General features: G+C 40.6%; 8 protein-coding genes across 18 annotated transcripts; 5 read left to right on the forward strand and 3 right to left on the reverse strand.

The window, feature by feature from the left end:
- The first annotated feature begins 32,595 nt into the window (after positions 1–32,595).
- On the forward strand, positions 32,596–693,317 carry DLG2 (discs large MAGUK scaffold protein 2). 7 transcript variants are annotated; one of them, XM_059823460.1, is made up of 23 exons: positions 32,596–32,697; positions 129,835–129,996; positions 273,256–273,309; positions 295,052–295,102; positions 342,282–342,406; positions 365,835–366,004; positions 392,966–393,102; positions 405,140–405,284; positions 408,271–408,412; positions 424,911–425,066; positions 453,521–453,589; positions 463,760–463,916; positions 481,054–481,156; positions 598,277–598,391; positions 638,332–638,508; positions 650,650–650,725; positions 670,875–670,920; positions 682,870–682,920; positions 683,681–683,782; positions 684,733–684,905; positions 685,622–685,731; positions 692,098–692,189; positions 693,211–693,317. In XM_059823460.1, the coding sequence occupies exons 1-23, from the start codon at positions 32,596–32,598 to the stop codon at positions 693,315–693,317; spliced, it is 2,622 nt and encodes an 873-aa protein (XP_059679443.1). The 7 variants fall into 7 exon arrangements, with proteins under 7 accessions (XP_059679443.1, XP_059679464.1, XP_059679420.1 ...); XM_059823437.1 differs by lacking the exons at positions 32,596–32,697; positions 129,835–129,996; positions 670,875–670,920 and adding exons at positions 242,052–242,369; positions 669,877–669,976; positions 673,863–673,904; XM_059823481.1 differs by lacking the exons at positions 32,596–32,697; positions 129,835–129,996 and adding an exon at positions 173,742–173,819.
- Positions 693,318–783,296: 89,979 nt separating this feature from the next.
- On the forward strand, positions 783,297–794,464 carry CCDC90B (coiled-coil domain containing 90B). Its single transcript, XM_009807383.2, is given in 11 exon segments — positions 783,297–783,310; positions 783,312–783,366; positions 783,368–783,404; positions 784,513–784,632; positions 787,325–787,428; positions 789,765–789,866; positions 790,505–790,546; positions 790,626–790,697; positions 790,781–790,834; positions 791,626–791,740; positions 792,908–794,464. Coding segments are annotated over 11 exon segments (771 nt in total). The 3' UTR covers positions 792,964–794,464.
- A 1,631-nt stretch (positions 794,465–796,095) lies between these two features.
- On the reverse strand, positions 796,096–815,697 carry ANKRD42 (ankyrin repeat domain 42). The gene is made up of 12 exons (XM_059817951.1): positions 815,658–815,697; positions 812,610–812,773; positions 810,927–811,034; positions 810,486–810,605; positions 809,738–809,873; positions 806,079–806,282; positions 804,942–805,067; positions 803,283–803,388; positions 802,477–802,652; positions 801,945–802,071; positions 799,033–799,177; positions 796,096–796,237 (listed from the first exon to the last, which is right to left on the reverse strand). The coding sequence occupies exons 1-12, from the start codon at positions 815,695–815,697 to the stop codon at positions 796,142–796,144; spliced, it is 1,548 nt and encodes a 515-aa protein (XP_059673934.1). The 3' UTR covers positions 796,096–796,141.
- Positions 815,698–817,706: 2,009 nt separating this feature from the next.
- Positions 817,707–838,100, reverse strand: PCF11 (PCF11 cleavage and polyadenylation factor subunit). 5 transcript variants are annotated; one of them, XM_059818236.1, is made up of 16 exons: positions 837,872–838,100; positions 832,912–833,037; positions 830,453–830,641; positions 829,851–830,042; positions 827,906–829,014; positions 827,453–827,642; positions 827,256–827,358; positions 825,147–826,630; positions 823,710–823,797; positions 822,879–822,998; positions 822,235–822,340; positions 821,457–821,640; positions 820,822–820,977; positions 819,659–819,751; positions 819,094–819,129; positions 817,707–818,459 (listed from the first exon to the last, which is right to left on the reverse strand). In XM_059818236.1, exons 1-16 carry the CDS (start codon positions 838,058–838,060, stop codon positions 818,250–818,252), a joined length of 4,575 nt encoding a protein of 1,524 aa, XP_059674219.1. In that variant the 5' UTR covers positions 838,061–838,100; the 3' UTR covers positions 817,707–818,249. The 5 variants fall into 5 exon arrangements, with proteins under 5 accessions (XP_059674219.1, XP_059674213.1, XP_059674206.1 ...); XM_059818230.1 differs by having other exon boundaries at positions 822,235–822,343; XM_059818223.1 differs by having other exon boundaries at positions 825,147–826,621; positions 826,878–827,358.
- A 29,128-nt stretch (positions 838,101–867,228) lies between these two features.
- Positions 867,229–913,625, forward strand: RAB30 (RAB30, member RAS oncogene family). Its single transcript, XM_059818432.1, has 5 exons — positions 867,229–867,340; positions 904,511–904,611; positions 906,190–906,273; positions 910,782–910,965; positions 913,108–913,625. Exons 2-5 carry the CDS (start codon positions 904,519–904,521, stop codon positions 913,356–913,358), a joined length of 612 nt encoding a protein of 203 aa, XP_059674415.1. The 5' UTR covers positions 867,229–867,340; positions 904,511–904,518; the 3' UTR covers positions 913,359–913,625.
- A 12,509-nt stretch (positions 913,626–926,134) lies between these two features.
- Positions 926,135–932,817, reverse strand: DDIAS (DNA damage induced apoptosis suppressor). Its single transcript, XM_009819981.2, has 4 exons — positions 932,694–932,817; positions 931,542–931,703; positions 930,735–930,852; positions 926,135–928,920 (listed from the first exon to the last, which is right to left on the reverse strand). The coding sequence occupies exons 1-4, from the start codon at positions 932,804–932,806 to the stop codon at positions 926,386–926,388; spliced, it is 2,928 nt and encodes a 975-aa protein (XP_009818283.2). The 5' UTR covers positions 932,807–932,817; the 3' UTR covers positions 926,135–926,385.
- A 3,104-nt stretch (positions 932,818–935,921) lies between these two features.
- On the forward strand, positions 935,922–975,697 carry PRCP (prolylcarboxypeptidase). Its single transcript, XM_059818085.1, has 9 exons — positions 935,922–935,971; positions 959,143–959,283; positions 960,420–960,521; positions 960,846–961,027; positions 962,537–962,694; positions 963,708–963,880; positions 966,172–966,336; positions 968,767–968,954; positions 973,365–975,697. Exons 3-9 carry the CDS (start codon positions 960,426–960,428, stop codon positions 973,567–973,569), a joined length of 1,167 nt encoding a protein of 388 aa, XP_059674068.1. The 5' UTR covers positions 935,922–935,971; positions 959,143–959,283; positions 960,420–960,425; the 3' UTR covers positions 973,570–975,697.
- Positions 975,698–1,002,236: 26,539 nt separating this feature from the next.
- Positions 1,002,237–1,003,322, forward strand: FAM181B (family with sequence similarity 181 member B). Its single transcript, XM_059826498.1, has one exon. It carries the CDS (start codon positions 1,002,252–1,002,254, stop codon positions 1,003,320–1,003,322), a length of 1,071 nt encoding a protein of 356 aa, XP_059682481.1. The 5' UTR covers positions 1,002,237–1,002,251.
- The last annotated feature ends 17,417 nt before the right edge of the window (positions 1,003,323–1,020,739 follow it).

Below are 1,020,739 nucleotides of genomic sequence, written 5' to 3' on the forward strand. Positions count from 1 at the left end.
ATTAAACATCTCCAAGTTTGAAAGAGCCTTCTTCTCGTGGCTGTCTTGTGTTTGAGTGTCTAGCTCTCAGCCTACACTGGCCAAGGTGTAGCCTGAGACTGAGGCTTCACTTTTCTATCTGTAGTTCCATTTAGACTTTAAGTCCCTATCCTGTGATTTCACACACTGCATGGCACAAGGGAGCCTCAACTTCATCTGGAGTCAGGAGGTGATGTGGAAGAAATAAGAAATAATAGTTATATGAGAGAGAGATATATATTTATAGGTATAATATGAACAACAATAACATCAAGACTGTTTCTCTTCCGAGCCTGCCCCAATTGCTTCCATTAGACCACAGATCTCCAGAGAAGAGTGCCCAGACAGCATTCCCTGGGTGCTTTGCTATCAATGTGTTTTAAGCTGGTATTTGTCTTCATGTCAGCTGTCTAAATGATGTCTAAATCTCTCTGTAGTCAGTGGAGATACAGAGAGAGAAGAAGGGGCATCTCCGAGCGTACTTATGCTTCAAACAGGTACCCAAGTTAGGTGGAGAAATTGCCCTCTGGAAGTGCCTCTCTCTCTTCATTGATTTTAGAGGAGCTGAGGGTAGACATAAGTAAAGCAGCAGCCCGAGGTTGTTCTTTGGCCCAGAGCCCTACAGGTGTGGAAGAGCTTACAGCCACACCGTTAAGCTCTACTGTTCTCCAAAGTGGTGAAGATGCATCTAAACTGCCTATTGAGAATGGGGCTCGGCCTGTGCTATCTACTGAACTATGCCCGGGGATTGTCCGGGCCAATGTTCATTGACATGAGTCAAAATCTTGCTAGAATTTTTCATAATGTAACAAACAGTAAAGTCAACTGACTTCTAGCGCCCAGCAAAATTTGGTAGTGCTGTTAAATTTGCTCGTGTAGGTGTATCCAACATGACTTAGAGTAAACACCAACATTTTAAAGAACTCAATTTAAATAATGTTAATTTTACTGTTAGCAATGGTCATATACAATATTTTCAGTCTGTAAGTAGGAATGCGGCTCTGTGAATATAAATGTAAAACTATTCAGCATATATCTTTGGAGTCAAACTGGGCTCTTTTTCTCAAATAAACAGCAGTTGCAGAAGCTGCCCAGTGTAAAGATTTCTTTCAAGGACATACCTGTTTGTCATTGCTCCCAGCAAGGTTTTACAAAAGAATTTGTTGGGATTTTGCTGATGCTGTGCAAGGAGGACTACGATATAGTAAGGATGATAGAGATCATCCAGTAATCCCACGAAATAATAAATAATGCACTATCTCTGGTAGAAATAAACCTATCTCCAGTTGGCTCTCAGTATTTCTGGAAATGGGTTCATTTCACTCTTTTTCTAGAGGTGAATGTTACCTCATTACCATGCAAGGAAGGAATCACTAACATTCATTTTTTGACTTTGTATAACTGAAAAGTCCAGACAAATGTTCCCATGTCATGCCTAGCAGCACGGAGTAGCTTGGAAGATGGAATTGCCCAGTACTTCAGTATCCCCAGTCCTGTGTCTCACCTCTATCGGCCTTAAAACCCCTTGATTCCTGTTCAGAGATAATATCTTCTAAAACTGAGTCGTACAATTTGCTCTCAGCTCGATTCTCCCTCATTAAAAGCGTGATAGTGCAAGTAATGCCTTCGACAGTCAGGACGAAATGCGGATATGATTTTCTAGGACTTGGATGTCCTTGGGGGCCTGAGAAGTGCATTGCCAGAAACATTGTGGATGGACCAGCAAGGAAGGAAATAAAATACCTGAGACTCACAAAGATCTCAGAGTTATACCTCCTCTTGAAATAACTCTTTTAGCCAAACTCCTATTTTACTAAAGAAAGTTCAGTTAAAAAGGTTCATTTCATTTAGAAAGAGTAGACCAAGTCTGTGTTTATATATTTACCAATGGGTGGGTTGGTTTGTTATTATTACGAAATACAGTGACACATAAATGGAATCTGTTCTTTTTCCATGTTGTTCAGGTTACCAGCATCTAGGGGTGGTTCCTGGCTCTGGAGCATATGGACTTTAGGTTTCCTCATTATGAGAAAAAGTAAGTTAGGAATGTTGACAGATATTCTCCATTTGGCCTAACAGGAAATAGTCAAGTTGATAAATAACCAGATTATAGCTTAGACACTGAAAATTTGGTAATGTTACCCTGTGCTGGTTTTACCATTCACACTTTCAAGTTGATGGATACGTTTTCTCATTTTCATTCTTTCAGGGAACACATTTTTATTACTGAAAAAAACAGATTTCAGTGAAGGAAACTGAAATGAGATAAGCTTTTGGTTTTTTACTGCAGCTTCGGAGTTTAGGACTATAAAAGGGCAGCAAAAACCAGCAACTGCTATTTACTTCAGACAAATCGTGAGGTTAATCTGTGGTTAGTCTTGAACAAAACCAAGCACACTTACACATATCTCTGCATTTATGTTTCTCCCAATGGGCCAATTATCTTCTGCTTCTGCCAAGCACTGATCACTTCCTATGAAAAGCAAAGGATCCTCGCCTCTTTCTGACTGTAATGGAAGTTGAGGACACTAAAACCAACTACCAGTATCTGGCCCTTAGAGATTAATGGCACTATGCGAAGAGTATTACTAAACAATATACAGGACAGAAGGCATTTTGGAACACTGCAAAAATAGAGACCCATTTTAAGACTTTCATTACTGTCATATAAAACAGATGGGAAAGATATGAAAGTTTAAGATTATAGTAAAAAAAAAAACCCTGTGCCAAATGCAACTTCTGAGAAAGTTTGTAATACATTGACAGGAACTAGATTTAAAAAAAGAAGAAAAAAATTTGGCAAGCATTGCAAAAGAGAAGACTGTATCAAAAGAGATAGCCAGAATAATGATGTAAGAAACAGCACACTCTGGAAATGTCAGAAAAATGGAAAAATATGTTTTACTGCTGCTTTCATAGAAAATCGAAGGGAAGGTTTATAACTTAAATGCAAACTAAGGATCAGAAACAGGAAGGCAAACATTTGCTGTTCGTAAACTCTGTCCACTGCAAAACAGGTGTCACTGAGGTCTTAAATGAAAAATTCCTGTCATCACATATATTGATTTTTTTACAGTATTGGTGTGGGTCCAGGAAGTGGAAAGGTACAGAAGAGGTAGTCCTTACGTAAATTGTGTCATATGGAAGTTCAGTTGTATGACATTAAGCTTTCTGTCTCCATTCACTGTCTGCGTGAGTGCACAGGGACAATGATAAGAAAGGGACTAATTTTCAAATGTCTATGCATAAGATTATGTGACCAAGTCTTTTAACATGAATACATTTAGTAGACATCTTTTGTCACTCACCTCAGCAGATAAACTAATGTTAATTACCTATGTTCAGATAGCCAGGTTTAAAATGTGGGCTTTTATTTGCCATTTCAATTAATGGACTCAAGTTCTGTATTGCAAGAGTTTTCCTTTCTTGACAGATCTTGTAAAAGTGACGAGTCCATTTCTGTGTTTGTAATTAAAGCTTCAGAGAACTTTTACCTCTGTGTCATTGAAACTGATGATGCAGAAAAATTCACTCTAAACCGTGTGAAAGGCTGAGTCCAGTTTTGCAACTTGAATGACCCAGGAAACAAAAGCCTTTGAACATTTCAAAGCCGTTATAACAAACTCAGCTGCTAAAGACGATGGAAGATGCCAACATGCTTCCCCAGAACAGCTGCCCCTCAGGAGCTACACTTACTCTTTTCTTTGACCTTTAATGTTGACAGCAATGGAGGCAAATGACAGCAGATGATACCAGTCAGCAGCAGTCAAGTCAGTTTGTCAAACATTCTTCTTTTTATAGCTTTTAATGCAGATTTAACGGGTTTACCAGAGCAGATGGAAAGAGGAGTGGAAGAGGAATAGATGGGAGAGCAGGGTAAGGGGTCACCACTCTCCGAGAAGAAAGGTTTGCGAGGGAGGAATGTAATGATTATAAGCAGTAGATTACACAAGGAAGGAAAAAGCATAACTCAAAAACCTTTGTCCTCTTAGTAATATTCTCGATGATGCTTTTTTTTTTTTTTTTGCCTACTCTCACTTATTACACATTGTGAATGTCTGGAAGAGCTCCAAAACTGACCCTTTCCTATACGGAATTTAGCGAGCAAAAATGTGTCTAAAAAGGTAAAAAGTACTAAGACATATGAATGGAAGGGATAATGTACATTTTGGACAAAACTGATTAGACATGTTGGAGAATCTTGAGAAGGAAATTAAAGCTGCACAAGCAAATGGCTTTCTCTCAAGTCAGGCTTGAAATAGATACAGATAGTTTTTGTTTGGGAAAAAACATCTTGCAAGGACCAGGGTGAGTGTTGGGTTTTCAATGTGTGTGCTCAGATGCAGGGAAATTCAGAGAGAGTACTTTGTGAATTTACAGGTTATAAGCTATACAAGGTTTTTATTTTAGAGCTTGGCAGGAGGTATCCAAATTGTTTTATAATTCAGTCCAAGTTATTGATGTTTTTGGCATTATAATTATAGCAATCAGTAAGTGCTTTATAAGCTCTAAATTAGGCATGTTAAGAATTTTTGATTTTCACTTAGCTCATAGGCTATATTGAGACATTGCTGTATCTCAAGAAGGCCTTAGCAATCCCAAAAATCAGGTTTAGTGGTTTGCCATTCCAGCGGTGAAATCTGTGCTCTCTTTTGACAGACATCTCATGCATTTCAGCAGTCATTTAGTTGAAGTACCATTTAACATGATAACCCAGATAAGTGTGAGTGATTTGCTACTGTCGTCGTATTAAATCAAATTAGTGAGTTCCCTTTGTCACTTACTTAGAAGTCAATTTGCCCTATCCATTTCCCTTCTGGGGTCAAATCCAGCTAAGTCTATAGCTCAGTCGGCACATTGCAAGGATTCAGTTTGTAACTACACAAAACGCAGGTCCCTCTTTATGCAGCTATGTAATGTCAGAGCATAGGGTACAGTGAAATATATAGCAGTGATCATGTTTGCAGCCCTACAAAGGTATATGTTCTGTGAAAACTGGTGAAAAGTGAACACATGGAGGGGCTGGGTGTCCTTTGGTTGGAAATACCTACTGAGCTGAGGGGCATTTTCAGCTGTGCCACAGTCTCAGCACAGCAAGTGCTACGGGAATAGTGAAGGAGTGCAAACTCCGGTATTTAGAATCATTTTGATACTGAAGAATTGACGTCTGAATTTGACTTCAAAACCTCGTGTTCTCCATTTTTGTTCAGAAATCCTTGTTCGAAGCAAGTTGCCTTTTGCCCCTTTCATCAAGTATTGTCAAAATTTCAGTGAAGGAGCTGACCCGTGGGAGTATTGCCACTGACTTCCCTGGAAGCACGACTTGCAGCTGGGAGGAAGATTTATAGGCTTCAAATTATCCATCTTTGCTGCTGCTATGTCAAACTAAAAGGAAGTAGAACAAACATCCACTTCCGAGCCACAAACCTCTGCCTTTGTGACTTTGGTGTCAAAGGTGTCCTTGCCTCCTTTTGCTTGTTTAGATTTTATTTATTGAGGGGTTTCTAGTAACTTCTACCTGCAAGACCGCTTTTGTAACTTCTTTTGTCCCATTTCTCTATTTTAATTTAAATGTTAACCTTTCTCATTCTGAGGTATCTTCATTTTCCTGACAGCAATATGTTTCTTTTCTTTTCTTTTCTTGGGGTATGTTGGCTTTTCCCATTATCTACTGCCTGTCCTTAAACCAATGAATAGGCTGTAAAAATGGTGTCAGTGACATCTCCTCCTGCAGAAGTGAGCAGACAAAGGGACCCTCTGTGCTTCTGACACCTTGATTATGAAGGGACAATGGCAACTCTCTGCCGGCACCGCACGCCGGGCATTGCTCCTCTACGGCTCCGGCACAGCAAGTCCAAAAACGTTAACAGAATAGGTACTGATGGGATTGCTTTTGCACAATCACAAACATTGTGTGGGAAAATATATTATATTCTCTGCCATAGCTAATGGTTTTAGTATTTTTAGATATATTTTTTTTCTTCTTGATTTTCCTATGTTTCGCAACGACATTGCAATCAGCTAGTACTTCCCCAGAAATTAGAATAAACTGCAGAATTTGGCATTAGTGTTTTGTGGAAATTAGGAGACATTGTAACATGGCATTTTAGTCCAACCCAATGCCTGGATGCCTGTGTATAAATTCTAGCTGCATCATTTCTGGCTATAATGCAGAAAGTGATGGCCCCCACAGCTTCCAAATATGTTGTTAGCTTCCTAGTAACTCAACAAGGGATGTTTTTGTGACAGACAAATGGTTAATTGCTGAATCAAAAATTAGTAGTTGCCTTGGTAGCAATAATCATGGTCTGGCTATATTTATACAAAGAGAATGTAACATCAACCAATAATTATTTTTAATGCATTATTTTTCAAAGATTAAAATAACTCCTGGCATGTCTGTAAAAAGGTAATATCCTTCAAACGGGAAGTTTTAGCAAACTTGGAAGTGTTGAGTGCTCGCAAAGTCATGTCTCAGGAAACATGGTGAAAACAACCAACCAAACAGACAAAACAGACTAAAGGGGAATGCAAAGCAGCAGTAAAACAGAATTGATACAGAAACTGTGGAATAAAAGAAATGTGTAGAAGATACAAAACTATTGTTGTTAAAGGAAGCTAAAGACAGCAATACAATGTCTATGACTGCTGAAATTAGGAGCAATGAGAGGCAAAATGTGTAGAGATGGATGTCCATTTCACATGCTGGGAACCGCAACAAGGAAAAACCCTAGTTTGGGTATTGAGATATGCGTCTCAGAGAAGAACTCAAATAACGCTGCAAGCAATTTTTCCAAAATGCTGTTCTGAGTGCAGTACTGTGACTAGAAAATGTGGTGTGACCCTTGGATGAATAAAAAAATTAGCAAGAAAGAGAAATGTGGTCTAACATTTTATGTAGCACTAATAAGATACTTGCTAGAATTTTGACTAAGTCCCTATTTGAAGACAGATGTGAAAGCAGTAGAGAGCATGAAAAAGAAGATGAAAAAATAATCTTTCCCAAAACAGGCTAAAGGACCTCAATCTGTTCCACTTGCTGAAAGGGTGGAGGTGATTTGATTACTGGGCTTGGATTCCTGCATCAAGAGAAAATATGAAAGGGTTTTCCAGCTCACGGGGAAAGATTTTAAATTACCCAGTGAGCTGAAAGGAGAAATCAGATAAGACAGCACCCCTTAGCAGTGAGGGTAAACATTAGAGCACCTTACCAGTTCTTAAAATGAGATTAGAAAACCTTCTTTAAAGATCTGCCTTAAATCTGGCTTCTGGGAGACATCCTGCACCCTGCACTTGCAGGAGTTTGACTGCCTCGTTCCTTCTGACCTTGCTGTCAATGAAAATACATGTCCCATTTACCCATTTTATGGGTTGTAGCCAGAACACAGTAAGATCAGCATTGCTTTCAACACACTCCTAATGCCTCTGGGTTAATGTTAAGATAACGATTGTCATCATTGTCTTAATGACTTATAGTCAATAGCTAAAATTAAGTCTTCATATGTAAATACCTATATATATATGGATATATATAAGGGTCAATAGTCTAGAAAAGATGGAAAAGGATCAGGTCTTTGGTTTTTTTCACATTACAAAATTTAGTGTGTACCTTATGAAAACATTAAGTATCAGATTTAAAACTAAGAATCTATGCTTTCTGACAGAGTGCATAATTATACTGCATAAATGTATAATTAGAAATATTATGCATTCATGGAAGATATATCTATCAATGGGTATTAAACACAATGGTGTGAATACTGTATCTAATTCAAGAAAATATTAATTGTTGAGAACTGGGACAGTTTAACAAAAAGAATGATCATATATATATTGTTTGCAAAATCCTTGCCAAATATTCATTAATAGCTATTGCCAGAACCAGAAGAGTAGATTAGGTAGTTCTGTGATCCAGGACAGTACCCGTTCTGTCCTTAAACCTCATATTCTAAGAATATCCTGTTGATTACAAGGTTCAGGAAGGATTATTTTCCTCCACGATCCAAGCTGAAGATGTATGCTCAGAAATGAATATTTTTTCCCTTCCCTTAAAACATCAACGTTGGATGCAACTGGAGAAGACATGCCAGACTGAGTAGGCCAGTGCTTTGAGGGGGTATTGAGAATCCTCTGCTTTAAATGCTTGGCTGGTACATCTTAGCCAGCTGGTGAGGATTAAATTTATCATGAGACTTGGGGACAGGTATGAATTTTCCACAAGTCAGATTAGAAGGAACCTTGGGATTTTTTTCAGTTTTTGTTATAGCTTGGAGCATGGATCATTTCTCACCTAATCAATTCTCTGTTATTGTTGAAGCCCAAGGTAACACCTTGTTCTTTTCTATTCCCTGCCTATGGCACTTAATAATTTAGTTTTTCATGAGCTGAAAAGATGTAGTTTAGCTCAAATTATTGGGCTCAGTACAAGGTAAATGGAGGAAAATTAATGTCTTGTGTTACAGAGCTCAGTCTGAGTCGTCTAATCATTCCTTCTGGTATTAAACATAAGACTTTGCCTTGGCAAATTAATTTGGCCTGAAAAGTTAAAAGTGGAAGGAATTTCAGAAAGGTTGTGGGGAGTTTTCCTGCAAACTTTGATAACAGAGTGTCATTTTTTTTTTGTTTCTATTGTGTGACTAACTCAGTTTGAAATCAAAACTTATGCCTAATATTTCCTGCATATCTTTCTTTCAAATTTTCCATGTAGTTAAGTGTACTTGAAGCTGTAGGTTCAGCATATATAATGCAATAACAACAACAATGTAGTTAGAATTTGGAGTTTATTTTAGGGATAATTTAGGGCCAGCCCTGCTAACAATGATTGAAGGAGAATTACCTATATACTCCTGGGACAGTTAGTGCCAATTTGACCAGGATAAGTTTCCCCGTTGCTGTCTTTCTCTGCCATGACAGTATATAGTTATCATTATTTTGGTAGGGAGTTCCTTGGATAGCATGATATTAACTGTGCTGACTATGCCTACGCCATAAAGAAAACCTTCCCAGACGGGATCCTTGCTTCCCAGGCTTGGTAATGCATAATGCCTGACTCCTCAAGAGCAGCTATGTCATTCCCACACTGCACACCCAGATATCTTCTGGACCTGATGCATCTTTCCTGGGGACCTAGAACAACTTCACCTTTTTTAATAGGTTTTCGGTGCAAAATGACAGAGCATACAATGTTGCAGTCCAGCAGTTTGGTACTTCAGCAGAAAGGTGAGATCGTGTGTGGTGTGCTCCGGCGCATGGGATGAGGTTGAGGAAACATCCGGCTGGCATAATGTTGGGTAGCCGGTCTAAGCTGTCATAGAATCACAGAATCACTAAGGTTGGAAAAGACCTGTAAGATCATCAAGTCCAACCATCAACCAACCGACACCACCATACCCATTAAACCATGTCCCACAATGCCACATCCACACGTTCCTTGAACACCTCCAGTGATGGTGACTCCACCACTTCCCTGGGCAGCCTGTTCCAGTGTCTCACCACTCTCTCAGTAAAGAAATTCTTCCTAATATCCAGTCTAAACCTCCCCTGGTGCAACGTGAGGCCATTTCCTCTTGTCCTGTCACTAGTCACTTGGGAGAAGAGACCAACACCCACCTCTCTGCAACCCCCTTTCAGGTAGTTGTAGAGAGCGATGAGGTCTCCCCTCAGCCTCCTCTTCTCCAGACTGAACAACCCCAGCTCCCTCAGCCGCTCCTCATCAGACTTGTGCTCCAGCACAGGACTTGTGTCCTGTCTACTTGTGTCCCCAGTTACAACTCAAATTTCAGCTGAAGAAGGACAAATTGTTTAAAAGAAAAAATTCCGTGTGAGAACATACTTAGAAACCTATAAAATCATGGCCTGGGACCAGCAAATGAGCAGAGTTATTAAGTTATTTGATAGTAAAGAAGTATTTTGATAGTAAAGAAGCAGCCAGCATTGATTTTTTCCCCAGTCAGATGCAAGGTACAAGTAGATGGGGAAGGAGCAGCATTCAGAGGTTTCTCAGGTAATATGCTGGCTTTTATTTTTCTTACCCAGATGAGAAGCTAAATGGCTACATGTCATACGAGCAACTCAGTGATGGGCAGGAGATCTTGGCCCTCGCAAAGAGCAGTGGCCGTCTTTCAGTTTGTGAATATTATCTTGATCCTGTGTCAAGGTCGACTACAGTCAAAACACCTTCACCCATCTTTGCTTCCATTCTCCATCATGAAGGCATGCCCAGTTTGGGAAGTCAGCCCATTCTCTGACCATCGCTTGGTTGTGAATTTCAATGAAATAACTAGCTCTAGAATAAAAGATAACATGTTTTGGAAGAGGAAGGCTGGAGTTCAAGCGCTGGTGTATTGTTTTATTAGAAAATTACAATGGTTTTGCATAACATTTAGCAAAACCAGTTCCATTTTAGGATTGACTGAAGCAAGTTGTACAGCACAATTGTAGTAAGATAAATAGGAATCACACAAACAGCATTTGTTCTTGACAGACATAATTTAAGCTAAAGGAGAATAAGATACGTGTTTTCAGTATTACCAAGATTTTAAGTTTCATCACCAGAGCATACACGTAAGAGATATTCAAAAGGTATAGTGAAAGTTAATGAAATTTAAGCTTCTTATGACAGCTTGATCAGTCCCAATAAAGACACATGGGCTGAAATGTAGCTGAAGAGGGAACTTATATCTTCTTCAAGGGATTGAGAAAGCAATGTGGGAGGTACAGGAGTGCATGCATTCCTATGGCAGTTGTATAAAGAAAAAAGTTATATAGAGTAAAAGTTTGGGGAAAGAACTATTTGTTCTATGTCACTTTGGAAATATTTCTTTAAATTAATAAATTACCTCTTGAGGAAATGGCTTAAAAGACATTTGGGCAAGGTGAAACCCGCAGTAGATTTTAAGCAACTGAGTGTAAAACTGAATTGTTAAAACTACCTCCATGGCTCCCTGACCCTGGACACACTGAAGAGCTGCAGAGACCGCTAGTTTTGCCCATAATATGGGCGGTTTTGGTGACAGGACCTTGGTGTTGCTTTGCCATCTCTTCCACCCCAGTGTTGTCTTCTCTCCTGGAATAGTTGTTTGGGCTGGCTGGGTTTTTTTGAGTGAGAAGAATTAGATGGTAGAAAGTCACAGTTAGACAGCAGAAAGTGACACCAGGCTGTCTTCTGCTGTTTGAGATGGGCAATAGAAAATTCTGAAGAGAGAAACGTAGCTCAAGTTTCCCATTCCTGCAAAGCACAGGTTCTCCTCTCTGGTAGTGAGCCACAGCCTCGGCTGCTCTGCTGGAGCTGGGCTTCACCCCGGCACTCCTGGACCCCAGGAGCAGACAACGGAGTCTGCAGCTCCTCTTTATTTCATATCCATGCTACTAGAGCACGCTCCAGAAGCCAGAAGATGTGCACTCCCTCTATCAAGAGGGAAAAAACCTGGAGAAAGGACATTAAGCCTCATTCAGTATGACAAAGTGAATATTTCTGAGTATATAGGCGTATACAGGAGTTTAACTCATAATCACTTACTTGTGTATTACTTTGGCAAGTGACAGCAAAGGTTTTTCACCGTCACCCAGTCCCAGACCAAAGATGAAACCAGGCTGGAGTACTGAATGGAGGCACCTTGTCTCCACAGGCTCCTGCACCCCACGTCTTGCCAAGGTAGCTCGGAGACCTGGAGGAGTTCCTCAGAGCAGTACGGGTCTCTGGCTAAGGCTGGTGGCAATGTGAAATAAGTCGGTGGGTTTAGTGCAGCATCTAGTGGACAAATGTCCACATCGCAAAAAACCTCTTGTTTCTGGCTGACTGTTGTGGGAAGAATCAGCAAAGGACCAAGGGACGGCGGCGAAGAGCAAAATCCACTTCAGCTGTAAGGCATCACTCTTCCAAACGAGGCACACTGGCAAATGGAAGAAGCTCATCCTAATATTACCCATTTTATAAATGTGAAATAGATAAATAGGGAACCTGAGGCAACATAGATTGATTTAAATCAAAGTGAATTAAATCACTGGTTATAATAATGAATTAAATCAGAGGCAGGAAATCTGCAGTTAAACTGTGATTTTTTTATTTCGTTTGCATTTTATGTCCTAAGAAATCTTTCTCATGGACTGGTCCAATGACTTAAACGTGGTGATCTGCAGACAGATGCAGTTTTCACACAAAACTTGATTCTCCTTATTTCCTAGTGAGAAGGATGCATTGAGAAGGGTGCATAATACCTACACACTCATTGAATAAATTATATTGTTTATAATATATTTTCTGTCCTTTTTTTTTTATATTTTTACATTGCATTTGAATTTATCCAGTTGCTAAGTTAATTAGAGAGATGGTGGATTGAAAATCTGGTGTGTCTGTGTCTAACAGGGCAAACAGATAATCAGTGGGACTTTCAAAACCAATAAGCAGCCAAGCACTCTCAATAACTTAAATGTATTTGAACTAAATCAGAATTAGGTGCCTAGTCTTGGTAGATACTTTTCAAAGTCTCACATTTTTAGGTACTTCAAAAAACTGGCCATGTGTTCTTTAAGTTTTAGTTATTGTAGATCTCATATTGTCATTATCTGGCTTTAATTTATGAATTGGAAGAGGGGAATAGCATGTCTGCTAATTCATTTCTGAATCATTTTCTCAGATTTCAATGGATTAATTCACAGGAGGAAAATATTCCCGCTGCATCTGATAATAAATAGAACCTAAAAGAAATGAAGGCAAATGCTTATTTACACAACAAAAGCAGAAAGTACTGGCTTTTGGAAAACATGTAAATACTTGCATTCAGTCTTTTGTAAAAACTACAATACATGGTAATGTGACATATTTATGAAGTTTGAGCTGTCATAAAAAGCAATAATTTCTCTGTTTCAGCTATGTCATTATGGAAAAGGTAGCACTCCTTAACTCCTTAAAATCTGGAGATGAATCACTGGCACAATACACTTTATTATTTCTTTCATTGATTGAAGTAATTTTAGTAAGTCTAGACTTAGCATAAGTTGTCATGAGTCTGAATTTTAATGCTTTTATTTTTTAAAAGCAAAATATATTCAATTTAAAATCTTAACAAATCTGATTTTTAAATGTTGTGAGTTTTAGTTTTTTAGTTTTAAAAAGTTTAATAGCCCTACTGAGCACTGGGCCATTACGGACCAATGCTTTCTTTGCCCCATATCTTGTCTCTGGATGTGAAGTCCCTCCTCATCAGGGCCCCAAGCACGCATCGGACACCCACACCAACTTCCCCCAGCCTTGGGCATACACATTGGCTGGAAGAGAGAACCTGACAGTGGAGACTCTGTGGAGGGTGAGGCCTGTTTTCTTTCCCTCATCCTCCCACCCGTGGGCAGAGCACCAGGGAGTGATGTCCACTGGCTCATTGGGTACCTCCAGGGAGCAGAGTGCTGTTGCAGGTGCTCTGCTCAGGTTGCCCCTCTGGTTCCATACCAACATATTTTTTATTCTATGGTGCTTGTACCATGTTTCTTTTCTCATTTTTGCCTTCACCATGCCCAGTCTGTTGGTTTTCTCATTTTCGTCTTCTCCTTTCATCCTTTCTCTCCCTGGGAGGGCTTTATGGTGCAGTAACGGTAGTAGAGATTGTTTAAGGAGATCACATGACTGTGGCTGCTTTCTATGATCTTTCTGATCTCTACATGCTGGATTCCATTCTCTTAATCCAGCTTCTTCTAGGTCATTAAAACTATTGTTAAAATGCAGTGGTGTCTATAGGATTGTTTTTATTACATCAGACATGGCCATGATTGCCATAAAACTATGATAAAATGAATAGACATGTGAATGAGGGATACCCATGGACATCATTTAGTTGAACTCTAGCAATACTTTTGACATGCCTTCTCTTGTATCTGGGTTGGGATGTTATTGTTTGGATGGCTGGGCAACTAGACAAGTAACAAACTGGTTGAATGATCAGACTTAGAGGGTAGTGGTTAGTGCGTCACTCTCTGTCTCGAGACTGGTGATGAGTGGAGTACCACAAGAGTCTGTCCTGGGACCTGTCCTCTTTATCAATTGACCTTTAGCAATGACGTGGAGATGAGGAGCATATGCTTGTCAAGTCAGCAGACACCACAGTGGGGGGACAAGTTGACATACTCGAGGACAGGGCTGCCATCCACAGGCACCTGGACGGTCTGGAGGATGAGGCCAACAGAAACCTCATGAAATTCAACACATATGAACGGGATTAGAGTCAGGATAACCATGGAAGTGATTATGTCCCTCTTCTCAAAGCGTGTTAGACCCCATGCACCTTCCAGTACAAGGAAGATGTTGATAAATTCAAGCAAGTTTAGCAGACATCCACCAAGATGGTCAGAGCTGGAACACTTTCCCTTTGAGGAGAGACTGAAAGATCCAGACTTGCTCAGCCTTTGAAGGAATGGCTTCAAGGGGGACCTAACCACAGACCCCCATGGTTACAAGTTGGTCCTCAAGGAGATGAAGCCACGCTTTTCACAGTGGCACATGGTGGAAAGATGAGAGGTAATTGGCATATATTGAAATGGAGAGGTTCAGAATGGGTATAAGGAGCAACTTTCACCACTGGAAGAGCCAAGCAGTGGGCCAGGTTGCCCAGGAAGGCTGTGCAGTCTCCATCCTTGGGAGCTTTCAAGACTTAGCTGGATAAACCCCTCAGTAACCTTATCTGAATTTGTAGGTTGATCCTGCTTTGAGCAGGAGTTTGGACAAAAGACTGCCTGAGGTCCCTTCCAGCCTGAATTATCCTGTCATTCTGAGATCTAAATTTCTTCACATTAAATAATGCATGGCATAGAACATTCCTTGCTTCTAGTAAAAACACCCCGGTCTTCCATCTTCCTTCCTGTAAAAAAAAGAAACTTTTTTTAGAACTGCCAGATTTTCTCATGATATGAGAAATGTGTCTGCACTGAAATCTGGCAATATATTCCATTGTGCAAGATAGCTGTAAGAAACCTCCACAAAAACATCTAATATCAGGAACGGTCAGTTCGTAAGAACTATGTTTCTTTGACTTGAGATATTTTTCAGTTTATCTTTCTTTAGAACAGAGCAGTGGAAGTTAAAATTAACCCTCCTTTGGTTGTAGGATGCTTCTAACCCACATAATTGCAGAGAAATACTTTAAAATATGACCTGTATGCACCCTGATGTCTCAAATAAGAGGAACGGATTATGGGTAGAATTTCCATTTCTGCTTAAACTCCTCCGTAGGGTCAAGTTTCAGCTGGTTGATATCCCTGCATCAAAGTCCGCCCAAGAGCAGTTGGTAGGAGACTCCAGATGGGCGTTTCTGGCTGTGATATTCATAATGGATCAGCAACCACAGTAGTAGATATAATTCTCCTACAGCTACTGAATCCTGTTCAGCTTCTCCTTTGTGGTCTGGTGCCAAGATATGACACAAGCTTCATGATATTCTGGCAGAGATGGGATGTGCCAGCAGGGAGGGAAGAGCAGACTGCCTGGGACGTGGAGGGAAGGGTACAGGTGGCAGGAGAGAACAGTTGATGGAGCCTCAGGATGTCAGCCTACATTCACGTGGCTGCAACGTCACCTGCAGTTACAGCAGCCCTGCAAATAGTTCTCTTCATTTAAAGGCAGCTCAGGTTTACAGGCACAAAGACCTCCCAGACTGTTACCCAAATATGGGCTATGAAGTGGTGGGGAATCTTAGGGGTAATCAGTTCGTCCCAGGAAAGTCCCTTTTACCAGTAGCCAGAAATGCCGTGTGGATGTTAGAGGGAGGCTCATCTGTGGCTTTGCGATTCTGCCCCTGGTTGCAAGGCAGTTTCCCACCTTCTGACCCTTGTCTGCCTTCCAGCACGTGCCTGGCTCAGCCTGACTTCTCCAATTTACAGAATAGCACCCTTGAAAGCTAGACAGTACTTAATTTCAATGTGGCATTGATACGTGGAGTATTAACACAAGTAATTCCCCTTAAAGCCAAGGATGATAGCTATGTTTGTCCTCGGTACATTGATGGAGGATTTGACCGCATGAGCATCGTTAAACTCTGAGGGGCTGCATACATATTTTTGTTGACATTTATTCTCTTGTGCTAAATTGTTTAAATCTGTTGTTATGCATAAAGATGCAGTGAGCAGAGGAAAACTGAAGCCATATATTGGTTTTATCACTAGCAATATTCTTCAAAGAATATAAAAACATCTTCTTGTGAGGTACATATGCAAGCATATAAATTGTGTACTAATAGTTCAACAGTTTCTTTATTAATTCTCTGCCACAACTATAAAATAACTTCTATGTTACATTGACACCAGAAACAAGCATAATTTCCAGGTAAACAGCTATCAAAGTACTTCTTCAGGAAATTTATGTAACTTCAGCTCCTTCCTATGGCTGAAAATGCAATAGTCTAAAACAGACACCACCATTATATATCCTTAGTAAAAGAGGTGTCATTATTGGTTGTGGCTGGCTGTTTATCTTATTCAGAAAAGTGGTTTCATATTAAAAGAACAGAATTCCAGCATTTCTGTTAACCACCCAGAGTAAAACAAGCTGGTATATATATATACACAGCTGAATGTGTCTGTTTCTTTAAACACTGTAATTTTCAATAATACCTGCAGAGGAGTTATTTAATTTTTAAGTTGCAGATAGATATAGATATAGATATAGGTATAGGTATAGGTATAGGTATAGGTATAGGTATAGGTATAGGTATAGGTATAGAAATAGATAGATATAGATATAAATATTTTTCACCTCTCCAGAACACTTTTCATAACAATTTTCATTGGTCTAACTCTGATTACTAGGCCATTGGGGAGGCATTGTCATCTCTTATACTGTATAGTACAAAACATATTCGTAGCAATCACTAAATAACAGATAGAAATAAGGTGATTAAGAGTAGAAGCATAGGCTGGACATACACTGACATTCACCTTTGAGCAATTTAGGAAAATTCATATGTTAGGGAGTCGCAGAAATAACCTAAAAGAGATATTTATCAGAGGACAAAGATCTTTAAGATGATAATGTTGAAACAGAAGTAGAGGTAATAATAACAAAAGCTAAAGACCACAGTCCTGCACATTCATCTACTTATATGTAAGGATTTGAACTCATGGTCAAGTTACCCTAGATTAACATGACGTCACACGTCTACTGAGCATGTGATTGACTGTGCCTGTGCTCTTTCCCTGCGGTAAATATGAGGTAACATAAAATATGAGGAGTTTGCCATAGATCAAGAGTAAACGTATGGACTGTTACCACAATTCATTTGAGGAAAATCAGTTGTTAAATTAAGGCAATTTGGTAATTGATCTGAACATTGAGTGTTTGCGGACTTAAAATGTTAAAGTAGTCACAACGGAGTACTCTTTGGCAAACTACAGGTGAGTGGTCAGCAACAGTGTCAAAGATGGTGTTTGGTGTTTGAATGGCCCAGAGCAAGACTAGACCCTGTCCTTTGGAGCAAAGGATTAGTGAGAAGCACCATTCTCCAAACCTGGACAACCTGGGTGCCACGTCTTAGCTGGCTCTCTAGGACCTGAATACGATTCCTCTTTAGTAGGAGGACCCATTTTGATAAAAATCCACTGTGAGTCTCACTGTGCACGTCTTTATCTTTCCAGCTCATTCCAGGGTTCTGGTTCTCTGGCTGTACTTATTGCATAAATGTTAATTCACTCTTTGACCGGCTTTTGCAGCCAATCGAGCATGCTGAGGAAGGTCCCTGATGGTACCCCACCCTAGAAGTGCTAGAGACGAAAGTGCACAGTGTGGAAACTACACAGTCCTCCAGCACAATCCGAGAATCTTTTCTATTCTCAGACACAGATGCCACATGAACGCAAGACAGATCTTCAGTGTCACGAAAAACCCAAGATCAAGTGCTGTGTAGTGTGGATGTGGCCTGTCTGAGTTGTAGGGGAAGAGCCCTGAACAGTTTCAGTACGAGATATGCTCCGTTTCTTAGCCTGAGGTGGATGCAGTTGGACATATATTTTTTCAGAAGGGTCTAGAGTATGTCTAGGAATCATAAACTTAACCACAATCTTTTTCCATTGTCCAGACACGAAGTCTCACCTTGATTTAATTATTTAAAATTTAATCTGTATTCTTTAATTTCTTCCTAGAACCAGTGTCTAGGTCAATACCTGGTAGCAGCAATGTGGCGACCATCACGCCTACAATTCACAAATATCTTAAGAACCTTTTGGGTGACCACAAGTCCATCAGTTCTTTTGTTGAATCCTTTCTGAATCGTAGAGTGTTTCATTTACAATCATTCATTAAATGAATTTCGTATTCACTTATTCCATAACAATACATTAGAAAGAAGAAAAGAGAACATAAAATTCTCTCAATATTCCCATAAAGGAATAATTTACTTAACTGAAAATAAAATGTAGTTGAGACTTTATGTAATGCTGTTCCTTAGAATCGACCCTAATCTCCACCATGAAGTGATAAATGGGTGCTAAAGGCTAAGTAGATTATCCTAGGAAAGTCTCCTTGAAAGTCATTTAACAGCTAATCATATGTCAAGGTCAAACATTACCAGTTTCTCATGGGAGAGAAGTAGACATCCCGTCTGATTTTCCTACTGTGAAACAATTTTAGGAATACGTCCAGATTCAAGGATTCTGCAAATGTCCCCTGAGAAACAGCCCTTCTCTGACACTTATCCTGATTTTGAATTTATCTCAATTTGGTTTGGCCAATATCTAACCCAAGGGCAACAGACGCCTCACATATTTGGGAGAAATAGGGTACATCGTTTTCTTTTTGTTTCACTCACAGATAAGCCTGGCTATGGCACCTGCACTGCCCCCAAACAATTTTGCAATACAGTTAAGGGGGAAAGGGTACGGAGCTCTGGGACACCAGGACACACAAGCGGACTCTGTTCAGTCTCTAGTTCAGTCCATCTTCCTGTCTTCAGTCTCCTTAAGCTCTATACTAAAGATCATCGGACAATACTTAATCTATTGCAGTCAAGCATGGAGACAGTCTAGGACAACTGTCCTGCAAATTTTAAAGCAGCTCTGTGAGTAAAGTCCACAGGTAGGTGAAATGATTTGGGCATTCATGGAGGCAGAGCTGGCACAACCTGTTTTCCATCTTAACTTGCTTTTCCATGCTCTAAGCTATAGTCATGCCTCAAAGGAATCAAATTTCATAACAAAGAGCTGAACACTATAGAAGGATGTGATTGTATCATGATACTGCTGGAAACCTATTTTTTCTTCTCGTGAATGAAAGCGCTTTCCTTCCAGAGTGGAAAGGAACATATGAATGTAGGCAAGATGATGACTCACAGCTGTAAAATTGCTCCCATGCATAACATTCATGAGCATGAAGGTCTGACTGCAGTCAGTGTGTGGCTGCAGTTCTTGTAGATGTGTACAAGCCAGGCAGCCAGGGCACCGGTAGTGCTTTTGCTGAGGCAGCGCGGAGATGAGCACAGGCTGCAAAACCCACTCAAGCAGCAGTGCAAGGATTTGGGTGCCCAGCCCCCTCTAAGTGATGGTTCCCATGTCTACGTTGCTTTCTGTACTTGGGCTTAGTTAGCTTATCTCCCCAGTTGGCACGGTTTTGTTTGCACTGTAGTCCTGACTCTGACCGGTACAGCTCTATTTTCTAAGGTTTTGTTAAAGGACACATTTGAGGAGTATTTTGGTCCAGACAACATGCAAGTAAGAAGCAAATGAGAGATCATGGCTTTGCAGAGCTGTGAAGTGGGGTAGATGGGCAAGGGGGGAAAGGGAAGGAATAGAAGAAGAAGAAGGTACAACTTCATCCCTTTAACAGAAAATGACAAAATTCTTCACCTGTTTTCCAGATGAAGGAAGGAAATAGGGAGCTTTCACTTTATAGGAAGCTTTTAAAATGACATATTTAATAAACAAAGTGACCTTAGAAATCTGGAAAGGAAGAGTGGCATTCTCTGTCTTTGCTGAGGTAGAGGAAGGAGGTGGAAGAGCCTGCCAGGGTTAATGAAGATCAAACAAGCCATTCCAGCCAGCAAGATTGCTGTCTAGAAACCACATTAAACCACAGAGACTTTTCTGTCACACAGTGAGCTGGTCGAGGTGACGATGCTTGCTTATTTATTTGTTTATTTATTCAATTTACAAGAGGCTCTGGTCAGCACACTCCCTTAGGGCACGTAGAATAAAAACAGTACATCAATTAAACAGCGATGTTTACAGCATTGACAGAGTGCCTAACGAAGGACTTTGAATTACTTCAGGCCTGTCCCTTTGGAGAATACTCAGCTTGTAGATCTCACACATCTGGAAGGTTTGGAGGAGAAAAAGGCTGCATGAATACGTGGATGTACCTTGAAGCACAGTTTGAAGGACAACAGGAGCTTCAGCTGTTGTTTTATAGCTGTAAGGAAAGTGAATTCTCCAGTTTGGAGCCCTACATGGGATAAACCTGAGATTTTTAAAGCTATTTCTGTACCTACAATCACAAGTAGGCACTAGTGGGTGTTCTTACTTGCCCTGTTTTTTAATTTTAATTCCAATCTTGTTCAGCCTACAAGTGAAAATCCCATGAGGTAGCAAACTGCATCTATCTAACTTTAAAAATCTGGGCCTTGGTAGACTACTGCTACAGCACTAGCAAGTCGGGAGAGAGGCAGCCTCTGAGGTCTCTTTTAGAGCTATTTGGTAAAGCACACTCAGAAGTAAAAGTGTTATGTTTATTAAGGGTCTGCCACATAACAAAAATATGCCCTGAGGGTAATAAAGAAGTAACTAAACAAACCTCACGTACCACTCTGTTAACGTCAGCTCCCAGCCACCCATCATGTCCCACGTGTGTCCTGTGTCCCTGTTTCCTACCTGTGTTGCCTATATTTTCTCCACTTCATAAGGCCAATGCAGAGTTAGAGTGGCCAGTGGCCATGAAAGGATAAATGCCACTCTCAGGACAACTCTCCTATTTCCCGATGGCAGTTTTTGTAGTGTGGTGGTGGATCCAGCCAGGGTGTCCCATCTTGTAGTCCTTCAGTTCATGCAGAGTAAGTGGTCCCTGGACAAGAAAAGCTTCATTTTCCTTCTCAAATTCAACTCCCTGCCAACAGGTCCACTGGGATCCAAGGGGAGGCCACAGGGAAGGGGCCTGTCTAGGTGCATAAAGAGGAAGCAGAGAGACAAAATCCAATTAAACCGGACTCTAGACTTTTCTCTTTGGATATCCTTAGACACAAAAGCCAGCATTATCCTAAAGGCTTAATGATTTGGGGTGCCTCCTTTTTGGGATTTCCAACTTGAAATACCCCTGGAGTTGGCTTTTAAAAGCAGCCGTGCACTCTTCATTACAAGCAGAGTTACAGATGCTCTGCGCTGTCAAAGTCAGTCGGACCTACAGATGTTCTGCACCTACAAAATCAGACCAAAAGCCTTTTGGTTCAGGCACCCTAAAATCGTGGGCTACTTCTGCACAAGGTTACATTAGCCCAGCTTGGCTTCTGCACCTGTAAAACTGGACGGATGATGTTTAATTGCCCAGCTCAAAGGGGTTTTGCAAAGATCAATTAGCTAATGCCTATAAAGTGCTCTGCACGTATCCGGCACAACCGCTGTCGTGGCGTAGCACTACCCTTCCTCGCCATGCTCAGTAGGAGCACTGTTGCTTTAAAAAGGGAGCTTGTCCAAGCTCTCCTCCTCCACTGGATCTAAGATGGATGCTCCTGCTGCAGCACAGCCTGTAAGCAGACTTTGCCCAGCCTGCTTTTTCTGTTTTTCCTGGAAGCTTGCTCCAGACAAGTCAGCTGCACTGCAGACTGAGCAGAAGCAGGAGGGCAGCTCTCCCCAGGTAAGCTACCACCACCTCAAAGCTGCCCATTCCCACACCTGGACGGGGCAGCACCAAGGATGCTGCCATCCTGAGAATTATGGTCCCCTCTCTCCGTGTCTCTAGCTGACTCACAACAGCTCTCAGCCAGGCAAGAGCCAAACAGCCCTGGGCCTCTGCTCTCTTACACTTCTTTCCTGGCTGACTGGTGTTAATTTAGTTACCAGGAGGAAAGGGAGACTCCTGTTCCCACACCCAAAGCTGATCTCGTGCACGTTCCTTTTCGTTAGCATCACCTCTGTGGACCACTCCTCAATGACATGAGAGCTGCCTGCGGCATGACGGTCCCGAGGCCATGCCGGGGCTCGGCAGCAGGCTTTTCACCCTGCGGTGAGGAGGTGGGTTTTGGTCACCGGAGAGAGCCGAGGGGTTAGCTCAGAAGGGTTCTGCAGGCTCTCGTAGGCCTGCCGCCACCGGGAGCTGCGTTGGCTCCTTTCCTTCAGAAATGCATTGATTTTCCACTAAGCTCCTCTTCTTTGAGGCATTAAAAATGTCATCTTTAGAGGACTGCAAACTGGGTACTGAAACAACTCTCCAAAGTTCAGCTTTATTTCATCTTATTATTCCCATGGACGCTTTGGAGGAGACGTTCCCTCTGTATAACATTCATTTTACAAAGGTCTTTCCTTTCCGCCCCGGGTGGTGAAGTGTTGGAGGTAGGAGATGTTCCTGACCGACACAGAGCTGGAGGCAACATGCTTTTCCTTAATGACTTCGATTTACAGGACTGTTTCACCTTGGCCAACAGTAACAGACCCTGCTAGTATGCCCACAACCCCGGGGACAGAGAGCGCTTGTGCAGTGCCCCGACTTCTAGAGGCTTTTTAGAAAGAGTAAGGTGCAGTAAAGGGCCAGTGGTCAGTGCTCACCTGGAAGGAGCAGGGTAGGACGGTTGTAATCAGCCCCGTGTTTCTCCCTGAACACGCTGCAGCGGAGGGTCGAGCGAGGACTGCGAGCATCGAGGGAGTGCCCGTGCCATGCGAGTGCCCAGTCCAGAAGCTCCCATGAATGGGAGGATTGATAGGATTCCCAGGCAACCCAGCATTAAACTCTCTTCTCCTCCATCTGTTTTTTGTGACCTGCGAGGCTTTGCAGTCTCACTTTTTAAGCTATGACGATGGGCATCAGCCCATGGAGGCAGAGAGGAGCTGTTCTCTGTGCTGCAATATTAAGAACACAAAAGCAACACCCTCCCAGCTGTCACTGGGTAACCTTTTCTTCTTCTATGTGAAAAACTGATCCGGCTACAGAGCAAGACACAAAGAAACAGTTGAGAGGAGAGGAGAGGAGAAAAAGTCTTTCAGAGGCATTTTTCTTCAATGGCCCCTTGCCGTTGTTAGCGGCTCAGCTGGTTGGCATCTCTCTGTGGTTTGGAGTCAAGGGCAGCCCCCTCTCCAAAAAGAAAGAGACAGATGTTGATGGTTTTCCCTTGTCGACAATGGTTGTTTCCCAGATGTGGGATGGATGCATTTAACAGAGAGATTTGCAATCTCTGTTCCCCAAATTACACCATCAAGGTCACGTGAGGGGATCCTGTGTCCAGGGCGAACGTCCATGGCCCCTCCTGGGCACACTGGGGTTAGAAAAGCCAGCAAAAGGAGAGCCTAAGCAGATATTGTCATACGGCTGTTTCTGCTAGGGTTTTGTTGGAGTTTTGTTGGAAAACTTGCTGTAGAATTCAGCTGTGACCACAATCGCATCCCTTATTTGCTTTCCGTTGACATTGGAGTGAATGAAGTTTAGGATTTGGGTTTTTCTTGGTTTGTTTTTGTTTTTTTATGGAATGAGATTTTCATAGCTGAAAAGCCATTAAATGCTCTGAGAATAGTGGCATTTGCCAGAAATGAACACAGAATTTCCTGTTAAGAAAATCTGAGGAAAATCAGTGACAATCTTCCTGACTGCTGAGAACTGCTGGAAAACACTCACTTTTAATGGGAACTGGGAAAAGTGGATACATTTCTATATAGAAAAATTGTAAAAAAAAAAAAAAAAAATCAAACATCTGGTTAATCAAGACTTCCTTCTCCATATATCAGGGAGAATTTCTGAGCAAAAGAAAATCCTTACAGAGGAAACCGAAGGTGTTCTGCTTCAAGCACATGTGGCGACAGCCTGGGTTCATCTCTGACATGAAATGTGTGTCTGATTAGCACCCAGCCAGGGTGACTGCACCCTTACCCATACTAAGTCTTAACCATAATAATATGGAGAAAATAGTGTAAGACTTTACAAAATAGAATTTAGTTTTAGGCTCGGTCCATTTACTTACTTATTTATTTTTGTCTGCCTGAAATTACAGCTTTGTTTAATGACTTTTTGCAATCAAGATATCAGACTATCTTGCAAAAAGCTAGGAATGTTGTGAAAAATTCATTTCTCCGAAGTGCCAAAAAGCCCGATCTTCTCGTGAATTGTGATGTATCATCAGTTTTATTTTTACTTCTGCTTTCATCAAGTACTTTTCCTTTAGGCTTATCATTCCTCTCTAAATAGTAGTGCCATATGACACAAGAAATGAAGGCTGGTTTCCGGTGGTTCCTCTCTGGAGCTGCCAGCAGCAGTCTGAACTTCTCAGTACTAGAGATTGTAGTATACACACTGGCTTTCCAATAAAAGCAAATTATGGGAACTGCACTTGAAAAATAAATGCCAGGCCCTTATGAAACACTTTCAGGAAACAGTCAAGGTAATAATAACGATTTTTTACTTGCTTTTTTATTTGGTTTTGATTTTGTGATTTCTTTTGTCCCCTAACTTTTATTTAGATCATAACAGCATTTCACACATGACTCTTAAAAGAGATAGACTCCTTATTTTCCTTCAGCCAGGTATAGTCCTTATGGACTTCCCACCTATATGGGCCATTAATTATCACCAAAATTTGAATTCCGTATGGTCCAAAGGCAATGAGGTCTAAGCAGTATATGTATCGTCTCAGTAACCAGAGACACATTTCTTGAAGGTGGACTTCCCCTTTGAAACTCTTTTTGGGGATGTAACACTCTGTGCTCCAGCTAGTCTAATTCCCAGGCAGAATTGCTTCCAGGTACTTTTTATTGAAGTCCATATCCTGAGCACCCTGGATCTTATCAGAGGAATGGCACATGTAAAGTTCAACATAAATAAATGGCCTGAAAGCAATAGCATGAAATACAAATGTGAAGTGTTGCATGTAGGAAGGGATATCCAATTGCACGAATACCAAATGTGTATTGATTAGACAGGCAGCAGAGAAGGATGGGGTTGGGTAGAAATGAATCCCAGAGTGAGTCTCAGTGAAAAATGTGAGGTTATTGCAAAGCTAATGTAAAAAGCTTGGGCTATATTTAGAGAATTACTGTAAGCGAGAGATGGAAGGAACTATTCTGCTAGGCAATGTCATGGTTTGGATGCACGCTTTGAGAGGGATGGAGAGATTTTAGAGGAAAAGTCTAAGGACATTAGTGTATGAGCTATGGTGAAGTTTGAAAGAATTGAGTAGAACAAGTTGAGATAAACAATGACCGTCTTCAAATATATAAAAGCTGTTGGTGTAACAATGACTGAGATCTATTGGGCTACAACTTTTCCGTAATGAAAAGAGAGCAGTTAGAGAGGATACAGCACCTGTTTATAAAATCCTGAGTGTCATGGAGAGGATGAATAGAAGTTGACTGTTCCTTGTTTCTTCCATTGCAACATTTTGAGACAGCTGGTAAAGGTATCAGGAGCAAGATTCAAAATAAACAAAAAAAGAGAGATGGTCATAGGAGAAGTGGAAGGCCTGAGGAACTTCTTACCAAAGGATGTTATGGGAGTAGAAGTTTACATGGATTCAAGGAGAGACTGGAAAATTACTGGAAAATTACTCCCAATTATTGCACTTCCTACTGGGGGAGTCCTGCTTGCACTCAGCAGGAAGGATGTGCGTGCAGAGCTGGTGACCAGCTGTAGGACTGTGGCCAGGCTCACACCTCTATTTAATGCGTATAGTAAATATGTGCATGGTGCAATAACTTCCGTGCATATTGACATAACTGAGCTAGCTAGTTTAGTGCTAGCAACAGTGTAGTAACACAAAATTCAGTGTAGGCTGACCCCTTTTCTGCCCCAGCAATCTGGGTAAATACCAAAGCTCTTCGTCCTTGTCGGGCTCTAGCATGTGGTGGATAAACTGATCATTTCAAGCTCATTTAGGTGCATGTGTATTACACTATAATCACTTGAAGAAATCAGTAGGTCTACATAATGGCGTTAAAGTGGGGCATATATATATTCTGAATGTGCCTGTGCGTGTTTTCACTCTGTGTCGGCAGGACCAGGCCTTTATTTCTGTTTAATTTGTCACAGAAAATCTTAAAAATTCTAACACAAGATACAAACAGGAATCTTCAGAAAAGCAGACCTGTTTTGTAGCTATTGAGGACTGGAAGTAATATGCTTGATTTTTCATTCAAGCTGATACTTATTTCTAGTAATTTTTCTCCCCTCTATAATTTTTCTTTTAAATTTATACCTGGCTAAAGAAGTTACTCCAAAAAATTATATGCCATTAGTACTTTGTAAATGATTTAACAGATCAAAATTATTTTCAGAAATAATTCAGACAGTTTTTCACTAGTTAAAAAAGTAAAACTATGCTGGTAATGTGGCACTTTAAAATGTGTAAACGCTTATGAACACGGGTACTTTTTGTAAGAGTATTCCCATCAACTTAAAAATTGCTGTTTATACGGCTGTTTACTTAGAGATATGGGCATTTAATTGGAAGGCATTATCTCCATCTTCAGGTGGAGAGACTGAGTCATATAATGCTTTCCAAGCTGCCTACCGCATCTGAATTCTTGATGCATAGGTGTTTTTCAGAGCGTCTGAGCTGTCTTCTGCCTATCTATCTGCCTCCATGCTGTCATCTCAAGATGGTCATAGAGAACTTTCTATCTCCATGAGTTGTCCATGCCCTTGTCAGCTCTACGTGAAGCATAGCAGCTCTCCACCGGCAGGGTCTGCTATTGGCCCGAGCCAGCTGGCAACTCATCCCTGTCTATGTGCAGAGATTTGGGAATGCCAAGCCAGCTGCCACAAGCCACCATGTGAGATGCAGCAGCTGCTGCTCATGACAATGGAAGAGGTGGGTCCCAGCAGTCACAATGGCATCTCGCAGAAGTGGCAAACCTGTCTCTACATGGATGTCTCCAGCGGTCTCCACCCCAATGGCCCTATTCATCTCCTTCTTATGGCAGGACTGGCCCAGATCTAGTCTAGTCCTTGAGCCTTTGGACGCAAAAAAAGTCACCATTATCCCCATTTCTAAGAGAGGATGTGAAAATTCAATGTCATATTATCCCTTACTGCAGGTTCAAACATAGCTTTGCATGAGGTGTGGACAGATCACAAAATAGCAGCTACTCCATCAATTTTAGCTGCTCTTGAGCTGATATCCAGTGACTGTAGGGTCTTTCCTGGGTGGGCTTCAACAAAGTGCGCTCGCAGCCTAGAAGGCCAAGTGTGTCCTGGGCTGCATCAAAAGAAGCATGGCCAGCAGGTTGAGGGAGGTGGTTCTGCCCCTCTTCTCCGTGCTGGTGAGACCCCACCTGCAGTACTGCATCCAGCTCTGGGGTCCTCAGCACAGGAAAGACATGGACGTGTTGGAGTGGGTCCAGAGGAGGGCCACAAAAATGATCACAGGTCTGGAACACCTCTCCTACGGGGAAAGGCTGAGAGAGTTGGGGTTGTTCAGCCTGGAGAAGAGAAGGCTCCGGGGAGACCTTATTGTGGCCTTTTGGTACTTAAATGGATCTTGTAAGAAAGATGGGGACAAACTTTTTAATAGGTCCTGTAGGGATAGGACAAGGGGTAATGGTTTTAAACGAAAAGAGGGTATATTTAGATTAGATATAAGGAAGAAATTTTTTATGATGAGGGTGGTGAAACACTGGCACAGGTTGCCCAGAGAGGTGGTAGATGCCCCATCCCTGGAAAAAATCAAGGTCAGGTTGGACGGGGCTCTGAGCAACCTGATCTAGTTCAGGGTGTCCCTGCTCATTGCAGGGGAGGTTGGACTCTATGACCTTTAAAGGTCCCTCCAACCCAAACTATTCTATGATTCTATGATAATTGGTCCAAAGGCAGGTGGATTTTCAGGCAAACTAAGCCCAGCTTTCTGATACTCACCAACAGACAAATATCAGCAAAATAAAGGCTTGTCATCTCCATTCTATTCCCCAAAATGACCAGTGCACACAAAATGTAGACATAGATACTAAGGTACTTGAAATGCCCTAAGTAGAGTCCCTCCAAATGTCAGGACAGCTGTGAAAACTTTGGTTTAGACTAGAGGTTTGAGACTGTTTTGTTCTTAAGGACCATGTGACACAGATGTGTGCAGTCATTTCTATTTTGATGGGGGATCTTTCGAGTTTCTTTTGTATTTATATTCTCTGGTTCCTTTTGTATGTGCTGCCTGTGGTGTAACAAGCCTTTCCCCTTTTTCTTTCATCTAATACGATTCTTTAAGATGACAACTTTCCTTTAATCACCGTCAGAGATAGGTTTAGTTTTTAGGAGGCTCAATTAGCATACAGGGAATTCAGAGGAGAGCAACAGAGAAGGTGATTTTGAATTCTAACAAAAGATTAGAAGAAAGTTAACAATGTATATAGCTTGGGCAAGGGTCTATAGATCATCTTGTTCTTCTGGTATCTAAGGGATGTGGTAAGGGTTTAGGGGAATTTTTAATGGTATAGGTCTAGAACAAAAAGTTGAGTAGTGAAAATAGGGAAGGGGAAATACAAAAATCTATACTATAGTACCAAAACTTAAGCAATGCAGGAGGAGGTGTATACACATTAGGTGAGGAAGTACCATGCAAACATGACCATAATACTTCCAGAAATGCAACTCAGTTGTTCCAAGTTAATTCATCTATTTCCACATAACGGTGCACTGTGAAAGGCAGACATCGTCAGAGAACCTGGAAAGGTTGGGTGAAGGCAACTGCCAGAGAGACTGGTAGAGCAGGAGAAATTTTACCAGCTGAACAGACTAAATAGAAATGATAAGTGGAGCAACAGTTCTTGTTCCTCCCAAATCCAGAAGGTGACGGAGAGAGTAACTTTTGCAAAGTCTAAGCTCAGACAGTAGCAGGTGACTTCTATTCGCTGGCGGGGTCATTTTACTCAAAGCTTCTGACAAGAGCTACACTGCAATTTTCTGGGAGTCTCCCTTTTCGTTAACAGTGAAAGAGGTGAGCTTCATCGTGGCAGCACCGTGGTTGCGAGCAAATAGGCTGGATCAGTGTGCTCAAGTCCAAAGAAAGGTGGAGAGCTCAAAAAACACAACAGATCTGTGGACTCTCTTTTTCATACAATAACACCCACAATGCATATTCTTCTGTGTATGCCATCAGACAGAGCGAAAATGTGGACATGGATTTTCCAAGAACCCTTGTTCCTGCAGTATGACTGTGATTTAAATGCCTTTCCTGGCAATTAGGAATTTACTTCTGTGTCTGTGATGAGTGCTATTGGAACAAAAAAAGATAGAAGAGGATCTCTGAGCAAATGTTTTCTTATGGCCTTTTTCTATACGTGGTTGTCGCTTAACTGAAATAAATGTCTTGGCCAATTGCTATATGAGTTACTATTCCAGTCTGTCATTGGAATGAATCTTCCTTTTTGTGATCTTTTCCCAAACGACTGTGCGTCAGGTAACTGTTTTTCACTTAAAAGCAACAATTAATTTAAGTGTGAAGGGATGTATTTTGTGCCTTGCACAATACTCAGGTGATCGGTGTTTAATGCATCTTAACACTGAAATGAAATCACAGGTGAAACCTGTTCTGGTTGCAAATCTGCAATAGTGTCAGGCACTGGGGAAGGAATGGGAATTTTAATGAACAGAGGTGTCCTCCCTTTTGAGAGCACAAGTCAGCTGAATGCAGTCAGATCCAAAAGATCCAAGAGGCTAACTGGCTGATTTTCTTGCCCTTCTTTGAAATTTGAATTTGGAATTAAATGCAGGTGATTTTAATTAGGCCCTGTGAATATGAATCAGAAATCATATTTGTGCGATTACGAGTCCAGTTTTAAATCAGGACATCGTGTTGAAAACATTGAACAGTGCAGGTGCGATGTATTCTTATATTAGAAATGCTAATGATTAGAACAGATTGAGAGTGTTACTGATCACTTAAATGTCTAAGATGGGTGGATATTAGAACTGCTCAAACAGTTAAATAGCACAGTTTTCTGGCATTTTGTAGTAGTGTCTCCTAAAAATATTGTCATGCCACCCCCATCCCAAATTAACGCTTCTAAGGCCGGTGATGTAGTGTGCTCACAACTTAAGGTAGCACTGTGATTCATGTTTTAATGATAGTGGCTGCTGGCTGTAACTATGGAATGTATTGTCATGGAAACTACACTTTTCTATATTTACACCAGTGCTGGTTATGCGAGAGACAGTACTTGAAAGAAAATCTGTATAATATATAGCTTAATAACGAGACAGGCAAGCTAGGAATAAACAGATCAAAGATTCAGCAACGTTACGGCTGCTGTTTGTCACCATAGTACGCTTCTAAACAGGCTCAGTCACTGTTTCAGACGGTAACTAGCACAGCAAGTCAGAAAGAAAGGCTGCTGCGATGTCACTTTGGACTAACAGGTCAGACGAGCTTAGATTATTGACAGCTGATTGATTGGCATCTGCGTAGTGAACTCCCATGGCATCTAATGCTCCTGTCCAGGGAAAAAAGTGTGAGCTGAGTGAATTGAGGACACTGGGTTGTAAGGGCCTGTTATTTGCAAGAAATAAATCTTCAGAAATGGAACTGGGTTGCGACTCTAACCGCGGAGCAGTTCTGTCTGTCATTTCAATCCAGAAACGACTGTCACTTTACTGAGCTTGGGTTCTTCCACCTCTAAGTTCAAAAATATAAAGTGAGAAACAATAATCAGAAAATATTATACCAAGTTGAAATTCAGCTACTCACAAAAATTGGATAAAAATAAGGTTATTGTATGGTCCAAAGGAAAGAGTAGGATGGAAGCTGTTTAAGAAAATGGTTCTTTTATGCTTTCGAACTTTGCAAAGCGAGGGTAAGTTGTACTGAAGAAATTCTACTTAAAATTTAGTTATATACATACATGCAGTACACACATGTATATATATTTATATAAATATAAAATCTTACTAGAAGAGGTCTCCTACATGAGGGTCTGCAGTCTCAGGCAGATCTTTTTAAAAATTCTGTGCCATTTACCCTCTCTTCGGCTTGACCAGGCTGCATACAGAGACCTCCATTTGCCATTTTCTCCATTCTGTTGTATAACAAATTTCTAGCTTGGGTTTATTACAGAAAATTGTTTCAGTTGTGCCTTAAGAACTCACTTGCGATTGCCAGGGAGACAAGCTGCTCTCATTTCTTTAGAAAGAGTTTCTAATTTGATGGGCAGAGCTTAGCGAGTAGCAAAAAAGCAGGGTCAAGTCACTGTGAAACAACTGCTGGGTTTACCTTGCTGTCAGCTGTGAAATCGTTGAAGACATCGCTTTACTTTCTGTATCGTAGCCTTTTCCTTTTACATTCCTGTGTCTGCCATGACCGAACCTAAAACTGGAGATATATTCATGCAACTTTTGATATAAATAATCCTCTTAAAAAGCACAGCTAGCGGTTTGCTCATCCAAATGCTTTATTATGCATTTTCAGCTGGTGTTGCTTTAACTGAAGGAACAGCGACAGCTGTAACTGAATCCAAACCAGCGTTATGCTCCCAAACTTCTTTAATTATTGCATTTCTGGAATACAGCAAGCCGTTTGCAGGTTATAGGATAACAGTACTAGCTGGAGTCAGGAGTTACACTGCCTCAAAGCAGAGTTTAAAGAGGATTGCGTTTGAAGCTTCATGCTGGTGCATTTTCCGTGTAACTTCATATCTTTATTCAGTGTCTCCTGCAATGCTTCAACCTGTCTATTTGTAAATTTGTGCCTGGAGAAAGCTCCCATGTGGCAAGCCAGGATTGGATAAATGTTACTTGTATTTCTCTGATTGCAAACTCCCAGCATCTGGGATTTTCAGCTTTGAGTACAGTTCGTTTCATGCTGAGATTCATCTTTTTGGGGAAAGCAAAGGTCATCGCTTCGCCGGAGTTGCGACTGATTTGATTCTTTTTCTCGGGGAGGCGCTGGGAAGGGAATCCTTACTGGAATGCATATTGATAAAGGCTGAGGATTCTGGCTTCTTAGATAAGTAATTTTTTTTCCTCTTCTCTCCCCACAATGACTATGTATTGCAGCAACTCACTGGCTTTTTACCAAATCAGGAGCTGCAGTATTTTTCTTCCGATGGAATAATTTCAGCCCACTTCAGCTAGCATGACAATCTTATGTGATTGTTATGAGTAGGCGTTTACATCCTTTTACATGCTAATACTGCCACACCTGCTAGTCCCCCTCATTTCCATTTCTCTCTTTTTTTTTTTCTTTTTTTTTTTTCCCCCCAATGTAAAAACTAATTTCCCAGAGGAAGGGAAATCCTGAGATTCGTGCTCAATGCTGCATCGTTGATTCATCAACAAAGAAGGGGATGGCTGAACGGGACACAGGTAGAGATTCAAGCAGGCTGCTTCTGACCAGCAAGAGAAAAGCTAGCTGTTGAGCAGCATATGTTGCCACTCCATGTGCCGTATTAGCTACTTGTTTTTAGCCTTCAGTAGGCTGCCACTACTGCAGCACTAAAGGAATGTGCCCTATTGTTAAAAATCCTGACTGCTTTACACCAATGATTTGCCACTGCAAAGTTGCATGCACCAACAACACTTTATCGTTGATGTTTGGATGCAAGGTAGGATGTGGTTAATGTATTTAAATGCATGCCGTAACTCCTTTGAATATCTGTGCTATTTCATTTCATGTCTGACTAGAGATTTCAGTACAAATTGTGATACGTTGGCTATAAATTAGGGCTTACAGCCGATACATTTTAAATGTTAGGAAAAAAATTGGAAGTAAAGCTTTCTTATTTCCCGGGGTTGTACAAGTATAGATTTGCATAGGAGAATCTAACGGATTATGAAGCATTTGTTTTAGAGTTGATTGTATACTTAGCTAACAGTGCTAAGATTACTAAACCACTTACTCTCTCATTTGCCCGGCTTTATTGATTTTGATGTGTATGCTGTTATTACAAAAACACAAACCAGCAAGAATGAATATCTTTTTTCCATTTATATTGCTGACATGGCTTTTAACCATAAGAGCAATACTAAAGTGTACAGCCCTGCACTTCTCTGTAAGAAATAAATAAAGTGAGCTCCTGAACCCATTTTTAAGACTACAGGAATATCTTTAAATAAGTGTTTTCTTCTAGGGACTGGACAATCATTTAATTTCTCTTTTATATTGAAATCAAAAGGTGGCGCAGTTAGCCGGAGAAGTTTCTTTTCTGGCTGTGTAATGCAATCCCACCCCAATTTTTTTAACAAAGGTGTTGGATTGGACTATATTTTTCCCCATATACATCCTGACTTGACATTACAGTATAACCAATGTTGCTTGTTATTTTACTGAAATAATTCAAAAGTGATGGCATGTTTTTAAAACTTACTGTCTTTGGGTAAACAAGTTTGGTTCTTGGATCACTGGATTAATCACGATGATTTTACAGGGGGGTTACAGATTTTGTCCCATTCCTTTTCCTTGCTATCCTTAAATACTGGATGATATAGAAACTGTTCCTCTGTGTTTAAATATAGTAGGAAATGAGCAGTTATACAAAAAATGGTAGTGATAGTAATTATTTTTAAATCATCTGTATAACTTTTTTAATCCTCAAAAACGACTAAGCTACAAAAATCAAATTTTACTTGTACAGTCCACAAACGAGGGAACACAGTATAATTTTTTGAGTTCCTGTGTGGTAGACTAGCCTAAATAAAATGAAGTAACTTTATGAAATAAGTTATAGATGACCTAATGCTCCCTAAACATAATTCAGCTAGAGGTTAATGACAGATCATCTACTGCTTCGTATAATACACTTAAATTCAAATTAGGTTCCAGTCAAACATTTACAGTTTAGTTGTTGACCTTCTCCTTTTCCTGAAACTACAGCCTGCCTACATCTCTGATTACTTAAGACTTTCCTGAAGTAAAGTTTCTTGTTTCTTCACTTCGATTTTAAATAGGTAAAAATATGTTCTATTAGCGAAAGGGTTATAATTTAATTGCTGTGTCATGATGCCACTAGTGATATAAATAGCATCAAGAGTTTAACAGTTTAAAAGCCATTTTAATTTGCATCTTTTTCATAGGAAGAACTCATACTACTTTTTTATTTTACCTTTAAAAACTTAAACCTTCTTGTTTTCAAGTGTTCCAGTCTAATTAATAAAGGTGAATTGTTAGCCAGGGGAAATTAAAGGCAAGCCACCCTTCTACAAAGATAGGCCAGTGGCGTAGGGACTAGTATCCAATTTGTATTCTTGCCTGTAAGCATGATTTTCAAAGGATATTCTTTGATGCACTTAAGTTCTTTCATGATTTTCAGATCCTGTTAGGAAGAAGCAGGAGAATAAAAATCATAAATTTCAAACTTTTTTCCTCCTCTTTCTTTAGCACTTCAGGCTCATTAAGTTAGTCACAGTCAATGTTTTATCTTCTTGTGGTGGTGTATGAACTACTTCTCAAATGAACAGTGGATGTGTGGGATAGTGATCATTTTCAGAAAAATGAGAAGGAGTACGAGCGAAATGAGTTGTCTTGAGTTGCTTCAACATGTGTCAGATTAGTACCCTTTGATACCACCATCAGGGAAACATGAGATATTCTCTATACATACCAGTGTATCACCTCACTTCAAATATCTTTTTCTCATTCCCTTTTGTTCTACAACCCATATCTAAATACATAACTTTTTGCTTTGGACTCGTGGGGTTATATTTCTAGATTTATCGGTAGAGATCCATTGTTAACAAGCAAAGAAGTTTGACCAAGAAGTAAGGATGTTTCTTTTTAGGAAATCTTTTAGTTAGGTGGCATGAAATCATGGATCTAAGCGTGCTCAAAATATTATGACTTCTACAGTCACGTGGTTCTTAAACTCGGGAAGGAGAGTAACATACTGGAATGACCCTGTATATGGGTGGCAGAGGACAAAATAAGTCCTCAGAATAGAAGGAGAGTTTTAAAATATATGTAGTGGAATAGACAACGGCGGAATTCAAAGTTCATGCAAATATCTCCAAGTGATAAAATAATGAGGTCAGGTTATTAAGTAGCTCCTTTCGAAAGGACAGTGCAAGTTACAGGAATTAAATATTGCTCACACTCTTGGTTTACAGTTTTTAGTTTTAATTTTGTGCCAAATACAGTCTTCTTTTCCTATGGGCACAGAAGTGAGTGAGAGAAATGCACCACATCAGAACCATCACACCCATTTTTATCTGTTCCCAATGCAATAATTTTACCGTCTGCTCACTCCTAACAGGTGGTGCCAGGGAGTTAATTTGGCAGGGCAGGAAGAGGGTGTGCATGTCTTACTACACCATATGCTGCAAAGAAGGCAGTGGAGGAGTCTTAACGGCGCCTGCGGGAAGCTTTCCTTTTCAGCTTGTTTTCCCAGACTTTGAGAGTTGACCTTGTCCTGGACCTTTACTTTCAATGATGCCCAGTTTTATGATCCTTGACCTTGAAATTGCAAAGAATTCAGAGCAGTTTAATTTGAGAGGCAGGGTAGTCTCTACCTGAAGGGTCACTATTGCAATCTACTTTAACATATTTAACCACTTCTCCCATTTCTGGTAGGGAAGTACCAGCGTTTCAATCACAGCGGTACAGAGCCAAAGCAGAGAGGGGATAAGAAGGTTTTAAAATACGGCTCTCAGGTGCCAGGAGGTGTTTTGCAGAACTTTCTTGTTTATAATCTTGCAGGGCTGGGACATGAATATATATCCCCTGGGTCCTAGAGTTGCTCTACAGCTACTGGACAGATTTGTATCTGTGGATTAAAGGACAGCTTGTGTGTAAGACAGACGTGCATTCACAGATCTCCATCGAGAGGGGTGCCAAGGCATATATCAGATTCTCCCCGAAGATGATGAGACTTAAATGCATGCCTAAATGTCAGTATGTGCTTACTCACTTTGCTGAATTGGGCGCTGTAATAGTTCATTCAGTATTGCAGAAGAGTTATCTTCCGACTCTTAATATCCTGTTCATTTTGCTCTTATTAAGAGTGCCAGGAAGGGATTTCAGACTGACTGAGATATTTCTTAAATTATGTTTCAGCCACAATTCTGACACTCACATGGAAGTGTTTTTCTGTCTTACCTCCTTTACCTCTATATATTGAAAATAGATATTGAGGAGATTCCATTGAAAAATGAGTGACTTCCCTGTTTGTTGACCTTTACCAGGTATTTTGATAAATCCTACTTTCCTTTTGATTCAGGTTTATTTTTATATCTGTCCTAGCATAATTTAAAAGTTCTTTTTTTTAAAAGGGATAACATATACCTCCTTCTCTTCCCTGTCTCCTTTCTTTCCTCCTAGCACATTTATTACAACCAGTCCTCCAGCACAACAGCTGATTTTGGTACTTTTTTCCCTACTATTTCTCTGTTTCAGCTGAAATAGCCAAATAGTGACCTACTCCACTATCCAAGGTGAGCATGAAAGTAAAACTGCTTGTTTCTTCACCTGCCAAAACATCTTTGTTTTACAAAACTGTTGCAATACAGAAGGTTTTATTATTAAAACAAATAGTAGGGGGTATTACTGAATGGCTTGACATACATATTTATTATTTTTATCATGATCAAGCTACTAGTTTTCTGTCCCAGCGTTATTAGTCTCTTGAACAAACTCTGGTGTGTCACTTAGTTCTTAATTGAGAATAGTCTCTATATTGTCATAGTCTAGACCTGGTTATTGTAAGAAACAATAATCTGAGATAACAGGAAAATACTTCTCCAATTAGGTATGATACACAATAGACCATGCTCAAAGCCTTGCATGCTTTAGCTTCTTGAGGCATCTCCATGAACTCAAATGGGATTTTACATTTCATGGGACACTCTGAGGTGGTTTCTGGATGCAACTAGATTAACATTTTCATTCAAATTATAAATGAGCTTTTGAAATTAATCTCCCAGCCCTACCCATGTGTCCTGCTTTGTTTTGCCTCACAGAGTAGGCTTGGAATGTGCAAATGGGATGTCTTTTTGATGAAACTAAGGAGACAGATGCACTCCAGGAACACACCAACTACTCTGCAAAATCTTACAGGTATTCAGTTTATAAAAACAGAGTAGCTCTATTTCAAATTAAAACAAAAACCATATGTGTAATATTGTCGAGTCCTTCCTACCAGCTCTTCATTCTGTGGAGCCATTCCTGCTGCTTACTGACGTGGACATAACTTCTGACTCCACTGACATCTTTCAGATCTGATTTTTTGGGGGCCAGAACTGAAAAGATGTAAAAATACAATATATTCATGGTCATTCTTACTTCTGTGATCTATCTATAGAGACTGATATATTGTATAGGGTTCCAGAACTCTCTGAAAGAGTTTACTGCCTATTCATAGACAATCAGCAGAGTAAGTCAGCTGGAACATTACTGCCACTTGCTATGCATAACATTTGATAGTGGCATTGAGAAACAGACTTCCACATATTATTCTTGTTAGGCCACTGTGCTGTTAAAATGAAAATGCTCAGCAATATAAGGAGCTGCAGAAGACATGCAGGATTGCCACTGGCAAGAAGCTCTGAGTATGATCGGTTGTGTCACAGAGGATTTGTGGATTAGTGTACAGTGCTCAAGGCAGGGAGAGTTTTCTTCTCTGGCATAGCATCTATGCAAGCTAGACATGGGGTGTAAGCCCAAGCAACTTCAGCTGGCCATATCTTTCTTTTCTGTTAGGCATTGCCTAACACCCTACACTTTAACACTCTTGGCTTAAGAACAAGTTCAAGCCCTCCCCAGCAGTTCCCACCCATCATCAATGTGTGTGGGAAAAGACGAACTGTAGATTGTACTCAAAGGCCACCAGAATGACCTTTTCTGAGGCCAAAGTAGCAAGTTATAAGGCTGTGGGACCCTGCCGGGAACTCCTCCCAGTATTGAAAAGTTTATAAAGTGGATCCTACTCTTCAGAACTTCTTGTTCCCAACCCTTGAGGAGCATTGCACTGGTGAAGTGCTCCGGTATCAGAGGCGAGTAGACTGCGACTTCGTAAGTGATCCTGAGTTTGTTATCCTAATCTCAGTGTGGGTGCTGCAGAAATCAGTATTACAGGAGGCACAAGGATGGCAGAAGCCTAAGGAGAGGTAGAGGCAGCAGCAGGAAGATCCAGCTGGGGCAAGCGAGGGAAAGGCACAAGGAAGGACGATGTAGAGAGAGCAGCAGGGGGGTAGGATCAGAAGGCAGTGGCCTGGGCAAGGGTCCTGAGGAGGTAAGCAGAAGCGAAATCAACACCAGTGAGGTCTGGCTAGATTGAAAATGGAAAAATAATTGTTCAGTCATTAATCCTCTGAAATAATGGGCCTATCCCCTTAATCACGTAGGAGTTAAGTCACTGGTTAGGGAATGCAAACAAGCCTTACCATTTCAGTCTTATTTGGAGTGAGCTCACTCGCTAGCTGTCACTCACTGGCACTGGCCAACATCTGGGCGGGTGATGCCGAGGCATTTTTCTACAAGCATCAAGATCAGAAGTTAAAAATATTTCTGCTTGTGTGAGAATACCACATCTCATTTTTTGCCACTGTCCTGCCCACAAGCTCCCTGGTACGCTGTGAAGGAGATGAGTGGCTGGTAGGAGATTCCCTGAGAAACCACTCCATAACAAATGTGCAGGTAGTTCAAATTAAGAAAACAGTGCTAAAAATGGCTTTTTTAATAAAGTTTTGTTTTTTGCAAAATGTGTACACTGAAAGAAACCTCTGTTGTAGGTGGGATATTCAATCCCTACATCATTTTGAATCACTGGCCTTTTTTCCACGTTTTGCCAGAATATCTGCTTCTAGCTGCCATCAGGGGCTGGACACTGGACTGGATGGCCCGTGGTGCTTGTTGTGCATGCTTCTGTCATCACAACAAGAATATTTACTGGTAGTACAGCAATGGAGTCTGATTTTCATCACTCTAGATTACTTAAAATTCACTTGAAGCTAAAGGACACTCTGAATACCCTCCCTATTGTACCTTTAAACATATAGCCATGGTGGGAAATGGGTTTCTTTTCCAGCTAGTAATAAAGCAGAGTTGATTGTCATGGTTCACAAGCACTGTGTTAGAAATTAGAACTGTGTCCAGTTCTGGGGTCCCCAGTTCAAGAAGGACAGGGAGCTCCTGGAGAGGGTACAGCAAAGGGCTACAAAGATGATTAGGGGCCTGGAACATCTTTCTCATGAGGAAACACTGAGGGACTTGGGTCTTTTGAGTCTGGAGAAGAGAAGACTGACGGGGGAATCTTATTAATGCTTATAAATACTTCAGGGGTGGGTGCCAGGAGGATGGGGCCGGTCTTTTTTCAGTGGTGCCCAGTGACAGGATGAGAGGTAACGGGCACAAACTTGGTCATAGGAAGTTCCATCTAAACATGAGGAGGAACTTCTTTCCTTTGAGGGTGGCAGAGCACTGGAACAGGCTGCCCAGAGAGGTTGTGGAGTCTCCTTCTCTGGAGATATTCCAAACTGGCCTGGACGCATTCCTGTGCAACCTGCTCTAGGTGACCCTGCTCTGGTGGGGGGGTTGGACTGGATGATCTCCAGAGGTCCCTTCCAACCCCTGTCATTCTGTGATTCTGTGATACTATGAAATATGACAATAAAGTGTACCTATGGAAAAAGTAGGGCAGGAGGCACATAGCTAAGGGTTACTGAATATTTTGAAGGGGAAGTTCAGAGTTTGCTCAAACACTCAATTTTTAAAATACATTTTTGCTTTAAATTATACGTAATCATTACATAAAATGAGCTACTTTCAAATAGAAATATATAAATACTGGAATGACTTGATGCACAGTTACATGAGCTGCTTGATTTTACAAACTAATTATTGACTAAGAGAAGGCTATATATAGACATTCATCTTAACTGTAAAAGATGTCATAGAAAAGAATGGTGATAAAGAAGTGTTATATAAATATATTTAAGTGATAATAGCAATAAAACTGAAAACTGTCACTGAACAGTTCTCCTGATCTTTGAAAAGCAGCTTTTATGTTTCCAGTGTAGCTGTCAGAAATATTCTCCTTATTAAAATATAGGTATTTATTACTTTCACTTTTCTGATTATACTTCCTTCAGCTTTAAGCATTTGATTTAATATTAATAATCATTAGGGACAGGATTTTTCAAGAGAGCCTACTTGGGTCTTGTGCTGAATGCAATGGAAACCTGAATGGGAAGAAAGATTACTGATGGGGATTCCTGGGACTCCCTGTAGAAATTAATGATCTATAATCCCAGGAGAGATGGCACAGAATGATCTGATGAAGTATTTAGGCGGTTCGGGCTATTCTTTTGAGTCACTTGGCTATTGAGTGTATTGAGAGTATCGTTATGAAGCTGCAAGGTAAAAATGGCCCTCTTCACCCAACTTCAATGAAGAATTGCACCCGTTAGCCCAAACGATCCCACCAAGCTGTATGTGGCCAGAAAGCAGTCTTTCTGGGAAAATGTCTGATTCAGTGAAACTGAACATTCTTGTTTTTCAGTTTTGCCTCAAACTGACATTTCGGAAACCTTGATTCTGAGAATCCTGACACATCATTTTGGGGAGATTTCCTGTAGGAGATGCTCACAGCTGTTCCGTGTAATTAAGATGGAATATGCCAAATACGAATTTTCAGAAAGATGTAAGCTGGTATCAGCACTGAAGTCCACATGATGAATCACCTGGAGGCTCTGTAGCTGTGGCAAGTGTGGTACAGACCCTATGTCAACACGTAGCTGCCTGCAGAGGACCATGTAGACATACACAAGGTCACTTTCTTAGCAAGATGTGAGCTCATCCCCTATGGAAACAGGCCTGTAACTGCAGACCTTTGGCCAGCTGCAAAATTTTTAGGATATACCTATATTGCTAAGTAAAAGAGGTCTAATGAGTATACTCAGGTACTTGACTCCTAACATTGCAAAATCATTAGTTTTGTTCCTTGGCTCTGTTTAGGGGTACTCCCAAGCTTTTTCAAGGCAATTCATAGGCATGGCTTGAAGGATTGTTGACTCCACGGAATGTTTCCAAGAGGGAGCATGGATGAGACTGCAGCGGGGAAGATTACTTGCAGCCTGCAGCCTATCCTCTGGGTTATATCTTCAAACACCTCCCACCCCTGCCCCTTGCCTTTACGTGATATTTGAAAGCCTGCAACACATCTCCTCAGTTCAATTTAATAAAAATGCCACTTTAGTAGCGACATGGGCAAGAGCCTTTCTCAACCCCTTGGCCTGGGAACAAAGGATCATGCTAAGAAATAGATGTGTTTAGCATAGCAGATGTAGTATAAGGGTCTTGGGCATGATTCCACAACCGGGAGCTTGGAAAATCTAACAAATGGGGCAGAGATCATAATAGCTCTGTCAAGCTTGGTTCTTCTGGGCCTACCACCACACACCTGTGACAGTCCACCTGGAATATACCCAGGTATATTGTGTTAGAGCTCCAAGCCCAAATCTGTAAGAAACCTGCCTTGGACTCAGCAAAAGGCAAGAGACCCTGTGGCCAGCACATAAGGGTACTCCACCCTCAAATACTTCCCACCAGCTTAGCTATATCCACTTACACTTTATTAACTACAGATCCTGCAAGTAAAAGAGAAGTTTAATTCAGTGAATTAAACGGTTGCATACCTATACCATTTAAATTAGTAATGCACGGTTGCCTACCACCTTGTGTATACAGCTTGTAACGACGACCTGTTAAAGTATGTTGTTAAAGGACGTTAGTCCCGGCACTTACACTGTTTCTGGGAGGTATTGTCAGCTGGCAGTGAGATGCCTTGAAATTCTTCTATATCCCAGGGATATCTCAGTCTGTATTAAACATAGTTCCGTAACAGGATAATCACCTCCATAAAACATTTAGAAAACAGGCGCTGCCAGAGAGGGGCCTGTGGCCTCGATTTAGGACAGGGAACAGGAACTCCTCATTTATTTTTCTGGTTTTTACATAGGGTTCCTGTTGTGGCCTGGGGCAAATTGTGCCTTGTGTATCTTTCTAGAAAATCAAGTTGGTAATATCTACTTCAGAGGAGCATTGAGAATTAATAATTATTGCATGTACGCAGCACTGAAATGAAATGAACAGTGTGAGTACAATGCGCCATTGGTTTTAAGGACCAACATAAAGCCATGGCAAGGCTAATATAGGGGACGTTATAAGTGAAAATTGAATGACATTAGTGAAAATCAAAGCATTTCCTCCTTTTCTGCTGTCCAGCCCTCTCCCCACAGTATTTATTTCAGGTATACCTTGAAATACTATTGTTCATCTTTTTTTTAAAGTTCTTCCTCCAGGTCTGAGCTTTCACATCTCAATTTTTGCCCATAGCAAATTGTTATGGTTGAATTGCAAGTCCCTGGAAAAGGGGGTTTGAAATGAAAGTGCTGACAGGCTCTTATCTCCACCCGTCCAAGTAGTGCTCCTATCACCTAATTTATTATATAAAGTTGCTGTAGGGGAGAAGCACTTGCCAGAGCTCTGGGTATTTGAGTTTTTGTTTTGCAAAGATTGTTTAAAAATAGTGATAGGATGATACATGAGGCAGGAAGCAGACAAGCAGATTAACATAAACCTGTTGCAAGGAGGCAAATCAGTAACTGCATCACACAAATTTTGTGACTGTTCAGGAATTCTGGTTAGGCTGATCACTAGGAGGGACACTGAGCCCAGTTCAGAGGGCCACATGGCTCCCTTAAACTACGCGTTAAATCCCAGATTCTGCAGTCTACAATAAATTAAGCAAAGTACTATGGAGTCCCATCAAATTCAGGACACAACAATCTGCAGAGCTGTGACTGAAGGTCTTTTCAGTACTGTTAGTAACAGTGTTTTGCACTGTACCTATAAAATAAATGAAATTTATACCTTTCCTACTCATTACATTCCCTTGCCTGTGTTAGTGTTTGCACTTGGATTTCTGGTCCTTGGCTTAAGTAAGACAATAAATTGGCTGGGTAGGAACTAAACACTTGGCAGCATAAGAAAGCATAGTACATTCTTGCACTGGTAAAGTTAACTGAGGACTAATATTCCATACACAGTAGTTTGGGATATAAAATAACCAGGACAATATGTTTTCATAAGACAAAGTTTGCTGATACATTTTGAAACATCTATTCCTTCCCAGAACAATTAAGAAAACTCAGGGGAGGAGAGGGAGAGCAGAGGAGGGAGAAGAAGATGACCTAGAAAGTGCGCTGGAGGATCTAATTTTGTGTGTATGTACGTATTACAGACGAGCCTGTTGCACCTCCTCCCATAAAGCCCTGGTGTTTTGCACTCTTTACTATATGCATCAACCCCCACCTGAGTTCAGGCATGCACCTCTAATTTTACAGCATTAAGGGCATGTCTTTCCAGTGTCTTGAGGTTCACAGCCTTTAAAGATGTTGGAAGCTAGCAGAGACAGAGGGAAGCGTGACTTTGTGAGGCAAATCTTCAGAGGATTGCAAGACCTGGTTATGAAGAGGAAGCTTTTATATTAAAAGTATTATTGTTGTAGGGTCCCTGAGCTTCACACTTGCTTCCTCAGGCCAGCTACAGCTGGAGGGACAGAGGAGCATCGTGTCCCTCACAGAGCTGGGAGTTGAACCTCAGGCTGTTGCATCTTGTGCTGGAGCTGGCTTCTTAAAACAAAGGTTTAATTTGCTGTCTACGATTGCTTAATCTGTAAAGATCTGATGTATAAATCTCTTACTGGTGCTGGATAGTGGCACCTTTTCACAGAGCATTAGCAGCTATTACTTCCTAGCGTAATTGGAATAAAAATGTTTAGTGTGCTGAGCCAGAGAAACAGAGCTGCTCTCAAACTAATCCACGTTCTGCGTGCAAACACCAGCTATTTCTTGACTATTTGTATTCAGCAGGAGGGACAGCGTAGGGCTCCACGAGTTCATAAAGCTTCTGTTACTAAATAAGAATTAGTTGTTCTGTAATCTGATGATTTTTCTTCTACTGTCTTCAGTTTATTCATAAAAGAAAGGAGCCTAGATAGGAAAGGGGCAGCTCCCATTATCAGAATGTGTACAAAGCAATCACAGAATCGTAGAAATCTAGATTGGAAAGGACCTCTCTAAATCACCTTCTCCAAATTTCACTGAAAGCAGGAGAAATGAGAGGTGATTTAGCATGCAGCCATACACCTCACTGTGCAGAAGAAACTGGTTTTTAAGCAGTGCCAGGTGAAACAGCTTTTCAGCTAAAAGTGAAGATTAGGGAAGCATAATCCAATGTTTAAAACAAGGGAAAGGAGGTTAAATGTTCTGAGCGTTACTCCCTGTTCTTCTATTGATTCCATAGAAGATGTGGAGAGAGTCAATTTAACCCCCTTTTGATGAAATTAGGAGTGTCGCCAGGGGCTCGGGTTGTAGAGGCTGCTAGGATTTCCCCTTTTGTGCTTCAGTTTCTCTATTAGTAAAAAAGTTCAGGTAGAGTTTGTGAGATTCTCCGTTCAAGATCCTTGAGATACTTAGGTACCAGCCCCCTTGGCTTTTCATGGCAATTAAGAACCTTCTGAGGGTCTGACCACGCGGTACGTCTCTTCCTCCAGCGCTTCCTTGATTCAGCACTGTGTCTTATCTCCTACTTTGCTTTGCTTTACTTCTCAAATATGCACATGTGCTTTCGTTGCTGTTGCTGGCTCTTACTTAACATTTACTGTTACACCCCAGGTCAGTGGATGTAGTTGAGAATAGAGAAGCTTGTCCATACCCTCTTGCGTATGTGTACACACGCACAAACAGGTCACTGAACTCTGCTCTCACCTGGTACGTTAGCAATACTCCCACTCTTAAATTCCGCAAATTTGGTGACCGTAGGCCTTGGATGAGATGGTGGGTGGGTGGGAGAAGTGGAATGTCTGTTTAAGGCTGTAAAGCTGCATTTGAAAGTGTCAAAATGTTTGTGATATAGAGGTCTATTTGCCTTATATAGAAAATACACATTGACTCGTCCCTGAAATTTCTTATGCAAGAGTGAGAAGTCAAACAGGACTTTGAATGGTGCAGTAAATAATAACATGATTTGTTATCAAAAACTAATAAGTTAAATCCTGCCAATGTATTTAAAGCATTTCTTTCTTAAGAAGGTTTTAACTCCTTGAATTAAGAGCAACTAAAATTAAAATAAGCCAAGAAAGGGAAAGGGAGCAGATTCCACTTTGAATTTCCTACATAATTTATTCCGCTAGTTAGATGTTGAGAAGCTGATGCAGAGACCAAAGTAAGACTGATACAGCGTATCGTAGTGAAATACCTCTGTATTAGTAATTCCAGATTTGGCTAAACCACGTAAACGACTGATGTAAAGACCAAGGCATGGCACTTAATGAAACAGCTATGCTTTGGTGTAGTTTAGCTTCAGAAATTAGGGTTAGGGCTTTTTATTGAGATGCTTAGGTGCAAAATTTCCTCAGACCTCAGTCAGAGTTGGTACCTAAGGAAATTTGGTTATTTGGTCTGAAAATATTGCTGCCATTTTAAAGGGTGCAAGGTCCCAGAAGATTGTCTTCTCTTGCTTTTCTATTATGCTTAGATTAGCTTGACAAAAGCTCCACAGAGCATCAAATGAGTATAAAGTACAACACTACATATGGCCCATTGGTATCTGTTGGAATTTAGTTGGACTTAGGGCCAACAAGTTTTGGCACAAACTTTCCCAAAGAGGACTAATGTAGTCATGCATTAGATGGCTTTTTTGAGTACAAGACAAGACATGCATAAGTGATAAATTAGAGTAAACACAGCATTTCTTTGGTGTTCCTTAGCTGTTATATTGGTATTTTCTGCACGTGAATAAGAGTTCTGATAATCTTCATTCACCAACTGCAAGCCAAAATTCAATTTACTGGTGTGACTAATATGGAATGGTTTCTTTTCATCCAAAAAGACTAGCGTGTACTGCAAAGAATAAGAAAATAATGAAGATGTTGCAGGACAAAAGAGAAGGTGCTGAAAACCAGAAAGAGCTGAATAGTTTTTGTACTTGTTACTCTGCAAATTACATTTTCTGTGTGTGAAGCTTTGAAAATGAAGTTAATTTCTCCCCTTTATAACAATGTCCTTGAGTCTACAGTGTGCAAATAAACAATTCTATGTCCGACGGACTCTGATACAATGGTGTTTAAAGTTACAGTGCCATTCCCAAAAGAGAAAGACCTTGTAGGCATCTATCATATGTACCGGTTAGCTGGTAAGATCCCAAGAGAAGAGCAAAGCACTTTATTTGCATTTTTTTCAATGTGTTATCACTAAACATTTGATGTCGTAAATATGAGCAGAGACACCTGAGGATTTGGCAGCTTTGTGGTTGGAAGTGACCAGTCTTCAGGTGATGGTGGCCTTCTGGCTGTGTTTGCTACCAACTACAGCTGTTTTCATCACTTCTTTGGCCATAGATAACCTATTGGCCTTGCCTGCAGAGTTGATATACAAGCAACCATTTAGCAGCTTGCCGCTGAGCTCCCGCTTGACCTCTAAGAAGAGTGCAGACTGCTCAGAGACACGTTGAATTGCTGCTATTCCCTGTTTCCAGATGCGCTGTTGTGCTTGGCTGCTGCTTGCAAAGATCAGTTTCAGGTGCAATCCCACAACAGAAAACACATTTTAGAACAAATGCACCTTGAAAAACTGACAAGTGAAAAAGGCTCTGAATTTCTTAAGGAACTCTGTAATTGTTGCTGTATTTTTTGGGTCTGCATATCTGCCTTTTAAAAAAAACATTATTAAGTAAGTGTATTGCGAACTTCCAGTCACTAGCCTTAGGGCAAAATTCAATTAAGCTGCTTGATATTTGTGCTGGGAATGCCTCTGGAAAAGGGCTGTCCACCTCTTAGTCACATACATGGCGTAGGTCAAACTAAGGGAAGACACAAAACCTTGTCCTATGGGTCTTGGTGACCTCGTTGCTTCTCACCTCTCATGTCAGTGCAGGTGAGCATTGAGGAGGGAGTTCTGTTTAGGCCACCCGGCTTTTTCAGTCCACAAATCCTGATCTTTTGAGAGTTTAAGAACAAAGCCAAAAAGCAGGTTTTTTTCCCTTCACTTACCAAGAGAGGCTTTGACTTACCTAGAAGCAAGATATCTGTACTGTTCTCAAACTCCTCAAAAAGCCTCGTATGAGTAGAGTAGAGATAGGGAGGTCTTCAGTGGGCATTGCATGGAGGGAGAAATATGAAATTAGGGAAATATTTATAGTTTGGATTAACCTTCTCTTGATTTCAGTTGAGATTTTTGTTGGATTATGAAGTTTGGTACAAACTTCTCAATGAGGGGCTTAAGGTCTGTGTTTTCCTCCTGGAATTTCTTCTATGGGATGTTTTTCTTGTATTTGAAAAGACAAGCATGGATAACAGTAATGAAATTAGAAAATACCTGGTGTAGATCTTGTATATGGTGTTTTGTTTGGCTTTGTTTTGTCTTCCTGGCTCGAGGCACTGTACATCTCTTCTTTTATGTTAAAAAAAGAAAAATTTTAAAAAATTGACAACAGCTTTAATTTGTGCTCTGCTATTCCACTTTCTAGGAATGCAGTGTACCATTTTCAAAATAAACCGTCCTCTTCTCTAGAAAGCTTTGCAATGTATTTGAAAATCCAAGAAGTCAGTGACATTCTCCTACCTTTATCCTATGATGGAGTAGTAACCTATCCTCCTGTACATCCACTTGATTTTTGAAGGGCTTCAATTGGATACTCAAAAGCTGTAGAGCCATTGATTGACATTTAACATATTGTGAGTAAAATCATATTTGTTTTTATTGTATCCTGCAAACTGACTGAGCTAAGTATAAAATGTTAACCCTTGCCTCAAGGAGAGGTTAAAGCTCTGATTTCTTCTATTCCTGGCCCTGCCACAGACGTTTTTTGTGGCTTCAGAGTATGACCTGTTACTATATATACATGCCAAGTATTGTATTCTTTCATGCTACTATCTAGTCCTATTTTCAGCACCATGATTGATGCTTGCAGGCGATTCAGTTTTATGCTGATTTTACCAAAAGCAGTAGCAGTGTTGCCATTGTGCGGGCACCCAGCTGGGGTTGCATTAAGCAGGCAATCTACTGCAAAAATATTCTTACAGTCCAGTCAGTGACTGAGGTAGGAATGAAGCAAACACCGAGCTAAATGAGGAGGTCCAAACAGCATCTTTTTTTCCCCAAGTTCCTAGGCTTAAGCATCCCCACTAGTAAAAATATTGTTGATTATCCCTTTAAGGGAAAAATGTTAATATACAAGATCTAATTACCTCTGTCTAAGCTGATACGCCTACAGCACCTTTTACATAACCCAAACATTTGAGTTCCAATTATACAATTATATTTTAACATGTATTAAGTGCTATTCCTTTAGGGAGGAGACTTACTTAGACTGAATATTTTAACTAAACTCCTTCCTCCATACAGATCTATATGGTAGGGTCTCAGTTCATTACAGTGCCGAAGACTAGTTTATTCACGGTTCCTTTCCCCTTAAATACAGCAGCTGGCTCTTCAGAAAGCACATTTTCCATGTCTGTGGCACTGACAGTAGTATCTGTACATGTGTATCAGCTGCAGGCTATGAAGCTAATGTTCTTGGGGTCAGTAGCAGCACTGTTACTGCAATTAGATCAATAACCCTTGCACAGTGCGAGTATCCTCTGTTGTGTGTACATCCTACGGCAAGGTCCAAGCCTCTAGAAGAAGCAACATGTTTCAACATGGAGGACAGGGTGCTGCTTTTTTACATAATATGCCTTGCTCCAGAGATTGATAGCACAAAAGATTGAGTTTCCCTTTACTGAAAAGACAGATGACTTCAATGGCCATTCTTCTTTTCTGGTATCTTCATGCAACTTCTGTAAGACACAAAAGCTCTCATCTGAAGGGAAGACTTGTTGATGAAGGCTATTTGCTGCATACTTTCAATCGTTAACATCAATGAGGTTTGTAGGTCACCTCTTCTGAAAACCCAGAGCCTAAGTTAAGAGTGAGGAGCCTGAGCGTATTCCTACGCTCAGCTAACTCAAGTTTTCTGAACATCCAGGCAAAGCTGGGACTTGGCTTGAAAGAACATAGGCAAAGAAAAGGGATGAACCAAGAAAGAGTGAGTGGAGGGCAAGCCTGGCGAGCAAGGCTGGGGACTGCTGGTGCTCCTTATGGTGGATTAAATGCATGTGGGACAAGGGCTGCTGGTGGAAGGGAGGTTCCAGGCCCCAGAAATGTTCTGCTTCTTCCCATCCCTCAGCGTCAGCCTGTGCCAAAAGCTGGCACAGCCTACAGTGCAACTGCACAGCTTGTGCTAAGTGCATTGGTGCCGTGGAGGTTACGTTAGCAGCAGCTGAACCACCTGGTTTAACACTGACGCAGCTATTTCCATACTATACCATAGTCATTCCTGCACAGTGACTTCATTTTAAAATCTCCCCTGCTTAGAAAACCAAGTTTTGGAAATGTTGAATAAAGTTATTGCGTTGGGCTGTACCTATCAGATAAACTGAGTTCCTGCCTAAAGAAAATGTGAATGCAATTAATTGCAAATTATTGAAACATTAGACTTGTGTTATTTTAATTATACAAAACCAAAAAAATCTGAAGGTAAAGTTCCTATGGCAACCTTAGCTCCGTCTCCTGTGTGCAGTGGATGTGTGTGTATGTTTGTGTAAAATAGGATCATTCACTATCACGGTCAGAGTGATTTAGGACTTGCTGATCAGGAAGATGTTAATCAGACCAGAAAGCTCATCTTTAAAAGTGATTTATTTTTGCTATTTCTCTAGCCAAGTGTTGCAATGTAGAGGAGATTTTGAGTTTCTGTCCAGTCTGATAAGTATTCATGCTAAAACATAATGCCTGAACAATCCATATCTTGTCAGAAATCTGTTCTATCATTTTTCAAATTTAGCTAGGATTGTGACAGACACCCTGCAGTCATGAATCTCGAGAGCTAGTAAGATGAAATTGGCACCTGATTTTCTCCAGTTAGCTCACTAGTATCATACGTTTAATTACACATTGCACTTTGCTGCTTGCACTTAATACTGCAGAGCTAATTTCACCCGCAAAGTTTTTTTAAAAGGGTTAGGCATCATTTGCCTATCCATCAAGGAGGATGTAGCAGTCTGGTGACATAGCAGAATTGTCTCCAGCCCTCCTGTATCACCTGAAGGAACAGTGTTTCCAGCAGGCATTCCCATGAGATGTTCCCTTAATCTCTTCATCTCCATCCCCCACCTTGCCCATGTTCAGTTTTTCCAAAATGTACACATCAGCCACGAGAAAGTGGCTCTCATAAATGCAGGTCGTAGCAGAGCAAGGGGACTGATGATCAGGCTGAGGGAGGCATTCAGTGCTGATACGGGGAGAGACTGGCAGCTGTAAGAAATTTGAGCTATTTTGTGCAGGCAGAGTGAATAAGGGAAAGTTTTGTGAAAAAAACCACATTATTATACTCTTGAGAAATGTGTCTAGATGGTGAAGGCAGTAAAGGGTACTATTCATTTTTATTACTGTCATGAGAGTCAGTGAATGGCATGTTCGTGGTAGTGAGCTTTACAAGTATTACGTAAAGTACTTTTCCAAACTACAGCCTCTTTTTTTTCTGTGTCTGCCCTGTAACTCTATTTTCAGTGGCATAATTCTTCAGGGTAGTGGCTCAGAAGGAGAATTAATAATTTAGAGGAAGAACTGAGGGTGTATAATTTCTCCTATACAGATAAATACACATCCCTGCATCTACTAAATATGACCTTTTTCTTCTGAGCTGCTGTATAAAGTCAAAAGAGATAACATTATATACAAATAACATAAGCATAATGTATGTCTAAATATATTCTGAGCAGACTCACAGAATAATATTTAAATTTTCAGGCTTCTAAAATCCCAAAGATATAAACCTAAAGACAGAAGAAGTAAGAGTTCACTGTACTTAAGAGCTGTGAGCAGATATAAGTATTAACTCACTAAGAATTCATCTAAAGAGAATTGAGAAACATTAAGAAAGAAACTTCATAAAAATTCTATTCTGTTGTCATTGGAGGGATTAAATGTTAGAGCAATTAAATGTTAGAACAATTAAATTTGGGAATGTCTTTAAACAGTGACTCTCGTTTAAATATAGAAAAGCTGGACCTACTGAGGTAGAGCAATTATTTCTGTTCTTTAAATGTACATTTTTTTCCTGTGAGTCATGAGGTCAATGTCTAACACTTAGCATCCTGCTAAAATTAAACAGCATAAGGATTTCCTGCCAACATGTTTCTGCATCGGTATATATTTCTTTGGATATAGCACAAATGCTAAAATGTATATTTATGCCCCTGAAGGCACTCAAAATACAGCATAGTTATACTCCCCAAGTGTCTTTCGTAATAATTGCTTTTCTTTTGTTTATAGTAACATTTGCTGTATTTTGTTAGAAAGACAGGTTTGAAATTAAACTTTAAAATCAGGTAGGATATATTTGAAACAAGTCTCATGACAGACCTCTTTTAGATTAGTCCTCTCTGAGATAACCAGTGAATGCCTCTGTGTTCATGTCAGTAAGACACAGTCTCTGGGTCACGGGAGGTGACAGCAGATTTCTTTGGTTATTCCCAGCTAGCTGAAACCAGACATAATCTAAAGGAGACCTCTTGCAAGCGCTCTCGGAACGAAGGGATCGCTGAGCACCATTGGTAGAAGGAATTAAAAGGAACAGAGAAAATACACAGAGGAGGAGAGTGAAACACTTCAAAGTCAACCTCACCAGGGCTGAAATTCTCCAGGAAGGTGGAGGAAAATGAAAGCAACACCGCCCTAGACTTGCAAGCAGTGAATGCCAGCAAAGGGCAGCTTCTTTTCTTACAGTCGCTGGTTTGAAATCCTTGATATGTTTGATAGTTTTTGTTGCCTCAGGCAAAAAGCCTATAAAACTGAAGTAAAGAAGGTTGAGGAATGCTCTATACCCCATAAGCATGAAATATCAATAGTGGTTTTAATCAGAGATACAAAAGGTTGAGAAAACTCTGTGAGTAAAAAGCCATTCGGCATTGCTGGGGGGTTGAGTCTCTGACGGGAGAACATGTTGGTTACATGTGCATTGAGACGTAAGCGTAGTCTCCTGTGCACCCCACACTGCTGATCCTCGGTGTGCACCGTGAACACGTGCTGACTCTATGTTCTATATTACACCCCGTGTTTGCTTTGTCCCAGGCTTACAGCTGGAGCTGTTCCAAGAGCACGTCAAGCCTGCTTAGCTGTCCTGAAGCAGAAAACAGTGGAGGAGGGATTGAGCATGCCCAAGTCACATCCCAATACAGCTCTTGTGATTGGGAGGGTAAACAAGACTCAGGAATGTCACTAAGAGTCCTAAAAGGAAAGATGTAAGGATTTGAGAAAGAAAAGGAGGGACCAAGTCCAGAGTCAGGGTAACTGGCGGGCAGTTAGATCCTGACTGAGAACCTCAACACTGTCAGAGAAGAGCTAAGTGTACGGCATCGCAACTCCCACTGCAGCCAAAAGCATGTGGAGTTCCAGAAGCAGAGTTAGTTAACAGAAGCCAACACACTGGGTGTCACAAAAGGAAAGATGTGAGAAGGAAGATGGATTACAGTGCTTTGCAAAAGTTGGCAAGAGCCAACAGTGTGTTTTGCTCAGATGAATCCTCATAGGAGCGATGAGCAGCAGTTCATTAGGAGATAAATACACTGTTGAACTAGAAGTAAATGGGACATTTATGAAGTTGGACATGGCATACTCACCATTATGTTGCCAGAAACAGTTGTTTTCATTGTTGGAAAAGTGCAGGCTTGGATACTGGATAGTAAATTCACTATCGATAGTAAAAGAGTTAAGCGCTGCACCTATTGCCATTAAAGAAGCATAGACACCTCAGTGTGCAAAAGCTAAACAGGGAGAGGTCTCTGAAAACAGAGTTTACATTGGAGACCCCACATTAAAGAAGTATTGAACTAACCGGATGGATGATCAGCACATTGGGAGACACTCCTCTTGTAATGGTACTAAGGAAAACATACTTCTTTTACTAGCGGAAAATATGAGAGCTCCTTTTCCTCATCAGGAAGATGCATTCCTAAAAATGACGGAAGCAGAGTAGAGATTGGAAAAATATGCTCCAGGAGTAATAAACCTGCCAAAACACAGGCATTTAGGAGCATATTAAATGTCATTGGGCATCTGAGACATCCCCCAATGTGTCTGTGGTAGATATGGCACCACAGTCATAGGAGAGCTATGCCTTTCTCCAACAGCAGCTGAAGGCCAGACAGGTCTTTCTGGTACTAAAATGGCATGAAGGCCCTCATCTCAGCGGATGAGCATGATTATAGTCTCCAGAGGCATCAGAAGAGATGACGAAGAGCAGCCAATCTCCAATTCATGCATCTGAGTAAACGTCCAGTACCCTAAGGACAGGCAGAGCAAGCACAGTTATTAGCTTTGGTAAGAAAAAAAAGAAGGGAATGATGATTTGGAGAAAATTTGTGTCAGGTGTTATGAGCCTGTCAGCAGATACCTTAGAAAAACAGTACATTTATGCTTTTTCCATCCCTGGAAGATACTCTTTCCTTATATTGCCATTTGAGTTGTGCTGGACAACCAAAATGTTTCAGCGGGAAGCCCATCTGGGATAGCCTCGCAAGCAGTAGGACCTAGAAAGGTTAGAAAGCCATGACCAGAAGCTCTCTGGAAAAAAGTGGGCTGTTGAGTCAAAGCTGAACTAAGTCCTGTTATATGTTATGTTATTTGCTTTTTGGGGGTACTGGTAGATCATAACATCGATCCATGTGGACACCTGTATCCTCAACACACACCATTTCTTTGAGGGGAGAGCAGCACAGGGAAATTAATGTTTTATTGTTACTATAGAGTGTGGGAAGCTGAAGGAATTAGAGGATCTTATTTCATTTATGATCTTCATAATTGAAATACTAAGTTTCTTTCAATGTTCTTATTCCACTCTTTGAAGCCTGGAAATAGATTTGGCATTACAGGTGATAACAAGTGGACAGTTTGCTGTAATACAGAAGACTTTAGATTGTGGGTGCAAATATTTCATACCCCGATTCGTGGGAAACCAATCTAAGTTAATAATGACCACAATCCAATTGCCAAAAGAGCTTGGAAAATCCCCACTTTTCCACAGATAAAGAAGTTTTTTTGTTAAAATGTGTGATTCATGTACTGAATATGAAGTTGTAAGAGAGCTGCTGGTTGTAGACAAAGTCTTTCATGCGTTTGACAAAGGTTTAGTAGAAAAAATTGTCCTGAGCCTGAATTTGTTTCCTAATAATCAGATTTTAATAACCAGTCTGGTCTCAGAGGAGATGTGCACAGAGGCTGCCAGAGCAGATTCAAGGTAAAACACTGGAAAATGACTACATTTGGCAGTAGCATGTATTTAACCGACTTTGGGAAGAACTCCTGGAGCAGATAGGAGTTGGGCATTAGAAAGATGATCTCCAAAATGTTACAGAAAAAAAATATATTAAAATGAAGGTCATTTAGATTGAAGAACCCACAAGAGAAGGCGCAAAATATTTTGAATTGGCTTCAGCTGAAGGGCAGTATCGCTGGTCTGAAGCCTTGCAGGACACGCAAGTCTACATTGTGAAAAAGAGGCTCATGTTAGTTGTTAGAAAAAAATAGCTCCCTGGAAAAAAAGGCCGTTATTTGTTTACATTTTCAGGGGGAAAAAAATCCCATAAACCTATGTATTTGTGCTTGACAATTAGCCTTTATCAGAAGGTGCTCCTGTGAAAGAGGAGCTCATGCATATCAAATCCGTTTTTGCAGTAGATAGTACAACTGGCTGAGTAATATCTGAGAACAGACCACAGTTTACTGAGCATGTGTTTAAGTACTTTTCAATAACGGTTAGGTTTAATCATGTAATCTCTCATCCCCATAATTCCCTGTCTAAATGGCTGGTGAAAATAATGTTTAAAAAAACCCCAAAAAACTGCTATTGCAAAATCAGTCAGACTGTGATCCATATTCAGCACTTTCGAATTCCAGGATGGCTCCAGTGAAGTGAAGTTGTCATCACTGATAACTCTGATTAACAGAAACCTGGAAAAAAGTATATTTGCATTGCTAGAAACCACCCCTAAAGTCACTGGAGACTTGCAAATGGGAAAAGTAAAAGATATGGCAAAAGAATTGATACAATTTGAAGTCTTGGGTACTTGTACTTCAGCTAATGGTATTGTGCACCTCCAGTAGTAGAAAGTAGCTGTGTCTACACTGACTTGGCACAGCCTGGCTCATGTCCACACTACTTAAATCTGGCCCCTCCTAGAGCAGTTTTGGCCTGGAAGGAGCCAGCTGGAGTGACCCAAAGCAGAGCCAGGGCTCCATCTAACAGCTAACAGTGAGGATAGTGAAGGTCCAGGCTTGAGCCTGTTACTCAGCCCCCTTTTTTTTTGGTGATACTGCCATTTCCAGGAGCAGTGGTGTTACGCTATTGCAGCAGGTTGAACTGACCAGCACAGGCAATAGCTTGAACAGGGAGCAACCAAAACTAGTGGGTTTGCATCCATTTGACAGCAGTAGTAAACTGAGATATGTCGGACAGAAGCAACAGCTCTGTAAATCTCGAAACTAATGATACTCCTCTGGTAAGGTTACTTATTAGATGGACCAAAAGTATGTGAGCCTATACAGCTGGTGCTTTTTAACCATTAGTCTTGGGATGGGAATGAAAGGCATGTTTTGCAGACTGTTGCTGTAATTGCTGAGTTTCCCAGACAGTAGAGTAACCCCTTGCTTCTGAGCCTCGCAGTAAGTGCCAGACAAGGGATGAGAAAGATCTCTTAGAAGACCCCTGGGCACCAAGTGTTCAGTGAATGTCACAGAAACCTCAGTAGGCTGAATTAATTTTACCCATTTCATGAATGGAGTGTAAGACTAGGATTAGAGAGGTGGTTTTGCAATAGTTATACCAATATTTGTTTTTATGGAGGTAATTAATTGGAAAAAGAGGTGTTTTATGGGACGACAGTTTAGAAAACATGGTCTTCTAGAGTAGTAATGAAAAGTAATAGGTTAGCAACAGAGCAAACATATACTTGGTAACCCACATGAAGGTCTGACGTCTCTGGTCTCATCTGATATGGTTCTTTCACTTAGTTCCTCATCTTTCTTTTCTTTCACTTGTTCCCTTACTACTCCCATTCCCTCCAGCTCATCCAAGATAGTATTAAGCAGATACTGATACTATATACCGACTAACCAGACTCAGCCTTGATGCATCTATGCAGGCAGCTGCATATATTAAAGCATAGGTCTGCACTGAACTCCAGAGACTTCTTTGGACGCGGCAATGCTCTTTTCCACAGTTCCTCACAACCCCTTTGTTTTTACAGAAGCAAATGGCTTAACAGGAGAGAAAAGCAATTTTTTTTTTGGTCTTCAATCCCAATGTAGATTTCTTTTCCCTGTCAGTTGTGCTCATTCTTTTGAACCCTTCTTTGTCTGTATGATTTTGTAAGTTCCAGTTTTATTCCATGTCACAAACATTTGTGTCAGTCAAATATGATGATACATGGTAACAAGTGCAGAAGCTTTAACTGAGTCATAGCTGCTGCTTGACAAAGCCATTTTTTGATGGATTAGGAGATGAAGCCAGAACAGACAAAAAAGTTGCTGCCTGTTTTCCTGGGCCTTCGGGACTTTACTTTTGCTTCAAATCGATAGGGCGTGAAACATGGAGGCAGTCAGATCCCCTCTGCAGAAATCCTAGACGCAGCACGCCATCCCAATTCCCCCATCCAGATCAAGAATTCAAAGGGGAGGCGATTCCTAACATGGTTATTATGTAAAACGTATGCACAAACCAAGGCATTGTGTACACTAGCATAATTATCCGCTGCTGACAGTGAATATGCTGGTGCTGAATGTGATTAACCCGCGAGCACAGCCAAGAACTATTCTTGTTTCAGAAAGCCCATGTTAAACCTGCCTGCTTGTGAACCTGTGTTCAGCGCTGCTTTAATTGCACCCATTGCTGACACACATTGTCAATAACAAGCATTTTTGCTGCTGTAGACAAAGGTAAAATGTAAGGATGTTGTGGTGAGCCAAAGCCTGAAAGCTCTCACTTAGTTTGTATGCTCAGGATTTAAACTACTGGGGAAACTTTATGTCTCTGGCTATTTATTATTACATACAACATGTTCTTGGAAACCACCCCACATTTAACAGCAGTTAAACCCATCTGCTGCTCCTGAATTTTCATTTCATTCACAAGCCTTTTTTAAAAGTATTTTTGGACTTATCGCCAATGTGCTATCAACTGTTTATTATTCTGTTGTAAGCTGGTAAGAAGATTGACTCAAATTTTAAAAGGGAATTGTAGCCTCCTGTATATTTTTGAGCTTTTCATTGAAACGTGCCTTCCCCTCATTGTCTGACATAATTGAAATTTTTAGTGTAAAAGCAATTATTTGCCACAAAAGTTCATCACCTCATGCTGAATGCCAGTTTTAGTGACTTGTAATTGCATGTGTGTACATTCTACAGAATTCATCTAGTAATTGCATCACTGGCATAAGGAACAGGCTTGAATTTAGCCGTGTGATCACAGACACTGTTCAGTATATTGAAGTTCCTGCAAATGCAACACTTTTTGATTGCTTTATTTAAAAACTCTATCACAATTTTCTTCACGTCTCTTCTCCCTATGTTCATGTTTTATTACTGTTACTTGGCACAGCAGTACTTCAGTGCCCTCTACATAAGATTAACAGGAACTTTGTAGTTCCCTGAGATTTTCATGAGATCTTTTTCACCTTATGAAGACTTTTTTTAAACAGAAAACTTTATTTTCCTCAGTTATCTTCGTGTGGCTGCCTAGTTGTATGATATCATGTTCTTGTACGAAGGTAATCTTTGTTGGACAAAGGGACTTCCTAATATTTACTATGTGCCTTTTTTTTTCTGTGGTACTAAATTGAGCCTTCCTTAACCCACAGATTAACAAGACTTTCCAGACAGTGTTCCTGCTATAGGTATATATAAACCCTTCTAAAAGTGGAATGCTTGAACACTGAAACCAGTTTGTCTCTAGATCTTGTTTAAAACTTAGACTAGATTTTTAAAAATGAGTTCTCCCAAGGGATAAAAACTGTCATGGTAGTTCAAAACATTTAAAGTAGCTTGAAACTTGATCTCTTTTTTTTTAATTAAAGAGCAGGAGATTTAGGTTTTCTATGCAATAAAACCCAAATCTTTATATTTAAAATATATATTTATACTCAATAATAACTAGTATCAATGTCAATGTCTATTAGCAAATAGAAGACGTCCTTAAACAAAAAAAAAGTCTTTTTGGGGTGAGATTCAATTGTCTAAGATAGGCATGTAGTGCTATTTTAGATGTCCTGCAAGATCTGAAATCTGCATGTGGCTATCAGAAATGGCAGAGGGAAACCCATACCCATCCTAAGCAGCAGCTGGAGAAAAAATGATACCTTAGTGCCTCTAACGACACAACTCTATCTGGGAAACTCAATCTCACCTTCAGGGTTGTCGCATTTGTAACATACATTATGATGCCTATGAAGAATTTGTTTGTAAATACTGCCTCACTTGCATTTGAGTAGAGTTTATTCAAGAGCCTATTTTTACAAAGAGGATTATGTTTCTACATTGTATATCCACTTAGTGCCATTCGTACCATCTTAATTTGAAAGCAAGCATATATATTTATTTTTTAAAAAAAATTAGCAGAGAGGAATGTGGCTTTTGCTGTTGGCTGGCTATTAATCATCTGGTTCCCAGCTAAAATTGCTGAAATTAATAGGGAATAAACTTTCCCATGGATGAAAGCTATGGAGTCATAGCATGCAGGACTGGAAAGGATTTGTTTCGCTCTTTCAGCACTTTAGCAGTTAGAGGCCTTTTTCACAGCAGAAAATTTAGGATGATTTCTCTGGATTCTGTCTTCAGTGGAGACATCTGATCACTAACCCCATGTAATATCCTGTTTTCAGTCTTCCCTAGGTTGTGATTTCTGAATCCCGCATCACTCTTTTTCCTCTCCTGTAGATTTCCTTTGTTCTCAGCACCTATCTTAAAATGCAGTGTCCCCAAAATGATACAGTTCTGCTGATGTCTCATCATCAATGATCATAGCACAATAGTTATAACCCACATCCTCATACACAATAATCATTCATATTTTGAAGGAAGACCATTTTGCAACAGAACCTCACTCTTGGCTCCTCTTTAGTTAATGATCTCCACATAGATGTTCCTTACTCTGTATTTTTGCATTTGATCTTTCCTCCGTCGGAGCAGTGCTTACTGCTCTGTGAGCACTTCTTCTATCTGTCTTTATGAAACCGCATATTTCTTTTCAAAAGTCTCCAGAACCAAATCCACAAACTAGACTACATATACGCAGAACCTTGCTGTGGTCAAAATGCAACAGCCGGAATAGACTTGTCCATTAAATACCTCCCAGTCGCTCCTGGTAGGCTTGGTCCTGATGCGTGGGATTCCACGGCCACTGATTGCCCTGTAAGAGAAGTTACTCCAGATTTTGTCATGTTAAAAAAATCTTGTCTGTACGAGCTCAACTGCGTATTCAGACCTCAATACAGCCCACTTCACTGAGGTGGGAAAGCATCCTCCTAAGAGTGACTCAGTGCGTTTAAGCCCTCAGCCATTCTCAGGAGTTTCCCGTGTCTCAAAGGACTCTGCTCCTAGCTGACAGATCTAAATGCCTGAATTTTGACAGCATCACTATAAGCCTCAGTTCATAAGAACACTGTTGCTTGACAGCAGTAATCCTTTTAAGTGCAGCTAGAAGTCCCTTTTCCTTAGATTCTACTTAACATTAAAAAATATTATTCTCTGTGGTTTTTGACAATTAGTAGCCATTCTTTACACTAACAGTGTCTCAAGACTTCCCTGAATGACTTGTTAGCCTAGTGGTTTTATGCTTGCTGGTAAAAAAGACTTAACCTTGCAGGTGAGAGTGAAAAAGTAGGGGTTTTTGTTCTTTTTGGTTTAAAAAAGTTGTATTCTTTAGTAATATAGAAACAAAAAGTTTCTAAAGTAATACACTACAAGGTGAGGATCAGCATTACATAAGCATCATAACTAACACGGACTTTGTAAAAATGCTTAGGTATTAAACATTCTATAAAAAAGCTATTGGATGCATAGCACAGACATGGTAGTTTTGCTATTAACAAAACCTGTGATCCTTGCAACAGAAGTCTCCCTTTTACTGACAGGGCTTTCCCGTGTTGTTGTTTGTTAAGAACTCGTGTGTTTTCTACAACGGCATTGACTCATGCCTAGGCGGGAGCCTGAATTCATTGCAGATTTTCCGTTTCACAAAAAATGAAGCCTGATGTACATTAAAAGCAAATAGATAGTCTTCTACTGTTAAAAATTCACGAATTAGTGATGAGTAGGATTTAAAATTTAGAAGCAACAGGGTTATTTCTAATTTTAGCTAGAAAGAGGTGGACTGTCAAGAGAACGTTTATTTACTCCTTATAGCCTTTTTGCTTGACTTGCTAATAATTACTTGAGATTGGTAGGTGTTGCATACTAAAAATAAACTGAAATGTAGTAGTACAGTGTTAATTCTTGTAAAATATATATTCCTTGCTTGTTCTTCCTTGAAGGAGAAATATTTATTCTATAGATATTTATAACCAATAATATGCACTCATATTTTGAATACTGTATAATATAATGCCATTTGATTTTTGTTAAAAAGCCCCTGGGCAATTCAGCATGTATTAACACTGTTTTACAGCTTGAAGGGAATAGATGGCATGCCAGATTATTTGCCAAAGTAGTTATAGCAAAAAAGAGCCCCCAGCCCCCAAAAAACAACCTGGGAAGAAAAAACACACAACCATATGCAAACACGGTGAAAAATCTGAGTTTGGAACGTGTCCTGAGTAGATGTCTCTATGTACTTCCAGAAAGGCCAAGAGGAAGAAAATCCCACAGGTAGAGGCCTTCAGCTGGGACCTTTTCCTGAAATGGAATGGACTAATACACAGGTGAGAGTAGTGAATTTAGCTGTGAGAAATAAGTGAGGGAAGGAAATAGTTTCTGGATTGCTGCTTCATAGTTCTGCTGATTTTTCGCACCAATGCTCCCCTAGACTCAAAAGCACCTGTTTTGAGTTAAAAAAAAAAAATGTGTGAATGCTTCAACAATTGCCAAGATGCTGTGGCATGTAAGAAGCCTCAGCTACATACTGATCAGACGGAAAACAATTTGAGCTATTAGGAAAACAATTTGGCCTCACCTGACTTTTGACGTCTGAACAAGTCAACAATATTGCCATGGTAGTCAATGGAGAGACTCTCCCTGAACGCAGTTCTTTTAACCTGTTTTGGATGTCTCCTCTAGATGAAGGTGGATTGTGCCCTGAAAATGATTGTCTCTCTCCATTGTCTAGACACTCTTTATGATCAAGTAACTTAGATGTAAATGTCTAGACTTTAGATATCTCATGTGGTCAGGAAAATTTCACCTTTACCTTTCTGAAATGCCTTTTTATTGTCTGTTGTCCTTGCAGAGATACAATCAATCTCTGAGGTGTAACAGGCAGGACCAGGCTGGGGTATAGGACAGAAAGACTAAGTATATTTATGTTGAATAGTGCTGCTATCATGGACCTGAAGAGCCTGACAGACAAGAGAATTGCTGAAGTTGGTTGGTTGTTTTTTTTAATCAAAGATATTTTTCGATAGAGGAGTTGTCATTGAAACTAGTAGTACAAAAAAACTCCAAATCAAATAAAAATGCCAGTGACTCTATTGCAACAGGATGCTAACCTTCATAAATTTCTGTTATCAAAATATTCCGTTTAGTTTATGTTGCATTTATGTTCTCAGTTTTCAGTGTATGGCCTCCTGCCATTATGATAATAGATGTGTGAGAAACTTGATATTTTGATTGTTCGCCAGCTGGGTCCTTTGCAATCTCAGGAGGAAAAGAAGGCAGTTTAAGATATCAGGGTAATGCACGCTAATGGGGTATTTCTGGTAAAAGTAGTCTAAAGTGATATATTGTTGATGTCCAAATTGCTATCCTTTGATTTCAGAGTTAACAAGACACTGGGATAAATAGGGCAGATGACAATTGTGAGTGACCCTTGCACATCTCTCTGCCAGCTGGATATCAATTTATAATGGCTTAGGATGTCTAGGTAATTTTCCTAAATATAAGGGCCAAAAATATGTGGTGCTTAAGGTGGCAACCTAGGATGAATTCAGTGGCAAGTATAATGGGTAAGAACTCTTGCAGTAGATATCTGGACACTCAATTTCTGCTTCCAAAGACTTTGAGAAAGGTTTAATGAAGCTTATTTCTTGGTTTATTTTGGATGCATATAACTAATTTTTCCTGCTTTTTTGTAACACCAAAAAGAAGAATAAATGAAGCTAGTCAATCACTGTTTAACTAATCATGTCATTTATTCATGCAAAGATGAACAAAAACTCTGATACCTCTTCAATACTGAGTGGCACACAGTAGGAGGGAAGTGCTGTTTGCTCTTTAACAAGCCCATATGGTGGTAGGAGATCCAGTGTCCCTACTACGCAAACAGCACTGAATTTTTAAAAGCATGTTAAACAACATCTGCCAGGGATAAAATAAGTAAATCAGAAGGCTCATTACTTGATAATTTTCACCTAAGATCCTTAAAAAGGAAGCTGAAGAGATCTGTTGTAATATTTTTTTAATTCTAGAGAGATGGAGTGTGAGTATCAGGCTATTTTTATTATCTTTGTTTTCAAATAATGCTGCAGAGCAGGTTAGCTCTATGTCAGCCCTGGAAAAAAATATTAGAAAGATTAATGAGGATTTAGCTAAGAAAACAAGCGTAGAATAAATTAATGGTAGGAATAAATTAATGATAGTCAGCATAGTTTTAAAGCAAAACTATCATATTAGATAAACTTCATTTCAGAATGTGAATTTGCTTGGTGAATGGTCCTAGGTGTTGTTTAGGCTTTTGTAAGGCATTTGATTTAATTTTACATTGTATCTGCTATAAATAAATAACAGCATGCTTTATCGAAATAAGATTCCTTAAGGAGTGATTGGCTGACATCTCAAAGTACTAATCAATGAGAAATTACTCTTACGTGGAAATTTTAAGGAATAATCTTCCACGATTTAGAATTGGATGTGGACTGCACATCTCAATATTTTCATAAATCATTTGGAAGGCAGCATGAATTCTTGGATGGTAAAATTTGCAGGTGATGCAAAGATTGAAAAAGTAGGAAAAAAAACAGAGGATACAACAGTTAGAGCAATTCAGTTACAGTCTAGCCTGGGAAACAGAGGCCACTCAAACAAAATTATTATTCCCTAGAAGAGAAGTATTACACAGCTGGAAGGAAGCAATGCCAGCCGTACATACACGGGGGGACCCCTACAGTGGAAATAAGTGACACTAAGAAAGTTCCAGAGGAAAGAACAGACAACTCAGCAGGGCTTGTACTATGAACTTTGAATGTGAAAAAAAAGACTGAGAGTTACAATAAGGAGATGGTTTTATTTGTATATGCAACAACAGTGAGGTTATGGAAATATTGTGCCAAGTCGTGGAGTCTGTACTTCTAAAAGATATTAAATATATATATATAAAGAGAGCGAACAGAGACTAGAGTGGAGAAAAATTCTTCCAGAGAGAGACATGACTTAATGACCGTGTATTGCTGTGGGGAGACTGAGAATAAGAGGATTCTCAGAGTAGCAGAGAAAAGCAGAATAGCTGCCAGGGTGAACACAAACAAATGCTGGGCAGGCGTTTCTAGCAATGAGAGTATAGGACAAACTGTCAGGAGAAGTGGTAGGTCTCAATCTCTTTATGTTTTCCAGATTAGATGCTTTTCTGAAATAGATACTCATGCTTTAGTTTAAGATAAGTTATTGCTGTCAGTGTTATGCACTGCAGTACATTAGGCTAACTTCAATGATCTAATGATACTTTCTGCCTTAAACCCTGAATCTTTTAGGTGCCTGTTCTTTGCTCCAGCACAGTCAGCAAAAACTTCTTCAACCCAGGAATGTGGGATTAGATGATATAGTTGAGGGAGATTCAACTCATAGAACTAATGCAGTTTATCACCCTCTTCCCCAGCCACTAGTTCAGACGAAGAAATGTGGAGCTGTGTTACTTGGTCTAATGAGAGCATTTACTTCCTTTTTATTTCCTTCCCATGGATGAATAGAGGCTAGCACTGCTTTTCTCATTTTACATTTTGCTTGGCTTGAGATTTGCAGCTTGCATTTTAATGCAAGCATGAATCAATCAGACTGTTTGTAGAAGCTAGAAGGCTTGCTACATACAGCTACCTTTTGAAATTTCAGTAGAAATAACTGCTGTTGGCCGCTTACCTGAAGAGATTTCTCACAAAAAATAAGTGACACCTGTATTCTTTGTCATCCATACTTCCGTTATTATTGTCCCAGAGAAAAAAAGTCACAATATGTTATGAGGTCCTTAGGTTCACTTTATTGTGCTTTTGTTGGCGATATGTCTCTTTTTCATGGTTTTTTTTAACTCCAAAATACACCACATCATATAAAGAGGTCAGTACAGCAATCTCCTGGCCTACACGTGTGGAGGATGAAGTTTCAATCCTCCCAGGATCACTGATTTCTGAATTAATTTTCCTTCATTGATTTGTAACCTGGAGTAGCTAAATTTTGTTTAACACAGCAAGGGTTTTTTGAGAGGGTTTGATATTGTTCCAGTGCAGTGTGACCATCTGCTGTCTACATCTCAGAGATGTTTTGTATAACTGGTTGAAGATCAGGTGGTCTTTAAAATGAGATTCTAGACTTCAGATATGTTGTTTCAATTCCTGGCTTTGCAACTAGTCTCTTGAGTCATCTTGGGCAGCTTGCTTCATTCTCTTTGCCTTTGTTTTCTTATTTGTAAAAGAGAGATAACATTTTCCTTTCTTTTGAAAAGTGCTTTGAGAAGCGTTATACTGCCTGAAGAGTCTTTAGACTTTTTCCATCTGTTTTACATATAACTAATTCATTATTGTACAACCATTACACATATTGTCAGAGCTGTGAGTGACATGTTCTCACACAATAACATTCTAGAACATTTAGAGGTAAGAAGAAACTGAGGCCCCCTAGTCTGTAAGTCTACAGGTGCACTGATCGACCCCTGGAGAAAGTGCAACTAAAATTAGCTTTGTTTTGAACGCCCACTACACCCCATGATAGCATTTCCTTTCTAGCTCCCTGCTTTGACTTGCACCTAAAATGAACTACCTTTGCTCATTCATATCCTACTTACCCTTTATCATTCACTGGGAAAAAGTGACTGTCATCTCCAGTTAGGCAAGGATGAAGGGTCCATTGCTGAATTGTGAAGATTTCTAAAAAGCCCATCTTCATGCTTTTTGTTCCATTCACCAGCAAAATCTGTCTTAATGTCTAAGCAAAATTCAATGGCTAGGTAATGAGGGGTCTAAGACTTCAGTCAAATCTGGCGGTAAACTGTTGAGCAATGGTTTATGTCTGTTGTCTCTTGTTTTACACTGAGATTGTAAACTCTCTGAAGCTTGGCCACTCCATTTTTAACTTCTGGGTTTGCTGAAAGCCTTCACCAGTGGAATTCCAGACCTTAACACTGACACTGAGATGTTACAGCAATAGAAATAGGGCTAATCAGAAGTTAACATTCTTTGCATAATCTTAACTTTTCAACTGGGAAAAGAGGAACTGACCTGTACTCCTTATTGTAATGTGAAAAATGCAGTAGAGAACATAGGCAGAGTTTGAGTCTCAAAACCTGATTGTATTAAAGTGGAATTTCTCTGATGTACACATCCACTTCCTTTATGTACTCAGGGACATATTTGTTAACTAACATAACTGTTAAGCTTTTTCTTTTCTTTTTCTTGCCTATATACCCCTATAGAATTACCAACTCACTCATTACTCTGTGAAGAATTTTTGTGCTGAAAATATTGCATAGGTATCAGGAGGTCTAACTTTGCCTTTTCATTATTTATGATTACTCATGAGTAGTAGAAGAGTTGGAGGTGCACTTCATAAATGTATTTTCCCTTTCCTTATGGTGTCAGTTAATGTTCCCTTGTGGTCTTTCTCATGGACTTTGTCAGATGCTGCTCAGGCAGTCCAGCTTACCACTGCTATGTAGTTGACCTTCCAACCTCACAAGCTGTGCAGAATCATTTGGTTCCTCTCCCATTGAAGCAAAGGATAAAACTTCAAATGACTTAAATGAATCCAAGGTATTGCCCACTATTGCCAACGGCATCCTGGCCTGTATCAGAAACAGTGTGGCCAGCAGGAGCAGGGAGGGGATCGTGCCCCTGTACTCGGCTCTGGTGAGGCCGCACCTCGAATCCTGTGTTCAGTTTTGGGCCCCTCCCTACAAGAAGGACATTGAGGTGCTGGAGCGTGTCCAGAGAAGGGCGACGAAGCTGGTGAGGGGTCTGGAGCACAAGTCTGATGAGGAGCGGCTGAGGGAACTGGGGTTGTTCAGTCTGGAGAAGAGGAGGCTGAGGGGAGACCTCATCGCTCTCTACAACTACCTGAAAGGGGGTTGTAGAGAGATGGGTGTTGGTCTCTTCTCCCAAGTAACAAGTGACAGGACAAGAGGAAATGGCCTCAAGTTGCCCCAGGGGAGGTTCAGGCTAGATATTAAGAAAAATTTCTCTATGGAGAGAGTGGTGAAGCATTGGAACAGGCTGCCCAGGGAAGTGGTGGAGTCACCATCCCTGGAGGTGTTCAAGGAACGTGTGGACGTGGCATTGTGGGACATGTTTTAGTGGGCATGGTGGTGTTGGTTGATGCTTGGACTTGATGATCTTACAGGTCTTTTCCAACCTTAGTGATTTTGTGATTCTGATTCTGTGATTCTATTTCTAGATGAAGAAGCACTTACAAAGGTAGACAATGTTTGAGAGGCTTTATTACCAAAGACCTTTCTTCTGGCTTGAATGCTACTGAAAATTGCCTTTGTTGTTAAGAAACAGGAAGTTACTGATATTTAAAAGGGACACTATTTGTGGGCAAGTCTTTCGAAGTGAAAGTCTTAAAATTGTTGGGTGGCTTCTATTAACAGTGATCATTGGTATTTCTTATAATATTAAAAAACTAATTAGGAAAACTGTCTGTAGTGGTCCCTGCAGACACATTTTACCTGAAAGATGTATTCATATATTCCACTTTCCTGCACAGAACAGTGTTTACCAGAGCTTCCAGTTACCAAAACTGAACCTTAGAATCCTAAACAATCTTACTTCTCCTTTGCAATCAACAGCAAAGGTAACTGTCGTTTTTAATCCTCAATTAAGTAATTCTCACATAGTTTCCTGCAGAGGTCTAATATAAATATCCGGATAATGCAAAAGAAAATTGGATATATAGATAGTAGTGTTGCTCAATAAAGCTGAGCAAAATAGTAGTCACATCAGTTTTCTGTATTGCTTGCCCATGTTATACAGGGTAAAGTGAGTGCTGGAGCTTGAAATGAGTTTTTAAACTAGGTATTCTTGATTTTTTCACTCCTGTGATGTAATGCAGCATGGGTTGTTTAATTTACAGCAACAAAATTATTTGGGGTTAAATGTTACAGAGGCAATGAAGAGGTTGTTCCACTTTTAATTGATGCTGTGACCTACATTGTTCCCCAAGGCACCACAGACATTTTTCAGAAAAGTCTCCTGTTAATTATAATTGTACTCTGTGGTGCTGGGTCAGTTGTCATTTCCTTTACATAAACTTTAAAAACTAGGGGGTTTTGGTTCAGTTATTTTCAATCACATTAGGTAAAGATTTGCCATTGAGGCTGGAAGCTCGGATATAACTGTTTTCGTAGATGATGGTGGCTTCAGTCTCACAGTCCCTTCTGTACAAAACCCTGTAAATTTTGAGGGCTCCAAGAGGTACCCGGGTAGCTGTGCAGTTGCTGAAGGCAATTCCTGCATTCTTGAGAAACAAAGTCAAAAGCGCTGAATATTTGTGTCAGCTTAAATTCCCATAGCCTCCTGTAGAGCAAATGTGTGGTCCTGACCATCCCCTAACCCTGGTTTCTGGAGTAAACCCTAACCTCGCTGCACTGCTGAATGTACTCCATAGTTCCTCCCAGAGGAGACTGCGTCCATTCACGTGCCCTGTGGTCCCTATACCATCTGCCTCATGGAAACAGTGAGATGTGTATTGATAACTTGGATGAAAGATGGTTTACATTAATGTAAAGGAGTCAGCCCTTTTTAAGGAAGAGGAAACTTATTTTGCATCCCTAGTCAGTAAAACTTAAGAGTTGCTAGACTTTGATTATAGACCCTCTGCATTCCCTTTCTTTCATTGAGAGTCTTGTGTGGTCAACTTGTAATATCAAACTGTTTTTAAATTCCTTGAGAGGTTGGTTTTTTCCCCCTCATGACAGACATAATATTTATTTATTTTTATTTATTTTTTTAATATTAATTTGCTCTGAATGGAGCTAAAGCACACTTATCTCCATTACAACTTGCTTATGTGAAACACCTGGGATTTCTTGATTATTTGTTATAAAGTCACCTTAGGTTGGATAAGCAGCCAGCTATCAGGATAGCTACAAGTGCTTCCCAACTCTGTAAGACTGACCCAGAGCTTCTGAGGGTAAAGAATCAAAAAAGCAGCAATCTTTGTACTCTGGCAAGTTATTAGACAATCGTTAAATTATTGTGTGAAATCATCATTACACAGCAGTCAGGAGCTGAGAAACTCAGCTTCTGAAAACTTCAGGAGCGTGAAGTCATAATTTGAATTCGCTACCTTTTCAGATCTTTTCAAAATTTTGAAGCAAAGGGTAATTTTACTTAAGAAACATAAGTAAGTGCTTTTATTGCTTCTGGAGACAACATCCTGATTAAGTACTTTCAAATGCTTTTATTTATTAAAGTTAGAAAGTTGGGATATCTTTGACCATTGGGAATGATTGATGAAATTCTTTTAGCTCTGAGCATAAATTCAGATATTAGTCATAATTCAACTTGTAGCTTAAGGTAAAATAGTTATTGCAATGGAAAAATCTTTCTGACAAAGAAGTATGTTATAACTTAAAAAGTACTCCTATGTGCCTTTACATTGATGCCTGCTGCCTCAGTAAACTGTCCTACTTAATTTTTTAATTTAGTCAATCTCCAGCTGAGGGATTACAATTATTTTTCTCTTTGCTTCATACTTGCACATCTTCACCAATTCAGAAAAGCACAAATAAATTGTGAAATATGAGCTATATAAACAATGTCTTTAATTTTATTAGTAATACATGCTCTTTCTGTAGATAGCTCAAAGCCTTTTGATTGTTTATATAAACTGTTTATAGGAGGTTTACAGCTACAAGTGGAATTCTTTTTGTATGTTATTTGAAAAAGTATTTCCCAGGGTAAAAGTGATCATGATAAAATTATATCTTTACAGTACAGAGTTATGTTTCACGGAAATCCATATCAAATTGTACTTTTTTCTTTCTTGGTGCAACAGAGAAATGTAGAGCTTTCCATTGATGTAACATCAAGTGACTATGTCTCTGAAAATAAGATGTTTAGTTTCAATTTTTACTTGATGTTGGACTCTAGTTAAAACCATATTTTTATTCAGACCCTTTCCTCAGTGAAGTACTGAAAGGAGATATAGGAATTAGGAGACAAGTTGGAGGATTTTAGAGAGCAAAAGGAAATGGGTTAAAATAAAGAGCAAACTGAATAACTCAGCTGGCCTCAGCTTTTACCATGGGAGTCTTTTTTTCTGCAACGCTTTTTGCACCCAACCCTCAATAATAAAAAAGCAGCACTTTTATTTTGTTGGGGAAAAAACGGTTGTTCCTGCTTACAAAAAACATTGTTACCGATTGTGTTACAAATGAGGAATGACTGAGTTTAGTTTTATCTGCAGCTAAAGCCTGTAGAATTTTTAGAAATCAAGAAGCAACTGAATCCCATACAGACAATTAAGATACCTTTTCATGTTCAGCATCCTGAATGTGAGCCAAACACACTCTTTATTCCAACTCTATTTAATAAAAATAAAAAAGTTGTTCAATTGTCTAATTCAAAGGAAACCCAGAGGATGAAATGATATTTTTGCTATCGTTTGGTTATCTACGAGGCAGAGTATATTGCTGAGAGATAGAATATGTAGAGCTTCTTTACTATGTAAGCCTTCAATACTGCAACAGGTTTTAATTATCATTGAATGAGTTCACTTAGACCTTCCCACGTACACATTAAATTGTAATGTATTCCTCTTACCTAAGAACAGTTCTGGCTCACTTTGGCCATAGGTATTTGAAAATTGTAGCTTTTGTTTTGACAGATAAAACTTCTCATAGTTACATATTCATAACCTTACAGATGCAAGCAAAATACAGCTCATTCTTCATTTCCGTCCCATAGTCGAAGATCTTCTGCCCTTTCTAGTGACCTCTGAAGGCCTCTATACCTTTAGAAAAATGCAATTCAGCTCATTGAACTTCTGTCTGTCCAATGACCAGATTCTTCTATTTTGCCTAGAAGTTCTGTCAAAAGAATTGTCCTTTTCTTAGCTTAGATTGTCCCTCAGCTTGCACTCCACAGAACTGCTGGATCCCAAATTTTCAAAGCCCAAAGGTTTCTAAAATAATAAGGGCCTGAAATAATTTCTAAACCAATATAAGCCCTGAGCCACCTGCTTTAACTTTGAGGTTAGTCCTGCTTTGAGAAGGAGTTGGACTCCATGACAGGTCACTTCGAGCCAAAATTATAATTCTATAATTCTGAGATTCTGTGACTTTCACTGAAATTAATCAGGGATTGTTTTTGAAGAGTGAAATTAAGAACTAAACATTGTTAGGCATCCACATTTAATAGTCCCAACCCCCGTTTCCTAGCCACACCTCTGTCACTCTTAATGTTTAGTTCAGCTTTTCCTTTCCTCTGTTTCATTTGCACTCCTGCAGTGCTAAGCTGCTTTCTCCTGGTAACTTTGAAATACTTGGCCATTGCGCTTTGGTTTTGCCTTCTCTTCCCCTGATCCTGCCAAGTGCCTATTGGCAAAACCACAGTACAACCTGCTTATATCATAGTGATGTCACTGATGGTGCAACTTTCAAATATTATTTATGGAGTGAAATACATTGCAGGATTAGAGTAAACTACAGAGCTGAAGTATCTTTTCTGCTATAATCTGCATCTACAATTCAGGTAAATGAATCCTTTCATGAAATCTTAAAATCTAAGCCTGAACTTGTAAAAAAAGGTAAAAATTTATTTTTCGAGTAGTTAAGGAGCTTTTCATTAATCAGTGCTAACAAAGTGTGCAAAATCAGGTCCTTCCTTCAGAGGTTTTTTCCCCCACTATTTTATAGCTGTTGTGAAAACTGGGGACGGGAGTGTAAGGCGATAGTGCCATAGGAGCACAGAATGAAAAGACAGACCCTCTCCCAAATAATTTTTGAATTGAGTAGGGGAAAAAAAAATAGGTGAAGTAGGGTAGAAGAAGTGCAAAAAAAAATTAAGACAGCACCAACTACTGATAGTTTTTAATTAATTCTTACTCCAAAGAAAGATGATAAAGGAGTAGCTTTAGGGGATGTTTCACTGTCAGATTTCAAGTGCCATTCCTGGGAACCTGGTGGGTAATTGAACTTGCACAGGATCCAATGTTACTCTCCTTTTTGGGAAATCTCTGAGCCGTTGTAACATGTGCAAAAAGAGTAGGTGTTCACTTAGACAAGGGGTCCAAAATTACACGCTGGAGGTGGCCACAAGGACATTTTCACATGATCTTAGAGTACCAGATGCTTTGGGACAAAAGGGATAAAACTTCTTCCCTGTCCATTCTGAAGAATTTGTTAACGCCTTTTTTACCTCTGCAACACAACCTTATGGGGAAAAAAAGGTTCTTTCTGCTGTGGTGGACGTAGGTTGTAGGCCAAGAGGTGGTGCACAGCCTGCAAGTGTGCTAACCACAGATGGTCTAGGTTCTCATACGTCTGGCAATAACTATCTTTCACTTCTTCTGCAGATGAATCAACAGGGCTTTCACAAGGCCATTTCAAGCAGTGATGGGGAAAAAAGCTAGATCTATAATAAATGGCTAAATCTTACTCACTCTTCCCCAGTGTAACAGGAAGAAAAGAGAACTGTAATTTGGAGATGGTTGGAGTCTGCTATCAGCAGGTAGAAATTTTACCTATGTTTAGAGAGTATAAAATCCTTCCTGTGACTTTTGAAACAACCAGATGACTTCCTGAGTTCTGAGTCAAGATTTTTTTAAAATCTTTTGAGGGTTTACTATTTGCTGCCCTTCTTCCTAGTAATTCAGCAGTTTAAATTAGATAATTGCTGAGCAAATTCCAAAGTTGTTCTATGAATGTCAGCACTTGCCTTCTTTAGCTGCTGGGAGAGAGGTACCTTTTGAATGAGTAGTTGATCTTAGAGTGAAACCTTTCCTTTTAGTTGAGATTTCTAATAGCACTGCTAACTTTTTTTCCCTGATCTGTATGTCTGTTGGTAAAGAGGATGACATGGGATGAGAGAGAGAGTCACAGCGGGTAAATTGGGGCAGAAGACAGTAAGGAGAGATTGATGAAAAATTACAAACACATAAGTTAAAAGGCCCTATAGAAAGGCACTGTATGGGGAAGAGTGAATCTGAACAATGTGAAAAAGAAAGATATGGGAAGGGAGGGAAAAGAAGAAGAAAAAAATGTTAATAAATTGCATGTAGAATGAGTGCCTGTTGTTTGCTGAGTAGAGGATATATAATGTTAACTGGTTAAAGTTCCTTTCCTCTTGCTTTCTTAGTTTTGTGTTGACTGTATTTCATAGAAATGCCACAATAATCTGCAGCAAGGCTAAGATAGAACCACATCTAAATCCATAGACTAGCTTTTATTCTTTAACATGGGACAACCTCTAGAGAAGGAGGTGGACTGAGTTTTGTTACTGTCTTAGAGCAGGTGACACCAGCAAAATCACATAAGATGCAGGTTTGAAAAGTCAAGTATTATATTACCTAGTCAAGTGATAATCTATATTATTGTATTATCTATCAGGTTATCTGAAGAAACAGGACTTTACATGGCAACTGTGTATAAAACCTTACAGTATCTGTGCAGTTGTGGTGGTATTTGAGAACCGTGACTTCAGAATTAGTTAATATTAAAAAGACTATGAAAATAAAACTTAAGTTACATCGAGCTATTGTATATAAACTCACTGCTGTTTGAGCCCTAGAAATTAGTTGAGTGATATGGCAAAAACTGGCCCCATAAACTGGAGCAAAATGTATATTTTTTATCCTGGCTTAATGTTTAGAGGAATAGGCAGGCAGAAATTCTCTATGCCCTAGAGCTGTGTGTGTTGTGTAACTTGTCCTTCATATAGGTCTGTCTTCATATGATGTAACTCATTTTGTTGGTCTTTGTCAATATTCTTTGTTTTATGTTCTTTCAAAGAATGAATTACTCAAAATAAAAAATAGGCTTTATAAGTGGAGGCTCAACAGGTTTATGCAAAGGGACTGTTTCTGAAAAATCAATATACGGGACATTTTTACTCTTTATGCTGTTCTATGAATTTTCAGGTGTCATAAAACAGATTGCCTTCTAACTATAAACATGACCAGGCATCTTATATTCTGGTTAAATAACCCAAAGAATTCATTATTCAAGCAACTGTCTGTGGTTCTTCAGTAACAGTGGACTGAAGAACTCAAAACTGATCTAATTCCTATTTTTAAGAGTACATGAGAACTCACAGCCTTGACGTCAACGTTTTTCATTTCAGCAGGACTGGTTTTAGTGCACAGGCTATGCAATGTAAGGGAACAGGCTATTGCAATATATTCTTAGATTGCTACAAATAAATATGCTTTTACTTTTTAAAGCTAATTTTAGGACAGAATAGCATGAAGACCTATCATTTAGTATTTGGTTTGCGGTGCAAATATTTAAAATAAAATAAAACACAGCTTTGGAATAGTGCTCCACGTTACACTGTCCTGCAGGCATTTGTAGGAAGATAAGAGGTGTCACATAAATAACACCAGAATTTCTTGCATTTGATATGATTGAATGGGCTGGAATATTACTTATTAAAAACAATGGGTTTATAGCTGTATAATATATTCACAAACCAGCTAAATTATTTGCTCAGAACAATCTGATTAGCTGCTTTTTTCTTTCTTTCTTTTTTTTTTTTTTAATTTTAAATACAGCTGCATGTGACTTTCCAAGTGCAAGTCAGGCCAGAGTCCTTAGGAGTGAAAAGAAATATGTATCCTCACAGGCTTGCAGAGCACAGTTCAGAGACACTCCTAAATTAGGCTGTCTCTTTCTGTTGAGTACGTAGAGATTGGCTGTTTCCATAAGACAAATCAGTATATAACTGTATGCTGGTAAAGGCGTTGCTTAGTTCAGCGTATTTACTCTGCTGGGAGAGGGCAAATTTGGGGTTCAGTCCTCTGCTGTGTTTACTTGAGACGGTCATCTGATGAAAGGAAAAATAGTGCAGAATAATCCAGAGCCTTTTACTGATAAAGTTTCTGTTAAAAAAAAAAAAAAGCCAGTGTCTGTTTTGCAAACCATGACCCTGTGACCTGAGCTTTATCCAATAACCAGTCTGTGCATTTGAAACTGGCAAACTAAATGATTAAAGGCTTGATCTTATTAGAACCTAACTAATGTAAATCATCTAATCTGATGCCTGAAACATTTGTCTTGAGCTTGTCATACATCCTTATTACGAGCTTATATTACAGAAATTTTCTACCACTGTCAGCACTTCATTTACAAATCTGAGAATTTGAAATCAGATGAAGAGTTAAATGGAAATGGAGACGATGGGTAAAGATGTGACAGTCTAGATTACTTGAGCTGCCAGTCTTAGGCTAAACAAAGCTCACATTCCACTTCCAGGTGGAAGAGAAAATGATCGTTCGCTTTCTTGAGAGATGCTTAGCTAAATGTAGCTGTTGACCAACAGTCCTAATCACAGTGAAATCTCTTCTGCTTTCCAGGTTTTTTGTGAATTGCCGAGCACAAAATGACATTGTGTGTACAAAAACAAGTTCTTTGTTGTGAGTCAGTACCATAAATATGCATGGTGCTATACATACTTAACGTGCCTAGGCTGTCTGTAGATCTAATGGCATAACACAGTACGTAGTTCAGAGGAGGGAGATTAAGAATTAACGTGGCAAAAAATGGGTCGGCTTCATAAAGAACACATGTATTTTCTATTTGCTCATCTTTGTGTTTTTGTATTTCTTAGGTGTTTGGGGTTTTTTTTGAGGGAGGGAATGTGGATGCTTTTCTCACCATAGTGAGAAATGCGAAGAGACAAAGTTAAGAGGGAGTTTCCTATTGCACTATAATTTAAGCGTTTAAGTGCCTACAGCCTCTGTGGATGCTGGGGTACCAGGAATGTCAAATCAGCTGTCTCCAGGGAGTAAAGGGTGACAATGACTGATTAAATATGAAAACCTGTTTGTAGGAGACACAGTGCAAAGTCTGTGTCTCAATTCTCTTACAGTTCATCTTGATGAAAAGTAGAGAGTCTAAGGCTTTGGGCAAGTGGTGTCTCATTCTCTTAAAAGGGAATTTAGTTTTAATCCAATTTAATTTTATGACCCTTTGGCTTTAAATCTAGACTTACCAGGTGACAAATGTAAAAGGGTCCCACAGAGTAAAAGCAATATTTTTATGGGTCCTTGGGTATTTAATGTGAAGGAAGTATAAATAGCTTTGTGGGGTAAGCACAAATTTTACAAGGTGCACTAAACTAGGTTCAGTGGAGTGTTGGAGTGTTGCTGAATACAGCAGCTTTGCTAGTTTAGCCGTAAACTGTTCCCTTAAAATTAGTCATTGCTGTCACAAAGCTTAAGATTTTCATACTGTAGTATGTAGAGAGAGATTAAGGCCTTCCAGCTGATAGCTAATTCTAGAATGGTCATTTGTTTTCATCTTGTGTTAATATGCTGACATTGGCTGTTCAAAAAAGTCAGCAGAGAATTGCACTGACTTCAGTATTTACTTAGGGAATGCTGCACCTCTATTTCTATACACATTGCCTCATTAGACTTTAGAAAGCATATTTTATTTGTCTTTAAAAAGAATTCATGTTCAAAAAACGTGTAGACATGGCACCGCGGGACATGGCTTAGTGGGCATGGTGGGGTTGGGTTGATGGTTGGACTTGATGATTTTACAGGTCCTTTCCAACCTTAATGATTCTGTGATTCTGTAATATTCACAAAATAGTACAGTGTTAAATATCCCATTCCCAGCACTCCCCTGGAACCGTGACTGTACCACAGCCAAAGAGGAGGGCAATGCCACATACAGCACAGCTTTGTCGTGGGTTTGCACTGTCACTGAGCTAAGGGAGCCAGTTCCCCTCTCCCACCACTAATTGGGACAAATTGACTCTCCACAGCTTTTCTTTGCCCGCTTATGTATCTCATTCTATTAGCTGGAGCACAACAGGATTCTTGAGTTATTTTAGCATTGCCAATGTTCAGGTCAGTAAACAAAATATATATTTCACTCTGGTGAGGTGATCAAACAAACCTGAGTGAAAGCACATTCTGAAAGGGAAGAGGTTAAAAAAAAGTCAATGCTAATTCTGACATCAAATTATATACTGACGCAGAAAATGAATCAGAGTAAACCATTTCTAGCACTGAAAAGCATGCTGCTATAGGGACTGCTAATGAAAATTGGTCTAATAATTTAAAATGCATGCATATCAAATACAGATACCCCATGCACTAAAATGTTTTGAGTAAATGGAACTTCTATTGGAAATTCTAATCAATGTCTTGTTAAACATGCTACATTTTTGGTGAGATGCACACTATTTAATCTGTTCCACGGCTCCACTGGTGGATGACATTTGAGGTTTTCATCTTCCTCATAAATTACACTTTCGACTTTGATGAAAGTATCTTCCCAAATTAAGTATTTCGGTTGCCCATCTCGTTGTTTGTCTTGAGAGCAAACTGTTTCTCATTTAATTGCATTTGGGTATTGCTGCATTTGCTTGGTTTCAAATACCATAATTAAAATTATAACGGACATTGATTATGACAGACTTATGACTAAAAGTTGTGACAAAATCTTACAATTCCCTTTTCTACTTACTCAGGCAATTGGTATCATTCTGCCTAAATCCTGATATTTACAAGTTTGTTGTCAGCTAAATAACACTTAATTTTTTACATTGGTTATAGCTATACAGATGCCCAGCAGATTGAGTGTTCTTTTACCAGTTTCTTCTCATATTCATATATTCTTTGACACCTCTGCATATACTATAAAATATGGGGAGGGGTGATGGTGTCCAAATTTGTCACAGAAGACACGTGTTAATATCCATTAAAATGTTCAAAGAGCAATATTCATCTCAGCCTCTACATTGAGAAGATATCAAAGCAACTCAGCGGTGTGTTATGTGCAGCTAATTGGAAATTTCTGCTTGCTGTTAGTGTCATTCTGTCCTTTGAGTGAGATTTTGATCAACTACAAAATCTCGCCCAGGCTTACTATTTCTTTTTAATCCTGGGAAGGAGCTCAGAATGCATCACTTTATTTTGTGAATGCTGTCTGCTTATAGTGAGGAAGTTCATAAAAACCAGCCGCTGGCAATTCCCCAAAGGATAAGTCAATTAAAATATATGTAATTTACTGCTGTTGCACATAGTGAGTGAACTGATGAAGAGAAATGATTTTAGTGAGGATTCAAGATTAAATTAATGATACAGCTTCTCAGTCTAGTGGCGAGACCAATTTATATAATATATCCAAAACTCCATATGGTTCCCTATTCCAAGACATGGGAATAAAGTGTTGACACTTTTCAGCTCATTTTCATAAACATGGAATTTTTCTAACAGCATCCTCCATCCAGCCTTCAGCCTGTCTAGGCCATTGGTCCCCTCAGGATGCAGTACTGGATCCTCCTTTCCGTGCCGCTGCCAGAAAAACTGGGACTGCTATTTTAACATGGGTATCTCAGGCACATAGTACTGAGAAACAACTGTGGTAATTTATAAAACCAAACTCTCTGATATTTTAGCATCATTTATATATAATTATTCCTGGGCCAAAAGCAATCAAAATATTGAGTCTGATACCCTGACAATATTTGTGGAATTGGACAAAATTTCTTCTCATTTGGTATGACCTCTTTATTCCAGTCATATTCCTGAAATGATCTTTCATTTGTGTGAAACACTTTCAGGAGATATTAGTGAGAGGAACTTTCTTAATGTACTAGGCAGAGAGAAAGGACATGATGCTGCCGAAAGAAATAAAAGGTTGCAAGTAACTGAAAAAATGGGGAATAGCTTGGAAATTAGAAACCAACCTTAACTACAGAAGTCTTCATTACACTAGCTATGATATATTATGCATAATTATAATTGGGAACATGTATTCCTTCAGATTCTTGTTTGCTTTTGCTGATGTCAAACTTTATCCAGATGGTATAGTGCATTTTCTGTAATCACCTCCTTTTTATCTCATGCTTTTCCTGATCTGTATTCCTCACAGTGCTTTTTTTTCTTTCTTTTTTTTTTTTCCTAGAAAAGATACTATAATGTCCTCCATTCTTAGCCCTATTGCCATATTTCTCTCCATTGGAACCATTTCTTAGTTCGTAAACTTAATTTGTCCTTTTTTCTTAAACATGCTTTTTATCTCTGTTTACTGATTTCAGATTTAGAAGCAAATATTTGCTTTAGAAGCAAATATTACTTGTAAAGAATATTGCCTGTTATTGGTATCACTTTCAGATCCTGCAACAGTAAGAACTGTATGCATAAGCTATATATATTTCACACATATGAATTCTGAGGTTTGATGCTATGACCCAGCACATTTTTTATACCAGCCTAAGAAGCACAAAATTATCTGCATGCAGTTCGAAGGAGTGATTTTTTGAGAATCAGTGGAAAGAAAAACTCTTCTTTGAGTTTTGAATGAGACCTGATAAGCTACAAAGGAAGAAACTGGTTCTTCTCCTCTTAGTGAGTGCCGTAGGCAGTCGGTGCAGAGGAATAGGTGACTCGGGTAACGGGGTGGGTAGTGGCATCACCAGGGACAGGGGTGTTGAGTTTTTCTGCTGCAGTGACTTAGCTTTGGAAGCACAGACCGGAGAGCCATGAACTCAGTGTTTATTCTCCATCTCCTGTCTTTGCAGAGTTTCCTTTTCAGGATCCACAAAATAAAGAAACGCTTTGTATGAAAGTTTCAGGATTCCCATTAGCCAATCTCTGTAATGAATGCACAATAGAAAAGAATTAACATAGAAAGACACGCAAGCACATGATTAATCTTATGCATTAACTTTTGTTGTCATTTCCGTTAAAATGAACAATTTTAATAGCCATGTGGAATTTAAATCACACCTTTTTTTGCCTGGCTATCTCCTAGCACACAACAATATAGTCTAAATCTCTTTCTGTCTCTGTGAGTTAATGCATACTAATGGATGATGTCATCAGCATAAGAATTTAGAGAGACTTAAGTAGATATAGAAAACATTTCCAGGCACTGAAATGCATCTGAGAGCTATCTGAGAAAGAATCAACCCACTATTTGAACAGTGCACGTACCTCATAACAAGTCAAAATAAGTGAAACTGCCAGGAAAATCAAGTGATGAAATTTAAATTTTAAATCAGTATTACACAGGACACTGGGATTAAAACTCCTAACCTTTCAGAAAATGCTCTTCATTTTTTTTCAGCAATGCTCGTGTCCAGAATTAGGATGCTGTCCTTAACATCATATCAAGTAAAAATGTAGTATTAGTGGGGGGAAGACTTCTACATACTGAATTGTGATCACCACCTTCTGTATCTCCATGGCAGTTCTTGCAAATCTTCCTGGTCTGACAATCTAACAGGTCTTCTCAGATGCAAACTCAGGGGCTTCCCCACTTGTCACTCTTCCAGGTGCTCCTTTGCATTTGTGTAGATGATCACATAACCTAACACTTCTTGCATACCCATCTATATTCTTTACTGCAGGTTTTTGCTGTGCTTTGGTTCACTTCACGCTTTGGCACATGCTGCTAAAGCACCAGTTAATCAGAGAGCCTGTTTAAATGATTTTGGAAAGAGATGTGTTCACATATAAGTTCAGGGATTTGCTGTCAGCAGATCTTGTGGCAGAAGTGAAACGCAGGCAATACACATGTACTTGCCTGATCTTTATTCTCCACTCATGAATCCACAGGAAGCAAGACTTGGGGAACTTAAGGCCAGGAGGGGCTATAAGAGCGGGGTGCTTGAAGAGCCATTAGATTTAGTTACCTTTCCTTAAACCAGCAACTTGCACTGGACTAAAGAACATTTGTATTTCAAAGATGTATATCTCCCTGCAAGGCCTTCAGTCTTGAAAGGTATCACGTAATAGAGAAGCCATTACTTCCTTGGGCAGTTTGTTCTGATGGCTGCTTTCCCACACTATTAGTGTGTGCCAGTGTAAAGCTGTCTGGCAACAGTTTACAGTCAGTGGTTCTTGTTATGGCTTTTTCTACTGTATTAAACACTGCACTCAAATTACCTCTCAGTCATCAGATAGAAAGCTAAACAGCTTGAGCTTTTTAGTCTTTTACTGAAAGAAAAAATTTCCCCATCCCTGGAATCATTTCTTTCTTCTCTTTCTTTAGGTATTGTTTCACAACGTCCATATAAAAATATAGACACTTTAATTTTATGCAGTATACCTGCATCAGAGTTATGATGTAAAATTGTTTCTGTACTGCCCTTTGCTACTAGTTGGATCTATTGCTCTTCAAATGTACATCTGGGGATTAAGTTCAATTTTTCCAAAATAAGCATATAATCATAGAATCATAGAATGGGTTGGGTTGGAAGAGACATTTAAAGAGCATCTAGTCCAACCCCCCTCCCATGGGCGGGGACATTCTTTCATTAGATCAGGCTGCTCGAAGTCCCATCCAACCTGACCTTGAACACTTCCAATGATGGTGCATCCACAGCTTCTCTGGGCAACCTGTTCCAGTGTTTCACCACCCTCATCATAAAAACATTCTTCCTGATGTCCAATCTAAACCCACTTTCTTTACGTTAAAACCATTGCCCCTTGTCCTGTCACTACAGGCCCTGGTAAAAAGTCTGTTCCCATCTCTCTTATAAGCCCCATTTAAGTAGTGAAAGGCCGCAATAACGTCACAGAATCACAGAAATACAGAATCACTAAAGTTTGAAAAGACCTATAGGATCATCAAGTCCAACCATCAACCCAACACCACCATGCCCACTAAACCATGTCTCGCAGTGCCACGTCCACACGTTCCTTGAACACCTCCAGGGATGGTGACTCCACCACTTCCCTGGGCAGCCTGTTCCAGTGTCTCGCCACCCTTGTGGTGAAGAATTTCTTTCTTATATCTAATTTAAATCTACCCTCTTGCAGTTTAAAGCCATTACCCCTTGTTCTATCACTACAGGCTCTTGCAAGAAGTCCCTCTCCAGCTTTCTTGTAGGCCCCCTTTGGGTACTGGAAGGCTGCTACAAGGTCTCCCTGGAGCCTTCTCTTCTCCAGGCTGAACAACCCCAACTCTCTCAGCCTTTCCTCATAGCAGAGGTGTTCCAGCCCTCTGATCATTTTTGTGGCCCTCCTCTGGACCCGCTCCAACAGGTCTTTCTTGTACTGGGGAACACAGAGCTGGACACAGTACTCAAGGTGGGGTCTCACAAGAGTGGAGTAGAGGAGCAGAGTCAGCTCCTTCGACCTGCTAGCCGTGCTTCTTTTTATGCAGCCCAGGATACGACTGGCTTTCTGGGCTGCAAGCGCACGTGGCTGGCTCATGTTCAATTTTTCATGGTTTTTATGTTTCATAAACCGGGTAGGAGTTTCTTTGCATGTCCACCACAAGCCCTCAATTCTCTCCAGAGTCCCTGTTTTCCAATATTCAACCCCTCCTTCTGTAGACTTTACCTATTTTCTTTATTCTTAAATATATAACTTATTTGTACTAAAAAAAAAATATTGAATAGGAGTAATTTAAACTAATTTCAAATACTTACAATGTCATGAGTCAGCCTATATTTTCTTTAGCATCAGTGGATAGAAATGGCACTTTTAGGGTGTTGCTAATCTGAACTATCATAAGCATCTAAAAGTGCCTATTTCTTTCCTTTGACTGTAACAAGTAGGTGGCTCTTACAGTGAAGTGACTAGCTCAGATATCCACAAAGAAGGCAGTTTTATTTGGTCAGGTGAATCCCATCCCTTCTGGGCGAATGGACTTCTACAGCTCTGCCTTTAGTGTTCTCAACCACACCTAACTTTATGTCATCCAAAATTTTCATCAGAAGCACTTTTATGTATCTCAAACCATTTAATGAAATGGTTCAGTAGTGCAGGACTTGCTGCTATAACTACAAATCTACGTTAGAGACATTTTCTTTCAAATCATGCCACTCCACTGTTGACTACTTTTTATACTTACCGTCTGGCCAGTTCTTTGTTAAATCTATGCTTCAATGCTATTAGTGCTAACTAGTGCTAACTTTCTATGTGGTTCTCATGTAAAGGCCTTTCAGAAGTCTGAATATTTTACATTTGACAGAGATCTTTGTCAGTCAAAGTGGTACGCTCAACAGAGGATGAGATCAGGTTTAGCAAGTCCTGTTTTCCATAAAATCTAGGGCAAGCACTTAGCAACATTTTTCTTTAATTTCTGTTGAACTGAAAATCTCCGGTTTCTGTCGATGTGCCTTTTCTAAATTTCCGAAGAAAGACCATATATAACAATGTACTTCTTATGATCCTTCACATGGTTGCTCTGTAGTTTTTTATATTCCACTATGAAATGCCTAATAGATTATCCTGAACATCAGCTGCAGCCTTAATACCATAGAATTTAAAATCAATATGAGAATATTTTATTAGTTGCTTAGTATAAGAATAGATAAGAAACTTTCAGTTTAGCTGGAAAGTGTGTGTATATGGATTTTTTAATGGCTATAACTATCCATATAAGTTTAACAGTATTAATGTAGGTTTAGAGGTCAATCTGCTTTTTTTTTTTTTTCCATTTGAAAGGCTGACACATAATAATCATCATACTTCTCTATTAAAATCATGGACCAGTTCAGCTGTTCAGATCATCTTTTTAACCAGAAGGTGTACAAAGTTTCTTTTGCTTACTTGAAAAAGTGATATTTGGAAAGAAAATACATATCTTAGTCATGACTATCAGGTCTTCCAGTAGAATGGATCGCAGTGCTCAAAACATTGTGTGTGAACTACATTAAGATGTACAACTGCTGGTGTAACTAATTGTGTTCTTACTCTCAAAGTTCTCTATAAAAGGTTTTGAGTGCCTGGTATATGAAAATATATTTTGTCCTTTTTCTCAGAGCTGCCAGGGACAACGAGGCACCTTCACTTTTTCTGTTCTAATAGCCCAGGTGACATTGTAGTCAAAGCAGTGACTGGTAATAACTGAATGAAGCCTTCCAGAGTAGTCATCTCTCCACTTGATTCATCCAAACTTCCATCTTACTCCATTATGTTTTGTGTTCTGAAGACACCAAACTGTAGTGATTCATTGGTTTCCATGGCTTGTGAGGAATACCCTTTATTTTTCGTGACATCAGTCTTTGTACTACTGACATCCTCATATGATAATTTCATGCTTATGACAAAACTGGTGTTCCTTATTTGCCAGCACAGGTACATCCTGTTGCCCGAAATAGCTGAGCCATGTGGCAGAGAGAGATTACTTAATATGTGAAAGATGTTTAAATATTCTTCCAAAGTTGCAGAAACAAGACTTTATGGATAATTTAATTTTTAATTTATGAATAGGCTTTGAGTTGGAAAGCTATCTAACTCTAAATTCAGCTTTACTTTGTTTCTTTTTAAAAAGTGCATATTTAATCACTTACTATTCATTAGCTTCATGTTTCCTCTCGCTCTGTAACATTTTAGTGGCTATTATGGATTTTTTAAAGTCAATAAAAATGATACAGTGATATTATGAATATATGGGAATTAATTTGCCTAAGACCCCACTCCTCGATCAGCCTCTCAGATATAGGCCTTTGGTTTTTATTCCTTCTTTCAGGCACAGAGCTTATTTACCATTTCTGAGAAGTACTTTAGAGATTCTGACTATAAATACTGCTAATGCTTCCATTTTTTAAGACAGGCATATAGTATACCTCTACTTTCTTTCAAATTTCAGAGTGTTTTTTATTTTTCACCATCACCGTATGTGTGATGGAGCTACTGCATTGGAAGGAACCCTGTGAGGTCTCTGTCCCAACCTGCTCTTCAAAGCAGGGTCAACACTGAAATCAGAGCAGGTTCACAGAATCACTAATGTTGGAAAGGACCTGTAAGATCATCGAGTCCAACCATCAGGGTTGCTCAGGGTTATCCAGTTATATCCTGAAAACCTCCAAGGACTGAGATTCCACAACCTCCCTGGACCCCTGTTCCAGTTCTTCATTATCTTCCTAGTAATTTTTTTTCATTATGTCCAGATGGAACCTACCCCAATTCCATTTATGACTGTTGTCTATTCTCTCACCAAGCATCTGAGTAAAGAACTTGGCTCTGCCTTCTTGGATACCTCCCTGCAGGTATTGAAAAGCTGCCCCTAAAAGTCTCCCCACTCCTTTTCTTGCTGTTCCGAAGCAGACATACATCAATTCCTCTACTTTGTGGAACATTTTCCTGAAGCTTCTCTCATGCTAATTTGAATGACTTTCACACACTTTTTTCCCCAGTTATGCTACAGAATGCAGTCATTTCTATTACTTCTGATTTTATTAAGTCAAATTATTTTTTCTTGAAACCGACAGTATTCTAAATGAGCCAAGTTTTTCAGATCCTAAATTGCGTTACTCATCCTTTAGTACAGCATCTAGTTATCATGCTCTGTTATTCAAATCTTCATTTTGCCTAGATAGCTTAACAACTTTTGGCAGTAAGATGTTAATTATGCTTGCAATAATTGACCTTCGCACCTATAAAGTGCAAGTAGGTGCATATATGTAAATTAAGACTTATAAATGTGACAGAATGCCAGCAGCATTTGACACCAACTATATACCTTCTGCCTCTTTTGTGTGTGCTTTGAGCTAATAAAGCGGCTGTTTGACTTGGGCTCACTTGAGTTACAACATTCAAAATACAAGTCCCTTTTTTGTTTAATTACAATGAATATATTAAAACACAAAACCCACAGAGGTCCCTTTTGCCACATTCCTTAATATACTGCTTTGAATCTGGACCCTTCCCCTCTTATCCCATAGCAACTTTTGTACCTTTTGTGCAGATCCTGAATTATTTTCTGGGTTTTTTTTCTGATTGCCCCAGCTAATGGAAATCTATGATGATTTAAGTATCTTTGTTTTCCTTTTAAAGGAGAATTTCTACTCATCATGACTGCAAGAACAGACAATAAAAGCATGAAACAAACCATTAGTAAATGCTGTTTCCTTTTCATCACTATTTTTTGACATTTCTGACTTGTTACCTTGTTTTTAAATGAGGGTTTTTTTCTAATGTTAACGTATTTTAAATAAAAATACTTACTTCATGCATTTTTTTCATTTTTTTTGACTGCAACATTTAACCCTTAACCTAGGTAAAATGGCTTATATTGGGTAATTAAAATGGCTGTAGTTGTAAAAAAGGGATTCTGGGTATTAAGCTTCTTTCATTTTTACGTGTTTTGAAATAATGAATGGAACAGCTACGGCTAATGTTCTTCCCTGTGGCATGGGAAACGCTGGCTTCTGGAGATATGAAAACGATTTTCACAGTGTAATGGGCTCCTCCTTCCCACGTGGCAGAGCTCCAGGCTTTGCTCTGGCAGCAGGCTGAGTGCCTGCAAACTCAAGCTAAGAGCTTTGTGGCAGATGGAGCTAAATGTCATCACCTCAGGCATGGATTTGCCCAGTGTTGGGCAAGCACGGAGGGAGCCCTGGGATGTCAGGACCACCATTGCCCTCTTCCTCCCCCAGCAGCCTGAGCTTTTGCAGAGGTCATTCCTGCATCACATGGTGCAGTTTTCTGCCCGGCTCTTCTAGAGGTGCTCCACAAAAACTGTCCATTAATGTCATGCCAAGCTCCGTGTCCAGGGGTTCAGACAGCTTTTGGTTTTTCTCCACCATCAGGCAGACTGGGATAGTGAAGAGACAAATCTAAAAATTCATTAAACCATCTCTGCCACAACCTCCTGCGTAGGTCTGGTAGTGATTGGCAATTAAATGCTGTCTGCAGCGAGGAGAGCAGCCTTTGTAATCTGGAAAAGAGAGGATTTGGCCGTAGTGCAGGAAATGTTGATTATTTGTACCATTGGTCACTAATGAAATTTCTGTAGCTTAGCTAGACTCGCTAGCTCCAGGACAAAAGAGAACACAGGGCCGACTTACATTAGATTGCAACTCTGTGGCTATACATTAAGGCTTTTCTATTTTTCATTCCTGTTAGTGCTTTTATTTTCACTGTTGAGGATTTCTATTTGCAGCTTAGTTTTTCCCATAAGTTAGTGAGTGTTGACTGTCACACTGGGCTCTGTACTGTTCATCAGAATTGGTGCAGCACGAGCCCTCGTCTGTGTAGGAAAAACTCTACCATCTATAGGCTTCATTGAACAGCCTTGAACATCGAAAGGAACATATAATGTGCACTGGCCAGTAGGTGAAATAAGCTTCTGTAAGTCATGGTAACACTCTTCCTTCTACTCCAGTTGATGTATGGAAATCTGGATTCCAGCCAACTGGGAATGAAGGGAAGTGCTGCATCTGCTTTACAGATTCCTGACTTGCTACTGTTTCTCCGAGGAGATTTTGGCTTGCTTGAAAAGCAGTGGTTGAAAACCTGCGCGCTCATTGAATTGCTCTTGTGTTTAGAAATGGAATTCACTCACTGCTAGACCAAGCTGCAAAACTTTATTCATAAAAACAAGTCCTTCTGCAGGAGCCTGTTTCTTGGGTTTACATTTTATGTTATACCTAGCAGGATATAATTTACGCAAATAATCTTTTGTTGTTTCCCCATTTTGGCAGGACTGTTGGAAAATTTGAATGCCACTATTTCCAGTGACTCAGAATAATGCCTGAAGGGATGGGTTTTCAATTTTTTCCCTCTGTAATTTTCTTTTATCATAAAATTTTGCAGTCTTTATGAATATGTTGCTATGCTATGAAGATATCACTACCAGTGATACTACTGTAGAAATTTATCTTTAAAAGACATAGGCTCAATGAATGAAAGTTTGAAAAGATTTTTTTCCTAGGCTCATGAGGTGGTTTTATAACATTTCCCTGTGAAAAAGAAATTAGCAAGTCTAAACTTTCATGCTAAGAAGACAAGTTAAAATTCTTCTTTTCTGAAAATCATAACATCATGTAATAATTTAGGTTAAAAGGGATCTCTGGAGGTCGTCTGGTCCAATGCCCAGTCAAAGTAGAAACAACTTTGAATTTTGAAGTTGCATCCAGCTTCAAAGTTAGATCAGGTTGTCCAGAGCCTTGTCCAGTCAAGTGTTGAATATCTCCAAGGATGGAGACTTCACAACCTCTCTGGGTGACCTGTTCCAGTGTTTGACCAACCCTGTTATACTTTTTGTCTGTTGAATTCTGTATTTTTGCTTTGCATTTCTGAGAGAAGTCTTACTCTTTCTTCTCCGTCACCTCCCATCAGGTAGCTGAAGGCTAAGTTTCTTGCCTTACTCTTCTTTTCTCCAGGCTATACAAGCTCCTCTCTCAGCCTCTCTGTATCATGTGATCCAAGCCCCTAATCATTTTTTTGGCCTTCCACTGAACTTGTTCTAATATCTTTCTTGTTGTGGGGCACACAAAACTGGGACACAGTAGCCAGATGAGTCTCATAGATACAAGGTGGTGGAAGTGGTCAAAAGATTGGTATAAAATCTGCAGAAATGAACGTGAATACCTCTAGGTACTGCTTCAGTTGAGAGATGCTTAATTACATTATTATTAAAAATACAATAACCTTTGTATATTGTAATTCTCCATTAGTTAAATAGATATAGGAAATTCTACAGGTGTGGGAAACTTTTGGTTATTTATCTGATAATAATAGATAATGTTGATGTCAGTTGTTATATCTTGCATAGTTACTTTACTTATCATATGGGACTATATAGGTACTTCACTGTTGTTTAGAGACAAAAAAAAATAATTATTTTGCATACAGGATTTCCTTATCTCAAAGAGTTTACAAAGAGTGGGTACAAATTAGTTTATAGGTTTTTCCAGAAACAAAGTTTCCCAAAAAATCAGTGCTATTCTAGCTGTGGTGTTTAGTCTAGTTTGTCTTGCAAAGCTCTAGGAAAAAATCATAAATGTCCTTGAACAACTATTTTTGTAACATCCCTACTACTATTAGATACCATATTATCATCAGTTAATTAGTGCAATTAACTGAAAACAAATGAGATCTACAAATTCTGCTCTGAATTTACCCTTAGACTTATCACACAAAGTACAGATTTGAGGAAGTATTTATAACATGTTGACTGCTGGGCACTAGTTTACAGAAACTGTAGCTGAGTGTTAATTTGCATTCTACGAGGTCTAGACAAAGAACTAAATTATTCCAAGTAGACATCTTATAGTTTTTGCTTTCTACCCCTTGTAACTGTTTTAATATAAATTATCCCAAATAAGCTCTGACTACATGTACTCATACTATAGAATTAGAGGAGCTGAATCAGCATTGCAACAAACAAGCACTTCTAGAAAAGGAGGATCGATGTTGCAGTTTGTACGTTAGACTGAAATTACAGAGATTATAGATGTCAGCTCTGCATGAAAGCAATGAGCATTATTTCTAACTACTGAGCTAACCAGACTGGCTTTGTGTAAATGGTGATTGTAATGAGAGTTTTCATTCTTTCACACTTTGCAAAGAGCTGCCTCACACAAAGATATGATCATACCTTCCTAGTTAAATATTCTTTTCCTTTAGAAACATTTTAGTGAATTTGTCATCTCATTAATACTGGATGTAGAGTTCCTACGCATAGTAAAGGAGGCTCGAAAAGACTTCAACCTGAGAAGCGAGGCTTTGGGACAAAGCTCAGAAGTAATCATACCATGGAGCATTCCTGTAATCACCACACAGCCTAAAATTAAAAAAAGTAACACCCCCTGCACTTACTAAAAGTTGAAGTGTCAGAAGTTGCACCCTGGTATTTGCACTCCAGATACACTCTCCTGAAGTGCAGCTGATGATTCATTTTATCTCTGTTAAAAGTTGCTAAATGTAAATAAAAACTAATTCCTTTATTTCTTCGCCACTTCTGCAAGCTGTAGGTGAAAGGCCCAAGGACCGGGTATTTTACTTTTACCTGCACTATTATCAGAACTTTCTGTAAGAGACCAGGAGATTTGTTGTGGATGAGGTGAAGAGGGCCAAGGAAAATGCAGCCCATTTTGCTACACAGCTGCCACCTTCTTAAATCAAGAGTCATGCTCTGTAGCCTTCAGGGATGTTTTTCAGCATGTTTTCTTGCTGCTGAAGACTATCAAACTCTTCCCAGGTATAGCCTAAGGTGACCTATACAAGATGGTTTTGCCACCTTAACAAGTGTATGAGTACCAGCTATATTTACGTGCAGGCTCCCCGAAGTCTCTATCACACCATGTTTTTCTAAGCCTTTGGGTGAATTCTCTGATAAGTTGAGTGTAGCTGACTTGCCCTTAAATATCCTAAAAGCACAGTGACAGCTTTGGCTCAAGCATAGGACTGGACACTATGAAAGGCAAAACATAAGTCAGGAACCCAGTGAACTGTGACTTTTGACTTGGCTGCTGAGTCACCTCTCTTTCAATGAGACTGCTAGAGGTCCTGGAGCAATATATCTGCAAGGTCATGGTCACGGACCCATTAAACTATGAGAGCTGGAGCAATCAGCAGTCAATCTGTAAGTAACTCAATTGCTATAAGACTTCCTAAATTAGCTAATATGTTAAAGCAGCAATAGTAATGGAATTTTCTTGACTATAATTTCCAGGAGTGACAATGTCTATTGGAAAGCATTGAAGAAAACTTGCATTAAGAAAAACTTGAATACTACATTATTCATTAAGAAGATAAGCTCAGATGTCATTTTTCCCATAAGCAAAAAATTCAGCTGCCCCAGCTGCATCACCCTTTCTCAGTTACACAGCTCTGGCCATCTTCCTTCCTACATAACACAGGAATACTTTAATTTCTGAACATTTTATTGTTAGAAGCCCTCTGTTTTTCTTTATTGTGTCTTGAAGATAATGATTAATATTTACAGAAAGAACGCATCAGCTTTCCCACACTAAGAAATCAAGGCAATATTTTCACCCACTGGAAAAGCACCTGACATTACTACAACTTGTTGATACAGTTTATTTGCTGCATGTAGAGAAGTTGGAGCTGAACTGTTTCATAACTTCAACCTAATTTTTCTGCTGTCTAGCTTAGTTGCCAGCAATGAGCAATGTCCTTACTAAACTAAAAAAAACACCACCTAACTGATTATAACATTCAAACATACACCATTAATTACTAATAAAATTAATAATAAAAAGGATTTGGGTTAACTTACTTTGTTAAGATGTTGTAAAAGTTATCAGCAAAGTGACTAGTAACGATCACCATGGTATTTTATATCTAAACTTACAATGAGGTTTGAGCTTCTGATTTTATGGTACATATTACATTGAAACCCAATAAGAATAGCTAATGAAACCAAAACATTTTAATTTTTTTCTGTTTTTCTCACTTAGACACTGGCAGTCATTGAAGTTTGGGTTTATTTCTAGATTCCTATTGTTTTAAATACTTGGGTCCCAACTATTTCCATCAGAACAATTGTAAGGAAAGTGTTTGTCTACAAACTTTCATACAAATTTCAGAAACAAAAGTCTGGTTTTTTCCTGAAAGTTAGAAATATTGTATTCAACCTATTCCAACCTAAACTGGAGATCAAAATCAAGAGGGATAATTATGAAAAATAACATTCTGAACCAGACAGACCTGTGATCTAAGCAGACTTTTTTGGGATTTTTATTAAGAAATTAAAATAGTTAAATATTTTAGTTACCTCGGTAGCCCAGCCCATTTGTGGGCTATGTGCCTTGGCACACCAATTATCATGTGCAGATTTCTTTTTCATATGACGTAGTTTGCCTTCCCTCACTGCGACTGAGAAAAGAGGACAGTGAGCGGGCTGTGAGCTGTGTGAGTTTTTCCAATAGCCGTGATTTGTCCGTGGGTCACAGGTAGGCCATCCTTGAGTTGGTTGGTCATTCTTGTCTGACTGTACTCTTTGTGTAATTCTCAAGTTGTGCTTGACTTGTGCTTAACAGGCATGTAGGATGTGTGAAGGTTTTCATAGATGAACTAAGATGATATAAGTGACTACCTCATGGGGAAAAAACCACCTAAGCACCTTTCTGAGTGAAGATTTTTGCCTAGATAACGGAAGGCATAGCTCAGGGGTATAAGGTGAAGCTCATTTCAATTTTAGTGTTATTTAACTGTAGGCATGGTGAAGATGAAACCCACAAGTACTATTTCTTCTAAAATACCAGTACACTCACTGTGAAGATGCTTTTGAAGGACACTGACTTCTGCAGCCTGAGGCCACTGCTTTTCCATCTCTCTGCTACAAGAGTTTGATTCCAAGGCAGATAATTTAAGTAAAACATGAAGGAAAGCAAAGAACTCCTGGTCACCTGCAAACTGGTGATTGCACAGAGGAATCGGGCTCCACATCGAGGCTTTTAAAAGAACAAGGCATAATGTTACATTTTGTCTCAGGTATATAAATTTAGTTCTGTAGGACAAATTATTCTTCTTCGTTCTTCTTTTCTCTCCTTTCACACAATCCTCCCATAAAAAGGCTTTAATTTGCTTGGGCCCTATGGGTGGTAGCTCATAGATGAGAAAGAACAGATTGTGGCTGTTCACCCATATTTGTGGAAGAGGTTTTTCAAAACGCTTCAGAATAAAAACGTATTCAGACTAGCTTATTTTGGACCATGTTTAGTATTTTAAAATTATTTTACAATGCCCACCAGTAATGAAACCTGATAGCGACCTAATAGAAAAACTAGTAAGAAAAGAAAAAAAGAAGCTAGAGGACAAGTGGCAGGTTACACATTATCTCAACAAAATCTTTCGGGAAGTAGAAGTGCATACGTGGGTGCCAAAGGGACCTGACTCTGGGACAGTGTCTGCTTTCCTATTTTTCATTCAGGTTTAAAGCTCTTACCTACAGATACCAAAATAACCGAAGAATAGCAAGAGTCAATAAATTTTAACATCTGAAAGGCAAACCAAGATTCCTGAATCTTACCACCCTTTTTGACTTATTAAATGTGTCTAAGCCCATGCCACAGTAGTACTGAGTCACGTAAAGAATAACAAGCTGCTAAATCTATCAGCTCTTCTATTAATTCAAGAAGAAAAGGCCTAAAATTTTTCAGTGCTCCAAAAAAAAGAGACTTTAAAATGTGCTTTTTTAAATAAAGTGATAGCTCATTTTTCTTTTCTATATTTTTATATTGACAAATATAATCACAGAAAGACTTGCTAAGAAAAATCGTAGACTCATAGAATCGTTTAGGTTGGAAAAGACCCTTAAGATCATCGAGTCCAACCATAAGCCTAACCCTGCTAAGTCAGTGTTATAAAATCCTCACTTTTATAATTCTAGAAAGATTTTTTTTATACCTTGTACCTCTTTTTATTATGTTCAGTTAAAAAATGAAGATTCTTTAGCGTACTCCATTTTCCTGTCTGTCTCACGCTTTTTCCTGGAAAAACCCACCTGTATTTCTTCCACGAGGCTAATAAGATGTATTCAAAGACATTTCATAGAGTGCTCCAATGAGTTTGGAGAAACTGAAGGAGCATCATGGAATGAGAGTTAGTACTGTCTATTACTGACATCTCTCTATGGAATTAGAGAGAGAATACACACGAGAGAGATAATGTCTTGCTTGCCTTTACATTTGTTTTGCTTCCTCTCTCCCTCTTTGGACCTTGTGGTTAAAAGTGCACATAAACTCCACTGAGTTATCATTCCATACACTTGCTCTTTCTTGTACATTTTGGGTTTTAGAACTACCAAAGCTCAAAATCCTTAAAGAGATAGAGGGAGGAAAAAACCCTCGGTGTACAGTTAACAGCTCCAAGCAGTTACACGCTGTGTGTCAAGTATGAGGAAAGAAAAGGTAATCAAATTTACAGATGTTTAAGCACAGTTGGTCAGACGTGGAGAGTCACTGACATTTCCTAGGATTTTAGCGAAGACAAGCAAATTTCAGAGTTTTTGTTCAAGCTATAATGTATCCTCTCCAGCAGAACCAGCACCTCCTTGGGCACCCAGCTATGATGTCAAGTAATTTGGCAGGGATATCAGGAATAGGAGCAATATGGACTTGCCTGGATGTTTCTCAGACAACCTGAGATGCAAGACAAGAGAAGCAACTGCAGCAGTGAGGCTCCGGAAAAAGTGGCTGTGAGCAGTGGGAGGCAGAGGGGAAGCAAATTTCAGCCTGCAGAGAGGGAAGAGAAATGGTGACTGTTGCAATGGAGCTATCACAGCACAATATTGGTTAGCATTAGCAAAAATGAACATGCGATAATAAGGATTGGGTATTACTGGCTAATTCTGTGCTTATGTGTGGACATAGCCTTGGTCATTGCCTGGCTGACCCATTGCCTATTAATTTTGTATGCTATAGCTGAAACTCTGTCCTCGTTGCATTCAATAAGGGAGCTCCTGTAGACCCTAAATCAGCCCCAGTGAGGGGCCCAGCATTAGTCTGAATGAAATAGGAAAAAATTTCTTTACTGAGAGAGTGGTGAAGCATTGGAACAGGCTGCCCAGGGAGGTGGTGGAGTCACCATCACTGGAGGTGAACGTGTGGACGTGGCATTGTGGGACATGGTTTAGTGGGCATGGTGGTGTTGGGTTGATGGTTGGACTTGACGATCTTACAGATCTTTTCCAACTTTAGTGATTCTGTGATTGTGTGATTCTGTGAAATAGCCAGAGTTCCTCTGGATTTCCACAATGAAGCTGACAGAATAATTGGTCTTCTTTTTTAAAGGATCTTTAAAATATGAGATACAGAGGAGTTTTGTCTGTAACAGCCTCCTTAAAATGTCATATACTTGTTCAGACATTTAATAACTTATTGGCAAAGCATGATATTTTGATTTAATAGTTGATTTAATATAGAACATTTTAAGAAGGTAGATGATCCAGCCTGGACAGGCTGGATCGATGGGCTGAGGCCAACCGGATGAAGTTCAATAAGGCCAAGTGCCGGGTTCTACACTTTGGCCACAACAACCCCAGGCAACGCTACAGGCTTGGGGACGAGTGGCTGGAAAGCTGCCCCGCAGAAAAGGACCTGGGGGTGTTGATCGACACCCGGCTGAAGATGAGCCAGCAGTGTGCCCAGGTGGCCAAGAAGGCCAACAGCATCCTGGCCTGTATCAGAAATGGTGTGGCCAGCAGGAGCAGGGAGGGGATCGTGCCCCTGTACCCGGCTCTGGTGAGGCCGCACCTCGAATCCTGTGTTCAGTTTTGGGCCCCTCACTACAAGAAAGACATCGAGGTGCTGGAGCGTGTCCAGAGAAGGGCAACGAAGCTGGTGAGGGGTCTGGAGCACAAGTCTGATGAGGAGCGGCTGAGGGAGCTGGGGTTGTTCAGTCTGGAGAAGAGGAGGCTGAGGGGAGACCTCATCGCTCTCTACAACTACCTGAAAGGGGGTTGCAGAGAGGTGGGTGTTGGTCTCTTCTCCCAAGTGACTAGTGACAGGACAAGAGGAAATGGCCTCAAGTTGCCCCAGGGGAGGTTCAGGCTGGATATTAGGAAAAAGTTCTTTACTGAGAGAGTGGTGAAACATTGGAACAGGCTGCCCAGGGAGGTGGTAGAGTCACCATCCCTGGAGGTGTTCAAGGAGCGTGTGGATGTGGCATTGTGGGATGTAGCTTGATGGGCATGGAGCTGCGTGGTGTTGGGTGGGTTGGTTTTTGGTGTGTTGTGGTTTGTTGTTGTTGTGTGGTGTGGTTTGTTTGTTTTTTGTTTTGTTTTGTTTTGTTTTGTTTTGTTTGTTTTTTTAATTGGTTGGACTTGATGATCTTACAGGTCTTTTCCAACCTTAGTGATTCTGTGATTCTGTGATTCTGTGACATTACAACCTTATTGGAGGTATTTATATTCTCCTACTGCATTGTGAAAAGATAGTTAGACTACATACACTTTAAATATATTTTTAAAAAAGAAAATCTCCTGTATAAGACATTTAAGGGACAGACTGTATTCGACCAAATGCGAATAGAAAGAATTTGGGAATGTAATTTCAAATAGGATGTTTAAACAAGCACAAGTCAATGTACCATTCTCTGGAACAGTAATGAACCTGCAATATCTATAGAGTTCTGATTTGTGTAACAGTCAACAGAGTTAAGTTTTCACCAGGACCTTTTCCCACCACTGGTATTTTGGAAGCGATCGTATTTGTGACCAGTCTGCATGACCATGCACTGCATGTCAAAATATTATATGGTTGAGAGTCATATGACATCTACCCTGTCCACGGGCAGCCAGTGGGCACAAGAGCTCTGGGAGAGGTTACAAGGCAGGAGGTGCCAACTGTAGGCTAAGTCTGGGTTGGGTGGACAGAGGATGCCAGGAAAAAAAACTGGTGTCACCTCCTACTGCAAAAAAGGCTTAAGGCTGGCAATCAGTCCTGTATCAGCACAGTTTCTTGCTGATTGTGGCACAGCCTCAACATATTTGCAAAGCAGGTGACCCAAAAACCAACAGCCTGTCCTCAGGTTTAAACTATGCCCACAGCAGTCCATAACTGTAGAAGAGTCCTAATGTCCCATGCCCACAATAATTTAATTTCACAAAAATTTCTTTTCACCCTGTAATGACCAGGGGATAGACCTGCAACACTAGTCTTTCCATATGCATCTCCATGCTTGTGTGTAGGTACATATACACACATATACATGTCAGAACTTTCACATTCCTCAGAAAATTAATGATCTCCTCCAATTTTTCTCACCTGCAACTTTTAGTAATGCTGTAGCTTCTTCAAGTCTTTCTTCATCCCACGTAATGCTATTTTCATAGGATGCTGTGATGACTAGACAGACAAAAAAGCATTCTAGACAAGCCATCTTTATCTTTTCAGACTTTGTACGAACCTATTAAAACAATTCATGGCAGTCCATTCTTTCTAGGAAGTCTGATCAGGACACAGCTAATTCCAGTGTTAGCAATCATAATAGTTAGCAGTCTTATAGCATCTTAAAGCAAGTTTTAGATGGAAATTAGTTGCTTCTTTTAATGTATGGCTTAGGATAAAAAGCTGATCTTTTCACTGAAATTTTCTTATTTTTCTTCTTGACTTACTGTTACTTTCTTTTTCCCTGTGTGACCTTTCTTAGTTCTTTACAACAGTGCAATCAAATACTAGTTTTCATTCTATTCAATAAAGTCTAAATAATCTACCATAGTTTTCCCTGTTAAAAAAGAAAAATGGCAAAATCTGTGTAACAATTGAATTAAAAATTCCAACAACTCCTTGCCATATGCTGTGGAATAATTTCAGTAAAATATCACACGTCTCTATAGATTGAACATCAATGTGATGGAAGGAGCAGTTATTCTTTCCTACCTCAGAATGTTTACAATGGAGGTTTTTTTATAGTTAAATCACTATGTTCTATAAAAATTCTTTTTTCAAGGCCAAGCTGTACATGGTAAATGATGGTCTTTGCCTCACGGTATTGGATAAACGCCTCTGACTATATTTTTCTTTTTTTTTTCCCCAATCTCTTTTATCTTTTGGACACTCAACATTTTCATTTTTTAAAATCTAAAATTATGCCACTCATGTACAACTTTCATAAAAGCACTTTAGCTTATGACTTTTCAATACTCAGTGGATAAGATATAGAGGCAGAATCATGTATTTCATGACAATCAGACCTCTCTGTTCACTCTTTTAGACTGACAGTAGTGAAAGAACTGAACAAACCAATGGTATTGTCACTTCACGTCCAGTTCAGAGCATACATTGCGATAAGTCTTTGCAGTACTTAACTACAGTTGCTGGAAAGCTGAGATGTTGTAACAGGAAATCAACAACAGTGTTTGCCCTCGTTAAATTAATACTCATGACTCTTAAGAGTGACGACCCTCAACAGAACTGACTCATACAGGATAAAGTTAGGACAACTGAAATCAGAATTTGATTCAGAGAGTCCAGGAATCCCATGGTGCCAGTACCTTTAGGAACTGACAGCCTGTCACCACCCCTGTTAACAGTTTTGCACTGCTAAGATAAGACACTACTATGCTCCTATAAAATTCATAACTGGTACAAATAGAGTGCAAAGGAATACCCTGAATTTTAAAAAGTAACTTGCAGCAAAGGATTTTCAAAGATCCATTCACGTAAGGTTTATACCTCAAAGAGCACAGATAAAGGGAAATACGGTGTACTTGATTTAAATATTTCTGAGTCAACAAAGTTCCATATTTTTGCCCTAAATGTATATTCCATTAACAATGGAAAAAGCTTGAGCTTATTTTATCTGTCCAGTAACTGCATTTTTTAACACATACATTATCTGGCAAAGCTTCGTCTTAATTTGTTTTCTGATGTTCTTTGGGAGATAAGATAGAAATGTTTTTACCAGGGGGTGCCTGGTTTTGCTTGATTCATAAAGCGATTTGAATTTTTCTAATCCAACTCTGTTGTGATTTTAGAAGTAATCTGATGCTAACATATTAGGTTTTGGACTTTTTTTCTGGGATCTGCAAAACCTGCCTCTTGCCCTTAAGTCTGTCTGTGTATATGTTCCTTTTAGAATTAATTTAAACACCATTCTGGGAAGTGATACCTGTTTCCAAAAACAAAACTTAAATATGGTCACCTTTTCATTGTCCTCCAACTTTGACTAACTTTGCAGTTTATTTTTTTCCTTAGCTTGTTACTCTAATTGAAGAAGGGATAACAGATATACAATTTCCACTTACATAGTGGTGACCTATCCTCCCAAAAGGAAGAGTACACAAAGGCTGTTAAACAGCTAAATCCTGACTGTACTTAAGTAATCTATAAGTAGCACATAAGTTACTGTGGAGCTTCTCCATTAAATAAAATTATCCTTATGCCAGCAAACTGGTAGCCTAAATTTTTCTGTAAGGATTAAATTGCTCACAATGCTACAAGTGAGTCTTTTACTGTGTTATGCAACTACATTCAACTTTAAAGTTCAAATCAATATTCAAAACCAGATATAAGCAGTAAGAGAAACCAAAGAACCACTGATGAAATCATGTACTGTAACAATTTTGGGGCAATATTTGAACCTAGTAGCTAGTTTGGACTTCCAATGTCATTTTTTTTATTATGCTGAGTCTATGAATCCATACATCAGAATGCAGTTTAGAGTTCAGTCCCAGTGATTCCTATTCTCATTATGTTTTATGCATTAGTTTTATCAGTGGCTGTTTATTCACTTGATTTAAAATTTAATCTACTATGACATAACCATTCAGCCTTCTCGCTGAGCTTTATAGATTGGCAAGTAAAGAGTGATTAGAAACAAATTTTATGTTTTGCATTCTATCCCTTAAAATTCCTATTGTATAAGCATTATGCTGACATCAAATTTCCATAGTAGCTGACTTGCCTCATATAACCTTGACAGAAACAGAATACTGGTTGTCTATTTTAGTATATTTTAATACGGTCTTCTCTGGATCAGGCTTTATAGAAAAACAACACTTAACAACATTTTATTTGCTTAGATACATAAAACTTTTGCTCTGTGATGATCTTGTATCCTGTATGGCTAAAATGTTTTAGAATAGTTTATTCACTTTGCAGACTACGCATCCTGCTTTCTTAACAGAGAGGAGTGTAGATACCTTCCACTGTAATTTCTGTATTTTAGTGTCTGTAATTTGTGATGTGCTTGATTTGTTTTGTTGGGTTTTAACATCAATCACTATGTTTTCTGCTTTAGGCCTTTAATTGGGATGGTTTTAAAAATAGCGTTCAGTGCATGCATTGTTGCCTGTTTTAAAGGCAGAATTTCTTATTGGTTTCCTGCCATGGTGGAGACAGAGGATTCAAGGATCCCAGGGCAGGATGCTGCCTGTGGGACATGCATACACTATCTCAGACCCGTTTCTCTGTGAAGCACCCAGGACACACCTGAGCTGATGAGGAAATGGAAAAGCATTTTGAAAGTTGGTTCCTAAAGGCATGGCCTCTTTCATAGCTCAGATTCAAATATAGCATCATGATGTGATGAGAATAGGCTTTTCATGCCGTGCCACTTTCTCTTCTAGTTTGCACTCTTTGTCTTTCACTTCTCTTGCACAACGTGCCCATTGTGCTCATGATGTCAGGTGAATGTGCTCTAACCATCAGTTATAATCTCAGGAAAACAATTTTTTTTATTCTAAGATTTATCATTGACAGTCATTGTATTCTACCTCATAACACATTTATTATTTCTCTTACAAGTCTGTACATACACTTACAGCTTCAATTACCATTACTTTGATTTGAGAAGAATTAGATGGTGATCAGCAGAGCTCAAAAGAACATGTGCGTCTGTTGAGAAGCAACTGTAGACAAATGAAAATTGTTTATCAGCTCTCTGCTGAGAGGAGTTTTATTAACAAGAAATAAGAGCCCAAGCTAAGGCAGATGGACACTTAATTTCATTTTACTGCCAAGGAATTGTGGCTCATAGGTACATAATTTCACACAGATCTGAACAGAACCCAAACACAACAGTCTGAATCAAGCTTAAAGAAATAGTTTAACCTTGGGTAACTTTGGATCTTCTAACTTTTTTGCTATGTCTTTAGCTTTCAGGGAAAGAGTTGGTAGCTAGTTTATTCTTAAACAACGTTACTGAGGTCTTTTTGTCATTATCGCTGCTTATACCACATGAGGATCTGTCCTTATTGGTTTCACTTCACTAGAAGAGTGAACCCGAGTAGTCTTCCAGAGAGAGAGATGAGTAAGGCTTTAACTATTCAGCCAGTGAGTATAGTCATGTCACATTTCTAGGAAAAGTGAGATAGATGAGAGCAGGCAGCCCCAAATAACCTTGAAAATTCACATTTAGTAGATGAATAGCCTAGTTGAGCTAATCAACTTACTAATCATTTGAGCAATCACAAATTGTTTTGCTACAAACCTGTGCATTTTCAAATTCTAGTTGGCAATTTATCCTCATCAAATGCCATTTATTATTTGTACTTGCCATAGTGCCTCTTCACCCTGAATTATGCCAGACTCCAAGCTACATGCAAACCTAGAGATCTGCATTCAGTCCATGATGCTACTGTTGTCTAGGGAGCAAACCTGTCCCAGCCAGCACATCTCTTGTGTTACAGCTTTTCCACCTGAATATCTGATGTACTCTACCCACTCTAATATTAACTGTGCTCTATGGATAGCACATATGCTATTGCTCCTTGTCCAGAGCATCCCACACTTTAGAGCACATGGATTGTCCTTGAATGCATCTTAAAAAGCTTCACAGCACTCTGAGTACTTGTGTAACACCTCCCCTTTAAAGAGGGACAGCATGTCTGAGTCTACAGGGCCAGGGGACCATGATATGGAGCTCCTCCACTTTGCTTCTGGGAAACGGGCTAGAGAACAGGAGGGCATTTAAGTGGGGACACCCCCAAGGTATCAGTGGGTCATCCAGAGGGCCTGAAGTTTTCTCCTGTCATTTCAAGCAGGCCATAAATCACACACTTTATTGCACCAAAAAGTCAAGAGGACTGCTTAGAGTCTGGCTGTGGGAATGCATCCACAGTGCTCTTCCATGGAGGTGGAGACATCTGATAGATTTAGGTGTGTAAATCTTATATATTATGCTGTCTTGCTTTCCTCTATTAAAGAAAATCCAGCATTGCAAATGTCTAGCAAAATTTTATGCTGATAATTCTTTTCTAGCCCATGTTATGGCCCTGACGTGCTATTACCACAATGTGGTAATAACCCTGTGGTAATGCAGTTATTACTCAGATGTGTAAAAGCACATTGTTGCAGTAACACATTGAGTTGTGCCCCTGCAGTTGCTGTGAAGATAGAAAGAGCCATGTTTTGCACTACCATGATGACTCTAGCGCTAAACGTGCAAGAATTTGTGACAATAATTGTTATGAAACCCATGTGACTAATTCCCTCAAGTTCCTTTGAACAGTCTAGCCTCAGTTCCGCACAAGTTGAAGACCTCATTAGATAGAATCATAGAGGAATTAATAGAATCATAGAATAGTTTGGGTTGGAAGGGACCTTTAAAGGTCATCTAATCCAACCCCCCTGAAATGAGCACGGACATCTTCAACTAGATGAGGTTGCTCAAAGCCCCGTCCAACCTGGCCTTGAATGTTTCCAGGGATGGGGCATCTGCCACCTCTCTGGGCAACCTGTGCCAGTGTTTCACCACCCTCATTGTAAAAAATTTCTTCCTTATACCGAGTCTGAATCTACCCTTGTTTTGTTTCAAACCATTACCCCTTGTCCTACAGCTATGGGCCCTGGTAAAATGTTTGTCCTCATCTCTCTTATAAGCCCCCTTTAAATAATGAAAGGCTGCAATAAGGTCTCCCCAGAGCCTTCTCTTCTCCAGGCTGAACAACCCCAATGTTCTCAGCCTTTCCTCACAGGAGAAGTGTTCCATCCCTCTGAACATTTTTGTGGCCCTCCTCTGGACCCGCTCCAACAGGTCCATGTCTTCCCTGTGCTGAGGACCCCAGAGCTGGATGCAGGACAGCATGTGGGTTCTCACCAGAGTGGAGTAGAGGGGCAGAATCACCCCCCTCAACGTGCTGGCCACACTTCTTTTGATGCAGCCCAGGTTACGGCTGGCAATCACCATACAGTCTGTCATGATAAAACTATGTAAATAAAAACATCATTTTGAATTATTCTTCAGAGATATCTATATATAAAGTATGTATGATTCAGCATTGAAAACATCTTTAAATAAAGAATTCTAGTATTAAAAATTTATATGTATATGTGTATAAAAAATAATTGACAAACAGAATATTCCAAGTACAGAATCAATTGGTATTTTGAATATTGTCACTTATACATCTTAAATAATAGCATTTTATGTGAGTTCTCAAAACATGGAAGTGTAGCATCATTGCTACAGAGTAAAAGCAGTAGAAATGTAAAAGCAATAAAATTCATTTTTAAAACATCAGTTTTTCCTTTTTTTTTATATGTTAGGTTACACAGAAAGAATCCATTGTTTAGCATGTACTCTTTTGAAAAATCCTAGTATCTAATATGCAAAAAGTATTGTAGCAAACAGTTGTGATTAAGTCTAAAAAACCAAATGGAACTGAGTCTGGAATACACTACTAAAATAAAAAAGTTGGTTCATGTTATTTACCATTGTAAAACTTCAATGCACATTGATAACATTGAATCATTATATATTTCATTAACTTGCAAATGTCAGAACACTGGAAAAATGTTATAGTCACACTTGGCCATTTTCAAATTTGCATTAAAATGGATACTGTCATTACTTAATAAAAGCTATCTCATGTTTGATCTGACGGTCTTTTGTTAGGAAAGACATACATGAAGAACAATGAAAGTAAAAATGCACTCACTTGATCACCATGGCATATGATATGAAGGGAGGTGAAAGCATTGAGTAAAACAGTTTACTTGTAGACTTTTTCTTCCAAAGACATCTTTTTGCTGAAATGAAAAAAAAAAATCAAATTATTGTCTGACTTTTTTATTACTACCTTTTTTTTTTTACATACTCTTCTAGTCTTGATACAATGGTAATGATGTAGGAAGGCTTCCAGTCCTAGTCCAGTTATGTCACCGATGAATTATTGTTCTTTATAACCTCTCTAGTCTTCCTAAGTCCATAGTAAATGGTTTTTATATGCTCGTCACACTTGAATTGCATGAGTCAGTGCTTCGACATATCAAGTGTGTGTGGTGAACCAGAACAAATGCAGTGGCTTGAAGTTATGACTTTCAAGGTCACAAATATATAACATGGAAAACATTCTTGAATTTTCAGTCACTGAATCAGTAAGAAATCTCTACTCATCATCTTTATTACCCTTCCATTTCCTTCTGAAGTGATAAATATTAATTTAAGATTCCCAAACCCTTGAAAATAAATGAAATAAAACAAAACACAGTTACTATTAGAACAGGGTCAATTTCTGCACCTAATCCTGTGCCTCAAAGCTAGTGGAAAGTTTTTAATGAAAGCAACAGTGTGTAGATAAATCTGTAATCAGCAGAAAATGCTTACACAGTGTTCGGTCATGAAAAAAATTTGAAGTAACTTACATTGAAAGCACTTAATACATAAAATACAAGTTTTCTTCTTTTTTTGTGGACTCATCTTTGTGATTGTATAATGCAAAATAAACTGTGACCCAATCCTGGTTGGAGTCTCTGTCCATTAAAGTCATAACTGTTTTAGAAATGGTTAATAAATGTCTACAAATAGCACTTTGCTATTGCTACAATGAAGATTAAAGATAAAATGCCAATGCTGAAAGCCTTCCATTATATGAAAATGTTTATGGCCTTGGATCACAGAATACGTCAATATTAATAAAAACATATTTCATGTTAACTTTAAAAAACTTAAGAATTTTATCAATATATGCAAAAACTATATACATATTAACATGTTTTACAAAAACTCTTACTCTTTAATAATAACATAAAAGCATGGTTTTGCTAAACAAGAAATGTTTAGAAGATTTAGGTAGGCTTCTACATTTCAATTACCTGTAAAATTTAGCAGAACTTAAAAATAATCCATATATTTTATAAACACTTATGGCTAAAGTTAGCCTTGAACATGAACAATGACTCATTTTTCATAAGTTCCACATTCATGTACAGCTTTCAACTGTTACAATCCACATGACAGATACAACTGTTGCAATTTATTTACGGCAAAAAAAAAATATTACCTGTCACTGTTAGGTATTTTTATTTCATGAGCAATACTTCTACTTTTAGCAATAATTTTAGAAGGAAAAATTAGAAATATTGTATTTTTCTATTGTATTAAATTATCTTAATATGATGTTGCTTTCAGGACTCTGAGTACATAAAGTTAGTCTGTAGCATAAGTTATGAAAAGGGGAACAAGAAAAAAATCAACACAGTTTAAAGAATAGCATATATCCATATTTACTTTTTTTGAAGCATGTCAGCATTATTTCGAACTAGGAGAATCTTATTTAATAAAGCAACTGGGGCCTGGAGACCTGGCCATGGAGATGTCCGGAGGAGGAGGAGGGTGGAAGATGGCTTTTACCCTACTTAAAATAGGGAGCACGACAGAATTGTGACTAACACAGAAGTATTATCCTGTTTCTGCGCACAGTAAGGCTGACACTGCCTTCCTCAGTGCTTCCAAGCTCACTGGAGCCTATAGCTATTCATTAACCTGTGATGACAGATGGGTGTAGGGGTGGTAAACAGCAGAGAACCCAATTTCAGCACCAAGAAATAAATGGAAGTCTTGGGAGAGACAGTGTAAGCAATTCTCCACAATACTGTTTATACTGTCTGCTACGTACTGGGAAAACTAAGACTACTTCAGTATGTGGCGATAGCTTCAGGAGGTTGGGATAGCCATGGGAGCTATTAAAATAGGTTATAGTAGGTTTTGAGGTTATTGCCTATTCTGGGGACTCCACTGTGCTAGTGTAAACATTCACAGTGAAAAGCGATCAAATTCTGAAAGCTATATTCACAGGACTTGAAGCTCATAGCTGTCCAGAGAGTTAAAAAAAGGTATCTAAAACATGAGAAGGTCCCCCTGCAAGGTGTGACAATTGTCTCACCCTGTGCTAGCCTGAACCACCTGCAATCTGCTGTATACTCCCATTTGGCTGATGGTCATTTTTCATCTTAAAATATGAGTGCAGTTGTGTTTTGCAGGGGAAGTTCCTAAAACTCATGCAGATATGAGATCCCTACATATTTTGTAAACTGCTGCCTAGGGATTTGAATTTTTCAGCTCTACAAAACCTTCCAATAGACTTCCAAGACAAGCTCAGTCCCCAAAGATGCTGTATTTCTAGGAGATCCTGCTCACCATAAGTGGAAACAGATGAAAAGTAATAGAAAAAAATGCATTTAATATAATATCATGTTCTTAAGCACTGTGCACTGTATTATTTACACATTTAATAGATTCTAAGTTGTTGCCTGGTAAACCGAAAGTATTTAATGTATGCATATTAATATACCTGGATGTCAGGAAAATAATAATCTTGGATACATTTAAGTATTAGATGTATTAAAACCAGCTTGCACTGGTAAGAGGATAGAATACAAGACCTGCAAGGTCTTCCTCTTGGTAATTTTGTGTTAATATTCGATACAACTTTAAAACAATGCAATATATCACAATAGATTAGGGGTGAAATTCATCCTTTAATTGCTGACTGTTGTTAACTGGTGTCAAACTCACATACCATGTTTAATTTCCTATTAATTGCTTATCTGTGAAAACAGTCACTACCTAACAGAAACAAGCTGGCATTGCAAAAAAACTGAGTGAAGAAACGCTGTATAAATTAGGGCTGATGCAGTACCTGTTACCGTGATGTCAGCATGTATTGCAACATTTCTGATGGATTTCTTTCTTCTGAACTTTTCAAATGAAGGGAAAACTTGAAGCTAGTAGAATTTCTTCCATCCTCAGGCAGATAAATATTTGTTATAAATCTTTTGTCTCTAGGAAGGGGGAAAATATCAAATCATCTACATACCTGCAAGTCCAATTCTGGCTGCATAGAATATGAAAATTTGTGTTACTGAGGTTAAAATTAATGAACAAAAATTTGCCCTGTACTTCTACTGGTTCATGACAACTGTGCACACATACATACACTGATAAAGGGACTTTCATGTGAATCACTCATTAAAGTAACAACACAGTGTCTCCAAAACATGTTTGCAGTGTTGTTTAAGCCCCCAAATTAAGGAAACATTTGCCTAAATACAATAGACTTCTGTAACCTGACTTGGCCACTAGAAAAGAAAGAATTGTCACTAATCTGGGATCTCTTTTGTGTAACTAATGTATTTGTAGAAAAATACAGAGCCCTGGGAAATTCTTGACAATTTCCTCCCCATCCATATGAAATGCAGGGTATTACAAAAACACACTGCTGAGGCTCCCAGCATCACACGACAACAGAAAACATCGTCATAATTATCTTTGCAACATAATGCATTCTGATTACCTATGTACAGCAATTATATAAAATAACAGAGCTGCTAACATGCTGTCACTGAGTCACAGAACTCACATGAATAATTTATGTAGAATGAAGTAGAAAAGGACCTTCTTTTAATTGAAGGTAAACTCTAGAACATTCTCAGAGAGTAACTCCAAAGATTGAAAAACACATTGGTGATTCCTTCTTTCACCTAACTTTGGAATATATACATAACTATGGCTTTTCCCTTTTTCTTAGGGGCTTCTGAACATGTGGTTCTTGCCTTTCTCTCGTTAGAGAAAATCATGCATGTGGCTTTTTATACAATGTAAAAACATTTGTTTCGGTTTGCTGGATTATGTGTTTTTATTAGAGAAGTATGCATAGGCTAGTTTGAAATAGATCCTAGCTTTTACAGGAATTAGTTGAATGTCTTACCAGCCTCCTTCATTCAAGAAAGCCATTGGACAAATCGATTTTCCTCTTGTGAGGGCCAAATCTATTGTACTAGAAGTGCATTGCTTTTTTGTCCATCACCTCTGTCTTAGGAGTTTAAGCTGTTTTCTTATTGTAGGATCCAGATGAATAAAGGCTTTGAAAAGAAGGGCAGAATTGTTGAGACACTTGTCTGTAGGGAGTAGTGTTGAATAATTGTGACATGTTCCCAAGGCTTTCATTATCTGGATCCAGGTGTATCCAGGTACAGATTTTACCAGACATTTCTGAAGACTAATGTTTTTAAACCCTTCAACCGCATTTCTCAAGTGTCATTACTGAAAAGGCAAAAAAGGTACTTTATGTTCCCCTGCCCCCCATTTTAGTACTTCAGTACAGCCCCTCCAGTAGTGCTATTTGTTCTTTGCTTACAATTCAAGGGCCCAGTCTTTCAAACTAGACGTGAAGTCTGGATGAAAGCCCAAAGAAATGAAAGTCCTTCCACTGACTTGAATAGGTAATTTCAGAAGTGCTTGATATTCTTTGGATTTGAAAGAGGAATAGTACGTTCAGCAGTACATCATTATAAAAATTAGGTCCCAGGTTTACTAATGATCATAGGCTAAGTTAAAATGGTCAGATTTACCAGAGTTTCGAAAACTAGCTTATTAAGTACAAGTAGCTTTTTTCTCGCAAATGACAATGCAAATTTAAGTATGTGTTTCTAAATATTGTATCAACGCTGAACAGCAAAAGCTTTGTTATTCAAATACAGTCTGTCTTAGATGGCTGACTATTCCCTTTTCTTTTTAAATGTTATTTCATTGAGACTAGAGCATTTCGTAGAACATACCCATTTTAATTACCATTTCCGTCAGGACATGATCACATTCTTTTTTTTTTACTTAATTTCTTATTGTGATTTACTTAGTTCTACTAAAATTTTCAGTCTATTAATGTATTTTCTATTTAACAGTTTGTATTCTAATATTTCAAGACTATAAAACATGCTTCTGGATAAGATTTTTCAAACTTTATTCAGTGAAAAACTTTTAATTTACTTCTTTCTTTCCATTCTGAAATGCAGAGGAATGTGTAGAGAATTTCTAACGCTAAGTGTTGAGAAGTGTTTGTTAAATCCGAAGAAAAATAAAATAACTTTAAAAAAAATTAGGTTTAGGGAAAAAATAGTAACTTTATCATCTGAGCATTTCAAATTCACATTTTGAAGCTGACCTCACAATAATCATAGAATCATTTAGGTTGGAAAAGACCTTCAAGATCATCAAGTCCAACCGTAAACCTAACCCTGCTAAGTCCACCACTAAACCATGTCCCTAAGCACCTCATCCACACATCATTTAAATACCTCCAGGGACGGTGACTCCACCACCTCCCTGGGCAGCCTGTTCCAGTGCCTGGCAACCCTTTCGGTGAAGAAATTTTTCCTAATATCCAATATAAACTTCCCCTGGCACAACTTGAGGCCATTTCCTCTTGTCCTGTCACTTGTCACTTGGGAGAAGAGACCAACACCCACCTCACCACAACCCCCTTTCAGGTAGTTGTAGAGAGCGATGAGGTCTCCCCTCAGCCTCCTCTTCTCCAGACTGAACAACCCCAGCTCTCTCAACCACTCCTCATAAGGCTATATAATCATCCCATAATAAATGGGATTTTTTTTTTTTATTAGTGAAGACTGATATTTATGAATTGGCACTGTAGGCACGTGAGTAAAGCTTTGATTGCCACTTTGAGAAATCAGTCCTTTTTTTTTAACTTGCTTCTGCCTTGTAGGTGAACATGGGCCATTTAGTTTACCATGTTTATTTTCCCTCACAAAGTAGGCTTATACAACTGACCTCTAAAATGAAGTCCTTTTAGCTAGATTAGTGAAAAGAATACATGAGGCATTTAAAAATATTTGAATCTCTATTTTATTATTTAATTCATTAATTCAGATTTTATTACTAATAACCTGAATCCCTTAGCTATCTTTTCAGCAGCAACACCAAAGTTCATAGGAGCTGACAGAACTGGGTTCACCCTGCAGTAACTGCTAGTCTGAGGCTGCATCATTAAAGCTACAACAGTTCATAGGAATTTCATCAAAATCACAACCAAAGACTATTGTCCACTATTGGCTCAGCATTGCATTTCTAAACATTGCGGGTGCTCCGGTGGTAAAACCCACATTATTACTGACAATTTGGGAAAGAAAATATCAGGTTTTGTTGAGGTTCTTCAAACAGCAGTGAGAAGAGACTGCTATTGTACAGATTATAAAATTCAGTTATTTGCAGATGTTTTCCAAAATGCCTTTTACTTCCAGTAAAATATAAGAAAGTTTGTTAGCAGTGTAATGCTCCCTGTACCTTGCAGAATTGTCTGTAAGAAACAAAAAAATATTGGAGCATGCTCTTTACTTTGCAGGAAATGTGTTAGGAACCCTTCACAGGCAACAAAGCTTCCATCCTTATTTATTTTATACTTGACGTCATCCTTATTTGCATTAAGACTGTTAAACCCACCTTTGCCACCATAAAGAGTTGTTAAATTGGGTGTAAACTATGCATTTGCCCCCAGGTAAAAATGTCCTTACACAGCTAGCGTGGTGTATATCAGCCTTTCTGTAAATGGGAATCAGGTTCAAGTTAAAGAAAATTTTGCTATCACTGTCTTTCTTTTTTCCTCCTCTTTTAACATACCTTTAATAAGTTAAGACCATTAGGTTTCACCTGCTGAGAATTTATTTCAAGCCAATAACGTCCAGAAAATAAATTAGCTTTTTGAAAATTCACGAGTGAAACCTAATTCAAACAATCCTTCCTTCCACATAATACATTTATATACAGTTGAAACACATTGTTTCCACAGAGTTGATAATAGCTTTTGAAATTATAAGCTGATTGCAATCCTACAGGAGACAGCAAATAGTTGGTTATTTGTATACTGTTTTTAAAGAGCAATCTTGGGAATGTCCAGCAACACAATTTTCTATCATTAGCCCTGTGGCTGCTTTGTGGAAAACCTCTGCTTCCCACCTACACATATCTAAGGTTTCTACTAGCATCCCAGTGGCATGCTCGAGTGCCAAATTCATACTGTTAGGCTTTCAGATCTTGAAACAACTGGTAGGTGTTTTCTAGTCACTTTGTGCTTACAGGGGAGTACAGCAAGATGGCAAAACCTGTGGTCTGTAGGAGCAAAAACATCACACCAAGAACGAAAGCAGTTGCTTGTAATGCTCAGTGAGGCGCCCGCCTGTGTGCACCACCTCCAAGGAAAACTTCCTCCTCGCCGTAGTTAGCATGTCTTAGCAATCCCATCTGACTGTGCAAAATGCTCCTTCCCCCTCTCCATTTATTTGTTTTTACCAATTCCATAGGTCTTTGTGGTCCTAAAATGTTACAGCCCATGACTATAAGTCATTTTTTATGGCCCCTCTGCACACAGATTTCCTTTGAAATAAGGGAAGTGATGTGCAAAAAGCTGTGCTGCTTATTTTGTAAGTCCTCTTTTACCTGGTGATTTTTAATAATGAAGCTATGTTTTCTGTTGCCTATAGCAAAATATTAGGTATTACCATGAAAAATATTTCATTGTGGAGTTGAATTATTTCTTTAGGCTTTAAATAGAATTTCTTAGAGACCTTTTTTTACAATTTTATTTTAAGTAAACTGCAACCCACCCGTGTTCCCTTTACTAATAATGTCCTTGTTCTCATTCTAAACTGCAGCATAGTGCCGGTGATTATATCCACAGTAAGAGTCCTGTCAAACTCAAGTGTAAATAGACCTTGAAGAAAAGGAAATGCATTGACCAGAACTTAAAATGTCAGCTTCACTTTGTGTGCAGATGGTGATGGATTTTTTTTTTTAAATATCATCTTGCCAGTTCCCTGTTGGATAAACTACAAAGTTGTGTAGTGGATGGACTCTATTTTGCATGCAAAGATGCTATTCTGTTGTATCTACTGGTGTACACAGGCCTGCCATTAAAAAAAGTAAAATTTCAAGAACTTTTCATCATAGTACCTTCAATTTATTTTGCTGCTTTCTTTTACCTCCTTAAAAAAGAGAGTGACTACATTTGTATTTTCAAAAACTTGGGTCTGAATTACATGCACAGCATTAGGGTTTTGACTACTAGAGGCCTTATTTCTGTTCTCCTATAAGCCTGAGTGGAGAATTTGCTGTCATTGAGCATGAGTATATGATTTGGAGACTTGGTTTCAAATCCTAGCATTGCCATAGATTTTTTTGGATAATAACGATTGCAGTAACATGAGGTGTTAAAGCTAGGCTGGTGCTGCCTGGCATATGGCTGTCGGCACTTAGCAGAACTTTCTAAGGGCTGCAGCTTTGGACCTTTCCTTTTAATTTGCTGAGCACAAACAAGATTCTTCTACCTTCAGAATATGCTGGAAAACAGCTTGTTATCGAGAGATAACGAGGAGAACTGAAGGATGTTAGAGAACAGCAGAGTCTCACAGGAATCTTGTTCTGGGACTTGTTGCCTCCAAAAGCTTTACTTTTGGATTGAATGGTTCTGTTTCTCTTTCATATTTTGGAATATGTTTAGCTTGGGAGATAAAGTTAATATATATAAAACAAAATAATAAGTGAAACTTAGTTATGAAAGCAAGTGCCCATACAGGTCCCATGCTTGTTCCCAGGCTTGCAATCGTCAGTGGTCTTGTATGAGCATGTGAGAAAGAAAATGTGTAAATACTGTTGATTAATCCAGACCCCTAAATAATATCTGTTCTTTCCATACTGGAAAACATGAACAGATGAGCTAAGATTATGAACAGAAGTAAAATGCTGGTTTACAGAAATAATTTCTGTTAAAAAAAGCATTTAATTTGGTGAAGCTGGTTTTCCTGCCAAAAAATTTACTTAGAGTAAGAAGGGTGCTTATCCTACTGCTGCTTCTGATACCTACAAACCTGTCAGACCCATTTGTATATCAGTGTCCCAGAGAAAATTTTGAATGAATACCGCTGACAATAACAAAAATGTGCAATGGGAAATGCAGGTGTGGATTTAGGCCTGACACAGCTATAAAGTAAAATAAAGGTAAATTATGTTTATAGTATCTTATTTCATGTAAAGAACTCTGTTTACAAAATCACTGGAGTTTATACTGTTAGTAATTCTCAACCTCATCACCAAAGTGATAAGGGACCTTTTCATCATGAAGTGAAATACAGTTCTAGATGAATAAAGTTAGTGCATTTGGTCATTATGAACCCATTCAGCTAGTAGGAATCTTTTGAATAAAGCAGATACCCTGTGCTTTCAGTTTTGCCATAACAGCATTCTTCTTCCCTATAAAGAACACTTTAAATGTCTTGTTGAAACTATTTTTGCTATGACAGTATAGTCTTCTCTCTGCCTAAGAAATTATAAAGCACCAAGAAAGACAGAAAAATTGCAGCTGACATTCCCAATGACTTTTCACTTCAAATTCAGTAGGATAAGTTTACTAACACCCCTTTAAAGCCTTTTTTAAGGCTGTTTATTACTGATGTCTATACAGGTGTTCCAGTGCAAGCTGAGACTGACAACTTTGCTCCCATTATATCATATTGTGCATATATATCTGTGTGCATCTGCTCTCTGATAACTTTGTATCGCAGTTCTGTAAGTCAGAGCCGCAACATTTCCTTCAAAAGAGAGACTCTCACTCTTGCTATTTTGGCGACATTATGTACACTGATCACAGGCCTCTCTGACCTTGTCTGTTTCCATTAATCATTTTTTATATCTATCTTTCCACTTCTTACAGTTGACAAAGGCATTTTCAGTATAGCTAGTTTCATTTCCTTCTGTTCCTACGTCTGCATACAATGTTGATATATTTCAATTCTTCAAGCCCTTGCTTTCCTTCTGCAGCTCCCCCGCCTCCTCAGAGTTTGTTACTGCAATTATATATATTACAGCATTCCCAAGAGTTGCAAATTCCTTCATCTAGCCACCAAATCATGATTTGTTTATGAACGATTGTATTCAATAAAAGGGACTTGAATATTATCTGGTTTTTCATTTCTGAACTCTCTTTGGCCATTCATGTGTTTGTGAAATTTCTGGCTTTTTTTGCTAGCTGACTGATGATCTTCTTCCCTAACTCTTCAGGTAGTCTGTGCTGCTGATGCAGAACTCAAAAAGGTTCAACGCTCCCTCTCTCCTTTATTTGGTGGGGGGAAGTCTTCCATCCCCCCTCCCTTTCTAGGTCTGGTTCCACCCAGTGATTTTTGCACCTCTTGGAGGCATCTCAGAGAGTGCTGCAGGGCTGGAGCGGGGCAGAGAGCAGCATAACTCATCCGTGAATGTCGGAGGGTTGAGAGCACAGGAAACCTCCCTCCATTAGCAGTAATCATTCATTCCAATGATGTTGATCACGAATGGGTATACTTGTTGGCCACAGCACCGTCTGGGGATTTTCTAATGAACCTCAGGAAATTAAGAACATATTTTCCACAGAAGAAAAAATGTTCTACATTCAGTGGTTTCTGCGTATCCAGAGGAAAAGATCCGCCATCAATATTCAGCTCGCCACTTATGTTATTAGTCCTCAGCTAAAATGGCCATTTATACAGGGAGAGGGAATAGGGTTCACTGAATATTTCATGTTATTTAAATTAATTGTCACTATGATGGCTTTTGCAAAGCATCTCACACAAAGGGATGAATGCAAGTCTTCATTGTTAAGCCTGTGCATCTCACCTTAGACTTGTTAAACTTTGTGAAGCAAAATTCACTGAGAGTGATAAGGCTAAAGAAATAGAGTGATTCTTAAGACCAGATGTGTGTGCTGAATTTCTCCTCTTAATGAGATGTAGGTGGCTTAACTAACTCAGAAATAATTTAGCCCCTCTGTAAAATTCTTTTGAAACTTAGAAATATAAGGGATTGCATAACAGATCAGAGAGAGGTTCAAGAAACTCTGGAATAGGCAATTGCACTTTTAGGATATCTATGAATTCCCTCACCCTTGAGGGAAATGAAAGTTTTATCATCATGCCTGAACTCCTTTTTTCTGTTTTGTTTTGTTTTGTTTATAATTGTCTCTTTGGGACTTAATCGGCAGACAGATTGTTTGGGGGCAGGGAATAGACAGAAAATGAAATTTGTGTGAATATATATATATGTTTGCTGCTTATGTGATTTGATGTAACTCTAAGTTAGTTGAAACTGTTGTGATAAAACATTTTTCCTTTCGGAAATGTTTCATGAGAATGTGTCCATCTTCATTAATTGTCTTAAAAAGAATTAAAATCACATTTGCAAACAAACAAAATACTGTATTTCAAATCTTCCTTTTAGTTTTGTTTTGCATTATGTGTTAGCTTGTAGTATTATTTTAAAAATTGGCACTCCAATTGAAGTAAAGCAGTTGACTGATATGCTGATTTTCTTCAGCCTGTTTTTTCAAGGAAATTCCTCATTTGATTCACTATGAAAGCAGCTTAAGCAGTTTTTGAAATAGTAGAATTTAATGTGAAACCCCTGTGGGTAGTGGTATAAATAAATACAGATATTAGTATTAATTCCACTTGGGATATCTTTTGTGTTTTATCCTTTTCGTGCTCTTTTGGTACTTTTCTGACTACATTTTCTTACTGATAACAAGTAATATAAATTCCACATCCTACTAATGAGGACCAAATACTGATTTCTGATATATCCTAGAAAAACAGCAAACATATAAAACTAAACAAGTACATGACAGGATAGAAATGTCAGGTATAAACTCACGTAAAGTATTCATGTTTTGAAGGAAATGGCTACCCTTTTTTCTTTGGTTTATTTTAAAATAAATTTAAAGAAGAAACCTGGCAATGGCACCTTTTGCAACTTCGGATTTATAGGATACGAAAAAGGGGCTCCAAGTTTTTTGTATAGAACTGCAAATATGTGCCATGTATAGTCTGTTCCAAGTCAGTGTTTTTTACATAAAAGTACTTCTGAGAAATATGAAGCATTCTGAAGCCGGAACAAGGAACAGAATGGGTCCAGAATGCCTGATTAGCCACTTCTGCATATGGCGCTAGCTAGCAGAGCTTGGAAATATATATCTAAAGTGCAGGTGTTCAAATTATTTTGCAGGCAGGTGAACTCTGATAGCATGCAGAGAGTTGTCAGAAGGTATACAAGGGTGTTGGAAAATGCAGACATCTGACCTATATACAGGTGAGAGCTGAACACTTGCAAATGAGCAGCACTGATGTGCAAAAGTTAGTGAGGTGGGAGGAACTCAAGAGCTGCAAATTTTCACACAATAAGCGTAATAACTAAAATGCTTCAGAAATTTTGGTACAATTGCATACATTTCATTTGGTAAACACTGGCTCCAACAAAGTACTTCAGAAACTTTGAGAATAGACTTTGTCCTGTTAATGTTATGTATTTTGGGGGTCTGATTCATCAAGCTTTTTAAGGGATAAATTTGTGCTGAATTTTGTTGTAAATGCAGTGAAATAAGAAATGAAGGAAACATTTTTACAGTGGTTCCATGACACTTTTATTTGTTGGAAAGTTCAAGAAGAGAAAGTGTTAAGATCCTATGTTTCTAGCTATTTCACTATTGTAGTGATATTTAAAAAAAAAAATTGAGGACAGTCAGTACAAAAGTGGGGTATCATCCTACATTTGTTCAGACAACTGGAGCGCATCTCATAACACTAGTTAATCATCTGTAAAAGAAACTCTTCAAAACATTTCCTGCTGCACCATTTAATCATCATTTTGGTGGTTAAAATAGTTAATAAGGCCACACTTTTAATAAGCTAATAAAGCTGAAAAGTATCTATGAGAACATGAACGTATAGGGCCAAAATATTACTGGCTTCCGGGATTTGACTACTGCTATGTTCAACGTTGAGTCTAATAGTTTGCATGGTAGCAAGGGAAATTAGATGGTGCAGCCCTTCCCAAGGGAGCTGCAGAAGAACCAGGCTAATTTAACACCACCTGGAGATTATCAGCTTTCAAAAATACAGATGTATGTTCACAACAGGTTGTGGCAATTCCCACACAGGCAGTTTTCGCTTTGGTTTAGTCACGTAGCAATTAGGACAGAACGCCAAGTCACTATGCTGAAAAATAAACACACCTCCCAGAGGGAGCACAGGTCCACTGTTTATCTCAAGGTCTGAGAGCCAGAGGAGCTTCCGGGTGAGGTTCACCAGTGCCAATATCTCAACTTTTGGGCAGTTAGTATCAAGCACGTGGCACCGTTAAAGGGCAGTCCACCCCTTCCTGAGCAGCAGAGATGAGATGAATCACTCAAAAAGGTGCATTTTCCTTGGTGTGGATAGTCATTCACACAGTTGTGATTAATGTTTGCAGAACTTTGCTCATGCAGAGAAGTTTTATAAATAGTAAAATGTGTTTTCCCCACTCTATACATGATAGTTGAATGTGAATAATGTTATATATATAGCCACTGACTTTTACATCAGTGATCCAACTGCAACAAAGGTCAACAAGAAGTTAAAGTCATGCTCGTGTTTTCATTGTCAAGATAAAAATGAGCTGTAGCTCCCACTTTGGTTCCCAGGGAGCATTTCTTTTCATCAGCAGAAAATCACAGCTCCAGACTCAATAAATTGTTTTCCTTGTTGGTTTTATCAGCTGAGTAGGAGAGGATTGACAGAAAATAGAGTGACTCGCCTGCTCTTGTAAAGGTGGTTTATGCAGAGAAAAAGATGTGGTATTTACAAAAGAACTTTTTTGGGGGGGAGTTTACATTGCTACTTCATAAGAAAACATGCAGAGAGAGATACAGAGCTTTGGTTATCCATCTAGCACTTAGTCAAGTACTAAAAGGATGGAAAATGAATAATCAAATAGCTCTAAATAGGCTGTATTCCCAGATGGATGTTGCAGATCTGAGGATTTGGCCCACTGCACGTATAAAGCTCTGGAAAATATTTATTTATACAATCAATCAATCCATTTGTTGGGTCAGGACTTAAAAAACCCTCTCTGCCTAATAATAAAACTGCTGTGTCTAGACCAAGCTATTTGCTTGGGATTGTCTATGAGTTTTGTTTTGGGTATCATTTTATAATAATGTCTTTCATTTCAAAGTTAACAGTGCCTCATGATTGCCTTATGATCTGGGCTGAATCTAATTTTAACCAGGATGGGTTTTGCTTTGTCCTCATTTTCTAATAATTAAGAACAACAGAAAATGTACCATGACATTGTTATTCAGCTGACAGTCATTTATGCAGCCTTCCTGAAAGGTAGTCATTAAAACCGAAGGAACTTAGAATTTATTTTCTTCATGATATTTTATACAAGACATTTACTTCCTTTAGCTGAAAACATAAAGAAATGGAACAAAAATTGTTACAATATCTAGACTTTTTCAAATAGGGATTCTTAGTGAATGCAGTAGGGATTTAACCTTTTAATTAAGCTAGTGTTAATGTGAAGAAGGATGGCCTTGAACATTGGTAAGGTCAGTCTGCAAGAAAGAAATTTGCTATTGCTTCAGAGATAACTTTACTAACTTCTAAAGCATTCAACCATCCCCTTTGCCTTCCCCTGCTTTCTGCAACTATAAAAACTACCAAAAAAACTCATCAAGAAGAAAGGAGCAAAATACCGTAGAATTCGGCACAAACATAGGCAGACACAACAGTAAGACACAACAGTTGTATCTAACAGAAGAATCAGGTAATAACTTTCAAAAGTTTGAGGTATCCAGGTTAAGACATGTAGAATCTTGATTTTCAAGAAACTCCAATGGACTGGTAGTAAATTTCCATCTAAATAATTGTCTGGTGGTCAGAGAGTCTTCTATGCCATATAATATAATTTTGAATGTTTATAGCATTTTTCAGCTCTAAAGAACTTTTCAGACATTGCTAACCCTGTCAGACACACACTATAACATGATACAAAACAAGTCCCTGATCATTTAGGCATGGACTGTAGCGTATGTTTGCAGAGGCTGAGATCCCGGTTGACTTATTTAAAACGCGAGTGCTTAGATCACTTAAAAATAAAAAATATGCCTATTCTTCCAACACGACTATGGAAGGCGATCCCAAAATAACAATAGCCCCAACTGAGAATCATTGTCCCTGCCCAGCAGAGTAATTACTGGCTGATTTTCACATTGAATTTCAAATGTGAAAAATGCTTACCTGTCCAAATAAGACAAAGGCAAATTTTAGGTGTCTAGGTCTAAAAGCAGTTCTACAGATAGTAGAAATCTGTGCATATATCCCTTTGTTTCCTGCAATTTTGCTGGCTACCTGCAGTTCTATTCACCATGACCCACTCATTGTCTTGGTTCGGACTAAGTCCTATGGGACTTGAAAAACTAAGGAAGGCTGTGCTGGCAGGCTTGCTTGGCCCTTCAGAAAACGCAGGTGTAATACCATTGTTAGCTTATTTTTAAATGGAATAAATAGAGGTGATGATAAGCTGTAGCCTCTTCATTTCAGGTAAGGTATGGCCCAAGGAGTGGTGGATTCATTCCCTCTGTGGGCTCAAAGGATGTAAGCCCAAGATATTTTCCCGATACATTAAGCTTTGTGCAGTTTAACGGATACTCTCTTCCTGCCCAGCTCCTGACCTGGAAGTAGTTTTACCTTGATGTGTTGCCATCAGATCAGTGAGCTGAAGGAGCTTCCCCCGGAACCATAAACTCCTTAGATCAGGAACTAGGCTGATTGTGGTGAGGTGAAAAGGTGGAAATACTGATTTTGGTGATAGCCTTCGTAAAGCAAATATTCCCTTGTTCATACAATAGCTTCATGTTTCTCTGTATTCTGTTTGTAATGACAGCTACTTTGACCACTTGCGTCGTAACCAGGGCTTTATTAAAGTATCTGAAAGCGCAGATTATTTTGCCACAATTATGCTGTACTGAAAGGCTGGAGAAGGATTAAGACCCAAAGGTCCAAAGCTACTTTTTCAGTAAGTCCCCTGCTTTAGAAATGTTAATCTCGACTCTTACCAGTGTCAAGCACATGCAAATTCACCTGACACGAATGTGTTTTGCTGGCCTATTGAACACCTAGTTAAAATGTACTAAATCCACCTTTTTGTTAGTAAAAATTCATAGCTTTTAAAAGAGGGGACTGATAAAAATAGTAGATACTTGAGACTTGTAATAATTTTTCCAGCACCAACAAAAATTTGTTGGGTACAAAAAGAACGTTATCTTCAGAGCTAATGGTCTGGGTTCATCAGAGTGACAACAGTGAGATTATTTTTCACGTTTATGCACACAGAACATCTGTGTTTTTATTTAAGAAGAGCCAGTTTTTCACAAACACTGAAAAATTCGGGACTTATCTCTATACCTTCTTCACAGTAGAAGAAGCAGGAATGCTATTAAAGTTTATGAGGTTTATTTATGTGTGTATACATTGTGTTCAAAGAATAGTTAAGGGATGGCAGGGTTATAAAGTTAACCACTCAGATTTAGGAAATGCAAGAATTAAGACAGTTGAAGCAATTTTATTTTAGGCCCTCTGTGGCCATATGTTGTAATGTAGTATTATAATATAACTCAAAGACGTTTTTAATTACAGTTATTTTTGTTTTCACAGGCCCTCTGCTTCCTTCAGTCATGTGGAGTGGTACTTTGTGTGGCATTTTGCATTCAACATATGTCTCCATGCATTATTTAATGCATGCAGTTCAAACTGTGCTCCATTTCCAGAATTATTCATTTTCTCATTGATTTTCCTGTTATACCGAGGCTGACCACCGTATCCAAGTATCTTATAAACATTAATGAATTTATTTTCACAATATCCCTGTGTGTTTAGAACTTTTACTCATTTAACAAAAAAAGTAAGATCAAAAGAGTCCACTAATTTCTGTGTCCAACTTGCAATATCAAGAATGAAATTCATCTCATCCAAAATGCCTAAATCCTAAGCTGTTTTCAGTTCAAGTTAGAAAAAAAGGAGAGAAAAAGTGCCTTCAGTGAGCAGTTCTTTCATAAATATCCATATAATACTGTGATGTTCCAGTTATTAGCAAGGGAACTGGGTTGACCTGCTTATACCAGAAATTTAAGTTTTAGGTGGCCAATGTCAGCCAATACCAATTCCACCTTAGATTGACTTCTTGGAGTGCACATTGCATTTTCTCTTTACAAAGCCCAACTCCCCCTGATTTCAGCTGAAGCTGTTGGTGCTCAGCACTTCTGCAAAAACTGGTCATCTGTGTCTGCCAAGACCTTTCAAAGTGAGGAATATCTCAGTTCTACACCTGTGAAGAATTTGGTTTCGTGAAACGCCTAGTGTTGCATGAGATTTCTGTGGCAAAAGCAAGAATAGAAACAGTTATGTCCAATAGCATTCGCCTGTCTTAGCCTGAGAGCATCCTTTTGCCTCATATAGCTTTTGTCCAAAATTTTCCAGTTTCTGTAAGAAAAGATACTTGAATCCCACAGACACTCAGTTCCTGTGTCCTTCAATACACAATTCCCAAAGGACTCTCCTGCCTGCACAGTGAATGTGATGGGGAAATGATACTTCCTTGACTGTTGAGCGCTCTAGTCTGTGGATTTATCTTTCTTTTAACCTAGGAATTGAGTCTTAATTTAAGAAAAGCAGAGTCTAGTTTTCCTCTGAGATTTCATTTAGACCTGGGACTGCAGAAAAAGCAAGGGTATCAATAGGAACACTTATGTTCAAGAAGTCTGGGAAATAGGAATGTGTGAGCAATGAAAGGGTCAAATTTTAAAATGACTATCCACAGCCCGAGGTGGAAAGTCCACACACCCTAGCATGGGGCAAGGCCGCTGTCTTCAGAGCCGCGGGCCTCTGCCACCTGAGTAATTGCTGGGAGCAGCTATTGCTATGCAAACTAGCCCCGGAGGGAGATAAGACGAATGTTTTCCCTGGGGGTTTTGCAAGTATTTTTCAGCACCAGAGCAGCGCAGATGCTGGAGTTCTCTGACTTTTCTCTTTTTACCACCTGAGCTTTGGTCCTTATCTCCATTTGCTCCAGCCCTGTTTTGATGATTTTTCTATTCCTTCCCTTTCCTAGAGAAATCTCAAGTCAGCCGTCCTTGGATTTGCCATTACACATTATAAATTCCTTGGCTTGTTTTAGCGTTGACGGGTAAAGCTCCCCATATTGGATTATGTATGTATCCAAGGGAGGAGGGGACTCAGGGTAATATCTTCATGTATCTTTTTCTTATTGGTAATGCTGTCTCAAGGAATTACTGTGCTCCTCCTTGACTTTTCATTCCTGCTCCAGTGTTGCCTCCTCCACTAGAGCTGATGCACCTATTTGTGAGGCTGGGAGCTCCGTAAGTACGTAATTAGGTTCTGACAAACCTGTGAAAAAAACTAATCTTGATCAGTGACTGACCAGCACAAGTAAAGGAGCAGGATGGAGGACTAGGGCTGCACAGGGGAGACAGATGCAGGAGATGGAGAACCAGCCATGTCTAGCACTGCTATCAGGAAAAACTATACTCAGAGGCTGCATGAGATACTTGGGCATAAGATGAACTCATGGGCATGGTGGGAAAAGCTACAACACTAGAGACTACGCACAGAGGCCATCCCTTCCTAGAGACCGCCTTCAGTGGGATCTTCCTGGGAAGCATAATTAACACTGGAATTAGCACAGCCTCACTGCATCCCTTCAGTCTGCCGGCTCTCCACAGTGACCATCAATCCACAGGTGCTAACATAGCCAGGCAGTGTCCCAAATTAGAACTATGAACCTGGGCGGGCTTGAGGGGCCAAAAAGCCCACCACAACTACATCTATTCAGGAGCCATGAGGGCTAAGAAACAGTTAGGGGGCAATCTTGGTTATCCTCTGGAGTAACTCAGTAGGTGCTATCCTATTGACTGATGCTCAGAAGGGCGTTGGGAAATAATATTATGAAAATACATAGTTAAAGCTTTAAATTAGCACATAGATACATGTAAAACTAAGCAATACAAATCACTTTCCTTTTTTATTTTCTATCGTTAGATAACTGTGAAGAAGTCACTAGCAGTGTGCCCTAGGAAGAGATGTCCTATCTTTTGTATAAATTCAACTAAGTAGGGCACCCAGGTGTGAAGACTGGGGAGAGGGTGTCAGCTGCAAAACACAAATGGCCTGCTGTGTCATGTGCTGAGCAAAGCTGGACTAAATTAAAATCTGTGTTTTTGCAACAGAAAACATATGAGGGGCAAGCCATTTGTTCTGTGATTTTTGTTTGTATCTCTGTGTCATTTGTTTCAGGCAATAATAATATATTATTTATTTCTTACATTACATGATTACTTCGTAATCTTCTGATATAAACCCAGGGTGTTTGTTTTGCTGTGCTGCGTTCCCACCGCAGGCTTATTGGCAGGGAAACTGAGACACGGCGACTGGCGGCATTTGCCAGCTCTGTCTCTCCAAATGCTTAGTAGTAACCTCAGCACAGCCGCCCCATGCCAGAAGCTGTTCTTCCTATCAGGCAAGGGGTGGAAAAGGAGAATTTGTGAGGCTCAGTGCTTCCATGCTGGGGGATTGCAGCAGCACAATTGGAGGGATCAGGGAATGGGAGTGGGGACATGGTGCTTCTGGGGATGTGCAGGGAGCTGCAGGGGGAAAGGAGGAACGAAGGAGGGAGCTAATAAGGCATGAAGACTTCTATAGTGGCTGTGGGAAAATGGATGTATCCGAAAAAAAATCTTTTGAGGGGAAGAGCTGAAAACTATAAAAAGGAGTGTGCAAGTGAAGTTATTGCAGGACAAAGGGATGGAGAGGTGGCTACAGCCTGGTGCTGATAAAATGTATGATTTCACCCACGTCTTTCCTTTGCTCCACTTAGATAAACAATCAGTATTAGCTGAACTTTTTTTTTTTTTTGAAGTTACTGATTTTTATAGTCTGCAGCCACATTCAGCATTGAATACTAGCAAAGCCGCCCTCTTAGAGTGTCTTTTTTTGCACTGGTACTTCGAGTTAAAAATCTATTTTAAATTATTGGATAGCAAGTAGCAACCTCCAGAGGGCTAAACTGATGCTGTTAACAGGTCCAAAACGCGATGCAGCATATGGAGCTGAATACCTCATGGTACAGATTTGCATGCAGGCGGTTTTAATTAGGATTTAGAATTCCTTGAGGAATGCAGCATTCTGGGCTAGTCTCAATCTTGTCAATACATAGTGTTTTTGTTCATGCTAAAGCCTGCAAAAACCAATAGGTTCCTACTTGCTTGTAACTTCTGGTGCTTACATGAACGGTTAGACTTTTCTCCAGCTGACAGCTTTGTGTATGATCATAACCTGTTTATATGTACTTACTATAAAAGCTTGCTGTCTCTTTTTAATAATGTTGTACCAGGTCAGTTCGAAGTAAAAAATCGTTTGAAGTTTTATGACATCGCATAGCTGCTTATTTTTTCCTGCAACACTTCATAGTTCAAAGTGAGGATATGCTTCAACTCGATGGTTATTTTGCCATCTTGTGAGCGAAAGGTGCAACTACATCCAGCTAAAACAGGGAAAAGGTACTTCGGCTAATGTCCATTTCACTTCTTCTTCATTATGAAAACTAAAATTATTTAGGGTTTAAAAAAACAGATGAGGCGAATACTGTACAACATATTTGTTCCACTGTATTGCACTTGCATTTTTTTAAAAAACTGAACATATATTCCCTTCTATGGGCAAAACGCTGCTGATTTCAGTAAACTGAGAGAAGAAATCATGTATCTGCTTTTTTTTTTTTCCCCTTCTGAAAAAAAAGGAACTTCTTGTTATACTGAATGGAAAAGCTATGCAAATTCTCAGTATTCAGGGCTGATGGTGTCCCTTCTGTGAAATAATTTGGTTGTTACAGGAAACCTCTTGTCTTCTAAAAATCACAATGTGTTTCTCAGAGATAGTACAATATAAATTACTCAAAGCACTGCTAGCTATTACATTGACGCAGAGAAAAACCTAATTCCTGACCTTATAAAGTCTTCTGTCTCCTGGGACATTTGTGAGGGAAAAAACCCAAAAAACCCTAAAAATGAATTACAATGGCAGCAGCTAGCCTACAACCTTACTTTTAAATAATAATTATTAATATTACTATTAAAGTCAGTGTAGTTACACTAGGTCTTGGGTTTAGAAGAGCAGACTGGAAAAATCTCCCAACTTCTACCACTGCATAATTAACTGATTCTCTTTGTGACCTTGAGCAAATTGTTGTATTCCTGTGCCTAATTTTACCCACCTTTAGACAATGCACATGCTTTTTTTCAACAGGATGTTATCAGACTTGACTACCACTTGTAAAGCTCTTTGGGTTTCTTGGATGAAAGGTATTGCTGTGATATAGCGACAAGCTTGTTAGAAATCTACTTGATAAGCAAAAGAGCAAGTCATTCACAATAAGTATAATTATTCAATGATTTAAGCTTCTTAATCTACTTCCACAGTCTTGGCAAGCAGATTGTGTTTTCTTCCATTTTATATAATGAGAAGAGTATTTTTTTCTCTTTTTACTCTATAGATTGATTGCAAATATTCAGAATTCAAGCTGTGTTGCTCATTTGCAATCAGTTGGATGAGTAACATTATTTCTACTCATGATTGGATGAATGCCCAAGGACTTGTGTGTGCAAATTGTAAAGTTTGTTTTCTCAAGATACTGATCTGTATGACTTTGAAATTTGCTGCCTTTGGAGAGCGGCGCCAGTAAAATTCAACACACTAAAGACCACTGAAAAAGTTGAGCACAAAAGTGAGACAAGGTGCCACTAACATTTTTTTAATAGGACTTTGCAGATTAAATTTTTATCTAAATGGACCAAGACTATTATGGGTTTAGTTTTTGCCTGTAGCTAAAACTATGAACAAATCCAGTGTATTGAATTCTACACCTAATATCATGCAGAAGGGGGATGACGCTTGAGTTGTACAAAGGTAGCTCCCATGTGAAGGTTGCAGCAGATGACTAGCAGTGGGGCTAATCTGCATGGGAGTTGCAAAGCAGCTCGAATTCTGGGTTGAGGGAAAAGGCAAGTGAGTGAGGATAAGGAGCAGGCAGCATTAGGACCGGAGTGCATACCTTGTCTATCCCCAGATTGCAATGGAACAACTGGATCTGTAAGAGGTCATTGCCTCATGTGGGAAATTTTCTGCAGAAATTCCTTCTCCCGTGGTCTCTAAGTTATGTGGGTTACATGAAGACCTGCAGCTTCTAAGGTGCAGAAGTCTGGCCCCTCCTGAGGAGGTACATAAAACAGAAATAGCATTCAAAACTTGAAATGCTGATGCATAAGAGCTAAAACAACTAGTTTTGCTATTGTTTCCTTTGACAAAACATATTATGCCAGCCAGAGTATTTTTAACAGAATCTCTTTGAAGAGAGATTGGGAGCAGGATCCACTCGTGAATGGATTACCATCTCAGAGTATGCAGTGGTACCTTTTTTCCACCATTAACATCTGTCAGCTGTATCTACTATAAAGCTTCAGCTGAGTGAAAAGCAACATCACTTTTTTCCCCTCTGTGTCTCTTGCATATGTCAAGGTGTCTTCTTGTAGGTCGAGATCCTCTTTAGACCAGGATTCACTGGCTGCTCTTTTTCCACAGGTTGTTGTAGAGCCTCGTGGCTCCTGTAACACACTTTGCTCCCTCCTATTGCAAGCAGAAATAATGTGTGATGTATTGGAGTGTGGACTAGCCAAAGAGCCACGTAGAGAAGAACAGGGACGTGCTTTTGAATGGCAGCTCCAGTAGGACCACATGCAGCAGCTTAGGACACAGGTCAAGTTGAGTTGCGCCCACAGTATTCTCCTGGAGAAGCTGGCAGCTCATGGCTTAGGTGCACTGTTTGCTGGGTAAAAAACTGGCTGGATGGCCGAGCCTGGAGAATCATGGTGAATGGAGTCAAATCCAGTTGGTGGCCGATCACAAGCAGAGTCCCCCAGGGCTCAGTTTTGGGGCTGGTCTTGTTTAATATATTTATCGATGATCTGGATGAGGCGATCGAGTGCTCCCTCAGCAAGTTTGCAGACGACACCAAGTTGGGCGGGAGTGTTGAGCTGCTGGAGGGTAGGAAGGCTCTGCAGAGGGATCTGGACAGGCTGGATCGATGGGCTGAGGCCAACCGGATGAAGTTCAATAAGGCCAAGTGCCGGGTTCTACACTTTGGCCACAACAACCCCAGGCAACGCTACAGGCTTGGGGACGAGTGGCTGGAAAGCTGCCCTGCAGAAAAGGACCTGGGGGTGCTGGTCGACAGCCGGCTGAAGATGAGCCAGCAGTGTGCCCAGGTGGCCAAGAAGGCCAACAGCATCCTGGCCTGTATCAGAAACAGTGTGGCCAGTCAGGAGTGTAGGGAAGTGATTTTGCCCCTGTACTCGGCTCTGGTGAGGCCGCACCTCGAATCCTGTGTTCAGTTTTGGGCCCTTCCCTACAAGAAGGACACTGAGGTGCTGGAGTGTGTCCAGAGAAGGGCGACGAAGCTGGTGAAGGGTCTGAAGCACAAGTCTTATGAGGAGCGGCTGAGGGAGCTGGGGTTGTTCAGTCTGGAGAAGAGGAGGCTGAGGGGAGACCTCATCGCTCTCTACAACTACCTGAAAGGGGGTTGCAGAGAGGTGGGTGTTGGTCTCTTCTCCCAAGTGACTAGCGACCGGACAAGAGGAAATGGCCTCAAGTTGTGCCGAGGGAGGTTCAGGCTGGATATTAGGAAAAATGCCTTTACTGAGAGAGTGGTGAAGCACTGGAACAGGCTGCCCAGGGAGGTGGTGGAGTCACCATCCCTGGAGGTGTTCAAGGAACGTGTGGACGAGGCATTGTGGGACATGGTTTAATGGGCATGGTTCTGTTGGGTTGATGGTTGGATTTGATGATCTTACAGGTCTTCTCCAACCTTAGTGATTCTGTGATCCGAAATTAAATGTTCTGTTATCGTTTTCTGCAAAGCAAACTGCAAAAAAATACTGAGGACTTTTGTAAAAACCAGTTCTCTTTGGCCCAAAATCAAATGACAACTTCCCACCTATCTTAATTCACTGAAAATCTGACAAAGATTGGTTGTAAGAACATCCATATTTCCATGTCAGTGCAGTAGTCTGGCTATTGTAACGTGTATTGGAACTTCCCACTTTTTTTTAACTTTTTTTTTTCTTGAGAGCTGGTTTTGTTGAAATTTAAGGCTTTTGACCATTACCTTCTGCTGGATTCATATATTCAGTCCTGTTTAGCTGACAACTCTTTGGCAAACACAGCCTGATAAATGATCCTTTAGACAGTTCGATGCAAGGAGTAGTGCTGCTGTAATAATCTCACATTGTAAAGAGAATGATCTCTTATAAAAACGCACGTTCATATTAAAAATTCACAGCAGCGCACTCCACTCCCCCATTATAGGTAATTACAGAGGATTTTAAATATCTGATGCTAGTTGGCAGCGTACAATACCCTGTCAGCAGCAGGCACTGATTTGTAATTTAATTATCATAAGACATCCACCTGTTCTTTTGTCGAATGAAGAGTAGCATTTCCGTGCAATCATGCTTTTCCCTCCAGAAATTTGAAATAACCATTAGAGATAACTCAGGTTTCTAGGGAATAGGGTAATCTCAAGGGCATTTACAGGACTCCATTAGGACAGAGCGATTGAGAGGAATGAGGCATTTCTGCAGGACAGTCTCAATTCTGGTTTGGTATTTTCAGCCTTACAACTGGCTTTTTGCTGTGTCAAGCTGTTTTGGTTTGCTGAAACATTTCAGTGAAGAGATGCTGTGGGAGGAAAGATGTATGAAAATCGATGAGTTTGGTGCTCAGAACATGAGGCAAACACATAACAGGATTGACCCAGAAATGGTCTAGGCTCATACTTTGTGAAGAACGAGAAGGCTGGGCTTGGGGTGGGAGGCTGATAAAGGCAAATGGAAAAGTGGAAATCTGTTGTGTAAACTTTCCAGTTTATGGCACATGAACATGGATATTACTGAATTTCTTAGGGGAATGTGCAGTTATCGGATAAAACGATCAATTTTAATTATAAAGCGTAGGTTTTAATGGGAAAGTCTGCCAGTGGAGATCCATGAAACTGTTCCACTTTTCAGGAGCACAGAGCTCGGATGAACCAACTTCCTCTGGGCCTTGGCTCTCATTTACGCAACAGCTACATTGCAGTGCGGTGATGGGCAAAGGGCTGATTGATGGTCAGAGAGATGTTCTCTCTTTAATGCCACCTTACACTGCTGCTTGTGCTGTAAAGCTGCATGAATGATCTGGCCAAAGCTCCTTATGGCTTCTGCCACTGCTGTCTTGTCTCTTTGGAAAGCTGTCACTGGACATTTTCATTTTTGTCATTTCCCAGGGAGATGGGATGACTCCGGTATTCTGCAGTTATTTCTCCTAATCATGTTTTAGCAAATGACTCACTTTCAAGAGGGTGTCTCTGAGTAGTTGTCTTTTTTGAAAGAGTACTCACCGGATTCAAAAAATAATTGATTGCTTGGGGCTTAAATGATCTCTGTGCCAAGCCTTTAACGTGACATTGGTTGGAGTACCATCTATTAGACTGATGGCTTCTTGCCCAAATAATACTTGTCTGGTGCCAGTCATTTTATAGATTCATTAATTATGTTATCTGAAAAGTGAATATGTGAAGGGTTGCAGGCATATCCCAGAAAAGAAGAAGAGAATAAACCATGTCACATGTGTATTCTGAAAATAACTGGCAACTGCTGAACCGTTTCCAAACATGAGAGTGGAGGCAGGAATGAACCGGGATGATTTCCTTTGGAGGGATGGGTAAATGCAGCAACACCCCAGAGCTGAGCGGTCAAAGTGAAAGGCAGGAGCAGCCGGGAGCTCTGCTTCGCAACGCCCTTCTGAGCGTACCTGAACTGAAGACTTTATGTTTCTTACATGGCCTTCCAAATAAGTCTTAGTCTTTGATTTTGTCTTTTCTTTAGTCTTTGATTTTGATCATTCCAGTATTGTAGCACATACCTGCCAGCTGAAAATGGCATTCACCACAGCACTATCTGCCCCTCCCTTATTGCCAAAGACCTATGAACTCCCCTTCTGGTTTACGCTCTGCTCTCCCCCTCCTGCTCCCTGCTGTCACCTCTCAACATCCCCCACCACTGCCTTACCCCACGGGACCTCCTATGGCCCACGGGACCCGTTCGGCAGGCTTCTCCCTCGGAACAGCGGGGGGGGGGGGGGAAAGGCCAGGCTTTGGCAGTGGGGGGCTGCAGGCGCCTCTGCGAAGAGAGGTCGGAGCTGCCCCCTACCAAACACAACCGGTTCCAGCCGGTTCCAGCCGGCCCCAGCCGGCTCCAGCTGGCTCCAACGGCCCCACCACAAGAGACGGCTGGGCCCCTCAGCCAAGTGGATGGCACCTTTTTAAAAAGGATTCTAGCTAAAGGACAGATCTGGTCGCTTAATTTCATTTTTAGGGTTATATTCCTTGTTACAAGGCTCGTTTTGGATCTTGGACAAGCTGCTTACCTCCTGTTTCTGATGTAGCCTCTCCGTGGAGCAGGGAGTTACAACACCTCACACCCTAATTAGTGTTCAGGGTAAGGAGAAACCTTACCAGAGAGTAATTTTCTGCCTGACTGTGGCTCTGTGGAAGTGCATGTGTGCTCTCCAGCATCGGAGTACATGGTGCTAAGTGGAAAATGACTCAAATATTTTGTGGAGAAAGGCTATAGAGGTGCAGCTATTGCCATGGGGATGTGAAATGTGAAAGGACGCTACAGCTCAGCTAACTGACATGTCTTTATCAACCCCTGCCGGTATATCGTCTCAGATGTATATCTGATGGCGAAAGATTTGTGTATCAATGTGATATACCACATTTTCTCTCTTTGATGCAATGTTAAAAAAAGAATGAGGGATTTTCTCCAGAACACATTAGGAAATTCAAGGGTTATATTGTCTAATGTCCGCTACTTTATCTGTTATCCCATATTTACATTAATACATGTGCATTGCCTCCTCAAAGCTTATTTGTTCTTCCTCGCTATCTTTTTTTTCTAGAAATACCGTTATCAAGATGAAGACGCTCCACATGATCATACTTTGCCTCGATTAACCCACGAAGTGAGAGGCCCAGAGCTTGTTCATGTGTCAGAGAAGAACTTGTCTCAGATAGAGAACGTCCATGGATATGTCTTACAGTCACACATTTCTCCTTTGAAGGTAGGATCGATATTCATTGTGGCTTTGGTCCTCAAACTGGAAAAAACATGTAGTGTGAAGCGCTTGGGAAACTTCTTTTGTCGTACAAACAGACAAGCTGCTTTTTGAAAGGTATCATTGCAGATTGATTGTCCTGTGTTGAGTTCTTAAGGCTCGCCGTAGTGTAACAGGTGATGGTTTAGCTGGCAAAGATTTGTGTTGACATGTAAGCTTTTTGCTTTGAGTGAGATTTTTGCTTAAGCAAAAATCATTCCTGGCAAATGAGCTTTTTTTTTCTGTACACTGAGAAAGGAATAATGCAGATTCTCGGCCTCAATATCACTGTGATTTTGGAATGGCAGACTTCCCTTCCTGATTGTCCTTGTTCAGAAATTGAAAAAAATACTGTAAACGTAACCATCTGATGGAGTCCTGCGGTTTACATCTTTCAAAAAGCTTCAGCAAAGTCATAAGTTCTGCCTGAAAAGTGAGCTCATTTGCCAGTATTCAGATCCTTACTACTCAAGCACTTGCTGTTTTCTGTGAGTTTTGTTGCAATTCAGGGTGATGTAGAGAAATCTCTCTGTTATCTAAGGCAACTATTTATGAAATATAGAAGGTTATTCTGTATGTATGTCTGGTGTCCTCTGATATATCTGAATGGTCAAAAAGTGTTTATCTTCATGGTGAACCTCTATATTAATCAAAAAGAAATCCACTTCTGAAAATTACATTTGCTCTTTAATAAGACTATAATGTTCCTACAAGATGTTCCTACAAGATGTTCCTAAAACTTCTCTAATGAAAGGAGCATGGATAGAGTGATGAGCATGATGGTTTTCCTATTTTTATTTTCTACTAGGCCTGGGAAGGGGAAAAAAAGAAGAATATTTTTTACTAGAGGTAGTGATGTTCTGGGTAATGGTTTTATTCAGGCAATTAACTAAGCAGCAAACAAGGCAGATGGGCTTTGCTCCTTCTGGTGCTCAAAGCCTGTGAAAATGGGCATCGCTTGCCTAGCAGAGTGATTACAGTGCGGTTACAAGTGAAAGGAAACGTTTATTATTAAAGATTGATGTGAATGCTGCTGGTGTTCATTGAGCCTTCAAGGAATAGCCACAGGAATTAATCTTTGTCCTCTGCTCTTCTTGTTCCAGTGTGTAGTTTGTATGTCATTTGTCTTTTCATGTTTTAGCAGCTTTCCAGGTTGCTTACCTAACTTCTACTGCAGAAGCCAACAGTGTCAAGCAGTGATATATCTTCTTATGCTGAACTAGATCAACTTAGTTATTTGAAAGGGATTACCTCCATGTGGCCTCTGTGTAACCTCAGGGGACAGTCACAGATAAAGCAATTTCTCGCCTGAAAGGGAAACTTCCCTGCTCCTCTAAGGCTCCTTGAATATTAAGATTATAGTGGTGCTTCTTATTCATGAAAGTCAAAAATAGATATTTTGCTTCACAGGTGGAGACTTTCAAGTAAGGCTGCATGATCCAAGCTGATAATGTAGAAATGATGATAAAAAGCTTATTGTGAAGTGAGGTGAAGGGTATCCCAGATACCTACAGTTGCCTTAAAACAGCTCCCAGTCTTATTTGTTCTTGTGACAGGAGAAAGTTGTTTCTGAAGTCATAGGAGGAGAGGAGCTATATAGTATTTCCTCTTCGAAATCAGTGTCTTCTGCAAGTTCTATCCTCAGCCTGAGTGAGGATTTCTGGTTTTGACCTTGTTCCTTTCCGTTCTTTCCTTCAGATGCACAGTGTCTCATGCCTGCCACTTAGCTTAAATTTAGTAATTTGTCTCTTCAGATGGATTTGAAGTTCCTGCTTTCTTTCTCCTGTAGTCTATGTCCTGTCTTTTAACAGTCAGTAGAGAATTAACTCAGGAAACTGGAGTAAAACTTCTGCTAGAACTCATGGCACTGTAGTACCCTTCCTACCCAAAATACCTGCTTTGGATTCGCTTTTGTTTCTGGGAATTGGCTGAAATCCCTGTTCAGAAGCTTTTTGTCATGGTGATTTCTACATAGTTGAGAAATAGCATTCCAGGCTCTCCAATATCCAATCAGAGTTGGTCGTTGTCTTGAATTAATAGACTTTCCATCCTATAGTCTGGTATCATTAAGTACTCCACGCTCTTCTCAGTAGTATTGTGTAAACATGACTGCACTGAATAATGGCTAAATCTGAGGCATACTGCCTCTCAACCCATAGCGTGCCTTCCTAGGGCAATGTAAAATGCTGGTTTTTAAAGATTTGCTGGGTAAGTGTTCCTGCGATTTAAATATTTCGTTGCCTTGTGTGAGTGGTGGAACTGCTGGAATCCTGCTCTGAGGGTATGTAACAAATGCTGGGGTCCAACTACGGCCTGTCAACTCTAGTCTTAGGACTGAGAAGACACTGGCAATTGCAGTGGGATGAAGCTGTCAGGAAACTCCGAGGGCTGTTTGCTCTGCAAAAGGTAGACTCTTTCTGCCCCAGTTTTCTGAACACAGGTCAGAGCATTTGGTGCAAAGGAAAAAGTGTGTAAATGAAAGTCACAAGATTGCTTGTACGAAAAGAGGGATCACATCACCTCCTGTGTCACTAGGACCATCTGTCTGACCAGCCACCCAGCCGGCAAGCACGTTGCATGAGCAGAGGGTGGCTGTCTGGCTGAGGGGGGTTAAGTCGCTGCCTGACTGCATTTTGCTGCCTGAATTTCACTGTGGGGTCTACAGCACCAGGGTGCACCTCTCAAAGAATTTTTGAGGCAGTGTTTTGTGTTTAGTGGCTGCAAAATGCCCTGATGACAGGATGATTTGCCCAATATTTTTATCTTTGAAATAGTATCATAAAAGAAAAATGTTTGAGCATAAAAATAATCTAGTTAAGATACTTTGGAACCAAAGTGTTGTCCCAAGGCCAAGCCACACATCCATCTTAATCACATCACTTCTCCTAACTGACTTGAGTTTGGCAGAGGAAAGAATTGCTTGTTTCCATACTTTTGTGTTCATTTGGAAAGAAATCTGAAAAGACCATGCAATCAGAAAACTACCCTTGAGGGTGGCTGGTTCCAGCCCCCACAACTGACCAGCACCCACAGCCATCTCTGGAAGCCACAGGTGTTATACCTTGTCAGTACAGGTAGACTGCTTGCTACCATCACCCTGCTTGTGCTCCCAAGTTTCCAGTGAACATCTCAGTGTGCATCCATAAGCCAGCTTGACAGCTTGAGCACAGACTTACATCATTACAGTTACAAATTTTGTGGATGGTTGAAGTTCAGGCAGAGAAACCATGGGCCTGCCTATGCCCCTGTGCACATCTCTAAGTAAAACATTCCAGGGATTCTTGAAAGACTTTATAACCCTCAGGATGGAAGGATTCAGCCCACTTTTTTAACACGTGTGATTCAAAATGCCTGACATGGTCCCTGTTGCATAGAACAGATGCATCTTAAATTTGTTATCAAGTTGCTGTGTACAAATTGTTAAAGAACTTGGCTGTAATTTCATATTCCAGATTACGTGGTTTTTTGTAGTCCAGAAATATCCTAGTGGAGCTCATCATTATTGGTTATTTCAGAAAGTTTTTTTAGATACCAAAATATAAAAAGAATGTTCTTTAATGACCTTACACTAGTTTTGTGTGCTGAACAATCAGAAATCTGGTCCTCAGACATTCTGAAAATTGCTTTGAGACACTCAGATATTGATTATGATAAATACCATTTAGGAATGTGAATAAGTTTTCTGATATTGATGTTAGACATGTCTTGTTATCTTTCAAGTGCCTAAAATTTAGTGTTCACTAGCCAGATTACTTCCTTTCAGAAGATAATAACGAGCAAGAACAGTCATGCTGAAAACTAGACCCTCTTTTCACCGTGATTTTTACTTTTGTAACTTCAGATTTCTTGCATGAACTTTGCTTTTCTACTTTTCTATTACTTTTCTTCCTGTAGCATTTCCCCTACACTCAACACAAGTTCTGGAAGATGCTGAATTTTAGAAAGCTGCAAACTTCTGTTAAAGGTTGATCTGCTTATTAGTGTGGAGAAGATAAAATTTACAACAGCTTCGGCAACTTTGAATGTCAAATGCTGATGTTTTAGAGGAAGTTTTCCGTTACGTGGCTGTATTAACATTTGGGAAAATGCTAACATTTGAGAAATTTTGTGGAAGAGAGAGTTGCAATATTAAAATGATAAATGTTCTTAGCAACTTAGGGAGGTGATGACATTGTGTTTTATTAATCTGTTAATGGAGAATGTATGTAATGTAATGAAAAGATAGTTTAAAATAATTTTCTTGAACTTTCCCTCGCTTGACACTAGATGGTGCAGTAAGCTCAGAATACTTTGATCTGCAGCTGTAAAGCTTCAGTGACATGCTATGGAGGTTTTTCTTACACAGTTTAGAAAGTGGTAATTCAGTAAAACTGCCTTGTTAGAAATTAGGTGCCTTCTGATTCCCTGGTGTGTTAGGAAACCTGAATACAACACAACCATACCTGAAATTCAGACATGCAAGTTCTGTCTCTAAATTAAATGCACCTCTCTTTCCCTTCCTCCTAGGAATCGAGCTCATCAGTGTTCATTAAATGAACGATAACTCTGGCTTCTAAATGAACTTTATTAGTATTATTGCAATGTTAGATTTCTTTTTGTTTTAAGCATATTCCACTTTCTTCAGATAAGCTTAGAAGTAAGAATCCATGTAAGGATCTTGCATCTCCTTGGTTGCCTGAACATTTTAAATGTCAGGCTATTCCAACTACTATCTCCATTTCCTAACGTAATGCAAGGTTTCAGTGTAAGCATCAACAGCAGTTGTGCAAAAACAAGTAGGCAGGTAAATTACTGTTATTAACTTCATCTAAGGTATTTTTAAACAAGGAAGTTCAGAAACCTTTTCATTTGCCTTCTCTTTGATGGCCTCACTTTCTAGAATGGAAGGAACTGCTCTGGATGTTCCTCCTTTTCTTTCTGTCCCAGGGTGCTGTCCTGCAGCTCAGCAGGGTTGCTGGCAGTTTACAGAAAGTCAGGATTGATAGAATAACTTTCCAGTGGAGAGAGGGAAAAACCATCTCCACATGGAGCAAATGGGCAATTCATTTGCTTAGCAGTCTCCAAAGTTAAGGTTATACATAAAATGACATTTGTGCAAATTGCTTTTCAGAAGGAGCTTTGCTTCTCCCATCACCACAGCACATCAATTCCATTTGTTCTTTTTCCTTGATGACAGCAAAAGCTCCTATCTTACCCACTACTTGAGATTCTCTGTATCTAGTTAGGAAAAGATGGTTCGTTTCTGCTCCAAGCCAGATCTCTCTCTTTTCCAACTCTTATCTTCTGGTGAGTGTGTAGAGGGGTCCTTTGCATTCCTACCATTCTTCTTTTTATCCACCTGGTTGCAGGAAGGTCATTCCTGGGAAGGCTCCTGGAATCTGGCACACTCTCTCTTCTGTCTTTAATGAAACAGTGTTTTCATCATCGCCGAAGACTTCCTTGTCCAAGCATGAGTCAGACCTAACTACAGTGGTTGCTGTGCTTCTCTGACAAATTAACAAAGATGGAGAAAGAGGCTCTGAGGATGAGCCTGGATGATTAATTAATCTGTGGAAAAATGTCTTAGCCTGAGCTTCCTGGAAACTGTCATAAAGAGTAATTTTTTGTGACTAAAAATGTAGATTAGATAAGAGCTATTTATTTCATGAATTAACATTGACTTCAATAAAATTTGAGTTCTAAAGACAATTTGGAGAAATAAGGTCAAAACTTTCTGTACCGATTTTTTTTTTCAGATGCAGCAGTTCCATTTCTCAATTCAAAAAGTTTTGGGGCTATTTTTTTTACTATTGAATTCTGTATAAAATACAAAGTCATGCACTGGTCACAGGTACTTTGAAAATAGCAAACTCCAAGACTCTCTGCTGCACAGAGCTGCAAAACAGCATTAGAAAATATGCTCAACAGGCCTGTGTAGCTGTTTTAAGGGAGCAATTGCAGGGAAGTCCTCTGCTCATGTAATTGCAAATCCCTCTTGCTAGCAGGGAACCAGATTTACACAGGAAAAGCTGGTTGCTGCAGCTTTCAGCATTACCGTGCCTGATACTCCTGTGCAGATATAGTTCCTAGTGCTTTTGCAGGGATCATCTAGCTGGGATAAGAAACCCCATTTATGTTTCCAGAGCTGCTGAACATCCTTAATTCCTATTACTGGGGAAGAACCCTATGTTAGAGGTGAAGTTCAGATAGGGAAGAGAACAAGATAAGGCTGAATTTGTTTTCATTTCTGTTGTGCAGGTGTGACAAGCAGTTGATGCTGTGCCATAGCACAGGCTGTTCTTCCAGAGCAAAGATGTCGCATTTCAGAGGCTCTTAAGAGCCGTGGAGGACTGTGAGATGCTGATGCTTTGTTATACGTGAGGAACAGAAGTCTGAAGTTTTCTCTTGCAGTTAGAAAATTAATTGGGGTTATATAAAGGACATATTAATGTATGCATGGACATATTAGCAAGCCATCTAAAATCTAATCTTGCATCCTTTTCCTTGCTTACACCGACTACATTTCATAAGTACAGCTAATCTGCAGGAAGCATTTTTTAGCCCCAGGGTGGCTCAGCCCAGTGGCAATTATAATAATACTTTTGATCTCTGCCCTGGTAGCTTCCTAGCTTTTGTGTTTTGGGGTTGGGGGGTTTTTCGTCTTTTTTTTTGTCTTTTTTTTTCCCATCTCCTTTTTAATATGCAATTATTGGCAAAGCCCCATACTGCAGTCTGTATCCGTTAGTGAATTCCACTGAATATTCAGTAGGCTGCTTCATTAAGATACAACACTTGTTACATGTTTAAACATGTACTGCTTTTTCCTTATCTCGTACTGTAACAGCAGATAAGCATATATCATAGATCTGTATCTATAATCTATGTTTTTAAATATGAAAATGCAATCGGATTAAAAAGAAACAAAGGAAACGCACAAACGTGCCTATGCTCATTCTTGCTCTTACAGAAGTGACAAAAATATCTCTGAATTTGTATTTTATTTCATTATGTTTCAAGGCAAAATAAGCAGCTTATAAATTAGTATTCTGAAGAATATTTTGTATCTCAGTTTGATGTGGGCAGAAATGTCTTTCATTTTTGCAATCCTTGTCTTACTCTGAAGAAAGTCCTAAAATGGTGCAAAATTTGAACGTTACAGTGAAGAATAGTTTTTGGTTTTTGTCATCATAGCTAAGTCTGTTGTTTTGTGTGCTTGATTTTTTTGCCTTGGATTTCTGATTGATGGCTTTCCACACGATTTATGTTGTTGCAGACAGTATCTTGTTATCTTTCTAACTTCTGACAGAATTAAAAAGAAACCAAACAAAATTGCTTCTGTCAGTGGGTGATTTAATTGGAGAAATCTCAGCAACTTAAGGTAAACCTCAGGCATTGCAATCCTTTATTTTTTGGCAAAATAAGTGATGGCCTCTGATGGACACAAGCAAAGCAAATTCCGACAGTATCTAGAAGCCCATTATATGTTGTTAGATTTGCCTGAAGAATAAAGAAAGGAATTTTCAAAGGAATTTGAAAATATTTTCAGGCTATGGTCACTGTTTACTTTATATGGGCCTCCTAGGTATGGAAGGTCTTTTCAAATGTTAATCTGAATTGCAGTTTCAGGAGATTTCCTCTGTTCTTGATCTACTGGGTGCTTTATCCATTAGTATTAATGAACTGGTTTATCTTTTATTCTTTTCACATAGTAGATTTCTCCTTAAGGATAGTATTGTTCCTCAGTCTTATTTTTTGAAAAATGTCTGCTATATTGCAAATATTTCTGGCCGTGTCTCTCACTTATAATCAAGAAAATGAGAGATTCCAGGAATCCTTTTGTCTCCTTGCCTTTCTGTAATGTTTTGCATAGGTCTAGTTACTCCTTGCTTCCCTGTAATTCATTGAGCTTGTTTTTTTGTACTGGCCTTGATGTACTGGCCATATGAAATACTCACAGAATATAAAATACAGAGAGAGAGATGTACTATTATGAAGGTGGGTTTTTTTCCAGGTGAAATAAATTAAATATATTCAGTAAACCCATGGAATCACTACTAGTGATACATAAGATTTGTATGTTCTCTCAGTTCCGTTCTTCAAGTTTTGGAGTACAAGAATATCAGTATATTTGTAAAGTATCTGTAATGACGTTTGCCACCTTTCCAAAGTGTTTTGTGACCTACTGATGAAAAGTGCAATAAAGCATCTTGGCATTATCAGTCAGACTGCAACAGGGGGGATTTTTCTCAGAGATGTCAGACAGGTTTAACACCAGTTGTTTCCCTAAGCTAAGTAGCTGAAATGCCCTTCTGTCAGACTTTAGCAACTACTGACACTTGGGAACGTACTCTACATTTTAAAGGAAGCATTAAACTGCCATAATACCTTTTCACAGAGGAATATCCTGATAATTCACTCACTCAGTAGAAGATATATGCGTTTATACATCCAATGTGAGACACATCAAAAACCTTCTGGCTTTTGTCAGTATTAGGCATAAAATGAAGCACAAAGCAGAAGCTGCAGCTCCGGAAGCTCTGGATGGGTGCAGCCTCCAGCGTGAAGAGGACAGAATCTGTTAAGTCAGACTTTATGGAGGAATATCTTGGCAGCCTGACTAAGAAGTGCTTAAGCTAATACACATTCTGTTTTCAAGTGCTTACTTTTTAAACTCCTGTTTCTCATGGTTCTTACTTCATCTTGTCGTAATGTAGTTTTGTGGACGGTGGAGCTGTGAAAAAAACAAAGTTTTGGCATTTAAAAGAAAAAAAGATGTTTCTGAACTGACCATTATTTTCCAACTCTTTTCAAGAATCTAGTCTAAATAAGAGTTTCAGAGTTTATTATTGTGTAACAACTTGGTATCAATAGCTAATTGAGACTTCTCAGATTTTTACATGGAAAACGCTTTTTGCCATTTGGTTCCCTTCAACATATCTATTTCAGCAGGTCGTGTTACTTGTTTTCTAATAATCTTTTAAAGGCAATATTGTTACTGAAGCTGATTGTGGTGGGTTAACCTTGGCTGGATGCCAGGTGCCCACCAAAGCTGCTCTATCACTCCCCTTCCTCAGTTGGACAGGGGAGAGAAAACACAACAAAAGGCTCATGGGTCGAAATAAGGACAGGGGGATCCCTAACTGATTACCGTCACGGGCAAAACAGACTCAACTTGGGGAAATTAGTTTAATTTATTACCAATCAAAATCAGAGTAGGGTATTGAGAAATAAAACCAAATCTTAAAAACACCTTACCCCCACCCCTCCCTTCTTCCCAGGCTCCACTTCACTCCCAATTTTCTCTACCTCTTCCCCCCGAGCGGCACAGGGGGACGGGGAATGGGGGTTGCGGTCAGTTCATCACACACTGTCTCTGCTGCTTCTTCCTCCTCACACTCTTCCCCTGCTCCAGCGTGGGGTCCCTACCACAGGAGACAGTCCTCCACGAACTTCTTCAACGTGGGTCCTTCCCACGGGCTGCAGCTCTTCACAAACTGCTCCAGCATGGGTCCCTTCCATGGGGTGCAGTTCTTCAGGAACAGACTGCTCCAGCGTGGGTCCTCCATGGGTTCACAGGTTCTGCCAGGAGCCTGCTCCAGTGCGGACTCTCCACGGGGTCACAGCCTCCTTCAGGCATCCACCTGCTCCAGTGTGGGGTCCTCCATGGGCTGCAGGTGGATATCTGCTCCACCGTGGACCTCCATGGGTGCAGGGGCACAGCCTGCCTCACCATGGTCTTCACCAGGGGCTGCAGGGGAATCTCTGCTCCGGCGCCTGGAGCACCTCCTCCCCTCCTTCTTCACTGACCTTGGGGTCTGCAGAGTTGTTCCTCTCACATATTCTCACTCCTCTCTTCTCTGGCTGCCGTTGTGCAGTTGCTTTTCCCCTTCTTAAATATGTTATCCCAGAGATGCTACCACTGTCATTGATGGGCTCAGCCTTGGCAAGCAGTGGGTCCGTCTTGGAGCTGGCTGGCATTGACTTTGTTGGATATAGGGGAAGCTTCTACCAGTTTCTCACAAAAGCCACCCCTGTAGCGCCGCCCCCCCCCCCCCCCCCCCAAAACCTTGTCACACAAACCCAATACACTGATGCAATTGGGGGAAATGTAAAAAAAAAGTCAGCAGGCTTGAGGACTCAGGTGACTATTTTAAGATCTGCACTGTTTATTAACTTGATTTCCCACAGTACTTTTTGCTGTCTTCTCCCTTCCCGTGCTGTCATTTTTCTTTTCCATAGTTAATCAGTGTACCTTTTTCTTGTTACTTTTTCTGAATTGCCTGCAGGATCCATTCCTGTATTCCTCCTTTAGGTATTTTTTCCTTACTTTTCTGTTATATCCATTCCTACACCTACACATGGATCTTTTTAATACTGCGAGCCACCCACGAAGTACAAGTTGGTACCAGGTAGCTGTTAACAGGTAACGATTGATGCCCTTCTTGTTCAAGACAGTTGCACTCTTATTGATCATTTTGCTTTTTGTCTGCTTTGAGAGAGTAGAAGACATGGTTCTCCCTGTCTCCCCTTTGTTGTACACACTATTCATGAATAGTTTGTGTTGATTTCTCTTACTGCTGGAAGGTGGTTTTTTTTCCCCCCCAAGCAAAAGAAATACACTTGAACGTTGCCAAGTCCAGTGGATCACAGTTGCCCGCTGCTTTTATTCTACTAAGACTTAGAGAAACTCTGAGTCACAGTAGATGCAATTGATTTTTTCCACCAAAAGACTCAAGCACACCGAATTGCATGTTTTCTTCCAAATGTGAACAGAACATATTTTTTACATATGTAAGAGCTAGAAGTTAGCTTTTTAGGTTAAAGTGTGTTATGCAGAAAATGACCGCATTCTCAAAGAAAATGTACATTGTTGATTTTTTCAAAGCCTCCCTTCCACTACAGTTATAATAAAAAACTGCCTGGATTGCTGCATTGGATTTAATCAGCCCTTAGTCATTGAAGTTTGTGCTTCCAAACAAAAAACTCATTAAACCTGATAATCGACTTAATAAAGTTATTATAATTGATAACATGACATTGGAAAGGCTGAAAGGAGTAATGGTGTTTTCAGCAAATAAATGAATTTCTACTTTGAAGTTAATGTCACAAATAGTGTCTTTGATCAAGTAGATGAGCAAATGCCAAGCAGGGAAATAGAATTTTCAGTGATAGTACATAGCATGTGAGTATAAAGGCTTATATTAATTACTGGGAATTGGCCAAAATAGCTCAAAGTTAACAACTTAACACTCTAGGAGTGTTAATGTCATCAACCAACTTCTGAAGACCACACTTGCATCCGATTTCACATTCAAATTACTGCTGTTTCCTCTTTAGCAGTTGTTAGGCAGTTGCTTTCCTTTACTATTTTACAACAAATCTGTAAACTGAGTAGATCTGAACTGAATTAGAGGTTTCAGTTGAAACTGGGTTATTTTCCTAATTATTAGGTTCATAATTTTACTTCTGTTTTGAAAAGGCATTTTTTTTTTCAGTATCTTGGAGATTTGATATTTACTTAAGGCAAATAGGAATGAGTACAATAAAGTGCGGACAAGGGTGTTTCTGCATTGCTTATACTTTTCTAATAGCTGTAACGTCAGAGAATGTCTGAAAAACTGGCTCAAGCAATCTCAGTTAAAATACCCAAGACAGGTTTCCATTTTTGAAAGTACTATTTACCTACACTCTCCTAAAGATACCGGGATTAGTGAATTTTAACCCTGTCTCTATTTTGGAGTGTAAACTAGGCCACAAGGACTACTAAACACTTGTACCTCAAAGACTAATAAAGAAATAGAGACGCATATATAGAGAAAGGCAACAATCAACCAGGCAGAGCATCACATCAGTATTTGTTTCTATACAGCAGACAAAAACTGTTGAGCAAAGCGGTAGTGCATCGGTATGTCAGCTTATTATTGCTATTAAAAAAGTGAAGTGTTGGGATTCCTTTGGAAAACTTAATTTGCTTCCCATATTCTCCTTCAGCACTTCACGTACTGGGAATTTCCACATTTATGCCTGTGGAGGACTGTGCATGTCTGTGCTTAGGGGACCTATCTTCCTCATTTGGAGAGCTGCACAATTAAACTCTTTTTACAGTGTAGCTGCAGAGAAGCAGGATAGATACATTTCCCAGTAGAGATTTATCTTTCAGACCCGAATGACTGAGAAACTCTACATACTCAACTGGACTACAGAGCCATCGGAAACGTTCATCTATGGCTTTTCATAACTTCTTGTGTACCGACTTTATCACCACACCTTTTCTTCTCATACTTTCTTGCTGAAGTGGAATGACTCAGCAGCTGAGTTCCTATGCCAGCTCATTATCTCAAACCAGGGGGGATCTGAGCCAGTTTGGAGCTACATGAAATGCAGCAGGGTAGAGAAACAGCCTGAGGAAAATGCAATCCGGGCTTTGTCCCATTGCTTTTTTCCTGTCTCACTCTCGCTGTCTCTGAAATTTTTTTCATATCTTCCTTTTGGTACAAGGTTTTGTAGGAAAATGTATTTTACAAATAGTTGTCTGTGAGGAACCATGAGAACGCAGGTTGGCAGTCAGTGGCTGAAGTGCATGTAGGTATAGGCAGCCGGGGGGAAAGACGCACAAACTTGTTAAAACGATAAGGGGGATATTCGAAAATATTTTAGAGCCTACATTTTGCTACCTGACAGCCTGATTTGACTTTGTAATTCTTTAACTGCTCACACCCAGACGATTGATTTGTCTGCAATGTTATTTAAACATATTTCTTTTGACAGTATGGTAATATTAGGGGTGAATAAACTAGAGTACCTGCCATAAACCTGGTATCACAGCATGCATAGAGATCATCTCACCTTTTCTGTTTTTTAACTCAGTTATAGCTATCTTAATACAGATAATTCTGGCAATTGGAACCCAGGTTTTACTCAAGTTATTCAATTAAGCTGAAATTGCTTGTAATGTAGTGCCATAATTGTAGCAGAAGCACCACTGGAAGATGGTAAGTAGGTGAGATACTAATTAAATTCTTCTGAACTTCAGTAATTTAATATTCAAAGGAAGCTGAGCCCATATAGTAGATGCTCATTGCATTGCCACTAGGGATTACAGAGGAAGAAACCTTAACAAAAATAGCAGCCTCCAAATGATTTTTGCTGGACTTGTCTGACTGAAATTTGGGGTTTGTTAGTATTGCTCCACCATTCTAGATACGAACACGGTCGGTCACATTCATCTGTGGGTGAACCCTCTGCAGACTTCAGTAAGATCATGTGTGGGTGGATAAGTACAAAATTTTCCCAAACACAGCTAAACCCGGGGATGACGGTTGTGTTTATATATAATCTTGAAAAGCCAGATTCTTTTATATTCAGGCTTTGGGGAAAAGTAGGTTTCAGCCTAATTTAAGCAGGAATACAGGTCCCTTTGATTTTTAAAGAACTGTAAACCACAAACTCTTTTAAATTCTTTTTGAGAATCTCATTTGATAATAAAATGAGAGGTGTGGGAGAAGATGAAATTCATCTGTTCTTGGAGTCACCCTCCTGAAGCACAGCTCAGATCATCTTATCTTTGCTACATCAAGATTATTGACCAGGTTGTTAGTGCAGTCCTTCCAGGCCCCTGAATACATCAAAGCAAATATTCCACTGCCCTTCTCATTATAGCTATCAGTAACGATCTAAGCAAGACTGGTCCTGAGATTCCTCCCTGGATGCATATTTTTTCCAAGCCTCTTAATTCAATCTGAATGATGATGATGATGATGATGATGATGATGATGATAATTTAGGTTATAGTATTACCCAGGGGCTATGGTTGTAGAGCAGGGTTCTATTGTCCTAGGCACTATACAGACAAGGAAAAGCCTAAATTTTGTGATACTATGGAGTTGCCCTGGCTAAAACCAATACAAGTGAGCAGAAATTCATAGGAATCCCTGTGTATATTCAAATTCTATCTACTAATCTAGCTACTATAATCAAATTATATCTGCTTTTTAACTATTGTATAATTCCTTTGTAATTTCTTCAGCTAGCGATGTTCATATCTCAAAGCTGAATTACAGAGCAGTGCCATCTTATTACATTTATGGGCTTTTTTCCCATTAGCCCTGCACTGATGCTTTGCATCTCACTGAGTGAGAAACACATGTACAAATATACACATTTTGAAAAAAATCCTTTTGGTGTTAATTGAAAATGGTTCTGAGAATAGTCTCTTTTTAACTAAAGAGACCTAAACAGTAAGAATCTGCCATGATTGCCTAATATAGAAATTAACCCCCTAACTAACATACCACCACTTTCTTAATGTGTTAATTAATTAATGTCCTTGATTTAATTATTCACGTGTTGAACTGAGTTGATGAGTGTTACTATACTTTCAATTAGATGGGGTTTTCAACATAATTTTCATTATAATTGTTAGTATAAATGAGTTTTCTTGATTATGCTAGGGTGAAGGCTTTGTTAAGAAGCTTCAGATATAGAATAACAGTGTTTGGCACATCCTTGTGGGGACACTTTTTTTGCAAGGACACCCATCTCCACCTCTCCTCACAAACCCTTTCTGCTGATGTTTGTTGGCTTACTAGGTATACTGAAGACCTATGATAAGTAGATGGTCTAATCTAAATTCTCCATGATATTATTTATTAGAGCATTATAGCTATTACTTAGTAACGGGCTTAGTGTTTTGACACCGCCTTCTGGGAGCGCTGGTGGAGGATACTATGGTGTATTTTAATTCTGTTCTCTAGCAATGCCTTGGGGGCTGCAGTGGCATTTGAACCTGTGATAAGATCTTATTAAGAAGAAATAAGTTAAGAGTTTGCCATATAAAATGAAAAATCATTAGGACAACACTTCTTGTCCAAATGCAGAATTTGCAAAAAGTCCTTATACTCTGGAAATGCTTTCTCTTCTCCCAGAATTGCCTGTTTGCTTGAGCAGGCAGTGTCTTTCCCGGCTTCCCTTTCCCTGTAAGATGTGTGATCTACTGAATGACTGCTTTGACATCTGTTTGACTGCGGGGAAGGAGGGAAGATTCACTTGCTAAGGGACATGGTGGTAGAGCTACCCAGGCAGCTGCGTCTTGTGGCTGAATCTGGGGCAAGAATAAGCTTTTGAGGAAAAATTAAAAGGATGGAGAAGAAAGGAAATAATATTCTTCATGTTTTTAATCCCACCCCCATCCCCAACTTAACCTTTCTATGCCCTGTGCTACCCTGCAGCTCACACTTTGCACTCTTTTTGCAAACATTACACCACAAATAAAGATGGGGAAAGTGCTGGGGGCATTGGACAACAGTGTTTTGCAGTGCTAACATTGCTAAAGGATTAATTAGTGTGGGTGCAGTGCCAGACCATGTTGACCCTGTGTATTGATGCTGTATTTCAACCAGTCTTGTCTATTTTTCTGAAGCATTACGGTCATAGAGCAGGAAGCTATAGAGCAGGAAGCTACCACCCACTTGTCCCCATTGTCTTTTCTTAGCCCTGGACTATCAGTGTCAGCAGCTCTTTTGCAGCTTTGGGAGGGTTGCAGGGGTCTAAACCACTCTCCTCAGAGCTCCCAGGACTGTGGATGTGCATCAGGGACAAAACCCGGTCTTAGAAACAAAGAACTGTGTCTGCTTGGAAGAGATATCAGTCTGCTTTCTAGAGATATCAGTAAATTTGCAGTTGGGGTTGGACTCTCCTTCTCTGGAGATATTCAAAACTGGTCTGGACACATTCCTGTGCAACCTGCTCTAGGTGACCCTGCTCTGGTGGGGGAGTTGGACTAGGTGATCTCCAGAGGTACCTTCCAACCCCTGTCATTCTGTGATTCTGTGATTCTGTGTAATTTAACTCTAGATTTTTAAGAATTGGTGGCATTGTACATTTGCAAAAGAAAAAAAGTAGACAAAAATCTTTCTCTCTTACAGGTAGTATTAATTACATAGAATAAGATGGCTGGTGGGTAGTTAATAAAAATGTGCAGTATCACAGCTGTTCCATTCAGAGAACTGGATGACAGCAAATGTTTATCTGTCTTTTAAGAAACACTAGGGATGATCTTGGGAATTACACATCAGAAAATCTGTGCCAGATACTTTTAATGAGATAAATGTAATGGGATTGGAACAAACAGGAATAGCTTCTGTAAAGGAAAACCAGGTTTCTTTTAACTTAATAGAATCTCTGACAGTGTCAGTAAATTAGTAATAAGTGGAAAAGAGGCTGAAGTCATTTATTTGTGCTTACTAAATAACTTTTACAAAGTCCCATCACTCTAAGCCGCTAAGGAAAGAAAATATTTGTGAAAGTAAAATACTAGGGAAGATTAAAATCTAAGTAATCAAAACAATTGAGACAAATGAATAGACTATTTGCAGTATGCAAAAGGGAAGCTAAGGTTATTCTAAGACAACCTGGACCAAGGAAAGTCCATACACATTTTGAAATCTGTCTGAAAATGGTCTATAGAAATACAAATATTGTAATTATTTATGAGGGAAATAGCTAGACAGGCACAGGGAAATTTGCAGATGGCACACAATTATTCTGAATAGTGAAAACAAGACAAAGCTGTAAGGCATTTGAGATGAATTAAACAGATCTGGAAGAATAGGCAGATGATAAAGTGTAATTTTGAAAAATATGCCTATCTAAAATGGAAAGGGAAATATAAATTACTCATACATACTTAATTACCTGAATGTTTTAGAGATGGCTTATAGCTTTATGGACAAATCTTTAAGCACAGTAGTGACTGAATTCACTAAGCAAAATGTTTACAAGTGAATGGCAAAAATCAAGAACTGAAATATTGAAAACATTCTCATGCCATAAGACATTCTATAACATAAGGCTTTTAGAAATGGAAAAAGTAGAAAAGGAAGTACACAGATTGCAACAGAAAAAGAAAAAAGGTATTTTTTGATGTTTTCTGGACAAAATACTGTATTAGGCCATGATGCTGATTTTCCCCCCCTTTTTTTTTCTTCTCCTTTGGTCATTTTGAATCAAATCTGAAAGAGGTCAGTGGTTTAAAAGAAATTTGACTTCCAGGTAACCAAATAGAGGAAAGATATATCATGGACTCATCTGGTATTAGATACTAGTGAATCAGTCCAGGTAAGTATGAGAGGTGGCAGAGTGAGAGCAAGAGAAAATGTGAAATTTCCACCACAGCAGAAGTTTCTATTGGAGCTAACACCTTATTAGACATCAGAATTTAACAACACAACTCAAAGCCATAGGAAGGGAGGCCTTGTTTATTCTGCTGCTCATGGGTCTATTTGTTTGAAATCTGGAAACATTTCATGAAAGAACATGAAAGAACAGGACCTTTCAGGTAGGAGATAAAAAGGTCAGAACATATGAATGATATGCAACTGTGCAGATGGATAGGAAATTATATTTTAGTAAGGTTTTCAGTTAAGCAGTAGAGTACTATGCATGTTGCTGTCCCATAGCTCTGATAAAACAGGTCTCTGTTTAATAGGATGTAATAATGTGTCATATATAACCTTTTCAAGGTTGTGCAGATTGGAGACTCCAGAAATCTGCTAGCTCGGTCGTAATTTCTGGAATCTGCAGAAGGAAAAAAAAAAGCTGCAGTGTTTGAAATTCCTTCTTAAGAGGTGAATTAGGCACACTAAACTGTGAGATGGGCTTAAAAGTAGCACGTTGTTTAAAAATAATAAAGATTTTCTTTTAATTTATTTTTATTAATTTTATTAATTTTATTTTTCATTCCTGGACTCAAAAGTCTTACGGTAACTGAAACTATGAGAATATGTTACTCTGTAAAAAGACAGATTTACATCCCTCCAGTTTACTAGACTCTCAAAAAAATGATTATTGGCATCAGTGACAGTATGATTTTAAATGCTTCATAGCAGGGAAACATGATGTATTGTTTTCTGTTCTTTATAATTCACTCATACATAAGAACCTCCACTGCTATTTTACAGTATGTTTTTATACTAGAGATATATGCTAATTGTACGCATAATCAAAATAAAGTGTTATGCATGTGTATCACTTGAAACTTTACTTGTGAATATTATGATGTATTTTTATCACGCTCTTAACAAAACTTTAACATTTTTCTAACAAATAGATAATTGAGAAGGAATTGCATGTGGAACATTCCTGTTACCTTTCCGCATCACTGACTGATGAGATCATAGAGGGATTGAGAGGAAAAAACCATATTTTAGTGAAAATAGTCTGGTTGTCTACTACTTCCATTTAGTAAAAGCTGGTGATGATAATCATCTTGTTAAGTTCAGTGTGCACTTCAAAGCGCTAAATTTGTTAGGAAGGAGTAATTTTCTGATGTCACCTTAGGGGTCGCACAAGTTAATGCACAACTTCACTCGCTCCGGAGTTACTGCTGTAGAGCAAATAAAATTATAAAGTTTTTCCTGTTAGTTTACTAGTCTCAAGAAAGCCAATCAAACAAAAGAAGCTGATCCTACCTTCTTGTGTGTTTTGCTGTACCATTTGACACTTTATCTTGTTCTAGAAGCAGTGTGCTGAAATTAATAAACATTTTGTGATCCTTCTGAAGTATTTAAGGAGTTGTATCGTGTTTAAATATGGGGAAAAACTGATTCCGTTTTCTTGGTTTTAATTGACATGGCTGCAACAAAGCTATACTTTTCAGTACAAAAAATTCCACACGTGCATATTTATTGTCAAAATCACAGCTTAAAGCTAACAATCTAACTACATGGAGTGTTTACCATCAGTACAGATGGTGACATTTTTAAAGAGTAATTTGCCACAAAAAGCTATTTCAGTCTTACCTTAAAACTCTCTGCCATTTCAAGTCCAAGTCAACAAATAATTTGATCTGAATAAAGGAGAAGAAAAAAATCAGAAATAACAGTGTATTGTACTGAGATTTTTAAAGTAAGGTTTGTTTTGGAAAAGTCAAAACAGTTTATTGCAAAGCTGCAAAATAATTTTGGACTTGTCTTTTTAAACTGGCATTCCAAAATGGTACAAAATATTCAAAAGTAAGCAAATGAAATAATGTTCCCCCTTCCGGATAAAAACTTTTGTATTGGACTGAATGAAATATTTCAAGTCTACCTGACCTGATTTCTATCTTTGTTTGGTTATTGAATGAATAATCCATTATTTGTACAGGTTTACGGGGAATACGTGACAAAATGTGTATGGACTTTCTGAGAACACATGCAGCGAACCTTTTAGTTTTGAATCTTTATTTTGATTTATGAAGATACAGAATAAAAGTTACCTTCACACCTTAACTACAGACAATTTCCACACTGAGTACCGTGAATTCTAGAATAGTAAACTCTTTCAGTATATGCAATGAACCATCTACGCTGACTTTGGCAAAATAAGCAGTTTTGCCACATAAATACTGCATTCCCATTCTGCTCTTGGCAGGATATGTTGGGTTATTTGCCAAATGTTCATGAGACACGCCCCCCCCCAAAAAAAAAAACCAAAAGAGACTCACTTATCATCTTGTCACTGAGGTTTAAGCCTGGTTTTGGAAACGTTCAGCTGCTTAATGTTGCACATCTATAAGGCTTTTTAAAGATAAGCCATCATGTGTCCTTTCAGCACCGTGGTTCAAAGGATAAGGAGAATATGACTAGGAAGCAAGAGATGAGAGGTGCCATTTCTGGCTTTCTTTAAGTCCCTGGTGACTTGCCTTCGATATCCACATGCATAATAGGGCAAGATAATTAACTACTGCATTGGGAACGCACTTGAATATATAGTTTTAAATTGTTATGGCTCAATTTATCAGTCTTTTTAAGTTTTCCAGCTGAGGTATCTGGTGTGCTGACAGCCAGCTCTGAGGTCAGGGTGATATGCGTCCCGGCAGTGCGAACGCTGTGTTAAAAAGTCCCTAATGGCTATCGCATATGGTGTACTCCACTGTAGCTTGAATCCGTATCTTGGAATTACCAATTTATAGTTCTGTGCTCCTCTGCTATGCCACAATCTTTGGTTACAGTCCTTCCCTCTCTTCGCCCCCATCCCCCACCCCCCACCCCCAGCAAATGAAAAAAGACAGGATTTAAATTTGCTCAAAAAGGCTTTCTAAGATCCAGTCTTCTGTGAATACTATTTGGTTGTACGTACAGTACTATATAAATTAAAACTTCTTTTATTTGGACTTAAAGAAAAAGACAACCTTTTTCTTTTTAGATTTATAACATACCTTGTAATTAATTACAGAGGATGTAGAGATCATACTCCAGCAAGCGCTTTGTAAAATGTCATTCATAAACTATTTGCCTAAGTCATCTTTTATAGACTTTACCTTTCTAAACAATGTGTTGTTTAAAAAAAAAAAAAAAATCCCGTGTATATGATAATAATTATACATGCCTGATCTGTCATGATATTTTGAATTAACCACAGTAAGGAAAAAAATGAGAGTCAGCCAGGCAAAATAGAACTCTTGTCAAGTGTGAGCAAGTCTTTTTGGAATGGGGAAAAAAGATGGTCAAATAATAAGTGATGAGAGCATCAAATGCAACATGTTTAGTATTATACTTTGTTGTAACTGTGTGCATGCATAACTGTTACTGGGCACATCTATATTTTGGCAGAAGTCCTGATTAAAGTCAATGGGGAGTTCAGCCTGAATGCCATGTTATTGTCAGAATTGCATAAACAATGTGTCTTTTTAATTAGGCACCTAATGTAAAATAGAGTTTCAAAGGACATTTTACTGACGTGTTTTAGATGAAAAAAAACATTTATGGCACAAGAAACTGAACTGTATGTGTAGTATGTTTTGTTTAGCTACCTTTCATTTTGTATAGATAAGAGGGAAAAAGGTTTAAAACTGAGCTGTCCTGTTGGAAAAGCTTTGGAGGATTCCAGTTAAGGGCCTTTTTTGATTTATTTGGTATGAATGATTTGGAAAAGGAATGAAGCACCTTCTACTGTTTCAGCTGTGATTTCTTACACATTTTGCTCAAGTAGCATCCTGTGTTATGTATATGACATTGCATATAACTTATTAAGAATTTCTAATGTATCATATTTTTCAACTGAATGCACAATTTGATTTCCATCTTTCAGACAGAGATCCCTTCATTTGTTCAAAGCTTTCTATCTTATTTAACTTCCTTAGGAAGACTGAAAAGCAGTTGACAGTCATATTTATATATGTGTGAATGTATATGTATATGTATTATAGAATGTTTGCAAAGAAGCCTAAAAATCTTATTTTTTAAAAAAATGAAGGGCTATATATGTTTCTTAACTTCAGACTTTTAAAATAATCCATAGTTTTCTCCTTATTACAGTGCAGTGTGTTCTTCCTTTAGCTAAAACAGCTAGGCAAGTTTCTTCAGAGAGATATCTAGAAAATATATTTTAACACAGTATACTACTGTAAGGTAGAAAGGAAGGTAATGGGTAACACTACAAGGTGCAGAGGAGTGTAGAAGTCTTTTAAAAAACTGAACAAACAGTAGATAAAATGAAAAGAGACCAGGACTGGAACAAATGAGAAATTTGTAATAAACACTGGGGGGAGGATGAATAAATTATTGTGAAGATAAAGTAAGATATGAGGAAGACAAATGAGAAAAACATAAGGAATGAAAAAGTTGTGTTGGAACAATTCAGTGCTACCAGGTTTAGTTCCATCCTTCTTTAGTCTTTCCTTCAAAAACCTTTTTCTAATAGTTTTGATTTCAATCCATCCTTCTTTAGTCTTTCCTTCAAAAACCTTTTTCTAATAGTTTTGATTTCAAGACCTAAATGGGAAAAAGTGTATCTTTTGGATCAACCTCTTAAATAGTGTGAAGCAAAAAGGAAGTCAGTTGTACAGTTCCAGCTGAAACACATCTTCATAATTCTCTTTTCCTTTCTTTTGGGGCACTACCTCATTTAATATTTCTTACAGTATAACCATGAGGGTTACTCACAGTTCATCAGTGAGTTACACTCACGTATGCCTTTGCAGTAATAGGGCTTCTGGTTTCAGGTGGTACAGGAGAGGATCACATCCTCATTTCCACAAACAATATTAATTGATTATTAATTATCAAAACGGTTAATGATCCATCATATCTCTGAATGTTGTGATAGCTTAGTTTACCATCAAAAAGTTTCATAAATTCCAGGATGTGGTGGAAGACCATATAATTTGTTTTCTGTATCAGCTGCAAAAGAAAATTCTTCTTCAGTTGTATACCTGCAACCTTCTTGTTCAGCTAGTGGAGTCCAAATGGTCTTGCACAGGCACTTATTTGAAACTTATGATGGTCCTTTAACTCCTTCACCTAGGACATTATTTTGTGGTAACTTTTTCATAGGTATTAGTCTCTTGGGTGTTCTAGGTTAAATTTGTTGAGGAAAGAGAAGTGGATGAGAGATGCTCTAGATTACAACAGCAAAAGAATGGGGGGAACGGTCACCAAATGAGGAATAAAAGTTCAAGAGATAATAAATAAATATATTGAATAACTACATTGATTCGTTTTGCAAAATACTGCCCTAGTGTACTATAGCTAAGGTTTTTCCAAAAAATACATCAGGAATAAGACACTAGCTTGGGATGTTCAGAAGAGTTTAGCTGCTTTCTTTAAAAGTGAGTTAGATTAAATCAGCGTGAAAGCACTCTCATAACTGCTAAGTTAGCTAAATCTGGATGCGTAAATTTATGGACACTTAATGAAACCATAAAATAGAAAATACACTTTCTGGCCAACTACTGGTGGCCATTAAAATGAACATACTATATATCAGCTAATCATAACATTTGATGCTAAGAATATTTTAAAAATAAAAAAGTTAGTTGATCTCACAACATCCCGGTGTAGCAATCAAGCCTAATTACGCCCTTCTACTGGTGAAATGGGAAACTGGAACAGGCACAGAAATCTTAAGCGATTGCTTAATGCTCATGGTGAAAACAGGATAAAGAACAAGAGTTGCGTAACTTCTTGACCATGGCTGGCGATTGCATTTCATATAGTGGGCCATGCAAATAGCACACAGATTTGAAAATAGCACCATACAAAGATTATCCTCTAACACAATCATATTAGAATAATGAGTGCAACCTTCGGTTAGGGTAAATCCATTCTCCCCCTTTCAGAGCAGAGGGAGAGTCAAGCACATTAAAAAGCTCATTGATTACATGTCTCTGAGACACACACTGCTGGGGGATATACAAACCTCAGTGAAGGATTTCTCTCTGTTGGAACAATTGGTTTTTAAAGATGGTATTTCTAATATAGATGTTTATTACGAAATGCATATTTGCAATTCTAGTGTCATTATAAGTTGTAATTTAAGGATTAAATCCAAAATTTTTTCTTAGCGTTGTCTGTTTCCCCTGTGAAAGAACTACTGATGCAGCGTATCCAGATTAAGATCGATTAACAATTCTGTGAATTTTGCCTGGCAGCTATAATCATTGGTTGCCTTAGCAACTTGGTAGATTAAATCATAAGCTAAAATCCAGAGGGTTCAATTAAAAATTGTTGTTGAAATTCAAATTCTTTTCAGAGGGGAATGACCACTGATTCAATATGCACTTGAGAATTGTCAGAGTTGGCTCCTTTTTCTTCAGTGTCATTTATTACAAATGAAACATAAATCTGATGTAATATTCAGGAAATATTTACCTATTGCAATTTATCATCGCTCCTGATGCATTAGGAATAATGAAGCTTTGTGGTTTTGCTGCGTAGCAAGGCACAGGCTAAACTTTATCTTGCTGAAAGAAGAATCTGATTTATCATATTCACTAGGCTATTTTTCCTGTATTTGATACTGACCTGAATTTATGCTAGCATTGATCCTACTCATAATTTAAGAAGCAGTATTTGTTAATGCACTTTTGATTTATTATGCTAGGGCTTTAATTCCAAAATGTGCTTCTAAAGGACGTTGGTTTGTCGAATGTTGAAACTATCCACTGTCCAGTTTGTGGCTGCAGAGCAGAACCAAGTTTGTCTGTTCTATTCCTCCAGCTCCTGTTTGGATGTTTACAGTAATTCCTGGCTAAATACTGAGGCGTATTCACCTCCTTTTGACCATACTGATCTTTTTGCTTCTGATTTTCCTGCAACTGTATTGTCTTTCAGCTCTTCTAGCTCTTGTTCTAGTGCCCTGATGACAATTTCTTTGGGTAGATGCTCTTTTCCCACAATGCTGTTGAGGGAAGTCTTGTTTATTGTCCATCAGCCTTTCTCAGAAATGTCTTTGCCTCACAAAATGACCTCCAGGTTTTCCCATATGGTGCCAAAAAGTATCAACACCAAACCATTAACATGTTGATGCTAACCTTGCACAACTCTTGCCTTTTGTTCTCCCTCTTGCACAAAAGAAGAGAAAGATTAGTAGATTAATGCTTTCTATCTTCGCTTGCCCTAATGAAGAGTTTTCTTCTCTACTTATCTTCCATTGCTGTGTCCCAGGTCTCACCAAAGACAGACTATCTGTTCAAACACTAAACATATTCGACCCCACACGAGGCAATTCAGAACCCATTTTAAGCAACATTTTGTGTTTTCTTGCTTTAATCCTTAAAGAGTTAGTAACTCCTTTTCCTCATTATATAGTGCTGACCTTCTTTATAGACAAAGATGAAACAATGAAGATGAGAGAAAAGGAGGTACTTGTTTTGAAAGAAGAAAATAAAGTTAAATAAACAGAAATAAATAGAGTGAAAGATAAATGTTTCTGTAATGTTCCAGACACCGAGAGAAAAAGAGTGTCTACCACTTACAGTGGTAACAGAGGAAGCCACCCCTTTCGTTCTCTGTTTAATTTCCTCCATTACATTTTGGGTTTTGGTGCATATCCTACATGTTAGCAAATCCACAGAAAAGATACTAAACAGCTATTCTGAAATTATATCTCAATTGTGCTGAATACTGGTGGATTTCATAGATAAAAATTATAGTAATCAGAGAAAGGAAAGTTGATATGAAATTTAATATATTGTATAGATAAACCACCATCACTTGGCAGATGAATTTAAAGACAAATCTGAACTCCTTTGGGCCCTCTGTCAGCAAGAAATCTTTGTAGCTGTATTTTATTCTAAAAATTATCCCTTGAAACCTTGTTAATACTTCCAGCAGTTATAATAAATTATGCTAAATTACAGAGCAGGCCTAAAGCACGATCCTAGAAGCCTCAAAATGCTGAATCTAGTTTAGGACATAAAAGTGTAGCTCAGGGAGAAAAAAGTGTAGAATAAAGAGTAGGAATTAAAGCATAGTAAGATAAAAAAGAAGCCTGTGACTAGAAGATAGTTCTTTCACATGCCCTAAGTAGTCCTCTTTTTTTTTTTTTTTTTTTTTTTTTTTAGCATGCTAAAACCTTTGTATATGTTTTGGCTGGGTGAGAGGAGCTTTCTGATCATTAAAAGCTGATTAATGAAGTTTAGTGAAAATGAATGTTCTGCTACCCCTTTTTCTGGAAAGTACTTCATGGATTTTCAGTGTCAGTCTTACAATCAACATGTACTTGCAATTTAAGAAACTTGTTATTTTTGTTTTATTTACTGTTTATGATGGGTTTTGCGATTCCAACACAGAAATCTGCAGAAGTGTCCCCAATAACTGCACTGAAACGTAGCTTTGCTAAACTTTGCTGCTGGTGTTGGTGAGAAATTTGTTCTGTTGCTGTGTTATTTACAGAGCTGTTCTGCAGTTCTACATTCTCAAATGACTTTTTCTTTCATTTTAAACTCTTCATTCTGGAATCACAGTGCAAAACTCATACTAGCTTCATCTGTGCTCTACATTCCTCTCTTAATTTCAGTTACTAATTTAAAATGAATCAACTGGGAGTAGGCTGCAGGAAAACTTATGTGAAGAATGAATGGCTCTCTTTCTTGGTTTCCTTATCCTAAAATAAAAAAGACTAAAGGGAAAAGGTGGAGAAGGTTTACAAATAACTTTGTATATATTCTTGGAAATTTAAACAAATTACGATGCATTTATGCATTATGTCTTTTAGATGTAATGAATAGTATAGAATCTTACCTTTCTTTAATTACATTGACCCATAAAGTAGTTTTAATCTTCATGCTTTGAAAGGCTCTACAGAGATCAGTATTACCATTGTCTTCTAATTTGGTGAAACAAAGGCATGGAGTAGGGAAGGGAACGGCCCAGAGTTGCACAACAATTTCATGGCTGAGCCAGCAGCTCAGCCCAGTTTCCTGAGTCCCTTTCAGAGCCCTAGCAATTCTGTCCCATCACTAATATTCAGTGTTGCGCATAACAAAAGGATCTTTTTGTTCCAAAGTAAATTGTTTGCAACAAGTCAGAGATGCTTTAATAGGACAGCAGGACTTCAGAGATGATGGATGAGTGCTGAAGGAGTCGTGTTACCAGATGTTGATGGAAACTCGTCTATCCTAGCAACAGGGATTACATATTGTCAGAGTGCCTAGTTTAGAAGTTTGTGTAATTTGCAAGGCAGACATTTTTGAAATCATGTCTACAAAGTGCATGTATTCTTCTAATGCAACTTTAAATGTAGGTCTCAAAAAGAAAATCAAAAGACTCCTTGTGTACTGACACGAGCAAGGGAGATATGTGATGGATTGTAATATTAAACACTTTCCGCTGTGCATGAGGATTTAAATGAGGGTTATGTTAGCAGACTGATGAATTGCCCAGCTCTTCAGCTTGCCTAGAGAAGTAGCTGGGTAATGGTCATCCAAATTATAACAGAATATATAGCTAGCTGAGGTAGAACCAGGCAGTTTTTCATCTGTGTGCTATGCTGCAAACCCATAAGAAAACCTTCTAAGCCAAGAAAGCATGATTTAAAAACTTGTGTGTAGACTGTAAGATCTAATGGCCAGGCCCTAGTAAGGATATGTGCCGACAGAGAGAGATTGCTCTTTAAGACAGCTCTCAATGAGAAAGGTGTTAGGAGGAGAGGTGAATGAGTTTGCGTCACGCTGTGGACTTTAACAGATTGCTTTCCAACGGCCTAGCACAAGCAGAGCAATTGCTGTCATGTAGCATGTAGTGAAGATGCATATGTACCACACTGCCTGGCAAGCGTACAAGAAAATTATTGTGTCAGCAAGCCAGAAACACAATACTGATGTCTAAAGCGAGGAGGTAAATGAGGAAATAATTTTAGTTTTTATCTAGGCTGACCTAAAAGACTAGTTCAGTAAATTTTCTCCATTTCTATACCCTGTCTAGCTGCAGGTTTTTTAGACATAAATTAAAGACTCAGAAACTCTTTTACTGAAATTACTGTATCAGAGAAAAATGTTTGGTTTTGGATGCTTGCTTTCAATTCTGTTCACAGAATTGGGATCAGACTGACACTTTTTTTTTTCCTGTCAAATCTTTCTCTGATTTCTAGAATTAATACATAACTTCTAGCATTAATGCATAATAGATTCTTGCCTTTTGCATCTTTCAGATCAAGTTTGCATTTTAATACTAAAATCAGAGTGTGAGTTAATAAAGTGCAGTGGCGTCCAACTTGCCTTCTGTACATAATTCTATTGAGAAATGTCAGGCATTAAAATAACATAAATCAATGCTAATAACATTCACTAAGATATCCTTACTATACCCTTTAAGGTAATGTATAACATCATCAAGTCTAACATGGCAAAAAAATGTAGTCTGAAGTCTTGGTGCTGCACTAACTACTTATGCAGAGCGCATGTGTGAAATGAATGTTAATATTGGAAATATGTTTGGTATTGGCAGGTTTTACAATTCCTTCCTTGCAGCATACAAGAAAAAGCTCTATGGGCATTATTCAGCTTAGTGGAGAAAAAAGAGTCTTATGAAATTTTAAAGTGTTACGTTTGGGGATGGTAGAGTAGTTAAGTCTGGCAGCACATTCATCTTTACAAGGGTTATCTGTCCCTGGTGGAAAATGCATGATAAGGTGCCATCCTTTTAAATCTCCTGGAAACGTGTGGACAGGAAGGATGGTGAATGTTTGAACTCCCAAGTTTTAGTAGAACTTTAACTCCTAAATATTTTGACCAAGGACTAACTTTAAATGTGTCTATTCCTAGGTATTGTCAAGTAGTATCTTCAAAGACATGATTACACTTGCAGGCAGGGACTCTGGCTAAGAAATCAAATACACTATCTGAAACAAACTGTAGGCATGACTTGCTTTAGCAGTAAGGAAGGGTTATATTGCTGGTCCTGTATAAGAAAAGCTCTTTTTTCTTAAATAGTTACTGGAAAGTCCAGCAGAATTCCAAATAAAGTTGTTGGAAGAGGACATGCATGTGCGGTGCATGGCCCCATAGTATGAATGTATACTTTGACTTTTAAAAATATATTTACATATATTTAAAGTACACTGGGGTGATCTGATGCCCCCCTTCACTTAACTGAGCACCTGTGTCTGTGGAAGACAAACCCAAATATTTTCATTTCATCCTTTTAGAAAGCCAGTGGAAATAAGAGTCAAAAAAGCATACTAAGACTAAGATGTCTTTGAATGCTACCAACCTTATTAAATCAAATATTCTTCTGAGTGTTACTCATAACAATCATAATTAATTATGCAGAAGGGATATAATTACATATTCCTGTCTGTCAACTCATGAAAAAACACAAGTGAACTATTTCTGTTCAGTAGTATAGGATGTTTACGAATGCTATGTCAAGGTGTGATTTACCTGCTTTTTAAAACATCTAAAAGTTAGGTATTTCAGTCCAAGCGTAACATCACAGGTCCCATGATAGTCAGTGGCAAAACATAGGCATGTTGTGTTGCCAGTTTTCTGTGATGGTCAGTCTGAGATTATGTGAGAAGAGATTAATCACTCTCAGAAATCCCAGGAGCTCTGCACTGGCTGGAGACAGGGCTTGGAGTGAAGCTTGCAGGTGCTGATGGATTTTTAGGGGCGATGCAGCCCACATCAGGTCCCAAACTGGCAATTAGGAAGGGTGAACTGCATTTGGAAGGAATTGACTACTTTGAAGCAAAAGAGGGTTTGACTATTCAGGGAGCAACAGCATCTGAAAGAATCTTGATCTAGGTGTAAATTGTGCAATATATTATAGCTAATGGCTTTGCAAACATTTCTGAAAATTATTTTGCAGCTACAGCTTAAGATCTTCATCTATGCTATGTAATACTGGGATCATTTGAATAACTGTAAAGATATCCAGGCACAGTCTAATTTGAGCCAAATAAGAGCTATTCTGGCTTCTCCTTTTGAAAACAAAACAGAGAACAACAGAAAACAAGTAGCAGCTCTCTGGTCATGGCAATTTTCCCAGCATCATCTGTGAGTGGCAGCTCTACCATAGTGCTTGAACAGCACTGCAGAGCGGGAGGTACTGACCTTCCCAAATAATTATGAGTTTTTACGGACGGGAGAGATCAGGAAATATGCCTATAGCAAGGCCAGTATAACATACAAAGCTGACGTTGCTTTGTTTGGAAGTGGTGCCAAACTGCCATACTGTTGGTAAAACTAGTTTCTTTTTCTATACAGTGCTGTCTCTATGTCTGTGTGTGTGTGATTCAGCAGTTGACCAGGCATATTACTGGAGGAATCTCTATAATCAAAACATTTTGAAATGTTAATATTTATTTAGCAGGTATAAACTTATTTAAGTTTTTAACTTATTTCTGGCTGGTTTGGGGTGATGTTTTTTTGGTTTGGTTTGGGTTTTTTTCTGTCAGCTTTTTTGCTTTAGCCCAGGTAAAATATGTTGTGTTTGAGTTTCTATATTTTCACATATTCTGCTTTATTCATAGCATTTCCTTTTGAGAGGAGAAGTAGGAAAATACACTCTATTCAGTCAGTAATAAAAATGTACTATCAACACAAAGGAATGTCCCCTCACCTGTTCTTCTTGGATTAATACTTCATGTCATGGTGAAGAAATTTTTAAGCAAGAATCTCTCTGGTTCCTGTGTCATAGGCATAAAAGGTTCTCTCATAAACCAAAAACCTCTGAGGTAGAATGAGATGCTTAAAAAATGCTTGAAGAGTGATAGATTTTTAATGAATTATGGATGTGGTATTGATCTTTTTTTTCTTAAACAACTTGGTAGATGTTTTGCTGCATTTCAGAAACTTGCCTGATTTCTACTTCACAAAATAAATTATTGCTTAAGTCTTACAGGGTGGAAGTACAGGCAAAGGAGTTTGGGGAAAAAAATGTCAGATAACCTTCTTCCAGCTGTTGTGAGGGATCTATGCTTGGGTGAGTAGGAGAATAAAGGTAATGAGAGCAGGCTGAAAGGAATGACACTATGTCCAGTTTGTACCAGGCAGAAAGACTTTATAAATGAAAAATAAATAAAAAAGAAAGAAAGAGAAAGTGAGGAGCGACACTGACAATTTCAGATAGGTAACTGAAGGCAAGAGAGCCCCGTCTGTACATTCATAGTAAGTTTGTTTTGCATGGATGGGTTTGACAGAGAATTAATATACCTCAACCTATCTGCGTAGAAAGCTCCATATTGTGTTTCAAACAACTGATATGCTACCTGAGACCCTAATGACAGAGGACTAAAGAAGAGAGAAACACCAAATGAGCGTGGATGCCCTCCTAGAGATGCTCTGAATTAATAGAGTTCAATGACTGGGGACAATTGTTCATATTATAGCAGTGCCAGGAGCTGTCAGCTAGGACTGGTTAGCAGAGTAATGTTCTGGCATGAAACATAGAAAATAGTAACAATCTATATTATTAATTGAAAGGTTAAGAAAATAACAGTGAGATGGAGAGGGAAATAAAGTCACAGTAGCTTGTGACCATGTCTACAGTCTGATTTTTTGCACTGTGCAGGTATGCAGAAAATGGATTGGTTTTCAGTATTAAGCAGTTTCTGAGTGACTGCCAGCTATAGATTTCCTTTTAAAAAATTAATTAAAAAATCCAGCTTATGCATAATCTTTTAAGACTAAAAAGCAGTACCATTGTGTCCAGAGTACAGAACCAGTGGCCTCCAGAAAGGAGTGCCTCCTGGAAAACTTCAAATATTTTTGAGCTTTTATAAAACGATTCAAGTTATTGTCCAGACTGACACCTTGTACTGCTAACACTTTATTCAGCAATGCTGTGTGAAAGGTCATGACATCTATCTTGTGCAGTAACTTAGAAAATAAAGTGACTCACAACTGCATATCTGACACACCCCAGTCTTTGGCCTTCTCTCTTTCCACTCCTATTGCCCTAGTTATCTTGCCAGACTGTCTGTAAATGTGTCTTGGAGACAGATTGCTGTTACATGTTGGCTCAGCTATTTTATCCTCATTTTCTTCAAATCTTTTTGTCTGAGGATGGGTGTATTCACTCCTGAATGTTGCCAAATATAAGCATTTGAGAAGCTGATAAAAGATCTGGGCTAGTTATGCATGAGGCTATTTATTTAATATGACATTTTTAGTCACTAAATCGCATGCACGTAAATAAGCATAAATCCATAAACTGCATAGGCATCTTGGACAGGCAAGCCACTTACATTTCTGGTTCCCAAAGCAAAACTGATATTTATTAATCAACCTGTCTGCCTCTATAATAAACTCCTGTAGCTCTCAGTGTGTGGCCTCACAAAATGTTTTGTAAAAATATGCTCCTCCCTAAGAGATTTAGACCAGCTGTTAGGGAAGCCAGCTGAACAGTTCTGCTCAGTTGCAGTCTAATTAGAGTTATGCACATTACTGAATTTTTGCTTTTCAAATCTTGTAGATATATGCTTCAGTTCACAATAAAAATGTGATATAGAATCTGTGTTGTCTCTCCAGAATCGTTCTATCATATGTTTGGATTAAAATTTGGATTTTTAAAAATAATACAAATGTAGATCATAACACAGATGTGGAAAATTATTTAATCACAAAAAATATGTGAGTGCTCATAGGAAAAATGGTGTCATTAAGATTATTTAATACCATAGGCTATGCTCACAGCTGAGCAAAAGATAAATTCCTAGTTCTTGCATAGCTTCTCCTCTTCATATAGGATAAATTACATCAGAGTTAAGTGCCAGAATCAGTATTTATTTATAAATTAATTCAGGGCTTTTATGGTTGTCGATTTTTACTTTCATTGACCTGAGGTACACTTCTAAAGTACTTTCACATCTACTGAGAAGCCTAATTAAGTGAAAGATATTACTTTTTGTAGCTTTCCGAAATATTTTCGGCTTTCTGCTTTTTAAAGAAATGCGGTTGGATCAATCAAATGTGTGTGACTTTTGCAAGCTATAGTTTGACCTTTCTTCCAAACTGAAGAATTATTGGTAGATTATTTGGCTGGTGATGGCAGTAGCTAGATATGCTTTAAACGCCTAAACCATTTAGGCAACCTTTAGTTTTTTACCACTGTACCCAATATTGTCTGGAACATGCAAAGAGTCAGGCTCCCTGTTCCAAGTGAATATGCAATCTTTTATAAATTCTTGTATAGTGCCTAAAACTCTGAAACACAGAAGAACAGAGGCTCTGCCAGAGTCAACTAGGAGAGAGAAGATGTCATTCATTGGGCAAAACTCCCATTTACATCAGTGGAAGAAGAGAATTTAACTCTTAGGACTTATAAACGGGTTTGTTTGTTTGTTTGGTGTTCAGTTGGCTGGTTGGTTGAAGTGAAACATCCTACAGGCCATCCTAGGTATAACTATATCCATCCTGTTTATAAGTCTGTCTATTTCTTGAAATTATTACTGAGAAAATTGTGGTGTATAATATCAATCAACTACAACTTTTACAGCAGCAAAAGCCATATTAAGAACATACTGAATTTAAAACAATGTTATATATTATGATGGTGTTTTAGAGTCATATTTTACTTACAATCCTGATTTTAAAACCTGCCCAAGAAGGTCACATAAGTAAAACAGTTATTAAAAATTATATTCAATGACATTTTCAGACTCTAATTGTTGCTCTGACTAGAGCTTATCAATGCACATAAAGCAAACGGCCCAGATGTTTAAATGCAACTCAGATTACAGTATATCAGCTTTAACAGCCTCCCTCACAGTATGTATGGAAAAGTATTGTGGGAAATTCCTTCACTTTCTGAAGGCTCAAACTTTGCAAGTAGTTTGTAGTTCATTTTGTTATCTTGGGCTTTCAAAGGGTATACACCTTCTTGTAACCTTGGAGCAGTTTCAGCCTAAGTGACTGTTTACATACATTTCAAGCACTGCTTGAAATGGCTTTCTTTTTTTTTATCAGTCTCTGGAATTTGCATTTGTAATACAGTTTGCCTTGCCACTACACCATGTTCGGTGCTTGTGTAACTAAAGATGCAGGTCTTTCTCAGCAAGGCACATTGCAGATCCCTAAACGTAGAGCTGTGGAGGCTGAAACCTAGGCTATGTGCCCTGGCCTAGAAACAGCTGAAATCGTGACTTATAAAGTACTGTCTGGTATTCTGTATCTCTTTGCATGGGCAAAGAAATGTGAGATTTAACATGATATATTGCTCGCGATGTGCCTTGAGCATGCAATCAAAGCCAAAGGATTAGTACGCTCTTTCGTACACTTGTTCGGATGGAAATCCCGTAGGCAGGAATAGCCACGTTTTGCTGCTGAGTTGTTGCCTTGAAGTATGCTGAGGTAATGCATTCATATAATACATTTGTGTTGTCCTGTTATGTCCTGAGCTTTAATGGTGATTTATTGTTCATAGGAGATGAGATAATCAAAAGGTATATTGCTTTAGTCCTCTTCAGACTGAGACCATCTGAGACTGGAAGATTATGCTGTCTGCTTATCTCATCTTTAAATCACAACAAATTACCAATGTATTTGTGTAATGCAGCTTCAATGTACCATCTTTTTGTTGTCTTCCTACAGCGTTACTGTAGGCAGCTAAGTGAGTATTACTTAATGCGTTATTTTTAAGGAACTACAAAAGCATAAACACCTATTATTTACTTTAAGGGGGAGACTTGAAAGCAAGAAATAGACATGTCAGAGGGCATTTTAACAAAACAGTTTTGGCAGTGGGGTGTGCTTAACTGATTAAAATAATGACTGTGGGAGTGTTAGGCAGGTTAGTGCGAGGTAAGCAGGCAACTGGAAGCGCTCCCCTTATTATCCATTGCGTGTGGCGCTTGGTGTAATAAGGATCTGATCTGCATCAGAGCTGGGGCTCACCATAACCCGGACCAACTGCTATCATCAATTACAAGACTGGTAGGTTGTGACAACCAGCAGCATCTGGGAGCCCGAGCCTGCTAGGATAAGGCACACCTTAGAAGTCTGAGCCCTTTGGTCTCTTCACTGAACCTTTCAAGACTTTGAATGGCGAAGAGGAGGAAAGTGGAGAGAACAGATTGTTTCTCTTAAGATCAGAGTTCCCTTCCAATGCTGGGAATGGGATTTTGGCACATTGCTCATTATTTAATTCTCTTGGCTGTAAGCAGGAAGCATTTTAGAGCTTTTGGTTCAGTTCGCTATCTAGCTGGCTCCCCTAGAGCCATATAACAAATAACTAGAGTCCTTGGAGATGCTAGTTCTGGTGCATCACTACGTGGAGGGCAAAAATGAGTTGTGAAAATCTGGGTATATTAAATCTTTTATGTGTTTTAGCTGTGGGGAGTGGTGGAGAAACAGTCCTTCGTTCAACTTTCATTCTGCTTCTGGGAGGTCTAGGCATGAAATATGGTGCTTACCAGTGTACATGAAAAATGAGAAGCAGTTAATTGCTTGCTTTTGTGGTACTTTTTCTCCTTATGATGCTTTTCTAAAAGTTCACATAAGTTCATTCTAGCATCTTCATGGCGTCTGGGTGACATGTGAGAAGACAACCGATGTGCCTGGCTTGGCAAAAATCAATTTGCAGAAAGGTGTGGGAGAATCTTTTAGGCTGCTGGATGTATGAATCAAAAGAAAGTATTTCCAGTGAGATGTGCAGAACAGAAATTTTAAAAATATCTGTTGACTGGGATCCCAAGGGAAAAGTTAAATGTAAATGTAATTTAGACAGCAGTATTGACAGCCCTGGAGAAGGCTGAAATGTTCTGATTTTTGATGAAAAAGAAAGGTAAGTATTTTGACAATTTCAAGGAACACTTTCTCAATTTTCTACTGGTTAGAGAGCTCAGAAAGTTTCTGTTTTCTTGAAACACTCAGATTAAATTTAAAAACTTCAGAGTGTTTGAAAAGATGCTATTTTTTATTGTTGTCCCAAAAAGCTATAACAATTTTTCTGGATTTTTTTTGATCAGATCTAGTCCGTCTGTTATCAAAGTATATCCCACTAGCCATATGCTGCCTCAATTCTTCCTCTGGTTTTCAAAGTGCCAAAATCCTCTGCAATGAAAAATTTCCCTTCACGACTGTGTTTCTCATGTTTGTCCTAAGGAATGGGAATAAAATGGACTGGGTTTGCACTCGAATGGTATTGATTAAGAAAACATGGTGTGTCAAACTTTCTCTTATCCTTTGTTAGCATATAATTAATTAATGAACTGAAATATGGTTTAGACAGGTAAACCTACATTTTATATTTTAATATTTGTTATATTTTTTCTACTTCTGAAGATCTTCTCATAGGATAAGAACAACAACTTCTTGTCCTTGACCTCATATTCCTTTACAGTTCTTTTCTCTTTTCGGTCAAAATGGGTATAACACCACCCTTTATTTGTGTTATTGCTAAAATGGACCTTTTCATGTGTCACATTACAATGAAGCATTTGTATAATCAGTTTTGTTACAGACTCGCACAGACCTTTCAGCAGAATTCTGTAAGCTTCTGTATCAACCAGTGTGGGGGTAGATGCGCTCTTTTTCTATAATGCTTTCTATCACATTACTTCACATTTGTTAATACTTTTATCTTTAGACTCTCCCAGTGCGGTAGAGCATTATTCTTTTCATTTTAAGAGTGAGCAGCTGGCTTGCAAAGAATAATTAAGCTCATGCAGAAGAATTGCAGCAGAATTACAGGATAAAACCTGGTGCCTGGTCTGCTGTGGTTTGGGCTGTCCTCTCTCTGCTTTACTTGAGCAACGGAAATGTGGTTAGTCAGTTCCAGAAGCATGGAGACCTCTTCCTTGTCTCTGCCTGTAGAAAGCAAGAATTGCAGCCAGTTGTGGATAAAGACTTGTTGTTGTTTACCCATCATGCTAAGTAGTAGACCATCTTATATTTAGAGGGACTATGTAGAACCTTTTCCTCCATATTTCTTCTCTTGCATTTTAGCAAGAAAGCATTGCTTTTTTAAACCTGTGTTCAGTGCCTGAAGTGTTCAGCAAAGTTGTTCTTAATGATTTGCCTCTGAAATGACTTAAACTTCCCAACTGATACTGAACTGTAGGGCCTCTCCCCATGAGCTGTGAGGATCACTGCCTAGGAGAGCTGAGGACAGAGGTAAAGCGCAAGAGCTGAAATGAAAAGCAGCAGAAGTCATTATCTGTGGTATTTGTTTGTTCTCCACATGTGGGTTATGTTCTTTAACAAGCATTAAAAAGCCAGGTGGGAGTCCCTGGAGGGGAGGGGAGGGGGTGACAGAGGCTATTTAGGTGGGGGGTGGCCCAGCTAATAGCAGAACATGGCTGGAGAGTCACAGCTGGGAGTGGGGAACTGCTGCTTTGGCAGAGGCTTGGGAGAGTGACGGAAGGCAGCCCAGCCTCTGAGATGACAGAGAGCAGTGTGCATGGATTGCATGGACTGCACTGCTGCTCAGAAGTGTGCTGCGTGGGCTCAACCCATGCACATATACTTGTGCCTTGCTGGCAAGGAGGAGGTGGCATGAGGTTAGTTTATAGCTATCCTGTTTGATCTCATCACTTGTAATTCTTTAATGTTTCATAGTTCAGTGAAACCTGTTGTCTTCTGCAGGAGGGGTTTCTGGAGAGCTTGGGTAAGGACAAGGGCTAGGCACATTCACCTCAAACCTTTAAATGATGCTGGGTCAAAGGAGTCCATGTGTTTCACTGATATAGTGGCTATAACTTGTGGTGATTCTGCTTAAGCTGACTTTTTAATTTTGCTCTTGGGGCTGATAAAGTGAAAGTGAGATTTAAGGAGGGCTTTGAAAGAGAAGGCAGCTGGTAATCAGCCAGGAATAAAATAATGTTTATGATAGGATGATACATATTCCCATGCTTGTGCCTGCAACTGTTTTTGGGGTTCTTTTGTGATTAGCAATGAGATGAACAGCTCATTAAAGGCTGCCTCACTTGCTGTTGCTAAAAAAAGATCATATGGAAAGGATATATCTCAGTGGTCTTTGTGGGAAGGTAAATGGACGTTGCCAGCCCTCTTGTTCCTCACCTGCTTTGGACAGACAGAAAACTGTGACTGGCACAGGACTGAGTTATGGAGAGTTCATGCCACCTCTGCTTGGCTTGGGCCAAGGCAAACCCTGTGGGCATGCACTGGGAAAGAGAGGAGATTTTGAGCTCCCAGGCAGCATGCAGATTCTCCGATTTGCTGTATGGTCATTACCAAGTTATTTCTTTGTGCCTTACATCATCCCTTTCTGAAACAGAGATAATATTCCACCATCACACAGAGTTATTTGTAAGTACAAAGAAAACAAAGGTACTTTAATATTACAGGATGGGAGGCGTATACACAGTGATGTAATGTAAGTGTTTCCACACTGGATTCAGTTTTGTTCAGTATTATATTTGGCAAGTCCCTTGCAAAATGCACTGGTGACACACATAAACACCGCTTGCAATGTGTGGTTTCTTCTTTCTTTTTCCCTCCCCAAGGATAAATTTTGTAGTTTATATTATTTCCTGTGGGAGTACTTGCCATGCAAATACATAACTGTGCTACACACACAGTGCTTTGATTTGACACAAGAACCTGAGCAGCATAACGGCACATCCGAGGATTTTATACACCATTTTGGTTGTGATTTCTTAAGATAGCAGGAAGAAACTTAAAAATTTCTGTCAGAAAGGTGAAGCAGGAAGCAATTTGTGCTGAACTAGGGACAAAGACAAGAATAAACTGGCATTTTTCAAGTTTTTATTTATTTTTAAGGCTGCTAATGGTTGTTATATTACTTGTGTGACTCACTAGAGTTTCCTATGCACCAGCAGAAACTAGAGTGGAAAATCAATTTCTAAAATCAAAATTAAGTACCATAATTAGGTTTGTCTCCATTCCAAGGCTTAACAAATAAAAGAGGAAAAAGAACTGCCTACATTTAAAACATTCTCTTATGCCATTATATTGTAAAGTGCTAGAATACATCCCTGTGTGCAGGGATGTGCCGAGTCTCAATGTTTAGCATAGGACTTACTTCATTTCCATTTCTTGTCCTTCCACAGTTAAAGCTCTGTTTCGTGCAGTTATGTAGCACAACAGCTCATCCTCTCTTCTCTTGACCTGTTGTGCCACACGTAGCAGGTTGAGTGCCATCTACCACATCAAATAATAGAAGAGTAGAAAATAGAAGTGATAATTGCATGGCAGAGGGCTGGTACACAATTTTTGGGGCCTCACACTTAAAGGAGATCCACAGGAGGAAATGCTTGCGTTTTATTTCTTTACTGCTCTGAAGTTCTGTGACATTGTGTATGAAATTTTTCCTGCCCTCTGCTAGAAGATAGTTCTGCCATACATCAGAAAAGGTGACAGAGGAGATGTCTGCATGAACTGTCTTGTGTTTTAAGGGGAAATTAGACCTGAGACAAACTTGCAATGTCAGAGCTGGGTTTCTGAAAGCATAATTTCTAAAGAGAAAATATTTGGCACAAGAAATATTAAGGGAGTAAAAAAATTTAAATTGGAAGAGAAGAATATGAACCTCTGCCATCCTTAATATACAGCATTTTGTTTTCACGTGTTTTTTTACATTTTACCCCATCTTCCTTCATCTTCTGCTTCTTTTATTTTATTTTTTTTCCCCACTTGCCTTCTCTGCAACATTTCTTTGTCAGTCTACATGACTGTTCTCAGAATTGCTATGCTCTATTCCAGCCATTGACTTAAAAGCTAAATGCTTCCTTGGATCATCTAAGCTACCCAGGTTTCCCCATCTTTAAAATTCAGGCCTAAGTGACAGAATTCTAAAATTTTTATTATGAAAAAAAAAATCTGTTATGAAACATCACAACTGGTAGAAAATATCTTAAGTAGAAACTTATGTACTTGGCACTGGTGAGGCTGCACCTCGAATCCTGTGTTCAGTTTTGGGCCCCTCACTACAAGAAGGACATTGAGGTGCTGGAGCGTGTCCAGAGAAGGGCGACGAAGCTGGTGAGGGGTCTGGAGCACAAGTCTGATGAGGAGCGGCTGAGGGAGCTGGGGTTGTTCAGTCTGGAGAAGAGGAGGCTGAGGGGAGACCTCATCGCTCTCTACAACTACCTGAAAGGGGGTTGCAGAGAGGTGGGTGTCGGTCTCTTCTCCCAAGTGACGAGTGATAGGACAAGAGGAAATGGCCTCAAGTTGTGCCAGGGGAGGTTTAGATTGGATATTAGGAAATTTTTCTTCACTGAAAGGGTTGTCAAGCATCGGAACAGGCTGCCCAGGGAGGTGGTTGAGTCACCATCCCTGGAGGTATTTAAAAGACATGTAGATGTGGCACTTAGGGACATGGTTTAGTGGTGGACTTGGCAGTGTTGGGTTTGTGGTTGGACTTGATTGTCTTAAAGGTCTTTTCCAACCTAAATGATTCTATGATTCTATGCTATGATAATCTTTTTTCTGTATTGTAACTGCAACAGAGTGGGTTCTGCCCTGGCCAAAAGAGAAGTCAGAATGGGTTTTGGTGGTGCTGACTGGGGTAACTACCCTTTTTGTAAGAGTAGCTGTGGGTTTCCTATAGGAATACTGCCTGTTGCAATAGGAGGAGGAACATCTGTCCATTTGCCTCTGTTTATAGCAAAGAATGAAAAATCAGATCCTTACAAAACCTTGGGACTTCCATCTACTTTAACTACTGAATGCCTAAATTTCATATCTACTGGATAGAATAGCAGAAATTAAGGTTGCTGTCTTTCCTAGTATTCTGGTCATTAAAAAACATGTCTTGGCATCATGTAACTGTGTAAGATAATTAGTTGTGTTGGGGATGGGAAATGATTGCTTGTACAGTCCACCAAATCAATATCTATTGTTGCCTAGTACTAAAAAAAAAAGCTAGCTACCTTAGTTTCACATCATCAGCTCTGTTCCTGTATCCACAGCTGTGCTGAGTGTTAACATATAAACCTTGAAGCAAAGTGATTGTTTTAAATATTTGGTATTTCATTTTTAACTTTTTCCATCTCCTGTCCATTTCACTGGAAGCAGAATTCTGCAAACCCTGAATGACTAATCTTTTCATCTGTCTTCCTATTCTTACAAGAAAGGCATTATTTATGACCGAATTGTATTTGTATTTTAAATGGCCCTGTCATCACATTTTATGACTACTGTGTGTATATATTCAGATAGAGGTAGGAGAGAAACAGAATCTACAGCTAACATCTATCTTCACCACAGGTGTGTGAGGGGGAGGTTGACACCCCACGTGTGTGTGCTGTGAGACGTTATCCCTTAACAAGAGAAGATTAATGCCCTGTCTAAAGCTAAGCTGCACTTCTTCCCGTGTGCTGCATAAGTAAAAAAGCAATGTTAAAACTGAAAGAGGAGGCTGACCATCAGAAATACTGGTGATACTCAGTGCATACAAACAGTTGGCAAGGTGTTTGAAACGACCATCTGTTTTGGTACTGAGCATCACCATAGTTGCTTTATGCTTATACCCATGTGTCCACTTGTGGTAAGACCAATTCTTCTCCTAGAGGCACAAGAATTCAATTTAATGCATAGTATAGATGTGGGTTGGTTTACCGAAAGCCACCCACTCATTCGCAGCAAGAAGCCCCTTGTAAAATTTGCTCTTAACTGATTATCTCCTGTCTGCGATAATATTGCTGCTCAATTGCATGCATCTCTCTGTCCTTGTAATGTAGCACTTCAGTGAGCAAGCTAAAGTACGTATTACTCCTGTGAGCAGACAGCAGCTGGGAGCTCCAATTCTTCTTCTAAAGCAGCTCGGCTTGTAGCACTTCTGTAAAAAGCAGGCTTCGTTATGGTTACAGTAAAATATTAATAATCATAAAATCCCTGGGTACCAGTACAGACCTAATAAACCTGCTATTGACAATATATGGCAGACTATTGCATGATGGAGCTGTAAGAAAATGGCTTGTGGTCTGGCCATTGCTATATTATAGTGTTTGGATAGATCTGCAAATGCATGCAAATAGTTAAAATGCATTTCTGATTAGAATCAGAATTAGGTATTTGGTGAGATTTATTCGTCCTGATCTAACATTTTCAGTGGGTGGAGAAAATTACCTTCCTATTGCTTTGTCATTATTCCTTAAATGAACAATGTATTCTATTTTTTTTTTCTTTAAGTGGGATGAATTGTGGCTTTTTATTGCTCCCTATTTTTCCCTGAATAAATAGTTCAGTAAACCTGCTAATGTTGATGATAGAAGTCATAAAAAGGAGGTTTTATTGTTTAATGTGTGTTTCCTTCGATTTTCTCAGCAGCTGAATATACATAAGACTATATAAATAGTTGCTTGAGAGAATGTACACTTTTTTGGTTGTAGTGCAATGATTTCAAATTATACTTATTCTCTTCATAAAAGCATGGGAGCAGAGTGGGAGAGGTGTTCTACTGTTTATGCATATAATATGTAAGATTATTTTTTTCCTGTTCTTTTTACATTAACATTTATAGTGTTGGTTAAGCTGTGTAATGATGTTGCTTCTCCTTTTCTGCATTTTTGTTTTCCCATCCATGTTTCCTTACAGTCAAATCCCATCTAGAAACAAGATCTCTTATTTCTTCCTAAATTTTTCAGGCCATCCTTCTTCCTTCTCCACCTTTCCCTCCGTTATAGGACAGTCTGTCATCCCACAAACGTGGAGAGTGGTGTGAGTCTGCTACGTGACGTAATAAAGGTTTTTGCGCCTTGGAGAATCCGTCTTACCATTAGCCCAGAGTTCAGAGAATTGGAGTGATCTTATGGACACTCTTCTACATCAATCATACTCCAGAGGAGACATGCTTTTACTCTGTCTTGTGGTCTTATAACTCTCTGATTGCCAGGATTAACTAAATGTCTGGGTTGGAAGTAATTTAGGGTAATTAGTAATAGGGAAGAAATTATTCCCTTCCCAGCAACATTACCAGTCACCAAGTATTTTGTCAGAAGGTTTTAGATGTCAAGCAAAAAGCAAGCATACACCTTGGAGTTTCCTTGACAAAAAAATCACTATCTTAAGAATTTCAATTTAGTTAACCGACTTACCATTTTAAAATGTGTTGAACTTTTTATAATCTTGACAGAATTGAGAAGTATATGCCTTCAGGCTCAAAGCTTGGGCAATGCCATCCAGCTCCAGTAACTTGGATGTTCTGTGCAAGTTTTAAGTGGGAGTGGAATATTTTCCCTCTTGAATTCATGCACCCTGGAGAAAATGGTTTCAGCCATTCTCCGAAAGTCCTGGGGCAGAAAAAGTGTTTCCTTGGCCCCAAGAGCCCTATACTAGATTGCTATGACTGTGTTTCCTTTGCTGTGTATCTATTAATTTTGATTTGCTCTTTACCACAGAATAGCAGAGCAGAAATTCTTGCATGTGTGCATCTCAAATGTGATCCTGCATGCAGGGCAGCAGTGGTTCTCCCACATGTTGGTATCTCCACAATTGTAGGTGGGAAGGCAAGGGGCAGGATTTGTCCTATAATGCAACGTACTATCAAATACAACACATAGCTATAAACCCTGGAAGTTAACAGCTTTGATACTGCCTCTGGCTGGGAGGAACATCTGGTTAGTCATATGCCTGGAGCCAAAAGGGTATGTTTCTGCTTATTGTTTAGAGATTATAACTGAAGAGAGGTGCAGGGGTTAAAGCTGAAGTATGTGACAAAAGGAAAATAGTACATTGCTGTTTCACTGCAAAAATAGGCATTCACAAGCACTTCTCAACTCCTAATGTAAAATAACTTGCAATTAAAGGAAGAGGAAAAAGCAAGCTTAGGTAGGGCAAAAGTTAAAATTAATTTTAAAAAAAGTCAGTTTTCTATTTCATGAAGCCATTATCAAAGAAGTCCTTGAGTGAGTCTTAAATCCTTTAGCAAAGCATGTATGACATCAGCAAGTGAACTAAACAGCTATGATTTTTTCTGTTGTGAACTGAAACTAGGTAACAAAAATATCTCTGAATAGATCCCAAACCACTAGAACAAAGTAAAATCCATTTTCCTTTCATATCTTAATCGCACTGAAATGCAAAAAGCACCTGTTCCTTCACCTTAACAGTTAATATACAGTTCTATTTTTGGCACTTCCGTACCCCTTTCCTTTCCTGCAGTGCTGTGTATCTCGTATCTGAACTGCTGCTGCTTCTGTTGCATGCTGGCAAATCGAAGAGAACCAAGGAGTTAAATTTCAGAACAGGAGAAGAGGAGGTGAGCTGTCTGCTACAGTAGTTTACTGCAGCTTCCTTTCATACTGACACATATGTAGTTTGTGGTGACAGTGCTAAAGAACTGCAGACAGGCACTTAGCAGACTGGATGTGAGCTGGATGCAAAGATGCCTCACCCTGGACTTCCTGCTGGCAGTATGTAAATACACCTGCAGACTGGCCACACTGGGTCGGGTTTTTTTTTTTCAGAAGGCAGCATGAGACGACCTGACAAAGCAACAGCATAGTTGAGACCTGAACCAGCGTTAGATTTGTATCTCAGTTGTGGGGGAAGTTTTTTGGTATTTTTTTGTGTGCTGCATATTCAGACTGAAATCTTCATCACTACAATGTTTGCCTCTATCTGGTATGCCAAGAAGCTGGGACGCAGGTTTGTGCATAACGCCAGGAAAGCAAAAACAGAGAAGGTATGTTCCTAGTGGGAATATATGCCTTATATCTCATGCAAGCTGCCTGCTGGCATCCTGTTGTGTGTCTGGTTAGCTTTTTTTAATACCCTGAAAAACGACCTATTGCTATTCATGATTTCACACAAGAATCCTTGAATACTTTGCATATTAGTTATTAAATACCGGGGAGAAGATCCTTTCGAAAGACTTTATGCCCTCTTTTATTTTTTTTTTTGCAAGATAAACAGCTGTACATCTGGTATGTTGTGTGTTAAGGGAGCACTCCAGTGAACTTGTTGCTGTGCTGCATTATTTTTACTAGTACAATATCAGGCTCTTAAGCAACCGTTGATTGTTTGCTGCTTGTGTATTTTTTATAGTGTGAGAACAATGAGACTGTAATAACATGTTAAGCATTTATAATGTTTGGGAATTTTGTTTCATGATACTTGTTGAAACTGTGCTGCAGCATGGATCCCTTTTATTTAGAAAGATACAGGTATGTAAAAATGGTCAGTACTATCTTTCAATATTTTCCTTCTCATAAAATCTAACTATGTTTAAGCAGCTGTTTTCTGGAAGTCCTTGTAGGTAAGATTCTTCTGCCTTCTTTCTCCATAGGCAAAACTTAAATTGGTTTAGGATTTGCAGTAATGATAATTGGGGGATATCAAGGCAATTGCCTTTTGCTCTAGAGATAGAAACCATTTAGTTAGTAGACCTGCATTCCAGTTTTGTTTAAATTACCATACAAACCATTTTCAAAATGGGACTAATTCCTCTTTTATAAACTCAGCATTAGATTGGGGGAAAAAACTTCAATGTAATGTTACAAAGTTACCTCATTAGTCCGGTAATGATGACTTCCTCTTTTCCTTGCTGTCTTTGATGTAGTCAAAGAATTTATAAATGGGTTGCTTTATTATTTCTTTGATATGTCTTATGCTATGTAGTACAGCCACCGATCCACTAAGTAATTATCCATTGCCTGAATTCCTCTGTAACTGGAAAACCTCTTCACTGAGAGAAAATGATTAGCAAAAATACATTATATTTGTGGTTGGGGAGGGGAGAATGGGCAGAGATTTGCTTTTCCTGCGAAATATTTCCAGTGGTTAAAAAGGTGCTGTGTGGTAATTTTGAAATTTAAACATGCAAGTCATTGGGAAGTTATCCAAACAGTGGTGATTTATATATTCCAGACCGTATGTATGAGGGAAAATAGAAATGCAGATAGCTATACATGGGACTGTCAAACTTTCTTTGTCGTTAATCATGTTTCAACAAAGAGGGCATCATATAAACCCTCCTGCTGTTTGCATGTTGCTATGGGAGGAAAAAAAGTTGCAAACTGGATCTTCGTTAGTCCTGAGGGGCTCCCTCCAGAGGAACATTTGCTTTCAGGCTTCCTCCAAGATGACAGAGGCAGGATGAGTGGACGCATTCCACTCCTGACACAGTGGGGCTAACTCAGCAGCTTTAAAAACAGATTTAGTATGGGTTCTTTAAAGCATGTATGTGTATAGATTATTCCAATAACCTTGAAAAAATTCATAAAACAGTGCCAGAGTATTCGCTAAGAAAATATATTCTTCTCTATAAAGTCTTGTAACATAGACTAAAAGAATGCTTTAAAAATTTTGGCTCTTCTCTTTGTCTTAAGGTATTTGAAATATTTCTGTATAAATCTATTATAATACTACTTATTCAGCTCTATAGGACTTTCAAAATAATCAAGACAACTGAGGTCCATGCTATTCAAGCTTTGAAGCCATACCTCGTAATTTTCAGAGAAGAGCTTTTTTTGAACGTTTCTTCACCATGCTATTAGCATATTTGCAAGGGAATTTTATTTTTGCCAGAAGACAATAACGATGCAAGAAAACATCTTGCAAAATCCTTACTTATTGTCTTATATAAAAAAATAAAATTTCTTTCTTGGAGCTTTATTCCACAGTCAGGGCTCACTTTTAATTATTTTTTTTTCTCCATAAATCAGTGGTGTACTCCAGCAAAGGCATAACATCCCAATTCTTAGCAGGTTGCTACTTCAATAAGTGTATTGATGATTGGAAGCTGATCAACACTGACATCTTCAGTACAATACCTTGGTAACAGGAGAACACAGATATGAAAATAGGTCTATCAAAGAGTAAATTAAAAATAACATTTAACTGCATGGCTTGTTTTGTTTTTGTCTTTTTTTTTGTATAATGGTTGAATAATCAAATTATTATGCGGTTTTAACTTACATATTTTTTCTGGAAGAATAATTAGCTTTTTCTCTGTGTGCATGATTTGAATTAAATGTTTTCTTAATGTGCTTTTGGAGGTAATAACATACAGCAATAATTTCTAATAGCCTATGTGTGCAAAAAGAGTTTCTTGCAGTTAAAATCTGGATAGCGGGGATAACAAGAGTATGGTTCCATAACAGACTTTTCTATTAAGCTTAGCTTCTTTGGACAAGTACAAGTCAAGAATTTTTTTAAGCAGTATTTCCAAGAGACAGAAATTTTGTATGAGCCTATTTGTTTTCTTAGGACCAGGAAGAAGACTCGGGGGGACATGACAGAAGAGGGCTGTAGCATGGACTCATGTGTGCACACACACATGGGCACAACCCGACAGTGCAGTTCCTTAAAATGTCAGAACTTTGGGCCTAAATTATGCAGAGAGAGGACCTGAACTTTGATCTCCCAGGTGACTATTTAGGGAAGCAGAGTTTCCAAGGTGCAAAACGGAAAATGCAGTGCCAGTGGGTGCACACAAAGGCAAGATAAAGGAGGTGATTGGGGCAGTCCTTTGCGGAAAGAGCTAAGAAAGCATTAATGCGACAGTGTGGAGCTCCTGTGTGTGTGCTCTGTACCTGCATGAGGGTGCCTGGTTGTGGCGGTGTGGGTGGGCCCCAAAGTGCTTAGCCCCCAGCATCTCCAGAGCTCCCCATCTTTTCCTAAGCTGAAGTTCCCATCTCCCCCCACCTCCCATCTCCCCCCACCTCCCATACCTGAACATGGCTGTCCCTGCTTTGGGAGAGCTGGCACAGAGATCACCCCAAAATGAGTGGGACATGCTGCTGCTTGATATTTGTGAGCCCTGCAGAATTGCAGCCCAAGGACTAGGGGCTCTCTGGAACCAGAACTTGCCTTGTGCTGGAGAATCTATTTTAGGGCTTGATGAAGGCAAAGGGAAAGGATAAAGGGTGCTAATAGGTGGCAAAGAGTTGGGAGACCAAAGGGAGGAGGTGGACCTGTTCTCACTAGGACCTGTGGTAGCTCCTGGGCTGGTTTTCTTATCTCCAGTACCAATACCTGCTGTTGAATGCCAGCACTGCTGCTCCTGACCTGCATTTCCAGTCCTTGCTTCCCCTCCAGCCTGGCATTTTCTTGGAGGTTGTGGTCAGATGAGTCAGACGCTGTGCTAGGGCACTGTCTTATGGACTCCCACACACAACTTAAGGACTTCCTGGTAGATATTGGGCTTCTAAAACCCAGACATGAACTCTTACTCTTAAAATTTCATCTGGAGTGTAGAGAAGACATCTGGGAAGAACTGGAGGAATGGTAGCCTTAGGTGTCCTAACCATGATGATAACAGTTATTTCAAGTTAAGTAGTGTGCACCAGTATTTTTGTTTGAGTCATATTTTAATGATATATTAAAAAAACCCTTCTTTTAATTCAGAAATGGAATTAAATAGTTTGAAAAACCTTAAAACTTTGGAAAATTGAACTCTCTTTTTCCAACCAGTCCCAGCTAAAACGTCTTATCTCTGTAAGTAAAATGGCATAATACCTATTAATTGTTCTTAATGTTCTTATTTTGCCATGGAAAACTCCAGCTTGCCAAAGTTCCTTACAATTTATTTTTTTATTAGGCTGGATCATAAACTCTTTCTGGCGTATACTGCAGTTGTTAACTACAAATTCTATCTCTATATGGTTGTCTTGGCTTGATTGCTAGTGTTACTCTTGCCCTCAAGTAGCGAGATACTTAGTGTACAGGGAATGCCGCCACTAATATTGCCTGAAAACAACTGAACTCCTTTCAAGGCAGCTCTGCTCTTACCTTTTCTATTAAAGTTATTAAAATGCATTGAGTTTGTCACATGAAAGGATTATTGTTATGAGAGTAAACGTGATCATTTGAACATCGGAACTAGAATAACTTAAGGCAAAGATTGATGTCTTGAATTTTTCTCATTAAACCACAATCAAGCAGAAATCAAGGAATGTTAACTGCATGTGGTTATGCTTTAAAAATAAGTACTCTAAATGATTGGAAGAGGTACAGAAAAGTAACTGAGCAATTAATCATGTTGATCTGAGACGCTGAGCTAAAGCAGTATGAAAAAGCTTCTGATAGTGCCTCACTATATTGAGAGAATTTGGGTTTCAAGGTTCAGTATCAAAAGTGGGGAAAGACTTGCCAAAGTCACCCTATCGTTTAATTTCAATGGGGAAGCTGAACACTGTTTTTTCTGCTTGTTCAGAGGTGGAACTTGTTTCAACCATAAGACACAAATTATAAACACTGTTAGAATTAGTCATGTTGTTGAGGTTTTTACATCTGAAGACAACAATAGCTCTAAAAGGAGGTTTCTCCTTGTGTATTATTTTTGGGAGTGGAACAACGGGGCCCATGTAAAGTGCTTAAATGTGTTGACTTTCACCATCTTTTTACAGAATAACATTGCTAGAATTCTCTTTCTAGCTTTTAGATACCTTAGCTCTTATGGTGTTATCAGTCCTCCTAAGAACGGATGTCCTGTATTTGAAAATACATGTTTTACCCCAGAAGGTTTATCATTCCAGTTTAACTCATTTATTAATTTTAGAATTCAAGTCAGAAGCAATTTAACTTTTAAAAATAGGTTCATAGATAATGATACAAATAGCATGCAGTTTCTGGACTCTCAATTGTAAATAAAAATAAAGATTACCAATAAGCAGCATTCACAAACTGAACAGCATCATTTTAAGTGAGTAGTTTTAAATGTAATGTAGTGCAGAGTACATAAGTAGAACACAGTCCAGCAGATGTTTTTTCATTCGGTGTGCCTGGGTTTAGGGTCGTTTTGGGTAAATTGAGTATCCTTGGTAGACTGTCAGCCTACAATGAAATATTTGCAAAAAGACAGGAAAATTTGCCTTAAGAGGTTAACAAAATTGGGATGTGTAACAAAAAAATTGTCTGTAAATGCAGGCATATTTAATCATTTTTCTGACAGTGTCCTGGCAAGAGCAACGATTAACTCTTCATGTCAAGATAACAGTTGATATCTAGATCATTCTCATATCTGTATTTTAATGTAGCTAATTGCAGAGTAGGCTGTTCTAGGCTATGTATTCTTGTTTCATTTTTACTTTGTTTACAAGTAGCTGCCTAGCAATCTAATTTGAAAGAGATAAGAAGTTCACTTGAAACAGTAATTACTCACAACATAGAATAGAAACTATGTGATTAAGAAATCATAAAACATAAAACCAGATAAACACATTTTTCCTTACATTATTTTTAGATATATATATTTAATTCCAAAAAAGATCAACTTTCTCTTTCCTTCAATATTTGCATGTATACCTTAGATTTCTTAGCAAGTGCTCTTTTTCAAACCAGAGCTTACCAAATTATTTACAGTCCACTGGGGTTGTGATGAAGTGATAAAACTTGCGGGTCTAGTTATTGCCTTGGCTAAAGGTGAAATGACTGCTCTGCAAAGGGACATCTCCTGAAGCTGCCAGATGCTGTAAGGGCGGGTGGATAGTTTTGCTTGTATTTGGGCAAAGGAGGGCCCACATTGACCAGATTCAATGGGATGACAAAAGTGCATCACTTATTTGTAGAACTACCTGCTTGAATACATACCAGAGCTATCTCAGACCCCTGGAGGAGTCCTTTCAAATGGACTTTGTAAGTGCTCTATTTTACAGTTTTATGGAGAGATCTTATCTTTTCACACATAACTATGTAGAGAAAAATATGCCAGTGTTCCCGTTTCCAGAGCTTGTTGTGCCTTTTGCTTTAGCACAGTTGGAATTCTAAGACATTTTCTTATATTGTGATTTAATCCAGAAACATACAGCTACTCAAGTCTTTTTTTTCCCCCTTTTTTATTTGCAATTGGTTATAATCCCATATGCGCCATGATTAATATATAACAGTAGGGATAAGCTGCTTAAGTAGAGATTTATTATACTTATAAATCACTTCCCCTTCACAGTCACCATAACAATAATAATAATAAATAAATCCAACTCATCTTGAAAAAACGCAAGAGTGATGTTTTAAAATAAGATACTGATCAACAGTAAACTATTGAAGTTAATCCTTTGCAATCTTTTATTTCAAAGTAATCTTTTTCTTTTTTTCATCTGTGAGGGATTTTGCTCTTGTTTTGCTCACCCATTCCATCTGCACAGGCCCAGCACCTTCCTGTAGCAATTAACAAGCAATAAGGAGACTCCTGTTTTAAATTAGCTTTTGTTCAATGAAGAAATATCTGTCAATCAGCTATAGGTGAAGTCTTTGTAAAGAACAGAGTATCTTCTCTCTTTCACTCCATTTTAATCCAAGAGGACGCTAAATTAATCTTAGCTGGCTGCCATACATTGATGATGCCTCTTCTCTTTGCCCCATGCGTTGTCATTTTGGCGAACATGCTGCTGTATGTCTTTGCCTGTCAGGTACAACAAGGTCTTTAATTCATAACCCATAGGTGTCTACAGCATGTCACTTAAAACAGTTTTTGCCTTGCTGATTTAGCCAGTGTTGTGAGCACCTTAGAAAGTGGTTAAGTAACTTTTCCAGTTAAATTTCATCTTGTTTGCTTAAAAACAAAACCAAGATGGATAGGAAGACATTCAGAAAACAACTGCCACACCGATGGTTGCATTAATTGCTACTCTGAGTGCTCATGCTGTGACTGAAATGGAATCCGTTTGGACCTGCTTCTGATGAATAAGTAGGTTTATTATCATAGGTTACAAGCTACTCCATTTTTTCAAAGAAAAATGTTTCTCAGTTCCTCTTTCCTGTTTTCATTCAATAAACAACTTATCATTTCCCCCTTATTTTGTTTTCTATTTTTTTCAGAGAAAAAGTAGTATATCTACTGTATTTGAAACTTTGTGTTTTCCACACTTGGTCTACATGGTATATTATGTTCTGTTAAATCCCAGTGTGTAGCATTGTGAATATAATATTTAATTCATAAGATGCTCGTTATTTTATTGGAATTGTTTTATTTCTTTGCATTTTTATGCATTGTTCAAGTATATTATGAAAATGGCTTGTGTGATGTGCAAGTATGATTGTTATTTTTTTGGCATTACTTGCCTCTCTGTCCTGCATATGCAATTCAAAACAGCGCATAATAAAATAGTTGTTTGATTTGCGTTCTGAACTGCATTTGGCATCACTCGCTATGTTTGCAAATAGAGATCAGTTTGAAACACTGACAAGAAACAATCTGTCTTTTGGCATTAGAGTCCCCGGAGAAAACTGAGAGGAGAATTCTCTCACTAGTTCCTAAGGTAGATTATCAAATTATACTTTATATGTTTTTAATATACTATATGGGCCATTACAACTGGTATGTATGTAACTTGCTCCCACTGGCAGGCACCCTGCCAAAGACATGTGTGTGCAAACAGCTTTAGTAACATTTAGAATTATTGTCATGTAATGCGATTCTCAAAACAGTTTACTTTAAAGGAGACACTTTTTTTTATGGTGCAAAAAGATTTCTCTGCTATATACTACTTAAAACGTTGATGCATGTCAGGGAAAGCTTGGTTATAGCTTTAATATATGTTAACAGCTTCAGCTGAGCAATTTGAAAGAATTAAGGGATTAGCTAGTACGTGCAGGATGAGAGTTTTTACCACCAGGAAGGAGGCCCAAATGTCACGTGAAGCATTCACAAACTGTTTGGAAGACTGAAGCTCTCTTTTTCACAAGAGCTTACATATGCCTCAGAAAACAGCAAAACAAGGTTCCCCGCATTTCCCACCCACCCCCCATTGCAAGTCTGTTCAGAAATGACAGCATTTAGACACAGAGAAAGTATGTGAAGCTCCAGAGCTTGCACATCTCTTAGCTCTTCTGACATGACCGGTGAGGATACCAGCACTATGCTGAGTGACTCACTACGTTCAGCTATCCTATTAGTTAACCAATTAATTAATTTAAGCCAGTATTAACTAGTCTGAGGCTATCACATGCCTTTCGTGACGCACAGCAGTGCAATAAACTTTGTCATTATTGAACTGGAATTGGATTTGAAGAGTAAACTTTGCATGAAAACTCTGTATTTCAGTCCTAGACTAAGATTTTTTCAATTTATTTCAGTCTGTCTTCCATTAAGTTCTTCCATATTCTATGCAGCAATGTTTTCTTAGGCGTCTTACTTTTGAAAAGCTTACCTTAAAAGTTACCTTGAGAAGTAAGGTCATATCATTAGGATGCTGAAATGTAATGAGTGTATACTACCAAGTGTATACGTCTTTATGCTGTTTAGAGACTTGAATAGCTATAGCATAACTATAAGAGACTTAAGGAAAATATAGAAAAATGTGGTTCACTCATTTTCTAAATATGATACTGTTTTCCAGTTAGCTGCTGAATTAAATATACATAGTTGTGGTTTTCTTAGCTGACAACTTTTCTAAAGATTTTAGGTGAATTATTTTTGACAAGACTGTCATATACTTTTATAAGGTAGCAAAAGGTCAAGGTATTCTATATTATTAATAAAAACACCTTGATAGTTAAGAAGTATCAATTTGCTCTTTCAAATTAGATGTTCAAGATTAAGTGGAAGTGGTCCTGTTGCAACTCTGTTTTCAGGACTACGCTTATAGCATGATCATTGTTTTGTTTGCTGTAATATTGTATTGAATGAGCCTTCCTCTTGAAATGGGATACATTGTTATTGTTCTTAACTTCCTCCAGCCTATCTTGCTTTGGTCTCTCCATTCTTCACATTCATCTTTGTTCATAAGGGTAAAAAGCATCCCTGCCTTCCTCTTCTGAGAGTCATGTTATTTGAGCCAGTGAGACAATAGGAAGGAATAGTTTAAAAAAAAAAAAAACAAAACTCCTCATTCCTCATCTTGCTTTACATTTAACAACTTCTGAAACATGCAGCTACATTTATTGACCTAAGAATATCTGTTTTGAAAGCTCACCTTAAATAGGTATGCGGCATATCATCATTTGCTGTTCAGGTTCAACGTTGGGACAGCTTTACAAAAGGTCTCTGTGCAATTTCCTAGACTGTCTATGAGCCTAAATTTTTAATATAAATCTGGATATGTAAACACAAATGCATTTAAAAAAATTGTACCTGGGAGGTTTTAAAAGCTGAATCTGAAAAAAAAGAATTGCGTAGATATGCACAAGAAGGTTAAAATACCATTACTCTAATTAGAGATGGTACTGTTAGCAAGGAATGCATTGAATCAGGACTATTACATTGCAAATGCAAAAAATAACCTGCTGTAAAGAATATAATGCTTTTTTCCTCCACATTCTATTTATTTTAACTGGCATATGAAGTGCATTGTGTTTTCAATTAATTTAAAATGCCATTTTAAAATTATTTCTGTTGAAAGTACTGCAGGGAACAGACCTATCAGTAAATAGCAAACTAGATAGCCAGCTACATGATTCTTCACTTAACTGGCAAGGGCAAACCGCACAGAAGGGAGCATGTTTCCTACCACTTGTTTTAGAAGTTTACCATTGCTGCCCACAATACAGTTAAGACTTTTATCGTTTGAAAGATTGTTTAATTTCAACAGAGCACCTTCAGCTTTGCTACCATTTCTAATTAAATATTTAGCTGTGTAGTAAATTAAGCATGTCGTGATCTCTGCAAAGTGGTTCTCCGTTTACTGCTGCATAAATGTTTTACAGGCTGCTGTATTGTTTCTAGTAAATTAATAATGAAGATTTAGATTTTAACTGATTAATAATCTAATTTAGTATTTAGGAAGAATCTAATTTAGGACTGGAAACAAAATTGAGGTAAACATCTTTGGCAGTGATCCCAATTCTCTGACAAAGTCACCAAATGATAAGGAAAAAACAAATCAGGGTAAAAGAAATTAAGAGGTTGGAACTTGTAGGAGAAAAAGCATTTCCCTGTGAAAACTGAAAATACTTTCTAAACTGCAGGGTACTTGCACTTGACTTCTCCTGTCATGTTACGAATCACCAGTACAAATTTTATACGGCAAATTGCCAGGGACTTGTAAGAGAAAGAAATATGAATTTGGCATAAGCAAAGAACTACCTAAACTACCTGGCTTAAAGCAAGTTTATGGTGACGTTGTAGAAATATTGTAATACTCCATAGAATATTACTTCTATTTCTGGTGCCCATAGAACAACAAATATATTAGGAAATGTTCAAAAATAGAATGGTCTAAATAAGTTGTTGTGAGATGGAAAGGAAAAAGCTCAACACAGCAAAATTAGGGTTGTGAACGGCTGTTCTGTCACTGTTGGATATTGTGAAAATATGGGAATGGCAAGGCTAGGCAAAACTGCGCATTGTAAAGTGTGGTGAAGTGGCTGGGGCGGATCAAGTTTAATGTAAGGTACAGTGTGCAGAGGAAGGAAAATTAACTATCAGAAATAGCTGATAAGGAGAGATGCCTCACATCTTGCTCTTCCTTCTACAACCTGAGGGCCTGAAGGTTGGGCTTGTGCAGTTATAGGATCTGTAAGCCTCTTCTTTGATGCCTTCTCTAACGCTGTTTGGGGTGAACAGCTCTCGTTTTGCTGTATGCGGCAGTATCTTCAACACTTAAAGCTCTGACTTGAGGTAGTAACTGTAATTAAAGTCAACACTTCATAGCTTCATCTGGTTGCCTCCGGATGTTGAAATGAAAATCTTCACCAAAAACAATTGGCAGTAACTGTGCAGATCTTACTCTTCTATCTACCTGTTTTAATTTCATACTTTTCCAGCACGTTTTCTGTCAGTAGTCCTTTTCTGCTTTTGGGAAGTATAAGTTTAATCCAAGAACTAAAATACTTAGGTTTAATTTTGGGTGTCTATGTGAAATGTTGTGGTTTGTGTTTGAGAGGATTCCCCTGGGTTCATCCAATAGTCCTTTTTGGCCGTTCTTCTATTACGATCTAATTTAAAGTAAAAATTTGGCTCTATCACAAATTTTCTGGTAAGAATTACTTCAGTAGAAATACCATGGTTTATCAAGAATCAGAACCTGTTCTGCTGTGTTTCTCTATACAAATAGGTCATATTTGTTGGGTGGAGAGAAGATTATTTTAATTGACATAATTAACTTTTCTTGTGATTATCTTAGGCTTGAAAATGCATTTTGCTCTTTCCCAATTACAGCTTTTTCTCTGATAGAGCTAAACATGCTGTGTGTAATAATGAAGGTGGTTTTAGAAGGACTTAATGTATATAATTGGAAACTAAGATGAGGTAGTCTTCTGTCAGCAGGAGGGTAGGAGAGCTGGGCTGTATAATTGAAGTACAGTGTAATGGGATTACCTACAATTCTTAAACATTGCTTTCATTAAGAAAAATAATAAGCGTATTTATTAAATATAGTCTCTGCTTGGGACAATATTTGTTATTATGAAAAAGCTTTTGTAATTAAGCTTGGATATAAAAATGTATTGAACATACTACATCGGTTTCTGGAAAATGCTTTTGTGCATAAAATTTTACTAAAATAGAAAGAGCTTTCACAGCAGAGGCAGTTAGCCAGATATTAGTATAGCTCACATATAGCATTCACTGTAACTTTTTCTATGTTCTTTCAATTTAGTCAAGGTCAAATCAAAAGAAAAGTCATCGTCAAATACACTTAAACATTTATCTTTATGAAAGCTTTTAATGATTCTACTGTTTTTCATGGTTATACTTAGTGGAAACAAAGGCTAGATTTTTTTTCTAAAGAGTATTTTCTTGCTGAAGCTACAGAAGAATGATGTTTTAGGAATTATGGGATGGGTGTCTATGACCCAAATTTTGCAGGCGACCACATAAAGTTCTCCTAGGAGTCCTTCTTGTCCTTAAATATGCATCTGTGAAAATCTCCATAATAGCAGAAAGTATTTTCAAGCTGCTTAAAGCATTTTAAATGCGATTGCTATGTTGATGCTTGGGCTATAATACGGTGGTCCCTCTGGATGTTCTTTTATTTCTTTTCATTATCACTTTCGAGGATTTCTTTTCAGAAAAGCACTAAATTAAAGTGTGTAGCTACTTTCCTTAATCAAGGCTTGTACTGAAAAGAACTTCTTTCAGCAAGTGTTACAAACCCTCCTAGATTACTTCCAGGAGTTCTGCTATGGTGGTGCCTAGGACTTTTTATTCATTGGGTCATAAGGTATATATGGATATTTGAATGGGGATTTGCCTATACTGTGAGTATACATCTTAGGTTAAAAGTTTCTTCTATCATACTGTACATATACAAAAATGCTGTTTCTGTTAATTTAAAGAGAAAGCTGACAAGGGTACGTTAGTGTACATTAAGGCTAAATGGATAATGAAATGCTAAAACTGAGAGAGAAAGAGAAAAAGTTTAGTTCAGAAAGTCCTGAGGTACTGCTGTGGTAATTTCATTCTTTTTACTTTGAACAAGGTAAATGTATCCAGAAAAGGGCAAAAAAAGAAATCGCAGAATAAAGGCATGGATCAGGTTGGAAGGGCCCCCTGGAGATCATCTAGTCCAACCCTGTGCTCAAAGCAGGTTGCTGAGGATTGTGTCCAGTCAGGTTTTTAATATCTCCAAGGATGGAAAGACTCCACAGCCTCTCTGGGCAACCTGTTCCAGTGTTTGACCACTCTCACAGTAAAAAAGCTTTCTTATTCTTAAGGGGAATTTCCTGTATTTCAGTTTGTGCCCATTGCCTCTTGTCCTGTCAGTGAGAACTACTGAGAAGACTCTGGCTCTCCTCCTCCACTGAGGGTGTCTTCCTCACTCCAGACCTTCCCATTGTTCTCAGGGATCTGGGATTCCTGAAGGCCAGTCTTACCAGTTAAGAGTGAGGTGAAGAAGGCATTGACTACCTCAGCGATTATCATGTCCTGTATCACCAGGTCCCCTGCCCCATTCAGCAGTGGGCCCACATTTTCCCTGGTCTACCTTTTGCTCCTGAAGTACCCGTAGAAACCTTTCTTGTTGCCTTTCATGTCCCTTGACAGATTTAGCGCCAAATGGTCTTTGGCTTTCCTAACCCCATCCCTGCATACTCAGCAGATGTCTCTGTATTCCTCCCAGGTCCCCTGTCCCTGCTTTCACCTCTTATTTGCTGCTTTTTTAGATCTGAGTTTTGTTGGGAGCTCCTTTTTCACCCGTACAGGCCTCCTGCTACTCTTGCTTAACCTCTCAGTGGGACAGATCATTCTTGAGCTTGGGGGAGATGATCTTTGAAAAATAGCCAGCTCTCCTGGACCCTTGTTCTATCCAGGACTGTATCCCATGGGATTCTTCCAAGCAGATCCCAAGAAAAAATAGTCATAGGTTTGGCTTATGTGTGGTGCTCATTCTCAAGCATTTTATTGCTAGAGAAAATTCAGGTCCAGTCTCCAGAATCATTTGCCACACCGAGAACTGACAGAATTATGCCAACTCATATAAATCTGTACAAGTTGTTCTTGAGGGAATGTATAAAAATGGAAAATCTAATTTTGCATACTAGGTAAAAATGTCAACCTTTAATCACAGCTCTACCTGCCGCCTTCTCAGACGCAGATTTTTTTTTCTTTCCTCATTACTGCTAAGGATGAGTATATATCATGAAGGGAAAATCTTCTGGAAGCAGGAGGTGAAGAATTCCAAGAAAAAAAGCTCATGTCATTTGTATGTATATAAGAAGTTGTAGGACTTCAGGAAAGAGGGAAATACATGATCTGGAATACATGGCTAAATAGTAACTCAGTTTTAATGGTCCTAGCTGCTTTTACCTCAGAATTGTCTCTTTGCCAAGACCTCTCACAAAGAGCCTTGCCTTTATGTCAGTATGTTTGTGACTTAAGAGCAATGCAAAAACTGGCAACATCATATTCCCCTCCCTTTTCCCAGGTGGAGGGTTGTTTAGTATTTTCCATCCCAGCTTTCAGCAAGTTCTCCATTATCTTGTGCTTGCTAGTGACATTCCCATGCAGCTCTTAAAAGTTTCTTTGGCTCCCCTGACACCTTCCTTCCTTTTGTTATCCTCACATAAATTTGGCCAGCTAGACCACAGAGTAAAAGTTTGCTTTTTTTCTTTTAACTATGGCATGCTGAGGTAACTTCAGGCTCTGATCCTGACAACAGAGTGAAGGAGCTTTTTCCTCTGTTGACGAGTGTGGGAATGTTCAAGCCCATAATTTAATGAAATATGCTATCTTGATTATGGCAAAATTAATGAATTGTCAACTTTTTTTTGAGACAGGCTAAAAGCAAGAAAATACAATGTTGTTGAAAAGAAAATATAGTGTTGATTCTGGGTTGCAACAGAGTTAATGAGGGCAATAGTTCCATAGTTATTTATCTTTTCTGCTCTAGTCATGATGTTGGAGGGCCAAGAATTTTTCATTAGATTAAGTGTCTCAGAAGACAGACCATGAAGATGCCTTGCAGATGCCTGGCTGTGCTTTGTTCACCCAGTTCATCCCTCCTTCCTTCCATTCCTGCTAATGAAACTCTTCATTCTGACTGTTCATTGGCCCTGATTAAAACACCTACTCCCCCTCAAAAATACAGAATTGATAATATTTTTTAATCGATTAATTAATTAGTCCAATTTTGGGGCTCAGATTCTGACTTAGCAGGAACTTTAGAGACCACTTATTACAGTTGTTTTACTTGTCTCCAACCTCAAGATGTTATTTCATGTAACAGGCTGAATTGGATGACTTTTGGCTTTCTAGTGTAGGCACCAGTTTCCAGCAGGCTGCTGAGTCTGAAGAGTTTGAATGGGTGATGTGAAGGAAGATGAGATGTTATCAGTAATTAGGGTGAGAAAATTCAGTTACTGACAAAACTGGTTTTTTTCTAAAAATCTTGTGTATTAAAGATAGTAAAGAGCTGGAATTGAATGAGAAGCTGACGAGAGGGAAAAAGAGAACGCAGAATCAAACTCACTTGACTGCTTATTTGGATGTGGAGTTTGGTTTTTAAATTTTCCTTCTTCAGTATGAGAGGGCATTATGCTCAGGGATGTAAAGTATGACTGCTAATTGGCCAGATAGTCTCCCTTGTTTTGGAAGAATTGTGTTTAGACAGTATAAAGTTGGTTACATGGTGAAATTCTTTGTTTACAAATAATATTTCTGGCTCCTTTGAGAACTGAATTAAAATGAATAAAGTAAAAGACAGGAGTTAGGAACAGGAATACTGAGTTCAGGTTTGGAATCATGCCAGCTAAATGCAATTAAATAGATTAGGACCCAAGAAGAAGACACAAAAAGTTTGCTATAGATGCCAACTGAAAGAACAGGAAAGGGCAGAAAAAGAAAAGACAGAAAAGAGGGAGAAAAGAGCAAGAACATTGGAGCATGAACAACCACAGAAGTGGCAAAAGCAGGCAGCCGCTAAGGGAAACTGGAAATCTGTAAGGTAGGATAGAAATGCATGAAAACATTTCTGAGAATAAAGATACTGTGTAAATTCCCTAATATTTATAATGTAGGAGGTTGTTAGTAACCTGAGCAAAAGTAAGATCAGCAAAATGAAGGGGTCAGAACTCCCAGCCTACGAAGAGGCACATCGCATGTGTCAGAGAGGAAAATGAGATGCCGAGAATGCACAGCAGGATGCTGTTTGTTGGACCCACCATATGCAATTTCAAATAAAGAACCTGTCAATTCCTGTCTTCAGATGTTTTCTTAATTTTTTCAGATTATGAACTAGTTAAATCTTTTTCATTACTCATTAATATTTATTTTCCCAAATATTTAAAATATGTCTAAAGAAAAACTTGTAGTCCTAAGGAAAAAAATATGTTCTCTAGTTAAATGACAAGTAATAATAAGCAATTTTCGTGAGTTATGGATAACAAATCACATGATTAAACAGTACTTCATCATATATGACAGAATCAGAATCCCCAGTGAGTGAAAGATAAATTTCAATAGTTATATGACTTTCTTCATTGTTCCCCTTTCCCTTTTATTTTCTGAGTAGATTTAAGTGTTTTGGACCAGTTTTGCTCATCATTTAATGGAACAAGTGTGATAGAGAGGCTAAGTGATCTTGTTATGAATCCAGAACATGAGCCCTGAGCTAAGCCTGTGCCAAAAGTTGCACCCAGTTTCCTGAAATGCTGATGGGTAACTATTCATTTAGGCTGGGCTATTAAAGGACAAAACAGCCCATTGCAAAGGTATACCCATGAGTACTTCTGGTAATAGATGCTGGCCTTCCAAGTTGCTAGCTTGGGGGAAGAACTTTGGTGATTAGTTATTTTAACAGCTTATTTGTCCCTAGAGACTGTGATTTAAAAAGCAGCTATACTTTCAACATGACCATTTACCAGATTAGCAGATTGCTTGGTAAGCAAGGTTATAATGACTGTAAATTGCCATGTGTTTCAAAGAGTTCCATATTCTGATTTGCAAGTATCTTCAGCAAACCACTTTTCCATTAGAAAATATCTCCTGGTAATAGTTTTGATTTTTTTATGGATTTTTTCTTTAATATTTCAAAAATAATTTATTCAGACCACTGCTCTGTTGTTGGAAGCATCATCGAGTGACATGATGCTGTAGCTGCTGTGAGAATCTCTCTGCACTTCACAAAACCTGTGTTTCATTTTGTCTTGGAACAAAAACACATTTTTGAAAAAATGTATTTTGACAGATCGGATAGCTGTGGAGCCAGCTGTATTGAGTAGCAGGATGCCATGCAAGTAAGTAGCTGGACAGTGCACACTTATGCAGGTCGGCGAGTGGAGTCAGTTGATGAGGACATATCAGTTCGACCAAATCTAGTATGCTGCTAGCTTGAGACTCCCAGGCTCCAGCAGTACCTATTTGCTGACCAGACTTCCTCTTCTGTGTGCAACATAAGAAGTAAGAAGTTGTTTCTAAAGGAAAACTTCGACAGCTAGATAATATTTAGGCCTGTCCATATCCTAAAAAATTAAGTCTGGGGAATTTCATTACACTTTAGTTGTGTGCCACCACTGATAAACCATGTTTCTGAAATGTTATCCAGAACATATAGGATGTTGACTGCCTATTGATATTTTCTTATAGAATAATTTAGCACCATTTAATAATAGAATAGAATGGAATAGAATATTTTAGGTGGAAGGGACCTACAATGATCATCTAGTCCAACTGCCTGACTAATTCAGGGATGACCAGAAGTTAAAGCATGTTGTTAAGGGAATTGTCCAAATGCCTCTGAAACACTGACAGGCTTGGGGCACCAAACACCTCTCTAGGAAGCCTGTTCCAGTGTTTGACCACCCTCTCGGTAAAGAAATGCTTCCTAATGTCCAGTCTGAACCTCCCCTGGCGCAGCTTTGAGCAGTTCCCATGCGTCTTGTCATTGGATACCAGGGAGAAGAGATTGGCAATAACAGTTTGATCATCCCACTCAGTCACCCAATTCTGATTTTATGGGACTGCGGCAATAACATTGTAAAATTCTTTTAATAACCTTAGCTGGTAGCTTCAAAACTGAGTAAAGATCTTGAATGTCTGCTTTTTAGGGTATTATCATGAAACACTGAAGTATTGACTGTTCAGAAAGACAGATCCTTTGATGTCTTTTACAAGATATTTTGCACTACAAAAGATAAAAGTCAAAAGATTTAATCCCTATTGGAGCAGGTCAGGCTAAATCAGATTTATAAGATGTACTCTGATGTGAAAAGGAAGTGGAATGAGTAGTTGCAACTTTTTTTGTTTGAGTTCTTGTATGATGACAATCTGCGTTGTAAACCCTGTTTGGAGAATCCTTTTCTAGTAGTGCTTTATGAACCTATGAACATTTATGCATCTTTCTCTCTTTCTGATATTTGTTATGTGTCTTCCACCATGGTGCATAGTAATTTTTCACTGAATTACCATAGAGATTTACTGAGGCTGTCCCAAACTTCCCGTGCTTTTTGTCTTGCCAGTCTGCCTATATTCTTTTTTTTATTCTTAAAAACACTTCGCATTACACATAGCAGGGATTTTGGTTTTGCAGATAACAGAAGGATCTTCATGCAGTCTTGAAACACACTAAAAATATGGTAAGATGAATACTGCTGTCTTATTGTGATTAATCAAGATTCAATAAGGAAGACTTGGCATCAAGCTGTTTTGAATAATTGCTAATAAGAGCAGCATTATCACCAGTACCAAATCACAAGTATATGGATTAGTATATCTTACACAGTTAAGTTGTGAGCAAAACCTAAGTTTGTTTAATTGATACTACAATACTTCAAATATGTTAAAGATAGTTACCATTGGATGGCTCTTTAATATGCAGGCATATTTTTCATAAATTATCATACAGACGTAAAAATAAATCCATGACAGGGATCATTCATCACTCATCATTTTATTCGTACTGTCACCATTTAAACTTTCTCTTTGCAGAGGAGATAATAGGCAATCAGTCAGTAATTTAGGATGGCTTCTCTCCTGAATGATCAAAATTTCACATAAATGTTTAAGACTTTTTTCTTTAAAAAAAAAAAGAAACCTTGTGAAATATAAGTTTTCCTATCTCTCAGATAACAAGGACTGTAACACATGGGACTCAGAATAAATCTTAATAAAAAAATCCAAATCTAAGTCGTTTGATAGGCAAATATTATAATAGGCAAATATTATAATGTGGATTGCTAACAAGAAAACTCACGCTTAAAAAGAATATATATAGAAAAATATTCCAATCTCATTCAGATTCTTTTTTCATTCAAGTTTCTTGTTAAATTCAATTTCCCTGTGAAGATCTCATAACAAAAAAAATACACTTAGTATAAGCCTTAGCATACTTACTGAGCTTAATAAACAGACTTCAGTGAATTTAATCTGGTAAATAGTTGTCAACATGCCATGCATATGTGCTCATAGATATGAAATGACAACTCCCAACGGGGGCTAAAAGACTTAACCTGTTGTTTGCACAGAGTGAGAGAAAGGCACTAAGGATATTTGACAATATTAGTTGCACTAAATTTTTCTACACATAGGCATCCCTATATAAACTGTATCAAAAAATTTGCAAGATACACATTTCTCTGTGTGTGTCATTTGGCACAGAACACAAGAAGCTCAGCATTTGTTTTTGTAAACTTGATGTACACTGGAGAGGCAATTGGTGAAAGAGGACATCTTGGTTTTGTTCCAGCCTCCTCTCCAGGTTCTCCTCTTCCATTTCCTCTTTCACTTCTGAGTTGCCATCTAGGCTGCCAGCTCTTCACAGCTGGAACTTGTCTTTTTGTGCACACTTTTTGTACTGTGGGTCCTCAGGATCTGTTGGATGACTCTACACCTGCAGCTCTGAGTGATTACAGATGGAATATGTATTAGGGTAAAAAGACCTTCACATCGTAAATAGCCATACTTTATTTAACTAGTTAGGTTTAATTATTCTATGGTCACAGGAGAAAAATGCTGCATGCATGCACACTGGTTTGGTAAGATATGCGCAGTTTAATCTTTAGCCATGGACAGCAGCATATTCTGAGGTTGGGTTCACCTCACTCAGCCTTAAGGTAGGAGCACAGTCACATTGCCCCAGTCAGTGGAGAAGGTTGCATTTAGGTGTGATTCATATTTACATATACTGAATTGCTCCCTGGAAATGCTTCATTCACCATATGGGGAGACAAAGTTGACTAGGCTTCTAACATAGGCAATTAAAATCAGCTGAAATCTGTCCAGGTCCTAGTCCTACTGTACACATCTACTCCTATTTCACCTCTTACTCTTCCTCCTTCACAAAGATGAGACTGCTGTAGGGAACACTGTGCTCTTCTGTAGCATTTGGCATAATGCCTGCTGAGCAAACTTCCACCTTTCATGAAGGTTTCCTTTCTGAAGCCTTCTATAAAATCACACAGTACTTTTAAGTGCCTGTATGACTAGTCCTAGCATACATTAGTAGTAGATCTTTGTGGTGAATAATGGGAACAATCTTGCAAACTCTGGATTTCCTGGGGCCAAACCTTATGTTAGGAGTTCTCTCACTGCTTTTTCCTAAAATTAGTCAAGGAAGACCCAGCAACTGGTTGGCAGAAACTCAAAATGAAAATAGAAAATGTGTTAGCACTAGTAAAAAGTGCATATGGACATCCTGAACATGATGCTGTGTTTCCTATAGTATCCACAGTAGATGAATTCAGAAAAAAATATGTTTTGAATTTCAGATTGAGTAAGGTCATAAACCTCAGCCACTGCATTCAGTACTTCTTCAGCAGTTCAGAAATAGGAATCATAATTAGTAGTGAGCTAGGTGTCTGTGTTTAATGCAAAATTTATTCCGCAACTTAGACGGCTATATATGACTGAACTATTGATTTTAATTGTATCTGTCAGAATTTAGCTGCTCATTCACATGTGTGATATACCTTAATCATTTGCAGGCAGGCACATGCCTCTGCAAGACTTGCTTCCTGTGTAGATAATATACTGCAGTTCCCTGGAGACCTTATATGCATATCACAAAAGCCAGCACAAACAGCAGACTTGCTAATACCAAAACAAGTGATTAATATTAATCCCTATACTCCACTTTTGTCAAAGGTTTTGGAATCAGCATTTTTTTTTTGTCCTGGGAGAACATCAAATAGGAATACAAATTCTAGGATGCCTATATAGCAGTCTACTTTTATGTCAGAGGTTGCTATTTTTTAACTTACTTGCATAATAAAAATAGTACATCAACAGGGTTTCCTTCCCCCTCTTGTTTTACTCTAAACAGTTTTTCCCCATGTCTTTTGTTTAATTTCAGAAGAAAAAACAAAAGTATATGGCATTACACAGTCACTACAGATAAGTTATAGCAGCTATTACAGTATTTTTTAAACAATATAAATTACAGGTGATCAACAAAAATATATTCCTGACCATACTTTTACATAGAAACTAAACATATGCCAAGACCCTCTCATTCCCCATCTCCTTTATTGTATCTTGTTTCCTTTTTCCCAATTTGGAAATGTCATCAGCATGTGACTAAGATGAAGAAAGATAATGTACACTTGGTACTTGATAATAAAGGGTTTGTACTTCTGTAGAAGCTTTTGAAGAGCTAATTAGAACAGAGAAGCAGATCTTTACTAAAAATAAAATCTTTAAATGTTCCAGTGAAAAGTTAGGTTATACTTATGAAATTACCACCTGAAAAACTTCCTAGCATGCACAAATGCAGTATTAAAATGAGGATTTATTGTCGTTATGATTTTTAAAATAAATAAGTTATGCTCTCCTGTCTCAAAAAGTGTAATACATAGTTTTCAGCTTGTCAATGGCTTATCTTGTAAGCTCGGTATAAATGGCCGAATCAACAACAGTGGAAACACTAGAATTTGTTCCAGTGAGAATCTGTTTTTTTCTAAATATTTATGACTCTTACTATCTAGTGATTTTTATTTAAGTAAATTTAGTGATTTGGAATTCACTTTTCTTTTTATAAACTCCTGAAATGTCTACTAAAACAGTTTTATATCCATTTATGATCATGTTTAGCTTTTGAGGTCTGGAAACAGCAATGCTATACCCTTCAGACTTATCCTAGTTCTGTATTTAACTGTGGTTTTCCAGGAGATTTTCACTAATGGACTTTTTCGGATACATTTCTGTTTCTATAAAATTGTATCTTTTAGCAATTGAAGGAAAAAAAATTAAGCATGTGAGGAATTGCATTTATCTCATGTGAACAAAGCCACCTCTGACTTTTGAGTTGAAAAATTTGGTCTTCAGTCCACATCATTCTACCAAGCAGCTCATTGGTGAGCTGAAGCCTACTTCTTTTTAGGTGCTCTTCTAGCAGTGACCGACTTGCCTGATATATCTACTGATAGTGCTTTTCTCATTAATCTTTGTTAAAAGGGTGTTCCATGATCACAGAGTACTTTTCATATAGATGACTTCCATAAGGTATCTGATACAAAGTACTTCAAAAAACAATGTAAATTTGAATTAATTCATTTAAAACATGTCTAAATCTTAACAAACATCATGTGATCATTAATTAAAAGTAATGCTTTAATGCATACAGAGTTTAAGTCAGTATTGGAGCCTGACTTCTTAAATGCTCAGTTGTACAGACAGCTGTACTGTTGTAAGGGAAAATCCTTAATTCTGCTCTGTCTCAGTTGTGAATTACTCCCACTGCAAGCCAGTTTCTTATTTCAAGATCTCTGTATTGGTAATAGCTGACAAGATAGCTCAAAGTACACACTGTTGAATTTAAGATCACAAAGGTTTTCCTGAGAATTTTGTGGGCATAGAGAATGGAGATTAAACTTTTAGCAAAAGGCTGGACTTGATAACCATTAAAGCAAAATTCTTATGCATGGTAATGGAATAAATATGGAAATTGAAAAGGAAGGATGAATGCTGAATAGGAAGAAACATAGTTTTTACCTTTTTTCCCCTAACGTATAAACATACTAAATTATTCAGACTATAATAAGGGGAGGTAGCATATGAAATTGTATTTCTAAATCCATCCATGCTATAGTTGTGTGGAAGATATAAAAGCTGAAAGCAAAACCCATTAAGACAGTATAGTGAATACATTGGAATATTTGTTAATCTATGGATTGGTTTAGTTTACATTCTTTTGTTCTTTTTCTTCCCACTGTTAGAAAAAAGGATTGCAAAGGTTTTTATAAAGTATTTGCGTTACGGCATCTGGACAAACAGCTTAATTTTGCATGGTTCAAAATAGATTCAGTCAACCGACAACCTGTATTTTCCAGATTATTCTTATATTTAGGGTAATGAATATGTGGTAAACTGTTCAGGTAATGAAATGTCAACTTGTTGTCTGGGATAGTCTGTTGTCTCTGCTGGCCTGTTGCCAGACTTTTTTGTCCCAACCATGGAGCCTGAAGAGAAACTGTGACTACTACTGGAAATTTTGTGTCCTAATGACATAGTGCAGGACTATACAGTATATAAGTCTCCTTCCTGGCCTGGCAGAGGAAGGTCACTGCCACGTTTGCAAACCCATGTCTTATAAAATCTGTTTCATTGTAATATAGCTGCATTTTAGCCTTTCCTTATTTTCACATTCCTTTCAGAATGTCATTCAGAAGAAAGGTTGTGGTTCTGAAATTTGTCGGTATAGCCCTCGGTTTCTAACTTGTCTTTTAAGTGCAATCCTGCTTACAGATGGTAAAATGGTGGTCAGAGAATTTAATGATGGAATTGATGTCCTACAACCAAGCAACACAACTGCAAATCGTTGGTGAGGTTTTTTAATTTTGTTTTTGCTATCAGAACAGAACTTAAAGAAGAAAAAATATGCCTGACAGTTTATTACAATTATTAAAGGAATATGACTGTCTGATAGTTGGTGTACCACCCAAATGAGTAGAACTTTGCCTTAGGTCTGCTTAGTATATTTTCCTGTTGATTCTTGGTGGTACCTGATCTCATAAGAACTCCACAAATCATTACAATATCATTCTCTGAGCATGGCTACATATGTTGGGATTGGAAATAAATTTACCATGGTGTCCAGCCCGTGCTGCAAAACAAGGGAGAGTGATTCTTAAGTTCGTACAACATAATGTTTTGGTGGTGCTGAAAGTTACCTTCCTGACCAAACTTATCACTTATTTGTCACAGTCCTGTGATGTCTCCCTCTTTCTCCTCTGAGAGACACAGGATATTTGTAAATGTTTTTTTTATTTTGGCTGTCTACTTCTGTTATTCTCATGGTTGAGATTTCTGAAAGTATTGTTTTTCAGAACTTCTTGTCAATATCTAAAATTTCACTGAATTTCTAAGCCAGGGTACTAGATCATGACTTTTGTCCAAATCACTTGGTGAAATATCAGAAAGAGGGGTCAGAAATCTAATCTTAAATTACAAAATAATTTTTTTTAAGTTCTTTTTTCCATAAACGGATAACACAAGCTGTCGAGGCTCCTTGTTTTACCTGAGGAATGCTGTGCTTTTACAAATGTATTGAATGGTGAGCGTAGGAGACAGTGGAAAAGTATTCGACTTTAAAATAATCTCAGATTAAGTTTAAAATATAAATGAATCACAGGAGTGTTTTTCAGATGTTCTCATTCACCTTGAATTCATTCAGAAGTTTTTATATGCTAAGGTTTAATAAAAAAGGCATACTTAAAGTAGCTTAGCATTCCTTTTTAACAAATGGGTTACTCTTCTGTAGTATGTGATAGAACATTATCTAATCTAGAACAAATTATCTAATCTAGAACAGATCAACTTGGTTTTGGTGTTTGTAAGAGCTCAGATACTTTTTGCTATTGAGAACAAGTGAGGAGGTAAACAATTTATGGGACTGGACCAGATGCCTCAAATAAAGCAGATGATATATAGTTTGAACTCAGGGAGATGCATGAACTGAACATATTTCCACCAGGAATATGTCTGCCTAAGAGGATTTTTCCTTCTTACTCATGTCCTAATCTCTCCCTAACATCCTGTAATACACAGCTGGAAAGGAAAAGGTGGACAGACTTTGTTATGGTTTAGTGCTTGTGAGTGTTAGAGTTGAAATGTGGCAAAGACTGGTAAGCAGAAAACACTAACTTTTTTCCCTCCCACTCTATTGAATCCCCCTAAACCCTTTAGGCTCAGAAATGTTACTTTCTATAATGCCTTACACACTTGCCTTTACATCAAATCACCTGTGTCCAAAGAGAGAAATGTCATAATTTGAGATTTACATTGTAATTCTAACGGTATTCACTGCCTCTAGATACCTGGGAGGAGGCATGGGAAGTTTCCTAATAACCTTGCCAAGAAAGCTCACCTCCATCTGAAGGCTGCCTTGCTACAGTTTTCTTTTTGAGCTAAGAGCCTATTTCCCCACCTTGCCTTTTTACTCTATTCTTGTTTGTATCTAAGGACTTGTATTAAGTGCTACTAAAATAAATTTATTAAAGAGATATTCTGCTACACTAATGGTGAAAGTTAACTTTCACTGGTCCCTGAAGGGGAAAGCATATCAGTAATTGAGGCATTACCCTTGCTGTTCTGTGATCCTTGCCGTGATGTATGAAAGATGTCTTGAATTATTCAGTGTTCCTTGTTAGTTATGTTTCTCCTTGGTTTCTCTGTGTAGCTGATGTCATTTGTGGACGTGAGTTTTTTATTATGTGGATAGAGCCCAGATTTGTGAAAAATATCTCCCTTTTTATTTTGGTTATGTCTAAGAGGTAGCATTTAGTTGCTGACATTTTCTATTTGTTCACTTTTGGGATACAAAATGTTTGGAAACCTTTAGAAAATGAATATTACTCTGTTTCTTAAACTTCCTACACTGACAGAAAAAAACTTACAGAACATTGCAATAATGCTGACGCTTGCAGTCCTTAGGGTAATTTAGTGCTGAGATCACAGAGAATGCTTAACAGGATAAGCATTCCCATTCTGTTTTATTTAAAATGACCTCTACGTATAGGTACACCTATTTTTGAAATTCTGCTCGATTACATTTCACACTTGAATGCACATCCATAAAGATAACCTTTCATAAAAGCAAAATGCACCTACATACAAACCTAGAGTTTTTATTTAAGACTCTTTTCTAGAGTTACCAGGTTTCTCTTAGTTTGGTTGATCGTAAATCACTACCAAAAAACCCCCAAAAAGAAAGGAAAAAAAAAGTTATTTTATTAATTACTTAGTTCCTCAGCTATCTACTAGCAGGAGCACCAATTGCACCAGCACAGATGTGCTGTCTGTAAGTGCTATAGGCCAAGCTGTAAAAACAGCCCATTCTGGCATAAGGGCATTTCATTATATAAATGTCGCAAAAAAGCCTGTCATTTCTGTGAATCTGATCTAGTTTGGTTTTTATTACTCCTTCAGCTTTGAATTCCCCATCCCACAGGCTAATGAAGTCTCTTTTAAACTTTAAACATCTATGTAGTGTTCATATCAGAGATTACATTTAAATGTTGTTATTTTCTAATATTGTCAGTCAGTACCAATCCCACAAAGGTGAACAGCAATACGGCCTCAAATTGACACTGAGCAACAGGGAACATATAATTACTCTTGAAATTATTTGTCACCTTGCTTGTTGCTGCTCTCATCACAGGTGGAGTGAGTGTATTTTCCTGCTTTTTCAAGGAAGGAATATGTGACCATATGGTTACAGACCTGAAAGTAAAGAACCATGAAGGAACACTTTGTTCATCTTTCAAACACGCAGAAAACATCCCTCTGTATACAGAGACATTTTTCACTTCTGTGTAGTTTTCTGAGCACCGGGAGGACAAGGGAAGCTGGATTAGGCTGGCTGATCCACTGGGATACGTGGCAGAGAAGGCCAACTTTTTTTACCCTTAGAGCTGCCCTGGTGTCTCCCTAGAAAACATGAAATCATGCTCATCTGAAAGCTGAATGTTTCCCAGATGAGGAATAAACACACTTTTGCCTCTTGGTAGTCAAAAATATTTCTTGTGGTATAATTGAGCATATTCATCAGTTCATACAAGACTTTTTTAATTGAAAGTCTTAATTCTAGCTTTGCAAGGTCACCTTGGTCCCTAACGGAGAATTGCAATGAAAGCCAAGAGACTGAAACACTATTCCCAGATTCTGCCACTGACCTGCTTTTGCAAATTATCTCACATTTATCTTTATTCCTTTTTTTCCTATGTGTGTGGAATTTTTACTGTACACTCTCTCGAAGGTAGAAATTGTTTGCTTTAATGCACTGTCTCCAGGCTTGGTTTGGACTCCCATCCTCTCTGAAGCATTAAGTGAGAATAAAAGGGAGAAAATTCAGATGTGTGAAGAGCTGTTTGCATTTTATATTAACGGTTAATCGAAAAACTTTTGTGAAACAGCAAAATGCATAAAATCCGTCAATTTGGGTGAAAATCTCAGCTGTGGTTCAAAGAGAAATTCTCCTCAAGTAAATGGGGTAAAGTAACTCATCTGACTTCAGTATTAACATTTTGCAATAGCTGACATTGGCAGTCTGATTTTATTATTCTTTTTAACCTTAAATAGCACATTTTTTTAACACAGTACCTCTTGCCATTACAGGCTTTATTTCTTTCCTAGTGAACTTTCTGCACAGTTCATGGCTCCATCTAGAGTGATGATTTAGCCTTATTGACATGGTTATAATATGAAGTTGATGTGGAGAGCTGTAGATGTGCCATGCCTGCTGATACTAGTCTAACTGCTTAACTAATGCCCTGCATGCAAGGTTGAGTGTGTCCCTCCAGACTTTGGGAGCTTACCAGAACAAATTCTGAATCCATTCTTGCATGGTAAAACAATTCATGATGCAAGAGACGTGCAGAAATTCAAAGCTTGAAGAAATTCTTTGATATTTTTGTATAATCAAGCAGAAAAGGAACAGAGCTGTTGGGGCAAAAGCTAATAGAAAACCACACACACATGCACATGTTTTTCATCCTAAGAAAATAAAAGTTAAACTACCCTTTATCCAGAGAGATGTAAATGAAGTTTGGAATAAAAATGCAGCTGTTCCATTGTATAAATGTCTACAACTCTGGCTATCATACTAATAAGATTTTAATCTGCAATCCTCATAAAAAAAGTAAAGGACAAACTGTTATTAAGGCTCATTCCGTGTGAGATGGCTGTGCATGGACCTCATTCAGAAAATCACAACCTCTCTCATACATGCTGCTTTTTATTTACCAGGGAACTATCATGACTACTTTCCCCTTTGGCAGTAGGGATACATCTTCTAGCACCTGCCTGACGCTGACATTTTAAATGTTTATCCTAGAGGAAAGACGTATCCCAAAATGTTCCAGTATCGCAATTGCAACTAAATTCTGCTGGGCAGCCTTACAGGAGCCAGGTGCTACTGCAAAAAAAGGACTCTGTGAATTAGAGGCTATTTTTATGAAAGTAGAAAGTAATTTTCAAATATTTCTGTGTCTCAAAGTCCTGAGGCTGCAGAGAGCATGCATGCCACAATAAAATATTTCCATTCTATAATGGAAATACAGGAAAATAAATTTTAAAAGAAATTATTACTTCCTCCCCTAGACTTTCCCATTTATTCTTTTCTGAGAGACCCTGTTTCAAGCTAAAATTTTGAATGAAATATCATTATGTAATCTACTAACACAGGTTTACAGGCTTTTTAGAGCAAGCACTTTTGATTACGGATTTTTTTTTTTTTCACTCATACTGCATGCCTAAGAATAACTTGAAATCAGAAGGCAGTTTGTGATTATTATTTGTAGTCTTTTATGAAACACTTTGGATTGAAGATAACCATTGTGATAAGTAGCATCATCTCAGTTTTCTAAAGCAACTGTATTACCTACAGACCTCCTGCACTTTCCATTTTACTCTTACTCTTGCAGCTGTGGGAAACAGAGGAACTCTGGCATTTGCCTCCAAATCTTATTTTTCTGATCTAGATTTATACAAGTGAACATACTCAAAAACATAAGTATATGACTATCTGCACATAGGTAGCTCAATACAGAAAATGTTACCATTTTAACCTCAATCTCTTGTAAACAGTTGAAGGCAGTACGGCAGAAGACATGGGATTTGAATACCTAGAGTTGGCATTTCAGTTCAAATTAAAATTTCTGTGGAAGATTGCTTTGTTAAGAGACTGATGTACTTCGTAAATCAAAGGAACTTTTGAAGCGTGATTTGACACAAAGAGCAACATGTTAATATTCTGTTTTCAGAAAGCACAAAAATGTCAGTAATCAAAATGGTTTTGATTATATTTCCCAGCTGCTTATGCTGATTCCAATGAAAAGAGTTGTGGGAAATTATTCCAAAGGATAAAACTGGCTGCTCTAGTACCTTTTTAAACACTTTAAACCATTACAAACAAAAGAGTTGTCAAGAATAAAAACACTTAGATTGTGAATAATTTGTGAATTGAATATAGATGGATTATTTAAGTTATATTGTAATACAGGTGCTTAATTATGGCGGTGATAAGCACTATAAAAATTTTTAAAACTAATACAATGCACTTGAAATAATAATCTAATTAAAATCTTGTGGGGATGAGGCCATCAGCCATGTTCTAGAGATAAAATTTATGCATTTGAAACCCTACATTCTCTACTGAAGTCTTCATTTAGATTGTAGTGAAGTATTCAGGGGGTCATGAAACCATCATTTGGCTACTGATAATATGAGAATAATTTCTGTCTGCTTTCCAGAGAATTATAAGGATGACTCAACGTTTGACTAGCCTTCACAGTGCCATATCTACTAAGCATTTTCATTTCATTACCATGGTGATACATAAATTCTGACGTGAAAACAAATTGGTAAATGTATCAGCCAGCCAGCAGTTTACAGTGCATATACTTTTGGGAAGGAGGAAAGAAAAACAGCAAAAATGTTTTCTGTCACTAAAGTATGAAAAATGTAGCTATTATAAAAAGCACGGTCTTAATTTTAGGTTGCTCAGATAGTGTTCCTTGAAATAATATTGAGAAAGACCACTCATTTTATGTAGTTCCTTATACTCTTTGAATACTTAATATTGGGTTGTTTAAAAAGTATCTATGGGATAAACTCTGGTTTATAGCATCCGTGGCACAATTTGTAACTTAGTAGATCCAATTCTTCAATGAAATTATTAACAGAAATAAAGAATTATTCATCCTGTACTCCTTAAATGGTGGAGGAACCTGCTAATCTGTAGCAGCATGTTTGCTTCTGCTAGGTATAAGTGGCAGAAGCAAACATGTAATGTGGTCCAAAATTAAAAAGTCATTTAATCAGCAGATTAATTGATCTGTTGGCTCTTTTTTTTTTTCTTCCATTAGCCAGAAATCTCTACTAACAGAGAATAATGGAAACTCTGTAATTATTAATTGAAACTGGTAACAGCTCCAGTCATATATTCAGGTAATGATCTTGCCTAGAGGTTATCAATAATTTATGAGTTAAGGGGAAGGTAGTTAGTAGATATGAATATATTTTAGGAATAATTAAGATATTATCATATCTTCTCTTAAAGGTATAGATAAAGTCTGAAAAAAGGATGTTCATGCTAGCAGGGTCAGGAAGGAAACATCACATTCAAATTGTAACAACATTAAATGAAGATTGGTTTCAAGCTGGGGGGAAAGGAATTGAAAAAACTATTTTCCTCTTGGCTGTGATCACTGGCAAGATGAAATGGTGGGCAACATTGTGATGAAAGTCTACATGTGGGATACACAGAAGCTCCAAAACAACTCTGAAAAATAAGGTAAATGTTCTAAAAATCTTATTGACTTCAGAAAATGTTCTCTTTAATCCTCTGGAAGCAAAAGAGTAGAATCTAAAAAATGAAGACAGAAATTCCTGTCTGTGCTCTGAGGAAGGGAGAGCAGATGGACAAATTCAAGGAGCAGTCATGTCCGCCCTGCTACATGAGGCTCTTCTGCCTTATTTTTTTTTGTCTGTTTTTTCTTGGAAAAGTAGGGAAAGAAGATATTGGTTACACCCAGAATTTATTATTCATATTTGAATTAATTAGAAGAATAGCTATATTGGGTCTGCCCAAGGGGTCCATCCTGTTCAGTGTCCCACCAAGTGAGAGTTGTACCAGAACTGAGAACACATATGTGATAATATTGTCCCAGTCTCCAGCTTTTCAGCTAAGAGTATTAGTCTGGTTAAAAACAATTATTTTATTCATTGTTTCTTTAATTTTATTTCATTTTTGCCTCTTTTTTTAATGGTTTATGTACAGCCATCTCTGTATGAAGAATTCCCAGAATGGTGCAGAGAAGATCCCTTTTTATTCAGCTTTCCAAAGGAATTTTTCACTTTATGCCTCTCTGTTTTTTTCCTCCCCCTGCTTCCTTTTTATTGATTACTTTTCTTCTAAATTAGGCAGACATTAGCATACGCACCCTAGCTGGATTTTATTTACATTTCTTTGATCTTCAGGCTTTCTTGAAAAACTGGTAGGAACTGGTTTCCAGTTAGTGTTGCAAGGTGAATTTATTACTTTGCTCATTAAACTCAAGAGGAGTTTCTCTTTTATCTATCCCTTTTTTTTCCCTGTCTCTTTTCTTTTCTTTTCCTTGCTTATTTTCATTTCACTAGGCATTTGAAATTTCTGGTGACACTAACCTGCATAAAAGTGTTTTCTGTTACTAATATTTTAGCTCATTCTGCTGTAACAGGGACTCGGAAGCTCACTAAGGAATATGTCAGCTCATTGCAAAGGCTTCTGGGCAAATGAATGAGTTTAACACAATTATGTGGCTGTAATAAACAAGCAGACATAAACTGCTTAAGGGGTCTCAGAACGTAATTGGCATGACTTAGGTGTCTAGGCATCAGTCTCTCATGCATTTTAGGTACCTTAGAGGATCTGAGACATCTGCATGAAGTGGCAGAGATGACACAGGACCTTTAGAAATCTGACCTTTTCTGGAGTGGCAGCTCTAGGCTTGGCAGGATAACCTGGGGCATCTAAAATGTTACTAGACTCATATACATAGCCAGCTGAATTCCACCGCAGATCTTTTATTTCATGTTCTTACCATGCTGTAACACTTTGATGTAGAGTCTTACTTATCTGCAATGTTTGCAGCATTGTGCACCAAAACCTAGATTTTGGGAAATACTCTCTTGTGTTTTGCCAGTGTCTCCCAACTCACTTAAGAGCTGGGGTTATGTTGAAAGGTCCTGTTTGCTTTAAGTATGATTTTTGCGGCCTCTGTGGTATCTATACATTGTCTCAACCATTGCCAGGGAAGAGACATGATACTGCAAGCTTTCTAAAAAAAAAAAAAAAATTAAAAAAAAAAATTATCAATTTGACTGTTTTCAAATTCCTGTTGCGTATACAGAGTTAGGCATATTCATAGACTCATAGAATCGTTTAGGTTGGAAAAGACCTTTAAGGTCATCGAGACCAACCACCACAAACCTAACACTGTCAAGTCCACCACTAAACCGTGTCCCTAAGTGCCACATCTACATGTCTTTTAAATACCTCCAGCAATGGGGACTCCACCTGGGCAGCCTGTTCCAATGCTCGACAACACTTTCGGTGAAGAAAAATTTCCTAATATCTAAGCTAAACCTCCCCTGGCACAACTTGAGGCCATTTCCTCTTGTCCTGTCACTAGTCACTTGGGAGAAGAGACCAACACCCACCTTGTTACAACCTCCTTTCAGGTGGTTGTAGAGAGTGATAAAGTCTCCCTTCAGGCTCCTCTTCTCCACACTGAACAACCCCAGCTCCCTCAGCCGCTCCTCATCAGACTTGTGCTCCAGACCCCTCACCAGCTTCGTCGCCCTTCTCTGGACACGCTCCAGCACCTCAATGTCCTTCTTGTAGTGAGGGGCCCAAAACTGAACACAGTATTCGAGGTGCAGCCTCACCAGTGCCAAGTGAACTGTGTCCAGTTCTGGGCTCCCCGGTTCAAGAAGGACAGGGAGCTGCTGGAGGGGGTACAGCAAAGAGCTACAAAGATGATTAGGGGCCTGGAACATCTTTCTTATGAGGAAAGGCTGAGGGACTTGGGTCTTTTTAGTCTGGAGAAGAGAAGACTGAGGGGGATCTTATTAATGCTCATAAATACTTTAGGGGTGGGTGCCAGGAGGATGGGGCCAGTCTTTTTTCAGTGGTGCCCAGTGACAGGACGAGAGGTAACGGGCACAAACTTGGTCATAGGAAGTTCCATCTAAACATGAGGAGGAACTGCTTTCCTTTGAGGGTGGCAGAGCACTGGAACAGGCTGCCCAGAGAGGTTGTGGAGTCTGTCTCCTTCTCTGGAGATATTCAAAACTCGCCTGGATGCATTCTTATGCGATCTGCTCTAGGTGACCCTGCTCTGGTGGGGACTAGATAATCTCCAGAGGTCCCTTCCAACCCCTATCATTCTGTGATTCTCTGAGTACAAGGGTACAAGGACTTCCGTACTCCTGCTGGCCACACTGTTTCTGATACAGGCCAGGATGCCGTTGGCCTTCTTGGCCACCTGGGCACACTGCTGGCTCATCTTCAGCTGTCTGTCAACCAGCACCCCCAGGTCCTTTTCTGCGGGGCAGCTTTCCAGCCACTCGTCCCCAAGCCTGTAGCGTTGCATGGGGTTGTTGTGACCCAAGTGCAGGACCCGGCACTTGGCCTTGTTGAATGTCATACAGTTGGCCTGGGCCCATCGATCCAGCCTGTCCAGATCCCTCTGCAAAGCCCTCCCACCCTCGAGCAGATCAACACTCCCTCTCAACTTGGTGTCATCTGCCAACTTGCTGAGGGAGCACTCAATCCCCTCATCCAGATCATCAATAAATATATTAAACATGACCGGCCCCAAAACTGAGCCCTGGGGAACACTACTTGCAAGTGGCCACACAACTCTGTGGGCCTGGCCATGCAGCCAGTTTTTTCCCAGTGAAAAGTGTGCCTGTCCAAGCCAGGAGCAGCCAGTTTCCCCAGGAGAATGCTGTGGGAAACCGTGTCAAAGGCTTTACTAAAGTCCAGGTAGACAACTTCCACAGCCTTTCCCTCATCCACTAAGCAGGTCACCTTGTCATAGAAGGAGATCAGGTTGGTCAAGCAGGACCTGCCTTTCATAAACCCATCCTGGCTGTGCCTGATCGCCTGGTTGTCCTGTACGTGCCACGTGATGGCGCTCAAGACGATCTGCTCCATAACATTCCCCAGCACCGAGGTCAGGCTGACAGGCCTGTAGTTCCCCAGATCCTCCTTTCAGGCCTTCTTGAAGATGGGCATCACATCTGCTAACCTTCAGTCCGCTGGGACCTCCCCGGTTAGCCAGGACTGCTGGTAGATGATGGAAAGTGGCTTGGTGAGCACTTCCACCAGCTCCCTCAGTACCCTTGGGTGGATCCCATCCGGCCCCATGGACATGTGCGTATGGTGTGTGTATTGAACATCAGTGTCTTTCTGGCTTTCCAACTAATTAGGAATTTAAATAGGGACACCTATTTTGGAAAATGAGTGGCATTTTAGTATCTATGTTGCTTTTATAAACTGTCTTAAGTCTGTGTTGTTATATCTGTCATTGGAGGAGTGGGGAGACAAACTTTTAGTTGTTTCTTTTTAAGAAAATAGATATTTGAATTTATTTTTTAAAGAAGAAATTTTCTGATCTTGGGGGGGGTAGGCAGTGTATTTTCTTATTTGTATTACATTTTTAGGCATCAGTGAATTTATAAGCAAAATTTGAAAGATTCATTCTAAATAACTAATAGCTTAATTTTATTTTCTTTTCATTTCCATATTAAGGGAATTTCTTCAAACCTTCTCTGAGCTGTTCAGCATTAAAACTAGAGGCTAAAAATCCCTGAATTCCTATATTCTAGGAAGAAAATAAGTCACTGCTAAATAGAAATTAAAGGAAATAAGATAGGAATAATAAAAAAGGTCACTTTAGCCATCACCCTTGTTCAATACAAGATCAGCTATTCCTGATAGATGTCTTTCTAATACTCTCTGAGAATTCAACATTTTTCTACGGTCATCTCAGGCAATCTACTCCAGCACACCTTGTATTTATGAAAGTTGCCTTTCCAAATGTTTATTGAAATTTAAGCACTTTGCCTTCTTGTATTACTAAATATATAGCTCCCTCTTATTGCAGCAATCATTCTCTTTAAAGACTAGTATGCCTTTTTATGACTCCTTCCCTCACTAGACTAAATAAATCCATTTTCCCCCCATATATTATATTTTAAAGACCTCTGGTCTTCCTCTTGTCTCTCTTCTGGACTCTAAGTAGTCACTCCACAGTTTTCTTGCAGTTTTCAACTGAAAACTTGGTTTGTAGCTGAAGTATTTCCAGCTGAGATTTCCTGCTGGCAAGCACCTCCTCCCCCTTTTTTTTTTTTTCTTATGTTGTCACCAACAACGATCCCTACAAAAGCATCACACTGAATGTTGTGTAAATGCCTAGAGAAAGTTTATAAGACTTTTTTCATTGCATTTGCTTATATTTTCGGGAAAGGAAAAAAGAAATGGAATGCAACCCCTTCAAGTCTGACTCTGACTGAAATGATCCTCTGATGATGTCAACCCTGACCTTCTTAGCATGAAAATATGATTTCTTATCCTAAAGCTGGAGAAATCATAGAAATTTCTCAATTACATGATATTTTACAGCTAGCTTGTGAATTTACTGCTGAAACTCAGCAGAAAATTATTTTAGAGATTTTAACAAAAAAATAAATTATACAAGTGTTGAAAATAATGAAGAAAATAAATCACTTCAATCAAGCCCGGTGAGGTGCAAGTCAGGACAAAAATTAGCTGAGCAACAAAAGTAGTTTTCCCTTGGACTGTTTTACTTCCCTTCTGATGATAATGATAAAGTCAGTTTGTGCTACTTGACAGTCATGATTTCTTTTTATCTATCTAGATGCAACAGAGGTCTTCCAGCTGGAAATTATTCTTTGCTTTGAGGGATAAGTAGAATCTTTCTGGTTTGCTGGCAGTTTAATTTCTAATAGTTTGGTGGGAGGAGGTTACTGGTGTTGCTCTAGAGCAAATGGTACTCAGATGTGACAGTCCCATATGTACTGTGTATCCTCCCCACCCCTCCACCCTACCCAAAAAAAAACCCCAACCCAACCCATCCCAAAACCCAAAGCCATCTTGCATTACAAAATCCAGAAACATCTTTCTTTTGGTACTTCATTTATGTACCTTAAATATTTCCTAGTGGTACTGCTGAATTTGTTTCATTTGTTGTCCTCTACTTCTAATAATAGAAAATAAGTACAAGGAATGGCAGAGTTTAATTTCTGGTAGACTTCTATCTCCTCATTTGATTCTTAAATGTATTGAGTGCATGCTGTCATTGTAGTTTTACCCCCAGTTTTCTTACTTCCGAGTGGATTTTGGTGCAGCCTTTCTTCACTGGAAACAATAAAATGTTCTCTTTCTTTGAAGCTTCCTACTGTTCCCATGAAAATTGCCAGGAACTTTGAGACTTGTCCATATTTGCTCAGAAATGTCCCAGTAATTATTGAATTAATTGCTCAATAATACCAGCAGATAGATGTTTGGACACTGAGTCTTTTAAGTTATGCCTCCAAAAACCAAAAGGTAGGGGCAGCGAAAATATTTTTCTGTACATCAATTTTCTATTTAATGTTAATACTCATAGAAAACTTGTTTCTCAAATGTTACCTGAAATGAAGACAACTGTGTGATAGTAGCAAGAACATCTTCTTATTAATGACAAATATGTCAGCTTGGGTTCTAGAAAATTAAGTCAGAGGCTCCAAAATTTCCAGACAATTCTATTTCCAGTATTTTTGAGGAGGGTGCAGAGGGGGAGGGAAAGGTCAGACAGCTTTTTCATAATTACAACTTTGCTAGCTATAGCTTCTGCTTTAGGAATTATTTTCCTATTATTGTTTTGGTGTGGAGAGATATGTGTGTCCTTGCAAGGGCTCAGGCTTGAATGATTGATTAAAAAAAAAAAAAGAAGAACCAGTTCAGCTCATCCGGCAGAAATCATAGCCCTCTGGCATTTAATTATGTGCCTCTGCAAACTATACTCAGGAAGCTTTTTATTTTTTCTCTTTTTTCACAGGCATTTTGTAAGGCTACTACATCTTTATTGGCTACATTGAATATGTGTCAATGGAGTTGTTTTTCATGCTGCGTGAGTGTGCTGATGCTTTGATCCGGTTTGGCAACTATAAAATAGAAACAGTAACATTAGTACAATAGAAGAGGAACAGCACAGGACACACCAGTGAGAGAGAACAGCTACCGCATAGCCTGTCTCATATAAGAGTTGTTAACAATGGATCCTCTCTGAGGCTCTAAGATAGATCAGATAAAAATGATAACCAATTTTGTGGCATGTGCATGACATAAAGTCAGTTTGGGATTGCGCAATTAATAGCATCAAATACCATAAGTTACAGCAAAATTTATGGGTTTGTAGTTTAGGATACAGAATATTGTTATATACAGAAAACAAAACCTGTTTCATAAGGCTTTGAAAACAGATGTGTAAGGGAAACTTTTTTTTTAATATTATAGGGTTTTTTTAAAAAGTGAGAAAACAGTTATCAGAAGACTAGGTTTAAAATGAACTATCTAGTGGTAAATAACTCAACCTTGATAAATCACAGAGGAAGTGTACCTAGTGTAAAAGCAACATCTCCTGAGGTTTTGTGCCCACATTACCAAAAAAGGTGTTCTTTGGATGGGCAGAAAGGAAAAACCCAAGAGTCAAGCCAGCTGAAGTGGCCATCTCTTCTTACTATTTTTAAATGGAGACAAAGTTTGGAAGAGCGCCTACTGAAGAAGCACAAAACTAGATTGAATTGTTTTCAGGTAATGTGTTAGTCACAGAATATCTTGGCTGTTGTAAGTGATGTGATTAAACATAATCGGCAACTGCATGTGGCTGTGTCTAAGAGATTAACGTTAGATATGCGTGTCATATATCATTCTTAATTTACACTAATGGTTTGGAAACTTGTTATGAATATGTTTTCAGAATTTTTATTAGTGCACAGCCAAGTATATGATGTTTTAAAAGGCTAAATCAGTTCTTACTGATGCTTTCTGAAGTGTCAGCAAATATAATTTAGTAGGTTTTGCTGAAAATTATGGAGTCTTCTTTGCAGTATCTCAGAAGAGAGTTCTGAAGTAAGGGATAATTCATTTTGAATATAAATATGGCTATATTAATTTTGCAGTGCATATAATGAGTGTTATGTAGTATTATATTTCAGATATTACAAATGAAGTCTTATTCACTCTGCATTATATTATTTCTTGTCCATATTTGATTAAAAGCAAATTGAAAATAAAAATGTTTATTGTAAACATAGCAATTACAAAAGAAGAATGTTGACAGTCAATGTAATGTTTGCAAGAGTGTGCAAGTTCTCACCATGTTTCAACTTCACAGTTTGGAGTCCCACATTAAACTGCATGAAATAAATATATATTTGGAAAAGGTAAAAATACAATAAAAATGGTATCTCAGTATGACTCAGTATGAGTTGGCTAAGTTTGAAGTCTTCTGCTGACTTCAATGCAAGCAGAATTTTAATAATAATCTCTAACGACAACAGTGGTATGTTTATTACTAGCAGTGTAGATGAATATAATAGACTGTATATGCTATGTATATCTGTTTTCCGGATATTTGTGCAGTGAACTTAGCTTCTCCTATTATGCTACTACTCTGATTTAACAAATTTATTCTTATTAATGCTGTTACTTGTAGATGGACAGTTATAATTCATGGATATAATAATATCTTGTTCTAAGTTAACCTTCAAGCAGAAATCCTTTTAAACTTCAGAAGACAAAACTGAACTGTGCGAAAGAGTATAAAGCATTTTTTTAATGAGGAATGGATTATATTATAGTTCTGGTAGCAGTGCTTGAGTGATAATAGTGCGTCATAACAATCATTCACATTTCCATTCTTTTCAGAAGCTTCCCTTTTTAAAATGAAATGCAGTGCAGGGTCTAATAGAGGATTATTTTAAAGAATTCTTATACTGTTCATATTCAGAATAGTCATTTACAGAATGAACTGCTTTGTACTCATTTGACAGTGTTAAGCAGCAAAATCAAAAAACCCTCTGGAAAATGCTTTTTTTCCCACACCTTTTCTTGCACCTCCCTTTCTCTATCAAGAAAAACACAAATCAACAAATTCTAGGTATGATATATTTTTAAATTTACGTTGTCACCTTCTCATGAAATTAAATAGAATGCTGTTTAAATGTTCCATAACACATAAAACCTTTATTAAAACAAATATGTAAGTTCCCATCATTGGTGTGTGCTAGCGGAGGCAAAAATTGTTGGAGGCAACTTTGCAGAAATCTAAAATAGAGGGAACTAAAATATCATCATACTTAACATAGAAAAATCTATATATACTGGAATATAGGTAGATTTGCCATTTAATATAAACAAGACAAATTTTATGATGCTATGTGAATTTTCATATTATAATATGTATGAAATGATTTGCAAAACCTCTGTAGCAGCTTGGTATTGACTTTTAGTGCAGGTGGTTGAGTCTTGTGAAAATGGGCAAAATAGGTTGGGTTCACATATTGCCTAATTTGAGTTTGGGATGAATAGTCAAGAATTATATTTATTAGGTGATGATAAATTGCACGTTTAAGTAGCAAAGACAGTCTGGATGATGAATTGCAAAAGGATCTTAGAAGACTGTGGGATAAAATGGCTGATGAAATGTAGTATGAATGATTGTAAAGCAGTGCACATGGTGGTGGAGACTGGGTGAACACTTTTAATAAGGTGGGCTCTGGGTGCCTAGGACAGAGTCATGATCGTTCCCAGATAAGATCACCTCAGTAGTGCTAAAAAAACACAAAAGCCCCCAAATCCCAAACCCCTTCTCTTATACTAGAAATTATTAGGAATATAGCACAGAAAAAGGCCAACATGACCAGAAATGAAGAGAACAGAAATGGAGCAACAGGCAGGAGTTACCCTTTCAGTGGGGTAACCTTAAGGCAATAGGAAATAGGATTGTGGGGGATTTTTACTTCTTGAAGCAAATGATGGGGAAATGCAGTACAGGGGCTATTTTGAGGATGGTGCACACAGCATGGGGGCCACGTATCCCAGCAAGCCATAGTCCAGAAGGTCTCTGAGCTTGGTAAAATCAGCCAAGTACATCCTCAGGTGCAACAGCCAGGGCAGAGAGTGTCCTGCCCAGTCTACAACTACTCAGACACTCCATCCTCCAGCTCATCTGAGTTAGCCTCTGGAGAGGGAGAGATGACAGGGGTGCACACCTAGATAGAGCAGCTATGTCATGTAGATAAGCTTAGGGTGCCGGGTGATAGCATTGGGGGGTTACACAGAACCAAAGTGGAGAGGGAGTTACTGAGCTCTTCTCCCTGGTATCCAGTGACAAGACGCATGGGAACTATTCAAAGCTGTGCCAGGGGAGGTTTAGACTGGACATTAGGAAGCATTTCTTTACCGAGAGGGAGGTCAAACACTGCAACAGGCTTCCTAGAGAGGTGGTCGACACCCCAAGCCTGTCAGTGTTTCAGAGGCATTTGGACAATTCCCTTAACAACATGCTTTAACTTCTGGTCATCCCTGAATTGGTCAGGCAGTTGGACTAGATGATCGTTGTAGGTCCCTTCTAGCTGAAATAGTCCATTCTATTCCATCCTATCACATTCCATTCCATTCCAGGTATTCCCATGTTACTTGGGGTGGAGGAAGCCTCCATTTCCAAAGTTTGGTGTCTGAGGTGGTACAGATTTTGGTTAAAGGACTGTGGTAGTGACCTTCCTCCACTCTCCTTTCTGCTCATACAGGAGAGTGGGAGATGAACTCCTAGAGCAGGAGTCAGCACACCCAGCTATAGAAACTGGCTGGGGATTGTCCTTTCCTCTTCTGGCTACTGTGGGACACAGGATATTGGGGAGATGGCCACTTGATCCAACCAGTATTGCTGTTCTTATGTTCTTACATTTGGTTGAGAGGTAGTATGTTTACAGATTGTTGGGTTTTTTTGTTTTGTACTGGTTTTAGCTGAGATAGTTAATTTTCTTCATAGTAGCTTGTATGCGGTTATGTTTTGGATTTGTGCTGAAAATAGTATTGATAATACAGGGATTGTTTTAGCTATTGCTGAGCAGTGCTTACACAGAGTCAAGGCCTTTTCTGCTCCTCAGGCTGCCCTGCCAGAGGGTGGGCTGGGGGTGCACAGGCAGTTGGGAGGGGACACATCTGGGACAGCTGATCCTGACTGACCAAAGGGATATTCCATACAGTATGATGTCATGCTCAGCAATAAAACTGGGGGAAGAAGGAGGAAAGGGGGACATCTGGAGTTACGGCATTTGTCTTCCTAAGTAACCATCATGCATGATGGAGCCCTGCTTTCCTGGAGATGGCTGAACACCCGCCTGCCCATGGGAAGTAGTGAATGAATTCCTTGTTTTGCTTTGCTTGGACAAGCAGCTTTTGCTTTACCTATTAAACTGTCTTTATCTCAACCCACAAGTTTTCTCACTTTTACCCTTCTGATTCTCTCCCCCATCCCACTGTGGGAGGAGTGAGCAGCTGTGTGGTGCTTAGCTGCCTACTGGGGTTAAACCTCAAGAGTTTTTTAGCAGACCTTGGATTTTATCATGCCTTATAATACCTGAGAATGGAAAACTAAGCTTATTCCAGCTTAAGTAAATTTTTATTAAAAGCCATAATATTATTCAGTTTGCAGTATGCTTTGAAGAGCCTGTGAGACGCAAAAAGAAGGAGAAAAAGATGGTGAAAATGTCAGGTGAAAAATGAAACTGGCAGACATAAGCAGGCTCATCATGCCTTAGAGGATGTATACATATAGTGGTAGGTGATTGGATTTATTGCTTAGGGAACCTTGGTTAAAGAGTGCTGAATCAAATTGTCTTCTCACAGTGAAGTTCAGTCTGCTTTACTAAGGTTGGTACGGCTACTTTCTGCTGCTTGTCATGCTTTGTGGACTTGGATTATTAGCACCAGGGACTCACGAAACAGCACAAGTTGTTTTTGTAATCTCTCACTAACTTCAGTAGCTATGTGTTTCACCTGCAATGCCATGTGCTTTAATGGACAGAAGATCAGCCTGGAAATATCCTTTTAGGTAGCCTCTTCCTATGATTTTTATTTTTTCCTCTGATGAAGAAAAATTAAAAGCAGTCTCATTTGACTGCTTGTTTGTCAATAAGACAGTAATTGTGCTTCATAATGAGTTTGAGGCCCTTCTCACATTATCTCCATAGGCCTTTATCACTGCACATGTTCAAAATCTGATGTTTAAAGTACCTTGAAGTCTGAGAACTCAGGGATGTCCTTCATTGACTAAATAAGGTCTCTCCTGAACCCTTTTACTGGTGAACCCAGGGTTTTCTTTCACAGATACTATCATGATAGAAGCAATTTTGACTTAAAGAAGACATATGCTGTGTACATGTCATATCTTATGTTCACTTTTCCAGTCTTCAGCTCCCCTGAGGGGTTAGTGTTCACCATGGAGAGTGCCATGTATTTAGCCTCAAGTTATGCTGCGTGCCTGCCATAAAAATGCGTAGTTTTAACAGGGGGAAAAAAATTCAAGCATTTTCCTTTTCATGTAACTTGCAATTTGTTACATGCAGTATGCTGTGCCATCAGTTGTGTGCAAAAAATCTGTGTTGTTTTGAGGTTACTCGAGATGCGTTAGGTTTGAAAGCAAGCCTGATGTAGTAGGTCTTCCCTTCTAGCTATTGTAATTCATTGAACACTAGTGTCCCTTATTATAGAATTGAATGGAATTAAAAATTTATTCAATTTCTTAATGTAATTTTACTCTAATTAGATAGGGAAAGTAAACTACTATCTATAATTGTTTTACTGCATAAATCTTTCATGGCCACAACAAACCATTGTGGGAAGAAATACAGTCTTCCTTCTCCCTCTCCCTGAGTCTTCCCCTGCTGTCATCTTCTTCATCTTGCCTTCTGGTTTTGTTTTTTGAAGTGCCAAAGTAGGGATTTTCAAAAGCAAAGAACCAGAGACAATAAAAACATGTTTCTTTTGTTTCACACGTACAAAGCAGTTGTCTTCTGGAGGCAGAAACTGCAACTCCCTTAATAACTGGTCTTAATCTACTATATTGAGGTGACTAGTCATATAGATATTTCTGGACTACTTCAACACTAAATGCACATAGGTCAATAGTACAAAAGACCTGGGTTAGCACCATTAAGAATGATATGAAACATTTCATAATGGTAAATAGTGTGCACCAAATGATTTTCTAAATACTTACGTTCCTGTACCACTTCATCACATACAAGTTGCTGGTGAACTTTAAGAATTGGTTCTAGAAAACAATATAGTAAAGGTAAGAACTTGTAGCTGTGTCCTGTCCTTTTAGGGTGCAAGAGTTCCTCTGACGAGATCAGAAGGGGTAGGGCTGGAGAATAGCATTTCATCTCATGAAGCTCTTCTCTGGCATTTGACTGCAGTCTGAATTGTATAAGAAAAATTTAGCTTTTTAGATTACTAGGTTTAATAAAATCCAAAACAGAGAAATATTCCCAGACTAGAAAGAAAACATGGTATAATTTTACACAAACTTAGGAACATCAATAAGCAGTAGATGGGACTGCTGTGGGTTGAATTGGAAACTGTCTTTTAGAATCCTGTCACTGTGGTAGATAAGCACCACATAAAATGTAGCTTTAATATTTGAAACCTAGAAATATTGCAGCTCAAAGAGTTTTTATTAAGGAAGCTGGAGTATTGCTTTGCTAGCTCACTTGGAAGGGGTTTATAGAAACATTTCATAATTATATTCTTTGTGTTAAAAGTAAAATTAGCCTGCAAAACACTCAGAAGAGACATTTGGAGTTTTATAGTCAATGGTTACTTGTCTAAAAGAGTGTCTCCCGGACATCCCAGTTTAGTGTGCACTATGGCAGAATCAAAGCTGATATTTACTTTCAAGTTTCTGGTTTTTATCTTCAGGACACAGTTTTCACTGTGAGAAACTGGGACAAGTGTGATACCAAACCACTGAGTGATGCTGGAAAGTGTCTCTAGAAAAGCTGAAAGAGGAGTTCATACTAAGGATGTCAAAAAGGGTCACAGATATGTACTAAAGTAGAAAATGGTCACTGTCCTGTTTCCTCCACTTCCCCCCTCCCCCAGGTTCAGAGGTGTCCATTTCACTCCAATACAGAAGAAAACTCTAGATCAAACCCTGAAAACTTTCATGAAATACAATTATTTATGGTCATCTCGAATTCTGAGTAGGATTTGGGAAGGAGGTCATGGGAATGAACATGACTGTCTTTCCTCACATAGGGTTTCCATGGGGTTGTTCGTACCACTTGTCATATTTCACGTAATTTCCATGGAGAAGAAAATGTGTTCACAAAACAGTGAGGATATCAACAGTGCTGTAGTAATGATACAGGTGCAGAGGATTCCTAAATATTGCCTGAGTGGTGAATGCATTAGATAAAATAATTTGAGGAATTAGCAGCAAGTTATATACTATATTCACTGGGATTTGCATGTTGTACTAGTGTTTTGATCATTCAGAGAGTTTTACATATCTGTTTTGTTTACTGTAGTCGGATTATACTAACCAAAATACACCTGTGAACCCACTGCAGCAGGCTTTTAGGTAAATGCCGTAATATTTCACTACCATGGGGTGTATACTTTCTGGAGGTGGGAATGATGCCCTTGGATACAAACATGGTAATTCTGAAATTTTTTTTTCCTGAAACATCTTAGACGTTGAACACAGAGGAAAGTTTGTTGTTGAGACGATAATGGGGCTAATAAAGCTGCAGTAAGTAGTTCATCAGTCTGATTCCTAACACAGTCTTTTGTTTATACTGCGAGGAACAGGGAACAAACAATGTGCCATCTTGTGGCTTCTGTAGCCACTGCAGTTAGTTTAATAGAGAATGGTCAAGTGTTAGCTGAAATATTTGTCATGATGTCCTTTCTTTTTAACTGATGAGTTGCATACAAGCTCTAGTTGAGAGAAGTGGGAGATGGGACTCTTTTTGGAGAAGGACGTTGTAGGCCACTGGGTATGTATTGAGGTGAAGCATAGGAATTAGGGTATTTTGACTTTTTTTTTTCTCTCCCCTATTTTTTCCACCAGATAATGTCATCCTTGAAGCAATTTGCTATAATTGTTCTTCACTCATCTAAATGTAATGCTCTTTCCAATGGTAAATTTGGCTTCTGTTTGTGTATTTTACTTGTACTCCATAATTAAAACAATTAACGTTCTGGCTGCTGTGTCTTTTTTTTGGAAGCTTTCAGCAGTGTGTAAACAGAAGGTCACAGCTTAACTGGCTGCATTGTTTTACTTGACTAGCTTCAATATAGACAATCAAATATGTTATTTTTCTATTGCAAACAATGTAGCAACGATCAGGTTTTATGTGGTTTATGGAGAAAGGCAGTGTAGTAAAACCCAAAAGAAAACCCCAAATATTTTGTAGCCCTAGGTCATATTTTTAAGAAAAGCTTTGTCCTCCTTGTGATTCATTTTGTGGCTTATACTGACAGTTTACCTATGCAAAACTGTGAAACAGAATTTTTCAAGAAGAATTAAAATGTCTTTAAACAGAACCATCGAGTTACAGCCAGTAAGGCTCTACTGCAGCGTCAGGAAGGATACCTCTGAGCCACAGCAGCAGAAAATGTGGCAAATAATGGGGCATTTGTGTGTCCAGGAGTCAACTGACAAATCAATTCATGTATTAAAAACCATGCCAGACCACTTTCATACAAGCTCTCTGCAGGGTGGCCTGCTGTTTCCAGGAGAAGGAATGAGAGGAGAGGGCTCCTTTGCTGTGATACCATCTGCAGTGGGAGTGAGTATTGCAGAGAGAAGTAACAGTTTCACAAAGCAGAAGGGGTGGTAGATCTATGGAAGGAAACAAAGCATGTGCCTTTCCAGGGTTTTGTTTCATACGGCTGCCTCAGAAGCTCCAATGACAGAGACCGTGACCAGAAATCCAGCTATGACCAGAATCACAGTGATGATACTGCAGTTCTGGGAGATCATAATCTCCTCTAATTTGAAGCATTTCCCTTACTTTTAGAAGAAACGGTGTATCTGAAATTGGTGTTTTTTCCTTTCTGAAATGAGTAAAACTAGAGATGAGTAAAACTAGAGATGAGTAAAACTAGAGATGAGTAAAACTAATATGCATCAGGTGTCTGAGGGATAATAGTCCCAAAGTCACAGACCACACTGATAACAGGAAGGACTTAGTAATAGTTTACATCTTTTATACAGCACCTGCAAATTTCCTGTCTATATAATCTTGTCTAATAATTCCTGTCTAAATAATCTTACTTTAAATTTCACCTGTGCAGATTAGCTTGATTCACAGACGAGCAATGTAGAACAGATTTGACGAGGTCATTCAGTACCTGCATCCCTTTGTCAGTGTGAAAATTAACAAATAACATAGGGGGAAGTAAAATAACTGCATTATGAACAGACACTGAGACTTCAGAATTCCAGCATAAACTATAGAACTGTTAACCCTTGAAATGTCTGCAACTGGCAATGATTTATTTTCATATCAAGGTTTACATGCATCTTGCTTTCTTCATCTACAGGACACCTTAATGGCAATTTTTTCTTTGTATTAAAATATAAAATAAACAAACACTGCTTGTCCAGATTTAACTGTATGATAAAACCTCGTGAAAAAGGGGTAGGTTTTCATCTCTTTAAATTTTATCCAGATTAAGTCATTAACCTTCCTGTTTACTAAAGCTACATCCTCTCTTGTTTGAGTGTTTGGGAAAGTTTGAAATTCATAGTTTAAACACCCTTCTTGAGGAAACCCTATTGGAACACAGACTTTCACTATCTTGCTAAATATTTACCTACTTCTGAATTTCTTTTTATGGAGAGGTTTTCTGACAGGTTTATGGTGGAACAACTGTGGCAGGATATGGAAAATTCATACTTCCTTGACTCTCTGCAGCAAATTTAGAGTCTCACTGCTTGAAAAATATGTGAAATGCTGAACTGAAGATTGAAATATATTCATACTTCTGAGAATGATCCTGTTATGTCAGATCAGAAGTATGAAAAAGCAGGATAAAGAAATGCTTTCTCTCTATCTGCACAAATACTTTTCAGAATTCAGAACTCTGTCTTGCATTCAAAGAGAAAGCGTGTTGCACATTTACAGTCTTTCAAACTATTGTGCAAGCACTGATCAAGTCAGAGCACAGTTGGATCTATCTTGGTTTCAGCCAGAATTTGGCACCGAGATTACTTGACTCTGTCTGACAATTTGACACCTTTGTGTGACTCATTCCTTCAGCTAGATTATTTTTGCACATGTTTCTAATCAGATATCACTTCATTATTGCTGAACAAGAAGGTTGTGAGCTTTTAGATATTAATCTTGGAAAACCAGCAGCATGATTTGGCCTTTATGAGCAAATGCAATTTCTCTTTAATCTCTGTATTGAAATGAAACACAGAGATTATTTGCAACACATGCTTCAGTGTGAAACTCAATACTTGGAAAAATGTTCTGTCCCAGTGGTCATAATTTCACCTTTGAAATTTAAAAGGGAGTCGTACAACTACTGGGCAACAGAAAGGCAAACTTTCTAATACAAAAAGCCCAAAAGTACAAAACGCAAAAAATTGTATGGAATGAATTTGTGAAGAATTAGAAAGCATTTGAGATCCAGTTCAGGAATTTGTAGTCCAGATCAGCCTCGTAAAATGGAAAGAAAGTAGAAGGACAAATATCTATGCGAGTACGAAATATTGTGGAAAAAAAGGGTAAGGGGAAAGAAAAAAGGAAAAAAAAGAAAAGCAGCAAGCTGGGTGGAGAGTATTTTAATAGAAATATACTATGTATGGATGTATACTACAGGAAAACATCTCTGATAGCTTAAATGTTATTCTCTATATAGATAAATGTGTAAAGGTTTCAAACTCATATATCGGTATTTAAGATTCATAGCATATATATCCTCTTGTTTAGATTTTAGAGCCCTCCTTAGGAGGACTCCAGTCCACGCTCCTGCTCAAAGCTGGGTCAATAATGATTTCAGAGACTGTTGCTGAGGGCTTTGTCCAACCTGGTCTTGGGGACGGTCAAAGACTGCAGACTGCACAGCCTGTTCCAACACTTAAATTCTTCTAGTGGTTGTCAGGATGTCAGCCGTGTGCTTTTCCTTCTGGTTTCTTTGTTTACAAATTTAAGTCTCCAGTTTGGTTCAGTTGGCCCTAATTGAGCCCAGAAAAGGAGAAAAGTGTTGTGAGATTGATATTAAAAAAAAATCTCAAAAAAGTCATCATTGCTATGCCATTTAACATATGTCATTTATTTTATTTAGTTTATCTAGCAATTTTTAGGCCACTTATTGTCATTATTATATTTCCTAATTTACTTGGCATTAAGGTTTTTCTCTGTTGGTAATAAACGGGAACCAATTTAATCCTTCCTTGCCCCAATCCATGGTGCTTTGCTTAATGTATATTAGGTTACTCTGTGGCAGGATTTTTCCTTTTTTCTGAAGATACTACGTAACTGCAAGTTATATTTAGCTCTTTTGCACACTTTCCTTGTTTTGAACCACATGCCTGATCTCAACAGTGAACTTCCAAAAAATTCCATTCTTGGTTTATCTTGCAGTCTGTGGAGCAATAGGAAGCGAATATCCTTAAGTATAGAAAATACAGAAGCAAGTGAGGAAATGTAGGAAACCAATCAACAATTGCCCAGTTTATTTTGGAGGAAATGTTTAGGAATGTCGTATGGGCTTCTAAATTCCGTAAATGTTTTTGAAAATTTTTCTCTTACTATATAGCAAGTGTAGCAGTTTTACAGGCAAACATATTCCTAGGCCAAGTGTACAATACTGAAAACAACAAGTTGCTTTTGCTTAATTTTTAATCCTTTTTTTGTGATTCTTGTAGTGCTTTGTAGTCTGTACTGTGACCTTTTCAAGTATGCAATCACTTGAAAATACATTTTAATAATATATCTCTTCTGGTCTGGGTTGAGTGTCTGTACGATCAGTGAACATTAACTAAGGGGACACAAGCTAGCATATACAGGTAGCTATGTGCAAAATTCAATAGGTAAAATTATTGTATTTTCAGTGTTATTTCTGAAAGAGTATTCTGTGTATTCATTAAAACTGTTTCAGGAGACTGGTAGACTGGTATGAACCTTAAATATTCATGGATTGTGTTGGCACTTGGGAGCAACACTTTAAGGGAACTAACTCTTCAGAAGAAGGGGGGAAAAAAGATCACTCATTAAAGGCACTTTTAAAATAAATTTATAGCAAAGATAATATTAATTACTAAGACCATCTTGGAAAGTGTCAGGTTTTATATTTTTAATCATCTGAAACTGCTCTTAATGAAACATTATGTTTAATTAGCACTTTTGCAAAATTTATTCAGATTTGTTGTATCCATTATTTTGAAAACTACTTCAAGGCTGCCTTTTTTAAATGCATTTGGTCAGAAAGGAAATTATAAGGAATTTTAAAATTGGTATATTAGCATAAAAAATAATCAAAGTTGCATTTAAATAAGGTTAATTTAAATGTAAATGCAATTTGTGTAAATAGAACTGTTCTTAATAATCTGCCATAACTCATTGACTGGGATTAAAAGAATTTAAAAAAGGCTCTCACATCAGGTGTTAACTATTAGTAAGGAAAAAAAATTAATTCAAGAAGTCTGGACTTCAAAGTATTCCTAAATTTCTTTTGTGCAAAAAGCTTGCTTGATATCATGGGGAAACTAAATTTATGTACTACAAATGCAGCAGATGATATTTTCCATTTGGATTTTATAGTCCCTGACTCTGGGTTGACAAGTAACCCCCAGAACTTTAAAAAAACCATGGAACTGATACAAAATGTAGAACTGATAACACCTGCTACTATTAGAATTGTTTGATTCTACCTATACACAACTCCCCATCACTTGTGGGGGGAACAGGATTTCACCGAGCTAGGAAGTCTGCGAGATCCTAGTTTTGGGGATGCTTGCAAATGCTGGCGTAAGGAACCTTGCTGAAAGCAGGGCTGCTGGAGAGAACGGGGTGTGAAAGTATGTTATCACACACGCACAGCATAGCTGTGGGCTTCAGGTATTACATGCAGTGTCACTGCCCGTAGGCAGGCAGGGATATTACTGCAAGTTGCACGGATTTTTCCTGTAGCAAGGGCTCTGGCATGAGACTAAATTTGACTGAAGCTACGCCTCAGGCTGAGAGTTACGGATTGTATCTCAGAGAGTTGGGACTCCTGCGGACTGCTTGGCTCCTTATATGAACAATGTCGTGCCACCTTCCCAGTGCCTTTCTGCAGTTTCACCTCGGCAGTGGGGTTTAACCTGGATGCACAAAGGCACTTAGGGCAGAATAACACAGGGAGCTAGTGCCAGTGCTTCAGATTTGAGCGTTAGCTATTTGAGCGTTAGCTCCTGTTAATGATGTCTGTGCTATGTAGACAGTCTCTCAGAGGCACAGCACAGACTTTCATCTCTTGTTTTGTTCTGTATTTGCTGACGTTCAGCTCTTAACACGTACTACTGCAGAGACTTTGCCAGTACAGACTTACTAAGTGAAACAGCTTTTTGTTTGGAAACAAGAGAAATCTGATGTTGTCATTAAGAATATTCAGTAGGGGGAAAAATTATCATCAGTCAAGTTACCTGTTACAACAACATAGACGTGTCTGTGTACCTTAGAATGAATTATTTTGTCACCATTCCGGTCAAAACCAAACATCACAGCGTGATAGATAATGTGTATTTAATGGTAACCACCCTTTGCCCATATTAGAAGGTATCCTTGAAAAAAAGTTATAAAATATTTTAAGGGCTCTAAAAAAATTAGTGTGTTTTACATCTAACCCATGTTTATTTATTTGCTGGTTTTATTATTATGCACTTTATCTCATTACTTTAATATCAACATGAGTATAATAAATGAAATTCTGTGCTAATTGGTTGCATACTATCATTAAGATACTTAGAGTATGGACTGCCTGGACTGCCACAGGACAAGGATGGGAAGTAAAATCCAAGGCCTATTAAATTGCAAATCCTAGTTTCTTTAATGAAGTACAAAAATTAATTAACATGAAATTGCTAGATCCAGTCGTAGATATACTGGTGACTGCTGGCTGGTTTCCCCTTTACAGCACCATTCAAACTGTGTTTAAAAGTGTCTTGGCTAGCTTATCTTCCTTTTAATATGTTTATCAACCCTCAGTTGGATGCTGAAGCATCTTGTAACAGAAGTGCTAACTTAGTTTTCATTAGAGAATCTCTTGGTGAAGGTATGATAACATATTTCTCAGTATCTGTAATATTATCTAAATGTGAGCAAGAAAGGAGGTTTGGGAAATACCTTCCTCTTATGACAGAAATAGTTACAATAGCAGAAACATGGTAAGATGTGAGTGTCAAGATGTCTGACCCAGGGGAATGGGAGTGTAATCAGAAACTTGAGGAATGGAGGCTGAAATGAGCTGATGTGGAGAGTGAAGGAGGGAAAGGTGGAGGTGGAGGAGAACAGAAGCAGTAGGAGCAGCTGCAAGGAGGACAAAGGAACCTGCACGCCATGCAGCACGCTCTCTGGGAATCCGAGTCGAGTGGATTTAGAAAAAAGTCAACATCTCTTTTTATATTACTGATGCTATAACAAACAAACGATGTATTTTAGATAGGAAACATTTATGATAAGTGTATGTCAAGGAAAAAGCGTGATTAGGGTAAATTAGAGATTTAGTACAAAACAAAGTTACTTAACTGGAGAAAGTCATTATAATTATTCTGTCATAGCTATCACAACTGAGTGTGATATGCAGAACTGATAACACCTACTACTGTTAGAATTGCTTGATTCTACCTATATGATCACTTTTCAGTCTGTAACTTTGACAAAGTTTACATGTTAAGCTAAAATTTTCCGTGCTGTCTTTCTGTCTCTCAGGCTAATTCATCTGATAATTTGTTTCTGTGTTTTCACAGTTTTAGCCAGAATGATTTAGTCATTTATGGACTGGTACTATGGAGTGAAAAGACATTATCTATTTTCAAAAATAACTAACTAAACCTGGAATTCTTTTTGGTATTTCTGATATTCCAGCACTTCTAGAAGAGCCAGATGACTTCCGTTAAGGGTAGTCTTGAAAATGCAAATTTGGCTGAGTTACAATCCAGAGTCCACACAGGCTCTCTATATATTTGCTAGAGATAATAATTAAGTCTTCAAATGCTAATTTTTCTTGCATGTACTGAAGGTTCTTACTGCTCCTTCTGCTAACCAAAGTACACGGGTACTGTTTTCCCAAGGATTAAGCATGATTAGCTCCAAGATGAAGTCAGCCTTTCACTATAACAAGTGCTCCGTCCTCGGATGTGTTTGTGCACTGGAACTGAAAGCACAGAGCCTTTCTTTTTTATGCCCTGGAATAATAAGCCAAATTGAGAGACTGTATTAGCTTGGGAACAGCACTGTGTTAACACAGCTACATTTTGAGTCCGAGTAGCTTAGAAACTGGGCATCAGTGGTTCTATGAATCCATCTGTCTAGACGGATTCTGGTAAAGAAAAGGTAAGGGGAGTGCAGCTTGGAACCAGTGGGGGAGAGGGGAAACATGGTCAGTCAGATGATAACAAACTCTAGGGCAACCTAGAGCACAGAGAAATAACAACAAACAAACATACCAACCAACAAAACAGGAAAAAAAAAACCAAAACCAAACCCTAAACCCACCTTCACACTAATCTTGGATGCTTGATTTACCCACGCTTGATAATTTGGGATTTGCTCAGCCTTACAAAGCACATGAAGTATATAAGAAAATTCATGTTGACATCAGTTGCATTTTTTGGTTTTTTGATCTTGCTGCAAATTAGACCCAATGCTTTCAAATTGAATAGCGAGAAAATTAGGCATATGAAATGACCACATGTGATAATGTTGTTTTAAATGGCTTCCCCAGCGGAACATAGAAACACTTTGGCAGAAGAGGGGGTCAAAGCCAGCAGTCAAGGGAATGATTTAGTTATTTTAACTGTAAGATCTTCTTGATTATCTGCACACACTGTGTTCTGATGCAGATGAGATAGAGGTCTTGAAAACAGTTTCATTCAGATAAGCTTAATTTATTTCCAGAGGAGAATGGAGACAATAAAGTTCAGATTCCTAATCTTTCCTTAGCTATCACAAATCGTATATTTTCTTCAGACCAAAAATGTGCTTTGCCCAGTTAAACAGTAGGTACAGATGATGTTCCATATGGGTAAGTGACTTTAATGATCATTCTGAAAAGCTTAATCAGATGGCAAATATAACATCTGTTTACATATATCCATTAGAGATAACTAACATTCTTTTCAAAGTCACCCTCAGGGTCTGGGGAGACGGTATCATGGGGTAACTCAGTGGTTCATTACTGGAGAAATTGAGGATTATTCTTTTTGCAGTTAACATCAATAACTACAGAATTGCAAAAGGTCTTGTAAAATATGGAAATTACCATAAACAGAATCATTTAGAATCTGATGCGATCTGGCTCCAGAAGCAGAAATGTGACTGTAATGAAGGTGGAAATACTAAGGACCAGATTCTGAACTGCTTTTGACTGTTTAAATAAATGGTGTTTATTTGCACATGGGGAGGGAGACAGACCTTTAATTCCCTGTAGCTTCTCATTAGTTTCACCCAGTGCAGTGCATATGTCCTAAGGTATAGTTCAGTGCATTGTTCAGCGCCCAGCCCAGCTTTGTTCTGGTTACGGTGTCATTCAGCCATTTCTGAGATAGAGTTAGAGTTACAAGCCCACGCAAATAGGGGCCTTTCCTCATCGAATGAGTTTTGATTATTATAAATGGGCTAAGTGGGCTTTAATATCTCACCAAGCTTGCAGATTTAAAAATGAGATTAAATTAATTGCTTTTCAGGATTGAAACTAAATTGTGTCTGAGATGTTGCCTTATGAATGCTATGGTATGTTCACATTTTACAGGCAAGTTGACAACTTTTATGAGAAAAAATGTAAATGAAAATAATCGCCACATTGGCACTGTTGGCTACATTGTGGTGAGCACTTTTCTTACAGGGTAGTTTCATTAAAATATCACAATCCCAGACAAAAATCCATGTGCTATTTACTCACCTGTTTGCTGTGTTTGAGCTCACTGGTTTACGTTGAGCCCTCTAGGCCACTTGTGAGGTAAGGTTCTCTTCCTAACCTCTTTTTCTGACAACCGAAACCTGCTGTTAAGGTCCTACTATCAAAATTCTTCCATGTGTCCTGATATACACCATTCTGCAGTGCTCCAGACTTGTGGGTTCATTGTTTCACAGTTTTCCAGATGTGTGGTAGTCAAAGCAAAGAGATTTGAACATTGCAAATGGGATTTATAAGGTAATACTTGTTTTAAGCTACAGTGGTACCCAGTTCCTGCGCTCAACAGATGAGTGCCCTAATCCCTCAGCAGAGTCCTATACTGCCATTTCTTGTTTTCATTCTGGAGCCACACTGACAGCAGAGGTCTGCCATGAAGTTATTCAAGTAATTACATGGGAGGTGAATGCCTTTCATGAATTGACTGGAAAGCAGCTTTGCAGAGAAGAACTGGTGGTCCTGGTGAGCACCAATTTGACCATGAACCAGCCCTTGCAGCAAAGGAGGCCAACAGCCTCCTGGGCTGCATTAGGCAGAGCATTGCCAGCGCGTGGAGGGAGGTGATCCTTCCCCTCTGCTTAGCACTGGTTCCTTCCCACCTCAACTATTGAGTGATTCTGTGAACTGGGTCTACATAAAAGTGTATGCACTGTCCTTGGGTTGTGGACATGAGTAAAACAGAAAAGCACAGCAGCTCAACTAGAGCTGAGCATGTTTTATTTGTTTGGTAACTAGTGAGGCTACCACAAAACATATTTTTGACTGCCCTTGAACTATTTACTAATTTCAGTAGATTTTGCTGAATGGTTTTTAATCTGTAAAACATTCTGGAGGTGGCTCAGTTCCTCGTACAGGGGGACGTTCAAGAAAACAAGTAGCACACCTTATAAATTGATTGCCAGTCACCTGTCCACATACACACCTGGAAAACAAAGATATGTGCCCAACCATTTCTCCTACTAGAGTAAGAAAGAGTCAGGTTGGTCAATTCAGTCTGGTGGTGAAGCAAAAAGTAAATGTCACAGGATTTATTGAATTAACGTTATATGTGGTACCTAAAGTAGTATAGTAGATTCCGGATGTTCTGTGGTGGCACTGAAAAAAAAGAAAATTCTATAATGATGAATCGACATAATGATTACTGGGGATTTGTTTTGTTCTTTTGCTTCTGTCAAAACTGAAATATATCCTGCAGTATTTATTTGTCTGTGTTTTGATGCTTAGAGACAGGAGGAACAAGAAACAACTTTCAGTCTACCTTTTAGCAAAGTGATTAGTGTAGGAGTTAGATTCTGGAAGGTGTGTGTTTGAGAATGGGGGCAATCAATGTGAAGTGTGTTCAAGTTTAGTTGAGAAGTGACTACGACCGTTAAGTCTTGGTTTGAGGATTTTTTTTTTTTTTTTTTTTTTTTTTTTGAGGATTAACTTCTATAGTCTGAGAGCTGTGGTGTCATTCTTTATCTTCTGTCTTCCATGCCACATTTTATTTTAGAGTCATAGACAATTCAATCCATACTGAATAACCAGTTGTTATCAGCCAAAATGAAGCTAAATCAAGTTCAGGCAGTAAGTACCTGATTGCTAGGCAATCGCTATCACTGCTAAACAAGCTAAAGTCAGCTTAGGCTGAGATGAGCTCAGGCAAGACACCCTGCACTGTCAGGCTTTTCCTACTAAAGGTGAGTTCATATTTTTTTGGCTGTGCTCTATCCACTACTCTTTGGGAATAGGCAACCTAGCACAGAGGCTCTCATCGCTATTGGCTGGGATCATTTGTTTTTGCTGGACAACTTGAGCAGGATCCTGAACTGAAATGCTCTGAAGAGTGCAAAGACTTGGGTTTAGGTCAAGATAAATCTGTTGAGTCGTGTCTAGAGTAAGTTCAAGACTCTCTCTTAGACTCCATGGCAACCTTGTCCTGGGTGAGTGTCTCAATACACGAGCTGTTGTGGAAAATTAGGTCATACTTCCAGTAGTTTTGTAAATACAGCTTTTATTTTGCTTTCCCTTTCTGAACAGGTAATTCAAATACAATCTGAGTCATGGTGTGTTTTGTGTTAGTTGAAGCAGAAGGCTGCTTATTTCAGTAAGAGCAAAATATTAACTTCTAATATTGATTTAATATGAACCTCTGCTTTAATTGGGTGGGTAGATTGCTTTTGGATGGCAAGTACAGATATATTGGCAAAACACTGTTTACAGATCTTTACAAGAGCCTTCTGTCCAGGGAAAAGTGAGTATCAAATGTCTTAGAAGAGAAAAATAATGATGATGAGTGAAGGTCATAGAAGACATTCAATAGCAAAGTTATTTGCATGGCTTTATGTAGATAATGGGTTTTTGAAATTTGCTGCAAAAATTCCAGCTATATATAAATGATTTTATGCCTATAAAAGTTTTGTAAATTATTTGGCTGTGAGGAGATAAAAATCTCTGAATATTTTCTAAATCTGCATTGGCTACTTTCAACTTGTAACACAAACAAAATTTGTAACACAAAAGTATGCATGTATGTCCTCAAATACCAGGGAACACACGGGAGCAGGTTCTCCTGGGACTGCATTTTTGCATTTGATTCCCTGATTCCTTAAATTTGTGGGTCATGAACATGGACACACACAAAAAAAAATCTGTATCAATACAACTGCTTGCCAGGTCATTGTGTGGACCAGCGGCTCGCTGGAGGACGGGAGCTGCAGGGGCTAACCTGCAGTTGGAGAACTCCCTCCAACTTGTGAACTGTGAATTTTTTTTTATTTGCCCTATAACCTTCCCATGGGCTGACATTAGGAAGACCAGCCTGCAGTTCCCCAGATCCTACTCTTGCCCTTCTTGAAGATGGATGTTATGTTTATCTTTTTCAGTTATCAGGATTTCTCCTGACACCACAGACTTTCAAAGATGACAGAGGTCTCACTACAATGTTGGCAAGCTTCCTAAGCACTTTTGGATGCATCCCATCCAGTTCCATGGACTTGTCTGCATCCAATTTATTTAAGTGGTCTCTAGCTTCATATTCCTGTATAGTAGGTAGCACTTCCGCCCCTGGACTCTACTAGTCATTGTAGGGACTAGGGAGGCCGGAGAGCAGACCTTGCCTAGAAACATTGAGAAAGCAAAGTCACTTCACAACAAAGGCTTTTCCATGTCTTTGTCACTATATTTCCACATTTTCCTTCGTCTTCCTTGCGTTGCTGGTGTACCTATAGAAACCTTTCTTGTTACCCTTCATGTCCATCTCCAATTTTAACTTCAGCTGAACTCAAGTAGTTCTCTTTCTAGAGAATTTAAATAACAAAGGAAACAGAGCTGGGGAAGTATCTTTGCAAATAGCACTATCTGCTCAGATTCCCTCAGACTCCAAAATATTTTCTGAGAAGCACTAAATATTAGAGATTTCAAGTAATTATTTCCTTTTTCTCCCCAATGACAAATTTTCATTGAACTCTTCCTCTAAAACTTTCTGTATTGCCTTCACAAGTCAATATATACATGGGCTGAAAGAAATCTGGAACACTGTTGTTTATATATGCTCCCTTTTTCCTGTTTTAATTTTTTGCAATCATTATATCTACTTAAGAACGTATTTAGAAACAGTTATTTTGGCATAAAAGCAATTCACTAATCAGTCATTAGTCATGAGGGAACAAAATTATGTTTGATTGAAATGGTAGATGAATGTGTCATCATGTTTTGCTCTGAACTAGTTAAAAATACCCTTTCACATTTGTGTGAAGTTTTCTTTGTATAATTTCAGATTTGCTGTTTAATAAAGACTAATACTCGGTGCTTGGTGGTAGAGAGACAGAAATTCAGGAGAAGTTTAGTCCACTCTTCCAGAGTTAACTGCCAATAGTACTGTTTATTTTTCTTGGGACTATCCTGTTAATATTTGTTTATTTATTTATTTTCATGTCCTGGACTGTAATTATATATACATTATAAAAGAACTATAACCATAGCTTCTACCAAGATTGCAAATTATCTACAGACAATAAGTTCCATGAGTTGACAATGCATTTTAGAGGAACATTTCTTTTCAGCTATATTTAATTGTTTACCATAATTATTTCCATATCTTTCTTTGAGACAAGTAATTTATTCTGTTTATGGAATTCAAGTAACATGTACATATAAATGATTTATATGGATAAACTGGAATCCTTCATGTAAATGAAGATATTAGTGCATCATACTTCTAAGAAACTTAGTAGAAATAGGAAAATCCATGGGCTATTGCTGTAATCTGTGTAGGAATGACATAATATAATGTTAGTGAAAGCAAACTGAACACAAAGTAGTTTACCTGTATCAAAATGGAGTAAGAAATTCTATAGCATAGTATGTTATTAAAGCCATACTGTTAATTGAATGACAAAGAAGTTGTGTTTTCAGGTGCAACGAGTGATATAAAATAATCAGAAAATTGCACGAAGTCTCTCTTGAATTAGTCCTAACCAATGAATAGAACCTAGATGTGATGTAGAGATCATACTGTGTTAAATTTCATATCCTTGTAAGAGTAGGGGAAAAAAAATCACAGAAATATTAAAGTTCAAAAAATAAAATTCGTACAAATCAATAAGCTAGTTTCATAGGAATTTTATAAAAAAATCACTAAAAAAGCAAAATATTTTATTGCAATAAGATAGTATTGTTTCTAAGCAAGCAATATGTAGATGTCCATAAACTGTGACAATTTAAATATGTAACTATGGTAATGCCTGCTAAAGGTTTTAATGGAGAAAAAATTAGTATTTTTTTAAGCACATCAGAAGCAGATAGCTTCTCAAAGAGTGACTGGAAGGAGTTAATAGATGTGCAAAATACAAAAAAAGGGCCACTGAAAAAGATAAAATTATTTTTAAAATCTAATTAGCTGTTTGCTTGACTTTCCACTGTACAGAAATGTTGGAAGTTGTGTTTTTTCTCTACGGGGAAGAAGTCAGGGAAACTGCCTAAAATCAAAGTGTCATAAAAGAGGATTTTGATTAAATTAATAGTTGCATACTGCTGGGACCATGTGGTTTTAGCCCAGGAAGGAACTGAAAATTAAAATTATCAAAATGCTAGAACAATGGGTATCCTATCACTTAGGATGCCTTTGGGAATACAAGAATGGAAGATGAAAAATGCAACTTTCTTAAAATAGATTTTAAAGATGGTTCAGAGAATTATAGACCAGGAAGTCTGCCTTTACGCTGCCTAAAACGGTTGAAAATATAATGCATTCTCACAAAGGGAGAATCAACATAGCTATTCTAAAGGGAAGGCTTTGTCAAAAGACTGTTCTAATTCCTTGGAAGAGTAACTGACCGTGTGCAGAAAGAAAATATATCCATACAATGTAATTGTATTTTTAAAAACTTTTGACAAAGTTCAGAAAAATGTGTCTGAAGAAAATTACAGTAAACTGTAGAAGAGTAACAGAGGGTCTGTTCTGGATTTATGATTGCTTAACAGGTAAAAAACCTGGAAAGGGAACCAAATTGGATGAGGGTGTAAAATTAGATAAATTAACCCAGACTACAGCTAACTGTGACGTTGCAGAAGAAGCTACCGACTCAGCTGGCCAGCCCATAGGTGTGAAGTGATTGACTCTTAGTCTTCATAAAAAATGAAAAATATAATTTAAATTTAAGTATTTGCATATATTAAGTTCAGTAATACATAAATTGTTTTACTGGCATGTTAGAAGTATGGGGTAAATGCTTCCTCTATCTACCTATCTATCTACCAAACTATCTATCCAGAAACAGCTTTTTGAAGGATCCTTGAAAGAGTCCAAAGAGTCACCACTGAGCATATGAGGAATTCATCAATCTTACATTGTCCTCTGATGTAGTTTCTGATGATTTGGACTATTTTTTCAATAATTTAGGCCCTTTGGAAAATGAGCTTTGACTTTTAGGTTACTTAGGTTCTTCAAGAAATTATTGGGTTTTATATACTGCAGTCAATTATTGTACTACTTGATATTTCATTTACCTGAAGGTGACATTCGATGGACAGATAAAAGTGGTTTATAGACATTAAGGAACTAATCATGGATGCCAGCAACATAAATATCATCCTGTGAGTTTGTCACGTAAACTTCCTTGTAGTCAATGGAGAGGCAAATGCAGAATTATGAAATGATTCTTAATGTAGTCTTGTAACATAAATGAGTAGAACCTTGTTCAGAAAGTGTCCTTCCTCATCTATGCTCTAGATATTTGAGTGACATGGACACTAGCTTGAGTTTTTAATCACTTCAAAATTTGTTTGAAAAATTTTAAAGTTCCATTTAATAAATGGCAGTTAGAGCCAAAAAGGTATTTTGGAGTCCTCAAAGAGGAATTAAAAATACTCAATTTTGAAACATTAGGGACCAGATTTCTGAAGGAAACAAAAATTGTTCATCAAGTTTTTGGGTTTTGGGGTTCTTTTTGTTTTCTGTGAACACTTTTATGTAAGTTCCTTCAGAATAGAAAGTATCTGGTTTTGGAGAAGAGTGTCTTAGTTTACATGTTGGCTTAATAAATCAACTCAGTTTGTTTTGAAATAATACACCTTATAGTAATAGTATTGAATGTATTGGTTTGAGACTGTTTTTTCTATGCATTATTCTTTCAATATCTGTATTTGTACACATACTCCAGGATTATTAAGGTAATGAATACAGTTGGCCAAGAACTGTCTTGCCAAGGACTCCCCAAGTATGCAGACTGGTTTTATAAACTTGTTTTATCAATATTCAAGGGGCTGTTCATTTTGAGCTTTTTTTTCATAAGGTTCTGGTCACTAACCTGTCAGTAACAGCTAGCTATGACATAGGGCTGCAAAAGCGTAATCCTCTTTAGACTGGATAGAGTTTAAAGAAAACAGTAAAATGCTTATAGGATGGAGCTGACTTATGAGGGACTAGTTAATAAACTGGATAAACAGACTAACAAACCACAGTGATCTTTTCATTTGAAAGTAATGATTACTGAGAGGGATAAAGAATGATTTAAAGTAAAATTAGAGAATAGAAATAAATTGATGAAAACAAGGAGAAGGAAGTTGAAAGTAACTCAGGAAAATGTTTCTGAGAGTGAGAGTTATTTGACTGAAGAGCAGCTTTTCTAGCTAAATGTTGGAATTTGTTTCAAAACAAAAACCTTGCAATACACATCATTACCTACTTTTCAGTATATGACTCCTCAACTGTTCTTTGATTTGCTCTGACATTTCCTTTAGGAATTGTAGACTGTAGTTCTATGAAATCAAAAGGTTGTTGTGGCTTCAGTTTCAGGCTGCTCATTTCTTCTGGCCTTTATTCTTCCCATCCTGTTTACCATCACACATTAGAAAAGTAAAATGTCAGAGATTTCTATTAAAAGGAAAAACAGGCCAGGCGTGTTTGAATTACATAAATGTAATTTGCTACTTGACAATATACAACATCTCTATTTCCTTCACAAGCTAATGTGCTTTCATGTGATCCTGTTATATAGACCAGATTGTTTTCCTAAGATAGCAAGCGGTTCCAAGAGAAGTTATGTGTTTTGTAACTGAGCGTTTACTTTCCTGGGCATTTTTATAAAAATAGAAGTCATCCTCACAATTTAAAGGAAAAAAAGTACTCTCCTGTATCACCATGTTTCCTCTTGCTTTAACCAACACAACTGTAGATGGCTCAGGCACATGGCTGGTCCCTCACCTGCTGTATCCTGGAGATCTTTCTCCAGAGTGTCATTCTGGGAAGCATATTTAATTTTGCCTTCTCTTTCTAAAGCCAAGTGGAAACCTAAAGTAGCTATGAAGAGCAGGCTGCCTTTACATCCACTAATACAGAGAAACTACTTATTATCTTAGCCATTAGTTTGGCTTCATTCATATGTACAGTGCAAGCAAGACTACTGTGATTATCTGGTTTGACCTACCATATAACACAGACTCTAGAGTCAGTCCTGCATTGAGCTCAATAACTTCTAGCTGTATCAAAGCAAAGAGCAATCGGTCCAGGCTCTTGAGGTCACTTGGTGCAGATATGGTGTAATGTTATAAAGGCTCCAAATAATGCCAATAGATTGTTTTTACTCTTCAGATTAATGGAGACAGATATTAAGAAAAAATACCCCAAATATATACAAACCTCTTATGTCTAGAGCAACTGTGTTTATGGGTAAAGTTCTTTTCAGCATAAAGCCATCAAGGGTTCATCTTGCTTCTGTATCTCCCGTTCTTGATTCATGTATCATCCTTGTCATATAAATACACAGCACATGGATCTGTATGTACTTCGTTTACAAAAACATGCTAGGATATTTCTGTTTGGGAAATCTTTTTAGACATTGTTTTCAACTGAAATGAAATCTGAGGGGTGGCCAGGTGCGGATTGTAGAGAAACAAGACAGATTTTCATTGTCCTTTTAATATTGAATCAGCTATGTTCCAGTCAAATGGCTTCGCTTTTGTTGTGAAAGTTACGTTAGTCACTTAAACAAGTCATTATTTTCCAAAGGCTGAAGAAGGTTCTTAGTAACTTGAATTCTCAGTAATGTATGCTATAAACCTTGTCTTTTTTGGCTATGCTATGTGATCACATCTCTCTGCTTTCCATTCATCTGCAGTGAAAGCTTACAACTGGTCCATAATAAGACAGTGCCAGAACAGTGCCAAACTCTTTAAAGATGTTGTGTATTATGAACATAACACAAATAGCTTCATAGGGAAGAAACAATTTCTCATTGTCTGCTAATAAATTTGATGAAGTTCTTTCAAAATAACTTTAATGGGAAGCAATCAGTTGGAAAGAGGATGCTGTAAAAGGCACTACATCTAAAAAAGACTGCCTGAGTTGGCTAATTAGCATTCTTTATTTGCTACGTGGATTGCCAGCATTGGAATAAAAATATACTCCTGCAAAAATTCTAGGTTGGTTATATTTTCCTCTTTATTTATGCAATGCATGTAGTGCATATATCTTTATGCAATGTGACTCTGTAATAAAAATCCTGATTAATTTATTCCATGGATATCTCCTGTGTATTTATGGTATACTTTTACTGCTTAGGTTACTACCTGAATGGAGACCAAACATAGCTGAATTTCTCTTTCAAAATCAAAGATCACCCATAGTAAATAACATGCTGTTTTATTCCTAATTTAACAGAGACAAATACAAATAGTTTAAGGTACTGAATATCTTCATGCAACTGAATTTGGAGATACAAATTTTAAGTAACTATTAGCCATGAACATTTCTTTATATCCTTTTTTATTATGTGAAAAACAGTGTTGGAGTTTTAGGCTGATGCTGACGTTCTGAAATGCAATTCCTAAAAAACTGGAAATGAAGGGTCAGGTCTTAAAAAGGCTGTCTTAAATTTGCCAAAATGCTAGTAGCAGACTGTAAAATGAAGGGTTATTAAAGGGGTTAACGTTCTTGGACTCAACAGTGCTTGTCACAAACTACCTGGTCAAAGGTACAAGCAAAGGACTTTTGTTTCTCCTGAGAGTGGGTGGAGGTTCAAGATTATATTTAAGTATTTTGGGATCGTCTTGAACCTGGACCTTTCTGTTCTCAACAGCATGGGGAAAAGAGGCGTCAGTATTTCCCACATATTTTCCCAAATGACAGTTGCAACAACCCTTGCTGTCCTTTCTACCCTATACATTTAATCTATCTTTTCTAAACACATATTTGCAGTTCCATCTAAGTTATTTAGCTTATTGGGTTTATATGAATCTAGTTTAAGGTGAACTAAAGCACTAAAATAAAGTGCACAGAATTCTCCAGAGGAGAGAACTTCTCAAACTATTACACACCTCTACCAGAAAATTGCAGGTCCTGTAAAGGATGTTTCTGTATCGGCATGGAAATGCTCTTGTATTTCAGTCTTTCCACTGCAATTTTACGATTTTTTGATTGACTTGGATATGAAATTGGTAAACCTGCTGCTCTGTTCTCCACCAGCTTTGACATGATTGACTTTGACTTCATATTCCCAGCTGAGGGTTGTTTTCTTCTGTTGATATAGTTCCCTTCCAAACCCTTGTCATTTTTCTTTTTCATTGTATCTCGATTTCTAAGTTATTGTCCTTTGTTAACCCTAGGACATCAGCTAACTCTGAGATGGATATGTTTGTGTTTGTAACTCCTTAAGCTTTTCTACCCCCTTATAAAAATTTAAAAGAACACGTCCCTGATCATACAGGCAGATACACTGTGCCGGGAGCAGTGCTGTGCTGATATTTTTGTATAAAACTTCAAAGCCTGAGATTTATCCTTTTGTTTAAAGGATGTGGGGATTGTACAACTTTTTAAAGTAAACAAAATATTACTCTTAAAGACCATTGACAGATTTCCAGTGAAATTTCCTTAATGGTGAAATTTTTAAATAATCATCTTTCATTATGTTTTTCCTCTTTTACGGTTTTATTTTTGGTGTCGTAGTCCTGCATGCCTCTCTTCTCTTGCACACCTCGAGGAAGGGAGGAGTAGGCAGGCCTGAAATAGAAGCTGAGCTGTTTTATTTCAGATGTGTCCTTCCCCACCCCCTTGTGTTCTGGTTTCATTAAATGAAGCGGTTTTTTCAGTTTATATATCAGATAGTCATGGACATCAAGCGATTTGCCCAAGATTTCCTAGGTACCCTGTGACAGCGTTGCATTGTGCCAGATGACTTTGCTCCTAGCCTAATCTTGGACTAATCACAACCATTTCTTCTAGTCTATGTCACCACTAAGACTATTATTTCTATACAAACATATTTGCTTTTCACCAAACAACAACAAAAAATTGTTGCAAAGAAATTGCATTTGACTTACTTCAGTAGCCTTGCTATCATATTAATAATTGTTCTCATTATTTTTCTTTCTAGAAGAATATTTGTAGAGATAAGCTGGTCTTCTCCATGTTTATTACTCTTCTTTCCTCTGTATTTTTTATGGTTGCATAACATTGCATTCTTGGTTGGAGGGAAAAATCTGTTACTACATCTAAACCATCTTCGCCCATGCTTCTAGTTTCCCTTTCAGAAATCTATTAATAATTTTTGTTTCCCATATGCACTTTTTGTTTCCCATATGCACATTTTTGCCCGAAGCAAACTCTTCTCAGCATTATTTTGGTCTATGTCCAACATTACTGTAATCCAGTTACAGTTATTTGTGCTGGTAGAATATCAGCTAAACCTATTTGCTCCATTTTGTCATGCCTACTTAATATTTTAAAAAGAAAATTAGTGAGATTTTTCCACAACACTATCAGGTCAAACACAGTTCACACCGTGTACTGTACAATATTCAGTTTTGCTTTGTGCACCAGTTATTATCGAATTAGGGTGATAGTTGAGCATGTGGATTTCAGCCATGTGTTAATCCAAGTTCACCCAGAAGTGCGTGCCATCCTGGCTAATACAATGGTTCAATTACAGCTGATGAAATTGCATTATCATTTGAAATCATCTTACCGTGTTGTCTAGCAATTAGTTGCACATACACATCCCATATTCAAGTGTTTCTGTCTCACATAGGCAGTGACAAACTTTAAAAAAAAAATGTGGACAGTTAAATCATTTATTAATAGAAATATTTTTATTTACAGATTTTGTAAGTATGAAGTAACCTAGAAGTGTCAGGTAGGTTCAGGATAAGTTCAGTGGTGTCAAATTCTTTTGAAAAAGGCCTTTTTCCACATTCTGATAAGAGGCCATTTCAAATATAGTGGTTTAACAGAGTATGAATAAACGTTGCAGTCAAGAGGATGCCTCTGCAGTTCTGCATTGTTCTGGTTGGGGTGTAGTAAGGTTGCTAAAAGGTCACCTACTGCTTTAAAATATAGGACTCTGGGGGTTTGTGATAGTTATTTTAGTGGTCTGGTACAGGTGGCTTTACCCAGTATTATTCATGTAGGTGTGTGTCTGGTCACAGAATGCACAGATTCTTTCCACTCCCCAACCATGTCGTAGCTGTTGCTTGCCCTGATTTTTTTTTTTTTAATATCTTTTTTGAGTGGCCTTTTTAAAATGTATATATATGAACTTTTTTTGACTTCTGCAATTAGCCAGATTTCTCCAAATGTCTTTGAAAGACATATTTAAACTGGGGTTTTTTTTTAGATTCTGACTGGCATTTGAGAAGGCTGCAATAGCATCAGTATATTCTGGAGTGAACATGGTAGCTTGCTATGTGACAAAAAGGCTGATGGTCTTAAGCTGATGGACACCACTAATACAGATCTATGATGATGAAAATGAAATCTGAATTTGGCCTTGTTAGCGTTTTGTCTTTACATATATATATAGCATATCAATAAATACATTATTATTTTATATATGATTTATAGCACCAATTAATGGTAATAGATCTATTTCTTACATAGAGGTAGTCCTGCTGGAAATGATACGGTAGTGATTTGGATTATCTTGTGGTAGACAAGTTTGTAGGTGCTCAGGGTTGAGTTACCCTTGAGCACTAAGGGAAAGCAGCTTTCTGGGCAGCTCGCACAACTTCAATCCTTATGCTTGAGTAAAATTGCAAAAAGATGGATTCAGTCTTGTGTATCTTTATATTTACTTTACATGTAGCAACGATTACCTTGTAGACTCAGATTTTTAAGCGCTGGCTTCCGTATCTACACCTGCAATTCAAAAGTGCATTAATATTTGTTTTTCAAACATGAAGTGACCTTAACTGCATGCAAAGCCATGAGAGTACTTGCAGTTGGGCACTTGCTATGTGAGAGGACACAGCCAGGTGTATGATTCTGGCTTTTCAGCAAAGTTCTGAATAAACCTTGGATTTTAACATGAATGTAGTACAGTCTGTGACAAGCACCTTGAATGAAAAAACAGTTAAAACTGCTGTTAGTTTCACATGCGACAATTTCGATTACAATGTGGTCAAAAAATTTTCTCCACTGTTAGAGCTTTGCCTTAATTTTTCATTAAGAATTACTGCCAGGCTGTATCATTATGTATTTTAGCAATGTCTAAGCTTTGAGGAATCTTAGGTTAGTAGGAGGAATTAAATAATTGAATCAAGTCTTATTGCACCAAAGCATTTGTAAAAATTCATTTATCTCATTTGAAAGTATATTTGCAGATAGTCATAGCTGTCTCTTTGTTTTGAAATCTTTAAAAGTAAATTTGCTTTAGTCTTTGGAATGGTAAAACTATGCATATCACTTATGAATTCCGTTTAATTTTTGTGTACTTAAATCCTAGTTGAACACCAACAGCCATAAAAGGATTCCATCACACAGTCCTGTATTTATTTTTAAAAATCAGTTGGTTTTTTTCTGTGTTTAAAAGTACCTGAGACATGCTTAGGTTAAAAGAAAATCTCAAAAAAATGTAGATATATAGGGTCCAAGATCCACTGAGTCTTAAGGGGCTAAAGACTTATTCACCTGAGACTGGAGTATATCCCTGAACCTCTCCAGATGCTTGAAATAATCAGCCCAGATTTTATACACTTTACACCCCTGTCACTTCTATAAGAAGAAAGAAAATACTTGCAAATAAAGATTGCAGGAAAACTTAAGGAAAAGAGATTGTATTAGTAAGAAAAACTCAAGAGGGGATTTACAGAAAACTCTGTACAGAAGGTTATTGGCAAGCACCAAAGAATTTGTAAAGGGTGAAAAAAAGAGGAGAAAATGATACATCAATTATAATCTTGAAGACCTTATGCACAAATAAATATATTCATGTTTGTATATATAAGCTGCTGGAGATTTGTTAATTTGCTGCATAGATCTTTTCTAGGTGGCTTTATTTTTAAATTCAGCTGCTTGCTCTCCTTCCATTATGTTTATGTACATTAGTACATACCAAAGTTTATGCTACGGTTTAGCATTTAGGGCAGATAACATTCTTCCCGAACTTGTCATTTGCATCTTCTGTTGCAATTTTGTTGACAAGGTCTTTTCAGGCATGCAGGGAAAAAAACACTCCCGCGTCTGTTTTGATCATTGGCAAAGCAGTATCTTTTTCGGTAGTTTGTCTAGATGCTATTTCCACAAGAAAGCACTTTGCCTGTAAAGCTTGTACATAGAAATCTGCTTCAGCAGGCTGCCTGCAAGTTGTGTCGGGGTCAGCTAGCAAAAGACTAAATCTTCCTGAAAACTGCAAGTGATTTTTGGTTTGGTTTGTTTTTTTTCTCCCGTGGTTTGTCATCCAGAAAGGGATGCAGGCGCGCGTCCCAGCCACGCAGAGCATTGATTGCTTCTGCCTGCAGCGGGGATGCTGTCAAGTCGCTGCGCGAGTGGAGTCCGGTATTGACACAGAGCTGCTGGCCAGCAGCTCATGCTGCGCCCCGCTCCCGCCATGCCCTGCCGCTAGCTGCTGCCAAGGGGGCTGGAGAGGCCCCGGCAAAGGACCTCACGTCTGGGAGGAGAAGCACTTTCATGCAAACTGGCCAAAGGAAGCCCTGGGTGCGCCATGCACGCACACCTTTCCAAGCAGCACAGCTGCGGCAGGGGGTCCGAGGGGTCGGATGCCGGCAGGAGCGTGCCTCCCGTAGCGAGGGATGGCCACTGCGCCTGTCGTTGGCACCAGCATCCTCCGGGGCTCCAGTATAGCTCTCAGGCTCTTCCCTCTTGGGGACCTGGGGGTGCCAGCCAGAGCAGGAGCAAGTTTATCCCTCTGTGGGACACTGTGCGGAAGAGCCCCCATAAATCCCCAGCCAAGCCACAGGGCAGCCCGGGGGAGCGGTGGTCAGAGTGCGCCTGTGCCCACGGCTGGTCCCCCCCGGTGCAGGTGAGCCAACTCTTCACTCTCCAGGCGGCTTAGAGGATGCTCCAGGGAAAGAAAGTGAGGTTTGGTGGTGTCGGCAACTTTTCGTGCTGTGTCTTGATTTGTGTTTAGTGGTGCCTTCTGGAAAAATATATGCAAGGGCGAGCTGTCGGTTGGTAATGTCTGTTGTTTGAATATTGATTCTCTGTGGCCTGTAGAAATTGTGGGGTCTGCTTGGAAGGGTTTTCTTGTTAGAATATTTTGGTTTCTGCCTCCAGGTTCTACAGACTTTGTATTATATCGTGTTGTGTAAAGAAAGGATGTGTTTATCCCCCCTGTGTGATGGATTTTGCCTGCTTCTGTAAACAGCTTGTTTTCAAATATTGCATGAACTTAATAAGGATATTTTAAATGGAGAACATGGAGGGGGAGTGTTTTAGATTTACTAATAAGAGAAAGTGTGACCTGTTTCTCCTCTTTTGAACTCCAAATGTAAGTGAAATCTTTAATAAATATGAAATAGCTCTTTAGCTTTCACAAATCTATAGATTTTTATTTAATGGCAAGGCAGTGTATTTTAAAATATAAACCAACCAGGATCTAGGATGTGTACAGATACCTGTAAGCCATCGGGCTGAGAATAATTACACACCAGATAAGCCAGCATTGTGAAATAGAAATCACAGTGACACTCATATGAAGGTTAATATTAAAAAGCATTAACATTTCCTCCACTGATGCATGTTTTCATTTCTCCCTTAAAAAATTTAAGCTTATTCAAAAGCTTTGTATTATGTCAACACGAAATCCTTTTGTCATAATTTCACACTAAAAAAGCAGAATTTAATGTTGAAATAGATTTTTGAGATGTGTGTTTACTTACTGAAATAGTATACACTAGAGTTTAACTAGCCTTAGCCCACATTGAACATGTGCACCCTCTCTAGAGACTAAATCAATTCTTTGATGGAAATGGTTTTAATATATTTTCACTGAACAGAAAAGCAATAAGGCAAAGGATTGTCAGATAGGGTAGCTGTACTTTATCTTGTCTTATGGTCTAAAAAAGTGATGCTCTGTTGACTGAAAGTGATTGATATATATAAATAGCTTCATTTTTTGCCTCAAATCTATTATCAAGTGGAAAAACTAAGCTTTCTGATATATTTTGGAGTGACCAAAATGCTGCATGTGACTACAGCATGTGTTATTCATTTTCTGTTATATACAAAGCACATATGTCTATATATGCCAGAATAAGGACAATGTTAAAATAATATATAAAACATAGAACTAGACTGTGTTCTAATTTTAATTATAAAAAGCTTTAAATGTTTTCTTAGGCTCTGAAATTTTTGTTTTGGTAAAACTTGAAGGAAAAAAATACTGTAAAGGAAAGAGTTTCTTGTTTTTCAGAGGTATAGAAATCATAAAGAGAAAATGAAGGAGTGATTTAAAAAAAAAAATTTAAAAAATTAAAGACCACTTCAAAGACTATTTCATTATCTAAGTTATAGATGCATTGCAAATTGTTTCAGTATTTTCAATGCCTGTGTGATCACATCCACTTGTGTTTACTTAATGTGAAATTGTTCAGGTGTATGTACTTACTTATATTTAATTTTGAACTCTGCACTGTAAACTTCCTTTTCTGTATGTTCTTAATGCCAACTACCTTATTCTGTTTAGGAAAGTCCCTTTCTTGGGTTCTGCCTATAATGAATCAATCTACTGTCAATCAAACTGATCTTCTGTGCCTAGGGATGGACTGGTGTACTTACTTTGGCAAATACTTGATGGTTTTTATGTCATATAGTTGTGAGATAGTTTGTTTCAAATAATAATCTATCTTTTTTTCTCTGTATAAAGTAAGCATTGTGCATTCTATGGGAAGAAAGGAAAGAGTGTGTGTGTATCTATGTGTCTGTGTATGTTGTTGTATGTACATACACTTAGACCATCATTTGAACAATTATATTGCACAGATGCAATATGGGAAAACGTAATAGAACTGCCCTTAATAATTGCCCTTACTTTGGGGATACAAGTTGAAGTCAGTGATGGTTTTTGAGGGCTATGTTGACTGTGAAAACTGTTGTCTTTCTTGCCAAAATAAGGAGCAGTAGTGAAACGGTTATATTTGCTGGCCTAAAAAAAGGAAAAATTATTTGAAATTTCCATCTTATGTGTAACTGTGATAATAAATAAGCTAGTGACAGCTTCAAAGGTGGAGAGTTTTTTCTGTAAAGTTCTGAGCACATTTTTCTTCTGCTTGACATTTTTAGGAGAGACTACCGTCTTCAAACACAGGAAAGACACATAACACCTTGGAAAAACTGCTTCTTGATTAGTACGGTAGCACCAAATTTAATGCACAGGTCCTTAATTCCTAGGCTGTGTACTAGGCAGCTGTTACTAATGTACACTTTGTCACCCTGATCCTGATAAAAATGTTGAATTTTATTGCTGAGGACATGGCTCCATTTTCTTTACCAGTTCCTTCTTCTTCAGTATGTCAGAACAAAGAATGGCACTCTGGTATTATTAATATTTTAACTGTCTTAGAAATTCTGCTTTGCTAGCTTGTGTGTTTGTGTTTGCTTGTAGTTTCATGTTGAGTTGTGGGTAGAAATACACTATATATCCAAAGAGAATTTCACTTGGAATTACAAAAAAAACCCACTCTTAATTTTGAAAGTGAGTTGAAAACAAGTTTAGATGGAAATTTGATTCCAAGACCTAATTTATTTTTGCTTCCAGTCCTTTTTGACAAACCCATTTATAGTTCAGTTTCCTTTATTTAAATGAAAAAGAAAAGAAAAAAAAGAAGAAAAGTAAGTTAATAGGCAAGTTTTATACGTCCCTGTTGCCTGGAAATATTTCTTGCTTCTCTGCATCTCACTGGCTGTCTTTGTCACTGTTAGCATCATGGAGTCATAAAATTGGTGCGATTTATTCAGAGATTTCACATCTAAGGCCTCAGTGTTACGCTAACTGTGAAAGCTCTGAGCGAAATTGGGGCGGTGGGGGTGGTGTGAAATGGAGTCAAGGAGGTGACCTGCAGTTTTCCATGGGTCATTCTAACATTAGACGTGTAGTCTATAACATTGGATGTACTTTCCCTCTTGGCACATATAGACTGCTGTCACACATAATCTACTGATTAGTCAGATTAGAAATGTATGATAACACGTGTAGCTGAAGGAGTGCAATGAACAGCTGCTATTCTTTGTGCAGAAGGGATGGAAGGAGAGCAGGCTGTATTACCCTGATTATAGGTTGCCGAGGAAATTGCAGAGATAGAGCCACTCTGCTTGGTCTAAGCAGTCCAAGGTATAAATTTTCTTTCATGGAGTCTATATGAAAGAGGGCCTCCTCTAAACACCTCTCCAATATGTGTGTAACTGCCTGTTTTCAGATTCCTAGAACTCAATATTGTTCTGTTAAAGGGGGAAGTAAGAAGGTAGAAGTGGATTCCCATCTTGGCTGTTTAGAACATCTCTTTTGTTCAGAAGACAGTTTTGGGCTCCGCTTTAATTCAGCTAACTCTATTTGCTATTAAATTTTTGGCCCTTCTGTTTTGAAATGTTCTCAAGGTGAAACAACTCATATTAGGTAGTATCCTGGATGTGTCATCTGCAAAAATGCATATATGTGTTTGTTTTGAAAACTTACATAGAAGTGTAAATTTTCACATGTTTTTAAATAGTTTACTGTCAATGTCAGCTTTGATGACTTTTTGGTTGGTTGTTTTTTCCCAGCAATATCAGAAAAAAGGTTTTTAAGCAGTCATTGTCTTTTAAAAGAAATAGCATCACTGAGCTGTTTTGTTACCTGGTAGAGAGGCTTGTGAGCTAAACCCTAGTTTATAGATGTGGCATGACTTAAAAAAGTCAGTGAGCAGCCAAATTCTGAAGTATGAGCTGAGAATGGTCTTTTGTCTTTGAAGGCCGTTGGCGCTGGTTCGGAAATTTCAGTATATCATTTGAGAGCTCTTTGCGTGGTGAGATGAGGTGAGAGCTAGCTCTGAGGCATTCTGCTATATTATTGAAGCAGAAGGTCTATTCCAAGAGATACTGGCTCTCCTAACAGTATAAAGAAATGATTTGTCATCAGTTGTGTTTTAGAAAGCTCAGATTACTCCTTTCAGGTTCACAGATTCCCGCATGCAACTGGCCATTCTTCTGTCACGTCACCCCCAGCAATGGAGGTACGTTGAGCTATTTTAGTTAGCTAAGGGAGATCCTTTCACTCTAATTTAGTATATTGAAGTGCCAGGAAAATAGCAGTTAAAGGAGAGCCAAATAATGCTTTTTGATTTGGCTTTTAAACTTCTTTTTCTTTTAATCTTCAAGGCTATTGAGAGCTGGATGTCATAAGTCAAGAGTTAAAGATTTGATGTAATTCTGACACTGTTAAGAAGGATAAAACAGAGGGGAGTAGCTGGGCAATTTTTAATGGAGAAAGAAGTTCATATCTCATTCTCAGGCTGGTATGCTCTTATCAGTGGATTTAGGTGACAGCTCCTGAGTTTTAGGAAGACGTGTTTTAATTCAGCATCTTGCTTTGGATGGATCATTGTGCTGCATTTGTAGAAGTAAACTCATTGGAACATCTTTTAAGTGACAGCTGCACAGATTGCTGACAATGTTTCAAAGCCGAAATACAAAAGCAGTTAGCATGTTCTTTTGCAAGATGAGTAATATTGTTCTAACTATTCCTGTATCCAGTCCCACTGACTGAGAGAGGACTTTGAGAAGTCTACAGCATTCTGGGTGACATTCATATCTGACACTCTCCCAGGACAGCTGCTTTAGAAAACATTAAGCTTTTACATTCTTGTTCAACCTATTTCTTCTACCAAAACCAGGAAAGCATTATTAATACTGAATTCGTAGCATTTAGGTTATGTTTGGCATAAAAAGGACGTCAAAGATTAGCCTTTGAGTACCCTGCGTTGAGATCACCAATCTCATTAGTGATGTAGGGAACGTTCCTGGTCAGAACTAACATGAAATGTTGCATAATATTTGTTCGGAAATACAATTTCCTTAGTGTAATGGCTGTTCATGTAATTCCGATTTGAAAGATGGACATGGTATGTCATCAAAAGACCAGAAACTAAACATGCTGAGACACATTTGGAGTTTCTCTATAGAGTACAGGTTAAAAAAAAAAAAAAAAAAAAAAGAAAAAGAAAAAGAAACCCCAGCACTAGTCATGAGGCTTTGTGCTCTGCAGACTCAGGAACCTGGGGATGTGTCATTCATTCCAGATTTTCCACTGTGTCTCAAGGAGTCATTCAGCTGCCTTTGCCTGGATTGATAATGTAGCATTGCTTTGCAAATGTTATTGGGAGTAAAAGAAAAGTAGATATTCTTTTCTTTTGTTGTATAATACTCTGTCTCCTTCTATTAACATGTCAGGTCTTTCATCAGTGTTAATATTTTTGATAATACATAATTTTACGTGGCAGCAAAGGCCGTTAAGACATAGGCATGGTTACACAGATCATGAAAGTATTTGCATGCAAGATGTTCTATATATTTTGTTTAAATACTGAAAAAGATAAATATATGCTATGTACTGCACTAGCCAATGATTGTAATGATTTATAGTTTATCTACACACGTTTTGGCTCCTGCTGATTGTTCAGTCATAAATATGTTAATGCTTAATTTGCATGATTTGTTGCACCATATTTAGATTTGCATTTAATTAATCCCATGTTTCAAAGTTTCTCCTCCTAGATGCCTCAAAAAGCCAAGAACATTTTCTCCCCTTGACATATAATTTGGCTTTTGGGATTTTCAGGGGGGATGAAAGGGGGCATGGTAAGGGAATTGTAGAATTTGGAAGGGGATGGTTTGTAGCATTGATAATTGGCCAAAACTGCACAAGTGCTCTGATAGTCCTCCTGCTATTGATAAATTTCTCTAATACTTGACATGTGTATTCACCCATGGATAAACTGTTCATCATATTTGAGAACAGAAGGGCATTTCCCTAGGACCAGACTGGCAGAGCCCAAAGGATTTAAAAAAAATTTTTTTTTTTCCACATTTTCTATAGTCCACATAGTAACCTGCTCCTAGGAATATCCAGGCATTTTCACCTAACAAGCTCCTTACCGTCACAGGAACTTACAGAATCACAGAATCACTAAGGTTGGAAAAGACCTGTAAGATCATCAAATCCAACCATCAACCCAACAGAACCATGCCCATTAAACCATGTCCCACAGTGCCTCGTCCACACGTTCCTTGAACACCTCCAGGGATGGTGACTCCACCACCTCCCTGGGCAGCCTGTTCCAATGCTTCACCACTCTCTCAGTAAAGGCATTTTTCCTAATATCCAGCCTGAACCTCCCTTGGCACAACTTGAGGCCATTTCCTCTTGTCCTGTCACTCATCACTTGGGAGAAGAGACCAACACCCACCTCTCTGCAACCCCCTTTCAGGTAATTGTAGAGAGCGATGAGGTCTCCCCTCAGCCTCCTCTTCTCCAGACTGAACAACCCCAGTTCCCTCAGCCGCTCCTCATCAGACTTGTGCTCCAGACCCCTCACCAGCTTCGTCGCCCTTCTCTGGACACGCTCCAGCACCTCAATGTCCTTCTTGAAGTGAGGGGCCCAAAACTGAACACAGGATTTGAGGTGCGGCCTCACCAGCGCCGAGTACAGGGGCACGATCACTTCCCTACTCCTGCTGGCCACAACACAGGGAAGTCTTTGGTCTGTCCTGTATTACTCTGATGGCACACGACACGCAATAGTATTTTAGTCTTCCTGTCTCTTACGCTGACTTGTGAGGTTATAGGTTGCTGGAACTGTTTTGTGGCATGTCAACAGGATTGATAGATGGGATGCTCTCCAGACTAAAGGGAAAAAAAAAGGATTGCCTTAAGGCTTGCTTAAGATGATAGGAATAAGATTTGATACCTCTGGTTTTGCTTTCTGTCTAATGTTCCACTACATTTAAATTAGGCATTCAAAGATGCAAAACCTTTACAGCAACTCAACAAGATGGTTTTGGTCTAATCAAAACGAAATAAGTGAAGGATGATGCATGACAGTTTACAGCTGGATGCTGAGCAATGGCTAAGATTGAGATTGAATTTGTCCCAGCTATTTTGGCATGACTTGAAGACACAACCTGAAAATTGATTTCTGTTTTGGAAATGGCTATTTCTACTGTTCTGGGGTATTTGAATCAACTGTGAAAATGTCAGAGTTCCCTACAAAAAAACCTAAAGGGAGTTTCTGGTTGTAGCATTGACAGGATTTACAGAGTTTGCCAATTTAGCTCTCTGTTTCCTCATGTCTGCACATGGCTTTTGGATGAAGGATAATAAAAATAAAACCAAAAAAGAATTATGGATTAAATTTTACTTTGATTTTAAGAATGGTGTTTGCTTTGAAATAAGCCATAAATTGTTACAATAGGGTTTATAAATTAAATAACATATACTCATTCACCTTTTTGTATTTTTTAGAAATTACCGCAGTTAATCAGCTGAATTGGCTCAGTGGTCACCTAATTTCAAAAACTCCCATTGTTTTGAGAGTTAGAAATACAGGGATCAAAACAGACTTCTTTATGTATTCAAAATACAGGTTCTGTAATATCTAAAATGAACATCAGAAAAACAAACAAAATAATCCTTTTTGTAAATTCCAGTTCTGGTATAAGCTTTCTTTTAAGTCACAGGAGCCAGCTACGTACAAAATCCAATTTAGCAAAATAGCATCTGGTTTTGGTTTAAATATATTGTACTTTTAATATGGACTTTTACCTTTCTGATTAAGTACTCGTACAAGGAGAAGCAGGTTACTTCAGAGGCTGAAAGGGCTCATATAATGGGTCAAACAGAACATCAGACAAATCATTTGCATTATGTATTTCAAATGAGAGCAGAAAGGAGTAGTGCCATAGGCTTCCAGTTACTGACATTGTAGAGCAGCTTTGTTGCACTCAGATGTGAAAACAGTTTAACAGAGGCTTTTAAGACTCCTTGTTTAGATTTGTTTTTCTTTTAAATTCTGATAAACACTTCCTCCGTACTGAACTGGTATTTGGTGCATTCATGATCACAGAAACTTTTGCTATTTATCCGTGTGCTGGTTTATCCAAGTTTTTATGTTGCAGTCATCACTCACCTGATAGCTGAGCACATTAAATATTTATTGAAAATGGGAATAAGGTCTAAGCTCTGTTTTTACTTTTCTTCATTCTGTATGCTCTATTTTGTGACATACATGATTTTGACAGCTTCGTGAAGGAGAAATGCAGCTGTGCTCCACTTACGAGTGGCTGCCAGAGGAGTGGGGTCCTGGCCCGACACTTTGCTTCCTTCATTGTGCTGCTTTGTATGATCGCATAGTGAGCTCAGAGAACTGATATGCCAGCAAGTTAAACCAGAAAAAAAGAAAGGTGTTTGCGAGATCTATTTCATGGCCCAGCTTGATGTCCACTAGCACCACTTCCAGCGCCAGCACAAGGTTGAGAGCAGAAGCATGTGACAAGGGATGTGTCCCAGAAGACAGCGCGCAGCTGCCTCTTTCAAGGGTAGTCACACTTAATGTGCGATCCGATGTGTGCATTTTGGTTTTGACAACACACTAGCGCTTGGGGCCCTCCCTGTGCTAAGTGCAGAAACTTGTATCAAGCTCTTTGCTACCTCCAAGAACTCACTTGGAAATGGAGAGTTTTGGGGACACCTTGTTCCCTTTCCCTTTCTATTCTCACTTTCTGTTCAGCAGACACATCTGGGTTCTCTCAAAATCTGTCCATCTTGCAGTCATGAGTATAGAAGTCACTTGCCACAGGTCAGTTGTTGCAAGTGAATTTAGCTCTGTGAGACTGTGGTCAGGCAGACAGACTCAAACAGGCAAATGACATTTTGCAAGAAGAACCAAAAATTCTTATCTAGGTGGTCAATAAGAAGGCAGTAAAAATATCAGAGCCCTGGCCTCACATTCCCTCTGGGGCTGATGCTGTCACATTTGCTTCTGTGTTCTGAATGGTCTTTGGCCTTTGTACACCACCGGCTTGCTCAAGCATAAATTTAGAGGCAAGTGCTTTAAGCCTGTAGAAAAGACACACTTCTATTGTCTTATCTTCCAACAGTTTACTTCTCAAACACAACTTTTTTTTGCAATGTTAGTAAGTCGTAGTTTAAAAAACAAAACAAAGAAAGCCCAACCAACCAACCAACCACAGTTATTAAAACTTACACTATGTAGTACTGAAATATACATCTTCCATGAATACGGCTGTGGCTCTGTGCAACAGTTTTCTTAGCTAGCTCGTATTTCTGCTCTATCAGTAAAATGTCTCACTCCTATGACATGAATTCTTTTTCATTTTTTAATTGTGTGTGTAAAAATGGAAAAAGGGTGACACTGAGTATGCACATTTGTAGTGTACAAGACCTTTATACATTCATGTTTTAATACATGTAAGTTTTTAATACATCTATAGGTAAATGATAATGTTTTGTGCACGTACACACAAACCAAAGCAGGACAGATATTCAGGTCATGTTTTCTAATGATGGGCAAAGCAAGGATTTTTTTTTTTTAATTCCTAGGATATGGAGTTATTTAAAAATAAAAGATCTAAGCAGTTTGATCATCATCTGTCTTCCTCATTAGACATGTACATCTCTGACTTATCAGAACTTAGCATACAGCTCCTTGTTTCAGACTTGAAGAGATTATGATACATTCCTCTGAGCTTCTTCCTAACACATGGAAAAAAGACATATGTGGAAGTAAAACCAAACTGTTTAACATGAGAATCCATAAAACGTGTGAATGAAATCCAGGTTCCACTGCAGCTTATTAATATTTTTCTGGCTATTCATCCTGCTAATGTGTATGCATTTCTATATGAAATACATGAAAGCTTTTGCAGTAATGATATTCATTCAGTTATTGACAACTGTATATCCGCAGTGCCCATTGATTTAATTTTTCAGGAACTGCTTTTTAGCATTGCATGTTCAGAGAGGAATAACAGTATCAGGGGGTTGATTATGGGTAGAAGTTGTCTGCAGGTGAATAACCAGTAACAACTGGCTAGAGCTGTAGTCATACAAAATTTGGGGAGGAGGTTAGAAAGTGATGGGAGAAGAGGGTGCCACATCTTCATACTTCCAAGGAGTCTAATTTTTGGAAACCCTCACTTAGCTAGGCATCTACTGAACACATTAATCTTTGGGCATTTCTGAAAAACCTGGCCTGTAGGATTTTCAACAACTTTGAAAACATTTATAGGTTGCTATGATTATTATTATAACTTTTAATCATTTTTATTTAAATCTTTAATTATTTTAAAGAAGTGAAACCATACAGAAATATGAGGAGGGGCAATACCAGTTTGTTGCAGTTTGATTTGACTATAACATACCTTTGCTGTAATGTACCACAATGTACTATATGTAATAAGCAGAGTCATGATATACTTCAGTTGTTTCTGGGGCAGTTATTAGCTTGCTCAGCCACAGCAACTATAAAAGTTGTAGCAATTTGATCACTTCTGCAGGCATAAATCTGCAAAAATACTGCCTTTTGTAGTTCTTTTTTTCTTTGAGTTGTCATGGCAGTATTCTCAGTGGATCTTCTGTTTTTACTGAGATGCATTTAAGTCTATGTAGTCAGCACAAATTTGGAACTCATACATTACTCTTTAAATAATTTGTGCTGAAAATTGAGGTTACCATTCCTAGTTGTTTTGGTTTTAAGCATTGGTTGCTGTCTATCAGCTAAACTAGTCCATGTACCAAGAAATAAAACATTACGTTAATCATAAGCAGAATACAGAAGAGAATGAATCAGCTCTTTGTAGCAGACGAAAACGCAGAATTGCAGAAATATTTTGCTGAATGGCCAAAAACTAAAAAGCTCTTCAGATTCATAATTCTTGGGTCCTCATATCTTTTGATGACAGCCCTTGTCACATCTAACCAAAAGGTTGCCTTTTGCTCATTTTATGTAATGCCTTTTCAAAACACCTTTTGGTACTGAGGAAATTTAGTACCTGTTTTCCTTCTCACCTTTGCCCTTTTCTGTCTTCTTTTTGAAGAGCCCCATTACTTCTACATAACTTTTTTTTTATACCTTATCTGTATTTTCACATTTTTGAATGGCTGCCAAAACAGTAGTGGAATTACTGGGTTTACCTGTATGCTCTTTGTCTTATTTCCAGATGGAAGTCTTTTTTCTTGTGGTTCACTTGCCAGGATTTATCCTCAGGTGATAATAACTTGAATGTACTTCCTGCCAGTTTCTATTTCGTCATGTTGCTTCTTGCACTTGAGGGTTCAGCAAACCTGACAAAACAGCAAAATGCAGAAGGGAACAGAACTGCCACATCAGAAACATTTGGTGGCAGGCAGATGAAGGGTAAAGGAGCTTGGTTTTGGTTTTATTAATAATATTAGCAATAATAAAACTGCAAAGACAAAGGAAATTCTTTTTGCAATCTGAAGTATTAGTTGGTGTTCAACAAATAACCAGGGGCAGGAAAGGTGATCAAAGCAAAATTGATCCTGTTTGTGTTTTCTCCAGGTGTCATTACTGCCTGATGTCTTGACATTTCTTAAAGCTGTATGATTCTTTTGTTCTCTGATACATTTGTGAGATAGGTCAATGTTCGTTCAATTTCAGATGGGGAAGGCTGAGGCAGGGAGGTTAACAAACGTATTGTGGATTGTACATAAAACAGAGGGGGAGCTTTGCATTTTCAACCTCTTTATCATAGCTTAGTCCTGTAGGCAACAGCTAGACTGGACCAACCTGCACCATTTGTTGAAGCACCCTAATTTTCAGCTGTTTTATATTGTGTTTTGGCTAACCCATCTATGTGGAAGGGTATCTGGAATCTGTTCTCCATTGGACCTTCAACAGCCTTTGCTGCTTGTGGCCATCATGGAGGTGTGGCATCAAGCCCAGTCCTCTTGCTGGGAATCTCAGTGACTTCCTGGATCCATGAGCCTGTGTATGTTGATAGGATTTCCATCTTTTTGAGGTTAGTGGTTCTTCATGTACTGAAGAAAACTTTGCAGTGGGTAGTGAGGTCTTTGCTGAAGTGGGTCAGTTTGCATCCCCTCATTCAATCTCTGAGAAACTTCAGCTAAAGGAAGGGCTGTATTCTTGGGGTAATGGACATACTGGCTTGGAGGTACAAAGCAGTTACTCAACCAGCACTACTTCTGCAAGCCTTTCCATCAATACAGGATGGTTGCTTCAGCAACTTAAGCTGACCTTGTTGCTGGGATGTTGTGTAGAGCTGGACAACACAGTTTAACCAGTTCTCGTACTACTAAACTACAAAACAATGACAAAAAGTCATTAAAGACAGCTGAAACATCTTTAACAATATTTTTCTTCAGGGACATCTGAAAAACAGAAGTTCAGTAAGAAGCCATGCCAGTGGAGAGGAAAGCGACAACTTTGTGGACCACAGTTCAGCACAGTGCTTAACACTGTTCCCTAGACACACAGAAACTGTCTATGTTAGTGGGACGTGGCATTACTGGCAATACTTTGAATGCTGAAGTCAACCCAAAAGTTAAGTACCCTGCTGAACTGCGGCCAAAGTAGTAGTCTAACCTGCAATTAGATTGACTGATTAGATGGTGGTTTTAGTTCATGCTATTGTGTTTTCCATTTCTATGTAAAAGTAAAGAAAAAGAAGAAAAATCCTTAAAAAATCCATCTGATATTTAAGTTGCCAGGATTTAAAAAAAAATTTAAGATGTTTTGTTGAATATATCAAATATATCAATATATTCAAATAATATATTTGAATATATCAAACACACAAAAAATTCTACTCCTGTGTTAATTTATGATTTTTATCTTGAAACTACAGTAAAAAAATTGGCAGATGAGAGGAGGAAAGAAAATTATATTTTTGTAGACATCTTACGCTCAGATTCAATCCACCAAAGGAGTTTGAAGGCCACAGAAATCAATTTTAATTGCTGTAATGACTGATCTTTAACTGCTGCAGCACTAGTGGGAAAAGTTAATGAAGTAGGATTTCAGTTGATCTGAAAGTATTATAAAGCAGTATTACTGCCTCTGATTATTGGATGCAAAAGCTCAGCCATTGTGATGCAAGAGTTTTGGGCTGGAACTTAGCAATCGCTATACTATTCTTACTTCCCTTAGATTGAAAATTCAGTAGGAACAACCACAAAAGCCTTCAGACTTAAAAAGCACACGCATTTCTACAACTGAATATAAATACACCTGTATGTAAAATTGCATGGCTATGTTGTTCTTATTCTTCTAATGTAAAATACTTATAAAATGAACCACTCAGTTATCTCAGTCATTCGTTCTTAATGTATTAGAGGTTCATAAACAACCCATTGGCAAAACTCCAATGAAGCTTTATAGAAGCTATTCTCTACTAAAATTTGTTTTAAAAATTAAACATTTTAATGTTTCCTAGGAAGGCAGTAATCCAGTCAGAGAGATGTAAAAGGGTGAGGTACAGTTAAGTAATTTCTAAAATTCTCTGCTGGAGACATGGTGGGGTATTCCCAGCTGATCTGTTATATCAAATTATAAAAAGTAATCTTACTGGTTGAATTATTTAACATTTACTTGATTGATAGCAGTACTTGTTTTTATAGAAATAAATATGTATTATAAATGGCATTACACATATAAGGCATGAAGGAACCTGGAATGCTGTTTTTCTTATAAATCATGAGGGGGTACCTGGGATGGTTATGCCTTTCTCTGTAAACTGTATGAGCTTTTATTTGATGTAGTTGCATCAGCTTTTGTAATACTTTGATCTTTATTCATTATGAGTTCCTTATTCATGTTTTGTCATTACTGTCTTGACCTGTGGTATTACATGTCTGTAGTGGTTTTTCAGAGATACTGGAAAAGCTTTAGGTATTCTATAAGATCCTTTTTTAAATATGATAGAAAGTCTCCTGAAATGTGCTTTAATTGGAGGTATGGTAGATTAAGTTGTGGTGAGTTGGCCCCAGCTGGCAGGCAAGTATCTACATAACTTCTCGCTCACTGCCCCGGCAGCAGGGAGAGGGAGAAAATAGGAAGAACAGGAGCAAGAAAGCTCATGAACTGAAATAACAATGGAGAAGTTGCTCACCAATTACTGGTGAGCAACAGACTCAGGCAAAACAGACTCAACTTGGGGAATTTAACTTAATTTATTGCCAAGTAATGTAAACATTTAATTACCGAGTTGGGTATTGAGAAACAAAAAAGAGTTAAGGAAAAAACCTCTCCTCCTGCTTTGCCAGGCTCAGCTTCACTCCAGGTACCTCTCTTCCCTCCTTGTTACTGCTGCAGGTTGCACTCCGTCCCTTTGGTGAGGTGACAGGTCGTGCAGGGGGTTGGGGTCAGGTCATAGTGGTTTCTCTCTGCTGCTCCTTCCGTCTCAACACTTTTGTTCCACTGCTCCTTCCTTCTTACTCGTTTCCACCTCAGCAGTGTGGGTCCCCCACAGCCACAGTCCCTCTGGGGAGTACCTGCTTCAGCGTGGGCTTATCCACTGGCTACAGTCTCTTTGGGGGTGTGCCTTCTCTGCCGTGCAGTACCTCCTCGGCATTTTCTGTCCTTTATTAAATATGTTTTCACAGCGGTGCCACCAGCTTGGCTGATGGGCTCACCTGTGTCCGTCACAGTCCATTTGGATCTCCCAAATTTACGGGACAAGGTACTCTGTAAATTAAACTTTATTTTATGAGCTCATCAAGAAACGCAACAAACAAACTAGCTGTAACCATTTTCACAGTAAGTGACCCATTTTATGTCCTAAAAGATAACGGTTTAATCATTAGCTATTCGAATTGATGAAGAATTGGCTAATTATTTATTCTCCCACTTTTAAGTCTGTTCTGAGAAGCAAATGGTACTGATCACGTTGTGAGGTGATACAAACAACTGTACTGTGTGAAACCAAAGGTCTATTCAAGCCATTGTACTAGATAACGTACTGAATGCTTATGGAAGGAGTTTTAAAAGAAAGGAAAAGTTTCCTGCTCCTTGGCATATACAGTCCACATATTTCAGAATTTCCACGAAACAAACATGTTCATTTGGTCAAAAAAGATATTTCCTGAAATATGCTTTGCAGGGATATTGCATTTTAGTAAATACTGAAGTATATTTGCAACATTTAGATTCGTGTAGAATTTTCTCATTAACCAAAGTAATAGTAGGTGCAGGGGTGGAGGGGAAAAGCAGCTCTCAATCTCCCTTTCCTCATCTCCACTCTGCAAAACTACACGGGTTTTGTTGCAAAGTCTTCTTTGGGTCTTTTCAGAAATTGGTTTGCTCAGAAAAAAAAAATACAGTTTTTACCTTAGGCTGTTTACCTTTTTTTGCTTTGAAAAATTTCTATCAATTTTTTTAAGAAACTACTCATCAAAAATGTACTTATGCTACATTTTGAAAGGTTTTCATGTTTTTTGAAATAAAATATTTTGTTCTAAACCAGGCAAAACTTTAGGATTTTTTAATGTTTCTTCTGTATTTTCTTTTTTTTTAATCAGCATTAGTTGCTAAACTTGACTTGTTTTTTCAAGTTTTTTTGGTCCTTCTGACATTATTTTAAGTTAACTTTGTCCATGAGTATTTGGAGTCCTAAAATGAATTGTTACTAGTAGACAAAAAGAAAAAGTTTAATACACAGGGAAGGACATACTGTTTAAGGGCACTTGTTTCCTTGTCCCTAGTACTATCTAGTTTTCAATCTCTCTCCTCTCACCCCTTCTCCCTCTCCACGAATAATGACTTCCTACTTCCTTTTGCAAATCCATTTTTATGAAAAGGTGAGGAATTGGGGAATATAAAAGTTATTATTTCCATTATTTAATCCTTCGTACCTGATATTTCCATTTCATCATGACTGCCTAGCAACTCTGACATTCGGATTTGCTTTAGAGCTTCTTGGACAAAGGGTGATATCTAGTTCCAGAAAATCTGTGTAATGTCAGTCTTTGTGTGAATTGTCTGAGCCCGCACGTACGCTATACCCTCCTCCCAAAAAGGCGTTGTCACTAAAATCCTGTCTTTATTGAAATCTTCAGGATTTCTGTGGGCTTTGGATTTTACCATGGATAAAACAAATACGTCTGTCCACTGATGGGTGGAAGTCCTGTCATTTCTGCAGTATGACAATGCCACCTATAAGTGCAGGGAAAATAAACCTGAACAGGTAAAGAGAGATCTCAGTTGTACAACATCCCTTTGGCAATGGAGGCTGGAATAACATCCTTTGGGAGAGAGAAGAAATCATCCATCACTATCCTGTGGTTGTTAGGGTAGTTTTCTTGGCTTCAGTCATATTAAACAAATCTTTGTAGGTTGATTCTTACGGCTTGTCACCAAAAGTCCTTGCAACACTTTTTCTCATGCCAATTCTGTATTCAGTACCTTTCAATTTTTCCCTCTTTTCATGAATATATTTTGGCTGTGATTTTAAGGGGGTCTGAGAGTTAGGTGCCTGCTGCATTGGCATATAAATATAGGGAGATCTCCTGACTTCCACTGAGGAAAACCAGCTGTGAACAATTTAGTCCTAAGTAACGCAAAGGGAACATTTTAATTTTCACACATGTATTTTCACTTCTGAATAGTGGAACACCATCTAGTTAGACAGTTGCACGATTATCCCAAAGTGAAACAGCTGTCTCGGCTTTAATCTTGCCCTCCTATCCTTCCAATGAGGCTTTTTGATTAACTTTTTATTCTTAGGATAGCAATTTGTATCGAGGATCTAATTAAGAACTTTATGTAACGCAGCCAAAGTCCTCCTTTTGCAAGTCTGTCTCACCTCAGTCCTACTAATCTTGCAGCTTTCAGTATGAAGCATTCTGAAATGTCTGATATTTCAAGCTATCTCTTCTGGTTGAAAACAATTTCAGCTATTGAGAATCAGGAACAAGATTCATTTGATTCTTTTGTCCCGGTAAGGAAAACTCTAACATATCTCTAAAATAAGGCATGTTTTTATAATTTAAATTCTTTGGGTTAGGCTCTTAGGCTTCTTTTTTTTGGGGGTGGGGGGCAGGGGGAAATGGCTTAAATTGAACTTCTCTGTTGAGCTGAATGAACTCAGACCCCTGACCATAGGTCTTATGCGTTTCTTACTGATGAATGGGTGAGTGGGAAAGAACAGCTTTTAATAAAAGCTGGTGATTTCTGGGGAGAAAATGCATAGTTCTATATATCTGGAGTTAAAAGCTAGTGCCAATATTTCCATTTTATCATTGCTTTAATGATAAAGAAAAGAGAGAGCTACATACGTATGATTCTTATTTCCAGAAAATTATATAATTGAGATAAGCTTTTAAATGATGGAGTATTTATCAACTGTATTTAATAAATATAAATTGAGCATATAGGTATTACTGCTTATCACCAAATGACATACAGTAATACGATATTGTATATTGTGTATAAAATAAAACAATTAAGTTGACTGATCTCTTCTATGTTTACATCAATATATGTTACTACTTTTAATCATATTTTATTTTCAAATATTTTGAAAAATATTTTACTTATATTAGTGTCATGTGCACTGGAAATATTTATTTCCCCATATGCAGTAGCAGATGCATGATGATGGTTTTGGTAACCAGGTTAGGTATGCCAGACAGAGCGTGCTGGAGAGGAAAGAAAAGAGTATCTTGCTTTCTTCCATGTATCTTTATTTCATGTGAAATATAAATTTGATGGGGTATCTTTAAATGAAAATAAACTAATATTGTGCAGAAGAGACATCTATCTCAACTGTTAAGTATATTATCAACAATCCGAAGAATTATTTAGGTACTAACTATATCAGCTCAGTATTGAGCTAATAAGTGAGTATAACTAAGTGCCTTCAATACCAGATGGGCTGATAACAAAAGATGCTTGGATCCCTGTTTGTATATGAGTAGAGAGCTTATACTATAATCAAAGAAGACATTTCAAAATGTGTCACAAAGCACATAGTAGCATGTGAAGGATGGGCTGACTTTAACTTTGGAGTCTCTTGATTTCTCCTTGTTACGGCTGCCCTAAAAAACCTGGTGCCTCCTGCAGATTCTGTGTTCTTCTTGCTGTAATATTTTCTATGTCATTTTTCTCCCGTTCCTCTGAAGCACACGATGTTCCCATTTCTTGTCCTCCCAACCAAACATTTATTTAGTATCAGGGTCAGGTCTGCAGTGGGGTTTTTATATGTTAGCACTCAGAATTGGTGCACCTGCCTGTGAAGTTGGTTAGCTTTTGGAAAGGACCATCAGATTAGGTGTTAATTTTCCCCAGACGTCCTATGGCGAAAGTCAGGATTTACAACAGGCTGAGAATGGTAAAGATGATATTTCTGCCAGGCATCATGATTTACTGGATGAGTGGGATATGTTGAAAGTTTTCCGTTTCATTTGGAGGGTGGAATTGGTGCCTAAAAAGACAGGGTAGGAGGAGACTGGATCTGTCCAAAGGGTTCTTTGGTAAAAGCTGCCTCGTGTCTGAATGTCAGTTGCATGAGATAGATGTTGAGTTGTTTTTTGAGGTTGAAGCACTGCTGTACATGCGCAAAGGATATCTGAGTTCCTAAAGCTGAATGTTTTCAAGACTGCACTCTGATTCCGATGCCTATATTCTACCTACATCCTGCCTTAAGCAGCCAACTCCGTTTGTGTTCTTAAATGCTATGCTTAGTCCTTTTCCAGGTGTTCTGTCCTAGCACCTGATGTATAGCACCTAACTTCCACTGCTTTCTTTGTCAGGAAATGTTTTCTTTTCCCTTCTAACAGTAATCAAAGCTTATTTCTGAAAGTTCTTTCCTGAAGCTTTTCCATTAGAAACAGAAACAAAACACCATTGTATCAGAGACAGACATCCAGGAGCTGATTATTATTATTATTGTTGTTGTTGTTGTTATTACAGGAAGAAACTGCCTTGATATTATGAACCATTTAATGTTGCAGTGTTTTGGGGGATCATGTAAATGTATGAAAGGTTGTTGTGGCATTTGAAGTTCCCCTAACTGATTTGCAAACCCATCTTCTCAACCTTGGTAGATCAGTTCTGACAGTTTTTAGGTTTTATGTCTCTGTGATTGTTACATTCGTTGTTCCATACAGTGACAGTGAGAGGTCAATGTTGTCTCTATGTACAAAGAAGGTTGTTTCCTATTGTGGGATAAGTGGCTTTTAGTTATACATATTCACACAGTAAATCCAGAGAGCGCAGAACTCTCTTAGTCCTGTCCAGGTCACTGTTATTAACGTATATGAATAGCAGCATCCTAGATTTTTGTGTCTCGCACAGCAGAAAATATGTCTTGAAATCAGTAACTAAAAGATACCCTGTAATCTAAGAATTATCATATTTCAAAGCGGTGCCTTGTGTTACTTTTTGTGACTGCCTCATCAGTAAAAGTGCCATGTTACTTGCTGCTAGATAAGTCACTGTTAAAATTGCCCCCATCTATTTTAATTCAGTTTAAGATAGTAATTTTGTACTCAGTGTTTCTGCATCCAATTCTAGCCAAAACAACACTGTTTAGAAATGACAGAATGCTAAAATGTAAAGATGGGGAAAGACCTCATAGGTCTTGTTGTCCATCTGCCAGAAAGGGAGTACTGCCGACAGCATGCATTTTAGTGCTTAGTCTAAGTTTATACAAAGAGGTTCAGGAAATAAGGCTTCCACCGCTCCTCTGGGGAGATTATACTATAGTTTGTTGAATTTGCCACACAGTTGTATCAGTGTATAAAATCTGCTTGCCTGCCCTTGGCATGAAATTGAAAAATATTCCCATGTTAAAAATAGCAAAATATTTGTTGAAAAGCAGGCAAGTATAATTTTCCTGATATGAAGTCTTTGTCAGCATCATTCATAACATCAAAGATTTTTTTGACATTTCTTCCTTTTGTTTTTAGTCCAACTTCTTAAGTCTGTCTTTTTAGTATTGATACACCCATTCGCACCCCTAATCTAATTTTGTTAGGTTCACAAGCATGCTCTTCTCTTGATTATTTCATGACAGGAATTGCCTTCATTTTTTCCGAGCTTATAATTTTGGTTTGAGTAAGGTGTATTTTTAAGGTCCTGTACAAGTTCTTTGAAAGACTGTCAGTCTTGCTGTGCCCTCCAGTCATGTCGTTTGTGCATCTCAGACTTATAATGGCCCCAGGCACTTTCTTTACTTAAGCAATGACATATCGTAGAGCTGCTTTTATGGAACTGTTACTACTCATCTCAAGTTCAGTCCCTTTACATGGTTTCATTATTCTATAAACCTGTGGTGCAACACTGCATTGATTTTGTGTTTTGAAATGTTTTGGTAAATGTTATTTCTAAGAATTAAGAGGATGACAGCAATAGTATCTTAATAGACTATATGCTGGGAGAAGAAGGTGTAGCTTTCCTTCTCTGTGGAAAGCTCCTCTGTGAACAATAATCAGTTGCTACTTTATGTGTTTCTATTTTTACAGGATAAATTAACTTTGCTTCTGGCGACAGTACTGCTTCCACTTCTTTTTGTTGCCTCTGCTACTCAAGTCAACATTTTCTTTTATAACCGAAGACCTTGTTCTTTTACTTTCTTCTGCTGTTCCAGTCTCACCTCCGATACATGATTTGTAGATTTTTCAGAAAATAGGGTGACTAAATAAAATATACTAAACAAATATCTGTTCTACTTTGAAACTTCAGAAGAATAGATGTATTGCAGGCAAAGCAAACTCGACTGAGGGAATTTAACTTCATTGCCAGTTAACATAAACATTTAATTATTGAGTTGAGTATCGAGAAACAAAGATGACAAAAAGAGTTAAACTAATGCTTAGGGAAAACCTCTCTGCCAGGCTCAGCTTCACTCCAGACACCTCTCCTGCCCCTAGTTACCACCGCAGGTCACACTCAGTCCCTCCGGTGAGGCGAGGGTGGCACAGGGGGTCGGAGTCGGGGTCAGGGTGTGGCAGTTTCTCTCTGCCGCTCAGTGTTTCTCTCTCTTTTCTTCCACTGCTCCTTCCTTCTTACTTGTTTCTTCCGCTGCAGCACGGGCCTCCACGGGCCGCATCCCTTCAGGGTGTTACCCGCTCCGCCATGCAGTGCCAGAGGCGCAACTAACTTCCTGTGATTGGTGGTTGAGAGGTGCTACCAGCTCCGCTGATTGGCTCAGCTGTGCCCTGCGGCGGGTCTGCTGTGGAGCCGGCTGGAACCGGCCGTGTCCGGCGTGGGGCAGCCCCCACCTCTCCTCACAGAGGCTGCCCCTGCAGCGCCCCCACTACCAAAACCTCGCTGTTCGTGCTCAGAACAAGGTGGAAGGCAGGTATAATACGGGCTTCATGTTTCAGCAGGGTGTGTTCCTTAAACGGGGCACTCGAATGTAGCAGATTAAGGTATAACAAGATACAAAGACTAGACATAGGACTTTTTTTTTTTTCCTCTGTGCAAATTTTTAAACTATGAGGGAAATTGGTCCTAAAAACCAAAAGAAAATGGCATGAGTGTATTGCCACCATCTATCAATCGAAACAAAATTGCATAATCCTAAAGGGAATATTCTCTTTTTTCAGTCAAACACGGATTCATGAGGAGAGTCCTTGCTAAGCTCAGCAGCCTGTGGCGTTCCCGCTGGGTGCTACAATCTGTAAAATTATGGAAAAGTGGCAATTTTAGCATGCACTGTCCTGCAAGTCATCCACAGGGCACCCAGTCTCTCAGGCAGAAGGACCTCAGTGAGAAACCTGAGATTAAAAATGGTTGACAAGCCCTATAGTAAAATAGCAAATAGTTGTAATTTATGTAACAGTGCATCTCCATTGAGAAATGCATTTCATGCCACATGAGGCAAAACCTTGTAGGGCGCCTGACTTGCCCCGAACCCTAGATAGCTTCACTGTTTACACCAACGTTTCCTACCTTTTGACATAAAGTACTGTGAGTGCAATGGTCCTTCAGTGATTTAGGGTTTGAAACAAGCTGTTGGCAAGTGATATATTTGGAATTATTTTGTTAATTTTATTCATCACGTAGTGATTCTGGGACATGAAGGGACACTCTGGGACATCAATTAAAACTTTTCCAGAGGACGTTAGAAGTTTACTTCTACTGACATAAAAATCAAAAAACCGTTTGCTCCAGCACAGCCCAATTTGACTTTGAGTTTGTTGCAGATATTCAAAATCAAGTTTAATTCTTTAAGATCTTCCTAAACACTGTTAAATATACATTCATGATGTGAAAGCATTTGGCAAAATAGCTTTGCTCCTATACCTACTTAGCCAGAATCAGTGAGTTATGTTGATGCATTTTACGGACCACAGTAACGCCCAGCTCTTCTCCCGGCAACTTCAGTTCTGAAACAGGATCAATGGTGATTTTGCTACTTCTATTATACCTGACAACCTTTCTAAAACTCTAAAGATGCTTTCTTCTGTATTTCTTATTCTTTCCTCTCTATGGAGAATTTTAGCTGTAACACCAGTAAGTCTTGGTCTCTTCTGCTCTTGCCAAGCAGAGATGAGTGCTCTTTGGCACTGATTCCGTTCTCTCTGGGTTGCTATATACAGTGCTCGATGTAATTGATTAGTTCCTGAAAGCAGGTGTTTCATTCTCTAGAATTTATGTTCTGATAAACCTCTTGACTAAATACTAAATTCTGTTAATTTCCCTATTTCACGTTTAGTTTTACATTTACTTTTTTTTTGTCATCTTCATCTGCATTGTAATGTTCAGTCCATTTGTTTCTGTGGTTTTGAGGCTGGTTATAAAAGTCTCCACGCAGGAATAAACGTTACACTCAACCTGCAGGTACTTCAGGCTGTAAAAAGGTAACAGAATAAGATATTGGATAACTGCTTTGTGAGCTTGGTGTACCATGATTTTCAAAGTAAAAAGCTGTGCTGTGGGCGATGCAGCCTTCGCTTTTGAAGAGAAAGGAAGGATAGAATGGCTGTGGGTTTGCTTTGGTTTTGTTTCCCTCTCTCTGCAAGGAGTTCTATCTTTGTTCCTATCAATGCTGAATCATGCACTGTAGCATGCAGCTGGGTCAAATAGGATGCCTAAAAACTGGGTGCATGTTTTTTTCTTACGCTATGTTTGAGTGTATGTGTATACATGTGTATGTGCATGTTTGTATGCATATAGGTGTCTGTCTGTATATACAGACGTACACACATACTTGTCAGCCTTGATAGTTTCTGTAGAAGCTTAAAATCCAGCTGAAGAGAAAAAATGTTTTTATATAGATGTATGAAGGAGTCTACACTCCTGAGTAGTGCGATAAATTAATATACTAATAGGTTTTCAGTAGCATCACTACATAACTCTATTTTTGAAGTGTATCATCTTTCCACTAATATTGATTGAAGTGTCAAGGAAAATTTTTGAAACGTTTCATCTTTTTATAAAATTGTTTTGAATTATATAAAATCTGAAAGAAATGTATACATATCAGAAATCAGAGTTTTGATGATAACACACTTATAAAAAGACCATATGGAATGTATTTCTACTTTTATTCTCAATTCTAAAGTTTCCATATCCAGACTTCAGAACATACCAGAAACTGGCATTGCCTGGATTGGTTAAATCTGTTATTTTCTCAAGAGATGTGATTTAACACAGACTTTGGGGAAAATTCTGAAGTACAGTGGAGATCAGATCAGAGATCTAGGTAATAAATTAATGTTTATGGCCCATTCACTTTCAAAAGGCCATGAACACGTGCTGAAGCGGTATTTCTAAATACAGGTTTTAGGCCTAAATTTCTGTTCAAAGCTAGAGCACTGGTGTAAGACACTTTGCATCAATTTCTTTTGTGACTCAGCAGAGATGTGATAATGGGACCTTTGTGTGAGTCTTAGTACGGCATTTGGCATCCTAGAATGAGACAGATGGATCCACCCTGTCTTGTGATAGGAAGGTTATCACCTCAAAATTTAATGGATAATAGCATTCCATTGAATAATATCTTCACTGGAAATTCAGATGTACCATAATTATCCCTCATTCTCTATAGAGCTTTTCCCATTGACATTTCTGTGTCCTTTACTGGATCTGATACTGGGCAAAAAGTTACCATGTTAATCATTGCTAATTCAAACTGCTAACAAGCAATATCAGTACAGGTGAAACTTCAACAACTGTAAAGTAGGTGCTTTCTTGCCATTCCCTCTGGCAACCTGTGGATCCATACAGAAATGTTAGGTTTTCCTTAGGTCTAAATTCTTTTATGTTTAAATGATGTCACAGCCAATACAATATTAAATAGGAAATTATTCCTACGGATTAAGTAAAAACCAATGCAAAACCCCAAGCCCCAAAATAAGGCCACCTTATTTGAAAGCGACTATTTACCTTTAAATTAAATAGCTTTATATGAGGTTGCATTATATATGTAGGGAAAGGCCTCAAGGATTTCTTGAGGCATTTTTCTTCTATTCTTGACAGCTGCTTTTGACTTTTGTTTTATGTCTCTAAGTAAAGGTAGAATTGTTTGCTGAAAAGTCATCCTTTAGATGTTCAGAGAGGGTCCCTATCTTTTATATTTTCTGTTTAATAAAAAGCAAATCACTTCTTCTCCTTCTTAGCATTACAGTTTCTAATTCAGTGGTAAATACAATGAAGGTTCTGTGTGTTCTGTGATCTTGAGGCCTCATAGCATGCCACAGAATTGCTGTTTTGACATCTAAATTATCATTTAATCTTTCCTGCCATTGTGTGTCAGTGTAAATCTATTTCTCACAGTTCTGAAAGGAAACTTTTGAAAATAAGAAATGAATTTAAACTAATTCAGCGTTACCTTCCTAAGGCCTCAAACAGTCTGACATGTTATATCCAAGAGACGCAGCATGCCCTCTTCATGTACAAAGATAGGGGCTGCTCCACTCTGTATTAGTAAGACACAAAATGTTAACATTTTGAAGTAAAATAAAACTGCAACTGAATATTCCAAAGAGTGCTTTAGAATTTAGGGTGGACTACCTGGAAAGATGAGCCCTTAGCTCTGACACACAGTCCACACAGTCAGGTGTCTGCAAAAGATGGTAATAAGCCACTGACAACTCAACTTACTTTTTAAATGGTAATACATACACCGTTCTATTACTCTAAATTTCACCACCTCTTCATTTTGAGTTTACTTACATGTAATAATGTAGATAATGATGATGATTCCTTAACAGGAAAACAAGCAATTGAGTAGTTCTGAGTCAAATTAAAATCACAGCTATCAGTTTGTATAGGTGGATAGTTTCAAAATGATCACATACTTGTTCTAGTGTTTTCTGGTTAAGAAGTAATGTGCTGTGCTCGTTATTTATAAAATAATTACCATATACATATGTAAGTAGTTTCATGGTCTGGTGTTGAATACAGCACTGCATAGTAAGAACAGTTAAAACAAGGAGTTATGAATGCTCCAAAAAGAATGAAAGTCAATATAATACGGGTAGTATATAAAACTGTGAATGATGTAAGTGAAACCAGTCAACCAGGATAATGCTAGCACCAGTGGTAGAGGGAAAGCTCATCTTGTCTGAGAGGTATGAGTCACGTCATATACTTGTAGAGAATTTGGTAGCAGAGTAAATGTTCATGAACTAGACCGTGTCCCTTTTTGTTTTCTTTCTACTGGCTTCAAGTGCTTTCACTGTATCTTGATTTTAAGTTGTGCTTTTGGTGGAAAAGCAACTAGACTGTCTGGCTTGCTGCAAGCAGAACAATCTCATATATATTTGTGGAAGTGAAGTCTGTTGTGCTCAAGTCCTTTAAAAAGAAGGAAAAAAAAAACCCTCTTCCTCCTTTTTTTTCCCCAAAGCTATTCAAGTTTTGTCCCAGCTATGCCAATCTGTCACTGCAGCTGTCAGTGCGATGCCTTTTCTTCAAAGCACAGCTGAAAGCACTGCTTCTAGTCAAGGGCAGGAAAAAGGTCTGTGCAGGGAGCAGTAGTTATAAGGCTGACAGCTCGCATGGTACATTGTCAGTGTAATATAATACTTAACATATACGTAAGGATTAGGGCAGAAAGGAAAGTGCGTGAGGAATGGGGAAAACAGTATCAGTCATTTCACTACACTCAGTAAAATTCACTCTTTTGGTGATTGGTTTGGATTTATTTTGCAGCTGCAGAATTGTCAATAGGTTCACTCAGGCCTCTTCTTATCTTTAAAATCTGATTGCAAAGTCTGGGAGCCCTCTGTATGCTACCTGACTTAAAAGAGTACTGCCTCTTTCATGAATCAATTACTACTGATTTGAATTCATCCTGCAAGTTCGGCAATTAGACTAGTAAAATTTTAAAACTCCTTGCATATAGATAGATTATTTAGTTCTGGCCAACCATCATGTCTCTTAAAATTTTGGCCAAATTAAGCCAGTTTTGTTAGAGTTGTTTTATTGCTGGGAAAAGCTAGGTAAAGAGTAATTAAATCTCTTGTTTAAGACTGCAGAGCAGGTCAAAGGGCAGAGCTAGGAATAAAGTCATTATCTTTGTCTTCCAGAAAGACATTTCTTCTTCTCACCCAGTTTCAAACTTAGATAGTTTATATACATGTGGGTATATAGAATGTGACAAATAACAGGCAGTGCTGTCTCAAAGACATGGTAGGCAGAGATTCTTGAGAGAATCTAGAAATTTTTTTGTGTGTATTTGTTAATTCATGCACAATTGGAAGTATTCTTGATGAGCTGATGAACTGCTATGATAGATTTGTTAGTGTTCTCTATAAGAAGCACATAGATATCTGGCTATCTTTTTTGAGAATTTGGTAAATCAGTGCATGTGACATGTTTTTAAGTCAGAACAGATATAGACACATCATCCTGGAAGGTAAAACCCTTCTGACTCCCTGTTGCTACTGATCTTTTCTTGATCTATCCCTTGAATAACTTTGCTGTCACTACAGGAGTATTTTGATGCTATTGTGTACTCCATGGCTAGCACTATATTTAGGGCGCTCTCCAGTGGTTGCAAACTGTCTTCTCAACTCTGCATGATTAAAGCCTTCTTCTTTTCTTTAAAGTATGAGCTACAAACAGGACACAACTAATAAAATCAGCTCCATTTTCTGCACTTAAATGCAATGTTGTAGCTCAGGATGTCAGTGTGCTTCAAATTACCATATGTTGGAGAAACTGAAGCACAAGGTTTGTATTAAATGTTTTCCCAGTAAACCCCACCACCCCCACCACCCCAAAAAAAAAAAACAAAAACAAACCAAAAAACCCAAATCATCACACAGGCTTGCTGTCCCATACATGCATGTACACATACACATGCACAGATAGGAACAGGAGGAATGGAAAAGGAAAACGCACTGATGATTTATATTAGTTGTGAGTGAATGGTAATAGTCACTATATCCATCTGAAACTATTGCTCTGTGAATTTTCTCATGCCCATCTGTCTGATCAGGATGAATACCTCAGTAGCAGAAAGTCATCAGTTTTATAGTTGAAGTTCAAGTCTTCCAATGAGTAAAGAATACAGTAAGCACTCTGTTAAAATTAATCCTGAAAGATGAACCTTGAAAGCCAATTCTTTACAGTCTCTGTAGGAAGGCTAGGCAGGGAAGGATCACACTGTTCAAGGAGCAGCTTAAATGCTCAGACTTTTGCTGTGGCCAAGCGAGAACCTGGGGGTCAGGATTAGGTAGGAAGCTAACAAATGGAAACATCCTGGTGGGTGCCTCCGGGAAGCCTTGTCAAGGCTCATGAAGGAGAGAGGAAGGTGATTACAAAAAGTCAGATCAATTTACGAAGGGTAAATTGTGCCTTGCCAACCTCACAGCTTTCTGTGATGAGAGGACTAGCTCTGTGGATGAGGGGAAATCAGTAGGTCTCATGTGCCTTGATTTTAGCAAGCCTTTCAGCACCAGTTCTCAGTCTTGTAGCCAAATGAGAGAGACAGTGAACAGATGGATGTACTAGGAGATGAGTGGGACACTGGCTAGACCACCAGACCCAAAGGGTAGCGGTCAGCAATTCAAAGCCAGTCACTGATGGAAAGTTACTTGTGCTGTTTCTACAGAGTTGATACTGGTGCTAACGCCAGGCAGAGCAGATGATACATTAGACAGTTGCCGTCCTGAGGGATCTCAACAGGCATAAGAAATGGGCTGAGAGGAAGTTTAATGACAACAGGCAGGAGTTCCTGCACCTGGACAGAGTAACATGCAGCAGACCCAGCCAGGCACAGTCCGGCTAAGCAGCACCTTTGCAGAGTGGAGAGTTGCACATGAGTCAGCCATGTGCCCTTGCAATGGTGAAGGCAAATAGCAAACTGGGCTGCGCTAATAACAGCCTAGGCAGCCGTTGAGGGACATCTACTCATCACCTGTGAGACTGCATTTGGTGTACTGTGACCAGTTCTGGGTTCCCCAATATGCCAAAGTGTGTTGGGTGAAGGATAACCAAGATGGTGGCCCACACAACAGTGACTGGTCCAGTGCACAGAGCATACAAGAAAAAGCTGGGAGAGCTCAGTTTGTTCAGCCTGGAGAAGAGGCAGATGTGGGAAGAATCTAATTGCTGTCTCCAACCATCTAAGGGGTGGCTAGAGAGGAGACAAAGCCGAACTCCTCTCAGAGATGCACAGGAGAAGTACGAGGCAGTAGACACAAGTTGCATTAAGGGAAATTCTGATTAGATATAAGAGAAAACTTTTCTCAGTGAGGATGGTATAGCACTGAAACAGGGATCCAGCAAGGCTGTGGAAGTCCTTCTGAAAGCAACTGATGGTATGAAGGATGTGCAGGTTCTGCTTGTGCTTGTAAGAGGAAGTAAAGGAGTAACTGAGTTTTCAAAAGAAATTCCAAGTCGCCTAAATAATATTTTTCATAGTATTCCCACAATTACTAGTTTCTGATTAAGAAATCTCTTTAGCTTTACTTCAGGAAAATCTGCTATGGATATAAGGCTTTGTTCCTCAACGGGTTAGAAGGGATTGCTGATACTATGAGAATGCTTTGGAAAATGACTTCTGAAAGATGTTTGTTATTTTAACAGATACTGGTTTTTTATGCAGTGAAAAGATGCTTTCAGTCTGAAGATTGCAAACTTCATTCATATTTGGTACTAGACCTTCTCACAGTATGTAAAAATAAAAAGAAGATAAAATCAATGAAAGGCAAAATTTGGTAGAGACAACAGAATACTTTAAAAAAGAATCTTTTACTTCCTGTAGCAAAGGTAGCAGTCTTTAAGTGTATGGAGCTAAATATCAATGTAAGTAAAAACTATGATTCTAAAAAGGAAATCCTTTGTTTAACCTTCAGTGATAATACAGTTATAAATAATTCCATATGCCTAAAGCTAAAAAAATTATAATCAAATGGCCTTCAGCTTTTATCTATCACTCCAAAGTGTTCAGTATTATAGGGCACAATGGGAATAAATGGGTATGGGTGTGTAATACCTTTTCAGATGCTAAGCATTTTAATATTAAAATGTACCTTACTATGATAACTGATACATGCCATGAAATGTATACATACTAAATTGTATGCATTTCATTTTTGGTTTTTTACTCACAGGTTACACAGTTGTATAGAAATAATGGTATTAATCATCAGTAGCTGTTGTGCAGTAACATAGAATTTCTCTGAACACAGAATTATCTTACAATAACTACACCAACATTGGAAAGAAACTGTGATAGTCTCAAAGCATTTGAATTGCTGCACTAATGTTCCATTCTTAATTCGGGTTATGTTTCTTAGGTTGTGAAATCCTGCAGTGAATATTTGACAATAGAAATATGATCACTGTTTTCAGTAGTGCTGTAATCATGCCTGCCATGCACAAAGAGACTCTGCAGTCTATACAACTTTAAAGTACAGACAGTCGTTCATTGGCTAATCCACAATGTAGATAAATAGAACAAATGTGTTACTATGCTAAGCATTAGTATGTTCATCAGCCCAATACAATGCCTGAGGAGTCTTTGCTGACCGAGCAGGCATCAGTCAGGCAGACAACGGGTGCCCTCCATCACTTTTTGTACTACACTGACTGCATGTTGATCCTTCTCCTCCCAAGTCCTTGAGCTATTAACAATACCATCTCAGCAGTCCTGCCCCTGTCTGACTTTTTACTTACGGTACGTGGCTCTACTCTACACTTTCTCACAGCTCTGTAGTTTTTTCCAGAGTCTGAGCCAAGATTATGCAGCTGGGTCAAATCAGAGCTCAGCCTTGGGTCACCACTGCTGACCCTCAGCATGAGAAGAGGAAGAGGTTAGGGTATTTCAGGTGGCTGGAAACTATCCTAGATATGGGTTTCATCAAGAAGTTAAAGATCAGGTTGGGCAGCTTTACAGATTCACAAATCTTTTTAAACTGGGTCTGTATTTCAAACTGAACATCAGCTGAGTTCATATGAAGCATGCAGAATATATATCTTTGACATAAATATTCTGGTATACATGCGTATATATATAGTACATACTGATAAGTAGTGTAAACATAAAATGTTGAGGTTTATCTGCTGTAAAGATCAGTTGATCATCTTGGTTTTGCTCAAACACCAAAAAGTGGACTTGTAAGGTAAGGGAAGCTGAAACCCTCACCCCCAAGGTCCCCTAACTGTAAGTTGAGTACATCATGTTTCTTATAGTTCTACTAAAAAATGAATGGCTAGTTATTATATATTCAGGATGTGATCCAAAGCCTAAAGAAATTGGAAAGAAAGACCACAGTGAGCTCTGATTTGGAGGCTGAGAATCTCTTTCCTTTATCCTTAATTGATTGAACAGTACCCAAAGTTATGCACTGTTGTACAATGTGAATTCAATGGGAAGATAGGCTTTTAGGCTTTTAATTTAAAGTATCATTATGGGCATTTCAATGTTGATGAATTTCATATTTTTAAATACCTTTTCTCTTTTTTTTCCCCTTTCAGGCAAGCCCTGCCCCTATAATTGTCAACACAGACACCTTGGACACAATCCCTTATGTAAGTATTAATTTTTTTAATAATATATAAAATTTGTTTATTTTCCCACAGAAATTCTATTCAGTATTGCACAGAATTTATAAAAAGTTCTTACAGTTAATCATGTCTTTTACAGTTACACGGTTAATTCTTTTCTAGACAAAGAAATCAGGAATGATAATTGCACTCAGGTGAATTATAGCATATTACGTACACATAATTTGTAGTTTAGACTTCAACATATAAACTGTAACTTACTAAAACTAGCCTTTCTTTGAAAAAAACCTGTGATTTCATTATGTCTTTCCTCCTTACCAGTAACATAAAGTATGAATATTTCCTTTTAGAACAGCATGCGCCCTCCTAGTTTATTGCAAAGATATCTAGATGCACACTGTAATATTAAAATCGTGCAAGCACCTCTTCATTTGTCTGTCTATATTCCTTTTGTAGATGAAAGCTGTTCATGATAAATAACTGCATAAATCAGATGACTTCATGTTTTCTTATTAATGTATCTTCATTTTTATGACTTCTAGAAAAAACAATTTTACCCTAAAATAAATGCATGTTGTTATCAGAGTTTAAAAGATCTGCCTTTCTACAAGCATTTGATATCATTGTCATTTTAGACTGTAAAAGCAACTATAGTTGAAGATGAAGGACACAAAGAAAGACAAAGTGAATACATAATAAAGAGAGTAACAGGCTTAAATAATTGGAGGCAAGAAAAGCAAGTAGTACAAAGCTAGCCAGCCAGTATCTTTCTCCTTGCATACTCTTAATTATCTTTTTAAAGCTCCTAATTCAGGTCTCTCATCTGTCGTGTTTTGTCCACATCTGTTTCTTATGATACCAATGCATAAGCCTAATTACTTATCCACCTACACCAATCATATTGCTGAGTTCTGTCTCCTTGAAGGCTATTGAAGAGGTAGTTTAACAGGGGTTGTCCTGGCCAGCTTGTTTGTTTCTGACAATTCATAAAACTTAGAAATTATTGTGCAGAACACATATAAAGATTATAGCCAAGAGCAATTTAGAGGAATGACATTGCTGTAAAGCAGAAGAGAATTAAATCCCTTGTTGGGAATTTCAACCATTGGGAAGGGTGAAAAAGTTAAATAAAATTTCTCTGTTCATTTGCATTCAGCTTTCTTAAAAAGCTTCCTACCATTTCTAAGTCTCAGTTTTCCTTCCTAATGTCAGAACCATCTGCTCTGTTCTTACTTTCAATAGGTCTGGCTTTTCTTCTGTGTTAATGAGACATTTAACACTTAGTGTTCTCTAGGTCTACCAAGAGGGACGTTGTGAGCCCCAGTTCTCATTTCCAGCTCTGGACCTGTGCCCAGGGTACTCTGCAGCTACGGTGTTAGAATTCCTAAATACAGATGCAATTACACTAGTGACAAGATGTTCAATCAATATGATTTATTCCCATAACACAGTCTATCAATACTTATACACTTTTATACCACTTCTATACTAGTGTTCATTTCTCTTAAAAAAAAAAAAAAAAAGGACAAATGACCAAACACACTCAAGAGACATATTGACAGTAGACTGAAAAGTGCCTGTGGGCTGTTTCAGTCTCCAACACATAATGTGAACTAGATAAATAAACAGAAGGTGCTTGTTGTAAAAATAGACAGTTCTGAATTACTCACCTTGCTCTTACCCGGTGCATGGGAAGAGTTATGTCCCTTAGATATGGGACACAGCAGAGCTACCAAAGAGGGACTTATTTAGACCAGCCAATAGGAAATGTCAAGGTGAAGCATATCTGCTGAGCCCAGGCCAACATAATGCCCCATAGGACATGGTGTCTTTGCTTTACAAATAGGCATTTCTTTCTGATCAGGATTTGTATGCTTGAACATTCTCCAAAATGAGAGACAGACAAACATATGGACAAATAACGTCTTCCTCCAACCTAATATTTGGGAAAGTGGGCTGGGATACCTGTGTTTTCCTTCCTGCTCCCAGGACTAGTTCAGTTTAGTTTGGACTGGTTCCATTTTATGGTATTTCCTCCTCTAGAAAGGTGCTGTAGTCACTGGGCCAGATATATGTTTGCTTGTGTGTGCATCCCCTCCTGGCTCAGTGAACCTTTCAAAAGCAGGTTTATGGACAGCATGTGGTGGGTTGACTTTGGCCAATAGCCAAACACTCTTCTCACACCCCTTTTCTGTGGGGCAAGGAGAAAATAGAAGAAAGGAAAGAAGAGGTAATTACAGTTTAATACGGAAAGCAAAAGCTGCACGTGCAGGCAAAGCAGAATAAGGAATACATTTACTACTTCCCATCAGCAGGCAGATGTTTAGCCATTTCCTGGAAAGCAAGGCTTCATCATGTGTAGCAGTTACATGGGAAGACAAACACCATAACCATGAATGTACCCCCTTCCTCCTCCTTTCCCTGAGCTTTTATTGCTGAGCACAATGTTATATGGTATGGAAAATCCCTTTGGCCGGTTGGGGTCAGTTGTCCTGGCTGCATCTCCTCCCAACCCTTTACCCAGCCCCAGAAAACTTGAAGCTGGGGGGGGGGGAGGAAGGGCAAAATGGGAAAGAGAGAAAGCCTTGCTGCTGTGCAAGCTCTGTTCAGCAACGGCCAAAACACCGGTGTGTTATCGACATTGTTTCAGTCAAAGCATAGCATCATACAAGCTACTATGAAGAAAATTAACTCCACCCCAGCCAGACTAATACAATCTATATATAATCCCATGTGGGGTCTATAACACAGCCTCTAACACCGTGCGGTGTTAGTGGGGCTTTGTCTCTCAAATATTTGGAAAAGTAAAGGAAAATCTTCCAAAACTGGATGAGCTAAATATATTATAATGCAGCCACCGTCGTATCATTTATCTTACAGGAAATATAATTTAGCAGATACACCCTATTTTTTTTTTTTTTTCACACAGGTCAGTTCAGAGAGTTAACAGAAAGCTAGATTTACTATTTTGAAACTTGAACATGAGTCAAGCACCTGCGTTTTCAGTACTGTCAGGACTTCCAGACATGCCTGGAGGAAGACTGTAAATGCTTAGGGACATTTCTGGTGAATGTTTAAGCATCCTTAGAGTTAGCTAGATGGTTGTTAAAGCTTCTGAAAGGTATCATTCTTTTTTAGTTACCACAAAAAACCATCTAACACTATAGGGACAAAATATTTTATGGATCAGAGAAGTAAAGTTCAATTATATTTTCTGTCCAAAGCTGGAAGCAGCCATGATGTAGGTGGGCATAGAGTAGTCAATCCTCTCTTGTAACTGTAGTGTGTCTAAAACACCCAGAAGTGCTGATCTTTGGGGATAGATCCATCTTAGATCCCTGCTATTCAACTCCTGTTATCAAGCCTCAAAGCGTATTTAGAGTCCAGGGAGCCTCCTATGGGAGGAACAGGCAGAATTTTTTAGATCTTGCCAATTGGACCATGTTTCCTATGATCACATTCTTTTTCTCTAGTCTTAGATGCTTTTCCTTTAATTCTTTCATTTGAATGTGCATGCCACAAATCTGAGTACCATTTCTGAATTAACTTAAATAAAATTAAAAGACAAGTGGATATATATGCAAGTGATACATCTCACGAAAGTTTTTGACGTATTAATTTTTTATTTCTGACTGTTGGGTTTTTTAAGATGCTTTTCATGACAACTGGTTAATGTTGTCCACTCATGTTTTTGCAAAAAAATGCTGCTTTAAAAACATAAAACAATATATAATTTTTTATTTTATTAAAATCTATTTTTTTCTTAAATAACTATAATTTTCATTATATTTACCGTAAAATAGTTAAGTAATCCATTTTATGCCATGTAGAAATTATTTTCAAATTTTGAACACTGGAATATGCATAAACTTGCATATTGACATCACTAGCCACAACTGATAGCCTGATAGTTCCCTAAAAAAGGTCAGGCTATTTTTAGTGCTGTTACATACCAGATGGAGACTTCTCATGATTTCATTTAGCTGTTGGCTCAGCAGCGCAAGAAACCTGTCTCATTGTTTTGTTTTACGCAATGTACCTTCAGTGCATTTCCATTTCAATAACAGCTCTGCTCATCCTTTCTGCCATCTTCCTCCAAAAATTCCTGAGTCTTTTCAGAGGGAGGGGGCCTGACAGCAATGATTAGCATTCACAAAGCATTTTCAAGTGTAATGTTTCCAATGGTCCACCAGAAAGATATTTCCTTTTTACACTTGGTATACAACTGGTAAACTGCGTGATTTGTCTCATTAACATTCTAATGATTTCAGTTCGTGTAATTAAACCTTTTGGCTCTGTTGACATTCTTCAAACCTTTCAACTCAATAGTTTGGGAAAAAGAAATCATCCTGTGAGGGACTGTTTTTCATCAGTGTGCTTTTCTTAAATGAGATAAAAGAAAAGGCCTTATTCTTTTATACTGTATGTTATTCCTTATAATTTGGGCCTGCAGCGAATAACAAAAGAAACAGTTAATTAGCTTTGTTTCTAGGTTCAGTGGCTTGAAAACTTTGGCTTGCCAAGCTTTGGACGTGGGAATAAATTTGATAGGAAGCTTCGATGGTACAAAACGAATTATTCTGTGGCATTTTAAGCACAATTAAACATTTGTGGGAGTTTGTTTGTTCTCCATTCTTTGGCTGTAAATTTTAGATCTTTTTGTATAATGAGAAGCATGAATTTAATAATATATGAATCATCTCAGTTTCTCTGTTGCACAGAATAAGCCTTATTTATTTCTTTTTTAGTTTCCAAAACGCTCTATAGTTAAGTTAAAAGTAGCTATAAGGCTGGTTTCGCTGCATCACTTTCCGAAACTGATGGCAACCTTCCCATTTATTTTATGATAGATTTTAATTTTCCTTTCAGATAACTAAACGTTAATATAACTTCACACACTGTGGTTGTTCCCTTTCTCCCCCTGCCTTGTCAGAGTGATACGATCTAAGGAGTATGTACTTTATTCTGCTTTTGGTCCCAATGAATTCCTCGTATTTTTTCAGTCTCCCATTGTTCTTCCAAATTATTATTATTATTGTCATTATTATTACTATTATTATTATTATGATTTATTGTTATTTCATTACTAGTTTGCTTTGCTAATTGTGCAGCCTATGCTGAGTTCTGTGCAGATACACTCAAGTTGTTTCCTACAGAAGTGATTTTCAGACTACTTAGGTTATGTTTTCGTGAGCTGTAATCAAATCTCTGGCTTGCTTTAGACATGCCTGAGCGCGGCCATGCAGATGGCTGTGCCACTGTTTTGGTGCATCCCTGCTTAGGCACACCAGGAGCTCAGACCCTTTCTGGAGCGTGGCAGTTGCTCTGTGACACCTCCTGTGCCAGGAAGCGTGGGGGCCGTGATGATGCCAAAATGGGGAGGTTAGGAAAATGTTCGGATTTCTTCTCTGTCATCCCAGTCAGCCCGTGCAACCTGGATTTAGCACATTTGAAGGAAGTACATAAAGGCTTAAACAAAGGCTGCAAAGAAAAAGAAATTCGTTCTATTCTGACTGTTAAAAGAATGGGGGGAATTTGCAGATTTCTGAGAGACAGTCGGTACTCTAAAGGCTTTTATTGGATAATATGAATGTAGGCGCAGCCTAGACCTAAAGTAAATTGGAGGAGGGAGGTGGCCTTATATAGTTCTGCAATAAAATATAAGTCATGTGGCATTACATAATGAATATTAAATGTCATCTGTAACTATGACTGATGAGCAAATTTTTGAAGACAATGGTAATAGAGGAGTAAAAAGACATTCTTGTCTAAAAGGGTAGAATCTGAATTTTCACAAAAGTAGGGAGCTTTTTGATTTGGGATTTTTTTATTAATGAGCGTATTTAAAACTATAAAAATATTGACATATAAGTATATATATTTTCCCATTGACTTCTCTTCAGGATAAATTTGTTGTTTCTTTCTTAATTAGTTTGATCACAGTCTTGAAAGTCAGACTGCACATCTTATTATCTCAAATGACTCTTATGTTTTCCAGATTGTTAAACACCAGTTTTGTTTGTTTGTTGTTTATACCCATCTTTCAGTCTGTCAGTTAATGTGGATTACAATGGACAAGCTAAATCTGGTAGAGCTCTGTGCTAGTTTTTAAAAGCTGCATTGGCTTGGCTTCTCTGTTTTTTGGCCCTCGAATTGTATCACAGCAATGTTGTTTGCCCTGGCAAATGCTGCTGTGTTCTGCATATCACCATTTCTGCAGCGGGATAAGAGATTTGTCTTTTATAATAGCAGTATTCACAAGATTGATTTAAATTCTGTTTATAAAATATTTTGAGATCATTAGTGAAAAAGGTGCTACATAACACAAGACTAATGAACTAGCATAAAACAATTGCCCTTAAATATGCAAAAATAGAAAAATCTTCATCCTGCCATCTGATGACTTAAATGGATTTTAGTATGATGGATAGCAGAAAAATATGTTGTTACTGTCCAAAACCCAAAGCAAAAGTACAGAATGGATCTTATAAATCTGATTTATTTTGCCTCTATTTCATATCCATTCTTTTTCTACCTGAAAATCAATATATTTCAAAACTTTTATTTTAAAATATACTGTTTTAGAAAGAAACAACTTTATAAAAGGGGCCAAAGTGATTTTAAAGTAAAAATGTAATTGTTTTTACTGGGTTTCTCTTTGAAATTCTGGATGCTATTTTGAATATTTAAGCCTCATCAAAGACATAATTTTTAACTAGGGGAAAAAGCAACTCTTTAAAGTCAAATAACGTCAAGATTTGGGGGGGTTTCTTTTATTTTCCTCAGAAATGAGCACTACTTTGCATATTTGAGTGCTATATATCATACTACATAAAAAATCAGAAGAAAACCTTCATTGTGTCTGAATGTGGGTAGAAATATCAACATCCCGTCAATCCATCAAGTAAAAGCATCCCTTGGTCACATATCCAATTACTCCTTCACACCTCTATTCTGCAAAATTATAATACTTTCCATTTTCAATTGTCTGTGAATAACCCTGGCCTTTAGATTCAATCAAGAAGTTCTTTCTATAGACGTTTGATTGAAACATTGCCATTAGCAGACTGGGGGAGAGGAGCTTATTGAACTGTAAAGAGAGCACATCATACACTTGTCTGTGTCCCTCTGCTTCAGGTGGACGCAGCATAGAAAATGTGTAATGCCTTGTAATTTTTGGATTTGGACTATTAAGAGTGCATGTGCTTTAGCATTTTAGTCTGGATCATGGGTGTGCTTGAGAAGCAAATCCCCTGAATTTACCAGTCTTTAGTTCACACACTGGAGCTTACAAAGCAGGCTTTCTGACAAAAAACTAAACTCGACAACAGGCTTCTGGATACCCTCTACTCACTATCAGGTAGTTGGTCCTTTGGGTGACACTGAAATAAACCCCCTGAAAGAGGTACCATGCTTTGCTTTTGCCACTCTTCTGCCCTGTGAGTCTGTTCCTGTGGGGCTGCTCTTATCCTTGTAGCCTCTCCTGTGGGGAAGCCAGCAAAGCACTGCTCTATCAGTTATTTTTATCACTCTGAGAAAAAACATATATACTTCTGTGGGTGTCTGGGTGTGTGTACATACCCCTCCTCTACGCCCAGCTATACTTCATTTTTAATTTGTCCAAGATAATTTGTCCATGAGGTTGGACGTGCTGCAGAAAGCAGAGTATGTCTGTTAGAGTTGTTTGAAGCACTTAGAGATTTGAGTAAGCCTAGAATTGCATGGCCCAAACTGATCTGAATTAAATGTAGTTTGACTTTCTTTTTGTCTTGCTCTCCCTGGCCTTGGATTAGCTGTTGCTTTTGTGTCATTTTTGATATATTACACTACAGGCCCACATTTAACATTGCTGGATTTTGTAGCAGTAAGCTAAAAATAGGCAGGATCTGTGGGTTTGCAAGGATCCAGTGGCCAACATAACCTCTTGAAAATATACTTTTATAGTACAATCCATGGTCTTAGGCCATCAAACCCATTGTCTTCCATAAATGTTTCTATTCATTTGAGTTTTTATTCTTTTGCATGAAAGGCTTAATTGGGATATATATTTAAGAAGTTGATAAAGCTCTTCAAGTACACAAGACTATTTTTCCATGGTGATAGCTTTATTCTGAATTACTTTGTCATGAAGTCACAGTTCTGAACTGAATTGGGAAACATAGCACAAAGAGTACAAGTGAATAATTACTTATCTATAGACTTAATTTCTTTGTGATTTGAGACAATGGCACTTGTATGTGGATTTCACTGTATTAGAATCCTGTAGAAGTTAACTGAAAGCTGTTTTCAAAAGTGAAAGAAGAGTTAGCACAGATGTCATTATCTTAATAGTTTTAATTATACAAAAGGAAGAAAGAGCTTTCCTGTTCCATAAGACTTAATTTTGGAGGACTTCAGACATCAGTTAGGCAAAATTTAGACTGCTGTTGTCAGAGACAGACGTATTCCTTTGACCCTGGATAACCTAAGAAGTGAATAGAAAGTAACTGCTCAGTATTGAAGAGAAAACTAGTTTTGATGAAAAGTGGAAAAGAAAAATATTGGTTTCCTGTCTTATTGGAAATGGAAGGGCTTAATTTCTATGATGCTTCATTCCTTTAAAATGAGATGAATTTTATTTTACGAGAACCCTTCTTTGTAATTTTAAGGATATTTATTTTTTATGTCTAGAATTGATTGATGTTTTGCTTTGCAAACTACCTCTTAAAGTTCAGCCAAGGCAAGGTTGTTAACCTGGCAGTACATAACGAAACGTTAGTAACAACATTGGATAAAAAAAGATTTCCTTCCCTCATAATCTTTTATGTATTGCTCTTAACATTATCCACTGCAGGTTTTATAAAAGGGGTTTTTCACATTATTTATATTAACTTTTTAAAAATTTTAGAATAGCTGCAGTGTGTTCTTACTCTTTTCTTACAGCAGTATAAATAAATCTGAATGAACACCATTTCACTTTAATAAAAATGCAAAATTAACCATTCAAATTCTCTCTCATTTCCCCCCATTGTTAGCCAGGGATTAGCTGATCCATGCTGTAAAACTAACACACCTTTAGCACGCTTTCAGGAAATGTTCTGAAGCAAAGTCCCTACTGTTGCAAGTGTGAGTGTTGACTGTTATGGACTGTGACTCATTTCTAATCCACATTTCACGTAATAAAAACCCATGCCACTTTTAATGCAGTGATCTGGTGAATCAGCCTCAATGGTAAATTATATTTTTAATCGGTGTTTAGATGACCTAGCTTTCTGCATATACTAGCAAACCCAAATATACCACAGATAATACCTGTTTTCCTGATCTTAAAAATCCCAGCTCTCATAATTTTCTAAAGAAGATTGACTCAGTCTGATGGTAATAGAAAGTAAAGATGCCTACAAGAGATAAATTTCCACTTTTTGGAGATTATTAATAAAAAGAAATGACAACTGAAATGAATTTTTTTTAGTTTAAAACTTTGGTTTCTTTTTAATCATAAATTACTTGTGCTGCATATGTGATGTTTTATGTTAGCTAGGCAGAAAACTTCATTTTATTGGATTTTGGCAAGTATGATTGTTTCATTCTTTATACAGCTTAACTGGGTAGTAGTGTGGTCATAACAAAATTAATCTTGTATAATGTCCAAATTCAGGACTTAGACAAATTAATCTTGTATAATGTCCAAATTCAAGACTTAGACTTTGTAAAGGTGTAGGAAAGGTGAGCATAGCACCCTGGGTTTATCTTGAAACTATTGAACTATAATAATTTTTCAAATCATGTGCAGCGTACAATTAATCACTCTGATTTCACCATCATCTTTCTCTTTAGTAGAAGCAGATTGGTGTTATCTTGATTGTGCTCTTTCTTACTCTATAAATTTTAAGAGTCTCCAACTGTCCATGCAACCTCTTGTTATTCCTCCAGAGGAGGACAAATGTAATTTGCAGCTGGTGCTTTCAATACTGCTTCATTCTTTTTAGAGGAATTGTGTATTATTTTGAAGTTTGTTTGTCAAATAAGTCAGAGAAGTGCTCCTCTTTTGATCTCCAGGCATTTGATTTTCATGTAGAAGGACACAAATATATTTTAGTTTATGGAACATTTTTTCATATATCTTGACATTGTTGAAAGACATCCATCTTTCTTTCAAAATAGGGACTAATTTTCAGGAGCCATTCTCGTGACTTAAGGAGACTGATCTCATCAATAAGACAGGTTGGTCTTTAGTCAGGACTGAGCACCCCCATTTCAATTACGTGTCTCAATGAACCTTAGCTCTATATGCAGACCTACTGGAGGAAAATAACTGATAACTGACTTTCTACCCAATTCTTGAATTCCGCATCTTTTTGATATTTGGCTGTATCTAAAACCTAGTTAATTATATTTTGTAGGCATTCCCCTGCTTTACTAAAGTTAAAGCTTTAACATTGTATATAGCTTGCCATCACATACACTTTGAGTGCAGTTTCTTATTTCCAGGTCTCTTTCTAGCCGTTGTTCTTTCCCTGCCAATTCTTAGTGAAGAATGACTCAAAAAGATTATGAGAATAGCTTTCCCTGTCACATTTTAAATCCTTTCTGCTTTAGTGAAAATAGAAGGTACATATTAATGAACACGACCCTGTAAAGTTAAGCCAGTTTTTTTCGAAGTTTAGCCTTGCATTTTGTTGTAGTCTGTGACAGCAAATATCACTATATTTGCAATATGTGTGCATGAATTATTAGATGATGTTAGCGGGCTGCTGAATTTGGTAGGCTGATAAGAGGCGAGGCTGCTGCAACTCCATGCTGCAATGTCCAACCAGTACCAAGGCTAGGCGTGTATCCCCAGTACGCACACACACACGAACAGGACACAGATGTACATATACACATGACTGAACAGAACAACACAGACACAATCAGCACTCACACAAACGAAAGCACGCGTGCGCACACCCAGCCCCCCACCCCCCACACACACACACTGTCACACACACTGTGGATCCCTGCAGTAACTGAGCTCAGACACACAGTCTGTCTAGTAGCTGGCCCCCCTGCACAGTAGCACACACACACACAAATGGGTGTCTCAGTCAATCCCTGGATCCTAAAGTCTCTTGGGCAGTTGCCATGGACCCCTTGTCCCTCCAGTAGCCAACTCCTCCAGTTGTCTCACTCCCAGTTGCACACGCCCTCCTGGCTTCTGACTGCTTCACCTACTCATCAGCTAGCCCAGCTTGACATTTGCTGGCAATCACCCACTGCCATACGCACCCTCACACGCTCCACAGACTTCCATACCCATACACACACACACAGAGAATAGAGCACCGCTCACCCAAGAAATTAGGTAGAAATGGAGTTTAATAGAAGACATGATAGATAATGCTCAGCAGGCACAGGGCGTGGACAGGGAAGTGCACTGACCTTGTTTACATGTGACTGGCCCCTTTTATCCCCTTATCCCTCTGTTTTCCCATGCTTGTTCATCTCCAAACCACCTTTATCCCTCCTTTTCCACACCTTTGGTTCTTCCTCTAGAAATCTCATAAGTCTTGTTACAATGCCAAGATGCTTGTTCCCTGCATCCCACAACATGTCCCACCCCATAAGCAGTGATATTATCCCCAGTCTGTAAGGTGCTCTCCAGCTGACCCACGGTGCTGGGTGTCACCCTTAGCTCATGGGGCTGAGGCTTCCCTGGGAGGAGACAGGTCTCTGACAGGATTATAGCGGTTCCTCCACCTGCCCTTCTGCCTCTGTGCTCGTGTGTGTGTGCGCATCTTTGATGGGCTGATGACTCCTGTGATGAACCTGGGAGCGGCCAGGCAGGGTGTTATTTGGGCTCCCTCACCTGGCACCAACTCTCTGTTCCCTTCTGGGGGTGCAGATGAGCTTTTATCACATATCCTAACACAACATATTCCAAGAATAGGATGAGGCAGAAAAAAATGCAATCCTGAAAAATAACACGTCTGTGGAGCAGACATGTTAGATCATGTGTAGTGTAGGAAAGCCCAGGAACGCCTGTTTAGTGGCCTTGTGGGTATTAGAGCATTTGATGTGCAGCAGATGTATTATACACAAACCTACCTATGATGATCACTGACCATTAACTTCATTACATATTGGTGAGGTAAAAACCAGAATATTTTCCAAATCTCTGCTGCCATATAGTTTACAGTTTAGATGCAGGAATCATACGTTTCATTATGTCAGGAAACCTGTGGAGAAGGTATATGAAGTAAAGATACTTCATATAATTGGTAAATTAGTCTCTACTTCTGAAAAGGGATGATGCAATACTTGATATTTTAAAGTGGTATCACATAACATTAAACATTTTCAAAGTATTTCTGTGTTGCAGTTGTTTGTTTTAGTGTATTAAAAATCTTAGAATATTTTTTCCGCCATAGGTTTTCTTCCAACACTGCTTTCTTAATCTGAGGGAGTTTATTGTGCAGTGCAAGATTTTTGTGCTTGTTTTAAAGAGCATTATGTGTCAGCATTTTTCTCAACCTTTCTTTTGACTTTTTCCTTAGTGCTTCAGTAAAGCATCTTTGCTGTTGTATAAGGTAGTTAATAGATAACCTTAAAAGCATAATCTTATTTTTTAGAATACTGAGGCAATGCATAGAAATTATTTCAAAAGTAACATCCAGGTTCACCTTTCAAGATTTCATCTTTGTATCAGAAATAAAACTGAAGTTGGATGAAAGTGATTTTTCCCTCTCTCCTTAAATCTAAGTTGAAGACATTTTTATGAAAAACTGAAATTTCTCTCAAACTGATGCAAAACAGTTTCTCATACCAAGAAAGCTGAGAAGCATTTGGAACAATTTGCTGAATTTTGGCTAGGCTTAGATTGTGACCGGTGATTATCAGTCGTGCTGTATTAGCTGCTTCTCAGGGTGTGCACTGTTAATCCCTGTTAACAACAGTTACATCAGTTTTCTTTCCCTGAGCTTGTGAGGAGGAGCAGAAAACCACTTTGACTTTGTCTCAGCCATTTAAATTGTCTTTTTTTTTTCTGCAGAAAAATTAATTGGGCATGAGGGATCTGTTCTGCTATGCTTTTAGTTGTAGAGTGCAGAGGACTGTGGCTCCCTGCCCATACATACACTAAAGAGTCTTCCAAGATTTTCAGAGAAATAGTGAACCTTTCTGCTGCTATAAAAATACTTGTAAAGCAAGTGATTCATGCGTAAAAAGCTTGTCCTGTGAAAAAATATGAAAGTTTCTTTAGAAATGTACATATACTTCATTTATGAGAATATTCCTTATTCCTCATTTTCATTATTTGTGCAAGTATTTTCTTTACCTTTTCAGGTCTGCACCCTCCTGCAGGTGTAGGCACATCCACAGATGAATAAATGTAACTTCAGTAACACTAGTACAAGCCTAGTGACACCAATGGGGTTGCACCAGAGTTACTGAGTGTAGTTTAGCCTTCAGTACTCGTGTTAGAGTTAACACACAAGAAGAAAAGAAACCAAGAGAATACATTGATTGTGTTTTGTTCATAGGCAATGGGGTGAGAGAGCAGGGAAAGGAGTATTAACTTTCAAAGGTAAACAAAGGTACTGGGAGACAATTTTAGGCACAAAAATATGAGTCAGAGTACATTGTCATTTAACAAATCGCAAGAGATTAGGTTCTGTTTGTTGTATATTTATTTTTTGAGGAAATGGGGCATGCCCATTATGTATATTATATATATTTCATTATATGATTGCTACATAAACATGTCACGGATATCAAAGAATGCAGTAAATTATTGCTGCTCTTTCCTTGCCTAAAGTTTTGCCAGTTAGTATGCTATTGGTTTCTACCTAAAAACGAGAGAAAATTTTATCTTAAGTGTTTAAATAAATCAAACTTAACCCACAGTTTATGTATTAATTTCTACCTTTTCAACACTCTAACTACAGTTACCAACCTTTTAAATAAAATTATGCAAATTACAGTATTAAACATTATTGAAATAACTTTGTAAGTCCCAATTTACAAGTACTTCATAATCTTTGTTGATGAAATAAGGTCAATCAAGCAACAGCAATTTTCCATTTTTATGTATCTTGTGCCTAGAATGAAATATTACACAGGAAAATCATGTCTAGAAATGTATGAACTGTTCAGACTGTTGAAAAGTTTGATGGATTTTCTTCTAAAACTGAAATGGACCAGAGAGATAGGAACCTGACAAACTGAGAGTTTATGATAACTCATATGTTAGGGTGTCAGCAATGGCAGAAGCACAGAAAATGAAAGGCAGAGTGACTGCGACCTTCTGAAGCCATATAATAAATTACCTGAATTGCACAAGAAAGGATGTAATTTTGTGGAAAGAAAAGACTGTATCCAGTTCTCTGGAATGCACTGTTTAAAATTCCTGCACTGAAGTTTATTATAAATTTAAGATACAGAAATATAAGTAATTTTTGCAAAATTATTTTTTTAGGATGCAAATCCTAATAGTCTAAAGTGTCTCTATACAGTCAGAGGGCAGACACAGATTCCTCAAATGGCAATTCCATCCGAAGACTAAGGCAGATGGCATAAATCACCCCCTCTTATTTCCTCTCTCCAGAGAGGCCTGTAAAAAAAAGCCTGGACGACTGCTTAAATTAGATTTCTACCTGTTAGATAGTTAATACGATGGTATATGAATTTCTCTTGGTGTGAGAGAGAAGATTCTAAGTACAAAAGCTGAAATTTGCATTCTTCTGCTTTTGTTGATACTCATTTTGTACAACTTAGAAGTGCTAGCCTAAACAGAATTTGCGCATGGATGTAATTTCATTTCCATTTACTGTGAACCCCATTTGAAATCATGATCTCTGCTTTGATCTGCTCCATGGATTATGCTTATGAAACTGGGAGTTCTGTGATGGGTCTGCACTATCGAGTGCTTGCACTTACAAGCATATAGGCACTTTTCTTCTGTGGTGTATATGGCCAACCTCAGAATATGGATAAAACAACGAGAAGGTGAAGGAAAATTTGATGGCTCGTATTGTAATCAGTGTTATCGTATACCATGTAAGCTAAATAAAATAACAAGAATATCTAGAAGGAGGGTATCAAGACATATGTTTTGAGGACTGTAGAAAGTGTCAGATCTATGGAGACAAAACAGCTAAAAAAAATCTAGATTGTTGCTGAATAGGGAAAAGGATTGTGAGGAGTGAGAGCAGCAAGTAAGGGAAACCAGAAGAGAATCCCTTATTTGGATGAGATTTTGAAACTACAGTTAAGCAGGTGAAGCATATTAATGAAAGGAATCAAGGTACATGGAGTGTATAAGTGACTTAATAGGAGTTGTGGGAGAAGATTATGTTAAAAGTTTAGTCGGAAAATATGAGAAGGTGGAAAGCTAATCATGAATAATCCTTTGGATGAAGTGGGATTAGATGAAGTATGTTTAATTTGCTACGTATGTGTGTGCATCTGTATGTGAGAGAAAAAGAAAAGAACAGATGTGGAGGTAGTATGAAGGAAGAAACAAGTAAAAAACATGAAAAGAATGAAAATCAGAGGAAGCAGCAGAGGTTGAGGCAGAGACATGAGAAGCTGTGATTAGTGCTAGGGGATGGTGATACACAAGAGATACAGAAAACATGATTTTGTTCTGAACAAGATTTGAGAAATGAGGTAGGGTAAGATAAAATTAGAGATTTGGGAATCAACCAGAGAAGAGTGATAATGGTTACTTGCTAAATGGGTATTTTCTTCAAGAGAATGAAAACAAGAAAACCAAGGGTAACAGTGAGGGAGGAAGAAGGAGAGGAAAAGATGAGTATGGTACACAAACAGTGAAGAAGAAGGCTGACTAAAAATTAAGACATGAAGAAGGTTATAGGAGACATCTAAGAAGAAAAGAATGAGCAAAAAAAGCACCCTTTGAGCAGGTGCAAACTGATCATCATTGTGCTGCAGACGTTTACAGGTGTTGACCAAGAGCTGATTTGGCTTCTTGGAGCTCTGCTAATTGCGTGTTGAGGGTGATATCTTCCCTAAAGGATGTACAATGACTGGTGGCCGAGTGCTCTGTGGGCAGCTGTGGAAGGATCCACAAATCAGTTGCACATACACTGTAAGACCTATTCCTGATAAAGTATAAATTTCTTTCAAAACCGTATGATCTTTCACTCTTCATTCTTCATACCATAACAGTCATATTATGACAAGAAAGTTTTAGGTTATGGTAAATTTTCATTGAAAGATCTTAACATATTTTCCTTGTTTCCTAAAGGAAATATGGGTGAAAAGAAGGAAGTGGGCTTAGTTATGCACTGTGATTAAAAATACATGTGGGATTTCTTGCATAAAAAGCCCATAAAATGCACTCACTCACTTAGATAAAGAATAGTAGCACGAAAAACTTTCTGGCAGCATCTTTAGGACAATTTGAAAACACAAAATCACCATATTTGAAATCTGAGAACACAGGAGACTCTTTTCTGGATGTTTATATGCAGTGAGAAAGGAAATTTTTAATGCTCTTAGAAAACAATATCAAAAGGACATCAACAGTTTTCTTGAAAACAAGGAAGCTTTGACAATTAATGAAGAAATAACCTAAATCTGGAGATGGCAAAGGGCTAAATCAACATTGCTCTTTGGTCTTGCTGATAAAACAGAAATCATGAAAGGCTATTTCAAGCCTATACTTTTTAAATTACCCAAATGGCCTTGACGTTTCTGAAATTTAAAACGGACTGTCTTAACTATGCAGGAAATTGGTATTTTTAAAGGACAAATACATCGTAGGGTTACTTGTACAAGAAGAATTTGGCAATCCTGTATTCCAGTGAGGTTTGGGAGGTTAGGCAACTGGTGAAACCATACAGCCAAACGAATCAAATTTGCATATTGAGTGAAAATCAGTGGCAGGGTGGTTATCTTCATATGCATATGATAGAAGTAGAAGCAGCAGTCTTCTTTCTTGAAGACAGCTGAAAAACAATATCCAATTAAATATAATTAAAAGCGGGTTTGTTTGTAATAAAAGTCTACAGATGTTGTAATCTTTAGGCAAAACAATCTTCTTGAAAATAAGACTAAACATAACAAACAGCTCTAATGACATCAATTTTATTAGAAATAATAGGTGCAGTGGTCTCATAATATTACAGATGTACAAATTGTCAGTGTTTTGATGCTGTTGCCACTACCGTCATACAGTTCTTATCATTAAATTCATATGATGACATCTTATTGAGTGGGTGGATGCAGTGGTAGATGTATAGAAGTACAGCAAGAAAGAATTAGGCAATGCTTATTTGTTTGAGTGTAAACAGGTCCATCGTATCAAATAATTGCAGAAGTATAAAAAGAGTATCAAATTATTATTACAAGAAAAAACTTATCTATAAAAGTCTTAACAAAGTGATGGAGTATGTGAAAATTAAAAATCCAACAGAATGTTATTCTCAAAGATTTTGGGAATCTATCATAGTCTGTAGAACTGATTTTCATTAAGGGACTACTTCAGCTGCTTATGTCATCCTCAAACTGCACTAAACAAGAGGAACTTCCTAGAAAGTCAGAGTAAAATTCCTCATATAAAGGAACAAACACATTTGAATTTGTCAGGTCCTTATTTTGGTGTTCTGTGTGCTGACTTTATTTCAGGTTTTTCACAAAATAGTATAGAAAAAGTTCTTTTTACCTGTTCCTTATTTCTCATTCTCCTGAAATAAAGTGTCATCTGAAGATGACTAGTGCTTTCTTCTTAGAAAGATAAGTGAACTGTAGTAGTGATTGCAGCTTCACCAGGAAATGTCTCTTGAATGCTGGAATCTATATAGCTATACATTAAATCTCTTCCTTAAAGACATTTTCTTGTCAAAAGTTTGGCAGTGTCCTCCAGTGTAACAGGTGCAGCAACTGTTACCTTGCTTTTGCAAGCAGTTGCTTTAAATGTTGGGAATTGAGTTACAGCAACTTATTCTGCAGGGGCTGTAAGTTCATCACACTCTGGATCATGAACCTACGTAAGGTCAGGAGACTGAGAAGCCTTCTTGCATCAGAAGTGTATGTTGGTGGTGCTGTTCCTGAACAACAGGGCATCAAAGGCCCTTAAAGTTATCTAAAGGTTTCATGCAGACCTGTTCCTCATATAGCACTTAAGTATTCTGTCCTGGTCAACAGCATCTTTTTCGTTCTGCTGGAAATAAAGCATGTTCCTGAACGAGACACATTTTGATTCCAGATTCTGTGCCTTGAAGAAGGGACGTGGTTGATTGCATCCTCCCATGGACCTTATCTTGTGCACTTCTTACCCACTTCTGCCAGAGTCCTCACGGCCTGTTACTGTCACAGGTGTTGTTGAGCACTCTTTCTCCAAAGAGGGGACATCGGTGTCCCAAATTAGAGAGGGAAGTCAACAGCAATGTATCTTGGATTTAAGCTTTTGGAGAAGCAGAGAGACTGAACTGTTTCTGGTGGACATCCTAACCGGTTGGGCCTGTGGGAGCAGGTGCTGGATATCATGCTGTGCATGTGCTGCCAGTTACAGGTGCAGACAAGCCCAGAAAAGCAATCTGAAAAGCTGCTAAACCAGAGATCCAGCCTTTCACTGGTGTATAATTATGAAAGACATATGGCATCCCTCAAGCAGAACTTTGTTACCTATCTAGAGTTAGGAGTAATGCGGAGAAAACAGATTTAAGGCAAGTGCTCACCAAACTTTACACATCTTTTTTAGACTCTGTACTCAGTGAAAGGAAACCTCAGGGCCACAATTCATCTAACCTATCTGAGATTTCTAGTGTAGGATGAAATTAATTAAGACCTAGAAGTGCCTGTTCCTTTTCACTGAGTATAAAGACAGCTAGATGACTACCTCACATTTCAGCCTTATAAATATAAAAATTTAGTTGAGATTAAAGATACCTGTTGTCAACCTTGCACACCTGCGTGATGTGAAAGAATATTCCCAAATCAACTCAGAAATGCTGATGATTTCTTTGGCTGTGGAGGAGAAGAGAAAACCATATGAAAAGGTTTGGACTTTTTCATATCTATTTAAAATCATACAGGCCATAGTAAATTTTGTTGCGTGTTCTTACTGCAATGTGATAAAAAGCAGAATTCAGAAGGGTCATGTAAAGAGAGAAATAGGAACAGGTTCCCACTACTTGCAAGAAATGGAAGTTGCAGGTTCAGACAGCTTGTTTAGGTGCTTTGTCAGACCAGTGACTGTCAAGTTAAAATGGACAAAAACAGAGGGTATGTCCGTATGCTGCTAAATGAGAGGACCAACAAGTGCTGGAGCCATGATTCTCCTCCTGCTTAACTGTTGGCTCGCTCCTTGGCTATTTGTTTCCAACGGGCTCCAGACAGAAACAGCCTTAAGCACTGAGACTTGGCTGAAAATTGACTCTAATTTAGCAGTGTAGGTGCAGCCAGAGAGTCTAAATATGAAATAAAATGGTGCTAGCAATGAATGGTACAGCATACATCATCATTCCACCTGCCTCAGGTAGGTGCAATATCTTATTAGATCCTTTACGAAATAACTGCATTGGTCTTCTGAGCAACCAACAAGAAAAACAGGGCAGTGAACTGCATATGTAGATGTATATGCTTAAATAACAAAAGGAGTTGGATCAAGATCAGCTTTTTAGTTCATAACATCCCTGCTGCTATGGAACCTTATAATGGATCTCTGCTGCAATCAATGGCGATTTGAACTGAAGACCTTTTTGGAATAGTGACTGTGGATGATAAAAGGAACCCCTCAGATTATCATAATCAAGATATTGTTTGTGTGCAAATACAAATTGAGTTTTCAGCTTGTGTTTTCTCCTTTCATCTTTATACAGAGGTTGCTCACTTCTCATGTCCCTCTTTTTCCAATTTTGCTGCACTAACGACTTTTTAATGTAAAGGAAAAGTGATTATAAGCAGTGAAGCAAAGAGAGCTTTATAGAGCAAGACTGAGGAATTGAAGACATAGATCAGAGCTATCCACCAACCTAAGATAAAAGAGAAGTTCATGAAAACAGAGACATATAGATAGCTTTGATTTCATTATCGTTAGACAAGAAAGGACAAAAAATGGAGTAGCTATAAAGCTGTTCATACCTAGTAAGTTGCCTATATTAATAAGAGTCTTTGCAGAAAGCATTAAAGTGATAACATAGAACAGGAAAATATCCTATAGTAAGATTTTTGTTCATATCTGGTTTTAGTGTAGTGTAATGTGATTACCAGATTGTAATAATGTAAAAAATACAAATATTATGTATGTGGTAAATATTTCATTCATTGCTGTGTTTTCATTTCAGTGTTAAGAATGGGTTATTTGTTCAGACTTTTCTCCCTCTCCCTCTTTCCTTTTGAAGACAGATTCTGGGGATTGTTATTTCTATTACTGATTTCATGGTTTATCGGATCTTGAATTGCAGACAAATTAAATAGTTGGTGGCTTTTATAGGAAGCTTTTGTTTGGTAGATACATGTACCTAATTATAATATTCACAAGAGAAATACCTAATTGCATTTGAAAGGTGCTTGACTAGATAAAGAATGATTTGTGTACAGTGTTTTCTGATTGCAGTTAGAAAGCTAATATAGAAAATTAGCAGCTGGGAGTGGGGAGGAGTAATTAATATTCTTGTTCTGAGAAATAACAAATTTGTTCCTCCAAGATTAGGTCAATCCTAATGCTTCACTTCAGTTTTGCTCTTACAAAATATTTTTTTTTCATTAAGTATAAATTAAGTAAAACACTAAAGCAAAACTATTTTCCAGGAAATATCCTATCATCACAGAAATGAAACCAGCGTGATTCATGGGCAATATCTATTATTTTTGATTAATCAGTATTTTCTGGCCAAATCAAAAAATTGCTGACTAGCTGTAGCTAAGGGACACTTCGAAATTCTTCTGAGATTTGAATAATAGAAATGTTTTCATTACTCTGCAGTTTACTTGCAATATAGTAATCTTTTGTAGCTTTCTCAGATGTGGTACTCTACCCATTTAAGAAATGAGGAAACTAAGAAAGGGATGTTAAGTGAGTTGCCTAGAGGGACAGAAAAAAATCCATGTCAGACTGGAACAAGGTTTCAGAATACTGCTTAAATCAGTGTCATGTCTTCAGCTGATAGATTTCTTGTCCAGTGCAATCCATTCTGGTGCTCTACATTTTGTAGCTTAATTTATTTTGACACTGAAACTCAGCATAAGAATTGCATTAATGTTCTGTGCCTTTTTGCCATTCAGCTGTCTATTGCAAAGGTCCTCTGTCATGTTCTTGCCCTAGGTTAATATAGTAAACAAGATGTATTTCAGTGTATGTATCAGTGAGTGATTTTTAGATAAGTACTATGAATTTCCTGTCTGTTTTTGTATTGCAAAGTAAATTGGAGCTTGTAAGGCAATGAATAATTAATCTTTCTTCCATTTGTGAGAACAATTTTTAGAAACAGGTCTTCTATTTTTGACATGAAACTATTACCTTGGAAACTATTTAAACATTTGCACGAAGTCCACGAACACGCTATATCAAATATCAGTCATATTTTGTACGTGACTTAGTTATCTATTATTTCAGTGTTTCACGTGCTGAACTTCTACTGTTTTCAAGTTTGTAGGCTTGATTACATGCCATTCAAGACAAAGGGAAGCTAAGTAGGGTATAATTGAAAAATAGTTGAAATAGTTGAATAGTTGAAAAATGTGTTTCAGTAAACTGATCATAATGAAATATCTGTACAGTATCTCTACCTAATTACCGTCCATGTGCATTTAAGGAATTTTCTGATTTTATTTTCTTTAGGTCAATGGAACAGAAATTGAATATGAATTTGAAGAAATTACTCTGGAGAGGGTATGTATAATTTATTCTTCTCTTATAGGAAAAAAATATAATCCATAATAAAAATAATGCAATTACTTACGAAATTAAAAGTGGCTAAGAATAAAATTATTTATATTTTGAATAAAGATGTCCACTCTTTATTCTAAATTATGAAAATGTGAGTGGTACAATAGGATAAGCCTTTCGTGTTTTTAAGAAGTTTCAGGTGTAGCTACTTGCAGACTAGTATCTAGAATGCTTTTCTTCCCCATAACTATGTCAGTGCTCAACTAGGCATTTGATTATTGGGAAGAGCCCATGTGACTTGGTAACTCCTTTTAGCTTGTGAACTGGAATTGTGGAATCTTTTCTCTTTTAACTTCCTTGATTTCTTTCCATGTATGCATGATAATAGAAGATGTAGTCTTATATTATAAAACAAAAATATGCAAATGAGTTTTTAATGTTCAAGTGACTATATAAAAGCTGTAGACCATATGTATGTGTAAAGGATATGTTTATGCAAATCCGAATTACATGAGCTATAATCAGGGCTGGCAGTGAAGGCTTTGTTGGTAGTGTGGTTTAAAAGTAGCACCAAAAAAAGAGAGCAATTTAAAATTCATGCTGCATCGTATCTTCCTGGATGTGGTGTTTTTTCCTTGCCTTTTGGTGACATAACTGTTTTCTTTGGACTGTGGACTTTCTTTGTCACAAGATCAAGACCAGACGGGCCACATATTGTGTGAGAAAGAAAGTCTAAGCTTTGTCATGTGTCATAGTCCTTACAAAGATTGCTAATGGATGCAAGGTTGTCATTGCTGAATTCCTTCAATATTCTACCAACATCCTGGTAATATGAAGTTTTATCATCTTGGAGCAAACACAGTTAGACATCTTTCTACGTAAAATGTTTGAACACAAGGCTGGATTTACTAAGATGTGACTGATGCTGTATGAACAAATGCCTGTAAGGTAGCAAACTACCATTAAATTAGATGCTTAGATTATACAATTCATTGCACTTTTTCTGCATGTTGTATTTTTAATTGTCCAGGATAATGAATTTCATAACCATTCGACTTAAAGGGATACAAGTTTATGTTCTCATTGATTTGCTCTCTCAGGCAAATTATGAAAGAGCAATGTATCTTTTTACCATAGTCTTCCTCATAACAGATAGCATATAAGGTTATAGGCACTTTTTATCTACTGTCTTTCAACTTATTTGCGCATCACTAGTTATTCATTGGACTAGAGTTTCCAAAGGTCACTGAACAGAACACATGCCTTCTGGGTGATATTTTGAAAACCACTTTATTTTTAGTAGATGTGTAAGTTATCAGTGTACATACTGCAGAGCGAATATGATTTGCATCTCCTGTATCTGTCTGAGGAAGATAATTAGTTATTCATAATATAATACCACATAATATCAGTTAAATACTGATCAACAACAGCAAAAAAAGCTACAGATTTTAATGAAGGATATTCCAGTTGTTTTCTGGATGCTGCTGAATCCGTGGCTTCTGATTATTACTGCTTGAAATGTTCTGTCACATATATCAGTGTTTTGTCTCAAAGGCAGGGTACTGTGTCTGCTGTTTTTTGTGTGAGATATAAAACACAAGTGATTGCCTTTAAATAGCTGTCATTTATGTTACACTAAAAGCATTTTCAGAAGAAAGACATTCTCCATGTTGATTACCCATTTTCTTCCACAAAACTGCTTTTAGAAATTAGATGGAAAATCATCTCTCTGTATTTAATGGCAAAGCTGCAAAATGTATTAAGGTTGCTGCTGTTGAGAGATAAAAATGTAGTTTGCCCATATCAAACAGTTGGTAATAAACCTTCCATTTTAATCCAGTTATTCAAGTTACAGAATTCTGCATCCCCAAAACAATCAGATATTTTCTTCATTACATTTATTCACATAGTTGATTTAAAGGATTTTACTATGTAAAAGATAAATTAGTTGAAAGTGTATTAGGGCTTTTGCACTCTTTTCTGTTTTTTTTTTTTATAGCAGAATGAAAGGGAAGGTGGTAAAGGATTCAATACTTCAGGGCATCTCCCAGTCTCTATAGATTTAGCAAGGACACCATTAATTTAATTTTAGGAGGTCACTTTCATCCATAGGCGACGTGAATTTGTGGGATGTATTCCTGAAGAGAGTGACTGGCTTAGGTATGATCCCTTGCCCCAGGATGAAGACATAGCTCCATCCCTTGGGGTAACATAGGACCACTGTGTACATGTTGGCAGAATGCATCCCATGTGAAGCTGGGGAGCAGATCAGCAGGGTCTCAAAAATGCCAAAAGGAAGCCCTGCCTAGGGACTGGGGGATGGACAGTGCAGAGCTTGCTGAGCATCACTGAGCTGCTTGAGACTCAGCTGGCATACCAAGAAATGACTGCAAGGATACAGTGGGCTTCTGTAGAAAGCTTTTTTATTTTTGGTCTTTGACATAATGTTGTTCAGTTGTTTCTATTTAAAATGTTGGGTCCTAGCTTACAGTTTAACAAGACTTAGGGTTTAGAGCTTAAAAGGCTTCAGTGAGAGCTCACAAAGATAATGAATTTGAGGCAGATCCATCTTAAAGCTGTAATCAGCGCTGTTCCAGGAGTTAAGAAAGTTGTAAGTACACCTCTGCCAGCTCCCTCCTTAGTGGGATGCTCTTATCCTTTTACTCTTCTTTAGTTGTGCCAGCCGCTTATCAGGTACTATCACCAATTGCTGAGCCCAAGAGGATCACCGTTAAATAAGTGATCGTCATTTAGAGCTCTCAGAAGAGCCTACTTGAGTAACACAACTGCACAGTTAAGAGAAATCAAACAAATTCTCTTCTCTTTTTTTTTTTTTTTTAAAAAAAAAGACAATTTTAATTCCTTCAACTACTTCAGAACATGTGTGAGTTTCTCTGCTAACACACAGGCATAAAATACAGATCCAGGTGTAGACTAAGACTTGGCAATTTGTAATAAACTACAATGCCCAAATGCACACTTAGACAAAATTCCTTAAAATAAGCCATTACCTTGCTCTAGCTTGACTATTAAAGACACCATAAAATGGAAAGTCTACATAAAATGACTCATATTAGTGCGATGATGTTAGTCTTCCATTACTGCAGGACTTGAAAAATGTATCCGGTGCCATCAAGAGACCGATTTGCACTTGTAGATCAGTGGTCAGTGTAAAAGATAACTGAATAGACGTTGTGACAAAGCCTAGCCTAAATTCTCTAAGCTGGAGGAAAGTTTTAATTGATTGACTCCTCAGTACAGTGCTGAGCTTGGAGGCATATGCTGAACAGAGGGTTTTAATAGAAGTTGATGGAATATCAGCCAATATCAATAGTTGCCTTGAAAAAGAGTAAAGACGGTGAGACACGTAACGATTCATGTTGGATTCATGCCGAGTTCAATGTCTGAGTTCAGATCTCGGTACTTTTTTGCCCATCTAACCTTACCTGTTCTTTAGATGTTAGAGAAAAAGAGGGCAGTTATGGTTAGTAAAGCTGTTTTCACAGAAACTTTTGATACTTCAGCACGTATTTTCATTCTGTATCGGTATAAAAGTAAAATTATATTACTTTTTCTGGAATAGGCTGTTTAGAAAAATTAAATTCCATCAACACTGGAGCTAAAGAACTTCTAGTTCCCAGCACATTTGCATCATGAGAATGACTGACCTTGGTTTCTGAACAGGTCAAGCTCTGACTGAGAATTTTCCCAAGGCTGAAACATGCATGAAGGGTCTCTATTTCTTCTTCTTTTTTACTCCTGTGGGTTCTCTGGCTTGTGGTAATAACTCACGTTACACTGCAGAATGTCCCTGTTTTTAATGAAACACATCTTTCTACAAAGTTTTTAGGAACTTACTGTTTTGTTTCCTCCTCACTTTTTCAGATTTGGTTGCAATTGGCTATTGGGCTTACTACCGTTGAGGGAGAGACAGGCATGGATGCTCACATAGCATAATTATTTCCTTAGAAAATCAGGCTAAAGATATTCCAAAAGAGTAAATTCTCAATAATGATTTATCATCTGGGCGTGTCCTGTGATAATTCCGATAAATTTCATTCTGTATCCACCACATGCTCTGTTCAGTGGAGAGACTGAAAACCTGCTCTCTCTCTTCTTTTCTTTGACTTGATATTTCAGTGACATCAAGTGCCATGAGAAGATTTCATTTTTCTGATTCGAGATTACTGTTCTCTAAAAGGTTGGATTTCCACATTTCCACCAAATTCAAGAGACTATTCAAATCTCACCTAGAAAGGCTGAAATTGTAATTATAAGTAAACTTAAAGGATAAAATTTAAAAATCCTGAGGAAACAGTGGAAAAAGAAATCCTCATACATTTTGGTAGAGTAAGGAATTTATTTCAGGCCTGGACTTTTATTTACTTTGGTACCTTGTAAACCTAAAAGATAATTACTACTGTACTATTAATTATGCTGTTTTCATCACTACTTTCCTTTGTGAAATGCAGAAGTTTGCAAAAATATAAAGAACTGCATTCCACTGAACGCTGACGAGCGGTGGGAATTGGGTTGTATTCAATGACACAAGGATTTTAATTTGACTCAATGTCTTTTTTTTGTATCTATCTATCGATCAATCGATCGATCTTATTTTGGCAGAGATCATAGAGTCATAGAATCATAGAACAGTTTGGGTTGGAAGGGACCTTTAAAGGCCATCTACTCCAACCCACCTGCAATGAGTAGGGACACCCTGAACTAGATCAGGTTGCTCAGAGCCCCGTCCAACCTGACCTTGAATGGTTCCAGGGACGGGGCATCTACCACCTCTCTGGGCAACCTGTGCCAGTGTTTCACCACCCTCATCGTAAAAAATGTCTTCCTTATATCTAGTCTGAATCTACCCTCTTTTAGTTTAAAACCATTACACCTTGACCTATCACAACAAGCCTTACTAAAAAGTCTGTCCCCATCTTTCTTATAAGCCCCCTTTAAGTACTGAAAGGCTGCAATAAGGTCTCCCCAGAGCCTTCTCTTCTCCAGGCTGAACAACCCCAACTCTCTCAGCCTTTCCTCATAGCAGAGCTGTTCCAGCCCTCTGATAATTTTCGTGGCCCTCCTCTGGACCCGCTCCAACAGGTCCATGTCTTTCCTGTGCTGAGGACCCCAGAGCTGGATGCAGTACTGCAGGGGGGTCTCACCAGTGAGGACTAGAGGGGCAGAATCCCCTCCCTCGACCTGCTGGCCACACTTCTTTTGATGCAGCCCAGGATACGGTTGGCTTTCTGGGCTGTGAGCGCACATTGCTGGCTCATGTCCAGCTTGTCATCCGCCAAGATCACTGTTTGCTTGTATGTCTGGAAAGTCAGGTTTTCACGATTAGTCAGTAGTGTACCTGCTTTCTGCCTTTTTTAGGGTGTTAGACACCAGCTGTTCATGCATCAGCATGCTTTGACCTCTCAGGAATGAAACTGTAGGACAATGCAGTGCCAGGAAAGTCCTCCTTTATGTGGTTCAGAAATAACAGAGTGGAAGGGAGTGGTCAAGAAATGGCCACTAGGAAAGGTATTTTAAAAGTTTAAAAGCTTATGCCATAGACGCATGCCTTTTGAGAACACAGAGTGCAAAAATCAATATCCAACCATCAGCGGCCCCGGTGGAGTCATCTGACATCTTCCAACAGGAGAAAGTAAATCTTTTAAAGTGAGTGTCCCTCAGGTACCTGCCGAGCTCTTCCAAATGCAGTGTTACTCTCTGAGTGTTTATTTCTGCAGAACTGTAGATGTTTTCTTCACTGTTGAGAGCTTTCGGACTGAGTGCTCTTATTACATTTCTTCTTTGCTAGCCTCTGCCTGCTTCCTAAGTGAGAGTAAGTGGTCATTATTCTTGCAGCCTCAGACTGAAATAAATTATAATTCAAAGGCAGAATCCTCCTTATTGACTAGTTTATATCAGGTTTATAGGACCTATGGGTGTTTACTGCAATAAAGCTCACCCACAGGAATTTTTTCCTGGAAGGAGCCAGAACAGTCTGCCTACAAGAAGAGGCAGAAGTATCTATGTATGGAGCTGAGTTATCAGCAACTAGAAAATGTGAATCCCATCTTTTTTATTGTTGTGCAGACAATTTGAAAAACTGATCTCTTGGGTATTCATATAGAGTCTTTGCAGTGTATTTCTCTGTGTGTGTGTAACACAAAGTTCTGTAAAATGAAAAAAAAATTCAGAAAGCTCCTTGAAAATACAGGTGTAGTGCATGCAATCACTGTGCAGGAAATTCTCTTATGCTTTCTAGTTCCAAACACGTCTTAGTTTAGAGTTAACAAAAGATTATGCTACTGATAGGCTGTTGTGTCAGTGGCTGTTGTTTACCTTCAGAGAGGTTTGTAAGTATTGGAAAGGGCAGACTCTCTGGCCTCTGGATGCAATGGCTTAAGCAAGGTCTGCATTCTCCTTTGGTCTCTTGTGCCTTACCAGATTTTGCTTTGACCTTAGGTTGTGCAAGAGTGAGCTGATGAAAGGAGCTGAAGGAGCCTGGTGTGCAGTCCTGCTAATGTGACACTGAAATACCAGGTCAACATTTTCCAAAGCAACTGCAGTATTTGGTTGCTTTCATTCAATGACCTAAATTAGGATTCCTTGGAACAGCCTGATTTTTTTTGTAACATTACTCACCCAAAGCATGTGACTTTCTGTCACCTCAGAGCAGCCCTAATTTGGCACCCAAAATATAACTAATCACTGGAAAACTTTGTTCTTTGTTCTTATTCTGTCAGAGGGTCATTATGCTGAAACTATTCCTGGTTGTAGAGCTGTGCATGTCTTGTGGGGGCCTGTACCACCTGTTCTTGGTAGAGGTACAAAACGTGCCAGTCTGGAGTATGTGTGGAAAGGAAGAAGAGCCGGGAGACGGAGGGCTGTACCTTTTGACGGGCAGAACCTCCTGCCCGGTGTTGTTAGCTGTCATTCTGCACATTCAGTGTCTGGGACTGGAAACTCAATAAACCCATATAACTGCCTTACTGAAGACTATTGGCTAGAGAAGTGAAGGAACAGCTGTTAACATTATATTCCTCTTGGAGATGTGAACAAAATATTTTTATTTATTGTTATTGCTGTTAACAATTGCATTGTACAGGTTAGGAGCATGGTGAGGTAGAACTGTTGAGTTGCCCACAGTTTTCCTGAAAACAGTGACAGGACTAGGAGAACTAGTCTATTTAAAGTTGTCCTCTCCAGACAGGGATGATCTGGACTGCTTCAGAATATGCGCTGCCAGAAGAATTTGAGTTATCCAGGGCAAATGCTAAAAAAGCACGTGGCTTTCCATTGAGCCTCTGTTTCTAAGGAACACTTGTTCTGTATTTCATCATTGCTACAGCTGTGCAGAGGGTACATCCTTTCCCAGCTGTGGAGTGGCAGCACTTCTCATCCCAATAGTTACAACAGAAAAGCCACAAAGCCACGAAAGGGGAGACGAAGGAGGGGAAAAGGCTATAAGTGACTAGGGAAAATGTTGTAACTTCTACAGTTTATAGCTACAGTGTGATTAGGAAAAGAAGCTGAAATAATACTATACATTTAGCTCCCTCCGGGTGCCTATCAAAGAAATTTAATATTTTCATATTGTTATCTCAGAATCTTGCTTTTAAATCGAAGTGTCTGAAAAACATCGCATGGATGCTAGCTCAGTTAAATCAGAATAGTGTATTTCCTTGGATTTATCACTATGATGCCATTTAAACTCCTCTGAGGGCATTATCCCAGTGAAGGATGTCCCCTCCCACGCATGTGTGCTAGCTTTATATTTTAGATAGAAAAAAACACATAGTTTGGATTTACACTTGATGATTCAAGCTTTCCAAAGCGAAGAATATTTTTATTACTATGAATTAAGCTTTTATTCATTTGTATATTTATTTTTGAAGGTCTATGTATTCACTGGTTTTAGTAATTCATGTAGTGGTTTCTGGGTATTGCTTTAGATGAGGGGTTCACAATTTGTTTCAATGGGTCCTCAGGTCCAAGGAAGATTATGAGAGTTTTCCTGTTGTGTGAGAAATTTTAAATAACTGAATATTCTGTTATGAAAGCTCACTGTGGTATTTTAGCATTTTCAAAATAATATGAAGCTTTGAAGAATGCTCAAGCAGACGAAGAAAATTGGAGATCGTTTGATATATTTTTTAAAATTTAATAAGAGTCACTCGACACACTGAGCCATTTTGTTCCCAAAGGAGTAAAAGAAATTTCATTCTCCAATATATTGAATTGCAAGCCTGAAGTTACTTAAACTCTCTGCATTGAAAACTCACAGGGAATTTGTTCAGGGAGAGCATGTCAGTAGAAAATACAGATACTAGAAAGAAGGCATTAAAACCATACTAGAAAGTATTCTGAAAGTAATAGAAACAAATTAAAAATCAACTGCAGAAAAAAATTGCCCAACAGTGGTAATGATGTATCTTCCATATAAAAAATGAAGAGAAGTTGAAAAGTTAAGCAGCATTTATTTAAGAGTTCAAAACCTACCTATGTGAGTACAGGAGAAAGAATTATTCATGTTCATCTCTACTTGAAAGTTATCCCTTTAACTTTGCCAAGATCACTCAGACCTTGAGTTGTCTATTATGTGAAAAGTTATTTCATGCAAGTCATAGCTGCCTAGAGGCAGCGTTCTGCTGCTGTTTCTTTTAAATTATTATTATATTGACATTGTATTTTTCAGGTACTATCACTCATTTATTGCCTTTCTCTCATTTCCTAACTCACTTGCTCTCACCAGATAGTTGCAGTGAGTAATTCTGCTGCTTTCTTGTATTATTTACAGCTTTATATGAAAATTGCTTTACTTTAGATGTAGCTCTTTAGGATGTGGCCTTTCAGCTTATTTACTCTATTACCTTTAGCTGACGAACTCCAAGCTTTATCTCACTCCTGTTTGGTGTTTGGAAAGTGAGCATCTAATGCAGGCTGGTAGCAAAGCTGCCTTGGGAGGGAAAGGAGAGCAGAAAGCATCCCAGGGGTGGCTGGTGCCATCCCAGGGGAACAGTGTAATACAGGTGGAGTGAAACTCCCTCTGCAGGTGCAAATCGCAGTGGCTAGCGGAGACTTTTACAGAGTTAAACGTGCAGAATATTGCAGCTTCTGAAAGGAATACTTCAGTGTGCAGTAGAGAATGTTGGTCTAATGAATAAAAGCTTTGCACAGGGAAACAGGGCAGCCTTTTGGAGCGCTATCCTACTCCTCTATGCTGATGCAGGAAAGCAGACCTTTTTTTCCCTCCAGCTTAGCATTTCTGCTGTTACTGGACAATAATTTTGCCTGGAAATAATTTTGCAGGAATAAATCTTTTATTGATCTGAGAGTTTAGCACAGATTTAGGGGTGTTCTGAGTGCTCGGACAGCGTCCCAATTTTCAGGAAGTGCAAAGAAATGGGTATTCTGCTCCATGCCGTTCAGCTTTTCCAGACTGACATAAAAAACCTACTAGTAGAAATCAATGTAAATGTACCACCCAAGCAAACCTGAAGTGTCCTACCCTGCGATACTTCAAATCAATCAGCACTAGTCACTAATGAGCAGGGCTGGAAGTGTGACTTCCAAATAAACATGCCAGGTCTGAATAAAAGCTTCTGGAGCACTAATAAGAGGGTACGTATACACTAAAAAGGAGTAATATGTGTGTCTGGAATGCTGACTTTTCCAAGACAGTATGTAGGAATCTTCTTGCAGAAAGATTGAGAAAGCAATGCAGAAAAAAATATGACAAACTAAAGAGCTACAAAGCAGTGGTTCGACTCAGTTTTCACTTAGTTTTGCAATTGGCATTGGCAAATAATATGTAGGTTTAAAATTATATGTACATTTAAATAAATGAGAACTATGAACCTCAATTTACTGGTAGAAAATGAATCATTCTGGAGATGATAGTAATCATCTTGCAGCAAAGATGGTCATTTTCGAGGCAGGACTTTTTAAAAGGCAGCTTTGATGTACTGGATTTGTCTCTTCAAAAAAAGCAATGTTTTGCACTGCAGAAAATTGCCTTTCATTTTTGTTACTAATTTAGAATCAATTGTAATACATAAATTAGGGCCGCTCAACCTTGAGGAATCAGTATACCACTTTGGTAGGGAATGGCATTGCAAAGACAGAGAGAAATAAGGGGGGAAAAAAAGGAGGAAATAATCTGCTGGCTTACCCAGACTGAATTCCACAACTGTCATTGCTATGCATCGTAGCATAGTAATATGGTATCACAATAAAAATTTCTAATGTGCTTTTTGGATGCAGCATTGCAGTTATTTTCTGTTCTTATGCAGTTATATTTGAAAGCAGCCAGAAGATCATTTGTCTTCCACTTATAGCTACCATCCAACTTTTCTCTGACTCTTTTTCTTGTCAAAAGCAGGTTGAGAATTGATCTGGTATACTTTTTTGCAAAGTAGTTTTGCAGGAACAATGGCCCACTAGCAGTAGCATGTAGAAGTTCTTCGGAATTATATGATACAGACCATTTCCTCTCAAATTTTGTCCCTATATTTAAAACTGCAACTAAATGTCAAATGGGTAAGGTAACTTCAGGTATGCTGAAGCTGTAAGTAGTTGAAAAGCAATTGTACGCTGCTCATGCATGTTTTATATTGCAAGATACTGCTTTACCCTAAGAATTTGACCTAGCTGGTGAGTTTTAACAATGGCTTGAAAGTCACCTTATGCAGCTTAATGTGATATATGAATTCTGACTGAATTCTATGAATAATTTATTTTTTTGAGTGGTTTTTAATTTTGCAGAGTTTAACTGGTTGCACTTGGAGCACAATACACATTTCTTATACCTCACCTGCAAAGAGGAAGAGAGGTACTGTTACCGTATTTTCACTGTGAGAGTTTAATACATAGATTGCCATTAACAAGAATTAAACTATATAGGAAAAAAAAACCCTATAATAAATTATGAGCTTCTAACTTTAATCTTTACTAATGTTAAATAATGCTTTAAAGTGCAAATATTTCTTTCAACTGTGATCATGATGATAATGTACCTAGTGTTTTTATCATATTTCATGATGGGGAAACTTGAAGCACAGAAAAGCAGGCCGGCTGTAAAAGTAGCATGAAAATACACATATCCTCATCTGTAGTCTAGTAGCCTACTTTTTTCAGTCCACTTTGAAGAGTACACAGGGAAAAGTACCTACTCCATTCATATCAAGCGTCTTAATAGTAGTGCAAAATTTACAGAAGTTTAGGAAAAATGGGAAAGAAGATAGCAATTTTATATTCTTAAAATGTGCCTTGAATTTTTAAAAATGCTAAAATGTGTGCACTAACTACTTGTCCATGCAATATTAGGAATGAGAAATGTCATACGAGCCGTTAGTTTATACAAAACATTGGCAAAGGTAGTTATAAAATAAATACTTGACAAATAGATATTTTTATTGTATTTCCAAAGCAGAAATAGGGCTGCACTATGTAGTGAGGTACTCTCACATGTTTTTATCAACAAATGTATAAGATAATTAAAACACTGAATATTGAAATCATAATTGGATTTTTAAGTAAGGAGAAATGCTATACCTATGCAATTTACATTATAATGAATATGCTTAGAGATTTCATATGAAGCTTCGTCATGGGAAATCTAGAGATCTATTGTTATAATTCAAATGGGGGGGAATGCCTTTCTGAGAGAATGCTTAGAAAAGGAATGTGACATTTCTAGGTGTATTCATTATGAGGCTGAGGGAGAAATTAGTGAGTCAAGTGTGTGTGTAGACCTACAGTAAAAAGAAATTGTAACTGCTTAGAGCTATAAATTTTGAGCTAAAGCAACAAAAGCCATTAAAAAACAATGTCCATCCTGATTTTCCACCTCCAAAAAATGCTATTACTCATCTCTCCCAGGAGCAGAGGAATATCTATCGAAACAGGCTGAGGAAAACCATTATCTTCCTGAAACTTCAGAGCTAGTTTAACTGGGTAGAAAGAAAACAGATAAATCAAAATATAGGGAGGACTTAAAAGTCTAATGCAAGTCTATATGAATAAAGCCCAAAACTACCTTTAATTATGAGAATGGGCTAGGGCCTTGATTTCCAATCTGATTTCTAAAGGAGTTAATTGAACAGCGTCTGCATCTGTCATGCTGAATTTTCAAAAGGTCTTTGAGTACTGAAGGCATTTCAGTGTACTGAAAGAGAGCTAATGCTGTGGAGGTGCTTAAAAAGGGTAAATGGGATGGTGTGAGTCATCATGGTATCTGTGTAGGTCAGAGTAAAAGGAGTGCCAGACTGTGCTGAGTAAAACACAGTTAGGTATTATAAACTGGCCAAATCTGAAGTCATACATCAAAAAAGAGAAAGCAGCCTGTGTGTGAAATCAAGGACTCCTGCCTGGAAAGCAATGAATCTGCAAAAAGTCCTGAGCCTCCTTGGCTGGTCATCAGCTGAACACAAATTTTCAGTCCGGTGTTGTAGCCAAAGGTCTAGTGAAGACTTTAGGTCCATAATTGAGGACTGCAGAGTAGAACAGGTTTTGGGATATGGAATACAACAGGATTTGGGACCTGATGTGTAAAACTTTTGGAATATTTTGCTTAATTCTACTTGAAAAACTGAAGCGTCTTTAGGGGAGGCTTGAGGGTTATTGTGACTTTGGAAACACACCCTCTTAGTGAGAGACATAGGAAGCTTCATAAATTTAGCTTCTTCAGGGGGAAATTAAGGAGTGTCTTGGTCAGAGAAAACATGCACTTACATGAGAAATAACCTTTAAGAGAGTGTTCTTCATCCTACCTGGAAGGAGATAACAGGAACTGATGGTCTGATGTTGAATTTAGACAAGGTGAGACTGGACATAAATATGTTAATAGGTTAGCAATGGCAAACGAGAAGGACTGGATGAAAATTTTAGGAAAGGCAAAAGGGTGTTACGCAGCAAGAAAGACAGTAGCTGATAAAAAAAAGGAGCATAATATAAGTGCTAAGAAGGAGAGAATATTAATGAATGCAAAAAAGGTTGTCAAACACTAACCAATCTGATAAAGGGCAAAAATGGACATTTTGGGAAGGACAAGGGACACAGCAGGTTGGTGGTGGTTAGGATGAGGTTCAGCCGTGTTAGTGCATACATGTGACACATATCTGTGTATGTAGCATATTTTTGAGAGATCAGCGAGGCAGACTAAATGCTCGGAAACAACACAGCATCCTTTACTGCCATCCTTCCTTTACTTTATGAAAAGTAGAAGACATTAAGTTAAGAAGGCATTAAAGCTACAGTTTTGGTTTGAAAAAAGGTGTTCTCAGGGAATGCAAGGAGACAGATGTGTGCTCAATTTCTATAAGAAGGGGTAAAACTGCAAGACCTATCCTGGCTTTTGTCTCCTTTTTGCAGTCATTGCTCTGCATAAAGAAGAGACATTGTGGAATTAAGTGACATTTTTCTCCAGAGATGATTTAAGTAGGTCCTACAGCCTATATTAGGCAGGAGTTCAAGGTAAATGATCCAGTTGTGTCCTCCGTGTTAGATTAACTTTGAGGCATTGATTACCTACTTGGACATAATTAAAAAGGTGACGTTTTTCCAGAACTGTATTTGTAAATTAAATATTTTTATCTCCTTGTTCTGAGGAACAGGGTATTTCAGGTGCTATAGCACAATGACTATTGTTAAATGCTATCATTTTAATGGTGACCACAGTCAGTAGAGATCAGCCCCACAAGTTCTTACTGTTTACCAGATGATATATCAGAGTGTCTTCACTGGAAACCAGTCTTCCATAAATGGAGACTGAACTCTGTATGGCCAAAGTGATTTTTTATAGGAGTTTTGAAACCTTCAGGACAAGTAGTCTTCAGCTTGTTCAGATCTGCTTATAATACAGTGGAGGAGGGATAGAGAAAAACCTCAATAAGAGTAAAGAAAACTTAATGTATTTGTGAAAAATACATGCTCATTGAAAACAATTGCCAAGAAAAAGTAGTTGAAATAACACACACTTGAAATAAACAAAATTTTAAAATAGCAATAAATGTTAGACAAAAGCTACCTACCTGAATTGGAAATAAAAACAATAACAGCTGTTATGGGACACAAATGTATGCTTTGGAAATAGTCAGATTTTCATTCCTGTTATATTACTCTGCTATGCTTACCAGGCATTTTGCTTGTATTGTATTTTCTCAGGTAAATCTACTCTCTAGATACCATGGCTAACTAGCAAAAGTGATTTATAAATACAAAAGCTCTTGGTTCACTGGAAAACAGAGTGTATCTATGAAAAATGCACAAGTCAAAGTGAATAATGAAGCACAGTGCAGCAACCAAGCTGGATCCTGGAGGCCAGCTGCACTAAAGGGAGCACAACCACATTAACTATTTCTCAACAGGAACATGTGCAATGATACACTGACAGGACTGTGATGCTAAATAGAGTCAATACACTCCACTGTACACTGCAGAGTCAATGTCAGTTTGAGGTTCTTCGCATAGCAATACATTCAAAGTATAACTATGTCCAAAAAACCCACAAGAAACCCTAGTGGTCAGGTGTACAGTGAAAAACTAAGTCATGAAGAGGTTGATAGGAGTGTGAAAATGGTGGAGCAAAAAAGCTCCAAACCAGGTGGGTTTAGTTGCAGATGAATTTTAGACTGCATAGAGATCTTCAGCCTACAAGAGAGAAAGGTTTTGTTGAGAAACTGAATGCCAAACCAACATTTTTAAAGCTTAAGTTGAAAATGGAACTAGAACTGTAAACATTATTATAAATTTTATCAAAATCTCAATGGCCCCACATCATGTCTCCTTCTTGAAAATTTAGAATAACAAAAATGTAGGGACAATGTGCAAACAGGGATACCCTAGAAAATGTCATCAAAAAGAAAATGCAGTGTTTTCCTGTATTTTTTCCATTTCCAATGAGTACATTTATTTAGTTTTGGTTTTGTCTTTATCTTATTGATGCCCTAGCTTTCAGAGATCTTTTAAATCTGGTGATAATTGCTTTCTTGCCTTCTTACTTTCAGAAAAAAAGAAAATTTTTGAAGATGTTACAGTTTAGGAATTGACTATATAAATAATTTCAAGAATAAGTAAAGAGCAAAGTTATGCATCCATGAAGATACCTGGTAAATTGGTTCTCAGGATTACTTTGTGTTGTTTTCTCAATTAGGTTTTCCAAAAACAATGAAGGACTCTAGAGCATCTGTTTATCCTGCGCAAGCTTGCCTTGTAAATAACTATCAGAGCTGCATTAGCAGAAAAGCTGTTACATCTTTGAACAAAAAGTAGTGGTAAAAGTCATAGCTGGATATAAAGCATCTCAAAGTTTTGCCTTAAAGGATGTTATTTATGTGGATAGGATATTTAACAAGTCCTCGAATAAAGGCAGTGATTCAGCTGGATAATATAATAATGTATTTGTCTCCTCCACATTTGGGAGAAAGGGAGCTGCCACCTTTTTCAAAGGCAGCATTTCTGGTTCAGATTCATAAAGGGACTTAGATGGCCAAACCAGCCACATAGATGAAATACAGGCTTCCAACTCTAAAAAAGTGCATAGCAATTTAGGTACCACAGGGTCCATCCACATTTCAGAATGTGCTGCCATGGATGCTGGTGATGTTAATTCCACTCTTGTGCTTTCCTGGATGTGCTGCTCCTCATAGATCACCACTTGTCTTTTAGCTGGCACCATAGGAGATTCATGAACATTATGTCTCTGGTTTGAGTCACTTACAAGGTTTGATTTCCCAGAGGCACTCTGAACCTGCTCTTTTAAGAGCAAGGCAAGACATGTGGTAGCTGCCTATCTGTTCCTACCCTGCCATTCGGGTAGAGACATGGCTGATTAAGATCTCCTTAACCTGGGAAGCTATGAATAAAGATTCCATTTCCTAAGAAAGCACTTTAGTCCCCAGGCAATTTGCATCCCTATGATACGGAGATGTTTGAGTCTTCCTTTGAAAGGAGCAAGAGGAAAGAAAAGCCACTGTGGAATCAAGAATTCATGGTTATCAGGGCCAGGAAGACAATAGATTAGGGGGAACTTTTTTCTGTAACCCAAGGATGTTGATATTTCCCAGGGAGACTGGCAATTGTTTTAAGGGACTACTAGGACATTTTGCATTTTAAAAAGTTCCAATCTAAAATCCAGAGACAACATCAGATGTGAGCTCAGTGAGTGGGGAGAAAACTGGATCTCAGGTCTCATTCTATTTCCAGCTGCAATGGATTACCTGTTCTTGAAGTGCTGGGTGTTTCAGTACTCCAAAGATTTGCTAAGATTGTTATTCAGGATGCTATTTATGATTCTTGATTTACTGACTCCTGGTCAGGAATACGACTTTGTTTTCATTTCTAAACAAGAGGATCCTCATCTGCATCATTGCTAGGATACAGTAGTACCAGCTGGACAAATCTTGCTAGAAATTTTAACAGATGGATTTAAGTCTTTCCTTTTGACATTTCTAACCTGAACACATCTGGGACACTCTGTTCAGATTAATTTTCAGAGTTTCTGGCAGAATGCAAAGCACTTTTGGGAAATTATATTTGTTGCATAGATCAGAGCTGATCCAAACCTCTCCTACAACAACAAGGCCTTTTAAAAGTGCACTGCAAAGCGTTTCAGGGATTTGAAGGTCAGAGTGTTTGCATCATGGACAATTTTGTATGCTTCAAAACAAAAGTGCTGCAAGGAAAGCATATATAAGAGTTCTCTTTGGATGTAAGAAAGGGCAGCATATCCCCATCACACAACATTTGGGATCTCTAACATTTATGCTGTGGAAAACCCAGTCATTAGATAGTTGTCATTTAATTGATTGGTGGCAAGAATGTTGTCAACATCAATTTGAAGAGACTACTGAAGAAAATGGGAGCTGATATTATAAGCATTTTCTTGTGGTTTTTGAGTGAACATCTGCGTGCTGCAAGGTGGAGTCTGAATTCCTTGTACCGCTGTTGAGAAGCAAGTTTGAAGGCATTAGACACAGGCAAGACTGAGTGAAAAAGTAAGTCACTCCTAAATCATTTTGTTGTTGTAGCACTAAATTGTTTGAGGAAACAGTTCATTATTCTGGACATATTGAGAAAGTAGACATTAACCCAGTGAATAATTTAAAGCAGTATGCAAACTTAAATCTATGGAGAAACCATTATTTCTAATTATTTTGTTCTAGTGTCATAAGGCATAGACAAGCGCCTGTAACTTTCCTTCCCTTCCTTCTTTTTTCATTTATTTCCTCTCTTGTTCCTTTTATCTTTATAATGTATCAGTTAAATACTAAAGCACTTAACAATAAAGTTTCCTTGAAAAAAGCCTACTGAGGCAGCAGTATTGTTTAGAATTGAATTAAATAGTACTTCTCTTAAACCTGCAAACTGACCAAATTCAGCCAATTATTTTTCATTGCTGTTTTTATGCTAACCAAAGCCACTGTCCTCTTATATTTGTAGGAAAGAAGAGTGTATTGCTGTTTGCTTGATCTCATATAGAAGCATGTGGCCATTTAACAAAAAGAAAGCAAGCTATAACCTGAAAATAATATGAAAATAAGCTAGAGAAAGGGCAATATCCTGTACTTTTTTAACTTACAGAAGTAGTGAAGAAAGGAACGCTATTGTAGCTGGTGAAAAAAAAATGCAAAAACTGAAAAAAAAGAAAAGGCACCCACCAGAAATTCTAAAGGAATGGGCAGAGAATAGAAATCAGACTATCAGAGAAAACAACAGATGGCATGTTCATCTTGCTTTAGGCACGCACTCATAAACTGATCCAAAGCCTCATGAAGTCAATAGGAGGCTCTTCACAGTCACTAATGGATTTTGGATCTGGCCCTAATGAAGAGGGTGATACAGGCTAATTGCCTTACTTAGTCTGTTGATAGAGCTGATAGATGTAGTTTCATAAATGCAAACAAGTAAAAAAGATTTTTAAAATTCTTCAGCCTACTATCTACAGGGTGAGGAGCTCCCAAAAAACCACAGCAGGCAGAGGCTTTGTTCCGTGTTGATTTTGTGTTCCAAACAACAATATCATTATTTGAGTGTTTTTCATGTTTCTATGCCAATATTTTATAAATATTAAATTTAATAATTTTGTACACATGCAATGGGGAAAATGGCCCATGGGGTTATTCAGCTTTTATGCACTCATCTTAGCCTGTTTCTAGTGTGTTATTGATCTTTAAAAATACACAGACTAATGCTAGTGTAGTAATTATTTTCTCATCTGTATCACCATGACTTTGCTTATTGATCTCCCCATATTCTAGCTGAATTTGGTGATGGTTGTTTCAATTTTAGTATTTCGGGTTACTGAGAGGAGTAATGCCAGGAATTGTACAATTACAAGAGACATAACTTCTCTATCTGGAGGACACGAGGTACTAATAACAGATACTAGGTATCTCTGGATTTCATAGCCAATATATTTCTTTACCATATAGTGACTGAAACAGAAAGAAATGGTAATATTTTAGACCTCACTAATAAAGATGTCATAGAAGATCTGAATTTATCAAAGCACTTACTTAGGACCATGTCCTATCAAATTGATTGTTTAAATTAAAAGAAAATGTTTTATTTTAGTTTCTCAGTGTATAAAGGAAGAACTCCAGGAAACCAAAGGAACCAGTTATTGAGCTCAGTTGCAGAGGTAAACACTGGAAATGGAGAAGACTTCCAAAGACTTTGAATGAGTTTTGCAACTTAGTGGGGAAAAAAGCTGTAAGAAAGGATCCTGGGCCTTAAGTGGAGGAAAAGATACTTCTGAGAGAATATTAAGAGTAGAAAAAAGGATTGGTCTGTGTCAAAAAGTACATCTGAGAGGTCAGTTTTTTTAGAAAGAAGTGAGAATTGGCAAAAGCCAAGCTGAAATAGACCTTGATAAAAAAATAAAAGGAAATCGTTACAAGTTTCTTTTCTAAATAGAAAAAGAAAAGGGAGTAAGTTTTGGAGCACTATCTAGTGAGATAAAATAGTGATTGGTTTTGTGCCATATTCAAACTTGTACTTTGACTCCATATTTCTTAAGAACCATCATTTTGAATATGGATAAAAGGCAAAATAGCAAATTGTTTAGAAATAGAACGTATGAGCAAGGAAAACTGCAAGAGCCCAAAATGCATTTAAGTTGTGGGAGGGCAGGTGATTTCTAGAATTTTAAATAAACTAAATAAAGTTTATAATACATCCATCAAATCAGCGGTCACACATTTGAAGTGGAATATAGCAAGTTCATGTAATGGCGAAGGAGAAAATATGTTGTAACACATACTTTCATACTAGCGTGCTAAACTTAGAACAGCTTTGAATGTTCCTTCATATTTAGGTCATGGAAATAAATGGAAAATTTGATAAAATTCAACACAGTTTAGCAAAGCTAGATTGTACCAGACTAATCTGATAGCATTTTTGTAACTGACTTCCTAGGAAAAGAAAAACTATGTTCCCTTTCTTCACTTAAACATAGTAAGCATTATGCTGGAGAATGTGGGTGTTAGTAAAAGAGCTGTGAAATGGGTAGTACCTGTTTTTATGGGACATGGCAGGGATTGTTCTGAAGAGGTAACTGGCAGGTTGGAAGGTTATTAGATGAGTCCTCTAGGATGGTTCTTGAGGTGCATTCTCTTTAGTAATGATCTTAGCGCAAAATGTTTCTACCTGACATACTCAGTACATCAGTGAAATTACCTGATGCCACAGCATTGGGAAGAGTTTTCAGTATGGGGAGGATGTAAGTCTCCTAAAGAGATCAGTGGGTAATCTCAAGAACTGATGTAAAAGAAAGGTAACTAAATTTAATCATACCAAGTGATATGTTAAGTACCTGCAACTAGGAACCAGAACTTATGCTATATAGCTAAAGCTCATTAACTGACAGAGGTGAAAAAGATTTTCACAAAGTAGTTTTGTATAAGTAAATTAGTGTTAAGCAGTTGTAAAAAAAGACAAAGTGAAAAAGATGATCAGGCCTAGCAATATCAAAGGAGGTATTTCCTGTAGATATGAAGAGATATTAAAGCTATGTGCCAAAGTATCATTAGGTATATTGGAATATTGCATTTGTGTCTGGTTTCCTGTGTTAAACAAAATGAATTTAAATGAAGATAGGTTCAGGAAATGGCTACTAGAATAGTGCAGGTAATAGGCTGGCTTCTGAGAAGAGTGCAAAAACTTGTCCCATTAAGTCTAGAAAAGCAAAGACTGAGAGGAGAGATGATTGCCATCTGTAAATACATTTGAGGGTAAAAAACAGAAAGGGAAGATAATTAGGTAGATCAAAGGAAATTGTTGATAGAATAACAAATGAGTGAATTTGCCATGTATAAATTTAGGCTGAAAATTGAATAAAGTTACTAACCTTCAAAGCCATTTTGTCCCTCCTAACACTGACTTTGTGGTATAGCCTTCCAGTAAGAATAATTTTTGAAGTAGACCTTGACCAGTTTATGAAAAGGATTACTTTATACAGTTGTCTGCAGCAGCCACAGGGCTCAACTCGGACCTCTTTTCCTGTGATTCTGAGGAATGTGCTTATAGACAACACTGCAAGATTCATGATTTTAAAACCTATCTAGACAGATAAACAGGACAGATCAAATCCTCATTTGCATGCAGAATGTGTCATATGGTAAATTGGTGCTCCAGGGCTAGACTGTGATTTTGAATCTACACCTGCTCCAGATGCATTAAAGCATCCCCTACATTCCTCCTCAGGCTATGTGGAACCACAGTCGTGCTCTCTGTCACCTGAGCAGGTGGTTGGATTATGCATTTATAACTTCAGCTGCCCTTGCCCATACAGCACAACTGAACGATGAGGCAATATATTTTGCCACTAGTGTTGAAGTAAGGAGAGGAGTGAGCTTGTGGTGCATGAGGGCTATTTCTGAGTGTTGTGGTTAACACACCCCCACCAGCTCAGGACTGTGCTGAAAGGCTGTGTAGGTGTATCAAACTGTAGCCATACATGTTTCCCAAAGTTACATTATGCTACTCTCAGCGCCTTGAAAGTGTCATCTTGTTCTTTTTTTATAAGTGCTTGGATAATCAAGTTCAGCTTCATGACTAGCGTTCCTGGAGTTAGCACAATATAACTGATGAATAGAATAGAATAGAATAGAATAGAATAGAATAGAATAGAATAGAATAGAATAGAATAGAATAGAATAGAATAATTTCAGCTGGAAGGGACCTACAAGGATCATCTAGTCCAACTGCCTGACCAATGCAGGGCTGGCCAAGTTAAAGCATGTTGTTAAGGGCATTGTCCAAATGCCTCTGAAACACTGACAGGCTTGGGGCATCTGAAATAAAGAGGTCCAGGAACCCTCTTAACACCGGATTCATTTAAATATAGTTGACTAGATTTCATGGAACTACACGTGACTGTAATTTTGCAGTATTTGACTATTGTTTCACTATTATTCTGATTCTGCTATTGTTTCTTAAGTTGGAAAAGACATCGCAGCTCTGATTTAACTAGTTTTCTTCATGGCTTGCAGGTACTAGGTCTGGGCTTTTCAGTTCGTGTTATTTTTCTAAATAGTTATTAATGCACTCGAGAAGAGGGAAATTTATCCCTGAAGTAGCTTTATCAAATAATGAAAACAAATGTCCCTTGCCAAGTATAGAGAAGGAGATCATCAAAAGGGCATGCTTCTTCATTCAAATGCTTTCATGGTATGGACAGAAACATGATTTATTTTTCTTTCTACTTTTCATTTGTGTAAGTTTAGCTAAAATCGAAAAATCCACTTACTTTCTCTCCAGTCCTCACCTGGAATGACAGCAAGGGATCTAATCCATCTTTCCCATTGATCATTCTTCTCTCCTGAAAAGGCAAATAGGAAACTAATAGTTTGAATTGTGCTTCTGCAATTACACATAACTTATTTTTGAGGTATATATCTCACTGTGCACTGTGTCAATGATTTGTCCTTGACCTGGCTTATTTTTGCCAGAGATGAAGTTTTTATTCCATTGCTGTTTTCTTTCTTGTCTGTAAGTGTAAAACAAAATTCTTCTTCCATTCATTGTATCGCTCTTCACCACCATCCCCCATGCTAAAAATAATAGAAATCTTCTCTATGCCCAGAATTTTATTAAAGCATTTGGAAATGCACCAAATTTCAGTGGGAGTAAGGTAGTTTTCCTCAGGTCTCATTCTCTTCAGTTCATTTAAAAATTCTACTTCATGTGAGTAGAATTTAATTTAATTCCATTTATAATTCACTGTTTAGCACACACAGCTTTTTGGTCAATCATCTCATTTGATTTTTTTCTCTGTTTTTTTTGTTTCCTGATTCCAAGCAGATAAACCAACACGTCAGAATTCGGATATTGCAAAATGTCAAATTTGGAGCTCCCTAGCTTGAAAAGATCCTTATAGCTCTGGTAACAATGTGAAGTTACACAGTTTTAGCACACAGCTTGGTGCAGCACACTGCTGTGGGGCCACAGTAGTGTCGGAGCCCAGGGTGTTCCTTGTGCACCAGGCGAGGCTGGAAGAGATAGTGGTGAGGACAGGGAGTGGAGTTAAAGCCCACATTTGCTGATTTATGCAGGGTGAGTATTTCATTCTGGATGTTTTCATGCAAGATGTGACATCCATGAGGAGAGGAGCTTTGTGAAGAAATTACCTAAAACATGGTGTGAAGTATTAATAAGAACAAGTTGATTATCCTGGAAATTACTGACAGCTCTTCTCACCACTTCTACCAAAACAGAGCTGTGTCATTGTGCTCTTCCAGCTTCTTGTTTGGCATCTGTCGTGGTTTAACCCCAGCCCGCAACTAAGCCCCACACAGCCGCTCACTCACTCCCCCCGAGCTGGGATGGGGGAGAGAATTGGAAGAGTAAAAATGAGAAAACTTGCAGGTTGAGATAAAGACAGTTTAACAGGTAAAGCAAAAGCCATGCATGAGAGCATAGCAAAACAAGGAATTAATTCTCTACTTCCCATAGGCAGGCAGGTGTTCAGCCATCTCCAGGAGGGCAGGGCTCCATCACACGTAACTGTTGCTTGGGAAGACAAATGCCATCACTCCAAACGTCCCCCCCCTTTCTTCCTCGTCCCCCAGCATTATATGCTGAGCAAGACATCATATGGTATGGAATATCCCTTTGGTCAGTTGGGGTCAGCTGTCCCGGCTGTGTCCCCTCCCATCTTCTTGTGCACCCCCAGCCTACTCGCTAGTGGGTGGTGTGAGGAGCAGAAAAGGCCTTGACGCTGTGTGAGCACTGCTCAGCAGTAACTAAAACATCCCTGCTTTATCAACACTGTTTTCAGCATAAATCCAAAACACAGCCCCACACTAGCTACTGTGAAGAAAATTAACTCTACCCCAGCCAAAACCAGCACAGGATCACTTGCTGAATAGCACATCTCACTGGTTCCTTGTGTTTCACCAACTTTTGTTTGTACCACCAGTAGTCTTTGCATACTCTTACACTTAGATTGTAAACTTTTAGCTTGTTTAGGATCTGTGTTTGCACAGCAGTTAACAGAATAAGCTACATATAAATTAGGGTAGGCGAGAAGGCACCCAAGTATGTCTGGTTGCATCCCAGCTCCATAAACTTTTCTTTTCCTTCCTCAAAGAACCCTTTCACACAGTGATGTTACAAAATAAAGGAAAGCAGGACATACAGATGGACATCATGGAAGGCTGCAAGAACCTGAATTTAGGCAGTAAGGGTGCGGGGACCCTCTGCCTTTCCATGCTTAGGGGGCAGTTTGAGCATATCCATCTTGTTCACTATTCATGACTTCTGGTACTTGTTGCAGTGTATGATGAAAACTGTAATTAAACCAGTAAGCAATGTATGTGCAGCAACAAAATTGGGACCACTATAAACACAAAAGTCAGTAACAAAATTACCCATACAGAACAGTTTTACCTGAGGGCTATGGCACACTTCATGGAGGTACAATGCTAAGCCCTCCCTTAATTAGAATCAGTTCAGAAGAATGTGTATTGGGTTTGCGTGGCAGTGCTTTGGTAGCAGGGGGGGCTACAGGGGTGGCTTCTGTGAGAAGCTGCTAGAAGCTTCTCCTATGTCTGATAGAGCCAATGCCAGCCAGCTCCAAGATGGACCTGCCACTGGCTAAGGCTGAGCTAATCAGCAACAGTGGTTGCGCCTCTGTGATAACATATTTAAGAAGGGGGGAAAAACCGGGAAGCGGCAGCCAGAGAAGAGAGGAGTGAGAATATGTGAGAGAAACAACTCTGCAGACACCAAGGTCAGTGAAGAAGGAGGGGGAGGAGGTGCTCCAGGCGCTGGAGCAGAGATTCCCCTGCAGCCCCTGGTGAAGACCATGGTGAGGCAGGCTGTGCCCCTGCACCCATGGAGGTCCACGGTGGAGCAGATACCCACCTGCAGCCCATGGAGGACCCCACGCTGGAGCAGGTGGGTGCCCAAAGGAGGCTGTGACCCTGTGGGAAGCCCACGCTGGAGCAGGCTCCTGGCAGGACCTGTGGACCCGTGGAGAGAGGAGCCCACGCTGGAGCAGGTTTGCTGGCAGGACTTGCGATCCCGAGGGGGACCCACGCTGGAGCAGTCTGTTCCTGAAGGACTGCACCCCGTGGGAAGGACCCACGCTGGAGCAGTTCGTGAAGAACTGCAGCCCGTGGGAAGAACCCATGTTGGAGAAGTTTGTGGAGAACTGTCTCCTGTGGGAGGGACCCCACGCTGGAGCAGGGGAAGAGTGTGAGGAGGAAGGAGCGGCAGAAACAATGTGTGATGAACTGACTGCAACCCCCATTCCCCGTTCCCCTGTGCCGCTCAGGGCGGGGAAGAGGTTCAGGAGTGAAGTTGAGCCCGGGAAGAAGGGAGGGGTGGGGGGAAGTTGTTGTTTTTTTAAGATTTGATTTTACTTCTCATTATCCTACTCTGATTTTGATTGGTAATAAATTAAACTAATTTCCCCAAGTCAAGTCTATTTTGCCCATGATGGTAGTTGGTGAGTGATCTCCCTATGTCCTTATCTCGACCTACGAGCCTTTTCCTCATATTTTCTCTCTCCTGTCCAGCTGAGGAAGGGGAGTGAGTGAGCAGCTGTGTGGTGATTAGTCTGGCTGGGCTTAAACCACGACAGAATGTCATCAATAAGTGACAAAAGAAAAGCCGTTCACTTGCCAATCAGCAACTTCAGATCATGCATGTTTTATGAAATTCTGAAAACATTGGTAAACATGCAGCAGCAAGTGTATTAAATTATATGAAATTAATGACAGTTTCAGGGACAGATGAGTTTGGCTGGCATTTAATTATACGTTTATTTTGTTACATAAATATATTGAAAGTAATTTTTATACAGACAAGTTTTTATAGGTTTGATTGTGTGCATTCTCTCATTTGCCAACTGTGTTCCTAAGTTTCACCCCTGTTTCTGTTCAGTAACAGTTCAAACGAAAACGAGTTCGTGATTAGATTAGATATTAGGAAGAAATTCTTCACCATAAGGGTGGTGAGACACTGGAACAGGCTGCCCAGAGAAGTTGTGGACACCCCAGCCCTGGAAGTGTTCAAGGCCAGGTTGGATGGGACTTTGAGCAGCCTGGTCTAGTGGAAGGTGTCCCTGCCTGTGGGAGGGGGTTTGGAACTAGATGGTCTTAAAGGTCCTTCCAACCCAAACCGTTCTATGATTCTATGTAACAAGTTGAGAAAGACAAGAACATATCTTTCTGCGCACTTATACGAGAGATCTTCGAGATGCTTTTCTAAAAAAGAATTTTCCAAGGGGAATTTTTTCGTAAAAATTTATCTATGATACCTTCCACAAAAATATTTTAAATTAATTATATTTGTCATTTTGTTAGATCAGAAACATTCTTTCTACTGATTTGACCTGAGACCAATTTGCTTAGATAGTAGCATTTCCTCTTGACCATAAATGTCAAATTTTATGAATTCTAATTTTTGCTGAATCTTGTCAGGAGGTTTTTCTAATACTAATTGTAGCCTAATGCCATCCTCGTAAAGTTAAAAAATATATATATTCTTTTATATTCATCTCTGTTTATTATCTCATTATCATCAACTATTCTGTATATATCATAGCGCAAAAGATGGTTTTGACTCCAAACAGCAGTAAGAATACCACGCAGTTCTTTCTTCACATTTCAACTGTTTCCTAAGAATTGCTGATCTCCTGTAGACAGAATTTTTCTGTCTCTTCCTATCTCGTACCTAGGCATCAAACAGAAAGTAAATACTGTTTTTTTTCTCTCTCTTTTATACTGTCCGTTTCTTCATAATTTGTTTTATTTCATGTGATTTAAATGCTGATGATGATGATGTCAAGTTACTATGTTCCTCCTTTGGTGAAAGACACAGAAGCAAAGGCAATATCAGCACAGGTTTTCAGGATTGCTTCAGTTTTTCTTTGTCCGTATGTCCCTGCTGTTTAAGGATCAGTTTGGATAAGTGAAGGTAGTGTGGTTTCCAGAGGAGGATATTTTTTGGCTTGTCTGTTGTTACACCAAGTGTCATGGTTTAGTTCCAGCCGGACTAATCACCACACAGCCGCTCACTCACTCCCCTTCCTCAGCTGGACAGGAGAGAGAAAATATGACGAAAGGCTCGTAGGTTGAGAGAAGGACATAGGGAGATCACTCACCATTTGCCATCATGGGCAAAACAGACTCAGCTTGGGGAAATTAGTTTAATTTATTACCAATCAAAATCAGAGTAGGATAATGAGAAATAAAACCAAATCTTAAAAACACCTTACCCCCACCCCTACCTTCTTCCCAGGCTCAACTTCACTCCCGATTTTCTCTACCTCTTCCCCGCCCCGAGCGTCACAGGGGAACGGGGAATGGGGGTTGCAGTCAGTTCATCACACGTTGTTTCTGCCGCTCCTTCCTCCTCACACTCTTCCCCTGCTCCAGCGTGGGGTCCCTCCCACAGGAGACAGTTCTCCACAAACTTCTCCAACATGGGTCCTTCCCACGGGCTGCAGTTCTTCACGAACTGCTCCAGCGTGGGTCCTTCCCACGGGGTGCAGTCCTTCAGGAACAGACTGCTCCAGCGTGGGTCCCCCTCGGGATCGCAAGTCCTGCCAGCAAACCTGCTCCAGCGTGGGCTCCTCTCTCCACGGGTCCACAGGTCCTGCCAGGAGCCTGCTCCAGCGTGGGCTTCCCACAGGATCACAGCCTCTTTAAGGCATCCACCTGCTCCTGCATGAGGTCCTCCATGGGCTGCAGGTGGATATCTGCTCCACCGTGGACCTCCATGGGTGCAGGGGCACAGCCTGCCTCACCATGGTCTTCACCAGGGGCTGCAGGGGAATCTCTGCTCCAGCGCCTGGAGCACCTCCTCCCCCTCCTTCACTGACCTTGGGGTCTGCAGAGTTGTTCCTCTCACATATTCTCCCTCCTCTCTTCTCCGGCTGCCATTTCCCAGTTTTCCCCCCGCTTCTTAAATATGTTATCACAGAGGCGCTACCACTGTTCTGATTAGCTCAGCCTTAGCCAATGGCAGATCCGTCTTAGAGCTGGCTGGCATTGGCTCTGTTGGACATAGGGGAAGTTTCTAGCAGCTTCTCACAGAAGCCACCCCTGTAGCCCCTCCTGCTACCAAAACGTTGCCACACAAACCCAATACACCAAGTTACCACTTATTAATGACTATCATGTTATAAATATTCATGCTCACAGCATCACCCAGAAGCCTCGAACAGAAATGGGGTTTTGTGGTCTGGCTACTCTGCTTTTTCTTCCAAAGAAAAAAACACTATGAACCCTTCTAGCACTGAGAATTATACTCTTCATCCTTTTCTCTCAGCTTCCTGCCCTCTCTTCAAGAGACACGATCTCCTCCCTGCCTCCTGTCCACTCTCACCTTCTTATTTGCTTTATTCAGCTTCCCAAAGACTTTCTCAGGCTACTTACAAGTTCACTTCCCCTCTCCTAGTGTGCCTGTGTGTTCATTAATGTCCTCTTTGTCCCTCTTTACCTCGTCTAATCAGTTCAGCCTTGTGCAGCATCTAATACTCAGCATGTGACCTACTTTGGGGAAAAAAATTCCCTTTGCAGGAAAGAATAAGAATTCTTTTGGGGAATTTTATGGATATGATTTTAACTGTATGTTTGTATAAGGCAATGTAACCAGTAGATGTCCAAAGTAAAAAGACATACAGACATTTTCATTGAATATTTATTAAAGCTAAGACTCTAAACCTTAGCTTTTTTCTTAGATTCTAGTTTATTTAGCAGCACTTCAAGTGCTGATTAACTAGACCTGGTGTTAGGTTCCCTTAGATTTCTGTTAGATTTAATTATGCAGGGAATGAAGTTTCTTGCGTTATTTTGACACTACAAGAAAGCTTGAATACATTAAAGTCAATATCAGACAAAATAAGAAACCCAAAAAAGAGTAACCACAGGACTTACTAGAGGGTTAGAGAAAAGGAAAATATAGTAATGAAATGCTAAAAAATACTCAAGAAAGCAGAAAAATATGTTTGTTTTGGTTTTTTAAAGGAAATATGAAGAAAGAAAGAATCATAAGGTCATAAAATTGAAATAGTGATACTACAGAGGTTAAGCAAAGAGCAAGACTAAACAGGGAGTAGAGAAGTGTTGGAGGGTGATAGGGAACAAATTAATTTACTTTGCAGAAATGGTTAATATGTAGGTTTGCTTCAGCAATGGGCAAGATTGCACTAGGACTGAGTGGTTGCACTGCTGCTGGTGGCACACCAAGGGGATATGAACAACATTTGGACCTTGTTAAGAGCTATTAATGTTCCTATTTTCATTTTAATACTGTGATGTGTGCTTACGGCACCGTTCCCACACCAGTGTCCTTTTAGTCAAGGCAATCATCTTGAACCTCAGCTACCTCCTGCTGTTTCTCATTGCTGCTCCAGCACTCCTGTTGGCTTCTCCATCCTCTGCTGGAAAAACCCATAAATGATAGCAATAGGTCTACAACCTGCTTTTGAGGTGTGAAAGCAGAATGTGACCCAGTATTTTGGATAAGGAAAACATCCTGTAATGGGAAAAGTAGCAGTTCTGGGAGAAGAGAGCCAGAGAATGTGGAGATATATCCTATCTCATCAGCTATCCTCCATCAGGGATAGTCCATTGGATAGCCTCTAAAAGCGCTCTTCCTTCTCTTGAAAAGAAGCTGAGCAAAGGAGAAAGTTTCCTAAAAAGGTAAGCTCACGTGGAACAGTCATAGGTGCCTATGATGCATTCTGGTGTCAGTTGTACCATCTGGAGGAAAGAGTGCCTTATACTTTTATTATAGTCACTATGAGTTTTCTAAACCGTAAGAGGAAAATCATCATTCTGTTTTCTTGGGTTACTTGGTCAGAAGACTGATTCATTCTTTCACAAGAATATGTGTTTTAACTGTAGGGTAACTGCACCAATGCTAACGCAAAAAAAACCCCATGAAAACAGTATGTCTTTCTAGATATTACTTGAAAGACAAAGTACAACGCTAAAATCTGAAGTGCTAAATTGCTTCTATAAGTCATCAGATACGATTTCTGTAAGACTTCAGATATTGAAAAACAGCTAAGGAAGTCAAAGCAAAATGGAATTTTAGCTTCTAAATAAAATGAAAAAAAATATATCCTCTATAGGAAAAAAGACTAAAAATTAATCTGTGAAAGTGTTCTGAGAATGGATGTAATAGGAGCAAGCTCAGATGAACTAATCTTCTGATTTTTTAGTGTTAGAACTATTATGCAGGAGTCAATTACTATAAAGAAAAAATTAAAATAGTTGCAGCCATGATGAGGAAGACTGTACTGATTAAGTCAACACAGTAGCCTTTCTGATCACTGGGGAGAGGGTAAAAATTTTGTGAAGACCTTATTAAGGAAAGGGAAACAGAGCTGAAGACTAACTGTGCACTGATCAATACTAACTAGTCTTGAATTTGTCCTACTGGGAGAGTAGAATAGGATACCGTGTGTGTGAAAGATGATATTCAGTGTAAAAGCCTGATCCAGAATCTTTTTACCTGTGGAAAATCAATATCATTATTCTTGACAGAAGAAGTACATGTGGAGTAAATAAGTACAGGATTCATTCCTGAAGTTAGAATACCTTTAAGCAGTTTCACTGAAGATTCGGCCACAGCTGTGGAAGGTGATCTATCATCTCTGAAAGTACTGGTCTGTTGCTTTTTACAGTAAAATATTCCCTGGCCACACTTCCGCTAGGAAATGCTGTTTGTTAATGATTTAAGCGTTCTCATGAGCTTATAGATTTCAGACTGGCTCCTTCAAAAATCTGGCTTACTAGATATTCAGAGGGTGGGCAAGGGAGAGGCTTTCTGGAAATACAACATTGATGCTGAACCAGTACAACTCACTAGTTTTAATTAATGTCTTATTTTTCAATAGGGAGTCTATTTTGTGACAACTTCAAATAGAGCTGAATTAAATTTTTTATACTGGGCAAAGCTGAGAAAAAGGGCCATTCTTTTTACCTATCTGTTGTGACTGAGCTTGACGTGAAATCTGGAGGAAATCTTATATGTTCACTGGGATATTGTTCTTTGAGATAATTAGGGGTCTAATCATGTTTCCATGTGCTCATATTCTTTGCTTTCAGTTTTATTTGCCCAGCAAAAAATAATCCCCCTTTCAATTCAATGCCCGGTTTGGAGAAGTTTGCTGTCAAATTAAATGAAAACAGGTGTCCCCTTTTATATTATTTCATAAGTTGACATAGTAAGTTTAAATTTTAAAAGTTTTATGAAATATAGTTATGGGAATCTTGAACAACAGATGGTGGGTAAGCACTGTACACTTTGAAATTTGGTATTTGTAGCACTTGTTCTGTCTGTTCTGTGGGTTCACTCTCTGTGAATGACTCACGCACAAATATACATTCACAGATAATGCAGAACAAACTTAAGTTTAGATTTGAAATTTTCTTGATTTCCTGGCTGTGTTGTCTAAATGCTTCTAATGAAGCAGTGACTTGCTCCTCTGTCGTAATGATTTTCATCTTTGTACTGCAGTTTAAAAAAAAATTCCTAATAATTAGGAATCATTGTGGGTAGCCAGGATGAGAGTGGGAAAAGATTAATTACTTCTTGTAAGTTTTACAAAGGCATTTTTTAGTGAAGTGAATAAGTGGGTTAGTTACATGTTTTTACTCAGTTTTACCGAAGTGCTCTTTGTTCATTACTGTTAAATTTGACTGGAAAATAACTTTTTAAAAATAATTTAAAATGTCTACTGCAGAAACATTTGGTTCTAAATGAAACAAAGCGCTGTAAGCATCTCATCTCAAAATTAATATTGAGCACTTTGGGAGAACAGAGGGCAGGCAGTGGTGCCAAATGCGTCCCAATCTGTCTTTGGTGTAGGCACATGTGATGGTGGTACAGGTTCAAAGATGGGCCATTTGTAAAATCAGGCTTGTTAGAAAGGGTAAAGCCAAATATTTTTTACCTGGGTGCTCAAGCATTCAATTTGTCTACTGTAATGTTGATTTACATGAAAAATTATATCTCTAAAATCTCAGCATCATTTTGCAGCTTTTGCCACAGATCTAACAGTTGCTTGAGGCTCAAGTTGAAATCTTGTCTAGTAGAGTCGCATGCAAAACTTTTAATTCACTTTCATAAGTTTCAGAAGTTTCTCTTATATTATTCCAAATCCTCTTATTGTTTATACATTTGTTGTTTTAATAGCATATTTTGAATTCTACAGAGAACTTCCTTACAGCCGCTTGTTAAATTAATTGTAATGCACATTGAGAAATATTAGTATTTTTGTAAATGAATTCAACATTGAGTAGCTACAATGCTTCTGTGTCACCGAACTGTATTCTTAATCAGAATTAAAATTTAGTGTCTCTGTATAAGTACATAATTATCAAATCACTTCTTTTTCTAGTGTCATATTTCTGTGGCTTAAAAGAGTTAAATCATTAAATGCATTGACATCTATTATCCCCTTTGTACTGATGCATATAGTTGTAATAATTCAGAACAGGCAAAGCCCATGACATGTTTCTAAATCTGTAATAGGTAGAGGGGACAGGCTAATACTTGCCCAGCATTGTGTGCTGTTGTCCTCTTGGGCTATCTCCATGTTGTAGAGAGGATGCTTTTAAACCTTCTAAATCCTTACTCATGGAAGTGACTGCAGGAAGGAAAGATCTGGGGGAGATTCATATGCCTCAGGATTCTGTAACTTGTTACTAGCTGTATTGTCAAACATCCCACCTACATTTATGTTTTAAAAGAATCAAGAAAAAAGGGTCAGGATATCTTCCACTTCCCTGCCTCCCCCCCGCCCCGTATTTCCAAATTTCTCATCATAGGAAAAATCTTTGCCAGAAGTGAAGGACTTTATTTTACTTTATTGAAATCTTGTGTATACCTGATGTATACCAAAACTATGTACCATTTCAGATGTTGTTAAAGCAGTGACATTGCTTTATAGAGAAAGCTGAGGCAGGCATTGAAATGGATTGATACACATAGAACAGCCATCCCCTCTTTCCCTCTTCGTGTATCCCACCACATCTGATTACTGAGAAAACAAATATCTTTAAGTTCTTTTCCCTTAAGACCAGCCTTTAATACCTGTTTCATTTGTCTGTTAAAAAGCTGTTTATTAACTCACCGATTGTTGTTTTTATTCAGAATCGAAATCTTTCCCAGGGTGTCTGCTTTGGCATAAAACAAGAGTATTCACGGCCTGGATATTTTGGCCAGTTCTTATATTACAATCTAATCTAGGGTAGTACATCCCACAGGCTTCCCGCGTCTAAAGTGCTGTTCAGTGGAGAGATTCTTTTGATTATATTTATATGTATCCCTCCAGTTTCTCAATAACAAATGTCTGTCTTTAACCTCTGCATGGATCTTTTTTTTTTTTTCCTGGATAACTTTGGAGACGATGACAAACCCTAATAGATGTTAAAATTTAATTCCATATGATACTTACAATTTTTCTTTGATGGATTTTTACCTTTCACATACATTTGCTAACGAGTGGATTACGTTGCAATGACAACGTGTAATTTATTTTTAGCTATAGAATTTTAATGAGAAATCTTATTTCAACTGGAAAATGCAGTCACCCCCTTGCTTTTTTAAGGATATTACCATTATTAGAAGTAGATTTATACAAGTATACTTAGTCATGCAAAATAAAATTCTGATGCAGAATGGATTCTGTGGATTTTACACAGTATAAGTACAATGTGCTCTAGAAGAGGTATATGCATCAACATATGTTTGACTTTAGATTGACTTGATGCATATAATGGGAATGGGGAGATGTTTAATGCTTAAAATGACCATGCTTGTGCTTTGAATAGGATTTTTAAACAAACCTGAAAAGAGAAAATGAAATATTTAATATGCATTAATACAAATAATACCGGTTCCTTGTGTTAAATATTTTGGGGTAATTCCTACTATCTCTGTAGTGAATTTCCAGGAGTCTTGAGAAAAGCCAGCCAAGGTACCAGCCATGGTTTCTCCTAATAGTTTCTACCTTTAGCTGTATATCACTGATGGCAGGGTGAGAGTTGGAAGTGAAATGTTATGTTACAAACTTTTTTGAGGTATCTTTTTTTTTTTTACCTCCACAGCACGCTGGCAGAAATTTGATCTCTTTCACAAGTTTTCTTGGGGGAAATACGTAAAGTGAAAGGAATAGGATTCACATCATCATAAAAATACTTATCCAGGGTGTGGGAAAATGAGATTGACATGCCTCCTCTTCCTGATGTGTAACTGGGATTTGTCCATGATGAATGCCTGACTTTGCTGAGGTGTGTCTTTCTTTCTCCTGTTGGACCTGTTCCACATTGAATATACAATTATATATTCATTAGATGAGAGATAGTGTGCCTGGTGATTAAGGCACTCCTTTGAAATGTAAACCCCAGTGGTGCCTGTTCCAGAATAGTAGTTTGGTTCAGGTTTTGCAGCACAGATGAGTTCCTCATCAACGACCTGCTGGTTACTCTGGTCTCATTCTCTCTTTCTTGCTTTTTAACACCCTTTCTTACCTCAATTTTCTCTCTCATTTTAGAGCATAAATTGCATGCCAGGACTAAGAAACTATTAAATGAAGGTAGATTGTAACTGATAAATGTATGCAAAACATTTTGACTTGCACCAATTTGCATTTTGATGAATTGCAACACAGAAGTGTCTCTTTCTATACAGTGTATATATAGAGGGTATGTGGCATGCCTAGTCTAATTGAAGATGTTCTACTGAACATGTTTTAAAAGCCAGGTAAAGTGCATGCCATCTATTTTGTACAAAAATATACAATCATCAAAAATACAAAAATATACAATCATCATTCTTACAGCTCAATATATTCTGATGATGTTATGCATCAGGATTTTAGGGGTGTTATTCATGAGGATTTTTGGATGTCAGCAGATTAAGGTTCAGTGCCCTGGTTCACAACGCACTACAATTCCTTAGCTCTGAAGGCGGTGTGAGAATTCTCTCTCCTTTAGGAGGAGGGTATGAGAATTAAAAACTCTTGAAATGACAATAGTTAATATACATGTTCATGTCAAAAACAGAGAGGGAAAGTTTCACTGCTAGGAGTATTTACAAACGTTGAGTTAGTAATAATTTTCCTTTCTACTGAAATTGCTTCATTCTCTGAATTTATCCAATATTGTTGAAAAGCAAAGTTAGTGTAGGAGGCCATAGTATTAGGAGCATACTGCATATTTTTCTGTGAGTATTTTGTGAGTAAAGTTTCAAATCCATTTTCATTGCTGATGTATAGACAGAGTCCTTTTCCCTTTCCAAAGGACTATTTTTTCCAGGTTTTATTTTGCATTGTTAGTTTACTGTCTGGGGGGGTGAATGTGGAACACATTTCAGGAACACAGTAGAAGTAGAGTCATGTTTCTTCATGCTACCAATGACAGGAATTTCAGCTTTATTTCTGAAAGTGGCTACTCCTAAAATGAATCAACAAAAAAAGGTCTATAGTAATAGAAAAGCAACTACTAATACTAAGAAAACTAGATCTCAAATGTTAGGAATTCAGATAATAGATTGGATTTTCAAAAGCATTTACTTGTAGCCTGGCTGTTTCTTTCGAAATAGGTGGTAATTCTTTCAGACATCAATAGGAATAGTTTAATTCTTCTAAAAATTCCACTTATCAAATTTATTACTATACTTAAATAGGCTTATCAGTGTGAGCAGCATCTGTGTGTGACCCAGAGGCATCTCAGGCTGTGATCTTTATATAGAGAATCTGAGATCAAATGAAAATGTCTTCATTGGCTTTTGCTTTTCTTCTTAAAAAGTGTACTGTACATTGGTCAACTTCTAGTCTAACTTCCATTTGTCTGGTAGGAATCTTGGCTTAGGCTCTGTCTGTTCCCCAGCCCATCTTTCTACCACCTCCAAAAAAGCAAAAGTGGCATCTGTACAGCTGGAGAGGAGAGGAATTTCTTCTTCCATGAATCACAAGACCATTATTCTCTGCCAATGAATCACTGAGAGCCACCTTTAAAATAATGTTACTAAACTTGAAAGTTGCTATTAACTTATCCTAGAAGTTTTTAATATGATTCATTACCATGACACGTATCAGAAGTAGGACATGGGAATTTAGAATTCCTTTGAATATTCAACAAAAAATAATACCTGATATTATATGTTATTATATGAATTTTGTTGGGAATGGTAGTCTAGTTCTGTTGCACAGTGTTCTGTATATTTATTTACGTATGTGCATACTGTATTCAGTACACTACAAAACATTTTACAAGTGTTGATGTAAGTAAAGGAACAGTGACTCTTACCTCAACTGATTTCTAGAAGGACAGGACAATATTGCCTAGGGAAGGTTTTTAGCCAAGTTTGGCAAAGAGATACCTGGTTAAAGATTCCTCTTCCCTTCTTGTTCACAGGAGGACACCTGTAAAATTGGTTTTTCTAATGTAAAGGAACTGTGCATTTCTCATGTGACAAAAATAATTTTAGTTTCAAAGAACTGTGTGAAAATTATTCAAGGTACAGTTTTAGCCATGAGTTTCATCTGACTTTCATAGAGACCATGTCAAGAAAGCCTCTGCACTTCAGAATGTACAGGTACAAATCTTGGAAAAGGAATTTTTGTAGGGCCATATCCATGCAAAACATTTAAATACCATGTAACAGTCAAGATAAAATTAGAAGGGAAGTTTTTAATGACTGAACTATTCCTAAGCTGGCAGCAGATTTTGAAAACTTGTTTTCTATTTGTGACACTGGTATTTCATAGAAGCAGAGAATAATTCAGTTTGGAAGGAATATGTGGAGGTCATCTAGTCCAAGCTCCTGCTCAGAGACAGACAGCTTTGAAGCTATGTCAGATTGCTCAGGGTCATAGCCAGTCAGGTTTACTAAGAATAAGAAACAAAATGGATACTGAAATGAAATGTTACAATAAAATAGGGTCAGCGCAAAGTTGGAAAAAGTTGGATGAGATTTAGATCTGTGTCTATGAAAAACAAAGGAGAGTGAATGTTATTTATCCTTCTTTGTATTTCTTCTCATTGAAATCTGTAGTTGAGCATCATGGGGCCTGAAAGAAAAGTCTTAAGTGTTATTCAAAATGAGAAAGTGTTTCAAAAGCTTGCTTTAATGTGTATTAAAAGAGAAGGTAATGCTAAGCTCTGTGTGCTTAGCCACTAGAGTAATGCAATGATGGCAGTGATGCAATAGCAAGAATACTCAGTCATTTGCCTTTAGGATTTGTGCTTGAACTTGAAAGCCTTACGGGCCTTTTATTTCATTAATAGTTTAGCTTTTTCTTCCAGATTACATGCCCCGAAGATCATGATTTTGAATAAGGAGGCAAATTAAGAGTTCTACTCATGCATTTCCTTTGATGCGGGATTTAATAAGAGTTGGAAAGAAAAGATTATCAAAATCTTATAATGGATGTAAACATTCCAGAATTTTAAGCTAAATGATTAACCATATAGGTTTTTCAGTAAAGAAATATAACCCAAGAAATTGTTGGGCTATAATACGTTAAAAATATGCTAAAAAAATAAATCACAAGATGAGAACAACTAAATATACTCATTTCATATCTGTGAATATGACAGTTAAATGGAGAAGACTGATAGCTTAGACAATAGCTTAGAGCTCGGGCTTATTCCAGCACCTTTAACACTTAAGGAGACTCAAATTCCCCTAAGTGCTTTACAAAGCACTGCTATAGTGATCGTGCGATCTGTCCAAATAAACCCATTTAGGCACGCAGCAGTTTTTCAACACAAAGACTTAGAGCTACAAACTGGTTTAACCAAGGAGCTTCCACATACTCTCAAGACACCCACTGGGGTTTTCATAGCACTGAATTATCAGCAGAAGGGGATGAGAGGTGTCATCCTTTAGAGAGGAACTGAAGTCATCAGTAGGAGTTTTCTTCTTTCCTTTTAATTGCTAGCACTCTGTGGTGAAACCCTGTTGGTTTCCATAGCTTCAGTAAAATCAGGTTTCTGTTCCCTAAATCGTTGTACAGAACGTGACTGTCTACTTCTGTAACAGAGTTACATTTAAACATGTCGTAGTTTCCTCAGTTTTTGCAGATAATTGCATTGTGAAAGCTTCAGTGATGATCATGTCAAAGTTTTAAAAGTAGCCTGTCTCTTGAATAAGCTTTGCTCTTCTTTCAATTCCTGTTAGTGTTCTACTCTTACTCCTATTCTTCCCGACTCCCCTTATGTCTAGTTACTATTATCACTTAGTGGGTGCTTTCCTTTCCTTGATCTGATTTTTTCACTTTTGATTGCGTAGTCCTGGGAGTTCAGAAATCTCCCAGGGTCTGGTTGATGAGAAGTCTAGTGCTAGCCTGGAGTGACACAATATGACAAAGAAAGATTTTTTTCAAATGAAGTGAAACTTTTTACTCCCCAGAAGCAGCATTTCCCTCCTCCAGAGAACATGCATCTGTGTTTTGATGAAACATTTTGGATATTTCGTTTTCTCCCATACTACTTTTCAGCTACTCATCAAACACAGCTACTGTGTTTTTTGTGACATTTATTTGTTTTCATTGTATGTAGCTAACTAAAAGAGGACATATGTTGCCTAACTTTTCTGTGGGAGACAGAATAGGCAAGGTCATGATACTGCCATGATGCTGGGAAAGACTATCCCTACAGGTAATACTGAAGTAGGATGCGAAACATATTGAAGAAAAAAGTAGGCATACATGTTTGTCACAGCTCAGATGCTGTTAATGTAAGCTTAATAGAGATACAATAGTGAAAACCAAACCTGAAGAGAGTTCGCATCTATCCTTTTGCACCAATCTGTACACAGGCAGAGGACGCACCAGCATTTTTTCAAGAGATTCCTTCACTTTTGTAGTGGTTTCATTCCTTGTCTAGATTTGCTGTTTTACAGTGTTGTAGGTTTCACATGTATTATGAAAAACCAAGCCCATTGGATCTCTTTTGAAATTCTCCTTGAATGCTGTACTTCATCTGGGTAGAGCTGAAAGAACAATATCCCTCTACAGATAACAAGTGAGAGTAAGCATACAAAGCAGTTGTAGTGGAAGCAGTTGTAGTCATGTGTATTGTGGTTTTGTAATGAATGTGCTGAACCTGATAAGGGGCTTGAAAACAACAAATGGCACCGTGAGAGATGAAAATCTGTACCATATGGAGCATAATATAACTACGGAGTCTCAAAACTCTGACTCTGGGGAGTGTGCCAGCATACGTGGGAGAAGTGAGAATTTCATGAATTATGTTACTCTTGAGTAGGTTTGAAAGTACAAAAGAGTTCAACAGCACTCTGATAAATATGTAAATGTCTCTGTTCTCTGAATGAGACAGAAATGTAGCTTTGATGTTTAGGCTTTGGAAACTTGAGCTTTGGATAAAACACAGTAGAAGAAAAGTACAGTATAGTATAGCATGTGCCAATACCTGAAAACTGCTGGAATGATTTAAGTTTAAAGGATTATAAGGATTAGATGTGGCAGGATTAGAAAGGTCTAGTATTAGAGTGGGAGATGGCCAAAGTACCACATACTCTATGGCAGGAAACAGTTTGGTTACTTAGCAAGTATCATTCTTTCTTCAGAATATAAAAAAAAAAATGCTAGTATAAATGCCAGATTGTGAAAGAATTGCAAAGCAGAATCCTGTCTTGTCTTCAAGATCTTAGAGCCTTGAGTAGGTGGGTTTAACAAACATTTTCTATCAAAATCCTGATTAGATGGAAGTGTTTTGCATATTATAAAATCACCTGTTCATTTCAGTGGGATGAAGCATTAACTTGTTAAGCTGTTGTTTGCAATGTGGCTGTGCGCTGTTGAACTTGGCATTGTTGAGTGATGGGTAAAACACCCCCACTATATATGTGCTGTTAAACTAAGCATGGCTGAGTGAAAGGCAGAAAAAGTTCTGTATCGCTTCACTGTCAAGTGAATAAAGGAGAGCTGTATTTTCTAGGTGAGAAGTACTTTGTGGAGAAAAATGTTATTGAAGAAAGTTTGCAGAAGTACTTAGCACCCACTGATCTTTCCAGCAATCTCAGATGATCATCCTCTTCTTGGGCTTGGTATATCTAGAGGTATTCCCTCCATATAACCATCTTAGGTGCCAAACTAAGTAATCTTATCTGCTTTAGCACAGAGAAAAAGAGAAAGCCTATGAAGGACTACTTCAGAGCAGTAGCAAATCCTGGTCTGTATCTAATCCTCCCATGACTGTCAATTAGGGTCAGAGTTTTCAATAATTTGTCTCATTTGTAGACTATGTTACTTGATTCACTCTGCTTGCCCCACAGCTCCTAGTGGGTTTTTTCCCCTGTCTCTTGCCAAAAAACTTAATTCCCCACAGTTTTCAAAGCTTGACTCATTCTCAGCTTTCACTTTCTCATGCTATTGAGTAGTTCTTGGAGAAGCCTATTATCTATCGTAGAACAAGGGTGAATGTAGTTTATGGAAGGAGGTGGGGTTTTTTTGTCTCATGGGAGAAGGTGTTTCTTTTTTTCATCTGAAATGGAAGTATCCTGAGGGAAGAACCCTAAGGGGATCCAAAGCTGGTAGCAGCCTTAGTCAGGACTCAGGGATTGCTGTTTTGCAAAACTGTTTTTGTTATTAAAAGGTACCCTGTGAGAGATTAATTTTGGACATAATAAAAATTTGCTGAGTATCCCCACCAAACTGTTTTGAGTATCTGTAGAAAACATGTATTAGTTTCATATTTTTATAAGGTTTCAGAAATATGACTTCAAATTATGTGTCTCGGAGTATGTTTCATAGTTCCAGTAAGGAACATATTTTTCCACTGAAATAAACTCAACAGTGGTTTATGGATTACATTTCCTCGCAGCAACATTTTACTTACAGAAAGGTGCTGCATTAGACTTGAAAAGCAAAACCAAGTAAATCAACTTTTTAACAAAAATAGCATAATTCCTAAGCCAACATCACCATCAGAAAAGTGTGCATTACATACCCAGAGTGAGAAGGTGCCCTGCCTGTAGCAGCCAAAGCTGAAAAGCTTTAGGATTTTGATGCATGTATGTTAAATTCTGAAATTCTGTCAAATGCACACCAGGTCTACACTGATTTCAGAGGATATAACTTACCTTTGTATTAAAGTTTTTTGAAATTTTGCACAAAGAGAAAACCAACATTGCTTAGATTAAAGAAAGATGAGGATTTAATGAACCTACAGATCATTAGTGCTCTTAAAAAGCTAAAGGGTAATTCCCATTGTAAAATTCAGCAGACCACTTTATAAGGAGTATCAAGTAACAAAGTTGATAGGGTCTTTTACATTTGTAATAAAGGAGGACAGAAAAAAATATAGCATGTATTTAGGAATAAGTCAGCTATCATTTTGTGAGCTTTCTCTTGACTAAACTTGCTCTGGCAAAAACTGCAAATTTAGACAGTAATTCAAACTTTAAAGCCACCTGTACAAGATGTGAGAGAGAAAAGCATTCCACAAATTTGTCTGTGAACACCAGAGTAGAGTAGGAAGCCTTACAGCAAAAAAGCAAAACAAACATCTTGAGATAAAATTATAAGTATTTTAGGTACACAATTAAGAATAGTTAACATAGGCAGTGTTTTCTGTTTGGGTTTTCTTTAATACACAGAATTCTGCTTCTTATGAACATGTGGTTTGGCAAGAGAAGATTTTCTTTGAAGTCTCAAAATTTTATAGTAGAACAGAAGAAGAACTATTACAAGATCACAAATCACAGATTATTTATTACCTAATGAACCATTTTTCCTTATCATTTTTGTTCAGAAGTTTGCAGCACTTTGCAGATGTGTATTATTAGTGCCCTTTCCCTTTCTCCTCTCTTCCCCAAGCAATAAAACTTTCCACAAACAGCAACAAGTTTGAGCTCACAAAGGCAGCGAGGGTCAAGAATTTTGATTCTCTTTTACATGATCTCATGAATGGACTTGAATGCTTCATCCACAAACACATACACTGTGACCACTCTTAACTTCCCCTGTATTTACTGATAAGCAGCATTTCTTAGGGCCTAATGGAAGAGTCATCACATATTTTTGTGGTACTGTGTTTGGATTTAGGTCATCTGTGAAGCAGGAAAACAATCTTATATGATGGAAACTTGATGTCCTTACTTGGGCAAAACCCTTGAAAACAGTGGAAAGCACTGTAGGTTTGACTTGTGTCAATTCTGTTATTTACATATTAGTATTTATTTACTATTTGCATAGTTCAGCACATTACGGCTTTTTTAGCTTATATTCCTTAAGAGCTGAGCAAAATTACTCCCTTAAACCTGTAAGTAAAAAAAAAAAAAAAAAAAAAAGATAAATACAAAGATCATTTCAGCAATAGAGGCTGTGGGAGTACATATTGTCACCTGAAACATCTTTCAGCCCCTGGAAACTATTCTGCTATACAGTTCTTCATTCTCTCTTGGACTTTTTGCTGACTGATGGACTCTGTGAAACAGGCTTCCTGGTACAGGGTGAGGTTGCAGCAACAGTTAAGTGAATTCTGTGCAATTCACATCTATTATTTTTCTAACTTAAATGCCAGAGAGCTTCAAAATCATGTCACTTTAGAAGATTATCAGAAATTCTTTTAGGAGCACTGAAGTAATTAAGTAATTCAAAAAAAGTCTGTGTGAAGCTGGTGTCAAACACTGAGTTCTGCTGTCACCTTACTGATTAGAATAAAAAAAAGAAAAGAAATTAAAACAGAAAACAATCGCTATGTGATTGTGGTGTGCTTACTTGGTGTGATAAAATACAAATCACTTGGCCCTTATATAGGGAAAAACTCAGTCGGCCCTTGATGTGCATTTCTGATCTCATTTCTGCTTCTTAGTCTTATAATCTCTGATTTTGTTAAAGACTCAATGTCTTTACCTCATTCGTAATCAAACTCTGCTCTAAAGCAAAATGCAGCTCTTGAGCAGAAAAAAAGAATAATTGAGACACAATAAGGAGGAAATCATTTGTAGAAGTGTATGGAAGGCTATCATCCATGGAGAGCTGTAATGTCATGGGAAAATAACTTCAGAAGTTCTCAGTGTTGACTTAACTCTGTTTCCATGGAAGTCAGCGTGGAGGACTTCTGAGGATTACTCTCTGACAAGATAAAAATGCTGCAACCTGTGAAGATGCAGCCTGTTATATGGCTGCTCATAGTGGTGTGTAAATGGAGAAGAATGCAAGATGGAGGGCTAAGTAAGAAGAAGGATGGGTCTCATGGCCTTCTGGCTACCCAAAACCATTACCTGCTGGGGATTCTTACTTTATTTTTGTGATCTTTATGTTGGCAGTATAACAAGTCTTGAGGCAAGAGGTTCAAACTGGCCAAAACTTGCAAGTTTTATTTTCTTTTCCTGGCATGTGAATCATCCATCATCTTATTCCAACCCTAAGTGTTGTGTTTCAATGTTGGCAGAAGGTGTAACATCAGTCATCTGAAGTGATACTATGTCTCTGTTGGAGGTTGCCTGCCTCCCCAGAGCCAGAAGAATTACACCCAGACCTCTTCCCTGCTCGGGCTGAGCTATGAAGAACTCAGCCGATCCTTGTGGAGGTGCAAAGCCTCGTCTGAGAAAGGCATAAAGGAGGCAGGCTTGTGTAGTAAACTTTAAGAAGAAGTACTGACCTTCCCTTCAGAGGAGAAGAGGAAGGAGGCCTCTGGGGCTGGGCTGGGAGAGATTATTTTGATTTGGTAGTTTGACCTAAGTTTCTCTGTTTGAAAAGTAAAGCTGAGCCAAGAGAGAAATTTGAGCTTCATGGTAAATCCCTGAGAAGCATGAAATATCCAGCATGAATAGGAGGAAGCTGAGGCAACGTTTTTTTAAGCCAAACCGGGCATGTTGTAGTATGCTAAGCCTTTTGTCAGGCTGTGTGCATGACTGAGGCCTTGCAACAAAAGGCAGGGAAGCTAGTAAGAAACTAAACTAACAATTAAAAAATACATTCATGCATCTATTGCTGAGTGATTCCATGAAAATCTTCCCTGTATAGTCAGTAACTAATTACATGAGGGGTTTATATTAGTAGCAATTGAGAACTTGGACAAAGAGATGGCAATATTTAGGTCAAGAGATAATTTAGCTAATATGAATTCATCATAAAACAATTTGTATCTGGACCCTTATATATTTGGACATGAGAATAATGATGTTTGAACAATGCCATTAAAGTTAGTAGGTTTGCGACTTGTTCAGAGTTTGTTGTCCCCTACATATGTTTTGGGATTTTTGGCTAAATCTCTTCTACCAAAGAATCCTGAAACAAAGCAGCCCAGCATATTTAGGCCTAAATATGAATCTCAGTTAAAAAGTATCAATGGAGTATCCCAAAGGAAGAAGACTTCTGTTGCTTTATACCTCTTCTCTTCTGTATCAGCTACTATTTGTTCTTATTAAACATTTAACTGCATTGTCACCAGGCCTTTGAGCTCATTGTTAACTTGCTTTGTAAGCATCCAAGAGAAGTAAGGCTTGGAACAGAAAGAGGGCAGTGAATTAACTTGACAGATATTCATGGGGAACCACTCCCAAACATGCGAGTCAGCATGAGAGAAAGCGTGAGTGTTCCACCTTGGAAAATGCAGTGGCTAAGGGATGGTTCAGCTGTTGTTTTGGGCTGAGGGACAGCAGACATTTTCATTGGTTAATGTGAAATGACAGGGAGACAGAGATATGCCAAGAAAAGCTGTGAAGATGATTAACGCACCCCTTTTTCCTGGGATGGGGACAAAGGAGATGCAAAAAGTAAAGGGTGGGGAGCTAACCCTTGTAGAAAGGTCCAGGAAGTGTTGTGCTAGTAGACAGTACTTAATTGGAACTTGGAGTTACAGCTCGTCAACTACGATGAGTTTTTAATACAACATCCATATGCACACTAGTAAGACAGGACAAAGCATGAGGGCGAGGAGGGATCTGTACATCAGTATCGCTGCTCAGAACTGAAGTACAGTAGCTTTTAACCAGAATGTTCCTATTAGTTTATTTTTCAACCCAAGGTTCTTAAAAGGCCCATTGCCCATGAGTGATGGTAGCCATGCTTTTAGCCTTGTTGGCCATGAGCTGAAGTACAAAGACAGAAGATTTTTCCATGTAGGCAATGAAGACCCTTGAAGAACCACAGTGAAAAAAAATGTGTAATTGCACTTAGCTTTTGCAGGGCAGTTTCTGGTGCAGTAAAGCCTTGCAGGGTTATACCTAGCTGCTGAGGCAGCTAGTGTCTGACAGCTTGTAGATCCTGTTGATCAAGTCAAGGACTGCAGCCAGAATAATTTTCTGGATACAAAAGTGCCAGTGAGGAGTGCTGCCCTGTTCCTTTAAAAGGTTATTCCTAAGGGGCAGAATTGGAATAGTCTTGCAGTATAACAGATGCACATTTATGGATAAATGTCAAGGGCTAGCACTGATTCCTCTGAGAAGTCTGTACCAGTTTTACCACATGACTGCTTACAGTTAGCACTGCTATATTTTTTAGCTCTAAAAAGTTAATGGAAAAAAGTATGGTAGGAAGAAAAGAGTACAAGCAAAGTGTGAAACCTTTTCAGAAATTATTTCCTGCTAAGAAATCTAATGAACTTTATGCAAAGAACTGTAACAGCTAAGCACACCCCACATAACAAGCAAGCTTTGATGGTTTTTAAAGCTCTTCAGGCATTTTTTTTTTATTATGATATAGCTGTTTGTGTTCCTGAACCAACTAAAAATTATGTCCAGATTTCTCCTTGCTACCCTACTCTTCCTCTTTCCCTACTAAGAATAGGTTTGGGGGATTTGGAAATCCACCTCTATTCATAAACACAGGTTATTGCATATTTTTTAAATCTCTTTGGAGTTAAGAATAAACCCAACATTTTTATTTTAATTTTTTTAAATTAGTAGTTTTTAAAATAGTGGGGTTTTTTTCCTTAAAAATCAAGTATTGCTTACTCAAACTTTCTAGAAATTTGTCCTTGGTTTTAGTAGTGCATTAAGGCTTTTGTTACAGGTTTCCTGAAGTGTGTATAAGTATACATTTTTTCATTCTTATGTGTTGGAAGATTAGCTTCATTAATAATATGACATATAGAAGAACTTACAGGAAAATATTCTTAAAGTATTTTTAGAGTGCATGGTGGTGTAAAGTGCACTATATAACTAGGCATGTGTTAAAATATTGGGAAAATAACCTGAATCTGAGATGATCCTAATGATGAAAGGGAGATTAAATCAAAGATTTATAATGCTGGCCTGGAGATGTTTATTAACTCTACAGAAAATATATGCAGAGTGTTTCAGCATTACAATGTTTTTCATATTATAGCTAGCTGAGAAGCGTTAAGATGTGTGTAGTCTTAAATCCTTCTCCTTGGATTATAAATTAGTTCAGTACTGAAAATTTATTCACAATTATGTGCTGATAGCAGAGCTGCAGATTGCAAATACATCTCTTGAGTAATGAGAACTGCATCGCTTGTGAATGTAGAATACTGATAAAAGAATTAAGAATTTGACATGCTGCAGGCAGGCAACATGCAGGCTTTCGCACACAAAATGCATGGCATGCCTGATCTACAATTGAAGTGCAGTTCAAAAACGCAGAAATGAGATTTGATTTAAATTATAAAAAAAAAAGTACAGAGGTGCCATTTTTATTAGTAACTCTTCTCACTAGGACTGAACCGGATAGCTGTCCACAAGCAGCAGTGAAAGAAACAAACTCCCAATAATCTGAGACATTGATGAAATAAGAGAAAAGTATTTTTAGTGCCCTGAACATATTTCATTCACAGCATGTACATATTCTGCAATACCAACAGCATTGTATCACTGTGATAAGCCTAAATACCTAATTATAAAAATAATTTGGTATGAGAAACACTTAAAGGATCGAGTATTGCATTGAATTTTAACCCCGCCCCATGCATAGGAAGGTCTTAAACCTGCATCTACCTTTCTACAAATATCCCTTGCAAAAATTAATGTTAGTTTATACAGAAAAGCATAATAAGTAATATATACTTCCAAAAAAGGGTTAGAATTGTGGGTTTGAATTGTACATGAAAAACAGTGACTTAATTTGCAAGAGTTTGTATATGTGTACATGCCTATTTATCTTTCATGATATCTTCAGAAGCAGTAAAAGCAGTAAGTAGAATTATTGAGTAGACCCTGATAATGTGTCTTTCAAATAGTTCATTCTAGCAAATCAGTAAGACAAAAGAAATAGGCGGTTTTTTGTGGATTTGGGGTTTTTTAAAGCATGTGAATCTGAGCAATGATCACTTTTCAACAGAAAGTGGTGTACTAAAATACTTCAGAGCTAAATGTTACTCACTGTTCCTGTTTATAAATGATGGTGGTTTTTAAAGTCGTTTTTCAAAGCTCTGAAGTGCTTTTAGCCTCTAGCTGTCATTGACTTGGATAAATTCATATTGGAGTTCAGATGCTAATTTATGTGACTGCTTTTGAAAACAATTAAATTTAGGTCAAATCCTGTTTCTGTAGGAGCATCCATTAACTCTGCCATTAACTCTGGGAAATCTTTGTGTTCGCAGCCTCTGTTCTTTAACTGACAATTAATTTTTTCTGACTGAGTCACCCACCTTCAAGTATGATGTTGCCAAATAAAGTGCTTTCCTTAAGAAGCAAGGATACTTTGCTGATGCTCTGCAAATAAATTCTGTAGAAATCTAGCATCTGGTGATGCATTTACTTTTTTTTATTTTTTCAGGGGAATTCTGGCCTGGGGTTCAGTATTGCTGGAGGAACAGATAACCCACACATTGGGGATGATCCTGGGATATTCATTACTAAGATTATACCAGGAGGAGCTGCAGCAGAGGATGGAAGACTCAGGTAAAAACTAACTTATTATTTATGTTTGGAAACAAAATGCATCATTATTATAAATTATTCTTGAGGAGTCAAATGCAAACTGGGTCTTTCATGGGGTCAGGGAAAGCAAATGGCATGACTGGAGTCTCCTTTCTGCTAAGGTAGGAGGACTGAGTTAAGTAGCTTAAACCAATTAATAAGGTTAATTAAGTCCTGTATAAAAGGCATTTGCTGGTGCCACCTACATCTTTGTACCAGTCATTTCATTTAGTGCAAAAGGCAAGATGGGGACAGGAGGAGGAAACAGGCATATCAGCATGAAAGCCTTCTCTGCTTGGTCTTTGTATGTTCATGGCTGAAGAACTATGCATTGGCGTTATACATTATGGCTGTCAAGACTTCCCAAACTACAGAGCCATTGCTAAATAGTCATAGCTATTTGTAGACACTCCCTGTTACTTGACTGCAGTAGTGAGGTGTTCTTACCTCTGTTTCCAAACATTTTTTTGCTCTGTGAGGATGTGATGCCTATGCTCTACGTTCTGAGTCACCTCCAGAGTAGTCTATTGCTGTAGCTCCTGAGACAGACACACAAGTCACTTGTGGTTCTCAAATATGTGGTAGCACATCTCTCAAACAAGAGCAACCACAGAAGTGCTTGTGCTTCTCTTTCCTTATGGACTGAATGCAGAAAGGCTTCTGTCTGTCAGTCGTGAAGCCTGCTGATGCTCCAAAAAGGCAATTTAGCTGGAAAGACTTGGGATAAAATTCTACAGCTTTCATGGTCTCAGCACTGGAATCTAAGAACTGGGAGCCTTTGCCAAAAACAGATGGTCTAAAATTCGTGAAATGTGACCAGATGGTAACAATAACTTTTTACCAAAGCCTTTTCCTTTAATTCAAAGTTAAAAGTAGGGGGAGTAAGCCATTTTTTAGAGCAAGTTTCAGATATTTCTTATACTAGGTAATTTGATTTCGGAAACTATTCTTATTTTTACTGTGATGGTGATGAGGAGTCATGGCGGTTGGCAGTGCCTGAAGAATTTACAGTCTAATTAAGACTGTAGACAAAAGGAGTAGGAATAATCTCACATAACTTTATGACTAAAATGCAGCTATCTACCCCTAAGCTCGTCATCTTAGAGTCTCCTAATAGTCAGTGAAGAAAAACCCAAGCATTTCTAGGTTGTGATTCATTTCATCCTAAAGTCAATGTCTAAAATAGGACTGAAGAATCACATCTTAAAAAGGCCTATATTTTCACTGGTGACTCAAATGAAAAGGAGTTTCTTCAACTAGTTCAGCTGTATTGATCTATATTGTAAATGTCTCCATTGGGCCAGATGAGCTTCATGCAAAACAGAGCATGAGGAAACAACAGTATTTGGAAATCATGCGATCAAATTTGACACGGTGAACAGCATAAGGGGATCTTAAACCTGCATCTGCCTTTCTACAAATAAGAAAGAATCCCTTGCAAAAAATAATAATATTTTTTTGTAGAGTTTTTAATTACTTTTGAAAGCTTTTCTAGTTTAAGCCCTTAAGAAGACAGAAGTCGTGCTATCTTTGTATGAAATCAAGTATTTCGTAACTCATTGCTATACTAATTAACTACTGTAAATTTAACTCATGATTATTTAGTAATTACTGTGTTTTAAAGGTCTTAGAAAGACCTTCTAAACCCACAAAAGATAGCATACTAATGCAATTCATTAATCAATATTAAGATTAGACCTGGCAAACTTTGTGTTTTGTAATAAAAGTTTAGTAGTACAAGTATAGTTATCATATTGCTAAGACTTAGATAATATTCTTAGAGTACAGTATTTATTAGTACATTTTGAAGTAAAATGTTATAGTTGTTAAGCATATATTTGGCATGGTTGTTTTTCCTATTCTCATTTGTAAACATAGTTTACACCAAATTCCTCTCTTGTTAATACTGACTATCTGAATGCAATTAGTTCAAATTGGATCTGCAGAACTTTTTTACTTCAAAGAAAACTGCAAGCACCTTGAAATATGTCTCTGAAACTGCTACTAGGGAAATGGGTTGACTTAATCCTATGGGTTTTACACTAAATAATAGGAAAATGTCAATTTTTTTAGCTGAATATCACATGGTATCAATTATTGTACAGAGTATCTGAAGTGCTGTATGCTTCTCAATAGTCAAACGGGTGTTTTTTCTGCCTCAGTTTCCCACAAGTTCTTCTAAAACTTTGTAGCACATGAGAATTTGCACTGACCCATCTCTCCCACTCTTACAGTCAAACACGGGCTGCATAATTACATGATGCTTTAATGTTATAGAACATATCTTTTTCAGTATTTTATAGTCAAATGGCAGAAATAATTCAAAAGATCTCACCATGATTTCCAAGAAAAAATTCTGTCTGGAATTCCATATAAACAGTTTTGTAGGTTTTGATGGTGAGACTTTATTTTATTTCACGTTTTTCCTAGGGGAAGATTCCTCCTTTCCTTGTTTTATCTGGCAAGTGGGTTTCACTTTGCTGCAATGTTAGCAAGGACAATCCTGTCCTGTTTCAGGAACACCTGAAAATGTATGTATCAGTGATTGTTACTGATATGCCACTGAATAGAAGAGCTATCCTGGGGCAGTCTCCACTGAATTACATGATAATTAATTTTACATACAGAGAGTTTATCAGCTAAGGCCACTCTATAGGAACAAAAGCTCAACAACATGCAGTAACATCTGCCAAGAATAGCAATAGCCTGAGAATGGGAGATTGGTGTTTATGAACAGAAAACCTGTATACTTTCTGGTGGCCATTTATGCCTCAGACTCTGTCTGCAGATACTTTATATTACATAGCAGTGTGGACTGTTTGAACTGGCTTCTAAATCTACTGTCTGTTTTTAAATCATAAAAGCCTCTAAAATGACTTTTCCTGCATTTTACATGAAGTCCCTTTGATCTAACTTAGCTGATTGAAGTTCTTCAAGTAGTGAGATTGTGAAAGCAACCTGCAAGAAATGGACTTAATGCTACAGACCCCTGCAAATCTTTTACGTGTGTATATGGGTTGACAAGTGGAGGAGTAGGTCAACTGGAGCTTCACGTAAGTCAAACAAAAGCAAATACAACCTCCTGCACCTGGGAAGGAGTAACTCTCTATTGTACCAGGGGAGGGGGGGGGTTGGCAGGCTAGAAAACAGCTTTGTAGGGAAGGACCTAGGAGTTCTGCTGGGTAATTTACAGTTATAAGTACATAAATATCAAGTATAAATACCTGATGGGATGGAATGAAGGCAAAGGAGCCAGACTTTTATCAGTAGTGCCCAGTGACAGGGCAAGAAGCAATGGACACAAATTAAAACACATGAAATGCCATCTGAGCATCAGGAAACCCTTTTTTACTGTGAGGGTGACTGACTCTGGGCACAGGTTGCCCAGAGAAGTTGTAGAGTCTCCATCCTTGGAGATGTTAAAAACCTGACCAGACATGTTCCTGGACAACCTGCTCTAACTAACCTTGCTTCTGCAGGGAGGGTTTGATGAAGTGATCTCAAGAGGTGCTTTCCAACTGAAACGATACTGTGATTCTGTAATTTGCACCTGAGTCAGCAGTGTGCCCTGGCAGCAATGAAAGCCAGTGTGGAAGTCAGCAGAGATGCACAGAGGAAGGACTAGAGGCAACAGTCACATGTTGCAGTAAGGGAAATTTCAACTGGGTCTGAGGAAAAAAATAATCTTTTTAATGAGGGTAGTAAGGCACTGTAACTGGTGGTCCAGTGAGGTTATGGGACCTCTGTCTTCAGAGGGTTTCAAAGTTCATCTGGACAAAGTCCTGAGTCATGTGATTGAACTTTCAAGTTGGCCCTGCTTTGAGCAGGAGCTTGGACCAGATGACCTCTAGAGGTCCCTTCCAAACTGATTCTGTAGATTATACTTATATATAAAACCTGTGTGTGACACTGGAACAAAGGTGATTAAGTTCCTGGGTTTTTTTCCTTTAGTGGAGAACAGTACTTTTATTGAAAGTAGGTACAATGCATAGTGCAGTTTTGTACCATGTCGCATATCTCTACAGCAATACTTAAAAATAGTAAAAGTTATCAACCAGTTTAGACCACATTCATTTTAATAAAACATTCCTGGTTTTGAAAGTCTTCTTGAACTTTCAAATATTAATCTTAGAATCATAGAATATCTCAGGTTGGAAGGGACCCATAAGGATCATCGAGTCCAACTCCCTGCTCCTTGAACTCTGACAGGCTTGGTGCCGTGACCACTTACTTCCCTGGGGACCCTGTTCCAGTGACACACCACCCTCTCAATGAAGAACCTTTTCCTAATGTCCAATCTGAACTTCCACTGATGCAGCTTCATCCCATTTCCTCGTGTCCTACCGCTGATCACCAGAGAGGAGATCAGCACCTCCCTCTCCACTGCCCCCCTTGAGGAAGTAATAACTACTATGTTTACATACTACCCTCCCTGAAATGCACTGACTTCTAGAACTAGTATAAGAACCAATACACTGCACAATTCATGTTTTAGAAGACATTTTAGGTAAGTACATTGGCACAAGTTCTTCACCTTGCCCAGTACAGGAAGCTGTGGAATCCTTTATGATGTCCATATAAAAGATAAAAAATAATTTCATATATAGTAAATAACATATAGTAAATCATTTCATGGAATACAAAAGAATTAATTTTGGATTTGACTACTTTAGCTAAACGTGACTATAATAAACTTGGGACTAGCTGAAAATTAGTTTCTTTCTGAGTGCTGCATGCCATGTTTCTTTGAAGCTTTGAGTTTCAAGTCAGTGACAGAGAGAGAATATAAAGCCTCCAGAAGTAGTAACCATTCCTACTGAGTTGAAGGAGAATTTCTCTCCACAGTTTGATCTTTTAAGACTTTTGATGCATAAAAACTTCTGCTTCTGTCTCACAAATGTCAGTTGTCCATGGGCAAACATCTACTTTTTAATAAAGAACCTCTGAATTTAGACTTCTTTTGCTCTCTGGAAGAAAGAGAATTCCAGTAATTTATGGCTCAGTGCCTTTTTTTGTTTTATTTGAGTTTGTGTCAGAAAAAAATGACAGTGGTTGGCTCAATCGCCTAGATAAAACAAAGAACTTCAATATACTATCTCAGCAGTTCCTTTTATTGACACTTATTGATCATAAGTGAAAATCTAGCTTCTAAAAGGCAACACACATCTAAAAAATTCATCATACTCTGTGAAAACAAGAGTGATCAGCTTATGGAACTAGAAGCACAGTGTAGTGGTATAACTTGAATGAAAAAAAAAATTAGTAAAAGAATAATTAAAAGCTTTCAATTATGACCAAGTTTAAAAGAGCAGAGACTTCTCAAATATGAATTTATTTTCTGCAATTGTAAACCAAAACTGTTTTGAGTCAAAAATCATTCTTTCTGTTTATAGTTTCTCACAGTCCAATTCCAATCTTATGGTGGAGGTATTTTTCTCAAAACTGTGTCTACAGGAATGAGTGGCTCGTATGAGTTCTTCATCTATTGCTTTCAGAAAATATGCTTTTCCTTTTTGTGAAGGCAAGTTTGAAAATGTGGATTTTAAAAGGTCTTGGAATCTAAAAAACAAATAAAAGAGTCTTGGATAGAACAAGGACTAAAATCTTATGTTTTATACCAATCTCATGGTCATAGGAATCTTTCTTCCTGAACCTCTGCTTCAAAAATCAGTTACTGCATATGGGACTGAATATGAATAAGTTTAGTTGCAGTACTGTGAGATAAATTTGCACGACCTTGAGCTTGAATTTCAAGGGTTAATGTTGTACCAAAGGTTATCTTGGTATCTGAGGCTGAGCTGTGCTCAAAAGGAAAGAAGGTTTATATGAGGGGTGAGTCAAAAGGGAAGAAAGTGGTTGTGCCTGGAGGCAGGCTGTCCTGGTAAACTGCCCGGACCTGTAGCTTTTTCATTCATTCTTTCTTCTAGGAAACTGGTTTCCAGTCTGTTTTCATTTTTGAACCTTTTTTTTTTTCTTTTCCTTAGGAGTGTGGATATTTGTAAGGAGAACTTAAACACCTTGAGAAAAGCAGATCGATTGCAAGTTACCTTTGTCGGGCTAATCAGAAAGAGCACACGTACCCCCAGCTATCTGAATATCATAGGTTAAAAACTACTAAGGCTGTGCAGTGTTTATCTTTCCTTTGTAAATGTGTCTTTCCTGATACTACTCTAATTACTGATTGTCAAGAGGTTTCGGATTGTGAAACTGCAGCATTTTTAAGGCATGCTGTGTTGTTCTACCATCACCATAATAGTTAGCCCCATTGGATTTTTTTCCCCCCAGCTCTCAGAGTGATTTGGTGTGGGGAAAGGAACATAATACACATGCTAATGGGAGGACACAAGAACCGAAATAACTTGCCCTCAGTCATCTAGTAAATCAGGGAGAAAGCTTGGAATAGAATAGTGATTCCTTCTCTCCTATTTCTGTGCCTTACAGGCTTCAGTTAAATGCCTACCAGCAAAGGTTTTAAACAAATTAGATTTGTGTTCCTTTCAGTTATCAGCTAACCCACTGATGTGTCAAAGGATTATAAATTTTGCTAGGTATTTGTAGCAAGAGAGGAACTCTGAAGATAAGACTCTTCTCATGCATATTTTGTTAATAAAAAATAAAACTAAGAAAATGAATTTAAAGATAAAGATTGCATTCTGATCAGATTTAAAAAAAAAAAAAAAATTTCTGTGTTTCACTAAAGATGAACCAGAGAGGAAATATCACAATTTCATGCTATTCATTCAAAGCTTGAAAACTGGAATTAAGAAACACACTGTTAAAACTATTGCGTGCAGTTTACCTGAGAGACTCAGAGGACAGAAGAAATGGAGGAGAGGAAACAGAAGCGAGTCCCCACTTGGGAGTCAGCTAGATAAAGGACCCCCTTCAGCCTCTGCCCCAGGGGCTGCGCTGGCAGTGCTTTGCCTCTGATAGAAAGTCTGAAACCTAAATCCCTCCACCAGCAGCAGGCACAGGGTTGTTGCCTGGTGCTATCTGTTTGGAGCTCTGGATTGCTCACTAAGAAGTAGTGAATTGAGAGTGATAACAGGAAAAAAAACTAGGGGCTTTTTCAGATTAATGTGAAAAGCTATTCCCAGGAGAGATCATGTTCTTTACAAGTGTGTCATGTGTCTCTAAACCAGCTTGGGCAACTGGCTTTATTTCACCATCATTAAATATCAAAACAGAAGTGTGTCTGCTTTGTGATTCACTGCCTAAGTCCCTGTTTGTTAACTTTTGATCTTGTATTAAGCCTATCAGTACCAGGTCTATGTGCACTGCAATGGCATAAAGCTTGTTCAGGATGTTATTATAATTACAGTGCTGCCACAAAACACTGATTCATATCTGCACTGTTTACAGGCCTCTGACAATGCTATTAGTTCAGTACATAATTTAGCAGTAAGTTAATAAAGAGACATTCACCCCATTAGGCAAAACATGCTTGCTTTGCAGATAGTCACAAATTAGATCATGAATTATTGACTGCTCACTCTGTCCTGGTTTGTGTTAGGAAGTTTGATCTTATTAACTCTGTTTGTCTGTGTATCTCTGTGTATCATTTTTTGAACTACTGTGGAATAAAGAAGATAGAATTACCACAGGGCATCTACACGAAAAAAGGCAGGTCACAAAATCAAAATCTGATTTTCATACATTATTTTTAAGGTTGAACATGTCTTACCATGGCTTAAGTTTTAAATTATCAATTTATATGTCTTTTCATCAATGGAATATGTTACCATGTAATTATCTTTTCTGTTGCCCTCACCGCTTCACTTTTCTTTAGCTGAATCCTTCTTTTTCTCTTTTTCTTAAGTGAAGTTTGCATTCCTTATTGCAGCCCCAGCGTGTCTCTGAATTTGATTATATTTCTGCTTTTCCTATTTTGAAAATAATTCAGTAGGCTGTAAAAATTCTCTTCTGCGGTGCAAGAAAGGAAAGAGAAATTATGTTTTAACAGCTGAATTCTCAGGTAAAGAGACTAGAATTTAATGGGAAGAAAAAGGTACCTCTCTGGCTTGTGGTCTTTGAAACTGGTGAATTTTAGGGGCCTCCTTATAGACAGCAGTGATGGACATTGTTGTAGACGTTTTCTTTTGTAACACAAAAGATCAGTTTCTTCCCCCTGTAAGTTTCTGAGCTGCTTTCCGCTAATTGAAACCACTGCTTGCGAATAACACTTAAGCAAAGTAGCATGTTATTAGGACTTCAGATACGCTGCAGTTATATAATGCCCTTTGCACTAGGTATTTCATGCAATGGTACTGAACTGGTTAACAGGGCTCTCTCCCACGAGTTCCTTTAGTACCAATCCTGCCTGAAATTACAATTGCCTCAGAAAGCTGCAGCAGCACCATGCAGCCAAATCCAACTGATTATTTCATCAACATGTTTGCACTGCTACTGCAGTTACGAATTTAAATAGCTCAGTGATAATTTATCCGGAGTAAGAAGCCTTCTGTGGTTACATACCTTAGAAATCATCAGCTCTCTATGGAGTCTAGTGTTAGTCAAGGAAAAAATATTCCACATCTGTTTCTGTACTCGATAGGTGTAACCTTCTGCGGTATTGCTGAATTCTTCATTTCTTTCAATTCCCACCAAACCTGAAAATAAGATTTTGAATGAAAAAGAAACTGACTTAAGCTATCAGAAAAAAAATTAAGTTCCTTAAAACCAGCACAGATCTGATTCTAAAACTTCTAAGAAAAGGCTTGGTCAACTTTTTGCTTCTGACATCCAAAACCACTAATACACGGTGAGGCAGTCTGTTCATACGCTGTCAAAACTCTCAGCTGTGGTTTGAATAAACACTTTGGACTTTCAGACTTTAGCCAAACCATGTTTCCTGACAGTACCTCATCACTGTTGTCACATTCCTTACTCCACTTTTACTGCAGATGTTAGACCAGGGGTTTTAAATATATTGCCCCATGGCACGTGAGTTTTAATATCAAACTTGCAAGATGTGCGAGTACTTTGTTTGGATGTGTTGCTTACATCATGCCATTCTGCATGTTACTCTGAATCATACCATTACAAAAAGCAAGCTTTTTTTTTTCTGTTTACCTATTTGCATTCTACTCAAAGTTGCAGCTAACTCTAAGCGTGTAGCCTAATGGTACTGATGCTCTGAAGCTGCTGAAGTTTCTTACTGAACTTGAACTACGTGTTTTCTCCTCTTTTTTTTTTAATGCTACACCTTTGTTTGGAATAGCTATTCTCAATCAAACCTGAGCGGAAGGGAGGGTTTTCTACTTGTCAGTGCAAGCGCCTGGGAGGCAGGACTGCTTAGTTTTGCTCTCAACTTGCTACGCCTGATCTGTGGCAACACTTTTCTTCTTTTGTGCTAAAGATTCCCCATTTGTAAAATGGGTATAGTGATCATTATCTTTGCCTCACGGGGGTTGTTGTGAAGCTTAAACGAGTTCATATTTGCAAAGCACTTTGAGAGCCCCAGATGAAAAGTGCTTGTAAAAATACTCAACCTGGAATTGCCTTCTGGGTTATCTGTTGTAACTGGTTTTCCTGCACAAACCTGAATACTCTTCAGACAGTGCTGGTGTCAGTTGGGAGGATTTTAAGCACAGGTGAGGAACAACCGAGTAGTTTGGTGTACTTAGCAGGCAAAGCATATCTCAGTCCCAAGGAAGCGGCTCGTCCTTCCCCAGGCTGGACTCGCCGAGGCCGGGCCGAGGCAGCTGCTCTTCCTCCGGGCTCTGGGCCTCAAGCCCCCGCACGGTGCTGGAGCCAGCTAAACCGGAGGGCTCGGAGGGTAAGTCAGGGCTGAGAAGCCATCCCTGCCCTCTACCACACCTACAGAGCCTGGCCTGGGGCATCTTCCACTACCTGCAGAGCAGCCCTGCAGCTGGGAGGAGCTTTGCAGCTTCCTGGTGCCTTCATTCATCTCAGACTTTACAGGGTTTTGTTTTTCTTTCCCCTTTCTTTATCCAAACACCTTCCTCTCACAACACCCCACAGCTACCTACACCTTGTTTTTCTCATTCTTCGCCTCTCCACTGTCCCACTTTGGCCTCTGGCTTTGAAGGGCAGACATGAATACTTGTTCTGTGAGCAGAAGTTTTCCTTCTGGCCACCATTAGAGGCTGCTGCCAGAGCCTCCCAGATCAAGCCGAGCTGCCGACAGAGGCTGGATGCGCTGGGAGTTTCATTGCTCGGTTGCTAGTGGGTGTAGTTTCAGAAGGAAAGCATCGTACATGGCAGTGGCGGGAGACGAGACGCAGAGAGACTGAGGATAACTGGGGAGTTAGAGAACGGACGAAGGAATGGAAAAATGTGGTAAGAGCAAAGGATACCAAAGCTGAGGATTGAGCTGGATGAGAAATGCACAGGGAGAAGAAATGCAGGGTGGGAGACGCAACTTGATTTTGGGAGGGGGGGTATAGGAAAAGGAAATAGTAGTTCCTATAGATCCCGTGGAAGAGGTTAATCAAGAAAATTTGACACAAGTTTGAGAGCCCTTTTCAAGGAAGCCTTCTGGAGCGCCTACGAGCCCCAGCGCCTTGCCCACCCTGCTGCCCACCCCCTGCCTTCCCCCTCCCCTTCCTGCCCTCTCCTGTCTGCACTTAACTGTCTGCTTCCTCTGCTGTCGCCTTGCTGTCCCGAGCTCCCAATCAAACACAAGCATTTAAACAAAACCGTGGGCTTGTCGGGCCTACCGGCTGATCGATTGCTAACCGGGCGTTTGGCCAGTGACTGCTGACTTTATCTGGCAGAGCTACTGGCCTGAGTCACCCCACACTTGTGTCTGTTCTGCGCTATTTCAAATCTATTGCTTTTAGTAAAGTCGTGCTTGATTTCCAGTAAGTTAAGGTAGGAATCTCAGGTCTGATAAGTACAAAATGGTCTTTTATGGGTGGAGAAGTGTCTTAAATTGTGTTTTATACTGGTGTGACTGGCAAAGGGAAGGGCTCATCCCCAACCTAGCAGCTTTACCTTGACATACATTTGTGTATCACAGTCCCTAACTCTGTTTGAAGACGATGTGACTTAAGATGAAGGGTCTATCTTATGCAGGGGGCATTTTAAAAGGAATAATATGTGAAGTGAAAGATCATAAACTTTCTACAAAATTACTATAGGTGTGGCTTACCTAGCAAAAGAGAGTTAATTTGCCTTGAGTTATGCTAGCCAAGCAATAACCGAAGGCTTGATGTTGCAGAAAATAATTTCATTATAAATGATTTAGAACAGCTGTACCTCCAAAAGCATTATACAGCAACATGATATCATTCTGCTTTCAGAGAAAAGAAGGAAAAAAGAAAAAAAAAAAGGAGAGGTCCTCCTGTTACAGGTGTACTTAGACTTGACTTTTCTAAAAGTTTATGCTTGAGTCTGTCTGTGTGCAAATTGAATGGGTGTTAGCTACTCCTCCCTCAACTCCATATAGCTACACCCTGTGAGATGAGCTACCATCAGCTAATAACTACTTCCCATTTTCAAAGTGTGTGTAAGGAGGTGAGGCTTTTCTGGGAGGCATTAAACCAAATGGGGTTTTGCTTCTCTCCTCGCTCTGCATTGGGTTTGTCTGTGAAGCATCCTTAACCTCTCTGAATTTTATCAGACACGAAAAGAATGGCACTTTTTTGTAGTGGTGGTGTTGGCTCAACCTTCGAGTAGATATGTGAGAAATTTTAACTGTATGGGGTTTTTTTCCTAAGGTGAGGATGTAGAGAATGATAAGAATATTTTAAGGAATATCAAGTCAATACCATGCAGTGAGCATTCATATGTTTTATGATACTTCAGCTTTTATATAGATGATGATGATGATGATGATGATAATATTATAATAATATTAATAATAATAATAATGATAATAATAATAATATCAAGTTATTGATTTTGAAATTAGTATTAGTTTTGAAATTTTAGTAACAAATTCACTCCTACAGCTAAGAATTGCCTCAGATTCGGAAATCAATAATTTAAAATATAAATGCTTAGTGCATTTGGCAGTAGTAAATTTTTGAAAGTTTTCAATATATGTAGCAATTTCTTTAAATTATATAGTTCCTTTATTTGAATTGTAATTGTTTAAATAAGGTATTTTTTAAGTCTCCCTTGCCCTGTGAGCATTTCTCAATGGAGTGCTGGCTGCATCACTGCATAAAAATTTGCTATCTCCACATTCCAGGTCTAAAAAGACTTCAGAATACTATGCTAAAGCTGAGCAAATATTTTTTGATACAAAATGAGGTCCAAATTGCTTTTCAGTGGCAAAGGGAAAAGAGTAAATTAGGGCCTCCTTCATTCATGAAAGTAGTGGCAAAATCACCTTCCAGCTCACCTCTGAAGGGGAACCTGCATTCACCATCCTTCTCTCTCTGGGTAACATGAGCCCACATCTTCCAGAGGAGTAATTAGACCATTAAACTGGAGGCGCTATGAAGTCAATGTATTTTATTCTTTCCCTCCAAAGTTGTTTCACTTGCTCAAAGACAAGTAAATGTTAATTCGGTCAGAGCAACCTTGCAGTGAGCGTGCTGTTTTGAGAGTCAGGTAGAGGTTGTGGACCAGGGTGTCCTCTCTATGGATGTCCTGAGCACTGCTCAGCAGCTATCTTGCATGCACCTGCACTAGTTTCTATTGTTACTACAATTTCTGTAATATATTTAAAGATTTCATCAAGTCAAAGCAGGAGGCAGAATTTCTTTCTAGTCTTGTGATTGAGGATGCTTTTCTGAATAATGGGAGATTTTGACTGCAATTTAAGAAGAGCATTACGTTTTACAAAGTGCAACAGCTTCAGTGATGGAAGCAGAGGTAGTTAAAGTGTTTTTCTAGGAGATGATATTGGATAATAAGACAGCAAATTGTTGTTTTGATTTTTCTTTCCCTGACTGTCTAATATTTTATTTTATTTTATTCAATTTTATTTTAATTCAAAGCATATGAGAATGACATTTATTTCTGTCTTGACTAGAAAATTTATTCAGCATAACGCTGTCATTTTTGTCAAGAAAAACCATAATAAAAACAACTTCAACCTGAGCTGCAATTTTTTCAGAGTTCAGTTGTAAATCTGTAGGTGTTACAGCCAAGAGGCATTCAGATAAATAGAAAGATGGGTGGTGGTGTTTCCATCTCTGAAATTAAATTCCTGTTACTGGTAGTTCAGCTCTATGCCGTTGGCTTGAAGAGTTTGTCTAGCAAGGCCTTTCTTCTTATGATGAAAAATCAGTTACAAGAGGTGAGAGATTATGTCCTGTTTCCTAACTACAGGAGAGAAGCACAATGACCAGGGAGCAATGTTTGCTATCTCTTCTAGTGAAAGGATCTGGGGACGTCGAATGAAACTAATAAGCAGCAGGTTGAAATATCCATAAGGGGATACTTATTGAACTGGTAGCAAAGCTGTGGAATTCATTTACAGAGGACACTGCAGATGTTAAAAGTTTACGTGGGTTTTGACAAATTTGTGGAAGAAGAATCTATCCAGGGTTATTAAATAAAAAAAAATAAAATCTCTGACTCAGGAAAGTCCAGAGTAATCAGCAGCTGAAAATGTGTTCTGGGTAAATATTTTATTAACACTTTTCCTTTACCATCTGCCAAAGGCCACTGTTGGAAAGAAACAGCAGGCTAGATGGACCCCTGGTCTGGATTATGGCTTCATATAGTTTTTATGTTTTTCGCGAGTGAACATCCTACTCCACACATTTTAGCTCCGATCTCCCGTACAGCATGATCTTTCAGGCCGTAGGGGCAGCAGTGTTTCCTTTAGGCAAAGGGCGTGATTTCTGGGTGAGCTGCCCAGCCCTGGTAGGGATGTGGTCAGTGAGCTTCAGCTGGGTGGCTCCCCTGCGAGCCTGGTTGATGGCCGTCTTGCCTTGCTGCCTAGTTGTGTGTCTCTGCAGCAATCTTGCTGCCAGGGACCAAGGTCTCTGCTTTTAATCTATGGGAGAGGTTTTTGCACTGCAGGGTTGTGACTGTTCTTTTGCCTATTTTTATTCCTGTTGGTAGCCATTAATGGGCCCCCTCTTGAAATCAATCACTGTATGGTGGGTTGTGCAGGGACTCAAGCTAGTGCTAAATGAGCTCAACATTGCAGAGCTGCATTAATATGGCCTTTTACCTGTGGTCATTGGCTGCAGACATATGGAAAACATCAATGTGGGTGAATTTCCATGCTAGATCTACTCAGTCAGTGTCTGAGCTGGCTTGGATATCTCTGCATGGGATTTCACTATGCCAATTTGTTGTTATATGAGCTGTCTTTGGACTTAGACTCTCTTGGATTCTAGATATTAGCTTGGTGGGTATTTTCAACCAAAAGGTGTATATAAACACTGCCAAACAAACAGACACCCTGTGATAAAGGCATGCTGCCAAAAAGGGTAGAAGGATCTGTTCAGTGTGGGAGAAAGGGTTAACTGAAGGAGAGACCCAGCCTTGCCCCAGGAAGTTCTCAGAACTAGGCTAGAATGCAGAAATGATCCAAAGTATTTTAAACAACAGATAAACTGCTTTTTAGCCAAGTTTGTGCCTGGAATGAAGTCTTAGAGCTGAGTTTAAGACCTTTTCTTTTTAAAAAAAAAGCAAATGCTGATGTGTCCTCTGTTGAAACTGTGAATAGGAACATATTCAAGTTTCTAAATATATTTTCTTCTAACAGTTTAAAGGCTGCAGGGACTTTTACATTCCTAATTATATAGTGCAGTATGCTGTCTGTTTCTGACTTGCAACTTCAAAAATAGAAATCAGGGTCATAAATGAAACACAGGGAGAGGGGTCATAAATGAAACACAGGGAGAGGGGTAAAGAGACACTGTGTATGATGAGGAGCTGCTCCGCTAATATTTTACTGATATTGTTACCAGTCACTTGTGTTTCAAATTCAATTACTATTTGCAGACCCTTTAATACATTGACATTTCATTAAGATGGCTGTTGTTTTTAAAAAAAATCCGTGAGTAACTAAAGCAGTAGAAAGGACAATAAATATAAACGTCTTACAACTGTTCGGTAGCTATGCTGGTTGCGTCTCGGGACTCAGCAAGGTCGTGTCATTAGCAGGATATGGAAACACACAGTCGTTTCAGGCAATAACACATTCTGAAATGCAGAAGTATTTTCTGAAATCTGAATTATTCCCTTACAATGTGGGCTCGAGCCTCTGTTCTGGAAGTGAAATAAAGCTCAAAGTCCTCTGGTAGCACACCTGTAAGTCACGTTGGTGTGACCTTAAGTCCTCCTGGATGTGATCTGAAATTTCTGACTGCATTACAGTAGGCATTTCTACTTCTTAAATCATCTCTGGACTCCTGGTATACAAAGAATGAATTTCCTTTGTCCTCTTTGCTTTCTCATGCAACCTGCTGGAGGACAAGGACTAGGACTTTGTGCCAGTGGGTCCTGGATGTGGGACTTGGAAGAGTGACCGAGACACTGCACGGATCTGGGGGGAATGAGCTGGATCCACTGTGCACAGGTTTTTTCTGTTGCTCCTCTGCTTCTTTTGCATTCTGCCATTTAGGAGGGAACATGCTAAAGATGGACTTGCTTCTTGGAAAGATAGGTGGCTCTTTTGTATGCCAAGACCACTGCAAAGATCCAAAGTAAACACTGAACTGTGCGGGCAGCTGACACAATTTCAGGTCACCTTCCAAAACCTCATGCCGGCTGCAGTGGGCTGAAGGCTGGTGGTATACTGAAGGCCAGACTGGGTTTCCATTATGTTTTGGTAAAATCTACACATAGACTTAAATCAAAAACCTTTGTAGGATTTTTTTATCTTAGTCTCTGGGTTGAAAATCAAGCCAATTGCCTGTATGAGTTGAGAGGCTGTGAGAAGCAGGGCACCAAGCTTAATCAAGCACACCCTGCTTTTCGGCAAGACTTGTTAGCTCAGCCGTACTCCAGCCTTCAGGCTCCCAACACACCGAAACTGGTTTGCCAGTGCAGGTGGAGAAAGCATCTCTCTGGGTGTATTTACTTACAGGAATGCTGTGCAAGAGTTTAGTTCCCGTCTTTGCACGCACACAAACACACACACAGCACAACCTTTGTGCGTGGTGAAAGTGTTTGAACTTCATCTCTCGCTTCTGAAGTCTGGTTACAAGGGTGAAGGCAGCCAGGAAACGGCAGGGAGCTGCTTTTGGGGGTTATCTATTATTTATGCTGAGTATGCCTAGAGGCTGCACTGAGGGTTCGTCCCTGTTTGAGATGAGCCAAGAAGGTGTAGGCTTTCCTCTGAAAAGTTTATTTAGACTGTAAACAGGAAACAAAGGAAGTGGGATGCAGGTGGGGTTTTAATCCTCTATTTGAAGATTATGAAAAAAAAGAAGTTAAGTGACCTGCTCAAGGTTGCACAGGAAGAGTTGGGGTGGCACCAGGCCAGCACAGGAAGAGTTGAGCTGGCACCAGGCCAGCATTTTGGGGGAAAAGATTATATTTTTTTTCAATTTATTTCACTGTAATAGATTAGTGCCACTTACTAAAGAATTCAGAGGATAGAAGGATTATTTTCTTCTCTCATAAATGCAACGTTGTGTTTGTAGTCCTTATTTACTTTCCTTAGAACCAACGACAATTCTGCTCTTGCTAGAAGCATAGATTAGATTCCATACTTCAAATATTGCCTTCACGTTAAATATAACTGGGTTACCATTTTATTGTACCAATATTTGCACATATATTTAAATCAAAATTACTCCTAGGATTTCACATTTTTATTAAGTTCAGCTCAATTCCTGTTGTATTATTCATAAATTATCCCGCCCCGCACCGCACAACTTTTATCAAGTATTATTTTCAGCCAGTAACCATTCTATGAGGTATTTGGGATTTCATTGTAAAGCATATAAGTGTTGAATTTTGAGTTAGGATTGGCTGGTACCTTCATCAGACATTTTCATAAGCACTAGATCCTTTCTAGATTCCAGAAATAGCCAGAAATGTTAAGTTTTATCCCTTTATTTTTAAATTGGACATAGCAGTAGTTTTATACTATTTTACAATGTCAGAAAGGGGCCTGACGGTATATGTGAATTTGCTACAGAAATTGGATCATGTGTCTAAGGAACATTATACCTAAGGAAACAGTGTGCCCTGTGGTACATACATATCATAGGCATTTAGCTGTAGCTCTATATTCTGTAATTGGAAAGACAGATCTGAAGACTGCTGTAGTAGATTTGAGATCCTTTATTCTGAATTCTTAGTTGAAATTTTAAAAAATAGTAATTTATTCCTCTTGGAAAGAAATTATATGGGCCAGTACCAATAATTACATTTTTTATCCCTATATGCTGCAAATTTTATTTACTATCAGATAGGAAGTGTGTGTATAGAGTTAAAAAAAAAAGTAGGGGCAAGAGAGTCAGTCTTCCCTAACTAATTGACTAAACTGATTCTCCTAGGGCCAGATAATGTATTTATATTATTATTCACTGATCTCTTGAAGAAATGAATATAATCAGTCCTTTCAGCTTGTCACCTATAATCTTCTGTTCCTGCTTAAAGTGCTGTGTTCTTGTAACTTCTGCAAGAAAGAAAGCATCAATCCTTTTATAGGGAAACTTTGGCTAAAAAGGTTAGACAATGCAGGAGCAAAGAAACAAAGTGAAAGTTTAGTGCTTCTCTCTCTTACTTCTGTTGTCTACCCGCTACCCTCAGTACTGATATATGGAGGTATGTATCTACCTGATATATTCCATAGCTTTGCACTGATTCTCCCTTAGTAACAGTATTTTTACCTTGATTTCTAAGCTTCAACTAAAGAGTAAATAAAGTCCATATCAATTTCACAGAATCACAGAATCACAGAATCACTAAGGTTGGAAAAGACCTGTAAGATCATCAAGTCCAACCACTACAAAAAAAAAACCAAAAACAAAAAAAACCACCCAAACCACCCACACACAAAAAACACCACACAAAAAACCACCCACAACACACAGCACCATGCCCATCAAGCCACATCCCACAATGCCACGTCCACACGCTCCTTGAATACCTCTAGAGAGGGTGACTCTACCACCTCCCTGGGCAGTCTATTCCATTGTGATACCACTCTCTCAGTAAAGAAATTTTTCCTAATATCCAGCCTGAACCTCCCCTGGCGCAGCTTGAGGCCATTTCCTCTTGTCGTATCACTTGTCACTTGGGAGAAGAGACCAACACCCACCTCTCTGCAACCCCCTTTCAGGTAGTTGTAGAGAGCGATGAGGTCTCCCCTCAGCCTCCTCTTCTCCAGACTGAACAACCCCAGTTCCCTCAGCCGCTCCTCATCAGACTTGTGCTCCAGACCCCTCACCAGCTTCATTGCCCTTCTCTGGACAATCTTTCTCTGGACAAGCTTTAAGCTTTTTTGAGAAGGCAGCTAAAAAGAAATAATTTTCTTAGAAATTATCTATTATTGTTGGCCATTCTGCAATAGAAAACATGGTAACTGTATTTGTGAGAGCAGGCCTGTCCCATTAATACACTGCCAATTAGTCTGGAGGTATCTGCATGAAAACTAAGACCCATGGATTACTGCAACTTTTAGTGTCATGGCGTTGTCCCATGGAGCACAGATCATTCCCTGGTTCTTGAGTCCATAGTTGGTTCCAACTAGCTCCTTTATGGAGCTGCAAGTGGGCTAATGTGTCTTGGCAGGACAATTTGGTCTTCTGGGGCTCTTTGCTTCCATACTAGGCTGCTTTGGGTTTCTCTTCAGGGCACCGTATTGCACAGAACAAGTGAACAGAATGATCATTACCAGTTGCTGCCTCCTGTATTTCTAAGCGCCTAAGGATTGTACTTGTCTTGTTTACTTACAACTTGACTGAAGCAATTATCATCTTTTCAAGGATGTCTGCACATCTTCTTGAAAACAGTAAACATGAAACTCAGATGAAGGTAGTCAGGTTTGGAACAAACTTGGAATAAGCCCTTAAAGAATAGTATTTTTCCTTAATTAATCCAACCCCTTATTTGCTTTGAACATGGCAACAACTACTGGTAAACATCTGTGTCCCTGACCTTCCCCCTTAACAGCAAAACCTCTCTCATATTTCTTATATCAGTTGTCACTGTCTTGGCATGATTACAGCATGTGTTCTGTATTTTGCAATCCAGGATACTTCATATCTGAATTATTCTGTAAAAGTCTTGTAGAATATATCAATTTTGTTGAAGTATTTAGATGAGCCAGAGAACCATGGGAAGAGCTGCCTAACTCATTTTACCTCGGCTGTTACCTGCGTGGATGATTCTACGGTCTTGAATAAATTTGAATACAGGCATAATGCTAAGTCCCCATTTAGGTATTTTGGCTAAAATAGAAATAGGATTACTTATACCTCAAAAATTAATCAGAGACTTACTTACATGCTGTGCTGAACTGAGATACGAAGTCCCTCTTTTTCCAAGGAAACAATAGCATGAACATTGCTTTTAGGCTTATGTTCTTTTAAAATATGGTTAGAACATATTTTCATTCTTTTTTTTTTTTTTCATCACCGCACATGCATTTTCCAAAATACTTCTAATCACATGTTGCTTTTCATTGAAACATGAGTAAATTTAGTCAAGAACTGTGAGAACCAGTATCATCAGCAGATGCTGAGATTATATTGTTAAATCTTAGCAATTAAAGTTCTACATCTTAAGAATAATTTTTAAGAGTTCTTTTTTGTATAGAATTAAAGTAGAATTTCTTCTAGTTTCTTAATTTTTGCATAAGTCATTAGCCATAGCTTAGAATACAACTTCCTTTTCTGCTTTCTCTCTCATTAGAACTTTTTACAATTCATTAAAAATTTTTACAATTTTTTGCAATGTTAAAAAAAACCTGTATGAATAGACCCTACTCAAAGAAGTAGATGGCGTTAAGGTTTACAAGTAGAATGGTAATAATTTGCAAGTGCTGAGACTGTTAGATAAATGCTTCAATATTAAAAAAATACATTTATGGTATCTTGTGGAAACAAAGAAAGTTTTCTTGGAACAATTTTCCTCCTGCCTGCATTTTTTTGTGTTGAATTATTGTAGGTATTGGTGAAACTATAGGGATCTCTGTTGTTGGATTTGTTGTGGATTACTATCTTGGATTATGAGGCAGATCTTCTCCTTGGCACAGGTCTGAAACTGTGCCTGAAACTAACTTCTGCGTATAGCGTGTACCCACCTACAGGCCTTAGGAATATTTTGAGGTGAATGGCGAAAGGAGTCTATGTACCAACTGGAAGACACTTTTGCCATATAGTTGTCACACGAATATCTCAGTGAAGCCAGGAAAATACATTGGAGAGCTGTTTGTAAGGGCAAAATAGTTTTGCCCCTAAGTGGTGAGACCATACACTTGATCATCTGAAAGAATTTTCTTAAACTGGATTTACTGACTTTTTTTGCTATTATTATTTTAGGTTTATATTGTTGTGGCATTTATAGGTCACTAAAAGAGCAGAGTTCTTACAGAGTAGGAACTGTACTGTAAAATTTTAAATAGAATGAAAAAGTATCCCAAGCCTGCTGTCACAGACATCTGTCTTTAGATAATAACAACTATGCCAAGTATTGGCCCTGAAAACCTTCTGCATAGGTTTAAGGGGAAAAATATGACAACACAGTCTGTGTGTTGAGATGTTGCTTCAGCTTTCTTGTTTTATTCTCTTCTCTGAAATTCTCTTATTTTTTAATGAATAATGGTTTGATTTTATCTTCCAAGTGCCCTATATTTATAAATTAAAAAAATATTCTGGACTTTCTAGATTAATAATAATAAAAGAATCATTTAGCCATTATGGTTAAGGTTAGAGTCATCTCACCAGCTTCTGTCGTTTATTTCATTGCACCATGGACCTGCTGTGTTAGAGGTCTGAATATTCTCAAAGAATGTTTGTAGACCTCTGAGATCATTGTGCTCTGTTGGTCAGCATGGGTCAGCATGTCGTCCAAAAAATTGTGCTAAAGCCCGAAGAACTCTATAGGCACATATATACGTGCACGCTTTTATGCATGTGCACGTATGTTCTTGAATATTGTATTTCTTTTATTTATGAAAACTAAAAAACTCATCTCTCTGTGAGGGAGGAAAAAAACCCTACAGGTTTGGGAGGGTATGGCTGGATACCTATCACTGGATGTGTTCGTCATAGCAGACTGGATAGGATAATTGTTGTCCTGCTACATCTGCACTGACAAAGTTTGTATTTGTATGCAAACAAAATACTTCGTAAGAAAGTATTTCTATCACTGGATCAGCTTTGTATTCTCTCACTTTTATATTCTTCCTATGCTGGCAGTATTAATCTGTGTATGTTTTATTAAAGATAGTCTTACTGTTTTAAAGTAGGTAACTCTACAAGGCCAAATTTTAGACACTAAGGTGAGATTTCTGTCAGAGTGTAAATGACCTTTTCTAAAGGGTCTTGCTTTTTCAGTAAATGGAGGTGTGTGGCTTACTGATTTTGGCAAGTTAATTCCATGTTGTTTATTGACTTTCTCCAGAAGACATGCTTTTTCCCTTAACAGAAGGCATGACTAGACCCTTTATGAGCAGTTTTAGGTAGATAGGGTTATCTAGTAATACCAATATTTATCAATGCAGGACACAGAGTGTATGAAAACAAAATAAATTTAATCCTCCTTTTTAGTGTTTTTATAATCTTTTCCCAACCTTTCATCTTCAATACCTTCCAATGGTTAGGATCCTATAGTTTGTTCATTAAGCATGGTATAGCCAATTGTATTTCAGATATGACAACAATAAAAGTCATAAATTTGACAAGAATTGGATATATAGGGATATTAATAGAAAGACTACCAGCTTAGACATAATTACCATCTTTCTGAGTGGGAAGAAGTAGCAGGATGTATTCATGATTTATTTAAAAGAATAAAGCAGTTTAGATTAGAGCACTTATTAATTTGACAGCCAAACCACACAACTAAACATTTGGAAAATTAATACTTCTGGCATTGAAGGAAAGCAGTAAACCCAACCATTGAATGAAAACTGGGAACTTTGAAATACAGGACTTTTTATCAGAAGGGAAGCATCAATTTTGTGACCTTTCCGAGTTTGACCGGTTGTCAGATAAAGGTTGCTATTAACATTTTCCCCTGTAAATGTTCTTCCAAAAGGCTGGCAACACAGAAAGTCTTTGGTTTCAAATAGTTGTGGTCTTTTTGTTGTTTTGGTTTTTAAACAAAAACAGCAGCACAAGAATATAGCAAAAATCCATCCTAAATCCTCAGAGTTCAGACAAACTTTTGGTAAAGCTTCATTCTCTCTTCCTGCACTAAGACTCCTGAGCAATATCCAGCTCAAGTGTTCTTTCGCTATAAAGAGTAACATTTGATGGTTGATCTTTATGTATAGAAACATAGCGGAAATGGGACTATTTTTAGCAACTCATATTTTCTTCGCTGATTGTCCTTTCAGACATGCAGAAGAACACATTCATTTACATATGCCTTTTTCTTCTGTACCCAAAATACTTAGAGGAATCTCATAATAAATGTACTTCACATAAGAACAATAGAGTCTCAATTAATCTAGTTCTTTGGAATCTGCTCTTCTCACTTACCTTCATTCACAAAGAAAGGATGGTCCAGTAGTTAAGTCATTAGCTTGCTGCTTTGGAGATGGGTTTTAGTGTTCTCAAGGGGTAGATTTGCTTTCCAGCTTGGACAAATCTGTCAGATAAGGAGAATCTAACCTCCATCTAACCAGGACATTTTAAGAGTGAATGTATTAGCTCATCCTCAGATAATGTAGTAAATGCTCAAAGTAAGAATATGAGGGAATTTTATTAATATTCTGTGAAAAATAGATGCTATTACCACACAGCAGATCTTGGAGCCTACAGTCAGTGGTGAAAACAAAAACAATGAAATTTACTCAAATTATTTAGCATGAAACATTCTCTTTTAAATTGTCTGCTTTTTGTAGGACAGCATTTTTACTTTGACAACTTAGAATTCTTTGGCTCTGATGAAGAAATATGAGAGATTTAAGGAGGTATTTGAACGATTATTGGTCTCTCTGTATTAAATTGAATCAACTGATGTCCTTAAGAGCAACTGTAGTAGTAATAGCAGGCAGCATGAATGTTGTAACTCAATTATATTGTTTAGTAAAAAGGGTTTTAATGAAGTCTGTAAAGACAAGTTGTTTATTCTATCGCTCTAGTGGATCCAACCCCAATTTATGAAGGAGGATGGTAGGTGTAGGTGATTAGGTAGACTTTAGTTTGAATCAGGTATGTCTTGTGGAGGGACTAAGTGTTCTGTTTCTGTCTCATTGCTGATGAAGCATATAGCATTCAGTCTGTCATCTGGCAGACTTCCCAATGAAGTGTTCTTCATTTTACAGCACTACTGACAAAACTCTGTTCGGTCCAAAATAACAGCTGAAGCATTTAGTATCTATGGTTCTTTGTTTTTCTTGTAGGGTCAACGATTGCATCTTGCGAGTGAATGAGGTTGATGTGTCAGAAGTCTCACACAGCAAAGCCGTGGAGGCCCTAAAAGAGGCTGGTTCCATAGTACGATTGTACGTTCGTCGAAGGAGACCTATTCTGGAGACCGTGGTAGAAATCAAGTTGTTCAAAGGACCTAAAGGTAAATACAAAAGTGAAAATACATCCATTTTAAACTTGATGCTTAACCTCTTTTGTAGCTCAAATGGCATCTGACTTTGTTGTTTTGTTAACTAGTTGACCTGTCAAATACTGAAATGCAGTTAATTTAGGCTGGTAGAACTTGAATTCATGGTTGCATGTCTCTTCCTGAAACTTAAAGGAATTCAAGGAGTTATGGTTTGTTTCATTTGCTGTTTACTGTAGAGATGGCTCATTACTTCCCAAAGAAACACCAGATGTGGGGACATTATGCTTTACATTGGCAGCACATATACTGGTGCTGTTGAATACCGAGTTTCTGAATTCTCCCTTTTTTCAGAAGGCTTTATGACTATCCAGCTTATCCTTTCTACTTCCATGTTGATGGTTTCTTCTACAGTTATCTTTGGAACAAGAAGACAAGAATACTAACTTACCCAGATACATAGAAGAATTTAATTTTATCTTTCAATAAAATTACATGGAAGTCTAGCATGAAACCTACACTAGTCTAAATCAGCTTTATCACTTCCAGCAGAAACTTCTGGTTACAGAAAAAAAACCCAAGTTCCTTTCTAGAAGCATTAGTACGAATTATGGATATTATATTTTCACCTTTCTTTTTGCAAAACATTTTTATTTGCAGAAGTGCTATCTTTAACAAATTTCATTTTATTGTTTTTCCTGCCTGAAATTTCCCTCTGGCAACTGTATTTTTCTTCATAGTTAATTTCTGGCCGAAGAAAATGGACATTTTCACAGCACATGAGACTAGAATGAACAGCAGTAGATTTTGGATCCATAATAATTACTTCATGAGCAAGTCTTTAATTAATGGTATATACATGAAATGAAGAAATTTGCATGTCTTTTAATATATGCCATGCACATGAGATTATTCTACCTGTTTCATCTACAGCGAATAACCTGTAGCTTTTCAGTGCTTTCCCTTGTATCTCATTTCATGTGAATATTACAGTATGTTTTCACATAGTTTTTTTATACCAATAATGGAGTATATTTGTTTCTAATACACTTTGAATTGTTGAGATTGTCCACTCATAGTAAGTTTCAATATTGCACTATACTTCTCCTGTGTATATCATGGTTCTTTGACACAGCAGTATATTCATCATCCTCTACTCTTGACAAACAGTAAGATACATTTAAACATGCATCTGAGGGTAAAGCCCCAAAAGTCTGGATTCTTGTGGTCAATTACAATGCTAAATTGACTTTCTAATAGAAGAGCATCTCTAATGAGATTTTGTAAGTGTGTGAACTCAGAATAGCAGTGCAGACAGCAGTGTTTTTAAAGCCTTGGAATTAAACTAAGTGTGTGATATGATAGTCATTTTGAGTAACCTAAGGCTGAAGAAACTAAAATTAACATATTCTTTCAGGTTGTGATGAAACAGTAAAAATTATTCGCCATGACCAATTTCTTGTCGCAATGTGGAAATGGACAAGAGAGGGAATTATTATCTAATAATATTTTCGCTTCGCTTTTGTTTTGATTGTATGCCTGAAACTATTTATTTTACATTTATTTTCATAAAAGATAGTGGATACCAAAAAGGTAGCTTTTATGACAAGCTAAAGAACCTTTGTTGCTTGGTGCTTCAGACATCAATTTCGTAGCTATATTCTTATATGAAGTTTACCACAGATATGTGCTATAAATATGAATTTTATTGTTAAGCTGAGTATCTTTTTTAATTTTTCACTTCAATATTATAGAAATAAGTTATCTGGAAACTTGGATGAAAAAAAAAGTAGATGGGCTAGTTCTTTGCAAAAGCCAGGTTTTTTACCTTTATAATTTAGGCAGAAAGGAAGCATACCCTTGTATGCTTTCTATATTCCACAGGTCAAAAAAGCAGAATGAAGGAAGTAGGTTATAGATTGGTTGGAAATCTTATCAATACTAATTAGAATATCTGTAGCAGTTTTCTTTTGAATTTTTCAAAATCTTCCATGAAAAACTATCTGTTGAGAGGCATCAAACTCATGGCAGAAGTTGAGAATAAAACCTGTGAATCTTGGCTGTAGCTTTCAGTGCTAGTCACTCGTGTGATGCCTCATATTTCAGGTGATTTATCTGTGAACTGCTCTTTCACACCATTACTATCAAGTGCAACAACTTAGTATTTATATACACAGTGCTTCTTACTTCTCAGAGTGAAATTGGGGTGTTTTGGTGTCCAGAGCAGGACCTGAAAATCAGCATGGTAGTTCCCACACCATTCCTTCTTTCCTACTCACAAAGTGAATAAAAGAAGGGAATCTGTTTTTTAGACAAGAAGGCTGTTCCATGCTAAACTTGGAGTAGCAAATATCTTTTCAAATGCTTCTTTTCCTGTCTGTCTCTGTCAGTATATAACTCAGTATATACTGAGTTAATTCCTCACTGTGTTGAGCATTTACCACATGAAAGCAAATCTTGGCTTCCATAATACCACAGAAACTCAGAGATCACTATCTTGCCTGTGTATTTGTAGTACATCATGTCTTTCAGCACTTGAAGGTGATAAAGAAGGACATTTGCAAAGTTCATTATATAAATATTCTTTTAGTTTTGTCTGAGGTATTCAGGATGAGGGCTTTTACAAGCTATGAGTCTGTAAAGGTTAGATTTTTTTTTAAATGGATGTTCATTTTTCTAGCTAGTAACCACCATATAAAAGACGTAGGTTAATTTTGCAAATCTATTTTGGGCGCAAGAAGTAAGATATGCATCGTGTAGCAATGGCTTTGGGCATATGGCAGGGGAAGGGTCATGGTAGTGTGCTGCCAAGTGGTCCCTTTTGGCTGCAGATCTCCATGCAATTGCTCCTGCTGCTTTACAAAAAAACTATCCTAGCTTCATATCTGCTAAAAGGCCAGGTAACCCTTCAACTTGACTTTTTGGGAAAAGAGGTGAACAGAGACACAAATGAATTGCATAATAGAAAATCAAGGTTTCAAACAGAACTGCGGCTGTGTAGGTATTTGAAGCTGTGCATTAACCAGTTTGCCACACCTGATTGATAGTATTGGCTGATGTCTAGCGCCTGTGTCTCGAAGGTCATTGCTAACTGGGATCATTGCAGGATCTTCCTCTCTTTCACGTGCTCGGGAGATTGTCTTTTGTATGCCTCTCGTATGGCTTTTCATTCAGACATACAGTATCAGTGAGTCCCTGTTCAGCTTTGCGTAGCATTTAGTAGTAAACAGTAGGTGGTTTATTTCAGTCATTCCCAGGACACCACAGGTTTTAGCAGCCAGCATCTTTGCAGTAGCTGAGGGCTGTAACAGAGGAAGGATATACCATGGAGCTTTCTTATTGAAAACCAATAGGATTTAGACACTCCGGAAAATCCTGTCCTTAAGTAATATGCTTTTCTTGCTCTGTATTGAAACATAACAAGACTAACAGTAATGAGAATGGATTGCGTACACTGCAGTATTTGTTCCTGGAGGACAAACATGCAGACATTCAAAACAAAGCAATTTAATTTGGCTTTCTAATATAACTTGTGTATTAGTTTCCTATAAGACCCCGCAAAGAACTGTGTATGAGCAGTGAATTACGAACTTTAGTCACTATCCAGAGATTACGGCGCTCAAACCCATTCGATTGCATTTGACTGGAGGATTTTAAACCAAAGGAATTTCACTGGCCTCTGGGATTTTCATGCTGTCCTATCACACTGCAAATCTACTTTGTACTGCAACTAGAAGTATTGAGTAGTATGTTTGATGTGAGACTAGTTATAGAAATCAAACTTGATTATTTAAATTTCATTTTTTAAAGAATCAGCCAGAAAAACTGATTTCTACCATTGTAGAAAATCTCTGGCAGTCAGAAACTTAGTTAAATGCAGAGGTTGTGTGATATTTTACCTACCAATACTTGACTGATAACTTAAGCTCTGATATTATATACCAGAAGAAAAAAAAAAAGGCAGAAAATAATGATTCCAGTAACTACAGCACTGTTGGATCACATAATAAACTTCTGACCTCAAGTCTATAGGAAATGTGACATCTTAAAAGACAACACAGCTGCAGAAATGAAGCTTAGGGAGTTTAGGGTGTGTGAAGCAGCACAGCTGAGTACCAGGAAACTTGAGAGGAAAAATGGCAGACTTAAAAACACCCAAAAAAGGAACAATATAAAGGATAGCTGATTCTGCCATCTGGATATTCTGGTGGCTTGAGTATAAAATCAGAGAGAAACAGCATTAATTTCCCCCACCCTTTATGAGAATTCAATAGTAACTACCTTACAGTCTTTGAACTGCATCGGAATCTTGCACTGATGGCTAGAGCTGCCCTTTTGTTCACTGTATTTTAGATGGAAAGGCTCTTCTGTGGTCTGTAAGCATGCTTTTTTCTCATTCCTGGTGAGTTCATCCAGTGATACACTCTGATCAGGTTCAGCCCAGCCAGATAAAAAAGATATCTGGGGGCACTTATTCCTCTGCTCTTTCCTGCTCTCAGAATTAGAGCCATATCAGGACTTTTCATTTAATCCATTTTGAGTGTTATTATGTTTTGGGGCTCTAAATCAGAAATTAATGCATCTGTTAAGCACTGTTCAGCCCAATTCTGTATCTCTCCCTGGATGGCTATCCTCCTTATCTTAATTTTCTTCTTAGTCAGCAGACTAAGCTCCTAAACTAGGCAACTCAATAGAATACTCAAAAATAAGATGGGATGAATACAAAGGGCCTAATACCCATCTATTTTTTTGAATTATGTATATCCATTTAAATGTTAGATGAAGTCATTGGGCATAACCAATTCCAGAGTTTCCATTTCATTGTTTTCTGTGCTGGCCTGAAGCGACTATGCAGCACGTGATAGATTTCCTTTTCACATAACTATTTGTTTTATTCTTGAGGACACTGAACAAAGTCACTGGGTAGTAACGAAGCTTTCTTACTATACTAAGAAAAGAATCAGTAAGTTTTAAGTAGTATATTTTTTAACCCATTGATTAGTTATGGAAGTTTCTTGAGAAGATGCAGAGATTTTCACAATCAATATAAGGTATGATTTCACTGTAGATTTACCTTGAATTGTTACTGAAATGCTCTCTACTCCATTCCTCTCTATAGTTTCATAGAAATCCATACTTCTGTTTCATAGAAGTTAACATATTTTAGTTTGGATTGATGGCATTATTTGAAAAAACTTGTGTTCTGTTTCATAGACAGCATCCCAGCTTGCAGTGACAACTGAAATAGTCAAAAAAGTACAGTAGAATTATGTGTATTTTAAAATGTCTGCTAAAAAAAAGTGTTCACTTCAGAACAGCAGAATAGAGGGGTTTTTTTAATTTTTACAAGTGCTGCTCCCAGTAAGGAAAGGAGAAAACTTATTTTTATCTACTAAAGCAAAGCCAAAGGTTAGCTTTTTATCTCAGGTAATAACTACAGCACTTAAAAAGAAAGAAGGAGCTTTTGCAAACAAAGAATCCCAATTATTTCTTTCCCAATTTCAGAGAACACTGAGAGCTTTCAGATCTTGCTGTTTGATAACTGATTGAAAGTTCTTACTTCAGACTGATGACAATACATATTTTTTTATTAGTATAGCTATCATTTACTACTATACTGGCCTATTTTCTCTAATTTAAGGGACATTAAATACTGCATAGCAAACTTCAGCATTTGGGGAGAGGAGGGTTAATGACAAGTTAGGCAGATTTTTTTTTAATATATGGTCACTTGAAACATTCAAAACATTTTTTATTTCATGCTAAGAAATGTTTTCATAGTTCCAAAGTGTTTGCAACAAAATTGTTTTTTCACAGTTTGAACAGAACCTTAAACCTTTTCTTATGGTCTTTTAAGAATTTCAGTCTTATGATCTCATCAGCTGTGAATTTACTTCTGTTTTTCACTGTTCTCCTCCTTCTGTACTGTGAGCTTTTTTGTGAATCCTGATCTAAAACAGAGCAAAATGGGGCAACTTAAAAAAGAGCTGTAGAAAAATGAGGAAGTAGGCAAACTTTCCCAAACCTAGATTTAACAAACTAGTTAGGTTTTCAACTCTTAATTTAAGAAGTGCTTCACTTCATATTACTGTAACACACTATCACTTACTACAGGTATAAATAGAAAACCACCACAACTGAAACTAAAAAACCATTTTTTGTGAAATGTCCTTGCTTGAAGGGACTCCCATTTCACACAATTAGCAGAAAGTGCTCTGTCAAGCACTAATACACAATTTCCCAATTTTAAGATAGTGATTCAAAACCATCATTTATATGTTAACATCACTAAGGCATGACTTCCCTGCAGGTTAGTATTGTCTAATGTAAGAATATGTGAGTATATGCATAGTTTATCGCATGAAAAACATATTCTCTTGAAACTCATTAAATTAGAAAGCTCTGTGATAATGCTATAAAAGCCTTTCCTGTTTTTCAAAAATATTTTGACATATTGGTGTTGCCAATGCCTAATGGAGAAAAAGTGGTAGGCTATATCTGCAGCTTCATATTTCACAGACTGAGGGTCCGGTTCTTTAATTTAAGTGACGATATCTGCATACAACTGCTATTATCATATTCTGCTTTATGGCACGAATAAAATATTAAATATATTATCTACCTTTGGTCACTACAGACTTGCAATCTCATTTGTATAAATTACCACATAGGAAATATTTCTTAAAAACCATTCATTCTGTAGAGTGGTTCCTTCCGTTCCTGAAGAATAGTAGTGCTTATTTATTGTAATCTCACATAATAATAGTTATTGTTATTAGAGTGGCACTTCAGTTCTAGTATTTCAGGCTTTGGCTACCATCTTTTTGTCTTTAATGGAGAAAGAAAGTAAATCTGTCATGTTTTTTGTTACAAATGCAGTTAAATAGCAGGAGATGGTGATATCAAATTGTTGTCACATCAGACCAAATTCAACCATCTTTGGAGCTGAGTAGTCAATCAATAAAGTAATGATTTTTCAGATCAACAAGGATAATTTCAAACGGAATTCAAAAGCCATCTATCTGGTTAGTTGTCTCACCTAAAACTAGAGCTATCCTGTGAACTGCAGGATATCACTTGCTTGAAGTCTTATATTTTCGTGATAATTCTGACTTCCTTCTTTTGTGTTTCACTGTCATTTTCCATTAGCAATAAAGGAATAAACAAAATTACTTGGAAGACTGTGCAGCAATTTCATACACATGTATTTTGTTTGTTTGGTTTTGTTAATCCCTCGAAACCATTCAGTTCTTAAGAACTCTCCAAGCAGTTCTAAGAATCCTGGGTTAATATGCAAAATGAGCATCTAATCTCATAGTAGATTTTAAGTATCGGTTTCCAGAAATCATTCACAAAGCATGAGGTTTCTACTGAAATGAACAGTACTTTCTGCAACTCCATCATGCTATTTCTGAAGTGGTGCAGTAGCAATTTCAAAGTGTCGTGCTGTATTTTAATAGCCAATTGAGATGGCTATAAAAATCCAGCACTGCGCATTAAGATCATTACTAAATTGCTTCAGCAATACTTACTGATGAGGCAGCATCAGCAGAACACGATTCATCTTAATGAACTGTGGCTGCAATAGAGCAAAAGCAGCAGCACAGGGAAAGAAAGACATGCAGGTAGGCTTGGATGCCAAAAGATTTTGTTTCAAGGAAAATAAGCTTTGGCTAGCTTCCTTTTGTCTTCAGTGGAGAAAGAAAGTAGATCTGTCATCTTGTTAGAATTGCATTTAAATGGCAGAAGATGGTGGTATGAAATTGTTGTCACGTCAGACCATATTTATCCATCTTGGAGCTAAGTAGACCGTTGACATTTCAATTGACAAAATCTTCTGTGCTTGTCCTTCCTGAATTAGTTAGGAATTTGGTATTATTATCCAGTGCCTAGATAGTTTCATCAGCTCTGACTAGAGACAGCAAGTGGTGTGGTGCACCAGCGTGAGTGACCTTGTTTTTCATCATTCTCTGTCATAAGATGTCAATCCTTTTGCTGTGGTCAAAGCTACTTCTGTGGCTTTTGCTGAGAATCAAGAGCAGTTAGCATGACTTACTAGATTCCCCCTGATAACTGTTCTTGTCACCTTGGTAGGTTTAAGTCTGTAACCTCTCACTGGAAATTTGAGGGGAGGATGATGTTGCATTTTCATTTCTTTTTCCACTTCTTCTACCCATACAGAGAGAAAGGGCTTTTAATATCTGTGCTCAGCTGTTGGATAAGTAATGGATGCATCTCCAGGTTTGGCTCATATGGCTTGCTTCAGGGGGAGAATAAAGCAGACCATTTTAAAAATTCTGTGTTTGATTTATCCTGTCCTTGTGGAAATGCTTCAAAGAAAGTTGTGTACTAAATGGATTTCCCAGCTACATAATGATCTCCGGCTCACTGCTGAAAAGTTTCTTGGAACATCTTTTGTCTCGGGCTTGTATGGAAAACTGTGAGGTCTGTGCTTTGGGATGCTATTTGACACTACTGCCTTTTTCTCTGTGTCATTTTTAAAAAACACAGAATCAGAGAGTCACTATGGTTGGAAAAGACCTGTAAGATCATGAAGTCCAACCATCAACCCAACACCACCATGCCCACTAAACCATGTCCCACAATGCCACGTCCACACGTTCCTTGAACACCTCCAGGGATGGTGACTCCACCACCTCCCTGGGCAGCCTGTTCCAGTGTTTCACCACTCTCTCAGTAAAGAAGTTTTTCCTAATATCCAGCCTGAACCTCCCCTGGGGCAACTTGAGGCCGTTTCCTCTTGTCCTATCACTTGTCACTTGGGAGAAGAGACCAACACCCACCTCTCTGCAACCCCCTTTCAGGTAGTTGTAGAGAGCGATGAGGTCTCCCCTCAGCCTCCTCTTCTCCAGACTGAACAGCCCCAGTTCCCTCAGCCGCTCCTCATCAGACTTGTGCTCCAGACCCCTCACCAGCTTCGTCGCCCTTCTCTGGACACGCTCCAGCACCTCAATGTCCTTCTTGTAGCGAAGGGCCCAAAACTGAACGCAGCATTCGAGGTGTAAGACTTGTCTCCGCCACTAATTTTTTGGTCTGTGACAAGTTTTACACAAATTCCCAATGAATCTTGGGCAACTTATTTTCCACTTCTTAATTTTTCTGCTGACCAAAAGTAATGCAATTACAGTAAGTCTCATAATTTTGTCATTATAACATGCCTTTGTAGTCCTTTTTTCCTTTGGATTATAAATTTCTGGGTCAGGGAATAGTTTCATCATTTCCCTCCCCATTCTAGAGTGCTGTGTAAAAGCTAAAAGGGGCGTTACAGAAGATCCCTTTCATTATGTTTGCCATTGCCGTTTTCATCAGGCCAACATAAGAGAGGGAGGAGATGCAGCAGACAGTGTAGCAGAGCGTTAATTGTCTCATGAGTATTTCCAGATACACAGTAAATCAAAAGATGAGGAAGGACAACGCCATCATTTGCTAAACTACTAGGCTGAGTGTGGAAAGAACTCCTTCTGTAGACAGGAGACCAATATTCTGTTTCTGTTTTCTTAGTGGAGGAGTGAGAATTTTCTAGGGAGTGGCAGTTTTCTTGGCCTTTTTTCACTGCCTGTATGTTCCTTGTTTTAAATTCCTCAGGTAAGTTTTAGAGAATGATTATGCTTGATCTTTCACCACTTTAATAAATAAACAATTATATGACAGCAATTGCTGTGAGCCTGATGTGACATCCTGATGCAACAGAAGACAGATTAAGGCTATAGCGTCCTATGTGGAATACGTTTGTTGACATGACATCTGTCACTTGCAACTGAGTAGTCTGAAAATCCTTGCATTTGCTTCTTTGCAGAGCTTCATCCTTATTTGAATATAAAGCCAAATGTGCAAATTAACCAGGTGAAATTACAGAGCGCCTTTATTGTCCGGTAAATTATCTACATAGCAAATTCTGTCTTCTTGATAGTTTTTTAGATGTCCAGATCTTTCTCAAGAAATCTGCTGTCTGGAAGACAACACGCATCAGCAAAATACTGCAGTACCGTGAAAGGACCTTTAAAAGAATAAATTGTATTTAATTAGGTTTTTATAGCTCGGGGAGCTGTACCTATTCATTTTTGGTGTGTTCTTGTCTCATTTTTTCTCTATAATCCTAAGCACAGGCAGACAGTCAGTATTTTAAGTCTTCTGAGAAAGGCATTAGCGATTCTGATCGTGGTGGAGTGACAAAGCTGGGTGAAGCTTTAACGATTCAAGTGATACGGTAAATAAAATATCAGTCTGCAACCTATTTAAAAAAATATTCTAGATTGTCAATATTATTCTTTTGTTTCCACTAGCTGAAAGAAAGGAAGGAGTTACATTAAAGCATCTCTGAACATCTGAAGGGAATAGCTGCCTTAGTCAGAAGCCAGACAACAAAGTGATTAATTGCAAATGGTCATTCATTTATAGCCTAGTCCTTTCTGCAGGTCTGTCATCCTCATTTTGCTTTCAGTATTCCAAATTTTAGCTAAAATTGTAGTTATCCTTAATGAAAACAAAAGAAAGAATACAACTTCAGTTCTTTTTAGATGACAGCTAAAAGTAGTAAGCAGATCTTAACACTTGGCAAAAAGAAATTTCCCTATTGTATTTTAGCTTTAACTTACCATTTGTTATTTTAGATCCTTTGTCCAACAGCTTTGAAAAAATGCTTTTCCTTCATCAGTGAGGGTTTTTTTGGTTTGTTTCTTTAAATATTATATTAGTATTCCTAGAAATGGCGGTCTTTCTTTTGGAGTTTAGGTAGAAGAAGGTCCTTTGCCATTTGCCATGAAACAAATGGTCTGTGCATATGACCATACTTTCCAATTGTGCCATCTTAAGATATGAGACCAAGAAGTCCAGGCTCTGGGGCTCCACTGCACAAACATTCTGGTACCATATGTGTCACATCTGTGACATGTACAAAGGGCGGCTGATTTGGACATGTCGCTGAGGTTCCTACATTGCGGATGCAGTGAGATCAAGCTTCTTGCAGAAACAAAGTATAGTATTGCTGTGCCAAACACTTGTGCTCCCTCACACATAGTCAGCTGCTCTTCAACTCTTCTTTTGAGCAAGCAGGAAAGCCATGTGATTGTGAGAGTATCACTTCTTTTACTTTGCTTGCACTCATTTCAGTTTTTTTTGTTCAGAAATTCTGCCACTTGGGACAATGGCAAGGTGATATGTTTTTCTCAACATGAAGCATTTGGTGTACTTGGTAAATGAAAAAAATTCCTGTGATCTCTTCCGGGGTACATTTTGGCTGACTTTAGATGAGAAAGGCAAGGAGACAGCTTAATGCTTACGTATGTGTTTAGTGCCTCATTTCTGAGGTAAATGCTACTCTGAAAGCTTAAAAAAGCCAATTATATCCGTAGAGGGAACGTCCTGTAAAACCAGTAACACTAGCTAGTATATCCAAAGTATTCCAAGAGCACAAAGCTCTGTGTTCATTACCTGGGATGCTGGCTTCTGAATTTTGAGTAGGGATTTATATGAACAAATAAGAAGCCTGCTCTTGGATTCTTTAGAAAGAATTTGGTCCAATCATTATCTTTGATAGGAAGAAACAGTTGCAAAGCAAGATCTTAGAGCTGAATGAAATGTAAAAAAGGATACAATGAGACAAAAAGTCTTTAGGTTATGATAAAAGATATGTTGCATAAGCTAAAAGAACAATATCCTCAAGGCATGCTTGATGTATTTATTTTGGAAAGTGATATTTGCAGATAAGGACATAATAGACTTTTTTTCCCTAAACTGTGTTCTGGTTTTTTGTTTGTTTCGTTTCTTATGCAAAACAATGTGTAGGATGTCTTATGAAATTAATAGAAAGACATACTAGCCAACAAAGAGAGAGACTTGAAATGAGGAAACATAAAATTACAGCAAATAATTTAGTAACATTGTATAGTGTAGGCACATTTACATTTTATATACTGTAATTGAAAAATGAACTCAGTGTAAATGGTTGGCCAGGGGTAAATCTTATCCATAGTCTGTAGGTCTGATGTGTATCATTTCTAAATTCTAATGATTTTCAAAGGTCATAGCCAAAATTTCTGAAAGTTATTTTTAAATAATACTTTTAAATTCTATTGCAGCAAATCACATTCCCTCTGTAATGCAGTGAAAATAATTGTAGTTTAGAGATGTACTTTGTAGTTACAGAGGGATGTTGAGATGATAGGTGGTTTTGAGGCAAGATGTAAAAAATGCCTACCTTTTTGCTGGCATCAGTTTTCACAGAAAGGTCATCTGTGATAAGGTTGCTGTCATGATTAAAACCAGCAACAGAGGGACAAGACCTCAGCCTCAAATGAAGAAGGAACAGGCCTGGCAGCACTTAAAGAAGTTAGATATTTTTACACTTGCATGTCCTGATGGTCTTGATCCCAGATCACCGAAACTTAGCTGATGAAATCTGAGTGCTGACAATGGTTGAACACCTGTGTGGAGAAGGGAAAGTGAAAAACTGGAAAGGGCAAGCAGAAAACTCATTTCCACTGAAGTGAACAAGAGAAGCCAAGGGACTATAAAGCCATCAGTTTGCTTTCAGAACCCCGGAAGAATACTGGAACAAGTAGGAAATCTCTCTATGAGCACCTAGAAAAAGTTTGAAGAACAATGATTACCAGAGGATGCCATACTCCTCCTTTGCAACTCTTTTTCACATTTTTCTCAGATGACACCATGTGCTGGGAGAGTTTAACACTGAAAGTGGTCTGAAAAAACCAAAGGTGTAATTCAGCAGGGACAACTGCAAGGTGCTTTCAGCAGAAATAATCAAATAATCTACTAAATAGTACTTAACAGAAAACTGTCGGGAAAAGAATCCCGTAGAAGAGTATGTAGAACTGTTTTAGCTGTAGCATCTTGTATTTTACACATCATGCTGTGATGAAACATTCAAATACTATATTGGGATTTATAAATTGAGGTATGGTTTATAAGACATATGAGCAATCCTTTCATCCTTCACAGGTAAAGCTTTGAGCTTTCCACTTCAAGAAGGGTGTAGGCCGGTTGGGGGGACTCCAGGGGAAAGCAGTAAAAATGATCAGAGATTTAGAAAGAACTGAAGTCATTTATCTGAAATACCAAAGACTTAGAGGGGGGTTATGGGCCCCTGATAACAATCTTCTTGCCCTGCAGCACAACTTTGAAGAGTGAGTTTGCTCTGTGTGCCCCCCCAGGGAGGATGTGGAACAACATTTAATAGACAAATTATGATAAACAAGATTTGGACTGGATTTAGGACAAGTGAGGATTGTGATGTGATAGATTACCAGGTCTGTGGCATGGGAAATATCCGGGTGCGCCAGACAGCCATTTGTTAGCTGTGATGCAACTATAGTTGGTTCTGCCTCAGGTTGAGAAGATAGAGTAAATGATCCATTGAGTTTGATCCATTGAGTTTCTTCCAGCCCCAAGATTCAGTGATCATAACAAAATTTTCTCATTTCACTGCAGTATGAAGACAAACAGTAGGTGTAGGGCTATTTAAATCCTGCGCCTGCAGGAATAAAGAGTCTTCCAGACAAAAAACACAAACATTTCCTTTGCTTGTCCTCAGCAGTAATTTAGTATTTTTGGTTTCCTTCTTTTTTGCTTTAGTTGTGGCTAGGACGAATAAAACATTTTTAGAAAAGAAACTTCTCCACATGTGAAAATATTAATGAATACTAGAAGAGATCAACTGCAGTCTCAGTCTGCATTTGTTTATTCACACCCAGCTAGGATTTCTCTGGCTTTTCAACTTTTCTGTTGCTCAAGCTAGGAGTGTGCTGCTTTGGAACAATTTGGTCAGATGGGTGGCTGGTTCTTCACCAAAGGCTGTTGTCACAGCAGGTTTCAGTACTAGGCGGCTGGTCAAGACTCCTTTGCTTTGGACTGCACTAAGGCTTTTAATGCTAAGTCTTGACTTCACATAAAACACTTTTGTTCAGCTCTAGGCAGAGCTGGGTTTCTTTACACCTAAAATCAGTCTTGCAGGCTCTGGGTTCTACATTTGTGGGTCTCACTAGGATGAATCTTTTCATCCCAATAGTTGCCTGAAATTTCCAAGGGGTGGCCCAGAAGTGGTCTGGGAATAAATCAATATGTTAGTACATTCTTTCCCCAAGGGCTTCACTTTTCATTAGGAATGCTGTGTACCTCATTCCCAGAGACTGAGACCTACACCCTACCTCTGGTGTTGCAGGGAAGTTCAGGGATTGTTATTAATTGAAATAACTGATGGAAAGGCCATGTTAATACCCCTCCTAGATAGAACCCCTCAAGGGACTGATAGCAGGGTCTTGCGTTACACTATATCTCATGAAAAGCACTGATGGAAAATATCAGGGAAACTCTTACTCAGAGAAAATCTGTGGTGTAACTCAGGCTGAAACAATCACATTTAAGTGTTATATGCTGAGTCTCAACACTGGTAAGCACAAGTTCTTATAAAATCTTTCATGATCTGGGACCAGTCTGAAAAAATCTGTATTTCTGAAGGTGAATTTCAAATGTGGGTTCATATTATCTTTCTAGTTATGTATACTAGAGTACAATACCCTTAGCAAATATTTAGCATAATTTCTGAGAAGTCATAGAATCATAGAATAATTTGGGTTAGAAGGACCTTCAAAGGTCATCTAATCCAACCCCCCTGCAATGAGCAGGGACACCCTGAACTAGATCAGGTTGCTCAGAGCCCCGTCCAACCTGAGCTTGAATGTTTCCAGGGATGGGGCATCTACCACCTCTCTGGGCAACCTGTGCCAGTGTTTCACCACCCTCATCGTAAAAAAAATGTCTTCCTTATATCTAGTTGAAATCTACACTCTTTTAGTTAAAACCCATTACCCCTTGTCTCGTTGCTACAGGCCCTACTAAAACGTCTGTCTGATTTTACTCATTTTACTCTGTCAGAGTATAGGGTGCTTCTCACTGGCAAATAAAACATTTCTGTTTCACTTTCTTTCTTAGAGGATTGCAAAAAAGCATCATCAGTAAACTGAACTAAGGGACCAAAGTACAGTTTCAGGGAGACAAAACGAGTCAAAGCAAAGTGCAATGACTCATGAATCCATTTTCAGAGTGTCTTCACCTTATTACCACAGTTCAGTAAGCACCATCTCTTTTCTTTCTCTGTATCATTTATATACTTGTAAACTTTTAACATCAGGGCTCTGTAAATTGCCTTACATAAAAAAACAAGATTACTTGTAAATTTGGGTCTTGATTTCTCTCTGCATTTTTTAAAAAGGAAGTAACTGAATGGACGACAGATTATTTATGGGTTGATTGCAAATAGATAAGAGGCTACAAGATGAACTTTGATTTCATTTTGTATTTTCAAGCTTCAACATAATTGGCAGAGAGCTTTTCAAGAAAGTATTTCTGTTCAGCTTTGCAACAGGGATAAGAAGATAAATGCTAAATTCCCCTCATCAGAGGGAGGACGAACAAAAGAGACTGATGAGTCTCTCCCTGATATTTATGGTTGTTAAACAGATCCTAAACTGACAGACTGCTCCTTCTGTCTCCATTTTATTGGTGACAAATTATTAAATATTTGTCTAGAAGAGCCGTCCAACTTAGAAAGCAGTGGCCAAGCTGTACTCACTTAAAGATATATCACCTAATGTTATACAAAGCAAATAGCATTTGTTCATGAATTAGAATAGTTATCTCCTGTGTCAAGTCTGTAGGTTTCAAGAATGAATCTTGATTGGAAAAAATGGCAGGAAAAGCACAGCTTTACGTAGTACCATGACTTAAAAAATTTAACATCTCATCAAAAAGTAATAATTACTTTAAAACAGAACTTGGTGTGCACATCTACAGGAACAAATGCTTTTCATTTACGTTATTAGGAGGTGAAATAACTTGTGCTGCTGTCAGTAATTACAGTAATTTGTGCAGAAAACTACATGGGTACTTTTTGTTAATGACAGACAAACTATGATCGACTGTCAGCATAAATTTGGTTCCTACGCCTGAAACAACTGGTGTACTTTGTGCGTGGAAAGTAAACCATATTTCAGCATTTGAACATATATGTAAAAACAATAACAGATTCTTTGGATCTTCTCAGCGCAGTCATTCCAAGTTTCTGTAACTGCCTGCTTGTCTCTCGGCACTACAGAGGAACCATGACATGTTATTTATTTTTAATCTGTCCAGAAGTTACGTATCTGAATCTATGTGGCATCAGGAATTAAATAGGGTCAAGTGAAATTTAAGAGCATGAGAAGCGGGTGGAAGGAAAAAAAAAAAAAAACGGTCAAGATTTTGGCTGAATTATCTGGTGAAGAGAGGAGACTGTCAGGGAAAGGGGACTTCTCTTGGTTTTACACCAGTAAGATCAAGCTCTGCCATGTTGATCCCATTTCCAGATACTTCTCCTCAAAATGAAAACCTTAGCTGATTGATTATCGGTTACGTATTAAGGGAAAATGGCATTTTTAACAAGAGACGGAGTGAAAATAAATACAGCTTTAAGAGCATATTTATGGTAATGAGGCTAATTGCCTTAAAAACTTGTGTTAGGAAAAAAAAAGGGACAGTAGAGATAATTTGGTTTCCCATTGCTTTCAACCCATATGCACAATGTCTCTGAATTAAACATTCTCACAAGGCAGCCAAAGGTGATTATATCCAATGTTCTCAAGCCCAGTGCTTCTCTTGAAAGGGTGAGTTGAAGGTTTGATATTTGATTTTCTAACCAGGAAAGGTTCATAGTACCAGTGTATCTGCCAGAGCAAAAATTGGAGAAATACTCAATAAGCATTATTATTACACTGTTTTCTTCTGCTATGGCAATATCAGATTTGTCTTAGCTCTCAGGAGCATTACAAACCTATGATTGCTAACCTGTCTTTCTCTTTCTTAAGCTTAGGAGAGCAGTTTTATTGTTCCCTTTCCTCCCAGTAGGACTCATGTTCTAAAGGCATATTTTTACTGATTTTTTTTTCAGGTGCATTGCTAGCCTAAATAGCCATTTCTGTCTACTCACTTCAGCTACTTGCTCCTGTCCCTGCATCATTCCTTCTTGCCACATCCCCCAAGTTGAGTTTGCTGAGCAGCAGCGATAACGTTGCATTGCTCTCCATAGGAGTCACAACTCTATAATAAAGTGCCTTCTGCAAAATGGTACTGCCAGCAAAGGGGACATGTGAACCCGACACCATCCTCAGCTGCCGGCTCTTACTGCTGCCATCTCTGGAGATGCTGGTGAAGAGGCACCTGGTTTGTGATTCAGACTAATTTGTTTTGGTTTTCATGCCATTTTCAGCTTGCCAATCCATTTGGCTGGAAAAACTTTGTGGCTAATAAAAGGCAGGCAGGGGGAAAGTGTGGCCAAAGGCAGGGAGGAGAGCAGAGTTACATGTTTTGGCAGTAGTGAGGCTTTGATCAGCATATGACAATCTTAAAAACGCACTCTGCAACCCCCACCTGGCTTTCTGCTGCTAATTAGGACAACTGGCTGCTTAGAACCATGAAATCACAGAATGGTTTGGGTTGGAAGGGACCTTTAAAGATCATCTAGTCCAGCTGCCCTGCCACAGGCAGGGACAGCTTTCACTAGATCAGGTTGCTCAAAGCCCCGTCCAACCTGACCTTGATCACTTCCAGGGGTGTCTTCTTCATCTGTAGTCGTGCATGGTCCAGTTGATTTTTGCCCAAGTGAATGAAAGGGCAGGGGTGAGGATGGGATTAAAAAAATCACGCAAAAACCTCTTGCTGAGAAGAATGCTGCTAATGAAGAAAACAATAGAATGAGAAAAAAAGGGTTTCTTTAACAGTCCGTTCATATCACATTCAGCCATACAGTCACTTATGCTGTGTTTAACATTATTCCCTGCAAGATGTAAATGATCCTACCACACAGGCAGCCAGCCAGATGTTGTCTGCCCTAATCAAAAATTCTGAATTTTAGTGACTCTGGATCCGAGGACTGTTTGTCCTTGTGGGTGCACCACAAAAACATCATTCGACTGTTTTTAACATGGAATGTTTAGACTTGGTGTATCATGCGGCTTTTCCTGAAAGAGCTGAACTGCTTGCTATAATTCTTGGAGTGTCAGTATTTGTCAAAAATGAAATAATTTTCTCTTTCTTGCACTTATGCTAGTAAAATTGTGACAGTGTGATTTAATATGGTTTTTGGTGAACCTGAATCCTCATTAATGCTTTAAAAATGACCTTATTTTGAATAATTAGGAATACTGCCTTCTCTTTTCAAGACAAATTTTAAAGTATTCTTGAGAATTCCTGTCGTGCAATTAGGCCACTGCTCATTGTCTGTGCTTTCTGGGAAATTTATTCCTAATTAATTTGAATAAATGTAAAAATATAGAATAAACACAACTTCTAATGAGGCTCTGAGTGTATTTTCCTAGCTTGCTGTTTCCTTTCTTTTCAACTACATCTGAAGGGAATGTATCTTTAGGGATAAATATATGCAGGCAAAAAATTCATAATGGGAAAAACATTTAACTGCAAAACTGAACAGAAAAGAAGGGATTGTTTTCATTTGCACGTTAGAGAATTTTTTTACAAATTTCTACAAATAGCACTGTAATTTAACAAGATGTGTTTTCAAGGCTTTATTAAAGATTAGAGAAAGATTAGCTTTACTGTTATGGTAATGTAAAACCAATGCTTTACCTACTGTACCTACAGCATGATTGTTTTTAAACATGCACTCACTGCCTTGCAGGTGTGTTAACGTTTGCGTCATAATCTCACTTTCCCATTGTCTCCTCTCTGGCTGGAAATGTAAACAGTTTTTTTAAGCCAAAGAGTGTAACCCTGTGTCCTGGGAACAGATTCCTTTCTCTCTTGTTGTAACCCAACAGATTTGACTGCAATGTTTGATTTCGATGCCCAAAAGAATGAAAAAGCAGTTAGAAAAGAGTTGTAATTGTTTAAATTTGCCTCTGAGGCCAGAGCAGAGTAACTCAGCAAAAAAATCCCTGAAATATCCAGAAGACTTTTTTCTATACTGTGGACTTTTCTGCGTTTCTGACTTTTGTGGGTCTCAGATGATGTTGTTGAACCCCTTGCACCCAAAAAAGCTTTCTGGGACATCCCAGCACATAGCTGTTTTGGAACAGGTATAACAAGCTATAGGTAGCAGCATGGTAGCCAAATTTTAAAATTACATGTTTCCTAATGGTATGGATAGCAGTTTGTAAAATTTGAAACGGAGACTGCAAACCTGCAAAGGTATGGAAATCAGCCTGCCATCACTGCCTACTGGATCACCAGCCAGCACCTGCTACCATGGTCTCTCCTCCGTTGAGTTTTAGCTGGCTGCCATTCTTCCAAGCCTTTAGTCCCTAAGAGCTGTTTGGGGTAGCATGAATGCATATATGCACCAGTGTATTGAAGACATTCTAATCTCTGGGAGATCATTATCTCTGTTCTCTCTATCTCATCAAGCAAGCAGTGAGAACAGACTTCTGTAGATTCCAGCACTGGGCTGCGCAGCAAGATTGTGTTACTATAGTGTTTTAAATTCAATTATATTTTTCTTTTTATTAAATTAAGAATAGTTAAAATTAGAACTAACTACTTTATTGAAATTTATTTTAAAAACTTGAATTTGCAGTGTTTAAAATTTATGCAGGTAAAAGCAGATGAAAGATGAAAAATTTTACTGTTTACTTTCTACTAAAAACTCTGACCAAAATCTGCCTCTATATGGAAAAGTTCTAAATCCTCTCTTGCTGAAGTTATGGAAGGGTTCAGTCCCTCAGAGAGACGCGTCAGTGTTCCTGTGCAATCAGTGCTTATTTGCAAGGAAAGGATTTTCTTTGCCTGCTGTATAATCACAACGGCCAGACAGTATCCAGTCATAGCACATCTCATGAGCACATGGGCCATACTCTGTGGAAGTGTTGTTTGCACTCTCCAATTTGATCCTCAGTAGAGGCTATATTGAAATCTGGCATCTCTGTTGGTTCACTACTATGGAAAGGTGATGCACTGGCAACCAGAATGTAGGGATTAATGAAAATAATAGCTATAAAATGGCTGTGGGCAAGACCAAAGGAACCATGTAACAACTGCTGGATAAATAGCTGAAGGCATGAGTATATAATGACACACAGCATAAAGGGGACAATAATTTTCTTCTTGTGTAAAGTGGTTTCAGAGAATATTCTTACCTGGCGGCACTGTACATAATTTTTATTCTATCTGACATCAACTGGGAAATAACCAAAACCACTAGATATTTCTGCAAAAAAAAGTCAAAACAATAAGGAAGATGCTTGAAGTTTTTAACCCAAGGCCATTAGAAAGAAACACTAGATAATGATAGGCTCAGTTAGATTTGTAGGGGCTTGGGCCTTTTTCCCGGTCGAGGCTATTATCAAATAGTTGGTTACAAAAAGAGCCCTCTGAAGTGATCTAGAAGCAGGGTCTGAAACAGGAATTAATGATGGCAATGAAAGTAGGCAGCTTTTAAGTATGTTATGAATATTAGTTAAAGTTTTATGAATCATACTGTACTTTAGACTGACTTTTTCATCTGCAGAACAAAATGTAGTCAAATTTTATTCATGGAAGTCCTTCTGGTATAAGCTGTCACATGAGTCAGGAATAGGAATTGTTATAAGAACTCACTCAAATAAATTGATATTTGAATCTACCCCTACAACACGAAGGAGACGAGATACATAAAGTGACATTTCCTATGTTTGGGATTAACAGTTTCTCAGGAATTGATTCATGGGGTGAAAAATAAAGACAGAAGGAGAGAGCTCTGCAGAGGAAGATCAAGATCCGTCCCTCCTTGTAACATTGTATAATTATTGTGAAACATATTTTAATCTTTGTTTTGTAATGTATTTCATTTTTGTGCGTACCAAATAATAAAGGAATCTGCTGTCAATAATGAAGACTAATCGTAAGTCACAGCTATAACAAGCATATTAAACTTCCACAATTGTGGGGTGCTGCTTTTAAATATGTGCTATATATCTCCTCCAGGAAAACTAGAATTGGCAGCTAGAGGCTTGAGAAAAGGGGCAGGGAGAGATATTCCCTGCTGCTTCTCTGTTTATAATTAACTTTGTTTCAGTTTGTTTCTTCATATAGCACTAGATATAAGTGTGCTACCTGTCAAAACAAGTCAATCAAATGATAATCAGTCAAAGCATTTATATTACCCATGTTCCTTTCCTCCCTCCAAGTGGAATTTGATTAATTAGAAACCTGGTTGGACTTCATTGCTCCAGGTTTGACGATTTCATTGGTAGGTTCACCAGTATGATACTATTCTCCCTTTCAGGGGAAAACAAAGACTATATAGATAGTGGCTCTGCAAGCTTAAGTAATTTCAACAATAAAACAACACTGAGATACATTTTTTGTAATTGGGTGTTGTGGAAGTGGCTGGTCTGTGGAGAGGCAGGAGCTACCTCAGTTTGGGTTCCTCATTGCCTTGTCCAGTTGCTCGCAGGAGCATGCATGGTCAATGTGTCACGTCCCACAGCACAGCCAAGCTCGCAGTGCCGGGGAAGGTCCTCAGAGGGGCAAGTTGTTGCATGGGTATTTTCTGGTTGTACTATATTGTTTTGCTGCCTGAAAGTTTCATAAAATCTGAGTTCATACAGTGTTCTGGAGCAAATCAGCTTGTTTCACACCTGTAGAAAATAATTGTGGCAAAAAACGATGAGAGATCATACAGGAAGGGAGAGTGATATTTATTAATGAAATCTCCAAATAAATTACCTAGTTATGCTCATTCTCTCACACATTTCATTCACTCTCCATTTCACCCACATCCTCACAAGCCCCAGGATGCATGTGTCGAGATGATCTGGCTCACTTGTGTGTGACACAAAGCACATGGGCCATTGAGCCCTTACCACATCTCTTTGCATTTTCTTGATTGGCAACCATGGACTAATTTTTGGACAGATGATTTATACCCTCTATAAGTCACCTGTTGTTATGGGGTGGTCCTTTACATTGAATATTTCTTTCTTCAGTCTCTAAGTCTTAGACAAGGTGGCTGCTCATTGCCTGTTTTTCTTCATTTAGTAAACACGACTTTATTGCTATGATCTGCTTTCCTGTTGGGCTTACTGTCAAGAGAATATCATGTCATATGCTGTAATCTTGCTGCCAACATCCCACTGTTATGGTACAGGGTCTTCTGCTGACAAGACACCTGTGCTGTGGTCTTTACAGAGTCCAGACATTCTGTCCACACTTGACAGAGACAACTCATTCTTAGTCTTATTGCTAGGAACGTTCTGTATTGTCAATACACATAATTTCTCTAACCTTTGTTCTTTCTTCTAGTACTTACACACACATTTCCATTCATATTCATTTGTTTCTAGCCTAATTTTTCTATTACAAGTCCTACACATTTTGTGGCTTCACCAAGCTACTCTGTGTTCAACTGGTCACTTTGTCGGCTGTAAGGTATACTGTGGTAAAGCCAGGAATCCAGCATTAGGAATTATGCATTTTATGTCTCTAGAGCACACTGTTTTGATTAACTACCTGCAAATCACACGCTTCTTAATTACATTTTAAGGTTATGACTTAAATGCTACTTTCTTTAGCTTCCCCATTATTTGGAGGTTCCCAGCTAGGACTGTGAAACTTGTGTTGGATTTACCCACTAAAATCCTCGTTCTGTTTGCTGGCTTAAAATAAACTCGGTTCTCTGTGTAGTGTAGTAGCAAAATGCAACATCCCATTTGGGTTATGAGTGAGAACTTCATTTAACTTCATTTCTTATTACAAAGCTAACGTTATCTAGCTGCAATTGATCTTCTAGGCTCCCTCTCTGGTTAGTGGAAAGTGATACGCTCACAGCGTGATTCATTCACTGTGTCTTAAACAGTGATTTTATTATTATCACAGAAGCACTTGTTGCTGGACTAATCATAGGGGGATCCTCCATGCCTACTGTTTACTCAAAAAGTAGTTAGAAAATGTGTTTTTACTAATATAGTGATGCATTTAAAACGTGTATCTGGTGCAGCAAATAATGCAAAATAGATGCAAATAGTCACTGGTTACTTTTTTCTGAAATAGATATGATTGAGACTTGGGAGGCTTTTGAATTGTTTTGGCTGCAACTTTTTTTTCTTTATGGCTGCATTACCCTTCCCCCAGCCCCCTTCCTCTTTCTGATAACAGTAAGGTCTCCAGTCTCATTCCACTATTACACATTATTACCCACAGGACCAGCTCCTGCATTTGTGGAACACAAAGGCAGATGAATTTTACAAATACCTATCCAGTGGAAATGGAAGGAAATAGAGTAACTAAGCTTCCCTAGTTTACACATTGACCTAATCTTACATGTGCCTATTCTCTTCAGTGGTTTTGAATGAAGCTGAGTGTGACTTGGATGTACACCAGTATTAAACCCAGTTCTCTTTCCTTTTTCCTCTTGCAGTAGTTGTCCCTTCTTCATAGAACCATAGAATCATTGAATGGTTTGGGTTGGAAGGGACCTTTAAAGATCATCCAGTCCAACCCCCTCCCATGGACAGGGACACCTTCCACTGGATCGGGTTGCTCAAAGCCTGGTCTGACGTGACCTTGAACACTTCCAGTGATGGGGCATACACAACTTCACTGTTCCAGTGTCTCATCACCCTCATCGTAAAAAAATTATTCCTTATATCCATTCCAAATCTACCCTCCATGTAATTCCCGTTGTGAGGAAATTGGGCTCTCTGTCCAAGCTGAGGTGTTGCTGTGAAGCAGATTGCACATGAGCAAAATAGGAAGTGAGACGGCAAGCATTCCTCAAAGCAACTCCTGATCTTCTGTGTTCTGATGGCAAAGCCTTCCTAACCACAGGAACCAATAAGAAAGAGGTTGTGCAATTAAATATGCTATTTTATTTTGCTTTTTTTTAACTCCATGGATCAATTAAAAGGACCAAGTATAAAAAACATATCTTGCTCCCTGTGTTCCTAAATGTTTGAATGATTCTCTGTTTTTAAAATAGAGTAAGAACCTGATATGAGACTAACCTGATGTAGCTAGTGACAAGAGGGATCCACACCAGGGATGCACAAACCTTTCTGAGTTCTTAAAACAAAACAGAAACCTTCAGTCTGAATGGAGGTGAGACTCTAACTCAGGTTGTGAACTTTTATAGCACTGATCTTCCCACCCACATCTTCCCACATCCAGCCCCCAGCCTTTCAGAAACCAGGACTATGATTCATTTCATCTCTTTCAGATGCCTCTTTGAGATGAGATGAATCATGCTTTAAAAGCCCCTAATGAATGTGCATTGATTATAAAGGTAGCATAAAAGATTAGCATAGTTGTCTGATGTCATTTGGCCATATGAATCCTACCCAAAAGTTTTATTGCAGTATACTTTCCTAGTGCCCTAGCAATTAGCATAAGTTATTTAAGAAAAATTAAATGGGCCATTGTTCTGTTCCCCATTCTTCCCAAGAAGAAATCTTTTAAAGAAGGCAAGTATGATGAGGCAATGGAACTAAATCATTATCGATAGGAAAGCCACAGAAAATCTTTCTCTTTCTCAGTTGTCTCTCCTACCCACTCTCCCTTTTCTCCCCACAGTATTGCCCCGTCTTGTTCTACTCTTTTAAACCTTTTCATACCCAGTGCTGTTATTTTGGATCCCAAAGGCAGACCCTGCTTACAAACACAGTGTAGCCCCATGCATTGTAATGCAGCTACATTTTATGTAGACTAGAGAAGCAGAAAAAGTTACTCATTTCATCATTGTAAACTTCACTTTTGTAATGGGAGTAGCATGTTTTACTGCTCTTTTTTTTTGCGGTTTCATACGTCAGTTGTGATACGACCATGCAAACACCAAACACCAGAATCCCACTCAGCATTGCAGAAAATGGAAGGGATTATCTTTGCTGCTATTTGCTTATCTTGCAGCATGACCAGGCTGAATTAGGAACCCCTTTGCACAAAATACAGACCAGCTATGTGGCCAGAAATGACCTTGCCCTTTACAAGCGTATGGTGTTAATAAAGGGGAGAGGATTGAAGCATACCATAACCTAATCTTCCCAGGGTCATGCCCTAGGTGAGCAGTGGAGCTGAAGAAAGCTCTCTGGCTGCAGTCTAGCCCCCTCATTTTCTCTCACCATCATTCTGGAATGCTCTCAGATCTTCACTTTACTGGTAGAAATGTATACAGATTTTTTTTGATCAAAAGGATTATAATTATGTCACCAAGGAACATTATTCAATCATTGTTCTTTGTCCACAACTAATGTTTTAAAGAAAATTTCCATTCTTGATGTTTTCTTAGAATACCTTTTTTGCTTCTTTGTTAGGAGTCCCAGGGTAATGAACAAATTCTTCCATGCTGAAGAACTCATAATCTTTTTATCCTTGTAGTTGTCCTGGCAGTAGCGCATAAATAGTAACAGTGATCACCAGCTTTAGCTGGAAATTAAATAAAGCTTTATTTTAATTATCCCATACTTCTGAATTAATTTCATGTGTATTGTTAATAGTTGTCTTAATTAATTAAGTAGTATTTCAATTTGACATATAACTTCAGAGGTTTCTTTTTGTAATTTACTCTTTTGGCACTATCCATTAAGTAGTCCATTAAGTTATCTGACCTCATATCATTGTTTTTAAGGTAAAATAATGATCAAATGAAATAATGTGAGAAAAAAAATCAAAAATATTTAATTCACTCACAAAATCTTATCTCTGTACTCCTACAGCTGCTAAAAAAGCCTGTGGATATTAAATATACCCTCTCTTAAGTTTTATTGCCCAAGCAGTCAGGCTGGTGTGTTTGCAATAAAATGCCAAATCCAGGCAACTTGTTTTTCACTTGTGCATTTTACTGCTCAGGCTGCAGCTATTACTAACATGTTTGTTTTAAGAATGACTGAACAGCATAGATTTCATAGATAAAACTAGTGTTTATTCTCTAAATAGATATAACTATTCTGTATAGCTAAAAGAGTAATGCCTGGTTGAAGCAATAATCTAAGCAGGTTATTGTCAGTAACAGCTTATTTATTCAGCTGGAAGTTCCCATTAGCTATATGATCTATGAAAAATTAGCTGTAATAAGTAGATTTTTATGGAAATAAAGCACAATAGTTTCTGTCTTTTCTCCGATTGAGAGATAAAAATGTTGTTATAAATGCAAACAATGATTTGTCTGTTTATGCAATGTGTCAGAGGATAGAAAAAGTAGGAAAAGGTTAAAACTGACTTTTTTCTTTCCCCCCAATATCTATTTATTTTGCATTCCTTTTCCTGAATCATAATCGGCATTTGTTATTGACATTGTTCCAAAGTTTGGCTCTTTGGGTGTTTATCTAGAAGTTTCACAGATCGCTGAACAGAAGCTATATAAGTACAAAGGACTATTGCTTTCTTACTTTTGTATCCATAGCCAAAGATATTTGTGTCCTAGAAAAATATGCAAAGCAGATTTAAACCCAAATATCTACTTGGATATCTTTCACTTTCACAGAGCCTTCACTGTCGTACTACAGAAACTTGCAAAATCTGCAGTACACCTCTCCAAGTATTTCTTAAATTGTGTGGACAATCAGAATACCTTTAATTTTGTTCTGATAGACAGTGATGTATTTTATACCAATATTTAACAAAATAAACTACAAGCTTCAGAGTTTTATTGCTAGTCATGGCAAGTTGTGCCATAACTTCTTGACATAGGCTGCACTGGCCCCTGGCAAGGACAAGCCATGGGTATAGAGTCATTGCTGGTTTGATTCTTTTTGTCTCTACCTTTCTATAATTGTACATGACAAAGAATTTCCTTAATTTTTTCTATCCCTGACCTTCCAGGGAAAGTGAAAAAGTATTGACCCGACAAATATCTCTTATGTTGCTTCTATTTCTGTTAAAAATACTGTAATTGTACAGTAGATTGAATATATGCTACTCTTGCACTCATCTTTAATGTTATATATTGTATTGCTAATGGTTTGTTTTCCATATCTTCTCCAGGTCTGGGATTCAGTATTGCAGGAGGTGTTGGAAACCAACACATCCCTGGGGACAACAGCATTTATGTCACCAAGATTATTGATGGAGGAGCTGCACAAAAAGATGGGAGGTTGCAGGTTGGAGATAGACTTCTTATGGTAAGTATGACAAATTTAAATCACATTTTATTTGGCTGAAAATTGTTTCATGTAAGGAGTTTCATTCGCCATACATCTTACTGGAGGTAACCATTACAACTTCTATAATAATTATGAGTTTTATTTCCAGCATCTTCATTTTTTCCCATTCTTTATGCGTATTTCTGAGACTGCAGTTAAAAAAGAGTTACTCTGGAAAGCCAACATTTTAAGAAGAGAAGGCAATGGGTTATATTGCTTTGACAAACCTTTAACTGAGAAGAAAATAAATGTGTTACGCACATCAGCGACAAGTCAAAATGCACCAGAAAACTTTAAAAGAAGATTTTAGACAAACTGTTCATTACAGCAGTACTGATTCTACTGGTCGTTTTAAGAAAATTGAAAGATGTGAAAACTTTCACTTGTAGCCGCTGTCAGTGGACTGTTACATATATTTCAGTATATGTAGGAATGTTTTATGTATATGTTCCATATAGACATTAAAAAAAAATACGTTTTCCATCTTTTCCTTGAGGAAGTGTACTTATTCTTCTGATGGATCTCACTTCAGGAAATTCTTCCTGATATTTGCAGTGCTAGTGCATTGTTCCTTGCAGATAATTCTTTCCCACTCACAGAGTTTGTTTAATTCTTTGTTGAGGGGGAAATCCTGACCCTGGTGAATCAGCAGAAGTTAATCTATGTCAAGTTGTATTCATGTCAATGCATTTGCATAGATTTCAGCAGGTAGAGAAATAGTTTTTGAATGATTGCCATGAAAAAAATGTACTGCAGTAGCTCTGTTTTGCGACATGATATCTAAGCAGTAAAAAATTGCCATGACATTTTTTTGCTGCCTGCAAAACTGTGCCTAATTGAGGTTTTCTCTATTTGGCTAGGGACACAGTGTTCCAGACATGTGTGAAGATGACCATTCATTTTATATAGGGTATTAAACAGGACTGGAAAGTCACTTGGTTGCTGGGTTGGTGACTCTTTGCCTTTTTTTAATTAACCCAAGTGGATAGATAAAACAGCTTAAGGATCAAATGGTGTTATCAAAAGCAAAGCAAAATGAAACTAGAACTTGCAATTTCTTTGGCATTTCTTCTTTGCAGGTTCTCAGCACAGTAAAATTCAAGCCACTGTTGTATAATGAAATTTTGGCTCATTTTTCTATAAAAATGTGTATTTGTATTTGCCAAATTTGCACCTTATTTGGTTACTTTGCACATTGTAGTAAATCTGCTTATGTTCAGCTATTGGTTTTTTTCATTATGAGAATTCCTCGCAGTTTTTGTGTCATCTGTAAATTTTTGTTACCTTACTCTTAATTTCTTCCAACTCACTTGAGGTAATAAATAATATATCCAAAAAAACCCAGATGCAAAAATCCTACATTCACCATCTCCAGTATAATTTAATCAGGATGAATTTGAGTAGAAAGATAATTATTTTATACACCACTATGTTTAAATTAATTCTTTCCAGATTTTTATAGGATTTGTCTATTAGGCATCTCATCTCAGTCTTGAACCTGTGATTCATTGCAGTCAGATATAGATGTTTCTTCATTGCGATGAGTTTACACTCCTCAATCTGACTTCTGAAAATGAGCAGAGGTCATTCTCAGTGTGTTTGATGTCTTTATACTGCTTTCCCTTCAGTCTGGACCAGTTCGTTACTTACCGTTATCTCCTTTTATCATTGCATGTAAAATGAGCAAAAAAAATCAATCTCCACTAGTTATGTACTTCCAGATCAAGCTTTTCACAGCTGCATAAGAAAATCCCAGTCAACTCACTCTTTGTATAGCTTAACCATTACATTTTTGGAGATAAATTTACAAGATCAAAATCTATTTCTAAAATTCGTACTGATTACAGCCATGTTTTCCGGTTCTCTCCAACAAGACACCCTGGTTTCTTTATAACTTGTGTACCTTCAATATTTTTTCTCTTCTACTTTGTGAAGTATCTGTCAGTTCATGGCAATATCTTCATGTTCCTTTGTGAAAAGTGAGTGAAAGAATTCATTACTTTCATTTGGCAGTGTATCAACACAATATTACCCTTGTCATCTATACAGTCCTACTTCTGCTTCACTGATTCCTTATTGATTATATATTTGAACACTTCCTTCTTTTTTTTTTTCTTCTCAGAAGTGCATCCTGTCTTGATCTTTGTTTTTTCCATCATTTCTCTATAAAATTTACCAGAATTTGTCATCCTTGTGAAATTCTCAGCAGCTGCTACAGGGCTTGTTTCATTTTTCTATCTGTGTTCTGGTAAGTTTGTGCGAAATGCTTTCAGATCCCAAAGAACGTGCAAATCAAATGCATTAAAACTTAAGATGTAATAAAAAAGATGTTGCAAAATCAAAACTAATATTGAAATGTAAAACAATTAGGTGCCATCTGAACATTTTGCAGCTTGACGACCCTACTGTTATTAAATGCAGATTGCTAATAGTGTGTTAAGCATTCAGAAGATGTATTATGTAAATACTGAGCATTGTGAGTATTGTGAAATCTGTACAAGGGCATGTTATGCAGTTACATTTCTGTAGCACTGAGCCTGCACTTAAGGCTTATTATCCTAAGCACTTGCACAGGAAAATGCTCCATTGTAGGATAATCCTGAGGTGCCCATTAGGAAAATTACTGGAGGAAGCATAAGAGTGCTTAAGCTGAAAACTGAACTCAGTGGTTTTTCTAGGTATATGTGAAAGGAATAGACCAGAGCTCTGCTGTGAAGACTTACAGCTAGGAGAAAAAGATTCCCTTACTATATTCTGGTGGTAACGACTATGGTAATGTCTACTGCTGCTGGTGGTAATGCCTGCGGTGAGAATATGACTGCACTGGGTGTTTCAGCTAGGTTGCTTCTCTTTGCACAGGAAGGGAGCAAAGGGAAATCACATACAGAGCACCATAGGCTAACACGATAATTCAGGGGCAGCTATAGGGCCAGATCAGGTTGCTCAGGAATTTATCCAGCTGGATCTTGAAAATCTCCAAGGATGGAGCTAGCACAGCCTCTCTGGGAAACCTGTTCTACTGCTCAACTGTCCTCATAGGAAAATACTTTTCCTTATAGCCTGTTTGACCCTCTCTTGTTTCAACACATGCCTGTGTCTCTCATCCTGTTACCACATGCCACTCTGAAAAGCTTAGCTCTGTCTTGAAGACCTTCCTGTAAGCACCGGGGATCTCCTGCTAGTTGTCCCCAGAGGAGCCCCTTTTCCAGTCTGAAAAAGCCCAGCTCCCCCAGCTTCACCTCACCAGGCCAGTGCTCCAACCCCAGCCATCCCAGTAGCACTCCCCTCAACTTGCTGCATTTTGTTATCTTTCCTATAGTGCGAGGACCAAAACTGAACGCAGTATCTAGCTAGAGTCTAGTGAGTGGCAACTGCTGAGGCATAATCCTTCCCTGGATCTCCTGGCTCTGCTCCTGCTCATACAGCCCAGGATGCTGTTGACCTCTTTGCGGCCAAGACACACAACTGGCTCATGCCCAGCTTGCTGTCCACCGGGAGCCCCAAGCACCTTTCCATCGAGCTGCTGCCAGGCTGTCAGTGCCCAGCCTGTGCTATTGAAGGGGGTTAGCCTGTGCCAGGGGCAGGACTTACTATTTCTCCCTGTTGAACATCATAAAGTTCTTGTCAGCCCCTTCCTCCAGCCTGTCCAGGACGGCAGCCCTGTCCTCGAGTACATGAACTCACACTCACAATGAAGTGTCATCTGCAAACATGATGAGAGTGCGCTCCTCACGTCTTCCAGGTCATTGTTAATGATGATCAAGAAGAGCTGAAACATGGTTTAAGTTATTACCTCTCAGTTAATATTTACTTTCTTTTATCTGATACCATCATTTCACTTTGGAAGAGTTTATCTGCAGAATGGATAAATGAGAAATCAGTATAAAACTGTGTGTTTTTACTAGTACAAACCAACACTAATAGCTAGAAGCAAGGTATTCTTCAGGGAAACCTCTAAAAACATTAGGCTTTAAAAGAAAATTTAAGTTAATATTTATCTCTTATAAGTATTAGCTTTTCAAAAATTTGTCTCGTACACCAAAATACCCTTGCCTGTTTGGGCCATATCCTGTTGCTTCTTGGCCCATGTAGTCAGAAGTGATCAGACTTTTGTGGGGTTATTTACGCTTATAGAAAAAGCGATGTTACTCACATACCAAGACATTTAGTTTGATTCTGTTTTCTTGCTGAAAACAGAAGGAAGAAACAGGAGTCACTTTCCTTTTCAGAAATTTAGGCTTGCTTTCTACCCAATTCCGTGCTGAAAAAAGCATATTATTGTTTGGTGGTTTCATAGGGCTGCAGTGGGGTTGTGTTTGCATAACTGTTGATATGTTCCTTACAGGATTCCTCACCAGTATCTGTTTATTTCAGATTGTATACGGATGCAGGATCATGTTTGTGTTAAAGTAATCAGAGGGTATCATTTAAGATGCATCTAGATTAGCATTTGGTTCTGATCAGTAGTGCTCTTTTAAAGTGATTTTGGCAGTCTTGTGGGATGGTCTTCTAGAAAGCAAATTGGATTTTTTTTAATGAAACTGCAACAGAAAATGTGATGCAGGAGCATTCCTAATTAGCATTGCACTGCGGCTGCGAACAGGCATTTTAGTCAGCAGACTAGATGTAATGCGAACTAACCCCCCTCAAAGATGTTTAGCATGGATGTCATATCACCCAGACCCCCTTTGCTGTGGATCGCTCCTAGTGCACACATTCTTCGCTCAAGTAGGTGCACCCACAGATCCAGAGCTGCGCTGCTACGCCAGTTGATGGAGTACAGGCATTAGCCAGTTAGACTAAAAGGAAGAAAACGGTGTGAATAGGTAGTGCCTGATCTGTAGGTTGTACTGGCTGACTAGCACAAAGGAAACACACTAGAAAAAATATACTCCGAGGGGGAGAGTGAACTAGTACTGAACTAACTCAGGGGGCTGGGTGGCTGAATCCCTTCTGATGCAGCGCTGGGCTCTGAGCCAGATTTACACTGTCATTGGCTCTGGCCTTGCAATGCCTTACCTAGCATTCAAATGTAGATTTGCTAGGATCGGTCTTTGGAAGGTACCCTAGCAATGAGCTTCCCAATTTATTCCTTCTAATGATAGTCTCATCTGGTTGTTCCTTCACAGTTGTATCATCCTCATGCCACTTCACTAGCCTTGAAAACATTTGTTTTTACAAAAGTCAGCATAAACTGGGATTGAAAAATGATGGTCCAATATAGTACAGTGCCACTTGCACTTTGTATGCATTACACTGCTTGAAGCCTGAAGCCCACTGCTCAGTCTCGTATTTGTCTGTGAAGAACAACCTCTTGCATTTCTCTGCAAAGAGCAGATCTAGTTCAGGACACTTAGCCCAAAACTATTAATAATCTAAGCAAACTAATTTCAGAGGGATTAACGGACTGTGTCATCTGAAGATAGCCAGTTTCTTTCTATTCAGAGTCCAGCACTTGTACAACCACTCAGGAGTCCATGGGGTTATAAGCAGTTAGTTAATACAAACAGATTTACATCCTTAGGATGAACGATTGGTCTTCAGCACTGAAAAATCTTTCACTTTTTGCAGCCTTTTAAATCATGGTGAGTTTTTAAAAAGGCCACCAGCATTCCAGATTTACAGCTGGCACGTTGCAGGTGTTTACCAGCCAATGTTCACTCAGGATTCACTCAGGAAAATCCACTTTCTGAATGAAAAGTAGAATATTACACAAAAGCAAACATTACCACTGGCGAAGTAAAGATCACCTCTTTGTCTCAGTCACTGAGTGTATCAAATCTCTCTTACCCTGAATCAATAGAGGAAAGGAGTGAATTCCCTTTAAAAAAGAAAATTAAATAAGACAGACTTATTCCTCCAGAGCTTTTTTTCTGTTACCAGCTTATGCTGTTGTGAATGAAGTTATTCTTTAGAGCGCTTGTACAGTCATTTTGGGGTTTCTAAGCTTTTCACTCTAGCTACTTCTCAGTGCCTTTGTTTTCCAATATGAATCTAGGAAAACTTCCAAATAAGATAATTCTTGCTTAGGTTTACACTTCATTGCCTTGATTATGCTATTTAGGAAAAAACCCACCTCAGTCTTTTTATATCTCTTTGGCAACGTTTCTTACTGATTTCCCCCATCACTCAAATAGCTTCTTTGATTGGACTTATATCTTTAATTTCCTTCTCTATTGCTCTATTATTTCTTCCTCTTATTCTTTTCCTGTAATATCAGTATGTCTTTGTATCACATACTTTCTATTTAAAGAAACAGCTTTCCTAATTTCTTTTTTACTTCAGGTGATGTTTGCATTTCTGAATTTTCTGTATGTGGAATGTTTCCCATTAGAAAAGCCTCACTTGCTCCAGGCCTGTTTTCCTTTGGACTCCTCTCCTTTGGCTCCTGCCACAGCATTTTGTGGCTCAAGCATCCGACTCTTGTAACTAAACTGACCACTCAGATAAATTTCTTCTTTAGCATTTGCCTTAGGATTTTTCCCCCCTTATTTCATTCCTACTTAAGTTGGCTTCTTAGAGCCAGAAAGTTGGCATGCAGTACCTGTTCTACCCACTCAGCTCTGATGTCAGCCCTTCTGCATGAAAGATTTAGCATCTCGGAGGGTTGTATGCCATATACACTTTGATTTCTTATTTTGTGCTTATCTCCCACGCTTCATCTTCTTTACCTCTAACTCAACTCTTTTTTTTCAAACTATATGCTCCCCTAAGATCACCCCAACAGCAGGAAGTGAAGCTTTGGTATGATGCATTGACTGTGCCACAACCACTGAAAAAGCCAGATTTAGTGCTTGAAATTCTGTTAAAATAGGCGTATTTTGTGGAAATAAGAAAAAGCTCAAGAAACAGTCTCTCTTGGAGATTCTAAGAGATTCTCTTCTCTCTATAAATCTTACCATAAAAACCAACTACAACATTATATTTCCTAATAATCACCATCTCTGGCATGATGTTTTGAAGAATGATATCCAGAGTTTTCCTTATGAAAAAGATTGCATAATACAGTCATCTTGCAACAATATCTAGGGAGCTGAAAAATATAATTCTTCATTGTATTCAGGTTTTCTTTTTTATATATCAGAATACATACAGATGCCTTTAGTTGTAATCATTGTTTTACAATCAAAAAGGAGAAAAGATATTGATACTAGGTCCAAAGCAAGGACTATTTTCTGAAGGAAACTGGGAAATGCACAGTATATTTTGTATACTGTAATTCTAAATTGATGTTGGCAATAATGAAGGAAAGTGGTTTTATCTCCTTCTCAAAGAGCTCCCATTTCAAAGAGACCTTATGGCACCAATAAGAATCTTTGTCTTAATGAATGAATCAACATGTTTGTTTATTCATTTATTTATTCATTTCCTCTTGAAGTACATTAAGTCTGTCCGTCTTTCTTTGTTTACTGAGAACTGAGCAGTCCAGGTCAAAATTAATTAGTAGCAAACTTCCTCGCCTCTAGAGGCGAGAAACCTCTAATTTTCTATATATTTGGGATGAGTTTGAATAGCAATTTTGGTACATGTTGCTGGAATACTTTTTATAGCAGAACTCTGTTTACTTTGAAGGGTCCTTTCTTCTCAAATTTTCTTCCAGCGTCTTTTCTCTGAACTTCTCCTTTGTACCTTGGTTTAACTCATGTGTTACCTTCTTTCAAGTTCTACCAAGTTCCAGCTGTACATATTTCAGTTTTCCACAATATTGTGCACACTTAAGCTTATACATACTAGAAATGAGAAAAAAAAAATCATTGTACATAAACTTTGCAATGACCTATAGGATCTAAAGAGTATAAAGATAAACATAATGCATAACTGCTTAGACATTAATTCTTAGTTTAGAATCACTTGGTTTGTACAGCTTGTGCCCAGTGTTGGTAAAATACCTGTCCTGTAAAGTTATTGTCAGAGAGATAAGAAGTAGGACCTGTCATAGCAAATATAAGTTTTAAATGTATCGTACTGTATTTTCTGTTTCTAAAATGGCTCTTTATCCTCCAACTGCACAACTGTGACATCCAAGTGTGTTGTGATGGATGTCCAACAGTCCTAACCATGATTTGTATTAGCAAAATTTCCAGAAAAAAGAAGTTTGGAAAAAAATTGCAACAAGTCAATTTGTGTCTTAATTGTTTTTATACACTCCTAAAAGACCAAAAGTCAAAAACCAGACAGTGCTATGATATTTCATTTTGTGTCTTTTTTTGACTAAGAACATTCATTTACAGCAGCAGTATAGTGGGAGGTTATTATGTAAGATTTTCTTCGCTTCAATAAGCTTGCAGTTAGGGTGAAACACAAGATAGGTACGACGTACAGACAGCGTGAGAAGGAGAAAAGGTACAGGATAACTCTGCAGGCATATTTCCAAAGGTGTGAATCTTCAGTATTTGGCAGTTTTGAAATACATAAACAAGAAAGAAAATAATTTCAGTCACTTCTTGCTATCAGCCTACTAGTTTAAAAGACATTTATTTATTAAAAGTGCATATGTATGTTACTGCTGTTCATAACAAAGAAAACCAGAGAAATTTACAGAAGATATGTATCAGATTTTTATTTAAACAGAAGACCTATGTCAAAATACAGCATACAGTGTCATCAACTCTCTTCTGAGTGTTAGATTGCATCATTGCACTTCATGTCAAATTGTCATAACATGCCTGTCATTGCCTCTTGCAATTAACCTTAAAACCAAGTCTGAGGAAGGAATGAAGTTTAAACAGAATCCTTACATTTAGCAATACTGTCCAATAGCAATCATTCTCTCTTGGTGTTGAAATCGTCTGGGTATGAAGAGTCATAGAATCACAGAACCATAGAATCATTTAGCTGGAAAAGACCTGTAAGATCATCAAGTCCAACCGTAAACCTAACCCTGCTAAGTCCACCACTAGACCATGTCCCTAAGTGCCTCATCCACACGTCTTTTAAATACCTCCGGGGATGGTGACTCCACCACCTCCCTGGGCAGCCTGTTCCAACGCTTGACAACCCTTTTGGTGAAGAAGTTTTTCTGAATATCCAGTCCAAACCTCCCCTGGTACAATTGAGGCCATTTCCTCTTGTCCTGTCGCTAGTCACTTGGGAGAAGAGACCATCATCCACCTCCCTACAACCCCCTTTCAGGTAATTGTAGAGAGCAATAAGGTCACCCTCAGCCTCCTCTTCTCCAGACTGAACAACCCCAGCTCCCTCAGTCACTCCTCATAAGGCTTGTGCTCCAGACCCCTCACCAGCTTCACTGCCCTTCTCTGGACACACTCCAGCACCTCAATGTCTTTCTTGTAGGGAGGGGCCCAAAACTGAACACAGCATTCGAGGTGCGGCCTCACCAGCGCCAAGTACAGGGGCACGATCACCTCCCTGCTCCTGCTGGCCACACTGTTTCTGATACAGGCCAGGATGCCGTTGGCCTTCTTGGCCACCTGGGCACACTGCTGGCTCATCTTCAGCCGGCTGTCGACCAGCACCCCCAGGTCCTTTTCTGCGGGGCAGCTTTCCAGCCACTCGTCCCCAAGCCTGTAGCGTTGCATGGGGTTGTTGTGACCCAAGTGCAGGACCCGGCACTTGGCCTTGTTGAACCTCATCCAATTGGCCTGGGCCCATCGATCCAGCCTGTCCAGATCCCTCTGCAGAGCCTTCAGACCCTCGAGCAGATCAACACTCCCGCCCGACTTGGTGTCATCTGCAAACTTGCTGAGGGTGCACTCGATCCCCTCGTCCAGATCATTGATAAAGGTATTAAACAGAACTGGCCCCAAAACTGAGCCCTGGGGAACACCACTTATGACCGGCCGCCAACTGGATTTAACTCCATTCACCACAACCCTTTGGGTCCGGCCATCCAGCCAGTTTTTTACCCAGCAGAGAGTGCACCCATCCAAGCCATGAGCAGTCAGTTTCTCCAGGAGAATGCTGTGGGAAACAGTGTCAAAGGCTTTACTAAAGTCTCAGTAGACTATATCCACAGCCTTTCCCTCGTCCACTAAGCAGGTCACCTTGTCATAGAAGGAGATCCTGTTAGTCAAGCAGGACCTGCCTTTCATAAACCCATGCTGACTGGGCCTGATCGTCTGGTTGTCCTGTACGTGCCATGTGATGACACTCAAGATGATCTGCTCCATAACATTCCCCAGCACCGAGGTCAGGCTGACAGGCCTGTAGTTCCCTGAATCCTCCTTCTGGCTCTTCGTGAAGATGGACATCACGTTTGCTAACCTCCAGTCCACTGGGACCTCCCCGGTTAGCCAGGACTGCTGGTAGATGATGGAAAGTGGTTTGGTGAGCACTTCCACCAGCTCCCTCAGTACCCTTGGGTGGATCCCATCTGGTCCCATAGACTTGTGGGTGTCTAAGTGGTGCAGCAGGTCACTAACCATTTCCCCTTGCGTTGTGGGGGCCTCATTCTGCTCCCCATCCCCCCCGTCAGCAGGCTGGGTACCCAGAGAACAACTGGTCTTACTATTAAAGACTGAGGCAAAGGCGGCGTTAAGTACCTCAGCCTTTTCCTCATCCTTTGGTGCTATGTTTCCCCCCAAGTCTTCCAGTGATTCATAAAATCTGGATTTCTTTTCAGTTACCAAACCCTTTGGCAGTAGCTTATTGTCACAGTCAGGTCTCTGATAATTTACTGATACTAAATTCCCTAGAAAGTATGTAATTTTTTTCTGTGATTTACTGCTGTACTAAGTTATACTATAGTTGAGGAGCTACTTTTTCTTCCATCTTGCATAATCTTTACAAGGAATCCTTGCAGTAACTGTAGAAGTTGGGGGATGGCACTTTAAATCACAATGAAATGTTTCATATACAACATTCACTGTGAAATGTAGGTCACTGGAACAGGCTGCCCAGCACCACGGCACCAAGCCTGTCAGAGTTCAAGGAGCGTCTGGACAACACTCTTAATCATATGGTTTAGTTTTAGATAGTCCTGCCAGGATCAGGGAGTTGGACGCAATCCTTATGGGTCCCTTCCAACTCAAGATATTCTATGATTCCATGATTTCTATTGGTTTATACCACATGTCTGAAACCTGTATCTACACCCTTCTTTACTTCTTTCCTCTATCCTATAATTTCTCCATTCAGGGTGTATGTTTTTTGGGGCAAGCACCATTCACTATTTTGTCTACAGGAGGACAACCGATTGTTGACATTCTGTGGATATAGTGGATTTATATGTGAATAAATTTTATATGCCTCTACAATAAACAACTTCTGATACTTTTCTTTTGATTTTCTTTCGCTGGGAGTAAAGCATAAACAGGCAAGGTTTGTTGTCACCATTCCCTTCCCTATTTAATTTGTTGTCCTGTACTCTCATCCTTGCTCTTGTTAAGAATTTGTCTTTTCCGATAAAGCACAGAACTAGTACTACATTCTCTTACTTTCTCAAAGTCTCTTTACTGTGCTTCCAGAAAACTGACAAACTTTCACACTGAAAATCCCTTTTTTGTCATCCAGAACTGCCCTTTTTCATTTCCTGCACCTCCTAGGCAGCCCCTTATTCTGTATACCCCTTTGTACATCTTATTATTTCAACGGTCAATGTCATATCGGGGATGGAAAGATTTGGGGGTGTTAAGTATTTCTGAGGTCCCAGCCATGCATGCTAAGAGGTGAATTTGGACGGTTCATCTTGATAGGTCAAATAACGTAGGCAGTTTCTGTAAATGATGTGGTGTTAAGTTATTAAATTATTATTAAATATAGTTTTATGTTAATGGGGACACTGGTAGTAGAATACCACAACGGACTTTTCTACTGACAAGACCAAGTCCCATCTTGACCCATTATGATTCTGTGATATTATCAATACTGCTACATCAGTCTTTGAATGTGCATGTGCTAAGTAAACTATTTTCTACCTTGCTGCAATATTGCTTCTGTAATCTTCAGTGCTCTTTGTCTTACAGCATTTTTCCCAACATTGTGATAAGTGCAAGGCTGTGTCATTTTTTGTGTCTATTTCTGCATTCCAACTCACCTGTCTGATTTCTCCTTTAAGGTAAATAATTACAGTTTAGAAGAAGTTACCCATGAAGAGGCAGTAGCGATACTGAAGAACACATCAGATGTAGTGTATCTGAAAGTTGGAAAGCCCACCACTATTTACATGACTGATCCATATGGCCCACCAGATATTACTCACTGTAAGTGACTTCTGCAACTCATTTTGTAGGAGATATCAATTTGTCAGATGATTGTTTTTTTCATAGCTTGTCCGAAGTACACCATTAAAGTTTATGAAACATCTTGGAAGACTACAAAAATAAAATGTTTATTGCCACTGAAGTATGCCACACTCATGAAATACTACAAATAATATAACTCTGCTAAAATATTTTTGCAGCAAAAGTAACAACGTAGCTGATGTACTGCTGTGCTGATTCCAGTTAGGCATTGTCCAGGTGATCAGACTGAATTGTAACTCTTGTGACAATTACAGTAATAAGTATATGCAAATATATTTTGAAATAGGATTAGATTTATAGACTGGAGTCTTTTGTCCACTGAAAAATCGGAAAAAGCATCAAACTGTCTTGTACAAACTTAGTGAAAAGCCTGAGGCAAATATATCTCATATTTGAAGAAAATATTTACTTGGAATGTAAAAATCACTGCTCTACTTACAAAAATTTACCTATTTTCTGTATATACCCAATTCCTAAATTATTGTTCCATTTTGCATTATTCTCAGTCTGTCCATTAACTTCAGATATGTTCATCTGCTGATTTTTCACTGAGGACCAAGACCTTATTTGTCCTTGCAGTCCGTGTACACTCTGTTGTAGGAAAAGTTGTTGCAACAATATAGTAAAGCATCTCATAGGAAGGGAAGATGATTTTATTTTAAAACAAACTGATTTCAATCAGGCTGTCATATCCACATACTCAAAATCATCTAGGCTCACGTCCAGCATTCAGGTAGAAAGACTTGTATCCAGGTGCATCACCAGGAGTCCCTGAGATGACCAGGTACAAGGATGGGTGGCTGTGGTGTCCTTATCGTACATATACACATTCTTATGTTGGCAACCTCCTTGCTGATGTGCTTTTCGTACCCTTACGGAGATGACAGCAATTAGAATCTTCTGTCTCTCCCATCTGTCCCACCTATCCATGTTTTCAGGATTTACTCACATCTCTTTTGTCCGTTTATCTGAGTGTCCTAGGCTCCAATCTAGTCTTTATCTCCTGCCATCATCTCTTAATGGCTTGAGTCTGTTTTAGTTTGGGTGTAGGCTGTCCTGGGCAAGTTACATGTAGTTGCGTATTAATGACCTATTGATGAATCTAGGTGCTATCAATACCTGCCATTCTTATAGCCCTCCTGCCAGTCCCCCAGGTGTCCATACCCAGGCATTCCCATTCCCTTTTCATTCACGGCAATCTTAACATTTCAGCTGCAGCTCTCTATATCACTAGTTCTTGTTAATCTAAACAGTTCATTACTGAAACTCCCTTTCTTCATTTAGTTGTTCATTAAAAACTGTCTGCCTTGGGTTCAACTACCAACAGGGACCAGCTGCACCATCTAACAACTGGTTGGCAGTTTAATTTTTGACAAGAGCTTCAGCAACTGATCCAGACCCATCTTGATCTCCTGCCAATAATCCTACGAGCACTTAAGGCCAACCAAGGGCTGGGAAAGCCAGATTTTCCCAGTAAATGCTAGAGATTTACATTTTTCTGCACTTTTGCATAGTGTTGCTATTGTGGACTGACAAAGCTCAGGGAAAAGCTACATATCCATAATCCTCTTTATTCAGACTGCTCCATAAAAATAGAAGGAAAGGTTTTGTAACATGCACGTCAGGTGGTATACTCAACTGTGGTGAGGGTACCTATTTAGTTAGCAAATGTTACAACAGATGGCAATCATATTATTCAGTAGCAGTCTGGTCTGGATCTTAGCAAAGCCCGAGAAGTAAAAATGCTGCATGTCCCTATCCAATCACCTGCTTTATAATACCTTCCAAAATAATAATTGGGGAGTTCTAAACCAGTGTGTTTTATTATGTCAGATTATAGATCAGCAGCATATGAGAAGACAGAAGTAATTCCAGAGGGAGAGTAAAGGTTGAAAAGATTTGCAGTAGCCCATCCCAGGCTGTTGGTGCATACAGATTCATTTGTCCTCAGGGAACCTTTCATTACACGTACACGTCCAGAGTATTTCAGAATGGGTAATGGCTTTTCCCTGTAGAGATATTTTGCTTTGAAACATTCTGTATCTCAGCATCTGAAAGAAAGACTGAAACTAATACTAGAAAGTTTAGCTGTCTTCTTCTCATGAGAAAATTAATCATAGCTCATTGCAGAAGCACGTATCATTGTTTTTCCTTCTCTAACTACATTAACTAGACATTGAATACAACTATTATTACATCTCTCCAGTCATAAATCATAAATATCCCCAGTAACTTCAGAATAGCAAAAAGCAAGCAAACAACAAAACCCGCAGTCTCAATATAGAATCAGACAGTATAGTCCTGTAATTTTCATTATTAATCATTAATATGTAAGAGATTTGTGTGCACTTTCTATTTTAAATATACAGATTTACTGTGATCTAAATACCATCTATGTTGGTACTGAAATTTCAGTTATACTGGGAATTTTGGCACCTTTAGTAGATCACAGCTTTAAATCTTCACCATACATAATTCTTGCTATACATAACATTCCTGCTTTTATCATGCATTGAGCTCTTACTGTATTACTTCCACTGCTGTATACTGGAGCCAAAAAGGAGTATGTTTTTAATCTCATTCTCTCCTATTTACTTTTCTTTCTTCAGGTCAGTCCTAATAGAAGAAAATGTTTCCTGTTGCCCAAACTATCCTTTCTTATTCAGATCCCCTCTAAAGAGTCAATCCCTGCAAATAAGCCAGCATTATTATTATTATTATTATTATTATTATTATTATTATTATTATTATTAACCTTTCAGGAAAAGTCCAGCTGTTCATTCTTTCTTCTTACATTTTAAGCTCTCTGAGGCTAGGATTGTCTGTTTTGATGTTATTTACAGCAATGAACAGATTCTTGGTACTTAACTAAAAAAATGGTGCTCTTGTGCAATCTAATCAAACATGAAAGTGGCTAACTAGAAATGCTTATTCTTACCCCCAGCTTATTCTCCACCAATGGAAAATCATATACTCTCTTCTGGAAACAATGGCACTTTAGAGTACAAGGCATCCCTGGCCCCTATCTCACCGGGAAGATACTCACCCATTCCAAAGCACATGCTTGTGGAGGACGACTACACCAGGTCAGATGCTTCTCTTTATTTGTTACCCTTCATGACAATTGCAAAGGCCATAGGTAAAGCATTCAGTGCACCTCAGATAGAATACAGCATCTAGTTCTTTTCACCCCTGTTCAAGGGAAGATGGATTGAAACTGTTACAGGTATGAAGACAACTAAGAGAAAGATCACATGAATGAATGCTGACCTGAGGTCCGTGCTCTCTGGGTGCAATCCTGCACTAGTGCCTGAACAACATGGCTGCACTAGAACAATGCTGGCACTAAGCAAAAATTTTCTGCTTCTTAAGACAACTAGGAGACCTCAGGATCACTGACTTATCTGGCTCACTGCATGTATGGGTGGAGAGACTATATGCGCATTTCTACCTTTCCATGACAGCAGGCTCTGAAAGGTCCAGCTTGTTTAGTTTAGTGAAAGCAAGGCTGAAATAGCCTGTAATTGCTCTGTGTACACACACTGAAAGATAAATGTTATGGAGAGAAAGCACTATGGGAAAAGGAAAAAAATGTGTAAACTGGCTGCGAATAAATAGAGGGGGGAAGCTGGAAAACTTTCTTAACCATTAGAGCAACTGTAATATGAAACAGTTTTCTGTGAGAGCGTAGAGGTTAAAGGGAAACTGTTTGTGTCGTGGCACATGATACCTTTATAAAATGGGTTCTTTGATGTGATTATCAGCAAAATGACCCTGGGAATTGCTTCTAATCCTTTTTTTTTTTTTATAATACCAAAAGAATTCTGACTACTATATGGAAGTATGGTAGCAGGATTGTATCTATATAGTTTATTTCCAGGTAGAAAAGACACATAGGAAAATGCTGGAAGGATTCTTTTATGCCTTGTGTTAGATCAAGGACAAGAGGAAATGGCCTCAAGCTGCACCAGGGGAGGTTCAGGCTGGATATTAGGAAAAATGCCTTTACTGAGAGAGTGGTGAAGCACTGGAACAGGCTGCCCAGGGAAGTGGTGGAGTCATCATCCCTGGAGGTGTTCAAGGAACATGTGGACATGGCATTGTGGGACATGGTTTAATGGGCATGGTGGGCTTGGTTGATGGTTGGACTTGATGATCTTAAAGGTCTTTTCCAACCTTAGTGATTCTGTGATTCTGTGATTCTGTGATCAACACTGAATGTCACTGATGAGACAGTGTGTTTTTATCTTTTTGTTTGAAGAGCACTACCATTTACTTAGAAGACAATAGCTGTTAAATTTGTAAAATGAGCCCTCATTATAATGCCTAGTACCACAGAAAATGAGAAATTATTTTTTTTCTGTGCTTCAGTATTTATAAATTCATTGTGTTAGAGCTAGGAGGAGGCTGTTCTGGTCATCTAACCTCACCTACTGTGTATCTCAAGCCAAAGAATCTCATCCACTTATGTATTCATCAGCTTCATAACTTGCTAATTTGCATTTCATTTTTTTGTTGCATATGATTATGATCTCAAGCTGCTTAACTTGTTGGATCAGACAGATTCAGAGTAACTAAATCATGATACAGTGTTTAATCAGGACATAAATGTATGGAAACCACACCTTGCTTCCCTGTCTTGGCTAAAAGAATTTCTCCTTTGATTTGATTGAGGATGCAAAGCTGACATTGTTTTCCTTCAATTTATGAGACATTCAATTAGGATGAATTTTCTCCAAAGGGTTCCAAGAAGTTACATTTTTTAATTAATAGTTAAAACATCGATTTCATTAAATTGTGCATCAAGGCTTTACCTGGGCTAGTACTGACCTCATAATTTCTAAAATGCCTATGTATAGGAAGAATACCAATATAGTATCTGGGTTACAATGAAGGCTTTGTCAATAAGCTTGTACTGCTGAATTCTCTCCTTCTGTAATGAGATGTTGTTTAAAAACAGCAAAAAAATGCAACCTTAAAAGTACATAATAGCTAAGGAGACCAAGAAGTCACAGAAAGTGAAGGAAGAAATCCTGAAAAAGGAGAAAAGCTGCCCTGAGAATTAAAAGACCATTTAAACAGTTAGAAGACCTGTAAGGTAATGAAGAAATGTCTTTACACAGTCCTGTATTTCTTTGTGTTCCATGTAGCTAATTTTAACTTCCTATTTACTTCTTCCAAAAAAAAAAAAAAAAGAAAAAAAAAGAAAAACTAGTCATAGAAGAGAAGAGAATGACAGTCCTAGCCCATTAGTTCAGTAGATATCCAGTATAAAGCATACTTGCTCAAAGAACCATGCAGGATATATATTGAAATTAATTAGTATCTCTTTTTGATCTTTTTAGGAAGAAAGTTGTATTCCTACCCTGATATTTTTAGTTTGTTTTTAAACAAGTTAATTTTGCTGGTTTAGCTCCTGACAGTAAAACCAAATACTGACAGAGTCTAGTTCTTGACTGAGGTATTCACACCACTGTCCATTTTGTGTTATTTGGGGAAAAAAATGAATGCCCAGAGAAACCGTGTATATTCTGCAAAATACTCCTCTCCGGTGTTCTTCCTATCTGGATTTCCAGATTAGTGTGTTGTCTAATGAAGGGCTCATATCCAAAGCCTTCTGTGGCACTGGCACTATTGACAGGTAAGGCTGACTCTACAAGTGTGACCTTCTGTGGAAGGCATGTGGAGCTGGCAGAAATAAAGGTGTCGATTAATAGGAGCAGACTCTGAATGCAACAGAGCCAATCAGATGAAAATCTTGTAGTTCTAAACAAGTATTTACTTCAACCTATTGAAAAGGAGGAGGCTATTATGGACTTAATTATATTAGTGATAACAGCTTATATGCTACACTGATACCCGGGATACAAAAGCACAAAGTTAAAATGAATGTGGTCATAAGAAAAATGGCACTTCTTGCCATTGCATTTCCTCACTGGACTTACATCGTACAGCACTATCTGAGAGACGCCTAAACAAGAGCCAGAGGCCAGGTTTCTCCTCTGACTACAATGACTAGGAAGCTCTGACCTTCAAAACCGAACCATTTAACCCTTGAATGATGCTGAGCCTTTTTTTTGTAATGTCCATGTAGCTAATTACTGCCTATTGATTCAAGTGGGACTATTGAAAATGCCGCAGTTAATTCTCACAGTGATTTTCACAGCTATAAACTCAGAATAGTGAATACAGTCGTTCTGTGCAATGCCATAGGATTTCCTAATGAGTCTGCCTTTAAAATAAGAAGTTATTTGGAAAATCTTTGTTGCTGACCAGTTTAGAAAGACTTAAAATCTTTTGGGAAGTTAATTAACATATTTATAATTTTAGTGAAACCTATAGATCCCTTGATTGCAGCATTTATAATTAGGTTTCCTCACATAATTTTTTATAATTAAGATGATTGCCAACTACTGCAGTGCTACCCATTAAAACTACCTGGTTCTTGCTATAATAGGTTTTCAGGGCTAATTTACATGGTGATCACATAAGGAAATTTATTACCCGTGCAGTCATAATATGGCAACACTTTTGGCAGATTTTCATTTGTGCCTGCTAAAAATAATTGGAACAGTAACTTCTCCACTACAAGAGGCTTTTTCAATTGTGTAATTCTTTGTACACGTGATTTGAGTGAGGCTGGTGACAAGCTTTCTTTTCACTTACTTCCTATAATGGATCTATCGGTAAAGCTTAAATGGTTGAACATTCAACTCAGTTCGTCCACCTTCTCTTGCTTTTCTTTTTTGTTTCTCTTTTTTTGTCCCAGTTCTACGGGTTTTTTTACCTAAATACTTGTATTTTGCCTAGCAAAAATAAGTGTTTCTGTGGATAAAAACTTGTATTTTTTGGTCTGATATTGAATCTGCAGCTGAAAAAAAGTCAGTACAACTTTTACTTAATAAAACTATGGGGAAGAAATAACTTAATCTGAGCACAAGGGATAGAAAAGAACAAGAAGAAATGGCCTCAAGCTGCCCCAGGGGAGGTCCAGGCTGGATATTAGGAAAAATGCCTTTACTGAGAGAGTGGTCAAACATTGGAACAGGCTGCCCAGGGAAGTGGTGGAGTCACCATCCCTGGAGGTGTTCAAGGAACGTGTGGACGTGGCATTGTGGGACATGGTTTAGTGGGCATGGGGGTGTTGGTTGATGGTTGGACTTGATGATCCTACAGGTCTTTTCCAACCTTAGTGATTCTGTGATTCTGTGAAAAGAATAATTTTCAGCCACAAGTTTTAATGAAGCTGGATGTTGTCTTTTAATTACTGAGCTTTTGTAAGTTGTGTATATTATTGGTCAAAAATGCTGTCAGTGATGAGCATAATTTACTGTTTGATTTGTTGGATTCATTTTAAATTCACTCAGTATGGAAGCTTTGCCTTCCTGTATTTTTTATAAAGATTGTCACCTTTTAAAATGTAAATAAAATAACACAACTTCAGGTTAGTAGAATGTGGGATCAAGAGTGGATAAAAGCTATATGCCAAGTAACTCTATGAATACAATCATCATCATTCTGCAATTAAGTCCTTATTTGTTTTAGTTTCTAGTAAGATTAAAGTATTGTACAGAAAATGCAGGAGATTCCTTGATTGCATTGCTGACAATTTCCTAATGCTGCTAGAGGGGAGAAACTGGAATAATTCTCTGCTTGACCTGCTGCTTACGAAAAGGGAAGAACTAGCGGCAAAGATGGTGATAAGTAACAGCTGGGAACAGAGTGACCAGGAGTTGGTTCAGTTCATGATTCAAAGGAAGTCTGGAAGGACAGTCAGCAAGTTATGACTGTAGACTTCAGAAGAGCAGACTTCAGCCTTTTTGGAGAATCGCTAAGCAAAATCTCTTGGGATGCTGCCACAGAGACGTAGGGTCCATGAAAGATGGATGATTTCTAAATAAAACTTATTGAGAACTCGGAAATGAACCATCCTGTTAAGCAGGAAGATGGGGGATTCAGCAGAGGGCTTTCTTGGTTGAGCAAAGAGCTTTCTGATGACCTAAAATGCAAGATGCAGACAAGCATTGCTTGACTGCTTAATGACAAAATCAGAAAACTGATTGATTTGAGCTAAGACTTACAAGGGTCATAAAGGAAAACAAAAAGTGATTCTACAGGTGTGCTACTTTCAAAAAAGAAGGTAAAATTTGATGAAGGGAAAAATTGGTGAATGGGGGGAAGACAATGTAATGACAGACAATATAGAAAAAGCTGAAGTACCTTTGCCAGGCATTTAAGGGACCAGAAGGTAATTGGAATACTCAGCATAGATTTACCAAAAGCAAATCCTGTGCTTGTCCAGCCTGGTTGCCTTTCCTGATGAAATGACTAGCTGCGTGGATAAGGGGAGAGCAGTGGCTGCCCTATACCAACCAGTGCCACAGCACTGAGCAGCACTGAGCAGGAATGCCTCTTTGCTGGGTGAAAACACAGATGACTCCAAAGGCATACCTGACCCATGCAGTAACTCCCGCAGCTGTGCATCTGGGACCTGGTGCGGGGCACATGGTGGTTCCTCTTCTCCACTAGTTGCCCTGGGGAGTGGCTGCAAAGGTATTTCTCACACCTCTTCTGTGGGCAGGAGAAGCTGTAACATGGGGAGCAGCCTTTAAAACTTCTCTAGCAGCCTCTCAACCAAACATGAGGAAGTGTTGGATAAAAACATACAACTAATCCATAGCTGGAAAGAAGATATGATTTGTAAAGGTTTGGAAACCTTCTGAATAGCCTTTTGGGTATCTCCTGGATTACATGCTGTCACCTTGCTCATTAGCCTTCTCCCGGAATGGCTATGCTCATTTGCATGCAACGGCAACCTTTAGTAAGGCTTTTGACAGTCTCCCACAGCACTCTCTTTTGAAAGCTGAGAAAGAGTGGACTAAAAGAAGAAACTGGGTTGGGAACTGACTGAACCAGTAGGCTCAAAGGGTAATGATCATCACTTGACATCTGTCAGGTGGTCAGTGATGAGCAGAGTAGCTCAGCACACCTTGGGCGTCAGTGAATATCTTCATCAATGACCTAGATCATGACACAGAGTGCACCCTCAGCAAATTTGCAGAGGATAATAAATTAAGGGGGAGTGGTTAATATGACAAATGGCAGAGCTATATTCCAGAGTGATCTTGATATACTCGAGGACTTGGCCAGGAGAAACCTCATAAAGTTCAGTAAGAAGAAGTCTGCACCTCAGGTGGAACAGCTGCACACACTTGTACGGGCCATGAAACAAACATCTGAATTGCAGCTTCATTGAAAATGATCTGGAGGTTACAGCAGATGCCAGGCTGGACACGGACCCAGGAGTGCACTCCCATTGCCAGTCAGGTAATCAGCATACTAGGCTATATTAGGAGAAGCATGGTCAGCAGAAAAAGATAAGTTATTTTCTAGAAGACTGTGACCAATCTCTGTTCTTCGACTTCAGGAGGGTTATGGAAAAACAGGAGAGGATCTAGCAGATTCTCAGAGTCCTAAATCACGTGGAGGTTAGAGGGTTGTTGAGGGAACTAGGACTTGTTTCATATTGTGAAGAAGAGATTAAGAGGCGATCTAAGAGCACCTTGTAAGTACTCAGTAGCAAAGATGATGAAACCAAACTCTTCTCAGTAGAGAAGGACCAATGGCCACAAACATTGGCTTTGGATGTTTTGATTTCCATTTGAGAAGAAAAAAAAAGACAGCAGGTAGGTGGAGTAGTGCTGGAGCAGGTTGCTTAGAAGGGTTGTGAAATATCCACCCTTCGAGATTTTTAAGATTTGGCTAGATAAAATCATGGCTGCTCTGATCTAGTGTTGGCAGTAATCCTGCTTCACGCATGAGATTGGATGAGATGACCTACAGAGATGCATTCCAACAAAATTTTCTATGATAGTAGGAAGAAAAAAAGTGATTTTTTGTTTTAGTCTTATTGTGGAACATTCTTTACTAATACAGCTGAGAGAGAAGTTACAATTTACTCTTTAGCAGATGTCTGCCTTCCTATTTCCATAAATACTGAAATTATAGCCTAAAAATCCTGTAGCTTTTAGATGTTCATTCCTTCTGTCTTTAATGAACAACATCGGCAACAGAACCATAAAAAAAAAAGAACTACCATCTTGAGGTTTTACTTTCTTTTTAACTTCAGAAAATGGTAACATCAACCTTCTGTGCTTCAGCTGATAAAAAAATCACTTTAACATTTAACTCTGGATAGATATTAAAGATTCATGGATGAAAAAGCTGTCTGAGTTATCTGTTTTGCTGTGAAATGCATGTTTGATTTTTTTTACATGCATCTTTGCAGAATAACATTTTCTGGGTGAGGAGGAGGTGCTGGGGATTGGAAGGGAGAAAAAGGAGAACCATTAAGTTGAAGTCTCAGGGGAATTTTTTCCAGTATTGAAAGCAGCATTCCTCAACTGTTTCTTGTTTACTTATATAAACTTGCTAGTTGAATTGAGGATATTTTATGGAAACATCTTTAAATTTGTATTGATACACAGATTTAACTTTCCAGTATTAAACCATTACAACTAATGTTATGGTTTGTGTGTTATATAGCTATCAATAACAGTTTTCTGACAATGGTTTTATGAAGCACAACGATAGCAAAAAAGAACTGCAGTTTTTAGTAATGAGTCCTGAAAACTGTTCCTTTGGGATCTCTAATGAGTTAACTTAGATCATCCATTAACAAAATATTCTGCATATTTTGAAAGTGTGTATTTGCTGAAAGGAGTTAGCTGCATTTCCTGTTAGTTTTTTGTGTGGGAACTCATGTTTCACAGAATCACAGAATCACAGAATCACAGAATCACAGATGAAGAAGGTCTTCAAGGACTGTAGGTAGAACTTTCAAATGGTGAATTTTATACCATGTTTTTGACCCAATTTTACTATATGAGTGATGAGTAAAAGATATGTAGAAGGTAGAAGTACACTGATGCAGTTATATGAATATGACAGGTAATTGTGAGCTTTCAACAATCGTATCACCATGCCTAACCCAAACTCAGCGTATCACCTATACCCTAAAGAGAATAAACTATGTGTAGTAATGTAGGGAGTCTGATAATGCCTTTTATTTATTCTTCCTATTAAATAACTTGTAACTTGGGCAGATTAATTGTTCAATTTAATATTTTCATGCTCAGTTTTTGCCTGGGGCTGGATTTGTTTATCTAGGGATAGCAAAGGTTGCATGTTTGTCTTGCTTTAAAATTTGGTGTAAATTATATCTATTATTTTTGAAGTAATTTTAATTAACCACTATTATCATCAAATTAAATTGCATTTAGTTTTAACCAGAGCAGCTTGGTCACTTAAAGGATGGAGGGAGAATTATATTGCTTAATTCATGTTCTATTCTATTGTATTCTGTGTTAAAAATTTGTGGTGATATTGTATTTTAAATTCTGTCATATTCCACACATAGCTTCAGGGTGTTGAACTATGGGAGCTGATGAAACTGAATCCACATAGTGTTTCTACTGCATTTGTGAAAATCTACCTAAACGTCAACAAATAGAAGTCTTTGGAAAAACTGCAGTTTATTCATGCTCCAAAATTTATTTAATATTTTTTTTTCAGTAGAACTCTAAGATTCTGTATCACACTGCGGTATATCAGTACTTCTCACAGTTTTGTAATACTGACTAGATTATTTTTAAAAGCCAGCATGACTGAGCATGGCATTATATGGCCAAAACTAGTTTTTCTCTCTACTTATTCTTCCAACCCTTTCTGACACAAAAACATAATCAGGAGTGATTCTGTTTTGTGCTCTGAATGCCCAATCCTGTCAGATTTTAGCATTGAAGAGACTGGAGGAATAGGGGGAGTGTTTTTTGGCAAGGCATTATGGTGAGACTGGGTGTGAAAATGAGGGAGAACTTGTCACTGGTTGAGTGAGAACGGAAATCACAAGAAGGGACGACTGGTATTTATTGGGTAAGAAAACTTGGATTTGGAAGGGAAATTTAGGATAAGGAAGAACATAAGTGAGAAATGGGTGAAGAGACACGAAGAAGCAGTGGAGAAAAATAGCCTGGAGAAGAGCAGCAGTGAATTTCAGGGCTGCTGAACCAGCAACTCCCTCAGATAGTGAGACATGAGGTTTGGGATAATTGATACTTGTGCAAGAAGACTGGGGCAAAGAACAGAGACAGAGGGCAGGTAGGAAAAGTTGCTGATAAGATGCTGGCAGGATCAGGCTAAGGCCCTCTCTCTGTGGAAAAATAGAGAGGAACCCAGGTTTCTGGGTTTTGCATGATGTGTGCTTGATCCCACCAGGCAGTCTGTCATGATAGTTCATCTGCATTGCCTGTTCGTCTGGAGGAACGAACCAGCCTGCTGCTGCTCCTGGTTACTCCCCGTGTCTCATGAGGTAGAGTTCTCATGCTCTAGCTCTTAATTTGGCGACCCTGCTGATGATTATTTTGAATTCAATATGGTGTCCCATAATAGTATTTCTTTCTTGGTCTAGTCTTTGATCAATCTCAGGAATTATTTAAAAAAAAAAGTATTAAAAGAACACTATTCAGGTTACACATTAAAAGTTGGGTTAGGAAAAGAAAAAACTAAGTTTGTCTGTATAACCTTAAATTGGACCCTTGGTGAAATACAATGGCACTGTATTGAGTTATGCTATCATCTAAAAACATCTACTTGTAGAACACCTGTCAACAGCTTTTCAGAAAAAAAGTCACAGTTGTATTTCTTAGCTCTATGTTATTATTCATTCCCTTCAATGAAGCATGAAAATGCTAAATTACAAAGCAACTATTTTATATTTCATGTATTTGATACACAAATTTTATCAAACTAATCATTACACATTACAAATGTATAATAATTGTCTGCGTATCATAAGATTTCATTTTTCTACCCCAAATTTATTTTCAATAATAAGTCTTAACTTGGGAGAATAATTTATGTTGAAGTAAGAATTTAGTTATTGTCAAGCCACCAGACAATCTGTTATGTCCTGAGTAATCCACACATATTTCTGTCAGGCCTGTCAGAGATCCCCAAGTAATAGGATTTGACGATTTCTAATACAGTCAGTGGAAGCTACTTATTACTTAACACTTTAAAAAAAAAAATCAAATTTTGGAATCTGCTTTAGTGTTTGTATGGAGATTTTTGAAATTAGATAGTAGGATTGGCAGTGATAATACACACAGAAATGGTAAGTAACATTTAATAGTGCACAGAGAAAAAAGATAAGCCTGAGTACATACTACATGTATCACGGACACGGACTCTTAAAGCAGCTATTACCACTTAAGAAGGACACCTTGGGGTGACTGTGGTTAGTTCTTTGACATTGTCAGCTCAGTACTCAAAAGCAGTCAAAAAGGTAATTAAGAATGGAAACAGGATCTGCTAGGAAAGGAAAAGAGTGCAAAACATAATGTTTTCCTCTATGAATCTATGATGCATCCAAGTCTTGAATACTACATGGAGGCAACTGGAAAAAGCCCCAGAACAGAGTGACAGAGATGAGCAGGGGTGTAGCATGGTTTCCAGGCGGAGCTAAATAACCAATAATTACAGTATAGAAAAAAGATATCAGAGGGAGATCCAACAGAGATCTGCAAAAGTACCTGTGACATAAAGAAGGCAACAGGCAATGACTATTAGTACTTTCTTACCACTCAGATACAGGGAGTTTACAATACATTGCCAAGTAAGTTTAAAATAGAGAAAAATAGAAGTTTTTGAAATGTCACCATATGTTATCAATGTGCAACGAAGTAACAGTTTACGATACAAAAAGGCAGAGGTTTTTGGGTATATCACATGATTAGTTTGTGGGACTCATTGCCACAGGGTGTTGTGAAGCCTAAGAATATAAAAATGTTCAAATACAGATGAGGATAAGTGCTCAGATTCATGGTGGCTAGGCCCACCAACAACAATTTACTTGGATTTAGTTTCTGGTCTACATGGTCCCTAACCTGCTGATTTTCAGCAGCTGATGAGGGAAGGGCCTTTATTTACTGGCCCTGGTTCCTAGAAAGTCACTGCGAGGGACTAGAGCCTTTTGTCTGATAGTCTCACCATTCCTACGTAAAATAGCCGCCTTTTCCGTTACTGCAACAGCAAATCATTACTGATTTTTTTCAAATTAAGCAGTCATTTAATTTCCTAATTCCAAACGGCTAAGAATAATGAGTGTAGAATCAGGTGTAGAATATTAAAAGTTCTAAATTATACTTATGCCTTCTTGTAGGCCATTTAATTTGAAAAACCGATTAAAATATTTAAATAGTATTGTCAAAAGGAACAAGGCAATCCTTACTCTTCATTACTGTGCTAAAAAAATTGCTGTGATCTTAAGCACTTGGTTTGCAGTTATGGAAAACTTAAAGGCTCATGAAAATAGCAGTGAATAATGGGAAAGCTGAGAAATCATTGATTATAGAAGGATTTCCAGAAAGAATTAAGTTAATGTAGTTTTGGTGTTTTCTTCCAGCTCTTCACACCCCTTCTCTGTCTTTCATGTAGTTGAAATAAAGATGTCATACGAGTGATTGGGTCTTATTTGAATTGCCAGAACACAACCTATGAAATAAAATCAACTTTCAACTCTAAAGAAACCTATGTGGTACTCCTAGAAGGCTATATGAACAAGAAACTAAAAGAAGTGAAAAGATATATATATATAAAAATCACTGTTTTTTAGAAGAGGAAGAGTTCATTTGTATTAAATTGCCATTGATTTTTGTTTTAATAGTGTTATACTTTTAAAGACAGTTCTTTGCACACTTCCCAGCGACGTTATATTAGCATTGTATTAGTTGTCTTTACTGAACTTGGGTACAATTAAAAATTACTACACAAAAAAAAAATAATGTTGGAAACTTGTAGCACTGAGATTTATTTTCTCTCAGATTGAATTTAGTGTGTCCTGGCTATAGCCTTGCATACTCAATATGCTGTGAGAGCTTAGCTGGTTTCTTTCCATATCATAAAAGGTTTTAAAATCCAAAAAATGAAACTGTTAACATTTAATGTGCTATGTGCTGGCAACTGAACCCTACCAAACAGGATTCTGCAATAAAAAAAGTTAAAATTAAATTGAGGACCCTGCATGATGCTGAGGAGAGAATGGTTTTAATAATGCCATTTTCTTATAACTTCTCTTGTGCAATGAAGCCAGCCTGAAACAATAACACAATGACAATCCAAACAAGGAATAATAAGGACTACAAACAACTAGGAAGATTTGCTTTCTTTACACGATCTGTTATGAAATAAATAAATAAAACCCGTGTCAGATCAATCTTCTACCTCCCACTGTTACTGTTAGCTTTTCCACCAATTAGTTATACCTTTCTGTGGAAATTGTGCCTCATTACAGTTAGGTCTATACTGATTAACAATTCCAGCTTTCAGGGATTTTTTTGGCTAGAAAAGTAGTTTATGACTATCTGCTGTTCGTACTACCATTTAAAAGCTTACCTTGTGGCATTGAGTGACTTGATTCTCTCTCTCGTGATTGAATTATCTACTGAGGCATGCTCAAGCCAAGCTACGCTACTATTTTACATTTTCTGTAGCCTTTCCTCTACTATTATATGCCTGATTCTCATGCTAATCTAATTATTGCTGTCCATCTAGCCCTAGCAGTTGCTGCTCTCATTTATCACAGAGCTTGGGTTTTAGCTCACTGATAAAGACAACGAACTGTAATGTATGTTTTTCACTAAATAAACAGTTTAAAGACAGAAACGGAGCAGATCTGCTAAATAAGAAGTTACAGCAGCAGTTGGTTATTTTTCAGAGTAGACCCATATTAGATAATTACTCATTAAAATAGATATTACAATTATCCAAGAACTATAGAGTAATATTCACACATTTGGCATTTTAAGGGCATTTTTTGCATAACTATTAAAAAAAAATGAAGATAATGGAGCAAATAAATTCCGTAACTTAGTTCTTTGTTCTTTCTCGTTAAAATGGCTTAGCATTTATTTTAAATAAGTCAGCTGTACCTGCTATCTCTGAAAGTGATGCAATTGCAAATAAACTACAGTGAATCAATCCTTAAATAATAGATATCTAACTTTTACACTTTTGTTACAGCATACTAAATGACCCGCTACATGTTTTTAAATTCATTTGAAGAATTAATGCATCATAAAATAAGGCCTCAATGTTTATGTTCAGTCTGGCTCTTAATTATTTTGCAAGAAAAGTTGAAGTGACCTTGATTGTACTTTTTCAGAATGGTACAAATGTTTAGAAATAGTATTTCTAAACAGCAGACTTTTACATTCTCCTTATCCCATGCTTTGAGACAAGACAACCTGTCTCTATCATAGCACTGGAGAAAAAGATATGCGCGACGGGATTTACCAGGTGGGCTGATCCCTGTCATAGAAGTTCTTTCTTCTTCTTCCAGTGAGGAGAAATAGAAATCACAAGAAAAAATGCTGCATTAAAAGAATCATTTAATAAAGCTGGGTGATCTTATTAATTCTCTCTTTTTTTTTATAATTTGGGATTGTTGTCATCCAAACTAGATAGGCAGTATTGTAGCTAAGTACTAGTTTGCCATAGAGAAGGTGAGGAATCAGGAGGATATCTGAAGATAATCTGTTGCAGCAAGTATCTTGTATTACTTTTAAGGATTACTGGCCTACATGAAGCACAGTTAGGATGACCAGGACAGTCATCTGCCCAGTACCTTTTAATCATTCTCCTGTTTTCCATTTTGCATCCCAACTTTCAATTATTTTTTCACTATTTAATTTATATTTACTAAATCTAATTGAGAGATAAAATAAGCTCTGAGCTGGATCCTTGATGTTACATGATGCTTATTTTTCAAGTGCTTGCTTTTCTGTGCCAATAAAATACGCAGCCAGGGCCCAGCTATGCAATTGGCAGTATTAGCATATGCATCTGAGTGGTATGAAGGTATCTAAAAAACCAGTTCAGCCCATGATCTTAATGACCTCAAAGAATGGCATCTGATGGTAAATAGGTGGTTATGATAACCTCAGACGAGTTCATAGGCCTTACAAGAAGTGCACTAGCAACTGGAATTAGCTGATACCCTGAATCCTCTTCTGAGCAGAGTCCAAGCATTAAAAAGATAAGAAGTTTGAATTCCTTTTCTTAACCTTAAGACCTCTCTCTTCAGCTCAGTTACAGAGGGTATGTTGTTAGCTAGGTCACAGTATCACTTATAGAATACCAATGAGTAGAGGACTTTATACACCAGTGCAGTGACTTGAGAAAGGCTTGTTCCAATTTTCGGATATCTTACCACCCAGCAAGACTGAAAGGAGTGAAAAATACTAAATGTTTTAAAATTTGGTGGGCTTTGCAAGACATTTTGTTAGGGCTCTGTGTTTGTATTTGAAGGACTAATTTGGTCTCAGTATCTAGGTAAATGCTGAATGTTTACCTTCATTTTGCTTTTGGAAGCAGTCTGTAACTGTCAATTAACATAGCAATCCCTCGTATCTATCCATCTCTGCGGCATGATTTGTCTCTCAGCGCAAGGTTGGATGGTCACTCACTGATGACTCAGTGTAGTTTGAGCATTCACAATATATGCAAGGGGTAGTGATACTCTCATGTCATCTACCACTCACAGAAGACCATTAACTTGACTATAGGAAGTCAGCAATTTGTTTATGGACTGGTTAGTGTTTTAAGCCATGGAGAAATCTACAGTTTTTATTCATCTTCCTGCACTGGGGCAATATTTCTTCAATTTTCATAGTAGGTATCAATTATTTTTGATATTTGTACTTGTTCTTTAATATTCTGCCTAAAAGTGAAAGTGATTTCTGAGGGAATACAAGGCAGTATTGGTCTAAAATAAAATAATAGAAGTGTTTTTTTCTCTGGATTTTTTGTACTGAAAGCAGCAATTTATTTAGTAAATAAATTATTAAATCCAACCCTCTGAAACAAGTGTGAAATATGCTAATAAAAAAGAACTGCTACCTTAAACATTTTTAAAGGGATTGTACTAAATGTTTGACGGAATGCTTTATAACCAAATGAGTGACAGCTTTGCTATTTTGATATTTGGTAATCTTTAATTGCCATTTTTTTAACTGTAAAGTTTTCCCTTGGGAAAGTCAGGCATGGAGAGTTCTCAAATCATGTCAGATTGCTATGAATAATGTTATTAGCATTGAGTGAGACCAATTTTTAAGTAAAGTAGCTACTCCTTTTCCCCCAAAGGACAAAACCAGAAGCTAACAACAAAGGAAAATATGTTCTCTGTATCTGCCAGCGCATCCATGACCGTAATAAATTCTGGTACTTGTGAAAGTCACAGCAAAAACCACACCTATGTGAGGCACAGTGCAGCCAGAAGAACAAAAAGAGTTCATTAACTGCTTGGCCTCTTGGTATTTTCAGGTTTTGAAATAAGATTTTCATCTAGCTAATACTATATTGCCGTGATTAAAGACAGTGGCATACCCTGGATCTTCTGGCAGAAGCAAGGATATGACAGCAGTTGCGTCTTGGCACTCTTTAGAACAGAAACTTCAGGAAATTATGAGTCAAGTTTCACTCTGCCAGCAGGCCCAGAGGTATCTGCTGGGGCCAATGCAGTAGCTGAAGAAGTTGCATGACAGGAAATGTACTACGTGGTCCATCTTTTTGAAAACTCTTTGCTGGTTGTCTCCTGTGGATCCCTGGCTGGTTGGTACTAAAAGCTGCATCCCCTTCTCCCCCCTCCCCAAGCGGCTGCCTGGGAGGTTTGCGGTAAGTATTGTCTCTCCCAAGAGGCTGGCCTCTAGGCAGCAGGAGGGAAATGCTAGGCGACCTGTCAGTGTCCGTTTCAGGATCTTATTCTTCGTATCTAGCTTCACAGACTGCTGCCTGTAATTAGGAGCAGCAGTGCAAGTGAGATTGCAGTAGCCTTGTCAACGAGGTTAACTGTTTGAGATGTGGTCTGCATAATCAGATTGTGGAAGTTGAGTCTGAAAGGAGAGCAAAGAACTCTTGAAATGAAATGAATTGCCTGCCAATGAGATGAATTGCTTACACAGTTTGTTACCATCAGTGTTATTATAGAATATGGCTCACTTTGACCACAGCTCTACTTGTAAAGCCCCAGCTTATTGGGGCAGGAGTATGTTGTATTAACAAGGAATATGTACTTCATCTTCCTCTTAAATTAATGGGTAAAAAAAACCTCTTCTCAGGTAATAAACACCACATTTTCTTCTATGCAATGCTCAAAATGAAGATCACAGAAAGCTGTGCAGAAATAATGTTGTTAGATTAAAAAAAAAAGAAAGCAGAGTATGTGGGAAAATTAATCACTGAGCTTCAGAGATAAGGTATTCCCTTACAGTGCCACACTTCCCATAAGCCAGTTTTATGGCGCACTTCTTTGTGTATATCTTCACATGCAGTTGCTTGTACACCGCAATACTGTGTTATCAAACTCTAATATTTCCTTTAACAGCACACTTTGCTTGTCAGAAAAGCCCTACTGAAAAGGTCTTGACAGATTTGCTATGCATGCTTTTAAAATGATTGCTGTGTTTTCTCTGTATTCTCAGCCACTAATACGCACCTGATCTTTTACTCTTGTCTCTGTATCACCAGGCCTCCTGAACCTGTTTACAGCACTGTGAACAAACTGTGTGATAAACCACCTTCTCCTAGGCACTATTCCCCTGTCGAGTGTGACAAAAGCTTCCTTCTTACAGCTCCCTATCCCCACTACCACGTAGGCCTGCTCCCTGACTCTGAGATCACCAGGTACTGCATGCGCTTCTTCCTCACCTCCTTCATTAGAGTGCATGAACATCACTGGATTTATCTCATAGTTTGCATCTTCACCATAGATCTTCTTTTTCTACAGCTTGTGCTTGTTTTTAACCATGCTTTCACATCTGCGCCACTGGAAGATATATGCTACCTCGGTATATAATTTGGTCATCCAAAATCCAGTGATGAACACAAGCCATGTTTTGATCCATTGGAATGGGGCTCTAAAATAGGTTACATAATATGTATCACATTTTACAACTGAATTAAGTATTTGTTTCTCCGTGAGTAAGGAAAGTGACTAAGATTTCACTGAAAGCCATAGTAATTTGGTTTGACTCAGTCATTTTATTTCTGTGTTGTGCATACTTTGTTCACTGAGCATCTCTGGGTTTATAGGATGGCTGTCTAAGCCATTCAGAAGAAACTGAGCAAAAAATCACCTCTCTTACCAAGTCATGGTTGAGAATACACCTGAAGTCTAACATTCCCTAGGCTAGCTCTGCTCTGAGAGGACAGTTAGTAAAACCTAAAGTGATGAACATTTCCATAACTGAAGTAATGGAAGATATTTCTATAAAATATTGTCAGTGATTGCCTCCTGAGAAATATTTAATAAAAAACCCATACTATGCAAAACTGTATGCTAGTATAACCCAGCTATTCTTCTGTAGTCAACTAGGATAGTAGTAAACTATTTGCAAACAAGACTTGGGAGATAAAGGAGTTAGGCACAAGTTTTCAAGAAGATGTTGAGTGCTTCCTTTGTCAGGAAAAAAACCTATCGTATTTTATATTCTAGAGTAGAAGAAAAATAATTGCATTTGGAGCTTTGATCATAGACATTCTCTACAGAAAACAATTTTCAAAGAAAAGAGTGATGTGGGAAGAGAAGAGCAGAAGTGTTTAAGTGGAAAGTAAAATGGTAAATTAATGTAAGACACAATAACAGGAAAGAAACCCCAGGGATTAGAAAAACAGCTGTGAAAGGCATTGCAGTGCTATAAATTGAAAGCTAAATTAAAAAAGCAGTAAGACAAATACTAGTGAAGAATGCAACAGATGTGGTAAGACCATGCAGTAGCTGTCAGTTTACTAGAATGAAAACTGTGTAGCTTCTAGAATTTGTAAAAAGATGCTTCATCGCTGGACAAAGTGATTGGTCAGGCTGTTCAGGCCAGTGCAAGTTTGGGTGAAAAACATTGATAAGGGCAATGTTTTATAAAGGTATGAATAACACCAGAAGGGTGCCAGGCACTAACAGATCTACCCACAATATTTTAATTTCTCTGCAAATTTTATCTTAAAGGAAATAACTAGCCAAAGAGTAGTAAAATTACTTCAGATCTTTAGGTACAGCGTACACGAGTCATTTATCTGTAAGCATCACAGTGCTTCTGTGTGTTTAGAGCCAGACAACAGAAGAGATCATTATAAAAAGTTTCTTACTTTTAAAATGGTCCTTTAGAAAGGAAAGGACCAACTTGAACTAGAAAGTTGAACAAGCGGGTTCTAGGGGATTTTGGGGCCATGGAGTTGTGCGTTGGGAGCACTCAGGATTAGATTGTGGCTTGCTAAACACAGAGAGATGCAATTCTTTGCTAAATGGTCGATCTCTATAGACATGACTGTCAGGACTGTGGAGATAGGTTGGGGGGGAAAGGGTGAATCTGTTAAGGCTGCTTCCTGCAGACCAGATACTCAGATGCCAATAATCAGTGGAGCCCTGGAAAGCTCATAGACCTAGGCCATTTTGCCACCTGAAGGTCTAATTCTCTACATCCTTTTGCTTTATTGTGTGATTGATTGAATGCTTGGTTATCAGATATTTGATGACCTGACATCAGGACTTAAAAAGCTGGGTTTCGTTCTACTGACTGTCAGTTAACAATTCTCTTTAAGAACACAGTTACATTTATCTTCATTCTACTTTGATGTAAAATTAAGCTCTAGTCCCGGTCCATTTAATCAGTTTGTTTGTTTCAACAGTCCAACAAAAACTGCAAAAAGAACACAAAAGATGGGAAATGACACCACTCATGGTTAAATGCTCTGCACTATGCTCTGCTACATGCTGTGGTAGAGGCAACTGATTGCTATAATTTATACTTCCATCCCACTGTGAAGTAACATTCAGATGGAAAATATGACAGTTTTCGGTATTTTGATATTTCAAATACTGTCATCTTTTCCACAGGACTCTTTGAATAGTTGACCATGGAGGAAGACATTTGAAATAATATTTCACCAAATGCCTTTGGTGAGGAAAGTGACAGCTTTACAACATATACCATGATCCGATTTCCAAATGGACTCAGTATTCACAGTTGGAGAACAGATTTTAGAAAAGTATTAATCCCATTTTAACCCTGATCCAAGTGGCTATTTTTGCAGAAGTGTTCATTGTATGCAACACTAAATTTCACAAAGGTGATGTGTTTCAGGGCTGTATTGTGTTGAATAGTTGGAAGAATTAATCCATAAAAAGACCTTGTTTTAAATCCACAGCTGTGATACCATCATCTGTATTGGAAGTTGTACTAAAAAAAAAATCTTCCAAATATTGACCAGGTGTTTTGAAAGATCTCCCTTTACTCACCTGAACTCCTCAAATACCTATTCCTTCACATTATAAAGTTCCATGGTCTCCAGTCAAATATAAAAAGATGACTGCCTGTCTTCCTGCAGGCTTCCTAGAAAGAGTTTTTCATCAGAATTTGTCAACATCAGGTTTGGTGAGGAAGGGACAGGGATTATTTGCTTGTCTTTGTAACTGCAGTCATTGTCATATCTCAGTGCTCCAATATTGAGAATCTGCTGCTAAACAGCAAGAAATTTGGTTTGACAAATAACTCTTCCAGAGGAAGAGGAACACGATGCCGTGTTCTCCCAACTGAAATGCTTGTAAGCCAGCCAACGCTTTTCAAATTGCTGCTCCAGATAATTTGTCAGCTACTCCTCAGATGATTGTTTTGTCAAGGCTCATTAGTTTAATAGGCAAAGAGAATTCATAGGCCAAAGCCTTATTTGTCTATAATAAATTCAAGTTTATAACCCTTGCTTTTATGATGGCCTGTCTTAGGTCCTGGGAGATTTGGAGGTCTAGAACTATATACCCCCATTTTAGGATAAAAGTAATTTGTTTTTTGATTGAATTATCAGTTCACGTGAATTGATATTAACAGGGTTATGTCAATGTGCAACCGCTGAAAATCTGTCCCATTGAAGGCAGGAGCAGAGAGAGAATTTTGGAGTAGTAAGTTTTCCTTTGAGAGCGCCACATGGGAACGGATGCAGAGTATTCATGTTCTGGCTTCTGTCATTATTGACAATTATGTGTACAATTAGAAGACTATTGGCAGCAAAAGGGATTCACAGCTCATAGATGTAACACTTTCTACAAACACGAGACTTTGTTTCTGCATTATGTAACACAAAAGGTTGTATTCTCAGTCTTTGCATTGAGAACTTCATTACCTTCACCACTACATAGGCACACTTAAAAAATGTTCTGTTCTGCCCAGAACTAACTGCTCTGTCTTCACTGAAATCTTTTTGGCACTCGAGTTGCCACCATAGTTTTTGCTAAAGGGCAGCCCTGATATTGTTGGGTTGTGTGATTTTTTTTTCCATAGTATTTGCTTTTCTCTTAAGCTTTTGATCATGTGATTGCGTCAATATTTTTGAATACATGTAGGGGAAGGAACTAAGGGTAGGGTTTCAGACCTTGTAGTCATGGGAGAAAAGCTTGGGAACACGGCTCCTCCCAAGAAAATACAAATAAGTGAAAATTTTCTTCATGTTTAGTCTAGCTTTTGTAAACTTGCAGATTCTCCTTATGGTGCTTGGGTGCCTGGATTGAAAGTATATGGCTTGCTTTTTAAATCAAGATTAGTTTCTTGAAGCCAGCCCCAGTTCTGGCTGACACTGTGATCTGCAGTCTTAGGCAAGGTAGTTAATGATTTTCTCCTTTGTTTCCCAGTCTCTAAAAGAGGTTTAACAATGATCTCATAGAGCTGCTTTGAAAACTAATTCTGCCTGAGACAATAGCATCCTATTACTAATGGCAATTTGTGTCATTATTTAATAACATAAAAATTATTTTAAGGTATTTGATGAGTTAGATTAATGACATCAGTTCTTGGGACCGCCACTACATTCTCACCAATGGGGATTAGGGAGGGAAGATAATATTGGCACAGGGCTCTAGAGCAGAGTCTTTTGCAGAAAACGACATGCCGCTTGCATAGGTATTCAAGGGTAACTGAGCATTGTGTAACTCGAAAGAGCTACACAAATGAAAGTGTGCTGAACTGTAAGGTAAGGAGACTGTAATGTCCAGAATCTTAATGATTGACACGTGATGCTACTTCCAGTGTGTGGCTGAATTCCCACAGCCTCCGTGTAAGCCCACGAGGGTCACTGCACTCCAGTAGTCTCTGCAATCATACTAGTGTATGTCTGCGGCGCTAAGCGCTACCGCTTGCGGTCACCTCACTTAAGTTTAGGGACCCCTGGGATCCCTCCGCAGGCCATGAAGGGACAGCTGAGAAGGTGCTGATTGCTTTTCACTCATCCTAGCAGGAAGTTAAGGTAACTGCACTTGAAAAAGGGGTGAATGGTGGCCTCTCTGCTACTTATTGCCATAGTGTCCTTTCTCATTTGTTAATATCTGTGCAGCCTTTTTCTTCACAATAACCTGCTGGGAGCAAGCTTATTGTCAAAATGATGCATATAACTGTACTCGTGTGTGGCTGCCTTCCAGGGAGGCTCTTGTCATCTTTATTGAAATTCACATTGTACAGAAGTACTCATCGTCCCCTTTTCAATCCCATGTGTTTAATATGGGAATTATATCTCCCAAAACACATCTAGCCATATTTTGAGTTTTTTGAATTGCCTGGCAACCTGAAAATAGGTCCTAGCAAACAAGCAGTAAAAAGCAATGATATTATGAAGTTGAGTCTTCAACTTGCCCCACATAAACACAACCATCTTTCTTGAATTTAAAATGAACTTTTGCTGTTTAGTTGTGTTCATTTACTTATTTTCGGTGAAAATTTCAAATAATAATTACAAAATTGGAAATGAGACTCTTTTGGGCAAATGGGTTTAAATACTTAAATATTTAAAATCAGAATTGGAGCAGATTTGTAGTTTTTCCTATTTTAACACCTTGGAATCAACTTCTGGCCTGATCTGCATTTTACGCAGTCCAACCACAGACAGCAAGCTTATATATGGTGAACTAGCACTACTAACAGCACTGCTTAAAGACAGTGGAAGGGAATAAGTACACAATTTTTTCTGTGGATTTTTGAACAGCAAAATAGACAGTACTGAGGTTCAGTGTATTCAGTGTCAACAGAAACAGATTAATCTTGTAGTCACAAAGACAAAACATCTTTGGAAAATAAAAGATTCCTGGTTAAAATAACTCTTGATAAAGCGGCTTGCTAAAACCATAAGGTGGCATTTTAAAAATTGAACACTGTGACTGTGACTTTTTGTTTTGAGAAGTGGCTTTAAGACGTATCTATACACAAATTTAGGCATTCAGTGGCATAGAGCATATAGCAACCCCTAAGCAGTTTAAGAGATTAAACTGTTCGTCACAGAGGCTGGCTTGGGTACTGATGTTCATACTGATGGGAATTGAAGCATCTTGTTATTGCTGATTTCAGTGAGAATTAGGTATGTAAGTGCTATGGCCTTCACTCTCTAAGCAACATCTTCAGCAATGCAAGTACTTCAACTCTGGCATCTAGACCTTTCTAAAAATAAGCTTGGAGACCTTGACTCACACACAGGAACACAGATTGTAGTGGCTGACAAGATGCAGTCCAGATGCATACAACTACGTACCCATTATGCTTGACTGGGTTGTGCTGCTTCTGAAAGCAGCTCCAGAACTGCGGTATTTTATAGTTATATATTATAAGGCAAATAAAATCAGCATAAACTCTCTACAACTCAGATGCAATGTCTGAATGTAGATTGTCCCTGCTTGTGAATCAGACTCGTGAGGCCTTTAAATTATTTAGGATCTTTTGGAACTGATACAAATTAATTGTGGATTTTCCTTATCACTTTCAATTAACAAATTAAAAAGTCTTAACTGGAACAGTTTCCTATAATTTCTTTTTAATCCTGACTCAAGTGTTCTCTTCAAGTAAATGATCCAGTCGTATAACTGTTATAGTTAATGACAGAAAAATGATGCTGCCTTTCAGCCTCAGCTTTCATGTTATTTTGCATGGATGAGTCTCTGACCCTAATAAGCACAAACATTCCTATAGACTCTCTTATCCTCTTTTCTTTTTTTAATGAGGAGTCTTCTGTTTTGGACACTATTAATTAAAATTATTAGGAAGATGCACCTTTTAAAAACTCAGAGGGATGATTGCAGGAGAATCTTAACCTATAAAGGCATAAAATCTCTACAGTTCAAGTGTTTAATTATGTAAACTTACAGAAGCCTTTCAGGTTAAGATGGGATGCTTCAGGATAGAGCTGCTGGGCTTTATTTCCAGTTGTGCTGCTGACTAATTCTCTTTAGCTGAGCAAATCACGTAATTCTATTTGCTTTGCTTTATCTATCAATAAAATAATCTTCTTACTCAGTTATATTGGGAAGGATAACTAATATCATTAAACAGAATAGAATAAATTTTTTAAAAGGGAAAAATTAAGGTGTTTGTTCTGTTCCATCATTTGGGAAATGTTTCCTGGTTTTAGAATAAATGGTTTGATTTTCAGAGATACAGTGCCTTCTTCTGCTACAGATCCTCTTTTGTTCGTATTCTGCATCCATGGAAATTAAACTGTATATTCTTAGCTCATAAAATAGACAGAAATATTAACTCAGTTTAGTTAAATAGCAGTATTTTCTTTACTGTGTCTTTAGAGAAGAAAAAAGTATCAGTTCTCAGTAAGGAAACATCTGTAAATCACTAGTATTAAAATTTTCCTGCTGTTATGATTGCAAACAGATCTACAGAGAATCATTTGGGAACAAAGGAAAGATGCCTCCTTCCTTGCTATGCCTATAAGCAACTCTGAAATTCAGTCTCTAAGTCAGTCACAGGAAACGCTCCTGAAGTATTGAATGCCAGTTCCTCTGTCTTTTTTGGACTAGAAAGGTATCAGGCCACTTTTAACTGGTTCCTGCCTGAGGATTTTGGCCAGGGCCATCAGTCATCCAGTATGGGGAGGGCGAGCTGGACCATGACCCTCAAAATTGAAGTTTTGCCTGATGTCTGCTTCAGAGGATACCATTCACCACCTAACGTTGACTACAGCAGTTACTGGCTAGATACAAGGCAGGAGTGGTGTTGCAGATTATCTCATGAAAATCCAGCCAGTTCATAACTAACTCCACACAGTAACTTTGTTGTTTGAAACAGTCATTTCTGTGAGACGCGTTATTGTTTATTTTTCAGTATACATTAAGCACCCTCTCAAACATCTTGTTCTGGTCTCTGAAAATCCCCTTGAAATAGTTCTTCAAAAATGATAGAGCACTAAAACTCCAGACACAATGTTCAAATGCTTCTGAGTGTTGGAAGAAATTTAAACCCACTTTTTTAATATCGGTTCCATATCTGGTTCAAGTGTATTCAGAATAAATTACAAAAAATTTGACAGCAAGTGTCACACTGCATAGGAGTGCTGCAGAAACAAGCTAATGGAGCCATTCACTGATTCAAATCTTGTCCACAGTGATGCAAGTTGATGACAATTATTACCTGACAACTGTCTAAAGGCCGATGAGAAATGGGTTTGGAGATATCAGTTTCATTCCTGTGGACAAGTTTCCACATCATAAAAATCATCACTCCATCTGTCACAGTAATTGCTAGACTCTCAGCTCATCAGAAAAAACAAGAATAAATTTAACCTGGAGACCAAATTACTCTTTTTACTCCAAGAGAGAGTTCTTTGAGCTTAGAAATGAAATATTACTGTGGAGACAGGGTAAATAAAGCTACCCTGTGGTTACCTATGATGTACCTGTTGGGAGAAGAATAATTTCCAGGGTTGTAGCTGCACACAAAAGAGCAAGAAAGCTTACTGGTTAGAGCAAAGAGCTGGGAACTGAGAAATTTGCCTATACCACTGACAGGTTATATGACCTTGGCAAATTAAGACTTTCCTTCAATTTTGTCCAATTGTGAAATACATGACATGCATCCACAGACACCACCAGCAGCCCTTGGAGTTAAAAGATATTTCCAACAGGTGCAGATATGCATGATTTTCTGCACCGCATAAAAAAGAGTGATCATTAGTACCAAGTGGAGTGATAGGAGGCATCATGGAAAGCAGGTGGGACCTCTAATTACAGCAGTGTAATTTGTCATGGAAATGCGAGAGAATTATAATAGCAGTAATAACGAACCTTCCCTCATTCCTGTCCTAGTCTTGTTTTGCACTACAGTTATCCCACTGGAGTACTGTAGTGCTGACTCAGGCCCCCAGATTATTTTGTATTTAATTATCACCATTTATTATTGTTGACATAAGCCCTATATGTAGATACTTGCAATATGTCCATTTCTGTTAGTTTTGCCAAGACAAGTAAGGTCTGACTTTGAACAGGATATGTCTAAAAATATGCTTGTGATACAGAAATCAGGAGGTAGCACTCTGCTGAGTCTGGGCTAGGCCAATGATACTGCAAGCCTATTTGAGGATGCTGTTGTGGAAGGTGTTGCAAAACTGAATGAGCTGTTTAAACTAGATCCTCATCTCCTGCAGTCGCCAGGTTCACAGCACTTTGCTTCTGCCCAAAAAGTATAAAATACGAATTAATGGAATAGTCAGAAACACAAGAATACTAAGATTAAAAAAAACTCCTGACGTGATGGGATCCACCTCGTGGGTCTACTCTAAAATGTCTACATATTTTTGTTTTCCTTTTCAGACTTTTTTCCCACTATCAGAATGTACTTGTACCTTTATGAGTCTATGAGGATAATAATTATTTCCCATGGTAAAGGGGAAATTGATTTCAGTAGCCAAAGGCTCAAACAGTGGGATGAGATTCTTCTGCCTTTTTTTTGTTTTTAAAAGGACGTAAAACCATCATTAGGAAAAATGTAACCAAATGGTTATATATATTTCTCACGTTACTGCAGGAATATTTATTGATCAGTACTCATTACATTTCCTATTTCAAAAAAGTATTTGTTGCTCTTTAAGAATATTGACTGTATAATTGGAACCATCTGTTTGCAGAGACTTCAGTGTGATACACGTAGTGATAACCATAACCCTCAAAACTTTAAGATGCTTATCTAAATTTGAGTTGGACTGAAAGTCTAAACATAACTTTGGGGGGGGTGTTGTACATTGTTCCCTGATTCAATCTGGCAACACAAATACTACAAAGGTGTTTATGAAAATGGGGAAAACAGCAGAGAGGAAAACGAAAAAATCGTGGGAAGCTAAACTCCCCTTCACCTACATAGCACGTTTATGTACTTTTGTTACAGTTAGTGAGACGTTTTTAAATACTATCTGAGCTTTGAATAAATACTGTCCTTATTTTAGGTTAAGCTTTCATTTTGGTATGGAGAGGACTGCTGAACTTGTTTTCTTATTGATTTAATTAATTTTCTAGTAAATATAGCTATAAATGATTGTAATATTTAAGAGACACAGAAGATACTGAATAACATTTTTAAAAATTACTAAGTGATTCACTAGCCAAGTGAGAAAATTGGCTGTTGTGAGATGAAAGATGAGCTTTCAGATAATCTCATGAGTCAAAGTCCAACTGATTTCTAATAAAATACACATTTGGAAGTACCTAAATTATATTTGAAAGTGAAATGTGAGCTACTAAAGAAATACAGGCCAGAGATATATAGGCAAGAATCTCTGCTTAAATTCCATAGTTTGGCATGTGGTTGCTTTGCAAACCATGACACTTTTGCTTTGTATCCCAGTTTGGATATTGAATTTTCTATCTCTTCACCTTTCAAACAGAAAGCAGTCTCAGTATACCCTTGCTGGAGCTCTTTACCAGCCCCCTTTTGATTCCTAATTAAAGCAATTTCACTCCAGTTGTCTCGTCTCTGTATTTTCTCACTTCCCTATTTGGTGTGAGAAATAGCAGCTCAGTCCTTCATGAAGAATATTTTAAAGCTATTGCTGCATATCTTGGGTGGTTGGAGGTGCTGTGTTTTTGGCCACCAAAATTATCTGGTGATTACTTAAAAATTGTTTGTTTGGTTGCTTTTTTTTCCCTTTTATACCTAACTTCTAATGATGTAACCTGCAGTGAGATCTAAATACGACCTTCAAATCTTTAAAATTTCTCTTATAGATTCCACTTCAGTTCAGAATATACATTAGGAGTTGGAAGGATAATTGATGTTATCCTGGTGGACTAGCATTGTGCCTATTTGCAGTCAGTTTCTCTTCCAATTCCGTAGTTTCTTTGGTGAATTTGCATAAGCACCATAATCTTTTCATATGATAGTTCAATGTTTTAAAAGTGTGTGTGTGTGTAGGAAATGTCAAAACCTTACTATACAGGAAGGCAGAAATGTTTAAGAACATCAGTTCATTACTGGGAGCTGTTCAGGCATGTTCTAGTGTGCAGCTCTAAGGTTTAGAGCTCAACTGTCACTATACTGTCTCAATACTTGCATCCAAAATTTTCTCAAAATGTGATTTAAAAAAACCAACACAACAAATGAAAGCTATACTGGATTTACTGATTATCAATATCCCCAAAAGAGAGGGTGCCTTTCCTACTATTACCTATGGAGGATCTTGGGACCTGAACCAAAATCTTTGGGAGTTTGAAAATACTGAAACTTTGTTTTGTAACTGAAAAAGTGAAGGGGAAAGATTTAGAGTTAAAATTTTGACAATGTAAGTTATACAGTTACTGTACTTCACCATAGTTTCTTAAGCATCAGAACATTTATACTGTATTAATTTGAGAAGTAGTACCTGGGTTGGGGGACAGGGGTGGGGACACAGGAGAGGGAGGGCGGAAAGAGGGGTGCTTATTTATTACTCATAACTATAGGGGAAATGCAAAATCCTGAACTTGAGTTTTTTATAGGAAACATTGAAAAGGACAAGAAAAAACTGCCATTGATAAAACATATGTATCTATGCAGAAATATTCAGTGCCGATTTGCAATAGCAGGACAAATTGACATAGCGTTCATCGTAAGCCATAGTCATTATAAGGTGCTGTATCAATATGAAGTCACTGGGAAAAGGTGGGGGTTTTTTTCCTAAGAAAGAAAAGAAAAAAACACACATTTGTTGTGCAGAAAGGGTTACAAGCTCTAAAGATGCTTGAATTTTGTGAAAGTCCAGTTATGCAACTGACCTTTTTGGGTTGAACCTAAATTTAGCTAAGTTGTCGCTGTAAATTTGCATGTAGAATTTGTTAATGTTTTGGGTTCTTAAACAATTTATTCTTTAAAAGGTTTTTATTTCATTTTTAAAGAATAACACTAGAAGCAGCTAACTTATCTGATTTTTTAAAAATAATGCTTATAGTGCATAAAACTACTACAGTTACTGCATAAAAAGCAAGTTCAATGGAAGTGACAAGATACTGCAATACATTCTTTTAGCTGACAAAGGGAAGGAGAGGAAGATTTAGTTTGACTTTCAAAATTAAAATTTCAATATTGTTAAGGAAATACTGGAACAGAAACATTACAATCCCCAGGGAGATGCATAGACAATTTCTTTTTCCAGAGTATTTCCATATTCCATGCAGAAAATGAATCATTCCACAGATAATTGGAGTTGCTTGCTGTATCTTTTGAGGATCATTATAGTTCTTGCTTTTATGCTGTGGAAATCACTACACTGACGAAGTGGGCAGCAGGGAAAAGAATATAACTCTACAATGTGATAGTAGACTTGTGTGTATGGTCTTGCACATCACAAATTGCTTTTATTTTGATTACAGTGATTTCTAACATCCTAATTCTGAATAGCAATGACTGTATCCTTAAGACAAGCTTTCCTAAAAAGCAGCCTGAAACCATCATAATGTATTACACTGTATAAAGAGAAAATGTATCAGCATGCACACCTGAAATGCACAGAAGCCCACATGGGGGGAGTACAGAGTACGGAAACCTAATGTCACTTGCTACTACTCACTGGTAGTAGGGTGCGTCTGCACAGCCCAATGCGAGACCATTCAGATACTCCTGAGCTGGTTCTGGACAAGTTCGGTTAGCTGATGCAGCGTTCTAACCTGCTTCCAATAAATGCCCACGTTGATTAATAGCTGACTTGGGTGTAATCAGCCGTATGCGTAGACAGTTCAGTTGCTGATCTGATGAAGATTGCATAAGCTGTAATCAGAAGTCTTAGCCTATTCAGGGTACAGCGATTAAGAGCTATGGGTAGGAGGACTTATGTAGTATCTGTGGCAAGAGTGTGGCTATACAGGCTTGGTTGGGAGCAGAAGTCATACAGGTTTGGTCAGGGTACAAACTCACGTAATACTGTCATTGCACCATGCAGAAGAGAATTTGCTTTTGACATTTCAGATGCAGCAGTATGAGTGAAGGTTGATAATATTTCATATCAAGCCTTTACAACCATTTCATATATTATACTACTTCAGTGAAAGGGTATAAAAAGTCTTGTTTTGCAAAGACATCTAAAGTAGGCAATGAATTCATGAGTGTCATTGAAATCACAGGTGCTGTCTAGAATCTTGAGGCTCAAATGATTGAAACTTCTCCTGGTTGTTATTTGCACAGCACTTAGAAAGGGAAGTATGCAAAGAGGGAAATTTACTCCTGATGGAAATTTTAGTATATTTTTCCTAATGGATTTTGCGTGGTTTTCCAGATACCTCTTGTAGTCATCACTCAGAATTAGCATTTGTGTTGGTATGCCTTGGATTACAGAACTGGATCTTTCCGTTAGGGTACCGGCAGGTTGCGCTTCGGAACCAAAAATTCAAGATCCAAACCATACCGGCAATGATCAGAACACTGGAATCATGTTCAGCCTATTTCTTTTCCTTGTCTTTCCTATTTTTTTCTGATACAATCTTGTACAATACCACAGTGCTTTGAATTAATGACAAGAAGGGTAGAGTTTGTTTTGACAAAAGTGGGATTAGGCAGCAGGCGTCCACAAAGAAAGATCAGTATAATACCAAAACTAAATCATATCTCAGTGAAGTCAGAAGGAGAATTACATTGACTTTGTTGGAGCTTGGGTAATCCAAGAATGAACGTGGCAACATAATACTACAAGCAGGTTCATACTTTCCTGTCAAGGCTGACTTCCAAATCACATGACATCATGCTTTGTAGCATCTCAAAGATTATTTCTCAAAAAGCCACAATCTATTTGAAAGTACTACTGGGTATCCTTCAGAAAGAATAGCATCAATGGAAAATAAATTCTTAAATGATTGGAATGGTAAATCTATTCGCTGTTGACTTAAATAAATCAAGCAGCATGGACCATTGCTGAGGAGTAAACCTTAAAACATGGTGCTGCTGTGTAAAATTGTAAAATTGCTGTGTAAAATTATCACCACTATGATAAGAGAGAGGATTTTTATAAAAGTTAATGTAAATTAGCTCTTTGGTAGGATAGAATAGGCTGTATTTTTTTCACATCAGTTTTATATAATTTTGTCCATGTCAACCTTTCAAGTTTTCACATTTAAATTTCCCAATTCTGCTATTGTTGCATTACCACATTACAATGAAAAAAATCAGCCTAATTACTGTCAACTAAAAGAAATGCAACAGTGATGCAACTTAGGAAATGACAGGTTTTCTTCAGCTTGCCCACAGAAATGGTGAATAGCACAAATTAATTTTAGTCTTGTCTACCTAAATGTATTAATATTGCTCCCATCACTGTAAGAGTCTGGATATCTCATTTATCTTTGGTTTTTTAGAGACAGGGAGCTGGAGAATGGAGAGAGTAAATGGCTTTGCTAAGGTCCTAAAGGAAATCCACAGTGAGGCTGGGAAGTTTCAGACTTACTTGCCAAAAGGAGCGAGAAAAAAGCACAAAAATCAAGAAGATGTTGTGCAAATTCAAATTTTAGTAGTGTACATATGAATTTACATCAGTGCAATTATCTTTTTGAAGATTTGAGATAGCTTCAACTGACTTGTAAAATAAATTGCTGGAAAAAAGTGGAAGCTGCCATTTGATTTGGGAATGCTGATTCACAGGTTGATTAACCAATATGCGGGAATTTGGTAGTACCGTAAAGGGACTTTATATTTCTGACCAGAAAAAGCAAAGTGAATTAAAATAGGCCCTAATAACATTTTTAAAGGGTATTAGCATTTCATCTCTGAAGGCTTAAACCAGTCTTTCAGTAAAGAGCAAGATGTGAGAAGAAATTACGTTATATTTTCTCCTGTAAAATGCTAACCGTTTTACCTCTGTTCTCAATCAGAGGTGTGCATAGTGTAACATTTACTGTAAGAATATTTAATGGGTCTGGATTTCCATCTGTGAAACATATAAATTGAAATCATTAATCTTTTCCAACACTAATTTATACATCCTACATTCGCATTGAAAGGGAAGAGTTGGTGTTTGGGACTGATGTGTAGCAACATCTGATTGGTATATAAAAGGATTCTGCAGCTAAAGTAGCTATCATAGGTTTAATAATAAGATGCAAATTTAAATTAATATAGATGCTTCAAAGGTGTAGAATGTCTCTGGGCCTATCTTTGGGCCAGGAGAAAAAAGAGCAGTCAAACTGTTCCACTTAACTTGTACAAAAATGAGCATTTTATATCCAGGAGTAACTGATGAGTGAAAGAACCTTCTCTGGGTTTCTTGATATATGTTTACCCAACCGTATTTGGAGAATTCCACTTGTTAAAAATACGATTATTTAAACAGATATTTTCTATAATAGTAGACAACCCTGGTAAGTTGGAAGAGAGGCATAATTTGGAATAAAATAGTATATCAAAGAAATTCTAAACACAAGAGCCTATTGCCATGGAATTTCCTGCCAATCTTGCAAATGCAAGATTTGAAAATGTGGATGACCATCCAATGCATGGGCTTATCCTCCATCAGTTTTTTTATATCATCTGAGTAATCCATATTTCATATGTGAAGTGTTTCATTTATTGCAGGGTATTCATAGGTTTTCAGAAGAACTGCTTTGTTCTCAAAAATAACGCATGGAGAACTGAAGCAAAAAGCTGCAATGCTAGCTCAGTTCACATGCACAGGATAAATATGGACACAAGATACCCATCTCCAAAAATAGCTCCTTTGCATGGCTATTTCTTTTTACAGTGCTAAATGACAGTGGAATTCGGGTTTTAGTCCTATTTAAGATTGGATGAGCTGATGGTATAAATCCAGCTGTGACCATTTTTACTGATTGATTCATGCTTCCTTGTGCTTCCCTGTCTGTCTGTTGTTCATATGTTTTCTCTTAAACAGCAGTGTTTTTTCTCTCACCGTACCCCGTGCATTTGGTTCTGGCCAAAATATTTGGGAACCAAAGTACAAAGGTACTTGCAGAGAGAAATGATTAGTTGGAAGCAGCAAAGAGAGATTTAGTTCTAGATAAAGTTCTTTATCTCTTAAATGGAAGCTGAAAGTAGAAGAAACATGGCAACATCTTTACCTTTCACACTGAAGTAACCTTGAAATGACCCAGGAACCTTGATTTTGCTGGTTGACTGATGAGAAGATTGTAATTATAAGAAATGATCCCTAACCTACCAGAAATATTTGAAAAGTGTAGTGAAGGAAACTCAGGCTGTTGTCCAGGACTTATACTATTAAGTATCTCAATGACATGAAATCTCTTCCCAGAAGGATCACAAATTGACTGTTTATCAACTCAGTCATGGATGCATGCTTGCTAATTTTGCAAATCTTTTAAAACCAGTTTCCAATGTTTTACTCAAATGATTTATCTATTAAGTTTGTAACTAAACAATTCACCTTAATGACTGTCACAGGCTTAGAGTAAAATTCTTCATAAATTCCTTTCACAGTTCTTTCCTAAATAGCTAAATTTCTCTGCAAAGATTTACTTTAACAACCATCTTTAAATAAATGGTGTTTTATATGTCGGTTTAGGGCCATAAGGATTGACATAACGGAACATACAAATAATCTATCTACCCCATCATTCATCTAATCCAATCCACGGCCTATAATCAAAGACAGGCAAAATTAGTTACTGAAGTGCTTGGACAATGATACAGCGATGTACTATGGGAGATGCTTATGCTTGACTTTCCCACTGTGAGTAACCCTAGAATAAGAAAAATTAGTAGATTTTAATTTTTTTTTAAATCTAGTTCTAGTGTATACCTCTTTCTTAGACCTCACAGTGTAAAATGCTGAATGTTTCCCATGAAATGCTGAGTAACTCCAACTTCTACCAGATTTAAAAGATCCAAGAATCATGGTTCATATAGATTAGATTAGAAACAGAAGAGCTTAAGCTGCTGAATTTCTTCACTATTCATCTTTCATTTTGATAATGCATTCTTTATAATTCTGCATTTTCAAATCACCATTCACTGCTGTTTGTATGTGTTCTGTTGGGATGTTATTTGTTTATGTGCATTACGTTATTTCTACTTTTGCTTTTCTCTGTGTTTATTTCTCCAGGATTTTTGGCTTTGTGTTTAGTATAACTGCACATGCACACATGCATGCTGGGCTGATTTGAATGACAAAGGGAGACCAAATAGCAGCTTATGATGTAGGATTACGTTCTCACCTGTGGTCTGTTAAAAAAGGTAGCTATCCAACCCATATTCCCAGCTTGCTTAGAGATAATGTATATCCAAATAGAAAGGATAGCATTATCAGAAGGTATCACACAGGTGCAGTAAACATTGTATCAGGAGTAACTGCAATATCAAGTGTGCTGTTCTGCTAGATTTTAGATCGTAATCGTAATTTAATGTTCTTTCTGTTCTGATCATTCTTTTTGTTTTAATGAACCACTTCTATGGAAGCTGAATATACTCCTTTTCTGGCTGTTTCACCTTGACAGTGTAATTCATTGCAATGCACACAACAGAGTTAATAAGTGCAGAAGAAATTAACTCAGTCTTATGCAGAAATAATATTAAAACTTAAATTTTTGAAGGAAAGTTTTTATTGTGCAAATATAATGATACAGAATCTCATGGGATATAGAAATGTTTGTTAATGGCATGGTATGGTTTAGCATCAGTTTTTCATTGCTGTTCTAGATCACTTTAATTAATTGTTATTATCCATATGCTTTATCTTGAATGACTAAAAATCAGTGCAATGACTCTACCATGAAAAGAATTTTATGTGCTTGTTTTTCTTTCGATGGAGATGGATAGAAACTTTGCAAATTAGTTTAATGGGCTGCAGTTATTTGAGCTCTGTCATTAGGCTTATTTATCTCTGCTTTCCCTACTCTTTAAAAAAGAAGCAGATGCAGTATAAAAGTCCTATGAATTATTTTTCAAGTGTCATGTTCAGTGCAAAGAAAGTCAACCCTCCCTTGAGCAGAGAAAGCAAAGCTAAGCTGTTCTAGGCACTAAATGCAGTATTGTAAGACCAGTGTAACCATTAAGACATAATCTCTGTCCATTTTATTAATGACAAGATTGCTCTGACGGAGTTCAGTGTGAAAATCACGTTATACTTCCCTTTTTTGGATCCTGAACTGGAATTAGCTATCTGATTCCTGAAAGGAACTCTCAACAGTCTTATAAGTGGTATTCATAACTTTAAATGAACTTCTATGGACTGTGGTGGAAAAGTACATGAAAATGTGAGGTCTTTCCAGATTTCTCTGGTGTCTGTTTAACCATTTGTTTTCTTATCCTCCTGTTGAGAACATATCTCCTATGAGACTGAATTTCCACACAAAAATAATCCAGTTCATCCAGTTCTATTGACAAAAATAAACCAGTTCATCTAAAAATTCTGGTCTTAACACTTTCTGAAATTCAAGGTCTTTCTGGCTGTTAGCATTGTTATGAACAATTTCCTAGTTTACAGTATTTCAGAATTTATGCTGTATTCACAGACCATAAATTAGAGGAGCTTTTTCTTTAGACAATAGGAGCAATTTCCTTACTAGAAAACTTCCCCACTCATTGTGTGGATGAGGCGCCTGGGGACGTGGTTTAGTGGTGGACTTGGCAGGGTTAGGTTTACGGTTGGACTTGATGATCTTAAAGGTCTTTTCCAACCTAAATGATTCTATGATTTCTTTTTTTTCCTTCTTCCCCTAACAATGCAACTGGTAAATGTGCAATTTGGTATTTTTGGACTGCAGATCTTATATGATTCTTCCTATTGTACCTAAATGAGTTTTCCTAAAACTTCTGAGATATTCCTTGATTTCCATCTAAGTTTTGCCATTCAAAGGTTCTTAAAATGGACACATTTTTCAAGTCCTTGCTAACGTCTTTTGACATTTGCTTAAACTGGAAAGGGATTTTGGTGCAGATACTTGTGCTGTTACTTGCACAGAACCTGAATAAGCTTTGTGTGCAATAAATGTTTCATTACAGAAGCAATGCACAGGTCTAGAAATACATCAACACTGGTGTTACGGGGCAGCGGTGAGTGCTGTGTACTGCAGTTGCCACAGAACAGCTACTGATGGAAATTGCGCTACGTACTCCCTGCGCACCCATCTCAACGAGAGCCCTGCAGCAGAGGCTCAGCTGTGGCGGCCCTAGGCCACCATCCGCATCTCTTCATGCTGGGGGTAAATGCAGTTACACCAGCTGTGTGCAATGGGAAGGGGAGTGGGCCAGCAGAGTGGCTGAAAACTGGGGAATCCAAGCTTCTACTTGAAAATTTATGTTTCCTACTCTTATCACTTGCATCAATACCCAAAGAAAGACTGTACATATAGGGATGCACATATTATTGCTTTCCATTTTTAATAGGAAAAATACTGGCATTTGAAATCAAGCATGGCAAATAATGGTATGTGTAAAATGAGTGAAAAGCTGAATGACACTTTCCAGCCATATAATACGACAAACCTTGGCACTCTGCCTATGAATTGTTTCAACATGTTCTCATTATTTAGTGTCTCCAGACATCCTTAATAGAAGTTTTTTTCTAAAGCATGTCTTTCTTTCTATTACATTATGGAAGACGACTGATTAAGACATTTTTCTGTACTAGAGCATGTGTTTTCCTTAGGTGAAGCTGATTTCTTTGTACCCAGCAAGAATGCTTGTTGTTCTGTCACATAGAAATCAAACCGTCTCCAATTCTCTTACACCCTGTGCAATTTGTTGGAATGGTAATGCTTGGAAAGCACTAATGCCAGAAGAAAATTAGGAGTGATAGCAAACAGTAAATGAAGTACGCCGTTTGAGTGTAGCAGCATGGCAAAAAAACCTTAGTGATGTTGAATTACATAAGCATCATGTCAAAGAGTAGGGAGGAGGTGATAGCTGCTTTCTCCACGAGAAATTGAAAACTCAGCACTGTATTAGGCACTGGTACCAGGGTACCAAGAGACATAGGTAATTGGGAGGCCATGCAGGGTGCGTCAGGAAGTTTTTTGTCATTCCTAAACAAACGTTCCCTATTTAAATTCATGAACGTAGCACTGCATCCTCTTCCACAACTGTAATTAGAGCCAAACTCAGTTGTTATGTTCATGGACCATTTCCATCTACTATTGCTTAAGCAACTGAGAAGGTGACATTTTCTCTTCTCTACCATTCCCCCTTTTTTTTCATACATACCTACGTATGGTTTTCACTTGTTGCAAATATTTTGACATGTAAACCACAGTCCTCAGCTGGTCAAACTAACTTCATCAGGGAGTATTTCAGCTCCTAGGTGGAGCTTTATCAGTCTTCATATTCATTACAATAACATAAACAACAACAATAATAATAATAATAATAAACCTGAGAAGCTAGTAGGAAGACTTGAGATTTATTTTTTTAGCAGTAGCAGAATGTCTTGGAATGCAATGGAGATTTAGGTGTCCCACTTCCAAAAACCCTAGTCTATCCAAAGTATGAGGAGAAGCTATGAACAAGAAACATAATGAATTAGAAGCAGGATGGGGTGAAAGGGAGGAATTTAAGCAAAATTTTAAAATGTGTGTTATAACAGAAATCAATATCTAACAGTGACGTCTAGAACAAAATAACCTCCCAAAAGAGCAGGGTGCCATGTCTGAGTTATTAAAACAGGTCTCACGTTTCCTAAACATTTGTTCCACTTAATTCTGCATCGATTTGACACAGTATTTTTTTCTCATCGTTTTCACTCAGTATGCCTCATTTGCTCAGTCCTGTGTTCTTCACAGGACTGTGTAAGTCTGTATTTACCCTACATGGGAACAACAGACTACGTGTGAAACTCCATCAACAGTATAACCTCTCCACTCTACTCCTTTAGACAGCATTCCTAATTATTTTCAGTTCCCCCACATCGTTCCAAACTTCTTCAATTGTTTTAAATATTATATTTCAAACTAAAACAACAATTCCTTCTCAGATAAGCATACTTTTTATATTTTAAAGCTTATCATTATCTCCTGCAATTACCTCAGCCATACAGAAGCAGATTTGAGGTCAGTGGATGTTTCACCACTTTGAAGATAGGTGCTGATTAGGCGCACTGCTAACAAAGGTGGATAATTAGCTTTATTCCGGGAGCTGAAGCATTCCTCTGAGTCACAGTTTCACCTTGCATTCTGCCTTATTGCTATCTATACGATGCCAATTTAGGGCTGCAGTAACTCAAATGCTTTAACTTGCGGGATGTGGCTAACCACTTCTCCTTGTCTAGTGTTTGGGGAAGGAAGGAAGGAAGGAAGGAAGGAAGGAAGGAAGGAAGGAAGGAAGGAAGGAAGGAAGGAAGGAAGGAAGGAAGGAAGGAAGGAAGGAAGGAAGGAAGGAAGGAAAGGAAGGGAGGGAAGGAGGCAGGGAAGGGAGGGAGGAAGGAAGGAGGGAAAGGGAGGCAGGAAGGCAGGAAGGCAGGAAGGAAGGAAGGAAAGTAAGGCAGGAAGGAAGGAAGGAAGGGAAGGAGGGAAGGAAGGAGGGAAGGGAGGGAGGAAGGAAGGAAGGGAGGGAGGAAGGGAGGGAGGGAGGGTGTCGTGGTTTAACCCCAGCCAGCAACTAAGCACCACCCAGCCACTCGCTCACTCCCCCCGAGCTGGGATGGGGGAGAGAATCAGAAGAGTAAAAGTGAGAAAGCTTGTCGGTTTAGATAAAGACAGTTTAATAGGTAAAGCAAAGGCCACACACACAAGCAAAGCAAGACGAGGAATTCATTCACCACTTCCCATCTGCAGGCAGGTGTTCAGCCATCCCCAGGAAATCAACACCCCATCACGTGTAACGGTTACTTGGGCAGACAGACACCATCACTCCAAATGTCCCCCCCTTCCTTCTTCTTCCCCCAGCATTATATGCTGAGCATGACATCATATGGTATGGAATATCCCTTTGGTCAGTTGGGGTCAGCTGTCCCGGCTGTGTCCCCTCCCAACTCCTTGTGCACCCCCAGCCCACTCGCTGGTGGGGTGGTGTGAGGAGCAGAAAAGGCCTTGACTCTGTGTGAGCACTGCTCAGCAGTAACTAAAACATCCCTGTGTATCAACACTGTTTCCAGCACAAACCCAAAACACAGCCCCATACTAGCTACTGTGAAGAACATTAACTCTACCCCAGCCAAAACCAGCACAGAGGGAGGGAGGGAGGGAGGGAGGGAGGGAGGGAGGGAGGGAAGGAAGGAAGGAAGGAAGGAAGGAAGGGAGGGAGGGAGGGAGGGAGGAAGGGAGGGAGAGAGGGAGAGAGGGAGGAGAGGAGGGAGAGGTCAGCAACCTCGTTGGCTTTACTTGTGGAAGTGAAATTACTCCAGAGAACCTGAGCAGAGATGTAGTGTGGCCTTATTCTACATATTTGTACACAGAGTGACAGCCTAATCCTTCATTTTGTTTCTTTTCTGTTTTCCACTGGGTAGGCATTTAGCCTAGCAATACTGTTTGTAGAATATATGTACAGATGCCATTTAAAAAAAAGATTATGGTTGCTAAGTCAGTCCAAAAATCCTCACTGCATGTGCCTGTGCATGAAAACAGTGTTACATCTTGTGTGTGGCTTTGTTGCCTGAGGGTGATCTGAAAGTAGCAGGGTGGAATGTCCTATTCTCTGAAGTTTCCTATTTGCCTCTGATGGGTGACTGTCTGGTTAGTTTGACGCTTCTAATACGGGTCAGTAGCTGTCAGTACTGGATATTATCAAGGTGTTTGTAGCTGAGATAAGATTAATACTAAAAAAAAGGACTCTCTGGTCTTCTAATTAATCCCACAGGAGAGCAAAAACTCATTTAAGTTAGAAGTTTAGCTGTCAGCAGCATCAGGAAAAGCTGGTTTCACTTCACTGAGCTGAATTAAAATTCCACATTAATGGAATTAAAGCATGTTGCCTTCTTAAACTCTTACATCCATCAAAGCAAAGGCTTAGAAGCTTTATAAACAACTGCACTGCTACCTCCAGTCCTTGACATAAGAAACAACATGCTGGGAATACATCATAAAACCAAACACTGTTCTCCAGTAGAACTTTTTCAATATTGTGTTTATCAATTTTTTTTCTTTTAGTATTGTGAATAGCAAAGAATAACTTGGAGCTCTAGTTTTGTCTTTTTGTTAGGGTGGGCGTGTTCTGCACAGAATGTACTGATAGACAAATGTAGTTTGTGTACTTCCCTTCTGTGTGGCAGTTTCAGAATTGGGACCTCAAGAATGCTGCTCCAAAGCTGGTGTTCAGAGAGGTCTCTAGTCAACCTATGCCACTAGCTGCACCACTACTTCTTTATGAGAAGATGCAGGTCAATTGATTTAGGAAGCAAATAATGACTTTTATGTTGTCAGTTTTGACTTTCAAAACAAAGACATATGAAAACAAAATGTTTCCTAAATCAGAGCTATAGCAAATAGAGGACAACTGTTCTTTGTTGGTGGGAGGTGGGTTGGGAGAGGAAAGCTGGTGACTTTTCTAGTATTCGGTGTGTAAAGACAATGTGTATTGGTTTTGTATGAGCAAAAGAGACCAGGAAAAATTTTAGATTGTAACAACCTTCTTTCTTGCACCATCAATGCAATGAGCAGGCTTTGGGATGAACTCTGATTTGAATTTCATGCAGTCTGATCCCTTAATGCTGGTTTGTCCTTATTTCTAGCTGCCAAATTGCATTATAGAAGTTTAAAACACAATAAATGTTTCCCTAACGTGACTGTTTCATCCCGGGTAGGGGTTTCACTGGGATAGTGTGCGCTGGTGAAAGTGTCATTTGTGAAGGGAAGGCGGTAGTTCATGTGGTCCCTACAGAGAAAGAAGGGTTTATGATGCTGTCTCCAGTTTCAGCATCACCCACACAGCAGAAGTGCCTTCAAAGCATCCTTGGGCTAGAACAAAATTAAAACTAATGAGACTGGCTACTCACCTTCTTGTCACTATACTTATTGCTATTATTATTTTCATAATAAACATTGAAAAAATATGTTGACACTAGGCTGCTGTATTTTCAGTATTTAACAAAGTCACAAAATGCCAGGTCTTGCCTAGGAAGTAGGTTTAAAACAAAAACCAAACCCATTAAAAAAGAGAGGTTGGATTCTTTGCTCCCTGTTTTGCCCTTTATTATTCATTTAGAATCTTATTCTTTGTTCCTTCACTCATATGAATTGTCTTACAAGAATAGTATATTCCTCTTGTCTCAATGACTAAAATTAAATGGAATTAAGTTAAAACTGGTATTTTACAGGATGTGAGATTCATTTCTTCAGGGAAAATCTATCTTGTGTAACTGTAGTACTGAGTAGTATATTGAAATATTATTACTTTATATTATTAAAACTATTGAGACATTTCATTCTGTATCATTTCAGAGAAAGGGTAGCATTTTTATAAGCCTAAATGTTGAACTTTGAATACTTAGACCTGTGAGTGTACAAATACGTTACTTACCTACATATCTCAATAGGGACGTAAGTGTCTATGGTTAGGCATGCATCATAGAAAATGTTGGTGGCAGTAACTCAGACGTTTTATTTTCTTTTGTGCCACAAAAGACGTGACACATGCACAAGTGTATTAAGCATATGATGGAAACAGCTTGCTTTCTGCTGGTTCCTCCACTTTGAGAGAAGCCACCGGGAGCTTTATCTTTTAAATAAGTCAGGAATGGTATCAGACTGTTATTTCTGTCTCCAACTGGATAGCCACTTGTGTCAAGCAATGATTAAACTGCATTTTTGATTTTTAGGTGTCATTGTAATTCATGACATTACCTTAGAAGGCATAAGCTTGTATTGAGCATCAAACTTGTTTTTTATAATTATGTACAAAAAGGAGGTTTCTTATCACCAGTTATGAATTATTTTCATGAAAAAGCTGAGGAATCATTTGAACTCTATGTCACAAATACCTAGGATTGGAAAAGGGTTTCTAATGGGTGGAACATTGTGAATAGCTGAGCCCCTTGCTTGGAAGGAGTGAGATACAAGGTTCCTTGCACAGCTCTGCGTTACAACATAGTCGTTCCAGGGAGGAATACTGGTTTGGTAATTTCAGGAGAATACTGAATTGAAATCATTGCTTTAATTCATACTTGTTATGGGATTACATTACTTAATAGAGCATCTGATAGAATTGAAAATAATATGGCCATCCTAGTCTCTTTTTTTTCACTCCATCATTGAAATGTGTTTTGTTTTCCCAAGAATCTGCACTTCCCTCTGAACACTCTTCTTTTGCCAGCCTGTCTGGATAATCCTTCGGTTGATTTGCTGCTTCTTGCTCCAGCCATAACAATGCTGTGTGAGGGTAACTACCAAGCAGATGTGGTCGCACGGCACAATTTCTCAAGTGGCTGAGGAGAGTGATTAGTGAGTCCTGGGTACCTTGCCCTTCTGCTGAGATGTTGCACATCTGATTTTCTGAAAAGGATGAGTATCCTCTTTTGGTAAAGCAGGGGTTTGGAAGCGTTTTAGGCTGGACACCCAAAATCAAGGAACCTGGTACTCCTAATCACTTGTGGAAATGCTCTTTGCTCTCATTTCAATTTTGTGTTTCAACAATGATTTTCCTTAGAAAGCTCATAAATAGCATTTTCACCAACCTTTCTAAATAGAAATCATATGTTTTAAACAATAATTTTGATCTTAAAGGTCTTTTCCAACCTAAATGATTCTATGATTCTATGACAATAATTTGCATTTATAAAAAGATGTCCAATTTTTTAAACATACCTAAATAGTGAAATCCAGTAATAAATTTATGAGAGTGCAGCCAATACCAGCTTTAGATCTAGGTAGGTCTATGTTCAGAATGGTAATTTGTTCCATGTTAAAGAAAAGTGTGTGATGTCAGAGATCTTTTATAAAGACTAAGAGTTTTTTCTGATTCTGTAAAGGCCATTATGAATAGTATGGTGACAAAATTCGTGGTCTTTATTCATCCACTATATAAAATATTTAGAAACAGAGAGGTTATAACCTTCAGGTTTTGCAGAAAGTAGCCTGGGTTAAGTATCAATCCTCAAAGGTAGTTGAATTCATCAGTAAAATGCAGAATCACAGAATCACACAGAATGACAGGGGTTGGAAGGGACCTCTGGAGATCATCCAGTCCAACCCCCCGCCAGAGCAGGGTCACCTAGAGCAGGTCGCACAGGAATGCATCCGGGCGAGTTTGGAATATCTCCAGAGAAGGAGACTCCACAGCCTCTCTGGGCAGCACAGAATGACTGTGGGGACTGAGAGTCTATTACAGTGATCAGGCTGGTCCCTTTCCTCTTTTTGAACCTTCCAGTGCAGGAGCAATAATTCACCATTCTGTAAATTACTTTTGGTGAATGTAGCCCTTTTTTTTATTTGAAACATCCAAACATAGTCACATCCCAAGTGATTACTATTCAATATGTTTTTGTGACCACCTTCAGTTACTAATTCTGTAGATAAATGTGAAATTATTTGGTTTTAGCACTTAGCAACTGAAAATCCTACCGTTAATGCTATTGTAATTTTGCTCATTTTGAAGCTGGTCAGAGTTATATAAATAAGTTTGCTGTAGTAAAAATAGGGCAATGCTGAAATCTTTTTTGGGAAAAGAAACGAAGCTCTCAGAATTCGAGCCGGTTTGGCTACTTGTGGTTGGATGTAGATATTGCGGCTCTGGTTGTAAGGAGGAGATCTTCAAACAGGGAGAGGTGGATGAAAAGTTTTAAGGCAAAGTGCCCTATCAGCTGTCATTCCTCAGCTTCCCTTTCCTTGACAACATTCCTTCGAAAAAGAGAACGCTACACAACATTGGTGAAATAAACCCAATTCCTGCATGAAACCTTCAGTTGCTAACTTGCCATGCCTTGTTAATAGATTTTTTCCCCATAAAATATGTAGCATCTGTTGCAAGAATATGAGCTGCTTTTCAAGTCTCCATTGCAGGTTTGGCATCAGCAGTATAGCTCAGGCACAGCTTTGCCATCCTTCTCTTAGAAACAGACCTTGACATACAGTGTGACTTAGAGGGCTGTGACATGCATCATCATCCCTCCTCTCTGTTGGGTTCTTGTTCCTTGTACCAGCCGTATTTTTGCATCTCTTGATGCAACTTAAGGGAAAAAAGTTTCTGAGAGTCAAGCTGCACAGGGAAAGATGGAGGAGTTATGGCTCTGCTGTGCCGTTTCATGTCTACAGGGGGAAAATTCAGGGGAGAGGCTATTTCCTTCCTTATTAATTTTGCATGGGAAGCCAGTACAGGAACCTAAGGATGTATGTTCCCTTCCAGCTCTGTAGAGGGAGAGAAACAGAAGAAAAGCCACAACCTAAACTTTAAATTTTTAAAAATGCCTAAACACTAAAAAAGGGTAGTTTAAAAATACACATCCTAAGTCATTTGCAGGTTGCAAACTTATTGTGAAATTTTAACCAATATTCATAAAATATTATTTGGCAATGTTTGTCTAACTCAACTATTCTGGTCACACCATGATGCCAGAGACTCATGATACTCCTGTACATCCTATGTTCTATGTTTTGCTATAGAACAGCTAAAAAGCTCTCTAGTTCTTCTTACAAGGGGAATATACTTTCCTACAAACTTTCTGAAATACTCAGAACAAGGATGAGTACAGCAGTTTACTGACATGACACAAGAGCAGAATGGTTGCAACAGGGAATACCGGCAGGTAGCAGGTCTTTTGTTTGTCTTGTGGCATGATACCATGTGTCACAACTGTATGTGCTACACTGAAAAATCATATCTCTTCTGTCAGACAAACAGCATTGGGTATGCTACAAGGGAAAATGCATGTAAAATAGATGTGTTGCTTGCTAACATTGAATGTCTCAGTTTTAATGAAAATAAGGTGTGCTGCTTCTGAACAAACAGCTCAAGTTGGTATATAACTAAAACGTGAAAGCAAGACAAATTCTGCATTTAGTAGAATCAGTGACATAAAACTGACTTAAAGATTTATTTTTAATGTGTACTTTACATTATTAATACTGGGTATATGCTCTGTAGCCATTTAAACTGATCAGAGGGTACACCCAGAAGGTTCTGCTTTTTATCTTTAAACACATTGTCTTGGATAAGGAATGCAATTTATTACCACAAAACTGCCTTTTACTGATGCTGTGTTGTTATCCATTTATATTTACATGAATAGTAATGGTACAATACTATTATACAATAATACAATACCGAAGTTAACAAATACTTTGTAATTTATTGGGTTTATGTAATATAGTAACTAGGTTCCTCAACCATGACAACACATACGAAAGAAGCCATTAGACCTCAGGATTTTCAATCAAAAAGATTTTTCTTTCACAGAGTCTGTGTTTTGCTTAGAAAATATCATGTTTTTTTCTAAATGTTGTGTCTTAGACTGATATAATTTCATGTGGAACGAACTCAAGCTACTTAAAATCTGCTAGAAATAGTGAATGTCGGTTGAAATTTGTAAAATTCAAAGTTACATTATGGTGCAATTGTAAGCAGTGCATGTCTTCTTCTACTGAGCATTCTGCCTGAGGCACTGGGAATTAGATTGATAACATTATAATTTACTGTTTTACCTTCTGCTCTGAAATTAACTTTGTGTTTTATAGTTCGTATATTTAGCAGAACAATTTAGCATCTAAGTTATTTTAAGTCACTGAACTGTGTGTGTACATATATATATTATTCTCTTCATTGTCTGCTCTTAATGAGGAACGACACCTGATTTTAAACAAGAGAGATTGTAGGGTTGAGCCCTTTTCTGAAGGGATGAGCATCACTGAAGTCAAAATGCTTTAGACACGTGTAAAACAATCTGTTATTTCTATTTTTGCCTTAGCTAAACTGCTAGAGACAATACGAATAAGGGAAACTTGTATTTCTTTAACAAATATTTTTCTTTATTCTTCCTTGGTCATACAGTCATTCCCAGCACAGCACTGCAACGCGTCCACCCACGGTGAGCTTGCAGCGGACCATTTCTGTGGAAGGGTAAGATGATTCTCTGTTGAAGCTGCCTGTAGAGCTCTCAGATACCACTAAGCCCAACACTGAACTACCCACACACACATAGCTGTTAACTAGATGTGGTTTTGCATACCATAGTGTTTAAGTCTGTGAGATGCAGAAATAAATACTTTCAAATTAGTACTGATCCTTTTTAGATACTTAAACTGAAAGGTTTGGTTTTCATGGAGATGAGAATATCTGTCATGGAGTTATATTAACTACAATTTCTTCAATTCATCTCACTTGACTAGTATTAATTTTTACATGTGTTAGCTGTAAAATGGTTCCCACTAATCATAGAAATACCGAGTGAAGTCTTATTCTATTTTCTTAATGTATGCATGAGTTCATTTTGACAAAGCAGTGTCCTAAACTAAGGATGAAGAAATACTGATAGAGAATAATGATCCTGTGCTGGTGTGTATCTGTGTATATTAATGTGTTAATTGCAGAGGTGTAGCTCTGAGTACTTAATGGACTCCATTTTAACAGAAATAATTGGGTAAAATATGAATAATTCACAACCACATTTAATATTTTTGCATCTTTATGACAATAGAAAAGCTGATATTTAACAAACACAGATTTTGGTTGCACTGAGTGGCATAGGTTACAAAAAATGTTAGATTTGCTTCTCTTCTCCCACAGAAATATGGAACTGTTTGAAATATTTTGTAGGCATGGGTAATAACTTGCCATTGGCTGCTCTCAGGTCCTATTTCAAAGCTTTTCTTTCTTGTGATAAAAGTGAGAATCTAAAATGAGAATTCCACAGAGGAAGGATGTTATCTTGTTGTATTTTGGTTTATGTTACAACCTTACTGTGGTGCAGTCAGGAAATAAAATGGTAGACATGTGAAATAATCCACTCTTAAGTGAAGCCTGAAATGTTATTCTCACAAGTCTCAATTTTTTCTTTCTTATCTAGATCTAAGATCTAAGATTTTAAGTTTTTATTTAAAATGTGTAGGACAGCTATAGTAATTATTCATTGAAAACAAGACTGAATAATGAAATTGCTACAGGAAAGGTGCATATGGCTTAAGGGCTGTCATCTAGAAGGTAATTCAATAAATGAAGCCCTGATCATCTAATCTTCTTGCTCAAAACAGGGCTAATTTCAGGTTAGATTAGGTTGCTCCAGGTGTTGTCCAGTGAAGCTGTGACTATCACCAAATTGGAGACTGCACAAGTTCTGGGCAGCCTGTCTCAGTGCTTAAACACCCTCAATTTGGGTTTATTTTACTTTCGCTCTCTCTTCCTCTGTAACAAACAGAAAGAGTCATAACAAATTCCCCTGTCTTTTCCTCAAATCCACTCATGAATAAATTGACGTTTGAAATAAAACTGAGCTTCAAGAACAAATTTATCAATTAAAATGGTGATTGGAGAAAAAAAAAAGGAAAAAATAACAAAAAAAAAGGAAAAAATAACAAAAAAAAAAGAATTTGCTAAACTGAGATTTAAGGAAAGAAATTCTGTTACGATATCTCTGACTTTGTCTAATAGGAGGTATCCTACAGTTTTAAACTCCTATTGAAATTTAGAAATCAATCTGTCTACAGGAATTTTTAGAGAAATGGCAGAACCTGTATTGGCCATGCAGACAACTTGCATATATTGTGTATGAATCATTAGAGCACGGGAAATCTGCAGTTGATATTACAGGTCTCCTGCTGTTCAGGAGGTAGAAGAATATCTGGCTTGTAATTATTACTAATCAACTTACACCGAGTCACATTTCATTTCACATAGGAAAGTGGGACTGTTAGCCTGTTACACCGCTGAGCAAAAATAAGTAATCAGCTCAGCCCTAAATATTTCATTATGTTAAATCTCGATTTATTCTAAAGTTTTTGTGAAGTCCATGCTGCTAAGTATGTTTATAGCTAATACAATTTGAGGTCAAAACAAATTTGCTTTTCTCTTTTAGGAACCAGGTTTCCAACAGTAGAGCCCTGTATTTAGGTGACTCATTATATTGCTTTTGAGATGCACTTTGTAAATAGCTGCTTTACCTGCCAGGCGTCCCTGGCACCATCTAGGTACGTGGCCTGCATGCTGGGTCTGTGTGACTGACTCTGTAGTCACTGAAGTAATATAATTACTGGGTCCTGTGAAGGAGAAATGAAATATGGGAAAGTTAAAGAAATACAGGGAGAATTGCATTCACTGGCATTTATTCCTTTCCACCCTGCTGAAGATGTGATAATTGAGCTGGCTACAGATTTTTTAAAAAACTTTAGTAGTTTTTTCATCTAGATAATGGATTCATATGTAAAAATTTTTTTTTTTTTAGGGAGGGCTTTTGTGGACTTCATGTAGAGCAAAAAGATGAGTGGCAAGGTGAAAAAAATGAAGATGTCTTTAAAGATTAAATTTTCTTTATATTCAAGCCATATATTCTTCACAGTGTAATAACTGTACGTGAGGTGAACAGATTTATTATGTGTATAAAAGCATGAACTTCACAGGTGTTTGATGTCATTGTTAGTGCGATCTAATTAGTAACTTCCCTAATGGTTTATTTGCATGGCTTAAAAACAAGAAAACTATAATGTTTGGATTTGAAAATATTGTTAGTCTGAGTTTTTTTAAATGGTTTTAATGAACAATTTTAACTGTGAGTATTCAAAATAGGAAAAATATTGGATGAAAAGTAAAACCTGTTATTTGGAAATCCTGCTGTACTATTGCACGAAGCTGTAATGTTAGTGGTGCGTGATAGCTATTCTCTCTGCAGCTGACATTCAGACTAAATTGTATTTTATATGCTACCACTCATCTCGTCTGCTGAGCTGCTTAGAAACTGGGTTTCAACTTATTTGATCAAGAGTGTTTTGATGGAAATTTTAAACAATTTTATCAACGTGACTGAGTATCTCAAATATATATAAATATTTATACATAAATAAACAGCATTTGAACCATGACTAAGGGTAAGAATTTTTATTCTGAACAGGACAGATATTACAGACTGCTTTGTGTTTCTAAAGTGTCTTATATAAAGTAACTCTGGATGCTTGCTACTAGCAGACTATGTATTGATATTTCGAAACATGGCTTCGAGGCACTGCTATTTTTAGGTATTCTCTTAGCCTTTGAATACTTCCTGTCTCCTGACAGTGCAATGCGGTTGCCTATCACCATTTCCATCTCATCTAGCTTTGTTTACAAACTGAAAAGCTGGAGCATTCATGGTAAATAGAGCCATCAAATGCTGTAAGTAATAGTTTATAGAAAAGTGGTTTCAATATAGAACCAATAGTTTTTAAAAGCAGGATGCAAAGCAACCTTTCTGGTATGGAGTTGCCTGTGCTGGCTATAGCAGGTGGAACAGGGATGCAGTTTTCAGGATTTATTCTGATTATTAGCATGTAAATAATGCACCTGCTGGACCAGAGAAGAGAGACAAGTGCTTATGTGAGACAAAGTATAAATGAATAAGTGTACTGGAATAATCTTCTCCCTTTCAAAGTTGAAGAGCATATTAGCTGTCTTACATTGTCGCCCTAGAAATCAATGAGATTTCTCAAATCTAGGAGACATACTCCTTCCTGTGCATTTAAAGTAAATGTCAGGTGTCATGGCAAAAATATAGACCAGTTTTTCAAATAAGAGATTATTCCTGTATGCCAAATCCATCTTGCTAGCTGTAAGCAGAAAGCATTGCCTGGTGTCCGGAGGGGTTCCCACAAAACAAATGAAGTTGCACATGTATAAGCCAGTGCACTCATGCATGCTTCAGTCAGGTTGAAGCCTGGCTCCCAGTAGGTTCCCTGGCCCCATGGCCAATATTAAATATACTTCAAAGTTTGTGACAAGTTAGGCATGATGTTTGCAGAATAAATGCATTAAAATTCAGTCAGTATTAAAGTTAGGATAAAGTATTGCTTCTACAGTTAATGCCAACATTCAAACAAGAAGAAATGCCAAGGAAACCATAGTCAAATAAACAGATAAAGTACTTGTTTCAAGCAGAAAGGGTAAGTGTAGTAAGCAAAATATAATTTTGCTATGTGATATGATAAAAGAACATCTCATTAAAGGCTGAATGCTTAGTCGTTAGTATATCAACGTTTAGTAAAATGAAATAATAAGTCACTAATCAACTACACGTAATGAAAATGAATGCTCTGCGCATGACCAAAACAGTGTCTCAGTTTAAGAAGGCGAAGTTACCCCTCTGGACTGTGATGCCTAATGTGACAGCAATAGGTAAGAGGAAGGTTGCCTCATTTTTGTTATTTTCAATTGTAATTGAAATCTTGGTACTGATAATTAAAGTCACAAATCAGGGATCAGCTCTCACTGGGTCAGGTGCAACACTGGTGGGTAACACCTGTGTGTTCAGCCTCTCCTAGGCTCTGAGATGGTAAAGGACTGGCGACTGGGGAAGGAAGGTCTGCCAGGTCGTGGTGTTTTGGAAAGCTCACAAGAAAGGTCGATCAGAGGGAGGGCTGGGGAGGAAGGCAAGGGGTAGTGCTGCTTGACATCGTGGTGGAAAATTTTGCCAAGCCTAAAAGGGGAATAACAAGGGGAAAAGTAAAATCCAAGATGCCACAGAAGTGATATCGCAATAAAACAATAGATGAGAGCACTACAGATAGATTTTTCTCTAAATTGTTGTGATGCAGAGTTGTAGAAGGTATTAAAAAAAATTTAAATAAGCCAAGTAAGTTTGGTTTTGCCTGAACTTCAGAGCCCTTTAAAAACGTGGCTGTGCACATTCCAGGCTTTCAGCCACTTAAGATCTCAAATTCTCTCTTGTGTGATTAATCAGATATTAAAACACTGTACACACTGGCACGTTCTCTGCCCATCCTAGCTTTCTGTCTTACATGCTGTGAAGAAGAATGCTCAATCTATTTGAATTACCTTTTTTAGGTCCTTCCAGTACGAATGCCCTTTGCCTGTCTGAAATAAACATGCAATTAGTTGTCAGAATTTTTTGAAGCATGAGAGGAAAACGAGAAGTATTCTACTGAAAAAGAAATGGCTTGATTAGCCAACTGACTCTAAGCAGGCACAGCTCGCTGCTCACACAGTGAGTTGTCAGAAGCCAAACACCATACTGCTCAAGAGAAGGGTGCTTTGAGCTCTCAGATTTGGGGTTTTTTTTCCCCTGATGTACAACTGATGTGTGACTTCAACCAACTAATACAATTTCTCTCTACTTCAATTTCCCCTCCTGCTATTTGCTACGTTAAGTAGCTTGAATGGTTTTTGTTGCATTATATGGGTGTAGGGCTTTGCGCAGAGGTTGTAGGGCCTTAGCTGGAGACTGGGTGCTACCCTAATGCAAGCAGTAAGATAAATAAATACTCTTCTGGGCTTTCTATGATGTGTGTTACTGTAACACCAGATCAGCATGTGCAGGGATGGATGTATGATTTCAATATCCTTTGTGAAGCAAACAGCATTTTGGAAAAAAAAACAACACCAAAACAACAAAAAACCTGCAGCCAAAGCAAGATCAAAGCCATATTTCTTAGTCCCTGCAGATTTGGGCTACCTCATTGATTGTCTATAACTGAAGAACTCTCTAGGGTCTGATATCTGAAAGCACCCAGTGAGCTTAATATTTCTGTAGATGTTCCAAAAAGCACAACATCTTTTCAAGGCCCCAATTTTATAGCTGGTGCAAAAGAAACAGAAAGACAGAGCCGTGTAAGTGTGAGACGAATACTAAACTTGGCTGTATTCTTTAATGTAGCCAGCAGCACAAAATAAGCAAATTAAAAATGGATTTTCTTTCAGTTAGTTACTATAAAAATTACTTGTTTTCAGAAAGCTCTTCCCCTTCATTTTTCAGTCCAGTTTTTAATCTTTTAAATTAAATCTCTAATTACTACGGATTCACAATCTATAGAAGGATGATAGGCATACTCAGGTTTTTTTGTCTTATCGCTTTCTTATTGTAAAAGAGTAAACTGATCAAAACAAATATTCCGTACAAAGGTAGCAAATATAAAGCACTTCACTATTTTCAAGGTAACAAAAAAATAAAGCAAACATGAACACAAAAAAAAGTTCAGCAGGAAAAATGCCTCACGTCCTTGATTTATTTTTGTTAATCGCATTTTTGACAGAAAAAATGGTTTTAAGTGTTGAAGCTTTACCCACTCTGATTTGCTGCTACTTACTGGTTTCAAATATTAATTTAATAATACTTTGCTCTTACATCAGGCCTGCAATTTATAATGTGCTTTACAGAATCTGATCTGATGCATTCCCTGAAGCAAGTAACCAAGTCCATCCAAATTGATTCTCCCATTGATTTCTGAGCCTGTAAATTTGTGTGGATTGCAGCACTTTATTTGCTCCTTTGCTCCTGGCTCTATTATAGTGAATCTTCCTTTCGTCTTTCTCTACCTTTTTAATTCCTTCCCTGTTCTCCTTTCCAGATGCACTGTCTCCCTTTATCCTGTTCTCTCTTTTCTTTGCTCTTTTTTTATTTATTTTTTTTCCCTTCTGCTGCCTTCTGTCAGTCCAGGAATGTTTTCATCTCACACTCCTTTCTAATTTCTGCTTGATTTCCCCTGCTGCTCTTCTCTGTTTGTATTTGGTACAAAGCTGCAGGAGGGCATCAAACATGCACACACAGAATTAAAGTGCTAGTACACTTTGTTAGCACCTAGAAACTTACCTTCAGCCGTATTTATCGCAGAAGAAATTGTAAATGGGATAAGTAGTTAAAGCTGGAGGCAGAAACATGCATTTCAGAAACAGTGGCTGTTAGACTGTGCCTTGTTACCGGGTAGCTGCAGAGTGCCACCTATTGTCTCCAAACAAAGCAGTGAGCGTTGAAAATAACTTACCCTGAAATTACCTTTGCCTCAGCTGCTGTTTTCTGTAGAGAACTACACATCTTGACTGAGTGCATTTGCTGCAAGAAAACATCATTCACATCTGAGTCGCTTCGCTTTCACTTCTTACTCTCCCATCACCATGTCATCTTTAATTCCATTACCTCCTTTACAGCATTTATCTGCATTCTGTCTAAAGTCCTTTCATGTGTATGACAATTACATTCCTCAAGAATTTTAATAGAGGCAAAGGAGTTTTTCCTGATGTTGCTTCCCAGGTATTCAAGAAAAAGGGGAGCACCTGTTCTTGGATGTCCTTAGCCATCATATTAAAAGAGATGACTATAAATTTTTATACTGGGTGAATAAATATGTAGCATCCTCATCTTTAGCTGTATCAAAACTAGCCTTTTCTTTGAGTGTGGCTAAAGCACTGACTCATTTCTGCATTACTCTTAAGAGAGGACCTCGTCAGTGGCTGGTATTGTGGTTTGTTTGCCTGAGAAACTTTTTTCCTACTTTAACTGCATAGCATGCGACAAAGCTTTATTACCATCATAAGGGGTTTTTTTTCATTTTAAGACTAAGTACACTATGCAAGTGTGAACCATGATATATTTAAAAAGTCTTAGTCATTTACTGTACTATGGTGAATTGGCATATACCTTCTGCTTCCTGCTGGTTTTGCATTATAGTCATGGCTAACGGTTATTTCTATGATGACGACAACACCACTTGAGTGTTCTTGAATCCCCCTTTCAGATTCTGCAGGATACTCAGATACAAAAGAAATATGAAGACATGTTACGGTTGGTCAGCCTCTATACAGCCAAATTTGGTCATGACCAAAATGACCTGATTAGGCTAAAGAGCAGGAGCCAAAACCCATTGTGTTCTAATCACGGCTTCTGATATTTCCCCATTATTGTTTGAGCTTCCTCTGAACATAATCATCCAAGAGCAGAATGTGAATTTTACTGTCAAAAGGCCAAAATTACAAAACAGCACTGACAGCGGTTTAGGCATAAATCTGCTGACTTGATCAGAGACAGGGATTAATAACGGGGCCAACTTTTTGTTGAGCTGCGCAGCTTACTATTCAGTGGATGCCCAGTTGTACTGACCTAGTTTTGCCCGTAGCACTGGCTTTCAACTTTATAATCCAAGCTGCCTGTCATATGTGGAAATACTCAGTTTCATTTTGAACAAGAGCTCTTCTGATTTCTCACCAGCAGAGCATGCAAATGTATTTGTTTGACTTTACTGCCTCTTTTTCCTCAATACCCAGGTAAAAATAATGGCAGCAGCTCAACTCTCGCAAAGTATTTTTGATGTGTAGGACTCAAAGACGACAAGCGTCACCATATCAGTTTGTGGATGAGGAAATTGAAGCTGGAAGAACAAATTACTTGCCAAGATCACTTAGCGGTGCATGGGCTAAGCAGGGGAAGGAATCCGCGCTTCCAGCTCCCTGTCCTAGTTTTGCTCCGACCCCCAGGCCACCCTTCCTAATTAAAAACCTGGTTAGACTTCTTAGATCTGGATTACATTATGTCTAACCTGCACATATTTAAGAAGGTGCTAAAAGTGTGGCTACAAGGCAAATCAACAGCAATCATCAAAAGAAAAGAGAACCTCCTTTATTTTCTGATTGGTTAAAAACACTTCAGGACTATACAAACTCAAGACAATATTTCTTTTTCTAACAGCCGTGTTTTTAAAAGATTGTTTTCTGACTACATAAGGTTAAGAAAAAGTTGTAAGATGGAGGACCATATGGAATAGGACTAATACTTTAACGAAAGGTTACAATCAACTTTAAAAATAAATTAAAAAAAATTGCTTTAGTTTTTTCTTTCAAAAATATTAAACTTCGGTTGCAGAAGGTTGAGGCGTTATTTAAAGATCGTGATCAAGCTGGGGATGCTGTTTGAACATTAGAACCGGGCAAAGAGGAACAAATGCCTACTGATTTTGGAATTATCATGTAAAGATTAAGTCCCCATGCATACAACCATAAGACTTAATTCACATCAAATAAGACATCCCTCGATGTACCACTTCTCTCTCCCCCTTTTTTTTCCTTTTTCTTTAAAAATAAAATGGAAATGAAAAAACCCTTCGTATGATGTAGAACTCCTATATAGTACCCAGGAAATATTGGATCTTTTTTACAGGAAGCATTCTGGAGCATGTTTCTGTAGAAGTTGTGTGTGTTTAGCACTGTCACTTTGCCGGTAACTTTTATTTGTAAAAATTGAGAATGAGAAGAACTTTTTATTTCTCTGTGAGGAGTCACAGACACGTAAATATATGTGTTTGTGAGTATTTGCAGGGCTGGCCTTAAGATTTATGCATACTAATATAACAGCACTTACACTTTTTCTGAAAAGTAAGTTGTTAGAAGGATTTGAAATGGGGTAAGTACCAATAAATATGGTGCGTGTGTATGTATATATGCCTATGTGTGCTTGCGTGTCCAAGGGAGATACAGATCTGAGGCCTGGCATGTAGAGATGAGACTGGGACTCGAAATACCTGGAACACTTTCTCAAGGATGCTACCTTGATTGCTTAGGAGAGTCATCTCTCTCTGGACATGTTTTCCGCTCAGTAAAATGCATGCTATTATGTTTACATCCTTTGGTGGCATATTTTCCATTTACAGATGGAAAGTACTGTAGGAGACATAGATGTTATTATTTATTGATTTCCATCATAATGAACAACTTTAAACCAGTACGACAAAATCAGATATCCCTTGGTCTGGTTCAGTGATAAAGCTGCTGTGTGACTTTACAATTGCAAGCTCCTGATAATGCCAAACCAGTTTTTCATGAGATTCTGCCCTATTAGCTTGATCATACAACTGTTATTTGCTCCAAATCTGTCAGCATCAGAGTTGCCATTGCTTTGTGTAGACTTTTGATTTTTTCTTTGTTTATTTGTTTAAAAAGCAAGACTAGAACTTAAAATAAAAAAGGTACCATGTAAAGTTTGATTCTACTTGTATATATATTACTGCTATGAATTAGATTATAAAATATCTTCAGTGTTTTGATTTTTCTTTTAATAAATCCATCACTTAGTGAAGATGTCTCCAGTGGGCTGAAATTAATAGAGATGTTTGGATTCAACCATGAGGGAAAAAAAATAGATGCTAGTTAATTCCTACCTTACCTGTTCTCCAATTAACAGATTGATCTCATTTGTTAAATGGTTTCTTTAGGCAATAATAGGCCATTGTGTCTTAAGCAAAATATAGTACGCTTAAGAAGCCTTGAAAAATACCTACACACTAGGAGTTTTGAATGGATAAACATTATCATTTTGTTTCTACACAGAGAGCCTCGAAAAATCATCCTGCACAAGGGCTCCACAGGACTTGGTTTTAACATTGTGGGAGGAGAAGATGGGGAAGGCATTTTCGTGTCTTTCATCCTAGCAGGCGGGCCTGCCGATCTCAGCGGAGAACTGCAGCGAGGAGATCAAATTTTGTCTGTAAGTATTTGTGTTGGGCTTTGCTGGCCAACTGCTTAATCTTGGTCTTTGTCTACACCGCAAGGGACACACAGAGAAGTCTTTTTGGTTTCCATGTTGTGAAATCCAAGCTGGAAACAGTTTATCACTGAATATTTTGTTTATTTGCTCTTGTTTTCTGTTGTGTTTGTTAATGGTGTTACCTGCACTTAACTCAGAGGGAGACTTCTCTGCTTAATGCTATCTACAATATGGCACCACTGCAGAGAGGACCTAAACAGTGTGCAGACCTCAGCATCTCCCAGTTTAGCCCATCATCCAATTCCATTTTACCCAAAATGCACTACTGAGTCTAAAGATATTTCTCAATTTCAGCTTTTCTTTGAGAAAAAGCAGTAGGCTGAAATCATCTAGACTGGGGCTGCCATCTAGTGTGCACTGAGCTGCTTAGCAAATGGCTCAATACAAGAAGGAGATTATTTAGGTTATGTTAATTAACTCTGTGCCTCTAATCAATTTGATGAACACTCTGAAATTAATTCCCAAATTTTAGAGGATAAAAGGCTTTGTAGCCTGAGGTTTTATTTTGCATACTTAGTCTCAAAAACATCTTTTTAATTTTTCTTTCATGTATATATTGATAGCAGGCATTTAAAAAACAGAGCATTTATGTTTTAGGCTCTGTCAAGTAATTGAACATCTGATTCAAACAATCTGAACGTAAAGGATTTTGAATGACAATGAAAGCCTTGAAAATGTAGATAAATATCCCTTCACATTATGCCGCCTTAGAGAGAAAAGAAACTATCCCAAATTGATACAGTTGTGGCTGTTTCATGCGAAGTGCATAAATAGCCTTAAGGCAGAGAGCAGAAACACAGGAATTATTCATCCCAGATGAGTGATGGACCCACTAGGCTGCAGTGTCACTCTCGCTCCTGCTGTCGTGCTTTCTGTCCCTGTGAATCTTCCATCCTTGGCTGCACTTTGGATAGCGTCGGGGCGGAAGACGGCTTTAGCCTGGACACTTTGTGGCACAGTTATGCGGCACTTTCCTGGTCAGTCTTTAAATCCCTTCATGAGGAAGCTGGAACTGGTTTCCCTGCATTGCTTAGGAGTTTCTTGGCCGCTGGCCTATTTTTTAAAAAGTGAATTTACCTTCTTTGGTGTGAAAAGGTGGCTGGGGCTGCTTTGCGATATATGGAAAATCTGGCTTGTTAACACCAAAGGGATGCAGTAACCTGAACTTGTGAGGACCGTGAAAGTATATTTTAGCTAGCCTAGCCATGTTTCTTGAAAATGCTTTAAGAAAAATTGAGAAAGGGCAAGTAAAAGATGTTTAGGTGCCTTAAAGAGATCCCCAGGTAGAATGTTTATAGGCAACTGTAAGAAAACCAAAATAGACTCTTATAAGGTTATCAACATGAAGAGATAAGGAAAGTAAATGCCTGTGCCAAGAAGAACACAGACAAGAAACCTGAAGAATAGAAATGGAAATTTCTTCAGGACAATTATGCAATTTATTTTTCTTTGGCTAGATGTAACAAAATAAGACTGACTGAAAGAGCACTATAAGATCAAAGCCTTTCACAGTACATAGTATTCAGAAATCCAGCAGCTCACATACAAATTTAAAAGTCCATTTTCCTTTATTTTTAAGCAGGGGTATATTTACCACTGTAGGATACTGCCACAGTTGACTTTTGAACTCTGATTTTTGTCTCTTTCATAGCAATATTTTCCATAAGTTCTAATTAAAGTTACCAGTGTTGCTGCAGCATTTAGTTGTCATGCAAGAGTAGTTTATTTGTTCATTGAGCAGAGAGGGATGGAAATTATTGCTAAATTAGACTGCATGCATATCCCCAGGCGATGACCAAGTCAGGCGCTGCTGACTTATTTAGTCACAAATTACTATTAAGAATCTATTTTCCCATATTGAAATGAAACAAATTTCATGCACAGGCTACTTTTAGAGCTGCTTAATCTTAGACCATTGTCTGGTGAAGGGTCCCAGACACCTTAATTTTACAAGGGCTGCACAAAGTACATCTGTTTCTCTCTGTTTATTCTTTCTTGTCTCATCCCTCAGAAACACTTATGTCCCTACTGAAATAGTTTTCCCATTTGTTTCTCAAAACATGACAAATCCAATTTACCAAGAACAAATAGGACCCTCAAAGCTAGTATTTCTAATTAACTCAGGCTTCGTTAAATTTCTTTCAGACAGGAAGCATAGTAAGTGATTTAAACTTTGGACATCCGGATTTAATTCTCTGATTTTGCTGTTGTCCTACATAAGCTTAGGCAAAGTGCTTTATTTTTTTAAACCTCAATATTCTGCATGTAAGAGGAGGATCACGGTAATTTCCTAATTCATTCCTGTGCTATGAATATGGCAAAGTGTTGACTGGTTGACAAATGCGTATACTCACCTTTGGGAAGGTACCTATAAAAATATTGTAAATAGACTGCAAATTCATGAGTTAGACCAAACAAAGCTAGGAAGGTTCATTGCCTTTGGGTGACACACTGGATGTATATATAGTCCCAGAGTCAGCCCACAAGATTTGGAGAAAGCCCATAACCTTGCTGCCTCTCATTCTGCCTGCTCACTGTTATGGGATAAGGAGGGGTCCAAGCCTAAAGTCCTGAAGGGGGTCTATGAAAGATTAAGCCGCAGCCTTGGCCCCATGGACGAGTGAAATTTGAGTTTATTTTTCCCAAATGCCACCAGATGGCATCACAGGATCGGTAATGATCGCCATCTGCCTTTGGAAACGGTAAAACCTTAGGAGAAGCAGTGATAGCCATATTTTTCTGTTTTCAGTTGATTGAATGGAAATGTTTAAAACTTATCTCAGAAAGCAGGCTGATATTCCCAATGCTTCTGTGCAGAGAGGCAAAATTAATCATATCTGAACCTTGAAGGCAAATTGAAGAACAATGGAAAATGTTCTCTTTCAAATGGTAAAAGATTTCAAATAGCAAAAAGATGAATTATAGTGTTACATTCATGATAAGCTGTTTATTCCCCCTAAAAGGTAGGATTTTTTTAATGCGTGTTTCTTCTTGCTATAATTCATTATGCTCTTGTGAATTACCACCAAACTAAACATTTTCCTTCTCCCTTCTGAATGTCTTTAAAATGTAGTAATGCGTATATCACCTGTGTACATTCATCACTGTAACAGAATATATCCCTCCCAGTAGTATTACCCTCTTATTGAGTATAATGTAAATATTACCAAGCAGCATTTTGAATACTAATTGACATCAAGACTTGATTTGCTAGGCACTGTGTACACACAGATTAACTTTTGTCTCAGATGTGTAGAACCCAAACGAAACAGCTCAGAATATCAATGGAAGTATTATTTCAACTGTAGAGCAGTGGAGATGAGGTGCCATTATGTTAATTGATTTGTTTAAAATCATGTGAAAAGTCTGGGCCAAGTCTAGACTTAGAGGCTGCTTGAACTCTGATCTAACCCCAAGTTCTCCACTTGTTAGGAAAATGCAGACTCTAGTACAAATAAAATGTGATGGTCCTTGATGCCATCCTTGCAGTTTAAAATTCCACTTTGGTGCTAAACAATATATTGCCTATTAAAATAGCAACGGAACCCAGTGTTGTTTAGTGAAAATCACCTGCATGAGAACAAATGATTTCCAAGAGCCATATGCATAAAATGGCCACACAGTGCATACAATCTTGCTGATAGAAAGCAGTACAAATCTTACCGCTTCAGGAAAGAGATACCAAGTGAATACATTGGAATTTTTAGGGAAAATTCCTGGGCAGGCGGGAGGAGGAATATGGTCCTATTCAAACAAAAATTGCCACATAATTTTTTGGTTTTCAATTTCAAATAAAAATTATGATAAAACATACCTACTTATTTTAGGTGTCTTAATCTGTATGCTTCAAAGCATTTTCAGTGCCAAGTAGGCAACTTTATAGGTACTATACCTAAAGCCCAGAGAGTTAGTTTACACATGCATGTTCAGCAGCAAAGTTCAGTTTTACAGTTTACACACAAATAATTAGTGCATATTGCTCCTTGAATTTGTATGATGACATTGTTTTTGAAACAGTTTTATAACTTCCCATAAGACTGCATCAAGTTAAAAATGTATGCAAAAGAGAGACTTAAGGTGAATTAATAGCCATAAGGAGGTAACAGCAAGTATTAGCACTTGAATCTTAACTTTTGAAATTACTGAATTTTGTGTCTTTGGACAGGACTAAACCTCAGATTAAGATACTTAAATTTAGACATTTACATGCTTGCTGGGGGTCTGGTTGCCATTCAAGTCAATGGAGGCTAGAGAACAATTCAGCTGGCTGACTATGTGTTGTGTAGAGGAAGCCAAACTGCTCTGCAAGCTTTATTGCCTGTATTGATTGGGGTATCCATTGACTTTAAGCTTAAACACTTACCACATGCATGCATGTCTATATTTAAGTGTCTTAAACTGAATCTCACATCATGTGTGTTTGCCCTTGTATGTTTGCTTTTTCAGCTAACATTGTTCTTGCTTCGTCACGAAGAAAAGTAAAATAAAATTGTGGACCATAAAAGCAGTATCGGGTTTATTTCAGTCTCCTGTAGAAATGCTTTAGTACCCTGTGGTTCCCAGCAGCAGGATGAAGCGTGGCTAGTAGCCTGAAAGTAGAATCAAGAGAAAAAGATGACTCCTTGCTCTGGAGCAGGATTGCTGCTCCCAAGCAATGCATCCCACAGCTTACCTTAAGGAAAAAAAACAAGTTTCCTGAATGGTAGTTGCTCAACAGCAACAGGAAAAGTAGTAGAAAAAGAACAGACTGCACTATGAAGGTGCAGGTGGTACTCTTGTAGTGCTTCCATCTTCCCTACTGTCTAATGAATGAAGTTAACCAAATTCTGTATGATTTTCCTCTTGAGCTAGCATAGTACCGGGATGTATACGAGGAAAGACAGTATTTTTTTTCCCCTGCTACTTTCTGAGAATCAAATAACTATGCATTGGGAGAGGGCTACCAGAGATATTCTGGGAGGTTTTCTGTCACTGGTTCATGACATTATATACGGTTAGTTTGCAATGCTGCTATTTCAGCATCTCACTTCATTACTGTCTCTGGTCTTTTACACAAGGTTCTCCCTTGTAGAGGGAAGGTGATCTTTTATATTGATCAGATTTTGTCTTGTGTCGGTGCATTGTCCTGCTGTCATTTTTTATGAGATGTTTGCTTTCCCTTATGAACAGTTTAAACATTTCTTTCTGCTTAGTTCTTCCCACACAACTCCTACCCACCTTCTCACTCACATCTGTAGCAAAAATAAAGTATGCATCTGAAAAAAATACAATGTTCTCCAATTTCTACTCCAAACGTGTGCATATAGAGCAGGATAGAGCGTAAGGACTCTGTGCTTATTTATATCAAATATTTATGCTTTATATTTGCTACAGTTAGAATTGACCTTCAGATTGACTTCCCTTACTTTGGTGCAGAGAAACTTTCAGCTTTCTAATTTAAAATGGCTTTTTGCTCATGGTAAAAGCAGTAAAACTACTTAGGGCAAAGAGTGCATTTTGTTACCTAGTTACAAAACTAAGAAAAATGGCAAATACCATTTGGTTTTTCTTCTCAGATTTTTTTTTTTTTTTTTTTTCCAAATTGCAACTGGCTTGGAAAATGTTTGAATGAACTCTATAGGGCATGGAGTCTTTTCTCCATGGAGCATCAGTTTGTCAGTCTTGTGTAATAGCGTCAGAATTATAGCAGGGACTCCCTTTGCCTTACAAGACTTTTCTGCAGAGGCACTTGACCATATCCTTAGGATGCTTACTTCCCTGTGGCGGTGTGGATGATATATAACTCTGTACTCTGGCATAGGAGAGTCTATCAAATTCTGTGGCCTTTAGCTGCATTTGTCCATAAAGACTCCCTTTATGTTTTCAACATTAATCCTTCTTAGCTAATAGGAAAAATGCAACTATGCAAACTTGCTTTGTGCAGTCATGTATAGAGCATTGTGTGTTCTATATTGGGACTGTTAGTGCAGTGACTTAAATGGGTAGATCAATTCATGTGATTAGACTGTTTTGAAGAAGTAGGACTTGTTTGAAAATCAAGGGAGAATGTGTTGCTAAACGTATCCAAAGGATCAATATTGCATAGTAGGTGATATATGTGATAGATCCGTACAAAGAAAATCTCTAGAGAGAAAGGGAGCTGAGAGCACAGGTGCTGTCGTATGTTAATAGGATCACGCCAACTAGGAGGGTAAGTAGATTAAGCTCCTTAGGAGCAAACAGTGGATTAATCTAAATTCAGGCTTTGTTCATGTGGGGAAGCACAGGGCATATAACCTTTTAGGCTCCCTCCATAGCTAACAGAAAGATGTAGCCACTTCTGGATTATAATTTACTTTGCCCTAAAGTAGACATTTTACACAGGTCAGATGACCATTGTGCTATAAAAGTGTATATTTCTTTTCACTGATTATAGAGAATTTGGCATGATGTCTTTTTATTGAAATAGATACCATCCAAATTGACCAAACATTCATGAAACTTTTTGGTGGGGAATATGTAAAAAGCAAGTATAAGTCAGATAATTCCAGATCTTATTCTGACCAGTAAGGAAGAATGGCCTGAAAATGGGAGAACGGATCACAACTTGCCCTTGAGGGATTATATAGCCTAGTGGCAAAGTTTATGATTTTGTGCTGGAGGGGAATGGGGAAGTTCAGAAGAATAAGTAACATGAACTTCAAAACCAATCTGCTGTGCATTCACAGCTCATGTGGAAATTCCCACAAGGAGCAAGTTTTAAAGTAACAGTTAATTCAGAAGTGGTAGCTGTTATTTTAAGAAAAATACTAAGAGCACAGTGAAAAAAGGAATGGTAGTGAGTGTAATAAGAAATAACCCTCGGTACTTGAGAGTCTTTTGATGATACGAAACTCAAGTAATCAACATTCAAAAAGTGGAAGCTGAGTCAAGTTACTGTGGTTCTATAAGCCAAAGTCCTAAGAATTTATAAATGTTAGGTAAAATTTTGGGACAAAGTCAGAAGGGCAAGATGTAAAATGGACTGTAACTAGCAAGGGTTAGGAAAGGCAGCAAGAAAATATTTGAAAAGAATAGAAAACCAAGCAATAAATTTGTTTCCTAAACAGCTGGAAGAAAGACTACTTAGAAGTGAGACCGAGAGTGTTCGAATGTTTAGTGCATTTTTTGCTTTTGTCTTTAAAAAGGATCAGTGATCATCCAGTTAGGGTAGTTATGAAGAAACAAAGATATGTCTTTAAACTGGACAAAGGCAAAAACCAAGTTAGAACTTAGACAAGTAAGATGCTTAGAAACCAGCTGAAATTCATCCTCGAATACTTAAGGAACTATTCAAAACAAACAATTCAGAATATTCTTCAAGAACTCAAGGAATATTTGGGAATATAGAGAAGCTTGCCTGATTTTCAGCAAAAACTTCTGGAAGAAATTATCAGTCTATTTGCAGATACTTAGAATACAACAGAAGGAGGAGTAATAGCCCCTACAAATTTTTCGGTAATAAATTATCAAGCGTAATTTCTTTCCTGAAAGGACAACAGCCACGGGGCTGGAGAAGAAGCAATAGATGTCATTTTACCATGAACTTGCTGCCCCTGTAAGCTGCCTGTCCTCATCTTCATACAAGATCATCATCAACATCATCACAAGACCCAAAAACCAGAGAAAAGCAAAGATGCTGTCAGGGCAGGATCTAATGGGAAGATCTGGGGCAAACAGTAGGTTAATGCAAGCTCAGATGTGTTGACAACATTTGGACATTCTGGGATTTGAGGTTGAGTTAGAAATGGCAGTAGGTCTCTAAGAGTCCTCAACCTATTTAAGTTTGTATGGGATCATGTGGGTGCACGGTGCTCCACCTTTCCAGATAAACTTAGTTTCACCTTTTACAATGCATGCAGACATATGTTCAGTACTTGCTGTCATCATGATGAACCAAAAACATTTTACAAAACTGAATCACCCAGGCAGCTTCCCTGTACAACAAGAGATTTTTAGAGACAGAGAAGGCAACTGGATACCTGATGAACAGAACCTGGGTGCAAAACACAAACTTACACTTTTGAAAATCCTCTCTTTAAAGAAATGGTTTAGTAAAAAAAAAAAAAAATCTGTTTTTTCCCCCATGAAGCCTTGGAGTTTAGAACCTATGTCAGGAAAGCCCTAGCATCCTCCTTGACCATAAAAATTCACTTTAATGAAGTATGAATGGTGTCAATGTAAACACTACCATCTGGAAATACCCTTGGAGAAGAGAGCTGGTAGCAAACTGTTTTTCAGTGTTGTTGATAAATATACATGATCTGATGGCTGGAAGTTGAACTTAGACATATTCAGCCTCAAAACATGATGCACTTGTTTTGTAGTCAGGGTAACTGGGTTATATTGCCATAGAAGCTCGTAGACTTGTCAGTTTGGGACTTCAAAATAAAACAGATGACTTTCTGAAATACAAGCTTAATGGAGCTTCTAGGGAAAAATTTACCACCTGCGTATGCTGGAATACTATGTACGTTGGTGACTATAGAGCTCCTTTTTGTCTTTTATTAATCTAGGAATCTTCCAGCTGGATTTCTCTCTCTTTCTGCCCCCTGCCACCTTTCTGCAATCTATAACATATATTGCAATTGCCTAGATGCAGTAACTGTTTCCTAAATTAACTCTGACATTTCCAAGCACATGATCAGAACCTAATGAATTACACTAACAATTCTCATGATTAAGGTATGTCTCTTTTTGCCAAGCAGTGTTAGCTATCAGACCTGTCAGTTATGTGTCATGCATAGCTAGTAAATTGGCCTAGACTAGAGGTTGTGTATTTTTGCTGTGGTGAAATCATCAGTTGCCTCTAAAACATTCATTTTACAATTGCCTCAATGAGTAGAAATGATCTGCTGTCAGATTGCTTGCTTTTCAGCTCCTAATAGTTTAAGGAGGAGTTCGCATTCAGTTCAAACATTCTGACTTAGCGAATTTTGTTTTAAGACTGTCAAACAGAATTATGTCATATCTGTTACATTGAAAATTTGGCGTGAGCTTTACACCCCTCAGAGTAGCCTTACTGTCAACCTCACAGTGCAGGAAAACTAAAACCACAAATTTGAAACCCAAACTGCTACCACTGGACAAAATGGCTACATCCCTGAGCTTTATTCATTCAGAGATTCGCCCCAGGCTAGACTTTTGCCTTGTACTTAAACAGACTAGACTCCAGGCATCATTCTGCTCTATTGCCCAGTAAATTTTGGGTTCCCAAGTGATTAAAAAAATTATCATATGACACAAGCTGCAAAATAATAGAAATTGTCCATCCATTAAATACGGTATTTGAGGGCTATCTGCAATAATTTGTTGGAGGAGATTTTGGAGATCCTTTTGAAAAAACCAAGAAAGAGATGCCCTTTATCTGAACAAGCAAGCCACCAGGACAACAACAAAAGCAAAATCACTTACAGAACACAAGAGCTATTTCTTTTCCATTTGTTTCTAAAAACATGCTTTATTTGAGAGTATGGAGCATCACGTATTCAAAGTGTCTGTGTCACATAATCCTAATCTGTACAGCCACAAATAAACCATGAATGTTGTGATTCAGGTAGTTTTAATATAAAATGTGAGCACTGAACACTTACTTCATCTAGAGCTGAACATTCCAGTTAGACAAGCTACCATTCAACAGTTGATGCATTGCCTCGTGGTCCCTGGATTGAATTCAGTACAGATTTCCGTGTCACAAGCCAATGGCCATCTCACCTCTCGCAGGCTGCATTGCCATATTCTGTGGACATGGAAATATGGCAAAATCTATTAAGTAGAGATGAGGGCAAGGATTTCAATTTTTGAATTTACCAGTATCTCAGTGCTTGGGGTCAGACAAGTCACCAATGCCCTTCTGTCTCTAAGAAGCCTCTAAAATTGCTTTACCTTTTTATTTCATTTCCTGAGTACCTATTGCTTATTGACTTCAGCTGGAATTAAGTTCTTATCATCTTTGAGTTATAAGGCACTTGTTAAAATGGAAACCTTTTCTTCATTTCAGAAACAGGAGAACTGCAATAATTATTTCTGCTTATAACATCCTTTGAAATTCAAATGTGAAACAAGAATCCTGCAGCATTGCAAGCAAAACTGATCGATGGTAGTTTAGCTATATCTATATGCTGGAAGGAAAATTACCTTTTAGTGCTGTGTGGAAAAGGTATATGGAATAACTGCTACTAATAGGGGAATGCCTAAATGACCCAGGATGAGAGCAGGAGACAGGGAAATCCAAATACTGAAAATAGAATTAGGGAGAAAGAGGATTAATTCAGAAAGGCAGGAAATTGAATGGAAGTAACAGTCATGTGTAAAGTAAAAGCTGGAGGAGGGAGGAGGGACAGTTTGATATTTTATCAATTTGGAGTAGAAAGATAGCAGAAACTGCAAAGGAGAGGGAGTGTGTGAAGGCTTGAAAAGCTGACACTGTAGTGAGATCCATGAGATCCATGAGATTAGGCAGTGGCAGAAATATAAGCGTGTTTGAGTGACCACGCAGGAGGAGGGAAGGTGAAAAAGCAGCAATTAGTTTGAATTTAAAAGCTAATGATGAGCTCTCCATTTTAACATAAATGAATATTCTTCCTTACTAAGTATTGTGCTTGATGGATGAGTGTTTCGTGTATACGATTAATGAAAAACAATATTTATATTTATTTAAAAATTAGTTAATAAATATTGGCCTGTGTTATTAGCTAGCACGGTACTCATAGATGATATTTTTCATTGGTAATACCCGTTGTCTTAATATGAAAAGACTACATGTGTGCCTCTGTCTAGACTTCACCATTCAGTAATGAGACAAAATGCCATTGATCACCTCATAGTTGCTGGATCACATCCAGTCCAGGTGGGTAATAGAACGAGCTGGTGGCTATTTAGTGACCTGAATGAAATAAGTTTCATGTCCATTCAGGCTCCATTGAGTCTCTGCATCCTTTCCAAAAGCTATCATTTATTTCAAACCCAGTTTAAACAAGTTTTGAGGAATTCTGGTGGAACGGAGGGAAGTGGATCTTAAGCTGTCACTGCAGTGAAATCTTCAGTGAAATTATTTCAGTCTCAAAGTTTGCCAATCTGGCATCATTCACAATAGCTACAGTCACATGGGAAGCAGATCTTCTATCAGAAGAATTTCTGTACAGTTTGGATTAAAAAAATTATCTTTGACTATGGTTGTAGTCTTAACAGCTACCATTGGGAATGATTCATCTGGTCTGGTGAGTCATAAAGCTTGTTGGTTCCTACTGTAAAAGGCAGTGTGTGCAAGACACCTCTTCAATAACGTAATATTAATTTTCTTCCTGCTTCAAAGATGTAACGCTTTGATACCTCTTTCAGCTGGTTTAGCTGCCTCCTTAAAATTCCTGGCAGAGAAAGGCATACTAAATGATACAGCTCGTGCCCCTACAGTGGTTCTTGCTTTCCAGAGAGAGAAGAGATTGCCTCTAGAAGAGCCAGCTCATCAGAGCATAAAGACCAGCTTACTAGAGGCAAAAGTCATAACTCTGAGGTAGCAAGACAAGGAAAATTGAAAAGGTCATTGAAATTGCTGGCCCATAAAAAGAGAGAAGGAGGGTGCTGGTCACGGAGAACAGCAGGCATGACACGATATTATGTTTACAGTGAAGTTCAGGATGAGACAACCACTGTGCTTAAATGTGCTGAACTAAGCTGTTTTAACTGATCAGAAGAAAGTGTAGGCACAGAAAAGATTAGAAGTGAGAAAAGAGAGAAGAGCAATAAAGTGAGGCTGAAAATTTAAAAGAAGCTAAGCTGGAGAGTGAAGACTCTTTTCCCCCTGTGCATTTCTCCTTTCTCTCGTTTTCAAAACGTTTTCTTCACCAGGCAGGCAAAAACTCGGCGTTTTCCCCGCCGGAGCGCGGGTTCCCGGGCCGGGCTGCCCGGAGCTGTCCGCGGTGCTGAGCGCGCTCCGCGCCCCGCCGGCTCCCTCCTGCCGCGCTCTGCAGAGCTTCAGCCTCAAGCTGGATGTCTGGGCTTCGCGTTGCAAAAAGGTGGCCTGTCTAAGCTGAAGCAGATTGCTGCTCAAGGGCTGAGCTTTGGCGACATGCATGGGTTTCTTAGAATTCTTGTACTTTTCGCTGGACTCTATCAAGTTGTCAGAGTTGTGTGGGGCAATGTATAGAACGATTATGCCTCCTGCTTGTGGGGAAAGTTTTCTCCAGATATGTTCAGGGCAGGTCATCCCTAATGTGTGTTTTTCCAGTGTTCCCTGTCTTGCTGGAACATGGTACTTCCATCACCTAAGGGTTGATGCTATATATTTAATTTCTAATAACTAAGGAGGACTGCTGGAGAACATGGCTCAGCTTTCCTCTCATCTCTTGTTAATGTGCTTGAGAATACTTAAGTTGACATGCAAATTTAAGGCAGATAAATAGGGTTCTTTTTGTCTTCTCTTAATGCAAACAGTGGCAATTCTGGCTGTAAAGAGTTGTCTTTATTCAGACTTCTCTTTGCTTTTTCAGACACCAAAAGTTCTTATTTTATGAGGTCAACAAATAAAAGAATTCTGCCACAACTTGAAAAATCTGCTGTATTGTTTGTTCCATGGTAAGAAGGTGCCATTTCTTCACCATTTAATTTACTGTATAAAAGCAGTGTAATATGTCAGTGACAGTTCAAAGAACAAATAAAAAGAAAACCTCTATGTGTCCTCCCCAGAGAAGGGATGTATTTTTCCTTTCCTTTCCAATTCAGCAAGACATTTCAAGTGTTTATTTAATCATTGTACAAACACAAAATAAGTTTGCTTAAATAAATAAATGGCTAAATAAAACAGATTATTCTGCTAGCCTTTATTTGAATGACCTACATATGAATCATGCTCAAGCACTCTAACAGAAGACAACCAGACTGTAGTAAGTCTTTAAGTGGCACTGTTCAGAATTGAACCAATTTGTGCTAATATGGGCTATTCAAATATTTTTAAAGAAATATAACTCTTCCAATTTTAGAAGAGTTGGATCTATCCAAAATATAAATCTTATCTTTCATTTAGATTATGATTCAGTATTTAATGAAGTAGATCATGCTTTACTTTGAGTCAATGAATAGAAAGGCAATTACTATAATTACTGTGAACTATAGTTGCATCTTTTTGTCCATCTCAGTTTAGTTTTCTGTAGTTTTGAACTATAATCTTCCATTGCCGCACTTCTCTTTGTAGCTTTCTAACTGTTTTTTTGCCACAGCATGCAGAAGAGACATCTGTATAAGCTGGAGGCTCTTCTTACTTCCATTATGTCAAATTCATTTCAGAGTTAGGCATCAGAAATTGTGCAGTCAAATTCATTCTGGGCCAGGACATCAGGATTGTGCAGTCAAGCTCAGAACAGCAGTGCTACTTTGCTTATTGCATAATGCTTCTTAAAGGAAGCCAGCCCATTTAATAGGAAAAAAAAACCCACCAAAACACCATTGATATGTATGAAACTTTCTTGCACATGCTTGCAACTTTTTCTGGGTTTTTTTGTTTCATTTACTGATTATTTTTAACATAAATGACATTAAATTAATTTAAAGCAGCAATTGAAATCAGATTTAACAATTTGCAATGAAATCATGTCAGGGAAAAATATCACCGCACACAATTTTTATAACTAAGACATTGTTTTGGAGGAAGAGGCAAGACAGAGTATTATCTGTTTTACCCTTTCAGAGACTCTTGTTAGTTTTGGCCTGAGGGTAAGAATTTGATTAAAACGTGTGAATTAATGGTGTCTTTCGTCAAGATTTAATGTTGCTGCTGTTTTTCAACTAGAAGGTTTGGGACTTGATTATGTTTGCTTTTAAATTTTGGGAAATAATACCCAGAAATCAAGTTAGCATCTACTCTTCTTGTTCTTTAGAAAGTCAGAATAGGTTATAAGTCCTTTCTAAATTTAACGCCTATTATTCTGCAGTGAGATTCTGTCAGGTATTGGTGATCAAAATAGCATGCTAACAGACTTCTACTTACCTATTTGGCAATGATTGTTTGATTTTTATTCTGCAGCTGTGCATCTTCAAGAGGGAGATCACTGTTTTGGCAACCTAGTGTAGTCAGGTCGTTTACCTGTTCAACATTACTTAATCTGTTTTGTCTAGCTTCTTTATCATCTCGATAAAAATTGCAGAAGATAAATTGATGTGTTATTTTCTCTCTGACATTTCTTTTTCTTCCTCTTTTGATTTCAGCCACAAAGAGCTGTAAGTCCTCCTCAAGTATCCACCCCAGCATATAACCTAGCAGAAAAGTGAACTTAATTTCAGAGGAATTCACTCACTATAATGTGTTGTGTTTGCACCTTAGGCAATCATTGCTTCCAGAATGAGCATGCAAAGGGCAGAAAGTAGTCAATTGCCATTTCAGTGGCTTCTTGTTGTGCTGTGGAAAAGTGAAAAAATGTTTGTGTAGCTGAACTTCGGTGGAATTCCTGTCTTATATTTATATTCTTGATGCGTTATTAGGATCTTAGTTATTGGATCACATATAGATATAACTATTGTTTTTCAGAGGAGAAGGAGAAGCAGCATGTGGTTTCTTTATGCTTTCATACATCCTCTCCTTCTATCTACAGAGAGATTTTCATGATTTATTAATGATTTTTAAAACTTCATGTTCTGTTAACACAACAGACCACCACAGTGTTTTCCTGTATTGCTTAAAAGAGGCTTGTGTTCTCCTGAAGTCTTCAGTCTTCAAGATTAAGCCTGAACAAAATTACTATTTTTTTTTTTTTCTGGACCTTCTAATACTGACCAGGTGACATCATCCATACCCATCTCCCCAGCTCAGGAATGCAGGAATGTTCCTTTAAGCTTTTCTTCAGTTCATCCTATTGCTTCTTTCTCAGGACTCTCTCAAGGACTCGTTATGAAAAAGAAAAACACACTGTGTCATTATTTTTGTATAACATGGAAAGATTGCAACAAATCATGCTTCTCCAAAATTCTAGATCTTCTACAGTTTTGAATGATATTAAAATAATATAGACAGTTGAAATTCAGACTATTTTTTTTTTATACATGAGGAGAGCTGATTTTTGTGAATAAGATGGGAAGAAATATTAAACGGATCATCAAATTGAGTAGCTTAAAAAGTTTTTGAGGGAAGAAAGGATGAGTTCTTTAGGAAAAAATACTTTTGTCCCTTCTCTGTTATAAAGAAAAAAAAACTAATTGAGGAAAGATGGATTTTTAGACCTGTTGAACTGGGAAAACATTGATTCTTAGGGAATCATATTTTCAGAAATCTGAAACTCAGCTAGACAATTATTTTTCTGTGTACAGTCAACAGTTCTACAGCATGATGCAGTCTTCTGGATCAGAAACTGTGGGATCTCCTGCGGTTTTTATTATTGCTATCGCAAATTAGTTTTTCTAAGAATAATACTCTAAATGCTGTTCACATACCAGTAAAGACTAGATTTTTTCACGCAAATAAGGAAGAAATTTTTTATGATGAGGGTGGTGAAACACTGGCACAGGTTGCCCAGGGAGGTGGTAGATGCCCCATCCCTGGAACCGTTCAAGGTCAGGTTGGACGGGGCTCTGAGCAACCTGATCTAGTTCAGGGTGTCCCTGCTCATTGCAGGGGGGTTGGACTCTATGACCTTTAAAGGTCCCTTCCAACCCAAACCATTCTAGGATTCTATGATAAATAATAATTAAATGTGTTTCCAAAGCATCACATTCTCTAAAATTTGGTGAAAGACAGCAAGTTAAGATGGGCCAGTTTCTAAATGTAACTGCTCAAAATAAATGTATTCATAACAGATACAATAGCTGTTGTTTGTAAAGTTCTGTGGAATGAAATTTATTTTAGTAAGCATTAAAAAGTTGTTAAAATTTAAATAAAAGAAAATCCATATTTTCAATATGTGCTTAGCTATCTTCTGTTAGTACTTGATAAAAATAAACACAAAAAAGTTGCTGTGGCTGAGAATCTGGGGCTCGTGTTTTGGCCCGTTTGCCTGTCAAATCTATGGCACTGTTCTCTCTCCTCTCCCTGCCCTTCATTTCCTTTCTTTTTTCTTTTCTTTTCTTGAGCAATCAGAAATGGATTTCTGTCCTGCTGAGGTTGTTTACATGTCAAAAGTTTCCTGTTCTTCACCAAAATATTATGAAGTGGAAACCTGTAGAAGTGAGGAGGAAAGTCAAATAAATAAATAAAATAAATCTCCCATATTTCAGTATAGCCAGACAGTAACACTCCTGCTGGAAAGCAAGATTGAAATTACTGGAGCAGTTAGTAATTCTGTGTATGAATTCTGTCTCTTCCTTGGGATGTTGCTGACAAAACTTTTAACATCACAACTACAAATCAAAAGAGATCTGAAACTGCCCACAAATTTTAGGGGTGGGTTCCCTACTTTGTTCCACTGCTTACACAGCAAAAACTGATCATTAAGTCAGCGGAACCCCATGGAAAGATCTACCAGTGTCGGACAGCCAGAGGTGGCAAAGCTGTACCTGGTAGCGACTCCATTGCTGCCATGTGCAAGATACAGGGAAATTTCTAGGCAATAGAAGGAGGCATTGCATGAAAAGAAAATGTGTTAGATGGAGTTTCTGCCCTGGAAGTTCTGCAACCAGCAGTTTTTGTTAGAGATGCTCTGTATATCTTCAGGTTCCCCTGATGCTACAGACTGTGCTTGCGGAGTCTGGCTGAAGGCGCAGTTTCCTTGCCTGCAGTGCTCTCCAGTGACCTTCAAGCACCACAGAAAATTTATCTTTTAAACCTTATATATTAAACAAAATGGATTGACGAAGAGATTACCAAAAATGTAAACTCAGTAGAGCAGGAAACCCCAAAAAGCAGTGGTCAGACAATACGCATGGATAAGCATAGGCAACCTCTGGTGTGCAGGATTAGTGGAGGTCCTCATGACCAGTCATAGGTAACATCCTCTCAGCCTTTTTGATTTTGTACTTTCACTTTGCATCTGGGCAACCTGACCTTTACATCCACCAGATACTTTTAAACAATCCACTTCCGTCTTTCTGTCTAATGTTAAACTACTCAGATCTGTTGTTGTTTGCTTTCCTTCTGTAGGTGAACGGTATTGATCTTCGAGGTGCTACCCACGAGCAGGCTGCAGCTGCGCTAAAAGGAGCAGGGCAGACGGTAACAATCATAGCACAATATCAGCCAGAGGGTAAGCAAAATAATAAACTTAAAGACATATGGTAAAAGATAAGTGCTTTAAAGCCAGCCATTTAACAGGATGTGGCTGCTGTAGATAGTGCTTTTCCCAGCTATCATCAGAAGTCATCTGGAATGAAAACTCAACTGGCAATTCTAGCCCAAGCAAGTGGCTGTATTTTTGTCACAGACTTTGCTTTTAGAAGTATTTTATGCACCTATAAGAACCATCTTTAAATATGCATCTAATAAGACAGTAATCAACGCTTAGTTAATAATTTTACTTTCATTATTGCTTGTTTTATGTTCTTTTCTATTCTCCTTCTGGCGACAGATAGTGCAAAATATAAGCTAAGAAGGAACAGAACTGCCAGGAAGATCTGAAGTTGCTTCAGACAATCAGATCAGAATTGAACAAAGATTGGCTTCCTGCCAAATGCATAGAGCCTCCCATTACTTTTGGATGAAGGTGTCCTTGTGTTTCCAGGGCAATTAGCCCCAGATAACAAGTACTGACTAGAGAAAATGACAGCTTTCTAAATAACAGCATCAACAGGAAATTCAGAAAAATATAAGACATTTACAGTGGGATGTCTCATCCATCTTACGGTGTCTAACATTTAGCTTTCTAAAGCTTAAGCTAGTTTCAGTGGGAAGAAGTAGGCATTGTTTGATTCTATGAGTCCAGAGTTAAGTGACAGAACTTCTCATTGTCCATGAGCTATGTTTTTTCCTGATATGACTATCTGAGGCTTTCTAGGAATTCACGAAAGGAATATTACTTTCTGATAGGAACTAAAGATGGTTTTCCTCTGCAGTAGTTGTTACTTCAAAACTTTTTCCAGGTGAATTCAGCAACTACAGGTGTCTGTGAAGACTTGCTGGCACTGTTTTATCCGTTTTCAGTAAAAAGTTCTAGCTCAATTCGCAAGTCCTGCTATGACCTGCCAATGCAAGTTGTTGATTCTGCCTGATTGTGGCCAGAGTAGGACACGTGTAGGTCTCAGGTGAAACAGAACAGCTCTAATAGTAGGTTCAGATACTCAGTTTTTTCAGAGACACTGGGGAGATGTATTAGTACTGCCAGAGTTTATCCAGCATGATACCTTCTTTTGTTTCTCTGGCTCCTGAAGATAGCACACAAAGAGAAAAACAGCTGTATTTTAGTCAAACTTACAATTGTGCTTCAGATCTGGTAGCATGCATCCATGTATTGGTTTATCTGCACTTGAGTCACCAAGCAGAATAAATGAGGATGTACTAAGAAATGGGCAGATGAGAGCAAATGAAATTGTGTCTATCTTTAGTTAAATAAAAGGAACATATTAATATGAAAATGCATAAGCCATAATGAGTTATTTCAAAAAAAAGGTATTGAAAAGCAATTCCATTACAGATAGCTATCCACACTGGATTCTGAATAAAACCAGGTTCCCATTAGTTCCGGCAGTCTTATCTGCTGTCCAGAGATTTTACACTGCAAATACCACCATAGTGTCTAAGCATTTGTAGCAATCACTGGCATTTCAAAGTCGTTCTATGCCATTGTTAATACACAGAAAAATACATCACTTGACAGATTTTTCCTATTATATTTGAACTTTTGGTTGACATACTTTCCCCCTATATTTTACTAGCTCTGTAATATGTCAAATTCAGTTTTGGTGAACATGCAATTCAAACGATGCTGATAAAATCCATCAAGTATTATATTGCATATTTATCCTATTTTTCTGATAACAGTGCTCCGTTCACCAAAAACCCTGGTGAGGGCAGACTAGGCCCGACTGCGTGACTTGTCAGTGAAGCACAGCCAGTTTTCCGTTTCACCCAAATCATTCAAAATGCACTGAAGAGAATGGAGCTGGTGAAGAACACAGCCTGAAAGTTAGCCTTTTTATAGGAAATTATTGACTTTTTTAAGGTAGTGCGAGCATTCAGTAGTTGTCCAGCATGTGTTACCTGACGGCTGAAGTATTTCGTTTTAATCTGAGATGCTGCTTAGTGCCGACTGTATAAACATAGATATGAAATTAAGCATTTATTTCTTTAAAATTTCCCTAACAGCAAGGAAAGATGAAACAAGTTTAAAACAGTTATTTAACTAACCTTCCAAGAGAATGACAGAAAGACAAACACACTCTATATCAGCATAAATATCTATTTTATTCCAACGATTCGGCACACCTCGTTTTGTCCTTTCTCTGTGATTTATATCTGATCTCTTATTTACCATATCTTACCTTGAAGCATATATTGGAACACAGTCATAAAACACAGTCCTATAACTGTACAGCTGTGCTTTCTTCAGGGGCTCCTCACTTTAAAATGCTTCCAAAACTAGTAAAGTACTTAAGCAAAGTAGGCTTGTAGCTTGATTTTTCCATTTTCATACTGGAAGCTCTGAGTTGTTGTTACTACACCTTAAGGTTTTTTGGGGAGATCCAAGAATAGCCACTGCAATTTTTAACCAATACCTTTCTTTTTATCTTTTCCAGCTTATTAAGCCTTTACATGTTGTTGCAAACAAAAACATTCAATGAAACCGTTAGCTATTGATATTTCAGATATTAAGTGATGATGATATAATTACTAGTCAATACTACAGGCCAGCTGATGATTAGCAATTAAAATTGTTAGTAGAAAAAGCTTATGTTCCAATAATTTAATTTTTATGCAGTGAAGAAAAGCTTACAGCACACTTATCTTGGCAATATCTCCCAAAAAATGAATAATATACTTTGGTGTGGGAAGAAAATGAGGTGACTACTATAGAAACAGCTTTCAAAGTTTAAATTTCCCTTTCCTTCTTTCAAACAGTCAAAAGTTCATCTAAGCCTCGTATGAACTCCCCTCACATTTATGTGCATAGACTGGGCAGCAAATCTCATGAGAATGGCAACTCCTGCAAAAAAATCTAGTACTTGCCATCAATTGAATAGCTTTTCCTCTTGGTATTATGGCACTTGTTTTTCTCATCCTGTCTGGAATAAACAAATGCAGAGACTAGCTCAGATAAAATAGAATAGCATCACAACACTTTTTTGAATGCTGTCAGACTTGGAGTTGGTGATGGTGCTTATCTGAACCACGTTGCCTGTCCCTCACATGAAAGTGGTCTTGGAAATAGGAGAAAAGCACAGAAGCAGTGATTTCATGAGAAGGAGCTGAATGGAAATACAAGGAATAGTATGAAGAATGGAGAACAACTCCTCAGCTCTTCTGCTCTTCTATCCCTGTTTTCCTCATGTACACTCACCATTATTTCCCTCATCTCTCTGAGAAATAGAAGAGAAAAAAAGAAGTATGAAAGTCCAAATTCACAGAAATGCAAATTCTGTGATCAAAAGTATGGAAATATTTTTAGGAGCAAGAGGAAAACGAATCATAGAGATTAAAAAAATCAGAGCTCAACAGTGAGAGTACATGTTTATAGCTTTAGGAACAGTGGCCATAACTCTGGGCTTTTTGAGTTATTTCTTACTTTTATTTTAAAAACTGAAAATAACCTGTGTGCTGTATCTTATGTATACATGTATTGTGTAAATGGAGGTCAAGTAATGTTAGGCTCCATGATCTCTAACCATCACTGTGGGTGTAGTTCATACAGGGGTTTATGCACGTATTCAAAGTCCACCAGCTGCACCAAGCTGCAGAAAGGTGCTTTTTTATATTCATGTGCTGCTCGCATCTTCTGCACATGGTGGAAATGAAATTAAAGAGAATTTAAGGACGAAAACCTACTTAGAACAAAATTAGAAGAGGAACCGATCACTTATATTTAGCTTTGCTTTCCAATTTTTAATATTCTTGGAAGCATTTTAACTCTCCTCCCAGCTTAGCAACTCTCAGATGTCTTTTAAAACATTGTACAAACATGGAGCTAGCGAGTAGGCCCTTCTCTTCTGCAAAATAAAAACCTGAGCCTAGAAAATAATCTTAAGGTGGAACAGCATGTCCTTATTAAACAATGAATTAGAAATTAAAACAGGGGATATATACCATATAGGGAAACACTTTTTACACTTCCAGGTTTTTATGCAGGACATATTTTGATTTCAATGGCAACAGTTATAAATTGCAGCCCAGTATGGAAGGAGTTAAGAAAAAAACCTTTTGTCAGTAAAACTGAAATACGTTTCAAAGGAAGGTGAACTTCGGTTGAAATAGTGACAACTTGTCCTGAAAGACACAGCTTGGGGGGGGGGGGGGGGGGTAGACAGAATGTTGGACTCCTAATGAAGCTGCTAAAAAGCTTTATTGCACATTTTAGTCTGAAATGCTCATGAACCTTCCCCCTGCAGCAGTGTGAAAGGGTAGACCTTAGCCTGAAGATTTTTACAAAACATTCAGTGTGAGTGGTCTGCGAGCTGCGTTGTGCTGCATTGCAGTGTCTCTGCAGCTATTCCCTCAAAACAGTCCCTGGAAAACTGTTAAACCACTCGGAAATTTCATGTGCTTTAAATCTTTCAAGCGAGCCAATTAACTTGCTTTCTTAACAGCTTGCATATAGGGAAAACATCCATTGATTACAGTTTGATTAGACCAGCTGACAGTGAAGAGGTCAAAAAGTTGTTAGAGCAAGAAGATTTCTGCTTTATCGCCTTTTGAATTAGCTGTTAGCTGCTTGCTCGGTGACTCTACGCTGCGCCTGCTGAGCGGTGAGTAGCTGAGTTTTAGTTAGAGAAAGAGATACTGTGATAGGCAGTGTCTTTCTTTGCAGACATTAGCTAAGGAAATTATTGGAGAGCTGCACCTACAGTTAGAAGCATCTCATGGCAGCTATGGTGCTAAATTCACTTTATAGTTCTTTCATTCCTGAATCTGGGAGGCTCACACAGCGTGTTGGAACAGACCTAACTTTCATAAGCAGCGTTTACGAAAGCGTACTCCTTGTCTTACACATTCATCTGACCTACTAATGCATGAGATCTGTTCATTTTAAAATATCGGAGGAAAAATCCACGGATCACTTTTACAGGTCTCTCCCTGAACAGTCATGGACATGTTTTAGCTCTTTCCCCCGTTTCAGTCTCTGGTCCTGCCTCAGATTACAAACACTTGTCTCCTCTTTCAGTACAACAGTCACATATATTCCTGATTCAGATGCTTAACCTTTCCAGATGCTGTGGGAATAAGGTAGATACAAAATATAAGGGAAGAAAAAATAATTGTATTTATTCATCTTTGTCTAGGTTACTCCTATACTTTGAAATGTGAATACTCATGTTAAAGGTCCCTTTTCCCAGCTGTTGAAAATCAATGTAGCTTAATTACTTGGATAAAGTTGCATTACAGCAGTTGGCTTTCACCTGGAAGCCACTGATCCAATTGCCAAAGAATGCGAGGTATTAAGGTTGTATTTCATGCATGCGTATTAAAGAATATAACATAACCTTGGGATGGCCAAGCTGGATCTGACCAAAGGCCCATTTGCTGAGGATCTTGTTTCCAACAGTGGCCAACAGAGAGAAGAAAGAATGGGACAAGCATGTAGTGACACTTGCACTGAATACTGTCCTACAGACCAGAGGGGGTTGAAAAATCCTCTCCTTGTCCTCAGCTGGAAAATGTCACTGCTGTAAAGATTAATAAAAACAAAAAAAGTTTAGAGGTATGTTTCATAGACTGTCCTGCTGAATATCGGTGAGTGAATTTCATTGAGAAGTTAGGTACATTTTTTTAAGTTAGGAAAATAGAGAAGGAAGGACTAATATAAATGCAAAAGCTCAATGTTATGGTAGTATATTTTTTTTCCTTGTATTAGAGGCTTTTTTTTTAACATAACACCACCAGAGAAGATGTGTTGTTCCAAAACCAGAAAAGTTTTTATTTCAGATCCTAATTTATTGATAATAGTTGATAATGCACCAAAGTTCTCCTATGTAGGAGACAGGGACTGCAGTCTCATTCAGATAACAATATCAAAGACTGCTTTTTTTTCTTTTGTCTTTTTTTTACCCCTCTTTTTACAGTGGCATCTCCAACTCTACTGTTTCCTTATTTACTGATAAAGTTTTTTTACTAAGTTATAGAATAGTAAATAGTTTTCTCTAACTGATTAAATGCCAGGCCTATGCCTCCCTTGCTTGTCCATGAAGTGCCCACTGAAGAGAGTTTAGCCAGATTGCAGATGATGCTGTCAAAACTAATAATTCTTCTAATAATAATTTTAACACATTTTGCTTCAATGGGAGTGCAGAAGTTCACTAAGCAACAAATTGCTCCTTTATTGCAGAGATTTCTGTATAACTTAAGATGATTACCAGTACTATGTGGCTGCAATACACAACTTCATGTAACGTACCAAATCATACCAAATTATATTTGTGCGCTCAAAACTGAAAAGCTGGCACTTAAACTAATCCTTGAGTGCTCCAGGTTATGTCAGCAGTTAATGTCCATGATTAGATGTTGAGATTGGTATTTGCTGGTTTTTCTTTCTTTTGATCTAGTAAACATGACTTTGGTACCCTTAGGACAAATGCAGCAGTTGCCAAGATAGTACCCCACTTGTCTGGCCACGTATGATCCTCACCTTAGGTATAGCTTTTGTGCCTCTAGTTGACGCATACTATTTAGCATATACTGCTTTTATTTTTACATTGTTGGAGCAAAGTTTTCAACTTTATAATTTCATTGCAAGCTTCACACTATCTTGACCTCAAGTAAAAAAAAAACCCAAGCCATGTTTAAAATGGAAAGGACAATTTAAAAACCTCCTGATCCACTTCCAAATTATTTTCTCTTATCACAGCATTTCCTTTCTGCTTTCTGTTTGCCTAAGCTGTCCTCGCCACAGCTTCCACTGTCCTGCAGATTAACTCTAGTCCCTAAGTGACTCTGCCCGTGTACATGGGCATTGCCCCAGCAGGGACAGATATTTCTGAGGTTCTTCAGATGCCACAGCTGAAGAAGCACCAGGGATTACAAATGTTCTTTTAAAGTCAAGCCTTTATAGGATTCTCCTAAGACACAAAAGGCTATATTTTAATTCCTCTGTTAAAGATCACATTCCCTGTAGAGTTACACAGCGTAACTCATCCAACACTGAATATTTTATAAAAAGCAGATTTCTAATTTTTTTTTCTTTCTCTGAGATAGCCAGCACTCACTGTGCATGAAACAAGTTATGTCTTTGAGATGTTTTCTTAATGTTTTTGTGCAGATTCATTTGTGTTTAATGTAGTCACCCCAGTCTGCAGGACTGTATTTGCTGTTTCCTTACAGACTCCTGAGCTTTCTCAATTCCCATTTTCATAGATGTTTCAGTTTAAGAACTTATTTTGTAATTCAGTCATATTTAGCTCTTGTTTCTATCAACAGGCTTCAAATTTCCTTAAATAGGATATACTTCCATACAGTTGTCAGTGTCAACTATAGGAAAGTGTGCAGGGAAAACATGATTTCCTTTCAAAACCTGTCTTTTCTTGTTTTCATTTTAAATGTGATAGCATGAAGTTATGTGGGTTTTTTTTCTGTAATTCTTTCTTTGAGCTTCAGTTACAGTGCAGGTCCTGTTTGGTGTTTTGTTGTTCGTATACAGCCTTCTCTGCTCAATTACATCTATATATACACAGAAAAAAGTGTATCTGTTAAATCCTCATGCTGGAGATGATTATTAATTGCTTTTCTTTGCCAATTTATTAATTAAAGTTTAGTAATTTCCTCTTTTTACTGTTTTGTTAAGGTAATCATTAATAAGTCTCATTGGGAATACAAATGAAGAGTTGATTTTCTTTTTGCAACAGCTGTTATGTTTGCAGCTGCTAATTTAACTGTCAAGTATGGGCTACAAATTCTTTCCACTTTTTTTCCCTGTTTAAGATTTCATTAAACTGAAATCCATTTCACCTGTGGTTTTGCCCTTACATGCCAGCTTTTTCAGAAAACAAGACCTTCGAGCAATGGAAAAGATATGTATGGATTACCTTAAAGGGGGTTGTGATGAGGTGGATGTTGGTCTCTTCTCCCAAGTGACTAGTGACAGGACGAGAAGAAATGGCCTCCAGCTGTGCCAGGGGAGGTTCAGGCTGGATATTAGGAAAAATTTCTTTATTGAGAGAGTGGTGAAACATTGGAATAAGCTGCCCTGGGAGGTGGTGGAGTCACCATCACTGGAGGTGTTCAAGGAACATGTGGACGAGGCATTGTGGGACATGGTTTAGTGGGCATGGTGGTGTTGGGTTGATGGTTGGACCTGATGATCCTACAGGTCTTTTCCAACCTTAATGATTATGTGGTTCGTGTACTGGCCTTCTAGTAGTTTCTCAGCAGTAACAGGAATAACAGTTTCGTTACTGCAGTGATACTACTACAGGAATAGTTTCTCTTCTTAATTGATACCCTGGGTTTATATCTCTGGCAATAGAGGAACATTCATAACCATGTGTTTGAGTCTCACCATAGTGGAAGGAACAGGGAGCTGCAGTTGGGAGTATGCTGCTGAGTTAGCAGAGGGGAGCCCAGGGATAATTTGCTTTAGAACCAGACTGAGGGAAAAGTCTTGAAATTCTTTCTGAACCCATTTCAGTGTTTCTTTCTTCTCTCACTCTTTTTCTTTTTTCAATTCCTAATTGTGCTTTTAATCTGAAAAAAAATTATTCCATGCTAAAGATGGTTTCTGTTTGCTTTCTTTTTTACTTTTTAAGCAATAAATTTTACCAACACTTTTGCTATTTTAATTCTTTCATAGTGACATCATTTCATACATCATATGATTTCAGACGCTCATATTTACTTCGAGCTATTCACTTTAAAGGGTGTTCTCTTTTCTTACTGACATTTGCACTTTGCAAAGACGCAGTTTGTTTCTTTATTGTGTTGCTGTTTAGTTACCTAAAAGCATCGCTTTTTTTTCCTTCTTTACATACAGTTAGTGTAAGTTTGTCCTATTTCATTGCTAATGCTTTTCCTAGTCTTCATGATAAATTCTACGACTTAAAGTTTAGAGGTTATTATGGTAACTTCTTGAAACAGCTCCTGGTTGATTGGGCTATTTAAGATACTGAAGACTTCACAAAAATATTTTTTATCCAAACAGTTTAACGTGTTTTAGTTTAATAGAGTTCAGAAGCTCACTAGAAACCTGGGTTTCTCTGCCTTCAGGTGAATTACTTCATGTAGAGACATGACTGAAGATACAAAACAGTCCATAAAACGGATGAAATTTCACAATAGAGTCAATATTACTGATGCTCATGTGCTTAAACTAATACTCAAATACAGGTTCTGTACAATCCCTGTGTGTTCAGCTTATGTCCCCAGAGAATATGAATACCAAAACTTTAAACTTTCTCTGCAGTAATTTATCTTAAAATGCTGAGCAAGCAAAATGTTTTGGTTTGCAATTAAAAGTATGTTCTCCTGGGGTTTCCTAGAGAACTCTTGAATCTATTAAAAAGCAAAAAAAGAAGGAAGTGTGGCTTTCAAATCTATCCTGTAAGCTCAGGGTGCGTTTCCTTCAGTGTTTAGTTAGAAAGAGACAAATTGTAGAGAGAATTTCTGGTGTCATTTTCTCCGCTTGCAAAACATCAGCAAGGGCAAAAGAGCAACTATAGGAGAGAATGAAGATCCATCATATGAAAGGATGAAGGTTTCCCAAAGGATGTGGGGACTACAGCCTGCTTCTGGAGCTCTCTCATGCTGAGGAAAGAGGGCAAGCCTGACGCACAGTGACAGCTGTTAGGTAGCATTGCTAAATATCACAGGACACAACGGCATACCGGGGATTTTCTTGGCCCAGTGCTGCGGCTGTTGTCAGCACAAAATTCACAGTGAGGTCAATGCAAGTGTTAGGGACAGTCTTTCATAATTCTTATTTCTAAAGCTTACAGATCTTGACATATACAGGGATTTTCTTTTAATTATGTTACAGAGCTAGGCAAATACAAGCTAAATTTTTTTTTTTTTTTTTTTTTTTTAAATGGGGCCATTGGCTAAGCTGGTTGCCCAAGGTCTCTCAGTGGAGAGAAGTAAGCCTCTGTGAGCTCGTTCAGCCTTTTTGGATGAGATGAATCTCTTCTTACTAGCTATAGAGGGAACTTCCATGACTAACTTAGGCTGGATGGACAAAGCTAAGGCTAGATGAATTAACCTCTTCTGGTGTCCCTGGGAAGCAGCTACTAGTAAAGTGCTACGCAGACAGATGAAGTTGCTTTCCCCACCTCACCAGGTGAACTGATAATGAAGCCAGAAATAAATTCTTTGAGCCCTATGCCTTTGGTTTAGTCACTAGACAACACATTCTCTCAGGAATAATTCTTGACGCAAGTTAGTACAATCCTTTCACTTACAACAGTGAATAGTTATCCTGCTCTGTGGGACTTCCTAACTCCGATCTCTGCTTGCTGAGAGTGGCTACATAAGGGATATTTAGTGAAAGTATAAATACTGATTTGGAGTGCACTTAATGGATAGGTGGTCATGTCATTATTATGAAGAACAGAAATGCTATTGAGTAGACTTTTATGCATGCTCACACACACACATCCACACATGCAGCCATTGGAAACTGGAATTTGGGATCCACATGGCCAGATTTAAGAGCTGCATGGAATGCCTGCAATAGATTTTTTTCACAGCTGTCACATGCCACACATTCTTAGATTGTAAGTGCGTGTGAAGGCTAAGTAAGAAGTTATACAGTATCAGCTGGCACGCTGAGCTCTGCCTGAGATAAAACTATTTTTCAGCAAGTCAGTTCAATGCCTCTGAAAATCTTTACTACTGAGCTACTTCTACAATAAATTCCCCCTTTTCCATGATCTTGATCGACATCATTCTTTCTTACATTATTTTCTTCTTCATGGCTGTTAACCTGGCAGTTGTTAAGAGAAACAAGAATCAGAGTTAGACTTCATTGTCAGTCTCAGTACTTAACTACAGACTCATTGAAAATACTTAATTAACTGCAGAATCATTGAAAGAATGTCATATGTCATGTCAGCTTCAAAATCCCCCTCTGCTTAATATTAATTTTGAGTAAGAAAGCCTTTTACATCATAGATGAATGCGCTGAAGACACATAGTATCTTGATTTTAGCCTCTCTCACCTGTATGGGTTACTGTATAATGGCTACGTTAGAGACTTAAATGAAAGCTGAAGTAAATGGAATATTTTTTTTAAATTTAATATTAACCATAGTTCAGTGGGAAGAAGCCTCTAAAGATATAACATCATTTATTTATAAAGTAAAATTTTCTATATATTTTAACCTGAGAACCCATCTTCTTTTAAAAGCTCTAGTATCTTTTGAACATAAGTAATTTTTTCCCCTGGTTTCAGGGTTGAAGATGGTTTCAGAGATATTACAGTTAATATTTCCTGAGCCAGGTGCTCAAAGTTAAACTCTGAAATAGAAATATCCTGATCTGCTGCACTGCTGAATTATGTGAATGATCACTTCTCTTAAAATTTGGTTTAATCCTATTTTGTAGCTTAAACATGGACTTAAAAGTCTGGCATTAGTCACCTGTTCTGGAAAGTTTGTTATCAGACATCTTGAAGTACTTTCTAGTGACTTTCTAATTCCCTTTGCAGTTTGCAAGGGAAACATGTGAGACTAACTCAAGTAATAATTACTATTTTTAACACTTAACATATTGCATATTTGCTTTTAAATAGTTTACACAGAATAGCTCAGAATTATGCAGAAAATTCAGATTTTACAAACTTTGAACGCCATTTGTAAATGTCGGGTTTAATTGTTGCTTCAGTGCTGTTTGGTGCCTAAATCCACAAAGGAATGTGTAACGAGCACGTTAAGAGTCAGTCAGGTTACTTTAGCTTCAGTTCAATGCCTCCTAGATGAGAATTTTTCTTTTTCTTGGAGAGACTCAGAGTAGGGGGTTTTGTTGCTGGGTTTTGTTTGAGTTTTTTCCCCCCCAGTAACTCTGGATCCTTATCTTTGTCTACATCGGGCCCCCAAAACTGATGTCAAACTCATCAGCTGCTTTTGCAAATCTTGCTACTCAGCATTACAGGATATCTTTATGTGGTGATAAACTACACAGTATAGATGAGGGCAGGTGGATAGTGGGGTTCATCCCCACCAGAACCTTATAAGCCTTGCTAAAATCGTTCTTTGTTGTTCTGTGTTAATAACGACATGTAACAAGTTTCTGTGTAGATGCATATAGCACTTCAGCACATCAGAGAGTCCTCGTGCATTTGCAGTGCCATGCCTGAGTCTTCCTTCCCTCTTGTGCCAAGCATGGGCAGCACATGTGGGAGCATGCAGAGGGGATGACTGAGACTGATTGCCAAGAACTGATTTTCTTAGTTTGCTTTTGCACCAGTTTGGGCACCAACACAAACAAAAATTATATGAAAATGGGTCTGCAAAGTCGCCCTCAGTGGGGATTTTGCTGGCTATCGCCTGACTTGCATGTGGCAATGGGGACTGAACGTGAAAGGGGGACAGAGGAGAGAACTGCAAGAACCTGGTACTCTGACTTTTCTGTGATTTCATTTGTGAAGTGAGTGCTGAAAGTTTGTTGTACAGCTGGGCGCTTCAGTTATACCCTTTTGTTTTGTGTGTCTGTACTTTTCAATATTGTTCTTTTAAACCTCCATTGTGTTACAGGTGTGTATGTGTGCGTTTGTGCAAAATTTTGTGTGGAGATCCCCACCACCTAAACCATTCGAGCAGCCTCTGATAGAAATTATCAAAGCTAGGTCTGAATAAGGGTGATCTGCCTACATGGCTTGGAGGGTAACACACAGATAGTCTAGCTTGTTTGATGTAGCTGCATTACTTTTTCCTGCGATGATATGCCCTGCACCTCTGCTAGATTCTCTGAAATTTGCATCTGTCTTAGAAATTCAGCTCCTTTTAAAGGAAGACAACTCAGTGTAAGGTAAGTGTCTTCTTTACACTGGGTTGCTAGTAATCCTTCCCAGCTGTTTGTAAGCCTATCTCAGTATTTACTACCAGAAGAGAGTTCACATTCTTAAGATTCATGGGTTGGATTCAGCAAAAACGTAAAATTATGCAGTCTGTGGTTACAAAAATGCAAAAGCAAAGTGTAACAAACAGGTGATGGTGTTGGGAAAGGGAACACTGGATTCTGACAGTCAGTGGGTACTGACTCTCTACTTTGCATAACTCTCTTCTGATTATTTTGTTAACCAGCACAGCCACCCTTAAGGATCAGAAAGGTGTGTTATGGATTACCCGATAATTGTGTTTTAAAAGTATAGGGAGCAATGCAAGTGCTAATTATTGTACAGAAACTGTAAGTTTCAATGTTAGGAGTCAACCTGCATTGGAATAAAAAATTCATAAATTAATGTCATTACTCACAAACTCTATACATTTAGCTTTGTCATATAATAACCCAAACAGAGGAGAAGTATCTGCAGCATGATGGAAATAACTGCTGCAAAGGAAAAAGCTGGATATCTTGAGCACAGCAACTGCCTTATTCTGTCTTGTTTGTGCATTCCCCATAAATATTTTATTTCAATTAAAAGAGATAAAATTGCATCCATTATGTCTTATAAATGACTATGTGAAATGAGTTTAAAGGACTGGGAATGAAGCAAAGTGACTGCATCATTGGATCTGGGATAAAGGAACTGCAGCCCAGCATGTGGATAGGGGCAGGCCTGGCTGGAGCCTGGGCTTCACCTCCAAGTTGTTTTCAAAGCAATTAGAAGTGCAGTCATCTCTTTTCTGCTTAAATCCTTTCATAATGGAAATTTATGGAGTTTTACCAAGTGGACTTTTTCACAAATCCAGCTGGTTTCCATGGAAATTTTCATCTGCCAGATGAAACATCTCACTTCAAAATAGCAGGAATTCAGAAAAAGTCCAAATTATTTCCCTTTGAAAGTGCTTTTGTGGTATCTTGTGATTTATACAGTTTTTTGGGTACCTCATCTCCACACTTTCTGCTCCTCAGACTGTGGTCACTTCTCCCAGGATATCCCCTAGACAGGAGCTCATAAGATGCCTCATTTCTTGGCCTTGAGAGTAGAGTAGAAGTGTAGGAGCACAACGGAACTGTTTTCCAAATGGAGTGTTTTCGGTTGAGGGCCAAAACTGTAACTGTTTTAGGAGGAGTAAGGGAGAGAAACCAGTTCTGGTAAACTTGCTTTTCTGAAAAAGGGGTACAGATTACTGCCATCATGAAACAAGTCAAGTTTATGCCGTTTAAGTTGCATTTCATTTCCTGACATGCTCCTGTTGGAGACCTTTCTGTCGTGTTTCAAAGTAAGTCCGTAGGTGTCTAGAGAAAATCTGAGGGTGCTGAGAAGTTAAACAATATTACAAGTGTTAGGCTTGACTATAAGGTAAAAAAAAAGTGTCATTTATAGAGAAAATAAAAAATATTTATATATTTATTTATATGTATATATACTCCCTTCCATGTAAACAAGAGGAAATAAAGGTAGTGGCTTTGTTGGTGTTACTAAGTCCTTCTCGGAGTGAAAACTGCTGGTAGCGCCTTTCTGCCCTGAAAGTCGTATAACATTCACTGCACTGCGATGTTATGCTAGAAGCCCAGATTCAGATGGCTTAAAGCTGATGTGCCTGCCAATATGCCAAATATTGTTATTATTATGTTTAATATTATCTCTCTGAAGGTGCCAAGACACCCAATAGGACAGGCTAGGCACAGGGAGGATTTAGGCTGTCCAAATCTGGGTCCAAAAGCAGTAACCGAATGGTTGATGTTTCTCTTCTGTGTGAATAAAGGTCCAGATGTGATACTATGTTGTCTGTTAAGATGGGTGTTATGGTAAGAGACTCACAAAAAACGTCTACTAGAAAAGTCAACATTTACCACTACTGTAATTGCTCTGGGTCTTATAATAGAGTTTTAACTTTGGTGAAGAAATTAAAGAGCATTGCATTGTCACTTTGGGAGATTTCCTGTCACAGTCTACCAGAAATGCCTGGTCTTCTACTTAGGAGAGCTTTTGCCTTTGAAATCTTTCAATATATTTCTGGCTTAGCCAAGAATGACTGAAAAATAGCACAATATGTTTCTCAGCTCCTTTTACCACATCCAAGGGAGGGCGCATTGCCTCCTTTAGCGTTTCTAGATCTGGAAAACAATGAGGCGAGATGAGCAGTTGATACTGAGACCTTAACAGCAGCCATTGAGTTACAAGTGGTTCATAAAGTTGTCCTGGTACTTCTTTTTTTTTAAACATTAATTCTAATGCAAGTGAAAACAATGACTGTTGATTGCTGTTTACACTTATACTGCATTCTCTCCTAAGTCTCTCTACGTTGTTTCTAAGTTTGAAAACTCAATCATATTTAAATTGCTTGCATCAGTATAGTAAATAAAACGGCAATTACTGAGCAATCTGCTTTCTAACACATTAAGTGATTTATGGCTGCAGTAGGCAATGTATTAAAATTCTGTCTGTGAAATTAAAAATATAATGGCTGGAAAACCAAATATGAGCTCAAAGGAAGCTATAAAACTTGCAAATAATTAACGGCTAGCACCGAGAAAGTGATGGACAGTGTTAAAAAATAAAAATGTAGGTAAATTTATTCAGAAAGAAAATAGATTTAGATTGTTTAATAGTCTAGATTTCAAACTCTGCATAGGAAATAATGCAATGATCAGTTTTCTGTTCTTATTTCCAGGGAAGCTAATAACATAACCACTTGTAAAGTTAGCCCTAGTGAAACACTAACACGAATGACAAATTTTACGCTGGGCCATGTAAACAAGGCAGGGTTAAAGCATAGGAAGAGCAGGCGTTGGGTTAGGGCTGCAGAAGGAAAGGGTTGCAAAACCCCTCTGTCTGTTTTGCCTGTGCCAGAGCCTTGGAAAGCCATGCAGGCAGCTGCCTCCAGCTTTGCAGGAGGGATCAGTGTCCCTCGTCTCGTTGGTAGGAGGGACAAGCCTGGCTCTCTGAGGCTCTCCCTTTCCTCTCCATCCCAGCTCTGCCCCTTCTCTCTGTCCTCCTCCTTTTCATTGCAGAAGTGGCCTGGCCTTTCATCCCTGGGGTAGAAAAGATCACTTTTTCCTGTACTTCAAAGGAGTCTCAAACTGGCTTTGTGTATAAGACACTGGTCCCCAGTCTTGCAATGTGATTATCAGAAAGAAGAGTTCTGTGAGGGTTTTTTTTCCAAGCCCGAAGAGGTGCTTTCTCATATTTTCCTTGTTTCCCCACAGATTTTCACTCTCAGTTCATGGTCTGTTGTGGCAATGCCAGCAGAAGAGGGCTTCTTGACCTCGTGGTTAAAGCATAAGATTGACAACCAGGCATCGTGGGTTCTTCTTAACTCTACCACTTACATTTGCATTGCTTATCAAGGTTTTTCTTTATTTTTGCCTTTTTCCTCTAGGTTCTTCTACTGTTATGGTATTGCAGACCACTTTGGTCCTTTATATGGTGGTGTTTGTAAAATGAGGTGTGACGTAGCAAGGGGTAATGGAGCATGATAATAAGAACGTTGTGAAATTTCACGAGAGCCCTGTTCAGCACTTCCCATTCACCAAAGCATCCCTGCTGAGTTCACTGGGTCTTGAAGCCAGGGGGAGTTTTAGTGAGTAATGTGCAAAAACAGGCTCTTTGGCTATGGCTTAATCCTGACATACATTCTGTGACTTCAGTGGAAGCTGTGCATGTCCAACAATTGTCATATCAGTCCATTGTCATTTGTAAAGTACTTTGAGATCTGCTGGAGAACGAGGCTATTATTCAAGCTTTAGTATGCATTGCCATGAGTGAGCTGATTTTTGTGTTTGGGCATAAGTAATGGTTGTGAGCACCATGGTTAGCAATGTATTTTTGGGACAGGAATCCTGCATTAAGTATAAGAATAATTCATTATTTTAAGGGGTTTAATTATGTTCATGAATTCAGTTATTCTTGTGCTATTTTCAAAAATCCCTCGATGAAGTCAGGAAGATATAGGACCCCTAAGTCTTTTTATTTGATGTGACTTGGAGTCCTAAGTCCCTTAGCTTACACGATAGTACAGTCTGTGTGTTTTCCAGGCAAAAATGAACAAAGTCTGGAAGCACAACTAACGGTTCTATAGTGAGTTGAGTTTTAATGCCAAAAGCTGGGATTTCACTTCATTTGTATATCAAGACTGCAATGTATTATTCAAAGTGACATAACTTGCTTTATAAACTTTTTTTGAGAATTCATAAGTAAACGTACTTATAAAACAGATTTATTAATAGGTCTCTTAAATTATTCAATACTTGAAGTCAGATTTTTTGAGTGCCTTCTTCAATAGAGGTTGCCATATAACATTTTCCTTCAAAGAATTCTGTGAAGAATTTTCCTCTTTAGAAAATTGAAGCAATGTTTTCAATAGGTCTGATGCCAAAGGCACGCTGCCTCCTTTTTCACAGTGGCCATCATATTTCACTCTTCTGAGGCAGCTGTTTTCACATTTCCAATTCTTAAACACCCTTGGTTTTCTTTTCACTCTAACCAGATCTGTAAACTTCCTAGGTTTGTAAATCTTGCTTGGGGCTAAATATATATCCCTGTAATGTATTTTACCTTAAATTATTGATATGTATGTTCAATTGTAACTCTATCTTAATGCAGTTTTTGTCTGGGAATTATTATATAATGCTATTCAAGAAGTCCTCAATTGCCTTTTGTGTAAGAAATTTAGATATTAAATAGTGAGATAAATTTCTAGAGCATTCTTTGTATTCTTACTGACTGGGGGAGATTTGCTTCTTCATGTCTGTGATAAAGGTTGCTGGGCTTGCGTAGCTCTCATTTATGGGGCAGTATTTTATTGAATTTAGCATGTAGTGTTTGCGCTGCTATAGTCCCTAGAAGGCCCACTTAAAGACAGCAGCAAAGCGTTGTAAAAACACAGAGTATAAACAGGCTGTGTGTCTCTGGCAGCTGACAAAAAGCACTAAATAGGTAAAGCCAGCCAAGTATCCAAAAGGAAGCAGTGAGGTAAAATTGGCCAAGGTGGCAGGGTGGGAGCCCAACTACGTCAGGTTTTCCTGCAAGTAGCGTGAGTTAAAGGATAAAGATTTGAAGAACAGTGAAAATAGTGTACACATATTCCCAAACTGTTCTTTCTAAGCGTTAGGGGATGCCTGAAAGAAAGTATGAGGGACCTGTCCGAACATGTGACAGGTTGATATCAGACTCCCCACATCATGGGCCAGGCAGAGGTCGGGGGGTCCTCCAGATACTGCGTGAAGTACCCAGAGGACTGTCTAGAGCCCAAATTGTAGTTGGGATAGAGGTCTGGTGCACCGGGGAGAGGGATGCAGAGGGGAGCCTGGGCTGACCACCCACACGTTGGTGCTATCCTCGTGCAACGGTCCAGAGGGACGCGATTGCTTTAGTCGAGGCCATAGAGCGGCAGAGGATTTCAAGGCCGCAGCAATGTCATACGGTGACAAATGTGACAAAATGTAACATGGTGAAAGTGTGTGTGAAAAATATCGCCAAGTAAACTTCTCCAAGTCAATGACAGTCTTTCACAGTGCCCACAGGGCACGCGAGAAGGGTTACATGATTAAACGTGAGACACGCGGGCACGCACGCACGTAGCTCTTTCCCAGTTCTGATCCCCTGTCTCTCTGTCTGCTTTTTACTGGCTTTTCCCTATAAACTCTTTGATGCAATTTCTTTTTACGCTGTAAAAACATTGGATCTTTCAAATCAAAATTGTAAAGGTTTTCATTGCAGCATATAAACATTTTACAGCCATGGCTCATATTTGAATTTCATAATAACAGTGAAGAGAACAAATTTAAAATGAGTCAACAAATGTGAACATGAGTTCCATTAACCTGATATAACCCCGTTCCGGTGTCACTGCTGGCATTAACTCCAACCTTACATCTCATCATTGTAGAGAGCTGACATCCAGATCACTCCTGCAAGCTGCAGTTCGGAGATATACCGTGAGACTGCAAGGATCTCTTGACGGTGCTGTTGTGGTTGATTGCTTGTCATGCTTGTGGTCACAGGAAGGTTCTTTAAAATATGAATATAAAATTGCAATAAATAAACAAACAATATTAATACATAATATGCAATTATTGTTTAGGCTTTTAATAAGTGAAATTAAATCTAGCTTTTTCTATTAAATAATCTAAAATTATTTATAGTATGTTAAATGCCTTCACACATTTCTCTCCTGACTGTGGATTTTTAATGCACAATAATCAGTACAGAGTAATGTTCAAAACTGGTATTTTTACTTATCGTATTATATAATTGCAAAGCCTACAACATCAGCAATCAACAGGAGCCAGATAAGAAAATACAAAACTATTACTTCCCGTATCTCAAAGTATTTATATAAAAGCTGTGTAGAAAATTGCTTTATCTATTATTTGTACTATATTTCAATTTAATTTGTCCAAATAATTAAAATGCAACTTCTAACAATAGGATGGTAATGAAAGGCAAATGAAAAAATATGTGTTCATGGATACAAGAACAAGAAAAAGAAAAACACGGAGATAAAAATTATTTCATTTAGGTTTTCTTTGAAAATAATGAAGTACATTATTCTATTCTGAATCCTTCAGTTTCTCCAGCAGGCTCATTTTCCTTGAGGATCTTCTTGGTTTTACTATTCTAAAGCACAAAGATTTTCAGCTTGAGTGTGTTTCAGATTATACCCTTTTGTATTTTTCCCTTCAAATTTTAGTCTGACTAGCTGAGACATTTAACTGAGATGAAACTCAGAAGAGATGGACAGAAATTGATTTAGAAGCTTAGCAAAAGGAAAACCTTTTCTACAGGTTGTTTTGACAACTGAAAAATGCTGCTGAAAAGATATAATTCAATCTGACACGCCGGGATATTGTGTAACTTCAGCCATAACGATGGGCACATGTGTCAACCAAAGTATGGATTTTCTTAATACTAGTCAGATTTCTGAATAAGTTTCTCCAAACCAGCCAGATTTGGTTATTGTGATTTAATTACTTTATTGCGTTGGTTAGTGCAAAAAGGCTACCCCGCTGTACGTCCCCTCTCCAGCACGCATCTCACTTTATGCTGCAGGAATAAGCGAAGTAGGAAGAATAAACTATCTCTGAAAAATGGGTACAGATCTGCATTGTAAGCACTGAAGCCTCTGGGCCTTATGAGAAATCTTTTGTTAAAGAACACTGTCCATTACTTTGTCGTTAGATCGTTCAATTTCACAACACTGTGGTAGAACCCTTTGGCCAGAAGGAGTTGGTGTCGTTTTATTTTTTACACAAGTACGACCAAGTATACCATAGTCCATATAGGAGGATCGTGACAATGGTCAGCCTTTGCAAAGCCATCCATACCTTGTGCCTCTGAATGGCCTCGTGAATCTGACAAACATCACATTAAGCTTCAGAGAGGAACTTCGAGGAATTTGTTAGCTAACTTTAAAAATATATTTTTTCTCTCTTTGTTGCAAGGAATTTCTAAGACAGTGAATGGAATGTGCAGTCGTGGTTTTCCAGTAACTCTGTGTGTGTGTACACATAACTACATAATACGTGTGTGCTTCTGTGAGTTTTCAAACCAACATATATGATCAAAGAAAAAGCAAGTTGTTTTGAAATCAGCATTAACTACAACAAAGTAGAGACAAAGCAAGACAACATGCATGTCATTTCGTCAATTAATATAATTAGTATTAAATGAAGATCTTTTTTACCTGTTTTTAACACTCCAGAAAAGAGTCTTTTTTGAGTCTGATTAATCTGTCTCCTAGAGAAGACAGTATAAATGGAGTGGCTTTTGTTAGCTGCAGATCTGTGCTTAATTATGTCACCGGCTGCTTCTAGACCCCTAGCCAGGGGTCAAGCAAAGCTTTGACCCATTGACGGCCAGAGGGACTTTCTAGGGAGAATCAGCCATGAGTTTAAGTGCTGAATTAAAGTGCTTGGGCCACGAGGCGATATGCCAACAGGCTCTCAGCTCCTTGCCAGTTTGAGCTCTACATGACCATGGGCAGGAGCGCCAATGCTTGGGTGCCGTAACACCTTGATTGCTTCAATGCAGTTGTGGCAAGCAAAGCGCTTTTGTTGCAGTAAGACACAATTGTAAATTTGAGAGTGAGGCCTCCAACAAAAAGTCAGCTCCCTATATGCCTTAAGCAATAAAAACGCATTTTCTCTGTAGCATTTTTGAGAAAATCCAAGTAAATTTTAAACATTTTTTGGCATTAACACTGTATAGATGTAATTCTGTATGACTATAGTCCTAACTACCTCTATACTAATAAAGTACATAGGGCTGTATCAAGTCTTAAACTGATATCATGGTTGCTGGTACAGTTTTTGGCTTGGACAAAGAGATACCTTTGCAAACAAGTGCTGGCCATGGTTTAGGCATTAGCTCAAACCACATGGCATTGCCATTCAGCATTTTAAACCCAGCCAAACTATTTTAGCCTTACAGACACGCATCAGCTGGCCTAAAAGCCAGACAATAGTCCCTGGCCCAGTATCTAGAGTATATACAGCCACAGAGCCCTCTCCTATAGACATGGACTCGCACGAGTCATCTTAGTGGCGGCAGTTGGACTCTTTAGTTGAGTTTGTATGACCTGTTCTGGCTATAATCTTTTCCTAATAACAGAATAATAGCATTGTTTATCACTCCAGTTCTGAACTTGAGATCTAAATCAATATTTACGTCATGGGAAAAAAAAACCAAAAACCAAAAAAAAAAAAACCAGGCTTGGACAAAAAGCTGCCTCCTATGGTTATTTTTATCTCACATCCATTTCTTTTGGTCTCTGTTTTCTTTATGTCCCCCTCTGGCACTAATTTGGTTTTGCTATTTTTGAGTTTCTGTTCCATCACTGACCTATCGTTCTTTTAAAACAATTGCTTCTCACGGTGCTTCACATTTAAGAAGCAATCACAAAATCATGACCTAAAAAATAACTTTATTCTAAAGAACACTTTGATCTTTTTCAAACCATGGTGCTTTACAAAATCCAATTAATTTTCCCAGTGTGATTCCTTTTAGCCAAAGTAAACGATGAGTACAGAATAATCATTTTACTTATTGACCAGAAGCTGACTAATTCCCTGTCTGTTTCTCATGCTTTTACCAACATTTGCTAATGTTTGGGTTGTGGATGCTACAGCGGATGTTTACTTGCTTGTAAGTGAATATTTCTAGCAGCTTTGGTTTCATAATTTTATAAAACAATTTAAATGTCAGAGCATACTTGAATTGACATTTTATATATAAACTCATATTTTTTTTTCTATCAGTGTTAGCTTGCAGATTACTTTGAAAAGGAATTTATTACTGCTTATCAAGATGAGATCAATATCACGTGTTATAAGAACTTTGCTTCTAGATGCCATGTGGCTGGTCTTGCCTTTATATTTTTCCTCTTCCCTCTCCAGTTTTCATTTCCTTCTCTTTTATATTGTATCCTGATTTTATACTGATTCGTAAAAGGAGGGATTTATAGTATGTCTTTAGCATAGTGCTTATTGTATTGGGTTAAGCCTATCTTTTGTTATTTAAATCTGGAGGATTTTGCCGTCAGGAATAAATCATTTGAGTTCTTTAATGGACCTTTTATAAATATTACAGCTCTTCTCTGCTCGTCCTTGAGATAAAGCTGCTGTTAATTCAGTATTTTCAAATTAGCCTTGATTCTCCTCTGTTTAATTGAGAGTGGAATCCAAAGAAAATGGCAGAAATGCCAAGAATTTGACAGCACTGATCTGAAACATCTTTCGTCCAGTTCTGAGCACAGCCCAGATAAGAGACACATCAGAGAACTGCCGTGGCATAATTGCACCCTGGGTATTCAAAGCTTTGGTTCAACATTAAATTCACTTGCTTGTTCTGTGGCCTGTACTGCTCCACCTTGTTTATTTTAATTTTGTTCAGGTTCCATTTTACACTTCCTATCATTACTTCTAAAATGTTCCGGTTTATGCTCCTTGTGTTGGGACTCACTTTAGTCGTTTAAACCCATTGGTGACTACCTGACAAAAACTTTTAGGGAAGGTGCTTTATCCATGCGTAATTTTAATTCTTGATTTCAAATCACGACCTCTGTTCTATACTATAGTCTAAGCAAGAACTGGTTTCTCTCCAGTGACCCTTCACAATTTTCTGTGTAAATAAGCAATCGTGTTATGCTTTCAAATATCTTCCTTGATGTATTGCTTCTGTTTATTGTCTCTATCCTTATGTCTAACTAGTTCAAATCCTCCATTACTCTTAATTTATTTGTTTTCCCCACAGTCCTGTAAGAGGGTTCTGTTTTGCCTTTTTATTATTACTTCTAATGCGAAAGTAGAAACTGGTTGATAACTTTTCAGTGGAGTATTTTTTATTAGAAAATGTCAATTGCACAGAATTGGCTTTTTGAAAACTCTGTGAGGATAACTGGAAATTAGAAATATTGCTTTTACATGTGGGAGTCAGAGTTTACAGCTCCCAATTCCCTTATTCTTCTACTCTCTCTCTCTACTCAGGGTAATCTGTTCCTGCAGACCATCCAGCCCAAGTGGCTTCAGCAGTTTCAGGATCAACCCTGACATTGGAAGAAGCAGCGGGTTTCTTTTTTCTTTTTTTTTTTTTTTTTTTTTTTATAGTTTAGTTTCCATTCCAATTTGAGAGAATTTCACCTCCAAAATTCAGATTTTTTCTTAGGATGGAGAGTATGTTTCTGGCCTAGCAAGTCTCTCCATCCTGGCACTGTATACAACTGTAATATGGATGGGGCAGAGCTCAGCAGTTCCTGCTCTTTCCAGTCCACTGAGAAAGAGCGTGCGTTGCGGTGGGTGCTCGGTGTATATGTTTGGTGTATGTAATCTGTGCCTCAGTTCCCGCTCAGCCACAGACTTACCTCACCTCTCTTCTGCTCTGTTCTTTCTGCCTCCTATTCAAAAATCTCTGCTTCAACTCTTTTTCATTTTTCCTGCTTTGGCACAGTCCTTTACCATATGTTTGTGATTCACCAGCTGTCTTATAGTTTAACTTCTTTCCCCTGCTCTGTCTATTGATTCTTCTGTTAAGATGTATCCCAACAGACCGCATCTGTTTCCAGAGGGCTTCCTAACACCGTGCAAACCTGAGTGTCTTTTGAACACACCAAATTGGGAGCCAGTCATTCAAAACAGTGCTGTGCTGGCAGAAGGACAGACTGGCTGAACTACCCATTCCGGCTCTCATCTCTTTGTGCCCAAGGTCTGTGGCCCCAGCGTGTGACTGGCTTTTCTCCCTGACATAAAGAATGGCACTAGTTTCATTTCTGAACATACCACCTCAAAGGTCTACTGAAAACTCATTTAATTCAAGCTGAATTTGAACTTAACAGACGCTGCAGATGATTCAACACCTCCTCCATGTGGAGCTTGCTCCTTTTTTAATATAATACCTCTCCAATGCTGACCAAATTTCCCAGGTGCTTTGCCTACATACCACTACAGCTGTTTACTAGCATGGATTTAACGCTGTATTGCTTGTTGAACCAAAATTTGGCTCAGCCCTGTATAAACAAATGATGTAGAGCCATTCGCAGCCCCTGCGATCTCACAGCCTCACACCTAGGTACCCTGCCAGCGATGAAGGGAGGATGAGCAAAGCCAGGGCAACAGGCAGCAGCACGGGCTGCCTTTAATGAGTCACAGGTTGTTGCACCCACCATGCATTGAAAAATTAATAGCTCTTAAAAGAAATATTATTTTATGGTAAAGATGACTTCAGTTGAAATGGCATAGAAACTGAGCATATGCCCTGTGTTCAAATTGTATGATCCACGTGGCACGTGCTTGGGGACAGATTTACTCCTATGAGCTTAGCAGGTGCAAACAGCCCAAACTGATCTCTGCGAAAAGATGTTACTGTCTTCAGCCCTCCTCCAGAATTTTTCTGGTCTTGAATTTGTAGCTGAGGCTCATCTGGAGTGCTACTGATTGGCATCTGTCAGGCATCTGTCCCACGTGTTGACACAACATGTCTCACAAGTGTTATTAGTCATTGTTTTTTCGGCATGGACTTTCTTCTGCTGTGGGCCACAAGTCTGGCTTCAACACACAAACTCTGTGCTGCTTATCTTTTGCCTTTTACAGCATGGAGAACATAAGAAATAATAAAGACTATAAGGAGAAGAACGTAGCAAATTAATAAGGATTCAAATCTGGTTTCATAGCAGTTTTTAATGACTGCGCTCTCTGCTTCTTCTGGATCCTGTTCAGTTCACTCTCTTTTCTGTGGCTGTTGCTCCGTAGTGCAGCAAAGCTGCTTCTCATCTGGCAGCCCCGGCTGATGCTTACTTCATTCTTCTGAGGCTCTCATAAATGCAGGAATTATTTTGGAGAGGGGTTATGTGGTTTGATTCTCTTTCTGAGAGGAGCCAGAATTTTCTCATCAACAATCAAGACTTCAGTTCTGCTCAGCCACCTAAATCCTCTGAATTTTCTTGTGCTTTTTCAGAACTCACAGACTTTTCCTCTCCATGGATTAACATTGGGTGGGTTGCATTCCCCTGGCAAGGCACAATGTCATGATCAAATCAATTGTCGGAGCATAACTGCACGATGAAATCATGTATCTTTTCAGCTGTGTGTGGCCGTGGGACAGAGGGAGCAGAGGTGCCTGCCCTCCTGGCACCCCCCGGCCTTCAACGTCACCGGGAGCATGGTACCACTCCTTCCCTCTGCAACAGGGTCAAGTCACCCCTTTACTCACCTGAGATCAGGTTTTCAAGTGTTGTCCAGCTCCCAGAAGCCGGCACAGCAGTTACATCCAGAAATGTGGTAAATCACATCATCCATGAGCTGACTCTTTGGGGAAATAAGCCATTCTCGGGGGGTTGCGCTGGCTGCCTGCATAGATGTTTTCTTAGGCTGTTATCTTGGGATGTGTTTGTTTATCAGGAAGGAGCAGGGAAATTGGTATGAGCAGGGAGGGGGTTTTATTCTGCAATGGGGAGTTTTTATCAACTGCAAATTTTTTTTTAACCAATTCTGAACATCAACATCATGTTTCTGCTTTTAAAAATCTGCATGTGATTTATGCAATGAATCTGCAGTTCATGTAACCGAACTGTATGAGTGCTCAGCTAATGTCAGCAGAGGGGGGTTACCGCACCCCGGAGGGAGCAGCTGACTAGTCCAAGTCCAAAGGACAGCTCATCTGCTGCAAACAGCGGGTGCATCACAGCAGCAAGGTGTAATAACGGGGCGGAGGTACCTGCTATTTTGGCAGCCAGAGCGATTCTCAAGGCAAAGGAGCCCTAAGATGGGGATGTTTCACTGACTCACCTGTCTCCGTGACGCTGCAGAAACAGAGGCAAGTGATGATGGTGGGCTGGAGGTGGGCCGGTTAACTCTACCGTCGCGATAATAATAAAACTTTAACTAAGTCAGCAGAAGCAATTTAGAAGCAAAAGGTGTTAGAGCTCATTACTAATTCCCCAAAGAGTCCAGCTCCCAATCCAGCTGTCTCCTCTGAAAACTTTCAGAGCCTTATGAACAGCAGTGATAACTAGAAAACAGTGCAAGATGCTGTCAGGAAGTTTTATTGTTTTCCCATGGACACACAAAAGATTTTCATTGCTGCCTTGCATTTGGGCTGGCAGGAGCTATTCATACTCAGCTGGCATTCTGATGTCCTGCATAGATGGGTTGAGAGATTTACAGGAAAACTTTCTAACTAGTCTAAACTTCATGTTGGTTGATAACATAGCATGGTAGCTCTTTTAGATGTAGGAATTAAGGAATTACCGGGGAGACAGTGCTATGGCTTGAATATATAGATGCCTTTTGGTCACAGTCTGTATGGGACATTTCAAACCGAGGCAAAATCACCCTGCGCTAAGTTCCTGTCCATACAGAGTAAAAAAGCGCAGCAACAGTGTACTGAAGAACACTTAGTTGCAAGACAGGCATTTAATATTGTTTATATGCGAGGAAAATACATAACTACCTACAAAATGTTTGAACGATACCGTATTATGGATAATGAATATAGTTTATAATATAGAAGTCTTCTACCAAGGAAGGTGACATGAAAAATAATATGAACAGGAAAAAAAAGCATAAAAGAAAAATCTTACAAAGGTTGCACAAGGTCATGGCTGGCAGATGTTATGTCGTATGTTTTCTGTGCATGTGTGCATATTTTTTGTTTAGTTGAATGGAATAAAAACTCTTCTTGACAGAAAAGGACCTCAGGGTGCTGATCCCATGTATCTGTCACGACAAGGAGCCAAAAATCGGAGACAAGTGTGGAAGAGGTTTTTGGGGAAGAGTTGTGTAATTTTCTTTGCTGTTTTTAAAATACAGGAAGCACTTGTCAATGCAGAGAGCATGAAAAAAAATGTCCTTAATACGAATAGTGTTCGGCTTATGTGTGGGTTTTATTTCAGGAGTGGAACATGGATCCATCTCTCTCCACTTCTGCCACAGCTGTGTACGGGATCGGTAGGTTTGTAGTCCTTGTCTTCAGTGTGGGGCAGACATATAGAAGAGAGCAGCACAGGGACCTGTAATATGTGTAAGATCAGGCCATATCTGCATGCTTGTTTGGTGGCGTTTTGTTTAGGTTTCGGTTAGTATGCAGAGGCCATTGGGTCTGTTAGTAGTTTTTCTGCTAGAAAGCTCTTTCCAATTCTCTCCTGACACATTTATTCTTCCCAGAATTTGCGTGTCCCCCTTGCAAGGTAACACCCTCTGTTGGGTGTGTGTGTAAGGTAAGATTAAGGTGTGCGATACAAAGGAAGTAAGGCTGTAAAATTTTGAAGACGTTGTAGAGGATTGCATACGAATTACGTTTAGTCAGAGTCCAGAAGATAGGAAGGTTGAAAGAGAACTGTAAGACTGGACAATTGTGGTCAATTTTTTCATAGTTAATCCATTTCAGTAAAGAAGAAAGAATAATGATCCAGCAACTATTTTCTGTACACAAGCAATGTTTCCATTTATTTTAGAAACTAAATAGCTGGATAAAGTTTCTGCTAAGCTTCATGGAGGTATCTTAAGTCTTTTAATACAGGTTTCCATTAGACTTAATAATTTATTGTTTTGCTAATTGTACAAAATGCTCGCAAGACATATCTCTTCAAGACCTAATCTTAGCAACAATATATTATTTTTACCTCCGTTCCTAGATTACGAAAGTTTTTTTCATGCTACTTTTCCAGTCCATGTGAATTCAGAACATTATCTGGGCAATGAAGGCGTTAGGTGACACTGATCGGAGTCTCAAAAATTGCCTTGACTTTCTTCTGTATGACTGTGCATTTCTTTGCCTTTCTTGATGTGCCCAATGAACTGAAGAAATTAAAATTATGAAATACATGAAATCAAAAGTGGACTTGCATAATTCCATCAATAATTTAAAGTAAATATCTTGACATAAAATAAGTAGACTCAGAAATTATTTTCTTACCATATTGCAATTTACAATAGGAAATGTTTTTTCATACTGGCTTTCAAACTTCTTAATATAACCAGACTTTCAACAGTGCACGAACTGTTCTCTGTCTATAAAATGTTACTTTCTTTGCTGTATTTTCTTAATTTATTTTTATTTTGTTTGGGGGGGCACTGTGACATGATTAACTTGTGCTTGACATCTTTGTCTTTAGTTGGTTTTGCTCATTGTTTCTCTGCTCTCTATTGAACCTGACTGGAAATGATGCTGTACAATATGAGGGAAGTGTGTGGCCAAAATACTTATTTAGATGAGCAAGCAGATTTTTTTGTCATAGTCATGTTGTTTATATTTGGACTCTTATCTGTTCTAAATGCTAGTATCGGTTGTGTACACTCTTGACATTTTGGATGGCAACTCAAAAGAGGAGTTTTAAGAGGCAATTTCTTATTCTAAGCAGTATTTGGGAGTATAAGTAAGTGATCCTCAGCAGACATTTTAAGAAGAAAAATAACCCTCCTAAATCTATTGAAGTAATTCTTATTGCACTTTTAATATCATATGTATCAGGGTGAAAAGAAGTGGCATCATAAATTAGTAAATAACAGCTGCGTTACTAGAAAAAGAACTTACCTCCAATGTGCACTGAAGCACCTAAGAGAAGTTCTCAAGTTTGTGGTTGTATGAAGTGGGCACATTTCCAAAGAGAGAGATAAGAGCAGAGGAGATGTTATCCCCATATTTGGCCTTTGTGTTTCAGTATGTGCTCTGAGTCATAACACAACTCCCCCTCAACATCCCTACTACTAGTAGAAGAGGAACATATCAAGAAAAAACACTTATGTTAGAAGAGGAAAGGGAGATTCATCATAACTAGAGAAAAGGCAGCTGAAAGTTCATAACAAATAAATATTTCAAAATCCAATATTTTTTCAGGAATGTAGTGCACAGTTATGACTGAAGATCGTGACCCCTCAGAGACCAATTGATGAGCATGTCTGTTCCATTTCAGAGCATAGTTACTATAGTCCAGCATGGCAAGTTTGGGAAAAAGGTGCTATTTTGATGAATGTTTGAAGGGGGGGGGGGGTGGGGTGGGGGGGGAATAGAATAAATAGTTGTTTCTTGATTAAGCAAGTACTCCAGAATTATGCAACTCATCTGCAGCAGCAATACAGCATGTTGCCTTTGTAGAAAGAGTAAAGAGCTAAATGAAAATAAAATAATTTGAAGAAAAGTAGATGGAGATTGATCCTGGAAGTGTGACAGAATAAATTTAACAACATGGAAGAGAAAAATAAATGTGAAAAATGACAGTAAAGTTGGTTAAAAACCAAAATTGTGTGTTATAAAAAAGGGTCAACAACCTAGAAATGCTTCTAGAGATGGTAATGACAATTTATTTAAAAATAGGGAGGAACACTGCATTGAACTGTTTTTCTCTATAACACTTAATAAAAAGACTGAACAGTAGAACCCAATGTTCATTTTCCATGTGTGAAAAGACAGAAGGAAATTAGCATCCAAGCAGAATCAATAAGAAACAAGAGAATGGTAAAAGGTTATTGAACTCCAAAACTAAGCAAAGTTTATCCTTACAAATCTAAGAAAAAAGACCAGTTAGTTATATTTTTTAAAATCAGAAAGAAACCTCTTGGAAAGATGGAGAGATTTGTCAGTGCCCCAGCTAAAATATGGGATACCAAATTTTGGGAAACGTGCAAAATCTTCAGCTTGCAATCACCTGAATAAAAAGTGAGAAAGGGAAAGAGAAAAACTCCATGATACAAAGGGCAAAGTAACTTCATAAGTAAAATGCTAATTAGAGACTACATTTTGTCTAATTGAAAAGAATTATTCACAAAATGGAGATAATGCTGAATGGAAGAATTTTGTGTAAGTAGTAGCAGGATGACTGGATGGTGACATTGGGAATATGATAATCTCTGGGTCATGTACAAAATCAACACTTGATAAATAGGTATAGGGGAAAGGATTAAGTGCCTGGACATAAGAGATAGAAGAAAGTCAACAGTGAGGGAATTTTAGGTTATACAATATTCATCCCAACAAGCAAAACATTTGGTGCATTAGTGAAAAGATTAAAACCAAATATAGGGCAGCATTCAAATACGATACAGGAGCAGAAAACAACTGAGGAATACTTCAAAACAGGAAAGACAACATTTGCAAGAAGGGTCATATGGAATGAGTGGCAGTCATTCAACAAACGCTTTGAAAGAAAAAGTGGCTTAATCATTTTTCTATATATTTATTTGATTTATTTTCAAATGTGGCAGAATGAAGGGGCGGGAGGGTCTAATTCAGAGTCTCAGCTACACACAAAACAGCAACAGAAATTGTCATCTCAGATGGGACCTGTATTCCCGTTTCCCGTCTAGTAAGTACCAGCATGGTAGGCAGAATATATCTGTTGGCAATAGTTCCTTTCAACTGGATAATAGTTCACTAAGTTAATTATTTGTGATAACCAGCTATGAACCTAAGAATTGTTTTTGCCAGCAGCTCATTTAGAAAATGCGGACATTTATCTTCTTTTTCCACTCATGTTGCAGCCTGGTCAAAGGTCTTTATAAAGGAATGATGCTTGACACTGAATGTGGAAAGACCTTGGAGCTTTCTTAGGGAATACTGTGATGATAGCAAAGGCATAAGAGCAGCAAAGACAATTAATACTTTTCTTTCCAGGCTAATTTAAAGGTAGTAGATAAGAAACATTATAAAAGATGCTGTAGTTAATCTTCAGTATGAGAAAGGAATGTTTTAGTGTCCTTAATTTATGCATTTCTGAGAATGTACAAGCAAGAGAATGACTATAACAGGGAAGACCAAAGACCTCTCTAAGACTAATATCCTGCTTTGGTAGTGATCAACTACATGTTCAAGAGTGAAAAGGCAGAGCAATTTCTGCAGTTTTAAACAAAATTTTATAGAGCAGGTCTGATTGACCTAATTCAGTTAGATGTGGTTGTGTTCTGCTGATTCTGCTGTACCCATTATTGGGATATTTTATTAATCCTCTGTCAGTCTCACATTGAAAAAAACCCTTTTTTTGTAAAAAGAACAAACCAGAAGATTAAATGTACAAGGAGCGCAAAGACTGCAGCCTGTCCAGCTGGCTAAAGGTCCTGTTTCCTTCCGTTCCCCACAACCACCTGTATCCAGCCTTTTTTTTATTCTCCTCCTGTAAGCTCAGGATTGTCTTTTTTCCAGTGATCATGCAACACATCACCCTGTCCAGTCATCTTTCATAACATAACATCATGTCTGTCATAATACAAATACAGGGTTTAGGTAATGCAAATCCTTCATTAAGTGGTCTGTCCCTGACTGATTCAGTTTATAGCATTGTACTATATCTGTTAGTTATCCCACCTTACTCACTGCTGTCGCTCTCTAGAGTAGATATTCTGTAAAAAGCAGAATCATTCGTGGGATTCACTTGCAGCGTAGCAGCTGTGCCTCCACCTTCTCACCACGCCAAATTTTGATGGAATAGGAGCTGTATGTTCTGAAACTGAAACTAATGGACTGACTGTATTTAAAACTCTTTTGTTTTAATGATTTTCTCTGTTACTGAAGTAGCTGGAGCAAGCTCACTAAAGCAGGCAGGAATATCTCTGCAGTGCTGAACAGCTCAGGGGCTGTCTCTGTCCCACCCAGTGTTTCATCTGGCAGGTGCCTGCAGCTTCTCCTTGTGCCATCTGCGTGCTCACTGCTCAAACCCAAAACGAATATATTCTGCTCATCTGTTTTACTCAGAGGAGGATGCACTTCAAAGAGAAAACACCCATTTCACGATGGCAACATGATGGTAAAGCAGGTTGGAGTTTCCCATTCTTTACTGTTCTCAGCCACTACTATCCCTTCCTCCTCCCACGTACACTATAGTTTATTCCCCCTTCTGATTAGATTCATCAGACCAGTGAAAAGATCACAGTTAAAAAAAAAAAAAAAGAAAAAAAAAAGGGGGAGTGGGTGGGGGAGGGTTTATGTAACCCAAAAGATTTCATAAAATTAGTTTAGCACAAAAACAGTTGAGTCAGCATCACTGAAGGAGCAATAACAGGTGAGAGGATGGAGAAGGGAAAGGCAGAAAGCTCCTGTGCTGCTGTAAGGAAGCTCAAAGGTGGAACTGAACCCTGCAGTTGTACCATGAGCTCTGGTTCTCCAACGCCTTGAAACACTCTCCTGAGACGCTGTGATGCATTTTCAGGAGCTGGAAAAGCTCATGGGTTTGAAAAACAGAAAGGGCATCCCATGTAGGTCATCCTCCTAACACTGAAATTTGGTCTTTAATGTTTTATTTGCTGTGCATTTCTACTCTGAGGATAGCAGTGTCAAAGACATAGGGTTTCCGTCTAGCTCCCTTTAGAAATTTTGTAATTTGAAAGATCCCACAAAACAATTTACTCTGTTTTCTTCATGTTATTTAGTCAAGTTTTATCCTCTCTTGTTGTCCATTTTCAAATCAGGCTGCAATGACAGTTATTATGACCATGCTTGGATGTCACATATGCAAAAAGACAATGAACCCTTCTAATTCACTCCTGTTGCTCGCGTTGCCCATCTCCAATGTCATAAGATCTTTGTGTCCCAGATTGCGTTATATTTCTCATCTGTTCTGCCAGAGCAGAGCTGGAAATTCAATATTGCTGCTGAATACACTGTTCACCAAGATTGGTGGTGAGGTTAAACCCCTGAAAGCCAACTTGTACTGAGCAAGTTCAATGCGCCTTGTATGTGATTCTTTATGTTTCTATTCCTGTGCTCATAACAGTAGCAGGGCTGCAGAAAAGATCCTGTCCCCCTGCGGTGCATCCTGAGGTAGGGAGCGGGAATTCTGAGCTGTTCAGCAGTGATGTCTCAGCTGGTTATGCGTTGGTGCCTTGATCCAGGATGGAGGGGCGGTGGTAAATCACAGCTTGCCCTGGTTAGCTTTAATAAGAGCTATCTTTCCTGAGGAATTAGGAAGGTGCTTGCAAGGGTTGTAAGATATCCATTATAGGAACTCTTTCAAAATGTTATGGTATCTGGAATACTTAGCGTTATTTAAGTTGATTTTTTTTTTTTTAATTAAAAAAAAAAAAGTTGAAACATTTCCATCCCACTTCCACAGCCCTTTTGTTACAACAAGTCCTTTGATCTAAAGCATGGCATAACCCAAAACATATTGACATCAGCACAGTGAATTCCACTGGTTTCAGTAAGCATCTTGGACCGTAGCTGCCCAGTCCTTCAGAAGCCGTGCGTAGGGGTGTAGTAATGGGCCGGCCGCATGGCTGGCTTGTAATGGAGATATTGTGGTTTGTGGGACTGAATGAGCAGGTGCGCGGTGTCACCAAGACATCTTCAGAATAATCTGGAATCACCAAATTCAGCCTTAAGAAAGTGAATTAGAGAGCTCTCTTAGCCATACAGTAAAGCAAAAAAAACAGAGAAGAATAAAGCTACTGCTAGTATGAAGTCTCTTCTCTAACAGGCTGCTTCAGTATTACCTTTCAAAGTGCCATAAACTGGCAGACAATAGAGTTCTTGGAGAAAAAGCCGTGCAGTAAGTCTGAAAAAAGGCCACTTGGAAAACTAAACTTGCAAGACCCGGACATCTGTCTTCATCTGCACCTACCGGGCACAGAGACAGGCAAACAATGTCTGACGAAGTGACACAGAGTTGTCAGATTTGGGCTTTTATAAACGAAAACAAGAAATGCATTTCCTGACGGGGGAGCCTTTTCTGAAAATGCCTGGCCTCCAGCCTTCACAAATCAATACTGAGGAGACTTAAATGTCATCATAAATTATATCTTGCATCAACAATTTTCCCTGTATCCTATATCCCATATGTAGATGTTGTTTCCCTCCATATGGGCAGGAAAAACCTGCCTCAGCTGCAGTGAACAGAGCACTTAACTAAAACATCAGCTGAAGCAGGAGACTCCAGCTTGTTGAAACTTGATTTCTATGCTCCAGCAACTCATGGGACAGCAGAAATTCGTGCATAACCATGGAAGCAAACAGGAATTAAAGAAAACAAATGCACTGGCTTGTATTCGCTGTGAGCCATACAAAAATCTAAATCTGGGAGCCAGATTTGGGATGGGAGGAGATGGGGGGATTAATTGGCCAACAGTTGAGTCAGATGGCCGAAAGCACCAAACTTGCTCTTCTAAGAATGTATTTCTCAAAGTCAAAAAAATTTCTTCTTCCACCTGGAACCTTCACTTCAGAATGTCCTTCTAGCTAAAATTTATCTTTTCAAAGCAGCTATCCATGTGTATTTGCTATGAGGTCACTGCTACCAAGAGAAACCTTCCCTTCTTCAGAGCAGACAATATCTGTGTGCTTGGAAGAGGTGGAGGAGAGAGTGGAAAAGTGTGTGCAAAGCTTAGAGAGGTTCCGTCAGTATTTTCTGGGGTGTTTGGAAACTATCTCTGTTCATGTGAAAAAAATAGCATACTAGATTTCTCTAATTTCCTCTGATTTGTAGAGATGCTACTGCACTAACATACCTACCATTCTTAACAGTAAGCTTTATTGGAAATTAAGCAGAATTGGACTAATTACAGTACTGTAAAATACATTGCTTGAAGGACTAGTTATCATTTTTAGATGTAGCAGTAAAATAGATATATTTATGCATTCCATAGTATTTTAAAAAATAGATCATATTATAACCTACCAATTAATGGGCTTTAACTGGCAGTCTTACTGTACCATATAACAACTGTGAAAATGTGCTCAGCAATGAGTAACCCAGTATATTTCTGCATAAAAAATATTTTATAAGCATAATTACATTTATTTTTCAAAGAAGAATAGCTTTTCTTCAGCTATGGCAATAAGAAAGATTGCAGCCTGTGCAAATGGAACTGAATGGAAACCAGATTATAGATTACTGTGATCTAAATCATTTAATCATTCCCCTTTTTTCTCCTCCTTTCCTCTGTCATATTGTGCTTCTCTTGCCTGAGTAAAGGTTATTCATTGGATAAACACTAGTTTTTCATTCTGAAAAGCTTTTCACTGCGTTTATTTGCTACTGCATTTTTTTTCCTTGTGAGTTAATGTTTAATATAAGGAAAAGAATATTTGGAAAGGAGGATATTCAAACTGCAGTCATTTGTGTGTGCTATTAAATTGCCATCTTGGTTTGGTCCTGATTATAGTTTTAAATGAAGAAGGCTTAGCACTTCTATTCATTTTTATTAATTTTGCTGTCAAAATTAGCCAGCTCTACCTATCAGGATGTGCTGGGACTGTATAATGGGTGCTCAGATGCCAGAAGTTTAAGATAAGAGCTATATAATAAGCTGTCTAAAATAAAATATTACAGTGTTAAAGGCAAGTGCTTTTAGTTTAAAGAAATAAAGGTTTTGATGTTACAAAACCACAGTATTTCCAGCAATGACAGTTCTATAGAAACACTAGGCATTGTTATTAGCATCAATAGTTTGTATATAATGAATTCTTGTAAGGTAGTGCTGAAGTTGCCTTGTTGGATTTAAAAATTTATTTTGTCAACACCATATGCAGATTTATTTAGGAAATTGAACTTTAAATAAAACATTGGGAAAATTCTCATAGGAGAAGTGTGAATTATTGCCCTCATACTCCTTGGGTTAAGGTTATACCCGTTAGCTTCAGTATAAAAACTGATAAACAGAATATTACAGCAAGTCTTCAAGAACCTATGTCGTATATGAAGTATTCCATTTATAAAGGCATATTTCTAACAACATTTATAAAATGTTTAAAAATCAATTTTTGCAAGGTAAGAGTAGAGGATCTTATTATTTACTGAATGCTGCTTCAGACCTTAAGTCTGGTCCTGTTTTCTTCAGTCAGCTAAATGTGTCCCCAGCAGTAGTGGAAAAAATACAGTTTCATTTGTTCCAAAATTATTTCCAACACTGCAACCATCGTCTTTCGTTGTGTATTATAGACCTCAGATTTCTGTTGGTAAATCTAAGCCGGCTGGAGTTCCTGCTCTGGTATATTTTCTTGTATGGGTAAGGTGGTGAGTCACAGCGTGGGAATTCAGGCAGCTCCCAGAGCACCTATAGGCAGTTTAGGGCCAGCCTGGTTTGGCGTTTTAGTGTTTTTAACCACCACCCGTGCTTGGGGAGGCACCCTCCGCCTTACAGAGGGCACCCGGGCTCAGCCTCAGGAGACGTCAACCAGACTGGCCTGATCGGAAGAGCTGAACTGCAAAATTCAGACTTAAGCTGGCTGTTTGGAAGACAATGCAGTCAAATAAATGGATTCAGTCCATTATCTGTCTTTTCCATAAATATATACTAACCACTTTTGGGAAGTATTAGTATTCTGCTGCTGTGAGAGGTGGGACACCCACAAGCCCTGTGTGGAGTGATGTATTTGCACACTGTTGCTCGTTAGGCATCTATAAAAAAGGGCAAAATGAGAATGCAATTAAAAGTGGACTTTTTTCTTTTATTTATTTCATTTTAACTGGTTCATTTAATAATCCTAGTTGGAGAGGCTAGGAGGCAGACAGCCAGATATGCTGCTGGAGGGACCGTGGTATGGGCACAAGGCCAGCTAAAGCAGCGAAAGTACCTTTTGAGCTTTCTCGACCTGTATCATAATGAAAGCTATGACCATTTTCAGTGGATCCCCTCAAAATCTTTTTAAAATCTTATGGAGTAATATAATCATTTTATTGTTTCATTTAATATAAGACAGTAAGTATTGTGAAAACTTGGATTACAGGTACATCACAGCCTACCGCCTCCAGTGTTTCATTAGCCCTAGACATCCTGCTTGTTATTCTCTTGCATAGGTGACTAGTGGAAAACAGAAAAAAGGCAAATGATTTAAAAAATAAGAGTTTTGTGGTTCTCAGCTTGGGAAAGTTTCTTGTAAATCATTCATTACTGCTGTAGGCCTGAGAAGAGGGAGAGCGGCTTAGACTTTTTGTCTTTTCCTTTGAAATGTAATGAATAAACCACAGTCCAAAACATTATTCTAATCTCAGCTTCAGCAACTGGAAGAAACTTTTGCTGATATTTATCACATTTCAATGTTTCTAGAAAGCTTAAAATTCATAAATATTAAAATAGTATCGTATTACTTAAATGCGTTCATTTCTCAACAAATATAGCTGCTGGTTATCGCTCAAATAATTCATTAAGATTCAAAAACAGCTGCATTGCAAAGAGGGATGGCATTTATTCGGTATGACATGAAATATAAAAAAAATCTACTTATCTACCTCTTGGAAGATTGCGGTCCCTTAATTCTTGCAGAGAATCTTCAGTGCATTTTTCCTTTGAAAACCTGTGCTTTGGGAGAGCTTTGTACTCATTGGCACTTCACAAAATTTGCTTTAGAAAAGAGCCGCACTAGCTAGAAAACATGGCTCGCTCCCATTTTAGTTAAAAACAACAGCTGGGCTGGGTTCTGTGCTTGTTTTGCACAGTGCTTTTCACCTTGAGCCATCCCACCCATACCTGCAAGTCCTCCCCGTGCAACGCTATTCCCCGCTGTTGCCTCAAGAGCCTGTTTAATCACAGAACCACTAAGGTTGGAAAAGACCTGTAAGAACATCAAGTCCAAAAGGAACTTGTTTAGGAATCAGCACAAGGATGCAGCAGTGCAACACCAGCCCGATGCTCTGGGGGCCTGCTTTTAAGTCTTCATTTTGTCAACAAATTCCTGTGTTGCCCTGATATTGCAATGCAACTGTTAAAGGAGAATGGTGAGCTTTACTGAGAAAGTGCTTTCGGATGAAATTTATCTCTCAGCTCACTGCGCCCCTAGTTATCTTCCCTCCCACCTTCCTCGCTAATGTACCCATCCATCCCCTCCCTCGCTGTAAACAGTTACGCATTCCACCGGGACTCCCAAAAGCTCTGGGGTAGTCCCAGCCGCGTGAGTCAACACACAGCATGCCTTCCCCAACAAACGCCTGTCAGGCCGCCGAGGACAGTCTTTATGTAACACTTGTCATTAGAGGAGCGATCTAAAATTTGCTTTCTCAAGAAAAGCCTCGCCTTGTACTTTGTGTCTGCAGTGTTAAGTGGATTCCTTAATCTATGTGTTCCCTTCTCGCAGGAGGGCATCACTTTGTATTCTGCGGTCCTGTACCCATATATATGTATATATATCTCAGCAGTAGTTTCTGTGCATTTCTGAACAATTTATAAACACTATGAGCAGGAGTGGTTTGAAACATTCCTGGTGGGATTCTTAAAGATTTCAGCATTTCTTACCCTTGCTCTCACTCATGCTAGTGGGACTAAATTAACTGTGAGTGGTTTTGAAAGTTCATTTAGAGGCACTACACTGGTTTGTACTTACAGGAAGAAAAGTCCTGTAGGAATGCCAGCAGTTCTTTGTTGTTTCAAATCATGTATTTTTTTCTTCAATATTCTTTTATCACATTCTGCAGAATGATTATAAGCAAGCCTTTGTATCCTCTGCAATAACGTATTTGCAGTTCGCATCTCATTGTATAAAATATTGCCAATGCCATATGGGTGAAGGTTTGCTGTGCTGATACTTAACTGCTCTCAGTTAGATAGTACAATCAGTAGGCAAGTCTTAAAACCAGGAGCTCTAAGTTCCCCCTGGCTCTACCAGATTTACCGTATGACCTTCAGTTAGGTCCTGCTCCTGCTCCTGTAGGTAAAAATGTCAGCTTTCATGCTCGTGTGCTGGAAAACGCAAGGGCATTAAAGCTTGTGTCTCACAGACATGTCAGATGGGACAATAATATTCATTCACCTTGGAGCTGCTACTATCAGATATTACATTCTCAGGTTATCTGGTTTGGACAGCATTGAGTACCTACAAGCTCAAGTCCGTTTTTAACCAATGGTTAAGATCCACCAAGAGTGGAACTTACTTTCAGCAGATGGCAAATATTGGAATATTTGGTCACGCTATGACCCCTAGCAAGGAAATAAATTTGTAGGTAACAAAACTATGAATTATGCTTCGTTATCTCACAGTTAAATAATCTTTGCCAGTGCAGTTTAGCTATGAAATAGCTCATTGTTCAAAAGATCCTTAATGTAAATATGTAATGTAAATATTAAATATAATGTAAATATTTAAGCCGTGATCTACATAAAAGGAAAACCATATGGGGATAAATTCTCGAAAGCACTAGGTGAAATTACTTACCTCTCTACCTGCAGTAGAGGTGGCAACAGTCAGCAGTTACCCATCGGTTGTGTAATGTATTAATAATTGAGATGATCTTCAAGTTACATGATGAGGATTTCTGTCTATTGGCAAGAGTTTTCTTTGAGCCGGACTTCCTTCTAGTATGCTTTATATCAGATTACCTATTTGTTAATTTTTATGTGTAGATAAATATACTTGGAGAGTAAATGAGAAGGAGGAAACCAGAATATGTGGTTTATGTTCTGAAGAAAAAAAAAAAATGGCTATATTCAGGGCTACTATAACTTATTCTAGCACCTTTACAGTAATAAATAATGCAATGTAACTTCCTCTGTTTCATTAACTTGTAATAGACCTGCCAGAAAAGGCGAATTACAGATGGGAAGGTGAGCTATTATTATTTGGTGCGAAAGGCAGTTGTTTTAAAAAGGGAAAAAATGGAAGGATTTCTTTTGTTCTCTCTTTTTTGCTCTCTCCCCTTTCTTTGCACAGTGAGGAAATATCAAGTGAAGGCAGAAATGAGGCTGACTTATCAGCTATTGGGACCTTTGTTTCCTGGTTTTTTGTTCAAGTGATGTTTACCCAGAGGTGGTTTTTATACTATAAATGTTAGGCTGCAGATTAAATCTGTGCACAGTTCCTATGGAGCAACAGGCAAGTTTGGAAGGCCATGAAGAGCATAGAGGAGAAGGTGAGTGAGTCAGGAAGGAGCCTCACTACTGAATTTCGAACAAGGGGCAATAAGTCTTCCTGTGAATTAGTGACTTGATGTGTTAGTATCAAAAAATTTTTGGGAAATGAGCGGAGTGAGCAATAATGGTTTTTTTCCTGTTTCATGCTGACCATAGCAACTCATTTCTTTCAGTTTTCACAAGCATTGAATTCCAATGAAATACATTGCTGGTTTCTAATTCTGCTTGTAGCAAACAGGAAAGTGTTGATCAATATTACAAATGGTGGATTTTATTCAATTGTTTTCACTGTTTTCATCATAATAATCTTGAATGGATCTGTGCCTAATGTTAAAAAAGCAGATAGGAGTTAAGCCACTAAATGAAAAGCCACTAAAAACACTCAACAACACAGACAGCAAAATGTAAAAAAGCCAAGATTTAAGTACTAGGCACTTACTTTTCAGGTTGCAACCCTCTTGATTATTGCCACGGAGAAATGTGGGCTTTATTGTGCCATCAAACACTAAAAATAAAAAAGGCAAGAAAACAAAATGCAAATATACTGAAATGAGAATTATTTCTACTATGGATTTTACTGTTAAATATTTTTCCTTACTGAGCTGTGTTGTTATACTTTATAACTTATAGAATACTGAGAAATGAGACTGAAATCTATCCATATAAGGAATCTAGTTTCATACATAAATATCAGGAGGTGACATGTGAGGAGGTGACTGCTGTTAGTACCTCTCAGAAGTGCTGGGTTTTAGCCACACTAGCATAGCTTTGAAAGATCGTAGAATCATAGTCATTTAGGTTGGAAAACACCTTCAACATCATCAAGTCTGACCATTAACCTAACAGTGCTGAGTCCAAGAGTGAATCTGACTTCTTTGCACTCTGTTAAGCTTCATCTTTACAGACAAAGTCTTGAACTACATGGAGGATGAGACGAGCTGAACTTTGAAGAAGGTGGTATGCTTCTTTGGAAAACGCAAAATGTCAGCATATTCCTAAAATGGGATTGATAGGATAATATTTTTGACATTATTTTACCCATCTTTAGAAACTCTGGGTGGATATATAGGGACTCTGTGGAGCAGAAAGCAGCATTCTGCTGTCCCACAAAAGCTCTGTTGAACTCCTGTGGTGTATGGCTGCAAAGCCTGCTTCTGTTCCCTGCGTTGGGGAGTGATGGGGCAATGTCTGCTCGGGCATTAAGTGATCTTTTGCATGCACTTATTCCCCAGGGGGTAGAATATGACTTTCTCCATCTTGATGTCAGTTAGTTTCCAGGAATGCCAACAACCCTTCAGCCAGGGAAAAACTTTAAAGGGGACGCCTGGTCTTAAAACTTCTATTTATTCATCCTGCTTGTTGTTTCTCTATTCTATTGCTTAAATAAGATAAAGGAGAAAGGTCTTATTGGACTACAGAAGTGATTCTCCATGATAGTTAAGTCCAAGAATTCCAGGGGTATTTCTTAGTGGTGTTGGGAAGAGTTCTCCACAGTCACTTTTTTTTTTCTTTTTTTTTTTCTTCCCCCCCATTTCGGAACCCATAGTGGAGATACAATTCTGGTTTGGGAGATTTTCTCTTGATGCCCATAACCCAAAACACGCATGCTTTCAGATGCGTAAGAGTCTGCAAATGGCAGCTGTTCCTCCATAGTAGAAGGACTGTGTGCTTTCTTTCCAGTTCCATTTCCTCTCCTGCGCCAAGAGAAACAATATTAAATTCAGTGGAATTCAACTGCTGTAAAACAAACATGCCTAAGGTCCTCAGCAAATGCTGTTAAGAGTAATGTGTCCAGAAAGTTATTTTTTCAGGACCTACCTACATCCCAAGGTGGTAACATGAGCTACATTTAGAAAAAAATGTTTAGTTTTAGATGTTCTGGGTTTAGTAGGCTCCTCTTTAGCAGTGCAAAGTAACTGTAATGCAGGGTGTTTTGAGAATGCTTCAGACATCTGAAGGTGAGGTTATGTCAGAGGATAGAGACTCGGAATCAAGGACAAATGGTGATGAGTTTGGAAAACCCGTGTCCTTATACTGTGGATCTACTTTCCACAATGCTTGCATGACTTCCAAATTATTAGCAATTTCAGATCAGATTTTTCCAGTGCTGTGAGTTTGTCTTCAGAGATTGACACATGATTGTCAGTTAACGCCAATTAATCCATATAGAAGGGAATTTAAGTTGATGAGTTTGAATTTTAAATTGCCTGTATCATCCACTGTATTGGAAGGTGTATACTGTGCTTCCTTTAGATTCTCCATGACATTAACGATAATGGTACAGCAAGTGTACAACCCTATCGTGGGAAAATTTAAGCCACACCTTTCAATATCATTTCATGCTCTGTCTGCACCCCTTTTAACTTATTTATTAGCCAAGACCCCAAAATTCATAATATTGTTTGTTTCATGCTCTGTTTGCACCCCTTTTAACTTATTTATTAGCCAAGACCCCAAAATTCATAATATTGTTCAAAAAACCAAGAACTTTTAAACTTCTGTTGTAGGGTGGTGTTGGTGCCTGTCCATGCTCTGTGTGTGTGTGTCTGAAGGAGGACTGGGGGCTGTTGAAGGGCTTAGTGGGTATCTGAAAGTGGAGGAGGAACTGGGAGGTTCTGTGGTGAGAGACCCTCATGTATCTGCAGAGAAAGTGGGGATCTGTACGCTGAGGATACAGCATATTCCGGTAATGATACCAGGATCATCAGGTAGCAACAGTGAAAGATGGTATATGGAGAGATAGAAATGCAGCTCCCACTTATGAACAAGCCAGGAAGCTCATTCTGATGCGGGCTAAAAATGTACAATGATTTTATTAGAATTGACATTTTCATGTAATCAGAGAATACACTGCTGAAGCTTAAAGAACAGTTCAAATACTGTGAAACTCAGGAGAGATTTGGGAGAGACAGCAACTGCGTTCCCTTTGGGATGTCTCTCTCGCTACGTTAAAGCAGTTACGTGAAGGACTACCTCTCTGATTCAGCACGGCGGTTCCTGTGTTCATTTTACTTAATACTAAACTAAGCTGCTGCTTTGATGTAGTTGTTTGTGAATCACTGATAATATAAAAGTTTTATATTCAGAAATGCTGAGTGTCTAAGAGTGTCTGACATCTGGGTTAGATGATTTCAGAATTTTTGGCAAATACAGGACTTTTTATTTTTGATGCATAGGCAGGTTCTATTAGTGACTTTAATATCTAGGCTAAACAATAGGAAATCATCTAAATGGAGACTTAGTCATCATTAAATAACGCAGAAAGGTTTCTATGGTATCTTACACTTTTTCACACCAGCTTTTTTTCAGTAATGTTTATTATTACTAACTGGTTTGCTCTAATAACTTTGGAACTATATTAAGAACTTGACAGAATAGACAAGGTGAAATATTCAGATAATAATTACAACTGGGAAGTACTACTATTCTAGGGTGGAATCCAGATAAGGCATGTACCTTTGGGTATGTAAATCAGGAATCTTCTTCTGTGCCTTATATACCCTACGGTGTGCGTAGGGAACAGAGTCCTTCCTGGTCCGCTCCAGTTAGGTACGCATTTGTCAACTGAAAACACAAGGAGTCAACAGGACACGTGAACCACTTTCTCCGTTCAGGGTCCTGTTCGATTGGCATGCCAAAGCAGGCGCAGATGACCACAGGGGACCTTCTGGCCAACTGGGAAGTGTTTAATGAGTTTAGGTGTTTATATGGCTGGGCAGTCCCAGAAAGTAAAATGGCATCATCACTGACTTACGATTTATGTCGGTTTAGGATTTATGTGAATTTTCATGTCTAAATCTTAATTTAGATGGATCCTTCCCATGGGTAGCATTTATCTGGTATTACTCTTTCACAGTGTATTTTAACAGACGATGGTGGAAAGGGTCTTTGCAGCATTTTAAATTTAAATCCCGATCTCTGATCTGTTACTCAGTTTATCATTGAAATTTAATGTGATATTTGCCTACAGAATGGAAGACAATTGAATAATGCACAAAAAACCGCCTGCCTTCATATTACTGATACATAGAAAATAGGCACAACTCATAATGTGTTCAATTATTTCTGAACCATCTTCTCAAATATATGAACAAAATTTATACTTATGCTCACAAGAGAGCAACTTCAAGCCTCTCTGAACTGCCAAATCTGTATAAGCAATGTTAGTGGAAGTGAAATTTGGGACTTGTTATTTCAGTTGTGTTTCTTTAGACCACAGCTTTCGGGTAAATGAAGGGCTTGAGGAAAATGGCTTGATAACTGGCAGCTCCCAGAGGATGCGTTATCTCTTTCCCACATACTGCTGTCTGATATAACTTGACAGCATCAACACTGCTGATGGGTGTAAAAAGAGGATTCCTAGATGCAGCCCAGGAACGGGAGTTCTCACTGATTCAGGCTTGTAAAAGGAAACCTGCAAGAACTGTCCTTTCCCCACAGACATCTGTTGGGGACGATGCTGGGTCTCCCCTTACCTTTTTCACTGACTTACGGAGAAAATAAGAACATTTCCCCGGTAAAAAGATGATTTTAGTATCACTATAGGCTGATTCTGGTGACACAGTTGTGGTTTAACATGCTGAGAACATATTTTCCCTCTGTAAAAACTTGCATATGGAGAGGAGAGTAATTTGTTCGTTATCCACACAGTAGGTCTGGGAATACTCCCATGAATATTTTTTTTCCTTTTACCCTTGATGAATTTAAATAAGCTTAAGTTGTTTCTTCATACTTCTCAAAGGTATTTGACTAGATTGTCTAAAATCGTTAGTTGCAAAATTAAAAGCACACAGAATTACCAACAGTACAGATGACTTCTGGTGCTGTTTGTTGTGTCATTATGCCCTGGAAATCTTTATTTTAATGTATTAGCATCTGTTTTGGTATTCTCCAAAGATCAGTCTTGGGTATTTCCTTTTACTTACAATGACAGTGGCAATAAAATTTCCAATCCTCTTAAGCTGTACAATGCATAGAGAAAGTTAGAGAAATAGAGTCTGAATTACAGTGGCTCTCAAGAGAAAAAAAAAAAAAAGGTTGGTTTTATGTGATAAATGAATGGGCATTTTGATAACAAATTTTTCCTGAAATCCCTTTTAAATTATTCAGGCTGGCTCTTCTATTGAAATATCATCAAATATTTGATAACTAATAGACTGCTTTTGAAATGTATGGCGCATAGCCTTTAGAAAGTATGCCCCAAATCATTAAAGAATGATTTTCCCTTATTACACTGCCAAATGTTTTTTCTCTTTAACAGTCATTACATAGCTATAAATCACAGAATCACAGAAAAGGTTACGCTGGAAGGGACATCATCTGGTCCAACTCTGTGGCTGAAGCAGGGCCTTAGATTAGGTTATCCGAGGAACTGTCAGGTCAAGTCTTGAATATTTCCAGCAAGGGCAATTCTACCACTTCTCAAGGTGATCTCTTCCAATGTTTAATTGTTCTCATGGGGATGAATTTTTTTCTTATATTCAGATGGCATTTCCCCCAAAGGAAGTCATGTTCCTTACTTCTTGTCCTGTCACAGTGCACCTCTTGAAGAAAGCACCTCTATCTTCTCTGTAACAAACTTTCAGGTATTGGAAGACAGTAATTAGATGCCCCCAAGCCTTCTTTTCTCTAGGCTGAACAAAGTCAATTCCTTCAATCTTTCTTCATCAGGTTCTCCAGCCTCTAATCATTTTCATGGCCCTCCTCTCCAATTTCTTAATGTCTCTTTTGGCCTGGAGGGGTGTTGAACCTGGACACAGTATTCCAGGTATGGCCTAAAAAGTGCGGAGTAGAGGTGGTATAATCGCATCCCGACGGAAACCAATTCAACAGAAGCAGGTCTTTCAGAAAACTAATGCTAGAAGCTGGTTTCTTGCTAAAATTTATTGGATTCAATGTTCTTCCTTTGATTTTTAAGTAGATATATGACTAGAACTAATATATTTATGTATGTGGCTGGGTTTCATTAGTTTCGTTTTCAGTGTAATTGATAGAGCCACTCAGATCCACTCATTCTGTCGTTTATCACTTGCTTCCACCAGTGTTCCTTGACCAACAGTTTTATCCTTTTACTTACATTTCAGATGCTGATGTAGGGCTTTTTAAGAAAGGATTTATTGGTTGATACAAGCCTTTCGGGCTTGTCTGCATTTGTCCACTGATTACATTGCAATGTTTCAGAGAAAGGTAAAAATTATTTGCATTTCTGCACAACAGCCAGGGGACTTAAGGCATTTTACAAAAACCCCAACAAGCAATTTCTCATCCATGCATGTGAGATAGGCAACAACTTGTGTCACAAGTGAGAAAGCTGAAGTAGTGGGAGAATATGATTTGGAATGAAAAGAGGAATAGTTCTAGCATTTCATCTGATTTATCTGATCTCTTCCTAAGATACACAGTGCACTGAGGGACAACACAAAGCTGTGCTGTCTTCGTCACAGCCTTCTCTATTCTTCCCTCATGTAGCCCATCCTCATGTTATTCTGGGTCCACCCTGCAGTTCAGGACTCTGCTACCACCCCGGAGTGAAGCCCTCATGGGCAGATGAATCAGACTGGGAGTAGTGCAGTCAAGGAGGGAACACCAACTTCTGCTAGCTCTTCCGAACCTTCCAACCTCTTCTACATCCTCCTGCTTTCTCTCCCACCTCCTTCAGTTGCTTCCAAATTTCCTGCTACCAGGCTGTCTCTGCCCCATGAGACAGCCCTGAGCTGGGCGAGGTGGAGCTTGCACACCATCCCATGACATGGTGAGAACAAACAGATTAGCGGCTGCAAGGTGCTAAAAGGAACCATATTCAGACAGAAACGATATAGGGCCATGAAGTCCTAAACACTCTCTTTATAGCCCAGATGTTTACACTGAATGCAAGGTGTTGCATACCCCTAAGGATCTATAAATACAGTAAAACAAAATCATGGCTATTTTAAGCCATTTCTTGGCTTCTTCCCAGGTAGGTTACAGAACATTTCCAAGGTTTGTATATTACACATTAGGTCTTGTTTTTTTTTCAGTTAACACATTAAAACAATAAAAGTCACGTTTTAAATACTAAAGTGTGGATTAGCCATTGTCATGAGAAAGTCTTTATTTTTTGAAGGCACACAACATTCATAGCCTATATCAGGACCAGATTTCAAATGTCAGGATATGTAGTGATATATTTAGCAATATGTTGCCTTAATAGACCAAGGTCTTCAAAAATATTTTCTTCTAAATCTGGGCGCTGACATCTTGTGAAATTTGAGGCATGCATACCCCTTCAAGAAAATGCTCAATATAGGCATGACAGCTAGCTAGTTAAATGATCCAAAATGAAAAACTACTTTTCTCCTCTTCAGAATATATAAAACTACCTGAAAGTTCTTGAAAGTATCGTCATACTTAAAAATGATTGCTTTGCTGCACGGTCTCCATTTCATGTGGATTGTCATCATGTTACTTTAATTTGTGGACTCCAAGAAGGGAGAAAACTTAGGTGCTGTTAATTAAATATTATATAGAGAAAACCAACCACCATGAAAATAGATATTCAGTGCTATTCACAGCAAAATTTTCTTTCACAAAAACTGTGCTCTGGCCAGATATGGAGTAGTTTCACCCTTTATGCTTGTAACCATAGACATATACACAACACTTCAAGCTTTGTACCTTCACTGATCTTTGCATTGAGACTGATACTCTGGATAATCCTTTAAATTATTTATCTCATTTGATTAATATGATAACCTTGGATGAACTCAGGTAATTTTCTTCACATAAAAGACGATATTGTATATTACTTCTATAGCTACATTATCACAAATTTCTACTGGCAAACAATTTACTGGGAAAAAAATATGGTTTGCTTCTCTTCTCTTCATTAAATGTTTGCAGTCAGATGACAGTGTTTATGAATTTGTTCATACTTGGTATGGTTCGGTGAACAGATTTTGCGATCTCTGTGTAGCTCATTATTGTTTGCCAACTACTAACAGGAGGTGTTCAGGGAAATATGAAATTCACTGATTTTTATGGCAGGTCAGCTGCGTATCTTGTTACTGTTGCTTTTTCTTCACTAAGCTCATTAAGTAGCTAGCTCACCTTTGTTTAGCTTGCATCCATCTCCAGAGGCAGCTAAGGGCTTCTCAGAAGGATAGCAGGATTCAGTTCTGCTGCCCCACAGAGAAGGGGATGGGACTGAGGAACATCCAAGCTGCTCCAGCCATGGGATGAGAAAAGACTGGAGATAAGAATGGGACCAGGATAAAAAGCCAGTGAGAAAAACCTTGCAAAATTGTATGCGCTGTTCTGGCTGCTGGTAAGGGAGGTAAATAGTGTCCGTGTGAGGGAAAAGAAGGATGACAAGTATTACTCCTTACAGCTGTAAGTCCTGTGCTTCAGATCTTGATCCTTCTCTTTCTCAGCACCAAGTAGGGTGAGATCTACAGCTACAGAGATTGGCCTGTGGCAAGGGATGAGGCAGATGAAGAGGCAAAAACCTGGCACCGTAGCAAAAGTGAACCTCAAGAGCAAGGGCAATGAGAACTCATGTCTCCATGAAAATCAGGAAACACTTGGTAGTAGGGACAAGAGATGTGCTTGTTGGTACAGACTCCTTTCTCTGGGATCTACTAACCTTTTACCAAAGCTTTCAGTGAGAGCTGCAGAAATGAAGGCAGGCAGAAATGGCATGTGGAAGCATGTTTGTCTTGGCAGCAGATGGGAAACAGGCTCAGCATGACTTATTGTGCATAAATACATTGTTAGTTTCCTACTGTTGTTACAAGCAAATGAATGACGTAACACTTCTGCCTTTCAGCTAAGTCGTCCTTGTTTTCTGCACAGACATAGTATTTGTGAAAGTCCTATTTCCTAAAGAGTACTCAAGGATAGTATTAATTTGTAGGGGAATTTGGAAAGGTTCAGGGTCTACCCTGAGCAAAGAGGGTGCTGTGCTTGTGGCACTGCGTAGCCTCACAGGTTGCGGCCTGATGTTACAGGGAACCTGTTTGTAGGGCTCTGAGTACTGGACCAAACCCACTGCTGCAGATGCTGTAAAATGCTGATGCCCTGTAAGCCTAGGCTGCTGATCCAGCCGTGTGCAGAAAATGTGACTGGTTTTGTGTTGTTTGACAGACACCCTCTGTGCCTGAGTCCTAACTTTATGCTGGATCAAGTATCATCTGTCCTCCCACAGCAGGCGTAAAGCCGGCAACAATGCGTAACAGCAGCAGAAAGTCTGTAGCACAAGCACTAGCTGGTTGGTTGGAAAGGTGGTTACCCTCTCAAGCCATAATCAAATTCACTTGCTGGTGATAGTGCAGACATCACGGGATTGTGACTTTTCCAGCTTTTATTTTTCCTCTTGCATATAGTTTTCATCACACATACATACAAAGTATGCTTGATGCCCCTATCATGTGTATCAGATCATTGAAGTAAATTTATAGGGGGGCTACACATGCACTCACATTCAATATTTCCCAAAATACCAGCGATACAAAACATCCCGTGAGCTCATTGTATCAGGTGCATTGACATACATTTAGTAGCATGTAGTCGTATCACTATCAGTTAATAGAAGTCAGAGATTTAGATAGCAAATAACTGTGCTTGGGCATATTTGATCACATCTTTCTTTCTTTCCTTGCTTCTCAAGTTTTATTGGGATGCCTGAGTCACAGCAGGTCCAAACAATGGGGGTTAACTGAAGGAAGTATTGCCTACATATCGGATCATAATCTTTTGGTAGCAGCTCCCCAGCTGAAGAGTTAAGCTGGCAAAGCTGCAGCCGTAAGAAATCTGCAAGCAGTAAATACTAAAAGAGAGCAAAGATGCCAAGAAGAACAGTCCGGTTTCTAATGAAGGCATGCTGTTTGTGAACAGGATTTTCTGCTCTTTGACCAGCTCTGCTTCTCACCCTATTTTTATCTGCACGTTTCTTTTTTAGTCTGTCTTTGACTTACATAACAGGAGCAGAATTGTGCCTAAAGGACACATTTGTTTTTCTAATTCCCAATATGAAACCAGGTTTGCACTTGACTTTCCACTGTGCTTTTATGCATTTAATTGCACTATGAAATTCAATACTTTGGGTTTGTTTGAAATCATAAAATAATTCTCATCAATGAGTCTTTTTGCTTTGCTTCAGTCACAGCATGTGTATGATTTAAAAGTTGCACCACCCACGTTGTCCAAAATTTTGCTATGCACAGATGCTCAGTAAATTGCATACCTCCATCTGTGGCAATATAATTAGCTGGAAGAAGGTTTGAATTTGGATTTAAAGTATTGTATTCTGATTCAGTTTGAAACTGTTTTCATTCCTCTGAATTATGGGGGGGAGGGGGATCCGCCATTGAATATAGTCTGCTCTTAAATTTAAAATATTTCTCAGTTTTAACCGAGAAAGAAATTGATCCCATTTTAAGTAGATCCCATTTAACTGCAGTGCCCAGACCTCTTAAACATCCAGTAATTTTTCAAAGACTTGATACATTCATATGCATGTATAAAGGCTGTGTTCTTTTTTTACATGGAATAAGCATTTGAAAATGATACATGTACAGTAAATATCTGATAAACATATTTCTAGAAAGTAAATGGGTGGGTGTTTGCCATAATAACCATATTTCTTAGATTTTCAGTAACAATTTTTATCTGAACATTTCAAAGTCTCCTAACAACCACTGAGCAATGAAATTGTGTAAGAAGCCTGCAGAATTGTTATTTTAGCAAGACAGGGGACAAAAGGACTGTGATTTGCCCAAACTCAGCAAAGCCAATAGAAAGAAAATTCAGACGTCCTGTTCCACAACATTATTTTAGCCACTCAAATAACACTCACAGGAGAAAACACAGTAAATGCCATTTTCAAGAAAAATCTTCACAAGAAACCCTTATTGTAGTTGCTTATTAGGTTAGGTGCAGTGTGCCATAATAAAGTAGTTTTTCTAAACATAGTAATCTTGACAAAAAATGTCATTTTTTGTCACAAAATGTCACTTATCATTTTTCTTGTTCTTATTCCCTAAACAAATATATGTATACTTAAAACAATCCTGTAAATTTGTGCCCCTGCTGGAACCATACTGAAGGCATAATCAAAACTGGTAATTGATTGTTGCAAAAATACATTTTTCTCTTCAAGCAACCTGTAAATTCTAGTATCTACCTGATCCCCATCAGAGCGGCATCCACTGCATTTATCATACAGGAAAGCATTCAAGTCAGACTGTGTTCTTTATAAGGTTGCTCACACTTGGCACTGTCTTTGCCCAGTCATAAGCGCCCAGTCAATCTATCTTCAACAGAAGGGAGGGGTAAAAAATCAGTTCAGTTAACAAAAGGTGAAACTTATTGTGGGGAAGAGTGCAATATGCAGCCGACCACCGTATGAGTTTGCAAAATTTCTGCCAAGACAAGAATAACGGCTCATGTTATCTGTTGGAGTTCTTCAAAATTGAGGTTACTGGGCATAGAAAAACCTAAAAATCTGTGCATCTGATCATAAAACTAAGCCCGTAGGATGAAATATTCTCCAAGTTGAGGACAGTTTTCAGAATGCTGTTCTGAAACAAGGCAATAACCCTGCCAACAGCTCAAACTGTAGTATCATCTGCTTCAAGTTCCTCCGAACCCCAGTGAATCCGTTAGAGATGTCATTGGGGTGCTCCAGCTTCTCCTGTGTGATGTTCCCACCCGTCTCTCTGCTGTGCTTCTCAACTTTCCTGCAGTGAAGCATCCTGAGTAAGCCTCAGGAGGACACTTCTCTTTGTGCTCAAAGACAGGGCCCACAACCTGACCTTAGGAGACTCCAGCCTGACAATTTTCTTTGCAGCTCAATCCACTGTCATCTTCCTTCTAACCAATTCCTTATCCTTCTTTCAGTTCCTGCATTAATCCTCACTTTCCCTAAGTTCCAGAGGAACAAAAGGATAAATTTCTTGTTAAAAAAAAAAAAGTTGCTACCTTTTTGGGTGAAATATTTCCTCCAGTGCCTATAACTAGGGAAGATAATTTCACATTTTCTGCTTCTTTCATCTTTGCCTCTCCTCACTTTTTACTGTCTGCGCTCAGATGTACATAGAACAAGAGCTTAGTTCTTATGGGTAAAGGCATTTTCAAAATCTAAACTTAAAGTCTAGAAATGGAATTCTCAGTGACTGGTTTAGTGCAGTACAGGTACTGCATGTACCAAATGTGCAGTACCTCAGAGGGACTCCAGTGCTGTACTGGACCCTTAACTAATTTTTTGTGTGTGTTTGACAATATCACCATTGTTACCTGTCTTTCAGTATGTGAGGTACATCTGTCACGTTCCATAGCTAGTCATGTTCTAATGGGTGATTCAGTTATTTTCAAACTTTAAAAATAATTCTGTTCAGAGACGTTTTGTTAATAGTCGATAAATTCACTTCAGTTGAAACATTGCTTGTGTAGCATCAGAATAATTTACACTGGAAGAAGCCTCTGAAAATCATCTAGTCATCTTCCTGCTAAAGCCTTTATCTTGAAAATTAGATGAGGTTCCTCAGGGTGGTTTCTGCACCACTCCAAGGGTGGAGATGTAGCCTTGGATGTAGATGTAGCCTTGTATTCCAGATGTAGCCTCATGAAACTGCATAGCAGGGATTAATCCCTTTCCATAACCCACTTGCTATGCTCTTAATAGTACAGCCCAGTATGTAGTTAGCATTCATCACTGGAAGGGCTCAAATTTGAGCCCTAACAGCACCATTTAATTGTCTTTTGTGCTTTCCATTACCAGAAGCTAAGAAATGATGGTAGTCAGTTTTAATAGATTGATGAAATACGGATGATGGCAATGAGATTGGTGGGTTTTCTAGTGGATAATGCAGATTGTTGTTTTTCAGATGTTTCAAGTATGATTTTGCATTAAGGCTACTGATCAGCTTGTAACACAGAGTGGAAATTTCCTATTTCAGACATTTAGATGCTTGGCAAGGTATCCAGAGCTTTTCTCTTGATATATAGCATTACTGAGTTGCAAGCAGCATTTTGATGCTTATTTGCTAGGAACTGGGCAAGTACACTTTTTGATACGAATGTCCCACCTGCTATTTTGAAAGCTATACCATTAAACCTAAATCAGTATTCTAACTTGACACCACAAATTCTGTCTTCTTAATTATTCATCTGTATTATAATGTATCAACTCATTATTCTACCGTGTTAACACATTGAATGTTCTGGTGGCTGTTGGATTCTAGCATCTGTTTTAACTTATATAACTTTTCCTATCAAAATCCTTCTGGACCAAAATACACCATATTTGTGTTAAATACATAAGATCATGTTTTTCAGAAAGATTGGCAAAAAGTTAGATCCAGCAATTTCTCATCACTTTTTCAAGTTTGAAAAAGTACATCTTTCTTTCATACATCCAAACATTACATTTCATTAAATTCCCAAACAAATGATGTTATAATCTTCAGTCATGGCTGGGTGACTTAATCTGACAACATCCAAACTTGAGTTTTGAAGAAGACTTGCTCAACATTTGGAGCTACTTGTGGTTAGTCGTATTAAAACAAAATAGGCTTACACATTACCTCATTTCAGATGCTCCTGTAGGTTTAGAAACATCCATAATCTAGAAGAGAGTTCAACATCACCATCATGTGAAACAAATAAGTAGAACATAATTACATACCAGTTGAGTTGCATTTACATTTACGTTTAGATAATGGCGTTACTATCGTACCAAGTGTTGGGTGGACACATCTCCCCTGCTCCTTAGTTCCCAGTGATAGAACATGGAAGGGTAGAAGCAACAATAACCACTCAGGTAACACCTGATCCAAAGGTACTCCAAAGCCTGCATGCATACATTCAATCTACAAGTTCTGCTACCGACTGCGCACCTGAGTTTCACATGTGTTCCTATGATTTTTCAGCTCTGTTTGCAGAGCCTGCACTAAAGCATGTGCTACCTCTGTTAGTGGTACATGATCAGGTTGCACGAGGCTGTGTGGGTGACACTCACATCTCTGATTGCCCTGTAGACAGATCCTGGAGGACTGTTGGTGTAGATGTGGAGTTCAGGGCATCCTTTTACGAAACTTATCTCCCTGGAAGAAGTAATAGTTGGACTGGACAGGTTTGGACTGAGGGCTTCATTTCATTTCATTTCATTCATTATTTTCTTCCCTTTTCCTATCACAAGTAGGAATTCAGAGAAGATAAATTATGACAGGTCAATCCAGGTTTAGAGTGCTCTGACTGTGAAGTGCTACAAATGAGAAAGTAGTATGCAGTCAGAGCAAAATACTCCTCCACCTTCTCCGCTGCTCTTCCCATGTCAGAGTGATGGGCAGAAGGAAGGATGACATCCTTCATGCTACAGGAACAAATGGCAGAAGTGCAAAAGCATCTAGGAGCCTTCCTTTTTAAAAGACATTAAATTAATTAATTACCATCTCTAAGTGATGTCTTAATGCCATGTGGATTGGGGCATCTGGGGCTGCTGTAACATAGATAATGAAATTGCCTATGTGTATAAATGACTACTTCTTGTATCTCACCCTGGGTGAACTTGAGACAGACTCTTTCTGAATACGAAGTAGTGCAGGATGACTTACGCTGTAAGGGGCTGAGCTGCTCTGTTGAGGTGCTGAGAACATTCCCTTTCTGAGCGCAAGAAGGATGTCAAAATTGCTCAGCCTTTTGCAGGATTTTGCCTTAAAACTCTGTACCTCTAACAGATTGACAAGCAAAATAGTAGAAAAAGTGAGTGGGGAGTTGCCATGGTGATCACAACATTTGATAAGTGCAAATAACATTGCTCCATAAAGCAACCATGAACCAGAATATAAAGATGGCATTTATTGTGACCAAAAGTCCAAATTCCTAGAAGCCTTGCCTCATTGACTGTCGATATATTGATAGTTGATTCGATTTGATGTCTATCTTTGATAGGACTTCACAATCAAAACAGGTTTTTTGTTTTGTTGTCCCCTAATGAATTGGCAGGGATTATAAAGAGAGAGAAAACTGAAATCTGAAAACTGTGTGGAGATGGTAACCAAGCAGGTATCTGTCAGCATGTGGCGGCTTCTCTGCTGCCTGGCTATAGGTACTGGATACCTATTCTACAGCTTTGGAATGACAAAGTATGCAGAAATGGGTTCTATGGCTAAGCCAGCGTGCCACAGAAAGTCACGGACAAGCAAGGTGAGAAGTCATCCATTTGCTTCCTCCTTTTACCCCGTCCTCTAGATTGGTCTGGCTAGATCCAGAAGCAGAGAACTAAGAAAAGGCAAAGTCCCCACTCTTCAGCAGAGCAGATTTAAGCTTTTTTGTCTGTTACTACAGAGAGGCTGTTCAGTCACCTTTAAAACAATTTTCTCCTAAATATGTAGCTAGTGCAACTCCTAAATCTGTAGCTAAAATTTTGCCAGACATCAGGCTTCGACTAACTCTGAAAACAAGATTTAATTTGTTTGATCTCAAATTGGCTGCCATTCTGTTTATAATGACTAATTTAAAGTTTCCTGTTGATTCTGCTCACAAATCTTAAAGAGACTCTAGCTACGGTCTGAGAGAATGGAGTGACTAATCGGAGCATCAGTTAAAGACAACATAATGTTGCATAGGAAACTTGAGGAAACGGAAGATTTTGCAAACGCATAGAATCCTGTTTTGGATAATGCCTATAATTTATTATTATAGCATTAAATTGATGTCTATATGATTATCAACAGAGAGATTCTCGTAGCTTAACTTCACTTGGGGTTTGGTCATATTTTTTTAGCAGAGACATCAGTAACTATCTTCTAAAACACAGGGACATGTTGTCAAGTCTACTTGTGGGAGAAAGTGTTGTATTTTCCATCACCTAACATGGCCATCGAGCCCAACCAAACAGGGCTGACACGGAACTGGATTGACAGTCTGGATTATTGCCAGTCTTTTTATTTTTTTGCCCCCATTCATTCCAAGCACAGGAATTGTAATTGCAGACTGACTCTTTGAAAGGCACTGAATCATCCTTACCTATTCCATTTCTAAATCTTATTTTTGTATCACTAGCAAGTCCTTTTGAAGTATCCCTGCTACTGGTTCTGTGCTCTCAGTCTCAGTCAGTTTGGGTTTTGTTTGTTTACTTCAATTAGGCGATGATTATGAGTTATGAATAAAGTCTAGGGAAAAATAGGATAGAAATATTTATTTTTGGTAAATCAGAAAGTACATGTTGTTCTTTATGTTAGCGTATGATTCAGTAAAGAATGTAGAAGTTTCTGATTCAAAATCTGAATCAGACCATAGGTTTCCATGCATGTATTACATTTCTGTATCAGCTTAAACTAGTTTACAGATGACAGGAAAGTCTAGCTGGGAAGGTTTGGCAAACCAAAATTGTTTGTCAACTCAATTGCATAAAAAAGACATTGCCTCTAACCTTAAGAAAATGAGGAAATAGTAAAAACTTTAATGGGGATATAATTAATCGAATTACTTCTTTCTTTGAACACTTTCTTTTGTTTAAAATTCAGTTAGCCCTTGGTTTGAGTGAGATATAGGCTAAGCAGACATACTTGTGCATGCTATGAGGAAAAGGGTCGTTTTAGGGGGTGATTAAAGGCATTTGGGTGTCATGTGAAACCAGGGAGTTTGTCTCAGCTGGGCGTTATGGGAGAGGTCATCGTGGCAAAGCTCTGTGTGCTTCTTTGTAGGAAAGGGAAATGAAGCAATACTAAGTCCTAAAGAAAGAATACGAGCAGGACAAATTGTAGAAAGAAGGGAATAATCTGAACATTAAGTCATGATGTGGCAAAGCAGATAGAGAGGAGCGAAAGGGAGAGGAGAAAAGGCATATGGGAGATGTAGCTCTTCTCCAAGCAAATGTCAGAGAGACAGATCCTGAACCTTTCTGTGTATCTCTACCCGACACACAAATCCCACATGGGTCCTGGCCCTTCCCACCCCTTCAAGTAACCTGAACTCTTCGCTTAAAAACTCCTTCCTAGGAGCTGATAGGAAGCAAAGAGGAGGAGGAGACAGAGGCCAGCTGAAGGCTGGTCCTGCATCGCAGATGGAGGTTGTAATCTGCTGTTATAATCGCTGTAATCCATTTCTGACCTCCAGTTTGTGTTCATCATGTAATTTTCCGCTTTCCTTTCTCTCCACTAAGCTTACCTAGAGCCTGGTACTTTCCAACAAAACCCTGAAATGAATTGGAGTTATAGGATGTTCAATCTTAATGGGGAAATACAAAGACAAAAGAGAAACTGCAGACAATGGCAGTCCTCCCCCCCGCTTTACGCTGTGCCAATATATGGCACTGCAAGGCATCCCTTATTGTTCACCTACATTCATATTTTGTCATTTCGTGAAATTAATCCTGTCATGATTGCTAATTGCTGTGTTTCTGATTAATTTCCTTTCCTGGAGGAAAACCAGCCCTCAGAAACACAATGACTGTTTTCAAATTTGCAAAATTATTATTCATTGCCAAAACAGGATTGCCTTTTCCTTAGAAACTCTCCTGATTATATCAACCATGCTAGTTACTAGAACCTTCCGGGATATAGGTTTTCTTCTGCATACTGTTGAGATTAAAAAACTAGGGAGCAAAGCTAATGAGAAGCCACTAATAATTATAACTGAAGATGAAAATAGTGAAAAATCATAATAAAGAAGATCATTCCCAAGTAAAACAGATGAGGATTTTTAAGGCTTTTTAAGATGAGATTATCCTAATTAACTGAAACTGAGTCTTTTTGGGAAAAGGGACTTCTTTCAACATGAATACTTCCAGAAGTTTCCCTGTTACATGAAGGAATACCAAAAGCAGCAGGAAGAAAGGAACTCAGACGATAATATTAATCTCACCTATTTTTACCTGTGTGAAATACAGGTAACTTAGTTATCTCATTTTCTTTTGTGGACGACAGAGAGATAAGCACCTACATAATGCATTTCTACTGATTCTAAAACATATCGAGGGTCGAGTCGATGAATTGCCCCAGCGATGCCAGAACGACTGGTCTAGGGCTGAGCGATGCCGTTGTGGAACCAGCCCAGAGAGCGAATCCAACTGAAAACTTATTTAGGAAAAGAAAAGGAAAAAAAAAAAAAAAAAAGGAGAAAGAATTGTTTGGTTGTTTTCATTAGATGGTCTCTTCGAGCTGGCCTCGTACAGTGAAGGAGCGGTGCTAGTGTACCTTGGGGTGTGGGAACATGCCGGGACAGCGGCCAAGGTCACACTGGCTGCACTGGCCACCCCAAAGCTTCTGGATAGCAGCAAGCTCCGGTGCAAAAGCTGTGCAGGAGCACTAGCAGAGCACCGTGGACAGGCAAATAATGCTGCTTCTTACAAGTTCTAACAGACACCTAGGTGCAGTAGGACTACTAGTAGCTGTTACTTCAGAGCTGGTTCACATCTGGGTGGCTCACAGCGCTTCAGAGCAAGTAGAAGTCTGTCTGCAAAAGGGAAAATAGCTCAGAGGTCTAGCTCAGGCTGGTGAGATATGCCTGAAATGGTTCGTCCCTCTCTGCTTCCAAAGGTCTTGATTTGTGCACGTATGCTCTAGGAAGATCTTAGGATTCACAAAGATTTATATGGTAGTTTTGCATCTAACTTCTTTTCTCCCTGCTTTCTCCTTGGCTTTAATAAATAGACCCAACTACTGTCTTCATCCTTCCTCTTCAGAGTGACTTTGCAAGCAGTACTCAGAGTAGAAAGCTCTGTGTTTGCAATGCTCTCTACATCTGGAAAGCCCCTGCTATGATTTTTCTAAGGAAATTCAGCTTTGATTGTGGCTCTTAGCAGTTTCCAAGTTAGCAGCTAATGAAATCAGGCTATGGCGGTGGAAGATACTAATAGCATAGTTGTTTTTGCGTGCTTAAGTCATGCCATGAGCATTCATGATGCTTTACAAGACCCATGAAACACAGGTACTGGCTGAACCCACAATTAACAAATACATGGGGAAGAAGGGCAGTGACTAAAAGGGTTGGGAGAGGGAAGCACAGCAATAGTTAGCTTGTGCTTTTCTTTTTTTTTTTTAATGCACTAAAATAAGTTGAATAAAAACATCTGTCTAGAAAAGCCCTGTCCCAAGGAGCAGAAATCCTATCTAGACAGTTGAAGAGGACAGGAAAGGTGAGCGTAGTTTGTTATCTGTCCAGTCGTGGGTTGTAATGCAACTTCTGCATGTGAAAGGTCATTTAAAGGCAGGAATTTTATATGAGTTTCCCAATGGGATGAACTCATTCTGACTGAAGCCAGAGGAGCGCAAGAGATGATATTTCTGTGATTTCCCCTTGACCAGGAATGTTTCAATGTGATGGGCTGCTGTGCTAAACCTCCATTAGAGAAACTTTTGGCTATTTTAGTGGTGGTGCTGGTACAGCAAGGGTGTTCATGGGTCTGCTCTGCTGGAGAGATGCCAGTTCCTGCTTGTGGGGGATAAGGAAGGAAATCTGTCCTGTGGCCATTTTCTTATATTGGTACAGATGTTGAGTTGCAGTAGGAAGTCACGTTCCAGTTATACCACCCTGTAGTGTAGTGTCAGTTAACTACTGTAATCTCACTTAATACTTGAGTTTTATTGCAGAATCCTCCTGCTGTTGACTTTCGCTCTGAGGGGCTTTCTTCTTCCTAAGATCCCTGGGGTCTTGTCTGTAATATGTATTTTCCAGTGGGGAATGGATTTTGATGAGGGACCCATGGAGTAGAGTGATGTGCCCTGTATTAACTGCAGTGTTAAAAATTCTGCTTGAGGGCAACGCTTTATAAGAAGTGCCAAAGCATTATTCCTTCCCATGGGATTTATGATAATAACATTAATCATGATGAAGTATTTGGGTATCTGTGTGGCAGTCATTTTTCTACAGCTGTTTTTTCTGCCCTTCAGGGCCTGTTTCTTTTACATGCAGGTCAGTGAGCTTTTACTGCAATCACAGCAAACATGCAAATGTAAATTCTTCATATAAAAATACAGGGAGAAAAAGATAACCCCTAGTTAGGATGGATGGATAGTCACTAATAGATAAAGATGCAGTTTAGAGGCAACCTAAGGCAGTTTATTCTGACCAGTTTGTTTCAGATACATGTCTGGGAGAAACTTTCACAATGGAGTATCTTTCTGAAATGAACGGCTGCTAACATACTCCTTTCTAGTTTCAGCTCTTTTTGGAAACATCATCTGATAATGCCAATTCAAGAAGGCTATGGGAATTATTGTTTACCAAGACTGAGTTATTTCATTACTATTTTAAATGTTATCCCAGGTTTTAGAAAGGACATACTAACAATGCTTGGAAATGTACAGCTAAAAAGACAAATAAATCAGGTGGGAAAACATCTCCAATGTGAGACGCAGATGTACTGACAAAGTTTTGCTGCTGAGATCCAGTTCCAGACCTTTAAAAGCACAGAAATTAATGAGAAAGTGCACATACTCCATGGGAGTAAAGCTTCTCAGGTCACTGTAGGAAACCAAAAGGGTTCTCTGAAATGTGAAAAACTAACATTGTACTTTGCTGTGACCTTTCCTTACTGATGTTCCTAACTGTGGCTCCCTCATTTTGTTTCATGTTGTTTCATATGGGGTTTGGGTGTCTTTTCAATGCAGTTGATTTCTGGAAACTGAAGAGCAGATGGTTAGTGTTTGTAAATTGCCAAAGCCTCGTGACTTCAAATGGTTAGTTGCCTTGAAAATTTGAGCAGCTAACAGCTATTTAAGGGCTGTGTAATCCTTTTCTTTCCTCCTCCCTTACTCCCCTGTGTAAAATGAAAATGGAATCACCTCTATGCACTTCTTAAACTGCAGAGATTTTTTTTATTTGCATCTCACATAGTTTAATGAGAATATACAGTTTAAGAAATTATTCAGATTCTTAACTGTATACATATATTTAAACACGTATGCATTTGTATAGATTTTCAAATCTATAAACATTTGATATTATTTGAATCTATACATTCAAGTTCTGTGATTCAGACAACATATATTCTACAATGAACATAAACTTATAATCAAAATAGACAGTATAACTTAAGGTTTCATTTAACACTTATTTAGCAAATTGTGATTTAAAATAAAGGTTTTGCCTGAGAATTAAATACATAATTCAAGATTTAGTCTGTAGATTACCGTTTAAGAACAGGGCTCATTTTTAAAATTAATTCATAAAATCTGATTTAATCTTGAGAGTTGTATTGGTATAACTATTGCCACCAAAGAAAAAAAACAAACTAAAATTTATATCATTGCAGTGCATTTTATAGGTGTTGTTCTAGCATTTCCTTTACGATATAAGGAATAAATCAAAACCATGTAACCCACCCTTACAGTATTACAAATAAATCAACCAATATTCCATCTCTGGGTGTTTTCTTTGCTGCAAGCAAAGAATAAAGGATTATTTCTGCACACTTATTAATCTTGTATCATATTAGGGCAGAGCCCTGTATGTTTTAATTTCCCAGAATCACAGAATCACTGAGGTTGGAAAAGACCTGTAAGATCATCAAGTCCAACCATCAACCCAACAGAACCATGCCCATTAAACCATGTCCCACAATGCCACGTCCACACGTTCCTTGAACACCTCCAGTGATGATGACTCCACCACCTCCCTGGGCAGCCTGTTCCAATGCTTCACCACTCTCTCAGTAAAGAAATTTTTCCTGATATCCAATCTAAACCTCCCCTGGCGCAACTTGAGGCCTTTTCCTCTTGTCCTGTCACTAGTCAATTGGGAGAAGAGACCAACACCCACTTCTTCGGAAGCCCTCATAGAGATTTTGCATAATGCAGCCTTCTGTTTCCTCTACTCGTTTTTCATGCATTGTAAATTCCTCCTTGGGCTTCAGGTACATTTGCTCTTAGGGCTTGTCCTGACCCGACTGCTGCAGCAGAGCTGGGCAGGACAGCTGAGGCTCATCTGCTCTCTGGCCTGAATCCCATCTCCCCATGCTGCCAGCAGGCAAGACCTACCTTGCATGTCTTCTCTCCCGCTCCGGAGGAGACAGCAGCAGCCCAGGGGAGTGAGCTGGGGACTCCATCTCACCAGCATCCCCAGAACCATGCAGACTTCTCAGTCCTCTGCAGGTCTTGCGGTTCTGAGGGTGTCTTCTCACCTCCTACCCTCTCCCCCCAACCTGGTCTTTGTGCTTCATCTTTGTGCTTCATCTTTGCTCCAGGATTGTTTGCCTTCCTCTTTAATCCTCACCTCATCCCTTGTTATCCCTTGAAAGGCCCCATGTACCTACACTTCTCTGCCCATTAATTAAATTTCTGCAGAAGAGGTACCAAGATAATTGATATTTGTTTCTGCATGTTATGCTGTCTCCACAGCCTGTGCCTTTTTCATCTATTTATCTCTAAGGGGGAGGCAGCTATTCTCTAGGTATATAATTCATAGCACAGCAGGTCTCTACTTTTAGTCAGCCTAGAGCTATTAACTGTTAGTAACGTTGTTATTATTGATAACAGTGTTTTAGAGGTGATTTTTACTTATTACCGCAACTCAAGTAGAGGGCGACACTTCATCTTTTGGAGTCTAAAGACATATATACCACGGGAATATATCCCTGGCTCCACATTCTCCAGCAACTCTTTATTATCCATCTGTACTACCCACTGTGTGGACTAAGTGACTGAATTCTAGAAACCACCTTATTTATAAATGGTTTCTGAATTGTTTTTTTAAATTGTTTCTGCAAGAAAATAAAAACTAAGAGTAATTCTTTTTTTCTTTCTTTTTTTTTTTTTTTTTTTTTTTTGCTTGTGTTATAAAGTTTATATGTCATCTTGGTTTGGAACCAATTTCATACAATTGATGTTCTACTTTTTTGTTGGTGCTTGGGTAGCTGTATGTGCTGAAAGCTGACTATACTTCTGTTTTGTTTTGTTCTGTTACAAATAGCTCTTTTCCTCCCAATTAGTCACTGGATTATGTTTACCTTTTCTGCTGTGCTTTTTGAATTTAATCACCTTATTAACATCTGGCTAATATCTTACAAATTCAGCGGCTCCTCATCTGCAGTAGTATGCAGTACTTTCCCCCTTTCATGAAACGCTTCTCTCCCCCCTGCACTTCACTTCTCCTACTCGTTTCAGCAAAGTGGTTCCTATGGCAACACACTTTCCATATACAATTTAGGTTGTGCTTCAGCATAAAAAACATTATATCAGGCTCTCTTCTATTTAATGAAGGCTTAGGCACCCCCAACCCCCCCCATCTGCTGCTGTCTGACTCACTTTGGGGTGTGGATCAAACCTATTTCTTTTGGGGGAATGGGGATTTTTTAACATGTAGCATATCAACGTGGTTTGCAATTTTGCAAAAAAACCCCTCTGGTTTTGTCTGCATCTGAAATACTTAATAGGCATGATCTTTCTGCTGTCTTCTTCAGCAGCTGAGGTGGGCTGGTGGGGTTTATCATTAATCTTCAAAACCAGTGCTCCTGTTATGAAAGGATGCTGCAGAAAATAGGATTTTCCAGAGGCCACCGGGCACTTCCAGGCCAGCGCTGGTCTGCAGCATGCAAGGGGCTGCAGGATCCTGGTTCAGCCTCTCTGGGCTCCAGTCAAGTAAGGTGGTCATGGCTACTCCACGTACAGGTACAAATTGTGCTCACAAAATAACAATCATCTCCTTCAGTCAGCCCTCAAAACCCATCAACAAGTCTATCACAAACAAAATCAACAAGATGTTCCCATTCGCAGCTTTTGGATTGTAATGACACAGTCTGTTACAAACCCATCAGATGTTTCAGTGCTGGGTTGCTTTGCGAGTGTTGGAACACGTTGCTCTCCAATGTGATGTTTTTCTTAGGATGAAACAGTCTTTAAATATTTGCACAATAATATTTGACAACGTCCACTCAGCTGAACGTGAGAAGAGGGAACTGGGGTTGTTCAGTCTGGAGAAGAGGAGGCTGAGGGGAGACCTCATCGCTCTCTACAATTACCTGAAAGGGGGTTGTGGTGAGGTCGGTGTTGATCTCTTCTCCCAAGTGACAAAGGATAGGATGAGTGGAAACAGCCTCATGTTGTGCCAGGGGAGGTTTAGCTTGGATATCACGAAAAATGTCTTTACTGAGAGAGTGGTGAAGCATTGGAACAGGCTGCCCAGGGTAGTGGTGGAGTCACCGTCACTGGATGTGTTCAAGGAACGTGTGGACATGGCATTGTGGGACATGGTTTAGTGGGCATGGGGGTGTTGGGTTGATGGTTGGACTTGATGATCTTACAGGTCTTTTCCAACCTCAGTGATTCTGTGATTCTGGGAAATATATGCCATTACTCATATAGGTGTACGTGCGCGCACACAGATGAATCTATATCAAATCAGTTTTTCAAAAACAACTCACTCTCTTTCCAAAGACCAGAGGCTGTTAGGTGTTGTTATTTGTATTGTCCCAGTGACCCTTAATTACACGTTCCTTTTCTGCTACATGTTTTTTTAGAAATACAGAACCTACACGTCGCCCCTTCCCAAACCAGCTATATTTTATGTACATATGTACATTATGTACATACACATTTTATGTACATAGGTACATATATTTTACGTACAAGATGTGATTACAGATGTTTGCAGACAGGCAGAAGACAGAGTGCAAGGAAAACAGTAAGACAATAATGGTCAGTAAGATGGACTGCAGCCTAATAATACTGCCAAATTAAACACCGTTACAGTTTGGTATGTCTCACGGAAAAGCTGATCAAAGCAAAGATCCAGGAAAATTAATTTTGGATAGATTTCAGTGAAACAAGATTTCATTTGCCAGTGACAGAGAAAAAGAAATTGCAGTAATTGAAACGTGATATGAAAGCTTGAACAGAAGATTTAGTTGCAGGAATAGAATTTACTCTGCTAAGCATTAGTAATCCTACCTAGGTCAGGAAAAATAATTCTAATTATATGTAGTTAGAAGACTTTAGCTAAAATTTTCAAAAGCACCCATGAGACCATAGCATCCATAGGAGAATGCTTTCCATTTCTAAAAATGTCTGAAGCTTTTAGCAGTGAATATGTCTTTGGCTTTGAGTAAAAATAGTCAAGGCTTCTAAAGACCAGATTACAAATATTTCTTCTTAGGTACTTAAAAAGATGTCCAAAAATCCACCAAATAGATGTGTCGAGTAACAACTGTTGATTTCAGGTTAGACATCCACCTAAACGCTTTTACAAATCTGACCGGGTACCTTGACTCTGACTATTTTTTGAACTCTTGGAGTGGAGACCATTTAAGCTTTTTTTGAATTTTTACCCAACTTTTTGTGCTCAACTTGTCCCAGGTTGTGGCTGGGCCATAGAGCTGCTTAACTATTTTACAAAGCCGGATTGATAATTTGTTTTCTGTTCTTATTTTATCAAGCAGCTGCTGTCTTCTCCCTGAAGTTCCCATCAAATGCTCATTTCTCCATTTAGTGGTGGTTAATTGACTTGCTGGAGAATTAAAAAAAAAAAAAAAAACCACAAAATGATCATAATTTTAAGTGTGTCTACATGGTGTGTTTAGGCAGATGAGAAGTTGCTCTGCCTGTGATGTGAATTGACTCATGACTTTCATCTGTTTGATCTATTCTATCAAAAATGCTATTGTGGCAGCAGCAATCCTGAAAATATTTTTTCCTAAGCTTTAGCAGAAGTGGTGCTATTCAGACTATGCAGTAAAATCACTATGTCCAGAAGTCAGATGTTTATAGGACACCAGTTGTAGGAAGAGTTGTCTCTTAGCATCCTATTTAGGAAATAAATTACTCATTCTTACGTGTGCTGGTTGAGGCTGAATATGACTACTCAGTTGTATAAAACTTCCAGAAAATCATGAGATCTTGTCCATGGTTAACACCAGTCTACTTTACCGGAGACATGGATTGTATAATATCATGTATCCAAAGGGCAGGCAAAGCAGAAAGCATTTGAAAAAGGCCTATTGATTTCACATAGCTATAAACTGGTGATTTTTGTGTCATCACTACAGTTTCAAAACACCTTCTAGGTCTGCATTAGTTAGCGTAACTAACATATGCCAGCAACGGTTCTTCTCATCTCACCTTTTGAAGGAAAACAGTGTGGGCAGAGAAGTGTTTCGGTTAGGTTTTTGAAGTTATCTGTACGTGCGTATTACTACATACTCATATTATTTAAAGCAAGATGAAAACAATATTTAAAAGCAAATCTGGTGAGGTCTGTGACTACCTCGCTTGTGTTGGGAATTCATTCCTTAGCCACCGGTTGACCTGTCAAATTGCAGTTCGGCTCTTGGGTGCTCAGCGTGAGTCATGTCGGTGTAATTCCAGCCCAATTAACTTTCATATTCTCAACTGATGTTTGGTGGTTGTGAGTATGTGCAGGTCCAGTAACTGCAAATGTTCATACTTACGCAAATCAGACCCAAAGTGGGTAATTTGAGCTCTTACATCACTGGACATGCTTAAAAGTGCTGGTCATAATCTTTCCAGACTACTACACTTTAGAGGCATAATGAGCTTTTTTGGAGAGGCATTTGACTAGTGATTATTTAAAGACTTAAGCAAGCAATGTTTAGCATCCTGTGATTTCCCAGAAATTAGTGGTGGTGGCTGTGATGAGAAAATGAGAAGTAGAGGTCGGTATCATTTGTGAAACTCTTCAGAACTGATTGTACACACTTAGCAGCTTGTATCTTCATTTTCAAAATGTGGAGGTGTAAAGTGAGGAAAAATTTCATCTCTTTTCTTCAGGATTAGGAGCTTCAGAAAATGTGCAAATCTGGAGATATTCCCACTTGTAACTATAACTATAAGCTAATTTTTACATGAGGTGCATATTTATTTTTTAAACCTTCCATATTTTGTCTTAAGTCAGTTTAATAAAATGCTTCCCGCAAAAAGTTAAGCATTTGGATTCTACTTCTGTCTTATTTTTCTGAAAGTTTCTGGAAGGTTTAGTATAGGATTTGATTACAGCAATGAAAATATGTTAATATACTCAATGCTCTGCATTTTCTTTTCTTTCTTTTTTTTTTTTTTACAAAAAGGAATGAAATCTCCCAGGTTGCATAGCTCAAACTATACAAGAATAGGCATTTTTTTGATTCTCAAAATTATGGAGAAGAGGAGAGGAAAATTCTTTGGGCAATTTCACTCACCTGGAAATGCCTCATTCACATGGAAGATGGGGTTCAGCTCACAACTGATGTCAGGTGTGGGCATCAATTAAAGATTTAGGTTCCTAAATCTGAGTTCCTCCATGTGGATACCTGTAGTCATCCCGCTCCCACTGCAGCAGGGGAGTGACCCCCTGTGTGGGTGAGGGACAGCAGTGTCCGAGGGACCAGCACAGAGCGGGCAGATATGGTGCAGGAGCTCACAGCAGCTGAGGCCCAGTGAGACAGTTGGGACATCGCATGTGGTACCAGCCTCCCATGGTTAGACAACCCAATCTTACCCCTAGACTTCCTTTATGGTCAAGAACCAGCAGTTGTAGACCAAGATCCATGGGATCTGTTTTAAGCATCTACTAATTTATATCCATTGGCTATTAGGGCAGTGTAAATGACTGAGCCAGATATACGTGTCTTCATTGTAGACATTGTAGAAGTCATTGCATCATCAAATCTCAGCCTATGTATGAACTTATGTTAAGTAGTGCAAGCCAGTGTAATGGGCTCACTGATACTGGAGAGTTTCTCGCTCTTCTCTGCTCCCTTGCAGCACTCTGGTGTTCTTCTGCCTCTGCACTGGCTAATTCAGCTAAATGACCAGAAAATGAAGCAAACTAAAAAACAAAATAAAAACCAAGTTCTGGTGTGTTAGTGACTTGTCAGATTAACATCAGACCTGCCAGAAGGGAAGGGAAAGAGAAAACAGGGCAAGGAGTGTCCTTCCTTAAAAGCAGCAAATGTGACAGTGGCTCTTCAGAGCTGTGTGACACCTTCCCAGGCGATCAGAATCTGAGTGAAGTTGTGGTTGAAGAGCAAAAGAAAAAAACAATCTGTTAAAAACATGAAGATTTTACATCTGTTGTAGGAAGGGAAGCAGATCTCTGTGAAATGAAGGGATGTCAGTGAGAGGTAGGGCCTCTTTTGAAATGCTCAATGCCAACCTCTTTACTTGATATCACAATCAAATTAAATGTCTCTAGCTGAAAATCATTACTTAAAGAGAAGGAAAAGTACATATAAATACTTTTTTGAAGCACAAAGGAAGAAAAATAGTGTGAAGTTGCTTCCTTTAAGGCCATATATTACTAATGCTAGGGGATGGAGTTTTCCGAAAACGTTCAATAGTCTGTTGTTAACAGGAGCAGAGTTAAACAAATAGGGAATGCTCTGAAAACTGTCCAGGAATTACATGGAATCACAGAATAATTCATGTAGGAAAGGGCCTCTGGAGATCATCTATTCCAACCCCCTGCTCGAAGCGGGACCAATTCAACCAGGCTTCTCAGGGCCTTCCTTGGTCAAGTTTTGAGCATCTCCAAGGATGGAGATCCACAGTCTTTCTGGGTAACTTGTTCCAGTGTTTCACCACCTTCATGGTGATTTTTTTCCTCCCCTAGGTTTAGTCAGAATTTGCCCTTGCTGCGGCTTGTGGTTTTTGCCTCTCATCCTTTCACTGTGCACCTCTGAGAATGCTCTCTCTCCATCTTCTCTAGACCTTCCCATCAGGTAGCTGCAGACAGCAACAAGATCCCCTCTTTGCCTTTTCCTCTTAAGGCTGAGCAAACCCAAGTGACTCAGCCTCTCCTTCTGCATGAATGCTTACAATGGGGTTATTCGAAGTAAACTACACATGAGAAGGCAGATCTCCTGCTGTACTGAGTATCTAACTCACTTTTCAAGGAGAGGGGCAACTCTGCCAGCCTACTTTTATCCTGAAGCACTGTGGAGCTCTGACATGAATTATTGCTGATCGTAGATGACAGAAGAGATGTGCATTGCTTGGTTACAAGAGAACATCTTTGTTCCGTGTGACTGCTCCTTTTATTGCAAACCTTACTGTAGCAAAGAAGAAACCACGTTGCTGCTGCCTGCTTTTCTCTTCCTTAAAGTACCGTTAATTAGTTCATAATAGTAGCTACACATCTCAAATGCATTTCAGTTCATGATCTCAAAGTGCTTTGGAGGATTAAGGACTGTTATACTTGCTAAGGTACAGAGGTGCAAAGGGGACTAGGAATGACACAGGAAGCAGAGCAGAGCTTGAGCTTGGCAAACATGAAGAGCTCATCCAGAGCACCATTATGGTGGTGCCAGTGACTTCAAGGAGGCGAAGCTGGGAGGAAGGACTCTGGCTGCTTTGTTGTACTTCATGTATTCCAGAGGTTCGCGTATACGTTGGGGTTTTTTGCCTTTTTGCCTAAAATTGCCTACAATTTAGATTAGTTTCATTTAATGCAAGAGATTTTAAGCAATTTTTGAGGGAGTCTCTTTTTTTTAATCAAAATGTTGGGTTTGAAACACTAAAACTGTTAAAATGTGAAAAAAATCCACAAACATTTAAATAAAACCCATATTCAGTGAACTCCTGTAATGTCAGAAGAGGGCTGCACCAATTATATTTCCACAGATGTAAAAATCTGGAGTAGGAATAGGTCACAAAGCTTTTTGAATCATAAAAATTGTGTTAAGAATATATTTGTATTTTACTCATTTATATTAATAAACTTGCCATTGTGGGTATTCTTTGAATCATAAATTGGAGATAATTTCCTAATCTCTTTTTTCCCACTATATGTTTGTTGGCTTTTTTTTTTTGCCATTTAGGAATAGGTTTAACACATGATAGATGAATTTGCAATATTATTTAACTTTCCATTTCTTCCCAGTTCCTCTCTTTTTCACAGAGGAAATTTTGTTCCACAGTTTTGAGAGCTATAATGCAAAGTGCCAGGGCCTGGGATCCCCAAGATCAGGTATTTAGACACATGAATGTAATTACTTGCACCCACAGGATAGCAGACACATGCAAAAGGATGAAGAGGAGCTGCAAAAATATCCTAGCTTCTTAAAGTGAGAGAAATAAAAAGGAGAATCTATGAAAATATTGAAAACACAGTATAAGATGTTGCTCTACTGTAAAATTCTACTGCTATAGAACTAAAGCTTCTTTTAAACTATTTAAGGAGAAAGCAGGCAAAACTCATCCTTCAGTGCTTTTTAAAGGAATGCAGTGTAATTTTCCTAGGATTCAGTTAATAGTGTTCAAGGCCATGATATGGGCTTGGATCACCTACTCCGTTCTACCTGTCACACTGGTACCACTCTGCTGAGGACGAAAATTGGATAGAACAAAACTGTATTTTCCATGAGAGTAAAGTCAAAGATGAAACCTATCTTTCAAAATTTTATTCATCCTGTCTTGATTTGATGACACAGAGAAATGTAGAATTCAGCAATTCATATGCTAATTTCTTCCAAAGGTTATTAATAGATACTAAAATATGTGCATTAATTCCCATGTGGATTTTTCTGTCTTCCAAGCCCTAATCTCTTCTTTTCATGCCTTTCTAAATAAAAATGGTTAAGTATCTAATATTTTGTCCCATGAAAGTGGCTCTACGTTACAGCTTCTCTATTTTCTCTTTGCCAAGCTAAAAACCTTTATAACAATTTCTTCAGCTCTTCAGCTGTCTGCCTCTGTGGCTGTTTTGCCTTCTGCCCCAGTGTTCTGCTGTCATTCTGGGGCAACAGAATTTCTTTCAGGGTTTTAGTACCAGTGTCGTCAGTACCCAAACACACATTTCTAGTGTGCATTTTACTCCTTTTTCTGCTCAGTCTAATCACACCTAAGCCACGTGTGTTGCCCAGCTATTCTTACTGTAAATCCCTTTTGGAGTCACTCTTTCCAAGCGTCATAGCAATGGTTTTCATGCTTTGTTTCTTTATAGATATCATATTAGCTGGTTATATTCAGAGAGATTTCACTCAACTGGGACTAGCTTAACAAATGAACCAGATCATAACTATGGCGGATGTTCTCTAATCGTTAACTTTTCTACCAGTCTTTCTTCTAGCCTCAAATTTAGTCAAAAGAGGCTTAGCTTTCAAAAGCATTGAGGAAAATGCTGAAAAATGTGTGCTCTTGAATTTATCCTGCTGAAACTCCACTGAAAATTTCTTCATTCAGGAATCATTTTGTGCTTTTAAATAACATTTTGAGACATAAACCATTGCCTTGTAACTTAATATGGGCTTTACCGATACAATATGGCACACAGCCTGTAGTGTTAATTCAAGCACTTCACAGAACACTATTATATTTAAAGAGTTTTTTAAATTGGTCATCTTTTTAAAGTCAGGAATGAAGCTTTTTTTATTTTCAATAAAATCATGTGAATGGCATTATTTCCCCATCTTTAATTTTTTTTGTCATTACTTTAATTGCATTGATATTAGGCTGACCACTCTGTGCCTACGCAGGCATCTTTCCTGTCCATCTGGATCACGATCCTTTCAGCCTGCGGGAGTTTCCTCAGCAGCCCAAGGTGCACTAAGGAAGAAAATCTGTAAACCAGATGTGTCCTCATTTGTTGCTTCAAGAACTCTTAGACATTAATTAATCATGTCTATTTATATATAATCTTCTATTCCCAGTTAATAATGTTTAGGTTTTTACTTTGTTTTTAATAAGCACTCTACTAATTACAGACAGGTATTTCATCCCTTTCATGTAAAAAAAGTGCATCATCCTCTTTCTTTCCAAAACCTGAATAGAAGTATTTAGTGACTAGTTCCCTGTGTTCTGTATTACTGTTAAGGATTTTATTGTCTTCACCTAATGATGGATCTACACCATTGCTCAGAGCTTTTTTTAATCCAAATAGACTGAAACAGTCCTTTTTATTGTTCTTAGTCCTGCAAGCTACATTCCTTTGATATTTTTAGAACCTATTATAATTTTCTATACTTGATACCTTTTGATTTACATCAGGTAATATATTTTTTCTTTTTATGTCTGATGCCTTTGTTTCACCATGGAACCAGGAAAAACTTTTGAGCCTATCCTGCCCTTTCTAGAGCTGTATCTGTCGCTGCTCAAGACTGGTCTTTAGGATCTGCCATGGCAGAGCAGTGAGTTGGAGGATCCATTTGCATAGCCTGGTACGATGCTACCTGAAGGCTTGACCGGCTTTTCAGCCACATGCATATAAATTGCAGATGCAGATGATGGGCTCAAACTCTGTGCCTGTGGCCAGAGTTATCTGGGAGTCCCTGATGACAGTTAATTGCGTCCATAGCACCAGAAGCACTTTTTTTGGTAGCATTTTTTTATACTGTGAAGGTGCCTGGCAGTTTTCTGTTTTCTTCCTTTGGAGGCAAGTTCTACTGTAGTTTTTGCTTGAATGGGTATATGAAAAAAACCCCAACAAACCATATGTAAGGACTGAGGCAAAATTATCTCCTCAGCTGAACCCAGCAAATCTCGACAACAAACTCCTATTCCTCTGTCCTGGGATGTCTGGGTGCTAAATTCTGCCCAGAGGCTTGCGAGTACGAATGTGCGGCCAACAGAAATTGTGGGTTTTTTAGTTGAAAGCAGAATTTTCACCAGAGCTTTTAGGGAATACAATAATAATAGTTTCTTGTCTTTTAAGTACTCTCTCAGCATTCACCTAGGGGCTTGACATGCTGATCAATGATATGGAATAATGAATAAATTCAGCCTGACAACCTGAGGAGTTCAGTGTGGAGATTGTGCCCTACACTAAGGGCATGCAACCCAAGAAAAAATGTAGGTGTGTAAACAAAAGCAGAGTTGGATCAGGAGTTACTAAGAAGGGAGAAATTAAATAGCCAATTTCGTGGGTCCTGTTTCAGGGTAGCAGTCCTAGGGCCAGCCCTTAGCTACCTGCTTGACATGTGCCTGATTCCTTAATCCGTGGGTGTAGAGTGTGTTGCAGTTATTGTCCTTGAAGGGAATATGTTTGTGGAAGTGCTAAAATGTTTTTTATATTTGCAAGAGTGCTAAGAGGTCGATGACTGTCCTATTTTGGGTACAGGGAGAGGACAATTTTGAAGAAACAAATGTCACCTTGATACACATCCAAAATTAGAGCTTTCTGAAAAAAAAGATCATAGAGAATCAGTTTATTCTGGTTTAATTCTGATATTAAAAAAAGGCCTAAAATTAGTCCTGGGTGTGACAGACAATATTTGGGTTTTTACTTGGTTGTTCACTATTATCTTCAGTTCCTTTAGGACTGGGCCAGATGGAGCCCCTAAGGCGAGACGGAGGGAGCTCCTACATGATGGAGAACTGCAGGTGCTAAAAGCTAGGAGAAACTTCAGGGTCTGACAGGTGAAAGGATCACAGAAAGAAGATGGGAGCCTGCAGCTCGTGCACAGGCTGCACGTTTCAGAGAGGAGCCGGGAGGAGGGAACAGGAGTGCTGGTGTGGGGTCTGCTGCTTCTCGCAGCGTCCCTGAGTTAGAAGCAGCAGTAGCTTAAAGTGTGGAGCCTCTCCTCCCCTGGGGCCATGATGGGCCAGAAGAAAACTGCGTATAATCCCTGCATCATCTCTCTTTGATTCAAAATAATCGCTTCGGTAGCATATATGCTAGTAAACAATGTTTGACAATATTCCCAAACCAGACTGTGATTGCCCTTGCTGTTGAATTGTTAGCAGGGTCCCTGGCACATTTTGGCCCAGGCCAGTGCTACCCGATCTGGGAGCCAGCCCGGGTGCAGGACCAGCCCCAGGGGCCAGGTTAAACTTTGGGACAGGTGGAGAGTTTGGTGGCACAGACGTGAGCGGCTCTAAGCCAACTGCCTCAGGGCCTGGCCATCATCTAGCAAATATCTGAGTTACTAATTATAAACATAGCCCTTGAGGTCTTTCTAATTAAAAATTTCAGGATTCTAATAAAAACTTCATCTTCTGAGTCCAAAAGTCCTGCAGATCTACCTCCCAGCTCTAGCCAGCCCAGGGTCCTGTGGCACTGGGGTTAAGCCATCCCTGGCAGTATCTGCAGCTTCCGAACAGCACGTGTGAGCGTGAAAGCAGAGCTGACTGGAAGCCAAAGGCTATTGTTATATCATTAGAGCTTCAAGAAATACAGAACGTGAACATGTGGTATAAAGATTTCTTTTATTTTTTTCTAAAGTACATTTTTGCCCTGCAGTCAGAATGTCGGAGCACCAGGAACAAATGCTCAGTTTGAGATCGGCTAGATGCTGCTGTGCGCTATGCAACCTGTCGGCATCCTACCGCCTTTGCAGCTCTTGAACTGGCAGCCTGCCAGGAACTTGAGGGTCACCCGTAATTTGCCTATTTATTAGGGATTGAACACTGCACAATGTGTCAATTTGCATAAAACTACATAGCTTTTTAATTTTTAATTCATCTCTTTTTTTACAATTTTTAATTCATCTCTTTTTTTACAATTTTTAATATATGCTATCAATCACTTTCATGAACTATGGGGAGATAAAACCAGGTGAACAAAGCCAAAGGAGCGAATAGCACCTTTTGACCTAAGATCCACCTTTCTTCTCATTGTTGATGTGCTTCTGAAAGCAGTTCTTAGGAAATGAACCACATTTTCTAACTGATCCCTGCTGCTACTTAGCACAGACCTTCCATGAATACCTCTGTGGCTGCTCACGCAGACAGATACAAGTCCATTTAACTGCTCTGAATTACTCTTCACTTACAGAGCACTTTGATCAGCAGCACTGTTTGTGGTGCCTCTCCTGACCTGCAGTATCCCTTTCCTGGGATAGAGAAGATTAGGATGGGAAAAAAGATGAAAGAGAAGGATAAAATTGATGGAGAGAGTGATGCTTACTAACTGACCATCAAATATTTTACCCCTCCACAATGTTTCATAGCCATAAAATATTTCAAAAAAACCACCATTTCTTCTTTTAAATGTCTCTAAGCTTGGTTTTCAAATAAATAAATAATTCTTGAAGCTTTGTGCTCCAAGGAAGGAGGGATCTTGTTGCTGTCTTCAGCTGCCAGAAAGGAGGGTATAGAGAAGAGCCAGAGTCTTCTCAGGGATGCACAGCAATGGAGTGGGAGGCAATGGGCACAAATTACAACAAAGGCAATTCCAAGTCGTTACTGAGAACAAAATCTTCACTGTGACAGTGGTCAGATATTGGAAGAAGTTGCTCAGAGAGGCCGTGCAATGCCAGTCCCTGGGCGTTTTCAGAACTCAACTGGACAAGGCCCTGAGCAAGCCGCTGGACCTGTTTGAAGTGTGAGGCTGGAGGGGTGAACTCTGGAAGGTCCCTTCCAACCTGAATTATTTTTTGATTCTATGAGAATCAAGTAGCTCTATGACAATCAGAATACATGTCTTACAAGATACACTTCCACTTCAATCAAATAAATATAATTGATGATTTAACAGTGCGTATCACAATCCAGTTCACAGTGAAAGTCTGTAGCTGTGTAAATAACACTTGGATACTGTGCTGAAATTACTTTGAGAGACTTCAGTTGCTTGTCTTTTGAGTCACATTTCATGTGGGTAATTCATAGGAGGGTGACACAAGATTTTTTTTCTCATAGGTAATCATTACTTAATGAAGGCACTAGGAAATGATCCTTCAAAGCCCAGCTTATTTTGCATGAGGTGTATTAAAATGTTTACTGTGTTGCAGAGCTCAGGCTTCAGCCATTCAGTGAAAACTGAATGTTAAGTGTTGCATGTGTATAAGTTAGTGTGTCTTCATTTAAGTGTACAGGAAGTATGTGTGAAGTATGTGTAAAGGTTCCTCTGCATGGAACTTGCTTTTCAGGATAGCTAGGTAAGTATTTAGAAACCTTCTTATGGGAGAAGACTGCTCTAGCAAAACTGTTGAGTTACTGGTTCATATTTTTTATCATATAGAGCCTGGTAATAAAGTTCTCCAGAAAAGGTTTAAATCAAAGTTTTCCTAGAAAAAAATGATGAGACTTTCATCTAAAAATAAGTTTTTAAAGACACATACCACAATATTTGTTGCTCTGAACTGAGGATCCCTGAAAATCTGGTTATTATTCGGGGCAGAAGATGGTTGTAGGTGGTCTCGGTTAGGGAGTTGCTTTGAGCAGCAGAACAACCAGGTAACCACCATGTTTTCTGTAAGAAAAGTTCATTTTTGGTGTTGCTGGCAAAGACGACCATGAAGTGAGAGGGGATGTTAGAAAACTTGCATAAAATATGTTGAGAGAGATTGCCTGTTAATTCTCTTTCTTGCTGATATATGTGGTAACTGAGGTTGGTTTGTGTTTGCCAAGATGGTTAGGATTTGTATGGGTATCTGGACTAAAATAGCTGAGGAACCATGCTGAGTCTTCCTCTTCCCATTCTAAAGCCCCAAATGCTACTCTCAGCTGAGAAGTTATCCATAAGGTATTTATTTTGGTTTTCTCTCTTACAGTAGCATTTTTATGTTAAAACAGTAAAATCACGACTGAATGAGCAAAATAGAAATGATGAAAGATCAGCTACGAGACTTTATTTGTCACAGGTACTCCATTAACAAAATACTTATTGTTCTTGGAGAGGATACATGTCATGTAATAGGAGAAACTGTTCACTGAGAATGCTGCATCTGGATATTATCAACAGGCACTGTTTGCATGTTGCAGAGGGAAAAAAATTAACAAAGTGAACACCTTATTACATAAAACACTGATTTAGAAACCATCAACAACATAATATCCTCGTCCCAGATACCTTAGTGTATCTGGACATTTAACTTCTGGAGCAGTCATTGAGGGTGTAGCTTCCGTTGCAGAGAAAATCCTAATTTTTCTCATAATCATTATTTAGTTGATGAAACTACTGTGTATTGGTAGACACCTAACAGAGCACCTCCTGTATTCCTGGTAAACTGCCTGCTCTACTTATTTGTCCTTCATCCTAGGACTAAAGGGAAAAAATGTTTTGGTAGGATACATTTTGGTAGGATACTATGATTTTGCTGAAGTGCCAGCATAGTCCAGGTGGGTTTCTGGTTTGTAGCAGCTCCGTTCTCCTGGTGAGCTCCCTCCCAGGCTGCGGAGCAGCCTCATCCCCCACACTGAGCAGTTCTCAGGGACTGCCCCAGGCTGGACGTGCAGACCGCATACCACCTGGTCTTTTCAAATCTACATGTTTGATTTTTTTTAAACAAATTGCCAAAAAATCAAAATTGTGGGAAATCGGCTTTTCTGTCTAGTTCCATTTCCCAGCTCTGCATAGAAAATCTGCCTGAAAAATTACCAAAAAAAGTGCTGGAATGCAAAATACCCATGAATATGTTATGGTTAAAATCAAAGATCTCTGGAAATAGAGAACTGGAGAAACTGTAAGCATAATAGTTGTGTCATTTTTCTCCTCTCGTATGTTAGCATGAAGCTGCAGAGCTGAAGTACCTTTTGGCAAGATTAGATCCATGAGGCTTTCAGCAAGTTTCACCTGGACTTACCAAGCAGACTGTAAAATTATCCTAGTCCTAATAAAGTTCAATACATACAGGACATGATTTGCCTGTAATTAAAGAGTCCTCAAATATAGAAAATAATGTGAACCATTCTGTAGATTTCAGCAGTCATAATATTTATCAAACAAATCATTAGTTTAAATTAATATGGGACACTCACCTATAGTAACATTGCTTCAGAGAAAAAGATTAGCTTTTCAAAATGGTATTTTCTCAGCTGTCAGTGCTGTCATCGGTGATTATATACTGTATGATGGCATTTTTCTTCCTCAGTACAATATTAAGGACTAATCTCAGTTTTTCAATGGCTTGTCCCTCTGACATTTTTCTTTATAATGTATACACCTAGATTTTAATGAACTGAGCGTAGGGTCTGTCTCTTTTATTACTACTACATAGGAAGAAATAAGAGGATTTTGTTTTGTTTGGAAAGGTCAAAATAATTTCTGGCTACAGCATCCAATCTAATGCCAGTTGAGGTTTCTCTCCCACAGGAAGTCGTTAACTTTGTTGACCAGGTGTAAAAGGGAAGTTAAAGAAAATCGATTATTTGCAGGGAGCACCGTGTTAACTTAATGCATATTAAGATCCAAAATGGATTTAATCCTTCCAGAAAAAAAGAGGCCTTAGTTTCTGGTAGTTCCATTCAAAGAAAGACCCTGAAGTGACTCCATGAATATTAACATGCTTTAAATTTCACATACATTGATTTCATGCATTCAATTGATTTTCCCTAACTTTCTCCAAGTCTTCTTAAGTCAACAAGTTTGTAGTTTAAAACCAAATGCTTATTTGAAAATCAAGTAACTGCAAACCAAGCAGGGTATAAAAGTACGTTCTTCATTCTAATTAGTATTGATATAGGAATTATGTTACAGGAAGAAAAATGTTAATTATGATTTGACTTTCAAAATTATGTTTCTTAGGTTTCTGAAAGAAGCCAAACACGTACCTCAAAAACTTTACAAGAAACATGCATATATAATTGAACGAGTCATCTGTTTTTGTGATCATTTGCATTTAATTTCCATTCAATGTCTGGATGAACTTATTGTTAGTAATATTTTTTATAATTAACATACTTCATACGAATATTTGCCCAAGAAATGTAGTGCTAATATTTACACCTCACCAGGCAGAAAATGAAGAAATAGTATATGATTATGCAAAACTCAAGTTGTAAATACTAACAACATAATGTTCATAAATCATCTATATAGGCAGAGGGCATCTACTAACTTACATGTGATCATTAATTTGTGAAAACAACAAAAAACCTCATTAAAACACAGGGGAAAAAAAAAGAAACTGAGAAGAAACTGTACATTTGCTGCAAATTATTTGCTCAGCTCTGCTGGTCAGTCATACTCAGAAAAGCTTTATTTACTAGTCTCTTCTTTTTATTAGGATATAAGTAATGTAGTGTAAACACACACACAGGATTTGCATTTTTTTTATCCTCCTAAAGTCTTTGTTATTTCAGTGGGTAAGAACTGAAGTACAGTAGTCCAATGGGATGCTCCCTGGAAAACAAAGTAATTAAGTTTACCGGTAAGAAGCACAAGGGTTGTTTCCCCTCATAACTTTCTGGTACAAGCTAATTTTTGCATGCCCAGAACTTTGATGATACTTTCAGGGTTGTAGCTTTTTGTTACTTTCTACAGAATACCATGATACCCATAGGGTCACCCATTGCCAGAACACAACCCATCTATTAAGATATGAAACTGGCTACGATCTCCACAAGAAGTCATCTTCTTAACTTCCCCATCCTCTCATGGTGGACTGTAGACAGCATTTTCTATGTAAGGGTCATACTGTTTCCTTCAAAAGTAGCCCATTTTCATCGTCTTACTGCATTTTTATACCTTGTTATTAAAGTCCTTGTTTGGTACCAACACAAAGTAGTATGGATTGTCCACTTTCCCCATGTTCACCTCAGGGTCACTTTGGTTTTTTGTTCTCATTCAAGTATGTCCCTTCTGATTATTCCACCCCCAAATTATATTTTAAAGGCCAAGAAGCGTGTTCTCTGAGAACTGGAGCTGAAAAAGTTCCTTTAATTTGTATCCATGCTCAGCGACAGTGCTTTTTTATTGTTCCTTTTCTATCTCTCAGTCTGACATACATTACTGTCTGCTATACAATATTGACATTGGGAGGGCCAAAGGATTTTTTTTTCCTAATTGTGGTTAAAAGCAGGAAAAAAGACTGGAGAAAATCACTGCTTGGACTCTCCAACTATTTCCTTTGAAGGAAACTAAACTATTTCCTTTGAAGGTGTTAGATGGCCTGAAGCTTTAACATTTAAATACATCATTATTTTTAGTTTATCTTCGCAGTACTTGCATGAAGCAGGGCTGAGCTGAGAAACTGAGTCGCAGAAGCAGTGATCATCCCAGGACACACAGGAACAAAACTCCTGCAGCAAATGTCCCAGGTTTTCAGCTACTGCCATTTGCTCCTTCTTTCCTTTTCCAAGGCGCTCCGCTAAAAAAAGCTCTGGAGTTGTAAGCACAAGGGAGAGAAGGCAATCAGCTTCCTCCTGCCCACTGCTGCCCTTAACTTGTCTTTTATCTTTGGCCTGTATTTTCCATATGATTTGGTTCAAGTTCAGGCATCTAGCAGAAAGCTGGTCAGAGCAAAGGAGTAGACAGCTACAAATCTAAGTGCTGAGAACTGCACATCCTCAGCTTTAACATGTACAGTCTCTCTGCTCAGTTCTTCATTATTTCCCAATAATTCCCATTTTATAATTTAAAAAATATTAACCAAATGTTCTTCTTGTATCTACATAGTGTGAGTTATTTCAGTAGGGTTTCACTTGAAGATTCTGATGCTGTAATGAGAATAAGTATTCATATTTCACCTCCTTTAATTCTCCAGTTCTTCAGTTAAAGGTCTTAGAGCACTTTCCCACTCCTAATTAATCCTTGAGCTATAAGTAGTTCAAGAACAGAGCATCTAATCAGTGTCCTGGTTCCCGGGTCCCATCAGACACAATCCTTACAAAATGGTGGCTTGTCCTTACGTGCCCAACTCAGCTCAGACTCTGTGGAAGTTAGTCGCCAGGTACAAATATGAAGGGATGACAGACGTTTCCCTGTTCATGGTTGCTGCTGACCTGCAGATGGAGTACCAGTGCCATTCGTGCCTTCAGAGTGCCCAGAAAGTACAGGAATGACCGGGCATGAAAGTCCCCTCAAAGCAGGTTCACCAGGGTGCCATCACCCTTAGCTAACCAAAAGGGTTTCTGGTGAGAGCTGGATTAATTGGTCTGACATTAGAGCCAAGGCAGTAAATCTGCAGTCTCAGCAGTCTTGCAAACCGTGCAAGGCTACAGGTGATTCCTGCTGAGCCGAAGGAGGGTTTGCCATATCCCAGCAGAGCAGTTATTTCTTTTCAGAGCAATACTTCACTCTGCTGCTCCTGCAACTGTTTATATTCTTCCTTGCTGGGAGGTACTTTCTTGGTGCGTTTGGGCAAAAAACCTCCAGAACTAAATTTCGCAGGAATGGCTGGCACAGACCTAGCTTGAGTATCACCTGCTGTCCTTCCTTGGCTTGTCGGCACCACAAACTGCTTTACGTATTCAGGCTTCAGGAACAGCACAACCGTGGAGTTCAATGTGAGTAGGTTAAAGTCACTCATGGTGTCATCTAAACTAGCTAGCATGGGTAGCTCTACATTGCTCCACCATCTGCATTGTAGTTAGTCATCCGGGCTTCAAATTTTCTTTCCTGAAAGAAAACTGTAGGAGGGGAAAACTTAATCTGAAAGAGTGCGCGTACTGATTTGCGTGCTAGCTCATTGTCACAATCGGTGCAGAAGGCATCCTCGGGCTATGCCGCTTATTTTTTTGCGATCTGCCACAAATGCTGGCCTGAATTTCAGTTTTCTCATGAAGACCGTTCTGTGTGCTTGTCCTGTGTCCCTTTCCATGGGTAGCTCCTTGCAGCACTGCCATGGGCTTCTTCAGTGAAGCAGATCTGCTCTCTCCACCACACATACCATGCCTCTTACTGTGATGTCTGTAGAGCTGTTACTTTCTCCATGCGTCAGTAATTGCTGTAGGTAATGTGAAGGACTATGCCAAGCTGACAGATTTTCATCACCATCCTCAGAGGAGTCAAGTGTATCATTCCTGTGCTGTACTTCTTCCCCAAATCAGCCACCTACTCCTCCCACCACAGAGTGCACACACAGTTAGACTGCGAATCGCAGGAGGATCTTCATGTTGCTCCGCCATCCTTTGCCATACAAAGCTGTTAACTCATTTGCTCCCTGCACCAGGCTTATAAGGAGTTGACTGTGGGACCTTCTGTTTGGGTAGAAGATGCTTGTCTGATTTGCTGATGAATCTAATCTTTTACCTACTAAAAAGTGGATCTCTAGCTAGTTAGTAAGTTAGGAGTTAGTAAGTCCTTTATGATTTGTTTTGCATTTGAATATCAAGCTTCAGACAACTTTGACTCATTTAAAAGGGAACAGCAGAAAGAAAACAATGTGAAACACAGGGTTAAAGGGAAAATGAAAGTCCAGACAACAAAAAAACCCCAATTCTGGATGTTGAACTATATCATCCAAGTTTCTCAGTTCTTTTAACCAGCTGACCCAATCTAAGCCATACAGAAAATCAGCATTTGTATGAAGTCTCAGACTGCTCCTGGCTTTTAAATGGGCTGCTGTAGTATTCCAGGTTCACGGGGTGCTATAAAAGGCTTTTCAAATCAAATCCAAGCAACCTCTCCAGAGGTTCTAGGGAAGGTGCCATCTGGCCTTCCTTCCTTTTAGCAGTTCTTCTTTATTACTGATAAGATCATTCATATTCTTGAGACTATGAAACCACCATTAAGAGAGCTCAGCCTTCCTAACTAGCAAAGCAAGTTCTTGTCATTGCCCTTGATCAACTGGAATTGCTCTCTCGGGTGTCTCTTCATTCAGACCTAGCTGAATATCCTCTTTAATTCTCTTTTTTCTGTATTATTTCAAACACAGTCCTCATTCAGAAAGAGGACTTGAGCTTGCACTCTGCACTGGCAGCAAAAAGGATGTCACTTGAGGAAGAAAAGTATCGCAATTCAGAAAAAATATTATTATAGTAATAGCACTTGTACAGTCCTTTACATCTTCAAAGCCCTGTGCCAGCTAATTTATTAATTAATCTAAATATACTGTTTTATTCATTTGCACTTATGAGGATTAATCTTAGAAACTGAAACTCTATTTAAACACTGTTCTTAAATGGAATAGCAAGTGTGCTACATTGAGAGGAAATTAATTTCTCCATTGCCTTGCTGTGGCAATTAAAGTCATTAAAACATTTCACAAGCTGGGCTGTTGTGAAATGTTGCAAATTGAGGCAGAGCAATGGGTTCAGTCTGAGATCAAAGGAGAAATATACATAAGAAACAAAGATTTTTAGATCCCCTGATCATTGGAAAGCTTAGGTTTCTTGTTATTACTGCACTTCTGCATGCTGTTGTCTGATAAATGCCCAGGCCTTTTTAAAATGCTGCTGGGCTCTTTGCTTTAGTGATACTCTCTGACAGTGCCATCAACAGGCCATCAGATGAAAGAGCATTTCCTTTAGCCAGTGTAAATCTGACAAAATTCCCTAAAGGAATTGAAGAGCATGATTGCTAAATGCAAGGTACTGAATAAACACCTCTTTGGTTTGCACGATGGCTTCGCAGGTCACGTGGCAAGAATTACTGACCACTGTACTGATCATCGGTACCATCTGGTGCAGCCTGGAAATTATCTCTGTTGGTGCACATTTCACAGAATCACAGAATCACTAAGGTTGGAAAAGACCTGTAAGATCATCAAGTCCAACCATCACCCAACACCACCATGCCCATTAAACCATGTCCCACAATGTCTCGTCCACACGTTCCTTGAACGCCTCCGGTGATGGTGACTCCACCACCTCCCTGGGCAGCCTGTTCCAGTGTCTCACCACTCTCTCAGTAAAGAAATTTTTCCTAATATCCAGCCTGAACCTCCCCTGGCACAACTTGTGGCCATTTCCTCTTGTCCTGAGAATGCCACCTGGAATGCTGGGTCCACGCTGTGGAGATCCTGGAGATCTAGTTTTGCTTCACTGGGATGCGAGTTAATTGTACTAGCTAATTTGCAATCTTGATAGTATCAAATCTGCCTGTAGTTACTCTTCATTTGAAGTTTCCTTAGCTGCTTCTTGAGCAGAAAAGGTAACTACTCTTGTTATTCCAGCTGAATGCCCTGATTTTTCCCCAGTGATCTGTGTGCTCACTTTAGATAGCAAATAGGGTGTCTGTGTTGTGTAGTCAATATAGTCCACGTGACTATGGAAGAAAGAAGTCATGTTTTGGCAGCAAATGGGAACACTTCTGACTCTTTTTTCATTTTGAGATCATTTCTGGTTTGCAGCTGAAACAAAGAACCTCAAAGTCAATACCAAATGTGTTTGTTACAAATGCCTTAAAAATATGTACTATATATTTATGTAGGTATACAGAGATCTGGCAGCCATATGGGATTTTCACACACCTGTCAGTGAAGTGAGAAAGTTCGAATGTGAAATCTCACATTCTGCACCAGAACGTATGAACCCCAGAGCCCCGAGGCCATGGGTTGTGTGATGGGTGTATCCATTCACCGAGAAGGTAGCAGTTTTACAGAGCACCACACTGCTGAATATTAGGGCAGTATCAACTATGAAATATTTCCCATAGAAAGGTAACAGAGAAGCCGGGCTAGCTAAATAAAAATTGCAAGTAAGTGTGAAGTGGGGTAGCAATTTTTCTTGGAATCGTGGCTCTTGTGTAATACCACAGACTGTGGTTTATGGATGCCACCCACACACAGCTATGAAATATTGCAGTGTCTTACATTATTGTGGTATTGGTCAGTTTTACAAACCTGTACTTCAGTAAATGTGAGCTGAATTTTAGGGTGAATGTTATATTGGTCAAGGAGATTCATCAAGCATTGCTTATGTCTTAATCACACTGCACCAAATTATTACAAGTTGGTGTCATGTTTACATAGATTCTTGGGAAGCCTCTTCAAACATGAATGGTTAAGGCAAAACAAAAAGGAAAACAGAATGCCATTTAGGGCATTCTGACACATATGGTTTGAAACCTGTCTTTTATGAAAAATAGGTCAGAAAACCCTAATTAGTGCACATGACAACAAACTTGTGCTTGGGCCATTTTAGAGAACCTCCATAATTTGCAAGTGAAATGTGTAAACCCCTGAGAACAGAATTTGGCTCTATAAGGCAAATCGAGTGGCACAGACCTTTTTGCTGCTTCTCAATGAGCCAGGGTCTGTCATTTGGAATGTTTTCTGCCCATATTGGATTATTCCCAATCAGCATCACTGGAGAATCCAATTATTGGATCTCAGCTGCCCTTTCCCCTGAGAAAGAGAGAGACATCAAAACCATTACTGTGATTAAGTCCTGATATGTCTCCCCTACATTCTGCCACCCAACTATATACAGCTTTTCTTTCATAAAGGCCACTACAGTAAGAGCCAGTAGCACATGCAGAAACACTGCTCGTGCCTCTGGCCTTTAGTGAATTTTTTCTCGGGTAGTGAAGGTGCTGAACACAAAGAGAGAAATGAGGAATGGGGGGGAACAAGCAGCTGAGGACGGGAGAAAAGGGATATATATAGGACTTGCTTTTGCTATGCATGAAATGCAACACCCTGTTCCCACATCGTGACGCACATCAGTCGGTCCAGATGGTGAGAAGGGTTGAGTTTCTGCCTGGGGCTGCTGGCACAGGCTTCATTTGCATTCCTCAGCCCAGTTGTTCATGGAAAAGCATCCCGGCAATGCACAACCGCTCACACAACTGTGCTCACCTTCCCAAGCACAACCTTCCGTCGTGGTACCAAAGGTCAGGAGAGTTTTACAGGCATGGGGAATGAAAGGAGCTGGATCAAGTTCAGGCTCCAAATGGAGCCCTCTGAGAGTCGTCACCAGTGATGTAGAAAGAGAAAATCAGCCCAAATAAAGCGTTCATTCACACTCTGCGCCTGTACAAATAGCCTTGAGTTTGTGTAAAACAGATACAAAATTCCTGGAGCTCAAGTCTAAAGGAGCAACTTCTGCTCCATCATAAAAGACTTGCCATACAAAACCCTTTCCAGTGACTGATCCCGGGCTGTGTATTCCCAATGCCATAACCAGTTTTGCTTGTTAGGGGCTAATTGTGAATGTTAATTTGTGGCATGTGCAACAACTGTGATTGCTATTGCTGTAATTAATCCCATTTGAAAATGCTTAGTTTAATTGATTGTATTAATGGGTCTAAGTTTTAGCTGTTTGGTTCCTTTATATTCTATCTATACATTTACTTTAAAAACAATGCAAGCGTATGGAAAAAAGAAAACATTAGAGAAGTGAAGAGCATTACAAATACATATCTATAACTTAGAGGACATTCTTAAAACCTATCAGCATTTTTTAAGAGGCTTTTAAAATGTACACATAATTTCACCTGACAAGTATATTGCTTTTAACAGTTGTTGTGCCTGGAGTAATGCTTTTAGGTTATTCTTGCTAATGTCCATGGAATTTGCCTGAATCATTTCCATTCATGATAGTGGAAGTTATGAACTGTGTTAGTCACTAAACAAGAACTGTGTCTTTAAGAAGGGAAGATTTTATGAAGATTTTAAAAAAAAAAAAATGAGAACTGTATCTAGAAGAGGTTGAAGCTACATTTAGTACTGTGTTAAGAAATGTTTAAGTGAAGAATTCATATCGGGTAGATGGTTCCTTCTCCGAGTTTTGCTTCTCCCCCGAAGTGCAGTTGATCATTCCACCTTAACAAGGTGCAGTGATTGACAGGTAGAGATGTTGCACGGAGCAGAAGGTGGGAGTGTGCTCTATTGGTTTGTGCTTGTACATCCTGAGCACCAATTACTGTCATTGCTGCCAGCACTGATGTGTTTATCAGGATGAGTTATAGCAGAATATATGTACACAGGCAGTGTGTATGCTGGATGACCACCCCCTGTGATGTAAAATATGAGAGTCTGGGAGCTACCGTTTTATAATTCATCAGGTTCAGCAACTGAATGTTGTTGGTTGGCTTAGTTATAAAGGCAAGTGTGAACTGAACAGCAGACAGGAGCATCTCGCATTAAGAGTCCTGGGAAGCTGCATTTGGTGACTGGGCTCTGCTTTTGTTCAAGTGAATTCAGTCCTCGGTGAGTGATGGGGGTTCTGTTGAGCTAAAGCTGTTATTAAATAAGCTGGGGAAACCTGCCTGCTAGTTCTATATGTATTTTGCTGCTGGAAGTCCTTGTCTGTGCTTGGTTTTAGATTTTGCAATATCTTCAGTTGTGTACGTTACTGGCACAAAATGAGATGAAAAGAAAAATGCAATGATGAATTATTCACCATAGTGCTGCGAGGATCTCTTTTCCAGCTAAAGTTACTTTCCTTTAGTGAGTGTGTTGGGGGTTCAAAGAAGCTACAAACCAGCAAATCTACCTGTCGTTAAATTGCTTTTATTAGCGGTTAAAGAGAGTGATAGCTGTGGCTTTTGTTACAAGAGGAAGAAAAAGAAAAAGCTAAAATCAGAAGCATTTACAAATTCTTTGCTTTTATGTACATGTGGGTTTTCAGATGCAGCATTAAATCTTTTGTGTGCAGCGAGGGGCTGCAAAGAATTTATATTGTAGAGCTTTTTAATTAGATAATCAGTAAAATGGTAGCCTCTCTCTGTTTTTGTGGTAGTATGCTTAGTATCACATTAAAATGAATGATTCCCCATCTTGCATAACAACAGTGCTGAAATACGTGTGAGATGAAAGGCAAAGGGAGACTTTGAAACAAACTGTGGGAAATATGATATAGCACAGCTAAGCAGGGAAAGGTATATTTCCTGTAACGTATGCAATACTTTTTGAATTTCACCAGCTTTAGATCCTTTCCTCTAATTATCACCTGCTTCATTACGACCTCTCTATCTTTTCAAGCAAGCTCCTTTAATATCTGTCCACATTATCTTGCCAGTAACCTTTAAAGATCAGTAAGCCAGCAATTTTTTTGTTGTTGTTTTAACCAGAAAGGAATTGAAAAGCAGAGTTTATGAAACTGAAATAGTAGCATTGCCGTACAATACCTGTATCCTTCCTCAGGAGAGGCAGGTGGTCATGAGCGACAATTTTACTTTTCCTTTTGTCAGTAGCAGTATTATCAAAGGGCCAGTCGTTGCTCCTGTCTCTCTGCGCCCGTTCTTTTCTTTTTCTCTGTGCGTTGGAGAGGCAAGTTTGTTTTATCAAAATATCAAGAGGGCTCACAGAGCAGCACCTGTTGTCTTATTGCTGTGTTATTAGTAATCGGAGAGAGACACTCTCTTCCAGAGACCTCTCATCTGGTATCAGTCCAAACTCTTTACTCTGTAGTGATTTAAACTTGTCTTGTGACTTCTCGCTTAGAAATCATCTATTCAGTGAGTTATATGTGAAGCATCAAAGCTGCAGGATAGATACTGGTTTAATTAATAAGGTGTCTCATTTTAGCATCATTTTTTATTTAAAGAGGAAGGCTATTGGCAAAGTGGCCTTTGCCACAGACTTCCTTTGCAGAACAGATTTGCACTTACTCTTTATAAATCATAAATTTGAAAAAATCAGAATTTCTTGAGAAGATCGTTTCCTGGCAGCCTAACAGACTAGAGCCTATTTCTAGGAAAGACTATATACCTTTGTCAGCAGTGCTTTATTTAAGAGTATTTTGCTGCTTTTTAAGCATCCAGATCTATTTTCAGTGACCCCTGTGCTAGCAAATGAGATTTCTTGAAGTGTGAGCTTCTGGCTTTGCAAGTTCTCCTCCTTTCAGAAATCTGTGATATTGCATCCATCTGTCTAGGCATTTTTATTGCACGCACCACGATGGTGTAATCTTAGCAATCTGAACATTAACCATGTAAATGTATGTACTGTAACTGAGGAAGTATAAATTAGGACAGGAAAAGCAACCCTAAAAGGAGAAAATTATGATATGGACATATGGCTCTTGTGTGCACCAGAGCTCCAGGCTCACTATTTGTTATACCACAATAAATTAAGCTACCAACTAGTTCAGTTTCCAGGCAATGGTATGGAGGTTTGGGCACAGATAAGACCAGCTTCTTGAAGTTCGGTCCAGTAAGACCGAGGCCAACCAAATGGAAAATAGCCGGAGGATGTGGCAAAAATCACTTTTAATCCTGGGTGCGTGCCTACTGCTCCTTTGTGGTCGTAGTCCGGGAGTATTGCTGAAAGAAAAACAGTAGTGACTAAGAATTGTATTTTAAGTCCTCTCTGGTCTGGAGAGCACAGTTGTTTTATCTGGATATGAGTTTGTTACTGTGATCCGTGCCTCCCACCTCGCAGTAAGCGACAGCAGAGCTCTCCGTGGAGCACTGTGCTGTAAATCCCCTTAGTTACCAGGGCTGGTCCAGGTAACGGCCGTCTGTGCGGTTAGTGGTACATCCCGCTGGAAACGCACTACACCACAGCTCTGAGAAGTATGTTGGCTTCCTATTCATTTCTGACTAGAGATAGTATTTTAGGGTTGATACAAAGCACTGCTGAGTAGCAGAAATGTGCTCTCCAAGAGGAATCTTCTCAGCTTTTGCCTTTTGGTTACAGCTGAAACCAGCCAAGGCACCTATGTTCAGATCATCTTTCATATAAAATATAGATGCCTGGGGGAAAACGTCTTGGATAAAAGTCCTTAGCTTTGGAATTGATCTTTTTTTCTTTTCTCTTTGGTCTGAAATACCTCGGGTCTACTGACCTTCAGGTTTGCTGTGAAGTCCCATAGCAGCTGATGGTCGACATTTTTGGTGAAATAGGGTATTGGATAACCCAGCATTACTCTTTCGAGAGTTATTTTACAGTTTGCAGTAAATATAGCTAATGTGTGACTATGTAGTTGTGCGACCGTGCCTTTTGTCTGCATCAAAAGTGACTGGAGGTTGCAGCAGCGGTGTGCAAATTCACGTTTGTGTGCCGGTACCTCTATTTTCCTCTTCCAAGCACACACATACACAAACAAACTATACTTTTAAATAAAGGAATAAATTTATAATGCTGAGTCTCAAGTACAGAAAGCTCTAGTGCATAGAATTGAAAATTATTAACTGTATATTAAATCCCTTCTTGCTTTTTATTAAAGAGACTTGATAAAGTGACATTGCGTGCTATTTTGCAGCGTTCTCAGATTTGAATTCAGTAGTCATGACAGCTGTGAAACAAAGCCGTACAGACACCGGCAATCACAGCGAGGTATTTTCAGGGAGAAGTCCTTCAGTGGAAAAATGGGTTGGAATGACAGGTTAGACATGTAGTATCCTCAATGTTGGGAATAGCCAACGTAACTTTATGGCAGGGAAGAGACAGAATATAGTAAAAGATGGTAATGTGTCAATGAAAAACTTTAGGGTTTTTTGTATGTCCAGATAGATAGGCAGAGAAACACCATTTTAAAGGATTATCAAACTCTCAGCATGTGAAAGGAGCAAATTTGGCAACTGGAGCAGAGAGAGAGCATGTTCATAAATGCAACATGCTCTTTGATGTTGGTCTGTTCTTTGTGTTGGGAGTGAAATACACGTAAAGGCCTAATCCTGCAGAAGAGATTGGTTTAGATCTTGTATGATTGTACAGGCAGGAGAGGATATTCAAATTATAAAAACAATGAAAGATCCACTTGTAAGCAAAATACATCCCATAAATGCTAAGTTTAATTTGTTTGTGGATGCAATTGCTTGGTTTGTTTTAGTGGCTGTCAGTGTATTGGCATCTGGATGCATTACGCTAATGTTAAGAAAAAGAAAAGGAGCTTTTAATGTAAGTAGCCTTTGCTGTGGATAAAAATAAAAGTAAAAGCAAGGTGCATAACCCCTGCACCTTCCTTTCTGCCAGATGGTTAAAATGACAAGCAGATCTGTCCGTCCTTGAAACCTCCCAGGTGAGGAGGCTGTGCTCCGGGGTAATAGAGCTGGAGAATTCAGCACCAGAAATCAGTAGGAGCCAGATGTCGATGAAATCCAGTGAGACAAATACTCTGCTTTCTGTGTGGCATTTGATGTAGTCCAGATGATCAACAACATGAACAGTATCGATCAAGGGTGCTTTTCAAGAGACAAGCTGCTCATGTCAGCTTTCGATGGAGTTTCTCCATGTTTTCAGGGGACACGCGTGGTCAGAAGGGTGCTGGTTGCTATTGCTGTGTCTCCATCACAGGATAGTTACAACCTATGGAGAAGCTGCCCATAAATAGAAGTGTAGGATTCAATTCACATCCAGGATCAGCCCTAGCAAAGGCCCTACAACTCTGAATCCTGCAGGCAAGTATTAGATACATGTCCCAAGAATGAGCTGCACTGGAAGTCACTGGGCGTTGCTCTAGATGAACACTTTTCATCTTTTCCGTATCGTGACCATGTGTAGAAGAAAAAAATTCTGTGGAGACCCTCTTATATAACACTACATGAAAGTGGCTGTATTCCCATCAGATTGCAGGCTGAAAGCACTCCTAAATATCTGCTGCTCCTCTGGTCTTCAGTTTTGTGTCTTGCCTGGAATCATCAAAGATGGAGAACATTTGTCATTCTGCTTGCCAGTATGCAAACAGGAGCGATGCTCATCTGCAGCAGATTCATTCTTTTTTTAAACAACAGTGGCATATTGTCTTCTGTCCTGTGGAAACTTCAAGTTCCTAGTTGGTGCCCTAAAGCTTAGTATTAATGTGCAGTTTTTATTTTCTACTACAGGGAAAAACTTATGGCATCACCGTATTTCTACTCGGGAATTACCAATGCACTCACTCAAAACTCAGCCTCATAAAACTGCAGATCGAGTCTGCATTCCTAGAATACTTTCTTAGTGTTAGCAGAATTCTCCTATTATTTTAGCCAGGCAGGAGTGTAATCTGCATTGACAACAGTTTCAAAACCCTGAGAGTTAATGTCATCTTTACATCACACTGGTCAGTGTGTTGTGTTTGAAGAACCTGCAAAGTGATAGAGTAGGACATGGTGTGTCCCTTCTAATTCATTACGGTACTCCCGATGAGATGTTTCTTGTTTGGGAGACAACAGAAAACCACCACTCTGTAAACATGATTTACAATACTATTTGTGCTACGTTTTAAAGAAAGAGATTAGTGCACTGGCATTTGAGCGAAGCAAATGCTAATTTAAGAACCTGCTATTATCCCTTTCTTGTGTTGTGCTAATAACCTTTAACATTATGAAATAATAAAGACCTGATTGAACTACGTTGTGTGCAGCCACATACTGCAACTGAACAAGTGGACTATCCAGGCAGACTGTAAACAGTTCCCTTTGTTGGTTTTTTTCTTTTATAGCTATTTATTTCTATATTTTAAGTAAATTGTACTCTCAGAAGCATTTTTGCTGCGTTCAGTAATGTGTACAACAAGTAGAAAAAGAACATTCAGAGCAGCTAGTAATACTAAGGAGCAAATGTTTCTACCTAATGGTGTCTAAGAAAAGTAATGAAAGTATTACTCACTAAAGAAAATCTCTACTTTCTTTCAAAAAACCTACTTGTAGCTGTTTTAAGAAAGTATAAATGTAAATACCATCCCCCTCAGTATACAATACCTTTTCATGTAAGTGGTATTTTATTCTCTCTGTATTTATTTATAGTACTGTTAATCTCAGTTTGTCTATAGTAGTAGATCTGTGTCTTCCACTACCAAAATATTCCTTGAGAAAGGAACCTGTTATCCCAGATGGAAAACTGGGAACGGGCAAAACTATTATCCGCTTAATGTCCCGTGGACTGTCCTTGCCCTTCTCGGGTGGCTGTTTCTGATACACGTTGCGTAGAGAAATGACAGTGTACACCAGCTGCTGCTGGCTTTGGGTTGGGCTGGAGTTCAGAAATGCAAAGTAAAATTAGTAGTAGGTGGTATTAGGTGAAACTCAAGCTGTTACCAGCAGTTGTTTGTATTTCTCCTCTTTGAGGTACAACCACAAGGGTTAAATACTTCAGTGACATACACCCATCCAACACAGAACCAAGTTTCAGAGGAGCGAGAAAATAGCACTCCTACATATAAAACAGGTTTTCCAGGCATGGAATTACTTTCATTTCACAATATTTTTCAATTTGTCAGTTAAAAACCCTAGAATTTTCTAGAGATGTTCTAAAATGTTCTTGTTTGAATTAAAGAAATTGTTCAGGAATACTAAACGTAATTCAAGTGTTTCCTGTTCGTGTTTGTATTCTTCTATTCCAGTTCAAATTTTAACAACTTTGAGTTATAATGGTTTACAAGATTCCTGAAACAACTTTGTGGAGTGACTCGGATATTTTTATGGTAGCAATTACATATTGGCCTTTGTAAGTTTATGTGGTGCAAAATTTTTATGTGGTGCAAATATTTTGCACTCAAATATCTTCCTTTGTTTTTAGTCTTTCCTTTCTTGCTACTCACCTGACTGCTGAAATGACAACACTCATAGTCAGCTTTCTGCTGTCTTTTCAGAGATGTGAATAAATTCTGCTTTGTTTTTATTAAATTCATTTCAGTGCACAGGTATTGACTGGCAGTGATATGAAACAGCAAAAGTAGAAGGGCTGGAGGGCAGAAAGTAGGTAGGACTGCATATTTTTATGCATTTTCTACTGGAATTACTGTGAAGTGTGTGTGTAAATTTTAGTTGAGGTTTATCTACCATTCATAAATTAGTTTGCCTTTTGCCCTACACTGTTCTTAAGCCTTAAAACCCAACATTTTACCTCAATGTTTGAGATATTTAATATAAAGTGTGAGTCAGTGGCTGGCCAAAGAAGCACTAGACTTATCAAGGTTGAAACACTGAAATTTTTTGTTTCAGTTCACTTTTGGTACGCTTGGTTGATAGAGGAAGAAACGAGCTTAGGCTGGAGATGTTGTCTGCAGGCCTGTCAACTAGATCTAACAAAAAAGTTTGATCCAGAATTAATGATTTCTATTTATCATGGGAGGTATTTTTAAGACTTGAAACATGGGAAGAAAAATGACTAAGACCTGTTTTACTTAAAATTAATCAGCTACCTGGCATGCTTTCTTTTGAATCTAACACTTCTATCTTCTGTCTTTCTTTTACCCTTATTCCTTTCCCCAGGGTGAGGTTACCTTGCCTGAGATCCTAGACTATGCTGAACTCTGGTACAGTTAGGAGTTATTTTAAAAGTATGCAATGAAGGCAAAATATACCTGATATTTTATGTCAATGTGAGGTTCGAAATACCAGAAATATGTCCAGTTTGTTCAGGCCTATATGTCTAAACTCTTTTTTCCTTATTCCTATTGTCATTTTTAGAATATAAACAGAAATATTTGTAGAAGGGAGAGATCACTATGAAAAAGAAATAAAGATCATAAAATAAAACTGTAAGTAGATATGGCTGAAAAAATATATTCTTCTACATTGCTGCAAAGCTTTCAGATTTATGGTAGCAGCTTAAAAGTGAAAATTTCAATAACACCTGGAAACATTTGATAAAAACCTTTTAATTGTTGGTTGCCAAATTATTTACAACGTTGCTCCTCCCTTTCCTCCCCCTCAATTTTCAATTGCCCGAAACTGTCATTTGAAGTATGGAGAAAAGGGGGGCAGGAGGGGATAATGTTTGAATATCTGTGCTGAAAAATGGTATCCCTACTGGAAAATTGTATTTAGATTAAAAAGTTTATTTTTTTCAGTGAAGAAACATATTTAATTTACTGATTTTCCCAGCAAAAATTAGACAATCGAGTTTAACATGCAAGTAAATAACTCGAATTCAAATATTAAAGTCACTCACTCAATTAAGTGATGGAAATTGGAAGGGCCTAAGCACTGATCTGGAAACGTACAGAGCCTGATTCTGAGCTTGCTTACACCGTTTACATATACCTAAAACCACGCAAATCGCAGACCAGCCTAAGAACACAAACGTGGTCAACATCTGCCTTAACCTCTGGTTAACATCTGCGAGGGCTGACTCAGCCTTTCATCTTCTGGTGGATACACCTCTTGCTGAGTGTGACTCTGAAACAATCTGTAAGTCTCTCAGATAAAGTTGTAGTTAAATTAATCTACTCAATCTGCAGATCAAGCACCATTTTAATTTAGCCACTGCTCTGTTCCTTGATTTACTTGCAGCACTTCTGTAATTGTGACTGACATCCTTGAGGTGGATGCCAATGATATATGGTGTGTATACTGCATTAAGTTTGTGAAGCACATCAGGATTCTTTTGGTTAAAAACCAATATAATTGTAAATTATGTTTGCATGTGGTTTGGAATATCAGCCCTCTTTCAGATAAATTGCATAAACTGCCATATGGATACATAGCATAAACTGCCATATAAAAATAAGTTTATTGTATAATCTTGGGACATCCTTTTTTTTAGTGAAGCTCCCTCTCTGGCAGAGAAACACCTGAGACATTATGATACTAATTCCCTCAATTTTTGTTTCAGCTTAATTTTTTGTATGGTTGGTTAATGCAGAAAGGAAGGACCATTTGAAATGCTGTCAAACTGTATTTGAGCATATGAGACATATGACATCTGCCATCGAAAATGATGCCCCAGGGAATTACCTAAACATTATTTCTGAAAATGTGAAATGCAGCCACCTCTGCTGCTTGAAAGGGCAGGAAGCTGAATGCCAAACATGGCAATACTCTGCATTCAGGGAAAAGCAAGTCAAAACAATACTCATTTTGCAAGATCACTGAATACGTTTGTAGTGCATGTGCAGAATAAATATGTTTTTAAGTGCTCACCTAAAAGTTCTACAACCAGTAAGCTGCACACAATTCAGCGTATTTAATTCACAAAAACGTAGAGCTTAGTTGATCTTCCCCAGGATTTGTACTTGAACTCCACCAACTCCAGGTATTTCAAATATAGATTCTTAGTCATCATCGCTGCTGCTAAATGCCAGCAATTATAAGTACTGGTTGACTCATTTCTATACTCCATGAGTTTTTATAGCTGTTATAAAGCTTTGAAAATGCTGACAGACCTGTAGCCATCGTGGGCACTGCCAATATCAGGACATTTGATATTAAATATAGCTGGATATTAAACCTTTATGTTGCTGTACACAGTTGTTCAACAGCACTGTCACCGGGGAGGATAATGTGAGCCAGGGGACACTAGTACAGCTAAGTGTAATATTTTATTTATTCTAATGATCTTTGCATTCTAAAGGACTGAAGTTGTTAACCATACATGATCATGCCAGTGGGGTTTACCAGCTCTGTATATCTAAGTAGAAGAGGAGAAAGAGCTTTGGTTGTATGTCACATCTGTATATAACCACAGAGAATTAGACCTGTTGTTTCACAAAACCATGGAATAGTCAAGGCTCTAAGGCAGCTGGATCATCTAGTCCAACACCCCCAGCTCTGGCAGGGTCAGCAAGAGCAGATTGCTCGGGGTCATGTACAGTCAGGTTTTGAATATCTCTACAGATGGAGACTCCACAACTCTCTGGGCAACCTGTTCCTGCATCCGATCATCATTAGAATGAAAGTTTTTTCTAGTGTTTAAATGGAATTTTCTGTATTTCAATTTGTGCCCATTGCTTCTTGTCCTTTCACTGTGAACCACTGAGAATGTCGTCTTCACTCCCCTCCATCAGGGATTTACAATGTAAGCTGACTAAAATCTTTAATGCGTAGCACTAATGTCCACTGTTGACCAAACCATTCCCTAGTGTTTGGGACATCCAATATGCCTTAAACATGGTAAAGAGGAGCCAGACTTCTCAAAAGATGTGTGAATCTTTCTCAGTAGTCTAAGAATACTTCTCAGGCTCTTCCCAGATGTTAGGTCCCACTCATTGCTAAAAATCATTCTTGTTGTTCAAGATTTGAATTAAACCACACTACTTTCGTCCACTGCCTTTTCTCCTTTATTCAGATCTGCCAAATGCCTGCTTAGAATTTCAGTTCATTTTGAAATTCTGGTGGGTAATGAGAATTACAGATTTGTCTGCTATTCATCCTTCTATAGATGGTAATTATTTCTGAAATCTGCCTGCCAGAAATTAAACAGAATCTCATTCAAACAAAAGAAACCTTTCCTTAATTGAGAGACTTGCCTACATGGCACAGAGTGTGAAAACAAAAGTGCACTTTCATAATCTTGAAGCCGGCTTCGGCATTGGGTTGGCTGATTAAAAAAAAATCCTCTATGAATAGAGTATGGCCTACATAAAAGAAGTTAAAACCTCAAATTTACTTGCATTTGTTAACGTCCTCTTTAGCAGCCTTTCTACTCCAGAGATTTCCCTTCTTTCCTTTCAGTGTAAGTTGTTCTCATTAAGCTCTGTGATTACAAACAAGGCTTAGCGGTATTAAATGACTAGATATTTTTATGGCCAAATGGGATTACTTTGATAATTGGCTCTGATCTGTTGCAGAGCTTGTTCTCCCATACTTGCTGCATCGAGCCTTGTAACGTGATAGAAGTACCATCCCACTGACATTTCCCAGGTCCTTTGATCCTGGATCTCTTCAGGAGTTTAGTTTCTTTTCAGCTGTAGGCAGCATGTCACAGCCCTTCCAGAATTTTTTATTTCTTCTGTCATTGTCCATGTTGATGCCTTCAAAACTTCGTAGTGAAATTGTGATGAAGAATGACAAGGCTTAAAATAGGGACATCATCACAGTGTTTCATGCATCCATTTCTTTCCCAGGTCCTCAGCTCAGCCATCATGTAGCCAGGTCAGATTCTGCTCTTCGGTCAGCACTCTGAGTTAAGAATCTGGGGCAGATCAAGGATAAGAGAGACTGACAGAAACTTCCAGCACTGAAATTACAGACTGACGGCATGGTGTCATCCACCAGAAATTATGGCATTTCAGATCCATATATCTTTGTGCTTGCAATGACAGATCCCTATGATAAAGGGTGTCTGACCTCTGGTAAACAGACCAGTCAAACACTCAAAGCAGTCAAAACCAAATAAAAATGGAATAGTTTCTTTCTCTTATCATGGACACATACTATCTTATGGAACAGAAAGGACTGGTGCCAATATAGTCAGTTTGCATCTACAGGTTTGAGGAGAGGCAGAATTTGGAAGAATTATCCTCCATCTTGGTTCTCCTCAAACCTGAAGCCAACACAAGAATTTCTTGTGCCTTAAAGTGAAGAAATGTTGCTATGTCCACACAGACGGGTAATGCAGTAATCTTCTCTACCCACTGTGTTGATAAGGCGACCCCACTGCTATCTAAACACCTGAAATTAACTCTTGAAATGTAAAAGTTCAGATGTTGCCCTGGTGACGTTCCCATTTATTTCTTTGGAAAGACTGGCAAACACTGACTCAGGCTTGATGCTATTTATTTAATGTGGGATTCTATGATGATGCATTAAAGTGGATACTTGAGAGAAAGGGAAAATCAGGTTCCCTATAATGCTGTGGAATATATGAATAAAACTCTGAGATGGTCCCAGAAAGCAGATATGTGACAGAAACTCAGGTCTTACTGTCCCTGCAATCTGTCCCAGGAAAAAAATCCTCCTTTCTTCCAAACATGGCACTTCATATAACTCTAAACAGTATGGCCCACCTTGGCTTAATTTTTACAACGGCTGTTCATAGTCACAGGGTGCAAAGATTTTCTTTCATATATTGAAATTAATCAGAAATGCAGAAGTTATGGAGTTAGAAATCGTTTATGATATCCATATCCCCAGAGGTGTTCTCTGTAACTTTGAGAAGAGAATGCTTCTGTGTGAAGGCGGTGAATTCATTAGAAAGTCAGGATTAGCCAGTGACAATAAAAACACCACTCTGTATGACAGGGATATTTCAGAGGCTTTGAAGGCTTTACTTGATCAAAATATATTCACATGAGTCTTTTCCATAATGACCAAAAGGTGCAACAGAGGTAATTCTCATAAAACCTTGAATAATCTGTGTATGTTTTCAACTAGCATTATTTTGGGTGTAAGAAAGACCGCGTATTTTTGTAGCAGCTTGACAGGCTGGGGGCTAATGCATGCATTGTGCTTCTGTGCCTGTGCTGTGATTTATTTGGACCAGGGCATGTTTATGGCAGTGCTCTTCTTAACTAGCCAGGGGGTATAATCCTGCCAAGTTCTGTTGTCAGTCTGTTGGTAAAAAAAATGTCAATAGTAATCAGTCACTGCCCACTTTCATCCCTTCTGCCTTCCCTGCTCTCAGGAGTAGCCATTGCCAGGTGATGCACGCTGCTCCTGTCTTACGGAAAAGGGATTTTCCCTTAGCCCTCTCCTTTAGCAGGGTGTGACCACTGCCCACACCGCTCTTTAATCTCCTACAGGAAATAATAAAAACCACCCCCGAACATTAAGAAAAGGCTACCTTACGAGCAGCCAACTGTTTGGATAAATGTCATGCTCAGCCTGACATTTCTTGCTGCTAGTCCTCTGGATAGCTCAGCGAGCCGAGCCGGGCTGCAGCCCCAGAGGGTAATGGGGGAAGACATGTAAAGGTCGTTGTGATTATAGCGAAGAAGATACTTTAAAGCAGAATCTGAAAAGAAAGTCTTGTAGAAGCTGGCATGCAAATTAAAATGTAAATAAGGTTGACAAGCTTTCCAGCAAGACATCAAACTGCCAAAGGGCAATTCTGCCTGCTCCAGGCCTTTTCTGCCCTTCATAAGCACGCTACAGCTGTTTCCTCAGCCAGCAACCACAGTAACCTCTCGGGGAAGGAGGAATGTGAAAGTCATAGTGATTCTTAGCAGCTGTCACATTTGCAATGGTTTCTCTTCAGAGTATTTCATAATCCTTTTTTTCGGTGTACTTGCCTTAGAAATTTAGGTTACACAATCACTATAAATGAATAAACAAAAAGATTTGTATATACACGCACAAGCACTGATGACAGTCTAAAACCTATGAAATTCTTACAAGCTTCATGAAAACAGGGCTGTTGTGAGAGACTATTCCAGACTCTTGGCATAATTAGATAGCAAAGAAATCGAGAAAGATGAGGGGAGAAAAGAGAAAGAGAGTCACTGACATAGGTCATTCGCTGAATTGTATTTAAACTGTAGCACAATCTAGAAAGGGTTGACAAGGGTGAGAGAGGCTTTTGAAAATGAAGGAGCTGAGGTAGAAGTCACAAGATAAGAAGTCTTATAATTCTCAGAATAGATTCACCTTCAGCATCCTGGTGTCAGAGAGATATGTGAGTAATGATTATTATTATTGCTTTGAGAAGTCTGCTTTGATTTGGTCTTTTCTTTTTTTATACTACAGATTTAATTCTTTTTGTTTTAATGTCTGGCAGAAATTCATTGGCGTATATTTAAAAACATATGCACATTTACCCAGCAATCCCCTTGGCATCCCTTCCCACCCTTTGAAGGGTGCTGCCCTCCTTTACCGGTGCCCTTCAGAGCAGCCGCTTGGCATGCTCCGCACAGCGACGGCAGCTGTGTGGCAGACCTCTACAAAGCTGATTTTTGTTTCCCTTTGTCAGTGCATAATACTGGCTGCCTGTTGGGATGCTTTTAGAGGCCTCCTGAGCCAGCCATCTCAAAACAGGAATGGTTTGCTGCAGTAATAGTGTCTGCTAATGTCTCATTACAATCAATTTAAATGCTTCAGTTCCACTGAGAGGTAATAACACATGAAAGTCAAACTAGGCTCGTAATTTCAAAGACACATATTTTTTTGTAATGAACTGAACTATTATGCCCTGTTGAAAGCTTGACTATAAAAGATTTTAAAGCTGTGTTTGTAGTGTCATTAGGACCTCCTCTTATGTGTCTTCTAAGCTTGGAATAGTAAGATATTCTCAGCTTTCTGTTTACCTTTAATAAAATAACAAAGCTTTATCTATTGTCCTTCACAATTTTACATATTTACAATACATATTTAATCGTATTAAAAAATTAAGGCATTTAAACCAATGTGACCTGCCTAGCTTCCAGAGAGCTTCACATCACATTTTATAGAAAAGAGAGTTTGTTTCACTGCCCTTTATTCACTTTATTGTTTCCACTCCCAACTCAGCCTCTCTCAACTTGATTGTCTTTCAACTAAATGGCCTTGTGAAAAGGAAACTTAAAGTAATGACAGCAAATTGCATCTGAAATCATCATGGGCCACTCTTCAGATGGATATCCAATGTAAGAATGGAGACAAATTGGACCCAACAAGCTCAATACCTGGCAAAAGTTAGGGAAACAGGAAAAAACCCCAGATGCATACATAGAAAGGAAAATCAAATTTACCTGGTCTTCAAAAAACTTATGACCCTGCCAGATCTGGAATGGGTAGGACACTGAAGGCTTTAGGAAAAAGACAAAAGAGCAGTTAGGCTGAAGAAAAGGAAGAGAAAGCAGGCTTATGTATTCTTTAAAAATTATTTTACAGGTAATTTAAGAAGGATAGTGGAGAGGTGAGGCAGACAACTGAAAGGAGGAAAGAAATACAGGGAGTAACAACTCTGAATGGGCAAAGAACAAGGCACAGGGCACATTGACATACACTGGGCAGTCTGAAAGTGAAGAAATAGAGTTGTTGCTCCCCAGCCCAAGGTGCACTGAGGGCTGTGGGAGGTGCAGGCAGGATGCCTGGCTCTCGCTTAGCCTCCGGTGGGGTTATGGAGGGGCCCAGGGAGCAGCAAAGGGGATGGAGGAGCTGGGAAGCCTGAAGCTTTGTGTCTTCCCATGCTCTGCAGGGGCTCGTAAAGTTGCTAAGAAGATGTCTCCTCTACCCACTTGTATCCAGATCCTTGCCACAGCTCACTGACCCCGCTGTTATGCTCGTTAAAAATAGGGCTAATCTTTAACTCTAGCCTTTAACTCTAGCCTCTAACTCTAATCTTTAATTCTAGTCCCATCAACAGCGTACCCCCAGATGAGAACTCATGGGGCTGTGGCGGCAGAGACACATAGGCTGGTTTTGCCCTAAGATGAGGTGGTTTGTGAAGTTACATTCTCAGGTTGTAACAGAAAGGGTCAAGAGAGGGGGAAATCTGGGCTTTGATTTGTTATGTTGAGAACGGGGCAGAAAGGGCTCAGCACAGACAAAATACCTGCAGTTATTGGCAAGGGCAAGGAACGTTGGTCCACCAGCCTCCTCCTGTACTCGGTGGAGAGATAAGGTCCGCTAGAGCATGGTGGCCCTGAATTGAGCTGTGAGTGAGCCTCTCTTTAGTGTCCCTAAAAGATTAACCCCATTAGGCTGAAATCAGCCTTTATGAACACGCTGTCATCCGCCCACCTCAAGGTACAGGGTGGGAGGGCAGTGAACAAGAAGGGATCCAGGAGGGAACTACATTCTGAGGATCCAGCTCTGTTGCCTTCGCATTATTGTGGTAGCACGTCTCTGCAGGAGGCTGACCAAAGACTGCAGCTTTAAACTTAAGGAGTGATGGTTCTAGATATTCATTAAAACATTCACATGGGACTGTAGTCCTTTGAAGGAAGGCAAGCGAGGTAAGCTGGAAAAGTTTAGTTTAACACAGACTGCAGAAGAGAGAGCAAAATAACCTTAATTAGCCATTCCTAGCATAGCTAGTCACTGTCCAGACAGTGCAAGAATAGTCACAGCTACAAGACAGCTTAGTTCAAGCTGTGAAGCTTAATTTGCCCTATAGCACTGGCAGGTGATGACAGTGTTTCTTCAGCCTTATGTTAACAGGGAACAGAAATTGTCTGTCCACTGCAAGACATTATTTTTTAGTGGAAGAATAAAAAGCAGCAGGCACAGAAATAGACCTGAGGGTGCTGGTCGACAGCCGGCTGAATACGAGCCAGCAGTGTGCCCAGGTGGCCAAGAAGGCCAACGGCATCCTGGCCTGTATCAGAAATGGTGTGGGCAGCAGGAGCAGGGAGGGGATCGTGCCCCTGTACTCGGCACTGGTGAGGCCGCACCTCGAATACTGTGTTCAGTTTTGGGCCCCTCACTACAAGAAGGACACTGAGGTGCTGGAGCGTGTCCAGAGAAGGGCGACAGAGCTGGTGAGGGGTCTGGAGCACAAGTCTTATGAGGAGCGGCTGAGGGAGCTGGGGTTGTTCAGTCTGGAGAAGAGGAGGCTGAGGGGAGACCTCATCACTCTCTACAACTACCTGAAAGGAGGTTGTGGTGAGGTGGGTGTTGGTCTCTTCTCCCATGTAACTAGTGATAGAATGAGAAGAAATGGCCTCAAGTTGCCCCAGGGGAGGTTCAGGATATTAGGAAAAATTTCTTTACTGAGAGAGTGGTGAGACACTGGAACAGGCTGCCCAGGGAGGTGATGGAGTCACCCTCACTGGAGGTGTTCAAGGAACGTGTGGACGAGGCATTGTGGGACATGGTTTATTGGGCATGGTGGTGTTGAGTTGATGGTTGGACTTGATGGTCTTACAGGTCTTTTCCAACCTTAATGATTCTGTGATTCTGTGATTAACACTGAGCCACCCCCTGGTTTGGCTTGACTTCCACCGTGTTCTCTCTCAGTCCTCCAGGTAGTTCGTTTTTATTATTTTCTCATCTTGCCTATGTCTAAGAAGGGGAGAATGCAAGTCCCTCTGAATTTTCTTACAGTTTCCTGCACTTAAGGTTTTGTGGATGAAAGTATTTTATCTTCTTCTTTCTTGTGTGTATGTGGCACCATTCTTTGCCCTAGCAGTCAAACATAACCCTCTCAAGATGAAAAGGTAACTCATCCTGGAGAACAGTCTGTGCTGAGACCAACCAGTCCCTTGAATAGGCTAAAGAAGTTTCCCAAATCTTTTATCCCACTAGTTTCTATGTCTAGAGCTAGTCTGGACAAAGACTATGTCTATTGCTTATTCATTTAGGAGTGAGTTTCACAATAAATTTATCCAAAGAAGATAGAGAACTATCACAAGAGTTTTATCACAGCTGAAAGCTAAGATGGGTTTATGTGACATTCTTGAAGCTTCAGTGCCTTGTGTAAGTCAACAGGAAAATACTGTTATTCTACAAAATGCCACTGCAGCCTGATTGGTTTGGGTATCACTGATCTTGTGTGAATTAGCACAAATTAATTTTCACATTAACCTTCTTACAGCCATGAGCACTGCACGAGGTACTAGGGGATTCAGTTAATTACAATAATAATACTTTTGTGCTAATTACAGGGATACACCAAAAAGGTTTCTGTAGCAATACTAACCCATTTTATAGCATGTAGGCCACTGGCAGTAATGAGCTTCGTCTGTCCCAACTGGTATACAGTAATTTTCTTTAAGGTCTCATTTCTGACACTTGCAGACTTCTTCTAAAGGTTTTCACTTGCAAAACCATCCCTGCTTGCCTGTTTAGCTGTGTTCCCCTTTTTCATTTTTTTTTTTTTTAAATTTTACTATAGTGTTAGTTTTGAAATATTTCAATTTGCCATGTTGCTTTCTTGTATTCATTGTGAACTAGGAGGAATGGTCTTAAAAAACAGCAATAAAGCTTCAGTTGAGACACTAGGAAAAAATGCAGCTGCAGAAAGGAGAGTGAAGCACCAGAATAGACTGTTCGGGGTGGTTGGAGTGTCTCCATCTCTGGGGAACTTTAAGAACAAATTAGACAGATATCTGTAAAAAGATATAATTGTGACTTACAGCCCATGAGACCTTTCTGTTCCCTCTCTGGCAACCTCTCTGTCTCTTCTTCACTCAGAGAGCTCAGGCTCATGCTCCAGTTGCACGTTTCTGATGCCTGGCACCCATGCAAGCGTGTGCTGTTTGTCCTTGGAAAATGCGAGGCAGCACAATTTGATACCATCCTTTATCACTGTGTTCTAAGCTAAATCATCTCCATTTGCTTTGGAAAGTGCAGTCAGTTGCCCCAGTGCAGACAACATTTAAGAACTTGATCACAAATCCCAAACCATGATGCACTCCCAGACAATCTCGTTGGAGTCTCTCATTTGATCCGAGCATATCTCTTTCTTAGAAGAGTGTGTATAAGAAACTTAAGTCATTCTTTTTTCTCCAAGAAATTTCTTAAGTGTTTATGGGTTTTGACCATTCCTGTCCAAACTGTCTCTGAAAGCTGTATGGCTGTGACATTTATCAGTGTTAAATGCTGTTTAATCATATAAGTGAAGAGATCATCTTGATCCACTGCTTTTTCCTACCTGGATCATCCTGGACAGTCACAAGTAGTAAAGCAGAATATCAGTGAGCCTTGGAGAAACCAGCCTACCAAGGCTGAGCCAAATTACAGTGTCAACAAAATATTACAAACTATCACCGTTTTTGTCAACGACCTCTTCAGGAAAGGAAAAGCCAGTCTGCAGATGTCAAATAAATCTTAGGGTAAAGCCATAGACTGCAGTCACGAAAAACTGTCACTGCATTAAAAATTATGATTTCCCACCAAAAATGCATCTAAAAGAATTTGCCTTTCAAGGACGCATATGGCACTGCAATCCAACTGCTGTCACTAGCTGTAGGTGGGCAACGGTGAGAAAGTCTGCACCAGTAAATAGCTAACATTTGACACAGCCCCTTTTTCTCTTTCTTTCTATCCCTCTCTCTCTATATATATATGCATTATATATATACACACGCATATGTATACACACCCATTCTATATATATGTGCATTCAATGCAATATAGATATATATATGCATTGAATTGACTTTCTGTAAGGTAGTGTAAAATGCTGATAAACCAATAATACCCACCATGTTAGGATAACAAAGCATTCACTTACTCCAAAGAACAGACAGCTGGTCCTTGGCAAAAGCTGTTGAGGTTGTCATTCTTCTAGGATGCTTGTCAGAATGATGAAAGAATATAAGAAGCCTGGATATCAGGGAGGAAGTTTTCAGCACTTCCATTTTCTACCAGTCTGTAAGCCTTGTCCATGACGTGGCTCACCAGCACAGCAGGGAGACAGCAGAGGTCTTCTGCTTCCTGTAGGACTGACCCTGATCTTTTCTTTTCTACCTAACTCTATGTGTCTGGCACACCTGACTTGAACAAAATCACTGAAGATATTGATTTGATGGATACACTGTAGACAGAAACCTCGAAGGGCTTGGTGGTTAGTGATATTCACCGAGATACATGTCTTCAAATTAACTTTGCACTTTCAGTTTTCACTCGATGGAAAGACTGTAATACAATAAACACAGGACCAGTGATGGGATGGATAATTACTGGAAGATGTTGCTGTGCTGAGGTTATGCAGGCCTGGTTACTCCATCACAGAATACTGGAGAATTGGCACAGGGAGCAGGAAGGGCCTCTCAAATACCTATTCGACTCCACATAGTGCTTTATCTGGAAAATTACGCCTACAGTGTCCATCAGGAAAGGAGAAAAATGAATGATGTGCATTCAACAGGTCTGAAGATGCCTAAGTGTCTCCTCAGTAGTATGTAGAAGCGTACTTTAAAACATAGCTTTAGAAACAAAACAGGGAAGTAAATTCAAAATGGGATAAAAAAGTAATATAGTATAGACAGGCAATTTTGTTTTTATATCAGTCTTTGATAATACATTTAATTTTTAGAAAGAGGAATATGATTGATGCAATAGGTCTGATTTTTCAGGAAGTCATCTGATATCGCATGATACAGGACACTGCTATTTAAACCAGTGAAGACATAAATTAAACATTGTAACAGGGATAAAAAAGCCAACTAAAGGAGAGGCAAGCATACTGGAAAAGACTGAAACAAAGATTGGATTGTTTATTTAGCAAAATGGAGACTGGCAGATGAAGTTGTGTTCTCTCTGTAAATCTGTCATAAGAATCAATTTACAACGGAAAAGAACAATTTACACAGAGGAACTGTGTCGGTGCAAAAGCCAATAAGTAGACTTCAGCTGCATTAGTTAGAAGAATGAGTCTAAACATTTGAGGACTGGATTCTGTGTGTGGTCTTCCAACAGTTATGAAATGCCAAAATTGAACTAGTTGTAAGAAAGTATTTGAGCAGATTATGCACAGTATTTCAGGTTTTGATTTTCTGTAAAAGCAGGAATTGGACTTGCTTGAGAAGACCTTTTCCAGCTAAGTCTTTTGTGCTGTAAAAGTGGGTTTCTGTGGTTCTGTGAATGATGAGCTTAAGAGTATCAGCAGTAATTGCAAGGCATTTGTTGGTACTACATTGATTTTTTTCAGATATTATTCCAATTTTTCATGATCTGTTGCTCAAGTTAATCAACATTTCAGAGCATCCAGACCATCAAATATAGCCTCTGTGTCTAACTAGTGGGCAACTGCACAACATGCATGTTTGCAACGTAGATATCTCATTGCACAGTACTCAAAATATTCCTTATAATAAGCATTAGGCATGCAGGGAGCATGACTTATCCTGAGGTATTATATGTATTTGTCTTGTTTAAGTTCATTCAGGCTTGTAATGTGCTCAACCATTCCCTATTACCTGTTTGTATTAGAAATAGTAATCCCCCTTAATCAGGAAGCTCTAGCAAACTAATATAATTCTGCAGCTGCTCTCAATATTGCCTCTTTGAAAAGATCAATACACATGTCGGAGTGGTTTTATCCTTTTTATTCCTTTCTGCAGAATTTCCTTTTTTGTTCAGGACATTTGGGATTTTTTTTAAAGTTTTTTTAATGGTAAAAATGGATAGTTTTTTTTCCAGTCTTTGCTCAGTTCTTTTTAATTCAATAGAGTGTCCCAGACAACCTTAGGAGATAGCTAAAGATATCCTTGTCTGGAGAGCGGCACAGCTGAGTATAGGAAAGTGAAGATTACAGGGGGAGGCAGCTTTTACCTAGCAGATTTTGAAGTCAGGGAGTGAATCATTTATTAATGGCATTATTCAATGTTAGCAAATGGTATTAATCATAATAGCAAAACAGTTTAACCCAATGAGGTATATCTCTGTTTATTTTCATAACACTTCTGCCAAGATTCTGGTTGCACCATCCTTCTGATCTCTGTGCTTTTGCTAGTCTGTAAATCTATTCTGTTATATGAATAATTACATCAGGTAGTATTGGTATTCTTGCTGCTACTTAATTTTCTGCTTTAGCTTATAATTTTTAAATTTTTGGGGGGTTGTGGTTTTGAGGGTTTTTTACTGTAGGCTAAAGCTTTCATGCTGGTTTATGGAATTAATAAAATCACATTAGCTTCCCCACCACTCTATTTTCAGAAAGAAATTTCTTTTTCCCAAGTCTCTTTTAGGAACCCCTTTTTTATCTCTTTCCACTCTGAGTATATCAGAATTTCATGGAGTGTAAGTACAAAACTGGCATATGATGTCTTAGCTGTGAAAGTTTTTGTGAAAATTTTCATAAAAGTTCACTTGGGAGTTTTGAGCCCTGATTTAACAGTGTCTTTTTTTTTTCATTTTTGTCTGAAAATCAGGCAGGTCAGACTGGTCTACATTTCCAGTTTTATTTCAAAATTATTCTTGCACAATTCCTAGGCAGGTCTTGTGTCTCCTTAGTCACATTAAGTTGTATTGATTCTGGAGATGGCGAAGCAGGGTTGTACCCTTTCTTGTTTCCCAGCACAGTTTAGTACAAGGTGGCATCCTCTGCACACAGCAGCGCTGGGGAAGATACCATCTGCCCCAACCTGCCCCCAGCTCCATATCACTGCATCCTCCCCTTTTCACACTTGCAGGAAGTTTTGCGCCTGAGTGCTTCCTAGTCTGCATCAACCAGACTTACCCAGGTTAGCGTGCATAGACTAAGCAGGCTAACCCAGTTCATTCTTACTGAACCGCGTTTGGGAGACCTCACGTGAGCCGTGTAGCTGGTAGGTGGGGCACTCAGGAGACTTTTGGAAGGAGGAAAGGTATGAACAGCTGGAGGCAGGTAGGAATCATTTACCATCAGAGTCTGAAAAAGAGGAGTATCTAACCAACGTAGGTAAAGGGTTGGTCAAAACCACCAGAATGGCTCCCCTGTGTTGCCATACCTAAGATACTCTAGAAGCGGTCAGCTCTGTATTTTGTTTCCTCATGTCAATTAATGTCTTTGAGAGCTGGAAGCAGGCTAAGCCAGCATCATCGCTAAGAAGATATGGCTAATCAGTATAATATGCTGAACTCCCAATAAATAGAACTACTCTTGGTAAAAAGCAGAAGCAAGAAAAGGCAACGAAGCAAAAATAATAGGTAAAAATTGCCCCAGGACAATGATTTTTTGGATGGGGAATTGTGGAAATTGAATAAATGTCTGAAAATAAGATCCTCTACCACTAGCCTGAAGCAACAAAATAGCTAAATTAATTAGCTTAGCTATTAATAGAAGGTAGGTTTTGTTTCTTTGCAATGTCCCACATAAATATTTGTTGAAGAAAGAGGATTCCGATGCAGGGAAGCTTTTTTTTTCACCTTGACAGTCATTTTGTGCCTAAAACACCAGATATCTTGAAACGTTTCTGCACTATACAAAACAGTAACTCCTACAAAGCTATCAAGGTTAATGAGACATATGCTGCTCTGCTGGGGAAGCATGGCTGTGCAAATTGGATGCCTGGGGTGAAGTGATGTGCCCAAACTTTTCCAAGATTTCACACTGTGCTGCCAAGGCAGACCATGTGTTGTGATACGGTTGTTTCAGATCTGACTCTCTGCTCTTTATTAGCTTTGCTCCTCCTTGGACATGCGTACACATAACACTGTCCGAGATGTTAGCTGAGTGTGAGCCTCAGGGAATTTGAAAAAGTGCTACAAACAGCCTCGTTTAGTTCAGGGGTGCACCAGGTCAAATAATGGGGAGGATGAATTTTTGAGATGCAGGAAAAAGGTCCCCAAAATCTTGGGAGGGAAGGAAGTGTTGTTTTTAAAACCTATTGAGTCGCTTCCAGCTTTCTTCGGTGGTTGGAAGAAGATGCAAGAAATTCCCAGCTGAGAAAGTCCAGGTTGACACTTAGTAAACCAAGGATAGGCTTTGAGGGAACAGGTAGAATAACACCTCAGAGGGATACAAAGTCCTAATCACTCACTAATAGCTTGATTTATTTTAGTACATCTCTTTCATTATGAGGCATGAGATCTCTGAAGCTAAAGCTTAAAGACTGATTTGGATTGGAATTATATTCCCTGTGACCAAGAACAGAGCATGATATTACTCTCCTGAACATATCGTGGGAGGAAGGTATCTTTTCAGGTGTATTTATATTCACAACTAACACAATATGAGGGCTGTATCTAATGGTGTAACAGATGGAAGAAGCATTATCTTCAGTAATAAAGCAAATGAAAATAAAGCTAATAGTGACGTTTAGGCAATGAGGCCAGCTACAGAACAAATATACAGGGTGCAGTTTTAATTAGAAGACAGGCTCAAGTATAAATACCTGTGTATTTGTAAAGGAAGACAACCAACAAATATCAAAGAACAAAGACAATAATGGCCCTACTGTACTGAAATTTTAAAGCCAAAGCAATGAGTAAAATCAGTAAATATGCCTGTGTCATTATTTTTGAAAAGTTCCTGAAAAGGTGTGTTGAAAATATTCCAATAAACCCCAGCAGATATACTCAAACTAATAAAAACTAATAAAATGTAAATGTATCTTCCCTTCCTCAGTATTGAAATCCGTGGTTTTCATTTCCTTTGAGTGAGCTCAGGGGAGTTATATGACTGATAAGAAGTAGCAGCATAACTTGTTCTGTTGCTCAGTGCATCATGAATGGAGCGATGCCTTTCGAGCAACACTTTCTCCAATAAATAATGCACACTATTGCATTGCCTGTTGATGGCATCAGAATTGTGTGCATTTTTTCCTGTCAAGTGATGAAGTTAGCTGATGTTAAATCTAACTGATCTTTTGGACTTATTAAAAGTATAGCATTTGCTATACAATATGAGATCCAAAGCCAACCTTGCCCAGAACTTTGTCCCTGGCAATGGCCAACATCAGACATGGCAGAGGAAGATAGAAGAAGCAAAGGTACAGTGAACTGTTCCTAACCATAGTATGTTTGTTTCTTCGGAAATTACCCCAGACCACAAAGATGTTTCACCATCATTAACCTGCTGTGTAATTGCTGGCGACCTCAGACAGCTATAGAATTGACCTCCTAATCATCTAAAAACAGCAGTCAGGGTACTTTTAGCAAAAATTGAAACAAAAAGAAAATCATAAACAGAAGACATAAAATACTAACCAAAAGTATTCAGTTCACATCTTTTTGCACACTCTTTCACTTGTTATTGTGTGTTACAGTAGTTTTAAAGGCTAGGCATCTGGCAGGCATAGCCAAAGACACAATGTTAATCTAGCATCCAGATCTCTGCCTTAGGTGCCAGGACTTACTCTTTGTGACTCACCCAGGTTGACACTGTAAATCTGTGGAAAAACAAGAATCAGACCCAGTCCTCTGAAGTCTTGATGCTGGTCTGCTCACCTTCCTCTCACCTCCATGTGTAAAACAGTGGCGGCTGGACAGCACTGTGGGTAAAGGGCAGAAATGGGAAATACTCACTGTAGGAAGAAATGCGTTCTTCTGTTATTTTAAATCTTAAACGATTCACCCGAGACATCTGCTAAGAGGAGAAAGAAAAAAAAACAGATTTACATAAATAGCATAAATAATGTTATCATAATAATAGTATCATGAACATTGCTATCTCAGATGTCCAAGGGAATAAGTTCATGACTTGCCATAGAGGCATGCAATTTGTGTTGCCATAAACAGAACAGAAGGAAATCTCAGAAGGTTTAAGCTGGCCTGGATCCACTGAAATTATGCCAAATTGATGCTGATGGAGAAGCTGGTCTGGCAGCTATTCCTTTATTATAGTGTCTAAAGTTATTCGACATACCCTTTTTGAGGTGATAAAATTCTGTCTCTAACTAATGCCTTCTTACTTTTTGGGGTTTTGTTTTGTGGTTTGTTTTTTTAAAGCAGTGTAGTCTGTTAAAATTGGACAGTTTGAGTTTTACTTTTCTTCCACTCCGCCGACAGAGTCCAAAAGTTATATGCTGCCTTTTCCAACCACCCACTTGCATTATAGCCATCACTGCTTCACCATTTGCTGAAGTGGGTTAGAGATGCATTATTTGAGAAGCACAAAAGCAGCAATTAGGAAATCTCTTATCATCTAGAAGCAAACAGTGATGATCCTTAATTACACAGGAAAGTAAATTTTGATATCTGCTGGCAGAAAGAATTGCTATCTCTCTAAAGGTGCCAGCACTAAAAGAGTTCAAACTAATAAAGACTTGGACTGTGATGCTGAACTATTATTTTCACTGCTGTATAATACATCAGCATTTCAGTTGCTTAACTACACTTTACTTGTAGGATCAGGGCTTTTTTGTTTTCATGTTCTCAAAATTCAATCAAAGCTATAATCTTTATTATAAACTTAAAAGTGAAAAATAACAGTAAGGTGGCTTTATAAAATTCTGCAACCGTTTCTCATAGAAGAGCTGTAGCATATTTATTCATTTATCATAACTAGTCTTTATTTATATGACCAAAAAGTAGCATCAAACCATCAGATATAAAATCTCTGTCTTTGCTCTTTTTAGATTTAAAAATTATTTGATTTTCACCACTATTTTCTAAAAATTTCTTGAGGTTTGGTTTCTTGTTTCTTGCATTCATTTTTGGTCTCTCAAATGTGTCTACGACTTCCAAGAGCTTTCTTGTATGCTCAAGCATCATAGCCTTTTAGGCCATTTCTGAAGTGACTTGGAGAATTTGTACCTAAACTTTCAATACACTGCTTATTTTAACTGAAAAAGCCCTCGCCCCATAAGTATGGAAGGACTTAAGCTACAGCAACACTCATCCCAACTATCCCTGATGTCTAGACATCCACCATGGATCTCACAAACTCATGGCATTTTCCTGCACAACATGTGGAGAATCTTAAGTGTTGAGTAATCGGACTCACAACAGCTCGCGCACTGAGTCAGATCGTGGGCCATCAAGGCTAGTCAATACGAAACTCAAAAGGGCGATATATATGTGTGTGTGTGTGTGTTAAATCAACTCCTCCCCACCGTATAGGTACCCACCTGCACAGTTGTAGAAGGGGTGGCAGGATTTGAGGTGTCTGAATCCCTTCAGCAGTAAAAATGTTGGTGTCTGCACACCCTCAGATGCCAAAGTGGACTAGGCAGGATTTTGTAGATCCTAGTTTTGATCTTGGCCAGCTAAACTTTAAGTTTCGATTTAAATGCATTACTGTTAGAGTTTGGGGGTTTGGATGTTTTTTTAATGGGGCTGGCCATTTACCTTGCTTTGATTTCCCAGTATGTGAACTAAGGAGAAGGTCCAAGGTGTCTGAAGATAATTCCCAAAGGTCTATCCAGTCCTCTCAACATGTGCAAGTGCCTGGGAAAGGCAAACGATTGCATTGATACCTGATGGTTAGAATAATGTGTGAGTCCCAGATGCAGCACTTGGCAAGTTGTTGGAATGAGACAGAAGGAAAAACACCAGCTCCCTGTCTGCATTTTCAGGCTACTGAGACCCGTATGAAGCAGACAAACATCGGTTGTTCAAACTGGTGTCCGTACTTGATAAATACACTCAGTTTTGGCCTTGGTTGGGCTTGGGGACAGTTCACACTGTATCAGTTCAAGCTGACTCTTCTCTCTCTCTTGACGGCCCAGAGAGTTGAGCAGAGCCAACTTTAGAAAACAGACCCCTGGAAAAATGGGGCACTTGCTTGGGGCAGCCCACGCAGCGTCCAACATGTCAATGCCAGAGCCCTGAAAATGGCCTTGCTGTCCCTGCAGCCAGGCCACTCCTCACAGCAGCAATCTCCAATCCCACACCCGACGGCACGAGCTCCACACCTCCAGGGCTAGCGAGTTGTATTTGTACCCTTGAGATGGCTAAATGCAGATCTACCTACGCTGCCGTGAGCCTTGAGCCAGTTCCAAAGCGGAGTATGACCAAACACCTCCCTCCGTCTCATCTGCCCTGTTTCTTACAGCATTTCCAGAGCCACAGACCAGCACAAAGCATTTATATCATCTGGTCTGACCCCAACAATAATATAGGTTACAGTTTGCTCACCCATTCCCCCTTTTAGTCTAATGCATAACTTTATCAGTTTCTTAAGTCACCAGAGTTAGTTTGTTCGATCATTAGTGACTCAGGCAACAGGTAGGACCTTTGCAGATGGATTTTGGTAAGCAAAATTTGGCAGATTTCGCTAATGATGCGCTCCAGCAGCAATCCGTTCATTGTTCTCCCTTTCTTTAAAGGGCATGAAATTAGTGAATCAGCTTTAACTGTATTTCTTGTCAGCATGTCACAACCTCAGTGTCCTTTTAATTGTGTAGGAGCCTTGAAAGTGTGTTATTTAGATTCAGTGCTGAATTTGAAGGAAGCATGAAGCGTTTTTCTGGACTTTAGCACTGACACCTATTAGCACCTAGCAAATGCAAAGCTATCAGGAAACGGCTTCTCCGGAATGACCCCATATATAAAGAAGTGTTAAGAAAAAAGGACCTTTTCCCAGTGGGCAGGACTACCGTAGCAGTTCTGATGGCAGAAATGGAGCATCACTCTTTCTTTTTCTGTTCACATTTCGAATGCAGCTGTCACTGTAGTATCTAGGCATCAGAAGGAGAACTAGGAGAACTGAGATTAAAGAAGCTGATCTGAGCCGGGTTAAATACTACCTGCATTGATGGCCTTGCAATTTTTGGTCCAGGCGTTTGTCAGGAGAAAGGGGCAGGTGTACATTTCGGTATTTTTTTGTTGCATAAATATGAAGAAGGTACTGTAGGAAAACATAGGCCTATAAATTTGGTTATTTTCAAATTATCTATGTATTTCAATCAAAAGGGAAAACATCTCCAGAACACAAAGTAACAGAACTACCATTAGTACTTCAGTATTTTTTAATATCAAGCAGGGAGCAGTAGCTTGAACCCTGAGCTTCCATCACACACTTATTAGACAATTTTTAAGATGTGTTTTGTTTTCAAAATGTCTTCCGGAAAAAGAGAGATTATTGCATTCCGAATAAATTTACAGTCGGTTAAAATCAGTTAAAATGCAAGCGTGCTCTGAAGTCAGAACACAAGCTATAATATCATCATCTGACCAAGCTGTAGTCATCCGAGTATCTCATGAGCTGGTGTTCATGTTGCAAATAGCTGGATGCTGTGCTAGAGAGAGTCAGATTTTCAATCCTCTCTTCCCACTCTCCAGATCAGTATCTAAATCTGGGAGTTACTCCCACACCCCACCTACAGAGTCTGCCTGGGATCTGGTTGCTTATTAAAGGGGAAGCTGCCATTACAGCTGCTCTGCTGTAAATCATTCATATCTTTGGCCTCGCCCAGATGTAAAACATCAAAGCAGCTGAATTACGCTCTGTGTTCACTGTCTTCTTGATTGTATCCACCACACATGAAAGAGACCTAGTAACAACCCTTAAAATTGTAGTATTCTGTCTGTGTGCAGAGGACTGACACTGTATGAAGAGAAATGCAAGCTTTTTGGTTTTAAGATCACCTTTCCTATTTGCCAAGAAGAAATGTTAAAGCTGTTATAATGAAATATAAGTTAAACAAAGCCTTGCTCAGAAGATGATTATTTACTAAATAAATTCTAGAGTGGGGGAATAGAACAAATATGACTCATATAGAGCAAACTTAAATCCTACACTGGGATAAACACTTCCAAGCTAAACTCCACTTTAACAAACAATACAGGTTTGTAGGAGCCTTCGTTCCTCTGAGGATGTGGGATTTTAAATCACTGAGAAGTTTAAAGATGTACTCTAGGTGAAAGAAATGAGCAAGAGACAAGCTACAGAATAAATCTGAAATAGAGTCTGCAGGTAGGAGTGTCTCTTCCCCTGATATGCAGAATTTCAGCTGCAGTCAGTGAGGTCACAGGTATGTGGGAAGACTGAAGAGTCTTACACCACAGCAGTGGTTCCCAGCTGATGGGCGAAGTCGCCACTGTCACTTAACAAACTCAGTAGGTAATGCCAAAAAGCTCAATGGTAAGGGAGTTAAAATGCATCAAGGAAGAAGAAGAAGAAGAAGAAGAAGAAGGGAAAAAAACGAAACCCAAAAGCCCAAATCAAACCACCCTGCTAAGCCAGCTTGAAGGTAGCTAGTGTCTATGCAAAATGTGGGATCTTGGAAAGGTCAGATGTTATTATCCAATGAAAAGTTAAAGGGCACTGAATAAAATAAATTACTTGTTGTTGCAAAGCATCTAGACATTCTGGGAACTGAGCCAGCATGAACAGCAAATGATCAAACAAAAATAATGCTGAGATTTCTGCTAGGAGAAAATGAGAATATTGCTGTCTTACAGCATTCTCACACAGCTCAAATAGCAACAAACAGGGAGCAGACCAATAGCTTATAAATGCACCATAGATTTATTTGCTTAAACTCAGAGGTCGTGTGATCTGGTGGGATGTACCTCCATCCTTTAAGAGAGGGAACCTTGCGTGCTGGTTTCCTTTCTGCTCCAGACTTGCTGTGGGGAAATGTAGACCCTTCTTTTGAAGCAGGCAGTGAAATAAAACACTGAGGTGCAGGGAACATCTTTTTCTCTTTGCTGGCATCAGTCTGCAACATCTTACTCTTCAAAGTGTCACTGACTCACTGAAACGGATTTTGTACACCCCCTCAAGTTAGCCTTCTAGCTTGCGTTGGTAGATTTCCTGGGTTTAGGTTGAATGATGACTCTCTGTGTTGCTGGAGCATTGCCTGTAGGTTGTTGGTTTCAAGGAATTAGAGCTTGTCTCCAAAACATCAACTTTTCCTCTTGCAAACCAAAACTCGGCCCATTAGGTCACACAATGAGCAAGGGGAACGTGCCAACGGGAGGGACTGTTGACCAGGCTGTACGAGGGATGTGTCCTTTCAGAGAGGAGCCTCACCAAATGATACACCTCCAGCTGAATCCTTGCCCCAATGCTGGTCCCACGTTGCTCGTCAGCAGGTCACAACATTTTACAAAGCTACCAGAAGAGCTATGGAGGAGAACAAGGTCTGAAAACTGGTTTTGTGCCATTCTTATGCAGCTTAAACAAGTCTGGAGTTTCTGGGGTCACCCACCCTAAGACCCAGCTATGGCTCCACCTATTTAAAAGAAAGAGAGCCCGATCCTCAATGGGCTGGGTAAATAAGGTGGCTTATTGCTCATACAACAATTTCACAGCTGCTGCAGGGATAATTAGACTTTGATATATCTCCTTCAGTTCGGTGGGATTTTACACTAAATGCTTGATTCATTAGTAACTTCAGTCCATCATCCCACTGGCCCTAACAAGGTATCTCATTCTCTGGAAGGAGGAATGATATAGTGGAAAACTGCTTTCAACATCCTTTTTGCAGACTGAAAGCTATTTGGTAACACACTTTAAACCTTCTTTCCTTTCCTGAAACTGCAGGAGAGAGGTTCTAGATATTTGACTTTGCACACAGTCAGGGCTGAAATGTTCAGGTACCACAATAAAGAGGTCACATATTTACCTAAGATAATATATTAATGCGAGGTTCCATTAGACCTCAATTTTCAGGACATGCCTTACATTCATTAATTTAACATTAATTTGTATTTAGCAGCTCCAATGATTATATAGGTCAAGAAAACTAAAATATCTTTATTCTCTATTTTTTTATCTCCTTAGAGTACGCTCGGTTTGAGGCAAAAATCCATGACCTGCGTGAGCAGATGATGAATCACAGCATGAGTTCTGGGTCCGGCTCCCTGAGGACTAATCAGAAGAGGTCACTGTATGTCAGGTGAGTAGGGAGAGCTTTCTCCTGGGAATGTGTCGGCAGCTACCTTGTCTGTGCTGACTTGTGTGTTGTGGGTTTGGCAAGGTGGGAAAGAAGTTTGAGGAACTGCATTGAGTTGAACTGAGAAACGTGTTAGTCTTACAAGTACAGCATCATTTATGTGAAAATTGGATAAAGCCCTATTGCTTAATCCGATCATTTCAAGCCATTTTCAAAGAACATTATACTTTTATAGTGATTTGGTTTTATGAGATGAAGATTTCTTACTAGTTGTCAGCTCTTTCGATATCTGAGATGGCTATTGTGGTGTAGTGATGCATTGCATTTCTGTGTGAGGTCTTGCCCAGACATGGTATGGTTGCTCTCGTAAAGAGCACTTTTCCCCCAAGACCTTGTCCTTACAAAGCAAGGAATATTATATGCTATTCTAAATGCATGGCAATCTGCTCTTATCCCTTTGCGTATGTTTACCCTTCTATCAGTCTATGCTGCAAAGAATTTACCATCTATCTAGCAAGATCGAATATGCAGATGAGATGCTAAACAAGCTGATGTACGCAGCTTAAATGGGGTAGTGAATAATATAGGAACTGCCTAACTGTGAGCCAGGCGGAAGCAGTGGTTATTGTTTTGCTATGACTGTGCAAGTCTATTGTCGTAGTCATTGCTGGGTGAAAGACTGGGTGTTGCCCAATTGCCCCTAGCAAAGTTCTTGCTGTCACTCACCCTTTTTGGGACTCGGGGACACTATGGGACTCCGTGCCAAATATTTTAATAATCTCAATAATTATGCTTCTCTAGGCTTTTCATTTTCATTCCCCCCCTCCCATGCTCAGCATATAATTTGAAATTCCTGACAATCATGAAGTAGAGGGAAGCAATTTGTCAGCCTCCAGGCAGTGATAATTATTCATGGGGGAGCTAATTCAGGTGATAACATTACAGAGATCCAATTAAGGCTAAATTCTACATTTTGTCATTATGGCCTCAGCATGAAGGGGTAAGGTAGGAGAGAAGGAGGGAAAAACCTAAATGTTAGCGTGAATGGTCTTATTCTAGTGGGCAGCAACCACATGAAGCACTAATTGGTACTGCTGCCAGAAAGAGCAAGGACTGAAAGGGTATGGATCACTGTTACCCGCCACCTTGCTATTGGGTTGGAAGTGTCACAGTTTTTGATGCATCTTTAACATTCTCTGACCTCTCCAGCTCTGTGTTTATTTCTGGAGATATTCCACCTGCGGTAGGTTCTTTCCAGACCAAACAGAGTGACTTTATTGTCAAGAGCTTTGGTCAGCTCCCTGAATTTGCCTTTTATGAAAAGCTACAGTCATTGGACACGTAGGGACAGATCCAAGCTTACTTTGCTTGAGGTAAACCAGGAACCCAAAATGTGAATAATGGTGCAAGAAGTCCAAGCTGGCAACCACAAATCAATTCAGGTGTACACACCAAGGGCTAACACGGGATCCTGAACAACTTACTGGTCTGAGCTGCAGCAAAGCTCAGTTATCCCATATCAGCATCAGCCTGGTAAGCCCTGCTGAGAACTGAGCCTTATTAGCCTGCACACTCTGCCAAGCTAATATATCTGTGCTGCATCTCAGCTAGCCTAGTTCTTCTATACAGTATTGCTCTGCGTGCACCGATGAGCCTGGTTTTCTGCTAGTTCATGAATTCTGGATGTGGTCTGTCTCACTACGCTGATACGCCCTGGTGCTTCACTGCGGGAATCTTTGCTGGCTTAGCTGCATATCTAAACATCGCTTCCCAAACAGTAAATGCAAAAATTGTTCTTTTATTCCAGAGTTGCTCCAAAAAATGCCCCAAACCTCTCAAGCAGGAAACCTTAAAAGCCTCAATCACTTTTATTAGCATAATTTTTTTGCAGTCAAACCCACACAATTGGCTGTGTCCAACTCTTGAGAAGACTGTTTGAGAGCCTCTGTATTTTACATATTATCGTAATGTGTTTGTAGTGCAGCAGCGCCTGCAGCATTGTGCTAGGCACTGTTAGTTCAAATCATATACACTAGTTACAAAGGTAGGTTATGCCTACGTTAGGCACTAAGGAAAAAATAAATGAGGGTTCAGAAATGTGCTTGTTTTCAGAGACTGAATTTTTCACTTTATGGATAAACTCTTTACAGCCAGAGACCCTTGTAAAATGTCTGGGATTTAGCTTTTTTTTTTTTGTATTCTTACAACTCAGGACATTTCTGTTTCAATGGATTATTTTGGTCAGCATGTGCAAGAGAACTAGAGGCAAATTACCATATGTTGCAAATCTGTAGCTGTAATGACAAGTTTATGATTCAAGTTTGCTGTTTTCCTTTCTTTGGGATGTGGTGATTTTGCCGTCCTTCACTGAATACAAGCATAGTTATTTTTTAGCCAGAACACTTTATCAAAGTAAATAACTGTGTTCTAGGCAGTGCAAGGAAATAAAATTAAGGTGCATACAGGTTGTAATAATTGAAAATAAGCGTCATTATCTGCTCATAGAAATGCCAACAGAAAAGAGGGTGAGAAAAAGCAAAGCTCTGTAAGCAGATTTGCCAGTGGATATGGGGTTCATTGGATGCAGGGTTTTCTTCTTTGCCTTGCAGTTTGTGATTTCCCCATCCAGCCCCTACTGAAACAGCATAGCATTTTTAATTGAGATATATAGAAGAAGTTATATTAATTGAAGTGGGGTAAAATTTAATATAGGGATAACATATTGAATGTAGAACTAGAAGTAGTTGGCTGAAAGCAACTAAAAGTGACACTTAAGCAGTGTATATACCACAGGAAAGTGATCAAAAATTACTTTTTTGGAAGACATTGTGTAGCTCTTTGACATGATCTTTTATCTGTGCATAATCTGGTGTTTCTGATTTTCATTATTTTTCTCTTTCTTTATCCAGTCTGTCTTAAGACTTTCTTATGCCTCCTGGAATATTTCTCAGGAATTTCCTGACATTTTTTTTTTTCAGTATTACCTGTTCCTTTTGTATCACAGTCTCTATATCTCTGTTTGGGATGTTATCAGCAAGTCCACAACACTAAAGGAAAAGTATTATAAGTCTTCAGGGGAAGACTGAGCAGTAGGAAATGCTGTTAACACTTTTGGGACCTGGCATCCTCTTTGTCACTAAATCTTTCCAGTGAGGAAAAGAAATACAGAAAGAGAAGCAGAAAGTGAGAGAATGGATGTGAAACATAGCAAAGTTTATTATTCATAATGCATTTGTTGGTGAAGGTGAATGAACTTAATTTGAATTCAGTAACTGAAGTGAGAGGCTAAAAAACATTCTTCTGTTATCCTAATTATAAAAATTGTGCATGGTGCAAATAGATGCCTCTTAGTCCACTACGTTTTTGTCTTCTTCTAGCTGCAATTAGTGCTAAGCATTTCATAGCTTTGATAGGTATGCGCTGTACAAACAGAAAGCATTATGTGTTAAAAATGAGTGGTTCATTTTTATTGAGCCATGAGGAACAGAATCTGAAGATTTGTCATAGCAACAGCTGAAAGGAAGTCAAGGTTGAAGTACTTTGGGTTGTTTACTCTAATTTCCAGCACAACGAATTCTCCATTAGGCGTTAGACACCTTTATACACAAGACACCTTTATACACATTTCCTGAACTTCTTAGAAATCAGCATGATGCCATATTGCTTAGAGAGACTTTGGTTTTCAACAAATCACAGAAATTCTTACTTGGGAACTTTGCTGAGTTACAGCTGAAGTTTGGCTGAGGCAGTTCGTGAAGACTGACTCTGGCATCTGGGGCTGGTTTTATGTAATGTCTGTTACGGTCACCAAACCTCCGTAGGCCAGTGAGCATCAGGACAAGGCTCCATGGGCAAAATTCTCCTGGGAGAGCTGCATAGCAGGTTGTGATGCAGTCTGAAAGCCCCATGAGAAATGCAATTCTTGGAGACATGCTGGTAGTGAATTCTGAACACGTGATGACATCAGACTGGGTGATGGAAAGCTCTACTGCCTACGTCTGGAAGGAGAAATTTGATATAATTTCATCAGGGCTTTTTGGAGGGAGGTACTGAGGGAACCAGAGAGAGAGAGATGAAATGGCCATACCTAAATACTCATTGAAAGGCAAGAGAATATATATATATTTATATATATGTGTGCATATGTATAAAAAAAGAAAATCCAAATAGATGTAAGTTAGTGTTAAATATATGTTATATCTGCATATACATTGCAAACGTCTTCACTTAAGCGAGTTGCCTAGTATCTCTGTCCAGTCAGTGGAGTGCACTTGACACTTTCAGAGTACAATTCATTTCATCCAGAAGTAGACATCTAAAATCACTCAGGCGAATCATGCCCTAAAAATGTTTGTTTCTCACAGTTGAGTGGAATGAGCCTCAGGTGATTAGCTGAGATGTAAACATCTATATTAGAGACACGCTTAAAGTTGTGTGACCTGAATCCCACCCACACTGAATGTCTTGCTCCTTCTCTCACACACGCACACAGAGTGTGCATATACATACCTTGAAGAAGCCGTAACACCAAGCTCTCCGCACGGTTGTCTGTGCTGTTGTCTGTGCTGTGAATGCTTCTGCTGTGTGTTTCAGTAAGACACTGCAACGTATTTTTGAAACACTGACAGTCCTGTTTAAATAGGCTGGTTTCTTCCCCATATTCTTATTCCCCAGGATTCCTTCTAAATTCATTTGCCACTGATGTTAGCACTGTTGAGGATACACAAATGTTCAGTGCATGGTCATCAAGCTGGATGAGTTTATGATTCCAGCTATGGCATCACACCGTACATTTCTTTTGGGCTTCAGAGCGCTGTAGGTCAATCTAGATTTCTGGAGAGTGAGTGTGAATGAGTTTGGCACCTAGGCATTATTGTTTGGTTTTGATGGGGAAATAGCTACAGCTTACATAGCGGTGCCTGTACTTCAATGGCATGATAGAAACAATTAGGATTCTTTTTACTGAACAGTAAGTGGAGGAAAGCGAAATTTTAGTACAGTTTTTTCACTTACCTTGGATTATTCCTAGGCAATTGAATGGTCCAAATTATAGCACAGAATGGAAACCTGCATTCAGAAAATCTGCGCTAAATGGCATAATACAGAAAGCTGGGGTTTATGATAGCGTTTAGCAGACGTTTGCCATTTCAGACTGGAAAATTGAAACCTGCTTGGGACATTACTCATTTCACATGTTCTGGTTAAGTATGAGTTTCTGAATATTCAATTACTACTTTTTAGCTGTTCTGTCTCCGATTATAGTGTTTTCCAGATCTTGCTGGCACCAGTATTCTCACTGGCTTCAGTGAGAGCTGCTCAGATTCAGAACTAGGGAAATAATAGTGCAAATCTTTATTTTTCAAAGGAGGGTCACTCTGTGTGCTTGAGAGACCTTTTCTGGTGATGTTCAAGAGCTGAACCAGTATAATTGAATAACTGTTCACTCAGGTCTTCATTAATTATCAGAGACACTGAGGAATAGAGAAGGATGATGGTTATGCTGGAAGACACGAATCACCTAATACAATGGGCAATAAATCCAGTATTATTTTGAAATTCATGTTTAGAGCAAAAGTATCTGGCTCACAGAACCTGTGATTGTCTGTAAAATGAAGAAGGAAAATGAGACCAGCTCTTGTCTTTGGCAATGCAAATATAATGTTTTCTTATGAAACTCAGACTGTTTATGTGCTTGGAGGATCGGGGTTTTGGCATTTACAAAAAGTACCATGTTCCTCATCCTGCTGCACTAAGTACAGACTAAATGAGAAATTTAAAAGTTCAGCTAAAAATTGAAGAACAGGGAATATCTAGAGAGAGGCTGGGGTTTTTCTGAGGTGGCCTCTCGCTAATGTCAGTGGAAGCTGCGAGCTTTTCACATTTTTGTATTACACCCGTGAAGTTTTCATAGATCCTTAACTGAAGTGCCTTAACTAAGACATACAGAAGTCTTGCCACTCTCAGCTGAAAGGTGGATGTGAGAATTATTAATCTTGGAGTATTCACAATTCAGAGGCCTTCAGACTTACAGTTTGATGGCATTTTGGTGCTAAAAACCCCACCCTGAAATATGATGCTGTAAATATAACAATATGCCTCACCTACACCCTAGGACTGTGAAAATCTATATATTTGATATATAGTCAGTTGAAGCTATTAGCCACCTCACAAGCTACTACAGTTTTTCCTAACACTTCCTATATTTCTTATTCATCTGCTACTTTTTTGCAGTGTTGATACTAATGAACAGTTAAGGAAAAATGAGGTTAGTCTGCAATTCTTAATAACATTTCACAGCCAAAGAAGAAGCAATTAATGTAGAGTGAAAACTGAACATGTAAACACATCAGTCAAAACAGTCTCATCTCTGCTTCTGACAGCAGCTCTCTCCTTCACATCTTCATGTTTATCAGATCTGCTAGTCTTAGGTACCTGGTATGAAATGAGTCCAACCGATTCCTTCCTGAGATGCAGTCCAATGCATCGTTAACTGCAGCATGAACCAACAGCCCAGCAAACCTTTTATCAAGGGATGATTCACCAGTTGCGTCGAAAAGGGGCAAAAAGCGGATTTATTTCTATCTGGCTGTAGCTTTGCAAATCATTGAATACTTTGTGTTCAAGATTAAGAGCTAATGCACGCAGTACTGAGCATCTTGAAGGACTGAGCCCCACGTGAATAAACTGCAGCCTACAGTAATCTCAGATAACAAGCTCTGTCTAAAGTTCAGAATATAAAACAGAATATAAACCAGCTCCTTATCAAAGCCATTCATGTCTAATTCAACTTATCTTTACATTATCGGTAAAACTTGTTAGATATGAAATAACTGGCTGAGACCCGAAATCATGTCCTCAGTGCTGAATTATTAACGCCTGCTGAAACAGCTTTTCTATTAGCAGCTTCAGTAGGAGTAAGTAGTACATACTTCTGGCTATTTTCCTTATGTTCTATTTCATAAGTTATTGAAATAATGCCCCAGAACAGATAATGTGTTTGACATGCGATGTCTCCTCTAAAGAAGCAGCGCACCTTTTTCTTTTCTTAAGAGATGCTTTAATAGCTTTTCATTGCACGTATATTCTGCTTTCCAGTTCCCTAATGGGACTGCCTGCTTTCTGGTTCAGAGCCTCATCCAGCAGGAAAGTGTCAGCTAGAATAATTTCCAAGCCAGAAGATGATGATGAAGAACTTGGCCATGTGTGGGAATAGGATTTGTTTGAGATTTCTATAACTAAGACAGTCACAATTTCAGACAGCCTCATTTCTAAGCAGAGACTCGGAACACGATCCGTCAGCGCAGGGGGGTAAAAGTGACAATGAAGATAAGCTGTCTGTGGCTTAAAATGGCTGAAAGTGAGTCAGCAAAACATGCATTTCAGCTGTGTCTCTTCGATGTGAAAAAGCAGTCTTATACAAGAGACAGTTTCTTCTGATGTTTCCATGTCAACAGCTATAACAGGACACCGTCAGTTTGTGCAGTTCTCAACTGGGAAAGTACAAGACAGTGAGTTAGACCATGAACATAGAGAAGAAAACCCATTGAAATAAAAGCTTGTGGGAACACAGTTAAAAGTTGGAAATCTAAATATGTGCATTGGCACAGCGCAAGCTAGCAGAGGCTCTTAACACGGTGGCCAGTGTGAGAGAAAGAGATAAGGCTGCTTGGCCCCTATTAAAGAGTTCTCTACCTGAAATCTTAGATGGAAAAGTTATAAAGACACTGTAGAACAAGCTCTCCAAATTAGCTGCATTGGAACAAAGCTGAGAGCAATGTTGAAACAGGACATAACCCTGAGGAAAAGGGCATTGGGAATTGCCATTTTAAGTGCCTTCCAAAAAAGACACATAAGGAGGATCTTTGGTCTCACTGCAAGGAAGTCCATCGATGAGAAGGGAGCCCAACCAAGTTAGGCGATGAGGCTGAGTGGGACCAGTAGGCTTTGCTGACCCTTTTATTTCTCATTAGAAATAGAAATTACTGTACTAACTCTACAGTGAGCCTGGGAAGGATGTGGGGAATTGCTTACCAGAGCTGGGGATGGCAGGGAGCTCCTCAGCAAGTCCATTTGGTCATCCCTGCCACCCCACTCTTGTAACAGGGAACAAGGTCCTGAAACAGAAAGACCGGATCCTCCCAGGACTCACTGGCATCACATTGAATAGATCCTGGTTTAGACGCAGCTAGTTTGCCAAGTTTCCTGCGAGTGGTGGTTGTGTGGCGCTGGTCGATACGCAGCTCCCCGGGGAACCCAAGGGAACCCAGCTCAGCGCGGGGTACCGGCCCCGGCAGGCTGCTGTGCAAGTGCGCGGCTTGCGCTGCTTGCCCCATCTGTCCCTCTCGCACACCAGCCTCAGCAGGTGGGATTTGATCCTCTCTGAATGTGCCTCATATTCAGAGCAAATGGAGTAAAAAAATATTTCGGAGATTAGCGTATCTCTGTGTGTCTCTATATATATACACACACGTATGTGTACATCTGCGTTCTGCCATGTCTCCAACTTCATCTCTTGTGAAGACTCTGATTGTGGGTCACGCTGCTCTTACAAGTACTTACTCTAATTGCTTTATCTACAAATGTAGCAAATAGAAGACTAACAAACAGCTGCCTGGTGAAGAGTTTGCCAGGTGTTCCTCACTAAACAGGAATTATAATAATGAAATGTTCACTCACTTTCCATAAATTCTATTTCTTTTTCTTATGCTTTTCAATTGACCTTGCAGGCGACCCCATTCCTGCACCCAATATATAGTGCTGCTATAATTATCAACACACCTGCTAGCACCACATAATACCTACTGCTATACGAACCACTGCTTACAGAGGAGACAATAGTGTTGCTATTTCTGCTCCCACATCTTCCTCCTAGTTGTTCAAAAGGGTCCTGGCATAGTGGGCAACAGCTGAAAATTCGTGAAAAATTAGGACAGAAGCAGTTGCCTGAGAGAATACAAGGATTTTAATTTTTTTTTATAACCTCATATTTCTAACCACTTAGATTTTTGTTATGCCAGGTTAAATAGTTTTTACCTTGGTGTGCTGCTAATGATATGTGTCTTCTCCATTTCCTAGAAGTGTCAATATTTTTTTCTTTCTGGAAGCCAAAAAGGTCTGTAATTTTCCCTTTTAAAAAGCACTATCTCTGCAGACACGCTTTCTCTCCTTGATGTCCTTGAGACATTTTAGAATCCAGGTGGAGGTTGCAGTGACTGACTGTTGTAATTACTCGTTTCTGCAGAGACTGTAAGACAATTTCTACAGATAAGGATCACAGGTTATCAATCACAAAATGGAAGTGCAGCCTAATGGCTATCAAGCAGTATTTTGCCCCTTTCTTGCAGACGGTTCAAGATACAAAGCCACAGTTCAGTCCTTTGGGCCGTTCCCCTCTGTACCCAGCCAGTCAGATTTTGTTTGTCTGTCAAGATCTGTGTTGCTGAGAATTCTTGAGGAACTATTCTTGTACAAGGAGTAAAGTTCAGATTTGAAAAACATCTATGGTTTCTTCAAGTATTTCTGTACAAGGAAACAGATATCTCTGTGAACTCACCTTGAAAACAGATTAACTGAGACTAAACAGTATCAAAACCATTTTCAGTAGCACTGCAGGAAACATGGTAAAAGCCATGTTTCTAACACAGTTTGCAGGTTCAAAATGCAATCATCCTTTCAGTATAAGCATTGAAAGTGATTTTGTCCTTTCTATACTGGCAGTCAGAGCATTGTCACATCCATGGAGAGCTGTTGCAACAAGAAGACTCTGCTGCAGGGAGAAACTGTGAATGTAATGTCCTGTGAGATGCCCTGGAAAGTACATTTGCTCTCTGAGTTATCCTGCCCTGGTGCCTCATCCAGACATGACATTACAGACTGATTTTTATGATACCCACTTATTATTAATTTAATAGCGAATTTATCACATAATTAAATAACTTAGATTTTAATACTATATATTGTTGTTGTTTAGCACTGTAGTGTCTGGCCCTGATTTCACACCTGCCCTTCTTTACAGAAAAAAGGATGAGCTACACTGGTGTTAGAGTGGTCAGAACTAGGTTCCTAAAGCCTCTGCTAGAGTTATGAGAAGCGGCATGATTTCAGTTCACGGCACTTCTTCAAATCTGATTCACATGGGTTTCATTCCAGCTGAAGTTAGCCCCAACTAAAGTGCAATTAGAGACATCAGTCTTTACCCTGGTTTCAAGTCAGAATCATGAGATGTTCCAGGAGTAAAAATCAGAATTGTTCCTTTATCATTGATATTTGCATGTGTATTCATCTTGAAAGTCTTGTGAACTTTAGCAGATCTTTCAGCAAAACTGAACTGGACCTGAATTTTCTTGTTAAGTCTCTGGAAACCTAAACACCTTCATATACTTCAATAATTAATTAGAATAGCAGTAAGAAAACCAAAATATGAATTAATAGAAGTGGACCCTTACACACTTCATATCAATTTCTGTGTTGGGCTTACTATCCAGCCAGATCTAGGGGTTCCTGCTAGAAGATGACAGGTCAGTTTGAAGTCCACAGCTCACAACATCTCCTGATGCAAGTGCAGTAACCACAGGCATTCAGCACAGGTTATAAACTCCCACACACAACAGAAATGAACCCTGGCAGCCAGGCGAGTTTCACTGGGTTTGTGGCAAATAACTGTTCTTTCACGTAAATTTGATCTCACTCAGCAAATGCCTGAGAATTTATTTCGATATCTGAACGATGTGTTGCCTTTTTACATAGGCCAATAAGTATGATTTTATTATAGCTACTGTTTTAATGTAATCATCTTTTATTTTCTTGATGCTTTCAGGAATGTGTATTTTTAAAGGTTTTTCTAGTTTACTTTCATTTATATTGTTGCTTGCTGCTAAAATTCAGAAAATGGTTAAACGGAACATCATTAGAAATACAGGGATTTCTTCTAAATTCCCTGTCCTCGGTAATCAATTTATCTGCCTTTGTCTCTCTGCTGCACAAGTAGTAGACAATGATTCAGTTAGCAGTAGTCGCCTATAGGCTCCCTTTAAGAATATCAAAACAACTTTAAAAGTTTGGATAAAACTCAACAGATAGTTTTGCCTTTAAGGAGGATTGCAGCAGCTTTGGCTGCAAGAAATCTGGAGAAAAAAAATGTAAAAGAAGTAACAATCAGCAGACAGGATATTTTTCTCACTGAAAGTATGAAATAATAGTGAATTTGACTGAATTAATGACTTGAAAATTATCCAGCTGACTGCAAGGACCATTGCTGAATTTAGAGCCTGTAGAAGATGAGGTTATTTTCCTCTTAATAGAGTGTGAAAGAGTTTTATGGTAGGTGCTTCTTAAGCTACTTTGGTTTTATTTTTTCTGTATTGCCATCCCAAAGCCATCAGGCACTGGACAGACATAAGAATATATTCCTTTTTAGTGTGGACAGTGTGCAGAAGGGTCAAAGTTTCCTTTCCCTAAACTTTTCAATGCTATAATTTCCTTGGTTCAGTGCAGCAGCTCTTAATTTGCATTAAGATGAGTGAAAGGAAAATCCCTACTTGGTCTCTTGGGGTTTGAATTTTTAAGAAAGGACACTTCAATTATACTCAGGTTTCAATGCTGCTTTTTTAGGAAACTTTATAAAAGTATTCAGTCGCTGAAGTTGCACTTTTAGTGTTCCGTCTATGGAAATGCATTACATACCCCAGCGCATTACATGAAAGACTTGCATTCGTTTTTCTACCAGTTGCCTTGGGTTCTAAATATATTCTAGAGCTGCAGGGAACATCAATTTGAAATGGGGTTTTGTTATATTTGGGAAGAGCAGCCATATAAGTATATGGAATAAGGGAAATATTCTAAATGTGTCTATTAAACGTTCAGTAATAACTATGTCTTCTAAAAACAGCAGTAAAACCCATCTGCAGTCAGTATAACCAATAGTTAATGTGGTGTGAGTCAAGGAGTCGTACACTGTCATAACTCAGACAAAAATCTTAGTACTAAGAAGAATTTTACTCCAAGTTACTGTTTAGAAGTGCTCTGCCTGTTTAAAGAACACAAAGACTTTTCTGTCCTATCTGAGTTCTTCCTCCAGGGAGGTAAGTGGAATCAGTCTGGAATTGAGGAGTTCAGATTCTGCATTGATTTAGGACCTAAAAATACACAGTTATATTGTTAGAGAGATATGGAGTGATGCTGAAGCACTACTATGAGCTGTTTGCTCATTGTCGGGCACCTGCTTACAGTTATTGGAGATAAATAGATTTTGAATAAATCATCTGAGACTCTTTAAGTTACAGAACTCTGAAGAGTCTGAGGTCAAACTTTATCTGAAATTTCTGAACTAGACGTGTGAAAAGAGGTTGGATTTTTTTATTGCAGCCAAAATGGAAAAGGAGACTCACCAGAGACAGTTTTTCTAATGGGACCAGAAGAGTACCCCTAATGCTTAAGTTTCAGGTCAATATGACCTAGCCTCTGGTCGTAGTTATGATGTGCCGTAAACAAGAAAACCCCGACAGGTTTAAGAAAAGGATAATCCAGCCTCTCACTCCCTAGCTTCAGTCATATTATTAAGGTACTGGGACCACAAATCATGAAGAAACCATGTTGACTCAAATGAACTCCACTGAAAACACATCACCGTATCCCTTCCTTTGAAAGCATATCACATTTTGTCCATTTCTGTTATGAGAGCCAGAACAAAGAAAAGTAAAACTCTATGGAGCTGTTCTGGAAATGAGCTGATAGCAGTCCAAGCTTATTGGAATCTGATCTGTCTCCATCTTAATCTAGAGGCATAGCCTTCTGAGTCAAGGACTTTGTCTTTTCAGTCAGCGAAAAGGGAATATTTATTGTAATTGTGTCTTTATTACATACCAAAAAGGCTACACCCACAAGAGAGGCTCAGGAGTGCTGAGATGTGGGCAAAACCAACGCTTGTACTCTCTTTGAGTATTGCTAGAATGTAGGCTTGCTGACATTTAGGTCAAATACTTCAGTAAGATTCTCTCTGAGTGATATTTATACCAGAAGCATTACAATCTCTCGAAGTCAAACACAGGATAAGTTTTTCTTGATGTGCTTTACCTCTGCTCACACTGTGTACATGATAATAGGAATTTATGGGGTAAAGATCATTTAAAAAAATCAACTATGCAGACTGTTCTTGGAAGAATGAAGTACCAACAGAAGTAATTTAGTCTAATTAGATCTGGTGAGGAATGCTTGTATGAAAATAAAAATACTTTTCAAATCATGATAGTCTGGGACTTAAAGATTCTGTATTTCTGTGAATTATTTTTTCCCAGTGTGTGTACAGAATAATCTAATCATCCCCAATTACAAGAATAATTGAAACTTTGTTTTAGCTGTTTAACTAATTTTAGAATTTATTTTCTGATTTCTTCGCATTTTTCACTGATAAAAACAGCCATCTACAAGGCAGGCTAAAGTTTCCTCTGCCAATATTTTGTTTGACATAGATTTCCCTAATGGCTGATTAATTGGTAATTGTGCTTGGTAAAATAAATAATTAGATGTTTATAGTTTTGGGTTGCTGAGCAATCATGCTCTGTAGAAGGGGGCTGTTCTTTACATTTCCTGAAGGCCTATGAAATTGCACCTCATGTTTTAATGGAGGAAGAGCATTTACAGTCTGACTCCAGTGCATTTGCAGCTTAAAATTATGATAATTGAAGAATTATGATAGCCTCAGTCATCCTGCTTCTCCTAGGAGCAAGAGAATGTAATGTTAGAAGGATGTGTTTCCTGTTTCTATTCCTTTCTGGGCCCCTGACGGGAATACCTTGACTCCTGGGGTGGAAAAGGCTCCTATTCCCATTACACAAGGTTTAAATGCCTCCTGGAGCGCAAGTCCCCAAAACGGACATGGAACAAGGAGGTGGCTTCCCACAGTGAGGAATGAACATCCTTCTGGATAGTCCCTGTATATTAAAGGATAGTAGGCTGCTAAACCTGCCTGGAAAACTTCCGCATAGTCACCACTACAGACATCTAATAATGGATAGTCCTATAGTTAGATCAATAGTCTTAGACTTAGAAAGCCAGAGTTCGTTTTCCTTCTCTACCAGGCCATTCCATGATGCCCTGGGGCATTGCAGTAGGATCAGGCACAAGCAATAACCCTCTAGCAACTTTGCTGCTGGGGCACAAGGCTGGCTCATGCCTGGCTTGCCATCCTCCAGGACTCCCAGGGTCTGCAGAGCTGCTCCCCAGGGTGTCAGTCCCTGAGCCATGATAGTAAGGAGGTTAGTCTGCCCAAGGTGCAGGACTTTGCACTTGTCCTTCTTGAATTTCACAAGGTTCCTGTTGGCCCCATCCACCAGCCCGCCTTGGTCGCCCTGGATATCAGCCCTGCTCTCAAGTAGATCAGCTGGACCCAGTGTAGTGCTGTCTGCTCACCTGATGAGATTGCACATCTCACCTCCTCCAGCTCACTGATAAAGATGTTATACATGAGTGGTATAGACCCCAGGACAGACATCCCAGGATAGACCCCTGTGATACCCTACTTCATACTGTCCTCCAGGTAGACTACAAGTAATTAAACACAACCCTCTGAGGCTGGTATCTGGCCAGTCTTTAATCCAACTGGTTATCTACTCATCCAGACCATAATGCCTCAGTTTGGATACAAGAATATTTCAGGATACAGGACAAAAGTCTTGTTAAGGTCGAGGTAAATGACATCCGCTGTTCACTTTCATCCACAAACACAGTCGTTTTATCCTAGATGGCCATCAGGTTGCCCAGGCATAATTTACCCATGGTCAGTCCATGTTCACTGTTCCCTGTCCTGTTTTTCTCCTTCATGTGTTCAGAAATGTGATCCATATGGAATTGCTCCTTGACTTTCTTATGCACAAAAGGAAGGCTGACCAACCTCTTGTTCATCAAATCATTTGGCCTTTTTTTGAAGATGGATTTGACATTTCCAGTCATCAGGGACTGCCTCTGAGCTCCACAATCTTTCAAAGATGACAGAGGCCTGGCTGTGGCATTGGCCAGTTGTCTCCACCCCCTTGGACACAGCTCATCAGGTCCCATGGATTTACATGGCTCAAGTTCAGTCCTCAGCCACTGATGGCCATTCTTATTCCTGAACCTCATTGCCAAGCACAGCACCATGGGAGAGAGCTTGTTGATGAAGAATGAGACAAGGCAGGCATTGAGCTGCTCAGACCTATCTGTACCTGCTGTGACTAAATCGTCCACCCCATTCTGCAATGGACTCACATTTCCTTTGTTCAGCCTTTTACTGCCAATGTAGGTGTAAAAGCTCTTGTTCACCTTGACACCCCTGGCAAGCCTCAACTCAAGCAGAGCTTTGGCTTTCCTGAAACCATCCCTTACATACCTGGGCAACATTTCTAAATTCCTCCTTTGTAGCCTCTCCCTGCATCCACCCCTGTGTACTGTGTTTTTGCATATAACATGGGGTGCAAATGATTGAGCATCACACAATAGTATTTGCCCAATAGCTCAAATTTTAAAACAAGTTTGAGTTGCATCTTTCTTTTACTCATGTTTTATTTGTTCTCTATACATTAAATCATGGTCTTCTGCAAGTTATTTTCCATCAAGCCTTTTTTATGCTCTAATTGGTTGACATACATGAAATATACATATGAGCTGAAATGATTATCACTCTGTTCTGTTCTTGCTCTATCCGTCTCTTTAATGCTATATTTGGATGGTTCCCAGTCTCCACATCCTTCTCCATAGTATACCGCAGGTACCTTGTGTAGGTTTCCATTAGTCCCTTGATGAACTACAGGCATCTTGCTCATTAATCTATTATCTAAGAGCTCATCAGTCACGCTTTTCAGCTCTTCATTACTTCAATAGCACAGCTACAGTCATTACGTTTCACATTTTTCAACCCTTCACAGCCATGCTTTTCTGTCTGCCTGGAACTCAGAGTGAAGTGGATGGGATTTTGGCTGTCTAGGACTCAGGCTGTAATGCACAAACCTAGAGGATGTTCACTGTGATTATAGTTACAGACATCTATTATTTTTTGGGGTTGAGTGAGAAGCAAATTAGTGAGAGTCCACTGTTCAGTACTTGTTCCACAGGGCAACGTTTTGAAATTATAGTCCATCCCTTAATATACATTTCCACTCTTGCAGTCCAGTTATGCATTTCAAATGAATTTTTCTCGCTTAATTTGGATTCAGTCCTTGCTGGGTTTCAGAAAGAATGGGATTACACTCCTCTAAAAGATTACTCCATTCAGGTCCTTGCATCAATATGCAAATAAAATGATAATTGAAAAAATACACCTTTATCAATGATGTATTTTAGTGTTCTAAGAATTCTGCTCAGTTGAATAACATCACAATTCACTTGATATAACAAGAGTATCACAATAAATTCTCACCCATTCAATAATCTGGCCATTTTCTCAAATTTTGTAAGACGACAGTTAAACCGTAATTAAACCATCATGAATGCCTTCTGCTTCCAGTCTGTCTTCTTCTCAAACAAATCACCCCTCATAATTAATTAAGTGGGATGAGGGACACAGAAGAATTTTAACTACTTGAAAACATATTTCTACACCTAATACAACCATACAAATAATGCTGTTTAACAACGTTCCTTTCAGATTCATGTTAACTGGAAATGAAGAAATGCTTAAATTTTAGCAAGGCATGGTAGTGTGACAGTCCCTGTGTTTTAATGGTCTGATTTTTTCAGGCTCTCCCAGACCTTTGTAATAACATAAATCTTTTCATTGCTATCACATCACTCCTACCTTATTTTAAATCCTATTCTCATCCTTTTCCTCATGCTATGTAGGCAGAAGAGAATCTCATTTTATTTGGTAAACCTCTAGGGGTTTTTTAGTAAAACTCAGGGATGAGGTGCTCCTCTGAATGGCAGGGAGCAAAGTAAACGAGCTTTGAGATAATCCCATTTGGTGACAGTCTGTGAAGGAGGTTAATGCATTTTTTGTAGGACTTTCCCAGTATTTGGTTTATTGTGTTTGCAGCGAATACTGTTCTTTACCTCTTTTATCTCTTAAGGAAAAGCCTAAGAGACTTCTTTCCATGACACTATTTTTAAAGTGATGTATTGATTTATTTTCATTGATCTCACTGCACAGTGTTTAAGGAACTGATGTTGTCATTCAGCAATATGGCACACTCTTGTTCTCCCTCAAGTCAATACAAGATGGGTCAGACTTTGAACCATCGCTCTCCGTACCGAAGAGTTTTCAGTGTCACTCAAGGAGAATAGACTTCTTGGTCAAACTAGAGAATTTAGCAGCCTGTATAAAAAGCATTATTGCTGATTGATGGGGGGAGAAACTTGGAACTGACTTTGTTAAAAGCATTTTCCAAGGTGGCTTGTAGGAGGAAGCCATCGGTAGGCAGCAGGGTGAGGATGCAGAGGCAGTGAGCATAGCTCACTCAAGTATTACCTGTAGAATTGACAGAAGTACATGCAACTTTCAGGCCATATTATAAGCTACACGAGCCCAGCTTTGGTATCACAACATCGCATAAAACATGGTCTATAGAGGGTGATCGAAGGTGCCTAATTTAGTTACATAAATTCTGCGTACAGTTAATGGAAGTTTTGAGTAGGGAATTCGGTTTTGCTGTGCTAAGCAGGGAGTTTGGCCAAATGCATACTTAATGGAGCTCCTTGACAGAGCACAGCAACACCTTAGGGGTGGGTTAGGTTCAATAACTCTGCCCTGGATTTAGCTTAGAGGAAAAACTAAATGCTGGAATATGTCTGAATTCCCACTCTTGCCGAAAGCCTGGCTTCAGTCTCTATATTAGGTACCAACTATTCTGGGAATTTGAGACCAAAGTTGCACAAGTGAGGATAGGCACATTACTGAGCAGCAATGTCTGTTTAAAATGTAAGAGGAAGAGGTGGTAGTGGTGATGGTGTTCCTCCCATTTTGTAAAATACTCTGGCAGGTTCATAACACTTTTCCCTTCATTATTGCTGTTTCAGGCAAAGCCAACCTCGAATCACTGATGACAGTCAGGACAGCTCATTCACCACGGCATTCCTCAGTCTCCACTTGAGGGGTCCCCACCAACTTCTTTCTCCCAAACATTAACCTTAGAATCATAGAATCATAGAATCATTTAGGTTTGAAAAGACCTATAAGATCATCAAATGCAACCATAAACCTAACCCTGCTAAGTCCACCACTAAACCATGTCCCTAAGAGCCTCATCCACACGTCTTTTAAATACCTCCAGGGAAGGTGACTCCACCACCTCCCTGGGCAGCCTGTTCCAATGTCTGACAACCCTTTCAGTGAAGTAATTTTTCCTAATATCCAGCCTGAACCTCCCCTGGCACAACTTGAGGCCATTTCCTCTTGTCCCATTGCTTGTCACTTGGGAGAAGAGACCAACACCCACCTCACCACAACCCCCTTTCAGGTAGTTGTAGAGAGTGATGAGGTCTCCCCTCAGCCTCCTCTTCTCCAGACTGAACAACCCCAGCTCCCTCAGCCGCTCCTCATAAAACTTGTGCTCCAGACCCCTCACCAGCTTCGTCGCCCTTCTCTGGACACGCTCCAGCACCTCAATGTCCTTCTTGTAGGGAGGGACCCAAAACCTTCCCGACCTCTCAATCACACTGCCTTTTCAAGGGAAGGGGTGAAAAATGTCCTTTCCACAAATGGCAACGTGGTGGTTAGGGCACTTTATGAAGATGAGAGATTTATAGCTTTGAATCCCTTCAGTCTGCTGAGGGAACTGCATTTATATTTCCCACTTCCTCAGTCAACGGTGTGAGAAAATCTTGAATTTCCCATCAAATAAATGTCTAACCACTAGACCACTAGAAAAAAGGTAAATGTAGCTGCATTTTTGAATGGGAATAGCCTTTCCTATTGTGGCTTTTCTGCATTCACTTTTGTATATGTTTGTTAGGCATATTCAAAGCATAGTAAGATTGACCCCTTTAGGGTTTAAATGCAGTCTGGATATTTCTCTGCTTTAAATGTGAATTCCATAAATGTTTAAATGAGAGAGAGAGAGACATCCAACTTCTCATAAATATGTGAGAGCAAAGTAGTCTAAAATACTTGGTCTACTGAAGGGAGTAGGAACTCTGAATTTTGCAGTAAGGCCTTGGTGCTTAAAATCCGTCTAAGTCCATTTTATGCATTAAAAATAGTCAGAATGTTATTCTCAGCTTTGAGTAACCTACCAGTCTCTAGAAAATTTCTTCATAGACTGTATTCAATACCCTTTTACCTTACTGTACTTCAAGCGACTGTCAAAGAGGTGAGATTAGAAATGGTTCTGATTTTCAGGATCATCTGAAGCCTTCTGAATAGTGATCATCAAGAAAGTCTAAGGCAGTTACAATCACAGTCATAGCTATATCTAAAACAACTCACATGCCAGCCTGGAATTTCATGCTGCTGTAGAGCTCTCAGAGCTGCCATTTTTTCCCAGAGAAACCCTTAAACTAGTAGGCCATTTTAAAGACAATATCAATGATTAGCAAAGAAAATATCATAGTTAATTTGTGAGCCACCTTCGCAGTAATTAATTCATTTCACTCCAAAATAGGAATTCTAACTGCTGTAATATGATGTTAGATATGGCTTTATCTCACCAAGAAAATTATATTATTTCTAAAAGTATGTTACTGTGGCACAATTCTTTGCGTATGACTATGTAATCCAGATAATCTAGCAGCCCAGTTTGCACTGATTGCTCACACTGTACTGCTCGTTTACACCCAAGCTCTCTTTTGGAGCAAACTAACTAGTTCTCTTCAAGACCAAATGTGAATAGGTTATTTTTAGGACAGTTCACTCCAGAGATATCTTTGGGCAGCGTGGATAAGACATCACTGGGTTCGGTTCCCTTTGCATGACACAGTCTTGCAGACTTGCACTCTAAGAGACCCCCGTACACCCTCATGCTACTTGTTTAGGACGTGCAACACTATTCTGGTGTCATGCCATAAAACATGGTCTGTGAGGCTACGACATACTGTTCACATTACTTCAGCCACTTTGAAGAGGAAAAATACCACATTCATAAAATAATTAATTCCCAGGGCCACAGGATGTGACATGGGCTCAAAGCAGCCCTGCGCCCAGGGCTAAGCAGTGTGGATCATATGTGCAAGAGGGGACAGTGAGGTTGCAAACCAGTTGGCAGGACTGAGCACTCTCTAGTGTAGATATGTCTAACTGCATAAATACAGCCTAATAATAAGGCATCTGCATCCTTTTATAATTAAGTTCTTTTAGCAAAAGTGTCCAGATTCAAAAAGATCTTCAAGAGAAATGTCTTAGTCTAGAGGAGAATGGGTAGACACTGAAACCATATATCTGGGTTATGTTGATGCAGAAACGTCGGAGTATTTTTACATAGATGTCAAGAGTTATAAGACCTGCTTTTCTCCCCACCCCCAATATAATTATTTCACATGTGCCCAAGACTTTCTGTTCAAACTTTGTCTTGTGAGGGCCAGTTTCATGGTATTTGTAGGAAAGATGTACTGTTGTTTCTAATCTTGCTTCTCTTTAAAATTCTGCAGACATTGCAAAATACCCAGCAGCTGTTGCTTTAAAATGCAGATAAGTAGGACACTATGTCACTCGCGGGTGCCATCATTACAGACCCATGTTACTGTTTTCTGTCAGCTAGAAATTAATCACTTCATTTTTTACCCTGTCAATCATTTAGCAAGAGACAAGAACAAAGATATCTTTAGGGAATACATGGCATCTTTTTTCTCCAAGGCATTTTTTGCATGAACATTATGATGATATCTCTCTTATTTAGTTTATTATAAGGTGTAAGCATAGAAAAGTATTTCTTAAAACATTTCTTTAGACATTGTTGCTTCAGCATTTATTTAAAATCCAATTTAATAGTTTCTTTTCCCTAGAAATGCAAACAGTTATACTAATGAGGTTTGACAAACAGTTTCCAGGAAATAACCCTTCTACTCATATCTTTACCCAAAGGCAAAAGGACCTTGTTTTGTAGTGGGAGATTTTCTCTAAAAACGACGAATACTTGGATTAACTGCAAAAGGAAATATGGTGCTGTATGAGGATGTCAGATGTATTCAACAGTTTGGTTAAAATCCTAATATTACTGTGTTAGGTTAGGAAGATGCACATGCATCCACTATCTTGCAAACCTAAACATATATAGGTACTTTTTTAATTATCATATGTGCTAAGTCTTGTACCAGTGAAATTCTGTAACAAAACAACAAAAAAAAAAAAAAAAATTGTACTTTTTCATGAAAACAATGAATCGGTCAGTAAAATTTGTGTTTCAGTAAGATTTTTCAGTGCCCTTAAACCTGTGGTGTGTTTTCAAACCTTGTATTCAGTGTAATCGTGCAACACTACTCAATAGTGGAAAACCAAAAGATTATACAAAATAATATTCTATAAATTGTTTTGAATTATTTTGATTCAAAATCCTTAGTAACTGTGCCAAGACTTTCAGATAAAAATTAAGTGCACCATCTTTTTAAACCTACCCACCAAAAGAAAGGGAAAGGGAAGGGCATTGTCTGAAAGAAATGTTTTGATAATAACATAAAAAAAGTCATATCCATCTCTCAATTAGTGTTTTTCATGTCTCTAAACTTTCTCTGAAGGAAGGACTAGGTGAAGACACAGAGATATAGATAGTGACTTACCTAACCTGAAGAAAATTGTTGGCCCTAGGAGTGGGTCCCAGTTCTGTACTGGGTCCCACCCTAATGTTCTGTTTATGGGCAGCTGCATCACGTATGTACAATGGGGTTTCAGCTTGAATTCCTTAGTTGGTTTCCACAAATATGGCAGGAATGTCTCAAATAGAATCTGACAGCAGATCCTCTGAGACTATAAAAATAGCCCTTGATGGATTTTTCTCTTCTTTGGAAGAATTTTTTTAGGCCCATTTAAATTTTCAGACTCTACAACATCCACTGGTTAATTGCATACTGTATATTATCTGTTAGTGGTTAAATTATGACTCCCTCCATTTCTTGTATTGTGAGAACAGTGAACAAGTGTCCCTTATTCCCTCTTCCCTGAGATTCATAATTTCATTAACTTTTATTATACTCTCTTCTTGGTCATCTTTTTTTAAAACTGAGAAGACTTAGTCTGTATAATCTACCCCTGTGAGAAAATTGCCATTATTGGCCTCTCTTCTCCTTCTCTGCCTTTTCCAGGTCCTCTTGGGATGAGGGGATCAGGACTGTCTGTAGTAGAAGTGTGTGGGTGTCTGTATCATGGTATAATAGCAATGATTTCTGTTTGGTTATTTAGTCATTTCCTTAAATTGTAGGGAAAAAATCGCCTTTTTCATTACTGCCAAGCATGAAATTCATGTTTTCCTAGAACAATATACAAAGTCTCCAGAATTTCTTCCCTGGGGAGTAACTGCTTAGCTAGTGTATATCAGTATGTACATTTACCAAGGACTGATATTCCCCATGTCTCTCTTTGCATTTATAGTCATTGAATTTGATCAACTATTTTATCCTCCAGTCACTTGACATTTTGAAATCCTTTTGCAAGTTTTCTCAGTCAGTTTTTGGGTTTGCTACCCTTGATACTTCAGTGTCTTCAGTAAATAGTATTGCCTTATTTTTCATCACCTTTTCTAGGTCATTCATGGGAATTCCTCCATTGTGAAAATGAAACCTTGTTTGTTAACCCTTGTTTCCTATCCTTTAAACATTTACTAACCCTTCACTCCTAAACCACTATATCTTTTATATTCTATGATCTTTTGGTGAGGAAGTCTGTCACAAACTTTCTGGAAATCCAAGTGATATTCCTGGTCCATCAGTTCCCTGTTCCTCTAAAGAGGTTAAGTAGATCTACCTGTTACTCAAGTCAGATTTAATTTACCTGTCGTCTCCCTTGAAAAAACTGACTTCGTATTTTCCACTTCCACATGTTTGAGTCATTCATCTCATCCTGGTAATTTTTTACTATTCATTTTATTGATTTGTTATTAAACTTTGCCTACTGCCACATCACGTGCAGATGGTTCCATTGATTTGACAGGTCTGAAAGGCTCTTCTGTGGGTTTGTCCTTAAATGCATCCTGGAGTTGATTGTAAATAATTCATTTAGCTTTATTGCTATGGCCTTTTCTTTCCTGAGCTTTCTTATTACACCCCAATGCCCTGTGTAATTGGTATTTAGTATCTGAATGCTGCATAATCCTTACTGTAGTTACCCTCACTATTCTCCCTCATGGCAGGGCAATGCCATCCAGCCTTGCTTTATAAAGACAGAGGCAGGATCCCAGAGACCAGCATTTGGTAAAAGGTGCTGAGTAATGAAACACTCGGGTTTGCAGTTCCTCAAAACTGTCTCCAGCTTAGAGCGCAGAACTCCCAAGGGCTGATCTCAGTACGTAAAAGGTATCAGATTGGAGAGGGGAGATGAATTAGGTGCCAAGGATTGGATTCATGGCAGCAAGTACATTGAGTGTTGGGATACCTACAGTAGCCAACCAGAAAAGCTAAGAAGATAGAAATGTGCCTGAAGCTCTGACTCCTGTTGGTCTCTGGGATTCAGAGCTGGAAGGGACTCCTTGCCGCCAGCCTTATTTTGGTGCCCAGGACCTGCTCTAGCAGAGTTAGGTACCCCAGTTCCTTCAGTCTGGCCTTACACGAGCTGCCAACAAGCATTCGAGGAGGTAGAAGAGTATGCCAAAGGTGCTGAAAATCATGTCTTAAGGCCACAACAGCCTTTCTTTGTCCTGTTTTGCACCTTGGCTGTGAAAGGATTTGAGGGGCCACATCCTCTTCTCCCCAGTGTCCCTGCAGAGTCTGGCAATGCAGAGCCATGCCTGCCCCAAGCATCTGCTGGGCTCTGAACAGGGATTGAGTCTGGACTTGGGCATAGGCTCACTTGGAGATTATCCGAAAGCATAGACATCTCCACTGTTGCATGCAGGAGATTCCTCAGCCTTCTGTAAAGGAAGGAACATTAATACAAACCCTTAAAAACAAACCAAGAAAATGAAAGATCTCAACCCACCTCACTAAAGACCAGTAATGCAATGGGACTGATAAATTAGTGGCAGTAAATAATTGCTACAGCTGCAGGAGATACAAAAATTTTTAGATGTGGCCTTGCTCTGTGGGACACTTGGGAAGATTTTTTGAAATTATCCCTCAGAGGCAGTCACATGCTGCAATGAGGGTTTGCTTAATGAATGACTTTCTGGTAAAGAAAATGGTGCCTGTATCTGTTATTTAAAGGAAGAGAAGCTCTTGCTCTTAAATTCAGGTAAGGATTTTAAGATACAGATTTTGAGATCATAAGGCAAAGGAACCTTTGAAGATAAATTAGGTTTTATACAGTTTATTTTTAAATTTTTTTTCATTTATATTTATTTCATCACTTTGTATCTTGTACTGACCTGCTTCTTTATATAGAAAAACTGCAAATTGTTCATCACAATACAAGCTCACTCTGGTTAGAGTCTTTCCATTAACTTGGTTCACTTTACAGAGCTTAATGACAGAACTGAAGTGATAAATCATAGCCATGGAAAAGAAATATTTCAGACTTTGCTAGAGAAACAGGTTATTTCTTTGCCTGATGTTTGATGGGAAATACTAAGTTAATGAGACAGAAGGAAAACTATAAAAAAGATGGCATTTGCACCACTAGTCACAAGTTGTGTTAAACAACCAAAATGAGTTTGACCCTATAAGACCAGAGGTGGGAATGGTAGAGCTAAACGTAAAAGAAATGTTTGCATATGGATGTAGTAAAACAATTTAAAGGCCACACATCTGGGAACCAGGTGCTGTGGTGTGGTCAATCTAAAAAGTTAAAGCAGATGTGCAAAAGTGATTTGAAACTCCTGTTTACACCACTTATTGCTGTTTAATGCAACACAGCACTTTTTATGCTATAGCAGCTTTTGGGTTGCTGAAGTAATCCGAATCATCAAACACAGCCCTCGATCAAGGAGACACAAGGTAGCCCTGGTCAAAGATTTTCTAATGTAACATGGGGATTGACACATACGTAGGAACTCCACAACTCCACAGTAATTGTCCCTCCCTGGCCCCTGTGAGTTTTACCAGCTCCCTGAGATGTCTGGCAGTCCATGGGCTGCCTGTGCAGGACCCCGGGCACTGGGAATTCCTCTTCCCCCACTGACTGACTGGTGAGAGTCATCACCTACATGCAGGGCAAACTGTCAGCAAACTGAAGAGTTCAACCTGATTCTCCTTAAGCCACTAGTTTTCCTAGGTTGTCACCTGCAGATATTTCAAGTGTTTGATTTTTTTTTTCCATCTGGACTGCTCTGTTCATTTTTTTAAACACTGAAAATTTTCCATGTCCTTTCTCCTGTCAGCACTAATGCAAGTCATGCAAACTATTTCAGTTTCCCACCTTCTGTATCTATTTTCCTCTATAAAAGTGACATCAGTTTTCTTTTGCAGCTACCCTGGCTCAGAAGATAGGTGCATCTAGCCAAGTGTGACAGTGGTTAGCCGCAGATCTTTAGGGAACATATAGGAACAGGGCACATATGGTCTGATCCTTTCCCTGCTGTACACCACAACTTTCTTCAAAGACAGCATCCTTACTCAGACCTTAAATCACCCAGTAAATTGTTTCCATGTTGGAGTGAGCAAATATTAAGTTCCTACAGCTTGCATATGAGGCTATGAAATACAAAAAAAGTCTAAGAATTGGTCCAGGAAAAAAAATACCGTCGATGAATATTTCAAACAATCTTTTCCACATGAAGTAAAAGAAAAACATCTCTTCAGTCAGAGACATTTGTTTGTTCGCTTTCTTGCTTGTTTGTTTTTCCATGACTACCTGGGATGTCAGAATCAAAGAACGAACTTACTTTTGGGTCTCTATTCTGTTATTCTGTAAGACTCAATTCATTTTAACGGCACAGTTTTTGTGTAAGCAAATCACAGAATCACAGAATCACAGAATCACTAAGGTTGGAAAAGACCTGTAAGACCATCAAGTCCAACCATCAACCAACAAACACCCCCATGCCCATTAAACCATGTCCCACAATGCCTTGTCCACACGTTCCTTGAACACCTCCAGGGATGGTGACTCCACCACCTCCCTGGGCAACTTATTCCAGTGTCTCACCACTCTCTCAGTAAAGACAATTTTCCTAATATCCAGCCTGAACCTCCCCTGGCACAACTTGAGGCCATTTCTTCTCATTCTATCACTAGTTACATAGGAGAAGAGACCAACACCCACCTCACCACAACCCCCTTTCAGGTAGTTGTAGAGAGCGATGAGGTCTCCCCTCAGCCTCCTCTTCTCCAGGCTAAACAACCCCAGTTCCCTCAGCCGCTCCTCATAAGACTTGTGCTCCAGACCCCTCACCAGCTTCGTCGCCCTTCTCTGGACACGCTCCAGCACCTCAATGTCCTTCTTGTAGTGAGGGGCCCAAATGACAGTGTAATTTACACTGCAGGCTTTTCTGACAAAATGTGTAGCTTCAATAGATGCTTTCTTCCATTGAAATCAAAGAGATTTCAGCCTTTATGTTTAATTTACCCACCACGGGCATTTATATGGCCACTTTACCATACTCTCTGAGCACTTCACAATACTCTCCTTAAGTATTCTTATTTTACAAGTAGGGAAAGAGGACATGGAACTAGAGAAATGTTCACACCACCTATATCACTCTATTTTTTTCATTTAACGTAAATGCTCTGAGTTCTTCCTTTCCCATAGGTACTTAGCTCTCTCCTTTACTGCCTAGGGGGTTTAGATGCCTCTGCATTGCACCTAATTTGTTTTCACAAAATATGAACAATAGAAAGCCCTCTCTACTATAAGCCCACAGTCACACCAGGGGTGCCTACCCTGCCCAAAGATGGCTGAGCTACCAGACACACTATAGTTCCCAAATCACTACAGTACAGCCGTATCAGCCATGGTGAGGTACAGCTTCAACTGGGCTATAGTGCTTTCAAGACGGGGCTAGTACCAGAGCACGGTTCTGGAGAACATCACCTGAACTTGCATGTAGCTTGAGCATCTCTGTACCATCCTCAGTTGCATACATCAAAGAACTTTAAAGCAAAGTGAATTACTTTTACCCACTGCAGAAAATGCTGTCTGTCAGACACAAAAGTCTGACTGTCATTTTATACAGAATATATATTAAAAATTCTTGATATGCCCAAAAGTGATAAATATGATCTGAGATAAACTCCTGTGGCTCAACATATTTTATACTTCAGTCCTTCTGAATAGTTATGACCATAGGTAATTTAGCTTGGAGGAGACCATCCTGAGGTTGTATGTCCAACTCCCCTCTCAAAGTAGAACCAACTTCAAAATTACATTAAGTTGCTCAGGGCCTTGTCCAGCTGAGTCTTGGATATCCCCCAGGACCGCAGAACCTCTCTGCACTGCCTGCACCAACGCTCACCATCGTCCTGGCGAGATTCTGCCCTCTCCCCCAAGTTCAGAGCAGCTGCACTAGTGATGAACTGATCCTTGAGTAATGCATGTGGATGTGGTCCAGCACTCTTCCTTAGTCCTACACAGTTCTTTGTATCAAGGACTGGATTTTCAGAAAAGTTCTTACAATGTGTTTTATGGATTTCTCTATTGGGAGAGTGGGATTTGCTCCTCCTTCCTACAGTGGAAGCAGGAGACTTGACCTCATGCATCTTCCTTGTTAATGACAAGGTTTCTTTTTCTTACAGAGGCTTTTCCCCCCAAAAGTACCTCATCAAGGTCAGCAAGCAACATAAAATAAGCAAAATTTTGTATCAGCCCATGATGAACATGACACACAAAGACATGCTTGTTAAACTGGTCTCTTCCACAACTTTCCCAGCTACCAAACCTTTTTGTAGAGGGCATTATTCAATGTTTTTAAAAAACAGAGGAAAGATATAACCTATAACCAGCATAACCTATAAAGCCAGTGAGGGAGGGAGTGTTCATTTGTAGCTGCTGAAGACATAAGCTGGATTTTTATCATTCATGCCTCAGTCTTTTATTTTCTGCACACACAAACATATCATTAAGGTGTATCACGTTCCAGCTTCCAGCATGACACAATCATTTGATTCAGGCTTAGGAAATGGTAGTAGTGTATGAGATTTCAAACTGAGTTTTACATCCTGAAATGTGCAGTCAATTTTTTAAAAATAAATTTCGCAGAAAATATTTATCTATGAGGAATATTTGAAAAGCAACTGCATCCATGGATTATTTTCTACTACATAAAATGAGTTATGGCACAGATAAATCTCAATGTATTATTTTAAGTATGTATAATCTGCTTGAAATTGGTCAGATTACTCAAATACTAAAGAAAATTATTCTTAGGAGCCTGACTCAAGAGACTGCTATTATTTGCCTAAACTTAAGGACATAGCTTTTGATAAACATTTCCCATCTAAAATTAATTGCTAAGTAGAAGTAGGGTCTCGTGGTAATTTTTTTTTTCTGCAGAGGACATGTCTTAAAATAAAGACAGAGGAATGTCTTAAAATAAAGGTAAGCTTAAGCCAGTATAGGTGGAAACTTTTCAAGGCAGGGGAAGGGAGAAAAACACAACTGGTTTTCCTGGAAGATTTATTTTTAGGCTTCTTAATGCCACGAGACTAATTTTAAATAAGATATTCAAAGGAAAGGTCCCAGTTCTGTTGCTTAGTGTCCTTGCTTAAATCAGGAATTACACACACGAGGAAATGTCATTACGGACAAAACCATCAAAACTCTGAGCTTCATTGATGGTAGCGAAAAAAAAATGGCTTATCCTAGGTCCTAGCACCATCCAAGAGCAAGGAATCAAAGCGCTTCCGTTACTGTACCAGACCTTCATCTTGTCAGCCTTGGAGCAGCTTAAGGCAAATTCTGTCAATCTTGAAGCTGCTTAGGGCAACATTTTCAAAGCGACTTAGCAATTCAAAGTCTAATCTTCCTTGAAAGTCAACAAAACCTAGGCTCAAATGTGCTTAATTTACCTTTAAAAATGGGATGCAGGAACTTCTGATGTTACCCTGAATCCTGCTGTTGAGCACATGAGAGCTGGGGCTCCCAGGGAAGGAGAATGTGCATAATGCAATGGAGTGAATGGTTAGCTGCAAGGAGCTCAGTGCAGCATGGGTTTAATTTTGTGTTTAAAGGACAGAAGCTAAGAAGTTTAGCATCATCCTCTTGCAACTTTGTTTAATAAATATTAAAATACATATTGCTGCTCTTAAATATTTTTGGTAATAGTGGTTGATCAGCACTCTTTTCTTCGAAGTCTGTTTCTAAAGATGATTGACAACCACACACAGAGTGAAACCACCAAATCTAACCATTATAAAGAAGAAACAGTCACAATATTTTGACACTGACAAGGTGACACCAAAGACTATTATTTTTATTTGCCCTTTTTGTTTGTTTGTTTCTGCTTTTGCATATTCTGGCATCTTATTTTCAAGCTTTTCTCCATGAGAAGGGGACACGAATGAAAACTGAGCTTTTGAAGTATTCCTTTGACTCCAGAAGATGGAGGTTTATAGGAAACATCATCTACCAGAAGAATGTTCAACCCAATCACAGAATAGAACTTAGTGGGATAAATCTTTTTATGATAGGTAAGGGTTGACAGATAATAGCTCAAGGAATCCACACAAGTGGTTGACCAAATAGTACATCTCATCTCATAGCTGCTGCTCTTTCAGGCAACTTCCTGTGTTATTTCCATTACAGTTTAGAAGATTTCAGCTGAATTTGGCTCAGGTCTTTGGCATTGTTCCATATCTATTGATTTCTATAATCTGAAGCCTTTAGAGATTCCATGTTTGGCCTCATGAACCAGAGGTTATGTAGAGTCACTTGACCTTTGTGCCATAAAAATACAGCTTTAGGCTTTGATAGCATTTGGATCTTTGCAAAATCACCCTTCTTTAAAAGAGGCAAAGTCAAAACCAAAAATTAATTGCATTGCTTCCAGTTGAAATCTGTGCTAAAACACAAAGGACTCACTCTATCAGCAGCCTCCCACTGACTGAGTAAACTCTTAATGAGCTCTTCAAGTTTTGGCCTAGAGACAAAAGGTTTTTATGATTTCTCAAACAGTTGCATCCAGCAGAGTTTATGGATTCAGTACATTTCTCCACATTAGGCAGAAGAATTAATTTCCATAATAATTTTTAGTGGTTTTCCATGGTGTAGTTCCCATATGCATGTGACTCCTCATTATTTCAGAAGAACTTAGTCAGCCAATGCAATAACAATGCAAATCCAACTCCTGACTCTTTCATTGCCAAAGGACAACATTCAAGGCCAAGCAGAAACTGTTACTGAGAAAGAGCTGTTGCAAACAAATATTTTACCTTTTCCAAAATGCCCTCTCTCATCAAAGACAAGCAGCCAATGTTCTGTCTCATTAATACTTACTCCTAGTTTCATCTGTCTATACTTTTTCAATAGCTAGAGAACAATTCTTTTTCAAAAATAATCTCTAAAGGTTGCAATGTATAAACAGATTTATTACAACATGAACAAAAGAGCACTTCTATGCTAGGAAAGTCTCTAGACTTCCCCATCTCTTACACTTCTTGTAACAGAAGTAAGAATGTTCTGACTGACAATGCTCCAGTATTACATGTTGGTTTCTGAAGAAAAAAAAATTAAAAACTAATATTCCATTTTGCTGCCACGATTGTCTGAATTTTGCCTGGTGGGGTGTTTTTCAGTACTAGAGGCATTGTGCTTAGTCCATCTCTTACCACTCTTTTTGTCGCCATTATGTTCAAATTATACAAATCATAAATGGTGATCATTTTTCCATAGGAAGAGGAAGGCTTTCTCTTACTTTAGTTCTCCAGATGTCTAATATCCTTTTCCAAAAAAACAAAGAAGCCATCATATATCTGGCTGGTAGTAATAATTATGTTATCAATGGGGTTCTTTTGTGTGCTGAAAATTTCCTTTTGATTATAAGCCAGTGGAAGCACGACGAATTCTGTGGGCAGCCTGGCCACAATGTAATTTTAAAAGCTCTAACGGATACGGGTCATGATTAAGTCTAAGAGAAGGCAATTGCAAGCTACAGGGTATCTGAGACAACTACCTAAAACACCCAACCACCCAAAGCAGATCCTTGAGAGCTATGGTAATGTTTAGAACTATGGTAGACCAATTACTTAAAAAAAGTATGTTCAGTGCTTTTCCACAGTGTATTCTGTATTAGAAGAAAGACACGTTTGGGAGCAGTGAGGGAGGGGGGTGGCTACAGGCTGTGCTACACAGAGTCACAATATTCCCTTTAAGTCTCATTGTCTTTGAAATAAATATTTTATTTTATTTTATTTTATTTTATTTTATTTTATTTTATTTTATTAGTTTATTTAGTTTACTTAGTTTTCCCTGGGGGAAAAAGAAATCCCTAAATGAATATTCTCAGACAGTAAATAAGTTACTATTTCTTTACAACTAAGAACTACAAATTGACTCTTTGGCTCCTGTGTCAAACTGTGCAACCCACAGATTGCAATTTCAGGTGAATTACCCAGTAGTTTAAAGTATCCCTGATTTGACATCTAGTCACTTTTCTTTTCCTTTCTGGATATGGATAATCTTAAATGTCACAACACGTGAATCTGTGCTGAGAAATGGCACCGATTCCTTAGGCAGAAACCAGAGACGCCATCAAGCAGCAGCTTCACTTCGTCTGCCTGGGGAGGAAAAAAAGCAAACCCCAGAACTTGCAAATTTCACATCATTTTGATGCATAATCCTCAGGCCAGCTCAAGGTCAGTAAAAAATGATCGCATTTCTTTAAAAAAAAACACTTAGAACAAACCTGGCCTAAGTTCTCCAGTTTGCTGTGACATTCAAAACCCACTCACAAGTTTGGGGTTCTATTGTGAAATGTCACACACAAATTCAGGAATGCTGAAGAAGCTCTCGTGAATCGAGATGCTACTGCAGATCTTCTCTGGAGTTTGTCAAAACACCTAAGCCATATCTAATCAGTGTTCTCACCCAATGCAGTCTCCCAGTTTTAAAGCAAACCTCAAAGCTGCAGACCTGGAATACACTGAGTGCAATGCAGATGTATTTAAAAGCTTCTGTGTTTATCACAGATGAAACTGGCAGCCAGTTTTTCCTAGTCAATAAGTTACGGAAGGGGTGGAGGCACATATTCACAGCTTGAAACTGGTTTCAGATATTTGCAAGCGGAAGGGGGATTCTTTTCGGCCCTTATATGCCCCGTAACATGCCGAAGAAGCAAAAAGCAGGCGTAGCATGAAATGAATTCCCCTTGTGCCAGCACAAGAGAAGACATGAAAGAGCTTCACTTTCTCAAGCCACCTTTCAAGTTCTGCTGAAAAAGCTTAAAAGCCAAGCAAAGCTGGGAGTAATATGAGTTCTGTCCACGTCCACAGCTGAAAGACTAAAGCTGTCAGTCCTTCCTCACTGTGGGCTGTGCGGGAGTTTGCCTTTAACGTAGGACCTTGTATGCTGTTGCACAGCAAGACCACAAAAATGCAACATACATTCATTGATCGATACTTTGAAAATGTTGACTTAAATCTTTTCAGTACAGAAGAACTGCAGAGAACATGAGCACTTGCTAAAGACCCAAAAAAGCCCATCAACAACATCAACATTGGCTCATAGGAGCTGACATTAAGAATCATGGTCGGATCTGCAAAATGAACAAAATATTCCCTGAGGACAAACGGCAGTCCTATTTCCTGATGTAAACACCATAAAGAAAATATCTCCCTCCTCTCAGTGAAATTTTTCTGGAACTAATACTGCTGTCTCCAATCCTTTTTTTCATTGAACTCCGTGGCATAACTCTCTGCCAAATTCCCACTAGGAGCAAAATGGTAAAGAATGACTTGGACTGAATGGAGAAATTGCTGAATGAAGTAAAGAAACAATACGGTAGCAAATGGAAAAGGCTTGGATGCGAATGTGCAATGGGATTTGGTATAGTGAAGTTGCCTTAGGGGCAGCTCCACTCCCTCAGGGTCTCCATCAGCGATGCTAACACCCTAAACTACACTGCCTGGGAGCATCCTTAGGGAGGGGAGGGGAGGGGAGGGGAGGGGAGGGGAGGGGAGGGGAGGGGAGGGGAGGGGAGAGGAGAGGAGAGGAGAGGAGAGGAGAGGAGAGGAGAGGAGAGGAGAGGAGAGGAGAGGAGAGGAGAGGAGAGGAGAGGAGAGAAGAGAAGAGAAGAGAAGAGAAGAGAAGAGAAGAGAAGAGAAGAGAAGAGAAGAGAAGAGAAGAGAAGAGAAGAGAAGAGAAGAGAAGAGAAGAGAAGAGAAGAGAAGAGAAGAGAAGAGAAGAGAAGAGAAGAGAAGAGAAGAGAAGAGAAAGGAATCACAGTATCTTTGAGTTGTGGGTAACAAGTCGAACATTCAGATGTTTTTTGTTGAAACCACATTGTTGTAGTATATTCCTAATAAAAGATAATCAAACAGTCCCCTCCCATGCTTTCAGAGGAGGTGACAATGTACAACTGGATCATCCATAGCACCGGGGCTATTCTGGAAGCCTCCAGTCACCTCAGAGTTTCCCACACCTCACAAGGAGAAGGCAACTTTTTTTGATGCTCTACACATAGGATTTACCTGTTCAGTTTCTCCAGATGGAAACGAAGTTGGGAGGAGAAGGTGAAAGTGTTTATTGACATGCCACTATGTGAAAATTTAACCCTTTTAAGAGCATCTTAATTGTATTGCAATGGCTGCTTCTATCACAGCGCTGCTGTGCTCTCTGTTGTAGCTATAGCAATGAATTATGCTGGGGTTTCTTTCATTTTCATCTAATGTTTTCTTCAAGCTGAGCCTGCAAGTGGGTGGAAATATATCTGAGAGTGCAGAAAAGACAGCTATGAAACTTGGGGTCTGATTCTGACTCTGATACTGAATTACTGTCTAAGCCCAGGGAAATGATGAAACCTCTGTGCACTGGATTTCCCATCTGTAAAAAAAAAAAGAGGGTGAGGATTAGGATAGATGTCGAGAAGAAGGAGAATAAAGTATGTCTGCCTTACAATGATGCTATAAAGCCTGATGTCTGAGACTGTCTGCTAAGGAAATTTTCAGAGAAGAGAGTAATATCCTTAAGTGGTGTAAAAGCAGATATGCTGGCAGATTGCAGAAGAGTTAGAACTGTTTACAGAGGCTGAAGATCTCTCTTACTAAATGTTGTCGTTTCGTAATCAAGTAAATGGCAAAGAGCAGTCTGTAAATTTATGTGCAAACTCCCATCTGTGCCAGAAGAAGAAAGTAATTTCAAAGATGCAAATAAAGCTGCCACACAGTACCTGAACTGTATCAAATTGAGATTACTGGCCATAGTGCAGTGATATGGGAGTTGAAGATTTTGGGTTTTTGCACTGAACATACAGGAGCATTCAGCAAAAAGTATTGCTGTGCTGTAAATGCATTAATATCCCTTGCCTTGCCAGGAAGATCATGAATACTACTAACTTACAAATGGTGTTTACTGCATTAGCTGAGGAAGCCAGGTTTCTCTGTTAAATTCCCTTTTCTGCCACAGGCTTAGCAAGATCACTTAGTCTTTCTGTATCCTATTTTTCATTCTTAAAATGCTGGTAACAATATAGGCATGGTGGGTGCCAGCAGGATGCAATATACAGGATTGCACAATGAATTGATTTGCTGTTTCCTTAAAGCTAATATATTTTCTCCTATGACAAACATTTATTACCCTAGCTGCAAAAATAGGTGTCATTTGGAATAGAAATTTACTGTGCAATGCAATTTGGCTTTTGGACATACCTCAGATGCTGAAATATTTACACTAAGCAGAGGGAAAAAATGCCCCTGTTTTAGTGGTCTTCACTGCCATGTGGACATCTCACTGCATGTTTGGCAGTATATTGCAGCTTGGCACGGGCAGTATTTTCATTTCAAACAATTTTTGAGCCATGAATTTTGATGCTGTTGTGAAATGCTTGTCTCATATTTTACTCTGATGTGGGTTCCTAAAAATGATTAAGAAGCACCCAAGCACAAAAAACCTGTTAGGTTCTGTCCAAATTACTGCTGGGATTAGCCTAGTGTAATGATCACTTCTGAAGTCTGGAAGAATATAAAGGAAACAAGACTGACATAATCTTGAATATTTGTGATACCCAGCTTGTTCTAAACGTTTGCACCTTCTGCTTCACTTCTCAGAACAGTGTTTCTTAATTTTCTATAAGCAGGAGGGTTTCACCAAGAAGATATCAACAATATTTAGGACTTGAATAGCACTTTTCACTTTCAAAATGTTGTACCGATATTAAACATTTTGCCCAAACTCATGCAAAAACTGGGAATTGAGGAAAAAAATTTAAAGGTGTTAATGGAAATTTGGTGCATATACTTTAGGACTTTGATAATCACAACCACTCCTATTGCTATTTTTCTAATAAGGGAGCTAAGGTGGCCAAATCATTGATTTCACCACATTTCTTTAATTAGTTTGTAGCAAGCTCTGTTCCCTGTTTCAGTGTTTTATTCACATCTCACAGTAACCACCGGGCTTACTATATTTGTAACCTCAAAATGTGTTACCTATCCTGTGTAAGCCAGGGTCCTGTTTGTGAAATGCACTGTCTAGAAGATACTGAACAGGAATTTTTCTGATGCTGATGTGATCACGACATTGGTGACAGCTCTAAAATAAAAGTTAAATAATTTATAATTATTTCCTCTGTAATTAAAAATTTACTATCCCAATTAAAAAGTAGAATTAATCAGCTGACTGGAAAAAGAGCCCTTACTGCCATAAAGAAAGCCTTGTAGAGCTCTTGGTTCTGTCCTATATGATCCAAAAAGGGCTGAACAGTGGATGCAAGCAGCTAACTGAGGATGTAAAATACCTGAAAGAAGAAGAACTGCTCTTTAAGATGTGCTTTTATCAGTTGTGGAGAAAAAAGGAGAAGCTGTTAGTATCCAAGGCTGTCAGATAAGTGCCATTAGAAAGCTGTTAGGTTATTGAGATTATTATTCTTTAAAATTGCGGTAAAAGACACTAAAAATGAGTTACGGCTCAGTGCCTTGAAGAACTGCCCAAGCAACCCATGAATAAGCAGACTCAGCCATATGAAGACATAGAGTCATGTTAGCAAGTTCAGAAAGCTCTTTAGCTCTGCTGAGCAGGCTCTCCAGTATCTGCACTATGTGTGCTTGTATTGTGTGGCGATACCTCTAACTAATCACAGAGAGGCACTGTGACATGTCTTCATGGGTTAAATCCTCTGGCTGGTTTGAATAACACTTCTCTGCTGTTTCTTTTAGACATCTCGTTTTGGAAGAGTACTTGTCTGGGGGAGTTACAGCAGTCAGGTCCTGATTGTGCTGGTCCTTCTCTAACGGAAAGGAAAATATGGTGCTCATCTCTCCAAGAGGAGTGATGGGTGCTCTGTGCGAGGGTGGGTCTCTTGCTGGACTGGGTTGCTTATGTCTTCTGCTCAACACATAATACTCTGCAAAGATGCTACTACATTTTAGCCTTTCCTCTGATATTCCCCATGGCATGGCAGAACCTATCTAAGGTATCTAACACACCTTCGTATGTTATCCGGGTAAAGAAGCTTGCATAGACCAAATAGACTTTGCTGAGAGCTGAACTTGACTCTCTGATGGAAGTTTCAGTGCCTGCAGGATGCAGTGCGGTATCCTGTAAAACTGGGCTGTCATTGTCCAAAACCATGAAAGAGCAAAGCAAAAAAATGCATCTTTTTCTGTCTGCCCTGCCCAGTTCCTTTACCAAATGAGAGGTCTGGCCGCATTCATTTTGTATCACTTCGGTTGACACTCAACAGGTGCCGATGTGTTATTTTTATATACATCTGCAAGACTGAGCACAAACAGAAATGGGTGCTGTTCATCAGGTGGAAAATTAGAAATGACATGTCAGTCTCTTAAATAAGTAAAACTGGAGCTTGCAATTGGACATGTAGGGATCCAAATTGTACTTACAGCCTGAGAAATGAAGGGAGGAGGTGAGAATGAGCGTGCCTAGGTCTCTCTATTGCCCAAGGTAGTCATGTTAACTTCTACATGCATACAGTGGTGCCTAGAGTGAAGATCTCCATTTGTTTTATAGCTTGGCCAACAGCCAACTTGCAAAAGTATGTTTTACAGAGCCAGCAATGTTATCAAAGTTGTAAGCTTAAATACGGTTATGTTATCAACTTGAATCTGGCTCTTAATTTGAAATGTTTAGGAAAGAGCACTGAAATCAGCTCTCATATCATTTTCATTTACTAATAGAGTAATCAACATCTGTAGAGCATGCGGCCACAAAGTCTTTCACTCAATGCAAAGTGTGCTCAAAAATTCTCTTGTCTGAGATGTATAATCTCATTTTAATTAGCATTGCACATGATTACTCCAATCAAAGAAAGTCGGTGGCAAACATTGCCATCTGCATTCATCGTTAACATCAGCTAGCACGATAGCAGTCAGTGATTTTAAGTTAATATGTGGGCTCTGAGGTACAAATGTCTGTTCAAGGACAAAGAACACTGCCCTACTTTCTTTCTACTACTTCGCTCTTGAAACATACCCTTCATCTTAGAACTTGCCAAATATGGAGCATTTCCAGTTTGACATGTGTTTTACACCTGGGATGTGACAGTCTTGCATAGTCTCTGCAACAGAAGATATTGTCATTTGTTTTGAGGAATTTCATTATGCGTGGATTCAGGATGGTATCACATCTGCCCAGTATTCAGCATGGTTGCCAAGTGTATGGTCAGGGTTTTGAGATGTTGATAGGCTTCTGTGGCAAGCTACACAATTATTCGGTGAATTTTTAAGACAACAAATGTTCAATACGGTGATAAAACTGAGATCCCTGCATGCTGATAAGGGCAATAACCAACAGGGTGATATGTTGTATGCCTGTTAGTGTGCTGCCATTTGTCCAGAGAGAAGGTGTCATTAATCGGTTAAGAAGAGGTGACTGATGATACTTAGCTGCTTCTGGATTTCTATGCTGCTTCATCATATATCCTCACAGAAAGTCTTATTTGAGAAGGCAGAAGGTGACCTGCTACGGATAAGAATCCTTTATGAATGTAAATTTTCACTAAGATATAGCCAAGTTTTTAAAGGATTTTCACTGCTAAGCCATTAAAATTTTTCAAAGGTTACATGCAGTCCACGAACATTTACCAAGAAAGGCACAAGCATATCTAAGCTCATGGATTATGTAAAATTCAGCAGGATTATTTATTGTCTTCATCCTCAGAGAAGGGAATTATCTGGGGTTTCCTGAAGATGTTAGTACATGACTGTAAACTCTTTAAGAGAAGAAATATTCCAAATAGCTTTTTTTCTCCTCCTGAACAAGACCTTTCGTGCAGAATGAGTGCTTATGAGAGCTTTGAAATTATTTTGGTTGCATAGTTACAAATCTGATAACTTTTTTATAAGTTCTCCTCATTACGAGAGGTAGCCTTGAGTGTTTTAAATCTACCCATAAAGCTGCTATAATCATTCTCTGCAATTACACTACAATGCACAACAATTAATTACATCAAATCCTTCTCACAGAAGTGTTTACCAGTGGAGAGATTGCCACAGCTTTATTTCTGACAATAAAAGAGTAGGAATTATTATACACCTCTTGGGATTTTACTGATCTAACATTTCCGTAGTCAGGATTAGAATCATATTATTTTCCCTATAGGAAATAAACATCCCTTCTTGACAGGCGTGATCTTTAAACAATATTTTACATGGGAAAAATATTCCCATGTATTTTCTCCTGTAAGAAACCAAGATCTGGATTTTTAGCTAGGTACCTCCAATGAGCGACCTGCACCCATGGACGGCCTTGCTGGGTTTCATGTGCGGGGTCTTTCCCTGAGAAGCTGGAGTATGTCTACTCTGAAGACTGCTGATGTAGGTGCCAGGCATAGGACTGGACGAGGCTGAGAATTGGCATCGCTGTAGCTTGGTAATACAGAGCTCAGGGCAGGCTGAAGATCTTTCCCAGGATCTGGGTTGAATACTTAGGCAGTAGGTTCATGCTGAACTATGCCCAGCCACAGTTTGATAGCCAGGTACCTTGAAGCTAGCTCTTAATTTGTGCTTATGGAGTCCCTAGACTTATATAGACAACCTGTATTAACATACATGTCCTGTACATAGGACTTTTTCTTCTAGGCATACCCAAGGTAGAGGTCCACTTCAAACTGGTGGAAAACACCTTCAACATCAAAGGATGATGTTGAGCAGGTGCTATAGCACAGGGGGACTGGACATGGACATGGACATTGAAAGCAGTGCTGCTGTGTGCACCCTGAGTGCATTTGGAGGGGTGTGTGTCAGACTAGCCCTACTCTAGTCGGGGCATCTTTCAGTTCAGTTTTAGATTTCAGGAATCCAATCTGTGCAACCTAGCACAGCTCCAGGACATGAACCAAAGCACTGTGAGTGGGAATAATCAAGAGATTCCCTTTGAAAGCTCACTTCTGGTCTGAACTAGATGCTAAAATCGGTGCATCCGTTCACCCAAAGAAATGCGTTACCCTAAGCATGGTTTTGGTCCCTTGTATTTAGTCCTCCCAATGCACGCCTGTCTGTGAGCCACCCCCCTCTCTGAGTGTGTGACAAAAGGACAAGCTCAACAGCCACAAATTGCTGTTGGCAAGGTGACAAGAGGGGCTTCTGGCTACCAGGTTTGTTTACCAGATACTCTGATATGGTGATTGTTATTTATTAAGTGAAACAGTAAATACCATACTTTACTGTTCAGTTTCTCTTAAAAAAAAGAGGATTCTGTAAAGATTATGTCACAGTGGAAAGTTTTCCTCCAAGCAAGACCTTTCCCTTTGGAAAGGAGCAAGGGTTAGCTGTAATGTAAAATACGACAAAGTGTTCAGAAGTAGATGTCCCCAAGACTGATACAATCACCTTGCTTCATATCTTTTATTTCTTTTCACAGAGCCATGTTTGACTATGACAAGAGCAAAGACAGTGGCCTCCCAAGCCAAGGACTCAGTTTTAAGTATGGAGACATCCTTCACGTCATCAACGCCTCGGATGATGAATGGTGGCAGGCGAGGAGGGTCACTCTGGAGGGAGACAGTGAGGAGATGGGAGTTATACCCAGCAAGAGGAGGTGAGTGTTGCCTCATTATTCCTACCTTCTTGGCCATGATGTTAAAATATTCCATTTTATTCCAGAGACAGGGTGCATCAATCTACTGAAAAAAAGGGGAAAGAGGAGGAAAATCCCACAGTTGTTATTTCAAGAGTTGGAAGATAAGATTTTTGCTATGAGTTTTAAAGCGATCAGGCTGTTTAACTGTACTGAAAAGAAACGCAAAAGGTCACTCAATTATAGTCAGTTAGTAACTTCACAAAGAAAGGGGGGAAGGAGGAGAGAGCACCATCTACTAAAGAGCTTCGGCAGAAAAAGGAATAACCAGAACCCAAGTCTGGGAATTCGCTCTGAATTTGAAGTAGAGTTTTAATGTCAGGGTGATTAGCCATTGCATCAAAATGCTTAGGGATGTAATGAATGTCTTGACATTTTCAAATCAAGACTGTATGTCTTTCTTTTGAGAGAGTAATAGAATTAAACTTCTCAGCCTGTGTGATGTAAAAAATGATGCTAAATTATATAGTGGTCCTCTTTGGCTTCAAAATCTGTTAATTTAATCTCTGCCTGCCTGGAAACTGATGGATAATCAATATCGCAGTAAATTTTTCATGTAATGTAGATGGAGGAACTTTCATCCACTCTCCAAGCTAAATGTGAATCTTTGTTTAGCTGTGATGGATTCATGCTGACTGATGGAGAGAGAACAGACATCTGAATCTCTCTCATTGTTTGTATTGTTTACTCTGTCTAGGTGCTTTTGTAAAATTGGCCACAAGTCTCTGATAGTATCAGAACTACCACACAAATCAGGATTACTTTCTGCCTCTGTTGATAGTTGCTCTAGAAAGGTCAAGAACTTGAAAGGGTAGAAGGAAAATGAAATCTGTCAAACCTCATTACATTTCTCTTTTGCAGCAATGCTCCCATACTGCATACAAACTTTCTATTCCTAGCTATTTCAGCTTTAGCATTAGTATAAAAATGATCATGCCCATTTTTTACAGTGGGGAAATGGGACGTTTGATGCTCTACAGAGCGCCTGCTGCTGTTTTCGAGAGAGTTGGCCCAGGTGCTAACAGAGCTTATGGTACTCCTTGTTTTAAATCACATAAAAGTAAACTGAAAGGCCATCAAATACCTCGTTGACATAAGCCCTGCAAGGACCTTGTTTTCTCTAATCATGACCATGTTTGAATAGCAACCACACCAGGATTTTCAGCGAAAAGCAATTTTGGAGTTGTATAATAGATAGAAATAAAAACTACATTATAACTTTTAAGATGGGAAAAAGGTGCCCATTAAACCGATTTAGTCTCTAGATATTGAAAAAGGAATACTTGCCTGCTATTAATTGCTACAGTAAATACTGTTGTAATGACATTAGATCACACATGGGAAAAGAGGAAATTCTATTCAGTTATTACTGAGGGAAGTATGTGCACAAAGCTCACTTGCAGTGTGTACTATGAAAAGCTACAAAAAGCTGTCATACATAATGAAATATCTATAGGGGAAAGTAGGGCAAAGCAAAGCAACAGATTAAGATGTGGAGTTGTATCTTCTGTAAGGTGGAGAGTATGTAAGTGCCTAAAGCTTATTGGGTTACCTGCACAGTGATGTTTTCAAGAAGGACAAAAGACAGAGGCCCTCTAGTCAAGGTGAGACCTATGATAAAGCCTAGGAAAAAGATGTGGCTTAGGAAACACTGGGAGAAAAGAGAAAAAAAAAAAAAAAGATAAAAGAGACAAGATGAATATAGATTGGTTAGAGTCTAAAAAGAAGAGTCTTGAATTTGAGAAGATGCAGGTATAGTTACCATTCTCTCCATTTGTCATCCTGATTCTGCACCTGGGGAGGAATATCCCCATGCATCAGTACAGGTGAGGGGCTGAGCTGCTGGAGATCAGCTCTGTGGAAAGGGACCTGGGAGTCCTGGGGGACAACAGGGTGACCATGAGCCAGCAATGGGCCCTTGAGGCCAAGAAGGCCGATGGCATCCTGGGGTGCATCCAGAGGAGTGTGGCAAGCAGGTCGAGGGAGGTTATCCTCCCCCTCTACTCTGCCCTGGGGAGGCCGCATCTGGAGGACTGTGTCAAGTTCTGGGCTCCCCGGTTCAAGAAGGACAGGGAGCTGCTGGAGAGGGTACAGCAAAGGGCTACAAAGATGATTAGGGGCCTGGAACATCTTTCTTATGAGGAAAGGCTGAGGGACTTGGGTCTTTTTAGCCTGGAGAAGAGAAGACTGATGGGGATCTTATTAATGCTTATAAATACTTCAGGGGTGGGTGCCAGGAGGATGGGGCCAGTCTTTTTTCAGTGGTGCCCAGTGACAGGACAAGAGGTAACGGGCACAAACTTGATCATAGGAAGTTCCATCTAAACACGAGGAGGAACGTCTTTCCTTTGAGGGTGGCAGAACACTGGAACAGGCTGCCCAGAGAGGTTGTAGAGTCTCCTTCTCTGGAGATATTTCAAACTCGCCTGGACGCATTCCTGTGCAACCTGCTCTAGGTGACCCTGCTCTGGTGGGGGGTTGGACTGGATGATCTCCAGAGGACCCTTCCAACCCTGTCATTCTGTGATTCTGTGGTTCTGTGAATCTGAGCAGTCTGGAAAAATCAATGGCATCTGACTTTCTGTCTGCATTAATGTAATGGTGTGATGATACACCTGAGCTGGGGTGGGGGAAGGTTGCTATTATTTCATAAAAGGTTTCAGTTGTACAAGGCTATTTTTTCCAATGTATTGAAAAGTGAGTTATTTCCTTTCTGTGGATTCTGGATGATGCCTCAGAGCCAGTGAAGACTGATGTGCTCTTGCCAGAATCTTCTGTGGTCATTTACACCACCCAAGGGGAGGACGAGCAATCAATGCATACAGGGCTGAGCAACAGAGAATACAGCTCATGAAACTTGCCAGAATGTACTAATTCAGAGTTGAGTCTCCTCTGCAGGTGTGAGTTATTGAGTATGAGAGGCTCAATCTGAAACAGAGTAGTCCTGGGATTCATCTGACCAAATGCAGGCATCTACAGCACGGAAATCTTCATCTAAACAGCTTAGTCCAGGCTGCTATACCTCTTACAGTTTATATGGGACTATTCCTGTAGGCATTGCATTATATGTAATACAGCATACGTAATAGCTAGCAGTAAAATATGCCTTGTGATAGAACAGGAGGAAAAGAGCATCTGTAGCTGTTTGTTGGGCTGTGACTTGTCCTGCAAGCCCAGCATCCTATGATGTTGTAGGTTGAAGAGATTTTATATTTGTCTTGTACTTTTCAATCCCCCATTCATTTCCGTTCCTTTTCTTTAGGTTTCGGAGTCAGTTTGGGGGCGTTGGTTTGGGGGGGGTTTGGTTTTCATGTTGTGTTTGGACTCCTTCCTCTGCCTATACATATATATGCAGGAATACTATTCTGTGGGACTGCAACACTTTTTGCACTTTGGTTTGGGGGGAGACTATACAGATCCAGGGATTATTAGTGCCAGGGTGAGTCTTTTAGGTCTCTGATTTGCTCAGTTATCTCTTGTCCAGCAACAGCTAATACACAATTCCTGCATTTTTAATAAGTGAGATCATCATAGAATAGCTCTGAAAGCCAGTGACCACTTCAATTTTACTCTGGTGTGTATATATATGTGTGTGTGTGTGTGTGTGTGTGCAAATATATAATTATAGGTATATATACCCACAAGGCCATAACAAGTACATTATATTACTTCTTTAAGGCACTGTGTAATGGTAATTGCTTTCCAAGTATCTGGTTTTGCGTTTTTTTACATCTTCTTAGAGGAGAGCCCTTCAAACAGTGACATTTTAGCATGAGCTGATAAGAGACATTTTTAATGATAAATCAAGACTCCATACTCTTTTCCTCCTCTATGATGTATGTGATCTACCAGAAGAAATCATAATTTATAATTATGATTATAATTAGGGGAGCTGCCACTCATTATTCTCTCCAAGATGTTGGATACATTACCAGACTTTACCTTTCAGTGATTCAATAGAGTTTGAAAGCTATTTGTCATTAGATTTCAGTGCTGCTGCCAATGTGTGGACTTATTGCCTTGTTCATTGTTAAATGAGGGAGTTTTGGAGGGTAGCTCTGCAGCTAGAGGAGGGTTCAGGCTGGATATTAGGAAAAACATCTTTACTGAGAGAGTGGTGAGACACTGGAATAAACTACCCAAGGAAGTGGTGGAGTCACCATCACTGGAGGTGTTCAAGGAACATGTGGACGAGGCATTGCGGGACATGGTTTAGTGGGCATGGTGGTGTTGGGTTGATGGTTGGACTTGATGATCTTACAGGTCTTTTCCAACCTAAGTGATTCTGTGATTATCTGTGCAGTGTGTTTATGCGTGTGAATTGCTCCCCTATCATCAAAAGTTATTATTTTATACTAGAATGACCAACAGAATTGGATTTACACTAGATTTTTGTTACATTTAGATTTATAGATGTATCAATTTAGATTAGAATTTCTACATATGCTGGGCTTTTGATCACAAGAATTTTTATTTGCCTCATTGTCCTTCCTACTGTCTGGACAAAAAGAGCAAATTCAGCTTCCCGTAAAGGGCAGTATCAAGCTGAGCAGCCTATGAATAAGATTCCCTCCCCACAGAAACACTCACATACATTAAAGTGAAACAGCAAAAAGAATGAAACCAATGTGCATAAGTTAGTGTATTAAATTCCTAGACAGATGCTCTAATTCAGTAGTAAAGAGATTTTAATTTGCTGTAGCATTGATTTTACACCTCCAGTTCTTTTCGCTTTTTCTTTGTGAGTCTCTGCACACAGAAAAGCTCCTACATTGCAAGCCCCACACAACAGCAACCTCCCACTTCATGAATGTCAAGCTTCAGTATTTTCTATGACATGTGTATATCTGCTTGACTTGGGTCTGTGGGTCTGAAAGTAATTTAATCTGCGATTTCACACAGATTGCCCCAGAATGGCCAAGCGTAAATTCTCACCACTTTTACTGAAATATTTACACTAATCTTCCTGTTGTCTTTAAGATGTGCAGCCACAAAACTGCTCTCAGACTGGACATCATTCTAAGATATCCATTTTCAGGTCGTTTAAGTACATCTGACTGCAAAATATTACGCCACTTGTATCTCTGTTATTCCCAGCTGAAGGTGTATGATGATACCAGGCTGATATCTGTGATCTCAAAAAGACAACATTCTCCCCACAAATACATGTGCTCCTTTCAGAGCAAAATGGGGGGAAAAGTACATAAAAACCAATGTTTCACAAACATTTAAGGACAAGGACCAAGAGGTTTTCCCAGCGCAGAAGTCCCTGTGGGCAAAATGCCAACTTAAATTTGTTATTCTGCTCAGCTTGGCAGAAGGGCATGTTTATCCACTCAAGTGAGTTTTATTTTTAATGGTCTCCTATAAATTGTCTACCTTTCTAAACATCCCTTAAGACCTTAATCCTTAGATGATAAAACTTTTTAACATGGCATAATCATGTAAGCTTTGTCTAAAATAAGTTACCTGACTATACTTGATAATCTAATTGGAAAAAATAAACCTCTTCCTGCTCTCTTGCAATGATGGAAGAATTTTATGCTGAAGGAAAACAGCCCTTAGCTTTTAAACAGAATAAGGTTGTTCTACAGTTTTATGAGAATTCGCTTCCTAATGGCATTAGGTCTACTCTTTTCGTAAAATATTGACCAGGTGCTGAGCTGCTCTCTATAAGCAAATCACTGAAAGTGGAGTGCTGAACAAGAGCACATTCTCTGCTACTGAAAAATACATGTTCTGTTGAAAAAATGCCACTTCAGGAATGCTCAAAAATAATTTGGAGAATGGGAATCTCTTGGTAAGCTCAGACCTCACATAAACAACGCTAAGCAGTGCAGAGTATGGAAGCAATAAAAAACTACAGACTGAGTCCACATATTTGGACTATAAATAGTAACATGTATTTTCACTTATCTTTCACTTGATGGGCAGACAAAAAAAGTATAACGCCCATGACCTGGAAATGGTGAAGCAAGACAGGAAGAAACATGTTAACAAAGATGCAAAACATAGCAAGGTCTTTCAAGTATCCATCTTATGTTGCATTCTTCTATTTGATAACTCTCCTTACTACAGTTCTCACGCTGGATTTGGAAATAACTTTCATTCTGCAGAACACCTCAGTGCCAAATCTGTGCAAATTAGGCTACTGTAACCACTTTGTTTGATTCTCAACATCAGTTTGTAGTCGGCATCCGTATTCTACATCCGTGATGAACAGTTACTGAAGATGAAAGCAAGTCTCACTTGATATTTTACATCTCCGCTGTGAAGACTGCTCTTAGAAAGGCACTGACAAAATTCCCAGTGATCCATTAACTTCCAACAATGGAGGATCACAGTTCATGTCTAGTTGAGTTATGCTTGATTTCTTCTTGTTTGCAGTGCACATGAAGAACTGAAAGCCTCATTTTGGAAAATCCCAGAGGCCCATTTTCAATAGCAATATGTGCCCAGAAACACAAAGGGAGACAGACGTTGCAGTGCAGTGGGTGCTGCATCCCAGTAATAAGTTCCTCAGAAGAGGAGCCAGAAGAGAACAGCATTCCAAAGAACTGAGATCTCGACCTTGCTAGCGAGGAAACACTGAAGGCTGAGGTGTATTTTCAATGTACCTCTCCACTCTTGTAGCTATACGTGGGAAGAGGAGAATGAATCCTGACCATTTTTTAAAAAAAGGGCTGTGAGGTGTCTACTACCAAGAAAGGTTTCAAGAGAAAGAAAATTTCTCAATACTCAAGAAAATGAGTATACAGGAGATACTCCAACTGTCCAAGATCTCAGATGGTCTTAGACCATTTCCCTGAACACAGCAGTATTTCTGCAGGGAGCTACACTTGGAGAGTGGGTGGAAAGCGGGACATGAAATCCCCATCAGCTGTGCTAGGCGATGCTGTTTCCACATGGGGCTCAGAGCATTTCAGCTCCCAGGTCACGTTTGAATGCTGGATGTAGGTGTCTTTGAACATTTCTCAAAATCTCATTGAGTTGCAGTGACCCCCAGGCACTTTTGAAAATGGGACTTGAGCCATGAAGTAGTTTTGGAAATCATATCTGTGCTTTCCTCCATCCCTTAGGCATAGCTCTATCAAGAAGAGATATAATTAGAAAGGGGCATGGGAGCAAGGTTTGTATCAGGCAAGTCAGGGTTGCAAACTTGGGCCTCTGCAAATCTGGCAGATGGGAATCCTCCCCCTTCACTTCAGTTTTTTGCACAAACCCCATAATCCTGCTTTGTGCAGCAGTGGTGAATGAAAAATGGATACAGTTTGAAGGGAAACCTTTCTTGCTTTAAAAGCAATTTCCTCAGCTGATTGGTCAAAACGTTGTCCAAGGGCTGGTAGGTTTTCTGTCAGCTAAAGCAATGTAAAGAATTTACACTCGTGTGCTATTTAGGCATTCACAGTGTCAACTGCTGCAAAAAAACCTTTGTGCCTAAACTCCCTTTTTCTTGGGGAAAAAAGGGAGTCAAGTTTCTTTTTCCTTAAATATAGTCATTACAAACCTGAAGACTCAAAAAAAGTGCAAAAAGTGCTTGAATTAGTGTTCCTTTAAGAAAATGTATTTTCTAAGAGCTGGATCAATGATGCTAAAGGAACTGACATTCCATACTTTTTATCTCCTGCATTTTAGTTCCTTTTTTAGCTCTGTCTATGGCAAAAGTGTCCCGCTAGCTCAAATGAGAATTACAGGAACATCTTAGTTCACTGCGGTCCTGCACTCTGACCGCCTCAACAAAGACTAAATCTTTGGAGAACCAAGTTAAATTCTAACAGAGTTCTCCAGAGCATGTAAAAACCAAAGCTTTTCAGACATTCAGATATCGGGTTGATTCCTTCAGGAAAAAGAGAGGAATATTCCTGATACCAGAGCAACCCCGTGCCGCATTTCAAGTCCCAGACCCAATACATGAGGGCAGTAGAGCACCTGAGCTGAAGTGCTTTAAGTGTATGTTTTAAACTGGGAAAACTATTTATTTTATCCCAGCCTTTCTCTGACAGCTAACCCATGTCATTGACACTTCGGGCAGCAACAGTAATGTAATCACCCTGAGACACATGAAATTTCAGCTTGGAAGTTTACAGTTCAGCTAAACTATAAGTAACCGAGAACAGTTTTACTGTGGAAAGTGTCAGGAAAATTTGAATGGGAGGCAACACTGTGTGCTATCCTTAATACAGCCCCAGATTATGAAATGTTTGTAATATTCAGCAGGCATGCTGAGCATGTATGAATGTTGTTGGTATGTTTGCCTGGAGAATTAATGGCACTTAATGACATTATTTATATACTTCTCAAAGCAATGCAGAATGTTTCTGCAGCTCCTCATCTGTCTGCTATGCCTGTAGAAAGCAGCGATGCCTCCATGGCTGCTAATGCAATTATGACAAATTTCATAAATTAGATCCACTCTTCAGGGTTAATTTCCAAATTTCTTTATGCAGTGAATAAGAAATGAAGTTAAAAGCAGATGTTTTAGGGAGTTAGACAGGACTGGAATGAGTTTAAATGTTAACACAGATTAATAAGTAGAATACTGTGTTCATTTGAGCTAATTATTTTCTCAGAAGGCATCCATCCTGTTTAGGCAATTACACAGCCTCAAGTCGTCATTTCTTACCGGTAACTATCAAGGGACCTCATCTGCTAGTTTAAGTTTAAGACTGTTCATGTGTTTTTAATAACACAGATTTAATTTGTAAGCTGCAGTTGAGCTGTTTCCATGTGAATATTCCACACTTACAGAGAAATGCATTTATTCTAAATTTAAACTGTAACTATAGTAACCAGCATTCACTGTTTCAGTAGGAAATATATAAGCCCACTCAAACAGAAGGAAACATGTTGTGTTAATTATCATTCTATCAAAAGACTAGAGTTTTTACTTAAAAAAAAATAATTATCAGAAACTAGGTGTTCTTACTATCCAGACTTAGAAACCAAGTGATTTGCAGGGATGTATTCTAATGTCATTTGTGGGAAACTGTGAAAATTAGAAAACGGGTCATATCTGGACCAATTTGGAAGATATAATAAACCTCACTTTTTTCCCAGCTATTTATTGTCTAGTAAAAATACAATATCGAGCTCTTATAAGCTAGCTTTGCAGGACTCAACTTAGATTTCCTAGAGCAATTCCCAATCTTAGACAAATCGAGTTACTGTTTCAATTATAGGTAGATGATCGGATTTTTTTGCTTGGGTCAGTAGATGATAGATTCTGTAGATGATTTTACAAAGGTAGTAAATGTCACTTTTACGGTAATGACCATATTAGTCAAGATGAGTAAGGACATGAATAGCTTCTTCCTTTCTTTAGATTTCTCTCTCTGCACCTGTTTTCTTGGGGGTTGATTTTGTTTAGGGGAGAGCTCACCCCTTCTTAGATATATTTTTTTTTCATTCCTAGCATTATTATTTAGGCATACTGTGTTAAAAGTTTAAATATACAACATAGGTAAATCTTGTAGTAATGGTGAAGTTCGCTAAGGGTATATAGTTTTCCCACAGGTAAAATATTTACTGCATATATTTCAGTATGCTAATGGATTTTAAGTTTTACTAGCGTGTTTTTAAAATAATGCTCATTCATTGAATAATGGAAATTCAGGATATTGAGCCATAATATTTAGGAACAGAAACATTGAATTATCTAGTGAGATGTCCTTTATAAATGCCTTGTGTGTCTCTTTTTTCCCTCTATATTGAGGACTGTGACTTGTGTTTGTCCAGTCTTGATTCTAAGATATGAATGGATTGAGATGCCACACATTCCTCTTCTATACTATTTTGGTAACTAAACTTACTAAGCATTAAAAAGTAAAACTGTCTGTGTTTTCTTTAGAATTAATTTGTCCGGCATCAGCTCATTGCCAATGATATTGATATGTGTTTTGGTCCCAAAGAGAATTTTTTAGATCTCAGTATTTTTCTTGCTCTGAAGGCATTACATATACGATACAACACTCCTCTCTCAAGCTATGTTTATTGAAGCAACGGATATCAGGACCAAATAACTTGTGAGGCTTTTCATTGGAGCATTTCAACTTTAAATATATGAATACCAGAACTGTACTGACTAAGCAGAGTTTTGGGTCATACCACACTTCAGTTTGGGCTCTCAGGTCCCAGAGGTGGGCTCACAGGGGCTGTGTGCTCTGGTTTTTCAGCTCAGATCGGGACTGAGCTTTCAAAGCGAATGTCCTTTTTGCCCTCTCTTTAGCACTTTGGTTCATCTCGTTTGACAGTCTTGGTGAACGCGTACTAAATTCGTTTGTATTAAACTGGTCTTGACGATGAGCTCACCCAAAGCACCCAACAGCTAATGGGTGGTCAGTTCATGAGGCCAGACTAGAACTAGCCCAAAGAAAAAACCCTGAATTGTGCAGTTTGTGTCCTCTCCTATTTGGCCACGCCATTTGGTAATGCGAACCTGCCCATCTTTGTTTTCAGAACTCACCCCCTCGCAATGAGGTCTTCACTGAAATGAGTCAGGAAAACAAATTCTTTTCATTCTATCTGCTTGCAGATGTTTGTGGAGGGCATGGTTTCAATAAGACCACCCGCCCAATTCACAGCGTTTTAGAGTAGCTGAAAATAGCTCTCCTGCCCCTGAGCATTTGTACATCTCAGAAATGCTCTTTTTGGCAAAACTGTGTAATTTTAGGTAATCAAAGCCTCAAGAAAGCTGCTCTGCACTTGAATATTGTAACAAATAGCATACCTCCATCTTTCGGAAAATAAATTTGAAATTCATTTGTAAATAAGGTTTTTAAGACAAGAAAAACTTTCCAGTGACAGCATATTCAAAATTACTTCAGTTGAGCTGAGGGCAAAACCCTTAAAAATCTGTGGTAAAGTGGGTATTGCAGAACCTAAGATTTAAAGAGTGGTCTTGTGCAAAGGGCTCTGCAATGCTATGGGCAGACCATCCGCGTGTGCGTGGTGAACTTTGGTTTGTGGATTTGAGGCAATTTGAGAAAACTTAAAATACCTAACACATTAGCGAAGGATTGCCCACTAACACATTGGCCCCCGGAAAGCTTCCTGGTACCTCCCTCAAACTCACCTTAGTAAGAAATTCTGTTTTTCTTTGAGATTCAAGGCAAAGGGTGCTCTGAAGCATAAGAGAAAGGAGCTTCGCCCTCCCCTCTTCTAGTCTGCTCCAGCCAGACAAGCTGCTGGATCATTGCAGTCAGCTGATTAACTCTTTAAATCCATTACAACCTCTCCAGTTTTATTACTCAGTTAGTTTTCTGCTGTGGAGAAGGCAGCAATGAGGGGCGCTGCTGGGAGCAGTGGGAAATGGGGCAGGGGGAGAGAAAAGGAGCAAGACTCTCCTTTCCAACCACTGCAATGTCTTACATCTTCTCAACCCATTAGGTGAAACTTCATCCTTTTTACTTTGCATTTGCCATGAGCTTAGACACTGTTCACCACTGCTGGGAGTCACATGCTGTTTTGCAAACTATTTTAAGTTAATTTATAAGGGTTTTTAAAGGTGTTTTTTAAGCAGTTCATGACTCTGAAACCATGGGTTTTTTTGAAAATGGATTCAGAAATGGTGGGATTCACTGTACATTATTTGGACGATCTAAAGCTTCCTCATTTATGTAAGATAGGTATCGAAGTTCCCTCTGTCGGAAGACAAAAAGGTACCTGCACGGAGGGAAATTTTAGTCCATCGTGAAGTGCACATCTGAGAGCACCGAGCTGAACGGTGTATTCTCTGTCCCTGTTTCATTCCTCTGATGGCGGAACAACTCTAAACATTGCCTCATTTTTGGGCAGCTTAAATTAGAGAGGGTAAATCTGTCCTTAATGTGCTTTTACCAGACTCCTGTGTGTGTCGGAGGGAGTGGTGTTCTGCTGGTGTAGGACAGCCAAGGCTCCTCGAATCCAGTCCTGTGTTTGCCAGAAAACTGCTGCTTGGCTGAGGAAGTGGCCTGACATCTCTCCAATTTACAAAATTTGCCTTAAGTGCTCACTTTATGCATAGTAAGCCACCAATGGTCTTGGGAGATCAGATATCAAACATACCATACAAAACGCTGCTATATTCAACATGTGTTTCTTTATTTGTGTTTTTATTTTCCCCAGAGTTGAAAGAAAGGAGCGTGCACGTTTGAAGACAGTGAAATTCAACGCGAAACCTGGTGTAATTGATGCAAAAGGGGTACGTAAATAGCAAAACCTTTTGAAATTGCACTTGGTAAATGTTTTATATGTTGCAGAGTAGAGAAAATTTTAGCAAGATAAGGAATATTTCGATTGTTGCAACCAAGACCTGGAGTATAGTGAAACATAGACCGGAGTATAGTATGATATAATCTTCTAAATAATTAAATACTCTTTTTATTATAATATTGACTGACAGTGCCTCCTAATTGAAGATACTAAGAAAATAAAGAGCATTCTGTGGTAGCTGCAATTGTAGTTAAATGATGGCTAGAGAAGAAAAGATGTTAAAAACTAATGCGGATGGGTAATTATTTAATTAAATAGGGCAAGAAGTCTAAATTCCCTGGCTTCAAAAGCTGTCAAATCTCAAACAAAAGGTTGAATGTTAAAGAGTCCCGGATGCAAAATTTAGATTTCGGATGTTCTGCTTTGGCAGTTGTGACAGACATGGAACATAGGTGTGTTTCACACAAAGCATGCAGGTTCCCTTCCACCAGCGTTATCTGCACAGAACAGCCTTCCTGCTGTTACCCTTCTGCAGCATCACTTTATTGTGCCCAACAGTCAACAGTTTTCACTTGCCTGATGTCTAATATCCTGTACGTTGCCGTCTGGCTGGCAAGAGTTAGAGCATGAGAAATGCCCACAGTCCTGGCTGTTGAGGTATATTTTTCTGCTGAAGTGTAGCTTGCATTTGTAGCAGCAGTGAATACTTGACGTTACATTTGCAGGGATTTATTTTTGAAAACAGTCCAGTTGGCATGCATGGGATTTACAACTGAGGGCTTCTGTGAGCAAACCAAGAGCCGGAGCTTCAGAAACCATCTGCAAAAAGTCCTGTTTGGCTGCAGAGAACACAGGGCAGGGCCAAAGCCGGGTGATGAGAGGACACAGTTGTAGGTAGGTGCCAGCAAGGGACAAAACCAAGTGGTTCAGCAGGTCCCTTCCAGACCTGCTGTTCCTGTGGTCCTCTGCCTAGTTTGAAATTCTCATTCTTAATCTCTTCTTGCTTCATTTCCCACTGTAATGGGAATAATAATACTTCCTTTATCCCAGTTTATTCTGTCCTTCCACTTAGACTGTGATAGATTAGCAGGGTAAGAAGTTCCTCTTGCCATGAAGGTGCAGTTCCTAGCGCAGTGGCTCCCAAGCCTCTACATGTCAGCAAAATAATATTCCAGACTTGCAAATACTTCCCTGTTACTGCTCTACAGAACAGTTCGTGAGTTCAATCCAAATGCAGAATTAATTGCACTGGCTGAAAGCAGTTTTCCAGATTTATAAGGTATGTGGAATCAGAGTTCAGTCTCTGCACATTATTTGCACATGCAGATAACCTGGTATAAAATATATACCAAACTGCATTGTGAAAGGACTTATTTATCTCATTGCATTTCTTCAGAAGTCAGAACTCCATTTTTTAGTTTGAAATGGCCACTCTCTGCAACCCTGTAAATTAGTGTTGCCGTTTATTTTGGGAAATAATAAGCTTTATATTGCCAATGAAATCACTTGTTAAATATCTATTTCCTGTATATAATCAAAGCCTCAGGGGAATAATTCATTCATATAACTAATGGTCCTTATTCAAGTGAGTTTGTCAAGAATTTAATTACCTCTTGATTCCCCGAATTGTTTTTCCGTTTTTGTCATCAGTTGAACATTAATCTTCCAGCCACTCACATCAATGTTTGTTTCGGTGTTTAGGAAATTGCATAATTGCAGACCAAGACCGTTGTACCCTTTTGGGAGCACACATTCTATTGTTAGTATTTGCTAAAATTTGCTTTTGTCTATTAAAAGAAAATCCCACAATTTCAGGGCTTGCATAAGAGGATAAAAGAGCATAAAGGGGAAAAGTTTTCACTGTTAAATTAAGCATCAACACGTAAAATGAGGTGTTTGAGTACATGTATATGTACGTGCATTTTATGGATCAGCATTTCCATTTAGTCTTTCAGTGTTCAAAAAGAAGCAGTGCAAGCTGTCAGTACGTGCTTTACTTTTTTTTTCTGGAAGAAATTCAGTCCAGATAAAAAGGGCTGCATTAAGCCCAGGAGAACTCTTCTGTTCGGAAATCAAGCTAAAACAGAGAGAAAAGATAAGATGAGATAAAAAGATAAGAATCAAGATAAAAATCAGGCTTATGTGTGTCTGTTGCACCTTTGTGCTCATACATTCATGACCATGTGGGCAAGTGGTACTATCTTAATTTGCTCTAAAGATGAAACTGGGAGAATCATATTTCGTGCAATACTTCTAAATTTGGACAGAGATGTGCATGGAAGCCTTTTTTAACAAAATTTAACTGAATACAGAGCATGCTTGGGGTTTTTTGTACAGGTAAAAGGTTTATCATGTTGTGACTTGACTTGAAGCACCTTGCTGGCCCCGATTCCTTCCTTCCCTTATAGAAGCAATGTTTAAGACCTAATAAGCCACAGTAAATGTTTTATGAGATAGCATCAAAACTTTTTTGAGATAACTTCTCTCTGTGGATTTAAAATATGAATTGTCTAGTTATTCTACAAGTTATAAAAGTCCTATGCATTTTTACTGAGAGAGTGGTGAGACACTGGAATAAACTACCCAAGGAAGTGGTGGAGTCACCATCACTGGAGGTGTTCAAGGAACGTGTGGACGAGGCATTGTGGGACATGGTTTAATGGACATGGTGGGGTTAGTTGATGGTTGGACTTGATGACCTTATAGGTCTTTTCCAACCTTAGTGATTCTGTGATTCTGTGATCTGTTTATGCCTCATTTTTAATCCCAAACCTGAAGATAAGACACAAAGACAATATTACAGATGGTGTGACATTTATAGCTGATCAGCTTCTTGAGTCTCACTAAGAAGGTGTTTCAGAACACTCAGTAATACAATTGACAAATCTGTTAGCAGGGGTAGCTAAAGGATAATCTTTCCAAAGGCCCAAAAGTTCCTCTTTTTGAAGCCAAACTTGGGTGCATTACCTCATCTAGAAAATGAGTTTAGCATTTTTTTAAAATGTGATTTAGAATATTTCTATCACTTTTAATTCATTTCACTGGGCTCCTCCAATCCATGGCTTGTGAAATTAAAGTCTACAAAATCAGGCTGGATACAAAAACAGGGAATGTGAATCACAATTAGAGAGCTCCAGTGAAATCTTCCGGTCTCGAGTTTAAATCAGGCAACGGATAGTACCTTTCTGTACAATGCATAATTAAATTCTGATGCTCATTATTACAGGATATTCATAAAAAATAAATAAGTTAAAAAGGAATTAGATAAGTTGGCAAGTAATGGATCCAATGACAACTTTTAACACTTTTGTCGTGTAGCTCAGGACATACTGATTGTTGATTTCAAGAAGCAGAGAGGTTATAAAAGGGGAAGGATCATGTTTCTTCTACTTTTTCTTTTAAACATCTGTTACTGGACAACTTCAGAAAAAACTACTGGGCTAACTGGATCTCTGGTTTAACCCAATAGGGCTACTTTAGTTCATGTGCTGTTTATTTTGACCAAAAGAAACTTATTTGCTCAGGTTCAGAGACATCATCAGAATCCTAGGTCCTATTAACATTTTTTTTAAGATATCAAACCAGTTAGAGATGCTAACACAAGTGTAATAAGGAAAAGAATACAAATACTGGTATAACCAGCTTCATTTCACCAAGCAAAGATTGTGCTTCAGTTGTGTTGACCAAGTTCAGTCTCTAACTTCATCCTTATAATTGCAGTAAAGATCTTCACCAGCTTTTCTAATTGTTACTGAAGGTAACTGGAGTATCAAAGCAACTGGTCCACCCCTCTGGTTCCCTATGGCTGCTCTATGCTACTGCAGCAAAGGGAGGGTCTCCAGGACACTGGCTACCTTAGAGTTTCAAACATAAAAAAGATAAATGAAGATAAGATAACACAGTTACGATTTCCTAAGCATTTGCTGCCTCAGTCTATGGGACCCACTGGTCTATGGATAATCAATGGAAAATAGAGCAGCCCAAAGGTTTATGTCTGATATTTATGCTGGAGGAAGCTACAGGAGTTATGTGAGCACAAACTTAATTAAAAAGTATGTTGTATGCTATGTTGAACTCAGGATCACATCCCAAGTCTTTTCAGGTGCTCAGCTTTACGCCAGAAGGAGCAGAACATGTTAGTAGCTGTGAGCAGGGTTATGTATGTGCCAAAGCAGCACACTGAACTCTTGGTAATTCCTCCTATCATAGGCTTCAGGCTGAACAAGAATAGCCTTTCCTTTTCTAATCCTAAAACCCACAGTGGTTGAGGACTTTTCAGATTTTTACTGAATCAAAAAGAATGTCAAACAACGATGGAAATATTACAGAGGGAAAACAGATGAGCCAGGAATCTTCTTTTTTCTCAACTGTTCTAATTACAACCAGTCTTTCAGGAGATGAAAATAGTATCTCTTTTGCTTTTCTCCCTGTCAGATCGTATACTCTTTCTTGACTGTCTCTTGAAAATATTTTTATAGTGGAAACTGTAGCTCTTGGAAATACCTTTATCAACATCTCACCTTTTTTCTAATACTTATGGATGTTGCCTGTTCCCAGAGAAGTGTTGCACCATCTTGAAGCATAATGTTTAAGTAAAACTTAACGTTATATAGAGAACTGGTATTTTATACCACATGCCTTTTCATTTCCCACCTTATTTGGCCAGAACATTGTCTTATGACAAATACCCAATTTCAGTTCCCAGTGGAATAAATGTCATGCCTCTTAAAATCTCTCAATTTTTAATGTGTGTCTCAGGGTGCATGGAGGAGTGTTCAGTCCATGGTTAGTGGACTAGTGAGGCTGCTCAGCAGGGTGCTGAATGGGGACGAGGTGCTTGACAAGAAAGGCGACTGCCCCATCCCTCCCAAATCTCTCCCAGCAGCTCTGCTGCACATCAGCAGTGCAGGTCCTGGGCTGTGACCCACACCATATTGCTCCATCACTATCCATTAGTCTTTTTTCTGTTCATTTAGCTCATCATCCACAGTTTTTTCCATATTCCAGTCAGATCACTTACATTGCTCTCAGCCTGCCCCTTCAAATGTCTCTGAATGTATTTATTATGACATGAATTTAATAATATTTCTCATGAGCAGACTCTGTTTACGGATCCCACAGCCCTGCCTGCAATGTAAGGTCACCCTCTTGCTTTATTGTCATTTTAGCAACATCGCACTGAGGCATAGAAGGAAAAAGCTAAAATTGACTGAGATAGCAAACTTGATATTGTGGTGTAAATAAAAACCCTCTGCATACTCAATGCACCTCTCCTCCAAATGTCAAAATCCAGTGACTGTCAGGACTTGATACGTAGGACATGTTTTGACAGCTTATTATGTATTTGGAAAAAAAGAACAAAAACACCCACCTATTTCCAAACAAATTTATGCTCTAGAAAATCATGGTATTTTCAGCCCTAGTCATCAAATCAGAGAAAAACTGGTCCGAAAGAAACCTCAGGTGGTCACCGAGTCTACCTCCTGCCCTGAGGGTGTCTTCTGTACCTTCCTCCTGTCTCGCAGATTTTTCTAATCTCTACTTCAAGACCTGCCACGACAGAAATTTCACATTCTTCCCAAACAGTCTGCTCCAGTCCTCCACTCTCCTCATCATTAGAAATGGCTAAACTTCTGCAGTTTAAGCCTTTTGTTATTTCTGCTCCTATCAATGTATACAGAGACCGGATTATTTGTCACCTTCTTCACCAAGCAGAACCTGCAGTCCCACCTGCCCTGGTCTCAGGCGCAGCGGCTGTGCTAGTGGTTCACCACGGCAGATCGATGCAGAGAAAGGGGTGATAATCCCAACTGAATCCCTGCTTCTCAGAAATTTGAAAGAAGATGTATTGGACTATCTATCCTCTCTCTCTGGCTATCAAAAATTGTTTCTAACATCTATCAGTGTTTTACTAGGGTTAGGTTTTCTAAGTATAAAGTTTCACCGCTTTTAGGGAGAAACCGTTCCGTAGCCCATAATCAGAAAGTTTTCCGCATATTCAGTGTATTTTTACCAACGTTTCTTTGCACTCCTCTTCTAAAAATATTTGACATAATAACTGGATTTCCTAAAGTGATTGGTACTGGGACAATAATAGAAGCAGAAGAAAATCCGCAATATGAGCGTGTTTGAAAACCTGCACCTTCATTGTGGAGCTAGCTGCTGACGTGGAGAGCCCGGTAACACACGCTCTCCAGTTTCTCACATTGCACTGACAGAGAAAGAGTAGACTCTCTGACATGTCCCAAAAATTGCACTCATTGACCCCTCAGTTTTCCTTATAAAATAAACCACTCAATTGCTTAATCACGTTTGTGTTCTGAATTCCCTCCAGTCAGTAGCAAAATGGTAGTGAAAGGAGAGATACTGGGCTGGGAATAGCATTTCTGTCCACGTTGGTGTGTATTTGTCCATGTGTACATGTAAGAAAAGAGAAAAGGAGGGGCCTCTGCCTTCTTTTCCCCTTTACATTTGGTGATCAGAAAATAGCAACAAACACCGAGTAAAAGATAATGGAAGTGTCAAACACCAGAATGTGTGGGATCACAGGTGGAGTGATTTACTAAGAAGAAGAGAGCTTGAACATAAATTAAGCAGCATACACCTACCCGCAAGGATGATATGGAGGAGGGTTAGTGAAGGTGGCATAGGCACTGACACACAATTAAATATTCTTTATTCTTGGTCTCAGCCAGATTTATCCCTCCTTACTGATCTAGCCTGACTTTTCTCCTAGTCTTTCTAATTTCTTCTTGCTATTTAATGGGAACGGCTGCCTGTGGGGTATTCTTCAAAGAAATCTGAGCACTCTTACTGCAGTAAGTGCTCAGGTCAGCTATAAATTGGCCTCCAACTGGTATTCCGAGCGCTGCTTACAAAAATGATGACTTGTGTAGCTGTAATCTTCGGGAACTGGAGGTACATATGCCTGGGAGCAATGTGCCTAGGAGCAATCTGCCTGTATGTACTTGCCTGCATAATCCAGCCCTTTTATATTTTTTCTAGCCTGCCACTACTGTAGTTTTTAAGGAGCAGCCAGTGAATAATGCAGCTGCAATGTTGTTCTAGTGCTATACTTACTGCTATTTTTAAAGACGTTGGGTTAAAGAGGGCAGAGTGAACCGCAGTCAGCTCTGTTGCCCAGGATAGCAGCTGGAAGAGAATAACCTGGATGCAGTGCAAGACTGGAGAGCAGCAGGAGAAGGCTACTCCACCAGGACCCAAGGGCGACAGCAGCCTCACAACAAGGGGTGCAGTCCAGGGCAGTCCCAGGGCATGAACAGCAAGTCTGGTGGCAGCAGCCAAGGTTGGTCCGCAGCCCTGAGGTTCCCAGAAAGTCTGGACCAGAAGGTCCAAACAAGCCAAGAAATCACGTCAGTAAGGTGAGGTGGGATGGGCAAGACACAAGGCAGGGCACAGGCAAACCGACAGCATAGCTCTGGCAAGGACCACAGGCTGTGGGAGTTTACTGAACCTACTTGTCCCGCAGACACACGTCCCACCGATGGGTTCCCAGATGAGACCATGAACAACCAGGACTGAGTTGCTGTTTGCTTTCTTCTGTGACCATCAAAGCACTTTAATTTGATCCAAAATGTTCCAGCTTGCCTTTCTTGTCACTATTTGAACAGCATCTCCTACCAGTAGACTGCAAAAGACAATGTTAACAATTAATATACTAATGGCTTATACAGCTTAACATAAGGCTTATACTACCAATTCTGACTAATTTTGATCATTAGAAATAAAATGTCAGTCTTTGCTGTGTAATTAAATTTTAGTTTAAAACACTTTTTCCATTTCTTGGTGCTACTTCCACTTGCAGTATCAATTGAATCGAGTATTCTCTTTTACTCCCATTACATCATGTTTCTAATGTGTTGAAGACAAAAAGCCTTCCCATTAAATGCAGTAGAAGTTGACCTGAGCCCTAGTATGTGTTTTTTGCTAAGGTTTGTTATATTGGTTTAGTCACATTAAAAATAGCAGACATGAACCGGAGTACAAAGAATATTAATTCAGTTCCCCAGCTTAGAGACATTTGAAGTGAAACCTTGGTTTAGGCAGGCCCTAAAAAAAAAAAAAAAAAAAAAAAGAGTATTTCCACTCTGATCTGATTCCTAATAACATTTTAGCATTCCTAGTACAATTTAGCATCCAGAATGTTTCACAGTGTGGCCTCAGCTGTATAAACAAAATGACTCTTCAATAACACTCCAACAAACACATTGCAATTTGCCCAAAACAAAAATGTTTTATTGTCTCAGTGCCAGAAAATTATTGGACACCCACTGATATTACAAATAATTAATAATAATTCCTAGCTAAAATATGCTTCTATTAGGCATTTATTTCTAAGCTTCTGGAAAATGAGGAGCACATGCAGAGATGGGTCGTGATGTTCCAGCTTGTCTTTTACCTGTCACAAAAGTATTTTACCTGCACAATTGGAAAGCCTGAAATATGGCTTCCTGCAGAAATATTATTTACACATGGTGGTGGAACAATTCTGTAAATGATGTAAAACATTAGCTGATATTTTTTAACACGAATTTGCTGTGTCCTAAATTAAAATTTCTCTGCCTCAGAAATCCCAGAGGGAACAGCTCTTCCTTTCTTCATGGTCAAGAGCACCAACCTGTCACTGTTCTTAAAAAGAGATGTGATGAGTCATGCGTTGACTGTAGAGGGAACTTGGGGTCACTGTCTCTGCCCCAGGCACCTACGGGGTAAATGTTTAAAGTTTGATGCAGTGGATCCCATTTCTGTGACCCTTAACTGGGTGCACCTTCTAAAAAACATAGCAGCCGTTTCAAGACACGGTGAGATGGGATTATGGCCCTTCAGTGCTTCACAAGGCTAAGGCATGACAAGGAGGTGCAGTCCTTATCTGTTTTATCTTGATAGGACTTGATAATCTAAACTTTAAGAACCACAGGTCCTTATTCAAACTGTGCAGTGTAAAAGCCTAACATAGACATCTCAGCCAGGTTTTTTTGATTGTTCTTTGTGCTAGTAGTTGCAGTAAATAAACTAGGCACCAGTAACATGTATTCTGAATATACTCTTCCATTACCATTTTGCCAAGTGCAAAATATAAATGCTTCGATAGCTTAGGTTAGGTTAGGTTAGGTGAGTTTAGGTTAGGTTAGGTTAGGTTAGGTTAGGGTAGGTGAGGCTAGGTTAGGTTAGATTAGGCAAAGCTATCTAGAAATGCATAGGGGAAAGCCCTCTGCTCAGCCAACATATAGCTCCTGCGGTGTCAATACGAATTACGCTGTTGCTGTGGAGATAGTGCAGGCTCCTGAAGGTCTTTGCTTGTATACCTACAGGTAGAAAAATTACAGACAAGAAAAGCCCCTTTTGCTCAGAACTGAGCTTTTTATAGAAAATCATTCTGCATGTCATTTATTTGCAAGAGTTGTGAATCAGTATTTTACTGTACACTCCCCCATCTCAGAATGATTGAAATTTGCTTTGCTGTAACCAGAGAATAAGAACACTTTTTCATGTGTGCAACCTAAAATAAGCTTTGGAAATCATTCATGTCATAAAATTTCTGGGTTTACATCTCCATTACTAACTGACATAAAAACCATTGTTTCTGCAATACTGGAATTTAGTTGTTACTCTTTAGCAATCATTCAATAATGCTTCTCTGTGATAAAATGGAAATTAATGACAAGGATAAAAAAGTAATGTGAAATCGTATTGCAAATTCCTCACCAACTGGTCCTTAGAGGTAGGTCTTTATAAGAAGTCAAAAAAAGCTGGTGGAAATTATTAAAAGCAAATTGCTGAGCAGAGATATTTTCTGCGCAAGGACTTTCATTGGCACAGGGCATTAGTAGGTCTGAGGACACTCTCCAGAGCTTTGGTGTGAAACTGCCCGGTGCAGGGAGGAGGAATAAATTGCTCTTCTCCATCTGGCTTTGTGGCCGTCTTGCTTTTCGTTTTCTCTCTGATGGATTTAAGTTTTGGAAAAGGCTGCAGCACCTCAGAAATGGGGGCAGCATTGGGTGTCATGGAAGGATCAGATCTCAGCATCATTCCTGCCAGTGCAACCTCTGTCTTGGAGGAGATGTCTTCTCCCCAAGCCAGAGGAAAAACTGGGTCTTGTTTGTCCAGCTGCCCTTGCTCTTTCATGCATTTTCACATCCTTCAGAGTCCTGTCTTCACATTTCGAAACAGCTGGAGCTGGTGCCAGGCAGTGGACACCGGCTGCACATCTGTGTTGACCTGAGCCCATATTATTGGGCTGCCCTGATCGTTCCTCTTGAGCTGAACACATTTCATTCAGCATTTCTGCAAGGTACGTTAGAAATACTGCTGTCATCAGCATCTAGTACACTCATGTGCTGAAGTAATCAAATGAAATTCAGTTGATAAAACAGCACATAGCCAGGAAAATTTAACAGTACAGTGTCTTGTTGCTCCAGAATATCCTGAGGCACTCCATAAAGACATGCAATAATTTAGTAATAATGCCTGTCAGGCCCAGGTCCCAGTTGAAAGTAAGGAAAACAAGGGAGTATTCCGTTTCAATTTATGCCACGGTAGCAGTGTTGACTCTAGCAGGGAACTGGCATGCCTTAAGGAACCTGGTTTTTTAAAGTGACAAAACTGTACTAGAAATTGTGAAAAATACTGTCAAGTCAAGGCTTTTACTCAGCTGAAGTGAAGAAATATGTTTTCGTTGCTTTCTTTTAAAAATCCAGTAGAAGTTTTTCTTTCAAATTAAAAAAAATACTGAAGTAAAACATCTCTGGATCTGTTTTCCAGTTATAAAAAAAAAAGAAAAGCCATTTGCATTTATTGAGAAGTAAAAATTCTAAATATCTGCAACTTGTAAGCATAATAGAATAGAGTAGCAAATGTGAGAAATAAAGGCTTTGGGGTTTAACCTGATCCAGACGCTGAAAAATATTTCTGCCTATTGGCAGATTATTGTCAGTCAAAGAAAATACTGACAGTCTTTTCTTCAGTTAATGAGCAATTTAAATACATGTATTTCATAGATTTTCCAGTTTCTTCAGCCTGATAATTGTGTACAGTTTATTTATAAGACAATATTGTTTCTTAGGTGGCAATAATGTTAGGGACTATAGTATCAGTGGTTTTTATCCCACAATAAGTGTGTGCCATCCCTGCTTAGGTAAGAGAGATGTTTAAGAGAGTCACTGACATAAAGATGTGTAGTGTAATGTTTAAATTGGTCACAGATTAAATATAACACTGTGAAAATTTGCTAGCACAGATAGAATACCAAAGTTTACAGCTGAGAGTTGATTGCTTTTCTTCTAAGCTGTTCCAGCAGAAATTTGTGCTGAGTTTAACTTCATGTGTGTGCTATTTTTATAACTTGTTGTCTAATGCCCTGAATTAAATGGTAGGAAATGTGCATGAATGTATAGATAATGTCACAGTTACTTGGCTTTTCTACTAAAAAAGTGGGTGAAAAGAAAAATTTATAGTATTGGCAATAGCTAGTGTCAAAGAATTAGAACCAGAACAAAGTTTCTTTCTAGTAAGATTTCACACAAAGCTCCAGAAGAGTGCAGTTAAACATTAACACCCATCAAGACAGTACAGTCTCTATATTTCACATCTTTATTTCTGGCTCACTCAAATTCAAGCAGTTCAGTTATGATTGACTTGGTGACTCACAGGCCATGGTTGGGAGGTTATAGGGACGTGGGAACAGCCAACCTGGGTCAAAGCCAAAGTCCATCTAATTCAATATCCCCATCTGTGAGACTGGTAGTATGAGGTGCATTACTGGAAGACGTAGGAACTTCACCTCCTCCACAAACCTCACACCAGTCTTTTAGAGATTGACTTTGTTTTTGTTTGCCCATGCCTTTACTTTTTATGATTTTAGCTGTAAGGCCTAAATAAATCAATGTTTTAAGTGAAAACCATGAGCCTGGTATGATTCACTGTCTCCTGAGCCAGGTCTTTGCCATAATTCAGCCTGCTACACCAGTCACCTGTGAGTGCAAACACTCTTCTTTTAACTCAAAAGGGCAGTTCAAAAGATAAGTCTGCTCCGATTATCTTTCAGTGAATAGTTTGAAGGCATGTAGGTATTGTAAATCTTTCTCCACTACTACTTCACAAAATAAGAGTAATAAAGGTCTTTATCCAAATTATTCTTTTTATGCAATGGTCCAGTTTAAGTAGTAGTTTACACTTGCACAAGTCAAGTGGGCAGCACTTGATTGCGCAAATAAACGATTCCACAAAAAATAGTGATAAAGGAGCAAGTTGGGGGGGTTTTAACAGCACAGGTAGTAACTAACACTTTCTCTGGTTTTATTTATTAGTGAGATTAATTCAAAAGGATGGCATAGGGGAGACCAAACACTTCAATTTAATTTGCAAATCTAAGGAAGCACCAGCAGTCAACTGGGAATCAGAGTTAAGAAAAAGATATGAGACAATACCTGATCAAAACTCAGCAATGAAGATCAAGCTGACAAAGGTCCTACAGTGTACACTGTAGGAAAATCTGTGGGTCCGGGCCGGTGATCAGACAGTCCCAAAACTTTGTCAAGCGCACACCAATGTTATTGTTGATCTCTGAGGCTCTTTCGTCATCGTTGTTGCACAAAGGATGCTGAGACAGGTTCACGTGCTCAAAGATTTATTATCAGTAGCCAATGGTATACGTCAGCTCTAACAGGGAAAGTTACTTTTTGGAAAAAAAAATTTAAGAAGAGCAGAGGAAGATTTGGGACAAGATTGCCAAACATCGAATACACTTTCTAACTCCAGAGACAGCCTTGAGAAAGGAGAGGAGGAACTTCCCAGTGCCCTTATGACTGTAGTGAGCCCGGCTAGGTCAAAGCCTGTGCTGGACCCCAGCACAACTCTGTGATGCTGGATCTGTGAGCATCTCATCGCAGAAACCAGGAGAGGCTTATTGTTTAGCGCTTTTCCCTTCACCCCCCCCCCTTTCTCTCCTGGCACTGCAGTGTTATTCCCCATAGTGCTTAAGATTAGCAGATTTGTTTTAAATGTGAAAAATGATCTAGGCTTTTCCATTTCCCTTGGGGCAGATTATTCTACATCCAAATTGATTTCACTGTCAAGGAGCTTTGCCCTTTCTTATTTTCACATTATTAATTTCGGTGTTGCTGCTTGAACAAATCCTTCCCACCTTCTTTGTGTACAGCCTTCAGATACTTGTAAATGACCTTGGCTGTCACGTATGCAAGGTTTTTACATTGGCGTTTCAATCCTGCCAACAGTGATGCAATGTAAATTAGCACAGATGAGTACTCCCTTTTTAATGTGATTCGTACCTTGCACCAAGTTAAACACATCTTTGCAGAATTGGAAATACTTCCTTTACATGCTTTCTTGAAAGTCTATTAGTCTTTCTGTTCCCCTGGTAGTTCGTGTTGTTTGGAACTGTTTTTTTGTTAGAAATTAAAACTGAGTTGCTGGCTGACAAGTGGCATTAAGTCAGTCTCAAAAAAAGATTAGTAAAATTTCATATTTATTAATATTAAACACCACCACCCTTGTCTGCAGAAGCTAGACAGAATGGAGTTTTTAATCAGTCTTGTACTTTTTCATTTTGGAATTCCAAGATCCAAATCTCCCTGTAGCTTCATGGGAAAACTAAGCACACAGAGTTATCTTCATCTGAGCTTCTTCTCACTCAAAGTTTGTTCTCACTTGTCAAAACAGATCATGGTGCAAAAATTCAATGAGGAATAACTGCAGCCCAGGCTTTTTTTTTTTCTTTCTTTTTTTTTTTTCCCAAATACGTGCAGTATGTAAGAAAATTTAAGGTTGAACTTAATAGAATAAGGACATCCTTCCCCCTGCATCTCATAAAAAGACATAGAGAAGTTGGCAAGTGTTGCTTGCCAGCATGTAACTGTGTGGTCAGACCGTGAATGAAAGATATATGTCTTAAGGAATATAATGCGTGGTCACTATACAACCAGGCTTACAGTTGCCACTGACAGCTTACTTCTTAGTTTATCTTTTGCATGTCTGCACAGACCTCATTAGGAGCTTTCTGTGAGTGTGAACCCAGTCTACGGCCAAGTTTGTGGTTACACCAGGAAAGCAAGAATGGCTCAGTAGCATTGGCTTTCCTCTAGACTTGGTCAAGTCACTTGACCTCAGTATACTTCATTATCTTAATAAAAGAGACTACCACGGCCTCAGTGAGAGTATCCACCAGGTCATAGCGTTGACCTAGTCCCCACAAAGTGCCTGTAAGGGCACTGCTATGATCCTGGTATTGCAGATGCAATGAGGCAGAAGATCCCAAAGTGCAGTTTGACCCACGTTCCCCAGACCGTGCTGCCATGCTAACTGCAAAACCACTTTTCACACAAAGCCAATATATTAACACAGGATTCTCTTCAGAAGTTTGTTCTGGAGACTTCATATTCATCATGCACTCGGAACTGCTAGGTGAAAAAGCCCACTATAAAAGCAGAGAGGTGATATATATGTTTGAAAGGAGAAATAACACTGAGTATCTGTTATAGTCCAAAACTTTTCTTTCTGGTATCAGTGCAACTCTTTAGTATGATGGGAGAGGTTTAAGAGCGTTTGAATGCCCAAACCTTTATTAAAGTCCATGTTCAAACAGAGTAAAAGAATGTCCCTAATAAAAAAATTGTTAATTAAATATAGAAAATAGGATTGCAGGGACATAATGTTGATGATAAATTTTGTAGATTTTTTTGTAGAATGCTGTATAAGTGAGGGCTTTTCATTTAAGTTGGGCCAAAAACAGGTATTAGAGAAGAATCAAAAAAACCATGGAACATGAAAAGCAGCAAAATGAATGAACTTCTCATATACGCTGCTAGACCAATCTCAGAAGACGACTGACATAGATAATCATATAACATAAAAACTAGGCTAAAGCTTAGCTCAAACCTGCCTAAAAATAGGTGGTAAATGAAATTCATCTACACCCTATATAAAAGAATTTCACAGCCAGTGCTCTGGAAGAGCATTTTCTCAGGTGATCCCCAAACACTGGTTCCTGGTTCATGGCTGGGGATTAGCACTGTTTGAATGAAATAGCAAAATAAAGCATTCCCAATGTCTTTGGGAGTTTAATGGCTTTTAGAAGAGATGGTTGCTTTTAGAGCTTTTAGAACAACAAAAGAAACCATATTGCCAACATATTAGGCTCTCCTGCAAAACATAAAGAGGACAACTTCTATCAAGAGCACATCTGTACTGAACAGTATGGCTGGATCAGCTACATTATGAAAAAAATTGGGAAGAAGCTCAAAGTAAACAATGATGTAGTCACCTATTGCAGTATGATGCAACTACCAAATTACTGATGCACTATTCTTTGTGATGTCTACCACTATAAAGCAAATTTTGAAATTGGATTGTTTATTCAATGTTACATGAAAATCTCCTTTAAAAAACGCTATCCTGTTAGATGATAAGTAACATATATATATATGGCTGCTGCACCTAGGGAAAAGCATTTAGAACACAAAAATTATGTTGGCACAAAAAAATACTGAAGGGAGTTCTTAAGAAGAAGAAACACACAGTGTCTTAATGTCTGTCACAACCAGGGAAGGTTGGTATGTGTAAGCCAGACTTACACAGCTGGGGACATCTGGGGATATTTGGTCAAGCAAGAGTGTACATCACAATTTTTTTCTGGCTTCTTCAAAACACAGTCTATGCCTGAGTAATATCAAACAAGAACTCAAGCCAGGACATCAGTGAAAGCTTTTCTCCTCCTTTTTTTGAGAAAAGACTCTTTTTTTATCACAGTTCAAATGTTGTGAAGAATGACATCACTGTTCAGTTGTCAAACAGTACTTGAAAATGTCATTTGCTTTTTAGTCTTAGGCACTTGCCTATAAAAAGTGCCTACTAAAGCCAATTCCTAGGTTAGTGGTAGTCTGTGTGAACTGACAGTAGTGAGGTATAAAAGCTCTTTATTGTCCAGTTTTTCACTGAGACTGAAATGCTCAAGTTATTTGCCACTACAGATTTTTACAATATTCATGCAAAGAAATTGCAGCATATACAGGAATCCATCTTCAGGCACTTCTTCACTGACTTTCAGAAACTCTGCCTGCATAAATACTGTTAATCAAGCCTAACCTTGATACCACAATCTCAATTCAGTTGCATGCAACTTCTGCATTGGGCAAATACCTCTCTCATTTATCCTACGGCTATTTCACAGCTCTCCAGCAGCATAAGGAGACCCTGTGAAAACTGGCTCCAGAATATTTGACAGGTCTCAAAGTTTCCATTTTATAGAAATAAAATTTCTCAAAACCGTACATCTGAATTTTGTAGTTTAACCCTACCACCATTCCTCACACGCACGATCCTTTCTCAAAAAAGAAAATATATATTCAGTGTTGGTTTCTATTCCTCCACCAACAGAACAAAATCTGGAATTAAACACAGTGTGTCTAATAAAAACATGGGTTTATTCTGTATGAGTCTCCCTCTCCTCTCTTTGCCAAGCCCCTTATCTCTATACTGTAGAGATCTATATCGTGGTATCTGTAAGAAGCATTTTGCTGGGTGTCTGCAGGATTTCATATCCTTAAGGTGGAGACCATCAGCCTGATTTTAATCACATTTATATTGAATACAAAACCAAAATGAAGACTCCTGTCTTTGGTGTCTTGTGAAGCAACACAAACTTAATGTACAAGAAAACAAATACTTGGTAAGCTCATTCAGTTAATCCCAAGGACTAATTATTTCTACAAGTTTGCAGAATCAGACACAGTTTAGGCTTTTATAGTATTTTACAGGTTTTTTTGTTATTTTAAATACAATCCCTATGACTACACTGTGATAGTATATGTGGTCATTAACATGAATATACACATTGGTTAATCTATAGAAATAATAACACATGCATAACCGTATTTGCTTATGGATATTAATAAACTAAGAGTCAGCTTTATTTTAGGAACAAGGCTTTTTACTGGTGTAAATGCAGTGACACAGCTGGACATAATAGTCACCTGCTAGGAATTGGCAGATTTTGATTGTCCAAGTTGAAGTGTAACAGTATTAAAAAGGCAATCCAACACATGAAATTGCAAAAGGAGAAAAAGTTTATATAACCCTATAGTATATCTGTCTAATTTGGAATATACTGTTAGATCATGCATAAGCTTGAAAAAAATATATGCTTTTCTGGTGAGATGGACTTTCTGAAGTTTTTGCTCTAAACTGTTGGGGAAAGATTGAAAAAGAATACTTACAAGTGTTATTTATTTATTTATCGCATAATCTCTGTGAAACACAGCATATTTATTTATCAATTTGATAACTTTCTCTTTAATTCCAAAGTGAAATGGCATTTGGTAATGAAGTGATTGTCATTTTAAAACCCCTTTGTTTTTTGAGGTGCTATCGTGTATATATTTTTTTTCCCCTTTTAAAGTGTAATGCTTATAGTATTACTATGTCAAATTCAGATGAATCATGACAAACAACATTTTCACAATGGGAAATGTTAACATGCTACATTCCTTTCTTTGGAAGAATAAAAGAAATTATCACAGAAAACACATTTTAATTTAATTATATCCTTTAGGTCATTAAAGTGATGTAATGTGCACGTCAGTCCTCTTTTCATCCACAGATTACTTTAATCCTTCATGTGCATTTTTTTTTCCTCTGGCTTTCTTTCATATTTGCTTTGTTTTGAAATTGCATGCTGTCTGGATTATTTGTGCATGACCTCCACATTAATTTCACATGGAATGTTTACATACTCTGAGAGATTTTCATGAATCATTTATTCTACATGTGCATTTTTTTCCTTTGTTTTCAGTTACTGAACTTTAAATATGCTTGAAATGTAAAAGTGGCATGAAACTTTTGTGACACAAGTAGACAACAACTATTTTAATAGAGATTTTCAGTACCTAACTTCACATCTTTTAGAAATGCATGTTCGAAACCACATTTTATGTTGTGCTTCCAAAAAGTAAGAAAATTAGTTATGTTCTGAAACTCTAAACCTATTCCATTTCAGAATTGGAGCCCAATACTGGTTATATTTTAGTCGAGCAATGACAAACACATGAAATTGATCATTTAAATGAGTTAAGAAGGTCTCTGCTCTCTTGGAGGTGCTCACTTGCAAAGTCATGTGTCTGGGCATTGCATATGTTCAGTATAGGAAACAGCGTAGGACATTATCTGATGGACAACACAGATCACTTCAGATAAGCACTACCTGCAGCTTAGCGTAGGGTCCCTCTGGAAATGTCTGTTTCTCTCAATTGTCTTTATAGGGACCCTAATTCCTCAGTTAGTATCTGAAACAGATATCCCAAGTAGGCATATCCTGCTTACATAGTACAGTGCCATGAGCCCTTGCGACTGTCTATGAAGTCAGAGGTTTTATCACGTAAAAAAACCCAATTTCTTCTATATTAATTCCGCATTTGAAGAATTAAAGCAATATATGTTGCTCAACATGCAATGAAATACTGCTTATCAGCAGAATTCCATCTCTAAATCACATAAAATTAAAAGCATATCCAGAGGAACCTAGTGAGTAAATATACACATAGAAAATAAAGTAAATTTTCTTAAATTATGAAAAAAAGCATTAAAAAACACTTAAGAAGTTGTCAATTAAGAGGCCAAATAAAACACTATGAAATCAGCAACAGTTACCAAAAAAAAATACTTGATTTTAATTGGCACAGGGCGGAATTCACATACCTGCTACAAGCAAATCAAAGGCTTCCGCTTCCCTCTTCAAGGTCTATTCTTTTTCAGCCAATTAATTAATTCTGTGCACAGTCTGCTATGATTAAAGATGAGTGGCTTGATCTCAAAGCATGCTGAGCCATCTGTAGCCCTTCATCTGAACAAGTCAAACACTATAGCTTCCAAATAAAGAGCTGAAGGTTGTGATTTGAGACCTCTGTAATCAAATCGATCCAGTCTCCAGGTGCTTTGCCTTCAACCCACAGACCTCACCGCAACCGCCTCTGGTTCTTTGCAGCCGCTTGGTTTGGACTGATTTGAGTCACTACAGTTCTCTCCACTTTTACAAACTAGTTGTTTTGTCAGCATGAGTGTGACAACAATTAGACGTCCCTGTTTTTGCCCCATGCCTTTTCTCCTTCACAGTCATTCAATGACAAGCGTAAAAAGAACTTCATCTTTTCACGAAAATTCCCATTCTACAAGAGCAAGGAGCAGAGTGAGCAGGAAACAAGTGATCCAGAACGTAAGTAACCTCTTGGAGACGATGTCACATGCAGCAGCACAAAAAAAGGGTGACGCGCATGATACCAGTACCCCACACATCTAGGCAAATATCTGTCGTAGGCAGGCAGGAGAGGTATTACTACTGTGACCAATGTGTGACTGCAGTTTGGATCCAGCTGGTCCTTCCTTCCCTGGAAACATCATTTTCAGAAGAATAAAACAGTGACCTTAACTTTTGGAAGAGCAAATGAGGCTCCTCAAAGTTGTGGTGGCACCGGTCGTAAATCCAAACTTGTTTCTGATTGTATATTCCCAGATCAGAGCTGGCTCAAAATAATGCAAACGTGATTTCTTTCACGATACTAAACTAAATTATTACGTTCTAAAAGGTCTGGTCTAATCTCTTTTTTGCCTTTAACATTCTCCAAGTTGATTGCCATGGGCAGCTTCATGGAAAGTTTAACAATTAAATGAAGCATTCGTGCTAACAGCTTAAAGAAGTAAATCAGATCTTGGAATGTGTACCTCCCCAGGCATTTACTGCTTGCTTGAATTGTATAGAGAACCAGCAATATTAAAAATATATGCTGGTTCCAAGCCCAAATATTCACTTTTTTTCTTAATAATTCTCTCCTAAGTTTATCCGGTGAGGATCATTTCTGGGACTTTGTTTATTGGGTTGTTCCTTCTTCCTCACAGCTCCAAAAGCCATGTATAATGGTCACTGCCTCTTTCATTGGCTGCATTCCCATAGAATATGGGTTTAAAGTTGTTTCAGAAAGAAAAAGGAAGGATCCAGATTGCTCAATCAACATGGTCAGTCATGGTAGTATCCATTTCAACTCCACTGACTTCTTCCTTCCTCTTCTGCGGCTGTTCTTCCTTTCTCATTGCTCTCTCTGGGGACTTCCGTGCAGGACATCCCCGGATTAGGTGACGACGGTTATGGAACAAAGACTCTGAGTAAGTTCCCAGGAATGGTCACTGTAAATCTTTTTTTGTTTTGTTTCGTTTTGGCTTCTGTTCCTTCTCTGAGGACCCTCCACTCCTAGCATGCACAAGATAGAGTTTTATTTGTTACCCAGCTGTGAATGCATTGAAAATGTTTCAATTGTTTTGTTCTGCATGACGATATTAAATAACATACAGTGTATCAAGCAGACACTTTCACTTCTTTTGTAATAACACCTTTTGTTTCTGACAGTATGTTATTGTTCCCATCATGGCAGTTCTGTAGAGTAGCATACCTAGAACTAGTTTTGCTGCCTAGACTGTTCTTTTCAGCAACAATCCCTCCCTCTCCATCTAAAGGGAAAGTTAAACATTTTAACTTGATCACATCCTGAGAAGATCAGTAGAAAATTATTTTATGCTCTTGCTTCTGCGTTTTCAGCTTTTTGCATGGGAGTGTTTGTTACTTTGCTGGATTTTAGATTAGTATTTGTTATTAATGGAAGAAGTCATTTGCAGGCTAGAGAAGACCATGCCTTCTCCAAGGCTAATTTTGGACCCATTTCACCATTAGCAACCTATTCTCTGTCATGAAACCTTAATCAGTTTCTTTTTCTGATGCAGCAATCCTGTCTCAAGACTTGGCATTGCAGAATGTGTAACGTGTCAGATAATTGTTCAGAAACACTTTTGCTTCCTCGAAAGTTAGACCAGAAAAATTGTATAGAGTGAAATATTTGCAGCTGATTTCCATATAAATAGCTACATTATATTCTGTATCCAGAGCTAATAATTTAAACAAAATGTCACTTGCATGTGTTTGGCTGCTTCTTCCTCAGTTCTTATTCTTTTTCTTAAGCGCCAATTAATTGGAGCAAAATGTGTGTGAATGTTAACACTGCATCGCCTACTGTTTTGTACGTGCTTTTTAATTGCAGGAATGCACATCCATGCACACAATTTCAGAGATTATTCTGTTTCTGACTGATTTGTTGAAGGGACATTTTAATGGTTTAACTTTAAGCCATACAGTAGCTCGCAACTTAAAGATGAAAGCTTCATCTCTTGTACAAAGAAGAACAGTTCTGCAAGACTAGTTTTGTCAGTGATAGACAGTAAATGTCGCTGCCACCTGAATTTTAACTGTTCTGCTACTTTAAGTAAAGTATCGTAGCAGCTCATTAGCAACAAATGCAGATCCTTCCCTGCCTAAAGAAGAGTCGAATACTTCTGATCTGACAACCCTCCTGAATATCTGTGTCCTTACAAAGACAAATCTCCATAACATCCAACCATTTGAAAGGAGATAACTGAATTCTGCGAATTGCCAAGGGAACAGTAGCACAGAGGTATTATATAGGCTCTAGTGTCTCTAATATTGCACCTAGCTTTCAATTACTGACACACCTCTAGACATTCCCGCCCATCCAAATTTCACTAATATTCAACACAAATATGCTTTTTAATGACAGTTCTTACTATGAAGGATATTTGTTCTTGTTTAATAAAGTTCTTCAGGGTCCTGTATAGCATAATTGCTTGAGACAACCCTTGTTAACCTGTTATATGTCCAAAAGTCAATATACTGGTTTCTTCAAAATGCAAGTTTAATTTTTTTAAGCTTCTTACTAAGCCCAAAATCAAAGTTTGCCATTATTATTTTTAACAGATATTATCCCCTCTCATTTCTGCTGCTCCAGTAACCCCATCAGCCCCACTCCTTGAACCCCAACCATTAGATTGGTACCTGGGGGAAACGCAGCACCTTGCAGAGAAGGGGTGCTCTTGGCACTGTTCCCATAGTCATCCTTCATGACATCCATGCATGGTCTACTCTGGGTTCATCCCAGGGGATTCTTGGCTTTTATGAGTTCCTTCTTTCACTGGGAATGTTTAGAGGCAGTTGCAGGTGGGGGTTGTGGGTCACCCACAGCCTAATCTGCCCACTGGTTTAATGACAAATATTGGACCAGTTTTGGCTCCTGGTGTTTGTCAGGAGGTGACTTATTTGTGCCCATTGTCCATTTAACCACTGTGTCTCATTCTCATTAACCCAGGGTAGCTCCCCACTATATAGCCACTATACCATTGTCTTCTAAATGTCCCGGTCCAGCTGAAAAGTTTCAACTGTCAGGTGCAAAGCAGTCAGCATTTCTACCAGAGCTACCGTTAAAACAACCATTTAATGTGGTTCTGCACACCTCCCTTGTACCTTTCTTTAAATAATACGATAACAGGAACAGGACACCAGACTTGCCAAACCACAAGTCTGACCCTTCATGATAGTTCTTGTATCCCTATTCACCCATCCAGACTGGTGTGGTAAAGGTTTTCATACTCTAGCTCAAATCCTGAGGCTAGACAATGTCTGAAAAAAAGATTCTTCCATTTTATTCTTAGTTTTGTCATTGGCTTTGTCTTCTTGTTTTGGACAGGGTAAAATAGATACAGTTATAATATTTGATATCAAAACCATTTTCATGTTAACCCTTTGGGATAGTGCACAGTGATTAAAGATGGTCACAGGTTTAGAAGTTTAGCAGGAATAGTTCCAATGCATTAATGATGCACATTACTGATAGTGCAGAATAATATGAGCAGACACTTAGGTTTCATGAAGTTAGTCAAGATGTCCAGCGAGATGCAAGTGGACCATAATGTACTTTGAAATTAAGTTATCTCAGATGTCATTAACTATCTCATCAAGAAAAGACATGGCTTTGCCATGATGCATATCACTAGCTAATACGTATAGTCTCTTTCTGAAATGCCACAAGAGAGAAAGCTTTCATTTTACCTGTGTAAAGTATTTAAGAGTCTTCAGGTGATGTCACTGCATAGCTTTTATTTCCTCTCTGCACAACTACCTTTGCATGACTGTGGCAGTTCTTTTAAGTTTCTGTGGCTCTGTGGTGCTTGGTTATGTTCTTTAATTTGCTGTACTGTTCTTGCAGAACATGTTTCTTCTAATGCCAGCGATAGCGAAAGTAGCTACAGTAAGTTACTGCTTTCATTAGCGTCCTTTTTCTTTGCACTGCTTGTTCTGTTTGTTTCTTTTATTTTGTTTCTCTCCTTGCTACTCTTTTGTTAATGTTAAAAAGACAGTCGGAGCAAATGGCTTGGAATTCAAATTTACAACCGCATCTTGAGTACAAAGCTACAAAAGAAAACTGGCAACCTTTATAAGAAAAGGGAGGAAGGTTGTCATCTGGGATGTATTCTGGGACATAAAAACAAACCTGGCTTTGGGTAGCCTGTGAAAGTCAGGATTATTTGGTTTAGTAACGAGAAGTTTATTTCAGCAGGGAGGGGGTAGTTTCTTGATGATCTTTTAAGGTAAAATTACTCCATATCAGTAGTCAAATCTGCAAAAGGCATCCTCTTTACAAGGTCACAATTTTTACTTGCATTTCTGTATGCCTGTATGAGGGGCTAAGAAATAGTCCCAAAAATTTTGTTGACCCCTTAATTTTGGCAGTACAGATTTCTTAATGCATATTGAAGTCTTCAAAAAAAAGGTAAGATAGACCTTCACCCCGTAGGCTCCGCCACTGAATGTCCCTGCTTCCCTATAAGAGGAGGTCCCAACCCTGCAACCTCATTTGGTTGGATTTACAGACTTCATGTGGTCATGTAGCCAAAAGGCAGATTGTACGTTCTGGGTAATTGTTAGTAATACCCAAAAATTTAACCAATATAACTATTTTTCTGGAAGTGTTGAAAAGCAAAAAATTAAGGGATTAAATAAATGACTAGAAATGTATTACATTTTATGTATTACCTTTTATTAAAGGTAATTAAAATGATAGATTGCTTACTAAATCACCCAGTTGTTTAATTTTTTCAAGCCATTTGCTTAGCAAATCAAGTTTTCCACCAGTCACTCAGCACTTTTGCTAAGCACCCGCATACATTCAGGTAATCATTGTTGTCATACCTCATATTTACTAGTCTTGGTATAGTGCATAGCAGTTGAGCTCTGTTAATAAACACAGGTTTGTTTCAGTAAAACAGCTAATCTTATGCAATTCAGAAATGGTAAATTAGTTTGTATTCTCTTGTATTGCAAAGGTTTCCTTGGAAAGCAATTGCCAGAGTCACAAGAAAACAGTAGGCGCTCTTGAACTGCCAAGATCCAATTCTGAACAGCTTTCTTTTTAATGTGACTTCTACTGAGGAGGAGAGGAGGATTTTATGTTTGAAATATAAGACGCTTTTTCCCCAGACTGACTTTACAATCAGGAATGAGTCAATAGGTTACATTTTCAAAAGTTTGCACGAGTCAAATCTCCTCCCGGTGTGTTTATTTTAGGGTGAGCTCAGGGTAAAAGCCTAGAGGAGAATCTAGGCTGGTGGCTGAGCACATCCCATGCCTGATGTACTGTCCCAAACAGGAGACTTAACAGGGGTGCCCAGTTGCATCCAAACATTTGGAGCAGGTCCACAAAAGCTAGTTCCCAAACGTCATCATAAGACAGGCCAGGTAGCCAGTTCCTCGTTGGCTGTGCAATAGCTTGAAACAAAGTGTATGTTTTGAGGTGCAAGAAAGGGGATAAAAATGGTTTTGGGTAGTTAGTTGGGATATAGATGCTTGGAAGGAAAAGGAGTGTTGGACTAACAACTGCCCACGGCAGGTGCTCTCCTTCTAGGGTGGTTTCCATCTGGGCAAGCTCCTGTCTCATCCCAGCAGCGTCCAGCCTACATCCTGTTGGCTGGAGCTCCCCACACATTACTGGTGTGTCCAACAACTGCTGCCTGGTGGCGAAGATGCAGGCAGGGCTTCCTTCTCTGTCCGTGGGAGAGCTATGTCATTTAGCAGCAGAGGAAACCAGTCTTAGGTTATGCCAAATGAAAATGGCATTAAACTCCAAGAGCTGGTGCCCAAAGGGCCTAATTCCATTTGCTAATGATTCATGGGTGTGTGCTGACATGACATGTGAAGGCATGACCTTGGGCAACCAGCAGCTTTGGTGGTCAGCTTTTGGAAATTACTGTTTCAGATGGCCACGGTGGCATGTCAACTTTAGCCTGACTGTGTATTCAATTACCACACGGCCATGTATATCAGCCTATCTCCTTGTGGGGACTTACAGACCTCATGAATCCAGACGGTTACTCTCTGGACCTCCAGGCTACCCTATGTCAGCAGTACGTCCCATTGCACAGCTCATTGAAGCAGATCTCCCCGAGAAAAATTATGACTCAGGAACAGAGAAGAATCAGACAGAGGAGAGCAAGAGGTGGGTTGTCAGAGAAAGCAGTCAACAAATTGTGAGGGCATGGAGATAAGAGAGATGAGGTCTGTCATGAAGAAGTCGTGGTATTTCACTGCAGTTCTGACCTTGTGGGACTGTTGAGAGGGGACACTGCACAGCAGAAGCTGACCAATATCCCTCGTGTGGGAAGAGTAATTATCAGACCTAGCCCATGAACATTTCCTAAAGACATATTCCTCACTGCCTTCTAAATTATTTATTCCTAATGAAAGAAAAAAAATAATAGGTGCTCGGGATAAAGCTCATTCCTGGTAGAGTAAGGCAGCATGCAGTTATTATTTCTGCTCTTCTTGTTCGCATCTGGATAGCTGGGACCAGGGCCCAACATCAGTCACTGCCACAAAACCAAGTTTGTTTTAACTCCATTTGGAGCCAACCATGTTGCAAAGCTGTTCTTCAGTGTGATGTAGTGCCATTTTGAGGAGAATTTGTGTGTTCAAGGTGAGGCACTACAAGTTATTTTTCTACGACACCACGTGTGTTGACTTGCAAACTGAGCTAGCCCTCAGTCTGTGCACGGGTGAAACGGGACATACTAAGAGAAGAAAAAAAAGTGGAGCTGAAAAATTAATGGGGAGCAAATAGAAAACTGCTGGAGAGCTCAAGGGTTTTCCATGAGGTTGTAACCCTGTCCTAGTGCCCTTTTTCTCCTCTGTTTCCCAAGCAAATGAGCAGGAAGAAAGGGGTTGCCTGCCCCACTGCTTTCTCAGCTGTGGGAAATCAGCAATTCACACCTTGGCCGGCACAAAGAAAAGTGTGTGGGTAAGAAATGACTGGCAAGTGCCATGCATTCTCCTGCAGATGGTCATATTTGTCCCTATAAAAACAGTTGAAGTCCAGAGTGAGGTGTTCTGTATTTTTTCTAGTGGGTCTCTGGCAATTGCTTTAACATGTTTCTCTAACTTTTGCTTCTCATGATGAGCATTTAGTGAAAAGTAGCTAGTGTTGAAACCTGTACTACTTGTTCATTCCTAGAACCATTCCAAATCGGGGTACAACTACCCAAAGTGATGTTGAAGGCTTCTGAGAGCTGTCCAGGTTGTGCCCTGGACAGTGATTAACAGAGGGGTTACAAATTGACTGGGCTTTTTCTAGGAGATATTCTGATGCATTCATATTTATTTAGAAAAATACATTCCTTAAAAATTTGAGTATCTGGCTGAAGTATTGTTCATGTTTTGGGCTTCAGGGTAAAAAAATCAACTTTTCTACAAAAGTCAGATATTTTTTATTTCAAAGTAATAATATAATTGAAAGTCCTCCTATGTGCTCTCAAGAGAAAATTCTTAGCAACGAGGCTGTTGCAAGTAGAAAACCTGATTTCTTCTGCCAGTGCTCTCAACACTGGGTTTGTAATGAGCAAAAGAGCTGGAGCCAACAGTGGGATTTTCTTTATCCCAACAAATAACCTTCAGCTCCATTAACTTCAGGGGGAACCACAAATACATTTGACAGCAGAATCTGGCCTTTTATAAAAAATTAAAAAGTATTTCTGAGCCAAGAACAAATGTTGGCCTGATCTAAAAGGGGCTGAGCTGCCACACAGCTGCTACCGCGTCATATTGGCCATGCTAATACGAAGGCTATAACCATGTTAGTTGATTTGCCTGTTCTCAGCAGTAAAACCAAGTTTGCAGAGTGGTATATAAAGTCGGTCTAGCAGAAGGTTGGTTTTGTGGTGATAAGGATACATACAGCCAACTTTGACTTACCCCTGAACCAGCTAATCAAACCACGATTGAAAGTTTATTTTGAGCTCTGTAACTTAAAATGTTGTGATTTATTTTTCAAACCAAGCTTGTAAGAACATATTTTTTTACCGTGGACTCATCAGTTTTTATTTTGCAAGACATGATCTTCATAATGGCCATGAATTTCAAGTCTCTTTACTGCATATGTGTGGTAATGCGCTTACACATATTTCAGCAAAGGTTTTTACAGCTGTCATCAAAATTACACACACATTACCACATCTATTTAGCCTAATTGCATAACTGGTTGTGATTGCACCAATTACCTAGAGAGGCAATGACTAAAAGTTAAAAATAAGGAAAATTGTTAGAAACAAAAATTTTTACCCTCTGTCAGCAAGTCAGCAAGTCACTCTTGTAATGAGATTTGAAGACTCAGAACAAGGTTAAAGGAGTCCTTATTATTATGTTAAGCCACTGATTAATTAGGACACTGAGGTTGGCTTTTACACCCCCTAAGGATTACTATATTATTCAGGCGCACTCAAATTGGCACAAGTATTGAAGTGTCATTTTCTGCCCTCACAAGCTATATTGATCTTAAACATAAAGTGCTGATAGACCACTTTTCAGTCGTAAATTCATTCTCAGACTACTGATGATCTTTATATGTATTGGATTTCCAACCTTTCATAGCTATCAATGTATTTCCAGAAGTCATGTGTTTATTTACATAAATAGATGTCCAGGAAAGGGATTTTGAGCCAAACAGAGGTTAGGATATTGACCGCGCAGATGAAACAAAACAAAAAATTGATTTCTCCAAGATCTTGCAAGTCCAACTCAAGTAATCCATATGTTAGCGCAAAACCAAAATGGATGGTGAGAGAAAAATAAGCCTTCTTTGATTTTAGGTCCAGCTGAGCAACAAAATTCAGGCAAAGGCTCAGAAATAAAATTAATTTTTGTCATCTGCTTGTATTTCACATGTGTGTTGATGGTAACCATCACCATTAGTCCAGCAATTCTAACGAACACAAAAATTCCCTTTGATTTTTCTAAATTTATAAATAATTTTTAGCTGTCTTCATAAGTCCTACTTTTTTATTATTCACTGCCTTAGATCCCTTTACAGATTTTTTCATTCACAGCCATTAATAGGACGCCAAAATCCATGGATTCCCACAGCATAAGGTGCTTGATGAGGGTGGGCATTTGGTTACGTGGTGGCTGCACCAGAGCAGCTCACAGCAGCTCTCCTGCACCATCACTCACATGCTGGGTGCAGTTACACCAGCACTGTGGAAGCTCTCGATGCTCTGGCAGGACAATAGGAAATGGGGCCTTTTTATGGGTTACATGAAAAAAAAATGCCTGGTATCTGCCAGGTCTACACTGAAACTGTCATTTTGAGTCTTACAGACTCTCTGCCATCTAACCAGAAAGGGAAAACAGAGGCAACACCTTAAAACCGTTTTAGGGCTACCTCTCAGAAACGCCATAAAATCTTTTAAAAAGATTAAATTAATAGTCCTTATGAAAGTCATCTGACCACACAAAACCTCTCTGCCCAGTTTATGGAGGCTGCAAGTTGTAACAAACTCCAGGTTATTCTTCTTTTCCTGAGCATGAGAGCTCGCCAACAGGCAAAGCAAGAACAAAGGGAAGCAGAGCCATAGCAATCCTGGGAAAGGGAAACCCCTCCAATAATTTTACTCATAAGAATATTAGATTTAGGAAAGCTTCCCTTTTTCTTTCTTCTCTTTCCTTATGTTCTTTCTTTTCTTCTCTATTTGACTTTGTGAAGTTTTACTGAAGAACAAGGGATCATGCCAAAATCCTACAGAAAGGGCTTTTTCTTTTTTCTCTTTTTGTTTTGTCTGTTAAATTTCACAAAGATTTTTCCAGATCAATATAGCTAACTTGTGCTAATTAAGCCATTAATGTGGATGGTAAACGAGGCTTAGTCAAATGATAAATAAGAGCCCGCGACCTGCTGAATTTCAGTGTCTCACACCTCAAAGCCATCGCAAGGTTATAGCAATCCGATTATCAATTGACTCTAGAACTCTTCATTATACTTAATACTTTATGGATTACTTCAAAACTGTGCAGTACTGACTGGGTAGAGATCATTCAAGAATACCGTCTGGTACAGTCAACATAGGTATTAGCCTCTGAGGACTTACAGGATTTTGTCTGAACAGTACTTGGAAGGATTTTATTCACATTCAAACTTGAGCTTCCTGAGCCCTTTTTCCAGAAAAGTAAAGTGGTGGAAATGGCACAGCTTTCCCCCACACTCACACCTGGTGTGAGTCTGAAACTCAGCGCTGAAGAGTCTTCACTCAGGAAGATGTCTACCTTTAAGTCCCTGTGTATCACAGTCAGCCTCAAAGTTTCTCCTTGCTTGCTGCAACCCTTTCCAATGGCTTAAGCTTCAGCACAATTTGAGTGGGCTGGAGTTTTTTCTTTGCCTTCAGTTTGGCCACAGTTCCGCAAGACTTCTCTCTTGTGAAATGACATGCTCGTTTTTCTCCATGGCCCATACCCTACTGATAGCATGGGTGTAACAACAGCTTTAGCATGTGGACATGTCTGCCAGAGACTGGGCAAAACAGAAGGTAAAATCTGTGCTGGCTTCTTTCTGCTGGTTATAATTCTGTGCCAAATATTAGCCCACAGAAAAAATGTTTAAATGATAGTGACAGAGTTATTGACTATTTTCCTTCAGTTGTTCTTGTCACTGTCACTCCCATGGGATTCTACTGTTTAAATGCAGATGTCTACATCTGACCTTGCTGTTTAAATTCCGTTATGGGACAATGGAGACAAAGACACCCTTCTGACTCTTTCTCTCATCCCAAAGTAGACATCTAAAACAGGTCAGATGACTCATGTCTTAGAATAAGCACTTGCCTATTTGTCGGCATCCATTGACTCCGAAGGGTACCTAGGGACTAGCTCAGACATAAGCACTCATAATACAGGTTTCTGAAATTAGCTGAAATGAATCCCCTTCTGCGGATCTGTATGCCATTGAAACAAGTATTTTCAAGTTTAAGACTGTATTCGTACAAACAGGCTCCCCTCCACATGCTTAGCACATGATGGCTTCATCGCCCACCCCAAGATTGACTTTCTCAGGCTGTTGAAAAGCATAGCCTTGGCTCCTGGGGGCTGGAGGGCAGGCAGTGCAGCAGCATCCTCATCCAGCCTGGAGAGTGAATCGTTTCATCTCCAGGGCAATGGGACATCCTGAGTTTTATATCACCCCCAAAATTCCCAGAGAAACTTAAGGGAGAATAACACATCTGATGTATGAAACCTAGTGTAACAATGATTCTAGGTTTTTAACTTTGCAAAAAGCCAAAGTTAAGCAAGTGATTACAGTATAAAACATTTGCAAATAGAGAAGAAAATCCATTATCCACACTCCTCACATGTTCTGTTGCCTTGCCCTCAAAAGCTGTCTAATCTCTTCCTTTTATTAAAAATGAATTTTTCTCCTTTGCTGCTTCAGCGCCATTGCTAGGTTGGAGTTGGCCCTGTCTGTTTCTCCCTCTCTCCTAACACATCACTACATTTTTTTATTTGCTTTTTCTGTCGTTGTCCTTAATTACAACATTATTTTTACTTGAAAAGCTTTCTTACACATTTCTCACAGCTGTCTAGATAATATATCAGAAAAAAAAATCGATCAATATATTAGATTCATGGGATGGGAATCTACTTAAGACTAAACCATGAAAAGTTTTGTACTTTCTTGGGCACTAAGCATTGCACCCAATACAAATCTTGTTAATATAGTTAATGGAGCCTCAAGAGTGAGTCAGATAGCAGTCAGACTACTTCAGGGTGAGGTGCAGCCCCCTCTAAATCCTACCTATATCGTCCATCAGGTGCCAGGCAGCACTCTTCCCCTGGGTGTGCACACTTTGGTTTAGCAGAAGCCCACCAGAATACTGTAACAGAGACTCATGTGTGTGCAAGCAGATGATATGAAGGCAACCCTGTCTATTTTATAAAGCCCTGGTACCCCTTATGACACTCTTTCTTCTGTAGTACCTAAATTAGTTGCAAAATCCCATCTGTGGATCTTCTCAGAGATAACGGAGTAAAAATAAAATCGTAATTTTAAACTTTGCTAAGCTTAAGTCATATTTAGAACCTGCCAGAGCCCTTATGTGGTACCAAGCACGTGACAGTGACCCAGAAAGAGAAATGTCCAGGAATTATTCACACAGTAGGTTGAAGAGTCCGCCCCCCTCTCCTCTTGCGCTCTCACAGAGGAAAGGAGGGTGATGCATTGGCACTGTACACCTGCGCCCAAGTCATGGTCCATACAGTGCCACTGGTTTTTCATGGCAAATTTCTCTGGTTTAGTTCCCTAAATATCACCACGAGGAAGCAGCACTTCCCTAACAGGAGTGGAGGGAGGATAAGTGTGTAAAATATGATGCTGTGAGATTTGTGTGTAGGGAAAGGATAAGGGTCAGCAAATAGCTCATAGCTAGATGGCAGGCTGTGAATAAACTAGACTATGGAGGTTATGCACAGAAAGACGATCAACCAAAATGTATATATTCTGAGGATAAAAATTGTTCAGTTGAGGTAGCCTGTGGATTTGCCCTGCAGCAGCATGTTAGGGCCTTAACAATTGGACAAGCAAAAGGATTGCATCTTAAATTTCTGCACTGCCCTTGTAAACAGCCTTGCTATCAAATCAATAAATGAAGCAAGCCTTATTGCCCATCGTTGAAAAAGCCCAATTTCAGCAAAGATAATTGAAACACATGGCAGGGGACGGAAGGGAAGGAAAAAAGTGATCTCCACACTTTGAAGTTATGAGGGACTTTGGAATGGTTCAGGTGAGAGCATTACCAGAGAGAAGTGTCGAACCTGATCTGTCTCTATGTGAAGCATTTTATCAGGCTTTAGTATTTGATGTGTTGCTTGTCAGCTTCAATCTCTTCTCTTTCTTCTCCCATCAGGAGGCCAAGAAGACTGCATCCTCTCCTACGAACCTGTCACAAGACAGGAAAGTAAGTTTCATCTGCTTTTCTGTCACTGTTCCTGATACTTTTCATTTCACATTTTGGGGGCCAGCAGAGCAGTAAGCCTTCCTGTGCCAGCCCCAGATTCTCTGTGGCTCCTTTTTCTTGGCCACCTGGTCTATCACATAGAAAAGAAATGATGTAAGGGTCTCCTTCACTAGCCCCTGCCTCCTAACGTTCTCAGGACTCTCCCCAGTATGCTCTCACGGCCTTTGCTAAGAAATACGTTAATCACTCTACAAAATATTGATGCAGATTTTCTAGATTTACTGCAATATTGTCACATGGGAAGCCTTTATTATTTTCCTTCTCATGGGATATGTGCCTCTAACCAGGGTAGATGAACCTATGGGAAGGCAAACTGAAAATGGGAGCACACCCACCTGATTTAACGGGGGATGCACTCATATAACTGAGGCCAAAAAATCCTACAATCTCCTTCCATGCCTCATGAGAGAGTCCATCTGCGAGCATTTGGGAGTGACCTTGTTGAGCAATAGCAAAGATATATACTTCCACATAGTCATCTGACTACATGTGCATGCACCATCACAGAGCTCTAGAAAATGAGTGGTACTCATTCCATTTTCCTTATCCATGTCAATAAATAAATTATTCACCAATAAAAAGTAGACCTAAGTTTTCACTTCGTACATAAAGGCAACAACTCTGGTTAGTGCATCTTTGAGAAGATTTACTGTTATTACCAGTAAGATCATCAAAATGTGCCTTTCTTTTTGTTGTTCAGTTAATTACACCAGGCCGGTTATTATTCTGGGTCCTATGAAAGATCGGATCAACGATGATTTGATATCTGAATTCCCTGATAAGTTTGGGTCGTGTGTACCACGTAAGTATGATTTTACTCCTTGTTCTGCAGCTGAGTGAGCTGTATCCCTTGGTGCCACACATTAAGTAAATTGCTGGGAAAGCAGCATCCATGAACTATGTGCAGTTGAGTTTCTCAAAAGCCGTTTTTCCATTGGACAAAAAAGGGGAAAGGAATAAACAAAAAAAGGTTGTGAAGGTCTGGAAAGAATTTCTCAAAAGAATTGTCTCAAAAGCTGTAGCATTTTTTTAAACGAGGAGCCTTCTAGCCACTAACTCAGTTTACTCATCAATTAATCTGTGATTTCTTAAATAAGATAAAAGTTTGACATACTGGTAAAATGTAAAATGTTTCAACTCAATTACACAGCATCCACCAATAAAAATAAGGAGTAATCTGTGGTTTGTGTAGAATCTAGACTGTCTAACCTGAAAGCGGTATTGGACCCTGAATTAAGTAGAGTGTTTATATCTTGGATCATTAGAGCTCGCTGAGTGTTTATTTCAGGCCCTGATTGCAGTCTTACTTCATTTTAAACTGTTGTCCCTGCAAATACACCAGCTTAAAACTGCTAGAGATGAGATCAGAATTAAAGTTAAATTAAATTGATGAGATTGTGATTCATTTTGTCACTGTATTAGGATTAAATTTACAATCTGGAATGCATTTTGTATGTGAGGTTTGTGTGTGATCCCGCTGGAAAAAAGTGGAATTCTGGTAAATCCTAATTTTATGTTAGCCTGTAAGTATTGATTGGAGGTAAACATAGAAGGTATTAATATAAAAAGACAGCTTTATTGTTATAACTCCATTGAAAACAATATGTAGTAGCCAAAGATCTGCTCCCAGATGTGGAGCACTTCTACTTACAGCATACCCAGCATTGCCCCCTGAGCAAACCTTAATTGCTGCATTTTTCGCATGAAATGTTTTTACAGACTACTTGATTTTCTGTCTTTTGTTTCATGCAGATACCACACGGCCAAAGCGTGACTATGAAGTGGACGGGAGAGATTATCATTTTGTCATTTCAAGAGAACAAATGGAAAAAGATATCCAAGAGCACAAATTCATAGAAGCTGGGCAGTACAATGATAATTTATATGGAACTAGTGTCCAGTCTGTGAGATTCGTGGCAGAAAGGGTAGGTTGACACTAGTTTTATTACCCAGGCAACATGATCTGTTTTGTTTCCACATTGTATCTCAGACATGATTCTTCTGCCAGAAATACAAAATATCTGCAAAACGGCATCCTAATATTTATAGGCTTTATAATGACTCCACAAGCGGAGTCTCTGACTGTGACTGACAACATCCTTGGCGCTTTCTGTACTTGGATGTAGCACCATGGATTCAGGGATCTAACACAGCACCTCAAGTATGCCCCAAAACAGCCTTCCCTCTTCCCTCTGTAAGACAGGTAAATAAACTTATCTCACTTTCACAGAGGTGAAGGAATGAAGCGCAGAAAGATTAAAGGCCTTGCCTCAGGTGACACAGGGAGTCTTTGACACAAACAAGAACTGAATTAACCAGTGAGAACGTAGACATCCTATTACTTTTATGAAATCATTTTTCCTCATCTCTGAAGAAAATCCTCTCCCCCCGCCCCAGAAAGTTCATCCCAGTAAAAACAGAAAAGAATTTTGTTCCCATATCTCCAGTGTATATTTTATATTAGCACCAAAGTGAAGGAAAGAGAGCAGAGGAGCCGAGCGCGTGCCCCGGGGTCCCCCTTCCCTGGTGTGCCAGTAACGGTCCCCTTCCAGAGCACAGCGGCGCAGAATTGCTTCCCATTGTTTGGCTGATCTGTAGCAAACGCTGCAAAAATAAACGCATCCTCATCTATTTCCAACAGGGCAAGCACTGTATACTCGATGTGTCAGGAAATGCTATCAAACGACTACAAGTTGCACAACTCTATCCCATCGCTATCTTCATTAAGCCTAAATCATGGGAGCCTCTGATGTAAGTACAAACTCCTTCAAGTGGTTTTTTTTCAGGCTGCAGTCTCAAGTGGCACAACACAGGTCTTGAGTCTACATTTTCCTGCCTTCTAAAATCAGTAATAACAAGAGAAAGTGGGATGTGGTGGGTTTGACCCTGGCTGGACACCAGCTGCCCACAAAAGCCGCTTTATTATTCCTCCTCCTCAGCTGGACAGGGGAGAAAAAATACAACAAAAGGCTCGTGGGTCAAGATAAGGACAGGGAGATCACTCAGCAATTACCATCACAGGCAAAACAGACTCAACTGAGGGAAATTAATTTAATTTATTGCCAATCAAATCAGAGTAGCGTAATGAGAAATAAAACCAAATCTTAAAACACTTTTCCCCCACGTCTCCCTTCTTCCCAGGCTCCACTTCACTCCCGATTTTCTCTACCTCCTCCCCCCGAGCGGCACAGGGGGACGGGGAATGGGGGTTGCGGTCAGTTCATCACACGTTTCTGCTGCTCCTTCCTCCTCACACTCTTCCCCTGCTCCAGCGTGGGGTCCCTCCCACGGGAGACAGTTCTCCACGGACTTCAACATTGGTCCTTCCCACGGGCTGCAGTTCTTCACGAACTGCTCCAGCGTGGGTCTTTTCCACGGTGTGCAGTCCTTCAGGAACAGACTGCTCCAGTGTGGGTGTCCCATGGGGTCACAAGTCCTGCCAGCAAACCTGCTCCAGCGTGGGCTCCTCTCTCCACGGCTCCACAGGTCCTGCCAGGAGCCTGCTCCAGTGTGGGCTCTCCATGGGGTCACAGCCTCCTTCGGGCATCCACCTGCTCCAGCGTGAGGTCCTCCATGGGCTGCGGGTGGGTATCTGCTCCACCGTGGACCTCCATGGGTGCAGGGGCACAGCCTGCCTCACCATGGTCTTCACCAGGGGCTGCCAGGGAATCTCTGCTCCGGCGCCTGGAGCACCTCCTCCCCTCCTTCTTCACTGACCTTGGGGTCTGCTGAGTTGTTCCTCTCACATATTCTCACTCCTCTCTCCCACTGCAATTGCTGCCGTGCAGCAACTTTTTCCCCCTTCTTAAATATGTTATCCCAGAGGCGCTACCACCGTTGCTGATGGGCTCAGCCTTGGCCAGCAGCAGGTCCGTCTTGGAGCCGCCTGGCATTGGCTCTGTTGGACATGGGGGAAGCTTCTGGCATCTTCTCACAGAAGCCACCCCTGTAACCCCCTTGCTATCACAAACCTTGCCACACAAACCCAATACAGCAACTCAAGTATAACAACTGAGAGGATAAAAAGGTTCTAAGAGGTAGCCAATATACGTGCATCAAGAGCAAATCAAATCAATCTTATTTCCTTCTTTCATGAGATGGATATCAATAATTGTATTGCATCTTGATTTTTATTCTGGCTCCCCAGGAAATTCTCAGTAGCAGCTTGGGGAAGTATAGTCCAGAGGGAATCACTATCGAGCATGTACACAGCCCTACTCAGTCACTGAAAATGGCACTGTTAAACTGGGAGGGTAACAGAAATCCTACAAGTGTATTTCCTGAGCTGTGTCACTATTTGGGACCACTTGTTCATTAATTACTTGAAAGATGAATTGGGCAGCAGTTTTGTAAAGTTTGTGAATAACTGAAGGCTGAGAGAGGTGACAAGCACTTTGGAGGGTAAGATGAAAACTCAATGTAAAATCAGTAAGATGAAATTCAGTACAGACAAAGGAGAGAAAATTAAATGCACAAGTACAAGCAGGGAATAATTAAGCTATAGCACTGCAGAAGAGCATCTGGCGGCTGGGCTGGATCACACAGGAATATGAATGGATGGATAATGCAGCTGCAAAAAAGGAAACTGCCACTGTGGGCTGTATTAGTATCAGTGTTGAGTAAGGACACAATAGACAGTTATTTTGTTTTGCTGGGTATGGATGAGGCCTCAGCTGGAGCGCTGGCCTGGTTCTGGGTACCACCCTGGAAGTGGAGGAGGAATGAGGCTTACCTAGTATCAAGGAGAGAACGCTGAGGAGGAAAGATGGTAGTGATCTTCATACTGGGTAAAGCTCAGGATAAAATACATTGTGAACAATTTTTTGCCATGGCAATGCAAGAGTTATCAGCTTAATTTGTTGTGATAGGGATGAAATTTTGAATTCTGTGCCTTCCCCTCACCAAAGGCTCTGCAAATGCCAGGTGATGTCACAGGTATCTGTTACACACCTAAAACGCAGGCGTCCCCCCTCCTGTGACAGATCCATATGGTAATGGTGTTGGGTCACCATTGGAGACTGCTGATGTGCCCCATCCCATGACCCAATGTGCATCCTCCCCAGCCCTGCCTTTTGGTGATAAGGTCGTTGCATGCCCAGCAGCATTACAGGGAATGATGCACAGCCCCATCCTAACCAAAGCCATCTTGGGTTGGGTGACTTCTTGACATTTATTTCCTCCAGCCATACAAATCAGTTATATTCTGATTATCTTGCTGTATAGAAGAGGAAGGGTAGTCTGACAGCCTACCTTCCGCATTGATTGTTTTAAGATAGATCTTAACCATTCATAAAATATTTCCATTGTGTGTTTAATGCTGAAATTGCATCTGGAGCAATAAAAAAAAAAAAAAGTCAAAAAAAGTTGCCCTTACTCTGAAAATATGTTAGACAGAACCAGAAATGTGGCAATAACATAAAGGCTTCATTGATATGATGTAAGAACAGCAAATCCTTGAACAAATTGACTGGAAAGTGTCATGAAGATGCGAAACATGATGACAATCAGCCTAATATTTCACATAGGACAAAACAAGTTATGCAGAGTTAGCAGAATTTTCCTTACTGATATAAATCAAGAGTAAGATATTCTTCACTCTCCAAATCTAAACCTGCCTCAGTTTCGACAGTACGGTACGGACAAACAAAGTGAAATCCATCTATGACTTTGAATTCTTTATTCTGCAACTACCCTGTGGAAGATACCCTTAATTAGAAAGCCAGACTTTTGTGGGACAGCAGAAGTCCTTATATATCATTACTAGTTTGGGATTTTTTGCAGTAATATGGCTTATATAAATGAATTATGTAAACACAATACAACTCCGGAAAAAAAAGAGAGAAATGTAATGAATTCAGGCATTCTAAATTACTTTATCGCCTGCAGCCTGCTCTCCACAAGTAATCTTTTTATCTAGTTAATCATCTAATGTGTATTTATCTTATCAAAAAGCACCCAAAATTAGTTTCTAACAGAAATGAGAACTCTTAATATAAACAGTATCATTTTTCTTAAAGAATTGTTTTGAGATTAATGACATAATTCTGAGCCCCTTGCTTGTGAAAGTGGTTTATTTTAGTTAGTGATGAAGCTAAATCAGTCAGAGTCTGGCTAAACAAATACATACTCTGATGTAAGCGGTAGTGAGTTGAAGGGTGTGCATAGATGAATGGATATAACCCCTTTCCAACAGACGCTATTATTTTAGTATGGAGAAGTTTAACATGGTAAAACAGTGCTCTATAGGAACAGAAAGAGGACATTTTTATGACAGCGCAACTGTGTTCACTCAGTCTTTTTTATGTATGTAACTACTACAACACAAAAACTACAGGTTTATCTGCCATAACTATTACTCCTGTTCATACAAATGAGTTGAAAGTTAGTGTAATAGCAAAGTGAAACCATAAAAACCAAAAAATTGCTAATCAGAAGATGCAGAAAAACAAAGTCAAAAGATTTAACTTGCAAGAAAATTACCACTTAAATTTGAAGGGTCTAATTCGTATTTACGCATATGGTCTTTTGCACCCATCTTACAGTGAAGGCAAGAAGAGTGAAGGGAGAATAAATTAAGCTTACACCCACACTTAAAACTTGGTTATTGCTGGTTCTCTGGAAATAGGCTGCTAGCACTGATGACCACAGCAGTGCAAGACCATAAGGGGCTATTGGATGTAAAAGTAGCCAGAACACACGGCCTGAGCCGGATGCTCCTGATCCTGCTTTCTTCAGTTAAATTCGGTCCTGGCAATCAAACTGCTGTGAACAAACTGCTCCCCCTTCCTCCCTTTCCCATCTCTACATAACTCCACAAGTTTAATCCCAGAGGGGTCCCTGTTGGTACCTCTCAATTGGCCTCTCCCTTTAGAAGAAGGGGGACAGTGGTGGGATCATGGGGATGAGAGCTGGAAGTAATGAAGAGCCTGCCTGGGTGAGCCCTTCACTGGGAGAGGAGGAAAACTCTGGAAAATATGCCTGGAGGGGCAGTTCTTTGCAAGCATTTTGAATTCACCAGCTGTGCAGGTCCCTGGCTAGGAAAGAAAAAAATAGAAGGGACTGTTGTTTGACAGCACTCTTAATTCATCATGAAAAATGGACATCATGGTCCTCCCCCTCCTCTATTGTCTCTTGTGAAGGCACAGAGTGGGCAGAGGCATGAATACAACTAGCACAGTTTTATATCCCAGGCAAGTCTACGAACTGAAAATGTAATGCAAAGTTCTACTTATTTCAAAGTACTTACTATTTTAAATGCTTGTTTATATTTTTGTTTGTATTTTCTCCTCTGATATTCAAAGATCTTGAGGAAGACTTCTCAGAAATTTACCAGAAATAGATCTGGAAGGAGGAGGATGTTGTTAGCACACGAATATTGGCTGAGTGTGCTTAAGATGAGATAAAATGTTAAGTTTGCAGAAGAATTTGCAATCCTATGTCCCACTTCAAGACAGAGTTCAGTCACCTAAAGACACGTTCAAGTAGGCATAGCTGGTGAAAGCCCACCTGAACTCAATTAGATAGCAACCCCTCCAATAAATAGAATTAGTAGTATTACAAATTTATCAGCATGACACAGATTGGCATAAATTAAACCTACTTATATAATCCACAAATAACTGTCATAAATTTTAAAAGAAATCTTTGTTATCCTTCGTTTTATAAACCTGTTTTCTGCGTTGCATTGGTACTTCTAGAGAGATTTTCCTAAGCACTGTTCCCACCTATATGGTTAGTTATATAGATAGACAGCTTTAAGTCATTTCTAGAAATACATTTTTGCATTCTGGACACTTTACAGTGTTTTTCAGAAGCCAGGTGTGAGTTAGTTCATACTGTTGTGCACTTCATAGATCATTTTTTTAAGCACCATCAGGTACATAATTTCCTACATGCATCACCCATGTCATACTGTATACTGTCCATTACCACATAATCATATGATTCAGTGCAAGGCATTAAATCAGATTTATGTAGAACACAAGATGCTCCCTTCTTTTGCTTTCTTAGTTGCCTTAGAAAATTTCCATCATGTTTTAAAAAAAATGAATCCATGCTGTGAAAAATGCTAGAACAAGCAAACTCTATTATTGCTAATTAATTTGGGTATCTGCAGGCATATATGTGTAAGGCAGTGAATGAATTCTTTGTAAGTATACAGTGGTATTAAAAGCTGAGCATGCATGGACAAGACAACTCATTTCTTCAAGTTATTAAATAATGTCTCTATCACAGCAGAAATGGTCCACCACATAACAAAACATTGGCAATAACAGAATGTTACTGACACTGTCTATGTTTTCACATCTGTTGGTGCCGGGTACATTTTAGAATCTACAAGACACACTTGGCTGGGAATCTCTATAGTTAATCAGAAAGGTCTGGGTCAGAGAACACAAATAAGTAACTCATCCTTACTCTTCCTGCTGGAAAGACTCAGTTTGAATTCTCATGATATATGGAACTCACTCACTCCCTGGAACCAATAAGTGTCCCTGGAAGACACGCTGCGTTCCTTCTGGGGCTTCCCTACAGGGATTACAATGAGTCTGGGATTCCTCCTACAGGGTCAGGAGTCTCACTGTGCTGAACCCTGCCTGTAATCATGATTTCGCTTCCGTAACCACAGCCTCAGTCAAAACGCACCTTCCCTTTCAGCAGTTTGGGCAGTCTCATTCAGCCGGGACAGCCAGCTGTGGGCCTGGGAGACAGGGAGGTTCCTGAAGGAGCTTCAGCTCTGGAAGCAGGAGTGCTCTGAGTGCGCAGACCTTGAGACCTCCTGGCTCCCGGACTTACCCATGGGTTCCTGATGCCACAAGTCCATCTCAGTTGGCAGTTACTGGCTCTGGGCCTTGTATTTTGTTTGGGAACGTAGAGTGGTGAACCCAAAACAAAAATTTAGCAGAGAAATGGGAAGTAGTCTGGAAATGTGGGTTTATACTACATAACAATGAAATTAAATTTAAAATACTGAAACTGCCCATGAACCGATGGAAGAATTTCAACGCTTCATTCTTGTATCGATCTCAGTCCATCTGTGATTCAGTTGAACATATCTTTTAGAAAGCTGTTTTAGTAAGAATCTAAAGTTCTTGATGGTTTCCTCTGTGTTTCTAGGGAAATGAATAAACGTCTTACAGAGGAGCAAGCGAAGAAAACCTACGATCGAGCAATTAAATTAGAACAAGAATTTGGAGAATATTTTACAGGTACGTTTTTATTAAAAACCAATTTTTTCCCAGTCTTTTATTGCAAAACAACTGGATCAGCTCAGTCTCTGGCCTAGAGGGCATATCAGTATAGTGTGCCCACAGTAAGGACTCCTGGCTTGGGACTATTGTTTCCCTGAAACTCAAGGGCAGTTGAGGCATTCAGCTCCTCAGAAGTTCGACACCCTGAAGGAATAGTTTTGCATTAATTTGATTCTCTCTCTGACCCAAAACTGCTTTTAGTGAAATCAGTACAAATGTTGCATCACTGCATTTGTACAGACCAAAGAATTCTTCACTAGCTCAAGGCAAGAGCTCAAGCTACAGATCATGGCAGGGAAAGAGAAACGCATCTTCTTCCTGACCTGGAAAAGAACAAGATTTAAGACCTGCTCTGGGCCCCACATTTCCTTTGGACATGTTTAGGTAGCTCCCTACTCAGGGGACTGGTATTTGTGGATAACACTCAGAAGCTCCCAGTTGTCCCTCCACATGGTGACAATGCAGACAATCTGAACTGCAGTTCCAGATTTCTGCTGGGGGGACAAGGAATTTAAAAGCATAGACACTGTGCTTTGTGTTACAGTTGCTTTATCTTCTGTCGCTTTGGGCCTGATCTAGTTAATTTTTGCAGCCAAGAGTGAGTTTATTATAACTAGGTTTGGAAAAGAATAGGCTGTAAATCTGCTGCTACTCACTGCTGAAGTAGCTTCTAAATCAAAGGAAATGTAAAGCTTGACTCGCAACAGTGGGAACCTACCATGCTGCTCTCCCATGGGATAGAGCTGCTAGTTCGCTAAACTCACCTAGCTCACTCATCTCACTACAAGCAGTGGGATGGGTCTCTGTCGTGGGAAGGTGCCATTGGTTTGAATTTAGTTGCCATCTGCAGGTGTACGACTTTTCCATAATGAACAACATCACAGCGTGCTAGTATTCCTTCTCACTTCATCAATATCTGACACTGGATGCTGTAGAATATAACGATTAAAATAAACATTGATATGTTTTCTTACTGCAGCTATTGTCCAAGGAGATAGCTTAGAAGATATATATAATCAATGCAAACTTGTAATTGAAGAACAATCTGGGCCTTTCATCTGGATTCCTTCAAAGGAAAAATTATAAATTAGCCACTGCACCTCTGATTACGACGGGAGAATATTTAGAAGAAAACTATAATATACTATTTGGAGGCTTTCCTTTTTTTGTTGCATTTATGTTCTTTGCAGTCAATGTGAATTTTGATGAATGTACAACACAAAGTGTTTGAAGCCATGAAGGACACTGATGGGTCAAAGGGTAGGAACAAAAAGACTTCTACCTTATAAAGCAAATCTATTGTGTGCTCAGAGCACCAGTTGTAGGCATAAACTTTTGACATGGAGACCCTCTGTCAAGGGGAGCTAGCCACCTCCTGTACCCATGCGGACATTTTGATCGATTTCAATGGCTGAGCTCAGTGTGTTGATTGCTTTAAAGAGAAGTTCCCAGCTCTTGAACCTCATATAGGGCTTGATCCTGCAAGGCGCTCAGCACTTGACCCCAGTTCCTATACATGAGTAGCCCGTTGACTTGGAGTCACTTGTGATCCTTCCTTATGCCGTTCAGTCCCATCAGTTCCAGTAGGACTATTCATGTGCTCAAAGCTAAGCACGGGCTTAAATGTTTTGCTAGATCAGGGCCACATGCACCTTGCAAAATCAAGCTCAGAGTACTTGGTCCACTTCCTACTGAAGTCATTGGTAGGACGCTCTTTGACTTGACTGGGAGGTGGATCCTATTCTAAGCTTGTCATTGCACATTTGCAGTTGGTACACCTCGACTTTGGTAACTATGCACATCTTTTGATTTCTGAAACCAAGTCAAGCATTTCTTTTTTCCCCCCTGGAAACGCTATTGCATCAGGAACTAATAACAAAATAGTTTATTTTAATGGAGTTTGGGGGTGGGAGAGGATGGAAGCATTTCACATCACACACACGTGCACACAAACACATTCCCATGCAGACACACACGTGTATGAGGATTCACAGCACCTATGTTGACAAGGAGGGATACAACTGGGAAAAGCTTTAAAATTTTTGATTGTCTATTTTATCATTTATATTGATAGAAGGCACTTAAGATGGAATAATTTATAAAAATAAAAGTATATTGATGTATAGAAACTAATTTCTATAGGTAAAAATGATTTTGTGAGATATTTTGTAAAGATTAACTAATTGAAAGATTAAATATTTACACCCTTGTGTGACTGTAAAATGTAAAGAGGACCATCAAGTTGCATTATCCCTTTTCTGTAACAGATTCTCTATTATTAATGACAAGCAAGATAATTCCTTAAATTGTAGTTGTTAGCTTGTTTTTCTCTCAATTTAATCCTCTCCCTTGCCTCTATTTAGTCATGATGAACTCCTGTGGCTAGATCTCTTGAACTGACTGCCCTGTAGGACCTTTTCTGATAACAAAAGGATAATGCATCTTTAAATTGACATGGATGATTTTTCAGAAGCAAAATGTCAGTGCTTGAACGCAGTTAATGATTTCTCTCTTGGAGGGAGTCACACTTCACCCCAAAATGTTTTCTGATTCTTCCTGTTTCTTTAAAGGAAATACCAAAAGCATTTGATCTTTCCTCTCTTTGTAGGCAGGCAGGTCACCAACTAACTTGTATCTTCATTCATTTCACAGTCAACAAGGGTCTCAAAAGCAAAAACTGAGGCAATGGACATTTGTGAGGGATTTGGGGAAGGTCTGTGGAACTGCAGTTTGGGGTGCAGAGAAGGGAAGAGGGAGGTATTTTTTCTTGTTTCACATTGCCCTTCCTTTGTATACTGGTGCCGTTCTTCACTCTGACACACAAGGGGACAACTGCAAGAGATATTATGATAACAAACTGAATTGCCTTTGCTGCTGCTGGACCAAGTTTTCTATAAAACCCACACTCTCCTGCCTGCTGCGCCGCAGGAGCACAATGCTTATCAGCTGGTGGCTACAGCAACCCTAATGCTTAAGGACGGTTTAAGGGCAAATACTAAATAGACTCCTCAGTTACTTGCCTATTTGAAGCTTACGTTTCTACACCCTGTCAAGATGACAGGTATATCCAGCCAACCTCCGCGGGCAGCGCGACTAGCTGGATGTTTGCAGTATAGCCACCAGCGGCGACAGGGTTAAAAATATGGGCATTTTAGTGGCCCTGAGGTGGCCTCTCACTTACAGCCCTACTACGGTAACTTTGAGAAGTTCACACTTCTTTTACTACTATTTTTCTTGCCTGGCCAGCGCAGATTTATAAACAAGGGTTTCAGTTAAGTCTCCAAAAGAGCTTTGCAACCAGAAGGGCTAGAAACTTTTTTTTACAAAATATAAATGAATGACAGCTTTGATTTTGGATAATTCTGCAGAAATCCACAGAGTGACCCCAGATCTTTGGAAGCCATGGATTTTTCCATGCTGGCAAAGTACTATTGCCCCAGGTTGGGAAATAGCCCACCAGACCTGAAAAACCGAGTATCCTAAAGCAGGAACTTCATTCTAATTTTCAGCTCTGTTTTTAAGCAATCAATCACATCTGCTTCTTTGTTTCTTAGTTCAGCATGCAGCCTTTTATGGTACGATCCTACTAGTAACTGTTTTGCTTTGTCATGTGCTGTGCTTTACGGTGAACAGTAACACTATGGCTGAGTACAATCAATTTTCCCATCAGTCTTTGGTTACTGTAGTAACATTATTTATTTTTCCCTGTCTGTTGTTTGTGCTTCCAGTTTAGAGTTGCCATTGCACTTCTTTTTTTTTTTTTTTTTTAAATAAAACATATATTTAAAAACAAATCACCAAGAGAAGCAGTGAGAGGTCTTATTTCCCTTAGGACTTGCACTCCCATTTGTTTTGTGCATTGACGTTTTGCGTTTCATGTTTCAGCATCCTCAGAGCTGCATTGCAGCTGTTCAGATCATACTGGGTGGTAGTGGGAGGAGGAAGAGAAACATAAGATTCATGCAAAATTACATCTGGTGCAAAAAAAAAAAAGTAGTCCAAACTCACAACCCACAGCAATTAGCGCCTGAGACCATATTGGTGCTAACACAGCTTAGCGTAATCAGATTCCTTTTCTGTCCATGTAAAAGACTTGCGAGTGTCTAAACATGAGACAAATGCAAATGCTGGACCCTTTAGAAGTGCCAGATCACACCCCTGGTGCTATTTCTCATGTTCTGGCACAGTGTGTAGCACCGCAGGGTCTAAGCAGAACCAAAATTATCACAGTTTTTTGTCCACCCATGAATGATCACAATGACATCTTGCGAGCTTTGTGCAGATATGCAATATTACAACCTATTTATTTCTCCTTGCCACAAAGCATCTTCCATGCACTGACTCATTGAGAGCTTGCTAACAGGGCTCAGTGAAACGGCACTCTGCACTGGTCTGACCGTCAACCAGCGAACGAGCCTCGTTCTTGCTTAATTCCCCCTTCCTACAGAGGTACCCTGTCCACGCTAGCGCTTTGTAATTTCTTTGGTAGTAAAGGCTGTTTCTAGATAAATATTCTGTGGTGTAATTGTGTTTGTAGCTAGCATGGTTTGATGCTCCGGTGTGGATAGGGTCCTAGGAACCACCCTGTGAAAGTCAAGGATAAGAAATCTCTCCGTTGCACTGAAATTTCAAATCCTCATCCTGGAGAGCAGTGTTGAACCTGAGCTAATAACCACTACGAGCCAGCAACAGTGTCCTAGTTCTACACCGTCCACCTACCTATTTACATTAGTTTTCTATGGAGAAATTGTTGGTCTTACACCTTCACTGTTACTTGCTCATCAGCACTCAGTCAAATTCTATTTTTGCTTTCATTTTCTTATATTTTATTTCTTGCTTTTGAAATTGATTCCCTGATCAGAGGATTCAGTAAGTGACAACACAAGAGGATATTTGTAGGAAAAACAGTGTTAGTGAAAAAAGTCTCAATCTTCTTTTTAAGCTGCAGATTTAAAGCCATAATATCTGCCCTGTTCACAGAAAGTGGTCTTTTATCCTTCACAGCTTTTAATCTCAACATTTTTTCTCTTGAACATTTTGTCTGCCATGTTATGCATGTGGTTCACTGTGCAACTGCATTCCTGTGCTCAAGCCCATGCCTTGGTGGAATAAATGTATTTTCCTATTCCATTAAAAATCAGACATCTTGTCAATTAGTTCAGAAGTAAGAATGAGGTTGTCAGTATGTTAAAAAAAAAGTTCGCATTTTTCAGCACAAATCAGCATCAAAGCTAACAGCAAATAGCATCTAAAATCTATTCAACATACAGCTAGCCTGGATCCTCAGCTGGCGTAAATCATGGTCACTCCATTGATTTCAGTGGAGTCCCTCCCATTTACACCACCTGAAGCTACACATCCGTCCGCCCCGTTACACCGATACTTTAGCATTACTGTAAAACACCAAGGCCACATGATTAAACAGCAGCTCAGCACTTTCCATCATTATATACTGCTTATATTACTGTAGCACCCTGAGGGCCAAGTCATGGACCAAGATCTTTTTGAGGTAGGTGCTGTGAAATTGCTGAACAAAAAGACACCCCATGGGCCAAATGCTGCGGCCAGATTTTCAGAAGGCTTCAGCCCCACTGACATCTCACCAAGAGCAATAGGAACCACTACGCTGTTGGCCCTTTTGAGACTCTGTCTTTAAGGTGAGCACTATGAGAGGTGATCCATCATCCCTCACACTGCGTTAGCAGCTTACGCCATCTGGCCCTGACCTACAGCCCTGGTGTAAAACAGCATTTACAGGGACGGGCGGTAGCCAGCATCCTAGGCAAGATCTTTGGGGTGAGGGGCAAAAAAAAGAAAAATGAAAAAAAAAAAAAAGGTAACACTGTTGGCTCTTAGTGGGATAGCAACCTTTTAATTTGTGGATTGGTGTTCCTAAATTTGAATCAGCCAGCCCGAATTTCCGAGTGCAGCGGCCTGTACTCAGCAGGCTGCACCATCCGGCACGCTGGCCGGCACACGTCTCTTGAGCAGGATGTTTCTCAGTCCAGCTGTAGCGTGGGGTACTCAGAATCTGAACTGGAGTTTACAAAATACCCTGTCCAGCTTACACTTCTGTTATGTGTAAATACTCTGCGCATCCATTCCATTTGTGTAAAGAATAAAGCACACACAATTATAAAAATTAAGATGTATATTTCATACTAGCTGTGTCCTTGCTTATTTATTCCGGTCCAAGCTCTCAGCTGTGGTTCAGTTGTAAATGCTTGATAGAGTGTTTATAAATATGTCATGAATTTTATTATAAAATATTAATATTAAAGCATTTTTACACTTTATAGCAAATGGCTTCTTCACAAGGCATAATTTGTCTTTTTTCCTTAAAGCAGAATAGTAGAAGAGAATGAATATGCTTTTAATATGTCTTGAGACACTATCACATCTATCACACAAGACAGACACAAGTCTGGAAGTGGGATGGTGGTTTCAAAAACGACTGAGGATAGAGAAACTTTTTTATTTCTTGCACTTTTTTTTCTTTTTGACTTCACATTGACATGGAAGTTATGACCAAGAAGATTTACTCTGGTGAACTACTGCCACTTTCTCCTTACCACACTTCTGTTGTGTATTGGGTATCATCAGCATCTTGGTGAATAATTACCAGAATTTTTTTTTTAATTAGAGAATTGTTCCATGTTTCTGACATCACAAGACAGCCATTGGGATAAGGGCTGTAATAATTACATGCTCGTAAGCCGCTTAGTGGAGCATAAACTTCAGTTATGCAATGGGGTCCCAACAGCCCAAGAACCTTGGGTTTTGGCCATCCCAGAAATGTCTTTGCAGATGGCTTGTGGGCTCCAGGGAGGCCACGTGAACATTGCCAGTCTCCAGCAGAGGCAGAAACATGACAGGGACGCTGCTTTCCACACACAGACACTGCTAAATCCAGTCTGCAGAGGACCACGGAGCCTCCATATAGCTCTGAGAGCCACAACAGACACCATAGGGAGAAAAACTCTGTCCACAGAGTTTTACATGCATAATCACAAGGATGGTTAATCGTCCAAACATTCATTGTGATGCTTTAGACTTCTCAAATAGATTCAGAAGAGGGAGAGAATCCAAACAACAGTTCACACTGATATGCAGATGAGCACAATTTAGGGGAAAAAAAGTTAGCAAGTTATTTTTGAGATACCAGCCTGTTTACTGAGAGATTTTTCACAGCAGTAAGTTACTGGTCCAACAATCTTAGCAACAAAGTGAAGTTGCTTTCCTGAGCAGCACTGTACAAAGCAGTCTGTAGGTGGGCTCTTCATTACAGAGCAGCGTCACTCATTAAAGTACTTTCTTCTTTATCCTTGTCGCGAATGAGTGGTTTAGGCTGCTTAAACGATCTCCGTCAAGGATATTGGCAGAAGCGATTTTAATAGAAGTTTATAAAAATGCAACTTAACAGAATTTGATGGCAAGGTTCATGCTATTACTTACTAAAACATACAAAGGAAAACCAAATTAGAATAGAATCAGAATTATTTATACAGAGAGACGGGAGAAACAGAAGGGTAAAGAGGACCCTCCTGTTGAGTCACGAGGTTCAGAATGGACCCCCTTGCTTTCTAAACTTCTCAGAGAGGAATTTAGGTGCTCCTGAATCCAGACTTAGTCTCAGACTTGGTCAACGGTTCATGTCTAAAGGAAAGGAAGGGTACAAGGGACAAAGAAATCCTCCTGTTGAGTCATGAGGTTCAGAGAAGACCGGCTATGTCCATTTCTAGTCCCAGACTTGGACAACGGTTTATGTCTAATGGAAGAGATAGAAAGAGTAAGGAAGACCCTCCCATCGAGTCACAAGGTTCGGAGTAGACCCCCTTGCTTTCTAAACTTCTTCTCAGAGAGGAGTCTAGGATGCGGCTAGGTCTAATCCTAGTCTCAGACTTGGTCAACGGATTTTATCTAAAGGATTATGTGCATTTAGTAGCAATCTGAGGTTCATTCACAGTTTAAGGTAAATCATAAGAGTTCAGCAACACTTAATCATGGATTAGTTTAACATTTGCAAAGTGATTTAATAGAATTTACCACAATCACAACAGTGGCTTGATTACAGATTTGGAATGATAGTATTATACTTGCTATTGAGTACTCAGATTGATTCACACACACACACAGACACAAAGATAGATATAAAGGTATACCTGTTAAAAATTCCCCTCGCATTCCGTGAAAATACTCACTTCAAATGTCTCAGCATTTCTGAGCGTGCTAGGGTTGAGCCTCGAGGAGGAGAGGGTTTTAGCCCAGGTCTCGTCGCCAGCTCTCAGCAGCAGTCCTCCAAAGTTCACAAACTGGAGAGTTCGTGAAACTCTGAGAGGCATCCCACTCAGAGGGAGATGCTGCTCACAGCCCGTTGCGGTCCAGGAGAGCTCAAAGGGTCTCACTTGGGACTGCTGTTTGTAGGTTCATAAGGTGATTGGCTTTAGTCATCAGCAAGTTACTGGAAAGTTATTGGAATTGCAGTAACACTGGTACCGTTCCACTTGGGCTACAGTCCAGGTAAGGGATCACAGAATCACAGAATCATTAAGGTTGGAAAAGACCTTTAAGATCATCAAGTCCAACCATCAACCCAACACCACCATGCCCACTAAACCATGTCCCACAATGCCACGTCCACACATTCCTTGATGTTCCAAGGCTGTCAGAGGATGACTGATTATTCCCACTCTCGTTACCCACCTCGAGTTGGGTAACAGGAGTGCTTGGTAGGGTCAGTGCTGCTCCCCGTCTCAGCCCTGCAAGGGTTCCTGGTACGGTCAAGGGACGCTTAACTGCCCAACTCACTGCACAAAGTCCAAGGCCTAGCTGGAATTCCTGAGATCGTAGAGTAGACCAGGAAAAGGTGGGGGGAAGGAGTGCACCACCACAATCTTATCTCTAGGCAAACCTGAGCTAATTCCCCAGATTATATTCTGCAAGAACAAGAGAAACTTGGAAAACAATCTTTATAAAATGCCTGGGAAGCAGGAAATACTTAAAATTGCAGGAACCCAGACATGCTGTGACTATTGATTCAGGCAGTGGTGGCAAACCTTGCCAGCCTGGTGCCTCAGCCAGGCATGGAGCATGTCCTGAACGGTCACTTTCTCTCATTTGTCCCACTGCCTTTTAATGGTCCCTTCACTCAACTAGCCAGATATTGGGACTCAGTCGTCCAATCTCAGCCCTGTGGCTTGAAAGACACTATGTCCCAGTTTGAAAAATTGTTTGGGACCAGACCTGCCAGGTAGGTGGGCAGTACTTCTATAGACCTGCCAGGTAGGTGGGCAGTACTTCTATGTACAGATACCACCACCTGCCTAATCCTTCTCGGAAAAGTCATTTCACACTGATTTTCAAAGGAATTTAGATGCCTATCTGGCATCAGCAAGTTATTCATTTCACTATAATCATAGCACTTTACAGCTGGCACATAGCAAGGCAATGACACCTGGGTCCCTATGTCACCTGGGGGAGAGCAGGAAAATGGCGATTCAGTTCCTAAATCCCTGGGCACATATCAGACCCTCTTTTCACCAGCAACCCACACAGCAACCTTTATTATCAAAAATCTTGGACAACTCAGGAACAGTTACCGTAATAGCCCTACCAGAGCAGGACTTGCCAACAGTACCATTACAAAGCCCATTGCTGCAAGGTGACACCCAGAGCAGGGGGCTGCTTGGGTTGGTTGGCTGGACATGTCAAAGTCCAGTAAAACAGCCAGAGCTGAACTGGTCTATAGACCCGCTTGGAAAGCTGTGGACAAAAGCACAGCTCCCCTGCTCAGTGGAGGAGGGCTGTTCTGGATAGCACCCACTGCTGCAGTCTTGCTGATGGAGATGGTTCCTCCCTCACACACTGGGGAGCTAATGGTGCCAAATATCCCAGGGAGGCAGAGCATGGTGCCCAGAAGAGATAACTAATTTTAGTCAGCGAAGAAACTGAAAAGCTTGCTGCAGAAGCTCATTAACTACCGTCAACTGCTCATTAGCCCTTGATCTAAGCAGAAGCAGGTGGTGGCAACCAGGGAAAATGAATTAGGTCTAATATGTTATTAGTGTAATAGTAATAGAGCTGTTATCAGTAGAAAAGCAATACACAGCTGGCCCCTATGCTACACCAGCTGATTAGCTAATGTCTCAGGCTAAAAAACTGGCCTGAATTTGAGGGCTTGCGCTGGTATGTATGGAAGGTAAAGCGCTTTCACCTAAGCCTCTTATGGCTTCCCCTCCACAGAGTGACTCCCTGACACTGCCAAAGACTTTGCCTTGCCGTAGAGTCTAGAAATGCAACAGAGCATCAGCTACAAATTGCAATTTGCAGATGTCTTGAAGCTGCAAAACTCTGGGATGGCCTTTAAACATTTAAGAAAAATACAAAGATGCTGGGAACCTGCAGTTAAATCCACCTCTAACAACAGCTCACATGAAGTCTCGGTCTGCAGCAGAAACTCACCACTGGCACCACCAAACCCTGTCTGACCTCTGCCTGACCTGCCTGCCCCGGCAGGCTGGTCTGAACAAAGATCATGCCAGGCTCGAAGGAAACATTTTCTTTAAACTCTTCTTGCTGCCTTCTCCCTTTTTGCCAAGAAAGGGTGTTGCCCCTGTGCCATCTGCAGTAACAGCTGGTCAAGGGGTGCTCATTATCTTTAAACTCAAAGCACAGGGCTGAATTGTCACAGCCATCACCTTGTTTAAGTACTGAGAGTGTCAAACCTATGTCAAACACCCATTTCTTTCTCTCTTTTTTAACAGAAAGCGTTTCGAATGCTGTCGACCCAATGACTCACAGAACAAATCTAAAGTGTCTGAGGGCAAATGCTTGTCTTATGCTCCTGTCATCGCCTGTGCACAATAGCGGTTTTGGACAGGCTTTGCAGGATGCAGGAGCCACCAAAGCACCATTTTTCCTCCTCTGGTGGTGTATTTAGCAGCCGTATTCTGCCTGCCTGGATGTCATTTGCTGGGAGTCAGTTGCTGAATAATGGCAATAGACCTCCAGTAAAATATTAGACAAATATTTTCTAAGCTTTTAACCCCTCATCTGGAGACAATCCTTCTTTAATAGGGCTGGCATTTGCTGTAGGTAAGCATGCTTATCAGCTTACAATATAATCTCACAGGCAGCCCATCCAGAGCCTCTTTTTTCAGCGGACACCACATCGTCCTATTTTAGAGATACTAAATGAGAAGGAAAACATTATTCTGGGGCTGTGTCTGCTAAACAGGGAAAAGATCTGCAGGTCGCCAACTCCAAGGCAATTGGCAGAAGGAGCATTTCCAACTAAACAAGCTTAGGTGCTCGCCTGAGCTTAGTCCATGGTGGGACTGGGTTTGGGGAATGGGTGCAGTGTATGGAGGTGAGGTAAGTGGATAGTGCCTTACTCAGCTGGCTGGATTTGGGGTGGGAAGGGGCTTGTAATCTCATTGACTGGATATTAGGAAAAATTTCTTTACTGAGAGAGTGGTGAAGCACTGGAACAGGCTGCCCAGGGAAGTGGTGGAGTCACCATCACTGGAGGTGTTCAAGGAACGTGTGGAAGAGGCATTGTGGGACATGGTTTAATGGGCATCGTGGTGTTTGTTGGTTGATGGTTGGACTTGATGGTCTTACAGGTCTTTTCCAACCTTAGTGGTTCTGTGATTCTGTGATTCTGTGACTCTAGCAAGTACATAAGTGAGGCCGTAGGCCCCAGACGGAGTTGATGGGGAAGGGGGGAGCTCTCTTGTTATTCAGTGCCTGCTTCACTCCATTAACCAGCAGAGTTACAGGTGGGGGCTAACGCGTCTCTGAGCATAAGGTTAGATAGTGCAAATACCAATTTCAATGCATTAAAGAACCTGAAATAAAACACTAGGGACCAGGCACGAGGTAATTCATAGTCCTATGGAATGCTGAGGGCAGCAGTGCCGCATGTCCCTCGCTGGACTGCGAGCACCACGTTCCCACCTACAAATCTCCAGTGTAGAGCCCAGAAACTCCGCAAAATTTGGACTCCCACACTCTCGCGGGGTAAACTTTTACAGGGCAGCTCTTCAACATCCTTCACGTAGGTACCCAGGCGGTATGTACCCATCACAGCCCAGCCCAGGGCAGGGAATGCATACAATAGATTTTCTATATAGCTGTTTTGAGATTCAGTGCGATGAAGCTAATGTCCCACTGGATTGCCCAGCCTGGCTGGAAAGCTTTTGGGAGGAAAGGGGAGTGTACCCACACAGGCAGTTGTATCTGATGGAGGGTTTGCCACCTTGACTGGAGCAGAGTCATTGGAGTGCTGGAGGGACAGGTTGTTTGGGAACTAATTCTCTTGATAGCAGCTAGAGCTGCTAAGTCTTCCCAAGCTTCCCACAGAAACATAGCCAAAGATTTATATTTGCCCTTAGTGAGGCTTGCTGCCCATTTGGGGTATGCCTGGGAAATTCGCCTTCGTATGACGTGTGCCCACGCTGCGAGGAAGCAATAATGCTACCTCACACTACCCCACTATCTGCATGATCTCTGTTGTGCTAGGACAGTGTAGGCGAGAAATAATTTAAACCACAGCACCATTATTGCTATTTTTTAGCCAGAGGTGCAAGAAGTGCAAGCAGGGACCAAAAAATATAACGGAAGAGTGATGTTTCATTGCAAAGGCCATAATAAATGCCTTTCTTTGAGCAGGGGTAGAAAAGGTATAAAGAGAGAACGTGGAGGTGAGGCAAACAGAAGCAGCCAGTGGCCGAAGAAGAGCTTGGCCATGCGCAAAGAGGGAGGAAGAGGGCTGTGAAGCCAACAGTCGCAGAGCCTGAGGATATTGTCCAAGGTGATATCAAGAGCTAGAACTGCTCACAGGGAGCATTAGTCTCTCAGGACAGTATTTTCTTTTGCTTCAAGAAAAACAAAGAAAAGCATTGATAACTGTAGAGTAAAAAATAAATTAAAGTGTGTTGGGTACTCTTCTTCTCCAGCCTCTTTCAAAGAGGAAGAAATACTCCTCTGTATTTTGCTTACACCCCAGGGTGAAACTGGCTACTTAACTGGGGTGGGCAGGCATGGCAACCAGAAACCCCCTCTGGGTAGGAGTAAGAGAGGCTACAAAGCCTCCCTTATCAGTTTAACACACCCAGGCTCCCTCTGAACGGCAGCCGGGATGTTTGTGCCTGGCTCGTGGGCTTCTCTGTGCAATGGGTCTGCTAGTCTCTTTGGCTTGACTTGCTCTCAGATGCTGCCAGACATACAGTTCACAGCACTTGCAAGCAATGTGTGCTGTCCCCACAAGCAGTGACCCGACCATGGTGACAGCACCATTTGCCACCAGGAATGGAGGGGTGATAGGCAATAGCTGCACAGCATTGAGTCCCATATATGTTACAAATCCAGACAAGGTTATGGAAACTGGAGGAAAGGAGAAGAGAAAAAGGGGCATCACATGTTGCCTGATTTTGCCCTATCCTAGCACTCTTGAGCTGGAAGGCTGCAAGTTCTTTGAAAATAATTCAGCCTCCAATTCACATGAGTAAAGCTTTACAGGCACTACATTAATGCATTAAATTACAAGCATGCTGGAATTTGGCCGAGACAATGTGCCAAGCGCCTCTGCTCTTTCCAACTGTGTCAAGAGACCTACCTTCTTCGCTAACACATTCTCCTCAGCACTTCATGCTATTTCCATGGGTTTGCAGGTTACAGCAGCACTGTTGGTCACTGTTCTATTAAACAACTTGCTGCCCTAAAGACATCCTGATTGGTGGGGATGAGAGCAAAAGGGAAAAAGCAGTACAAAAAGTTGAAGGGTTGGTGTGGCCATGACAAGCTGACTCAATGACAGCATCAGGGCTGCAGTGGGAATTATCCTAAATCCACACCTTCCCAGTCACTTACAGTATTGTATCTTTACTGGCTACTGACCCTGCTGGTCCTGGTACATGCGTCAGAACTAAATTACATGGCCAGAATTAAACAGGAGGAGGAGGAGGAGGAAGAGGAGGAGGGGGACATTAATAATAATAACAACAACAAAAATAAAGACTTTCTGTCCAGTTTGAAATTTCAGGGTTTTGGCTGCATGCCAAAAAGAAATGGAAAGTTGAATGCACTTGAACTTTTAATGAAGAAATAATGCCCCCAAAATGTCAGTTCAAAAATGTGACGTATTTTGACATTCAGGACTCAGAATAGATCATTTTGGACTGACAGACCACAGCAAACCCATATTAGCTGGTTGTTCCTTTTTTTTAGTATAAAAACACCTTAAAAAATATCTGTCTTTTGGTCCAGCTAAGATTGGCTTAGATAAATCCAGCATATAATGGAAAAAAAAATACGTTTGTTCCAGACAGCATGACCAGCTTTGCCCAGACCCTTGAGAAGATTCTGCAGTGGAATATGAAGTTTATTATGTGATAAGGGCACTCACTTGACAGAGAGAGAGATTTGTGAGCCATTAGTAAGAGATTGTATCATATACTTACGCAGATCAATTCCCATCCAACAGTGAAAGCAGATAAATGACAAATGTGTTATAAGGCAGGAACTAGAGACTTTGACCGCCCAAATGGCAATGTGTATTTGAAAAGTGATCTGGAAGTAAGTACATCTGAGAAATACCAAACATCCCAAAATCTTTCTCCCTCTCAAACACCTATTGAAGGATTTTTTCTACTGATTAATGCCCATGAAAGAGTAATTTTAATTGTGCATGTTCAAAGAATCTGTGCTTATACCAGAAAACAGTAAGTGCTGCAGAACTAGAAATGAAGGAAGAGATGATAGCTCAGATAAAAATGTTTGGATATGTTTCAAATTGTAGGAAAATCAGATTTAAGGTGATGAAACAGAGGGACTGATAGAAACCAACCATTCACGGTGATGGCACATGGAGACTGTAAGACATGCAGAATGAATTGTGACACAGAAAATAGCAGTCAGGGTAAGGGGATATTAACAGTAAAACAACATCTGTAAGGCAGGACTGGAAATTAATTTGGTAGAAACCAGCATGGCCAAAAGAGGAAGGGATGGCAGTGGAGAATGAGGCTGCCCAGAAATTGGTCTATTTGAAGTATAACCCCTAGGAAAAGACTCACCAAGTCTTGGTGTGCTGAGGGGACTAACACTCTTCATCTACAATGAGCTGTCAACTCAATGCCTTCAAAACCTTCAGAGAACACCACACATGACTGCCTAGCTGTCTAGTAAACAGCTCCAAAATGGGTTTGGAGCTTTGAATCTTCACTTTCCCTTTTTTACATCCAGGAATCCAACAGACCTTCCCACAACCCTCATCCAGCAGGCAAAAATACTACGCTACAGATACCACAATCTGACCCACTTGGACATACTTACAGCAGCCAAATCTCATTGTTTTGCCACTGTCTCTCCCCAGCTGTGTCTCTGGCCTCTTGCAAATCCTGCTATTTAACATGCACTATTTGCATAACCAGCCTAAAGCATTCATCAGCTAAAAGGTTTCTTCCAAAATGGGTAAAGGAGCTTCACAATAGATGGCAACCTGTATTTGAAATACTCGTCTCTACCACTTCAATCATTTACAACGGCCACTAGCACTAAGCATGAATCACAGATAGCTAAATCAAGGGTTATATTCTTTTGTACATAGTCAAAGCAAGTGCCACAGGCCCAGTCTCTGGCCTGTCCCATGGCACAAGCCCAGGTAGCCACGGCAGAGCAGTGGTGGCTCTATGAAGGACTCTGGCCCAACAACCTCTCTTCTCAAGAGTGTTTTCTTTAACCCAATTCCCTTTGTTGGGGAAGGGAACCCAGCACACGCTCCCATACCCATCATTGCCTCTGACCTTAGCAGTAAGCTGTACTTCGTACATATGAGAGATGTTTCTCCCTACTCAGCAAAGATTACCCATGGGATTCCCCCTCTGCCACTTAAAACCCCATAACTTAAAGACTATACTGCAAAATGGTTCACATTTGCATAATACCTCTAACACAAGCAAATCTGCCTTCCCACACCGAATCCAGGCGTGTTTTCTTGGCTGGTTTTTCTTACTTTTGTATTATAGTCATAATGAATAAGAAAAAATAATTTAGAAGATCTCCTAAAAACCTTATTTTAAATTTGTCATCTGAGGTCATCAAGTAACAATATCATAAATTTTGACCTCTGCATTTTTGCAGACATAAAGGCTGGTAGAAGAATGCAAAAGACAACATTATAGCAATACTGTCAGCCAAGCCCTGTAGATTATGAGTGTGAGAGATGCTGATGGGATTTTAGAAGCTTGAAAAAAGTCTCAAAAAATGTCAGCAAGATGTTTTGAAAAAGAAGAAATTGAAGATGACAGGCATAAAAATCTAGCAAAATAAAGATCTGTTGAAATATAAAGTGCCATTTTTCACCAAAGATCAAGTGAAGCTTAGTCTACATGTGTTTTTCTTACAACAGTACAATTTTACTGTTTCTCACTTGGTTTGCAAGTGTAATGGTAAGTTTATGTCATGTTCTGCCAAAAATTGCCCAGCAAGCTGCTTTTTCAGCTTGGGAATGCAGTAAAAAACTGCTGTTTACCTATCACATGTTTTTAAGCTGTTGATTTTTTCAACTAATAATAAAAAGTGTCAATCATATTTTTAGCTGAGGAAAGATGGTCCTGACTGCATTCAGGTTATCTCTTTTGTCAGTTACTGCTCCCCATCAGTGACACATTAGTGCCAGAGCTGCAGGCAGATTTCAAGTTCATTTAAGTTCACCAGTGAAACTTAAGACTAAAAGTGGTTAGAATTCTAGTTGTGGGCTAAAAATGCATGAAATTGATTTTTTTTTTTTTTTAAGAACTCATTATTTTAAAGGCAGTATCATTTCTACTTACTAATCAAAAAATCTAAACGCTCCAGTCTGATATGTGATGTCTAAGCCCAGCTGGCAGAAGGAAAGGACCTTCCAAGCCCTTCCTCATGAACTCATCCTGGCTGGGCAATTCAAGGTAATTTTGTTGATGTTTCTCTCTTGCTTGCTCTCTAAAATATCCAGGCTTCATGAAAATTCATGAAACACTGGTCAGGTGATGCCATCACCAGAAAACAAGAAGAGAGGGCAGGTATGTGCTGAGAAGGTAGTGCCTGAAGGTGTCCCGGGGACTTACTTGCTCTAGACACTGGCAGTGCTGTGTAGTCCAGAAGAACCGATAAACTCAGTGAACAGGAGTCTGCTGAAACTGCACTAGCACCCACTAGCATCAGTGAGGGGTTGCATGGTTCAGATCACATCCAGGAGCGTGATGGCTGCTATACGCAGAAATACACACGACCCTGATAAACCAGAATATTCTTGGAGGGGTTCTCCAGACAACCACCAAGCAGCCACGCGCGTCAATTTGACCCTGCACCTCCGAGTACACAGCTGGGCTTGGTCTCCCAACCACTGCAACCACCTAACTATGAGTGAGGGTGTCAGTTAACTACCTGAGTGAGTTTGTGTGAATTAACGGTCTGCTATTAGCAATAAAGCTTGATTCTGTTAATAATAAAACAGATTATTTGTAAGAAAAATTAGTTGTGATCTGTGTCTCCCCAGAACTCATACCTAACGGTGAAGAACACCAAACTCCTGGGACTGTCCTTCCCCTTTCACTTCTTTCAGTGACAGTGTCAGTTTAAGCAGTTGCCTCTCTCAGCCCCTCCATTTTTTGCATGGCTATTTTTAACATGAATGAGCTCTCTGGAATGGTTCACCCCATGGGAAGAAGGTGAGGCAGACTTTATATGCTCTTCAGACACCTACAAGTGATGAGGAGATCTATCTCTAGATTTAGATACCTCAGTGAACTTAGGCATCCAAAATGTACGGCTCATCCCCTTCCCTGGTGCCCAGCCACACACCCAAAACAAATCTTTTCAGAAGCAAAACATCTGTGCAGAACTTTATGGATCTTACCCAAAGCACCTAATCCACTGTCGCACTCAAAAAGTACAAAGACTTACAAAATACCACTAGATACCCATCTGTGCTTGAAACCCAGGGAAAATCAGATCATCTATGGATGACTAACAAAAGATCCTCTTGGGGACTGAGCCGGGAATTGAGTCCTATCTGCTATGCCTATTCTTGTAGTCTAGCCAGAAAAGACACCTCTCTTCCTTATGAGATTAAATGATGAAGGAAGTGGAACTGACCTCTAGTAAATACTGTTTTCCCTCCATGCCCTTCAGAAGATTAGGAGCACGCATTAGGCCTGTGTTTTCCTGCCTGTGCAAGATTTCAGAGCCAAATGAAAATTCTGCCATCCGCAAGTTTTGAAAGTTGTAGGCCACAGGATTATGGGAGAAGAGGAAGCATCTAGTCAGAAGGAGAAAAATACATTATACCTGTATGTAAATAGACAATCATAAGTCAACTTATAAGAAGAATCTTCTTGGTTTGTGTTTGCATGAATTTTCAATATTCCTTATAACTGGGCAAATCTCATTGAATGACATTATACTTGCAAAGGCCACCTGCTTTGTAAAGTCTCTAAAAACCTAATACCTCCATAGGGAGAAAAATAATTAAAAATTAAAGAATAGGTCACAATATACAGCAATAACCTGATCCTAAAAGACATTTTCATGCAGCTCTTATACTGATACGAGTGCTCTTGTAACTTTAGATCCTTAAACTCATGCAAAGCCGACAGACACCCCTCGTCTCTTGTTTTCCTAGTACCAGTGGTGTTCTTCATGTGACAGGGTATCTCTTACTGGGTGTTTCCACAATACCTCGTGTTCGGTAGCTTCATTTCCCAGTGACATCATCAGCTTGTATCATCTCAAGGACTAGTTGCCTTTGAAGTCCAATTCCTGTTTCGACCCATCTTTGCAGGGAAGGTGTAATCATGTCCTGCAGGAAATACAGCAGGTACCACCTTGGCAGGGATACCTCAAAATGCAAAAAGTCAGCATTCAGGAAAATAAACAAGGTTGCGGAAGGACTTTATGGGTCTTTATGAGTGCCACTCCTTCAGAAATATTTTCACTTCATAAACACATTCACATACAAATTTTCTCAGCCATTGCAATTGCTATTCTTCTTTTCTGAGTTCACACAGGTCCTGGGCAGTAAAAACCCGTTGGCATCTTGTCATTGACCTCTCTGCAGATACACCATCCAATAACCACACCACATTTAATTATTAAGTCAACAGATGTGCCTAAGGTCAAAGAGGAGGTGAGCACTGGTCTGGCCCACCCAATCCTGGCTCTGAATTTATCTGTCACCACTGTTTCCCAGCCAAAACCAGCACAACCGCGGAAGTTGTGGCACTAATGTGCAGCCTGAGGATGGATGAGAATGTGCAAAGAATGTGCCAAGGTAAGCTTTTATTAGTCTACTGTTGAGCAGCATGGTCAGAAAGCACATGATTTCTTAGGTTTATTGAGTTGGTTTCAACATTAGTTAACACAGTGCTTCCTGTCTTGAAGAACAAAATACAAGACATTCAGGTTATTGCCTTGGTGGGGTTTTTTTTAACCTGGCACCCAGAGAATTATGTCTTATCTCTTTCTCGGCTAACCAATTTCTTTTGGCAACCAATTCTTGTCTCTTGCCTCTGGACATCACTGAACTAATGTTGTTTCAACCATATTGAAAAAGCTTGCTGCCTGACTCGCCTGCCTCCTCTCTGCGCTGCTGAAGGCTTAGAGGACACCTAAACCTTCAATCTTCTTCGATCTTCTTAGGCAGATGATGGACTGAAACTCGGGAAGTCTTGATTCCATTCTGGCTTCTTTCCACATCTCAGGTTCCCCATCTGGAATATGTGGATGGTAAAACTACCCTTCCTGTAACAGGAAATCCATGCTTGAGAGATGATGATAAACTGATATGTGATACAGACAAAAGCAAAACCAAAATGATTTCAGGTCTTATTCAGAAGGAAGCCTGAGCCTTGGTTAAAATTCTCAGCTGTGTAAGATAATGTTGAATAAGGAGAGACGGTGACTTCTTACCTTCCCTTGCTCTGTGTGCAAGACCACACGTCCTAGTACTATGCCCTTCAACGGATCTAAACCTAAGTTGCTTTTGGTCTCAATTCTATCTGGGCTTTTAGCCAGTGCACAACAGGGGTTTCTGGCTGTCAAAAGCTATCCCTTCATGGAGCCATTAACTTACAAAACCAACTTCCACAGAAGCCCAGTCTCAGTCTTCAAACACTGAGCACATTCTACTTAGCATTTATAGGCCAAGTCAAATCAGTTGCGACGGATTTGAAATATAATTAACTCTCGGCACATGTAACGTTTTTTGTTTTCATCTCAGCACCATCCAAAAAGATGAGAAAATTCTGGCCTTGAAATACTCTGCCCTTGAAATATCAACAAATCTGAGCAAAAGCATATGCAAGCTGATCTAATCAATAGTAAACTCTTTCAATCAGTATGAGCAGAAGGGATCACCTCAGCAAATATGTGGAGTGGCTGTAGAAAGTAAAAATCTGATCTGAACAGTCAAACAGTCACTGCAATTGGAGATGAATTATTAAACAGATTAACACACATAACAGTGAACTTGCAGGGATACAGACACTGAGCAAACACAGTCTGTATACTTTGGGATGCAAAGCAGAACAAAAATGAGATCTTGGGGGAATTTCTCTAGAGCCGAGTCAGCTGGAAATGTCCTGATGCTTTCTCTTAAAAATATATTTTTCCCCAAGGAAAATACACAAAGGGGAAAAATAGAAAAAATGGTGGGAGGGTGTAACATAGCCCTGCCACTTAAGAGCTGCTGAGTCTTTTTTCTTCATCTGTGAATGTCCTTATAGAAAACTTCATGAAAGCCATGCACATTTATATTGGCAGATGATGTGGGTCACTAACGCTACTTAACTAGCTGCATGCCCAGAGACACACCGGCTCATGCCAGTTGCATGCTTTGGCTCTCATGTTCATTCTCAATTGCTGTATTGCATTGAGGGATGCCAAGAGTACATTACGTACGCAAGTCCAATGGCTCCCAGCCTCGTGAGAGCAGTGGGTGTTGCCATTCCTGCTGGCTGGTGAGAAGGGTGAGCAATGCAGAGGTTTCTGCAGCTTCCCAGTAGCCCCTTCTGAGGTGCCCTTGAGGGTAAATGACTGGGTGGCCAAGGCCTTTTTTGCAGTCAGTTCTCAGGGCATGTTGGAGGCAGCCCATAAGGCCACATATTTATATATGTTTAGAAACAAACGTTCCGGACAAGCATGTCCAGCATGTGTGGTGTGCTGCAGGCTGCAGTGCTGGAGTGATGGAGTGATGGAGCATGGGACAAGGAAATGGGGTAAGGAAGAGGGACAGACTCCCTCCAAAAACGCCACCTTCCTGTCATTAGGAAACAATTCCATTTCCGTTGTCCAAAGCACTGCAGAGACTGAACTGAAGTGAGCGGTGGAGCAGGAGTTACCTGGTCATACCTGGGCTCCAGTTCCGCTGGCCTAGGCTGGGAAGTGCCCACAAACTGCCGCTGTCTCTCTGAGAATGAGATGGACCTCTTAAACATCTCAGACACCTTGAACCCACACACAGTCAGGGATGACAAGGCATGAGGATAGCTCCTCACTATCCCAAAAGCCATTTACAGCCATGGGAGGAGGATTGGGTTGCGATTTTTTATCCCACAATATCCTGAGATAGCAGTGACCATCTCACTGCTGATCTATAAAGAATGCTGAGCACCTATACAATACAGGTGGACTTGGCAGTGTTAGGTTTACAGCTGAACTCAATGATCTTAAGGGTCTTTTCCAACCTAAATGATTCTATGATTCTATGATAATTTGCTTTCCCAGATACTGAGGTGAAGCTTGCAGGACTATAGCTTACATACACGAGTATAACCGGTAGCAATCAATGCTTCTGTTTTATACTGCCAGAACTATTCAATAGAAAGGTTACAACTATTTTCCAATATTCATCTTCCCTGTCAGTAGGTGCTGTAATTTCTATTGATTGCTATCTCATTAGTGGAAGGCAAGCCAGGAGATGAGGAAACAGCTATAACTGGAAAAGGGGGGTTTCTGTAAGCTGGTTTCTCTATCTGTAATCCTGCTCCACATTCAGGAGACACTGATCCTTTATAGAAAACCTTTAAATATTTATTCTTCTCAATTCAACATCTAGTTGATTATGCTTGTGAAAGCTAAAAAAACCAGCTTTCATTTTGATTCAAAATGCCACAAGTAAGGCAATGTGACATTTTTGGTTTTAAATGTGATTTCTGCCATTTCATACTGCCTTTTCTGATTTTTAAAGCCTTTCTCACGTAGGTAAAACTTTGTGCAATGGATGTCATGTCGTTGATCTTATTGTTGAAGCTATTAATGACTCACCCATCCTCCCTTGACCCCTGATCTTCTTCACTACCTAGCGATGTATGGCCATCAATCTGGTTGTATTTTGGTTCCAAGATGGACTTTAGGGGGTTTTAGGACACTTGTTAACCTTTTCTGTGCTTTGTTTCCTCCACCTCCACCCCATAAAATGATGACAGCAATACTTAACTTCCTCATATCTTTAGTTTTATTATAAGTGCACAAACACTGTGAAATAGAGATAGACCTCAAGTACATGTTTCCATAGCTCCAAGCCGATTCGGCCGTCATCTCTACTGGGGCCAGGAGGCACCGCTGTTACAGAAATGATGATGTTAATGCACTGCCTGTGGGGGTGTTGTCTCTCACTGAGAGGGAAAAGACTTATGAAAACTGGCTGAATTATTGTTGCTTTCTTTGTCTCCATGTCGCAGCACTGTATAAATGCAGTCGCAATGTAATATACCCAGGCAGAAATAACTAGTAAATTCTGCTGACATGTTGACCTCAGATCTGCACCTATGCATTTCTTTTCAACATTCATCAATCCTCAAGGTTTCTTAGAGGACCTCCTCATCTCAAAGCACTTCCTACCAGTCCTTCACCGATTAAACCCATGCTGCTGCGCTCCTATGACACAGGGAAATTGGTGACAATGGGGAGGCAACAAGAGGAAATTTCAACTGTATAGTGAGTTTCTTTGAACTGTGAATCAGTTTCCAGATTAATGTTGTAGATCAATTGCTTGATTTATTTAAAAAATGGTCTGGATAAAGTAACGGAAAATGCATCAGAGAAGAATTCTGTTCCTGGAGGATGGACTAGGGGAACGATGAGGTTTGCTTGAACTCTGACTCTTGCTGATTATTTTCTTACCTTCCTATCTGAAAATAGGGCACTATTGCTACACTTCTTCAGAGGAAGAGTAAGAATGAAAAATGTGTAAGAATCAGTGAGATCTCTTTTTATTATAATAAGAAAAAGCTGCCTAGTGTGCAACTGGGGAAAAAGGAGAGTTTCTGAGAGTGACGTGAACAGTAATAGGCTTAAGACTGTATCCACTGGCCTCATCTAGCACATTTACCTAGTTATGATTCCACTGGCTGCCATGAATTATTCCTGATTTACCTCCAGCGTAATTAACAAGGCTCAGCAATAAAGGTGATATATCTGGGGAACATGTTTTTTACCTCCTCAGAAGCCATATGCCATTTTTTTATCTCATTGCTCATACTTAACAACATACATACATAAAACCAATGAGGGGATTACAGGCTGGACCCTATTTTAAACAAAAATAGTTGTATCCCTACCCTGATATCTTTGTTTGGTGATATGAATCAAGTCAGCTTTTAGGAGTTTGAGGATAAGCTGTACAACATGAGTAGGAAGAAAAAAGCTTGCCTCATCCAAAGTTATGGGGCCCATGTTTGCTCTTGCAAAGGTTCCCCCAAGATCTCCTGAGCAATGTATAACTGGCATCTAGTTTTAATGTGTTTCCTCAGATCTGCCAGAATCTCCCAAATATTTTCTTAATTTTTTTAGAGTGAAAAAGTTCTGTTTAAGAGCATAATGTAACAGTTGCATCAGAAGCACTGAAGGGTGCTGACATCTGGCTGGGACAGAGGCACAGAGAGGAATGAGTTGTCGGAGATGAGGAGGGCTCACCAAAGGAACAGCAGTGTGCAATCCCAGTGCGGGGTCAGTGAAGGGCTGTCACTCGTACAGCTGTATCGGGTTTCTTTACTTTTTGTGTCATCTGCAAGGCCAGGGCTCTGTTTCCAGGCATGCATGGTATGGGTCTCCTTGCGATCATGGATGGGATCATGGATGAGATCCTATAAGGCACAGTTAGGCAGAGCAGCTATCTGCTTCCAACTCTTCCACAAGACCTGTATGGGCAGAAGTCTCCTTTTAACTTTAGTGTGGCAAAGATTTCACCCAGGCAGCTCTGCAGTGTTTCTCACGTGTGGGCGGTAAAGCCATCTCCTGCTCCTATCAGCTTCTCATGAGCTAAGACTGACAACTACAGTTCTTGACCTTCGGTTTGCAGAGAAGTGAAAAGTAGGTGACGATAAGCAGAATTGCCTGTCAACCCCTTGTACAAGGACGTTTCCTTAAATAGGATTTCTCTTCAGAAATAAAAGGTTTCTCAGAAAGCAGAAAGCTTCTGTCGAAAGATACTCTTCAATATCACTAAAGCTGGAAGGAAAAATGCCTCAAGGGCAGCAAAAAGTCCAATATTTTTCAATTTAGCAAGCAAAAGTAATTCCTGTTCTTACGGATCTTATTGCTATCTCCAGCTACGTAATAGAAGAGGATAGAGAAGATGGAGACAGACTCTTATAAGAAATGCACAATGATATGACAAAAGGCGATGGACATGAGTTGCATCATGGGAATCTCCAATTAGATATATGGAGGGTTTTTTTACCACAAGGGTGGTCAAACACTGGAACTGGGGCACAAATAAACTGGACTTGATGAGCTACCTGCTCTACATGGACCCATTCTGAGTGGGAGGTCAAACTATACAACCTCCAGAGCTCCCTTCCAAATTATTCTATGATCCTGTGATTCTTAGAGTGACATACCTTGAAGCTATTGCTTCAGGTTTTTTTTTTTCTTTTCTTACAGCAATGTAACATGAGGTTCAGTTTCTTGTTTGGAAACTTAAAATTTAAATTTTGTAGTTATTTTTTGCAAGGAGCTGTGGAAGCACCTTCTTAATCTGTATCGGAGCACTACTAATTCTTTTATCACAGAATCACAGCATGACAGGGGTTGGAAGGGACCTCTGGAGATCATCCAGCCCAACCCCCCCACCAGGGCAGGTTCACCTAGAGCAGGTTGCACAGGAATGCCTCCAGGCGAGTTTGGAATATCTCCAGAGAAGGAGACTCCACAACCTCTCTGGGCAGCCTGTTCCAGTGCTCTGCCACCCTCAAAGGAAAGAAGTTCCTCCTCAACTTTAGATGGAACTTCCTATGACCAAGTTTGTGCCCGTTACCTCTCCTCCTGTCACTGGGCACCACTGAAAAAAGACTGGCCCCATCCTCCTGGCACCCACCCCTGAAGTATTTATAAGCATTAATAAGATCCCCCTCAGTCTTCTCTTCTCCAGGCTAAAAAGACCCAAGTCCCTCAGCCTTTCCTCATAAGAAAGATGTTCCAGTCCCCTAATCATCTTCGTAGCCCTTTGCTGTACCTTCTCCAGCAACTCTGGAGAGGTGCATCACTGTAGTATAGATAATAGGCTATATTGCTGTGTAGTCTGTGGAAATACATTTCCACCCTGAATTACTCCTGTACTGGGTTTGCGTGGCAGCGCTTTGGTAGCAGGGGGGGCTACAGGGGTGGCTTCTGTGAGAAGCTGCTAGAAGCTTCTCCTATGTCTGATAGAGCCAATGCCAGCCAGCTCCAAGACGGACCTGCCACTGGCTAAGGCTGAGCTAATCAGAACAGTGGTAGCGCCTCTGGGATAACATATTTAAGAAGGGGGGAAAAACCGGGAAGCGGCAGCCGGAGAAGAGAGGAGTGAGAATATGTGAGAGGAACAACTCAGCAGACCCCAAGGTCAGTGAAGAAGGAGGGGAGGAGGTGCTCCAGGCGCCGGAGCAGAGATTCCCCTGCAGCCCCTGGTGAAGACCATGGTGAGGCAGGCTGTGCCCCTGCACCCATGGAGGTCCATGGTGGAGCAGATATCCACCTGCAGCCCATGGAGGACCCCACGCTGGAGCAGGTGGATGCCCGAAGGAGGCTGTGATCCTGTGGGAAGCCCACGCTGGAGCAGGCTCCTGGCAGGACCTGTGGCCCCGTGGAGAGAGGAGCCCACGCTGGAGCAGGTTTGCTGGCAGGACTTGCGATTCCGCGGGGGACCCACGCTGGAGCAGTCTGTTCCTGAAGGACTGCACCCCGTGGAAAGGACCCACATTGGAGCAGTTCATGAAGAACTGCAGCCCGTGGGAAGAACCCACATTGGAGAAGTTCGTGGAGGACTGTCTCCTGTGGGAGGGACCCCACGCTGGAGCAGGGGACGAGTGTGAGGAGGAAGGAGCGGCAGAAACAACGTGTGATGAACTGACCGCAACCCCCATTCCCCATCCCCCTGCGCCGCTCGGGGGGAGAGGTAGAAAATCTGGAGTGAAGTTGAGCCCGGGAAGAAGGGAGGGGTGGGGGGAAGCTGTTGTTTTTTTAAGATTTGGTTTTACTCCTCATTATCCTACTCTGATTTTGATTGGTAATAAATTAAACTAATTTCCCCAAGTCAAGTCTGTTTTGCCCATGATGGTAATTGGTGAGTGATCTCCCTATGTCCTTATCTCGACCTACGAGCCTTTTCCTCATATTTTCTCTCTCCTGTCCAGCTGAGGAAGGGGAGTGAGTGAGCAGCTGTGTGGTGATTAGTCCGGCTGGGCTTAAACCATGACAACTCCTATTTTAGATAAAGGAAGATAACAAGGAAGAACCAAAGTAAATTCTCTGTAACACGCAGCGTGCAAATAGGGCTCCAATCTCAATGTACAATGTCTACCAGACAAGATCCAGTCCGCTCTGCCTGGCAGCAGAGGAGGACCTGAATCATCCAGCCCACCTCAAGGAGCCTGTTGCGACTTTCAGAGCCTCAGGCTGCCCAGAACTAGGCCAGCAGCCCCAGAGCGAAACCTTAGTAAGACTGGTTCCTGAGCAACGTGTCATAGGATTAGCTACAGTGCTGGCCCTGGATCCCCAGCCATTATACTGCTTTTATTTTGCTGTAACAGCTCAAGTGCAGGCCGTTTGGCGTCCAAGTAAGGATTGGGAGCACTGAATGGTACTCAGACTATCTACATTGGCTTCCAAGATTTAGGCAGAATTTATTGCCTACATCCAAGAGCAATGCTCAGACTGATGGCTGTCCAGGGCCCCCTAAACTTGTCAGCACATAAAAATCTAATGGCACCCTGGTGTTAACTGCAGCACTCATTAAACACCTAAAGACGTCTAATGAGCTAAGTGGGAACCTCCAACCCGAACTCTCTAACATCTCAGAGAAAGAAGTGAGCCCCTGCGGACCTTCATCCATTCAGTACATCCAAAGAACACTTGGTGCACTTGAATAGCGTTGGCCAAAGGAGGTCACCTCTCACACAGCAGCTGAAGGAGGAGAACCGCTGGTGGGATTTGAACCTACTGCAAATCAAAGACATGCTGAAGAAAACAAGTCTTTTTATAAACACAAATGCACTTGTTCGTTATCAATCACAATACTTAAACTAAGAGAATGAGAAGGAATTTTGCACCTATTATCTGTGAAAAGTATTTATGAAAACACTTCGTTCCTTTACTGTCGTCTTATGAAAACTTCAGCTAGATAAGGAGGAGACTGTTACTGCCAGCTTAGCTTACTTCAGGGAGCCCTTAGGATGGGTCAGGGTATTCCCCAGCGTTTGTTCCAGTGAGAACACAGCCCCCGCAGATGCATGGAATTGTATAACTTACTGACAATGGCACTAATAACTCAGCTAGCTGTGGTAAAATTTTACTACAGAACATTTCTGGTTAATAAGTAAATCATATTGATTAATAAATGAAATCATTAGAAGACCTTTAAAAGCACATTGGGGATACAGGAGCGGGGTGGGCAACAGCAAAATTATTGAGGCAGACAACCTACAACTGCTCCTTCTGAAATTAGTCAAAAATTTTGCCTCTAGCTTTCCAGGGAACAGCAGCAGGCTCAGAATACTATCATATGCCAGTCTCCTCCTTGATAACCCTAGAAAACCCAGCTGCTTATCAGCTTCTGACAAAGAGAAGATTCAATTCATAATGGTCAGGAATAAATTCTGGGAAATATTCCAGCCCTATCTTATGCTTGCTCCCACAAACAGATTTTTGAAAGGATCGGGGAACTTTCTGACCAGTAATGTTTAACATGTGTTAAGATAAGGACAGTCAAATCTCTTCCTTCAGGCTATTTGTCCTGGAATCAGGAAAAAAAAACTCTTCCGACTCATCACTGCACAGCTGGCACATTAAGGATATTTCCCAGTATTTAGAAGCATCATCTACTGCTAGGTTTGATGAAGTAGTAAAGGATGCCAAAACCTATTCTCCCATTCATCATCATCTACTGCTGTAAGTGGTGCACGGATTTGTTTGCACTGGTAGTTAAGAGAAGATAAAAAAACAAGACAGTCCTACAAGGCAAGAGAGCCCTGGTGTCTCTTCCTATGGGAGAGCCCCTCATTCTGCCCCAATATTGCAAAAATTCATCTTATCTCTTGCAAACCAAGATTGCACAGATTCTTGCTGGCAGCACAGAGCAAAGCATTGCAATCTCCTGTGTCATTCAGAAGCAAAAAAATCTGACTGGCAGCAAAGGAAGTTCCCTTTGTCTACTAGCAAAATATTCTGTCATGACATTTGCAGTAAGTTGCTCTATTATCAAAGTAAAAATTAATTCCTACACATTGTTAACAAAATAGCTTGCCTTTTATTTTGCTTATGAACTGCCAATTACATGATTCACGAGGAATTATTGTATATTGCAGTGTCTTTCCATTCTGTACAAAAATAGCTTTTCATTCAGTGTTTCTTTCCAGATTCCACGTGTTGTGAGTGCTCAAGACATCAGATATTCCCCAGTGATACGTAATGATTTATAAACCCTCTGTTTTTCTGTGTTCTAAAATGCACTTATACCGAATTTGAACAAAATGTGAAATTTAATGTCTCAGCAACTGGGGTAGCAGAGTTAGAGTTGGAATCTGTCCTTGACCTCCTCTGGGAACACAAAGATTTCCACACACACCATCATCGTGCTTTTGCCTCTGAGCGATCTGGGCTGCACAAGACTTTGAGCTGAACCTGGATTGCTTAAAGGAGGTTGGGGGAGGTGAAGCAGGAGGAGTTAAAATATCCAGAAAAACAAAGGTGAAATTTAAATGGACTACTTAGAGCAAAATCTAGGACTCCTCATTAACAGAAAACCACAAACCGCCACAAAAACTCTATGACTCGGGAATAGCCTAGCAGGGCAATGGTATGGTGCTCCTCAGCAGAGAATAATATTCCACTTCTGTCACCAACCCTGGCACATCTGGATGCATCATCATAAAGAATCAGAAAATCTACACACTAACCCTGAATCACATCACTGATATGTTAACATCATTCGCAGTTTCCAGCCCCACGGTAACTCTCCTTCTCAGGAGAGCAATAGCGAATTTCCATCAAAAAAAAATCAGTTTCTGCATAATCTAAGTTTTTGGTGAGATTTTAATTTCTCTCTGGGACCACTGAAGTTGAACATGTTTTGAAATCTTTGGCTGCCTGAGCTGCTGCAGTATCTCTTGAAAGACGCAGTGCAGCTGATTTACCCTGTGGGCTGGATTATAGCATTCATAATTTAGCAATGCCTCAGCTCATGTTGGAGCACAATGGCACATCCCAGGACATGGATCTATCAGAATCAAAACCCTCTACCATCGCCTTTTTTCCCCTGGAAAGTGTCCATCTGTTGAAAACCAGTGAAAACAAATGTCAAATAATCAAATACTGATATCAATAATAAAATTTCAAATAAACAATATCAAATTATCCGCATTTCTGGTGGAATTCATAATGAAGTCAACTGACTGAAACCTTAAAAACAAAACTGGGATTTTCTGAGGGAACAAAACAAACAAAATCAACGCAGAATGCTACAAATATTCAAACACAACTCATTAACAAACTATGGCACTACAGTGAGATGTTGGAGGTACATGTGCATTATAACCGCGTGTAGATTTTTTCCAAAAATTACAGTACCGTAGGATGAGATGCCATGGGTGAGGGGAATATTATGAAGCTAATGTGGCAGAGGGGAGACTGAAGCAGCCGCTTTCTTCTTCAGTATCCAAACCATGATCAAAGCCTTTTATTTGGAAGGTGATGAAGTAAAATTGAATGAGTCTGAGAGAAAGGAGAGATTTGGCAGGTTGGCAGCAAATCAAGATTGGGCAATAACCACAAACGGTCACAGAATAGAATTGCATAGACAGTGAGCTATAGCCCCATCCAAGCAGACATTTGATGTATTGTCTCCACCTCTGACAGACCCAAGGGTGTTGTCCTTTGTACATTTTGGCAAAACTTGTGTTACTAACCATGTCAAAAAAGTGTAAATGAGTTGGCAAAAACTGAATCTTTCCAACTTCTCTCATGAATCACCATAACAATATATTGGTCATATATACTTTTACAAACTTTATTGGCTTAAGCCACAGAAAAAAACACAGAGACAACAGTAAATATTTCTGCTTTCATTCCAGAAGGGAGTAACTAGGGCTGAGAACAGTGTACAGTGAGATTTGTTGTATCTGTCTTTAAGATAAGGATTCAATTAGACACTCAGCCATCTCCATTTAGGTGGCTACGCTTACGCAGTTGCTTGCACATAGGTGTCTATAGAGTCATTTGAGACACCTTAAGGTACCTTACCTGCTGGTTACCTTCAGCTGCTCGTTCAGAAGGGCACAGGTCTCCCATAGTCAACGGCCCCCGAACAGTGATTCAGCTGGCCAACTAACCAGTGTCTGCTTTGAGGTGAAACGATTTACTCTCTGGGATCCACTAACTCTATTGACTAGGGCCAGGGTTCAGTTCATCAGGATGTCCTCTGCTACTTGATACACCCTAGGGTGTCTGATACACGCACCGACACAATGCACCATTTACGTATTTCTGGAACAGCAGCTGGAAGCGAGGTGGGAACAGTGGGACATCTCAAATGCTCCTGCATACCTACGTATGAGCAGCTGAGATGAGCTCTTATGATTCATCCTGGATGCTTAGAGACTGAGTTCACACACAGACACTTACCTGAAGATACCTAACTTTAAATGTCTTAGTCTGGAGCTGTACCCCACCCAACGGGCCCTATTCAGTTTCCAGCAATCAGTTTTTAGTGCCATTTGAGACACTCTCTGCAACCTGGCCTCCAGCTGCCACTCTTGAAAGACATGTGTCTCCTACCAGCCTCATGTCATCCCTGCCAACCCCATGCAGCTCTCTCCGGTCCCTAGAGCATCTCAAATTACGATAAAAGCCTCCATCTGATTAACCGAGTTGTGGAAATGTCTGTAATAGCGCTGCCTATACTAACAGAGCTAATGATTCAAGGTTTCCTTTAGAGCCAGTGGAGGAAAAATTGGGTTTAGGATACATTTCAGTTGGCTAATTTTAACGATTTGCTTTAGAATGAGATATAGCATACTCAGAGAAGCCAATTTCTCTCCGTTCTTAATAAATGGAAGGGGACCAGCTCAGAAGCAGACACTTAGACTCAGTCAGCCAAATCCCACCTCTCAGGAGATGCCCAAGCCACAAAGGGAACTCCAATGTGAATTCAGATCCACTGCAGAGACACAGCCAAGTCACCAAGATTTCATGGACCGCTGTAGTGGGTTTGCGTGGCAAGGTTTTGGTAGTGGGGAGGCTACAGGGGTGGCTTCTGTGAGAAGCTGCTAGAAGCTCCCCCCATGTCCGATAGAGCCAATGCCAGCCGGCTCCAAGACGGACCCACCGCTGGCCAAGGCCGAGCCTATCAGCAATGGTGGTAGCACCTCTGGGATGACATATTTAAGACGAGTGGGAAAAACAATTTTGCAGCGGCAGCCAGAGAAGAGAGGAGCGAGAATATGTGAGAGGAACAACTCTGCAGACCCCAAGGTCAGTGAAGAAGGAGGGGAGGAGGTGCTCCAGGTGCCGGAGCAGAGATTCCCCTGCAGCCCCTGGTGAAGACCATGGTGAGGCAGGCTGTGCCCCTGCACCCATGGAGGTCCACGGTGGAGCAGATATCCACCTGCAGCCCACGGACTACCCCACGCCAGAGCAAGTGGATGCCTGAAGAAGGCTGTGACCCCGTGGGAAGCCTGTGCTGGAGCAGGCTCCTGGCAGGACCTGTGGAGCTGTGGAGAGAGGAGCCCACGCTGGAGCAGGTTTGCTGGCAGGACTTGTGACCCTGCGGGGGACCCACGCTGGAGCAGTCTGTTCCTGAAGGACTGCACCCCGTGGAACAGACCCACACTGGAGCAGTTCGTGAAGAACTGTAGCCTGTGGGAAGGATGCACGTTGGAGAAGTTCATGGAGAACTGTCTCCCGTGGGAGGGACCCCACGCTGGAGCAGGGGAAGAGTGTGAGGAGGAAGGAGCAGCAGAAACAACGTGTGATGAACTGACCGCAACCCCCATTCCCCGTCCCCCTGTGCCGCTCGGGGGGAGGAGGTAGAGAAAATCTGGAGTGAAGTTGAGCCCGGGAAGAAGGGAAGGGTGGGAGGAAGGTGGTTTTTTTAAGATTTGGTTTTATTTTTCATTATCCTACTCTGATTTTGATTGGTAATAAATTAAACTAATTTTCCCCAAGTCGAGTCTGTTTTGTCCGAGACAGTAATGGTGAGTGATCTCCCTGTACTTATCTTGACCCATTGTTGTATTTTCTCTCCCCTGTCCAGCTGAGGAAGGGGAGTGACAGAGCGGCTTTGGTGGGCACCTGGCATCCAGCCAGGGTCACCCCACCACAACCACTGTGAGCCCCAGTCAAGCAGCACAACTGTTGGCGGCTGGGTTTTAGTTATGAAGCAAGATCAAATTAAAGCCTCAGTGCAAGAGGTTTCAGATGACGAGTTTTAACATGCATTTGTGATGGAGTAAGAAAATAATCACAGCCTTGTGCACTTCAGTACACGGTCAGCTGAGGTATAGCAGCTGCATGCCTGAGCGTGGAGCTGCAATTCTTGCTTTAACCCGCCACCACTCTTTTTCTGTTAATATTACTAAGCTTTTCCAAGAGGTGCTATGGTAACAGGCACCTTGGAATTACATCACAGAATATATAGCGTGTTATGCAAAGTGGCCTGGCGGGTTTTCTGCTTTTACTATTCAAAGGATTACCTTCGAGGTAGCCCATATATTTTCAAATCCTTAAGTCCCTTGACACCTGGACACTTTGTATGTAGCTCTGAACATACCATAATTTTGCTCCCAGACTTCAGAAAATCATTTAAAAGTAGAGCAGGCATGAACAGCCCAAGGCACTGCTATCAATTCCTCTGGCAGAGAGGTTACAAGAGGCATATAGAGATGAAGACACAGGAAGAAAAATAAGCAGTAGCTACCCAAAAGAGTCTGGCTAAAGTAAGGCATCAAGTCAGCAAAGGGAAGTTAGTCTACTGGTTTCATATGAGGATAAGGAATGCTGTTTCTAGCCATGCTTGCTGCTAGCTAGCCTCATGTTTCATTCAGGTAGGATTAAAGGCTCATGCCATGCATTCACAGGGACAGTTCCCCATCTCCCCATCGTGCCCTGTCTGCCCTTTGCATCCTTCTTGCACTGCCGCTCTCCCTCTGCTGCTCTTCATCCACGCATAGGTCCAGGGAGCTTGGTGCAGGAGCCAGGCACTACGCCGGTTCCATCACACTCTGGTTCCCTAAAACCTTTGGGCCATGCAGTGCCGCAGCGCAGGAGGGAGGACACAGCGGGCAGCGTATCTCAGCTCTCCCCACCGCAGGGGGGGACAACACGTGTGGAGGCACGCACCCCTCGCCCGCCCCATCCGCACCCATGGCTCTCCCTCCGCAGCCCTGCCCTGGGCTGGGGGGCTCCGGAGGGCAGCAGGGATTACCGGAGCACAGCACTGATGGCTCCTGCCTGCCAGCCCACTCCTGCCCGCCCAGTGTTAGTCCCTCTTTGAGAGTCCCAATAAATTAGACAAAACTTCCCCCAGGAGGCTGTTACAAAAGCAATGATGGTTTATGCAAGGCATAAATAGGCACTTGGATACGACGGTGATTAGCACTGTGAAAGAAAAAAAAAACAGTTTTTCTCCTCTCTTTTCTCTGATTTGTGAATTCTCTAGGGAATGTGCATTTTTGCATATGTACATACCATATGGACAGGCAAGGGCAGAGGCACAGTCTTTCTGAAATCTCTGATGTTCACCTGAATTATTAACAGCATGGAAATTCAGAATAATCTCAGCCAGCCTCACTTCCAGCTTTATTAAGTGTTACAAGCACAGTTCTTGAGTGACACGAAAATTTCCTGCACCAAATGCATTCAGTTGCCCAGACCTGCAAGGAAAGAGCAAATACTCTAATTTGTTAAGCCTTCTACCACCATCTCTTCCCCTCAGCCCTGGCAACAACATTATCCTCCCCACTGGTTCATTGCCTCCTCTCACCCTCATCATTACACCTACCTATCTGCTGCATCAGCAGCTTGGAATCGCTTCCCAAATCTTCTTGTCTATCCTCCACACCTGTGCTACTTAACTCTCTCCCAAGGAACCAACTTGGCCACCTTCCTACCTGCAAAACAGAAGCAGTTTGCATCCAAACTCCAACAGCCGGTATTCATAAGGCTTTCCCCACTGCCTCGCTTCGCTCAGGGACAGGCCTGTCCTCTCCTAAAAGTGCTCATGGAGAAAGTGAAAGCCCCTTCGGTGGCCAACTTTGCCTCTGCATGGAGCCTCTTTCCTTTCCCTTTCCCCACACCTTTGCAATAGGGGACAATAGGCTTCGTATGTGTTTGGGCTGACACTTGCTGGGCAGAGAGAGAGGATTGCAGCAATGTTAATTGCAAACCACCAGCACGGAGGAGTACAGCGTCTCGTTCATCTAGAGAAAATACATTTGCAGGCTGTATCTGCACAAAGGCCCTGATTTTAAAAGGTGAAACCTATGGGTCAGAACTGGGTGATGCAGAGCTGCATACAGCAGTAACACAGATTGCCTATAGGTACCTTTTTTTCATAACAAGAAAAGCGTTGCCAGTTGTTTGTACCCAGCCAAACTTACCACAGGTTGTCACCAGTATCCCTGGAGCCATCACACCCCTCTTCCTTTTCAGTGTAACTGGAGGGACTACCCTGGAAAAAATATGAGAAAGGCTGGCTGAACACGACTGACTTGCTGCAATGCTCCTGCTATCCCCACAGCAGAGGGGACACATCTTAAGGAGCTGAACGAAGAACCCATTCCTGACTGCCACTGACATCCAAACATGAAATGCTCAGGCCAACTGGCACATGAAATAGTAGACTGATAAATAATCAAAGGAAAGCCATGGTGTTTCAATGCAAGTCAGGATTTTTTTTTTTCCTTAGGAAAAACTTCTCATACCCCTTTGGAAAAGAAGAATGAACAGGTGAACTTCATCAGATGGGACTATGGGATCTGGGAAAGGAAAATGAAGATAGAGACAAGCAAGGCACTCATGATGATACTCAGCCCCACCTCTTTCTTTCTGGGACCCTATGCCTCTCAGCCATTGCCCCATCTCTTAATCTCCCCAGGCATCTTCAAATCTTGGTCCCTATTCCAGACCAAGCCTATAAAGTGCCCACAGCTGATGAATAGTCTTGACGTTGTAAGCCTCTTCCCCTTGCCACAGAATAATGTAACAATAAGCATTGAATAAAGCCCAAGACACCTTGCAAGATAGACAGGTCAAACCCAAATGCTTTGCCTTTCAAGAGATTTTGCTTTCTTCGTGCCCATTTTCTAGTTGTAAGTATTCTTACAAGGCATGACTTCAATTTTCAATTTTCACAGCGTTGATAAGTAGTTTCTCAAACCTCAGATTATGCACAGTCCATGCACAAATAACTCTGGTAATAGCAAAGGGATTATATAAAGAAGTAAGAGACTGAGTAAATAAACAGCTTCTGGTTAAAAATCTGAACCTCTCATTGGCTTTAATGCAAATACTTCCCCTTGAGTGTGCATCCACTTGATTCATTTACCTCTCTGAGGAAGCAGTTTTTTACAGTTAAATGGTCCTTAAAGGCACAAAACACAGCAGTGATTTATACACGCATGCATGTGTACCTAAGTATATGACCATCGTCTATGTATACCTATTTGTTGGTGGTAGAACCAGAGCAGTTCTGAAGATCTTCTCCAGACCTGTTCTTCTGTGATTCTGTGAGAAGAGGCTAATTAGGCACCCATTTTCAGAGGCACTGAGTATCTCCTGCTGCCACTCCAAAAACGGCTTGCTTAGAGATCAACTCCTCTGAAAAATCTTGGTCTTGAGGCTTATCTCCCCACGAGAAGTGCAATGGTTTACATTAAAGCCATTTAAAAACAATTTAGTGTTCTTATTTTTTGCTAAGGAGTGGGTTATATTGTTTTAATTTGAATTAGTAAGGATTTGACTGAAATCAATATGAGCTGTTCTTCTGTTGTTAATGAGTTCATTCCTATTAAAAACATGCCTTTATTAGGTTCATGGATGTTTCTTATATAAATCAGACCTTAGAGCTTCTAAAGAGCTCTAAGATTCACAAAGGAAAGATAATGCTTATCTTTATTTCCTGTTTTCTCTGCACCAAGTTACCCAACAGCACATCAACCTATCTTATATAGCACTATTTCTGCAGTCTTTGGGCATCTCACAGTGCACCTGGGAAGCTGAGAACAATTTTCTTTCCAATTTACCTACAGGGAAGTGAGCTGGAGAGCAGCCCTAAACCCTCACCGTGCCCGAGTTGGGTCCTGCATTCAGCTCTCCAGCCACAAACCCAAGAACGGCTCTTCTCCTTTTGCCCTATAGATCTCTCCCTGTTCCTGTAATGCACCTGGCTTAGTCCTAAAGAAGACACAAAGTCTCTGACAAAACCATGGGGCCAGGACACCCACATATCTGGTTCCCCCTAAGACTGAGGACAGACCAGAGCATCCTGGCCTGTATCAGAAACAGTGTGGCCAGCAGGAGCAGGGAGGGGATCGTGCCCCTGTACTCGGCGCTGGTGAGGCCGCACCTCGAATCCTGTGTTCAGTTTGGGGCCCCTCACTACAAGAAGGACATTGAGGTGCTGGAGCGTGTCCAGAGAAGGGCGACGAAGCTGGTGAGGGGTCTGGAGCACAAGTCTGATGAGGAGCGGCTGAGGGAGCTGGGGTTGTTCAGTCTGGAGAAGAGGAGGCTGAGGGGAGACCTCATCGCTCTCTACAACTACCTGAAAGGGGGTTGTGGTGAGGTGGGTGTTGGTCTCTTCTCCCAAGTGACGAGTGATAGGACAAGAGGAAATGGCCTCAAGTTGTGCCAGGGGAGGTTTAGGCTGGATATTAGGAAGAATTTCTTTACTGAGTGGTGAAGCATTGGAACAGGCTGCCCAGGAAGGTGGTGGAGTCACCATCCCTGGAGGTATTTAAAAGACGTGTGGATGAGGCGCTTAGGGACATGGTTTAGTGGTGGACTTAGCAGTGTTAGGTTTACGGTTGGACTTGATGATCTTAAAGGTCTTTTCCAACCTAAACCTATGATTCTATGATTCTATGATCTCCTGCTCCCTCCATCCACCGGGGTTTTCTTCCAAAGAAAGAAAAGGGATATGGCATCCCTGGGTCTTGGCCTGACTTGCAGTCTGGACATCATCCCAGGACCATGAAGCAGGGAAGCACTCTTGGGCACCGACAGCTTAGACATAACCTAGAATCACTTGCACAAACCTATTTTTGGCAAACAGCCTCCCCCACTTCTGTTCAACGTGCTTCATTAAGTCAGCTGCAGTGGCTGATGTTTCAAGGGGCCTAAGAGCCAACACAGTCTGAGCTACGAGAACTTCTCCTGTGGCTGCCAAAGAGGTTATGAGAAAACCATCATAGCAAAAGAAATACATTGAGTGCAGCATGGAACAGGAAAGATGAATATGGAGTTGAAAATGAGAGGAAATGCTCCAGTGCCAGATTTTAAGCTGCACAGAGGGGGATTTGCTCTCCTGCTTTCTTATGCAAAACTTAAAAATAACTGTAGTGCTGATGTTTCAGGAAGCCTCAAAAAGAGATTTGGTGGTACAGGCATTCAGCGATCTGGTCTCCTTTCCGTTCGCTAGGACTAGAGACCTCCTCAAAAAAAATCACACTTGATTTTTTAGGAGGAAAAGTGTTATACAAGAAAGGAGGTATGGCCCACCTAATTTTACAACCATCCAAAGCCATATATACATTATTTATGTAAGTACTGTATGTTAGAGAGACCTCCTAGAATGGTATTTGGAATTTAAAACAACCTGTAATACTGTGAAGCAGTAAAGCTCTCATCTGGAGATGCAGTCAGGAGAGAAAATGAAGAGGGGGAATCTGTAGGCAGATTTCTGACAAAAACTGCTGTTTATATCCAGGCAAGGCTAGGAGGCGAGTGCCAAGATTCCTGCAAGATTTTCCAAACTAGGTGCCCGCAATTTGGCTCCCATATCCATCATCTGGCACCTCTTTGGAAGCGCAGAGCACCCTGGCCGCTCTCCCCGGGATGTGGAGGGATGCAGCATGCTGACAGTGCTGTGTCTGTGCTGGAAACCTCACCGGCCCCACGCGTCCCTCTGTTGCTGTCTCACACAGATGTGTTTCGTTTGGAAGTGGGGGCAGATGGCATGAATTCATTTATTTCTACCGCGTAAACAGAAAACAAAACCCAAAACGGGACATGCAAGAAGAGGCTGTACTCTGCGTCCTGATCCCAACATCCACACAAATACAGCTCAGTCCTGCAGGATGCTGACAGATGGATGCTATGGTAATTTTAAAGAAAAAAAATACAAATACCATTTTGCGAGGTAGGGGGGTGTACATTTAGGTTTGCATTTGGCAGAGTAACAGACCTTATCTGTCTAAAATGCACCACCTAGAGTGGCACTCTGCAAAAATAAGCCTTTGCTTCTACCTCCCCCACTGCCTACTCTTTTACTGGAGCTCAGAGTTTGCATAGGGTTTTGGGAGGTGGGGCCATCCACCTCCTGTAGCATCCAGAAGAGGAGAACAGAATTTTTCCAACAGAAAGAGGCAATTCAAGGAGGTTGACAGGAACAAGGACACAGCAGTGAGGTCCCAACATCCATCACTTCATGGAAAAGACCGAAGACCGGCCAGTAACTGCCGGGACAGCTTTAAGCCATATTTTAAAGAAAATGCTTGACTTCGCCCTGGTCCGGTGCAGGACATACCACTCCAAGCCACACTCTCACCCAGCTAACCCAGTGTTTTCCTTGGTCATCCCACCCCAATGCTTATCAGCTCTGGAACTGTTCAACCATCCATAATAGCTCCATCGATCTAAAATAGAAAGCAAAGCTCTTCTGTTACCAACTCTTCCTGAATAAATTTTCACACAGACACTCATTTCTGTAATCTAATAGATGCATTTTCCTCCCAAAGGCTAAAAGCACACAGCCCGCACCCCACATCCTCACCCCACAGCCCCCACAAAGCACCTCCTCACAACTGCACGACGCTCAGCCTCCCAACATAGAGGATGGTGCCACCATTGCAAGCCCATGGTTTGTCACTTCTGGGGCACACTGGCTTCAGAGGGCACTTCTTTTGTGTATGGTCAGAGCAGAGGACGTGCAGAATACAGTTCAGGCAGACCACTGGCAATGGCCATGTCTATAAGGACACTGCAGGTTGTCAAAAACTGAAGGAGCACTCCCACAGGACCAAGGGCAGCGGGGTGGGAAAGAGAAGTGGCACCGCTGCCCCAGGCAGAAGATGCTTGAAGGAGTCACAGAATCACAGAATCACAGAATCATTAAGGTTGGAAAAGACCTGTAAGATCATCAAGTCCAACCATCAACCAACACCACCATGCACATTAAACCATGTCCCACAATGCCACATCCACACGTTCCTTGAACACCTCCAGTAATGGTGACTCCACCACTTCCCTGGGCAGCCTGTTCCAATGCTTCACCACTCTCTCAGTAAAGAAATTTTTCCTAATATCCAGCCTGAACCTCCCCTGGCACAACTTGAGGCCATTTCCTCTTGTCCTGGCCTCAGCCGTGAGGCCCCATGCAGCTTTGCTTGGCCAAGCATAATTTGTGTCCTTGTGAAAACGTCAACTCTTATCAAGAGAATGAAGGAGAAGGAGTGCTGTACCATCCCCCAGTAATGAGCAGCCTTCCTGCAAGGGCAGACTGTGACCCTCCAAGGAGGGTCCCCTGGCACTGAGAGCCTGCAGGGGCAAATCACGAGCTCAGCTACATCTCCTGTACTCAGCCATGGGCCACCTCCCTGGCACCGTACACAGCAGCCAGGCTTCCTCTGCCCCAGCTTGCCACTCCAGGCCAGAGAAGGAGACCTGACTTCGCTATGGACTTGTTCGTGGGACAAACCCAAGCCTCTACTGAGAAACAGCAGTGGACAGCAAGTGAGTCTGTCTTTGAGTTACTGGTCTTCCCAAGGGTGGCTGATGGTTTCACAAGCACGAGCTCAGTCCCACACACACCCTTTGCTCAGGGACACCCTGCACAAGCCACAAGCTCCAACAATGGTGTTTATCAATGCAACCATCTTCCAGAGAGCAATTCCCACTTGGCACTGGACAGGGGTGGACATGCCATTACCCCAGAGACAGCATCAGCACCAGCTTCAAACTGCAGGGAACAAAGATAACTTTTCCCATGTGAAAACCTGTGGCATATACAACAACTAAGGTATCCAGCCTTGCCTGCAGCAGCCTTCCTCCTTCCTCAAGCTATGACTCTGAGATGTCTCCTACTCCTTGTGTCACCCATCCCATGATCTGAGCTTTTATCGCTTACTGGCTCAGGGATATCATCCCAAATACCCTTACAGTGCTCAGCTCTTGGAAGCAAGACGAGGACAGTGAAGATGTGGGCATACAGATCAATGGCAAAGCAAAAATTATAGCCAAAATGTGGAAAGACAAGAGCATAATATAACAAAGAAAAACTTGGTCAGACCGATTAGGAAATATTTCACGTGACACAGTAAAATGAGCTGCTGGCAAAAAGGACCACGAAAAAAAAAGTCACTCAGAGACTGGTATGAACCAAATGGAGAAAGGAGATAGTTCCTGCCTCGGGTCTGAGTGCACAGTCAGCCTATATGTTAAAAAAGGTTAGGGTCCTGAACTCTGTATCACAATGTCTGTGACCTTGACTGCTCTGAGCCATAAAAAATCACAACAGCTCATGTCAGAGCCAGTTCCTTCCAGGGCATTCAAACACCTTCTAGACATTCACATCACCCTGAGGATTATCACACCTGAGCACCACAGAGCCCCCATCACGCTAAACCCCACAAGCCCCCCAACCCCAGTGCAGAAACAAGATTGTCTTGTCAAACTCTCACATACGCTTTCATACCCAGTGTGATAGTCGTGTGGCTGGGTCCATCTGACAGGTTGTACTGCACTTCTCACCATGTTCAGCACTAATCCAGTCCTCTGACTGTACCCGGAGATAATGGGTATGACAAAGGGGGTTACCTGCATGGGTGCCCCTAGGCAGCTTCTGCAGCTTTATAAGAAGAGAAAGCAGCAGCGCTGCCTTCAAATACAAAATTGCCTAAACAAGATCTGACCTGGGGTCTCTAGTGGGATGATTGTACAGTGTTACACAATATGATCAGAAGTGTAAAGACAGTGCCTGATTCAAAGATCTCTCAGTTTAGGTGAGAGATGCTGAGATGCCTTCATTCATACGTGACGCTTCATGGTAAGACAGAGGAAGGCGCTGGGGATTTGATATGACAACAGGGGAAAGCCCTTCTCCATCAGTGGCTTCTACCCACGGAGTCCACAGCCACTTCTTCCTTCCTTTCCTACGTTGGGAACCTTCCATGAGGTGGTGAGGGCATTATACCAGTGTTGTGGAAGATATACTTTCAGCTGCAAGGCTTTCAAGGTGCATGAAAAAACCCAACTGTCTGAGCAGGTAAGGTTTGCAAAGCTGGGATTTGCAGAAATAATCTGTCAGTAAAAGCAGAAAAAGGAAAATGCTTTTACTTTTAATCTGAATTCATATGAAATGCAAACACTGGGATACAATGACCCTGATTCATAAAAGATCACAAGGGAACATGAAGGGGATTTAAGTTATCACTTGCCCTGACAAGGTATACCTCTGAATCCAAGCACAGCTCTTCTCATCACAAAAGAGCACTTGGCCTGGGAGAGAGGGCTACTGAGAGCAGATCTGGGATGGCATTGGGTCTGTCTGTGTTGGAGACTGGTCACAACTGAGCAGGTTCATCGTGCTGGTCATTAAAAATCACAGCAGGTTCTCAAAACAACTGTTAAAAATGTACCTGCTGAAATCTGCTCTTTCACTCTCCTGGAGGCCATTCCTAGTCCCCTTCCCATCATCCGCCCTTCATCTTCATGCCCTGAGTTTGGCAGCAGGCTGCAGCCTGGTTTTTCCATCCAGTTCTGCTCTGTGTCCTTGCGATATCCCTCCCAGGGGAGAACCAGCTCCAGACTGGGACAACTATGGCTTCATTCAGTTGCCCACACATAAGCACTGATTATCATTTTTACATGCCCTGAGACACCTGGAGCATCCCTATGGGGCTGCTATATACCGTACAAGACGACACAGAGGCACACGCCCTTCTGCAGTGGCAGAGCAAGGCTTGGGAGCAGACTCCAAGGAACGCCAGTGGCATTAGGTGCTCATGTTTAGGTGGCGGAATGACATCCCACATCTGCATTGCTTTTAACAGGTGCTTAGGTCCCCGGCCACATGTAGGCAGACACATTAAAGACCCTGAATCCAGAGCCAATTCCAGCCTTCTTTGAGTGCCTCAGTTTCCCCATCTGTACAGTTGGGATGATGATACTCTATTTATGTAGCACCTTGGAGCATGAGATGAAAAAGATATTATCAGACTGAAACAAAAGCAATCTCAGTGTGGGCTGCCTCACCTTCTTCACTGGGTTTCCCTCCTTCCACCTTGTACCTGAGCAACACAGCAGGTCCCCTCTGTGCGCACGGGTCTGCTCCAAAGCCCTCCAGGCAGTTAACAGTGTGCATGCAAGCAAAGGTGATTTTGTTGAGCAAGATCATAAAGCACTGTCCTATTTCCCATGTGTGTAGGAGAAATGTTATGATCCCTCACATAAAGTGGAACAGCAAAGATTTCATTCAGATTTTTTTTTTCTCAAAGTATGACATTGTTCTTGCATGTGGTTACCAGGGAGAGCATTAGCTGCTAAACTGTGAGTTGATGAGACAATGAGATGATAACTAAGCTGCACTGAATTTCAGCACTACAAAATGGATTTCCTGTTGCTTGCTGCTGGCTTCTTGGCTGCTACCATCCCATGGCATGTCTTCACCAAATGCTGCACTTCTAGACACTTAATACCAAAAATTCTTATTTTCTTCCTATATCTTGGTTTCTTCCATTATACTTCTGTTTACTAAGTGGAGCTGCCTTACACATTTTAAAAGCAGTAAATAATCTCAAAAAGGGGTAGCTGTTTCACAGAATCACAAAGGTTGGAATAGACCTGTAAGATAATCAAGTCCAACCATCAACCAGTTTCTTCCATATCTATCCCCAAGCTTGACCTCTGAGCTGCTTGCCCTTGCCTCCGTTACCCACATTATCCCTTATTTTCCTCCTCAACTGGGAGAAAAACTCATTTTACTGCTATCAGTCTCACCCTCCCAATAGGGCGGAAGATTTCTGCGTGGGCTCAGACAGCAAACGGACTCCTTTAGTCAATGGTTTAAAGCTCACAGCAGAGCAGATGCCACAGAGCATCTCCCCGTATACTGAAATCAGAACCTCTCTGAACTGGAAGCAACTTTTTAACAACAAAAGAAACTTTCTTTTGCCACTGTTTGAAAAATACATATACTTTTTTCTGACAATTTTTGTCCAGTTGTATTAGCTCATTGTAATTAAAGCTTTGCAGCTTTCTAAGCCTAGGAGTCCTCTTTCAGGCTCTGCATTAAAGCAAATATAGGCACGGACAGCTCTAAAGTAGTATTTCTGGGCAACGCTTTCGCCTGGCCATTTTCCACCCCAGAGGAAAATGTTTCTAAGCAAAGAGCGTTACAGTATGAGACACAAACTGTGATCTCTGGAATGAAATGTGACATTGTATTAACCTCAACTATAAAGCCTCCCTGTGCTGGCAAGGAAATTACCACGTTCTAACCAAAAGGAGGTTTTAATAATTATTGTCAGGGAGGTAGTAGCTGTAGAAGGTGAAATAACCTCCCAGTAAAACTCTACTGGTGTTAACAAATTGTAAATTATATACTGTGAGCACCTGCCCACTGCTGTAAATTATTTGCTTTTGAAACAGTCTGGACCTTCTTCCTCTGGGTAAAAGGTTAATGAGATTTGATGGTCTAGTCTCATTACAAGAAAAAGGAGGATCTAATAGAATAATTGCATGAAACTGGAGACGAATGTCATGGCAATGGCCACGAAGCGGGAAGCTGGGAGGTGCTGCCAGGGGCTATACGTCACCTTGGGTAAGAAAAGACCTCACGGTCTGGAGATGGGACACTGTGCTGGGGTGAAATGAGGCTCTTCCACCCAGGGGAGGATGGGGGCTGTCAGCAAACCGCTCACACAGCAGAAAGGGGAGAGACTCCTGCGGGGTGCGGGGGACAGGCGCGGGGGCAGGAACCGGCCAGCTCAGGAGCAAAGCAATGGAACATCCCGCTGAACGGGCGGGCGGGGACTGCTGCGAGCAAGCGGCCGAAGCGCAATGCCGACAAAGGCTGGGGACTTCACAAGCAAGTGAGTGATTTGAATTACACTGCTGGGTTATTATTCAGCCACATTTCCAGTTTCACTTGAAAGGACATTGCCGCAGATACTTTGCCTAGTGCCTTGCAGTAGTCAAAAAAAAAAAAAACCCAAATAGTCATCTGAGTCAAAAAATAGCAGAAAAATCTGTAAGTTCCTTTCTATAACCTGATGCACATCCTCACCTGAAACACTCTGTTCTTTTCCAGCTCTGCTATTGCAGAGATTGCAGTGGAAAGCAGAGCATCCGGGGACAAGCAATGCAAATGCTTAATGGCACGTAGGAAGAGAGCTGAGAAGATTGGGACGGCTGGGATAGGGAGAAGACAGTGTGTACACAACATGATGTAGCTGAAATGATGACTCAGACTCGAGCAGGTAAATTTATCTCCAGAGTGCCATAAACTGGAACAAGGGAATGTCTGATGACATTTATGGAGCACATCTGAGGAATGGGCTGTTAGTGGTACAAAGCAAAATTAGTTAAAGCTAAATATCCTGGGAGAAACAGCTCATCAACCGCACTTATATTAAATTATAAAATTAAAAACAGAAGGATAGAAGATAAAAATAGAAATAAATTTAAAGGGATTTAAAGTTAAAATAAATAATGAAATAAAAGTGGAATGAAAGAAATCTTACCCGTTTAGGGTACAAGCCTCTCTCAGGACGAAACGATTAGGTGGAAATCAGTCTAGTGAGCAATTATTTCCATGTTTTACAATAATGGATTTCAGTGATAAACTTAAGGACAATTTTTCTTCCAGAAGAAAGTAATTACAATGTGCAGGGTCAGTTCTATTAAAATACACCATCAACCTTGGCTGTAGAAGACAATGCTGGGTAGTTAGCCATGGTGCCATTTGAAATGTGGCTTTCAGTAGTCCTTTTTCTCTACTGCCTGAACCTCTCTATGTACAATCCTTTTCTACACAAAAGCAGCCGTATGCAGGATACCCACACAAGCATAGAAAAGAACCCCTCATACAAGGTGATTTCTTCAATTGCAATGAGATGTGCTCAAATCAACTGTTGTGTAGCTCTGCTCTGCTATCTGGAAGCTCAGCAAGAGCTAAAAACTCCTAAAGACCTTGCACTTCTGCCCCTGCAAATAGCAGTTGCTTCTCATGTAGCGACAGCACTGCCCATCCTATGGACAGAACAACGTCCATCAGCCTTGTCATTGCCGTGCTTCTGAGCTGTGACCTGTGTCACCATACTTCCATGCACAGATGCAGTGGATGAGCGGCATCATTCCTTTGGTTTCAGCTCCCAGCTAAAGCCTTTCCGAATTTTTGGATGGGGCCACTTCAGAGAGCCACCAGACTGCAATTAACAGTAGCAATAATAATAGTAAGAAAGCTAAAAGTAATTGTCATTGGAAATACAGCCTATCAGGACATCAAAGTGCAAGCAGCAACACTCCTCAAAGCAACAAGCAATCAAGATACCGATGCATAATGAGCTGCTGCTCGTGACTCAGCCATAGACTGATGGATGGTTCTCAGCCCATTAGAAAATATGAAGTTAAAAGCGCCTGTTTCAACCTCCATTAAAGTGTTTTCTTACATAAAAGCAGGAGATTTGTGCTAATGGAATTTATTTCACATTCACAATGGCCTGAGAGTACGTATTTTCTGCAGCTAATCAGATGAGCAATATCTTGGCAAATCAGAGCCACCCAGTGCCTGGTGACAGTCTGGGCACGCTGTGCAGATCCAGACCTGGCTCTGGGTTTTGGACATCCCAAAGTCCCCTGACGGTTCACTCTACATTTTGAGACTAGTTCCAACCCAAAATCAGGAACTCGATTCTGATTTCGACTAACAGTCCTCTCTCATCGCCTTTGGAGATGTTCAGAGCCAGGGTTCTGGTCCAGGTCCACTTGGGAGAAAACATAAGGAAGGATTTATTGAGAGCTGCTGGTGGAGGAACTGGCAGCAAGACTGGCAGGATCCTTCTGCTGTCACTAAGCTTTGACAAGCTGGCAGGAAGCAAGCGTAGCTGTGATCAAACCACAAAACAGAGAAGCTCCTTTTTTCTTTTAATCACTGAATTTTGTGTTATAGGCCTGAAAGGCACCCAAAGAACGGTTCCTCTCTGAAGTCCACTGCTTTAACTGATAATGCAGCTTTGTGCCAGCAGAAGCTGCAGTAGGGAGAAAAGTCCCATCCCACCCCACCCCATCCTACCAACCCTGTGCCACAGAGTTTTCGGGAATGGATGGTGTATGGATGTTTGCAAGTCAAACACCTTGGCTGAAAACCCCAAACTCGCTCTTTCTGAGATAGGGCAGGCAACACAGTGAGAGATGCGACCTGGGGCTGTGTTGTGAGAGTTAACCCCAGCTCCAGGAGCAGGGTGGCCTTGCCACCAGGGTTTTCCTTCCTTCCCTGGGAGCCACCAGCTTGGCTGGGCAGCTCTTTGGGGGCTGCACAGGCTTTCTGAGCTCCAGTGCTCTTCCCCTTATCCTGGCCAAAGTGGTCCTCCCCAGCCTGCATGTCTTCTCTCATCCGCCCATCTCAGCTCCTCTTCTGCCCTCCCAGTTCCTACCCCCTCTGACACACACCCCACCCAACCTGCTGCTTTTTGAGGGTCCTTCTCTCAATAGCGTGGGAAAAACACAGTTCTGTGGGCAGCACAGCAGCCTGGCTCCTGGCTCCTGTCCTTAATCGGTGCTGCTGTTTATCTACCTTTGCTCCACTGCATAACAATGCAACAACACCATAAAATCCCTTCTACAAATAAGAGGGTACCAAGGTTCAATAGTCTGCCCATGTGTGACGTTCTGGACTCTCAAACCACAACTTAGAGGGTTTAGTCTTAACTCCCAAGTACCTCCAAAGCCTGGCTCATCCTTCTGTTTCCTCTTCTTGTCTTTTAGATAATCTAATCACGGCCTCTTGGCAACCTCCTCTCTCGCTGTCCTACATCTTCAGGTGGTTGAGTAATTAATTGTTATGCCAGAGGCTTCAAAAACTGCTTTTTGCTGTGTTAACCTCTGTGGCATCTCCTGCATTCATCACCTTACCGAGACAGTGCAGAGTCCCAGGGGCTGAAACCGTGTCGCCCCTTCTAGTCCAGACATGAAGAGAGGCACTGCAGTGCGCAGAGGAGCACTTTTCTTTCAGTTTACCTGCCTTTTCAGAGCAGCTGCATATAACATTAAGTACAAGAAAATGTATGAAGTGAAGACTAGCTTGACCTTATTTTTTCCCTTTCAGGTGATCTAACCTTCTCCTTGGCAGTGCTCCCTCCTCTCTCTCTCCTATCTCTTCCTCTGCCTTGTCTTTTTATGTATAAGTTCTTTGGGGGTTGAGACTTGCCATCGGTATGCCTGATCTTAGGGAGGCTCTTAAGACATAGTTGTGATTAAATACTGCATCGACCCACGAAAATCATACAGTTCCTCACAAATGCTAAATAAAAAAGAGTCAGGGAGACTCAAACACTGGAGCCTCGATCCTCCCCACTGCTCAGCTATTGCCTCTGTCCCTGGCCCTGTTTTGGACCATCCTGCTGTCTCAAAACATATCTCCTGTAGACAGTCACTAAAATTTTGAGCCTGTTTTATAACCTGGTTCTTCCTCAGGATGCCTTTACTCAGGCAATGTGTCCTCCCGGGAGCCATGAGTTCTCAAGGAGCGAGAATTTGCAGTGGGGATGGGCGAGTTGCAGGTCTAGGCTTAAACAAACACGTTATATTCACTTAATTTTGTATGCAAATGGTTGGAGAAGACTCCAGGCAAAACCTCTACATGGAGGCAGACACTCGCAAAGTGGCTATTACGATGACAAGACGTTTCTTACCCCAGCAGAGCTCCTCATTCAGCACCAGTCTCTGATGTGTTGTCATTGTTACCAGACAGTGGTGACACTGCTTTAAAGCTCCTGGCTGCAAACACACGCGGCTGCTGTCTGAGGGAGATAATAGCACTAATGAGATCACATTTGATTACAGTACCTATCTTTAGCTCGTTGCAGGGGCTACTAAAATCAGAAGGATTAGGAAATTCATAAACTTTGCATCACGCTATCCATGCAGTATCAGAGAGCTGCCTTCAGGTAAATGCATAAACATCAGCTGGCAACCCCACTCTTTCTGAAGGCAAATCTCTTATGTGCTCCGAAGAACTTACTTAGACACTCTGGATTAGTAATAGCATAGTGCTACCTACTTTAACAGTCTGTAGAAAATATTCAGCAATTTGGATGAGAAAGAGAGGGTGAAAGATCTCTGCGTATCAGAGTAACAAAAGCATAAATAATACAGCCGACTGATCAGTTCATGAGCAACGTTTTCCAAAAATCACCAAAAGTGCCAAGGCAGATTAATCAGTTTTGTTTCACTTGAAGATGTCTCAGAAAGGACTTGATGTGAATGAAACCATGTGGCAACACTTCTAGGAGCCTAGGAGAAAAATGGAGTGTCTTTTTTGAGGATGGGAAGGGAAAAGAGGACCCAGCATATTTACGCTCTAGACATTTCACGTTACTTGACCACATAACAGATTCAGCTATGTGTGGTGGAAATTTTAGTCCAGCCTCCCCCAGGAGGTTCCTGTCTGTTTTGGCAGCATGTGCAACACGTTGCCACTGAAGTGTCCCCCACACCGCTCCCATCACTTTCTTTCCTTGAGAAACACCAACCAGTTCTGGAGTCTCTTGCACTTACAGAGGCATTTCTGAATTACCCATCACTGGACCATCTGGGCTGCACGTTATCCATGCCACGGATGCCAAGCCAGGGTACATTGAAGACTATGTATTAGCTCAGACATTGCTCCACAGAAATAAAGGCTGGTTTTGGTGCATCTGCTTCCTTGTGGTGCACGGTTGGCATTAATAGCCCTTTTGGACCCAAGCTGGTCTCACACAGGGTTCCTTGGCTTTTGAAACTGGGATCACGGGGCAGGCAGCCTAGGTGGAGTCAGCTGTTGGCTGTAACACATGCTTGCATGTTAGATCCAATAACTCTGGAGCGCTGGGCTCATCTTCCAAGGTCTTCCTGACCTCTGTGGTCTCCAGTGGTCACTAAGACCACCAAAGATACATTTTGCAGATATTTCAGAGCTAAAAATACAAGGTCTAGAGTTTGCAGGAGAGTGTGAATATTAACGCCTCTCTTGCAGATGGCATTAAGTAAAAAACAATGCAAAATCACATCCTGCATTGTTTGTTACTTAATGCATACATACTATACTGGACTATTACCGTGATTCATTTCCTTTGTCACCTCTTCCTCTCTCATTTGATGTATTTTGTTTTGTGCTATGCAGTGGCATGTAGCAAGCATAAAAAGCCCCCAGTGAATACAGGCTGACTGATCAGGTGGAGGAAGAAGGTTATTACAAAGACTGGTAGAAGTTTAGGCTGTAACTGCTGTGTAGATGGCACCTGTCTCTGCAAAATGGTATGGACGATAATAAGAAATAAATAAATGTATCTGCTAAACAAGGTGGGCAGTTCAGGGTTGTTTGTGTCCCACAAAAATAAATGCAATGGTTTGGAAATAGCGTGAAGAGATATGAAGATGGAAGACTGCTAATGAACTATGAGCTACTTCTTAAATCGCTTACTGGAGTCCTTCATCTCTGGCAGCAAATTTAGCTGCCGGACTGAGCTAGAAAGGCAAGCTGGACTGCCGAGAAATAGCTATGATTAATTTCAAGTGGAATTTTATCTAGTGGTCAGGGCGAGGGAAGGGGAGACAGAACAACAGCTTTATGTTTCCTATTCTGCAAAGTGAATTGCTGTGTGAAAACTGAAAGGTCTGCACCGGCAGAGCTATCTTGGCACAGTGAGTCCTACAGACAAGTGGGCTTTCCAGCTGGCTCACCGTAATGCAGGATTCGGTCCTGAACACAGAAGTCCAAAACCTTGGCGATGGTATTCAGCAGAGATGTAGACCTCCATGCTTACCGAAGGGCCACCGTGAGCTTGCGAAGCCTAAGGAGAAGGCAGAGCTCACCAGGAGTGTAAGCTCAAAGTCCACCAGCCCCCAGTACATGATAAGGCACAGACTATCAGCTATCATTTGCATAATTATTAGGTGGCAGTGAATGCTCCTAATGCTTTCCTCCTGTGGGACAATTATCTCTTGGAACTGGCTTGTTGCTTATACAGATAGTTTTAATTTTGATAAGAAAAGGACTAACCTGTTTTGTGCTTAAATAAATGACATCTGCCATTCAGCATGCTAAGCACCAGCCGTGGAATGCAACAGATTTATGATTTACATATTTCTTCAAGGTTAGTCACTGGCTGTTCAAAAAGGTAGCTCAGAATCCATTATTTTTTCAAATAATTCTTCTAATTAGATTATTGCCAATGTGAGCTACTTACTAAAAGGTTCCCTCCCTTGCATGAGAGTACATTTTTCTTCTGCTTACTGCCAATGAATAAGCCTCAGGAAAATGTATGAATCTTAAAGGGAGTGAAGGAAAATGAAAAAGCAGCTCTAGCCAACTAGTCTGGATCCAGACTTGAAACAGCCTGAAATCCAAGCACGTTTGGATTCAGGATTTTCATGTGTGCTCATCCGCTGTAGGCAGTATTCTTTTATTTGAAAAAGAATAGAGGCAATTTGGACTAGAAAATGCCTTCTTGAAAACTATTTTTAAAATGACCCTTAAGGAAGAGTGACTTCTTGCTGTGCAATTTGCAAGATAAGAGCATTTGAAGCAATCCACTGATAAAACAGCATGATGAAAGGTGGCAGTGAGTGACTGACTTCACGCTAGCCCGCAATGTCAGAAGCAGCTCAGGTAACTATAAATATATTATTCTAGAAGAATAAATATAAGAGAGAATTCATTTGCAGAGACACCACTGTTTCTCCAGTTGTGCACATGCACACACAGCTGAGAAATACTGGAGACAAAGAGTCAGGAGAGGAGAACTGCCCCACGGGAGAACCATTCCCGAAAAACCTAGCCCAAGCCATCTCGCTTTGGGCAAGGTGGGAGCAGTCAATGAAGAGATCACAAGAGACCAACAAAAATAAAGGCCGGTGCATGGGGCTTCACGGGTTCCAGCTCACTACTTCAATACAACAGCCGGGCTCCAGCCATACAGCAGCTCTTGGGACAGGGCAGCTCCACAGCTGGGCAGGCGACATGGTTACAAATGGTATCAAAAATGGTGCAAGGTTTGCTGATCGCGTCCCGTGTAGGCAACAGGTAGGCTCCACTTGTGGAAGATTTCTGTAAGGAGTCAGCGGGGGCAGTGGCTGCTTCCCTCTGTCAGGGAGGGAGTGCTGCTGCTCTCCGGCTGCCACAGCTGGGACAGCACCAGAGCTGGAAGAGATCGACTCATGCCACTCTCTTAAAACCAGAAAGCCGCTTATCTAAATACAAATTTCTATGAGGAGTGACTGCGCCTATCTGGGGATTTGTGTAGCCATATACCTCTTGCCCGGTGAGCTCCTTCATGTGTTAATCATGCCATTGGGTGACCTGCAGAGGTGTCACAGCCCACAACCCAGATCTAAATAGCTGGGACACAGGGTGCTCACCCTTCATAGATGGAAGTTGTGGCTACCACATGTCTGCTGTTATATAAGGAGACTGTGATTTGACGTGTTCAGCTTTCATGCCTTGCTCACAAGGTCACCCTTCCTTCTGACTCAGTGAATTTCTGGAGCCAATTGATTTTTCTAAAGTGCAGCCTTGCACTAAGCAGGTTGGTTTCATTTTGTTTATTTGGGACTTTTTTTCCTATTTGGGAGTTGCCTCCATTCAAGCTGCATCCTGGTGACCTATAAAAACACCGCACGCTATGCAGAATGAGATATTTCTTCTTCCTCCCAGTGCCTTAGCAGAGACAATCCTACGTCATTTTTTTCCTCAGTGTTGTTGCTGGTCTAAGCACGGTCTGACCCTGACTGCTCATTCATGTCTCCAGGACACCCCTTAATTTGTGTCAATACACCAAGTAAGGGCTGTCTGGGAAATCCAGCCAATAACCTGAACTCCCACCACTGTTTTGCGGCCCCACAAATAATTGCCAGCAGAACGCAGAGGTGAGGCTGGGGATAGGAGCTCCTCCAAGCTTGCATGGCAGCTCAGAGATCTGTTGTAGCAATAGATCCTGAGAGATCAAAAGCTCTTTTCATGCTTTTCAAGAATACCATTGTACGCTGTACTGTGTTCTCCACACCTATACGTAACACTACCATTCCATCAAACAGTTGGACCCTACTGAATTCAAATTTTAAATCCACAGGAGATATGCTGCTGAGTTACCACCTTATTAAGTCCAAAGTGTCAAATTTCTGTCTTTGGCAGACAGAAGATAATCGAGTTTACAATTCCTTGGCATTTCAACCCCCCACAGGAGGTAAGAGGGCAATAGACAGCCCTGTGCACCAAACGGAGCCATGCAGTATGCCACAGAGATGGAAAAAATCCCCTCTGTCCAAAAGAATAAAGAAGTTCTATACAGACAGTCCCAAAATTGTCATACAAATTAGAGGAACCTTTCTGTTTGACTGATTTCCAGAATTAGAAAGCAAAGCTCTGATTCCACCCTGGAGGATTTGTTCAAAAGACAGAGAATGTCAAAATCAAACTGATTTACTAGATAGGAGATTAATGGGTAAAGACCACGGATAACAGATAGGGGAGTTCATCGATCAGACAAGGGGAAAAAACGCACTGCTGAAGGACTCCTTTCTTGTGCTGAGGACAGGAAGAAAGACAGACCTTGCAGCTATTATTCTCTCCTTTAAGTACAAACACTTCAGTGTCAAGATATGCGAGCAGGGTGGTTTTCAGCCATGGGCCTCTCCAGAGATCTGAAAGCTGTTGTTAGGAGATGACTCTCAAACTCCTCCTTGAGTCTGTCTAACACAACAGAATATAGAACAAATAGACCCACGTAAATTTTAACAGGAGACTAATTATATATAGCACCTTATAGTCCTGTGTGTGCATCAGCAATTTGCTCTTACAAATTCCTACTTTCAAACTCTTTCTGTGACTATTTTGTATTTTTTACCACCTATGGCTTTGCAGGTTTGTGTGTGTGATTCACCCATATGTGTATATATGTGTGTATATGCATACACACATATTTGTAAAGGAAAACTTCACATTCATCATGCATGTACTGTGATGGAACAGTAACAAGTACATCGTATATCCGGAAACCACTTCCAAACATATATGTGAATGACAAGAATGTGATTGGGAGTAGTCAGCATGGATTTAGGAAGAGGAAATCATGCTTGACAAATCTGACAGCCTTCTATGATGAAATGACTAGCTTGATGGATGGGGAGATGGAGTTGACGTTGTTTCATCTTTAGTTAGACCTTCGAAACTGTCTCTCATAACATCCTCATAGACAAACAGATGAAGTACAGACAGATGGTGAGGCGGACTGAAAACTAGCTGAACTGGGCTCAGAGGGTTCTGATCAGCAGCACAAAGTCCAGCTGGAGGCCACTCACTAGTGCCGTACCCCAGGGACTGGCACTGGGGATAATACTGTTTAACATCTTCATCAACGACCTTGACGATGGGACAGGCCATACCCTGAGCAAGTTTGCAGATGGTAAAGTGGGAGGAGTTGTTGATAACACCAACAGTTGCACTGCCATTCATAGAGGGCCCTTGACAGGCTGGGGAAATGGGACAACAGAAACCTCAGGAAGTTTAACACAGGGGAACAGAAAGTCCTGTCCCTGGGGTGGGATAGTCCCAGGCAGCAGTACATGCTGGGGGCCAGCTGGCTGGAAAGCACAACGCTCCTGAAAGGTGACTAAATATTATGCCCATAGGAAAGAGAGAAAAGCTGAAGCAGAGCAAGGACAGCAAAAGAGCATCTGGAGATGCCAAAACAGGACGAGTCTTGCCTCTCCTGCTTTAATACATGACAATTTCCCTCCATTAACTGGAAATCAAAGAGACTTCTATTTTTTTCTTAAAATGTGTTATCTAATCAGTAAAAGAATGACAGTGACTGCTTAAAAATTCTAAAACAGACTGGTAGGAATGAGAGGGCGACATGACCTGAATTTCTGCTGAATCTATCGGTCTCTCAAAGGGCCTTAATCCACTATTGCCTCTCTTGCCTTTAATTGGACTTTTGCTATTGACTCTGTTCTGACCAGGCCACTTTAATTAGGAAAACAATCTTTCCTCTTTCCTTTCTTATAGATGAAGACTGGGATATATCAGAAGGGATATTTCACAAGGACACAGAAAACATTCAAATTAATAATTTAATTTCTGTTAATAACTGCTTTTGAACTGGATCAGTGTAATATACAAGATAGATCTGAGCGCATTTGGCTCTGTTTTCTACGGTATTGAGTTACTTCGGAGATTGTTATTATGGCTTACATTAGAGAAACATTAACAGAGCTGAAACCATCCAAATGGCTAATTTCTTTTTGATATAACAATTGATTTTTCTTGAACTATCAAGAGTCCAGTTGTAACTTGCATGTTCCTAATTTTGTTTGCACCTCAGAGGGAGCTGGAGTAAATCTTTGAGGAGTTTGCTGGATGAAAGTCTTATCTTAAACACAAAAAAATCAGCACAGCAAACTTTCAGTGACATAAAATATACACAAACTCAAACACTTGACTTTTACTGGTGGAGGGACCCATATCGCAACTGTCTTTGAAAATCTCCCCAAAGCTGCTATATTTGCTGGTGTAAACCCAGAATTAACGGTGTGTCTTCTATTTTATGCATATTTGAGTGAGCTGCATGAACAAGAAGCAGAATAATAACCTTCATAGATGGTTTTAACAGCTGTCGTGGTCCTCTGAGTTTTGTTTGTTATGATTCTGCATGTTTTCCCATTTGCTCCGCTCTCGGAGTTCCAGGAGAATCCGCATTCCTCTATGAAAAAACACAATGCTTAGGCACTAGAGCCCAGGGACTATGCTAGGTTAGCCCTTACATTCACATCTTTGCCAGTATATGGAGTTTACTGGTTCACATGACGCTTCCCCTAAAGCCCTTGCAGCCAGATGCTGCTCTGAATCACAGAGGGCTCGGCAGGCACAGAAGGGCTGGGCTTCGCTAGCTCAGCCTTTGGACTCAAGAAGTCCTTCAAACCATGAAGCAGATGCTTAAAAAAGGAGGCAATGGAAGAAGCAATATCTACCTGAGCCAGTCAGAAGCATTTCCTCTACAAAGGAGGGCATCATTTATACATAGCCAGGTCAGGTCTGGCGGCTAAAGGTTGCAAAAGGGAGGGGCTGTTTTTCTATGGATCTTCAGATTATCCAGCATTTTGGTTCCTGGTCTGACTAGGGCTTTTATGGTCATAAAACGCTGTAGCTGTTTGGACTGTAAGAATTTGTATGAACAACATGTCACCGCATTGAATGGTATTGTGTTTCTATGTATTTCTATTCCGAATGCAGTTGACTTGTGAAAAGGCTTAAGAGTCCTTTAGGGACTTATCCTTGTTGGTTTTGCCATGAAATACAATGAGAGATTTCATGCAACTCTTTTGAGTGCAGCTTTTTCTCAATACTGTGATACGGTCAATTAATTTTTAAAGCAGCCACTAATAGAGCTTGCCTGTAAACTAGATGTTAGTCTTAGGAGAATAAATAGTGACAGATTTTTTTCAATTAACCCAAGAGCAGCACAGCAATTAGTGTATCAGTATTTGCTGTCGTATCGCACGTCCTCTGATGCCTGAATCATTCTTCTGCTTTTCAGTTTGGATAACTGCAAAAGATTTCCAAGCACTCACCGCTCCAGATAATAAACAGAACATTAGCTTGGAAGGAAAAGTTGGATTTTATTCAAAAAGTCCCATGTCTGCTCTGTTGTGTTGTCAAGCTCTCTGCTTCTTTCGGTTTTCAAAGACATAGCTCACTAATGGACGTTATTATCTGCTGACATTTCTAAGTAAGAAGAATTTTTTAGTATAAAAGGGTTATTACAGTAAATGCAGGAAAGTATATTGATTAACATTATCTTCAGTAGATCCAAGAAGTAAGGGTGCTGGTAAGAAAGCTACCGAGTAATTTAGCCAATCCTCAGTACTATTCCCACTAGTATTACTGCAAAAGAACCTGCCTAATTAGGGGCCTATCAGTTCAGAAGAAATAAAAAGAGCCTAATTCTGATCTTGAACACCCAGTTTTGTATTGGCATAATTCTATCAATTTCATTCTTGTTACCCGTTACTTAGTGTACACCAGCATCAGGCAAATTATGAGGAGAATGTTATCTGCCGTGTCTCATGGTGTTTTGCGAAGACTGTTAAATCACAGAGGTGGTGGTGAAGGAAATATGCCTAGAGACACTATTTAGCTGGTGGTGCCTCTGTTGCATGCACTACAATGAATACAATAGATATTATTGAAACTACATAGTGGAGACTTTAATTATAAATTATTACAGCCATTAGTATACTAGTATTACGCAAATTTTGTGCCAAAAGCATTTTAAACTCTTCTGCCTTTCAAAAAAAAATGCAGACCTTTACGTGCTCCTTCTGGAGCACAAGCTTTATGAGGAGCGGCTGAGGGAGCTGGGGTTGTTCAGTCTGGAGAAGAGGAGGCTGAGGGGAGACCTCATCGCTCTCTACAATTACCTGAAAGGGGGTTGCAGAGAGGTGGGTGTTGGTCTCTTCTCCCAAGTGACAAATGATAGGACAAGAGGAAATGGCCTCAAGTTGTGCCAGGGGAGGTTCAGATTGGATATTAGGAAGAATTGCTTCACCGAAACAGTTGTCAGACACTGGAACAGGCTGCCCAGGGAGGTGGTTGAGTCACCATCCCTGGAGGTATTTAAAAGATGTGTGGATGAGGCGCTTAGGGACATGGTTTAGTGGTGGACTTGGCAGTGTTAGGTTTACGGTTGGACTCGATGATCTTAAAGGTCTTTTCCAACCTAAATGACTCTATGATTCTATTCTATGAAAAGATCATGACAGCAATTTCAGAGCACATAAGAAACACATGAAAAGAAACCTAAGCAGAAAATCTCCATTCAAAAGGTCTTGCCAAACATTGCCAGGACAGGTCTTAGGGTCTTAATCTAGCCTTAAACATCCACAGTATCAATATCTATATACTCCCCATAGGTTCTCTTTCTACTCAACAGGGAGAAGCAGTCACTTGTAAGTTGTGACACATCTGACATATTTTCAGTATCTATTTTAGAATGAGATGAAGTGCCCATTATTCTCCCATTGATTATTAAAGTAGATTAGCTGATGAGATCATATGTGTAGATGTCTCCATTTGGTCAGATGAGGCCCACCTTTTACTACTATTTTTGAAAGGGGAACATGGAGAAGTAACAGTAGCGAACTTGTTTGAATGTATAACACTGACTAACTCAGGAGTATGGGGAGCAGTCTCAGTTGTCTTTCACCAGGAAGCATCAGTCAAAACATTTCTCTGTACAAATACAAGGAGTTTTGGACAGTCTGTTCCACCAATCCACCATTCGACTTCTACAGGCATACATATCTGCTGCCTCACTTATAATATATATAGCTGGCAAGATGCTAATATGAGATGCAAGGGAGGTTTGCTGCATCCTCCTCAATTCCGTTCCAGCATCAAGAATAGCCAAGACCAAAGAATTACAAATCCTAAAACAGTTCAGAAATGCAATTCAGTGGGTAAGAGTCAGTGATGGGAATGTAGCTTCAGGTACTTCCCACGTATATGCCTCAGGATTTTGGTGGCCACCATATAAAACTACTGAGTAGCCTCAAACCTCCAGCCTAACCAGCTCTTACACTGTCCTGGAGAGAACGGATGTAGGAAGAAGTCCTGCATCAGTGACAACATAAAGTTTAATATCTTGTGATCCTACTGGACTAGAAAAATGAGATTTCAGCTCTCCAGCAGGGAACTGATCAATTCCTTCTAACACTTTGACACTAAAAATGTGGCATTGTAGATGGAATTTCTATTTTAGGCCTTTTTTCATGGGTTTCTAAAATGTGTTAGTTATAAATTATCACTCCCTCAATGGCTGGCACAGCTAGACCCAGAGCAGTCCCGCTCTCGCTAACACCTCTTGCTAGGAATGATGCTCCCTTATTTTAACGAGATACCTATGTTTTATTCAGATAAGATTTAGGGTAAAAGGACGCATCTTATTCTATTAACCAGAAGATTGAAATGGGTTAAAATTGCAATAATTTGAAGAGTTATACAGGAAAAGTCCTGTGTGACCCACCCTGGAAGGTTCTTGCTCAGCCTTGACCAGCAGCGGGTCTGTCTTGGAGCCGGCTGGCATTGGCTCTATCGGACATAGGGGAAGCTTCTAGCAGCTTCTTACAGAAGCCACCCCTGTAGCCACCCCACTACCAAAACTTTGCTATGCATACCCAATACAACTATTATTTTGATCTTTTGCAACATTGCGAGGAAAAAGTGGTAAAAATTTACTTTTCAAGGAATATATCAGACTATCCCTACCTGAAGCCGGGAACGAAATGCTTCGCTTCAGTCCCAGTTCCTACCTTCATCTCCCTCTAGTACTTGATTAACCCAAGGGTTTGTGAGAATAATATGGAGCTGATTCACTTTCTACATTCACTAGAGAAAACAGAGAGTATTACTGCATGCATCAGTGGAATTAAAGAAGAAATTAGTCTGAGATCACTCGTAAACAGATCGTCAGACATGAGTGTTGCATGAATGAGAATGCATAAATTAAGCTTTGCCAAAGGTTACTAGTAATTTATAGTTTTGGCTTTTTGGAAGCTTCAAGCACGATGCTGTTGTATTGTTTATTGAACAAGTATGCTTAACAGGGCAGTCACAGTATCTAAATGCTACCTTGTCTCTCAAATATCTCTTGATTGATGAGCAACACCAAAATGTCATAGGCCTAACACTGCCTTTGAAGTTGGAAAACATCTATTGTTTGATGCTTGTCTGAAGAGCTGTCATAGGGAACATGGAAGAAAGAATAATTGTCATAACATGTCTAATATTGAAATGTAACGTGTTTCTTTTTCATAATTTCCAAAACCTAGTAAACTGAAAGATGCTGGATGACAAAGCATTTAAATATGGATAGACTTTTTCGACGTGTGTGGAAATAACTGATGACTTTGATTTAAAGAACACTGTAAGTAAGTAAAAGAACTAAAAGAAGCACAAAATAAATATGCTTGGATCCCTTTGATCCCCGGCAGTCACTGGGGAATTCCACAGTTCTGCCCTGTGTGGAGTGCTGATTAAGAGGGTAGCTCTAATTATTCCTTGACTATGAAGCCATGTCATGTTGGAGCGTGATCTTTTTTATAGCTTAGGAGCTTAGCAAAGCAAAATCATTATCTTATCAGGAGCTGGATAGTAGAAGACCTATTTAGTGGAAGCAGTAGTTTAGATTCAAAAGACGGCATTCTTTCCTCACACCTACAAATGCCTCAGCTTTGTGCTGAGGTCTTATGCTTTCTTAAAGATGAGGAGAAACAAATTGTGACCATTTGTTGGCCCCATCAAGTCATGATGATCAGCCCTCTTTCAACTTGAGCCATTACACTGACCGTATTTCAGCAGGATGTGATGTCTGTCTCTGAATTTCCCCTCTGATCTCTGTTTACTGTCTTCAAACACCTCCTTCCCTCCTCTCATTTGCCATATCCTTGACTTGATGGCCTTCAAGCCATAAGGTTGGAGGCTTTTCCTGACTGCCTCATTGTTTGCTTTGACTTCACTTAATTAGAACTCCACCACCACTACACTTGACTTTGCACTGAACTCTCTCACTCCATCCTTATTTTCTGATTCCTGTAACACCAAATTTGAATATTTTCTCCTTATCTAGAGTCACATTTTGGGACAAATTGGTTCTCTACTGAAGTGATCTCATCTCCTATCTGCAGCATGGGTTTTCCATTTCATGTATGGCTGAAAAGATCCATGCATGAAGTCACTTAACTTGCAGCTATCTGGTACAGAGTGTAAGACAAAGAACATCAGCAAGCTGTTGTGGGGCAGCACAAGGAAAAGCATGAGGAAGACACACTAGAGATACAGATGCCATTGTCAAAGTAAATGAAGCTCCTTCACCCAAGTGAGAGGAAGGAGAGGTGGCAGTACCCCAGCTGGGTGGAAGACCCTTGCCTATGCAGCCAAATTAAACCCTGTAAGTAAGGTTTTCCACAGCATAACTTTTTGCCTGAAGAGACTGCATGTCCATGGTCCCACACCCTCTCTGCTGCATTTGCCAGCACTGACTCAAGGTTACGGGTCAGGAACCTTCACTGCTCCTGTCACAGCAGCTGCCACATTACTGAACACATCAGTGGCAAATGGAAGACAAAAATGATGTCCTGCTTTATGGAAAGTTTGTTGCCTTGTGCTAGATGAGGGCATGTCTTTGATGTGCTCATCTTCTCTGTCTCTTCTTTAATAGCAGGAGAAACATGCTGCTGGAAACACTGTCATAAATCTTCAGGCAGTCGTTGGGGAATGAGAGCTGATGTCATGTTGAGCTGAATGTTTTCAGTCACATAAACAACAGGAGGAAAACTTAACTCAGGGCAAAGAATTGAATTCAACTCTGACACATACAGTGGCAACTCAATTAGTTAATGAGTTTGTAAGGTATTTAGAGAATGACAGATGGAAAGACCCAATTTCTACTATAGTCAGTAGCACTGAGCTGGGTTCTTAGAGAATCCTATTTGCCATCAGTCTACGTATCTAGATGTTTAAACATTTTTTTCTTTCTTAACTGTCCCTTACTTGCCCTAGCTCATGTTCTTTCTACAGGGAGTTCAATACCTTTCCTCTTATTTTCCTGTCATCTAATCTGAGTCGCTGGCTGCTATCTGCACCTACCATCTCTTCCACTCCTGTCTGGAGGATGAACTGAGCGCAACACTCCCTAGCAAGCCCAGGCAAGGCAGCCCCTCAGCAGCAAACCCACCTCTTCCCAACACAGCAAGTGGTCCTCTTGCTGAACACAGCATCCCCAACTGCTCAGACTCCTGTACCTGCCAGGGCAGGCTGCCCAGCACTCACTGGGCTGTGCCGAAATCAGCAGGCTGTGAAGCACAAGGAAACATGGGCTGGCTCCTGGCATTCATGACATCAGGTGCACTGTGGCTGGTACGATGTATTAATGGGAATTAGGAGCAGATGAATGATATCTACATAATGCTGTCTGCAGCAGCGCTGGGGAAGCAGCCACAGTGTGTGGCACAGCTCTACAGCCCCGACCTTATCACTCGGACCTTCCTTCTCACTTGCCATTGCTTCGCTCTCCCAGCAGCTACCTGAAAGCATGGATCATCACAGACCCCGGACAACAGCTCACTGGTCCAGTCCGTGGGGTGTGTGATACTGGTCTGCACTGTTGGTCATTCTAGGTCTGTTCCACAGGAGGAACTTCAGGAAAATCGTGCATGATCTGAGATCCTTGAAATACAGTTTAAGATGTTTGTATGTTGTCCTGGGCTTTGGTGTGGGGATAACACTTATTTTGAATAAACTGCCAAGCTTACAAGTCAGGTATTATTGACTTATTTGCTCTGTGTATGGACAAGGACTGTGTGTGAGGGATGGGGAACAGCATGGGAGAAGGGGAGGCAGGGAGACTGCATAGAATCCGAGGGAAAACAAGTGCCTCTACTCCACGTGCAATGTCAGCAACCTGGCATCGGCAATGTTGTTTAGACTTCTTGAGTAATGGCTTCAAGATGGGGTGCATGTCCTGGCCTCTTAAAAAGAATTGAAATGTTGTGTTATCTTTCCTACTTTATTATTTAGAAAGCCAAAAACGTTTGTTTCTTCTACCCTAGAGGTGTTCGCAGCCTGTCCGCAGCTGGTTTCTCGGTGCACTACGGGATGTAAAATAACATCTCGGGGACCAGCTGGGAGGAGCTGCTTCCTCGATGGTTTTTGACTGTTCCAAAAATAGCAGCTGCAAGCTATGTATTCTCACGGGAGTAATTTCTGCCCCCACACCGTTCACCTGCACACCATTCACTGCGGCAACGCAGGCCAACTCGGGAGTCTCAAAGTGCAACTTTTAAAAGCCTTCTGAAATGAAGTTTCTCCCGCAGTCCCCCCAGCACGCCTCGGTGCCTGCAAGGCGTGGGTGCAAGGCCAGCTCCCTCTGCCAGCAACTGCTGCTCTTCATTTCTTCCTCCTGAGCAAGAGGCAGGAAGGGCAGAGCCCTGGAGACCCTCTTTGGGGGACTTCATCTTTCATTGGCCTCTTCCCTTTAACCAGACTAGAGCTGCACCTTTCCAAAAGCCAATTTTAAGACTGACAGTGAAGTCTTGATCCACTTGAAGTGAAGGTAACAGAAAATGTGAAACCAGGGGACTATTTATTTGTAGCACGGTCAAATTTAATCATGCAGGACACAGCCCCACTGACATGGATGTTTCCCATTCTAGCTAAGATTCAGAGGACTCTGCTATCATCTTTAAATTAAATGTAATTCCTATACTGGAACACAATTATCCTATTAAATACAGCCAATGAAAGAATAAACCAGCCACATGCCATACACATCTGTTTAAACTCTCATCCATCAGTCACATCCAGGAGGCACAACGAGCTCTTTGCCAACTAATTACAGACCAAATATCACTCTGGAATTACTCATCTACCAATTTTAAATAAGGAATGAACTCCGAGAAAATTGTGAGCAACCAGCACCTAAAACCAGTAAAGTCCACTGAATAAATCATTCCCGATTAATTTCTTGCTCAGCACTATTATAGTGCCAGGGATGAGTAGTTGGAAATTGGAAACAAATAGTGAGGAATTTTAGGATAAAAGTTTTTTTACCCGAAACCCATTTTGGAATTTCTTAACCATGGGTCTATCCAGGGAGCAGATCTTGCTAAGAATGCTTTGTGAGAACTTTGATTTTTATTGCATTCTAATGTGATTTTAAAGCTCATTAAAGCAACTCCTTTTGCACAGCCAGCAATTAAAGCCTTAATGTTAAGAGTCCCCTGGAGTCCACAGTACAGATAAGCGCCGTTGTTTTTCACTAAGCTCAGCCTCTTAAGCCACCAGCTCACAGAATAAACCAGAAGCTTGCTGCCAGCAGCAACCTGGAAGCCAGATTTCTAGATAATGTGCTTGCAGCAAAGACATGGCCCTTTCTGTACAAAAATGCTTTAGTCACAGAAAATAAGTAGCTGTGTGTTGCGTGCTGTCCAGGCTGTAACGCAGAATATGTGCTGAGCATTTCTTAAAATCACTTCTTCCACCTTTTATTTACCAAGAGTTCAGACAAGAAACATCCAGGTCACGTTACAGCTGCTTAAATATTTGCAATGCAATGATGAGTGCTTGTTTTAAAAGCCATAATTAACTTTCAAATATAATTCCTCTCTTGAAAAAAAAAAAAACAACTCTTGGAGCCTCTGTACTTGATCAATGACTGCACACCAAATTTGTCCAATTTGCAAGTAAAATTGATTGGGTCTTATTCCTAACTGACAGCATATTCAGCAGAGGATTGGGAAGTCAAGTTGGTTGGTTTTTATTGACTTGCAAATCACCCACTAGTAATAACGATTTTGTGATACAAAACCTAAAACAGATTGCAATGCATTCTCCTGTAACATATGAATTTTCCATGGAAATTAACAGAATTAAACTTCAGGACTCGATTTACTGTTTTAAAATCTGTCAGCATAGGGGGACAGATCCGTTGAGTCAGCAAGGGTGTGCGTTTCTTTATCTGTAACTGCACTAAAATGAACAATTACAAGTTTAATTGTTGAATAAACTGCTGTCCAAATAACAATTCTGCATTTTACTTAAAGCACATTCAGCTAAAATTTAAGGAGAGAATTTTCAAAGGTGAAGTTGGAAAAGCTTACAGCTCTTGTTTCTCAATGAAAATCAGATATCTGCACCGACTTCTCCCGTAATTCTGTAAAACATTTCATCTTGCCTTTACTATTAGACCTGGCAACTAGTACTACTCTCTTAACCTTTGTGGGTGCAAAGGAGTGCTTAATTCAGCAAGAACCTTAAATGGAAGCAACAAGATCTTTCACTGCACATGCTGCTAACCGGAGAAGATGCCCTTCCCCCACTGGTGGGGTTAGCCACACTGCGTGGGCTCTGGTCCAGTCTCAGGGTCATGACATCTCTGCTTATCCTCAGGTATTCTGCATGGGTAAAGACGACGTAGGCTGTGGGCAGTGCAACAACATCATCTGCACAGGTTGGCGCAGTCCCAGTCTTGCTTTTGACTGTGGCCAACTAGCCCTTGACCTCAAAAAGATGTTCTCATGCAGTTTCTGGATCAGCTCATATAAGAGAAATCACTTTGGATTTTTCCCTAGGAGGGGAGCGCATAGGAGACCACACATCTGCCATTGTTAGAAGAAGCCTCAGGTCCCCCACTAAGGCCTGGCCACAGTGCTGCTGGTGTGGAGAGTCTCTTTAACAGCATTTCCCCTAAAAAGCAAGTGGACCTCTTCAGGACATGACTAGCTGGTGAAAGCTGTGATGATTTATCAGCTGCGCAGAGTGGTGAGGAGATATTTTAGTTTGACAAATGGTTTTGGAGTGTCCTTCCCTGCCCATCATACCAGACTCCCATAATTTATAAGTGACTCTAAAGACCACGGTGCCCTGGATCCTGGACTTCTGACTGACTCCAGCCCATGCTAGCATGTGTCAAGACAACCCCATATCCTTTAACTGTATGCTGTGCTACCAGGCAATCCCCAAAAGCTGGATTTGGGAGCTCCCTGTCACCAGAGCCACCCCAAGGAAGATCCTTTGTGTAACACATAGTCTTCAACAGGCATCTAGAGCGCGGCGCAACAGCAGGGACATTCTCCCTTCTCAGAGTTGCTCTTGACGTCTCTGGAAATGTTCAGGGCGGACCAACGCACACCTTTTCCCACTGACTACTGGACAATAAATTTGCTATTGCTCCCTCATCAGTCTTCAGAGTTATGTTCCTGAGTATTGAAAGGAGGTTGAGGCTCTGGAGCAGGGTGTCTCTGTCAGGCAGCCTTTGTGTCCCTTTGGGCAGCTCACAGCAATCTTGGTTTTCTTTTGCATGTGATAGTTGGAAGCAAATGGCTTGTCTAGCAGAAGAATTAAGTTTTTTCCTGTTAGTTAAGTGTTTTTTTATATTAGGAAAAGGTGTACAGTGAAATCTCAGTAAACGTATGGCTGTGGGGTTTTTTTAATCATGAAGACAAATACTTTCAGGAACTCTATTTTTTAAATAATTTCCCAGCTTCTTTCATTCCTTTTGGCTGGGCAGCATCAGCCAAATAGGTACAATAAAACCATGGAAGAAAGCAAATGTACAACAATGCATTTTACCTGAGCAGATGTTAGTGGGCATTGTGGTGTTGGGTTGATGGTTGGACTTGATGATATTACAGGTCTTTTCCAACCTTCATGATTCTGTGAGGTATTTAGATGTCTTCCAAGTGAAGAGATACTCCAGTTGAATTTCATAAATGCAAATGTCAATGTTCCAGTAGTGAGCGATATTGCACAGTGACTATCCCCACTGTAAAGCTAAAGTGAGAAACAGTTTACAACCAGCGTTAGCACTGTCTTTCCCAAAATCATCTTATAATTCCTGACAGGGCAGTTCTCATTATGACTGTATTGGAGAGATGCAGCTCATCTGGTCTGTTTGGACTGTGAAGTTCCCCGGGCGCACCGAGCTCTGCGTACGCCCCCTCTCAGCAGTTTGGTATCTATTTCTATTCTAGCCAGACCCAAAAATTAGGCGAAGGAGAACACAGACCCTTGAGAGGCCTGATTATATCAGCACGTGCTCTCACAGCGTGCCTAACACTCCAACAGCCTACTCGTAAAGTACAGGTGTTACGGCTTAAAACACAGGAGGAAAGAGGGCCAAGATCAGCCTATCGCTTACCTTTTACATAGCAGCCTCGTGTCACTGCATTCACCCAGGGGGTGGGAGACCCCAGAACACCCACCCTGCTTAGGCTGGGAAAACCCCGCTCTCACAAAGTTTGGTTTTTGAGTCCCTTTGGATGACCTGAACACAGATCTACATCCTGGGCAACCTCATTAACCCTTCAGCTATGCTAAGAAAGGTCATCAATATCTCTTCTTTAACAAGACCAGTTCTTTTCCAATTACTGATTATGGAGGTATACAGCACGTGCACAAAACTTCAGCAGAACAGAAATAAATGTAGGACCTTGAACATAAGCGCGTAATAAGAAAGCATATAGTTTTCTTAATTGAGTAATAGGACCATTAGTGTTAATAACAGCATTACTGTAGACATTAATACTTTAGGGTTTAAGATGTCTCTATACTAAATCACAAGGGCATTTTAGATTAAAATGTGCTCACCAGACAGTAAATCTTACAACTACTTGAACTTGTGACTGGTGCTAAGGATTGTAACGAAGGATACTAATAGCTATTGCAATACGATATTCAGAGAACAGACTACACTACACTACACAATGGAGTATATAACCATTGGCTGTATCCTACAAATTTATATGGAAAATGTATGGTTTAGGGATAAAAACAATATTCTTAAAAGCTTAGAAAGAGAGAACTGGTTGCCCAAGATGAGATCTCTGGTATTTGTCATTTGGGAGTGCGAGTATAAGAACTGCAAGGATTTTACTTGGTTAATGTGCTTACTTGATGCTACTGCTAAACCTGTATCTAGTTTCTACTGTGCATGTCCCTGCTTTTTTCATATTGCCATAGGACTGCTGAGGACAAACCTGATTTTAAAAAAATTATTATCCTATAGCTTATCTATTAGCTACTAATTTCTAACAAAGTGCTCAAGAAGAAAAGGAAAACTGGAGCCTCTGTAATGGTGCCTAGACTTTATTCATTATCAGAGAAGAAATAGGACTAATATTTCAATCTCCTGTCCTATTGAATCTGATTGTTCCTACTCAGTGTCTTGCTTCTATAATATATGAGATAAGCTAATCTCTTTATCACTACTGGAGGATCATCCTTGCAATAACTCTTACACTGAAAGTCATTTATATGCATAGATGTCTCAGCGTGCCTTCCCAATAACTCCTGGGCTATGGCCAACATATAAATATGTACGCTTCCCTTCCTCGTTTTGGCTGTCAACAAAGAAAAATGGCAGCAATGACCATTTGGAAAGAACTTGTTTTCACACATGCTATAAAGTTCTTGGTCTGAGGGAATCAACAGAAACCTCCTTGCAGCCGTTTATATTCGCAGGACTGGGGTGGGATTTTTTGGTTGTTTATTTCACTTTTTTTGTTCTTTCTCTGCTATTAAACCCTTTGATTCCCAGCATGTCCCAGAGTCTCAGGTCAAGCGGGATCCTAAGCTAACATGGAGATGACCTGAACAGATCAGAATCAGTCACCTGGAGAAAAAGTAGTTACATTTTTTTTAAGAAAGATCATGAAGCACAAAGCTTCACCGTGACTTTGGTAAACAAAGCATCTAAAGCTCCACATGTGGTCACAAAACTATGTCATTGAAAGAGCAACGGAGACTTGGTGAGACTGCTCACACCACTGGACTCCTGCCACCAATGGATACAAGCTCTTAGAATAGCACAGCATAGAATAGAATAGAATAGAATAGAATAGAATAGAATAGAATAGAATAGAATAGACACAAACAGAGAGGTTGTGCCGTCATTGTTCTTGGAGTTTTTCAAGTCCCAAATGGAAAAAGCCCTGAGAAACCTGGTCTGGCGCCTGGGTGACCATGCTTTGAGCAGGAGGTTGAACTAGAAACTTCCCAAAGTCTCTTCCAACCTGAATAATTTTGTGATTTGAATGAGATGGACAGAACCTCAAATGATACACATCCTACAGACTAATCCACCTGGTAACAATAAATTCATGCATATTATGATGATTTGTCTCAGCCTTTTTCATCCTTTTTCCCAGACTGCTCTTCTGCTGGAGAACTGAATATCTCCCGTAGCCATGAGCCATCCACAAACAAAAGAAAGTGGAAGAGAATCACAGCCAGCAACACTGAAGATGTGCTTTAGCTTTCAATCACAGTTACACATTCCGGAATGTGTCTTCTGTGTTTTGTTGTTGCTGCTGGATTTTTTTAAGGCTTTTTTTTTCCCCACTCCCTCCTCCTCCACCTCAATTTCAAATCAATCTTTACAGCATCAACCATATAGCCAAGCAAATTCGTTCCACATCTGTAGGCTTTTCCTAGAGTCAAGGCATAAGTTGAATAGTAATACGATGGTTATACATCAGTAAACGCAGTCTTTGCCATTGTGTCTGACTCTGGCTGTGGATGTATAATGAGTATTTCAATTACGCAGCAACTGGAATTTGAACCTTTTGTGTATGTATATCAGCACATCAATTTAATAGTCTTTAGCATAGATGCTTCCTGCCTATGAGCAATATACGCATTTGCAATGGGACAGTTACAGTCACAGTTAAAGTTACAGCTGGTAGATGAACCATAGCTACTCTTGCATTAAAATTCTCAACACAAACTGTATTGGCAATATATGTAAGTAGGGGTTGCACAGAATAGATCCTTCTCTCCTTTATTTGCATTTAATCAGCATTCCTGAGGTTGACTTAAATCATGTCATTTACAGCTTCATAACGTGAAAAAAATCTAGCTTTTACATTGGAAAATAACACATTATTTTATATTCTTCCCTGCAAGCAGGAAGAAACCTTCCAGTCAATGGTTGCAAAGGCTGCTGAGCTGCTCCTGCTGAAAACTGCTGGGTGAACTAATGAGGATATCAGCCGATCTCAGAGCTGCTCCTTGAAAGCCCTTGATGCAATCAGTACATAGGGCTTAAGTTGTTTTTTACTCTGCATTATCTAGCAGTGCTGATGGCTACAAGCTGCACCTATATTAAATAAGCAGAAAGTATGGGGCGTGTTGTCACGTTGTCTCCACAGCCTCGGAGGAGGCAGAGAGAGCCTGCACACCCCATCTTCAGCTCGATTCTGAGAGCACACAATGAAAATTGTACAGATGTCACTTTTGCAGTCCTACAAATATAGACCAGATGTGCACTCAGTTCATTTACTGAAGGCTGAAAACTCCTATAAATTACAGCATCCAGCGGCTCCAAAGAAACTAAACCAGGAGGGAGCGGTGGGACACAGGGAAGGCAGCCCTGCAGCAGAAGCCAGGCTGTTGTGCCAGGGTGTGAGGACAGCCTTGCCATCCTTTCCGAGGCACAGCCTACGTTGGCACCTTAGAGCCAGACACACCAGTCCTGTGTTCAAGTCTCCTGAGAAGATTATTCCATGTGAAAAGGTACAGTTTACTGTGTCCAGACCTATTCAGAGATAAACTCCAAATGTTCTACACAGCCAAATATTCAGACACACAGTCTCTGAGCCTGCCGGTCCCTTTTGCACTCTAAGAATTTTTTTGTAGTTTTTTACTCTGATAAAAAGTAGATCTGAGAAAACTAGTCTCATGGGAATGGGGAAGAGCTCTCATTTGGTAACACTTCCTATTCCAACAGAAAGAAATAGATACGCTGTTCAAGGAGCATGGTATTTTCTCCTCTCATACGTAGGAAGACCTGCATCAGAACTGTTTATGAACGGATATTACTGATTCTTACCAAGTCGGCATTCAACGTGCATTTGTCCCAAAGTGACAGCATTGGAAAAAAGATGCAACACACGTTCCCTACTGCAAAATGCCAGTCTTTCCCATTTCAGGAGCTGATCACTGTTATGCCATATTTTATCTCATCAAGTGTGAGCCTAACTGCTGCTGAGTTCATTCATTCTGCCCAGCACCCATTTCAGAGTCAGCTTGGAGCAGCCACCGCCCGAGTCCGGACATCCCAAAAGGAGATGATTAGAAGGCACCGGCATATCTTCTAGTGACAGCAACCACATGCTCGTGTCAGGCTGTTAAAATCAGCCAGACTGAAGGCTTTTGAAATCAGAACTCCCTGTCTTTATTTGGTTCACTAGTTTAGTGCAATTCTGTATCAAGTGAGCCAGGGACACCGATCTCATCACTCCTGGGTGCTGCACAGCTCTGCTCACATTCTGACCAGAGAAAACAGGCTTCGGTCCAAATGTCCATGATGTTTAGATTACAGGGTTTTTTTTAAAAATATTTCACAAGTTGAATATTATTTTACAGAAGGCTGACTTTGTTTTACATTCAATGAAAGCTCTTTACAATTTTGCATCCTTTATTTCCTGTCCAGAGCTGACATTTTAAGCATAGACTTATTGTTGCTTATCTGCTTACTCAAGTGGAGCCTACTGATCAGTCTTCTCCTGAATTATACTTTTTTAGTAAATGCTTCTTGATTTTGTCCCCCAAAGAAACATCTTTGCAGCTGAAAGAACAAAAGGGAGAGGCAGAAACAACAACATCCCTATTTCTTCATCCGCCTTCTCTTTTCACCACACTGGGGAGAAAGTCAGTATGAAGCAGGGCTGCCATTCAGAGGGACCTAGACAGGCTGGAGGAAGGGAACAACAGGAACCTCATGAAATTCAACAAGGACAAAGTCCTGCCCCTGGGAAGAAGAGCCCCTGGCAACAACACAAGTTGGGTGTGCCATGTGCCATGGGCCTGTGCCCGTGCCATGGCTGGGCACGGGCCAGCCATGTGTCCTGGCAGCAAAGACACCAACAGCCTCCTGGGCCACTGGAGCAGGGGCAGAGCTAGAAGATCCACGGAGGTGATTATCCCCCTCTGCTCAGTACTCATTGGACCACATGTAGGTACTGCATCCAGTTTGGGGGTGCTACAGGGAATACAGGGAAAACACTGATAAATTGGAGCAAATTCAGGAGAGGGACACCAAGATGGTTGGGGCTAGAGCACTTGACCTGTGAGGAGAGGATGGGGGGAGCTGAGCTTGTTCTGCCTGGAAAAGGGAAGGTTTCAGGGGGGCCAACAGCAGCCCCCAGTGTTTAATGAGAGGTCACACAGGAGACAGAGCCAAGCTCTTCACTGCGGCGCATGGCAGGAGGATGACAGACAATGGATGCAAATTCAACAAGAGAAGTTCACACTGGATATAAGGAAAACCTTCCCCATGAGGACAGTCAAGTACTGGGACAGGTAACCCAGAGAGACTGGAGAGCCTCTATTCTTCAAGGGTTTTAAGACCTGACTGGATAAAGCCCTGAGCAACCTGCTCTGATCTCATAGCTGACCTTGCTGTGAGCAGGAGATTCAACTAGAGACCTCCTGAGGTTCCTTCCAGCTTCCATTACCCTGTGACCCTGTGGTAACTCACATACGTAGGTATAGACAAGGAATACTGGAACTGCCGTATTTGATCAGATGAATAATTTACCTAGTCCAGGATCTTTTTCCTAACATTCACAGGCTTCTGAGGAAGACACAAGAAGCCCTACTGGCTACTGTAAGGGAATAGAGGGCACCTGGGAGAAGTTTCCTGCAAATGTTAAATACAGTGTCAAAGGACAGCCCAATCATCAGCCTCCTCCTCATGAGATCTGTGAGATAAACGGCAGAAAAAACACCAAGCAGACCTCTCATTAGCCCAGTGTTGTCAGCATGTGAGTAAGAGCCACCTGGAGTGCAGACTTCATGGCAAGAGCTAGAGCAGTTGCAAATGTGAAAGTCAGGTTTGTCCTACAGTTATAACTGTGGTGTAACTGGGTATCAAGGCTGTGCCTACGTGCACACCTGGTGCCCCTGAGTCATTAATTTCCTGGGTGTCCAGAAACTCCTGAGCTCATTATCTGCAGGGATGAGACAATGGACTGGCTTGACACAACAGCCCAACCTAAGACAAGGTGATTCACTACCCATGCAACTGAACTCTTGACTACCTCAATTTCAGAGACTCTTCCTGGCAGCTCCTGCCTGTGCCTAGGCCAATTTGTTTGTCGCACTGTGCCAAGTCACATCCTGGGGTGGTGAATCTGGCCATTCCAGAGACCTCCCAGGCAGTTCCTGCTACAGAACCAGCCTAACTGTACATAGATAATTTAGTATACAGTAGTAACTGTGCCTGCAGGTGCAAAAATGGCCACTTGGAACAGTCTTCTGTGCATAGGTAAGATAGTCCAGAGATATTTTGTACATAGTTTAATAACCAGTAGAAGGGATCATTCTTGTGCTGGAGTGGTCCCAGGGGACCATTAACCAAGTGGGTATAGGAATTCAGCAAAACAGCTGCTTGAGGAGTCTCAACCGATGCAGGTGAAGGCATCATTGCATTATCACAGCCTGTTCATGAGTCTGGTCCATCTACTTCATCTTCTACTCTCCATGCTGTTCTCTCCATGCTGTTTCTGCAGAACATGCTCTGGTGCAGGTGTAGATCCAGCTCCAGAGCTCCCAGTGGGGCTAGGCAGGCAGAGAGCATGGGGAGAGCTGAAGGCACACTTTGCACAGAAGCTCTAGCTTGTGCTCTGGATGGACTGGGGACGGTGGTGAGGAAGCATGCCCACAATGAAGCTCCATAGTTTGTTCCTCTATAAAGGACAGTGATAGTATTTTGAGGCTAAAAGGCAGCAATGTGTACAGAAGTACCCAGATCATAGAATCACAGAATGGTTTGCGTTGGAAGGGACCTTTAAAGATCATCTAGTTCCAATCCCCCTGTCATGGGCAGGGACATCTTTCACTAGATTGCATTGCTCAAAGCCTCATCCAACCTAACCTTGAACACTTCCAATGATGGGGCATCCACAACTTCTCCGGGTAACCTGTTCCAGTGTCTCATCACCATCACCATAAAATTCAACTTGTCAAAGCCTCTTCTGGAGCCTCCTCTGAGCCTCAGAGGGGGTAAGTCCTTCTTGCGACCTTCCTGTGTTTGAAACTACCAGCTCCCACACTAAAACAACCTACACACTGTTTTGCACCAGGAGGTGCTGGTTCATTATGATCCCAGTAAGAATGGGATGGAATGGAATGGAATGGAATGGAATGGAATGGAATGGAATAGAATAGAATAGAATAAAATAGAATAGAATAGAATAGAATAGTTCATTTCACAGAATCACAGAATCATTAAGGTTGGAAAAGACCTCTAAGATCATCAAGTCCAACCACGAACCCAACACCACCATGACCACCACTAAACCATGTCCCGCAGTGCCACATCCACACGTTTGCAAGGGACCTACAAGAGTCATCTAGTCCAACAGCCCAGCTGATTCAGATTAAAGCTGACCAAAAGTTAAAGCATGTTGTTAAGGGCATTGTCCAAGTGCCTCTGAAACACTGACAGGCTTGGGGCACCAAACGCCTCTCTAGGAAGCCTGTTCCAGTGTTTGACCACCCTCTTGGTAAAGAAATGCTTCCTAATGTCCAGTCTGAACCTCCCCTGGCGCAGCTTTGAACCATTCCCACGCGTCCTATCACTGGATACCAGGGAGAAGAGCTCAGCACCTCCCTCTCTGCTTCCCCTCCCCAGGGAGCTGTAGGGAGCAATGAGGTCGCCCCTCAGCCTCCTGTTCTCCAAACTAGACAAGCCCAAGGTCCTTAGCTGCTCCTCACAGGACATGCCTTCCTGCCCTGTCACCAGCTTTGTTGCCCTCCTCTGGATGCATTCAAGGACCTTCACATCCTTCTTAAATTGTGGGGCATTCAGACTTTGTAAAGTATCTTTTAAGACATTATTTATTAGAGCTAAGACTATAAAGAAAGGAAGTATAGTACAGAGAACCTTATGCCCTTTTAGATGCTGAGAACCCCAAGTGGCATAGCATCAAACAGCCCTCCAACCCATGCACAGCATACTGTGCAGATCCCATCCATAAAAGAGATTCTCCCATTTTGGTAATTTGAGCTGGTTTTTACATACAGATATATATTACTTTTTTTTCACAAGGAAACAGCTCTATTCATCCTTTCTACTGTCAAACAGGAAGGATGTTTGCATGAGAAGCTCCTGCTGCACTTTTTAATAAAGGCAAGGCCATGCAGGTGGTGTAAGCACCGATACCAACTGAGAACTGCCTGCAGGCTCCTCCATTACAGTGAGCTGGCTACGTTAGGGATTCACACAGCACAACACATGCTGTATGTGCAGCACAGTGCAAGTCACAGCCCTCCACACCCAGGAGAGCTCCTCCGTTCGCATCAGCTTGCTTTACACATGCAGGCAAAACCTGACATCCCTGGGACAGACTTGCTCTCCAGCCCTCCCTGCAAGTCCCACTGCATGGACTACCTGTGCACAAGGAAAGCACTGCACCGCCAGTGCTCATTCATCTTTTATACGCCTCTGACTCCTTTGTACCGGAGCTTTTGCTTGCATGAACATTTTCCTATTTCTCTTGTGGGGCGGAAGGATTGTTTAACTGTGTCTGCTCTGGCACACAGAAACATGCCCCTGTGCAGCTTGTAGCTCTGCTACCAGACTTCCTTGAGCAGACTGGCATGAAATGTTTTCATCAGATAGTTTAATTGTCATAAATTACAAATTCAGACACTCTCAGCTACTAGAAGTGTCAAGTCCTGTTTCCACTTTTTTTAATGGAACATTTGGAATTTTCTGTTACAGAAACAAAGTTTTGAGACCTATGTTTTACCTAAATGTATTTTTTCAAATGATAAGAAAACGAACTGTTCCAAACGACAAGAAATCTGTTTGGTTTTACTGTTGGGTTTTTTTGCTTTGGATCAAGCCCAAATAAATTCATTTTAGTGGTTTTCATTCAGGCCATGAATACAAAAAATCAGCTGCTTCCACAATTCTGCCCCTCAGGACAACGAGAACGGTTTCCTTCTATAGCAGGAATTGACCACCAAATTTTCACACTCCAGTTAACTCCTACCAGAGTTAAATGAAAATTGATTTTTCTCTCACTCCACTGCCTTGCCATGTTACTCTCCTGGATTTGCTTGGCAGCATAAAGAAGCTGTTGAAATTTTGCTCTATGGGTGACTTAGGAAATTGTTCTATGATGCAACACTTTTACAGTTCTGCCTGCAGGCTTGTTCTGATTTGAGCTAGTAACCTACCTGGCCTTCATATCTGCAAAGCTAGAACACACGTATTTGGTCTTCAGTTGATATAAATTGAAATAACATTAGGTCTGTTTGTCAAGCAGACAGGGCTCTGCTGATGTACTGGTCCCAGAGACCAGAAGGTACCAAGACCTCCGAGGCTAGGAAACACTGGGAAGCGTTTTCTGACAGATTCATGGAGCAACGGAAGTTTCACATCAATTTTGCCCATGTTGCATCACCTATTCAAACCTATTATCTGTGCCCAACACAGGAGCGGCTGAAGAAATGTTTGGCTCTAAACCAGCACGAGGATGTTCATCGCATCCTTTTGACTTGCTCACTGTCTCCTAAAGCTGCCTCCTTGCTGCTGCTGATCAGACTCACAGCTGATCTGCCTGGGTGGCTGATCTGCCCCAGGACCAGGCAGCAGCCATCATGTCCAGCCTCACAAATGCATCCCTAGAAACAATGTCCACACACCTCTCCTCGTGCCCCCAGTGTGTCAAAGGCTTCCTGAAGAAGGCAGGTGATAATTTCAGCCTACAAAAGAAGAGGCCCTTCCTTTCCTCCTAAAAAGGGAAAGTAGAGAATAAGGAAGCTCTATGCTCCCTCCCATCGCCAACCCAATTCCAAGGAAGGAAAAAGGCATGGCTTTAAGCTAGTAAAAACTGTAGTAGGTTCTGATTACACATCTACCATTGAATAATGTGATTCTTGGCCCTAGTGGATAAAATCCTACTGACCCAAATGGGAAATAGGGTCCCTGGTTAAGATACTGGTCCAGGTTTTAAGAGATTTCAGTTCAAGCCACATAACCATCCTGGCTGTGTCTAACTGATAGCCTGAGCCCATGCCCTCCTTGAATCCAAACTATTTCAGTAAGAAATTCACTCTCAGGTATCGGTTTCAAGCACATTCTGAAAATAAAAAGGTTTAGCCTGATTTATTTGTTAGTGAGAGCCCATGCACATCCTTCCTCATCGTTTAGGTACCCGTAAGTGCCCTAGGCATTATGTGAGATGCAGGCTGCCAACCTACCCGTGCGTGAAGTAGACAGTATGGTGCACAAGTGAGGATGCGCCCTGCATTTTATCTTGCTCTCCAGGTGTTTCTGAGGACAAAAGAAATTGTTGAACTTCTCCATCTGCGTCTGCTGTCTGTAAACCTAGTCTTCAGCTCCTCTAGGGAGAAAGTTGGCAGACAGGAGGGAAATATCCCATGCACTGCCAGATGGGTACAGTTCTGATTTAGGACTTACATTCCTAGACCCAGATTAACCTTCTCCTGAGCAAGCATCTTATCTAGCTACAGAGGGAGACAATTTCAGCTGGAACCTCTGTAATGCAAACAAATAGTAACAAAATGCTATCTCTGCATCAGGAACATGAGAATGGCCATTTAAAAGATTATTTTTCAGCTGAATCATACACACACAAGTATCTTTTCTGGTTTTCAAGGAAGCAATGTGCAAATAACTAAAGGTATTTCAAAGGCATTTGAAATAAATAAAAAGGACTTGCCTTGGTTGAAAGCAGGTTTATAGAATAGCAGCCTGAAATCCTTGGAAGTCTAGGACCTCTTCCTCTCACCTTTGTAAATGTCAGTGACTCACATGAGCATTCAGACTACGCTTTGCTCCAACCTCTCTTTCAAATCATTGATCATTTTGTTCAGAGTCAACAACAGGAGAAGCCCACCTTCTCTCCAGAGGGGTGGTTCATAAAAGTAAACTGGCAACACTGTTCTTTTTAATTGTTTTCTTCATGCTAAATTACACAAGTCTGCAAAGAAGATAGGAATCATTAAAACTCTGAGATGGAGAAGAGGCAATAGATTTAATCCCTTCCCATATTAAATTTCTGTACTGTGTATTTCCTAAGTGATTCAATGTCAGGTGATGAGCTTTACTTGTCAGGTTATCCGAGTCTCATCATCAGGAAATTTGTTATAGAAGTTTCATTGTCCATTCCTTAACTTAATCCTATTTTTCCTTAATTTAATCCTATTACAACCAGAATTGTTGCTGCTAGCCATGTCCACACATCAGCACTGAGATGAAGAGTTACTTTAAAATGTGGAAACTCAAATCATTTTATTACAACTCCCAGAACAGCACAATTTCTAGCTGGGGTCTGTTGCAGGGTGTCATTCATCTCAGGCATGGAGGGGATGGGATGGTAGTGCTAGTTTACCTATGCCAGTTAACTGGTGTTCATCAATCAGGATTGTGGAAGTAATTTTCCTGAGCATACAGGAGAGACTAGACCTGGCACAGAACACGTACAATCATAGCAAAATAAAGCAAAATTGCTTCTTTGCCCTCCTTCTGGATATTTCAGAAATTCCCCATGGGCTTGTCTTAGGTCTGAGGTATGATCTCGGGTTAATAGTTTTGATTAAAGCAAAGGAGGAAAAGAAAAGGGGAATCAGAACAGAAATAATATCCCAGATCAAAACAATCCTTTCTTCAGCTTTATTTCAGTGTTCTGTATAATTTGTTTCCAACTGCTATTGAAACAGAGGTTGGCTGCTATTCAACAGCAAAGCTTAAATATATATATTGTGCATATATAGGCACACACGCACAAATGTATATTACACATATACTATTAAAACTGCAAAACCAAGCATATGCAAGCATCATAATGCCAGATTCAACGTTACCCGTGCTCGTGTTATGACTCAGTCGTAAATGACATGATCACATGCTATTTTCCTTCAGACCTCTGTTCACTCAGTGCTTAAGTATGTACCTCTGTGGTCAACAGAAGTGTCATTTCCCCTCTCATACACTTAGGAAGGGACCTTTAAAGATCATCTAGTCCAACCCCCCCGCCACAGGCAGGGACAGCTTTCACTAGATCAGGTTGCTCAAAGCCCCATTCAACCTGACCTTGAACACTTTCAATGATGAACACCTTGAACACCTTATGTAAGTTTTAATTAGAATTGTCTATTGTGGTGGGAGAGAGTTCAGTTTTGCATGTCACCTGCAGATACTGAGAAGCATTTCATTTCTGAGGAAGAGAGATATCTTAAGGGAGTCTGAAACTCTGACTCAGCTCCAACCTTGTACTGGTGGCTGGGAGGCATGTTTCTTTATGATTGGATGTGTTCCTCATGTCCTCGGACATACATAGATGGTGTTGATATGGAATTTGTTGTGAACCTTTCTCAAGGTAACTGCTTCATGTATTCTGTAAATTGAGACAGCAGTTACCATGTGCTTCATAGCTTCAAGCTCTTCTTCCCAACTCCAAAAACTGTATTTTTTCATTTTAGAAGGAGCTGAGATTGCAAACACATCACACAACTCCACAAATCAGAAAGGGCAGATGACTGTACATTTGAGTTTCTAACACTCAAGCTTTCATTTGGCCTGGAGAGGGAAGCTGAAATAGCCATACCAGGTTATTAAAAAGACTTATCATTAGCTCCCACAAGTCTTATCCCTTGTTGGGACAAACCTATTGCCCCTAAAGTGAGAAACAGTGTAACAACATGATCAGGGGGGTGGCTTCTATTTTCTGCATATCTGTTACCTAAAGTCAGCAAAACTGTCGAAAAGGAGCATTATACCTAAAATTGGATTGATTGCTGGGGAATCAGCGTAACATTGGAGCGGTGAACTTCTGCTCCTTTAGTAAAATAAAAACCAAGTCTATAGTATTTGCTTATTCATCTCCACTTACAATCACTGCAGCAAACCAACCTGGAGGTCACTGACGCAGAAAGCCTTTGCTCGCACGGTTTGTATACTCTTGGCCAGGAACAAAAGACTTTTTATTCATGCCCTGTAACAAAGCAGGGGCCAAATTTCCTGTTGGAAAAAATGATCAGAACTTGAATCACATCAGCGGAGATTTGGTTTCAACTGAATTTCAACTAGCATAAAGCACTTTGGAGATTGCCACCAAATGAGTCTAATAGTTTTGCAGTAAATCTACTCCTAATTTAAAGCCATGCTAATGGGAACTGAATTTGCCTAAATGTGCGTGTGTTCTCATCATAAAGTCAGCAACTCCTTAATTCAGTTAGCTACTGAGTAAGACTGGCTCCTGGGGACTGAAGGTCAGGCGTGGGCTCTCTTATTTTGGTGTTTTAGACACTTCATGTTTAATTAACATTTGTGTAAGATGACAGAGCTCTTCAGTGTAAACCACTGTACCTGGAACCGGGGAGAAAAATGACCTCATTTAACTCATTATGCAATGGCACATATGACTGCTGCAGTCATTTCTGAGGGTCTGCGGCATTTTGCAGTTGGCTGTAGCGTGCCTAACCATTACGGCATTGCTGAGAAGACAAATGTCCTTACGGGCAAATGTAGTTAACAGCACGATGGCTTGCAAGGCAGATGGATGAAATGAGCATCTAGAAATGAGCAGCTGCTACAGTGACACGTCTCCCTTGACGGCCGCGGCTATCCGGGATGACTGTACCCTCTGTGTGTTGAGGGAGCTCTAAATGGAGATATCTTCACATCTCCATTTGTCTTGAAGCAAGCAGTATACCTTTCTGAAGCTCATCTGTTAAATTTTTTAAGATCCCAGCTGGATTTATATTAACCTGCAAAGAAATATATTTGCTCTGTTTCCAGGCTCATAAATACTTGACCGCTTTGTGAAAAGCTCTTAGTCCTGGTATAATCTATTCAAGCAAGAAGATTTGTGAAAACAGTGGTCTGCAAGCTGTTCCCATGATACAGAGTGCTGTGGTTAAGTGGGTGCTGTTCGTGCCTATGCGGAAATGCATCGATGTCTATGTGGTCTCAAAACACTAGAAGTGCAGTGTGAAATACAAGGCAAAGTATCTTGGACTCCATCAGAATTTCTGAGCAACTTCAGAAGCCATGAAAAACTGTCTCCGTGGGAGCTGTCAGCCGTTTTCATAATAACTTGTAAATAAGATCACAGTGACTTTTATGAACTTGTTTATGAACTTGTGGCAGCTTCTCCAGTACCTCTGGGTCCTTCAGGATCTTTGCTAGACAGGTGTACTGGGTCTGGCTGGGATGGAGTTAACTTTCTTCCTAACAGCCCGTATGGAGCTGGGCTTTGGATTTGTGGCTGAAACAGTGTTGATAACACACCAGTGTTTTGGCTGTTGCTGAACAGAGCTTGCACAGCATCAAAGTTTTCTCTCTTTCCTACTCTGCCCACCCCACCCAGCAAGTTGGCTGGGGGTGGGCAACGGGCTGGGAGGGGACCCAGCCAGGACAGCTGACCCCAGCTGACCAAAGGGGTATTCCATACCACACCACACCACACCACACCACACCATACCATACCATACCATACCATACCATACCATACCACACCACACCACTCCACACCACACCACACCACACCACACCACACCACACCATCCACCACACCATCCACCACACCACACCCCACCCCACCCCACACCATATCATACCATACCGTACCATATCACACCACACCATACCATACCACACCATACATCACACCACACCACACCACACCCCACACCACACCACATCATACCATACCACACCACACCACACCACACCACACCACACCACACCACACCACACAGCACCACACCACACAACACCACACCACACCATACACCACACCACACCATACACCATACCACACCACACCACACCATACCATACCATACCATGTCACATCTAGCAATAAAAGCTCAAGGAAAGGAGGAGGAAAGGGGGATGTTTGAGGTTATGGCGTTTGTCCTCCCAAGCAAGTGTTACGAACGCTGAGGTCCTCCTTGCCAGGAAGTGGCTAAACATCTGCCTGCCAATGGGAAGTAGTGAATAAATTCCTTTTTTTTTTCGCTTTGCCTGCGCATGCAGCTTTTGCTCTCCCTATTAAAAAGCCATTACCTCAAACCACAAGTCTCCTCACCTTCCTTCTGTTTTCTCCCCATCCCACGAGAGAGGGGAGTGAGCAAGCAGCTGGGTAGGTGGCTGGCTGTTAGCCAGGGTCAACCCACAACCGTCCTTTTTCAAGCACAGCATGGAGCTCAAGTTAACAACAGTTTGATTTGAGCGTGCTATAGCAGTTATAGTTGTTAACTGGCAGGGTCCTGTGCTGGTCACGGAGCTTGCTTGCTTTACTGTATATTAGAGTCCAGGCCTCATAGGTGGCTGCTTTTGCTGTTTGCTGTGGTGCTTATCACTTTACTCCACTGTGCCTGGACACATTTTGATAAAAGCAATGGCCATGTGCCAGGGCTGGCATACAGCCCTGGCATTGATGCTGTTCTTGTGCTGTGTGAGCTACCTTGCGGCGAGAATGAGGGATTACACCTCCCTCTGCTCCTCTGGGGTGGATACTTCCAGCTCTGCTGCATGGGCTCCCAAGTTCCTTGTACACCCTCATGTATCCTGTTTGATCGTATCATCTAACATCGTTGGCTTGTTGTTGGGTGTGTGGAACCTGGCTTCGTCCTGGCATAAGAGTAAACAACTTGTTGGTGAGGTGACAGAGAAATGTGCCCCAAGGTGGGCAATCGGTGGTGGCAGGGTTTGTGGGAGGAGCTGGGCAGGTGCCTAGGGCAGTTATCACCTCCGATAGCCTGCGATTTTACACCTGAACAGGCATATAATCCTGATGAATTGGCACACCACTCGAAGGAAGGGTGCCTTGCCGAACTCAGTGAGACTCAGCGACTTCCAGCAATGTTTTGGGGCTTCGCCTGTGCCTACTGAACCTTTGTCCAGCACCATCAGAGGAAGCAGGACGAGGAAGTGACAAAGTCACCAAGGAGGGGAAAAACACTTGGGCCCTAAACTCTGAGGTCTTAAAGAAACTGCGAGCTTTGTGGAAAAATTACAGCCACAAGTCTGGCAAGCGGATTGCTGCCTGGTTGCTCCAGTGTTGGGATACTGGGGTCCACTGCCAGAAGTCAGACGGCAGGCCAGCCAGGCAGCTGGGATCCCTAAGTAGGGACACTGGGATTGACAAAGTGATTGGAAAGGGAACTGGAACCCACAGCCTTTGGACATGGTTCCTGTGAGAGCCAATTACACCCTCAAGGATGAACTGGTATGCTGCCTGGGCAAGTGGACCACCACTGAGGAAGGTATCCAACACTTGAGGGAACTAGCGATGGTGGAGGCAGTCTACAGCAAGTTAGAAACAACCAGGTCTCCAAAGACCCGGATGCCATCCAACGCACCCAGTCCATGGCAGTAACTCACCAGTGTCGCATGCCAACACCCTGGTGCTGAGGCACTGGCCAGACTCTGAGCCACTAACTGTGGAGTGACTGTCCCAAGGGCTCCAGGGTTTCAAAGAGAACCTCCCCTCCTCCCTCCCACCATGGGCCTACATCTTGGCTGTGAGGGGTGCCCCATGGAGTCAGTTTCCCCCTGCCAGAGGGAAAGGGAGCACACGGTGCACACCATGCCACCCTGTGGTTCCTTCTGCATGACCATGAGGAGGACGTGAAGAAGTGGAACAGTGTGCCCACCTCAAATCTAGAAGCCCACATATATGGACTGCAAGGAAGTCTGCCACTAAGAGGTAACCATCCAAGAAGGCTGACACTCCAGCTGCCACCGAGACGATGGAAAACAGCAATGCCCCAGACACAGAAGAAGGGCTGAGAACACCTCTCCTCCTGGCCTTGGTGAAGAAACTTCTGATCTGAAACCACAGGACTCAGATAGTGAATACTCCAACCAGGAACAGGGAGTCCCTGTCTCTGGCCAGGCAGAGGAAAGGGACAACCAGATTTACTGGATGGTGTGGATTCGATGGCCTGGAACATGGGATCCACAGGAATAGAAGGCTTTGGTGAACACAGTGTACCCTAGTGCCATTAGAGTACAAGGGAGCAGAACCCATCTGGATTTCTGGAGTGACCTAGACTGGGAATGTAAGGGCGAGATATCTGCAGCTTGGTGAGCCCATGAAACATTAGGACATCTAGGAGAGATGCAACATACAGATGGGGTCATGATCGAGGGGGGGACCTGACCACTGAAGCTATCGCACAGGCGGTAGATGGCAGCGCTATGGAGAGCAGAGAAAAGCTAATTCAGAAAGACGGGCAAGAGGAGCATCAGGCAACCCAGCACTGAAGTCTTCTTTCCCTAACTAATTTCCATACTAGAATTTTATTGCCTTCAGCCACACGCAGAATCTACACATTGAGATTTCACAATGGTGAGATGCTGACACAGGATTTGGGCTTCTCAGTACTACAGGATTACAAAGAACAAACAACAGCTTCTGCTGATACAAGTCAGCATGGTTCCATTGACTACAGCAACCTCATTGACTTAGAGGAGACTTAATCAAATACATCTGTGATCACACGTTTGATTTCACTATCCTATTTCTTCCTAGCCCACTGGGGTCTCAAACAATTTTATTCAAGACACTGACAAGAACTAAAGTCAACAGAGTGTCATTAATACCAACCACAGCTTCAAAGTCCGTCTGTCCACTGCCTATACTCCATCTAAATTAAATTTGGTAAGATTCATCTGAGCCTGATGTAACTAAATTAATCATGCAGAGCACTGACCTATCCTACCACAGGCTCCTGTGCCCCACCCTGCACATTTATTTCAAAGGTAATCTAATTTGCTGCATATGTGCCTATCTAGCTGGAACGCAGACTGTGACAGGTACTCCAGTAGGAAGAAAGCTTTCCAGAAAGCATGGCTCAGTGAATTCCTTTATACGAGGAATATAGAATCTATTTCGTTGTTGTTGTGGATCTGCACTGGAGTTATTCACCTGCCCCCTGCTCTTTGTCTCAATATATTTCTGAAGCACAGTTAAGCTCCTAAGCTCCAATCAGTTCAAAATTGAGTGGAATGCACCAGCCCTTTCCTCTGGGCTTTCCATAAAGAGCTTAAGCAACTCTGGAGAGCTGCTGGGTAACAACATCCCACCTGCAAGGTACCTCTGGCAAATGGGAGTGCAATTCTGACAGATGTTTGCTAGCAAAATGCTGAAGCACAACAGCCCGTTCAGTAGCCAGCAGTGGTACAGCCCGCCTTTGTAATGCAGAAGAGAGTCACAGCACAACACTTTGACCTGAGTAGTGATGGGAAAAGAGACTTGCACTGCGGACATCTCATGTTCCTAAACATATACAATCCCCACCAGTGCTGACATGATTACAGGACAATACTATGATTAATAGCAAGTGTCTTCTAGACACCAGCTGTCTTCTGTCCCATTCCAGGCTGTTGGATCTCACTCGCCTTTGCCTCCCAAGCTGTATCTTACACTTTGGCTTTGTCTCAGCAGTGTGGTGAGGGAGGTGTCAGAGCCAGTTCTGCTTCCCATGGCACAACCCCCAGCAATACTCCCCTCTTACCCCGTAAGGTGTAGGAGAACAGGGGGGGGGGGGGGGTATACAGGTGTACATTGGAGCAGGGATGATAGATGGATGGTGCCAACACCAGGTAGAGGATGAGTTGGGAGAGGATGAAGGACTTGTGCTGCACTCAAGACATTTGGCCACTTCGTATCATGGCAAATTTCACAGGTTGAGTCCCAGCAGAGATTTTAGCACGTATGAAGTCAACCTTCTCCAAAAGTCCCCACCTGGCCTCTTTCCCCCATGGCTCAGTGGTGCTGCAACACTTGCTGGTGGCGTGATGCTCCCTTTTTCCAGTTTCAGGACTGAGGTGGAGTCCTGAAGGACTCAAGGAGACAGGCATCACCTACCACTGCTACCAAAGTTCCCTGTCTCCTTGACTATCCCTTCCCATGCTGGTTCACTTAGCAGCAGGACTGCTACAAAACTACCCAAATAACCAGAAAGAGCTCCAGAGAAGCAGGGTGGGCACCATGAAACGACAATACTGGAACTATCTTTCAGCGGAGAACGTGATGCTTCCAGACTTCAATAAAAGCTGTGTCACCAGCATCCGACCACCAGAGACTGACAAGAGACTGACAGCAGAGAATGGACTAACAAGGGATGGATTCTGCCTGAGCATCCATGGAAATAAAACCTACATGAGGCCCCTGCCCACCAGCCCCAGCTTTGACAGGGAGGCACAACTTATGGTGTGTAAAAAATCACTTGGACACTTTTACCATTTTAAACTCCTTGTCCTCTTATATTCTGTTCCATTTGTTGAGATTAAATAGTATCTTGCTTTGCTGTAGCTGTTTGTACTCCGACACTGGTCACAGACCCCAGAAGACATTTGCAAGGGCTGAATTGAGGGACCTGTGCTCACTAACATGGCCAATACAGAGTTTGCCATAGCCCAGGCCTCTTCTAAGGGTGGGAGACTCAGAAATATTCAGAAATGGGAGAGCAGAGAGAAAGGGCATTCAATACTCAACATCTCTGAATATCCAGCAGCAGTTTATGTTTCTAAATGAGGTTCAGGGGACATCTAGCTTTGAAAATCTTTGGTTCACCTAAACTCAAGAAAGGAACTTGCTAGTGATTCAGTGGGAAAATCAACCCTAGGCTAGGAAAGACCACAAAGAAAACAGGGAGAAAAAAGGAGGTATGTGTGCTTGTTGTTTGCAGAAGGAGTGGAATCAAGACAGATGGCCCTTTCCAGCCCCACATACCAATGACCAGATAGCACCACCATCAACAATACTAAAACTTTGATCTGTATCCTGAAGTCAAGAGAGACAACAGGGAGCTCCCATGAAGGATGCCAGATAGTGAAAAATACACACTGTATGAAAAATGGGGGAAGGTTAAACAATTATCTTGTCTCATTGGTTTCAACATTTGAAACCTCACTGGTTTCAACATTTTTCTGTCAGGGGTCCACATCTGTTTGCTTTCCTTATTTTTGTCTGTTTGAGAGGAGTGCCTTCTACCCTACAGCATCCTTCCACAGTATGGCAGCACGAAGTAATCCCTGCCACAGGCCCCCATCCAGATGGATGAACAGACAATATAGATATGCGTTACTTGTATGCATGCAGAAGCTGTAGGATTGCTGGTAGAGATCATAGGAATAGCTGCCCTCCACCATATTTGTATAAATGACAATAAATAAAAGAGAGCAGAAGGGTGAATTGATCAGAATACACAGTGCCATCGTCAGACCCTGTCTGGCTGTAGGCTGCTGCCCTCCTACGGCAAGCTGCGACAGTCACCCTGATCTCCAGAGCAGCTCTCTGTATTACTAAGATGAACCAAGTTCAGTTGCTGGTACCAGCAGCCAGAAATTACAGCTTCCAAACACCCAGTTTGCCAGCTCACTGTCTGTCTGAAGTAGAAAATCAGCACCCTGGGGCACTCAGCCTTTCTGTCCTGTGAGGGAAGCCTTTGTGGTTGGAAAGGACTGCGTGCTGCTCAAGGAGCAATTGACATCCTGAGCCTGCGTGTGACATTGTTAGTGCTGAACAATGATGTCCCCGCAGAGAGGGTGCGCATTCGGGACTCTTCTCCCTTAGCGACAGCTTTTTGTTGCTATTGTTGGGTTGGTTTTTTTTCTAATGCTGTATCTTGGCAACACAGGAATTGATGGCTTGGAAACTCAGTGCTTTAAATAAGGCTGGGCTTGTTCAAGCGTTTCTGCTGAATCCTGCATCTGTTACCATGGCAGGACTGTGAAGTTAAACCTCAGCACAGGTACCAGGCATTTGCTTTCCTGCTAATGCCCTTCCAGTGAGCTCCTCAGCTGCTTGCCTTCTTTATCCCCCTGGTTCAGACAACCGCCACTGATAGCAGTGCTTCTTCCCCCAAATATCCCACACACATCTTCCTCCCACCTTCGTTCTCACCCTAGAAGTCCTCTGAATGAAAGCCATGCCCTGAAAGAGGAAATGCTTCTGAACAAATTAAGATTCCCCCAATTGGCTCTTGCGAACAGAAGGAAACAAGGCAGGACCAAAGCTCCACATAAGCGACTCCACTGAAACAACAGCCCCTTCCACTGGATGGAGATGAGCAGTTGATGAAGGCTGAAGCCAACCTGGTAGCAGAAGGGAGCTTCAAGTAACTCAAAATCAAGGGGGTTTTATTACCAAGGAGACTTTTCTGCCCTGAAAGCCTGAATTTTTATGTGCTCATCTTAAAGCATTGCATCATACTAGCTGTGAGAAAACCGGGCCTCTGGGAAGAGCACAAAGGGCTGAGTTCAGACATTCCGCAGCTGCTGGTGACTGCTGAAAAAAGCACCTTTTTTACTGTTATGGCTCCCAAACTTTATTATTTCAGTTAGAACTTTTTATAAAAAGTACCACCAGCAATTTTCTTTTTCAGTCTGCGCTTTTATTTTAGTATGTAACTTCAGCATCCCTGGAATTCTACAGTAAAACAGATGTCTGAGAGAGCCTGAAGTATTTTATTGTAACTAGTACAAGCTGAAAAGCAAGAATTCAGTTTTGCAAAAATATTCTGAGGCTGTGAAATCTACTTTTTTCTCTGATAGGGAGTAAAATAAAAACAGGTTGCAGTTTGAAAGCTTCAGAGTTCAAAAGCATGAGGATCCAGAGTTATAGTTTCATCTTTCAGAACTGGAGCCAGGGCTGGTTTTGCATTTAAAGTTGGGGATATCTGGAGATAGGCAGAACCAGGCTTACAGAGGTTCACCTATGGCAGTTGTCTGAGGCTACAGTAAGTTCAGGACAGGGAATAAGGGGAAACCAGGCTAAATCAGGAGCAGTTCACATCATCCAAACAGAGCTGGGAGAAAATAGGGCCCCTTGGACTCTGCACAGTCCTCTCAATCACACATTTAATTCTAACTCTGTATACAGGCATGAAAGTCTGTATGTAAGAGAAATTCACAGCTGTTTTCTTTTCCTCAAGTCCATCTTGGGATTGTGGGTGTGCAGTGAATGCTAACCCTCATGTCACTAGACCCTGCATTTTTGGTCAATAGGTTTGCAGTGTTCAGAGCTGAATTTGCCTGTTCACACTATCTGCATGGATGCTCCACACCTGCACCTAAACAGATCTGAATTGCTCTGAATTCTGTATGGCCTATTGTAGGCAGCCTGCTTTTTCTCTGGACTCTGCCTGCCCAGAAGTCATTCTGTCCTGAAAGCAAGACATGTCAGGGCTCTTACGAGGAAGGTCTTTGACAAGCTCTCCTGAGGTGCTGGAGCGTGTCCAGAGAAGGGCGACGAAGCTGGTGAGGGGTCTGGAGCGCAAGTCTGACGAGGAGCGGCTGAGGGAACTGGGGTTGTTCAGTCTGGAGAAGAGGAGGCTGAGGGGAGACCTCATCGCTCTCTACAGCGACCTGAAAGGGGGTTGCAGAGAGGTGGGTGTTGGTCTCTTCTCCCAAGTGACGAGTGACAGGACAAGAGGAAACAGCCTCAAGTTGCGCCAGGGGAGGTTCAGGCTGGATATTAGGAAAAAGTTCTTTACTGAGAGAGTGGTGAAACATTGGAACAGGCTGCCCAGGGAGGTGGTAGAGTCACCCTCACTGGAGGTGTTCAAGGAACATGTGGATGTGGCATTGTGGGATGTGGCTTGATGGGCATGGTGCTGTCTGGTGTTGGGTGGGTTGGTTTTTGGTGTGTTGTGGTTTGTTTTTTTGTGGGTGGTTTGTTGTTTTTTTTGTTGTTTTTTTTTTTTTTAAGGTTGGACTTGATGATCTTACAGGTCTTTTCCAACCTTAGTGATTCTGTGATTCTGTGATTCTGTGCTAGGCTAGATTAAGAAGTCTGTCTTACTCAACCTTTAATTTAAGCACTCTCTGGGGAATGCTCAAAGCACTGGGCACACCTTCCTCAAGTCCCACGTATGCCTCAAGGACACTCCATCAGGTTCACAGGCACACAAGCAACTCAGCTGTCCCCAAGGCTGCTTACGTGCGGCTCCACAGCATAGCACATACAGCCACCACACCTTCATGAGCTGTTTCAGCCAGATCCCTTACGACAAACCACCCCAGGGTGCACACACTGCCCAGCAGCAAAGTCAGGTGTCCTTTATTCTAATTTGCAGCACGATACCCAGGATGTTTTTCCATTTCTGGGCTGTGTCAGAGCACGGCCTGTCTGAGCCCCTGGACCAGCCCACTGACACAGGCCTCTCTGGGGATATCCCGTCTCTCTACGTTTTCCAAGCAAGAGCAGTCTGCAGATTTTTTTCCTATCTCCGCCTCTACCTGCTGTGTTCTCCGGGTTTAGCTCTGTCGCTCTCGGCTCTCGACAGGCACCACCACCTTTCACACAGGCCGCGGCTCCAGGGACCCGACCACTCGCTGCCGCCACTGGCCTAAAATCCCAACCAACCCACGCTGATTTGCTACAGATCAGCCTCTTGCACATCACCAAGCCTTAGCCAAGCTAAGAGAAATGCTTGTGGTGGGAAGCAGCCGGGTTGCTGACAGCAATTTGAGCTTATAAAAGCGGAGGAAGGAGCCGGGGCCGCTCGGTGAGAGACAACGCGGCAGCCCGAGCGATGCCTCGCCGCCGCTAGAGGCCGCTGCCTGCACATGCGCAGCGACCGCTGTCGCTCCTCCTCTCCGCAGGGCGGCGCAGCGTCATCGCCCTCAAGCCGGGCCCCTTTTCTGCGGCTGAGGACCACAGTACCCAGCATGCCCCGAGGGGCTCGACCGGAAAGGGGTCACTGCGGCGCTTGCGCAGTGGGAACGGCGGGTGTGGCTGGCGGCGTGAGGCGGAAGCGGCGGGCTCGTGCCGCGATGAGGGGCGCTTGGCGCAGCGCCGCGCTCCTCGCCTGGGGCGGCGGCTGCCGGTCGGGCCCGCTCCCGCTCCCGGGCCCGCTCCCGCTGCGGGCCCCGCTGCCTCCGGTTCCTCGGAGAGGTGAGAGGCGCCGGAGGGCCGAGCGCGGCCCCTTGGCCTGCTGGGAGCCGGGAGTCAGCCGGCAGCCCCTCCGGCGGGCTGTGCTCGGCGCTGCGCGCAGGGCAGGCAGGCGGCTCCCAGCCCCTCCGGGGGGCGAGGAGCGAAGGCGGCGGGGAGGGGCACCAGGCTGCCTGCTGTGGTAGGGGGTGACCTGGGCCTCGGGGCCTCTTGGGTTGCATTGGAGGCTGCACAGGGCGTTTGGCGGGCTGGGCTGGTTGCCTGAGCGCCGTCGTGGGGGCCTGGCCCTGGGGCGGAGCACAGAACGCCTTCCTTTGGGGCTGTAACAAGCCCGAGGCGAGGGGTGTGCTACCTGGGCAAGAGCAGGCGATTGAGTAGCTTATGGCGACTGACAGAGAATGTTTGAGACGGGAGGAGCAATGGGAGTTAGCCAAGGGGTGCAGAAGGCATCGCAAAATGGTGTCTCAGATGTGGTCTGTAAAAAAACCTCAGTGAGTTTTGAAGACAGCTTCGGGCTGAGAGCCATGCATCAAGTCAGTACAGGAGTGACACGATAGGAAAAAGCAGCGTGCCTAGGCAACCAAAAGCTTCATGCTGTAATATTAGCTTTTCTGAGAGAATCTCTCTAAAACATATATGTTCAATCCAATGAAAAAAAAAATCCACTAATGCATTTAGAGGGCAAAATGCTGTGTGTTTAAAAGCTTGTTATGGCTCAGTGAAAAAAGAATTATTTATTCCATGGTAAATTTTAGAGTTATTTTAAATTACTCATGCATAGTATTCAGCGTTCATGGACTTAAACACAAATCTTTCCTTTATCTCTTTAAACTTAAATCTTATACAGGCTTTGGTTTGGATACAACAGCTAGCTTAGTTATAGTCACTTTTTCAAAGCAGCTATAAGGTAGCATGTAACTTGATTTATCTAGCAGTGGCACAATATAACTTCCCTGTTGTTTAAATGATATAAAGCTTTTGAGGAAAGGTCTAGATAAGATATAGAACAACGTTTTGGTGAAGGCAGAGAGCCAGCAGTGAGAAAGGTTTCAAATAAGCATATATTTAGAAGTAACGGAGCTTTTTAGATAACAAAGAATCTATGAAAATGGAGTCTGTAACATGCAAGGCCCCACAAAGATAAGATGAAGAGAAAAATATGCTTGAAGTGAAGTAGGAGAAGCAGTGAAACATCTTGTGGGAAGGCATTCACGTAATAAATAGGGTGGATCTTTAACTAATACCTATGTCTGAAGTATTAGGTACAAACATTGTATTGCTTTGTTTGCCAGTTACTTTCCTTGTGAACCAACAAATTCTGAACATTAGAGTTGCATAACTAAAAATCTAAAAAACAAGTCTGTAGTTTTATCTTTACTCATGGCACTCTCATTGCTGGAATGGATAGTGATAGAAGAAAGTGTAAAAAGAATGTGATTGAGGGATTCTGTGAAGAACCAAATGAATGATGTTAGTCGTAACCAGCAGAAATTGGCAGTGTGATAGAACTGCTGATGTTTTAAAAGTAGGAAAGATTTAAGTGATGTTTCTCAAATATTACAAAACAATTGGTTGTGGTGTTTTATTTTTGCTGTTTCAGGATGCTTGTCTGTTGCACAGCTTCCTAGTCATACAAGTGCAATTCAGATTGATCCATGAGTCCTAGTTAGTATAGATTTCCTATGGAAAAGGGATTGATGGTTTCTGATGTGTGCTGTAACCAGGCTATCAAAAGGAGCCAGCTTTTTGTTGCAACTTTCATGCAGCTTTGCTATGACGAAAGCAATTACAATTAGTGTATTGCATGGTAAACCAATCAGGTTAAGTTTAAAACACATGTTGTCACTTCCAGGTTTTGCTGCCACACTTATTAGGAAGTCATACGATGTCAGAAGAGTTGAAATCACTCCCCTGGAGCAGAGGAAGGTAACTTTTGATACCCATGCTTTAGTGCAGGATCTGGAAGCACATGGTAAGTGATACCTGATAAATAATTCAAAGGAAAACTTTTTAGTTCAAGTACTAAAAGTTTGAGTGCTCTCAATTTTGCCAAAGTACCAATGCTTTGTGTTATAAAATGCTTTAGCAGCCTCTTGAGGAGGCTGGTCAAGGAGGGGCATTTGACACTGATGCCTCTGTAGCCATACAAATAACTATTACATTAGATTTACCTTATTTGTAGCTGTAGGCAAGTTTATATTGTGTCTTCCAGGTGAGGAACATAATACAGTTAACAAATGTAAAGTAACAGTAACAGTTAAAGAGCTGTTTTCTAGCAAAAATGAAGCTTTAATAGAAGTTCCTTTTACTAGCCTGCTGGTAGTAACTTGAGGCTTTTTTTCTAACTAGAAGTATTTGCAGCAGCATAGTGCTGTGATACATTCTTAATACCTGCACTATTACTTTGTGAGTGTGGCTGTCTGAAGTCAGACGAAAGGTCCATCTGGCCCTGGGTTCTGTCTCCTGGCAGCAGCTGTGAGTCAGTGCCCGCAGATGAGTGTTAAAATGTATGTGCCACATGCTCTTGTATTTTCTAAGCCTCCAACTGTTTTTACCCTGGAAGTATTTTGGGTCAGGTGTGAACTGTAGTAACCTTCGGTGGAATTCTTTTCACAAGCTTGCTCAGTCCCTGAACCACTATAAACAGGTTAGTACCCAAAACATGGAGTTTCAGACATCTACTCCTTTTGTTGATGCAGAACCTGCCTTCCTTGAGGTTAATTCGATGCCCACTCAGCTCTTTGTGGGAAGGGGGAATGAACATTTGATCTCATGTCACTCATGATTATGTAAGCTTCTGTCATATTCCTCCATGATTTTTTTCCAAACAGAAGAATCCTAGTATATTGACTTTTTCCTTGAGCAGTAGCTTTTCCATACTTTTGATCATTCCTGATGCCCTTCTGTGAACCTTTTCCACTTCTATTGCATCCTGTTTCAAAGGGGAGGGAACAGAGCTGCTGGCACTGTTTGGCAACTGAATGTCCCATGGGTTTAAACAGTGACATAATGTTGCATCTATTTTGTTCTCTGCTCCTTTTCTTAGTAATTCCTGAGGGTTTGGTTTGCTTTATTGATCCCTGCTAAGCATTGAGCTGCTTTCTTCATCAGGCTACAACTGTCTTAAATTCTCAAGGTCTTTCTCCTAAGTGACAGTTGGAACTTTATCCAGTCTGAGGTTAGGCTTTTTTCCACTATTTGGGTCCAGTGATAATATGTATTAGTAGTTAGAAGACTCCTAATAGTCTACTAACAAAGTGTTGAGGTTTTTTTCATGCATGTCAGACTTGTCAGCCTGTAGTTCCCTACACCTCTTCTGGAACTGTTTTTAAAAACTGACACAGTATGTACCATTTTCCAGTCCTCGGGTAACCGAGGTAGTTTGTGAGATGTTACTTGTCCCCAGTACTAATTCACCTATTTCTTCTTAGAGTTCCTTTAGAACTCGAGGGGTGAAGTCTGTCTGGTGCTGGTACACTGTGGTGTTACTCAGTTTAATTTGTTCCATAACTTCTACAAATACGTCAGTACTACAGTGACAGGGCTCTATAGGTAAAACCTTTACATATCACAAAAGTGAGAAAGGCATTTAGTTTTTCTCAAGTTTGCTGCAGGCAATTTTCAGACTCCATTCTCTTGCTTATAGGAATTTATCCACAGTTTCTAAACTTCTGTGCAACAAGGACAGTTACTGCTATAGCGGAGGAACAAAATAATGAATTGGCAAAAACCTAAGAAAGCCTGAAAATTCAGAGGAACTGAAGCAATACTATCACACCTCTTAGTGGAAGGAAACTGTCCTAAAGCATGCATACCTTTTTTTAGTAATGTAAACCGATGGTGCAGCTTGACAGTACCAGTATTTTAGAAGGGAGCAGTGGCATATTTCTCTAAATAGTTTGCCTTGAAAGCATTTTTGAACAAAATGTTAATCTATCCTGCTTTATAAAATGGGCCAATTGAAATACAGCACATCAGTGAGACTGCTGGAAATAAATCCTTAGGGCCAAAGCTCTCAGCACTAGATCATATATGGCAAAAATGACAGCTGTTTTTTCACTATTCACCACACATCATTATTAACGCTTCAAAATTGCACCAAGCTATGGACAAAGTGTAATTTTTATCATCAGAAAGCAAAAATTGCAGTTTGAATTTGTTTTGCAGGCAATGGATGCAGCAGTTTAAAATCCGCTTTGCATGTGTTCGTATCTGTACAGAACAATTTCAATATATGCAGACTTAGCTTTTAATTTTATTATTCTATAGGATGCATGCTTTGTAGCTCAAGGTAAGTTTGGTTTTAAAAGAATTTGCAAAAGTTTGTTATAAAGTAAAATTTTGCTGAATTATTTTTATAATGCATTAACAGATAAACAATGTACAGAAATATGGTCCTCCTGTCAGCTGCATGCGTAGACTATTTCAGTATATTGAAAGTTAATGTGCTTCAGGTTTTTGCAGCATTAAGTCTGTGGTTTTTCTAGGTAAAAATCACAGCGACTGGCCCTCATTGTCAGTTTTCAGTGGTTGTGTGACTTCCTATTTGCCACTGTAGTTAGGGACAGCACTTGAGTGTCCCAGTTTATTATGTACCTCTTGCTCTTCTCTTCATCCAGCTTTCTAATATTACCCAAACTTGTCATCCTTCGACTGTCTTCTAGGCTTTGGGAAGGAGCAAGCAGAGACCATCGTATCGGCATTAATAACCCTGTCGAATGTCAGCTTAGACACAGTCTATAAGGATATGGTTACACAGGCTCAGCAGGTAAAAAGTAATCTATGGTGAACGTATACAGCATTGTGTAGCTATAATGGCTCATATTTGCATATTTAAAAGACAAGTGAGCAACTCTCTATAGTACTATAAACACTTCACTGAGATAAGTTTTCCTAAGTTTCAAGGTGGTATTAAGAATAGTAACATCTTACACCTTTCATCTCACAGGAGTGTTTTCCAAATGCAGCCACAATATGTAAATGTAACACAGAGGTTGCTTCATTTGCTGCTGAAAAGCTCTGAGGTGAAACCAAACTTTTAACTGTGCTTTACAACAGTTGAGGGCAGAAGAAGGATTCAAGGAGGGGTTCCTGAGAGATAACAAAACCACCTAAAATATCAGAAAATAGTCAGGGTTTTTACTGAACTTTAGTAAGATGTCAACTCTCTTCTGAGATGCAGTGTATTTGTCCTGTTTTCCTATTTATAAACTAAAAACTACTATTAGAACTATTTCATTATTTTACTCTGCATTGCAGTCTCTAAAGCTACATCTACAGTAAAAGTGAAACATGGCTAGGGTGTGGGCACAAACGCTGCCGCACAGTTGTCCAGAGCCACTGCGGTGCCTTGGTTTGATTTCGACTTGTTCCAGCTCTCTGTCTCCCTGACCTGGCACAGTCGATGTGAAAGTATAGGGCCAGGAGGTGTTCCCACCAGGCGGAGTAGACAGCTACCTTGATTTAGGAGGAAGAGATTTTAGCCATCTGGACGTAATCTGTGGTGCATCACGTGCCCTCGGGGACAGCAGTGGGCTCTGAATTTTTTAATTGTTGGTATAAACCTAGCTGTTTGCGCTGGTCAGGTCGACACCTCAGCCTGCACTCCAGCAAAGCATCAAGGTGTCTCCTTCGCTGAGATATTCAGGCTCGTGTTTGTGGACATATCTGGAGGCAGTGAATCAGTTAAGTAGCATGGCTGGTTTTTCTGCTGATAATAGAGGTGGTGACAAGTTTCGTTTTAACAAATTGCCAAAATAAAAAGAACTTTAGTTTTCCTTGTAGGCTCGACATCTGGGCCAGGATAATAAAGCTCTGATGCACAGTAATGGTTTTAATAATTACTCAGGAAGGCTGTGCAAGCTGAAATTACATGCCATTCTTCTTCAATGCGTTAATGCAATTACACATTCATTGCTATTTTATTTAAACTGCTGAGCCTTATTTCCGGAAGATTTTTATCTTACTGGCATTTATTCTTAATAAAAGTTATCTAACTTTTTTCTATAAATCTCAGAAGGCAAGAACTTTTGTCTCTCTATTTTTTAGATCAAAATGGAAACCTTTCTTTTTGGAGATCCTATTATATATAAAGAAAGGCAGTATCCCAAATATAATTTGCATAAAATTGTGTTAGACAGAAACACTGGTTTTTGTAGTGTAGTCAGTGTTGAGGGTGAATGTTTTAAGATGGGATGAGGCAAATTAGCTCCCCAGTGTAAATGCAACTGAAGTTCTCCCAGGAATGGTAAAAACTTCATTGTGTTCAACAAAGTAGTCAGACTTCAGTGGAAGCTGGGTCAGGGCATTTTTTAACAAATTTAGTTTAATACAGGATCTGAGAAATACTGTTTGCTCTCTGAATGAGAGCTCTTCGTTTTGCTGGCTCTCAGCTTTAAAAGCAGAAATCCACAGAGATACATCATTTTCCATGATAAGTAGGAGGGTGACTTCCTTATGCCAGCTAAAGGAGTATGGCTTTCGAGATTCTAAACTACAGAGTTTCTTCCTTTATTTTCCTTATTTTTTTTAACTCTGTAGTTTATAAATAGCAGTTGAATTCTGATTTTGTTAGTCCAACCACCAGCAAGGCTTTTTTTGTTGCTTTTCAGCAATGTTTTACTAGTGTCCCTCAGACTTGAATGCTGAGAGGACAGTGTGATACTCATATCATTACGTCTTTGGCTTGCGATGACTTTGTGGGCAAGAAATGGAAGTGCTTCCTTAGGAACTGGATTCAAACCAACAAGTAATGCTTCATAGGCTACTGAACGTTCATTGAAAATGCAAGTGAATGAAGGACTAACCTGTAGTTTCAAGTCTATTTCATTTCATAGCTACTTGGACTGATAACCTCTGGGGTTTTTGCTTAAATTCAGAGTTAGTGTATTAAAGCAACAGAAAAAGCACAAACCCCAGACCCCTTGAGTCTTTCAAACAAATTGCAGCTATAAAATTCTGTGTTTCTGTCCCTGTCTTGTTGGAGAGTATCCCCATTTTTGTGCTTTGCAGTAGCTAATCTCATAATTTCAGACCTAAAAATCTTTACTTTCCTTTACTTGCCGGAAGGTGTGCAACTTAATGACATGTTTTATTGTTTCTAAGGAAATAACTTTACAGCAGATAATGGCACATTTGGACTCCATTCGAAAAGATATGGTCATCCTGGAGAAAAGTGAATTTGCAAACTTGAGAGCAGAGAATGAGGTACTAATATTTTTAATTAAGCAGTTAAATTATAATATATGTTGCGTTATACCTGTTGTACGTTTTTGTGGAACAAAATATGAATGTAAAAGTAATTACGGATGCTTTTTCAGAGTCGAAGTGTTTGTAGATTCCAACTTCTGTGACCACATAAAAATATATTTCACATTAAGACCTGCTCAGTTCTTCTGTAAAGAAAAAAAGTATCTACACATAGTCTTCTGTATTTTTATTTGAGGATGATTCTGGTAGAGTCTTGTCACCGTTAACCATACAACGCAGGAAGAGCAGTCAGCCGTTTCTTTGCAGCAATTTAATTAAACTGGTGATGGAGACACGTTTCGCTTTTGCTTGACAGCATTTTGGTATTTTTCTGCTGTCTTTAGTCTCAGAATAACAAGATCATCATTGTTACAAAATAATCCCTTTATTTTGAGCAAAATTCCCAGCAGATTTTATATGGCTATACAGATTGAACACACCAGTTAGGATATTTAATCAAGAACAAATTGCCCTGCTGGGAGAAAAATTGTGGAAGAATAATTGCGTGCATGAGATGGTAACACTTACATGACTGATTAACTTGGTCAGCAGTTTTCTGAATTTGTAAAACTGGTTTTTTTCTCCTCTGCACTTAGAAAATGAAAATTGAATTAGATCAAGTTAAACAGCAGCTAATGGTAAGTAAACAGCAAGTACCTACACACTCTTATTAGCGAAAGTAAATAGTTATTTTCATAATCTTTATTTGCTTTAAAGAATGAAACCGGTAAAATTCGAGCTGACAGCAAGCTAGACATAAACCTGGAAAGGAGCAGAGTGACGGATATGGTAAGCTGGTGTATGAAGATACTCTTATCAGTTTTGTGTCTTGTTTTCCATTACTACAATTGTAATTTATCTTTTATCCTCAGTTTACAGATCAGGAGAGGAAACTGATGGAAGCAACTACAGAGTTTCATAAAAAAGCAAGTATTGAACAAAGCTCATTTTGTGTTGAGCAGGATACAGTTATGCGTCGCACATTACATAAACCCCAAACTTCTGTGAAAGTTAATAGATTTTTGAATGTGATAAAGTAGAAGACTGGGCTGTATCACTCACATCTGTTGTACCTGTTTATTGCCTAGGTCTGTGGGATTTGGATTGAATCCTGTTCAGGGAGAAGGAGGCGTACAAGCCTTGTTTCTCGCTTCCTGAGTGTCTTATGTGCAGGCCGTTAGAGGTGGGGTGTGCACTGTCATGCTGCTCTTCCCGCTATCACCAGATGATCTGATCAGCTATACCAGAGGGATGGCTCAAGTGCCTACTGCCAAGCCAGTATTTCAAGGGCTGGAGATCCTCAAAGCTGCTAGCAAGCGCTGAAGACTAAGAGGCTGAAGATGGACATGTCCCATCTTCAGCGTCTCCTCCCTTTTCTGGATATGGCTTGTGAATGCTTAAACCTTTGTTTTGCAAAAATCTCGGAATAATATCTATGCACTGTAGAATGCCTCCTTTAGGAGGCACTGGCATATCAAAGACAAAAATCTGTATGATCTGAGTTTTTTCTTTTTCTCTCTCCCTCTTTAATAATTCTTCCTGGATCGTATTCAATGCTGTTCTGTGTCTCCTAAGGTCTCTTACCAGTTACATATTTTACTTCAGTGATAGGTTGGAAATTTGTTTCTTTTTCTTGTTGTTGGTAGCATGGTATTCTTGTTTGGTTTTTCAAAGCTGAAAGTCATTGTCAAATAAATGTTATCTTTTAATGTTTCAGGATTCAAGTACCAACAGCGTTATCTCAGAAATCAGTAATAAAATTGACACTGAAATAGCTTCCTTAAAAACCCTCATGGAATCAAATAAACTCGATACAATACGTTATTTGGCAGGTATGTAATAGGCAAGGAGGTGAGTATCAGTATTGTATTTTGGATGTGTAAAATTTTATTCAAGAATATATGCAAAGTGAACTCAGTAAGTCAGTTGTGTAACAGCAGATAACTGGGACTGGGGGGGACAGGATCCTCCCCAGTTGAAATAAATGTGATAGAGAACCCAGAAGAAGTGGGAACATGCAGACACTGCTGCAGTTGGACTAGGATTGCACCCAGAACTGGAATTGGGAGGAACATGGACATGATTTTTAATTTTTTTTAAAGAGTAGGAAAGTAGCTGAAATACCTTGTCTAGTCTGACAGTTACCTCTGCTTGCTTCAGGACAGCATTTATGTGGCAGAGTTGCTCCCACAGTTCTCCTGAGTTTAAGTTACCCGGAAAGTTTGCTGATGCTCAGGACTAGCCAGAGTGACCAGTTCTGCCTCCCATTCAGTCCTCCACAGACACATAGTTTCAGTGTGGCAATACTGGTATTTCCCCTGCCAAGCAGAACAGATTTCGGTCTGATTTGAGATTGTCTTCTCAATATATACATAACCAGTGAAATTTTTATTGTATTGGAGCTGGATAAAAAGAGAGTAACGCGTTACATTTGGAAGTGAGAACAAGTTCAAAGGGAAACATAACTAGCTTTATTCTAACACTAATACAAACAGCAGCTTAACAAATCTGGAAGACGACTCATCAGGCTTCAGAGGTGCTGCCTAGATATCCTACGTGTTGTGTCAGATGTGTATTGTTAGGTTGTTGTCATTTTGTTCAGTGGGAAATCATTGTAGTTACATATAATGCGAGACCTGGTACAGCCATCTCTCTCCTGTAATACAATTTTCAATAGATGGGTGACAATCGTAAAAGTTACGATAGCCTGTTGTAATTACTCAGATGTGTCCCTGAAAACATAATTCCTCAGGCTGCTGAATTCAACCTCCTATCTCACACCACCTGAGCAGTGCTGCTGTGCAGGATATTACATCTAAGACAAGTCATTGTCTTCTAAAATTATTCTGTCACACCCGCAGCAATTCAGGAAGTTTAAGAGGCTCTGCTCCACAGTTGTTATGATCCTTCCATCTGTTTGCAGTTAATTTCGTGTATGTAAAAGGTGATACAATTTAGTATTCAGCTAATTATTTCCTTTCCTTTTTTTTTTTTAACAGCTTCAGTATTCACTTGCTTAGCAATAGCACTGGGATTTTACAGGTTCTGGAAATAGATCTAAATGGAATGACTGCATCAAGTACAGGTGGAGAAAAGACCACCCAGACAACATCAGTTAGACCATCATGTTTGCGCTGTAGATAACCTTGGTACCTTTTTGTTTTGATATTCTTACTGTGCACTAAAAATATCTTCTGAATATGTAACACTAAAGATCAAAATAATTGGGGGGGAAGTAGGCAAATAGTAATATTTCATTGTCCCCTTTTGAATACTGTATTTATTTCAAAGGACTTCCTATGCTAAATCAGAAAGTCTTTCCTAATGTGTTGTAGAATGAATCTTGTTTTCTTTTGGAATATTCTCAAAGGAACATTCTCACTCTCAGCTCCTCTCAAAATAGAAATGTTAAACATTTGATATGCCTTTGAAATGGGAATACTATTCCCAAGTTAGTATTCTCAATGTGGGAATGCTAATGCCAGATTCCAACAAATCTACTCTGATCCAAGTAAATTAATCTTAAATGTAGTATCTGGATTTTTGCCTTCAGTCTGTTCCTCTCTTTTCTGATGGATTGAAGCCTGGCCCTTTGGTTTCTTTATTTATCTATAAACACACACTCCAGGGCCTTTACTAAAGAATCCTTGTTTTTCTTGAAAACTGGTTTATGTACATTTAAAATCTCATGTAGAACTAAAATGTCTCCATAGATTATTTTTTTTTTTTTGTATCTCTTGCAATTTCCATAACCCCAGAGGTCAACAGAATGGGAGAACTCTCTTTGTCTTTCCAAGGGGAAATGCCTCCACTCTCAGCAACTGTGTACAGCCCTGGGGCAGATAAGTGCTCTTAACTCCTGCCTTCAAGTAGTGCAGAGTATTTCCAATAAACCCTCACGTGTTTTCTGGGCGTAGGATCTGGCTTGTAACATGGAAATACTCAGCATCTCACTGGTGCCAGTGTGACGGTGGTCATCCTCCTCCGATCTCCACACTCCTCCGGACTGTTCTGTAATCCTGTGGGACACACAGCCTCCCCTAACTTCTGGTGATGGCCCCTCTACCTTCTGCAAGGACTTCACAACCCTTGTTGCAGAGATGGGACATAGCAGGTGGATGCCTTCCAAAACCGAAGCAGTTACACCTTGTTGAGTACAAACGCATATGCTTGGTTTGAGTCTTTTAATAAAATAATAATTTTTTAAAAATCTTCCTGGATTAAACTTTTAAGTAAGAGTAGGCCCTTTATAGGCTAAAGAATATTTAGTACTGATTAGCGGCAATTTTTTTGTTGCAGTTTTGTTCTGTTTACAGTTGAACTTGCTGGTATCCTGCCAATTCTTATATTCTGTGCATTAAATAATCATCTTCATTTAAGAAAGTAGAAATTTCTTATATTTGACTGAGAGACTTGAATACAGATTACAAGGCACAATGATATTATAATGGGAGTTGAGGCTGCTTTTTCTGTTGTCTATGTGTTTTGTCAAATAGGCATGGGTGCTGGCAGCAAGGATGTCAGCAGGTGCCTGGCAGCCACTTGTCTGTTGTAACTGTTGCATGGACAAATCCATCTTCATGTAACCTATAACAATTTCTGAGGTTCTCTGAATCATAGAATCATTTACGTTAGAAATACCCTTAGATCATTGAGTCCAACCGTTAACCTAGCACTGCCAAGTCCACCACTAATGGATGAGGCGCTTAGGGACATGGTTTAGTGGTGGACTTAGCAGCGTTAGGTTAATGGTTGGACTTGATGATGTTAAAGGTCTAGGATTCTATAAAACATGTCCCTAAGCAGCACATCTGCATGTATTTTAAATACCTTCAGGGATGGTGACTAAACCACTTCCCTGGGCAGCCTGTTCCAATGCTTGACAACCCTTTTTGTGAAGAAGTTTTTCCTAATATCCAATCTAAAGCTCCACTGGCACAACTTGAGGCCATTTCCTCTTGTCCTGTCACTTGGGAGAAGAGACCAGCACCCACCTCTCTGCAACCCCCTTTCAGGTAATTGTAGAGAGTGATAAGGACTCCCCCCAGTCTCCTCTTCTCCAGACTGAACAATTCCAGTTCCCTCAGCCGCTCCTCATCAGACTCGTGCTCCAGACCCCTCACCAGCTTTGTTGCTCTTTGGACACGGAATGACTTGGCTTGATCTTTTGCACTGTTGCTACATGAGAATTTAGCACTAACAGTGATGTAGGAAATAGCTCATCTACTGCAGCTTCTCACCACCATCATCCCCTACATGCTGAAGTGGGCTCTAGAGAGTGGATTTCTCCTCTTTAGCTGTGATAGAAGGCTTATGCTTTTACTCAGCATGCCTCTCCCTCAGTCTGTGCACACAAAATCAAGCATTTTTTTTTTCAGTACCTTTGAAATTCTCAGAGATTAAGTTTCCTTTGGTAACTAAGGAGGGGACAGATCAGAATTCCAGCACTATCAAATTAACCTTATAGTGCAAGGATTTCTTATTGAAATCAAAGCTCTCAAAATATGGATAATGAGGGTTTCAAAGGGAAAGGAATTTCACAGTAGCACACAGATGAGAGCAAAATCTTTATATGTGAAGTCATGAAATGTGTTTCAGGCATGGAGGAGAGGTCAGGATTGCTGTTTCTAACCACAACATGCCTCATAACATAGTGAACTCTTCAGCCCTGAGTTAGATTCAGAAGGCCACAGCTGCAGTTCATCTGGCACCTCATGAAAGGACTACCTTCCTGGCTTATTTAGGAGTGACTTGAAAATGCGAAGTGAGGGGCCTGGCACCTGTCTGCAGCTGAGCAAGTACTTCTCCCAGACATTGTACCATGGTTCCACGCTGAAGGTTCTCTCTATTTTAGGAGGTAAAGTGCTTTTTTTATTATTACTATTACTATTTTTTAAGGCAGTAGGACAAAACAAATGGGGATGCTTTTCTCAGACGTAGTAGGACCTATGACACTGCTGTAGTTAACTCTTGAAATTTCACCTTGTAATTTGTAACACTGTTGCTAAACTACTAGCTGGACAGAGAGAGGTCTTTTTTTATTTTTTTAAGTAAAAATGCTGCTGCTGTCATTTGAAAATATTTTCTATTGCAGAGAACTAAAAAAATAGTTTAATGAAATTCAGTGAACTGCAACTCATCTGTGGAGCTGGGCTATGCAAACACTTTGCATTGTCTAGAACATTGCCATTCTACCTCCTCTGTCTGCAGGCCCCTTGTTGGAGTTTCATTCCTCAGCGCAGTCTCACAAACACTCCTCCAGGGCTGCAGGCTGTTTTCTTCTTTACTTTCTTTTTCTCTTTGCAAGATTTGGAGGTGGTCTCAGCTTCCTGAAACAAAGGACACTGCTGCCAGTAAATAGCAACTGCTTAAACCTGCTGCCTCGTAAGACAGGATTTAAAAACACATGGCTTTAAGTAACCACAGAATATTGTGTTCAAACTGAAGCTGAGAGCAGAACGCAGTCCCAGGGCATGGGATGACAGTCACAGCAGGGTAAGATCTGAAGGCCCCTTGGTTGTAGCAGTCACTCGGAGCAGAAGTTTTTGAAAACAAACCTGCCTCAATAGAAGTTGTTTCCAGTCCCCGCAAGCAAACCTAATGCCCAACTGGACATTTTTCAGACTGCTGCGGGTAAAAAGACCTGACTACAGCCACTCTTCCACCCTAGAAATGGACCCTCTATGCCATAGTTGTCCTAAATTCTACTGCCAGGGGAGTAGAACGGGTGATGTCTTAGTGAACCGTGGAAGCAGAAAGTGGCTTTTCTTTCAAAGGTGAAGGTACCTGGCTGGCCCAAGGGTCTCAGCAGCATGGAAAAGACCAGTCCTGAGGATACAGTGGGAAGCAAACAGCTGTAGGAGCATCACAGCTTGTATATGGTGGCGGGGAAAGTGGGTACAGGCTAAAGGAAAGGGAGAAAAGGCACAGGAAGGCAGGAACAATGCAGAAACAATCTTGCAAGGTGGGGCAGGAGGAAGAAAGCACTGAACAGCCCAGGCTGGCAGGGCCATGAGCCTTTTCCACTGGCTGTACCCTTGGAAGAACCAGCAGTGTTACTGCACAGCAGTTCCCACAACCCATAACAGGAGGGGTGCCTCACCCAAGGCTGCCAATGGACTGGATGGCAAAGATCTGAAAAATGGGTTCTTGATTGTCACATCAGTTTGTGGGAGTTACGTGGCAGGGAAAGGTCTGAAATGCCAGCTCTCTTGTCCCCAAAGCTAGCATGTGAACTTCTGATCTATCCTGAAGATTTGATTTTTTAAAAAGCTATTTCTTCTGTCTTTGCCTGCTAAGCTAATCAATAGTTCCTATCTGCATCTTCTTTGCTGTCAGCAGGCTAGATAATTAAGATGATAACAGATGACACACGAGAACACTCACTGAAATCAGCAACTGCACACAGCAACACAGTACTGTACTACAGTACTCCACCAGCTCACTTCCCAGTCTGGTGTAAAAGGGAGGAAAACAAACCAGTTCTGAAGGAGAATTCTGAAGCAAAAGAAGTATCCTACAACATGTCTTGCAATTGCTACAAACCATGCCAGCTGGGGGTGAGGGGCTGACACATCAGGTTGACACCTGATGTGAGCAGCTGGAAAGGCAGCCTGGTTAGAAGGAGAAAATTTCTGAAGAGAAGAAACTGCCTGCTGAAAAATACTGGCAGAGAAAATGTCTGCCAGCCTGCGAACTGTGAGGCTGGGAACCAGAAATATCCTTGGAAAGTGCAGGTGGCCTCTTTGAAGTACAGCTGTGGTACCTAAGGACCAGAGGCATCCTGGGATACCAGCGATAAGTGCAAAAACAAGCGACTGTAAAGGCAACTTACTGTCTGAAAAGGTGGGAAATAGTCTGGAAAAATAAAAAGTGGTCTGAAAGAATAGAAACCTCATCATCTATTGGCTGTTACAGGTGAAAAGTAGAAAACTAGAAATAGAAACATCATCATCTACTGGCTGCTTGCAGTGGTGGTGTCCTCCACTCTCTTACATCGCTGTAATATAAATACGGCTTAATTTTTAATCCAAAATCAAGCCTCTCTCTCTGAGAACTTCTGTGCTGCACATACTTTTCCTTTCCTAAACAGGCTGAATTCTCCACACTAACTTTCTACAAGATCTTGGACTCCCACCAGGGACGCCTGGCTGACTCCAGACTCTGTGACGCAGATCATCTTTGAAGTGAAACTCTGCTGTTTTCTTGGTCCCTCTCTGGGCCCACTTTTGGGGTTCAAGTTGTCCTCCCCTTTTTTGGGGATGGTTGAGTCCCCCTCTGGGATCAGTTTGTCCTCCCATCTGGGATGGTTTGGCCCCTTTTGAAATCTATCTAATTCACTTTGTACTGATATTATATATACTTACAGGTAATCAATCATAAGTATATCAGCTGTTATACTGTTGATAAATTTGCTTCACTAATGCCAAGTTTGTCGTAACCTATAATAGCATATACCTTCTTGGTTATTGCTATGCTATTGATTGTTGCTTCACTATTGACTGCTAATAGTATTTTGTAATAGCTTGGTATATATATATTTATATTTGCTTTCTTAATCATAAGTGTACTTGCTAGTGGTGATTTTGTGGTAGTGTACTTGCTGGTGGTGATTTTTATGGTATTTGTGGTAATCTGTAATAAAGTAGAGAAATTTAGAGGATAAAAGCCTCTGTCCCCGTCTGTATTATAGAATCCTAGAAACCCACGGTTGCCATCTTTACACACCCGCAGGCCAGGTAACCCTTTAGGTGGTGACAACACCTCTCCTGAAGCACCAGTCCAGTCTCAGATCCCAGCTACCAGCCAAGATGAACTGTAAGTCACTGCATATGCAGCGTGGAAGTACTCAAGGATCAGTCCACTCCCTTTTGCTAATATGAAGATGAAGAGTATCGGTGCTCCTCTGCCACAGTACAAAGAGAAACTGATAACCTTTCACAGCAGAGACACTGTCAGGATGTGACAAAGGCTACTGCTCACTTCAGTGTCCCAAGCTAAAAGCTGATAGCACCTTTACTCCAGCATTTCCTAGCACCATGCCTGGGAAACTTAGGAAGAACATGCACAAGCAACGGGCAGCAGCCTCTGTCACATGCATTGGGGGAGTTCATGTGGCACTCACCACCGGGAGAGCAAGGGGGACACGGGTTTTCTCCAGGCTCTCTCTAAGGTGGCTTATCTCAGCACGGTAGTCATCCAGCTGGCTCTCCAGCTTCTCCCGCCTGACTCGCTCGTATTCCAGCTGGGCCTCCAGCTCCCTCACAGCCCTGCCAAAAGCAAAGGAGACAAGCAGAGCATGAAGCACATCCAACCCTGCCCTGGCTACTCCACGTGTTCCTGTGTCTTTGCTAAGGAACAGGTTAGTCACAGCAGAAAGCAGTGCAGTACTCCTCACACCAACTGTGCTGGTGTGAGTTACAGTGTGCTCCTGGCTCAAGACCGTTTGTAACAGCCCTGAACAGCTAGTTTTCCTTCCTCGCTGTCAGCTGTGCTCAGCGCAATCTGACCACGAGGTGGAGACGTCTTCCCACACACTGAGCCAGATGCTAGGGGTCTTGGGGAGGCTGTAACCCACGTCCATCTCCAGCTGCAGAAGAGGGAGAAGTTCCCAAGGACCAAAAAAGTTACTATGAAACAGAGAAAAAGCATAAAACTGCATTCTGGAGGGATCGGGGCAGCTGTTTTTTTTACGGCTGGTGCTACATCCTTCCTATTGATTGGCTTAGCCACAGATGAGGAATACTCAAATGACAGCCTGCATGACACTTACTAAAGGGAAACTGAAGCACTGGCTGATAAACACTTGCACAAGATCTCATCAGCCACACCCACAACCACTCCTAAATTAACTGAGATTCCTGGAACTGGTTAGCTGAGACATAATTCACATATATTCTTATTATAACAGAAATTGACCTCAGCAACTGAGTCATCTGGAGTTGAGCTGGCTCTCCTCGGTATCAGGATGAATTAGCACAGCTACAAAGATGGAAGACTGGTAAAAAGAAAAGTCTGCCCTGTGGATTCAAACAGCACGGCAGGAAAGCTCTCAGCAAGAGCTACTGCATTTCCCGGACTGAGGAATTCCTGACTCACGCAGCCCAAAGCTACCAGGCTGTATCAGCCTTACTGACACTGTAAGAATGGCCTGTGCTTGTGCTGGGAAATCAGTGCTCAGGGGGGACAGGCTGACATCTTGCATACTTCAGATTAATGAGACACAGCTCTAAAACTGTGTGACACACACACACACGGTGGCAATTTTTTCCATGCAATGCAGCCTGGTCAAAGCACTGCGCAGTGGTTCACAACAGGCCTCTTACAGACAGAAAACATGCACTAAAGCAGGAATCTTCAAAATCTGCCTTCCCAAGTGGCAATTCTTGCTTTTCATCTAGCAAAATGGTGTTGTCATTAAATATTTTAAAATAACGAGGTTTTCTGGCATATGATACAAGCATCTTGGAGATTATTGACAAGTAGGTACCCTGAGAAGGGTAGGTAGGTACCCTGAGAAGCGGTATTTCCATTTCAAAAGACCAGTGTGAAGCTAGGGATGCTCTCTGACCTCCACAGGTGAGAGACCCTTCAGAGATCCTCACAATTTTTCTAGTTTAGCCGCACATGCCACAGAAAGCAAAATCCCTTAAAGAGCCTTGTCAGAGCCGTCTAATAGACACTGCTAGCTTCCGAGCAGCTGCTCTATCCAAAATGAATTCTAATTTCTGCCGTTACTCAACAATGACTTTTCCATCATTGCAAACAGATTGCTCTGATGTTCCAATGTAGGCATCAACATCTGAGCTGGTCACCCTCCTCCTTTAAAGCCAGGAGAGACACTGCTAGAAGTGATGAATCTCATCCTGAAATGCATGTCTAATTATGCCCTGAAACTACCTACATCTCTCCAAGAAGTCTAAAAAGGATCTCACGGTAACTAACTTGGATATCTGCATTGCAGACATACCAAGTTAAGGAAAATGGACTTTCAGCCTTAGTCAAAGAGTGATCTGGAACCAAAAGAAATCCTGGCCTCAGTTTCTTGGCTCATATACGGTTGTAAAATGAACTACTTAATTCCAATCTGTGACACCTATTACTTGCTCCAGATCTACACAGACTGGGAAGTCTGTTGTCTTCTTGATGGCATACAAGCCCTCCGGATACAGTCTCCTCTCAGTGACCAAATAAAGACAGTGATTTGGGGTGGCCCAAACACATAATGGACGTGGTTATCTACAAAGACTGAGAACAGTGGGTAGCCAAATCTTAGACATGTAGAGTTGGAGACAGGGCTGTCTTTTGGATGCTGCATTATTGTTTAAGTTCTAAGTCTTTGATAGACAGAAGGGCTTTTGTTTGAAACTTGACAGTGTACCCATCAAATCATCTGACCAATCTAACAGAACACTTTCATTTAATGGAGACCCTGAGCATTGGACAGACATCATGAAAAGTGCCTCACGTGCAAGGGCAGGTTTGCTAAGATTTCTTTTTTCTGTGGTCTGGATATGAGCTAATGCTTTCTTAAGCAGAGAAATATATTGCCCTTGACACAGAGATGTAGCAGGTCATTGAATAATTTCTGCTGTATATGCACTTCCATCCAAGTCATGTTAAGACTAATGCCTTTTTTTCACATTTATTGAAGTGCATACATGTATTTGGCATCCTCTATGCAAACAAAACAGCCAGGACTTATCAGACCTACTGCACATATGCTGCAGGAAAACCTGAAAGCCGAACAGATAATCTTGCACAAGAAGTGTGGACCCTTCAAGCACTTGTGTTGTGCTGTGGGGCTGATCCTGGTGGTAGCAGTCTAGAAATGGTCAGACAAATTGCTGAAGTCCGTTTCTTCTGGCCTGGCTAAAGTTGGTAAGTGGAAAGGACAGAATGGCCAAAACAACTTGAGTATAATTGGTAAGTGGAAAGGACAGAATGGCCAAAACAACTTGAGTATAAGTCAGACTTAAATAAGGCTTTAAAATAGGCCTTACAGAGTTAAACATTAGCAGGGCAAGTTAACCTTACTTCTCAACTTCCCTTTCTTCTTTTTTCATCTTCTTCTCCTCTTCAGTTATTCCTCCCAGCTGCCTGTAGTTGCTGTAGGCAATTTCTAGAAGTTGCTGAAGTTCTTGAATCTTGCGATAGGCCCTTACTGTAAGACAGAGTTCTCCAGGTAGGTAAAATGCATGGAGAAGACACTCATGCTGCAATCCAGTAGTCTGGAAAATAGTCTCACAAAGACAGAGCAGAAATCACACTGCTCAGCAAATAGTGAGCTACATCTGACACCCACACAGCACACAGATCTCAAAAACAAGTAGCAATCCAATATGATTTCACCAATACAGATTAGAACAGCCTAACAATTATGTTCTGATTGCCCTCTGCTATGCTTTCTAACTTTCCACAATTTGAGTGCTCAGTGGTACAGATACCCTGTCAACTATCTCACTTTACAACAAAAAAGTCACAAAGTTGGCAGAAACTGTGCAACTAGGACTATAATGTCTTGAGACCAACTTTTTCAAATGAAGAGTGATGGAAAGACAGTGCTTACTGCGTGCGTTCCTTTTCTCTGCTTTATCCAGGGTTATCTCTTCTTTGCTATCTGTACTCCCTTCCACACCATGTCTTTCAAAAAACTTTATGTTGTTTGCATCTAGTTCTTCATCACTAGAGTTACCGTCCCCAGTTCTTTGTGTCAAAAGTTCCACAGCTGCCAGTTGGGCAAATCTGCACAGAGAACAGTTAACCTACAGTGAAATATCCCCATCATCTGGAAAAATGTAGCCATGCTCCCTGCATGTGATAGAAACTCTCCAAAACTCTTCCTGTTCCCATTTATCAGAGGGGGTTTCAGGATTAAAGGAAGCACTGATACACAAATTATGAGCAGCTAATCTGCTTTTTGTAGTATTCTGAGGGCATGAGCTCTGCCTCAGTGAAATCTTATGACAATGACTCCCACATCAGAGGTATTTTTTCTTTTGCAGGTTTTCTTAATTGGATCTCATCAGAAACTGTATTATTTTTATTAATGCAAAAATCAGCTGGCTTCACTAGTTCTCACTTACTTTGTACAGCTGGAGCATAATGGCTCACAACTTTCCTTTTGCAGATCAGCTAGTTTTCATCTTTTATGTCTGACCTTGCTAAAAAAAAAATTAAATTAAATGAAGTGAAAATTAAAACCTTTTATAGCTACAATACAGCTTTGCTTATCACTCAGAGCTGGAATTCATGAGCCTGGTCTGTTCTTGCTCCATCACTGAAAATCAGGATTATTTCCAACAAAGCCAACATGATATTGATATATAAATAGTAAGTAAATAAATGACAGAGCTACAGGATATGTACTGCTACCTCTTAGCTACATCCTTTGGTGTCTCTCCAGCATCATTTGTAATGTCACAGTCAGCTCCCATTTCAATCAACCACTGTAAGCAATGGATATGCCCCTGTCCAGCAGCTAAGGGAAGGAAGGTGCACACAAGTCAGTTATATACAGCTGAAGTGTTTCGAACCTAAAATGTCCCACTCTTGTCATTATTTGACATACCAGAGGCTGGGTTCACTAACACACCACAGGGGAGAGACTATTTCAACAGAAGCCTATATTTCAAGATGCTCAAGTTGCATGGGTACACACAGTTTTGGGGAAGATCATGCACTGTGGTTTTATGCCTCTTTCTAGTTCCAGAAATTTACTGGCAACTCTTCCTAGACAAGAGTTAAACTAAGCTTGCCCAGACTCATGCACTGAGCATGACAGACAAATAATGCTGCCTCACACTCTCTTGCAGTAAGGCCTATATGTCATAGATTTGCAGCAAAGCAGTGTCACCTCTCTCCAGCTCTGGGCTCCCATACATCAGACACAGCTGGTTGCCCCAATCTGTGGTGTGTGGTGCTGTCTCATGGAGAAGGAGAAGCCAGGGCTTTGTGCTGGAGCTATAGGTGCATCATTTCTTGGGCCAGACACTCCAGGCAACACTTCTCAGCTGCAGCCCAACACAACAGCTTTGCCTAGTCATATGATCTGGCATGGCTACTGCTCATACCACGTGGTGCCAGGAATGATGTCTCACATATAGGAGATGGTATTTGGCATGTCTAGCTGAAACCTGTAAGCTGTTTTTCTCAAGAAAGAATAAATCCATTTCTTGACAGCACCCGCTTTGGATATTTGCCATATTTGTTTTCTTACTGAGATGATAAGGAAATGAAATTACAATCAGACATAGTATTTCCCCATAACACCAACATTGCATGTAATGATTGGGGATGAAACAATTGTAGGTTGGCACCATTCCAAGAAAAGAGGGTGGGAAAGAATGTAGAAAACAGTTTTAAATTCAATACATATCAATTTTCGTAATGAAAACTTTATTTATGTTTTTAAAAATTCTACCATTTATACCTATTCAAAAAGAAATGTGGGAAATAGTGTTAAAAGCATATTACAAGAATACCTCCCTCTTTCTTTCCTCTCCTGTTCTTTCAGACATTACTATGCAAACCTCAAACACAAAAGGACCATTTTTTGTAATGCTAGCACTCCACTACATATTGAGGTGTTCGATACCAGAAGTTTACCTTCCTTCACAGCGTACTACCAAATGACTTTGTTGTGGTTTTTACAACACACCTCCACAGTACTGATATGTTCAGTAAATAAAGGCCCAAGCCACAATACAGATCATTCTTATACCTAGCTAGCCAATGTTTCTAAAAGTCACATCTCACCTGATAAAAAAAGCTATTTAGTTTTCAGTTTAGATGTTGTCTTCTCTTTGATAGAAACTCTTCTTTCTTGACTTCAGCTTGGTTATTTTGTTTTTAAAGTGACACCTACGCACACATGCATCACAAAATACGTTTTTCAGGGTTGCCCTTTCAAGCCCTCAGGAAATGAGATGCTGTTTTTCTTGAAGTTTATCTGATGAGCAGCCACTTGAAAAACTAAGTCAACAAGTCAGCAACAAACAGTAACAAGCTGAAACACAGATCATAATTACTGACCTTTGTGCATGAGAGTGGATCCCTTATCATCCCGCTCATTAATATTGATTACTCCACTGCTCACTAATCTTCTAAGCACTAACAAGTCCCCTTTGAAAGCAGCGCCATGGGCTGGGAAAGCTAAAACTGAAAATGAAATGCACATGTTTCCAAACAAATGCCAGTAATTCCACTAAACATGCTCATATTTGTCTCTCAGCTTGCCTCTCTCATGGCAACTTATGCATGGATACTTCATAGCTGTAGTTAGCCAGGTTAATGCACCCTTAATCAGTTAAAATGCAGCTGTGTAACTAGCACTGTTCCTCACAGACTTGATTAAACACACCTTGGTTATGGCTACAGGCATCTTATACAGTTAAGAGATTGATTTCATAAACCTGAAATAACAGGTATACCTTTGTTTTACAGTTGATGTTGTATTACTGGTGGTAACTGGAGTCATTTGCCTGTTTTGAATTTCATAGTCTAACCAAATATATAAACTATTTTACTTCTTGCTTAAAAACTACCCATACAGACAATTCAATTTTTCTAGTTATTTTTTCTAGACAGGGAGTACTGACATATATACATATATGTATAATGACAAAAGACTAGCAGATAAGGACAGTAAGTGCCTGGAAAAAGCAGAGAGGGGAAGGTACAGTTCTCATACCCTTGCTCTGCTAAAGGTTCTCCCTACAGACCTTGCCACACTTGCATCTATCCTTTGGCTGTTCTGACTGCAGTAGTACTGCTGGTTAGCCAGTAACCTTAATTTCAGTGGGATATTTCCAAGCTAAGTTGCTATTCAACGCAAGTAAGGGATTCTGAGCAGGCAAATCTGAAAACTCATGAAAATTATACAGCTCATCTGGGTGTCTACTGGAGTCTAAGAACATGGATAACTTGGTATTCATAGTGCAACAGAGTGTGACATGTTTTATTTCAATAATGGGTAAACCTAAGACATTTATAAAACCACATTGAGTATGCCAGTCTTAGCTATCAGTAAGTGTAGTGAGTATTGAAAGGAACAGCTCTTCCTTATATCGCTAATTTAAATGTTATACTTCTGTTTATACCAGTTTTCAGAATCAAGCATTTCTATAGAATTACAATGCCTATTTTAACAGTATCTTGAGCCACAGTCACCTTCCTGTGTCTCTGGGTGCTCCTCCTCCTCTTTTTCCACACCATCTATATATTGCAGAATATTATCTTTATAGAACCGTTCAGCCAAGTCCCTTGGAGTCTCTCCGTGGTCATTCCTGGCTTTCAGTGTGTGCATGACACTGGCCATTTTACTGACCAGGAACTTAAAGCAATGTAAGTGTCCTTCCATTGCTGCCAGATGAGCTATAGAAAAAGGTGAAACAAAGTATGTTAGAACAGAGCACTGCTGCCCACCAAGAAAGCAGTGTTCTCACCACTAGTTCGATTTAGCTTGTCTACCAGCACTTGAGCCATCCAACACGGCATAACAAGTGGGACCAGCCTCAGTTGGATAGATGTTCAGCTCCTATCCAGGACAGAGCTCAGCTCTATGCAAAGGTGGTAAGAGTCGAGGATAGCATCTTCAAAGAAGATTCTCTGGCAGAGCTGATTGCAGGAGACAACACAACACTGCCAAGAGACCATTGAGCACTAGCTAGGAGAGTGTGCTGCTGGGGTTTCATCTTCCCCATGAACACAAATCTCACTCTTCAGCAGCTGTCTGACTTTGCTGTCCTAGGGATACTCATTAAAGAGGGCCAGCAAGGCATATCCTTGATTAGTAGTTGAGGCCATTTCTGCTTTAGTCCCACCTCTGCTGTGCCACCACAAACAAGTTTTGTCACACCTCTGCATATCATCTATAAAATGACAGTGACATTCGTTTTACTGGGTAAAGTATTTGAAGGAATGTGCCACGACAGAGACTTCTATTCACAGTACTTCTGTCGTATATTTCTTTCCTTCAAATGTTGTAGACAGTTGCTGTGTGCGGGAGCTGCTCCACCTCACCACGGCAGTGACTGCTTCCCTGTGGGGGTCAAGTGTTTCCTCCGCTGTCCTTTAGGCTATGCTGAGGTTTATTTATTTAATACTACTAGGGTGTTGGGCCTATAATAAAGGAATAGGTAGAAAACACATGCTCATTATTTTGAAATTGCTAGTATTCTCTAGTCCTATTAATGGGAAGAAGTTGCCAAATAAATGCTTATTATGTGTTACCACTCCATGAAAATGCTCTGTAAAAGTTGGCTAATGTTCTACAGGCAAAAGATTTAGTTTGTCTCCAGGTAAAAATATCATTATCTTCATATTTAATAAACAATGTACCCAGGACCAAAAAAACCCGTGTCACTTAAGTTAATTTTTGGTACATGCAAGTTCTCTATTGCAAACCATCCACAGCTTTCCAGAGCATAATTGCTCTAAAAGGTGATGGCTACTGGTTCTGTCGCAAGATGACAATACTTAGGTACAGATGATTGCTGCGACAAAATCTGAGCTTCACTGAAATCAGGGCAATTTTCCCCATTGTCTTAATTTTATTCAGTGAGTTATTTACTCAGGGAGAAGTGAAAAGAGGTACCTTCTTAAAAGCAAGTACTGATTACTAGTCAGCTGGTGAAAAACTGACTCCACCCTTATAAATCCACTTTCAGATACCTAAAATCTCAGGGATAAAACTTCACCTTCTGGGATGAAACATTTTTTTTTTATCAGATGTCTGTCCTGTGCAGAAAGCGGTCAGAAAAGCTCAATATTTTCTGCAAAGATGGCAAGGGGAAAATAGATTAGAGTTGTATTCTGCCCATGTCTTTTTGCACAATTTCAGTGGGATGCTGTGGAAGACACATAAAGGAACTTTTCACAGGTGGCTTTTACCCTGTGTTTCTTAGTAGCTACTGCCCAACATATAACTGTGCCGCATGAGCCTCAGGCATGCTGAGCACTTGCAGTTGAGACTGAAGCCAAAGAGTACTGTGATGTTAACACAAAATATGCAGCTTAATGCTGAGAACTTCCAAAAACCTTGTCTCAGGCATCACAAATAGGCAGTGGGTAGTTGGTCTTGGTATCCCAACTTCTCCATGTTTCATCTCGCCTTTCATAAAATCAGGCTAATGCTATTCACTCTTCTCAAAGTGTCAAGTGAAAAAACAGTGTCTGTGAAAAATTCAGATGCTGTGCTATAATTAAATTAATATTATAATTAGAACAGGTTTAACTAGTGAGCAATAAATAAAACATGATATGGCCAAAAACCAAATACAGAGAGGAAACAAAATGCTGAATTATTGAACACAGCCCATTTTGTACAGTGAATGAGCCACAGTTCTTCCCAAAAATTAGCATGCTATAGGTAATTAAAGCCTCTACTATAACACACACATACAAAACGTGCAGCCAAGTTTTAGCTGTATGGCATTGCAAGCTCAGTAAATTTCTTTCAGTATACTGTTAGGAAAAATTATAGCACTGTCCAGCTCATCTTGAAGCTGAAATATGTAAAGATGATTTAAGTTCACTTCACTGTTTCAGAAGCTGAGGAAAAGCTGGTCTGTACGTCACACCACTTTCTATTAATCTTTTACTAGCAATGTTCCAAAGCATTTTCTTTCCTTTGGATATGATCAAATGAAACAGAACAAAGGCTGCAGGATCAAGCTTCTATAGATGTTAAAATAACAACAAAACCAATTTTCTACTAACCAGTATATACAAAGCTTTTAAGTAGAACCGTGCTGGCATTTGCCACCTCTCTATAGAAGTCTGTTCACGGGGAAGTGTTCCCAAATGCAAATGAAGCTACCTTCTACACTGCCACCAGAATGCCTAACATCATGACCTCTTACTGCTAATACAATAGATGTCCTGCTGGGATGCAAGAGTCTCACATCCTCTAGCAAGACCCAGGTCTGCAAAACAGAACATAGATATCAGTTTACTAGGTAAGTGGTGCTTAACAGAGGGTAAAAGATTTTAAGAAGGGATTTAAAAAGATAATTCTAAACAAGTTATAGAGGAAAAAAATACACTATTTGGAACAAATAATGTGACAAACCATAAGAAGGAAAATGCTAAAAGGGAAAGGATGCAATGAGAAGACGGTATGAACAATACCATGCAACTTACAGAGGATATTGAGGCAGTGGCATGGTAGGCAGCGGGACACTGGAGAAACTATGAAGAGCAAGGAATAAACACTGGCCATTTTTTGTACTAAAGCGACCCTTATGAAAAGAGTACAGATTACAGATAATACAGAATACCAGTATTCCAGAAATCAAGATGAAGAAATCACAAGTAAATGAGAGCACGTGTTTTACCAAATCAGTTAAGAAACAGTGGGATACAAAAACGTGCATATGAACGTGCCAGAATCTGATCACTCTGGCACAGCCATTAAAGCCTGGCACAAATTCAAAAAAGAGCACATAGCAGCTGAAACTGTGCCTGCTCCACCTACCCTTCTCCTCCTGTGACCTCCATTGGCACATGCGCTCCATCACATGCATATGAGATGCTGCCCACCTACACAGCGCTCTCAACCAGGCTTAGCCTGCTCCCTATTCCAGCACCCATGAGCTCTGATCCTTGCCAGCAGCAGCAGAAGGTGAATAGGATACTGTCACCAGCAGATAAATACTTTGGGTTTTATAAATTCCCCTATCATTATAAAAATGGAAAAACTATGTTGATTGCATGGAATCAAACAGCAAATGCTGCTGGTGTGCATTACTTATAATTTGCTACAATTATCATATCACACAACAACTGTAAACCAAAGGTTAACAAAAGTATGATTTATCCTGATATACCTGGAAGGTTTCCATTGTCATCCACATCATCTATACACGCTCCCCATCTAACAAGAAGCTGCAAACACCCCAAGCGACCATGAAAAGCAGCATAATGAACAGGCTTCCAGTCATTCCTGTCTGAAACATTTACATTCTAAAATGAAAGCAGCAGGTTAATTCATTCATTTATGAATCGTACACACAAGACAAATCTTATAAATAGGAATCAGCTGTTCATTGTGTTAAATTATTGAAATCAAATCAAATAGCTTTTTTCAAAGTTCATGCTATGTAGGCAGTTCCCATTCCAAAATAAGTACTTTTCACAGGTTCTTGGTTTTATTTAAATAATATGCATATAAACGGTGCATTTTTAGACATACTTCTATCACTGCATTGGTCATTATTCCTTAAATATGCATCTGCATTATTTTTTTTTAAGTTTATGTCTCCTTTACTATAGAAGATTTGTACAATTGCAAAAAATCACAACCACCCCAGCGCCTGATCTTCATTTAATGACAACCTCAGTGGAATGTGGTTTACTCACATTATTGATTCTCTCTAGATTTTTGGATCATTTCCCTAATGTGTCTTACAATAAAAAAATGGAAATTTACCCTAAAAATAAATTCATCAACAAGAACATAGCAACAGTAATTAACGCACAGTTCTAAATCTCAGTTTAATCTAGGGAGAGTTTTGTCTGGGAAAAGGTACCAGACTTTGGCTCTGTGCTAGGGAACTGCAGGTAAAAGTCTCTTACCGCTCCACTTCGCAGTATGGTTTGTAAGGTGTAAGACTGCCCATGGGCTGCAGCTAAGTGGGACGGAGTGCACCCACGATCATCTTGAGCTTCTGCATTTGCTCCATTTATTAACAAAGCCTGAAAGAAATGCAAAGCAGAAGTACAGTCCACAAGCTGAAAAAGAAAACATTGCCTAGCAGGATGATTTGACATGATCAGCAGGATAACTCTGGGCTGACCTCAGGGCCCTGACACTACACAAAATAAATCTGTTTGCACAGAGAGCACAAATTAGTGCACTGGTTTTAACAAGAGTGACTTGATTCCAGATGTGAAGACGTCAAGATGAGATACCCATAGCTCCATTAGGAGCTCTCTCAGGTGATCTTCACAATGACCTTGTCCAAACTGAAGGTCTGCCTTACTTACTTTCACTTGAGAATGAATATTTATACGTACCTGCATGCAAGCATCCCGACCTCGGATAGCCGCAAGGTGAGTTGCTGTCCAGCCTCTGACAGTTACATGTGTTGTATCAGCTCCATGCCAGAGCAACCAGTGAAGGCACTGCTCAACCAAAACCAAAGTTTTTTTATTTAACTACTCTTATCGTGTATCTGAGGCACATTTTATCTATAATTTATCAGTCAATGTTATATTTCAAAACAGTATCAGAATACTTCATTATGGAAATATGACACCCCAGAGCATGCCTTAGCCAGATACTTGTGCATTAGGAAGTTACAGGTAAGTTATACTTTCCAGGTTTCACCCAAGGGTACAAAAAGTGCAAATAACCTACTAACTCAGACCCTAGCACTGATTTTACAGTATGGCTTCTTAATTTTACTCTTCCAGATTTAAAATGTAATCTGTGAGAGTATTCACATGGCATGAGGTAAAAGCATTGGAAAAAACAACGCAAACATGCTCACTTGAATTCCAGCTAAAATTACTGGCAGAAAAATACCATGAACCAAATTTAAAGCCTTATTTAATTTATTAGGCTCCTTAGGTGTACACAATCCCATCTCTCTTCTCATCCTTCCACAGCTTAGTTTTGCTTATTCACCTTTTTCCAGCAGATATTATTGCTTGCAATGGAAAGCTTTATGGACTATCCAAAAACAGCTACAGGACCAATTAAAATGTTTATTATTTATTATTATGATTTATTATCTTCTTTATGCCAGCCCACAGCTCTGGTTCCTTCACTGTTTCCATGAAGGAGCTTAGTGACAAATAGATGACAGATAATCCAATGAAGTCTAATATATTGATTGCAAAGTAGGACAGTCAAATGAAAAATGGCAGAATTTATAGAGGCAGAAAAGGGTGGGTAAGCAATCTGGTTTGAGGGCTGACAACATGATGATCAGCATTTTCTTGACAGTTTCTGTACATTCCAGTAACAGCACTGCACTTATTATTTCTTGAGTTTAGCAAGAACTTTACATTCTTTCCTTTGGGACATGAATTCTTATATGGTTATTCATGGCCTTGTTGCTTCAAGGTTAGATTGCAGTGAAGATTGTACAAGGAGGCTGCAACAAGAAGGTGAACGTTGTGCTGAATACAGCAGCTCAGTCCTCCTGGAAGTTCAAAACATTCATGCAAGCACCTGCTGATTTCTCCATCAATATTCAATGTTTTCATTTATTAAAATAAAATGTATTAGGACTATTTCTATTGAGAATGAGGCATGGGACAGGACATTGGTAAATAGAATGAACATGTTTTCACGCCACCTCACCTGTTTCAATCACCTTCAGAACATTTTACACATCCTACAGGGTTTTCTAGGTGTCCCAAGAGAAGAAGAAAACACAACAGGGACAAAAGAAAGTCATGAGTCTGGAAGGGAGGCCATATGGCACACTTTGCTCAGAGTAAGAAATTCACTGATTTTGTAAAATTTGGCAATGTTGACTATATAAGCTGCCTGGGGCTTCAGAAAGGCAAAATGAAAACATAAATTCCTGTACTTATGCTCTTAATGAATATATTTAATGAGAAAAACAGGCAGAGTTTATTGATCTAGCTTGATCAAAGCTAGCAATTTTGTGTTCAGCCTCTCCCAAAGAAGGAAAACATTAACCCATAAAAACCTTGCTGTGTCTGAACACTGATATAATGCTTTACCTCCAGACTTCCAGAGTGTGCAGCACAGTGCAACAGTGTGAATTTGTGGACTAAATCCACCTCATTAATATCAGCTCCACTTTTTATCATTGACGCAAGCTGTTCTACATCACCAGCTTTCACTGCCTCATGCACACTAGTATAATTTTGCTTCTTCTTGACAGCTAGTGAGGAATAATAAAAGGGCATTAGTCAGTTCAGCAACATTTAAAAGATAGATAGGAAATAAGTGATGATTCAAAGAAACATCAGAGTGTCAGCTTCACAGGAACCAAGCAAAATGTTCAGAGTTAACGTATGAGATTGATATTCATATCAGCAGGAATCCTAAGTGACTTCTGTTTGTCAGAAACAGAGCAATACTCAAAAAACTGACAGTCATGCCTCCTCCAGCCCCAGAAAAGGGCCCAAAAGAGTAAGATCCAGAAGAAAGATGACAGGAAGAGCAGCAAGAGCAGGAAGCAGAGCTACTCCATCTATGTTTGCAAATGTTGGAGCAGGTCCACCCCAACACCATCTCTCTTCTGAAACTGTGGGCATCACAAACTCTTTCATTAATCACATTTTCAAGTACAACACCAGCAAAGCTTCGCACTTGGGCAAACAAGCTCTCAGCCATCACTTCCCAGGTGTTCCACATGGCCATGCTCCTGCTGCTGCCTAAGGACTTGGCACAGCACAGCATACCATACTGGAGGGCACCAGAGCCTTCACCAGATGAGCATACTGTGTAATTGCTCTTGACTGAGCTACACAGATCGGTTTCAGGACAAGCTGATGTCAACATTAAAGCTGCTGTAGAGAAGCAGTTCTATACAACATGTTAGTCATCCTGTGTTGCTAGACCTATGGCATTGCTCTGTCACAGCTCACTGTTAGTAGCCTGCTATTTTGCTCCCACCATAGTCAATAACATTTTCACTGACCTCAGTGGCACAGAATCAAACTCTAAATGTAGAAGCAGTGGGGTCAAAAAAAAAAGGAAAATCCATCACCAGGCCATGGGATCACATGCTCTCCTTCAGGCCTTTCCACTGATTAACTACATGACTGGAAACAATAGGAGTTACATATCCAAACCCCCTTGCAACATCTTGATATCTTGCCAAAACTTGTAAACAGAAATACGTGATGTAAGTAGATCTAATGTCTGAGGGGGCTAACTTCAGATAGCCAAGCATAAGAGGAACCTAAAACAATTGGTAATCACCTTCTAGAGTAGTCATCATTCCAGTACCAAAATGCACTAACACTGTTTCATAAGATTTCACGCTGTTAGGAGTCTTGAAGAGGTGGGCTGCTGTTTTGCAAGTCAAGCAGGCATGAAAATGTAGATCTTAAGGTATTAGTGCTTCAGCTTCTCCACCTGTGGAGAAGAAATGGTAGTAGTAGTAGCAAAAATTGTTGCGCAATTTGAGATAAAAAAATATTAAAGAATATAAATGAGAGATTGGATTAAAATCTTCAGTGCTTTTTTTACACATATCACAAATACGATGAAAACCAGCTTTCACGGTTTACCAGTGCCTATTTTAACATAATCTGTAGTGTGATAGTAGTGCTCAGGCAGATTTGGGGTTGTCACAGACAGGAAAAGAGGGCTGAAGCTGTTTCAGTAATCCAGGCTGAGAGTAACACACCCTATGCTCTAACACACCACTTGATCTTGTGGCTGTGTATCACTCCACTTCCACCTCCCCCAGCTCAACAGGCTGTATTGCTATCCCGCGCAAGGTGGCTTCAGTTAGGAACTGGGACTCTATCATGCAAAATACTGTATGAAGAAACAGCAGCAGCATAGAAACACAGAATAATTCAGGTTGGAAGGGACCTTGGGGGGTCATCTAGTTCATGCTTCCAAATAATATTTAAGTATGTTTTGTGGTTTGAGTTGTTTTTGTAAAGAGACAATATCATCAGGACATAATTTGCCCACAAGGGAGCCGTTTCTCATTATGCCAAGTGAGGGTTACGGACTTCAGCACAATTATACAGACTTACATCAGAGGAAGATCTGGCCAATTACACGACTTGCCAAAGTACTAATGTGTTTAACACAATGTTCCAGTGCAGCAAGTTCAAGGTAATCCATTTTTTTTTTATCCAGAAGAAAAGCAAACAACAAGGCCCACCAGCAGGCTGAATTTTATCTCCCTTCTGCCTTTGGAGACCTACAACTGTACGGAGATCGATGCCAAGTGCTGCTACATGGCTTCTCGGCACAGACCACCACAAACAAGCTGGAGGCAGCTGCCCTGGGACTGAAGTTCAGTAAACAGCTGTTAACATGAATTCTGTACAAAATACATTGATTTTGAAAGGACAGTTTCCATAATTTCAGTGCAATTTTTTTTTTTATCAAAGCTGTTATCAAATGCTCTTTGGACATTCTAAGAGAAAATTCTTTTGTAGAAAGAATTAAGTATTTTGAGATGAGTACCTGCCCAAAATTCATTAAAGAAACGAAGTGAGGAAGAATACAGCTCAGGATGGGGGAAAGAGACAATTTTAGGTTTTCAAGTATTTCTGTAACACAAAGAACCCCAATCCTATGCTGCACGTCCTGGCAGTAGCTCCCGGGGACGAGGGGAGGCTGTCGGCCCCAGCCAAGCCGCGCTGCAGGCGAAGGCCAAGCTCCCGGGCCCCGCGCGGGGGTAACGCCACCAGCTCGGGAGGCGCAGGCCCGGCCGGCCAGCGCTGGGGGTGATCGTCGCCGTTATACCGCCTTTCCCCGCATGTTTGGCGAACGCTGAGCAATGTCGGCATTCTGTGCGGGCGCCCATGTCACAGACCGAGGGTTTCGGGCAAGATAAATCGGGAGAGCCACAGCCGAGGGAGCGCGGCCGCGGGCGGGCCCCATCCCGCTCCGCGCCCTGGCGCCGCCGCCCCGGGGGGCTTTCCCCTCACGGCCCAGGCGGGAGAGGTGCCGCCGCGGGGACGCAGCTACCGCCCGCTGCCGCCACGGCGGTGCTCCGGGGGCAGCCGGGGCTGCCCGCAGCCCTCGGGGAAGGAAAGGGGGAAGAAGGAGCGCGGGCGAACCAGTCTCACCGGCCGGAGGGGCAGACGGCGCGGCGGCGGCCGTTGGCATGGCGGCCCCTCACAGCAGAAGCGGCCGGGAGCCCGCCACTCTCGCCGGGAGCCTGCCTCGCTCGCCGCACCCTCCTCCGACGCCGCAGAGGGGTTGCTATGGGCACGGTGTGCCCTTCCCCCGGGCTGGCCGCCCCCACGGGGAGGTGGCGGCGGGAGGAAAATGGCGGGCAGGGCGGGAGAGGCGGCATGTGCCCGCCGAGGGCGGGGGCGAGGGGCGGCCGTGGCGCCTCGGTAGTTGAGGGGAGAGCGCGGGGCCGCGGCGGCGGAGTCCGCTCTCTCGGGACGGGAGGACTGCGCGGCGTGTTCGGCGGCAGGGTTCATCGCGTCAGCTGCAATACAGTCGCCTGTGGACGGCTGTAGCGCGTGAGGGGTGGGATAGCGTGGAAAGGAGGGCACGGGGGAGCTTGCTTTCCCGGGTGGTGCTCTTTGGCACCTTTTTGGCAGCCCTGGGCTAGTGTCCTCATGGCATTCCTCAGGGAGAAGTATCTCTTCTCATCTCTGAAACCATCAGTGATGTATTGACCAGGAGATATTTAACCTGTTTATGGTCTCTCCGCAGGATAATCTGACTCCAGTCCTGATTTGTATACGTTTAACTCTCTGCACTGAGATGTTCGTAGGGTACAAAGGGGATGTTTTTTCCCTGCAGTTACCTAGTCCTGCTCCTCACCCCCTTAGCCAAACCCAGCTGGTGCCCTGCAGGGAAGATGGGTTCCTTTGGTGGGGCAAAAAAAAGCACCCTGCATTCCCAGGGTCCTGCTTCCAGGCAGGATGAAACCTTCCCAATCGGATTTACAGGTGTGCATTGATAATTACACAGACCAAGTAAGGTCCAGTAACAGTTTAACTGTCCTTGTCATTAGAAAGTTGCCATAAATCCTCCTGCTACAACGTATAGGTCCCTTTTTCTTCTATCCCTACTAGACAGAGCAATCTGTTCCCTTTTTCTAACAGCCTTCTACATATTTAAAGACATCACACCTCTGCTCAGTCTCCTCCGCATTTCAGTTTGTAGGGTTTAGGGGAAGTTCACAGTATTTCAGGACACAAAGTGTCAGTTGGGCCAAGGCTACAGCCTGTTCCAGGAAGAAGTTGCAACAAGTAACACTGCGGTACCGGCCCGCAGCACAGCCAGCAGCCGCACACACCGCATGGCCTGACTTACCCTGGTCAATCCATCGTTGTTGTTCCTCTAGACTTTCTCTAATTGAAAGGTATTTTTTAAGGTTGACATCTAGGACAGGGCACACCCACAATTATAGCTACAACCTTAATATGAGAGTCAAGGAATTATTTACATCTTAAAAACCACTTGAAGCCTGGTTGTGAAGATTGGAAGAAGTGCAGCCAAGAGCAGAATCACCTTCACAGCTGGTTATTTCTACTCACATCATACACTGAGGGTGAATTCTGATCTCCCAACCATCCTCACTGCAAGAGTAATACACTAGGACTGTGACACTGCTTTTTGACTGTCTTGCTCCCAGCAGCTTTCAAAATATGCACTATACACATGGCAGAGTGAACATTAAATGCATATTGTCCTAAGACACACAATTGTATGCTTATTTATTTCCAATCCCACAAATGTGCCAGCTACACAAACCCAATACTGAAAGGAATAGACTCACACAAATATATGCTTAATTTTATTTATTACATTTAAGAAATATTAACATCTCAGGATATCTGGTTTGCCATCTAAGTCCAGTCAAAAGCAACAAAAAAAAAATGTTAATCATATGTTTCAAATGAGCATTCGTACATTCATTCCCCCCTGTAAAGAAAAGTTTGTTCAGCTGTATTAAATTCTTATGTGTTTGACTAATGGAAAAAAAATATCATTAAAAATGTCTTAACTACCAGGCATCCTGGTTTGTTAATTGTTTATTGGCACTTGTGTTCACAATCAAGCACTCCAGTTGGTTTGTTAAATTTTCCCCTTCTACCCAGAACTGTCTTTTGGGGTGGGTTTTTTTGGTTTGGTGGTGTGTTTTTTGTTTTTTTTTTTTTTTTAAATATCTGGATATGTAAGTTTGTTCAATTAAGTTTAAAAAGAAAAGAAATCCAGGGTTGTCTGTCTGAGAAGTTCCTGCACTGCTTCCCTTGATAACCCACCTATGGGTAACTGAAGGAAGTTATTTGCTTTCATTTTTCTGAATCTTATTGAGCAAAAGTTCTTTTTAATTCCATTTAAACTGAAAAAAAGTACAGAAACACTGTCTTCATTTGATGGTGTGCATAAACATTACACTCCATATATAGCAAAAATATCTTTTATTTATAATTTACATTTCCACAAGTGAAAATTGTACATTTTTACATATACCGTTTCATTCCATTAAATTTTCACGCATCTACAGAACTTTCACACAATGACACCTGAAACTGTGCAGGCAATAAGAAATTCAAATACAAAAATGTATTTATTAACCAAACAATAGTTGAGGCCCTGCCTCAGTTGAACATTTTTATTTCATATAAAAAGTATTTGCCTTCCAGAGTTAACACAGCAGCTCTTCTGTAAAAAAAATGTTATACCTCAGTTCATTAAACAGACTCCTCAGGTTCTGTTTTAATATCTGTAGATGCAGGTGTGCTCTCTTCTGCACAGGCAGTAGGGGTGTCATCAGGTTCTTCCTTGACTTTAGGTGAGTCACAGGACTCTTGTGTTTCTTGTTTAACAATGTTCAACATTATATTTAGTGGATTTTCTACAGGAGTCTTGCTGGGAGATGGTGTGCAATCAAATGATGATGTCTGCAAAGGGAAAGTTGATGTAGCATGGGAAAGCCAATGTAGCATTAATGCACATTAAAATAACCATTTTTAGCTTTTTATCCCTTCTACTCTTTTACAAAATGCAAACATGCTGATAGTCAGGCACTCAAAATCCAAACTTGTACTTTATCAAGATCCTAAGAAATTTATTCTTTAATAGCATTACTTTTTCACAATTACTTTGAAAACGTATCATCCAAGCAGGGATGAAATGCTGAACACATTACCATAAACTATCCCCTGCTATCTCCAGGGAACCTGTAACTCCCAAAGCATTAGAAATGTGACACACACCAACACCCATTTACTCCGTTTTCGCAAATTCCTAAGATTATGCAGATTACTCAACAATAAAGGCATGATGTGTTTTCAAACCATGGTTTTGCTTTAGTTGTGTATGACACACAAGCTGTCACTGTACATCACAACAAGAAATACATCTTAGCTAATTCTGTATTACAAACTTGCCACGCCCAAGGCCTTTGAGCCTTTGTCTAGTCATACGCAAGAGAAACGAGGAGCACATTCTCAACACATCTGCTCCCTGCAAAGTCAGAGATCAAGCAAACAAACTGAAAGCAAAATGCTTAAAAAATATGAAGGATTCACTTACGTTTTGGTAGTCTTCGTAGCAAGATGGATGGTAAATCTGAAAAAGAATTGTTACACATTTAAATACATAAAAACATATTATAGTAGGATCACTGGTTATGAACAGAACAGTGTCATTTACACATATCACACAATTTGTCTAAAAAAAACAATGGTATGAGCAGCAGGCCAAGTATGGTGTCAAATATAACTCAGAAAAGATTTTGTGTATGTTTATTTCACAAAAGTCATCATAGAGAAGACTGTTGGGAAGTATTTGCGTACAGCTGTATACAGAAACAATTGAACCAATACCTACACCCATATACAGAGACATTCATTTTTCTTTTAGCACGGCAGTATAAGGGAAGGCTAGTGAGCCTCTACTAATGATACCAGGAATTCATGCACTTCCAAAAGCTGAGATATTTATGTACTTGGAAGCCAGGAAAACTACCATGGGAATCCCTCCAGGAGAGAAAGAGCACCTGCCCCTGCCCCTGCCCCACCCCCTTTTTTTTTTTTTCTATAATTCTGCGGGGTTTTTTACTATAAATAAGTATCACATGTAAATAAGATCAGATTACCTTTTCGTCTACTCTGATAGCATTCTTCAGGTGCCACTCTTCCTCTTCTTCATCCCAATACTGTTCAAATTGCTCTTGGCAAATTTCACAGCTCTGAAAAGTTATTGGAGTAACAGAGATAAATGAGGTTCTTGCAACAATTTACTGAACACGTGAACTTCAAGAACCTAGTAACAGTCAAATAAGGTTCTTTTAAATTAAGGTAAATACATTAAGACTACAACATGATCTTTCCTCCACCCTTTAAAAGTAACTTTAGAAAACTTTAATTAAAAATTATTTGAGCATAGTTTGCAGACTGAGCAACGATCATCATCTGGCCTTGAAGACTGCTGTGACTTGAAAAATGCAAGCTTTGCCCTTTTAGCTAGGAGTTCTCTGCAGAACACTTTGTAACAATCTAATGCTGTTTTACTGTCATGTAAGACAATCCTGTACAGGGATTTAATTAATTTTATTTATGGCATTATCTTCACTCTTCCCCTTAACCTGGAGTCTCAAATTAAAAAGTCAGAACTTTTAGATTAACTATTAACATTTTTAGTGCCTCTGTGCAAAATAATCAACTCAGAGAAGAAAGCAAAAAAGGTACTTTTTAAAATTAAAACAAGGGCCTTCACGGCTTGATAGCTCGCTTCTTAGAGGCTCGGCATGTAAAACTAAATTATAATTCTACCAACATTTGTATTTGATTACTACACCAATTCATCTACCAAAATACGGATCTACTGGTTACGTTGAGGTATCTCTTTGTCCTAATGCCCATCTTCTACTGAAAAAGAAATTTCTGTGTAAAAGTATCAAAAACACAGTAAACCCAATCATTATTCGAATGACAAAGGACCATTTCTAATTCATTTGCTCTATTTACTCTTTATATGGAAGCATCCAGTAAATTAATACACTTCCCCCATTTCAATTTTGCTAAAACAATGGAATGCTAGCGGGTGTATTTTTGAACTACAGGTGATTTATACTACCATCTGCCACCGGGAAACAACCATTACATACACACATACACCACCTATGAAGTCGCAGCACAAAGGTCCAAGAACAAGACTTCAGTCTACATACGGCCCGTTGCAAGAAAGAATGCTGTAAACTTCTTTGGAGTATTAGATGATTCTCAGTATCTGAGCTAATAAAGGCAAGCTGAAACTTACCTCAACTGCTCCGGCTGGTCCAGCAGGGACACTCTGAAACTCCTTCTCTTTCGCAGCTTCTTGCGTCTTCAACACAACTTCTTCATGAGCTTTTTCAAAAAACTGGCTTTTTGCACGCTCCTCTAGATCGGCTATTTCTTCAAATTCAATCCAGTCCTAATGAAAAAGTTTTCATTCACACTCAGACACTGACAAATAACCAGAAATGTTTAAAAAATACATCTTGGGAGAAAAAAGACATCCCAAAAGTACCATATGTAATGAATCTCATTAAAACTTCATTAAATCTTCATTAAAACTGAAATACTCCTCACATGCACCATCAGCACAGCGCACGCTTCCTCAGTTCTAAAAACATTTTTTCCAGAAAGACCCCTATCCTTCAATTTCCATTCCATTCTCAGTGCGATCAGAACAGTACCACAATAGCTTCGAACTGTGTATTGTTCATCATATAATTGCCTTTTGTGTTTTGACAGGCATTTGAGAACTACTTGAAATATCTAAGACATCATTGTTTACCAAAGGTCAACTCCTGTGATGACGTAAATTTCAACTGCAATCCTACAGCACATACATAAGTAAAACACAGAATCCAGCCTGTAATTTATCAAGACACACACTGCATTACTTACTGTTAAACTGTAGTACCATCTTCTGTGTGTAATTTTTCTGCTAACATCTTTTTCTGTCCGGTTCTGACGATAATGCCAATCTAAATGATCCGCATAAACATCTGTCTGTGAAGTAGTGAATCTCATTCCACATGAGTAACACTGAATTCCAGTGTACAGTCGATTTATAACACTATCATAACGCCTACAAAAACGGGGTAAAAAAGTCTTAACATTTCTTTGAAAAGAAACAGGTAAGGAGTTTCTCAGTAAGTTGCTTCATATGCCCACGAGAGTAGAGGAAAAGCATGAATCTACTGCAAGATTAAAGCATGCAATATATGTAAATTCTTCCCGATTTTCATAACACAATTAAAACATTCTAATAACAATGGGCAAACAATCACGAGAAACACACTAGTGTTGTTTTTCATGCCTACTAGCTTCATCACCTAATAGTGGATTAAATGGCAACGCTTGCATTTGGCTCAGCTTTGCAAACTACCACAAAGGTGGTAAAATTAGAAGTAACAAAGGAAGAAACGCTGACTTCAATACATATCACAACCTTGCTGATTAGGTAACAACATGCAACTTGAGTAAAGATAGTTTTCTCAGGTTATTTTTCCCTCTTTTTCCTCCCTCAAATTCTCCAAGGCTAACATCAAAAACTGCAGGTCCTCATAATCACCAAGTAACATATAATCTTTTCAAAGCTCTCAGCTGTCTTGGATTAACTATCTAGATACTAGTAAGTCATTACTCTTACTGCACTGTAAACTCATTCTACTATACGCACTGTCTGAGTTCTTCAACTATGAAGTTAGTGAGGTCTGGAACATTTTGATCTTCATTCTGGTCATCATCTTCCTCTTCAGCAGCTGGCTGGGCTGATGTTTCATTCACTTCTAGAAAGCATAAAGATACCATTTGATCAAAATTTCAGTACATCATCAGAAAGAAATTATGTGCTCCTGAAAGTTATTTTTATTCAAGTATTAATAAATACAATCTGACTATGCTAAAATACAAGTGTGTAATACCTAAGTTGGTCATCTTCTAACAGCATTTTTAAAAAAGCATACAAGATACTGTAAGTTACTCGGAATTTCAATTTAGGAAAAGAGTATTTCACCTCAGTCCTTGGCATTAAAATTCAGTCTTCAGAGACACAGAAGTATTTCAGAAACTGACAAGAATCTGATTATAACCAAGAACAAGTTACCGATGCACAGCACCAAAGACAAAATTGACTGCTCTGGATAGCTGAAGTCTACAAATTAAACAAGATACTATGAATTCACCCCATCACATGCACTAAATTCCTTCCTAAAAACACAGTTCAGTTTAAAAAAACATGCAGGAATTCACAAAAGTTCTTATATGTAGCTTTACACTTCAGCTGTGGATAAACAGTAGTTAGAATGTAATCGATCTACATACGTGCTGAAGTGGAATCAGTTTTTGACAGTTTGAGGATCCCTGTTGACAGCAGTTTAGCAAACAATTCATTGACATCAAGCTGTCCGAGGTGGTTATCAGGATATGAATGTGGAAGGGCTCCTAGGGAAAAACATTGACATGCAAGGAGACAAAAGGTTAGCATCAGAAATTTACTTCACTTTTATCAGTGTGTTCCACAACACACTTTCCCTTCTGCCTCCTGTTTCTTCCATTTTTTATTTCAAATTATTTATCAACTCTCTTTGCTTTATGTCTAATCCTTGGCTGATTTCTTTCCTTGCAACAGCTTCCTTCATAACGTATTCTGAAGTACTACCTAAGCTGGCTGCCCATACGCAGGTTTCTACTGGATACTGTTTATTAAAATGTAGTGTTTTCCTCGGTTTACGCTTGAACATTTCACCAGGACCAATCTACCTCATCACCTACTTTAACCATTAATGACTTTTTAGAAGATTTTCATTAATAACCATTCATATACTGGGAATGCTTACACACCCTGGGAAACATAAACCAGACCTACAGACTGGTACCTCCCGGAAAAGCAGACCAAAATATTTTTTTTTTTTAGCACAACTACATATCAAAACTACATGACTAAACTAATGAAAGCCTTCACTGTTTGAGGGAAATCCCTAAAGAGATGAAGATACTACAGAAACCATATCTATGGCCACCTCACTCAGGAGGCTTCCCTTAGTCCACACAGACCTAGTACACCAGGACATTACAATATGGTAATTTTTGTGGCCACTAACAAACAGAACAATCCAAAAGAAATAAAAGGAAGTTAATTATTTTGTTACGCACCTGCAGGATTCTGAACAAAACTTCCAGGATTTGGCAAATACTGTTGACCTTGGCCATAAGGCCCTGGTTGAGCAGACATGAGAGAAACCTGTGAAAGGAAACATTGAAGTATTTTTTGTATAACAAGGTGATTATAATGATAAAATTAAAAAAGTACATTTAACTTCTAGGCATTTTTCAATAACTTCATATATATTAAACTCCTTCCAGGAGTGACCCATGTGAGTTTGTTATTGAAAGGTCCACAAATGACTACACAACATTTCCCTCATTTTCATTTCCCACTAGAAGAATTTCAGAACACATACTCATTTTGCCTAACATTTAAGCTAAAAAAAATTTCTTCTACCTATCAAGCCTTCAATCACATTTTCCAAACATAGTACTCCCTTTTTAAATTGTTCCTGTTCACCAAAACAGAGCTCATCAGAAAGAAATTTGAGAAACTCTTAAATGTCTATTAACAAATGCCACTATTTGTTCTTATCTTAGAACTGAAATAGCATCCCCTATACAAAACACATCTTGAAAGCAGGATTTTTCAGCAAACGAGCTACAGTAAGCTTCAGATAGAAGAACGGTTTTTATAACACACTTGTTAATAAAAAGGGGGGGGTGTCTCCTAACTGACTGCTTTCTGGATTTACAAAAAAGTTTAAATTGTTTAAAATTTTATCCCATTAGAGATCAGCAGGACACACTACCTGCTTTAGTTCGATCAGTTAACTCTTCGTGTTCAATTATTATCTCCCAACTGAGAAACACCCTCTAAAATCTCTGACCTACTAAAACAAATGACATCATTTTCACTGATGTACAGTATCCTTTTCCTCTTTTGAAGAGTGCATTTCCAACAGGCAACAGCAAAGACAACTGAACTCATAAAGCATGCTGGTGCCGAGATGATTTTAAAAGACTGTAGTTCAACAATGTCCTTATCTTTCTCAATTCCCCCAAGTTACGGGTATCTCTAAAACTGGCTTGTCACCAGTGCTAACAGCTGCAAAAAGACAACAGAATTATTTTGGTCCATTCTAATCCTACACCTCTTAGAAAAATGGATCATGTATGTTCACTTACATTATCTTTCATGCTTTATATAGAATTCACTTTTGTGCAAGTTTAATGACACCACCACAGGCTTCCAATTACCTAGTTTTGTTTTCAAGTTAAAAATACTAATTTCACTGTTGTATTCTGAGCTACAAAGTGACTGTAAAGGTTCACTATTTTGTTTAATTCTTGAAAAATAGCAGTGCATGTCCTGCTTAAATTATCTAGAAACTACTTTAGACGGGTAACTTTTTTAAGCTTGAAACTGGCTCCCAGTCTGCCAGCTCTTCAGAAAAATCTTCAATTTTTAGAGGAAGAAAACCTGCTAATTCTCTACACAAAAATACTTCTGCAAGCAAACCATTTAACACAATCAGTTCTTACCTGATTACTTCCCATTGGCATATTATTGAAGTTCCCATATTGAGGACCCTGAAGACTCTTTTCATCAAAGTAATGTCCAGCTGCTCTCAATGGGAAATTCTGTGCTCCTGGGCCAGCTGGCCCATTGAAATTTGGTCCAGGTGAACCATCAAATATATCAGGCCTCTGGAACTGCATCCCATGAGATGGTCCATTGTATGCCTGGCCGGGATGTTCGACAAATGGACCACCTTGTCCGTATGGTGACATTTCTAGTCTTGAGGCAGGATGGTTAGCTACATTTTCGAATCGTGCACCTTGAAGGCCAAGGGGCAAGTCGAATCTAGAGGCTGGCTGGTGAGGTCCATCAAATCTTTGAGGTATGGCTGTATCAAATCGTGGTTGCGCCTGTTGGCCAGGCGCCCTTTCAAATCTTGGACCAGGCTGTCCATGAATTCCATCAAATCTTTGCAAAAGAGACAGCTGTCCAGGCTGACCATCAAATCCAGCTGCATGACAACCATCAAATCTTGGACCGGCCCGACCCAGAGGACCATCAAATCTAAGTCCACCAGCTCCCTGGTGTACTGGTCCATCAATCAACCTAGGACCTACACCTGGCTGACCATGTGGTCCTTCCAATCTGAGCCCACCACCTGATGGTCCATGTGGCCCCTCAAATCTGAGCCCACCACCTGATGGCCCATGTGGCCCCATAGGCTGACCATGTGGCCCCTCAAATCTGAGGCCACCTCCAGGTTGACTATGGGGCCCCAATGGCTGTAAATGTGGCCCCTCAAACCTGAGGCCACCCCCTGGTTGACCATGAGGCCCCAAGGGCTGACCATGGGGTCCCTCAAACCTGAGACCACCCCCTGGTTGACCTCGAGGCCCCATAGGTTGACCATGAGGTCCCTCAAACCTGAGACCACCTGAAGGCTGACCACGGGGACCCTCAAACCTGAGACCAACTCCAGGTCCTTCAAATCTAGGACCACCTGCAGGCCCCTCGAACCGCAAAGGCCCACCTATCTGCCCAAGAGGTCCCTCAAACCTCAGTGGACCTCCTCCACCAACCTGTCCTGGGGGTCCTTCAAACCTCAGGGCCCCTGCCAGCTGCCCTGGTGGCCCATCAAATCTTAGGGCCCCAGCTCCTCCTGCTCCTGCCAGTGGTCCATCAAACTGAGATGCACCTGCACCCACCAAAGGCCCCTCAAATCTCATAGCAGCCTGTCCAGGTGGCCCATCAATTCTGGAACTTGAACCAGCAGCAGGACCATCAACAAAAGGACTTCCTTGTCCATCTACCCCAACCCTTGCAGCAGCCGGTCTAGGAGAGCCATCAAATAGAGGTCTGTCTTCCATTAGTGCACTTATCCTCTGCTTTGCTTCAATGCCTCCAAATCTTGATCCTGGACTTTCCGGAAATGGTGCCTTCTCTGGATCTTCATACCTAGCTCTTTTGAAACGTTCGCTGAACGGTGATCTTGGTTCCTCTCGAACACCTAAAAAACCAGAACAAACCAGATAAATAATTGGCAACATATTAGTGAATGTTTAACAGCTGTAAAATAAAGCAAAACCACTTACCAGCTTGCCCAAGAAGCTGTCTTTCCTCACGATTATCAAATCTGCAGATTGCATCACCATCTATTTTCTGGAATTCTGCTGTGCTTTTCCCCTGCTGTCTGAGAGCATCTCTAAACTCATCTGATTCTCCCCAGCTGTCGTAAGGATCAAAGTTCTTAGAACCTCTTGCTCCTTTAGTAGCATTTTGTTCCTCAAGTCTTCGTCGACTCTCTAGCGGTGAGAGGTTATCAGCAAAAGGTCTGTTAGTGCCACTTACAGGAGAGTGTCTCCTTGATCTTTCTCCAAACGGTTCTTTTCTGTCAAACTGTACTCCACGCTTGGCTTTTGCTTGCTCACATTCTATTCCGGAAAGCAGTGCATCAGGCAAATGATAATCCAAAATATCATCAGGATCCAACAGATCAAGCCTTGACAACGAATGCTGAACTTGTGTTCTTTTTAGTTTAGCCTTATGTTCATAGTATGTTAATTCTGCATCCGATAGAAGAGGTTTCTTTTTCAAACCACATTTTTCCTCTGTAGGGCTATCCCAGACATTGCATCTGTGCTTTCCTTCCTGATACTGGAACAGCTGTCGGATCTGATGAGCTACCATAAGGAACTCATCCTGTGTTATTTCACCAGATGTTAAGCGTTCGTTGGCCTATAATAGAAAGTTAAAGTTTAGACTTCTAAAAAGAAAAGAAAAGCAAACTATATCCAGGACACTTCTATCAAGACAGATTTATGAAGATTACCTTCTTAAGTAATTCTCTCTTGCTTGCAGATGTCAATTCTTTGGGAATCTGTAAATTAGCATCCACACTTAACCGGTGCTGCTGCTTTGGTGCTCGGGGTGATAAAATTCCTTTACCAGCAGGCCAGTTTTCCCGGTGTCTTTGGTGAGGGGATTTACCAAGCGCTTGGTGTTCTTCATTCTGCTGTGAGCTAAAAGCAAGAATACATTTAAAATAGAGATTACTTCTTTATTCATGACATAACTGTTACAATCCTATTAGAACTGATCATGGCAAAACATCACTATCACCTTAGAATCTAAGTATGCATAATTTCCATATCTCACTAGTAGAAGTAAGTTAAACATCAATTTTAACTATCTGAACATTGCTTCCCAAAGCTGACTATACTGAAGTCAGCAGTAGAATTTCCACTGACTTCAAACAGAAGTTGTTTAAAAGATAGTAACTTACTTTTTATTTTCTTCCCAACCAGATTTCCACCTCTTGGCTGATTTGGATCCTTGCCAGTTTTCTGCATTCTCCTTTGGATCAGGAGCAGCTTTTGTAGAATGCTGGCTTGCTGTTTCTTGGGGCCTGTCTTCTTGGGCTTTTTTCACTCTCCTTGGATCTCGCACCTCTTGTTTAACATTTCTCTTATTAGAATTTCTTTCATCTCTTGAGGCTTGTGTGCCTTCTTCAACATGAGACTGCTTAGGGCCTATCTGACGTATCTTCCCAATTTTAGGAGTTGATGAAGTGGGAGATAAACTTCTAAGTCTTCTTTTGGGTGATCTCCTCTCTCGTCTCTTTGGAGAATGTGTAGATGGTGACCGTGCCTTAGGAGAGCGTGATCGTGACCGTTTTCTACTACTTGATCTCCCTTGTTTTCCACCCTGTTTTTCTGACTCCTCTGTAGTTGTGTCTTGTTTCTGAACAGCACCATTAATTACTTTATTTCTGCTGCCTACTGGTCTATGTTCACATGTCTTATGTTCCTCTTTTTCTTTTTTCTCTGTATTTCTCCTCTTTTCTTTCACGTCCTCCTCTTTGCCCTCTGACTTATCTTGAAGATGTCTTTTCAGTCTTGGATCCCGCTTACTAATTTCAGGTACTTTTGTGCTTTCACATTCCTGTGTTTTAGTATCTTTTGTATTGGGTAGCTTATTCTTTAAAGGGGATGGTGATTTAGATTTTGCTTCTGACTGGTCAAGTTCTTTCTTCTGTGTTTTTTCACTTGCTTTCAATTTTTCTTGCTTCGTTGAGTTTTGTTTTTCAGCCTGTGTTGTTTTGCTTGCCTTGGCATCAGACTGACTGGTCGTGTTCGGTGCAAATTCTTTCCTATGAGATTGATCTTTTGCATGAGAAGAATGTTGAGCCATCCTATTAAGTCGAGGATCCCTATTTACTATTTTGATATCATGAAGTGGAGGACTGGGGGATGGTTTGTTTTTTTCGGATTGCACAGCAGTCTGATGAGGTGGTTTAACTGTCATATGAGGTGTGGGAGACATGTGTTGCTTGGAAGGTGCTGGAACTGAAGCTATAGTAGATGATCCTTGCTGAACACTAAGAGATACAGCCTGAAACAGGAAAAAATCCAGCATTAATCTGCATGACCCAACTACCCAGAGATGGTTGTACTTTGTCTCAAAACCAAAACTATAAATAGAAATGTCTTGACAGTTATGATATTCAGCCATTTAACTGAAAATGACCCATTAATTGCTAATTACGAGCGTTAAAATAATGCAGTACTATTACAAAAGATCAAATTAAAATATAACACAAAATCAGTACTACAAAGTCAATACTGCAAAATATGTAACTTAGGCACATGTTCTCATTACAGCATTAGTTTTTCTATATTCCACATGCTGAAGGCAACTAAGATGGCAAGTATCTGACATAATTTTCATATTTCTACACTTCAAAGATCCTTTATTTTGCTATCAACTGTCAACGTAGCAAGACTTTCAATTACAAATGTAAAACAATACAGCTTAACCACGACCTTCAGATGGTGGCATCAAACCAACCTGACCTGATGATGAAACTGACTTTATTTCCCACAATCAGGCTTCCTTGTTCTGTAAGAGCAGATATATCTGATAAAGCCTGGTTTGCTGTGAGCCACAAGAAGAGGGGGAATAGGCAGGCATCATTTTGGAGAGAAGTTAAAAACAAAAAACCAAGAACTTAACTTTTTTTTCACCTCTATTTTGAGTGTAATTCTTAAGGATTTTAGGTAACAAACACTGCTCAGGAACCCAAAATCAACTTGCATTGCTCTAGTCCTAAAATAGCTACACTTGCCTAACATGAGGAAAAAATCATGTACTGCAGTTACCAGTATAGCCAAGTACTGTCCAAAAGAAAGTGAGACCCAACTGTAAGTTTCATCAACTACCCTACTCACCAACTGTGCTTTAGTCTGTTCCAGCTCCAGCTCTAATTTTTTTTGCTGAAGTTCTAACAACTGCTTTTGCTTTGCAAGCAATTGCTGCCTTATCAGTTGCTCCTGTGTCAAATTCTTTTGTATTTCAGGAACAGCTGGAGGAGTAGAGGCACCAGAAGTGACAGCAGAGGTAGGTGCAGTAGATTCCTCTGGCTAAAAACAGAACAAAAAAAGTTATTTAAAATCCTGATGGAATCAACTAACTCCATCCCCTTTAACTGTTGTCATAATACAGTACTGGGACTTAGTTTGTATAGCAGTTATAAATTGCATTTTTAATGCAAAATATAACTAAAACAATTCAAAACTTTTGCCTCTAGAATTTGCCTGCTGTGACAGGTGTAGGTCATTCAATATAAATTCATCAACATTCCAAAATCTAGATACAGTTTTGAAATATAAAAACCAAATCCATCAAATAATCTGAATTCGGAAGTTCCTCTTACCTGTCTACAAATGCCAGATGCTTCACTCTTAAGGTACTAAATTGTCAAAAAGCAGCATACAAACAATGAAAACTACACGTATTACCATCTGTTCATACAGTAGGCATAAAAACTTACCGATTTATTTAAAAACTTAGGATTCACATGGATGCTAGAAGTATTCACATTTGGGGGCAGAGGTTTAATTGGCCAAGCAGGATCTAATGAGTTGACTCTGACATCAAGTGCATATAGTTTCTTCAAAGGAAAAATATCATCCCATGTGGAGCGTAATTTAAATAAACTTTTCCTAGTATTTTCATCCACCTAAAACAATAAAACAATTCTATGGCTTGTTAAGTTAATATAAAACAATTTCTTAAACTTTTCTGTAGAACTTAAGATTTCATTTATTTCCTATTTCTATCAACAGTTTGCCATTTTAACACATTGAACTTGCTATACAGAATGTATAAGCAGTGCAGACCATACATCTGTACCAACGGAATCACTAACAGAAGCTCAAATGTGGAAATGCTGTTCCAAGGCCATTTGAAGGTTTTATTGTGTATTACCATTCTCTGAGAATTTTCTTTCAACTTTTCCATTACCAAAATTCTCATTTTATTTGCCCAATTTCTGTGGAAAAAATACAGTAACAAAAATATTGAAAGGCAACAGCCTCTGAGACAATACATTATTCAAGTGTTTGTGCTGAATGGAATGTAACAATGACAAACAGATCAAGAAACAACAAACTTTGTGAACAGAAAAGGTGTTTTGCTCAGCTGTTTGGTGACTGAAGGGTTGTTTTTTTTTCCCAACAAATGCAACAACAGGGTATTAGCTAAAATGAAGTCAGTTATATTTCAGTTCAGCTGCAAAATTAGACCCATCTGTGAGCCACTGATCAAGCATACTTGTAGGACCAGTGCCCATTTTATCTCTTCACAAACATTTAGTTTGGATTATGACAGCTAAGTTAGAAATTTACAGTAAAGCAAAATCTAGTTCATCTCATAACGTGAGTTGTTCAATTAAACAATAAATGAAAAATATTGGAGGACAAAACATATGCAGCTGTTCTAATGTCAATATCCCAATTCAGTCATTAGGTATTGACTATATAGATGGGTTTTGCTGCAGTTCTATTTTTAAGATGTTACAGCAAGACACAGAATAGTCTGGAAAGTTCGGAGGTTCTTCCAGGGAGCAGCAGTGACTTCAATAAAAATAATTCATACTTAGCTATTAGGGGGGTATGAAGTTCACTGCAAAGGTGCAGAAATGACTGAGCAAAATTTCTGACTTCAAAGGTCTAAAGGTACCTTAGTGACCATTTACTGATAAAACAAAATTTGTAAAATGTCAGTGCTGGAATTCTACTTGCACTTTTAACACAACCAATTAAGCTATTAGAAGTGACTGCCACCTTACAGATTTAATTTATAAACATTAATTAAATAGTTCTAGTTAGCTTAGTAGACAGTTAACCTATAAAACTCTGAAAATTAGTTATTATCCAGAGCTTCAGCTGCAACATTAAATGAAACTCAGTAAAAAACATTCACAATTTAATTCTGAAAAAACAAGTGTCTACCTATCTATCTACTCTACACACAGGAGTTTACATCTTCTATGGTCCTTACTACAATCTATTCCTTACTTCACCATGCATTTTACATCTGAAAACCGTATATAAAGCATACTGGGATCTCAGATCCTCGCTGATATGTAATGATAAATAAATACGCCAAAGCTCCATTCATCTCATTCATATGAGATGCCACTTTCTTATACCATACAGGAAACCACAGAAGTTAACCCTTCATTTCTGATGCAGCTTAAACCCATTCAAGTCCAGCCTTTCAAAAACCGGACTTTGATTTGCCTTTCTCACTGCGGAATAAGCACAATTACTTCACTGGGTTTAAAGATTAAGAGCAAAAATTAAAAGATATGGCAGCAGTTTTCAATGTTGAATGACATTAAAACACATATTTGTAATGTAATATAGCAATAAATTCTAAAACCCTTTCCCCCCCTAGCATCTTTTCCTAATCAGAGATCACCAGGTATCAGGTGTCAGTGCTATTCACTCTTCAAAGTTTAAGCACTCATTTTGCACATCACTAATGAAATCAATCAGACAAATCTAACTACAGGAGGGAGAAGCTCTGAGAAATCCACAAGAAACTGATTCTCAGTCTATTCTTGGCATAAAGACTATTTACTAACTTAAAAATAAACCAACAATTCATAATTAATTGGTCTATACATTACAAAAAGTCCATCCAGGTAAGCAATCGGTAATGAAAATACTGTTAGTAAAATCTTGCCTGGATAGGAAAATTACAGACATTTATGAAGCAAATTAAATTAAGTAAGTCTTTGCATCTTTCAGCTAACATGTCACTTACATGCTTGATAGCAGCAGGAATAATCTACCACAGCATAGATACAGTACTGAGATTTATAAAAAACAATCAACTTGTATCCGTTCACCACCCAAGAAAACCCAAAACCGAAAGCATGTATTTATTTTACCAGGAACAAGTTTTGCTTAGAATACAGAACTTTTCTGAAAGTGTATATACCTTTTCAAATACACAAATAAATGTTGCAACTAGGTTTTTAGTAAATGCAGTAAGATATTCTCTTCCCACATTCTTGACAATGGAATCCATAAGGTACATAACAGGGAGCTTCTCTGATGCAGGAGCCTGGAGTAATAAGAAGAAACTGAGAAGTTTAGTACAACAAAAACATATTTTAAGCTTTTTAAATAAAGGGATTACCAATCCCAGAAATACAGACCTCTCTTTTTGGTTGCCACTAAACACCAAGGGATTTGGCTTGGGATTTTTTGTTTATACAAAAACTTAATCTGGAACATCAATAGCTCAGTTCAAAGTATAACGCAGTGGGTCTATCACACAAAAAAGGAACACCTTAGGTTATTTTGTTTGCGTATCAAAGCTTTGGAAAAAGGCAAAAAAAAAAAGGGAAGAAAAAAGAAGCTCACAAGACACTATTGCCGCTAGTGTACTGAGTGTAACCTTTCAAAGCCCACTTGAGAAAGTAACTTTAAATTAGCAGAAAACCATCGTTAGCACTTCAAGGAACTTCCAAAAAATAGTTCATAATTCAAACCTCCTGAATGCTTGTTTTTCTGGATTTCACAGAACACAAATCAGACTTCTGGCAAATAGCCCAAATTAGTGAACTTCTGTAGCCGTAGACCATGTGTCGAGTATCACAGTCTTTTCATAAACTACACGCAGAGTAAGTCGTAACTATTTAATTGTAATCCAAACGGACGGAGCAAGGAGTCCCATTCTCTCTTGGCACTTGTAGATAGTGACAGTTCAGATTTCCAGAGTGCATGCAAAAATGCACAGTCAGAACAAAGTTCAAAATCCAGACAAAACTCAATCATCTAGTCGACCGGGTAAATGCACAGACAAGCTCAGGAACTGCAACCACGATTTTCACAGAAGGGAGTCTTCAAACTCTGGACACATCTTTGCTACAAGAGGCACCTTGGTTTTTGTTGTTTTTTTTTTTTTTAAATCCATTTTCAAAACTTGTAGCAAGTTTGTGCGATAGAATTGTGGTGACGCTGGACCGCTAGAGCAACTTCTAAGGTACACAAAGCACTACTGGCCCAAATCAAGGTGATTTTAACGCCCACCATTGGCTTTCACAAAGCAGAAGGCACAGCAAAGTTCCAGAAAACATCAGCAAGTACAGAGACTTGCAGAGGGCAACATGAAAGACAACATTGACCGTGATCCCTTTCGAAGAGCATCCACTCGTAGTAAGTCCCATTCACCATCCAGTAGGCTCAGGATAAAACCAGAATAACTACACTCACTGCTCATTTTAAACAGGATAGGCTAGTAGGTTAATTAACGACACCTTACTTCGCAGCCCCATTGTCCAGACAAGTGTGTGGAAGTGCTCTTGCTTTACAATTTTAGATTTAATTCCTTTCCCTTTAAGGTGGTTCACAGAAGGGCACTGAGTCAACAATACTTTTATATGGGTAAATCACAATGTTTCCTTGCCCTTAAATGTGTATGAATTTACCATGACCTGAAAGTTAATATTGAAGAGGGTAGAATGCCTTGTTAGTTGGGGGCGGGAGGGGTCACTGCCTTTGAGCATATTGAAAGGAGTAGTAACAGGCAGGTAGTGTATTTTATACATAAAAAGACAGAAAAATGGAGTTAAGTTAGCTAAAACTAACTGCAGCACATTAAAAGCCTATCTTACACCATGACATAATACTGAGCTGTAAACAAGCTAATATGCAACAGTGTTAGAACAAAGGCATCTCTAGTCTCAGAAATCAAAGACTGTGGGTCTACGGCTACTTAGTATTAAAATGACTGTAGAATACTGGTTTCTTCTTTAAAGGAGCCTGCACAATGGCACATTAAAAACACCACTCTAAGTTCTGAATGCCTTCCTTCATAAAAAAATGACAGTGCACCATTTCTGACTTTTAAAGTCAGCTGTTAGGGAAACAAAGAGCTGCCTCAGAAGCACCTATGCCCAAGAGCTACTGACATGGTATGTTATATTCTTCCATTTCACCAGTGTATGGAAATAGCTCACTATACTCAGCTAAGCTTCAAGTTTGAGACGCTGGGGAGTCATTTAGTAGCAAAGGCACTGTAACAAGTTTAACTGTCACTTTCATTATGCATCAGACTGTTAAAAGTAATCATACATGGAAGCACCGTAATCTAGTAAGGAAGCCTACTTCTAACTATGGCACAGAATTAGCAGCTTAGCAGCGTACCCTGCTTCAAACATAAGCTACTCAGGTGACACATTTTAAAGAACCATGACTTAAATATGGTTGGAATATTTAAGTCTTCTCTTCTGGAAATGTTTATTATGTCAAGGTATCTAGCACATATTCCAATAACCACAAAAGGGAATCCCAGACTTGAATGTATTTTGTTTCCAGGCGGTCTATACAGTATCCCCTAGCACGAAAGATGCCCACATGACACTAACCAAAAGGCAGGGAGGCGCCGCATAATCACCAGAACACAGAACACCACTAACTCTGAGCTCATCAGCATAATATTAAAGACTTCATTACAGAATTCCCACTGTTCCTTCAAATAATGTAGGAAAGCTATTGTTGGAAATGTGTGGCTCTTTTTTATTAGTTTCCTAGAAGATTTCAAGTTCAAAATCATATCTGGCAATTGAACCCCAAGTCACAAACTTGTGCAAAAATTTGTTTAAAAAAACAACCTTGTATACAAAATGGGTCTTGGAAACAAATTCTGCACTATACAATGGTAAATAAAAAGACAAATACATATTTCACACTTTTTATTCACAAATTTTATAATACCAGTCACACATTTCAGAACCATTTATTAAATTGTAAAGCAGACCACTCAAGTTTTACACTAAACAAACTGTCTCCAGGCAACACTTTTTAAAAGTGGCTTAGTAAAGGAGATCACTTTCCCAGAAACAACTAAAAACTTGCCTTGAACAAACCACAGTCACAAACAGTAACTAGGCAAAACTAACCATTGATACAGGATTTAAGACATCTTTTAAAAAAACACACTTCAGGGCAGGCTCCAAATCACCCAGAAATGAAGAAAAAAAATTTGACAGCATTGATATTTATCACAAATCATTTTATACACATCCACTGCCCTTTAGGAGATATAATGGTGAGATCTATTCGATTATGAGGTCACCTCCCCAAGGAATGGCAAAACTCAGCCACTGGCAGCATTTAAAACTAGACTGGAAGAGGTCTGTGGAACACTAAAAAGCCATCCTGCATTGATAGAAAGATAGATTTAATAACTTAAGAGATCCTTCCCTCCCCATCGTTAGATAGTACAATTCTCACCATTATAAACCACGATTTAAAGCCAAAGGAAAAAAGCCTTTGAACACCTGAGATCAGAGGGAGCAAGGGAAACAACGGGGGAGGGGTGACTGGCAAGAACAGGGGGTGGGATTGAAAGAACCACCCTTTTCTTACAAAATGCTCTTGTTAAAAAGGTGCTGTAAACCCCCATCCACGTGCTGTGGCTGACTGATGTCAGCAACTGCCTGGGTTGGGCTCAAAGGGAGCCTCCTCTTTCCCTTCTTTTTATATCATGTGCCTTTCAGACGCCATGTTAGGATCCTACAGGCTGCTGCAGTTTCTATCGTCAGGGAGAATTTCTTCTTCCCCATCCTCAACCAATAAACTTCTCTAGCCAAAATAAATATGCACACAACACTAGCATTACTCAGGGCACAGATCACCTGAAATCCAAACAGATTATCCCAAGCCCACATAATTTTTTCTAATCAGGCAGAGCAAAACAAACTCCCTTGCCACCACACACACTTCTCTAACCGGAGCAGATGATCACCCTTCACCCACAAACTTTTCTGTAAGATAAGGGTGCCCACCCCCCCCAAATTAGTATCTCACAGGGACAGCACTGGGAAAAGAGCCTTATCTTAACTTATACTTAAAAATCATGATATTTAGCCCTTCAGAAGTAGACAATTTGCATACTATAAACTTAACCTTATTTTCATTCCTTTAAACTATCCCCCCCAAAAAAACCCAACCCTCCACAAAATCTCCCAGCCAGGCCCTCTCTAATGATCGCAATGTTAATCTACTATCAAAATCGCTAAACGCAAGGGTTTAGACACCAGATTCGAGACACTGAATACTGCCTCCATGTAGGGGGAAAACCCAGCTACAAGGGCGAGGTGCTGCTGCCCAGTCACTGCCAGGCCGCCATGTTGTGTCTGATATTTACACGGGGCTTAAATCGCGAGCCACGCTGCCCTCCCAGAGCTTTTGGTGGGGCGAGTCCCAAACCCTCCCCTACTACGAACAGGGGGTGGTGTGGGGGCTGTTCCCCTCCCTCGAGTCCCCTGCTCCCTATGGGGTGGAGAGTAGAAGCAGCAGCCTTAAGCTTAGCGATGCAAGGAGGAGCCCCCCACGCCTCGCCCCGTGCTCCCTGATCCCACCTAAGCCACGCTGCCCTCCGTCTGCTTCCCCCACAGCGACCCCAGCCTCCTGGCCCTCTCCCCACTGCCCCGGCCGGGGCGCTCCCCACCCCGAGTCCCCGGCACCCTCTGGTCCGTCCAAATTCCGCCCTCCCTGCTCACCCCCTAATTAGCCAACCCCTCCACTACCTCCACGTCCCCTGAACCTCCCTGCCTCGCCGCCCCCCCCGCCCAAACTCAGCTATACCCATCCCGCCCCGGCCTCCTCACCCCATCCGGCCCGTTGCCTCCCCCGGAGCCTCTCCCTCTCTCTCGCCCCCTTTCCCGTCTCTCAGGCCCTCTCACCCTCCGCCTCACCGTCTCTCCCTGTCCCCTCTACTCTCCTCCTCCTGCCCCCCCAGCCCGCCGCTGCCCGGCTCCGCCCGCGCCCCTCAGCAGGCCATCTCCCCCACGCCCTTCCTCCTAGCCCCCGAGGCCGCCCTAGCCCGTTGCCCCGGCCAGTCCCCCCAGCAGTATAGGTAGGAGTAGTAGTCGGTGGAATATAAAAACCTTGGCGATTTGCGCCTCGATCAGGGAGACGATGTCCTTGGCGAAGGGCACGTTCTCCTCGGCCAGGATGGTCAGCATGTTGATGTGCGGCTTGCTGTTGAACGTCAGGTCCTCCAGCGACGACTGGTAATCGCGGCACGCGTCCTCCCGGGCCTCGCTGCTACCAGCGCTGCTCTCTGGGGCCGACATGCTTCTCCGACCGGGGCCCGCTCCAGGACCCGACCCACCGACCGAGAGCCCCCTCCCCGCGATCCCCTGCCGCCGCCGCCGAGCGATGCCGCCCCCCCCGCCGCTGCCGCTGGGCTCCTCTACCGCATCCTCCGGGCTGCGGCTCCCGCTGGCTGTGGTGCTGCCGTCGGTGCTGCTGCTCCTTCAGCCGCCGCCGACTCAGTCTCAACGCTCACAAAATGGCGGCGGCGGCTACGGTTCGCAAACCTCTTCCTCCAACCGTTGCGTCATGTGAAATTGTTCTCAGGAAAGGGGCCGGCGGTTTGGAAAGCCCCTTTTGTTCGCTGGCTGCGCCCTGAGTGGTTGGCGCCTCGTCTGCTCAGCCCGCGATTGGCTCAACAATCACCACAGCAGTCCGCGATTGGGTAAGTCCGCCCTTCTTCTCCTCTGAGTGGCTTCTGCGCTAAAGACCCGCTCTCGCTCCGGCGTCCCGACTTGCAATTGGTCGCGTTTCCCTACTCCCCTGCTCCTAACCCGCTGTGTCTCTTCCCACCGCCTTCCCTCACTGCTCTGAGCTTTGTTTGGTGCCGCTGCGCAATCCCGCCTCCGCCAAGCCCTCGATTCTGACTGCGCGTCCCGGCCCCGGCCCCCGCTCGCTATTGGGTGAGCCGTTGGCATGGAAACGCCGTTAACCGCCGCCCCGGCCACCACTCGCTATTGGGTGAGCCGTTGGAGTGGCAACGCTATTGACCGCCCCCCGGCCCCCGCTTGCTATTGGGCGAGCCGTTGGCGTGGCAACCCCGTTGCCCGCTACCCCCGGGCGGGCTGGGGGCCTAGCGACGGGCGCTGCCGGGCGGCTGCGGCCTCACCGCCTCACACAGCCCCAACAACCCCCCGGGGAACGGCCCCTTGGCACCGGGGGAGCGGGGAGCCGTGTCTGCCGGCAGTCCCGTACCAGAGAAACCACTCGCTCCAGCGAAGCGAGTCGTACCAGTACAGGCCGCAGCGCTCACGTAGGCCCGTCAGCGAAACGCGGCCCTGTCCCCTTCCGGGGTGGTTGTGCCACACGGAGCGGGGAGGGCCGGTGTGACCCGGGGGTGCCAGCGCGCCGCTTGGTGCCAGGTGATCCGGGACGGGAATTCATTTGCTTCAGCAAGTGACCTGGCCTCCCTTGCTTCTCTGGTGCCTGCCAGTTTTGTGCCTTTTAACTGGTCACCCCTCACACCAGTGTTCTTGGGTCTAAAACAGCCAGGAGCAGCGTTTCTCCTTTACACTAGTAGGAAAGTGCTAGTACAGTCAAAAGTAACAAAACCCGCTCTTGGTCATGAGATTAGCCCAAAGGTACCTCTTGGAAGTTAACTTGCTTGCCAAGTGTTGTAAGGTATAGCCATTCCTTCCCCCCTGCCGCATACTCCTTATTAACTGCGGAGAACTGTTGGCGTTTGAAAGTAGGCCATGGGTGAATGCTTCATTAAAATACACTTTGAAAAACACATTCTGTGAGATCGTTTTTAAAATGCAAAATTCATCTATATAAACTATATATATATATATTCTGCAGATATAGCAGAAAGATAGCAAAAATGGAGACCTGGCGAATTTATGGTAAAAACTACTATTTGCTATTTTATCTGCATAAAAATGTATTTTAGCGTCTACGTTCATATTTATATCCCCTTTCTGAAAAATATGACCTTCAAACAGGGAAGAGGGGACAGGAAATGCAACAGCATCGTTTATTTGCCCGTTGAATTGTATGTTCATGTTTGTTCCTGTAAGCCTCGGAATGCCGTACTTTGTACACACCACTTCGCCTTTACAGTGTGTCACCACAAGATAAGAAAATGAAAGTGAAGTTTCTGTCTCTGGCTGACCGAAGCTGGGACTGCAAGATTTTTTCTCGGTGTAAATACTAGCCAGCTATTTGAAGGCACACTCTCCATGAAGAATATTAATTATGTACCAGGAATCAAGCCATAATGTAAACCCAGTTTATTTGGCAAAAACAGTACATATTGTTCTGCTCCTAGGGGGAAAATGTGGGGGTGGGGAAACCTAGCTCCTCCTCAAAGAGCTATATTTGTAAGAGAAAATGCTCACTTATACTAATTACAGGAGTAAAACCAATAATACAAGCAAAACTGCCTTGATGAGGATGTCACACGGTCCAAGGCCACCCTCAAAACCAGATTTGCTGTTTACTAACCAGCAAAGGACCGAGGCTGATGCGAGGCGAAGCAGTTTGCTACCCCCCAGAACACACCCGGCTCCCTGAGACCGAGTACACCCTACCTGCTGGAGCAGATCCAGTGTTTTAGGATATTACGAGTTTGTCTTTACTGGTCTCCGTATGAAGCCAGAAGTACCTCTGTTGCCCGTGAGGCCCCGGTGCTGATGAGTTGTGGGAACACTCCATGCTCTAAGCAATTCTTGAAACAGCTCGTTAAGAGTGGCACAGAAATGCCCGCTGAGTCTGTCTTTGGGCTCTCTCATGAAAAGTTGTTTATTATTACAGGAATTATGTCGTACCAGGAATACGTGCAGACTGTGGATTTATCTATGCCTGCAAAAGCACGCTTCATACATGTGTTCTTGAAACCGCCTCTTATCAAAAGCATAGCTTTGCTGAAATCGTTAGAAATGCTTCTGGTACAACTATGTCCCACTGCTTCTTATCCCAGTTGACATAGCTGTCAGTTAAAGTTTGTTTTTGGTTTTTTTATAGATGCAGCTAGGGCGGTTTGCTGGTATAAAACCCGCTAAAAAGCCTCTAGATCTACGTGTAGCACACTCGACTTGAGAATCACCAGCAACTGATAATTAAAGAAGTTTTGCTGGATAGCTGTGAAATTATCTTACTACATGAGAAAATATATTAAGGTAAGAAGTCTTTCAAGAATTTATTACATTCCAAAACATCTGTAGTTGTACTTGAAAATACTCGTGTTTATGCTTGAGCTGAATTTTCTTTGGAAGTTTAATAAAATTCCTTTAAACTGTTTTATAGCTAGGCAAGGGTAGAAAAAAAGGATCTCTAGGCACCCAGAAATGTTCTTGCTGCTTTTCATTCGGGAAAAGTAAAAAAAAAATAATTGAAAATGCATCCTTTTTGACAAGTTTGGAAAAGAAAAACACAGACACTAAAGAAACAAACACAATGTAGATTTTTAAATATTGGTTTAATGAGATGTAAATTACCCCTCTGTATATGAGCTGAAGTCCTTTGTTCTCCAGCCGAGATTCACTGAAGGAAGCAGACAGTGTTTCTCTGTGGTTCCTCCCAAAGGGCGAAAAGCTTTACACCCTTGTCAAGCCTCCAAAGCAGCTGTGCTGTCATCAGCCTCGCACTCTTCCGTAGCTGATTTGTAGGACAGCCTCGACTAGAAAGTTTGCCAATGTAGCTGCAGTAGAAGAGCTGGTAAACCCTCTTAGAGGCAGGATCCAATTTAAATTGCTTTAATAACTATGTATTGCTTATATTGGAACTGCAAAGGTTGTTCTGCCGTTGAAATTACACCTGCAGGTTTTTGCCAGCAAAGCTGTATTGATTGGTGAATGTTGTTATAGTCCTGGTCTTGCTAAATCAGCAAAACTTTTAAATATAAACCAGGCCTCTGTCGCCTGCCAGTCAGATTACTCCTTGTCTAGGTTACACAGGTCTCATGCAGCTTCCCTCACTTTTATTCACAGTTAGAGTTGTACCTTGGTAACCTCTGACCAAATAACCATAAGCCTTTTATAACTGGATTATCTCCCGTTTAGAGCTAAGCACCTAGGTTACTCCGAATGCGGAGAGCCTAGTTTTGTTCCTAAGGTCAAAATGTAGTAAACACTGGAATTACAGACTCGGGGAAGCACAAAAAATTGCAGTTTACTCCTCCAGTGTCTGGTGGAGAATGGGGCTGAATTGGAGATGCAGGATGAAGGAACCATCTACTAACATTTCTGTACTTAGGAAATTCTGCGTATTGTAAATTTCTAATATGGTTTGGGTTTCACAGCCTCAGAAATTCTTAAGACAAGCTGAATATATTTAGTAAAAGATCATTTGATAGGTTGGTAATTAGGAAAAATTCAGATACTGACATACTGAAAAATATGTTTAGTATGTCTAGACAAATGTACTAACCTATATTGCCCTTCAAAGCTTTGCAAGATAGTCCTGACAGCTTGTAATTTCCGTAACATTTTCATTGTGATGAGTTCATCTTTACAAGAAGGCAGACAGACTGCAAACAGCAACAAACCAGGATCAAAGGCTAACGATAGATAGGGAAGAAACACTGGAATCCACATATTCCTGCCTTTGTCAATCTGCACTAAATACCGTGGCATAAAAAACAGCTCTCTGAAATATTTTGGACAATATTATCACACCCAGTATTTGGTATGTGGTTATAACACCCAAAGATGTGACAGTAGGCTTTTGGGAACCACATCTTTATTTACACTGACTCTAGCTAGCTGGGCTGCCAGTAAAAGCCTGACCGCAGCAGCTTGTGTTCCTGGTGCTAAAGACTTGCCAAGTTCCCACAAAGGCTTATGTAATCTTTTGAAATTTGAAATCCCGTGTTGTCACAGCTAGATTGTTAGTGGTACCCGAGTTGACATGCCACCAGCTCACCTTCTGAAATGACATCTTGGTGGGTTTGGGGAGATTGAAGGACTCAAACTCCAGATATATTTTACTCTGGCACTTCTGTGTCATCTTCAGCTACCCAGGCAGGTATTTAGTACTGTGTTACCTGTGACTGGGCGACATTTTGCTGGGCAAGGTTCTGGGTTGCTACAGAAACTGTCTCTGCAGATCCATTCAATCAAGCAAGGCCCTAGTGACAAGACTCGTGCTTTCAGCAGGAACATAAATAATTCACATTTTTGCTGGGCTGCTCTCTGTGCCTGCCCTATGAGCAGACTGGTGGCTCAAAGGAAAGCAGCTGTGATTAGCTAGAATTCATAGCTAGAGAGTTAAAGGTATGTTTACTAAAGTATATTACATTTTCAAAACATTTTGCTTCAGAGCCTGATTTTTTTTTGGAGAGGGGCAACCCCAGCAAGCCTCTCTGTCAACCGTTTTTCAGAAAGATAACGGGAGAGACTCTTCGTTTAACTAAACCCACTCCTATCACATTGCATCACACTCCACCAGTTGTCCCTTGCTGCAGTACAGCCGCCAAGGAGGCAGCTGGTTTTCTGACTGATAAAGCATGCAGTCACGTAACAGCATGGAATTAACCTGGAAAAGATCTCCTGGTGTTTCAGGTTTGCCTGGCTGCCTCTACCCGTGGATAGCAGCAGCCATTGGCACAGATATCACTGGGTAACTACAGTGGTGAAGGACTCGCAACATTTAGGCTCTGTTTATGCACGGTGCTGGAACTGCTCATTAAAACTTGATATTAAGCTGTAAAACTACTAAAATACCTCTTCTATACACAAATTCAAGAGGATTCCCTCTGTAGAAGTTGTAAACCCTTCTCACTCTGACTTTTCCCGTCTATGCAAACTATCAGTCCAGTATTTAATCCATCCCCCTCTCAGCCATGCTTCTGCTCTTCAGATCTGGGAGTTCAACTCTTCCTTTTGCAACACCACCACTCACTTTTGCAACTATTTTCAATGAATATGGGATGGATGTCAATGAGTATGGGATAAATGTCAATGAATATGGGATAGTTGGGATAGTCCACAGCAGTGTTTGGGTGAGCCAAGTTCTCGTCCACCTTTAGCAAGTCAATCACCCGAGAACCTTGTGAGTAAATTCCATGTAGTGAAATAGTATTCAGGTTGTATTTGTGTATAACGTGACTGCAGCTAGCCTGGCTGCTGCTCAAGTCATGGACTGACATTTTTGTTCTGTTAAGGTGGGGTCTGATAAGAAACACACCGTATGGTATGTAGCCCATGTACAAATCAAGTTGTCCTTTAGCACTTACATGTCATTTGTCTTCTTTAGTGGTCAGCTGCATCTGCTGGAGGTTGTGGGTGCCAGGTCATTGTGCTGAGAGCTGCCACATGAATTACAGCCCCTCCTGCCTCCCCTATTCCCATCACAGCTGTGTCTGGCTGCAGGATATTCTGTATTTTCGTGCTTCTGTGCGTTGTACCAGCTTACTAAATGTTTTGAAGTTGTTGTGGAGAATGTATTTGCTTTTCCTAGATCCCTTTTTAGAAATGTTTCTAGCCTGCCAACTCTGTGGAGTAAAGAGGCTGAAAAGCTCTAGACTTCTGCTTGTGGTCTCCACTCCAAACAGCGATGGCACATGGATCCACATCATGATAAAGACGTATTCCAGCCATATCCGTGCAACTGCCATTTCTGCCACAGAAAGCAGTGGCAGGGCATGACAAGTGATGGAAGACATGTTGTGATCCATTTTACTTTCCATTTCCCTTTGGGAAAACCGACTGCTCACCAGCTCCTCCTCATCCTGTATCTGTGTGCCTGATCGTTCAGGACTAAATGTACAACTTTGCACTGGTCCCCACTGAGTTTCAGTCTTCAAAACATCCCTCTGGTTGTCAAGTTTGTTTTGAATTTGAATCCCATCCTCTATTATATTGCCGCCTTTACAGTTTTGCACTATCAGCAAATGTCATACATATATTTTCCATTCCATCATTTGTATTGTTAGTGAAAACATTGAACACACCAGGATAGACCCCAGTAGCCACCTTTCTGCGCTGACAATGTGTGAAACCTGATTTCTACTCACCCTGTAGGAGTTTCAGCTAGCTTGTTTACGGGAATGCACCACAAGACAAAAATTTCACTGAAGTCCAGGGATCTGTTATCTACTGCTTTTTGCTTATTTATGAGTCATGTTAGCTTATCATAGAAAGATATTTGATTGCAATTTCTACCTGATACAATTTCTACCTGATGAATGCATGGTAGCTGCTACTTCTCTCCTTGTTATTTTCCAAACGCTTACAAATAACTTTTTATCCACTCCAAATTGAAGGAACTGAAGACAGCTGGTCTTTAATTTGTTAGTTCCAAAGACCAAACCCATCAGATCCTGCTTCTTATTGATGGTATTAAAGTCACGCACCTTACATTAACCCACTGGAAATGCTGGAAGTGATTTACATAATGAATTTACAGCCTGCACAACTGCATGCTTGCAGTGAGCGAGGATCTGACTAGCAGAGAGGCATCTGATCTTTGCACTAACGCTGTAAAAATCAATTAAAAGAAAAAGGCAATGTGAACACCAAGCTCTGAAAAGGAAGAGCTGTTCCTTAACGTGTTTATGGAAGCAGACCCAAGATGGAGCCCTGCAGGGGCATCGCTCTGTTCTGCCTGTGAATCACTGATAAATATTTTCGGAGTACAGTTACACAACCAGTCTTGCACCAACCCTATAGAAGTTTCAGCTGCTTTGCTTACAAGACTGTTACATGAGACAAAAGCCCTACTGATGTGGACATCTTTAGTGCTTCTTTGCCCTCTCCAAGTGGCTCCTTACCCATACAAGGATTTCTATTGGTTTGATAAGATTTTCTTCAGATAAATTTATGTTGCCAATTGCTAATGTTTTTGTTACCTACTGTGGAAAAAAAAATGAAATATTTGCAAAGATTTGCAAGGGATTTTTAAAAAAATAAGTATTTGTGGTTTGGTTTTTTTTAAATAAAGGCAAAGCTTCAGAGTTTCTTTAACAAAAGCAGACGGTCCATCAGAAAATGCATGGTTTGACTGTGAGGTGCAAAGTAGTTTTCCCTGAAGTCAGTAGATAAGATGGGTGGTGGTCTGTCTTTCTGGCTCTTCAGTCAGATTAGAATGAATTGAATTTGATACTGCTCCTCCTTCGGGCATTTTTCTGGGAAGAAGTGTTGTGATTCTTTGCTAAAAATCTCTTCTCACTTGCCTGGAAGTGTCAGTTTTGTGGGTTTGGCTTACGCTACTAGACCAATGATAAATTCTTATTGTAGTGAAAAATCTTTTTGTGTGTACTGTATTGCAAAAGGTTTCCAGCATTTATCTTGAGAAGAGGAAATCTGTGCTCAGGATGGCTTTTTAACTCTTACCTACTTAACACTGCTGTGTGCCAGCAACATTAACACTCACGGAACCTTGTGTAGGGGCCAAAATAGGCACCTCTCTTTTCCCACCCCCATGCTGGATGGCTTGCACTGCTATGCGTCTCCCTGCCAACACATCTCTTCCCTCTCTGATTTTCAGTCTGGACGAGAAAACCCATGCATGGATCAGAAAACAATTATTTTTGCAGTGACCTGAACTTTTGTGGTCATTAAATAAAATTGTTGCTAGCTCAACTGCATAAATGCTTCCAAGAAACCCATCTCTCCTTATACCATCCTGGACAGCCCTCCTGTATAAAAGAATATAAAAAAAATATAAGGACCCATAGTGGGCTGGACTCTGTGGCCACTTACACCGGAGTAACCGTATAGAGGGTGGGGGGACTGCAGCATTATCAGCACATTATCTCTTGTTACCCGGAATCTTCCCTTATTTTTCAAACAGGATTTTCCTGTTACTCTGTGTGGGCTGGAAGGTTTAACTACAGTCTGACTCTACCTACTGCTATGATTGCAATTGTCTCCCGGGAATCTTTATGGATATTGAGTAAAGAGGCATAAACCCGCTCAGTAGAGTAGTATCAGCGCTCTGCAAACCCAATCTTTCTAGGGGACAGCTGTCATCATCACAGAGCAGCCAAGCGAGCATCCGCCACCCTCAACCCTTTACATTAAGGAACAGTTTTTGACTTAAGCCTATTTTGCATCTTGTAAGAAGATTAAAAGAATTAAAGAGAAACCAAGTGACCTGTTCAGTCCATTTAATATTAAGCATAGGACACACAGCTTCATCTTATACAGGGCCAGAATAAGCAGAAGGACATGGTTACACACCTTTTATGCTGCTCTTGAGGACTTCCAAGCTGGAATGCCCTGCCTGCACCCATCTCCAGAGGATCCCCAAAGCTATGTAGTTGCATACACATGCCACCATCCACAGTTCTTGGAAAAAACGTCCTATTTTGGTTGTAGCAGAGTAATTATTTCAATACATAAACAGGAGAGCTGTGCTGCAAAGGTTTTGAGGAGGTGGAAAGTGCCTGGGGAGTGGGGGGAGTGGGGCATGTGAAGCCATGGCTCCCCCGCAGACCCTGCCTGAGGGCTCCTGCACAAGGGCCAGGTGAACCAGCACTTCCTTCATCAGCGGTCTGAGTAGATCCCGCTCATCACATCAGTGCAATGGTGGCACGTTGGTATAGGGGACACGGAGGGGACGGGGAATATGGCCTTGAAAGAGGGGCCGTGCATTGGATCTGTGCCTGACAGCCTGCTCTCCAAGGCTGCAAGACAAAGTGATAAAAGCACGATGGTGCTTATCACATACCGGTGGTGCCTAAAGCGCTCGCCTTTCCAGCTGAGCCCCAGTGATGCTGAACTGTGTAATCTTTTTTAAGGACTCCATAGACACCACAGTAAAACAATTCACTGGCTGACCTACGCGTGGATGTTTAAAGAAGTGCTCAGAATGTTCTTCTTCAAGACCATCACAAAAGTCCTGGGCTAATTCCTAAGTGCTTTTACAATCCATTTGCCTGAGTTGCTAGCAGGGAAAAAACTCCAACTACAGTTCATCTGCATCCTGTAGGAACATACAGCTGCCTAATATCCCTGTCTGTTTGCAGCACTGTGTTTGCCCAATATTGTCAATCATAAACAATCCGTAATGAATTACCAAACTGTTCTCTTTACATTGGGAGCAGCTGGTATATCGGGATATACTGTGAGAATCACTGCTTGGAGATGTGCCAAGTGCAATAGGAATTGGGATAGGTTACTAGCCTGGTCATGATCTGTTCTTGCTTTGAGTTGAGGTCATGATCTGTTCTTGCTTTTGAGAGAATACCATGTTTGGGTAGCTTGGCATCATTTTGAGTATATTTAGACAAAGGGTGAAAGTCATGTATTTCTGTGATTCATTAACCACTTCAGTGCTGTGAAAGGAGCCAGAATCTAGCCCCAGAATAAAACTGTCCCTTGATAATGCATAGAAACATATATGTATGCTCTATATTTTATATGATTTAGGCTGCAATTTCTTAAAAAGTTAAGTCAATAAATGCGCAGATTCAAATTATCCAGTCACCAAGTTAATACAGCAGATAACCAGAATGTATACATACTGATGAGCTGGTAAACTGCAGCAGAACTCAGCAGCAAGCAGGTACATTAGTAGGTTGCTTAAAAAAAAATCTTTTTAGATGCTCCCTAACTGCTTTTTCTTCCTGGTAGCAGAAATTCTGCGTTCTCCTTTTGCCCTTTTCCCCCCTCGCTGCTTCTGTCACAGGAATAAGGAAGTGCGCGGGTACCTATTTGTTTCACTCATGTGAAACACTGCAAAAATTACACACTAGCACATAAATAAGCAGGGGGGCAGCAAATATGCTTGGTTTGAGCTCTGTGTCTGTTACAAAGGGCTCCACAAGCATTGGAAAGGGGAGAAATCAGCTCTGCTGAGGTGCTTTATGAGTCTTGCTCCTTCGCCTTGCCCTTGGATTGCTCTTCACCTCTGTGTTCAGCTGGTGTAAATGTGAATGATCAGGAGAGCAACTTGATGCTTCCAGACCAAAGTTTAGCAATGGGTTTCAATTCAAATCACAATGGTTTGCAATTTACTCTTGCCTTGTCAGTGTGCAAATCGATACGCTAAGCATAAGGCAGTGGAATGCTGTTTTCAGCAATTAACTAAGGAATTCACATTATAATCCTGAAAGACAGCTAAAGACAGGCAAATTCATTTTGAATATAATGGTATTGGCACTCTGGTAGAGTCACCAGGTCTTTGAGCTGGACCTACCTCCAGTTTTCCCTTGAAACAAATGTCCCAAAACACAAAGCTTTTAACTCTAGAAATCAGATTTTATTAGAACATAAAGGAATACTTTTTGTAAAAAATTGAGAACACTTCGAGGCAGAACAGAAACAGAAAGTTTCTAAATTAACTCTTTGTAGGACAGGCTCTTTCTTTCAAATGCTTCTCTTTGTCCCATCCTGGGACACCCAACTCATCGTGCTTAACTACACCAAAGAAAAGCATCTCGCCCCCTTCCACGGCTCCAGCCATGGCTGCAGCATCCAAGAGGAGACAGAGATAGCCTTCGTCCCTGGTGCTAAACAACACCCTGTGTGTTTTATTATCTATCGTGTTCCAGGGAACACGATACGTAGTAAAAATGAGCAGAACGGGGACTACCCTGCAGGCTGAAAAAGGAGGCCCCAGGGCTGCGGCTGTTTTGCCCTGCAGCAGCCAGTTAGATGCTCTACGTAATTGCCTACTTCATCCTGTTTCAAACCGGCTGTGTATCCAGGTAGGTGTTCATTATAGGTGAATGTATTTGGCAGTTGTGTGTCTTGTGTTGACTTCTGCAGGTGAATGAAGGCACGCTAGCAAATCCATAGCGCATAAGCATATTTAGAATTTATAAACAGTTACATTCTCAGTATTGCAAGATAGATAACTATCACAGTCTTTGTTATCGGCGATGTTACAGCCTGTAAGGGATGTAGGGATGTAGGCAGTCGCTTTGGAGACAGATGCAAGGGGCTTGTGATTTCACTCCAGAGCTTCTGTACGCCTTCAGAGTTTGTGACCCAGGTTGCGGCCTGATGAAGCAAAGACACCTTGCATCCCACGTATGGGCTGCATAAAAGGGATAAGTGCACAAACATGAATCTCACAAAGCACATTACTTACCTAATTTATTTACAATTTCACCAAACTGATTTAAAACAAAGCAATGCTCTGTATTTTGTATGATTTAGTCTGCAATTTCAGTTAAGTCAATAAATTAGCAGATTGAAATTATCCAGTCACCAAGTTAACATGGCAGATAACCAGATTACATAATGAAAGAAGTAATTATTTTTTTTAAATTTATCTTACAATTTAGTGAAGGTCTAGTTTTCTTTTAACCAGAAAAACCCAGCTACCATTTAGCTGATATTTTGTTGACATAGTTAACATGTCACTGGAGGACTCCGTCATTGCTGGGCATCAGTGGCTGTTGAATATTAAGTGTATATTTTGGTCTTACGCCAGTTAAATGATCCAAGCAGACAAGAACTGTACCCGTGCTCAGCTCAACAAAGTACAGTTATACAAATGCCTGTGCCACATCTTCTTTAAATCTCCCTGATAATATATGTTACCAGTTTGATGTTGTTCTTTGCCATCACTATGCAATAACACAGAGTATTTTTGAAGATTTAACGTGGATAGATGATGGTTGAATGATCTCCAACAGCAGTTTTCAAATAGCACTGGCTTTTTCACTGAGAAGAACATACCAGTGACAGAGTGCTTTCCATTTTTAGCAACTAGAAAAGATGCAGTTCACCCTCCTCCTCTCTGACTGTGGCTTAATGACACAGTAAATCTGACATTAGTGTCCTTAGTATCAGACCAGATATATCAAACTCCCCTACGCAGGGTGCAGATCCAGCTTTCACTCATGCTGTCAGTTAAAATTTCTTTAAAAGTTTTGTTAGTTTAATTTTGTACTGACACACTTAATGCGATTACAGCTACTGTCTGTCTGTGCCATTGTCACTTTATGTCAGATCAGATATCAGCTACCAGCTGTTATAGAACTCGTATGAACTCCATACCATTGATACTTAATAATTCAATGGAAGGGTGGTCGTGTGCCCACACCTAACTGGAACCAAATCCGTATGCTTGGGGATCCACTAGTGCACGCATCCAGTAATAAAAATGGTGGAAGCAGCCTCACACATGCAGTGCACACACACTAAAAATAAGATGTGCTTTCACTGAGAAAAAGTTAAAAATAAGAAGATCAAGCAGCTGTTTAATTTCTTAGGATCTCTCTCCTTAAAGTCACTCTGGGATTTTACCAAATTAGGTGTTCTTTCATAAGGGTGAAAGGCAGAGTGTCCAAGGTCTTGGTTGAGAAAACTTAGCCCTGGCTTCTGGCTGAGATTGCAAATGCAAGACCTACCTCAGTATCAATTTTGTTCTATAAAAATAATTAAAATTTCTTCAGCACAGTATCTCCTTACATCCCTTCTTTTCTTGTCAATCACTGTCATGTTCTCAGCATTTTTAAAGCACTCCAGATTCTTACTGTGAAGGAACAGAAGAAGTAATAAGAGCTCACAGCTCATCTCGTTAGCTTTTGACCTAAAAAACCCAAGGGTGTTTGGCATTTTATAAGAGGACACTCCACTCATAGCTACACAAAGTTTTCTTGTTCCAATTATCAAGGGGCTTTTAAAAAGCCTCCCATGTTCCTCTGTGTGTGTGAGTGAATATTCAGGCTAGGGAAGACATGGTGCACTATCAGTTTTGGTTGTAGTGTTTCAGGGAAGATTGAGAAGAAGAAGGAGGAGACAAGTGGCATCATCACTGCTTTAAGTCAGTTCTTGCATTCCTGGCTACTTGTGTTCAGTTAGATTTCTGAAAGATACAATTGCTCTGTGCACTGCTTAGCATCTCCACTGCTTTAAGATTGATCTTCGTGTATTAAAAAAATGGCATTTTTCATACACTCAGGTTTTGCACTGTTGATTTGTCTCAGAAGACTGCCATGTCTACCCCAAGCCACCCATGACCAGTTGGCAGAAGGGCAGTGAGTGGTATTTTTGTGTGCTGTTGTACCAATATGTACTTCCTTCGTCACAGAAGCTGCAGCATGTGTTGATTCAGTAGAACAACAGACCCTGTAATAACTGCAAAGACTTCTATTTCTTAGCACTGCTGTGAGGCAGAGACAAGACATCTGCAGGAGACAGTAGAGCTTGTTTTGCTGATAAGCTGCTTTTTGAAACAGAAGTAGCCCCTCTTCGGAGCATGCATTCTCTTCAAACATATCACAATCTCCCTTTTGCTAAAGTCCATTCTGTCAATTCCTTCCTTGTTGATTCTGGCAAAAAAGTTCATCCAAATCAAGTAAGTAGTGACAAATCTCTGCTCTAAGAAAGATCCCACTGGGAAAGCCAAGCATAGCCATTAAGATGTTCCACAAGAAAAAACATTATGTTGCATCCGTATTTTCCTTGTCAAAGATTTTGCAAAATTCTGTGCCTTGATGAAGCAACTGTAAATTGTCAATATCCAAAGGCACTGCATTTCATATCTGGAAAATTCTTGGTTCTTTTACCCCGTTGATGTCATTTGGCTTGTTCCATCTTCTTTCCTCTTTCTCTGTGGGATAATTTTTAAAAAAGACTTGGTTCTAGGAAGGCACAGGGGCTATACAATTGACATATAGATTACACATGAGTTCACACTGCATCAGCTGGGTCCACTGATAGGCAAGCCCAGTAAGTGACTTATGACACCGCCCAAGAGATGAACAGGAACGTCTCACTGGCAGAAAGGAATTAACAACAACATAGCTCCGCAGTCTCCAGCTGTTTCTCAGTACACCCATCAGACTGCATAGCCACTGAAAATGCAGCTCTGTAGCCAAGACATGTTTTCAGAGTCAAAGTTAAACTAAACTAAACCACCCTGAACAAGAAAGAACATCCAACCTGCTTTACCTAAGCCCTTGCTATATTCTGTAGAGAAAGGATAAAATACCCAACTGTGCAAACCTGATGAAAGAATTTATGTTATGTTTTCAGACACCTACTCCATTCCATTCCTTGAGGGGTCAGATGTCATACTGCTGCGATTTCAGTGGCATTAGGGGCTCTCTCCAAAAGGCAGTGAAATACAATCTGGTAGAGCATTGCAATGTCTACTTCCCAGCTGAATCCAGAACTTCTTGGGTCCCTGGACTCATTACACTATGGGAGGAGAGTTGGGTGCCTTGGCATGCAGTAAATGAAAGTAATTAATCCCCCAAATCAAGAATTCATTAATTTAACCCAAACTACACACAGCTCATTTTTTAGCAATTTATTATAATTCAAATCAGCAGTAACCTAGCTCAAAACTTTTCCCTACGAAAGGGCAGTAATTCATCCAAAACTGATCTGAGACTAGTTCAGGTAACAACTGTTGTCCGATATCATCAATCCAAATCCTAGGGGACAGGTAGCAAACAACAAAGAGCCTGTACAGGGAAGGCTAAAGGGTTAGAGATGACTCAATATTTCACTGAATCATTGCAAACAGGAAGAGGCTATTTCATAAATCATGGGTCATTTCCATAACCTGAAAGCCCATATATATACTAACAGGTCATTAACAGCAAGGAATCACACACAAGATTTTCCATGTTACTAACCTCAAGCAGAGCGCAAGTGCTGGGCACACTTAAATCCTGCAGAAAGCTCTGTACAGTCTGGTGTAGACTGGAAACTGTCCCGGAAGAGCCACAGCATATGTTGGTGTCACAAATACACCCCTGTGTCTGCAATAACCTTGTCTTATCCTCCTAACCCTGTTCCTCTAATCTCTTAATCATTCTTGTGGCATTTCTCTGTGTTCAAATACATCAAACATCCTTCTTGCACTGTGGACACAGTTTTGTAAACTGGCTCAAAAGGCTTGATCCCTACAGAAGAGGAGGATGTGAATCCTACTCATGTGTGTGTTTAGTACTGCCTGTGCTTTGTGGAAGGGAAAGCCAGAGGTTATCTGCTGCTTATAGCCATTATGGAAGATGCCTCTTCAATCTTCTGCTTGAGTTGGTCACTAGGTTGCTCTATTTCTGCAAACAGAGAGGAATGTTACCTGCTGTAGGAGATACTAAGGCCTCATCTGTGCTATACTTCTGAAATAGTTCAAAATGGAGACTGCTGGTACTAATTTTTTTTGAAAATTAAATAACTTTAGATAGGAATTCAGTTTTGAAAACATAGGTTCTGAGTGGTAAATAAACTGAAATCATGGACAGGAATTTTCGAATTTTTGTTCAAACATTTTACAACTATTTACATAGGTGTAGGAGAATTCTCCACAGAACATCTAATACAGACTATAAATCACTATATATTAGAACATGATAAATTTTCCATCATCACTTACTATACTACCTTTTATTACGTACAGTTTCCTAACAGATCTCCAGTCAACAACAGCCTGAACTACTTGTACTTGTGCAATTGCTCGCATGTGGAATTCCACTGATTTCAGAAAAGTTAATGACTATTTACTAATTATATAAGTAACTGCCACACTTTATGCCATTGGATGTGAAATCAGATCCGTAAAATCTATTAAGTGTCTACAGACCTTTAAAGATGAGGCAGAGTATTACCCAATACTAGTAACACCAGCCTGTGGACACAGTGGGTGAGATGTGTAGGTTAGAAGTCTGACTTTGAGCTAGTCTAGCCTTTGCTCCCTCTGTAGTCAACAGAAAGGAACAGACGTCTCAAGAGACAAATTAGTCTCCCTGTAACACAAGCACGAGAATTGAGCCCATTCCTGCATAATAGTAACTTACATAATTAACTGCCTAGTCATTAACTGTCGCACATAGTGGGACTCCACATGAGAATAATTATACATGCACAAATAATGTTTGGGACCAGGCTCCTGCTAGCTTGTGTTCTGCAAACTTAGATTCTTAAATTAGGGTAAGAGGTATTGAAATCAGCCTTGGGATGTGTGCAATCCTCTCCACAGAGTGTAAGGAAAGCCTCAGCACAGACTGGGCGTCCATTAGGTGTCTTAAGTTCGGCGAGATTAATTCCATTCACTATTACTGTCCTAAGTTTCAATCCCTAATAAATGCTAGAACACTGACAACTTATTCATGGAGTTACTTCTTTCAAATACTTTGGTCCTAGATTGAAGTAGTTGCCAATCACTAGCGACAGTATCTCAAACCTGTCTTCCTAAATTTAATTATAATCTTTGGTTATTCTCATCTGGAAGAATAATGTAAAAGCAAAACAAACAGTGAGGAAAAGCTCAAATGAAAATCTTTGTTAAATACTTAATTTGTTACAATTACTAACTAAAGGTATCTGGAAGATTAGGAAATAAAGGAAGCATTAAGGCCATCACGCTGAATAGTCAGTCTGGAAAGTGTTTAGACATTAAAGCAACGTACAAACGGTCTTACAGCCACCCTCTGCTGGCAGAGACCCACAGGTACAGTGGACTAGCAGCTGCAGCAGCCTCTCCAATTTCAAAGCTAGCGGAGATCAACACCTCTGACATGCATTTTGCAGCACCATGTAGTATTTGGATACACTGAAGACTTCAGTCAGAGGTGTGACCTGAGTGGTGGGGAGCGTGGGAGACAGAGGGACTGCAACCCTCTCTCTGCCCGTTAGCATTACAGGGTGCCAGGGGTTCTGCACTGGGGGAGCTCTGCCGTTCCCTCACTGCCCTTGCAGCTGCACCCAGCCCAGGTTTAAACTTACAGCCACATCCCTAGGAGAGTCTGCGATGGGGGAGAAGATACGAAGAGAAGAAGTTATGACTGCTAACACAATTTGTATTCTCTTTGCTGCTCCGTAGGCAAAACAGATGGGCTAGTAAACAACAAACCCTGCTTGAATATTGACTATATAACCACGTGCATGCATTTCATTTAAAATAAAATGCAAATCTAATGTTCCCATTTTGAAAATCAGGGCTACTTTTATGATTTTTACTGTTTCCTAAAGAAATAATGCAAAGCCACTTTATGTTTTGGTCTTAGAAATCTGAACATATCCCATCATGCCACAAACTGGCTATGAAAATGAATGAGTAGTTAAAACTGTTTCAAGGTTCAAGTTACATTTTAACTACAGATGGCTTCCAGTATAATCTTTATATTAAAGTGGGAGTGGTAGTTGGCTACATTTGTGCATACATAGTGCTACATAGTGCATTAAAATGGGGAGAACCCTACAGAGATACTGTTAGGTATTTGACTCTCCTCTTTAAAATGTTGTCAACTAGTTTTCCAAGGGGTAATAGTTTTTAGACAGAACACTGTAGGCATAACATTGTAAGAAGGGCTGGGTTTGCTCAGCCTGCTGACAAGTTGTTCCACTGTTGTATTTTAGTGGTGACCGGTTGGTTCCCAGCAATACTGTGGTTCTGCATCTTCAGTGGGTGAATGGCACTTCTGTCTTTGAGGAATTTGAGGCAATTGGCTGTAAAGATCTATTTATCCTCAGGTGTCATCGGTTTAGGAAATGGAAGGTGCTACTTTAAATTTTTAAAATGCAAAGGTTAAAAAAATATGAAACCCAGCACATGGAGAGCTCTTTTCATCTACCTCTGAAGTGTTATTTCCCCCTCCCAGAGATTCAATGGGAACCAGAAGGAAGATTATCCCCCCAAGATAAGAGATGCCAAAGCAGAGTTAACAGCAGCCAGATATTCACACAGATGTCCTCCAGTGCAAAGCATGGTCCTGAGGTGTAAATGATTTGCCCACTGAAATGTACCAGGAGAGGATCCAGGTCCTCTGAAGTTTGAGCTCAGTAACTTTTCTGGTTTATGACCCAATGTTAATATTTGTTATTCAAATATTCCTGACTTACCTAATGTAGATACATACAGCTGTAATACAAAATGTGAAAGAAATGCCCAAGACATTTCATTTATATGCCTTTGCATAAAACCGGTCATATTTGTACAAAGTGGAGAAATGTAATGGATTGTAAGTTACACCGAATACGTAGGGATTCTCTAGGGTTTATTTAGCTCAAACATGTACTAAAAAAATGGAAATGGGTCAAATGTGTTCTCCCCATCAACACCTGCTCTGAAGGACCCTTGGAAGAAGTGTAGAGCCACCTTCACATTGTGAGCTCATCAGGGCCTTCTTACTTAGCAGAGGATTTCAAAACCCTAACGCAAGTTTACCACTATAGGGCCACGGGAGAATATTTGATCATGGTGCCGCTAAAGAGAAGACCAAGTCACATAAGGTGCTTTGTCAAATTTAGCAGAGGTCACACGCAAGACTCTACAAAGGTACTTCTTGGACCTTGTCCAGATTAATGTCCCCTTTGTTACAAACTATGTAAGGACCAGCAGCTTTTTCCACAATCAGCTATGAAAAAAGTTCATCTGATGGCACACCAAGACACATCCAGGCCTCCTGTATCTAAAGACTGCTTGTACTAAAGGGCTGTATCAGAGCAGGTGTTTCCAAACAAGAATGGGAATGAGCTTCAGGGAGACACAGAAGCCATGGGGACAGAAAGGGACAAAGGCGGAAGACAACACCTCTTGAGACTGGTGTCCCCTCACCTCCTCCACCATAGGGTGCTGCTGTCCTGATGGAGGGCAGCATCCGATCAGACCAGCTCTGGAGCTGTTCAGGACATCCCAATAGGCAAAAAAGAAAGGAGGGCTCTTTCCTCTAAGGTTTCTTTTTTCTTCTTCTTTATAATGATGGGATGCAATAGCCGGAATTCTGCAACCACCAGAATCACCAGCTCCACACAGCTAACAAACAAGGAATTATCCTAGGGCTTCTCACACACATCAGGGTATAACCTACCAATTGAACCCTGAGTGCAATGTACTATGTATGGGGGGCAGGGAGATACTACGGAAAAGGAAAAAACCCAAAGTTTGGAAAACCTGTGTGTTGGCACCAAGCCTCCCTTAGCACCTATGTATTAGCTAGAAACAAAATGGTGACCAAAACCAAATGTCATTTGTGGGTGGCGGACATGAGCAAAATAATGCCTTGCATTCCCTGCTATGTCACTAACTGACGAGCAGTAAATTCAGGGAAGACTGGGGTAGCCATCCTGTTGCATCCCACAGAGCTGCACATTACGTGGAAGTTGTGCACATAAAGCACTACCACAGCATAGAGAAAATTCAGGTGCATGTTTCCTTTGGGAGGAGTAAGACTGGAAATTGACTGTACCCAAGAGGCAGAGCCACCCATACCAGAGAGCATGACTGAGTATTACAGGGAGGCAGGCATATTCCAAACCAAGGATCTTGGCTGTCATGATTTGTACCTATATTAACCTTCAGATAACAGAGAACCAACTATAGCAAAAAGTTGGGATATTTGAGATACCATCAAACCCATGTGAATGAGACTGCAATGCCACTCACAAGGACTGGCAGCAATGTTATCCATTCTGGAGAGCCGCAACACTTCAGCGTTGACAGAAACTTGTGAGAGATCCCACACATACCTACTTCCATGGCCAAGCACGTCACATGGCTCAGCATTTATGACAAGGTTAATCCACAGCCAAATAACCTTCTCCAGGATGAGAGTTTAAAAGACAGACATGGTCAGAAATTTTAACAAAACAAGATGATTCACACACACTGTATTTGTTAGGGACCAGACTTTCACGTTCGATCTGTTCTCAAGAGGGAACAGCTACTCCATCCCAGGAGTCTGTTGACAACACAGAGCTCCTCTATTTTTCCATAATTCCCTTGGCTTATTAATTTGTATTTTATAAATTGTTATTTTATATATTATTAATACATACAATATATAAATGTATCTAAATGTATACATTCATATACATATATGCATCTATTTCCAGATATGTATTATAAATATATTTACACTATAAAGTATTTATAAATTATTGATTTATAAATTATTTAAGTCTTTATAATGAAGAGTAAAAAAATTAATTTCTTTTCATTGGACCAGAGTGCCTACTAAAACAAACTGTCTTTCATCACTCGTTTCCAGGAGGTAGCACGGGGACAGCGGCTGCTCCAGTCACAATCTACCCTGGAGACAAGAGGAGCTTTCAGTGGGCAGGAATCTGCATAAGGCTAAACGGACCTCGCTGATATGAGCTAGTAAAGCATGACTGCCCTTCATCCCTGGTGGGACGTATTACCCCCTTGGCAGTGCAACACCCTCCTGCCAGTTCACGTGAGGATTGCATCTGCCTCTATTTCTCCTCATTTGTTTTTCTAGAAAGGTTAACAGCAATAATCTCTTAGGGGACACAATTACTATTTTAGTTGACATTCACTAAAGGAGAGCAAGTACAACAAAGCCACTGCACATCACTTTAAAACAGCTGCCACCACATCACCCTCATCAGAGGACAACACTCACCGTTATCAGAATGGAGGCAGTAAGTCATGTTTGCATTGGAAGAGTTTACGGTGGTGAAGCTGACTTCACTCCTATCAGGAGCACTGCAAAAATGTTGATGTGGAAAACTGAGCTTAGGGTTTTCATCTGTCATATGGGAAACATGTTCGTGCCTAATTATCTTCTTGCAGATCTACTCTGCCATGAAATACAAAAGGGATATTTGGCTAGGTGCGCAGGGGTACAACTCCCTGAGCATAAGAAATCAGTTCCATCGTAAGATAACAAATTAGTACCCTCTGTAACAGCCATAAAAGGCAAAATTTAGGGGTAAACTGCTCCACATCATACTCTAGCTCTCTTCTCCCATTGGGATTTGTCAGACTACATCTAGCAATCACCAGTGCTGCTTACAGACATCAGGGTTTCTCAAGCTGCCGCTGCCTGCTCAGAAGACTGCACACAGCAAAACATTTGGCTCGGTCATGAGATCTAAAGCAGAAAAACATGGTTAACAAAAGCATCCATGTGCACAAGGGACATGTTGCTGCTGCTCCTCGCCCAGAAAATAAACTGCATCCTTAGATGCACGGTTTAACGAGTCAAGAGGCTTCAGCAACAAGCCCAAGGACTTCTGACTTCCGTTGTGCACCTGGCCATCTATTTTTAGTGCCGAGTTGCAAATGCTCTAAACCAGCTCACTAACCTGATCCTGGTTTTCGAAAGCCGCACAACTACTAACCTCCTCTACTTCCACCCTGAGCCACAGAAAAGCATACACAGGGCAGGGAGGGTGTGTTAACACCCTGATTAAGACACTGATAGCTCACTGTGCTGCTCCAGATAGTTGCGTTGGCATGAGATAGAATGGTGTAGTGTGGCACAGGAGGGCAAGGGGCAAAAGATAACACCAAACTCCTGAAACCAGCAATGTCTCTGAAGCCTCTGCGACATTTTCTGAGAGCTCAAAGCAGCAAGCTGAGGTAATACACCTCCTGGGAATGCATGCCCTGAAAGGCTCTACTGGGTAGAAAAAACCTCTGATATGGATGAATCCAGAACCTGAGGATAAGACAACAGCACCACTTTGAGCAGGGTAGCTTAGTCAGCGTCACACCTCTATGCTACAAAACCTCTCCTATATTGCAGCATGTCAGACCCTTTAAGACATGAAAAACGTATCCTCCTCACCTTGAGAGCCCTAGGTTGTATTTGCAGAAGAGAAAGGTTCAGAAGAGATTCTAGGTCATGCAATCTAGTAGGTAAAGTGATTGATCCTAGCATGTCCATTTTTAAGCCTTTGCAAGAGCACCATAACACTATCTTTTCCATAAAGTCATGAAACAGGAAACCAAAGGCTGTAAAGTTAGCCATTGAATTCATCGCAAGTAAGCAGGCTTGCGTAAACCTGACCTACGTGGACTGGGGCCAAGACATAAAGGCTAGCTGCTTACTAGCACTCCACTAAATGATATCCTTAGGACACTGCACGCAAGTAACTTGACAGAATGGAGCAAGTGAAACCATACGAATGGAAACTTGGCCAGGAACCTGAGATACCTATTGCTGTTCCCAGTTTTCCAGGAAGAGGTATTTGCAGACAAATGGCAAAAAAACTGAACAAAAGATAATCAGGTTGTGGAAAAGAGCCAACCAGCGATAGCGTACAGAAAGGCTGAAAGTTTGGGTAAACACCAGAGTCCAAAGCAAGGAAAAGTCGCAAACCCAGGGAATTCTGGCACAGAATATGCTATCCAATGATGCTCTCCCCAGTGCTGTGTGCTTTTTCCACAGTGCAGCGTTACTTACCCAAAAGGAAATGGTTTGTGCACGTTAAGGAATTCTCTGACTGTAACACCATTGTTTAGGTACTCACACTGCCAAAGCTTGTATTTTAAGCTGAATCACATAGGAAGCAACACAGAATTTTGTGCCACTGCATCCAAAATAGCTAGAGAACCTGAGAACACTAGCATGCGTAATCAGGGACTCCAGCGTATCCATTCAGTTGCAGGACTTTCTTATAAATAATGGTGCATAATTTGACACTAAATTCCAGTCACTAAAATGCAATTTTTACCTGTGGTTATGGCTTTCACACTCTCCCTGTGTCCAACACTTTTTACTACAAACCTCAAAACAGAGACAAGGAACAGTGTTGGAATATTGCCATAACTGAAGACGCACGTTGCCTTCATTACAGCATTATTTCCCAAAATGTATTCTTTCCAAAGGTATTTTTAGTGGGCTTTTAATTTCAGCAGCATTTATGCAGCCCTTCAAAAAAATATACTCCCTGCTGCCTCCCCTGTTTTTTAAAGGAGTAAAAGCTATTACCATGCTTGAGGATTTGTCAGCTCATGGACTTGTCTGGCACAGACACGCACATCAGCTGAACGGTGTTACCAACTCAGGTTTACCACTACACAATAAAAAGAAACCTTTCCACACTTCGTGCCAACCACGTTAGGTCCACACTTAGCATAACGTCAGTGTGACACCCCTACCTGCTTTATGCAATACAGGGTTTTACCAAGTTTTGTGCTGAAGAGGGCAGTGCATGCACAAAAGTGCACCTGAACCACCATAGCCCAAGCGTTTTCTTGCTCCACGTGGAAGCGCTCAGGTGCACCCGTTGTGTGTATTAAAGCCAGAACACAGGCAACCACAGGATTTAGACTTGGCCCTGGAGCCCATCTGAGTCACATTTGTGTGCCAGCCTCCAGCAACCCATGCGTGGGGAAGGCTTCTCTTCTTCAGTGCAATGCTGCAATCAGCCACATAGCTCTGCAGGAGTCAGGTGCACCAAGCAAAGCTATTATTTTAGAATCAGGAAATACTCTTGACAAAAACTGAAGGTGTTTAGGTGGTTCTGGATAGTTGTATCTATGCTCTCAAGAGAAATGCGGTCTGCCTACAGCCTTCAGGGGTCATCTTAAGCCATCGCACCTTAAGAGATGTATCCATATGTAGCAGAGAAACAGCTGCAGAAGGTACTCAACTTTTGAGTCTCCCCTGTTTAGCAAGTTGCCCCCACTGCTAGCGAGCCTTCCCAAAAGGGAGCGTCCCACAACTGGAGTCTCTTGTACTCAAACTACCTGCAGTTTTTCCAAAGCCCATGACAGTGCCCTGACTAGCACTTGTAGTGTCTACAATAGAAGTAATTTCATGTTCCAGCATTAGATGAGCTCTCAGTTGAATTCAAGGGAGTTAAAAGTTGTGGAAGAAACCGACTTTTTCTCTACTCAAATGAGTTCTTTCAGATACCAGTTCTTATGAACCCAGGGACTTGCAGTAGCCTGCACACCCTTTACTGTTGTATAACTGCTATTGAACTGCTGCCACGTTTCGGTTGAACACGTCCATGCTACCTGAAGAGGTTCTTGACTGCTCTTAGAGCACTCTTCTTGTGCTGAAAGATAAAAAAAGTTAACACTTTTATAATTAGTCACTAAAATTATTTTCAGAGCTTTACAAACTTTTTTGGCTGTGCAGGAGTATTAGGTTCTTCCACAAATTGGTTTAACAGCTGCCTCCCCATGATTTCATTTAGAACACTTTAAGGCACAGAAGCCTTCCACTCTTACCTGCGTTTTTCCAAGCTCGCCCTGTTTACGAACTAAGTAGACAATGCAATGTATTTTTCTGTATTGTTATCATTAAGATACTTGGAAACAATACCACAATATAGAAGTACTTACCTATTCTACCCAGCTGAATTCACTCTCTCACCTTTCACCTTTGGTAACTCTTTGGGAAATGGCTCCGTGGGAGACAAACAAAAAACCTTCATAGCAGCTTCTTCAGCCTCCAGAATCTGAGCAGTAACTTTGATGTGAAAGTTTACACCCTTACCCCACAGACTTTGAAGCAAGCAGTTGGTCGGTGACACTTCAACCCTCCTCCTTCCTCCAGAGGGACTGTGGACAACTAAGTTTTATAGTTGGGATAATTAAGAAAACATGATTTTAAAACAAAAAACTTAGGTGCCAACACTACCACAGATTGTATCAATCACCCTTAGAAACCATATTCCACTCCTTGTTCAAGTGCACATGAAAATCTTCTAATCCAGCTAATGTGTGTACCAGGAACTATGCAAGGCCTGACAATTTGCAAGAACCGAGACAACCCCAACATCCTGCCAGGTTGACACCATGACAGAACATCAGACACCTTAAAAATTATGTTATCACATAACGTATTTGTACACTTAATCTCATAAATTTGTGTATTTCTCAGGCAGACTGTAGAGCTGGCTTTGGTACACTGTCCAGTGAAGGCTCAATTTAGAGCATCCAAATCCTTGAAGTTTTCATTAAGAACTTGACAGACTGAAAGCCGAGATATGAAACCAGGTTTCTACATATGAACTCAGATTAAACTTAGATTAAGCAATTTCTTCTTTGAGCAAAGGCATCACACATTCCTACTGATACTCATTCGCTGCATCCCTCCTGCAGGGTCTTCCAACCACTTCTCCTGGTCTTCAGCACACTGTGCGGTTGCTTACCTGAGGCCACTGTGACCAAAATCACCTCAGTAACAAAGACAACCCATAGTTTCTGCAGTGTAGGATGTCAGCATAGTAGTCCAAGTATAGACAAACGTATCAGCTTCACAGGCTCAGGACCATACAGACACTGGAATAAGTTTTCATTAACAGTATTAAACCACAGTGTACCCCTGTATTTACGAAATGCCAAAAGCAGGCTTTCAATTCTATCGTCACATTATGTCTTTTCATATGAAGTGCTGAGACAACACTTATTTCTGCAATAGAACTGTAGGCTTCTTGTGGATTTTGCAATTAAGACCTATTGGGTCAGAAGAGACTTGGACATTAGCGCTTTCAGGTGAACAGAGTATCCAAGTTTGAGACATATAACACAGGTTTCATCATTAATGTCTCTGACAAGTTGTGATCAATGAGTAAGATCCATACACTGACACGTATCAGACACCCCCAAACTGATGAAAGTGAACTATACACACAGAAAACTATTTTACTTGTCTCTTGCATCAGGCATTCCATTTGGGTAGTTTCTGAAGTCAACTCCTTTTTTCTACATTTCAGTCTACTACAGCAACTCTTAGCTGAGACATCAGTGGCATCTACATCTTCAGATAAAGAAACATGGTATAAACAACGAAATAAAAGTATCTGTAAAGCAGGATGCATCCTTGTCTCCTCCCCAGAGGAGCAGCACTGACACAAGGGGGAAGAGGAGGAAGAGATGGAATCAATGCAGGTGAAAGCAATTGTTTCTAAACCAGTTTAAATAACAAAGCATACTGTCATTAGTTCAGCAGACTTGTCTTGGATTAAGATTTCACATACATGTTTTCTGTCAGTTATAGAGAAGACAAGCAAGCCCTCCCGCTATTTTATCCCACTGCAATACTTACCGTCATTACTTGGTATCAGCTGCACAGATATAAGCATAGGCTTGAAGTCTACAGTGGGCAACTGCTGTGACAGAGGTCATCATGCCACTGCCTCTTTCTTTTTTTGCCCACAGCACATATAATCTAAAGGTATACGTGTAGAGAAGGACCAGAAGTAGAAAAGAAAGAAAGGGGGCTGTACTTGTAATTCAGAGTTCTTCAGATGTATGCAACTATTACTGAAAGTTATAGCAACAACAAAGCACTACACTCCCTCCACTCTTTTTCTTCAGTGATGAATATGGCAAAACTGGACAACCTGGGGCTGGGGAGAAGCACCTCCTGTCCCAGGACATCAGCCATTTTACAGGAGAATGGGGAAAGCAAGCAACTGGTACAGATTCTTTAAACAGAGAGAGCTGGATTTAAAGAGATGGAAGAATGGCACACATTGTCATAGTATCAACAAATCTTGAATGGCTGCAAGGTAATTTGTAACTGCATCACAGAATATCCCACAACATCCTCCCTCCATCATTCAAGTGTATCCTGGGGTAAACAGACTACTATACCCACGTAGTTATTTTAACGCAATATCCTGAGCACATGCATTGTACTTACCTCCAGGAGGAGCCAAAGTATGAAATAAAAACTTGTAACCCCATTTTTCCTGAGCTATACCACCGCCAAGACTTCCAGCAAGCCTACTAAACTCTTCAAAACTCTTTTCAATGAAGTATCTTCTTGAAGTAATAAAGCACTTTATTTGACAGGAATCAGCTGTAACTAGAAATGGTGTTATTTCACAAACCATGCAATAGTTTCAGTGTCCTCCCTCCCAGTTTTGAGCAAAGATCTTCTATTTCAGGGAACACCAGTCCTCTTAAGCCTAACAAAGTTTTAATTACTCTCCCATTTGGTGAATGGATCATTCCCCAACACAGATACTAGCACACGCAGGGATGATGTTCAGTACAGGAAAGTCTACAACCTGCTGCTCAAAATCTAGCCTACCTCCTACAAGCCAGCCAGAGGGTATGCTTACCCTCAGACAGCACCTAGTCAGCTGGCTAAGCCCTGCCAACACCAGACAGCAAGCACAGGTAAGAAAACAGGGAAGCGAGTTAACTTGGCTGCTCCCATACCATGCTGAGAGGTCTAACACCATCTCATCCATTCTCTCAGCTCTTTCAAGGTTGATTTATGTCTCTATAGACATACTGAGGACAGCTGCCTTTAGGAGGGAGCAAAGCTCCTCCTGCTGGTCACACTAAGCCACATTTCTATGACAAACACTGTTAGTGCAGTTATCAGACAGAAGCCACAACGCTTAGAAGAGCCCCAAATCAGTAAGCACGGGCTGTCACCTGGTGTGTGACAAGGGCATGTCCCAGCCTCCTCCCTGCCGAGGAGTTCCCCCACCAAGGCCAGGCCAAGAGTTCAGCTCTGCTTTTTAAACCACAGGCTGTACTTCATCCCAGACAAGGGCCAAACACGTCAGCAACTACAGCGCCCCTCTGCCTGGAGGGCGCAAGGACCACCACCCCGAGGGCCACCGGAGCCGCCCCGGCTTCCTACACGGCAGCGTCCCCCTCCAAAACTAGCACCGTCCCAGCCCCGCCACGCACCGCAGCCGCCTGCCAGCCTACCCTCACAACCGTGATCAGAGGGCCCTTTCAACCGCGCCCCCCCCCCCCCCCCAGCTCCTTCCACAGACCCACCTCAGCGGGAGCCGCTCCCGCGCCGCCGAGGCCCGCCCGCCTCAGGGCCCCGCTGCCAGGGGCGCAGGGGCCCCCCTCCGGCCCGCAAAAAGGGTGAGCCCCAGGAAGAGATCCCCAAACCCTACCTCGTACCCACCACGGAGAGGCACCACCCTACCAAAAACCGGCGGGCACCGAGGGACAACCGGCCGCTACGCGATGTCCTTCGAGGCCCTCCGCAACTCGCAGCAGCCCCTCAACCACTCCTCAGCCTCCCCCTTCTCTCTCTCACCCCCTCACACAAGCTCTTTCCCACCCCCCCGAACCAAAACCTGACTCCCACCCTCCCTCTTTTCCGACATCTTAACCCGGTTCCCTGGTTGCTCCTCCCGAGCTAAAAGCATCCCGCGCCATCAACATGGCGGCCGCCACCTCCTCCTTCCCACCCCTCCCTCTCCCCACTGCGGCCGCGCAGCGCGGGGCCTGCCGGGAGATCGAGTCCCCACCCTGCACGCCGCCGCGCGGCGGGTCCTCTCGGAAAACTACAAGCCCCAGAAGTCCCCGCTGCCGGCGGGCGCCAGCCAATGGGAAGGCGGCGGCGCGGCCGCTCGCCCCGCCCCGGCGGGCGAGAGGGGTGATGTCATTGCCCAGCGGGCGGCCGCGGGGGCGCGCCGCCGTTCATTGTGCTCCGCCGGTGCCGCCTCCCGCTGCCGCTGCCAGCGCCGGCCACGGCGGGGGGGCTCCGCTCCTGCTCCCGCTCCGGCCCCCTAGCACCGGGGCGGCCCTGCTCCTGCACCAGCCCGAGGGGCTGCGCTGCAGCGGGGGCGGCCCTGCGCCCCTCCCCGAAGGGGGTTGCCTTGCACCGAGCTGCACTGCACCCATCCCGGGGGGGGGCCTGTCCTGCCCCGGGGGTGGCTCAGCACCCATCCCGGGGCGCTCAGCGCCTATCCCCAAGCGGGGCTGCCTTGCGCCCAACCCCGCTGCACCCATCCCGCGGAGCTGCCCTGCACCGGGTGGGTGGCCAGCACCCGTCCCCGGGGGAGCGGGCTGCCTTGCACCCATCCCCGGGGGGCTGCACCGCGCCGGGGGCGGCCCAGCACCTACCCCTGGGGGTGTGGGGGCTGCACCGCACCCAGCCGCGCTGTCCCCATCGCGGGGCAGTCCGGGGCTGCCAGCCTTTTCCCACCGCCGGTGACCGGCTCCTGGCTCCCGCCTCGTTTTATGGTCGTGGAGAGGGAGGAAAAATCCCAAACCAGGTGAGTTCCGCGCTCCTCTTCTTTTTTTGCGTGTTTTTCCTCCCCCTTTTACACCCCCCCTCGCCCCCCCCCCCCCACCTCCCGATGCGCTTCCCCGCACTGTGCGTTCCCCAGCGGGGAGAAGCGCTGCCGAGCGGGGCTGCGCCGCCTTTCCCTGGCATTCCTGGAAAAGGGGAAAAAAAACCCAAACCCCCTAAATCAGAGCAATACCCCTCCGGGCCCGGCGGGCAGGTGCGTCCCCGCCGCGGCGGTACCTCCGCGGCCGCGCTGCGTCTCCCGCAGCCACCGGGAGACTCCCGCAACTTCGGGATGCTCCGGGCGCGGTCCTGAAGGGCGGGCGCGGGGGGGGGGGGGGGGCTGTCCCGTTGGTCTTCTGCGCTGTATAACGGTGAAAAATGAGATGGATTTTTTAATTGCTGTCGTTAAGCGTTGCTGAGCGTCGGTGAGACCCAGGCTTCCTGGGGAAAAATAACCTTTGAAAAAGTCGAATAAGCGAGGTCTGGTTTCGGATGGGGTTTGGGGCCCTGGTGTGCTACGTCGCGTGGCTTCTGTGTTTTGACACCCTCATTCCTCCCCTCTTTCAGGGAAACGGGGGGATTTGAGTCAAACTGGCTCTCGACTCCGGCTGCGTGCAGTTGGTCCAGGTTTCTTTTCCAAGTCATGTCATGAGTATGCGTCTTAAAAATTGTCGCTTGGACAGCCTGATGGTTTATTTCAACTTCCAAACTATCACTCTGGGCTTTTTCCCTCTTATCATAAATACAAGAAGTGTGTATATTTTATGCTTTTTGAAAACTTTGCGGTCCAGCTGAAGCTTCATTTTCATGTGGCTTTTTATTTGTTTCCCTGTTCCTCGCTGTTTGTGAGATGCGGTTCAGACCTTTACTTGAGCAGTGCTGTGACGTTAGTGCAAGATACTAGATTTTTTTTTCCTTAGCGCATAACATCAGGAGGTTTTTCCCCTGCTATAACTACATTATCGCTGCAGTTGCTCGTGGACCGCAGACATCCAATTTTGTGCTGGTGGCAGTGAAATGCGTCCACGCAGAGGGGTCCTGCTTGCCTCAAATCCGTCAGCATCTTTCAGTGCCCTTTAAAGTTAATCCGCTCCAAAGCCCGACTTGGAGGCTGTTCTGAGAGCAGGAAGAGAGCGTGCAGCTGAGCTGATATTTTTATTTATTTTTTTTTTTTCCCTTTCCCTCTGCTGCGTATTTGCTTCTGCGCTTCTCTTGTGTAACTAACTGGCACTGTGTGTCCTCTGGCAGACTCTCCCTGGAATCGCAGCGCTGGGGGGACGGGTGACATGAGTGCAGTGGGGACAATGAAACTCCCTGTTTGGTTTGCTCAAAGTGTTTACAAACAGCAAGGCGGTGGTTGGGGTGTCCGTATGCAATGCACGGCGGTTTACAGCCTCCCCTCTTCAAGTGGGAGAAACATGCTGCATCCACACCTCCTCCTTGGATTTGTTTTATCTGTGTGTTTTCCTTCCTTCCTCTTTGTTACTGACTCAAAGGGGAAGAACAACACTGCGTGCAGGAGTTGCCTTTGTTTGGTTGGTCTTTTTTTAACTTTTTTGTTTCCTGGAATGGCATTTTTCTCTTTATTTTACAAGGGAGGGAACGGGTAATCTAATAGAGGGTTTCCCATCTTGGCTGTAAACGGAGAAGTTTTATAGCAGTGATTTTGTGAGCTATGGAGAGAAGGCACTGGAAATGAAGTGATAATTTGAAAGTGTCGCCTGGGAATTGTTCTGGGAAATATTGGTAGAGAAGTTGGGGAGAACAAGCAGGGAGTCCATGGCCAAGGATTTTCCATTTAAGTAACGCAATTTTTGTGATGTCCCTCTTTTCGATTCTGCTTTCATCTTTATATGTATATGTATCTTCACAAATATGTATTGGCATTTATGCTTATTTTATTATTTTTCTGAATTATTAGATTTATTGAATTTAGAAAGACTTGTGACAACATTGTCTTGTGTGCTAGCATTTTCAAGCTGTATTATACTACAGCAAGAAATGGATTACAAATGTAGCTCAGAAGTTCACATTATTAGTAAGATGAAATTTTGCCTTGCAGGAACAGAAATATAGACGCATAAAAATGGACCAAAAGCTGCAAATCACTCAATAGATGAGTGATTGCTGTGAAAAAGCACAGATGAGCGAGGGGGCCCTTCCTCCGGAGTAATTTGAGTCCTGATCTTGCAAAGACATAAATGCAATGTATGCATTTACTGTGGTGCAAGAAGTCCCCAAGATGCCATTTGCTGGAAGTGGAGTGAATATCCCAGGAAGGCAGCACTAAATATTTTCTCTGATCTTTTACTTTTTCCCCAATTTCTTACTCATGTCCAGTGTCTGAAAGGGGATTCAGGGCAAGATGGTCACGTGGTCATAGCCTGTACAGTTTTCTTGTATATTAGTCCTGTTCTTAATCAAATTGAGTTTGATGCCATGGATTGGCTTCTTAGTAAAGCCAGAAATAACGTCTTTGCAAGTTGGCTTTATCAGCATCACCAATGTGCCCCGCGCTGTATTAAATGGCTGTCGTGGTTTAGTTCCAGCCGGACTAATCACCACACAGCTGCTCACTCACTCCCCTTCCTCAGCTGGACAGGAGAGAGAAAATATGAGGAAAAGGCTCGTAGGTCGAGATAAGGACATAGGGAGATCACTCACCAACTACCATCATGGGCAAAATAGACTTGACTTGGGGAAATTAGTTTAATTTATTATCAATCAAAAACAGAGTAGGATAATGAGAAGTAAAACCAAATCTTAAAAAAACCCCAACACCTTCCCCCCACCCCTCCCTTCTTCCCGGGCTCAACTTCACTCCAGATTTTCTACGTCTCCCCCCGAGCGGCGCAGGGGGACGGGGAATGGGGGTTGCGGTCAGTTCATCACACGTTGTTTCTGCCGCTCCTTCCTCCTCACACTCGTCCCCTGCTCCAGCGTGGGGTCCCTCCCACAGGAGACAGTCCTCCACGAACTTCTCCAACGTGGGTTCTTCCCACGGGCTGCAGTTCTTCACGAACTGCTCCAATGTGGGTCCTTTCCACGGGGTGCAGTCCTTCAGGAACAGACTGCTCCAGCGTGGGTCCCCCGTGGAATCGCAAGTCCTGCCAGCAAACCTGCTCCAGCGTGGGCTCCTCTCTCCACGGGGCCACAGGTCCTGCCAGGAGCCTGCTCCAGCGTGGGCTTCCCACAGGGTCACAGCCTCCTTTGGGCATCCACCTGCTCCAGCGTGGGGTCCTCCATGGGCTGCAGGTGGATATCTGCTCCACCGTGGACCTCCATGGGTGCAGGGGCACAGCCTGCCTCACCATGGTCTTCACCGGGGGCTGCCGGGGAATCTCTGCTCCGGCGCCTGGAGCCTCTCCTCCCCCTCCTTCTTCACTGACCTTGGGGTCTGCAGAGCTGTTTTCTCACATATTCTCGCTCCTCTCTTCTCTGGCTGCCACTTCGCAGTTTTTTCCCCGTTCTTAAGTATGTTATCACAGAGGCGCTACCACTGTTCTGATTAGCTCAGCCTTGGCCAGTGGCAGATCCATCTTGGAGCCGGCTGGCATTGGCTCTGTTGGACATAGGGGAAGTTTCTAGCAGCTTCTCACAGAAGCCACCCCTGTAGCCCCCCCTGCTACCAAAGCGCTGCCACACAAACCCAATACAATTGCCCATCCCAGAACTCTTGCAGAAAGAAGTTCAAGCTGCACTGGGACGCCGGAGTGTCTCCCAGCCTCATATGGGGGACCCAAAGATTGGTGAGACGAGGAATGGGGCAGAGCCAGAGCTGGGACAGACTTGCTGTCTCTTAAGCTTCACTTTGTTCTCTGCTCCAGAGCTGAGCTATTGAGGACAGTGATTTTTTTTAAATTTTTTTCCTGGCCTGGAGTTGGGATCTGGTGAGGCAACTGGAGTTTCTGAAGGGAGAGGAGGATGGATGAAGAAGGCTCTTTGGAGGGGGGGAACTGAGCAGTCGCTTCCCAAAGAGGCATGGGGAGGGACGGTGAGAATTGAGGAGTGGGAGAAAGGTGTCTGCGAGCAAATTGAACCTCCATTTGTCCCCTTCCTGTGAAAGAGCTTTGCTCTGTTTGTGGATCTAGGGTGTGTGCTCCTCTTCTCCCCAGGCCCAGCTGCGGGTGTAAATGTTGCTCCCAGCCTGGGCTGGAGCGTTGGGGCTCTCTAACGCAAGCTGCAGAGCCCCTGGTTTTACCTCTGGAGCTGCCCTCGTTCGGTCCTCGCCGTGATAGCCAAACTGACATCCATCAGTTGGCAAATTGAGATGCTTGCTCTAAGTTTTGTGGCGTGTCCCAGGCAGGTGTATCTGCAGCTGGGGTTTTTTGTGGGTGGGGTATGGGGTTGTTGGCATTATCTTATTTTTACATAAGATATAGCCAAACAAGAAATTACAATAGCTGAGAGTTAGGTAAATTCCTTTTCTAATTTTAAGGCATATTGCCTTTTTTTTTAGGGCAGGATCAGCAGTTTGAGTGCAAGCCTTGCTCTTGGGCAGTACAGAAAGAGGAGTGGGGAATGTGGCAGGAGCTGGTTTGTGTGTATTGCCGAATAACCACCCAGGCAACGCAAAAGTTCGAGGGATTGATCGCAGTAGTGCAGCTGGCGTGGCAGGAGCACAGAAGGTGGCACAGGGTGGGCATACCTCGCAGTGATGAGGCTGTTTAAACCGGGAAGCCTGCATGGATGCTTGCAAGACTTCACAGCAGGAGATTTAGGAGACAATAAAATCATCTTATGTATTACAGATGGGTTTCTGACACCAAAAGCATCAACCCTTGGGGCAGAGATGCTCAGCAACAGCCCTGCTTTGGCAGGAGGACAGATGAGATGACCTAAGGCAATGTTTTGATTGACTCTCCAGTTTCCGTAATTTCATTTTGCAGCAAGTCGTTTAGCTTCCTGCCCCCCCAGTGATTCTGTCAATAACTAACTAAATCCTCATTTTATTTTTAATGGCTCTCCTACAACGTGAAACAACTGATCTGTCCTGTTTGTCATATAACCCTGGTGCCTCTTGGTCAGCCCGTGCTTAAATCATGAATTTAAACTGGGGGGGGTGTTGAGACAAATATTCCTCAGGTGCTAATATGTTGAATTAATTAGGGCAGAACAGCGATGAACTTGGCCCTTAAAATAATTGTCGGTATTTAAACAGAGTCAACACCACATTAAAGTCTGTCACTGTTATAGCAGTGTCATAACTAATCTGTGCTATTAAACATTGGCCCTGAATAAGGAATTAGTGAGATTTGTGTTATAATGTAATTTGATTTCACCCTGCGTAGATAAAAATCATTAGAGAGCTTTGTCGCATTGAGCTGGGGATAGATATTTAGGTTGCGAACAGCTTGAGACTGAATTGCTATTTGTCACTTGGCCTCGCCTGGAGTTACTGCTCTCGCTACGCTGCGCTTCTCTCTGTATCCAGAGGTGCGATCTTCCCTGAGACACGTAAGGCAAAATTTAAATCACCTGTTTAACCTCACTATTGGTTTCCTGGGATAATTAAGGAATGCTTGTACAGAGGAGAATACCTTCTGTAAGGTGCTTTGCTTGATACAGAGCGCGCCTCATGGAGATCTGCTACCGTCCTTTTAAAGGTCACAGGATGCCCTGTTTATTTTCTTTCCTTTTAGCAGAAATGCTTTCTTTGAGGCACCGCTGAACTAAAAGTTACCCGTAACCTTAAAGTATCTGAATAGTGTTTTCTTACCTTGAAGAGAGTAACGGGAAAGGGAAGAGAGAGGAGGAAGGGCTGTGCTGGCATGAAGAAAGATGAGCTTGCGCACGTTTCTCAAAAGGCTGTATCCTGCAGGGTGAATTTAAAAGGGGAGGAAAAAGGTGTTAGAGATGCCAAAGTGTACAGAAGTCAAGCGGTGTTCGGGTAACTCTCTCCTGCTAATAACGATGCTCTCCGCAGAGAGAGGAACTTAGCGCAGGGCCCCCGCAGCCCGACCCACTGCTGCCCCGTGCTGCTGCCTGTCTGTAACGAAGCCACCGAAAACTAACCTCTGCTTTTTTCATTAAGCAATAAGTCAGTTACTCAAAGGGCAGCATGTGTGCGTTAAAGTGGGAGTATTTCTTGATATAAATCCAGCCTATTATTTGCAAAAGGGAATTGCTGTGGAGCTCCCATCCCATAGGCTGGTGCTGAGCCTTGATGGGAACAGCGAAGAAAATGAATCCGACTGCGTATGAGACTCTCACATCCTGCAGTAGCAATGATTTGTATGTGCTTTCCAGAGTGTTTTGGACCAAGCCCTTCACATCCAAAAAAAGGAGCTTTTATTGCTTCGGCAGGAGGGATCGCTGCCTTACCTGGCTGTGGAAGTATGGCATCCCTCTCCAGAGTAATTGAGTGGTTAGAACAGAATACTTCAGTTCGAAGGGACCTACAAGGATCATCTAGTCCAACTGCCTGACTGATTCAGGTTAAAGCTGACCAAAAGTTAAAGCATGTTGTTAAGGGCATTGTCCAAATGCCTCTGAAACACTGACAGGCTTGGGGCACCAAACACCTCTCTAGGAAGCCTGTCCCAGTGTTTGACCACCCTCTCGGTAAAGAAATGCTTCCTAATGTCCAGTCTGAACCTCCCCTGGTGCAGCTTTGAACCATTCCCACATGTCCTATCGCTGGATACCAGGAAGAAGAGCTCAGCACCTCCCTCTCGGCTTCCCCTCCTCAGGGAGCTGTAGGGAACAATGAGGTCGCCCCTCAGCCTCCTGTTCTCCAAACTAGACAAGCCCAAGGTCCTTAGCCGCTCCGCACAGGACATGCCTTCCAGCCCTGTCACCAGCTTTGTTGCCCTCCAAAAATGTTGTAGGGGATGTTTCACCTGGGGTGTCACTACTGAGACAGTACCAGCTCGAGGGGAACTGCTGATGTGCTTGTTCCCATCCGCTTTCTCCGTGCTTCTTTTCCATCTGCCTGAGCCTCTCCTTGCTCCAGTGCAGCCCCCCACCTCTCCTTCCCCCTCTGCTTTTCTTCTATCTAGTGATGTTCAGCAGTAACCTTTGGGAGCTTGGGTACTTCCCAACCACAAATGAATCTGGGAAATGCTGTGAATGGGCGTATGTGGAGACTCTAGTCTGAAGGAGATGTGATGCCAATAGGGAACAGGTTACTAAAGATGTTGGGTGGAAAGAAGAATGTGTATCTTATTAGCAAACCAGCCCACCTATGCTCTGCCCTGCGGCGGATGAAACTTAAGGCACAGGAACTTGTGAAGCCCTCCTGTCTTTCCAACGGTCACTCTTTTGCTCCAAATACCCATTCATCCATGGATACAAAAATGGTGGGAGATACAGAAAAATCTGTGCTCCAGAAAAATCCCAGATCCATATTCAGGATGAAGATCAACACCTTGAGTTGAGGGGCGAATGCCAATGTTCAGATTTACTGGTGATCAAAGAACAAGCAAAAGGGATTGCCAGGATTAGAAAAGAAATCATGTTTCTAAACCCCCCAGATTTTGGGTTTGCTGTCTTGCAAAGAATGCTTTCAGTAATGAAAAGCTGACTTGAAAAAATAATCATTAGCACTTCTCTGTGATTTAAATTTCATTGCCTGAACTTAGAGTAATGGAAAATAGATCAGTCAAGGCTTTTTATCTAACAAGTTTTTAAAGGGAGCCAGCTTCATGTCTAATTAGTGAGAAGCTCTCCGTGGTGCCATCTCTTAGGCTTCCAAGGTCTAACGCATGGTGTTTTCATGACAGTTGTGGCTGCAGCATGGGAATATTTACTTAAAATAACATCCTTTCTTAAAACCATAGTAAGACAAACTTGTATATAAATTTATTTCTTAGACAACCTGAATTCTTGTTAGTGACCTCAGGAAATCCCCTAAGCGGTCTCCATGCTGTGTGGTCTTATTTTCCTGTTGCTTTCTGCTGGCAGAAGGGAGTTTTACTTTCCATCTTCTCCAACCCTGGAGATTCAAGCTTTATTATAATGACTACCGAACTTGATGAACCGAGAGAGAAGACGACTGCCACTTAAAAAAAATCCTTTTTTTTTTTTTTGTTCTTGCTTTATAGCTATTAACTCAAATACCTGAAAAATAAATGTAGGGTTGAGTCATTTGGTGTCCCTGTTAGATCCTCCGGAAAAATCCCATTATTCCATCCTGAGACGGGTAGTATTTGGAGGTGAGAATCAGGGAGCCTTTCTTTTTCATCCTGAAATTGCTGTGGGGGTGTCAGTTCATTTTTGTGTATCGGGAAAAAGATTAAGAGAAATGGCATTAGCCTTTTTAGTCTTGCAACTCCCCTGAAGTTCATGGTGCAGCGTGTCCTGCGGAGAAAAGGTATTAACTTGGATAAACCTGCAGTAATGAGTTTAATTAAAACCCCAGCGAAGACTGGAGTAATCTGTAGCTTTCACCAGAGCCTAAGGGTGGGTTTGGGGTTTCTGTACGTCTCTGGGCTGCCGAGGACCCTGGGGTGGCTGTTTCCAGCATCAGATTCCACGTCCTGGTTGACCGGAGATGTAGCTGCAAGTTCATCCCGTGTGATGATGGGTTTGGGCCCTGCTCCTCTTCTCTGTAATCCCTATTTCTGTAGCGTAACTACAGAAAAGTGCTTTCACTCGAAAGGGTTTGTTTTAACGCAGTTTGCAGCTAATCCCATGTTTTCTATCGAAAATCTGCTCAAGTGACGCAAATATCTGCACCCCTGCAATTCCTCTGGCCCCGCGGGCAATAGCTGTCTCCTGTCTGTGGCCAACAGAAGATCGTGGCACCCTCTAATTTCCTATATATCTGATAATATAAAAATCCCCACTGTAAATATTTGCTCTTGAGAGCATTAGGTAGTTATGGGGTGATTCTTGAACAATGTTGGGTCTATAAAAAACAATAAATCCTGCAGAGACTGTATCCGAGCTGCACGTACCAGAAGCTTGAAACATCAGAAGCAAAGTCGGTGCCTGTTTTCTCTATTGCATTTGTCCTTGTTCTGAACAATTTGTTCCTTCTAAAAAGGGAACTGTGCCCATTTTCTTCAAGCCAGCAGTATTCACATTTCTAAAATATGGTAGTAGCATTTTGCTTGGATAGATGGATGGATGTGTGTGTGTGTGCCCATAGAAAACTCCCAAATAGACCCAGGTTTCTGTTAACTCTTTAATTTCAGCAGGCAAAGGGGAATCTCTAGAGTCAAGCTATTAACTCCAGGATTTCTGCTCGACCTATTTAGGAGAGGGAGGCATGAGCGTGTGGCTCAGCTGGAAACTGTTTTGTGGTATCTGTAGGAATGAGGTTTCCTCTTGTGTTCTGACCTGCTGTTGGGTGTTGCCATGCACTGACCATCTCTTGCAGGGATGTAGTGTCTGTTCGATGCAGGAGAAAACTGTGTCTTTTTAGCAGTTGCTAACCCCAAATCCTGAAGCCTCTTTTGCCTCCCCCCAAAACTGGAAAACAAACGTAAATATATCCCTACTGTGATCCCGAGGTGTACTTCTCACTATTTCTATTACGTTTGTAAACCTTGGAAACTATCTTTGTTAATGTAGAGTGTTTCCCTCTGCTAGGAAATCTTTCTTCCTTTTTTTTTTTTTGAAGTAGCAGTTCTGTTGTCACAGTTCTGCAGGAAAACTGTGTCTTGGTGCACTCGCACTTAGCTGGGCAGGTCATTGGTCCCTGCGTGTCACCAGGAAGCATTGACAGAAGCGTCTTCAAATGCATTGTCTGTGACAAGTGTCTGCTGGGTCACGTTGGACATCCTTGTGCTGTAGATGTGTGAGATTCCCCTGTCCTGTGCCATTATGGATAGATTTACATTTGTTTTCCAGTTTTGGGGGGAGGCAAAAGAGGCTTCAGGATTTGGGGTTAGCAACTGCTAAAAACTACAGGCTTGGGGATGAGTGGCTGGAAAGCTGCCTGACAGAAAAGGACCTGGGGGTGTTGGTGGACAGCCGCTGAAGATGAGCCAGCAGTGTGCCCAGGTGGCCAAGAAGGCCAACGGCATCCTGGCCTGTATCAGAAACAGTGTGGCCAGCAGGAGCAGGGAGGGGATCGTGCCCCTGTACTCGGCGCTGGTGAGGCCGCACCTCGAATGCTGTGTTCAGTTTTGGGCCCCTCCCTACAAGAAGGACATTGAGGTGCTGGAGCGTGTCCAGAGAAGGGCGACGAAGCTGGTGAGGGGTCTGGAGCACAAGTCTGATGAGGAGTGGCTGAGGGAGCTGGGGTTGTTCAGTCTGGAGAAGAGGAGGCTGAGGGGAGACCTCATCGCTCTCTACAACTACCTGAAAGGGGGTTGCAGAGAGGTGGGTGTTGGTCTCTTCTCCCAAGTGACGAGTGACAGGACAAGAGGAAATGGCCTCAAGTTGTGCCAGGGGAGGTTCAGGCTGGATATTAGTGTCGTGGTTTAAGCCCAGCCGGACTAATCACCACACAGCCGCTCACTCACTCCCCCCAGGTGGGGTGGGGGAGAGAACCAGAAGAGTAAAGGTGAGAAAACTCGTGGGCTGAGATAAAAACAGTTTAATAGGTAGAGCAAAAGAACACTGCGCGGAGAAGCAAAGCGAAAGAAGGAATTAATTCACCACTTCCCGTCGGCAGGCAGGTGTTCAGCTATCTGCAGGGAAGCAGGGCTCTATCACGCGTAGCGGTTGCTCGGGAAGACAAACGCCATTACTCCGAATGTCCCCACCTTCCTTCTTCCTCCCCCGGCTTTATATACTGAGCATGACATCATATGGTATGGAATATCCCTTTGGTCAGTTGGGGTCAGCTGTCCCGGCTGTGTCCCCTCCCAACCCCTTGTGCACCCCCAGCCCACTCACCAGTGGGGCGGTGTGAGGAGCAGAAAAGGCCTTGGTGCTGTGTGAGCCCTGCTCAGCAGTAACTAAAACATTCCTGCTTTATCAACATTGTTTCCAGCCCAAATCCAAAACACAGCCCCATACAATCCAAAACACAGCCCCATACTAGCTGCTATGAAGAAAGTTAACCCCATCCCAGCCAAAACCAGCACAATTAGGAAAAATGTCTTTCCTGAGAGAGTGGTGAAACATTGGAACAGGCTGCCCAGGGAGGTGGTGGAGTCACCATCCCTGGAGGTGTTCAAGGAACATATGGACATGGCATTGCGGGACATGGTTTAGTGGGCATGGTGGTGTTGGGTTGATGGTTGGACTTGATGATCTTACAGGTGTTTTCCAACCTTAATGATTCTGTGATTATACATGGTTATTATGGACCATTCATGAGCCTTCTACTGCAGGTGTGAATGTAGTACAGGGAATTTTTAAAGCTCCTTCTCAAGCTGCTGCATGGCCAGAGACATTTGTGCTTCCATCATTAGTAACTTCACCTTACTCATCGTAAACCTTCAGCCTTTTGTCAATGGCCATCCCATTTATATCAGTGTTGTCTCTAACCTGTTGTGCCTCTGGATTGGGAAACTGCTTGGTTGAAGACAATCTTAAAATTATTCTTTTTTTTGCTAGGTTAATTTTTTGGGGACAGTGTCCTCAGGCTGATTTGCTTTGCAGCCATGCAGGTGGTTAGCTGGTATTCAATAATAATAATAATAAAAAAAGCATCTTTAAAACAAATCCCCCCTAGTTAGAAGTTTAGAACTGAAGAAATTCAAAATAAATTGACGTGCACAACGAAATAACCAAGGAAAACATTCATTGTGGGCTGAGGCTAATTCTGTTAGAATAAAGGAGGCTGATTGTGAAATAAATATTAAACAAAGTGTCTCATTAAGTTCTGCAGTTTTACAAAAGCTGTCGCCACAGGGAGGAAAAACCTGGTGTGAAATATTGTTTGTTTACTGCTGCTGTCAGTCACTGCGGCGGTGAGCGTGTTGCATCAATTCGTAGAACAGCCATTAGTAACCAGGCCATCCCGCTTAAATGTCAGACTCCTTGCCGGAAAATGTGTGAAACTACATAAAAATTCTTTCCATCTTGTTAACACATCTTTCACAATATTCCTCATTTTGCTTTATGACATCAGTTCTTGGAGATACAGAAGAAGGTTTTAAAAATATCTCCTGGGCAATGTAGGGTGATGCTTAGTGAATTTAGTTCTGTATGTCTGACGCTCCGGAGGACTGGTCCATTCCTGGTTCTGCCTCTGATGCAGTTTTGGAGTCGTTCATCTCTTTTTGACTGTCCCTGTATTTTGTGTATCGATTGGATTTTATTATGCATGATAAGGGCTTTGGGATAGGGCTTTCATCTGTTAGTCCCTACCTCGTACAGTGAGAATCTGCAGTTCTCTGCAGTCTGTAGGTGTTACTGCAATGTGAGTAACCAGTGCTGTAACTTGGGGGGGGCGAGTAGCCATTAGTAATTTTGGGGAATGACAGTCTCCTTAATTTCACTGCAAATCAATCTACATACTTTGCAGTTTCATCTGGAAAGACATATTTTGAACTCTGAAGGCAAGACAATTGAATTCTGCATCTGTTTTGTGTTACAGGCAAGCCACTTGTAAACTTTCTGTCTCTTGGTTGCCTCCATCTGTAAAATGGAGATAACCTCAGAGGGATGCCTTGAATATTGATCGGTGATTTATTGTATGCCGCTGAAGAAAAGTGTTACGGGCAATGTTAATGAAGTTTATTACTCAGCCTCTCTGCTCCACATTGATCAGGATTTCAAACATCCGCAGTCGCCACAGTGAGCGCTAGCAAATTCTTAACTGGACTTGGTCTGTAGATGACAATAATAACTCCAATTTATGTGGGGCTTTTCCTTTGGAAGAGCTCCAAAGAATTTTATAAACTGTAATGCAAACCGTAGCGTAAATATTGCCTTAGCAGCCACCAGCCATCAGTGAGGTGCTGCGTGATGGATATTGCAATGCAGCTGGCAGCCGTACGCAAGAGAACAGCAAAAAAGAGAAGTAATACTGCAACTGGTGGAGATGACACAGACAGGGAAATAAGAAGTCAAAGCCTCACTACCTGAATTGTGATTTTTAGCTTTGATATGTTCAGCGGTTCCTAGAGACCAAGCAACTCTCGTGTGAAACATGGCTTTTTTGTTGCAGTCCCACAGTGCTGCGTTATTGGTTCAATTCCAGTGGAGCAGAAAGAGCCCAGCTAGCTCCCAGGGGTTTTTCTTGCAGCACACGTGCGTTTCTAGATGTCTTCATTCAAATACTGTGGTACAACAATGTGATTTCAGTGTTTTCTCAGGCTGGTATGACTGTCTGTGTAATGTCCTCCTCTTCTGGAGGCAAAAGGCACGGTCACTTGGAGTGTGCTCTGTACATCCAAAAGACTTGAAAGTATAACCCAGATAACTTACACTCAAACTGAAGTCCCATTAACCCTAAATCCTTTCAGAACGTGTGAATACCTTTGTAAAGATGTTGGCTAAGGATTTGTTGTGTTCAGTTGGGTTTGTTCACTGAATGATAGAGCCTTGGCTTCTCCCCTGAATTGTAGGCACCTAAGTTGGGTTGTCTGAAGTTGAATGTTGTTACTGTAGGTCCCAGATACCATCACTGGAGAGAGATGGCACGTTCAGAAGTGCTCTGAGATGCTAGTCTCACAGTTTGATAGGGAGGCCAGACCTTGTATAAGACTAAGTTGGACATCTTGATTAGCTCCTCAAAGGTAGGTAAGACCAAACTGCCACTGTGTAGGGTGTAATCTTCTGGTGTAATCTTCTGGACCCCTATAACACATTACTGCTTTAATAGACTAGGCACAAGGCTCAAGTTGTCAAATCATTTATTAATGAGAGGTTCATCAGCTTTTGTGTCCCATGCAGGAACACATTTTGGAGAGGTTTTGAGCATTTTCGACTGGTGGCTGAGTGCTGAAGCTTCAAGGGCTCAAAACCACTAAAAACCAAGCCAGGGAGGTCCAGAAACTGGGTAACACAAATGTGTATCTACAATTGGAAGCTACAATAGGAACATCTGGGGAAGAAATGCGTGGCTGCTATGCGTGCTCTTGGTGGACAGGCATTCGTGTCCTGAGCAACCAGCCAGCTGCAGCCAAACGAAAGCAGCAAGGACAAGGGTTAGCCCAACTTACTTACAGCACAGATGCTGATTTGGGGCTCATCCCAGCTGCCTGTTGGTCACAGAAATTGTAGAAATAGTGTTTTCTTTGTAATTTTGCCAAAACAGTCTTTCCTTCAGTAACTTTTGAGCCTGTTGGCCAGGCTAGATGATGGCAAAAGCTTGTTTTCCTTAGAAAATAGGGTTAAAGTGTGTATAATCCTTTAAGGAGAGGGGAGCTTGTTGAATTCAGGTGCTTGTTTGGCAGTGTTTGTCCAAAGCTTGCCTGGTACGGAGAAGAGGTTGCATTGTATCGTCTTTAGGCTTGGTCTGGGCAAACCAGTATTTCTGTTTGGAGCATCCTGGGCTAATGGAGACCTCAGCAGTCAAGAGAGCACAGTTTGAGGCTTGGCTTCTTGCCTGGCTATATGTTTACACCAATCTTTACAAAAAAACAAAACACAAAGTATAATTATAGTCTGGTGGATGAATTTATATTGTTGGTACGTTATGTTGTTGTGACTATTTTAAAGCCTCTGCATCCAGGTTTCTAATCTTTAGATATTCAAAAAACCCATCAATTCTATATTTTGCTAGGCCTCACCCTCCATTAAATATATATATATTTATAGATATATAATGCAGTCAATGACTGCATTAATGTTTAATCTGGTTTGTTTTCCAGTTTTAGGATCCCATTCATCCATATTGCTGTAATCGATTCCTCATGGAAATACTGTGGTAATTAGGGCAGAGGCTGATTTGCAAGCGTTACCGTGACAAGTGTAACCAACCTGTCTCGTTTTGATCCTTTCATTACCTTCGCTTATGACTTTAATTGTGTACCATCTCGGTAGGAACGCATGAAGGAGGAGTGTGAACTTTTCATTTGCATGTTAATGGCACTTTGTCTGGGAAGGTGTTACGGGGATTCAAGCAGCGCTATGCAGAAAAAAGTAACGTGTCCTGTATGCAAACAACTTTGATGGCTCACTAGCCAGACATTGCTAATAATAAGGGCCTTTTTTCTTCCGATATTGCAAATGCACATTTCAAATGGACAAGGCAGTTGGTATGATTTAGGAAGAGAATTGTTACGGAGAACGCCTTCCTGTAATCAGCATCTATCTCCTCCTAGGAAGGAAGGGCTTGTAATTTGGGTCCCCTTTTGAAAGGGAGAGTATATTAATTGAATCTTAATATGTGTTGCGATACATAGGGATACATTGGAAAAAGTTGTACACTGAAACTAGCTGGCTTTCTCATGTGCGAGATGCGTGTTGCTGGGAGCGTGGGCTATTCTTGGTAGCTGAAGTACTGCTGTACAGGTTATTTAGTGACGCTTGTTTGGCATTTGAGGGTTTTGTCCAAGGCTTTGACACTTTACTCTTCAACTTCTGGTTTTAAAAAGAAACATCTGTCATCTTATCCTAACCCTGAGGTAAGTCCCAGTGTGCCTCAGCGTGTGACTGGGGTCGTTTGTCCTCTTGCGAAGGACAAGCTCATAATGGCTATTTTGGCTGTTCTTGGGAAAGTCAAGATACTCTCCGTCACACTTCTGGTTTTGTGTGGAAAGGGCTCCCCCTGAACAGTCACAGAAATCCCTGTAAATATTGAAAACACATCTCGTGACACTTCGAATCCTTCCTCCTAATTCCCTGCTCTCCTGCTGTTCGCAAGAAACCTAAGCTACCTGCTTTCAACTCACCATCAGCGTCTCAGCCTGACGGAGCCGGCAGGGATTGCCATTCTCCGTGGATCAGACCCAGAGGAAAATGAGTGGCATGGGAATAACAACCTGGCATTCCCACTTAAGGACAGTTGGATAAGCCTCAACTGGGGAGACTTGTGGCTTTAAATTAAGGGTGGCCCACCAAGCAGGATCCCTTCTTCTGCCTGTCGCTGCCGTGTGTCGCTGCAGCATCCCGTGGCTCATCGTTGCGTCCTGAATAACTGTGCCAACCACAATTTCCACCTGGCAGAGCTCAGTGCTTTCTGGGGGGTGACAACAGGTCACGGGCACAAAGAGGCAGGGAAAGGCCAGGTAACAGCAGTATTTTGAGCAGGATACAGCTTGGTGGGTGTTTGTGGGGAGATGTGACGACGCACGAGAGACAGTGTGGTTGACACGGCTGCTTTTGCTTTGAGGATAATTAGTGGGATGTAGGCTAGGCTGTAAAACAAATGTGAAAAGTAATAGCAAGGAGTTGGGGAGCCAGAGAAGGAAGAACAACAGGAAACCCTGAAGATGCAAATTGGGAAAATTGTCCTTTAACGGGATTTTTCTTTTTTAACGGGGATGCCAGTGATCCATGGTGAGATCTGTCAAGGCCAGAGAAGGGCAGTCACAGTAACTGAGATGCAAGGGGGTGCTGGGTTGGATTAATCCTGAAGGGCCTTTTTTATTTTAGAAGGATTCACTGATGTACTTCTGCAGGAAAGAGCTCTCTTGCCAACAGAGGTTAAGCCAGTTCTTCACGTCAATGGCCTGTCCGAATGGTGAAGCTGCTAGCTGGTGAGGCTTTGGCTGGGAAGGGAAGAGGTATTCCCTGGAGGAAAGGGAGGAGAGGGTTTAAGAAGAGGTAGATGATGTCCATTTTAAGCTGGAAAACTTCCTAGGTAAGTATCATCAGCTCCTGGAGCTTCAGAGCTGCTTTTGCTGTCCAGGAATCTTCCAACCTGCAGCACAAGTTAAAAATAGTATTTTCTTGCTGTTCACAGCTTTACCAGTTCAGTTGCTGCCTGCGGAACGTTAAATTAGGATAGAAAGCGTTTCTCCTGGAGCCTGGGGACGGAGGTGGTGCTAAGGCATTAGCGGCCAGGGGAGAATTGGGGCGGTTGCAGGGTGGTGGGATGTGGCCTGTCCGCACGGAGCAACGGTGAAGACCCCCAAGGGACAGCTGTGCCCTCAGGGGTGACCTGTCCTCCAGCACCTCGGAGCGGGTGGGGGGAGAAGCTGGAAGAAAGACCTATCTTCTCCACTTCGGTAGCTGTAACTTTTAGACAAGACTCATTAGTTAAAAGCGGGAATTTTCTGAATACAGCCCAGAAATAGTTCGCAGAGAAAACTACCAGCCCTATTACACCTTTCTTGGCAGACAAAGGCAAAAATGCGTGTAGAAAGCATGGTAGCAGGGCAGAGGAAGGCAGGTGTCAAGACTGCAGAATGAAAAGAAGAGAGATCATGGATAATAAAGAAAAGCAAAGCAGAGTTGGGGGTGACGGGGGGATGATGCTGGAGAGCTAAAATAGTCCAACAAAGAGAGCGTGAAGCTTAGGTCTTGCTACATGGGGCTACTCCCAAATTTCTGACCTTGGGCAAGTCACTTGAGCTGTTACTTTTTTCCATCTTGTCTGTGTGTACAGAGCACTCAGAGATGGAAAATAATGCTTATTAAGTGATCTTTGTGTAGTAGAGAGTACAGTGAGGCCATCAGCCTGGCTCAGATTTAAGTGTTATCATGATACAGATTTGAAGTTACTCTTAATGATGAGGGAAGAGTCGAAATATATGTACTGCTTATGCAAAACTTGCTCTCCCTTTAAAATTTAAAGGATGTATGTGTGGGCATGTGTGTGGTGGAAAGTGTGCTTGGACACTCCCTCCATGCAATGGTTAAACGTTGAGTGAAGCTTTTGGGTTGTAACTCTGACCTTTTAAAAATGCCACAGGCTTCTTTGAAGGCGATAGACCAAACAAATTGTATTATATTCTCTCAAAGCAGAACTCTTATTCATGTTGTTGGAGTCCATACAGCCTTCTGTACAGCCTGGTATGAAGCAAGCTCATACCGGGCACACCAAGGCACCAACAAGTAGCAAATAACAAAAGGGAGAAGAAAAGTCTGGGAAGTGTGCAAAATAGAGAAGCCACATGTATAGGGTTTGTTAACGCTGCTCTTGTGCTCTTAAATAACCCAGCTGATGTTTGAGTTATTTTCATGTTCGAATTGTTGGTTGTTGTAATGGCATGGTGAATGAATAATATAACTTGATACAATATTATATTTTCAATCGTGGCTTCCTAATCCTTACATGCTCATTACAACCAGGATCTGGATCTGTCCCAACAGTGCGTTTGTTCTGAGGGTGAAGGGGATGATGTTTGTAACCATGCTTGGACCTTATTTTGCTGGCTTTGGGGCAGACATGAGAGGACAGACCGGCTTCGAAGAGCACACACTGTCTTCACTGACTGTTTTTAAGTGTAATAAACATCCAAAGAAATGCAAACGTGGTGCTTTCCGTGGGATTCTCCTTATCTGCACCTCTTGTACTGTACCTGGGAAGGCTCACTCAGTGCTTACCCAATTTTGTGGGAGGGGGAAGAGAGGTTATTAGTTGCCAAGAAAAGAAACGCAAACCAATTTAAGTGAGAACTTGGAGCTGCCAGCTGTAACCCCGGGCAGTATGTGAGGCTACTGCAGAGCAGCAGAAATAGAGCTGTGAACCAAAGCACTGGATTAGCCATCTCCCAGTGAAAACTTGGATTTCTTCACTGGAGATGAAGTTCTTCGCTCCAAAGGCTACAAAGACTTTTTCTGATGTGGAGCACTTGTCTTTGCCACAAGCCAACCTACATTTCTGTGCCAAAACAATACTCAAATCTGTCCCCTTGTATTGCACCACAAATGGGATGCTTGACACTTAATACCTAATTTTCCCTGATTGTCTTGGGTTGTTTTGTGCTTTTTATAGTAAACCAAAAGCCTTTTTGTGACTTACAAATGCATGTTTTATTACAGAGGGATATGTTAGCTAGGGCTGTAGTGACTGTTGTGCAGGCTGGCACCCGATCTGCGCTCAGTATTTGAGCTCAGATTCCAAGATCCGACACACGGTCTCCAGAATACGCATCTCCTTTGCAATTTTAAAAACGGAGTGTTTTCTAACTTTTGGCAGAGGTGACCCTAAAGCTTTTGAGTTTGTCTCTGCAGGTAGCTGGCAGGTGTCCTTCCAGGGTAGGGACAGTTTTTTGCCAGTTTGTTCTTCCCGTCGTCTCCTCTGGGCTGCATTTCTCCTGCTCTTGTTTTGCTGTGCTGGGCACGGATGCTGCTCTCTGCAGTGCTGCTGGCTGGGCTTGTGCCTTGGTGCTCCAGCAGCATCCGCATAGACATCTTTATCCCAGATTCATCCCATATCCTTCTGCGTTTCCGGTTTTCCCTGTCTTTTCACCCTGTAACTTTTATTTCTTCCTTTTATAACCCTAAACCAGAATTGCCTCACATTTTCTTTCCACCACTTCTTTCCTTTAAACCTAGATTTTTACAGCTATAACATGTTTCCTTTCACCATCACCTGTAGTGATTCGGGGTACTACCAGCTAAGCAAATACCCCAGTCCAGGTGAAGCCAGTTTTGCAAGCCTTCTTACCCTGCCTGGATTCTTCACCACCACAGCAGCTTCTCTTTGGCTTTTTTATCATACTTGTATCCAGTTCAAGTTGGCTAAATTTAAGTTGTTCTGCACGTGACTGTTGCAGAGACAGGGGTGCTTATGCCAAAAGGGAGCAGCAGCGCACATTAACAGTGAAGCTTTCTCTTCCCATGGAGAGAAACTAAATAGCTTGGAGAGCAGAGTAGCTTGAAAAGGTGGTTCAAAGCCGCAATAAAATTGTGCAAGCCGTTGCAAACCCTCTGTTTTCAGAGAAAAAAAACAGTGACTTTGTAAATCTGCTTTCAAAGTTAAGTCTTAAGATAACGCTTCTGCAAAAGTTCCTGGCACAGAGCTTTGCAGGATGGGGGGGTTTGGTCTTGTGGTGCCACTACAGGGCAATACATATAATGATTGCTAGAGAGGGAAGAATAAAATCCAAAATGCCATGTAGGTAGGACCTGTCCTGCAGGCTGTTGTCATCAGAGCCCAAAAGTCTTCTCATATTCTGACTTTTAGTCTTGGTCTTCACCTTTTTTTTTCCCTGCTGGGAGGATAAATAGGTACATGCAAAAAAATACCATGTTTGTACTTTGATTTGTGGTGCAGTCCTGGATATCCCACTGCCGAGTTCAGCCATATGTACCACAGAAATACATCTAGAAAGGACTAGAAATAAATACAGAACTTCTAGATGTCCTTTCTTTGCTTAGATAGGCTCCGTTAGACATGACATCTGTTTATAACTAATGACAGTTTGCTGTGCAGTAGGAGCTGGTGCTTGTGCATTGCTTCGTACTTGGTGGGAGCGGGCTGTGCTGGGGCGCAGCAAAGCTGTGCTTGCGTTTGGGGGAACAAATGGCAAACTGCAACATGAAGAGGGAATTCTGTATTTTACCAAGTGAAGATGCCTTATGTTGAGTTTTGAATTACAAGTAGTGTTTTTTGGGTAGGCTGCCCATTTTGTCAAAGAACAAATGGTGGCAGTCCAAATAATTTTGTATAAAATTGGGGAATTGCAAGGAAGGAACAAAAGTGAGATGTTCCATACCCGCATAAGCACAGTCTGTCTAATGCCATCTCCTTTGCTAAGCTGTATCCTAAAGAAAGAATGTCAAAGTATGTATTTTTGTATATATATGTATGTGTATATATATGTATTTAAGAAGCTGCTAACATGGTCTCTTTTGTGACCGAAGCACACTTTCCTTTCAAGATTGTGTGTCAAGATCCCAAACTCCTGAGTGTCACCAGCTAGCATTAGCCACAGGACAAAGTCTCCTAGTCGGGATGAAAACCACTTGCTCTGTCACATCCCTTCAGCCGAAAGGATTAGAACTGTGTGGTGTCCAACAGCGTCAGCCCACTCTGGTGTAATACCTTAAAGAGAATCATTCTTGCTTGGTTTTGGTTTTCTTTTTGTTTTTCTTTTTCTTCTCAGCCTGGCTTTTAATTCCCCTTTGGCTCGTGCTTTCTCCCTTGCCCATCCCTCCCCGCATCCACCCACGTGCATAGCAATCCCAAAATGCTCCAGACCCTGAACCGCTGGAGGACTGAGCGTGCGAGCCAGCAACCCTTGCAGGGAAGGGATGCTGCAGGACCGGCGTGCCGAGGGGTACTCTGGCTGGAGTCCTGCGTGGAAAGATCCTGTTTTCTCTGGTTTTGGCTTATTCCCTGGGTGAAAGAGCTGAGTTCCCTTGTCCCCTGGGTTGTGATTGCATTTCCAGTAACCTCAGCAGCCTCAGCGTTTCAGCTCTGTGGTGTGGGTAAGGGTTAACGTATGAGGCTTGCGGTACAATTCACAGTGTTTGAGCTGAAAAGTTATTGTGGAAATTTATATGCTCTGTACAAAGTGACCTCCTTTTGGTATGTGCAGGCTGTAAATGAGAAGGTGGGTGTCTGACCCTCAGTCTTGCAGGCACAGCTCAACCAAGGCAGACAATGATGAATCTCCTTCCTTCTGCCTCATATCTAAAAGATGAAGGATCCAAACTAGTTATCCTTGTTAAATCCTGTTGCCTTTAGCTAATTTGCATGGGTGTCCCTGATTGTGGCTCAGTTTTGTGGATGAAGTCTGGGGAGGAGCACAGTCAGGTTCGGTTTGTGGTCGCGGCGAAGGCTCTGCAGTGCTGACGCCCGTGATTTGGTCGGATATGGCCCTCGGTGTATGTACACAGCCAGCGTTGGAGTGCGATGGTGCGGTTTCATACGCAGCTGCTTTTCGGGGAATATAAGGGAAGGAGCTTGTGGCTTTCATTAGAGAAGGGGCTGCTTTCCAGCCAGCTGCACGTGTGGGGTTGTGCAACTTCTGGTCCTCCCCGTGCAATCACGGCGAATGGGGGTGGCAGAAAAAACCTAACCCACAGAGGAGCTCCCTTACAACATCTTATAATAAACATTAGTCCTCAGGGTCTTGTTGTTCCTTCTAGACAAAAGGCCTTGCATTGGAGCCCAGGAGTGAAGAGAAAGATTTGCAGGAGGGGAAGGGCTGGAGGCAAAACCAACCAAGTAAGACCTGGTGGTGAAATGAGTGATGTAAATCTGCTGCGTGGATATCCTCAACTTCCCAGATTTTCAGCATGCAGCCAAAAACAAAAGGCAGTGTGTCAGGAAGGAGCAGGCTCTCTGGGGACCTGCTCCTGAAGTTACAGCCAAATTATCTCCCGCCTATATTCAGAAAATCTACTGTAATGAAAAGTGTGTGGTGCTGGTCGTGCAGGCAGGGTGCAAGGTGCTTTGGATTGCCGGTGTTGGAGCAAACGCTGGGGTGTCGTTGCTGCTGTCACCTGTCTGGCAGATGAAAACTCAGAACAATACCCATGGTTTTGGCTTGCTTTGAGAACGCATGAAGAAACTCCTGTTTTGGACATGTGGCAAGAAACGCCGCGGTGATGCTGAGTGGGAGCAGGGGAGGGGACCTGTGCCGCTGCCAGGTTCCCCTGGCCGTGCCAAGCCCGCAGCCTCCCCGGGGAGCCGGTGGCGGAGCTGTCACGGAGCCGAGACCCCCTCCCCAGCTAGCTCCGGCTCCCTTTGGCAGGCAAGAAGTCACCGCGTATAAAAGCACATGATTCTCATTACCGCGCCTGAATGTCTGCTGGGCCTGCATTGCCTGGGTCCCTGAGAGTCACTCAGAAAGAAACAGCAAACCTTTTCCCTGCAAAGGAGCAGCTGTTTATATATAGTGTGAAGTGGGTTCACCGACGATTATTAGGAAAACATTCTTTTCTAGTCACAAAAAAGGGGGCATTTTTGTTGTCTCCTTTCCTCTAAACCACACAAGTGGGAGAGTCAGGGATTTCCATTTGCCATGACAACCAATGAAACTGCCAAGCCGTGTGATTTCTCTATCCTTCCTATGATTAAATCCTTTTTTTTTTAAAGGCCATGTTGCTAACAGAATTGGGAAACATCAGGTGTTATTTGTTTTTCTCATGTAGATTAGGCAGGATTTAATTTGCCTGTTTGCTTGGGAGCTGTAGAGAGCTGGGGGATATTGATATTTCCATGATTTATGGTAAGAATGGTGTCTTAGTTCAGAATTACTGTGTTGTACTGAAATATCTTTTTTTTTTTTTTGCTCTTGGAGACAGTGCTATTACTGAGGCATCCTGGCTCCCACAGGACAAAAACCATCGTGGCACCTATCAGTGCTGCTGAACAGGGATGAGGTTCCAAGCATTGGAGATGTTGGTTTACATGTGATACAAACAGCTTAGAGACTTTGAGCCAATAAATTTGTTCCTATTCTTATGCTGGGGCAAGGTTTTGCAAAGGCAGAAAGTGTGATGGATGGGACTCTTGGTGCCTGGTCCATGTGAGGACTCCTCTTGGCTCTAGGTCTGTGTACTTCATGCTAACCAAAAGCCTGGGGGTGATGTTGCTGTCAGCAAAGCTCGAGTGCCAGCATTTATCCGTTCTTTTAAAAATTGCTATCTTCTGCGCAGGAATTTCCCCAGGGTGCCAAATATAGATTCAACAAAAAAAAAAACCAACCCAAAACCCAACCCCAAGAGCTGCTCTGTTGCTAAGGAATAAAAATAAACGGTCACAAACACGGTGCTGACGTGCCACGCTGTGTCCCCATGACCATGCAGCTGTGAGTGTGAAGGTCCCTAGCTGGGCAGTGACAGCACTGCCCAGGCTGCGCACGTCATCTTGGCATTGGTGCCTGCGGAGGACTGGCTACTGCTTGCCCGAAGTAAACAAAAGGAAATAACATTCTGCTTCCTAATATTAGTCCCAAAGAGGTCAAAACTTCAGTAGGCTGCTGGCCAGGAGATCAGTAGTAGTAAGGGACAATCTCTGTATTTTTATGTGATATTATATATAATACAGCAATGCCTGTATTGGAAAAGCCCTGAGAGATCGTATTTGCGATGGGAACATATTTCTGAGCAAAAGTGCCATGCTTTGGGAGATCTTGGGCTATGTCACTGGGCTGTTGAACATTGACAACATCAAAAGGGTGAATATCGGTGCTGCAGAAGCTGCAGTTGTGCCTTCACCTTCTCTCCAAATGCAAATGTCTATCTGCAAATCTCTGCAATAATTTATTAACCTGTGTGACTGGAGATGGGGAGTAGCTGAGCTGGGAGTAGAGGTTTGCAGAGCTTAAGACATGATTTATCTGGGCTAGATAGCTGCTGCGACTGCTGTCTTGTAATGTATGTGTGCATGCACATGTGATACTTGGTTTTGTGGGGGCCTGCTTGCTTTAGTCCTCGAGGTACCACTTGCTGCATCAGCTCTAAATAATAAATCTCAAAGACCCTGCCTCTGGAATGCATTTTTTAAATTATTTTTTCAGATTTTAGGCTTTTAGGTAAGCTGTTTGAGTAATGTCCCTGCAGTGGTAGGAGACCTAGAGCAGAAAGCTTCCACTAAAGAGCTGCTTTGTTGCTTTTCGGGATTTCTTTTAGTGTCAGATTTAACCCCTGCAGTCTCTTGAATTGCAGCTGGCCCAAAGCTGAAATGAGGTTTTAACAGCAGATAGCTGCCCTAGATGAGTAACTGTACTTTTGCGGTGGTTTAGGGCAAATGAAAAGTTCTGTAACTGCTTGAAACCATAGGGGGAACTGAAAACAGGCTACGTGTTAGTGTGTGAGCTAGAATTGAATCAGAACATGAATACTGTTCCTTAGTCTTTGAAGAGACCTGTGATATCCTTATAAAAAAATCTTACTCAGGACCAATGATATGAAATTACCATTACAGAGATACTAGTTATAGTAGAGATACTTTTTTCCAAAAATGAAATTCTGGGACCAGGGCTGTAAAATCTAATTCTGCTGTCGCACCCCCAAATTTTTTTCCCATCTGGACTGGGTCCCTCCTGCAGCTGGCAGGGTGGGAACCTTCCCTTTGGAGGCAGCAGGGCTTATGTCAGCTTCAACCAGCCCTGAAGCTACACTCAAATCTCTATTATTTCCACTTTCTTCCCCCTCTGAAGAATTTGTTTTCATGAAACATTTGCTTCTCTGGCAGATGCTTGCGGTTAAAACTGTACTGAAGTGTTTCTTTGCAGAAATGCAAAGAATATTCCCCGTCAGCTCAGCCACTTGCCAGACTGGCTGGTCCCAGTCGGGGGGTTTCCATCAAATGAGAGCATTTTTAGAGGCGACAACTTTTTAGAGGGGACAACTCTTTTGCTGGTGGTGCAGTTTTGTTAGGAAGCAGAAGTATATATGCTCAGGTGCACGAGCACGTATGTTACAGGAGAAATGAGCTTCCCGTCTAGAAATAAGAGGAGGTGATGAATTGGGGAGCGCTGGGGCAATAATCAGCCTAGGACTAGCTTAGGCCCATCACCCCAAACTTGAGCTTAGTGGCAGAGAGGGCCCTCTGGTTTGGGATTTCAAGCTCATCTTTGGAGGGAATGGGGACCGGGGAGATAAGCTTCCCCGGGGCTGCCCTCAGCTGCTCCACCACCTCCTCCGTCTCCCTCCCCGTAAGGATTTAAATAGCCAATGCTATCGCATTGCCTCTGCCACCTTAAACAGGAGCCTGTAACACTGAAGTCCATTTTATTCGTCCACCACTTCGTGTTCAAAAAAGCTGTCATTTCTGGAGGAGAAGCCTTCTTTTAAAATGCGTAGCAGAGGCAGAAATCCTCCCTAAATGCGCGTGTGCTGTTGCCAATTGCCACCTTTCCTATTGTGGTGGCACAGGGGTGCGACGCGCAGCTCCTGGCTGGCTGATGTTGCACATGTGGCTGTGGTAAGGGAGCCTCCGGCTGAAGCACAGGATCACTTCTTCATTTCCTCATGTAGGTTTAAAAAAACCCAATAAACCCCCACTTTTCTTTTACCGATCCTACTCTGCAGTAGCAGGCTGTGCTCTTGAATTCGAGGGCATAGGGATGCCAGCCTCCCTCTTGACTCACCAGGAGGATGCTGCCCCACAAAATCCAGATGCAAAAGACTGATTGAAGGTGGATTACCTGTACTGTGCAAATAATCGCCCTAATGATTTTGTGTTCCTTCCTGGAGAAAGCTCCTTCAAGCAATTGTCTCGGGAAGGCTTCTTTGCTGTGCTTCAGGCTGCGACATAAAATGTATGAGAGGTGCTAGTTAGGGATTGAGCTCCTCTCAATGAAACATTATCAGTCCAAATGCTTTGGAGGAATGTGTTTTTTTTCTTTTTTTTTTTTTTACAGCTTCTACGGTGCAGGTGCGGTTCTTACAGCTGTAGTGTCTTGGCTTTTGCAGTTTTGTCTTTGATTCTTGCTATTTTAAGAGAACCAGCACAAATACTTGTAGCTGTAGGAGGAGAACTTGCATGTCCTCTTTGGAGATCTGGTGATACTGGACGCAGATTGAATCTGGTATAGAGGAATGGTAGGTACTGTGTCTGCTCCTCAAGAGGTCTAGCTGTCTGAATATTAGTAAGATCAACTCAATGGATGATGAAATACATTGCCAAGAACAGTGTGCAAGATAGTTTTTTGGGTTTTTTGTTTTATGATGAGGGTGGTGAGACACTGGAACAGGTTGCCCAGAGAAGTTGTGGATGCCCCAACCCTGGCAGTGTTCAAGGCCAGGTTGGATGGGGCTTTGAGCAACCTCATCTAGTGGAAGATGTCCCTGCCCATGGCAGGGGGGTTGGAACTAGATGATCTTTAAGGTCCCTTCCAATCCAAACCACTGTATGGTTCTATGACTTTTCTCTTGCTTATTATCTCTGCTGTTTATTCCTGGTATTGCTAATTTATTATTATGTTTCAGGAAAGTTACCTTTAGGTCTGATATATCTGTCCTGAGCCACAGAACCAAGAGCCAAAAGTAATTTTTTTTTTTTTTTGTGGATCCTGTTGTCCATTCAGAGCAAACAGTAAACTTTCATCTTAATATAGCAGTTAGTTTTTAGCTCTTTGATCGCTAGTGCAGGACACCGTTGGGCTGGCGTAGCGTGGCCTCACCAGTGACATGGCATGACACAGCATGGCATGGCCCAGGAGCATCACGCATGATGCTGCATGGACGCTGCAGCCCAAGCCGGAGGGGACCAAGTGCAGCCTTGTGGACACTGATCTTGACCGCGTGAAAGCGAGATTAGATGAGGCTTAATTACTTGTTATTTCTACTAGGTTTGATGGAGAAGTGACGTAAATCCCAGTAAATCACAAGCTAACTTGAGCAGAAATCAAGAGATGGAAATAACTGCTTATTTTTGTAAATAAAAAGCGTTCTTACAAAACAAAACCTTATTAGCAAAAATTTTTAGTTTGTTCATACCACAGTCTCTGGCTGGTGATGGTCAACAGCAGTAAGACATATCATTGTGTTAGTTAAAATTTAAGAAAAATTTCTTGGACATGTTTTTATAACCCAAACTAATGTACGTATTCATATTTCACAACACATTTATGGGACTTATGTCATTAACTAATGGCATACCTACACTTACGCTACTTCTGCGTTTGCAGCCTCATTTGAATCATGATTCTTGTAAATATTTTATTGGAATCCTTTAGTTGTGATAGCTTTTCTTGTCTCTTTTCAAAAACATTGGTGTCAAACTGTCTAATCTTGGAGAGTGTTTTATCAGAGCCCTGTCACCCGCTGTCAAAACATCTCCCTGTGCAACTGTGACACCGCTCAACCCCCCCATGCCAGCCCAGCAAATGAATGTATCATCAGACTTCTTTGCCTTTCACCTGGTTAACATGCACAAGCCTTTCTTCTGCACCAAGGGCAAATCATTTCCCCTCCAGCTTTGCCTCCTTGCGTGAAGGGCTGCTGTCACTGTAAACCTTGCCCAGCTCATGCGAGACACCTGGGGTTCAGCCTCATCCCGCACTTGGTTTCTAAAAGCAGAGAAAGTCTCACTTAAGGTCCTGATGGATTTCCCCATTTCAGTGGGTCAGGTCTTGGTGCGAGAGCTTTATTTCCCATTGTAGAGAACTGGACTTAGGAAGCTTTCCTGGCTTTTCCGTGCAAGACACATTCCAGTTAATGCTTGGCTGTACATTTAATTTTTTTTTTTTTTTCCTCTGGGAAGAGGCTGTTGGTTTTGAGTGGATAAAACAGCATTTTTGGCTGGATTTCTGGCAATGCAGTTTTCCACACTTGGAAGTCAGCCTGTCTGCTGCGCTGGCTGAGTCTTTAACTGCTTCCATGCAAAAAATGTGTTGCTGCAGAGCATACAGCTTGGTGGTCACATGATTTGCTAAAATGTGGCCAAAACCAACAGTGTGTTGTTTTGAACATGCAGTATTGGGTCTCCATGTCCAGGCACGTCTTGAAAGATGTTTATTAAAGCATGTGTTAAGATTGCACCGACTTTTTTGCAGTCAGAACCCAGGTTCTGCCAGTAAATGGAGTGCAGCACTGTTCTTATGTTTGGAAACAGTTTTCCAAAGATGGTGTGCATCCTGGGCATGCTGCTGATGGTGTGTGGTTTGGTCACCAGCCAACTATTGTGGCGTTGCGAATGCGCATGTCAGCATTTTTTTCTCAATCCTAAAGAAATTAATTTTCTGTTTGTTATTTTGCAAGTACTCTGTGTGTGCGTGTCTCATTTTTCCTAAGTAATGCAGAAATCAGATTAGTTCGTTCATCTGTGGGAAGAGAACCATCATTGATTAACAGTTCAATCCTCAGATACGTTTGATGGAATACAACTTGCTGTCTGCGTGTGGTATTTTGCACTTCCATGGCCGTTCCCAACACCGAAGTGTATTACAAATGTCACTGAGTCTCCCCTCCCTCCAGGAGGTGGGAAAGAGAAATGAGGACACTGGACTGCAGAAGCTGTGACTTGCCCGGTCTCTCATGAAGAGTCTTTGGTGGCACTGAGACCCTCAAGGATGTGTCCAACCCAAACACCACCCATCCTTCCACCATCCAACAACAAAAAATGGTTAATGATGTGTGTTAATGCGGCCCTTGACACCAGTACTAGCAAAGCCACCCAGAAGACTTAACCCAGCAGTGGACAGCATGGACGCAAGGTTTTTTCACCATCGGGGATGCCAGGAGCACATAAAAATCCAAAGATTGCTCTTAAATGAGAGATCTGTTAAGCACCGTTAAGCAAAGCAGGCAGACGAAGAGAGCAGTCCACAGTCAGTTATCTCTGAAGTGCGGAGAGCCGGTGTCCAGCCATGGGCTGTGGCAAGGCTGGGTCCTCTCGTGTTGAGCGGGGGCATCACAGCCGAGCATCCTGTTCCACCGAGCTCCTTCACACAATCGTTAACGTTGGAAAAGACCTGTAAGATCATCAAGTCCAACCATCAACCCAACACCACCATGCCCACTAAGCCATGTCCCGCGGTGCCCAGTAAAGCGGAGCTCCTGCTCTGGGCTATTCCTTAGGATGATATCGGTGCTGGATTTACCTGCTTGTTTTATGGTGAAGTGCCTGTAATCGCTGATCAGTGGGTTCCTCCGTGGCACTTGCACAAGCTCCCAGCGGCAAGTAACGTGTGAGCCACAACCTGATTAAAATAGTCTGGCGAGCTGCAAATTTTCCCTGATGGCAAAAGCGGTAAGGGGAAGGGCTGTGTGCTCTGTGCAGTCATTGATGCAAAACCTCTCAACTTTAGCTATTCTGTATTTTATAGAAATATCTCTGTGAGATAAAACATACCTGTGGTATGCGAGAACTTGCACCTACTCAGCTCACTTGGTTTCTATAGGAGAAATATCCTGAGCAAAGGGTTGAGGAGCAGGAATCTCTCCAAATAAAATTTTTGTGGAGGGCTGAGGTTTTCATAATACACTACTTTTTCTAGCTGGAAAGTTTGGTTGAAATTTGCTCTTTTTTTTTTAATGTGTCTAGACTTTTAAATGACTGGCAGCTGATGCTGATGGGGCTGCCGTGCACGGGGAAGCCCCACACCTCCCTGCACTGTGTACGTAGTTGCTTGACGCCTCCTGGAAGTGTTGGATGGACTTATTGAGCCTGAATTTGTCAGCGGTAGTGTGAGCACACTGCAAGACCACTGCGCCACGGAGGCATGTGCACTAATAGTCTGTAGGTGATGTCTGTGCGAGATAAAAGCTGCTGTGTTTCTGCTTGGGAAATGATGCTTAGAGGCGTGGTGTGTCTGCACTCGGGACCTTTTCCCTTCCTATGAGGGACTATCCTTGATGAAGAGGCATGTTTAGGATTGCTAGTGTGCAGGCAACTGGATATTGCTCCCCCAGAACGGCAAGCGTGATGGGTAGAGATGGGAAATGCTGGGCTCTGCAACTCCCATGTGCCTGCGATAAATCTTTCTCCCTTGAATCTGGTAAAGACATCCCTGGAGTTTCAATGTCCCACCTAGCTGAGAGCATGGATCCTTTGTGGATTTGCCACCACCAACACAGAGCAGGGATGTGGTATGGGCGATCCAGGCTTTTGTGGGGATAAAGTCTCTCTTAATTTTTCCTGTGTGGATGAAAGTGAAATGAAACCTTGTAAAGAGGAGTGAGGAAGGTGGGCAAGGAAGTAGGAGGAAATCCAGGCTGCTTATTTGTAGAGGGTCAGGAGCTGGGCTCGTGCTTGCTGAGTGCAGGAGCCCGCTTGGGTTGGCAGGTGCTTTGGAAATGAAAATATTTTATCCTGAGTTACATAATGCAGCAGCATGTCCAGACCTGAGTTCCCTGCAATTTTCTGGCCAGCAAGGAATAATTTTCTGCTTGAAATATTAGCCTTAGCTTTGAATTTCCTGGCTCATATGGCATGTGCAATCAATGTAATATCTGTATACCTAACTGCTGCTCTTTGAACTTGAGATGTTTAGGTGCATTTATTTTTGTTTATAGCTGTTGGATGATGAAGAGCAGAAAATACTTGTTCATTAAGAATTGTATAAATACATGAAAAACCCACCCTGACCTACTGGTTAGATCTAGCAGGTGGAAGAGGCTGCAGATCCTTCTCTGTGTCTAATTGAAGCAGTAAGTTGTAAATGAGGATTTGTAGTGGGATAGGGCTGAGGCGCAAATTATCAGTGTTCCTGGCTTAATATAGTTTCAGTCTTTATCTGTAAATGTGGAGAAGCCTTCACAGCTGTGGATAGGTGTTTTTTTTTACCCAGCTCTTTGGTGGGTAAAAAAACTGGCTGGATGGCCGGGCCCAAAGAGTTGTGGTGAATGGAGTTAAATCCAGTCGGCAGCCGGTCACAAGTGGTGTTCCCCAGGGCTCAGTACTGGTGCCGGTCTTGTTTAATATATTTATCAATGATCTGGACGAGGGGATTGAGTGCTCCCTCAGCAAGTTTGCAGACAACACCAAGTTGGGCGAGAGTGTTGATCTGCTGGAGGGTGGGAAGGCTCTGCAGAGGGATCTGGACAGGCTGGATGGATGGGCCCAGGCCAATTGGATGAGGTTCAACAAGGCCAAGTGCCGGGTCCTGCACTTGGGTCACAACAACCCCAGGCAACGCTACAGGCTTGGGGACGAGTGCCTGGAAAGCTGCCCTGCAGAAAAGGACCTGGGGGTGTTGATCGACAGCCGGCTGAAGATGAGCCAGCAGTGTGCCCAGGTGGCCAAGAAGGCCAACGGCATCCTGGCCTGTATCAGAAATGGTGTGCCCAGCAGGAGCAGGGAGGGGATCGTGCCCCTGTACTCGACGCTGGTGAGGCCGCACCTCGAATCCTGTGTTCAGTGTTGGGCCCCTCCCTACAAGAAGGACATTGAGGTGCTGGAGTGTGTCCAGAGAAGGGCGACGAAGCTGGTGAGGGGTCTGGAGCACAAGTCTGATGAGGAGCGTCTGAGGGAACTGGGGTTGTTCAATCTGGAGAAGAGGAGGCTGAGGGGAGACCTCATCGCTCTCTACAATTACCTGAAAGGGGGTTGGAGAGAGGTGGGTGTTGGTCTCTTCTCCCAAGTGACAAGTGACAGGACAAGAGGAAAGGGCCTCAAGTTGTGCCAGGGGAGGTTTAGACTGGATATTAGGAAAAATTCCTTCACTGAAAGCGTTATCAAGCATTGGAACAGGCTGCCCAGGGAGGGGTTGAGTCACGTGTAGATGTGCTGCTTAGGGACATGGTTTAGAGGTGGACTTGGCAGTGTTAGGTTTATGGCTGGACTCGATCTTAAAGGTCTCTTCCAACCTAAATGATTCTCTGATTCCATAGCCATGCATGGGCCTGCATCACCTGGCTGCACTAAGCCTGCTCTGATTTGACCTGTTCTGATTTGGGGACAGTGGTCCCCTAACCATGGCTCGTAAGCAGGACATGCCCACGAAGACTTCTGATGCTTCTTCAGGCTACAGGAAATGAAAACCCATGAATGAGACTGGTGAGGAGAGAAGGTGATGCCATGATGTGCCACGCACTCCCTTCTCCAGTTGTTGCCTGGCCCACGGAGACGTGAACTGCCGCTCCATGACTCCTGCACCTCTAACTCAGAAGAGGACTGAGATAACATGGAGGTTTAGAAACAACAGGTTATTTCTGTTTTGTTCTTCTAAAATGAAGGTGTCAAAACATTCTTTTAGACATGAAAGGTTTTTGACTTCAGATGAAGGCTGTCCATCATATTTCTTGAGCATGTGTTGTCTTGTGATCTTCAGGGAGGGTGAAAGACAGGCAGAGGTGGGCACACCTTGTGGTCAGCCGAGAAATGCTTGCTCTTTTGAAGTCTCCCACTCTACTTTTGGCTGTGTGAGCCAAAACGACTGGGGCAAAATCATCATTGTAGAGCCTGCTCTCGTTGTGCCTACAGGTGGAAAGCCTTCCTCGAGCAAAGGAGTTGAGACAGATGTGCCAGTGATTCCTTAATGAGCTAAAAACCTCATTCATACTTGCTGGTTGTTTTGTGCAAAGGCTGGTCCTAGTGTAAAACCTGATGAGGGACAGGTAGAATTATGGTTTCATCCATCTGAAGGAGAACTTGATCAGTCCAAAGTCATTCATGTCTCCCAGATAGTATTTGAACCTTTGCCTTGTGTTTCTGCCACTTAATTGGTACCCAAAGAGACTGAGCATGGCATGGTCAGAGCAGGTCAGAGGTGAGGAGGAACCCTCTGTGCCCATGCAAACTAATGGGTGAAAAAACACTGTTTAAAAAAAAAAAAAACCCAATGAAAAAACCCAAAACCCAAAAAAACAACAAATCCCGAAATAATTGCTTCAGATGATAAACACTGTCAAGTAAATCAAAGTGGATCAGGGAGAACTAAGAGGTGAATGGAGCAAAATGCAGGGAGAGGACATCATGTAAGGGAATAAACTAAAACATACCTGGATATCTCATTCCCTGACACATGTATTGCAGATAAATGCCTTGCCTTGTGGTGAACAGGAGAAGCAGGAGGGAGTGTGTCTTTCTCCTCCATCATCTGTGCTGCTGTTCAACACCTACAGGCAGTGAAGAGCCCATGGCAGGGTGAAACAGAGGACCAAGTCCTGCTGACCTGACTATGGGAGAGTTTCTGGTGACCGAGACACCAGGAGAAGCAGGAAGGACTGGTGCATGTCTGCCTTTGCAGCGGTGCTCACTGTATGGGGAAGGCAGCCCATGGCTTTTGCACCTCCTTTTTTGGGGTGTCTCCGTGGGAGCTGGAGCTTGCTTGGATGAGCTTGCATGGGGGGAAGGAGAGGTGAAAGCCCCTGGCCCTTGTGCTTTTGGTTTGGGTGGATCTCACCGATCTTTTGGTTGAATTGGAATTAATAATTGTAAAATACCAAAAGCATTTGCTGCATTGTCTTGTCCAAGTAAGGAAGACCAGCTAAGCCTGAAGTGTGTCCTGCTATCCTTTGGCTGCATTGCTGCAGATGGACCACCTCTCCGGGTGGTTGCCGTGCTTCGATTCACCCCTCCGGGCCGCTCGTTCCTGCCTGCAGTGACCATGCGTGGGGCTGTGTGATGGAGTGGAGCAGAGCAGCGACCCAAATGAAATAAAACCCTGCAAAACTGATGTCCTGCGAGGCTGGTGGGAGCAGCCCAGGGGGGACACGAGCCACGAGGGCTGGATGGGGTGTGAGCTGTTTAAACTGCCTCTGGGAAAAACGGCTGTGAAACCCAAATTTCTACGCTGCTGCCAGCCTCAGGCTCTGCTCCTGTTTCATCTCATGATAGGGCATGTCTCTGGGCTGTAGCCAGCTCTATTCGTGATTTAAACAAATGTGGTGAGGGGTGGCTGAGGCATGGACAGACATCCCATCCCCTGCCTTTGCTGCAGGGTCGTGTCTCTGCCAAAGGGTGGGACAGGCAGCTGCGGCCCCAATGCCTTCAGCCGCTGCAGCGATGCAAGGCAGAGCCCTGCGCCTGCAAACACAAGAAAACAGAAAGGAAAAAACCAAACCCACACCAAAGCCCAAAACCAAGCAAACAGTGTTGCACTCTGCATTTTCTTTTTTTTTTTTAAGGCATGTAATTTAAAGTGTGATGTATTGCTGAGATGCACATTCCCCGACCGTGGCAAGCAGGGCAGAGGTTGAGACACATCTTCCCTGAGGAGAGGGAGGGTTGCGTGAGCTTGAGTCAGCAGCAAAGGTCACTTGGCTGAAAGGCTCGGCTTGCAGAAGGAGATTTCATAACGGTAACTGATGCAATGTTTCTGTGTTCAGCGCTGACGCTGTGGTAGGTCAGTGTTTGTGCACGTCAGAGGGAGAAACAGCAATTTTGGTGACCAGGGGAATGAGAGGGCAGCGATGGTCAACCTCACCTGCCCGCTCCACCTCCCAAATTACTTTTCTCTTCCTTACTGCTCAGTCTGTTGCATTATCCCCTCCTGTGCCCCCACTTCTTGTGTCTCTTCAGTTTTGGCATTTAATCTCATCATTGCGTTGTTTGTTTAATGGCCTTGGCTCATCTTCCAGTTCCCGTTTGGGGTCATTATCACATGTGATTAGTCTTGGAGCCTAATGAAGGGGATCAGACATAACTCTAGGGTATGTCTGAGCCATTTAGCATTTCTGAGCTCAAAGATCTGCAGAGGAAGTTTATTTTTAAGCTTCCTGAGAAGATAAATTTGAACGTTGAATTGTTTAGGGTACAAGTAATAGAACTGAAATGCCTCCAGGGGGGAGCAGTGCCCTCTGGGATTTGAAGCATCCCAGGGATAATTATCCAGTGCTGAGTAAGTCATGTTAGTCTTGAAATAGCTTTTAGTGGATGATCACGTTTTTCTTCATGTTGGCTAGTGTGAAAGCTTGAAACCGTGTACTAACATTTAGCCTTTGTTGTAAGAGCACTGTCAACATGTTCTTAATACTGTTATTGTTATCCACTCCCACTCTGGGCAAGCCAGGCTTGGAGATAAAGAAACAGTTACACAGAATAACAACCCCAGAAAATAAAAAAGGGCATTTTTTGAGGCTGCTTTTTAAGGTCCCACTCTTTCACTGTATTAAGATAGGAGGGAGCTGCAAGGTCTTGCATGTCGGAGCAAGGCGAGGTTAGAGCATCCTCAGGACAGCTCCAGCTGCTGCTGTTTGGTGGCACTTTGCAGAGGACCGTAGCTCCAGTTCAGCAAAGCAGCAGCAGGGCAAATGCCACACTGCGTCACTGGCCCAGGTGAAGTGACATGTCTGTGTGACTCAGCCGTGTCCCTGCTAACCATCTGCTGATGTGATGCAGCTCATTAATCACTAATTGGTGTGGTTACCCTTTTTTTTTTAGGCTGCTGCAAAGGCCAGGGATCACATAGACGTGAAGCAGCTGAGTCAGTCTTCCACCTCATTTGCCTTCAGGTCCACCAGGCTCTCGGTGGTGCTTGGAGAGCCGTTTCGGTGTGTCCTGCCAGGCAGACCCAGACTGTATCAGTTTTATCTTGTACTCTCTGGCTGTTTGACTAAAGCCTGTCACAGCTGTATGGTGGGACTGGGGTCTGTAGCTGGGACCTTCTGGTGTGCAGCCACAGCAGGGTGGCGATGAACCCTCCCAAGGAAGGACCTTTGGAGGCAGTGGCAGAGGGCACTCCGCCTTTGGGCTGAGCGCGAGAAGTTTGTTTCACCTGTGCTGCATTTGCTCCCTTTGTCAGCTCTGTAAAAACCCTCTATGCAATCTGGGCCTTTACGGAGGATAGCAATTTCACAATACTTTTTTTTTTCATTTCTACACCTCTCGCCCATCTCCTACACTTCCCATCTTTCATTCTATCTCGTCATCCAGTGCCGAACCTATAGGTACGGGTGGGTTAGGTACTGATGTTTAGGTATCACCTTATCTGGTTTCTTAACTGATGGCTTGTAAATCTGTCTCTACTGAAGTCTCTTGCACCATTGTCCCAGACCAGTCTTGAGGACAGGTCTTTGATGCCATGTATAATACCTGGATCCTCCTTGGACACAGCTGGGTTTGGACACTGCCCTTCTGCTCCCTTGTCTGTGGGTTTTTCTGTCTACCTAAAATCTCCAACTGAATCTCTTCTGCCTGTTGTTACTTTTCTTGAAGGTTACAGACCCCTTCTCTATTCACGGCATCGGCGGCACCTTTGGGTGCATTGGAGATGACGGTGTGGATACTCATCCCCCATGCCTTGCTGAGCCGCAGCGAACTCTACACTTATCTGTTCGGTCTTCCCCATACTTGGAGTGGCCTAAGGAAGCCCTGTAGGTCTTCCCCCAGGCAGGCAACCCTGCCCATCCCCTGTGACATTGCTGAAACGTCGGTCTCTGTATCCTGCCAAGGAGGTTGGACTTGGGGGTGGGGCGGGATGTGTGCTGCGTCCCCTCCAGGCTCCTCTGTTCACTTCCCATTTGAGTTTTATGCCAAGAAAGCTATCCTCACAAAAATAAAGAAAAGCATCTTAGTAGGAGTATTTCTAATAGCATCTGTTCTTTCTTCTTTTTTAAAATCCTCTCTTAATGTACTTCAGGTAAACTGTTACCCCCTGTTACTGCTGCTTTTATTTTTAAATTATTTTAATTTCCCTGTCTGTTGTGCCCCCCTGCTCCGTGTATACCCAGCACCCACCTGGAGGAGCTCACAGGGGGGTTCTGGGTGTTGCCCTAACAGAAATAAATTACATTTTCCTCTCGGACAAGGTGGCAAAGTCCACACTGTCCTTTGGGACTGACACAGTTAAAAGCAAAACAAACATTTGGGGAAATCTAGGAAATGGTGGCTCGAGCTTGCGGAGTGTTGCTCTGAAAGCTGAGAATCAGCATCTCTAATTCATGGGCAGCCAACTGAGACGGTGTGAAAGCAGAAACGTGGCCAAGGTTTCATAGCAGCTGACGTTGGACTAGGTGGATGCCCCAGCTCAGAGCGGGAAGGGCTCTTCTCCCTTATCTGGGGAGTCATGCACATGCCAGGAGACCTTTGTGCTGAGTATTTGGAGGAATAAAGTTCAGCAGGAATAAAAGGGCATTTCCCCACTGCCTTGGTTCATGTAGTGTTGTGCTTTCTCTCTTGCAGCTGCGTAAATGAGTATGGAAGATTATGATTTCCTCTTCAAAATTGTTTTAATTGGCAACGCCGGTGTGGGGAAGACCTGCTTAGTCCGTCGCTTCACTCAGGTGAGGTTGGCTGCCTCTTGGGTGTGGGACGTCAGGGTGGGGACAGCACTGGGATGGGATTGTGGAGCCCATGGCTGTGCATCGAGGGCTCTGCTGGCATCACGACTCTAAAGCATTTTGTTGCCCACGCTCTTGGTGCATGCATCACCTATAGCGAAATACTGGCACAAGCAGCACATCTGTATCTAGTGCTCTACTTGGCCCTGTGGAGGATCTAGCACTGGAGAAAGCTCATCCGTCTCTGAAGATGGAAAGTCCTCTCTGAAAACCACTGGGACAACTCCTCCTGATTTGGAGGTGCTCTGGACCAGTTATAAGGACCAGCACATCTCCTGGTGTGCTCCCATGTGCTTTCTCCTCCCCATCCCTTACTGCACAAAACTCTCCCTGTTATTTGTTACTAGTAGATAATTAAATAATCTGTGCCCTGGGCTGTCAGTCCAGTGTCTTCTGTTAAACACCAGATGTTTTTTTGTGGCAGAATAACAGGGAAAGGACCAGACTTCCGTGATCCAAGTCAAAAGAAGATTTTGCCTGATGCCCTTTATAGTTTTATAAACACAAGTTGTGGAGGTTTTTTGTTGCACTCTCCACTAGGAATTGTCAGCAATTTTCCCCCTCACTGTTAATTTTGGTTTTAAAGCTGTGGTGATGTTAAACGCTCTCTCCAATTGCATGTGGCAGTAAAGCTAGTCAACCCCAAAAGGTTAACCGCAAAGTCTGTGGCCACTTCTGTGGCTGCTTGTGCTTTGGCAGCGCAGCTGCTGTAGGGGATGGATGTGCCCCAAAATCAATATGACTTTGTAGACCTGGACACCAGAAATCAGAAAGCTCAGTTTATTTTTTTTTTTTGTTTGGTGTTGCTCCTTTCCGATGGTGCTGCTATCAAATGCCACCAGCATCATGCCGGTCCTTGCCATTGCTGTGGCACCAGTAGTGGCTGGATCCGTGCTTCGCTCCTGAAATGCCGTGCAGGGATGTGACCCCAGTGCTGGGAGCTGCCAGAAATGCCTTTCCACGCCATGGCACGTGGTGGAGGGGAGAGGGAAGGCATGAGGTTGCAGGAGCAAAGGCATCTCATCCCATGTGGCGCTCCCACCTCTTTCAAGGCATTGGGAAGTAGGATGGAGGGTCCCCACCTACCCTTCTTCTGCCAGCTGCGCAGAAGCATAAGGGCTTCAAGGAACGTGTGGACGTGGCATTGTGGGACATGGTTTAGTGGGCATGGTGGTGTTGGGTTGATGGTTGGACTTGATCTTACAGGTCTTTTCCAACCATAGTGATTCTGTGATTCTCTTTTCCCTGTATGCATCCTCCTTTTCTCCTCCTGTTTTCCCACCTTTCAAGTCAATGACTTGCTACACGACTATAGATGTGTAGGCAGCAAAACCACTGTGGGGTTGAATTATGGTAACCTTTGTACTGGGGAAATGTCATATTTTCCTCTCTAAATGCGATGGAAATAAGTGTCTGGGGAAGAGGACAAAGGAGGAATAGTTTTGGGGATGGAAAAGGGTAAGGATTGGCACCCAGAGAGAGCTACAGAAATTTGCTTAATGAAACTCTGTTTTCTTTCAGGGGCTTTTCCCACCGGGTCAAGGAGCCACGATTGGGGTTGACTTTATGATTAAAACTGTGGAGATAAATGGTGAAAAAGTAAAGGTAGGACCCTGATGGTTTTCAGCATAAACTTGTGTGGCAATACCATAGCTGAGGTTTCTCGCTGCTAGAAGGCACGTGGGGAAGCACAGGGCTATATGACATGGCTCAGACAATGTTGGGTCTAACGATCTTTGCGCCCCTCTCACAATTGCCATCAGGATCATAACAGTGAACCTACTCTAAGGGAGAAAATGGAAAGGGGAGATCTTGGAAAACTCTGTCCTTGCTTAGGAGGCCCTGAGATTGTGCCTGGCTGGGGTTGTGGAAGCACAAAGAAGCGCTTGTGTACAGCCTCCGCTTGTGGCATTTCTGGTAAGCGGGAATCTGTTGCATTCCCACTGGGATGTGCTTGGTGAAGGTCTTCTCCTGTGGGCTCCTGAGATGGCTGGTGGAGGAGAGCAGGCTTCTGGACTTGGGTGGTTCTGCACAGCGAAGGCTCATCTTCCACTTCTGCCGAGTTAGGATTTGGGAGTTGAGATGGTGACAAAACCGATGCTTTGGTCAATGGGTTGAAGTGAGAAGGGCAATGCACGCATTATTAACTCTTTAACCGTCCAAAACAGGGTGGTTGCAACCAAACTGCTGCTGGGAAACTGTCCTTGACCTATGCTAACTCCCAAACTGAGCCTGAGCATCACTTGGCAGAGAGCTACTTTGCCTGGGTCAAAACACACCAGGCACCAGTCTCACGCTTTAATGGGATCCGTGGTTGGGTTCCAGTGCCCAGAGACACTGGCTGGTGCTGCTTTGTCCATTAGTGGAGATTTTGCTAGAGCTACTATGGCCCTGAAGAGGTGAGAGAAGAGTATGGTTATCTGAGTCTCTAATGGCAAGGTGTCTAGGGTCCCTGGGCTGCTCTTGGAATTACTCTGCCTGCATTAAATCCAGGTGTATTAAAGTGAAAAACAGTTTGTTTTTTTTTTTTTAACCCTTGCTGCCTTTGTCAAATCTACTAGTGAGCAAATGGGAGAGCAGCAGCAGTGTGACAGCAGCTGGATGTGACATTGAGACCCATTTTTAAGCTTGTGCTGGGATGCAAACAGGGGACTTGTGCAGATTTTCAGCCCTGGGTTTTTTCACCTATATTTCAGTGCAGAGGTTTTTTTGAGAAGAAAATCAGGTGGTGTATTCCTAAGTTTAGGACAGATTTTAAAAGTCGTGATCATGTCAGCAGGCTGCCACCCCGCTGCGTGAGGAGCTGTACAAACCTATGGCAGGTGATGGTCCTTGACCAGAAGACCTTCCAGCCTAAGCAGGTGAAGGACAAGAGGTGTAAATATCTTCCCCTGATAAAGACTGAGTTAATGTTCAGCACGTTGCTGTGCAAGTGGGACAGAGCAGCAGGCAGGAAAGCAGTGAGGATCACGTGTAGTCCCTGTGGTGTCAGTGCTTAGTGCAGTGGTTGCAACGCTCATTAGCAGGCGTCTGGTGTAGCGGGGTTGGCCAGGACACGGATGCTGCTTGTCCAGGCTCCTCGGACAGCGGAAATGCTTCTTTCTGCCCAAACCAGCACTGGTGGAGCAGCTCAGAGGATCTAAGCTGGTAAATTGCTTAAGTACTGCACTGGAGGTGGAATTAATTTTTCCCTTATATACCTGGCTTAAAGCAGTTGTCTCAAGATTGTCCTGGTCAATGGAGAGAGAAAAGCAATCTCAGAGAAATATTAATCCCATCCACTTCAGACACCTCTCCTTTCCTGACTGCCCCTTTCCAAGCATCTGGTTCCCTGTCAAGTACTGAGGGAACCTCAAGAACGTCGCTTATATCTGGGGTCTGTTTTTTGGACAGGTGAAGTCACTCTAAGGATTTGTTGGCGCTTGACTTGTTGCTCCTGTGGCATAATCCTGTTTTAAGACTAGCTCAGACTGAGGATGCAAACTCCTTAAGAGAAGGTTGGGAGTAGTTGTGCCAACATGGGATAACTCAGGGGTGAGGACGGTGCAGGGAAGCTCTACAAGCTAAATGCAAACTCATCGGCGTGGGAAGCCCATGCTGCCCTGCAAATGCCTGATGTACGCACAAGTGTCCACCCAAGCAACTCTTTTTTTTTTTTTTTTTATTATTATCTTGGGGCTGGCTTGTGTTTCACAGAGCTGTAGCTGGTGAATCTTCACATAGCAAATAATGAGTTGTTAAATCCAAGTCCCCCTCCCGACTCCACCAGTGGAATAAATTGGAGTCACCAGATCTTGGCCACAATGACTGAGCTTGGGAGGAAACTTAGTACGATACATTTAGGCATTTGAATGAGCCTTCTGGAGTCTGAAAGGCAAACTGATTTCCTTCAGGGAGTGATCTTGTAGCCGAAACTTTTTGAGTAAGCAGTGCTAGTGAGAATAAACATTTAATGAGTGGGAAAAGCAGGAATGACTCAGAGCGATAAAAATGACATCTCAGTCAAACAAGGCGCTTCTGTGACTGTTAGCTCCTTTAACAGTGCCCAAGTTGTGACTCCGCTGCTGTGCCAGGCAGCATCTCCTGCACGTCTGCTGGGATCCAGGATGAGAGAGCAGAGCTGCTTACCGAAAACGTTTTCAGACTTGGAAAAAAATAATAGATTTCCGGGGAAAAATACCTTCCAGCTTTCGAAATTGCATTTGAAAGTCAGTGAAGATGGATTTGCTAGCATGAAAGCTGTGTGCATATCAGATATGAGTGGCTACTAAAGCTCACTGACAGATGAGCTGAGACAGCACTGTGCAGTTGAGGGGGCTTTTGATCTGCCTGGCCTTTCCTAAGAAACCCAAAAATATGTTCAACACATGTACTAAGAGCCTACACAAATTTAAGCCAAGTAGATGGCAGTTATCATGCTGGTCAAAGCTAAACGTCCTCAGTGCTGCAGGCAGCGGGCTATGCTATATGGACCTGGGATCTTACTGCACTTGGTGGAAATGTTCATATGCATAAAGCTAAATGTATGTGCAGATGTTGGGAGAGTGGGAAACACCAGCTGGCTCCAAGAAAATAATCTAGGTTTTCTGCAGGCTGAGTCAGGCACTGTCCTTTGGTTCCTCTGAAAAAATGACACAAGTGAAATGGTCGCTGTAAAATATTTTATTAGGCAGAAATAATGAGTGGGCTGAAGTGAGATGTGCATTTTGTGTGCAGGAAGAGTTTCTCAGTGGCTGTAAGGTCAGGGGCTCTTCCCTGCCTTCTGCACGCAGCTTACAGGTAGACACACGGCTGTAGCTGGTAAGGAAACAGCTGAGCAACAACAAAATTATCTGTATTTTTCCATCTGCCAGAGTTTGGAGGCTGGTTTGTTTTAACGGGGACTCATTTATTATCTGAGTTTCACGTGCAAGTAGTTTCACTTATGGCTTTGGATGTCACTTAACTGCAGGTGCCAGGTTCAGCCATGTAAACATAACTATGCCAAGAGATTAAGCACAAAGGTGCCCAGGAGCCACAAATTACTTTCTCTGCAAAAATGTACTTTTTCAAAGTCATACCCCACATCTGAAAGCTGCTACTGGGAGCTCTTATTTCAAACTAACACATTTCTGATGAGTAGCTGGCATAGTTTGACTTTGGCACTGGGCAAGAAGAAGGTTTTCTCTGTTACAGGCTGATGAATATATGGAAAAAATCTCAAATACTTTACCTTTTTCTTCCCAAAGTACACAGGATTCTGGCTGGAAATCAACCTTTCACATATTTAATTCCAGGCAGGGGTGCTTTAAAAAAATAAAAGCTGAAGCAGAGAAGTACTCTTTTATGCTGAAATGGTTTAATTTTGGATGTTTGTTTCTTTGACTGCCTTTTTGAAGAACTGAGGTTTTGATGACCCACCAAAAACTATCAGATGGTCAAATTATAAAAACAATATGAGTTTAGTTTGTATTGGGAAATGTATGTTGTCTTCCTGGACCCAGAAGGTTTGGCAAATACTCATGACCTCTTTGATATAGTTAAGGACATGTCAACCAGTTCTACCAGGCAGGCAGCGAGCAGCTTGGTGAGATGGCTGAAGTTGTAGGGAGGAAATGTGTTAGGGTCCTTGGATCAGCCTTCAGCTGAGCTCCTTGTTCACTCCTGTGGTTTCCACCCATCAGTGCATCATCTCAGGATAACTATAACTTTGGGAGCTAGAGGAAAGGCTTTCTTATTTCTTCTTGGGATGGATGCCACTGTTGGTTGGACTTCAGGGGCAGCAGTGACTTTCCCCCCTCCGGCGCCTGCGTTGTAGTTCCAAGCCAGCAGCTCAGCCCACAGCAGAGGGAGACGCCAGAAGTCACTTGAAAGCCTGCAGACCTGTGGCTTCCAGGGACCGTCGGCCGCAGTGCCAGCTGACTTTGTGCCTTGCATTTCAATCCACAAATGCAGGAATGGAAACAAAAAATGCTGGGGGAGGGGAAGCCAAAAGGGAGAAGCACTAAGTGCTTCCCCAGCATTGGTTTTACCCTGAAGGCTGTTGGTTTTTTTAGGTCAAAACAGTGCTGCGATCAAATAAAGTTAAATAACTTTTTTTCTCCTTTTACCACCCTTCCTTGTTATGCCAAAAGCTGCAGATCTGGGACACGGCAGGACAAGAGCGATTCCGGTCCATCACACAAAGTTACTATCGCAGCGCTAACGCGTTAATCTTGACCTACGACATCACCTGCGAAGAATCCTTCCGGTGTCTCCCCGAGTGGCTGCGAGAAATCGAGCAGTATGCCAGCAATAAGGTCATAACCGTGCTAGTGGGTAAGCGACGATCGTCCCTAGTAGGGTAGTGGTGCGATGAGGGGGCGAGCTGTGCGTGTCAGGGGTTCGGTGGCGGGCGGAGGTGTTAGCAGGAGGAAAACGTGGCATCTGTGCGAACTGGTGGCGCAGGATGCTTGAACTGGTGCAGCAGGTCTTGTTGCCAACCGGTTGTAACTGCAAGTGGGCACAGGGTACAGCCGGTGCCTTAAACCCAGCGCTTGGACCGTTCCGTCTGCAAATAACCCCAAGATGCTGAAAGTGATCAGGACACCACGGCCACTTTTTGAAGTGTGGTCCTGTCTCAGGTCTAAGGCTATTGCATGCAGAGGTGGATACTGCCCACCAGTTGGTCCCATATGGGACTGAAATGTTGATGGTGCAGCTACCAACTGAGCTAAGGACAGAGCAGTTTCCCTTGAGACTCCCAGCTCGGATCTCTACAGATGTATAAGGATCTGCTCAAGCTGGGGTTGCCTGTGGGTTGCTGTACCCCATAGCTGTGGGACAACCAGAGTCTTCTCTCAGGTGGGTCAGGATCTGGGAACCGCATCAGGACGTGACGATGGTGTGGATTGTAGCATTCATAGGTGGGGCAGAGCTGGAAAACTGGATATTTTTGCATGGATTTTGGGGAAAATAAGAATAAATAAATGAATGTTATGTGAATCTGTAGAGCTTCAACTCAAGCTAAAGCAGACCTCAGGCCATCTGTCTGCTACAAGCAAGGTGAAGGTTATTTTGCCTACCCATGCTTTTCCATGCTCTGCTTTCAGCATCTGGTAGTTAGGACTTGGCTTTTAAAGGCCCGAGGATGTATAAAGAACAATGGCAAAATAACTTGGGGAAAGCCTAAAAGTTTCATACTGCAGTGTCATTATCTCCTTTAATAGTTTGTTGTTTAAAAGAAAAATCTAGAGTATTGTAAAATGTGTTTAAGGTGGCTTTAAAAAAAAAAATCTTGAGTTTTACATGCCCCAGTGGTATTGCAAGTGAGCCTTGGGATTTAAGGAGCTTCCATACAAGAAACTCATTACACTCCATGCAAAGGGTATGGCACGTGTACAAAAGGTGGAGAAATAATTAATAAATGACTAACAAATGTATATGTGAATTTCTAGGGAACATTAAGTTAATTATCAGCATCTACAGCACAAAATATAGATGGTAACAGCCATAACACACACTTTGAAGATGGTGACACCCATAAACTGCTTGTGTTGAGTGATAATTTATTTAGAAAGGTAACTTCAGTGTATGCCGCAGGTCCAAGAAACTGCTTTATCAGGAAAGAAAGGTCATCTCAGGTAAGAGGAGGGCAGTGCGATGTGGCTTGCTGGTGGAAGTGCAGTCTTCCCCCCAGTAGTTCTCACAAAATTGTTGGTAGAAGCGAGGCCAGGAGATGTTTCCTTCTGAACCTGCTGAATCCGTGGACACAGCCCCCTGTTAGCGCAGGTCCTGGTCTGTTATTTTCTTTGTAAGATTAATTTATGACAAAAACATCGTGTTTGAAGTGAAGTGGCCAGTAATAGGGTATAATCATATCAGATGCTTGCTTGAGGCATTAATCAACTCTCTGCTAAACCGAGCTCTCCAAAGCAAGGGGCTGGTTTCTCTCCCCACCTTGCTCTGCGAGTGCCCCCCCAAGCCCGTCCCTCTTCAGCCTCAACAGCCAAATCCTTCACGGAAATACTGGAATAGGAAAGCAGCCTTCCATGCCAGGCTTCTTTTAAAGCTTGTAATGACATGAGAAATATCACGTTTAGTGTCTCACATGCTATAATTGACGTTTTAAGTGGTCCTCAGAGCAAGAACAGGAGGATTTTTGATAGATATTAAAATGGAAATCCTTTAATGTCGGTTGATAGCAGCAAACAGATGCACTGGTGCTAAATTAAAGCTAACTGACTTGGATGTTCACAGGGCATATTCCATTAAATAAGCTGATATTAAATGAACTTGGTCACATGTATCAGGGAATCCATTATCTGGAGGGGAGAGCAAGCACTAAGAGTTTCACATCAAAACCACTGTCTGTACATATATATACACAACACCAAACTCTTCTTTATCCCTTATCAACTTCAGTTTCTCTTGTTTTGGAAGTCAAATTAATTCCTTTTCTAAAATCTTTTATCAATGCAGGCAATAAGATTGATTTAGCTGATAAGAGGGAAGTCTCCCAGCAAAGAGCTGCAGAGTTTTCCGAAGCGCAGGACATGTACTATCTGGAAACCTCGGCAAAAGAATCGGATAATGTGGAAAAACTCTTCCTGGACTTGGCCTGCCGGTTGATCAGCGAGGCACGACAGAACACCCTTGTGAACAATGTCTCATCCCCCTTACCAGGAGAGGGGAAAAGTATCAGCTACTTGACTTGCTGTAATTTTAACTAAAGAGCTGGCATGTGATTTCCCCTTCTGCCATGGGCCAAGAGGAATTTTTTTTTTTTTCTGGGATTTATCTCCTTGAAGGGAATTCCTGCCACTTTGACCCATCTGACTTACCCTGAGTCAGGTTGCAGACCTGGAAGCATGGCAGGCTGATGGCTCCAGCTGCATGGCAACGTGGCAGAATGTAACACGGTTCAAATTTCATTTTTCTTGCAGTTTCTGGAGCAGGTTAGGAAAAGGAGAGTTGCACAAGTGCTTCACGTAATGCAGAATGTGATCTATTGCGTTTCCTTCTGTGGGAGACTAGACCAGCCTCTCTTGAAGAAGATATTGAAGAAATCAAAATTTCTCTTACAGAACAATGTGTTTGGTCCTTTTTAAAATTAAAAAAAAAAAAAATAATGAAAAAACTAACAATGAACACTGACCCTGGACTACACTGGCAATCTTCCGCGCTGCCAGCGAGTGAGCTCTTAAGACATGTATATAGCATCTGCCCGCGTGTCTTCATGGAGGACTCTGGTGTTTGAAATAGTGTTATGTCTCTCATCTACAGGCACTTTCATGAACATGGAATTAAAAAAAAAAGTTACATATATCGACATTTTCAAGATTTAAGAAGTCACGGATACAGCTCAGTTACTCCCTTTGGTGCTAGCAGTTCAGCAAATATTCCATAGACCAAATGTAGTCTTACTACATTACTGTCCTCTGAATGTGTAACTTAGACTGGTTAGGAAAAAACACTAATTAGCACTGTTCATTAAAAAAAATTAATAAAAAATCTCGTTACCTCTTTTTCTAGGTCTGAACATAGTGGGAAAGGATTGTGCTGCTTTGATATCCAACATAGGATGAAAAGGCGCTCCAGAAATAATAAAAAAAATAAGAAAATTAACTGTCACTCCTCTAATTAGTGATGTCCTAATGTAAAAAATTAGCCTTGGGAAACGTTATTGGTGGAGTTGGAAAAAGCACACCAGTCATGACCAAAATCTTGTACGTGCACGGATTGTGTATAAGGGTTCAAAGAGAGCACAGTTTGAGGTGGCAGTCTGCAATGTGTCTGGCTTAAAAATAAAGCTTGCAGATACAGCTTGTTGAAAGGCAGGCATACGATTTTGTAGAGGGTTTTTTTTTTTATGCTAAGTGGAAATAGCAATGGGTTGCAAGTGGTATCATTCTGTCTGACCCATCCAGTGCTCACCTTATGGAGCTGCTCTCCAAGACGCTCTTGAAGGTATCTTCTTGGCACCTAATCTCTCTGCTAGAGTAGCTTTCAGGTTCAGGGCTGTAGAGTCCGTTTAATTTACCTGATGCTTTGTACTCCTAATCTCAAACTCCAGTATATGCGTAACTGTTTAGGCAATTTCTTCCTGGAAAGCCCCTGCAGCAGAAGCACTGCGGAGTCTGCGATGTTGTTACACCTCTAGTGCCATATGCGAATAATGCATTGCAAATTCACACGTTGACGTTAAAGTGAAATTGGAAGATAGTGAATGCGCACATGAAAAATGATTTTTAGAAGTTTGAGTTCAGTTTAGGTAATCTGGATAAATCTCTCCTGGCAATTACATGGCTGTGATATGCTGTAATTTAGAGTTAATCAATTTAATATTATTTGGCTTTTACTGCAGATTATAACAGAGCTTTTGTATTGACATAAAAAGCTGCCAGTAAGTACTTCTTGAAAAGAATAACAACTAAAGAAAAGGGCATTTTAAAATGCTTTTTAACATTTTCTTGGAAAGACTTCTTTGGGCTGTGTCATGTTGTGCCTTTGATCTGTAATGGGGAGCTGACTCTGTGTCAGAGAGAGGGGGGATTGGTGTGTCATATCGCCATTTTTAATATTTTCTTGCTATTTTTTAGGTCACTTTCTTCTTTTATGACTAGTGGTAAAACGGAAGATGTAGAAGTTGCGGTACAAGGCTTGTTTGTCATTTAGGTGACACTTAGCAAAGTGCTGCTGTAAGTGTGAGATGCTGGGGGACATGTCATCTGCTGGGCTGGCCTGTACTGGTCCTTTGCAGTCTCTGCTCACGGTGTAACCCAGAGGATTTAGAAATGTGTGGGACTTGGTGGCTTCTGCTGTGCTGGACCGTGTGGTACAGCCTGTGCTGAAGAGCAGTGTCTGTCTTGAGCACTCCCCCAAATGGCCAAATGCAGTCTCATTTGAGCTTGTGAAGGTCACCCAACTCTGAGACAGCTGATTCTGCACAGCTTTTTGGTAGCTCTTTAGAGCAAGGCTCAGGGTGTTACGTGTAAGGTAACACTCAAGTTAAAAATCAATACTACATATATTTAATTTGTAAAAGCTCATCCTCTATATGCTGACAAGTCCAGCATCTGGAATTGATAACAAATAGGGCAGGGCTGTTTGACTGAGTTAATCAAGGAGGAAGGAGACTGCTCACTAAAGTATCTGTGGGTTCCTCAGCCTAAGTTCCAAAAGCATCAAAGCTGGGCATGTACTTTTCAGTCCTGCTGAGTACCACTATAAATGCATTTTAAAGTGCTCCTTGCATCACTTCTGGAGGTTGAACTGTAATGCATCATCATGACTGAACAAGCTGAACTGGTCAAATAGCAGAAACTGCTAACCTTATTTTCTTGGATATTCACTTTGAGGTTTCTAGAGGGCCAAGTCTCGTTTTCCAGTGCTTTCCTGACCTGCAGGTGACTATTTTGGAGACTAGCTGCCTACTAGCAACCTCAAAGCATTGGTTCTTTTTATTGCTAGCACATCTCCTCCATGTAAGGACTCCATCTCCAGAGAGTGATGTGCTTCTGCGGCAGGGTGGAGTGCTATGTTGGGCTGATAGTTACAGTGAAGTATCTGACTTCTCCAGGAACAAATCTGAACTGATTCCTTTCAAGGTTTATTCTGTGTCGATTTAAAAAGTTGAAAGGAAACCATGGCGGTATGTGCAACCTTTTATAAGGTCATAAGCTAAAACTGTAGTTTGAAACTCGTCTCTTTTTCTGCAGTTAACAAACACACTACCTGTTGAAGAAGATTATAGTAACTCCTTTACAGGAGTTATTTTTGTGCATCTCTGAATATCTCTCTAGTGCACACAACCCACCTCTCCTTGTAGCACTGAGGGCTTATTTTCTCTTCTGCAGTCTGGTCCACTGCTGAAGGCTTTCCAACTAGAAAAGGAGCTTTATCAACTGCTAATGACAACTTAGTGCTGTGGCATAGTGATCAAAGTCTTGAAAATCAAAAGGAGATTAAAATAAATACAAATCCCAATTATCTGACAATCATTTCTCCAACTATGGTCAACACCTCCTAGATGAGTGGATTTTTGAGAGAACAGTCGGTAAAAGCTTCATGATGCTTGCTGGGTCGAGCATCCAAAAGCCATGCAGAATTGAGATAAGGGGGCCAAATTTGACTAGGAGTGTTCTCTACTATCAGGAGAGCGAGGCATTGCTTTTAGTGTGGTTGCTAGATTTTGATGTGTTTTCAGGGTGGTATATTCACAGCCATGGAGTAATCTTATTCCTGGGTGAATATTAATTTTTATAGTAGTCCCAGGAAAGACCTTTTCTTGAATTTTTTTTTTTTTAGGACAGTGAGCAGCTCCAAGCAGAAGCTGATGTTTGGTTAACAGATGGTTGCTTTATCTAGCAAATCTGTTTGGAGAGATTAGTAAAAGCATCTCCTGAAAACTGGATGTTCTAAACTCTTTTCCAGCTGAGCCACTAATTCAGTCAGGCTAATCTTGGGTAAACCATCAAATGTCCTGTGTTTCAGATCACTGTGTGTGAAGTACTCACTAGTATTTTGCCTTGGGTATTTATACTGCAAGTTTGCTGGGACAAGCCACGACTCCCTTCTGTTCCTATTTGTGTTCTCCATGAGAGAGCAAGCACAAGGGAAGAAAATGCCCTTTGGGACAAAGAGTTATGATGGAAAAAGTGAAATTATGAACTCTCTAAAGAAGGGGACACTGGGTGCCTCTTCCTACCTCTAACACCAAAGTCCTGATGTGATCCACAGGTAAGGTGTTTGAGCATACAGTCAAATACATGTTTGTGCTGAATGCTAAATGGCTTTGTGATCATTATTTCTGTAATGAAAACGACACATGACAAATTGTCAGCCAAGATACTTTGTTCTTTGCTGTAGAACGCATGAAAGAGCCCTTAAAATCTGTCAGCCTGCTGGTGCTGTTTGTCTTTTTGGAAGTAGCTATATTGGTAACAGTTGGCTCCTGCTAGTCTAGGTTTAGTGGTTAATGGCTATTGAATTCCTTCAGCATCAGTAATAACAGCGGCAGACTGAAGTTGACACAGGAGACAGTGATTTGAAAAGAGCGAAAGTCGAAATTAGTGATGCAGAAGCATGGTGTGTGCAGATACATGGGACAACAGGCTTTCCTGAGCTTTTGCTGACAAGGGATGCAATTAGTTCTAGTCAAACCCAGTGGGTTTTGCCTTGTTCGTTATCCCTAAGGACTGCTGTTTGTTCAGCTGCTTTTCCACTTGTCTTCCCTTTTCAGTATGAAGACCTGTCTATAAATCGGGCTGAGATGTTGAGTTGGCGTAATTTCTGTAGTCAGAGACTGAATTCAGTTGGAAAATAGTTGAAATTCTCTGTCTACTAAAATAGGCTGAGCAAACATGCAGGATACGCTGCCCTTTGGGGACCTGTGGTGCCATTGTGGTCGGATATGGCCGGAGACACTATTACAGAAACCCTCTCCCGGCTGTGGGGCAGACAGAGTGCTGTAGCCCTTTGTGCAAAGGGAAAGATGACTGTGTGGAGCAGGAAATGCAAAGTAGAGGGATGGTTCTACTCAACATTTCCTCAATCCCATCCTCTTCTAAAAAAAAAAAATACACCTATGACTTGGATTTGGATTGTTGTAAGGAATGCTTTGAATTTGAGTCTTAGATTCTTCTGCATTCTGTTGCTTTCAGTATCAAAGTACCCAATATCCTTGTAAGTGTTGCTCCTACCAACAAAGACCTTTTTGAGCTTAGAAAAAGTGTTTCTAGAGGACACTTTGTGAATTCCTAGTGAGCAAGTATGGAAACTCTCTGAAATATTGATGTACATAGGGGCTCATCAGAAAACCCGCTGGAGCCAAAATCCTACTCTAATCAATTCTAGTAGTGAAAGCCCGGTGAAAGATGTTATATCAAAATGTTTTCTTCCTTTGTTTTTTATAAATGTTGCTTATCTGAACAAATTCAGCTCTTGAAGCCAACCTTTCTTTCCTTGTGTCAAGTCTGTCCTCTTGTTGCTGTGGGTAGAAATTGCTCTAGTTACTGTTCACAAACAGCAAAGGATCATCATTTTAAAGGACAGTCTTGTTTTCTTATGGTGATGTGCAATGGGGAGACACTCACTTGATTTCCTTCAAGTGACTAATGCATCCTAAGCAAAGCAGCCTCAACTGGAACCAGTCATGTCTTTGAGATGTGATCATCCACTCGAGCTGTAGTTAAATGTACCATAAAGGTTACAGATCTCACAGCTGCCTCAGTTCAGGATTTATCTTGGCTAGGAAAATAGACAACAGAGTAATCATGCTGACCATGATGCAAGGCTCCCAAAGTAGCCCGCTGCGTTGCTTTGACTTACCTCACTAATCACCACCTCACTAAAATGACCCAAAGCCTCCTTTTGCTGTACTGTACTATATCTAGCTGAGAGAGATTGCTGGCTGTCATCACCCATGGATGCCATCACACCCTTTCCCCTCATGTGAATGAGCTGTAACTTAAACCAGAAGTAAAAACTATGCCATGTGAGTTAAGAGTGGTTTGGTTTGTTTTCCATGTGGGGAGCCACAGATCCAGGAAAAAAAAAGGCTCATCTCTAATGTTTGCCCCTCCAAATACAGTCCACTGGGTAACCCAGATATAGCAGAAATTGAGATGGCAATGAGTGTAATTTAGGCTGTAAATGTTGTCAGTGAAAAATTAGACTGGTTTTAAGAGTATAGCTAGGGTTAACAGCACAGCTCGCCCGTCTGGATAAACAGGAGCTGGCTGTACTGTGCCCAGATGCTGTCTCTGTTTTCGCATCAATAACTAGCTATTAGCACTTCACGGATGTGATCACATTTGTTGAACCAGTTATCCTTTTCCAGCAAGCTCAGAAGATAATTTTAGCTCTGGTTAGCGCTACAATTAAACTCAAGAAGCAGATGCCACCTTTGCATGTGCACCTTTTGCTTTTTCTACTACTGCTTATCTTGGGGCAGTGTTCCCAAGGACACGCATGCTCGTGAGTGCACTGCAGTGGTGGCCCTGCCGAGCATCTTCGGGAGTCCAGCCCTGGTCCACAGGCACCTGGCGTGGCCAAAACCCGTGTCAGTCATGGTTTTAGCTGTGTGTGGTTCCCTGAGGGAGAGGGGATGTTAGAAGTACTCCTACGCTATCAAGGGCTCTGGTGTATCTGGTGTCACATGAGTGCAAACCTTGGAGCTTTTCAAAGCCTCATTCCTCCAGTACCTTTCATCTGTGAATCTGCTCCTTCCCAATACTGCTCATGCCTCAAGCACTGTGGAGGTCTCAGGCTGGAAACAATCCTGGCTGTGTGAACCACTGGATCAGGCTCCTCCTTTAGCTAGAAGGAAGAGCATCTGTGGCTTGTCTTCTGTGCCACCTCGAGCTTCTTACTACGAACATAAACCTAACTAATTTGATAAGCTCATTCTCAGCCAGGGCATCCTGTAAGGAGTGTTTCCCTTCTTATGGGACCAATACACGAGATGCAGATGTTAAGAATCTTCGGGGGTTTGGTGGAAGTGAGTACATCTCCTGTGAGCAGGTGGATGGTGCTCTCCATCCAGGGAGACTTACGGCCATGTGGAGGAGGAGAGTCATTCTGAGCTGTCACTTGGGTGGTGGCGTGAGTATCTCCGAGGGGCTGGGTTGCCTCATTGGCACGAGATTTAGTAGATGCAACGGCCGTGGTGTCCCCAGGAGCCAAGCCTTTACAGAGGGGGAAGCGGAGGAGAGGGGAGTGCTGTTTTGATGTTATAATGGAGTGAGAATAAAAGGTTTGGTCTATGGCAGGGAGAGCTGCCGCAATTTCAGGCACTGCTATTGCCTCAACTCTTGCAGACTGTTTGGAAGAAGCCTTACTGCTGGCCTCCACATACAGTCAGCACTGAAAGGGGAAAACCCAACTTCTTAAGCCAATGTTTTGGGGGAGAAAAAGCCATCTAGTTGAGAGTATGGAGGAAGCCTAGTGCTTGTTGCTATCCTGGTTTGGAGTGACAAGTATATCTCTGGATATTAGAGAAGTAGTTTAAAATGTGCCATGGTTTTTAGCATAATAAGAGGCACTGCAGATATGTCACATCCATTTCATTCCCCACAGCTGTTTACAAAAGGAAAAAAAATAAACCCCCTGAGATTGGAGCAGCTGCAGTCACTCAGCTGTCAATATGGGACGAGGCTCTTTCTGCTCCTCTTTTATTTCCACTTCACTCTGTTCTGCTGCACATATTTGGCTGTTCTGTGAATTTGCAGATCATGAGATTTTTTCAAACTGCCTTTGATCTATACAGAAAGACTCACCCAGCTCTCATTTGAATTCATTAATACTTGGAGCAGGCATTTTAATTCTTTGTTTCCTGGCTTGTTTCCCTTTGTAATGTTATCTAACTGACAAGTTCATGGTGCTCGGCATTACCTTTAGGTTTTTGAGGCTAAAATGTTTCCTCTTTCCTGAAAGCTATGATCATTTTTAGAGATGTTATAAAGGCATCTTCATTTCCTCAGAAGAAAACTTGAATTACTCTTAGCTTTGATTACTAGCAAATCAATATTGAAGCACGTAATTTTTTTTACAGCATGAACAAAGTATGTTTTATACCATCAACTGTGGTTTGAATTGTAGTTTAAAAACCTGCTTAAGCACTAAAAGCAGCATTTTGTTTGCAGTTTCCATGCCAGGGAAGTCACAGCATTAAAGGAATTTCCTAGGTTGGAGTTTTTCCCACAAAGGTCCGCTCTCTTTTCCCCAACAATTGTGAATTTAGCACAATGTACAGAACTTCAGCAAGAACGCCGATTCCTAAACACGTGGCCAGAAGGATGAGGAGAGGACGTGTTTCTTGTTGATCAAGCACAACCGTTTCAGTGGAGAAAATGCACTACAGCTGGTCGGACAATTGATCTCGAGTTGCTGGGGTAGTGCTGTCTTTGGGAAGGGTATAGGTGTTAGCAAATTGCCAAACTGTGAATCATTGACTGTCAGAAGCATTTGGCTTGTCTGTTTGTTTAAGTTCCTGTTGTCAAGTGTGGTACAGTGGGGTTGAGAAAGGAATGTATTTTGGATGACCAGGATGATGAATGTATGATGCTTCATGTTTATTTGTAATGTCCTTTTTATACTTAGAAATTGCTTACATATGTATCTGTATGTAAATAAATGTTTAATCCTTTCCACTTGGTGTTTAAAGTGTTTGATTTGTTTGTGTTTTGATTTGAACTGCAAAGCAAGGTTGCTTAAAAATATGTACAAGACAGATTCACTTGATATGATTTAATATCAGACCAACAAGTGAATGGCTGCTAAGGATTTTCTGCTTGGGTTGAGCATGCCAAGGCTCTCACAGCATTGGGACCTCACAAGAAGAGCAGAAGTAGAGCTGCTGTCCATGGGAGCAATGTCCCTTTGCAGTGGAGCAGAAGAAAAATTTTATTCAAACCAAGAGAGATTATAGCGAAGTTTGACATGCCGAAGAAATGCCGGCATCAGTCACTAGAGGGTAGACTCTGACAGAGGTACCATCTTCACTCACCAGCATTGCAAACCTGTAGCTGGTTAAACTCTTGTCCTACCAAGATGCTAGGTTTGTGTTTGATGAAGATGCTGGTTGGATGCTTCAGTTGTCTTTTACTCTTTGTCCCAGTGCCTTTTTTTTTTTTTTTAATGCTAGTTCTTCTCTGCAGCCTTCAACTTGCTCTTTTCATGCTCATAGAACTCCACTGGAGTTCCCCAATGACCTGCCTTTCTGGGGGCCTAGAATCCTTTTGGACAAGATCTCCCATTTTAAGACTTCTGTCTTTTGGTCAATACATAAAGTTTGTGCTCTGACTCATTCTGGGGATCAGGTTTCCTCCCCTGTGCTCTTCTCCACATTGAAGACGACTTCTGCTACCATTTACACTGAGAGCTGTGAAGCTTGAAGACACCATGTGTCTTTTATTGCCTCTTCCACTGACCTTGAAGCTCCTTCCTTGGTAAATGTCTGACATGAGGGTTGGACCATCTGCTCCATGTTCCCCAGGAAGCTGGCAATTTGAGTCGGTGATAGAGAGGTATTTGGAGAGGGAAAATCCCTGCATGCTTCTAGGTAGGAACTGGGAAAAGGGCGGGGGAAGAAAACATCCTTAAAGCTCAGACAGGTTTGGAATTGAGTATTTACTGAAAAAGAGGAGGGCTGGAGTGTGTTGTCTGTGGGGGTGACAGCTGGAGAAGCCAGACCAAGCTCTTCTTTGCAAGGAACATGTAACCTGTGGGATGTGCAGCCTTTGCCATCTTGTTCAGCAGGTGCAGCAGCAAGGGCTCAGCCTGTGCCCAGCTGTGCTGTGGGTGAAAGGATTGTAGGAGCATAAAGGCTCCCTGCAAAAAGGGAACAAACTGCCCAGGGGAAGAAATGCAAGACAGACAGACTACAGGATGAAAACCAAGACAGCTTACTGCCTCTCCTCCATCTTCTCATGTACAAAGTCTGCTTACTGAGCACTGAGGGAGCTCTGCCCAGAAGATGTCATCTTGCTGATAGGGGTCTGTCACACAACAATACTTTTTGGTCTCACTACGTGTGCAGTCCTCTCGCACAAAGCACAGAGATCTGACTGCCCTGCATTAATTTCAATGGTATCGTACAGACAGTCCTACCTAATTTAAAATCTAGTCTTGATTTATGGATTTCTATGCAGAGGGAACCAACCACAAACCCGGTATGCATTTTCAGGAGTTTTATTACCTTCAGAATTAAACATGCTGAGCTTTATTCTTTTTGTACAAGCTTATAATTATAATCACATCAGCTTGCACCAAAGCTATCACTTACCGCAGTATGTGGATGAATTCTGCGCTGAATAAAACCACTCATGCTGGACAAAACATTTCATGTCAAAATGCTGTCAGGTATATGATGTAGACATTCTGGCAGTGTTTCATTGCTAGCCACATCAAGTCTCTGGTGTATCACTTGGATCCAGTCTAACCCCCATGATAAAGTGGGTGTCTGTTCAGTTCATCACAAGGGAGTGCTTAAAGAGCCAGTGATACTACATTATGTGGGAGGCTGTAGTAGTAACAACTAGGTTCAAGCTTTATTTGTTTGAGCACTGATGTCCTAAAACCCTTCCAATATTGCCTTCCCTGTGCTCAGTGATTTGGATATGAGTAATGCTGTCTTTCCCTTTATTTCTTCTACGTAAGCTATCAATGCAGATTTACCATTTCCAGGCAGGCTACATTTCTTACTCCTTTTCCACTTGTCCCTAACAGATATTCATAACGTAGGATTTTATTTGCAATAAATAAAATCTTTTGAACAGGCACAGCATTGCTAAATGCAGGCACAAGCACAGGCTTGTTCACTGCTCTATCCTGACTGTAGCAACCCTGGTGCAGTTCTGGTGCTCTTATTTGTTGTCAAGTGCCAGGCTACAGCTCAGCTGGGCAAGTCATCAACAGCTTATAAAGGCTGTATGTCGTCTTCTATTACCAACATGTCCCTTTAGGCTGTGCTAAGAAGCCCTGCATAGGGTCTGTGTATCACTCACAGCACAGCGGTGCCATGTTCTGCAATGGTGGTTTAGGCGGGTGTCACTGGCACAGCACTTAACAAGTGATTCCACCCACAGGTACGATGCTTGAAGTCACTTTGGTCATCAAATTATGTTTAATTCGGCTTTCCCCTCTTTTTTTTTGCTATAACTGGATGTTCCTTTTTCTTCCGTTTATGTCTAGGATCCAGGGACTGCAGGGATCTAGGCTTGGACCTCTAAGAAGAAACCTCGAGCTTCTTGCCACCACCACCACCTACTGTTGCAGCATCCTCAAACACCAGGAAGAACTTTTGGGTTGTGCTTGAGTATCTTGCTGGGTAGGGCAGCAAGGAGAAAAGATGGTTTGCTGGTTAAGGTCTTTCTGTGGTATCCAGAGCTAGGCTCCACGCTCTCTTAATGTTGGGCAAGTGTTTGAACCTGTGCCTCAGTTTCCTCAACTGTTAAGTAAGTAGTGAAAAAAACCCACCCAAACAACACTGACTTGCTATGGGAAAACTTCTTTGTAAAGTTAATTTACCCGTGCAGACTTGCTGTGTAGCCATAAGGAACTGTTTTCTTCATTCAGCCTGCAGGAATGTCTGCAGCCTCAGCACAGCCATGCCCTTGGTAGGAGAGGCTGTATCTCATTAATACCCTGCTCAGCTGCAGAAGCAGCTTGGTTTATTTCAAATACTCTTCTCCCTCTCATCTCTCAATGAGAAATGCATTTGATTAGAAGGTGCAGAACTTGGGGTAGAGACCGAGAAACTGAAAAGGTTTACCTGTATGTTCTGTAAGGCTGATTCATGCTAAAAATAGTGGCTAAAGGTCGTGAGAGAGTAACTGCCCTCATACTTCCCCGAGTGTCCTGAAAATAACAAGCAGGTACATATTTACTTTATAGACAAGATATGAAGGCACACAAAGATCACAGCTCCAGTTCCAAAGGTCTGGGGTTTTTATCCATCCCAAACATGGTTTCCATTGGCTGTTTTTGGCAGCTCCTGCCTTAACATGCTGGTTTGTGTGCACGTGCTGGTGAGGCACCTATCATAAGACCAAATGAATGTAAGGTTAGAGAAGCCTTTCAGAGTCACACAAGAAGCCCTTCTAGCCCCAACTCCAACACTAAAAACAGATAGTAAGTAAAATACATGGGAACAAGATGAGCCCAAAATGATACATTCCTACAATGCTCTTCTAACTTCCAGCAACTTCTGCCCCTCAGATTTCCTAAGGCAGAGGTGATGTCTTTATAACCTGAAAGTAACCTCCTTTAGTTATTGATACAATTTGTTTCTTCCATGCAGAGACACAAAACTCTTCTGAACAAACACGGAGTCAGGGGCTTAAGTAGGTGCACTGTGAAATAAAGTGAGGCCTCAAACGTTGAAACATAGTAATGTCTATGTTGCATCAGAGAATGAACTGAGTGGAAGTCTTGTCACCAGTCACAATGTAAATGGTGCATATTCATTCTACGCCTCCAAAAAAAAACAGAACAGATCATTTTAGGCCCGCTTCTGCTTCTACAAGTCAGCATTTTCAGGCTAATGGGATCCTGTGCCATCAGGTTCCCACATCCCTCTGCAGGACCTGACCTACAAGCTTGCAGCAGCAGCTCCAAGATTTCCCTATTCAATGATCCTAAATGCAGTTGTTCTGGGTGGGGGATATGGAAGACCCCAAAGCAAGGAAGAGGAAAGACACTACCACGAGCAGTCTTTGACTTGAAAAAGCCTACAGGAAAACTGGGAGCTGCTACCAACCTCTCAGGACGGTGTCCCCCCCGGCTCCCAACTCAGCTGTCCTAGGGTCCCAAATGGGCTTAAATATGAGGCTTCCATATGGCATATGAAATTCTTTGATGAAAACTTGGCCCTTCTCCATAGAGAATCACCAGGTAAGAATCTGGAGTGAACACGGACTCCAGCAGCTCTTCTGGTGATGAAAAGACAACACTGAACACTAGAATACTTCACCTACCTGTACTTGATAAAGTGAGACCTATTAGATACTCGCACATTTACAAAAGTTTTTATTGCACGTTCTGGAGTTAATTTACAATAAAACACGGTAACTGCAAATTCTGTTTTCCCCCATCTCTGAGGTACAAAGATCTGCAAGTAAATGTAACTCATCTTAGGAAGACATATGCCAATAGGTGTATAAACAATGTAATTGTTAAATAGCTCTTTTCTTCTACCGGCTCCTTCCCAAAAGTCTTAAAATAATTAAAAAGATCACAGCCCAGAAATATCCTTTTTTAGTATTTTGGCTTATTGGAAAAAGGGCTCCGTTCCTGGAAGAACAACTCAGGAGACCAGCCAGTTGCCACTTCCAGTATACCCCCTGAATAATTTGCACCTGAGAGGAGACTCTCACCTTCTGAAGGAGAACAAGTTTCCAGGACTGTATCGTTTAAAAACAAGGCCTTGGTGACACCTGCAGACACAGAAGTTGTCAGTATCCTGGCTGTATTCTCAGGGTTTAAACTCTTATTTCTGGAGCATACATAATTTTCACTGTTCTCTTTGCTTTCAGCAACAGGGTTCCTGCCAGCATGCCCACAGGTGGATCGCAAGTCAGTAGCCCAGCTAACTGTTTTTAAGTCTAAAGATGTAGTTGGTTTCAACTTTTTGTTCGCAGATGGAGGGATCCACTCCTCAAAGTTGGCAGGCAGTTGGCTCTTAAGAAACTGCTGTGAAACAAAGCTATTACTTTCTTTGTCTTCCCTGTTACTTGACTTTTCATATTTCACTAGCCTGCCAGTAAGCTGCTGCAACAGAGTGTTTTGAAAGGAAGACCTGGATCGCTTGCATTTGGAATGGATTTTAGTGGGATTTTTAGGGGTGACAAAAGAGCTTCTTTCCCCAACAGGCCACAGTTTCTGGAAAGGTTTTGTCATAGGAGTCGACTGTGAATAAGGAACAAAGTCTTGATCGCTAACTGAATTGCATTCTGAATCACAAAAAGAGTAAGTTACTGGTGTACTGTGCTTCCTAAAAGCAGGAGGGGACCTATGTAGGTATGAGCTTGGCTTTGAACTGTTACAGGGAACATCTCCAGGGTAAAGCACCAGTTCAGGAGCTGTGACCTTTTCTGTCAAAGTATCCTCCTGTATTAAAGAATTACATGATTTATTTAATAACTGTACAGGTTTTGCTACCTCTCGTGCACTTGCATCAAAGAGATCAGCAGAAGCATTGTAGCTGCCTTCAGGGAAGCTATTGTTCCACAGCATCTCTCTCCTTTTAACACTTTTGAAGGTATTTTCTTGCAGTTCTGTCAATGGTTTTAATTTTCTTTTATATATCCTTCTTGTATTGTTGGGAGTTGCTGGACCAGAGTCCCATGCCCCTGTCAATATAAGATCTGTTCTTTGGCTTGGTGTAGAAGAAAAATTTTCTTTATTTTCACAACTAGGTAAAGAGCTATCATGTGCAGAATGCACACAGGTAGCTGCCTTGCTCCGTTTTAAACAGGAGGTTTCTCCATGTTCAGCAGTATGCTGCGGACTAATAAAAGACCAAGCTGACTTTGAAATCTCAGTATTTGCTTCTTTGGACTGCACATATCTGCACTCGGAAACAGAAGGTTCTGATGTAACTGGCAAGGACTGTGACAGAATAGGTAGATGACGGTTAGGTATAAAGCAAGATGCTCCACGCTCCCTGTCAGCTGAAGATAAAACACTAGAGGACACCTCATCACTCAGAGGATGTGCATTCGACTGAAGGCAAGCAAACAGTATATTCTCCCAGCTATCATTCTCTGCTGGTGGCAAGAACCTCCCCGAGAGGCTCGCTTCAGGCAAATTACCACCTACTAGGGTTTGCCTGGGATACGATTTGTTAAGATTTACACCTAACTTGCTACTTTCAAGAAGGGCATGTTTGCCTACATCAAGGCTGGGTGATGCTACAACACTCTTGCCATCTTCTATTCTGGCTAAAAATTCATTTAGGCTTTCAGAGAATGGGAGCTCATCCCAAAGCATAGAGTCTGTCTGAGACACTCCAGCTACACTTACGTGATTAAAAACTGAGGCATCTCTCTTGTAAAAAAGGGAGTTGTGGGATTTTTCTGGGTAAGAATAATTTCTACTATTAATCTTTGGGTAAATGCTTTTTACCCCAAATTCCAAGGGATGTTGTAATAACCTGGAACTGTTTCCATGTGAACACTCTGTCTTTGAAGAGGATACTCTCTCTAATTTATCAGTTGCAGAGATACTGACAGTTCGACTAGGCTGTGAACTCAATTCATTATCCTCCTCTTTATCCCCTTCCTTCACAGAAGAGCTGCAAAACTGTGAATCCCAAAGAGTCTGATTGAGGCTTACACTGCACAGTTCTGCAGAGACAGGCCTCCCCTCTTCTTCATGCTGTTCACTCACCAGCTTTCCCACTTCCAGAGTGGGAAAGTCTTCCGCTGTTACCCAAGCAACAGATGAAGTCAGGCTGAAGGACTGCTGCCAGGACCCTAGAAAACTTTCTCTGCCACTAGACTGAATAAAACAGGAGTTTCTGCTCAGGCTAGACAAGCTGCTGAGCTCACTGACAGGTTCATCTATTGGAGCTGAAGATGCATCAGGTAAGTATGAGCTGTTATTACAGCTCCTGAATTTTGCCAACTGCAGGAGCCGATGGAAGTAGCTGATAACAGTAAAGCCAGTAACAGCAGCATTTGGCAGGAAGATCTGGCAAGCTGTAAGGTTTTTTGTACTTCTATTAATTCTGGAACAGTTCTGCAAGATACTGCTGGCAGCAGAATGCCCTCCATCTTCACTTGTACAACCCTGGGGGAAAAAGAAAAAAAAACAACAACTTAGTACAGTGCTTTATTTTGTGATAGGACAAAAATAAAAATTAACGCATGTCTTTTAAGTCAGGCTTAAATTCAGGTCTCACTTTTTGTCAGGATCTGCAGGGAAGAGAATACAAAACAGTCTGTCACATAAAGCAGTACTCCCTGTGAAATAAGCACTGGCAAGGGCTATAAAGGGCATCACAGTAAAAGGTTCTTTGCTTGTTGCAATTATGCAGAGTTTTGGAGCTGGAAAAACAACCAAGAATTCTAAGAAATTACTTCACAGAAAATTTCTTCCTCCCTTTAAGGCACAGGGTGCTTCCGGGCTTCCTCCAGTGCAGTTCTGTGCAAATGGCTAGCTGCCTAAGGCCAAAGCTTTTCTTTTATCTGGAGGCACTGGGCAGTACTTGGAAGTAAAGCACTCTGGTACCAGATACCTGACTTGGCAGCTCAGCTATCAAAGCCAGCATGATATTTTCTATGCGCTAACTCTGTGAAAGGGAAATAAGCTACGGCCTTTATCTTCTCAGATTTATTTAGAGAGTAGTGTTTCAAAGGAGCTTCAGCTGCAATTCTTTATAGAACCTGCTTCTCTCTACACAGAAATTACAGGTAAAACATAACATTAAAAGCAGAGGGAATTATCTAATCTTTTGAGAAGTGGATAAACCCTTTTGCACCTCCCCCTCAAGGTCTGGCAATGCCAGAGAGGCCAAAAAGCAAATATAGCTGTCTTCAAAATCAACAACACTCCTACTCCCTGAGTCTATGCAAAGATTGAGGCTGAAGGCTGCTAGCCAAGGTCAATACCCTTCTAGGTAAGTCTTAAAAAGCCTGTTATGTTGATCCTGAGTTTTACCTGGGAGAGTGCAACTGTATGCATAGCTGAACACAACTATACAGAAATGTCTACAGCCAAAGGCTGAACAAATGGTCTTTGAATGTGTGTTCAGTCCTTGTGTGTGCATGAGCAGCAACAACGCTGTTGATATGTAGGATTACTTATATTTGTAAAGACATCAGACCTAGAGACCTGGTAAATGGTTCCAGTTAAGTAAAGTTAATCCATGAAGTCCTCCAACTTCCATTACTTAAGATGCTGTGCATTAGGAAAATCTCAGCTCAGATACAAACCTCATGGTACCTGTGGGAGAGGAAAAGCACCTGCCAGGTAGGATTTAGTTTACAGACTTCATAATATGAATGACTCACACAAGCACCACTTGAAGAGAACTTAGAAGACTTTAGATGGAAATATTACTAAGAACTAATATTTCAAAGTCTGTTAAACACATAAAAGAGCCACAGATGCATATGTTGAACAGCTGTACTTTATCAACATTTTTAAACACACTCTTAAATCCAGAAATATAAAAATGCTGCAAAGGGATGTGTTTCTTCTTACATTTCAGACATCAGGAGACTACGCAGCATGGGAAAGGTAGGGCAGTGCTTGAAAAGACAGTCTGTTTCTTGCTTGAACTGTACACGCTTTTTTACAGACTCCAAGCTGTTACTGATATGCACAGGAGCTAGCACTGCTCAGGCTCCCTGAAAAGCAGCCCTGACAAGCTGTCAAGCTGACTACTGCCATTCAAGATGGATTTTGGATGCGACTCATTTAAAATAACACAGGAGTCTGGGGGAAGAGGAACAGAATCCTTCCCATGTCCTAGCTCTAAATTGTCTCAAATTCCCAAAAGATGTTGTACATGATGTTTTAATAACTCAGTCTATGCCCCCAACTGGCTACAAGCTAATGAAAAAACTCATTATAAGAGAGTAACGTGGATTAGAAGTTACCTTCACTCCAAATATAAATCTTCTTCCAATGAAACAGGTTTCCACTGCTTGAACTAACACTCCTGAAGATGCATCTGTGTTTGTTTCTCCTGACAGCCGATTGAAGTCTTGAATACACCTTGAGTAAAAACATATAGAAGTAAGTATAGAAGAAAACAACAGAAGAGAGAAACAAGCAGTGAATGTATCCAAATCTCCCATCCTAGCAGTTTCACATATCAGAAAGTCTGAAGCTTATAATGTGCATCGTCAGGCTCTGAGGACTAACAGGCTTTCTTAGTAACCCATCCTTGCTAAAGGAAAATCTGGTTATATTGAATTAAAGTCATAAGGTGCACTTTTTTTTAAAAAATCCCAACTGCTAAAAACCCCTCAAAACCCAAAGGCTCTATTTCTACCTTAAGATTCTTCTTCTAAAATCTTGAGGACAAATATGTCTAAATGTCTGGAAAAGCCAGGTTACTTAGTAATCTGACATTAGACAAAGGAAATTCAAACATCTCAAATAAAGGAGGAAGGACACAAAGAAGAAGCCCAACCAAGCAAACTGTGAAGCTCACTTAGCAGGTGGTAGCTGCCTTCAATAGCCAAGTGGAGGACTTCTTAGGTAGAAGTAATCCATTTCAAGATTTTGGGAAAAAACCAAACTTCAGCATTTTCTCAAGGTGACGGGTACCAAGAAAATGCTGGAAGGGAGCACTTTAGCAGCTTCTTCCCACTTGTCTCCCCACCATCCAAGCTCATCTCAATTTTTTTAGGCTGAAGAAAAAGCAGCAGCTATATAGTTAGAAACAATCCATTCCTTACCTCTGCAGATTTTCTGCGGTGACCCCAAAGAACGGATCTAAGCAACTTCCAAACACGGTAATGTCAAACAAATCATTAGTGTCAGCAATCTTTAGGGACAATCTATATCTGTAGCTTGCATCTTTAGCTTCACCTGTGCAGCTGCATTTTAGACAGTTAAACCTGACAAAAGACAGTATCAGGATAAAAAAAAAGATTGAATATATGAACTTCTATTAATCACTGCTGAAGTAGGAACTTATCTGCAGCCATAAGTATTACTACTATTACGTATCAAATATTCCATTACAAACTATAAGATTCTTTCTTAGCCTTTACTCCTTGAGGCATTAATCTTACCATAGGCTCAGCAAGGTGGCTGTATCATGACAGAAACCCTCTGGCTTCTTTTATTGATTTATTAAATGCTAGCCTGTTGTGAAGTTGGAGAGAAACAGTGGGCTTTGAATGACCTGTTGGGGAGTAATTTTGAATTCCCTGCACCCCCGTTTTTTGCCTTTTGTTCTGGTTTGGGACTTTTCTTCCTCTAGCTCTAGTATAATACCTAGGTTTAAAAAATTGTGAGGAAACAGCACTTATCTTTTACTCCAGCATTTGAAACAACAGATATTGTTTTGCAAAGTCAGCTCTTTCCTTTTAGTGATGATGTTCATTGATTTACTGTTCTTCTGTGTATCACATATTTCATATAACAGTGGGATTAAAAAGGAAAGCTCAAATGTTTCTGGACACACAGTTAAGTGGAAGAGTCATACAGGACTACCTGATGCACTGCACATATAGAATAAAAAAAAAATATTTAGGATTTGGAAAGGCTTTCAACCAATGCTTTCCAACTTAGGAACAGCACTGAAGAACTGGACTGCAGGGGGTGCAATTGGAAGCTATTAACACGTATTATTTATTCTCCTAAACTGTCCTTCAATATTGCAAGGCACTCAACACAATAGAACTCTTGATCCATAATGACCTCCAAGCTGCTACTGGAATACAAAGATATCTAAATAGTGATAAGTAACAGAAATACCTGAAGTTAGCACTTATTTCTACAATGGCTGGATTTTCACCAATTTGTTTTAACTTGTGTTCAGCTCCCAGAGATTCCCAAGGCCTCTGACAGTTACAGTTAACAAACCCCAAACCAGGACATACCTCCTAGAATCCAGTATCAGCCTAGAAAAGCATTTTCGACAGGCAGGATAGATGAAGCAGGAGTTCTGGACGGAAATCACAGAAGCAGCCAAAAGTCCTCTCACACTATTCATGTGCTCACAGCACCACCTGAAACAAGTAAGTCAAAATGGTTCAGAGAGTTCTCATTTTATGAGATGTTAATATTAACTGCTTTTAGTTGGGTTGTTTGAACATTTTGAACGGCAGCCCTCAGGGAATTATGATCTCTGTTTGAAAATGGTAGCCCAACTGAGGCAACATCTGTAATTATCCTTAATTAACCCTTTAAAAAAGAAAAAAAAAAGATTAAGATATGTAATAAGAAGCAAGTGTTCATTATATTTGCACACCATTGCAGATAAATCATAAAGATTACCTAAATACAAGTGGGAATTTGCATTAGAATTATCCTTGAGCACCGCAGCATATCTCTTTGACTTTTTTCCCTTAATTTAGAATGAAGTCACAACATGGGGTTAAAAACTGAAACGATTCTACGCTTGTAATTCTGCAAACGCCAATAACTAACGCCAATACCAATAACTTTGAAAGGAGAAGATGCCCAGAAAATCCCAAAAGGGCTTGCAACAGCAACTATACTCATGCCCTTTGAGCCAAAGGGACAGCTCTACAGTATTTACCACTGATTTCAACAAAGAGGACATATGAAACTGACAAATAAATGCTGAAATATTTATTTAAATAAATATTTTTTATTCAGTATTACTTTCCTGTGGAATTATCTTGCTTTTATTATCACTATACTGTCCAAAATATCAATATTTAGGGAACAAAAATACCCTAAAGTACCTCAAATCATAGAGTTCCAACTTAAATGACCAAAACGTTCTCTGCAGCTGAATTAAAGGACACCTTAAAAACCCTTTTTAGTAAAAGCACTTTTATCACAGTAATAACTAAATATACATCTCTTTAGAATGTAAATATACATTCTAAACTCAGAATGGGAAGCGAATTTCACATCTTCATCCCATAACGCCCTCATGGAGGCAAAAGGCCAAAGAGATAAAGTAGACTCAAGTATGGCTTTTACATGTTAAAAACATTCAATAATCAAAAATGATATTTTGTTCAGATTTTGCCACAAAAAAGTCCAACTTACAGGCTATCCCTTTGCCCTTAGGGACACCGTTCTCAGCATTCTGGTAAAAACAAGATCTGTAGCATGAGTACTAGAAAAATGTAAGTGACTAAACTGATTACTCTGAGTAGTTCAGGGAAGAAAGGAAAAAAAAAAAAAATCAGCTATCCCAATATTCCCTGGGGCAGAAAGGCCAGAAAAAACAGAGGCAGGAAAAAGTAAAAGCTTTACTGAGGGGCCAACCAAAATAAAAAAAAAAATCTCTTCAGAACACGCATTAACAGAGACTCATTTGACCCAGTATATTAAATGGTACATGCATTCAGTTCTTGTCAAAATGGAACTATTTTGTTTTAGTTACAGTACAAGGTATCAGTAGAAATTACATGGAAAACATACCAATATATGGAAAAGAAGTAATAAAATTAAGTCTGATTTTGTTATTGCCCAAGAAGGTGGACTTGGAGAAACCAGTAGGTGCTTCGCATTCCAACTGGTTTTCAACTCAGAACTATATAAACAAAGTATACTGTTATCTGCCCTTTTTAAAGAAATAAAAAAACCCCCATACCCTGGAAAACACAGTGAACATTTCAAGTATTCCACTGAAATATGGGAGATAAAGCATAGCATGTATGTATACACAGAGGTTCTGGTAAGAGCTCCCTTTAGAGCAAACAGGCTCAGTATCCACACCTCTATTTCTCTTTGGTAGAAACAGAGTACTCATTATCTGGACATAAGCTAAAAAAGGACAGTACAAATGGATCTGTTTTACTCTTTGAAAAAAAGAACCCCCCAAACCTCTGGACCTACATACCCAGCCAGGGAATCACACCGCTCCAGGTGCTCCCCACCGCCAGCCTCCAAAGAGCGTTGCCTTTCAAGAGCCCTGAAGTCTCACCCAGACTTCCATCGGTGCCTGGTGCCCTCTGGTGGGCTCACTGCCTTAAATTCCCCCTAAGAAAAAAACCAAAGCACACAAGAAGAGTTGTAACAGATGTCACACTGCAGTTTTTAGCCCTTAACCCGCAGCCTCCTCTCACCGCAGCCCCGAGGCGCTCGCGGAGGCCGGCAGCGAGCGGGCAGGCCGCGCTAGCGGGGCGCGGGCACAGCACAAGGACGCCGAAGGCCCGACGGAGCCGCCTGGCTTCACCCCACCCCCGTCACTCGTCCCGGGAGCTTTAAGCCTTCCTCAACACACAGGAAACGCTTCACTTACTGAAGTATTACCGTTCTTACCGATGCGCCCACTTCAGCGCCCCGTGACCAAACCGAGTCTCCGTCTCCCGGCCGCAGGGACCGCGCTGAAGGGAAACGGTGAAGCGCTGTCACCGGGCAAGGGGGGGAACGGGCAGCTGGCGGAGCCGCCACCCCTCAGAGCCCTCCGGCCAGCACGGGAGGGAAAGGCCGAAAGGTGGCTATCGGGGCCGCACCCCCATCTCCTCAGCTCCGGCCCCGGGGAAGCGCCGCCCGCGGCGCGGCTCCACGGCCCAGCCCCAGCTCTGAGGGGAGGCTGCGAGACGGGAGGTGCTGGGGGCGGGGACAAGGCGGCGCTCACCCAATCGTGACGCAGCCCGGAGGCAGGGACGCTCCACTTGCCCAATAAGAAAGCGAAGATGTCAGCCTCGTTCTCATACGTCCCTCACACGGCACACAGCGAAGAAAAGGGCGGATCACGTGCTTCAAGCAGCCAATCGCTGTCTCCTCGCAGGACGCCGCGCGACCGAAACGCCTATCCAAATCGCCGCAGCCAACCGCGAAAGCGCGCGCGAGCTATCCGCGACTCCGCAGCCAATCGGAAAGCCCCACTACTTAGTGCCTACCCCTCCACGTGCGGGCGGATAACCCCTCCCCTTTGGGGGCGGGTCTCATAGTGGCCGTGCTCCAGGCGCACGCGCGGCACCGCCCCCGTCGCTGGGTCCCGCCGCCCGCCGCTCCCCGCGGGGCCGGCTCGGGGCAGCCCGCGGGCGGGGGGAGCGGGGCCGGTATAAAGCGGCGGGGCGGCGGGCGGCCTCCGCTCCTCCTGGCGATGCTGCGGCTCCTCCTGTTTCTCCTGCTGCTCGGCACGCCCGGCGCCCTGCCCGCCCCCCGCCGCCGCCGGGGCGCCGCACCGCCAACCGCCCCCTACCTCACGCGCTACCTCACGCAGCAGGTAGGAGCCCGCCGCGGCCCGGGGGAGCGGCTCCTGCCTTCCCTCACGCCGCGCCCGGGTAGCTCCGCTTAATAAAGAGGCTGATTTTAGAGGGGCGGTCGTCGCTCCCCTCTGGGCGCTCCTGAGCGGTGCTGGGGGCGATCCCCAGCGCGGTTCTGGGCCCGGGGGGAGCCGCTGCGGGCCGGGGTGAGGGGAAGTCTGCCCGGGGAGGCCCGCGCCGGTCAGCTGCGGGGCTCGCCGGCGCCTCGCAGGTGCTGCCGGTGCAGTTTCTGTCACTTTGAGGTTTCCCCGCAGCCCAGCCGAGCGCAGCTGCAGGCAGGGAGTTTCCGTGGGGATTCAGGGGGGATTTTCTTTTATCAGATGCCTCATTTAGCCGCAGGCAGGACAGTGCTATAGTTCTGCGGAGTTCTGCATGTTGCAGTGCTCGGTCCCTTTGGTAAAATGTTCCAGGTCTTGAATGTTCTAGTTAAGTTGCAGCTACTTAAAGTGACAAGTAGTCTGCTCTGTTGTATCTATACACCATACCCTGGCACCAAAGTCTGTATTCCAAAACATACTGCACAGCATGTTGGCAGAGGGGGGCCAGGAACCTCAGTTGTACCCTGATGGTATTTGCAAATACCAGTTGTGTGATGTTTGTTTTAAATAGGGAACAGATTTCTGTTACTAACCTGAGCTTTGTTCCCCTGTCTGCTCCAACAATTCTCCTTGCAGTTTGTTGGCAAAACCCATAGCATGTGGACAGAACAGAGGCCTCCACAATGTTGGCTACAAATGCTGGTGGTGCCCTTGCAGAAAACTTGAAACCCCAGTTGTTTATAGACTTTCACAAAAACAGTCAACAGTGCCTTTGTACGTGTGAGGGAGTGTCTGCATCTTCACCTGTGCTGTACCTGATTTTTGCAGGGGAGGTAATGGTTCCTCTTGCTGGGAGTAAGGGGCAAGGACACTTTTCTAGTATTCTCTTGGTTTGATTAGAATCAGGCTTGCAGCCTGCAACTGAATGTCATGCCCTGGTCTACATGGCGAGTGGTGGGAAGGAGATGTTTAATTCACAGGCATCTTGGATGATACGTGGATTGAACACCTCCTGTTTCAACTTTGTGGAAGGTGAACTTATGCTGGAATGAGCAAAATGGGAAGATTATGCTTTCAGAGAAAACAGACATGAAGAAAACAGATAAGCCTTGTAAGATTATCCTGAATAGCTACAGAATAATTTTACAGAATCACAGAATCACTACGGTTGGAGAAGACCTGTAAGATCATCAAGTCCAACCATCAACCAACACCCCTATGCCCACTAAACCATGTCCCACAATGCTGCGTCCACACGTTCCTTGAACACCTCCAGTGATGGTGACTCCACCACTTCCCTGGGCAGCCTGTTCCAGTGTTTCACCACTCTCTCAGTAAAGAAATTTTTCCTAATATCCAGCCTGAACCTCCCTGGCGCAACTTGAGGCCATTTCCTCTTGTTCTGTCACTAGTCACATGGGAGGAGAGACCAGCACCCACCTCACCACAACCCCCTTTCAGGTAATTGTAGAGAGTGATAAGGTCTCCCCTGAGCCTCCTCTTCTCCAGACAGAACAACCCCAGTTCCCTCAGCCGCTCCTCGTAAGACTTGTGCTCAGGTCAAGGTCCCTGTCATTAGGGGTGTGAGAGATGGGTTTGGAACAATTTTAGTGAGAAATCCATGCACTGAGACTATATTCTTCTGCAGAGTGTGTTACTGTTTTGGGAGTGTTTCTCTTCCAGGGGTCTCCCTGTATAAATCATGGAATTCCTGTGTCTTGAAAGCATCTCTGTCTAATGCTTTTCAATCTCTTGGGTAGTGATTTGAGATTTGCGTCCCTCTGGTAACTCCTCTAATAGCCCTGAAGCTTATTTTGGTAACATACTGCAGATACCTTCTGCAACGTGTGGTCCGTGTTGGCCAGGATATCAATCTTGCGGTAGTGTTGTAACTCTTAAGCATGACACCTAATTGTTCTGGCACATTGGTTGTTGCACATTGCTGTCATAGTATCAGTGATACTAATTCTGTGCCGTGGTTTGAACCACCCCTTGTCACCATGCTGTTACACCTCTGTCCTCGTCCCCTCTCTGGGTTGTGGTATCGCCTGGTTGTTCTTCTCCGCTCTCAGCAGAGACAGGCCACATGCCCTCCCGTTGCCAGCGAAGTGGCAGAGCTGCTGTGTACCTGAGATCTGTGGATTTGGGGAGGTAGATAGATGTTGAGAGAAGGGAGGGAAGAGTCCCCATGACATCCTGTTGTAAAGATGATGCCACATCTTGCTCCCTTCAGTTTCTTTCACATTCCCTTCCCCTCATACTTGAAGCAAAAGAGAGTGGCTGCTATGGGATAAGAGGGGTCATATTCACAGGCCTTGAAATCCTTGCTTTTCTTGTCCAAAGACTTACTAGTATTGCTGAACATGGTGGGAGATGTGTGTTTATTCATGTATTTTTTTGTATTCATCAAAGATTTGAATGCTGCTGCCTGGCACTTGAAAGATGTAGGGTTAGCGTAAGAGGTCTGATCACACGGAGGGCATAAGAGTGCTCTTTATCAGTGGCATAGTATGCAGAACCGACAGGTAAACTCTTCAGCCCTTATGAAACATGCACTGAGTGCTGCTGTCTGGGAATTTGTAATTACATTATGGTTCTATAGTGGACCATAAATACCATGATTAAAATGTTAAATAGGCGTGGTGATACCTTGCCACCTCTCAGAATTGATGTTCAATTATTTACATTATAGTTGCTTACAGCATGAATCATCTGCTTCTGTTCTGTGCTGCTGAGTCTTTCTTCTTACCTAAAGTTCCTGTTTTGATTCTTGTTTCTCCCTTTGATGGTTTTCAGCATCAGTTGAAATTATTTATATAAAATCATACAATATAAAAATTACTTTATAATATGGCAAAATATTACGCCTGTTGCAATGGAAACATTTCTTATACCTACTTACATAAAAAATCTTTTTGAATAGAGTCCATAGATATTTAATACTTCCAGAAAATAAAGCTTTGAAAAGTCTAAACAGATTTCATGAATGAATTCTGTTGCTTAAAACTTACCTCCTGAGCACCGTGAACAATTCATTACTGTCTCACATTTGAGAAGTGAACTTCAGAGGCTGAGAATTTTCATGGGCAATTACAGTCTCTAAATGGAGCCTCTTGGCATGAAGGCCTATACACCTGGAGTGTTGCTTGAGGGTTTAGTGAGCTTGAGCCTTTACTGAAAGGCAATGATACGTAAGTCTGCTTTCATAAAAATGGAGAAATAACAGGGTCAGAGTTCAGCTCAAAGCTCATTTGTGTTGAACTTCCTCCCATTTACCATTTTAAGTGTCAGATATCCCTGATGACAGGGCTAAAGTCTATGATATTGAGAAATAAGTCAGGCAATACCTGTATCAGTGTGACTAGGATCTTCGCTTTCATACTGGACTGTGTATGTCCTTAACAGCTTTTATTATTTTGGCTTGGAGGTGTGACTTTTTCCCTTTTGTAATTAACGGATGCCTGTCACCCCTCTACTCCAACGCAGAAGTGTAATTACCCCGATATAAAGGTACCTCATGCTGACCTAGATTAGCAGATGGCCCTTGAAGGAGAAACTCTGCCATCACCCACATCTTTACATCAAGAAGTTGTATCTATGTTGGGGAAGTTGGTCTCCTTTTCAGCTCTTCTGATGTACTAGCGTGACTTTAGTAGGCAAGACTGTTCTCGCTTCTGCTTTGGTAGCTTGCTCACTAAAAGGTTGCTTGGGATTTGTCTGTTAAATTAACCCACCCAAACCTGAACTTTACAGAGAGAATGATGCGTAGGATGTATAGAGCTGCAGGAAGACCACCACTCTCTGAATAGCTTCTTTGTAGGCTGCTGTGTCTGTGACCACAATACAAATTCACTGGAAAGACTTGGGTGAGGTATCCAAGAGCCATCTCCTCCTCTTTGCCCAGGTAGAAATAACCTTATAGCATAGTGAGGAGGGTCTGGAGTCAGGCAGCCTTTCTGACCTTTGGGGAGCCTTGTCTTGCACCTCTGCATTCCTGTCTTCAACGCACTTGCCAGCATTACGAAAACCATAGCCTGTGAACTTGTAGCGCTTTAAGTGCAGTACTGCTGGGAGGATGACGCCTTAAATTTCCTGACATTTGAAGGACTCTCAGTGATAAACTCTCTTCTCAGAAGAGAGAGTGGATGTGGGGTCTCTTAACTCAATTTGATAATTCATGGCTGTGTGAGACTTAATGTGCTAGTGGACCAGCAAGAACCAACGTAACAAGTACAAATTAACTTTTGTTCAGCAAGTTACTGAGCCTGGTCCTTCAATCAGATTGTCTTTTGAACTAATACATGGCAGTTGTGTCACCTTTTCCAGAAGGTGGGTTCTGATTGCATTTAATAACTTCCTAGATTTCATACCTATGTCAGTATATGATAGCTTAGTAAATTCATATGCAAGTCTTTGTGCTCTGAAACACATCTGCACTTCATATTGTGTGGACATAAAAGGAAGCTGTGTTGAAGCTTCAAAGTAATGAAGTTTCAAAAGTAATGCAATTTGATCTTTTCTGGCTGTATCGGGTGTCTTTAGTACCCTATTTTGTGTTACAGACTGAAGTTGTGAGGCATAGAAAATGAAAGCCTTTATTGAAAATGCAAAAGTTAGAATGGAAGTTTCAAGCCAGAAAAGAGAATTTGAGAAGAACTGCAAAGGAGAAGCAAAGATATATTTTTCAGACATGGTTCCTTCTGTTTTACAGGAAGGGCTGATTTAGAGGAAGCCAGTGAATCCCAGAATTTTCCTGCTCAAACTGAAAACCAGTACTACGCAAAAAAGAATTTAACTTCAGTCTCAGGTCACTGCATGAATGAACAGAGTAAAGGAGAGTGAGGTGAAGAGATTGGATCACCTTTTTGATGACAATGCTGTCTTAATTTATCATCTTAATCCAAACTAAGGGTGCAGTTTTGCTCTTAAATGTTGCGTTTGTTGTACTCACAAGAAGGAAGCTTCCAATTACAGAACAAGATATCTTTAATCCAGTTCAGCATTTTAAGTCATTGACATTTTCACTGTTACATGTAAATGAGTGACACTAAAACACATATACAACAGTGCTTTATAAGCTGTTTTAAATCAACCATGGGCCTGAAACTTGCTTGTAAGATATCAAGACAGATTGAGATTTAAATTTGGGTTAGCAGCTTTTTCAGCATTTTATTGTGACTCAGGTTGGTGTCTCGAAATAGTAACAGATGTTGGCAATGGTCTAGATGGGTTTGTTTTTCATGTCTGGCACCATAATACAATAGTACTTTTAACTTCTGGTGAAGGAAAAAACAAAGTGCTTTTCGCGGAGCCCCTTGGTACCAATTCAAAGTTATGTCAGTGGTTAGAGAAGAAGTGATGCTGATGTTTGTCTCTGAGGTGAATTACTTGGAATATATGTTTTACTCATCAAGTAGTACAGGAGTACTTGGCAGCTCTTACTCTGTGATTTCATAGTGTGATTTAAAACAGGACTTGTAAGCTATAAACCAGGTCTATAAGCAGAAACAATAGCTCTTATTCAGTGGACAGGAAAACAGGGAAGTACTTGTTAAAGCTTGTCAGTGAATTTTTATTTTTATGCACTACTTATCTGTGGGTCACAATGCAGACATCAGCTTCTCAAATTAAGCAGGAAACACTTAATTTCCTCACAACCTGCAGTCTTTTCCTTCAAGTGAGCAGTTAATACTAGAGATTACAAAAAGCATCAATGATCACTACGCTCTCTGAAAATAAGCATTTTTTATCTCACTAGCTTTAATCATTAAAAGCTGTAATAGGCCACTGAAAGATTTCTGATAGACTGTCTTGATTAAAGAAAGTCTAAAGGACTAAACAATAAAGAAAACCGCATATGGCTGAAGTAGCAAGCTGTTTACAAGCCAGATGTGCATGAGGTAAATCCTGATAACTTCATTGAAGTTATTTTGACTTGTACCAATTGCCCATGTGCTTCTAGCAGTTGAATCAAAGTCTTAGATCTGAATTTCTTGCTTTTTTGGGGGGGGCTGGGTGGGGAAATAAGGAGGGAAGTGAAGTTCAAAATGGAATTTGGTGCTAATGTGTTCTGTATTGATTTCTTGATCTGACTTTGAGGACATCAAGACCAGCCAACAGCATAAGAAGTTGTCATAGATAGTGCAGATAATTTGTAACATTATGCCAAATTGGTGAGAGACTGGAGGTCATACTTGATTATTTAATTTTAAATCTTCAAAAACTGAAGAAATACCTTAATTTTCTTTATTTCATACATTCTGGAATATTTAGATTTTATACCTAAAGCAGTGAAACTTGTAAGAAATTTAATGGGGAAAACCAGGCTGTACTCGATCATCTTCCATATACTTGCAAAATGGTTCATTTCTTTGTTTTCCAAGCATGTGAGTTCAGAGAATTAAATATGGACAGAAGAATGGGAATTGCATTTCTTTTAAGCACAGTCAGTAGATACTGTCCTCCTTGCCTGTGGTGTAGGGGGATAATTTTCTTCTTTATTTTAAATTTTTAGTTGCTGTCTCCTATGCTTTAGTTCAGCCCTAGCATGCATGGAGTATTTTCTGATACTCAGTGCTGTCAAGTACTACTGCCAAGTGACATTTAGACCGTCAGTTGTGCTGTGGTGTGGCTGCTGTTCTCTAAACACATATAGTGAGCAAAGAACAAAACTTCCGATCCTTTTGGGCTGTTGTTCCTATCTTCAAATTGACATAACGGCTTTTTCCATTATTCATTCCTACAGCCAAGATATGAAATTTATGTACAAGCTTACCCTTGTGTCAGGCTTAAAGCGAGAGTGATTAGGTGAAGATTATCTGGAAAAGGTGTTTGTAGAGTAAGATCCGAGAAGGGTGTCTCTTTCCTGCAGAGGAGAGGGTTCACTGAAAGGCCTGCCTGCATAAGATGTGAGTATGCAGGGAGCTATGATACTGTGTGCTATCTTCTCCCTTGGACTGCTGATACAGACACACTTCATGGTGCATCTCCTTTCATTCCTAGTTAATTCATTCTGCTTCCAAAGGGACTAAGTTTTCTTGCATTGGGAGGCAAAAAACCTTTCCAAAAAGCATCCACAAAGGGACTTAGTGTGAAAAAGCTAGTCAGAAGTAGGCTTAGGTAGTAGTTTCCATGCAGGAGCTTCCTTTTGAGACAACAGGAACAGAAAGTGATGGGCATCAGGCCCTTTGACTTCAGTCTGGCCTCAGTCCAAGCCCTTCTGAAGTAGAGGAAGTGGGTGAAAGCAAAACTAGCATTAACAAAACATTTGATTTATGCCTCAAAGCAGCAGCTTGCTTTACTGCCCGACTCCCTGAAAACCGAGTCTTCCACAAAAGCTGTTGAGAACCACATGCTGCTCTGGAAAGCGCTGGCTTCTCTGTAGTATTTCCTATAGAGTGATAAATGGCTGGCCACCTACAAGTGTACAGTTTTCAGTCCTGTAAGTCACTGCAACCAGGGGGAAATGTAGAGTTACCTCAACTCCTAAGCAGGCGCTCCTGTCCTACAGGATGATGGCAAATGACTTTTAGCAATGTCTGTGGAGTTATTCAGAGTCTGTTCTGAACAGGGCAGTTCATAGCAAAATGTTCTTGCCTATTTTTAAGTGGACAAAGGAAAATAAAAAATGGAAATAGAAAAATCTTTTTGGATAAAAAACTGAGAGTCTCTATTTAGATGAGAAAACTGTTGCTTTGCTATGAGAGGAAGAGCACCTGTGGTCCAGCTCAATTCTGGGTGTTAACTGCACTGGTATAAAGACCCATCGTTTATCTGTATGTTTGCTAGAGTTTTTCAGTCACTGGAGAACTTTTGTAATGGTTGTGACAAGAGACCTGGATGTTTCTGTTGTGACTGAGAGCAAACTGTAGAAAAACTTTTCACCTGCAGGGAGCCATGGATGTTATTTCCCTGAATGCTGCTGGTCTCCCTATCATCCCATCTACCAATGCCTTGGAGCCCTGCAAGCAGACAGTTGTTCTTCAGTGTTCAGATATGTTGCAAGCTTGCCAGAAAAGCAGTTGCTATGTGGTATTTTTGCTATTGCATAAGGGCGGTATGACTAATTGCTGCTTTGGTGCTTTGTTTTCTGAAATTGTCTTCCCCCCTCCCTCTTAGATACTCATCAGAATTGGTAGCTATTAAATAAATGACCCTCAGCGGCATGTGTAAAATCCCTAGCACTGGATCTTATATAGGTAGGTATTCAGTGCCTTTTAATGCTGTTGCCATTTTGCCTGTGCTTTAGCTGACTAGAATAATATCTGGGTGGATGACAGGACAGTTTTCACTTTGTCTGTCTCTTTTCCCTGCCACCCCCCATGGGTTGCCTGTTTTGTGTGGGATTAGCTGGAGAAAATAAAATACAAGTAATAATGGTTGAACTAAGGCTGGGAGAATAATAGAATGGAGCAAATTTCCTTGTAGCTCTGAAAATCTGGGAAGTAAAATGGTTGCAACTTGAGTTGAACCTTTAAAAATAGTTGGCAAGTTAGAAAGTTCTAGCCCTTTTGGGGGGAGGGGTAGAGGTATTTTAAATACTTTGACCAAATCAAAATATATTCTTGAATGTGAAATGCTTTCCTTCCCCATGTCCTTGTTTACAAAAAGGTTGAGGAAGCCTCTCAAACGAAAAACGTTTTCATCGGGGAAGATCGAACTTACTTTGTAAAGTATTTTGTTTAAACAATTAGTCCTATTCAAAACTTTAGGACACTCTCAGCAAAACTGGAATATATTTTTACTGCTTAATCTGTGACATGTTGAAGGTTCATGTAAAATTTTTTCCTCCCCTCTGAAGTTAATCCTCCAAATGTGATGGATTTATAATTCAATCTGGAAGGCAGATGGAAAAAAAAAATGCAGGCCTTTGCCTGTTACAGGTCTGATAGACGTTCACAAGGATAACTTTGTTTTTGCCTGTATAGTGCATCTTCTTCATGCTTATTTCAGCCTTATGAAATAATGCACTTTGGGTGATATAGCTTTGACCTGTTTGTTTTCTACTCCTTGCCCCATCCCTTGTCCGTGGAACAATTTCACCAGGATAATAATGCCTTGAATGGAATCATCAATGATGTGAACATTTGGTGTGTTTATCACCATAGTAGTTTGTTATAAATTTGTGTGGTTGATTGACTCTCACCAGCACAAGCCTCTCCATGGCTTGGAGAAGAACAGGGCATCAGGGGAATGGAGAACGTGGTTAAGGAATGCCAGCACTAAAGCTGGTTGAAGTGATTCCTGCCATCACCTGCCTTGGTCACCCATTCTCTTCTTTGTGCTGGAGCTTTGCCACTCTCTCGTCTGGGGCAGCGAATTTTGGGAGGGCCTGTGGGACCTCTCAGACTGTCTTTCCAGCTGGAGGAGATGTAATGAGGAATTGCGTCCTCACTGTGACTGGTGGAGGATTTTATGCTTAAGTAGTTAAAGTCTAAATGTGTCTATGGACTTCATCTTTACATAGGAAGGAGAATCTGGAGTTTCAGTTGCAGCATAACTGATAAGGGCTATTGTAAAACTAGCTATCTTATATAAACTTGCATCAGTAGGGGAGATCACGACCACCAACTCAATTGAAGACCAAGTTGACTTACCCCCCACACACCTTCAAGGGGCATGCGTGCTAATTTAAATGGAACTAGCCAATAACAAATGTAGTGTTAATCACTAACCAAAGAGTCTAAACTTAGGTGGGTTTCTGTGATTGTGTAACGGGATAATTATGCTGTAGTTTTTGCATGGAGCAGAGCTAGCTTTGTGAAATACCCCGGCTTTGCACAAATCTGTAATAAAGAAATACCTTGATGCTGTGTGGATTGGCTTGCATACTGGGTAAAGATCCCTCTTTTCAGGACAATGTTTTGGTGACCCAGATGGGACTGCCTTAAGGCCTTGCCCAGATTGTCTTACTGTTCCTGGCAGCGGAGATTTAGACTGAATAGGACTCTGGTGTGTACAGACCTGTTGCTCAGGGACTCCTCCGGCATTTGAACGGTGAGCAACTCAAAGGTGCAACACCTAACAGAGGTATTACTGGGAAAAGGGGGGAGAGCTTGGAGTTTTGGGTTGAGGTGCTGTTCTTTTGGGTAAAATTTTGGCTGAAATTAAGATATTATTGACCAGTGGGGTTGACCAACCAAGGGGGGTCGGAGGAATTGGTCTCCACATAAGTCACACGATAACGCTCAGCAGGGGACCTTAATTGACCAGCGGGGTCGGGGCGGTGTGCAGTGGTAGGCTATTAAACGGTCCAGACCAATAGGGTATGGTAATTGGGTAATATGATTTGGTGAAGAAGAAAAACGGGAAAATGGGTACAGCATCCTCTACCATGACTTCTCCTTGTACTCCCCTGGGTTGTATTTTGAAAAACTGGAATAAGTTTGGAGGAGATCCTTTGACTAAAGAGAAAATGAAAAGACACTGTAATCAGTGGTGGTCACAATATTTTTTTGGATGATGGGGAAAAATGGCCTGAAGGGGGGTCTCTGAAATAAAATACCATATTGCAATTAATGCTGTTTTGTAAGCGTGAAGGGAAATGGGATGAAGTGCCATATGTGGGTGCTTTTATGACTTTAAGGAATAATTATGGTGCTAGAAGGAAAGGTAAGTTGTTAAATATGCATGAAGGAGGGAACAGGATTTATATATTGGATACCGAAGAGGAGAACGAGAAGGATGAAAAAAGTTGTTGCGTTGGATGTGGGGCCAGGAAGAAGGGATTAGAGCCTCCTCCAGAGGAGAATATGTCTTTACTAGCTCCACCAGTCCGTTCTCGAAATAGAAGAGAGTGGGAAGGGGCTGCCGGAGTGGCTGCTCTTGCTCACATAAGGGAAGGGAGTGAAACTTTTAGTCTCATTGCTAGCTGAACAAGGGGTCAAGGTCCTGTTGTCCAGGCACCACTTCGACAGGCAGTGGGGGCAGATGGCCCATTGTTTGTGCATGTCCCGTTTACTACTTCAGATTTGTTAAATCGGAAACAGTCTGTGGGTTCATATTGAGAAAATCCAGAGAAGGCTCACCAGTTGATGAAAACAATAATAGTGACTCATAATTCAAATTTAGGAGGTATACAAGCATTGTTAGATGCTTTATTCACAGCTGAGGAGGAACGAATGGTATTGGAAGGGGCTAGGAAAGAAAAAGAAAGGAGAGATGTCCCTGGAAATGGTGAGCTTAGAATTCCTGCTAATCAAAAGCTGTACTGGGACCCAAATACAGTAGAGGAAATGATGGCTATTCAAAGGTACAGGGATTTAATATTATATGGAATAAAAAATAGGGTGCTGAAACAAAAAAACCTATCCAAAGTATATGAAATTAGACAAGGACCTGATGAAACCCCGCTGGCATTCTATGAGTGGGTATGAGAGGTGGCATATAAATGGACAGATTTTGATCCAGATGATGAGAGTAATAGGAAAATGTTTAATGGGTGGCTTATGGCACAGTCAGCACCAGAAATAAAAAAGAAACTAAATAAGACTGAAGGAGTGGAAGAGTTAATGGAAATAGCTTACAAAGCCTATAATAGTAGGGAAGACAGGGAAAAGAAAGAAAAGCAGAGTTGAGCACAAACATCCATGTCGGCAGCGGCACTCACCAGTGCTTTAGCAAACAATGGTGTGGGTATTGGGGGCAGAGGTAGAGGGAGAGGTGAGGGAGTGGGGCGGGGAAGTGGTCAAGGAAGAGTCCCTGGGAGACCGGTTCCAAGACCACCTTTAGGACCTAATCAGTGTGCTATTTGTAAACAAGAGGGACATTGGAAAAATGAATGCCCTAATGTAAAGGGGAACTCAAACTGGATGGAAGATGCTAATGTTATGACATTGGAGAAGGATAGAGACTGATGGGGACCGGGGGTTATTATCAAAGTTTCCCCAGCCGATCCCCTGGTTCCAGTTAAGCTGCGGAATGAAACTATTGACTTCTTAATTGATAGTGGAACAACTCGTTCTGTCTTGGCTAGCTGTAAGGGACCTTTAAGTAAACTGACAATCCCCATTCTTGGGGCAACAGGGAAGCAGATGACCAGGCCTTTCTTAAGACCAATGGAATGTATGATTGGCAATACTAAATTAACCCATGAGTTTCTTTATATGCTGGAGTGCCCATTGCCACTGCTAGGACAAGACTTACTTTGTAAACTTCATGCACATCTAACCTGCTCTGAAAATTCAGTAAAGATGCATATTCCACCAGAGACAGCATGGAAAGCACAGATATACCTGTTGACGGATATACAGGATCAAAATGAGTAAGAGGACAGTGACAATATACCTAGCGAAGTTATGAATGCAGTAATCCCTTTCGTTTGGGCCACAAAGAAATCAGGAAGAGCAAGAAATATAAGTCCTGTAAATATAGAACTAAACCCCAGAACCTGGCCAGTAAGAAAGAAACAATATCCAATAACGTGGGAGGCTGGGAAGGGTTTAGAACCTCTGATTACCACCTTCTTAGAATTCGGACTTTTGTGAGAATATCAATCTGAATATAATACCCCAATCTTGCCAGTAAAAAAGCCTAAATCCCAAGGATATCCATTGGTTCAAGACCTGTGGGCAATGAATCAGGTTACAGCTGATGTTCATCCAGTGGTACCTAACCCTTATACCTCGCTGACCACGATTCCAGAAACTCATGTATACTTTACTGTACTAGATTTAAAGGATGCCTTCTTTTGTATTCCGATAAGTGAACAGAGTCAGATGCTGTTCGCCTTTGAATGGGAAAACCCAATGATGGGGAGGAAATCACAGTTATGCTGGATGGTGCTACCACAAAGATTCAAGAATAGTCCTACAGTATTTGGTAATGTATTAGCAAAAGAATTGGAACAATGGCGAGGTAACCAGCAGAATATTACACTGTTACAATAGGTAGATGATATCTTAATTGGAGCAGGCTGGAAAGACGATTGTCTAAAAGCCACTGTTGATTTACTGAACTTTTTGGGTCTGGCTGGATATCGGGTGTCTAAAGAAAGGCACAGATAGCACAGGAGCAAGTCTAGTATTTGGGATACGAAATTTCTAGAGGCCAGCAAGAATTGGGGGCAGAACACAAAGAACCAATCTGTAGGATTGCGGTTCCGAAATCAAAACGAGAGTTGAGAGGGTTCCTTGGAATGGCTGGCTGGTGTCAGATGTGGATCCCTAATGATGGACTACTGGCTAAACCCTTATATGCTGCTATTAAGGTCCCAGGTGGCCTCTAAGAGTGGATAATGAAATGCAGAAGAGGTTTTGATGAGATCAAAAAGGAATTAATACAGGCCCCAGCCCTAGATTTACCAGATCTGACTAAACCTTTCCAACTTTACATACACGAGAGGCAACATGTGGCCTTGGGAGTGCTCACCCCGTCCCTCAGGGACTGGAAAAGGCCAGTGACCTATTTCTCAGAACAGTTGGATTAAACAGGCAAAGTCTGGCCAGCGTGTTTGCGAGCAGTGACAGCTACAGCTATGCTGGTCGAAGAAACTTGTAAACTTACCTCGAGTCAGCCCATCCCAGCGTTGGTCCCACATGCAGTGACAGCAATATTGGAGCATAAGGGACATCATTGGATTTCTCCTAGCCGGTTGGGTAAATATCAGGTTTTATTATTAGAACAGGATGCCACAACTTTAAAGACAATGTCATCTTTGAATCCTGCTCCCTTACTACCCATAGCTGAACAAGAACCCTTGCACCATGACTGCATGGCCACAATTGAAGAAGTTTATGCTAGCAGGCCAGACTTGAAGGATCAACCTTTAGAGAACGCAGATCTGGAATTATAGACAGATGGTAGCAGTTTTGTGCACAAAGGAGTGAGGAAAGCTGGGTATGCTATAGTAACCATTGATAACGAAACTGAAATTCAGTCTTTGCGACGGAATACCTCAGCCCAAAAAGCAGAGCTGATAGCTCTTACCCGAGCTCTAAGAATTGGGTGCAATCGAAGAATCAACATGTACACAGACTCCAAATATGCCTTCGGAGTGGTATGTGCTCATGGAGCCATTTGGAAGGGAAGAGGACTGCTAAGTTCTCAAGGAACGCCCATTAAATACGGACATGAGATTTTAGATCTCTTGCAAACAGTATCGGAGCCAAAAGAAGTGGCTATAATGCATTGTAAGGCCCACCAGAAAGGTCAAGGGAATATAATTCAAGGCAACCACAAGGCGTATTTGGCAGCGAAGAAGGCAGCTTTACAGGAAGAGATTCAAGGAGCGCTAATCCAGGCAAGGAATATAGATATGGAATTGCCCCAGTATTCGGAAAAGGACAATAAGCTAGCTGAAATGTTACATTGTAGCAAAACCAAAGACAGGTGGTGGGTGACACCACCCACCAAGTCCTAGTCATTCCCAAATTGATGAACTCCATTTTTATTAACTTGCATAAAGAAACTCATATGGGAGCAGAGGCAATGATTAATAGTGTTAAGCGATATGCTGTAGGACCAAAAATGCAGACATTAGCAGACATAATTACTAGAAAATGTCATCTTTGTTATAAAAACAATACAAAAATTCAGTGTAGGCCACCACCTGGCAGCTTAAAAAGGGGAGTAACTCCTGGAGAACATCGGCAGGTGGGTTTTTCAGAGTTGCCTAATTGTAATAGGTATAAATATCTTGTTCTGGCTGATACTTTTTCAGGCTGGCCAGAAGCTTTCCTGTCTCACCAATCGGGCAAGAGAGGGTAGTTAGGGTACTGTTAAAAGAAATAATTCCCTGGTTTGGAATAGCAGAAGATCTGTTGTCAGATAACGGATGCCATTTCACTGCAGAGGTAGTACAGGGAGTACCCAAGTTCTTTCACATTAAATGGGAACTGCATATACCATGGAGATCTCAGTCAAGTGGGAAGGTAGGAAGAATGAACCAAACCCTCAGATGACAAATTGTTAAGTTGTGCCAAGAAACTCAACTGAAATGGGTAGAAGTATTACCAATAGCATTAATGAGAATCAGAATCACTCCCAGAAGAAAAAATAAGTCCTTTTGAAATCCTCTGTGGAAAACCACACCCAGTTAATTCTGCTGTGGGAAAAGGTGACCAAATGCATATCATGGGAAATAAAATTATACAAACTCACTTCATATCTCTTTCTAGGGCATTGTCATCCCTACACAGGTACCTAAATAAACAAACACCACTACCTCTAGATATTGCTGTGCATGAATTTCAACCTGAAAATTCTGTTTATGTTCAAACCTGGAAAGATGAACCACTGAAAGAAATGTGGGAAGGACCATATCTTGTACTTTTAACCACCTATACAGCTGTAAAGGTTGACGGGATTAACTCCTGGATACGTTACACTAGAGTTAAGAAGGCTCCTTTAGAAGAACAGTGGACTTTCAAGCCCATGGGAGTCTTAAAACTGAAACTCTCATGGAAAAAATAACTATCTTAAACTTTGGTTTCAGGTCCCCTAAAGACAATTATCTTGTTCTAGACTTGCGCCCTTCATTTTGGTTATTGTAATAACTATTATTAGATGCTATTGTGGTGGCCAAGATGAGGAATGTGGGTTTAATGTTAATCAGTTTGTATTTTGTTTGGATGTATTAAAAGCAATATGTACTAATCCCTAACAATAAAGGTGAAACTTATGTGAAGATGAGACTTAGACAAGTTTCAAAGGGGAGAACTGATAAACTAAACCAACAGGCCCATTGTAAAACTAGTTATTTTGTATAAACTTGCATGCTTTCATAATCTCTAAAGCCCTTGAGGAGGAACTGAGAAAGCTGATAAAGAGGAACTTCTTGCTCTAGAAGGTCATGAAGCTGGAAAGTTGCCACACAAGTGTAAAGCCAGCAGAAATCAGCAGGAACTGGGGGAAAGGTAAAGACAGTAGGGGAAATCACGACCACCAACTCAATTAAAGACTGAGTTGACTTATGCCCCTTGAAGGTGGGGGGGTGCGTGTTAATTTAAATGCAACTAGCCAATAACAAATGTAGTGTTAAACCAATGAGTGTAAACTTAGGCTGGTTTCTGCTAATCACGTACGGGATAAGTATGCTGTAGTTTTTGTATGGAGCAGAGCTAGCTTTGTGAAATATCCCCTAGCTCCCAGCTTTGTGCAAATCTGTAATAAAGAAGTACATCGGCCCTGTGGGGATTGGCTTGCATACTGGGTAAAGATCCCTCTTTTTGGGACAACATAACTACTAATGGTTTGTGGAAGTTGAAACCAATTTGTTTGTGTTCTTGTTAGCTGCTTAGGTTTTCAACATAAAAATAACCTTTCATCATATACTTTTTGGGAACTGTTTGTTTCTAACAAAGGCTGACCTGAGCAGCCTGGTGCTTTCCTACAGCATATCCTGTAGCTGTTTAAATGTTCTTTGGTCTCTTTCTTTGAAGTGTCTTTTCCAAACTGTGTGACTCAGGGCAGGGGTAGAGTTCCTGTCTGAGGCTTTCCTTGTCACTGCTTTTAATTACTGAAGTGATAAATGAGTGCTAAAGGCAGACTTCCTTAAACAGTTGCAGCCTCCCAAGAGCAGGTGACGTGGTTTCTGCAGCATAAGAGAAGCTTCAGTAAAATACACCAAGCATGATTCTAGTCAAAGGCCAGTGTGTTCACAAGGACATAGTTGCAATGGAAAAGGATCCCTCCGTTACAAGGATCTTAAGCCTGGATTTGTTTTGGGGAGTGCGTTTGCCTGAAAGCTAACTCCAGCCAAGGAAAAACTGGTTATTCTAGACCATCATTGGTAAAATGGCAGCTGGAATAGGCAAACAGCATGTGTATTGTTATGTCTGTATGTTTTGTTAAATGTGACAGATTAACTAAGTAAAATTAAATCTAACAAACAAAACCTCTGAATTATGGGGAGTGTGGAAGATTACAGTTCGTTCGAGTCCAATTTTCTTATATTATTTATGTGTAGGCCTTTCAAGTTAGTAGATTAACGTAGCCGATGCAAGAAGGTGTTGTTTACATCTCCCTGCTCTTTCACAGAGCATCGAATGATTATGCATTTCAACAGACTGGTGCTAATCTTCAGTCTCTGCTGTCCCTTGCACAAGTATCAGCATAGAAAGCAAGGAAACACCTCATTCCTTGCATTTAAAATGGAAAAGATAAAACAAAGCTAACCTTGATTTTCTTGTCTTTTTTCGTATTTTTTTTTTTTTTTTTTTCTTCTGCACTAGATGAGCAGGGACGATCTGAGAGAATCTTACCAGCTGTCAGTGAGATGAAGCCTCAGTCCTGGCAGGCTATGATACACAAAAATGTACAATAGGAGGAAACAAAGCCACAAGAATACTGTCAGGGAGGTAGACTTTTTTAAAACTGATTTTTATTTAGCTTTCATTTCTGGTTCTGTGTCTCCCCTGCTATGAAGACATAAACAGTGTGTGAGCATATATTTTTTTTTTTCAGTGGTACTCTACTGCAGCAATGTTTTTTATGAGCTTGAATATTTAACTATATGTAGTAGTACTTGTAACAAAATTTGGGGCCCCTTGTATATGATGCTGTACAAGATGGCAAGGCAGTCCCTGCCCTCATGAACTTGCAACTTAAATGAAGGAAGCAAAGATTTTTAAGAGGAAACAAACCTAATACAGCCAGCTGACTGGACTGGAGTCCCACAGCCTGTCAGGAATAAAACCAGGAATAAAAACACATCGGTGAAATCCCTAAGAGGTTAGTGCCCACACTGCTGTTCATGCAGGAGGATATCCTCAGACTATCCTGTATCTTCCTGTCCTCAGGAAATAATTCAGACAGGATGAGCACTCAAAACAGCTCCATGAATGTGTGGAGGGTGGAACATGCCTCTTAAAATCCCCTGGCTTCTCACTAGTGAAACAACTGACTTGATTTCAAATGGAATATCCAAGTTTGGGAAAATAAAGCTATTGCCTAGAGGATCAAAATTTGGGGCATGACAGAAAGGCTTTTGGACACTTCCATTCTTGCCAGAACCTCAAAAGCATAAAACCATCAGGTGCTGATTTATCTCCTTGAATGACATTAAATGCTTTTGGTTAGAAGCTACCCTGTGAATTATAGTCTTTTTTTGGTAAAGGCTTGGGTTTGCTGTCCTGTCTCTGTAGTCACTAATGACCTTAAGATGCTGCTGAGAAGGAAGTGGGTTTTAGCCCACGTGTCCTGTTTTGTCTTTGTACTTCATGTGGTGCCATAGTTCGTGAACACTTCCAGGAGTATATTAAGCAGGCTAACATCTGTACAATAACTAACATCTGCTGTGCCTTTTTTGTTTCCTCCCCAGGGGAGATGTGTGGCAGAGTGGCTTGTTTTATTTTAAATGGACTTCCAAAACAACAAAGTACATTTAAAAAAAAAAAAAACACCCCAAGATAAGTCATCTTTGAGAGATCACATAAGCACATGATACATGTGCACTTATAAGGTAAAGCCAAAGAAATGTGTCGTGTACTTTGAGCGGAAGGCAGTGAGGTGGGTTTTGGCCCTTCCTTCTGCTTTGTTCAGGGGACCAGTCTGGAGAAAGCTCCTTGTCCCAAGCTGATGAGCTGTACCTCACTGTAGCAAGTTTCTCTGAGCTAAAGGATCAAAGCTACTGACTCAAGCCTTCAATCTAGAGCTCTCACCAGCCTCTTGGCAGCAGGCAGTGCGAGCTGTTGTGCCCGTTTTTCATCAAACTCAGTGAGTGCAGTTCTCAGCAGCCATGGCCATGCTTTGGGAAGTGGCTCCAGTCTTCCATCTGGAGCTGGCTTCCTCCTGAGCAATCTGTTGTGTGTATGTATGTATCTTCCCCAGGAGCTTTGTAAGTCTTTTGACTCAAAGATGCGCAGAAAAATACAAGATGATTCCTTTTTTAACCACACAAAGTTCATGAAGATTTTTGTACGTGGAACTGAAATTTTGTTGCTTGCTTTCTTTGCCTTGCAGCTGTAGCTCTCCAAAGTATTCCCATCCTGCCTACCTCAGCTGGCAAAAGTTTCTCTTAAACTTATTCATAACTTACTACTTTCAGCACTCCTTTTTCTATTTTTATCCTCCATTTTATTAGTATCAGAAGGACTGATTCTGAGTCAAAGAGAGTGTTGCATGTACATGATACTTTCATTTGTAAAATATTGCTGTTGTATTGCCAATGATGACTGTATTCTTATTTTGACCAAACTTGCTAGGTAGTCCTGTTTACAGAAGCTTAAAATTTTAGGCTGTGTAACTGGTTTGGATTAATCCTAGAATAGTTTAGTTTTGGAAGGGGACTCTGCATGTCATCTGGTGCAACCTCCCACTCAAAGCAGGGCCAAATTCACAGTTATATTAGGTTGCTGAGGACCTTGTATTCACTGCTGACATCCTGGCAATAATCGTAATTATGAAAATTGTAATTAGAAAAACCTCATATATGCTAGTATACCTTTACCACTGTTACCTTAACTGTTGGTTAAAAGTATTGTAAATGTGTACTAAACTGCTTTTTTTCTTTTACTGTTGTGGTCTATTTTAGTTAAGTCTGGCTGCAAAAGTCACTGCTTTTGTCTTACTCCTTTTGCAGAAGTGGGGAAAAGAAATTTTCTGGTTCAACTTTTTAAAGAAATCTGCCTTAAGGAAAAGAAGCTAAAAAAATATCTGGGTGATTTGAGTTGTAAAGTATACTTCCCACAGTTTGTGGGCTTTATTACTTGTTTTATTACTTGTTTACATACCTATATACTTATTCAATAACAACCAGCAGCTCCCATGCGCAGCCCCGCGTGTTCCTGCAGCGCAGTTTGGCTACACGACAGCTCCATCTGCCGTTCTTGAACTACAGCTTTCCCTCGTCTCCCAGCCTCTCACTTCACAATTTTATATGGATTCTTGTGCTTTTTCCCTCTGACTTAGTACGTTTTCAAACAGTTTTTGCTCTTGTGAGCAGATGCTCCTTGGGACACCTCCAAACTGCATTTTGATGTTCTGGATTCAGAAGTTATTTGAATTTCTTGGCAATAACCAGCAGTTGTGACATCTCTCTCTCTTTCCGCCTGCTTTACAAACATTAGGGGTTTTTTTAGTCATGTTACGTGTCTTACCCTTGCAAAGACAAGTTACTACAAGGTATGAAGCCCCATCATCTGGCAAGAAAGGAGTTCCTGCTCTTCAGTTGAGTAATACATACTTGTGATTTTTTTTTTTTTTTTTTTTTTCCAGAGAAGTCTGGAGTATCCCGGTCTTGCCTGGGATGTTACATGTGTCCGTGGTTTGGTGTGTTATGAATATGATGAACAGAAGCAGTTTAGCTGCTGTGAGGCTATCAAAATTTTACAGATTGAGGGAGGAATGGGAAAGAAGAATGTGACTGATGGCAGTGAGTGAGTCTACAGTGTGGCTGAGAGTCAAGATGGAGAATCATGACACTTTGATCAACGTGGTTACTAAAACCGGCAAAAGAAAACTTAAATTCCTGTACTTTTCTCCATCTCAGTATTGAGAGGCAGACTCACTAGAGCACTGGGATTTTGGGGTTTGTTTTGTGGGAGTAGACTGACAGATCACATCACAAGGAAACCATAGTAAATCACATCTTTAAAAAGAAAATTAGCCATCATGTGGGAAAATACATTCATATTTGAATATTACTACCCTAATTTTCCAGTTCCTGTGGAACAGCAACAGTGAGATGGGCTTTAAAATCTGTTCTGCACAATACCCCATTGAATAACCTCAGGCTGGTGCCAAAAGGATGCTTATCCATTAAACCATTCTGACCTTTTTCTCTTTTTTTTTCTCTTTTTTCCCCCCTCCACTGTTGCATATTTCCCCCTTGTCTGTTGCATATTAAGCTGCCTGCACTGAGAAGATTTTGGTACGTATCTTTGTAGTTCAGGAAAGCTGAATTCTTTTCGTGGTGTAGTCTTGTAGTTGGCGCTGTGGCTTCAGGCAGGAAGGATGCAGAATCAAGTTTTAAAGCTAAATGTTTAATTTTAGATGATTCCATAAAAGGCAGACAGGACACATGAGCCTATTTTTTCCTATCTCTGGCTAGCAGCCTAACCAGAAAAGTTAAACAGAAAAAGATACTTATCCCCTTTACCAACAAACCTGGAACAAAACATGTATTAGTTGTACTTTCTAATAGTGTTGGAGTTTATTAAACTATACTGTGATTTTTATTAGATGTGCCTTATCTAATCCTTCTCTTTGATTGTCCCAAAGTCTTATGACCAAAGACTTCTTCAGTTGCTGACCTTGTTCTGCCTTTCTACACCTAATCACTACATCTAATCGCTCTTGGTTATACTTGATGTAGAAAGTGAAACTAAAGTTAATAACTCTGCAAATGAAAAAGGAGCAGGTGAGTTGTCAGTGTAAAATAAGCCCAGCATATGTTGTCAGCACTTGAATTCAGTGAAAGAGCCCCTAAATATATACATGATAACATCACCACATACTTACTCATAAGTAGTAAATGGTCCCACTGAGCAAAATGGTAGAGCACCCATAAATTAGTTTTATTTGGGTCTGGAAGCAGTCACTGAAGTTAAATTATTCAGGGCAAAGACCTTGTCCCTTATGTCTGTGAAGACCTTGAACTGCTCCTGCTGTTCTGCTAGTGGTGAGCTGCAACACGACTGTCCTCTCACTGCAGTCCAAGAGTGAATAAGCTTTGAGAGAGTTTGGAAGAGACGCTTTGCAGCAGATTGTATATCTTCAGTTCCTGCGCTCTCTTTGACCCAGAGCAAATATAAGTACATGGTGTGGAGTAGCTGGATCCTGCAGGTCAAGAGTTAGGCTTTCCTGAGCTGCCTGGAGGAATCTGCTTAGCAGCAAGGTCACTACGTTATCAGCGAGTGCTTGGATTTGTGTGTGATTTGCTGCTTTTTAACATTAATTTGCAGGTGTTCTCAAAAGAGGAAATGTGAAAGGTTGGCTCCTGGAGCATCTGAGCGATTTGGTAGAGTTGTGGGTGTAAAGGCAGATGGGTGAGCAGAGGTGTTCAAGCCAGCAGATGTCAGGCTGTTACCGCCAGCAAGAAACTACGAAAGGAAAAGATGATGCTTTGTGCTGACGGAAGTCAAAATTGGGAAGCTACTTGTCATCATCAACTGATTAATAGAAGTAGTGATGATTTGGGAATACATGGTAATTAAGCAGCATAGCTCTTAGTTCTGCGTGTTGGTTTGGTTTTTTATTTTTTTATACTAAAAGCCTGGGTGGGTATTCCAGAAGATGATTATGCCCATGCAGGGAGTTACCTTGTAAAAGCAATTAATAAACTTTCCAGTATGGATGAATGCTTGGGGAAGGGTCAAGGGGGATAGTGCATACAAAGCAGTGTGAATAAAAGCTGAAAAACTGACCTTAGGAACTGAAATTGAATTTCTAATGAGGAAATAAAGCTTACACTGTAGGGTTTGGGTTAAGTGGTATGTATGTATGTATAGGCTTGCAATATTTGTAGGGCAGTGGAAAGAATTGGGGAGGATATGTGGGTTAGTGAAAATTGCAAGGAGAGGAGAAGCACGCCACAAAACTATCTGAAAAATCTGTCAATAGCAGAACAACTACGGAGAATTAGTGTTTTCTAAGAATTAAAAAAACCAAACCCACTTTCTAACAAGAATCTGTTTACATTTCAATCTTATGCCAAAAGGGGGGGGGGGAGTTGTTGTTTCTGGTTTTGTTTTTGTTTTATTTTGGTTTTTTTTTTTTAATAAATGGTAAGGCTAGTAAGGAATTTTCCTGAGACTCAGAACATCGCGGGACAATGACTCTCTTTACTTCTTGATACAGTTTTATTACATCAGATACTTTGTGACCCCTCAGCAGATTTGTCTGATTTCCTAAATATATTTAGACTAGCTCATGTTAAATATGATACTATAAAAAGGGCATGGATTTTTTTCTTTTTATAGCTGAAAATAGCATTTCTCTTTCAGCATATACACCTGTAATTTTGGCTGGTTTACTTTGTAAAGCAGAAGAATTTTGATGTATTAGGAATATAAATTAATTCAATGTCATCTTTTTTATCTTAGTAAAACTTTTTGCTTTTCTTTATTTTTCATCTGCACAGTGACTGTCAGCGCATCCAGTGGACTCCAGGATCAATTTTAGCTTTCTGAACGTGTTGTTCCTCGTTCTTACAGATTGATCACTTTGGATTTGATGAAAGTCTTACATTCCAGCAGCGGTATCTAGTAGCAGATCAGCACTGGAAGAAAGACAATGGACCAATACTGTTTTATACAGGCAATGAAGGAGACATCACGTGGTTCTGCAACAATACAGTATGTAGAAAATAGATTATTGATTCTTGAATTACAGTCCTTCTTTTCAGTAGTGGTGTACTGAAAAAATAAGGAAGAACACGGAGACAGTGTCAGAATATTGTTTAAAGAGAAGTTTGTAATGGTTGTTATGAATGTTATAGGAGGAGGAGGAAGCTGAACAAAAGCACAGAAAAAGTTTTGGGGGGTTCAGGGTCCTATTTGAAGCCCATAGAAATCAAAGGGTTGCACATGTATTAACTTCCTGGAGTAGTGAAGAAAATTTCTAGAGGAAACACTGTAAGGTGCCTTAAGCTAAGAATGCAGAATTTTGGACCAAATTACACCTATCCTAGTACTTTAGATTCCCCAAGTAAAATGGGAGGTTTTGATGTGTTTTTCTCTATAAGAAAAATGTGAAGTGAAATGAAGGGGGCTGAAAATCAAAGATAGATGATTCTTGTTCTCTGACAAGACCTGTGCAAGTTCTTGCTTCCCTGACTGATACAAATGCAGAATGGAGCGTGTGGGTATTTTTCAGCCACTTCAATACAAAGTCCAGTAACACAACAGGAGGTGGCATGTGCTGAGCTCAAAGCAACCAAGGACTGCTTACACACTTTGTTCTGTCAGCAGGCGATCTCTGTCTGCCTGTTGCCATAACTGGTGGTAACAAGTTGCTGTCAACAAATAATAACAAGTTGTAGTTATTTATTAGTTGAAAATAAGTGTATTGCAATGCTCTAGATTATTGCTTATTGCCAAACAAATTTTGTGGTTTTTGTAATGTAGTCCTAACTCAAATGCGTGCTTTTCTCCTGTAGTGTTTTTTATTTCCTATGGATTAAGCTTGTGCTATAGGAATTCTGGCAGGATTGCCTGTGTGTACTTACAAAACAATACTGCTTAATATTTTGCAGCATTAAAATATACGTATTTTCTTTGTATGTGTCCCTGTCTCTGGGTGTCTATCTGTTTTGTGTGTCTTCTTACTTCAGTGGTATTTTAAAACCAAATTGCACTCTGTCTTTCTAGTTGTATTTTGATAGTGATATCTTTCTAATCAAAGAATAAGAGTTGGAATACACTAGGCTGAAAGTAGAAACTTTGAAAATAATTGATTCAACTTATTTAAATGTCTGTTTTCCTCCAACCAGGGTTTTATGTGGGATGTGGCTGAAGAACTTAATGCCATGTTAGTATTTGCTGAACATAGATATTATGGAGAATCTTTGCCCTTTGGGAATGAGTCTTTCAGCGTAAGTGTCTTCTTTTGTCTTCCTTAAATGTGTTCTATACAAACATAATTCTGCCTATTGTAATTCTTGCCAGTGCAGTGACTGTTAACCTGAGTAAGATTTAAATGTGCTAGAAGCACACAACTATCCTATTTTAGCAACTATCAGTTCTAGGATAAATAAAAAAAAATCTTGAGATTTTCTAGCACTTCAAGGGACACCTACAAAGAATATTTCATTTGTTTTCAGGCACAGATTTAGAACTCTATAGCTGCTGTGGGGAATAGAAAGACTGCTGCTAGAAATCACTCCTGTGCTGTATATAACCTGCTTTCTTTGTCTCAGGATTCCAAGCATCTGAATTACTTGACATCAGAACAAGCTCTGGCAGACTTCGCAGTACTAATTGAGTACTTAAAGACGACCATTGCAGGAGCCCGTTACAGTCCTGTCATAGCTATAGGAGGATCTTATGGAGGAATGCTTGCAGCCTGGTTTAGGATGAAGTACCCCCATGTGGTAGTTGGGTGAGTGTACCCATCCTGCTCAAACAGAGAGCAGGCATTTGTTACTTCCGTGCTATAAATATTACAGCACTGGGAGACGTACTGTAATTCAAGCTGGCTCGAATTTTTCACTATTGGGAGGAGGAATTTAGTTACCTTAAATTTGGGAAGAGGCACTGTTTTCCTAATAAAGACAACTGTAGGTGAGCAGGTACTGGATGGTGTATATTTTCAGAGCTATCTGTTAGTTTTGTAAATACAATTATTATGAACACTGACTTTGCGCCTAATTTTTTTAGGGCCACCAGACTTTTTGGTGACTGGAGGCAGGTCTTTAATCTCTTCAGTGCCTTAGTTCCCCTCTGGAAAACACGATTAGTAAATAGAATCATAGAATAGTTCAGGTTGGAAGGGACCTTTAAAGGTCACCTAGTCCAACCCCCCTGCAATGAGCAGGGACACCCTGAACTAGATCAGGTTGCTCAGAGCCCCGTCCCACCCGACCTTGAATGTTTCCAGGGATGGGGCATCTACCACCTCCCTGGGCAACCTGTGCCAGTGTTTCACCACCCTCATTGTAAAAAAAATTCTTCCTTATATCTAGTCTGAATCTACCCTCTTTTGGTTTAAAACCATTACCCCTTGTCCTATCGCAACAAGCCCTACCAAGAAGTCTGTCCCCATCTTTCTTATAAACCCCCTTTAAGTACTGAAAAGCCTTCTCTTCTCCAGGCTGAACAACCCCAACTCTCTCAGCCTTTCCTCACAGGAGAGGTGTTCCAGCCCTCTGATCATTTTCGTGGCCCTCCTCTGGACCCGCTCCAACAGGTCCATGTCTTTCCTGTGCTGAGGACCCCAGAGCTGGATGCAGTACTGCAGGGGGGGGTCTCACCAGAGCAGAGTAGAGGGGCAGAATCACCTCCCTCGACCTGCTGGCCACGCTTCCTTTGATGCAGCCCAGGATACGGTTGGCTTTCTGGGCTGCAAGTGCACATTGCCGGCTCATGTCCAGCTTTTCATCCACCAGTACCTCCAAGTCTTTCTCTGCAGGGCTGCTCTCAATCCCTTCATCCCCCAGCCTGTATTGGTACTGGGGGTTCACATGGGCCCATTTCTCAAGCTTGTCCAGATCCCTCTGGATGACATCCTGTCCCTCAGGTGTGTCAACTGCACCTGCTAGAGAGTAGATTTTTGTGGGCAGGGGCTCTCTTCAGTTGAGTTTGCACAATGCCTAGTGAGGAAGAACTAGCTGCTAGATGAGAATGAAAAATAATAAAGTAAGCAAGACTGAATTTCTACTTTATATATTTACTGGTATCTTTTGTTCTAGTGTCCAAGACTTATAACCTTCAACAGCCTTTGCATGCAGACCTATGGAATAGTTTTGCAATATTATGGTTAGTTCACCTAGGGCTCAGTGTCCAAGCTGAGTCATAAATGCTACTTAGTTAGTGGCTGTGGGGAGGGTATTGACCAGAGGATGGACGTTCACTTTGCAGGGGTTCAGGATCTTTTTATGTCCCTTTGCAGAGCTCTGGCAGCCTCTGCCCCAATCTGGCAGTTTGGCGATTTGGTTCCGTGTGGCACTTATTTCAGCATAGTGACCAATGATTTCAAAAAGAGTGGGACAGGCTGCTCAGAAAGCATCCGGAATTCCTGGAATGCCATTAACCACCTTTCCTCAACAGGTGAGACCTCACCAATACTTTTTCAAAGGTTCACAATGATTGGGATTGTGTTATGACTTCATAAAATCAGGAAGTTTATGTTACGGCTTTCGGCTGTATATGTATTGATTTTTTTGAAAGCTCTTAGTACTGAAAACTGCCAAATGAGCTTAGCATTATTTTTTAAATGTCTGTTTTGTTGGATCACAAGCTTTGCTCACAGCTGGTGTGACTCAGAATTCAGGTCCAAACATCCGTAAGGTCAGACAGGAGCTGACTCCAGATCAGTACCTCAAGGCTTGTATTCCTTTCTGACAAAGTAGGCCCGGTAGTTGTTACTCTAAAAAAAAAAAAAAAATAGTTTAAATATGAGCAGAGGCAATCAGGTATAGAAAATCACTGCAATCCTTATGGATTCAGTGCTAGGGACTCAGTTGAACTCGATCTTAAGGGTCTTTTCCCACCTGAATGATTCTATGAGTCTATATCAGATAAGCTCACTGTACAGCAAAGAAATTAAATTAAAAAAAAAAAAATCTTACTACTTGTGTTCAGTGTCCTAAAGAGAAAGCCTGGCATGATCAGTTATCCAATTAAAATCAGGGAAGCCAAACTGGACGAGTTCAGGACTACATAAAATAATGTAAGGAAAAACCAGGAGAGTCTCAAGAGATCTGTCCATTAATAGTCCTTGCACTGTGAGCTAGCTGGTTTGAAGTTTTCCTTTCATTGGAAGAAGAGTGCCCGGATGTTTCCTCCTATAAAAAAAATGCCAAATGTCTTGTAAATCTGTCTTTGGTTTTTTAGATAACTTTATCTTAGCTGTGACATACGCATATGCTGAAGTATGCAGATTGTATTTCCCTTCACTTAATGTGCTGACTAAAATTTGATCTGCTATGCTTGTACGTATGTGGAATAATTTCACCAGATTAGTTATGCGAAGTGAAATATTTTTTAGCAGCAACACAACTGACCTATGTGTTAATGGTACAATACATTAAATATTATTTTATTTTATTTTTTTATTAAAGATGCAGGTTTACAGTGGCTTTCCAGCACATTTCATTTGTGCAGCCCATTAAAAAATCTTCAGGATGCTGCTATATTGAAAAACTGGCTGAGTGAAACATGGGTAAACTTGGCTATGGTGAACTATCCCTATAAAGCTGACTTCTTACAGCCTCTGCCAGCTTGGCCTATACAGGTAATTGAGAACGAATGTCTTGTAGAATTGACCATTTCGTTTAACTAATTCTCTCCTTCTCTCCCAGTCTGCATCTTTTGCTTTATTTTTGGCTCTGTAGAACGACCGTGGCTGAAAAAAGAGAACCAGGGCAATATCTTTTTGTGCATCAACTGGTTTGTTGACTAACTGCCACTTATAGGCCTAATAGGTTGCATCAAGAGCCCACACGAAGAAAAGTGCCAGGGATGACTGAAAAACCTTAGCTGTCCTGCAGAGCTGTTCTTGAGGAGCAGAAATGCTGCACAAAAAGCACATGCAATTAGAGCTTCTGATGCCAGGCTTAGCTGGCAGAGCTTGCAATTAAAGAGAAAGTTTTGAGCCTATGTCCTTTTTGATGTGGGAGAACTAGTGAGAGAGGAAATGTGGATCCCCACAAATGTATTTCTATCAGGGTCACTTCTCAAAGCAGAACCGCTTTTCACGCTTGCAAACCTTCACTTGTGCAGTTCTGTTTATCTGCAGTGCATTCTCCAAGATTTCTATTTTCTTGGAGTGTTTTTGTTTTTTTAAGACCCTGGCTGAATCTCCCTGCATAGCTTTGGGTTACTGTGTATGGCAGGTAAGGTAGATAAAATACTAGTATTTTTGGCTGTTAAACAGTAGTTAAATATAAAATAAAAAAATTTCCTTGTGTAAAGCTGCCTGATGGAGGAGAGGAAGATTCATCTGTCCTATGTGGCTATCTGTAAAGGGCAGTATGAACACCTTGAAAATTATTTCTGCTTTGTTATCAATCTGACACAGCCTAAGAAATGTGAGCACCTTCACCACTGTCCATGCTATCTCTGTTTGACTGAGGTATAAACCTAAAATAGAAGAGGCTGCGACTTGTCTGGACAATGCTGATGTATGAAATCTGAGTTATTTAAGCTGTTCAGATACTTTTTATGAAACAGAAGTTCTAATCTGACTCTGAGGATGAGAAGGGGGGGAGGAAATGCGTTTGAGTAGCTGGATATATGTTTATGTTGCTTAATCTGTTCTCTGTTGTGGGCTGCCAGTACTTTCTCAGAAATATTCATGTCTTGTCTCTACCACACAATCTGAGCTTCAGATACAGGACTGTCTGCAGCCCTTTGTTCTGCTATCTGTCTGCTGTGTATATTTGTGTGAATTAGTGAGCTTTCCGAGCCTCTAATTGCTGAGTTAAGAACTGATGGCAGAGCTAGCCAAACCATAAAACCTACTTGGAATGGCAAAACTTGGAAGTTGTGAGCTGTGTTCTGACATTGTCTGTAGGGAACAAGGGAGACATCAGTTTCCTAGCTTCCACAATGAAAATGAGGGAAAAGCTTATACAGGGGAGGGAAGGATAGTAAGTTCACTTCTTGGCCAACGCAAACTGTGCATCTTCCATGTGAGTTGTCCCCGTGTGCCTATGCGCCTGTACTTGAACAGCATTGGAGTTGCAGTGCATCCTTTGCTCCCTGCGGAGAGTAATTTTGGATTCTTCCAATGGGCTGGGAGCTCAGATTCACAGCTTTTGCCCTTCACTGTTTTTGTATTAGTCCCAACTCCATGGGAGCAGGGGTAAGGAGAAAGCCTTGCCAAAGAGAGTATTGTTGCTTTAAAGAAAATGTTTTAAGATGAAAAAACTTTCTGGGGCAGTAGCTCTTGTGTTTTTTGTTTGTTTTGTTTCATTTTTTCCACTGCTTGTGTCCTCAGTTAAGATTTTGAATTAAACTCTACCCGAGATTGCTCTTAATTTTTCACCAGCAAAACAGTGCCTTGTTCCACCACCTCATATTTTTGAAACGCGAAGAAGTAAGAATTTTGCAGTGCTGCTGTATAAAAGGACTTAAAAATATTAGAGTTTTCCTTGGATGGATGTTTCCATTTGTACTACAGCAAACTGCAGGGAACCCCAATCTATACCTGGAGCTTCTTTATTATATATTTGCATATGTTATCTTTCATTACAGAGGAGCTAAATGCTCTTTATTAAGTATTATCTATTTTAAAGAATGGGAAATGGATTGAAAAGCTGGGTGAATGAAATATTAAGGTTGCATTGTTTTTAAAGTTTTAATCGGGAAATGTAGAGTTTCAGGTTCCTCATAGCAGCATGCATTACACAAATGGAATACTGTTTTTTTTATGATAATGCTCAGGGTATATCATTGCATAGAAAGACGCTTTCTGGAAATGGTCTGACTGTACTTTGAAAAGAAACTGATATCCTGTTAGGTATCTTGTATTAATCTTTATTTCTTGCAGATTTAGACCCCCCTTCCTTCTCTTTGTTGCAGGAAGTCTGCAAGTTCTTGAAGGATCCCAGTATCTCCGACAAATTATTGCTGCAGAATGTTTTTCAGGCAGTAAATTTATACTACAATTATTCAGGAGAAGCCTCATGCTTAGACATGTCTGAGACTGCAACAAAGAATCTGGGTCAGTTGGGTTGGTACTATCAGGTATGCACTCTGTCCTTTCTAAATTGCAACTTGGTGAGGTTTTTTGGGCTAGAGCTGATGAGAATTGTCAAGTCATTTATCTGTCAATATATTGCACTAGATGTAATTTATGTATTGATGACAAATGTAAGCACGAAGCAAGTATGATTGTAGTGGGGAGGGCAAGGCACAAGAGAGAAGCAGCTTTCCCAGGAGGTTTAGGTTGTGTCTTCATTATCTAGCCAATTGTTGAGTTTCAGCTTTTCCCATAGACTGGAAAAGGAGGTACAGCAGCATCATCTTGGTCTTCTAATTCCCCCCCCATCCCAGCTGTCCATCCCAATTTGTGCATGCCAATATGTCAGGATATGTTGATACTGATTTCTTTCAGCTAAAGCTGTTTATCGTGTAGCTCACCGAGACCCAACCTTTCCCATCAAGTAGGTAACAAAAATACAGATCGCCGTGGTATGGGGTCCAGGGCATTCTGCTCTCCCCATCCCATTTACTAAGCACATGCAACACAGTTATATAGATTCTCTCTTCCGAGGAGCAGGGCAGCTGCTTCCAGAAGCAAGGTGTTAAGAATTGGTGTTCAGGTTGTGACCATCTGCTTTTGGCTACTGTCTCCTATGTACTTGTTCTGGACAGCCCCAGGAGATGTGCAGGCTTTATAAGCTGTCCTCTGAGAAAGGTGGGAAACGCTATATGGGTAACAAAGAATATGGCAGCTGGGCTTATCAAAACAACACATCCACTCTGCAGCTTCTTCCCTGCATGCTTCTGAAGGCACGTGGGAAAGGGGGCAACTAGGAACAGACTGTGAGTTAGATTAATTGCCGTGGTGGGGACTATGTTGCTTCCAGGATATAATTTGATATTCTTTTTTAGCTAGTATCACTAAGATGTAAGAGAAGAGTTAGTGAGAAAGATGAAATTTTTTGCTTGGTATCTGTGTTCTGGCCCATATACAAGAGGGGCTGGAAGGATGATCCAGGGAACTTACAGTCTGGGGGGGAAGGTTATGGAGCAGATCATCTTGAGTGCCATCAGGTGGCACATACAGGACAACCAGGCGGTCAGGCCCAGTCAGCATGGGTTTATGAAAGGCAGGTCCTGCTTGACTAACAGGATCTCCTTCTATGACAAGGTGACCTGCTTAGTGGATGAGGGAAAGGCAGTGGATGTTGTTTACCTGGACTTTAGTAAAGCCTTTGACACCGTTGCCCACAGCATTCTCCTGGAGAAACTGGCTGCTCATGACCAGGATGGGTGTATTCTTTGCTGGGTAAAAAACTGGCTGGATGGCCGAGCCCAAAGGGTTGTGGTGAATGGAGTTAAATCCAGTTGGTGGCCGGTCATAAGTGGTGTTCCCCAGGGCTCAGTACTGGGGTCGGTCTTGTTTAAATATCTTTATCGATGATCTGGATGGGGGGATCGACTGCACCCTCAGCAAGTCTGCAGACGACACCAAGTTGGGCGGGAGTGTTGATCTGCTGGAGGGTGGGGAGGCTCTGCAGAGGGATCTGGACAGGCTGGATCGATGGGCCATGCCAATTGTATGAGGTTCAACAAGGCCAAGTGCCGGGTCCTGCACTTGGGTCACAACAACCCCAGGCAACGCTACAGGCTTGGGGACGAGTGGCTGGAAAGCTGCCCCGCAGAACATGACCTGGGGGTGTTGGTCGACAGTCGGCTGAAGATGAGCCAGCAGTGTGCCCAGGTGGCCAAGAAGGCCAACGGCATCCTGGCCTGTATCAGAAACAGTGTGGCCAGCAGGAGCAGGGAGGGGATCGTGCCCCTGTACTCGGCGCTGGTGAGGCCGCACCTCGAATCCTGTGTTCAGTTTTAGGCCCCTCCCTACAAGAAGGACATTGAGGTGCTGGAGCGTGTCCAGAGAAGGGCGACGGAGCTGGTGAGGGGTCTGGAGCACAAGTCTGACGAGGAGCGGCTGAGGGAACTGGGGTTGTTCAGTCTGGAGAAGAGGAGGCTGAGGGGAGACCTCATCACTCTCTACAACTACCTGAAAGGGGGTTGCAGAGAGGTGGGTGTTGGTCTCTTCTCCCAAGTGACAAGTGACAGGACAAGAGGAAATGGCCTCAAGTTGCCCCAGGGGAGGTTTAGATTGGATATTAGGAAAAATTCCTTCACTGAAAGCATTATCAAGCATCGGAACAGGCTGCCCAGGGAGGTGGTTGAGTCACCATCCCTGGAAGTATTTAAAAGACATGTAGATGTGCTGCTTAGAGACATGGTTTAGAGGTGGACTTGGCAGTGTTAGGTTAGTGGTTGGACTTGATCTTGAAGTTCTTTTCCAACCTAAATGACTCTGTGATATTTTGACAGTAATTACTGATCAAATCCTGTTTGACCTTTTAATTTAAACACTGCACTAACTGCTCTTGGACAGTCTCCTGGGAATACGTCTTGATGCCCTGCTCTTTCTTTCAGGCTTGCACTGAGATGGTGATGCCCATGTGCACAGATGGTGTCAATGACATGTTTGAGCCTCAGAAATGGGACTTTGATGCACTTTCAGAAGAGTGTTACAGGCTGTGGGGAGTGAGGCCTCGCCCCTCTTGGATTCTTTCTATGTACGGAGGGAAAAACATAAGTTCACACAGCAACATTGTCTTCAGGTGAGCCTTGTTTCAGCTTCTAGAGTGGAGTCTTCCACCAGTTTGTGTTGTCAGTGCAGAGAGCCTGCCCTAAGTAGCAAAAGGATCTGTCTCCAACGCTCCAGCTGAATAAATGATGGCCATGCTTTGTGTTGCTCTAGAGAGTAAAACGGTCAATCTGCAGTGGCCAAAGAAGCCAGCTGTTCTGTTGCTGCCTGTGTGACTCTAAAAGAAGAATCTGGGTTGGGATTCTGCCAAATGTAGTTTTCTTCCCATGTGGATTCCTTCTTATCTTGTGGCCAAAGTCCAGGTTTCCCATGCTGGTAAATCCGTCTAGCTTTTATGAAGCCAAAGCACTGTCTCTTCCACATAAAAGGAAAGTCTAAACAAGCTCTAGCTATAATACAGGATCTCGGTCACTAAAACTTGTTGCTCGGGGTGATAGCCTTGTGGAGGGGCTGGTGTGATGTTCCTCTTTCCCTTTGATACAGAAAAGAGAGGGAAGTAACTGGGTGAGCTTTCCTATCACTGCCAATTGCCCTTTTCTTTTAGTGGTAATTAGGCAAGTTTCAACAAACTTGTGTAAGATCCAAATACAAAGAGATGTTTCCATTCTAGCAAGGCATACTGGTAATACAACAGAAGTTTGCCTGAAGCACCTTTGTATGTGGGCAAAAAGTGGAAGAAATGTTTCAATCTAGTGTAAAAACTAGTGCATGCTGCTTGCTTTCTACTCAGCCTTCACTTTCCTTTTCAGGTTAAACTCTACTTTCTTTAAAGGGAGGTTCATGTTGCTGTACTTCTGCTGTAAGGTGATAAAAAATTTTGAACAGCTAAGTACTGGCTGTTCATTAGGCTGTGAAGTAGTAGGGAGGCATTTAATAAACACATTGAATCCTGTGCATCAGGAGTTCTGACTTGCTGTGCTGATGGCCCACTGTGGGCAGCTCCTGGATATATATTCCTCTGTGCTATGGTTAAAATTGTGCAAGGCCTTTTAAAAAAACAAACAAACAACAAACCCTGCCACTTCTTTAAACAAAACTCAGGATTATCCTTTTGGACTTGGTAAATAGGTGCGTATTTTAAAAGTAGAAGGTCCTGTTGAATTTTGGATTATTCTCTGGATTTCAGCTGTTAGTATTGGCCTGTTTGGCTCCAAAGGGCCTGTTGCTTTCCTTGTTTGTCTCTTGCTGTTTCTGTCCCAGCAGGATATCTGCTCTAGAGTGAGAAATTCCAACCTTTTTCTGAAAATTTTTGGTTTGACTTAATTTCTGCAAAGTGTTGCTTATTTCCAAGGCTTCACAGCTCTGTACAGTAGAAATCCACTTTGTAAGCAATAGACAAGCAAACAAATCTAAATAAGTGTTTAAGAATTTATGCCAGCTGAAGGAGCTTGAAACGAGAAAAGCTTGAAAGCAACCAAATGAATGAAGAAGTAGTGCTGTACACACAAAGCTTTGGATCTCAAGCTGGGTTGTTTCTCTTCAAACAAATACATTGTCAACACTGTACATTTTATAGAAGAGCCTTTTATCCTCGAACACTACAGAGTGCTTTACAAAAAACATCCCTATGTTTACCAGGGGATGGTGGCTCCCTGTGGGGTAAAAAGCACTGTGTTTCAAGTGTCAGGCAACTTGCACAACAGTTTAGCGCAGGAAGGGAAGAATACTCCATCTAAAGAGAACCGCTGTAGGGTGGATTTATCCAGTCACAGTGAGATTTGGCCAGGATGCTCAAACTGGTGTTGCCACTTCTCCCTCTGCGAGCAGTGCATCACTTTGCAGATTCATGCTGTGTTGTATGGTATAGATGCAGGAATCTCCATTGCCGCTTTGGTATCTTCTTGGAGGTATGTAGTGAGTGAGTGGTTACTTAGGCAGTAGGCAGATACTAGTTGCCTGTCCTGGGCAGCTCATCTTTATTAAAACACTAGTTTGAGGAAATTGGGGTTTTCGGAACCCTGTTTGCACTTTCTCTTGAGCAATTTCCACTCCTGATACTCTTACTGGAACATTGCTCTGTACTTGGTATGGAAGTGCTGCACAGTGGTGGAAATGGCATTTTTTTTTAACACTGTTCATGCATGTGGTGTCAGAGAGGTTGTAGCAGTTGGTAGTGTCTCCTCATCAACATACTGTGGTAGTCAAAATCAGCCCAGGTTGTATCAGACAGTACGAAATTTGGTGTGTGCAGTTTAAAAATTGGTATTTTTCAATCTGGATGGATCACACCTGGATTGTATGCTTCTAAGTTAGGGCACCCACCTATCCAGTTCTGTACTGGCAGGGGAGAGGCAGAAAGTGAAGGCTCTGTTTTGAGAGATACTGGAGCTATGTGCAGAAGGGGGGATTGTTCGCATAAAAGAAGGGAGTGGAGAAAAAGAAGAGAAGGCAGAACAATGCCTGGCTGAAGAGAAAGGGTGAGAGAAAAAAAGTTAAGAAAAGGGAACTTGGCCGTTGTGGAGAGTGGGCATGTTAAAAAAGGATGCCCAGACAGTGCTGTGTAAGACCTCTCCTTGTTCTGGGCAGGGCTGGAGGGCTGAGGAGCCTCTGAAGAGATGATAGGGAAGGGAACTGTTTGCTGTGGGATAGGCAGGACCCTATTTATGCTGTCAAGGAAATATGATGAACTGAAACCAGGACTAACATGCTGGTATTTTGCATTAGGTTTTTTCCTGACGCCCTACTTGCCTGGCCACTGCTAGAAAGGAATGGCTGACTTTTTTTATTCTTTCTTTTCTTTTACTTCTTTGGTTTACATTGGGAAACTCCTGTCCTGTAAGACGGGCAACTGAGTACTTACATGCATGCTTAGTTTTAACACATAAATAATACATTCCAGTTGGTACTGAATTATCTTATTCTGTAAAACTGTTAAGACTTACGATTATTTTGTGGTGAGCCCTCCATCCCTCCTCCTCTCAGCAAGTATCACTTCCCAAACTGCATCAGTGTCTCTGGTGCCATCATTTGGCAGGAGCCGCAGAGGACGCAGCCAGAAGCTCCGAGAAAAGCCAGAGGCAGTGTTGTTTTCTTGTGGCATGCTTAGTTTCCACATGACTGGGACCAAAAGATCCAAGTTCATGTACATCTTGGGTCTCTCAGCAACTCATCCCCCTGTTGCCAAGGTGCTCTGCTGATTCAGACGACCTTTTAAATCAAATGCTTTTTGCTTATTGGTCAGCTCTGTATGCTTTTTGTTTTGCAGATACAAAATGTTTCTCTTCTCCTAAGTCATATTTAGAACCATTGAAAATAAAGAACTACAGAGATTCAAGATACTTGGTTTTTTTCTGTGGAGAAACAAATAAAGTATTAGTTCAGACCCCATCAGGTTTTTACTCTCAGTTATTTCTACAAAACTCTTTTTTACTCATTTTTTCTTTCTGATATTTTCTGATGCTGCCATTGTGGTATTTTTCTAGCTGCATATCTCTTAATGTCCAAGGATATTTTAATTTCTTAGATCCTCCTAGAAATTCACACTGACATGCAATAGCTCACCTCTAATGTTTTCTTTTGTGGGTAGGTCCAGTGTTTAAGTGAGGAACAGATCTAGATTTATGTAGTTCCATGAGTATACAGATGTTGCTTGCTTTGTGCAGAAAGATGGACCACATGTGGGAAGAACATTGCGGTAAAAGAAAATAAGATGTAGCAGGGATTACTGGGTCAAGTCCAAAGCTAGGAATGAGAGATGCAAAACTCTCATCTTTGTTCAGCCATTGGCTTGCTCCATGGACCAGGCATTATTTGGAGCCAGATCTTCAGTGCAAGGAATCCTTTCACTGCCTTGGAGTGAGGGAGGAGGGGGAGTAAATTGCATTAAATTGTCCTGTCACAGAGGAAGAGTCATTGTAGACAGTTTCTTGAAGGATAAAAGCTTTATTTTAGTATGGTTGTTGTTAGAAATAAGGGGACTAACAGAAGGTCCAAGCATTTCTTTGCAAAACCAGGTTGGCACCCAGCTGAGACAGCAAAAGGTGGAACTTCCTGAAGATTCATCTCTAAAGGGTCCAGTTGGTTATTAGTTTATGGCAGACTGAAGAAGGAAAGCAGAGTGCTTTGATTTGGGAATTTGGACATGTCTTGGTACAGGGGAACCCGAACCTTTTATGACAATGACAGGTGGCAGCAGATCTATCTCCAGAGGCTGTGGCACTATTATAGGTTATTACCTGAATTAGCAGATAATTAACGACACAAGCGTAGCCTTGCTTAAGCTGCTAATAGCTCCGTACCTCTGTCAAGAAGGCTTCTCTCAGCAGAGGGGTGGGCACAAGACATAGAAACAGACCTCAGCCCTGTCTCAGTCTATACACATGCAGAACTAGTTGAAAGTCAACATGGATATGTTGATGTGAGCTGCAGCCCCACTGCTGACTGCTGTGAAGATGTACCCTAATGAGGTATTCTTTCCTTACAGCAACGGTGGCCTGGACCCCTGGTCTGCAGGTGGGGTGACCCAGAACATCACCGATTCCCTCGTGGCAATTGTGATCCCGGATGGAGCCCATCACCTGGACCTACGCAGCCGCAACCCTTTGGACCCCAAATCTGTGCAGCAAGCTCGAGCCTTGGAAATCTGCTACATGAAGCAGTGGATTGAAAAGGCCAGGCACAGCCACTGAAGTGGTACTGCAACAACTGTGGCCATTATACCTCCGTTGGCTTTGTTGAGAGCAGGGCCAGGCCTTATGGCACAGTTGTCTGAACATTTCATTCCTGCTTCCTCAGCTGTGTTGCAGTGCTAACTATTGCTTGTGCCCATGAGAGAAGCAGGCAGCAGACATGGAGAGTGTTGTCAGATAATAAACTTTAGTCAAAGTGCGTGGATTGAGCTGCCGGCTCTGGCTTGCTTTCCTTTTCTGCTCTTCTCAAATGCCGTACTTTACCATGAAGTAAAGAATTCTTGTTCTAGGCTTAATGCCTTCCTCGCTGCTCTAGGTGATTGCCCTGACTGCTGGTATGTACAGTGGATTAAATGGCAGTGCTGTTGATGATGACACTCCTGCTGCCTTCAGTGGGATTGAATTTCAGACATCCTCAGCTGGTGTCAGCTGTCATGGCAGGGGCATGGAGATAATGGGGGAACAGAAATCACATCTTACTGTGATGTTTGGTGGAGAGGTAGGGAAGGCATGGGGAAACTGGCTGTGCTGTTTGTAAAGAAACCGAACAGCCCTTACCCTTTGGAATCAATGCTGGAGAGGAAGTTAATATTTTTTTTTTTTCCCCCTTAGTTTCCTGGCAGCTTATTAATCAAAGCTGCCTCAGGTGGCTTTTCCATTCTGCACTGTACTGAATGGTCAGGGCTGGGCCCGGACTCACCCTGCTGGTAACTGGCTGAGCATGCACAGTCTGCATCAGGGTTTTATTTCTTCCTTTGCTGTTTGTCCTAATCCTGAAATATCTGCCACTGTGATGATGGTTGCCAAAGAAAACTCTGGGTATATTTTGTGTGTGTATATGTGTATATCCCCCACAAACACACAGCTTTTTCAGATCGGGAAGCTTTCGAAACTATTCTCTTGAAGAGCAAATGTGACACTTGTGCTGGCTAGATCTTATGAAGTGACAAATAATTGAGGCTGTGCCTTGTGTGGGTTCCCCCCTCCCCCCATTCTGTGTATTGTTCAAATTCTGCATGATCTGTTTGCTGATGGCTCTTCAATAAAAGCCTTTTTAAAAAAATTGCTTGCGGGACAAACTATTCAAAACACAGAATGCAGCTATCCTCTTGGATCGGCCGAAAGCCTGATGCTGAGCTCAACAAGCCAGGTGCAGTGGGCTTTCTGTAAGGCTTCCAAAACAGACAAGCTGCCCTGATTCATGAGACAGCATATTTGACATTAATAAATGGCTGGGGCAGTCCCCTCGTTTTCCAGCTTTGGCTTCATTCACACTGAAGCCCTTCTTCAGAAAGGATTCTTTGCAGTTTAAAGGACAACTCAATTTCAGAAAGACTCAGGAAAGGCTTCTTGTCCCCAGACTCTTAAAAATCCAATTTTCTTGAAAAGTTTTCTCAGCTTTGATGATATGCCTGATAGTTGAGTATTTTCCTAAGACACCAGGTGGCCTTTTCTGTTTCCAGTCTCCTCCCATCCTCTGGGAACAAAGCAAACCCAACACTGAAATTTTATCTTTTAAAACAGTCCTGTGCATCTTCTTTCCAGTAGACTTCCTGGCATTCCCTCGTCTTGTCTTAAACATGGCATTTATGGTCATACTCTGCAATCTGAACCTCTCATGCTCTTGATCGAGGCAATTACTTAAGAGACTATAGAGAACAAGACCAGAGAAGAACCACAGGGGGAAAAGGAAGAGTTATGAAGAACTTTTCTAAAACCTATTGACTGAAAGCTGTTAGCAGTCCCTTTTCCAACAGTTCCAGTGTTTGGTACTCTTCTGTAAATATACTCCAGTCTCTTGTTCATGTACTTTGTAATGACATGGTGGCCTTGAATTTTTCAAAACAAATAAAAATGATTGTTTTCTAATCAAGTGAGTTACAGTCAGGTTTTTAGAAATACCATTGTATCTTCTTACGTGTTAATTGATGTATAGTAATGTCCTGGTTTACTGCAAGGCAAGGAATGGAATCTGCAAGAGTAAGTATAAATTTGGGGGTCACAAATGGTTTGTAACTGCAAGCAAGAGCCTGGTCCAGCTGCTCCCACTGATTGCTCAGGGTGCTGTCCAAGTGCAAATTCTGGGAAAAACACTGCCATGTTGTATGGAGAAGGGCGTCAGGATATTCATGCAGTGGGCTGTGAATGGTCCAAATTAACAGCCACTGTATATAGTAATATATAGTAATCAGCCTGTGTCTCGTTCTCTCCCTCCCCTAAGCTAACTTACTGTCTCAGGAAGCAGCTGCTGCTTTGATGTTTGGAAAACATTTTGTGGTTTCAATCAGAATAAGTAATCTAAACTTTCATTCCTCTTCTTTTTTTCCCCTCCTTTCATAAGCAGGAAAAAATTGCCTTTAATGAAACTTAACATAAATTTTGAGAAATTGTATTTAAAAACAAATTGTTCGGTGTTTTATGGGTTGTGGTTTGGGGGTTTTTTTGGGTGGTTTGTTTTTTTTTTTTTTTACTATTCCATTCAGTTTCTCTGTGAGACTCTGATTCTAGTGCGCTTTGGATCAGGTTGTTACTGCTTGGACCAGCTTATGAATTAGGTGACTGGCTTTCTGTTATTTTTGACTGTTCTTCCTTTTTACTTTTTTTTCCCCTCAAGTTGAGTAGTTGAAACTTTAAGTCTTATTTAACTTAAGCATTCGGACTTCATCTTAAAATCTATGTACACATCTCTGTATGCTACCAAGGGACTGTCTGTGGTGTTCGGCTACCTCGCCTAAATGTTAGCTCTCCTGCTTGTTTCACGCAGGTGGGAACAAAATAGGCCATGGGAAATGGCTGATTTCTCCTTCCAGGCGTATGATGATGGGCCATACTTCATCTCAGTCTTATGTATGTCCTTGGCACGTGTCATGAATGATTGGAATTTAAAAATGTATGTTTCCTACTCATTGGGGAAAATGCAGAAGGAAAAAGAATGAATGGTTTGCCCAAAATATGAATCTTACTGGTGAAACTGCAGTTTGTATCAATAAAAATGCGTTACAATAATGAAATGTGAGTTTCTGGAACTGGATTTTGTTTTGCAAGGACATGGATTTTTATCCCTTGGCAAATTTGGAGTTCTGCAAATAACGACTTGTTTGTGCTTGACTCTGGGGGAGTGGGAGGAAGACTATTTAAGGTAACCCTCGAGTTACACACACAGCAGTCAAGGTGTCAGATGGTGAGTCTGCACTTGGCAGTTTCTCATTTCAGAGGTTTAGCTGCCTGGTGAGGAGCAGGTATATGAACTGGTTGTTCTCCATAGGTGACCATGTTGAATGTAATCAATCTATAATGGGAAAAAATCGGTTTTGTTTTTAAAAGCTTATTCCAGTCCCAAGCAAACACACACTTCCTACATGTCAGTGGTGGTGAAGGTTGTGTGGACAGATCCATAACACTCCCTGACGTGGCAAGCGGAGGTTTTAACTGGGCTGCGTAGCCCAAAGAGTTAATCAGGCAGGGCTAAGGCTGCAGTCTTGGGAGGGAGCTAAATAGCTTCTGCAACTTGTTGTGTTTATAGGTAACTTTAACTTTGAAGATCATCAAATATTGCGTCATCAAAGGAGACTATAGAAAGGAAAGCCCCTCCAGGAACCCTGGACATGGTTTCTGAATCACAGGAAAAGTGTATGCAAAGTGAGAATCAAGTTTTGTCTCCCATACTGTCTGCCCACCAAATGTGTTGCAGACAAATGTCAGTGTGCTTTAAATAAAGGGATTATTTTTTTTCTACCTCTGCTCTTAAAAAGCGTATTTAGCTGTTGCGAATCTATTCTCTAAGGAGTGGGAATGAATCATGAACGACCCAAAGAGCTTTCTGTATGTTAAAGACTTTGCACATTGACACTCAGATATTTTAGCTCCTTCCAGGACTAATGGTGGAATCACTGTGTCTTTCTGACGGTCAGGAGGAGGCTCTGAAACCCATAAACTTGGGTTTGAAAGAACCCAGGAGATCGACTACGCCAAGCTCACATTTTTTGCTCTCCCCTTTTGATTCAGGAGAACACCATTGCTGTGCTGTAACCGGGGGTGTGCGTTCGTGAAACCATGTGTTTAGAGGAAAAAAATGAAAGATTTTTATGGCAGTTTGAGTTAAAAATAGTATGTCTGAAACTGCTCAGACTTGTGACCTGATGATATTTGCACTCCCAGCCTCAACCAGCTTGAAGAAATTACCTGTACTAAAAGACCACTGTGGGGACAGACTTATGCTTGTGTTGGAACGGTAAAACAGGTCCTCGCAGAGCTGGGCGAGTAACACATTCATCTCATCCTTCCGAAATACGCTGCTGCTCCTTAAAATAGAAATCTTTCTGAAGTTGAAACCGTGTCTGTGATTTTTACTCCCTAGGAACAATTTATAATAAGCAATCACTAGGAGGGGTTGGTTTGAATCCCGTTACACTATGTCTCTCTCATTTGCCGTGACAGTGTCGTCGGTGTTGATGTTTAGCATATGACCAGGTGTTACTACTGTAGCCTCTAGATTTTTTATAATCTAGCCTCTTTGTGTATTTTCAAACCAAAGCCTTACAAAAATGACTTTACAAATCCAGCTCCTTTAAGACTGTCCATGTTAAGAAACTAAAATGGTCTGTTTTGGCAGTGCAGGTTAGCAGAAAATGTATGTTACCGTGTGTTACCTGAGCAGTGAAGCAATGGCAGAAGATCTGAACTGAGGATGATATCTGGGATAAATTCACAGTACTTAAGTGCTTTTCAAAATTCCCCATCTATTGTTAAAAAAACCCCTATTTTATCATTTTAAAGATGCTAGACATCTGAGTGCAGCTTCTGCTGACATCAATAGATTTGTTCTCCTATATTATTTTGATTCCTTGATTTCACAGTGCAGAGACATGAGCGTCAACGCCCCAAGTCAGCCTTTCATTTTTTTCCCCCAGCCCAACTTATTTTCACCAGCAAATATTTGATCCACGTGCTTTAGGGCAGTTTGCTTCTCTGTGTCCTTTCAATGACACAAGCCCAGTGAAGAAATTGCTTTATAGCATTAGTTATATTGCTAACAGCTAGTTGTGTTGCTAGTCTGAGCCTCGCCGAGGTGGGGACCCGCTCTGTCCCCTCTGCAGCCCCATGCTGGAGCTCCCTCCGGTCCTGGGGCGCAATACAGAGACAGCAAATGCCCACAGCAGTGAAAAGTGAGAACGTGCTCCTTTAGCAATCCGAGGCAGTAATAACCTACTCAAGGCATGGCTTATCAGTTGGGTTTTGGGTGCCAGGTATGAACATTTGGGTGCCAGCTGGCTGTTAGGGTGCTTTCGGTGTAATGGGGGCATCTCCATACTGGAAATTGTATTTTCCGTAAGGCATCATATAAGGCATCATGCTATATCGAAGCGTTTCCTCGGTGAGGAGCGAGGGCTCCTCGGGGCGGGCGGGGGCAGCTGCTGCCCAGCTCTCGGGGGTTTTCCCCTCCGCTGGAGATTTGCAAAATCTTTTCGTTCAATCCCCCAGTTTAGAAAGTAGGGGCAGCGAAACACTGAGACAGGGAATAGCAAATCCCTTCCGTTTGTCTTGTTGTTTTCTAATGTATGCGACCTCTCTGGGTGGTTTAAGCGGTTTAGGTACTTTCTATAAAAGGGATCTTTTAATGACAAAACTAATGTGATTATCTTACCGAGTGTGAGAGGCGTATTCAAGGTTTAAAGAGAATCTGTTAGAATAGCTGAATGTATCTGCTTAATCCTTTCTCTAATGTGGGTGGACAATGCTCTGGGAAGCAATTGGTCTTTCTTTCTTAGAGTAAATGCCTGGTCTCCAGAGGTAGGAACTTGTTTGCAGCTTTTTATACCCTTACGCTTCACCTTCTAGAGAATACAAAGGCGCAGGAGAGAGGCAGAGAGCTTTGAGAGGCCAAGTTTTTCCTCAAATAGCCGGGGGTGTAACCAATACGGGGCCAATTCCGGCAGGCGGCCGAGCACCCTCTGCTCCCTTTGACTGCGACCTGAATAGAGGGTCCTCCTTCTGCCCTCCTGCAAAGCCATGTCCCCCGCAGCATGAAATACAGAAATGCTCTCTTTTCTGAGCGTGTGGGGAAGCTGCTCGCGGTTGCTTGGATGACAGGACCCTGCCTGGTTTTGCGTGTTGGGTGAGCAGCCCTTCCCACGCGCATCCACGGCTTTGGGGAATCCTCCGAAGGTCACGTTTTCCATATCAACCCTTTGTAAAGGTTTGGATCTGCTGAGAAGTTGTCACAGGGTGAAGCCTGAGCAAGAGGTGAACAGGGCCGTGCTCAGACAGGGAGGACAGCACCGAGGGCTGATGCTGTGGGATGCAGCCGTAGCTGGACCTCGGCTGGTACCAGCCTGGCATTGCTCAGCTCCTCTACTGTTCGTAGGCTTGTGCTTGCGAACCTTTGATTTCCCCACGTCTGTCTGGATACACAGATCTTGGAAACATTAGGAAATCGTATTGTCCACAACAATTAGCAAGAAACACAGAACCCCCACCTTGCTGAAGTATTTATCAAAGCAAGCGGTGGCTCTGGGACTCTTTAGCACATGGATTTGGCTTTATAGCAGAAGCAAACAAGTTGCATTTTGTAATGTGTTATCCAAACATCCTCAAAACAGTGCATAAGGAGGAAAAGGATATTGAGCTGCTGCCTTCCCCAGTTTGAGTGAAACACTCGCGCTGTCTCCTCTCGCCACCCAGTAGAGTAACACAGGGAGAAGAGGTACCTCACAGCATGTATCTTCTTCACGGGGACAGGCACTGAGCTATAGCCCTACCGCTCGCCTGGCTACCCCAGCCATGGAGTTGGGGTTGGATTCTCTGTTGTGGAGAGAGAGACAGTATTTGAGGACTTAGAGCACAACCTAAAAACCAGTCTCAGATTGTATAAGACACTGAATTTTCTGAAGGAGGGGAAAGCAATTTGTACAGATGAGGCCTTGGCACCTCCCCAGCAGGCTGCTGTACGATCAGTAATTGTAGGATGATTCAGGTTGAAGGGACCTCAGGAGGTCGCTGGTTCAACCTCCTACTCACAGCAGGGTCAGCTGCGGGGTCAGACCAGGATGCTCAGCGATGTATCCAGTTGGGTCCTGAGAACCTCCGAGGACAGAGCCTGCACAGCCCCTCTGGGCATCGTGCTTGACTGTCTGCAGGGTGGATAAGTTTCACATCCAGTCTGAACCTCTTGTTTCAGTTTATGCGTGTTGTCTTTTATCCTCCCACCATGCACCATCATGAAGAGCCTGGCTCTGTATTCTTGATGACACCCGTAGGCACTGGGGACTGCTGTTGGGTGCCCCCAAAGCTGTTCCTTTTCCAGGCTGAACAAGTCCAGCTCCCCCATCCTCTCCTCACAGGCCAAGTGCTCCAGCCCCAACCATCCCAGTGGTCCTCCCCTGAACTTGCTCCAGATGACCAATGTCTTCCACTGGGAGGCCCCAAACTGGATGCAGCATTTGATTTGTAGTCACCAAGCACCAAGTAGAGGGGGACGATCCCTTCCCTGGATCTCCTGGCTCTGCTCCTCTTCATATGGCCCAGGGGCTGTTGGTCTCTTTGCTGCCAGGTCACACAGCTGGCTCATGCCTAGTTTGATGTCCACCAGGAGCCCCAGGACCTTTTCCACAGAGCTGCTCCCCAGGCTGTCACTGCCCAGACTGCACCACTGCAATGAGTCCTTCCTTCCCAAAGGGCCAGGACTTTGTGCTTGCTCTTGTTGAATTTCATGAGGTTCTTGTTGTCTCCTTCCTTCAGTGTGTCTGTCTGAATGGCCACCCTTCCTTGAGTGTTTTAACTCTTCCCTCCAACTTGGTGTCATCTGTAAGGGTAAGAAATGGCAAAGAAGAACTTGAAACCTGGGAACAACATGGTTTCTTTCTTATCTCTGTGTAGAAGATATGCTTGGACTAGTCTTGAAAGCACTTGTTCTCTAAAGTATTTGCTGCATTGAAAGGATGACATCATCCCTGACCACCTTCTTACTGTCTGCGTCCCTACATCAATTCTGCCATGGATTCTGTAGCTGAGATCTCACCAGCTGCCAGGACAAGGGAGGAAAGCCCCACGCCACTCTGCCCTCAGAGCCCTGACCTACAGCAGGGCTTTTAGATGTGCCTTGCTGCAATGCCTGATGTCACACGAATGAGCTTTGGAAGTGACATTCAGTCACCACAGCCTCTGTGCTGCAATGAAAACAGAACCCAGTCATTTCTGCGAGGGACTGTGAGACAGCTTTAACAGTTGAGCACTGTCCAAAAAAAAGAGGATGGGGGAAGAAGAGCTGCCTGGGCTACCTCCTTGTATGCAGCAAAAGATTTCTTTTGAAGGGTGGTTCATATGGTCAAATGAGTCTGAGAGAACTATGCATTGGCTCACTGCTATTATATCACAAGTATTTTGTCACCATTTCATAAGTGAGGAATTTGGACCTGAGTAAGACCAGAGAGTTTTTGACTGCTTTTCTTCGGCATGAATTATAAAACGTTTTATGTCATATCACTGCCCAAATCTTGAGCAGTGCTCCAGGGCTGCCCACCACTCCCAGGGAAGTTACCCAGTACATCTGGGCTGATGCTGGGGGTGTTTCAGGAGTGATGGCAGGTCACTATTTCCAACACTGGGCTTCCCTGAGCACCCAGAGCTCTGCTTCCACACCTGCACACGCATCAGTTTGATATGAAGCAGCTCAACACCCTGCTGTGTTTAACGCCTGTTGGTGTTTCTCCACGCACCCCACAGATGCACTGCCTGCCTTTAGCTTCCTGGCTGAGGCAGGCTCTGGTGACGTGGAGCCCCATTCCTTGGCCCAAGGGGAGAACGGTGGTCCCCTCTCCATGAAATGTGGATACATGTCTGAGCATGCATGGGGAAAAAATAGTGTTCCACCTCCAGTAAGAAAGGAATTATCTTCTCCTCCCTGCTTGCAGCTGCTGCTGTGTCCAACCATGCAAACTGGGCTCTTCAGCTGCCCCTTAACATTTCACCATGTGCCAGAGAGGATGGGAGAGGAAGCGAAGGATGTTATTTCCTTGCAAAGACCAGTCCCCCTTCTCAATCATATGAACGAGGCCACTAAGAAAGGCCAGGCCCTCCCAGGTCAGGCTGGAGGACAGCGGAGGCTCCCACCTTTCCTCCCAACAGATGAATCACAGAATCACAGAATCACTAAGGTTGGAAAAGACCTGTAAGATCATCAAGCCCAACCATCAACTAACACCACCATGCCCATTAAACCATGTCCCACAATGCCACATCCACACGTTCCTTAAACACCTCCAGTGATGGTGACTCCACCACTTCCCTGGGCAGCCTGTTCCAGTGTCTCACCACTCTCTCAGTAAAGAAATTTTTCCTAATATCCAGCCTGAACCTCCCCTGGTGAAGCCAGTACTTGCTACACAAACTAGACTAATAAATGTTGGGGCAGCGGGAGGTGAGCGCAATCAAGTGCGAGAGCCTGAGTTATAGTGGTAACCTGCTGAATTCCTGGGTCACAAAGTAATTTACAGAACAACCCTAATGTCATTCAATAATTATTCAGACAGCCTGGACCCCGGGGGGCACAGCCTCCTGCTGGGTGTATTATTAATACCATCAACAAGCAGCAGGATGTTGGTGTGAAGAAAAGAACCACAACAGAAGTGTGTGAACCTAAGGAACAAATGGAAAATGGTATTAATAGGCTATTTTACTAGTCTCTAACGAGTAAAAAAATATATCTGTCTATCTCGTCCTAGCAAGTCATTTGGCAAAATATGAATGTGTCCCCTTCGACAGTGAAAATTGCTCATGGCAGTTTGCAGCAGAAGGGGAGGAAGATCGGTGTGTCAGTGGCTGCCCATTGATATCTCCCAGCCTCTGCGATAGTCCCCATGGAGACTGAATGGGGGGGGAGGTGGTTTCCAAGCGCCCCAGAATAATTTAAATTAATATCCAGTGAACAATGTAAACCTTCTCTTTGACGTGGCGTGGGAATAGGCACTCACAGCGCTCGAACTGGGTCAGCTGAAAAGGAAGGTAATGCCACAGCCCGGGATTTGATCAGCGGAGTAAGCCAGGGGCTCGACCTCTGCTATCTCAGTCTCTCCCTTCTCCTCCCACCCCCCATCCTCCAAAACATCTAGAAATGGCAGCAAATTCCCTTTGGAAACTTCTTTTTGTGAATGGAGACTTCCTGGAGAAAGAGGACATATATGAAACGGGAGAGCGGATGTAGAGGGCAATGTCTTCTGCAATGTGTATGGACTCCAGCACATGGGTGCCAGGAGATGGAAGTATTGACAGGGCAGTGTTGCCACAGCTGCAATTTTAAACCATTTTACATCACTGCTTTGGGTTTTGTGACCCTTCCTCATCCAACTGACGCTCTACGTGGCCTAAGGGTTGCTGCAAAGGTGCAATAAGGAATTACGTGGGCAAAGCCTGAAGTGAATCAAGCCTGAAGTAACCTGTGAGTTGTTTCTCAGCTGGGAAATGACAGCGGAGGGCTATTTTGTTGCTTTGATCTGGTACGCACCACTAACAGACAAGCAAAACCTCCCTGGTTTTGACCCTTCCTCATGCAGAGGATCACATTGTTTATTTAAACATGGGGGTAAGTGTTTCTCCAGGGCATTTAAAGGATCAGAGAAGGCTTCCTGGCCATTATCTCAGATAATGATAAATAACGGATGTTGGTTTACAGCAGCAGAGACTTTGCCTCAGAGCTGTTCCTGTAATGCGGTAATAGAGCTGAGCTGTTGCCTCAAGCACTACCTGAGGTGGTAGACCCATGTCCTCACTTGATCCACCACGTGTGTGGGAGATGATAGACCACCACCGGTGACGGGAAGTGCCTGTTGTGCCTGGGGTGCCCTGCTCTGCATGGAGCCCTCCTGGAGCATCGCTCTGGCCACGGGCTGAGCTTGTTACAGGAGTAGAAGCATCAACACTTTGACTTGGAGCGTGAGATGAACTCAGTGGTTCTCTTTGGTCCTTAAAAGTGCAAAATGGGTAAATCTCTACAAAATTGTGCAGCAAAAAGAAGCTGGTCATGTGGTAGGCAATGCCCTGGACCAGCGCACTGGTGGACCAGTTCATCCTCCACTGGGAGTGCCTGCGTGTGAGGAGAGAACATGGGTGTATCTGCAGAGCTGCCTGGGTCCACGATCCAGCAAAGCACTTATGGCTGTGATGAGACTCACTGGCTCCGGTGTTGAACAAATTATAACTGCGTTTCTGGATCGGGGCTGCCAGAGCACAGTCTGGAAGGCTGTCACCTCCCCAACGGAGACAGAGCGGAGCAGTGCCTGGGGCCAGTCTTCACATTTCCTATCAGAAAACAAGTGTGCCGGGTGGCTCCTTTTCCCGTCTGTCACAACTTTGGCCAATTCACCGCTTTTTCACAGCTTAGGTAGAATTCAGATGGCTGTTTAACTAAGTCAGAATTAGAGCAGAGGTCCAGCAGCTGGTAGATGTCCATCTGCCCAGGAGAGGTGCCCCTGAACCTGCAAAGCCACCAGACTGGAGACCTCCAGAAGTCCAGCAGGAAGGCATTTAGTGTATTTAGGGGATACAGGGATAGATAGTCCTGTAACTGGATGGCTGCCCCGTCATTGGAAGCGTTTAATAATAAGGCCAGGTTTGAGCAACCTGATGTAGAGAAGGCTGTCCCTGCCCATGGCAGGGGGCTGGACTAGATTATCTTTGAAGGTCCCTTCCAACCCAAACCATTCTGTGGTTCTGCAGTTCTCTGAAACGCATGCAGATGGGCTCTCCAGATGGGAACCAGGGGGATCTCGGATCGACGAGTGTGTCCTACACCCACGGTGAGCAGCCACAGCCGAGGTTTAAGAAGCAGCTCAGCTGTACAACTTGTTTCACTGGCCACAAATGACTCCTCTTTCCGTGGCCTTTTTCAATGTTTGGCCAGTGCTCTTTTTCAGTTTTCGGTTTTGCTTTGCTTTTACGCTGCCAGTGCCCAGCAGGCAGACAGGAGGGCCACAGGGCACCGCGGGCATCGGTGGCGGGAGGTACAGAGGGCTCTGATGTTAGCTCTAGACCCTGGGCCCTTCCTCAGTTTACCAATAAATTGCTAGTGACATCCACCCCCATCTAACCTCCCTTCTTGACTTCTTCCACATGCACCACTGCCAGAAGTAACTGTAATTTTGTGCCTGTGCTGCTTTTCTTGGTGGGACCCATGAAAAAAAGGTGAGAGATGTGTTATTCTGATGTTATCACTGTCACTGCCTAAGAACAGGATCACCAAAATACTTCTATTTTCCCTTTTGTGCTTATGCACGGATGTTGCTGCTGATATTCCCTGAATTCCCCTGAAAAATAAAGAGTGTTTTATCCGTATTCCCCAAGTGCCCAATACAAATGCAAATCAGCTCCGGGTGGTAAATGTTGGTTTGTTTTTTTTTTTTCCTGGCTGCCCAGCATCGCTTGGCGGGTCTTTTCTCACTTGTTCCTTTTCCTCCCTTTCCTTTAGCCAGTGTGTCCCAGGCGAGGTCCCCAGGAGGGTCAGAGACCCGCTCCATTCCCACATCTCTGCCTTCCTCCTCCTCCTGTTGCCCAACTTGTTTAAAGCCTTTTTGTTTATTAAGCAGAAAGAGCTGAAGGGCTAAAAGTAAACCAGGACTTGCTCAAATTCCCTAAAATAATGGTCAGATGGGCCACACCAGTCCCAGATGAGAACATTTGGGCATTTTACGTTCCTGCTTTGCTGCCTCTCTGCAGGGTTCATCTCTTGGATAAAACCAAGTAGGAGATCACAGCTGTAGGAGTCCAGATCAGAGGGAGGAAGGTGACTCTGAACTTTCCCATCACTTTAAATAGGTCAGTGCTTTTTAGGTAATAAAATACCTAAATGTGGGACTCCTAAATCCCCATGAGTGGGATTGAAACAGGTGGGATTTTAACCAGCGAGGCTGGTGAGAGTAACTGGTGCTCTAAATCCTTAAGCCAAAGCAGGTGTCTACTCACTTAGAAAATTCATGCACTATTTTTTGAAGAGTACAAATAGTCAGTAGACTAGGCTGCTGGTTTTAAGCCATGCCTGCCATTTCTTCTTCTGGAGTTGGCACATTTTCTTCCATGCCCAAATTTCAGACTGATGCAGACTCTCTGTGCCCTCAGGGCCCCTTGACTTTTTAAAAGAAATGGTTTTCAGTTGGTCTTGTGAGCCTGGGCTGAGCATTGCTGCCAGGCACAGCTGCCGGCTCCGTCAGGATCCATCTCTTCCTCACATGGGTTTCAGATCAACCGCGCACTTAAATATACGCTTAACTTTGAGTGCATGAGCAGCTCCCGCTTACTGCAATGTTCTTGCAGTGGGCTTAGTGTTAAGGATGGCCTTAAACCCAAGCGGAGGACTGGTGAAGCCCATGCGGGGATGAGGGACAACATTTCCTTCCCCGCTTGGGTTGGCCAACGGGCTTGTGGTCCCGGGAATCTGCTGAGCCCATGGGCCTGGCTGCATGTCAGTGTTTGGGCTCACGAGGTGTCCTGAGCTGTCTGCTGGGAGTGACCGAATTTGGATGGAAGACACATGGGGCCTGATCCATCGCCCGCATCGCTTCTTTGCCATCTTCCCATCTGCCCGGTGCTGGTACTGAGCAGCTTGTTCTGCCCTGAATGCCGCAGCTGAGCCGGTTCCTAAAAAAAGACCTCAGAGTTAAAAAATTCATTTGTCTGCGTTTCCTTGTTTGTTTGGGTTTTTTTTTTTTCCTTTTCATCTTCTTTCCTGCTGCTATTCATTTAGCATGAAATAACCTTCCAAATCAATCCGGAAGAGATCATTTGAAACTGTTGCTCTTTTCCCATTGTTAATTGCTGGTTTGAAATCCCATTCGAATCACCCTGAATACACAGTCTGATGTTCCTAAGCTAAGTGCCTAGCAGGTATTTTCCCAGACGGGCTTTTATTTCCCTGCAAACCGCCCCCCCCAACCCTGGCTCACTGGTTAGCTTTTAACGGGACAATAGCGTCTCCATAGTATGTCTTGTTTCCGAAGCAGAGCTGTGTTTTGGCAGGAACCGACCGCTGCCGAGTTTCACAGGGCCGGCGGGGAGGTTTGGTACTCGCGGACCCAGAAATGAAGCAGTTAATTGCCCTACTGGGAAGGAGGAAATTTCTTGTAAAAATCCAGAATCTGGTTGAACAATGTGGCCTTTTATTTTTCAGCCTTGGAATCAAGCCTGGCTGCCCTTGTAAACTAAGAAAGGAAAGAATCACTGAACCAACCCAACACATAAAAACTGACCATGTCTGTCTTTGAAGTTCCCTTTATGTTGTTTGGAAAACTTGGGATTATAGAGGTTTTTTTTCTTTTTTCTTTTTTTTTTTAAGAAAAAGAGGGATGGGAGTTAAGGGAAACTTTTTCTTAAACAGCGCAGAAGTCATTAATTAAGTATCCCATTCATCCCCGAGGCACCGGCTCATCAATCAGATTTCTTATTAGCATTCTGATGACCCGCCTGACCCCCCGGCTCTGTACTGTCTGCATGACGACACGGAAAACGAGACCACACACCGAACGGAGGAGGATTATTCGACGTTTTTCCTTACTCTGGGGGGCGACTGAGCCGGGAAGAGGAATGAGGACTGACGTTGTTGTTTTGGGTTGAGGCAAGTCAGTAAGTGGCTCCTGGAGAAACAGCCCCGAGAGCTTGGGAGGGTGACATAAGTGATGTCCTGGTGGGTTTGCTGATGCACGCACAGGGAGGCTCTGGGGCTGGGACCTACAGCTTGGTGCCATCGCAGGGTGTCTCTGTGCCCGTCATGGTCACGCTAGGCTCAAATTCAGAGCGAAGAACAGGATTTCAGCGCAGCGACCACTGTGCTCTTACCCTTGGGTAACCTCGCTCAGGAAATGATTGGCTCCTGAAAATGTGCTGGCAGCTTTGGGCCCCCTAAGTAGGCTGTGTCCTCAAGGCGGGTAAGGATCCCACAGTACCCGCGATTAGCTGATTACATCTTTACACAACTGCTTTTGGGTAAGTTTTTGCATTGAGAAAAAAAAAAAAAAAAGAGGACAGTGACAGCAGCAAGTTATGAGGTGTGCACACCTTTTCATGAGAGCAAGTCAAACTACAGCAGCCCCTTGCTTAGTGTGGGAATTAGACACGTCCACACGCACCCGCGCGCACAGAGCACGCAGCCAAGGATGACCCAGACCGATGCCAGGGAAAGCGGTGGCCAGCGGAGGGAGGAAGCCGTGGGAGATCACGAGCTGCTCTCCGTTACGTTTGCAGCGATGTTTTGTGGAGCCACATCTCAGGGAGGAAGAAAGGCAGCGTGAATGGTGTGCCCCTGCGACTGCCGTGGTGATGGACCCAGGAATACGGCGCTGCTCTTAGGGCAGCTTGTTACCAAGAGCTGGCTGAGATTTCTAAATCAGATTGCTTTTACTAAGTGTTATTCTCAAAATAAAAAAAAATGCCTTTTTTCTTTTAAATGGGGAGGCTGTTTCCCTGGCAAGATAGAAAATTATTTTTTTTACTATTTCCTACTTCTTAATTTTTCTCTCTTTTTCTCTCTCTTTTTCAAAAGCAAAAGTATAATACTATGTGTGGTGAATAGAAAAACTGGAAAATGTGGATAAAACTGTACAAATTTTCTAAAGTATTTCAGGGGGTTAATTTTTTTAAAAATTTATTTCTTCTTTTTGATTTACTTTAGTTGGAAGCGGTTGTACCTGACCACGTGTGACATATTCTCCTTTAAGTCTTACAGCCCTGGATAGTTACCATCACAGCTCATCTCTGAATTTAGGCAATATTTCCTGAGTCACACCAGAAACTGGTAGGGATTAGGCACCTTTAGAGGTGTGAGCCTCCAAGCTTGGCCCAACAAGAAATGTCCCTCTAGGCAGTGAATTGTATCTGATCTCCAGCTAAAACCCCAATGGATAAAACGTCCTTGTCTTTGGGGCTCATCCTCAAGGCAGAGGGTTGCTGTCACAATTGAAGGGGACATCAGGGAACGTCCTGGGGATGCAAGGACGTCCATCAGTCATTGCTGATGGAGGAGGAGATGGGGAGGATGGAAGTGAGAGGGGACAACCCTTTGGTCTTTCGTGTTAAATACCAAAGCAGCACCGGGAGCAGATACCTGAACCCAGGGCTTCCCTTCCTAGGCAGGTGCCTTCGGCATGACACTGCAGGAACACTTCTGTTCTCTGTTCCAATGGATCCTGAATTACCAGACACCAGCGTGAGGGGTGCAAGTCAACTTCTTCTGCACGGTGTTTTTAAATTAGCATTTTATTTCCCTTCTGCTGCATAGTGAAGCTTGGGGCAATTCATAGCATCATCTGAGATTTTACTCCATGAATTCTCTGCTATTGTATTAGCCCAGACATCGACATTGCAGGTGTCCCCTCCTCTCTTCCTGAAGCATGTTACAGCTGTTGACTTGGTCTTTTGCTGGAGTTTATTATTTCCCTTGGTCCAGGGTGTGTAGTAGCATGTGAAATGGATGCTCTACAGACCCTTCTGAACTGCATCATGTCTGCTACAGCAACGTCATGTCCTCTCCCTGACAGAGGCTAGAGGAGACCCTTGGGAAGAGCTGTAAGAATGGGATGAGCACAGAGCAACACTCCCCCTAGACTGTCCCCATTCTCCTCCAATTCATGGCTTGGGGACCTCTTACTGTGTAGCTGTCTAGGCTCCATGACCCAGATAGTGTCTTCTGGTCCTGTATAAGTCTAAACACATACAACCCAGGCAGCCCCTGTGGCCCCAAGTGCCCAATTTTGCCTAGTTAGGGGCATAACCAACCCCTCCTTGGCCAGTTACTATGGACAGGGCCCAGCAGGATCAACCAGGGCAAGGATTAGGGCAAGCCAGAAATCAGACTATTAGTCAAAGTGGCTGGAAATCAGGTCCCTGGCTACCTACCCTAGATCACGTCTTCCATGTGATCAGAAAGGGATCTGTGTATCCCAGGCACTTAAAAAAAGGTCATATTTTTGCTTGGTGATAGGAAGAGCTGGGGTGCTTAGACAGGCAGCCCTTCCAGGCATGCTGATGGTGCCTGGCCCAGGGCATCCTCACTAAGTCACCTCTGGTCTCAGCTCCCTTCTCCCCATAATCCAGAGGAGCCCTAAGGAAGTGTTACCCCCTTGGGTTATTGCTGGACCTTTCTACATGGCCCTTCATATCATGGGGCAAATCATGGACCGAGGATATCAGGCTGTGAGGCTCATCTCTACGCCTCCCTCACAGCAGATTACTGGTCTGTATTTTGCATCTGGGAAACACAGAAAGGAATTAAACCTATTACATATTGAAATGATAAGGCTGTGGTTTAGTCATCAACAATTAAGTCTAGTTTTCATGGTCCTTGTTAACCAAAGTACCGCTTGATCTAGTTCCTCCCTGAGATATCTGCGTTGGCCTGTGACTCAGTGGTCTTTGTGCCATGCTATTCAATAGTCAGCGTATTTTGAATTTAGATCAGCTGAAATGTCAGATATTTCTCTGATGATGTAATTTCTTCCAACAGAGTGGCCTGGGGAGCAGCAAGTAAAAAAAAAAACAAAAAGAGGGAGGGAAGAATGTGTACTGGGTAGACACTGTCACAAAAGAGATCAGATGGGGAGAGACTGGAGATGTGGAAGACCTAAAAAAGTGCAAAGAGTTATGAGGAAGAAGGCTCAAATCCCTTCCATCTCTCTCCAGTCCAGCAAATGAGGAGGAGAGTTTGACTGGGTACAAGTTTGGCGGCTGCTGATCTGCTGCCGGACCACCTGACACCGCGATCAGATGTTGTTTGCAAAACCTGCATAAATTAAATTCCATGCACACGGAAAAAATTTAAACAGGATTTCTGGTGCCAGCAGCTCCTCTTATCGCTTTGTAGCCTGTTCACGTTCCCTGGCAGATAATCACCATGACTAACATTTATCTGACACAGCCAACTTTTCTACCAAAATCTGTTTTCCGACCTTAACCGACCATTCACAGAAATGACAGCCCCCGCTCCGATAGTATAAATGCTGACAAAGCTCTCCTAGGAAATAGATGAGTTCTGGGGACACTTTATGAAGCCAAAATAAGATGCAATGAGCGCTCCAGAGAGACGGGTGGAGGGGCTGAGCGCTTTTTATTTCTCCATCTTAGCATTTGTGGTAGTTTCCTTCCTCTGATTTATTTCTTTTGCTGATGTGTGTTGCATCTTCAAGTATAGAAGGACACTGTGCAGTTGTTTTTTTCTTTGAGTCTTTCTTCCCTCTTTCTCCTTCTGATTCTTCCTCCATGAAGCCTGTACCATCCCATGAACCCATACCATGCTTCTAAGGAAAATCCACCTTTAAATAGTGCATCCAAACCGTGTGTTCACTCCACAGCAGTCCAGACCTCGTGGTTCTCACCTGAAGATCGGGGCTGAAGGCCCCAGACTGCAGAGGGATGGCTTAAAGATGGTCCTTTGCAAAAAAAATCACCATATTTCCTCCAAGCAAGACTAAATAGGATATTAGGAATACTAGAAAAAAATTCTTTACTGAGACAGTGGTGAAGCATTGGGACAGGCTGCCCAGGGAAGTGGTGGAGTCACCATCACTGGAGGTGTTCAAGGAACGTGTGGACGAGGCATTGTGGGACATGGTTTAATGGGCATGGTGGTGTTTGTTGGTTGATGGTTGGACTTGATGATCTTACAGGTCTTTTCCAACCTTAGTGATTCTGTGATTCTGTGAAATAAACTGCCTCTGGGCAAAACTGAGTGCACATTGTTTGTATTTGCATTATCTTGCACGTCTGGCTGTTTCTGAGGGGTGCCAGGCTCAGAACTGTCTCGAGACATTGGCAAAAGCACCCACCCTGTCCGTGTCTGAGGATGTAGCCTGAACCCCCTCATCCCTCAGGGTTTCCCAGTGGTTTCTCTTCTTCCTCCTTGTGCTACCACCACAAGACTGTATTTTGCTTATATTGGTGACTCTCCTCACCCAAGTTGAATGAGTTCCCCATATTCCTGTTCAAATCCTTCTCAAAACTCCCTTCAGTATGCCCAAAAGAAATAATTCAAAGCCCTACCCCAGAGAAGATACTGCCCTTCCTTACTTTCATTTTTCTAGAGCATCCAGCCATACAGACAGGGCTTACTTACCACATCTGGCAACTATTTGCTGCAGTGTCTGTATGTTCTTGACATGAGGCTAATTATGGATATTTTCAGATCTTACTAACCTTGTTAAGCTTGATAGGAGGGACTAGATGACTTGGAGAATTTGTAGAGAGATGCTGTGCATTTTCTCTTTCCAATTTTGGTCTGTGTCTGGTCTAAATCTGTAATGAGTGGCTAAAAAGCATTTTCGGGACATTTTGGGCACTGGTTTGACACCTGTAGCTCCAAAGGACATTGGGTTGAGTTGGCAGGTGCCTGGAGTTTTTACGATCTGGGTGGGATTAGTTTGATTAGGTTGATCATGGGGGTTCCCTTCAAGGTCAGTGGGAAAACAGGCAATCGCAAGGCAGGATCACTAAAACAGGGCAGAAAAGTTACTCTGGAGCTGCCCGTTTCTCTCCACCACCAAGAAGAGAGTTGAGGGCGAGAAGCTGACGTGGGGTCCTCTTCAACAGCCACGATCAGTGGTTTTTGGGTCTTTTTTAATTGCTTGTCAGCGTCTGTGTTTGGCAATCTGGTGGGCAGCATCTCATGGTCCTTTCTGAGGTCCTTACTGAGGTGAATTATGGCTGTGGGGATGGCTGTGCCCGGGTGCAGGCTGCAATAGCCGGGCTCCTCCTGCAGCTCCCCACGGAGGGAGCCCCGAGACCCTCACACAGGTCACCCCAGGGAGGGTGGGCAGCGTAGAAACCCCCCATCCTCCAGCTGGGAACTCCCTGGGAGCACGAAAAGGAAGACAAGAGGGTTAACACACAAAAGGGGCAAAGCTTGAATGTCTTGACCAAAATCCAAGCCTCTGAGAAGGGCGCTACCAAAATCCACCTGGCACGAACTCAGCAGCCCCCAACATGCGTGGCGGTTTCGACATGCTGAGCAGGAGCGGCCGCGTTCCCACTGCCGGGCGCGCAGCGATGTGACGGCGTGCCAAGGGATCGTTAGGGGCTGGGGGGGGAGGAAAAAATGCTGGCATAGAATTTAAAATGTGCTCTAACCTTTTCTGCAAAGTGAAAGCAAGAAAAATGCTCATAAAACTACTCTTTGTGCACAGAAAGAAGTCCGTTTTTATACTGTTGCTAAGTTCCTTATTGTTTTCTGGCTGTTTTTTGTGTTTCTGTGGCAGCCTTTTCTGTGGGCCTCTTTCAGTGACTTAGCTATATTGGCCTGCAGATAATTAGATCAGTGCTATCATTTTCACTGTCCTTTTTCCTCTGGGGCTATTTGCATGATAATGGCAGTTTGTGCCACTCTCTCCCTCTGTCTCCCTCTCTCATTTAACAAGACACCATTTCTAAACATGAAATAATTCAGGGAGCAATCTGCGAGTGGCTCTGTTGAGAAAAGGCTGAAAACATCTGGTTAAGAAAACATTTCTGGTAACCAAAAATCCAACATTTTTGTTATCTATAGCTTTCAAAAAAAAAAAAAAAAGTGTTGGGGTTTTTTTTACAGTATTTTTAGTCTAGATGTACTTGCTGTATGCAAAGCTCCTAATCACAGTACACTCCCACTCTGGGTATGTATGTGCATATAATGATTTATTATATGTTTATCTAGATAATTTGTAGACAAGTAAGATAGCAGGATTTTAAACTCTTAATGAATCCTATGAACATTTAAAAGGTAGCTGTGCACCACAGTATGGTTTTGAACCCCTCTTGCTGTGAACAAAGTCTTCCATTCAGCAAGATAAGCCCAAATCTAAGCATGAGAGTAAACCCATTGTAATCCTGAGGTTGACTTGGGTGGCTGATGCTTGTGTTGTGCTAAGTTAGGATCTGGGGCTTTCCGTGTGAGAACGTATCGGGGCCAAGGGTGGGCCAAAGAAGCGCTTTGTGCAGGAGCAGGGGCTCGTGCCATCCCCAAGTCCTGCAGACCGGTGGCCATCTCAGCCTGCAGACTGTGCCGCACCACCGAGAAGGTTATTTTTGCTGTATGAAAGGGGTCTTGGGACCAATTCCTGCTCCTGATGAGATTAAACTCCCTGCAGACATACTTCAGCAGGGGAGAAAATAAATGGTGAAGAAAATAAAGGGAATTAATAAAACTGGTGCTGGTATCAGAAATCATGATATTCATTTGAGATAAGACCTGGGTTTGCCTCCCAGAAAGGACATCTGTGGAGAGGATCCAGGAGGGAATTAATGCGGAGCCTGGATTTCCCCATGGCAGCCCGGCAAGGGGCATTGGATGTCCCACTCCCAACGTTTTTTGACACTGATCTGTCAGATCTTCATGTCACCCTGTCAAAAACATATTCCTGGTCGAGAACTCGGAGGCCTCCTCAGAGCAACCCAGCCCTGCAGTGGATGGGGGGTGAGACTGGGAATAGAAAATCATATTTGCCTGTTTAATTAAGCTGTTAAAAAGCTCTTGGATGAGGGCGTTTTGCTGAAGGAAATGACCTTTCTAATGGGCCATTTTCAACAGACAAAACTGGTCACAGTTTTGATAGCATTTTCACTTAAGAATAACGCAACTAAAAATTCCATAATTGTCCTTTTTTATGAAAAAAAAAAAATCTTGGAAGGAAACCGAGTTTAACCATTTAAATACTGGGACACAGTGTTGACCAACATTTAAAGACGGTCTTATGATGCAAATAGCTCCCAACACTGGTAACACACCAGAAAAAAATCTTCCTTTAGGTGAAGAGCCGGGCTCTGTTGTTGTCTGCCATGGGGTCACACAGCTCCCACCATTTCAGCACTGGAGCCCCAGCTCGCTCCCTGGGGCTGTGGCAGATGAGGCAGTGCCAGAGCAGCTCCATAGGCACAGGTCATCTTTTTGCCAGTTACGGATCCATCAGCTGAGCTGTGCCAGGTTTATTTAAGAGACATAAAGGAATAAGAAGAGTTACGACAGCGTTGCTGTAGTCATAGGTATCTGAAGGCCCCTCCATGTCAGGGGCTCTCCAGCATGTCTGAAGCATCATTTGAGAGCTACCTGGAGTAAGGGAGAGGGCTGAGCCCAGGCCATGGGAGAGCTGGAAGAAAAAGCTGACTTCAGCTCATAGCTACACGGAGGGAAGATGCCACATGTCATATGAAGAATTTGGCATGGTGTTTCCTGGCTCAAGAAAATTGGTTATTCTCAAACAGAGGGCAAAGAGACAGAGACTGGCTCACCAGAGTCATGCGAGTCACTGATGCTCAGCAATTCTGAAAATTAGGTGCATTAATTTGGGTTATTCATCACTCATTGAAAGTCAGTGGAAATGGCTTCACTGGGAGTTGGACCAGGTCCTTATTTCAGAGCATAAATAATGAATGAGAGGACTTCTTTCTGAAACACTGGTGCCAAGCTGTGTATGACCACGGACCACAAACCAAACAGCACCCAGCCCTCCTACGCTCTCCCCCATGATGTGGATGGCATGTGGACAAACCTCTGAGAAACACCTTGGTGCCTGTGGTTTCAGTGACCAGTTTGAGATACACGAAGACTATACTGCAGCATTTGCTAAATTCTCACTGTTTGCATCAGGTAAGATTTGAGGAGCTCTTGTCCTCCACAAAGCCATGCAGCACCTCCCAGCAAAGCCTGTCAGGAACCATGAGATCAAATAAATCAGTTCCTGTCAAGCAAACAGAGATTAGTAGAAGGATCTTGTGCACCAAACAAGACGGTGCTTGACGTAAGTTGCTATTTGTTTGCATTTCACATTTTATTTCCACCTAGCAAAGCTCTTCCAAGCAGCACCCTGCATGACTAGCAAAAATAAAGGAATGAGTTTGATCTCAAACCCCACACGTTTACCTGCAGAAATGTCTCTGAGTGAAGATAAAACCCTCCACATTTCAAGGAATACACAAGGACTGAGGAAAAAAAAAGTACGAAAAATATTTCTCAATAATATGAGAAGTAATTTTCTTTCTTCTTCTTTTCAAGTATTTGTAAGTGTTTCTTCAATGCCTGTTTCTACCAGTAGCCAAGTGCTGAACTACGAGCAGGATTTAATGAAATGAAATTACAATTTCAACCCCCAAAACTCTTTCCTGAAGAGGCAAGTGGTGGTTTTGCACAGCTCTTGTAGTGGTGACAGAGAGCCACCAGCAATATACCCAACTACTGCATTCAAGAAAGAAGCCCACAAAAGTTATCGAATGTGCTATTTTTGCTGCAGAGCAGTTCATGGTTTTGCAACTTCTGTGGGATTTTTATCTATACCAGGTCATTTTTAATCAAGCCATAAATAATTATGCAAAATTTAGGTGGAAGACTGATATATTACAGCTAATACTTTACCTGAATGCCCATGTTTTCAGAGAGTATGAAAAAATATTTAACCCACTGAAGGCAACTTCAGTGAAGAGCTGAAAGCCCGCTGCCATCACCTTTAAAATTATATAGAAGATTCGAACAAAAGTTACGTTACTATGAAGATGTTTCTCCAACCGAGAAGTTTATATAACGAAAAAACAGCTACAATCTGAAACAGAGAAAGCAACACAGAATTTTTTAAGCTGGTGCTGAGGTTTCTTTTCAGATGAGCTGCCCCAGGAAGCAGATTTGGACATGGTCCCTTCCCCATTTCATGCTGCTTCCGACCTTTTTGTCCTTAAGCTTCCAGTCTACCTTCCCACAGATAGTTTTCCTTCACAAGCTATCATATATAAAAGTGCATAACACAGCTGTGAAACAGTATTTATGACTGCTCAGATGAAGGAGAATGAGATGGCTATGATGGAAGAGCTGATTCACCGCTAAGCAACCCCAGTTTTATGCTGGAGTAACCCCACTGAAATAAGGAATTCCACTCCTATAAAACCGTGAGGTGGTGAGGCTCAGCTGAATGCTGAACTTTCCTGTTCAGACAGAAGATTAAATATAGCCCCCCCCATGTGTGGTCCATGATTCGGCTGAGTCCTGCACTCCTCACAGGGGCGAAACAACCATTGCCTTACGAGCAGCATGGTCCCAGAGCAGGACACTGCAGCACTGGGCTGAACAAACCCCCAAGATTTCAAAAAATACTGGCTTCCAGGAAATAAAGTCTCTCCCTGATGAATTTATGAACTCAGTTCCAGTGGAAACTTTGGATATATGAAGTTGATTGGATGAGGGCTTGAAGTGACCCACTATTTCTTTTCCAGTTCTAAACCATATATGGGGGTTTTTTTGTTTGCTTAAAATGCTTATTTTATAAAAAAACTCAGGTTAAATGTCTAAAGTCCACCTCAGACACTTGTGTCTAGCTCAGCAATACTTTGCTGAAACCCAGAAGTCTCCAGTGGCATCTCCAAGCCCAGCCCAGCCCGGGCAAGGACCAGGCAAGCCTTTACGGGATCTCCTGATGATCCCCTAAACACAGACAACACAGCTTTGTGCTTTATCCTTGTACAGCTCTTTCCAATGTGATGCAGTGCTTACAAACGCACGTCACCCACTCACTGGTGCCAGCAGAACCACCGAAACCTGCTTTGCCCTTTCTTCTGGAAGGAATATATCCCGGAGAACATGAAACACACACCGAGATTGAAAGAGGGGAAGGGAAACTGAGACAGCAGCATCCAGAAGCTGCAAGAGGAAAACTGGGCTTTGTTTGCAGGGTGCCAAGTCTGTAGTCCCGTCTCCGCTAATAATTTCATCCGAATAAAATAGCATCGTTAGGTAGCCAAGACTGTAAAGGAAGGAACCGTGTATGCACACACATATGAACGTGCATCATTTGAAGGCGTCTATAGTGATTTAAGGCAGGTGAGGAGTGGCTCTACATAAGCCACACAATCTTATACCCACACACATATACTAAATTTAGGTTAAGTGGCTTAAATTTGGCTTAAGAGGAATATGCCTTTTATCCCTCCTTCTGATTTTATTGAGTATTTTATTGTCAATTTTTCTTTCTTTATTAGTGGGGAAGCAAACCGATATGTTTTAAAATTTCTCCCCCTGTTGCGAGTTCAAACTTCCTAAAGATTTTAGCCTGTTTGCCAGAGATTCTGTAAAATGAAGATTTTTTTTTTTAGGTCAACATTTTCTTCTGGCAGACTGAGCCTGAAGTGCACTTTATTTCCCTTTAATTTAACAGCTCCAGCAGCTTTTCCAGTTAAATCGACTGTTCATTATTGAGCCCATTTATGAAGGGCTGTGCAGTGCAGTTTAATGAATCCCTGGCACAAAGCTCCCTTTCAGCGTAGGGAAAGAATAGCAGCCTATTTAGGTCCTGTAGGGCTGTATGTCAAAGGCTGCCTATAATACTTGTCAGGGAAGGGCAGAAATTCCCACTGATATAAGAATGTGCAAGAAATCAACTTTCACAACCAACTCGCCGATTAAGACGCAATCAGGAAATGAGGCTGTAGGTTGCGAGCGGTGACACCTGTTTGGGCAGCCAGATTTTCCCATAACTCGATAACCATATGGGCCATACAACTGGCCAGGGGAAAAAAAAGTCCTCCCTCCCCTGTCGTAGAGATTTTCTTACTTTCATGCTGCCTTCCCGATGCGGCGGTGAAAGGAAAACGGGTGTTGTGAATTGTGAGGGCTGGGCTCGGTGCTGGGTTTGGTTTGCCTTCCCCAAGGGAAGGTTTTGCCAGTGATCGTAGAATCATGGAATGGTTTGGGTTGGAAGGGACCTTTAACGGTCACCTAGTCCAACCCCCCTGCAATGAGCAGGGACACCCTGAACTAGATCAGGTTGCTCAGAGCCCCGTCCCACCCGACCTTGAATGTTTCCAGGGATGGGGCATCTACCACCTCTCTGGGCAACCTGTGCCAGTGTTTCACCACCCTCATTGTAAAAAACTTCTTCCTTATATCTAGTCTGAATCTACCCTCTTCTAGTGATGGGGCACAGCATGAGATGTTTCCTTCGGGCTGATCCCACTACCTCTTCCCTGCATTGCAGAGGATTTACCCCGGTGTTGGACACAGAGACGGGCGGTCCCACGAGCATCAGGAGGGCAGATTCAGCTTCTGCAACCGCCGCCAGTGAGGAGCTGCTCCACAAAAGTGCTGGCACCATAACGCGGTCCTCAGCTGTGCAAAGCTTTCTTGTTTGTGTAAGGTGCTCTCTCCTTTCTGGCCCACTCGGTCCATAAGGATAACGAATTGATCTTCTTGTGAAGGGCTTGATCGTGTGGCTAGGAGCTCAATTTGTGGCCGGTGCGAAGCATGAGTGAGCACGGCGTGTCCCTGCTCCCTTCGATTCACAGGGTGACGGTGCCGCAGTTCCCTCTAAAAAAGCCAAGCTTGACACCAAGGGCATCGTTCTGGAGAGCCTTGGTTTAATCCCCAGAGCTGGTCAAGATGCTGCTGCCTGTAATGAGCAAGAAAATAAACAAAACCAGATACATTTCCTATGCAAAAGTGGGCAAGAAAATAGCAGTAGAGCCCCTGGGGCCCCTTCATGAGCTCTGAATGCTGTCCTGCAGGATGGAGGTTTGGGGTGCGGGAAGCGCTTCTGCAGCCGCTTCACTCACCTCAGTCTGATGGGGGGAGAGAGTGGAGGGACCAGGACATCTGGTCCAAGCATTTGCCTGGGGTTGGGGTTATTTTGTGGATCTAATCCCAGCACTTCCCGGACATTAGACCTTGCCAGCGAGCCGAGGTGGATCGCTGGCGGGGCGTGAGAGCCACCCTGCGCGGGCCGAGCATCATCATCCTGAAAGAGCACAGGCAGAAGACAAGCGTTGGCTTGTAGAGCCGCTGGGAAAGAGAGATGTTTTGCAGGAATGACCAAATGGCTATTTCCTTGGAAAAATTAAGTTTCTTTGCAAGTTGTTGACATCATGTGGCTTAGCAAATTTCCCTCCAGGCATTGCCCAACTTGGGGTAATCAGCTCTGCTTGAGAGAACATGGAGAATAAGCATGTTTAATGCAATTATGGAGGCTTTCTAAATCTCCAGATCTGGTTGAGAATATGTAAATTGGGCTGCTTAGCACAACTGAATGCAAACTTTCCTTTGCATGCCTGACAATTGTTTTAATACTCTCCAATTTTTAGGAGGTAATAAAGTCTCCCGCTAAACCATAGCTGAGCTCTCAAAGCTGTTTAATTGAATGAATTCAGCCTTACAGAAGAGAAGCCAGGGCTTTCAGCTTTTTTTTTTCTCTAAGCCACCGGATATTTAGCCACTCTGCATATAATACCACCCAGACTCATTAACAACCCCCTTTAGACAGGCTATGAAATATTGCCGCTGTAACGCTGAAGCAGATACTAACTTGAGGAAAACTTAGTTGCTGCTCTGTTACAGAGTCATTTCATGTGGCTCAGGTAAGAAATGGTTCCAAACTGGCTGCACATCCAGCGACAGATAGTGATCCCCGTCTTCTAGACCCACGTGCAGTTTGAAGTGGCCTCAGAGTGGATGCAAAACTATCTAGCGGAGCACACGGGGGATATATTATGTTGTTCTTTACATTTCCCCCTCAATAAGGGAGCTTGGAGCAGGCTGCAAAGCTTGACAGGGCTTGACAGGACCTCGGGGTGAAAGCTTGGGTAGCTAATCCACGTCAGTTGTACTTGAGCTAAGTAGTTTAAACCCACCTCTGATGTATACATACTCATTCTGATATGGAGAGATACACAGTTTTCCCGTAGCCCTCTGCCTACCGGTATTTTTTGCTTCAATCACACAGTTGCTCGCAGAGCGACTCCCCGAATACGAGACTCCGGGAGGCTCCAGCAGAGCAGGTCTTGCAAGGAGACCCAGTCCAGATGTGCCGGCACCAGAGCCAAGGCTGTGCTGGGACCGCGAGGCCCTGCCTGCCGCTGGGACCCTGCTGAGACCGGCTGAGATGCAGGTGAGAGACAAGAAAGTCAGCATTTCTGTTTTGTAGAGGAATTTGAGCTTTTTTTTTCCTCTCAGGAAATACATGCTTTCTCCTCTCTTCTCCTTGCAATACTCGCTTTGCATTCAACAAGTGTTTGGAAGCAGTGTGACGTGAATTTGGCTGATTTTTCCTTTTTTTTTACCACGAAGTACAGCCTCAGGAGCCTGTTTCCCTTTTCTTCTGCGGGGTTCGGCTTTCTGTTTTTTCCCTCCACCACAAACCTGCCGCATTTCTAGCGAATCCATGCAGACCAAGTAAACTGACTTCATTTCGGTCAAAATCAGAGATGCGTCTGTACTCCTGTTTGGACACATGAAAGCACTGAACGCAATGCGGTGTGCCTGCTCCGCACGGCTGTCTGCAGCCGGCCCGGGGGGGGGTCCGTGCAGCCGGCCCGGGGGGTTCCGTGCAGCCCGCCCGGGGGGTTCCATGCAGCCGGCCCGGGGGGGTCCGTGCAGCCGCCCCGGGGGGTTCCATGCAGCCGGCCCAGGGGGTTCCGTGCAGCCGCCCCGGGGGGGGTTCCGTGCAGCCGGCCCCGGGGCCGTGGGTACCCGTCCCGGGGGGGCTGCGTGCCCGCCCCGGGGGTGATGCTCGTCCCGCCCCTCCGCCGCCGCCGGCGGGGCTGGGTGCCGCCGGGCCGGGCCGGCCCCCGGGCGCCCGGCGGGGAGGCGGGGAGGGCCGGGGCCAGCCCCGCTTCTGAGCCCTCCTCCTCCCCCGCCCGCCGCCTTTTCCCCGCCGCCGCCCGCCCGCCCCGCGCAGCCCTGCGGAGCTCGGGGCGGCGGCGCCCCGCCGCCGGCCATGGCCGTGCCAGCCGCGCTGCTCAGCCCGCACCACCTCCTCTCCTTCTGCTTCCCCGCCGCCGGCGGCCTCCTGGGCTATGCCGACCTGGAGAAGGGCTACGAGGGCGGCGGCGGGGGCGACGCGGGGGACTTTAAGGAAGCCACCAGGGACCTGCTGAGCTTCATCGACTCGGCCTCCAGCAACATCAAGCTGGCGCTGGACAAGCCGGTGAAGTCCAAGCGGAAGGTGAACCACAGGAAGTACCTGCAGAAGCAGATCAAGCGCTGCACCGGCATCATCGCCGCCGCCCCGCCGCCCGCCCCGCCGCCGCCCGCCGCCGCCTGCCCGCCCGCCGCCTGCCCCGCCAAGCCCCCGCCGCGCCGGGAGGCCTCGCAGGCGGCCAGCAGCCTCCAGAGCAAGAGCCTGGCGGCGCTCTTCGGCTCCCTGCAGCAGGGCCCAGGGGCGGCGGGCGGCGGAGAAGCGGCGGGCGGCGGCGGGGCGGCGGGCGGCGGCGGGGCGGCGGGCGGCCCGCGGAAGGTGCCGCTGCGGGACCGCAACCTGCCGCCCTCCTTCTTCACCGAGCCGGCGCTGCCCGCCGCCGCCCGCGGGCCGCCGCCGGGCGCCAAGGAGCTGGAGAAGGGCGGCGGCGGAAGCGGCGCGGAGGCCACCGAGTTCTTCGAGCTGCTGGGCCCCGAGTACGGCGCGCTGCTGCCCGAGCACGCCGCCCCGCCGGACGCCTTCCCCGGCGGCACCGCGCGCCTGCCCGCCGAGCTGGGCCTGGAGCACGGCCTCTACGAAGCGCCGCTGCCGCTGCCCGCCGCCCACCACCCGCTGCTGGGCGGGCTGCTCTACCCCGAGCCGCCCTGGAGCCCGGCCGGGCCCTGCAGCCCGCCCAAGAAGGCGCCCGCCGAGGCGCTGCGCCCGCTCTACGCCGGCGGCGCGGAGCCGGCCCCCGGCGGCGGGGAGGAGCCCGGCGGGCCCCTGCCGGCGGGGTTCGCCCCCTTCTTCCCCGAGTGCGCGCTGCCCCCGCCGCAGGGGCCCTACGACTACGGCGGCGGCTACCACCGCGCCGCCTACTCCGGCCTGTAGGGCAGCGCTCGGCCGCGGCCCGGCGCGCTCCGCCTGGGACGATGCAGTGCGGGGGGCAGAGGGGAGCGGGCGGGCCCACCCGCGGGGACCTGAGGGGCGCGCGGCGGAGAGCGGGGGCCGCCCGCCGCTCACGCGTGGGGCTGCGGGCTCCGCTCGCCCCGCGCGTCTGCCTGTCCCCGGTCCGTCCCCCCCCGAAACCACGGCCAGGGCTCCCGCAGGCTTCGGCCGGGTGCTCTGCGGGCCGCCTGCTCCTGCGGTGTGGGAGACGCTGCAAATAAAATGTGAAATACTGGGTTCCTTCAGGTGTTTTTCTAGCGGCCGGTGACTACCTTTCCTTAGCCTTCCTTAGCGGCCAGGCCCGGTACGGTGGGCAGACGCGGCTTGGTGTACCTGTCTCGCGCGACGCTGCGACGGGGGCTGCTCCTCTTGAAGGCAGCCGTGACCACTTGGAAATTATTTCGGTCTAAAAGTAAAACTCAGTCAACTCTTGCGGGGCGGTTAAAATTTTCCCCGGGCTTGCCTGCGTCGCAAGTGCTGGTGGATATTCCCCTGCGGACACAAAGGCGAGAAGAAGGCAAAAAAAAGAAGTGAGGCAAAATTAAAAACGCTGCTACCAAAACTTAGTGTCCTGAAATGTAACACTGTCTCGCAGGATCTCGCAAACAGCAATTTACAGCGATACGTAAGTTAATTGACGGCTTAAGTTCGGGACAAAAATGTACTGTAGCCTCTGCGGCCATGTGATTCCTACAGACCGTTGGATTTCTTCCAAGAATGTGTCAAAGCTCAGAAGGCAATGCGGCTCGGTCTCATTGTGTACAGGAGATTATTTGATAATCATTTAAGTTATGTAAAAGAGTCTATGATAGGTCCTATAAAAATAAAGCTACACAATAGATCTAAGGTCTGTGGTTGTTACTGCCGTTGAAACGCAGCGCTCAAGGGGCTTTCACCGCGCCTCCATCCTCTGTAATGGTTTCTTGGCAGGAGTTAAGACGGGCAGTGGTTTTTTGTCTTTCCTAAATCTTTTGAAATGCCGTATTTTATCCACAGCGACCCGTGCTTGTTTTGCCTTCATTTGTACCGGCTGTTTCTTTAACTTACTAGAAAGAAGGGAATGATAATACGCTACAAAGCCGAGGGATGAAAATTGTTACAGTTATGAAAACAGATCAAAATACTCGGAGGTTTCCTATTGAGATGCGAGTCTTAAAAGGCAATCCCGCAGCCTGGCTCCCCGCCAGTCCCAAGTGGGTTGTTTGTTTTTGAAACGGGATCCACATACAGATCAGCCTGAGGTTTTACCCTCGGTGGTGACAAATCCTTCTGCCTTCTAGCTTTTAAAAGGTAGCGTGAAAGGTAAACCAGTTTTCTTCTTTCATCACCACAGATTTAACTTTTTGGAGGCTTAGGGTCAAGACGTTGGGATGTGTGGAGAGGTGAAGCAAGATCTTTTGGAAATAAACCATGAGAGAATTTGTTTGGGAAATGGGCTCAAACAGCAAGAGCTGTAACTTACACTGCCTCTTTCCTCCCCGAAAGCTGCCCAAGGTCTCCACGAGCTGTAGGGAAAGGAACCACGGTGGATGAATGTCCACAGCACTCCAGTGTCTAACAGCTGAACCTTGTTAAGGAAACGCACTTTTCAAGTACAATTTTGCGGTAGTTTATTTAACTGAGCTTCACGAGAGCGTGTATGAGGAACAATGGGCGGCCGGTCCAGCCAAGGTAGCTACAAATTAGGTTAATCCTGCCCCGCTGCAGGTTTTGGTGACGGGACAATGTCCTACTCTGCGAACTCGGTCCTGCCGCCTTCACGTTGGCAAACCTCCCAGGGAAGAGAGCGCGAGTTTGCATTGGCAAGCGGCGCGCTGCCAGGTCCGAGCAGAGCTTGCCTACAACTACATTGCGGATTACCTGGAGGAGACCAACGAGGGGGTTATTTCGGCTGGAGAGGTGGTTTTTTTTTGTTCCGCAACTGCTTCAGGCACGTGAATTTGCAGCACGTATTGGCAGCTGCTTGGAGTATTTCAGCTCGATGGTGCTGCGCTAATGTATCTTATCGCCCAGCTTTCTCACCTGAGCCGTGCGCCCGAGATCAGCGCTTTCAGCAGGCCGAGCAGATGAAGGGGAAGCAGATAACGCAATGGTCTCTGCTAAGGAAAGAAAACGCCTTTTGTCACTTAGGATTTCACTGAGCAATTTATTTATTTCACAAGCTCAATGTGCAAATGTGTATTAGCCAGGGATCTAATCCTGAAGACCTTACAGCCTATCCTGTCAGCTGTCTCACAGATTTCAGTGAGATTTTGCTCAAAAAAAGCCTAAAAGAGGTCTTCAGGAACAGACTCTGGGATACGCTGTGTAAACATTGCAAACCTGAATTGTTCGGTTGCCTCACCCTTTTATTCCGAGTAGCGGTGAAGTGCCACAAATCTGACCTGCCGGTGGTTTTCACTCGTTGGGTGCTCTGCTCCCTTGTAGATGGTGACCTGTGGTGCTCAGAAGCAGAGCGTCAGCAGCCTCCTTGGGTTAGATCTTGTCTGAAACCGGTGGGAGAAGCGGCTCTGTGGCTGTCAGCAGAGCTGGGCTGGTACAAAACTGCCGTGGCAGCCCGCTCCAGATGCTGCTGGGTTGGGAGGGTTCTTTGTGGGCTTGCAAGAAGTTGGGGGCAGGCTCCAGGAGCCAGCCTGACTGAGCAGCAGCTGCGGATGTTGCTTCAGCTTTTAGCCTCTATTCTGCAATAGTTCCTTGAAGGGGGATTTTCAGTTTATAGGAGCTTACACTGGGGAAAAAAAAAAAAAAATTAGTTTCAGTGTTCTTCGAAGTACGGCTGCATCTCTGCCAGAGGATGTGTTTGAGGAGTACCTGGTATGGGAAGTCTGATAAGGCTGGAAAGGAGCTGACAATGGCTGGGTCGATCCCGGCCGCTTTTCCCACAGCAGAGGCCAGACAAAGGACTTCTGTGCAACTCCTGGGGAGTGCTGGAGCTCCTCTCCGTGCTGCAGAGGAGGCGAGGGCACCGCTGCCAGACCAAGGCTTGCCATCTAGCGGAGCCGCATCTTTTATCTTCTTTGTGCATGTGTGGGCTCTTTTTGTTGCGGTTGTTTCCCCCAGCTTGAATAGTGCAGGCACTGAAAATGTCACCTCAGACCCTCGCTCAGAAACACCCTTGGGAAATTGTTTTCTCCACTGAAACACTGAAGAGCATCGTCTTAAGCAGCTGTAAGAATAAAACCTTTTGTAATCGAGAAAGATATTTTGGTTTATCTGGTGCACTTTTACAAGGAGCCTGTCCCTAAGAACTAAAGCTGATCCTTTTTAGCTTTTCTGTCTTAGAAGTGTGTCCCTTTGAATGGAAGTGAGTTCTGTTTGGTTGGATCAAGGTCAGACTATCAAACTATTTCCTTTTACAAAGCCTGCACCAAGTTCCTCAGATACACTAAATTCCATTTTGTTGCTGGCGTATTTTACACATATTTTCTGATTTTACTGGAGATTCTGGTGGAAAAGCATACACATCTTCATATTTTTTCATATGCAGTCGAAGATGAAGGGGAATAACAAGAGCCCTTTGCTCTCTTTTTAAGTGAGGGAATCTTACCTTTCCTTAATGGTGATCTACTGGCAAATAACAAAGGGTTCACCATGAATAGTTATTACTGTGTCTCAATATTTTGTGATTTAAGCGGTCTGGGTCTTTTCCAAAGCCGCTTCAAGAAAGCAGAAAGATTCCTTTATTTTCTTGGACGGGCTTTTGAAACAAGCTCACTAACTATTTAATGACCTGAGCTTGGGATTGCTGTAATACAGCCTGACCATCAGTGATGAGTCATCTTCGATGAGCTTACAGAGCTGCTCAAACGATGTTAGTAAAAAAGGTACAGAAGTTTCTTGTAAACTCTTTTTGTTTTCTGACTTTTTGAATAAACTGCTTTTGGCACCACTGCAAAAACTGAAGGTCATTCTGCAGTTATTGGCAAAAGGAGGACAAAAGGTGGTGGAGCAACTCCGTAGTGATGTGCAAGCAGTTAAGGTGGAAATGTGAGAGTTCAAGCCTACAAACCTGACTATATGAAACGAGAGGTGGGAATGCTTTTAAGATAGCTTTATGTCAACCGAAGAGACTGCATCCTGCCTTCTCTGCCATAAACTCATCTCTCATTTTTAAGATCGGCAATCCAATGGTTTTTGTAACACATCTACATAAAAGAGTAAAAATAAAGTGTATTATAGTGACCCCTCTCCCAAAATCTCTGTGGGTAAAGATTGGCAGAGGATTGCTGAAAGGTGATGTTATGACAGGTGAGGGGAGACCTTCTATTTTCTGTGGTTTATAATATTTTTCATACCTCACTGTAACCTTGATTGTCCTTGGTGACTGCCCTCCCTCACTGGCAGAGAACTCCTTCCCTAGACTGGAGATTTTTAGCCTTTTATGCTTCTTGGACCCCCCTCCATATCAAACAGAAATGTACTGTCAAAGCTCTATTTTTCTTGGTTATTTTGTAGGCCACAGACCCACAGCTGTCCAGAGATCACAGACTCAACACCACTGCATTGCTGTTCGTGGAAAATATTTTTAATTGCTTGAATTGGCCAGTGTAGGATTTGAGGAATACGCTGCATTTCTCGAATGATCCTTTATCTCTCCTTCTCTGAGACAGGGGAACTGCATCTTATTTATGAAATCTCTGTCACCCTCCCAGAGGCAGCTAAACCTGCACCCTGTACCCTGTGCTCCCTCCAGGTATTCCCTGACAGTGTTGGGCACATAAGAAAATGTGGATTGATCTGTAATAAGGCAGGGGGGACAGGACACAATCTTTGTAGTAACGGGCTCTGGTGCTCCTGTTGGTGCATGTTTTGTGCATTAGGATGTTGGCTGTTGCGTATTTTAGACTGCCTCAGTCCAAGCAGCTAATTGTTATTCAGTCTGCAGGCTCTGCCGAACAAATTCTGGCAAATCCTACTGTGCCAGATGAAGAGGTGACTGTCCCCATTTGCTACCCCGCCTCTTTGCTGTAGGCGCCAGCCCTTAGCAGTGCGGACTGAAGGGACTGTACCTGTGCCTCCGCTATTCCAGCCTGTGACCAGCACCCAAGTCCATCTTCAAGGTTGGTTTGAAGTGAACTGGAGTTGTACTGATTAGCCCGGGAATGGCTGGAGTTCAGCTCATTTCAGCCACAGCTCAGCTAAGCAAATCTGCTTGCAGCCTGGGAGTAAGTTAAACCTGAGATACTGGGTGACAAAGATATTTCTTTACTAGTAGCTGTAGATAGGGAATACAGATTGCTTTCTGTTTCTTGAGTAGAAGCTGGGCATAATTGTTACTGGGGTTTTTTTGTTCAGCTTTATAAAAGATACAGGCTCACTGCTTAAACGTCTGTGTGCCTCCACAGCGGTGAAAACTCAGTGAATGATTTTTAATTTGATGTTACAGGATCACTACAGAATCACTAAGGTTGGAAAGGACCTGTAAGATCACCAAGTCCAACCATCAACCATGTTGCCAAGACACTCTTCAAATGTAAAGGATCCTGCCTGAGACAGGCTGCTGGACCAGGGATGGTGGCACAGGAGAGGCAGTGGCCCAGATTTTGTCTCTTCCCATTTTCTTAACTGCAGACTGTGCTACAGGTTCTTCTATGCTACAAAGTAAAGAACGACTTCATAGGGACCGATCCCTGTGACCCGTTTCAATGACATGTAGCAGACGTGGCCCTTTCTGCATGCAGTCATCTAAATCTCACGGTGAAGAGCTCAAGCCTGAGCGTATTCAGGTCTCTGCTGTGGGTTCAGGCTGAGACAACACTCCAGGGTGGCCTTGAGAGCTATCCTGGACCCTCCCTTAGTATGACTTACATAATATTTCCTTCTCCTCCCATGTCTCTTTGATGTGTTCAGCTTCCAAGCTAGCTGGAGTGCTTCTTTGGGTATCGAGGCTGAGCACCCTGAAAGGTGCTCTTCCCTTCCAGCAGTTAAACATGAGGTTCGTAGTCAATTTGTGAGATCTCAGCCATTTTTCTGAACCAATCTGCAGGAGTTACAGATTAAAATACCATTTATTGTTCTGACTGCTGACTATATGAATACAGCCTGGGTGACTGTGAGTTGAGCTGGACTCTAACAGATCTCGTTTGAATAATACCAGACAGTGTTACAATTCGGTGATCCAATTCCCTCCCAGTTCCAGCAGTCTCTTCCCTGTCAGTGGTTTGTCAGCTAGATCTGTTAGGTCTGGAGTAAACAGCCCTGTTGATCTCAATATACAAAAAGCAGAGATCAGATAGGTAAAACTGGGTGTGAATTCTGAATAAAAGGGAAATGCCATCTTCCTACCACCATCTTTCATCAGCGGGTAACTAATAAGGAATCATTTTTTGCGTAGTAACGCTTCACAGTAGAACTGGGCTTTGACGATTAGCTATAATTGCTTCTGTGCACTCAAATAATTGAATATAAATCAATTACCGCCATTTTAGGTATTTGAACAGCCAAGCTCGCTCTATGAAGAAACCCCTTTCTTTCCTGTTTAATAGCCAGACCTTTAGCTTCTTTGTTTATCCACATATCTGGGACAAATGATTCAAACTCAGTCATTAATTAGTGATTTTATCACGATTTTCCTTTCAGGCCTGAAAGGTCAGCACACCCTTGAAGTGCTAGCAAAACAAATGTCTCCGATCTGCACATGAAGTCCAGGCTTGTGAGGAAGAAGCCTCAGAAAATGACTTAAAGGCTAGAGGTTTAATTCGGGGTGGCTGCTTGTAAGAACACGCCTGGTGTGCTAAGCACAAATGTGATGACCCGATAGCCTGAATTTTATCCAAAAGTCTGTGATGAGTATTTTTTATGGGTTAGATGACCCTCCAGGCCTAGAGCCAGCTGACAGAAACACCAGGCACAAGGGCTGAAGTAAAAGTTGGGCCAGAGGAGCATGGCCCTGACCTCGGTATAATTTATTTTGGTTGTATTTTTCGGAGACCCTTTGGCTGTCAGAGCCACACGCTGGCTCCTGGATGCTGGGGACGAGCCAGTGCTGCAGCCTGCGGCAGAGCGTCCCCAGCAATAGACGGGCCCTGCCGGGGAAGGAGGAACACGTTTTACTACGGGACAAACACTACCTGACTCACCCCGACCAGCTGGGTTTGTAAATGAGACGCAATCTTGTTAAAGAAGAGGAGAGACATGAGTGATTAAGCAAAGAGAAGTGAAGGGTTTTTTCTGGCAGAGGTAATTCAGAGAGCAGTCTACTGCTACGCTTAGCATCATGTTAGGGTGCCACAGTGATCCATTCTGGGCTAGAAATAGGTATTAATGTTGCCAAATTATTACCTATATTGATCTCTTTTTCTTGTATTCATGCTATTTTTACCACTGGTTTCAAGTCACCTCATTAATTTTTCAAAGGAAGAGAAAAAGAACTTGGGAATAAAGGACTTGTTCTGTTGCTGAGAGAAAAAGGGGGAGCAAACAGAGAAATCCAAAATGATCTGCTATAAATATCTTTGCTTTCAATTAGAAAACAAAACACAGACAGAGAGCAGCTAAAAGTCCCACAATACTCAACTTGTGCTTTTCCTACACTGATTTAATCTGTTTTACTAGTTATTGTGCCTTGTAGCACAGCCACACAGCCATTTCTGATTTCAGCAAGGAGTCCCTCTACAGAAGGTTTTTCTTGTACAAACTTGGAAAAGATAAAAATACTGCCACTGCTTATGTCCCTGATAAAAAGTGATGGAGCACTGACAGGACCTGAGCAAAAGCTACAGCCAGAAGTCCTCTGCAGCCCTCAAGTGGTTCACTTTGCATCCTACACGTTGGGCACACAGCTCCCCAGCCTTGGCAAGGGAGCTCCCAGGGCGGGCATAGCCTTCCCTCCCAGAAAAGGCGCTTACCCAACTGCTGGGCTCCCACCAGCCTTCCCCTCCCTTTCCAGCTCCAGGGAGGATGCGCTTTCTTCCAGCAGCTTCAGCTTGTCAGCTTGCGTTTCCAGCTATGGGGCAAGCGAAAGCACAGAACGCCTTTTCGATGGAGGTGCCAAGGCAGGAGCTGCCACTCGACGGCGTGGCAGCCCTCCCAGCCGGGTTTGCCCAAGCTCAGGACAGTTTTCCCTGCAGCCTTCGGTCTCCAGGGAAGTCAGCAGGAAAGGCTTCAGCCCTTGCCCTCCGAAGCCCAGGGGAAGAAAGCTTTCCCTGCAGCGGGCTTGGAAGGAGCCCTCATCCTCAAGGAAGGAAAAAGAGACTCGGAAAGTTCTCGGCCAGGGTGTAAGACAGAAGAAGTGGCGTCTCTTGAACGCAGCGCTGCACTGTGCCCCGAGGAACGCGGGTGCCCAAGGACACCGAGGCATAATTCAACACAACAACTGGAAGAGCACCTGGGGAAAAACAAGTGAGGGGCAAAGTAACTTTGACGTTGCTGAAGCGGAGGACAGTTGAGCATGGGCAGCCACGAAGCCCGGAGGCAAAGTTGTGCTACAGAGCTGTCTTGCAGACTCCTCTGGTGCAGTTCTAATATGAGGTGTTCGTAGCCCCTTCCTGTCCCCGGCTCAAAGACCCCTCTGGGCTGAGAGGCAACACTGGAGAGAAGAGTATCCCTGAAAACACGGAGCTCCGAGGGGCCGGTGCCCCACACCGGTGGTGCATGGCTCGTGCCACACCACATCCTCCCTGCTGCCAGCCCGCAGCTGCAGCCGTCCCAGCTGCCGTGAGCAGAAACGACAGCCAACGTGGCCATCGGGGTGCAAACAATGCAGAGAGGGACCTTTCAAGGAGCTCTGGCTTTCCGCTGAATCCGTAAGCCGAAAAGGGATTCTCCTATAAAGTCCTTTTTATTAATAGTGCTACAGCTCCAGCTGGGTGCCTCTGAAGAGCGACCTCGAACAAAGAAATCCCTGGGCAATTACACCCTCACAACCTAAATTCCCCACCCCTCACGTGACAGTTTGGACCAGGAGTAATATTAGAGTCTGGGGTCTTCCCGTTCTTCACTGGGTCATTTCATCTTCTCTAGGCAGGCCGTTTCCTTTCTTATCTCTAAGGTTGCAGCTTCTGTTAATGAATGTAGCTTCATTGCCATCTGGCTTGAACTGGCTCTGGGGACTTCTTTTACTTGACTAGGTAAAAGTTCAGCATATCTGCGTGAAAGTTCACTGCTTGAAGCCTAAGGCTTCAGCAAATTTAGCTACTAATGCTAAGCAAGTGATGCTAAACAAGTTCTATGTAAGTAGTATGCCAAATTGCACAATTTGCCCCAACTCTCTGGGCTTGGCCATCCAGCCAGTTTTTTACCCAGCGAAGAGAGCGCCCATCCAAGCCATGAGCAGCCAGTTTCTCCAGGAGAATGATGTGGGAAACGGTGTCAAAGGCTTTACTAAAGTCTAGGTAGACAACATCCACAGCCTTTCCCTCATCTACTAAGTGGGTCACCTTGTCATCAAAGGAGATCAGGTTGGTCAAACAGGACCTGCCTTTCATAAACCCCTTCTGCAGTTGGGCCTTCTTGCCCTCCATGCTAGCTCATCCCTTGGTCAGAGATTACCACTGCTGAGCAGTTACAATTTGACTTTCCCCTTCACTGAGCACGAGGCCCCCTGTCCATGGCTTCTGGGAAAAAATGCCTGTCACAGAGTCACAAAATCACGGAATGGTTGAGGTTGGAAGGGACCTCTGCAGGTCTTCTGGTCCAGCCCTCTGCCCAAACAGGTCCACCTAGAGCTGGCTCCAATCTCTGCTGCAAAAGTTGGCCTACGAATGATGCAGTGAATAAATTTCATGGGCCATGCTATCTCTGTAACCTTACCCCTCAATCCGTGGGTTTTTTTAATTCCCATCCAAGCAGCCTCTCCATCAGCGGTTACACATGCACAGTTTTCCCATGAAACGTTCTTTTTATTAAAGAAATCATTTACTGTTGAGAATGTATCTTCTCTGGTACATCTTTCCTTTAGTAGCTCACAAAAAAAGTAGTTCTTTGTGTATTTCATTATTGAAACAGCATCTAACAAATACCATAAGCTGAGACATGTCAGGAACACCTGGACTTTCATCCAACTGCACAGCAACCCTCCCACACTGCGTAAATTCCTCTAATACTGGTGTCTTCAAATCTTCGGCAATGTGTTTGCTGCGTCTTCCAACAGTATTTGCAGACAAGGGAATGCATGTTAGTTCGTTGCCATACTGTTCCCTTGTATTATTTCAGCCATTTTTACCAGAGCAAGAAGAAAAAACATTTCACCCAACGGTATGTGGCTTTTTCTCCATTGCTGTTAAGTAAGAAACCTCAGAGAAGGTTTCTATACATTTATAATTAAGTTTAGTGAAATTTTGTAACCAAATTGAGTATCACCTGAGTTTAAACCTCACTGAAAAGATTGTAGAGGTTTGTCTTCATGCTCTGGATGCTTAGTTATTAGCTGTCATGCTAATGGTGACGGCTTCATCCAACACTAGCTAATATCTCAAGTCACAACGTACTCTTAGGCTGAGGTTCATGGTTAACGATAGTGGACGTAAATGCTTGTTTGAAAGACTCAAATAGAGCGAGAGGACGAGGGAGGGTGCCACTGTGAACCCTTCTGGGTTGTGGAGCACCCACTCTTCCCTCAGGACAACTCGTGACACGACCGCCAGACACAGGGACCGACTGAGTGAGGGTGCCGGTGTCAAGCTGTATATTAAATGTGAGTGAATCATTCTTTCTTTCTTATTCTTACAGATAAAAATAAATATAGGTAGAAGTTCTAGTACTTTCTTCCCACACCTCCACGGATCACCTTGCTCACCCGTAGGACCAGCCTGAAGTGTCCCCGTGCCCCAAGTCCTGCGGCTGGGAGGAGAGGCTGGGGAGTCAGCGCTGCCCTCTTGCAGCTGTCGAGCAGTGAGCAGAGGAGGGGAGAGCACTTCCCAGGGCGAAATCCCGCTGCTTGGTGGCCAATAAAGACAGCTGCTTCCAACTGGAGGGTTTTGCGATGTATTTATTTGCAGGAAATGGGAAAGGAAGATGGGTTAACAATCCCCCGCGCCATCCCATAGGTTGTTGTATAGGATGAAGCCAATGTGTGAAGTATCATGGCATAAATAGTTGCCTGAATGGCCTCTCCTTTTCGCAAGGAAGGCCAAGTGCACCCTCCATCCTGCCCTGAGCACCTCTTTGTCCAGGCTCACCAGGCTCTCTTCTTCCTGAGCTGCTCACTGATCCCCCCGTAGCCTGGTGTGGCTCCCGTTTGTTCTCTTGGCCAAGGCCAGAGGGGTCTTGGAGCGTTTGCCCTCGTACAGCTCACGCTCCCCATCACGGCCAAGGACACTGGTATCCCGCCGAGGCCCTCTTTGGGGGGGCTAGGAGAGGCCTCCCCAGGGCTCGGTGACATGGGGACACCACCAGACAGAGCCGCTGGCTGCGGGCAGCGCTTCCTCGGCAGCACCCAGCAGAGAACGCAGGGGTGGCACGCGGCGTGGGCCTGCGGCGTCCATAGCTGGGCTCCGGAGGATCCTGGCCACTAGCTTGGGTACACTGGGCTTCCCACCACCCCCTTGTCCCCGGAGAGCAGCTTGGAAAACAGGACAGTTGGCGTGTTTGCTGGCTATGGCTCCTGTGAGGGATGCAAAAGTACTCAGAGAGCGATCCATGCCGCGGACGGACAGCCCAAGGGTTCCACGGAGCAGCCCTGGGTAACTCCATGTCAAGGATTAGTCCAGAAGTCAGGGCCACTGCCGCACTCTTCTTGTGATTTAATTAATCCTGCCCGTCTTGTGGGGTGGCAACAGTGTTCAGGGCCGAGTTCACGAGATGGGAGAGGTCCACGTGCTCTTGGGGTCACGCAGCATTTGTCTGAGCTTGTTCAACACCCTGGGCTGTTCCTGGAGGCTCAGCCATGCCTGACCGCACAGCAGCTCTTGGAAGGATGGGAGGATGCAAGGACAGTGCAAAAGGAGATTGAGATCCTCCTGCGTCTAGGAGACAGCACCGGGCCTGTCTGCAGTGCGTGCTTGGGATTTCTTCTGGGACAGAGAAGGGCAGCACGAGTGGATTCCCGAGCCAGAGCCCCGATGGAGGACCTTGTCTGGGACGGACATAAGAGAGCCGGAAAGGCACCTTCTGCGGACCTGTGTCATTATTGTGCATACCTCACCCTCTCTCACACACTTGCTTTCTTTCTCTTTTGCTAATGCTCTCAGAGACTTCTACCTTTAGCCAGCCGTCCTTGCTGCAAGGTTCTTTCAGTTGCAATTGGTTATTCCTCCAGAATCGTCAGGTTATGGACCCTTTTTGAAGAAACTTGCTAAATGAAGGAAGGACTGACTGAGGGCTGTGTGGGTTTCCCCTCAGCACTTCTGAGGCCATTTTGTGTCCCCCGGTGACCACAGGCTGTGGCCGGGGTTCACGTCGGTGGGCAGGCTCTCAGTGGGAGCCCTCTCCTGGGGGGCCAGCAGCCACCCCCAGCCCCACCTGCCCCCCGGCTGCACCTCGGCTGCCCGCCCCGTCCCGCCCCATCCCACCCCGTCCCGCCCAGGGCCCTTGGTGAAGCCACGGGGTGAAGGTGTGTATCCTTGTGCCGGCGTTGGCGTGGTTCAACTCTTGGATGAGCACTTCTGTAGAGCGGGCTCGCTCCGGCTGTCACAGCCCTGGGATGAGAGCCTTCGTACCAAAGGCGTCGGTGTCCCACAGCTCCGGCAGCGCTGCAGGGAGCGGGTCTGTGGAATTTGGATGATGAGGTGGGATTCCTGTGCACAGAGAACCATTAAGACTGCCCTTGCTATCTCTTGTGCGACCCGGGGGAGTTAACACAGGGTGCAGATAAGGAGGGGGCCCTGTGGAGGCAGGACAGCCCTGCTTGTGGTCAGCAAAGACAGCAAAATAACAGGAATCTGAGGGGTCCTTTATTTCTTCAAAAGGCTTCTTGTCCAATAACTGACCTTTGCCTCGTTACCAGTCAAATGCGTATTACCACTCACACCCCTGCATATGCTAATGAAGATTATAGAGGTCATGCTAAACATATATGACTATAGCACTCGTCTCTCCACCCAAATCATGCTGCATGTCACATATGGGGGGGACCCTCTTAGTTTTGGGGATAAGAGGCGGAGAAAACGATTGTTAAGGTGGGAGAGAAGAACCTCGATACCTGACGGAGCAGTCGAGGGGCTGCGTTCTCCTCCTCCACCCCAGGCAGGGACGCCTCTCGGGGTATGCGCTGCGCCTCTCACCCTCTGGGTGAAAGTTATCCCCGGGTTCGTGTATTACCATCAAGTTTGCTAGCAATACTAACCTCAATTAGTAGCACTATTGTAGTCAGTGAATTTATCAACGGCGATCTCGAATCTGTTTCTGTCGCTCTCAGTAAAATAACTGATTTTGATTTTTGTGCATCTGCTCAGTGCAAGTCCTTTTGCTGGGGCTCTGATAAATGAATCAGTGAAAGTCCTCCAACTCTGACGGACAAATTTCGAAACTACATTCCTTTTAATGCGACAGGGCCTCAGCTGGAGGGGTTTCTAAGGAGTCACTTTGCCTCCTGTTTGGGTCACCACTCTGACCCGTGGGGCAGAGTGAAACTCGTAGGAGTTTATCAGGCGGCTGAGCAGCCCTGTTGTGCTGGGATTTGTCCTGGAGAGAGGGAGGGGGTGTTTAAGGACCCCACATCAACTCGTAATGCAGAAGAAACACCCTGGAGGTACTGCAGGCTACAGATGTGCCACAGGCCCCATTGCTCTGACACGTGGGACAAAAAGAAGAGCCCAGCTGCAGCGGAAGGAACTGATCTGTGCTGCCTGCGGCTTGTGCATTGCTCATGGACAGAGTGGGCAGCCCAGCAATCAGCCTGAGCGGTTTCTCCAGGCTTTCCCCACTTGTTGGAAAGCCCTTGGGGGATCTCCCTAGCTGAGGGCTTTTGCCCTGCTCTGGAGCCCCTCTGGAAGGAGGTGAAAAAGACCCAGAGGGCCAGGCCCTCTCCAAAGCTCTCCAGACTGCTGCCATCTGGCTCATTCTCCACGAGCAGCAGCCAGGACGCAACAGCCTTGCTCGCAGAAGCTATGTCCCATCCCAGAAATACTGAGTCCTGCTCCTCCTTTTCTCTCCCATTTCAGGGTGTCAGAATACCTGGGCTGGGAACCTCTGCCTTATTAAACACTATTTGTCCACAGAGGGCCATGAGTTCCTCCATGCGCAGCAGCCCTTCTTCCAGCTGTCGGAGAACTTCGCATGGGTTCATGGGAAAGAGTTTTCCTGCTAAGGTGGCAGGTAAATGGGACGCCTTCCTCTTGTGGGGGCCCGGGGGTGCATGCTGAACTGCTGCTGCCAGAGGACTGAGAGGAGCCTAGAGCTCCTTCAGAAAGTCCTGAGAACAGCCTGAGCTCCTCACAAGCAAAGACAGCCCCCCACCTTCTGCCGTCCATCAAGCCACAGCTCCTGAAAAGGTCCCTCTCTGCTCTGTTTGCAACCCAATGGCCGCATTGGCTGTCGTTTCTGCTCACGGCAGCAGGGAGGACGTGCTGTGGCACCAGCAATGCACCATGGGTGCGGGGCACCAGGCCTTCAGAGCCTGTTTTCAGTGATTGTCTTCTCTCCAGTGTCAATCCTCTTTGCTCTGGCAGTCAGGGATATTGCCCCGGGGGACAGGACTCAGGCCCCCAAAGCTGTGACACTTGGGGACAACTTCCCTGGGAAAGTGAATGGCTGCGTGTGGTGGGAACGCAGAAGATTCCTCGAGGGCAGCCCAGGCCTGGTGTTCTGAAGAAATCGTTGCTGTCCCCTGGGCACCTCAGCCCAGAGGGGTCTTTGAGCCGGGGGCAGGAAGGGGCTACAAACACCTCATGTTAGAACTGCACCAGAGGAGTCTGCAAGACAGCTCTGTAGCACAGCTTTGCCTCCGGGCTTCGTGGCTGCCCATGCTCGACCGTCCTCCGCTTCAGCAACGTCAAAGTTACTTTGCCCCTCACTCCTTTTTCCCCAGGTGCTCTTCCAGTTGTTGTGTTGAATTATGCCTCGGTGTCCTTGGGCACCCGCGTTCCTCGGGGCACGGTGCAGCGCTGCGTTCAGGAGACCCCGCTTCTTCTGTCTTACACCCTGGCCGAGAAGCAGGATGTAGACTTCATCTTCAAGGACAGCGGCTGCCTGCGCTTCTGGAAGAACTAAGTCAAAATGCAGTTTTCCGCAGACTTTCTCTGCACCCTGGGTAGCACCGGCCGCCTGCTGAAATCTCCTCAGCGTGAGCGTCTCTCCGCCCGCACTGCCATGGGTCCTTGGGAAATGCCCTGGGAGGCCCCTGGCAGTGACTTCTCCTGGTGCATCTGACTCGTCTCCCGCCTGAGACGGCCGCCTCTTGCCCTTGCACAAAGCCAGGCAGTGCTGCTGCCCGGGTGCAGGCGCTCGCTGAGCAGCTCCTGCTTCTAATAAAGAGGGGTTAACGCCAGGGACAGGGAGCTCTGCCAGAGGGCAGCTTTCTGCCTTAGCAGCCCAGAGGCTGGCTGCCTTGGCTGGCAACAGGACCCTTTGCTGGCTGTGGTCTCACCTGGGGCTGTGTCTCCTGCAGAGGCCCGGGACGATGGGTTCGGATGTATTGGGCAGAAGGAATGCCCTTTCCCAGACAGCTTCTGGCAATGTTGTCGTTTCCCAAATGAGTACATTTGCCTCTGCAGCCCTTGGCTGCTGACCATGTCAGCAGCTTCTCAGCTTCTTTTGGGTCAGCCGGTAGCGCCAGGGCTTGCCCGCTGCTCGGCAAGGAGCTGGAGGGAGACTTTTTCCAAGGACTGAGAGCTAAAGGTACCCAGGTCCCAGGAGTATTGTTGCCTCCAACAAGCCAGACAGAGGCTGCTGTCTCTCTGGCTGGCCTCTTCCCTACAAGGCATGACAGATGTCAGAGAAATCCAGAGGATAAAAAGAGGCCCCTCTGTGGCAAGGGCATGGCTTGATCCTCCCTCTCTTGGACTCGCTGTTTGCCTGGCCAAGACGAGCTGGACCAGAACCAGTATTCTGACAAATAAACCATGCTTCTGAAAGTCTCATTTCTGGAATAGTGAAGAATGAAGACTTTCAAGCCGCCTGTCAAAAAGCGCCTTGTCTGTGGCTTCTTTGGTGGAAGCATGAAGCCTTTCTTGCTGGCAGTGTTTGAAGAGGAAGACTCTCAGGTGACTGTCATGAGGCCGGCTGAGCACTCCCGGATGCTCCCAGGCTGTTCAGGAACATTTCCTCTCTTCGTGGCTCCCCCTACAAGGCATTCGCTCTCTTTTTTTTTTCTTTTTTTTTTTTCATTCTTGACTAATATTTGAGAAGTCAGGCCCAGAAGCTGAACACACGGAATGGTCAAGCCTTTAGCAGTGCAGTGGAGAGGTGCACAGGAAGGAGAAGAGGGAAGAAACTGAAAGAAGCTGTGTAGGCACCTTTCTGAAACAAAAGAAGTAATTGCCACCCTGCTACCTCCCTTCTCAAAAGCAGACAATTTTTTCCAGGAGCCATGGAAAAGGCAAGGAAACCTCAGTTTCAGGGTCTCTTGCTCAGGAAATGTAAGTATTTCTCAGTGTCTCTCCCTGAACCTGAAACTTGACAGCTTTCTCTTTCCTTCCTTAGCCTAGGTGAGAATACCTACCTATGCGAGGAGCGGGAACGGTGCGCTGGCATTACAAGCACACAGACACTGGAGACTGTGGCTTATCAGCAAAGGGACGAGATGCTTTTCCTGGTGCTAAAAGCCACTTAAAGATACTAAAGAAAGACTGTGGTAACCAGCCTCGGCCTTGCTGTGTGTGAGAGGCGAGAACCGGGAAGGGAAGAGCTGCCAGCAAGCCCCTCTGTTCTTCCCCAGTGACGGTCAGGAACACCCTCATCCCACTGGGACAGTATTTGGTGGGGCGTGACAATTTTGCAGGGCTAGGGAAGGTCTCCCTGGGACTCTGTGACACCGAGAGCCCCAGGAGGGCCTTTGGCTGCTGGCAGTGCTTCCTTAGCAGTGCCCAGCAGAAGATGCAGTGATGCAGTGGGCTGGCCGTGTGTGGGTTTGGGGGTGCCCTGGTTTCCAGCTTGGCTCCCCCCTGTGCGTCCCTTGGCTCCTGTGCCCTTGGAGAGCAGCTTGGACTGCAGAGGGGAGGGATGCTGTTGTCCCCATTGGGCTGAGGGAGGTTTTGGGGTTTGTTTCCAAGGGGGTGGGGCACAGGACAGTGCCAGGCTGTGTGGCCCATGCCCCAGCCTGGGTTGGATGAGACCCCCCCGAACAGTGGGGACTTTTGAAGCAGGAAAGGGTAGCGCTGCCCAAGTGTGCACCTCTCCCAGGGCAACGCACACGCTTCCAGAGAGCCATGGGCAAAGTGTGGCTGTCGTGTGTGCGGGATGATCATGCATACAGCTGCCACCATGGAAGTGGGGCTCCGAGCTTCCCGCAGGCACTCCCACTAGGGATGGGACTCTTTGCTTCT

Source organism: Gavia stellata, chromosome 1 (assembly GCF_030936135.1).
Source record: "Gavia stellata isolate bGavSte3 chromosome 1, bGavSte3.hap2, whole genome shotgun sequence".
Taxonomy (NCBI): domain Eukaryota; kingdom Metazoa; phylum Chordata; class Aves; order Gaviiformes; family Gaviidae; genus Gavia; species Gavia stellata.

Coding starts and splice junctions, on each gene's coding strand:
- DLG2 (XM_059823437.1), top strand. CDS start 242,052: ATGCACGCACACCTTTCCAAGCAGCACAGCTGCGGCAGGGGGTCCGAG. Junction 366,005..392,965: donor GTTGTTCAAAGGACCTAAAG/GTAAATACAAAA, acceptor TATCTTCTCCAG/GTCTGGGATTCAGTATTGCA. Junction 405,285..408,270: donor CCCACCAGATATTACTCACT/GTAAGTGACTTC, acceptor TCTTACCCCCAG/CTTATTCTCCACCAATGGAA.
- ANKRD42 (XM_059817951.1), bottom strand. CDS start 815,697: ATGCCAACGGCCGCCGCCGCGCCGTCTGCCCCTCCGGCCG. Junction 812,774..815,657: donor GCCGTCTGCCCCTCCGGCCG/GTGAGACTGGTT, acceptor ATTCCTCACTAG/CTGTCAAGAAGAAGCAAAAT. Junction 802,653..803,282: donor CCAAAGGATGTAGCTAAGAG/GTAGCAGTACAT, acceptor TTCTCTGTGCAG/ATTTGCCCAACTGGCAGCTG.
- PCF11 (XM_059818210.1), bottom strand. CDS start 838,060: ATGTCGGCCCCAGAGAGCAGCGCTGGTAGCAGCGAGGCCCGGGAGGAC. Junction 826,631..826,715: donor ACAGCTTCTTGGGCAAGCTG/GTAAGTGGTTTT, acceptor CTGGTTTTTTAG/GTGTTCGAGAGGAACCAAGA. Junction 823,798..825,146: donor TGCCAATGGGAAGTAATCAG/GTAAGAACTGAT, acceptor TTCCTTTCACAG/GTTTCTCTCATGTCTGCTCA.
- RAB30 (XM_059818432.1), top strand. CDS start 904,519: ATGAGTATGGAAGATTATGATTTCCTCTTCAAAATTGTTTTAATTGGC. Junction 904,612..906,189: donor TAGTCCGTCGCTTCACTCAG/GTGAGGTTGGCT, acceptor GTTTTCTTTCAG/GGGCTTTTCCCACCGGGTCA. Junction 910,966..913,107: donor GGTCATAACCGTGCTAGTGG/GTAAGCGACGAT, acceptor TTATCAATGCAG/GCAATAAGATTGATTTAGCT.
- DDIAS (XM_009819981.2), bottom strand. CDS start 932,806: ATGAATAGTGTGAGAGGACTTTTGGCTGCTTCTGTGATTTCCGTCCAG. Junction 931,704..932,693: donor CTGATACTGGATTCTAGGAG/GTATGTCCTGGT, acceptor GTCTTTTGTCAG/GTTTAACTGTCTAAAATGCA. Junction 928,921..930,734: donor GATTTATATTTGGAGTGAAG/GTAACTTCTAAT, acceptor TTTTTCCCCCAG/GGTTGTACAAGTGAAGATGG.
- PRCP (XM_059818085.1), top strand. CDS start 960,426: ATGTGGGATGTGGCTGAAGAACTTAATGCCATGTTAGTATTTGCTGAA. Junction 962,695..963,707: donor TAACCACCTTTCCTCAACAG/GTGAGACCTCAC, acceptor TTTTTATTAAAG/ATGCAGGTTTACAGTGGCTT. Junction 963,881..966,171: donor TGCCAGCTTGGCCTATACAG/GTAATTGAGAAC, acceptor TCTTTGTTGCAG/GAAGTCTGCAAGTTCTTGAA.
- FAM181B (XM_059826498.1), top strand. CDS start 1,002,252: ATGGCCGTGCCAGCCGCGCTGCTCAGCCCGCACCACCTCCTCTCCTTC.